Source organism: Triturus cristatus, chromosome 5_1, assembly GCF_964204655.1.
Source record: "Triturus cristatus chromosome 5_1, aTriCri1.1, whole genome shotgun sequence".
Classification (NCBI taxonomy): Eukaryota; Metazoa; Chordata; class Amphibia; order Caudata; family Salamandridae; genus Triturus; species Triturus cristatus.
The window spans coordinates 174,023,502-174,990,099 of record NC_140587.1 but is presented as its reverse complement, the minus strand read 5'-3'; the positions used below and the strand labels follow the sequence as shown (position 1 = coordinate 174,990,099).

The window sequence follows — 966,598 nt, the reverse complement described above, 5'->3', positions numbered from 1 at the left end:
ATAAACATGCTATATATAATCTCAACAGTTTTGGGCTTGGATGTGTGCAAGTTGCTTTTCTTCAAAGAAAGTCTTTCGAGTCAAGAGGTGTTGTGACCCCTCTTGCTGGTAATGCGCATGGTCATCAACTCCATTGTTTGATTGTGTTCTTCCAACATCTGGTTCGAACATGTCCTCCCGTGCTCCAATTCGACACAGTCATGGTACACTCTTCTCTGTTTTCACGGTTCCTACCTACGTCTGTATTGTTATCGATCATGTTAATTTTTCCCTTCCGTTCAATTCAACGACTCCTGAATCGACCGGGTGGTTTTCCATCACCCACATGGGCCTTCTCCCTTCAGGACCTTCTTCAGTCCTAAGGCATATCCCCCCACCATGTTTCCCAGCTGATGGAATTGACGCTTTTCCGCTATTGTCCTTGCTGTCATGCAAAATACCCTCCGACCGATCTGCATCGGGTCTGCAATCTGTGTCACTCCCTCGAACACACCGAGGCTGGTTGTGACGCATGCCGCTCCTTCCATTCAAAGAAAACTATTTGCGACCGTCGAGCTTGATAACTCGAAATGTCACAGTGGAGAAGAGACGACACACCGGATCTTTTCGGCACCGAGGACATCGATGGGGAGCATCATGCACAAGCGTTGGCTGTGGACAAAGGGACCTTCTTCCCAACGACCGCTCCGGCTCTGACCTGGAAATTTAGAATCTTACACCAGCACGGCCAGCTGTGAGTACTCTACGCCCCCACCTCACCACCGATACCCATGCAGAGCAACCCTTCTCAAAGTGTTGAATAGTTACTCTGGAGCACCAAAGACAAACTGCCGGACCATAACTGCCTTCGGGCCATGGTCAGTACCGACTGACCACTTCAGACGTAATGCCCAACTCTGCACTGAAGTAAACATCGAAGCTGAGTACTTCGCACACGGGCCGCTCCCGCCTAGGAGTTGAGCCGAACTGCGCAGCCAACAACGCCGGCATCTTAACAGAAACAGCCGTTGGAGCCAAAACCATCAGTGTCAGAGCTGAGACCATCGTGTCCCAGCAGCAAGATCGGCTAAGGATCGGGAACTGTCAAACCAATAATTCACGAACTACAAGAAGAGCTAGACACCTGCCAGAAACACCTGATGATCCATCCACGTACAGGCCGGATAATCGCCAGCCCTCCCGGATCTGCTCTCAACAATCTAAACTGCAACTGTTCTTTGAAGAAGCCTTGGATATGCCACCTCCACCAAAGCAGCGGATGAGAATGGACAAGGCTCTTAGCCCTTTACATTTCACTATTCCACCACCCTACCTGCTCCACAACACTCGCCCTCACCTCCTGCTTCGCCAGCTGACCCTATATCATACACACCTTAAGGGTCGCCTTATTCAGATATAGGGGACAGGGTCATTGGGATGCCTCTAACATTCCACTGCAGGATGATCCCCGTGATACCTAAAGTATTGATCCACCAGCAGAGCAGCAGAGATCGTGAACCTCCGCCCTGCCAAACCTTTCCTTCTGTAGTAGGGGATCTCTGTGTATAGTCATAATCTATGAATAGTCCCACCCATGTGCGGGGACCCCGGAGCAATCAAAATATCTCTTAAGCTGTCCTGCATTTGCAAACCTGCAAAGACACTTAAGAGACAGACAAAATAATACAGCCTAATAACAACATGGCTGCACTGGCCAGCACTTTATCTGAAGTGAACACAAAAGCCAAAATAAAGTTTAAATGTCATTTTTATTCACATCTGACATGTTCCTTTATTGTATCACACTCCCTTCACCAAAATCCCTTTAAACAATATAGAGGAAGGGGTGGACAGACAAGCCCTATAGGCTGTCATTATGTGTCTGCTAAAAGGATACCGTGCCTTTAAGGAACTCTCCAGAGACCCCCGGTATCCCAGGATGCACAGCCAAAGCAAGTTACTTTCAGTTCTTTTTTCCGGCTCCTGCTAGCAGGACCCTGGAGCATTGAGCTCTACCCTTTTGGGTGGATATTTTGGATAAAAATTGGTTTTTTTGATGAAAAAGTTTGTTCATTCGACGTCTAGAGCCTTTCTCTGCTGCATCCTGCAATTTGGTGCAGTTTGATCCACTCTTAGCATGGCTTTATTTGATAAATGCCCTGAGTGTGGGAGGAAAATGGCCAAGACGGACCCACATGATGTCTGTATTCTCTGCATATCACCTTCACATGTCCCTGCTACATGTGACATCTGCAAGACCTTCTCCAAGAGGACCCTGAGGGACAGAGAGAAGATTCGCCTTCAGGGACAGGAGCAGCAGAGAACAGGTGGGACTTCTGGGCATGGAGGATCTCCTTCCCCATCCTCTGCCCATGCTTCAGCCACTGGAGGGACCTCCGGGCAGAAAAAGGAGCAGAAACGACGCCTACCGGCCGGAAGATCCCATTCGACGTCGAGGACTACGGTGTCGACGGCGAAAGGTACAGCACCGGTGTGTTCGCCGTCGATCCAGGGCTCTGGATCTCGGCGTCCTCGACGTTCGCCGTCGAAAGAGGGGCCGGCGAGACCTTGGACTAGGTCGCCGTCGAAGGCTTCACGGTCGACGTCGACACGACATCGACGTCGTACTGAGCCCCGCAGCCAGCGCCGCTTGCCGTCGAGGCGAGCCCGCTCGCCTCCTTCGCCGTTGACTCATGGATCGACATCGACGACATCGACGCGAAGCCACCGGCGACGGACGTCGAGTCGAGGGAGATCGCCGAGATCGCCTGGTAACACTTCTTCAGTGATTACGATCTCCAGTCGTGGATCTAGTAGAGCGGGACGCTCCCCCTCGTTCACTTCGGCCTCTTCACGGAGTAGACCCGCAAAGAAGAGAAGGGTGGACGGAAGTCCGGACAGGGCTAGTCCGGGTTCTCCCGCAAGGAGTGATGGGAGAGAGTCTCCAATGGACCCCCTGCCGCTGCCTCCACCGCGGCCTCAGCCGCGGCCTCGGACGCCTCCCGCACCTCCTCCTCCTCCTCCTCCTCCTCCTCCTCCACCTGACCCCGGGCTCCCAGTGGCACCTCCTAAGCGGCCTACGCCACCTCCGCCACCAGTGCCACAGCTCCCGCCTTCTCCTCGGCGGCCAGTGGCTCCTAAGAGACTGAGATCACGATCTAGATCGCGCCGGAGGTCACGGAGCAGACACAGATAGTCCACTCACACAAGGCATGGACGACGGAGGTATAGATCTCGATCCAGAGGCACGAGGTATTCGGACTCTTCTGGCACTGGACGGCTTTCCCCCACGTTATCGGAAACGCCGCCTACTAGAATCTCGCCAGTGGATGATATTGCCACTTTCCAAGATGTTCTGATGAGAGGGGCGGCAAAATTGGGAATCTCAGTGACAGTACCAGTTCCCCCTACCTCTGTGATATTCGAGACTTTACACAAGGCGCATCTATCACGCCCCCTCCTCCCTTTGGTTCCAGGTCTGGAGGAACCAGCCATGGAGGTCTTCTTGACACCGGCCGTGGTGAAGTCTGCCCCCTCAAGGTTGCAAAAGAAATACAGGGCCCCTGATTCGGACCCGGCGTTCCTCAGGGTGGACCCTCCCCCGGACTCTGTCATTGTGGTCGCGGCTAGGAAGCAACATGCCACGTCGCCCTCTTCCACAGCTCCTCCGGATAAGGAGAGTCGCAAGATGGACTCCTTGGGGAGGAGGATGTGCTCTACGTCGGCCTCGACTATGAAGGCTGCTAGCGCCTCCGCTCTGCTGGGTCGCTATGACCGATCGTTATGGGACTCCCTGCAAGTTTGCTGACTCCCTGCCTAGGGATAAACGGGAGGTGTTGAATGAGGGCATGATGGTCTCCAACCAGATCATCAGTGCAGCGGGGGATGTGTCATTGCTGGCGGCCCATGGGTACTGTCATGGAGCACACATGAGGAGACATTCCTGGCTGAGACTTACCTCTCTAAAGCCTGAAGCGCAGCAAAAGATTGCTAACTTGCCTTTCTCTGGCACAACGTTGTTCGGGTCTCATGCGGATGACGAAATGGCCCGCATGAAGGCCAAGCAGAAACCCTGAAGGCCGTGGGGTTGGAAAAACCCAAGGAACAGAAGAGATCATTCCGTTCCTATGGCAGGCGTTATTCTAAACAACACGGCCAAGGGCGTCAGTCTGGTCAACAACAACACCAGCAACAACAACAGTTCCCGAGGCAGTCCTTTCAAAAGCGCCAGAGGGGCAGAGGCCAGCATCAATCCTCGTCGGGGAACAAAGGCCCGGCCGGGTCGAAGCCCTGAAGGGTCACTTCCCCCTCATCCGTTACCCGCTCCGGTGGGGGGGAAGTATTCAATACTACCTGGCAGAGTGGAGAACAATAACTCAGGACAAGTGGGTGCTGAATATTGTTTGCAATGGGTACAGTCTTCGTTTCACCAGCCCGCCTCCACAGATTCCACCAGTGCGCTCTCCCTTCATGGTGCGGGAGCTCCAGTGGGAGGCGGACGTTCTGTTAAAGAAGAAGGAGATAGAAACTGTTCCTTTGAGGCAAAAAGGAAAAGGTCTTTACTCAAGGTTCTTTCTCGTCAGGAAAAAGGACAAGAACGAGTTCAGGCCTATTCTAGATCTGCGTCAAGCAAACAAGTGGATCCGCAGAGAAAAGTTCCGTATGTTGTTCCTGCATCAGATTTATCCTCAGTTGCATCGAGGAGACTGGCTGTGCGCCATAGATCTGCAGGACGCTTACTTTCATGTGCCGATCGCACAAAAGCATCGCAAGTTCCTGAGGTTTCTGGTAGGCAACAACCATTACCAGTATACGGTACTCCCGTTTGGTCTGAAGTCTGCACCAAGGACGTTCTCCAAGTGCATGGCAGGGGTGGCAGCACACTTGCGGCAGAACAAAGTGTTTGTGATCCATACCTGGACGATTGGATGATCAAAGCTTCCAAGTACCAGGAAGCCCAGTGTCATTTCAACAGGACAGCTGCCTTGCTTCATCGCCTGGGACTGCACATCAACATGTCGAAGTCAGTGCCGATCCCTGTGCAGTGTCTCCAGTACTTGGGGGCCTCAGTCAATACTTTGAACGCAAGCGTGTGTCCTTCGGAGGAGAGACGCTTATCTATCCGTTGGAAGGCCCTGCACCTCCTCTCAGCCCACTCTCCTACAGTGAGGACGGTGTCCTCTTTACTGGGGTCGATGGCTTCCTGCATCTTTCTCACCCCCAATGAACGTCTGCATATGAGGCCCCTGCAGGAATGTCTGGAGGATCAATGGGACCAGAGGCGGGGGCGTTGGGAGGACACGATTCATCTGTCCCAACACGCTATACAGTCTCTGAAATGGTGGTGCTCCTCAGAGAATGTCTGCAAGGGGACTTCCTTTCTCAAGGATATTCCGGTCCAGAACATAGTGACCGATGCGTCTCTCCAGGGCTGGGTAGCGCATTCGGGCCCTCTTCAGATTCAGGGGATATGGTCACAGACGGAGATGACTTACCACATCAACTTTTTGGAACTCAGAGCAGTACACTTGGCCCTGAAGGCGTTCCATCCCTCCTTCAAGACGAACTCCCTGCTAGTTCAGACGGACCATACTACTACCATGTATTACCTCAACAAGCAGGGGGGCTCCCGTTCACGCACGCTGTCTCGGGAGGCACAGGCGATCTGGAATTGGCTGGTGGCCAGGAACCTAACGATCACGGCAACCCATCTGCCGGGAGTGCAGAATGCCCAAGCCGATGCGCTCAGCAGGCTCGTTCAAGAAAATCACGAGTGGGTGCTAAACGACGACGTGCTAAGAGACTTCTTCGCAGAGTGGGGCACTCCGGATATCGATCTGTTCGCTACGGCAGAAAACAGCAAATGCCGCGACTTCGCGTCCAGGAACTACCAACCAGGGACACTGGGGAATGCCCTATGGATCAGCTGGTCCAACAGCTTTCTCTACGCCTTTCCCCCCATTCCCCTGATTCCGGCGGTGCTGATCAAGCTGTCGCAATCCAGAGCCAGGATGATCCTGATTGCTCCGGAGTGGCCGAGGCAATGGTGGTTCACCGACCTTCTTCACCGGTCTGTTCTGCCTCACCGGCGCCTGCCGTGTCGGCCGGACCTTCTCACGAAATTCGGAGGACAGATGGTTCACCCCAATCTCTCGTCCTTGAGTTTGGCAGCATGGCTCCTGAGCTAGTACAGTATGGACACTTGAACCTACCTCAGGACTGTATGGAGATCTTGAAAGAAGCGAAGAGACAGTCTACGAGGACTTCTTACGCCTATAAGTGGAAGAGATTCTGCTTATGGTGCACGGCAAAGGACATTGACCCTACCTCCTGTGAAGATGATGTTATTTTGCCTTATCTGCTGCAGTTAGCTCAATCTGGGCTTAATTTTCAGTCTATTAAAGTTCATCGCGCAGCTTTGACTGCGTATAGAAAGGGCCCTTCCCAAACCTCATTTTTTCAAATCCCTGTGATTAAAGCTTTTTGGAGGGTTTGTGTAAGGTGTCCCCCTGTTAGACGACCTTCTCCACCATGGGAATTGAACGTGGTGTTGTCCAGATTAATGAGGGAGCCTTTTGAGCCTATTCATAAGGCTTCTCTGCAGCATTTGTCCTGGAAGGCTGCCTTCCTTGTGGCCATTACATCGGCCAGGAGAGTAAGTGAGATTCAGGCTCTGTGTTGTCAAGAGCCGTATACTGTATTCCATGCTTCTAAAGTGGTAATGCGTACTCATAAAGTGATATCTGATTTCCATGTAAATCAAATGATAACTTTGCCTACATTTTTTCAGCATCCCTCCTCTCCGGCGGAGAAGTCTCTGCATTCGCTAGATGTGTGTAGAGTGTTGAAGTTCTATCTAGATAAGACAAAAGACATCCGCAGGTCGGATCAACTGTTTGTAAATTATGGTTCAGTAAGAACTGGTCTAGCTACCTCGAAACAGTCCATCTCCAGATGGATTGTCTCCTGTATTCAGCTCTGTTATCAGAAAGCTAATAAGACGTTAGGGGGTAAGCCTACAGCACATTCGACTAGGGGCAAAGCAGCGACTACAGCTTTGCTTAGGAATGTTCCAATTGCTGACATTTGTAAGGCTGCCACCTGGAAGTCGGTCCATACGTTTACAAAGCATTACTGCCTGGACTCTGATGCTAGGGCAGATGCGCAGGATGGACAGGCTTCGCTGAGGAATTTGTTTGCACAGTGATTTGTTGGTGTTCGGTTTTTTACTCCACCGCTGTTTGTTGGTTGGGATGGGCTTGCCATTCTATTCATAGATTATGACTATACACAGAGATCCCCTACTACAGAAGGAGTAGTTTCTTACCTGTAACTCCAGTTCTGTAGTAGGGGTATCTCTGTTATAGTCATAAGCGACCCTCCCTCCTCCCCGGTGGAGTAACCTGACAGTATCAGGCCTGTTGTTATACACCTTCAAAAAGAACTGAAAGTAACTTGCTTTGGCTGTGCATCCTGGGATACCGGGGGTCTCTGGAGAGTTCCTTAAAGGCACGGTATCCTTTTAGCAGACACATAATGACAGCCTAAAGGGCTTGTCTGTCCACCCCTTCCTCTCTATTGTTTAAAGGGATTTTGGTGAAGGGAGTGTGATACAATAAAGGAACATGTCAGATGTGAATAAAAATGATATTTAAACTTTATTTTGGCTTTTGTGTTCACTTCAGATGAAGTGCTGGCCAGTGCAGCCATGTTGTTATTAGGCTGTATTATTTTGTCTGTCTCTTAAGTGTCTTTGCAGGTTTGCAAATGCAGGACAGCTTAAGAGATATTTTGATTGCTCCGGGGTCCCCGCACATGGGCGGGACTATTCATAGATTATGACTATAACAGAGATACCCCTACTACAGAACTGGAGTTACAGGTAAGAAACTACTCCTTCCTGATGATACCACTTCCTGCCACAACCTCATTGATAGGGCTACCACATTCCATAAGTAGATCTGCATACACAGCCGTTAAAGGATGATTCCCTTTTACAGACCCTTTCCTCCACACAACGCTCTCCTCTGTACCACCCCATGCTTAGTCATGCTGAGTCACACCCCAGACATCTCCGATGACCAAGTTCGAGCTATGGTCATTATACCAAGGGTGGACAAGATATACAAGTCTTCCCCAGCTGACCAACTCTACAATGAAAGGGACAATAAAACCGATGTGTGCCCTTTAAACCCCTCCATATAACGGTTCCTTTTGCAGCTGCTCCTAAAGTGAAGTTTCCAAAACCACTTCCCCTAAAACCTCCATATTATACCAACAGCCACAAGCCCAAAACACTTCTCCCAGGTGATATTTGTGAGGCTCCTACAGAGGGAACAATTCAAAAGGCAGAGATAAAGGTGGTTTTGCCAAAGGATTTGCCACCACCAATAAGCCCTGACTTACCTCTCATTCTCCCCAATCACATGACACCAGTCGGAGGTCGTCTCCAAGGGTTCCTTCCCGGTTGGCAGAACGTCACCTCTAGCCAGTGGGTGTTTGATATTATTCAACATGGTTATTATCTGGAACTCACTGCCACACCTCCCAACATTCTACCTCGCAAACAAACCCTCCACACAATACCAGAGGTTACTCAGGAATGAGGTTCAAGTGCTCCTCCAAAAAGGAGCCATCGAACCTGTCCCTCACCATCAACAGTGTACGGGAGTTTGCTTGCTATACTTCCTTCTCCCCAGAAAAGACCGGTCCCTCAGATCAATTTTGGATCTCCGGCCCCTAAACGAATATATTCTCTAAGAGCACTTTCATATGATCACTCTTGTCATCCCGCTATTATAACAGGGCAACTCCATGGCCGCATTCACATTCCTGTTCAACCGGCACATCAAAGGTACATCAGATTTTTAATAAGTAGACGTCACCAATTCACGGTGCTCCCTTTTAGGATCACTACAATACCCAGGAACTTTATCAAGTGCCTCACAATGGTGGCTGCTCACCTACGCAGACAGGGCATTCACGTCATTCTCTATTTCAACAATTGACTCATCAAGAGTGGCAGTCATCTACAATGTCACCAACACACTAGTCACAATCATCCTGCTTCACAAATAGGCTTTACCATCAACGCTTTAAAATTCCTTCAGATCGAACCTTACCAAGTGACAATCCTCAAATCAGAGATGGGCATAGCCTACCCAAATGCTGTAAGGATACAGTGCTTTAAGGCAATCATTCCTCAATTTAAACCAAATCAACCGGTTACAGTCAGGACAGTTATGAGCCTCCTAGGCATGATGGCTTCATGATCGCTATAGTACCACTTGCTAGGTTACACATGCGTCCATTACAGAAGTTCTTAGCGCACCAATGCTCTCAAGCGGAGGGTCACTGGATCTAGTGTTGGTTTGCCGTCAAACTTGCCACTCTGCAATGGAGGAACGCCAACAACTTGTTGATAGGACAGCCATTTCTAGACGCAGATCCGCAGAAGACATAACCGATTCCTCCATTACGAAATGGGGAGAGCATTCACAGAATAACTGTCCATGGTCAGTGGAATCCCAGTCAACGGCTTCTTCAAATAAATCACCTATTGTAACTAGGTGTTCACCTTTTGCTGAAAGCTTTTCGTCCACACAGAACTGGCAAGGTAGTTCTCATCAAGATGGACAACATGACTGTCATCTATTACTTTAGAAACAAGAGAGCACCAGATCCCTCCCAGCTCTCGCGCCTAGCCCAAAACATTTGAAAATAGTCTGTCCATCACAAGATCCCAATCTTAGCAGAATATTCACTAGGAGTGAACAACTACTTTGCCGACCTCAGCGTGATGTGACAACAAGTCCACGAGTGAGAACTCCACCTACAAGTTCTCCGCCGCTTCTTTCAGTGTTGGGACTACCAGAGATAGACCTCTTGGCCACAATCGAAAATGCCAAATGCCCAAACTTCGTTTCCCGGTTTCCACAGACCAAGGGCATTGCAGAGCTTCTTCAACTGGCGGACCTCTCTGAGCCCTGTTTTTTTAACCAAGAGTCAACGGGTAGCGACATTTGAAGCTAGGGATAGCGAATCAATTATTGATTACATTTTTCTATCACCAGCTCTTTTAAGGTGGGTCCACAGGTATTATGTTTTTCGGTCTCCATTCAGCGACCATAATCCTGTAATCTTAGTTTTAGATAAGGGTTTTTGTCCCAAGGAGGTAACATCGGCCCCAGTTCCCCCTGTTACCCTAGTCTCTTGTGACCATGGTAGGAAATTAAAGTGGGCCAAAGTAGTTCCGGAGGACTTTTTGGAGAATTTAATTGTAAATAACAGTGTCGCGTTTAGGAAGTGTTTGGACCCCTCTGCCACGGGTGGTGAGATGATCTCTGCCTATGATTCCACCTGCTCCCAGGTCGCTTCAGACCTCACTATCACTAGCAAATTGCGTCCTCCTCAAGGGAAAAAGTGGTTTGACCCCAGCTGTTCCAGGGCTCACCAAAATTTACTAACTGCTCTAAAAAAGCAACCCCGGGACAAGGCCCAAATATCTATCTTTAGGAAAAACTATAAACTAACTACCCAGAGGCGTAAAAATGAACTCAAGAAAGAGGCCTGGGATGCCTTAACCTCGGTAGAGGTCCTTAAGGATAGCGCTAAGTTCTGGAACATAGTTAAAAGTCCACTCTTAACGGGGGAGGAAAATGCTCCACTTGATATTAACATCCCAGAGGGGGAGTGGCTGGCCCATTTTGAACAAATTTACGTTAGCAATTCGACCCTGGACAGTTTTAAGGTCCCTGAAACATCTTCCCCCTCAAACCTTCTGATATTTGATAAACATGATGTTTGTAAGGCTATAAAAGATTCTGCCTCAAATAAGGCCCCAGGACCAGATGGTGTCCCGTTGGAGCTCTACAAAGGCGACATTGAGCTCTGGCGTAATATCTTAACCAACGTTTTTAACGCTAGTGTCGTGAATGGGTTCCCGGAGTCCTGGTCTAAATCAATTATTATACCGTTTTTTAAAAAGGGAGAGAGGGGCGATCCGAGATGTTACCGGCCCATCTCATTAATTGACTCAGCGGTCAAAATCTTGGGCAAAGTGATTATGCATAAAATTTCAGACTGGGTAACCGAGAGGGGGATTTTATCAGAGGCCCAATACGGCTTTAGATCTGGTAGGGGTACCATGGAACAGTGCCTTAACTTGTACTTGTTAATTAACAAGTACACTAAATCAACTAAAGGCCCCATACATCTGGCATTTATGGATCTATCCACAGCTTTTGATCTGGTGAACAGATCAAAGCTGTGAACGATCCTGCTGGATTTGGGGATTGACCCTTGCCTCGTCCACTTTCTTGCGGATTTGCACCAGGATTTACATGCCGCAGTAAGGGTGTCCCACGAGGGGAAATGCACACGACACTTTAATTCGTCCAGAGGGGTTCACCAGGGCTGTATCCTGGCCCCCCTACTTTTTACCTGTATCCTGGCCCCCCTACTTTTTACCTTATACATTAATAGGTTAGATATCTCCTTAGGCAAGGCCAGCCTGGATATTCCGCGTATAGGGAGCGGTAGCTTACCTGTTCTTCTGTACGCGGACGATGCCGTCTTATTGGCCCGTACCCCTCTGGGATTACAGCGACTACTGAACTCCTTTGGGGAGTTCATGAGTTCTCTGGATTTAGTGGTGAACAGCACTAAATCGCATGTTATGTCCCTGGGCTCACATAAAAACAGAGTCAAGCATTTTTATTGTAACGGAGTAGAGGTCACAAAAGTAAAGGTTTTTACCTACCTGGGGGTCCTGTTTGATGACAGATGTTCGTGGACCCCACAGCTTATAGCCAAGAAGAACAGTGTAGGCAGAGCTACCTCCGCCATATTAAGTTTTGCTCGACGTTTGGGCGGTAAACCATGTGAGGCAGTTCTTGCCATCTATAGGGCGAAATGTTTAGCTTTAGCGGTTTACGGTGCTGCTATCTGGGGGTATAAAAAAGCGGAGGGTGTTCAAATGGTAGAAAATAAATTTCTCCGCTCACTTCTCTCCGTCCCCCAGTCATCCCCTACCTTCTCAATACACCAAGAATTAGGAATGGATTATGTTTCCGACCGTATAAGTCTGGCCCCTTTAATATTTTGGTTGAAAATATGGCTGAACCCTGAACTCTCTCTAAACCGACTAATCTTAAAAGACTGTATGGGTTTAGATAGAGCGTCTGATATCCCCTGGCTCTTGTACATCAAGAAAACGTTTTATAATTTAGGGCGTCTTGAGATCTATGACAACCCAGAACTGATCATCAAGGGGGATGTTGACCGGGTAAAAGTCCAGTTTCTGAATTTAAGGCCTCTAGAGCAGGAGGGAGAGGAACTTAACAAAGTGTCTGTAAGGGCCCATTTCTTACTAATAACCTCCCCCCAGATCGAGCCTTATCTTAAGTTAGTTACGAATCATTTTCACCGCTGGCTGTTAACCAGATTCCGTTTTAACCTGATACATTTTAATTTAGGGAGCTTTCAAGGTTGGAGCAAACCTGATGATGCTGCTCTTTGTAAATGTGATGATAGCTCAATCCAAGACACTGCGCACTTTACCCTATATTGTAATTATTATACCGCTAGCAGAGTGAAGTACATTTTACCATTGTTTCAAGGGAGAGGTTTTTATCAAGTTAAATCAGCTCTGATGTATCTCCAATTACTTGACTGCCCATGGATTATTTTTAATATTGCTAACTTTCTGGTTTCTGCGGTGCGGACAAGGAAAAAACTTGATGCCCAGCCTGGATTTTGACACCAGAGGCACATTTATTGGCTTGGTTGATCTTTTTACGAAGTGTTTTACATTGTATTTTGTAATGTATTTTATTTGTATGAATTCTGGTGATGTACTTTTATGATTTTAATTAATCGATTAAAGTGGTTTTGACTGACTGACACTGTGTATTTTACATTTTTCCTTCTGTCTCTCGGTTTGTGGTTTGGAAACTTCGACAGACATCTCTCATCCTCCTACTAGTGGCTTCCCACATGGGCACCCTCCTCAATCTCTGTGGTCCTGTAAGAGACATTGCCCAACAGGCAGGACCTTCTCACGTAGAACCATTGAGGCACCTGGATTCCAGATCGCTCAACCTTGCGATCTGGTTCCTGAGGTCCTAGAATTTCGATGCCTTAATCACCCCCTAGAATGCATGGACATTCTAAATGAGGCACTTAGGCCTACTACTCAGGCCTGTTACATTGCTAATGGAAGAGATATTTTCATTGTTGTTACTCCAAAAATACTGATCCCTTAGTCAAAGTACAAGACCTTCTTTGCAACCTCTTTCACTTACAAAATTCAGGTTAGCTTTCACATCCATAAGACTACACCTGGTGTCTGAAGCCGCTTACCTTCAGAACGGGCAACACATTTCCCTAATCCGCATTCCTGTTGAAGCCTTCATGGAAGGTGTTAGGAGTCATTCCTCCTCAAGTCCCACCACCCCTGAAATGAAATATTAACGTTGTATTGATCTGATTAATGGGCCCGCCATTCGAATCCACCAGCCTGGCCCCTCCAGTGTCTATCTTGGAAGGTAACATTTCTGGTCACCATCACTTCCTGTAAACGTGCCAGTGAGATTCAGGCACTAACCTTGGGAAAACCCTTCTTCCAAATACATAGAGATTGGTTTGTACTCTGCACCAGCCCTGAGTTTCTCCAAATGTGGTTTCAGTTTCACCTGAATCAGTCTATTGAACTTTCTGTATTTTTCACTCAACCGTACTCTGTTGCAGAACGGGCTTGCAATACATTAAATGTTAAACGAGCCCCCATATATTCTATTGCAGAACTAAATCTTTTAGAAAAACAAAACACTCTCAACAACAGAAATACATAGACAGAGGTTACCCTAAAGAAATTTTGGAGAACGCAAAAGAGCGTCTTACTAAGTAGGATCGAAAAACTTTATTGACACAAAAACCAAAGAAATCTACTGAGAGACAAGTATTTGCCTCCAAGTTCTCAACGAGCTCCCAGAAGATTAAAAGTATCATAAACCATTGTTGGGAATTATTACAAAATGAGACCGATTTCAAAGCTATTTTTAGACAAAGACCTCTGTTTGCACATCACCGGTCGAGGAACTTAAAAGATATACTGATGGCTCCTCCAAAAAATCAACGGAAAGACTACAGGGGAATGAATATCTGTTTGAATTGTGTTCATTGCAATAACGTTATATGTGAAACTAAGTTACATCATCCGTAAACAGGAGAGATGATTAGACTACTACATAATTCAGATTGTAATTCACAAATGTAACCTACTGTATTAAATGCCCTTGCAGAATGCTACACGTTGGAAAGACTGAACGCGAGGTAAAGACTTGCATATCAGAACACAAAAGTAGGATCAGGACTAAGAACAAAAGTAGTGTGTGTATATATTATCTACTGGCGGTCGCCAGTAGATAGTTATAGTTAGGATTGTGTTTCCATAGGAAATCTGAAAATTCTATTTTGAATAACTTTGGCGCCGGTTGACGAATCTTCGCGAAATTTTCAAAACTAATGGGGTGCTCTGCTCAGCTCCTACCCTGAAAGTCTCGGGGTGATTCGTCAAGCGGGGGCCGAGAAAAAAGGGGGTCCCAAAACGCGTTTTCCCCATGCATTTTCCCATAGGACCTTTAGTCGAAGGTACAGCCCGAACGGCTGAACAGAATTACGTGAAATTCGGCAAAGAGGTAGTCCTCAGGTCAAGGAAGTGCCTTTTGCATGTCTGGAGTCAATCTGTTCAGTATTTCCTATGAAAACTGCAGTTAAAAGCATATAAATATCTATAACGTGCGCAAGCGTAATTCTGATTGGTGGATAGATGTCAGTAAACATTCGAATCGGTCGAAATCAGGAAGTGTCGGCCGCCATTTTGTCTCTCGCAGTCTGAGGCAGTGAAAAACAAAGGTGGAGAACGTGAAAAGGGGGCAGGGTGGACAGTTCCTGAGCCCCTAGCCTTTGTCAGGGGGTCCCTGAGGGACCCCGAAGGGTGAAAAACCCTTAAAAAAAAAAAAATGTTTATAATTTTAAAGAAGATATTAACTATGCTGTTCAAATTTATCCAAATTAAAAAAAAAAATAATACATACATAAATTAGCATTTAAAAAGCCTTTGAAATTCACTAAAAGAACCATAGGTTTCACACACGTTATAGTTAGGAATTAGCATTTAAAAAACCTTGCAAATTCACTTAAAAAACCATAGGTTTCACACACGTTATAGTTAGGAATTAGCACTTAAAAAACCATAGGTTTCACACATGTTATAGTTAGCTGGACATTTCACTCGTAAAAAACCAATGAAATTCCCCCGTTATAGTTAGTTCAGGTAACTATAACTCACGCGACCGCAATCCACTGCTGATGACGTCAGATATTACATCACTGATGACGTGTGTCTTTCTGTAAAATAAATATTTGTAATATATGTATAGCTAAAGGATAATGGAAGAATAAATGGGTAAATAAGTGTCTAAATACAGTGATGTAATATCTGACGTCATCAGCAGTGGATTGCGGTCACGTGAGTTATAGTTACCTGAACTAACTATAACGGGGGAATTTCATTGGTTTTTTACGAGTGAAATGTCCAGCTAACCTGTGTGAAACCTATGGTTTTTTCAGTGAATATATATATATAATTTTTTTTTTTTTTGATGCAGCATCTAATCCCGCGTCTGCATCTGAAAGGTGGCTATTGGTAACAGCCGAGACGGTGGGATCGTGGGGACAGCCAGAAAAAGGCCCATAAGACTTTCAACATCTCCCCCATCCTCTGCTCCCACGACTCACAAGATATGATTGGAATGAACTACCGACCTTCTATCTGAAGAACACTCCATTTAACGGCTGGCTCCTCACAGTAGAATACCTCCTTGGTGCCAGACTGGATTCTGCGTTACTCCCATGCACCACTGGCTGCTATGTCCTGTAGATCAGCAGAGCGCACTCACACCCAGGAAGGTTGCCCAGTCCTGAACAGTTGTGAACCTAGTCGCTCATAGGGCCTCGAGGGACCACTCGACACAGCCAAATCTTCTGCTGCTCGTGGAATTCAAGAAGTAAGGAGAAGACTACTACTCGCAATGTCACTCTGCGCTGGCTCTGTGCTGCCCCGTAAGTGATGTAGTAGAGCTGCATAGACGAGCCACCACTGCATGCTGACATCAAGTCCTGGCTCAACCCCTCCAGAACCCTCAGTCGAGGAGCGTTGACAACTGTTGGCAAACTACGACCTGCCCTTAATGCAGCATGACCATTCCTCGCCGCAACCTACGACCACCCTCGCCTCTCCCGAGGGGTAGAGCTCTACGGTGCCACTCTCTCACAATGCTCTCCGTCACAGCAACACACACCGTCCCACCCTCTGCGAACCATATAACTCCGCACGGCCTGAACTCCCTCACGATAAGTTTCCCGCCTGACCTCTCACCTAAAGCGAAGAAGAACTTTAAGCATCATCCCGAATCACCTTTTGCGGACATCTACCACTGCTCCTCCAAAGGAAAGGTAAAAATGGACCTTATCTTTCACACTGAGAGACAAGAAGCTTGGAAATCGATCCTCATATCGCAGTTCAACGTTTCAAAAACCATCAACACTTCACATAGCTGCAAATTGTCAATCGCACTCCCGTACCGCTCAAGGCACACTGGAAACACCACGGTGACCATCTACACCAACGGCACAGTCCTGATACAAGCCAACAATGACAATCTAGAGTCCTTTGATGCCTTTTTCCCCTCTCTCGGAATACACCCTCCCACGAACCTGACCCCCAACCTCCCCTACTCCCCCTTCAGAAGAACGGAATGTGCCAACGGAACCCACCCTCCGCTCCGGTAATCCCTAGCAAACACACACGCCCTTCTCTATGCGGCATCCCCCCAACCACCCCCAGGGAGATCAGGACCCCTCCTCCTCCCTCTGATGGCTCCCACTGCCACCCACCCACCCGACCCTCCCTAACACCCTCACTCCCCCCACCACGTGACATCCCCCTCAACACCCCCAGAGGAAACCGGACCCCTCTTCCCGCCTTAAACTCCCTCTCTCATTCTCCACCTACTGGCACGCACCCTCACCCGCCACCTGCCTCCCACCCACCCCAAACCACTATGAGCAACATGAACTCCAACCTCACCAAACCTACAGGCAATAAAGTACCTGCCTCCCACCCTTCCCAATCCTACACAAACAGTCTGAACACTAACCTCCCCAAACACACAGGCAATACAGCACCTACACCCCAGCAAGTCCCCTCATCACATGACACCCCCGTCACCCCCATTGAGAACAAGACCCACCCACCCCAACCCACTACGAGCAACCTGAACAACATCCTCTCCAAACCCACAGACAACAAAGCACCTACTCCCCAGCAAGATCCCTCGCCACATGACATCCCCCTCACCCCCATCGAGAACAAGACCCAACCACCCCCCACCTACAGCTCCCATCCCTACTCTCCACCTGTCGGCTCCCGCCGACCCTCCACTTAACCCAACACACTCCGAACTATCTGAATGCCCACCTCCCCAAAACCACAAGCAACATTGAACCCACGCCCCAACAAGACCCCTGCCATCCTACCCCCACGGCCCCACCCAGACCCCACACGGACAACACACCCAAAACAAGGTGGTCCAATTCCCTGAGACTCCTTCCTCCCAGACCCAAAACAAACAACTCAGCCACCACCAAGCTACTCAATACCCCGGGACTTCTCCCCCCCCCCCCTCTAGACCCAATACTCTCGCTCAGGACCAGCCCCGATATCTCAATAACCAAGACTGAGCAGCATCTCTCCAAGCTAGAAACCCAGATAGCTACTATTATCCGGGGCTTTAGCGATATCCTAGCCAACCTCGCGGCACCCCAGCAGCCACAGCATGCCCACTCCTCCACCACCCACACACAACAAAGACCGTCTGCAGTCCCTCCGCGGAGATGGGTAGCCAACCCCATCCCCTCTCTGGCACAGAGCCCAAAAGAACTAGAGACGCCATGTCTGAGAGTGACGCGGCGGACCTCGCTTCCTCATACGACAATCCTTTAGCTGTCACCCTCCAATCCAAAATCCAGGTGATCACCGGACTGGGAAGAGTCCAAGCCCCTCCGAACTCACCCAGACCGCCGTCCACCCGCACTAGCATCCCCACAGCCCCCTAACGAAAAAACCCAATGCAGAGACGACCCCCACCAACTGCATGCTCATAAACTGCAGATCAGCCATCAAACATGCTACTGAAATAGCAGAATCCATCCTCACTCACGACATAGACATAGCATTCATCACTGAAACCTGGCTCAACGACTCCTCCGCACCTCTCCTGGACACACTCGTTCCCCCAGGCTTCACTATCACCAACAAAGGCAGAAAAGACCAAAGAGGAGGAGGAGGAATAGCAATCATCCACAGAGACAATATTTCTGTGTCGGAAACTGACTCCCTCAATTACAACAACTTTGAGTGCCTAACAGTCAACATCAACACGAGCAACACGAAAACTCTAACCTGCCACCTTATATACCACCCCCCAGGCAACCCCACCACTTTCGCTGAACACCTGTCTGACCTGATTGCCCAATGCTCACTACGAGAGGCGAATAACCTAATTCTGGGAGACCTCAACCTACACTGGAATGAAGAGAGCAACCCGCTAATTAAAAACCTTACGCAACACTGCACAGAAGACACTCACAACAAAGGAGCAATCCTTGATGCCATTATCGCCAAATGTGACACAGTGAAGATAATCCACACCCTGCCCGTAGACTGGTTGACCACCAATTAATCCTCTTCCATTTCACTCACCCAGCCACTCTACAACCCCCCACACAAGAAGAGCCCAAATCGACCAGAAACTTCACCCAGATCAACATGACCGACCTGGAAGAAAAAGTCAATTCCCTCCTCACCACCTCTACGCGGGATCTATCCACGACAGAACTCACCAACCATTACAACACATCCCTGACATCCATTCTTGACCAGAGAGCTCCTCTGAAACTAAAAAAAGCCATGAACATCCCATCCAGATCCTTGTTCAATACTGACATCAATAACGAAAGGAGACAACTCAGAGCCACAGAAAGACTGTGGAGAAACAACCCCTCCGCTAGCCTACTCGAGCAACTCAAAGTAGCTCGAAGAAACTACAAAAAACACATCTGTAACAAAAAATCTAACTTCTTCTGCTCCGCCTTGGACAATGCAAAAAACAGGCCCAACGAACTGTTCAAAATCATCAAGCAACAAACCACCAAGCCCCCCGTGTCCACTACCCAGGCCTCCAAGGAACTGTGCGAAAACTTTGCCATCTTCTTCGAAGAAAAAATCTCCACTAGATATCACCACCAGCCACGCCTGCGAAAGCCTGCCCCCACTCCCAACTGAAAGCACACACAGGCACCACACAAATACTTGGAAATCCTTCAATCCAATCTCGGAAGCCGAGATCATCAAGCTAATCTCCACCTCCAAACCCGCTTCTCACGTCCTTGATCCCATACCCTCCCAAATGAATAAAAATCTCAAACTCACAATAGCCCCTTTCTGGTGCAGAATCATCAACAGCTCCCAGAGAACCGGCATCATACCTGGATTGCCTTAAAGTAGGCCAAATAACGCCACTACTTAAAAAAAACAGGCCTACACTGCACAGATCTGAACAACTTCAGACCCATCTCCAATCTCCCCCTCCTGTTCAAAATTCTCGAAAAATGTGTCCTATCACAATTAACTCAGCATATGGACAACATCAATCTTCTTGATCCCCACCAATCAGGTTTCAGAAAAGGCTACAGCACAGAGATGGCGATCCTAAAAATCACAGATGATATCCACAAGTCACTCGATAACGATCACAGCTGCCTACTCATTCTCCTTGACCTATCGGCAGCATTTGAAACGGTTGACCACCATCTTCTCATCAAGGCCCTACAAGAAAGGGTGGGTGCCGATGAGACGGTCCTCTGCTGGTTCACCTCCTTCCTCCACAAAGGATAAAAATCAAAATCTTTACCTCCGACCTTCACCCCGTCAGCAGGGGTGTACCCCAAGGCTCAGTGCTCTCACAGCAACTGTTGAACATATACATGGAATCCCTCACCTCCATACTAAAAAATGCTAATATCCCCTCCCACCTATATGCTGGTGACACCCAGATCTATCTGGAAACCTCCTCCCCAGACGACATCCGCAGACTAAACAATACCTTAAAAGAAATTCAACACTGGCTGTCCCTAAATCACCTTAAACCTAACCAGGACAAAATGGAGTCCTCCTCATCTCCAACAAAGAAGAGAACCCACAAATTGTAGAATGGCTTAAAGCTTTGGATACTCTAAACGGTAATCTCACCCTGGCTAACTGTAAAATCATTAGGAATCACCCTGGACCCCAAACTGGACATGACCAAACACATCAAAAATTCTGCAAAGACCGCCTTTCTCAACCTGAAGCTTCTCTACAAGATTAAACTATTCATTCCTAACAAAGACCTTAACCGGCACCGCTAAAACCCACCTAGCTCCCCTCAAAACAAACCTCAACGCTGCAGCCAGAATGGTCACTGGAATCAGAAAATATGATCACATTTCTCCTGCACTAAGAGAACTAAAATGGCTCCCAATTGATCAGCGGGCGTACTTCAGAATGGCCTGCCTCACACACAAAGACTTACACACAGGAAATAGGACTACCTGGCCGCCAAGCTCAAGAAGGCAGGTCAGACAAGGATCCTCAGGAGCACCAACTCCCTCCTTCTCATCCCCATGAGAACACGCAAACAAACAACCACGGCTAGATCTTTCGCGGAAAACGCGCCTAAAATCTGGAACTCCATTCCAGCAGAGATCAGAACGATCCCGTCCTTCACAAAATTCAAAATGCACCTTTAAGCCCTCCTCCTCAACTGCTCCATTGCGAAGGGATAACTCCCGCCATCACGCCAAACCCTATCCCCGTTACTCTTTGGCACCGCACCAACTGATTCACCTCAGCCAAAACCGAGGTTCCCTCAGGTCCCTTGAACTACCTCAACTATGCATACAACAAGGACACCTCAAGACTCTTCTACTACCTCAAGAATATGCAGCACCAGTGGACTTCTGAACGTTTGTTTAATATTGCTTTATTAAATATCTCTTATGAAACACTGTTGTAAAGCGCTCTGATACACCCGGGTCAGGGCAGCGCTATATAAAGCTCCTAAAATAAATAAATATAGTAGTCTGGCTGCCCATTGGATCGAGGCTCGATACAGTATAGCCCAATTACAATTTCTAGTTATAGAGAGAGTCCTACAGTTTCCAGGTAAAGATCTAACCAGATCCTTACTCCAAAGGGAAACTTATTGGATCAGAAGGTTAGCTACTCAGGATCCAAAAGGGATGAATGAAAAAATTGATTACAGTTGTTTTTTATAATGACATCTATTTTGCGCAAAAATGTGCTTTTGTACTGCATCTAATGTTTGAACATGGAATAACAATCTCTGATGTAATTTTTGGTTCTAATCATTTTTTTGTTTTGAGCACCTCTATCTTTTACGTTATTTTCATTCTGATCTTTAGGAGTGACGTATATCAGCACTTATTTAGTGTATTCCCCCGTAAACATCCAGGTTATAAAGAGTGTAATCTGGTGGTAACCTTAATGATGAACGGTTGTTTAGATATGCTTTAACGCATGGATAGTCTGCAGTCTAGTTTGTTTTGTAAAGCACCAGTAACTTTTTGAATCTTTCCAAGATGGCGCTCGTTGAGGTTATGTGGTATTCCATCTTTCAATGATACGGCTACAGTTTTGGTTTACTTCCAGTGGAGTATGGGTATAACACGCGTAGGAGCGCCGTGTATTCTGTGCTAATTGGCACAAGGCATCTGCCCCAAAGGATCTAGCCGTGATTTTGAGCAAATCAGAGAGGTGAGATTGAATTGCGCTCTAGCTAACTTGGAGGAATTTGTTTAACGTCTGTTGTGCAGCAGTTGAGTCTTTTTCACCATTATTTTGCAGTGCGCTGACAAACTCAGCCTGTTTTTACAGTTAACGTTTGCAAGAGTTTAAGCACGTTAGGTAGTATCATGTGCATACGGAGGCGGTGTATAAGTGGGGTAAGATGGTGTATGATGTACGCATCATCGTGACCTTTGTTTCTGTTCATATAGTTGTTACATGCAGTGGGAGAGGTTTCCAATTGTGAGTATAGATTGTCAGGTGTTTTTGAGTAGGACGTTCACTTGACTTTTAAACACTGGTGGTGGTAAATGTTACAGCTCGTTCGGTCATTTTGTCGTGATGGCACTGAACTTTCACATTGTCTTTACACTTTTTATGACTTCTGTTTCATCACTTTTACTTTTATTTTTGGTTTCAGAGAAATGACCAAAGAAAGCATTGCGAAGCAATGAATATTATATTGTTTGCTGACTTATAAATTATGACTCTCTTGCACATAAGGATTGTTTTACGCATTGGTATGAATATGTTACAAATGTATTTCATTATGTATTTTGTAGATTCAAAGGGCCCCGAAATGCATTGGGCAACAATGAAAGATTGGAATCACTGAAGTTTCTGTTTGCAAATGATTTGAAATGGAATTATACAAGAATTGAATTAAATTAAAAGTTTGTTAAGATATTAAATTTGTGCTGATGGACTTTTTAATCAGTCAGTTCAAGAATTGATTGTGTGCATAAAAAATTAGGAACAAATTGTTGTATAAATATTTTGTAGGTAGAAAAAATGGTTGTAATTACACTGAGCAAATGTGCATAGTGGTCAAGTCAATGTGACTTGAAGTAGGTAGGTTACAAAATGAGACAAGACAGTACTAAGGAGGGACTACTAAGCCTATTGCCCAATGAAATGCCACAGTTTACAATGACACAAGCCAATGAAAAATATGGCGGAGCTTCAAGTCCATACCCGAATGCAGGATGCCTTGCAGAGCAGCGCATGCGCTGTCCAGGCTCGACCTAAAAAGGAGCCTGTTAGGCCTTTCTTGGGAATATGTCTATTGCTGATATTTGTAAAGTAACTACATGGTCCACACTACATACTTTTACAAAACTTTATTGTGTGGATGTACGGGCTCACCAACAAGTCAATGTTGGTCAGACAGTTTTACATATACTTTTCCAAACCACTGCAACTACCACAGGCTAGCCACCGCTATTTTGGGAGGACTGCTTTACAGTCTATGCATAGCATGTTTATCTACAGCTACACAGTCGTCGAACTGAAAATGTTACCCAGTAAGCATTTGTTCGTGGTATGTAGTACTGTAGATTCACATGCACCCACCCTCCTACCTGGACGCCTGTGTTAGTTGCAGTCAATTTAATATATTTATATTTTTTACTTTCCTCTTTGAATGAACATCTCTATATTATGTTATGCTATTTGAAACTTAAGACCTATTTAACGGAATCACTGGCCATCTTGGGTCTAACAGAACTGTGGGAATCTCCAACCGATGCCGGTACCTTCAAAAGAGTGGTAACTAAAGTTACCAAGGCGATCTCACTGAAAGAGGACAAGGCAACTTTAGCCAAGAGAGAGCATGGATGGGGAGTTTTGAAAGATTACACAACTCTAAAACCACAACAGTACCTAATAACGGGTCTCACACACAAAACAAAAAACAAGTTCCTTAACCTCCGCCTAGGAAACATACCCATCATGCCACACTTAGCACCCTGGAAGAGGGATAAAACAAAAATTCTTTGCAGACTATGCCTCTCTGGCAAGGAGGACCTAATACACATTATCTGTATTTGTAAAAACCTTTTGGACATAAGGCGTTCCCTGCTCCGGACCCTTTGGAACCAGAGGAGGATAACCAGCTGCAGACAGGCCGTGTTGCTCTGTTTTAACCCCACGGAAACTCAATTAAATTGCAGAACAAAAGTTTTTGAAATAGTTGCGGACAGACTCAAAGAAAAAACCGGACACCAATAGACTCAAACTAAGACTTTTAAAAAATCTTTTAAAGACCTCAAATACGCTGATATTCTCCTTTTAATCGGTTGTTTTAAATCTAAACTTTTTAACAATGAAACTATGCTATTAAATGTTGTGAGTTTTTATTAACTGTGCAATAAACAAATCTAAATCTAAATCTATTTGAAACTTAATATAGCGCACAACTCTTCCCCTTAGGGACATCTCGGCGCATAGTTGGCAGGTAGCTGCAGCAGAGGCAGTGTTAGAACAATCAGGTCTTAAGATGTTTTTGGAATTCAGCTAAACTTGGGCACATGCAAATGGTCAGATGAAGTTTGTTCCAGTAGAGCGGGCCCAGATAGGATAAAGCACGGCCTCCATATTTAGCAAAACAAACCTGTCAGAGGCATGGAAAATTGATTGCATGAGCGCAGGTTCCTGTTTGGGACATAGGGGATGAGCCTGTTTTGTAGTTATTTTGAGCCTGACAAAGATTTGTGTGTTATGCAGAGCTGTTTAAACCGGGTTCTGTTGTGAATCTGGAGCCAGTGTAAGGCTCTGAGTGTGGGCGCAGATGGAGTTCTTGGAGGCAGATTGTTTACCATAAATGCAGCAGTGTTTTGAATGACTTGTAGTTGGGACAGGAGGGATTTGTTGGAGGCAAGGAACAAGGCATTGCCAATGTCTAGACGGCCTATGACTAGCGCATGGGTAAGTGTTTTGCGTGAGTTCAATGGGAGCCATCTAAAAAATTTATTGAGCAGGTGCATGTGCCAAAACAGTAGCCACATGTGGAAGGTATTTGGCCCTGTATTGAAAGTTGATCATCTAGGAGTATGCCTAGGTCCCTTGCTCTTCGGCTGGGCAGAGGGGTGGGGCCCAGTTCTGCAGATCACCAGTCTTCTGTCCAGAGGTTCTGGGCTTTGCCAAACAATAGCATTTCTGTTTTGCTGCCATTGAGTTGAAGGCAGTTGTGGGACATCCAGGTGGCAATCTCCCCCACGCAGGTAGAGAACCTGTTTGACATTCTCCATGTGCTGCCCGAACAAGACGACCAACTGGGTGTCATCCACGTATGAGAATGTATGAAACCGAAAGGATTTAATCAGTCATGCCAAGAGGGCTACGTAAATATTAAAAAGCGTTGGGCTCTGGGATGAGCCCTGGGGAACTCCTTTGTTCAGGGATAAAGTCCTGGAATGAAAGGGGCACATGGAATCTGTTTGGGCCCTGTCACTTCACATTTCATCCTCACCCGCCATCCAGGAAAACAATCTAACAATGGATTTGAAGACCATACGCGTTACCCGCTAGAGGAGAAGTCACTATACCTTGTGACTTGAAAGACTTTCTTCAAAGAAAAGTAATTTGCACACATCTAAGCCCAACACTAGATGGCAGGATTATGCATAGCATGTGATTCTACAGCACTACATGCCACGAACAGATGCCCCATATTCCTTATGGAAAGGACTCCATCTTAACAATGTATATGGACGAAAGAAAATAACATTCTAAAGCAGCATTGCATTCAGAATGGATGTTTGAAGGGTTAGGTAAATGATAGTCAGTTGTTGCATCGGCAACTCTGTTTAACATATATGTTGGCCAGTCCTTTTAGATTGTATGAGTTGGACCTTATGCCCTACATGCATGACTCCCAAATAATCATAATAATGAAAAGCAATTCTTCCCCGGTGCAGACTGAATTCACTGATTGTATGAAAGATGTAGCAACATGAATTGTATGAAATAATACAGACTATACTGATGCTGATTCAAGGAAGGTCTTGTACTATCTAGACACTTGAGTATTGGCTTTTAATGTGGAAATGTCCCACTTCAGATTGTAATCTCAATTTATTTCTGACAGTAATTTAGATTATTCAGCACAGATAGCAATTTGTATTGCTTTGCTTCGTACACTTGCGCGTATAGAAGGACATTCTCCCATTACTGCCAGCATATCTGAAATTCATAATTCATTCATAGGATTTCACCTTAAATATTGCAGTTCATTACATGCAGCACTCCACCAAACACTGTGAACGAAACTTCAGATCATTCAAAATGTGGCAGTCAGAGTAATGCTGAGTTTCAGTCGCTCATCTTTCACAAGTACATTGCTTGCCAATTTAGAGATTAATTCAATTTAGTGCTCTTTTATATCTACCATAAAGCCTTTTATGGAATACGTCCAGCTTTTATCAAAGATGTGATCTCTGTTTATTTACCTACATGGAATATGTGTCCTGCTGCAGCCTGCTTGCAAACTCCCCCAAGGATCTGTAAATTAAAACTATAACAACAATTATTTTCCTATGTGACCTCCTTAATGTGGAATTCTCTCCCTCTTCACTTACAGCTCATCAGTAGTATTTTGGCTTCCAGGACGCTCTACAAACTCATCTGTTTACCATTTAATTTAATCTTAGTTACTGCAGTTGTAGTGTCAGGGTGCAACGTTTGGGAATTTGCTCACTTTACAAAATATTTTAATGAGATAAAAGCAGTACAGTGGTTTATGGATGTCGTCCTGAGGACCAAAGGACATTTGATCGCAGAAATTATTTTATTGCACCTTATAAAATATGTTTGTGGAACACAGTCAACGAATAAGGCTTAGATTGTTTAGAATGCTTGAAAGGAATTACTAAAATAACAAAATGTGAAGCAATTCTCAAACGAATTCCGCAGAGGAAAAGTAATGCCAGTGTAATTGATGAAACCATAAAGGACATGCACCCTACGTTTAGACTATGCATGAACTGAGGAAAGAAAAAGATAACCAAGATGGAGGCTACTTGCAATTGAATATATAGTCCCCCAAATTGTGCATTGATCAGGACGTCTGAAAAGGCCTAGATAATAAATGGTAAAAATAATCAGTTATTCACATGCCCAGAAGATTGTGTTTAAACATGCTTCAGATTCTACTGGATACTTGATTTAAGACATTGTTGTAGGTTTGTCATTTGTTCCGAAATTGTGTCATCTACATTGGATACTGTGACACTAAAAGACAAAAGTAAGTAATGTTTCTGTAAATACAAAATTCTATAAGGTGCAACAGATGACAGAAAAACAGATGGGGCAAATGATAGTGATGAAAAATGGCTCATCCACAATAGGTCTTTATCAGTAATTATAAAGGAGGAGAAGAGAGGCTCATGTGCTCCATTTCTTTAAAATACAGTTCAAGTTAAGTCTATCACCAGGAACAGGCCCGTTTAGCTCTGTGTTAAACATTAAAACGGAATGTGAAAAAAAATTCTTGTAAGCAAGAATATTTTAAATTGAATTCAGAATTTTATTTGCAGGTATCGAGACAACGTATATATCCTTATTTTGTGTTGCGAGCCACTCCCCTGAATCCCAGGAGGTTTGGATAAGGCGATGCTAGATCCCTGAGTTCCTCCTAGGGTCTACCTCCGGTGACAGGAAATTACACTGTACCAGTGGCAGGCCCTAAGGCGAAAGGGGGTTGGAATTGAGAACGACAAGATACTGTGGTGCTCCTCCGTGGCAGCTACAGTGTTGTCTCAAAAGGCCTGTCACCCATCATGCATAAACGCCTGGTCAGAGGAGTATCTACAAATTAGAAGAAACAGTCATTTGACTCACAATGTAGTTGTTCAACAAAATAATCAAAACTTATTTGTATACCATTAGTTCATACCCCGAACGGAAATCTAGTAGTGCTCTGTCTTTCTGGTCGTGCCTGTGTCACGTTGGAGTATGGATTCTCAATGAATCGCGCGATGAATGTCAGCGCAGTTATCCTGTAGTGTCCCAAATGCAGCACCCACTTGTCATGAGCTGCGCCAAGGTGTCCCAGTTGTAGCCTGTGTGTCAAGTCAGCATTTATCCAACTTGTTCTCCTAGGGTGGACAGGAGGTTTTTGGGCAATAAGGGTTTATTCTTGGCAGACCCCTGCCAGTTGTGATAGTCTATTGTGCGCTTCAAAAAATTAAAGGATTATTTGGTTTCTTAGAATCAACAGCTACTGAGCTCAGAGCACAAGAAACGATATATTTTTGCTAAATACCTTCTATCTGCTTGTTTCTTTGTTGTCTTTTCTTTCTCTAGGGAATCGCATGCTGGAACGGTGGCTGAGTCTGGGCAGGGCTGAGGAGCTGTTGCAGCCTGAAACAGAGAGAAGGTGATGACTGGAACGGTGACGGGAGGCTGGCAATGGGAGATAGGTGAGTGGTGGACAAAGAGGCCAAGCAGGAAACTGAGGTGGGAGCAGCCTTTAAATCGAAGCCAGCCACCTGTTTCTAGAATACACCAGTTGGTTTTTGACAGTTACTCTGTGTGAGTTTTATAGGCAAGTGCACCTGCTACTGCCCCCAAAGTCATGGAAAGTTCAAAATGAGCAAAGTAATTTAGTCTTTGAGTGCACTTGCTGCTGGCCCCAGGGTCATGGAATATTCAGATTGGGAAGAGCAATTAGTCTTGACAGTTTCTCCTCATAAATTTGATTAATAGGCGCACCTGGAACTGTTACTAAGATTCTGGGTGTTCTTATGGCTTTTTAAGGAGCATACTATCGAGTTTAGTCAACTGTTAAGACCATTAGTTCTCACCATGCCACCAGGGAAAGAACCCGCACCACAGAGTGAACATTCAATTTGGGGAAGGAAGCGGAAACAAGGAAAAATGTGAAATGTCCACCTAAAGCATAGAGGGTCGTGCAGTGAGACCCTGACATTTTGGGGTGAAATCAAAGGTCAGGCAACAGTAGTAAATGCACTGCCACACATCTTATTTATTAAAAAAGGCCCTCAAATTACTGCATATGTTCTAGTATCTCTTCTAGAGCCACAAGGGACTTTTTGTGTATGTCCATAAAGTACTTTCTTATAATTCTTAGAAGAAATTTGGTTTGAAATAAGATAATGAGGCAGAGCTTGTTAATCAGTGGAACATGCAATGCTTTTTAAAACAGGTAAGTGACCAAATCCTATTAAAGGTACAAAAATGGACAGGTGCACTCTTTATGATTGCTGCTAATTAATGGTACACCTAAGATATAGATTCCTCATTCCAATATGAAGCTTAAGATTGTTGCAAGAATTAGATAAAATATATATACATATTGAAATATCAAAGCCATATATCACTTTTCTCAAGCTGCAATTGATATACATGTGCTGTCATTTCAGTCCTTATTGTTAAAATGTTTTGAATCATAAGTGAAAAGGTAAACAGAGGGTTGCCACTTTTATAGTAGCTTAGTATGTTTGTGAAACCGTTAGGCTGTGTGAAGGTATTTGGTGTCGCCTTTTCTTATCTGTGTGTCTTAAGCAAATTATAGCATAAGTTTCTCGTTTTATAAGCAGGTAATGCTGTCACTATATATATTGTTTGTTTTGAAGTTTGTGGTAGTTACTTTGGACTTCTTTTTCAGAGTTTGCTACTTGCGCATATAAATAAAATGCTGGCCCTTTGTTTGATAATTCTTTGGTTCAGAAGTCCCCATTCTACTGACCAAGGCGTTTTGAATGCATTTATCTTTTGGAATATCCTCAATAGGCAGTTGTCACACAACAAAATGGTTACTTTGCGAGTAGGTCAAGCTATCCCTGAGTGCAAGATTATGTGCACTGGAGTTTACTTGCAGAGTTATGTCTCTCACCTTAAAATGTGGTGAACAGTTTGTCTAACTCGTGATGTCAAAACCCCTTTTCTGACTCTGAGTGTATTCTATAGTGAACTGTCAACGTTATCTTTTTTTGGGCACTTCAGCCAAGTATGGAAGAACAGGAGTTAATTTAAAGAAGCATACCTAATTATGAAAACCTTCAATGTAATGTTTTCTTAGGAAGTTCTTATCCGTATAGGGATTAGTTAATGTGCAAAAAATGCCGACCTCAATCTTGCACCCATCACAATAACTTTGTAGCCATCGCAGTTCTCATTTTTTTTTTTTGTAAAACAATTTATTAAAGATAGGACTTGCGGCAGGACACATCCATAAGATAGTAGTTTCCCTCATATAACATTGAAACATATGTATATAGCACATCAGACACACAAAATAAGGTTTATCAATGAACAAACCAGTTTCATTATTGATCATCATCTTCCAACACTGGATTTACAATCGGTGGGGAACAAAGGCCTCCTCTAAATGTATTCCATTGACCCCACATTCTTTCCCATTTTTTGGAGCATCCTCTGTGAACATACGTGGCTTTTTCCGCCGCCATGGGCATGTGCTTGTCTTTACACCACTCTCCAAGGATTGGCGCATTATTCGCCCCCTAATGTCTGGCAATATACCGTTTGGCCATTGCCATGGGCAGTGTGGTTCATGTCTGTTGGTTCCCAGATGTTTAGGAGACATAGTTTCGGTTCAGGCGGTACAGGACAGGCACTGACTTGTGTGATGGTGCTCATTACTGTCGTCCAGTCCGGCTGAATTGTCGGGCATTCCCAAAGTGTGTGGTAAAAGGTGCATATGTCACCACAGTGTCGCAGGCAGAGGTGGTCAATGGTCTTCCCTGTCTTGCATAAGGTTGTATATTCTGTGGAGCACTCTGAATTGTATAAGCCGCAGCTTAGAGGACACAGCCACTACCCTTGGGGACTCTAGCACTTCCTGCCAGTCCGTGTCGTCCAATTCGCCCACGTTAGTCTGCCATTTTTCCCGTAGCAATTGCATAGGATCTAACTGATTATTGATGATTTTCCGGTATGTGATTCAGATCGCCTTCTTGTCCATGTGTTCCGTGAGGAGTCTGTCTTCTAATGGGGAGGCCTCTGGAAGGGTTGCATCTGGTGGGATAGCTGCTTCTCGAGCCTGTTTAACTTGTAAGTATTGAAACAGCTTAGTGGGCGCCTGTATATATTGGTCTTGTAAGTGGGCGAAGTGGTCTTGTAAGTGGGGAAGGGTGCCTTCCAGAGGTCACCCACTTGCAAGATCCCTGTTGCGTCCCACTGTCTGAACCCCCTACTTTTGCCCAGTTTTCCCAGCTTGCCTGTGTCTCTTAGCAGGGTATACTGTGTTAATTTGTTTTTCCAGCCTAAGTGTTGTGTTACTGCATGCCATATGTGGACGGTATGTGAGTATTCGATTGATCCCTCCCACTCCCAGGACATGTCTGTCTAATCGGTACTCTGGGTCAGTTTGGGGCGAGGGGAGTCATTGATTAATAACGGCTAGCTGAGAGGCCCAGTAGTATGTCCGGACATTTGGAAGTGCAATACCGCAGTCATGCCAGGTCTTAACCAGCTTCGCCACAGCTATCCTAGCTGGTTTCCCGTCCCATAGAAGGTTATTCACCTCTGAGTCTATTGCTTTAAAATATGACGTGAGGACACAGAAAGGAGTGTTGTGAAGGGCAAAAAGAAATCTGGGGAGTGCCATCAGTTTAGAAAGTGCTGCTCTACCCAATAGTGTGAGGGGCAGTGATTGCCCGTGTTTGGCGTCCCGTTGTAGTCTTAGCAATGGCTCCTGGAGGTTTCTCGCCATGAAGTCGTTGGGGTCGGACGTGACATGAATCCCCAGATATTTGAAACTGTCTGTGACTATTCTTACCGCTCAGCCCCTTGGCAGTGCTGGAGGAGGCCCATGTAAAATATATAATACCGATTTTCCCCAGTTGATGGTGTAGCCTGAGACCGTCCCGTACACTTTGCATATGTTTAAGAGTCTATGTAGGGAGCGTTTTGGGGATACCATGTATATGAGGATCTCGTCCGCATAAAGGGATATCCGGTCTTCCCATCCCTCTGTCCATCGGAGCCCGCGGATAACTGGGTCTTTCCTTATCCAGGCTGCCAATGGCATCGTAGTTCTCATTAGCTATATAGAACAACCTTTTTTTAAACTAAAAAAATTGTAGCTCTAAATAATTTTGCCCAACAAATTGTATAGGGAATTACAGTGGTCTTGCGCGCAGTAACGGCTGATGTCAGAGTAGTGGGGAAGCAGCACAAGGGGGACGGGGCGATGAAAATAACAACATAAAAAACAAAGAACTTACCTGCCGCCCACCTCATTGCCGCTCTTCTGGCTCCCCTGCAGCACAGGCTGAAGCTCCCAGACTCCCCTACAGCCTATACAGACGTTGCTCTCATGGTGCTGGCAGCTTGAAAGAAGTGCTGGGATTTGCCTGAGTGGCCTGGATTTGCACTCCCAGATAGACTGTGAGTCTCTGCATGCTATCTCAAACCTGGCCACACAGATCAGATTGGAGACATCTCAGTGCACATGTTGGTTTGGCCGTCCTAGGACTGCCGGCCAAACCCACATGCGCCCACCATGCCTTCTCCCTGGCTGTCATCACATGGTCCCACCCCCAAGAGTCTGCACTGTGAAGAAAAATAAAATGATGACCTGTTTTAGTATCATTTAATTTTTCAAGTTTTGCATCTGCGGGTGGGGGCGTGTCTCCTCTGCCGTAATATAATTCCTATTGTAAAGCGCAAACATATTACCCCCTTAAGGGTTTCAAGGCAGATTAAGTGAGCTATTGTTCAGTCACATGATGCTGAGCTGCCGCCGGGGATCGAACCGTGTACCTTGTGCTCCGGAGTCAGCCGCTCTGGCCACTGCGCCACACATCAGACAAACCACCCCTGCAAACATGTGTAAATCTCTAATTCAGATCATTCAATGATTAATATTCCTACAGCAATATAATGCACAACAGCTTCCTTGGTATGTACATAAAAGGATTCATTTCAGAAAAATGTATGCGGTGGGCTGATGACTCCCACACGGCTCAGGTGTTAAGTCAAATTCCTGTGTATTATAGGAAGGCTATACATAGCTAGTACCCTAATGTCTTTGCAAATTCCTTTTTGTTTCCTCAGCCTTCCTGAAGGTTCTGCTAAGTGAAGGTATAGATCTTTGCTTGGAGGACATTGATAGAATTATTTGGTAACATCATCTAATGGTTATGATTGCTTTGTTGCCTTAGCATTTCGTTTCTGATGAATCTTCATATTGTGGCCACTGGTCCGATGGTAAGAGAGGCTTTAGCTCTCGCATCAAAGAACTTTAAACTCCACTTTGGATAGATTTGTTCTTTGATATGAATCATGAATTTACTCCTTTTTATAAAGAGACAAGTATGTGACATTTTCAGTTCAAAGCCTTGTTAGTGATCAAGAAAACAGACAGACAAAGTGGAAGGAGAAGGTAAGCCTGTTCATAATCTGACTCTTCAAGGTAGTACTTTATTTTGATTTTGTAGTAAAAAAGCAATATGAATTCAATTACAAATTCCAGTGCAGATTTCACACCTGCTAATTGTGGATTGCACAGCGTGTGGTAATTAACTAGTGTCCTTGAAACATTCAAGGGCTGAGTTCACTTTGTTTGGAAGGAGACGGGTCCCATTGAAGACATGTCCTTTAGGGACTGCCGGACATCACTCAAGAATCCAGTCGATCAGATCCAATCGTGGCTTTTAAGTGCAGCACTAGACCCTACTGCTTTACCCAGGCAGTGGATAATGTCCAGGCCCGAACTGAACGAGGAATCCTTGAATCCTATGGGCCCCAAGTCTCACCACAGGGATTCGGGATGGTACTAAAGATGCGGTCCAATGCCTGTTTGAGTTGGAGGATCTGTTGCAGGTTGGCCCAGAAAGTTGGGTTGGATATGCTGAAGGATTGGTATCGGTTCTGGAGTTGGAGACTGAGTTCGAGGCCAGTCTGGCTCCTGGGTAAACTCAACAAAGTGATGTGGACAGAAGTCTCTATCTGAATGATAAAAATTTACAAAGGAGAGGTCTTCGGCTAGCCAGCATAAAGTATCATGACATCGTGCACAGTACCAGTTCTTCCCCAGTATTGAGGTATCTTTCATAGATTCACATGCCTGAATCATTCCCCGTCGTCGGAGTGGGAGTCCCACGGTACATAAAAATAGCAATATATATGCATATAGAAACCATTTCATGGGTAACCTAGAACCAGGAAGTAAAGTAGCCAGAAATCAAAAGGAAAAAATTCCTCCACTTTCATGACTCGTCCAAGTAATTATATATGGTCCAAACTACAGCCAATCAGGCGACAGCACCACCCAGAATGTTCTCCTCAGAGGCTCAGGCTCTCAGATTTTCTACCGCACGTCGTGTGAAGGGAGTCTCCCTGAGCTCTGCTCAGTTCTCAGTTTTTCTTTGGAAATTTTTCCTGTTAGGATGTCTTCTTCAAAGAAATCTCTCTTTCGACCTTGTGAATCTTGTGGGAAGCTCCGGCTGTTTTCAGAAGATCCCCGTAAGAAGTGCATTTACTGCTTGTATCCTGACCACCAGTTGAGAGACTGCAAGATCTGCAGAACTTTCCCACAAAAGACTCTGAGGGACAGAGAGGGGCGTCTACTTCTGAGGCTACAGAAGATTAAAGATCAGGACAATCCCTTATATGAAGTTGGGAGTGTTGCCTCTGTACAGACTACGTCCTCTAGAAAGAGGAGTGCTGACACAGATTTATCTTTTCCTGGGGCTAAGGTGTCGAAGAAACAGCATACCTCCAAGAGTGCTGAGTTGCCTTCTACTTCAAAAAAGGCTCTTCCACCTTCTAAGAGTAAAACTATGCCTTCTACGCCCCCGAGAAAGATTGCGAAGTCTCAATCTTCAAAGCAGGTTTCTGACAAGGATTTACCTCAGAAACGGGGTCCCTCGACGAGCTCGACGACGACGCCTTCGTCGCCGAAGCCTTCCATCACCACTACAACGACGTTGACTGCAACCTTCTTGTCGCCGAAGCCACAGATGATAATGTCGTCGGCATCTTCACCGTCTACGTTAGTATCTGTTGCCGTCATACCAGTTCCATTGGCGAAAGAGATTAAATTTACCATCGACGCTCCTTTGACGACGAAGATTAAAAGAGTGTTGTCGACGATTGCCTCGTCGACGACTGTCTCGTCGACGAAGTCCGTCTCGTCGACGATGACTCCATCGACGCCCGCCTCGTCGACGACTACTTCGTCGACGGTTGCCTCGTCGACGTTACCACTAACTTCATGTACGACTCTTCAGGTTTGGTCTTCGTCTACGCCTGCAGTACCTTCTACATCGTCTACGACACCATTTATACAATTGCCTCCGTCGACAGCGACGTCTTCTTTACTACAAAGACGTGGATCTTCATTGGAGGTGCTTTCTCCAATTACAATCTCTCCTGCTAAGGTTCCTCTTAGGTTACCTGAACAACTACTGGATTCTGAAGAGAATGATGAAGAGTCTGATGAGGGAGATAGGTTTCGTACCACCAGGAGCCCTTCTGAACTCCTCATTATGTACCAAGATGTGGATCAAGATGACGAATTTTGTCCGGAGACGTTTCCTTCAGCTCCAGATCCAGTTCCTACGGCCCAAATGGCTTTGGCATTTTAAACAATCTGCAGTACATGTTGGACGATTACTATTGCCGTTTCCCTCCATCTGAATCGGCTTCTTCTATACCGCCTACACCTGTGCCTCAATCTTCATCAGCTTTGAAGTCGCCCAGGCCACATTCTCCTATACCTCTGCATCCCTCTCAGGATGCTCACACCTCTGATGACGATAGAGAGGAAGTTGAATTGGATGACAGATCACTCCTCACGGAATGGGATGATTACCAAATTCAAACTCCGTCGCCTTCAGCTCCTGCTCCTGTCGACTCTCCTCCTGTTGACATTGGAGGTTTTCACCTTCTTATGGAGAGGGCTACACAGCGTTTTCTACTTCTTATGGAAACAAACAAGGATGATTGTTTCCTTTATGATTTTAAAGACCAACCAAGAAAACAAGCACGGTCTATTCCGATTATTGATTTCATTTGGCAAGAAGGATTAAAAGTTATGAAAGCTCCGACTTCTGTTCCTGCGGTCCTGCCCCGCCTTGATAAAAAATACAAGTCACCAGACAATTCGCCTGCATACTTGATAGGCCAACCAAAGGCAGATTCAGTTATCACCCAAGCAGCTCAACGACGAGCGCGGAATCCCTCCTCTCCGCTGTCCGCTCCTCCAGATCGGGATGGTAGACGTCTGGACGCTATTGGAAAGAAGGTGTCCACTATGGCAGCGACGACAGTTCGTGCAGCTAACTCACTGGCTATCTTAGGACGTTATGATAGACAAATGTGGTCGGACATTTCTCCCTAGATCGACATGTTGCCTGAGCCCTCTAAGTCAGAGGCGCTTAAGATCCTCCAGGAAGGGGAACGAATCTCGACAGAGATTATGGATTGATCGGTGGATGTTGCATCTACAGGTTTTCGACAACTGGCAGGTGCCCGAGTCCTGCGGAGGCAGGGCTGGTTAAAATCAACATTTCGCCAGGAGATTCAGGCTAAAATAATTGATATGCCTTTTGATGGTGAGTCTCTTTTTGGGCAGCATGTTGACGAGGCCCTACAGGCCATTAAAAAGAATACAGAGACAGGAAGATCTCTTGGAACGCTTCAGTTGTGTAATCCGCCCTTTCGGGGGTGCGAGAGGCAGCGGATCCTTTTCTAATCGAGGAGGATATAATCAGCAAAGACAATATCAGTCCTATCAAAGTAATTAACGTTACTCTTCCCAGCACCGACAATCATTCAGACAGCAACCATCTACCTCCTACTCGCAAAATAGAAGGAAGTCTACCTACCGCGGACGTGATACGTCCAAGAAGCAGTGACAACTGCCAACTGCCACCTGCTCTACCGCTTGCCCCGGTAAAAGTTGGAGGAAGAATCTCCCGTTACTACTCAAACTGGTCAAAGATAACAACAGACAAATGAGTCTTGGACATTGTAGCCAGAGGCCACGTTCTAGAATTTGTAAAACTTCCTCCGAATTCTCCTCCCAAAGGACCACCTCCAGCTCACCTCCCGGAGCTTTTTGCCCAAATAAATTTGATGCTGCGAAAAGGAGCAATTGAAGTAGTCCCTTGATTCCAAAGAGGAACCGGCTTTTATTCCAGATTTTTCCTGATAAAGAAGAAATCGGGAGAATGGCGTCCCATTCTAGATCTTCACTCCCTCAACAAATATCTAAAAAAATTATCCTTTCAGATGCTGACTCTGCAAGAAATCCTTCAACTTCTCACTGCGGGGGATCATATGACCACCCTCGACTTCCAAGACGCCTATTTTCATGTACCAATTCTACCCAGACACAGAAAGTTCTTGAGGTTCAGAGTGGCTGGCAGGGACTTTCAGTTCAAAGTCCTCCCTTTCGGACTACGTTCCGCACCCGGGTCTTTAGCAAGGTCTTAGCACCGGTGGCTGCACACCTTCGGCTGGAAGGAATTCAATTTTTTCCTTTTTTGGATGACTGCCTTATCAAGGCGAATTCTTTCAACATCGCAAACGTCCATACTCAGAGATGTCTATCTCTTTTCCAATCTCTGGGCCTCTCCATCAATTTCGACAAGTCTCACCTCGTCCCATCGCAAAACAGAACTTTCTTGGGAGCCACCATAGACACTTTGCGAACACAAGCTTTTGTCTCAAACGAAAGGCAACTGAAACTTTGCAAACTTGCCCAGCTACCACGATCAAAAGAGTGCGTTTCAGTCCGGCAGTTCAAGTCACTTCTGGAGATGCTTTCATCCTGCATTCCTCTAGTCCCCAACTGCTGACTCAGAATGAGACCTCTGCAAGAGGAACTCAACAAACAGTGGCTGCAAGTTTCGGGATCCTTCGACGATCTCATCAACATCACTGCTCAAATAAGGGATGCTCTACGATGGTGGAGTTATAAGAAAAATGTAGCAGCAGGCTGCTCATTCCTAATAGAAGCTCCAAGCTTAGTCATCACCACGGACGCCTCCCTAGAAGGATGGGGAGCTCACCTGCAAGGACTGACGGTAAGCAGAAGATGGGATGCTGAGCAACGAACTTGGCATATCAACCTCTTGGAATTGCTGGCAATCTTCCTAGCCCTAAAATCTTTTTGCACCATCATTCTCGGAGCATCAGTGTTGATCCGGACAGACAAAACAACAAGTATGCACTACTTGAACAAACAAGGAGGGACAAGATCTGCACTATTGTCTCAGCAAGCCCAGGAGATTTGGGATTGGGCAATCAAACATCGGATAAGTCTGACAGCTATCCATGTCCCGGGAGTTTCCAACGTTCTCGTGGATTCCCTCAGCCGATTGACAACTTCCAATCACGAGTGGGATCTCCATCAACCAACCTTGAATCGTATTTTTCAGGAGTGGGGTCAGCCCGATCTGGATTTGTTTGCGACCAGTCTGAACCGCAAATGCCCATTCTTCGCAGGTTGGCTTCCCCACAAGGGATCATGCGGGAATGCTTTTTTGATGAACTGGTCGCGGATTTATGCCTATGCTTTTCCACTGATACTGTTGGTTCCCAGGGTTCTCCGGAAAATGAAGGAGCCTTGTCGCCTAATACTCATAGATCCCAGGTGGCCTCGCCAGTTCTGGTTCACCAAACTCCTCCTTCTCTCCGAATGCGATCCCATTCAGTTGCGACCAATACCGAACCTTCTATCCATTCAGAACAGTCAGATCTGCCACCCGGATCCTGCACCCCTGCACTTAGCGGCCTGGCGCCTGAGCACTTTGAATTCGCTCACTTAGATATTCCTTTGGACTGTAGTGAAGTCTTGGCCAATGCTAGAGCGCCCTCCACAATCAAGACATACAGGCTTAAATGGAAACGATTTTGCATTTGGTGCCATGAGGCCAACGTTCATCTAATTCATGCAAAATCGGAACAAATTTTGCCTTTCTTTTTGCATTTGGCAAGATCAGGCCTTTCGCATTCTACCCTTAAAGTATTTTTAGCGGCTATCTCCAGATTCCGACAGGATGGTTCCAACTCTCTTTACTCTTCTCGGATCATTCAGCAGTTCTTCAAGGGATTGTTTCGCATGTTTCCTCCCATTCGCCGTCCACCTCCATCCTGGCATCTGAACGTTGTGCTCTCACAACTCATGCGCCATCCTTTTGAACCTACCTTCAGTTCACCAGAGATTCTGTAGTGCTACGCACTAACCCACTTTTATGCCTAAAGTACCTTCGGACTTCCATCTCAACGAACCGATCATTTTGAAAACTTTCTTTCCTAATCCTCAATCACTTGCGGAAAGGGCTTTACATACTCTTGATGTCAGGAGGTGTCTCAAATTCTATTTACAGAGGACATCTTCAATACGGAAATCTGAAGAGCTATTTATAGCTTATGGAAAGATGCGTACAGGACACCCAATATCCAAATAGTCCATTGCTCGTTGGATTTCTGCTGCAATTTGTTTCTGTCTTCAGCATGCAGGCAGACCTTTACAGACAACTCCGAGAGCACATTCTACTAGAGCAATCTCTTCCTCTACCGGTCTCTTTGCTGGTGTGCCTATTCATCAAATCTGCAGAGCTGCTACGTGGTCCAGCAGGCACACCTTTACCAAGCACTACTGTTTGGAAGCTGCCAGCGATGCCGACACGTCTGTGGGACAGGCGGTTCTCCGTAATCTTTTTAAATAAGGTGAGCCTCTGTTCTTCCCTCCTCCTCTTGCTATTTTCTGACATACAGATATTCTATGATTGTTGGTGTGTATATATATGCGTAGATATATATATATATATAACAATACTCCGTCTCATAAACTGAAGATCTCTCCTCAAGAAACCGAAGCAAACCCAAGGTGCGGTGAAAATTATTTATTAAAATATAGTAGACATCACCGCCGCCATTACGCGTTTCAGCCCGTTACAGGCCTTGGTCACATGATGTGCAACACAACGGATCCACCTTTTAAATATGCTTAGAGTGAGTCACATGTGCAAATGGGGATAGATCATGGACATAGAAGTTTCCGTAACGTATACATTGTCAGTTTGTCTTCACTAAACAATGCCCATCACATCTAGCAATAGCTTGTATATGTATATATTTATAGAAATATCTATATTTGTGACTACATATTGCCTCTGATATGCATATGCTTATGTTTGTGATGTTAATATCACTAGTATTGTTATGGAGTTACTGCTCTCTACTCTGATTCAGGCATGTGAATCTATGAAAGATACCCCAATACTGGAGAAGAACAAAAGTTACTTACCTGGAATCTGTGGTTCTCCAGTATTTGTATCTTTAATAAATTCACATGCAACCCATCCACCTCCCCTCAGAGGCTCTTCTCTGCTTTATTCACTCTGGATCACACTTGTGCTAGAAAATCTGAGAGCCTGAGCCTCTGAGGAGAACATTCTGGGTGGTGCTGTTGCCTGATTGGCTGTAGTTTGGACCATATATAATGACTTGGACGAGTCATGAAAGTGGAGGAATTTTTTCCTTTTGATTTCCGGCTACTTTACTTCCGGGTTCTAGGTTACCCATGATATGGTTTCTATATGCATATATATTGCTATTTTTATGTACCATGGGACTCCTACTCCGAAGGGAATGATTCAGGCATGTGAACCTATGAAAGATACCAATACTGGAGAACCACAGATTACAGGTAAGTAACTTTTGTTCTTCAGAATATTTCCTTCAGACACCTTCCATTACTGTTATACATTTACTGCTGGAAAGCAGAGGAGTCTTCACCCTCACATCACAGAAATAGTCTGCCATGCTTTGCAGGTGAAATTTCTTACAATTCATTAATCTGTCGCAGTTACCATCTCAAGCAAGTGCCCCCATCATGGAGAAAGCACCAGTCTTTCTTTTCTGGCACATAGTCTCTGTAAAGGCCCCATATATCTTTCAGCCCCATTCTTGAGGTCATGAGTATTTGTGGTCAGATATGCCATCTTGTGGACTACTTTTTCTGCATTGCTATAAAACACTGTGCTTTATGCAAATATATAATGATGCTGATGTTCTAGTTCTTACCATAAAGTAACATCAAATTCAAATTAGAATTCCTTAACTATTATGTAGGCATCCTTTCCCCAAGTCCCTTCAGTTTACTGAATTTGAATATGTCTACTCAGAATAAGATGTATCCTGTAACTGTAGAGAAGATATCCTTTATTCTGCTCACAGATATCCACAGATTACTGAATTCTTGTTTCTTTTTGAGTTTATGCATATCTGTTTTTATTCTAGTTTTAAGTGGAATTGTGTTATAATGCTTTATTGTCACACGTACATATCACTAGGTGTTACTAGCGCGTGGCAGCCGATGCTCACGAGCTCTCCTGCGCGAGAGCATCCTTGTTCTCCTCCCCACCCATTGGCTGCCCCAACATTCCACCTGCCCTGGGGTTCCCTGTCCCGAACGGTTAACTGTCTTTCTGTGACAAGACGATTACTCCGCACCTGGTGTGGGGCTGTTATGAATAAAGCTTTTTCCTGCAATTGTTACAAATTGTAATGACTAAATCAAAATTGTTCCAATGTCCGGGTTGAGAGGGTTACAGAATATTTCAATTAAAGGTGGCAGAGATAGAGTTATGTGGGCCTGAAGCTATTTCAATCCAGCTCCCTCATTGCATCTTCGATTGCAGTTCAGTTGTGAGTCTGTTTGAAAACTTTAATTTTCACAATTTTCCTGAACAGCAAATTGTTTTATTGCTCAAAAAAATGGCTTGTGGTGGTCCAAAAAACAGAGAGCCTGCACTCATATGGATTTAGCCATCTCTTTGCTTCCCGCTTGTAGGAGGTTCAAGGGTTAGCGGACTGTAAAGTTCTTTCATATACGTTGCTTGAAGGGGGGTCTCATCTTCAAGTAACACAATCAATTTTTCCAAAACTCCAAGAGGATAGTTCACAATATTTCAAAATTGATCTAGCCTTCCAATGACAGGTGATAGAGCACTATTAAGGCTGGTTAGCTGCAATTGTGTCCTTCCCATTGATTCCTAGGTTTGCCACCGAGGCATCAGTTCAGTCACTTTCTTTGAAGCCCTTGACTTGATCCTTCATTTAGTTGCACTTCCTGTGACCATTATGGTAAGAGGTAATTTCAACCAAAATATGAATAAACTACAGATTTGCCTGTTTAACCAGTGCCTATTTATGCATGTACTTTCTAACACACGTGCTGCCTACTCAAGTAAGCACCTAAAATTCCTGTACAAGTCAGATGTAAATTTCGGTTCGGTGAGGTTATCCTATGGGGAAAAACATGTACCGTATTCGGGCACTTCACAGTGATTTGCGTGACTTTTCTCTGTGACTTAAGGTGAGTATGGGGCAAGGTCCAAGGTCACACCAACAGGTCACCTCGGGAGGCTCTGGGGCATCCAGGTGCAAAGGTGTGTTAAGGAGTTGGGTGTCCCCTTCACTTCAATGGGGTACGGTCTGGTCTGAAAGAGGCTGCAAGATGGGCATGGGGGACCAGTCCAGAGGAACCCAGAGGGAGGCTCGACCTTTGAGATCCTCGGATATGAAGGGACACAGTTGGTCCACTTCTCAGGCTGTGGGGCTCGGGTGAAGTGGTATCTTTTGGCATTGGATTCAGTGCTGGAGTCACTCGCGGTTGGAGGGTGCCTGCAGAAAGAGGCTGCAGGCAGCGGCTGGAAGTCCAGTCTGGGCAAACCCAAGGGTGGGTTTAGCTCCTTTGGGTCTAGAGACCCTCTTGGCACCATCACCTCCCTTGGACTCGGGCTGTGGAGCATGGGTGCATTGGTACTTTGAGACGTTGGGTGGCGGTGGTTGAAGACTCACTTTAAGTCTTGTTTCTGCTGACCAGGAGCAAACAGGACAACTGACCCTTTCTTGTTGTGGGTCTCACTGTCCCTGAAGTCTGTCGACGTGCAGGTCTGTTTTCCTCGACGTTGGTGTCCGGTCTGGTCACAAAAAGCCTAGGTTGATGCAAGGAGTCCAGTACCCCTGATTTTGGTGTTACGTGGGTCTGCTCAGGCCTGGCATCCCCACACTTGGAGGGAGGGTGGATATGACTTTTAGGAGCACAGCTACCTTTTCCTTGATGGCTGCTGTGTTGCAGTCCCCAAAGGCGGCAGGGCGGTGTACCGGGTGTTGATTTTTCGGTGCCTGCAGGAGAGTAGCTCCTCTACTCCAAGGGAGTTTCTTTGGCAATTGGCGAAGCACTGGCAGCCCTCCAAGTTTCTTGGAGTTTGCACAGTGGCAGGAGGAGTCGGTTGCTACACCAGGGTTGAGTGCAGCAGACATGCTGGTAGGGTTGATGCCAAGTCAGTCGTACTCCTTTGGTTCTCAGGTCAGCAGTCTTCTTTGTCCACTCCTTCTTTTGTGTTTGTTAAAATCTGATGTCCTGATACCAGAGCATCCCCTAAATACTCATTTAGGGGCATTAAGGCAGGTGAGGGGTAGTAGCCAATGGGCTACTTATAGCTTGGGCCGTTACACCCCCTAGGTGACCACTTCCTTTGGGGAGTGGGCATCACCCTGTTTCAGAATTCCTAATCCCACCACAGACAAGATGGTGGAATTTCTAACTTTATGTGCACTTCTGACTGTTCACCCTAGAGGCCTGCATCTCTCACAGGGCCCTATACACATTCACTCCCTCTGATTTGGAAGGATAAATTGAAAATTCCTGGCACACAGTAGGTGTTGAGGGATACAGTATCCATATTCCATGATCCATAATCCATGAGCTCCTAAAATATAAACGTGAACATAGTATGAAGCAATCCTTCTCTGGAGGTGAAATAAGAATCTGGGCTTCACTTCCATCAGCTTTTCGCAGTACTCCTAGTTTAGCAACTTTTAAAAAGAATCTTAAACCCAAGTCAAGCAAAGTATAATGTATTGAATACTTAGTAAAAACCATCTCAATGCATACCTAAAGGTAAACATTAGAATTTAACAATGAAAATGAATTAAAAAAAGAAAATGCGAAGGACCGAAATTTCCTGGAACCACGAGCAACAAAAACTGTTGTCAAATCTGGTGGCAATGTACTCCAAGTAATCTTTCTCCTGCTAGGCGTCTCTCAGCCTGAAAACTAAATATGTGAAACAAGTTAGTAACAGGAGCTCTCCAGCACTGCTGAGCTACCCTTAACACACATTAGAATAACTCATTTCTTCCACAGCCACTCCTGCTTGAAAGCTCAAGGTGTACATGGAGTGACTCACTGTAAGCCACAGGCAGCCTTGATGGTCCGCGTAGACAAGCCATTGGTGTGTTTTTAACAACTGCCTCGAACTTGACGAATCTACTATGGTTGCATGTCAATTACAACAACCTAGTTCAGTGAGAAGGGAAGGTTTTAAATGTTTTCTGCGCTCTTATAAAGGCTGGGAAACAACAGAGAGCATGCGAGAGTCCCCTAACTACAGAACCTGCATGCATGGGTTGGAACCAAGCCTTTGCTAGAAGACTGCTGCAATCGCCCTATTAAGAGCATCCTCAGGATTAACCTGAGGTAATTTATGTGGCAAGACAGAGACAAGGTTCAGCAACATCGCTTTGGAGCTAGTTTTTCGAGGCAGTTCTTCTGCATGTCTTCGAGGGAAGAACCCAAGTAAACCAGCTTCACTGTATAGAGGGAGTCATTGCATACGCAGCGATTGTAAAGGTAGTGCGATTTCCCCCACTGAACTCAACAGTATGTGAGCCCACTGAAGGTGCTCCATAATCTGCTTGAGGTTCACCAGCAGAGCTCAGTGCTTTACTGGAGAGTGACCAGGCTTTAAATGAAAACAAAACTGTGAAGACCTGAGGCTTCGTAGTATAGAGCAGGCCAATATCCACGTTAGCGAAGAATGAGCCTTTCCTCTCCCCAGAGACAACTCACCCCTTGCCTATTAAACTAGCAAGAACAGGGAGATATATCTGAGGAGCGAAGAGACAGGAATGGGCCACCTGGAGGTTTCTAGATCGTCTTGTGGGGTAACAGGAGGAGACAAGACATGAACCTGCAGCAAAGGAAGACAAATAACAAGGTACAGATTAGGACAAGTGTCTTCTATCTCAAGTGTGCTTAAACTCTTAAGTGAACAGATAACCTTGTGTACTTTCTCACACTTACACAGGAAATGTATGCCAGTAGTTCTAAATGAGCTCTGTAATCGTCTTGAACGGAATCCAGAAGTGTTAGCATACGTGGTTCATCAGGATAATAGGTGTCCAGTTCATTAAGTGAAAGAAAAAATGTTTAACCGATACACGGCGTACTCTCACTGAGAGAAACAGGTTTGTGTCTCTGACTCTACTGGTAAGACGCCTTATACAGTATAAAGTCCAGCATACACTTACTTGGGTTCAGTTAGGCAAAAAGGCATTGAATACCAGGGCGTCTCTTCTCTATGTATAGAGCGTCACAGTTCGTTCCCCACAGTGCAGCGTCCAACACCAAGGATACGTTTAGCGCATCTTAGCGCTTTTTATCAACTTGTTGCTATTTTCGTCATAGCGTGTTCCAGAGCTGCGGCGATGAAATCAATAAAAATAAATGGCATTAAATTACCTCACTGCCCCGGTTTCCGTTGGGAGCTGTAGCACTGCGAACGCTTCCTTGCGTTCGTGAAGTAAAGTAAAAAAACGATTTCTTTTGAGTGACGCGTGCTCACTCTATTGTAGTGAATTCCATACAGCTGATTACCTTAAAGCTACGGCGCTTTTCAACAGCCAGGGGAGAGTTTACCAATCCAGAATGCCCAGCGCTTCCTCGCGCTATAAACAGGAGTTCAAACAAACAGCAGTCCCAGTGCTACCTCGCGGTACAGTAAAACAAGGATAGGGTTATCAGGAAACAACAATCAGCGTGTCCTCGCGCTCAAAGAGGAAAGTTCAAAGCAGACTCTGCAGTCATTAATCTGCACCAACAGCAGGGATTCCACACGGCGTCCTCTTGTCAGGAGAAAGCAAGGGAACGTTCACAGGGTAAGGTGTGGCCCAATTACCAGGAAGCAAGGCCATGCACCTGGGAGCAGCTCCTGCTTGCTTATATGCTGTTCAAGTCAGCTGATAGAGTCCCAGTGCAATGTGGGAAGGTACACAAGTCAACTACCCTCATGGTGCATTATGGGTCATGTAGTTCACTAGTACAAGCGTAACCATACATGTAACAAGTCCACATCCTAACAGTTCTCCCCCCTAACGGCCCTTCCTAGGTCTGGGTTTGGAGGGATGTCTAGCATGGAAACGTCTTATCAAGTGAGGGGCATGTATGTTCTCGGCAGGTTCCCATGTTCTATCTTCGGGGGTGTACCCAACCCAATCAATGAGATATTGTAACTTGTTACCCCTTCTACGATAATCTAGGATGTCTTTCACTTCGTATTCCAGTTCTCCTTCTACAGAAATAGGAGGGGGGAGGCTCAGGAAAGGATGGAGGGATATAGGGCTTAAGCAGAGATGTATGAAAGACGGGATGGATTTGTAAATCAGTTGAGAGGTCTAATTTACAAGTAACAGGGTTGATCACACGTAAAATGGGGAAAGGTCCAATGTATCTAGGGTGCAATTTACGAGGACCAGGCAATCTAAGATTCCGTGTGGATAGCCAAACCTTTTCTCCTTCAATGTACTCAGGTGCAGGGCGTCTATGTTTGTCAGTTTGTGTTTTCATGGACTGTTTAGCTTCTAGCAAATGTTTTTTGGCCTGTTCCCAGATAGATTTGATGTGCGTATAATGCTCTGTTACAGCGGGCGTGTCTGTGAGAGGTAGGGAAAGAGGCAAGAACTTAGGATGAAACCCGGTGGAAAAAAAGAAGGGAGAAACCTTAGACGCAGAGTGCGTGGCATTATTGTACGCAAATTCCGCCAGAGGGAGCGCTCTGAGCCAGTCTTTGGAGGTAGTGCTTATTAGACACCGAAGATACTGTTCCAGTGTCTGATTGGTTCTCTCTGTTTGCCCATCTGTTTGTGGGTGGTATGCTGAAGAGAGGCGATGATCTATCTGAAGAACCTCACATAATCCCTGCCAAAATTTAGACACGAACTGAGGGCCTCTGTCCGAAAAGATGACAGATGGTAAACCGTGTAGTCTGACAACATTGGTGATGAATACATCAGTGAGACCTAAGGCTGTGGGTACTTTCTTAAGCGGAATGAAATGGGCCATTTTGGATAGCATATCCACTATTACTAATATAGTAGTGAACCCTTGAATGGGTGGAAGATCGGTGATGAAGTCCATGCTGATGGAGGACCATGGTGTATCGGGGATGGGCAAAGGTTGTAACAAGCCAGCTGGAGCACAATGGGATGATTTTTGTCTTGCACAGGTAGGACAGGCCTTAACAAACTCCTCAATATCATGAGCCATGTCTTTCCACCAGAACCATCTCTTACATGTTAATAGAGTTTTTTCTCCTCCAGGATGACCTGCCATAGGCAATGCATGACACCACCTCATAATCTGATCAAGAGTGTCTCTTGTAGGAATGAATAGACGGTTCTGATGATAAAACATACCTTCTACAATTGAGTTGTCTGGATCGGTTAACCAGTTTTCTTTATCAATGGTAGCGAAGGCGCCAGTTATCTGTGAAGCAAAAGAACCGGCCTTGTCGGAAACTGCCATAATTTTGCTTGCCGGGATGATGCGCATGGGGGTGTCTTCCGTGTGTTTATGTTCTATCCCTAAGCGGGACAGAGCGTCTGATTTGCCTTGTTGTGAACCTGGGCGAAAGGTAATTAAGAAATCGTATTCAGAAAAAAAGGAGACCCATCTCATCTGGCGTGGTGTAAGTGCTCGAGCCGACCTAAAGAATTGAAGGTTCCGATGGTCGGTGTATATGGTGATGGTATGAGGTGACCCTAAAAGATAATGACGCCATTCTTGGAAGGCCATTTTAATGGCCAGGAGTTCACGTTCCCCAACAGCATAATTTTGTTCTGCCTGTGAAAGAGTCTTTGAAAAATAGGCTACTGGATGAAGAACTCCCGATTAAGGGTCACGTTGAGAAAGAACCCCCCCAACTGCGAATTGAGAGGCGTCCGCCTCTACATAATAGGGTTGGTTTTCATCTGCATGCTGTATGATGGGAGCTGAAGTGAAGCTGGTCTTCAGTAATCGAAATGCTTTCTCAGCGGCCTCAGTCCACTCAAACACTACTCCCTTTTTCAGCAACCGAGTTATCGGGGTGACAATTTCAGAGAAATGATTAATAAATCTCCGATAGAAATTAGCAAAGCCCAAAAAGGACTGTACTTCCTTTACTGTTTTTGGGCTGTTCCAATTTGTTATAGCGGTGACTTTCTTTGGGTCCATATGTATGCCTTCGGGGGAGATCACAAACCCTAGGAATTCTACTCTGTCAACATGAAAAAAGCATTTATCCAATTTTGCAAACAGATTGTTGTCCTGTAGGCTTTGCAAGATTAACTTCACATGCTTTACATGTTCTTGAGTATTCTGAGAATAAATCAAAATATCATCAATGTAGACGATAACAAAAACATCTAAATACTCTCTTAAAATATCGTTAACAAAAAATTGGAATGCCGCAGGGGCATTGCATAGACCGAAGGGCATCACGCAATATTCAAACAGCCCGAATTTGGTACGAAAGGCCGTCTTCCACTCATCTCCTTCTCTGACTCGGATCAAATGATAAGCCCCTCTTAAGTCTAATTTGGTGAAGATCTTAGCTTTTCTCACCTGATCCAAGAGAGAGGAGATGAGAGGGAGAGGGTATTTATTTTTGATGGTCACCTTGTTCAGTGCTCGATAGTCTAGGCAAGCTCTGAGACCCCCTTCTCGTTTGGGAATAAAAAAAATAGGAGAGGAGACAGGGGAAGTAGAATGACGGATGAACCCTTTTTGTAACATGTCCTGTAAGTATTCTGAAAGATATTTCGTTTCTGGTTCTGTAAGGGCATACACCCGACTGACAGGGAGTTGTGCCCCTGGTATCAAATCAATTCTACAATCATATGATCGATGAGGCGGTAAGGCTATAGCTTGTTCCTCCTCAAATACTCCTGCAAACTCCATATAGTCAGAGGGTAGAATTGAGACTTCAGGCTGAGACAAGGCACAACACAACGGGGCATTCCAATGAGCAACGTCTTTGTAACAATGTTGTAGACAATACGAGGAACGGAGCGTGACCTTCCTCGCAGTCCAGTCAATGAGCGGATTGTGTACTTGTAGCCAAGGGACTCCCAATATTGCGCCAAAATTAGGGGCATCAATTAAATCAAAGGAGAGGTCTTCTGTATGACCGTTATCGCAAGTCAACATGAGCCTAGGAGTCTGATAAGTGATCAACCCAGAGGATAGTTCTGTTCCATCCACGGCTCTTACCATTTCAGGTTGATCCATAGGAACGAAGTCTATGCCCAAAGATTTGGCCAAAGAGATGTCAAGGAAGTTACCGGTGGCTCCGGAATCAATCAAAATGGGCAAGGTTTTTCCCAGCTGCGAAGGTAATAATATTACCACTGACAGACCTGGCAGTGGCCACAAAGTGGGACGCCCTGAAGGCAGTTGTGAGGGGCGCATGTATGGGGCTCACCTACGGGGTCCGGAAACAGCTTCTCCGAGATCTACAAAAAGAGCTCCTCCAACAGCTCCAGAGGGTGGGGGACCCTGATGCGGCGCAACAACAGGAGGAAGGGAAGGCTCGGGCACGGGTGCAGGACACCTTGGATAGGTTGGACAAATTCACTCTGGGCAATATAGGCAGCGCCTCCATAGAGAGGGGGATAAATCAGGATGGCTGCTGGCGTGGATCCTGCGGAGAGAGCAGGCTCCCGAGCGTATTGTGGCCCTGCGGGATTCCGCCGGACGCATGGTATACTCGGAGCAGGAGATACTGGGGGTACTCCAAACTCATTTGCGGCGGGTGTACGAGGCGGACCCAGATATCTCGGAGGCCCACTACGTGCCATATTTACAGGGGCTGAGTGTGCCGACTCTGGCGGACTCGGACTGGGACGGATTGGAGGAGGGCTTGTCATTGGCGGAGGTCCGCGGCGCACTGGCCAGCTTGCCGCGTGCTAAATCGCCAGGCAGTGATGGTTTTCCATCGGAGTTCTACCAAGAGTTTACGGAAGAGCTGGCCCCGCTTCTGTTGCAAGTATTCCATGCGACGTTGGAGAGGGGTGCCCTCCCACGGACCATGGCCCAAGGAGAAATCTGTATGATCCTCAAACCAGGGGGGGACAAGTATGACCCGTCCTCCTACCGCCCGATCACTATGTTGAATACGGACGTCAAAATCCTAATGAAATTGTTGGCCACCAGGCTGGCTCCCCATATGGAGCATTTGGTGCACCAGGACCAATGTGGGTTTATCCCGGGGAGGAATACGGCGATGAATCTCAGACGCCTGAACCACATTCAGCATGAAGTGAGAGGTCGGGGTGACCGGACTGTATTGGTCTCTGTTGACCTGGCTAAGGCGTTTGACAAAGTGGATTGGGCGTACTTACAGGAGGTCCTTCGAAGGGTGGGCCTAGGGCCCAACTTTCGCCGGTGGATACAGATTTTATATAGCGCTCCGAGGGCACGGGTGCGTCTGGGTGCTGCGAGATCGGAGGAGTGGCGGCTGGGACGGGGCACGAGACAGGGATGCCCCCTCTCGCCGCTACTTTTTGCGCTGGCGATAGAGCCGTTCGCTGTCACGATACGGGCAGAAATGGAGCAATGGGTAATCCAGGTGGGGGATACGCGTAATGTAATATCCCTCTATGCCGATGATGCCTTGTTTTATTTGAGGGCACCGACAGAGGCGCTCCCAGTCTTGCTGCACCACCTGGACCGTTTTGGGGAGGCGTCGGGTCTGCGAATTAACCGAAGTAAATCTCTTATATTCCCGCTTTCGGGCTTTGATGCAACGCCCTATGAGGACCTACCGGTACTTGGGTTGCGCTGGGAACAAACAAGTTTCCGGTATTTAGGTATTCAAGTGAACACCACGGAGGGATTGGCGCTCGAGCGGAATATCGATAGGATAATTGTCTCACTTCGGCAGTCTGTGACGTTTTGGAACGCCCTGCCGCTTTCCCTAATGGGACGCTTGGCTGTAGCCAAGATGGTAATGTTGCCACGGACTTTGTACTTCCTTCAGAATACGCTGTGCCCTCTCCCATCTAGGGTTTTCTGGACCCTCAATTCGCTGCTGACCTCCCTGCTTTGGGCGGGGGGTCGCAGTAGGGTGGCCCTCAGGACGGTAGTGCGCGCCTTTGAGGAGGGGGGATTGGAAGCCCCACGTTTCGACCTATATTATTATGCAGCGCAGCTTCTCCCGGCAGCCAGATGGTTTGCAGACACGGATGTGTGGGAGACGCGATTACTGGCGGGAAGGGCTACGGCGCAGGACCTTCAATTGGCTTTGATGCGGGGGTCGGGGGCGGACACTGCGTTGCCCTACGTGGTGACACATACGGCACAGGTATGGCAGCGGTTCATCGAACGGGTCTTGGGTGCGGCACCCTTTCATAGAGATTTACCAATTTGGATACTGGCCCCCATGGTGGACCTAGAACGCCAGGTGTCCTACCGGGACTGGAAAGAAGGGGGATGTGAAGTGCTGGCAGACCTGTATCCCTCGGAGACCTTCCTGTCCTTCGAACAGGCGGAAGAATTTTATGGCCTCAGTGGGGGACAATACCTGCATTTTCAAGGACTGCGTGCGGTGGTGCGCTCGGTCTGGCCGCAGTGCCCGGAGATACCCCCGATGACTCAGACCCTTCATGTAATATTGACGTGCGTCCGAGGCTGCAGATTGATTGCATTATTATATGCGGCAATGAAACGCGACTCCGCTCCCCCGGAGCCTCCGGCGTGGGCGGCCTGGGAGGCGGACTTGGGAGAGCCGTTGGATCAAGGGCAACGAAAGCGCATCGGAGCCTTGACGAGGCGAGTGTCCTGTAACGCGCGGTTCAAGCTCACCCATTTTAACTTTATGCATCGCACCTACCTTACTCCGAAGGCGCTGAGCCGCTTTGGTACGGGCAGGGGAGACGACTGCCCTCGGTGCGGCGCAACAGGGGTGGGATTTTTACACTTGGCCTGGGACTGCCCGCTGGTAGCAAGGTTCTGGGTGGGAGTGGTAGGCCGCATTGCGGCCGCCACTGGCCTCCGAATCCAACGGACACCCCTCCATTGCCTGTTAGCCCTGGTGCCCAAGCTGCGGAAACGGAAACTATCCTATAAATTGCTGCAGTTAATGCTGGTTCTGGCGTAGGGTAGCGATTACTTGGATGGGACGGAAGGCCCCGGAGCTGGATGCGTGGCTTAGGGATGTGAGGGAATGGACGCTGGCGGAAGAAACGCATATGCAGTGTTCTAGGAGGGACAAAAAATTGCAGGAGGACCTGCTAGCGTGGCGAGTTCTGTGTATGGAAGGACTGGCGGTGGAGGGGCGCTTATCGCAGAGTGAGTCGGAGGGCACAAGTGGAGAATTGTATTCGCCCCTACTCTCTGAGGGGGAGGGGGGAGGAGATGAGGGTGAGGCTGCTCCTGTACGGCACTGAGCGTGGCTGGCCGGGTAATCACCCGCTACAGCCGGTGACCTGTCTCACTCTGAGGTATTATACAAGTATATGTGCTTGGATTGGCCCTGTCTGTACTGCTTTTCTCTGATATCGGGGGGAGGGGGGAGTGTTCCGATTGTTTGTTTTAAAATGAAAAATAAAGCTTTAAAAAAAAAAAATAATATTACCACTGAAATAGTGAAATGTTTGGGAACGAGAGCCACCGTATTGGCTAGAAAGTGAGAGATCTGAACGTGTGCAGGACTTGAACAGGCGATCTCTAGACCGTTCAAGTCTAGTAGTTTTCCGCCTGTGCCACAGCTCCGGATCGAGAGGCCATTGTTTTAATCGAAGTCTTTGGTTTAACCACACAGTCTCGTGCAAAATGACCTCCTTTGCCACAATACAAGCAAAGATTTAATTTTCTCCGCCTTTCTCGTTCTTCTGTAGAAAGTGGTCCCCTAATGCCCCCTATCTGCATGGGTTCCACTATATCTTTGGTTTCCTTCTTCTCGCTTTTAGAGAGAAACAGACGGGTATAATCGCCCTTAGTCTTTTCTCCCTTTCTCTCTGTTAATCTATGGTCAAGCTTCACCACCAGATCTATGAAAGAAGAACAGTCCTCAGGGGGATCTACTATTTGTGATAAGATATCCTTTAATTCATCCTTGAGACCCCTGTGGAACAAGGAGGTTATTTTTTCCTCAGGCCATTGTATTTTAGTCACTAGCCTGTTGAAGGTGGTGATATAGGTCAAAAGATCTTTAGACCCTTGTTTGAGATTTAACAACTCATTATCACTAGCTTGCATGTAAGAATGGCGATCAAAAAGACTTCTCATGCGTTCTTTAAATCTAGAGAGGTCGTATAATACGGGGTCATCGTTCTCTACAAGATGTACTGCCCATAACGCAGCGTTGCCACTAAGGTAGGAAATAATAAAGGCAATCTTTGCTGCATCGTCTGGAAAAGAGGCAGTTCTACACAAAAATTGTAGATGGCACTGGTTCATGAATACCCCGTATTTGCTACTATCCCCACTGAATCTTTCTGGCATCGCTAATGGAGTTTGGGGAGGGGCTACTACTATTACATTGACTGGTGCAGAAGAGGAAGCCCCACTTGCTGATACAGAGGCTGCAGTAGGAACCTGGAAATGAGCGGGCTGGATGTAACGCCTCTTTTGTTTTGGTATAGTGTCTAACTGTCTGTGAGTTTTCAACACCCTTAGCTCTGTCACTAGGCGCTGATTTTCTCCTCTTATTATATTGAGCTCTGCTTGTAGATTAGCGACTAGGTCCACTAACTCGCTCATCGATGTTTGAGGGTTGGCATGAGACATAGCCTCATCCATCTTCGCTCAGGGGATAATATAAACGTGGGCTTGGCTTTTCTGTGAAGACCTGAGGCTTCGTAGTATAGAGCAGGCCAATATCCACGTTAGCGAAGAATGAGCCTTTCCTCTCCCCAGAGACAACTCACCCCTTGCCTATTAAACTAGCAAGAACAGGGAGATATATCTGAGGAGCGAAGAGACAGGAATGGGCCACCTGGAGGTTTCTAGATCGTCTTGTGGGGTAACAGGAGGAGACAAGACATGAACCTGCAGCAAAGGAAGACAAATAACAAGGTACAGATGAGGACAAGTGTCTTCTATCTCAAGTGTGCTTAAACTCTTAAGTGAACAGATAACCTTGTGTACTTTCTCACACTTACACAGGATATGTATGCCAGTAGTTCTAAATGAGCTCTGTAATCGTCTTGAACGGAATCCAGAAGTGTTAGCATACGTGGTTCATCAGGATAATAGGTGCCCAGTTCATTAAGTGAAAGAAAAAATGTTTAACCGATACACGGCGTACTCTCACTGAGAGAAACAGGTTTGTGTCTCTGATTCTACTGGTAAGACGCCTTATACAGTATAAAGTCCAGCATATACTTACTTGGGTTCAGTTAGGCAAAAAGGCATTGAATACCAGGGCGTCTCTTCTCTATGTATAGAGCGTCACAGTTCGTTCCCCACAGTGCAGCGTCCAACACCAAGGATACATTTAGCGCGTCTTAGCGCTTTTTATCAACTTGTTGCTATTTTCGTCATAGCGTGTTTCAGAGCTGCGGCGATGAAATCAATAAAAATAAATGGCATCCAATTACCTCACTGTCCCGGTTTCCGTTGGGAGCCGTAGCACTGCGAACGCTTCCTTGCGTTCGTGAAGTAAAGTAAAAAAACGATTTCTTTCGAGTGACGCGTGCTCACTCTATTGTAGTGAATTCCATACAGCTGATTTCCTTAAAGCTACGGCGCTTTTCAACAGCCAGGGGAGAGTTTACCAATCCAGAATGCCCAGCGCTTCCTCGCGCTATAAACAGGAGTTCAAACAAACAGCAGTCCCAGCGCTACCTCGCGCTACAGTAAAACAAGTATAGGGTTATCAGGAAACAACAATCAGCGCGTCCTCGCACTCGAAGAGGAAAGTTCAAAGCAGACTCTGCAGTCATTAATCTGCACCCACAGCAGGGATTCCACACGGCGTCCTCTTGTCAGGAGAAAGCAAGGGAACGTTCACAGGGTAAGGCGTGGCCCAATTACCAGGAAGCAAAGCCATGCACCTGGGAGCAGCTCCTGCTTGATTATATGCTGTTCAAGTCAGCTGATAGAGTCCCAGTGCAATGTGGGAAGGTACACAAGTCAACTACCCTCATGGTGCATTATGGGTCATGTAGTTCACTAGTACAAGCGTAACCATACATGTAACAAGTCCACATCCTAACAAAAACCATCGGCAAAGGTCGCTACTCCTGCATCAAAACCAGGCAAGCAGATGCCTGGTTGCTTGTGATGCATGGCTACAGTTGCAGGGGCATCTGCCTTTTTGCTTGTGCCTGTGGAGTAGGAAGGGCCTTTAGCCTTGTGCCCTGTAGCTTCGCTGAAATTCCTAATTACTAGGATTCTTACTTTCACCATCTTGTGTGGTGTAATTGTGTCGTGTGTAGGATATTTCACAGGTACGTTTGACCTGGGAACCATGTACAGAGTTAATGTTGTCCAAGGTTGAAACTCCAGAGGAACCAGGCGCGGTAGTTATCTATGCGTGTTCCCTGTCAAACCAGTGACGGCCTACTTCTGCGTATGAGCCTACTTCACCCATCCTACGTTGAGCTGGGTCTTGCCTAGCAAAGTTATAGACGACCTAAGCTGAACATGTCTTTTGGGGGGGGTTCATAGCAAATCCAATTGCAGCCCTGCCAAATCCCAGGAAGATGCCTCGCTGTAAGTGTCTGGAATTTAAAAAAAGTTCATGTTTTAGTTGGTCCTGACAATTTTCTCATATCTATCTGTAGGTCAAATGTTAGAAACAAAGTGTGCTCTGTGAATGTATAAACAATCTAATCCAAACTTATTAGTGCTCTTGTCATTCCAGGGTAGGAATGGTTGGCAATGTACTCTGAACATCTACACCACTTAGTCAAAGGCTTCACTTCTTTGGAGGACGCATTATGTATAAGCATCTAAATGCAAAACTACATTTCCCATGATTCCACACAATTCTGATATTTGGAAATGGCAGTGGCCGTTTTAAAGTTAGCAACTATAAGCTTCCTCAGTGTTCTCAGGGTTCAGCACACCCTTGTTAGGCAATTGAGATACTTTGTTGCTGTAGATAGGTCCTACTCGCCAGACATTATGAAAACTTTGAAGCCTGTTTTCTTTATGAAGCATGTTTTTGACATCATAGTTGAATACAGGGAAGTATGCTAAATAATTTAATTGTACTTTGGAAAAAACATTTGGATAGTTTAGAGTACCATTTTAGAGATAAACTTTGAAGGAGTATAAACTATATTTTTGTTTTGGATATTAAATTGCATGGGAAACGGAAGGTTCCTCACCATCTTTCAATACTGTTGGTATTTTAACAATGTATATTTTGGGCTCTACTCGCAAACGTAAATATGCATGTGTAGATCTCGTCACGTGTACATCTACAACTAGGTGTAAACCTCCTCATGCACAGAATTCATAATTGCCACAGTAGATTTACACCTCGGTGTAGACTTACAAGTCTTCACTACCTCAAATGAAGGGTTGTAAACTTTTAAACTAAATCTGTGAGTGTTAAGTTAGTATTAGCAACTAAAATTGTATGTGTGTGGACATTTCTTCAACTAGAGTAGAGATCTCCCTATAGAAGGTAATAGGGAATTTTAAGAAAATTAATTTTAAATGAATTAAACAAAATTTGCGCTTTCAACGCTGGGATTCTGCATTTTAAACCTACCGTGATCGTGGTGAGGAGCAAGCATCCGCCAGTGGGGGAATCCTGGTTACTCCCTCTATTGCACCGACGCCGTGAGGGGAACGGCCCAGTCAGAACCACACCATCCAGCATTCTTCGCTCCCGGCGCTGCGGGTGACGTCACCTCGGCTGGCCGGAACACCTCATAAGCCGCCGGGTGCCACCGCAGCGCGGGACGCGCTTTCAACGCTGGGATTCTGCATTTTAAACCTACCGTGATCGTGGTGAGGAGCAAGCATCCGCCAGTGGGGGAATCCTGGTTACTCCCTCTATCGCACCGACGCCGTGAGGGGAACGGCCCAGTCAGAACCACACCATCCAGCATTCTTCGCTCCCGGCGCTGCGGGTGAGGTCACCTCGGCTGGCCGGAACACCTCATAAGCCGCCGGGTGCCACCGCAGCGCGGGACGCGCTTTCAACGCTGGGATTCTGCATTTTAAACCTACCGTGATCGTGGTGAGGAGCAAGCATCCGCCAGTGGGGGAATCCTGGTTACTCCCTCTATCGCACCGACGCCGTGAGGGGAACGGCCCAGTCAGAACCACACCATCCAGCATTCTTCGCTCCCGGCGCTGCGGGTGACGTCACCTCGGCTGGCCGGAACACCTCATAAGCCGCCGGGTGCCACCGCAGCGCGGGACGCGCTTTCAACGCTGGGATTCTGCATTTTAAACCTACCGTGATCGTGGTGAGGAGCAAGCATCCGCCAGTGGGGGAATCCTGGTTACTCCCTCTATCGCACCGACGCCGTGAGGGGAACGGCCCAGTCAGAACCACACCATCCAGCATTCTTCGCTCCCGGCGCTGCGGGTGACGTCACCTCGGCTGGCCGGAACACCTCATAAGCCGCCGGGTGCCACCGCAGCGCGGGACGCGCTTTCAACGCTGGGATTCTGCATTTTAAACCTACCGTGATCGTGGTGAGGAGCAAGCATCTGCCAGTGGGGGAAACCTGGTTACTCCCTCTATCGCACCGACGCCGTGAGGGGAACGGCCCAGTCAGAACCACACCATCCAGCATTCTTCGCTCCCGGCGCTGCGGGTGACGTCACCTCGGCTGACCGGAACACCTCATAAGCCGCCGGGTGCCACCGCAGCGCGGGACGCGCGCGGGCCAAGGGCGGGCCCCTCCTTGCCCGTCATAGCCCGGAGTAGACTGGGCTGGGCCACGTTATTTGGTTGGAGTGTCGCAGAAGAATGCCATTGGAGAGACCCAGCAATAATTAAAGGTACTGTTTACACCTGTGCTGGATTGTCAGCCCACATATTGCTTACTTCTGTACCCTAAAAGCCCCGTGTCTGAAATATTTGCCTCCTGTAACCAAAATGATCAAAGCCAAGGGTACCTTGGGCAATAGGGTGGTGGGTACCCTGGATGCATTTTTATCAAGGGCTAACTCAGTACTGACCCAAGAGATCTTGGACACAGAACGCAGACTTTCTTTAGAACCCCTGAACTCTACGAACAGGCTATCAGCTACACCAGAACTCCTCTTATTATCAGATCTAGGTGCCACTGAGGGGTCCTTGTTAAATACATCGCTGTCTCAGACTATTGAGGAGACGGATATACCTGAGGCTGAGGAAGCAGCAATCGTGGATAAAGGGATGATTACCAGGGGAAAACAGGGCAAAAATAAAACAATTAAGGCACCAAACCCGAGAAAGAAGGGAAAAAGGGAATACAAGCCAGTGGGTGCACATGGAAATGAGGGCGGGGTAACAGTTAATGCCCATACCCCTGAAGTTACTGTCCTTGCCAATAACATCGGGGCGGGACAGGTAACTAAGGAAGTTATTGAGGGTATTCAGATACACGAGGGCTACGTGGCAACTTTAGAAAGGTTACTGCAAAAGCTTTTGGATCCTATCTTAAAAAAGCTTACAAGTATAGAGGACAGATTAGCAACCATAGAAAGGAACAATGGGGGGAATCCTGATAGCAGAGTAGACATTGCACAAAATACCAGAGCAGAGGTATCTTCAAGCGGGAATCCTAAGGCTCACAAGGTTGATTCAGTAGTGAGAAGTGAGGTCCCAACCACCATAGCCGTTCAGCCTCCTTCATTGCCTGAATCTAGACCTATTCAGGGACCACAGGAATCTAACAAACACTATAGTACCACTGATAATTCTATGATCAACCAGGAACGGACATTTCCCGATTATCATCTGCAGGGATCCCATTCGATTGACCTACCATGGGAGTCCGCACCCTATACTGTGATCCTAGGTAACGTCCCCCAGTTGAAGGAAGGGGTCACAGAAGATTTTGATCAACTTAAAAATAAACTGAATCAATGGTTTACTAACAACTTATATAGGGGGCAGGATGTTAACAGATTCATAATAATGGCCCGCAGAATTAAATGGATTGGCAAAAGGACTAAATCCTATAATGGTGATTGTATTGTTGTGAACTTTGATAACCCACACACTGCTAAAAAAATTCTACAGGAATATCAAATGGGCTATCCGGGTTCCGGCTCTAATATAGTGATCTTGTCCCTTAGATACTTTTATCCGCAGGATCCCTGGACACACAGAGTTGATAATAATAGTAAAGATTTTACACCATTAAGGGATATCTCAAGACAGAATTTTCCTTGCCAACCAAATACTCGACCCCCATATTTGAGGAACAGGGTTAATCCCCCTTTTCCTCAAGGATTAGAGGTAAGGAATAGATTTCAGCCTCTGTCAGATATCGAGAAGTGTGACTGACTAATTCCTCAGGCGCCAGGTAAAATAGATTCCCAAATCCTTATACAGGCTCAAAGTATAGACAAAGTAACTGATAATGTCTTGACCCATAGAAAGAATATTTTATCCTGGAACATTGCTGGGCTGGCCAGGAAGAGTAATGATCCTCGCTGGATTGCGTTTGTTACCCAGTACAGGATCATAAACTTGCAGGAAACATGGGATACGGGTAAAAATTATTACTTAGATGGTTATCAGGCCTTTTTTGTACCGGCCTCTCCGTCGGCCAGTGGCAGGCCCAAGGGTGGTCTCGCTACATATGTCTCATTAGACATTAAATGTGAGGTGCGCCTGATTACCCATCCCCATCCCGAAATTTTAGCAATCACTCTAAGGAAGGGACATGTAGAATGGGGGATAATAAATTTTTATAATTCCCCTTCTACAGTAGAAGAAGGAGGAAATATCAAGTCCCTGGCCACATTTATAAGAAAATACATGGCCAATATCCTACATAGTCTGATTGTTACAGGGGATTTTAATATCCACCCATGTGGGAACCCCTCTATCACTTGTCTAGCAAATTTAGGCTGCCCACTAATATCTGGCTTACACTATGAGCATACAACACATGGTGATGAATTAAATGCTTTGCTGTGTGAATTTGATATGGGGTCAGTTATGTCTCACATGAGCCCGTCCACACTGTACACCATCCCTACCTTTATAGGTAAAGGGATTGGTACTTTTATTGACTACATTTTAATTTCATCTGCCTTAACTCCCCATTTAGGGGACTTTACTATTTTAACTAACGAATTTAGCGACCATAATCCGCTGTCGGTTTACCTGGGTGGTATACTGTCTGATTCTACAGGTTCTAAATCAACCACAGGAGTATTAAAACCCACTGATGGGAAAAGGAGGTTAAAGTGGACCCAAATCTTGCCCAGCACTTTCAACGAAAACATAAAGATCCACTGCCTGGAAGAAATTGACACTTGTAAAACCATAGGAACAACGGCAAGATTCATCCTTGACGCTTTTGCCAATCTATCCACAAAAATATCGGATCTGTTGTTAACAAGCTCTGGACAAAATGGTAATCATGGCCCCAAATGGTTTGATAAAAACTGCTCAAAAGCTGCTAAATTACTAAAAGAAGCCCTTACAAAAAAAACCAGAGACCCTGCAGCGGTACGTTTTTTGAGAAGGTCGTACAGGGATACCTTAGCTTCACGTAAATCTGCATTAAAAGAAGAGGCCTGGGAAGAACTAATAGATAGCAGCAATCTAAAAGACAGTACAAGATTTTGGAAGATTGTAAATAGTCCCTTATTTCAACAAGTGGGAGGTGATGGACTGGTGGCTCATATTAGAGAAAGTGACTGGATCAATCATTTTAAAATAATGTTTGACTGCCCGATTGATCACAATGATAGTAGAGTGAGCAGTAGAGCCACGTCCTCCATAACATTTACTGAATTGGAGATTTTGGATGGAATAATGAGCCTGACCAGTAACAAAGCTCCGGGGCCTGATGGAATTCCCCCAGATCTATATAAATCAGATCCCCATTTTTGGGCAGCTATTCTTTGCCCGGTATTTAATGCAGCAGCCTTAGAAGGCTGTTTAACTAGCTGGGCTTTATCTACCATAGTGCCTGTATTTAAAAAAGGGGACAGAAACGACACGAGTTGCTATAGACCAATATCTCTTATAGACTCGGTCGTGAAGGTAATGGGGCGTGCCATTTTAACCAGGCTGAAGGATTGGGCGGTTGAAAACAAGATTTTAACAGATTGTCAATATGGTTTCCACTCAGGACGCTCGACCATCACACAGTGTCTTAACCTGTACTTATTACTCAACAAATATACTGTGGTGAAAACTGGTTCGCTCCATCTCGCCTTCATGGACCTCTCATCAGCTTTTGATTGTGTCAATAGATCAAAGCTCTGGGCGGCCATGGAGGCGAGAGGGGTCGAAGTGGGGCTGATCAACTTTTTACGGGATCTGCATTCTCCAACACGAGCAAATGTCAGGTACGGGAAGGACTTAAAGGTTACAACTGACTTTCCCATCAGGAAAGGCGTTAGGCAGGGATGTATTATGTCTCCGTTTCTATTTAATTTTTATATCAATGACCTTGAGAGGACCCTGGTAGAAACTGGTGCAGATTTTCCGAGCGCAGCGGGAAGGGGTATCCCTGTCCTGCTGTACGCGGATGATGCTGTACTTTTGTCTAGAACTGAAATCGGGCTCCAGACCCTATTAAATTCCTTCCATGGGTTTATGACCAAGCTAGACTTGAAAATAAACAGTACAAAGTCTTATATTATGAGCTTGGGCAAACGACCAGGGAGGAGCTTTATTTTTAAAACAGGGGGAGATCTAATACCCAATACTAAGGTGTTCTCTTATTTGGGAGTATTATTTGATGACAAATTAAAGTGGGATGCCGTCATACAAAAAAAAAGGGGGGAGATGGCGCGGGCAAATGCAGCAATCTTTAACTTTGCCTCCAAAATAGGGAAGAAACCAACAGGGGCTATGCTCAATGTATATAGAGCAAAAAGCGTTGCCATAGCCACCTATGGTAGCGAGTTATGGGGACGTGCTGAGATAAATTCCATACAGGTCGAGGAAAATAGTTCTTAAAAAGACTCTTATGTGTCCCATCGGGTACTTCTAACTTGGTGGTCCACGAAGAACTTGGAGTACCTTATATAGCCGACCAGATAGCAACGAGCCCCATGACTTTCTGGCTACAATGCTGGCTCAATCAAGACATACCCCTGACCCATGAAATACTTAGGGATTGTCTGGGTTTGGAGAACAAGGCACGGATCCCGTGGTTTTCTTACATCAAACAGGGACTTGAATCAATAGGAAGGGGTTCTTTGTTCTCCAAGCCTGAAGAGATCCACAAACAGGATATTCAATTGGTTAAATCCCTCTTTTTGAATTACAGGATACAGGGAAGGGAAGAGATCGAGCTTATTAAACCCAGTGTCCGATCACATATCGCCTTAATAACCACCCACACTGCTGAACCCTACCTAATGTCTACTCTCACAACCCATGAAAAAATGTTATTAACCAGATTTAGATGTAACATATTTCATCTCCTACTGGTTAGACCTAAAATGAGTCACCGGGGACAGATGTTACCGGTATGTGGGTGTGATGGGCAGTCTCCACAAAATCTAACACACTTTATGTTTTTTTGCAACTTTTATTCCGTCCCAAGGAAAACCTACCTGACACCAATGTTGAAGAAAATGAAGTTTACCCAGGTTAAACCTGCTCTAATGTTTTTACAATTATTGCATATGGACTGTATATATTTTATTGTCAGTTTTTTAAAATCTACTATGAAATCAAGAGCGGATATGGATTGCTAAACTGTCAATGGAACTTTACTTCTTTTTAATTGGTCTGTGATTTCTAATCCTGTATGTATGTGACTTTTTATGAATTTATATACTAAATTCGAAATAAAGTATCTTTTGACTTTTGTGTTTTTAATTTAATATAATTTAAATATGTTTTCCTAACTCCTATTCACCTAGGACTCCCACCGTAACAAGGGACAACAGACCTGCACTAAAATGTAACATAGTGATAAATTATTTTGTTTTTAATTTGCATTTTAAAAAGTTTTGTTTAACTAAAATACTTAACTATGTGATTTTTTTTCTCCTACCCCCTTACAGTATCATTTGTGTTTAATGTTTTTTTTTCTTGGTTTTTTTGTGGAGTTTTACATAGCGCGAACTAGACCCGAAGGTATCAGAACGCTTTACATGAGCACCAGTTACGTTACAGGCGGACACATTCATTTTTGTTAGGCACAGAGAGATTAAGTGATTTGCCCAGAATCACTGGATGTTGAGAGTCCCTGTCGAGACTTGAACCCTGTTCCCTCGCTCTGAGGTTGACCGTCCTAGCCGTTTGGCCACATTCACCCACAATCTTGAAAACAATTTATGTATATAAATTGTTCTCCGTAGTTTCCAATGTCTCTTTCTATTACCCATGTGAGAATTCATTCTCTGTGTTTCCAGATGCTGTATTGTGTGGAATGGTGCAAGTGTTTGTGAGGTGGCAAACACCTAGACTGGGTTATGGACTTTGAGGAGAAATTGTGCACCAGCCTGGAAAGTCATCTAACCAGGACACGTCTGTAGATGATACTATGCTTAGGATCTAGAGAGACCTTCTACTGAGACCTGGAGAATATTGGGCTGTGCTCTGTAGTATGAGGAAAGGAGTTGACCCCTTAACAATTTTCATTGTTGGCATCGGCACTAGTCCCAGTGCACTGATAACAATGGGACTAGTGCCGATGCCAACAAAGAGAATAGAACTGATGATAATAATGGGACTATTGCTCATGACTGCAATGAGAATGGCACTGATAACCATGGGACTAGTGCCCATGACAACAATGAGAATAGCCCCGATGATAACAACGTGACTAGTGGTGATGATAACAATGAAAATAGCTCTGGTGATATCAATGGGGCTAGTGCCGATGCCAACAATGAGAATGGCACTGATGATAACAATGGGACTAGTGCTCGTGACAACAATGAGAATAGCACTGATGATAACAATGGGACTAGTGACGATGCCAACAATGAGAATAGCACTAATGATAACAATGGGACTAGTGCCCATGACAACAATGAGAATAGCACTGATGATAACAATGGGACTAGTGCCCATGACAACAATGAGAATAGCCCTGATGATAACAACGGGACTAGTGGTGATGATAACAATGAAAATAGCTCTGATAATAACAATGGGACTAGTGGCGATGCCAACAATGAGAATAGCACTAATGATAACAATGGGACTAGTGCCCATGACAACAATTAGAATAGCACTGATGATAACAATGACTATAGCTCTGATGATAACAGTGGGACTAGTGCTAACAAGAACAGTGAGAATAGCGCTGAGGATAACAATAAGACTAGTGCCGATGACAACGCGACTAGTGCCGATGACAACAATAAGAATAGCACTGATGATAATAGGACTAGTGCAGACGGCAAAACTGCATGATTCAGAGTCTGTTACTCAGGGTCCGCACTGCTCATTCATAGGAGACACTGTCCTAGACTCACATGCCTCTCATCAGTGTGCACACTGGTCTTTAACCATATTCCTCCAACAGATTCTAGCACATTATTACAGGTTAAAATGTTCCTTGTGAGGCCTCCTAACTCCTGCCATTGGGATTTAAGTTCTGCCACTATGTTGATTATAATTCCAGTGCTGGAGCATTGTGATTTTGGTAACACGAAGCCATCTCGTGCTTTACCTGTACTTGTTTGTTTTTGTGAGTAACGTTAAAAGAGCCAGTATGCACTGTAGAAAGGGCTTTTCGGTAACAACAAGCATTTGCAATGCAATAGGTCTCGCATTTACGCGAGTTTGACCTATTGGCATTGTAAATGACAATGGCTTTTATTTATGTTTCAAAAACATAAATAAAAGGCAATGTCATTTACAATAAAAATAGCTCAAACTCTCGCAAATGCGAGACCTATTGCATTGCAAATGCTTGTTCTGACTCCTGCTGGGCCCAAAACAAAGGCCGAGTCTGATGGGTCATCAGGCCTTCTTTTGTTGGAGTCTCCTGGCTGGCAGCAGTCAGGAGCCTCACACCTAAAAGCAAATGCAGCAGAGGGGAAACAAAGGCTCACACCTTGTTAGCACTTCACACATACTTAAGAGAGGCAGCTTTTCACTTTGTTCATTTTCTGTTAAGGAGATATGCATGCACTGTAAGAAGTCAGATGGGTTGATCGTTCCCAGCATTTGCACAAAATAAATATCATTTATATAGTGCATACCACCCCTGAGGAGGCGTTGTAATAATTTAAATATCACAATTTTTTCTTTTAAAGCACTGTGGGTAGAGGAAGCTTTACGCTGACAAAAGGCAACATTGGTTTATATGAAGCTTACAAAAGTGTGAATCTTCTGCCTAAATCAGGAGGGTTTCCAAGTATACTCGAAATGTGCTCACATGTGGTCCTGATAGACATGCTGAAATATATGTAAGGGCTTAAGATCTGATGTCGCTTCTTGTGATGCCACTTCCTGTAATGTCACGCGCTGTGATGTCACGCGCCGCAATGCCTCTTGCATACTGATTAATAGGTTAGTACCCCCACTTCTTTTTTTAGGACTTGCGCCCTGAATAAATATCACCTACTCCTCTGACCGACTGTTAATCAGGGCAGTGGTCCGCCTCCTCGAGGGCTTCAATCGCTTGACATTGTTTGCGAACCTCTTTGGCCCTTCAATCCCTTCTTTAAAAGCTTAATATGGGAGGGCTGCTTTTTCTTCCAGATGGCTTAAATTCAGTCAGTAGTCACATCTTGGTGTCATGTGATATTTCTTGGAGTCTAATTTGTTTTTGGGTACTCTCTAGTCCCTCAACAGTTTGGCTTCTCAGAGGATCTTTCTGTCCCCTCGTGTGGCTTTCCATATGTAATTCAGGAATGCAGTGTCATTTTAACATTTCTACAACTTCACATCTCCCGTACCTTTCAACACTTTATTTATTGTTAGCCTGGTGTAGGTTTTTAGTAGTAGAACATCTTTATTTGGGTTATGAAACCATAAAAGACCACATTTCATGTCAACGATTAAAAAGATTTTGGCAGGAATATCTAAAAGAGTAAAATACATTAATAAAAGAGAAAAGATCTTTCACAATTTGTCAATGACCACAGATAAAAAAATACATTTCATTAAGGTTTTAAAAATTGCAGACAAGCCCACCACATTGCAGCAAGAAATCGTGAGGTAGCAAATACTATATGCATGCTGGTGTCATGTTTTAAAAGCCTAAACACGTCTATGCAATGGATAGCATCTAGATTCTTACATAATTGCTGTAATTCTCTTCTTCTGATCTTAGAGTAGCCTTGGCAAACAAAAAAAACATGCAGTTCTGTTTCCTCAGCTAGGCCACAGGCAGGGCAGGCCATGGGAACATCCTTCGACCATTTATTAACAAATGAATGCAGGGGGAGACAACCATGACGAAACTGCAAATAGAGTTTCCTGGCAATGGTTGGACGTATAAAGTCCAAGCACGGCTTTAGTTGGTAAATGGCTTTTATATCCAGGAACTGGCGAGTTACAGAGCCAATCTTGGGGTCCTCTGAGATCTTATCTATTTTCGCCTTCGAGTACATGGTGGATAAATGTGTTTTCCTTGACCCTGGTGTGGGCAATTAGAGGACTTGCCCATAGCTCGGGACAGCCTATCTCATTTAAGCTTTTCTTGATATGCATAAGCCAAGGAAGCTTCCCTGCCCCAGATAGGCTGAGTACCTCTTGCAATTCGGCTCTGTACTCTGCCAGCTCGTTTGTTGCCCACAGACGTCGCCAATACAGTAGCGGACGCCTTGCAATTTCTTGTGCGATAGGTCTCCCCCCCAGATCCATATACAAGGGCAGCAGGGGGGAGGTTCCCGGAAGCCCTATCAATTGCCTCAGAAAATTATTTTCGGTATGTGTAATTGGGCTAAGGTTCAAGTGCCCCCATAGTTCAGCCCCGTAGAGAGCTGAGCTTCTGGCCTGCATCGTATAAATCTCTATAGCCGGGGACATGGGGTTTGTGGAAGGACTTTCTATGATGTTTTGCCAAACCCCCAGCTGTCTGTTTTAATTTCAGATTAGATCTGGCCACTTGGGGTTTCCATGTCATATTTTCATTTATGGTAAGACCCAGGTAATCAAATTCTGATACCCCTTCTAACGGTACACCATTCATGCAGAGATTAGAGCGGACATTCTTACTGGGGTTAAAAACCATAAATTTTGTTTTTAGTATATTGATTTCTAAACCCATACCCCTACAAAATTCACAGAACGCATCCAGGATTTTTTGCAGGCCCATGGGGGATTTTGAGAGGAGAAAGGTATTGTCTGCAAGCATCATTGCTGGTATACTCTTGTTTGTTAGCTTAGGGGCATCGATGTTCTGGCATTTATTTATAACATCCACTAAGCCATTAATAAAGATGCAAAATAGTGTTGGGGCTAACACGCATCCTTGCCTCACTCCCCTATGAACCGGAATGCGATTAGTGTGTTCCCCGTTCTTACCAAATCTAATTTGGGCGAAGGTGCCAGTGTGTAATTTCCTAAGTAGGAGTATGAGATAAGACGGAAGTCCCAACTCTTTGAGCACCTTCCATAGTGCCTCTCTGGGAACCAAGTCGAAGGTGCTTTTAAGGTCAACGAAGACCAGATACAGATTGCCGCCCCCCATTGTTACTGTCTTCCAAAAGAGGAGCTGCAGCCTGAAAATCTGTTCTACCGTTGACATTTTAGCCCTGAACCCCGCCTGGAGGGGGGAGAGGATATTATTGTCCTCCATCCATAATTGTAGGTGATCCAAAATGATCCTGGCAAACACCTTCTGAGAGAAGTCGATCAAGCTGATCGGTCTGTAATTGATTGGGAGAAGAGGCAAACCCTTTTTGAATATTGTTATCACCTCTGCACCCAGCCAAGTCTCAGGGGGATCCATCCCTTCCAGAATGGCATTAAAAACTACCCATAAATAAGGGCCCCAGATCTTAGGATCAGCCCGATACAAGTCGCCTTATCAAGGCCAGCTGCTTTCCCTGGGACTATTCTGTCTAAGGAATTATACACTTCCTTCAAGGTGATCTTTGTGCTATCTAAATCTGTTTCTGGGAGGACTATAGTTTCCTGCCCCTGACCAGTGCATTCATCGGGGCTTTGTGCATATAGGAGTTTGTAATGGGCTTCCCACTTTTCTGCCGCTATATTAGGTTCAACAGCACCCTGTCCTCTTGCAGTCCCTGAGCTCACTATATTCCAGAAAGATTTTGAGTCTTTATTTTCCAGTGCCTGTTTGAGATTTGCCCACTGTTCTTCTCCCCACGAGATTTAGCAGCATGAATGGCGTTTTTATAGACAAGCCTTGCCATTTTTATGGTAGGACTACACTTTGATTTTATGGTCTCTATCAAGGCACTGTTCATTTTCCAGCAATTGGAATCGAACCAAGGTTGCCGTGGTTTGTGGGCACCAGTCCTACGACATTCCTTCCAGAAGACATCTTTCAGTCTCAGGAAAGCTTGCCGATTGATTTCAGCAACCTTACTCACATGGGGTACTAAGATATCACAGTGCACGTATTCTAAAATAGCCTCATGGTCTGGGATAAACTCCCTGTATAGTGTTGCCATTTTTTCCTGGGAATTCTCTAACCATGACCACTTCACTCTCTTCCTATTGTTACTAAGGAGATGCCCATCGTCTTGGTCGATATGATCCTGGCTGTGTTCAGCCCCGGGGGAAATTGCAAGATTTACCATCAGCGCGTTATGGTCACTGTCCTCACGTGGTATAACACTAAAATCAGAGGCTAACGACCATACTCTGGTCTCCAGAAGTATATAGTCTAGGATTGAGGAGTGGGCCAGCCTATTCTAGGCAAAACTACCTGGGGAATCTAAGGGAAACCGCCCATTGCATGCTCTCAGTGAATATCTGAGAGTTAGCGCTTTAATTTGAAGAGCTAAGGGGGACCATGCTCTGATCTGAGGGATGTTGGGCTCCGGAATAGCCCATATAGCATCCTCTTCTGCGCTGGTAGGTTTTTGATTTGTTCATTCTATTTCCATTAAGTCTCAGATTACTACTTTTTAATGAAAACTCGTTAACTTCTTCTGAAATCATTAGGGGCATATTATCAAGAAACGACGTTACAATTATTGCCCTTGAGAATTCCCATAGAAGCCCATGTTATGGAGTCAACATGGGCTTCTATTGGAATTCTCTGTGGCATATTATCAAGCCCATTATCGCCGCTTTAGCGGCAGTTTTCTGCCGCTAAAGCGGCGATAATTTTAACTCCGTGCTTGATAATATGCCCCTTACTTAGTAGCTCCAGGCCCCATGTAGAGTCCATCCTAGGTTTCCTAACAGTTTCCACAGCAACTGGTGGGAGTTTACTTCAAAGGTACCATTTCTTTTTGAAAGCATATAAGAATATTGGTGCCTGTTAATTCTCTAGTTTTCCGTAGCATATAGGACCTCTAGCAGCAGGTCTCTGTAGGACGGCCTGGACTAATCCTCGACTAAGCTGCACCTCACTGCTAAGTGAGTGAGTCTTTCTGAATCATTGGGGAGTGTGGGGGTTATAAGAGACTGTTTGCAGCCTCTTCCTCACAGACTCTATAGGGTAGTATGGGACCCTGTGACCTGACAACGAGCAGCCATCCAACACACATTCTTCCCATCAGTGTGCTTTACCTGCTTCTAGTCAGTAGTCCTATGGGTTTATTGCAACTAGGGCAGCTATTAGGATCCTGGCTATTCACCCATAAGTCTAAACCTCTCACCATTGGGGATTATAAGTCTCCACGAATGGCTGCACCTCCTTGGAATTGACCCAAAAGTAATGATGATCATAATAAGGGCCCCAGACAGGATCCTAAAGCGTTAACGGCCCTGGGCTATAATCATAAAAGGATTTACTCTTGCAGAACGATCTTAAGACTGAACCTCCTGATCTGCCGTGTTCCTCCTCTATTCTCCTTCCTCGTCTCCTTCTTCTCGAGGTCATTCTCCATCCCTGAAAGAAATCTTTTTCCAGCGTGAGCTTTCTATTACGATGTCTTAAGTGTTATCCTGGCTGGGTCAGTACTCTAAACACCCACCCCCAAAGGCTCACGTCCAACTAAACCAAACTATAAGAAAGGGGATGGGAGAAAGGATCTAGCTTCCTCTGAGGATTTGGACTTGAGTTTGTCAGGAGTACTGATCTGATCCCCAGGAGGACCTACAGATGGTCAATCTGCCTAAACAACAGAATGGACTTGGCCTGCCTAGGAACCACAGGTTGCCAGAACTCAGCTGTCCTGGAGGAAGCAAGAAAAGTATACAAGTGCCAGACTGTTTTTTGGGCTCAGCAGTTTGGTAGTGTTGGAAAGTGCCCCTTTTTCTGCATGGTTATCCCCAACCTTTTTGTCAGATACATGATAGCAACTTGAGTGTGCCTTGAGTCCCTGCCAACCATGCTCACCGGGACTGTGGTCTTTCCCAAAACTGAACTTTTGTCTCCACAACTGGCACACGATTGGGCCACATGTAAGTCCCTTGTAGGAGGTACCCATGGTACCAAGGGCCTTGTGACCAGAGAGGGCCTCTAGGGGTTGCAGCATGTATTATTAGACCCCTCTCCTGAACACCCACACACTGTCATTGCAGGCTGCGTGTTTTGGTGCTGACTAAGCTGAAGAGTCGACATGGCACCCAACCCTGGGTGCCATGCCCACCAACACTGCTTCTGGCATGGGTAAGTCACCCCTCTAGCAGGCCTTTCATACTTAAAAGCAGGGTGCACCTTAACACAGTTGAGGGCATAGCTGCATGAGTAATATGCCCCTACAGTGTCTGTGTCATTCACAGACATTGTAATTGCAGTGAAGCCATTTTGAGTACATGGGCTGGGAGTTTGCTAGCATGAACTGCTCCGCTCTGTAGTGGCTTTACTGAAGGCTGAGAAGTTTGGTATCAAACGTCTCAGCACATTAAACCCACACTGATGCCAGTGTTGGATCTAATGTAAAATGCACTCAGAGGGCATTTTAGAGATGCCCCCTGAAAAACAACCAGCCCTGGTGTGGTTCCTGATTGGCTACCAGCCATCTGCCACCACCAGACAGGTTTCAGGACCCCTGGGTAGAGCGCCCTCCGTTCTCTGGGCCCTGAAACAAAGCGCATCCTGGGCTGATGTGTCATGCCTCCTCCACAGGATGGGCAGGGTTCACAAAGGGGAAGCTTCAAAGGTTTGCCACCTTTCTTAGCAAACCCGGCCTCTGCTGCTATCAGCATCTGGCTGCCACTGGTTCTTAAACCCACTTTGGGAAGGAGAATCAGCAGGAAAACCTAGAGTGAAAGGGAGGAGTGCCCACCTTTGCCAACCCACCCCACAGATGGGGGAGGCAAAGTGAAGCACACATCGGTCCCCTCCATCTTGAAATTGAGAGAACTCCCTTCCTCCCCCACCAATCAGGACGAGGCATATCCCCTGGCATAAGGAGGGATATAGACACCCCAGGAAAGAGACACATTGGTCCAAACCTGCACATCACTGTAACGTCCCTAAATCCAGTACTTAGGGGCACCCCTGAACCTTGCTCCAAAGATTCGATGACTTAAGAAGAAGGACTGTTGCAGGGATTCTGCTCATGCACAGAACTACGCGCAGGAAACCAGGACCTCAGTGAATTGTGGTGTACCAAAAACTCACCTCAGAACCCAGAACCCCTATCCGACCAGCATCAGTGTCCCATTCGTTATCCGTATTATCTCGGAGGCCCCAATGTATAGACAACCCAGAACAAGCGACTTAGAGTACTCTCAGGAATGGTGGGAATTAGAAATACCTGTTCGTAATTATTCTCATTTCAGTCCACAACAAGAGTAATCAGAGACACGGTAAAGTTTAAAAGGTTTATTTTATAAACTACGTGTCCTAAGATGCAGTACTTTGGCTAACATAAGCAGACAAATTATTAAAATCAAAACCATCAGCATTGTTAAAATACCATAGAAAATGAAAGGAGAAATCATAGTATAAATGACAGTGGAATACAGCCACCTTCCTTTCGCTAGTAAACTAATATTATTAGACTAGTAGAAGGTCTCTAGGCTTGAATGGGGAACCCCATACCGTAAAGATCAGCTTAGTGGAATCACATCGCAGGATCAGGTGTGCTCTGCTCCTGGGAAAGCTCTTCTTCCGAATGTGTGTGTAAAGCATGCAGACTGCAATATTAAAGGCACTCGACCTTCAGGTATTTGCAGCTGCGTGCGTGTTATGGCTAAATAGTGGGCCGATCAACCTGAACTCAAAAACATGCATTGTCTGGCGACCCAGACTGTTTCTTTACACAATGTTCAGACCAAGGTCGCAGCGCACGTCTAGGGATGTGAACAACAGACAGTTCTCATGTGAAGAAAAAGGCGAGCAAGCAGTTTTCAAATAATAACATGTATCTGCAGTGTCGTGTGCAAAAGCAGCAAAAGTGGCAAGATGGCTTTCTAGCATCTAACGAGCTTATGCTAACATAGCAATGTATGTATCTAAATCACAGCCCTCACTACAGGACCGAAGAGCTGTGATGCAGAGAAGAGGACGACGACATCTGGCCCCAGCCCTACCAGCCTGTCTCCTACGTCAGAGACCCTGCGAGCTGAAACCGGCGAGTCCTGCAGCCAGCAGCCTTCAAGAAGCCCGGAGACCTGCCCTGCCTTCCAGAAAGACTTGTCTCCCAAGGACCCAGATTGTCCAACAAAGAAACTCCAACTTCAAAGACCTGGATCCAGGCAGATCTGTGTCCCCAGCACACTCTGCACCCGACACCCACGGAGCGAGTTAGTGACTCGCCTATCCTGTAAACTCTCCCCGGCGATCCTGACCTCGTCTGCATCGGTGGCTGACCACTCCAGGACCCCCAGTCGACGCCTGCAGCCTCCGTTTGAATGGTCACCCCTTCCACCGACAAAAAACAGATCCAGCTGAGGAATCCTGACCTCAAAAGGCACCCCTGCATCCTCTGCCCCGACTTTGGGAAGCCCAGCCAACTTTTCCCAGGTGTCCACCAGCTGCCCAGTCGTTGGTCTGCTTCGTTTGGCCTCTTGGTCCAAGCTTGCAGCATCTTTTCCAAAACAGACAACCTCCATTGGAAAGCATTGGGTGCCCGATGCTGATTTGCACCCTGCAACCGTCCGCCCCTGTGCCGCTGTAGCATTGGTGCTGCTTTGAGCCCGCCCTCCCCCATGCTCACTTCAGCCCTGGGGAATTTGGCCTAAAACTGTGGGTATCTACCTGCAACCAGTGCCTCTTCGAGGTGCTCTCCGGCTTAATTGGATAACACTGGGCCCAGTGACATCTGCACCCGGCATCCCCAGTGCCGCTGGTGGTGCAGTACCTGGTCTTGAACCTTGCCCTCTGTTATCCTAAACCCCCAAAGCCTGGGGAAGTAAGTAGAGTACATACCTGCAAACTGTTTAACATTGTTTTCCTCCATAGGATTGCACAGTACGTTCTATCTATTGCATTGAACTGTATAACGCAGCACTTCAAAAGCATACAACTGTATTTGTTTGACATCTACAGAAAGCATTCCTAATACTGTAAAGTACACAACTGCTTTCACAAACTGTAAAACTTACCTGCACTAACTGATTCTTGGTTCTAGTGATAAAATAACAAAGTAACAACCTTTTGTACAACCAATTGGTCTGGATTCAGTCTTTGAGCGTTTGACATCATTTCTTGCCTGTGTGTACAATACATTCTTAACACTACCCTCTGATAAGCCGAACTGCTCAGCCCAGGTACCACTAAATTGAGAGTAAGGTATTATCTACTTTAACCTCTGCCATACCTTTGAGGGTCCACTGGACTGTGTGCACACTATATCTCTTTTTGGTAGGAAATATACAGAGCCAGCTTCCTACAAGGAGTAATTGTTAAATAATGTTTAATCTGTGTTACACAGATTGAAACCCAAGAGCCAGAAAATGATCCAGAGTACCAATACATGTGTTCCTCTGAGAGTTCAGCTCTTCAAAGTACTAGAGAGTGAGTGCTTTTAAATTAGCCAAGTAAACCCAAAACAAGCCCCTCTGGATTACATTAACCCTAGGGTGAGTGGTAGTAGCAGTCTAACACCCAGCGCTATTGAGCTAAAATAAGGTTTGGTGTGGGAACTAGGCCCCAGAAGGCAGGAACACATTCTGGCTTACCTGTTCTACTTCACACACCTGTTAATAAATCCCTTTTGCTGTCCTAATGTACAGCACTGACTGGACAGTAAGTGTCTTTTACTTTCATATTATATGTAAGTTATTAGTAACACCCTAATAAGCCTGTAATAAGCTTTGACTGCTCACCTTCCCTATCATAGGGAAGTGAAATGTTTATTGGAGTGTCTTGGGACCCCACTGTTAAACAATATTACGCACAAAGAATACTAACCAATAATCAATAACTGCCCCTGGACCTCAAGAAAGTGGCTGGCAGAGCCAGTGGGCTCTTTTACACTCCAAAGATCTTTGTTTAAGGTGGGGCCTTTGCACTGAACCTGCCCAGTCCTTCAGAGGTTTTCTTAGTTGCAGGCTCCCCATCTCGATCAGTGTGATATGTTTCCAGAGGGATATTTTTCTTGTACCTGTATTGTTGCCTGAGTGAAGGGCTGATCTTTGGTCTCTTCTGAAGCAATTCTGACCATTATGAAGGTTATTGCTAGTAGGGTGGGCGAGTGGTCGCTCACCCCTTCATAGGCCATGCTATTGGGACCAAAGGCTCTCAGTGGCTTACTGAAGCGAGTAGGTGCAAATAAGGGCGTTATTTCAAAGTGCATTACCACAGTTTGGTCATCCGAGGCCAGGAAGGTATCAACTACTTGAACATGGAATTCCACACTCAATGAGGAAACATTTAATCAAGAACTCTGTCATTATTACTATGGTTTAAAGGTATTATTGGTTGACTCCTTGTTGCCTGTTAACGTTTTTGCCTAATCTGGCGGTGGTGTGAGGAGGCGGGATGAATGGGGGAGGGTGCAGGCCATTGCTGTCTTTTTTTTAATACCTTGGGTGTTCCAGATGTGGTGGCGAAGACTTTTTTTTTTGGCAGCTTTGCACCTCACACATGAAGTGTTTGTACATATACTCAAGTGTCTTAAAACTCTCCATTCCCAATGGATAAACATCATATATTGGGACGAGCTTTCACTAAAATTTGCCAAATTATTATTGACTCACAATGAATGAAAAATATTGTATTTGCAGGACACAGGTTTGACCAACACAGAGTTTCATATGCTAAGTGCTCTCAGATATCACTTGATTTGTGCTTCTGGGCATGATAGCCTGACCGGAGGTGTAGCTGTTATGACCTGTAGTAACTGATGGACTTATGTTCAACTACAATGGTGTACGAGCAGGTGCTGGCACTTGTCAGGATATGTAGAAACGGGGTTTCCTTTACACTATAAACACTCTACGGGGCAAAAAGCATTGACATGTCCATGTTTCAAGAGCTCCTCTTTGAACTATTTAGTTGGGACAATCCAGTGTTCGTGGGGACTTCAATTTAACTCTTAATTCATAAACCAATTCCACCAATATAGATCGCAATAAACTTAAGCATCATACCCCAGCAGCTGTCAAACATTTGATGCACACGTATGGACTAATTGATAGCTGGCGGTATACTAGACCTAGTACTTGTAGTTTTACATTGTACTCTGCTCCCCATAACCAGTGTTCTAGGATAGCATTGTGTGTCTCACAAGCTTTAGCACCATATTTGTCTGCCGCCCTGTTTTGGCGTATCTTTTTGAAACATAATCCAGTGGCTCGAACCGTTTCTAGCGCACCATCTAACCGGCGCAGATCCCATTCCTTGTGCTTTTTTTTTTGTGTTTGCTGAAAATCATGGTTCTGCTCCCCTTGCCCTTATATGGGGTTCTATGAAAGCTGCGATACAGGGGCTTCTCTTAGTTACACTTTACATTAAGATCGGGAAGCTTGCAAGGAAATTGATCTATTTCACCAAGCACATTTGGCTCTTGAAGTCAGTTATGCTGACCTCCATCAAAAGGTGTCTGAGCCGGGAATGTTTTCTAAGCTTGACAAAAGTGGAACTCCAGAGGGTAGTTTGGGATAAAGCTGTTAAATGTTCTTGCAACACACTGCTTAAGCACTTTAACAATGGGAACGATATGGGTTGGGCTTTATCCCTACAAATTAGGGAAAAAGAAAATAAGGGTTGTATCGCATCTTTTTTTGAGGCCAGTGTCAAAATCCAGACAGCTGCCATAAAAATTATGCAGGTTTTTAAGAAATACTATGGGTATTTATATGCAGCAGAGACTGTACCCTTCTTTATGGAGATTGATCAACATATGTAATCAAGTATCTCTAATATGGTTCCTGAGTCTGAAAGATTTATACTTGAGTCTCCATTTAATTTACAACAAATTGTCAAAGTGATTCAGACTTTGGCAGCGGGAAAAGCAGCCAGACAATCTCTTCAGATTTTTATAAAACCTTTTTGGATATTATATCCCCAATTTGTAATATTCCTTCAGTCTATAGAAGAAGGTGAAAAAGCAGTTGTTCCATGACGAGCAATTTTCATTACAATTTTTCCCAAAAAGGGCAAGGATCCTCACCTCTGCTCATTGTATTGACACATATATCATTAGTCAACGGTGATAGTAATATTTACTCTAAAATTCTGTCTAATCGGCTGGCCCTAAGAATTGGCAACTGGTTGATAACATGCAGCATTGGATGTTCCTTCACCAGTATGTACGAACATGGCCATCTCCGTTTTTGACTTAGCTGGGGTTCTTGGAATTCTTTACTAATGAAAAAGACATTACTCATAAAAACACAATCGCAGTGTGCTTTGGCCGTTATTCCCTCAGGGATATACTCCCCCGAAGAAGGGCTAGTCCTGAAATGCATTGGGATGTTTGATCAGACCCTCCAGCTTTTTGCGATTCACGACAAAATCGCAAAATCAGCTGACTAGCGCAATGGCTGCAATATTTGCAATTACTGCCGCGATATTTACAAAAAAAGCGTCAGCAAAACAAACAATGTGCTTTCATTGGATGTGGGTGCACATGTCACTACATGCCGCCGTCCAATACCTGCTTCCTCCTGGAATGGGGGAATATAAAATTTTCCAGCTATCGCAACAAGAATTTTAGATGCTACTAAGGACACGGAGGCGAGGATTATGCTTACTCAATTTCTTTACTGACTCAACAGCAGCCAATAAAAAATAAACTACATTTAGTAAAAACATCATTTCCCATGAGGCTTTGAACCATGCCTCCTCAAACAGCCAATGGCAACACATCATAGTGAACAAAATAGAGAGGCACCATCCTGGCTTACTCTTTCTTTGCAAAACCAGTCTATAATGTCTGAACGAAGAAACAGTTCCAACTCTCAACAGAGAGCCAAACAGCAGAGTCCAGTTCTCAACAGAGAATATATTCCATGAATCCTGGGAGCCACATCCATCCTCCAACAACGAGGTGGTCCATCTCCAACCGGATCCGCGACTTAGTTCTGTTTAGAATCGTTCCCTGAAACAGAAACAGGTTTGAAAATAGGGAACCCACAAGGTTTGACTTCTCAGGGTGGTTATTAACAAATTATGAATATAGAAAATATACAACTTAACAGTTGATATTAACTGTCCCAATGGGTGGGATAATCCTCGCCTCCGTGTCCTTAATAGAATCAAAAATTCTTGTCGCTATAGCTGGAAAATTCTGTATTCTATGGCAGGACCGGAGGCTTCTGCTTACGCTGGTTCAAAACTCATCAAAAACAACAGATGAAACATGCGAAACAGGCTTTTAATAAAACACCTTAAACATTGAATCGGAAGACCAGTCAGCAGCTTTCAGGATATCTTCTAAACAAGATCCTAACATGTGTGCTTTGGAGGCCATGGCGCCTCTAGCGGAATGAGCAACATACACAGAAATATCAATGCCTGCTTCTGACATTACCCATCTGACCCACCAAGCCAAGGTGGCAGCTGAAACCGGTCTAAAAGGCTTTTGAATCGCTAACAATAATTGACCCAAGGGGTCAGACCTATGCGCAAGAGTGCGTTCCTCATAAACCTTTAAACACTGCAAAACACATAATTTAACATTGTGTGGAAAAGCAGGATACTCAACTGAACGTGACAGTTTTTTTCCATCTCTTAATGATGAAAGAGAGATCCTGTGGGGAGAACATTCTTCCCGCCAGATCTAGAGCACGCACATCAGACACTCTGCGACATGAGATTAAACACAACAACATGGTGAGCTTGGCTGATAACTGCTTCAAAGACAAATCTTTATTATCCGGCCAAGATTCGAGTAAGGAGAGAACCTTAGAGACGTCCCATAACGTTGAATACCTGGGACGAGGTGGATTAGCCACCCTAATACCTTTGAGTAATTTACACACTAGGGGATGCATACCCACAGGTTTACCATCAATGGACTCATGGCCTGCCGAGAGTGCCGATCTGAAGTTAACTGACCTGTATGAAAGACCAGATTCAGCACACTCTGACAGAAAATTCAAAACTTCTTTGCCTGTAATCTTCAGATTCACAGGAAGTGATACCTGTTGGTAGAATGGCATGAACATAGCATTTTTATTGCTTCACTCTTAATTTCTCCCCTGCCTCACTGTTCCTCCTGTCACTCCTCCCACACTCTTGTGGCAGTGTAGACCTGTGTCACTAATAGAAGCTGCACTAGTGGCTCTGGGCTTGTCCGGGTTGCGTCTTGTGGTCTCTCTTGTTCTTCTATGCATGTATACGAAGGTTTCACTTACTCTGGGTTTGTCACTTGCCTCCTCCAGGGACACGCATCTAAGCACCGGTGGAGAAATTGTGCTAGAAGGATCTAACCCCAACTACTACACTGGAAGCTTCCAGTACATGGACCTCATCAGGAGTGACTATTGGCAAAACGGCATGAAAGTGTGAGTGAGGATGAGCGTGAGTGCTCACTGGTTCACACACCTAGTCTGTGCATTCATTTCTCTCTCCCTCTTTCCATGTGAGCCTTCCCTTCCCTCACTTTGATTGCATCTAGGAACTGGGTCCTCCCTGCATCTCCCTTCCTCGATGAAGCTGGGGATTTCCTTCCTTCCCAACTCAGGGACATATTTATCAAGGATTTGCATCACCCTTGTTCTACGCAAGGGTACGCAAGAGCGACGTAAAACCTACATGATATTTATCGAGGCACGCAAGGCCACTAGCGAATTGTGCTGCCTTGCGGTACTCTGTGTTACAACAAACAATTGATGGACGGAATGCTGACATTGCAGACATTCTCCCCCAGTCAACAGATCTGGGTTAAATCCATCGTTCTTTTGCCCACTACGCCACCCCAGTTTAGACATGGCCATATGCAAATCAGTCTTGACCCTGTGCCTCATGGGAACAGTCCAGCCCGAACTGCCAAGCCATGTCTTCCCTGGACCGGAATCAAGCATCCTAGGACCGGTTTCTGGCTATCAGCCGTCATCAGCCAGGATAGCTTGACTCCAGTGGCGTAGTGAGCACGGGTCCCACGTATGGGAATACCCATCCCACTTAGGGCGAAAAGCGTTACAACAAACAATTGATGGACGGAATGCTGACATTGCAGACATTCTCCCCCAGTCAACAGATCTGGGTTAAATTCATCGTTCTTTTGCCCGCTACGCCACCCCAGTTTAGACATGGCCATATGCAAATCAGTCTTGACCCTGTGCCTCATGGGAACAGTCCAGCCCGAACTGCCAAGCCATGTCTTCCCTGGACCGGAATCAAGCATCCTAGGACCGGTTTCTGGCTATCAGCCGTCATCAGCCAGGATAGCTTGACTCCAGTGGCGTAGTGAGCACGGGTCCCACGTATGGGAATACCCATCCCACTTAGGGCGAAAAGCGTTACAACAAACAATTGATGGACGGAATGCTGACATTGCAGACATTCTCCCCCAGTCAACAGATCTGGGTTAAATTCATCGTTCTTTTGCCCGCTACGCCACCCCAGTTTAGACATGGCCATATGCAAATCAGTCTTGACCCTGTGCCTCATGGGAACAGTCCAGCCCGAACTGCCAAGCCATGTCTTCCCTGGACCGGAATCAAGCATCCTAGGACCGGTTTCTGGCTATCAGCCGTCATCAGCCAGGATAGCTTGACTCCAGTGGCGTAGTGAGCACGGGTCCCACGTCTGGGAATACCCATCCCACTTAGGGCGAAAAGCGTTACAACAAACAATTGATGGACGGAATGCTGACATTGCAGACATTCTCCCCCAGTCAACAGATCTGGGTTAAATCCATCGTTCTTTTGCCCACTACGCCACCCCAGTTTAGACATGGCCATATGCAAATCAGTCTTGACCCTGTGCCTCATGGGAACAGTCCAGCCCGAACTGCCAAGCCATGTCTTCCCTGGACCGGAATCAAGCATCCTAGGACCGGTTTCTGGCTATCTAATTCAGAGGCAGGGAGCTTTTGGCGCCATGGCCCTCGCTTTCCGGGCCCTATGTTCACTGATTGAGGCGTCAGTTGGTGCTACGTCCGCGCTTCAGGGCCCTGCATGCTATGTTCTCGACCTGGGTTCCTTATTTGCTGAGAGGGGGAGCCTGTGGTGTTGCGCCACCGCTAGGCCTGCGTCGCTATTTAATCAACACTGACACTTCATATTATATTGGTGGCTAGCGCGGAACTAAAACCACGCCCAGAGCCCTGGGCTTTTTTATTATCTCCACACACGTGGTCTCGGCATCCGCCGAGCCCACCTTACATTTTAACTTTTAGAGGAGTGATTGTTTATGGCACAACCCCTTACGTTGCGAGAGCCATGGACTCTCCCATGGTCTCTCGCGACATTACATTCCTCCTTTACCAAGAGATGCAATTAAAACAAGACACAGTCCCGAAAACTTATACATAAACTCTCAGTCCAGACCGCTCAAAATCGGTCGCAACATAAAAATGGAACAGTCTTACTTGGATGCTCTGGTCAGTTGCTCACCAGGGCTGCGACCCGACCCACGGTCGCCGACTAGCCGTTGGTCTCATAGTCCTTGTACTTCTGGGATGGCTGAGGACATGGTCGAAGATGGTATCTGTTATGAATGCCTCGTGGCTGCGACCTCGGATGCTGATCAACTGGATCGCTGATGGAGTTCGGGCTTTGGTCTCCCGATTCTTGGTCCTGGATTGACGGGGGTGGTTGGTCGGTGATAAGGTCCACCAGGTCTGGTCGCCTGGGCCTCGCCATTCCACGGCTAGGGGTTTCGGGTTCGCTTGGGGGTCTTCCGTTCCAGCCTAACAGTTACGAGGCTTCGCCCTCCTCCGGGGGCGGGACTTTCTTGAAGAAAGATACATTGCGGGTAACTGTCTCTAGCCCTCGCTGGGCCGTCATCATGGTGCCTTTTACGGCGGTGACCGTCCACGGGTGGAGCTCGAAAGGTGTGCGGAATTTCCCGCCTGGGTGACGGTCTTGTACTAGCACCTGATCGCCCACGGCAATGGGGCTCTCTCTGGCATGTCTTGTTTGGGATGCCGCTGCGTTGGTCTTCCCTCGCCTGTGGTTTGACAGCGGGACTCGCTGTTTCTGCCCATGCAAGATGGTGGGGGATGTTGTCTGTAACCACCCGGCCGAAGCACAGCCTACTTGGGGAGATGCCGGTAGTGCAGTGGGGGGTGAGCCGGTACTCTCGGAGAAATTGGTATACTGCCCGCTCCAGGTTGAGACCTTCCGCTAGCGCAATCTGGATCGTTTTGTTCAATGTTCGCATTATCTGTTCAACTTCCCCATTGGCTTGCGGCCACCTCGGTGTTACTTTCCGGTGCTTTATATTGTGGGAAGCTAGATACTCGTCTATCTCAGCACTGGTGAACGGTGGCCCATTGTCAGTGCGGAGTTCACCGAAGAGTCCATGGGTGGCTATCACTTTTTCCAATTTGGGGATGACTTCTGCGGCGGACGTTGAGGCCACAATTTCGACTTCCGGATACCTGGAAAAATCATCCACAAGCACAAGCATGTGTTTTCCTCCTGGCAGACTGCCGAAGTCTGCACTCACTCTTTCCCATGGACAGCTCGGGTCTGCCTCCGTGATGATTGGTGCCGGTCTGCTCGGTAGGCTCGTGGCAAGGCACACGGGACAGCGCTGTATCAGCGATTCAATTTGGTGGTCCAGGCCTGGGAACCAGACTTTGATGCGAAGACGGTTCTTTGATTTGACGATCCCTTGGTTTGCACCATGAGCGAGGAGGGTGGCCTGTCTGGTGAGGCTTGCCGGTAGGACAAGGCGTGGGCCCCGCAGGAGGCAGCCATCGGCTGACACTGACAGTTCGTGGCGGACTTGGTGTAAGAATTTCAATGTTGCTTGGGCTGCCGCCGTCCGCATGGGTGAAGGACTTTGCAGCAGCTGCCTGTCCCCTGAGGAGGCCGCTTGTAAGGCTATTTGGAGGCAGTCGTCGTCACGGGTGGCAGCTACGACTTCTTGCAGCGATATTGGGAGCGGCCGCGACCGCTCGACGGCCATTCGCACATAGTCTTCAGTGGCGGGCGCTTCTGCGGCTTCCGGAGGGGTGACTGGCCGTGCGTGCCGTGACAGGAAGTCTGCTGGGTTTCTGGTGCCCGGCCTGTACTCTACCGTTAGCTGGAACTCCTGTAGCTGCAAGATCCACTTCTCAATTCGCAGGGGGAGGTCGAGATGAGGAGCCTTGGAAGAGAGAAATCAGGGGCTTGTGGTCGGTAATGACCGTGAACGGATGGCCGTATAGATAGATGTGAAAATGGTGACATCCCCAGAGGATCGCTATGGCTTCACGTTCAATCTGCGAATAGCGCTGCTCCGTAGGCGTGAGGGTCCGGCTCGCATAAGCAACCGGCGCCCATTCTCCACAGGCTTAACGCTGTGCCAGGACGGCGCCTAGGCCAGTGGGGCTGGCGTCGACCACTAGCTGGAAGTCGTGGCGCGGGTCGAAGTAGGCGAGCGTGGTGTCTGCGGACAGGGCAGCTTTCGTTTGCTGGAACGCTTGCTCTTGTTCCGGGCCCCAGGTCCAATGGGTGTTGGTTTGTGTGACCTCACGTAGTGGGCCTGTCAGGTCCGATAGGTTCTTGATGAGCCTGCCACAATCCGTGACCATGCCTAGGAAGCTGCGGACACCCGTTACTGACGTGGGGGCTGGCGCCTCCTGGATATCTTTCACTTTGGTTGGATCGGGCCCGATGCCTTTATGTGAGAAGCGATACCCGAAAAAGCTGATATCAAGGCGTAGGAATTCGCACTTTTCCCTGTGTAAGGTCAATCCGCAGTCCCTGAGGCGTGTGAATACTGCGTTGAGGCGAAGAAGGTGATCTCCCAGAGAGGAGGCGTGTACCAGGATATAATCACTCACGTTGAGCATTCCCTCCAGCCCTTGCAGGACGGTCTTGATGATGTTTTGGAAGACTTCGGCCGCGCTGGAGATTCCGAAGTTGAGGCGTTTGTATCGCCAGAGCCAGGCATGGGTGGAGAAAGTCGTGATTGGGCGAGAGTCCGGGTATAGAGGGACTTGATGGTATCCGGACCGGAGGTCCATTTTAGAGAACCACTTTGACCCTGCGAGTTCGCCTATGATGTCATCAATAGTGGGCGTTAGGTGCCGCTCCCACTTGATAGCGAGGTTCGGGATCTGCATGTCGAAGCAGATGCGAACTGCCTCAGGTTGCTTCGGTTTCTTCGCGACCATGATGGGGGACACCCACGGGGTGGGGCCTCGCACCCGTTCAATAATTCCAGCTGCCTCTAAAAGGCGGAGTTCTGTTTCGACTTTTGGGCGGAGGTGGAAGGCAATTCTCCTCTGCCGGAGGACGACTGGAGCTACCGACTTGTCGATGTGCAGGCGGACCGCTGGGCCTTTGAGACATCCGATCCCTTTGAATAAAGGTGCGAACTCCGCTATCAGGCGATCCAGATCGTGTGCTCGCACCGTGAAGGCAAAGTGGATGAGGCGCAGTTCTTGAGCAGTGCGGCAGCCAAGCAGAAAGCCTGATCCTTCTCGGGAGACATAGATTTTGGATGACTGATGAATGCCGTTGTGAGAGAGGTCAGCTTGGAACACTCCGCACAACCAGAGTGGGGGTCCCAAAAGCGTACACTTGGACGTTGGTGCTACAGAGGACTGGTGGAGTGGGTAATAGTCTGTAGGCGCTGACGGCCATGAGGTTAATCGTTGCTCCTGTGTCGATGAGTGTCGCCACTAGGTGACCTTGCACTTTGACGGTGCACATGGGCGCTGCTGTCGGGGAGGCGGATAAAGCGTGTAGCATGTGCACTAGGTGCACGGTTGCGGCATCATCTTCGTCCATGTCACCGCTTGAGGAGTCATCCGGGAGCGGCTCGAGCGGCCGTACTTGTCGTGGCAGCCTGGGAGGGCGGTGGGCCAGTGGTGGTGAAGGGTTCCAGCGGTGGGACAGTGGTCATGGTGTTGCAGCGAAGGGCGTGCGCGCCATGCTCTTCGTGGACTGCTCCCTTGCAGGTGTAGCGCAGCCGTGGCCTATGCCTGTCTTGGGGTCCGTGCGCTGAGAAGCGGTGAGCAGGAGAGACAGCAGTCTGCTGAGGGAAGCAGAGTGGTGTGTAGGGAGGTGCTCCTCACAAGGTAAGGCCTTTCACTTTCAACTTTGGTTTTTTTTTTCAATTGTGGACTGGCCTGGCAGCTCCTCTTGGGTGAGGACGAAGCAAACTGCTGGCTTGGGGAGATGGCAGCGAGGCACCTGTGCTGGGCAGCAGCTTGTGGAGCATAGGGCAAAGCCACAGGACGCTGCACACGACGTCCGTTCTCTTTTTAATTGTCAGTGTAGGCGGTGCGATACCGCTTAGGGCCAGAGGGGGCAGCAGAGAGGCGTCAGAGGCTTACCGCTACAGCGCGCGGTCAGCCGCTGCAGGCACTCCACGGGCAGGCGGGTGTGTGCGCCCGCGCACTTTTCCTGCATGCTCCCAGCGAGCACCGACAGACTGGCGGGGAGCTCTTGACGCTGCCACTGCAGGCACGGATGCGAGGCCGACACCAGCGCTTCCGCGGGGCACATGGAAGGACACTTCCGGCGGGAGCCGCATGGCAGGTACCGGCTTGTAGGGGCAGCCAGGGGCAGCATGGTGGATGCAGGGTAGGTCAGACACCACCTCGTCGCCAATGTGGTGTTGCGCCACCGCTAGGCCTGCGTAGCTATTTAATCAACACTGACTCTTCATATTATATTGGTGGCTAGCGCGGAACTAAAATCACGCCCAGAGCCCTGGGCTTTTTTATTATCTCCACACACATGGTCTCGGCATGCGCCGAGCCCACCTTACAACTTAACTTTTGGAGGGGTGATTATTTATGGCACAACCCCTTACGTTGAGACAGCCATGGACTCTCCCATGGTCTCTCGCGACATTACAGGGCCCTTCCCTCTCCCCCTTCACCATGGATGCCTCTGCAAAGAGGGAGGTCCCCACCCCCGCCCCAGTCCCAGCCCACGTTCTGATCCCTGTCCCCGGAGCAGCAGGGGTGGGGGGACTCACCGGTTTCTGGAAGCCTTTGTGGCAGCTGTTGGATCGTCCCCGGCCCCACCGCTCTGCGGACCTTCTGGTCGTGGCCTCTTGGCGTGTGCCCCCGGCAGTCTCTTCTCCCCTCAAGGCCATCGACCGCGGTGAGCGGAGGAGCTGATTTCAGTGGGGTTGTTCCCCCGCTTCTATGCCCCTCATGTCGCCTGTCCTCCTCTCGCGGGTCGGGCCTCCACTTGTCTGTCCCGATGCCAAGACACTGTCCCTGCCGGTGTTGTGTACTCTTCCCTACTTATCATTGCCTCTTGTGTCTCGGTTATTTCCTCTACCACCTCCACCTGGACTGCCTCCTCCAAGTCATGTGTTGGCTGCCTCCTGGGCCTCCGTCACCCCGCAAGTCTCAGGCCTCGTCTTCTCGGCCGTCGCCTCCGCACTCACTGCTCTCGCCGTTGGTGATGCCGGTGTCTATTGTGGTAGGCACTCGTTGTCGCGTCCCCCTCGGTGTGGCCGTTCGCCTCTTCCTCAGGGTTGGGCCTCCTTCCTTCCTTCACGGCGCTAGGGCGTCGCCGTTTGTGGTAGCATTGCCTCTCTTCGCTCTAGTGTCTCCTCCGTGTGGGTGCCTTTTGTTGCTTCTCCCGCCTCAGCTGGCGATGCTCCAGCACTGTGTGGGGACGTCCATCAGCCGGCGGTGATAAGATATGCACCGCTTGCCTGTTTGCAGCACGTCTCAGGGGGTCGCACTATTGGGATCAGGCGTCCCCCTTGTCTAAGATTCTTTATTTTGGGGGACTAACCGCATTCTGTTCACTCCTGTGCAGTCCAAGACGGCACTGGACCAGGTTGAGTGTCCCGTATGTGTCTTTTGGCTGTTTTCCGAGCCCTTCCGCTGTGGATGTATGATGATTGTTGGGCCCGTGTCTGGAGCCTCGGGAAAACGCATCCGCCATTGCGACTGGTTTAGCCCACGCCCCCGAAGCAAGTTGTATAAACGTTTTTATGGTTGCAAAAAGTCCAAATAGCTGTGTACACCTGCAGAAATGTTTTTTGCTATTTACTAAACCTATTTTAGGAATCAGTAATGTTTTAGGCTTCTAAAATGGGTCTGGATTCCATATCGATTCAGTACTTGGAAGGGCATATTGAGAGTGTCCCTTTCAAAAGTCCAATTGATATGAGTTCAGCCCCGTTTACTTTAAGGAAAATGGGCTGATTTAAAAAATAATAATAATGATCTTCATTTGAAAAACTATCAGAGACATGGTGGTCTGCTGACCCTCGCAGATCATTATCCCTCTCTTTGTGTCCAATCGAATCGAGTAGCTAGTTGCGACCTACCTCACGAATATTAATTGTAACTCATTCAGATTTGGAATGTGTACATAGTTTGGTCCACACAGGTAGGAAAAATACTGGTCGCAATCTGAGACGTGATGTAATGCGATGTAATAGCACACCTGACCCTTAGTTAATTCAATGACTTTGTTCCTTTATCTTTTGATGAGAAGTTTGAGACAGGCTCACTACAAAATTTGAGTAGCAAGGGCAAGCACAGTTTTAAAATGAGGCATGTTTAGAATGTTATTTTTTATGGCTAAAAGGGAACTAATGGCAGGTAATGACTATCTGGTACACCATAGACCCTGGATAATGAATCACCATGGGTATGAAAGTTCCCTTTCTGCATGGTTGCCCCCTAACTTTTTGCCAGCTACCTGATGCAATTTTACTGAGTGTGCCCTGGGTTCCTGCCAGTCAGGTTCCCAGGGCCTGTTTTATTTCCCTAACCTGTATCATTGTTTCCTCAATTGGCACAACTCTGGCCTTCCGGCAAATCCCTTGTAAGAGGTACCTGTGGTACCAAGGCTATGGTAGCCAAGGAAAGGCCACTAATGGCTGCAACATGTATTATGCCACCCTCGGAGACCTCTCACCACAAACAGGCACCAGTGCCATTGTAGCATGCAAGATGTGGTGCAGCTAAAAGTGAAGAGTCAACATGGCACACAACCTTGTGTGCCATGTCTGCCCAGCACTGCATGAGGCCTACATTAGTCACTCTTAACGCAGGGTACCCGATACCTCATGTGAGAACATATCTGCATGAGCAGACAGGTCCCTATAATATCTAGGGCCATTCTTAGATATTATAAGTGCCCAGTAAAGCCATCTTGAGTATATGTTCTAGAAACTGGTCATTATGAGTCCTGTTCCTAGCACCATAATGGCTTTCGTGAATCCTGGGATGTTAGGTATCAAACATCTCAGAATAATAAACCAGCACTGATTCCAGTATCAGATTTATTATTCCACGCTCTCAGAAGTCCCTTTGAGAGGGGACCCCTGAACCAAACCTATCGCTGGTGGGTTCCCGACTGGTGAACAACAGCCTGCCACCATAAGAAAGTTTCTAGACCCCTGGGGTGGGAGCCTTCACTCCCTGAGCCCAGAAACAAAGTCTTTCCTGGGCAGAGGTGTTCACACCTCCCTCAGTCAGGTAGAGCCATCTGTGGCAGGGGATCTTCAAAGACCATGCCACCTTTGCAAGTTGACCCCCAGCCTCTTCGCTATCAGGAGCAGGCCCCCTTTCTGTCTCACCCTCTTTTCAGTAGGAAGACAGGCGGGAAAAATCAGAACAGCCCAGAAGGTATGCCCACTTTTGTCAGCCCCACCCCAAAGGTGGGGGGGTGAGGTGAAACCCACTCTTCAGAGCCCGCCATCTTGCAGGTGGCAGTCACCCTCCAATCAGGGTCAGGGATTGTGCCCATTCCCCCACGTGGGGTGGGCACACTAAGGGTGTAGTCACCCTAAGGCTAGTAGCCCATTGGCTATTACCTTGAGACCCCTATAAATGATAGAAATGTGTCAAGCAATTGCTCTTAAACAGGCAGAAAAATGTCAACAGCAGTATAAAAGAAGTGAATATGTTTACATCAGGGGCGTAACACAGGCCCCGCATCCCCTGCAGTGCGTGGGGCCCCCAAGCTCCAGGGGGCCCCCTCAGCACTGCACTTCGGCCGGGGAGCTCCTGATAGGGTCCGGAGGGGGCCCCTCCACATACCTTGCAGGGGTGCCCCCTCAATTATCGTTACGCCACTGGAAAATAGTTGAGTTCCTTATCCCAACTGGCCCCCACCTTGAGTATTGATGACACTCATAGTCAGTGTGAGTGAAATCTAATCAGGAGCCAGGTACACCCATCAGCCAGTCCAGTAGGTAAAAGAGCAAAAATACGAAATATTGACCACCACTTGGAAAAGAGCAAATCCAATGGTGAAAACAGCACCTATTTCTGTCAGCTGGAAAGAGGGTGATTTTAGCTATAAAACATTTTGCTAGTGGCCTTTTTTAAATAAAATACACACTCGTTCTTGCACAGCACTTTTCCCTCCATTTTCCGTTTTAAAAAATTGCAACGTTTTGTGTCTCTGGGGCATACCACAAACACTGGGTTTCCTTAGATTTATTATTATTGTACCAAATTTAGAAATCACTGCTTAATGTCACACAGATGTCATGTTAAAATCACTTTACAGTTTTTAAAAAAAACTGCTTGGTTAATACCCCAAGCCCTATTTCGGCCCTAGTCGTATGGCCGTGGTAATGCTGATTCGGTGATACCGCACCCGCAATTACCACAGCCACAAGCTCTGTTCTGCAGAGGGCAGTATTTGGTGTCATTCTCTTTTCTGGAATTCAGCGTGCGGAAGAATCCAGCACAATGCATCTTTTTGTCCTTTATGAGGTGTAGAACTAAGAAAAGTTGTTGCTTTTCCCCAAAATTTCCGCCACAAGTTACCTGATAAAAGCAAAAGGAACAAATGATAAACGGAATGTTGAACATTGCAAACATTCACACCCAGTCACAAAGATCTGGGTTTAATCCATCATTCTTTTGCTCACCATGCCAACCCACTTTGGACCCAGCCATATTCAAATCAGTCTTGACCCTGCTCTTCAGCCCGAACTGCCAAGCCTGGTCCTCCCTGAACCGGGACAAAGCATCCTGGGACCGGTTTCGGTACATCACCCCTCATCAGCCAGGCTAGCTTGAATCCAGTGGTGTAGTGAGCAGGGGACCCACGTCTGGGCATACCATTCCCACTAAGGGTAACAAAAGCAACAGGAACAAATGATGAACGGTATGCTGAACAATGCAAAGATTCACCCTCAGTAACAAAGATCTGGGTTTAATCCATCATTCTTTTGCTCACCATGCCAACCCACTTTGGACCCAGCCATACCCTGCTCTTCAGCCCGAAATGCCAAGCCTGGTCCTCCCTGAACCGGGACAAAGCATCCTGGGACCGGTTTCGGTACATCACCCCTCATCAGCCAGGCTAGCTTGAATCCAGTGGTGTAGTTAGCAGGGGACCCACGTCTGGGCATACCATTCCCACTAAGGGTAACAAGAGCAACAGGAACAAATGATGAACGGTATGCACAATGCAGAGATTCACCCTCAGTAACAAAGATCTGGGTTTAATCCATCCTTCTTTTGCTCACCATGACACACACCCCAGTTTACCAGATGAAATTTATTTTGGGAAAAAATACCAGGTGTAATAATTTTCACACAGTTTGTGATGTGCTGAAAGGCTGAATTGTACGTGTCTAATTCACGTACCCGCATTCACCACATGGCCAGTAACTGCATCTCTATGCACGAAAGCTGCACCTCGGTGGTCATCCTGCAGGGCCTGAAAATACCTTCTACATAGGGTCAACACAAAAACAACCTGCTTCCAACCACACCGTACACGTGTAGCCGACTATCATGATGGGTATGCGCTTCAGAAGCAATCTTGAAAGGTACGCGCTCAGCATCCACGCGGCGTAGTAAACCCTACACACGAACTCTGCAAAACACATGCAGGCTACCCAATGATCTTTGCAAGCAAGTGCATTAACCCACTGAGCTATCACATCGCCTCAAGTACTCTTAAAGCAAAAGTGACGTGCATATTTGTATTTTCAACCCGTCACGAGATAACACAGATAAGGCGGCTGTAAAACGAGTTCACTGGCTGCCAAGCTGAAGAGGGCAGCGGCGCTTTCTCTCTCAGTACTTTGATTTCACATAACTTTGCCAACTGTGCAAAACTGTGAATTCACCGAAGAAATCTGCAAACTTCTTTATTGGTGAAAAGTTTAAGATAACAGTTGTCATTATTTAAAGATAACCTACGCTAAATACCTATACGTAGACTAGAGGTAGCAATAAATCAATATTCACCTGCTCTGTTGCCCGGTCCATTCCAGTGCAGATATTCATTCATAGGTTCAGTGCCCCCACACCTCCCCTTCCCTCTCTGGCAGCCAGATACAGTGCGAATGACGCGCTTCCATGGCTGGGACAGGTGTACTTCTCCGCTGGGGGCTGGGTGAGTGATAGTGCATGATGTTGCGTTGGTGAGCAGCGCGGGCCCAGCTGTCGCAGCGCGCAATAATGGAGGCCACACACTCAGTGTCTCAGTCGGTGCGCAAGTGCCCGGTCTGGGCACGCCCCTTTTATTTATACCTTGCGCGTACGCCACCGTCGTGGCGTACGCACGTCACAGGCAACAAGGGCGCTCTAGCGAGAACTGCTAGAGCGCTGACTGCAACATCCCTATCCAACTTTAGCTGAAAAACTCAGACCACAAGTCCCTTCTCTCAGTCACTTACTTGACAGGCAAAGTCTTTGAGGCGGCTGCTTGGCGGGGGGTTCCGCCGCAGTTCATACCTGGCCGTCGCTCGGGTGTTGGTGACCCCTGGGTCTTCACAGGCGACTTCCTCAGTCCCGGAGCTGGGCCTCTCCTGGGCTGCCGTCTCTTCAGGCTGACCGGGTGGCAGCGACTGTGACCTCACGGGGCCTTGTGTGTCCCTGTCCTCTTCTTCCTCCGGCTCGGGCCGGTGTCTTGTGGCTGTGGGGATGCGTTTGAACCACGAGATGTTTCGGGTGGCTGACTCATTCCCTCGACGAACTGTGACCATTGTCCCTTGACATCGTTCCACTGTCCAACTGCCCGACTCGTACCGTGGCTTGAATTTACTCCCCGGCCGCCGATCCTTGATGAGGACACTGTCCCCCGGCTCGAGGGCACGCTCCCGGCACCCTCTCGTCCGGCTCACCTGCTGGTTTCGGTGCGCTCGTCGTCGTAGAGCGTGCTCAGCATCAAACGGTGGGGGAGCCCACCCCGGGACTGTGGGCAGGCCATCCCGGCGGGCCCCCTTCAGCATGAGGGCCCAGGGAGCTTGCTGGGTCGAGCAGTGGGGTGTACTCCGATATTCTCCAAGGAAACGCTGGACCTCTCGCTCGGGGTCCAACTGTTCCGTGACGGCAATGCGGATGGTTTTGTTCAGTGTTCTCATGAACCGTTCGACCTCGCCATTGGCCTGAGGCCACTGTGGAGTGATCCGCCGGTGTCGTATTCCTTGGCGGGCGAGGAACTCTTTGAACTCGTGTCCTTGGAACGGTGGCCCGTTGTCGCTCTTTAGTTCCGACGGGCGTCCGAACATATGAAACATTTTCTCCAGTGCTGGTCCTACAAAGGTGAACGCCGTGGACGGCAGCGCTTCTACCAATGGATACTTGGAAAAATTGTCCACCACTACCAGTGTGACTCTGCCATCGGGGAGGGTCCCAAAATCAACGCTGACTTTGTCCCACGGGTGTTTTCCGGGTTCCTCAGTTGCAATGGGGGCTGGACGCTCCGGTCCGCTGGTCATCTGGCACGCTGGACAGTTCCTTACGACCTCACCCACCAAGGCTTCCATCCCTGGGAACCACACCTTCTCCCTCATCCTGGCTTTCATTTTCTCCGTCCCCTGATGTCCGTTGTGGGCCAGGCGGGTGGCTTGGCGTCGCAGAGTTGCTGGCACGACGATCTTGGCCCCCCGCAGGACTATTCCGTCTCTGGTGATGCTGAGCTCGTTGCGCACTCTCCAGATCTGCTGCAGGTCAGCTCTTTCTTCCGGCGTCCACGCGTTAGCGGACCGGAGGAAGTTAGCCCATGACCCGTGCAAGAGGGCTTCTTTGGTTCTGGTTATCACGGGATCTTGGTCCGCTGCTTGTTTTATCTCCTGTATGGTTAGCACTTGTGGACACGTTAAGGCTGCGATGAAGTCGAGATGTGCTTCGGCGTCATCCTCCTCGGGTGTCCCCTCTGGGATGTGCTCGCGAGGGCCTGGGTGTCTCGACAGGAAGTCGGCAGGGTTCTTGGCTCCCGGCCGGTACACTACGTCCATGTGGTACTGCTGCAGTCCAATGGCCCACCGTTCTATCCGTGGCGGGGGGTGCGGAGCAGTTCCCTTGAACAGGGGTACCAGCGGTTGATGGTCCGTCACGACCGTGAAGGGATGCCCGCAGACGTACAGGTGGAAGTGCCGACAACCCCACCGTATAGCTAACGCTTCCCGCTCAATCTGGGAGTATCTCCGTTCGGTCGCCGTGAGGGCCTTGCTTGCATAGGCCAACGTGGCCCACCGGCCCGGTTCTTGCTCCTGGGTGAGGACTGCCCCAAGTCCTACGGGGCTGGCGTCGACTATCAGCTCTGTCCTCTTTTCCGGGTCAAAATAGACCAGCGTGGCTTGGTCAAGGAGCGCCGTCTTAACGGACTGAAACGCCGAGTCTTCTTGTGGTCCCCAGTGCCACGGGGCGTCCTTTTTCGTGAGCTGTCGGAGTGGCTCTGCAATTGTTGCTAGGTTCGGAATGAACCTTCCACAGTATGTGGCCATCCCTAAGAAACTGCGCACCTCTGCGGCTGACATGGGTGCAGGCGCGTCTTTGATGGCTTGTGATTTGCGGGGGTCTACTTGGATGCCGTCGTTTGTGAAGGTGTATCCGAAAAACTCTATTTGCTGTTGGAACAGCAGGCATTTGTCTTTGTGGAGAGTGACCCCGTACTCTCTGAGGCGTGTCAGTGTGGCTCTGACCCGCCGATAGTGTTCGTCTACGGTCGTCGAGTGAATCAGGATGTCGTCGCTTACGTTCAAGACCCCAGGAAGGCCTTGCAGGATGTCTCTGATCGTGTTCTGGAATATTTCCGCAGCCGAAGATATTCCGAAGTTGAGCCGCCGGTATCGCCGTAACCCCAGGTGCGTGCTGAAAGTGGTGATGTACCTACTCTCCTTGGCTAGTGTCAGTTGGTGATAGCCGGCGTTGAGGTCTAGTTTGGAAAACCACCTCGCGCCGTTCAGGTCTGCGATGATGTCATCCATGGTGGGCGTGATGTGCCTCTCCCTCTTTATGGCCTTGTTGGGGAGCCTCATGTCGATGCACACCCGGATTTTGCCTGGTTGGCGGGGCTTCTCGGCGATCACCATCGGGGACACCCACGGGGTGGGTCCGGTGACTGGCTCTATGACTCCTTGTTCTTCGAGTTTTCGGAGCTCTTCCTCTACCAGCGGCCGTAGGCAGAACGGGATTCGCCTGTGCTTCAAGGCTGTGGGCGCAACCGCACGGTCGATGTGGAGCTTGACTGGTGGGCGTTTGATCTTCCCTAGGCCCTTGAACAGTTCGGGGAATTGATCCAACAGGTCGGCTGTTTGCGCGTCCTGCACCCTTCGGAGGAACACCAGGAGCCCCAGGTCTTCAGCGGCGTGCCCACTCAGGAGGGTGTCTACCTCCTGGTTGATGATGTGCACTTCAATGGTGATCTCCACATCTTCCGTCCCCACCGGCACCGTCATTTTTCCTAGGAGGGGCAGAGGGACGTCGCTGCCGTATGCGTAGATCCGGGCCTTCGAGGGTCTGAGCTCTGGTTTGGGCCGGAGGCGGTTGTATTGTTGCACTCCCATGACGGTGACAGATGCCCCTGTGTCGATCACGGCATTCACCTTTGATCCGGCTACCATGATGTCGCACCGAGGCTGGGGACGTCTCGTGCTTTTTAGTGCTCTGGTAAACGAGACCACGTAAGTCTCTTCGTCGTCATCAGACTCCAGTTCGTCTTCTTGTAGGGCTTGCGCGTGTCGCTGCCCCGTGTCGGCTTTGGATGAGAGGGACAAATGCGACAGTTGCCTCACCATGCCTCTTGTGGGTCTCTTCCCCCGAGCCTCCTTCCTTGTGACTCGCTTTCTGCAGACGGAGGCGAAATGGTTCATCGTGCCACAGTTCGTGCATGTCTTCCCTTTTGCTGGGCAGGTTTTTCCTTGGTGTTCTTCATACCCGCAGTAGTCGCACTGTGTCGAGGTGGACTGTCTGGCTGCCGGCCTGCGTTTCTTTTCGTGCGTCCGCACTGCGTCAGCGCGTTCTGTTTTGATTGTCGCGCTCGGCCCTGGGCCTCGTGCCAGTGCTAGTTCCATCTCTTCTGCCCGAGCGTCGGACAGGTCGTGGGAGCGGGCTAACACGAGGATGTCGGCCATGGGAATATCCGGCTGGCGGAGGATGAGGGTCCGCAACTTCTTGCTGCGGATGCCGCAGATGAGCTGGGCTCTGATTTCCTCCTTTGCGCGGTCGCCGGCCAGGTGGGTGTCCGCCAGCACCCTCAGTCGCGCATGAAATGCGTCCACCGACTCCCCCTCCTTTTGCTTGGCCTGGCGCATCTTGAACATTTCGAAGTCTGGGTTCGTCTGGGGGTCAAAATGTGCATTGAGGGCCGTCACGGCGGCATCGTAGTCATCTGCGTTGCCGGTGTTCGGGAGGTGCTTGAACAACAGGTAGACCTCCTCCCCCGCATAGTGTAGAAGAAGGGACCTCTTCACCGCGCCATCCGTCTCTCGGGAGCCGACGAAATAGTTGTTCAACCTCCCAATCCATGTGTGCCAGCGTGGTGCGGCGGTCGCCGGGTCAGCCATCTCGCTGAACGGAGGCAGGACACCTGTGGGCGGGTGGAACGGGAAGGCAGGAGGTGGAGTCTCATCATCCGCCATGGCGCAGCAGCTGGGGTGTGACCCCGGGCAGGGAGGGGCACCAAAACAGGCCTACGGCGGCACCACCAGGGCAGAAGCAGGCTCGTGGCAGGGCCAGGGGGCGGGAATCTTCGTCCGCTCAGCCGCGTGGTCCGTGTCTGTTGTGCACGTGCTCACCTCACGGGTCAGGCCTGTAGCGTGAGAGGCAAGAGCAGCTCGAGGGCCTCAAACGCGCGATCGCGGGTCTGCCGCGACGCATCCAGCGGGGCGCTGTTGAAGGTGTACACGGCGGGTCCGACCGCCTCCTCGCCAGTGTTGCGTTGGTGAGCAGCGCGGGCCTAGCTGTCGCAGCGCGCAATAATGGAGGCCACACACTCAGTGTCTCAGTCGGTGCGCAAAGCCTGGTCTGGGCACGCCCCTTTTATTTATACCTTGCGCGTACGCCACCATCGTGGCGTACGCACGTCACAGGCAACAAGGGCTTTTCCCTCCATTTTCCGTTTTAAAAAATTGCAACGTTTTGTGTCTCTGGGGCATACCACAAACACTGGGTTTCCTTAGATTTATTATTATTGTACCAAATTTAGAAATCACTGCTTAATGTCACACAGATGTCATGTTAAAATCACTTTACAGTTTTTAAAAAAAACTGCTTGGTTAATACCCCAAGCCCTATTTCGGCCCTAGTCGTATGGCCGTGGTAATGCTGATTCGGTGATACCGCACCCGCAATTACCACAGCCACAAGCTCTGTTCTGCAGAGGGCAGTATTTGGTGTCATTCTCTTTTCTGGAATTCAGCGTGCGGAAGAATCCAGCACAATGCATCTTTTTGTCCTTTATGAGGTGTAGAACTAAGAAAAGTTGTTGCTTTTCCCCAAAATTTCCGCCACAAGTTACCTGATAAAAGCAAAAGGAACAAATGATAAACGGAATGTTGAACATTGCAAACATTCACACCCAGTCACAAAGATCTGGGTTTAATCCATCATTCTTTTGCTCACCATGCCAACCCACTTTGGACCCAGCCATATTCAAATCAGTCTTGACCCTGCTCTTCAGCCCGAACTGCCAAGCCTGGTCCTCCCTGATCCGGGACAAAGCATCCTGGGACCGGTTTCGGTACATCACCCCTCATCAGCCAGGCTAGCTTGAATCCAGTGGTGTAGTGAGCAGGGGACCCACGTCTGGGCATACCATTCCCACTAAGGGTAACAAAAGCAACAGGAACAAATGATGAACGGTATGCTGAACAATGCAAAGATTCACCCTCAGTAACAAAGATCTGGGTTTAATCCATCATTCTTTTGCTCACCATGCCAACCCACTTTGGACCTAGCCATACCCTGCTCTTCAGCCCGAAATGCCAAGCCTGGTCCTCCCTGAACCGGGACAAAGCATCCTGGGACCGGTTTCGGTACATCACCCCTCATCAGCCAGGCTAGCTTGAATCCAGTGGTGTAGTTAGCAGGGGACCCACGTCTGGGCATACCATTCCCACTAAGGGTAACAAAAGCAACAGGAACAAATGATGAACGGTATGCTGAACAATGCAGAGATTCACCCTCAGTAACAAAGGTCTGGGTTTAATCCATCATTCTTTTGCTCACCATGCCAACCCACTTTGGACCTAGCCATACCCTGCTCTTCAGCCCGAACTGCCAAGCCTGGTCCTCCCTGAACCGGGACAAAGCATCCTGGGACCGGTTTCGGTGCATCACCCCTCATCAGCCAGGCTAGCTTGAATCCAGTGGTGTAGTTAGCAGGGGACCCACGTCTGGGCATACCATTCCCACTAAGGGTAACAAGAGCAACAGGAACAAATGATGAACGGTATGCACAATGCAGAGATTCACCCTCAGTAACAAAGATCTGGGTTTAATCCATCCTTCTTTTGCTCACCATGACACACACCCCAGTTTACCAGATGAAATTTATTTTGGGAAAAAATACCAGGTGTAATAATTTTCACACAGTTTGTGATGTGCTGAAAGGCTGAATTGTACGTGTCTAATTCACGTACCCGCATTCACCACATGGCCAGTAACTGCATCTCTATGCACGAAAGCTGCACCTCGGTGGTCATCCTGCAGGGCCTGAAAATACCTTCTACATAGGGTCAACACAAAAACAACCTGCTTCCAACCACACCGTACACGTGTAGCCGACTATCATGATGGGTATGCGCTTCAGAAGCAATCTTGAAAGGTACGCGCTCAGCATCCACGCGGCGTAGTAAACCCTACACACGAATTCTGCAAAACACATGCAGGCTACCCAATGATCTTTGCAAGCAAGTGCATTAACCCACTGAGCTATCACATCGCCTCAAGTACTCTTAAAGCAAAAGTGACGTGCATATTTGTATTTTCAACCCGTCACGAGATAACACAGATAAGGCGGCTGTAAAACGAGTTCACTGGCTGCCAAGCTGAAGAGGGCAGCGGCGCTTTCTCTCTCAGTACTTTGATTTCACATAACTTTGCCAACTGTGCAAAACTGTGAATTCACCGAAGAAATCTGCAAACTTCTTTATTGGTGAAAAGTTTAAGATAACAGTTGTCATTATTTAAAGATAACCTACGCTAAATACCTATACGTAGACTAGAGGTAGCAATAAATCAATATTCACCTGCTCTGTTGCCCGGTCCATTCCAGTGCAGATATTCATTCATAGGTTCAGTGCCCCCACACCTCCCCTTCCCTCTCTGGCAGCCAGATACAGTGCGAATGACGCGCTTCCATGGCTGGGACAGGTGTACTTCTCCCCTGGGGGCTGGGTGAGTGATAGTGCATGAGTTTGCTTGCAGCGTCTTCTCTCCTCACTCCGCCTGCCACACGCCACGCTCACACGCCCCCCACCTCCCACCCAATCTCCCCGGCTGGAGAACGGGTGGCCTCGGTCTGAAGGCACCAGTCCGAGACCCAAGCAGGCACTGACTACAGAGGAGGTATTGGACCGTGGGAGAAAGTGCCAGACTGCAGGCGTGGGCTGCTTCGCGAGGAGTCGGACATGTCGGGCACCGAGCTCCCCTTACCCGAAGGCTGCGTCGCCCCCCAGTGCTACAGCATCTCCGTGGACGAAGAGAACGTGCTCCCGGGGGCTCTGCAGCTTATCCGCGAGCTGAGGCCGGAGTGGGACCTGCAGCGGGTACAGACCAAGGTATGGGAACCACCTGCATACATCAACCTCCCCCCCGACCCCTATACACATTCCCCATTCGTCCTTCACCGTGTGGGCTCTACAACCCCTACCTCTAACTCCCCTCTATACACATATACGGAAAGGTTACTGCTTGCTGGTGACAATGGCGTCAGTGCCAGCCTAGGGTGACCAACCGTCCGTAAATTTCACGGACAGTCCGTAAATTGGACCTCACGTCCGTTGTCCGTGAGGATCCTTTTTACGGAGGCCTTTTGTCCGTAATTTTAGTTAATCGAAGGAAGGCAGTGAAAGAAGTTCAAAGGAAAGGATTGCAGTTATAGTATAGCAGTCATGGTTGCTGCTTTTTATTTTATGCAACTAACAACCATTGACAAAGCCAATAGTTCTGGCTTGTTGTAGGTGTAAAGTTACTTGTTCCAAGTGTAACGTTACTTGTTGTATTATATATCTGGATGCAATGACACAAGCAACAAAAATACCATTCGGGTGGCACATTATATTAAGCACGGATTTTTAGCTTATGTGTTTAAAGCCACACATTTTATTACATTAAACACCCTTTTGGAGAGACCCCCCTAGTTTTTACATCCCACTTAAAGCTCTGGAAACACCATGTCACAGTCGCCCCACGTCCAGGCACTGTGCATGACTTATGCCTTCCACTTTTTCAGATTGCCTAAGTGCAGGGGCATAGTGAACCCTGCCCCACCCCACCCCTTGCTTTAGGAACTACAGCAAGGGTGGAGTTATTGATGGGTCTCATAATTAATGTGAAAAGGTGAGTGAGTAAGTAAGTGAAGGGATGGGTGGATGGATGGCTGGATAGATGAGTGAAATGATGGATGAGTGAAAGGGTGGATGACGGACGAGAGAATGGGTGGATGGATGAGTGAAATGATGTATGGATTGATGAATTGATAAGTGAAAGGGTGGATTGCTGAATTGATGAGTGAAAGGGTGAATGGATGTACGGATGAGTGAGGGTGGATGTAAGGCTGGATGAGTGAGTGAAAGGACGGGTAGATGGACAAAAGGATGGATAGATGAGTGAAGGAGTGAAAGGGTGGATGGATGAGTGAAAGGATGAATGGATGAGTGAAAGGATGGATGAATGATAGGTTCAATGGATGGATTCATGAGTGGATGAGTAGATGGATGGGTGGGTGGATGGATGGAAGGAAGGATGGATGGCTAAGTGAAAGGGGAATTGAAAGTGAAAGGGGGATGGGTAAATGGATGGCTGAACGGGTGAATGGGTAGAAGGATGAGTGACTGGATGGATGAATGAGTAAGTGAAAGGATGGCTGGACAGGTAAATGGCTGGATGGATGAGTGAATGGATGGATGGGTGGAAGACTGGATGGATGAGTGTACGGATGGATAGGGTGAAAGGGTGGATAGATGGATGAGTAAAAGGGTGGATTGAGGGATGGATGAGTGAAATGATGGATGGAAGGATACATGATGGATAGGTTTGTAAATGGTTGAACATGGACGGGCACAGATGGAAGGACAGAATGAATGGTGAAAGAGTGAATGACGGATGAAAGTATGATTACACATTGTAAGCCCCGTTACCTTAAGCAACATTTCCTATACATTGACTTTCACATTTATATGAGTGATTGTCTCTTTATAATATGTGTGTGTTGTAACGCACTCCAACACTCTGCCCCACATACTTGGGATGAGTAGGACTATAGAAGAAATTAAATACACATGAGAGAGGGTCTATGTGAAGATGAGGGGCGCCATTGGAGGGTGGTAGCAAGGCCGGACTGGCAGGACCGGGCACCAGGCATTTCCCTGGGAGCTGGAAAGGTGGGGGCGGTTTTGTTACCACAAAAAGACCTGCACATTTGCTTAAAGCTGCGCGCACACTGACAAACCATGAAGTGCACAATTGTCTCAACCTAATATAAACGTATTTTCACTTGTACTTTAGTAGTTGTCTATTTACTTACTTGTATACTATTGCGCAACCTTCTCTGATATGTCTGTAAAACGTACCTTTTGTCCTGCATTTTGACCTCCTGTCCTGAATTTTTGTCCTGAATTTTGACCCCTTGTCCTGAATTTTTACACTCACTGTCCTGAATTTGCACCCATGTCAGTTGGTCACCCTAAATGGCGTATGCCCCGCAGGTCATACATTCTAATACAGACGGGTCGACTCCACCCTTCCTCTTTCCCCGGTCGATACAATCAATACTAGTACAGGTGCAAACGCCATACAAAACCACACTCACTGTTTACATTTGGTGGCATTTACATTGCAGTCTGTGGTTATCTTTAATTTCAAATAGTTTTTATTGACATTTTGGAAAACTGACACAAAAAGCGAAAACAATGTACATAAGTAACGCAAAGTACATAAGTAACACAACAGCCAAACAAAAAAGTGATTTAAGTAGTTTGTAAGAGAGGCAGACGGGTATTGGCGAAGTCCTTGGTCGTTCTGTAGTAATAGGACATCGAAATGTGTGTTAAGCATTCCTGATACAATAAAGACAATGATAAAGACAGTGATGTATTGAATAGCATGAATTTCAACACAATGGTTTGCCCTTCGGGTGGGAGTGTCTCAGACCCCTCTGAGGTTATCTTTGATTTACAAATTACACTGGGTGATGAGCAGACAGTGGAGAAGCGTCTCCCTTCCAATACCACAAAAGGAGGCGCTGTCATGGTGTCCAACGTCGAAAGTAGTCACTTCGTGAGACTGTCAGGGACTGAAAACCATTGCTCGGTGACTACTCACCTCACAACTGGCCAGCAAGGCCCTACTGGCTATTCAGCCACTTTGCACTTTCCCTATGAAAGTAGGGTAAGGACTGCTTTCACGGCAGGGGTAGGGGGGCTAGGGGTGGGCGCCAGTAACCTGCTTTGGTATTCTTAAAATGTTGCGAGCATTCTTGGACCTACTCCCACTTGACGCCAAAAGAACCATTGTACAGACCCTTGTCACATCCCGCCTAGACTACTGTAACACTCTTTACCTAAGGGCGCCTAAAGGAAATCTGAACATCTTGCAGAAGGTTCAGAATGCTGCAGCGCGGCTAATGCTCAATATCCCTGGACAGGCCTCGGTGGGGGCAGCCTTGACGGAACTACACTTGCTCCCTATGCAGGCCAGAGTCACCTTGAAGGCCTTGTGTTTTGGCCATAGGATCCTTAACAAGAAAGGGCCAAGATTTTGCGCCCCCCCTCTCACCGTTTATAGACCTGCTCGAAACCTGAGGTAACTGGGCACGGCGAAAATGATTGTGCCGAAGGTGCAGAAGATACGGGCAGGAGGCGGCTCCTTTGGCTTCCTTGTGGCTAAGGCCTGGCATGACCTACCTGCGGACTTAAGGACTTGTCCATCAGAGACTTTGTTGTGGAAAAAACATAAAACCTGGCTTTTCCAGCACCCCCTGGGGTGCCGAAAGAAGGCCTCTTACTGCTTAGGGCCTAAGGCTGGGGGACGCGGGGGTGTATCTGGGCCAGTTGGCTGTGGTCTTAATTGTGCGCTAGCGTGGGGCACTCCGTTGGAGTAACCAGGCACTTTACAAGCTTAATAATAATAATATGACATATTTACACGTTACAGAAACAAACGCGAAACAAGGTAAAATCAAACAATAGACGGCAGTCACACAAAAAACACAATAGGATGAGCAGGCGAAGATGACTCATTTACAATAATGAAAGAACATCCTTGAAGGACATGAAGTTCTGGAAGTGTGTTTGGATGAGAAGAGGTTTGAGAAGAGATTTGAGGTCACTTTTGAAGGTCTGGGTAGAGGTGGTGGTCCGGAGTAGTGGAGGAAGCGAGTTCCAGATTCTCACCGCTTTGCCTGAGAAGGATTGAGCCATCGATCTTTCCCTTTTGAAGGTAAAGGGCACAAGCAGTACATTTTCTGCATTACCAGACGACGGTCTGGAGCCTCCAGAAATGTTCAGTTTATTCGCCAGGTATCGAGGGTAGCAATTGTGCAAGGCTTTGTGGGTGATACAGGTAGTCTTGCAGATTGATCTTGCCTCGATGGGAAGCCATCGAAGAGAAGACAAAAGGGGTGTGATGTGGTCACTTCTTTTGGCCCCAAATTTAAAATGAGTCACTGAATGGAGAACGGATTTAAGAGGGGCGAGGTGGGATTTGTTGTGGGGGCGTTGCGGTGTGCCGACAGGAGGGCAGGGGGTTGATAAAGTGCTAACACTTTTGCTGAGGTACATTAAGGGCTGATTGCAAAGTCTTTAACGGGACACCATTGAGTCCAAGTGGGATCGACGAGCTGCTGTTTGCGTCACATTAAGTCGGGCAGCTCTCTTCCGCAATCCTCGGTATATTACGGGTGCAAACTAGGAGACGGGCGTGTGTGCCGTGGCTGCGTGTCCGATGCAGTGACCCACCCTGGGCGCAGTGGAGACCTGTTCACCGGTGCTGGTGGCGGGGAGCTTTGTTTGTGACATATGTTTAGACCTTTAGACTCTAGAACGGTCTCCAGCTGGGATCCATTGAGACAGGCCCCTCCCAAAGCCCAAGTTCACAGTTATTGCTGCGCCTACAGACCTGTAAGCTGTCAGAGCAGGGCTGTAAACGGAGGCTGCCCCGTGAAGGTCTCAGGCCTCCAGGGGTACCTCCCTTTCTGATACCCCTGGCATCTTAATGCTTGCGGAGAGCTGCTGCCAGAGAAAGCGAACAAGGCTGGTTACCTGCGTTTACTTTCTGTTGTTCCCGTTGCTTGACCTTTCTTTAGCCCATCAGAAGAGACTGCAGTCAGGTCGAAGGGTGGCACAAGGGTCAACCCACTGATGTCAGTGTGCGCGTGAGGGCAGTTCCGCTGCTCTGACAGTTTGGTTAATCAATGTTCATCCAGGCTTCAAACTTGGACACAGCCCAATCCATGCACGACAGAGATGCAGAGGCTCTAAGAAGGGGGGGAGGGGGGGCGACAACAAAGCGTCCTTATCATGTAAATGGTCTTTTAAAGACCTGTGAAATACTCGGGTGCAGCTATCGATAAGACGGACGGCGGACCAGCCAGCCCACAGCTGCTCAAAAACTGTCTGTGTGAGCCTGGGAAGCTGCTTCAGCCCGGGCTGACACACACAACAGGAGGTTAGGGGGGGGTGGGGTGAAGGTGCTGAAGCCCTTTGAGCCCTATGGGCGTTGCATGCCTGGCTGCTGCGACACAGCTCGGCTTTTGATCAAAGACAGAGTGCGGCGATGGCACGTGGCTGGCACCGGCGCTCATTTTTTGGGACCGACATGTCATCAGAGTTTGGCACAGGGTAAGAGAGAGAAAAGCGGTAACCGGAGAAAGGAAGGGAAGATAGGAAAACAGTGACAATAGGAGAAAACAAGGGAGAACAAAGTACCTGCAAGAGTGAGATAAAGAGGAATGGAGAGTAGACTGGTGAAGGCGCCCCCAGGAATAGGCAGCCTGAGTGATCATCACCCTCTACGGCTTTCATTGGGCTGAGACAGAGACCAAATACAGCTGGACAGACTGCTCATCAGTGAGTGAGCTCTAACCCATTCACTTCCAGGCCTGTGTCTCATTTGAGAGAGCACCTGCAGTGAGGAAGACGTCTCCAAAAATGCACAATTGTTAACTATATGCCAAGGATTTTCCGTGCTAACATTTTATGCTGTTTATTGAGTGAAATATAAAGCTTGGTGCAAAACATCACATTTCCAAATAGATGCTCGAGTTATTATTGGGCATCTTGAGGTTGTATGTCTCTCACAAGAGACCATCATTTGGATGGTTTAAGCAGCACACATCTAGGAGCCCACTGTGAATAAGATGGCGATGGGGGGGAATTGTTTGAATTGTCTCATCTATGAAAGTGCTTTCTAGCCTGGTGAGGCCAAGAAGCTCTCTGATTGCATCGGTCCTGGGCACCTTTCTTTTCAGAGTGCATGGATGGAAGTTGGGTGAAGAAGGGTCTATGTGGGAGATGTTAGTTGAGGTGTGTGAGGTTCAGAGGCAAACTCCAAACATGGCTGATAGTTTCTTCATCAGTAGGGTTTAAGAGAAACCAGGGCCACCGAAGAGTGGAGCACGGTTTTGGTTGCTGGCAGGTTTTCTAGTGAGTGAGCTGGAATTCCTGACACCATCGTCACCGAGGGTAACTCGCCCAGCGAGGCCGGGATTGGACAGGTACAGGAGTGACAATATGTGCAGTGGGGAGTAGTGGTTGTCCAGGATCACCCACCCTGGTGTTGGATGTCTCACATTAGTAATCAGAGCTGCACAGGATGCCTGTACGGCTGGGCAGCACCGGCAGGAAAGAGCTGGAAGCAAAACTCGCAATACACTATGCCATAAACAGGGCTTATCACACTATACACTCTGCACCTCCGAAACTCTATGAACTCTGGTGCAGATGATGAAATCTTGGGAGGATGAACAAAGGTTGTGGTGCAAGAGGCACCTGCATTGACAAGCAGAAAAGAAAGGTGGTGATGACAAGCAGGATATAATCAAGCCCGGGCACCTGGAGAGCAGAGGATCCATAGGTGGAATGGATGGGCAGGCTGGAAATCACAAGTTGAATAAGTAAGGCTGGAGAGAGGATTCTTTCTGCAAGCAGGTATCTAACGTCCTGGAGTGACATGGATAAGCATTCTCTGTGCTCGCCCTGGTGAAGTAGAAGTCAATCAGAAAGTTCTTCCAGTCTTTGTATGATCCGCTCTCGCTGCCGGCCGCATTTGCAGGTAGGCATGTACAGCAGTACACACTAAGAGCCAGAAAGGCCGGATTCTCAGTTTCCCAGCAGAAGAGGGTGGAGTGAATGTTGGGCCGTACCCTTACATAGGAAAAACACTAGTTAAACAAATGAGGTATGAATCATACCAAATCAGTGGAGCCCTCTATATGCCAGCACCTAGGCTGCTATCCCTTCTATATGTCGATCCCTATATTCTTGCTAGGGTTAAGTGTGCACACTGAATCGCACCCACTGAAACAATGCCAGTCCAAACGGACCTAACAAACTTAATTCAAAAGCACAGGTGCACCACACTTTAAGAAAAGAGGGGAAGATAATAATATAATTCATTCCCAGCGTGAATATAATTTTGAAAAGGTCATTTTTTATTTACAACACTTATAATTAATCTCTTTCTTTTTTTAAAAAACACTGGAGTATAAATACAATCTGTTCTTGAAAATACAGCCGACGCGTTTCGTCCTTGAAGCGGACTTCTTCAGGGAAATGGGAAAGGAATTCTTATACAGTCACTATGAGGTGTAAATGAGGGATGATCGTGTTGATCTTTCCAGAATTATTCAAGTGTATTCTTGATATTCGCAAGAAGGTGCAGTCTTTACAGTCCAAATCCGGCTGTAGTAGGCTCCCGACGGACTCGATAATAACGGCTGGCGCAGAGTAGGCTGTGTCGACACAGCCTACTCTGCGCCAGCCGTTATTATCGAGTCCGTCGGGAGCCTACTACAGCCGGATTTGGACTGTAAAGACTGCACCTTCTTGCGAATATCAAGAATACACTTGAATAATTCTGGAAAGATCAACACGATCATCCCTCATTTACACCTCATAGTGACTGTATAAGAATTCCTTTCCCATTTCCCTGAAGAAGTCCGCTTCAAGGACGAAACGCGTCGGCTGTATTTTCAAGAACAGATTGTATTTATACTCCAGTGTTTTTAAAAAAAAGAAAGAGATTAATTATAAGTGTTGTAAATAAAAAATGACCTTTTCAAAATTATATTCACGCTGGGAATGAATTATATTATTATCTTCCCCTCTTTTCTTAAAGTGTGGTGCACCTGTGCTTTTGAATTAAATAGGAAAAACACTCTTTACTTTTTTGGGGAAATCTAGATTATGATGGGGCTACTTGTTGTGAGGATCAAACTAGAGGGTGAATAGATACAGTGGCATCATTTCTATTCTTCCTCATTAAACTATTCCCACTTGCACCAAGACTTGGGCCTGATTTAGATCTCCGCCTAATGGGTCCACTGCCGCTTTTTTGTCAGTCTCCTGCCTGCCGTCGTGGCAGTCTGCCCGCCCAAATTAGATGTTGTCGATTCCATACACGAGAGACGGCTGCAGTCCCCCTGACTCTGTCAGGATATCTGGACTATGCCAACAGCGGCAGAGGCTGGAACAGCTGGCGGCGGGACTCCAGGCAAGATTTCAGCCGAGCTGATTACGATGCGCCTTCCCGCTGCCCCAACGGTGGCAGAAAGACCTCCTGCTCTCAGGTGGTGGAATGGTAGGAAAGGAGGCAATAACTTATCTAGTTCCTGCTTCTCGCGTCTGTTTCCTGCTACTATGCAATCGTCCAGGCCCCCCCTTTGCTGCACAGACACCACCATGACACCAAATGACTCCGGTGTCGCTGGGATCGAAGGTAAACCACTCATATATTACTGCTATGTATCGTAGGGGGGGGGGTCATTCAGTGGTGTGTAAATGTTGTGCAAGCAGCATTATAAATGTGACACAAAGGGACATACCACTTTGCCTACATATTCAATGCATGCTAACATAACATATATGTATTTACACCCATAAATAAGTTGTACTTACCAGTCTTCACTGCACCAGGACCTCACTCCACTGAGAAACCGCCACCCGCAGACTGCAAGCCCAGCAGGAACATATAAATAAGGTTGGCACAATTCCACTGGCCTGACGACGACAGAGTACTGTGAGTCAGCAGGGAAGACCACCGCCGCAGCGCTATTCTGTCTCTCGCCACAACATCGAAATACGGCAGGTGGACCACTGTTAGCTCGACAGGTTACTTGGGACTGCTGCAGGACAGCGGTAAGACTTAATAAGAAATAGTTCAACACCATCCTGCAAAATCATTTGTGGGGGAGATCTTGATACCACTTCTTATACATATTTAAAAAATAGGTTTATTTTGATGGCTTTGGAGTGCTTATCTTGATTTTCTTGTAGTATCATAGCCCGGTGTCAAGGACTACCCTGGCTGTTAAAGTCCCACTATCTAAGTTACAGGCTCAGCTGGCAGACGGGGACTATGAAAAGGGACAGGGCCTTTTTTGGGCTACTAAAGTCTGAGGCTTAAGGGCTATAAGGCTATTGGGACATTCCACCTACTGACAGTAGACTATTGTAAATGAAGCAGAGGAATACATAATGATAAGCATTAGAACAAAGGAGCAGATTGGGCCTCTGGCCATCCATTGACTTTACCAGAGCTCACAACATTCCAATGTTCAAAAAATTCACATTGGTTATGCAAAATTTGTCTTTTTCCAGATAGCTAAAATATACTGGTCACAGATCACATCTTTTCAAATGACAGACGATTTGTTTTCTCTTATGATTGATTTCTGCACAGATGAGGAAGATCCTGATTCCATATCGTCCCGAGTAGTCTAACATTGAACATAAAATACTAGCATAATGAGCATACACCCCAGAGGTTGAGAAATGATAAATGTAATGATATGCTGTTCACTAAATAGGTTCAATGGTCACCTAGGTCAACAGAAATGAGAACCTATGTTAGTGTTGTTCTTTTAGAAGAGTAATCAGTACAATGTCATTAAACTTGGCGAAAGCTTTCACCTTACACCTTACACCCCTCAGCAGACTCATTAAAAGATTGCAGTGAGTTGAGTGGTGACTCACGCCTCATCATTCTATATCACACCCTACAAAAGCGCACAATCCAGAACCACATAAGTTCGTACCACTGCACCACACCACACTTACCAGCATTATACAACACTTCTACTCACTACATTATAATACATTGCAATACACCATACAATATTCTCCATTAACCACACCACATAACATAAAATCTCATCATGTCATGTTGTAGAACACCACATACCACATTACACATTTGAAAACAACTGCTCACCACTTCACATTATACCATGCCGTACATCATATCATCAAACACCATAAATATGATACACATATCCCCACGTCACACCACATTGCCTATAAAGGAGCTCATCCCATTACTCAAGATTTCACAAACAAACTGACAAATCATTACACAACCAATGCAGACATTTCCAAACAACCCTCTAAAAGTAGGCTAACCCAGCCATTGCATTCCTTCCAACAAATATCACACAGCAAATGTATGGACCTGGTCAAAGCAAGCAGGCCTGACAGCAGCACTTCTGACCCAAGTCCACCACAAACCTTCTAGAAATTTTTCCAACTACTGCCACACCAGTAAGAAGAATCATCAACAATTCCTTAACTACAGGAATATTTCTAGAAGACCTAAAAAATCATACATACGCCCATTACTAAAGAAAACAAACATAGACCCATTTAACTCTGACAACTACAGACCAATTACAAACGCACCTTTCTGGGGAAAACAATAGAAAGAGCAGCATTCACTCAGATGTCACAATTCATTGAAAATAATTCTATACTTTCAGACTTCCAAACAGGATTCCGTCCAGGAAGAGGCACAGAATAATCCCTCATTGCCATCTGGGATGACCTTAAGAACATAGTTTACTAGAACACACTTCTCTTGGACCTCTCAGCCACCATTGACACGGTTGACCATGACACTCTAATACAAAGACCAGCTGCGGCCCGTCCAGGTAAGAGCGGTGAGGCCGGGTTGGGGAGAGGGGGGATTCGAAAGACGACCATGACGGAAAATTAAATAAATAATTAATGTTACCTCGTCGTCGTCTGTCAAAAGCCCCCCTTGCCCGGTCCTACTGCCCCACCGCTCTGACCTGCACGGGCTGCGGCTGACAAGGACTCTACGAAGCCAGCATAGAGAGGCCTGCTCTCGACTGGATCACACCCTACCTTCAAAACAGAACTAATGTCATCCAAACCTCCTTTCTCATCCAACCTGTACTTTACAAAAGCAGGGATCTCTCAAGGCTCTCACCCATGCTTTTGAACAGCTATATGAAGTCATTACCAGCACTGATCAATCAATTTCACTTCATGTGCTATAACTATGCAGATGACACACAAATACTCCTTAAACTGGATAGCCACAAAGACATTGGAAGCTCATACATTTTCAGTTGCCTCGGAGCCTTTGATCAGTGGATGGCATCCAGCCATCTCAAACTGAATGCTTTCCAAAATGGAAATACTCACATGTGGAGATTGGAATAATTATGACCCACTCACCGCCTGGCCTGACAATCTGGGAGCACCGCCTAAAGTATCTAAGGAAGTAAGAAACGTCAGAATTACCCTGGACTCCAAGCTGTCAATTAATGCCCAAGTGGACAAACTGGAAAGATCGAATTTCATTACTAGAAAAACTCTGCAATGCATTTTGCCCCACATGGGATTTCCACACTTGGTCCAGGTTACTATCTCTCTTATTCTGTATAAACTCAATTACGCCAATAGCCTCGACCACAGATCAGATGTAACTATGAAAAGACTACAACAGATTCAGAACTCTGCTGCCAGACTACTTTTACAAATAAAGAAAAAAGCCCACAATTCCCCTGCATTGCAGGCCCTACATTGTTTACCGGCCGCCAGTAGATCCACAGTCAAGTCACCTTTCATCACCCACAAAGCGATGCATTGAACAGGACCGCTCTTCATTAGGAATAAAATCACTAAATACATTCAACAAAGGAACCGCTGCTCTAGATTGACACCTCGCCTCAAAATCCCACCCTACAAGAAATAAACCCTAGGTGGCACATCCTTCTCTGTTCAAGGAGCCAAACGAAGGAACTCTTTACCCCCAAACATAAGATCTAAAGATAACTCCCTTATCTTCAGAAGACTACTCAAGAGTTGTCTCTTCCCCACATAACAAACATACTCAAACATAAATATGCAGCATATTCCTGTGTATTTAAGCAGTTATTTGGATTATATATGTGTACCTAGATATGTGTATTCCTCTGTATAAATGTGTATACTAATCTTGTTTATATACATATAGATTTTCCTTTAGTTCTGCTCAACAAATGTATATATTACTTATGGTTATATCTTTCTATGTTTAACATGTATATAGGTCACTGCATACATAAATATATTTTTATAATAACTATTCATCAACAATTGCTTCACTATTGGGGAAAAAAATATACACATATATATATATATATATTATCTACTGGCGGTCGCCAGTAGATAGTTATAGTTAGGACCGTGTTTCCATAGGAAATCTCAAAATTCTATTTTGAATAACTTTGGCGCCGGTTGACGAATCTTTGCGAAATTTTCAAAACTAATGGGGCGCTCCGCTCAACTCCTACCCTGAAAGTCTCGGGGTGATTCGTCAAGCGGGGGCCGAGAAAAAACGGGGGTCCCAAAACGCGTTTTCCCCATGCATTTTTCCATAGGACCTTTAGTCGAAGGTACAGCCCGAACGACTGAACAGAATTACTTGAAATTTGGCAGAGAGGTAGTCCTCAGGTCAGGGAAGTGCCCTTTGCAGGTCTGGTGTCAATCTGTTCAGTATTTCCTGAGAAAATACGGTGCCGTGCGCGAGTGAAATTCTGATTGGTTGTTAGATGTCACTCAACATTCGAATCGGTCGAAATCAGGAAGTGTCGGCCGCCATTTTGTCTCTCGCACTGAAAAGGAAAGGGGGGAAAAAGGTGGAAAACGTGAAAAGGGGGCAGGGAAGAGAGTTCCTGACCCCCTAGCCTTTGTCAGGGGGTCATAGAAGGACCCCCATGGGTGAAATAAACATTACAAAAATCGCGGGGTGCGCGCACGGTGCGCCCAACGCGCGCGCACGGTGCGCCCAGAGCGCGCGCATCGCGCGCGCACGGTGAAAAACCTTAAAAAAATATATATATTAATAAATACATAACTTAGCATTTAAAAAACCGTACAAATTCACTTAAAAACCATAGGTTTCACACACGTTATAGTTAGGAATTAGCATTTAAAAAACCTTGCAAATTCACTTAAAAAACCATAGGTTTCACACAGGTTATAGTTAGGTGGACATTTCACTCGTAAAAAACCAATGAAATTCCCTTGTTATAGTTAGTTCAGATAACTATAACTCGCGCGACTGCCACTCTATCACAAGGATGATGTCATCAGTGATGTCATGAGTGATGCCACTGACCATGTCATGAGTGATGTAATATGTGACGTCATGAGCAGTGGATTGCGGGCGCGCGAGTTATAGTTATCTGAACTAACTATAACGGGGAAATTCATTGGTTTTTTACGAGTGAAATGTCCACCTAACTATAACCTGTGTGAAACCTATGGTTTTTTAAGTGAAAATATATATATATATATATATATATATATATATTCACTGAAAAAACCATAGGTTTCACACATGTTATAGTTAGCGGAAATTTTACTGATAAAAAACCAGTGAAATTGCCCCGTTATAGTTAGTGCTGGCAACTATAACTCACGCGACCGCAATCCTCTGCTGATGCTAATACTGTATTTAGACACTTATTTGCCCATGTCTTCTTCCATACATTTTTAGCTATACATATATTACAAATATTTTTTTTTCATAAAGACACATATGTCATCAGCAGAAGATTGCGGTCGCGTGAGTTATAGTTGCCAGCACTAACTATAACGGGGCCATTTCACTGGTTTTTTATCAGTAAAATTTCTGCTAACTATAACATGTGTGAAACCTATGGTTTTTTCAGTGAATTTGCAAGGTTTTTTAAATGCTAATTCCTAACTATAACGTGTGTGAAACCTATGGTTTTTTCAGTGAATTTGTACGGTTTTTTAAATGCTAAGTTACGTTACGCCATTCGAGGCGTGCGCGCCCACTTAACGCAGTTCGTTCCGTGTATCAACTTTCATAAGCCCTGTACATTTGGTGGCCTTCGGCCACCAAAAGCACAGGGGGTGGGGTCAGTGTGGATAGTGTTTTTTTTATTTCGAAATTTATAATTCCATGTTGACAATATTTAGTTTTTTATCACCTCAACTATGCCCTGTACATTTGGTGGACTTCGGCAACCAAAAGCACAGGGGGTGGGGTGAGTGTGGATAGTGTTTTTTTTTATTTCAATTTTTTTACCGTACGCGTACGGTACGCGTAATCGGCGAAATTGCCGAAAAAATAAAAATTCAGTTTTTGCTCTTGGGGGATCTTTGGGGACTCCCTCAACATGGCTATGTGGGTGGGAGTTGTCAAAACAGCCCCTTTACATGTTTTTGGGCTTCATATTTTAAAAATCACACTCAGTGCGAGAGACAAAATGGCGGACGCCGCTTCCTGGTTTCGGCCGATTCGAATGTTTACTAAGATCTAAGAGCCAATCAGAATCGCGCTCGCGCACGCCACCGTACGCGTACGGTAAGCTTACCGTAAGCGCACCGTAAGCTGGCTCAGATATATATATTGATTTAAAGGCTATTTTCTCAGATTCTACCAAACAGATTTACACCAAACCTACAAAAGGCACTTCCTTGACCTGAGGACTACCTCTCTGCCAAATTTCAAGTAAATCTGTTCAGCCGTTCGGGCTGTAGCCCTGTCTAAAGGTCCTATGGAAAAATGCATGGGAAAAACGCGTTTTGGGACCCCCCTTTTATCTCAGCCCCCGCTTGACGAATCCCCCCGAGACTTTCAGGGTAGGAGCGGAGCATAGCGCCCCACCTATTTTGAAAAATTCGCGAGGATTCGTCGACCGGCGCCAAAGTTATTCAAAATAGAATGTTGCGGATTTCCTATGGAAAAGGGGTCCTAACTATAACTACCTACTGGCGACCGCCAGTAGGTAATATATATATATATATACCAATAAGTTAGCTTAAAGTACAGCAACACTTAAAAGTCTGAGTTTATTTAATACAACTTACATCTAGATATATTGCCTTACTTACACATACATACATACCTTCCATGTACTTATGTATCTTTATATTTATTACTTTACTCCTAAGTCAGCATCTCCAATGCACTACCCTATATCTCACTCCAAACCTCTCTCCACATATCCTCTACCTCAACTCTCAGACCCATCCCAAACCTCAATCTACTACTCTCTCCAATGCACTACCCTATTTCTCACCCTATACCTCTCTCAATATAACCTATACCACCATTCTCTGACTACTATGACCCCCAAAATAACCCTTTCTAGATTCTTCCATACTCCACCCTTACTATAACCCCCAAAATAACCCTTTCTAGACTCTTTCCTCCTCTACCCTCCTTGCATCATCTCAAACCTCTTTTACTATTCAGATCTCCCAAACAAGCCTTTCTATACCCTTTCCTTTGACTCTTCCCCCTCCCCTCTACTCATTCCAAACATCCTCCTGCTGATATGATCTCCAAATAAGAACTTTCTAGACCCTTCCCTCTTCTATTCCTACATGATCCTTTTCAACCCAACTAACAGACTCACATATCCACTGCTCAAATTTATTTCATATTTCCTTATACTAATTCACCACTAATTCTTTTTGGGTTCTGGAGTAGCGTGCTGCTCGCCGAAAAGTGTCGTGACGCCTCGCCAGGAGTAATAAGCGCTATATCAATGCAATTAAAATTACATCATACCATAGTTTACAACATTATATTACAACACATCATACTAGAGCATCAATGACCACAACCCACCATACCACACATAAACACTCAAGATCGAGGAGGGCCAACTGAAAATGTCTGCTTCTCTATCAGGTAATTATGGATATACCTCACTCGCCATATATCTCACCCTCTGTTGAATGATTTGCAGATTCCAACAAAAACAATTATGCTTCAAGCTCAAACAGATAAAAGTTAGAAAAAAAGATTGTGCGCACATTATACAGCACAGTAGAAGATACTGTGAAAACATTAACCGGATATTTGTCAGTTTAATGCTGGGTCCAGGTTTTTACACGGTCCTGAGATGGTGAGAGGTTGACCCAGATAGCATTAACACGCCCAAATGAATGCATGTATTTTTTCTTTCTTAGGAAATCTTTGTATTTTTCAAAGCATTGGGGTCCGTGTTGTATAAATGTATGTTAAAGTGACGAAATAGCAAGATTATATAGCCACAGAATGTGCTGCTTAATTCAGCATAATTTGCCTTTCCTTATCCTTTAATTTAGTCCAACCCTGAGACATAATGTGGTCCCCCACTTCCATTTAATTTCAGTGACTTGGCTACACTGCATTGTACAACACCACACAACAGAACTGCACATTCCTTCAGTCCCACTTTAACATACATATATACAAAGCAGATCCCAATGCTTTGAAAGTAACAAATATTTTCTAACAAAGAAAAATATATACATTCATTAGATGCTCCGACACCCAGATGATAGCAGATTTGTGTGGGGGCAGGGATATTGCTTGCTTGTCCTGATTCGTTAAGGAGAGACCCTCCACTGAGGGGTAAGAATGAGATGGGGGTGGAAAGAAGGGTAGTTTGGGGGATGGGTTGTCTGGGCTGTGTAATAGCTTGACCCCTACTACTAGTCATAATGTTGTACATAATTTTGTACACTTATACAAATTCACTGAAGATAATTTAATCTAAAAGACAGCCTTGTTGCTAGGAGAAAGGACTACCTAGAAGACATAAAAGGAGTCTGAAAAAGAAACAGATGGAACAATCAAAATATTAGCCAGAAGCAAGTTGATTGAAGTAGCATTTAGGGTAATACTGGTTAAGGCTTCTATGGTTAGAAACCTCCACAAGAATTTTTTGACAAATTTCAACAGAATGTCATGTCTGACCTCTATAAAATGGAAGATAAGTTTCACTCAAAACGCCACTATGGCACACAAAATATCACCATAGAAGAGAGAAAAGCCCTAGACAATTTGAGGAAGGAAGACTCCCTTGTCATCCGTGAGGCGGACCAGGGAGGCAATATAGTGATAATGAATCAAACAGACTAAATAGCAGAAACAGACAGGCAACTAGGACACACAACAACATATATAAATCTCACTACTACGTATGTGCATTGTATACCAGTGTACCAGGGAAACTGGGACTGGATGCATGTAGGAGAGTGGCATCGACTGCATAGTGGCCCCCAACTTTTTGCTGATGTTTTGACTGTTTTATGACTCTAGCCAGGCTGTGGCCCTGCTATCCAGGACCCCAGCCTATCTGCTTCCTCTCTAAACTGATGTGAGTACCCTAGGTAAAAACCAATTGGATACTGAGGATACCCTATCAGCCCCTTGTAGACGGTACCCTAGGTACCCAGGGCATGGGTCCCTCAGAGGCCTACCAGGGCTGCAGCACTTATTGTGCCGCCCTGGGACAGCCATACCAACTGACACCACCAGACCACTCCTGTAGTCTGGGTAAGGTGGTGCATGCACCCCTTACAGGGATACAGGTACCCTGTATCCCACCTATTTACAACACATATATTCTCATAGGTCACCCCTCAAGCAGGCCTTGCTAATCCTACAAGGCAGGGTGCTGAGATATGTGTGAGGGGGGACCCCTACCTGAGTAGGGCCCCTCTGCAACCTTCATTAAAACTAGTGCAAGGTTGTTTGTAGTGCAGCCATACCATATACTCTTAACCGCATTATAAGTAATCGCGATAGCGTGATAACTTAAGAGTGGCTGCACAGAACCATATCGTGTTTGGTGTCAAACATGTAGTAATCATACCCCCAGTCCAGCCATGGGCATGAGGGCATGATTCCCCCCTGCTAGAGGGGCGATATGGGAAAAGCGGCAGCACTTGGACACCAATTTAAAAGTGCACACGTAGTACAAAATGGATGCTACCCGCCACCAACACGACTCTGGCTGCCTGTTGCTGGGCAGAACTCCAGCCACGGCAGCTGGACAATAGGGATCTTGTTGCAGGGAGGTGCTCCCACCTCCCCAGACAGACTATGTGGATTGGAACTGGGTGGGTGCACCAAGGGATGCCTTTGGATGCCTTTCAAAGTTGCACGTAGGCTGCTACAGTGCCTACATTCTGCATACACCGCCTGGAACCGGTTCAGGGGCATCCTGCCCCTCACCCAGGCGGGAAACACACAAAGGGGAGAGGGTGTAGCCACCCTTTTCTGCCTGAACTCTCATTGGTGGGCTCTGATTTAGCCACCCCCCTATACCTCTGGATAAAGGTGGCGCAGGGTCCCCAGAGCCTCAGATTATTCTTGGACTTCACAGACTTGAACTTCGACTTGCTGCCGCACAGCTAAAGGAAGAAATCTCCCTTGGGGTAAAGGAGTTACCCCCTTGCTTGGCAGGCACCTGAAACACTGCAAGTGACCCGGGTGGAACTTCGCTGCTCCTACGGACATCGACAACTCCTACCCACACTGAGATGAGTTTCCAAGCATCCCAGAGGCCAGTGAGTGTGCACAGCAAAGCTCAGCACCGTGGACCCCGTGGGTCCCGAGATCCCCAATACCCCAGGACACTGGCCACCTCTTGTACAGCACACGAACCCGACGTCTGGGGAAGTTGTGCTTTGGCCCATTTATGAGCCAACCTCTCAGCATCATCTGTGCCAAAGATCGATGCCCTAGCCCGCTCCCGCGACCCGTGGGCGCATCTTTACGCACGCCAAATTGCTGCCTCCCACAGTCCCTTGTCTCTCAACTGGTGGGCCCTAGCAGAGGTCAATCTTTACTTCCAAGAGTTGCCCTGATTGCTCCAGGACTGCTCTTCAGTCCCCTTGCTGGAGATCTCTCTCAGACCTCGTGGGTCTGCACCAGCAGCTGATTTGAGAATCTTGCGTGGGTTGCGGTTGCCAAGGCTTAGTGGATCCAATCCGGACACTAACACTGCAGCGACTCTCATCCTTCATGGAACAGTCAGCCTCCTGAAGCTGGCCTTCCTTGAAGCCTCCTGGAGCCCGTGGCTGCTGATCCAAGCTGCACCTTTTCCACTTGAAGCACCCGACATTGAAGGGCTCTTTCTCTTGAGCTCCCTGGTCACTGTGCTGTGACCCAGACTCTGTCCCCTCTGCTTTCAGGTCCTCCTCTTCAAGATCTATATCTTCAATCTTCAAAACATCATCGACGCTTTTGGCTAGCAGCAGTTTTGCACATTTTCCCATTGAAAATCAGCCCGCGACCGACATCGAAAACGACCTATGCACCCGGCTTCCCTGGGGCAGGTAACAGTGGTACCTCGGTACTCTCGTGGGTGTGGGCTCTTCAAAAGCTTAACTCTAAGCTCCTGAACTTAAACTCCTGCTAGAAGTGTTTTTAACCTTGTAAAGTTAAACCGCGACATTCTCCATAGGCTTTAATAGAGATCCCGATAGCAGCTCATACCACTGCACGCGTCTCCCGTGGGCCCCCCTCCTCACTACCTTGGGTGGTTTCTTAAGGGGCCAGCGATCTTAAATGCCCTAGGCATTGTCTGTAGAATTGTCGTGGTTCTTATACCACTTTTTTAATATATGGTTTGGTCCCCACCTGGGGCCCTATGATTCCAGTGCTATTTATTGTAACTATCAATGCTTGTTTGAATTGTAACTTTGCCTCTAGCCTCATAAAGAGACTTGTGGGACTATTAGAATAAATACATATATTTTATTTATATACCTGTGTGGACTACTCTTTCATTTGGTCATTCCAGAGGTTATCTATGGTAAAACAATAAGCTTAACACTCCTTCAAGACTTAGCCTGAAGGCTGCTCTCCACAGCTACCACTAGGATAGCTTTCTTTAAAGGTTGTCTTTTAACCTATCACCTTAAGAGTCGAATTGGACTGGTGCAAGGTGGCCACTATATCTAGTGACCAGCATATGCCAGGCCAACTTCTCACGTTGGTGTGCAGCGGTTGGATTCAAGCTTGCCATTGTTTTACCAGATAACAAATTGAATTTCTAAAAGTGAAAGCCACTTGGTACCAAAGGTACATATAAATTCAAGCTTAGAATACAATAAGTTCTACTGAACTTAGGAGTTGTGTGTAGAGGGTTTAGCACACCTTGACTACAGCTCAAGAAATGGTTCAGTAGGCCACACCTAGTGTAGGTAGATACACCAGTACCACTACACTAGACATGTCTTTAAGTTCAGGAGCCCATAAGGCCCTGGAAGGACCCTCAAGGGTCTGAGTCAACAAGTATGACCACCTCTCTTTTGCTGAGCTTAGGGAGATGTGCACTACTAGACAACTTAAGACAAACAAAGGTGCCAAACACTCAACGTCTCAGGGAAATCCTGCTCATTGCAGACCTCAAGCAGAGTCTAGTGTCTGAGGGGGTAGACAGGTTGGGTGGGCATCCCACAGAAGAGGACACCCAGGTGGTGGAATCTGATGGGGACCAGGAAGAGGAAGTTGAACTTGACCTGGATGAATCAGACCACTCACAACATGGAGGTGATGGCCCAAGAGGCACACCCTCCATCCCTAATGGGAGAGTGGTGGATCCAAACAGAAGGAGCAGATCCTCCTCAGTGGGATCTAACCATTCTGAGAGATCCCAAAGGACCTCTGCCTCTTCTCAGAGAAGAGAATCCTCCCAGGAGAGGAACATCAGACTAATCCAGTTTGAGCAAGCCAAGCTTCAGCTCAGGAGAGAACAGTTAGCATTAGACAGGGAGTCCCTGGAGCTTCAGAAAGCTTCAAGAAAGTGGGGTCTAGAGACCCCTGGTGGCAGTAATAATACCCCTAGCGTTAGAGAGAAATCTCCTGACAATAGGAACCTGCATAAGATTGTAACCCCTATCAGACAGGGGATGATATCCATAAATGGATCACTGCACTTGAAAGGGCTTGTAAAGTTCAGAGGGTCCCAGTAGAGCAGTGGGCAGCAATCTTATGGCTCTCCTTTGCAGACAAAGGAAGAGACAAGCTCCTCACTGTCAGAGAAGAGGATGCAGATGATTATTATGTCTTGAGAGATGCTTTAATAGATGGGTTTGGTCTAACCACTGATCAATACAGGTTAAAGTTCAGAGATACCCAGAAAGCACAGAATCAAGATTGGGTAGACTTTGTAGATTGTGCTACCAAGGCACTGGAAGGTTGGTTAACTGGCAGCAAAGTAAATGATTACCAAGGATTATACAATCTCATCATGAGGGAGCAGATCCTTAACAATTGTCAGAATCAGCTATTGCATCAGCACCTGGTGGACTCAGATCTGACCTCTCCCCAAGAATTGGGAAAGAAGGCAGACAAGTGGGTCAGAACCAGGATCAAGCAAAAGGTCCAGCCCTTGGGGGGTGCAACTAAAAAGGAAGATGTCAAAAACTCTGAGAAGGGTGGGGAAAAGGGAAAAGACCAGCAGTCTTCAACAGGCCCTCAAAAATCCGCATCTGATAATTCCCAAACCAATAAAGCCGCCAAGGAAGCCATGGTGTAAAATCTGTAAACAGAAAACCCATTGGACTTCAGACTGTAACAAGGCCAAAGACTCCACAAGTACCACTACACCTGCCCTTAAAGCACCTGTTCCCCCTAGTCCAGCTATAGGTGGTGGTACACATAACAAGGGTATAGTAGGGTTGACCCTGGGATCGGGAGAGGACTCTGGCCTAGTCAGAATGCCTACTCAGGCTGTATTAGTTTGTGATGGGGACCTGTCCCTATTTGTGAGTCCCAGTGGTCTGGGCAAATACAAACAACAGCCTAGAATAAATGGAAGGGAGTCTCTAGCTTACAGGGACACAGGGGCTAGTGTCACCATGGTGACTAAAGAACTTGTGGACCCTGGCCAGATCATACTTGGGGAAACTTACCAAGTGACCAATGAAAGCAATGTCAATACTAAGCATGCTCTGGCAGTTGTTAACTTCTCTTGGGGAGGGGTAACTGGCCTAAAGAAGGTTGTGGTGAGTGCAGACCTACCAGTAGAATGTTTGCTAGGGAATGATTTGGAGACCTCAGCATGGGCTGAGGTGGAGCTAAGTACCCATGCAGCAATGCTGGGTATACCAGCAGAAGTGTTTGCCCTGCCAAGGTCAAAAGCAAAGCTGACAGGAACTGAACAGGCCTTGGATCCTGGAAAAATGGACCAAGGACCTTCCAAGAGGAGGAGTAGCAGGGGTAAGGCAGTGCCTTTCCCCCAGGAAGTCTCAGAAGAGACTCTTTTAGCAGAAGAGGATCTGACTCCTGAAGAAGGAACTGTCCCAGATGAACTTGAGCCTGATCAGGTTGAGTTCTTGGGGACAGGGGGACCTTCTAGGGCAGACTTGAGCCTGGAGCAGCAGAGCTGCCCCACTCTTGAACCCCTCAGGCAGCAGGCTGCTGCTGAGGCTGCAGGGAATGCTAGTGGAACCCATAAGATATATTGGGATGATGGACTCCTGTACTCTGAGGGTCGAGACCCCAAGCCTGGTGCAGCCAGGAGGTTGGTCATACCTCAAAAGTTCAGGGGCTTCCTACTCACACTGGCCCATGATAAGACTTGGGACAGGATTGTCCCTCACTTTCATTGGCCTCAAATGAGTGAGGACTGTAAGAGCTTCTGTAGCTCTTGCATTACCTGCCAGGCCAGTGGCACGGCAGGTAAATCCACAAAGGCCCCCCTGATACCACTACCTGTGGTGGGGGTTCCCTTTGAACAGGTAGGGATTGACATAGTTGGTCCCTTGACCCATGAACAGCCTCTGGGCACAGGTTCATTCTGGTGGTAGTGGATCATGCCACCAGATACCCAGAAGCCATTCCCCTTAGGACCATCACAGCACATATGGTGGCAAGAGCCCTCCTGGGAATCTTTTCCAGGGTGGGTTTTCCTAAGGAGGTATTGTCAGACAGAGGTACAAACGTTATGAGTGGCTCCCTCAAGGCAATGTGGAAGGAGTGGGGTGTCAACTATAGGTTCACCACCCCTTATCATCCTCAATGCAATGGGCTTGTTGAGAGATTTAACAAGACCCTAAAGGGTATGATCAAAGGGCTCCCAGAAAAGCTTAGGCGAAAATGGGATGTTCTTCTGCCCTGCCTTCTCTTTGCATACAGGGAGGTGCCACAGAAGGGGGTTGGTTACAGCCCTTTTGAACTTTTGTTTGGCCACCCTGTTAGAGGGCCACTCTGTTTAGTGAAGGAGGGATGGGAGTTACCCCTCAAACCCCCTAAACAGGATATTGTGGACTATGTACTTGGTCTCCACTCCCGGATGGCTGAGTACATGAAGAAGGCGACTAAAAACCTTGAGGCAAGCCAGGAATTACAGAAAGCCTGGCATGACCAAAAGGCTGTACTGGTGGTGTACCAGCCAGGACAGAAGGTATGGGTGTTGGAGCCAGTGGCCCCAGCAGCTCTCCAAGATAGATGGAGTGGACACCATACCATTTTGGAAAAGAAGGGAGAGGTCACCTATTTGGTGGACCTTGGCACTCCCAGAAGTCCCCACAGGGTACTTCATGTAAACAGACTGAAAGCATATGTGTACAGGGCTGACATGGGCTTGCTCATGGCAACGGATGAAGGACAGGAGGAAGAGAGTGACCCTCTCCCAGACCTGCTCTCTCACAACCCTGATGATGGGTCAGTAGATGGTGTAGCCTTGGCAGGCAGCCTCACTGCTCAGCTCAGTCTGACTGTAGACAAGTTCTACAGTCATTCAGGCATATGTTTTCACTGACTCCAAGTCAGACCCCCTGGTGCACTCATGAAGTGGACACTGGGGACAGTCTGCCTGTGAAGAATAAGATCCACAGGCAACCTGACCATGTCAGCGACTGCATAAGGACAGAAGTCCAAAAGATGTTGGAATTGGGGGTAATTGAGCCCTCAGATAGCCCTTGGGCTAGCCCAGTAGTCCTGGTACCAAAACCTTACACCCAAGATGGCAAGAGAGAGATGAGGTTCTGTGTAGACTACAGGGGACTCAACGCAGTCACTAAGACTGATGCACATCCCATTCCCAGAGCAGATGAGCTCATAGATAAATTGGCCTCAGCCAAATATCTGAGCACATTTGATCTAACAGCTGGCTACTGGCAGATAAGGTTAGCTGAATCTGCAAATGCCAAAACAGCATTCTCGACCGCTGGTGGGCATTATCAATTTATTGTAATGCCCTTTGGTTTGAAGAATGCACCGGCCACTTTTCAAAGGTTGGTGAACCAAGTCCTCTCAGGCCTGGATGACTTTAGTGCAGCATATCTAGATGATATTGCTGTCTTTAGCTCCACCTGGGAGGATCACCTGATCCACCTGAGGAAAGTTTTGGAAGCCCACTCACTATCAAGGCTACTAAGTGCCAGATAGGGCAGAGTCAGGTTGTGTACCTGGGCCACCTTGTAGGTGGAGGACAGGTTCAACCACTACATAGCAAAATCCAGACCATCATGGAATGGGTTGCTCCAACCACCCAGACTCAGGTCCGAGCTTTCTTAGGTCTGACTGGTTATTACAGAAGATTTGTAAAGGGATATGGATCCATTGTGACCCCCTTAAATGACTTAACCTCTAAGAGGATGCCCAAGAAAGTTCAGTGGACTGTCAGCTGTCAGAAAGCTTTTGATGACCTAAAACAGGTCATGTGCTCTGCTCCAGTGCTCCAAAGCCCCAACTACTCCAAAGAATTCATAGTTCAAACTGATGCTTCTGAGGTGGGGGTAGGTGCTGTATTATCACAACTGAATGAAGAGGGCCAGGATCAACCAGTAGCTTTTATTAGCAGAAGGTTGACCCCCAGAGAGAAACATTGGTCAGCTATCGAGAGGGAGGCCTTTGCTGTGGTCAGGGCCTTGAAGAAGCTGAGGCCATACTTGTTTGGCACTCACTTCCTTGTTCAAACAGACCATAAGCCCCTCCTATGGCTAAAACAGATGAAGGGTGAAAACCCCAAACTACTCAGGTGGTCCATTTACCTACAGGGGATGGACTATACAGTGGAACATAGACCTGGGAGCAACCATGCCAATGCAGATGGCCTCTCCAGATATTTCCACTTAGAACATGAAGACTCAACTGGTCAAGGTTAGTTTAATGTCCCTGCGTTTGGGGGGGTTATGTAGGAGAGTGGCTGTAGGCCTGGGTACGGCCCGTACCCCTACGGCACCCCAACTTTGGGGGTGCGGGCCGTATCCATGCCTTTGGGACGTGGGTACGGGCCGTACCGCCATTGTTGGTGTGACGTAGGGGTAGGCGTGGTACGGCCCGTACCCACACTCTGAGGGGCGTGGGGACGTCCCGTACCACCATTGTGGTGGTGACGGGTACGCGTCCACGTCCACTTCCGTTGTGGCGGGACGTGGGATTGGTGGACACGCCCCCCGAAGTGACCAGACCATGGAGGTGATTGTTGTGCAGGATATCTTTGTTTTTTGTGGGGTGTGGGTTGTGTTTCCTGCCCCTTGCACCCCCCCCTTTGCCCCTGGGTGTTGGTCTGACCTTCTACGGCGTCTGCGTCGGTTTTGGAAAAAGAGGTGGTAGGCTATGAGGGCCGGGATGACGCGTAGGTTGGGATCCATTGCTGTCTGTCCCGTACCGGTGCTCCTTGTTCGCGTCGTCCTCAATTTCCCGGCAGTTTTTGGCTCCTGTAAAAAATGCTACGTGCGGAGTGACGTCGGCATGAATCGTACTTGCTGGTCCGTGAAACGCTGCCTGACTCCGTCCGGACGTCGCGTATACGCCGTCCAGAATCAGATTTGTATGTATTTTTTTGCCGGTCGGTGTTTTTTACGACTCGTGCGGAAATGGTATTTCTGTGCGAATCGTACTTGCGAGTTTGTAAGGTGTTTTTCCCGGGTACGAGTCGGACGGAAAAAACGCTCCGTACGACCATTCGTACCCGGGTTTTACAGGATCGGAATCGGCACCTTAATGTAGTGTAAAATATATATATTTTTTAAATATTTATTTTAATGTTTTAATTTATATATAATTTATTTTTATGTATATATTATATTTTTAGTTAATTATATATGTAATTATTTTTTAAATTATGTTTTTTAACATTTTATATTTACAAATATGAATTGTTTTTTAATATTATTAAGTTAATATATATAATAAAAAAATTAAATGCATGTTTATTTTTTTACATTACATTTATTAATTTTAAAGTTTTTTAATTATTTTTAAGTATGCTATACTTAATTATATTTATTTAATTAATTTTATATTACTTTTAAGACATTTAAAAAAAATCGACATTTTAGTAAACTAAATTATTGACAACAATATTTAGGATTCAATATTTTTGTACTTACCTGTTTGTAGATAGGAAGTCGATATTTGGTCACTCGATATTTTTACCTCGATATTCTGGCAGCTAGATATTCTTCTCCTCGATATTCTGTCAGTGATCCCTATATATTGTATCCAAAACCAAGAACACTGTAGCACACCACAAGAAGTTACTGATTTGGTATCATCAAGTTCATTTGATTCACGTTGAGTTGTTAATAATTGGCTTTTATTCCAAGTTCATATAAAAACAACCATTTCCAATTCACAGCCAGCCGACGCGCGTTTCGCCCAACGGGCTTCCTCAAGGCTCTAAAGATCATATAGAACAATCAACACTTTATTCTTAACTAATAATACATATTAGCAGATGAACATTGATTTATTCACAAATGTTTCTATACAAATATATATGGACCTTATTGTTAAAGAGAAGTGGAGGGGACACAACTGTGTCCATAATCCCTACGACAGAACACCACATCAATGTGAAGTATACAAAGGACAAAAAGAAGAGATCTCATTATCTCATTGGAAAGAGATTAAACCTTCACGAGAAAGAGTGAAATATACCAATCACATAATCCCAAACTAAACAAGCTATATAAATATTTACAAATCACCAGTGAATTGTGCATGAAAATATATCTGAATTGTCAACTGTGAATGCCACCCATTTTATTAGTCCTGCCACACAAGTATGCCTTAAATTTAGATTGTGATTGTGAGACAAAGTAAATCTCACCTTCAAAATGGGATAATTTTACATCCATTGTCTCTCATCAAGTATCCACTTCCTGCTTGATTTTATCGTAATAATTCTGCAAGAAGATCCAAATATTTTTTGGATGAGAATTACCAATATAACCCTCCATATGGGAAAATTGAATAACAGGCGCAAATCTAGAAAAGCCAAAAACAGTCAGTACCTTGTCAGTTCTGGATACCTAATCCCATCTGATGTCCAACTTTAAATGTACATGTGAAATCGAATCAGTTCTCGTCATAATTGGTATAAATGCGTCATTCTTGCGACAATATTACGTCCAAACTGTTGAAATAAACAAATAAACCACTATTCTCAAAACCATTATGTGACCACCTCAAGTTTAATGACTAAATGTCATTGAATATTTAAAAGCAACACTGCCCCTAAGGGCTAATATCACCAATCTTCCAACGTGAAAGAAGAACTATCATGACCGTTTTATCCATCAAGTTATTTCCCAAATGTATGGCATCGAATCATAGCGCAAGTCATACTCTTGAGTTGTTATATAAACGAGTGCAACTTATTGCATATCAAAATTCCACTTGTTTTCCATAAAATACACACATCTTGTGCTTCAGCCGTAAGCACCCGACCTCGTTCTGGTCCCCATACGCAACATTCAAATCTAATTCGATCGGATAGCTGGGCAGTATTTCTCTTACCCGTTATCAAGAGTTACGACCGCATCTCATCAGAACTTACAAAAGTTGGCGTTCTCACGTCACGTCATTGCAAGCTTTAAACACGCTCCCAAGGTACATGAATATCGAAATAGGACTTCGTTAAATGGCTTAATCGAAATGTTCATGTTTAGCGGCCATATTGTCAGGCGCAGTAGTTTGGGTCCTGTTTGCATGCACAACGTATATATTGGAAATGCGATCTTATACGAACGTTAGTTATAATAAAAAACGGACATGATTAAAAAGGCTCAGGCTTAATTAATTTTGGAACGTAAAGAGTTCGTGGACATTAATCGATGGAACTAAATTGAATTGCTTTGAAATAAAAATCCGTTGTATTATTGAATCATGCTGTTCATATTACGCGGACATATTGTAGTGTATAATAGTTAAAGCCCTATTACCACTACAGACATATGTACTAGCAACACGGACTAAGAAGATCATTAATTGCAATGACAACAGAACATGATTAAGTGACTCTTGCTCTATTTGTTGTCGAGCGGAAGAAAATCATGGAAATACGAAATGAGATTGTGTTCTATCAAGATGCTCAAGTCCCGTGACCATGTTCTGATACACACAGATACGTGCTCAAATTCCCTCACACTGAGGGAAAACATTAAGGTGCCGATTCCAATCCTGTAAAACCCGGGTACGAATCGTCGTACGGAGCCTATTCTCCATACGACTTGTACCCGGGAAATCCACCTTACAAAGGCGCAAGTACGATTCGTACAGAAATACCATTTCCGTACGATTCGTACAAAAGTACGTGCGGCGAAAAAATACCCACAATTCCGATCCGGGACATCGCGCACATGACGGCCGGACGGAGTCAGGCAGCGTTCTACGGACCAGCAAGTACGATTCGTGCCTACGTCACTCCGCACGGATATGTTTTTTACGGCAGCCAAAAACTCCCGGGTAATTGAGTACGACGTGAACAAGGAGCAGCGGTACACGACGGACAGCCATGGACCCCATCCTACGTGTCATCCCGGCCCTCCTAGCCTATGACCTGGTGCACCGAAACCGCCGCGCACGCCGCAGAAGGTCAGAACAACACCCAGGGTCAAAGGGGGGGCGAGGGGCAGGAAACATAACCTCTACCTAATTTAAAATATACCATATACTGTACATACATTACCTCCAGGGTCTGGTCACTTCGGGGGGCGTGTCCACCAATACCCGCGCATGCATACCCGTCATGACTACAATGTTGGTACGGCCCGTACCCACGCCCTCAGAGCGTGGGTACGGCCCGTAACACCATTGTAGTGGTGATGTAGGGGTACGTGCTGTACCCACGCCCTCAGAGCGTGGGTACGGCTTGTACCACCATTGTAGTGGTGATGTAGGGGTACGCGCCGTACCCACGCCCTCAGAGCGTGGGTACGGCCCGTACCACGCGTACCCCTACGTCACCACTACAATGGTGGGACGAACCGTACCCACGCTCTGGGGGCGTGGGTAGGGTCCGTACCACGCGTACCCCAATGTCAACACTACAATGGTGGGACGAACCGTACCCACGCTCTGGGGGCGTGGGTAGGGTCCGTACCACGCGTACCCCAACGTCAACACTACAATGGTGGTACGGGACGCACCCACGCTCTGAGGGCGTGGGTACGGCGCGTACCCCTACATCACCACTACAATGGTGGTACGGGCCGTACCCACGCTCTGGGGGCGTGGGTAGAGTCCGTACCATGCGTACCCCAACGTCACCACTACAATGGTGATACGGACCGTACACACGCCTCCCAGAGCGTGGTTATGGTCCCTCCCACCATTGTAGTGGTGACGTAGGGGTACGCATGGTACGGACCCTACCCACGCCCCCAGAGCGTGGGTACGGCCCGTACCACGCGTCCTCCCACGTCACCACTACAATGGTGGGACGGGACGGACCGTACCCACGCTATGAATGCGGGGGTATGGCCCGTACCACGCGTACCCATCACCACTACAATGTTGGTACGGCCCGTACCCATGCCCCAGAGCGTGGGTACGGCCCGTACCACCATTGTAGTGGTGCCGATTCCGATCAGCAGTGGACAGAGACATGGGGGTGGGTGCAGAGGACTCCCAGCAGTGTCCAGACCTATGAGGGGTGGGTGCAGAGGACTCCCAGCAGTGTCCAGACATATGAGGGGTGGGTGCATATGACTACCAGCAGTGGACAGAGACATGGGGGTGGGTGCAGAGGACTCCCAGCAGTGGACAGAGACATGTGAGGGGTGGGTGCCCAGGACTCCAAGCAGTGGACAGAGACATGGGGGTGGGTGCAGAGGAATACCAGCAGTGGACAGAGACACGTGAGGGGTGTGTGCCCAGGACTCCCAGCAATGGACAGAGACATGGGGGTGGGTGCAGAGGAATAACAGCAGTGGACAGAGACATGTGAGGGGTGTGTGCCCAGTACTCCCAGCAGTGGACAGAGACATGGGGGTGGGTGCATAGGACTCCCAGCAGTGGACAGAGACATATGAGGGGTGTGTGCCCAGGACTCCCAGCAGTGGACAGAGACATGGGGGTGGGTGCAGAGGAATACCAGCAGTGGACAGAGACACGTGAGGGGTGTGTGCCCAGGACTCCCAGCAGTGGACAGAGACATGGGGGTGGGTACAGAGGACTCCCAGCAGTGGACAGAGACATGGGGGTGGGTGCAGAGGACTCCCAGCAGTGGACAGAGACATGTGAGGGGTGTGTGCCCAGGACTCCCAGCAGTGGACAGAGACATGGGGGTGGGTGCAGAGGAATACCAGCAGAGGACAGAGACATGGGGGTGGGTGCAGAGGACTCCCAGCAGTGGTTACAGACATGTGAGGGGTTTGTGCCCAAGACTCCCAGCAGTGGACAGAGACATTGGGGTGGGTGCAGAGGAATACCAGCAGTGGACAGAGACATGTGAGGGGTGTGTGCCCAGTACTCCCAGCAGTGGACAGAGACATGGGGGTGGGTGCATAGGACTCCCAGCAGTGGACAGAGACATGTGAGGGGTGTGTGCCCAAGACTCCCAGCAGTGGACAGAGACATGGGGGTGGGTGCAGAGGAATACCAGCAGTGGACAGAGACACGTGAGGGGTGTGTGCCCAGGACTCCCAGCAGTGGACAGAGACATGGGGGTGGGTGCAGAGGAATACCAGCAGAGGACAGAGACATGGGGGTGGGTGCAGAGGACTCCCAGCAGTGGTCATAGACATGTGAGGGTTGTGTGCTCAGGACTCCCAGCAGTGGACAGAGACATGGGGGTGGGTGCAGAGGAATACCAGCAGTGGACAGAGACATGTGAGGGGTGTGTGCCCAGTACTCCCAGCAGTGGACAGAGACATGGGGGTGGGTGCATAGGACTCCCAGCAGTGGACAGAGACATGTGAGGGGTGTGTGCCCAGGACTCCCAGCAGTGGACAGAGACATGGGGGTGGGTGCAGAGGAATACCAGCAGTGGACAGAGACACGTGAGGGGTGTGTGCCCAGGACTCCCAGCAGTGGACAGAGACATGGGGGTGGGTGCATAGGACTCCCAGCAGTGGACAGAGACATGGGGGTGGTTGCAGAGGACTCCCAGCAGTGGACATAGACATGTGAGGGGTGTGTGCCCAGGACTCCCAGCAGTGGACAGAGACATGGGGGTGGGTGCATAGGACTCCCAGCAGTGGACAGAGACATGGGAGTGGGTGCAGAGGACTCCCAGCAGTGGACATAGACATGTGAGGGGTGTGTGCCCAGGACTCCCAGCAGTGGACAGAGACATGGGGGTGGGTGCAGAGGAATACCAGCAGTGGACAGAGACATGCGAGGGGTGTGTGCCCAGGACTCCCAGCAGTGGACAGAGACATGGGGGTGGGTGCAGAGGACTCCCAGCAGTGGACAGAGACATGTGAGGGGTGTGTGCCCAGGACTCCCAGCAGTGGACAGACACATGGGGGTGGGTGCAGAGGACTCCCAGCAGTGGACAGAGACATGCGGGTGGGTGCAGAGGACTCCCAGCAGTGGACAGAGACATGTGAGGGGTGTGTGTCCAGGACTCCCAGCTGTGGACAGAGACATGGGGGTGGGTGCAGAGGACTCCCAGCAGTGGGCAGAGACATGTGAGGGGTGTGTGCCCAGGACTCCCAGCTGTGGACAGAGACATGGGGGTGGGTGCAGAGGAATACCAACAGTGGACAGAGACACGTGAGGGGTGTGTGCCCAGGACTCCCAGCAGTGGACAGAGACATGTGAGGGGTGGGTGCATCATAATCAGATGGCCACAACTCCATGGGTGTATGTACACATCCCTCAAAATGGACTATGTTGATAGTGCCATAACAACACATCACAGACAGCAGTGTCCCACTCCCATGAGGATGGATGTTTTTCCCCCACTGCATGACACATCACATGTGGGTGTGCGGACAAATGACACCTGCATACCCACCCCTGGCTGATGCAGCACAATACACACACAGAGACCATGCCATAAGACTGTATAGTAATGTCTATGCCCAATAAACAAAGAAAGCCTAAGGGAACACACACTGTCACGCACATCCCCGGACTGATAGGGATGTACAGGTGCTGGGACAGCCACCAAGATGTTGTCTCTCATGGCTGGAATAGGGTGGAGTTCCCACAGATACAATGACCATAAATGTGAGTCAGGTGCCCAAATACCCTGCAGAACAAGTGCCATATGTGTGCTAGGCTGGGATTACACACATGCAGTGTGCGGAAAAGGGTCAATTTCTCAATCAAGGCATAGCAACATACTCAATACACAAGTACAGTGACTAGCAAGGATGGCACAGACGATGCAGCCGGAGACATTGATGAGCAGGCATGGCCATAGTGGAAGGGATCCGTCACCAACAGAGGAAATGTAGACACAGGTCAGCACAACAATTGGGCAACTCCGTGCATGGAAGATGTCAGGTGGCACAGAGGAAGGAACTCTCCTTGGGACAATGTCTCAAAACCAAAATAGCACATACGACCATAGATTCTTAGAAGAGACCTTGTGATGGCACGCAGATACCATGGTCCACCCCATGAGCAGCAGAACACAACATTACCCTGAAACATAACACATTAACACAACCCCAACTCCTGGAGCATCAGCACCCACATCAATACCTCAAATACAATCGTGTTGAAAGTGAAAATTAAATGCTTTATTCAGCATGAAGAAAAAAAATCATAAAAGGGCACTATTTACAAAGGCACATGGCCAGTCCATACCAGAAGTCCTTTGGGGGGACACTGGGGTACATGTCTCCCCTAGCTTGCCTGCACATCCGAACCATCAGGTTTCTCCACTGGTGGGGGGGCATCATGTGGGGAAGGACCAGGCACCGCAGGGACAGGAGGGGGAAGGGTAGGTGTGGTGGGTGCAGGGACGGACGACTCCACCACAGGGGGTGGGGCAGCGCCAAAGGTGGGTTTGAGCATGGCGCTGCACACTACTGCCAGGTCGCCCAGTGTCTCCCCTGCACCCGAAGAAACCACAGGCACCAAGGAGGGGGGGGGGGTCGGAGGGATGGGGTGCAGCACTACTGGGGGAGGGGGTGGACGGGGGGGGAATCAACTCCCCTACCTGTGGAGTGCCTTGCCCGTTTGCGGGCTGGTGAGCCAGTGTGGCTGAGGCCCAGCACAGCCAAGCAGCTCTCCTTCTCAGATTGTGGTGCAGGGGAGCCGAGGGGAGTGCGATGGGAGGGACTGGGTGGTGACGCATGCCGACTCGGACTGTGGCTGCATGCATGCCTGTGTGCCCCAGACCCAGTGGGTGTGCCTTTCTCCCCCTGAGTGTGCGTGCGAGGGGGTGTGCGCTTGCCCTTCTGTGTTGGTGTGCTGCCTGTGTCTGGTGGGGTGCCTGCTTTGGAATGTCTGGGTGTGCTTGGGACAGGCGTGGGAGTGGGAAGTGTGGATGGTGCAGGGGTAGGGGGGGACGAAGCGCTGCAGGAGACTCACTGCTGCCGTCAGTGAAGAGTCCATGAACCTCAGCAACATCAGTTGGTCAGACATCGCTGATGACATGCCCTCCATGTACGACACCATCTGTGTCAGCAGACTGGTGTGGCCATGGAGGACATTCAGCATCGATGTCTGGCCAACCTGCAACTGGCGCTGAATGTTCACAGACTCTGCAGTGAGGGCAGCAGGGGGGACAGGGGCAGGGGGAGCGGTACCTGGCACGAAGGAGACACGGTGTCGCCCTGCACGGACAGAAGGGACCCGAGCAACTGGGAGGGCGGTAATGGGAATGTAGGGGGCGGTGACAGATGTAGTGCTGCTGCCAGCTGTTGTAGCAGCCTCCGCCCCCTCAGGGAGTTCAGCCTCAGACCCGTCAGCGTCGTATTCGGTGTTGGTAGTAGACAGGTCCTCCGCCTGACTCCCCTCGCCCTCCGTGCCACTTGCTTCCGCAGAGTCGCCAGAAGTGGTGGCACCGGTGCTGGATCCCTCCTCCGGCTCCGTGCAGGTGTCTCCCTCGTTGTCCTCCGATGATGCTGTGGGCAAGGTGAAGAAACAGAACATAATCAGTCACCTGTATACATCTGACACATGAGTCCAAACTAAATAGGTCACAGTGCACATCAGGAAATGCATCATGAGTACCATCGAAAATACTCCGCACATATGTAAGCCCTGCACTCCCCAGTTGGTTGACCCACCATGCCACTCGGTAACAATTACAATTAGGACACAACAGCAAATAACTTGATATTGAATTATACTGAGATGCCAGTGTCTGTGAACTGTTGAGCACAGCAAGACTATGAAGGCATTCCACCTCTTGTTCACTGTGAACTAAACAGTATTGGTGCACACAAGGGAAAATAACAGACGCCAATGCTGAAGGTGTCCCCACCCTCAGAGACCTGTGAGTACATTACAAACCCCCAAAAAATACATTGTGATCCATTGGGAATCACAACAATTGACACAATCTACATGTTTAGAATGTGTGAATGTGACACTTTCTGACCAGAACACACATGTGCCTGTATAACAGAAGTCACACAAGGAGGTGCACACTAAACTACATTTCCACAGTCATTGTATGAGCTGCCAGCCTAAATCACATAAGTCACTGTCAAGAAGAGATGGGGTATCAGTAAGTACATATACATGGCACAACGGTGGTCTCGATGACTTGACACTCGTAAGTTGTAATCAGCAACAACCAAGGAATTACCCAAATGCAACCACACTGTGGGAACATGTCTATGCATAATCTCAAAACAAGTGTCATTCGAACTGTGCCTTTCTGTTAAATGTGCCAGCGTGTCCCCGGCAAGTGTCGTGGTGGTTTCTTGTGCACTTCCTTGGGAGACATCTGTCATGCAGGCACATTATTGTCCTGCACAACAAAACAGGAAAGTAAAGCCTTGCTACAATTGGGACATGTTGACAGGTGTAGTGAGTGCCAAGCTACCACATTTCTTGAGTAACAACTTGAATCATGCCACCTGTTACATGGCCATCCGTACCATGATGACACAGTTGGAAACACATCTGACCCACTGCCTGTCATGTGGAGTGCCACTAGGGGTGGGCGGAATTTGCGAAATCCACTTTCGCAAATTATCGCGAAAATGTGAAAAATTATCGCAAACACGCGGAGATATCGCGAAGATGCGGAAGTTTTTTTCCCGCATGTTCGCGAGATTTTCTGCATGGTTGCGGCTCGCCAACTTACCCATGTGGTTGCTCGCGGGCGCGGCCATCTTGTTTTCAGTTGTCTCGCGGTGCATGATCGTGAGAAGAAAGACGTGATCGCGCGACGCATGACGTCACTGCGGGCGCGAACTGTCGCGAGACAGCGCAACTGGCTAAAAACAATACAACATCTCATGGAGAACGCGACCGGATCAAGAAAACTTGTCGGCGAACGCAGGGATTCAGGTAAGGCGATCGCGCGCGTGCGAGAATGTATTATTTTACAGCGCGAGCAAGAAACAAATTATCGCCAAGCCGCGGAATGCGGAAATTTTGACATTTTCGCGCTTTCCGCGGAACACGAAAATTTCAAATTATCGCAATTTCTGCGAACGGAACGAAATTTTAGCCCAGGCCTAAGTGCCACACATGTCCAAATACAGGATAATGTGCCTGCAATTGTGTCGGAATAAGGAGAACCTGCACTGAGGAGACACCCTCATGTGAACAAAGAATGTCCACACAGATGTCAGCACACACAGACAAAACTACGTAGCATCTCAATCACACACTGGTGCCAATTATGGATGAGCAGGAACCATGTATTTAAACTCTTGAAACATGCTGCAAGGCACAACCATTGAACCCTGCACAACATGACTGTGTCCCTGCACGTTGAGTGTCTGTCCTGGAAATTATCACACACAGGTCAGAGCTTGCAAGGAGACATAAGGTTTGGGCATGTAGTCCTTGGCTGCACAACCAGCCCCCCCCCCCCCCCCCCCCCCCCAACCTGAGACAATGTGATTGAGACAGATCAAGAAGTGACAACTCTTAATCAGGGTTTACAAAAATGTGCTGCAAGAATTCCCAAAAGTGCTCCACCTCACCTCGTGAGGCTGGCAACACATATTTGTGAAAAACAACCATGAACAGATATTTGTGAATAGACGCACTGGCCAGTGTGAGGATGCACAAGCAAAATAGGCTCAGCCTGTACAGTGGACACATAAAGCACATTTTACATGAATACTAATGATGCCAGTGAACAATGCCACAGAGGCCAAACTATGCTGAACACACAGAAAATGGGCACAGTGTTGGATGACACACATGATTAATAGGCAAGGGTGTCTCAGGGGACTGTAGTGGGCACACTGCTCCATGGCCCTGGAATGATCTGACTGTAACATGAGCAACCGTCCCGGCACTATGCATATCTCCCACTCATGCACATCATGTCTGAGGCCACAACATCGTTCTTGCATGCTGCAAGTCTGTTCATTTGAAACCTCACACTCCTAGGTTGAGACTCAGCATCAGTGCAAAGATACATGGACCCCCAACTGACTGAACAGGACAGGGCACAGGCAAGGTCCCAACACATGTCACAGACCACCCCCACACATGATGCAGAAAGCAGTGTGCACTTGGATTACCTGGCAGACTAGATGACCATGTGCAATAGTGATTGCACACAGACCAGGGAACACATGTCAAGGAGGGGAAGGGAGGAAGACAGCACCGGTTGACTTTGTGCAACAGGATATGCACTGCACATATGAACCCTGGCAGTGTATCTATGCGACTGAGCACTTCCAAGATCTGGGGACACACAACAAACACACATGTACCTACCCCCTCCTTGCTGCTGTTTCTCCTGTAACCGCCTATCCATTTCAGGGAAGACCACCGCCAGGACACGCTTCATCTGGTGGGTCAGGCGTCGGCCCCCGCCGTGCTTGCGTGGAGGTGAGTCCTCCAGCAGGACCCAGGCGATCCTCCTGGGCCAGCACCGGATATCCTGCCAGCGTTTCCGCACTTGTGGCAGGCACCGACTGCGACCCTCCACCGATCTCACGGCCCGCTTCCATATCTCCCCCTTCTGGTAGGCAGTTACCTGTGAGGATGACAAAGTGAGACAACATCACTACAACTGCTCCATGACACACATTTGAACATCTTTGATATGTTGAACAGGGCATAGGATTGTGCCAACCATTAGCACTTTTGTAATAGGGAGATTTACCTCTGTGGAAGCCCCAATGCACTACATGGCATTGAAAGTACACAGGTGGCATGAGGGGTGTGACACACTCCCTGATCATGGCACACACTGTGCATCCAAAGCAACACCAGGCTGATGGACAGCACCTCAAAGTAGTCACATGCCCCTGGCCACTGACGCAACATCAGCAGAGTACACAGACACACACAGGCACAGAACAATCACCTGCCATAGGCAACAGCGACTACAGACCTCACTCTGCACATGTGCCACTTGCCTGTGGGGTGTCACAGGTGTGGGGCTAGCTCAGCAAGTCAGACGCACAGCACGGCTTACTTCTCACATCAGATGGGTAGAGCTGTTGCCTCCTCCATGCAGCTGTGGTGCAACACTCCACATAGACACTCACACACATGACAAGGAACATTCACAGACATCAATGTCCAGGGGGCGTACACATCATTTGGACTGTCTCAACACAGCTCCACTCAACTCACACACATCTGTGGGTACAGTCACCTAACACACCGGGGGGACCACTCAATCAACTCAGGACTATAGAAATGAAATTGCCAAAAGGATGAACGTTGCTGAATGTGCAATGCACTATGCAGTGAATGTCAGAGTATGCACAATGCAAGTGATGAGTGCACACATGAACTACATCATGCTCTGCATGAGAGACATAAGCCAATCACACCCCGGGGACCCACTCTAAACAACATTGCATATCTGTCACACCTGGACACAATGCAGGAGTGACAGTCACAAACAAGGGCCACAGTCAAAGGTAGTGGAGTCAGCACTCACCTGCTCCCCTGGTCTCCCATACAGGCTGGGGTACTGTGGGAGGATGACGTCCAGCAGCGCCTCATTCTCATCATGGGTGAAGGGCTGGGCCCTCTCCACAGACCTTGACATGGTTCCAGGGGAAGCACAAACAGCAGCAGTGTTGTGGAATGAAAGGTTGTGCAGGCAAGTGCCCTCTCATGGGTCCTGCCTGACTTATATCTGCCTTGCAGGGCAGTTTCATTTACAGGAGTAACAAGTGATTGGTCAGGCACATTTGCATCCTACGTTTCCTCAAATCCCTTTAAACATACACGCGTGTGTGTACGGACCGTACACACACGTGTACAACACACGCGCACACACTGATCGTACACGCACGCGTACACACTGATCGTACATGTACGTGTACTACCGCAGTACAGGTACGTGTACGATCAGTGTGTACGCGTGATCAGTGTGTACGCGTGTGTGTATGATCAGTGTGTACACGTGTGTGTACGGACCGTACACACGTACGTGTACACACTGCTCGTACACGTACGTGTTCTACCGTAGTACAGGTACGACCAGTGTGTACACGTACGTGTACGATCAGTGTGTATGCGTGTGTGTGCGATCAGTGTGTACGTGTGTGTGTACGCGTGTGTGTATGGACCGTACACACGTACGTGTACACACTGCTCGTACACGTACGTGTACTACCGTAGTACAGGTACGTGTACGACCAGTGTGTACACGTACGTGTACGATCAGTGTGTACGCGTGTGTGTACGATCAGTGTGTACGCATGTGTGTACGATCAGTGTGTACGCGTGTGTGTACGATCAATGTGTACGCGTGTGTGTACGGACCGTACACACGTACGTGTACACACTGCTTGTACACGTACATGTACTACCATAGTACAGGTACGTGTATGACCAGTGTGTACACGTACGTGTACGATCAGTGTGTACGCGTGTGTGTACGGTACGTACACACACGCGTATTCCTACGACAATAACCAATATAGTGACACGACCGTACACACGCCCTCAGAGCGTGTGTACGGTGCGTTTCACAGCTTACAATGGGGATAGGAGGCGCTCAGGAAAGCAATGGAGGTCTCAGACTCGCACAAGGCTGTACATCAAGTCATTGTCAGTGCAGTCCTTCATGTGCAGGGCCTATGCGTGTCAGGCAGTGATATGGCACATGTCTCATCATGTGTTATCACAATAGATGTGTGAGGACCTGTGTCCCCATGTCATGTCTGATGGGGCACTATGTGGCACACTTCCCCTTCCCACTTTGCACATGTGTGCAGGTAGTACAAACATGTCAAGCACTGCATCACTGGTAAGGCACAGTCAACAACACCCGCAACTGTCCCATGATGCCAGGGACAGTGACACTAACACCTGACATCTAACTACCAGCGTGGCCCGATGTGACTATGTCATGTGTGTGTCATGTGTTCCCATGAGCTTGCTGTTGGTGTTCCGTCAACTGCATCTGCTGCTGCTGCATCCAACATGCGTCTGTGTGTATATGGGGCACACATATACGCACACCATGCCACATGTGGGTTCACACGTTACGTGTGTCTGGATGCTCCGAACATGATAGTTGTTTTACATGAGGACATATCTGCGTTGTCTCCATGTCTGTGTTTTCATTACTCACGTGTACCCCTTCATTGCAATGTGTGTGATCTGTAAATTTATGATGACATGTGACCTGTGCGTCTAGCTGGCCGCCAGCTGTCTGTATGAGATGTCATCCTTGGAATGCAGATATGTGGATGTATTTCACTCCTGTGATGTGTCTGGTTGTTCACTTACACTGGCCCACAGCTAGTTCCAGGGCATGTAATGTAGAACTTGACAATCAACGGGTGTAGCTGTGTCTTTGTAGGAGTATCACCTGGATAGCATATGTGTCCTGGATGTATTACACAGACCATACTCTGAATTTAGCTGATGTGTAGTAGCAGCGTAGCATGTGCTCAGTTCATTGACATAGATGTTGTCATGTACTCACCCTTCGTTATTCCTTCTGAACTTCTGCAGGGCACCGCCTCTACCCAGACCAATGCCAGACTTGGGTGCCATGAGGGAACGTGACTGCATCAGACGCTACCGCTTCTCGCAACAGTTGATTGAGAACTTAACCGCGAAGCTGGAACCGCACCTCCAACCGCGACACAGGTATCCTACTGCGCTGACCCCCAAGATGAAGGTGATGGCAGCCCTACATTTGTTTGCCACGGGTACGTTTCAATTCACCATAGCTGATGTTGGTGGCATGCCACAGACCATGTTCAGCCGTGTCCTGCATGATGTTTTAGAAGCCATGTTGGAGCACATGGATGAGTTCATCCATTTCCCGACTCGTGAGCAGTTGACAGGTGTCAAGGGTGAGTTCTATGCCCTGGGAGGGACGCCCCATGTCATTGGGGCCATTGATGGGACACATGTGGCTTTGGTACCACCACAGGCACAGGAGGTGGCCTTTCGCAACCGTAAACATTATCACTCTATAAATGCCCTTGTGGTGTGTCTTGCTAACATGCTGATTTCCCATGTATGTGCACGTTTTCCAGGGTCAGCACACGATGCCTACATCATGAGGCGTAGCAGGATGCCAGAAATGATGCTGCGGCTGCACAACGAACGAGCATGTCTTGTTGGTGTGTATACTCTGTTTGTCCTGTGTTTAGTTCTATCTTTGTATCTTACGTCATCTCCTGACCCACTTCTTCACATGATGTTTCCATGTAGGGGACTCTGGCTATCCCAACATGCCATGGCTGATGACGCCTCTCCGCAACCCCAGAACAGCTGCAGATCACCGTTACAACAACGCGCATGGGCAGACCAGGCGAGTGATTGAGAGAACGTTTGGACTCCTGAAGAGCCGATTCCGGTGCCTTCACAAGACAGGCGGGTCTCTCCCATATGCACCGGTGAAGGTCTGCAAAATCTTCCTCGTGTGCTGCATGCTGCACAACATGGCAGTGGAGAAAGCTGTGCCACTCATCCTGGAACCGGATGAGCAGGAACATCCACCCGTGGAGGATGAAGGGCTTGGTCACGAGGCAAGTGAGGAGGAGGAGGACATCCGGAGTCAGCTCATCCGCAACTTCTTCTCATAATGGTGAGTCCCTGTGTCTGAGTGTGCACGCTTGGAGCCTTGTGTGGCATGTGTTGCAATGCGTGTGTCCAGCTGACTGTATGCTAAGTGCCTTAGAGGTGTGTTCAGATGTGTCCCTCGAGTGATGATGTCATTCAACGCATTGTAGCTGAGACACTTAATTTTAAAGTAGCATGGTGACACACTTATTCCTGTAGGGTAAATGACCATGCATACGGATGAGAATGTTTTGGCTGACTTCTTGTGTGTCTGTCATCCCCAGGTATTTGCGCATGCTGTCTGCTCGTGTCATGGTTGGCCTCCTGCTATTGCTCATGAGTATTGCAACGTGGGCTGAATCAGCGTTCCATGCACGGGCATGGTGAGTAGTCATTTTGTGTAAGGATTGCTGCAAGGCCTTTTGGGTGTGGTAGGTGTTTGTAATGTGTGTGCCCTGCTCCTGTGCATGTAGTGTCACTATGCATACATGTCGACTCACCATGGGGCACATGACATGTAGCATGACTCCCATGACTTGATAGTCACACTTCGTGACAGTCTTCTGTAATGGGACTGTGGATTCTGATGAAGGCATCAATGTGTGTAAAACTTCCCTTGGAACATACGGGATGCTACGGGTGGACATAGTGTGGGACATCCCCATAACAGGCTCAATGGGGAATTGCAGCCTCTCCGTGTGCAGCAGGGGGTGTTTGGCTCACCCACTTCACTTGTGTGCCAGTTCAATGGATTTACAGCCTCTGTGTTGTGAAGGGGGTGCCCAGTGTAGGTCCCACATGTTCAGGCAAAAGATCTGTGAGTCTGATCAGATTGATGCATGTCCCGAGGTGTGAGCCTGAGTAATAAAGGTGTTCCTCACCCTCCAAGGTGCCTCATCTCAGTCAATGCAGGTCTCTTGCCACTTTGCATGTGGCATCTCTGGCATAGTTGTCAAAGATTGGGAATATGTGTATATATGTAGTTTAGCAACATGCATGCAGTTAATCATGGATTCAATTCTATATTGTGCATGAAGTCCATGTTTGTGTATGTATTTGGGCATGTTGGTCCCCACAACGGGCACTCAACGCCTGCTGAGGGTGTGTCTCCTGTGCACATCTCGGCCTTTGGTTTCATGGTCCTGTGTCAGTCATCTTTTGTGATTGTGCATCCATTGTCTCTGGGTGTGCCATGTAAAAGCGGACACTCCTTCATGTACATACGCCTGTTGCAGTTGTCCTTTCTGACATCTTTCTGTTTGTGTGCAACTTGTGGCAGAGTTTCCAGGAAATGCCGCCTGCTAATGCAGCCCCAGCAGAAAGGGCAGATTCGGCAACACACACGCCTCCAAGATGCTCCTCCATTCCTCCCTCCACCCATTCATTTGGCTGTCGTCATCTTGTCTGTCCCACTGTTGCGGCCACACGGTGCCAATGGATGGACCGTCAGCGCATGCAACGTGCACTTTGCAACACCCTCATGTCCTTGCATGACCCACATCACACTACAGTCTGATGTTGCAGCCACCCGCAAAGCAATGTCCATCCGCAAATCTGCCGCCTGCTCTCAGGCATACCCTAGGCACACACACAACACCTTTGCATGATGAGTGTGCCACTCCAACTGCCTACACAGCACTGCCACGCCTTCCAGGCCCTGTCACACCAACCAGGTCATGTCCCTCCTAATCCCCACCAGCACTGTACCACAGCAAGTACATGGGAGTGGGAGTCAAGCCTTCAGCATGTAGTATGGTGTCGTCATCTGGCACATGGCCCAGGTATCATCTCTGAGCGTGTCAATCGTCTATGTGTCCAGGACCACCCTATCCACCATGACATGCGCACAGCAACTCCTCATCAGCTCGTATGCCATTGACAGCCAGGTGCTACTCACCCTCACCAAAGATGCCGACATTGCCAGTTACAATATTCAAGAATGCATGAGATCCATTGATGAATGGCTGTACAGCAGCCACCTGAGGCTGGACTTGTACAGGACTGAGGTAATAATCTGAGGATTGTCCCCTTACAGCAGGGTCAACTGGTTGTGTCCCACCCGCAAGACACCTGCACAAGCACACAGTGGCCACGCACACAAGATGGTGTGCATCATGTATTGCTGGCTCACATTTGCCATGCTAATCTCCAGCATCTGTACCTCAGGCTGAAACTCCCTCAGCATTATGCACATGATCCACAGATGTATCCACTCCACGGACAGACAGGCTATCCCCCAGATCCACGACAACATCCGTGTCAAATACAGCCCTGCCCTATACGGAGCAAGTACATCCAAACTCACGGGAAACTTGTCCACATCCAGGGGGCATCTGCACACCTCTGCTTCAACATCCTGCGCCCCAGCCACATAACCGTCCACCAGAGATAGCTGCAATGGATCACTGTGTGCTGCTGGATGACCTTCACACTCCCCGCCAACACTCATGAGGCAGGCCCCATCCCTAGACCCCAAACCAACCTTGTACGTCTGTCATCCGAGACCCCATTGGGCCCTCTCCGTGCATCCAACCTTGCCCTGGCCACCATTCTTCACATCCACCATACTACAGCATGCAGGACATGTTTTGCACACCTGGCAAGACATACCTGCTACTCCCGCCCCGGCAACATCCACATGAGCCATGACCTCTACGCATTAATTGTTCCTCTTCCCAATTGGTCTGTCCGCACAGCATTGGAATCCCCCCCTCAGCAGCATGGGGCCATCACGGGTGAGTATTGTGCTCCATGTCTGTATTGGATGATACATTGTGACCCATGTGTGTCCTGTACCAGACTCAGCTCCCAGGGTATGGATGGCTGGAATTAGTTCAACACTCAGGCATAGTTTGACATTTCCCCACACATAGGTTGAGTACACATGCTAAATGACTGCAACATATAGGTAGAGACATTAAGATTTATTCTCGTTGTGGGGCGTGTTTAGTGGTGACAAATAGGTGCTATACAGTGTCCATAGAATCCAAAGTTCACAGGGGGAGATGGGATCCTTGGCATTGGAAGTCATCAGAGTCCAGACCACAGTGTTGGTCATCATTGGTCAGACTATGACCAGCAAGTCCATGTGGCAGAGATTGGATGAGGTGCTGCTGTTGCGCCAAAGGGCCAGGTGCCAGGCCAGGTGACCTGAGAGATGTGGATGGTCCGCTGCCTCTCACGGTCTTTTCCGTGGACGACCCACCTTCCTCGGGGGACCCTCAGATGCAGGCCTTGACGATGCTTCTGATGCTCCGTCGGAGAATTCCTCCTCCTCCTCCCTCCCTGTGGCTGGTGTTGTTCTTCGCCTGGGGGCACAGGGAGGGATGTCCATGTTGTCGGCGATCCGACGGAGTGAACAGCTCATGTCCGTTTGCACCGCCAGGAGCTCAGCCAGTCTTGCCTCCATCCGTCCTTGGTGTTGTTGTTGACTGGCATGTTGCTCGGCCTTCATGTTCTTCATCTCATGGAGGGTCCCCTTGATGTCTGTGAGGCTCGCCACTACCTGGCTGATGCCCCTGGTGTCACACCGGTATGTGTCCAGAATGTGGCGTATGTGTGACATACCGGTTCCCTCAGCTGGCTGCTCAGGTTCTCGCCTCCGCCTGCCTCCACTCCCACCAACCCTGCCCACACGAGCCGGGCCTACCGTTGTGGGCACATCGGGTCTACGGGACCCCTGAGGGATGGCATTTGCAGGGTTGTCTGCCTCCTCCTGGGTGCCCGGAGAACCTTGTCCCTCCTGGTCAGACTGGCTGTGTTGTTCAGTGCGAGCAGGGCTCCTGGGTGTTTCCAGGGATGTGGCAGGAATGGGGGTGGTGGTTGGCCCAGATGTACCTGAAGCAGGTGCTGCAGGGGCTTGGGCACCAGAGGGGCCAGGTTGGTTGGGGTCATCCACGGAGTGGTGAGAGTCGTCGCTGCCGGTGGGATCATCTTCACGCCGAGCCTGGGACTGTGATTCTTCCCCCCCAGTGTTGGGGAGAGATCCATGACGTTCCCTTGTGTGTGAGAGAGAGAGACAATGTTAATGCTGTTTCATGCGACATCCATGTTTCATACATATTCAAGTTGCCACAGTTCCTCAAAGTAGTTGGATGTGCCTGGCATTCCTCTCAATGTACACTTGTGGATGGGTATGTTGCGGGGGACAGATTGATATTTTCTCATAAGTGTTTGACCTGTCGAATTTTGCCTAGGATGCTTATTTGGCTATGGATTGTTCTTGTTGTGTCACATGTCCATTGTGAGAGTGGGTAAATCCGTTGCCTGCACCGGGGGTGTGTGTGCTTGTGTAAGGATGGGGGTGTGACCGTGCCTGCTGTTGGGTGTAGTGTGAGTTTGCATTGGGTCTCCCAGGTGATGTGTCTGTCCCCTCATGGTGCATGCTGGCATGACAGTGAGTGTGAGTTCCTGTGCTAGGTATCTGAGCTTGTGGAGTTGGTGTTTGAGTGTACAGTGGTCACAGGAGGGCCTTGTGCTGGCTACAGCAGGGCCAAGTGTCAGCTCCCTTTTCAGTGCTTGGCCAGTCCCTGTGCATTGAGCATGGTGCATGGGTATGTACCTAGGCCATATGGGCTGAGGGCATTGGTGTCTGCTTCTGAGTTGCACAATGTGTTTTGTGAGCCCCACCCGCCCAGCATCGCGGACAGCCAGTCTTGGGTTTGTGTTTCGTGTAGCCTGGGACATGGCATGGCCTTGCTTTGTGAATGGGGCATGGACACGTTAGTGGCATGTGCGTGGTTTTTGAGTGTGGTTGTGTCCGTTGAGGGCTTGGGGTAGTTGCGTGCGTTTGTTGTAGTTGGGGTGTGGATGCCGTTCCCCCCATGCTACGTCAGTTGTTTGTGTACTCACCAGGCTCTGCGACTCCTTCGACTCCGTGTACTCCCACCGGCGGAAGCGTGGCCATCACCTTCTCCTCCCAGGGATGGTAATGTACCGGTCTGTGGGGCAGCCCACCTCCAGTGATGTTACTCTGGGCGTATTCCTCATTCATTTTGCGCTTGACTGCCCTCCGCAGATCGTACCACCTGGCTTGGCATTCATGCCTGGTCCTTCTGATGGGCGCAACAGCATTCACCCGATCGACGATCCTCTGCCACATGTCTGATTTTTCAGCTATGCTGGTCTGTCTGACCAATGTTCCAAAGAGCTGTGGCTCGACTCTGATGACTTCGTTGACAAGGATGTCCAGCTCCTCCCTTGTGAACTTTGGATTCTTGTCTGTGGGCATGGTGTGTGGTGTGGGTGTGGATGGTTGTGGGTGTGTGGGTGTGAATGTGACGGTGTGTGTGTGAATGTGGAGAAGGGGTGTTTGTGAAGGAGGTTGTGTGAAGGTGTGTAAGTTGAGGTGTAGTTCAGGTGTAAGTAAGGTGCAGTTGTTTGTCTGTGGGGTCTGGAAGCAGTGGGTCTGTTGCAAAGGCTCATGGTTTGTGTGTGTGGGCCCTTTTTATTGGTCCATTTTTGGGTGTGGCTGAGTTTGAAATTTTGGTGGGTGTGTTATAAGAGGTGGTTGTGGGGTTGGGCCTCTGTTTGCCTGTTTGGATGTGCAAGGTCAGTCATTGAGCTGTATTTTCTCATGTAGACATGTTTTGTGGTGTTGTGCGAGTCGAATTGAGCCTCCTTGTGCTGTTTTACAGTGTCCTGGTTCAGTACGAGTCTTTTTCGAGTAGGTAAGGCGTGTACATACGCGATGCTGGTTGAGGGTGCTGTGGTACGGTGTTGGGGTACGGTGCGTACAGGTACGGGGCTGGTGTACGGGCCTGGGGTACGGTGCGTACAGGCACGGGGCTGGGGTATGGTGTTGGAGTACGGTGCGTACAGGCATGGGGCTGGTGTACGGGCCTGGGGTACGGTGCGTACAGGCACGGGGATGGGGTACAGTGTTGGGGTACGGTGCGTACAGGCACGGGGCTGGTGTACGGGCATGGGGTACGGTGCGTACAGGCACGGGGCTGGTGTACGGGCCTGAGGTACGGTGCGTACAGGCACGGGCTGGTGTACGGGCCTGGGGTACGGTGCGTACATGCACGGGGCTTGTGTACGGGCATGGGGTATGGTGCGTACAGGCACGGGGCTGGTGTACGGGCCTGGGGTACGGTGCTACAGGCACGGGGCTGGTGCACGGGCCTGGGGTACGGTGCGTACAGGCACGGGGATGGGGTACGGTGCGCACGGAGATGGGGTACGGTGTTGGGGTACGGTGCGGACAGGCACGGGGCTGGTGAACGGGCATGGGGTACGGTGCGTGCAGCCACAGGGATGGGGTATGGTGTTGGGGTACGGTGCGTACAGGCACGGGGCTGGTGTACGGGCATGGGGTACAGTGCGTACAGGCACGGGGCTGGGGGACGGGCCTGGGGTACGGTGCGTACAGGCACGGGGCTGGGATACGGGGCTGGGGTACGGCGCGTACACGTAGGGGGCTGGGGTACAGTGCAGACATGGGGGTACGGTGCTGACATATGGGGGTACGGTGCTGACATATGCGGGGGGTGAGGGGGGGCTTTGCGACTCGTATGCGGGCACAAGTTTAACCGTGTACATGAGTGGTACAGCGTTCGCTCCATACGGGGCATTTTCCATGCGGTTGTATATTCGGACGGACGGGACGGATCATACTTGTGCGCTCGGACTTCTGTTTTACGAATTGCACGTAAAACTGTCCGGATCTGTCTCGTAACATTTTCCAGACGCAAATCGTAATAATTTTTAACATACGAATCGTACTTCGCCGGTTGTAGGGCACTAGTACGACTCGTACGTAAAAAGATACGGATACGAGTCGTACGGGAAAAAAAAATACCGGATCGGAATCGGCACCAAAATGAAAGATAACCTATATAGAAAGAACCTGACCAAATGTTTTGCAAAGGAAATATTATCGATGATTCAGAAAATATTTCCACTATAAATGTTGAGAAACTACAACTGAGACGAATGTTGATCTGAGTAAGGGGAGAACCCTCTTGATGACTGACTCTTATTTATTGTGGAAACGGTATATAATGGGAGAATTGACAAGTCATGTGGAAATTATGGCTATATCTATATATACATTTTGAGTTGCCTTATGTTATTTGTATATATCGGCTCCAAAAGCTGGTGACATTGGCCATATTATCACTAAATGTCCATGTTCTGGATTGTGTTGAAAAGATAACTCTTCATATGACTAAATATACCTCATGTGCATATATTGTAAGTAATGCTACAGCATGCAAAAAACAATGTTAGTATTTGTGAGTTACCCCGACAGTAAATACATACGTTTAGATCACATGAAAATATATTGAATCTCACAAAACAGTTAAGCATTTGCATCACAAAAATTCAAACATTTCCTTATCGATATTGATTCCCTGTTCTACCGCCCTCAGATTGATAATCCATTTACTTTCCATTTGACGTAATCTGTTGGTTCTGTTTCCCCCTCTTTTATTGGCAAGTACTGATTCCAATCCATGAAAGCCTAAGTTCATCATTTCTGTCTGATTGTGCATCGTATTAAAATGTGATGCCAGGGGATATTGAGTATTGTTATTGCGTATCACCCTGATGTGTTCTTGTACTCTTTCTTTTAATGTTCTTATAGTACTTCCTATATAGATCTTGCCACAGATGCATTTAATACAGTAAATCACAGCACCTTCCTGGGAACATAGGTCACCAGCAGTAATTTTTGGGGGCAGCTCTTATTTTTCCTCCTGACATTTTCTCGAGAGCGAGAGAGGAAAAAACACGCAAATGTGAAGAAGAGAAAGACAGAAAACCCGCCACAAAGGGAGCAAGCAGGGACCTGTAAGAGTGAATTAAAAGGGCAGGGAGAGTCTGCCAGTGGATTAACAAACCCTGAGGTGGGATTCAGAGCTACACAGCCTTGGTATTCGGCCCGCTGACATTTAGTAGCAGTGCTTTGGGCACCGGCACTCATTATTTTATAAATTAAGCACTGGCTCAGGAAACAAGAAATCTAATGTCACAAGCAAAAGTACACAGGACTGAAAGTGCAGAAAAAAAGTGTGCACTTGTCTTCATTCAAGTGACAATGTATGTCTGTGGAACACACTTTGAAACATTGCTTTTAACTCTCACTCTCGCTTCATACTCAATGTATTTAGGAGGAGAAGCTTTTGGTTTCTTGGTCCCGGTCCAAAAAGTTTGAACAGAGCAGATTGTGGTTCAGAATTTTCAGTGGACTTTAATAGTGCATTATGGAAAATTATGTTTCAGGCTTCATAGCACACACCGCAAGAACATAAGATGCATACTATGGTTTCAGCACTTCTAATGAACAGTGAATTACAGGATAAGTAAAGCTTATATGGTTCGACATACAATAGGGTTATGCAGTCACAAAGCCTCTCATTTGCAAAATTGCATACTTGGGAACTGCAAATCCGAGGTCGCATGTACAAAAAGTGCAACACAAGTTGCAAATCTCTTTGCTGCTCACAACTAATTTTGAGTTGCAAAGAAATGGAGGCCTGAAAAGGACGTTCAACTTCCATTTGATTTGTGGTAGAATATATCCAGGGCCGGACTGGTCGTAGCCGGCACCGGGCGTATCCCCGGCGGGCTGCCCACCTGGGGGCCAGTTTTGGAGGGTTCTTTTTGTTACCGGGGGCTGGCAATATCAGCCCGGTAACAAAATCGGCCAAAACCGGCCCTTGCAAACAGCTCGGGCGCACCCACTCAGCCCCCCCATGGGGGCAGCCCAAGCAGTTTGCCAGGTCCGGTTTCGGTTCTCAGTCCGGCCCTGAATATATCAGTGGCTTGCTGCCTGAGTTGGAGGTGCAAGCCATTGATTCATTGATTAGATATTGATTCCCTCGAAGGGTGGTATCCATTTCCATACTGGAATCTGGCCCTGAAGGACACAGCAGTACAGAGGACCACTGCATATTTCCCACAATAGGTGTTCCACCAAAATATCAAGGAAAACATTTTGTGGGGGGCAAATGTTGTGGACCGAAATATTGTCAAAGGAAGTATATATAGGCAAGTATAGGTTTACTATACCTAACACCACATCTACGTACCATGAGGATATAAATATATCCATACATATATATAGATATAGTCAAGGTACGTAGATGTGGAGCTAAGAATAGTTAAAATGTTTTTAGTCCTCCATATTTGAACTCGGAATATTGTTTCATCAATATATTTACTCAAAAACGTATTAAGTGAACACCATCAGTGTCACACACTGATTGGCTGAGTCTTTCATTGCTATAGCTTTGTTGCCTTTCACATTTGACATTTCGAGTTAAGGATAAAGTACCAATGGCGCTTTGGCATGGGGTTATAATTTCTGTTCGACAGACCTTTGTGGTTGGTGGAAGAAAAGGAGAGTTAGTATTTAACAAAACAATTCAAATTCCTGTAACTCATTTGGCCACACAAGAATGACCGGGAATCAGTAACTAAAGTCAAAGGGGTCTATTACAACCAGTAATACATCAACGCAAAATAACCATTGCTCAGATACAGAATTCAAAAGAAGGAGTTAGTCAACAAAGTTCACAGTTCAAAAGCATAAAAATGTGACAAGCGCAGCCACATGAGTACAGATGGCAAAAGGGTTAAAGTCATTTAATCATGGCACTAAGTTTAGATTGAAGATGGTTTAGAATGGAAAATCTCAAGGAATTTAAGAGATAGGACGGTGTAATAGGAAGGTGTCGGCATAGTGTTCAGCATATAGCTTTACACTCTCAAGAATAGGGCAAGCAAATATAGGTGGTATAGCAGTCTTGAGGGGGTGAGTGGAGGGATCCTGCATGCAAGTGTTTGGGCTAAGACCCGCCCAACAAATTTGAGTATAGTTACGGGGTGACAGGCGCTCTGTAAATTGGGGGGGGGGGTGGGTTGTTGTTAGCCCATTGTGCAGGGTAGCAGGGAGGGGGGCGTTTTACAGTTGGGGGTTGCACGTTTCCATGTTAATTGTTCAATGTATCAAATGCGTAGACATTACACACACTGGGAGCGAGAGTAGGGCAATTATGGAGGGAAACATAGAGTCCCTAGACATAAATGTGACAGCAACATACGCTCAGACTAAGATTACACAAAAAGGACATGAATGGCCTTGAAGACCACTGAATGCCAGCGTCGACTTCCACCTGAGACACACACATCCCCCCCAGGCGTGGCCTGACGATTATGACATGGAATGTAAACGGTCCAGGTAACAAGGTCAAGCAAACAATGGTGATGCAATATATCCGAAGATGTGCACCAGATGTTGCCCTGATGCAAGAATAGATTTGGTTACAAACTACTGGCTCATGCGGGATTTACCTCTGGGTCGAGGGGAGTAGGAATATTAGTTGGAACAACACTGCCCTTAGTGCCCCAAAAGACATGGTATGACCCGCTGGGTAGATATGTAGCACTCATGCAGTTCCCCGCCATTACATTGGAGAAATCCCTTGAGTTAATGAAGGCTCTTATGCCCGGCTCACCCTCTGATCCCTGTCCAGCTAAAGTACTGGCATCGATTGCAGAGGTGATCAACCCAGCCGTCAATTTGGTTTTGAATACCTCCCTGTATAAGGGGCAAATGCCTCAAAGCTGGAAACATGCTAAAATTCTCCCGCTTTTAAAGAAACCCACGGCAGACCCACTGGTCGCCAGTAACTATAGGCCAATATCACTGTTGCCCTTCATTTCCAATGGTTTTGGAGAAATATGTTAACTTAGTCACCACGGAGTACGTGGAGGCCAACCATCTTCTGCACCAGTCAGTCGGTTTTTAGAGCAAATTTCAGTACTGAAACTGCTCTATTAGAAGTCTCTGAAACCATAAAAGCTGCACTTGACAAAGGGGGCAACGCAGCACTGGTGTTGCTGCACCTTTTCGTGGCCTTCGATACCGTGCCCCACGACAGACTCCTGCGAAGACTCCAGGAGGGTGGTATGGGAGGCACGGCACTCAGATGGTTCAACTCCTTTTTAAATGACCGCCAGCAAACTATTTGGTCCCCTCCTTTCTCGGCTCCTATCCCTGCTATGAATGTTGGGGTCCCACAGAGCTCAATCTTGAGCCCAGCATTGTTTAATTTGTATATGGCCCCTCTTGCACTCCTCGCAGAGAATTATGGTGCACAAATAGTGTCGTACACTGACGACACGCAACTGTTGTTCACCTGTGAGAAGGGTGTCTATTTCAAAGGCAGTGTGATCAACACCTGCCTATCAGAGGTGTTTTCCTGGCTCAGGCAAAACCAACTGAAGTGTAATCCAGAAAAGTCGGAGATTATTTTCTTTGGCTCCCTTCCCTGTGCAGCATGGCGTCAATGGTGGCCGCAGGACATGTCCCACCCAGCAACCTCAGTTGGCATTGTGAAAAATCTTGGGGTCAAGTTGGACGCAGCCCTGTCCATGAAGGCTCAAATTCAAACGGTGGCCGGGACTTGCTTTGGATTATTGAAAATGCTAAGGAATTTTCTTCCCCTGCTCCCGGTCTCACACAGGAAGACGGTAGTCCAGGCCCTGTGTTGCGGGGATTCTGCTCATGCACATAACTATGCGCAGGAAACCAGGACCTCAGTGAATTGTGGTGTACCAAAAAACTCACCTCAGTACCTAGAACCTCTATCAGACTAGCATCAGTGTTTCATTCGTTCTCCGTACTATATCGAAGCTACCAATGATTAGACAACCCATAACAAGCGACTTAGAATACTCTCAGGAATGGTGGGAATCAAGAACACCTTTTCGTCGTTATTCTCATATCAGTCCACAACCTGAGTAATCAGACACACGGACAAGTTTAAAAACGTTTATTTTTAACTACATGCTCTAAGATGCAGTATTTTGGCTAACATAAGCAAACAAATGATTAGAAATAATACCATCAGCATTGTTACAATTCCATACAAAACAAAGGGAGAAATCATATTATAATGATGGTGGAAACAGGTCCTATAATACCTTGTGTACCACCCTCCCCTGGCTAAGAAGCTAGTTTTATATTAATAATAATAAAAGGTCTCTAGGTTTGAATGGGAAACCCGATACCTCCAAGATCAGCTTAGGTGAATCACATCACAGGATCAGCACTGCTCTCTGTGTCTGGAAAGGTTTTCTCCAAGAGTGACAGCATCATTTTTTATTTTTTTTAAGAGTTTTATATAGCATGAACTTGACCCAAGTCCAATCGGGTATCAGAGCGCTTTACATAGCACCAGTTACGTAACATGAGGACACACATTCATTTTTTGTTAGGCACGGAAGATTAAGTGTTTTTGCACAGAATCACAGGATATTCAGCGTCATTACCGAGACTCGAACCCAGTTCCCCAGGTCCGAGGTCAAGCGCCCTAGCCGTTAGGCCAACTCCTCTCCCCGAGAGGAGTTGCATGCAATGCAATATTAAAGGCACCCGAGTTTCAGAAATTTGTTCTGTCTAGAGCGTGGGCCTATCAACCTGAATTCAACAGCATACATTGTTATTTGACCTTGACGGTTTCTGCACACAGTGTTCAGACTAAGGTCGCGGTGCACGTCTAGGGATGTGAAAAACAGACCGTTTTCATGTGAAGAAAACGCAAGCAAGCAGTTTTACTTATAATAACAGCTACCTGTAGTGTCGTGTGCAAAAGCAGCAAAGTGGCAAGATGGCGTTAACATCTAAAACGCTTATGTTAACATAGCAATGTGTGTAGGCAAAACCCTGTCTCCACTACACCCTCTCTTGATCGGACCACAAACAAAATAGGGAAGTAATGTAGGAACAATGGGCCCGATTCACAGAACAAACTTAAGACAAAATCCTAAACTTAGTACCATTTTGGTATTCACAGAATGCACTTACTACTTCTGGTATTCACAGAATGAACTTACTACTTTTGCGATTCACAGAATAAACTTACTACTTTTGCTATTCACAGAATGGATTTACGACTACTAACTTTACGTCCGCACTCGGGCCGGAAATTCCGGCCCGGAGGCGGAGCTTCCGGCCCGGAGGCGGAGCTTCCGGCCCGGAGGCGGGGCTTCCGGGCCGGAGGCAGAGCTTCCGGGCCGGAGGCGGAGCTTCCGGCCCGAAGGTGGGGATTCCGGCCAGTGGCGGAGATTTAAAATCTCCACCTCTGGCCCGGAAGCCCCGCCTCCGACCCGGAAGCCCCGACTCTGGCCCGGAAGCCCCGCCTCCGGGCCGGAATTTCCGGCCCGAGTGCGGACGTAAAGTTAGTAGTCGTAAATCCATTCTGTGAATAGCAAAAGTAGTAAGTTTATTCTGTGAATCGCGAAAGTAGTAAGTTCATTCTGTGAATACCAGAAGTAGTAAGTGCATTCTGTGAATACCAAAATGGAGTAAAAAAATAAAAAGTAAAAAAAATTCAAGTCAATACGTGCGGAAGATGGACAACTGCCAATTTAATCCATCAACGTATAGGCACAGTATGTTGCAACAGCCTCCAAAAGGAAGTCATTGTAATCTTCAGTAAATGATTCAGCCATCCAATCTAATAATGTAAACGAACATACATGTTCTTTGATTACCGGAGCCTCTAGCACCATCAGAGGACAACTTGCGTGTTCTTCGAGATAACTTCGCGCCAGGAAGTCATGTCATGGGCTGCTGCATATATATCCCAATTTCCTAGGATTCCGTGAGCAGCTGCACAGGCCATAATCCCGATACCAGAACAGTCCAACTCATGAGCCACTAAGGGACTCTTTGTCAGAATAAGAGGGAGAAGGAGGTTCAGACTAGGTTCGTCCTCCTATATCATTAAAGTACGAGTCAGGACCACAGAAACTTGAGAAAATCCTTCCATTCTCTGGTCCACAGGAGTATTACCTGTGCCGCCCATTCCAGTAGGAACTGCCAAATTATGTGCTGTGCTCCCTGTCGATCCAGGCTTATACAGATGAACTATGGGGCCAATAGTGACTAGGACAGTAAAATCAAAACATAAGGGTTAATAGAAGTATTAATCCCTGTGCTCTCGCCAATCTGATTTGGATTTCTTTTCACTGGTGCAATAGCTACTCCTGGGTTTCCACTGGTACCTGCACCACTCATTCCCTCTGATTGGGGCAAACTGGATGGAGGGAGATACTCTAACAACAACGCATTCAAAAGGTCATCACTAGAATCGCTATTACATGCTTCATCCTCACTCTCTCCATTTTCTGTTCTGCCCTCATTCATCTTCTCTTCCGTTCCTTTCTCTGGTCCTTATCTTGTCAATAAGAGGTACAGTCTAGCTCCCTCTATCATGTCAGTTCTCCACTTCTTCAGTCCTGCATCCCACCTAGCATCAGCGTAAACACACACAGCTTTTTGTTCCCTTCCCTGATATCTTTCCTTCTGCCTATCATGAGCTGCTTGTTCCAAAGCATTAAGTGCTAAGTACTGTGCAGGTCTCAGAGGCAGCTTCCTTTCATATATTGTCCTTCTCAAAATCTTTATGATTCTCAAATTAAATGTGCCATATCGTAGAAACGTCTATGCACCTTCTTTCTCAGTGATATTTTTCCATTGGTTAAACCAAATACATGTATGAAGACCTACGTTTATAGTTATATAATGACCAGGCATAATTTCAGGTGGTTGGGGTTTGTGAGTACCTCCTCCTCCATTTCTCAGTGCTCTTCCATTAACAGATATGGTACACAATTCCAGGTGGTGATTTTGAATATATTTGTTTATTTAAATGTCCGGTATTCATTGCAAAGTAAGGTGCAATAGAAGATCCTTAACAACCAACATGTGTTTTGCCTTACAGGGTCAATCAGACCAGGCCTTCCTCAAGGCTTTCATAGTATTAACATCAAGTTTTTCAATGTCAATTTGGGGTAAATGAATATTGTGGCGGAAGGGTCATTAAGCATATATAATTTATCTGCAGTCTGTACGGCAGCGTCCCTCTTGGTGTGATCCGCAAGTGACGGTGCCTCTTCTCCATCTCAAATAGGTATTCTTACATCTCCCCTGAAGGATCTTGTACAGCCTTAAAGAATTTCTTTTTTCAATAATAATCAACAATTACCCCCAGTTCCCTAAGTCTTCGTCCCATTCATTGACAATGTGGAGATAAACATCTCCCCGACAGAAAAAAAGACCAGAGGAATGCTGGGACCCTAATACTGCCCTCCCACCGGGAGTACATAAGCAGTACTTACCCAGCATCCCCCCTGTTCTTTTTTTGGCGGTTCTTCTCTTCTCCCCCCGCCTGGCTGCCTGGCTGTGCGGATGAGGGGTATATCCTGGTCTGCCTCCTGGCCTGCCAGGCTTGCTGGGAGGCAGGTCTGTTCATGGCCGGCTCTGCCCCTTGTCGCCCGGCCATTTGCGGCTGGTGCACGGCCTCCCGGTTGCTTCCGGGTCTCATGCGCGTCTTCCTTTGGCCTGGCCAGGCGGGAGACGCACCGCGCTTGCTGGTTGCCTCGCGTTCCTGGCTCTGATGGGACCCCCGGCTTGGATCCTTGGGCGGGCTGTTGGAAGGGGGGCCGTGTTCTTGGTGGTGTCTCGGCCCCTGCTCCGGGTAAGTACCGCATAGCGGTCTTTTCCTCCCTTTCCTATGCTCCCTGTTGTGTTACAATCGTGCCCGCCTTCCTGGGGGGCGCTGGGAGGCGGAGGTGGACTTGTACTGTGCCCACGTTGCTCGTGCTGTTGACATTGGGGCGTCTGTCTCGAGCTGGTGCATTTCGTGTGGTGCTCGTGTATGGTTTTGCTGTGGTGTCCATCCCCATGCCCTGATTACGTGCTTGGCATTTTTCACTTTGCCCGTGTGGTGCACGCTAGTGGCAGCCCGGGTGGTGTTCGCCTCGCATCTCATTACCATGTTGAGTTTGTGTGGCTCCAACGGGCTGTTTACACCGCAGTGTGTGCTCCGCGCTGAGTTGCTCCCTTGGAGCTCGGTGGCCTCGATTCTGGACTCTGTGTTCCCGCTTGGCTTCCTGCGTCCTTCTGCCCTTCCTGCCTTGCTGTGCCTGCTCTAGTATGGTCTCTTGCACAGTGCTGTGTTCGTCTATGTTGCGACTGGTGCTCCTGTGTGAGTTGTACACCTGTTTGTATTGTGCCAGTCCTTGTGCTGCAGTCCCTCACGTGGTTCCTGTGCAGCGTGCTCTGCTTTAGCGGTTGTGGAACGTCGGGCCTGGTTCATGCCTGGATGGGTGGTTGCCTGGCATTGCTGGGTGCTGTGGGCTTTCATTGCCCTGGATTTGGTTCCTGGACTGGTGTCTTTGCCCGGCTGGTTCTCTGCGCCTCTGGTCGTGCCCTTCGAGGTTGCTTGGCTCTGGCCCGATCGTCTTCTGGGGCTGTTCCTCCTTTTGCTGTGGCCTGGGTGCTGGGGGTGTTGTGCACTGCACCTTGGGGCTGGCTTCTGCGGGTCTTTTTGTTTCCTTGGACCCTGCAGTCAGTGGTTGCTGGTTGACTGACCTCTGATGCTGCCCTCTTGGCTGTCCTGGTTCCTGCTGCTGGGGGGGTTGTGCTTCTGCTGCGTGTTCCTTCTCTGCCGCCCTCCGTGCCACCCTGACTGCTCCTGCTCTCTTCTGGTCTCGGAAGTTTGGCGTAGGTTGCTTCCTGGTTGTATTGCTGCTTGGGGCTGCCAGGTGCTGTTGGCCTTTGAGCTGTGTGTGGGTTGCCTGCGGCTGGCGTAGGGCCTGTCGCCCTTCCACCCCCTCGTCGGGTGCCATCCGTTTTTTGTGTGATGGTCTTCTCGGCTGTTGTTCTGCGGTGCTCCCCCGTTGGCCCTGTGGCCTTGCCGCCCTGTGGGTTCCTGCTCTCTGAGTTTGCTGGGGCTCCTTTCTTCTAGAGCGGTTTTCTCATGCTTGCTGTGGTTTGCATGTTTCTGGTCTGGTGCCCTGCTTCTGGGTCCCTCAGCTTCAGCCCTCCTGTTCGTGCTCTGGTGGTCCCGGGCCCGATCTTCGGGTGCGGCGGCCCGGTTGTCTTGGTCCAGGGTTCGTCCCACTGTCAGTCCCGGTCGGTCTGTGGCTCTGTGCCCACTGGGCTTGCCTTGGCGTGGTCGGTCTCTTTGGGGGGGGGGCTGGCTTTCCTTTCTTGTCCCCTCCTGCTGCGCTGGCTTCTGTGTGCTCCTTTTCTTGGGAGCCCTGTGTGGCCTGGGGTGCCGGGGTTTGTGCCCAGGCCCCCCTGCGTGTGCGGTGCTCTTTTCTTCCACCCTGGCTTTGGATGGGGTGGCCTGGGGTGTTTGTCCTCTGCCTTTGGGCTGTTTCTTGCAGTATGGCTGGCTGCCGCCGTGTCCGGATGCTTGTCTCTTCCGGGCTGAGGGCTGCTGTCTCTTGCGGTTGCTCGGTTCCTGGCTTCCGGGGGTTCCTTGGCTTGGCCCTTGTGTTCCCCTTCTGTTGCGCTCTGCTTGCTTCTCGGGGGTTGCTCTGGTTCGTCTTCCTTGCGTTCTGCGCTCTCCTCTGTTCGCATGCTTGCGTTTGCTGGCTGGGGCTTGCTTCGGTGGCCTCTGCCTTCGCTTTGGGTTGGGCTTCGCCTGCCTCCTGGTTCTGCCGGTGGTGCCGCTCGGTCTGTGGGCGCTCCTGCTGGGGCCCCTTTCTGCTGGGTGCTTCTGCCTGGTGCTTGTGCCCTCCTGTTTCGCGGCTAGTGCTGGTGTTCGGTCCCTGTTGTTTTCAGGGCCTGTTTCCTCTGTGTGCTCTTCCTTTCGGTGGTTGGGCGATGCGCCTGGGGTCTGCTTCTGGCTTTCTGTTGGGGGTCTTGGTACCCCGGGTCCCCTTGCAGCCTGGCTGTTTGCTCTGGTTTAGCTTTTCTTTGCCTAGGGTGCCTGCGCCCTGGGTGTGTGCCCCTCCTACCCTGGTGTTTTGGCTGTTGGGCGCCTTTGGCTGGTGGGGGGCATTGTTCTTGCTCCGTTTCCCCTCCCCCATGGTGGTGTATTCCGTGTGGTGGTTCGCCTGTGTTTTCTTCCTTTTCCGTGGGTCCCTAGGGGTCCTGGTTCCCTGTCCCTGCTGTTTGGGCTAGACTGTTTTCGCAGGTGCTTTGTCCTGGTCCTTGGCACCTCGTTTTCCTGTTCCTCTGTTGTTCTTCCTGTTGGGGGTCCCCCTGGGGTTCTGGTGTGGTTGCTTGGCCTTGTGCCCGTTTCCCCCTCAGTCCTTTCCTTGCCTGCTTTTGGACCTGCCTCCTTGCCCTGGGCGTTCTCGTGGTGTCCTGGCCTGACACGTCGGTGTTTCGGCTGTGCCCTTGTGTGCCCTCCTGGGCCTCGTCCTGCCCGTTGTTCTTCACAGGTTTGGTTCGTTGGGCTGGTGTTGGGCTCCGGTTTCTTCCGTTGCCCCGGCTCTCCTCCTTGGTTTGGCCCTTCTGGTGGGTGGTGGTGTTTCCGCTCTGTTTGCCCCTGGGTTGTGTCTGGTCTCGTTCAGGCTTGTGGGGGGCCCTGGTGTTCTGTGGTCCCTTCTGGCTCCCGCTGGCTCTGCTGGGTGCGTTGCCTTCGCCTCGTCCTCCGGTTCGCATTGATTGTGCTGGGTTTGTGTCCTTCGCTTTCCTTCAGGGTTGTCATGTCTGGGGTTGCCTCCTGTTCCTCCTGGTCTGCCGGCTAGGGGCTGGTTTGGCTTGGTCTCCGGCTGTGCCTCCTGGGTTTTAGCTGGCTGTGCTGTGGCTTCCGTGCTGCCTCTGGGGTGTGTTTCCTGGGTTCCCCGGTCCCTTCCTGGTGGTTGGTGTCCTGGCTCGCTCCTGTCTTCTCTGCTGGCTCCCCCCAGTTCTGCTTCCGGTGTGGGGTGCCTTTCGGCGTGCCCCCCCCCTCCCCTGTTGGGGTGCCTGTTGGGGTGGAGGGTGTTGTCTTGCCCGCTCTGGGGATGTGTTCTACCTGGCGGCTGGTTGTCCGGAGTCTGGTGCTGCTTGTGCCTCTTTCTTCTCTGCCTTCTCCGGATTCCGCTTTGGCTGTGGTCTCGCCGGCCTCCCTGCCCTTTGCTTCAGCTTGTGCGTGGTTGTTGGCCCTGTCTCCGTCCTGGCTGTGCCTGTTCAGTCCCCTTTGTTGGGTCTGCGGTTTTTTGATGGCCTCTTTGTTGTTTGGTCCGCTGTCTGCTGTTGTTTTGGGGGTTGGCATCCTCTGCCCCTGCTGCTCTGGGGTTTTGTGTCCGGTCCTGTTGTGGTTTCTGCCTTCTTCCCTGTGAGGCGTTGGCCTCCTGGGGTTTCTGCTGCTCCTGGGCTCTCGCTGTGTCTCCTTCCTTGTTGGCTGGGTGCTTGTGCCTGCACCGGGTTGCCTGGCCTTGGCTTCTTTCTTTGGCCTTCTCCGGGGCGGTTGGGGTTTGCTCTGAATCTGTGCGGCTGCCGGGGCCTGTATTCCTTCCTGGGGGTTCCGGGGTGGTCGGCCTTGTCCGGTGGCTTCCCTTGGCTCTGTTCTTTTGGGGTTTTGGGCCTGGTTGCTCTGTCTCCGGTTTCTCTGGCTGGCTGCCTCCTTGTGGCTCTGGCCTTCTGTTTTTTTCTTGGTTGTTTCGGGTCCTTGTTTGTGTCCCTGCTGTCCTGTTCTGGGTTGCTGGCCGGTTGCTTCCTGTGGGTCCCTCTTTCTGTGCTCCCTTGGGTCGCTGCGTTTGGTGTGGTTTCCTGGGTGCGCTTGGGGGTTCGGAAGGCCGGGTTTTCTGCTTTGGTATTCTCCACATTGTCAATGAATGGGACGAGGACTTAGGGACCTGGGGGCAATGCTCTATTACTTACCGGTAATCTTCATTACTCCGGGTCCCTTTGTGCTCGTCCCATTCATACGCCCCTCCCTCCCTCCTGGGCGGCCGGCCTTCCTGTGTAGGCTTCGTTGTACTGGCGGGATGCGGGGTAAGTACAGCTTATGTACTCCCAGTGGGAGGGGCAGTATTAGGGTCCCAGCATTCCTCTGGTCTTTTTTTCTGTCAGGGAGATGGTTATCTCCACATTGTCAATGAATGGGACGAGGACAATGGGACCCGGAGTAATGAAGATTACCGGTAAGTAATAGAGCATTACAGTAAATCATTTTGTGTCAAACCAGGAAATAATTTATTTACACACAGCTCTTGTTCCGCGTCAACAACCAATACCAGTGCAGCACTCTCTGATGTAAACAACCAATCTCAGTGCGGCTCAACACCAACTATACAATCCCAGCATGACACACTGTGACGTCAACCTCACTCCTCGCAGCAGTTCACCCTCCTTTACAATTTTTACTAACGCAGTCTTCTCAGCATTAAGCACACAAAACAAAGCAACTATAGCATACAACTTTGTCTGCTTCGCTAAAGAATTCAATAGTATTCAATCATACAAGAAATGGTTCAGATCAACACTTGCCGACCTCCTCAGATACACACTAGAGTGAAACCTCGATCAGCTGAAATCACCCGGATTTGTACAGTGTCCCCCTAGGATCCACTATTTCAACCACACCCTACTCTCACACAAAGGTGAATGTCCCTATCTCAATTGTGCCATCGACAACGTTTCACAAAAAGCACCACAAACCTTAGCAGACAATTACAATATAGTGTCATCAACACTTTTTAGTATCATACCAGGATCTTAGGCTATGTCAAGCCTGATGACAACTTCAACTTCTTTACACCAAGCACTATACTCACACAACTCAAAACATTACCGCATCATGCTGCACAACAACGCAAGCTAGACATAAGCAATAGCAACACGTACACTATTAATACTCACTCTTCCACGGCCACAAGTGTCTCTCAAACATTTTGTGGGCCCAAATATTGTGGTACAAACCAGGATGGGAGGGTCTGAGGGAAGTTTACTAGGAGTTACAAGGAGTTACAGCCGGGAGGAGATCCCAGATGATGAAGCATGTCACTTCGGTTAGTGATGGGATTCCGTCCTTAAGTTAGGAATTCCTATGTAGATTAAGTTTCTGGTGCACTGTAGGCACACATGCTACCATAGTTTTTAGGTGGCATTTTTAGACCTACGGACTTTATGGTTTTGTATATGCCGAAATATTGTGGACTAAAATATTGACAAGGGAAGTATAGATAGGCAAGCATAGGTTTATGTAATAAAGTGCAGCCGTAATACACAGGTTGAAGTGGTTGAAGAGTAGTCTTTATTCAAGAATAGTAAGTAACAGCTTGTAAGACGTCCCATCCATGAAGCACCAGGAGCAACTGAACTCTCAGAGTTCCAGAGCAACTAAAACTAGATAAAGGCTCCAGAATGAGGAACTCTGGAACAGGATGAAATGACATGCAGGTCATAAAATAGATAAACATGGAAAGAGAATGACTCGCAGCTCATTACACACCTTCCCTCTTTGCACGAGAAAAGAAGAAAGAGGATACCCAGCAGAGTGAAGGGTAAAGGGAGTGAAAATGCAAGAACAAAGCAAAGCAAAGAAAATATTAATGTAAATCAAAATCCAGCAATTTAGTTGGAACTTTCCCAGTGCGAGAACTCCTTCGCAAAGCAGGCAACCCATCAGTATTCTTTCTTTGAACAAACAACTCAATTTGAACGTTAGTATGCATGGGAGCAATCCTGTTTAAGTTCCACATGCGACCATCATTCAATTTCACTGCATTTTGAAAGAGCTTCTTAACAACAAAAGGCGAGGAGAACTTTGAGACCCCACATGATCTCTGAGGAAGACGTACCCTCACTCGGGTGTGAGTGAAAGCATGTCTGGCATTGAAATATTCTTTCCTTTTTGCAATTTTCAAATTCTGACTTTCTTGCCAACACACCACACCAGGATCCGCACAGGGGGGTACAACACTAGAGTCTGCACTGGGGGTCACCACACCAGAACTAGCATCCATCCCCACACTCATACCTTTGTTCCTCATCCACGCCTCGAACATGTGAGTATTGGGAGTCAGTCCACAAAACAGTTCAAAGGGAACTTTACCCGTAGTTGAGTGAGGTGTGAGACGGTAAGTCGTTACTCGTTCCACTACCTCCAACTTCCAATCTTTGTTCTGGGACTTGGCCAGTTGGATTGATTTCTTTAAGACACGGTTAAACCTCTACACCATTCCGTTTGTTTCGGGATGGTAGAGGGTGCAACATTTGTGTCTGACCAAGACCCTTGGAGCTAGCATCGGAGATGAGGATGGAATTGGCAGTGGTGTCAAAGCTGTGAAGAGAGGGTGCACCACTTAAAGCCCCTTTTATATTGTCAAGTTCTGCTTGACACAGCTGCGACCAGGTAAATCTCGCCCCTTTTTTGAGAAGAGTCCTTAGGGTAACGGTGCGAGAAGCAAACTGTGGGACAAACTTGTTATAATACTCAGCCATGCCAAGAAAGGTAACTAACTCGTCTCTGGATTGAGGCATGGGAAGGTTCTTTATGGTCTTCACTAAATGGTCTCTCGGTTTTACACCCACCTTGGATAACTTATGTCTCAAATAGTCAATTTCAGGGAGGTTAAATCTACATTTGTTCTCGCGCAAAGTTAGACCACGTGACTTGAAACGTTCCAGAACGGCCCTGAGTCTCTCATCATGCATTTTCTGAGAAGGGCCGTGTACCAGAACGTCGTCTTGATAAATTTTGATGCCAGGCAGTCCACGTAGAACATCTTCCATTGCTCTCTGGAAGACAGAGGCTGCAGAGTTGAGGCCGAAGGGAAGCCTTGTGAACTTATAAGTGCCAAACGGTATTATAAACGCTGTGAGGTTCATGGAATCAGGGTCAATCTTGATTTGGTGGTACGTGGTCCTGAGGTCAAATGTGGAGAAAACCTCAGCCCCGCCTAGCTGTGGCAGCATGTCTCCAATATTAAGGAGAGGGTACTTGTCAGCTACGACAGCTCGGTTGAGGGAACGCAAGTCCACACATAACCTCACCTCACCGGAGGCTTTGCAGGCAAGTACCACGAGGGGCCAGCCAATCACTCGACTCAGTTTCAACAATGATCCCTTCATTCAGTAACTTTTGAAGTTCTTTTTGCATGGACTCTATCAGGGATAATGGTACACTACGTACCTTGCACGTGACAGGAGTGACACCAGGTCTCAAGGTCATTCTATGTGTATATTCAGACAAGCAACCTAACTTTTCAGTGAATACCTGGTCAAACTCACTGCGCAAATCGTTTACTTGGACAACATTGGCAGACTTGGGTGGACCAGCAATGTCGGAGTGTGGTGATAGTAGATCCTCCTTCAGAACAATACATGGATCACCACCCGGGACCAACATCACACCGAGATCGGACTGGTGAAACCAACTTACAATGCTGTCACCTCTTGAGGAGATGTAGATTTTACCAGCAGTGAGTTAGCCTTTGTATTCAATGTCACCCTCAAAGTAGCCTAATAACTTTATGGGTTGGCCACCGTAGGCAAGTGACCTGTTATCAGGTTTAAAGACTTTCACCTTACCCAAAAGTGACGTTTCGTAGAAGATCTTTGGAATCAACGTGATCTTTGTGCCGAAGTCGAAATGCATTTTAACAGGGTGACCACTTACTCGAACACTGTTGATGAGGCTTTTGCGCTTACACTGACCGACCTGAGCCAAGACCTCACCACAATGTAACTCATCAGAGTCAGACTCGTTTGGAACCCAAACCTACTTCACACGCTTTTTTTTTTTTAAATTTGGAACTTTCGAAACTCTGCAAGCTTTTGCCACATGGCCCACCTTCCCGCAATTTAAGCATTTAGAGTTCAAGGCTGGGCAAGACTTGTCATTGGCCAGGTGACCAAGCATGTCACAACAGTAATACCTACCAGAAATGACTGTTTTAGGCTTTGAAAGCTGAGGTTCAATCTGCTTAAATGTTTTTGTCATGGTAACAGTTTGTACTTTATCATTAGTAGAGCTAGCAGTCACATTATCCTTCTTTATCACATCAGCACAAGCAAGGGAGTGTTCAATGCGCTTAGCAATAGAGATGACATCATCTAGCTTGGGATCGTCTTTTTGCCAAATTCATCCTTGACTTTCTCTATGGAACATCCCAACATAAACGGGTCTCGTATATGTTCTTTAAGTGCGCCATCAAATTTGCAAGTGGAAGCCAGTTTGCGCAAATGAGTGACGTACACTTCAACAGACTCTTTGGGTTGTTGTAAGCGCTTCCCAAAGTGGTAACGTTCCAAGACGGTGCTGACTTTGGGGAGGTAATGCTGGTCTAGTTTTTTGTAACATATTTCAAATTCATTGAGGCTATCAGATTCAGTATCATTGAGATCTGGTAAATGTTCGAACACCTCCTACCCCTCGGATCCTAGACAGTGTCGTAGTAAAGAACACTTCCTCTCAGCACTTAGTGACACACCACACACCCTCGCATAATTGAGAAAAACCTTCTTCCACTTTGACCAGCGAATGGAAGGTTCACCTGGACTGGAGAGGAAGAAGGGAGGTGGTGTGACAGTTTGCATTTTGGGAATAAAGGTGTGCCCGTCACCGTAGATAGAATGGTGGTGAAAGCACGTTGAGTGAGATTGTATCTCTTCCTGTGGTGACGTAAAGACAGAGTAGAGGGGTGTCCTTATCAGTGAAATGAAGTAGGAGGATCACGGCCACTTAGATGATGTGAACTCCCTTTTTTAGGTCTTGGCTAGCGAAGGCTGCGCTTCAAGCCCCGTCCTTTTCGGATTCTGGGGCGTGTTTTTTCGTTACTTTTCGCTGGGCGTGTTTTTCTCTCCTCCAGCCAATGGCAAGAGGAGAGAAAAAGAAAAACATGCCCCCGAATCCGAAAACGCCGCTGCGTTTCTCCGAGGCATTTCTGCTTCACCTCGGAGAAAGGCAGTGGTGTGCTTGTCCTCTCGTTGTGGAACTTCTGCATGAGCGAAATGTACACATTCAATTCCATTTTGTTTACACGTGCATTTACTTTGGGAATCTCCAAGTGACATTTTCTCACAACTACTCCTGGAATTCTTTGGGAATTCAGTGTAAATCAGAGGTTCACAAATTGTAGGTGCAAGCCTACTTGCATAAATTTCTGCCTTCCAAGCCGAGAGTTTTAAACATTGAATTCACAGTTATTCACTGCTGGAACGTTGGCACGTATGCATGAGAGTTTTCTTTAGAATCTTTTTCAAGCATTGGTTGGAAGGGTCTCTCTGTCATGGTCGCGGCAGTTGCCGGCACTCCCGCATCCACACACATAGACACGAACCAAGAGACTCACTTCCGGTCCAAAGCAAGTTCCCGGTCTAGTCCTCACCACGGACGTAAGGTCATGAGAAGCACTTCCGGGAAGAACGCATATCATCGCGTCTTCCCGCCAACTCACCGCTTCGAATTCCTTCTTGATTTCCGAGGAGCGGAGATCGTATCCGGAGCCCAGCATCGATCAAGAGCCGACCCTTCATCCGAAGAACCGTTGGGGAAGCCTTCTGACTGATCAACTTCGAACATCGAGGCGAGGTAATTCCTCTCCTCCACCACAGGAGCCTAGCGAACACTGGAGTGTTGTGTGGCTTGTTTTTTGTTTGTTACCGCGCAGGAGCGCCTTTTTTAGTTATTTTGTTAGAATCGCGCAGGAGCGCCTCGTAGTTATTTTGTTAGCATCGCGCAGGAGCGCTTTTTGGGTTTTACTTGTTTTGCTTCACCACGACCCAAGGGGAAGAGCCCGTACACACTTGTCCAAGCGCGTCGTGTGCCTTCAGAAGCGAGGTACAGTTGAAGGGCATTGGATCAGTGTTACAGTCCCTCACCTTCCTTGCCCGGAGCGGCATAAGGCCCGTATCCTGTCCAACACTGGTGAGTCCTCGCTGAGGAAACATCGAGGTTCTTCTTGTGTGTGGATTACGGGGGTGGGAAGAGAGAGAGTGGGGGTTACCTACTAACTAGGTCTGTTTCCCTGTCTTCCAGCCACCGTCCAACGACCCAACCCGCCACCTCCTGCCTTCCCACTGGCTCCCTTCCCTGCTTCCATCTCATCCCCGCTGGGTTCTGCTGTCCTTAAGGGGGTAGGTGGGTGCAGGGGCGGGCGCTCTTGTCATCCCTGCGGAATCTCTCCACAAGCCGAGGTAAGCATTGTGGGGTACACGACAGAATTCGAAGCCCACGTTTACCATTCCGCCTGGATGACATGGGCGACCCGGAGGTTACGTTAAACGACATAGCCGTTATGCTGGCTGCTATGCAGGCAGAAAACCAGACATTGCGTCAAGATATGACCGCCCTACAGAGCCAGGTGGCTGCTGGGACCACCAACCCGTGGGGACCTAACCCTAGTCCTAGAGTCGGGCAAGAAGGCGTGTTAAGACAGCCCACATTCATCTTTGGGGGGTCCACCACGGCCACCAACCCGAACAATGCCATTCAAGTCATCGCCCCTCATCCCGTACAACTGGCACCACCCGAACGTTTCTACGGTGACAGTACCAAGTATGGTATCTTCATCCATCAATGCCACCTGCATTTCATGGTCAGAAACGCAGCCTTTCCTGATGACACGTCCAAGGTAGCCTACATCCTGTCATACATGGGTGGAGACGCTGCTCAATGGTCCATAGCGCTAGTGGAACATGACGATCCCATGCTACACCATCTGCCAACGTTCACGGAAGCCATGCGACGCATGTTCGCTCGTCACACCTTCGTGCAAGCAGCGGACAATGAGTTGCTGAACCTAAAGCAAGGCAACCAGGAATTGCTTCACTACATCACCATGTTCAGTAGACTAGTGATTGAGTCCCACTGGCCTGAAGACAAAAAGGTGTCGGTGTTCTATCGGGGACTACGCGATGACCTGAAGGATCTCATCGCGCAACTACCCGACCCACCGGACGAAATTGGCCCCTTCATCGATCTCGTAGTAAAAATGAACTTTCGACTTCAAGAACGAAGATCCGAGAAAGGAAAGGGCGGTGATGACCGGTTTTTGGCCCTTGGAGACAGAGGAACGGACAAACCCAAAGAGGAGCCCATTCCACAGGGAGAGGTGGCGGAACCCATGCAAATTGGGGGCGTAAGAGGGCCCTTGTCCAGTCAGGAACGAGAACGAAGGAGGAAGCAGGACCAATGCCTATACTGTGGCAAGAGTGGACATTTCGTCAGGGAATGTCCCGTAAAGCCATCAAAGCCTCGGGGTCGAAGGCCCTTTGCCCTGCCTATCACCAAAATCGACCAGAAGGGAAACGAGGTAACCCAGTAGACAAAGGGATCCGTCCTCTGGGTTCTCGGTATTGCTCCATAGCGATCCCTGCCGTTTTCGACGGTAATCACCACATGGGGGTGGAAGTTTCATTACAGAATCAGGCGGGCAGAACCTGGCAGGTAAGTGCTATGGTGGATTCCGGTGCGACGGGCTGCTTCATTGATGCCGTTTACTCGAAGGCGTTGGGCATGAACAAGGTGTCGAAGGCCCAACCCGAAAATGTCAAGGCTGTCGATGGAACGGACCTGACCTCCGGCCCTATCAGACATCAAACCGAGCTCATGACTATGTCCTTTGCAAATCACCACGCTGAGTCCATCAGCTTTGACGTCATTGATGCTCCTCAATTCAAGGTGATATTGGGTTTACCATGGTTGGTGAAACACAACCCCCGTATTGATTGGGTGACCAGAGTGATACATTTGGATTCCGAACATTGTTGTGAAACCTGTTACGCTACGGACAACATCCTGGGAGATCGCTCCATACAAGCACGCTCACTGCCGTTTCAGGGTATGGGGGTGGTGTCCCAAGCAGCGGTACCAGAAGAATATCAGGACCTAGCCGATGTGTTCGACAAGAAAGGGGCCAACACTCTGCCACCGCATCGGTCCTTTGATTGCCGGATAGACCTGATTCCCGGCTCTACGCTGCCATGCAGCAGAATATATTCCCTTACTGAGAAAGAGAATCTCCACCTAAGGTCGTACTTGGACGAGTTTCTGGACAACGGGTTCATTCGCCATTCCAGGTCCCCGGTTTCCTCTCCTCTTTTTTTTGTATCGAAGAAGGAGGGAGATTTAAGAACCTGCATAGACTTCCGGGCAATGAACACCATCACTGTGAAAAACCGCTACCCGCTGCCATTGATTACCAACCTACTGGAACAGGTGAAAAACGCCACCATTTACACAAAGCTGGACCTGCGGGGCGCTTACCATCTTGTCAGAGTCCGAAAGGGTGACGAATGGAAAACCGCCTTCCGGACGAAGTTTGGCCTGTTCGAATACCAGGTCATGCCTTTCGGACTCTGTAACGCCCCCGCAGCGTTCCAGTACTTCATAGACGAGGTGTTGAGGGAATTCATAGACATCTTCTGTGTTGTCTACATAGATGACATCCTGATTTTCTCCCAGTCCTCCGCAGAACACGTCCAGCATGTCCGTTCCGTCCTTCAACAACTAAGGAAACACCGTTTGTACGTCAAATTGGAAAAAAGCGCCTTTCATGTCACCTCTGTCGAGTTCCTAGGGCACATTATTACTCCTGCGGGTATCCAGATGGACGATAAGAAGGTAGACGCCATCCTCTCGTGGCCTCCTCCTGAATCCGTAAAGGGGGTTCAACGGTTCCTCGGTTTCTCCAACTACTACCGGAGGTTTATCACAGGGTTCTCGGAGATGGTAGCCCCGATTACACGCTTGTTGCGCAAGGGTGTGCCATTTGGTTGGAATCAGGAAGCGGACCACGCGTTCCGGGAACTGAAGAGACAGTTTACCCTAGCCCCTGTTCTGATACACCCCGACACCGAACAGCCCTTCGTGGTGGAAGCTGATGCTTCAAAGGACGCCTTAGGAGGGGTCCTCTCCCAACGGAACACCAGCACAGGACTATTACATCCGGTGGCTTTTTATTCCAAGAAACTCCTACCGGCGGAACGCAACTACACGGTGTCTGACCGAGAACTTCTGGCTATCAAGACCGCGTTCGAGGAATGGCGTCATTTCCTGAAGGACGCGAAGCACACGGTTACCATCTACACGGACCACAGGAACCTTCAATTCCTACGATCGGCCCGTGCCCTCACTGCCCGACAGCTGCGGTGGACCTTATTCTTTAACGAATACGACTTCGTCATCACGTTTCGCCCCGGGAAGGAGAACGCCAAGGCCGATGCCCTATCACGCCTAGGGGAATCTGACGTGGAAACCGACCCCATCGCACCGGGTCCCATACTCCCGGAGGATCGCTTCCAGGGTGTTGTGTCCTCCTCGGAGTTTCTGGCTCAAGTGGAAAAGGACACGGAGCATGCGAACAGGGGATCTCTGGGGGCGGAGAATGCTGGGGTAACATGCGTGGACGGATTGCTGTACCACGGTGCCAGGTTATACCTTCCTGGGTGTTCCAGCCAGCGGATGGCAGTCAGCCTGTGCCACGATCATGTCTTAGCAGGCCACCCTGGCTTCCACAAAACGCTCGACCTCGTGCGACGGCAGTACTGGTGGCCGTCTATGGTGTCGGACACGAAGAACCATGTGAAGAACTGCACCGTTTGTCTCTTGAGTAAAAACAGGTCGGAACCCCCGGTTGGTCTTCTGCGTTCCATCCCTGTGCCACCATACCCGTGGCACACGATCTCTATGGACTTCGTGGTGGACCTACCCCGTACCAAAACAGGGCATACCACGGTTCTCACCATTGTCGATCACCTATCGAAGATGGCGCATTTCGTGCCCTTGACGAAGTTACCCACGGCGGCGGAGCTGGCGCTGATCTTCGTACAGGAGGTGGTGCGCCTCCATGGCATCCCTTCATCCGTCATAACGGACCGGGGTTCGCAATTTGTGTCCCGCTTTTGGAAGGAGGTGTGCAAGATCCTCGACATGGAGGTGCGCTTGTCCTCTGCATATCACCCCCAGACCGACGGTCAGGCCGAAAGAACAAATCACACCATGGAACAGTACCTCCGTTGTTTACTGCTAACCGTCGAGAAGGAATGGTCCGAAGTTCTCTGGATGGCAGAATACGCCTACAACAACGGAACACATACAGCCATCGGGATGTCTCCATTCTTTTGTCTCCACGGCCATCACCCCCGCACGTCCTCTTGGGAGGTTCCGCGGGCCAGTCCGTTGCCAACTGTGCGTGCCTACCACAACGCCCTGCGCAGCCTTTGGCAGCAAGCTCGGTTTGAGTTGGCCAAAGCGAAAGACACTTACAAGGCTCACGCTGACGCTCATCGTCAAAAAGAACCCATGTACAGCGTGGGTGATCAGGTGTGGCTCTCTGTTCGGCACCTCAACGTGCATGGCCCCAAGAAACTGCTACCCCGTTTCGTGGGTCCCTATGTCATTGAAAGAGTGGTGAACCCCGTGGCTATGCGGCTCTCGCTGCCCCCGCACATGAAGATCCACCCTGTTTTCCATGTGTCCCTTCTGCAGCCGGTCCGCCCGGGTGGTACTGTTCTGTCTCCCCCTCCTCCGGTGGTTGTGGACGATCATGTTGAGTACGAGGTCAGGGCCATCCTGGGTTCCCGTCGTACGAAGGGTAAACTATACTACCTGGTGGACTGGAAGGGTTATGGCCCGGACGAGCGGTCCTGGGAGCCTTTGTCTCATGTTCGCCATGCTCCCGACCTGGTCCGTGCATTCCATCTGGGTCATCCCGTTAGCCCCCGTCCTACTCCCTCTTACTGGGTCTCCGGAGGTGCGGGTGGGGGATCTGTTTCGGGGGGGGTACTGTCATGGTCGCGGCAGTTGCCGGCACTCCCGCATCCACACACATAGACACGAACCAAGAGACTCACTTCCGGTCCAAAGCAAGTTCCCGGTCTAGTCCTCACCACGGACGTAAGGTCATGAGAAGCACTTCCGGGAAGAACGCATATCATCGCGTCTTCCCGCCAACTCACCGCTTCGAATTCCTTCTTGATTTCCGAGGAGCGGAGATCGTATCCGGAGCCCAGCATCGATCAAGAGCCGACCCTTCATCCGAAGAACCGTTGGGGAAGCCTTCTGACTGATCAACTTCGAACATCGAGGCGAGGTAATTCCTCTCCTCCACCACAGGAGCCTAGCGAACACTGGAGTGTTGTGTGGCTTGTTTTTTGTTTGTTACCGCGCAGGAGCGCCTTTTTTAGTTATTTTGTTAGAATCGCGCAGGAGCGCCTCGTAGTTATTTTGTTAGCATCGCGCAGGAGCGCTTTTTGGGTTTTACTTGTTTTGCTTCACCACGACCCAAGGGGAAGAGCCCGTACACACTTGTCCAAGCGCGTCGTGTGCCTTCAGAAGCGAGGTACAGTTGAAGGGCATTGGATCAGTGTTACAGTCCCTCACCTTCCTTGCCCGGAGCGGCATAAGGCCCGTATCCTGTCCAACACTGGTGAGTCCTCGCTGAGGAAACATCGAGGTTCTTCTTGTGTGTGGATTACGGGGGTGGGAAGAGAGAGAGTGGGGGTTACCTACTAACTAGGTCTGTTTCCCTGTCTTCCAGCCACCGTCCAACGACCCAACCCGCCACCTCCTGCCTTCCCACTGGCTCCCTTCCCTGCTTCAATCTCATCCCCGCTGGGTTCTGCTGTCCTTAAGGGGGTAGGTGGGTGCAGGGGCGGGCGCTCTTGTCATCCCTGCGGAATCTCTCCACAAGCCGAGGTAAGCATTGTGGGGTACACGACACTCTCTTGCTGTTGTTTTCGCGGCTCGCTAGCGCCTGGACGCACTTGCAGTTTCGCTTCCCGCCGCGGGTTCAGATCTGACTGTGCTTCGGCGGCTGTAAATCTGCAGGTTCCTTTGTGGTCGGCGTCAGAGGCCGCCTCGTGACGAGAAAAGAGGCGGCCGCGGAGCAAGATCGGGGTTCGGGAGGATCCGGACCCCATGGCCCATTCACCGGTAAGGAGCGCCGCGCCAGCGCCAGGCTCACGCACTCACCACTGACATGCTGCGGGCGGGCAACGCTCCTCCTTTCATCATTTACAATTTCCTAATTTCAAACGAGCCCAGCCCCATCGTTGCAGTTACAATAGACGACTCTTTAAACGCAAATTGTAAGTCCTGTTAAATGTCCCCATTAAAACAACGGTTTATTTCTTGCCTGGTTACACGATATTTTAAATTATCCAATTATGTAAGTGAATGAATATGTATTTAATGGGGGAAAATCTTTTGTTGAGAAATCTTTGGTTAATAGATTATTATTGAGGAATCGACATCAAAAGGACTTAAAACTCTGTAGATCAAAAGCCACATACGCTAATGTTGTAATTGGTTAAACGCAGAGGTCTAAAACCAGCCTTTGGCATGAAAGAAAGCTTCCAGATTGTTACTCTCCTTTCATGCATGCTGCAGTTGTTAGTGTGACCACCGGACCAGGCCAATGTTTGCCTCTCAGTTACGAAACATTTTGAAGGTTTCTCGCGCTTCCTGCCCGAGGTCACACGTGGTCGACGCAGTGGAGAGAATACTGTGCCGGGACACGGCCCTTCACAATGCCACAGATGACCTCCTAGATAGACTGACTCACTATATCCGATGCACGTGTCCGGAGTCCCCAGGTCTTCCCACCCGCCAAAAAGTGCCCAAGATCACGCCATTTGTCACAGCAGCCATCTTGGAAGGGTCTCCATCCAAAAGAGGCAGCCATACTGTAACTTATGGCACACCTCGGTTCGACCGCCTTCAACAGTGCTAACAGTAACAGATTTAAGCGAGATTATTAAATCTGAAGGCGCCAGTTATTACAGTAACGACCATCCCAGAACTGAGCCGTTCATGTGTGCCTAACTGCTGGTCTCTAGTCTTAAAGTTTCAAGCTTTGTTAATTATTTAGTTCAACGTTGCAGTTCCCGGAGTGACAAGTTGTATGGCATAAAATAAGATTGTTCGCTTTGAACTACGCTGGTTTACCAGGTGCTTGTTACATTGCCTTCAAAGCACGCTGCACTATGTATACATTCGGATGAAGGTTGTAATAATTTGAGATACTCTGGGAAGTGGAGACTATTGGCTTTTTTCATTGGTTTTCTAAAACTCCCTAATTGCACCAGAGTTCATTTGTTACAGTAGCTTCCCCTGGATCCATTCATGTATCAAGCCTTGATTTGTCTGCATTCGCTTTGGTCACGTGGGGGCACACCTACAACCCTTTTGTAAAATGCAATTGAAAGTCTACGCAAGAACGATTAGCTCGGATTTGATTGGCTAGCCTCGAATCCTGTCCCTCATTAAACATTTAGGTTTTGATTGCCAAGTTTAGCATTGCAACCGTAGCTTTATGGCTTTCGTTTTAATTTTTCACATGCATCTATCTGTCAGGTCTGACATGAGTTGACAAAAACATAAACAAAAATAATGTCATGAGCAATGCCAATAGCTCTAACTTTAACAATACCGAGACCGTTGCATTGTAAATGCTTGTTTTTTTAAGTAGCAAGCTGTGCCTGTCAGCGAAGTAGGCAGGGAATGAGATTACAAGCACAGTATACAGCTGTGCCTGTCAGCGAAATACTAATGTCAGCAGCAACAGAAGAGGTGAACTTATTTCCAGTGGAACAGGCATAAAATATGATGATTGTAAGAACTGTAAACTGCTGCTCCTACCAGCGAAATACTGAAGTAGGCAACAAAAGTGGATGAAGAAAGCAGGCAAAATAAATAGCTGTGCCTGCCAGCGAAGAAACTATGAAACGGCGTATGGTAAGTAGGAAAAGAAAAAAGGAAAAAGGAAAAAGAAAAATGCTGTGCCTGCCAGCGAAGAGGAGGACAGGCTTGAGGTAAATTGTGTTTAAAGAGCAGGAGCAGTCCTTACTTGTTAACGATATGCGCAGAAGAGTAGTCCGTGTGACCCAAGGCTAGACAAGAGTCAATGGTAGAAGGGCAACGTTGTGTTAAAACTGTTGTGCGAAAGTTGAAGAGCGTGCTCTGTAGCCGAGCAAAGCTTGGAGCGAGCTCTGTTGCTCAGCAACGCCGTGCAAGAAGGAATCTGATTTGTAGAGTTGAGAGTTTATGGTTTGTTGAACTGTATTTTAAAATGACCCACATGACTCCATTTTGTGTTGCCATGCTCTCGGCAACCTGATGAAGAATTGCTTTCCACGTCCCTGTTGAAACTTGCCCAACCCTCCCTGCTCCTTGTGGTCGAGCCGATTCCGAGAAGCTGCCTGGGTGCCTCACCTCCCAGTTGTGCCAGAGACTCAGCCACATCCTGTCCATTGTTGGTAACTCAACCTGTCACAACCAGCTGCCCTGTGACCACACCAACTGATAGAGGAAGCTCGAGGCTGTGCCCTGTAACCACACCAACTGATAGAGGAAGCACGAGGCTGTGCACTGTGACCACACCAACTAATAGAGGAAGCACGAGGCTGTGCCCCATGACCACACCAGTTGGGCAAGGAAGCACGGGGCTGTGGACATTGTGCAATCAGAGAACAGATGTCCCTTGACCACGATTGCACCACAAGACTGACGAAGAACTTGTCAGAATGAGGAACTTATCAAAATGTGGAACTGTGTATTGTACAAATGGGCGTGGCTAGCATTATAAATATGTGTAAGCTGTGGAGTTAAACCGCAGTCTCCGTAGAATTGTCTTTGTACCATTCTGGGACCTCTGTCCTTAGCTCGAGCTAATAAATAACTTACTTCCCTCCACGGCTGGTTGTCCTGTTCTCTTTGGTAATGTATGATTTGAGCAAGAAGAACCCGTAGCTTTTAAGGTGTCCCCTGCACCACTGGCTTTGACTCTCCTAGTGGGGGGGGTCTCCAAAAAGCCGGTTCTACAGGTTGCCAGGCAGCGGGTTGCTTGAGCTGCGTGGCTCCGTAGAAAGTATGACGCGGCAGGAAGACGTCAAAGAGAGTTGCTAGGCAGAGGAAGTGCATGCGCGAGGACGTCATCAGCAGTGCATTGCGGGGGTGCAGTTATAGTTAGCTGAACTAACTATAACAGGGGAATTTCTAGGGTTTTGTACGAGGGAAATGTCCAGCTAACTATAACACCCCTGGAACCTATGGTTTTTTCAGTGAATTTCTAAGGTTTTTTAAATGCCAATTCCTAACTATTACGCCCCTGAAACCTTTGGTTTTTTCAGTGAATTTCAAAGTTTTTTTAAATGCCAATTCCTAACTATAACGTGCATGAAACCTATGGTTTTTTCAGTGAATTTCAAAGTTTTTTTAATTGCTAATTCCTATCTATAACTTATCTCTGAAGCTATCATGTTTAATGATTTTGATTGCATTTCTATATTTTTCAAATTCAGTGTGTCAATTTCATTAATTCCATTTTTTTAAAATACTTTTTTATCACCATTTTTTAAACTTATTTTTTCAATTAATTCTTTTAAAAATTTAAAAATATTATTTGAACTTAATGAGTTTTTCAAACATATTTTTTTATATTTTTCAAATTTTTTTTTAACTATATGTGCAAAACTTTATTTTATATATATTTTTTAAAAAGGTTTTTGGATCCGCGCACCCTAAGCGCACCGTTCACGATCCCTACGCGATAGCATCCGCGCATGGTATGAGTTGGCTACGTGTTTAGTGCGCGATCGCAATGCGACTGGTACGCAACTCCTAGCCTATACGCGATACGTTCGATGTACGTAACGCGACGTTTACGCGCTTCCGCGATGCGTCATCTGCGTCTATGACGCGCCAGGTGCGCAGATCCCGCAAAGTATTTAACATTTAAAAAAACATATATATGTATTTCATGTTAATATTAATTCAAGACAAACTCTTAACTAGTCTTAAAACTAATATATTTTTACATCTAATTCTATAATTTTTTTTAATTCAATTTCGCGGATGCGCGCTGGATGCGTGCTGCGTAAGCGCACGGTGCGCGGATCCCATGTGACCTGCAAAAAAAGAGATTTGATTGGTACATTACACTTCCTGTTCTAACTACTGAAAGACCCCACCCATTTCAATCATTCTTCTTTGAGCTTCTTTGGAGAACCATCTCTTTGGAGAGAAGATTTTTTAGACTAAGTTTACACTTAGCTCTAACTTTTTTCAACCAAAAATGGCTTCAGGGCAGCAGGCATCACCTGCATCACCTCAAACTTCTGAGGATGAATTTTTGCCGGAGGCACCACCCCAAAAACGTTTTTCTTCAGTGGTGTGGACATTTTTTACTTTTCCCGAGGGGCAGAATAAGACCAATGCCACCTTGGTCACGTGCAAGATTTGCAAAAGAGTCCTATCGACAGGGGATCCTAACAAGAAATACTCTTGCGGCACAGCAAGTATGATGAAGCACATGAGGGCCCTTCATCCGAACAATCTTGCACAAGAAGAGTGCTGACGGATGAGAAACACTCCTGCGCCATCCACCTTATCGCAGCCGAGCACATCAAGAGTGCATCCATCAGCCCAAACCTTGGACATCCGTTCTCAATTTCAATTTTTAAAAGTGCTCTGCACTAAGTGCAATAAGACTTTGTGCTGTAGTGAGCAGTCGATCGATCTGATCTGCCGCCGGCAAGAAAGTCACATTTGCTAGTTTTTTAAATTTATTTTTTATTGTTCCCTGAAGTTCATTGTTTGGTTTCTCCTGTTTTGTTTGTTTTTTTTTTTTTTGTGCAGAAAAACCAAAAAAAATTAAAAATTGTTCAGAAAACCCCAAAAAATTATAAAAGAAGAAAGAAAAAAAAAAAAAGTTCTTCTAAGAACTAACTTTCCTGGTTTAAAAAATAGCTAAATTTCATTGTTAGTGTTAGTTTAGATGAATGTATGTGTAGTATGTAATTGACTGAATGAATGCATTAGTAGCGTATGGTGAATGTATAAGTGCAGAACTATGAGGAAGTGCTGCAGCATCACACAGTAACCTCTTTAACTGCAGTGTGCTGTAGTACTTCCGAAGCACAGGGATGCAACATATGTACATAAATATGTTGCAAATCTATGCTTCTCTCTGCACGGCTGCTTAAACTGCAGCCATGTAGTGACAAGGATATCTGTGTCATGTGCTGTTTGTTTTTCTGCAGGAAGACACACCTTCCTGCACAAAAACAATGAGAAAATGCATTTTTCTCCTTCAATGTATGCTGAACATTTTAGCATGCATTGAAGATGTAAAAATGTGGAGAAATGAAAATAATTCTTCTTCTTGTGCTTTCGTACACCAATTTTAGAATGGTGCACCATTCACACACATATCGAGATTTATGATTTCTAATAAATCTAGACATGTGACTTGGGGTAGGTCTGGAAATGCTTATGAAGGACACCTTTGCAGAACTGATTTCACTTTTCCATAAAACTGCCTTTGTGTACTCTAACATATGCCAAAGGCAGAAATGGAACTGGTCCGATCATTTTTGTCCACAGATTGAGAAAGCTAGGAAACATGTGAATAAATCTGTTTCTGCTTTTCTCCGAGACTACAGAATGGGGTCCATTTACAATAACAATCTGCGCTTTCATATGCAAGAGATGTATAGGAGAGATGGAGTACACTTTACTGATGAAGGAAACAGAGTCTTCCTCAACAACTTTAGACTCTGTATAGGTACTTACTTATAAGTACCAAAAACTCTCAATGAACACAATGGCTCTTTTTAGAGCCACTCAAGAACAAAACATTAAGCTTAATCTTTATCTCCCAACAATTTCATTTTTTTTCCCCTTGGATCCGCGAACCCACCGCGAGAGTATCCGTGCATCCAACGTGATAGGATGCGCGCACCGTGCGTGCATTTCGCCGTTTTATTTTTTAAAAAAAATAGGGGGGCCCCAGGGGGTCCTTCTGGGACCCCCTAAGCACCTCTAGAGGGTCATAGTATTTCCACTCTGCCCCCTTTATATGTTTTACACACTTATTCCCCTTGCTTCTTCAGCCTCGCTTCTACCGAGGCAGAAAATGGCCGCCAACAGTTCCTGGTTTTGAATGTAGACAGACACTCGACAGCCAATTAGCATTCAGCGCGCGATCGGGAGGGTGCACGCTCGGTTCGGGGAGGGTGCGCTTACGGTGCGGGTAGGGTCCGCGGATCCTCCCTGGCCATAGATATCACTAAAATTTTTACCCTAATTTTCTCAGGAACTACTGAACAGATTCACACCAAATATGCAAAAGGCACGAGTCCAAACTGAGGACTACCTCTTTGCCAAATTTGGTGTCATTACGTTCAGCGGTTCGGGCTGTAGCTGCGACAACAGATCCTATGGGAAATTGCATATGGAAAATGCGTTTTGGGACCCCCCTTTTTTCTCGGCCCCCGCTTGACGAATCACCGCAAAACTTTCAGGGTAAGAGCGGAGCGGAGCTGGCCAAAAGTTTGGAAAATTTCGCGAAGATTCGTCAATCGGCGCCAAAGATATTCCCAATAGAATGTTGCGGATTTCCTATGGAAAATAGATCCTAACTATAACTATCTACTGGCGACCGCCAGTAGATAATATGTACATGGCCTAAGGATAGAGAACATTAGCATAACATAAACCGTTATTTAAGTGTTTACTATCGCGGCTATACAAAGGCGTGATGCTCACGTTTATTCTAATTTGTTACTAAGGTATATCCAGTATCCGGCTCCTGTTCCTGTCACGGTCCTACAGTTATGAGAGTTGGTTCAGTTTAGGAATGTATATTATTATGTGTGTAATGATCTATAACCACACCCTAATTTCTTCCCAACGTCTAACAGTGACTCACCATGTGCTGTGGAAAAATACTGAAGCCTAGGAACCTTGCCTGGAGAGGCAATTGCGAGCAATGATTAATATCGCTATTTTTTTAATTAATATGTGTGGGAGCCGGCCTCGTGGCGTGGTCCTGTTTCCCCGCGCTCAGCCGCACGAGGTCCCATGCACATCGGAACTCCGCCATCTTGGATTGCACGTCACTCCACGTGACCACCTGTATGACCCTGCTCTACCCGGCCTCGGTCCCAGTATCGATGGGACCCCCTACCGTCTCTCCACACCTAGGTGTGATCACCCCACAGCTCTCTGGGGCCTGGCGCCTCTCCTGCTGGGCGTCTGGCCGCTCCCTACCCGGCCTCTCCGCCCCCTCCGGGCGCACGGGTCCGGACATCAAAGGGCTCCCGTCCTATATCTGGGGCGACCCGACAACCGGACAACAGTTGTATCCTGGAGTCAAGAGCCCTGCTGATCGGATCGCGGCTGACCCTACGGAAGAGAACTCACCCTGAACCACCACTTGAGCCCTGCTGACGGCGTCGCGGCTCCACCGTGCTTAAAGACCTTCACGAACCTTTGGGGCCCTGCTGACGCTGTCGCGGCCCGACCTTGTTGAACTTTACCACCAGAGCCCAGCTGACCTCGTCGCGGCTCGACCGAAGCGGAACTACCATCCGAGCCCTGCAGACGACGTCGCGGCTCTCCACATCCGAGCCGCTCTGGGACCTGCATCCAAGGTCTGGCACAGAGCCCTCCGTGCCGGCTGGCACTAAGACTGTCCCGCTACCCTTCCCTCTTGAACGAACATTGAGACTCTGAACGGATCCCTCGATCCCTCTGTAAATATTGCACGTATTGCTCACGATAAAGAATCTAATCTTGCAACTACTACTGAGTCCTGTGTGGTGGTGTTACTGGGCCTAGTACGAATATAGGAGAACGACCTCCCCAAGGGGGCTTCTCAGCGGCGCTCGGCTATAACCTTTGCGGTAGGAGGGTGTCCGGAATAGTCTCCCCGACTACCCGGTGGGCCTCCCTCCAACATTTGGTGGCCAGCGACGGGATCCGAGGAAACGCAATCGTACAAGCAAGTAACGCAACCACTGCCTGACCAGACGAAGAGAGAAAAAGGGAACCATGGATGGCCAAGAAGCAACCGTGGCCGCAACCTTCCAGTTGGAGAAACTGGAGGAATACACCCACAAGGAACTTAAACAATTCTGCAAAGACAAAGGGATCCCAACCACAGGATTGGGCACCAAGGAGGAAATGCAGAAAGCCCTGAAAGCCTGGGCAGAACCCGAAACCCCTCCACCCAGAGCCGAAGGGACCGCGGCCCGGGACGGAAACCTGCCGACAACGACCCCGACAAACGGGGAGCGAACCACCCCAGACACCAGCCTTTCCCCCGAAGAGATCCGAGAATGGGAAAGGGCCCAGACCCACGAAATGGACCTTGCCCGACTCCGGCTGGACGGGGAGCTCCTGCTAGCGGAGAAAAAGATAGCCCTGGAGCAACTACGACTACAGGAAGAAATCGAGGAGAAGAAAAGGCATCGGGAGCTAGAGGACAGACGGCTAACCCTCGAGCACGAGAGGAGCCTTAAAGAACTTGAACTAAAAGCTAAAACTGGGGAGAACAGCAACCCCGGAGCCCGGGACGCTCTGCCCCCGACCGAGCCAAAGGTTCACATCCCTAAGGATGTCGTCAAAGAATACTATAAAAATGACGACATCCAGCAATGGTTCCGAGCGTACGAAGTCGCCATGACCTCCCATCGGGTACCCCGGAAGGATTGGGGCGCCGGCCTATGGGGGAGGTTCCTCAGCGAGGGGCGAGATACCCTGCTGCAACTCCCCGACGCCGTGATGACCTCGTACGATCACATGAAGGAAGCCCTACTCACACGCTACGGGCTGTCGGTCGAGATGTACCGGCAGCGCTTCCGGGACTGCAAGAAGATCCCCGGCACCACATGGGTCGAATATGTGGACTTCTTCAGCCAAGCGTTGGAGGGATGGGTCAAAGGGAGCAAGGTCACCTCATATAACGAACTGTTCGACCTCATTGTCTGGGAGCACCTCGCCAACAACTGCTTTGTGGAACTAAGGCAGCACCTCCTGGACAGTAAACTGACCGAGCCCCGGAAGCTCGCCGCCGAAGCAGACCGATGGGTCAACACCCGGGTCCCCTGGAACCCCGTGGGGGACTACCAACGGAGCACCACGGGCCTTCCCCGCCAGCGCGGCGGAGGAGGGGGGTCCCACCGCAGTCGAGAATTCCCAGCCGGGCCGCCCAGAAGCCCGCCACGAGGTCAAGCAACCAACCACCCTTCCCCGACCCAGGGCCGAAGAGGGACCCCTATCGCCCGGTCGGGACCGCGACCGACGGTAACCTGCTTCGGATGTCAACAGGCCGGCCACTATGCCAGCGACCCGGCTTGCCCCGTGAACCGGCGGAACGGGACCACGGGGCCACCTCCCCGACAAATTGCCGCCGCAGCCTTGGGGGAGGGAGAGGACGAGTAGGAGAACCACGACGACGGGTCCCCCGAGTGGGAACCAGCTGCCATGTCGCTTGTGTGCCTAGGCTCCCGAGAGATGGTGCCCTGCGCCACCATCTCCAGCAACACCCAGAAGTACCAACAGTGGGTCACCATCAATGGGCGACGGGCCGAGGCCCTCCGGGACACTGGGGCCAGCGTGACCGCTGTCCGCTGCCATCTGGTGACTCCCGAACAGATCCTACCACATGTCTTCTGCCCTGTCCGGACCGCCGACAACACCGAGAGCATGTGCCGGATGGCCCGAATCCCCTTCGAGTGGGGAGGAGTGTCCGGCACCCTGAAAGTGACTGTCCGCGACGACGACCCGGTGGACTGCCTCCTGGGGAACGACCTAGAGAGCTCCCCCTGGGCCCAGGTGGAGCGCCGAGAGCATCTGGGGATGCTAGGACAACCCGAGTGGGCCTGCGCCACCGCTCGATCCATGACCGTCCAGCCAGTGGCGGCCCCGGCCCCCGACCAACCAGTGGGCCCCGAACAATCCACCTCCGCCGGCCCGGAGGAACCTCACGAAGAGGTCGGGCCACCCGAACCTTCTTCCAACGAGGCCGCTCTCCTCAGCGAGATCCCCGAGCTATCCCAGTGGCGCCACGATGGGGGCCCCACCCGTGAACAATTCCAGCAAGAACAGAAGGGCTGCCCGTCCCTCGAGGGGGTCCGACAGCAAGCGGCCGCCCAGGCTGCGGGGGACCCCTCGGGGACCCACTGGGTCTATTGGGACAATGACTTATTGTATAGCGAGCAGAAAATCGCCGAACTAGGGGCCAGCCGGGTGCTGGTCGTCCCCATACGATTTCGAGAATTCCTCTTGAACCTGGAACATGACGTGCCCCTCGCCGGACATCTCGGGCGAGACAAGACTTACAGCCGCCTCGTGACACATTTCTATTGGCCCCGAATGAGACGAGACGTGGACCAGCACTGCCGGTCCTGCCCGACCTGCCAAGCCAGCGGGAAAACGGGGGGACGAGTGAAAGCCCCCCTGCAGCCATTCCCAGCCGTCCACACCCCGTTCGAGCGAGTGGGGATAGACATCGTGGGGCCCCTCGATCCCCGAACTGCCCTGGGCCACCGCTTCATCCTGGTACTGGTCGACCACGCCACCCGGTACCCAGAAGCTGTCCCCCTCCGAACTGTGTCCGCTCCAGTGGTGGGCCGGGCCCTAATGGGCATCTTCTCCCGAGTGGGGCTCCCCCGAGAAGTGGTGAGCGACCGGGGGACGAACTTTATCTCGAAGTACATGAGATCCCTCTGGCAACAATGTGGGGTCACCTATAAATTCACCACCCCTTACCACCCCCAGGGGAACGGACTGGTCGAGCGGTTCAACCGAACCCTGAAGGGGATGATCAAGGGCCTGGAAGAGCCCCTCAGGAGGAGATGGGATGTCCTGTTGCCCTGCCTCCTGTTCGCCTACCGGGAGGTACCACAGAAATCCCTGGGCTTCAGCCCCTTCGAACTGTTGTATGGACACCCCGTCCGAGGGCCCCTCAGCCTGGTCAAGGAAGGTTGGGAGGCGAACGTCCAAAGTGCCCCGCCCGACGTCTACCGGTACCTCCTGACCCTGCGGAACCAGACTCGGAAGTTCCGTGCCCTGGCAGAAGCCAACCTGGAAGCCAGCCAGGAAGATATGAAACGCTGGTATGACGAGAATGCCTCAGCTGTCGAATTTGAGCCGGGCCAGCAAGTCTGGGTCATGTCCCCCGTGGACCCCTGCGCCCTGCAGGACAAGTGGACCGGGCCCTTCAAGGTAGTTGAAAAGAAGAGCCCCGTCACGTACCTGGTCGACATGGAGTCCCCGCGGAACCCCCTCAGGGTCCTGCACGCCAACCGGCTCATGCCCCATTTTGCCCGAACTGAACTAAGCTTACTACTGGCTACCGACGATGGGGGTGAAAGTGACTCCGAGCCCCTACCAGACCTCCTGGGGACCTCGAGCCAAGACGGCTCCTTGGAGGGCGTCCACCTCTCCGCCACCCTGACACCAGAACAGGGCCATGACTGCCAGAAGCTACTGCAGCCCTTCGCTGCCCTCTTCTCCCTCACGCCTGGGGTGACCCCCTGGTGCGTCCACAACGTGGACACGGGGGATAGCCCCCCTGTACGACACCGCGCTTATAGAGTGCCTGACCGAGTCCCAGCCTGCATAAAGACCGAGGTCGCCAAGATGCTCGCCCTCGGAGTCATCGAGCCTTCCGACAGCCCGTGGGCCAGCCCGGTAGTCTTGGTACCGAAGGCCGCCGCCCCCGGCACAGCCCCCGAACTCAGATTCTGTGTCGACTACCGGGGCCTGAACGCAGTGACCAAGACCGACGCCCACCCCTTGCCACGAGCCGACGAGCTGATTGATCGCTTAGGGGCCGCCCGCTACCTAAGCACCTTTGATCTCACCGCTGGGTGCTGGCAGATCAAGCTCACTCCCGGCGCACAAGAACGATCAGCTTTCTCTACCCCCGACGGCCACTACCACTTCCGGGTGATGCCCTTCGGCATGAAGAACGCCTCGGCGACCTTTCAGAGACTAGTAAACAAGGTCCTGGCCGGTCTCGAAGCCTTCAGCGCGGCCTACCTCGATGACATTGCTGTCTTCAGCGACCACTGGGCCGCGCACCTAGGACACCTTGGGGAAGTCCTGGCCGCTCTCCAAAGGGCCGGGCTCACAATTAAGGCCAGAAAGTGCCAGATCGGCCAAGGATCTGTGACCTATTTGGGCCACCAGGTGGGGAGTGGCCAGGTGGCCCCCCTCCGGCTAAAAGTTGACGCTATCCAGGCGTGGGAGCCCCCCGCCACCCAAACCGCTGTCCGGGCATTCCTAGGCCTCACAGGCTACTACCGACGCTTCATAAAGGATTACGGCAGCATTGTGGGCCCCCTTACGGAACTCACCTCAAAAAAACTACCCAAGGTGGTGCACTGGACGCCCCGCTGCCAGACCGCGTTTGATGCACTCAAAGCGGCCATGTGCGCTGCCCCGGTGCTACAGGCCCCCGACTACAGCAAGGAATTTGTGGTCTAGACCGATGCCTCGGAGTACGGGGTCGGGGCAGTCCTCTCCCAGCTGGACGCCAAGGGCCTCGACCGACCGGTGGCCTTTATCAGCCGCCGACTGCTGCCGCGAGAACAGAGGTGGAGCACCATCGAGAGAGAGGCCTTCGCTGTGGTATGGGCTCTCAAGAAGCTCCGGCCCTACCTTTTCGGTACCCACTTCAGGGTCCAGACTGACCACCGGCCCTTGCGGTGGCTCATGCAAATGCGGGGCGAGAACCCCAAGTTGTTACGCTGGTCCATCTCACTGCAAGGGATGGACTTCACTGTTGAACACCGGCCCGGCAACGACCACGCCAATGCTGACGGTCTGTCCCGGTTCTTCCGCCTCGGCGAGGAGAACCCCCAAGAAGATGGGTGACTCTCCCTGCCTTCAGCTGGGGGGGACGCGTGTGGGAGCCGGCCTCGTGGCGTGGTCCTGTTTCCCCGCGCTCAGCCGCACGAGGTCCCATGCACATCGGAACTCCGCCATCTTGGATTGCACGTCACTCCACGTGACCACCTGTATGACCCTGCTCTACCCGGCCTCGGTCCCAGCGAGGCCCGACATCGAGACGCCAACCCCTGGCCCGGGGGAGACCACGTGAGCCCTTCCCACTCCCGGCGGAGGGCAGTATCGATGGGACCCCCTACCGTCTCTCCACACCTAGGTGTGATCACCCCACAGCTCTCTGGGGCCTGGCGCCTCTCCTGCTGGGCGTCTGGCCGCTCCCTACCCGGCCTCTCCGCCCCCTGCGGGCGCACGGGTCCGGACATCAAAGGGCTCCCGTCCTATATCTGGGGCGACCCGACAACCGGACAACAGTTGTATCCTGGAGTCAAGAGCCCTGCTGATCGGATCGCGGCTGACCCTACGGAAGAGAACTCACCCTGAACCACCACTTGAGCCCTGCTGACGGCGTCGCGGCTCCACCGTGCTTAAAGACCTTCACGAACCTTTGGGGCCCTGCTGACGCTGTCGCGGCCCGACCTTGTTGAACTTTACCACCAGAGCCCAGCTGACCTCGTCGCGGCTCGACCGAAGCGGAACTACCATCCGAGCCCTGCAGACGACGTCGCGGCTCTCCACATCCGAGCCGCTATGGGACCTGCATCCAAGGTCTGGCGCAGAGCCCTCCGTGCCGGCTGGCACTAAGACTGTCCCGCTACCCTTCCCTCTTGAACGAACATTGAGACTCTGAACGGATCCCTCGATCCCTCTGTAAATATTGCACGTATTGCTCACGATAAAGAATCTAATCTTGCAACTACTACTGAGTCCTGTGTGGTGGTGTTACTGGGCCTAGTACGAATATAGGAGAACGACCTCCCCAAGGGGGCTTCTCAGCGGCGCTCGGCTATAACCTTTGCGGTAGGAGGGTGTCCGGAATAGTCTCCCCGACTACCCGGTGGGCCTCCCTCCAACAATATGGCAAAAGCTTATATGTTTTAAACTATGGACAAGGCCCCTGTCAACGAGGCTAGTGTTTCCGCTGCTGCATTTGAGAAATTGGAGCACTCAGAAGAGCAGGTGGGGCCTAAGCCAGCTTTTCTTTTTTTTAAGAAATGCAAAATGTGGATTTTGGCCTTGAATGGAAACTGAACTGCCTGTGCAGGAATGTAGGAATGCATGCCTATATTCATGGCAACTTGGAAAGTTCTACACTTTAAAACAGATGTGCACTTGTTTAGTAATCTCTGTACCTCAGTAAATTAAGGTACATTAGGCGAATACCTGTTCTGTTCAGTAGGCCGCAGGTTAGAATCTTGGTAGGGCCGCCTCATCTCTTGATTGCACTAAAAATGAGCCGTCTTATTTAAGAACCGGGAAACGTGTGCTTTATATTTATATTATTATATTCGCTGCAGCATTGCCAGCTGACAGGGGTTTCCATACTCATTTACAGTGGAAACAAGCATTTGCAATGCAATAGGTCTCGCATTTGCGAGTTTAAGCTTTTGGCATTGTAAATGACAATGCCTTTTAATTATCTGTTTTGATAATTAACATGTAAATAAAATACATTGTCATTTACAATGCCAATAGCTCAAACTCTTGGAAATGTGATACCTATTTCACTTCAAAGAAGCGGCCGCCATTGTCTCTGGCTGCTTGGTAAGTGAAAGTGCGCATGGTGCGCTGAATGTTGCAGGAAAGCATGTCGTGCCTGCAGTAGGAAAAACTCAGTGAATAAAATAGTGCTTTCAGACTAAATAAGACATACTGTGCAATAACAGAAGTAAAAGGGCCAGACCTCATGGGAGGTTACAAATGAAGACAAGGTACTAACAGGACTATTAACAAATCAGAAGCCAGCATTTACAAAGAACAATAACACAAGCCAATGAAAAATATATGAGGAGAGTGGGTGGAGCTTCAAGTCCATACTTAAATACACTATGCCTGGCAGAGCAGGGCATGCGTTGCCCAGGCACGACCTAAAAGGGAAACTATTGGAAAAGATATGGCGTGGCTCGAGTGCCTATCGCGAACAAGGAGGCCCCTAGGAGCAGGTGGGTTGGAACTTTCACGATTAGGATGTGCACTTGTTTCCCCAGTTCCCTATGGGCCAATAAGCTACATCAATGTATGCTCTCTCTGTGTGGCTCTGTTTTATTGCTTTGCTTTGTTCTAAAAAAGAATAAATGGATGTTTAAAAAAGGGGGAAAATAGATCAAATACAATGTTCAACAACGACATCCCTTGACTTAAGATGCCGACAGTTATGGTACCATTTGAAAGGTGTAGTGGTCTGTAAGGGGCAGTACGCACCAATAGCGTTTTAAACGTTTTGCATTATTATATTATGATCACTCTCCCTTAGATGTTCACCGAGGGCATCAGCAACAAGCTCCTGGCCTGCTACGTGGACCCGGGAATGGAGGACGCGGTCCTGGTGCGCGTGTACGGCAACATGACGGAGCTGTTCGTGGACCGGCACAACGAGGTGAAGAGTTTCCAGCTCCTTCGACAGCACGGCTGCGCCCCGGACCTGTACTGCACCTTCCAGAATGGTCTATGCTACGAGTTCATGCAAGGCCGGGCCTTGGGCCCCGAGGAGGTCCGAGAGCCCCGTATTTTCAGGTACGCAGGGGTCAGAGCTCACAGAATCACCAAGGTCAAGGCGCCAGCAGTGTGGGCGGGGTGCCTTGCAGTTTGGGGGACTCCGACTCAGTTAAGGGGGTTATCACGGGCTCAAATAGACTGGGTTAGACAGGGAGAGAGGGTAAGTAGTAGGTGCCCCTTCACTACAGACCGCAGGAGCGATGGGGCAGGGAGTTTCAAGAGCCAAGACTGGAGGTAATCTCCAGATCAAGAGGCCCAACGTTTCTGCCGTCAGAAACTCCCCACATTCAGAGGTCTGAAATCCCTAGGTCCAGAGTCATCGTCAGGTCAGGGGGTCGACTGATCTATGCGGAGTGGACTGGTATAGCAAGACAACTGTGAGAAAGCCCATGTCTAAAGAACTGGGACGTGAGAGATAGGGGGTGGGAAATCAGTCCTTCATTGGGTTTCTTCTTCTCAATGTCTGGGCATCATCTCCATCTCGCTCTCTCAATTTCGACAGGCTCATAGCAGAAGAAATGGCAAAGTACCACAGCATCCCCATCCCCAGTGGCAGTCACCTCATATCCAACCTCTGCCACAAACTGCGTCTACTCTATGCCATCGTGAAAATGGATATACTGGGAGATGACAACGCAGCGAACTCAAGGTATGGACAAGCACAGACGGTCACTGGGAAGCCTGGTGCACACGTAAGCATGCATAAAACTCAGTCTGATACATAACCCCCTCCAGGCGGCGAGTCGTCCCGCCCCGCTCCCCTCCATTGTTACCAACCAACACTGCACGCTTTTACCTTAAATCACCACTGACAACATTCTCTGGTCCCTGAAAAGGTCGCAGTTTATTCACGGCCACCTAAGCATTGTTGACCGGATGTCTAAATTGACTACTGACTCTCTCTACAAATAATTTGTCCTTGTTTTTAATGTTTGTTTGTACAGGTATGCATGAGAAGGGAATCCCCCTCTGACACATAGAAAAACGCCTTAGTGAGTGTATCACATAGTCTGTACCACAACACTAAGTCTGTTTTATTTTCACCACACCCTTTTAAAAACGGTCCTGAGGAAAGCCAGAATACTCTAAGGCACTGGCTGAAACATGTCGACCATCTGAAGGATGCAGGGGGCAGTAACTCTCCACCCTTACACGTCCTGTAGCCTTACTTTTAACCGCTGGTGTCGGCCCAGTTATTAAAATTTAATTTACCCTTGGGTACTGGGACCACCACCAAGCCGTTTTAAATCACAATTCACCCAACCTCACTGCACTCTCAGCAATATACCAGCTCCGCTGTAATCAGGCGTCGTAGCACACCCGGGACATACTAGGTGTCACTGGGTGGGCCCGATGATGAAGCATGCCACCAACAGCTGATTGCTATACGTGATTTATGATTTATGATTTGTGTTTCCTAGGCTGAATGCTGTAGCTGTATGCTGTATGCTGTAGCTGCCTGTGGAATAACTTTTAACGATTCTCTGGCTCCCTTCCCTCTCCTAATACGAGGGAAGGTGCTTGCCGGTTTACTTGCTCGTGCCTGAGCACTTTTTAGGAAGTCTATTCATGTTTTAAATCGTTCTCACTCCTCTTCTATCCCTTCACTTACCCGCACATTAAAAACAATCTTCATTTCTCGCTATTTTGCGAGCTTCCGGGGTCTTTAGAGGGACTGTGCCATCTTAGGGCGCCATTTTGGTCAGCGCTCTAGTGTTTGGACTGTGAGGGCTTTAAGAAGAGATTCATGCTAGCGCGCAGCGCAACAGCTGATTGCTATACGTGATTTATGATTTGGGTTTCCTAGGCTGAATGCTGTAGCTGTATGCTGTAGCTGCCTGTGGAATAACTTTTAACGATTTTCTGGCTCCCTTCCCTCTCCTAATACGAGGGAAGGTGCTTGCCGGTTTACTTGCTCGTGCCTGAGCACTTTTTAGGAAGTCTATTCATGTTTTAAATCGTTCTCAATCCTCTTCTATCCCTTCACTTACCCGCACATTAAAAACGATCTTCATTTCTCGCTATTTTGCGAGCTTCCGGGGTCTTTAGAGGGACTGTGCCATCTTAGGGCGCCATTTTGGTCAGCGCTCTAGTGTTTGGACTGTGAGGGCTTTAAGAAGAGATTCATGCTAGCGCGCAGCGCAACAGCTGATTGCTATACGTGATTTATGATTTGGGTTTCCTAGGCTGAATGCTGTAGCTGTATGCTGTAGCTGCCTGTGGAATAACTTTTAACGATTCTCTGGCTCCCTTCCCTCTCCTAATACGAGGGAAGGTGCTTGCCGGTTTACTTGCTCGTGCCTGAGCACTTTTTAGGAAGTCTATTCATGTTTTAAATCGTTCTCACTCCTCTTCTATCCCTTCACTTACCCGCACATTAAAAACAATCTTCATTTCTCGCTATTTTGCGAGCTTCCGGGGTCTTTAGAGGGACTGTGCCATCTTAGGGCGCCATTTTGGTCAGCGCTCTAGTGTTTGGACTGTGAGGGCTTTAAGAAGAGATTCATGCTAGCGCGCAGCGCAACAGCTGATTGCTATACGTGATTTATGATTTGGGTTTCCTAGGCTGAATGCTGTAGCTGTATGCTGTAGCTGCCTGTGGAATAACTTTTAACGATTTTCTGGCTCCCTTCCCTCTCCTAATACGAGGGAAGGTGCTTGCCGGTTTACTTGCTCGTGCCTGAGCACTTTTTAGGAAGTCTATTCATGTTTTAAATCGTTCTCAATCCTCTTCTATCCCTTCACTTACCCGCACATTAAAAACGATCTTCATTTCTCGCTATTTTGCGAGCTTCCGGGGTCTTTAGAGGGACTGTGCCATCTTAGGGCGCCATTTTGGTCAGCGCTCTAGTGTTTGGACTGTGAGGGCTTTAAGAAGAGTTTCATGCTAGCGCGCAGCGCAACAGCTGATTGCTATACGTGATTTATGATTTGTGTTTCCTAGGCTGAATGCTGTAGCTGTATGCTGTATGCTGTAGCTGCCTGTGGAATAACTTTTAACGATTTTCTGGCTCCCTTCCCTCTCCTAATACGAGGGAGGGTGCTTGCCGGTTTACTTGCTCGTGCCTGAGCACTTTTTAGGAAGTCTATTCATGTTTTAAATCGTTCTCAATCCTCTTCTATCCCTTCACTTACCCGCACATTAAAAACGATCTTCATTTCTCGCTATTTTGCGAGCTTCCAGGGTCTTTAGAGGGACTGTGCCATCTTAGGGCGCCATTTTGGTCAGCGCTCTAGTGTTTGGACTGTGAGGGCTTTAAGAAGAGATTCATGCTAGCGCGCAGCGCAACAGCTGATTGCTATACGTGATTTATGATTTGTGTTTCCTAGGCTGAATGCTGTAGCTGTATGCTGTATGCTGTAGCTGCCTGTGGAATAACTTTTAACGATTTTATGGCTCCCTTCCCTCTCCTAATACGAGGGAGGGTGCTTGCCGGTTTACTTGCTCGTGCCTGAGCACTTTTTAGGAAGTCTATTCATGTTTTAAATCGTTCTCAATCCTCTTCTATCCCTTCACTTACCCGCACATTAAAAACGATCTTCATTTCTCGCTATTTTGCGAGCTTCCGGGGTCTTTAGAGGGACTGTGCCATCTTAGGGCGCCATTTTGGTCAGCGCTCTAGTGTTTGGACTGTGAGTGCTTTAAGAAGAGATTCATGCTAGCGCGCAGCGCGCGCGCCGGAGGCGCGCCAGAGGCAAGCCCGTCTGCGCCCTTCCGCGCCAGGACGCCGCCAGCCGCCAGGCTCCCTGACAGTCCGCAGCCAGCAATAAGAGCTCTGAATAACTCGGTGCGAACTTATTCACGTGAGCATTTGATGTCTCTTAATATGGGGCGTTGTACAGTTCTGCGCCATTTCAACAGAATCCTCGAGGGTCCCTATTCATGCCTGACTTGTAACTTTCAAAGCATGAATTGCTACTGTTCTGCTTTACCCACTGCATCGCCATCTGTTTGCACATGATTGCCACATTCTCTTCGGTCAAAGACCCCTACTGTGCAGCACCAAGTATGGAATTGCATCTTAGCTAATGTTAGATCATTGGTTAAGCATGCTACTGATATTTGGGATGTTCTAACCGACCAGAAGCCGGACATTGGCTTCATAACTGAGACCTGGCTCAAACCTAGCTCCACTCCGGCTATCACCCTAGCGATACCGGAGGGCTATCGGATTCTTAGGCGGGATAGAATAGGTAAAATGGGTGGGGGAATAGCCTTCATTTATAAAGAGGAATTGACTGCTACCATTCTTGACCAGATAGGGACTGAAGCATTTGAATGTATTGTTTTTAGATTGGACCTCTCCGCTTGTTGCAGTTGGAAAGGCGCATTATTTTATAGACCGCCTGGGGTAACATCTAATTTTACAAGTCAATTGCTCGAGTTCATCTCTTCCTATCTAATCGCTTCGCGCAAATTTCTCCTGCTTGGAGACTTTAACATTCATAGCGAAGATGCTTCCAATCAAGATGCAAGGCTATGCTTGCAAGATCTAGCAGCAGGAGGCTTAGTTATTATTAACACTGCCCCCACTCATATTGCAGGTCATACTTTGGACCTTATTCTCGCTAATTTCCCAGATATTAAATGTGGTGAGACTTATCCGCTTACTTGGTCTGACCACTTTATCATAAACTTTCAATTGTTGGGCCCTACTGACCATGCCCTGGCGGCAAATAATACCTTTACTACCCGACAGTACAGACCCTGGCACAAATTAACATCTCAGCATCTCTCCCCGCTTTTTGCCGGGTGGGATTGGGATAGTATGCTAGGGGATGTAAATCAGCAACTTGATTTTTTTGATTTGAGAGTTAATAATTTACTTAACAAAGTAGTTCCGTTCAAACCTCTTAGATTTTCACCCAAAAGCTCTGCCACTGGCTGGTACACGTCTGCTTTACGAGAGGAGAAGAGTGCTTGTAAAAAATTGGAGCGTGTTTGGCGACGCTCACATAGTGAGTAAGCCAAAACTACTTATAAAGCAGCTATGATAATTTATCATAATAATGTGAAATTGGCCCGCAAAACGCATATTGCAGAGACTTTGGAACATGCAGGTAACAATTCTAGATTGCTGTTCCAAATTGTGCGCGATTTCACGAACCCCAAATCTTGTCAAACTAGTGACAGTTCTTCTCAGACATTATGCGATAATATCTCTTCTTTCTTTGTACAAAAAGTTGAAAAGATTTATAAAAATATCACCCTCCTCAATACCTCTGTTCCTGTCTCTGCTGTTACTATACTCCACCCCACTAGTGTAGGACCTCATTTGACTACATTCCCTGTTATTACCATCACTGAAGTACAAACACTTCTGGAATGTACCAGATCTGGGTCCCCCCTGGATATCATTCCAGCTAAAATTTCTTCTAAATTTGCGGCTCAGTTGGCGCCACCATTATGTTCCATTATTAATAATTCTTTACAATCTGCCAGACTTCCGCAAAGATGGAAACACGCCCAAATTATCCCCATTCGTAAAAACCCTAACATCTCTCCTGAGGAACTGTCGAATTACCGTCCTATATCGTTGCTCCCATTACAGAGTAAGATCGCTGAGAAACATATTAATAAGCACTTATCTGCCTATCTTGAGTCTTCTAGTGCTCTTTATGTTTCTCAGTCAGGCTTTCGTGCCAAACATAGTACGGAGACTGCCTTGGTGGAGGTAACAGACAATATTAGAATGGCTGTGGATCAAGGTCAGGCGGCACTCTTGGTGCTGCTTGACCTTTCAGCAGCATTCGATACCATCTCCCACCAAGTTCTTCTGTACAGATTGCAAGAGCTGGGCATTAATGGATCTGCATTAAGCTGGCTGTCAGACTTCTTGTCTAATCGTACTCAGGCAGTATCATTGGGCTCTTTTACTTCTGATCCCTCACAGGTTACAAGTGGTGTCCCTCAGGGCTCATGTCTGAGCCCTACTCTGTTTAACATCTATGTGACACCTCTGGCTAAACTGATGAGGGACTTGGGGTTTAATCCCATTTCTTACGCAGATGACACCCAACTCCTCCTCACCTTCGACAAAGCTAGATCAGACATTCAAACCATCTTTTCTCAGGGCATGATGGCTATTGCCTCCTGGATGAAAACTAACTATCTAAATCTGAGATCTTGTTGTTCGGGGGTGCTGACATCTGTTGGTCGCCTAGCTGGTGGCCGGAGGAGTTGGGTAAAGCTCCTGCTCCTAAAGAGGTAGTTAAAAACTTGGGCATCAAGCTCGATAAGAAACTCACTCTTCAGACCCATGTTAACACCATTGTTGGTTCCTGTTACCACATTTTAAGTCTACTCAGAAGAGTGTTTCCGTTGCTCCCTCTTTTCACCAGAAAGACTTTAATTCAGGCGCTGCTCATGAGCAAGATTGACTACTGCAATGCTCTTCTCCTTTCTGCTCATGTAGCTTCATTGGATAAATTGCAGGTTATTCAAAATGCAGCTGCCCGTTTGGTAACTGACTCACCTGCCAGGACCCCCTCTCTGCCTTTGCTGCATGAACTGCATTGGCTGCCTATCAAAAAAAGAGTGCAGTTTAAAACAGGCTGCATGATTTTTAAGGCTCTAAATGAGCTTAGCCCTCTCTATCTTGCCAAGAAATTGAAAGCATATATTCCCTCTTGCTCACTTAGATCAGGATCAAAAAAGTTTCTTCTTGTTCCTAGAATAAATAAAGCCCGTGCTGGTGGCAGGGCCTTTTCCTATCTGGCTCCTATGTTCTGGAACAGTCTTCCCCAACATCTTCGTATGGAAATGTCCCTCCTCCAATTTAGGAAGCTGTTGAAGACACATCTCTTCTAATGTCTAGCTAGACTTCTGTTGCAAGCGCAGAGATACCCCTCGGGGTGATTCAGCGCTATATAAAATCATAAAATAAATAAAATAAATAAATAAACTAGGTTGGTGGGTGAGGGCTTCATGAATACACCTACAAGGTGTCTGTGACAGAACTACTTTGAGTACTGCATCACTTTGGTCAACTTAAGCTAGTCTTCTTTGTTTAATCACATATAAATCCCTCGGGGACATGGACTAGCTTTCTAGTCCTCTCTCTCCCTCTTGTTACACGCAGTTTATTCATCACATAAAAGCTTTACAATTTTTTTATACATTTCCAATGCTCATGGTCATACCGTATTCAATGTCCATGTTCTACCTTTACATCTATTGCTCATTGCAATTCTTTTTCTTGCATTATGGACCCAGCCTCCTCAATTTCCTGGGAGGGGAGGGGCTCCCTTTTCGGGCCTCCGTATCACGGGTCTAGGCTTCAGCTTGCTACCGAATGTGGAGGGTGTCCATCTAGACCTTCCCGAACTGCCAGTGCCGTCCTGCTCGCCCTGTACCCTCTCGTGGGCTCTCCCTTCTCCCAGGGGTCTCTGTTGTACGGCATCCCAAGGACCTTACGTGAGCATCTACTCTACCTTTCCTGAGGCTGAGTCCTTCCCATCTTCTCCCTCGGTACCCCTGCCATGAGGCATCCCAAGGGTCCTGCGGGAACATCACATCTATTTTCTTATGGCGGCACGCCGCCCCTTGGCTCCCTCAGTACCCCTGCCGTGAGGCATCCCAAGGACACTGTGAGAGCCTCTTTCTACTAGCTTCCTTGTGTTTGTTCCACCACACTTCGTACGGTTTCTCGATCGTCGGGAGCTCCACCCTACTCCGGCCTCTCCCTTTTCTCCTAGTTGAACCCCCTTTGCTCCAGAATCCCCACAATGTTCAGCAAGAACATGTCCATTCCCACCCCGGTGAGCTGTACCCAGTCTTCCAGGTGGTACCATGGGGACCTAAAGTTTATAAAGCCGTGCCTCACGAAACCCCATCCATTGGCCTTACACACTTTGGCCATGGTGATAATCAGTTTCCTTCTGGATTTCTCCACTGACCCAGGTCAACCGCCCCCCCGCCAGGCCCTCCGCACGATGATCTCAGAGAAGATTACCTCTGCGGGACGGATCAGGCGTGCCAAAGCTGTTTGGCTTTTCTGCATGTCCTCTAGTAGCGCTCGCCTTCCTAATTTTGCTAAGTCATTCCCCCCCAGGTGGGCCACTACCGCGTCTGGCCTGCCACCTTGTCTCAATGCTTCCCGCTTCTGTGCCCGCGTCACGTAGGAGTGTCCCATGATCCACCCCCTCTTTTGCGGACCTCCGGGACCTAGATGGGGCTGGAGAAATTGGACTCAGTACGCTGTTGGGCGTATGTAGCGCTTGAATGTGCTGGATGTCCAGCACCCTATTCCCTTCATCAGGCCATCCTCCAACCCTAGCCCCGCTGCCGTCGTGGCCGCCCCTATTCTGAAAGTGGGAGCCATAAGCGCGCGCGGGGAGACCCATTGTCTCCAGGGTTTTTCCCATTACTGCTATGAATTGGAAACGGCTGAGGAATGCCCCTTCCCTATGCCTGAACAGTGGCCCCTGGCACGGTGCCCTGTGCCCTAGGTGCTCCTTTAGTAGGAACACCGAGCAGCAAGTCGCATCCTTGATGCAGTGTATCCTGGTCAACTTCCCCTTGCCTGCCTGGTCTGTCTTGGACCGCCAGAGCCGCACGGCCATGTGGCCTTCTCCTATTTCAACATCTTTTCTGTGGATGCAAGCTGCCCCAGGGTCCTTAACTGATGGGGCTACGAGCTCGCTGACCCTGTAAGCCCCAAAAAATGCCATCGCGAAAGCTGTGCGAAAAAGCGTTATCTCCTGCTTAAAGGAGGACACTTCTGCCAGTGCCCCAAGCATACCTTGCAGCATGTTAAAGTGTATGGGTCACCTTGCGTCTTTCTTCGGCTGTTGCAACCTGCCCCATCCCTTCATTGCCATTCTGCATTTGAACGCCCTGGTTGGGTCTGCCTGATCCCCCAATTTTGAGTAGTATGCTACTGCATTTAAGTGTGCCTGGGCCCCGGTTTTTGTCTTCCCTCATACAAATGCCCACTCAATGAAATCCATGATCTCCTCCTGAGAGGCCCACTGGTCCCCTACTAGTCCTGTCCTGTCCCTGAACGTATCCCAACACCTACTGTATTGGGTGCTTGTTTTTGGGGCCAGTGCATTGTACAGCTGTGTCTTCAAACCCGGTCCACCCATGCCCGCGCTTCCTCCGGCATGGGGGGCATCTTTTTGTCTGCTGTTGGGGAGAGTGTTCTGAATTCCTCCCACTGAAAACGAGAAATGGCATCCGCGACTGAGTTGTCTATTCCTGGGATGTGTTTCGCCCTAAGCGCGATGTTGCCTTTCAATTGATAGCCGACTAGTTTGCGCAACAGGGTTGCCACTGCTGGGCATTTTGCCACCCCTGTGTTGATAGCTTGTACCACTGCGTGGTTGTCTGACTACGGCGTAATCTGCCTATTTGCCAACCGCTGGGCCCAGATGTGGAAAGCCACCACTATGGGGAATTCTTCTCTACTCTTTGCAATGGGGGGGAGGAATGTGCCTGTTCCTGGCTGTTGGCCCCTCATATCCCCCCACTCGCTATCCTGGTCGTCCCCCTGATTGGGTGGGGGTCCCTTTGTTCCAGGGGCCAATCCTGAACCCCACCGGTCTAGCCGGAATGTTAATAGGGGCGGGGGAGGAACCCCGCCTCCGGAGGGCGTTCTACCTGGGCCCCCATTTGATCCGGCTTTGCCTCCCCGGCCCGGGCCTCAAAAGGGCGGTTGCACATGCTGCAGAGCGGAATACAAAATCCCTCCCTCCGTCACAGACCAAATGATTTCACAAACACACTCAAACAATACATTCGCTGGTGGGGCCCATAACACCAACATTCACTCACCATCAGTCTGTATATCTCGGGAGGAGATCGGTTCCAAGCGCTGTTATGAAAGAAATACCTTTTCCTCCCTAATGAGCAATAAACCTACTTAATTCTCCATTCTCATTAGTCCCTAAGATCCACCTTTGGTACTTCTCTCATCAATGGCCAATCGGATCAGCTAATTGCTGGTTAAGTGATTTTCTAATCCTTCATTTACTTCGAATCAATACATTTTCAATGAATAAACAACCCGACACATTTAATAAATTGATCAATAAATCTTTATCTAATTAATGCAAGTTAAATTCTTTGTTATTCAAGCTGCAGATCATCATATTTACCTATTCTGGCTAATTGTCGTTCTCTAAGTCAATATTTGGTCATCAGTTCAGTCTGTCAAAGATTCAGGGAAACAGCTGTCCTGCAGTGTCACCGTCCTCTCCGTCAGCGTAACGTCAGGAACCAAGGATGAGCTCTGAAGAGTCGTCGATGAAGCAGCCTATGGAACTGTCACCTCACTATTCTAACATAATTTATAGTAAAATCACATTCCAAAAGTATCGAATATTGTTTTTGAATGTCTCTGATTGGTCAGTCAAAATTGTTCAACGGGGTTCTCACACGGTAAATGTCTCTTCTTCTTAGTTCTTTGTATTTCCGGTTTATTGTATCATTTTAATGTTCTTTCAGGGGAGCTGGCTTGCTTCCCAGAACGACCTTGGTGGGTACAGTCTAGTTAGGGTCAGGAAGAGGCAACCGTTGCTTGGCATTCGCGCAGGCGCACATCTCTATGAACCATACGTGGTGTCGTCCGATAAGGCAGATACAGGAGGCAGCCATTTTGTGGCAGGCCCAATGGTCAACTTAAGCAAAAGAAACACAAAACATAATTAATACATAGAAATGATTAATAAAATGTTATTCCCTTGCTAATACCCATATGTGCGTGTATTTATCTAACAAAAAGCAACACTCGAGCAATTTTATACTCACTTAATAAAGCACAAATCACAAATACGTCACAAAAGCAACATATATCATGCCATTTTCTATTCTTCTAATATTAGTATGCGTACATACTTAGTTCACATATTAATTTAGCCATGCAAATGCGTTCCCACGTGTTTTCAATCTATTAATATGGTTGGTTAGTTCACCACATCAAACTTTTAATAATATTACAATTAATTAATTAGTCATTTTCATATAAACATGCAGAATGAAGAGGGTATACAAAAATTTTACTACACGCTCCAGCAATCCCCCCTTTGGTGATTTTATCACCAAAAAACCCCCCAAAATTTTCTTTCTTTCGTTTACGTAATTTTAAATGTTTTCTTGCTCAAATCATAATTCAGTTTCCCCTTCGTCTTCTCTTTTTACTGATTCATATATGTTCTCCTTCCACTCTTCGAATTCTATCTCCTCAAATTCTCTTTCTTGTTTCTTGTCTTTTCTTTTTAACTTTTCTCTTTTTAACTTCTTCTTGTTTTTATTATGTCTACAGCACATGCATCCTAATCTTATTACTAATATTACAAAAATCACACATGTTAATGGAAATAAAATCTTACCTATAAATGTACTACCTATTTTAACTAAGAAATTCTTAATAGCAGCAATCTTGTTTCCAATCTTTTCCCAAACACTTTCAACCTCCAGTGGTACGATTTCGTCATGCAATTCTGCAATATGTTTAATATAAATTTTCAGATCTTTACTTTCATCAGGAATATAAGTGCAACAATGTTGAACTTTCAGCATTCCACAGACTCCACCTTCTTTTGCCAATAATATATCAAGGGCAAGTCGATTTTGCATTACCATAGCACGCATGGCAACCATTTCAGTATTTACTAATAAAAATCCTCCAGCGGTGCTTGTTGACAAGCGATCCACTACTTTTGATAGTTTTCGAATGTTATTTGCATTCAAAGATATTCCCACTGCTGGTATCAATGCTCCAAAAATGTCACCTATAATTTCTGCCCAAGATTCTCTTTTACTACGTACTAAATGATTACTATGTACACTATCTTCTACCTTATCCATATGAAAGATTTTCGGAAAGACCAGGCCAACATAACATGTGCCATACCAATGGTCTGGTAAACGATAATATGCCCTGTTCCCACAAATAAAATTTAATCCGGGAAAGACTGGATCTTTTCCACCTTTGAATCCCCATCCACCCATGATTCGATAAGTATCATGGCACTCACTGTTACCTACAAAGTAATTATCATACACAGTTTGATTCCTTCTAATGCATATTTTCCTTTCTGAGGCCTATCTAAAGCCATAGTTGGACTAGCTTTACCTTTCAAGTGCTTTTCCTTTTCTACATCCCAGACTGTTTAATCCACCTTTCCTTCTGATGCCTTTCTTTGCATTTTCAGTCTCCTTTCTTCAACCATTTCTAAGAATGTCTTTTCTTCTTTCTTCAAACTGCAAGTCAAATTGTTTCTAAAAATGTTTTCTAATGTAAGTTCGTTAGTTTCTAAGAAAAATTTACCTAATACGCTAGCAGGTTTCACTTTGTTTAGTTTGTTATAAGAAGGCACCTGTCCAAAAATGTTATCTACATCTGAAAAATAATACTCTAATTTACCTGTCTGATAAAATAAACTAGCTATTACACTACATGATATCCCATATGTTGCTGGAAGGTGATGATAAGTCACTCCTTCTGAAACAGAGGTAGGTAACTGCATGCATACATAGCAGTCCCTTACATCCATTGTCTTTACATATTCATACAATAACTTTGAAAACATATTATTTGAAAAATCAGTTATAGACCTGTCTTTATGTAAATGATCGTTGCTTATTTTAGTTGGAACTACCTTTTGAGTTTTCCCTATATTAGTTGTATTTACAGTATGTCCTTCTAGTGTATCTATAGTTACTTTGAAAGAGATCAGAAGAGCAAGGATGCTCCATAGAAGCATTAATAATCCTGTACAACAACAACACATTTTACACCATCTTTTCATGAAAACACATCTACTTTTACTACCATCGATGTTAGCCATCTTCGTTAAAATGGACCGTGTCTTTTGACTTAGCCTCCTCTACTTCACAACTAGTTTCTACCTCAAGGCTCTAAACACCTACTTGGTTCTACCAGTCTCTATCTTTTGTCTTATTTTATTATTTCTTCATCAACAGCTTTTTTGATCTATTCAGTTTGGCATCTCATCATTCTTCACTTTCTTCTTGTCATCCAAATACAGAATTTCCTGAAATTCCGTTTCTTCTTCTCCGATGTCAGACAAGATAACTCTCAGGATTTCTGATTCTTCTTTTTCTTCAACCACTTTCAGTACAGTCTCCTCTGGATTTCCTTGACTATCTGCCTCTTCTCCCTTTTCAGGCAGATCCACGTACGTCCATACCGCCAACTTATACTTCTGGTTAAGTTTCCTTGTTCTTTTGTTTTCTTCAGACACACTTATCTCTTCCTCTTTTGATTTTTACTGACTTGACACTTCATTCACTTGTTCAGCCCTTGGTGAATTTACTCGTGTCAGTCGGTATCTTAATTTCTTTATCTTATTTGGCCAAATGTCGTCTTTAGCAATTCTTTTTAATTTACCTCCTTTGTTGTTTTTCTCATTTATCCAAGTTCTCTTTCTCAGAACTCGACCTTCAGGTATCTCATTTTCACTTTCTTCAGAATCTGTCTCAACTTGCCTTTTCTTTTGTACAGTTTCTTTTTCCACCTCTTGTTGTGTTTTCCCTACTTCTGTCCCTCCTCGGGTCTCCGGCACGCAATCTTCCTGCTGACTACTTGTCCCTTCACCTAACTGGATGTTGGTGTTCCCTACACCTCCTCGGGGGTCTTCCGCAGAAATCTGTCCCTCTCTCTCTGTACCTGTCCCTTGTTCACTTAGATTGGTTATTTCAGGTGGAATTTCTCTCAATCTTTCATCTGGTACTTCCTCTTCATGAGTCTCTTCTGTTTGTTTGTCTTTATCTTTTCCTTTCTTCTTTTTGTGCTCTTTGCAAGAACCTTGCGTTTCTTGTTCGTTTCCAGAATCTGAACTTGTATCAGAAATCTGTAGTCTTCTTCTCAGGGAGATGCTTCGAGGGACTAAAGTTAGTCTCGGCTCTGTCTCCCCCCTTTCAGGGTTTTCTTTTGTTTTTGACTCTTCTTCATCTGACTCAGTACTTGATTCTGATTCATCAAAGTATTCTTTATCAGTGCTGTCCACTGGATTTGGAATTCTCAATGTATGACTTGCATGGACCCACTTTTTCAGTCCAGCACACTTCACAGCTGTTGTTGTGGTCAGAATGACTTGCCTTGGTTTTCCCCACCTTGGAACCAAACAATTTCTTCTTCTGTGGACCTTTATCCTCACCCAATCCCCTGGGCTCAGATCATGGGCTGGCTTCCTTTCAAGAGTGGTGGCATCCGCTCCAACCTGATGAAACACAGAATGAACTGCGTCAGCCAGGCCTTTACAGTATGCCAACACCATGTCATCAGTTATAGTCATCAACTTGTTGGCTGGCATAAATACGTGTCTCATGGCGCGTCCCATGATTATTTCGTGTGGACTTAACCCTGTAGTTCTGTCAGGAATTGATCTAATAGTCATGAGTAGCAGAGGCAAGACATCGGGTCATTTCATACCTGTGGCCAAACACATTTTCCCTATTCTGTTTTTGATAGTACCATTCATTTGTTCAACCACACCAGAAGCCTCTGGTCGGTAGGCACAATGTAGTTTCTGTTGTACATTCAATGCTTCACTGATCAGTTTTATGATTTCATTATGGAAATGCCCTCCTCGGTCTGATTCAATTGTCACTGGGAACCCAAACCTAGGGATGAATTCTCTCAACAGTAGCTTGGCTACAGTCATCCCATCATTTCTTCTTGTTGGAAATGCTTCCACCCACCTTGAAAATAGGCAGACCATAACCAAAACATACCTCAATCTGTTATAGGGAGGCATCTCAATGAAATCCACTTGCATTCTGGTAAAAGGCCCTCCTTCCCGGCCTATTGTTCCTAGTCTCACTACTGTTTTCCTCCCAGGATTGTATTGCTGGCATATTAGGCATCTTTGGCAGAGACTTTCTGTTACAAGTCTGAACTTTGCATTGTACCAGGTCTGCTTAAATGACCTGATCAGGGCATCTCTCCCTATGTGTCCCTGGCCATGATACATCCGTGCCATGGTAGACATCATGCTATCAGGCATCACTGGTCTTCCATCTCGATAGACCCACACATGATCCTTCTCCCTTGGTGCACATCCTGCTTTTTCCCACTGTTTCATTTCCTCATCACCTGCTTCATCTTGCAATTGTCTTACTTCTTCCCAAGTTCCCACAATCTTAGTAAACATTAAGGAGCAAGAAGATATTTCTCTTTCCTTTGCCCGATTGACTGAACTCTGATTCCGTGCACAATATTGTGCCATGTCATTCGCATACCTGTTTCCAGTAGTGATATAATCACTACCTTGACCATGAGCAGCACATTTCACATCAGCCAATTGTCTAGGCAGCTGTATCGCCTCAAGCAATTTTCCAACCACTTCAGCATTCTTAATAGGAGTTCCAATCGAGGTTAGGAAACCTCTTTGTAGCCATAGATGGCCAAAGTCATGGACAACTCCAAAGCCATACTGGCTGTCAGTTATCACAGTCACTCTCACGTTTTTCCCAATTTTGCACGCTCTGGTCAAAGCCACAAGTTCTGCTACTTGGGCAGATCTTACTCCTTTCAGATAGGATGCTTCCATTATTGTTGCGACTGTGCACACTGCATATGCTGCACTCAGCACTCCTTCATCTGTTCTCAAACAAGACCCATCAACAAACATCACATAATCACTTTCTGACAAAGGCAGGTCTTTTATATCTGGTCGGGGTTTTGTACAAAAGTCAAGTACATCCACACAATCATGATCAGCTTCATCTCTTACTTCCACATTCTCAGCGTCAGGCAACAAGGTTGCAGGATTCACATTCACACATCTCGCAAGACTAACATTGGTTGCACCTAATATGACCTTTTCATACTTAGTCAGCCGACTGTGTGTCATATACTGAGTACGACTCCTTGTTAAAAGAATCGCCACATCATGAGGTACAAACACTTTCAATGGATAGCCCATCACAATTCCTTAACTCTGCTCCAAACTTCGGCATGTAGCAGCTACTGCTTTCAAACACCCAGGCAGGCCTACAGCCACTGGGTCAAGCATTAATGAAAAATATGGAATTGGTCTTCTCAATTTTCCATTTTTCTGTATCAACACTGAAAGTGCACATCCATTTCTTTCGCTGCAATACAACTCAAACTCTTTCTCATAATCTGGCATACCTAATGCAGGTGCCTCACACAAACCATCTCTCAATTGTTTAAATGCTGCCAACTCTTCTTTGTTCATTTCAATGGAATCTTTCACATCACTTCTCGTCAGTCGTACTAAAGGTTTTGCAATCAGGGAAAAGTTACTTATCCACTGACGACAATAGCCAACCATTCCCAAAAACATTTTCACCTCTCTTTGAGTCATGGGAGCTTTCATTCCTTTTATGATTCTGATTCTGTCCATTGTTATTTTTCTCAGTCCTTTCTCAATGTTGTGACCTAAATACTGTACTTCCTTTTTACAAAACTGTAATTTCGCTAGTGACACTTTTAGTCCTCCATCTGCCAAATGATTCAGTAAGGCTATTGTGTCTACCTCACAAGCTTCACGTGTTTTTGATGCCACAAGTAGGTCATCGATATACTGAACTAACACTGAATTTTCAGGCATTGCTAGACTCTCCAAAGACTTCTTCAATAGCTGATTAAATATTGAAGGGCTTTCTGTATACCCCTGTGGGATTTGGCACCATGCCAGAATACGCTCGCCAAAACGAAACGCAAAAATTAGCTGACTATCGTGGTGCAATGGGATGGAAAAGAAAGCATGGCACAGATCAATCACTGTATACCATTCTGCATCATGGGGAATCTGATACAAGATCACTGATGGATATGGTACAATGGGACAACATGATACAACAATTTTATTTACCTTTCTCAAATCTTGCACTATTCTGAATTTCCCATTAGGCTTTTTTAGTCCCATTATTGGTGAATTTCATGGACTACTCGTTATTTCTCTCAAGATCCCTTGCCTGATCATTTTCTCTATTACTGGGGTTACTCCTTCAATTATTTCAGGTGTCAATTTGTATTGTGGGACGTTTGGATATGTTACTCCTTCTTTTACAGTTATTTTTACTGGATCTACATTTCTCATCAGTCCTACATCTTCTCCAGTGAAATCCCAAACTTCTGCTTTTACTGATTGTTTCAATTCCTTTGGTAATTCATCAGGGTTGAATACAGAATATGTTTCAGTAACCTCTTTTTCTCTGTTAGCTATGGTCATTTTATACAGTACATCATCATCTGGTGTTTCAAATGCTATTCCATCCGGAGTACAGAATATGGTGCAATTCCTCTTCCACAACAGGTCCCTACCTAATAAATTCACAGGACTGGTGTCACACACCACAAAGCGGTGCATTTCAGAAAATTTCCCTATTCTAACCTTCACTGGTTATGTAAGGTAAATTCTAATCTGTCTGTTGGATATACCAACTACTTGGATCGTTTCATCCGAGAGAGGAAGATTCTTAACATCAGCTGACCTAACAGTTGATCGAGTAGCTCCAGTATCGACTAGGAAAGTAATATTTTCATCATTAACCTTCCCATCCACAAATGGTCCTGTCTGGTCTACTTCTAGAGTTGCGCCAAGTATGCACTCTTCTTCCTCTCTTCGGCACCGTCAATAGCTTTCTTCTGAGTCACTCTCATCGCGTTGCAGCCAATACTGCGAAACAGCGCTAGCGCGTGGCAGCTTATTTACCTGTTCTTCATTATAGAATCCCGATTCATTACTATACTTCTGTGTGTTTCTGCTCTGTGGAAAAGGTGGTTTTGGCACCTGATTCTGTGGGTTAACAACCTGCTGCTGTTGCTGCAGTTGACCACTCACCTCATGCTGCACCTGTGGGTTCAATGATGGATTTTAATGTTAGTGCTTGGGGGAAATTTACACTCGGATTTCCAATGCCCTATCCTACCGCAATTATGGCATGGGAACTTCTGTTTAACTTCTTCTATATTACCCTTTCCTTTCCCAGGTCCAAATCTTTGTCTCGTTCCTGTGTCTTTTGCTTGTTCCACTAATTGAGCTTCCTGTCTTTCTGCTACTTTCACTTGTGCCCACATAGCCTTTTCTTTCAATTTTCATTGTTTTGCCTCAATCTCATCACAAAAATATTTTGCATGTCTCAATATCTCATCGATTTTCTTGCTTTGCCAATCAACAGTATGTTGTTTAATCATGTCACCAATTTCAGGGCGTAAACGATATACAAATCTGTATACAAAGTGACTCAAATCCTTCTCACTCAGATTCTCATCTCCACTAAATTGCTTAAAAGCTAGTATTAGCCTCTCATAATATGCATGCACTGACTCCTTACCTTCCTGATGTGTTCGATAAATTTTTTCCCAGTCTGTCTCTTTGTGGGTACCTTATTTTTCAAAAATACCATAACTTGGTCATATTTCTTCATTACTTCAGGGTCTGGTGCTCCTGTTTTAGGATCCCTAGGGTATTCCTTTGTTGGCCAATTAATCATAATCTTACACTCTGTCCATAAATCTGCTGGTACTATTATGTCAAACAAGCTATTTAAATCAATCCATAATACTTTGGATAGTTTAACAAATCTGTCTTGCCTTTACCACTCTACGGGCTTCTCCCGTAGTCGAGGGAAATCATTTGTGAAAGACAAAATATCCTGTCTTGTACATGGGACATGTACATAACCTTCTCCAGGAATCTCTCTCATGGGGCATTCTGTCACTACCTTTTCTTTTTCTCTTACATGGAATGCTGAAAATGTCTTATCTGGTGCATCATCACGTTTTCTATACCACTTACTTCTCCATTTGTCCACATCTCCCCATTTTCTCAATAAAGTGATTATGTCCTTAATCTGACCTATCCGTCCCGTGGTATTCATGTTTTCAATATCTTTTTCGATGAAATCTACTCGATAGGGTTTCTGTAAAGCTTTTACCTTCTCCATATCAATTCCCATCTCATTTGCTATTTCTTCTAACCTCTCATGTAGGTTCTTCGCTCTCCACGTCACACTTTTACACAGAAATAGTAATTCCTCGTCCTGGTAGTTTTTCAACTTTTCTGTGGGGATAGTCCCTACTATTAATTCTTCTAGTACCATTCGTAATTTAGCCACATTGATTGATTGGGATTCTTTGTCTTTTCTTTGCAAGCTTCTCAACCACTCACTTAGTTCATCTGTAGATGGTCCTACTGGTTTCTCTACACTACCTTGCTCAAAAACTCCTTGCGGTTCTAATATTGATTCTACTGTCATTCTGCTTCTTTCAGAGGAATCTTGACTTATAAATGGATTGTTTGAAACATTCGGTTCAATCACACTCATCGTCTGTCTCCATGGATTCTCATTTGGTCTCAGTTGCGGCTGTTATGCCTGCTTATTGCTCGTATAGGGTACTGTTAAGAAATGTTCACTATCTTTTTGTTTCTCAAAAATGGGCATTACTGGACCCATCGTTACTGGAACAGTCACTGCTTCTAGGTTCTTAGTCAATTCTCTTATTTTCTCGGTTAATTCTAGTGTCGTTTTCACTAATTCCATAGAATTTTCACTATTTGTTTTATTTTCTGATCTTTTCTCTCCTTCTCTAATGGAGTTACTTCCCTCTAAATCTTGTGACATGGGTTCTGTCTTAATAATCCGCAATGTTTCTCTCATTGGGGCACTTGGTGTTAATATTTCTGGTTCTGGTCGATACGGTGGTGGATTTTTATAAAACATATCATCAAGAACATCATCTTATGACTCATTCGCTCCATACCTTCTCGATTCTACATTATGTCTTTTTTCTACACACTTTCTTCCTTCATTCTCTCCTGTGTTTCTTACGGGGAACAGTCCTTCAGTCATACTCGCGTCTCGCCATCTTCTCATTCGATCATTATGATTTTCACGATCATACTGTCGCCCAAACAGATACCTATATCTTCCGCCACTTCTCTGTTTTTCTCGTTCATGCATTTCATCTTCCCATTCTGTCAATGCCTCAAACTGCGTCGGTCTATGTCTTGGTTCTAAACTCATCATTTTCTCTCTCAAGTTTCTCAAAATTGCCAAATTAAACAAACCATGTTCTGTGTGAGACCGGCCTCACCGCGTATGCCCTCCCGATCATCCAGCCAACCTGCAACCACCCCCAAGACACGGCATCTCCGACTCCGGCCGCCCCAGCCACACAGACCCGAGGGCCGGCCAGAGCCCCCGACAGACTCGACACCCTACCACGCATGTCCGACCGAGGGAGCGGGAACCCCCGAGCCAGACCAAGAGGCGCCAGCCCAGTCACACCTCGGGTCGCCTTCCCCCGGGAGGACTCGATCGGCCACCAGGCCCCTGGGGAGCAGGCGCCTCACCTGCCGAGCGTCTGGGGTCCCTCCCAGACCCACCTGAAAAGACCAAAGAAACGAGCGGCAGGAAATCCCGCCGAACCCCCTCAGTCACCCAAGGCCCCTCTCTGCGAGGACTCCGGACTTCAAAGGGCAGGGGGAGTATAATAAGGGGTGCCGGGGGAACGAATGCCAGAGAAGACCTGGAACCATCGAAGCCTGCTGACGCTGTCGCGGCTCCCGAATACCGAACCACCTGGGCCTGCTGAGTGACTCGCGGCCCCCAGCCATTGAACCATCGGAGCCCTGCTGACGAGATCGCGGCTCCCGAACTCCGAACCACCTGGGCCTGCTGAGTGACTCGCGGCCCCCGACTCTAGCACCACCTGAGCCCTGCTGACGAGATCGCGGCTCCCGAACTCCGACTACCTGGGCCTGCTGAGTGACTCGCGGCTCTCCCCTCGAAGACGAATTGGCCAGAGATCGCCCAGAGAAACAACACCCTCCAGCTCGAGGATTGTGAGCTATCCGCAGGGTACTTTGCAGAGACACTACCTTCCAAGACTGTCCCGCTACCCCCTGTTGGAAAGGCGTTCGCCGGAGGGGGGTTCGATGCCCGTCTTGCCCACCCCGGTGACCCACCTCTCCTACGTAGGCCGAACCAGGCGCGCACACCCTGAGATACACTACGAACAGAGTGACACCACACGTATTCTTCGTAGGACGGTAGGTTCTTTTATCGATGATTTCAAGGGATCTTTATGATCCAATATGCAAGCAGTACAGCAGTGGCACAAAGTACCATAAATCGGTCGTGGGGAATGGGGGTAGCGGGACAGTCTTTCAAGATAGTGTCTCTGCGAAATACCCTGCGGATAGCTCACAATCCTCGAGCTGGAGGGTGTCGTGTCTCTGGGCGATCTCTTACCGAGTCGTCCTCAAGGGGAGCGCCGCGAGTCTCTCAGCAGGCACAGGTGGTCGGAGTTCGGGAGCCGCGATTCCGTCAGCAGGGCTCAGATGGTTCACTAGCTGGGGGCCGCGAGTCACTCAGCAGGCCTAGGTGGTTCAGTGTTCGGGAGCCGCGACCTCGTCAGCAGGGCTCAGTTGGTTCAATAGTGAGAGGCCACGAGTCACTCAGCAGGCCCAGGTGACTTCAGCGTTCAGGAGCCGCGACAGCGTCAGCAGGCTCGGAGGGTTCCAGGTCTTCTCTGCATTCGTTTCTCCGGCACCCCTTGTTATACTCCGCTGGCTCTTTGATGTGCGGAGTCCTCGCAGAGGGGGGACTGGGGTGACGGAGGGGGTTCGGCGGGATTTCCTGCCGCTCACTTCTTTGGTCTTTTCAGGTGGGTCTGGGAGGGACCCCAGACGCTCGGCAGGGGAGGCGCCTGCTCCCCAGGGGCCTGGTGGCCGATCGAGTCCTCCCGGGGAAGGCGACCCGAGGTGTGACTGGGCTGGCGCCTCTGGGTCTGGCTCGAGGGTTCCCGCTCCCTCGGTCGGACATGCGTGGTAGGGTGTCGCGTCTGTCAGGGCTCTGGCCGGCCCTCGGATCTGGGTGGCTGGGGCGGCCGGAGTCGGAGATGTCGTGTCTTGAGGGTGGTTGCAGGTTGGCTGGATGATGGAGAGGGCAATGCCGTGAGGCCGGTCTCACACGCGTCCCCCCCAGCTGAAAGGCGTGGAGAACTACCCATCCACTGGGGGGTTCTCCTCGCCGAAGCGGAAGAACCGGGACAGGCCGTCGGCGTTGGCATGATCCGTCCCGGGGCGATGTTCGACAGTGAAATCCATCCCTTGGAGAGAGATGGACCATCGTAGTAGCTTGGGGTTCTCCCCCCTCATCTGCATTAGCCACCGCAAGGGCCGGTGGTCCGTCTGTACTCGGAAATGGGTTCCAAACAAGTAGGGCTGTAGTTTCTTGAGGGCCCAGACTACGGCAAAGGTCTCTCGTTCTATAGTACTCCAACGCTGCTCTCGCGGCAGCAGCCTTCGGCTGATGAAGGCTATGGGCTGATCAATGCCCTTATCGTCGAACTGCGAGAGGACGGCCCGATGCCGTGTTCGGAGGCGTCGGTCTGGACCACAAACTCTTGGGAGTAGTCGGGGGCCTTGAGTACGGGGGCGGTGCACATGGCGGTTTTCAAGGCGTCGAACGCCTGCTGGCACGGGGTGGTCCACTGCACCTTCTTCGGGAGCTTTTTGGAGGTCAACTCCGTGAGGGCGCCCCGCGATACTACCATAGCTTTTAATGAACCTCCGGTAGTACCCTGTAAGGCCCGGACCTCCGTCTGCGTGGTGGGGGGCTCCCAGGACTTGATGGCGTCGATCTTCGGTTGGAGGGGGGCGACCTGGCCGCTGCCCACCTGATGCCCCAGGTAGACCACGGAGCCTTGCCCGAGCTGGCATTTGCTGGCTTTCACTGTTAGGCCGGCTTGGCGCAGGGCCATTAGTACTTGTCGGAGGTGCTGGAGATGCTCGTGCCATTGAGGGCTGAATACGGCGATGTCGTCAAGGTACGCTACGCTGAACTCCTCGAGTCCGGCCAGGACCTTGTTCACCAACCGCTGGAACGTGGCTGGGGCGTTCTTCATCCCGAACGGCATGACCCTGAAGCGGTAGTGGCCATCTGGCGTGGAGAAGGCAGAGCGTTCTTTCGCTCCCTCCGTGAGAGCAATCTGCCAGTATCCGCAGGTCAGGTCGAAAGTGCTGAGGAACCGGGCGGCCCCCAGGCGGTCGATGAGCTCGTCGGCGCGGGGAATAGGGTGAGCGTCTGCTCGGGTGACCGCATTGAGCCCCCGGTAGTCCACACAGAATCTTAGTTCGGGAGCGACCCCTGGGGAAGCCGCCTTCGGGACCAGGACCACCGGGCTGGCCCAGGGGCTGTCGGAGGGTTCGATTACTCCCAGGGTGAGCATCTTCTGTACTTCGGTCTTGATGCAGGTGCGGCCCCGGTCAGGCACCCGGTAGGCTCGGTGTCTCACAGGCGGGCTGTCGCCGGTGTCCACGTCGTGGACACACCAGTCGGTGACCCTGGGAATGAGGGAGAAGAGGTCTGTGAATTGTCTGAGCAGCTGGCGGCAGTCGTCGGACTGTTGGGGAGTGAGGGTGGTTGAAAGTCTCACTCCCTCCACGGAACCATCCAGGTCTTTAGCGCACAGGGGGTCGGGCAGGGGTTCGGTGTCTTCTTCCGCCCCATCATCGGTGGCCAGTAGCAAACTTAATTCCGTTCTCACAAAGTGGGGCTTGACACGGTTCACGTGGAGGACCCGGAGGGGGTTCCGTGGGGACTGTAAATCGACCAGGTACGTGACCTGGCTCTTCCGCTCGATCACCTTGAAGGGACCAGTCCATTTGTCTTGTAGGGCGCAGGGCTTCACCGGGGCCATGACCCAAACCTGCTGGCCCGGCTGGAACTCGACCAGGGTTGCGTTCTGGTCATACTAGCGCTTCATTTCTTCTTGGCTGGCCTCGAGGTTAGCCTCTGCGAGTTCTCTGAACTTCTTCGTCTGGTTGTGGAGCGCCAGGATGTAGCGGAACACATCAGGGGGTGTCCCCCGGGGGCTTGTCTCCCAGCCTTCTTTGACCAGGCTCAGGGGCCCTCGGACGGGATGTCCGTATAGCAGTTCGAAGGGGCTGAACCCCAGAGACTTTTGGGGAACTTCTCGGTATGCGAACAGGAGGCAAGGGAGGAGGACGTCTCATTTCCGGCGCAGGGGCTCTTCGAAGCCCAGGATCATTCCCTTCAGGGTTCGGTTGAAGCGTTCCACTAGGCCGTTGCCCTGGGGGTGGTAGGGGGTCGTGAACTTATACGTGACTCCACACTGCTGCCACAGGGACTTCATGTAGCGGGATATAAAGTTAGTGCCGCGATCACTCACAACCTCGCGGGGAAATCCGACACGGGAGAAGATCCCCATGAGAGCCCGGCCCACCACGGGGGCCGTCACGGTGCGGAGGGGGATGGCCTCGGGGTAGCGGGTGGCATGGTCCACCAGGACAAGGATGAATCTGTGGCCCTGGGCGGTCTTCGGATCCAGGGGTCTCACGATGTCGATGCCGACCCTCTCGAACGGGGTACTCACAACGGGGAACGGTTGTAAGGGAGCTTTGCGTTTTCCGCCACTCTTCCCACTGCCCTGGCACGTGAGGCAGGATTTGCAGTGTACTTCTACATTCGCCCGCATCTTGGGCCAATAGAAGTGGGTAACCAATCGCTGATATGTCTTGTCTTGGCCTAAGTGTCCTGCCAAGGGTACATCGTGGGCCAGGCCCAGGAGGAGGCTCCGGAAACGCAGGGGTACCACCAGTACCCGGGCTGCGCCTAGCTCGGCGGACTTTTGCTCGCTGTATAGGAGGCCATTGTCCCAATAGATCCAATGGGTTCCGGTTCGGTCACCGGCGGCCTGGGCTTCGGCTTGTTGTCTGAGTCCCACGAGGGAGGGGCAGGTGGCCTGTTCCTGGCAGAACTCTTCACGGGAGGGCCCCCCCTCACAGCGCCACTGGGCCATCTCGGGCAGTTCTCCGAGCTCAGTCAGGGCCTCCGGGGCGGAAGGTTCTGGCCCTTCTCCCGGGTTAGTGTCTTCTTCTCCCTCTGAAGGAGGGTTGTCCGCTTCTGGTAGGGTGTCCCGGCTCTCGGGGATAGTGTTCGGTAGGAGGGCTTCACCGCCCTCGGAGAGAGGCAATCGCGCGGTCATGGAGCGCGTGGTGGCGCAGACCCATTCTGGTAGGCCCATCATCTCCAGATGTTTTCAAAAAAGGGGGAGAACCCAATAACCCTCTGGCATCTGGGTATGTTAACAATATGTAAAAAAAGGATAATGCCTAGGGACTAATATCCACGTATAGATTCAGATGAAAAGATAGATGGATTATCTCCTCTCTAGAGTAATATTTTTTCTCCAACCAACACTGTGTTGCTTTATTTTATGGCTAAGTCAACGGCGATTCCAATAAGAGCAAATGGTATATAGAAAACTTAACTTTTTTTGTATGTGAAAGTATATTTATTTATACCCCACTTTTTCTGAAATTCTTTCGTTTTTAAACATATATATACAGTAAACAAGTACAATATTTACAATACTTACATATAACTACACAACTCAACATATACATATCAACAAACGCCCTTTGTTTATACCAGGATGCTTCTGGGCTTATTTAGACACAGCATTCCTATATATCAAAGATCACTGATCCAGAGTCACTGCGAGATTTTGTCGTTTATAATCTCCTAATTATTTTGAGTGCTCTTTCAATAATCATTTCAATCCATAAAGCAAAAAATCAAACGAGTGTCTTCAAAACCAAAATGTCGACGCGTTTCAGCCTTATAACTTTTTCGGCCTCCTCAGGACTAGGGCATCCGAACACATAGATTTCAACCTACAAATCAATGGTCATTATTACTATATACATTATATACACAGGAACAAACACACTATTTTACAATTATTTTACAAGGCACTAAAAACTGAAGTGGCGGCCCCGACAAAGCAAGAAAAATTTAAAATTAAACACCCAAAGTGTGAATCAGACCTTATTACCCAATCTATCATATCACCGATAGTGGATTTAAAGGAATTAAGTGAAAGAGATACATAATTATCTTAAATAAACCTAAAAGTAAGTCTAGCTTCTTATGCCAGGAGAAGCCTATTACCTCTTGTCCCAACAGAATCTAATGGAACAACTGGTCGTCTTTTCTTTAAGTGATTCTTGTATTTCTTGATGGGCTAAAAGTAACAAGAGTACATTTTTCTTGCTTTGTCTGGGCCGCCACTTCAGTTTTTAGTGCCTTGTAAAATAATTGTAAAATAGTGTGTTTGTTCCTGTGTATATAATGTATATAGTAATAATGACCATTGATTTGTAGGTTGAAATCTATGTGTTCGGATGCCCTAGTCCTGAGGAGGCCGAAAAAGTTATAAGGCTGAAACGCGTCGACATTTTGGTTTTGAAGACACTCGTTTGATTTTTTGCTTTATGGATTGAAATGATTATTGAAAGAGCACTCAAAATAATTAGGAGATTATAAACGACAAAATCTCGCAGTGACTCTGGATCAGTGATCTTTGATATATAGGAATGCTGTGTCTAAATAAGCCCAGAAGCATCCTGGTATAAACAAAGGGCGTTTGTTGATATGTATATGTTGAGTTGTGTAGTTATATGTAAGTATTGTAAATATTGTACTTGTTTACTGTATATATATGTTTAAAAACGAAAGAATTTCAGAAAAAGTGGGGTATAAATAAATATACTTTCACATACAAAAAAAGTTAAGTTTTCTATATACCATTTGCTCTTATTGGAATCGCCGTTGACTTAGCCATAAAATAAAGCAACACAGTGTTGGTTGGAGAAAAAATATTACTCTAGAGAGGAGATAATCCATCTATCTTTTCATCTGAATCTATACGTGGATATTAGTCCCTAGGCATTATCCTTTTTTTACACATCATCTCCAGATGAGCTCTTCGTTCTACTTGCCCCCACGGGGAACTCTCCAGGTCGTTGCCCAGGAGGCAGTCTACAGGCTGTGATGTCCGGACCGCTACCTTCAGTTCTCCGGAGACCCCTCCCCACTCGAAGGGCACCAGCGCCATCTGGCAGAGGCTCTCAGAATTGTCGGAGGATACGACCGGACAGAGGGCACCGGTTAGGATCTGGTCTTCTGAAATTAGGCTGCGGTGGACCGCGGTGACACTCGCCCCGGTGTCGCGGAGGCCCTCGACTCGGTGGCCATTGATGGTCACCTGCTGTCGGTATTTCTTTGTGTTGGCGGGCAAGGGTGTCCCGGGGACCATTTCTCGATCACCAAGGGAGACCAGGGCCATGGCCGCCGGTTCCCATTCTTCGGAGTCCTCCATCTCTTCCCCCAGAGCCACGGAGGCCATCTGCCGGGCCGTGGGGTTGGTCGTTGTGGGTCGCTGATACTGGGGACACTGGGGGTCATTGGCGTAGTGTCCGGGCTGTTGGCAGCGGAAGCAGGTGATCCTAGCTCGTGGACCTAGCCGTCCTGGGGCTCCGGTGCTTGCTGGGGACGGGGCTGAACCCGCCGCTGGTGGGCTGCTGGGGGGCTGGTTGAGGACCCCCCGGGGAAGTCTCTTGGTCGTCCGTGGTTCCCTCCGTCCCTCTGGCGGGGGGGGGGCCTTGACTGTGGCGGCCGTAGTCCCCCACGGGGCCCCGGGTGGCTCGGGTATTCACCCAACGATCAGCCTCAGCGGCCAGCTTCCGAGGGTCGGTGAGTTTACTGTCCAGGAGATGCTGGCGCAGTTCCACAAAGCAATTGGCCGCTAAATGTTCCCAGGCAATCAGATCAAACAGTTCTTCGAAGGTGGAGACCTTGCTGCCCTTGATCCACCCGTCCAAGGCTCGGCTATAAAAGTTCACGTATTCTACCCACGTGGTGCCCGGTATCTTCTTGCAATCTCGGAACCGTTGTCGGTACATTTCGGGGGTGAGTCCATACCGGCCCACGAGGGCTTCCTTCATGTGGCTGTAGGAGTTCATGACCGTGGAGGGCAGATCTAGCAGGGTGTCTCTTCCTTCGCTTAAGAACCGGCCCCATAGGCCAGCCCCCCAATCCTTCTGCGGGATTCGGTGAGAGGTCATGGCGACTTCGTAGGCCTTAAACCACTGCTGGATATCGTCGTTCTTGTAATACTCCTTTACCACATCCTTGGGGATGTGGACTTTGGTTTCCCCGGTGGGAGCGGACGGTGGATTCCCGGGTGGCTGTGACTTTTCGTTTTTAGCCCGCCACTCGATCTCCTTCAGGCTGCGTTCATGTTCTAGCTGGAGCTTCTTTTCGTCGTGCTCTCTTTGGCGTCTCTTCTCTTCGAGTTCCCCTTGTAGCCGTAACTGCTCGACGGCCAACTTTTTCTCTGCCAGTTTTATTTCTCCCTCGATTTTTAGTTTTGCCAGTTCAAGTTCGTGGTTGCGGCTTCTCTCTCGGTCCGCTAGCTCCTCGGGGGACAGGTTCCCCTCTGGCCCGTTGTTTCTCGCCGGGATGCTTGGTGGTTCATGGGCAGAGTCTCCTTCCGTTTGGGTCGGGGACGCCCCCGTCTCGACCCAGGTTTTCAGTACTTTCTGGAAGTCTTCTTTTGTGCTTAATCCGGTGGTAGCGATGCCAAGGTCTTTGCAAAACTGTTTTAATTCTCTATGTGTGTAATAGTCCAATTGATCCTCTCGGAACGGTGAGCTTATTTCGGTACCTGCGGCACCCAGGGAGGTTCCTCCTTCCATCTCTGTTTGGTAGTGCGTCAGTCGTTCACTGCACGCTCTCTTTCGGTGTCGGCTCGGATCCCACCGCTGCCACCAAATGTTGGAAAGGCGTTCGCCGGAGGGGGGTTCGATGCCCGTCTTGCCCACCCCGGTGACCCACCTCTCCTACGTAGGCCGAACCAGGCGTGCACACCCTGAGATACACTACGAACAGAGTGACACCACACGTATTCTTCGTAGGACGGTAGGTTCTTTTATCGATGATTTCAAGGGATCTTTATCATCCAAGATGCAAGCAGTACAGCAGTGGCACAAAGTACCATAAATCGGTCGTGGGGAATGGGGGTAGCGGGACAGTCTTTCAAGATAGTGTCTCTGCGAAATACCCTGCGGATAGCTCACAATCCTCGAGCTGGAGGGTGTCGTGTCTCTGGGCGATCTCTTACCGAGTCGTCCTCAAGGGGAGCGCCGCGAGTCTCTCAGCAGGCACAGGTGGTCGGAGTTCGGGAGCCGCGATTCCGTCAACAGGGCTCAGATGGTTCACTAGCTGGGGGCCGCGAGTCACTCAGCAGGCCTAGGTGGTTCAGTGTTCGGGAGCCGCGACCTCGTCAGCAGGGCTCAGTTGGTTCAATAGTGAGAGGCCGCGAGTCACTCAGCAGGCCCAGGTGACTTCAGCGTTCACGAGCCGCGACAGCGTCAGCAGGCTCGGAGGGTTCCAGGTCTTCTCTGCATTCGTTTCTCCGGCACCCCTTGTTATACTCCGCTGGCTCTTTGATGTGCGGAGTCCTCGCAGAGGGGGGACTGGGGTGACGGAGGGGGTTCGGCGGGTTTTCCTGCCGCTCACTTCTTTTCAGGTGGGTCTGGGAGGGACCCCAGACGCTCGGCAGGGGAGGCGCCTGCTCCCCAGGGGCCTGGTGGCCGATCGAGTCCTCCCGGGGAAGGCGACCCGAGGTGTCACTGGGCTGGCGCCTCTGGGTCTGGCTCGAGGGTTCCCGCTCCCTCGGTCGGACATGCGTGGTAGGGTGTCGAGTCTGTCAGGGCTCTGGCCGGCCCTCGGATCTGGGTGGCTGGGGCGGCCGGAGTCGGAGATGTCGTGTCTTGAGGGTGGTTGCAGGTTGGCTGGATGATGGAGAGGGCAACGCCGTGAGGCCGGTCTCACACCCCCATTCACCTACCACCGATTTATAGTCTCTTGTGCCGCTGATGTACTCCGTACACCTTGGATCATAAAGATCCCTTGAAACCTTCGATAAAAGAACCTATCGTCCTACGAAAAATACGTGTGGTGTCACTCTGTTCGTAGTGTAAGCTCAGGGTGTGCGCGCCTGGTTCGGCCTACTTGGGAGAGGTGGGTCAAAGGGGTGGGCAAGACGTGTATCGAACCCCCCTCCGGCGAACGCCTTTCCAACATTCTGGGAAAGCTAGGACTCCATCGTCCCTCGTATACTTCACCCAATTGTCTAACCAAATATAAGTTTGATATCCGTATTTCGCAACCATGAAGGATGCAGGTGTTTTCGATGGAGGAAGTAACTGTCCTTCCCTTGTCACAATCGGTTTGTCTTTCTTAAACCACCCTTTAATTCTACCAAATAACGATTTCTTTTCTGTTGAATTGTAATACATTTTCCTGTCTTCCGTGTATGCCTAGTCTCTTCTCACAGCTGCACTGTTTTCCGTCCAATCGCAGCGCGACTCATACCAACGCACCAATCCGGAGCGTCTACGTCACTGTCACAATTCTCATATCCCAGCGCGACTCACACCAACGCACCAATCCGGAGCGTTTACGTCACCCTGTATTTTCTCCAATCCTAGCGCGGCATACACTAATGCACTAATCAGAGCGTTTTACTGTTCTGACCGACTGTCCAATCCCAGCGCCGCTGCGGCAGCTCCTGCTCCTGTCTACCCCTCCTTTACAAAACCACTCAGTAGGTTTTTGTTTCAATTTCTACAGTACTGTTAGTAACAACATAGAAACATCTCCATTGTCCGCTTCGCTAACCAAAGAATAGCAATAGACCTTTCTCACGAGAATTCCGTCTTTCCCGAGAGCAGCGCTTACCTCTGCCCTACTACGGAGTCGTTACTTCCGTTGATAAAGTAGCACATCCCTCTACTTCACCCTTCTAGCAAGCATCAACTAACTGTTTCTCCAGAATTAAGACACATAGTTGAAGACCCAATGCTCCTGAGAAATAAAACCAGAGTTTCGCAATTAATCGGAATGCCTTTTCATACACACGCTTTCATACAGAAAATGTAGTACATTCACACAGAATTCTGCCTTTTCCGAGAACAGCGAACAGTCTGTCCTACTACAGAATTATAACACTTGTTAACAAAGCAGCGCTTACCTCTCCTTTGTCCTTCAAACAAGCTCAGAGAAAACCTATTACCTTTCCAGTGATAAGCATTATCGGAATGCCAGTTGGATCCCTGGTACCTAAGACCAGAATTTTCACAGGTAACCTTCGCTATCATACACTCCTTTTGTCATACAGAAATTGTCTCTAATGGCAACACACGGCGATGTCACCGAATCGAACCCAGACAATGCGTCGTGCAACTTCAATCGTTACACGTTTCCCTTGTGTACCTACAGGGCAACACCAATTCCGTCTTTCCCAAGAACAGCGCTTACCTCTGCTCTACTACGGAACCGTTACAAACTTCCGACTTCCTACATCCCAGAAGCCGTGCAAACAACATAGAACTCAACGCAACTCAACATAGAATGTTAGTGCATATACCAATACAAATCAATAATCAATAATCAATAAGCTATGTACAAGCAATAATCACCAAAACAAAACAATAACAACCATCATCTTGCTACCAGAAAAACTGCTCCAGCGCGGAATACAAAATCCCTCCCTCCGTCACAGACCAAATGATTTCACAAACACACTCAAACAATACATTCGCTGGTGGTGCACATAACACCAACATTCACTCACCATCAGTCTGTATTTCTCGGGAGGAGATCGGTTCCAAGCGCTGTTATGAAAGAAATACCTTTTCCTCCCTAATGAGCAATAAACCTACTTAATTCTCCATTCTCATTAGTCCCTAAGATCCACCCTTGGTACTTCACTCATCAATGGCCAACCGGATCAGCTAGTTGCTGGTTAAGTGATTTTCTAATCCTTCATTTACTTCGAATCAATACATTTTCAATGAATAAACAACCCAACACATTTAATAAATTGATCAATAAATCTTTATCTAATTAATGCAAGTTAAATTCTTTGTTATTCAAGCTGCAGATCATCATATTTACCTATTCTGGCTAATTGTCGTTCTCTTAGTCAATATTTGGTCATCAGTTCAGTCTGTCAAAGATTCAGGGAAACAGCTGTCCTGCAGTGTCACCGTCCTCTCCATCAGCGTAACGTCAGGAACCAAGGATGAGCTCTGAAGGGTCGTCGATGAAGCAGCCTATGGAACTGTCACCTCACTATTTTAACATAATTTATAGTAAAATCACATTCCAAAAGTATCGAATATTGTTTTTGAAAGTCAAAATTGTTCAACGGGGTTCTCACATGGTAAATGTCTCTTCTTCTTAGTTCTTTGTATATCCGGTTTATTGTATCATTTTAATGTTCTTTCAGGGGAGCTGGCTTGCTTCCCAGAACGACCTTGGTGGGTACAATCTAGTTAGGGTCAGGAAGAGGCCACCGTTGCTTGGCATTCGCACAGGCGCACATTTCCATGAACCATACGTGGTGTCGTCCGATAAGGCAGATACAGGAGGCAGCCATTTTGTGGCAGGCCCAATGGTCAACTTAAGCAAAAGAAACACAAAACATAATTAATACATAGAAATGATTAATAATACCCATATATGCGTGTATTTATCTAGCAAAAAAAAACACTCGAGCAATTTTTTACTCATTTAATAAAGCACAAATCACAAATACGTCACAAAAGCAACATATATCATGCCTTTTTCTATTCTTCTAATATTAGTATGCGTACATACTTAGTTCACATATTAATTTAGCCATGCAAATGCGTTCCCACGTGTTTTCAATCTATTAATATGGTTGGTTAGTTCACCACATCAAACTATTAATAATATTACAAGTAATTAATTAGTCATTTTAATATAAACATGCAGAATGAAGAGGGTATACAAAATGTACTACCCGCTCCAGCACACACACAGGGACAAACCAACTCAGCCTGACACTGAAAGGACTGCTGCACACACAGGGACAAACCAACTCAGCCTGACACTGAAAGGACTGCTGCACAAACAGGGACAAACCAACTCAGCGGGACACTGAAAGGACTGTTGCACACACAGGGACAAACCAACTCAGCCTAACACTGAAGGGGCTGCTGCACACATAGGTACAAACCAACTCAGCCTGACAATGAGAGAGAGGGCTGCTGCACACACAGGTGCAAACCAACTATGTTGACACAGAGAGAGGGCTGCTGTACACGTAGGTACAAACCAACTGAGCCTGACACTGAGAGGGCTGCTGCACACACAGGGACAAACCAACTCAGCCGGACAATGAAAGGACTGCTGCACACACAGATACAAACCAACTCAGCCTGACATTGAGATAGAGGGCTGCTGCACACATAGGTAAAAACCAACTCAGCCTGACACTGAGAGGGAGGGCTGCTGCACACATAGGTACAAACCAACTCAGCCTGACACTGAGAGGGCTGCTGCACACATAGGTACAAACCAACTCAGCCTGACACTGAGAGGGCTGCTGCACACATAGGTACAAACCAACTCAGCCTGCCACTGAGAGGGAGGCTGCTGCACACGTAGGTACAAACCAACTCGGCCTCACACTGAGAGAGATGCTCCACACACAGGGACAAACCGACTCAGTCTGACACTGAGATGGAGGGCTGCTGCACACTTAGGTACAAACCAACTCAGCCTGACACTGAGAGGGCTGTTGCACACATAGGTACAAACCAACTCAGCCTGACACTGAAAGGACTGCTGCACACACAGGGACAAACCAACTCAGCCTGACAGAGAGAGAGAGGGCTGCTGCACACACTGGGACAAACCAACTACCAACTCAGCCTGACACTGAGAGGGCTGCTGCACACATAGCGACAAACCAACTAAGCCTGGGCACTGAAAGGACTGCTCCACATACAGGGACAAACCAACTCAGTCTGACACTGAAAGGACTGCTGCACACACAGGGACAAACCAACTCAGCCTGACATTGAAAGGGCTGCTGTACACACAGGTACAAACTAACTTGCCTGACAGAGAGAGAGGGCTGCTTCACACACAGGTACAGACCAACTCAGCCTGACACTGAAGAGGGCTGCTGCACTCACAGGGACAAACCGACTCAGCCTGACACTGAGAGGGCTGCTGCACACACAGGGACAAACCAACTCAGCGTGAGACTGAAAGGACTGCTGCACAAACAGGGACAAACCAACTCAGCATGACACTGAGAGGGCTGCTGCACACACAGGTACAAACCAACTAGCCTGAAACCGAAAGGACCGTGGCACACACAGGGACAAACCAACTCAGCCTGACAATGAGAGAGAGGGCTGCTGCACACACAGGTACAAACCAACTCAGCCTGACATTGAGAGAGAGGGCTGTTGCACACAGTGGAGAGGTGTGGCTCACTGGTTAGAGGCGGCAGACCCGTAAGCAGAGAATCGGCCAGGGACCAGGGTTCAATTCCCGACGCGGCAGGGTTGTGGACCAGGGTCAAAATGGACTCGATAATTCTCGCCTCGGTACCTACTCTAACCAGGAACACACTCGGCAACTCTGGGCATTAAGCTTGCCTCATCTCTACAACGGCCCCCCACAGACGCCGGGGATGCCTGGTTTCACCTTGGAGATACCCAGTAAGGGACCATCTCACAGGGAAAACCAGGACGGGTTCCCCAGCGGTCTTCAGCGCCAGGATACTCTGACAGGAGTGATAGTGCGCTTTACAAGTACACACACATTTACATTTACATTGGTAGAAACCAACTCAGCCTGACACCGAGAGGACTGCCGCACACATAGGTACACACCAACTCAGGCTGACACTGAGAGGGAGAGCTGCACACACAGGGACAAACCAACTCTGCCTAACACCGGTAGTCCACACAGAATCTTAGTTCGGGAGCGACCCCTGGGGAAGCCGCCTTCGGGACCAGGACCACCGGGCTGGCCCAGGGGCTGTCGGAGGGTTCGATTACTCCCAGGGTGAGCATCTTCTGTACTTCGGTCTTGATGCAGGTGCGGACCCGGTCAGGCACCCGGTAGGCTCGGTGTCTCACAGGCGGGCTGTCGCCGGTGTCCACGTCGTGGACACACCAGTCGGTGACCCTGGGAATGAGGGAGAAGAGGTCTGTGAATTGTCTGAGCAGCTGGCGGCAGTCGTCGGACTGTTGGGGAGTGAGGGTGGTTGAAAGTCTCACTCCCTCCACGGAACCATCCAGGTCTTTAGCGCACAGGGGGTCGGGCAGGGGTTCGGTGTCTTCTTCCGCCCCATCATCGGTGGCCAGTAGCAAACTTAATTCCGTTCTCACAAAGTGGGGCTTGAGACGGTTCACGTGGAGGACCCGGAGGGGGTTCCGTGGGGACTGTAAATCGACCAGGTACGTGACCTGGCTCTTCCGCTCGATCACCTTGAAGGGACCAGTCCATTTGTCTTGTAGGGCGCAGGGCTTCACCGGGGCCATGACCCAAACCTGCTGGCCCGGCTGGAACTCGACCAGGGTTGCGTTCTGGTCATACTAGCGCTTCATTTCTTCTTGGCTGGCCTCGAGGTTAGCCTCTGCGAGTTCTCTGAACTTCTTCGTCTGGTTGTGGAGCGCCAGGATGTAGCGGAACACATCAGGGGGTGTCCCCCGGGGGCTTGTCTCCCAGCCTTCTTTGACCAGGCTCAGGGGCCCTCGGACGGGATGTCCGTATAGCAGTTCGAAGGGGCTGAACCCCAGAGACTTTTGGGGAACTTCTCGGTATGCGAACAGGAGGCAAGGGAGGAGGACGTCTCATTTCCGGCGCAGGGGCTCTTCGAAGCCCAGGATCATTCCCTTCAGGGTTCGGTTGAAGCGTTCCACTAGGCCGTTGCCCTGGGGGTGGTAGGGGGTCGTGAACTTATACGTGACTCCACACTGCTGCCACAGGGACTTCATGTAGCGGGATATAAAGTTAGTGCCGCGATCACTCACAACCTCGCGGGGAAATCCGACACGGGAGAAGATCCCCATGAGAGCCCGGCCCACCACGGGGGCCGTCACGGTGCGGAGGGGGATGGCCTCGGGGTAGCGGGTGGCATGGTCCACCAGGACAAGGATGAATCTGTGGCCCTGGGCGGTCTTCGGATCCAGGGGTCTCACGATGTCGATGCCGACCCTCTCGAACGGGGTACTCACAACGGGGAACGGTTGTAAGGGAGCTTTGCGTTTTCCGCCACTCTTCCCACTGCCCTGGCACGTGAGGCAGGATTTGCAGTGTACTTCTACATTCGCCCGCATCTTGGGCCAATAGAAGTGGGTAACCAATCGCTGATATGTCTTGTCTTGGCCTAAGTGTCCTGCCAAGGGTACATCGTGGGCCAGGCCCAGGAGGAGGCTCCGGAAACGCAGGGGTACCACCAGTACCCGGGCTGCGCCTAGCTCGGCGGACTTTTGCTCGCTGTATAGGAGGCCATTGTCCCAATAGATCCAATGGGTTCCGGTTCGGTCACCGGCGGCCTGGGCTTTGGCTTGTTGTCTGAGTCCCACGAGGGAGGGGCAGGTGGCCTGTTCCTGGCAGAACTCTTCACGGGAGGGCCCCCCCTCACAGCGCCACTGGGCCATCTCGGGCAGTTCTCCGAGCTCAGTCAGGGCCTCCGGGGCGGAAGGTTCCGGCCCTTCTCCCGGGTTAGTGTCTTCTTCTCCCTCTGAAGGAGGGTTGTCCGCTTCTGGTAGGGTGTCCCGGCTCTCGGGGATAGTGTTCGGTAGGAGGGCTTCACCGCCCTCGGAGAGAGGCAATCGCGCGGTCATGGAGCGCGTGGTGGCGCAGACCCATTCTGGTAGGCCCATCATCTCCAGATGGGCTCTTCGTTCTACTTGCCCCCACGGGGAACTCTCCAGGTCGTTGCCCAGGAGGCAGTCTACGGGCTGTGATGTCCGGACCGCTACCTTCAGTTCTACGGAGACCCCTCCCCACTCGAAGGGCACCAGCGCCATCTGGCAGAGGCTCTCAGAATTGTCGGAGGATACGACCGGACAGAGGGCACCGGTTAGGATCTGGTCTTCTGAAATAAGGCTGCGGTGGACCGCGGTGACACTCGCCCCGGTGTCGCGGAGGCCCTCGACTCGGTGGCCATTGATGGTCACCTGCTGTCGGTATTTCTTTGTGTTGGCGGGCAAGGGTGTCCCGGGGACCATTTCTCGATCACCAAGGGAGACCAGGGCCATGGCCGCCGGTTCCCATTCTTCGGAGTCCTCCATCTCTTCCCCCAGAGCCACGGAGGCCATCTGCCGGGCCGTGGGGTTGGTCGTTGTGGGTCGCTGATACTGGGGACACTGGGGGTCATTGGCGTAGTGTCCGGGCTGTTGGCAGCGGAAGCAGGTGATCCTAGCTCGTGGACCTAGCCGTCCTGGGGCTCCGGTGCTTGCTGGGGACGGGGCTGAACCCGCCGCTGGTGGGCTGGTTGAGGACCCCCCGGGGAAGTCTCTTGGTCGTCCGTGGTTCCCTCCGCCCCTCTGGCGGGGGGGGCCTTGACTGTGGCGGCCGTAGTCCCCCACGGGGCCCCGGGTGGCTCGGGTATTCACCCAACGATCAGCCTCAGCGGCCAGCTTCCGAGGGTCGGTGAGTTTACTGTCCAGGAGATGCTGGCGCAGTTCCACAAAGCAATTGGCCGCTAAATGTTCCCAGGCAATCAGATCAAACAGTTCTTCGAAGGTGGAGACCTTGCTGCCCTTGATCCACCCGTCCAAGGCTCGGCTGTAAAAGTTCACGTATTCTACCCACGTGGTGCCCGGTATCTTCTTGCAATCTCGGAACCGTTGTCGGTACATTTCGGGGGTGAGTCCATACCGGCCCACGAGGGCTTCCTTCATGTGGCTGTAGGAGTTCATGACCGTGGAGGGCAGATCTAGCAGGGTGTCTCTTCCTTCGCTTAAGAACCGGCCCCATAGGCCAGCCCCCCAATCCTTCTGCGGGATTCGGTGAGAGGTCATGGCGACTTCGTAGGCCTTAAACCACTGCTGGAAATCGTCGTTCTTGTAATACTCCTTTACCACATCCTTGGGGATGTGGACTTTGGTTTCCCCGGTGGGAGCGGACGGTGGATTCTCGGGTGGCTGTGACTTTTCGTTTTTAGCCCGCCACTCGATCTCCTTCAGGCTGCGTTCATGTTCTAGCTGGAGCTTCTTTTCGTCGTGCTCTCTTTGGCGTCTCTTCTCTTCGAGTTCCCCTTGTAGCCGTAACTGCTCGACGGCCAACTTTTTCTCTGCCAGTTTTATTTCTCCCTCGATTTTTAGTTTTGCCAGTTCAAGTTCGTGGTTGCGGCTTCTCTCTCGGTCCGCTAGCTCCTCGGGGGACAGGTTCCCCTCTGGCCCGTTGTTTCTCGCCGGGATGCTTGGTGGTTCATGGGCAGAGTCTCCTTCCGTTTGGGTCGGGGACGCCCCCGTCTCGACCCAGGTTTTCAGTACTTTCTGGAAGTCTTCCTTTGTGCTTAATCCGGTGGTAGCGATGCCAAGGTCTTTGCAAAACTGTTTTAATTCTCTATGTGTGTAATAGTCCAATTGATCCTCTCGGAACGGTGAGCTTATTTCGGTACCTGCGGCACCCAGGGAGGTTTCTCCTTCCATCTCTGTTTGGTAGTGCGTCAGTCGTTCACTGCACGCTCTCTTTCGGTGTCGGCTCGGATCCCACCGCTGCCACCAAATGTTGGAAAGGCGTTCGCCGGAGGGGGGTTCGATGCCCGTCTTGCCCACCCCGGTGACCCACCTCTCCTACGTAGGCCGAACCAGTCGCGCACACCCTGAGATACACTACGAACAGAGTGACACCACACGTATTCTTCGTAGGACGGTAGGTTCTTTTATCGATGATTTCAAGGGATCTTTATGATATAAGATGCAAGCAGTACAGCAGTGGCACAAAGTACCATAAATCGGTCGTGGGGAATGGGGGTAGCGGGACAGTCTTTCAAGATAGTGTCTCTGCGAAATACCCTGCGGATAGCTCACAATCCTCGAGCTGGAGGGTGTCATGTCTCTGGGCGATCTCTTACCGAGTCGTCCTCAAGGGGAGCGCCGCGAGTCTCTCAGCAGGCACAGGTGGTCGGAGTTAGGGAGCCGCGATTCCGTCAGCAGGGCTCAGATGGTTCACTAGCTGGGGGCCGCGAGTCACTCAGCAGGCCTAGGTGGTTCAGTGTTCGGGAGCCGCGACCTCGTCAGCAGGGCTCAGTTGGTTCAATAGTGAGAGGCCGCGAGTCACTCAGCAGGCCCAGGTGACTTCAGCGTTCAGGAGCCGCGACAGCGTCAGCAGGCTCGGAGGGTTCCAGGTCTTCTCTGCATTCGTGTCTCCGGCACCCCTTGTTATACTCCGCTGGCTCTTTGATGTGCGGAGTCCTCGCAGAGGGGGGACTGGGGTGACGGAGGGGGTTCGGCGGGATTTCTTGCCGCTCACTTCTTTGGTCTTTTCAGGTGGGTCTGGGAGGGACCCCAGACGCTCGGCAAGGGAGGCGCCTGCTCCCCAGGGGCCTGGTGGCCGATCGAGTCCTCCCGGGGAAGGCGACCCGAGGTGTCACTGGGCTGGCGCCTCTGGGTCTGGCTCGAGGGTTCCCGCTCCCTCGGTCGGACATGCGTGGTAGGGTGTCGAGTCTGTCAGGGCTCTGGCCGGCCCTCGGATCTGGGTGGCTGGGGCGGCCGGAGTCGGAGATGTTGTGTCTTGAGGGTGGTTGCAGGTTGGCTGGATGATGGAGAGGGCAACGCCGTGAGGCCGGTCTCACACCCCCATTCCCCTACCACCGATTTATAGTCTCTTGTGCCGCTGATGTACTCCGTACACCTTGGATCATAAAGATCCCTTGAAACCTTCGATAAAAGAACCTATCGTCCTACGAAAAATACGTGTGGTGTCACTCTGTTCGTAGTGTAAGCTCAGGGTGTGCGCGCCTGGTTCGGCCTACTTGGGAGAGGTGGGTCAAAGGGGTGGGCAAGACGTGTATCGAACCCCCCTCCGGCGAACGCCTTTCCAACATTCTGGGAAAGCTAGGACTCCATCGTCCCTCGTATACTTCACCCAATTGTCTAACCAAATATAAGTATGATATCCGTATTTCGCAACCATGAAGGATGCAGGTGTTTTCGATGGAGGAAGTAACTGTCCTTCCCTTGTCACAATCGGTTTGTCTTTCTTAAACCACCCTTTAATTCTACCAAATAACGATTTCTTTTCTGTTGAATTGTAATACATTTTCCTGTCTTCCGTGTATGCATAGTCTCTTCTCACAGCTGCACTGTTTTCCGTCCAATCGCAGCGCGACTCATACCAACGCACCAATCCGGAGCGTCTACGTCACTGTCACAATTCTCATATCCCAGCGCGACTCACACCAACGCACCAATCCGGAGCGTTTACGTCACCCTGTATTTTCTCCAATCCTAGCGCGGCATACACTAATGCACTAATCAGAGCGTTTTACTGTTCTGACCGACTGTCCAATCCCAGCGCCGCTGCGGCAGCTCCTGTTCCTGTCTACCCCTCCTTTACAAAACCACTCAGTAGGTTTTTGTTTCAATTTCTACAGTTCTGTTAGTAACAACATAGAAACATCTCCATTGTCCGCTTCGCTAACCAAAGAATAGCAATAGACCTTTCTCACGAGAATTCCGTCTTTCCCGAGAGCAGCGCTTACCTCTGCCCTACTACGGAGTCGTTACTTCCGTTGATAAAGTAACACATCCCTCTACTTCACCCTTCTAGCAAGCATCAACTAACTGTTTCTCCAGAATTAAGAACCATAGTTGAAGACCCAATGCTCCTGAGAAATAAAACCAGAGTTTCGCAATTAATCGGAATGCCTTTTCATACACACGCTTTCATACGGAAAATGTAGTACATTCACACAGAATTCTGCCTTTCCCGAGAACAGCGAACAGTCTGTCCTACTACAGAATTATAACACTTGTTAACAAAGCAGCGCTTACCTCTCCTTTGTCCTTCAAACAAGCTCAGCGAAAACCTATTACCTTTCCAGTGATAAGCATTATCGGAATGCCAGTTGGATCCCTGGTACCTAAGACCAGAATTTTCACAGGTAACCTTCGCTATCATACACTCCTTTTCTCATACAGAAATTGTCTCTAATGGCAACACACGGCGATGTCACCGAATCGAACCCAGACAATGCGTCGTGCAACTTCAATCGTTACACGTTTCCCCTGTGTACCTACAGGGCAACACCAATTCCGTCTTTCCCAAGAACAGCGCTTACCTCTGCTCTACTACGAAACCGTTACAAACTTCCGACTTCCTACATCCCAGAAGCCGTGCAAACAACATAGAACTCAACGCAACTCAACATAGAATGTTAGTGCATATACCAATACAAATCAATAATCAATAATCAATAAGCTATGTACAAGCAATAATCACCAAAACAAAACAATAACAACCATCATCTTGCTACCAGAAAAACTGCTCCAGCGCGGAATACAAAATCCCTCCCTCCGTCACAGACCAAATGATTTCACAAACACACTCAAACAATACATTCGCTGGTGGTGCACATAACACCAACATTCACTCACCATCAGTCTGTATTTCTCGGGAGGAGATCGGTTCCAAGCGCTGTTATGAAAGAAATACCTTTTCCTCCCTAATGAGCAATAAACCTACTTAATTCTCCATTCTCATTAGTCCCTAAGATCCACCCTTGGTACTTCACTCATCAATGGCCAACCGGATCAGCTAGTTGCTGGTTAAGTGATTTTCTAATCCTTCATTTACTTCGAATCAATACATTTTCAATGAATAAACAACCCAACACATTTAATAAATTGATCAATAAATCTTTATCTAATTAATGCAAGTTAAATTCTTTGTTATTCAAGCTGCAGATCATCATATTTACCTATTCTGGCTAATTGTCGTTCTCTAAGTCAATATTTGGTCATCAGTTCAGTCTGTCAAAGATTCAGGGAAACAGCTGTCCTGCAGTGTCACCGTCCTCTCCATCAGCGTAACGTCAGGAACCAAGGATGAGCTCTGAAGGGTCGTCGATGAAGCAGCCTATGGAACTGTCACCTCACTATTTTAACATAATTTATAGTAAAATCACATTCCAAAAGTATCGAATATTGTTTTTGAAAGTCAAAATTGTTCAACGGGGTTCTCACATGGTAAATGTCTCTTCTTCTTAGTTCTTTGTATATCCGGTTTATTGTATCATTTTAATGTTCTTTCAGGGGAGCTGGCTTGCTTCCCAGAACGACCTTGGTGGGTACAATCTAGTTAGGGTCAGGAAGAGGCCACCGTTGCTTGGCATTCGCACAGGCGCACATTTCCATGAACCATACGTGGTGTCGTCCGATAAGGCAGATACAGGAGGCAGCCATTTTGTGGCAGGCCCAATGGTCAACTTAAGCAAAAGAAACACAAAACATAATTAATACATAGAAATGATTAATAATACCCATATATGCGTGTATTTATCTAGCAAAAAAAAACACTCGAGCAATTTTTTACTCATTTAATAAAGCACAAATCACAAATACGTCACAAAAGCAACATATATCATGCCTTTTTCTATTCTTCTAATATTAGTATGCGTACATACTTAGTTCACATATTAATTTAGCCATGCAAATGCGTTCCCACGTGTTTTCAATCTATTAATATGGTTGGTTAGTTCACCACATCAAACTATTAATAATATTACAAGTAATTAATTAGTCATTTTAATATAAACATGCAGAATGAAGAGGGTATACAAAATGTACTACCCGCTCCAGCACACACACAGGGACAAACCAACTCAGCCTGACACTGAAAGGACTGCTGCACACACAGGGACAAACCAACTCAGCCTGACACTGAAAGGACTGCTGCACAAACAGGGACAAACCAACTCAGCGGGACACTGAAAGGACTGTTGCACACACAGGGACAAACCAACTCAGCCTAACACTGAAGGGGCTGCTGCACACATAGGTACAAACCAACTCAGCCTGACAATGAGAGAGAGGGCTGCTGCACACACAGGTGCAAACCAACTATGTTGACACAGAGAGAGGGCTGCTGTACACGTAGGTACAAACCAACTGAGCCTGACACTGAGAGGGCTGCTGCACACACAGGGACAAACCAACTCAGCCGGACAATGAAAGGACTGCTGCACACACAGATACAAACCAACTCAGCCTGACATTGAGATAGAGGGCTGCTGCACACATAGGTAAAAACCAACTCAGCCTGACACTGAGAGGGAGGGCTGCTGCACACATAGGTACAAACCAACTCAGCCTGACACTGAGAGGGCTGCTGCACACATAGGTACAAACCAACTCAGCCTGACACTGAGAGGGCTGCTGCACACATAGGTACAAACCAACTCAGCCTGCCACTGAGAGGGAGGCTGCTGCACACGTAGGTACAAACCAACTCGGCCTCACACTGAGAGAGATGCTCCACACACAGGGACAAACCGACTCAGTCTGACACTGAGATGGAGGGCTGCTGCACACTTAGGTACAAACCAACTCAGCCTGACACTGAGAGGGCTGTTGCACACATAGGTACAAACCAACTCAGCCTGACACTGAAAGGACTGCTGCACACACAGGGACAAACCAACTCAGCCTGACAGAGAGAGAGAGGGCTGCTGCACACACTGGGACAAACCAACTACCAACTCAGCCTGACACTGAGAGGGCTGCTGCACACATAGCGACAAACCAACTAAGCCTGGGCACTGAAAGGACTGCTCCACATACAGGGACAAACCAACTCAGTCTGACACTGAAAGGACTGCTGCACACACAGGGACAAACCAACTCAGCCTGACATTGAAAGGGCTGCTGTACACACAGGTACAAACTAACTTGCCTGACAGAGAGAGAGGGCTGCTTCACACACAGGTACAGACCAACTCAGCCTGACACTGAAGAGGGCTGCTGCACTCACAGGGACAAACCGACTCAGCCTGACACTGAGAGGGCTGCTGCACACACAGGGACAAACCAACTCAGCGTGAGACTGAAAGGACTGCTGCACAAACAGGGACAAACCAACTCAGCATGACACTGAGAGGGCTGCTGCACACACAGGTACAAACCAACTAGCCTGAAACCGAAAGGACCGTGGCACACACAGGGACAAACCAACTCAGCCTGACAATGAGAGAGAGGGCTGCTGCACACACAGGTACAAACCAACTCAGCCTGACATTGAGAGAGAGGGCTGTTGCACACAGTGGAGAGGTGTGGCTCACTGGTTAGAGGCGGCAGACCCGTAAGCAGAGAATCGGCCAGGGACCAGGGTTCAATTCCCGACGCGGCAGGGTTGTGGACCAGGGTCAAAATGGACTCGATAATTCTCGCCTCGGTACCTACTCTAACCAGGAACACACTCGGCAACTCTGGGCATTAAGCTTGCCTCATCTCTACAACGGCCCCCCACAGACGCCGGGGATGCCTGGTTTCACCTTGGAGATACCCAGTAAGGGACCATCTCACAGGGAAAACCAGGACGGGTTCCCCAGCGGTCTTCAGCGCCAGGATACTCTGACAGGAGTGATAGTGCGCTTTACAAGTACACACACATTTACATTTACATTGGTAGAAACCAACTCAGCCTGACACCGAGAGGACTGCCGCACACATAGGTACACACCAACTCAGGCTGACACTGAGAGGGAGAGCTGCACACACAGGGACAAACCAACTCTGCCTAACACCGGTAGTCCACACAGAATCTTAGTTCGGGAGCGACCCCTGGGGAAGCCGCCTTCGGGACCAGGACCACCGGGCTGGCCCAGGGGCTGTCGGAGGGTTCGATTACTCCCAGGGTGAGCATCTTCTGTACTTCGGTCTTGATGCAGGTGCGGACCCGGTCAGGCACCCGGTAGGCTCGGTGTCTCACAGGCGGGCTGTCGCCGGTGTCCACGTCGTGGACACACCAGTCGGTGACCCTGGGAATGAGGGAGAAGAGGTCTGTGAATTGTCTGAGCAGCTGGCGGCAGTCGTCGGACTGTTGGGGAGTGAGGGTGGTTGAAAGTCTCACTCCCTCCACGGAACCATCCAGGTCTTTAGCGCACAGGGGGTCGGGCAGGGGTTCGGTGTCTTCTTCCGCCCCATCATCGGTGGCCAGTAGCAAACTTAATTCCGTTCTCACAAAGTGGGGCTTTAGACGGTTCACGTGGAGGACCCGGAGGGGGTTCCGTGGGGACTGTAAATCGACCAGGTACGTGACCTGGCTCTTCCGCTCGATCACCTTGAAGGGACCAGTCCATTTGTCTTGTAGGGCGCAGGGCTTCACCGGGGCCATGACCCAAACCTGCTGGCCCGGCTGGAACTCGACCAGGGTTGCGTTCTGGTCATACTAGCGCTTCATTTCTTCTTGGCTGGCCTCGAGGTTAGCCTCTGCGAGTTCTCTGAACTTCTTCGTCTGGTTGTGGAGCGCCAGGATGTAGCGGAACACATCAGGGGGTGTCCCCCGGGGGCTTGTCTCCCAGCCTTCTTTGACCAGGCTCAGGGGCCCTCGGACGGGATGTCCGTATAGCAGTTCGAAGGGGCTGAACCCCAGAGACTTTTGGGGAACTTCTCGGTATGCGAACAGGAGGCAAGGGAGGAGGACGTCTCATTTCCGGCGCAGGGGCTCTTCGAAGCCCAGGATCATTCCCTTCAGGGTTCGGTTGAAGCGTTCCACTAGGCCGTTGCCCTGGGGGTGGTAGGGGGTCGTGAACTTATACGTGACTCCACACTGCTGCCACAGGGACTTCATGTAGCGGGATATAAAGTTAGTGCCGCGATCACTCACAACCTCGCGGGGAAATCCGACACGGGAGAAGATCCCCATGAGAGCCCGGCCCACCACGGGGGCCGTCACGGTGCGGAGGGGGATGGCCTCGGGGTAGCGGGTGGCATGGTCCACCAGGACAAGGATGAATCTGTGGCCCTGGGCGGTCTTCGGATCCAGGGGTCTCACGATGTCGATGCCGACCCTCTCGAACGGGGTACTCACAACGGGGAACGGTTGTAAGGGAGCTTTGCGTTTTCCGCCACTCTTCCCACTGCCCTGGCACGTGAGGCAGGATTTGCAGTGTACTTCTACATTCGCCCGCATCTTGGGCCAATAGAAGTGGGTAACCAATCGCTGATATGTCTTGTCTTGGCCTAAGTGTCCTGCCAAGGGTACATCGTGGGCCAGGCCCAGGAGGAGGCTCCGGAAACGCAGGGGTACCACCAGTACCCGGGCTGCGCCTAGCTCGGCGGACTTTTGCTCGCTGTATAGGAGGCCATTGTCCCAATAGATCCAATGGGTTCCGGTTCGGTCACCGGCGGCCTGGGCTTTGGCTTGTTGTCTGAGTCCCACGAGGGAGGGGCAGGTGGCCTGTTCCTGGCAGAACTCTTCACGGGAGGGCCCCCCCTCACAGCGCCACTGGGCCATCTCGGGCAGTTCTCCGAGCTCAGTCAGGGCCTCCGGGGCGGAAGGTTCCGGCCCTTCTCCCGGGTTAGTGTCTTCTTCTCCCTCTGAAGGAGGGTTGTCCGCTTCTGGTAGGGTGTCCCGGCTCTCGGGGATAGTGTTCGGTAGGAGGGCTTCACCGCCCTCGGAGAGAGGCAATCGCGCGGTCATGGAGCGCGTGGTGGCGCAGACCCATTCTGGTAGGCCCATCATCTCCAGATGGGCTCTTCGTTCTACTTGCCCCCACGAGGAACTCTCCAGGTCGTTGCCCAGGAGGCAGTCTACGGGCTGTGATGTCCGGACCGCTACCTTCAGTTCTACGGAGACCCCTCCCCACTCGAAGGGCACCAGCGCCATCTGGCAGAGGCTCTCAGAATTGTCGGAGGATACGACCGGACAGAGGGCACCGGTTAGGATCTGGTCTTCTGAAATAAGGCTGCGGTGGACCGCGGTGACACTCGCCCCGGTGTCGCGGAGGCCCTCGACTCGGTGGCCATTGATGGTCACCTGCTGTCGGTATTTCTTTGTGTTGGCGGGCAAGGGTGTCCCGGGGACCATTTCTCGATCACCAAGGGAGACCAGGGCCATGGCCGCCGGTTCCCATTCTTCGGAGTCCTCCATCTCTTCCCCCAGAGCCACGGAGGCCATCTGCCGGGCCGTGGGGTTGGTCGTTGTGGGTCGCTGATACTGGGGACACTGGGGGTCATTGGCGTAGTGTCCGGGCTGTTGGCAGCGGAAGCAGGTGATCCTAGCTCGTGGACCTAGCCGTCCTGGGGCTCCGGTGCTTGCTGGGGACGGGGCTGAACCCGCCGCTGGTGGGCTGGTTGAGGACCCCCCGGGGAAGTCTCTTGGTCGTCCGTGGTTCCCTCCGCCCCTCTGGCGGGGGGGGCCTTGACTGTGGCGGCCGTAGTCCCCCACGGGGCCCCGGGTGGCTCGGGTATTCACCCAACGATCAGCCTCAGCGGCCAGCTTCCGAGGGTCGGTGAGTTTACTGTCCAGGAGATGCTGGCGCAGTTCCACAAAGCAATTGGCCGCTAAATGTTCCCAGGCAATCAGATCAAACAGTTCTTCGAAGGTGGAGACCTTGCTGCCCTTGATCCACCCGTCCAAGGCTCGGCTGTAAAAGTTCACGTATTCTACCCACGTGGTGCCCGGTATCTTCTTGCAATCTCGGAACCGTTGTCGGTACATTTCGGGGGTGAGTCCATACCGGCCCACGAGGGCTTCCTTCATGTGGCTGTAGGAGTTCATGACCGTGGAGGGCAGATCTAGCAGGGTGTCTCTTCCTTCGCTTAAGAACCGGCCCCATAGGCCAGCCCCCCAATCCTTCTGCGGGATTCGGTGAGAGGTCATGGCGACTTCGTAGGCCTTAAACCACTGCTGGAAATCGTCGTTCTTGTAATACTCCTTTACCACATCCTTGGGGATGTGGACTTTGGTTTCCCCGGTGGGAGCGGACGGTGGATTCTCGGGTGGCTGTGACTTTTCGTTTTTAGCCCGCCACTCGATCTCCTTCAGGCTGCGTTCATGTTCTAGCTGGAGCTTCTTTTCGTCGTGCTCTCTTTGGCGTCTCTTCTCTTCGAGTTCCCCTTGTAGCCGTAACTGCTCGACGGCCAACTTTTTCTCTGCCAGTTTTATTTCTCCCTCGATTTTTAGTTTTGCCAGTTCAAGTTCGTGGTTGCGGCTTCTCTCTCGGTCCGCTAGCTCCTCGGGGGACAGGTTCCCCTCTGGCCCGTTGTTTCTCGCCGGGATGCTTGGTGGTTCATGGGCAGAGTCTCCTTCCGTTTGGGTCGGGGACGCCCCCGTCTCGACCCAGGTTTTCAGTACTTTCTGGAAGTCTTCCTTTGTGCTTAATCCGGTGGTAGCGATGCCAAGGTCTTTGCAAAACTGTTTTAATTCTCTATGTGTGTAATAGTCCAATTGATCCTCTCGGAACGGTGAGCTTATTTCGGTACCTGCGGCACCCAGGGAGGTTTCTCCTTCCATCTCTGTTTGGTAGTGCGTCAGTCGTTCACTGCACGCTCTCTTTCGGTGTCGGCTCGGATCCCACCGCTGCCACCAAATGTTGGAAAGGCGTTCGCCGGAGGGGGGTTCGATGCCCGTCTTGCCCACCCCGGTGACCCACCTCTCCTACGTAGGCCGAACCAGTCGCGCACACCCTGAGATACACTACGAACAGAGTGACACCACACGTATTCTTCGTAGGACGGTAGGTTCTTTTATCGATGATTTCAAGGGATCTTTATGATATAAGATGCAAGCAGTACAGCAGTGGCACAAAGTACCATAAATCGGTCGTGGGGAATGGGGGTAGCGGGACAGTCTTTCAAGATAGTGTCTCTGCGAAATACCCTGCGGATAGCTCACAATCCTCGAGCTGGAGGGTGTCATGTCTCTGGGCGATCTCTTACCGAGTCGTCCTCAAGGGGAGCGCCGCGAGTCTCTCAGCAGGCACAGGTGGTCGGAGTTAGGGAGCCGCGATTCCGTCAGCAGGGCTCAGATGGTTCACTAGCTGGGGGCCGCGAGTCACTCAGCAGGCCTAGGTGGTTCAGTGTTCGGGAGCCGCGACCTCGTCAGCAGGGCTCAGTTGGTTCAATAGTGAGAGGCCGCGAGTCACTCAGCAGGCCCAGGTGACTTCAGCGTTCAGGAGCCGCGACAGCGTCAGCAGGCTCGGAGGGTTCCAGGTCTTCTCTGCATTCGTGTCTCCGGCACCCCTTGTTATACTCCGCTGGCTCTTTGATGTGCGGAGTCCTCGCAGAGGGGGGACTGGGGTGACGGAGGGGGTTCGGCGGGATTTCTTGCCGCTCACTTCTTTGGTCTTTTCAGGTGGGTCTGGGAGGGACCCCAGACGCTCGGCAAGGGAGGCGCCTGCTCCCCAGGGGCCTGGTGGCCGATCGAGTCCTCCCGGGGAAGGCGACCCGAGGTGTCACTGGGCTGGCGCCTCTGGGTCTGGCTCGAGGGTTCCCGCTCCCTCGGTCGGACATGCGTGGTAGGGTGTCGAGTCTGTCAGGGCTCTGGCCGGCCCTCGGATCTGGGTGGCTGGGGCGGCCGGAGTCGGAGATGTCGTGTCTTGAGGGTGGTTGCAGGTTGGCTGGATGATGGAGAGGGCAACGCCGTGAGGCCGGTCTCACACCCCCATTCCCCTACCACCGATTTATAGTCTCTTGTGCCGCTGATGTACTCCGTACACCTTGGATCATAAAGATCCCTTGAAACCTTCGATAAAAGAACCTATCGTCCTACGAAAAATACGTGTGGTGTCACTCTGTTCGTAGTGTAAGCTCAGGGTGTGCGCGCCTGGTTCGGCCTACTTGGGAGAGGTGGGTCAAAGGGGTGGGCAAGACGTGTATCGAACCCCCCTCCGGCGAACGCCTTTCCAACATTCTGGGAAAGCTAGGACTCCATCGTCCCTCGTATACTTCACCCAATTGTCTAACCAAATATAAGTATGATATCCGTATTTCGCAACCATGAAGGATGCAGGTGTTTTCGATGGAGGAAGTAACTGTCCTTCCCTTGTCACAATCGGTTTGTCTTTCTTAAACCACCCTTTAATTCTACCAAATAACGATTTCTTTTCTGTTGAATTGTAATACATTTTCCTGTCTTCCGTGTATGCATAGTCTCTTCTCACAGCTGCACTGTTTTCCGTCCAATCGCAGCGCGACTCATACCAACGCACCAATCCGGAGCGTCTACGTCACTGTCACAATTCTCATATCCCAGCGCGACTCACACCAACGCACCAATCCGGAGCGTTTACGTCACCCTGTATTTTCTCCAATCCTAGCGCGGCATACACTAATGCACTAATCAGAGCGTTTTACTGTTCTGACCGACTGTCCAATCCCAGCGCCGCTGCGGCAGCTCCTGTTCCTGTCTACCCCTCCTTTACAAAACCACTCAGTAGGTTTTTGTTTCAATTTCTACAGTTCTGTTAGTAACAACATAGAAACATCTCCATTGTCCGCTTCGCTAACCAAAGAATAGCAATAGACCTTTCTCACGAGAATTCCGTCTTTCCCGAGAGCAGCGCTTACCTCTGCCCTACTACGGAGTCGTTACTTCCGTTGATAAAGTAACACATCCCTCTACTTCACCCTTCTAGCAAGCATCAACTAACTGTTTCTCCAGAATTAAGACACATAGTTGAAGACCCAATGCTCCTGAGAAATAAAACCAGAGTTTCGCAATTAATCGGAATGCCTTTTCATACACACGCTTTCATACGGAAAATGTAGTACATTCACACAGAATTCTGCCTTTCCCGAGAACAGCGAACAGTCTGTCCTACTACAGAATTATAACACTTGTTAACAAAGCAGCGCTTACCTCTCCTTTGTCCTTCAAACAAGCTCAGCGAAAACCTATTACCTTTCCAGTGATAAGCATTATCGGAATGCCAGTTGGATCCCTGGTACCTAAGACCAGAATTTTCACAGGTAACCTTCGCTATCATACACTCCTTTTCTCATACAGAAATTGTCTCTAATGGCAACACACGGCGATGTCACCGAATCGAACCCAGACAATGCGTCGTGCAACTTCAATCGTTACACGTTTCCCCTGTGTACCTACAGGGCAACACCAATTCCGTCTTTCCCAAGAACAGCGCTTACCTCTGCTCTACTACGAAACCGTTACAAACTTCCGACTTCCTACATCCCAGAAGCCGTGCAAACAACATAGAACTCAACGCAACTCAACATAGAATGTTAGTGCATATACCAATACAAATCAATAATCAATAATCAATAAGCTATGTACAAGCAATAATCACCAAAACAAAACAATAACAACCATCATCTTGCTACCAGAAAAACTGCTCCAGCGCGGAATACAAAATCCCTCCCTCCGTCACAGACCAAATGATTTCACAAACACACTCAAACAATACATTCGCTGGTGGTGCACATAACACCAACATTCGCTCACCATCAGTCTGTATTTCTCGGGAGGAGATCGGTTCCAAGCGCTGTTATGAAAGAAATACCTTTTCCTCCCTAATGAGCAATAAACCTACTTAATTCTCCATTCTCATTAGTCCCTAAGATCCACCCTTGGTACTTCACTCATCAATGGCCAACCGGATCAGCTAGTTGCTGGTTAAGTGATTTTCTAATCCTTCATTTACTTCGAATCAATACATTTTCAATGAATAAACAACCCAACACATTTAATAAATTGATCAATAAATCTTTATCTAATTAATGCAAGTTAAATTCTTTGTTATTCAAGCTGCAGATCATCATATTTACCTATTCTGGCTAATTGTCGTTCTCTAAGTCAATATTTGGTCATCAGTTCAGTCTGTCAAAGATTCAGGGAAACAGCTGTCCTGCAGTGTCACCGTCCTCTCCATCAGCGTAACGTCAGGAACCAAGGATGAGCTCTGAAGGGTCGTCGATGAAGCAGCCTATGGAACTGTCACCTCACTATTTTAACATAATTTATAGTAAAATCACATTCCAAAAGTATCGAATATTGTTTTTGAAAGTCAAAATTGTTCAACGGGGTTCTCACACGGTAAATGTCTCTTCTTCTTAGTTCTTTGTATATCCGGTTTATTGTATCATTTTAATGTTCTTTCAGGGGAGCTGGCTTGCTTCCCAGAACGACCTTGGTGGGTACAATCTAGTTAGGGTCAGGAAGAGGCCACCGTTGCTTGGCATTCGCGCAGGCGCACATTTCCATGAACCATACGTGGTGTCGTCCGATAAGGCAGATACAGGAGGCAGCCATTTTGTGGCAGGCCCAATGGTCAACTTAAGCAAAAGAAACACAAAACATAATTAATACATAGAAATGATTAATAATACCCATATGTGCGTGTATTTATCTAGCAAAAAGCAACACTCGAGCAATTTTTTACTCATTTAATAAAGCACAAATCACAAATACGTCACAAAAGCAACATATATCATGCCTTTTTCTATTCTTCTAATATTAGTATGCGTACATACTTAGTTCACATATTAATTTAGCCATGCAAATGCGTTCCCACGTGTTTTCAATCTATTAATATGGTTGGTTAGTTCACCACATCAAACTATTAATAATATTACAATTAATTAATTAGTCATTTTAATATAAACATGCAGAATGAAGAGGGTATACAAAATGTACTACCCGCTCCAGCACACACACAGGGACAAACCAACTCAGCCTGACACTGAAAGGACTGCTGCACACACAGGGACAAACCAACTCAGCCTGACACTGAAAGGACTGCTGCACAAACAGGGACAAACCAACTCAGCGGGACACTGAAAGGACTGTTGCACACACAGGGACAAACCAACTCAGCCTAACACTGAAGGGGCTGCTGCACACATAGGTACAAACCAACTCAGCCTGACAATGAGAGAGAGGGCTGCTGCACACACAGGTGCAAACCAACTATGTTGACACAGAGAGAGGGCTGCTGTACACGTAGGTACAAACCAACTGAGCCTGACACTGAGAGGGCTGCTGCACACACAGGGACAAACCAACTCAGCCGGACAATGAAAGGACTGCTGCACACACAGATACAAACCAACTCAGCCTGACATTGAGATAGAGGGCTGCTGCACACATAGGTAAAAACCAACTCAGCCTGACACTGAGAGGGAGGGCTGCTGCACACATAGGTACAAACCAACTCAGCCTGACACTGAGAGGGCTGTTGCACACATAGGTACAAACCAACTCAGCCTGACACTGAAAGGACTGCTGCACACACAGGGACGAACCAACTCAGCCTGACACTGAGAGGGCTGTTGCACACATAGGTACAAACCAACTCAGCCTGACATTGAGATAGAGGGCTCCTGCTCACAGAGGGACAAACCAACTCAGCCTGACATTGAGATAGAGGGCTGCTGCACACACAGGGACAAACCAACTCAGCCTGACATTGAGAGAGGGGGCTGTTGCACACATAGGTACAAACCAACTCAGCCTGACACTGAAAGGACTGTGGCACACACAGGGACAAACCAACTCAGCCTGACACTGAGAGGTAGGGCTGTTGCACACATAGGTACAAACCAACTCAGCCTGACACTGAAAGGACTGCTGCACACACAGGGACAAACCAACGCAGCCTGACACAGAGAGAGAGGGCTGCTTCATACACAGGGATAAACCAACTCAGCCTGACACTGAAAGGACTGCTGCACACACAGGGACAAACCAACGCAGCCTGACACTGAGAGGGCTGCTGCACAAACAGGGACAACCCAACTCAGCCTGACACTGAGAGGGCTGCTGCACACACAGGTACAGACCAACTCAACCTGACACTGAAGAGGGCTGCTGCACAAACAGGGACAAACCAACTCAGCCTGACACTGAGAGGGCTGCTGCACACACAGGTACAAACCAACTAGCCTGTAACTGAAAGGACCGTGGCACACACAGGGACAAACCAACTCAGCCTGACATTGAGATAGAGGGCTGCTGCACACATAGGTACAAACCAACTCAGCCTGACACTGAGAGGGAGGGCTGCTGCACACATAGGTACAAACCAACTCAGCCTGACACTGAAAGGACTGTGGCACACATAGGGATAAACCAACTCAGCCTGACACAGAGAGAGAGGGCTGCTGCACACACTGGAACAAACCAACTACCAACTCCGCCAGAGACTCTGAGGAAATATGAATTTTATGATCAGTTATGTCCCCTATCTTAGACCCCAACGGCTCCATGTATATGCTACAAGTACATGTATGTTCCCTCCAGTTCCAGTTATGAAGACGCAAATACATGTGCGTCCACCGTTAACATGTCCTCTTTCAGATCCGCCATGAATGGGTCGGATATTCCGTTCCTAAGTATCAAAGGCCACCGACTTTATGTGGTTCACTTTCCCCATTTTACAGTTCAGGCGAGTAGGCCCTGAATTCTGCCATCAAGCCTATTCCTGCCTTCTACCTCTGACAGCTCCAGTCTGAGCTCGCATCTGTATCCATGAACTTTGTCCTACTCCCTGTGCGGCTAACGGTGCCTGACTCGGCCTGTTGCCTGCCAAAAACTGTATTTCACCTTCAAGATTATCTGCTCCGCTCCTCATCCAATGCATTCCTGTCTAGTAGTTTAGCTAAACATTCTTCCAGCTACCGAGCAAAGGGCCCGGCTTCACTGTCCTCATGCAAGTAATTCATAGCCCCTGTTACCATGGAAGATTCCTGCCCCCTCGCATCTCATGTAGACACTTAGACGCTTGTACACGCACTAACAGTCAGTATAGAATAGATTTCGTCCGAGAGACCTTTCCTTTTGGATAACACAGTTCTTTAAACATAAGATATTAGATATGATTTGGGATTTAGGTTGACTTGACCCCCCCAGACTTCTGTCTCCACATGTAGAGCTAAATGTCAAGTCCCCTTCACCCTCTAGTTGCACGTCAATCACACGTCATGCGGCTGCGCGCGCATCTCTGCCAAGTATTTCTGCTGACATTGCAGGATTCTCTTATGGATCCACCCACTTGTGACATCATGTATAATGACGTTTCTAGTTTACGCCTATATGTACGCCCTTTTTCATTACGTATGTGTATTCTTATCTGTCCTATCAGCTGTTACGCCTCCTGCATCTGTCTTACTGCAATTTATTTCATATATATATGATTACCTGTCAATAATGTATTGCCTTCCCTTCCTGAACCCTCGTGGTGATGGAATATGATGCCTATGGTTCGAACCATAATTCCTTTATAGAGGAATAAAGCCTTTCAGAAACCTCTAATACCACGGATTCTGCCTCTTATTTTACTGAGTTATTCTTACTAGATTTTACCGCATCAAAAATAGTACAGGTAATTAAATATTTACCACATAAATTGGCGCCCGAACAGGGACACTTTCTCATCTCACGCGCAGGAGGTGCGTTGCAGGCCCGGTCTCCTGCCACAGCTGGACGGACGCAAAAACAACAATTGATGGACAGAATGCAGAACAATGTCATACATTCACCCCAGTACAGAGATCTGGGCCTAAATCCATCGTTTTTTTGCTCACCATGCCATTCCAGTTTGAACCCAGCCATATGCAAATCAGTCTTGACCCTGTGCCCCATGGGAACAGTCCAGCCCGAACTGCCAAGCCAGGTCCTCCCTGGACTGGAAACAAGCATCCTAGGACCGGTTTCGGGCTTTCAGCCCTCGTCAGCCAGGATAGCTTGATTCCAGTGGCATGGAGAGCAAGGGACTCACGTCTGAGCATACCCTTCCCACTCGGGGTGACAAATGCAAAAACAACAATTGATGGACAGAATGCAGAACAATGTCATACATTCACCCCAGTACAGAGATCTGGGCCTAAATCCATCGTTTTTTTGCTCACCATGCCATTCCAGTTTGAACCCAGCCATATGCAAATCAGTCTTGACCCTGTGCCCCATGGGAACAGTCCAGCCCGAACTGCCAAGCCAGGTCCTCCCTGGACTGGAAACAAGCATCCTAGGACCGGTTTCGGGCTTTCAGCCCTCGTCAGCCAGGATAGCTTGATTCCAGTGGCATGGAGAGCAAGGGACTCACGTCTGAGCATACCCTTCCCACTCGGGGTGACAAATGCAAAAACAACAATTGATGGACAGAATGCAGAACAATGTCATACATTCACCCCAGTACAGAGATCTGGGCCTAAATCCATCGTTTTTTTGCTCACCATGCCATTCCAGTTTGAACCCAGCCATATGCAAATCAGTCTTGACCCTGTGCCCCATGGGAACAGTCCAGCCCGAACTGCCAAGCCAGGTCCTCCCTGGACTGGAAACAAGCATCCTAGGACCGGTTTCGGGCTTTCAGCCCTCGTCAGCCAGGATAGCTTGATTCCAGTGGCATGGAGAGCAAGGGACTCACGTCTGAGCATACCCTTCCCACTCGAGGTGACAAATGCAAAAACAACAATTGATGGACAGAATGCAGAACAATGTCATACATTCACCCCAGTACAGAGATCTGGGCCTAAATCCATCGTTTTTTTGCTCACCATGCCATTCCAGTTTGAACCCAGCCATATGCAAATCAGTCTTGACCCTGTGCCCCATGGGAACAGTCCAGCCCGAACTGCCAAGCCAGGTCCTCCCTGGACTGGAAACAAGCATACTAGGACCGGTTTCGGGCTTTCAGCCCTCGTCAGCCAGGATAGCTTGATTCCAGTGGCATGGAGAGCAAGGGACTCACGTCTGAGCATACCCTTCCCACTCGGGGTGACAAATGCAAAAACAACAATTGATGGACAGAATGCACGGACAACAACGCGTACCCGCAGGATTTCCTGTATCTCCCTCCGGCCAAGCGGGGGTGACTGAGGCTGCCATCAACAGCCAGACGAGGCGGTGAGAAGTGCGAAGTATCCCGACCAGAGCCTAGCTGAGAGAGCAAGATCCGAGGTATACAGAGGCCCACCAGGTTCCGAAGTTCCGAGTCGAGTCGAGTCCAGTCCGGTCCAGTCCAGTTCAGTTCCGAGGCCTTCCGTTCCGTGCTACCCGGTGAGTACCGTTGCCGGGGAGGCATTTAGACGTGCACATAGTTTGTGCCGGTCAAGACGGGTTTGGGTACACAAATCCGGTCTGCACTGTTTCAGCAGTGTATCTGTACTGTTTATCAGTATATCTAGTATGTCTTGTATATAATTCAGTATCATCTAGTGTTAGTATTATGCCAGCAACTAGTTTTCTATTAGTTATCATTGTTCGTTAAATGTTAAATGTTAAATGTTTTAATACGTTCTACATATTGTGGTGTGAATGACTGTTCATTATTGTGTTTATTGTATTAAGTGTGTTCAAGATTAAGTAACCAGATCTCAAAATGCCGCTCTTTTCGAAATTAAGACAGATCAAAACTAGAAAAGGGGTACTCGAAGAAGCTGTTCCCATTCCACCTAGGGACACTCCAGGGTATTTTATGTATCATAAGCATGGCCTAGACGCCGTATTATTTCTTGATTTATGGGTGGACTACACCAAGGATTTACCAGAAAGTCAGAGGTGGCCCGCAGCTGGGACCTGGGATGCAGATTGCATCATGAGAGTAGAAGAAGAATTATGGAAAAAGAAAGCCAGACAGTCACAGAAAGATGCCATTGAATTATGGCGTAAAGAATCATATAGACGTACAGAAAAAGCGCTCAGACAAGAAGAGAAAAGTAAGGAGAATTCAAATAAAGCCCGAGAAAATATATTAATTGAGGAAGGTACCCGAGTAAAAGCAGAACAAGTAGACAGACAAAGAAACACCCTTATGAATGGTATGTATCCTCTTCTGGCCGAAGGTCTACCTAAGGCTACCCCGGAAATACCGAAAGACTTGCCACCCCCATTGCTCCCGATAAAAGCACATCCCAAAACAGCAAAAGATGTTTTCCTTTCCTCCTATTTAGACGACGTAGCTCCCGAATATGTTAATACCACACCACACACACCGCTTGCTGATGGTGTCCAACGCCAAGATCATCCGTCTGTATCCCCGCGACAACAAACTCCTACGCACATTCCCACAGGTCCGTCTGTTTCTACCGCTTTTCCCGCATCTACCATTTCTATCTTACATCCAACAAATCCTTTCTTGCCCAGCACCTCAGACGGTGCTACAGGAGGTACGACAGACATTTTTGCCACGCCAACGCGAGGAAATAAATTGACCCTTAGAGAATTAGCATGCCAACGTACACCCCAACTAGCAACCTCCGACATGTTTAAAGACCATCTTGTGGATTGTAGATATGATCCAGTGCCAGGTAAACAGGACAGACTGCTACTGTCATCACTACGTATACGACGAGCTACAATGTATTTAACGACGATACCAGGAATGGTTGAGCATCTAGACAATATATATCACTTTGTCCAATCAGGGCGAGGCCCTGAAAGTATTAACGAAGCCATGGAATACCAGAAAGTGGATGTACAGAGACAACTGCTACGCTTTTTCATAAACTGCGTGATCAGGAACCAAGACAGGCCTGAGGTAGATCATGATACCATGCAGAAACTTGCCAAATGGGGTCAGAATATATCAGACGGGAAACATGATAGACAAGCGTGTATAGTCGCCATGTACCGAAAGATCCGCAAAGAAGTAGAACGAATACATAAAGACAGATTAGAGGCAGACAGAACTGAATCAGAGGGAGAGGAGGAGCAAGAATCAGAAATGGCCGCAGGACAGTTAGAAACGATGGCCTATGTAGGTAGAGGAAGATCTCTTAATAAAACTAGAGGCTTTAATTATCCAATACGTCCGATACGCCCAGAATGTAACAGAAATTTCCAATCCCCTATGTTAAATATAAGGTCTCCTGAACACTTATTTCAAGCTGCTGATAAATTGCTCCGAGACCGAAGGGGGTATCATATGCTCGATTCTATGGATGAACAAGAATTAGCCAGGTCAGCAGTACTATGGGCTGACAGTCCCGGAAAATACAGTGATGATGCACTAGCACACACGTTTTTGAACCTTACCCCAGACGAACAGCGTTTAGCTAGTATATACATGATTCAACAACTCCTCATATTATATAAAAGCCAACACTCCGATCCTGGTCCCCTACCTGACATATTGACAGAATTACTCACGAATAGATGGAGAGGTTCAGGTACTGATTTAATTAAAGAGATTCTAGAATTTCGAAACCAGTATATTGTTTTCGTATGCCCAGAACATGTCTCAGTTCCCATCAGGGAAAGAACAACGTATTACATGGACAGACAGAATCCCTTACGCGAAGTACACCCTATCAGAATTGATGACGATAATTTCAAACGAGTGTTTGTGTACACACCTATAACTAAAATTGAATTATTAGAAATGAAGAAAGTAGTACCTAGCCATGACAAAGACCCAGCGGGTTTCCACCGTGAGATAAAAGACATGTTACTCATGGGAGAGTATACCTATCCTGACATTATGAAAATATTAAAAGTATTAATGCCTGCTGGTGTCTACGAAAAACTCAAAGAAAAGGATTGGGAGGTGGGAGACCAAAAGATAGATTGGACAGCATTAGAAACCGAAGAAAAGGCCCGAGCTCCAGGTTCAGGGCTTGGGGAAAAGACTACAGCATTACCAGGATTATTAGTGCAGGTACTGCCACGTTTATTAAGTACGAAAAAGGAAGACTGGGGTGCAATCTCAGCCTGTAAACAAAAGCAAGATGAAGACACTAGTGATTTCTATTCTCGATTTGAAAAATGTTTTGGTATAAATAGTGGCATAAAAGCAAGTAGCGAGTCATATCCACATCTGTTTGTGACAAAATTAGTTGAAAATTCCCTGCCCCAAGTTAAGAATAGAGTATTGAAATTCGAAAGTACCTGGCAAGGTAACACCCCGTCACAGATGTTACAAATGTTACAATATCACCACAATAGAATTAGAGAAGAACAAGAACATGAACAAAGACGTATGAAAGACACGAAAATGAAAATGCTTGTGGCCCAGTCAGTTCCAGCTGACGGTCATAAAAAGGGTGATTCCGCAGGTCCTGTAAAAGGGACATGCAACTATTGTAAACAGTCAGGTCATTATATACACGATTGTGCAGTTCTGAAACATAATATCGCCACTGGTAAAACCCAGGAGAGACCACGTCCACCTAGACAGGATCAGAACCAACAACAAATCCCTCAGCATGCACAATCTAGGCCAGCTCCGCAACAGGCAGCTCCACAACAGATCGTAGTTACATCACAGCAGCAGCCTATTGCTGCCACACAAGCAACGACCCAACAGATGTATCAGTATGCACAAGCAGATTATCCCGATTATCAGCGATACACATGAAATAGCCTAGAGAGGGAAGTTGGCTTACCCCTTATTGAGGTTCCTGTAGATCAAGAGGGACCTTATGTACATAGTGAACTATTAGGGAAAGACAGAAAGTTTTTACTTGATACAGGGGCAAGCAGAACAACTATACGACGCAGTGAAGTTCCAGGGGCACCCCTCTCAGGCTCACAGAATATTTCCCTTGGATTCTCCGGAAAGCCTATCATTAATGAAGTATCGCAACCGCTTCCACTTACGGTTGGTCCATTGACACGAACTACAGATCTATTGCTTACTAAATCATGTCCAGAAAACCTGTTAGGTATAAAAACTTTGAAAGCTCTAGGAGCTATAATATGTTGTTCCCCGGAAGGAGTACGATTATTTTTACGTGACTTCAAAGGTCACTACGTGTCCAGAGACATGGATCACCGGCTGCAGAATTTACCTACACATTTATGGGCACAAGGCCCCACTGATGTTGGTTGCATGAACATTACACCATATCGAGTCACACTAAAAACAGGAGTGGTACTACCACGAATGCGACAATACAAGTTACCACCAGATGCTGTAGTGGCTTTACTGCAAATCATTGACGAGCTCATTGGACAAGGAGTGGTTGTGGAAACCGACTCAAATGTATGTAATTCCCCGATAATTCCGATTCTTAAAAGAACGGATCCAAAAGCTCCGCCAGTATATCGATTAGTTATTGATCTGCGCGAATTAAATAAATGCATTGTACCACAATACCCCGTGGTCCCAGATATCTCTTCATTACTAACAGCTATTGATTCAGGAGCGACGTTCTTTACTGTAATTGACCTCAAGAATGCCTTCTTTAGCGTCCCAATCGATCCGGAAAGTCAATACTTGTTCGGATTCAGTTTAAATGGACGAAGTTTTAAATTCACACGCGCACCTCAAGGATTCACAGAAAGCCCCAGCATCTATAGCCAAGCACTAAAACGAGAACTTGACAGTATCCACATGCCAGTTAATACTGCCCTGCTTCAATATGTCGATGATCTGCTGATCACCGCTCGAAGCGAACCTGAATGTGAAAAAGCATCACTGACGGTTTTACAGTTTCTAGCCGAAAAGGGGCACAAGGTGTCCCCTTCTAAGCTGCAATTCTGTGTCCAGCAAGTTGTTTACCTTGGGCACTTGCTGTCCAAGGAGGGAAGACAGCTTACACCCGACCGCATCCAGTTAATAGCTAACATGCCACCACCCAAGACACAAAAGGAGGTGCGGGCTTTTATAGGCCTCACTTCATACTGTAGGCAGTGGATCCCTCAATATGCATTTCTAGCAAAACCACTCATTCAGTTGACAACACAGGAGGCAGCCACATCGACTGTCCTCCCTTGGACTCAAGAACATACACATGCCTTTGAAAGCTTAAAGAAAGCTTTATGTCAAGCACCTGTTTTAGCAACACCATGTTACAATAAACATTTTACACTCTTTGTTACAGAACGCGAAGGTACTGCCTTGTCAGTACTCACTCAGGAACAAGCAGGATCACACAAACCATGTGCTTATTTTTCTAGTACATTAGATCCCGTAGCTCAGGCTCTTCCTGCGTGCCTGAAATCAGTGGCAGCAACAGCTTTAGCAATCAGACAAAGCGATGCCATAGTATTAGGACATCAATTGACAGTACAAGTACCACATGCAGTAGAGGTTCTTCTGAACCGAACGCAAACACCACACTTGACTATAGCAAGACTTACTGGTTACGAATTGACATTGTTTCAGCCACACATAGAAATCAGACGTTGTAGTACATTAAATCCTGCTACACTTTTGCCAGTAAACGGAACAGACCCATTAGCACATGATTGTATTGAAGTTATTACTATCACAACGAAACCCAGACAAGACTTGACAGATATCCCATTGTCAGATCCAGACCTGACGTTGTATGTAGATGGTTCATGCATGAGAACAAGTACAGGAGAGTTAGTGGCCGCGTATGCAGTCACAACAGACACTGAAGTCATCGAAACAAATTGTATTAACACTTTGTCAGCTCAAGCAGCAGAGCTCATCGCTCTGACACAAGCCTGTATTCAAGCTACAAATAAGAAAGTCAACATATACACAGATTCACGTTATGCATTCGGAGTCGTCCATGACTTCGGCGTGCTGTGGCGAGAGAGAGGTTATTTAACTTCTCACGGTGCCCACATCCAACACGGACCCCTCATTCAAGCTTTATTAGATGCAATACATCTACCTACTGCAATATCTATTATGAAATGCAAAGCCCATACGAAAGTTACCGATATCATTTCTCAGGGTAACGATCTAGCTGACAAAACAGCTAAACAGACTGCTCAAACTCACACAACTGACACGACAAAGACAATAGTTCCGACACCAACACATTGCATGACAGTTAAGGATCCCGCCCTTGATGTAATTGACATACAGACACATGCTACACCAGAAGAAATAAAGAAATGGACTGAATTAGGAGGGATCCAAACGGATCAAGGATGGATGACGAAGGAAAAATCTATATGGTTTCTTCCCGACTCCATGGTTCAAGTAATCATTAACACAATACATAGTCCAGCGCACCTAGGAGAGAAAGCTATGCTAGACAGCATTCAACACATTTGGTTCAACAAACATTTACGAGCAGCAGCAAAACAAAAAGTTCGTACCTGTATGATATGTTGTCAGTTCAACCCAGGAAAAAGCATTCCCGTAGAGCAGGGTGGATTTCAACCTCCTGATCACCCTTTTGAAGTCCTCCAGATGGATTATATCCAGATGGAACGATGTCGAGGATTCAAATATGTTCTCGTAGTTGTCTGTGCTCTTTCCCGTTGGACAGAAGCCTATCCGGTTTCAGATTACACTGCCCCGACTACTGCCAAACAGTTAGTTCGAGAATTCTTCCCACGGTACGGTTTACCACGTGTTGTATACTCAGATAACGGCCAGCCATTCTCATCCGAACTAATGAAACACGTTTCACTTTTGTTAGGTTACCAATGGAAATTCCACTGTGTCCGACATCCCGAGGCAGCAGGTCTCGTGGAACGTCATAATCAAACTCTGAAAATTAGATTGTCCAAAGTATGTAGAGAAAAAGGTGTCGATTGGATAGTAGCCTTACCAGTTGCACTCTTTTACATGAGAATGGTAGCACATTCTCGAACAGGGCTATCCCCGTATGAGGTGATCTTCGGTAGACCACCAAATATGTGGGGGAACGCCTATACCTCGCAAAATAACTGATGTTGACTGTAATATGCTGACAGATTACCTGGCTTCCTTGATGTCTGCACTACAATCTTGTCGTTCACAGGTAGCTGCAGCTTTTCCCGATAACACTGAGGTGAAGCCCCATGACGTGGTTCCAGGTGATCTGGTTCTTGTGAGGAATTTTGACCGGAAGACCCAGCTGGAGCCTAGGTGGCAGTCGCCCAAGCTCGTCTTGCTAACTACAAGGACAGCCGTGAAGATTGAGGGCCGTAAAGGGTGGTTGCACTCGAGCCATATCAAGAAATTTTATGGACTACCGTCCGATGTGAACATTCAGCCCTGCATTCCCTCACAGACAGACTCAAAGCTCCCCTTGGTTGAACAAACGGAAAACGAACTCTATAAACTGAAACTAAGGTCTAGCAAGTCAGACAATTTGATTGTTTAAGTCCTCTCCAAGGTGAATCGGTTGAATTTGTCTCTGACATGTATCCTCTAGACCGAAATAGAGAGAGAAATCGACAGATACAGCTTAAAAAGCATGCGTATTGTAAATCACTTCGTAGTCACTGCATAGTGACATTATTAATTTTGTTTTTTCTAAGCCTTCTGATCATCATCACCAGTGTATTGCTACATATGTATTACCCTATTTCTAAGCGTGTTTACAATGCTACTGCTGAACATTCTTTTAGCGAATTACCTCCGCATGAGTTGTCTTATAGATTTGCGCTGCGCAATAACACTTTCATTAGTATGTTACATCATTCCCATCAGACCAGCAATGCTACCAATTGTTGGATATGTGGCCGACTCCCTCCCTATCAGAACTATAAGGGAGTTCTGCCTCTCTTTCCGTATCCGTTCACACACAATGGCTCCTGTGGAGCATGGTTTAGTTTGATTAATTCCCTAGATTCAAATTCAGTAGTTTATCAAGACAACTGGGTATGGGGAAACCTGAACCTAGTTTTACTTAAAGTCTGCTACCCTAACAAGGAGGGACTTCCCAAAAGAACAGGAACTGATCTAGAAAATGAAGTATATGGATTAGGTAACTTTACACTTAACCTCATGATTCTGAATGTTGAATCCGAAGCTACACCAATCTTGCCCGCTATGTCAGTATTTCCAGTTAAAGGTGAATTATGTGTAAGAAAGAATGGTTCAATACACATGGGCCATAGTAAATGCACCACTGTAATAGAATTCAGTGATCAAGGCAAGTCTACATTTAGAGCTTCTCGTCATTCCTATTTCATATGTGGCCAGACTGCATATATACGTTTACCTCTAGATTGGGATGGTACCTGTTACATCGCATTCCTTCTACCACCTGTTTTCCTAGCCCCTCCTGATTATCACAGAAATACCCATTTAGTACACAATAGACAACAGAGAGATCTCCCGATTGTCGATTACACTGAAACGGCATGGGAACAATACACAGATTTCAATAAAGGTTTCTTTCCCTATATAGGTACAGTCACTAATAGTAAGCTGATACGTAGATTAACTAGAACCCTTGAAGCAGTAGTAAATGAAACTACTTCCGCCTTAGGCAACTTAACAGAGGAGCAGTCTGCGATGCGGATTGTTGTTCTTCAAAATCGTCTTGTCCTTGACGTCATCCTGGCCGATAGGGGCGGAGCTTGTAGGGTCATCGGATCAAGTTGCTGTGTTTTCATACCAGAAAACTCGCCGTCCGTATATAAAGCCATAACTCGCCTTCATAAGATTGTAAGCCAAATACACCAGAGTCCAGGCACCTGGACTTGGTCCGGTTGGTTCTGGAGCGTGTTGTCAGCCTGGGGATGGAGGATCCTATCCTTCCTAGGTATTGGCTTTCTCATACTATTCAGTTGCTGCTTATGTCTACAATGTGGGCCAGCGATTTGTGGTCTGTGTGCCACATCGTGTATTCCACATCCAAGTTTTCGCTCAAGATCCCGGAAGAAGAAAGAAGAACAAATGATGCTATATGAACAGATTGATGGATTGATGAAGATCGATATCTCCTGAGGGTCCGTAGGGGACAAGGAGGGAATGAGGAAATATGAATTTTATGATCAGTTATGTCCCCTATCTTTGACCCCAACGGCTCCATGTATATGCTACAAGTACATGTATGTTCCCTCCAGTTCCAGTTATGAAGACGCAAATACATGTGCGTCCACCGTTAACATGTCCTCTTTCAGATCCGCCATGAATGGGTCGGATATTCCGCTCCTAAGTATCAAAGGCCACCGACTTTATGTGGTTCACTTTCCCCATTTTACAGTTCAGGCGAGTAGGCCCTGAATTCTGCCATCAAGCCTTTTCCTGCCTTCTACCTCTGACAGCTCCAGTCTGAGCTCGCATCTGTATCCATGAACTTTGTCCTACTCCCTGTGCGGCTAACGGTGCCTGACTCGGCCTGTTGCCTGCCAAAAACTGTATTTCACCTTCAAGATTATCTGCTCCGCTCCTCATCCAATGCATTCCTGTCTAGTAGTTTAGGTAAACATTCTTCCAGCTACCGAGCAAAGGGCCCGGCTTCACTGTCCTCATGCAAGTAATTCATAGCCCCTGTTACCATGGAAGATTCCTGCCCCCTCGCATCTCATGTAGACACTTAGACGCTTGTACACGCACTAACAGTCAGTATAGAATAGATTTCGTCCGAGAGACCTTTCCTTTTGGATAACACAGTTCTTTAAACATAAGATATTAGATATGATTTGGGATTTAGGTTGACTTGACCCCCCCAGACTTCTGTCTCCACATGTAGAGCTAAATGTCAAGTCCCCTTCACCCTCTAGTTGCACGTCAATCACACGTCATGCGGCTGCGCGCGCATCTCTGCCAAGTATTTCTGCTGACATTGCAGGATTCTCTTATGGATCCACCCACTTGTGACATCATGTATAATGACGTTTCTAGTTTACGCCTATATGTACGCCCTTTTTCATTACGTATGTGTATTCTTATCTGTCCTATCAGCTGTTACGCCTCCTGCATCTGTCTTACTGCAATTTATTTCATATATATATGATTACCTGTCAATAATGTATTGCCTTCCCTTCCTGAACCCTCGTGGTGATGGAATATGATGCCTATGGTTCGAACCATAATTCCTTTATAGAGGAATAAAGCCTTTCAGAAACCTCTAATACCACGGATTCTGCCTCTTATTTTACTGAGTTATTCTTACTAGATTTTACCGCATCAAAAATAGTACAGGTAATTAAATATTTACCACATAAATTGGCGCCCGAACAGGGACACTTTCTCATCTCACGCGCAGGAGGTGCGTTGCAGGCCCGGTCTCCTGCCACAGCTGGACGGACGCAAAAACAACAATTGATGGACAGAATGCAGAACAATGTCATACATTCACCCCAGTACAGAGATCTGGGCCTAAATCCATCGTTTTTTTGCTCACCATGCCATTCCAGTTTGAACCCAGCCATATGCAAATCAGTCTTGACCCTGTGCCCCATGGGAACAGTCCAGCCCGAACTGCCAAGCCAGGTCCTCCCTGGACTGGAAACAAGCATCCTAGGACCGGTTTCGGGCTTTCAGCCCTCGTCAGCCAGGATAGCTTGATTCCAGTGGCATGGAGAGCAAGGGACTCACGTCTGAGCATACCCTTCCCACTCGGGGTGACAAATGCAAAAACAACAATTGATGGACAGAATGCAGAACAATGTCATACATTCACCCCAGTACAGAGATCTGGGCCTAAATCCATCGTTTTTTTGCTCACCATGCCATTCCAGTTTGAACCCAGCCATATGCAAATCAGTCTTGACCCTGTGCCCCATGGGAACAGTCCAGCCCGAACTGCCAAGCCAGGTCCTCCCTGGACTGGAAACAAGCATCCTAGGACCGGTTTCGGGCTTTCAGCCCTCGTCAGCCAGGATAGCTTGATTCCAGTGGCATGGAGAGCAAGGGACTCACGTCTGAGCATACCCTTCCCACTCGGGGTGACAAATGCAAAAACAACAATTGATGGACAGAATGCAGAACAATGTCATACATTCACCCCAGTACAGAGATCTGGGCCTAAATCCATCGTTTTTTTGCTCACCATGCCATTCCAGTTTGAACCCAGCCATATGCAAATCAGTCTTGACCCTGTGCCCCATGGGAACAGTCCAGCCCGAACTGCCAAGCCAGGTCCTCCCTGGACTGGAAACAAGCATCCTAGGACCGGTTTCGGGCTTTCAGCCCTCGTCAGCCAGGATAGCTTGATTCCAGTGGCATGGAGAGCAAGGGACTCACGTCTGAGCATACCCTTCCCACTCGAGGTGACAAATGCAAAAACAACAATTGATGGACAGAATGCAGAACAATGTCATACATTCACCCCAGTACAGAGATCTGGGCCTAAATCCATCGTTTTTTTGCTCACCATGCCATTCCAGTTTGAACCCAGCCATATGCAAATCAGTCTTGACCCTGTGCCCCATGGGAACAGTCCAGCCCGAACTGCCAAGCCAGGTCCTCCCTGGACTGGAAACAAGCATACTAGGACCGGTTTCGGGCTTTCAGCCCTCGTCAGCCAGGATAGCTTGATTCCAGTGGCATGGAGAGCAAGGGACTCACGTCTGAGCATACCCTTCCCACTCGGGGTGACAAATGCAAAAACAACAATTGATGGACAGAATGCACGGACAACAACGCGTACCCGCAGGATTTCCTGTATCTCCCTCCGGCCAAGCGGGGGTGACTGAGGCTGCCATCAACAGCCAGACGAGGCGGTGAGAAGTGCGAAGTATCCCGACCAGAGCCTAGCTGAGAGAGCAAGATCCGAGGTATACAGAGGCCCACCAGGTTCCGAAGTTCCGAGTCGAGTCGAGTCCAGTCCGGTCCAGTCCAGTTCAGTTCCGAGGCCTTCCGTTCCGTGCTACCCGGTGAGTACCGTTGCCGGGGAGGCATTTAGACGTGCACATAGTTTGTGCCGGTCAAGACGGGTTTGGGTACACAAATCCGGTCTGCACTGTTTCAGCAGTGTATCTGTACTGTTTATCAGTATATCTAGTATGTCTTGTATATAATTCAGTATCATCTAGTGTTAGTATTATGCCAGCAACTAGTTTTCTATTAGTTATCATTGTTCGTTAAATGTTAAATGTTAAATGTTTTAATACGTTCTACATATTGTGGTGTGAATGACTGTTCATTATTGTGTTTATTGTATTAAGTGTGTTCAAGATTAAGTAACCAGATCTCAAAATGCCGCTCTTTTCGAAATTAAGACAGATCAAAACTAGAAAAGGGGTACTCGAAGAAGCTGTTCCCATTCCACCTAGGGACACTCCAGGGTATTTTATGTATCATAAGCATGGCCTAGACGCCGTATTATTTCTTGATTTATGGGTGGACTACACCAAGGATTTACCAGAAAGTCAGAGGTGGCCCGCAGCTGGGACCTGGGATGCAGATTGCATCATGAGAGTAGAAGAAGAATTATGGAAAAAGAAAGCCAGACAGTCACAGAAAGATGCCATTGAATTATGGCGTAAAGAATCATATAGACGTACAGAAAAAGCGCTCAGACAAGAAGAGAAAAGTAAGGAGAATTCAAATAAAGCCCGAGAAAATATATTAATTGAGGAAGGTACCCGAGTAAAAGCAGAACAAGTAGACAGACAAAGAAACACCCTTATGAATGGTATGTATCCTCTTCTGGCCGAAGGTCTACCTAAGGCTACCCCGGAAATACCGAAAGACTTGCCACCCCCATTGCTCCCGATAAAAGCACATCCCAAAACAGCAAAAGATGTTTTCCTTTCCTCCTATTTAGACGACGTAGCTCCCGAATATGTTAATACCACACCACACACACCGCTTGCTGATGGTGTCCAACGCCAAGATCATCCGTCTGTATCCCCGCGACAACAAACTCCTACGCACATTCCCACAGGTCCGTCTGTTTCTACCGCTTTTCCCGCATCTACCATTTCTATCTTACATCCAACAAATCCTTTCTTGCCCAGCACCTCAGACGGTGCTACAGGAGGTACGACAGACATTTTTGCCACGCCAACGCGAGGAAATAAATTGACCCTTAGAGAATTAGCATGCCAACGTACACCCCAACTAGCAACCTCCGACATGTTTAAAGACCATCTTGTGGATTGTAGATATGATCCAGTGCCAGGTAAACAGGACAGACTGCTACTGTCATCACTACGTATACGACGAGCTACAATGTATTTAACGACGATACCAGGAATGGTTGAGCATCTAGACAATATATATCACTTTGTCCAATCAGGGCGAGGCCCTGAAAGTATTAACGAAGCCATGGAATACCAGAAAGTGGATGTACAGAGACAACTGCTACGCTTTTTCATAAACTGCGTGATCAGGAACCAAGACAGGCCTGAGGTAGATCATGATACCATGCAGAAACTTGCCAAATGGGGTCAGAATATATCAGACGGGAAACATGATAGACAAGCGTGTATAGTCGCCATGTACCGAAAGATCCGCAAAGAAGTAGAACGAATACATAAAGACAGATTAGAGGCAGACAGAACTGAATCAGAGGGAGAGGAGGAGCAAGAATCAGAAATGGCCGCAGGACAGTTAGAAACGATGGCCTATGTAGGTAGAGGAAGATCTCTTAATAAAACTAGAGGCTTTAATTATCCAATACGTCCGATACGCCCAGAATGTAACAGAAATTTCCAATCCCCTATGTTAAATATAAGGTCTCCTGAACACTTATTTCAAGCTGCTGATAAATTGCTCCGAGACCGAAGGGGGTATCATATGCTCGATTCTATGGATGAACAAGAATTAGCCAGGTCAGCAGTACTATGGGCTGACAGTCCCGGAAAATACAGTGATGATGCACTAGCACACACGTTTTTGAACCTTACCCCAGACGAACAGCGTTTAGCTAGTATATACATGATTCAACAACTCCTCATATTATATAAAAGCCAACACTCCGATCCTGGTCCCCTACCTGACATATTGACAGAATTACTCACGAATAGATGGAGAGGTTCAGGTACTGATTTAATTAAAGAGATTCTAGAATTTCGAAACCAGTATATTGTTTTCGTATGCCCAGAACATGTCTCAGTTCCCATCAGGGAAAGAACAACGTATTACATGGACAGACAGAATCCCTTACGCGAAGTACACCCTATCAGAATTGATGACGATAATTTCAAACGAGTGTTTGTGTACACACCTATAACTAAAATTGAATTATTAGAAATGAAGAAAGTAGTACCTAGCCATGACAAAGACCCAGCGGGTTTCCACCGTGAGATAAAAGACATGTTACTCATGGGAGAGTATACCTATCCTGACATTATGAAAATATTAAAAGTATTAATGCCTGCTGGTGTCTACGAAAAACTCAAAGAAAAGGATTGGGAGGTGGGAGACCAAAAGATAGATTGGACAGCATTAGAAACCGAAGAAAAGGCCCGAGCTCCAGGTTCAGGGCTTGGGGAAAAGACTACAGCATTACCAGGATTATTAGTGCAGGTACTGCCACGTTTATTAAGTACGAAAAAGGAAGACTGGGGTGCAATCTCAGCCTGTAAACAAAAGCAAGATGAAGACACTAGTGATTTCTATTCTCGATTTGAAAAATGTTTTGGTATAAATAGTGGCATAAAAGCAAGTAGCGAGTCATATCCACATCTGTTTGTGACAAAATTAGTTGAAAATTCCCTGCCCCAAGTTAAGAATAGAGTATTGAAATTCGAAAGTACCTGGCAAGGTAACACCCCGTCACAGATGTTACAAATGTTACAATATCACCACAATAGAATTAGAGAAGAACAAGAACATGAACAAAGACGTATGAAAGACACGAAAATGAAAATGCTTGTGGCCCAGTCAGTTCCAGCTGACGGTCATAAAAAGGGTGATTCCGCAGGTCCTGTAAAAGGGACATGCAACTATTGTAAACAGTCAGGTCATTATATACACGATTGTGCAGTTCTGAAACATAATATCGCCACTGGTAAAACCCAGGAGAGACCACGTCCACCTAGACAGGATCAGAACCAACAACAAATCCCTCAGCATGCACAATCTAGGCCAGCTCCGCAACAGGCAGCTCCACAACAGATCGTAGTTACATCACAGCAGCAGCCTATTGCTGCCACACAAGCAACGACCCAACAGATGTATCAGTATGCACAAGCAGATTATCCCGATTATCAGCGATACACATGAAATAGCCTAGAGAGGGAAGTTGGCTTACCCCTTATTGAGGTTCCTGTAGATCAAGAGGGACCTTATGTACATAGTGAACTATTAGGGAAAGACAGAAAGTTTTTACTTGATACAGGGGCAAGCAGAACAACTATACGACGCAGTGAAGTTCCAGGGGCACCCCTCTCAGGCTCACAGAATATTTCCCTTGGATTCTCCGGAAAGCCTATCATTAATGAAGTATCGCAACCGCTTCCACTTACGGTTGGTCCATTGACACGAACTACAGATCTATTGCTTACTAAATCATGTCCAGAAAACCTGTTAGGTATAAAAACTTTGAAAGCTCTAGGAGCTATAATATGTTGTTCCCCGGAAGGAGTACGATTATTTTTACGTGACTTCAAAGGTCACTACGTGTCCAGAGACATGGATCACCGGCTGCAGAATTTACCTACACATTTATGGGCACAAGGCCCCACTGATGTTGGTTGCATGAACATTACACCATATCGAGTCACACTAAAAACAGGAGTGGTACTACCACGAATGCGACAATACAAGTTACCACCAGATGCTGTAGTGGCTTTACTGCAAATCATTGACGAGCTCATTGGACAAGGAGTGGTTGTGGAAACCGACTCAAATGTATGTAATTCCCCGATAATTCCGATTCTTAAAAGAACGGATCCAAAAGCTCCGCCAGTATATCGATTAGTTATTGATCTGCGCGAATTAAATAAATGCATTGTACCACAATACCCCGTGGTCCCAGATATCTCTTCATTACTAACAGCTATTGATTCAGGAGCGACGTTCTTTACTGTAATTGACCTCAAGAATGCCTTCTTTAGCGTCCCAATCGATCCGGAAAGTCAATACTTGTTCGGATTCAGTTTAAATGGACGAAGTTTTAAATTCACACGCGCACCTCAAGGATTCACAGAAAGCCCCAGCATCTATAGCCAAGCACTAAAACGAGAACTTGACAGTATCCACATGCCAGTTAATACTGCCCTGCTTCAATATGTCGATGATCTGCTGATCACCGCTCGAAGCGAACCTGAATGTGAAAAAGCATCACTGACGGTTTTACAGTTTCTAGCCGAAAAGGGGCACAAGGTGTCCCCTTCTAAGCTGCAATTCTGTGTCCAGCAAGTTGTTTACCTTGGGCACTTGCTGTCCAAGGAGGGAAGACAGCTTACACCCGACCGCATCCAGTTAATAGCTAACATGCCACCACCCAAGACACAAAAGGAGGTGCGGGCTTTTATAGGCCTCACTTCATACTGTAGGCAGTGGATCCCTCAATATGCATTTCTAGCAAAACCACTCATTCAGTTGACAACACAGGAGGCAGCCACATCGACTGTCCTCCCTTGGACTCAAGAACATACACATGCCTTTGAAAGCTTAAAGAAAGCTTTATGTCAAGCACCTGTTTTAGCAACACCATGTTACAATAAACATTTTACACTCTTTGTTACAGAACGCGAAGGTACTGCCTTGTCAGTACTCACTCAGGAACAAGCAGGATCACACAAACCATGTGCTTATTTTTCTAGTACATTAGATCCCGTAGCTCAGGCTCTTCCTGCGTGCCTGAAATCAGTGGCAGCAACAGCTTTAGCAATCAGACAAAGCGATGCCATAGTATTAGGACATCAATTGACAGTACAAGTACCACATGCAGTAGAGGTTCTTCTGAACCGAACGCAAACACCACACTTGACTATAGCAAGACTTACTGGTTACGAATTGACATTGTTTCAGCCACACATAGAAATCAGACGTTGTAGTACATTAAATCCTGCTACACTTTTGCCAGTAAACGGAACAGACCCATTAGCACATGATTGTATTGAAGTTATTACTATCACAACGAAACCCAGACAAGACTTGACAGATATCCCATTGTCAGATCCAGACCTGACGTTGTATGTAGATGGTTCATGCATGAGAACAAGTACAGGAGAGTTAGTGGCCGCGTATGCAGTCACAACAGACACTGAAGTCATCGAAACAAATTGTATTAACACTTTGTCAGCTCAAGCAGCAGAGCTCATCGCTCTGACACAAGCCTGTATTCAAGCTACAAATAAGAAAGTCAACATATACACAGATTCACGTTATGCATTCGGAGTCGTCCATGACTTCGGCGTGCTGTGGCGAGAGAGAGGTTATTTAACTTCTCACGGTGCCCACATCCAACACGGACCCCTCATTCAAGCTTTATTAGATGCAATACATCTACCTACTGCAATATCTATTATGAAATGCAAAGCCCATACGAAAGTTACCGATATCATTTCTCAGGGTAACGATCTAGCTGACAAAACAGCTAAACAGACTGCTCAAACTCACACAACTGACACGACAAAGACAATAGTTCCGACACCAACACATTGCATGACAGTTAAGGATCCCGCCCTTGATGTAATTGACATACAGACACATGCTACACCAGAAGAAATAAAGAAATGGACTGAATTAGGAGGGATCCAAACGGATCAAGGATGGATGACGAAGGAAAAATCTATATGGTTTCTTCCCGACTCCATGGTTCAAGTAATCATTAACACAATACATAGTCCAGCGCACCTAGGAGAGAAAGCTATGCTAGACAGCATTCAACACATTTGGTTCAACAAACATTTACGAGCAGCAGCAAAACAAAAAGTTCGTACCTGTATGATATGTTGTCAGTTCAACCCAGGAAAAAGCATTCCCGTAGAGCAGGGTGGATTTCAACCTCCTGATCACCCTTTTGAAGTCCTCCAGATGGATTATATCCAGATGGAACGATGTCGAGGATTCAAATATGTTCTCGTAGTTGTCTGTGCTCTTTCCCGTTGGACAGAAGCCTATCCGGTTTCAGATTACACTGCCCCGACTACTGCCAAACAGTTAGTTCGAGAATTCTTCCCACGGTACGGTTTACCACGTGTTGTATACTCAGATAACGGCCAGCCATTCTCATCCGAACTAATGAAACACGTTTCACTTTTGTTAGGTTACCAATGGAAATTCCACTGTGTCCGACATCCCGAGGCAGCAGGTCTCGTGGAACGTCATAATCAAACTCTGAAAATTAGATTGTCCAAAGTATGTAGAGAAAAAGGTGTCGATTGGATAGTAGCCTTACCAGTTGCACTCTTTTACATGAGAATGGTAGCACATTCTCGAACAGGGCTATCCCCGTATGAGGTGATCTTCGGTAGACCACCAAATATGTGGGGGAACGCCTATACCTCGCAAAATAACTGATGTTGACTGTAATATGCTGACAGATTACCTGGCTTCCTTGATGTCTGCACTACAATCTTGTCGTTCACAGGTAGCTGCAGCTTTTCCCGATAACACTGAGGTGAAGCCCCATGACGTGGTTCCAGGTGATCTGGTTCTTGTGAGGAATTTTGACCGGAAGACCCAGCTGGAGCCTAGGTGGCAGTCGCCCAAGCTCGTCTTGCTAACTACAAGGACAGCCGTGAAGATTGAGGGCCGTAAAGGGTGGTTGCACTCGAGCCATATCAAGAAATTTTATGGACTACCGTCCGATGTGAACATTCAGCCCTGCATTCCCTCACAGACAGACTCAAAGCTCCCCTTGGTTGAACAAACGGAAAACGAACTCTATAAACTGAAACTAAGGTCTAGCAAGTCAGACAATTTGATTGTTTAAGTCCTCTCCAAGGTGAATCGGTTGAATTTGTCTCTGACATGTATCCTCTAGACCGAAATAGAGAGAGAAATCGACAGATACAGCTTAAAAAGCATGCGTATTGTAAATCACTTCGTAGTCACTGCATAGTGACATTATTAATTTTGTTTTTTCTAAGCCTTCTGATCATCATCACCAGTGTATTGCTACATATGTATTACCCTATTTCTAAGCGTGTTTACAATGCTACTGCTGAACATTCTTTTAGCGAATTACCTCCGCATGAGTTGTCTTATAGATTTGCGCTGCGCAATAACACTTTCATTAGTATGTTACATCATTCCCATCAGACCAGCAATGCTACCAATTGTTGGATATGTGGCCGACTCCCTCCCTATCAGAACTATAAGGGAGTTCTGCCTCTCTTTCCGTATCCGTTCACACACAATGGCTCCTGTGGAGCATGGTTTAGTTTGATTAATTCCCTAGATTCAAATTCAGTAGTTTATCAAGACAACTGGGTATGGGGAAACCTGAACCTAGTTTTACTTAAAGTCTGCTACCCTAACAAGGAGGGACTTCCCAAAAGAACAGGAACTGATCTAGAAAATGAAGTATATGGATTAGGTAACTTTACACTTAACCTCATGATTCTGAATGTTGAATCCGAAGCTACACCAATCTTGCCCGCTATGTCAGTATTTCCAGTTAAAGGTGAATTATGTGTAAGAAAGAATGGTTCAATACACATGGGCCATAGTAAATGCACCACTGTAATAGAATTCAGTGATCAAGGCAAGTCTACATTTAGAGCTTCTCGTCATTCCTATTTCATATGTGGCCAGACTGCATATATACGTTTACCTCTAGATTGGGATGGTACCTGTTACATCGCATTCCTTCTACCACCTGTTTTCCTAGCCCCTCCTGATTATCACAGAAATACCCATTTAGTACACAATAGACAACAGAGAGATCTCCCGATTGTCGATTACACTGAAACGGCATGGGAACAATACACAGATTTCAATAAAGGTTTCTTTCCCTATATAGGTACAGTCACTAATAGTAAGCTGATACGTAGATTAACTAGAACCCTTGAAGCAGTAGTAAATGAAACTACTTCCGCCTTAGGCAACTTAACAGAGGAGCAGTCTGCGATGCGGATTGTTGTTCTTCAAAATCGTCTTGTCCTTGACGTCATCCTGGCCGATAGGGGCGGAGCTTGTAGGGTCATCGGATCAAGTTGCTGTGTTTTCATACCAGAAAACTCGCCGTCCGTATATAAAGCCATAACTCGCCTTCATAAGATTGTAAGCCAAATACACCAGAGTCCAGGCACCTGGACTTGGTCCGGTTGGTTCTGGAGCGTGTTGTCAGCCTGGGGATGGAGGATCCTATCCTTCCTAGGTATTGGCTTTCTCATACTATTCAGTTGCTGCTTATGTCTACAATGTGGGCCAGCGATTTGTGGTCTGTGTGCCACATCGTGTATTCCACATCCAAGTTTTCGCTCAAGATCCCGGAAGAAGAAAGAAGAACAAATGATGCTATATGAACAGATTGATGGATTGATGAAGATCGATATCTCCTGAGGGTCCGTAGGGGACAAGGAGGGAATGAGGAAATATGAATTTTATGATCAGTTATGTCCCCTATCTTTGACCCCAACGGCTCCATGTATATGCTACAAGTACATGTATGTTCCCTCCAGTTCCAGTTATGAAGACGCAAATACATGTGCGTCCACCGTTAACATGTCCTCTTTCAGATCCGCCATGAATGGGTCGGATATTCCGCTCCTAAGTATCAAAGGCCACCGACTTTATGTGGTTCACTTTCCCCATTTTACAGTTCAGGCGAGTAGGCCCTGAATTCTGCCATCAAGCCTTTTCCTGCCTTCTACCTCTGACAGCTCCAGTCTGAGCTCGCATCTGTATCCATGAACTTTGTCCTACTCCCTGTGCGGCTAACGGTGCCTGACTCGGCCTGTTGCCTGCCAAAAACTGTATTTCACCTTCAAGATTATCTGCTCCGCTCCTCATCCAATGCATTCCTGTCTAGTAGTTTAGGTAAACATTCTTCCAGCTACCGAGCAAAGGGCCCGGCTTCACTGTCCTCATGCAAGTAATTCATAGCCCCTGTTACCATGGAAGATTCCTGCCCCCTCGCATCTCATGTAGACACTTAGACGCTTGTACACGCACTAACAGTCAGTATAGAATAGATTTCGTCCGAGAGACCTTTCCTTTTGGATAACACAGTTCTTTAAACATAAGATATTAGATATGATTTGGGATTTAGGTTGACTTGACCCCCCAGACTTCTGTCTCCACATGTAGAGCTAAATGTCAAGTCCCCTTCACCCTCTAGTTGCACGTCAATCACACGTCATGCGGCTGCGCGCGCATCTCTGCCAAGTATTTCTGCTGACATTGCAGGATTCTCTTATGGATCCACCCACTTGTGACATCATGTATAATGACGTTTCTAGTTTACGCCTATATGTACGCCCTTTTTCATTATGTATGTGTATTCTTATCTGTCCTATCAGCTGTTACGCCTCCTGCATCTGTCTTACTGCAATTTATTTCATATATATATGATTACCTGTCAATAATGTATTGCCTTCCCTTCCTGAGCCCTCGTGGTGATGGAATATGATGCCTATGGTTCGAACCATAATTCCTTTATAGAGGAATAAAGCCTTTCAGAAACCTCTAATACCACGGATTCTGCCTCTTATTTTACTGAGTTATTCTTACTAGATTTTACCGCATCAAAAATAGTACAGGTAATTAAATATTTACCACAACTCAGAGGGCTGCTGCACACACAGGGACAAACAAACTCAGCCTGACATTGAAAGGGCTGCTGCACACACAGGTACAAACTAACTAGCCAGACACAGAGACGGCTGCTTCACACACAGGTACAAACCAACTCAGCCTGACACTGAAGAGGACTGCTGCACACACAGGGACAAACCGACTCAGTCTGACACTGAGAGGGCTGCTGCACACACAGGTACAAACTGACTCGGCCTGACACTGAAATGGCTGCTGCACTCACAGGGACAAACTAACTCAGCCTGACACTGAAAGGACTGCTGTACTCACAGTGACAAACCAACTAGGCTGACACTGAGAGAGAGGGCTGCTTCACACACAGGTACAAACCGACTCAGTCTGACACTGAAAGGGCTGCTGCACTCACAGGGACAAACCAACTCAGCCTGACACTGAAAGGACTGCTGCACACACAGGGACAAACCAACTCAGCCTGACACTGAGAGGGCTGCTGCACACACAGGTGCAAACCAACTACGTTGACACAGAGAGAGGGCTGCTGCACATGTAGGTAAAAACCAACTCAGCCTGACACTGAGAGGGCTGCTGCACACACAGGGATAAACCAACTCAGCCTGACACTGAGAGGGCTGCTGCACACATAGGTACAAACCAACTCAGCCTGACACTGAGAGGGAGGGCTGCTGCACACATAGGTACAAACCAGCTCAGCCTGACACTGAAAGGACTGTGGCACACACAGGGACACACCAACTCAGCGAGGGAGGGCTGTTGCACACATAGGTACAAACCAACTCAGCCTGACACTGAAAGGACTGCTGCACAAACAGGGACAAACCAACTCAGCCTGACAGAGAGAGAGAGAGAGGGCTGCTGCACACACTGGGACAAACCAACTCAGCCTGACAGAGAGAGAGAGAGGGCTGCTGCACACACTGGGACAAACCAACTGCCAACTCAGCCTGACACTGAGAGGGCTGCTGCACAGGTAGGTACAAACCAACTACGCCTGACACTGAAAGGACTGTTCCACATACAGGGACAAACCAACTCAGTCTGACACTGAGAGGGCTGCTGCACACACAGGGACAAACCAACTAAGCCTGACATTGAAAGGGCTGCTGAACACACAGGTACAAACTAGCCTGACACAGAGAGAGGGCTGCTTTACACACAGGTACAAACCAACTCAGCCTGACACTGAAGAGGGATGCTGCACACACAGGGACAACCAGACTCAGCCTGACACTGAAAGGGCTGCTGCACTGACAGGGACAAACCAACTCAGCCTGACACTGAAAGGACTTCTGTACAAACAGGGACACACCAACTAGCCTGAAACTGAAAGGACTGTGGCACACACAGGGACAAACCAACTCAGTCTGACATTGAGCTAGAGGGCTGCTGCACACATAGGTACAAACCAACTCAGCCTGACACTGAGAGGGAGGGCTGCTGCATTCATAGGTACAAACCAACTCAGCCTGACACTGAAAGGACTGTAGCACACACAGGGACAAACCAACTCAGCCTGACATTGAGAGGGCTGCTGCACACATAGGTACAAACCAACTCAGCCTGCCACTGAGAGGGAGGGCTGCTGCACACGTAGGTACAAACCAACTCAGCCTCACACTGAGAGAGATGCTCCAAACACAGGGACAAACCGACTCAGTCTGACACTGAGATGGAGGGCTGCTGCACACTTAGGTACAAACCAACTCAGCCTGACACTGAAAGGGCTGCTGCACACTTAGGTACAAACCAACTCAGCCTGACACTGAGAGGGCTGTTGCACACATAGGTACAAACCAACTCAGCCTGACACAGAGAGAGAGGGCTGCTGCACACACTGGGACAAACCAACTACCAACTCAGCCTGAGACTGAGAGGGCTGCTGCACACGTAGGTACAAACCAACTCAGCCTGACATTGAAAGAGAGGGCTTCTGCACACATAGGTACAAACCAACTCAGCCTGACACTGAAGAGGGCTGCTGCACACACAGGGACAACCCGGCTCAGCCTGACACTGAGAGGGCTGCTGCACACACAGGTACAAACTAACTCAGCCTGTCACTGAGAGGGCTGCTGCACACACAGGTACAAACCAACTCAGCCTGACACTGAAAGAACTGCTGCACAAACAGGGACAAACCAACTGCCAACTCAGCCTGACACTGAGAGGGCTGCTGCACAAACAGGGACAAACCAACTCAGTCTGACATTGAAAGGGCTGCTGCACATAACATAACACGTGTATTTGTAAAGCGCACGTTCACCACTACGGGTATCTTGGCGCTGAATAACAGATGTTTATTGTTACCCAACTCAATGGTACTCATTTTATCGACCTCAGATGGATGAAAGGCTGAGTGGACCCGCCGGGATTTGAACCTGAGACCATGAGGTCGAACACAGTCCTCTGCAGCAGACGCATTAGTCCACTGAGCCACCAGACCCCACAGGGACAAACCAACTCAGCCTGACATTGAAAGGGTTGCTGAACACACAGGTACAAACTAGCCTGCCACAGAGAGAGGGCTGCTTTACACACAGGTACAAACCAACTCAGCCTGACACTGAAGAGGGATGCTGCAAACACAGGGACAAACAGACTCAGCCTGACACTGAAAGGGCTGCTGCACTGACAGGGACAAACCAACTCAGCCTGACACTGAAAGGACTGCTGCACACACAGGGACAAACCAACTAGCCTGAAACTGAAAGGACTGTGGCACACACAGGGACAAACCAACTCAGTCTGACATTGAGCTAGAGGGCTGCTGCACACATAGGTACAAACCAACTCAGCCTGACACTGAGAGGGAGGGCTGCTGCATTCATAGGTACAAACTAACTCAGCCTGACACTGAAAGGACTGTAGCACACACAGGGACAAACCAACTCAGCCTGACATTGAGAGGGAGGGCTGTTGCGCACATAGGTACAAACCAACTCAGCCTGACACAGAGAGAGAGGGCTGCTGCACACACTGGGACAAACCAACTACCAACTCAGCCTGAGACTGAGAGGGCTGCTGCACACGTAGGTACAAACCAACTCAGCCTGACACTGAAGAGGGCTGCTGCACACACAGGGACAAACCGACTCAGCCTGACACTGAGAGGGCTGCTGCACACACAGGTACAAACCGACTCAGCCTGACACTGAAAGGGCTGCTGCACTCACAGGGACAAACCGACTCGGCCTGACACTGAAAGGGCTGCTGCACTCACAGAGACAAACCAACTCAACCTGACACTGAAAGGACTGCTGCACACACAGGGACAAACCAACTCAGCCGGACACTGAGAGGGCTGCTGCACACACAGGTACAAACCAACTAGGCTGACACTGAAAGAGAGGGCTGCTGCACATGTAGGTACAAACCAATTCAGTCTGACACTGAGAGGGCTGCTGCACACATAGGGACAAACCAACTCAGTCCGACACTGAAAGGACTGTTGCATACACAGGGATAAACCAACTCAGCTTGACACTGAAAGGGCTGCTGCACACACAGGTACAAACTAACTAGCCTGACACTGAGAAAGAGGGCTGCTTCACACACAGGTACAAACCAACTCAGCCTGACACTGAAGAGGTCTGCTGCACACACAGGTACAAACCGACTCAGCCCGACATTGAAAGGACTGCTACACACACAGGTACAAACTAACTAGCTTGACACAGAGAGAGGGCTGCTGCACACATAGGTACTGTGAGAAGTTGGCCTGATATGTAGTGCTCACTATTCTAGTGATCACTGTGTATCATTCCAAACGACCCTTATTGATGATTGGTTGTAAGTCAACCTTTTAGACCAGCTATCCTAGTAGCGTGGATACGAGCAGTCTTAGGCTAAACTCTAGAGGGCGTGTTAAGCCAGCTGTTTACCATCACATATACCCCTTGAACACCAAGTGAAAGGACACCACACAAGTTGTTATGAAAATAAAAGGATATTTATTTATAACAAGACTACCCTGGCTCTTTATGAGTCAGGGAGCTAAGCACACTACAAAACTCTTAGGAAAATACTTCAGTTGCACAATTTACACAAATGCCCGAGGGGCACGCGAAACCATCTACACTAACAGTGAAATGCGAATGGTTAGAGTCTGGAGGTACTGATTCCGGAGTGTTCCGATCAGTGGGACTAAACGAAAAAGGAACTGGACACTTGTAGAGCGAACCTGCGATGGAGCACCGAGATGCTCGATTTACCTAGCCCGGAGGCTGCGGCTGCGTGAAGTTCGTCAAGATGTCGGGAGTCCTCGTGTAGTCTCAGGAGCCTGAAAGAAGAAGTTGCTGGCAGGCGACCAGTGACGATGTCAGAGCGATCCAAGCCTGGATCGGTGGTGAAGGAGAACCTGAAAGCAGAGGGGACTCAGTTCTCAACCGCTAGCCAGCGATCGTGTGGGTACCAGGAGGGTACCGGCTGAAGTCACCTCGACCAGGTGAGTGGGTGACGTCGGACTCGGCCGTTCCTCGGACCAGGAGGCGCGGCGGCGACCAGGATGGAGGGCGAGCTGTCCCACGAAGGTGTCTGCTGTCGATGATGCTGGGCCCAGGAAGGGGCAGCGGATCTTGGCAGTGGCCACCCAAGCGGGGGAGTCAAGATGGCGTCGGGAGTGGACCAGGAGGGTCCGGGGTACTCCTCTGTTGAAGGGGAGCAAGAGCCAGTCTGGAGCAACCAGACCGGGGATGCAAAATAATCTTGGAGCGTCGTGAAGAGGGCCACAAGCCGGTCGGCAAGTGGTCGGACAACGCGGTGAACAGCAAGGAGCGGAAGGGCCCCCCACGCAGAGCTCGGGGATGCTGGGGAGACAGACTTCGATGCTGGAGCTGCTCAGGGTTTAGGGCTTCTCAAACCCTAGGTGCACTCACTCGAGGGTCCCTCGGTGGGCGTGCTAGATAAGCGTCGTGCAGGTCCTGAAGATAGCCGGTCCCGCAGGTCTCGTCACACCTACGACTCTCAGCTGAGCTGATGAGGGAGGTAAAAGGTCAGAGATGGCAGGGAACTCGGGTCTCGTCGAGCTGGGCAGTCTTGATCCGTAGGAGAGACTTACAGCAAACCGCAAGCGCTTAGTTGGTGCCTGCTGGTGCAGGGTGGCTACTCCTTAGCCACAAGGGAGAGTCTTCAGAAATAGTCAAGAGTTCCTTTCGTGGAAAGTGGTTCGTGATTCGGAGGTATCCGATTATCTGATTATCCAATTTGGGAAGGGGACTCGCTCCTACCTTTATTCTAAGAAAAAGGGGTTGGCCCGTGACTAGGTTCTACCTATGGGTGGAGCCAGGAGGGGGGTGGTTACACCCCTATCCTTTGTCCGGCTTCGCGCCAGCTCAGGGGCTGGTGTGCCCCCGAAACTGGTTTGAGCCGGGCTATGCACAGTGAGCACCGGGGTGCCACTGGCAATCACCTTCCTTTCAGCCCTGCCCACCTGGGATACACAAACCCTGTCTGGGACGGGGCTAACACCGCCCTCGACAGGAAACCCTTTGTCCAAGCTCCCTTCGCTGGAAGGTCCCCCAGCAGCAGGAGGTCAGACTTGTGTCTGGTGGCAGCATCCATTTTGTGATGCTGAGGCTTGAGTCAACTTTAACCGGGGTTCAGGGTTACTTCCATGTCGTGCCCCTCTAGAAGGGGGGAATGCTAACCCCGTCGCCAGAACTAGCGAGGGGTTCGTATTCCAATTCGTATGACACCTTACTCGACATGTGTAGGTGATGCGATGCCAAAGTTAGCAAATAGTTGGCCCGCGTCACCATGGAACGGCTATTAGGACTTGGTTCCGCAAGCCGTCGACGGGCTCGGCTCGCGCCAGAGCACCATCCCACATGACTCCCCGCACTCTGCCTTCAGGATTGATAAGGCCTGCCATAGGAGTGACTGATAGGAATCCATGTGTCCATTTTAGGGTTAGGTGTAGGAATACTACACCTACAGCAACGGGTGATTACACCACGTGGCCCCAGCTGTCGTGCAGCCAGTTGTGTCAGATTTGGGCGGCCATTCCAGGGGTGGCATAATACATGCTGCAGCCCCTGGTAGGCCCTGGGTACACCGATGCCCTGGATACCTGTGGTATGCTGAGACAGGGACTGACAAGGCGGCCCAGTTCCAATTAGTGGATGCACCTAACGTACATGTGTGTTAATTTCGAGAGAGAACAGCTAGGCTGTGGGTCTGATTGGCAGGCCCACAGCCGGAGAAAGTCGTAAACCAATGAAGCAAAAGCAAAAAAATCTGGGTGATCATAGGATTGCAGACCCTACTCTCCTACATGACCCCCCCCCAAACTTTGGGACAATAAGCTAACCTTGACCAGGTGAGTCTTCTTGCTCTAAGTGGAAATACCTGGAGAGCCCATCTGCATTGCCATGATCAGTGCCAGGTCTATGCTCCACTGTGAAGTCCATCCCCTGTAGGGAAATGGACCACCTAAGTAGTTTGGGGTTTTCACCCTTCATTTGATTTAGCCACAAGAGGGGCTTATGGTCGGTCTGAATCTTGAAGTGAGTGCCAAACAAGTATGGCCTCAACTTCTTCAGGGCCCAAACCACAGCAAAGGCCTCCCTCTCAATAGCTGACCAATTCTTCTCTCTGGGGGTCAGCCTCCTGCTAATAAAAGCTATGGGCTGGTCATGACCATCAAAATTCAGTTGCGATAGAACAGCTCCCACACCCAGCTCCGAAGCGTCTGTTTGGACAATGAATGGTTTGGAGTAGTCTGGACTCTTTAGGATAGGTGCTGTGCACATGGCCTGCTTTAGGTCATCGAATGCCTTCTGACAGCTTGCTGTCCACTGAACTTTTTTTTGCATCTTTTTACTTGTCAGGTCGTTTAGCGGGGTCACAATGGATCCATAATTTCTGACAAATTTCCGGTAATAACCAGTCAGGCCCAAGAAAGCTCGAACCTGAGTCTGGGTGGTTGGAGGAGCCCAGTCCTGTATGGCCTGGATTTTGCTCTCCAACGGTTGAACCTGGCCTCCACCTACAAGGTGGCCCAGGTATACAACCTGTGTCTGCCCTATCTGGCACTTGGTGGCCTTGATAGTGAGGCCTGCCTTCTGCAGGGCCTCTAACACTTTCCTCAGGTGGACCAGGTGATCCTCCCAGGTGGAGCTAAAGACAGCGATATCGTCCAGATACGCCGCACAGAAGTCGTCCAACCCAGTGAGAACTCGATTCACCAGCCTTTGGAAGGTGGCAGGTGCATTTTTCAAACCAAAGGGCATTACCACGAACTGATAATGCCCACCCGGGGTAGAAAATGCTGTTTTGGGCTTGGCCTCCTCAGCTAACCTGATTTGCCAATACCCAGCTGTCAGGTCAAACGTACTTAAGTAGTTGGCCGAGGCCAACCGGTCGATAAGTTCGTCTGCTCTTGTTATCGGGTGGGCGTCAGTCTTAGTGACTGCATTGAGACCTCTGTAGTCCACGCAGAACCTCATCTCTTTCTTACCGCCCTGGGTGTGAGGTTTCGGCACGAGCACTACGGGACTAGCCCAGGGGCTGTCCGAGGGTTCAATGACTCCCAGCTCCAACATTTTCTGCACCTCTATCTTGATGCAGTCTCTGACGTGATCAGGTTGCCGATAGATTTTACTCTTTACGGGTAGACTGTCCCCAGTGTCGACCTCATGGGTACACCAATTGGTCTGACTGGGTGTCAGAGAGAACATATGTCGAAAGGATTGAAGAACCTGTTTACAATCCTTTTGTTGATGTCCAGAGAGGCTGCCACAAAAGACAACACCATCTACTGATCCATCGTCAGGGTTCTGAGAGAGCAGATCCGGGAGAGGGTCACTCTCCTCCTCCTGTCCCTCATCTGTGGCCATGAGCAAGCCCATGCCCTCCCTGTCGACATATGCCTTGAGCCTGTTTACATGGAGCACCCTGTGGGGGCTCCGGGGAGTTCCCAGGTCTACCAGGTAGGTGACCTCTCCCTTTTGCTCAATGATCGTGTGGGGCCCAGACCATTTGTCTTTGAGTGCTGCTGGGGCCACTGGCTCCAGCACCCACACCTTCTGTCCAGGCTGGTACACAGTCAGGACAGCCTTTTGGTCGTGCCAAGCTTTCTGTAATTCTTGGCTCGCCTCAAGGTTTTTAGACGCCTTTTCCATGTACTCCGCCATCCGCGAGCGGAGACCGAGCACATAGTCCACAATGTTTGATGCCGGCTTTCTGAGAGGTCTCTCCCATCCTTCCTTTACTAAACAAAGGGGTCCCCTTACAGGATGTCCGAACAGAAGCTCGAAAGGGCTGTAGCCAACCCCCTTCTGCGGGACCTCTCTGTAGGCGAACAAGAGGCAGGGTATCAGGACATCCCATCTCCGCCGAAGCTTTTCAGGTAGTCCGTGAATCATCCCTTTTAGGGTCCTGTTGAATCTCTCAACAAGCCCATTGCATTGTGGGTGATAGGGTGTGGTGAATTTGTAATTGACACCACATTCCTTCCACATAGCAGTCAGATATCCCGACATGAAGTTTGCACCTCTGTCTGAGACGACCTCCTTAGGGAAGCCCACTCTGGAGAACACTCCAAGTAGGGCCCGTGCCACCACAGGGGCTGTAGTGGTCCTAAGGGGAATAGCTTCAGGATACCTGGTGGCGTGGTCCACCACCACCAGTATAAACTTGTGCCCTGATGCTGTCTGGGGTTCCATTGGTCCGACAATGTCGATCCCCACTCGCTCAAAGGGTACCCCCACCACTGGTAGTGGTATGAGGGGGGCCTTTGTCGTGCCACCTGACTTACCACTGGCTTGGCAAGTGACACAGGAGCGGCAAAACTCCTTCGTATCTTCGGACATGTGGGGCCAGTGAAAGTGTGGAACAATTCGGTCCCAAGTCTTATTCTGGCCTAAGTGACCTGCAAGGGGAATCTCGTGGGCCAAGGTGAGAAGGAAACCTCTCAGAGACAAGGGGATGACCAGCCTCCTGGTCGCACCAGGTTTGGGGTCTCTTGCCTCAGAGTACAGGAGTCCATCGTCCCAGTACACTTCGTGGGTACCTGTGGCGTTCCCTGCAGCCTCAGCAGCAGCCTGCTGTCTGAGGGGTTCAAGTGAGGGGCAGTCTAACTGTGCCTTCCCCAGGTCTTCCCTGGAGGGTCCCCCTGAGCCCAGAAACTCAACCTGACCAGGTTCAATCTCTTGCGGCTCAGTTTCCCTCAGTTCCTTAAGGTCAGCCTCCTCGGAGACTTGATCCACGACCTGGGGCAAGGGGGAAGGCGAAGCCTTACCCTTACTGCTCCTTTTCTTGGAAGGTGTCTGGTCCGTTCTTCCAGGATCCAGCACCTGTTCAGTGGGGCATCTTTTGGCCTGTGACCTGGTCACAGCAAGGACATGTGCTGGCAAGCCTAACATCTCCATGTGAGTCCTCTGCTCCACTTCTGACCATTGTGACGTTTCCAAATCATTGCCCAACAGACATTCTACGGGGAGGTCTGAACTAACCACAACCTTTTTCGGGCCACTTACCCCTCCCCAGGAGAAATCAACAACTGCCATACTGTGATTGGTAGTGACGTTGCTGGCATTGGTCACTAGGTAACTGGTACCTAGCATGATCTGTCCAGGGTCCACGAAGTTAGGCGTCACCATGGTGACACTGGCACACGTGTCCCTGTAGGCCTGAGCCACTTTTCCATTGATCAAAGGTGTCTGTCTGTATTTGCCCAAAGTATTGGGACTGGCATCAGGGGACATATCCATATCCCCTGTACAGACAAGGACGGCCTGAGTGAGCGTGCCGACTAAGTCGTCACTCCCCTCGGTTCCCAAGGTTAACCCAACTAATGCCTTGGGAGGCGCACTACCACTGCTGACTGTACTAGGGGGCGCAGGTGCCTTAGGGGCTGCAGTGGTAGGAGTTTGCCCTCCTTTCTTGGTGCACTCACTCAACCAGTGAGTCTTACTTTTACAGTATTGGCACCACCTTTTTGACTGGCCTTCTTGAGTCTTCTTCTTCTGTGAAGCCTGACCCCCACCCTCTTTGGTTTGTTGGGGACCTGTCGAAGACTTCTGGTCATTTTGTTAGTTTTTGTTACCCTTTTGGTCTGATTTCTTCTGACCACCCTGGTTCTGGTTCTGGTTCTGCTTGACCCTTGTTCTGACCCATCTGTCTGCCTTCTTTCCCAATTCTTGGGGAGAGGTCAGATCCGAGTCGACAAGGTGCTGATGCAACAATTGGTTCTGACAGTTGTTTAAAATCTGTTCTCGCATGATAAGATTGTACAATCCTGTGTAATCAGTAACCTTGCTACCCAGCAACCAGCCTTCCAAAGCCTTAGTGGCACAATCAACAAAGTCAGTCCAATCCTGAGACTGAATTTTCTGGGTGTCCCGGAACAGCACCCGGTACTGTTCCGTGGTTAAGCCGAACCCATCAATCAGTGTGTTCTTCAGGACTTGGTAGTTGTTAGCATCCTCAGCTCTAGTAGTGAGGAGCTTGTCCCTTCCTTTACCTTCAAAGGAAAGCCACAGTATAGCTGCCCACTGACTTGGGGGGACGCACTGGACAGTGCAGGCCCTCTCCAAGGCAGTTATCCATTTGTGGATGTCGTCCCCTTGTTTAAAGGGGGGCACTATTTTACTCCGGTGTCTAGTGTCTATACCCCTGTCTTTCTCTCTATTGAGACTGCTGCCACCAGTGGGATCTAACCCACTCAATTTCTGTTCTCGGGCCAAGGCAAGTCTTTCTTTGGCGAGGGCAAGTTCTTCCCGCTCGATCCTCAGATTGACTTCCCTCATCTTCGCTTCATGCTCCCTTCTCTGAGGGGACGTCATTCCTCTCTGAGAGGATGCCTGAGAGACATGTGTATGAACCGATCTGCCGGAGCCTCTGGAGAGAGACCTAGCTCGTCCGTTCCCAAGGTTAAGCCTGCTTGAGCGTGGGCCCGGGGCTCCCCCAGTTCCATTCTCATGCCTGCTTAAGTTGGTCCTAGTAAGCCTGCTGACTACCACTGGACCTTTGTCTGCCTCGTCTCCCGATAACTCGTTCTCGTCCTCCTCCTCTGTGTGGAGGTCGAGGTCCGGGTCACCGAGGGTTCCCTCTAAGGGAGGCATGTTCCCATCTGCACTGGGGGGACCTGTGTTAGAGGACCTCCTAGCATCGTACGCCTCTAAGAGACCTATCAGAATTGCGATGGTAGGGTTAGAACCCTGGTTTAGCTTCCTGGAGACACATAGTTGTCGCATCTCCTTGAAGCTAAGGGTTGCATATCGTGACACGACCTGTGGAGGGTCACTGACCACTAAGGGAGTCTGCGAGGACTCTCCGTGGGCCGACATGCTTGTCTAGTGAGGTGTAAGTGTTGCACCTACCTACACTATGGGTTTACCTACTGATCCCTTGCTAGGAGTTGTAGTCAGGGTGTGCTAAGCCCTGTTACACTACAACAGCCGGTTCAGTAGAACTCGGAGTATTCTAAGTTAAGTTATATGTACCTGGGTACTTATGTGATCTTTCACGGCGATATTCTTAGGATACGTGTGTGGTAAAACAACAGCAAGCTCAAATCCCAACCGCTGCTCACCAATGTGAGAAGTTGGCCTGATATGTAGTGCTCACTATTCTAGTGATCACTGTGTATCATTCCAAACGACCCTTATTGATGATTGGTTGTAAGTCAACCTTTTAGACCAGCTATCCTAGTAGCGTGGATACGAGCAGTCTTAGGCTAAACTCTAGAGGGCGTGTTAAGCCAGCTGTTTACCATCACATATACCCCTTGAACACCAAGTGAAAGGACACCACACAAGTTGTTATGAAAATAAAAGGATATTTATTTATAACAAGACTACCCTGGCTCTTTATGAGTCAGGGAGCTAAGCACACTACAAAACTCTTAGGAAAATACTTCAGTTGCACAATTTACACAAATGCCCGAGGGGCACGCGAAACCATCTACACTAACAGTGAAATGCGAATGGTTAGAGTCTGGAGGTACTGATTCCGGAGTGTTCCGATCAGTGGGACTAAACGAAAAAGGAACTGGACACTTGTAGAGCGAACCTGCGATGGAGCACCGAGATGCTCGATTTACCTAGCCCGGAGGCTGCGGCTGCGTGAAGTTCGTCAAGATGTCGGGAGTCCTCGTGTAGTCTCAGGAGCCTGAAAGAAGAAGTTGCTGGCAGGCGACCAGTGACGATGTCAGAGCGATCCAAGCCTGGATCGGTGGTGAAGGAGAACCTGAAAGCAGAGGGGACTCAGTTCTCAACCGCTAGCCAGCGATCGTGTGGGTACCAGGAGGGTACCGGCTGAAGTCACCTCGACCAGGTGAGTGGGTGACGTCGGACTCGGCCGTTCCTCGGACCAGGAGGCGCGGCGGCGACCAGGATGGAGGGCGAGCTGTCCCACGAAGGTGTCTGCTGTCGATGATGCTGGGCCCAGGAAGGGGCAGCGGATCTTGGCAGTGGCCACCCAAGCGGGGGAGTCAAGATGGCGTCGGGAGTGGACCAGGAGGGTCCGGGGTACTCCTCTGTTGAAGGGGAGCAAGAGCCAGTCTGGAGCAACCAGACCGGGGATGCAAAATAATCTTGGAGCGTCGTGAAGAGGGCCACAAGCCGGTCGGCAAGTGGTCGGACAACGCGGTGAACAGCAAGGAGCGGAAGGGCCCCCCACGCAGAGCTCGGGGATGCTGGGGAGACAGACTTCGATGCTGGAGCTGCTCAGGGTTTAGGGCTTCTCAAACCCTAGGTGCACTCACTCGAGGGTCCCTCGGTGGGCGTGCTAGATAAGCGTCGTGCAGGTCCTGAAGATAGCCGGTCCCGCAGGTCTCGTCACACCTACGACTCTCAGCTGAGCTGATGAGGGAGGTAAAAGGTCAGAGATGGCAGGGAACTCGGGTCTCGTCGAGCTGGGCAGTCTTGATCCGTAGGAGAGACTTACAGCAAACCGCAAGCGCTTAGTTGGTGCCTGCTGGTGCAGGGTGGCTACTCCTTAGCCACAAGGGAGAGTCTTCAGAAATAGTCAAGAGTTCCTTTCGTGGAAAGTGGTTCGTGATTCGGAGGTATCCGATTATCTGATTATCCAATTTGGGAAGGGGACTCGCTCCTACCTTTATTCTAAGAAAAAGGGGTTGGCCCGTGACTAGGTTCTACCTATGGGTGGAGCCAGGAGGGGGGTGGTTACACCCCTATCCTTTGTCCGGCTTCGCGCCAGCTCAGGGGCTGGTGTGCCCCCGAAACTGGTTTGAGCCGGGCTATGCACAGTGAGCACCGGGGTGCCACTGGCAATCACCTTCCTTTCAGCCCTGCCCACCTGGGATACACAAACCCTGTCTGGGACGGGGCTAACACCGCCCTCGACAGGAAACCCTTTGTCCAAGCTCCCTTCGCTGGAAGGTCCCCCAGCAGCAGGAGGTCAGACTTGTGTCTGGTGGCAGCATCCATTTTGTGATGCTGAGGCTTGAGTCAACTTTAACCGGGGTTCAGGGTTACTTCCATGTCGTGCCCCTCTAGAAGGGGGGAATGCTAACCCCGTCGCCAGAACTAGCGAGGGGTTCGTATTCCAATTCGTATGACACCTTACTCGACATGTGTAGGTGATGCGATGCCAAAGTTAGCAAATAGTTGGCCCGCGTCACCATGGAACGGCTATTAGGACTTGGTTCCGCAAGCCGTCGACGGGCTCGGCTCGCGCCAGAGCACCATCCCACATGACTCCCCGCACTCTGCCTTCAGGATTGATAAGGCCTGCCATAGGAGTGACTGATAGGAATCCATGTGTCCATTTTAGGGTTAGGTGTAGGAATACTACACCTACAGCAACGGGTGATTACACCACGTGGCCCCAGCTGTCGTGCAGCCAGTTGTGTCAGATTTGGGCGGCCATTCCAGGGGTGGCATAATACATGCTGCAGCCCCTGGTAGGCCCTGGGTACACCGATGCCCTGGATACCTGTGGTATGCTGAGACAGGGACTGACAAGGCGGCCCAGTTCCAATTAGTGGATGCACCTAACGTACATGTGTGTTAATTTCGAGAGAGAACAGCTAGGCTGTGGGTCTGATTGGCAGGCCCACAGCCGGAGAAAGTCGTAAACCAATGAAGCAAAAGCAAAAAAATCTGGGTGATCATAGGATTGCAGACCCTACTCTCCTACAGGTACAAACCAACTCAGTGTGACACTGAGAGGGCTGCCGCACACGTAGGTACAAACCAACTCAGCCTGACATTGAAAGGGCTGCTGAACACACAGGTACAAACTATCTAGCCTGACACAGAGAGAGGGCTGCTTTACACACAGGTACAAACCAACTCAGCCTGACACTGAAGAGGGATGCTGCACACACAGGGACAAACAGACTCAGCCTGACACTGAAAGGGCTGCTGCACTCACAGTGACAAACCAACTAGCCTGAATCTGAAAGGACTGTGGCACACACAGGGACAAACCAACTCAGTGTGACATTGAGCTAGAGGGCTGCTGCACACATAGGTACAAACCAACTCAGCCTGACACTGAGAGAGAGGGCTGCTGCACACACAGGGACAAACCGACTCAGCCTGACACTAAGAGGGCTGCTGCACACACAGGTACAAACCAACTAACCTGACACTGAGAGAGAGGGCTGCTGCACACACAGGTACAAACCAACTCAGCCTGACATTGTGAGAGAGGGCTGCTGGACACATAGGTACAAACCAACTCAGCCTCACACTGAGAGTGCTGCTGCACATACAGGTACAGACCAACTCAGCCTGACATTGAGAGAGAGGGCTGCTGCACACACAGGGACAACCCAACTCAGCCTGACACTGAGAGGGCTGCTGCACACATAGGTATTTGTATTTGTAAAGCGCGACATTCCTCCTGACGGAGATCACGGCGCTATTTAGGGGAACATGCGATAGGTTGTGGTGGGGGTCATCAACTACTAGTACTTATGATATCAGGAAGAGGTGCGTTATTAACTGTTTCCTGAATGAAACATAGTTTTCGGAGAGGCGCAAGTGCAGAGGGAGTTCATTCCAGTATTTGGCTGCTAGGTGTGAGAATGACCGACCGCCAGCTCTGACTTTCTTTATGCGCTTGGGTCTAGCTAATGCTTGGTGTCTTGATCTCAAGCATCTTGTAGGAATGTAGAATTCAATTTTGTTCTGAAGGATTTTAGGTCCGACGTTGTGCAGAGCTTTGTGCGCATGACTCAACAGTTTGAACTCAGCCTGACACTGAAAGGGCTGCTGCACTGACCGGTACAAACCAACGCAGCCTGAAACTGAAAGGACTGCTGCACAAACAGGGACAAACCAACTCAGCCTGACATTGAGAGAGAGGGCTGCTGCACACACAGGGACATACCAACTCAGCCTGACACTGAGAGGGCTGCTGCACACATAGGTACAAACCAACTACGCCTGACACTGAAAGGACTGTTCCACATACAGGGACAAACCAACTCAGTCTGACACTGAGAGGGCTGCTGCACACACAGGGACAAACCAACTTAGCCTGACATTGAAAGGACTGCTGCACACACAGTGACAAACCAACTAGCCTGAAGCTGAAAGGACTGTGGCACACACAGGGACAAACCAACTCATTCTGACATTGAGCTAGAGGGCTGCTGCACACATAGGTACAAACCAACTCAGCCTGACACTGAGAGGGCTGCTGCACACACAGGTACAAACCAACTAGCCTGCAACTGAAAGGACCGTGGCACACACAGGGACAAACCAACTCAGCCTGACATTGAGAGGGAAGGCTGCTGCACACATAGGTACAAACCAACTCAGCCTGACACTGAAAGGGCTGTGGCACACACAGGGATAAACAAACTCAGCCTGACACAGAGATAGAGGGCTGCTACACACACAGGAACAAACCAACTACCAACTCAGCCTGAGACTCAGAGGGCTGCTGCACACACAGGGACAAACAAACTCAGCCTGACATTGAAAGGGCTGCTGCACACACAGGTACAAACTAACTAGCCAGACACAGAGACGGCTGCTTCACACACAGATACAAACCAACTCAGCCTGACACTGAAGAGGGCTGCTGCACACACAGGGACAAACCGACTCAGCCCGACATTGAAAGGACTGCTACACACACAGGTACAAACTAACTAGCTTGACACAGAGAGAGGGCTGCTGCACACATAGGTACAAACCAACTCAGCCTGACATTGAAAGGGCTGCTGAACACACAGGTACAAACTATCTAGCCTGACACAGAGAGAGGGCTGCTTTACACACAGGTAGAAACCAACTCAGCCTGACACTGAAGAGGGATGCTGCACACACAGGGACAAACAGACTCAACCTGACACTGAAAGGGCTGCTGCACTCACAGTGACAAACCAACTAGCCTGAATCTGAAAGGACTGTGGCACACACAGTGTGAGAAGTTGGCCTGGTATATGCTGTTCACTAGTTCTAGTGACCACCTTGTACCATGCCAAGCAACCCTTATGGTGTGGTTGTAAGTCAACCTTTTTGGACTAGCTGCCCTAGTGGTAGCGTAGGCTAAGCAGTCTTTGAGGCTAAACTCGTGATGCGTGTTAAGCAAGCTGTTTTACCAATAGTAACCCCCTTTTATACCAATGAAAGGACACCACACAGATATATATTCAAAATATATATGTATTTATTTCTCAAAGTAACCCCTAGTCTCTTTATGAGCACAGGAGCACAAATCGTCAAACAAGATTATCACAGAATACACAGAAGTTGCACTTTATATGGATAGGCCCTGGTGGCCACTCGAACCATATACTAAAATAGTGGTATAAGTACCACGAACAGAAAAGGGAAAAGGCCTAGGGCCTCTAGAATCGCTGGGCCTACAAGGAGCTAACTTCAGTTAGTGACCAGGAGGTCCACGGGTGGCGTGTGCAGAGCAAATAGTCACACGCGTGCTCCCATAGGTTTCAATGGGTGCGTAAAAAGTACAAAGTTACTGCAAAAGGAATCTTCCGGATGACCTAGGAACTTAAGATTTGGAACACAGGCACTAGAGATGTAATACTACACTTGGGCACAGGAGTGCCAGCTTTACCTCACCCACAGGAAGCGGGTGCATAGGCCTCGAAGTGCGTCGGGTTTCTTCTATCTGTTCCGTGGGGCCTGTAGACAAAAGTGCTGCAGGCGGTCGGTCGGGAAGAGATGCAGTGGATCCAAGAGTGGATCGGAGATGTTGAAGACCTGTAAGCAGAGGGGACAGTGTTCACAGTCACTAGCCACTGACCAGCGTGGCACCAGGTGGGTACAAGGCGATGTCGGGTGCAAACAGGTGAAAGGTGTAGCTTGACTCTGCAGCCACGTGGTCCCTGAAGGTCGACGACGTCCAGGAGTCGAGTCACGAGCTGTCCCACGCAGGCTCTCGCTGTCGGCGGTGTCGGCGACTTGATTGAAGCAAACAAGCCTTGGCAAAAGCAATTGTTGTAGGCAAGGAGTTTAAGCTGATGGTTCTGACCAGCAAGGTCAGAGGAACTGCTCCTTTGGAGGGGAGCAAGGGCCAGTCTGGAGCAACCAGACCAGCGGTGGTTTTTGTAGATTTCGTCGCCAAGATGGCCACTAGCCAGCGGGCCAGCAACCGGTTAGGCGCGTCGAGTGGCAAAATGCAGAAGGGCCCCACGCAGATCGTGGAGATGCTGGAGGGCTCACCTTTGGTGCAGATGCTGCTCGAGGGTTGGGCTTCTCAGGACCCAAAGCACAACTTGGAGGAAGCCTCGGTTGTTGCACTGGTCAGCTTGTCGTAGTCGTTTCAAGATGGCTGGCTCCACGTGTCTCGGTGCCTCCACGGGTCTCCTCTTTGCAGGGACTGTGGATCGGGCGGTGAGAGGTCTGGAGGTCTAGGTCTTGTCAGTCTCTGGGCTCGGGCTCCGGCGGGAGGCGGCGGCAAAGCAGACGTTGATTCGCTGGATGGTGCTTGCGTTAGCAAGGTGGTCACTCCCTGACCACAGGGGAGATTGGCTTCAGTCCTCTGTGCAGCAGAGCGTCGAAGTTCCCGTCTTCTTCTTAGTTTTAAGTTGATTCCAGGATGTCTGAAGTCTTAGGACACAGCTCCTACCTTTAAGCGGATTCTAGGGGCCGGACTACCTGCTAGGTCCCTCCCTAAGGGTGGGACCAGGAAGGGGGGTGGTTACACCCCCAATCCTTTGTCCAGCTCGCCCCAGGCCCGGGACTGGTGTGCCCCAGGACCGGTTTGAACTGGCATATGCCCAGAGGCTCCTTGTGAGCCACAGGCATGTCTGGTTTCTTTCAAGCCCTACCTGACCAATACACAAAATCCTGTCTGGGGTGGTGCACGCACCTCCCCTGGCAGGAAACCCTTTGTCCACACCTCCCAAGCTGGAAGGACTCCCAGCAGCAGGAGGGCAGACTTGTGTCTGTGGTGGCAGCATCCATTTTGTGGAGCTGAGGCTATGTCTGATTTTACCCGGGTTTCAGGTACTGTACATGTCGTGTCCCTCTAGAAGGGTGGAATGCTAACGCCGTCGCCAGAATTGGTGAGGGGTTAGTATTCCAATTCGTATGACACCTTACTCGACATGTTTTGATAAAGCCAAACCAAAGATAGCATTTAACCGCGAGGTTCATAATGCACTTAAGAGTATATGGTATGACGATATCTGGAAACAGTAGAAGGAAGTTGTTCCGACCACTGCAGACAGGCCCAGCTCATGCCAGAGCACCATCTCACATGGAACCAAGCACTCTGCCTTCAGGATTGTTAAGGCCTGCCATAGGAGTGACTTATAGGTTACCAGGTGTCCCATTTAAGGTTAGGTATAGGTATACTACACCTAAGTAAGAGGTGGTTACACCAACTTACCCCAGCTGAGTGATCAGCCAGTTGTGTCAGTTTTGTTAGGCCAAGCCTGGGGTGGCATAATACATGCTTCAGCCCCGGGCAGGCCTTGGGTACACCAATGCCCTGGGTACCTAGTGTACACTGGTACAGGGGCTGACAGGGTGATCCACTTCCAATTGGTTATGCACCTAGGGTGCATAGTTTTAATTTAGTAGAGAGAACAGCAGGCTGGGGGTCTGATTGGCAGGCCCACAGCCTCAATATGTCAAAAACCAGTGAAGCAAAAAGCAAAAATTTGGGGTGACCATAGGATAGCAGACCCTACTCTCCTACACAACCCCCCCCCCAAACGCTGGGACATTAAACTAGCCTTGACCAGTCTCGTCTTCATGTCCTAAGTGGAAGTACCTGGAGAGACCATCTGCATTCCCATGGTCAGTACCTGGCCGGTGCTCCACTGTAAAGTCCATCCCCTGTAGGGAAATGGACCACCTAAGCAGTTTGGGATTTTCACCCTTCATCTGATTTAGCCACAAGAGGGGCTTATGGTCGGTCTGAATCTTGAAGTGAGTGCCAAACAAGTATGGCCTCAGCTTCTTCAGGGCCCACACCACAGCAAAGGCCTCCCTCTCAATAGCTGACCAATTCTTCTCTCTGGGGGTCAACCTTCTGCTAATAAAAGCAATGGGTTGGTCTTGACCATCTACATTAAGTTGTGACAGCACAGCTTCCACACCCAACTCAGAAGCATCTGTTTGGACAATAAACTCTTTGGAGTAGTCAGGACTTTTCAGGATAGGTGCAGAGCACATGGCCTCCTTCAGGTCATCAAATGCCTTTTGACAGCTTACTGTCCACTGAACCTTTTTGGGCATCTTCTTGGATGTCAGATCATTAAGAGGAGTCACAATGGACCCATAGTTCTTAACAAACTTCCTGTAGTACCCAGTCAAGCCCAAGAAAGCTCGAACTTGAGTCTGGGTGGTTGGAGGGGACCAATCCTTGATGGACTGTATCTTACTCTCCAGTGGTTGAACTTGGCCTCCACCCACAAGGTGGCCCAAATATACAACCTTACTCTGCCCTATCTGGCACTTAGTAGCCTTGATAGTGAGGCCTGCCCTCTGCAGGGCCTCAAGAGCCTTCTTCAGGTGGATCAGGTGATCCTCCCAGGTGGAGCTAAAGACAGCAATGTCATCAAGATATGCTGCACAAAAGTCATCCAACCCAGTGAGGACTTGGTTCACCAACCGTTGGAAGGTGGCAGGTGCATTCTTCAGACCAAAGGGCATCACCACAAACTGATAATGCCCACCTGGGGTTGAGAATGCTGTTTTGGCCTTAGACTCCTCAGCTAATCTGATTTGCCAATAGCCAGCTGTTAAGTCAAATGTGCTCAAAAACTTTGCAGAAGCTAGTTTGTCTATGAGCTCATCTGCCCTTGGAATAGGGTGTGCATCTGTCCTGGTGACAGCATTGAGTCCTCTGTAATCCACACAGAACCTCATCTCTCTCTTGCCATCTTTGGTGTGAGGTTTGGGGACCAGAACCACTGGGCTAGCCCAGGGGCTCTCTGAGGGTTCAATGACACCTAATTCCAGCATTTTATGTACCTCAGCCTTTATACAGTCCCTGACGTGGTCAGGTTGTCTGTAAAGCTTGTTCTTTACAGGCAGACTGTCACCAGTGTCCACAACATGGGTACACCAGTCAGTTTGACTAGGTATCAAGGAAAACATATGTGAAAATGATTGTAGAACCTGTCTACATTCAGTCTGCTGATGGGCAGTGAGGTTGCCTCCAAGGGTCACTCCTTCAACTGAGCCATCTTCAGGGTTCTGAGACAACAGGTCTGGGAGAGGGTCACTCTCTTCCTCCTGTCCCTCATCTGTAGCCATGAGCAAGCCCATGTCTGCCCTGTCAACATATGCTTTGAGCCTGTTAACATGGAGTACCCTGTGGGGACTCCTGGGAGTTCCTAGGTCCACCAAGTAGGTGACCTCTCCCTTTTTCTCCAGGATTGTATGGGGTCCAGACCATTTGTCTTGGAGTGCTGCTGGGGCCACTGGCTCCAACACCCATACCTTCTGTCCTGGCTGATACTCAACCAAGACAGCCTTTTGGTCATGCCAAGCTTTCTGTAAGGCCTGGCTTGCCTCAAGGTTTTTGGATGCCTTCTCCATATACTCAGCCATCCGGGAGCGGAGACCAAGTACATAGTCCACTATGTCGAACTTAGGCTTTTTGAGAGGTAACTCCCATCCTTCCTTCACCAAACACAGTGGGCCTCTCACAGGGTGCCCAAACAACAATTCAAAGGGGCTATAGCCAACCCCCTTTTGTGGGACCTCTCTGTAAGCAAACAGAAGGCAGGGTAGAAGGATGTCCCATCTTCGCCTGAGCTTTTCAGGTAATCCTTTGATCATACCCTTTAGGGTCTTGTTGAATCTCTCAACAAGCCCATTGCATTGTGGGTGATAAGGGGTGGTGAACTTGTAGTTGACACCACATTCCTTCCACATAGCTGTCAAGTATCCTGACATAAAGTTGGTACCTCTGTCAGATACTACCTCCTTAGGAAACCCCACTCTGGAGAATACTCCCAGCAGGGCCCTGGCCACAACAGGTGCTGTAGTGGTCCTAAGGGGAATTGCCTCTGGATACCTGGTGGCATGATCCACTACCACCAGTATAAATCTGTGCCCAGATGCAGTGGGAGGATCCATGGGACCCACTATATCTATTCCCACTCTTTCAAAGGGAACCCCCACCACAGGTAGTGGTATCAGGGGGGCCTTTGTTGTGCCACCTGATTTGCCACTGGCTTGGCAGGTAACACAGGAGCGACAAAACTCCTTTGTATCTTCATTCATATGAGGCCAGTGAAAGTGAGGGACAAGTCTGTCCCAGGTCTTGTTCTGGCCTAGGTGTCCTGCTAAAGGAATATCATGGGCCAAGGTAAGAAGGAAGCCCCTAAATTGCAGAGGTATAACCAACCTCCTGGTTGCACCAGGCTTGGGGTCTCTAGCCTCTGAATAAAGGAGCCCTTCATCCCAATACACTTTATGGGTACCTTGAGCATTCCCAGCAGCCTCAGCAGCAGCCAGCTGTCTGAGGGGTTCAAGAGAGGGACAGGATAACTGAGCCTGCCTCAAGTCAGCCCTTGAAGGTCCCCCTGTCCCCAGAAACTCAACCTGGTCAGGTTCAAGCTCTTCAGGGACAGTTCCTTCAGGGTCCTCTAGATCAGCTTCCTGGGAAGGCTGATCATCACTCTGAGGCAGGGGGGAAGGCACAGCCTTGACCCTCCTGTTCTTCTTCTTGGTAGGTGCTTGGTCCATTGTTCCAGGATCCAAGACCTGTGGTTCAGTGAGGCACTTTTTGGCCTGTGACCTGGTCACAGCAAGGACATGTGATGATATACCTAACATCTCTGCATGAGTCCTGTACTCCACTTCTGACCATAGAGAACTCTCTAGGTCATTGCCCAACAAACATTCTACTGGGAGGTCTGCACTAACCACAACCCTTTTGAGGCCAGTTACCCCTCCCCATGAGAAGTTAACAACTGCCACACTATGTGAAGTAGTGGCATTGCTGGCATTGGTCACCAGGTAATTCTCACCTGGTATGTACTGTCCAGGATCCACAAAGCCTGGTGTCACCATAGTGACACTGGCACATGTGTCCCTGTAGGCTTGAGCCACTTTGTTATTAATTAAAGGAGTCTGCCTGTACTTGCCCAGGTTACTGGGGCTCACAGTCAGGGACAAATCAATGTCCCCATCACAGATCAGGACTGCCTGTGTCAGGGTTCTGTCTAAGTCAGAATCTCCTTCAGTTCCCATAGTGATTCCCACTACACCCTTTGTCTGGGGACCAACACTGCTAACAGTAGTACTGGGAGCAGGTGCCTTAGGGGCAACAGTGTTGGGGGCTCCACCCTTTTTGCAATCACTAGTCCAGTGAGTTGTATTTTTACAATGATTGCACCAGGGTTTCTTTTGACCTTTCTTCTTTTTGGACTGTTGGGACCCACCCTCCTTAGCAGTAGTTTGGGGCCCTGTTGAAGACTTCTGGTCTTTAGGTTTCTGATCTCCACCCTTTTGGTCTGTTTTCTTCTGATCACCCCCTTGGCCCTGGTTCTGGTTCTTTTGCTTAACCCTGGTTCTGACCCATTTGTCTGCCTTCTTTCCCAATTCTTGGGGAGAGGTCAGATCAGAGTCAACCAAGTGTTGATGCAGTTGCTGGTTTTGACAGTTATTTAAAATCTGTTCTCTCATCATCAAATTATACAATCCTGTAAAATCAGATACCTTACTTCCCAGCAACCAACCCTCCAAAGCCTTAGTGGCACATTCAACATATTCAGACCAGTCCTGAGTCTGTGTCTTTTGGGTGTCTCTGAACATTAACCTGTACTGTTCAGTGGTTAAGCCTAACCCATCAACTAGAACACTCTTCAGGACTCTGTAGTTTCTGACATCCTCTTCTCTAACAGTGAGGAGTCTGTCTCTGCCTCTTCCCTCAAAGGAGAGCCAGAGGATTGCTGCCCACTGGTCTTCAGGAACCTGCTGTACTTTGCAGGCTCTCTCAAGAGCAGTTATCCACTTGTGGATGTCATCCCCACTTTTGTAGGGGGGCACAACCTTAGACAGGTTTCTATTATCGAAAACCCTATCTTTGTCCTTAGGGACAATGCTGCCACCAGTGGGTATAGACCCACTCTCTTTATGCTGTCTAGCCTTGCTAAGTTTCTCTTCCATCAGGGCTACTTCTAGCTCCTGCTTCCTGATCCTCAGCTGGGCTTCTTGCATCTTGGCCTCATGTTCCCTCCTCTGAGGGGTGGTCATCCTTCTCCTGGAGTGACCTTGAGAGCCTCTAGAGCCATGGGAAGCATTGGAGTCACCTGAGCGATTCCTTTGCCTTCCAAGCCCTGTGTTAAGTCCACTGGGGAGATCCAGTGGGGTGAACCCACTGTCAGTCCCCAATAGCCTTAGTTTAGCTGGGCCAAGTATAACACTTGGCACTGGGCTAGTTCTCCCTTCATCCTCACCACTGTCTGTATCCCCATCACTTTCCTCCTCTGTAGTATGGTTTTCATCTAAGGGATGGCTATTGGAAAGGGGTACCTCAGTGGCATCTTCAGAAGGGGGGCCTCCTGTTCCTGTCCCTAAGGGGGCTAACTGGGAAGCTCTCTTGAGCTCTCTCTGATTCTCATCATCTTGCAAGAGTGCTCTGAGCACAGCAGAGGTAGGGTTCTTGGGCTGTTTAAGGCCTCTAAGAGTTGCCAAATGCCTGAGCTCATTCTGATTAAGGGTAGCAAAGATGGATGGTGCCCTCGGGGGGTCACTCTCAACAGAGATGGGTACAGTGGACCCCTCTGCCCCAGCCATTGCTCTTAAGTGTGGGTGGATGTGTTGCAATCTACCTACACTTGGGTTTACCTACTAAACCTATCTAGTAGTTGTAGTCAGGGTGTGCTACTCCCTTTGCTCTGCAACAACTAAGTTCAGTAGAACTTAAGTATATCTAATCTTGTTTTATATGTACCTACAGGTACCTATGTGATCTTTCAATTGGTAACCAAGAGATTACAATGGTAAAACACAGCAAGCTCAAATCCAACCGCTGCTCACCAATGTGAGAAGTTGGCCTGGTATATGCTGTTCACTAGTTCTAGTGACCACCTTGTACCATGCCAAGCAACCCTTATGGTGTGGTTGTAAGTCAACCTTTTTGGACTAGCTGCCCTAGTGGTAGCGTAGGCTAAGCAGTCTTTGAGGCTAAACTCGTGATGCGTGTTAAGCAAGCTGTTTTACCAATAGTAACCCCCTTTTATACCAATGAAAGGACACCACACAGATATATATTCAAAATATATATGTATTTATTTCTCAAAGTAACCCCTAGTCTCTTTATGAGCACAGGAGCACAAATCGTCAAACAAGATTATCACAGAATACACAGAAGTTGCACTTTATATGGATAGGCCCTGGTGGCCACTCGAACCATATACTAAAATAGTGGTATAAGTACCACGAACAGAAAAGGGAAAAGGCCTAGGGCCTCTAGAATCGCTGGGCCTACAAGGAGCTAACTTCAGTTAGTGACCAGGAGGTCCACGGGTGGCGTGTGCAGAGCAAATAGTCACACGCGTGCTCCCATAGGTTTCAATGGGTGCGTAAAAAGTACAAAGTTACTGCAAAAGGAATCTTCCGGATGACCTAGGAACTTAAGATTTGGAACACAGGCACTAGAGATGTAATACTACACTTGGGCACAGGAGTGCCAGCTTTACCTCACCCACAGGAAGCGGGTGCATAGGCCTCGAAGTGCGTCGGGTTTCTTCTATCTGTTCCGTGGGGCCTGTAGACAAAAGTGCTGCAGGCGGTCGGTCGGGAAGAGATGCAGTGGATCCAAGAGTGGATCGGAGATGTTGAAGACCTGTAAGCAGAGGGGACAGTGTTCACAGTCACTAGCCAGTGACCAGCGTGGCACCAGGTGGGTACCAGGCGATGTCGGGTGCAAACAGGTGAAAGGTGTAGCTTGACTCTGCAGCCACGTGGTCCCTGAAGGTCGACGACGTCCAGGAGTCGAGTCACGAGCTGTCCCACGCAGGCTCTCGCTGTCGGCGGTGTCGGCGACTTGATTGAAGCAAACAAGCCTTGGCAAAAGCAATTGTTGTAGGCAAGGAGTTTAAGCTGATGGTTCTGACCAGCAAGGTCAGAGGAACTGCTCCTTTGGAGGGGAGCAAGGGCCAGTCTGGAGCAACCAGACCAGCGGTGGTTTTTGTAGATTTCGTCGCCAAGATGGCCACTAGCCAGCGGGCCAGCAACCGGTTAGGCGCGTCGAGTGGCAAAATGCAGAAGGGCCCCACGCAGATCGTGGAGATGCTGGAGGGCTCACCTTTGGTGCAGATGCTGCTCGAGGGTTGGGCTTCTCAGGACCCAAAGCACAACTTGGAGGGAGCCTCGGTTGTTGCACTGGTCAGCTTGTCGTAGTCGTTTCAAGATGGCTGGCTCCACGTGTCTCGGTGCCTCCACGGGTCTCCTCTTTGCAGGGACTGTGGATCGGGCGGTGAGAGGTCTGGAGGTCCAGGTCTTGTCAGTCTCTGGGCTCGGGCTCCGGCGGGAGGCGGCGGCAAAGCAGACGTTGATTCGCTGGATGGTGCTTGCGTTAGCAAGGTGGTCACTCCCTGACCACAGGGGAGATTGGCTTCAGTCCTCTGTGCAGCAGAGCGTCGAAGTTCCCGTCTTCTTCTTAGTTTTAAGTTGATTCCAGGATGTCTGAAGTCTTAGGACACAGCTCCTACCTTTAAGCGGATTCTAGGGGCCGGACTACCTGCTAGGTCCCTCCCTAAGGGTGGGACCAGGAAGGGGGGTGGTTACACCCCCAATCCTTTGTCCAGCTCGCCCCAGGCCCGGGACTGGTGTGCCCCAGGACCGGTTTGAACTGGCATATGCCCAGAGGCTCCTTGTGAGCCACAGGCATGTCTGGTTTCTTTCAAGCCCTACCTGACCAATACACAAAATCCTGTCTGGGGTGGTGCACGCACCTCCCCTGGCAGGAAACCCTTTGTCCACACCTCCCAAGCTGGAAGGACTCCCAGCAGCAGGAGGGCAGACTTGTGTCTGTGGTGGCAGCATCCATTTTGTGGAGCTGAGGCTATGTCTGATTTTACCCGGGTTTCAGGTACTGTACATGTCGTGTCCCTCTAGAAGGGTGGAATGCTAACGCCGTCGCCAGAATTGGTGAGGGGTTAGTATTCCAATTCGTATGACACCTTACTCGACATGTTTTGATAAAGCCAAACCAAAGATAGCATTTAACCGCGAGGTTCATAATGCACTTAAGAGTATATGGTATGACGATATCTGGAAACAGTAGAAGGAAGTTGTTCCGACCACTGCAGACAGGCCCAGCTCATGCCAGAGCACCATCTCACATGGAACCAAGCACTCTGCCTTCAGGATTGTTAAGGCCTGCCATAGGAGTGACTTATAGGTTACCAGGTGTCCCATTTAAGGTTAGGTATAGGTATACTACACCTAAGTAAGAGGTGGTTACACCAACTTACCCCAGCTGAGTGATCAGCCAGTTGTGTCAGTTTTGTTAGGCCAAGCCTGGGGTGGCATAATACATGCTTCAGCCCCGGGCAGGCCTTGGGTACACCAATGCCCTGGGTACCTAGTGTACACTGGTACAGGGGCTGACAGGGTGATCCACTTCCAATTGGTTATGCACCTAGGGTGCATAGTTTTAATTTAGTAGAGAGAACAGCAGGCTGGGGGTCTGATTGGCAGGCCCACAGCCTCAATATGTCAAAAACCAGTGAAGCAAAAAGCAAAAATTTGGGGTGACCATAGGATAGCAGACCCTACTCTCCTACACACAGGGACAAACCAACTCAGTCTGACATTGAGCTAGAGGGCTGCTGCACACATAGGTACAAACCAACTCAGCCTGACACTGAGAGGGAGGGCTGCTGCACACACAGGTACAGACCAACTCAACCTGACACTGAAGAGGGCTGCTGCACAAACAGGGACAAACCAACTCAGCCTGACACTGAGAGGGCTGCTTCACACACAGGTACAAACCAACTAGCCTGCAACTGAAAGGACCGTGGCACACACAGGGACAAACCAACTCAGCCTGACATTGAGAGGGAGGGCTGCTGCACACATAGGTACAAACCAACTCAGCCTGACACTGAAAGGACTGTGGCATACACAGGGATAAACCAACTCAGCCTGACACAGAGATAGAGGGCTGCTACACACACAGGAACAAACCAACTACCAACTCAGCCTGAGACCCAGAGGGCTGCTGCACACACAGGGACAAACCGACTCAGCCTGACACTAAGAGGGCTGCTGCACACACAGGTACAAACCAACTAACCTGACACTGAGAGAGAGGGCTGCTGCACACACAGGTACAAACCAACTCAGCCTGACATTGAGAGAGAGGGCTGCTGCACACACAGCGACAAACCGACTCAGCCTGACATTAAGAGGGCTGCTGCACACACAGGTACAAACCAACTAACCTGACACTGAGAGAGAGGGCTGCTGGACACATAGGTACAAACCAACTCAGCCTCACACTGAGAGTGCTGCTGCACATACAGGTACAAACCAACTCAGCCTGACATTGAGAGAGAGGGCTGCTGCACACACAGGGACAACCCAACTCAGCCTGACACTGAGAGGGCTGCTGCACACATAGGTATTTGTATTTATAAAGCGCGACATTCCTCCTGACGGAGATCACGGCGCTATTTAGGGGAACATGCGATAGGTTGTGGTGGGGGTCATCAACTACTAGTACTTATGATATCAGGAAGAGGTGCGTTATTAACTGTTTCCTGAATGAAACATAGTTTTCGGAGAGGCGCAAGTGCAGAGGGAGTTCATTCCAGTATTTGGCTGCTAGGTGTGAGAATGACCGACCGCCAGCTCTGACTTTCTTTATGCGCTTGGGTCTAGCTAATGCTTGGTGTCTTGATCTCAAGCATCTTGTAGGAATGTAGAATTCAATTTTGTTCTGAAGGATTTTAGGTCTGACGTTGTGCAGAGCTTTGTGCGCATGACTCAACAGTTTGAACTCAGCCTGACACTGAAAGGGCTGCTGCACTGACCGGTACAAACCAACGCAGCCTGAAACTGAAAGGACTGCTGCACAAACAGGGACAAACCAACTCAGCCTGACATTGAGAGAGAGGGCTGCTGCACACACAGGGACATACCAACTCAGCCTGACACTGAGAGGGCTGCTGCACCCATAGGTACAAACCAACTACGCCTGACACTGAAAGGACTGTTCCACATACAGGGACAAACCAACTCAGTCTGATACTGAGAGGGCTGCTGCACACACAGGGACAAACCAACTTAGCCTGACATTGAAAGGACTGCTGCACACACAGTGACAAACCAACTAGCCTGAAGCTGAAAGGACTGTGGCACACACAGGGACAAACCAACTCATTCTGACATTGAGCTAGAGGGCTGCTGCACACATAGGTACAAACCAACTCAGCCTGACACTGAGAGGGCTGCTGCACACACAGGTACAAACCAACTAGCCTGCAACTGAAAGGACCGTGGCAGACACAGGGACAAACCAACTCAGCCTGACATTGAGAGGGAAGGCTGCTGCACACATAGGTACAAACCAACTCAGCCTGACACTGAAAGGGCTGTGGCACACACAGGGATAAACAAACTCAGCCTGACACAGAGATAGAGGGCTGCTACACACACAGGAACAAACCAACTACCAACTCAGCCTGAGACTCAGAGGGCTGCTGCACACACAGGGACAAACAAACTCAGCCTGACATTGAAAGGGCTGCTGCACACACAGGTACAAACTAACTAGCCAGACACAGAGACGGCTGCTTCACACACAGATACAAACCAACTCAGCCTGACACTGAAGAGGGCTGCTGCACACACAGGGACAAACCGACTCAGCCCGACATTGAAAGGACTGCTACACACACAGGTACAAACTAACTAGCTTGACACAGAGAGAGGGCTGCTGCACACATAGGTACAAACCAACTCAGCCTGACATTGAAAGGGCTGCTGAACACACAGGTACAAACTATGTAGCCTGACACAGAGAGAGGGCTGCTTTACACACAGGTAGAAACCAACTCAGCCTGACACTGAAGAGGGATGCTGCACACACAGGGACAAACAGACTCAACCTGACACTGAAAGGGCTGCTGCACTCACAGTGACAAACCAACTAGCCTGAATCTGAAAGGACTGTGGCACACAAAGGGACAAACCAACTCAGTCTGACATTGAGCTAGAGGGCTGCTGCACACATAGGTACAAACCAACTCAGCCTGACACTGAGAGGGAGGGCTGCTGCACACACAGGTACAGACCAACTCAACCTGACACTGAAGAGGGCTGCTGCACAAACAGGGACAAACCAACTCAGCCTGACACTGAGAGGGCTGCTTCACACACAGGTACAAACCAACTAGCCTGCAACTGAAAGGACCGTGGCACACACAGGGACAAACCAACTCAGCCTGACATTGAGAGGGAGGGCTGCTGCACACATAGGTACAAACCAACTCAGCCTGACACTGAAAGGACTGTGGCATACACAGGGATAAACCAACTCAGCCTGACACAGAGATAGAGGGCTGCTGCACACACAGGAACAAACCAACTACCAACTCAGCCTGAGACCCAGAGGGCTGCTGCACACACAGGGACAAACCGACTCAGCCTGACATTGAGAGGGAGGGCTGCTGCACACATAGGTACAAACCAACTAACCTGACACTGAGAGAGAGGGCTGCTGCACACACAGGTACAAACCAACTCAGCCTGACATTGTGAGAGAGGGCTGCTGGACACATAGGTACAAACCAACTCAGCCTCACACTGAGAGTGCTGCTGCACATACAGGTACAAACCAACTCAGCCTGACATTGAGAGAGAGGGCTGCTGCACACACAGCGACAAACCGACTCAGCCTGACATTAAGAGGGCTGCTGCACACACAGGTACAAACCAACTAACCTGACACTGAGAGAGAGGGCTGCTGCACACACAGGTACAAACCAACTCAGCCTGACATTGTGAGAGAGGGCTGCTGGACACATAGGTACAAACCAACTCAGCCTCACACTGAGAGTGCTGCTGCACATACAGGTACAAACCAACTCAGCCTGACATTGAGAGAGAGGGCTGCTGCACACACAGGGACAACCCAACTCAGCCTGACACTGAGAGGGCTGCTGCACACATAGGTATTTGTATTTATAAAGCGCGACATTCCTCCTGACGGAGATCACGGCGCTATTTAGGGGAACATGCAATAGGTTGTGGTGGGGGTCATCAACTACTAGTACTTATGATATCAGGAAGAGGTGCGTTATTAACTGTTTCCTGAATGAAACATAGTTTTTGGAGAGGCGCAAGTGCAGAGGGAGTTCATTCCAGTATTTGGCTGCTAGGTGTGAGAATGACCGACCGCCAGCTCTGACTTTCTTTATGCGCTTGGGTCTAGCTAATGCTTGGTGTCTTGATCTCAAGCATCTTGTAGGAATGTAGAATTCAATTTTGTTCTGAAGGATTTTAGGTCCGACGTTGTGCAGAGCTTTGTGCGCATGACTCAACAATTTGAACTCAGCCTGACACTGAAAGGGCTGCTGCACTGACCGGTACAAACCAACGCAGCCTGAAACTGAAAGGACTGCTGCACAAACAGGGACAAACCAACTCAGCCTGACATTGAGAGAGAGGGCTGCTGCACACACAGGGACATACCAACTCAGCCTGACACTGAGAGGGCTGCTGCACACATAGGTACAAACCAACTACGCCTGACACTGAAAGGACTGTTCCACATACAGGGACAAACCAACTCAGTCTGACACTGAGAGGGCTGCTGCACACACAGGGACAAACCAACTTAGCCTGACATTGAAAGGACTGTTCCACATACAGGGACAAACCAACTCAGTATGACACTGAGAGGACTGCTGCACACACAGTGACAAACCAACTAGCCTGAAGCTGAAAGGACTGTGGCACACACAGGGACAAACCAACTCATTCTGACATTGAGCTAGAGGGCTGCTGCACACATAGGTACAAACCAACTCAGTCTGACACTGAGAGGGAGGGCTGCTGCACAAACAGGGACAAACCAACTCAGCCTGACACTGAGAGGGCTGCTGCACACACAGGTACAAACCAACTAGCCTGCAACTGAAAGGACCGTGGCACACACAGGGACAAACCAACTCAGCCTGACATTGAGAGGGAGGGCTGCTGCACACATAGGTACAAACCAACTCAGCCTGACACTGAAAGGACTGTGGCACACACAGGGATAAACCAACTCAGCCTGACACAGAGATAGAGGGCTGCTACACACACAGGAACAAACCAACTACCAACTCAGCCTGAGACTCAGAGGGCTGCTGCACACACAGGGACAAACAAACTCAGCCTGATATTGAAAGGGCTGCTGCACACACAGGTACAAACTAACTAGCCAGACACAGAGACGGCTGCTTCACACACAGATACAAACCAACTCAGCCTGACACTGAAGAGGGCTGCTGCACACACAGGGACAAACCGACTCAGTCTGACACTGAGAGGGCTGCTGCACACACAGGTACAAACTGACTCGGCCTGACACTGAAATGGCTGCTGCACTCACAGGGACAAACTAACTCAGCCTGACACTGAAAGGACTGCTGCACTCACAGTGACAAACCAACCCAGCCTGACATTGAAGGGGCTGCTGCACACATAGGTACAAACTAACTAGCCTGACACTAAGAAAGAGGGCTGCTTCACTCACAGGTACAAACCGACTCAGTCTGACACTGAAAGGACTGCTGCACACACTGGGACAAACCAACTCAGCCCGACATTGAAAGGACTGCTGCACACACAGGAACAAACCAACTCTGCCTGACACTGAGAGAGAGGGTTTCTGCACACATAGGTACAAACCAACTCAGCCTGACACTGATAGGACTGCTGCACACACAGGTACAAACCAACTCAGTCTGACACTGAGAGGGCTGTTGCATACACAGAGATAAACCAACTCAGCCTGACACTGAAAGGGCTGCTGCACGCACAGGGACAAACCAACCCAGCCTGACATTGAAGGGGCTGCTGCACACATAGGGACAAACTAACTAGCCTGACACTAAGAAAGAGGGCTGCTTCACACACAGGTACAAACCGACTCAGTCTGACACTGAAAGGGCTGCTGCACTCACAGGGACAAACCAACTCAGCCTGACACTGAAAGGACTGCTGCACACACAGGGACAAACCAACTCAGCCTGACACTGAGAGGGCTGCTGCACACACAGGGATAAACCAACTCAGCGTGACACTGAGAGGGCTGCTGCACACATAGGTACAAACCAACTCAGACTGACACTGAGAGGGAGAGTTGCTGTACACTTAGTGTTGGAGGGAGGCCCACCGGGTAGTCGGGGAGACTATTCCGGGCACCTTCCTACCGCAAAGTTATAGCCGAGCGCCGCTCTACGCTGGGACCGAGCCCGGGTAGAGCAGGGTCATACAGGTGGTCACGTGGAGTGACGTGCAATCCAAAATGGAGGAGTCCCGATGTGCATGGGACCTCGTGCGGCTTAGCGCGGGGAAACAGGACCACGCCACGAGGCCGGCTCCCACACGCGTCCCCCCCAGCTGAAGGCAGGGAGAGTCACCCATCTTCTTGGGGGTTCTCCTCGCCGAGGCGGAAGAATCGGGACAGGCCGTCAGCATTGGCGTGGTCGTTGCCGGGCCGGTGTTCTACAGTGAAGTCCATCCCTTGCAGCGAGATGGACCAGCGTAACAGCTTGGGGTTCTCGCCCCGCATTTGCATGAGCCACCGCAAGGGCCGGTGGTCAGTCTGGACCCTGAAGTGGGTACCGAAAAGGTAGGGCCGGAGCTTCTTGAGAGCCCATACCACAGCGAAGGCCTCCCGCTCGATGGTGCTCCACCTCTGTTCTCGCGGCAGCAGTCGGCAGCTGATAAAGGCCACCGGTCGGTCGAGGCCCTTGGCGTCCAGCTGTGAGAGGACTGCCCCGACCCCGTACTCCGATGCATCGGTCTGGACTACAAATTCCTTGCTGTAGTCGGGGGCCTGTAGCACAGGGGCAGTGCACATGGCCGCCTTGAGAGCATCAAACGCAGTCTGACAGCGGGGCGTCCAGTGCACCGTCTTGGGCTGTTTCTTTGAAGTGAGTTCCGTAAGGGGGCCCACAATGCTGCCATAATCCTTTATGAAGCGTCGGTAGTAACCTGTGAGGCCTAAGAAGGCCCGGACAGCGGTTTGGGTGGCGGGAGGCTCCCACGCCTGGATGGCGTTGACTTTTAACTGGAGGGGTGCCACCTGGCCACTCCCCACCTGGTGGCCCAGATAGGTCACAGATCCTTGACCGATCTGGCATTTACTGGCTTTAATGGGGAGCCCGGCTCTTTGGAGAGCGGCCAGGACTTCCCCAAGGTGTCCTAGGTGCGCGGCCCCGTGGTCGCTGAAGATAGCAATGTCATCGAGGTAGGCTGCGCTGAAGGCTTCTAGACCGGCCAGGACCTTGTTTACTAGCCTCTGAAAGGTCGCTGGGGCGTTCTTCATGCCGAAGGGCATCACCCGGAAGTGGTAGTGGCCGTCGGGGGTAGAGAAAGCTGATCTCTTCTTGGGCACCGGGAGTGAGCTGGATCTGCCAGTACCCAGCGGTGAGATCAAAGGTGCTTAGGTAGCGGGCGGCCCCTAAGCGATCAATCAGCTCATCGGCTCGTGGCAAGGGGTGGGCATCGGTCTTGGTGACTGCGTTCAGGCCCCGGTAGTCGACACAAAATCTGAGTTCGGGGGCCGTGCCGGGGGCGGCGGCCTTCGGCACCAAGACTACCGGGCTGGCCCACGGGCTGTCGAAAGGCTCGATGACTCCGAGGGCGAGCATCTTGGCGACCTCGGTCTTTATGCAGGCTCGGACTCGGTCAGGCACTTTATAAGCGCGGTGTCGTACAGGGGGGCTATCCCCCGTGTCCACGTCGTGGACGCACCAGGGGGTCACCCCGGGCGTGAGAGAGAAGAGGGCAGCGAAGGGTTGCAGTAGCTTCTGGCAATCATGGCGCTGTTCTGGTGTCAGGGTAGCGGAGAGGCGGACGCCCTCCAAGGAGCCGTCTTGGCTCGAGGACCCCAGGAGGTCTGGTAGGGGCTCGGAGTCACTTTCACCCCCATCGTCGGTAGCCAGCAGTAAGCTTAGTTCAGTTCGGGCAAAGTGGGGCTTGAGCCGGTTGGCGTGCAGGACCCGGAGGGGGTTCCTCGGAGACTCCATGTCGACCAGGTACGTGACGGGGCTCTTCCTTTCAACTATCTTGAAGGGCCCGGTCCACTTGTCCTGCAGGGCGCAGGGGTCCACGGGTGACATGACCCAGACTTGCTGGCCCGGCTCAAACTCGACGGCTGAGGCATTTTCGTCATACCAGCGTTTCATGTCTTCTTGGCTGGCTTCAAGGTTGGCTTCTGCCAGGGCCCGGAACTTCCGAGTCTGGTTCCGCAGGGTCAGGAGGTACCGGTAGACATCGGGAGGGGCATTTTGGACGTTCGACTCCCCCCCCCTCCTTGACCAGGCTGAGGGGCCCTCGGATGGGGTGCCCATACAACAGTTCGAAGGGGCTGAAGCCCAGGGACTTCTGGGGTACCTCCCGGTAGGCGAACAGGAGGCGGGGCAACAGGACATCCCATCTCCTCCTGAGGGGCTCTTCCAGGCCCTTGATCATCCCCTTCAGGGTTCGGTTGAACCGCTCTCGACCAGTCCGTTCCCCTGGGGGTGGTAAGGGGTGGTGAATTTATAGGTGACCCCACATTGTTGCCAGAGGGATCTCATGTACTTCGAGATAAAGTTCGTCCCCCTGTCGCTCACCACTTCTCGGGGGAACCCCACCCTGGAGAAGATGCCCATCAGGGCCCGGCCCACCACTGGAGCTGTCACAGTTCGGAGGGGGACAGCTTCCGGGTACCGGGTGGCGTGGTCGACCAGTACCAGGATGAAGCGGTGGCCCAGGGCAGTTCGGGGGTCGAGGGGCCCCTCGATGTCGATCCCCACTCGTTCGAACGGGGTGTGGACGGCTGGAAATGGTTGTAGGGGGGCTTTCACTCATCCCCCAGTCTTCCCGCTAGCTTGGCAGGTCAGGCAGGACCGGCAGTGCTGGTCCACATCTCGTCTCATTCGGGGCCAATAGAAATGGGTCACGAGGCGGCTGTAAGTCTTGTCCCGCCCGAGATGTCCGGCGAGGGGCACGTCATGTGCCAGGTTCAGGAGGAACTCTCGAAATCGGAGGGGGACCACCAGCACCCGGCTGGCCCCTAGTTCGGCGACTTTCTGCTCGCTATACAATAAGTCATTGTCCCAATAGACCCAGTGGGTTCCCGTGGGGTCCCCCGCAGCCTGGGCGGCCGCCTGCTGTCGGGCCCCCTCGAGGGACGGGCAGCCCTTCTGTTCTTGCTGGAATTGTTCGCGGGTGGGGCCCCCGTCGTGGCGCCACTGGGCCAGCTCGGGGATCTCGCTGAGGGGAGCGGCCTCGTTGGAAGAAAGTTCGGATGGCCCGGCCTCCTCGTCAGGTTCCTCCGGGCCGGAGGAGGTGGATGGTTCGGGACCCGCCGGCTTGTCGGGGGCCGGGGCCGCGGCTGGCTGGGTGGTCATGGGCCGAGTGGTGGCGCAGGCCCACTCGGGTAGTCCTAGCATCCCCAGATGCTCTCTGCGCTCCACCTGGGCCCAGGGGGAGCTCTCTAGGTCGTTCCCCAGGAGGCAGTCCACCGGGGCGTCGTCGCGGACAGTTACTTTTAGGGTGCCGGACACTCCTCCCCACTCGAAGGGGATTCTGGCCATCCGGCACATGCTCTCAGTGTTGTCTGTGGTCCGGACAGGGCAAAGGACATGCGGCAGGATCTGTTCGGGGGTCACCAGATGGCAGCGGACAGCGGTCACACTGGCCCCAGTGTCCCGGAGGGCCTCGGCCCGTCACCCATTGATGGTGACCCACTGTTGGTACTTCTGGGTGTTGCTTGGGATGGTGGCTCGGGGCACCATTTCTCGGGAGCCTAGGCATACAAGCGACATGGCGGCTGGTTCCCACTCGGGGGACCCGTCGTCGTGGTTTTCCTCCTCGTCCTCTCCCTCCCCCAGGGCTGCGGCGGCTATTTGTCGGGGAGGTGGCCCCGTGGTCCCGTTACGTCGGTTCACGGGGCAAGCCGGGTCACTTGCATAATGGCCGGTCTGCTGACATCCGAAGCAGGTCACTGTCGGTCGTGGTCCAGACCGGGCGATAGGGGTCCCCCTTCGGCCCTGGGTCGGGGAAGCGGGGTTGGTTGCTTGCCCTCGTGGCGGACTTCTGGGCGGCCCGGCTGGGAATTCTCGACTGCGGTGGGACCCCCCTCCTCCGCCTCGCTGGCGGGGAGGTCCCGTGGTACTCCGTGTGTAGTCCCCCACGGGGTTCCGGGGGACCCGGGTGTTGACCCATCGGTCCGCTTCGGCGGCGAGCTTCCGGGGCTCGGTCAGTTTACTGTCCAGGAGGTGTTGCCTTAGTTCCACAAAGCAGTTGTTGGCGAGGTGCTCCCAGACAATGAGGTCGAACAGTTCATTATATGAGGTGACCTTGCTCCCTTTTATCCATCCTTCCAACACTCGGCTGAAGAAGTCCACGTATTCGACCCATGTGGTACCGGGGATCTTCTTGCAGTCCCGGAAGCGTTGCCGGTACATCTCGGCCGATAGTCCGTAGCGTGTGAGTAGGGCTTCTTTCATGTGGTCGTACGAGGTCATCACTGCGTCGGGGAGTTGCAGCAGGGTATCCCGCCCCTCGCTGAGGAACCTCCCCCATAGGCCGGCACCCCAATCCTTCCGGGGTACCCGATGGGAGGTCATGGCTACTTCGTACGCTCGGAACCATTGCTGGATGTCGTCATTTTTATAGTACTCCTTGACGACATCCTTGGGGATGTGGACTTTTGGCTCGGTCAGGGGCAGAGCGTCCCGGGCTCCGGGGTTGCTGGTCTCCCCAGTTTTAGCTTTCAGTTCAAGTTCTTTAAGGCTCCTCTCGTGCTCAAGGGTTAGCCGTCTCTCCTCTAGCTCCCGATGCCTTTTCTTCTCCTCGATTTCCTCTTGCAGCCGTAGTTGCTCCAGGGCTATCTTCTTCTCCGCCAGTAGGAGCTCCCCGTCCAGCCGGAGTCGGGCAAGGTCCATTTCGTGTGTCCGGGCCCTTTCCCGTTCTCGTATCTCTTCGTGGGAAAGGCTGGTGTCTGGGACGGTTCGCTCCCCGTTTGTCGTGGTCGTGGTCGGCAGGTTTCCGTCCCGGGCCGAGGTCCCTTCGGCTCGGGGTGGAGGGGTCTCGGGTTCTGCCCAGGCTTTCAGGGCTTTCTGCATTTCTTCCTTGGTGCCCAATCCTGTGGTTGGGATCCTTTTGTCCTTGCAGAATTGTTTGAGTTCTTTGTGGGTGTATTCCTCCAGTTTCTCCAACTGGAAGGTTGCGGCCACGGTTGCTTCTTGGCCATCCATGGTTCCCTTTTTCTTTTCCCGTCTGGTCAGGTAGTGGTTGCGTTACTTGCTTGTAAGATTGCGTCTGGCTCGGATCCCGTCGCTGGCCACCAAATGTTGGAGGGAGGCCCACCGGGTAGTCGGGGAGACTATTCCGGGCACCTTCCTACCGCAAAGTTATAGCCGAGCGCCGCTGAGAAGCCCCCTCGGGGAGGTCTTTCTCCTATGATCGTACTAGGCCCAGTAACACCACCACACAGGACTCAATAGCAGTTGCGAGATTGGATTCTTTATCAGCAGTAATACGTTCAATATTTACAGGGGGATCGAGGGATCCTTCAGAGTCTCAATGTCCGTTAGAAGGGTAGGGTAGCGGGACAGTCTTAGTACCAACCAGGTACGGGAGGGCTCTGCGCCGGACCTTGGATGCTGGTCTCGGAGCGGCTCGGATGTGGAGAGCCGCGACGGTGTCTGCAGGGCTCGGGTGGTAGTTCCGCTTAGGTCGAGCCGCGACACAGTCAGCAGGGCTCTGGTGGTAGGTCCGCTTCGGTCGAGCCGCGACGAGGTCAGCTGGGCTCCGGTGGTAAGGTTCAACAAGGTCGGGCCGCGACAGCGTCAGCAGGGCCCCAAAGTTCGTGAAGGTCTCTTAAGCACGTGGGAGCCGCGACGTCGTCAGCAGGGCTCAAGGGTTGGGTTCAGGGTGAGTCTTCTTCCGTAGGGTCAGCCGCGATCCGATCAGCAGGGCTCTTGACTCCAGGATACAACTACTGCCCTGTTGTCGGGTCGCCCCAGATATAGGACGGGAACCCTTTGATGTCCGGACCCTGGCGCCCAGAGGGGGCGGAGAGGCCGGGTAGGGAGCGGCCAGACGCCCAGCAGGAGAGGCGCCAGGCCCCAGAGAGCTGTGGGGCGATCACACCTAGGTGTGGGGAGACGGTTGGGGGTCCCATCGATACTGCCCTCCGCCGGGAGTGGGAAGGGCTCACGTGGTATCCCCCGGGCCAGGGGTTGGCGTCTCGATGTCGGGCCTCGCTGGGACCGAGGCCGGGTAGAGCAGGGTCATACAGGTGGTCACGTGGAGTGACGTGCAATCCAAAATGGAGGAGTCCCGATGTGCATGGGACCTCGTGCGGCTTAGCGCGGGGAAACAGGACCACGCCACGAGGCCGGCTCCCACACTTAGGTACAAACCAACTCAGCCTGACACTGAGAGGGAGAGTTGTTGTACACTTAGGTACAAACCAACTCAGCCTGACACTGAAATGACTGTGGCACACACAGGGACACACCAACTCAGCCTGACACTGAGAGGGAGGGCTGTTGCACACACAGGTGCAAACCAACTACGTTGACACAGAGAGAGGGCTCCTGCACATGTAGGTAAAAACCAACTCAGCCTGACACTGAGAGGGCTGCTGCACACACAGGGATAAACCAACTCAGCCTGACACTGAGAGGGCTTCTGCACACATAGGTACAAACCAACTCAGCCTGACACTGAAATGACTGTGGCACACACAGGTACAAACCAACTCAGCCTGACACTGAAAGGACTGCTGCACAAACAGGGACAAACCAACTCAGCCTGACAGAGAGAGAGAGGGCTGCTGCACACACTGGGACAAACCAACTGCCAACTCAGCCTGATACTGAGAGGGCTGCTGCACACACAGGTACAAACCATCTCAACCTGACACTGAAAGGACTGCTGCACACACAGGGACAAACCATCTCAGCCTGACACTGAGAGGGCTGCTGCACACAGAGGCACAAACCAACTCAGCCTGACACTGAGAGGTAGGGCTGCTGCACACTTAGGTACAAACCAACTCAGCCTGACACTGAAAGGACTGTGGCACACACAGGTACAAACCAACTCAGCCTGACACTGAGAGGGCTGTTGCACACATAGGTACAAACCAACTCAGCCTGACACTGAAAGGACTGCTGCACACACAGGGACACACCAACTCAGCCTGACAGAGAGAGAGAGGGCTGCTGCACACACTGGGACAAACCAACTACCAACTCAGCCTGAGACAGAGAGGGCTGCTGCACACATAGCGACAAACCAACTAAGCCTGGGCACTGAAAGGACTGCCCCACATACAGGGACAAACCAACTCAGTCTGACATTGAGAGAGGGGGCGGTTGCACACATAGGTACAAACCAACTCAGCCTGACACTGAAAGGACTGCTGCACACACAGGGACAAACCAACGCAGCCTGACACAGAGAGAGAGGGCTGCTGCATACACAGGGATAAACCAACTCAGCCTGACACTGAAAGGACTGCTGCACACACAGGGACAAACCAACGCAGCCTGACACAGAGAGAGAGGGCTGCTTCACACACGGGGATAAACCAACTCAGCCTGACACTGAAAGGACTGTGGCATACACAGGGACAAACCAACTCAGCCTGACACTGAGAGGGCTGCTGCACACACAGGTACAGACCAACTCAACCTGACACTGAAGAGGGCTGCTGCACAAACAGGGACAAACCAACTCAGCCTGACACGGAGAGGGCTGCTGCACACACAGGTACACACCAACTAGCCTGACACTGAAAGGACTGTGGCACACACAGGGATAAACCAACTCAGCCTGACACAGAGAGAGAGGGCTGCTACACACACTGGAACAAACCAACTACCAACTCAGCCAGAGACTCAGAGGGCTGCTGCACACACAGGGACAAACAAACGCAGCCTGACATTGAAAGGGCTGCTGCACACACAGGTACAAACTAACTAGCCAGACACAGAGACGGCTGCTTCACACACAGGTACAAACCAACTCAGCCTGACACTGAAGAGGACTGCTGCACACACAGGGACAAACCGACTCAGTCTGACACTGAGAGGGCTGCTGCACACACAGGTACAAACTGACTCGGCCTGACACTGAAATGGCTGCTGCACTCACAGGGACAAACTAACTCAGCCTGACACTGAAAGGACTGCTGCACTCACAGTGACAAACCAACTAGGCTGACACTGAGAGAGAGGGCTGCTTCACACACAGGTACAAACCGACTCAGTCTGACACTGAAAGGGCTGCTGCACTCACAGGGACAAACCAACTCAGCCTGACACTGAAAGGACTGCTGCACACACAGGGACAAACCAACTCAGCCTGACACTGAGAGGGCTGCTGCACACACAGGTGCAAACCAACTACGTTGACACAGAGAGAGGGCTGCTGCACATGTAGGTAAAAACCAACTCAGCCTGACACTGAGAGGGCTGCTGCACACACAGGGATAAACCAACTCAGCCTGACACTGAGAGGGCTGCTGCACACATAGGTACAAACCAGCTCAGCCTGACACTGAAAGGACTGTGGCACACACAGGGACACACCAACTCAGCGAGGGAGGGCTGTTGCACACATAGGTACAAACCAACTCAGCCTGACACTGAAAGGACTGCTGCACAAACAGGGACAAACCAACTCAGCCTGACAGAGAGAGAGAGAGGGCTGCTGCACACACTGGGACAAACCAACTGCCAACTCAGCCTGACACTGAGAGGGCTGCTGCACAGGTAGGTACAAACCAACTACGCCTGACACTGAAAGGACTGTTCCACATACAGGGACAAACCAACTCAGTCTGACACTGAGAGGGCTGCTGCACACACAGGGACAAACCAATTAAGCCTGACATTGAAAGGGCTGCTGAACACACAGGTACAAACTAGCCTGACACAGAGAGAGGGCTGCTTTACACACAGGTACAAACCAACTCAGCCTGACACTGAAGAGGGCTGCTGCACACACAGGGACAACCAGACTCAGCCTGACACTGAAAGGGCTGCTGCACTGACAGGGACAAACCAACTCAGCCTGACACTGAAAGGACTGCTGCAAACACAGGGACAAACCAACTAGCCTGAAACTGAAAGGACTGTGGCACACACAGGGACAAACCAACTCAGTCTGACATTGAGCTAGAGGGCTGCTGCACACATAGGTACAAACCAACTCAGCCTGACACTGAGAGGGAGGGCTGCTGCACACACTGGGACAAACCAACTACCAACTCAGCCTGAGACTGAGAGGGCTGCTGCACACGTAGGTACACACCAACTCAGCCTGACATTGAAAGAGAGGGCTTCTGCACACATAGGTACAAACCAACTCAGCCTGACACTGAAGAGGGCTGCTGCACACACAGGGACAAACCGACTCGGCCTGGCACTGAAAGGGCTGCTGCACTCACAGAGACAAACCAACTCAACCTGACACTGAGAGGGAGGGCTGCTGCACACATAGGTACAAACCAACTCAGCCTGACACTGAAGAGGGCTGCTGCACACACAGGGACAACCCGACTCAGCCTGACACTGAGAGGGCTGCTGCACACACAGGTACAAACCGACTCAGCCTGACACTGAAAGGGCTGCTGCACTCACAGGGACAAACCGACTCGGCCTGACACTGAAAGGGCTGCTGCACTCACAGAGACAAACCAACTCAACCTGACACTGAAAGGACTGCTGCACACACAGGGACAAACCAACTCAGCCTGTCACTGAGAGGGCTGCTGCACACACAGGTACAAACCAACTAGGCTGACACTGAAAGAGAGGGCTGCTGCACATGTAGGTACAAACCAATTCAGTCTGACACTGAGAGGGCTACTGCACACACAGGTACAAACCAACTCAGCCTGACACTGAAGAGGTCTGCTGCACACACAGGTACAAACCGACTCAGCCCGACATTAAAAGGACTGCTACAGACACAGGTACAAACTAACTAGCTTGACACGGAGAGAGGGCTGCTGCACACATAGGTACAAACCAACTCAGTCTGAGACTGAGAGGGCTGCTGCACACGTAGGTACAAACTAACTAGCCTGACACAGAGAGAGGGCTGCTTTACACACAGGTACAAACCAACTCAGCCTGACACTGAAGAGGGATGCTGCACACACAGGGACAAACAGACTCAGCCTGACACTGAAAGGGCTGCTGCACTCACAGGGACAAACCAACTTAGCCTGACACTGAAAGGACTGCTGCACAAACAGGGACAAACCAACTAGCCTGAAGCTGAAAGGACTGTGGCACACACAGCGACAAACCAACTCAGTCTGACATTGAGCTAGAGGGCTGCTGCACACACAGGTACAAACCAACTCAGCCTGACACTGAGAGGGAGGGCTGCTGCACACATAGGTACAAACCAACTCAGCCTGACACTGAAAGGACTGTGGCACACACAGGGACAAACCAACTCAGCCTGACACTGAGAGGGCTGCTGCACACGTAGGTACGAACCAACTCAGCCTGACACTGAGAGAGATTCTTCACACACAGGGACAAACCAACTCAGCCTGACATTGAGAGAGAGGGCTGCTGCACACATAGGTACAAACCAACTCAGCCTGACACTGAAGAGGGCTGCTGCACACACAGGTACAAACCCACTCAGCCTGACATTGAGAGAGAGGGCTGCTGTACTCACAGGTACAAACCAACTCAGCCTGACACTGAAAGGACTGCTGCACACACTGGGACAAACCAACTCAGCCTGACACTGAGAGGGCTGCTGCACACATAGGTACAAACCAACTCAGCCTGACACTGAGAGGGAGGGCTGCATCACACGCAGGTACAAACCAACTCAGCCTGACACTGAGAGGGAGGGCTGCATCACACGCAGGTACAAACCAACTCAGCCTGACACTGAAAGGACTGCTGCACACACAGGTACAAACCAACTCAGCCTGACATTGAGAGAGAGGGCTGCTGCACACACAGGGACAAACCAACTCAGCCTGACACTGAGAGGGCTGCTGCACACACAGCGACAAACCGACTCAGCCTGACACTAAGAGGGCTGCTGCACACACAGGTACAAACCAACTCAGCCTGACATTGAGAGAGAGGGCTGCTGCACACACAGGGACAACCCAACTCAGCCTGACACTGAGAGGGCTGCTGCACACATAGGTATTTGTATTTGTATTTATAAAGCGCGACATTCCTCCTGGCGGAGATCACGGCGCTATTTAGGGGAACATGCGATAGGTTGTGTTGGGGGTCATCAACTACTAGTACTTATGATATCAGGAAGAGGTGCGTTTTTAACTGTTTCCTGAATGAAACATAGTTTTTGGAGAGGCGCAAGTGCAGAGGGAGTTCATTCCAGTATTTGGCTGCTAGGTGTGAGAATGACCGACCGCCAGCTCTGACTTTCTTTATGCGCTTGGGTCTAGCTAATGCTTGGTGTCTTGATCTCAAGCATCTTGTAGGAATGTAGAATTCAATTTTGTTCTGAAGGATTTTAGGTCCGACGTTGTGCAGAGCTTTGTGCGCATGACTCAACAGTTTGAACTCAGCCTGACACTGAAAGGGCTGCTGCACTGACAGGTACAAACCAACTCAGCCTGACACTGAAAGGACTGCTGTACAAACAGGGACAAACCAACTCAGCCTGACAGAGAGAGAGAGGGCTGCTGCACACACTGGGACAAACCAACTGCCAACTCAGCCTGACACTGAGAGGGCTGCTGCACACGTAGGTACAAACCAACTACGCCTGACACTGAAAGGACTGTTCCACATACAGGGACAAACCAACTCAGTCTGACACTGAAAGGACTGCTGCACACACAGGTACAAACCGACTCAGCCCGACATTGAAAGGACTGCTACACACACAGGTACAAACTAACTAGCTTGACACAGAGAGAGGGCTGCTGCACACATAGGTACAAACCAACTCAGTCTGACACTGAGAGGGCTGCTGCACACGTAGGTACAAACTAACTAGCCTGACACAGAGAGAGGGCTGCTTTACACACAGGTACAAACCAACTCAGCCTGACACTGAAGAGGGATGCTGCACACACAGGGACAAACAGACTCAGCCTGACACTGAAAGGGCTGCTGCACTCACAGGGACAAACCAACTTAGCCTGACACTGAAAGGACTGCTGCACACACAGGGACAAACCAACTAGCCTGAAGCTGAAAGGATTGTGGCACACACAGGGACAAACCAACTCAGTCTGACATTGAGCTAGAGGGCTGCTGCACACATAGGTACAAACCAACTCAGCCTGACACTGAAGAGGGCTGCTGCACACACAGGTACAAACCCACTCAGCCTGACACTGAAAGGACTGCTGCACACACTGGGACAAACCAACTCAGCCTGACACTGAGAGGGCTGCTGCACACATAGGTACAAACCAACTCAGCCTGACACTGAGAGGGAGGCTGCATCACACGCAGGTACAAACCAACTCAGCCTGACACTGAAAGGACTGCTGCACACACAGGTACAAACCAACTCAGCCTGACATTGAGAGAGAGGCCTGCTGCACACACAGGGGCAAACCAACTCAGCCTGACACTGAGAGGGCTGCTGCACATACAGGTACAAACCAACTCAGCCTGACATTGAGAGAGAGGGCTGCTGCACACACAGGGACAACCCAACTCAGCCTGACATTGTGAGAGAGGGCTGCTGGACACATAGGTACAAACCAACTCAGCCTCACACTGAGAGTGCTGCTGCACATACAGGTACAAACCAACTCAGCCTGACATTGAGAGAGAGGGCTGCTGCACACACAGGGACAACCCAACTCAGCCTGACACTGAGAGGGCTGCTGCACACGTATTTGTATTTATAAAGCGCGACATTCCTCCTGACGGAGATCACGGCGCTATTTAGGGGAACATGCGATAGGTTGTGGTGGGGGTCATCAACTACTAGTACTTATGATATCAGGAAGAGGTGCGTTTTTAACTGTTTCCTGAATGAAACATAGTTTTCGGAGAGGCGCAAGTGCAGAGGGAGTTCATTCCAGTATTTGGCTGCTAGGTGTGAGAATGACCGACCGCCAGCTCTGACTTTCTTTATGCGCTTGGGTCTAGCTAATGCTTGGTGTCTTGATCTCAAGCATCTTGTAGGAATGTAGAATTCAATTTTGTTCTGAAGGATTTTAGGTCCGACGTTGTGCAGAGCTTTGTGCGCATGACTCAACAGTTTGAACTCAGCCTGACACTGAAAGGGCTGCTGCACTGACCGGTACAAACCAACGCAGCCTGAAACTGAAAGGACTGCTGCACAAACAGGGACAAACCAACTCAGCCTGACATTGAGAAAGAGGGCTGCTGCACACACAGGGACATACCAACTCAGCCTGACACTGAGAGGGCTACTGCACACATAGGTACAAACCAACTACGCCTGACACTGAAAGGACTGTTCCACATACAGGGACAAACCAACTCAGTCTGACACTGAAAGGACTGCTGCACACACAGTGACAAACCAACTAGCCTGAAGCTGAAAGGACTGTGGCACACACAGGGACAAACCAACTCATTCTGACATTGAGCTAGAGGGCTGCTGCACACATAGGTACAAACCAACTCAGCCTGACACTGAGAGGGAGGGCTGCTGCACAAACAGGGACAAACCAACTCAGCCTGACACTGAGAGGGCTGCTGCACACACAGGTACAAACCAACTAGCCTGCAACTGAAAGGACCGTGGCACACACAGGGACAAACCAACTCAGCCTGACATTGAGAGGGAGGGCTGCTGCACACACAGGGGCAAACCAACTCAGCCTGACACTGAAAGGACTGTGGCATACACAGGGATAAACCAACTCGGCCTGAAACAGAGATAGAGGGCTGCTGCACACACAGGAACAAACCAACTACCAACTCAGCCTGAGACTCAGAGGGCTGCTGCACACACAGGGACAAACCGACTCAGCCTGACACTAAGAGGGCTGCTGCACACACAGGTACAAACCAACTAACCTGACACTGAGAGAGAGGGCTGCTGCACACACAGGTACAAACCAACTCAGCCTGACATTGTGAGAGAGGGCTGCTGGACACATAGGTACAAACCAACTCAGCCTCACACTGAGAGTGCTGCTGCACATACAGGTACAAGCCATCTCAGCCTGACATTGAGAGAGAGGGCTGCTGCACACACAGGGACAACCCAACTCAGCCTGACACTGAGAGGGCTGCTGCACACATAGGTATTTGTATTTATAAAGCGCGACATTCCTCCTGACGGAGATCACGGCGCAATTTAGGGGAACATGCGATAGGTTGTGGTGGGGGTCATCAACTACTAGTACTTATGATATCAGGAAGAGGTGCGTTTTTAACTGTTTCCTGAATGAAACATAGTTTTCGGAGAGGCGCAAGTGCAGAGGGAGTTCATTCCAGTATTTGGCTGCTAGGTGTGAGAATGACCGACCGCCAGCTCTGACTTTCTTTATGCGCTTGGGTCTAGCTAATGCTTGGTGTCTTGATCTCAAGCATCTTGTAGGAATGTAGAATTAAATTTTGTTCTGAAGGATTTTAGGTCCGACGTTGTGCAGAGCTTTGTGCGCATGACTCAACAGTTTGAACTCAGCCTGACACTGAAAGGGCTGCTGCACTGACAGGTACAAACCAACGCAGCCTGAAACTGAAAGGACTTCTGTACAAACAGGGACAAACCAACTCAGCCTGACAGAGAGAGAGAGGGCTGCTGCACACACTGGGACAAACCAACTGCCAACTCAGCCTGACACTGAGAGGACTGTTCCACATACAGGGACAAACCAACTCAGTCTGACACTGAGAGGGCTGCTGCACACACAGGGACAAACCAACTCAGCCTGACATTGAAAGGGCTGCTGAACACACAGGTACAAACTAGCCAGCCACAGAGAGAGGGCTGCTTTACACACAGGTACAAACCAACTCAGCCTGACATTGAAGAGGGATGCTGCACACACAGGGACAAACCCACTCAGCCTGACACTGAGAGGGCTGCTGTACTCACAGGTACAAACCAACTCAGCCTGACACTGAGAGGGAGGGCTGCTGCACACACAGGGACAAACCAACTCAGCCTGACACTGAAAGGACTGCTGCACACACAGGGACAAACCAACTAGCCTGAAACTGAAAGGACTGTGGCACACACAGAGACAAACCAACTCAGTCTGACATTGTGCTAGAGGGCTGCTGCACACATAGGTACAAACCAACTCAGCCTGACACTGAGAGGGAGGGCTGCTGCATTCATAGGTACAAACTAACTCAGCCTGACACTGAAAGGACTGTAGCACACACAGGGACAAACCAACTCAGCCTGACATTGAGAGGGAGGGCTGTTGCACACATAGGTACAAACCAACTCAGCCTGACACAGAGAGAGAGGGCTGCTGCACACACTGGGACAAACCAACTACCAACTCAGCCTGAGACTGAGAGAGCTGCTGCACACGTAGGTACAAACCAACTCAGCCTGACATTGAAAGAGAGGGCTTCTGCACACATAGGTACAAACCAACTCAGCCTGACACTGAAGAGGGCTGCTGCACACACAGGTACAAACCGACTCAGCCTGACACTGAGAGGGCTGCTGCACTCACAGGGACAAACCGACTCAGCCTGACACTGAAAGGGCTGCTGCACTCACAGGGACAAACCAACTCAGCCTGACACTGAGAGGGCTGCTGCACACACAGGTACAAACCAACTAGGCTGACACTGAAAGAGAGGGCTGCTGCACATGTAGGTACAAACCAACTCAGTCTGACACTGAGAGGGCTGCTGCACACACAGGTACAAACTAACTAGCCTGACACTAAGAAAGAGGGCTGCTTCACACACAGGAACAAACCGACTCAGTCTGACACTGAAAGGGCTGCTGCACACACAGGGACAAACCAACTCAGCCTGACACTGAAAGGATTGTGGCACACACAGGGACAAACCAACTCAGCCTGACACTGAGAGGGCTGCTGCACACACAGGGATAAACCAACTCAGCGTGACACTGAGAGGGCTGCTGCACACACAGGTACAAACCAACTCAGCGTGACACTGAGAGGGCTGCTGCACACATAGGTACAAACCAACTCAGCCTGACACTGAAAGGACTGTGGCACACACAGGGATAAACCAACTCAGCCTGCCACAGACATAGAGGGCTGCTGCACACACAGGGACAAACAAACTCAGCCTGACATTGAAATGGCTGCTGCACACACAGGTACAAACTAACTAGCCAGACACAGAGACGGCTGCTTCACACACAGGTACAAACCAACTCAGCCTGACACTGAAGAGGGCTGCTGCACACACAGGGACAAACCGACTCAGTCTGACACTGAGAGGGCTGCTGCACACACAGGTACAAACTGACTCGGCCTGACACTGAAATGGCTGCTGCACTCACAGGGACAAACCAACTAGGCTGACACTGAGAGAGAGGGCTGCTGCACACGTAGGAACAAACCAATTCAGTCTGACACTGAGAGGGCTGCTGCACACACAGGGACAAACCAACTCTGCCTGACACTGAGAGAGAGGGTTTCTGCACACATAGGTACAAACCAACTCAGCCTGACACTGATATGACTGCTGCACACACAGGTACAAACCAACTCAGTCTGACACTGAGAGGGCTGTTGCATACACAGGGATAAACCAACTCAGCCTGACACTGAAAGGGCTGCTGCACGCACAGGGACAACCCAACTCAGCCTGACATTGAAGGGGCTGCTGCACACATAGGTACAAACTAACTAGCCTGACACTAAGAAAGAGGGCTGCTTCACACACAGGTACAAACCGACTCAGTCTGACACTGAAAGGGCTGCTGCACTCACAGGGACAAACCAACTCAACCTGACACTGAAAGGACTGCTGCACACACAGGTACAAACCAACTCAGCCTGACACTGAAAGGGCTGCTGCACTCACAGAGACAAACCAACTCAACCTGACACTGAAAGGACTGCTGCACACACAAGGACAAACCAACTCAGCCTGTCACTGAGAGGGCTGCTGCACACACAGGTACAAACCAACTAGGCTGACACTGAGAGGGCTGCTGCACACATAGGGACACACCAACTCAGTCCGACACTGAAAGGACTGCTGCACACACAGGTATAAACCAACTCAGTCTGACACTGAGAGGGCTGTTGCATACACAGGGATAAAGCAACTCAGCCTGACACTGAAAGGGCTGCTGCACACACAGGGACAAACCAACTCAGCCTGACACTGACAGGGCTGCTGCACACACAGGTACAAACTAACTAGCCTGACACTGAGAAAGAGGGCTGCTTCACACACAGGTACAAACCAACTCAGCCTGACACTGAAGAGGTCTGCTGCACACACAGGTACAAACCGACTCAGCCCGACATTGAAAGGACCGCTACACACACAGGTACAAACTAACTAGCTTGACACAGAGAGAGGGCTGCTGCACACATAGGTACAAACCAACTCAGTCTGACACTGAGAGGGCTGCTGCACATGTAGGTACAAACTAACTAGCCTGACACAGAGAGAGGGCTGCTTTACACACAGGTACAAACCAACTCAGCCTGACACTGAAGAGGGATGCTGCACACACAGGGACAAACAGACTCAGCCTGACACTGAAAGGGCTGCTGCACTCACAGGGACAAACCAACTTAGCCTGACACTGAAAGGACTGCTGCACACACAGGGACAAACCAACTAGCCTGAAGCTGAAAGGACTGTGGCACACACAGCGACAAACCAACTCAGTCTGACATTGAGCTAGAGGGCTGCTGCACACACAGGTACAAACCAACTCAGCCTGACACTGAGAGGGAGGGCTGCTGCACACATAGGTACAAACCAACTCAGCCTGACACTGAAAGGACTGTGGCACACACAGGGACAAACCAACTCAGCCTGACACTGAGAGGGCTGCTGCACACGTAGGTACAAACCAACTCAGCCTGACACTGAGAGAGAGAGCTGCTGCACATACATGGACAAACCAACTCAGCCTGACACTGAGAGGGAGGGCTGCTGCACATATAGGTACAAACCCACTCAGCCTGACATTGAGAGGGCTGCTGCACACGTAGGTACAAACCAACTCAGCCTGACACTGAGAGGGAGGGCTGCTGCACATATAGGTACAAACCCACTCAGCCTGACATTGAGAGAGAGGGATGCTGCACACACAGGTACAAACCCACTCAGCCTGACATTGAGAGAGATGGCTGCTGTACTCACAGGTACAACCCAACTCCGCCTGACACTGAAAGGACTGCTGCACACACTGGGACAAACCAACTACCAACTCAGCCTGACACTGAAAGGACTGCTGCACACACAGGGACAAACCAACTACCAACTCAGCCTGACACTGAAAGGACTGCTGCACACACAGGGACAAACCAACTCAGCCTGACACTGAGAGGGAGGGCTGCTGCACATACATGGACAAACCAACTCAGCCTGACACTGAGAGGGCTGCTGCACACATAGGTACAAACCAACTCAGCCTGACACTGAGAGGGAGGGCTGCATCACACGCAGGTACAACCAACTCAGCATGACACTGTAAGGACTGCGGCACACACAGGGACAAACCAACTCAGCCTGACATTGAGAGAGAGGGCTGCTGCACACACAGCGACAAACCGACTCAGCCTGACACTGAGAGGGCTGCTGCACACACAGGTACAAACCAACTAACCTGACACTGAGAGAGAGGGCTGCTGCACACACAGGTACAAACCATCTCAGCCTGACATTGTGAGAGAGGGCTGCTGGACACATAGGTACAAACCAACTCAGCCTCACACTGAGAGTGCTGCTGCACATACAGGTACAAACCAACTCAGCCTGACATTGAGAGAGAGGGCTGCTGCACACACAGGGACAACCCAACTCAGCCTGACACTGAGAGGGCTGCTGCACACATAGGTATTTGTATTTGTATTTATAAAGCGCAACATTCCTCCTGACGGAGGTCACGGCGCTATTTAGGGGAACATGCGATAGGTTGTGTTGGGGGTCATCAACTACTAGTACTTATGATATCAGGAAGAGGTGCGTTTTTTTTTTTTTTTTTTTTTGAAACCGTTTATTACAAGACTCAAAAAAGTTACAAAGATGGGCCTACAACCTTCCGGCCGGCCGCTAGTAGGCAAAAGGAGCATATAATACACATTATAAAGCGCATGTTGCGGCAAGGAAAGTGCACAGGAGTTAGCAGCGTTGATAGCCACACCATCCGGACCCCACTGTACGGTTTCATTTTAAGCTTAAAGAACAACCAAAAAAAAACAAACCCACAAGGCAATCCACAATCCGAAATGGCAGCCTGTGCTCCCCTGGAAGGGGGACCCTACCAGTCCATAGGAGTATCAAGAAGGGGAAGAGATCAGAACTAAGGCCGGGTAAACTCAATGCCCGGGACCGGGGAGCCGAGTCGGCTAAGGGGACGGGGCAGGTGACGGATCAGGCGATAACGGAGGAGCACAGATTCCCCCGCGGTAGGCGTTCCAGGGGCCCCATACTTTCACCCACATCCCAGGCTTACCTCTCGCCACGTACACCACCTTTTCCCGAAACATGCACCAGTCCATATGTTCCTTCCAAGCCGAAACAGTCGGGGACCTCTGGGATCCCCACAGTTGAGCAATATCACGCTTCGCCACCATATATCCCAGAGTCACCCACCACGTCTGTGGCGCCGAGTAGTCGGTAGGTTCCCACACATTCAACAGGCATCTCCTCGCTTCAGTCAACAGCGCCACATGCGTAACCACTCGCAGGACCTCATGCACACCACGCCATAATCGCTCCACATCCGGGCATTCCCACAAGATATGCAGAAAGGTCCCCAAAGCACCACACCCACGCTTACACAACCCGTCCACAGCATAGCCCATACGCAGGAGCCTTGGCCCCGTCATGTAGACCCTGTGGAGTATCTTGAGCTGGACGAAGCGAAGGCGGGCCGGTATGGCCACCTCTTTCGGGGAGGCCACCGCAGAGATCCAGTCCTCGTCATCCAGCTCCAGTCCATCGGCCACCCAAGCCTCCCGGAGGGCAGTCAGCAATCCCACGCGATCATTGATCAGCTTTTTATAGCTCAATGAAATCGTGCTGTCCGGAACGTGTCCATCCAGCACTCTATCTTCCAGGGGGGAATACTCCGGGATGGAGGCAACGTCCGGGAAGACGGAGCATAGTGCATGACGGATCTGCAAGTACCGAAAGTACTCCCTGTCCTGCAACTGGAATTCCGTCTGCAGCATCTCGAACGTTTTAAATCCTCCCCTCGTCCAGAGATCCCCCACTTTGCTGATGCCTATCATGTCCCACTTCTCGAAGCCCTTCGAGGTCCACAGGGAGCCCAACTGCTCGGACGCATATAGTGGTGACGCCCGGGTCAAACGATCCTTCCACCCCATCGCCACATTAGCCGCGTGCCACACTCGAACCATAACACGCGTGGGGCCCGTTAGCCTAGCGTCGGGCGCGCTGGAGTAGAGCGCTCGATTATAGTCCCCACCCGGGAGTAGCATCTTATCCATTTCGAATGCTGGGTTCAAGGCGGGCCCGTATAGGCCGTGATTAATCGCAGCCAGCTGGGAGGCCCAATAGTACCATTTAATATCCGGGAGGGCAATCCCCCCGTCATACCATGGGAGCGTCAGCTTCGCCAGGGCGATACGTGGCCTCCCGTCCCAGAACAGGCGGCGCTGCAAACTCTCCACCTCACTGAAGTAGCGCGCTGGGACGAGGTCCATAGTGTTCTGCAACGCGTACAGGAAACGCGGCAGCGACATCATTTTAAACAATGCCGCCCGGCCGAGCGGCGAAAGCGGCAAGCGCCGCCAGCGCGCGACATCCTCTTTCAGGCGCTGGAGGGGGGGAAGCTAGTTCCGATCATACCTGGCCTCCGGGTCCAGAGTAATGAAGACACCCAGGTACCTAAATCCCTCCGGGGCGATCTGGATCGGACAGCCCCGCGGGAGGATAGGAGCCTCCCCGGAGAGAACATACACACACGATTTAGCCCAGTTGATGACAAGACCGGAGTTACGACCGAATGAATGCAAAACATCAACCAGTACTATGAGTGATTTACGTGGGGAAGCTAGGTACAAGAGGATGTCATCAGCGTATAGGGATACGCGGTCCTCATACTCGGGGGTCCAACGGAGACCACGAATTGAAGGATGCCACCGCAGCCACTCCGCCAGGGGCTCCAAAGCCAGCGCAAAAAGGAGCGGCGATAAGGGGCAGCCCTGCCGCGTGCCCCGGCCCAACTCGAACGGAGCCGATACTCTACCGTTCACCACCACCTGTGCCAATGGGCCCGAATACAGCAATTTGACCCAACTGATGAATCCTGCGCCAAAGCCAAACTTCGCAAGCATCGCCCAGATGTATGGCCATTCAAGCGTGTCAAACGCCATGGTGGCGTCCAAGGACGCCAAAATGGCCGGTTCCCGTATGAACGGGACACGTGCAAGCACCCCATGCAAACGCCGCAAGTTAAGAGCTGTGTTGCGATGGGGAATAAAGCCGGACTGGTCCTGGTGAACCAAGTCGCCCACTACGCCGACCAGCTGATTGGCCAGTACCTTGGCGAGAATTTTGGGCTCCGCGTTCAGTAGCGAAATGGGCCGATAGGATGTAACCCGGTCCCGAGGTCTCCCCTCCTTGTGGATAACCACGATTGTAGCCAGACGCTGGTCCAGCGGGAGGGAGCCCACCGAGTGGGCCGCCAGGAACATAGCTCGGAGATGTGGTGCCAGCGTTTCCGGTCGCAACTTGTATAACTCGATGGGGAGACCATTAGGACCCATGGCTTTGCCGGAAGCGACCGAGCGTATGGCGAGGGCGATTTCGTCGGAGGTTGGAGCGGCGTCCAACGACACTCTGTCCTCCTCCGAAAGGGAAGGCAGCGCGATATCCCTGAGCAGGGCACGGGAATCTTCTTCAGAGCGGGATGACACCGGGGAATATATCCCACGGAAATAATCCGCGAAGCAGGAGACAATTTCTTCCGGCTCAGTAACACACACACCGTCCGTTTTCTCAATCAGCGGAACTACACGACTCGCTCTCTCTTTTTTGTCCAGCCACGCAATCAATTTACCAGCCTTATCACCCACATCATACAGTCTCCCCTGTTGCTCTCTACTGAGGCCCCTGGCTGCCTCCGTGACGAGGGCCCTATAGACCGCTTGCTTGAGTTGGAGAACATGTAATGCGGCCTCCGTCACCCCATCTTCCAAGTTACCCTCCAACTCGGCTATCTCAGCTTCCACCCGGGTCACCTCCTCCCTCTCGCGCCTCCGGGTGTGGGAAATCAGGGACAGGGCCTCACCTCGGAGTACTGTCTTGAATGCCTCCCACAGTGAGATAGCCGAAGGCACGGACCCCACATTCTCGTCAAAATAGCGCTGGAGGGATTTAATCAATTCAGCGCGAATGGTGGGGTCGCGCAGGTACCAGGAATTGATCGGGACCACCCTACCCTCACCCCTCGGAAAAACATCAAAGTGTAACAAGAGCGGGGAGTGGTCCGAGATACCCCGCGCCAAATGGCGCACCTCTCTCACCCTCCCAACATAAGCCGCCGGGACCAGGACATAATCTAGTCGTGAAAGACTACCATGGGCCCCCGAATGGAAGGTGTACTGTAGCTGCGTGGGATGTTTTAAACGCCAGCAATCCACCAATCCCAAAGTATCCAAGAAGCCAGATAGCCACGCTTGAGCCCGGGGGAGGTCCCTAGGGGGGTGACGATCCACAGTCCCGGAAACCACTGCATTGAAATCCCCCCCCACCACTAGAATCCCCCCCGGGAGGCCAAGGAGGAGGCGCCCCAGGTCCGCAAAGGTGGTCGACTGCAGCCCAGGCGGGACGTATACTGACACAAAAACGACCACTTTGCCCTCCAGTCTTCCCACCAAGACCGTGTAACGTCCCCTGTCGTCGTGGAGCACCTCATCAATCTCCAACGGGAGCGAGTTCTTAACCATGATGCCCACACCCCTTGAGCCAGACGTGAAGCCCGAATGGGCCACTAGGCGATAGCCCCGCCGATTCATGGCGTGGAAGGAGTTGCCAATAAGGTGGGTCTCCTGCAGAAAAACTATATCAGGCGAGATTCGCTTCAAGAACTGCAGGACCACACCACGTTTAATCCTGTCCCCCAGTCCATTCACGTTCCAGGACAACAAAGTCAGGTCCCTACCCCCCATCATAGACAGAAGCCATCCATTGTCCCCCCGAGAGCACTATAGAGCTAACACAATGATACTGTTGCCTTGTGGTGAAAACAAAACACACCCCATCCCTACCCACCCGCCCCAACAAAACTCCCCCCTCCCTGCACCCCTGCATGAGCCCGGACAGCCCCCCCAACGTGCAGTGTGCCTGTCGCCCCATATACAGTGAAACTAGCTAAACCCCCTGGAGGAGGAAGGAGAACCCCCAGTAGACTCCACACAACCTCCATAGGAGGGGAAATTATACAGACAGACGCTTAAGCGAAAGTGGCATCATTTTTGTCCAGAGTGAGGCCCAATATTAACCCCTCAGTCTCGACCCAGCGTGCCGTCTCCCCCCGCCGCCCCCCCCCGCCCTCCCGATCACGATCCCCAGACAGAGTGTCCAGCCAGTCCCCGGCTGCTTCGGGACGATCAAAAAAGTGCGTGCGAGCCTCTACCTCCACTCGCAGCTTGGCTGGGAAGAGCATAGCGTATTTAAGGTTGAGGTCCCGAAGACGGCGTTTGACGCCTAGAAAGCTCAGTCTCTGCTTCTGGACCGCTGGGGTGAAATCAGGGTAAAAGTTCACCTCCTTATTGTCAAGTTTAACCGGCCCATGCAGTCTGGAGGCTTGCAGGATAGCATCTCTGTCCCGAAAATTGAAGATCCGGGCGATGAGAGGTCGCGGGGGGGCTCCGACCTTCGCCCTTCCCCCGGGAACCCTGTGGGCCCTCTCCACGGTGAAGAATTTACTCAGCCCCCGTGGCTGGAGATGGGTGGCGATCAGGTCCTCCACAAATAGGTCCGCTGCCGCTTCCTCCCGTCCCTCGGGCACCCCGATGATGCGGATGTTATTCCTCCGGGCCCGACTCTCGGATTCCTCCAGGCGCCGATCCATAAGCGCGCTCACCTGACTAAGCCGGCGCACCTCAGTTTGCAGTGCCGCCACCTCAGTCGTGAGGCCCGATGCGGTGTGGGCCAAAGAATGCACTCGGTCGTTGGTCTTAGAAAGATCGGCCCTCACCAGGCCAACATCCACGAGGACCGAGTCGATCTTCTGTGCCAGTGTGTCGAACCGCTGGCCCACCGAGGCCTTCATCTCGGCAATGGCGCCCATGACATCCCGTAGAGTCAGATCCGTGGCCAGGTCCGGGGCATCAGGAGGGCCCTCAGGGGACTTGTGCGGTCCGCCGGGAGATCCCTTCTGGAGGGTATAGCGGTCCATACTGTTGGCCTGATGGACGGTGCCACGCCGGGTCGACTTGGTCTTTGCCCGGTCGCCATCTTGTTTCGTGGCCATGGCCACCAGTCTCCCAGGCGCACCAGCCACGTCGTAAAGGGCTAACAATCAGGGCCACGAGCTCCGGGGGGGCCACCTCAGGCCGGCGGGGCGGGTCACAGCCGGCGGGCAGGCCGGGTCTCCCAGCAAGGCCACACTAACACCAAGAGCCCCGCGACCCAGCCCTGCAGAGACGGCAAGGGGGGCGCGAAAGCGAAAGTGCAGGGTACGCGACTCTCCAGGCCCGGCCCGCCGCTGTTGTTCACTTTGTCACTGGGTCACCCCTCAGCGCAAATCCGGGGGCTGACGAGGAGAAGGCCGCAAACTTCAAACGGTGCTCACTCCGGTGTCCGAGGTCCGATTTGAAAACGGGAAACGGGTGCCACCTCAGCTCAGGCTCATCAACACAGTCCCCTCATCCGAGACAGGATAAATTCAGGATAGTCGTAGGAGGCTGCGGAGGTCCCCGGGAGCCTCGCACCTACGCGGCCATCTTGGTTGCGCGCTAGGCTCCTCCAAGAGGTGCGTTTTTAACTGTTTCCTGAATGAAACTTAGTTTTCGGAGAGGCGCAAGTGCAGAGGGAGTTCATTCCAGTATTTGGCTGCTAGGTGTGAGAATGACCGACCGCCAGCTCTGACTTTCTTTATGCGCTTGGGTCTAGCTAATGTTTGGTGTCTTGATCTCAAGCATCTTGTAGGAATGTAGAATTCAATTTTGTTCTGAAGGATTTTAGGTCCGACGTTGTGCAGAGCTTTGTGCGCATGATTCAACAGTTTGAACCTTGCTCTTTGGCGCATGGGGAGCCAGTGGAGTTCTTTCATGCATGCGGACGCAGAGCTAAATCTACCTTTATTGCAGACAAGCCTAGCAGCCGCGTTTTGCAGCACCTGTAAGCGTGAGAAGAGGTAGTCTGCCATGCCTACGTACAGGGCGTTGCCATAGTCCAATCTGGTAGTGAGTAATGCTTGTGTGACCGTCCTTCTACATTCAAGGGGGATCCATTGGAAAAGCCTTCTTAGGAGTTTTAAGATAGCAAAACCTCTTCCACACAGAGCCCGCACATGGTCCTGCATGGACAGAGTGTTATCAATGGTTATGCCTAGGTTTTTCGCGCACTGTTTAGGTGCTGGGGCATCACCCAGGGATTGTGGCCACCAGGTTGGATCCCAGATTAGATGTGCTCCACCAAAGAGCAGTATCTCTGATTTCTCTGCGTTTAGCTTAAGGCAGTGTTTAGTCATCCATATTGCCATCTCTGAGAGGCAATTATTTAGCTTGACCTTGGTATCCTCATGTCTGTCTTCTATGGTAATCATCAGCTGTGTATCATCTGCATAGGAGCAGATACTAGGTCCCCATTTCCTGCTTATCGATGCCAAGGATGAAACATAGGCATTGAAAAGTGTCGGACTCAGAGAGGCTCCCTGGGGGACACCACAGCTGATGTTTTTTTTTTTTCGAGAAGAACTGACCCATTTGTACCATCTGGGTTCTGTTCTTCAGGAAAGAGTTAAGCAACTGGAGAGCTTTGCATGGATACCCTTTTCGTGGAGAATTTTCAGCAGGAGGTCGTGTGATACCATGTCGAACGCTGCCGAAAGGTCCAGTAGGATCAAGGCAACAGCTTTACCTTGATCCGTCGATGATCTTATATCGTCGAGGACCGCCAAAAGGGTGGCCTCTGTGCTTTTGGTGGCTCTGAAGCCTGTTTGGGAACAGTCCAGCAGTTTGTTGGTCTCCAAGTAATTGGCCAGCTGTCTGTTTACCAATTTCTCCAAAACCTTAGAAAGGTATGGGAGCTGGGCCGATAGTTTTCAGGGTTATGAACGTTTGTTCCAGCTTTCTTCAGCAGGGGGGTCACTACAGCCTGTTTCCATATTTCTGGAAATTCAGTTGTGTCCAGTGATCTATTAAGGAGATGAGTGACATAGGGGCATATTGTCTGTGATCTAAGAAAATATGTAGTGGGGGCATGGATCTAAGGGGGATCCTGATTTTATTTCCGACATAGCTTTTTTAACCTCTAGTTCAGTAAGCGGGGCAAATTTGCCCATATGTGTCGCGCTAGCTGGATAGGAGGTAGATGTTCCCAGTGGGTTTGGGATAAAGAAGAGTCATTGGAAAATGATGAATAGATTGTGCTGATCTTATTGGAGAAAAATTCACTAATCTTTTCACAATTTTCCTCAGAGGGAGACAGGGTTTGAGATAGGCTGGCTGGTTTGCAAAGCTCCCTCACAACTCTGAAAAGTTCCTTGGCTGAGTTGCAGTTTTCTTTTATCCGGGTGGAGAAGTAGGTCTTTTTTGCTGTTTTAATGGAGTTATTGTAAATCCTTAACTCAGACCTATAACTTATTCTGTCTGTTTCCAATGTTGACATTCTCCAGGAGTGTTCTAATGATTTACACTTCCTTTTCAGTGTCTTAAGATCCTGTGAATACCATTTTTCGGATGGAGACTTGTTTCTGGGCTTGGATATAAGTTTGGGTGCAAAAGTATCTAGAGTCTTGGTAATTTCGGCTTCGAGTTGAGTAGCTTCTGCATTTGCTAGGAGATAGTCTTGGGTAGCTAGGTTGTCTGGGGAGAAGAGGGCTTGGAACCGGTCCTGGGTGACCAGTTTCCAAGCTCTATTTGCCACTCGTGCGGTTTTAGGGGATTTGGTGGCAGTCACCGGTAGGTTAAAGGTGAAGGATACAAGCAAGTGATCTGTCCAGGATACAGGGATAATCTCCTGGATCCTTGTTGACTCTATGTTAGAAAATAGCAGATCTAAAGTGTACCCAGCGCTATGTGTGGGGCCTGAAATCCATTGCTTAAGCTTGAGAATCTGCATATCTTTTTCCAGATGCCTAGCTGTGGTGCTATGTACTTCCTCGAAATGCACGTTAAAGTCTCCTATGATTAAGTAGTGTTTATATTTCAGGCATAGGGAAAAAAGTTGAGTAAGAATTTTGGCGCTCATATCAGAACCCCTGGAGGGTTGTAGATTACTGCTCCCCCAAGCAGTATGTGGTTATTACTGGATACATGAAACGGTAATACTTCATGCTCTCCCGTAAGCACCATTTCGGAGTGGAGACAGGTGAGGTGGTCTTTAAATATAATGGCCAGCCCACCTCCCTTCCGTCCCTGCATATCTTGCTTGAGAATTGTGTATTTAGGGGGCAGGGCATTGGCAATATCCGGGAGATTGTTATCCCCAGCCATGTCTCGGTTACAAAAACCAGATCGGGGTTTCTCTCATTTAGGGTATCCCAAATGTCGATGGTATGTTTAGGTATTGACCTGGCATTGAAGTATAGGCATCTAATGGTGTACCGGTCATCTGTCTCTGTATGGGGATGGCGTGGGGACGTTAGGCTCTGCCATTTGCAGCCATAACAGGAAAATGGTCCTTCGGTGTTTCCTGGACAGGTCTTTAAACATAGCATTTTGTTACAGTTTGTCAGGGTGGGTGAGAGTGCTAGCAGGGATTCCCTTGAGTACTGTTTTATTGGTCTTGTGGTTGTCTCCGTGGGGTTGGTGAGGGCAGGGGTCATGGCCCCTGGTCCCGGTCGGGCGCAGACGAGCTTGCCTTAGGCGCGCCTCCGGCGCACCAGTGGCGTGCCCGCTGCGCGCATCCGCTGCGCGAGCGCTGACACATCGGCCCTAAGTAGGCGCAGGCGCGGGAGCTTGCCTCCACCCCCTCCGGACTGGAAGTGTCTCCCTACGATCACTGGTGCTGCCTGCCCCGCCCTCCACACAATCGGCGCTCAGCCGTGATGGACCGGGGCGGGGGGACCAGGTGCAGCTTTACAAGTGCAGGGTAAGTCTGATTTCGCAATGTAGTATTAAAAGTGATTTTAAAAGATAGTACGACTTAAAACAAGTTTAAAACACATTAAATACGTTGAACACACAGTTCTGTGCAGGTTTAGGAAATCACTGTTACCACCAATTAGATGCCGCCCGGCAGCCTTTCCGTATTCCGCCAAACCAACTCAGCCTGACACTGAAATGACTGCTGCACACACAGGGACAAACCAACTCAGCCTGAGACAGAGAGAGGGCTGCTGCACTCACAGGTACAAACCAACTCAGCCTGACATTGAAAGGTTTGCTGCACACACAGGTACAAACCAAGTAAGCCTGACACTGGAAAGGCTGCTGCACACACAGGTACAAGCCAACTCAGCCTGACATTGAGAAAGAGAGCTGCTGCACGCACAAGGACAAACCAACTCAGCCTGACATTGAGAAAGAGGGCTGCTGCACACGCAGGTACAACCCAGCTCAGCCTGACACTGAGAGGGCTGCTGCACACAGAGGTAGAAACCAACTCAGCCTGACACTGAGAGTGCTGCTGCACACAGAGGTAAAAACCAATTCAGGGGGGCGTGGTTTCGCGGCAAACCAACATGGCCGCTTGCTAGGGCTGCTCCGAAGCCCTCCCTTCCTATCTCATTAATCCGCCGCATAAATCTGTACTAAAGGTGTGAATTCCGAAACCGGAGTGAGAGCGGTGCCTGACAACGCGGCCCTGGGCAAAATCGGAGGTGGTGGGCCAAAGTTATCCTTGTCGGTGTCTCGGGACCTGTGACGGGGAAAGCCGGGGCCTCAGGTGATAGTGGCAGCCGTGAGAGACGTCGGGGGGCCAAAGATTGAAAACACGAGGCTCAGGAGACGTCTTTAAACACTCCCGGGGGCCGTAACGCTGCAGCCCCACGCTCTGGACTGAGGACTGCAGCCCCTGAGCGAGGTCTATCGCAACAGAGCCGGGCCTCAGGCATTTGCGAAGCGAGTCCTGGGCGGGCGCCAGCGACGCGGGGACGGACCCTTCAGCGCCGCTGGTGCGGACTTACCGGTGACTGGAGCCATGATCTACACCACTTGAGGTCCTTTATCAGCACCGATTACCTCCCAGCAAATGTGACGGACTGAGCGGTGCCCATACGAACATGTCCCCATCTTCTCCTTGACTTTGAGCCACTGTTCATTTGGGGCAGTGCCTGGAGTCTTCTGGTGCAGTGCGCAGTGGCCTGACGCGGCTGCACCTACTGCAGTAAAGATCCCACAGGGCCGGCGGGACTCCACTGTGCAGACTTCCAGGTGAGCCGCAAGAGTACAGCATCCAAGCGGGCCTGCCGAGGGCGCTGCCGGGAGCTTCTTTGACCTTTGCCAGATCGGGCCTTGTTATCTGTGAAGACCACCGAGACTGGCGGCGCCTAGAAGAGCTTTTCCTGGGTGGCGTCGGGGTGACTCAGGAGGGCCTGGAGGGGTGAGCGTGGAGCGGGCGCTTTTTTCGCGTCACGGATGCCAGCTGCCTGAGGACCCGGTGTGAAACCCCCTGCTCCCCCCCCTTCCCTGGCACATCCTTAGCCCTTGCATCTGAACCGCCGCGGCTGGTCCTCGCTGCCTAGAGAGATACCAATCATTGCTACCAGGGTCCTGGGACAAAAGAAACAGGTAGACCTTGTGGAGGCTTGGTCTTCTGAGGATGGGACAACCCCAGCAGCTTCCATAGTGCACGGGTGTCGCCGCAGGGACTGGCGGCGGTGCTTCCACAGCCGGCGGCGGCCTGGGCGCCCCCCATATGCTCGAATCTGGTTCACGGTTCTTATCTAGCACCTGGATAAGACGGATTGGACCCGGCAAAAATTCACATTGGCACGCAGTTGGCCCGGTACTTAGAAGAAGACCTCAGGGGTATTGGACCTGTGGCACTCCCGATTGGCGTGCAGTCTGCGTATCCTTCCGGGGAAACATCGGCCCTAAGTAGGCGCAGGCGCGGGAGCTTGCCTCCACACCCTCCGGACTGGAAGTGTCTCCCTACGATCACTGGTGCTGCCTGCCCCACCCTCCACACAATCGGCACTCAGCCATGATGGACCGGGGCGGGGGGACCAGGTGCAGCTTTACAAGTGCTGGGTAAGTCTGATTTCGCAATGTAGTATTAAAAGTGATTTTAAAAGATAGTGCGAGTTAAAACAAGTTGAAAACACATTAAATACGTTGAACACACAGTTCTGTGCAGGTTTAGGAAATCACTGTTACCACCAATTAGATGCCGCCCGGCAGCCTTTCCGTATTCCGCCAAACCAACTCAGCCTGACACTGAAATGACTGCTGCACACACAGGGACAAACCAACTCAGCCTGAGACAGAGAGAGGGCTGCTGCACTCACAGGTACAAACCAACTCAGCCTGACATTGAAAGGTTTGCTGCACACACAGGTACAAACCAAGTAAGCCTGACACTGGAAAGGCTGCTGCACAGACAGGTACAAGCCAACTCAGCCTGACATTGAGAGAGAGAGCTGCTGCACGCACAAGGACAAACCAACTCAGCCTGACATTGAGAAAGAGGGCTGCTGCACACGCAGGGACAACCCAGCTCAGCCTGACTCTGAGAGGGCTGCTGCACACAGAGGTAGAAACCAACTCAGCCTGACACTGAGAGTGCTCCTGCACACAGAGGTAAAAACCAATTCAGGGGGGCGTGGTTTTGCGGCAAACCAACATGGCCGCTTGCTAGGGCTGCTCCGAAGCCCTCCCTTCCTACCTCATTAATCCGCCGCATAAATCTGTACTAAAGGTGTGAATTCCGAAACCGGAGTGAGAGCGGTGCCTGACAACGCGGCCCTGGGCAAAATCGGAGGTGGTGGGCCAAAGTTATCCTTGTCGGTGTCTCGGGACCTGTGACGGGGAAAGCCGGGGCCTCAGGTGATAGTGCCAGCCGTGAGAGACGTCGGGGGGCCAAAGATTGAAAACACAAGGCTCAGGAGACGTCTTTAAACACTCCCGGGGGCCGTAATGCTGCAGCCCCACGCTCTGGACTGAGGACTGCAGCCCCTGAGCGAGGTCTATCGCAACAGGCCGGGCCTCAGGCATTTGCGAGGCGAACCCTGGGCGGGCGCCAGCGACACGGGGACGGACCCTTCAGCCCCGCTGGTGCGGACTCACCGGTGACTGGAGCCATGATTTACACCACTTGAGGTCCTTTATCAGCACCGATTACCTCCCAGCAAATGTGACGGACTGAGCGGTGCCCATGCGAACATGTCCCCATCTTCTCCTTGACTTTGAGCCACTGTTCATTTGAGGCAGTGCCTGGAGCCTTCTGGTGCAGTGCGCAGTGGCATGACGCGGCTGCACCTACTGTAGTAAAGATCTCACAGGGCCAGCGGGACTCCACTGTGCAGACTTCCAGGTGAGCCGCAAGAGTACAGCATCCAAGCGGGTCTGCCGAGGGCGCTGCCGGGAGCTTCTTTGACCTTTGCCAGATCGGGCCTTGTTATCTGTGAAGACCACCGAGACTGGCGGCGCCTAGAAGAGCTTTTCCTGGGTGGCGTCGGGGTTGTCTCAGGAGGGCCTGGAGGGGTGAGCGTGGAGCGGGCGCTTTTTTCGCGTCACGGATGCCAGCTGCCTGAGGACCCGGTGTGAAACCCCCTGCTCCCCCCCCTTCCCTGGCACATCCTTAGCCCTTGCATCTGAACCGCCGCGGCTGGTCCTCGCTGCCTAGAGAGATACCAATCATTGCTACCAGGGTCCTGGGACAAAAGAAACAGGTAGACCTTGTGGAGGCTTGGTCTTCTGAGGATGGGACAACCCCAGCAGCTTCCATAGTGCACGGGTGTCGCCGCAGGGACTGGCGGTGCTTCCACGGCCGGTGGCACCCTGGGCGCCCCCCATATGCTCGAATCTGGTTCACGGTTCTTATCTAGCACCTGGATAAGACGGATTGGACCCGGCAAAAATTCACATTGGCACGCAGTTGGCCCGGTACTTAGAAGAAGACCTCAGGGGTATTGGACCTGTGGCACTCCCGATTGGGGTGCAGTCTGCGTATCCTTCCGGGGAAACAACAAAAGCCTCGACATGTCCAACGCTAAGGGCCCCTGGGCGTCCCAGCAAAGCAGGCTTGACCTGTATACCTGCCCGAAGGCGGACCTGACTGAGCGAAAGGTGGTCAGTGACAAGCCACAGAGCGGAGCTGAGCAGGATCCTACTGAACCCACAATGAAGGACTTAATGGCAGCTATCATAGGGGTCCGCACATCTATTGACACCCTCTCCTCGGAAGTGACACTGATCAGGGCTGATCTTACAAAGTATAGAGAGAAGGTCAAACAGTTGGAGATAACCACTGCCAGCCTTGTGGAGGACACTTCGCAACTACAAATGGACATTGGGGAACTACAAACATTCCGTAAGATTACGGAGAACAAGCTGGATGACTATGAAGGGTGCCTAAGACGCAATAACATCCGCATTCTTGACATGCCAGAGAAATCGGAGGGTCCCGCTGTTGACCTGTTCATTGAAGATCTGATCTCGACAAAGCTGCAGCCAAAGGGCCTTTCCAAATTGTTCATAATCGAGAGAGCCCATAGAGTGCCCGGGGGTCGCCCAAAGCCGGGGCCCCCCGTCCAATACTAGCCCGGCTGCTCAACTATAGAGATAGGGACACAATCCTACAAGCAGCGAGGGTCGCTCCTCCGATCCACCTAGAGAACGTGGTAATTACTTTCTTCCCCGACTTCACCCGGGCAGTGCAAATGCGGCGATGCTCCTTCCTTGATGTTAAGCGCAGGTTGAGGGAAAAAGGTCTCAAATACGCCATGCTCTTCCCTGCACGTTTGAGAGTTGAAATTGAAGGGAAAACCCGCTTCTTTGACCTACCAGATGTGGCATCTGACTGGCTGGACAGCCTTAGAACCTCGCCGGAAAAGAACTCTACCGACCATTGAATAGTACGATGAACTCTCGTGGAAAGGCCTTTGATGACTTTGAACAATTTGCTTTATCCGTCTCTCCGTCAATAGAACACAGGCCACCAATATTTTGCCCATGCTGGAATCGAACTTTATGTCGACGTATTGGAAACTTTCATAGTTGGTGGCCTGGATATCCAACATGTACTACACCGGTAACCTGTAATGGTAGGAAGGGGGGCCAACAGGGCTCTAAGGCCTCCCCGTGTTCTTCTTTCAGTAGAATAGTTGGGCGACAGGCACTCTGCATTTAAGAATCATGGGCAGTTCTGAGCCCGGAGTTCAGGGAAGCAGGGTGGGGGATGTTGGGAGGGATTGTTGTTTATTTAGTTTCTTGTTTTTTTTGCACTATCTCGACGGTACAATGCATAAACGTAACCCCACTAGTGGGGACCTGTCTAGCTACCAATGGGAGTACAGTGTAACAAGGAAGTCAAAATCTTAAGTTGGAATGTTAACGGATTGGGGGACAAGATCAAGAGAAGTGTTGTATTGCAGTATATTAAGAGACTATCACCGGACATTGTACTACTCCAGGAAACCCACCTCATTGGCAACACGTGCAAAGCGATGCACAGATGGGGTTACTCGATGGTGGCACACGCGGGCTTTACTTCCAGCTCCAGGGGTGTAGGCATTATGCAGAAAAAGACATTTCCTCTTTCAATCACCTCCACATATGTAGATGACTGGGGCAGATATGTCGGGATCACGTGCTCTTGGGAGGGCCGAATTATTACTTTCATATCAATATACGCACCTCCGGGGATGCAGGGCATAACATTCACTGACCTAAGTGCTGTACTGTTAACGTTGCCTGACAGACACCTGGTGCTCGGAGGCGACTTTAATTCAATAGTATCGGGCTCACTAGACAGGAACCCCCTCGCACAACCCCTCAAGCCGCACATACTTTTTCTAGTTTTTTGGAAGCGATGGGGCTGATAGATAGCTGGAGAGCATACAATCCGGACAAGATACAGCACACTTTCCATTCAGGGGCACGCAACAGCCTGTCCCGCCTTGACTACATAATTGTCCCAGCTCCACAAATCACAGATATTCACGAAATCCGTCACTTGGCCAGAGGTATTTCCGATCCTTCCCCACTTTGGGTCCACATAGTTCTAGACCACACACAAGTGGGACGAGTTGCCCCAATAAATCATTGGTACCTCAAGAACCCAAAAATACGGAAAGACCTAAACAAAACTATTAACGATTACTTCCTGGAGCACGAACACACAGTTGAGTCCCCCCAAATATTTTGTAAAGCTTTCAAAACGGTGGTCCGAGGGCATGCCCTCTCTCTAGTTGCGGGCTCCAAAAAGGTTAGGGTGAAAGACATCTCCAACATAGAACAGGAGCTTTATCGTCTAGAACAGGATGTTAACTCAGACGCCACACCTGAAGCCCTTCACTCCCTCCGTCTGCGCCAGGATGAATACCGGGCACTGGTCACTGACCGTGCCAAACTAATGGGACAGGATAGACTGGGCCGGATATATGACTGGGGTGACAAGGCTGGCAAATTGCTCGCCTGGTTGGATAAGAAGGAGCTCGTGCCAGAACTTAGAGGTACCGACGGGTCCCCTGTGACAGATCCCCAAGACATAGCTAACCACTTTGCAGCCCACTTCCAAACAGTATATAGTTCCGTGGCACCATACCCTGAGGCAGATTTTACTGACCTTATTAAAGATATCTCTCTTCCGAAACTGTCAGACTCAGACCAAACATTTATGGACAGTGCCCTAACTGCTGATGAAATAGCAACAGCTATAAGAACTTTACACTCGGGAAAAGCCCTAGGCACAAACGGCATTCCAATCGAGCTTTACAAACTTCGACCAGATAAATTGGCCCCCTTTCTGAAATCCATGTTCGAAGACAGCCTTAAGCAGGGCTCACTGCCATATGACCAGAGGATTGCCACTATTGTTACAATCCACAAGGAAGGGAAACCCAAAACGGACTGCACCTCCTATCGACCCATATTGCTGCTAAACGCGGAAACCAAGATTCTAGCTAAAGTACTTGCCACAAGGCTGATCAAGGTGATAGGTGATCTAGTCCACCCAGATGAGTCAGGATTCATGCCTAAAAGAAACACTGCTCTCAACCTGTGCAGACTGCACGGGGTCCCGGGCAGAGTATGACGATACGTGAGGATGCTATTATAGTCTCCCTTGATGCCACTATGGCCTTTGATACACTGGAGTGGCCTTATCTGTTTGCAATACTTGCCAAACTAGGATTTGGGCCGAATTTCTGCCGCTGGGTACGACTGTTATACAGCGTGCCGATGGCTCAGATAGTTGTGAACAACAGGAAGTCAGAGCCCTTCATACTCAGCAGAGGGACCTGTCAGGGGTGCCCCCTTTCTCCCTTACTGTTCGCTATGGCCCTTGAACCACTCTCGGTATGGACCCGTAAGGATGTAATGATCCGCGGCATGCGTTGGTCGGCGGACTGGGAGGACCGGATATCCTTATACGCGGATGATATTCTTCTTTATCTCACGTCCCCGAAGAGATCCCTGATAGCAGTCTTTGACATATTGTATATTTTTGGCAGGTATTCTGGGTTTCGCGTCAATTGGCAAAAATCGCTTCTATATTTCCTCTGGGGGAATTCCCCCCCTTTACCCCGAAATTGCCCGATTCCAGTTGTCTCAGAAGGCTTCAAATACTTATATCATATATATATATATATATTAGGCACATTTATTTCTCTTGACTCCTCAGTCCGATACACCCGTAATTTGATCCCCCACTGCAGAGGCTCAGATGCGACATAACAAACTGGAAGTCACTCCCGTTCTCACTATTGGGCAAGGCAGCATTATTTAAAATGATGTCTCTGCCCCGTTTCCTGTACGCCCTGCAGAACTCAGCCGATCCTGACCCAAACTCGTATTTTAAAGATCTCGAAGGGCTCCTGCGAGACCTCCTATGGGGAGGGAGACCACGTATTGCTCTGAAAAAGCTGACACTTAGCTGGTATGATGGAGGAATCGGCTTACCTGACATTAAAAAATATTATTGGGCTGCGCATCTAACAGCTATCAATCATTGCACATATGGTCGCCCTGACAACCCGGGGTTCCTTATGGATCGTTGGCTTCTACCCAATGGGTCCTTCTCCCGGGCGCTATCCTCAACACCACACAGTTAAAATCTGGCATTCTGCAACTAAGTCACTCGGCTGGCAAAACAAGCTGACTCTCGCCACGCCTCTGTGGGACTCACAAAAACTTGGATACATGGGAAACTCAAAGGGGTTTGCTAAATTGGACCTAATAGGCATCTCCCATGTCAAGGACCTTTGGCACGCAAAGGGTGGGAAGCCCTTTAACGCTCTCCAAACTCAGTATGCCCTGGCGGATTCTGAGTACTATCGGTACCTACAAATAAGACCCTCGCTACAAACAGCATTTCCCGGTGACTCTACTCCGCCAGATACCTCCCCACTAAAAGATAGACTACTGGATGGCCACCTGCCTGACAAGGCCATTTCCCTGACATATCGAAAACTCATTAATAATATTGAAAACCCCCTTTTGAAACTACGAGACAAATGGACTGAGGATGGAAAAGAATTAGATGATGAAACTTGGCAGGAAGCAGTCTCCTCTCCCAAAACAGTCGCTATCCCGGCGCCAAAGACAGGTGCAACTAAAGATCTTCCACAGAATTTACATAACTGGTCCCCAGCTGGTGCACATGGGTGGACAGACGGATGGCTCTTGTAGGAGGAGATGCACACAATTGGGTACATTCATACATATACTGTGGCACTGAGAGCAGATCCAGGAATATTGGCGCAACATACACACAATCATGAGTGGAGTGTTGGGGGTAGAAATCAAACTGGAAGCGCCCAGGTGCCTCCTTAATATCTGGGAACCTACCGACCTCAACACTTATACTATGAAATGGGTCACGCTTGGATGCATGATCGCCAAGAGAAATATTGCACAGCTCTGGGGAGCCCCACACCCGCCCACGGTCACAGATTGGGAGCGAGATCTTGACTGGTGTATGCTAAGAGAAAAAACAGTTTATGTGGCCCGTGGATGCCCCCGCAAATAGTCCAGGGTTTGGGCCCCCTGGAATACATACCGTGGAGATATATGTACCCCTCCCCGCGATGCCGATGGTGATGATCCCCAATCCCCCTGATTTTCAATGAACTATGCTGCTGTATTTGTAAGTAACTTGATTTCACTGTAACCCTTTATTGATTTTGTGAATCTGTACCTTCAGTCGAGAATGTTTAATAAACAAGATTTATAAAAAAACAAAAAAACAATTCAGCCTGGCACTGAAAGGACTGCTGCACACACAGGTACAAACCAACTCAGCCTGACATTGAGAGAGAGGGCTGCTGCACACACAGGGAGAAACCAACTGAGCCTCACACTGAGAGGGCTGCTGCACACACAGGGAAAAACCAACTCAGCCTGGCACTGAAAGGACTGCTGCACACACAGGTACAAACCAACTCAGCCTGACATTGAGAGAGAGGGTTGCTGCACACACAGGGAGAAACCAACTCAGCCTCACACTGAGAGGGCTCCTGCACACACAGGTACAAACCAACTAGCCTGACACAGAGAGAGGGCTGCTGCACACACAGGGACAAACCAACTCAGCCTAACACTGAAAGGGCTGCTGCACACACTGGTACAAACCAACTCTACCTGACATTGAGACAGAGGGCTGCTGCACACACAGGGATAAACCAACTCAGCCAGACACTGAGAGGTCTGCTGCACACACAGGTACAAACTAGCCTGACACAAAGAGAGGGCTGCTTTACACACAGGTACAAACCAACTCAGCCTGACATTGAGAGAGAGGGCTGCTGCACACACATGGTTAAACCAACTCAGCCTGACACTGAGAGAGAGAGGACTGCTGCACACACAGGTACAAACCAACTCAGCCTGACACTGAAAGGACTGCTGCACACACAGGTACAAACCAACTCAGCCTGATATTGAGAGAGAGGGCTGCTGCACACACAGGGATAAACCAACTCAGCCTGACACTGAGAGGGCTGCTGCACACGCAGGTACAAAACAACTAGCCTGACACAGAGAGAGGGCTGCTGCACACACAGGGACAAACCAACTCAGCCTAACACTGAAAGGGCTGCTGCACACACGGGTACAAACCAACTCAGCCTGACACTGGAAGGGCTGCTGCACTCACAGGGACAAACCAACTCTACCTGATTCTGAGAGAGAGGGCTGCTGCACACACAGGAACAAACCAACTCAGCCTGACACGGAGAGGGCTGCTGCACACACACGGACAAAGCAACTTAGCCTTACACTGAGAGGGCTGCTGCACACACAGGGATAAACCAACTCAGCCTGACACTGGAAGGGCTGCTGCACACACAGGTACAAAACAACTCAGATTGACACTGGAAGGGCTGCTGCACACACAGGTACAAACCAACTCAGTCTCACACTGAAAGGACTGGTGCACACACAGGTACAAAGCAACTCAGCCTGACATTGAGAGAGAGGATTGATGCACACAGAGGGACAAACCAACTCAGCCTGACACTGAGAGAGAGGGCTGCTGCACACACAGGTACAAACCATCTCAGCCTGACACTGAGAGAGAGGGCTGCTGCACACATAGGTACAAACCAACTCAGCCTGAAACTGAAAGGACTGATGCACACATAGGTACAAACCAACTCTGTCTGACATTAAGAGGGCTGCTGCACACACAGGTACAAACCAACTCAGCCTGGCATTGTGAGAGAGGGCTGCTGCACACATAGGTACAAACTAACTCAGCCTGACACTGAAAGGACTGTGGCACACAGAGGGACAAACCGACTCAGCCTGACACTGAAAGGGCTGCTGCACATACAGGTACAAACCAACTGGCCTGACACTGAGAGGGAGGGCTGCTGCACACACAGGGACACACCAACTCAGTCTGACACTGAAAGGACGGAGGCATACACAGGCATTTTCAAGAAATACATAAATAGAGAATAAAGTAAAACATGCATGTGACTTAGAGAAGGTTGTGATTAGAGAAAGAAGGCATGCAAAGGATGGAATGGAAGGGCTATTTGGAAGAAGAAAGTAGTCAAAATATGGACCTGCTGGACATGCCAGGTGCAGAACCACTACTATGGAGTTATAAAGTGGCTCTGATATACAACCCATGTACATACAGACCCCCATGGGGACTGTATTTACATGGGATTGCTCTGCTGCTGGAGTGGAGCCCCAAATTCTTCTGTAGATTCCAGATGCAGACTTTTTGGCTGTTTTGGGACGGTCCTTTGGCACACCACATGTGCTGATGACAAGAGTAGGGTGGCATTCTCAAGTGTGAGGGGTTTTCTAAACGTTCCTACAGACCAATGCTTTTGAAAGGCTGGTAGGGCAGCAGATAACTAAGTTAGATGTATGTCAAGCATGCCTTGCATGTGACTGGCTATAACACAGTTACACCCAGAACACCTACCTGAAAGACATGGGTATAAAGTTTTATTGAGAGCTCACTTGCCAAAGGCTGCCTGGTAAAGTGGTGTATCTCTCTTCGACATCGGTCTCTTTTTTATCTCATCTTCTCTCTTCCTACTTCTACCTCTCAGTCTGTCTCGCTAGCGATACCTCATATGCTCTACCTTTCAATTTGTTTGCTTTGCTCTATCTTACTTTTCACCTCATGTTCCTCTGCCTACTTTGCCTTTTTGGCTTATTCCTCTTTTTCTATTAATCTTTCTCAACATCGCCTCTCTTACTCTCGACCTTTCTATCATGTTGTACCTCATCTTCATCTACTTCACCAGAGTCTAAATCTCAACCGCTCTCTCTACATCATTTCTCTATCTACCCCCTCTTACTAACTTAATGTCACCTCTCTGCAGCACCCTCTACCTCTCTTTTTCTGACTCACCATCTTTATGTCTCATGTCTCTCTTTACTTCAACTCAAATCTACCTTGCCTCTATTTTCTCCTTTCTCTCTCTACATCTCACTCTCACCTATCACTTTCTGTGCCAACTCATCATTCTCCCTACATTACCCCTCTTTTGGGACTTCACTGCTCTGTTTTCATCTCACCGCACTTACCATCCCCCTATCGACCTCACATTACTTTCAACTGCATCTCTTATTTACCTTACCTCTCTATTTCTCTTTCCACCTCTCCATACATAACCTTCAACTATGTTTTCCTCCCTCAATAATTACCTCATATGTCTCTACACTATCACTCTCACTACCTAACTGCTCACGTTACCTCACCTACCATTCACTACCTCACCTCTACACCTCTTCTCACTTTCCTACTTCTGATACCCCTAGACCACACCTCCACTTTATTTCTTTACCTCACGTTTGTCTCTACTTCCGGTAGTGTTGGTTACCAATTGTATGTTGTGTTTGGGTAGTTCCTTCAGGTTGACAACAAGTTTAACTGCGTCTTGAGCATGTCCATGTGCATCTGGGATAATGCTGGACCAAGAGCTAGTGCAGGACCTTCAGGTCAACCGCACGTTTGAGACCTGCTCCTGGACCATCAGCATACTTCAGAAGGTCTTTCCTTTCCTCCCTCTATTAGCATCAAAGGAGTAGCCCTAGGACTGACTTTGTCGAGACTAGACTACTGTAATGCGCTCTATCTTGACATTAACAAAACAGCAGAGACAAAGCTTCAACTGGTACAGAATGCAGCAGTGAGATTGAACTTAGACATCCCAAACATCAGTCAGACAAAAAAGGACTAATCCAACTCCACTGGCTTCTTGTTCAGCTTGGCCCTGATTCGAGTGCCCGGATCCAAGAACCCAGGAGGCAGCGGATGGCTGCGAAGACCCCTGTGAGTGGGGGAATAGCGCTTTGCTTGCAAGGGCCCTGTGGGGAGGAGGAGAGACCTCACACTGCGCCAGGGCCCGACGCGCTGTCTCCCCTTTAAAGTGCAGCTGCATGCTGCCGGCCGGGGGTGCCTACGGTGTGCTGAACGCTACCTCTACCCACAGGAGGGTAGGTAGAATCTCTGTGAAACTTTTTGTCCTGCATCAAAACTGCCACAGGCTCTGACAGCTACCGGGGACGCTGCTGACATACTGCCACATACGGACCACATTTCCCAGCACTCTGTGCAGCGCGCAGGCTGCTGACAGGGGTAACAAGCGCCAGGAGGCGCATAAGAAGCGGCGGAAGTTACCGCGTTACTGCGACAGACCGAGGCAGGGCTGGGCCACCCCCTTCACATCTAGGGAACGGAAGAATCCAGCGGATAGTAGAGTGGACTCCAGGGTGGCTACAAAAGTACTGTGTGTTTGTTTCCTCCACGAAAGTGAATCCAGTTTGCAGAATGAGCAGGCGTAAGGCAACGGGCTCTATGGTGGGGGTGGGGTCAAGGGGACTCTTGACGCCTTTCTAACTAGAGCGGAATCATTATTAGTCCACGAAATTCAGCTAACAGAGAAGAGACTTTCCCCGGACTCCATAGTGGCACAAAAACGATCTTCGATGGGCAGTATAGCCATGACTAAATCCCCCAACGTTGGAGCCCTTCCGCGTCAAGCAAAATTGGGAGGTGGTAACGATTCAGAAGGCCCAATTTCCGCTGTTATGCCCACACAGGTTACTTGCTTATCACCCCGATCTATTGAGTCGCAGTCTGTGAGCGGCCCTTCAGAGAATGCTGCAAAAGATATTGGGGAGGGCACTGACTCAGGCTTATTGTCAGGGAAGGGGGTTGGGGCGATTGCATTGGCTGTACCAACTATAAGTGTGGAAACTACCCCTAGTGTAGGCGGGGAGGTCATCACCTGTTCAAAAATGTCCTTTAAACCAAATAGCGCAACTAAGATATCAGATAGCGACACGGCCTAAGTAAGGCGAACTAGGGGTGGGGGGTCGTCTAACTCCAAACAAAAAACCAAACAAAAGCCTAGATCAGAGTCTAAAGCCAATAGGCCCACGGATATAGAAGGCACTGAAGATAACCTCCTGTGCTCCAAATGTGGAGAGGTTAATGTGGGACAGGGAGTGGATGTTGACTTATGGGCAAGGATGGAAATGATGTTAACCACTATCCTAGGGCCTGTACTGGAGAAAATTAGATCAGTGGAAGAAACATTTTCGCTGTTTTTGGTACAGAGTGGCCAATGGGTGCACAATTAATAGCCCGGATGCATTGGAGGGCCCCAACCTGCCAGATGTACCAACCATAAAGAAGGGGAAGAAGGGGAGGAATAACATCAATGAACGACAACGGGGCACAAATGATGTGGCGAGTAGAGGACCAAGTCCTGGGCTCATAGAAGGAAAGGCACCTAGCATACATATTAGCCCTGGATGTAAAGGCAGGAGAGGGAAGGAATTTTAGGTCATAACACCAACCAAAAATTAATCCCCACTAACATAGGCGGAAGACCAACTAGAACAAAAGACCCTGAGCAAGTGTCAGCACATGGGTTCGAGATACCCCAGACTTGCCATCTTTAGACTTACCACCTGCATCATGCCCATGTACAGTGGTCTTGACAGGGGTTCCGGCCTGTATTAGAGATGGAGAAGAAACCCCATTTATGCTGATAAATAACGCAGCTCATTGGATGAGTAGAAATGCAGGATTTAAAATCGCTAACTACAAGCATATCTTGATGGCTAGAAGGGTGTCCTGGATTGGCAACACCAGGAAATGCTTTCCTGGTGATAGTGTGATCGTGAATCTAAGGCACCCTGAGCTTGTACGCAATTTACTCATGCAGAGCAAGGGGATTCACTTTGATGAGGGTAACTCCAGCATAAGAATGCTCCTCTTGGGCTTTTTTTATAGGCATATGATGACCCCACACAACTGTAATGAATATAGGGGACATCTGGTGGAAACAAATGGGGAGGGTCCCTTAGTCCCAGTAACAAATCAGTACTCCCCCCTTAATAATGTAAGGGATCTTAATGATATTGATTGACTTGACCCGTTGTTAGCAACCAGGGGCGTTGAAGGGTTGGAGACTTACCCCCTTAACACAGACACAGGTGGGACAGCCATGGCAAATCTGAATGAGGATACCATAAACCTATCGCACTCAGAGCTTTTGGGTCCCGGAATGCAGGAACATAGTCACTTACTTACAGTACCCCATGGCCCACAACCTGGCCTCACACAAGACAGTCTCGACAGACATAGCCAGAGAGATTTCAAGGTAATCTCTTGGAATATAGCAGGCTTATCTGCTAAATTTAAAAAACGATGACTGGCTAGTCTATATTAAGAAATGTCAAGTCATCTGTCTACAGGAAAGTGGGAGGTGGAAAGTAGCACACTTCATCTGGAAGGCTACAAAACTTATTTTGTGCCTGCACATAAGGCTGCATCGGGGAGAGCAAAGGGAGGACTGATTATATATGTTGACCTTAATTTATAGGGCAGATGGACTGATCTGGGCTGGAACTCAGATTTTATGCAGGGGATTAAATTTTATAACAAGGGCCACAAGCTAAATTTTATAAATTTTTATAATGTGATCCTACCGGGTCAAAGTACTATAAGAGTGGATGAGCTGGAGAGCAGGCTGGCGTGTATCCAGGAGTTAGGGGCGTTGATGCCCCAGCTGGTTTTAGCTGGCGATTTAAATTGTCACCTGTGTCCAGATTTGAAAGTTAATGGGGGGGATTGGTCATCGTGCACCATGGAAGAGGGCCCGCATATGGAGCACACCAAGAAGGGGAGGGTGTTAGGTAAGCTATTAAATACACACGCCCTCACGCACACTATGGATTTGGCTGAAGATGGGAAGGACAAAATGGTACATCCCACATTCAAAGGTAGAGGAAGCGATACTTTTATCTACTTTATCTTTGTTTCCAATACACTTAAAAAATGGATCACAGGCTTTAAAATATGTCTAAGCATTTTTAGTGACCATAATCCTTTAGTCATGTCCCTTGCGGAGCTAAATCTCTGCAAGAACCCTCCTAGAGTGGGGGCAGGTGGTGTGGTATGTGCTACGGATCAAGGGAGGAGGCTTAGATGGTCACAGATTGATGGTGAAGCCTTCAATATAGCACTGATGAAAGATGGAGAACAGCTTATTGTGGACTGCCTAAACTTAAATGTGGAGGGGGTTGAATTGGTCACGGCTTTTGAGGGTGTGGCTCATCGAATCGATGGTCTGCTCAGGACTAAAATTTATAAAGCAAGTATGAATGACCCAAGGTGGTTTGATCAACAGTGCTCCCATGCCCTGAGAGCGCTGAAATTAGCTTTAAAATCCTCCCCAAGAGACAAGAGCATGGTGACCTCATGCAGGGCAAACTATAAATCGGCAGTAAAACGACGTAAAAATAGTCTGCAATGGCAGGCGTGGGAGGACCTGAGGGAAGCAATTGAGCTAAAGAATACAACTGCCTTTTGGAAAGTTATAAATGACCCCTGTTTCCAAGAGGCAAACAAACCAAGCGTAGCCAATCATATTCTGCCGGAATCATGGTATGAGCATTTCCGTGGTTTCTATAATCATTGCCCAACTGATGAACAGCCAGAAGCGGCGGGGGGGGGGGTGCCCTGCAACCAGATAATATTTATCTTGGCCGAGATTAAGGAAGGAATCGAGGGCCTGACTTGTAACAAGGCCCCGGGTCCTGATGGGGTCCCACCCGACCTTCTCTTGAGCCAGGTAGATCTTTGGGCTCCAATCCTGACTGGAGTCATCAAAGCAGCAGTAGACACAGGTATGCCACCATCGTGGTCTACAGCCATAATCGTTATGTAATAAAGCGTAGATCCATTTCATACAACAGCGGTGAAGGTTTATTCACAAGTACAGCAGGATCAATATAACAGCACCAACTGTTCAGCCATCGTCTCTCCTCTGGAATGAATGATACATCACCTGATGCATCACTCCATTCCATGACATGGGGAGAATTCCAAACAGCACTGATACCCAGCTTACAGATCACAACACATCCCCTTCCCAATAAAATAAAAACAAAACAAAACATGTTAACAATAAAAGCTTATACCCAACAAAGTAGTAAGAAGAGTAACCATACAATAGGGCAACCTGTGAAAGAAAACACAGCATTGATTAACATAGCCAGGTAAGTACAAGCACTAGTACAACACATAATCCTTCAATTTAACAGGCACCTTCCTACACCTCGGAGAATGATTGGAATGTTCTCTGTCAATAACATCCCCTCCATCAGAGCTTACATCAGGTAAAGAAGACCCCGGAACCCCAGAATCCTGGAATCCACCAGTGTATCTGACTAGTCTAGACATACTCCACCTGCAGTCTGTGTTAACCTTCACCACATTCTTCCTGATGGCAACAATGGTAAAAGGACCCAGAAAACCAGACCTGCCTTTATAGGTATGTCTAGGGTTTTTCACTAGCACTTGGTCACCAACGCACCATTTTTTGTATCTCACACTCATCCTAGAGTCATAACTTGACTTATATCTGTCCTGATAATCAGAAATTCTGGTACGTCTCGTGGCTGCAGACATACCACTCTCACTACATGGAGGCAGCCAACTAGGATTCAACTTGGAAGAGGCTTTTCTCCCTCTCAAAACTTCAAAAGGGGTTCTCAGAGTAACGGCATTCGGTGTAGTACGATGAGCCCACCAAGTATCTCTCAAAACAGTACTGAAGGATAATTTCGATTCAAGGGCTCATTGTGCACATCCTTTAACCACTCTATTCATCCTTTCGGCTAACCCATTAGCCTGAGGTGAATATAAAGCTGTCTTTTGATGAATAATATTAAAATCTTTAAGAAAATTGCACATCTCATGAGACACGAACTGGACCCCATTATCAGTAACCAAAAACATTGGAACCCCTTCAGAAACAAATATATCCTTAAGAAAGTCTATCACCGTTTTTGTGTTAGCCACTGACACACACTTAGTGATCACCCACTTAGAGGTATAGTCCACAAGTAAAAGAACAAACCTCTCAAAAGAAGGCAAAAGTTCAAATGGACCAACTATGTCCAAACCCAACTTTGACCACACTCTATCCGGAACTTCAACAGGAGACAGGGGAGCATTGGTGGGAGTGTGAGATTTGTCATTGGAAGCACAAGACAAACAGTCCTTAACAACACACTCAATCATGCGATCCATACCAGGCCACCAGTACTTTTCCCTCACCCGGGCTTTCGTTAGACTCCTGCCCAAATGACCCTCATGAGCAAGGTTGACTATTCGGTCCCTGAAAACGCTGAGAGGAATTACTCTGTCACCTCTCATGAGATTATCACAGCAAAATGATAACTCCTCTCTCACAGCCCAATAGGGTCTCATCTCTTGATCCAAAACCTTATAATCAGGCCAGCCATGACTTACCCATCCCCTGAGAAGAGAAAAATCCTTGTCATTACCCACACCCTCCAACCACTCTTCAGACGAAAAGGCAGACTCAGCAACCCAAAGTACACACTCAACTTCATCACACTCTGAGGTTTGACCAACAGGCAAGCGAGAAAGACAATCTGCAGATTTATTGCTCAGACCGGGTATATACCGAACAATAAAATTAAACTCTTGGAGACCCTCACCCCAACGCTTGAGCCTGGGTGTGGTGTGCTCATTATGGCAGCACGAGAAAACTTGGACCAAAGGGCGATGATCCGTTCGGACCAAAAATGGAATCCCCCAGAGATAGAATTTAAAATGTTGCACCGCCCAGAACACACTCAAGGCTTCTCTTTCAATACATGAGTAATTAACTTCCGCATCCTTAAGAGCTCTGGAGGCAAAGGCAATTGCTCTGTCCTCACCATCCACAACTTGAGAGAGCACAGCCCCTAAGCCTTTAAGACTAGCATCCGTTGTCAAAATGGTTTTGCGATTAACATCAAAATGTCCTAAAGTGGGCATTTTACCAATTTCACACTTAATGCAATCAAAAGCTTTTTGACAATCATCAGACCAAACAAACTGTGTCCCCTTCTTAAGCAGAGCCCTGATAGGCTCAGCTACACTTGCAAAACCTTGTATAAATTTAGAATAGAACTCAGCGAGTCCCAAAAACGACCTCGCTTGATCCTTGTCTTGAGTAGTGGGAGCTTTCACAACACTTTCAGCAAGTTCTAACTTGGGTTGAATGCCCTCTCCGGAGATCACATGACCTAAATATGTTACAGAGCTCAGTCCCACACGGCACTTTTGTCTCTTTACTGTGAGTCCTGCATCCCTCAACTTCTCTAACACAGTATAGAGGGTGGCACTATGTTCTCTCTCATCCTTCCCATATATCAGGATATCGTCCTGAAAAAACATGACATTAGGTATTTTCCCGAGCACCATTTTCATGACTCTCTGGATACATGCCGCCGCAGACGCCAACCAAAAGGACATCCGCAAAAAGCAATAAGCCCCCAAAGGTGTCACAAAAGATGTAAGGTGTCTCGAATCCTTGTGTAACACAACCTGGTGGTAGGCCGAAGATAAATCTAACACACTGAAGATTCTAGCTCCCTTGAGAATGCTGAGGGACTCAGATATGTTGGGTAGGGGCTGACGATCCACCCAAATCCACTCATTCAGTCCCCTCAAGTCCACACACATCCTGACGCTTGCCTCCCCATCCTTAGCGGCAAGAACAATGGGGGCAAGCCACTCCGAAGCTTCAATTTCTTCAATGATTCCCAAGTCAAGCAATCTACGCAATTCAGCTTTGAGTGGTTCAACCATCATATTGGGTACTCTCCTCACCTTGTGTACACATGGAATAGCCCTTTCCTTAAGAATAATGCGATGCTCAAACCCCTTAAGGCACCCCAATGCATCCGAAAAGACCTCAGGAAACTTATCGAAATATTCACAACTAGAATCATTAGGGTCTACTAACATGACTTGATCTTTGGGATCCTTAGCACAGGGGTTAAGCATGATGCCTAAGTCACACTGATGCCTCCACCCAAGTAGATTGTCTCCTCTTTCAGCCACATAAACTTTACCCACAGTATGTCTGTCCTTAAATTTGATATTGGCTTGAACATAACCAAGAACATTAATCTTAAACCACCATAACTAACAGGATTGATATCAGGTGTCGATAAAGTCATGTTGTCGAGACCCACACACTCATCCCACTGTCTATGACCAATCATGGTAAAAGGCGAACCTGAGTCAGCTAGAACAGTGAAATTATAACCATCAACTGTAATTTTACATTCAGGCATTGTTATATTATCTGCATCTATTTTTCCATCATCAGCCCTAACATTCAAAAGAACAGTACGTACTACCTCAATATTTTTTTGTGGGTTACGGGCTTTGTCAGAAGCTTTGCAGACTCGAGCATAAAGCCCTTTGACACCACACTTGTTACACACTGCCTCCCTAGCAAAACAGTGCGGGTAATTAGAGAAATGCGAGAAACTTCCACACCTCATACATTTAGGTTTAGAACCTGTTGTTGCAGCTTTGTCACCAGAATTACCACCCATATCAGTGGAACGGTTGTCACACTCCACTTTGCTTTGAACAATTTTAGAAGGAACACGCATGCGTGTGTCTTTCTCAATAGTCTTGTTATTGTTAGAGGTGGAAATTTTTGCTAGACTATTGCAAGTCTCAGGATTTTCACCCTCTTCTACGACATGCACCTCACTGAGTTTCTGATTCTTATCTTCTTTGTTCTTCCTGAATTCCTTTACCCACGTGGAAGTGTTCTCCATACCCTCAACAATGGCTACTGCCTCAACCAAAGAAGGATTTTTCGACAATAGTTTTTCTTGAACACGAACACTGTTAGTGCACCTCACTAGCTGGTCTCTCACTAACGAATCCGAGAGATCACCAAAGTCTTCAAAGCCGCAACGTAGCTGCCAACACGTTCCAAAGGACCTTGGATTCTGGTGAAAAACGTATGTCTTTCTAGAACCACGTTGATGCGGGGACCAAAATACCTTTCAAGCAGGGTCATAGACATTTCGTACACATCAGCTGGAGAACCATCACCATCACCAATTGGGATCAGGTCCATGCTGTCATACGTATTCCTTCCTTCTACACCCAAGTTATGAAGGAGAATGGCTTGTTTCCTAACTGCCGAAAACTTTTCCCCACCAATGGCAACAATGTACGAGTCAAAAAGATTTTCCCATCTTTTCCAAGGAAGAATTGGCTCACCTTCCTCTGACAAAAAGGCCGGTGGTTGTGACATGCTAGAGGATGAAGCCATTGTGACACAAATATCTCTTCTGTTGCACCCAATACTTGTACTAGTAGAGATAAGAATGACACTTAAAAGTCCTAATAGACCAAGGATCTCATATTAAAGACCAATTCCTGGGCATAGACCACTGTTGAACATGTGCATAAATTATTGTCCCAGCAATTAATGCACACAAAGCAGGTTGTGAGTATTCTCCTACTTCCTCTTTGTCCGTTTTACTTTAATTCCTCATAAGTTTATGGAATTCATGCAAACATATAGTATATTGGTACATTGGCACCGTAAACATGTTTGCATAAAGTGTTGTTCGAAAAAAAAGAAAGAAATTCTTCGTTTCTTCAGCGTTGCATCATTGCCGGGGTAACCGATGACAAAATGGCCGCTTGGATAACGAGGCCCGTAAGAACGTGCGCTTCAACACTTGCGTTTCAGCTTGCTTAGAACGCGCACAAAGAACTCCATTAATGCAGTACAGCGGCTCGCGGATCAGCTCGTGGGCCCAACGGTAAGACTTGCGCACTGTTGAATGTTAAGTAGGTTAAACTCGTTTATGCCCAAAAAAACATGTGCTCCAACTCACATTTGTGTCGTCCGATAATCCGTTCTCCCTTAATTCATCAGAGAAGTCCAGGTTTTGAGAGAACCAACAACGAAGTTTAAGTAGGGGAATTGGTGCTTTAGCCGTGTTGCCTGTCCCCAATCAGGTAAAGTCTACTCGTCGCCAGTGTAATAAAGCGTAGATCCATTTCATACAACAGCGGTGAAGGTTTATTCACAAGTACAGCAGGATCAATATAACAGCACCAACTGTTCAGCCATCGTCTCTCCTCTGGAATGAATGATACATCACCTGATGCATTACTCCATTCCATGACATGGAGAGAATTCCAAACAGCACTGATCCCCAGCTTACAGATCACAACCTGTTACCATATTTAAAAAGGGTAATAAGGATATCCCACTTTGCTATCGGCCTATTTCCCTAATCGATGTGTCAGCGAAGGTGTTGGGAAGGGCTATCCTCAGCCGGCTAATGGATTGGGCTGAGGATCAACACATTATCACTGACACTCAATACGGATTTAGGCCAGGAAAGTCAACAACTGATCAATATCTTGATCTATACTTATTGGTAGCCACGTACACTATTGCCAGCCACGAAACTGTGTACTTGGCATTCATGGACTTGACGGCGGCTTTCGATCGAGTTAATCGTAGGAAATTATGGGCGATCATGGGCGGTCTTGGCGTGGACCCTGGACTCATTAATATTCTAAGTGTCCTACATCAGAATACTACTGCCTCAGTTAGATATAATCAGGAGGGAAGCACTACTGACTCGTTCCCTTGTCTAAGTGGGGTGAGACAAGGTTGTATCCTGGCCCCATTTTGTTTTACTCTTTATATAAATAGTCTGGACCAGGCACTTGTGGCCCTGAAGGTTGACACACCGCGGATTGGCTCAAGAGGGATCCCCGTCCTGCTTTATGCGGACGACGCGGTTCTTCTTGCACGCACACCCAAAGGGCTACAGGGCTTGATAGACGGCTTTGTATCCTTTATGGAGAATTTAGACCTGTCCCCCAAATCTATCCAAATCGTATATCATGGAAGTGGGGAAAAAAACCAAACTAAAAATATGATTATTTGATTGGTTCTCATCATCTGGAAAAGGTGCACTCGTTCTCATATTTGGGGATTTTATTTGACACACGCCTTAACTTTAAAGCTCTATTAGAACAGAAATGTCGCAAACTAGCGAGCTGCTCCGGGTCAATTATGAATTTTGCACGAAGTCTGGGGCGTTGGTCCCCGGAGCAAATATTGAGACTATACAGCTCTATGTGTTGTGCCAAAATTCTCTATGGAAGTGAGGTATGGGGTTTCATTGATACGCAGCACTTACAAACCGAAGAAAACAAGTATCTTCGGCGTCTACTCAAAGTGCCCCAGAGTACACCATCACATCTCATTCATGAAGGATTGGGTGTTAGTTATCTTGGAGACAAGTTGCAAGTCAAACCCCTAACCTGCTGGGCCAAGATTTGGACAAACCCAGAGGCCTCATTTAGCAAGCAGATCATAATAGACTGTCTTGCCCGTGACCGGGGACTGCACATCCCCTGGCTTAAGTACGTAAAGGAGTCTCTGGTAGGAATAGGATGTGCAGACCTTTTTAATAACCCCACAAAAATGCTAGTCCAGTATAAGGCCTTGGTGAAAGATTGGTACCAGAAATATGTTACATCACTTAGGGAAGATAGGGAGCTGGTCAAGACAACAGTCAAAGCACACCTCCTGACTAAATCATGTCTGGGTATTGAGCCTTATCTATCTCATTTATATAATGCCCATGACATATTTTTAATGACATGCTTCAGGTTTAATCTTCTACATCACTTATTAGCTGATCCGGCAGGATATACCTTATCTACAGAGTTGAAGGGTCCATGCGGCTGCGACCACCGGTCTCCGCAGGACACCCTTCACTTTGTTTTATTATGTCCTTTTTATTCATATCCCAGGAGCTTGTTTTTAAAAAGTATTTTAAAAAATGCTAGATTTAAACACGCTAAGGTGGCCTTGTTGTTTTTAAAATTGTCCTCAGATGCATTAACTCTGTTCTGCACTGTAAACTTTTTAAGGGCAGCTGTCAGACTTAGAAACACAAGAGGTACTAGGTGAATAAACGTGGTACCTAGCGCGACTCTGTTAAAGGCCTTAAAATAAATTTGACGAGGGGAATGGTTCGCTTAATCCAGGAGGGATTGAACATGCACTTATTTTAGGCTGTTGAATTGTTTTGCATTTCTCCTATTATGTGATGTACCCCTTCTGAATTTTTGTGATTGGTGAGGCTAGTCCCGTATTGGCCCTAAATATGAATTTTATATGTTAAGGGGTTTTTATTTATGGATGGACTGAGCATGTATTATTCTCACTTGCTATGTGGCCTGATTTTATTATGATCTATTTTATTTGCACTTATATAGTATTTTTATATACCAAATAAAGTATTTTGAATTGAATTGAATTGAGTAGCTGGAGAGAGCTTAGGCCTCCTGACTTACAACCTGAGAGCAACAGAACATAATTTTATCCCATGTTAGGATACTGTTCCTTTAGTTTGGAATTTAAAGGTAGGGGAACCATAGGCAAATTGTATATGGCCGAAAGAGGTCCACCTGTTCTTGGTTCGATCGACCAAAGAATCCTGGCAGTGGTTCTAAACCCGAATAGTCTGCAACAGGTTTTATTGTTCGATGAATGTGATGGCCTTTGTATAACTGTACACTCATAATCAATGTTCCCTCTAATTTTGTGTCTCTGTGTGCAGCAGTGTGAGGTCTCTGTGCGCTGCAGCCATGGCTCTGTGCGCCAAGAACCCGACCGCGCGTGTGGGTGCCGCGAGACGGGTTCCTGCTTGTTGTGCAGATAACTGACCTAGGTTTTGGAATGCAGGTGGCCTGCTTGATGGGGCAGGAGGGGCCGGACTGGTAACCCAAAGCAGCCCTGGCATATATTACGGAACGGGGGGGAGGGGGTGGGGGGGGGGGAATGGGAGGAGGGGAGTGTCAAGCACTACTGCTGAACAAATCCGGTCCCCTGCTGCTTTTGTTACTGGGGCCGATATTGGAGCATCGCTACAAAACTGCCCCCAGTAACAAAACCTGCCCCCACTGCTCCTAAACTGGCCCCCACCCTTCCAGTCTCCCGGGCCCGATGCTTGCTACAGCCAGTCCGGCCCTGGGGAAGGCCTTCGTGTTGGTGACTGGCATACACTGGTTGTGTCATGTTGGAATTGAACAGGTGCAGTGTAGAGCATCTGCAACCATGACAAAATTACACTAATGTATATTAGGAAACCGGGGCAACCTGCTTCATTCCATAGCACCAGTGAACCTCTGCTTTCCTACCTACACAGGCGCGGCTGGGGGACATCTTAAGGATTTTAAGGGCCCTAGGCCAAACGTATTTAGGGGGCCCCTGTGCAGATCACCTTTGAATTTATGATTCAGTTTCAGCTCTCTCGTGTCCTCTTTGGCCAGATCACAAACAGTGCACAGACACACAGGTTCACATTCTAAATGTGTTTATAGTTAATATTCAGGGATAGTGATGTATTTTCCAATATTGTAATATAGTAGAAGCTCACTAATACTACTGCAAATAATCACTGTGACATCCTCTCATTTCTCATATCTGAGATCCTGTTTGGATCTAAAAGAAACATTTTTCATGGATGTTGCATGAAACAAAACCACATTTGTCATAAAATGTCTAACTAAGCGCGCGAAAGCAAAAGACACACAATTGATGGACGGAATGCAGAACAAATCAAAACATTCACCCCCAGTCAAGATCTGGGTTAAATCCATCATTCTTTTGCTCACTCTGGAATCTGGGGATCACAGTTCGATCCCTGGCACCGGCAGCAGATTAGCCCAGCACCATGTGACTCTGGGCAATAGCTTGCTTAAACTTCCCGACGGCCCCCAGCGCCTAGAGACCCTTACGGGTGATTGTTCGCGCTTTACAAATGTGGATTAATATTATTATTATTATCACAACACAAAAAAGCGAAGTTTGTTTGCAGCTCTTTAATGGCAGTTCATAGGTCACTGTCCTATGTTAGGAGAGTAACTTCTGAACTGCAAGTAATACAAGGATATCTGTGACAAAGGCAGTAATCCACTGAGCTATACCCATAAAATTCAGTTTATCAGCATCTAAAAACTACCAACAGACAAATGGTTGCTCTGCAGCAGGATCATAAATCACCAGTTATCTGAGGTTTTTTTTTATTGTTGTTGTACATCGGTGGCAGATTCACTGCGAGGGCCAAGGCTCATGTTTGGGTGGGCCAGGCACATGTTTGGGTTTTGATGCGTCACAACAGGTGCTGGTGACTATTGATATTGAATCATTGTACACCAGCATTCCCCAAAACGCTACGTTGGTGGCAGCAGCACGCGCTCTTGGGGGACAGGATTGGTTTTATGACCCACCCCAATCCTTTGTGATGCAGTGTATTGAGATTGCATTAACTCGCAATTATTTTTCCTACAAGAATTACCTCTTTTTACAAGTGTCCGGCACTTCAATGGGTGCTACTTTTGCACCGAGCCTGGCCTGCATTTATGTAGGTCAGTTTGAAGAACATCATTTATACCATCCATCTAATCCCTTCCAGAGGCATATTAGCATCTGGAAGCGGTATATTGATGATATTTTATGCATATGGACAGGAACACGGAGTGATCTCTGTGAATTCTTGAAATGGCTAAATGATTGTGATGACTGTTTAAAATTCACGTGGACTATGAGTACTGAAATGGTGACTTATTTGGATTTGGACATCAGGGTAACTAATAACAAGTTAAGTTCTAGTGTTCATCAGAAACCCACTAATAAGAATTCACTATTACATTATCAATCATTTCACCCTAGAGCACTGAGGGATAATCTCCCTGTAGGTCAGTTCCTGCGTTACCGCAGGAACTGCTCTTCCACTGCTGACTTTTTACAACAGTCTGAGAGTCTCACTGAGAAATTGGTCCAGCGGGCCTATCCGAGAAGAATTGTTAATAGAGCCCGAAAGAGAGCTTTACTGGAAAGGAATGGAGATGACTGCTTACCTATAGTGCTGACTTTTGATCCCTTGGCGACTAAAATACGTCAGGTTTTTAGGAAGCACTGGTCCTTGCTCTCCACTAATGAGTATCAAATGCCCGCACCCAGGTTTGCGTTTAAAAGAGCACAGAATCTCAAGAACAGGCTTGTCCATACGAGGCCCTCATTACAAGTAAAGAATACCTCTATCCCGGCTGGGCACTACCCATGTGGTGGGTGCTCAGTATGTGAACTTACTGAGAAGACAACAAGTGTCCAGTTGCATAATGGACGAATTTGGTATTTGAACAAATTCAGTAACTGCAACTCGACTAACATCATTTACAGATTAACATGTCCATGTGGGCTTCATTATATTGGCCTCACAACAAGAAAAATTAAGGTGAGGATACAAGAGCATCTCAGTACCATTAAGAATGGGAAATTAACCACGAGGCTGGTTCAACATTATAAAGATAGTCAACACAATCATAAGGCAGTGAGATGGGTGGTTTTGGAAAAGGTGATGGGCGACATGAATCAGATTGAAAGAACACTTGCACTGAAAGAGGCACGTTGGATTTATTCAGAAAAGGCGGATCAAATTGGTCTGAATGATCAAATTGAATGGAATAAGATCTCCAAATAAAGGATGAGAGTCTGTTATAATGCTTTTTTATACATTAAGACAGTTAAATTGATCTGGGCTGTCAGTTTCCTTTTCTGGATGCAATTTCTAAGCATTAAATTTTTGAGAAATTATTTTAATCTTTCTATATTTAAAAATGTAATGTTTGTAACAAAATATACTTTTTTTTAATACAAAACTTAATTCCTCAGTCCGTTTCTGTTATGGGTTTATAACTCTCCTTTCATAAATACATACATTGTGATTCTGAAATCGAACAGACTTGTTTAAAATGACCAGTGATGGTTACTAAATAAACGTTTTTTTCATGATTATTATATGGGTGGTCTTAGGAATGCCTTCAGGATTGAATGCGCTAAATAATTCCACCAAAAATCTGTAGAAGATGTGCCATTCTAAGATGGTCCATTGACAACGTTGTCTTGTTGTTCCGGGTAAACAGCCTCGCTTTCAACTGAAGCCCGGAAGACTGTGTTACGCGCTGCTGGTTTAAATTGCAGTTGCGTACCAGTGTGCTCCGATCCCGTAACGAGTAACAGTGCCGACGAGGAATCCTTACGGTGAGAGTAAACTATGATGAACCTGTTGGCATTGAGGCAAAGGGGTTCGCGTCATTAGTAATGGATTCTTTATGAGTGATATGCATTGAAACTCGGACCGGGGGGCCGATTCACAGAACAAACTTAAGACAAAATCCTAAACTTAGTACCATTTTGGTATTCACAGAATGTACTTACTACTTCTGGTATTCACAGAATGAACTTACTACTTTTGCGATTCACAGAATAAACTTACTACTTTTGCTATTCACAGAATGGATTTACGACTACTAAACTTACGTCCGCACTCGGGCCGGATATTCCGGCCCGGAGGCGGAGCTTCCGGCCCGGAGGCGGGGTTTCCGGGCCGGAGGCGGAGCTTCCGGCCCGGAGGCAGAGATTTTGGCCATGGCTAAATCTCCGCCACTGGCCGGAATCCTCACCTTCGGGCCGGAAGCTCCACCTCCGCCCCGGAAGCCCCGCCTCCGGGCCGGAAGCTCCGCCTCCGGGCCGGAATTTCCGGCCCGAGTGCGGACGTAAGTTTAGTAGTCGTAAATCCATTCTGTGAATAGCAAAAGTAGTAAGTTTATTCTGTGAATCGCAAAAGTAGTAAGTTCATTCTGTGAATACCAGAAGTAGTAAGTGCATTCTGTGAATACCAAAATGGTACTAAGTTTAGGATTTTGTCTTAAGTTTGTTCTGTGAATCAGGCCCAGAGTGCGAGATGTTAAGACGGTGAAAAGGTTGGATTTCAAAGGGGCAGGCAATATAATGAATAGTGCTAACATTGTATGTGTCATTCGTGAGAACTAGTACCACATAGTGCACTCGAGTCGTGGTAGATACGTGTAGTTGATCTTAGTACAGTATATGAATTCACTAACTTAATCTATCTGTCTCTTCATATAAAGGTGTAAGTAACGGATGTTCTTACATTGGGAAAAGAAGTGCAGCCAGCATTGACTCCTTGAACTTATTGAGAGCTGGTATGCGGGCCCGTGGCTCTCATTAGGTAATTGACATTGTTGGCCTTGGGCCGTCGTTATGTGTTTTTTAAGCCAGAGTTTCTGTTTTTAAGTCTTGAAGTGGGATGCAGGTGTTGTCTCTCATGAATTCACCAGCCATGTTTCTTCTTTTATTTTCGTTTGCATATTTGCAGTCACTCCTTTGTTTTAAAAAAGGCAAAGTCCGGGGAAAGTGAACGCAGACCCTTGATGCCCTGATGAATTTGCCGCAAGTTTGATAAGGCAATGAAACATGTTGGCCATTCCTGAATGTGGTTACATGACATGACCGTGTTTTTAACCTTGGGATGACTCACACAACGGAATAAAGAAATTGAAACTATATATGTGAGCCAGACCTAATTTTATTTAATGACTACACGGGTCTTTTTTTGTTCCTTTTTGGTTTTGGGGTTTGCTAAAATTCTTTTTACACTTTTTACACTTTCCTAAATGGGACACATATTTTCCTTTATTAGAAAGATATCGATGATGATAAAATCGTGAGCAAACTGGTGAGAACCTGCCAGCAGCTCCTTTGGTGTTGCACACGTGAGATACTTTCTCATTTTTCACTTTATTTTTATATTTTTTTATTTGATATTTTTTGCCCACAATCACTTATGGAGATTGGTTGAGTGATTCTATACATGGTTGGTTACCTTCACCGTTTGGGAATTAGTAAAGTTTAAGTTGTATGGCACCAGGGATTTAATGATAGTTCATGAGATGAACTACGTATGAAGGAGCAAGATATCTTTACATTACCCTCTTAGGAATCCCATGTAATTATTTGATTTAAAAGGAGTGCCTTGATGTTACCAGGTCTATTTTGTTGTATTACAGTTTGAGTGGAGGGTGGCCTGGCATACATTTTCCCTCTTTTGCTCCTAATTTGAATATAAACATGTTTGGGTGGGCCTGACCCACCCGGCCCACCCTCTAGAAACGGGCCTGCCTGGGATGGTGAGCCACGCTCTATTAAGAAATGGCACTCAGCAAGTCCAGAAGCACGATGTGCGCTTTCACTATCACTAACATATATTAGTGATTGTGAAGGCACACGTCGTGTTTAAGGCTTGCTGCATACCTTCTGTTAATAGAGCGCGGCAGGTTGTGGGTCTTTTTAAAAAAGTTTTCATGTTAATTGCAGCGCCCGACATACTAATATACGGGCTGCATTTAAGATGAAAACTTTCAAATAGGCACACAATCTGCCTGCAGCCGCGCTCTATAAACAAAAGGCATGCAGCATGCCTAAAAGCATGACGTGTGGCTTTCACAATCACTAATATATGTTAGTAATTGGGAAAGCACATGGTACGTCGTGCCTATAGTATTACTGCGAGCCCTTTCTTCATAGAGATCGGCTGGGGCAGATTGTCTGCTTTGTTTTTTAAGTATTCATGTTGATCGCAGCGCCCGTCGTGCTTCTACAGGGCGCTGCGATTAACATGAACACCTGCCTCAGGGGATGTGCAGTGTGTGTGCGCGCTCCAAAGAAGACACTGCGCGCTCGGAGTGTCATAGGTGCGTGGGCACCCAAGCGCGCACCTTCCGGGGAACAGTGCTCAGAATTATTTTTGCCTGCCCCCCTTTTTGAAAGTGTAACATATAATTCATTTTTTTGTGATCACTAGGATTTGATTGAGCTAAAATTGGGAAATAAATTAATTCAAAGTTGTTCTGAACAGGCATCCTCAAAATATGTCTTGCCCAGCACTGCAAAAATCCATAAGATCACAGTGGCTCCACCAACGCTTTAGAAGCAGTGGTATGTTAGAAATTTCCTCTTTCTTTTGGTAATCTGGTCTTCTGCAGCCTTTAAAACATGGAAGTGTACATAAGTCACAGGCTAAGTTTCAGGATTAAAAGGAACGAGCTTTGTCTTCGACTATCTTTTAAGGCTTCATTTATTAGGCCTGGGCGTAGTTCGCGGAGTTTTGCTAAGCGGAACTCCGCGAAGTTACAAAAAACTCTGCGAAGTTCCGCAAGTGGCGGAGTGCAGTGCAAACTGCAGTTTGTGCTGGTATTCCTGCCGCTCGGGTAGAAATCCTACCCGAGTGGCAGCTCGCGCTCACGAACTTACTGATCGCAAACTTACTGTTCGCGATCGCGAGCGGGGAAAACACTCCACTGCACATCGCGAATCGGAGTTTCTGCACTCCATGAGCTCCGTGGAGTGTGGAGTGCAGAAAACTCTGCAAACTCCGCGAAAGGAGTGAAGTTCACCGCCCAGGCCTACATTTATTCATATCAGGTTTCTATGTCGGTTTGCGTATGTGTGAAATTCCTTCTGCACTCAATGTTGACTTCCACTACTAAGTCAGACTGCTTTGCCACCGGATGGATTTAATTTTTCTGTTCCGCCCTCAGGGTCCAAGCCAACGTGCCAGCGATGGAGGTCCTGGAGCAAGAGCTGACCTGGATGGAGTCGTACCTGCCCACACTTGGTTCCCCCATCGTTCTCTGCCACAACGACCTCTTATGCAAGAATGTAATTTACAACGAGACCAAAGGTATGGCTTGTAACCATCTATAATTGAGTGCTCACTGAGGAGGTAGGCCTATTTTAAAAGTCTCAAGTACATGGGGATAACTCTGTGATTAGGAGTTTTTCATCCCAGGGTGACTGACAAGTTCTCTGAAGTTAAAGGCAACCCTCTCTACATCAAGTGATTGACTGTGGGCTTCAAGGTTATTTAAAACCTTCTTTTCATACACAAGAGCAACTGGATTAATTGAAGAGAGAAAGGTACGATCCTGTTCTAGAAAGAATTTACTCCCTAATACCTCTAGGGTATCCAAAGATATTGGAGTAGATGCCTCACTTACTATATCGTGACATGCTGTATCATTGGTGCCTATCCCCTGGTAAGGTGGTACCCGCAGGGTGGAATCAACCACAGAAATTGGAGCTCCTAGATAAAATCTGGCAGGATAAGCAGGGATCCATAAGAAAAGTTGAAAGTTAAAAATACCTACAGGTATACCCAAAGTGTTTCTATATTTGTAGTGTACCTGGGGTATGGATAAACATGTTTTTGAGGGTTGTATTGAATCTGTTGTTGTTGTAGTACTTTATTCGACATATAAAAAATATCATAAAAGTGCAGTGCAATGTGTGATAAAAACAGTTTAAAAACATACTACAACAAGTGGCTTCAATCCATGCATGGTTAAAAAGAATAAAAAAAAAAAACAGCATATATATACACGTATCAATTTCACATATCCCCTATAGTTGATAATATGAACAATAATGGCCAACAGGGTCAGGGGAGTGGGTGGTTTGCTTGTAGATGGTGCGCCTTAAGTAACCTGCGTCTTAATCTCCAGGCCCAGCCCAGGTATTTGGCGGTCCCACAGATTACACTAGGGACAGATGTGTCGTAGGTCAAGATACGCAATGCCACCCTAGCGGACCTTACACCCAGATTTTTGCAAACAGGTTTAAGCCACCTTAGTCTTGGTTGCCTGTACGCCTGGCAGGCAAACATGAAGTGGCCAATAGACTCTGTGGGCGAGGCACACCCTGGGCAGCCTTTTGAGTGCATGATGACCTTGCTCCAGCGGGTTTGAAAATCATAGAGTGGGAGCGTGCCATATCTAAATTTGAGATATAGAGATCTGTCTTCAGGTGATTCAATGAGGTCCATAAAGGACTCCAGGCTGGGAGCTGGTTTTGTATCCAAGAAGTTTACAGTAAGCACACCCTCCTGATTTCTTAGGGTATCGGTCGTAACCCAATCCCAATAGATTTTTTTTATCGTAAGTTTGGGAGGGGGAACCTGGCTCGCCCAAGCTTCTTCCAGACCAATCTTCTGCAGATGTTTTTTCAAGTTTGATACCCATGGAATCTTGTGATCTGCTCCCAGATTTAATAACTCGTCCAGGGCAGAGGCAAAGTGGTGGAGTTCAGGGGATCTTCTAATCCTTGCCCAGTATAGTATAGGGCGCAACCTTGCCACGTTACTGATGTTTTGTCTGCCAAGGTCACTACGGAGTGGAACTAGCGGGGTGGACAGGGGAAGCGAGACTAAGCCCCTAAAGAACTTGTTCTCGGATCTAAGTAACTCTGACAGATTTTCAAAACCCCACAATTCCGCCCCATAGAGAGCTGCTGACAGTGCCTTCCCCTCATAGACTTTAATTTAACAGCCGCCGCTATCGGCCTGCTATATGAGAGCCTCTGATGTCTCGATATTGCCCCTGCAGCTCTTTTGTGGGCAAGGAGCATTTTTGAGAGATGGGGAGCCCATTTAAGCTTGTTATTTACCCTCACTCCGAGATAATCAAAAGCGTCCACTAGCTCAAGTGTTGTACCATTGAGCTTAATTTAATTTAATTTAATTGTGGGTTTATATAGCGCTAGAATCGACTCCCGGAGGAGTATCTCTGCGCTTCGACTGCTGGGGAACCCGTCCTGGCTCACCCTGAGAGATGGTCCCTAATGGGTATCTCTAAGGTGCGACCAAGCATCCCCGGCGGTCTGGGGGGGCCGTTGTGAAGATGAGGCAAGCTAATGCCCAGAGTTGCCGAGTGTGGTCCCTGACTGGAGTAGGCACCGAGGCGAGAATTATCAAGCCCGCTGACCCTGGTCCACAACCCTGCCGCGTCGGGAATCGAACCCTGGTCCCGGGCCGTCCTCTGCTTACGGGTCTGCCGCCTCTAACCAGTGAGCCACACCTCTCCATGGAGAGTTATTCTTAAAGTTTTTAGAGGGAGATAGCGCCATCAGCTTAGTTTTCAGCGTGTTTATTTGCAGCCCCCTGGTGTCACAAAACTCTGAGAAGCGGGACAACAGTCTTTGTAAGCCCATAGGGCTTTTCGAGATCAAGAGAGTGTCGTCAGCAAAGAGTAGGGTAGATATTTTTTCCCCGCACAGGGTTGGGGCATCGACCCTGTCGTCTCTCAAATAGTCTGCCACACCATTTATATAGAGAGAAAACAGGGTCGGGGCCATGACACAGCCCTGGCGCACTCCTTTCTCGACGGAAATCCTCTCTGTGCGCTGTCCCTGTTGTCCCCACCTAACTTTAGCAAAATTGCCTACGTGGAGACGTTTCAGGAGGTCCAGAGTTAGGGGAGGGATGCCCAGGTCGTGCAGTACCTGCCACAGCTGTGAACGTGGCACCAGGTCAAAGGCTGTTTTTAAATCAATAAATGCCAAATAAAGGCTGCCTTTTTCGATGACCACGGATTTCCAGTATATAATACAAAATCTGAAGACCTGGTCGATGGTACCTATTCCCTCCCTAAAACCTGCTTGTAGATGACTCAGGATGCCCTCCTCATCTATCCACTCCTTAATCCTGGTCAAGAGCACTCTGCCAACCACTTTTTGAATTACATCGATTAAACTAATCGGTCTGTAGCTGGCAGGGTCCCCTCTATCCCCTCTCTTATAAATAGCCACCACCTCCACCCCCTTCCAGGAGTCCGGAATTGGGAAGCCTAGAGCTAGATTTTTTAGGATCCGAAGGATGAATTCTGCCCAGAGATCTTTTTCATGGAGCGGTAGATCACCTGGGAGACCATCGGGGCCAGCTGCCTTTCCCGGGGCAATTGTATTAATTGCAGAAAGGACCTCATTTAGGCCAAAGTCGGGCTCTAGCTCCAGATGTTCCGGATACTCCAATGCCGGCAACTGCTCCTCATGGCCCACTCTTTCCCTGGATGAATAAAGGTTTGAGAAATGTGAATGCCATTGGAACCCCGTTATATGATTCGGGATTGGATCTGCCCCGCCCCTGGTACTGATGTTTATAAGATTCCAGAAGGAGGATGAGTCTTTTAGTAGGGCTGCGACCTTTAAATCCTGCCAGTGGGATTCGTCCCACAGACGCTTTGCCTTTCTTATGGTGGTATAATACATTTTCCGGGCATTGGTGATAGCTAACTGATCCTTGGATTTAATGGCTCTAGATAGAGTCTGTCTCATAGCCCTACAATCTTGTGAGAACCAGGGGTTTTCTGTTTTTGGGGGGTGCCACTTTTGATCCCCCTTTTCCTGTGTCACAAAGAAATTCCCAACCCGTGCTACCGTCCGATGATAGACTTCTAAGAAGTCATTATGGGGGAGAGTCTTCGAGAGACAGCCTGTGGGCAAGTCCAAAGCTACAATGCCTTCTTCGACTAAGCTTCTGATTTTACACAGGTCCCTCTCTTGCTTTACCACCCTTGGCCACTTCAGGCGTCTGTTACAATTGGTGGGGGCAACCTCTCTAGCCCCGGGCCTCTGATTAGTTGAGGGCTCAATAGAAGTAGTAACCAGCCCTCGCCTAAATTGCATAAATAAGGGATTGCGATCGCTCTCGGACCTATCAACCACTTCCATATCTCTGAGGTCTGGCCAAAGCTCTGTGCCCAACAAGATATAATCAATGCGTGAGGGGGCACCAGTTCTTGTGAATGTGGGGGCACCCGAGCCATCTGAATGGGTAGTCCATTTGTGGCCCTCAAGTTGAACTCCAGAGTAAGAGCATTAATTTGTACAGCTCTCTTGGACCATTTTTTTTATAGCAATCATTTTTATTGATTTTCATAACAACAGTATCATTGCACATGTGTAATCATACAATAACAAGTAACTGCCGGGTGTCCCCTGGCCCTAGGTATCTGCAGAATGCCCCATAGGTGGTTCAGATGCTCCATGTGCGGCCCATGGGAACCCCTCCTCAGACTCCTCCGGTACCCCGTCCCACCCCCCCCCACTACCCTCCTCCCGCCACCCCCCCCCAGAGGCTGCTGCAAAGCGTCCGAAAAAAGGGGAAACAGTTTCAGTCTGTGGAGTGCCAGGTCCGGAAGATACGCAACGTCCTCCACGCGGGCGGGAAGACAGCTGCCGGGAGGCCCCTAGATAAGTAGGCCAGCAACGTGCCCCAAGACTCCTCAAAGGCTGTGGGATCATCCCTAAAGCACATCGCCAGACGCTCCATCGAGAGCAGGCGCCACAGGCGGGCGTGCCACAGTGACATAGCGGGAGCAGCCTGTTTCTTCCATGCCGCAGCCACCGTGAGCTTAGCTGCCCCCATGCAGAGCCACTATATAGCATTGTCTCCTCTGGACACCCCCTCCCAGTCCTCTCCCCGAAGACCCAGGATGACATGAGCGAGGTCCCCGGGGGGTTCAAAGCCCAAAATCTCTTTAATCTGCGCTAAAATTTCTGCCCAGAAAGGTTGAATACTGGGGCAGTCCCACCAGATATGTTTGAAATCCCCGAGGAGACCACATCCCCGCCAGCAGAGTGCAGAAGTCCACGGGAAGATCCTAGCCAATTTTGTGGGGTATAGGTACCAATCAAAGATGGTCTTGTAGTGAGCCTCCCGTAAGCCTACCGACAAGTTATGCCTGGGAATATCCCGCCACAAGCCCCTCCACTCAGCTTCAGTTATCCCTCTCCCCAGGAGTTGCTCCCAGAATTCCATATGTCTGGCCCTGGGTGTGTGTAGTGTAGTCAGCAGCATCCCATAGAGAGACGAGATTGCCCCCTTCATAGAGCCCGCCCGCGACAAAACCAGTTTCTCCATATCCGTGAGGCTCCGGCAGCCCGCCTCCCTTAACGGTGACGCCGTGGCCCAGTGTTTGAGCTGCAAATAATGGAACTGCTCACTGTTGGGGACCCCAAACTCACTCTTACAGTTCTGAAACGAGCGGAACACCCCCTTGTCGAATAGGTCCGCCAGCTTTAGACACCCTCCCTCTCGCCACCCATCAAAGGGACCCTCCTCTCTGGCTGGGGCGAAGGCCGGATTAAAGTGTATCGGGGTATATGGTGAAGGGAATGTCGTCCACCCCTCTCTCCGCGTGACCCAAACCTCCAACGTAGTGTGCGTTGGCGTGCTAAGATATGCATTCGACGGTCTATCTCTCCTCGGTTTCCACAGCAGATCCCAGATGGATCTGCCGGCGATCGCGCGGTCCATATGAAGCCAATGCTTCTCCGATTCCCGTGCCGTCCATTCCAACACGACCCGCAATTGGGCCGCTTGATAGTAAAGCTCAAAGTCCGGCAGCCCCATCCCTCCGTCCGCCCTCTGTTTCCGAAGCACCGTGAAAGGGATCCGGGCCCTCCCTCCTTGCCACACAAACTGAGTGATCAACGTCAGCTGCGGAAGAAATGCTTTCTCCAGCGGGATCGGCAAGGCCTGAAACAAGTAAAGGACCCGGGGCAGCACCATCATCTTCACCGCATTGATTCGCCCCAACCAAGATATGTACAAGGGCGTCCACCGCCTCAACTCCTGCCGCAAGTGCGGCAAAACTGTGGTGTAGTTGGCCCCATACAGTCCCGAAACCGTCGGCGTAAGCTGCACCCCTAGATATTGTAGCGAGTGTTGGGCCCATGAGAGCGTCGTCTGGGCTTTGAGCGAGGCCACCTCCGCTCTCGAGAGTGTGAGATTGAGTATGTAGGATTTGGTCATGTTGACCTTGAACCCTGCCACTCTCTCAAAGTCCCTCAATTCCCCCTGCACCGCGGGCAGAGAGACATGTGGCTCCCCCAGAGTCAGCAGAATATCATCCGCGAAGAGGGAGATTTTGTGGTCCTCCCCGCCAAACCGAATCCCTTTAATGGAAGCATTCTCCCTCACCCGAATGGCCAGTGGCTCAATGCTGAGGGCGAAAAGCAGAGGGGACAGCGGGCACCCCTGTCTAGTACCTCTAGTCAGTTGGAAGGGCTCGGAAGGTGTCCCGTTGACCACCACTCTCGCAGAGGGATGGCTGTAGTTAGCTCGCACCATCTCCATGAAAGCGTCCCCGAACCCAAATTTTCGCAAGGTCAAGAAGAGGAAGGGCCAGTCCACATGGTCGAACGCTTTTTCAGCGTCCAACCCGACCAGCACAGCTGGAATCTTAAATCTGGATGATTTCTCGATAAGGTGGATGGTACGCCGTATATTATCGTGCGTCTGGCGCCCTTTAATGAAGCCCGATTGGTCCGGGTGGATCAATCGAGGCAGCAGGTCATCCAGGCGGCTAGCTAAGATCATGGAGTAGAGCTTGGCATCTAGGTTCAGAAGTGCTATGGGGCGGTACGATGCACACACCAGCGGGTCCTTGCCCGGTTTAGGCAGGACCGTAATCACCGCCTCTGCCATTGACTTGGACACTCTCGCCTCCTTCGCCACCGCCCGAAACAGAGCCGTCAGATGCGGGGCAAGCTCGTCTACAAAGTGCTTATAAAAGTGGGCGGTATAGCCGTCGGGCCCAGGCGCCTTGTGGAGCTTGAGACGCTTTATGGCATTCCGCACTTCCTCCTCGGAAATAGGTTCGTCCAGCCGCTCCCGGTCCAGCGCTGATAGCTGGGGGCACTCCACCCCATCGAGATATGCCGTTTGTACGTCGTGCGCCAGCGGGCCCCCCCATACAGCTCACCATAGAAATCCCTAAAGGCTCTAGTCTTCGCTGCCTCCTCGTGTGTGACTCGGTCTGGTCCTACCCGAATGCCTCCCACATAGGATTTCGCCCGCTGAATGCGAAGCTTTCGAGCCAACTGAGAACCCACCTTGTCCCCCTGTTCATACCCCGCGCGGCGCAGCCTCAGCAAGGTATATTCCGCCCTGGCGCTGTAAATCGCCCACAATTTACCCCTCACCGCCGTGAGTCGTCGTTGAAGGTCGCGAGTGGGTTTATCTTTATGTCTGCCCTCCAACCCCCTAAGTTCCTCCTCCAGTGCCTCCCGTTCCAATGCCTGTTGTCGCCGCAGCGACGCCTGTAGTTGGATGCATTTGCCCCTCATCACCGCCTTGAACGTGTCCCACGTATTCTGATATGAGGTGTCTTCAGGCGGGTTGTCCTGGAAGTACTCCCCTATGGCCTCGGTCAGCTCTACCCTCCGCACTTGGTCTCGCAGGAGGGCCCCTGGAAAGTACCATCTGCCACGACCCCGCACCCCCCACTGGAGCTCCAATAGAACCATCCCATGGTCTGAGACCGAGATGGGGAGAATCTGCGCCCCCGTCACCTTCCCCACTAATGCCTGGCTAATGAAGATGTAGTCTATTCGAGTGTAAGTCCGGTGAACATTGGAATAGAAAGTATAGTCTTTTGCCGTCTCGTGGAGAGCCCGCCACCCATCCTGCAGACCTAGGGAATCGAAGCGGTCCTTGACTCGCTTGGAAAACACCGATGACCTGGCCCCCGTAACGTGGGAGCCGTCCAGGACGCCATCCCACAGGCAGTTAAAGTCCCCCATCAGAATGATGGGGCCCTCCGCGAACCTGCCCAGGGACCCCAACATGCGCGCTGTGAACACCGCCTGACCCGTGTTCGGAGCATACACGACTGCAATTGTGCAAAGTTGGCCCTGAAGCTGCCCCTTGAGCATGAGCCACCTCCCCTCCTTGTCTCTCTGTGAATCCACGACTTGAAAGGGTGTTGAGCTATGGAACAGTATCGCCACCCCATTATGTTTGGTGTTGGCCACTGAGTGAAAAATCTGCGGGAATGCCCTATGCTTGAGCCTACCCACATCCTCCCTTGTAAGGTGCGTTTCCTGCAGAGCAACTACCTTAACCTGCCGATCCACAATGTACTTCAAGACCTGCTGTCTCTTATGGGGCGAGTTCAGGCCCTTCACGTTCCATGTAGCCCACGTCACCATCTTAAGTGAGTGTAAACCCCCCTCTCCACCCCGTGTTGTGGGATCCGCCGATACCAGACCTCAGCGCCTGTCCGCCTCCGCCCCCCAGGCCCCCCTTCTGATGTCTCGCCGTCCCTCCCTGGACCCTCTCCACGTCTTCGTTGCAGCCTACCCCTGTCACCCCCCCCCCGCCCCTTCCCCCCCCACATCCCCCCCCCCACTGCCCGCACCCCCCCACCACAAGAACCCAGCCATGGAACCCCTCGTGCCTGGGGTAGTTCCAGGGAAAGTAACCAAGACCCCGCCCCATCGAACTCCTAACCTCATCAACTTGCTCCGCAACCGGCAGAGCATCAACAACATGTGTGCCAGACAAAGGGCTCATAGAGAAAAACAAAAACCTCAGTGTCCATGTAACCTCAGTGTCCCTGTGGAGACTGCCGCATCTCTCTGCTGAGCCGTCACAGACTCGTCACCAGCCACCTGGCTTCGCTGCTCGGGCTCTCGGGTCCCTCCCGGCCGGAGGACCCCCAGCGGTCGTTCCTGAACTGCATCCCGGTGAATCCCGTACCTCCAGCTCGCGACCTCTACTCACGGTGGGGCCCTCCTCGCTGGCGTTGCGCCCTGCGCCACTGCTCCCCCTGAGAGCCGACTGCCACTGCCGCGGACGGCCCCGGGCCGCCTCCTTCCTCCGGTTCCGTAGGGAGGCCCAGGATACGCAGCCCATCTCCCAAGTCTGTGATGTGGTGTCGTTTATTTTGCCATTCGAAGCTGAGCCCGAAGGGATAGGTCCAACGATAGCGCACATTGTCCTCTCTGAGTTTGCTGGTCACCGGGAGAAGCTGCTGCCTCCGTACAAGGGTGGCCTGCGACAAGTCCTGATATAGAGAGCAACTGTAGCCCTGGAACGAGACCTCCTTCTTCTTCCTAGCTGCTTCCAGGATGGCCTCCTTGACTGGGAAGGCGTGCAGCTTTGCCAGGACATCCCTAGGTCTCCGGCGTTCACCGTGAACCGGTGGTCCGACCCTGTGCACCCGGTCCACTTTTATTTTCAGGTCTGGCCTGTTCACCACCTCTCCAAAGAGGCCTATAATAAACGCCTCCAGGTCCGGACCCTCCGCGCCTTCTTCCAAGTCTCTCACCCGTATATTCTCCCTCCGAGAACGATCCTCCAATGTCCTCCAGCTTCAGGGCAGATTGCGCCAGCTGAGCGCGAAGCTCCGAGCACTCCGACCGGGAAGCCTGTGTGGCACTATCCAGGGATTGCACCTTCTCCTCCACCTCCAGGATTCGCGACCCCACGGCGTCCACATCGCGGCGCAGATCACGGAGCTTCTCCGTCAGGTCCCCACGCAGTTGGTTCAGGCTGGCGTGGAGGTCCCGTTTAAGTTCACCACATAGATCCCTCTTGAAGTCCCGGAGCGTAGCCACCAGGTCATCCTTCATCAAGGCCATGCTGTCCCCTCCGCCTGGACCTCCCTCGTCTGCAGTGCTGGAGAGCGCCTGGAAGTACTTCGCCACGCGGTTTTCCTGAGGCTTCGGCACCTTTTTTGTCGGGGGCGCACGGGACGACCTCCCCATCAGACCGTCCCCTCCGCGCCTCACGCCGTCGCCTCCACCAGTTCTATGGCCCCGTTGCGTCTGACCACCACCGCTCAGCCACCGAGACCCCGGAAGCCAGAGCAGGGACCGACTTGTCTCCGCTCTCTGCCTCCAGGCACTCAGCTGGTCCCACGTGCCGTGCCTCAGAAAGTCCTCACCAGCGCCGACCCGCACCTACATCTCAGAGCGCCCTTCACATCTAGCGCGCCAGAGAACCAGTGCTGCGGAGCTCCCCCGATGCCGGCAGGTGTCTTACTTGGCCGCCATCTTGGAGTCAGGCATCGTCTCGCGCCCGGGCGCACGGTGATTGCCCCCGGCGCCCCCGCTCCCTCCAGCCTGCCTCGGTCACCGTCAGGGCGGACCACTCATCTCCCGTCGGCCCGCCGTCCCTCCTCATGGGCTCCGTGATGGCCGCAATCTCCGCCTCCTCATGCGAGTCCCACGGTAAGGTGGCCCCGTGTGTTGTCCCACTCTCCGACGCCGGCAGGTTCAGGTTCAGCCTCACTCCAGCCGCGGCGGTCACTCCCGCTGCGCGGTCACCATGACAAGCCTCCAGTCACTCTCCTGAGTCCGGGTGGACCGCCGCTCGGCGAGCGATCGCGGCCCTCCGCCGCCATTTTGCTCGGTCGTCGCTCCCGGGTCAGTGCTCGCTTTCTAGCCGCACCGGGGCCGCCACATCCTCACCGCCGGTCCATTCGCCTCCACAGGTGTCCCGCGAGTGTTTTCCTCGCAGTGCGCCAGTCCAGAGCCCCCGTCTAGCCGCTTACAGGAGTCCGTGGGGCCGGAGCTGACTCGGTGCACTACCAGTCAGCCATCTTACTTGGCCACGCCCCTTGGACCATTTTTTCAGTGGTGGAAGAGTTAGTTGGGGTATACCCTGCTTGGAGTCTATATCGCCAATACCCAAAATGTCATCGCTGCTCAGGGGCTCAAAAGTGCAATTTAGATCCCCGGCAACTATGACACCCGCCTTAGGGGAAATTGCTGAGAGTTCAGACTCAAGAACTGAAACAGTCGGGCTTGCTTGACCGCCGGGGTTGCCCCTAGCATAGATGTTGAATATATCAAGGGGTGTTTGGTGGACTAGCCCCTTGATAGAAATATGCAGAAGGTCATCAGATGAAGTTACATGGCTCTTGACTGCCCAGTTCAAGCTAATATTAACCCAAATTAAGAGACCCCCAGAGGGACGACCTCGTATGGACCTAATAGCTGGAACAGAAAAAGTAGTAAACCCTGATCTATGCAGGGGGACCAGACTCCAGGTTTCCTGGAAGAGGATAACGTCGAACTTGTCGATGAAATCACTCCAAACAGGATCTGAGAGGTTCCTCCTTAGCCCTGCGATGTTCCATGATAACAACTTAATAATACCCGAGGGGGGTGGCATTAGGGGGGTCCCTATATCTGCTGCCATACTAGCTTGGCAGCCCTCATCAGCTTTCAGACTATCAGTAGCTTCACCTGAATCATTTGAAAACGGGTTGAGAGCTGAGGTGGTATTCGAGGGTGGGCCCACTACAGAATGCAGTGTAAGTGGATATAATGGAGATCCTGTATATGCGTTGGGTAGTCAGTCTACTTGTCTTAAGCCGGAGTCCTCGCCCTCCCTCTGATGGATCCAGACAGGAGACTTGCGAATCTGGATTGAGGAGTGAGCGGGGGGTGAAGTCCTATACTCAAGCAGAAGTAGGTTTTCAGCTAAGACGGGGTCCCCAAAAACAATCTCTATACAATCAGTACCAGCATCTGCCCGAGAAAGCCTCCTTACCCTTATGATGTCCTCTCTAATGATTGATCTACAGCCTCTTACATGTCTCAACCAGTGTATAACTTTATTATGTAAGGATTCACTGTTTTCAGCGACGCAGCGTAATGTCAATTTTGGAGCATGGGTCATGAAAACAGGAAAACTATTATACACAGGGTAGGGAGTAACCGGGGGAGCTGGAATGTAAGGTGTAGGGTTGTTACTACAAGGCAAAGGAGAACTAAGAGTGCGTCTAGAGGGAGGAGCTACAATGGGTAAGCTTGGCAGCTCAAAGCGTCTCAACATGTCTTGGCAAGGCTTGTTATAGGCATTTCCTCTGGTATAACTCCCCTCGTCATGAACACCCACATTGATATGACCAAAATTCGTTTTAGGGAGAATAGGCTTGGGTGATTCAGCCTTCTTTATAGAAGGAGCTGCCCCAAGATCAGATGGGAGAACAGGGGAGGTCAAAGAGGGAACCCTACTCAGGATAAGACTCTCCACTTTCTTACCAAGATCAGCCACCAACTCCTCTAATCTCTCATTTCTACCATAGAGCGCTGCCAGATTATCAGCATCACACCTGGTAGCAATCAATGGATCCACTATGGACTCAGCAGCCTGGCTAGATGGATGAGGCAAGTCAGGGTCGAGGGAGGCAAACCTGTTGGTACATAGTAAGGCTTGAAGGGCAGGGTCCGGAGTTACTGGGACTACTTCAGAGGCATTCGAGGTAGCCATGGCCTGTGATGAAGTAAGTTGCAGGTCAGGAGTAGGAATGACGGGAGCGGGGTCAGACTTTTGTTGTTTTGTCAAGCGCTGGGTATGAAACATGGATGGTATAGTGCTATTGATCTTTGGGACAACTTTAACTGACTGACTCCCCGCTTGCTCATCATGTAGTGTGTCCTCACAATCATGTACGATCTCCTCTATTCTAGTCAGGACACAGTTCATAGCGGCATGGATATTCTTCTTTGACTTTTTGCCCTTTTTACCAGTGCTCATCAGCCCTCCCTCTACGGCTTTTCTTTTGCCCATGATTATAGCCCGGCAGCAACGGCAGAGCACAAGCTGTTAGTCCGTAAACAAACAATTGGCGGGAAACAAGGTCAGAGTTCCACCACAAACAAACCGGGTACTGCACACACTACCTAAAAGTCATTTTGCCGTAGCACAGTACCTTGTCTGCAGCGGGGGAACGTGACGTCCAGCACTCCTCAATAAGGGGGGTGGCCCTGGCCCGACCTCCTCTGACCTCGGACGGCCTCAGACGGCCCGCCCTTTGCCCGGGCTTAGCCCGGCGCCACCCGCGCGCATCCCGCGACGCGGAGGGAGCCTGACGCTTAAGAGCGCCTCCGGGCGCGGAAGCGTGCGTGTTGGGGTGGGGCCAGAGCAGGGGCTTCTGGGGGCTGTAGTCTTCCGTCTCCGCAATCACGGAAGATTGCAGCTGCCGCCCTTACACGAAGCACAACGAAGATGCACCAAAGCCCAACGCCCAGCAACTAGGTGTCCTCCAGGGTCCAGGTAGGCTTGTCAGGGCGCTGTGACAACAAGAAATTAGGGCTATTGAATCTAGCTGTTCAATTAACCCTGCTACATACACACTAACATGTTTTGGCCCACAATAGGAGCCCGTCTGGGACCTTGGTCAGGGCTATTTAAAGTATTCCTGCCTTGCTACGCATGCATACCATGCACCTTCGTGAGGCCTAAGTGTTGGGAAAGTAGTATCTGCTTCTTATGGTTACCCCCACTTTTTGCTGATGCCTCACTGTTTTAGGACTAGTCTGACTGGGATCCTGCTATCCAGGACCCCAGTCTATCTGCTTTCTCCCTTAAAATGCTATGTATGTACTTCAGGTACACTTCAGATTGGACACTGAGGCACCCTTATCAGTCCCTAGTATATGGTACCCCAGAGGCCTCCCATGAGCTGAAGCATGTATTATGCCACCAACGAGTGGCCATTCAAAATGACACCACAGGTCTGCTACAGCAGCCTGTGTAAGCAGGGGCTAGCACCACTTACTTAGATATAGGTTCAATATATATCTAAATCACTACACTTAAAAACCTATCAGTCACCCCTATGGCAGGCCTTATCAATCCTGAAGGCAGGGGGCCGGGTTTTACCTGAGAGGGTGCCCCTGCATGAGCAGAGCCCCTCTGCAGCCTTCGGAGACCATTCCTAGGGGTTGTCTGTGATGCAGCCAGACATAAAGGTTAAGTTGCATTATAACCTCGCAGTAAATGCTAACTTTAAAACGGCTGCTTAGAAACATGTCGTGTTTGGTGTCAAACACCTTGGAATCATACCTCCACACCAGTAACTGGTGAGGGAGGTATGATTCCACCCTTCCAAAGGGGACATATGTGGGTCACCGGTCTACCCGGTACCAGTCTTCTCAACCCGGGCACAACAAAATGGATGCTGCCAGCCACAGACACGATTCTGCTCTCCCGCTGCTGAGCCAAGCTCGAGCAGAGGAAGGCATGACAATATATCCTGTCACAGGCAGGTGTGACCATCTCCCAGACAGGATTTAGTGTATTGGGGCTGGGTGGGTGCACTCTGAGAGTGCCAGAAAGCCTGCACTGGGGGGGGCCTGCACTGGGGGGGGTCATTTGGTGTCCCTCTGCATAGTCCAGCTCAAACCAGTTCTGGGAGCCATTGGCTCCTGCTCTGGTGCGAAACTGGACAGAGAACACGGGTGTAGCCACCCCTCTGTCCTGCCCCTCCCCTAGGAGGGTCCCCTGAATCTGTCCAACCCTTTCCCGTGGGTATAAAGTGGGATACCTGGCTACAGGACTTTAGATTTTACCTGGACAAGATTCTGCTAAGAAGAAACCAAGTACTTCGACTGTCTGCATGACGCTGGACGACTGAAGAATGTCCCTTGGAGTAAATGAGTTACTCGCCTGCAGAAGCAGGCACCTAAGCACATCTGACCGGTTTGCTTCTCCCGAGCTCCTGAGAACTCCATAGATTTTAGCAACACAGGGGGTGGGTTTCCGAAGGTCCCGGAGGTTGATCTGATCTCTCAGCAATTCTGAGATCAGTATCCCTCGTGGGGGCCGTGTAACCCGAACCCCTGTGCACTGCGTACATTTGCAAATGCATATGCTTGTTGGCGATTCCTGAGCTTGTGCATTGGACTCCGAGTAGTCCTGACCCCGAGTAGTAATTGCACCAAAGATATCCAGCCTCCTCGCACTGAGTGCTCCGTGGGCTGGTGCTTTGCAGACTTGCTTGAGGTCTCCTCACGATCCCTGGTCCGTTGGCCTGTGGGTCCTGGTGAGAGTCACCTTGTTTGTTCTTGGGCTTCCCTGGTTGCTCTAGACATGCCCTGACTCCCCCTTGCTTGGAGAGTCTCCTGGACCTTGCTGGTCCACACCGTAACCTGTTTGTCCTTCCTGCATGGGTTGCATTTGCCAAGACTTGTTGGTGCTCCAGCCAGACATTGACCCCTCAGCACTCGACACCGTTCGTGGGACAGCTCAACTTCGGATCCTGGTCATCCTCGACATCTCCTGGTCCCCGTGGCTGCAGAGTCAAGCATCCCTTCGCACCTGAAGCACCCGTCATCGGTGGGCATTCGACTACCGACCCCTGGTCACCTGAAGTGACCCAGACTCTGTCCCCTCTGCTTTCAGGTTCCTCTCACCTAGAATCCAGGCTTGGATTCCACTGGACACTCTTTGCCTTCTCGGCAGCAGTATTTCTTAGCAGCTCTCCACTGAAATCGACAAAGGTTTCCGACACCACTTGACCCCTATGCACCCGGCTCCTCTGGGATAGGTAACACGGGTACCTCGGTACTCACTGGTTTTGGCTCTAGAACCTCCTATGTTCCAAAGGGTTTGCTTGAAGTCCTCGTAGAAGTGTCCTTAAACTGTAATTTTACAACCACGACTTTCCCATAGGGTTGTACGGAGCACGCGGTCGTGTTTCCTCACTGCACCCGTACTCCGTGGGCTCCCTGTGTCACTACCTTGGGTGGTTCCTTGGGGTCCCGGCGATTCTACGTGCTCTAGGCACTGTGTCTGGTCAAGTCGTGATTGTTATAAAGCATTTTTAGTATATGGTTCTGTCTCTCCCTGAAGCCCGCTGTGTATTGTGCTACTTACGAGTGTTCTATTGATTCAGTATTGTGTGCTTTATGTTCTAATCTCGTGTAGAGGTTAGTAGACAGTGTTACAGTAATAAATACATATTTTAATATAACTATTGTGTGGTTATCCTTTCATTTGGTCATTCAGGAGGTGATATTCTGGTAAAATAAGTTGCTTCACATTCCTTCAAGATTAAGCCTGAAGGCTGCTCTCCATAGCTACCACTAGGATAGCTTTCTAAAGGTTATCTTTGACCTCATACAGCATAACGGTCGTGTGGACTGGTACAGGGTGCCCACTTTAATTAGTGGACAGCATATACCAGCCCACCTTCTCACACTAAGATTCTCACTTGTCTTGGTCTTCTGTCTTGGGGAATACCTAAGAGACAAAAAGGGTGCGTCAGTGAGGTTGAAGATGGATCCAGAAGTATACTATATCTACTTTAGCCCAATCTGATGTCCAAATCTGAATTCTGTCGGGACGTCTAGTGCTTCCAATGTCCATATCCGTATCAGGATTGTACTGCTCCTAATTCAGGATGACTTCCCTAGGTTAAAAACTCTGAAAATACTATTATGAGGTGCTACATAAAGTTGTTGTCCCATAACAGTATAATTGGCCTCTATTCCTTGTTCTATTTGCGGTTGGTCAGATAGGATTTAAAAAACTTTACAGATGCAATTTCTCATGAGGAATACATGCTTAGTGGTTAAATGTGGTGTAAACTGATCACGCACACACTCTGCTTACCCTTATTTGGTGTCTTTCAAGGGTCATGCGTGTCTGGTGCGTGATGATGTCCTAGTGTCACACTCCTTTGGGGGAGGAAAAATAATTAGATATACATTTCAAAAGGACTTTTTCCTATTCTAATAAACATATAGGTGATGGTTCCCAATTGTGGTTGCCTATAGTGAATGAGATTCCCATATGTAGATATTTTCCAATCTGGACTCGGAAAATAATTTCATAGTATGGCTGTACAATACTACTGTCATTCACTTCATGCAGGTCATAAAACCTTTATTGGCCACATGTTCTTAGTGAATATTCAATCTCAATGTGTGTTGGTTCTTATCTTCTAGGTGGTATGCCCCTGGTGGTTCTTCCAGGGTTCGGTGGCGATACCCCCAATGTCCTATATTAGATGCAGTATAGTCTTAAGAGTATTGCTCATTTGTGTCTATCACAGTGGGTTGGCAGACACTCATTAACCCCTTCAAAAGAGGAGGGTTTGGAGAACCCGACTTTTACTTGTACTATCTGGTGGCACAGACACATTACACTTATTTTTGGTATCACCTGGACGCGCGCCCGCAATTCCTGAAGCCTGAGCACACACAGGCCTGCCCCTATCCTCTCTCTACTATCCTCCCGCTCGGGCTTAGGAGAACACCGGCTGAGATCCATACACTACCAACCACAAGTTGGGCTTGGGTGCGTTTGCGTAGATACCTGGGCGCTGACCGTCTGCACTCTCCGCATTTGCTGGTTCTGAATAATCACTGGATACCTCCCACGACTGAAATACTGACACAGCATGCACTCACCCGTTGTCAGATACAAAATATATGGGGCATGTTCAGAGACAGTCACTTGTGCACAGTAGCGGACATGACAGGTGATCGGTACGTAACCACACTAGACCGTTTTCTAGTGCACAGAACTCGAATGGCACAGGTCACTGCACTACGCCCTGAGACAGAGGAACCTCCACTTACAACAATTATTACTACACCTGATGGTGCACAGTTCTCCAGAATATGTCGTCAAGCGCAGGCAGTCCGACCAATAATGGGAGGTGGCACGCACGGCCTGGGAGGGAGACCTAGCGCAGCCTATGACATACAAGAAGTGGGCCTATTAGTAATGCGCAGACATGCTTAGTGTCAAATAATTATAAACATAAGCTTATGCACTTTAAGTAGCTGCATAGAATCTATGTCACCCCCATGTTGCCAGAGATGTGCGATGGCGCATGCTGACTTTATTCACATGGCATGGAACTGCCCTGCATCTAGAACAAATGGTCGAGACGGAGCTCCCCCACACACCCCTGCTGGCCTTACTGAGGTGTGTACTTCCTTTGAATCCGGGGGTTAGGCGCTTCACCGCAATTGCATTGTTGCTAGCTCAGTGACCGGTTTCCCTAAATTGTGGAGGAGCCAACCGCCGCTGGTGAGACCCTGGCTGAGGGATGTGATGTACTGCAACACTACTAGTGATGTATATGCGTCTTTGCTGCCACTCGCTTCCCGCCCCAAAAACATCTGGCAACCGCTCCGTTCCTATTTGCTACTACACCCTGAACTCACTGACTGGAATGTATTTCATGATGGCATGATTGTTGGATTAGCCGACTGGTCCTGTGGATCAGTATTGCCAAAATATCTTGGTTGCATGAGCCTATATTGTTGTTTCATTGTTGATGATTATGGAGTTATTGCTGCTATGCATGACTTTTCTTTCTATCCGTCAACAATTGGTTCATATGCTCCGCATTGTCTGTGCAGTGAATTGTTTTGTATGATCTTTTGAAAAATTGCAATAAAAACAAGTGAAAAAAAAATCAATGTCTATTACATTTGTGTCCATGGAATTTCTTCATTCAATCCCTGCGATGTTCTCGATAATCTGTAAATCTATCTCTGTTCATTTCGCAGTAGCTGTTGTTCTGTCACGGAAGGAGACCGTTTTGTGGTTGATTTTTTGCACTGGGAAGTGCTCCTGTGCTCGTCGATGCGTGTTCTAACCTTTCTTGTGGTCATGCCTATGTATTTTAAACCCCACTTGCATATTAGTGTCTATACCTCATTGGTACTGTTATAGTCCGTGCGTTTCTTGAGAATCCAGGGCATCCGTAAGTCTAGATCTATATCTTTAGCTGCTTTTGTGAGTGGGCAGATATTACACTGTCCAAAGGGGTAGTGCCAGTTACTTCGGGTAAGTTCCACATGAGATGGAGTGTATGGCTGGTGGTCTCCTGTTTAGGCCTTGTGTGAATCAATAAGTGCTTTAACGAGCTCCCTCGTCTAAAGGCAAGCATGGGTCTTTCAAAATCCAGGGACGCTGAAGTCAAGATTTTCCACTGTAGTAAAATCTATTTTTTCAATTGATTTGAATGTGTTCCAAAAGTGGTGACACACACTAGTCAATCGTTGTCTGGTCTCTCGTAGGTTTGTAGCAAGGAATCCCTCTGATTGTTTCTTGCTCTCTTCTTTGCTTTTTTTCATAAAGTAACGTGGATATATTTTGTCCTCCAGTTTCTTTGTTAGTAGAGCTCCATGGCCGTCGTAGGTGGATCTTTCTGTACAGTTTCTACGTAGGTTGAAGAAACTGGCCGACTGGCAAATTGTCTCTTAAGGCCTTGGGGTGGAAGCTGTCATACTGGAGCAGGTTGTTGGTATCCATCGGTTTATAGGAAACTTCAGTTTTCAGGTGGTTGTGATCTGCCCAGAGCCTGAGTTACAGGAAAGTGATTGGTTTCGTGCTCGTGGTCATAGTGAATCTCAGGAAAATGTCTCTTGAGTCGAACCACTCCAAGAAGTCATGAGCATCCATCTCCCTCTCTCTGCAGATGGCCAGATCATCATTGATGAATCTCTTCCATAGTTTTATCTTATTGATAAAGGGGTTTGTGTTGTTGTATATGTTCTTCTGTTCAAAATCATGGACATACAGACAGGCTATACTTGGGGCTAATGTACTGCTCATTGATATTCCGTGTGTCTGTAGACTGAAGCTGTCTTCCAATTGGAAGTAGTTTCTTGTCAGTGCCATGTGTGTGCAGCCCAAGACGGAGCTCTTTGATGTTATAGAATTCCATTCTGTCTCTCCTATTAGGGCCTCTAGCACCTCAAGTGAAGCTTCTTGAGGAATGCTTGCGCAGAGGGCCTCCATGTCCAGAGTGACAAATAAGTCTGTGTCTGAGTTGAACATGAGATCCTGCAGCATAACCAGAATGTCCTTGGTGTATTTTATGTAAGAAGGCATCTTGCCTGCTAGGGCTCTCCAAAAACAGACTGTGAATTTTGAAAGGGGCTCCAATATGGAGCCGATGCCTGAGACTATCGGTCGAGGTTAATCCCTTTATGAATTTGTGGGAATATGTAAAAGTGTGGAACTCTAGGTCTACCTTCAATCAGCAACTCCGCTTCCTTTGTAGTAATTCAGTCATTTTCTTTTGCTTCATTCACCATATATCGTATGTCCTCTGCAATCTCTTTCGTGGGTCCCTCGTCAACGTTTTGTAGTTCCTTGGGTCTCCGAGGGGCCTGACGCATTCAGTGCGATACATCTCTTTTGGGAGGACTACAATCACTCTACCTTTGTCGGATTGTTTTATAACTATGGTGTGCATGCTGTCAAGTTCCCTGACTGCCTCATGTTCTGTTTTACTCAGGTTGTTCAACATACATGTGTTCTGGTCTTTGAGTTTGTTGATGTTGAGGGTACTGCTTTTTCAGATGCCAGTACCACTAGGGGGATGGTGCTGCTTGTTGGGTTGAACTACGATTTCCTTCTTAGGCCTGTGTTTGTATTTTCATCTGCAGATAGTGAGGCTTGGTCTTTGAAATGGACAGATAGATGTATTCAGCAAAATAACTCAGCCAGTTCCACTCTCAAAGTGAAGAGGTTCAGTTGTGGTGTAGGGACGAAACACAGTCATTTGCTGAGTACTCTTCATTCGACATCCGAGAAAGTCACTGTGCTCTGGTTCACTATTCCCGTATGGTTCTCCTGGTCCCGGGTTGGGGCTCGTGTTCCGAATCCCCTAGCGGTTGTACCTGCCACTGCACTTTCTGGCTTCGTCTTCTTCTCCGATTTTGGCCTCACCCTAAAAAAGGAGCAGAGAAAGGTCGTCATGGGTATCCACATTTTGTTGGTTGGAAAGGAGCTTGGAAATATGGGTTCCACCCATATGATTGTGGTTGGAACTGTACTGGTTGAGGGTAAAAGCCTTCTATTTCCGTGTGAGTGACCACCTCGTCTTCCACCTTGGTTGCGGTGGGTACTCTCACTCGATGAGTCCCTGGAACGTTTCTTTGATCCTGTGCGTTCGGTATCTGAGAAGTCAGATGCATCAGAATCCTTTGGTCTATAATCAGGTTTAGAGTATGGAAAGGTGCCGTCAAAGGTTATTCATTTGAGGTCTTTCTAGAACACATTTATTTTTGCTTGTGTTAAGTACTCTTTATGTTCATTAATCATTTTGTTATTCTCTTAAAGTTTCTTTTTGAACTTTGCCAGTGTCAGTCAATGACATACCCTGGGGGGTTTCTTCAGATGTACGTAGACATAATACAGAGTACATATTGGTTATGGCTGGAGCATTAAAAGGTACTGTGGTTCCGGATTGGGCCAGATGAGCATTATGGCTTCTACAAACATAACCAAGCATCGTGATACGAGACATGTGGTTCAATATAAGTGCATAAGTGAGCGATGTTAATGTCTGAAATATACCGCTAGCCCCAAGGAAATTCAAACTAAACATTAAATCATGGCGGCATACGAAATAATTACCAGTTGTGACCTCTTGCGGGACCTTCGAACTATCAATCAGCTAAAGAAATTGAGCTCAGCTAGATGGGTGCATCACCTAAGCAAATTCAAAATAAACATCAAAGCATGGTGGTAAACAAAATAATTATCAGGTGTGACCACTGGTAAGAGATTTGAACTATACATTGAGCTAAAGAAATTGAGCTCAGTCCGATAGGTGCATCACCCAAGCAAATTCAAGCTAAACATTAATGCACGGCAGCTTAGGAAATAATTACCAGTTGTGACTGCTGGCGGGAGCTTTGAACTATACACTCAGCTGAAGAAATTGAGCTCAGCCAAATGGGTGCATCACCTATCACAAAACAGGATTCTGTCCCCAAGAACATGTTGCCAATAAAGATTTTATGACCTGCATGAAGTGAGTGAGACACACAGTGAAGGGACAGTAATATTGTACAGCCATACTATGAAATTATTTTCCAAGTCCAGATTGGACAATATCTACATATGGGAATCTCATTCCCTATAGGCAACCACAATTGGGAACCATCACCTATATGTTTGCTAGAAAAAGAAAAAGGACTTTTGAAATGTATATCAAATGATTTTTACTCCCCCTGAAAGAGTGTGACAATAGGACGACATCATGCGCCAGACACGCATGACTCTTGAAAGACTCAAAATAAAGGTAAGCAGAGTGTGTGCATGATCAGTCTACAATACACTTAACCACTAAGCATGTATTTTACATTTCATCTGTATGAAAAATCTTATAAATCCTTTCTGTCCTCCCACAAATAGAACAGGGAATAGAGGCCTAGGATGCTGCTATGGTACAACACCTTCACATAGCACCTTATTATAGTCTTTTCAGAGTTTTTAACCTAAGGAAATCATCCTAAATTAGGAGCAGTACAGTCCTGATCCTGAGAAGGATATGGACATGGGAAGCACTACACATCCCTACAGAATTCAGTTTGGGACAACAGATTATGCAAAAGTATGATACGGTTTACTTCTGGATACATCTTCAACCTCGCTGACCCACCCCTTTTGTCTCGTAGTTATTCCCCAAGACAGAAGTCCAAGACAGGTGAGAGCCTCATGCCTCACGGGTGTGCATGGTATACATGGGTAGCAAGGCAGGGACACTTTAAATAGTCCTGACAAAGGCCCCAGACGGGCTGCTAGTATGGGCCGAAACATGTTGGTGTTTATGTAGTAGGGTAAACTGAACTCAATAAAAAACCTACAAAATTCCTTTTTATCCATACCCCAGGTACCCTACAAATAAAGGAACACTTGGGTATACCTGTAGGTATTTTTAACTCTCCGCTTTTTTTCTGGAGTTCTGTCGATCCAGCCAGATTTTATCTAGGAACTTCCATTTTTTGGGTTGAGTCTGCCCTGGTGGTACCACCCTACCAGGGTGTGGATAGGCGCTGATGATGAAGCATGTCACAATAAAGTGAGTGAGGAGTCTATTCCAATATCTTTGGATACCCTAGAGGTATTAGGGAGTAAATTCTTCCTAGAACAGCACCTTTCTCTCTTCAATTAGTCCAGTTGCTCTTGTGTATGTAAAATGACTTTTGGAGAATGCAACTGGTCTTGCTCTCCATTCTAGTGAAGAATATTTAAAACCTTCAACACAAGGAATCACAGTATTCATTATAGAGTTTGATAGTGATTAAGAGACTCTCTCTCGTTTGCATGTTCTTCATGGAAAATTGAAACAATGCCCCAGTTTACAGACCATGCTTGAGGTGATGCTACACTCACTGAAACAGCACAGAATGATTGGTAGTACTCATTCCGGTGACTGGTAGCACTTGAGGTTGAATGGCATTTTTATGAGATTGCAGGTGCCTTGGTGGGTTGACAGCACCATTCAGGTGATTATTAGAACTGTTATGTAATTGGTATCACTGCAGCAATTAATTGGTAATTTCCTGGTTACGTAGTTATCATTTCTCTTTCAGGCAATTGTCAGTGCCACTCAGGTGCTTTGTATAGTCATGAAGAAGTGATTGAAATGTATCCTGGAACCTGACTGATGAGTTTTTTGTGAGGCGTCTCCTGGTATCCCAGTGAGTTGTGGCCCTGGCACGATGGTCACTGAGGACAAAATGACCTCCTGCTGTTTTTAGTTGATCAGCACCGTAAGACTTGCCTGCTCCTGCCTTTGTCCGTCTATTACCAATACTGAAATTTGTTAGGGCATCAGAAAGCAAAGCAATTTGGGCCTGTGCAGAGCCTATTTAGGTTCTAGTTCTGGTTTTAGCGCAGCTTGTGAAATAAAGGTTTGTAAAGCACGTGTATGCCGAGGCTTCTTAGCGCTGGAGCTGTCATTACCTGAGCGGAGGAGATGAACTGGGGATAAAAATTAGGCACGAACAGCCATGTTTTCAGTGCTTTTCTGAACAACTGTCTGTTGGTTTGGCATCTTAAGGTAAAAGGCAGAGTATTTCAAAGTTTAGGGGCCAGATAGAAGAAGCTTATTCCACCCCATTTTACGGTCTTTACCCTGGGGATGACCAACAAGGAGGCAGTCGATGATCTGGGGTTACGTTGGGGGATGTCCCATTTAATTTGATTATTGAAATACGCAGGTCCTGTCCCATGAAGGGCCTTGTGGACAATGCAGAAGGCCTTTAATTGTACCCTCGCCTGGACCAGATTCCCCTGCAGGTCTCGGAGCCCTTTGGACACCGAGTTAAATTTGGGTATTTTAAGTAGCAATCGTGCTGCCATGTTTTGAAGAGATTGAAGCTTATGTATGGTCCTTTTATTTGCACCTAAATATAGGGCATTACATTAGTTAATCTTTAATAAGACTAGGGTCACAATTACTGTTTTCCTTATATCCATCAGGATAAAAGGTAGGATTTTTTTTATAATCTTCAGGGTGTAAAAACAGGAAGATGTAATAGAATTAACCTGATCAGATATGGATAATTGATCGTTAAGAAAGACACCTAGACTGTTTACTTTACTTACAGGGGATGCCTGCCCCTTCAGGCCACCAAGCTGTGTTCTAGGGTGCAGTGTTTTACCCTAAAAGTAGCACCTCGGTTTTATCAGTGTTCAACTTTAAACAGTTGTCACGCATCCAACTAATTATGTGGACCATACAGTTCTTAAATCTTATTGCTGCGTCATCCGGGTTTGATGATAGAGATGCCACTATTTGAGTGTCGTCCGCATAACAAATAGCAGTGAAGCCGTGGGAGGGGATGAGTTTGGCCAATGGGTCAACATAGACATCGGGCAGGGTTGGGGGTAATGAAGATCCCTGGGGCACTCCACATGGCAGGGCATACAGATGTGATGTATGCCCTCCCATCGCGACAGTTTGTTCTCTGTTTGTTAGAAATTATCTTAGTATCTTGGAGGCTGCACCTGTGATCCCCATTTTAAATATGCGCCAAATGACACTTGATGGTCGAAATCTATGTTGTTCAGGGTCCATTTTGTCATTGGACTCCAGGAAGTACAGCAGATCTTCATTAAACGCATTTTCCAGGATTTTAGAAGGAAACGGCAAACAGGAAATTGGCCGGTAATTTTCGATCTCAGGAGGGTCTTGGGAGGGTTTTTTCAGAATGGGCCGTACTAGAGATTTTTTCCAGATGTTTGGAAAAGATCCGGCGTTCAGAATGTTATTTAGAAGAGGTGCTAAATGGCTTGCTATGGTACTGGGTACTATGTGGAGAGCCATAGCCAGTCAGGGGTCCAATGGAGAACCAGACTTGGTAGACAACATAAGTTTTTCCACTCGCTCAGGCGTGAGGTGATTGAAAAGATCAAGATGAGCCTGGGTAGTTACTTCACAATTCTCTAGGCAACCAGTTACGTCTGAGCTGTCTGCAGCAGGATGGCTAGAAAACTCGCAAATACACTTTTTACTTTGCTGAAAAAGAAGTATGCTAATTTACAGCAAAAGTCTGTATTGGGAGTGTGCTGTTTGCTTTCGTCTAGTTTGGATAAGATTGTGACTGTTTTGAAAAGCTCACTGGCTGAGTTTTTTGTCGAATTAATTTTCTCAGTGACAAAGTGTGATTTTGCTTAGATAATAGCCTCTTTGTAGTTTTCAGTAGCGTTTCTATAGTGATCTTTTTCCACTGCGGATTAATCCTTCCTCCATGTTCATTCTTGGGCCCAACACTTTTTTAAAAATTCCTTCAGTTCCGGCGTATACCAAGGTACTGAAGGTTGCTTCCTATGGTTACGCTTCTGTTTTTCAGGCGCAAGCTTGGTAACTGCTGACTCAATGCAGCCATCAAAGTTGCAAGCTGCAGAGTTAGGGTCAGTATTTACACAGGGTGTTAATGAACATAGGGCCTGGTCTAATTCCAGAGTGTTTATCGTGTGCCATGGGTGACTTGTAGTTGGGTGTTTGGTATTGTGTATTCTAGAAATCTCTCCTGGGATAGTTAGCTCAAAGAATACAGCTCTGTGGTCTGTCCAGGCCATGGATAGGGCTTTACGGGAAGATATCAAAGCATGGTTGGTATAGACACCATCAAGAGTATGGTTGCCTGTGTGTGTTGGCTCGGTAACGACTTGGTTTAAATCAAAGCTCTTTAGACAATCAATTAAGTTAATGGTATCTCTACATTCCATGGATTCTAAATGGAAATTAAAGTCCCCCAACAAAGTGAAATTGGAGAACTCCATGCAGGATTCCAGAAGGGTCTGCATGGAGGAGACAAACCTATTCCTGGGGTCAGGTGGCCGATAAATCAGAGTTCCGTTAAACGCTGTCAAGTTATTGATTTTAAAGGAAAACATAATGGCGTCCTCCTCCAGTTGGGGGATGCCTAGCTTAATATTATTGTGGTGGGCAACAGCAACTCCCCCCCCCGTTGCCCTTCTCTATCTATTCTAAAAAGCTCATAGCCTTTTGGTATTGCCACCTTGAGATCTGGATCGGAAGAGCTGTTGGTCCAGGTCTCTGTTAGAAAAAGTATATCAGTTCATACTTGTGTTTGGGAAGTGACCTGACATTTAGTAATATGCAAGTAAGGAGAGAGAAGTGGGCAAATTATGTGATATGTGAAGACGTCATCATTCTTAATACAAGTTGCAAAATTACAGGTAGGACAAGACCAAGTAAAGGTGTCACTCTAAGCATTCATAGGTGTACATTTTGTTTGCTTACCTCCAAGTCCTATGTCCAATAGGGCTTCTTGTGAATAAGACCTGTTAAAAGTTTGGTCAGGGGTCCTGGCCCATGGCGCATTCCGGCTGCGGACAGGTGCAGACTGGCTTGCCTTTGGCACGCCAGCTGCGAGACCGCTGCACGCGTCTGCCGTCACGTCAGCGCACTCATTTATCGTATCGGGCAAAACACAACTAGCCCACTAACAAAGATAGCGGCCCCGCTCTGACCTGCAGGGACCGACTGCCGTGCTAATCACTTCTCGTGGCCTACATTCGGAGCAGCAGAAGCAACAGGTGAGGCTAAAACAGCAGTAAAAACACATACAATGACAGTTTCTAAAAATTTATGCTTCCCCCGAGAGCCATAACCCAGCTCTGACTCAGGAGATGCCATGTGCTCCAGTCATAAGGCTGCACATTACTTATTTTCAGGAGAAAAAGTGGGTTTAAAGTCACAGCAAGCCTTCAATAACAACATGCAGCTTCCCTATTATCATCCTGCTCAAAACAATGTTTGAAATCTGTGGTAGAAATAGTTCAAGGCATCTTGGTGGGCTCAAGAGACTGCCCCTGAACACTAGGAAAAACTCAAGGCAGTGGTGACCCACAACATTTTGAACAGGTGCACTACAGCACCGAGGCTGGGATTGCACAGTCCCTGCCTCATGCACACATTCAAAACGTTTTCCAAGAGGTTGGCACCTGTGTGCCTGTCTAAAGAATAGTTATTATGGTGTGGCTGGGCTGCTCTAAAAAACACACACAATGATCTACTAGATAATGGCTACTGCTCAATACATGGAAAACCAAAGAATCAATGCAAATAACAGGTCTCTGAGTTATTGCAGCAGGACTTTCAGGATGTTGATGTGAATATCACCTAAGTGAGAATGGTGTCAGTGCGTGCATATCCACTCACTCATCCACCTCTTCATTTCTCTCAGGGAGTTCAACACCCGCTACATTGATCTGTCTGTAACAGATTGTCTCCCACTTTGAAGTCAGAGAAAGAAAAGTAAACACCAAGTTTCCTCGGAAGACAGAGCCTAATATTTGACTTCTGTCTTTGAAATGCACTGCAAATGTGAAAAGATAAGGACTCCCTAAAACAAATAAAGCCAGTAGAAAAAGCAGAAAAATGTGAGTTACAAAACACAAAGCCAATGGTAAGCAATGGGCGGAATGGATTCTTACATCTTTGTTGAAAGTATGAGAATTACTTTGAATATATGATGAAATACTTATGCATAGCAGTACAGCAAATCCATCCTCCCGGAATACAGCGAGAATACAGAACACGTTAAACTGGCCTGCGCACTGCATTCCATGGCTAATACATTCCAAAGAGTGCAGAATGCAAACCAAACCGTTGACACTGGCATGTGCATGTTAATAGAATCACAATGCAACACACCTTCCTGTTTTTAAAGGGTAAGAAAATATACAAGAAAATATGAAACTACAAATAAACAAAAGATAAAACACATATGCAAAGTTGCTTAAAATACATAACTAGTGAACATTTGAATTCTAATTAAAACCACATGGGCACAGCTATTTCATAAATTCAGCATATCTGACCAGAGGCTTTCTGATCCTGCTTGCCCCCTTGACTCTTGAAACTACTGAATCCTTCATACACTCACTCTCCAAGTTGGAACCAGTTGATCTTTCCCTATCCATTTGCCCCCCCAGGTTGTCTAACAACTCATTGCTCTGCGGAACACTATTGTTGAATCTCACCAAAACTCCTTTGTCTTCATCATCTGCCTCATCAGCCACCTCTTTTTAAAAAAATGTTTTAATCTCTTATTACTTTTTGCACTTTTATCTGTTGTTACATGTTTACATGATGTCACATTAATTACAAATGCAGAAAAGAACATGTTGTCAGTTCACCTGAACATTCATGGAGTACTGGCATATAGTTAACGACCCAGTCTCTGTGGCTGGAGTTTCAATAGCCATAATATCAACTATAGAGTTGATAACATTTGCTCGCATAGCTATTAGTTGCTGTTCATTTCTTATTGCATTTAAAGATCAGCGCTTGCAGGTATGTGTACAGCCAACGTCAAATTATGGCAGAATTCTTACGATGTGAGCGAATAGCAGAAAAGAGTAAAACAAACCTTAATGAAAAGAAACATTAACTCTCCCGTAACCCCCCTCCACCTCTCTATGTACATACTCGTGTCTAGCTGCTCTGTTAGCACTTGAACCCCCTGTGCCCGGTGGTGACACATTGTTTAGTGCGGAATAAAACCGGCATTTATTGACTAGTGTGAGAAGAGGGAACATGTGCACATACTACACCTGCGCTCGTCTGCGACCTGCGCGAGTCTCGGTCCGTGGGGTCCCCCGACTCCTCATCCGAGTGTTGTTGTAGTTCAGCTAATCATGCGTTCCAGTATGCGGCTATGGGGACTTGTCTAAGACCCAATGTTTCCTCTCGCCTGATAGCAATACTTTCTGCTTTAGCCAACGCAAGCATGGAATGCCGCCATGCCTGCGCCTGCGGTGGTTCTGCTGCTTTCCATCTTTTCGTTAGTAGTCTCTTAGCCACTACTATTCCTAAGACTACAAACCTGGAAGTCACTTTAGTGGCCACTGTTCTCCGGAACTTGAGTAGCAGCATGTGTATCATGCTGGCTCCCACCTCATTACATCTGGGGCACACCGCATCTGCTCTATTAAAATATCTGTTGATGTTGGCGGGTGTGAGGTAGGCCCTGTGTATTATGTATAGTTGTATTTGTCTGAATCGCATGTTTCTGGGTATGCGTGTTGGGCTTTTTAACATCTGTGCCCACTCTTTGTCGGTAAGTGAGCATCCCAGGTCTGTCTCCCATTTTTGGCGGAGGGGGTTCATGCTAATCGCAGCATGAACACTGAATGACGCGGCGAACCAACGTGTAAGGTGTCTACAACGTCCCATGATGTGTAGGTATTGCATCACAAGGTGTGTCGGCAATTCTCTAGCCATGTCACCCCACTTGATTGTTAGTGTGGCTATTAGTGAGCGATGTGTAAGTAACGGTCTTGGTGGAATCCCCTCTTCCTCTACCAGGGTCATGTATGATATAAGCTCTCCTTCTCGATATAGGTCCCCTAGAGTTTGGACACCTTTCTCCTGCCATATCTCTGTGGCTTGCACTGTCAGTACTACTTGGCCACTAGGGGATCCCACCAGTGGTATGGCTGGTGCATAGGGGGTCACGGCGCGTGTGATATATAAACTTCTGCAGAAACATTTGTACGCCACGGCTAGCAACAATGGCTTAGGTGTTTTCTCCTTGGCATTGGGATGAAAGAGTCCTATGATTTGATGCAAATGTATATGGAGGCTGTGTAGTTGCTGTATCTGTGAGGTGTCTATCAGCCAGTCACCGGGCTATCCACTGCAGTTGAGCAGCTAAATAGCAGTGCTCAAAGCAGGGTGCCGCTAAGCCCCCCTGATCCGTTGGTAAGTAAAGATTTTGCAGCTGCATTCTGTGTTGTGCCTTGCCCCATATGAAGTCTCGGATTTGTCTCTCCAGTGTTGCAAAGAAGAAGGCAGGGATATGCAGAGGCAAGTTCGCGAAATAATATAGAAGCTGTGGGAGGACAACCATTTTGGCTTGTGCTACTCTTCCAGTTACGGTGAGTGGAAGTGTGCCCCAGAACTGCATTTGCGATCGGATGGCCCTCATCGCCCTCCCCAGGTTCCCATCAAGTAGATCCTGTGGCTGCCGGTAGATCCGGATGCCTAAGTATCGAAAGGCGTCCTCTTTCCACTGCACTTCTCTGCCATTAATGGTGAGGCCTGGGTCGCGACATCCTTCATTAAATGCATATAAGCAGGACTTTCCGACATTGACCTGGAGTCCAGAGATGGCGGCAAAATTCTGTAGCAGGGGTGCTAACTGGTTAGGAACCTTTTCTATATCCCTGATATATACCAAGAGATCGTCAGCGTAAAGAGACACCTAGTGTATTGCATCTCCTAGAGGTATACCGTCTCCCATCGTGGTGCGCAGTGCCTCTGCTAGTGGCTCTATTGAAAGCGCGAAAAGGAGTGGGGACAAGGGACACCCCTACCTGGTACCTCTTCGCACTGGGATGTCTTCTGATAGGTAAGGTCCTAGCCTTACCCTGACGGTGGGGCCGATGTACAACAGATTGACGAGCTGCTAGAACCCCGGGCCAAGATCATACTTCTGCAACACCGCTGCCAGGTAGTCCCATTCTAGGGAATCAAAGGCCTTTTCCAGGTCTAGAATGAGGCAACCTGCTCTTGGCCAGTGTTGCTCGGCGTCTGTCGCTACCCTGAAAAAGTGTCTTAGGTTGAGGGAAGTGCTCATGGATGGTACGAAACCATTTCGGTCAGTATGGACCAACGAGGGTACTATTGGCGCCAATCGCTCTGCTAATACCTTTACTAGTATTTTATAGTCTGTGTTTAGTAGGGTGAGGGGCCTATAGGAGCAAATTTCCACAGAATCCCTGTCTGGTTTTAGTAGGGATACCAGGTATGCCTCTCGCATTGAGGGAGGTAATCTTCGCTCTTCCAAAGCTGCGGTGTACAGGGCCAGTAGGCGCGGCGCAAGCAGATCTCTGTATGCCTTATACAATTCCGACGGCAGGCCGTCTGGACCGGGTGCTTTCCCGGAGGCTGGTGCTTTAATGGCCTCACCCATCTCTTCCAGCGAGAGCTGTTCATTCAGTGCCTCCCAAAGCTTGTCTGTGGGTGTGGGTAGTTGTATGGAATGAAGAAATTCCTCTAACCTCTGTCTATCTCCCCGCTCACGAGCTCGTGTAGAGCTGCGTCAGTGCTTGGTGTATTTCATGTTGGGTGTAGAACATCTGCCCTGTGTCTGCGCATATGGCGCCGATGGGAGCACGGGTGTGTTCTTGTTTGATCAGCCAGGCGAGGAGCCGGCCAGCTCGATCCGCCGAGGCATGCGTGCGGGCTGTATGCGCTGCATAATTGTGACATTTCAGGCGCTCTAGTAGTTCAGCATATTCAGCTCGCAACTGTTCTAAGTGTCGCGGGACCTTACCGCATCCTACGCTCTCTTGTTCCTGACGCAGCAGCTGGGATTCTATTTTCGTAAGGGAGGTGGATAGATGTTTGCGAATATTCCATGTGGCTCCCAAGCAGTGCCCCTAATCGTCGTCTTAAAGGCTTCCCATTCTATTGCTATGCTGCTCGCTGTGCCCTCATTCAGCTCAAAATATGTGTGCGTTGCCGTTTCTAGTGATGAGCGAAACTCTGGGTCTTCCAGCGCGCCAGTCTGTAGGCGCCATGTCGGTATTGGGGGTCGGCTTGCCTCCCATCCAAGTTGCATCCCTAGCGGGTTATGATTGGAGTGGGTCCGACCTAAGTAGTCTGCCCTCTTGATTAGCGGGAGCAATGAGGATGAGCCTACGATCCTGTCGAGGCGTACATGTAACCCTTGGACCGCCGAGTAGTACGAGTAGGTTCTCGCAACCGGGTTGATGATGCTCTAGAGGTCTACTAGTGCCCAGTGCTTGAGCCAGTTCGTGAGTGTCTGGGCATTGGATGTGGCTTGTGTTTTTTGTAGAGGCGGAAATGACCTATCGATATCCACATTGAGCACCGAATTAAAGTCTCCCCCTATCAACCAGGGGAGTCCAGCCCATGGAGCTAGCTTCTCTTAGAGGCTCACCAGGAAAGATGCTTGGTCTACGTTGGGTGCGTATATGGAACCCAATACCAGTGACGGACCATTGAGGGGTCCTCTGACAAATGTGTATCGGCCTTCGGCATCTGTGAAGTGTTCCTCTTGCACAAACGGGACCCCTGCCCTTACTCATATCAGTGTGCGCCGAGTGTGTCGTACCAAAAACCTGGCTTCTCCATCTTCTGCGCAGTTTGTCCAGCTCTGTGCGCGTCATGTGTGTCTCTTGTAGCAGAGCTACCCGACCAAATGGCGCTGTAGGTAAGCAAAAATCGAGTATCGACACGCAGGAATGTGCATGCCTCGTATATTCCATGTGAGTATATTAGTGTGCATCATGTCTGGCGGTTATGTCCGTTGGAGGGAATCGAGCGAAACAGGCAGCATGCCTTGGGGTGTGCGGTGCGGGTGGAGACTTACATACTTACAACTTCGATTGAAACATTAACTTGTGTAACTATATGGGGCAAACTCTTCAGAGAGACCGTCCAAACTTTGTCCAACAGTGACAGAAATGAATCCATTGTAACGTCTGGTAGGGGTATGTGTGCCTTGTGCTGGACTATTTTACAGTTGTTCCCTTTATGTTCTCATTTTGCCACCCGCCATCCAAGTTGATGTGCGTGTCGTGTGGTGTCTCTTCCTGTGTGCCATAAGGCCCGAATATGTCCCTGGAGAGGGTGTATTGCCGACCCTTGCACTGTCCTATGTAAATGGGGCCACCCATGAACTGCCCCCTGACTGGATGTTTGGCACGGGTTCGGCGTGAACGCGTCAGTGCATGTCAGGTGTCTGTCGAGCGTGGGACTTATTAGAAGCTGTCAGCCCACCTAGGTGTGTGAGGACAGCCACCCAGTATTCGGGATCGGCGGATTTGTATCCCACTTAAGTGGCTTCCCATCTCTGTCATGTTGGCAAGCGCTGTTATGTCTGCATCTAGTGTTACCACCCGTCTACCAGGCTATTGCTCCAGGAATCGTGCGTTCACGGCTGCGTGATACGCCTGCGCGTGGGTGTTACATCGTTAATGTGCTCATCTACATCTAAAATAGCTATAGCGTGCTCAGCAACAACTGACGGACATCGTCTCTGATAACAATTTAAGTGAGTCTCTACTTGCGTGGAAATCTTCGATTCTGTGCCTGGCATCTGTGACCTCTCAAATGATGTCATCAGTAGTCTGTGGACTGACTGCCGGCATACGTGCGTCATCTAGGTCATCTGGCCTGGGGGTCGAAGAGCCATTCAGTGTCGCTGTTTCGGAGGATGGCGCCTCTTGGCTCTCCCGGTACATCGTGGTGGCGAGCACCGCGACAACCTCAAGGACCCCTTGTCTCTCCCTTTTGCTCTGTCCTGGACTCGGTGCCGTTGTTGTTGATTTCGTGCGTTTGATCCTCCCAAGGCTCCCTCGTCGTCTTATCCGCCGGCCTGCAGCTCTGGTGGATTCCGCGTTCAAGGGCCGAGGTCCAGCCCATCGCCCGACTCCTCCAGCCAGTCCCATACCTATTCGGTCGACGCAAAGAAGCGGACCACGCCATTTGCCACTATTCTCAGTTTTGCAGGGAACAGGAGGGAATAGGTGATTACCAACTCGCTGAGCTTTTGTTTCGCAGCTGTATAGGTACTCCTGCGTCTCTGTACTTGTGCCGTGTAATCTGGAAACACCATGACTAAACTGCCGCCTACTTTAAGATCTTTAATTTTCCGAGTTTCGCGTAGGACGGCATCTCTGTCTCGGTAGTTTAGTAACTTGAATAGGAACGGGTGTGGCCTGGCCCTGGCGGTGGTCTGTGAGCCGGCACCAGATGGGCTCGTTCAACTACAAAGTGCGCTGACAGTGTTCCCAGGGGAGGTATGTCTTGGAGCCAACGTTCAGTAAATTGCTCAGGATTGCGGCCTTCTTCTCCCTTCAGGAGCCCCACGACGCAAACATTATTGCGGCAGGAGTGTCCTTGCGCGTCTTCGACCTTGTCCTCTAGCGCATGCATGCAGTCTAGGATGTCCTGTAGCGCCGCCGTGTGGCTTTGAGTGATGGGCTTCAGCTCCATCTGTGACTGGTCTTGTTGGTGAACCTGTTCGGATAGTTTATGGTGGTCAGCACGTAGCAGGGTGAAGTCCGATGTGACCTTATCAATCTTGGATTCGAGGGACTTTGTCTATTCTAGTGTGGTCCCTATTTTTTCGACTGCTCCCAACACTGAGTCAACCTTAACTGCAAGCGACGCATTCAGAGGATCTCCGACCACTTCCCCTCCTGCGCGCGGTGTCTCTGAGTTACTGGCGCGCGTGATGCCTTGTTGCGTGGTTGTGCGCAGCCGGCTCATTACTAGTTGCTGCGCAGTAGGCATTCACCTGTTCTGGGCGATTGCGGTGTGGTGTCTCTCTTGATGTTGCTGCCCGGCACTTGGGCCGATATCGCTTGCTGCACGTGTGGGAGGTTTACTTAGGAGCGTTTGTCACTGGCATCGCCGTGGGCGTCCGGATCCACCCCACTGTGTGGTCTCGGTTTCTTCCAAATGACGTATTTCCTCGTCAAAGGGGCGAGTAGTCCACGGCTCGTCTCCGTGCCTGCGCGTTGTGTCTGGCCATCTCTAGTTAGCATCCACAGGTCTCAGGACAGTTCCACTCGTATCTGTTGGGTGTCCACATGGGAGACTCCGCGTGGCAGGTCACCAGGGGCCAGTTTGCTCCTTGGATTGTCTCAGGTATAGCCACAGCCCTAGGGTGGGCAGTCAGTTCCGCTGTCTGCAGCGTCGGTTGCAGTGCGCCTGTCTCAGTGTTCTCATCTCTGTCGCAGACCATGCCAGCCGCTAGGGCTTCCTCTATTCCCAGATGTCTCTCAGGGGGATGCCTCCCTTCTGTTCGATATAGTACTTGGATCACAGTTAGTGTCTCATGCGTGTTGTCCACAGCGATCACTTTGTCTGATTGCCACCTCTGTGTCCCTCGTGAAACCAGAGGTGTCCGTCCTGAGTTTTCAGGGGCTCGGCAGATCTATTGCGCTAGTTTGCCGCAGCGGCTGTCCGCTAGATAGGCCCCTCAGGTGTATCACCCTCCGCGGAGATTACTCCACGTTGCCAGTCACTGGAATTTCCCCAGTTCCCGCCGTGGCCCCAGTCACTACGGGCACGTGCCTCCACAGGCCTAGTGTCGACTTCTGCATGTTCCACTCCCGTTTCAAGGTTGGGCCATGGGCTCCCCACCCGCTGCTTCTCCGGTGCTGTGTGGCCCCAGTAGTCATGGTCCTTCAGAGGTGGTAGGCAGAGAGATCATGCAGGGTGTGGAAGGGGTAGTCTTGGGCTGCCAGTTGGGTGGCACCGCTAGGCGGGACACGAGGTGCGTGATTGCTGGAGTGTCCGTCAGATTTCCCGGCTTGTCCGGCTGTCGCCCATACGCTCCGTGCTGGGTTCAAGGGGGCACTGCTTCAATAGGCTTTCCCAGGGACTCTCAGCGCAGAGGGTGGCGGGGTGGATCGAAGGACCAGGAAGAGCGCACGCACAGCAGGGGCGAGGAGGGCGCCAAGCGGTGTACCTGCTGTGAAAGTGCGGTCGTCGGCTATATCGGCAACAGGTTGCTCTAGGCAGTCCGTGGCAGAAGGCTGCCGTTAGTGTTGTCCAGGACAGGTTCGCGCCTCGTCACGAGTCTCCGTGGCCCGCTCGGGCATCACAGCAGGCAGTCCTGTGCGCGAGATGCGGCGCCTTTCCGCCCGCTGGCGCCACCGCTGCATTGGCCCAGGGCAGGTGATTTACTGTCCGCAGGCTCTGAGAGGAGGAGGCGGGCCACACGTCTCCCCGCACGGACTTGAATATCGTTTCCAGAGTCGGATCCGAAATGCAGCGTCGCCTTGCCCCTTGCCCCAGCAGTCCCGTGCACTGCAGCAGCGTCTGTGGCAGTTGACTGCAGGGCGGGTTTTGGGCCTTCTCTGGCGAGGACCGACCGGAGCTGAGTCGTGGGCGTTGGGACAGGTCACAGGGCTCAGTAGGTGAGTGACGGGATGGAGACTCACCGAGGTGGTGTCGAGTATTTGTAAGAGCCTGCCAGCAGGGCAGGGGGGCCCCCCCGCAGGCGCCGTCCGGAAGCCCGCGGCACCACCACAGAGGTCGCGGCAGTCTCAACGGTCAGCCCGTAGCAACTAGGCCTCGGTTTCACTTCAGGGTCCTTCGGCGACTAGGCCGCAGGTCACCACCCAGGGATTCCGCGGTTTCACTCTTTTGCGGCGGGAGCGAGAGGCATTAGCGGGGGCAGCAGGTTAATGCCGTGCCGCTCCGTAATTTCATTGGCGTGGATGGCTTGGATGTCGGATCTCAGACAGGAGAATAGAGGGATGCACTGCAGAGAACTAGCCAGTTGCGTCCGCCATGTTGGCTTACTAGCCACGCCCCCCCCCTCCCCCCCCCTCATCAGCCACCTCATTACAAGCATGCGGTTTTTCCTGTATACTTTGCCACTTCCTTCACATTCCATACCCTTCCGTCTTGAGTGACAGCACTATTAGTAAAAACCTTCACTACTTTCATGGCTTTACCATCCAGATAAGCCCTTTTTTAATAAAATTCCCTCCATCAGAATTCTAACCCAATCTCCAGGCTTGATCTCATGAGGTTTCTAATTCCATTCCTCATTATAGCATTCTTGAGTCTTATTTAGTTTTCTTTTCATCCTCACCGCTACCTCCTTCACATCGCACTTCTCTTCAACTTCCCCACACTTTATTTTGGACCACCATGGACACAAACTGGAAACCAGATTCCTGCCCTTGAGCAGCTTGAAAGGACTGAGTTCTGTGACAGTATGCAGAGTTATGCGATACAATTAAAGTCTTTCTCTCAATGCATTTTTCTAATCTCCACCTTTATGTGCCTCTACAACATAAGCCTTCAATACTCGATTGAATCTCTCAACTTGAACATTCTCATGAGGTTCATATGATACCGTAGTCACATGCTTGATGTTACAATGCTTAAGAAAAGACTCCATCTCTCTAGATCTCAACTGAACCCTGTTGTCAGTAACCAGTACAGAAGGGCTAATTTCACCTCTGGCCACTTAAAATGATAGTTAATCAATACCAAGCCAAAACGTGTATATCAAAAGCAACCCTTTCCCACAGAAACTCGGGCCATTGAACTGGCTTAAGCAGTGCTGTACTAACTTTCAACATTTTCTCACTACTGGCAAACATTTCACATTCTCTGACTGTTCTATCTTCCATTCTATCCATTCCACGCTACCAAAAATCTGTGTTCACTTTTCATTGCAGTCTTTGCAGGATGTTCTTTGTGAGCCAGTTTAAACATATCTTGCACATCTTTCAGAGGGATGCTTTTCCTTTCCTTGAACAGCAGCCCACCTTCAAATTCCAACTCATCTGCCACCTTGAGCAAAGAAAACAATTCTGGTTTGACCTCCCTTTGTTTAGGCCAACTCTTCAACACATGCTTCTTGGCGGTCTGCCATAATTCAAACTTCAATTTACTCTCCTTCCAGTATTCTTCTGAAATTCCCTCAAACTCCTGTGACACTATGTCATGGCTCGTGGTAATCATCTCACATTCTCCCACCATTCTCCATCAGTCTGCAGACACATTAACCACAATAGGAAATCAGCTGTGACAATTCTCTAACCTGGAGCATACTCTGTTTTGAAAGCATGCCCCTGCAATCTTGAGGTAAATCTCGTAATGTGTGCGGTCAAGTTTCATCCTCCCCCAGGTGACAATATGTTAAACAATGGCTTGTGATCTGTCCTCAGGATGAACTTGTTTCCTCACACATAATTCCTGAAATATTCTATCGCCCAGACACAGGCTATCAGCTCTCTCTCACTCACAGCATACCTTCTTTCAGTTTCATTTATAGTGCCAGATGCAAACGCAATGTTTCATTCCTCCTTCCCACTCCTCTGGGACAACACTCCATCTATGCCATACATACTGGTGTCTGCTGTGATTATGCATTCTTTCCCCATGCAAAAAGGTTTTAACAGGGGGCTCCCACAATGTCTTGTTTTATACTCTCGAAAGCCAAGTGCTGTCTCACGGACCACACAAATTCAACATTCTGCTTCAATAGTTCTCTCAACTGCTCCATCTTTATGGCAAAATCCTTGATGAATTTGCTGTAATATTCACACATACCAGCAAAAGACAACAGTTGTTCCTTGTTTGTGGGAGCTGGTGCTGCTACAATTGCATCAACATTGGATTTCTTGGGCACCACCCCATCGCCAGACAAGGTATGACCAAGGTACTCTATAGATTTTCTAAACATTTTGCATTTAGATTTAGAACCTTTCAGTGTCAAACCATGTTCTTCCAATCTACTGCATACCTCATAAATGTGTTGCAAGTGTTCCTTCTCTTCTTCAAAAATATCAAAATGTCACCTTGGAAGCATTTTACATAACTATCAATGTCTCTAAACAAATAAAACATTGCTGTCTGAAATACAGAGGTCACAGAGGCCAAACCAAAAGACATTCAGTTAAATTGGTTTAACTCTTGCGGTGTGCTGAATGGCATCGATTGCTTAGAGTCCTCTGCAAGCTGGATCTGATGGTGTGCAAACCTCAAATCTAAAGTAGAGAAAATATTGGCACCCTCTATCATCGATGCCACCTCATTGATGATGGGCAACGAGTGACAATCAACTAAGATATTTGCATCCTATTCACTATTCTATTCACTCCTTTTACTGACAAATACAGCTTAACTTGGGCGTACCTACTCTTGAAATTAAACTCTGCACTCACATAAACATCCATGTTAATGGTAGAACTGTCAAAGCTTTCAGCGGTTATGTCAGAAGGCTGTAAATGCATAGGTGCCGATTCGGATCCTGGAAAAACCGGGTACGAACCGTCGGTCGGAGGGTTTTCTCCGTCCGACTCGTACCCGGTTGTAAAACTTTACAAACATGCAAGTACGATTCGCACGGAAACACTATTTCCGTACGATTCATACAAAACACCAACCGAGGAAAATAAACAGACAAATGACATCCGGAAAAGCGCGAGGTGACGTCGGGACGCATGCAGCCTGCGTTCCACGAACCAGGAAGTACGATTCGCACCGACGTCATCCCGCACGGAGAATATTTTCCGGCAGCCAAAAACTGCCGGGAAATCAGGACGACGTGCACAAGGAGCACCTGTACACGATGGACAGACATGGACCCGAACCTACGTGTCATCCCGGCCCTCATAGCAGTCGACCTCCTCTACAGGTACCGACGCAGACGCCGCAGAAGGTCAGAACAACACCCAGGGGCAAAGGGGGGGGGGCAGGGGCAGGACACAAAACCCCCACACAAGTCACACAGCACACATGCCCTGGACATATCTGACCTCCAGGCCCTGGTCACTTCGAGGGGGTGGGGGTGTGTCCAGCAACGCCAGCGTCCGCCACAACGGAAGTGGGCGACGACGCGAACCGGCAACACAACAATACAGGTACGTACCGTACCCACGCCTTAAGAGCGTGGGTACGAGTCGTACCACGCCCACACCCACGTCACCCCAACAATGGCGGTACGGCCCGTACCCATGTGCCAAAGGCCTGGTACGGGCCGCACAAGCATTCCACAGCGTGGGCACGGGTACGTACAGACCGTACCCCCACCCGTGTATGTACACCAGCGTATGTACGGACCGTACCCTCACCCGCGAATGTATGGAGCGTACCCCCACCCCAACAGTGTATGTACGGACCTTACCCACACCCGCGTATGTATGGAGCATACCCCCACCCCAACAGTGTATGTACGGACCGTACCCACACCCGCGTATGTATGGAGCGTACCCCCACCCCCACAGTGTATGTACGGACCGTACCCTCACCCACGTATGTATGGAGCGTACCCCCACCCCAACAGTGTATGTACGGACCGTACCCCCACCCGTGTATGTATGGAGCATACCCCCACCCCAACAGTGTATGTACGGACCATACCCCCACCCGTGTATGTATGGAGCGTACCCCCACCCCAACATGTACGGACCGTATCCTCACCCGCGTATGTATGGAGCTTACCCCCACCCCAACAGTGTATGTACGGACCGTACCCACACCCGCGTATGTATGGAGCGTACCCCCACCCCAACAGTGTATGTACGGACCGTACCCCCACCCGCATATGCATGGAGCGTACCCCCACCCCAACAGTGGATGTACGGACCGTACCCTCATCCGCGTATGTATGGAGCGTACCCCCACCCCAACAGTGGATGTACGGACCGTACCCTCACCCGCGTATGTATGGAGCGTACCCCCACCCCAACAGTGGATGTACGGACCGTACCCTCACCCGCGTATGTATGGAGCGTACCCCCACCCCAACAGTGTATGTACGGACCGTACCCACACCCGTGTATGTATGGAGCGCACATGGCCAGACGCAGGTGGGGTGTGTGCAGAGTCCTCCCAGCAGTGCCCAGACGCAGGAGGGGTGGGTGCCTATCACTCCCAGCAGTGCCCAGACACAGGAGGGGAGGGTGTAGAGTCCTCCCAGCAGTGCCCAGACGCAGGAGGGGTGGGTGCAGAGTCCTCCCAGCAGTGCCCAGACACAGGAGAGGTGGGTGTAGAGTACTCCCAGCAGTGCCCAGACGCAGGAGGGGAGGGTGTAGAGTCCTCCCAGCAGTGCCCAGACGCAGGAGGGGTGGGTGCCTATCACTCCCAGCAGTGCCCAGACACAGGAGGGGTGGGTGCAGAGTCCTGCCAGCAGTGCCCAGACGCAGGAGGGGTGGGTGCCTATCACTCCCAGCAGTGCCCAGACACAGGAGGGGTGGGTGCAGAGTCCTCCCAGCAGTGCCCAGACGCAGGAGGGGTGGGTGCCTATCACTCCCAGCAGTGCCCAGACACAGGAGGGGTGTGTGCAGAGTCCTCCCAGCAGTGCCCAGATGCAGGAGGGGTGGGTGTAGAGTCCTCCCAGCAGTGCCCAGACGCAGGAGGGGAGGGTGTAGAGTCCTCCCAGCAGTGCCCAGACGCAGGAGGGGTGGGTGCAGAGTCCTCCCAGCAGTGCCCAGACACAGGAGGGGTGGGTGCAGAGTCCTCCCAGCAGTGCCCAGACGCAGGAGGGGAGGGTGTAGAGTCCTCCCAGCAGTGCCCAGACACAGGAGGGGTGGGTGTAGCGTCCTCCCAGCAGTGCCCAGACGCAGGAGGAGAGGGTGTAGAGTCCTCCCAGCAGTGCCCAGACGCAGGAGGGGTGGGTGCAGAGTCCTCCCAGCAGTGCCCAGACACAGGAGGGGTGGGTGTAGAGTCCTCCCAGCAGTGCCCAGACACAGGAGAGGAGGGTGTAGAGTCCTCCCAGCAGTGCCCAGACGCAGGAGGGATGGGTGCCTAACACTCCCAGCAGTGCTCAGACACAGGAGGGGTGGGTGCAGAGTCCTCCCAGCAGTGCCCAGACGCAGGAGGGGTGGGTGCCTATCACTCCCAGCAGTGCCCAGACACAGGAGGGGTGTGTGCAGAGTCCTCCCAGCAGTGGCCAGACACAGGAGGGGTGGGTGTAGAGTCCTCCCAGCAGTGCCCAGACGCAGGCGGGGAGGGTGTAGAGTCCTCCCAGCAGTGCCCAGACGCAGGAGGGGTGGGTGCCTATCACTCCCAGCAGTGCCCAGACACAGGAGGGGTGGGTGCAGAGTCCTCCCAGCAGTGCCCAGACGCAGGAGGGGTGGGTGCCCATCACTCCCAGCAGTGCCCAGACACAGGAGGGGAGGGTGTAGAGTCCTCCCAGCAGTGTCCATGGAACGCAAAGGGTGGAGTACCCACAGATACAATGCCCACAAATGTCAGTCAGGTGCACAAAGACCCATGTACCACATGTGTGCGAGGCTGGGAGTACACACATGCATAGCGCCTAAAAGAGAACATGTCCACATGAAGTCATGTCAACAGTCTACATACACAAGTACAGTGACCACCAAGGATGCCACGAATGATGCAGGTGGAGACATCGCTCAGCATGCATGTGCAAAGTTGAAGGAGTCCGTCACACACCCAGCTGATGTAGACACAGCTCAGCACCACATATTGGAAACACCCTGCAGGGAAGATGTCAGGTTACACAGAGGAAGGTACACACCTTGGGACGATGTCACCATGCAGTAACTGCTTACATGAACAAAGTAAATTAGCCAACAGCTTGTGATGGCACACAGATACCAGGGTCCACCCTATGACCAGCACAAGACTACATTTCCCACACACCCAACACATTATCACCACCCAAAATCATGGAGCAGGTCCACCAACAGCAATACCAGATAAACAGTAGTGTTCCATGGAAAAAACAAATTGCTTTATTCAGCAGGATGTAAGTAATGATCATCATAAATGTCAATATTTACAAGGCCCATAGGGCAGTCCATGACTCAAATCCGGATGGGGGACACAGTGGTACGTGTGTCCCCTAGCTTGCCTGCACAGTCAGACTCCTTTGTCTTCCACAGGGGGGGGGCATCATGTTGGGGGGAAGGACCAGGAACCGCAGGGACAGGAGGGGCAAGGGTAGGTGTTGTGGGTGCAGGGACGGACGACTCCAACACAGGGGGTGGGGCAGTGCCAAAGGTGGATTGGAGCACGGCGCTGCACACTACTGCCAGGTCGCCCAGCGTCTCCCCTGCACCCGAAGGAACCACAGGCCCCAAGGAGGGGGGGGGGGGGGTCACAGGGATGGGTCGCAGCGCTACCCGGGGTGGGTGTGGACGGGGGGGGACTCAACCACCCTGACCGGGGACTCCTTTGACCGCTTGCGGGGTGGTGTCACTGTGGGGCTCAGGGACAGAGCGGCCATGAAGGAGTCCTTGCTGGATTTGTGGCCAGGAGAGCTGAGGGGAGTGGATTTGAAGGGAGTGGATTTTGCAGAATGCGGACTCCCACTCTGGCTGCGTGTCTTACGTTTGCCCCCCGACCCAGTGGGTGAGCCTACTTCACCCTGTGTGTGCGTGCCAGGAGGTGTGCGCTTGTCCTTCCCTGCTGGTGTGGTGCCTGTGTCTGGTGGGGTGTGTGCATGCTGACGTCTGGGTGTACGTGGGACAGGCATGGGAGTGGGAAGTGTGGATGGGGCATGGGTAGGGGGTGGGACGAAGTGCTGCAGGCGATCCACTGCTGCAGTCAGTGTCGAGTCAATAGACCGCAGCAAGTTGCGTTGGTCAGCCTGCGATGCTGAAATGCCCTCCAAGTATGCCTCCATGTTGTTGAGCACTTGGCTGTGGCCATGGAGGACATTAAGCATCGCAGCCTGACCAACCTGCAACTGCCGCAGGATGTCCACAGACTCTGCATTGGCGGCAGCAGTGGAGACAGGGGCAGGGGGTGCGGTGCCTGGCAGGAAGGAGACACGTGGTGACCTAGCACGCCGGGAAGTGACACGAGCAAGTGGGAGGCCGGTGATGGCAATGGAGGGGGCGGGGAGAGATGTTGTACTGCTGTTAGCTGTTGGAGCAGCCTCCGCCCCCTCGGAGAGCTCAGCCTCGGACCCGTCAGCTTTATATTCTGTGGTGGCAGTGGACAGGTCCTCCGGCTCACTCCCCTTGGCCTCAGTTCCACTCGATGTGCCAGCTAAGATGTCACTGCTGGCACGGGTGCTCGGTCCCTCCGCACGGTCCGTGCCGGTGTCTCCATCCGTGTCCCCCAACGATGCTGTGGGCAAGGTGAATAAACAGGAATTAATCAGACACCTGTATACATATGTCACATGAATCAAATCTACATAGGTTACAGTGCATAGCCTGCAAAGAAAGATGAGTAACATCTACAATACAAGGTACATATATAGGCCCTGCAACACACAGTTGGTTCACCCACCATGCCACTGAGAAACTATGGAGAGCATGACACATTTGCAAATGACATGATATGGATTTGGACAGAGGACCCAGGCTCTGGGGACAATCCAGCACTGCATCTGCACCACACAGCGTTGCCGTAACTAGGGATGAGCAGGGACCATCTTCATGAACTTGAGGCACATGCTGCAAAGGTAATACTTAAAGACATGCCCAACATGAATGGGTCACTGCACCTTGAGTGTATGTCCAGACAAACATCACACACTGGCCAGACCGAGCAATGAGATTTCAGGTGTCGACATGTAGGCTTTGCCCGCACTAACCACCCCCTACATTAGACAATTTGATGAGACACAAGAAGCACTTGCATCTCTTAGTCTGGGAGAAATACACATGGGCTGCCAGAAATCCATATTGGACCCAAAATACCCCATGTGCGCCTGTACAACGATCTCATGTACAAATGGCCATCATCAGATAATTGTAACAAGACACACAGGCACTGGCCACTGTGAGTATGAACGAGGAAAATTAGGTCAGGCTGTACAGTGGACACTTGTAGAACACGTTGCGTAAATATACATGGTGCCAGGGGACAATGGCACAGAGCACATCCTATGCTGTAGACACTGAGAGTGTCCACAGATTGTGATGACACACATGATACCTCGCACAATATGCCCCAGGGGACAGTAGTGGCCACAATATTCCATGGTCCTGAATGGTAATGACTGCAACACAGGCCACCATCCCTGCACTCTGCGTATCGCACACTCATGCACATCATGTCACAGGCCACAACATAGGACATGCTTGCTGTAAGGCATTACACTTCAGAGACATACTCCTATGTCTGGACTCAGCACCAGTGCCAATTGACATGGACCCCACAAGTACTGAACTGGACAGGGCACAGGCAAGGTCCTAAAACCTGTTACACACCACCCCCACACATGATGCTGCAAACATTGGTCACGTGGATAAACTGCCAGCCCAGATGACCTTGTGAAAGAGTGACTACACACAGACCAGGGAACACATGGCAAGGAGGGGAAGGGAGGAAGGACAGCACCGCTATACTGTGGGTGACAGGACCTGCACCGCACATTTAAACACTGGCAGTGTATCCATGCAACTGCGCACTTACAAATGCTGGTGACACACAACAAACACACATGTACCTACCCCCTTCCTGCTGCTGCTTCTCCCGTAAGCGCCTGTCCATGTCAGGAAAGACCACCGCCAGCACACGCTTGTGGATGTGGGTCAGACGGCGACGCCCATGGTTCTTAGGGCCCACAGGTGAGTCCCCCAGCAGGACCCGTGCGATCCTCCGCGTCCAGCACCGGATATCCTGCCAGCGTTTTCTCACCTGGGCCAGGCGCCGCTTGCGACCATCCGTCCTCCTCACGGCACTGACGGCGTCCCTCCAGATCTGCTCCTTGACAGAGGCGCCTACCTGTGGGGTTGAAAAAGTGAGACTACATCAATACACCTGCCACATGTCACAGAGACACACATTAGAACAATTTTGCTGGTTTCAACAAGGCATAGTATGCAGCCAAAGCATTGCACCTTTGTCATAGGGACATTTTCCTCTGTGTAAGGGCAAATGCACCACGTGCCATTGAAAGTACACAGGTGGTATGAGGGGTACGACACAATAAATGATCCAGACTCACACTGTGCATCAGAAGGTACACCAGGATTATGTGCAGCACCTCAAAGCAGTCACATGCCACAGGCCACTGACGCTACCTCAGCAGAGTACACAGACACACACAGGCACAGGACATTCACCTGCCATTGCCAACTGCAGCTACAAACCTCACTCTGCACATGTACCACTAGACTGGGGGGGCTCACAAGTGTGGGGCTGGCTCTGCACGTCAGACACACAGCACTGCTCCCTGCTCACATCAGATGGGCAGGGTATATCCATCCCTCATGCAGCTGGGGTGCTACACTCCACATATGCACCCACCCACATGACAGGGGACTTACACACACACCGATGTCCAGGGTACGAAGACATCATGTGGACACTCTCAGCACAGGTACACTGAACAAACACACATCTGTGGGTACAGTCACCTGTCACACACAGAATCACATGAGGACTGTAGAAGCAACATTCCCAGGAGGATTAGACAGGCAGAATGTGGCATGCACCATGCAGTGATTGTCACAGTAAACACAATGCAAGTGAGGATGGCAGACATGCACCACAGCATGCTCTGGCTGGGAGACATTAGGCATTCCCCCCCTGGGACCCACCCTACAGTACAATGCATGTGTGTCACACCTGGACACAATGCCAGAAGTCACAGTCACAAAAAAGGGCCACACTCTGTGGACTCAGCACTCACCTGAAACCCTGGTCGGCCATACAGCATGGGGTACTGTGGGAGGATGACATCCAGCAATGCCACATTCTCCTCCAGGGTGAAAGGCTGGGCCCTCTCCACAGACCTTGACATGGTGCCAGGGAATCACGAGCAGCAGCAGTGTTGTGGAATCAAAAGATGTGCAGGCAAGTGCTCTCTCATGGGACCTGCCTGCCTTATATCTGCCTTGCTGGCCTGTTTCATGAACAGGAGTACAGAGTGATTGGTCACTCACATTTGCATCCTATGTTTCCTCCAATCCATTTAAAGCTACCCCTGTGAGGGGGTTAGATTTTTTTAGAATTCAGCATGATGTCATTTCAACAACAACTTTGCAACAAAGTAGATTATTTCAAACCGACTTTTGCAGGCCACCTCATTCAACAAATTCAAAGTTTAAACTCGGTCTCCATGGCAACCAGCATGCATCTCTGGCTTCATACTTGTCCCTCATGTGTCCCCTATGTAATTTGGAGATTCACACACAGGTACGGTGCGTTCCGGGGCCCTAGGGCACCCCAAATGCATAGCAACGGGCCGTACAGGCGTGTGTACGGTCCGTATCACTATGGGTACGCATACGCGAGCAAACCCATAGTGATACGGGCCGTACACACGCGTGTACGCTCACTATCACTATGGGTGTGCTCGCGTATGTGTACCCATAGTGATACGGACCGTACACACGCCTGCAAAATCTTCATGGTCTGCTGCATGCTGCACAACATGGCAGTTGAGACAGCTGTGCCACTCATCCTGGATCAAGATGATCAGGACCATCCACCCGTGGAGGACGAAGGGCTTGGCAATGGGGCTAGTGATGTGGAGGATGTGGAGCCGCAAGAGAACATCCGGAGTCGGCTCATACGCGACTTCTTTGCTTAGTGGTGAGTACCAGTGTCTGAGTGTGCACGCATTGGTTCTTGTGTGGCATGTGTTACAATGTGTGTGTCCATCTGCATGTATGCCACGTGAGTCAGAGGTGTGTGTGGATGTGTCACTCGAGTGATGGTGCCAGTGATGAGTGTATTTCTGCAGTCATAATTGTGACCTAGCATGTTGTCATCCTTATATGTGTCGAGTACATGCACATGCAAGTGGATGAGCTTTTTGTGGCTGGCTTCTTGTGTGTCTCTCATCCCCAGGTACTTGCGCATGCCGTCTGCTGGTTGCATTGTTGTGGCACTGCTATTCCTTATGGACACGTCATCGTGTGCTGACTCAGCGTTAAATGCACGGACAAGTTTGGAAGTCTCCTTAGGGTAAGGGATGCATCAGGGGTGTATTGGGTGTGGCAGTTGTTTACGATGTGTGCACACTGCCCCTGTCGATGTTTGGTTCCTCTGCAGACATGTCGCATCACCATGGGACACATGACATGTAGCTGGATTCACCTGAATAGATGGTCAGACTTGTTGACAGTCATCTGTAATGGGATAGTGGATTGTGATGAAGGCATCAATGTGTGTAACACTGCCCTCGGACACATACGGTTTGCATACGGCGGACAAGGGGCACTCTGCAACTTTGATATTGCTTGACTTGTCCGCCGCTTTCGATACGGTTAGCCATAGTATTCTACTACTTCGGCTTGAGGAGATAGGGGTTACAGGTTTGGCCCTTAAATGGCTATGCTCCTATCTATCGGATAGACGGCAAGCAGTCTTTTTGCCTCCATTCCAATCAGATTTTTTGCTGAACAAACAGGGGGTTCCACAGGGTTCCTCTATTAGCCCTATTTTGTTCAATGTTTATATGCGCCCTTTGGTGCAGATCATCAAATCCTGTAATATCTCTGCAGTTAATTATGCAGATGATACACAACTGATTATCTCCTTGGATGGTGATGATCAGGTGGACTCTTTATCCTCTTTCCACAATTGCATGATAGAGATGACGAATTGGTTGAGGAATAATGATCTGCAGTTCAATGGTGCCAAAACTGAGATTCTACACTGCTCAGTGGGAAGGGTGCCTTTTACCCTTCCTTCCAATTTTTGGCCTCTCCCTCTAGATACCCCTTTGGTTCCAGTAAAGACTGCTCGCAATTTGGGTGTCTGCCTTAATGAGAATCTAAGTCCGGAGTCACATGTCAATAAGGTAGCTTCAAACTGTTATCTGATCATGAGAGGTTTACGTAGGATTTTGCCCCTTCTCTCTCATGTACGAGGTACAGTAGTCCGATGCACAATCCTTAGTCGCCTGGACTACTGTAATGCCTTTTTGCTCGCCTCCCCTACATATCTGATTCAGAGACTTCAACGGATCCAGGCTGCTGCCGCAAAGCTTGCTCTTCTTAGACCGCGCTTCTCCTCCAGCACTAGGGCCCTGTCCGAATTACACTGGCTGCCCGTGCATCAAAGAATTTTGTTTAAATCTCTGTGTGTAGTTTTTAAGGCTCTTCATGGCTTTGGCCCTATACCACTGCAGAATCTCTTCAGTTGGTATACACCTACGCGCATGCTGCACTCCTCTTCAGCTAGGCTGGCCTTGACTCCCAAAATAACGAGAGTCACCTTGGGAGGCCGTGCCTTTAGCTCTGCGGCTGCACGCTTATGGAATGGCCTCCCTGTGGAGCTACGACTGGTCCGGGATCGGACCCTTTTCCGCAGACAGCTGAAAACTTGGCTATTCGCCAGAACTTAATCCTTAGCTCCCCACTGTCTCCTTTCTCACTCTGTCTTTCAGCGCCAGGATGCCCGTTGGGTTGCAGCGCGCTCTATAAATATAAATACATACATACATACATACATACATTGGCTTGACATGGTGTGGGACTTCCACATCAGAGGATCAATGGTGTATGGCAGCCTCTCCGTGAGCAGCAGGGGGTGTTTAGCTGTTACCCGACACTTGTGTGCCAGTTCCATGGATATCAAGCATTTGTGGTGCAGAAGGGGGGTGCCAGTGTTGGACCCACATGTTACTCCACATGACCTGTGTATGTGTACTCCGAGTTGCCTCTGCATTCCGGAATACATGACTAATAAAGGTGTCCCTATGCCTCCAAGGTGCCTCTTCTCAGTCAATGCTGGTGTGTTGCCATGGTGCATACGGCATGTCTGGCATGGTTCTCAGTGATAGTGGCTATGTGTCTATGTGTAGAGTAGCAAGATGGAAGCTGTTTGTGTGGGATTAGACTCTGTATTGTGCATGATGTCCATGACTGTGTGGGTATTGTGACATGTGCCATCCCCATGCATCCAACGTTGGCCAGGCCACCATTCTCTGCATCCACCTGACTCAAGCTTGCAGGACATGGTTCTGCCACCTGTATACACGTACCTGGGTGCCCCCCAGGACACTCCACATGATCCCTGACCTCTGCGCATGACTGTTGCTGTACTCAATATGTCTGTCGGCACGGTTGTGCGGCCACCCCCTCAGCTGGTTGGGCCCATCACGGGTGTGTATGGTGCTCCATGTCTGTCTTGCCTAATACATTGTGACCCATGTGTGTCCTGTGCCAGACTCAGGCCCCAGGGTATGGATGGTTGAAGTCATATGAAAACTCAGGCATGGTTAGACTTTACAAGACACATGTAATGTAATAATGCAAAATGTAGGCATCATCTCTTGATCGTGTAAGTTTTTATTTGTGTTGGGGTACGTGTTGGGGGGGGGGGTATGACAAGAGGGGCTTTCCGGGTGTGTGGAATCCAAAGTTCACTGGGGGAGTTGGTATCCTTGCCATTGGAAATCATCAGAGTCCATGCCACAGTCTTTGTCAACATTGGTCAGACAGTGACCAGCAAGTCCATGTGGCAGAGAATTTCATTTGCTGATGTGCTGCTGTTGGGCCAGTGGGCCAGGTGCCAGGCCAGGTGTCCTGGGAGATGGTGCTGTTGCGCCGACCCTCACGGTCTTTTCCGTGGACGACCCGCCCTCCTGCGGGAACCCTCAGAAGCAGGCCGTGACGATGCTTGGGATGCTCCGTCGGATGTATCCTCCTCCTCCTCCTGATCCCTCCCTGTGGGTGGTGATGTTCTTCGCCTGGTGGCACAGGGAGGGTTGCCCATGTTGTCGGCTATCCGACGGAGTGAACGGTTAATTCCCGTGAGCACCGTCACGAGCTCAGCCTGTCTGTCCTTCATCCGTCCTTGGTGTCGCTGTTGACAGGCATGTTGCTCCGCATGTCACTGGGCCTGCTGGGTCTTGATCTCCTCGAGGGTCCCCTTCATCTCGTTGAGGGTGGACACAACCTGGCTCACGCCCGTGGTGTCCTGCCGGTACGTGTCCAGGATGTTTCTTACATGGGAATATACCGGTTCCGCAGCCAACTGGTCAGGCTCGCGCCTCCGCCGTCCTCCACTCCCACCACCCCTGCCCACTTGCGCCTGGCCTGCCCTTGTGGGCACATCGGGTCTCCGGGACCCGTGAGGGGTGGCATTTGCGTTGTCGCCTGCCTCCTCCTGGGTGCCCGGTACACCGTGTCCCTCCTGGTCAGCCTGGCTGCGTTGTGGTGGTGGGGCAGGGATCCTGGGTGTCTCCTGGGATGTGGCAGGAGTGGGGGTGGTGGTTGGCCCAGTTGTACCTGACACATGATCCCTGACCTCTGCGCATGACTGTTGCTGTACTCAATATGTCTGTCGGCACGGTTGTGCGGCCACCCCCTCAGCTGGTTGGGCCCATCACGGGTGTGTATGGTGCTCCATGTCTGTCTTGCCTAATACATTGTGACCCATGTGTGTCCTGTGCCAGACTCAGGCCCCAGGGTATGGATGGTTGAAGTCATATGAAAACTCAGGCATGGTTAGACTTTACAAGACACATGTAATGTAATAATGCAAAATGTAGGCATCATCTCTTGATCGTGTAAGTTTTTATTTGTGTTGGGGTACGTGTTGGGGGGGGGGGGTATGACAAGAGGGGCTTTCCGGGTGTGTGGAATCCAAAGTTCACTGGGGGAGTTGGTATCCTTGCCATTGGAAATCATCAGAGTCCATGCCACAGTCTTTGTCAACATTGGTCAGACAGTGACCAGCAAGTCCATGTGGCAGAGAATTTCATTTGCTGATGTGCTGCTGTTGGGCCAGTGGGCCAGGTGCCAGGCCAGGTGTCCTGGGAGATGGTGCTGTTGCGCCGACCCTCACGGTCTTTTCCGTGGACGACCCGCCCTCCTGCGGGAACCCTCAGAAGCAGGCCGTGACGATGCTTGGGATGCTCCGTCGGATGTATCATCCTCCTCCTCCTGATCCCTCCCTGTGGGTGGTGATGTTCTTCGCCTGGTGGCACAGGGAGGGTTGCCCATGTTGTCGGCTATCCGACGGAGTGAACGGTTAATTCCCGTGAGCACCGTCACGAGCTCAGCCTGTCTGTCCTTCATCCGTCCTTGGTGTCGCTGTTGACAGGCATGTTGCTCCGCATGTCACTGGGCCTGCTGGGTCTTGATCTCCTCGAGGGTCCCCTTCATCTCGTTGAGGGTGGACACAACCTGGCTCACGCCCGTGGTGTCCTACCGGTATGTGTCCAGGATGTTTCTTACATGGGAATATACCGGTTCCGCAGCCAACTGGTCAGGCTCGCGCCTCCGCCGTCCTCCACTCCCACCACCCCTGCCCACTTGCGCCTGGCCTGCCCTTGTGGGCACATCGGGTCTCCGGGACCCGTGAGGGGTGGCATTTGCGTTGTCGCCTGCCTCCTCCTGGGTGCCCGGTACACCGTGTCCCTCCTGGTCAGCCTGGCTGCGTTGTGGTGGTGGGGCAGGGATCCTGGGTGTCTCCTGGGATGTGGCAGGAGTGGGGGTGGTGGTTGGCCCAGTTGTACCTGACGCAGGTGCTGCAGGTGGTTGGAAACCAGAGGGGCCAGGTTGGTCGGGGTCGTCCACAGAGTGGTGAGAGTCGTCGCTGCCGGTGGGATCGTCATCCCGCAGAGACAGGTCCTGTGAGTCTCCCCCCCCCCAGTGTTGGGGGGTGATCCACGACGTTGACCTGTGTGTGAGAGAGACAATGTTATTTTTGTTCCATACAACATCCATGTTTCATTTGTTTCAAAGTTGGCACATTTCCTCTGGGTATTTGGATATGTCTTGCATTCCACTCACAGTGCACTTGTGCATGGGTATGTCCCTTGGCCACAGCTTTTGAGACTTTACCTATGTGTGACACAGTCTTACTTGCTGCGTCAATTGTGACTGCAGTCAGCAGTGGAGTGAGCAGGTGTGGCGAGCCATGCATTGGCGCCTTCCGTGTTGCATTGTACGTGGGCAAATGGAGTTGTTCCACACACTTATATAATGCAGGTAGCTGGCGTTGTGCTCGTGCACAGGTTGACACATGGCCCAGTGTTTTGCCATGGAGAAGAGAGGGGGATTCAGGCACTGGCCACCCTTGTCTACATGCACGCAATCCACCTGCTGACGAGCAGACATTCCCACACCACCCAAGGCTGAATTGGTCTCCCTGTGTATCCCTTTCTCACTCCCTCTCTGTCCCCCTCTCCCTCCCTCCCTGTGTCAGCCTCCTCCCTCTGTCCGTCTCCCTGTGTCTCCCTCCCTCTCTCTCCCCCTCTCCCTCCCTCTGTGTGTCACCCTCTGTCACCTCAGCCCAGCTTCCTAGGCACACACTGTTTGCAGATCTTTGAATGGCCCTTGGCTTGTTCATGTGAGTTTGTTTCTGATCTCCAGGCACCCATTGGGTGTAGTGTCTGTGTCTGCGCTGCTGCTGTGGTGGTGTGGGCTGCCACTCTTTCACAGTGTTGGCTGTTCATTAGCTGCTGTCATGTGCAAAAAGTGCCTTCACCCCCATGTCTTCATGCAAGGCGTCCGCCATTTGCAGGCAAGTCTTTCCTGTGTGGGGACACACTGTTTGTCTGGCTGTGACCTAGGCCATATGGGCTGAGGGCATTGTTGTCTGCTTCTGAGTTGCACTATGTGATTTTTGAGGCCCACACTGCCGCCATCCGGGTTACCGTGTCTTGTGTTGGTGTTTTCTGTGGCCTGTGACTTGGCATTGTCTAGCTGGGTGCATGGGGCATGGTGGCGCTTGTGGCATGTGCATGTTTATGGAGTGTGGTTGAGTCATGCGATAGCTTTGGGGTGGTTGCGTGCATGATTGTGAGTTTGGTTGTGGATGACGTTCCCCCCATGTGAGGTGAGTTGTTTGTGTACTCACCAGGCTCTCGGAGTCCTTCTACTCCCTCCACTCCCACCAGCGGCAGCATGGCCATCACCTTCTCCTCCCAGGGATGGTAGTGTACCGGTCTGCGGGGCGGCCCTCCTCCAGTGATGTTGGCCTGGTTGTGGTCGTCGGTCATTTTGCGGCGGACCGTCCTCCGCAGATCGTACCACCTGGCTTGGCATTCATGCCTGGTCCTTCTGGTGGACGCAACAGCATTCACAGCATCGACAATCGTCTGCCACATGGCTGTTTTTCGGAAATGCTGGTCTGTCTGACCAATGTTCCAAAGAGGTGTGGCTCGACTCTGATGATTTCGTCGACAAGGACCTCCAACTCTCGGCTAGTGAACTTTGGATTCTTGTTAGTGGGCATGGTGAGGGGTGTGGGTGTGGATGGTTGTGGGTGTGTGGGTGTGGTTGTGCAGGTGTGTGTGTGAATGTGATGAGGGGGTGTTTGTGAAGGTGGTTGTGTGAAGGTGTGCAGGTGTAAGGTGTAGTGGAGGTTGTAGTATGGTGCAGTTGTTTCTCTGTGTGGTCTGGCAGCAGTGGGTCTGTTGCAAAGGATCATGGTTTGTGTGTGTTGGGCCTTTTTATTGGTCCATTGGTGGGTGTGGCTGTGTTTGAACTTTGGGTGGGTGTGTTATAAGGAGTGGTTGTGTTTTGGGCCTCTGTTTGGGAGTTTGGCAGTTGCAGGTCAGTGAATAGGTTGTATTTGTGCTTGTTGGACATGTTTTGTGGCTTTGTGCGATTCGAATGGAGTCTTCTTGTGTTGTTTTGCTTTGTCCTGGTTGTGTACGTGTGTTTTTAGCGTCTGTACGGTGCGTACATCGGCCATTTTGTTGTACAGTGCTGTCCTCGTCTCTGGCTTGGTACGACTCGTACATGCGCGATGTTGGGTGAGGGTGCTGGTGTTGGGGCCTGGGGTGTGCTCCGTACTTAGACTAGTGGGGTGTGTGTTCGCTCCATACATACGCGGGTGAGGGTACGGTCCGTACATACACTGGTGTACATACGCGGGTGAGGGTACGGTCCGTACATACACTGTTGGGGTGGGGGTACGCTCCATACATACGCGGGTGGGGGTATGGTTCGTACATACACTGGTGTACATACGCGGGTGAGGGTACGGTCCGTACATACACTGTTGGGGTGGGGGTACGCTCCATACATACGCGGGTGGGGGTATGGTTCGTACATACACTGGTGTACATACGCGGGTGAGGGTACGGTCTGTACATACACTGTTGGGGTGGGGGTACGCTCCATACATACGCGGGTGGGGGTATGGTCCGTACATACACTGTTGGGGTGGGGGTACGCTCCATACATACGTGGGTGAGGGTACGGTCTGTACATCCACTGTTGGGGTGGGGGTACGCTCCATACATACACGGGTGAGGGTACGGTCCGTACATCCACTGTTGGGGTGGGGGTATGCTCCATACATACACGGGTGGGGGTATGGGCCGTACATCCACTGTTGGGGTGGGGGTACGCTCCATACATACACGGGTGGGGGTACGGGCCGTACGTACACGGGTGTATATACACGGGTGGGTGTACGGTCCATACGTACGGGGGTGTACATGCACGGGTGGGGGTTCGGCGCGTACATACGAGGGCTGGGGGGTGGTTGGGCGCGTACATACGGGGGCTGGGGGGTGTTCGGCGCGTATGCGGGCACATGTCTCCATGGTTGCTATGGAAGTTCGGTGCGGACGGTGTTTTTTCCATACGGTTGTAACATCGGACGCACGGGATGGATCGTACTTACGCGGTCGGATTTCACTTTTCACATTTGTATGGTAAATCGTCCGGGGACGTGTCGGACACATTTTCTGACCCGAGGACGTGTGGGGAATTATTCCCAATGCGATTCGTATGGACTTTTTCCCATGCGAATCGTACTTGGCAGTTTGTACGGCACTTGTACGATTCGTACGGTAAAAAGACCGGATACGAGTCGTACGGGGAAATTTTTTCCAGGATCCGAATCGGCACCTTGATATCCAGTTTACCACCAAACTTTGTTTAAATATATTGTCTGGTAATTATGGTCCAGGGGCAACCAGAATCCGCCATGAGTTCTAACTCAACCACCAAAATGCACACTACACACTTGTGAGGATTCTTCACCACTTGGTCAGGTTAACCATTTTCACTCTCTTGAAAGAGCAACACGATCCCCTTCCACCCTCTGCAATTTTACCACATTCACACAGTCTTAGGGGCATAATTACTAGAAAATGATGCAGCGTGGCAATGCAAGCCATCTTGCTGCGTCGAGCTGCGTCATTAGAAAAGTGCAGGGATGCGTCATATTTACAGCAATACGATGCATCCCTGTGCTTACCCATGCACTGGGGCACAATTGACTGCCTGGCTCCAAGGCAGGCACCCTTCACCATGGTGCAAGGGCACCTGCGATGCAGGGAGGATTGTTATTGTGCAGGAAGGAATACCTTCCTGCACAAAAACAAGAAAGAGCAAAAAAAATGGAGAAATAAAGGTATTTCTCTGCATTGCGTCACTTCAACTCCTCCCCTGGGGTGGTGATAGAATCTGACGCATTCCCAGGTTCACAAAACCTTGTAAATCTGGGAATGTGTCAAATTCCATGGGAGTTGCGTGGGAACAGTAAACAGTCTAAATATCGAGTTTTTAATTTAGACCTACAATAATATTGAGTTTGAAATATCGTAGGGACACAATATCGAAGTCAATAATATCGACGACCAGAATATCGACCTGAAGGTAAGAAATATTGTTTTTGTTAATATCGAAGTTAGTAATATCGATAGCAAAATTATCGATGTTACTAATATCGATATTTATATTAGTGTTATGTATTTTATTATGCATTTTATATGTTTGTGTTTATATTTTTTGTTAATTATTGTACTAGTTTTAGAATATATCTATCAAATGTTTAGAAGTAAATTATGCATTTTAGTAGGGTGGGAAGTAATTTAATTATATTAAATTAATTTAAAAAATGTAGGAATTAGTAATTATTTTCAAGGAAATTTGCGTTTTAGTTTTGTAGCGGGTTGTGGGTTTATAGGGGAATAGGGTGGGAAGTAATTTAATTGTAATTAATTAATTATTTATTTTTATTTATTGGTATTGATATTTAATTTATGTTAAGTAATTATTAATTGGTAATTAATTTTTATTATTTGGTAATTAACCTTTATTAATTGATTAATTGGTAATTATATTAAGTGTATTAATTTATTATTGAAGTGTGTTGTGAGTTTATAGAGCAATAGGCTGGGAAGTAATTTAATTGTAATTAAGTCATTATTTATTTGTATTTATTGGTATTGATATTTAATTTATGTTAAGTAATTATTAATTGGTAATTAATTTTTATTATTTGGTAATTAACTTTTATTAATTGATTAATTGGTAATTATATTAAGTGTATTAATGTATTATTGAAGTGTGTTGTGAGTGTATAGGGCAATAGGGTGGGAAGTAATTTAATTGTAATTAAGTAATTATTTTATTGTTGAGTATTGATAATTAATTTATTCTTAATTATTAATTGGTAATACAATTTTAATTGATATTTTTTTGTTTGGAAATTAATTTGTTCATTAATTAATACTTGGTAATTAATTGTCATTAATTAATATGTATTGATATTTATCAATAATGTATTGTTAATTAATTATTAGTTGCTAAATATTTTTTAATAATTATTGTTTTTTGGTATTGCAACTTAATTATTTTTTATTTTATTATTATTTGGTAAATAAATGTTAATAATTATTATTCAATTGTAGTTATCATCAATTTAATTGTTAATTAATTATTAATTGGTAATTATTTTAAGTACTTATTTATTTTTATTGTTAATTAATTTATTGTTATTTAATAATTACATTATTATTTAATTGTAAAAAAAAATTGTAATTATTAGTAAGTTATTTTTACCCCTACGCTATCCAACACTTTCCCTACTGTTGCACTCTCTGGAGTTGGAATAGTAATTTTTACCCCTACGCTAGCCAACACTTTCCCTACTGTTGCACTCTCTGGAGTTGGAATAGTAATTTTTACCCCTACGCTAGCCAACACTTTCCCTACTGTTGCACTCTCTGGAGTTGGAATAGTAATTTGAACCCCTACGCTATCCAACACTTTCCCTACTGTTGCACTCTCTGGAGTTGGAATAGTAATTTTAACCTCTACGCTATCCAACACTTTTCCTACTGTTGCACTCTCTGGAGTTGGAATAGTAATTTTTACCCCCACGCTATCCAACACTTTCCCTACTGTTGCATTCTCTGGAGTTGGAATAGTAATTTGAACCTCTACGCTATCCAACACTTTCCCTACTGTTGCACTCTCTGGAGTTGGAATAGTAATTTTTACCCCTACGCTATCCAACACTTTCCCTACTGTTGCACTCTCTGGAGTTGGAATAGTTATATTAACCTCTACGCTATCCAACACTTTTCCTACTGTTGCACTCTCTGGAGTTAGAATAGTAAATTTTACCCCTACGCTATCCAACACTTTCCCTACTGTTGCACTCTCCTGAGTTGGAATAGTAATTTTTACACCTACGCTATCCAACACTTTCCCTAATCTTGCACTCTCTGGAGTTGGAATAGTAATTTTAACCCCTACCCTATCCAACACTTTCCCTACTGTTGCACTCTCTGGAGTTGGAATAGTAATTTTAACCTCTACGCTATCCAACACTTTCCCTAATGTTGCACTCTCTGGAGTTGGAATAGTATTTTACCCCTACGCTATCCAACACTTTTCCTATTTTTACACTCTCTGGAGTGGGAATAGTAATTTTTACCCCTACGCTATCCAATATTTACTGTTTTAGTTAATGTAGTGTATAATTTATTTAACAATTTTTATTTTTAATTTGTTATATATATTTTTTATATTTTTATTTATATTATTGTTGTAAGCAATGTTCCCTCTAATTATTTTCCTATGTGTGCGGCATGGTAAGTTCTCTGTGCACTGCAGCCCAGACCGCGTGTGTGGGTTCAGCTCCAAATATCACTCCAAGGTGCCGATTACGATCCTGTAAAATATTTCCCTGTACGACTCGTATCCGTATTTTTTTATGTACGAATCGTACAAGGACTGTCCATCCGGTGAAGTACGATTCGTACGTGAAAAATTCATACGAATCGTATCGGGAAACGTCCCCGGCACGTCCCCGGAGATTTTTACATACAATTCGTAAAAATGAAGTCAGAGCGCACAAGTACGATCCGTACCGCCATTCCCAATACACAAACGTATGTAAAAAGTCCCGTCCGTAGCGAACTCCGTACCACCCGTATCCCGGGTTAACCTGTGCCCGGGATACGAGTTGTACAGCCCCCACCCCTCCGCCCCGCGTATGTCCACCCTTATGTTAGCACCTTACCCCCCTATGTCAGCACCGTACCCCCCATGTCCGCACCGTACCCCAGGCCCGTACTTATAGGCACGGTACCCCAGCACGGTACCCCAGGCCCGTACTTGTACGCACCGTACCCCAGCATCGTACCCCAGCACCCTACTTATACGCACCGTCCCACAGCCCCTTACTTGTACGCACCGTACCCCAGCCCCGTACTTGGACGCACTGTACCCCAGCCCCTTACTTGTACGCACCGTACCCCAGCACCGTACCACATCCCCGTACTTGTACGCACCGTACCCCAGCACCGTACCCCACCCCCGTACTTGGACGCACCATCCCCCAGCCCCTTACTTGTACGCACCGTACTCCAGCCCCGTACTTGTACGCACCGTACCCCAGCCCCGTACTTGTACGCACCGTACCCCAGCACCGTCCCCCAGCCCCGTACATGTACGCATCGTCCCCCAGCCCCGTACATGTACGCATCGTCCCCCAGCCCCTTACTTGTACGCACCGTACCCCAGCCCCGTACTTGTACGCACTGTCCCCCAGCCCCGTACTTGTACGCACCGTACTCCAACCTCATACCCCCGCCCCGTAATTGGACGCACCGTACCCCAGCCCCCTACTTGTACGCAACGTACCCCAGCCCCGTCCCCCAGCATCGCGTATGTACGGACCTTACAAAAACATCGCGTATGCGAGCACGGTACAACAACATCGCATATGTACGCACCTTACATACGCGAAAACGACTCGTACTGAACCAGGACACTGTAAAATAGCACATCAGAAGGACCAGGCACGAATGCCAAGCCAGGTGGTACGATCTGCGGAGGGCAGTCGGGTCGGTTCAAAATCTTTATTCGATTCATACAATGAATCATAAAAGCACAAAGTTAAGAAACCATAAAACACACAATTAAGATAATCCATCTATAAAACAATTATTGTAATTTAAAAATCCATCATACAGCATAAATACAAATCCCATGGCAAAATACAGTCCTACAGCTAAATTATCCATAGCGTTTCCTAATCTGGAGTGAGACTCGTATGAAATTTAACATGGCACAACAAGTTTCAACAGAAGATAATGACAACAAGTAGTCGTAGCCTTCTTTTTAAGTACATGGTTGCCGCCCCTTCAGGATAGGCTTAATAAATCTAATCCTTGGTTCCTGATATAAAGAACAAAAGAGGACAACATGTATGGTACTTTGGCTAACTCTGTCATTGCAAGGACAAGGGGGTAGCCTCGCACACCAGCCCCCTTGTTTAGGAAAGGCGAAGAGAAAATGAAGGATATTTAGCCTAAATCTCGTAAAGTAAAACCGCCATTGGACATTAGTTGTGAAAGTTAAATAAAACTGATGCTGTAACTTAGGCACATAACTAGTTGGGCCTCCCAAACAAGGTGTCTCTAAAAATTTCCAATAACTTGCTTTAATTTGGGTTTTTATGTTTCCCTGAATAATTTCAGGATTTTTGTAAACATAACCCAAACCTATCTTGTTCAGCATGTCACTGACATATGACAACCAAGGGATCTGCTTTGCATTATCCAGGCTCATACAGTCCAAAAGGATTTCTCTGGAAAGCTGCAGATCATCAGATAGCCATATTTTACCCCATAATAATAGGGGCGACAGACGGATAATGTCAGTCACTTTGGTCATTCCCATTTCATTATGACAAAAACTGTTTGATGAGCCCGATGGGAGCAATAATACCCGTTTTAGGAATTTATTTTCCATCACCTGTATTACTGAGGGATTTTCGATCCCCCATACCCCTGCCCCATAGGTGGCCACAGATAAGCATTTGGATATATATAAGGTTCTAAGATGCGCAACAGGTTTTTGACCCAGCTTACCACAAAAACGGAAAAGACCTTCTACAGAGCGGGTGGCACTCTGGACTCGAGCCTTCATTAATGGGGCCCAACTTAATTTGTTGTTGAAATGGTTTCCAAGGTAATTAAAGTTATCCACCTTTTCAATGGTAAAGTGATTCACCACAAATTTCCTTGATTTTAACCCTTTTGGACCACAGACCATTGCAAAAGATTTTGCAAAGTTTACCTTCAGGTCAAGGTCCAACATGAAGGTGTTAAAAGCATCTAGGCACACCTGCAAACTATTTCCAGTGAGGGTCATTAAAACAGTGTTGTCTGCGTATGAAAGTATGGGAATACTCCTACCATTTATCTTTGGAAAGTCACAACAGTGGTCCAACAAATACTTCTCCAATCCGTTTGTGTATACTAGAAACAAAAAAGGCGCCAAAATGCAGCCTTGACACACCCCCTCAGTTGAGGGAATGGATTTTGTTGTTTCACCCCCAGGTCCAAACCTTATGACCACGGACGTTGCTGCATGCAATCTGCGGAGAAGTGTAACCAGGGGTTACTCAAAACCCATGTCGTCCATCATCTGCCACAACTTACTTCTACAAACAGTGTCAAAGGCGCTTGACAAGTCCATGAAGGCAAGGTAAATTGCAGAACTCCTTGCCTTCGTGTACTTGCCAATAATTAGCGCCAAATTCAGACACTGTTCAACTGTCCCCTTCCCACTTCTGAATCCATACTGGGAATTCACAATTAGACCAACAGAGTCTGCCCATGTTTCCAATCTGGCCAAAATGACCCTTCCCAATAATTTACATGATGCGTCAATCAAGGATATAGGGCGGTAGCATCGGGGATCACACCTATCGCCCTTCTTAAAAATCGGCACCACCACTGCCTCCTTCCACGATACAGGGATACGACCAAGAACAACAGCCCTAAAAACGTTCAACAGTAATGGGGCCCATACTTCAGTATTGTGTTTAAAAAAGTCCAAAGGGACAGCATCAGGGCCTGGGGCTTTTAATGATATGAAATACAACAAGACCTACCCCGAACAGAAATTTATTTAAAAATTCTTATATAGTGTCCAGGTACTCAGTATCTGTAGTGCCTGCCTCACTCTCACTCACTGGTGTTTCTACCACATATATATAAAAGAGTTGTTGTTAACCACTGTCACCGGGTGCAGTCACACGGCAGTGGTAACAACGACGTGATGCTCAGTGTCAAAGTGTTTCCCTATCCTGTGGTGCTGTAAAAACCTGCTAGTGATCAGGCCAAGACCAAGGGAGGTAAAAAAGGTGTGATAGGACGACAGCGCCTCACGGAAGCAGCCCCAACGAGGTGTATGTAGACAGGTACTCGCCTACTACCTCCTGTTGTCATCATCGGTCGCTGCCGCCCAAACAGAAACAGTAAAGGTGGAAAGGAAATTCATAATGTATATCTCTGGACCCCTCGTGATAGTCCTAATGACTAGTGTCTACAGGGCAAACTATATGTTGAATAGTGTCTACTAATCTACAGAAAAAAGGAAGTGTCGACCCAACATTTGGTGAGTTGAGACTGATCAGGACTCAAGTCACTCCAAATTAAAACAGAGCAGCACTACACTGGCTATACGGTGCTTTATTCTCAGCTGTGTCGCTGCTCATTAAAAACCGACATGTTTCGTTGCCTTATTTAATTTACCGGCAACTTCATCAGGGCTTGGGTCGACTGGTCTCTCTGCAACGCTAGTGTAAACCAGCGATTACTTTAAGTCAGCACCCTCAAAGTTGCTGTTTTGCAGCATACCTGCACCTTCATTGTGTAAGTGTCTGGGGTATTTTGCACCAACCCTTTGGCTGTTTCATCCAAGGCTGCGGAACTGCGTTTCTCATTAGCCTGTGCGCCGGTGCTGGCGCCAGCACCGGCGCACAGGCTAATGAGAAACGCAGTTCCGCAGCCTTGGATGAAACAGCCAAAGGGTTGGTGCAAAATACCCCAGACACTTACACAATGAAGGTGCAGGTATGCTGCAAAACAGCAACTTTGAGGGTGCTGACTTAAAGTAATCGCTGGTTTACACTAGCGTTGCAGAGAGACAGTCGACCCAAGCCCTGATGAAGTTGCCGGTAAATTAAATAAGGCAACGAAACATGTCGGTTTTTAATGAGCAGCGACACAGCTGAGAATAAAGCACCGTATAGCCAGTGTAGTGCTGCTCTGTTTTAATTTGGAGTGACTTGAGTCCTGATCAGTCTCAACTCACCAAATGTTGGGTCGACACTTCCTTTTTTCTGTAGATTAGTAGACACTATTCAACATATAGTTTGCCCTGTAGACACTAGTCATTAGGACTATCACGAGGGGTCCAGAGATGTACATTATGAATTTCCTTTCCACCTTTACTGTTTCTGTTTGGGCGGCAGCGACCGATGATGACAACAGGAGGTAGTAGGCGAGTACCTGTCTACATACACCTCGTTGGGGCTGCTTCCGTGAGGCGCTGTCGTCCTATCACACCTTTTTTACCTCCCTTGGTCTTGGCCTGATCACTAGCAGGTTTTTACAGCACCACAGGATAGGGAAACACTTTGACACTGAGCATCACGTCGTTGTTGCCACTGCCGTGTGACTGCACCCGGTGACAGTGGTTAACAACAACTCTTTTATATATATGTGGTAGAAACACCAGTGAGTGAGAGTGAGGCAGGCACTACAGATACTGAGTACCTGGACACTATATAAGAATTTTTAAATACATTTCTGTTCGGGGTAGGTCTTGTTGTATTTCATGATTCTGAGAGGGGGGCTTCCTACCCTTTAACCCCCTAGGCTCCCTTTTTTTGAGAGAGCTTTTAATGATATACCTTTCCTCAAGGCTTCTTCAACCTCTTCCAATGTGAGCGAAGTGCTAAGGAGCGAAGCTGTGGATGGTACCACCAAAACCCCTGCATCATCCAACAGATCCAGGGGTAATAATGCTTTGGGATTAAAAATTGTACCAAAGTGAGCTTCCCAAGATTCACCAGTAACCTGCGTCACTATGCTTTCCTTGTCGTCACTTTTAAACAGGGGACGATTTACTACTTCCCAGAAGAGCCTACTATCTTTTAACTCAGAGGCCTTCTCTAGATCTTCCCAGGCACGGTTCTTTAACTCCTGCTTCCTCTTTGTGATGGCCTCTTTATAGGCCCTTCTAGTCGATCTTATCAATTCTTTATTTCTTGGTTTTTGTATGAGGGCCGCTTTTAGGAATTTATGTGAGGCGGAGCATGCGGAATCAAACCATCTAAAACACCTTAAATACTTTTTCCCCACTGTTTTTTTAAGGTGCTCAGCCACGTGCCCGCATAATTTTTCGAAACTCCCAATGACCTTTTCTGAATCAGATGTTGGCAATAGGCATGAATCGATCTCAGTTTTACAAACATTCAAAATCTCCGCCTCTAAACATACAGCATCTATTTTTCCCCACTTCATGGTAACACCCTGATTTTTATTATATTTTATGGGTTGCTCCCAAACCGGATGTTTTCCACTAGCAGGAGCACACAAAGATAGCATTAAAGGGTTATGATCACTTACAGCATTTGGTATTACCTCAAGCCTATTAACATAATGGAGAAAATTACTGGACACAAATACAAAATCAATAGTGCTCATTGCACCTCTTATTCCCTGAAAAGTTGGTATTGGCGATATATTTGGGGCGACCCAGGGCTCTACCATACATAAATCATTTAAGACAATGATATTATTTAAAGCGTCCCCCTGGGGCGTGTGTTTAAAATGCATCAAGGGCTGTTCGTTTAGGTCCTCGAAACCACACACATTTGAACCACCATATTTGTACAATGAACAATTAAAATCGCCAACCCAAATAACAAATAATAGAGGTCGTTCAGTACGAGCCTTACATATTACTTCCTCCAAACTCTGAATTGTGGATACATCATTCCTATCAAAAACATTGTGGTACCAATTAATTAATAACAAGGGCTCTGTGAACAAATTTTCCAACAGGAGCAACTGGTACCAGGGAGTGTCCACTATTTTTGAAGTTATCAAATTCTTCAATTTGATGGAGAGTGCTGTCATTATCCCACCCCTAGCCCTCCCAGCTGGTGATGGCATCGCCAAGACATTAAAGGATTGAAAACCATCAATTTCCCCACCCGTTCTGCTCCATGTCTCCTGGAAGCACAGGATATCCCGGCCACCCACATAATCCAGCCAAGCTTCATCCTCCAATCTACCCGCAAGACCTGCAATATTCCATGAGATTAGGCACAGCGTAGGTTCCCCTAGGTTATCATCCACAAGCTCTTTTGGAGTTACCAGGTCGTGCCCAATAATAGGTGGGTTTGGCTCACAGCCTAAATTACTGACAACCTGAGTATCCAAAGGTATATTAGGCTGTGCATTGTGGTTGAAAACATCCACCACCGAGTTATCCCTCTGCCTTTCCCCCTCATTCTCCCCCATGGCCAGATCTGGAGTAAATGAAACATTTTCCTTTTTCTTGTCTAATGGTCAATCTAAACCCTCCATTCCCGCCAGTGGGTCAAAACGGTTTCTTAGAGGAATATTGTTACTTGGCATCCACCCTAGGTATTCTTCCCCCTGAAATCTCATTCTTGATTGATCATAGGACAGTTGCATGAAATTATTAAAACTTGTCGGCCCCATGCGACATCCATCACCCTGGTGCCACAAACCAAGATGATTTTGGGGAGTTCGAGATGCAGTATTACTCTGTGTCCACCCAGAGTGACTGTTGCCCTGCAATCTTGACCCAGGGTAGAGAGGATTAAAGGGAGCATGATGCAGGTTGGGGTAAAAATATTCAAGGCCTATACATTGAATATCCCCCATTCTGGCAAACCTTGCTTTGTTACAAATTAAGTCCTTGACCCACCTGTCCCTAAAGTTAATAAGAATACAGTCCCCCTCTAAATCCTTCTTGCTTGGACCAACCCAAGGGACCCTTCGTATGCTTAATATTTTTGTAGCAGAAACTGGGGGAAGTGGTCTATTATTGTTGAGCTAAAATGTAACTTTATTTGTTAAATCCTGACTTGATTCATGTTTATTCGGTGCGACCACCGGGACACCTGTCAGGATGGCCAAAAAAGGGGCAGAATGTTCACGCAGATTGATTTACTCGGAGGTACCATTTTGCCCGGAACTAATGAACCGCTCAATGGAGTTAATTTAACTTCAGGTGCGGCCACTAGCTTAGACGTAGTTGAGCTCAATGTTGATGCTTTAGCTGTAATAGACATTGACTGAGAGCCCACATCAGCCGCCAATGTAGATTTAGTTGAAACTAACTGTACGGGGATTTGCTGGGAATCAGCAGATACAATATGCTGGGATGGAGTACTTTGGTTTTGGATAGAATTTTTCTGAGCCCCCTTCTTTGTTATAATACGATTCCCCAAGAACTCAGGGGGTTTACTAATGTTGTGTGCAGATATTTATATAGCGCAAATCACCAACCGGTCTCTAAGCGCTTGCTTAGGGAACCCGTCCTGGTATTCCCCTGTGAGATAACCCAGCAGGGCATCCACAAGGTGAAAGCCAGGCATCCCGCCGCAAGGGGCCATTGTGGAGATTAAGCAAGCTATTGCCCAGAGTCGCAGAGTGTGAACCCATGAATCGAGTATGCACTGGAGCGAGAATTATAGAGTCCATGGACAATTTATGGACTCAAGACCCAGCCGAGCCGGGAATTGAACCCTGGTCCCGGGCTGACCTCTGCTTCCAGGTCTGCCTACTCTAACCAGTGAGCCACACTTCTCCAGAGTTGGCCAGAGTTTCCAGCGAATGTGTGTTAACTGATATTAAATGCTCTAATTGGTCCAATTTTAAGTTAACAATTTGTGTTCTCTCTATAAGGGGTATCAAAAGACTTTTTACCAACATCTCAATATGTATTAACAAATCTTCGATGTTATTATTTTGGCAACAGTGAGTCAAAGAAGAACCTCGATCTCCCAATCGTATTCCCCTTCCCTTCATGTGACCTCCCCCTCTTTTACGTTTGCTAATTTTTGTAACTGCTTGAACAGGATCCGGAACTTGGGGTTGAAAGGGAATAGGCCCCAACAAGTTCAAATTAGAGTGTTGGTTCCCATCCCCAATGGTACTCAATACAGTACGATCTTCTATTGGGCCGTTCGCTACATCATCCATAAGTATTTCTTGAAAATCTGGGGTTACAACTAAATTTGGGCTAGCCTCCAAGTCATTAACTATACTCTTTTCAGGAGTGACCACAGAGGCAAACCGTCCCAGGGATGAACGTTTCCCCGTAACTAGGTCCAGAGACAAACGCTTTTCTGTGAGGGCAATTTCTTTATCTAGTATCCCCGTGGCCCGGATAATAAAATCATCTAGGGTTCCAGTGGCTTTACCGCTACTTGACTTTACTGTGACCCGCCTACCCTTCCCTGATAATGAGGACATCATTAAAAAGTGTATACAATTTAAAATGCAAATGAGACAAAAAGATAAAACTAAACTTACACACAGTGACTACAATAAATATCTCATTACATTCATATCTAAAACATACTTTGAGTCCTCAAGTCTGCAATTGAAAGAGAATGGGCCTGGCCCGTCCCTGTACGCCCTTGGACGGCCTTAGGCGGCCCGCCCTTTGCCCGGGCTTAGCCCCGGGCGCTTCCCGCGCGCTCCCGCGCAGCGGGGGCAGAGGCCAATAATAAGGATAGTAGTGAGGCGGGGGCGGGGCAGGCAGGGAGAGCGACCCAGGTGTTACGGGTCTCGACCTCACGCAGGGACTCCTGGTACATTGAGTCCCTGCGGGTCAGCTCGCAGCCCTGTGGTCCCGCACACACACACGCACTCGCAGCGACAGTTTGACAGAGTCAGCTCAGGAAAAGAAGGCAGGCTCACCGCCAGTCAGGTAGACAGGAACAACGAAGCGGGACCCGCGCAGCGGGTCCGGCGAGGAGCTATGGCAAAAAGTATGGGCAAATGAAGACCCCACTCTGAGGGTCCTAAAAGACGGCAGGCTCGATTCAGCTCGATTCAGCTCTTGAGTCCCAGGTAGGGCAGTCAAGGAAGATGAATGAAGCCTACGCCCAGAGTGACATCACGGGAGGTGGGCTGCCCCACAGACCGGTACATTACCATCCCTGGGAGGAGAAGGTGATGGCCCTGCTCCTGCCGGTGGGAGTACACAGACTACAAGGACTTCCAGAGCCTGGTGAGTACACAAACAACTTAGGGAACATGGGGGGAATGCCAGCCACACCCCAACTACACAAACTGCACGCAAATACCCCCAAGCCCTCACCGGACACAACCACACTCAAAAACAACGCTCATGCCACTAACATGTGTATGCCACATTCACAAAGCAAGGCCATGCCATGTCCCATGCTACATGAACCACCAACACAACAATGGATGTCTGCTATGCTGTGAGGGTGGGCCTCTGAAAACGCATTCTTCAACTCACAATCACACACCATTGGCCTCATCCCATATGGCACAGGTACATACCCATGCACCATGCTCAATGTACAGGGCCTGGCAAAGTACTGACAAGATAGATGAAACTTGGCCCTGCTGTAGGCAGCACAAGGCCCTCCTCTGACCACTACAAACTCAAACACCAACACAACACGCTCAGATAGCTAGGACAGGAACTCACACTCACTGTCATTGCAGCATGTCCCATGTGGGGACAGCTACATCACCTGTGAGCCCACTGCCAAATCACACTACACCCACCAGCAGGCCCTGTCACACACACCCCTCACACAACCACACCCCCCCGGGACAGGTAAAGTATTGACACAGTTTCACAATGGACATGTCTCACAACAAGACCAATACATAGCCCCAGAAGCACCCAAGACTAAAACCAACAGGTCAAAGAGTCAGGAGCACATATCAATCTTGCCCCCGCAACATACCCATCCACAAGTGAACATGCTGGAGAATGCTAGGAACATACAACTACCTGGAGGAACTGTGATAACTTGAATATGTATGAAATAAGGATGTCGCATAATACAGCATTAACATTGTCTTTCTCTCACACACAGGGCACCCTGATGGATCTCCCCCCAACAATGGGGGGGAAGAATCCCAGTCCCAGGCTCGGGAGGACCCGGATCCCACCGGCAGTGAAGCCTCTCAAGACTCCGCGGATGACCCCGATCAACCTGGCCCCTCTGGTGTCCGACCCCCTGCAGCACCTGCATCAGGACCATCTGTGCCAACCACCACCCCCATTCCTGCCACATCCCAGGAGACACCCAGGAGCCCTGCCCACACTGAACAACTGAGCCAGTCTGACCTGGAGGGACCAGGTTCGCCGGGCACCCAGGAGGAGGCAGACAACACCGCAACTGCCATCGCTCAGGGGTCCCGGAGACCCGATGTGCCCACAACGGCAGGCCAGGCTTGTGTGGGCAGGGGTGGTGAGAGTGGAGGCAGGCGGAGGCGAGAACCTGACCAGCCAGCTGAAGGGACCGGTATGTCACACGTACGCAACATCATCGACGCATACCGGCGTGACACCAGGGTCCTCAGCCAGGTAGTGAAGACCCTCACAGATATAAAAAAACCAGCAGGCCGAGCAACACGCCACTCAACAAGAACACCAAGGACGGATGGAGGCCAGACTAGCTGAGCTCCTGGCGGTGCACACAGACATGCGCCGTTCACTCCGTCAGATCGCCGACAACATGGGCAACCCTCCCTGTGCCACCAGGCGAAGAACAACACCAGCCACAGGGAGGGAGGAGGAGGAGGATTCGTCCGATGGAGCGTCCCGAGCATCGCCAAGGCCTGCATCTGAGGGTCCCGCTAGGAAGGTGGGTCATCCACGGAAAAGACACTGAGAGGCAGCGGGCCATCCACATCTCCCAGGTCACCTGGCATGGCACCTGGCCTTCATGTGCAACAGCATCACCTCATTCACTGACATTCTCTGCCACATGGACTTGCTGGTCACAGTCTGACCAATGATGCCAAAGACTGTGGTCTGGACTATGATGACTTCAAATGGCAAGGATACCATCTCCCCCTGTGAACTTTGGATTCTATCATCCCTGTACAGCACCTATTTCTTTCAACAAATCACACCCCAGAACTACAATAAAACACATTAATTTGAATTTGATGTTGCTGTCATTTTGCATGAGTCCACAACATACGTGTGGGGAAATGTAAAACTATGCCTGAGTGTTGAACTAACGCCAGGTATACATACTCTTGGATCGTAGGCTGGTACAGGACACACATGGGTCTCAATGTATCATCCAATACAGACATGGAGCTCAACACTCAAACGTGATGTCCTCAAGCTAATGAGGGTGGGGTTGCAATCCTGTGCAGACAGAACAATGTGGAAGAGTATCATGAAGGCGTAGAGGTCATGGGTCATGTGGAGGGGCCCGGGGAGGGAGTCCCTGGTCGTTTTGGCCAGGTGGGAGAACTATGGGCTGCATGCTGTAGTCCTGTGGATGTGAAGAATGGGGGACACTGCAAGTTTGGATGCACGGAGTTGGACAATGGGGTTTTTGATTATAGACGTCAAATGTTGGATTTGTGTCATGGGTTGGGGCCTGCCTCCTGAGTGTGGTGAGGATTCTGAAGGTCATCCTGCAGCAGACATTGAGCCATTGCAGCTATCTCAGGTGGACGGTGATGTGTTTGGGGCGTGTGATGTTGAAGATGAGCTGTCCAGATGCACCCTCGATGTGGACAAGTCAGCCAGGATTTTTGCTCTTCTTGCTCTGTAGAGGGTGGTGCTGTAGTTGAGTTGGCTGGTGTCGGGGACCTTGTGGACGGGCGCTCTTGCCTTGGAGTGGATCTATCTGTGGATCATGTGCATCATGCGGATCAAGTTGCAGCATGAGGTACAGATGCTGTTCAATTGCATGTCAATTGTGAGCAACCAGTCCATGATGAACACAAACTTGTGTGTGTTGCCAATGGGTGCTGGTGCAGTGCCCCTGTCATTGGGACACAAGGAGTTGACACAGCTGTAAGTGGACAATCCGCAGATCAATACCCAAGTCATGGCCAAGTCCATCCTCAGTTGGCTGATGTTTAGCCATTTTGTAACACAACTCATGGCCCCTTTAAGTTAGGAACTGGAAACGGCATGGGCTTTTGTGAGTGTGATGAGCAGCTCGCTGTCAATGGCATACGAGATGATGATGAGGTTGTGTGCACATGTGATGGAGGAGAGGGGGTCATGGACACATTGAAGATTGACACGCTGAGAGATGACCCCTGGGGCATGGTCCAGATGACCACAGTGTACTACATGCATAAGGCTCCAGGCAGACTCCCCGGGACTTGCTGGTGAGCTGGTACTTGATTTCATTATGGTCCAGACTCTGGATACCAGTGTTGGAGATGTGTGAGCTGACAGTGTGGTAGCACATTGTGTAGAATGCTGTTCAGAGTTCAAGTGGGTTGGCCTCACCATTGTAGAGTGGTGCAAACTTGGTGGTGATGGTGGCCATGCTGACGGTTGCAGTGGTGTAATCACTGTGGAAGATGTTCTTGTGCAGGTTGCCTGGAGATCTTAGCGTTTGACTCACTTTGTCAGTTGCTTGTTGACTGTCTTCATGACGACATTTCTGGGGTAGGCAAGCACGGTGATGTTCCTTGCGAGCCTGGGGGTCTGCCGTACGTTGTCTAAGAAGGGCCTGGGTCACTGCATGCCTCCATCTACCATGGAATGTGCCTAACTCAAAGGATACATACATGACGTGCTGGACGGAGGCTCCAAGGATGGGGAATGATGTGTAACAGATGTTGTGTTGGAAGGGGCCTGATGCAGATCCCTAGTGGATGTTGCACATGATCCGGGTGTTGTATTTCCTGCAGATGGAAGTCCAGAACCTGAGGGGGTTTGTTCACGCGGATAATATTGCTGTCTGCCTCTGCGTGCCAAGCCTTGCATGTATGTACATGAGCCTGCAGTGCTAGAAAGTTGCAAGGGATTGCCTCTGCCTTGCAAGGGGGGGCAGTCTTGTGGATTGGGAGCTAATGGCAGTGCACTCACAATGCTGATGAGCTTCTTGATCTCCTGTATTTTTGTGCCTCGGCCCTATCAGAAGGATCTCTATTTGTCCTTGATGCTGATATGGTGATGTCTGTGTGTGCCGTTTTACAGGCTTTGAATGCAAACGATGGTTCATTGTGTCACAAACTTGGCACAAGAGTCCGGCCACACCTGTATGAGTCCAGTAGGTCGGTCTTGTCACAGTTGGATTAACTGATGTTGTGCTTCACAGGAAAGTCCGTCAATGTGGCAACTTTGGTGGATCATTTGCTGATCCAGTGTGTGAGGTTGCAGGGTGTGGCGGTGGTGTTGGTTCCACTGTCCCACACAGCTTGTCTGGGGTGACTTCCATCAAGCATCTTTGGGGGATTGGTAGTGGGGTGTGTGTTAGTGTGTTGCCTGTCCGAGACGTGGATGTAAATGTTGATGGACCAATGATGGATGGTGGTGTTGCTCTCCACCAGCCAGAAATCACTGTCACACATCCACATGTAGCCTGTGGAGGTGAGGGCGTGCGTGAAGATGGACATGTTGATTGCTTTGCAAAATTGGGGATGTTGGCCTGGAGATCTGTCTAGGAGTGTTACCCTCAGGGTTTCCAGGGGGTTGGTGCCAAGCTGGATCTCTAACTTTGCGGGTGGACTTGTGAATAAATAGAAATTCATCCTATGGGATTCTTGTGGACATCCCTGCGGGTGTTCTTGTATCCGTCTGAGATGGCAATGAAGAAGATGTGTGCTTTGGGTGCATTTATCAAGCTCACTGCAATGAGGGTGATGTGTCGCCCAGTTGTGTTGAGGAGCTAACAGACTCCAATGGCGTTCTGTTAGACGTAGACGCTGTGGAGTAGGAGGGACATGACCTGGTTGGTGTGACCGGGCCTGGAAGGCGGGGCATCGTTGTGTAGGCAGTTGGAGTTGCACACCCTGCATGCAAAGTGTTTGTGTGTGCGCTTAGGGGATGCCTGAGAGCATGCACCAGAAATTGGTGTGTACATTGCTTGGAGGATGGCTGCAACATGAGCCTGTTGTGTGATGTGGGTCATGCACGTTGCATGTGCTGATGGTCATGCATTTGGCACGGCGTTGGCGCAACAGTGGCACAGACAAGCTGATGACAGCATGATGAATGGGTGGAGGGAGGAAGTGAGCAGCATCTTGGAGGTGTGTGGCTTTTAGAAACATGGAATTGGGTATGCCCCTACGGCAGGGGCCGCAGCAGCAGGTGGCAGGGTCTTGAAAAAATGAAAAAAATATCACACAAAGCCAAGGATGCCATAAAGGACAACTGCAACAGGCGTACGTAAATGAAGGAGTGTCAGGTAACTCATGTCTCACTCAGAGAAAATGGAGGAACAACCATCAAAGATGACTGACACAGGATCTGTGAACAGAAGGACGAGCAGCGCACAGGAGACACATCCTCAGCATGCGGTGACAGCCCGTTGGGGGGAGCAACCTGCACAAATACATACACAACCATGGACTTCATGCACAATAGAGATTATTAGCCATTAAGAACTGCATGCACGTTGCCAAATTACACATACAATCATATGCACAATCTGTGACAACTATGCCATAGATGACGCCTGCAAAGTGGCAAGAGACGTGCAGTGACAGAGATGAGGCACTTTGGAGGCTGAGGAACATCTTTATTACACAAACTCAGCACCAGGGGGAATGCATCCATATGAACAGACTCACATGTCACTTGACTTAACATGTGGGACATACGCTGGACACCCCCTTCACAACACAGATGTTAGAAATCCAAATGAACTGGCACACAAGCCAAGGGGATGAGACAAACACCTCCTGCTGCACACAGAGCAGCTGCAATTCACCATTGAGCCTGTAATGGGGATGTACAACACTATGTCCACCCATAGGATCACGTATGTTTCTGAGTGAAGTGTCACCCACACTGATGCCTTAATCAGAATCCGAAAACGTATACACGTGACTGTCACGAAGGGTGACTATCAATTCATGGGAGTGATGAAACATGTAAAGTGCCCCATGGTGAGTACAAATGTATGCATGGTAACACAACATGCACAGAAGCAGTCCCCACACATTCCCAAACCGTACCACCACCAAACAGCCTTGCTGCAAACCTTACCCAAAGTGACATTTCCACATGTCCGTGCATGGAACGCTGATTCAGCACACGTTGCAATACTCATGAGGGATAATAGGAGGCCAACGATGACACGAGCAGACAACAGATGCAACAACCTGGGAATGACAGACAGACAAGAAGTCAGCACTAAGATTCTCCTCTGCACACATGGTCAGTCACTGAACATGAACAATGTTGTACCCTTGCAAATTGGTAAGAAAGTCTCTCAGGAAAACGGTGTGTCTTTACATCATCACTCGAGTGACACATCAAAACACACATCTAAGTCACTTTGCCATAACTCAGCTGGACACAAACATTGCAACACATGCCACCCAAGGCTACAAGCGTGCACCCTCAGACCCAGCGACTCACCATTATGAGAAGAAGTTGCGTATGAGCTGACTCCGGATATCCTCCTCCTCCTCCTCCTCTTCACTTGCCTCGTGCCCAAGCTCTTCATCCTCCACGGGTGGATGTTCCTGCTCATCTGGATCCAGGATGAGTGGCACTGCCTCCTCCACTGCCATGTGGTGCAGCATGCAGCACACAATGAAGATTTTGCAGACCTTCTCCGGTGCATATGGGAGGGAGCCACCGGTTTTGTGAAGGCACCGGAATCGGCTCTTCAGGAGGCCAAACGTCCTCTCAATCACTCGCCTGGTCTGCCCGTGTGCATTGTTGAAGCGGTGATCTGCAGCTGATCTTGGGTTGCGGAGAGGTGTCATCAGCCATGGCATGTTGGGATATCCAGAGTCCCCTACATGGAAACATCATGGAAATAAGTGGGTCAGGAGATGCCGTAAGAGCCAAAGATACCACGACACACAAGACAAACAGAGTATACCCACCAACAAGACATGCTCATACGTTGTGCAGCCGCAGCATCATTTGTGGCACCCTGCTACGCCTCATTATGTAGGCATCGTGTGCTGACTCTGGAAAACGTGCACAGACATGGGAAATCAGCATGCTAGCAAGACACACCACAAGGGCATTTATGGAGTGGTAATGTTTACGGTTGCAATATGCAACTGTGCCTGTGGTGGTACCAAAGACACATGTGTGCCATCAATGGACCCAATGACATGTGGCATCCCTCCCAGGGCATAGAATTCAGCTTTGACATCTCTCAACTCCCCAGGAGTAGGACATTTTATGAATTCATTAAGGTGCGCCAACATGGCTGCCAAAACATCACGCAGGACACGGCTGAACATTGTCTGGGACTTCCCCCCAACATCAGCTATGGTAAATTGAAACGTACCTGTGGCAAAAAAATGTAAGGATGCCATCACCTTCATCTTGGGGGTCAGCACAGTAGGATACCTGTGTTGCAGTTGGAGGTGTGGTGCCAGTTTGGCCGTCAAATCCTCAATCAACTGTTGAGTGAATCTGTACCGCCTGATGCAGTCACGTTCCCTCATGGTAGCCAAGTCTGGCATCGGTCGGGGGACAGGCGGTGCCCTGCAGAAAATTGGATAGAATAACGAAGATTGAGAGCCTACAAACATCAATGTCAATGAACAGAGCACATGCTAAATAAACTGCTCCTAAACATCATGTAACTATGGAGTCTGGTGTGTGCTATACATCCAGGACACATATACCAGCTTGCTGGCACTCCTACGAAAAGCCAGATACACATGTTGCTCGTCATGTGTACCTGACAAGCTATGAAACAAGCTGGGGGCCAGTCGGAGTGAACAGCCAGAAACATCACAGGAGTGACATACATCCGACGAGCTGCAGTTACAGCAGGGCATCTCATACAGACACCTGACGGCAAGCAATACGCACAGGACACATGGAATGTCAAATGTACAGCGAACACACATTGCGATGAAGGGGTACACGTGTAAACAGAATACACAGACATTGCGACGACGGCGATATGTCTTCCGGTGAAAATTTGATGGCTGATGCACACAGAGCCTGCCTCCGTGGAAGTGCACATGGGGCATGGTGTGTGTAGATATGTGCCAGGACCATCTCCACACAGACACATGTCAGATGCAGTAAATGCTGATGTAGTTGACGGAACACTAACAGCAAGCTAATGTGAACACAGGACAAACACAGGACATAGTTACATAGGGGCACGCTGGTCGTGACATGTCAGTTGATAGAGTGTCCATGTCCCTGGTATCAGGGGACAGCTGAGGGTGGTGGTGACTGTGCCATACCAGTGAGGCTGGGCTTCACACATTTGTACTACAGGCAGACCTGTGCAAAGTGATAAGGGGAAGTGTGCCACATAGTGCACCATCACACATGACATGTGAACACACCTCATCACACATCAATAGTGAACATAAATGAGGAGACATGTGCATCATCTCCGCCTGACACACCTAGGACCTGCACAGGTAATTCTGCAATGAGAATGAGTTGATGTTCAGCCTTGTGCGAATCTGCGACATCCATTCCTGGCGTGTGCGCCTCTATCAACAGTGTAAACGTATGAAACGCACCGTACACGCGCTCTCCGAGCATGTGTACGGTCCGTAGCACTATAGTGGTGTTGGCATAGGAGTACGCCTGGTACGGACCGTACTCACGCTCGGAGAGCGTGTGTACGGTCCGTAGCACTATAGTGGTGTTGGCGTAGGAGTACGCCTGGTACGGACCGTACACCCGCTCACGAGTGTGTGTACGGTCCGTAGCACTATTGTAGAGGTGCCGTACGTGTACGCGTGAAACGCACAGTACATGTGTGTGTATTTTCAAATTTCATATTGTACAAGTATTAGGGCCAAAATACATGCTGGTTGTCATGGATACAGAGCTTTTAGTTGCAATGTGTCCATCAGGTGGCCAGGAAGAGTCAGTTGGGCAAAAATTACAATGTTGCAAAGTGGTGGTTGCCTTGCAATGAGGCTCAAAATTTGAATCATGCAGATTCGTGTCATCGGTGTAGGTTTAAAGGGATTGGTGTAAACATAGGATGCTAAGGAGTCTGACCAATCACCATGTATTCCTGTAAGTGAAAGCCCCTGAGCAAGACAGATATAAGGCAGCCAGCACCCCTGAGAGGGCACTTGCCTGCACAACTTTCCTGTCGACCACATTGCTGCAGCCTCAGAATCCTCTGGCACCATGTCAAGGACTGTGGAGAGGGCACAGCCATTAACCCAGGAGGAGAACGAGGCCCTACTGGATGTGCTCCTCCCACAGTACTCCAGCCTGTATGGGAGACCAGGGGAACAGGTGAGTGCTGACTCCCACTACCTTTGACTGTGCACCTTTTTTGTGACTGACACTTCTGGGATTGTGTCCAAGAGGGACAGCCATGCAATGTTGTTTAGTGTGGGTCCCGGGGGGGGAAGGCTTATGTCTCTCATGCAGAGCATGATGTAGTTCCTGTGTGCACTCCTCACTTGCATTGTGCTTACTGTGACATTCACTGCATAGTGCATGACACATTCAGCATGGCAACTCCTTTGTAGATTTTAAAAATACAGTCCTGAGGTGATTGGGTGGTCCCCCCGGTGTGACAGGTGACTGTACCTACGGATGTCTCTGAGTTGAGTGGACCTGTGGGGAGAGTGTCTAAGTGATGTGTTCGGCCTCCGGGACATTGATGTGTGTGAATGTTCCTTGTCATGTGGGTGAGTGTGTATGTGAAGTGTTGCACCACAGCTGCATGGATGAGGCAACAGCTCTACCCATGTGATGTGATAAGTAAGCTGTGCTGTGTGTCTGACTTGCTGAGCTAGCACGACACCTGTAACACCCCACAGGCAAATGGCACATGTGCAGAGTGAGGGTTGTATCCGCTGTTGTGAAGGGCATGTGATTGCTCAGTGCCTGTGTGTGTCTGTGTACTCTGCTGGTGTTGCATCAGTGGACTGTGGCATGTGTCTGCTTGGAGGTGCTGTCCATCAGCCTGCTGTTGCATGTGAAGCACAGTGTGTGCCATGATCATGGAGTGTGTCGCACCCCTTCTGCCACCTGTGTACTTTCAATGCCATGTAGTGCATTGGGGCTTCCACAGAGGACAATGTGTATTTGAGATTACAGCAATTCCTTGGCAGCATCCTCTGCCCTGTTCAACATAGCAAAGATGTTAAAATGTGTGTCTATGGGACATGGAGCTGGTGTAGTGATGTTGTTTCACTTTGTCATCCTCACAGGTAACTGCCTACGAGAAGTGACAGATCTGGAAGCGGATCGTCAGGGCCGTGAGATCGGCGGGGGATCGCAGTCGGCGCCTTTCCCAAGTGAGGAAAAGATGGCAGGACATCCGGTGCTGGACCCGGCGGATCGCCCGGGTCCAGCTGCAACTATCACCTCCACGCCCACACGAAGGGCGCCAACGCCTGACCCCCCACATGACGCGTGTCCTGGCGGTGGTCTTCCCAGACCTGGATAGGCAGTTACAGGAGAGACTGCAGCAAGGAGGGGGTAGGTACATGGCTGTTTGTTGTGTTGTGTGTCACCAGCTTTTGGAAGTGCTCTGTAGCCTGGATACACTGCCGTAGTTAATATGTGCATTGCATTTACAGTTCCCCAATGTCAACCGGTGCTCTGATTCATCCCTTCCCCTCCTTGACAAATGTCCCCTGTCTGTGTGTAATCAGATTTGCACATGGTCATCTAGGCTGGCAGTTAATCCATTGCACATTGCTTTCTGCATCATGTGGGAGGGTGGTGTGTGACATGTGTTGGTACCTTGCCTGTGCCCTGTCCTGTTCACTCTGTTGGGTGTCCATATTCGTTTGCACTCATGACGAGTCTCAACATAGGAGTGTGAGGTTTCAACCAAACACCCTTGCCGCATGCATGACCAATGTTGTGGGCTCAGACATGATGTGCATGAGTGGGAGGTATGCATAGTGCCATGGCGGTTGCTCAGGTTACAGTCAGCTAATACCATGCCCATGGATCAGTGTGCCCACCACAGTCCCCTGAGACACCCTGGCCTCACAATCATGTGTGTCACCCAAAAATTAGACCATTCTCTGTGTGTTCTGCATATTTCTTCCTCTGTGGCATTGTTCCCTGGCCTCATTTGTACTTATCCAATGTGTGCTACATGTGTCCCCTGTACAGGGAGACACCATTTGTCTTGTGCATACTCACACTGGGCAGTGCCTGTGTGGCTATTCACAACAATCTGTTGCTGGTTGTATGTCACGAAAATGTAATGCAAGCCTCAGGAGGTGATGTTGTGTACATTTGGGAATTGTTGCAGCACATTTTTGTTATCCCTGGTTAAGAGGTGTAACTTCTTGATCTGTCTCAATCACATTGTCTCAGGTATGGTGGGTTTGTGCGGTAGAGGCCTACATGGACTACCCTGATTTCTCCGTGCCAGGTCTGACCTGTGTGTGCAAATTGGCTTGACACTGAATCACCGTGCAGTGACCCGGTGATGTTGGTGCAGGGGTTATTGTTTGTGTTTTGCAGCCTGTGTCATTTGTTTAAGAACATGATTAATGATCATGCATTTTTGGCACATGTGTGTGTTTCAGCTGCAAGGGAGTTTGTTCTTTGTGTGCTGACATCTGTGTGGACATTCTTGCTTGCCATGAGTGTGTCTCCACAGTACAGCTATGCTTTTTTACAACACAATTGCAGGCCCATTATCTTATGCATTGTCCGTGGTTTGGACATGTGTGCCACTCCACATGACAGGCATTGTGTCTTATGTGTAGACAACTGTGACATCAGGTAACGGATGTCCATGTGCCAACAGACATAATTGAAGTAGTTAGTCAGAAAGGATTGTCCCTTGCCAATCCCAACACTCGTCAACAGCTCTTCATGTTTAAAATGCTTGACTTTGATGTTTTGTGGTTGTGCACAATAATGTGCCTGCATGACAGATGTCTCCAAAGGAGGTGCACACCAATCCACTTTGACACTTTCATGTAACACGCGGGCACATTTTTAGAGAAGCCACTTTCCTAAATAAACGGTTTAGCTGATTATACATATTCATGTTCCTACAGTGATTTTGTGTACGTCCTTTTATGGTGGTGATACCAAAGTAACAGTGTCAAGTCATCCTGAGCTCAGTGGGCCCATGTATATGTACCTTCAGCAACACCATTTATTTGGAACAGTGGTTTCTTTACATAAGCTGCCAGATCCTTCAATGACTGTGTAAATCTGTTTTTGTGTGCACCTCCTTGGGAGGCATCTTTCATGCAGGCACATGTGTGTTCTGTGTACAAAGTGGCACATTCTAACATGCTAAACATGTCGATTGTGAAAAGTCTTGTGAGTCCCAAGGGATCAAAGTGTTTTTGAATTTGTGTTGCACAGTACTTACAAGTCGCAAGGTGTGGGGACACATGGAGTATTGAGGTGTGTCATTTGTGCTTGGGTGCACCACTACTGTTTGTTTCAGGGTAACCAAGAGGTGGCATGACTTTATTGTATTGCTGTGCTCACCTGTTCACAGACACTAGCTTCTCAGTGCATTTGTCATGAAAGAATTGGCCTGGTATGTCCTTTTTTCCTTGTGTCCAAGTGGCATAGTGGGTCTACCAACTGGGGAGTACAGGGCTTAGATATGTGCGGAGTAATGTAGCTGTTACTCATGATGCATTGCCTGATATGCAGTGTGGCCTATTGTTTTTGGAATCATGTGTCAGATGTATACAGGTGACTGATGGTTTGTGTTCCTTCTCCTTGCCCACAGCATCATCCACGGAAACCGAGGGAGACACCTGCACGGACCTGGAGGAGGGACCCAGCACCAGTGCCACCAGTGCTGAGGAGTCTGCTGGAGCCAGTGGCACGGAGGGCGCGGAGAGTCAGTCAGAGGACCTGTCTGGTGGCGACGACAACTACAACGCAGACGGGTCCGAGGCTGACCTCATCGAGGAGGCGGAGGCTGCTCCAACAGCTAGCAGCAGCCCACCATCTGTCCCCGCCTCCTCCATTCCAATCAGCGCCCTCCCAGTAGCTCCGGTCCCTTCTGTCCGTGCAGAGCCACTGCATGTCTCCTTCGGGCCAGGCCAGGCACCGCACCCCCTGCCCCTGTCACCCCTGCTGCCCTCAGTGATGAGTCTGTGGACATCCAGCGGCAGTTGCAGGTTGGGCAGGCATCGGTGCTGCAGGCCCTCCATGGCCACACCAGACTGCTGACCCAGATGGTGTCGTTCTTGGAGGGCATGTCAGCAACGATGTCTGGCCAACAAAGGCTTCTGCGTTCCATGGACTCTTCCCTGAAGGCAGCAGTGAGTCTCCTGCAGCGCTCCGTCCCCCCCCCTACTGCGGCCCCATCCACAATTCCCTCTCCCATACCTGTCCCAAGCACACTCAGACATTCCCACACACGCACCACACCAGACACAGGCAGCACACCAACAATGAAGGGCAAGCGCACACCTCCTGGCACGCACACTCAGGGGGAGTTAGGCACACCCACAGGGTCGGGCACTAAAAGGCAGACACGCACCCACAGTCTGAGTCCGCAGGCCTCACAACCCTGTCCCTCCACAACAACTCCCCTTGGCTCCCCTGCAAAACAGTCCCCCCAGCAGCTGTTTCTGAGCTGGACCTCACCCCTGCTGAGCCACCACCACACAAGCGGGCGAGGGAGTCCCCAGGCAGGGGACTTGAGTCCACCACCACCTCAACCACCTCCCCCATGAGCGCTGCGCCCCATCCCGCGCCCACCACACCCTCCCTTGACCCTGGACAATCCTGTGGTGCAGGGGCTCCCCTGGACGCACTGGCTGCGGTGTGCAGCGCAGAGCTGACCACCACCTTTGGCGCTGCCACCCCCCCTGTGTTGGATAAGTCCACCCCTGCACCCACCACACCTACCTTTCCCCCTCCTGCCCCTGCGGTGATTGTGCATTCCCCACGTGATGCCCCCCCCCACGGTCGAAGAACCCGAGGGTTCCAGTGTGCAGGCAAGCTAGGGGGAAAGTCTCCCATGTTTTCCCCCCCATGGACTACAGTGATGGACTTGCCATATGGCATTTGTATATAGTTTTATTTTAATCCACTTTCTTTTTCTGCTGAATAAAGCTTTTTATTTTTGACACTATTGCATTGCAGGTAATTAATGTGGGTGCTGAGGCTCCATGAATTGGGTTTGTGGTGATGTGTTATGGTTCTGAGACATGTTTTAGTCTGATGGTCATGAGGTGGACCATGGTATCTGCGTGCCATTACAATGTCTCTGCTAAGAATCATTGTTAGTGTGTGTTACTTTGGATTGGAGACATTGTCCCAAAGAGTGTTCCTTCCTCTGTGGCACCTGACATCTTCCCTGCAAAGAGTTGCCCAATTGTTGTGCTGACCTTTGTCTACATTTCCTTTGTTGGATGATGGATCCCTTCAACTATGGCCAAGCCTGCTCACCGATGTCTCCGGCTGCATCGTCTGTGCCATCCTTGGTAGTCACTGTACTTGTGTATTGAGTATGTGTAAATGCATTCATTGTGAAATTCTCCATTTTCAGCACTATGCATGTGTGTAATCTCAGCCTAGCACACGTTACTTGTTCTGCAGGGTATTTGGGCACCTGACTGACAATTGTGGGCATTGTATCTGTGGGAATTGCACCCTATTCTTTCCATGAGAGACAAGATCTTGGTGGCTGGCCCAGCACCTGTACATTCCTATCAGTCCTGGGATGTGCCTGACAGTGTGTGTTCCCTTTGGCACTCTTATTTTTGTGTGCAGTTACATGACTATTCAGTCTTGTGTTCTGATCTCAGGGTGTGTATTGTGCTGCATCTCCCATGGGTGGGTATGCATGTGGTATTTGTCCTCACACCCACATGTGGTGTGTCATGCATTGGGGGAAAGACATCCATCTTCCTGGGAGTGGGACCCTGCTGTCAGTGATGTGTTGTTACGGCACTATCATCATAGTCCAAACTTAGGGATGCGTACATACACTCATGTAGTTGTGTGCATCTGATAATGATGTACACCCACCCATGTCTCTGCCCACTGCTGGTATTCCTCTGCACCCACCCCCATGTCTCTGCCCACTGCTGGTATTCCTCTGCACCCACCCCCATACCTCTGCCCACTGCTGGGAGTGATATGCACCCACCCCCATGTCTCTGCCCACTGCTGGGAGTAATATGCACCCACCCCCATGTCTCTGCCCACTGCTGGTATTCCTCTGCACCCACCCCCATGTCTCTGCCCACTGCTGGTATTCCTCTGCACCCACCCCCATGTCTCTGTCTACTGCTGGTATTCCTCTGCAGCCACCCCCATGTCTCTGCCCACTGCTGGTATTCCTCTGCACCCACCCCCATGCCTCTGCCCACTGCTGGGAGTGATATGCACCCACCCCCATGTCTCTGCCCACTGCTGGTATTCCTCTGCACCCACCCCCATGTCTCTGCCCACTGCTGGTATTCCTCTGCAGCCATCCCCATGTCTCTGCCCACTGCTGGTATTCCTCTGCACCCACCCCCATGTCTCTGCCCACTGCTGGTATTTCTCTGCAGCCACCCCCATGTCTCTGCCCACTGCTGGTATTCCTCTGCACCCACCCCCATGTCTCTGGCCACTGCTGGTATTGCTCTGTAGCCACCCCCATGTCTCTGCCCACTGCTGGTATTCCTCTGCACCCACCCCATGCCTCTGCTCACTGCTGGTATTCCTCTGCAGCCACCCCCATGTCTCTGCCCACTGCTGGTATTCCTCTGCACCCACCCCCATGTCTCTGCCCACTGCTGGTATTCCTCTGCACCCACCCCCATGCCTCTGCCTACTGCTGGTATTCCTCTGCAGCCACCCCCATGTCTCTGCGCACTGCTGGTATTCCTCTGCACCCACCCCCATGCCTCTGCCCACTGCTGGGAGTGATATGCACCCACCCCCATGTCTCTGCCCACTGCTGGGAGTGATATGCACCCACCCCCATGTCTCTGCCCACTGCTGGTATTCCTCTGCAGCCACCCCATGACTCTGCCCACTGCTGGTATTCCTCTGCACCCACCCCTATGTCTCTGCCCACTGCTGGTATTCCTCTGCACCCACCCCATGCCTCTGCCCACTGCTGGGAGTGATATGCACCCACCCCCATGTCTCTGCCCACTGCTGGGAGTGATATGCACCCACCCCCATGTCTCTGCCCACTGCTGGTATTCCTCTGCAGCCACCCCCATGTCTCTGCCCACTGCTGGTATTCCTCTGCACCCACCCCGATGCCTCTGCCCACTGCTGGTATTCATCTGCACCCACCCCCATGTCTATGCCCACTGCTGGTATTCCTCTGCAGCCACACACCCAACCAGCCACCCACCCCCTTGGTGCAGTACACTGCTGTCCTGGACATAAACACACCCCAATATGTGGGTAACATGCTGCACCAGGCCGTAAGCTAACATTTGTGGCGTGTGTACGCATTGTACCCCAAATGTAGTGATGGCGTAGGGGTACGCGTGTTACGGCACGTACCCACGCCCTCAGAGCATGGGTACGGTCCGTACAGGGGCCGTAGGGGGACGCCTGGTATGGACCGTACCCCCGCTCTGAGAGCGTGTGTTCGGCCCGTACCAGGCGTACTCCAGAGCGGGGGTACGGTCTGTACCACGTGTCCCCCTATGGCCCCTGTACGGACCATACCCACGCACACAGAGCGTGTGTACGGTCCATACCAGGCGTCCCCTTACGGCCCCTGTACGGACCGTACCTACGCCCTCAGAGCGTGGGTACGGGCCATTCCACGCGTTGCCCTACGGCCCCTGTACGGACCGCACCCACGCTCTGTGGGCGTGGGTACGGGCCATACCACGCGTCCACCTACGGCCCCTGTGCGGCCCGTACACACGCTCTGAGGGCGTGGGTACGTGCCGTACCACGCTTACCCCTACGCCCCCACTACTTAAGTGATACGGACCGTACCCACGCCATGTATGTGTGGGTACGGGCCGTATGACAATTGTATTGGGGCCGTAGGGGTACGCGTACACGTCCACTTCCGTTGTTGCCGGACGCTGAGATTGGTGGCCACGAAGTGACCAGACACTGGAGGTAATGTATGTCTACATTATTGTGGGTTTTGATGAGGGTATGGGGTATGTTTCCAGCCCCTCACCCCCCCTTGGTCCCTGGGTGTTGTTCTCACCTTATGCGGCGTCTGCGTTGGGCTCGTTGCACAAGGTCGTAGGCTATGAGGGCAGGGATGACACGTAGGATGGGGTCCATGGCTGTCCGTCGCGTACCGGGGCTCCCTTTTCACGTCGGACTCAGATTTCCGGGAGTTTTTGGATGCCGTAAAAATATAGCTGTACGGAGTGACGTAGGAACGGACCGTACTTGCTGGTCCATAGAACGCTGCCTGACTCCGTCCGGACGTCGCGTACGCGCTGTCCAGGATCAGACTTGTAGGTATTTTTTCACCGTACGGTCTTTTGTACGATTCGTACGGAAATGGTATTTCTGTACGAATCGTACTTGCTGGTTTGTACGGGTAATTTCCCGGGTACAAGTCGTACGGAGAATACGCTCCGTACGACGATTCGTACCCGGGTTTGACAGGATCGGAATCGGCACCCAAATGTTTGCTTAAAAAAGTGAAAGGACGGTGCATTTCCACACCTGTAGCACTACATGAAGGGTCTAAAGACAGGTGTTCAATTTAGATACACACGCCATGACATGAATTGGTTACACAGGGAAGTACACTTCGGGTTTAGAAAAGCCTGGGACTCCAACGATGGTACCTTAAGATTTTACTAAAGATCCTCAACTCGAGCACTGTTCATAGGGTGGGAAAATGTTGGGAGCCTATACAAGATCACATTTATACAATACACATGGATGTGGCACTAGATGAATCTGCCCGTGGGCGGCTTGGAGAAGCCTTTAAATACACAAAGTGCAAGCACTGGGTCTAGCCCCACAATGACCCCGGCGCCTTATCTTCTTTTCCGGCTCCTGAAACTACTGAGCTTAAACAGATTCCGGCCGCAAAACGAACCGACCGACACGGACCCAGAACGGAGACCGACCGACATGGACCGGCGCCGTACGACCCGTGCAGTACGATGGACATGATTCACACCGACCGTCACGTACCAGGAATGAACCCGACCGACACGTACCCGCGATGTCTGAACCGTGCAGTACGATGCAATGCGTGTAAAGCCAGACCGACTCGCTCGGAGCCCAAGCCGCATGACCGACACGCACAGAAAACAGGGACCTCAAGCAATAGAGATCTCCGCGACCGACGCTTATGAAACACAGAATAAAATCAGCGTGAACAAGCCGGAGAAGCCCGCACGAGCCAACATCAGCATCCGTCTCGGTCAGAAGAACGTCTCCTTCATGCCTAGAAAACCCAAAGGAAAAAAGACAAAAACAGGACCAAACAAGCAATGATAAATTCAATAAATCTCAGGAAAAAAAAAACTGGAACAAAGACACACCACAACTCCACCTATATAAAGGACATCAATCACTACCATGATCCTTTGCAAATAGGAGACAACAGCCAGCAGAACACAGCCTTCACACAGCAACCACAGACACACTCACAACTCACCCATCACACAACTTTCACACCATTAGCACCTCACCAAAAGCACCCACACATACAGCTAGCACAATCAACACAAACCCACCCTCACTTGCACCCTCACACACACATCACTCACCACCACCACCCATCACCATGCCTCCAAAGAAGAATCCAAAGTTCACAGATGATGAGTTAGAAGTGCTGGTAGACAAGATTATCAGAGTAGAGCCACATTTGTTTGGTACATTGGTCCAAAGGACCCACATGTCGACAGAAAGCCAAGATGTGGGTGAGGATTGTGGACAAGGTGAACGCACAAAGGACGATATCCAGAACAGGTGGTATGACGTGCACAGGAGGGTCAAGAAACTCATCGAGAAAGATCACGCCTTGAGTCCTCCTGCCAAACCCGTATACTTCAGGACCTGGGAGGAAAAGGTGCGGGACATCCTACCACCAGAGAGCGTCCATGGTCTAGCAGACATACCAGAGCCTGGTGAGTACACAAACAACATACTCAATATTGTGTGGCAAGGGGACAGTGAAACCATGCACCGTTAGCAAAGCCGCAGTAACCAATAGATAATCATCCCCATTTGTGTATGCTAGTCAGACAAACACAATACCTGCCATCTCATAGTGACTTGGAACTGTGTCATGACATGTACCAACCTACAAACAAATAGAGCAAGGCAGTGGCACAAAGCCAAATAAACACTGCCAGACAGTTTGCCACCACAAACACACTACCTCACAGTGCAGCTGGCTGACAGGAAGGAATATTGGGTATGCAGGTGAAGTGAGTGTATCCAAAAGCATGATGGTGTTTGTAGTCACAGATAATGCTCCCCCTCCAAATTGGCCCATCAAGACCTCTCTGAACCATGCCCACATCACAGGGAGTGGAAAATGACTGACAAGATGGCTGACACTGGGTCCTGCTATGGGGAGCACAAGGCCCTGGTAGGGCTTGTGCACCAATCAGAAGCAGGACCCCACTGCCTGACATGCTGAAAGACAACTTGCACGCCCTCCAATGGAAGCACGTTTCATGGTGGGATGTCTGGCCGGGTGGGAAGGATTACTGACAGCTCTGACCATACTTACCAGCATGTGGAGACACTCACACCCCTCAACACAAACTCCACACAACTCACCGTGTAGAATGCATTGACTCACACCTTAGTGAAATATCAGCCGAAGATACACCGTACTGGGTGCTGCTGTGTGAAGCACAGGGGCTCTCTTTGGACTTGTAGCCAAACAAACACAAGGACTTCACAGTCAGCCATCTTGCCATTGCTGTCACACCCCCTCACAGGGAAGCAGAGTCAAAAGGAAGGAAGTATGGGCATGCTGGGAGGAGGGTGTAGCCAAGAGCATGATGGGAGTTGCAGTCACAGACATTTCTCACCCACCCACATGGCCCAGCAAGCTCACACTGAACCATACTCGCCTCACAGGGAGTGGGAATGGACTGACAAGATGTCTGACACTGGGCTCTGTTGTGGGGAGCACAAGGCCATGCTGGGAACTGGGCAACAACAAACACCAGGACTGCACAGTCAGCCATCTTGCCATTGCTGTCACACCCCCTCTCAGGGAAGCAGAATCAAAAGGAAGGAAGTATGGGCATGCTAGGAAGGAGGGTGTAGCCAAGAGCATGATGGGAGTTGCAGTCACAGACATTCCCCAGCCACCCACATGGCTCAGCAAGCTCACACTGAACCATACTCGCCTCACAGGGAGTGGGAATGGACTGACAAGATGTCTGACGCTGGGCTCTGTTGTGGGGAGCACAAGGCCATGCTGGGAACTGGGCAACAACAAACACCAGGACTGCACTGACTGACATCCTGAAAGTTAACTTGCACCCACTGCAATGTTGGCACGGTTCATGATCGGTTAACTGACCTGGGAGAGAAGGAGGTCCTGACTTGTAAACAAATAACACCGATGCTGGCCACACACACACCTTCTATACTAAAACACATTGCACACGTGGTACCAGTCACTCACAAAGATGATGCCCGGGCAAGATGTCTGACACGTGGGCCTGAGAAATGATGTGGCTGACAATCACACATATGCACTGGCCAAACAAAACACTGTCGCACACACAGCCATTGCAACCAAAGGTTCAAACTCATTGTCTGGGGATGCAGTGTCCAGGTGTGCACCCTGGCCGGGCTGGGGATGTGTGTCTGGCAGATGTCAAGTGTGGAGAGCCATATATGGTACATTGCAAAAAACTCACAGGAACTCACATATACATCATTGACAGGGGACATCTGACAGTGAATGGAATGGACACACCAATATAGCCAACACCATAGCATGGTCTCATTCACACTCTGTGCTGTTGTGAGCTGCATTCCACTCCTACATCGTGCTGAGACATATGCATCCTTCACACAACACACCACTCACTGACATAGACACTGTAGACACAAGGTCCCACCTGGACTGCATTGGAGGAGACATGCTAATCACAGCAGCAAAAATGCAACACACACACCACCGGCCCTCACTGTCATGAGCATTGAAAAGCCAGAGTGCTACCTTGCCCAATCCATGTCACCATGGAGAACATTGACAAGTCAAATCACATATGCAGGTACAAAACTCAGCACCAGACTCATTAACGATGGGGACATCATCACTTGTATGAAATGAGATGGGAACTAGGAACACTGTAAAAAAACACTTCCTCCAAAGAGATCACAGGCATACCGGACTTTGACCATGTCGTACCAATACACCAATGTGGCACACAAAGACTAGCAAAATCTGCTACCACACATGCCCCAATCTTACAACATATCCTCAGTGGAATAGCACGTATGTCCTTGTTAAAGCTCATATGTGTACAGGGATGACACACCTGTGTTAGCAACGTGATGGCCCTTGAGTAGTAATGGTCATGTACAGACAAATCTATACATGAGCTGGGTATGCACACACTTCGACATGCACATTGACATCTTTCATTTTGGCTGGGCAATGTGCAACAACAATATCAATATCTGTCTGCGACAACCCTGGACAAAGCTGTGTACAGGCAGGCATCAGGACGTATAGTAGAAAATGTCATGTATGTGAACCATTGATGCCTGTAGAAACCTAACTTTCATTGTGTGTCTCTTCCAAACACAGGTGGTGCTGGGGACACAGCGCCAAATGAAGAGGAGCCCCGGTCCCAGACCCTGGTGGACCCTCAGCTCTCTGGTTTGAATCTGTCTCTGTCCTCTTCGGATGACAACGACCTAGCACCTCCGGTGTGAGTCATCATGCAGCACCAGCAGCACCAACATCTGCACCCCCCGTACCCACGCCTCCAGTATCTGGAAACAGACAGGGCACCCCCGCCAACACGGACAGACCAAGGCCACAGAACACCGACAGCACAGGGACACAGGACCCCCAGGAAGCTATAGACAACACCAGCAGCAACACCACCCAAGGGGTCCCAGTCTCACCTGTGCGTGCCGCCGCTGGTCCTGCCCGTGTGCTGGAAGGGGTGGGAGGCAGAGGGTGTGCCTTGCAGAGGGGTCTGGACTGCATGATGACCCCCAATTGGCACGCATCATAGATGCGTACCAGGATAGCACCGGAGGATTTGGCCAGGTAGTGGGGATCCTCAAGGACATGCAACAGAAGCAGGCTGCCCACCATGCCCGCATGGAGGCAAAGTGGGATGCACTTACTGCGGTGCATCGGGACATACTCCTATGCCTCCGTCAGATCAGCACAAACATGTCCACACCTCCCTGTGTGGCCACAACATCTGTTGTCACAACATCTGCCAGTGCCACAGGGAGGGAGGATGACCCTGGCGGAGAGTCCCCTGCACCGCAGACACCTGCACCGGAGGATCCCCCCCCCCCCCCCAAGAAGAAGAGGGGTCGACCGAAGAAGGACATGTGAGACGCAGATGTCCCTGCACATCCCCCAGGGCCTCTAAACCTGTTCTGGACAATGTTCTTTGTGCGCAACCTGTTCACCTTGTTGTATCTGACACAACTCGCCTACATGACATGGAGGGTTCATGTTGGTCCAATGTAGCAGATGACTATGGACTTTACACTGAACATTTCGGCTACCAACACTTCCAACTCAACTGCGAACTTTGGATTCAAAACCCTATGTACAGCACCCACCATCCTGTGCACTATCCTCACACATGTTTGTAAATAAACTCACCAGTACACCATACTTGCCTCTGTTGTGATTCCAACTTGTCATGTGTCATGGAGATGTTGATCTGCTAAACAACACAGTGCATGCCAAAAACTACAACAATGTGACCACCGTTATGTGAGTCATGGTGATGTGACACATGTGAGGGAGACACACCACAACACATACTCACCATGTCGATGTAACTCATCCCACACAATGATGTTGACCTGAAATACATTGGTATGCACAGACACAACACCTATCCACAGTCAGTGGTAACAAGACCACAGGTGAGGTAAGCAAATGTCACTCCGATGTGGGAAGACAGACAACGCACCTAACAAAGCATAGCACAGGTTCATTACACGTCAGCAACATGTTTATTACACAACAGTTGCAAGGTAATTGTACGTTACAGTGGACACACGGTCACAAAGTGTCGGAGAATTGAAGTCCAGGGGTGTGTGGCACATCACTTGATGGAAATTGACAACTCCCACACTGGTGTTGGATTCTGGGTGTTGGGGGTCAGTGTTGACCAAACAACAGGCAAAGTACCCTGGGAAGGACAGACACAAGACACAGCCAAAAGCACAGCAGAACAGGAGAGAAATGCAATACCCATGTCACAAGAAACCTACACAGAAACAAGTTAGCAGTTCTACACTATTGTGGAGTACAGACCACCTGAATGGACACATCACTGCACGCATCCAGTCAAGTGGCACACAGACACACACAAACAGCAACAGAGCAGCCACAACACATTGCAGGCTAACTCCATACATTGATATAACAACCCTGTAAACTCACATTCAGGTGAAGAAGTTGTTGATGAGCTGTGTACGGACGTCACTCTCATCATCATCATCACTGGCATGGTGGCCCAGGCCTGGATCCTCCACAGGTGGCGGAGGTCGGTCATCGTCATCCTAGATGAAAGGCAACTTCTTCCGCACTGCCATGTTGTGTAGCATGCAGCATACAAGGATAATTTTGCACACCTTTGCAGGCTCATATGGGAGGGCCCCTTCCGGTCTTGTCCAGGCAGCGGAAGCGGCTTTTCAGGAGACCAAATGTTCGCTCAATCACCCTCCTGCTCCGACCATGTGCCTCATTGTAGCACATCTCGGCTGGTGTCACAGGGTTCCTGAGGGGTGTCAGCAACCACGGCATGTTGGGGTATTCGGAGTCACCTACACACAAACAATTGAACAATTAGCAGAGTTTTGAAGGAGGGCGGAATACAACATTGCCAAACACACACAATGGTAAACTGTCAGTACACACCGACAAGCCAGGCACGCTGTTCTGGCATCTGTGACATCAGCGTTGCAATGCGACTACTCCTCATGATGTAGGCATCGTGCGCAGAACCGGGGAAACGTGCACACACATGTGTGATACACATATCTGCAAGGCATACCACCAGAGCATTGATGGAGTGGAAATGTTTCCTGTTCCGGTATGCCTGCTCATGTGCCTGTGGTGGTATCAGGGCCACATGTGTACCATCAATTGATCCAATGACGTTCGGCATCCTCCCCAGTGTATAAAAGGCATTCTTTATTTCAGTGAGTTGACCTGGGCTAGGAAACTTGATGTACAGGTCAAGGAAATGCAACATCCCCTCCAAGACATCGCGTAGCACACGACTAAACATCGTTTGCGACATCACACCAGCAGTAGCCATAGTGTACTGGAAGGTACCAGTAGCAAAGAAGTGCAGGACTGCCACCACCTTCACCTCTGGGGTCAGTGCTGTAGGGTATGTCCTGCCAGGTAGCAGATGTGGCGCCAACTGCTCCGCCAACTCCTCAATCAGTGGCCTGGTGAAGCGGTACCCTCGGATGCAGTCGCGTTCCTGCATGGTTTCAAGGTCTGGGAACGGTCTATGGACAGCTGGTGCCCTGCATAACAGAGATGCACAAAGGAAGAGTGTCGGTTCATTCACCCATGTGGCTAGGACCAAGCAAAATATCACATGATACATCATGACAATACACAATGTACTGAGGTGTGTGCTGTTGGGCATGGACACTTATGTCACCTACATGGCCATCACCTCACATCTCAAGTGCACATGTCCACTTAAGTCCCATGTAGTGCAATGGCCAATCATTGGGCTGTGTCACCCTACCTATGTACTGCTTTGACGTTACAAACACACACCACAGTGACAAGTGAGGCCTGATGTCTCCCAGGCATCACAGATCTTTGCCATGCATATACCCAGGCTCCCTGTATTGCCACATGGACACTGGCATGACATGGCGTATCATGTACACCCCACAAGGCAACCATGAGTCCCACAGGTAGTGGCCACTGTTGTCTCTGCTGGCCCGACATGTACGTCTCGTAGACACACACACAACATCAATGTTGATGCACAAACCACATTGATGTGGAGACTGTCTCCCATTGGGCACATTTGATCAGCCAAATCTGAGACACAACATGTACACAGACTGTGGGTGTACATCAGGATTGTGGCTACAGGTCTCACTGTGATGTACATGCCATCACCCCCAGGACTCAGGGTGTATGTGACATGTCCTAAACATATCCAACATGAAACTGTGTCCATGACTCACGCCCATAACTGTAGGGTTGCATATCACAGTGGTAATGTGCACAACACACAAAGGATTCTGTCCCCATGAACACGTACAAAGCCTGGGAGTGGCTGCACAAAAGTGCCACACAACAAACCAAATGTTGCCCCCCCCAAACACACAGGGAATGCAGCCTTACATGCCATGGGACACTGTGTGGCACATGCTGTAGTGTGGTAGGTGTGTACCTGAGTCCCTGGCAAGTAATTGTGTGTTGAAGCCGTCAAATAGTCACACCAATGAGGCCCGACGCGGGTGACAATGCGTACGCATTGCACAGTTCAGGACCGAGCCGTGCGTACGCTTAGCCATTGACTGCAATGAGGTCCGACGCGTGTGATAATGCGTACGCATTGCACAGTTCAGGACCGAGCCATGCGTACGCTTAGCCATTGACTGCAATGAGGTCCGACGCAGGTGACTATACGTACGCATTGCACAATTCAGGACCGAGCCATGCGTACGCTTAGCCATTGACTGCAATGAGGTCCGACACGGGTGACTATGCATACGCATAGCACAGTTCAGGACCGAGCCGTGCGTACACTTAGCCATTGACTGCAATGAGGTCCTACACGGGTGACTATCATGCATACGCGTCGGGCAGGCATGGTCTGAGACAGGCGTACGCCTTGGCCATTGAATCGTATGGAGACGGGTTCAGGTGTATTTTCAAACTACGCGTTGTACAATCAGATGACCGAGCCGGGCGCACCCATTGGCTCTGGACTGTCATGGAGACGGATGCAGATTCAAAACTTGTACGAGTCGTGCGCTGGAAATTCAGTTGGATGCCTACAACAATGTTGCAATTACTAGGGTTTCATGAAGGTGAAGATTTGAACGATGCGGAAGACGTGTACGAGTCGTACATTTCCATGGATTGGCCAGATTCATAGAATGCAACCGTGTTGGACCTATCACTTGGGACACATGGCACAGAGTCTGCCTCTGCAGCACATATATAAGACTGGCTGGCCCCCAGGGAGCTCACTTGCCTGCACTACATGCTACTGGACCACATCCCTGCTACCACTGCTGCTGTCTCTGCATCCTCTGGCTACTGCTATGGCACGTACTCTGGAGAGGGCCCCAGCCTTCACGGAGGAGGAGAACCAGGCCCTGCTGGACGGGCTCCTTCCACAGTACAGCAAGCTGTATGGGAAACCAGGGGAGCAGGTGAGTGTGCAGTCCACTGCCTTCCTAATTGTGCATGTTGTCTGACTAGCAGTACTAGCAGTGTGTACACCAGTGTCAATCATACTCACTGAGTACTTTCATCCCCCAAAGTGTGTAGGTACATGTAATGAACAGGTGTTTTGCAGCTAACGTGTATTTGTGCAAGTTTCAACGTCCCAGGCATTGTTAACATGTCAGACATGCAGTGCATTTGTCCTTTTCCATGGGTGCACTACCTGTGTAACACATTTTCCTTTGTGATGACTACATGTATATCCAACTGCGTGCAGCACAAATATGGGGCATGTGTGTTAATGGACTTTTAACTTTGTCATCCTCACAGGTTGATGCACACCAGAAGCAGGAGATATGGCTGACCATCGCCCGGGCAGTTCGATCGGTGGGAGTCTACAAGCGCAGGATCCGCAACTGCCAGAAGAGGTGGCAGGACCTTCGGGCTGGACCCGGAGGATCGCAAGGGTCCAGCTGAAGCTGTCGCCTCCTCGCAGGAGGGGCAGACACCGGACCCTGACCCCCCACATGCACAGGATCCTGCAGGGGTCTTCCCGGACCTGGATGGGCAGCTGAAGGCCAGACAGCAGCAAGGAGGGGGTAAGTCCATGCCTAATCTGTGTACTATGTCTGACATGCTAATTGCAGCCCTTTGGCCTGGTCACAGGCCAAAGGGCCGCAATACATTACGTAGGTCTTGTAGTCCAATACTCATGTCCCTCAATTGTGTGATGCACCCTCCTCATCTGATCCACAGGTGTGGACCCTACAGTCTGTTGCTTGTGTCACTAGGGCACTGTGTCCCTGCAGTCAGCTATGCTTCAGCCCCCGGACAGCATCTGTTACCGTGACTCAGTTGTGTGTTTCATGGGTGGGTCAATTGTTTACACAATGCCTCAGATCTGACATGTGAACTGTGTGTGCCCTTGGTATGTGTTACAATTGCTGGTCTGACTCGCCACATGTGGCTGGGGTATTTCAAACAAACACATGCAGCAGGGGATTCCAATTGGTGTGCTTCAGGAGTATGTATATCAAGTGTGTCACACTTGCTTAGCCACCTGACTACGGTCCAGGGCTAAATACTGTTTCACGTAGACCTGGGCAGTCATGCCTACTCAAGGGCATTTACAAACACTCTGTAATCCCAATCCTGTGCATCAATTTACAGGTTGTGCTTAGTGACATGTGCCTTCAGGTGTCTGCCTCTGTGTCATTGTGGTGTGGCTTCCTTTTCCGTACAACTGGGGTGTTCATGAGTTTGAGGGTCAGCAGGACATCTGAGATGTGACTATGAGAGACAAGACCTGTGTGACATATAGGTGTGTGATCACTTGACAGTGCACAATGGTGTATGCAACTGTGCACTTCAGGCAGCTGTGTTACATGCACAGCAGACTGTGATGTGCTAATGTACAGGGAGTTGTGTTCGCAGAGACTCATATGTCTGTTTTGTATGATGTGGGGTCTTCTGGGTCCGGGATATGTTGTTTGCAGGGAATGGGCAAGTGCACTTGTCAGCTGCATAGTTTGCTTTACCCATGAGCTATGATTGTGACACAGTGCATACTGTTGTTGTCTGGATGCCCTGCCCCTGTGACAGGAGACAGTGTTGACTGACTTTCCAGGCATGCCTGTGCCATGGCATTTAACTTTCTATGAGTGATCCTGCATTGTGTTCAAATGTGCTCCATGCACCCCATTGTGGCATTGACTATCAGGACATAAGAACATCATAGTGTGTGTTGCTGGCATGCATCACAAGCATGTGAAATGAGACTCTGCCCATCCCTTCATCCTGACACCTGTACTGAGTCAGTGGCAAGAGATGTGATGTGTGTATAGTGACATACTCCTACATGTTCACTTGCATGTCCAACAAATGTGTAGGTGGTGCATGTCGGCACATTGGGGTATTAGCATCCAACATGCAACAGGCATATGGGTGCAAGTCCAGGAGGGATATGCGTGCCATGGTTGATGGTGAGACTGACAATTGGCGTATTCTAAACAGTGTGAGCACTTTGAGCAGTGTTCAGCTGATTATGCCAGGGCTTGCCCTGTGATGTGATGTACTCACTGTGGTGTGTGCAGTCAGTGCAGGTGACTGATGTTGTTCTCTTTTTTCCTAATTCTATCCAGATACATCCACGGCCACAGGAGGGGACAGCTCCACAGACCAGGAGGAGCCACAGAGCCTGACTGGGACAGAAGGTGAGGAGTCGGAGGGACTCAGTGGCACGGAGGGCGAGTGGAGCCACACCGAGGAGTCCTCAGCACCATCCACCCCAGCTGAGGGCCACAGCAGCTCGGAGAATAACTCCCTTGTGGAGGCGGGTGTCAGGGGATGGTTTGCACACACACACACAGTCATCCACAACCACTCCGCAGTCCTCCGATACCTCTCCCTCCCAGCCCCCTGCCCTTGCCTCACCTGCAACCCCATCTCCACAGAAGCTCTTCCTCTGTGACCTTGGCCTCTTCCCCACCGACCCAGCAGATCTATCTTACAAGGGGAAGAGGAAGTCCCCACACACAGAGGGGAGTGCCCCTCACACCCGGACACCCTCCCCCAGGCGCAGTCAGACTGAGGCACCCACCCGCAAGTCCCCCCCGGAGCCGGAAGAGCAAGACCCCACCCCCGCCCCGCAGCTCCACGTCGAAGTCTCCGTCCTCCATCACCCAGGCCACCACTCCAGAGGTTCCCCCACCACACCCTGCCCCAGGTTCCCCCACCCACAGATACACCATCCCCAAAATGCTGAGGCCCTCCCCCCCTACCACTTTCTCTTCCACCCCTGGTCAGAGAGTTTGTGCCACTGATGTGGGGACCAGGGCCGGACTGGCCGTAGCTGGCACCGGGTAATCCCCCGGTGCGCGGCACAGGTGGGGGCCGGTTTTGTTACAGGGCCGTTTTTGCAGCATAGCTGCAAAATCGGCCCTGAAACAAAATCGGCCGAAAACCGGCCCTGGCAAAGAGATCGGTGGCACCCCCAACCCCCCTTGGGGGGAGGGGGGGCGGCCGAGCACTTTGCCAGGGCCGGTTTTGGTTCCCAGTCCGGCCCTGGTGGGGACCGTGTCTCCCCCTCTGTCCTGCCGACCTCACCAGTACCCCATTCCGCTCCCATTGAGTTAGGCCCTGCCGTGGAGTCCACGACCACCCCGTCTGACTTAGGCACTGCAGTGGGGACACAGTCCACTCCATTTGACCTGCCCACTGCAGTTGTGCCGGCACACACCCCCATCTGACTTGTGCCCCACAGTTGTGACTTCACCCACTACTTCAGTCAGCTCCACTTCAGTTGCCAGTGACTCTCCTGCATCCACCACCGCTTCACTGCCTCCTTCTGCTGCGCCCTGATCCTGTCCCTGCGGTGTCTGGCATGCCCCCATGTATGCCCCTCCGAGGGAATGTCCCCTGTCCTTACCAGTGCAGGCAAGCAACGTGTGACAGTTGTCACTCAAGTTAACTTTTTGTCATTTGGATATGGACTGGCCATTGGCCTATGTTTTGGAAGGACTTTGCCTTTTCAAATTTCTGAATAAAGCTTTTTTCTTTCTCCTTGTGAATTTGATTTAGCTGTACACTATGTTGATGATGTTTAGCATGACCTTGCAGTTGTAATGCTGGATTTCAAATGTTGAATACTGAGGTGTTGATGTGAGGTACTCCATGTGGTCCATGAGATATGTATACTATTCTGGTCATTATCCATATCATCCTTTGCAGCTAAATGGGTGTGTCATGATTCACAAATTGTGGGCGTCTCTGTAAACATTTCATTTGCACGGTCCCATCTGTGGCTTGCACACATGCACATATGAGGTGCTTCCCATTGTCCAATTTGTCTATTTCCCTGACTGTGGGCGCATCTCCGCTGGACATGTCAGTGTGGCCATCATTGGGGTAGGAGCAACTGGGTCCTCTATGCAACTTGCTGGACATATGTATTGAGTATGTGCAGATGACTTAAGGGAGTCTCCCGTACCCAGGCTGTTGTGACCAGAGCCTTCATTGTGTGGTAACTGATGGCTGACTGACCAAGTGTTCTGCTGACATGACTGAGACCTGCTGTGACTGTTTGGCCCAGCTGAGCTTCCACAGGAGTTGAGTCCCCTCAAGTAAGTGTGTTGTTCCGTGACATGGGCCCATGTTGTGTGTTGTGTGGGCATGTGTGTGTGTGTCCACATCCCTTTTCATACACAGGCAGTGTTGCATTGATATGTTCCTTTTGTTGATGCTTGCTGATTGGAACTGTGTTCATCCCACAAAATCTAATAATAAAAGGATGTGATAAAGGAGGAGGAATAGTGGTCATCAATACTGACGACTACGAACATAAAATGACCACCATGCTCAATGATACCACGTTTTATTCTAAAATACAATCTAACCCCGCCATTAAAATATCCAAAATAACCCAGACTTTGTCCTACCAGGCATTAGTTGCAGGTGACATTACTACCAAAGAATATGACTCTTTAAACCACAATTCAGGCAAAACAGCCTGCATTTATGGCATGCCCAAAATTCACAAGAATATTCATGATCCACCTTATAGACCTATAGTGTCCACAATTGGTACTATCACTGAACCAGTATCCAAATTTATTGATAACTGCTTACGTCCCCATATTCCCAAAATCACCTCCTACATTAAAGATACTATGGAGATGATAAAAAAGTAGAGAATATGAATTTTAACCCTGATCAGAGCATTTTGGTGACCTTAGACATAGAGTCCTTATATAGTAACATACCCTTGGAGGGTGCTATGTCAGCTACTGATGTGTTCATGGACACATATAATATATCTTGTTCCAAACCATTTATTTTGGCATGCCTCAATATAGTATTAACCGAAAACATCTTTGAATTCAATGAGACCCTGTATCGCCAAACCAAAGGCGTAAGCATGGGTGCATCTGTGGCGCCCTCCATTGCGAATATTTATATGGCTGCCTTTGAAATCAAATTCATATACAACGAGATTGCCCCTTTTTTCGAATCTATCTTCCACTGGTCCAGATACATAGATGATATCTTTTTTGTCTGGACTGGTGGGAGAGATTCGCTCACAGAATTTTTGGAATGGCTCAATGTTACTCGAATCTGAAATTTACTGCACACATAGATACTGAGAAAGTAGAGTTTCTTGATATCATAATTAGACATTCTTTGGGCCACTTGGAAGTAGATCTTTTTTGAAGCCCACTGCAAGGAATACGCTGTTGCATTTCAATAGTTATCACCCCCGCAAACAAAAACAAAGTATTCAGTTTTGCCAATTTCTAAGAGTGCGTAGAAACTGCATGAACTTGAGAGATTTTGATAAACAAGCCATTACAATGAGAAAGAAGTTTTTAGATAGAGGATACCCTCACCGGTTGGTGAGGGATTCCTATCAACGTGCTAGGTTTAACGACCGGGACCATTTACTGATCTCTAAAGTTAACAACAGTAATATTCCGCTGGTATGTATCACCAGACACTCCACGATGGATACTAAAGTTAAACAAATTATCAATAGTAATTGGCACATTCTTAACAGCAATCCAGATAGTTGTAAATTGACCAAACCTTTATTCGCACATCGGCGAAACAGAAATATCAAAGATTTCATTGTTCGCTCACGGTTCACCAATAAGACCAATAGACCTATGTACATTCAAAAATCCATTAATGGTAATTTACCCATTAAAGGTACTATGAAATGTTCCTCTTGTAAATCTTGTGAGTCCATTATTGAAGGTGAAATTCTGGTCCACAATGGGGTTTCTATTGATGCCACCGAGATGTGGAACTGTAAAACAAACAATACTGTATATTTCATTCGCTGTCCCGGTAACCTGGGCTATGTAGTTGAGACTTCTAAAGCATTTCAAACTCGCATTACTGAACACCGCTCTGCAGTCAGAACAGCCACAATTACAGCGCCCTTAGTTAAACATTTCATTGACATGAACCATAAACCAGAAGACATCCATTGGAGAATCTTGGAAAGAATCGGGACTCCCGAAAATAAAGGGGGTCTCAAAATACGTAAAAAATTAGAAGTTTTTTGGATTTTTACTCTTAACACTTTTAGGAATGGCCTGAATAGTGAAATACCCTGGGAGAATGCCATAACCTGACTGGGGATCGCATCTTATAATAGGATGTTGGATATGCTGAATCTAATTCAAGTTGTTTAGGCCACTGCGTTTTTAATCACATAAACATTTATGGAAATACCAGTCAAATCTGATACCTTCAAAACATCGTCCAACATTTGATAGTATTTTTTAATCTAACTTTCGTTTAGTTGTGTTGATTTTACAACTCAGACACATTTTTGGTTACAATCTTCATAATTCTCAAATTATAATATATCACTCGTTGTTACATAATATATATCAGGCCAGTAGGTTTTTGAAATAATACAAGGTTATTATAGTAATTGATATCTATAATACCAAACAGTTTGATATATCTTTGAAATTTTGTCAGACAGAACAATAAAGTTTCCATGGTTTTCAATATAGTCTGTTTTCTCTGACCATCTTCACTCCAGTCTGTCTTCTCTGACCACCACCAACTCGGTCACATGACACTTTTTAGAATCACATGATTATCATGTGACTAGCCATAGAGTATATAATGTGTAGAATGGCACCAACACATTTGATACTCTTTTCCGAAGGCGTCACCGGCAGCCATCCTTAGCCTGGTCCTACCTGAAGCCTCCTTTTATCAGGTACTTACTAGTTTGTAGCTATAGGGACTTTGATTTACTCTGAAGCTGTAGTTTTACACGCTCATAGATATATATATATTGTTACATTCCTTCTTAGATAAGTCCTTTACTGTGTATGCTTATTGAGCTACATATTTGGAACACTATCACATATCCAGCGCTTGTTCCAGCTTCTTCGTTGAATTTCTTCTATTGCACAGTAATTACGGGGTTCATTGTTACTCCGATTTACAATGTATCCTTTTTTCTTTTATAAGGTCTCGTCATTGACAATAGACTGTGTATTGTTTTTTCAGAGGCTTTCCAGAATATCATTTTACTGATTTTAACACTTAGTAGGACCAGGCCGCTTTTCCAATATACCTATATGAAGCTTGTTTGACAACCAGGTATTGACCATTAAAATTCTTTTTAGATCAAAAGATAATAGACAACTACAGTTATTTAATGTTAAGGATATCTCTAGCTATTTGTACTCTAATTACTAATAAAAATAGTAGTTTTTTATTCTTCTCTTTCGTAGACATCAGACCTTTTCGTGAAACCGTTGATTTTAAAATTAATAAGACATCGTTGCACATCCGGTGCATTATATTTTAATCAGGTTATCCCTTTCGTCATTGTGGTTTATCTGTTCTTAATGAACATGCATAATATCAGTGAATTAATACCAATTGTGATAGATTAATGCTAGATACTTTGATTTTCATAACCAATCTCAGGTTTCCGGTCCGCTAATATCAGTCCGAATTTTGGAGCATGATGATTGCTCACACTGTTACCGAATAGAGTACAGTTCTTATTTCTTTGTGATCTTATTGAATTATTAACATTGACTTATTAGTTTCAATTGCATATCTTACGAGCATAAATCTCGTCAAATTTATTTCCCAAAATGAAATCATTTAGATAGCTTATACAAACAGCAGCTACATGTACATTAATGATGATTAGACCCCATCATACAGGTCTATATTAATGGTGATACATACATTTTTTTCAGCCATTTATTAGAATTAGACATCCACCAACTATGGAGTTGCAGGTTTTAATCACTAGGAACTCATCACATTGAAACAGGATCTGTGAGTGATTGGCTACTTATTTTCTATCTTATTTCTGGATTATAAAATGTTACAGGCCTTTACTATTTAATAGACTTCTTTCATTAAACTTCATTTTGGAGCACTCAGATATAGCACCATAAATAAATACAAAATTGTAATGTGTGATACATAGGAAGACCGTCAGATTATGTATATAGATTGTTGCTATTGATACATATTGTGCTTTATATGATATATTTTTAAAAAAAAGATATGTATTGTTTAAATAGATGTTTTTCATGAGAATACATAACAAGATATGGACAACCACTGATGAAATCTGAGTATGTTTTTTCTTTTTTAGATAATTGTGTGACTTTCCTGAAGAAGGCGTTGTTTACGCCGAAACGCGCGTCGAGTTAATAAAGATATTGCCACTTTTTAACCTTTTATTTATAAATATTGATTAAATGTAATGTGTTAAATATTGTGTTTCATTTTTTAAATGTTTTGTATAAATATGATTTGTTTAAATAGTATGAGAAGAAATTATTAAAATAGTAACAACTTTGAACATATTTTTTCCGTCTTCCTTGGTCTTTTTATTGTCATAGATATTGTGTAATTTGTTTACTTTATTGACAATGCCTAGGAGTTTTTGTCATTACTAACATCCCACAACTTTGCCATGGGCTACTAGATGTGTGGGTGCATGACACACTACTGTTAATTGGTGTTTCATCATTGGGATTTGTCTGTTCTGAGTGGTGATGATGTGGTCGGATGCAGATGGGACACAGTCAGGGGTTCCCAAGGCACTTGTTTGTTCGCAATATCATGTAGTTGTCCCTAGGTGGCACCTTTCAGTGATTGAGACATGTGTATGTGTATGTGTATGTGAGTGATCCCACTTGTCCAGTTCAGGGCTGCAATGTTTGCAGGTGTCAGCATGTGTGCCTTGTGGTTCTCCTTGGCTTCTGCATTGTCCATCATTTGTTTGTTGTAACGCTTTTCGCCCTAAGTGGGATGGGTATTCCCAGACGTGGGACCCGTGCTCACTACGCCACTGGAATCAAGCTATCCTGGCTGATGACGGCTGATAGCCAGAAACCGGTCCTAGGATGCTTGATTCCGGTCCAGGGAAGACATGGCTTGGCAGTTCGGGCTGGACTGTTCCCTTGAGGCACAGGGTCAAGACTGATTTGCATATGGCCATGTCTAAACTGGGGTGGTGTAGTGGGCAAAAGAACGATGGATTTAACCCAGATCTCTTGACTGGGGGAGAATGTATGCATTGTCAGCATTCCGTCCATCATTTGTTTGTTGTAACGCTTTTCGCCCTAAGTGGGATGGGTATTCCCAGACGTGGGACCCGTGCTCACTACGCCACTGGAATCAAGCTATCCTGTCTGATGACGGCTGATAGCCAGAAACCGGTCCTAGGATGCTTGATTCCGGTCCAGGGAAGACATGGCTTGGCAGTTCGGGCTGGACTGTTCCCTTAAGGCACAGGGTCAAGACTGATTTGCATATGGCCATGTCTAAACTGGGGTGGTGTAGTGGGCAAAAGAACGATGGATTTAACCCAGATCTCTTGACTGGGGGAGAATGTATGCATTGTCAGCATTCCGTCCATCATTTGTTTGTTGTAACGCTTTTTGCCCTAAGTGGGATGGGTATTCCCAGACGTGGGACCCGTGCTCACTACGCCACTGGAATCAAGCTATCCTGGCTGATGACGGCTGATAGCCAGAAACCGGTCCTAGGATGCTTGATTCCGGTCCAGGGAAGACATGGCTTGGCAGTTCGGGCTGGACTGTTCCCTTATGGCACAGGGTCAAGACTGATTTGCATATGGCCATGTCTAAACTGGGGTGGTGTAGTGGGCAAAAGAACGATGGATTTAACCCAGATCTCTTGACTGGGGGAGAATGTATGCATTGTCAGCATTCCGTCCATCATTTGTTTGTTGTAACGCTTTTCGCCCTAAGTGGGATGGGTATTCTCAGACGTGGGACCCGTGCTCACTACGCCACTGGAATCAAGCTATCCTGGCTGATGACGGCTGATAGCCAGAAACCGGTCCTAGGATGCTTGATTCCGGTCCAGGGAAGACATGGCTTGGCAGTTCGGGCTGGACTGTTCCCTTGAGGCACAGGGTCAAGACTGATTTGCATATGGCCATGTCTAAACTGGGGTGGTGTAGTGGGCAAAAGAACAATGGATTTAACCCAGATCTCTTGACTGGGGGAGAATGTATGCATTGTCAGCATTCCGTCCATCATTTGTTTGTTGTAACGCTTTTCGCCCTAAGTGGGATGGGTATTCCCAGACGTGCTCACTACGCCACTGGAATCAAGCTATCCTGGCTGATGACGGCTGATAGCCAGAAACCGGTCCTAGGATGCTTGATTCCGGTCCAGGGAAGACATGGCTTGGCAGTTCGGGCTGGACTGTTCCCTTGAGGCACAGGGTCAAGACTGATTTGCATATGGCCATGTCTAAACTGGGGTGGTGTAGTGGGCAAAAGAACGATGGATTTAACCCAGATCTCTTGACTGGGGGAGAATGTATGCATTGTCAGCATTCCGTCCATCATTTGTTTGTTGTAACGCTTTTCGCCCTAAGTGGGATGGGTATGCCCAGACGTGGGACCCGTGCTCACTACGCCACTGGAATCAAGCTATCCTGGCTGATGACGGCTGATAGCCAGAAACCGGTCCTAGGATGCTTAACTCCGGTCCAGGGAAGACATGGCTTGGCAGTTCGGGCTGGACTGTTCCCTTGAGGCACAGGGTCAAGACTGATTTGCATATGGCCATGTCTAAACTGGGGTGGTGTAGTGGGCAAAAGAACGATGGATTTAACCCGGATGTCTTGACTGGGGGAGAATGTATGCATTGTCAGCATTTCGTCCATCATTTGTTTGTTGTAACGCTTTTCGCCCTAAGTGGGATGGGTATTCCCAGACGTGGGACCCGTGCTCACTACGCCACTGGAATCAAGCTATCCTGGCTGATGACGGCTGATAGCCAGAAACCGGTCCTAGGATGCTTGATACCGGTCCAGGGAAGACATGGCTTGGCAGTTCGGGCTGGACTGTTCCCTTGAGGCACAGGGTCAAGACTGATTTGCATATGGCCATGTCTAAACTGGGGTGGTGTAGTGGGCAAAAGAACGATGGATTTAACCCAGATCTCTTGACTGGGGGAGAATGTATGCATTGTCAGCATTCCGTCCATCATTTGTTTGTTGTAACGCTTTTCGCCCTAAGTGGGATGGGTATTCCCTGACGTGGTACCCGTGCTCACTCTGCACTGGAATCAAGCTATACTGGCTGATGACGGCTGATAGCCAGAAACCGGTCCTAGGATGCTTGATTCCGGTCCAGGGAAGACATGGCTTGGCAGTTTGGGCTGGACTGTTCCCTTGAGGCGCAGGGTCAAGACTGATTTGCATATGGCCATGTCTAAACTGGGGTGGTGTAGTGGGCAAAAGAACGATGGATTTAACCCAGATCTCTTGACTGGGGGAGAATGTATGCATTGTCAGCATTCCGTCCATCATTTGTTTGTTGTAACGCTTTTCGCCCTAAGTGGGATGGGTATTCCCAGACGTGGGACCCGTGCTCACTACGCCACTGGAATCAAGCTATCCTGGCTGATGACGGCTGATAGCCAGAAACCGGTCCTAGGATGCTTGATTCCGGTCCAGGGAAGACATGGCTTGGCAGTTCGGGCTGGACTGTTCCCTTGAGGCACAGGGTCAAGACTGATTTGCATATGGCCATGTCTAAACTGGGGTGGTGTAGTGGGCAAAAGAACGATGGATTTAACCCAGATCTCTTGACTGGGGGAGAATGTATGCATTGTTAGCATTCCGTCCATCATTTGTTTGTTGTAACGCTTTTCGCCCTAAGTGGGATGGGTATTCCCAGACGTGGGACCCGTGCTCACTACGCCACTGGAATCAAGCTATCCTGGCTGATGACGGCTGATGGCCAGAAACCGGTCCTAGGATGCTTGATTCCGGTCCAGGGAAGACATGGCTTGGCAGTTCGGGCTGGACTGTTCCCTTGAGGCACAGGGTCAAGACTGATTTGCATATGGCCATGTCTAAACTGGGGTGGTGTAGTGGGCAAAAGAACGATGGATTTAACCCAGATCTCTTGACAGGGGGAGAATGTATGCATTGTCAGCATTCCGTCCATCATTTGTTTGTTGTAACGCTTTTCGCCCTAAGTGGGATGGGTATCCCCAGACGTGGGACCTGTGCTCACTACGCCACTGGAATCAAGCTATCCTGGCTGATGACGGCTGATAGCCAGAAACCGGTCCTAGGATGCTTGATTCCGGTCCAGGGAAGACATGGCTTGGCAGTTCGGGCTGGACTGTTCCCTTTAGGCACAGGGTCAAGACTGATTTGCATATGGCCATGTCTAAACTGGGGTGGTGTAGTGGGCAAAAGAACTATGGATTTAACCCAGATCTCTTGACTGGGGGAGAATGTATGCATTGTCAGCATTCCGTCCATCATTTGTTTGTTGTAACGGTTTTTGCCCTAAGTGGGATGGGTATTCCCAGACGTGGGACCCGTGCTCACTACGCCACTGGAATCAAGCTATCCTGGCTGATGACGGCTGATAGCCAGAAACCGGTCCTAGGATGCTTGATTCCGGTCCAGGGAAGACATGGCTTGGCAGTTCGGGCTGGACTGTTCCTTTGAGGCACAGGGTCAAGACTGATTTGCATATGGCCATGTCTAAACTGGGGTGGTGTAGTGGGCAAAAGAACGATGGATTTAACCCAGATCTCTTGACTGGGGGAGAATGTATGCATTTTCAGCATTCCGTCCATCATTTGTTTGTTGTAACGCTTTTCGCCCTAAGTGGGATGGGTATTCCCAGACGTGGGACCCGTGCTCACTACGCCACTGGAATCAAGCTATCCTGGCTGATAACGGCTGATAGCCAGAAACCGGTCCTAGGATGCTTGATTCCGGTCCAGGGAAGACATGGCTTGGCAGTTCGGGCTGGACTGTTCCCTTGAGGCACAGGGTCAAGACTGATTTGCATATGGCCATGTCTAAACTGGGGTGGTGTAGTGGGCAAAAGAACGATGGATTTAACCCAGATCTCTTGACTGGGGGAGAATGTATGCATTGTCAGCATTCCGTCCATCATTTGTTTGTTGTAATGCTTTTCGCCCTAAGTGGGATGGGTATTCCCAGGCGTGGGACCCGTGCTCACTACGCCACTGGAATCAAGCTATCCTGTCTGACGACGGCTGATAGCCAGAAACCGGTCCTAGGATGCTTGATTCCGGTCCAGGGAAGACATGGCTTGGCAGTTCGGGCTGGACTGTTCCCTTGAGGCACAGGGTCAAGACTGATTTGCATATGGCCATGTCTAAACGGGGGTGGTGTAGTGGGCAAAAGAACGATGGATTTAACCCAGATCTCTTGACTGGGGGAGAATGTATGCATTGTCAGCATTCCGTCCATCATTTGTTTGTTGTAACGCTTTTCGCCCTAAGTGGGATGGGTATTCCCAGACGTGGGACCCGTGCTCACTACGCCACTGGAATCAAGCTATCCTGGCTGATGACGGCTGATAGCCAGAAACCGGTCCTAGGATGCTTGATTCCGGTCCAGGGAAGACATGGCTTGGCAGTTCGGGCTGGACTGTTCCCTTATGGCACAGGGTCAAGACTGATTTGCATATGGCCATGTCTAAACTGGGGTGGTGTAGTGGGCAAAAGAACGATGGATTTAACCCAGATCTCTTGACTGGGGGAGAATGTATGCATTGTCAGCATTCCGTCCATCATTTGTTTGTTGTAACGCTTTTCGCCCTAAGTGGGATGGGTATTCCCAGACGTGGGACCCGTGCTCACTACACCACTGGAATCAAGCTATCCTGGCTGATGACGGCTGATAGCCAGAAACCGGTCCTAGGATGCTTAATTCCGGTCCAGGGAAGACATGGCTTGGCAGTTCGGGCTGGACTGTTCCCTTGAGGCACAGGGTCAAGACTGACTTGCATATGGCCATGTCTAAACTGGGGTGGTGTAGTGGGCAAAAGAACGATGGATTTAACCCAGATCTCTTGACTGGGGGAGAATGTATGCATTGTCAGCATTCCGTCCATCATTTATTTGTTGTAACGCTTTTCGCCCTAAGTGGGATGGGTATTCCCAGACGTGGGACCCGTGCTCACTACGCCACTGGAATCAAGCTATCCTGGCTGATGACGGCTGATAGCCAGAAACCGGTCCTAGGATGCTTAATTCCGGTCCAGGGAAGACATGGCTTGGCAGTTCGGGCTGGACTGTTCCCTTGAGGCACAGGGTCAAGACTGACTTGCATATGGCCATGTCTAAACTGGGGTGGTGTAGTGGGCAAAAGAACGATGGATTTAACCCAGATCTCTTGACTGGGGGAGAATGTATGCATTGTCAGCATTCCGTCCATCATTTGTTTGTTGTAACGCTTTTCGCCCTAAGTGGGATGGGTATTCCCAGACGTGGGACCCGTGCTCACTACGCCACTGGAATCAAGCTATCCTGGCTGATGACGGCTGATAGCCAGAAACCGGACCTAGGATGCTTGATACCGGTCCAGGGAAGACATGGCTTGGCAGTTCGGGCTGGACTGTTCCCTTGAGGCACAGGGTCAAGACTGATTTGCATAAGGCCATGTATAAACTGGGGTGGTGTAGTGGGCAAAAGAACAATGGATTTAACCCAGATCTCTTGACTGGGGGAGAATGTATGCATTGTCAGCATTCCGTCCATCATTTGTTTGTTGTAACGCTTTTCGCCCTAAGTGGGATGGGTATTCCCAGACGTGGGACCCGTGCTCACTACGCCACTGGAATCAAGCTATCCTGGCTGATGACAGCTGATAGCCAGAAACCGGTCCTAGGATGCTTGATTCCGGTCCAGGGAAGACATGGCTTGGCAGCTCGGGCTGGACTGTTCCCTTGAGGCACAGGGTCAAGACTGATTTGCATATGGCCATGTCTAAACTGGGGTGGTGTAGTGGGCAAAAGAACGATGGATTTAACCCAGATCTCTTGACTGGGGGAGAATGTATGCATTGTCAGCATTCCGTCCATCATTTGTTTGTTGTAACGCTTTTCGCCCTAAGTGGGATGGGTATTCCCAGACGTGGGACCCGTGCTCACTACGCCACTGGAATCAAGCTATCCTGGCTGATGACGGCTGATAGCCAGAAACCGGTCCTAGGATGCTTGATTCCGGTCCAGGGAAGACATGGCTTGGCAGTTCGGGCTGGACTGTTCCCTTGAGGCACAGGGTCAAGACTGATTTGCATATGGCCATGTCTAAACTGGGGTGGTGTAGTGGGCAAAAGAACGATGGATTTAACCCATATCTCTTGACTGGGGGAGAATGTATGCATTGTCAGCATTCCGTCCATCATTTGTTTGTTGTAACGCTTTTCGCCCTAAGTGGGATGGGTATTCCCAGACGTGGGACCCGTGCTCACTACGCCACTGGAATCAAGCTATCCTGTCTGATGACGGCTGATAGCCAGAAACCGGTCCTAGGATGCTTGATTCCGGTCCAGGGAAGACATGGCTTGGCAGTTCGGGCTGGACTGTTCCCTTGAGGCACAGGGTCAAGACTGATTTGCATATGGCCATGTCTAAACTGGGGTGGTGTAGTGGGCAAAAGAACGATGGATTTAACCCAGATCTCTTGACTGGGGGAGAATGTATGCATTGTCAGCATTCCGTCCATCATTTGTTTGTTGTAACGCTTTTCGCCCTAAGTGGGATGGGTATTCCCAGACGTGGGACCCGTGCTCACTACGCCACTGGAATCAAGCTATCCTGGCTGATGACGGCTGATAGCCAGAAACCAGTCCTAGGATGCTTGATTCCGGTCCAGGGAAGACATGGCTTGGCAGTTCGGGCTGGACTGTTCCCTTGAGGCACAGGGTCAAGACTGATTTGCATATGGCCATGTCTAAACTGGGGTGGTGTAGTGGGCAAAAGAACGATGGATTTAACCCAGATCTCTTGACTGGGGGAGAATGTATGCATTGTCAGCATTCCGTCCATCATTTGTTTGTTGTAACGCTTTTCGCCCTAAGTGGGATGGGTATTCCCAGACGTGGGACCCGTGCTCACTACGCCACTGGAATCAAGCTATCCTGTCTGATGACGGCTGATAGCCAGAAACCGGTCCTAGGATGCTTGATTCCGGTCCAGGGAAGACATGGCTTGGCAGTTCGGGCTGGACTGTTCCCTTGAGGCACAGGGTCAAGACTGATTTGCATATGGCCATGTCTAAACTGGGGTGGTGTAGTGGGCAAAAGAACGATGGATTTAACCCAGATCTCTTGACTGGGGGAGAATGTATGCATTGTCAGCATTCCGTCCATCATTTGTTTGTTGTAACGCTTTTCGCCCTAAGTGCGATGGGTATTCTCAGACGTGGGACCCGTGCTCACTACGCCACTGGAATCAAGCTATCCTGGCTGATGACGGCTGATAGCCAGAAACCGGTCCTAGGATGCTTGATTCCGGTCCAGGGAAGACATGGCTTGGCAGTTCGGGCTGGACTGTTCCCTTGAGGCACAGGGTCAAGACTGATTTGCATATGGCCATGTCTAAACTGGGGTGGTGTAGTGGGCAAAAGAACAATGGATTTAACCCAGATCTCTTGACTGGGGGAGAATGTATGCATTGTCAGCATTCCGTCCATCATTTGTTTGTTGTAACGCTTTTCGCCCTAAGTGGGATGGGTATTCCCAGACGTGCTCACTACGCCACTGGAATCAAGCTATCCTGGCTGATGACGGCTGATAGCCAGAAACCGGTCCTAGGATGCTTGATTCCGGTCCAGGGAAGACATGGCTTGGCAGTTCGGGCTGGACTGTTCCCTTGAGGCACAGGGTCAAGACTGATTTGCATATGGCCATGTCTAAACTGGGGTGGTGTAGTGGGCAAAAGAACGATGGATTTAACCCAGATCTCTTGACTGGGGGAGAATGTATGCATTGTCAGCATTCCGTCCATCATTTGTTTGTTGTAACGCTTTTCGCCCTAAGTGGGATGGGTATGCCCAGACGTGGGACCCGTGCTCACTACGCCACTGGAATCAAGCTATCCTGGCTGATGACGGCTGATAGCCAGAAACCGGTCCTAGGATGCTTAATTCCGGTCCAGGGAAGACATGGCTTGGCAGTTCGGGCTGGACTGTTCCCTTGAGGCACAGGGTCAAGACTGATTTGCATATGGCCATGTCTAAACTGGGGTGGTGTAGTGGGCAAAAGAACGATGGATTTAACCCGGATGTCTTGACTGGGGGAGAATGTATGCATTGTCAGCATTTCGTCCATCATTTGTTTGTTGTAACGCTTTTCGCCCTAAGTGGGATGGGTATTCCCAGACGTGGGACCCGTGCTCACTACGCCACTGGAATCAAGCTATCCTGGCTGATGACGGCTGATAGCCAGAAACCGGTCCTAGGATGCTTGATACCGGTCCAGGGAAGACATGGCTTGGCAGTTCGGGCTGGACTGTTCCCTTGAGGCACAGGGTCAAGACTGATTTGCATATGGCCATGTCTAAACTGGGGTGGTGTAGTGGGCAAAAGAACGATGGATTTAACCCAGATCTCTTGACTGAGGGAGAATGTATGCATTGTCAGCATTCCGTCCATCATTTGTTTGTTGTAACGCTTTTCGCCCTAAGTGGGATGGGTATTCCCTGACGTGGGACCCGTGCTCACTACGCCACTGGAATCAAGCTATCCTGGCTGATGACGGCTGATAGCCAGAAACCGGTCTTAGGATGCTTGATTCCGGTCCAGGGAAGACATGGCTTGGCAGTTTGGGCTGGACTGTTCCCTTGAGGCGCAGGGTCAAGACTGATTTGCATATGGCCATGTCTAAACTGGGGTGGTGTAGTGGGCAAAAGAACGATGGATTTAACCCAGATCTCTTGACTGGGGGAGAATGTATGCATTGTCAGCATTCCGTCCATCATTTGTTTGTTGTAACGCTTTTCGCCCTAAGTGGGATGGGTATTCCCAGACGTGGGACCCGTGCTCACTACGCCACTGGAATCAAGCTATCCTGGCTGATGACGGCTGATAGCCAGAAACCGGTCCTAGGATGCTTGATTCCGGTCCAGGGAAGACAGGGCTTGGCAGTTCGGGCTGGACTGTTCCCTTGAGGCACAGGGTCAAGACTGATTTGCATATGGCCATGTCTAAACTGGGGTGGTGTAGTGGGCAAAAGAACGATGGATTTAACCCAGATCTCTTGACTGGGGGAGAATGTATGCATTGTTAGCATTCCGTCCATCATTTGTTTGTTGTAACGCTTTTCGCCCTAAGTGGGATGGGTATTCCCAGACGTGGGACCCGTGCTCACTACGCCACTGGAATCAAGCTATCCTGGCTGATGACGGCTGATAGCCAGAAACCGGTCCTAGGATGCTTGATTCCGGTCAAGGGAAGACATGGCTTGGCAGTTCGGGCTGGACTGTTCCCTTGAGGCACAGGGTCAAGACTGATTTGCATATGGCCATGTCTAAACTGGGGTGGTGTAGTGGGCAAAAGAACGATGGATTTAACCCAGATCTCTTGACTGGGGGAGAATGTATGCATTGTCAGCATTCCGTCCATCATTTGTTTGTTGTAACGCTTTTCGCCCTAAGTGGGATGGGTATCCCCAGACGTGGGACCTGTGCTCACTACGCCACTGGAATCAAGCTATCCTGGCTGATGACGGCTGATAGCCAGAAACCGGTCCTAGGATGCTTGATTCCGGTCCAGGGAAGACATGGCTTGGCAGTTCGGGCTGGACTGTTCCCTTGAGGCACAGGGTCAAGACTGATTTGCATATGGCCATGTCTAAACTGGGGTGGTGTAGTGGGCAAAAGAACTATGGATTTAACCCAGATCTCTTGACTGGGGGAGAATGTATGCATTGTCAGCATTCCGTCCATCATTTGTTTGTTGTAACGCTTTTTGCCCTAAGTGGGATGGGTATTCCCAGACGTGGGACCCGTGCTCACTACGCCACTGGAATCAAGCTATCCTGGCTGATGACGGCTGATAGCCAGAAACCGGTCCTAGGATGCTTGATTCCGGTCCAGGAAAGACATGGCTTGGCAGTTCGGGCTGGACTGTTCCTTTGAGGCACAGGGTCAAGACTGATTTGCATATGGCCATGTCTAAACTGGGGTGGTGTAGTGGGCAAAAGAACGATGGATTTAACCCAGATCTCTTGACTGGGGGAGAATGTATGCATTTTCAGCATTCCGTCCATCATTTGTTTGTTGTAACGCTTTTTGCCCTAAGTGGGATGGGTATTCCCAGACGTGGGACCCGTGCTCACTACGCCACTGGAATCAAGCTATCCTGGCTGATGACGGCTGATAGCCAGAAACCGGTCCTAGGATGCTTGATTCCGGTCCAGGGAAGACATGGCTTGGCAGTTCGGGCTGGACTGTTCCCTTGAGGCACAGGGTCAAGACTGATTTGCATATGGCCATGTCTAAACTGGGGTGGTGTAGTGGGCAAAAGAACGATGGATTTAACCCAGATCTCTTGACTGGGGGAGAATGTATGCATTGTCAGCATTCCGTCCATCATTTGTTTGTTGTAACGCTTTTCGCCCTAAGTGGGATGGGTATTCCCAGACGTGGGACCCGTGCTCACTACGCCACTGGAATCAAGCTATCCTGGCTGATGACGGCTGATAGCCAGAAACCGGTCCTAGGATGCTTGATTCCGGTCCAGGGAAGACATGGCTTGGCAGTTCGGGCTGGACTGTTCCCTTGAGGCACAGGGTCAAGACTGATTTGCATATGGCCATGTCTAAACTGGGGTGGTGTAGTGGGCAAAAGAACGATGGATTTAACCCAGATCTCTTGACTGGGGGAGAATGTATGCATTGTCAGCATTCCGTCCATCATTTGTTTGTTGTAACGCTTTTCGCCCTAAGTGGGATGGGTATTCCCAGAAGTGGGACCCGTGCTCACTACGCCACTGGAATCAAGCTATCCTGGCTGATGACGGCTGATAGCCAGAAACCGGACCTAGGATGCTTGATACCGGTCCAGGGAAGACATGGCTTGGCAGTTCGGGCTGGACTGTTCCCTTGAGGCACAGGGTCAAGACTGATTTGCATATGGCCATGTATAAACTGGGGTGGTGTAGTGGGCAAAAGAACGATGGATTTAACCCAGATCTCTTGACTGGGGGAGAATGTATGCATTGTCAGCATTCCGTCCATCATTTGTTTGTTGTAACGCTTTTCGCCCTAAGTGGGATGGGTATTCCCAGACGTGGGACCCGTGCTCACTACGCCACTGGAATCAAGCTATCCTGGCTGATGACAGCTGATAGCCAGAAACCGGTCCTAGGATGCTTGATTCCGGTCCAGGGAAGACATGGCTTGGCAGTTCGGGCTGGACTGTTCCCTTGAGGCACAGGGTCAAGACTGATTTGCAGATGGCCATGTCTAAACTGGGGTGGTGTAGTGGGCAAAAGAACAATGGATTTAACCCAGATCTCTTGACTGGGGGAGAATGTATGCATTGTCAGCATTCCGTCCATCATTTGTTTGTTGTAACGCTTTTCGCCCTAAGTGGGATGGGTATTCCCAGACGTGGGACCCGTGCTCACAACGCCACTGGAATCAAGCTATCCTGTCTGATGACGGCTGATAGCCAGAAACCGGTCCTAGGATGCTTGATTCCGGTCCAGGGAAGACATGGCTTGGCAGTTCGGGCTGGACTGTTCCCTTGAGGCACAGGGTCAAGACTGATTTGCATATGGCCATGTCTAAACTGGGGTGGTGTAGTGGGCAAAAGAACTATGGATTTAACCCAGATCTCTTGACTGGGGGAGAATGTATGCATTTTCAGCATTCCGTCCATCATTTGTTTGTTGTAACGCTTTTCGCCCTAAGTGGGATGGGTATTCCCAGACGTGGGACCCGTGCTCACTACGCCACTGGAATCAAGCTATCCTGGCTGATGACGGCTGATAGCCAGAAACCGGTCCTAGGATGCTTGATTCCGGTCCAGGGAAGACATGGCTTGGCAGTTCGGGCTGGACTGTTTCTTTGAGGCACAGGGTCAAGACTGATTTGCATATGGCCATGTCTAAACTGGGGTGGTGTAGTTGGCAAAAGAACGATGGATTTAACCCAGATCTCTTGACTGGGGGAGAATGTATGCATTGTCAGCATTCCGTCCATCATTTGTTTGTTGTAACGCTTTTCGCCCTAAGTGGGATGGGTATTCCCAGACGTGGGACCCGTGCTCACTACGCCACTGGAATCAAGCTATCCTGGCTGATGACGGCTGATAGCCAGAAACCGGTCCTAGGAAGCTTGATTCCGGTCCAGGGAAGACATGGCTTGGCAGTTTGGGCTGGACTGTTCCCTTGAGGCGCAGGGTAAAGACTGATTTGCATATGGCCATGTCTAAACTGGGGTGGTGTAGTGGGCAAAAGAACGATGGATTTAACCCAGATCTCTTGACTGGGGGAGAATGTATTCATTGTCAGCATTCCCTCCATCATTTGTTTGTTGTAACGCTTTTCGCCCTAAGTGGGATGGGTATTCCCAGACGTGGGACCCGTGCTCACTACGCCACTGGAATCAAGCTATCCTGGCTGATGACGGCTGATAGCCAGAAACCGGTCCTAGGATGCTTGATTCCGGTCCAGGGAAGACATGGCTTGGCGGTTCGGGCTGGACTGTTTCTTTGAGGCACAGGGTCAAGACTGATTTGCATATGGCCATGTCTAAACTGGGGTGGTGTAGTGGGCAAAAGAACGATGGATTTAACCCAGATCTCTTGACTGGGGGAGAATGTATGCATTGTCAGCATTCCGTCCATCATTTGTTTGTTGTAACGCTTTTCGCCCTAAGTGGGATGGGTATTCCCAGACGTGGGACCCGTGCTCACTACGCCACTGGAATCAAGCTATCCTGGCTGATGACGGCTGATAGCCAGAAACCGGTCCTAGGATGCTTGATTCCGGTCCAGGGAAGACATGGCTTGGCAGTTTGGGCTGGACTGTTCCCTTGAGGCGCAGGGTCAAGACTGATTTGCATATGGCCATGTCTAAACTGGGGTGGTGTAGTGGGCAAAAGAACAATGGATTTAACCCAGATCTCTTGACTGGGGGAGAATGTATGCATTGTCAGCATTCCGTCCATCATTTGTTTGTTGTAACGCTTTTCGCCCTAAGTGGGATGGGTATTCCCAGACGTGGGACCCGTGCTCACTACGCCACTGGAATCAAGCTATCCTGGCTGATGACGGCTGATAGCCAGAAACCGGTCCTAGGATGCTTGATTCCGGTCCAGGGAAGACATGGCTTGGCAGTTCGTGCTGGAATGTTCCCTTGAGGCACAGGGTCAAGACTGATTTGCATATGGCCATGTCTAAACTGGGGTGGTGTAGTGGGCAAAAGAACGATGGATTTAACCCAGATCTCTTGACTGGGGGAGAATGTATGCATTGTCAGCATTCCGTCCATCATTTGTTTGTTGTAACGCTTTTCGCCCTAAGTGGGATGGGTATTCCCAGACGTGGAACTCGTGCTCACTACGCCACTGGAATCAAGCTATCCTGGCTGATGACGGCTGATAGCCAGAAACCGGTCCTAGGATGCTTAATTCCGGTCCAGGGAAGACATGGCTTGGCAGTTCGGGCTGGACTGTTCCCTTGAGGCACAGGGTCAAGACTGATTTGCATATGGCCATGTCTAAACTGGGGTGGTGTAGTGGGCAAAAGAACGATGGATTTAACCCAGATCTCTTGACTGGGGGAGAATGTATGCATTGTCAGCATTCCGTCCATCATTTGTTTGTTGTAACGCTTTTTGCCCTAAGTGGGATGGGTATTCCCAGACGTGGGACCCGTGCTCACTACGCCACTGGAATCAAGCTATCCTGGCTGATGACGGCTGATAGCCAGCAACCGGTCCTAGGATGCTTGATACCGGTCCAGGGAAGACATGGCTTGGCAGTTCGGGCTGGACTGTTCCCTTGAGGCACAGGGTCAAGACTGATTTGCATATGGCCATGTCTAAACTGGGGTGGTGTAGTGGGCAAAAGAACGATGGATTTAACCCAGATCTCTTGACTGGGGGAGAATGTATGCATTGTCAGCATTCCGTCCATCATTTGTTTGTTGTAACGCTTTTCGCCCTAAGTGGGATGGGTATTCCCAGACGTGGGACCCGTGCTCACTACGCCACTGGAATCAAGCTATCCTGGCTGATGACGGCTGATAGCCAGAAACCGGTCCTAGGATGCTTGATTCCGGTCCAGGGAAGACATGGCTTGGCAGTTTGGGCTGGACTGTTCCCTTGAGGCGCAGGGTCAAGACTGATTTGCATATGGCATGTCTAAACTGGGGTGGTGTAGTGGGCAAAAGAACGATGGATTTAACCCAGATCTCTTGACTGGGGGAGAATGTATGCATTGTCAGCATTCCGTCCATCATTTGTTTGTTGTAACGCTTTTCGCCCTAAGTGGGATGGGTATTCCCAGACGTGGGACCCGTGCTCACTACGCCACTGGAATCAAGCTATCCTGGCTGATGACGGCTGATAGCCAGAAACCGGTCCTAGGATGCTTGATTCCGGTCCAGGGAAGACATGGCTTGGCAGTTTGGGCTGGACTGTTCCCTTGAGGCACAGGGTCAAGACTGATTTGCATATGGCCATGTCTAAACTGGGGTGGTGTAGTGGGCAAAAGAACGATGGATTTAACCCAGATCTCTTGACTGGGGGAGAATGTATGCATTGTTAGCATTCCGTCCATCATTTGTTTGTTGTAACGCTTTTCGCCCTAAGTGGGATGGGTATTCCCAGACGTGGGACCGGTGCTCACTACGCCACTGGAATCAAGCTATCCTGGCTGATGACGGCTGATAGCCAGAAACCGGTCCTAGGATGCTTGATTCCGGTCCAGGGAAGACATGGCTTGGCAGTTTGGGCTGGACTGTTCCCTTGAGGCGCAGGGTCAAGACTGATTTGCATATGGCCATGTCTAAACTGGGGTGGTGTAGTGGGCAAAAGAACGATGGATTTAACCCAGATCTCTTGACTGGGGGAGAATGTATGCATTGTCAGCATTCCGTCCATCATTTGTTTGTTGTAACGCTTTTCGCCCTAAGTGGGATGGGTATTCCCAGACGTGGGACCCGTGCTCACTACGCCACTGGAATCAAGCTATCCTGGCTGATGACGGCTGATAGCCAGAAACCGGTCCTAGGATGCTTGATTCCGGTCCAGGGAAGACATGGCTTGGCAGTTCGGGCTGGACTGTTCCCTTGAGGCACAGGGTCAAGACTGATTTGCATATGGCCATGTCTAAACTGGGGTGGTGTAGTGGGCAAAAGAACGATGGATTTAACCCAGATCTCTTGACTGGGGGAGAATGTATGCATTGTCAGCATTCCGTCCATCATTTGTTTGTTGTAACGCTTTTCGCCCTAAATGGGATGGGTATTCCCAGACGTGGGACCCGTGCTCACTACGCCACTGGAATCAAGCTATCCTGGCTGATGACGGCTGATAGCCAGAAACCGGTCCTAGGATGCTTGATACCGGTCCAGGGAAGACATGGCTTGGCAGTTCGGGCTGGACTGTTCCCTTGAGGCACAGGGTCAAGACTGATTTGCATATGGCCATGTCTAAACTGGGGTGGTGTAGTGGGCAAAAGACCGATGGATTTAACCCAGATCTCTTGACTGGGGGAGAATGTATGCATTGTCAGCATTCCGTCCATCATTTGTTTGTTGTAACGCTTTTCGCCCTAAGTGGGATGGGTATTCCCAGACGTGGGACCCGTGCTCACTACGCCACTGGAATCAAGCTATCCTGGCTGATGACGGCTGATAGCCAGAAACCGGTCCTAGGATGCTTGATTCCGGTCCAGGGAAGACATGGCTTGGCAGTTCGGGCTGGACTGTTCCCTTGAGGCACAGGGTCAAGACTGATTTGCATATGGCCATGTCTAAACTGGGGTGGTGTAGTGGGCAAAAGAACGATGGATTTAACCCAGATCTCTTGACTGGGGGAGAATGTATGCATTGTCAGCATTCCGTCCATCATTTGTTTGTTGTAACGCTTTTCGCCCTAAGTGGGATGGGTATTCCCAGACGTGGAACTCGTGCTCACTACGCCACTGGAATCAAGCTATCCTGGCTGATGACGGCTGATAGCCAGAAACCGGTCCTAGGATGCTTAATTCCGGTCCAGGGAAGACATGGCTTGGCAGTTCGGGCTGGACTGTTCCCTTGAGGCACAGGGTCAAGACTGATTTGCATATGGCCATGTCTAAACTGGGGTGGTGTAGTGGGCAAAAGAACGATGGATTTAACCCAGATCTCTTGACTGGGGGAGAATGTATGCATTGTCAGCATTCCGTCCATCATTTGTTTGTTGTAACGCTTTTTGCCCTAAGTGGGATGGGTATTCCCAGACGTGGGACCCGTGCTCACTACGCCACTGGAGTCAAGCTATCCTGGCTGATGACGGCTGATAGCCAGCAACCGGTCCTAGGATGCTTGATACCGGTCCAGGGAAGACATGGCTTGGCAGTTCGGGCTGGACTGTTCCCTTGAGGCACAGGGTCAAGACTGATTTGCATATGGCCATGTCTAAACTGGGGTGGTGTAGTGGGCAAAAGAACGATGGATTTAACCCAGATCTCTTGACTGGGGGAGAATGTATGCATTGTCAGCATTCCGTCCATCATTTGTTTGTTGTAACGCTTTTCGCCCTAAGTGGGATGGGTATTCCCAGACGTGGGACCCGTGCTCACTACGCCACTGGAATCAAGCTATCCTGGCTGATGACGGCTGATAGCCAGAAACCGGTCCTAGGATGCTTGATTCCGGTCCAGGGAAGACATGGCTTGGCAGTTTGGGCTGGACTGTTCCCTTGAGGCGCAGGGTCAAGACTGATTTGCATATGGCATGTCTAAACTGGGGTGGTGTAGTGGGCAAAAGAACGATGGATTTAACCCAGATCTCTTGACTGGGGGAGAATGTATGCATTGTCAGCATTCCGTCCATCATTTGTTTGTTGTAACGCTTTTCGCCCTAAGTGGGATGGGTATTCCCAGACGTGGGACCCGTGCTCACTACGCCACTGGAATCAAGCTGTCCTGGCTGATGACGGCTGATAGCCAGAAACCGGTCCTAGGATGCTTGATTCCGGTCCAGGGAAGACATGGCTTGGCAGTTTGGGCTGGACTGTTCCCTTGAGGCACAGGGTCAAGACTGATTTGCATATGGCCATGTCTAAACTGGGGTGGTGTAGTGGGCAAAAGAACGATGGATTTAACCCAGATCTCTTGACTGGGGGAGAATGTATGCATTGTTAGCATTCCGTCCATCATTTGTTTGTTGTAACGCTTTTTGCCCTAAGTGGGATGGGTATTCCCAGACGTGGGACCCGTGCTCACTACGCCACTGGAATCAAGCTATCCTGGCTGATGACGGCTGATAGCCAGAAACCGGTCCTAGGATGCTTGATTCCGGTCCAGGGAAGACATGGCTTGGCAGTTTGGGCTGGACTGTTCCCTTGAGGCGCAGGGTCAAGACTGATTTGCATATGGCCATGTCTAAACTGGGGTGGTGTAGTGGGCAAAAGAACGATGGATTTAACCCAGATCTCTTGACTGGGGGAGAATGTATGCATTGTCAGCATTCCGTCCATCATTTGTTTGTTGTAACGCTTTTCGCCCTAAGTGGGATGGGTATTCCCAGACGTGGGACCCGTGCTCACTACGCCACTGGAATCAAGCTATCCTGGCTGATGACGGCTGATAGCCAGAAACCGGTCCTAGGATGCTTGATTCCGGTCCAGGGAAGACATGGCTTGGCAGTTCGGGCTGGACTGTTCCCTTGAGGCACAGGGTCAAGACTGATTTGCATATGGCCATGTCTAAACTGGGGTGGTGTAGTGGGCAAAAGAACGATGGATTTAACCCAGATCTCTTGACTGGGGGAGAATGTATGCATTGTCAGCATTCCGTCCATCATTTGTTTGTTGTAACGCTTTTCGCCCTAAGTGGGATGGGTATTCCCAGATGTGGGACCCGTGCTCACTACGCCACTGGAATCAAGCTATCCTGGCTGATGACGGCTGATAGCCAGAAACCGGTCCTAGGATGCTTGATACCGGTCCAGGGAAGACATGGCTTGGCAGTTCGGGCTGGACTGTTCCCTTGAGGCACAGGGTCAAGACTGATTTGCATATGGCCATGTCTAAACTGGGGTGGTGTAGTGGGCAAAAGACCGATGGATTTAACCCAGATCTCTTGACTGGGGGAGAATGTATGCATTGTCAGCATTCCGTCCATCATTTGTTTGTTGTAACGCTTTTCGCCCTAAGTGGGATGGGTATTCCCAGACGTGGGACCCGTGCTCACTACGCCACTGGAATCAAGCTATCCTGGCTGATGACGGCTGATAGCCAGAAACCGGTCCTAGGATGCTTGATTCCGGTCCAGGGAAGACATGGCTTGGCAGTTTGGGCTGGACTGTTCCCTTGAGGCGCAGGGTCAAGACTGATTTGCATATGGCATGTCTAAACTGGGGTGGTGTAGTGGGCAAAAGAACGATGGATTTAACCCTGATCTCTTGACTGGGGGAGAATGTATGCATTGTCAGCATTCCGTCCATCATTTGTTTGTTGTAACGCTTTTCGCCCTAAGTGGGATGGGTATTCCCAGACGTGGGACCCGTGCTCACTACGCCACTGGAATCAAGCTATCCTGGCTGATGACGGCTGATAGCCAGAAACCGGTCCTAGGATGCTTGATTCCGGTTCAGGGAAGACATGGCTTGGCAGTTCGGGCTGGACTGTTCCCTTGAGGCACAGGGTCAAGACTGATTTGCATATGGCCATGTCTAAACTGGGGTGGTGTAGTGGGCAAAAGAACTATGGATTTAACCCAGATCTCTTGACTGGGGGAGAATGTATGCATTTTCAGCATTCCGTCCATCATTTGTTTGTTGTAACGCTTTTCGCCCTAAGTGGGATGGGTATTCCCAGACGTGGGACCCGTGCTCACTACGCCACTGGAATCAAGCTATCCTGGCTGATGACGGCTGATAGCCAGAAACCGGTCCTAGGATGCTTGATTCCGGTCCAGGGAAGACATGGCTTGGCAGTTCGGGCTGGACTGTTCCTTTGAGGCACAGGGTCAAGACTGATTTGCATATGGCCATGTCTAAACTGGGGTGGTGTAGTGGGCAAAAGAACGATGGATTTAACCCAGATCTCTTGACTGGGGGAGAATGTATGCATTGTCAGCATTCCGTCCATCATTTGTTTGTTGTAACGCTTTTCGCCCTAAGTGGGATGGGTATTCCCAGACGTGAGACCCGTGCTCACTACGCCACTGGAATCAAGCTATCCTGGCTGATGACGGCTGATAGCCAGAAACCGGTCCTAGGATGCTTGATTCCGGTCCAGGGAAGACATGGCTTGGCAGTTCGGGCTGGCCTGTTCCCTTGAGGCACAGGGTCAAGACTGATTTGCATATGGCCATGTCTAAACTGGGGTGGTGTAGTGGGCAAAAGAACGATGGATTTAACCCAGATCTCTTGACTGGGGGAGAATGTATGCATTGTCAGCATTCCGTCCATCATTTGTTTGTTGTAACGCTTTTCGCCCTAAGTGGGATGGGTATTCCCAGACGTGGGACCCGTGCTCACTACGCCACTGGAATCAAGCTATCCTGGCTGATGACGGCTGATAGCCAGAAACCGGTCCTAGGATGCTTGATTCCGGTCCAGGGAAGACATGGCTTGGCAGTTCGGGCTGGACTGTTCCCTTGAGGCACAGGGTCAAGACTGATTTGCATATGGCCATGTCTAAACTGGGGTGGTGTAGTGGGCAAAAGAACGATGGATTTAACCCAGATCTCTTGACTGGGGGAGAATGTATGCATTGTCAGCATTCCGTCCATCATTTGTTTGTTGTAACGCTTTTCGCCCTAAGTGGGATGGGTATTCGCAGACGTGGGACCCGTGCTCACTACTCCACTGGAATCAAGCTATCCTGGCTGATGACGGCTGATAGCCAGAAACCGGTCCTAGGATGCTTGATGCCGGTCCAGGGAAGACATGGCTTGGCAGTTCGGGCTGGACTGTTCCCTTGAGGCACAGGGTCAAGACTGATTTGCATATGGCCATGTCTAAACTGGGGTGGTGTAGTGGGCAAAAGAACGATGGATTTAACCCAGATCTCTTGACTGGGGGAGAATGTATGCATTGTCAGCATTCCGTCCATCATTTGTTTGTTGTAACGCTTTTCGCCCTAAGTGGGATGGGTATTCCCAGACGTGGGACCCGTGCTCACTACGCCACTGGAATCAAGCTATCCTGGCTGATGACGGCTGATAGCCAGAAACCGGTCCTAGGATGCTTGATTCCGGTTCAGGGAAGACATGGCTTGGCAGTTCGGGCTGGACTGTTCCCTTGAGGCACAGGGTCAAGACTGATTTGCATATGGCCATGTCTAAACTGGGGTGGTGTAGTGGGCAAAAGAACGATGGATTTAACCCAGATCTCTTGACTGGGGGAGAATGTATGTATTGTCAGCATTCCGTCCATCATTTGTTTGTTGTAACGCTTTTCGCCCTAAGTGGGATGGGTATTCCCAGACGTGGGACCCGTGCTCACTACGCCACTGGAATCAAGCTATCCTGGCTGATGACGGCTGATAGCCAGAAACCGGTCCTAGGATGCTTGATTCCGGTCCAGGGAAGACATGGCTTGGCAGTTCGGGCTGGACTGTTCCCTTGAGGCACAGGGTCAAGACTGATTTGCATATGGCCATGTCTAAACTGAGGTGGTGTAGTGGGCAAAAGAACGATGGATTTAACCCAGATCTCTTGACTGGGGGAGAATGTATGCATTGTCAGCATTCCGTCCATCATTTGTTTGTTGTAACGCTTGTCCTGGGACTGTGGCAGGTATTCGGAAGGTTACGTGAGCTTTGACGTCATGGCCATGTACCGCATACTGTGCAGTATGTCTGTCATTCACCAGGCTTGTAAACTGTCCTTGTGGGATGAGTTTGTGCACCTTAGTTCCTCCCAACATTACTGTGTTTGTCATGAGTGCATGTGCAATGTCACCTGTCCATGTGGGCTTCACAGATGCACATTGGTGCAGTTCAGGGTGTGTGGTGTTGAGGGTGGACTGATATAAATGTTTGCATGGATGGGCCCCTAGCTCCCATTTGTCCATGGATGAGGAGCCATGCTGAGTGATTTGTGTTTGTGTAGGTGTGATGTACGTTTGTGGCACAGGACACATGTCTGGCTTTCACAGGTTGTACGACATCTACCTTTGTCAGCACAGTGTACGTGTCATGCATGCTTGTGTCACCCCAATGTCTGGTCCCTGGGGGTAGTGCTGTTGTGTGTCAGTCTCTTGCTGTGTTAGTTGCTGTTCATTCCAGCTAGTGTCACATGTGTCTGTTGTGCTCCCTCGCATCTCACAATGCCTGATTGCCCACTAAGGGGGGCCCATTGATGGTTTACTTTTTAATGGCACTGTGTCCACATCTGTCTCACTGTGGTTCATCCCCCCCTCATGTGTTGTGTAGTTGCCTGGGGATACTGAGACACACACACACACACATGTTGTGTCAGATGTGCAGTGTGAGGTTGCCTGTTTGTGTTTGTGCATCTGCACCAGTGCATTGGTATTGCTGTTGTGGGCCATTGTCTAGATGTTGTTTTTGTGATTTACCCTGCTGTCCCTGTGAGTCATATCACATCATTCTGCTCATTCATCCTGGTTGTTAGGTCCCATTGCTGGCATGGAATGGGAGTTTGTGACCTGACACCTACAGTCTACACAGGTTGTTTTGATTTGTGTGTCTATTTTCGAGATGTGTGTATGCTTTGTGATGGTCACTTCTGCTTTTGTGTCATTGTACACTGTATGTATTGTCAGCCCCCATGGGTGGTGCTTGTCTGCACATGACCGAGAGTATGTTATGTTTTCACAGCACTGTTAGCCTCACCACATCTCTGTGGGTATTGGACACAACCACTACTTTGCCCCAAAAGTGTTTCATGTGTTGGGACCAGAAATCATACATGCTGTTTGGCATTTTCAGCTTTGACCATGATGACACTTTTGGTCACTGTGATGAGGGGGGTTTTGGACCCCATTACCACAATGCTCAACATTTGCTGCAGTTTGGAACCACACACTTAACTTTTGTTCTACACAGTGAGGGGGTGTTATTTGTACATTATCACAGTGCTAGTGATGCTTGCCTTGTGTAGGCCACACTCCATTTTTGGTCACACATGTGATGGTAGTTACATTGTATGTTCAAAGTCATAATCACTGTTGTGGACATTGGTTACAGACTACGCACTGTTGTCATGATGTTAGGGGGGATGTATTTTGCGGACATACCTAATGTTGGTGTATGATGGATGTGTGGCACATCACCTATCCTATGAGTGGGGGTGGCAGTAGTGATGGGAAAGAGGTCCCCTATGGGTGGGGGTGGTAGTAGTGATGGGCAACATAAGCCCTATGGGTGGGGGTGGCAGTAGTGATGGGCAACATAAGCCCTATGGGTGGGGGTGGCAGGAGTGCTGGGCAACTGGTCCCCTATGGGTGGGGTGGTAGTAGTGATGGGCAACAGGTCCCCTATGGGTGGGGGTGGCAGTAGTGATGGGCAACATTAGCCCTATGAGTGGGGGTGGCAGTAGTGATGGGCAACATAAGCCCTATGGGTGGGGGTGGCAGGAGTGCTGGGCAACTGGTCCCCTATGGGTGGGGTGGCAGTAGTGATGGGCAACAGGTCCCCTATGGGTGGGGGTGGCAGTAGTGATGGGCAACATTGGCCTATGAGTGGGGGTGGCAGTAGTGATGGGCAACATAAGCCCTATGGGTGGGGGTGGCAGGAGTGATGGGCTAGATAAGCCCAATGAGTGGGGGTGGTAGTGGTGCTGGCCATGCAACCCCTATGGTGGCCTGTTGCTAGTGGCCAGGATATGAATCCCCTGTGTTTGTGTGCCATTTTGCGGGTACTTGTCGTTTGTTTGTGTGGTGGGTGTCTAACTTACCGTCTGCGCCGTCTGTTCCTGATCCGGTCATAGATGTGCAGTACTGGTATGACCTGCGCGATGGGATTCATGATGTGTTCGTCTCGTTCACGCTGCTTGTTGCTCCGTCTCGTACCCGTTGCAAGCTGGTCCGTCTCGTAGCCGTGGATTGAGTTCTGGCACGAATCGTACCTGATATGCTTCTTTTCTGGATGCTGTGACGTGCCGTACGTGGCGACCCGTCCGGCGCGTATGATGTGCGCATTGTAATTGTCCGGCCGGAAACTGCTATGGATACTGCTTCTGGGCGACTCGGTTCGGCGTTCGGAGTTACGGCTCGGACGGAGAATGAAGCTTGAATCACAGCCTACGTGTCGGTCGGATTTTTGTCAGTTATACGGATGGTACTTCATCGCCAGGACGGACCAGCTCAGGGTACGAGTCGGTCGCATGGTAAGGCTGCGAACAGCTCTCGGAGAGCTGTCCGACCCGGATCGGAATCGACCCCAGTGTTGCATAAAACCATGTTCCAAAACTGCCCCGCGCATTGGCTTGCAATGCCAAAAGTGTGTGGTAATTACAAGGAGACTGACCCAGCATCACCCAGCTTGTCATTGAGGTGCCTTACTCAGTGTTTGGTTAAAGTTAGAACACCCTTTCAAGCAATAATACAGTAAATTAACTTTGACACAATTCTGTCCAGAGTCACTATCAGGAAAGTGTATTTGTTTTGCTTGATCCCATTAAAATGGAAAAGGTTGAAAGAGTGGCGGATTTCAGAAAGGAAAGAGTCTATTGTGATTTAATGTAGTTCTTTGCTCATATTAGTTTGTTTTGCTTAATTTTGATTCTTCTTGACTCTGTACATTTGTGAGCTATAAAAGGTTCACACCTTTTAACTGCTGCCTAGTACCAGTGATCACTCATGTTCAAGTGTTAGTAGTTGAACAGTGGTTATTGAAGGTAGATGTGAAGACGTCTTTTTCAAAGAAAATCCTGCAACACCTTGTATTGCAAAGGAATTGGTCTCTATTCGATATGCTTGAAGTGTTATGTAGATGCCTTTTTTATTTCAGAACAATTTTATATGTAAAAAGGAAACATCATGAAATGCAATACAAGCTTTGTAAAGTATGCAAAGGCAACACACACTAAAATCAGATGTGAAATCACAAGTTCTACAGTTTAAGGTGCAGTGCTAATAGGGATTAAAGACTATGTTAATTAATTCACTGTTATATTGGTTATGGATCAAAATGTTGTTGGGAAGCAAAATATTGAGACGCATCAGACATAAGAATAGAAATGTTACACAAACACAAGAAAAATATGAAAATGTCACATAAGGAAAATGAAACTTGCCAGCTATCTTTTGCTGGAACGAAAGCTTCACTCATAGTTGTTGAAATGTCACTAATAATTACACTGAAATCATGAAAAGGTCACACAGAGCAATTTGAAACCTTGACAGCTATGCATGTAATTTCTACATACGTTTCCCTCCTCTTTATGGCTTGATTTTGCTAGCGAGAAAGAGTTACTCACAGCCCTGCCAAGGACCACGTATCAGGTGTTAGACTAACGCATTTCAGTGTGGTGGTCTGCACTGAAATGAGAATTCACGCCCAATAGGCATAGCACCCGCCTTGGCTGTCAAGTCATAATGCCTCTGCGCAGGCCTGTGCGAGAGCGCTGCACCTGGTAGGCTTTGCGAGCTGCTGGCTACAATGTATTAGTTAAAATAGGAAGTAATCCTCATGGCTGCGTGCAGCAGTACGCAGGACCTGGCAATGCCAGGGCAGTGCTTACGCCGCAGCATGGTAATTAAAGCATAATCATGAATGATCCCTGCAACCGCCGAGACCCAATCCCACGGACCCGTGGCAGCCGCTGGAGTCCAGAGCACGCACTGTGCAGCTGCTGAGTCTGAATGCAGCCCGGTGGCATGTTTGCCGAGGGAGTCATTCGTTGTGGCGAGGAGGACTCTGGTTTATATGATTCGAGAGAGGGCAAAGCTCTGGTAAAATAGGCGCGTCGGTGCTAGCTGGTAAGTGTGCTTGCTTTTAAAATGTATGCTTTTACTGAATATGCATACTTAAGCTCATGGTATTTAGAGAAAAAACGTGTCTTGGAGTTGAAAACATTCCCGACTTCAGTCTAATCTATATCTAATCACGAGTGTATGATTTTTATTGATCCAGCTAGCTCTTTAGTGGAGCGATAAGTGCCCCAGTTGTACGCCGGCGGGGCCAGAGGAAAGGGCCGCCAGTCACAGTGCCACGCAAGGAGAGGGTAATTTTCCACCCTTGCACCAGGACTCTTGGCTTAATTGCTACAGTAGTCTCAGCATGGCTGTATATGTGCGCGGTGTGAGGGGGGTTGAGTTTGCGGGAGGAGGGGAATCTCAGTGTGGACTGAAGGTGGATGGTCCCAACTTCTCAATTCATCAGAAGGCGATCTTGAATTGAAGTCAGCTGTTTATGCCTAGCTCATCTATTTGTTGTAATGTATCATCGTTGAGAAAGATTGATAGGATTAAAGCTGTTTGGGAGCGGTTAGAAAATGGAGTGAAATGTAGATAATTTGGTGAGGTGGAGACTAAGCCTTTGAGGAACACCATGGACCAGATTTATTGGACTCCCATCAAAAGATAGCCTAATTTTTCCACAGACAATAAACCAGGCTGCCAGCTGACAACCGACTTTCACAAGACTGTCCATGCCTACACACACAAGAAGTGTTAGAGATGTTTTACGTTTATTTCCCCATCATTTTTCCCTTTACAAAGATTTGTGAAACATTTTGTATTGCATGAATGGAACTGTTTTTTTTCTACTTGTTCTACTGGTGTTTTTTACACTATCATACATAAGCATTCAAACGTTACACATAAGAACACAAAACATTGAAATGTCACACGTAAGCACACTGAAAACTTGGCAGCTATGTTCAGACTGGAACAAGATCATTTGATTCCAGGACAACCGTTGCAACAAAAGAAAATGTTAAGTCATTTCTTTATCGGGCCAGATCGTTTTGCCTGGCTTACACTGCCCTCTTTCATTATTTAAATCCAAAAAGAACTCTTGTTGCTGCTTTTATTTTAGACTTAATAAAACTCTGTATTTGCTTCGTATAACTGCTAGAAATCATTCATCTAGGCGCTTACTGTATCACGTCAGGACTATGGTAGCAACCTTTATTTGAGTGATGCTCACCTAACGTACCCCCTCTGACAATTTCCATCCCCCTTCGCCAGGCCCAGCCTCACCACTCTAAAAACTTCACCCGGCGCCACTGTTTGCTACATTCCTTTTGGTAATAGTGGGCAGCTGCGGGGCTGAATGTGGGTCTTTGAGATAATAATCATGTTAATTGCAGCGCTGGTGTGCACTGCAATTAACAAGAATACTATCTCAAAGGCCCACATTCAGACACGCACTTTTAACAAAAGAAATGCAGGGTCAAACGCGACGTGATTCTGAAAGCACATGTTGTGTATGACTCTGCATTCCTTTTGCTCATAGTGCGGGGCTGAATGTGGGCCTTTGAGATAGTATTCTTGTTAATTGCAGCGCCCGTGTGCACCGCAATTAGAATGAAAACTATTTCAAAGGCCCACATTCAACCCCGCAGATGCCCACTACTAGCAAAGGAATGCAAAGTCAAACACGACGCGTTCTTTCAGAATCATCTGAAAGAACACGTCGCGCTTTACATTATCACATTCCTTTTCCTAATAGTGCATGCCAGCGGGGCAGTTTGTGGGCCTTTGTAAAAGTTAATAGGGAAAGAGAGTGTAGCTGACCATGGTTAAGCACATCACTTTTCAGAGTCACTTAGTAAAGTCTTGATTTGTGCACGCGACGTCCGGAGCATGCCACACTTATGCTCCACTGCAAATACAGATAAGAAGCCGTTGAGGAATAAGGACGGTGCACAATGTAGCACGATTCACGAACAATTATTCCGTCCTACCCAATTACAAGTTTCTTTTCTGGTAAGTCTCCCTGGTGGCCATAATATCGGTCCAACCGCAAACAGTTCAAGCAAATTCGAGCAACCCGCCATGTTCTATCGTGGGGATTACGCTTACCCTACTATATTTGGAGATCGACGCATTACTTTGTTTGGAATATTAGGATTTTTAAAAAGGAAATGGACTCACAGGATATTTTATAAAGATTTCACTAAAAGCCCTGACGAAGTTCCGTAGGAACGAAACGCGTTGGCTGTGCCTTACTGTTAAAAAGAAAATAAAGATTTTGTCACAAGACTGAAACTTCGTGAATTGTGCTACATTGTGCACCGTCCTTATTCCTCAACGGCCTTTGTAAAAGTATTCATGTTAATTGCAGCGCATGACGGCGCTGCAATTAACATGAATACTTTCACAAAGGCCCCAAACTGCCCCGCTGGCGTGCACAATTAAGAAAATAATGCAGCAAGTGCAGACGCCACTTGTTAGTAGACCCGAGCCCTCCCTAACCATATAGGGCACAAGGGAGAAGACACTTTCCTGACGCTCAGCTGTGTCCTCTCCACCGTCGTCTCCAGCTCTGCCTCCGGCAACCAGGAAATTACCGTTTTTCGCGACGCTTCCGTTTTAAAAGCGGCAGCGCGAACGGACTTACAGGCTGTGTTGTGTGTGTGCGTGCTACAATTGGGACACTGCGTGCTCGGGGAGACTGCAGTGCGCGTGCACACACCCGCGCACGTTCTAGGGAACTGTGGTTGTAAGTGTATGTATGTATTTATAATTTATAAAATCTTTTTTAACAATTTATAAGTTATTACAATAATTAATTGTAAATATTATTTATTATATATATTATATTTTATATGTATATGTTTAATTTGTTTTTACATTATATGTATTACTTATAATTTTAAACATATTTTTAACTATGTTTATTTTAAATATATGTATCATTTACTTTATTTTACGTTAATTTTTAACATTAAAAAAAACCAATATTTTTAACAACGATATTTTTGTACTTACCATAATGTAGATAGGAGTTCGATATTATTGACATTGATATTTCTGCTCCGATATTTTTGACGTCGATATTCTGTCAGTAATTTGTGGAAACACCCACAGCAACACTCATGGAACGCCCCTTCCACGCAGAGTAATGCGTGAAAGGGGACCATATTTAGAAGGCCATGAAAAGCCATTCAGGGTGGCTTTACATGGCCTAGTAAATATGGGCTGGCACACTGTACCTCCGGAGCATCACAAAAACAACGCTACATCGACATAAAAGTGCTGCAGGGGCATTGTAAAGAAGCCCCCTGGTCTCATCCACTTCTGCAGTAAATGACATTTTACCATGTATCTGACTGGAATCTTTCTTAAGATTCCTACAAACACATGCAATATGTCACACACAACCACATTTCTTACATTCATTGTTGATGACGGTACAAAAAGCACAAGAAGCAATGTGTGTACTGTTACCGCATCTGTAGCGTGCACCAGATTTTACCATTTTTTCTGGTTTCTTAAAACCACTGGCGTCGTTTGAGTGCAAACCATTTACATTGCACACATCCATGCGACCCTCATTTGACCGATTTACAACACATACATCTTCAACAACCCACTTGTATACTCGTGTTCTTAACAGAAGACATCAATTTTTCAGACAGTCCTAATTGTTTTTGCTGTAGATATGACATCCTGCAATGTAGATCTCCCATGACCCACAGCTGCTCTTGAGGTTTATTGTTTTCTACATGAACTATCATCTGGACTCTCATCATTTAGTCAGTCATTGGATCGAAATTACATGTCATGGGTAATGCCCTCAAAGCGGTCAGAAGCTCAGCAAATGATTATCCATCCTTTCCCCCCCTTGTGTAAAATTGAACCTGTTCAACGCAATGCTGGTCATTGGCTTAAACCTAAGTTCCATTCTTGTAATGATGAGGCTGCACACAATGGAGCCGGTTAAAGTGGATTTATTTCTCAGACACCCGCGTTCAGGAGCGTCCGTCACCCGCGAGCCTCTCCTGCAACCGATTAACACTGCCCAGAGCCTCACTGATGGCATACCACTCCACAAGCATGGAGCACCATTGAAAACATAACAGAGGCATGTACAGCCTTGAGAGACCACACTACTAATATGTCTTGTGGGTGGCTACACAAGACTAATACCTACAACATTTCCTCCCTCAATAGGAGACAAGACAGGAATGATGAGGAATCACCAAGAATAATCACTTAAAATGTTTAAGATAGACTATAAAGCAACAAAGCTAAAAACCACAGAACAAGTTATACAATGCATAACTAATATGACCAAATATGAAATAAAAACAGGTTGAGCATTACATTAAGAGGGACAGAATGTATTGCCCATGCTGGGAAACAGGAAGAATCCTGAAAAGCAAAGTCTTGGTTAGTTCAATGCATAATCTTTAAGCTTGCAAGGCAACCTTCTTTGGCGGCCTCCACACCTGACCTCTGATTCACTGCTGTCACTGTTATGGGAGGCCAAAGGGTGTTCCTCCATAGCCGAGTCAGCCCTTGCAGTGACAGTACTTGTGGCTGAGGGTAACCCTCCTTCTTTTAGCCAATTAAACCACGGACAATGGTCCATATCAAAGTTTGGATGCTTATTTTTGATGTCTGCTTGTGAGGCAGTAAGGCGCACCAAACTTTTCTTGTTCCACCACCCTCTGCTCACTTGTTTGACTAACACTGGTGACGAAAACCTCAAAGACCCCTTCTGTACCTTTCTTGGGTTGTTTATAAGTACCCAACCACCCACTTCCAGACCAGTACCATCAAAGCACTTTCTAGGTCTTTGTGGCATCTTGTTTCTGAAGTACATATGACCTGAAACTATTAAAATGCAGGAAACTGGATATTGTTGAATTTCATTTATTTGTAGGTGAACCACCAACAGGTCAGCTTGCCAGCTCGTCCATGGAATGAATGACTCATGACAATCCCATGAGGTCACACCATTTCAGAGCTCGAGCTAGACAATCCCACCTCACATAGGGGTCTATTAGGATGGCAGGCGGACACCCTAGCGGTGCAGGGATTGGCTGCCAGCGGTGCGGCGGACCCGCACAGGCAATTAGGATGCCACCGCCACCGTGGCGGTGGCATCCTCTATTCCCAGCATTGTGGCTCACAGCACCGCCTGCCACAATGCTGGGAATGCACGTTGTGCATTGTCATGCACAAGGTGACTGGGACCGCGTGGTGCCTGCCACCTTGTCTGTGACAATGTAGAGGGGTACCATAGGTACCCCCCATGTGCACCACCCACCCCCCAATACCCTGGGGGCCCGCAACGGGGCCCCGAAAGCAAAATCCGCATGCCTTTCCGTGGCAGCGTTGCCACCACGGAACGGCTGCTACCCGCTCCCATGCTAATATAGATGGCGGTGTCTAGCAGGCACCGCCACCATATCCAGCCCCTCTTCCACCCGGTTGACTGGTCGACCGGCGGAAAACCGTCAGGCGGTCTTTCCGTCCGCCGGGGTATGATGTACGGCAGATCGCCACAGCCCGCTTGGCGGTGGCGATCCGACCTACATCATAATAGACCCCTAAGTTAATTACAACACATCCCCCTTACAACACACAAAAAAAAACTCAAAATGCACTATGCACATGACAAGCAAGGCAAAAACTGCGATGATGACAAAAGAAAAACGTGAGCGTGAAGCAAATGCAAATGAAAACTACATAGTTGTACTAGTAAAGTACATAATCACTGAACTTTGCAGGTAACTTCTTGCACCTGCAAGAATTACTTACGTCACCTTCCAGAGAAAAAACGTTATTAGGTGAATCAGTAACAACTGCACAGTGAGATTTCTCAGAAAACTTAACAAGTCTGGGCATGCTCCAGGTACAACCAGTGTCAACAGTCACAACATTCTTCCTGATAGCAGTGATGGTGTAATGGGCCATTGAAAACAAGAAGAAGCCTTGTAACTATGCCTTGCTTTTTTCACAAGCACTAGGTCACCCAGACACCACTTCTTTCTTTTGACAGACACCTTGGTATCATATCTTAACTTATACTTTTGCTGATAATTCAAAAGTCTTGATCCTCTTAATTCATTAGACATGCCAACACTATCACATTCAGGAAGCCATACAGGGTTCAATTTAGAATTGGCTAACCTTCCCCTTATGGCCTCAAAGGGAGATTTTTGTGAAATCGCATTGGGAACGGTAAGGTGCGCCCACCAAGTTTCTCTTAACACACTACTAAAAGACACCCTCGAATCCAAAGCTTGTTGAGCACAGCTTTTGACAACTCTATTCATCCTTTCTGTTAGGCCATTGGCCTGCGGTGCATACAAGGCTGTCTTCTGATGGACAATTCCAAAATCCTTGAGAAAGGCATGCATTTCATGTGAAATAAATTGTACTCCGTTATCCATGACTAAGTACTTCGAAATTCCCTCAGACACAAAAACATCCTTCAAAAATTAAATCACTGTCCTGGTGTTGACAACACTCACACACTTGGACACTACCCACTTGGAAGTGTAAACCACCAGAAGAAGGACAAATCTTTCGTAAGAGGGCATAAGTTGGAATGGACCAATTATGCCCTGCCCCAATTTAGATCACACTGCATCTGGAACTTCAACAGGAGACAAGAGGCTATGATTTGTGACATGGGATTTATAATTAGTGGTGCACAAATGACAATCCTTGATTACATCCTCAATCATGTGATCCATGCCAGGCCACCAATACCTCTCACTGGCACGTGCTTTAGTGAGACTCCTCCCAAGATGTCCTTCTTGAGCTAAGTTGATAATTTTATCCCTAAGCTCAGAAGGTGGAACAACATTATCTCCTCATGAGATTACCTCGGCAGAAGGTCCGTTCATCCCTAACCGTCCAGAAAGGTCCTAGATCATAGTCAAGATTTTTCTAATCTGGCCAACCCTTAGAGATGACAAGTTTGAGAGAAGAAAACACTTTGTCATTGTTAACACTGCATGAACATTCTTCTTTTGACAAGGTGGGTTCAGTTACCCAGTTTACACATTCAACATCCTCCACACTTTGCTCACAAACCAAGGGTAGACGTGACAAACAGTCAGCTGACCTGTTGTTCTCCCCAGGAATGTACTGGACTCGGAAATTGCACTCTTGAAGACCTTCACTCCACCACTTAAGCCTGGGGGTCATGTGATCACTATGGTGACAAGAGAAAACTTGTACTAGGGGGCGATGATCAGACCCGACAAGGAATGGAATACCCCAGAGATCAAATTTAAAATGACGCACCACCCAGAACACAATCAAAGCTTCTCTCTCTATGCAAGAGTAATTTACTTCAGCATCTCTAAGTGCCCTAGAAGCAAAGGTGACAACCCTTTCTTCTCCACCACCAATTTGAGAAAGTGCAGCTCCAAGTCCTCTTAAGCTGTCATCCGTAGTTAAAATTGTCTTTAAGTTCACATCAAAATGTCCTAGTGTCAGCATCTTACCAATCTCAGTTTTGATCGCTATAGAAGCTTTCTCACACTCAGGAGGCCACTCAAAATGCATACCCTTCTTCAATAATGCCCTGATAGGTTCAACAACACTGGCAAATCCCATAACAAATTTGGAGTAAAACTCCGCCAGTCCAAGAAAAGACCTAACCTGTTATTTGTCCCCAGGTGCAGGGGCCCTCACAACACTTTCAGCAAGTTCCAACTTGGGCTGCATTCCTTCTCCTGATATAACATGGCCAAGGTAAGTAACAGATCTCAAACCAATGCGACACTTTTCTTTCTTAACTGTAAGACCCTTCTCCTTCAATCTTTCTAACACGACCCTCAAAATCGCTCCATGACCCACCTAATGTTTCCCATAATCTAAGATATCGTCTTGAAAAAACATGACGTTCGACAAATCATCATCCAAGACCATCTTCATAATTCTCTGAAAACAGGCTGCCGCTGAGGCCAACCCAAAAGGCATACTCAGAAATTGGTAAGCTCCCAGGGGAGTCACAAATGAGGTTAAATGCTTGGAATCACCATGGAGCACAATCTGGTGGTATGCAGACGAAAGATCTAAAACACTAAAGATCTTGGCCCCGTTCAACAAGCTGATAGACTCAGAAATATTTGGAAGAGGTTGTCGTTCCACCCAAATCCATTCATTCAATCCACATAAGTCCACACACATCCTAATGCTGGCACCACCATCCTTAGGAGCCAAAACAATTGGAGTCAACCACTCTGAGACTTCTATTTCCTCAATCACTCCTACGTCCAACAACCTCTTAAGTTCCAATCTTAAAGGCTCAATCATCATGTTAGGCACTGTGCGCACTTTATGCACACAAGGCTTGGCACCTTCCTTTAAGACAATCCGATGCTCAAAGCCCTTGAGACAAAATCACTGAAATACCCTTCTCCACCACTCACATCATTAACCAACATAACTTGGTCTTGGGGATTACTAGCACTAGGATTTAAAATGATGCCTAAATCATGCTGATGTCTGCATCCTAATACATTGTCCCTCTTTCAGCCACATACACCTTTCCAACAGTCTCTCTTCCCTTAAATTCAATCTTCGCTACCACATAACCAATAACATTAATGCGTGAACCTCCATAACTAAGTGGAGTAATATCAGGAGGAAGCAGTGTCACATTATCCAAACCAACTTTCTCGTCCCACTGTTTATTACCAATCAAGGTAAAGGGCGAACCCGAGTCAGCAATGACATCAAACTCTCGTCCATCCACTCCAATGTTACATATTAGCATAGTAACCTTCCCAGAGTCATCTTCACCATCACTACCACTGACATTTGAAACAACAATGGTACGAATTGACTCAGGAGTGCTCTCAGTCACACGACCCCTCCCCTGGCATTGCAGTTAGGATAATTCGATAGGTGAGAAAAACTTCCGCATCTATAACATCTCCCTCTTTGATTGTCACTAGTGTTTTTCTCACGAAAGTCACGATCTGAATAGCGTTGTTGAACATCACGTTCAGGACGCAACTGGGTATCTCTGTCAGAGCTGCGCCCAACACGTGTGTCTTTCTCACACCCTCTTCCTTTAGTGTTTGACAAAACTTTGGACACGTTATCAGAGAGTCCTTCACAACTGTCAGTGTTTGACAAAGCATGAACATCACTCTGGGCTTGCTTCTTGTCTTCAAGATTTTTCCTCATCTCTTTCACCCAAGTTGACGTATTCTCAACCCCTTCCACAATGGCTATGGCTTCGGCCACGATGGATTTTTAGATAAACGTTTCTCTTGTATTCTAGTGCTATTGGTGCATCTCACCAACTGATCTCTCACCAAAGAATCTGAAAGTTCACCAAACTCACCTGTAGGTGCAAGAGTTTTCAGAGAGGCAACATAACTGCCTACACATTCCGTTGACCCTTGACCCCTCGTGAAAAACCAGTGACGCTCCAAAACTACATTGATGCGAGGTCCAAGATATTGTTCTAACATCGTCATTGACATTTCAAAAATGTCAGCAGGTTCTCCATCTCCGTTGCCAACAGGTATAAGGTCCATGCTGTCATATATATTTCTGCCTTTGACACCTAGATTATGTAAAAGAATAGCCTGTTTCCTAAAGGCAGAGAAATATTCACCCGCAATTGCCACAATATAAGAATCAAAGAGATTCTTCTACCTTTTCCATGGAAGAATTTGTTCCCCCTTCTCTGACAAAAATGCAGGGGGTTGAGACATACTTGTAGTTGTGGCCATTGTTACTTATTAATATTTGTATAATATGACGAAGGTAATGGCGGAGAATTGCCAGAAAATTTCACCGTATTTGCTTAAAACTTAAATAAATCTCACCGTTTCTTGTTGTGTGTTTGAAATGCCATGGTATAAATGCGTTGCTGTTGGAGAAGTGCCAGAAAATATCACCGTATTTTCTTCAGACTGAAATAAATCTCCGTTTTAGTTGTTGTTTGTTTGAAACGTGCTGAGTGAAAGCGTTGCCATTTGTGTGCCTTCAAGAATATTCCTTTGCCTTTTTCAAGGTGGCCTCGCGTTGTGTAACACGACGTTTACGTCAAGCGTCAGTGTCAGCGCAGGAGTAATTAGATAGTCAGCAAGGCACGAGAAGAAGGCACGTGAGATAGGCACGCGTGGAACTTTAAAGAGGACGAGCGTGAGCAAATATAAGTCACTTACAGTAATAACGATGATGCTGTAGAAAGTAGAAATTACACACTCCAGTGTGTTAGAGGTGTGACAAGTTGAGTTGTGATGAAGATTCAAGCATAACAGTGAATGCCAGCTGCCCGAGGTCCACGCAGGAGACCCGTGTAGTATGCTCTCTTCACCTTCAGAGCATAAAATGAAGTCACAGGAACTGTTTATTCAATAAATGTAGAATTTATTTTCAGAGCAAAGAACCCACGACATATCCCAACAAGATCCAGTCTTCATCTGCCTTTCCACAGAGATTCTAGATCCCCAGTAACATTCTACCTACTGCTCACCTAGATACATTCCATAAAGAAACACAACACATTTACTAATACAATATAATCTACAAAACGTGATGATGCAATCGCGCATAGACGTCACTTCTTTGTTGCCGCTTCCGATTGAGCGAGCTGTCAGCAGTTGAAATGCGAGCGCGAACCTCACAGAGAATCAACGCGCTGTTTGAATGATGCTGAGGCGTAACGGGTAAGACATCCAGCAAAACAAATCAAAACTGATATTGTCGATGTACTCACAGCCTCACATGCGAATTTTAAGCAGGATATCAGCGTCGGTGGGTTTTTCCTTTCCAGCTGTGACAAACTGCCACTTTTCCAAAGTTCAAAACAGCTCAAAATCTTACAAAGTTTCACAGATCCCATCCTCGTCGCCAAAATATGTAGTATGCTCTCTTCACCTTCAGAGCATAAAATGAAGTCACAGGAACTGTTTATTCAATAAATGTAGAATTTATTTTCAGAGCAAAGAACCCACGACATATCCCAACAAGATCCAGTCTTCATCTGCCTTTCCACAGAGATTCTAGATCCCCAGTAACATTCTACCTACTGCTCACCTAGATACATTCCATAAAGAAACACAACACATTTACTAATACAATATAATCTACTTACTACAACCCGCTAAGAGGGCGGCCGCCCTTAGTGCCACAAGAGGGCACAAGAGGCAGCCTCCTAGTGTTTGGGACCCTCAGAAGTCCAGTATGAAGCATCACGTCCGGGTAGAGGGGGCGGGTGGTGAGGTATATATATATATATATATATATATGTAGGTGCACCCCCGCCTCAGTTCACCCGTTCAGGGTGGTGGCATTAGATGCGCTCCCCCCCCCTCGCTTGGGGGAGTGGGGGGAGGTAGGGCAGCTGGTTCGGCTGCGGGGGGGCCTTGGCCCGCGTGGGTATTCGGGGCATAGGCCTGAGTGGGCTGTGCCTGTGTGTTGGGGACTGGGAGGGGCAGCAAGTCCTGTCCCCCCCCCCTCCAGTGTGTTCTGACCCACCTTGTGACCTGCCCTCCGCCCAGTGGTGCAGTCGGTATTGGGCCCATGCAGGCTCGATGCTGCGGGGGGAGATGGGGGGGGGGGGACAGCGAGGGCAGCAACGCTCCGCCTCCTCCTGGGTCCGTTTGGAGAAGCCTGCAGACCGGGCCCTGGTGTTTGAGTGTGGGGGCAGTAGGTGTCGCGAGGTGCCCCCCTCCCCCCCCCCTCTGCCTTCTCCTCGGCGGGGCAGTTTCCAGCCCCCGAACGGGGGGAGCAACGAACTCCAGGAGGGTCCAACTAACGCTGGCCTAAGGGAGTAGATATCCGGGGGGGCAGTAGCGTACGCCGGGTTGCCCGCTCCCTGCGGCTCTTGGGGCCCCATGTAAACGACGACTGTGGAGTAATTGATAACACAATTACCTCCCAGAGGAAGGGCGCTCGAAGAGGAAGAGCACGCGGGGGACCAGGCAATTAAAAGTAATCAATTACAGACTACAGTAGGGATGTCGGGCGCCGAGAGGTCAGCATCGCTGTGGCCTGCGGGGCGGCACTTACCTCGGCTTTGCATGGTCGCCAGGTCTCCCGGTGTGGAGGTTCAAGGCGCGGCAGTGGGGGGTGTGGAGCGCCTGGGGTGCGCAATGCGCCGAGGGCCTGCTCCATTAGGAAGCATAGGGTCTAGTCCATTTTTGAGCCAACGCACAGTGTTGTCCTCAGCGCGCCCACTCAGCCGACAGGCAGGGCTCCACGTCCGTGTGCGATAAACAATCCCTTCGTGGCCTCGCTGGCATCTGGGGGATAATTAACGCACATTAAGAGGCCAATTACCACGCACACGCCGTGTCCTCCTGTATCGTGACAGACGCGTCCGGGCTCTCTGTCACATTTTCCGACTCCGGAATGGCACAATTAGGTATTATCTACAGATTCTAGATTTCTGGTATTTCACGAGGCGCGGTCATTGATGCCCCACGACCGTGAGCTGGCAGATGGGAGGAGGTCTAAGGAGTCTCAGGCATTTGCCCGGTTTAAAGTTCAAACAGCACTTCACAATAACGGACACATGAAAGCTTTACTGCACTCACGTGAGATTAATTAAGGTCAGTTTTATATCAAAGTGATATCGCACCTTGTTGCTGATAACATCTGTCGCTGAAGCGCGTGTGGTCTGAAATACAGGTTTGTATGCTAGTAAAATAACAGTGGAAAAATAAGTCTTCCGAGGGGGGAGGGGGGTCCATTCACTGGGGAAATTGCTCACATGTCGAGTCTCTATTTGTACGGAATTTCGCAGTTTTGAGACTCCGTGTGGTATCTCTGTGTGTTAAGGCACCAACGGTTGAGGTTTGAGTGCACTTGAAAATGCCGGAGTGATTGGTAGTGATGTAGCGTTTAAAAGTTTGAGAATTGTAGGGGTGCGTTATATTCACTGTTAGTCGGCACCCGTATATAACCAAATGTGTACTCAGGGATTTCGTGTGCAATGTATTACAACTGTATAACCTATATCGATTTTAAGTAGAAGTGCTAGCTATGTACAAGCACATGGTAAACGTATTAGAGAAATGTATAGTGTTTAGCTACGGGAAATGCAATGTGGTGTTAGAAATGTGTACCCCAGACTTCGTGTCTGTAGGTTGTTTAGGTTGACCACACATGAAAGAAAGACGTAAATGTCAATACTGTGATTGAAACCTGCTTGTGTAACCGAAGTAGTGGCCAGAATTCGCATATATCGTTGAGGCGAAAGGCCTGGTATTTTCTTATGTTAGCCAAGGGCAATAGGCCAAAAAGGATTTATTCCAGTAGAGGTTTTAGGCTGTAGTAAATTGCAACTTAAAAGATGTGAAGAATGTCTGCTTTGCATGATCTCACCCCAGGTGCAAGGACAGTTGCTCGTTAGTAGAGAAGCTCTTTGTTCGTAATTTGAATTATGTAGAGAAAGCCAGACATGGGAGTGTATTGGAATGTGCCAATCGTAACTCCTAGTGCGGATGGCGTCTGGGACTCAAGGCCAAGCGATGGACGATGGAACTGGACAGCGATCTGTGGAAAAGTACTGAAAGACGACCCCGGAAGGAGAGGAGGCGCAAAGGGCGTGTTCGGAGACTTGGGGTACTGTATTAGGGACAGCGCCCCGAGGGTGGAGGCAGAGCAGAGCGGGGCAGCCCAAAGCAGAGGACGGCTAGGCGAAGGATAGAGGGGGCAACTTAGACCAAGCTCTCTAAGTGAGGACTTCTTAGGAAGTTTCGCTCTGACACCTTTTATTCTGATGAGGGTCTCAAGGGATTGCTATGTAGGGATGTCACCTAGTACAGAGTAGGGACAGAGATGGTATGGTTCAGTGTCCCTAGTATCGACATTTGCTTGGTAGTGTTCTACCTCATGCTTTTAGAGATTGTACTTTTAGTTATTTTTAGCCGTATGCGGATTCTTCGTAGAGTAGCATTTGTTTTAGTGCCTATGTACTTGTTGTGCCTCGTGTTGAGGACTTTGTATCTCCAAATTTTTTATGTTGATAATAAAAACCAGAGAGCCAAGAGATTAAGTTTCGAGTCCTTGATTATGGCAAATTGCAGACTGTAATTGTGATAACGGTAATTTTCCCTCCATGCTATCAGGCAAGTAAAAAGTTCCATCTGACCAGAGTGGGTTCCAGTAGATAATTGCGAGATACTAAAATAGGCCGGAGCAGTTGGTAGCAGAGGATGGTTTCTTACTGATAGCGAGGGAAGATTAGATAAGGATAAGTGACCCTTGAGGCCCAAGAGACGATAAGTGATGCTGAATCATCAGATGGCGAGCAGCAGACGGCGGCAGATGAGCATCGACGGCGAGTAGCAGCGCGGCAGAAAGCAGCAGTTCCAGGAGTGAGTATGAACATAATGAGTGGTTGTAGATTGCGGTGTTGATTTGTTGTGTGATGTCTTGCGGAGTTGTTGTGTATGTCGTGTGATTGTGAGATCAGGCTGTGAGCGCGCGCAGCCCGGGAATTGTGGTGTAGAAGACACCTGAGATAGATTTTGTTGACCACCCAAAGGAGATCGTGAGGTACCATCGATCACCTGGACCGAGATAGGGGGAGCGAATGCGTGTGTGTATGGCAACTTAACGCTGGTCGTGGGTTGTGGGGAGCAGATCGGAGTGTTAGTAACCTATCAGAGGCGTTTTTGTCTGGCCGGACGGGGGCAGACGGGCGCCAATCGAGGTCAACAAGGTCGAGAGACTGTGGACGGACAGTCAGAGGCTGTGGACGGACAGCCAGAGAAATAACTTAATTGGTTATTTCAGTGTATGAATGGGACGTGAGTAAGCGTGAAACGAGTTTGGAGAAGGGAACTGCTGCGAACGAAGGAAGGTGACGTCAGAGGGTGTCGCGCTGTGATAGGCCGGTTGGTGTGAGTCGCGCTGTTATTTGAGGATTTGAGAATAAGAAGTAAATAGAGCGCGAGATCGAATTTGCTCATTATGAAGTGTCTTAGGGCTTTGCGAGAGTTGTGTAGAGGTGATAGGCATGTGGTTGTCCGCGGGGGAGAAGAAGCTCCTCCCGAGGATACACCGGCACATTACATGGCACAGAATGTGGGGTTACATACTATCGTTTGGATCGAGAATTGGCACAAGGTTACACAAGGTGAAGGGGAATTAGCTTTCCCGAGGTACGGCTCATTTAGATTAGCGGTGCTGTACCAACTGAAGACGGTGATGGGGTCCTTAAAACCCTTGCCAAGACCAGCACAGTTTGAAGCATTACATGCGTGGATCCGAGCAGCGCATGATAAGGAAAAGGGAAGAAGTCAGGAGAGGATGAGGAAGTCGATTAGGGCGTTTCAGGATGCCAAATGGGACGCAGCGGAGAAAAGATGGAGAGTGCAGACAATTGAGGAAGCGAAACTGTATCCCGCGATAATGGAGGAGACGGGGATAAGGAATGGGAAAGCACAGAAAGAGGATAGTGATTCTGATGATGATGTATTGCAAAGATTGCTAGACGAGAGACCACCCCCTTATAACCCGGATGAGGCAGATGATAGGTGGAGCGAGAGAGAGGAAACTAGAAGGGTAACGATCCAGCCCGAGACCCGAGTGGAAGGGTTGGTCTCGTTTGAAACAGCGAGTTCACAGGGTCAGTCGGGGACCAGCCGAAGGATTGAAGGAGAGATGAGGTTACCGGATGCATTGAGGGTACCGGTCACCATTGGACCGATTGTGTCTATATACAGCCCGGAATCAGAGGCGAGAGAGAGGTCCGAACGAGAGGCAGAGAGAACTAGGCGAGAAAGTGGGGAAAGTGAGTTGGAAGGGGCAACGGCCCGACCTCCAAGCCCTGTACAATGGAGTACACCATTAGCAGCGGTGTCGGACACATCTAGGGGCGAAGAGGACGAGAGACCGGTGAGGCCGAGGACTCTGATGGAGTCGAGACCAGATTTAGGGTCATGGGTACCGCCAAAGAAGCAAATGAGCTGGAATATGGGCCGAGCGGGGACAACCCCAGTTGCCTTTACGAGCCATTCCGCTCCCATAGAACCACCAGAGGAAAGGAGAGAGCAGGAATCGGAATGCGAGTATGATGAGGGACGTGGAGCAAGTTGTCAGGTGTTGAAAGGGGCCTTGAAGGCAGGAATGATAGATGTAGTGAGACTTAAAGCAGAAGCGGATGAAATAATATATGGGAATCTACCTCTTGAGAGAGTATTGACCTATACTCCCGATGAATTGCTTTTTGTGGCAAAGGATGTGACTCGTAAAGCACGAGTGGCACATGAGAAACTGGCGGGTTTGGCTAGAGAATATGGGGTGGATCTATCCAAGACTAGAGCATTGCAAGGTAGCCATAGGATGCATTGTACCGAGCGGGAATTGGAAGAGAAAAGGGTTGTTGGTCTAAGGTCACATACCAAGGAATTGATTGTAGCTATGAGAATATGGCTGATGCTCGACAAATGGCAAGAGAAATGGGCTAGGAAAAGGAATTCTAGGGGAGCGAAAGGAGGGAGCTCTGAAGGAGATTTGCAGGAGGTAAAGATCCTTCCTTTGAGAGAGGTGGCGAATGGAGGATACGTGCATGTACCATGGAGCAGGGGGGATTTGGCATCATTTACGAATGATTTTCCCAGGCTCAGGGAGAAGCCTGCAGAGTGGTACAAGCAAGTTGAGCGTTTCGTTAAGATTTCGAAGGTGTTGTGGATAGATCTGAACACCTTATTCGATATCGTAGTTCCGGGAGATCTGTGGAACGCATGTAAAATTGCTGTTGATTGGCCGGACTATGAGCCTGATAGGAACATAGTTACTAATGGTCCGTCGCCCGTGGTAATGAGGCTGTACGATAAGGTAATTACCTGGTTGAAATCGAAGGTTTCACCCCAAGATATCGATTGGGTGAAGATAGACAGGACAGTGCAGGAGCCCAAGGAGACAGTACATGAATTCTATGAGAGACTTTTGAAGGCTTTTAAGCAGTACAGTGGGTTAGATGAGCTGGAAACGAAGGACATGGGACAGTTTGTGTCTAAGTTCGTGCTGGGTTTGAAGCCCGAGGTCAGTCTTATGATACAGCAGCATTTGATCTGTTGGCAGAATAAGCCCGTAGACGAGATCTTGCGGTACGCCAGGTACTGCACGGATGAGATTGAGTCAAAGCACAAGAAGATGAAGGATAACTTATTGCTCATTCAGATGCAAGCGGCTCAGGGACCGCCGAATGGGGGTCCAGTGGGGCGAAGACAGGGAAATTATCAGACAGGGAATCAGAATATGCAGGGTCAGGGAAGGCCGAGACCCGTAGACCCTAGGACAGGAATAGATGTAGCGATCTTGAAGAAGACGACTGCTTGTCACCAGTGTCACCAGGTGGGACACTGGAGGCGCGAGTGTCCCTTGAACCCCTATAATCAGCCGCAGATGGAGGGAGGAATGGGTCAGGTCCCTGGGGCGGAACAGGTACAGACGGTGACTGTACCGAGAACGATGCAAGGGGGGACAGGCGTCTCGCAGGTGCAGGTTCCCCAGCCACCCAGGATGCAGAACATACAGCAGGGAGCTCGGACTTATTTGCAGATGCCCATGTTCGAAGTGGAAGAGGAGAGGGATGCAGATTTGCTGGCACAGTTAAGTTTGGGTCAGGACGATGATTGCCTGCTCAGGGCCATACTAGAGGTAGATCAGAAGGGACCCTTTGTGGAAGCCGAACTCGATGGACGCCCTACTACCTTTTTGGTAGATACGGGGGCTACCAGGTCAACCATAAGATCAGCAGTAGTTCCGGGGGTAGCCCTCTCGGGAGAAAGTATACAAGTGGTTGGAGTGGCGAACAAGAGACTAGTTAGCCCCTTGACGGAACCAATTCCCGTCAGGATAGGAAACTTTAGGGATCGACATCAGTTCGTGGTGTGCGATTCTAGTCCTGTTTGTCTGTTGGGAAGAGATTTATTGTGTAAGCTCAATTGCACAATTTACTGTACCCCGAGGGGAGTAGAGGTACAGACCAGAGATGACGACGCGACCTTTAAGGTTGCAAATCAGCAGGGGTGCGTGGAAGTGTACCCGGCTCTGACAGTGGAGGAGCTTCCACAGGACTTGAGGGAGTCAGTTGCGACCGATGTGTGGGATCTAAGCGGAGAGGAGATCGGCTTAGTCAGGGGAGTGGAACCAGTGAAGATACAGGTTAAGCCAAACGCGGAATTCCCGAGAACCCCTCAGTATAAACTGTCGCCTGAGACGATTGCTGGGATCAAACCTGTGATTGAGTCTATGATTAGGCAGGGAATACTGGTGGAGATCATGGGTAGTCCATGTAATTCACCCATTATGGGACTGCAGAAACCGAGTGGGAAGTTCAGGATAGTGCAAGACCTGCGGAAAATAAACGACATAGTTGTTCCATGTTGTCCAGTGGTACCGAATCCATCTGTGATACTGTTCCAGATCCCATGCGAAGCTGGATGGTTCACAGTGATTGACTTGTGTCAGGCATTCTTTTCGATTCCCCTACATGAAGAGAGTAGATTTCTTTTTGCCTTTAGGCTAGAAAATCGTATATTAACGTGGTGCCGTATCCCACAGGGGTATACGGAGAGCCCGTCGATTTTCAATCAGCTGTTAAAGAAGAATCTGGAAGGTCTTGTGTTGCCGAAAAACTCTGTTTTGGTGCAATACATTGACGACCTGCTTGTCGCGTCAGAGACAGAAGACGCTTGCAGGATCGATACCATTGCGTTGTTGAATTTTCTGGGTGAGAACGGTCACAAGGTGTCTCCAAACAAGCTGCAATACTGTTTACCTGAGGTACAGTATTTGGGGCACAGAATTGAAAAGGGTAAAAGGAAGGTGTCTCCAGATCGCATTGATGCGATTTTGAGAATGCCAGTTCCCTCGACGCAGAGGGAAGTTAGAATGTTTTTGGGAATGGTGGGCTATTGCCGCCAGTGGATCCCAAACTTTTCCTTTGAAGCGAAGCCTTTGCAGCGGCTGACGCGAAAGGATGTAAGTGATCCGGTACCATGGGACGACGACTGTTTGAAATCATTTCTGAGGCTGAGAGAAGCCTTATGTAGCGCTCCTGCGTTGGGAATGCCGGATTATAACAAGGCATTTGCATTGTTCTGCTGCGAAAGAGAAGGTTGCGCATTAGCAGTGTTAACCCAGAATCATGGAGGTGTCCGTAGACCAGTTGCTTATTTCTCAGCTACTCTAGATCCAGTAGCTTCTGCGTTGCCCGGATGTCTCAGATCCGTTGCGGCAACAGGTGTCAGCATCGAGAGATGTGAGAGCATTGTGATGGGTCATCCACTTACTGTACATGTGCCACATTCTGTTGAATTGTTGATGACTAGGACTAAAACACAGCACCTCACGAATAATAGGCTGACTCGTTATGAGCAAGTTATTCTTGCAGCCGATAATGTGACATTGAAGAGGTGTGCTGTTTTAAATCCTGCTACACTGTTACCTGTTCTAAAAATAGATGATAATGAAGATTGTGAGGACCATGATTGTCTCGATGTGACTGAACTATGCACCAAACCGAGACCCGACATTGTCGACGAACCGCTCCCAGTGTCAGATGAGATTTTCTTCGTGGACGGTTCATGTTTAAGAGACAGTGTCGGTCGATTGAGAGCAGCGTTTGCTGTATGCACCATTACGGGTGTGGTTGAAGCCGCTTGTTTAGAAGGAGTACACTCCGCGCAGGTGGCTGAGCTCATTGCTCTGACTCGTGCCTGTTTGGCAGCCGACAAGATCCGTGTAACTATTTACACGGACAGCCAGTACGGGTTTGGTGTGGTTCATGACTTCGGACAGCTATGGTCCCAGAGAGGGTTTATGACGTCTTCAGGTTCTCCTATAAGAAATGGTGATCATGTGCGGAAATTGTTAAAAGCATTGCAAGGTCCTGATGAAATTGCTGTTGTTAAATGTGCAGCCCACACGAAGGGAAGCGACTTTGTCTCGTTGGGAAATAACTATGCAGACGAAGTAGCTCGATTTTGTGCAGAGCAGGGATGCAACTTTACTGAGATCCACATTGAGGAAACTGGGGAAGAGGTGGTGTATGGTCAGATGTTAGCAGTGGCTGACACATGGGAGGAACTGAAGCAGCTTCAGGAAGGGGTCTCAGATCAGGAACGGGACAGCTGGATACGAGCTGGATGTGAGAAGGGAGATGTGGATATATGGGTATCGAATGATGGACGAGCAGTGTTGCCGGAAAGTTTGTTGAATCCCATGGCGAGGTTGATACATGGTGCTGTACATCTGGGTAGGGATGCCATGATGAGAGTGTTTCGTCAGACTTGGTACAATCCGAAGTTTCGTGCCGTGGCTGAAACTGTGTGCCAGAGATGTGTCACTTGCCAACAGATGAATGTAGGGAAAAGAACTGCTGTGACATTGAGCCACATAGGGAGGTCAGGGGGACCTTTCAATAGGATGCAGTTGGATTTTGTCGAAATGCCGAAGTGTAATGGGTTGAGGTACATATTAGTGATAGTATGTGTCTTTTCCAGGTGGGTGGAGGCATATCCTACACGCAGATGCGACACACTCACAGTAGCGAAACTATTATTGAGAGAACTCATTCCTAGGTACGGGTTCCCGACGTCCTTTGAATCGGACAGAGGAACTCATTTTCACAGCGAAGTTATGAAATTGCTTTGTGCTGCTTTGAATATAGATCAGAAGTTACACTGTAGCTATAGACCAGAGGCTTCAGGGATAGTGGAGCAGGTGAATGGAACTCTGAAGGCTCGGATGGCGAAAGTGTGTTCGTCTACGTCTCTGAAATGGCCTGACGCATTACCTTTGGTCCTTATGAGCCTTCGAAGTGTGCCTGATAGAAGAACTGGGTTGTCACCCCATGAAATCCTCATGGGAAGAGCGATGCGTTTGCCTGCAATACCTGCCACTGCTCTGATAAATATCACTGATGATATGATCCTGGACTATTGTAAAGGCCTTGCTGACGTGGTCCGTTCTGTGTCTCAGCAGGTGCAGACAGCAACGGTTCCAGCTGCGAGTGACAGGTGCCACGACTTGGACCCAGGCGATTGGGTCCTGGTCCGAAAGCACGTGAGGAAGAGTTGTTTGGATGCTAGGTGGCGTGGCCCTTTCCAAGTAATCCTTGTTACGAACACTGCTGTCAAGTGCGGAGGGTTACCGAACTGGGTGCATGCTTCTCATACCCGCAGAGTTCCAGCACCCTTGGAAGATACAGCCCCTCTCGAGAACCAAGATCCCAGTGAGCCGACAGAATCGCCAGAGAGGGCCAGTCAAGCTGTAAGGGTTGCTGAAGCGGCTGATGGTGCACTGAATCGAGTTGGGGGAGGACGTGAAGAAAGTACTGACCCAGAAACCGGCGAAGGAGCGAGAGGTGCAGTGGGTAGTACAGAATCGAGTTCTGCCGAAGAAGAGGAAGTCAGTGCACAGGGTATCGGAGAGAAGACTGGGGGAGCCACCGAAGCGGAAAGGGTTTGGCCCGCAAAGCAGAACCGGGTGAACCTGAGGTTGGCCCCAGACACCGACCTTGCACCAGTTTCGGAAGAACCAGAAGAAGAATCGGGAGACGAGGAAAATCCTCAAGGTGGTGTGAGAAGGTCCAAGAGAACTCGAGTGCCAAGTCGGAAGTACGCTTCCCCGGAGTGGGCATACCAAGTGACTGATGCCAGGGTTACCGAGCACGGGAAGATTGAGGTCGATGACATTGGTCAACAGTGTCCCGCTCCAGAGGGTGGAAGTGTTGCTGAAAGTTCCGGGATTGGAGATCGAAGGGATTCTGACGATTCATATCCCAAGTCCGCCATTCCTGAGTACCATTCGAGGTATGATCTTGGACAATTTAGAGTTCCCGACGTTCACAGCATTGCCAGATCCACAAGAACTGATTATTCTTAAGCTCGAAATATTGCAGGGAGTCCTGGAGCTGTTGGGACCGGCGCTTATGTTAGATTGATTTGAGAAAGGTTGTAAGCTAAGAAGAAGATTACCTAGAGCCGAGCGGAAGAAGAACAAAATTAGGGATTTTTCCGTTGTAGAACGAAGAAAGTTAGGGAGGGTTGCCTAAGTTCACGAAAGAGACATTAATGAGAAAGAGACTTATTCTTTCAGAGACTGCATTGGACATTGAGCATATTCCGAAGATGACAGATCCTGTAAACCCACATCGTAGGGCTAATCTGATAATAGGCACATTGATAGGAGTTGTAGTAGTCACCATATTTGCGGTAGTGATCAGTTCCTACATGGTGGCTCACAGGCAAGAGGGGAAGGTTCAGGGAGCACCCACACCTATTACCCCAGGGCAGAGTGGTGTTAGTATTAGCGAACAGGAATCATTGGAGTTGAGAGATGTTCGCAGACTTCACATGGATTTGTCAAAGGGTGATTTTAAGCTTAACGCGTGTGCAAGGTTGCTGTATGAGTATGTTGATGCGATGGATGTGAAGGATTGTTATGTGTGCATGCAGTTGCCTGCTTCAGTGGATGAGGGTATCAAGTATCATCATCTCCCATTGACTTATGGGATTTCTTGTAGCATATGGCTCAGTTTATTTTATGACAGGAGACAGTTCGAGTATTTCTTCTCAAATTTTGACACGGTACTTCCCGAGGTGCCAGCAATCAAGCATTTGAATAGATATGATCTGGATAAGAAAGAGGACAGACTCCTGAAATATTTTAGACCGACTGTGAAACTGGATACGGCGCATGCTCACAGGAATAACCTGACATGTGCGTTATCAGAGATAGAGAAGAAATTTATAGACCAAGTAGAGGACAGGTATAGAAAGTTGACCGAGACACGACACACCGGAGATAGCCCAGTAGATTGGACGGACGAGGAGAGAGCTCACAGATCTAAGGGAAGTTATGGACCAATAGCATTGGATGAGGCACAGAGAGGGAATTTGTGTATTGCACGGCCTCAATCCAAGACGGAGAAGGTCGCAGTAGGACATAGCATTTGTTCTCAGACTTTTACAATGGAAGCTTATGCTAAGAATTTTATGCAAGGTCCAGTAGAAGTAATCCCGACAGTGTATTATGTTTGTGGGACGAATGCTTATGTCAGACTACCCGACAATTGGTATGGAGTATGCTATTTGGCTATCATATTCCCGAAGATTTATCACACAAGGGACTTGGAGTTGTTAGAGACGAAGCGACCGCCCAGGAAACGTAGGGCTACAAATGCCGGTGCAGTGATTGGGGACATATACGGAGCAATGATACCTAGTATGGGTGTGGTGTTGAATGATGTGAAGATCCGAAGGTTGGCGACTGTAGTTGATGAGTTGTCTATGAACACGGCGAGATCTTTGATATTGGTGGCTGGAGAGATGTTGTCGATCCGGAATATGGTTTTGCAGAATCGCCTTGCTTTAGATGTGTTGTTAGCAAAAGAAGGCGGAGTCTGCAAATTATTGAAAGTTCAGGAATGCTGCACGTATATTCCAGACAACTCGAAGGAGATAGGGAAGTACATAGACAACATAACGACTATTCACAAGGAGATTACGGATCTGACGGAGGTGAATGTGTGGGAGAAGATTGGATTAGGATTTGGAAGAGTGGGAACTTGGTTTGCGAATCTGGGAAGGGGATTTCTAGGTTCAGTGTTGAAACCAATTATTATTGCCGTGGTTTGTGTGATCTGTTTGTGGGGATGTGTGAAGGCATGGAAGTGGTATCAAGGAGGCAAGGTTGAAAGAGCTCTAAAGGCAAACGAGAGGAGGTTGGCAAAGCTCCGGGAGCAGCAATATGAGAGTCTTAAGAAACTGGAGGGAGTCCGACATGGAAATGTTATGACTAGCACGGTTTAAATCAGTTCTGAAGAAGGAAATGTAATGGTGTGATGACGGATGTCATCAAAGGGGGGAACTGATGTAGCGTTTAAAAGTTTGAGAATTGTAGGGGTGCGTTATATTCACTGTTAGTCGGCACCCGTATATAACCAAATGTGTACTCAGGGATTTCGTGTGCAATGTATTACAACTGTATAACCTATATCGATTTTAAGTAGAAGTGCTAGCTATGTACAAGCACATGGTAAACGTATTAGAGAAATGTATAGTGTTTAGCTACGGGAAATGCAATGTGGTGTTAGAAATGTGTACCCCAGACTTCGTGTCTGTAGGTTGTTTAGGTTGACCACACATGAAAGAAAGACGTAAATGTCAATACTGTGATTGAAACCTGCTTGTGTAACCGAAGTAGTGGCCAGAATTCGCATATATCGTTGAGGCGAAAGGCCTGGTATTTTCTTATGTTAGCCAAGGGCAATAGGCCAAAAAGGATTTATTCCAGTAGAGGTTTTAGGCTGTAGTAAATTGCAACTTAAAAGATGTGAAGAATGTCTGCTTTGCATGATCTCACCCCAGGTGCAAGGACAGTTCCTCGTTAGTAGAGAAGCTCTTTGTTCGTAATTTGAATTATGTAGAGAAAGCCAGACATGGGAGTGTATTGGAATGTGCCAATCGTAACTCCTAGTGCGGATGGCGTCTGGGACTCAAGGCCAAGCGATGGACGATGGAACTGGACAGCGATCTGTGGAAAAGTACTGAAAGACGACCCCGGAAGGAGAGGAGGCGCAAAGGGCGTGTTCGGAGACTTGGGGTACTGTATTAGGGACAGCGCCCCGAGGGTGGAGGCAGAGCAGAGCGGGGCAGCCCAAAGCAGAGGACGGCTAGGCGAAGGATAGAGGGGGCAACTTAGACCAAGCTCTCTAAGTGAGGACTTCTTAGGAAGTTTCGCTCTGACACCTTTTATTCTGATGAGGGTCTCAAGGGATTGCTATGTAGGGATGTCACCTAGTACAGAGTAGGGACAGAGATGGTATGGTTCAGTGTCCCTAGTATCGACATTTGCTTGGTAGTGTTCTACCTCATGCTTTTAGAGATTGTACTTTTAGTTATTTTTAGCCGTATGCGGATTCTTCGTAGAGTAGCATTTGTTTTAGTGCCTATGTACTTGTTGTGCCTCGTGTTGAGGACTTTGTATCTCCAAATTTTTTATGTTGATAATAAAAACCAGAGAGCCAAGAGATTAAGTTTCGAGTCCTTGATTATGGCAAATTGCAGACTGTAATTGTGATAACGGTAATTTTCCCTCCATGCTATCAGGCAAGTAAAAAGTTCCATCTGACCAGAGTGGGTTCCAGTAGATAATTGCGAGATACTAAAATAGGCCGGAGCAGTAGCATGAAAAGCCTCGCGGTATTATGCGCGTCTGGTAACGATGGTTATGTACCCTCTAGGGCACAGGGATGAATCCCAATACAATACTTACGCATTTTAAGACGCGAAATAGAGAGAGAGAGAGGGAAGTGTTTACCTGCGGAACTTCGGTATTAATCCCAGCAGAATAATGCGGCTGCAGTATAGATTTGTAAATATCATCCGGGTCATAAAGTCAAATCAGAACTGTTGACTGGTACTGGGAAACCTGCCTTGGGTCCCAGCGTCGGCTTGACACACTTTTGATTCTAGGCAATGTGCTTAATCTCCCTGTGTCTAAAGAATGAATCAATCTGACCTTGTCTAATGTAATTTATGCACATGTAAAGCGCGCCAAGGCACTTGGGCCGATATCAAGCAACATGAAACTACATAAAACATAAGCTAACATAAACAAGCACTTCAGGTATTAGCATAGCACGGAAGTTATGGGCCCTGGTGCAAACAAGGAATATGGCCCCTGTGACTGCTGTTAGGGTAGTAAACTACAGCATTCTCTAGGGCGCAATGGACACTGCAGGGCTCTGGGCTCCGGTGCCACTGCACCTGCTGCACAAAAGGTAATGGGTAATGAAGCGGACTACTATAGAGATGTATGTATTGTAATTGCATTTATATAGCGTTTACTACCTCGGGTGAGGCGTCAATGTGCTTTTTCAGTGAGTAGCACGCTACTCCGGAACCCGAAAAGGATTATCGGTAGGAAAATCTCACTTCAAGTATAGAACACAGATTGAGTAAAGCTCTGTGACGATTCCCATCTAAAGTTCTCCAATATGATGGTGACTGCACATACATTCAGGAAAGCAGATGGTTCTATTGTTTTGCAGGACAAAATACAGTCTGATTTTGTCAGAAAAACAGAGGGATCAGTTTGGAGACTCATTCAGCAAGACAAGAAGATAATCGGGGTAATAATTGGCGATGGCCTGGTGGGCAAAACAGTAAATCACCTAGCAGCCAAGATGTTGATAGTCACTGGCAACTAACATAAGTTAAGAAATGTAGACCCCTCTTATAAAATATGACTGTATTGAAGACAACAAGGACAATAATATGCAAGTCTCTTTTAAAGCTACTGACACCTAGGCAGCTCAGAGGCGCTTAAATACTGAGTCATGAAGAAGCCCGCAGAGCTCTGAATGTTCTACAAACTCCTTTCCAACTGGAAGGCAAGGCCCCACAGACAGAAAGAGCACTAAACGACAGCTAGCATTCCCTGTTTGATACATAGCCATGTAAATCTCTGAGCAAGGATGAGAGAAGATTTGGCCCTATAGTATAATGAAGGAAATTTGTAATGAATTCCTGAGGCCTGACGTTTTGATCTAGTTAGTACATTTTAACCCATGCTACCTCAAACGTGTTCACATTGTGTGTAAAAATATGAAAGTTGATAAAATATTGGCCCATATCCACAGAAAGAGGCATTGTTCTTCCAGAGTCAAGCGTCCATGAGCTGTTGCTTGAGACCAACCAAAGCAGCAGCGGCAGCGTAAACAAAAGTCTTTTTAGTTTCATATCCTCATATGCAGGTCTCTGACACGAGAGGCTGAAGGACTTGCTCATGGCCCGTGGAGGCGCGTATAACAGCAGGGGGGCTCATTCGATGCTCTTACTGAGGCTGCGGGTCTAGGCTTTGATGATTCACTCCAGTAGGGAGTGCTGGGCAGCAATCTGCAACCTGTGGAGATAAGTGGACCCATACTGTATCTCTGACTCAAAGAAAGTGATCAGAAGATTCAACACCTGGACAGCAAGGGTAGAACCAGGTCCCAGATTTCATCTTACGCAAAACCTCCGACCATCTCTCCCTTCAATGGAGTAGCCCTTGGCTGTGAGTGCATGAAAGATGAGTGTCCTGCCTGATCGTAAAAGACATGGAGCAATCCATGACTGTCTGAAATCAATCATACCACAGCATCGGAGAATCCTTTGCTACTGGTATTGGGCGCTTCCCATTGGAGTCTACATTCAGGGATGGAAAACAAGAAACTGAAATTGTCGAGTCTGCAGCTCATACCATTAAGAACTGGTACATGATCTTGGACTTCCAAAGGGAAACTTAATGCGTCTCAGCTTCCTTGGAAGTTCTAATCTATGCCAAGAGGCATGCAATCAAGAAGAATTCATGAAAAACATAGAGGTGCATAACTGAGTGGCCGTGTAGAAAAGTGGAGCTCAGGATCGGCAGGTATGGGTAACATTGGTAGCAGCCAGCTTTGCGCAGCCTTTCCTTCTAGTGTAGGCATTTCTTTAAGGATGTAGCAGGCCCCATACCGGACTTCAAGGGAACAATCACCTAGGCTAACGTCGACAGTGCAAAACAAAAAAAACAAAAAATTGTTAAAATTAGGAACCGTGTAGAGCGAGCTACATCTATGCTGACAATAGATTCATGCCCATGGCGAGGTGCACGGGTAACATTTTGTTCCCTTAGACGGTATTTATTTAGTGGTTAAACAGGACTAAGGTGGGGATACCTTTGGCAGTATTTCCATACTTGAACGTACGTAGGGATGAAGTAAGTGTCCCAAGTTGCGCAACTTGATATACTTTGGTATAGGAAGTTTGTTAAAAGGTTCATTTGGTCTAACAGTGCCAGGTTAACGGGGACGACTTGTACAAGAAACAAACATGGGTGGTTCTCAACACCTTGGATAGAAGGGTTGTTGTCAAGAGCAGAACTCAAACAAATTAGCATTAAACACTTGATGGATACTATTTAAGCGACTTGCATAATAGCTGTAAATGTGGTGCTAAAGAGAGGGCATGCCAAGGGAGATATCTTCCATCTTCCCTTTTATTAAAACACCAGATACTATGAATCAGTGACATTTGTATTCAAATCATAGGTACTTCCTGGACACATGTTGTTCAATACACACACCTCTGGACAGGACTGCCCCTCCCCCCCTTGAGCAAAGGGAAGTAAAACACTATGGGCCATATGTAGGTAGATTACATTTACCGATTCTTAAATACCTAATTTTACCGATTCGGTATTTATGAATCGGTAAATGTAATGTAGGTAGAAAAATACCGAATCGGTAAGTGTCGGTATTTTAGAATCGGTATTTACCGATTCGGTAATGGCAACTGGCTTCCCATTCATTCCTATGGGCCTGGAGGCCCATAGGAATGAATGGGAAGCCAGTTGCCATTACCGAATCGGTAAATACCGATTCGGTAATGGGGGAGGCAGTATCATGGGTGGCAGGGTGTCACATTGACACCCTGTTGCACCCCTGATTCGTCCATGTGTGCACATGTGGCGCACATACATGCCCTAAGGGCATGTATGTCTGCCACATTGCACACTGCAAAGTGCACAAAAATGCTTTTTTTACACCTATTCGTCATTTACCACCAACTTTTAGTTGGTGGTAAATAACGAATCCCCACACCTACGACACACTCCCCCTACATCTCATTTCATGATTCGGTAAATTACCGAATCATGAAATGATCCCCCTACATAGCAAAAGCCTAAATACCGGCCGGTAACGGTATATTTACCGAAAATCGTCCGTTACCGACCGGTATTAGGCTTCCTACATATGGCCCCATATGGGTTGGCATGGTTTTGCAGATGTTGGTGGTTAGCTCGCACACATTGGTGTTCTGCTGAGTTTGGGGGCAGGTTGCATGCTTCATCTTGTCACTTCTCTGTCAGAGCCAGCAGACCCCTAGGGTGACAGCACGCTCAAATACACGTCATGTGGGAGGTAGGTCCAGGATGAAAGGTTGTGCTGGGTGAGACTCAAATCCTAAGCGGTTGTGGTATCTTTCCAAGGGGCACATCTGGTCGGGCAGTACGAAATTTTAAAGTACAACCGGGGATCCCCTCATTTATGTCAGATCCTGCTTATTTGTTGTTTCCGCAGAGTTTGGGGCAGGTTAACTGGCCGCATCTTGTCTCGGTGGTTTTGATGTGTAGTCGGGTCCATTGACCGAGTACAGCCATTTTCGCTTGGTATATCTGGGCACGACGGAATGCCAGGCAAGATTCTAGCAAAGGCAGGTAGCGGTACTTATGGGGTATGTGATGTATTAGCTCACTGGCAGGCTGCCATGCTGGGGGACCATGAACCTAGGTCACATCAGGCAGAGGTGCCCAGTGGAAGCATGGGGGGGACTGCACAGAACAGGACACTGCACGGACTTTAATAAGTGTTGCAATGGCCCTCTAATGCGATAGTACAGCATCTAGTTTACCGGTGCTATAAGTACCATCATTAGCACCAGCAGCGGCTCACAGAGGTAGCAGTAAACTATTGGGGGGGGATTCCTCCTCCTAATGTGCTGGTCATACACCTGGGAGGGAATAATCTGGCATCTCTGGGAAGAAGGGCACTGCTTCAAGCATTGACGGTCACCATGTGTAAGTTGAGCAACCAGCAGGGTACCTGTGAGATATGGTGGTCTACGAGATAACGACCCGGCAGGTGTGGCAGGGTGCACAATCAAGGGAAGCCATGTAGGTCTCTCGCAGGAAGGTTAACAGCGCCATGAGTATATTCACTGAGCAAAGGGGGTTTGGCTTCATCCGTCATGGGTTACTGCACACTAAGGCCACAGGGTGTTTTGATGAAGATGGGGTTACACCTGCTAAAAGTGTTTGCTGGACCGGGGAGAGGCCCGGGTATCAGGTGGATGTAGGTAAAGATGCCTACCCTTGTCCAGAGGGGGCATGGACATGTTTGCTGGACCTGGAGAGGGGCTCGAGCAAGCAGAATGTAGGTAAATAGGCTTAGGTGCAAGCTGGAGTGTACATAAAGGTGTGCATTGCTCAATTAAGGGTGTTAAGCATCCCAGCATTTCTTTATTTTGCCAGGATCAATGGTTGGGTATATGGCCTTTTGTGCGTCTTCATGGGTGGCACGAGGGACATGTTAGTTATAGGGGTCAAGGATAACCCCTTGCTTAGTGAAGCAAGGAACCCGGTCAAGGGAGGCTAGGAAGCCTCACGCAAAAGAGTTTCCCGCCATGCGTAAATTCACTGTACAAAATAGACATTATTTGACTAGGATACCCAGGCATGCGCTGGACCAGCTTGCTGAAGAAGCTACAGCAGAGTCTTAATGTGCTGGCCATACACCTGGGAGCGAATAATCTGGCATCTCTGGGGAGAAGGGCTCTGTTTCAAGCATTACGGTCACCATGTGTAAGTTGAGCAACCAGCTGGGGACCTGTGAGATATGGTGGTCTGAGATAACGCCCCGAGGTGTGGCAGGGCACACAATCCAGGGAAGCCATGGAGGTCTCTTGCAGGAAGGTAACAGCACCATGAGGAAATTTACTGAGAAAGGGGTTTACCTTCATCTGTCATTGGTTACTGCACACTAAGGCCACAGGGTGTTTTGATGAAGATGGGGTACACCTGTCCAGAGTGGGTATGGCCCTGTTCTTACTTAATCTGGGGGAGGCCTTAGAGACAGCAGGGTGTAAGTAATAAAGCCTATCTTGGTGGGGGCTCTGGGGTGACGGTGGCCACACCCAGAGCTGTGGCAGAGTTACAGGGCGATCCAGAGGCTGTAAGGTACAGAAGGGTACCCTCTGCACGAACACAGTAAGGGTGCTAAAGCCAAATATCCACAGGGAGGTTCTCGCGTTGGACCCTGGAGGAGCGACGGCGCCCCGTTAGTCCTACGGGCGGTTGTGGACCTGAGCAACCGGGGGTTACCTGGAAGGCTCTGCCCCCCTCTGGGGCGTGAGCAAGGGAGTGGACTGGCGGTCCACCGGTGGGAGGGGTCGCCCCTCCCCCAAATCTGACTAACACCGATTGGATTGGCCACGGTGTAATTTGGCTCATCAGGTGGCAGGCGGTGAGGGGCTGCCTGCCTTGGGATCGCCCGTAAGCTAACCCACCAATCTTGGCATTGTTGTAATGCTAATAAACCTTCAGCAATTTTCTCCACAAAGAAGGTGTCTTGTCTGGTTATTTCGCTAAGAGATTGCTGTATGGTGGGATGGCGAGTGTTGCCGATATTGGCACTAAGCGCAGACGCAGTAATATTGTGGTCACTATGTCCAAAATTGCCACATTCAGCATGGGCTGCATGCAGATGCTCAAATCAGCTCCAAATAGCAGGGAAGTCGGTGGTCGGTTGCCTGTCCCCAATCAGGCGTGTCCTTTGTCGCAAGTTTTAAAATGCAGGAAACTGGATATTCTTGAATTTCTTTATTTGCAGAAGAACCACCAACAGGGCAGCTTGCCAGCTCGTCCATGGAATGAATGACTCATGACAATCCCATGAGGTCACACTGATAGAGATCAGGGTGTATATAATATCCTTACTTCCACGGATAGAGTAATTTCACAGTTACACGCACATACACTCATCACACACTAGGGCCCATTTCACTAACATACGCTCAAATACTCTACCAGCACTGAACCTGCGGAAAGAAAACTCCTAAACACCCTGCATCTATATCGAGGTCGATAAGACCTAGTTATTGTAACTGCCCTGAAACATAATCTAAACAATCTATACCATAATAATCAAAACATAGTACTCAATAATTGACAAGAAATAATAACCAACACCGTATTCAAAAATATGGTACTTTATCTAAAATTAGTCAAAGAAAGTAAATCAGAATAAACCATTTTTCTCATAATTACCTATTCTAGCTAAATGTCAGAACGGGTCAGGACAAGTCTCTCGGTAAAGTCTCTCAAGACGTAGTCCTCTCAGCAACGATCCTCACCAACGCAGAAAATGGCAAGCGGCAAAATGGCAAGTGACAAGAACCCTCTCTAGGCTAACAATTTTTATAGCATTTTAAACAAAGGAAAGAAACAAAAGTGTTCTTTACGTCCGCTGAATCTCCGAGCAAAGCGAGAAGGAAAGGATGTAGCATCGTTACATTTGGAAAAATCTCCGCTCAGAAAAATCACAAAAATAAAAAGACAGAACAGGAACTAAATATTTTGAATGTATCTTCTTAACTTCCACACATTTCCTCCGATGAGCTCAGAGCTCAGAGTCTTTCTTTAAAGCTCCTTTGTTTTCCAAGGCTGCCAAAGCTGTCGTCCCAATGCATTTGGAGACATGCCCAGAACTGCTGCTGTCCTCACGGAAAGTTTTAACCAGGCAAGGACTGTGGACAGATGACTCGCATCCATATTCAGCAAGGCCTTTTCCATTACAAACTCTCACTCGAAACCAGGCTCTAAATGTTGGCCATCTTTATTTAGGCCACAATAGACCATCTTAATTGAAAGAGACAAAAACAACGTTACCACAGCATAGTGATTAAACAGTGTTAACCCCACTAATACCCTTATGTGTATGTAATTATCTAGCCTCTGCAACATAGAAAAGCATTAATTCGAAAGCGTTTCGTGCTTTAAAAATAAACAGCACTCAGCAACATTTTAAACACGTAAACATGCACGTTATTATTAATCAGCACACATATGCATTCCCACGTGTAATTCTCTCTTGTTAAAAACACACAGGTTGATCAGTATAAAACACTTACACAAAACAAATGATTAATAATTAATAATTAGTAAATTAATATGACAAATAGACAAGCCAGAGCTTCAAAAACCCAATGAATTTTCAAACAGAAAACTCTGCTCTAGCAATCCCCCCTTTGGTAATTTTATCACCAAATAACCCCAAAAAAAAAATTTGTGAAAATTTTGTCCCATTTTAGGAGAAATCGGAAATGTCTTTTTCCCCTTAGATAACACTACACACCAGTCACTCTTTCATCATCCCTCTTTGTTTCTAAGTAGACACTCTCCCTCAATTCTTCTAATTCAATTTCTTGTGGTTCTCTTTTCAACCTTTTATTTCTCTTTTCATTATTTCTTTTAATTAATTTCTTTTTCCCTCCCCTGTTTTTACAACACAAACACACCAATCTCAGTATCAATAGAGCAACAATTATACAAGTTAAAGGAAACAATATTTTACCTATAATAGTACTACCTATTTTTGCAATAAAACTCTTAACAGCTATCACCTTATTAGCTAATTTAGTCCAGATACTTTCAGCTTCAAGTGGTACTAATTCTTCATGCAAATCAGCAATATTTTTGATATAGACCTTCAGGTCTTTACTTTCGTCTGGAATGTAAGTGCAACAATGTTGAACTTTCAGCATTCCACAGACTCCACCCTCCTTGGCCAATAGAATATCAAGGGCAAGTCGATTTTGCATAGACATGGCACGTACGGCAATCAATTCCGTATTCACCAAAAGAAACCCTCCAGCGGTATTTGTCGATAAGCGATCCACCACTGTTGACAGTTTCCGAATTCCATAAGCATTCAAAGAAATTCCCACTGCTGGAATTAAAACTCCAAATATATCACCTATAATTTCAGACCAAGTTTCTCTCTTGAAACGCATTAGTAAATTAATATGTTCTACATCTTCTAATCTATCTATATGAAAGATCTTTGGAAAGACCAGGCCCACATAACACATGCCATACCAATGGTCAGGCAACTTGTAATAAGCCTTGTTCCCACAAACATAGTACACTCCTGGGAAAATTGTATCTTCTCCACCTCTGAAACCCCATCCTGTTGCAATGAAGTATGTATCATGACATTCGCTTGTCCCAACAAAATATGTATCATATTGGGATTTCCTTCTTGTAATGCACAGCTTACCCTTCTGTGGTGCATCTAGAGCTAAAGTTGGACCAGCCCCATTTCTCAATTCTTTTCCCATCTCAATGTCCCAAATTGTCTCACTCACTTTATATTTCCCTGCTTTCTCATGCATGCTCAATCTCCTTTCCTCCACCATATTTAGGAAAGCTTTCTCCTCTTCTTTCAGACTGCAAGTTAAATTATTCTTAAAAATGTAATCTAATGTTAATCCTTCTTTCTCAATAAAAATCTCACCAAACAGGTTAGCTTCTTTAGCTGGATTCAGCTCTTTGTTCATTGGCAAGTGCCCAAAAATACTATCTCTGTTAGACATCTTATAATCTATTTTCCCTAACAAATAAAAAACACTACTTAAAACACTACAAGAAATTCCATACGTAGCTGGTAAATGATGATAAGTAACACCTTCTGAAACGGATGCAGGTAATTGCATACAAACGTAGCAATCCCTAACTTCCATTGTTTTCACATATTCGTATAACAACTTTGAAAAAACATTACTAGAAAAATCATTAATTGACCTATCTTTATGTACGTAAGTATTACTAATTCTAGTTGGAATTACTTTTTGTGAATTCTTCTCTGCATTTGTCACATTCTCTGTATGCATCTCAAATGTACCTATTGTAACTCTAAAAGTAACTAATAAAGCTAAAACACCCCATAGTAGCATTAATAATCCAGTACAGCAGCAGCACATCTTACACCATCTTTTTAAGAAGGCACATCTACTTTGGTTATTATGTTAGCCATTTTACTACTTTGACCGTGTCTTTTGACTTAGCCTCTACTACTCCACTACTTGAAACTTCTAAATTCTGGATTACTTCAGACAATCAATTTCAATCTTTTTTCTTCTTCTTTTCACTTTCTCCAAGTGATTTCTTCTGTTCACTCAATTCGGATATTCATCACTCTTTACTTCATTCTCTTCAACATCAAACTGTATTAGATCTCCAACGATATCCTCAGTATCCGACTTTTCATCAATGTCAGTCAAGATTACTTTCAGGATTTCACCAGTATCTTCCTCAACCACTTCTCGTACGGTCTCCTCTGGATTTCCTTGACTTTCTGCCTCTTCACCTTCAGACAGTGCCACGTACGTCCATTCCGGCGACCTATACTTCTGGTTAGGTTTTCTTATTCTCTTGATCTCTTCTGGTTCTTTCGACACTTTTCTCTTTTCACCTCTTGCTGGATTTTGACTCGACACCTCATTCACTTGTTCAGCTTTCGAGTCATTTGCTCTTATCAGTCTGTATCTCAGCCTCTTTATTCTGTTGTTAGGCCAAAGATCTCCTCTTACAACCTTTTTCGGTCTTGTTCCTGTATTATTTCTCTCTCCAATCCAAGTTCTCTTTCTCAGAACTCGACCCTCTGATTTCTCATTTTCACCTTCATCTGATTCTGTTTCAAATGCCTCTGATTCTTCAGCAGTTTTCTTTCGCTCCACAGTCTTTTTCACCACTGTTTGAGACTTCCCTACTTCTGTCCCTCCTCGGGTCTCCGACACGCAATCTTCTTGCTGTCTACTTGTCCCTTCACCTAGCTTATCAAGAATATTCCCTACACCTCCTCGGGGGTCTTCCGCAATCTGTCCCTCTCTATCTTCTTCTGACCCTGCTTCTTCAGGTGTAATCTCAAGTGGTTCTTCAATCTCCTCCTCTTCTGATTCAGGAGTAGTCTCTGTGGAACTACTCTTTTCTTTTCTTTTTCCTTCACTGCTTTTCAGAACTTCAGGCTCTTTCACAGAATCTGATCTCTTCTCTGAGACTCTCAATGGTTCTTTTGAAGCTTTTTCTGCTTCTTTTCTCACTGGTTCTGTATCTTCATCATCACTGGAATCTGACTCTTCAAAATACTCCTTACCAGTCCCATCCTTTGGGTTTGGAACTCTCAGAGTATGACTCGCATGTACCCAGTTTTTCACTCCAGCACACTTTACTGCAGTTGTCGTAGTTAGAATGACTTGTCTCGGCCTTCCCCACCTTGGAACCAAGAAATTTCTTCTTCTGTGCACCTTAATCCTCACTCAGTCCCCTGGACTCAGATCATGAGCTTGCTTCTTCTCAAGTGTGGTAGCTTCTTCTCCAACCTGGTGAAACACAGAATGAACTGCGTCAGCCAGGCCTTTACAGTAATCCAAAATCATGTCATCAGTTATTGTCATCAACTTATTGACAGGTACATATGCATGTCGCATTGCACGTCCCATGATTATTTCGTGCGGACTTAAACCAGTAGTTCTATCTGGAGTAGATCTGATAGTCATCAGCACTAGAGGCAAAACATCGGGCCATTTCATGCCAGTGGCTAAACACATTTTACCAATCCTGTTCTTGATTGTGCCATTAATCTGCTCAACCACACCAGAAGCCTCTGGTCAGTATGCACAATGTAGCTTCTGCTGTATGCTTAATGCTTCACAAATCAAACTCATGAGTTCATTATAGAAGTGTCCACCTCTATCAGACTCAATTGTTACTGGAAACCCGTACCTAGGAATCAACTCTCTTAACAGTAATTTTGCCACTGTTATTCCATCATTTCTCCTAGTCGGATAGGCCTCCACCCATCTTGAAAACAAACAAACTACCACTAGAACATACCTCAGTCTGTTCACTTGGGGCATTTCAATGAAATCAATCTGCATTCTTGTAAAAGGACCTCCTTCTCTGCCTATTGTTCCCAGACTCACCACTGTCTTTTTCCCAGTGTTAAACTGCTGGCAAATCAAACATCTTTGACAGATGCTCTCTGCAATTGTCCTGAACTTTGCATTGTACCAGGTCTGCTTAAACGACCTGATCATCGCATCCCTCCCCAAATGTCCCTGGCCATGATACATTCTTGCCATTGACGACAAAATGGAGTTCGGCATTACTGGTCTGCCATCTCTATAGACCCAAACATGGTCTGTTTCTCTTGGGGCACAACCTGCCTTAATCCAGTCTTTCTTCTCTTCCTTTCCTGCCTCATCCTGCAACTGTTTCACTTCATCCCACGTCTCTAAGACATTAGTAAACATCACAGAACAAAAAGACATTTCACTTTCTCGTTCCCGATTAATAGACTGATTATTCTTTGCACAGTATTGTGCAATGTCATTGGCATATCTGTTGCCAACTGTCACAAAATCATCTCCTTGTCCATGAGCAGCACACTTTACAACTGCTAACTCTTTAGGCAACTGTATCGCCTCAAGTAATTTCCCAATCACCTCAGCATTCTTTATTGGAGTCCCACTCGACGTCAAGAAACCTCTCTGTAGCCAAAGTTGGCCAAAATCATGCACAACTCCAAATCCGTACTGACTATCAGTCATCACAGTCGTTCTCAAGTCTTTCCCAATTTCACAAGCTTTTGTTAACGCCACCAATTCAGCAACTTGCACAGATTTCACTCCTTTTAATGGTGATGCTTCCATAACCTCTGAAACTTTGCACACCGCATATGCTGCACATAGCACACCCTCATCATTCCTCAGGCATGATCCATCCACAAACAGCACATGATCACTCTCATGCAAGGGAAGATCCCTTATGTCTGGTCTTGGTTTTGTACAGTAATCAAGCACATCCAAACAATTATGATCATCTTCTGTTTTCACACCCACATTTTCAATATCCGGCAACAATGTCACTGGATTCACATTCACACATCTCTCAAGAGTCACATTTGATGCTCCCAGAATCACTTTCTCATATTTAGTCAGCCGACTATGTGACATGTACTGGGTTATGCTTCTTGTCAAAAGAATTGCCACATTGTGAGGTACGAATACCCTTACAGGATATCCCATTATGATTCCCTCACTCTGTTCCAGGCTTCTGCATGTTGCAGCCACAGATTTCAAACAACCTGGTAAGCCTACAGCTACAGGGTCAAGTGTCGATGAGAAGTACGCAATAGGCCTCCTCAGCTGTCCGTGTTTCTGAATCAACACTGAAAGTGCACATCCATTTCTCTCACTGCAGTACAATTCAAACTCCTTTTCATAGTCTGGCATACCCAAAGCAGGGGCTTCACACATTCTGCTCTTCAGCTCCTCAAATGCTGCCATTTGTTCTCCATCTAGTTCCAATGGGTCTGTCATCTCACTTTTTGTCAGTTTAATCAGTGGCTTTGCTATCAGCGAGAAATTAATTATCCACTGACGACAATAACCCACCATACCCAGGAACATTCTCACTTCCCTCTGGGTTTTCGGGGCTTTCATTCCCCTGATGATTTTGATCCTGTCATCAGTCACTTTTCTCAGACCTTTTTCAATATTGTGTCCAAGATAATGCACCTCTTTCTTACAGAATTGCAATTTGGCTGGAGATACTTTTAACCCTCCATCTGCCAGATGATTCAGTAAAGCTATAGTATCTACTTCACAAGCTTCACGTGTCTTTGATGCCACAAGTAGGTCATCAATATACTGCACTAGTACTGAGTTTTCAGGCATGATCAAGCTCTCCAATGATCTTTTCAATAACTGATTGAATATCGAAGGACTCTCTGTATACCCCTGTGGGATTCTACACCATGCTAAAATACGCTGGCCAAACCTAAATGCAAAAATCGGCTGGCTGTCATGATGCAATGGAATTGAAAAGAACGCATGACACAAATCAATCACTGTGTACCACTCAGCATCATGTGGAATCTGATACAAAATCACTGATGGATTTGGCACAATAGGACAACATGCCACCACAATTTGATTAACTTTTCTCAAATCCTGTACGATCCTAAATTTCCCATTTGGCTTTTTCAACCCCATTATTGGTGAATTACACGGACTACTCAGTAGTTCTGTCAGAACTCCCTGCTGAATCATTTTCTCAATTATAGGAGTTATTCCTTCAATCATTTCTGGTGTCATTTTGTACTGAGGAATGTTAGGATACGTAATTCCCTCTTTCACTGAAATTTTCACAGGATCTACATTATTCATCAATCCCACATCCTCTCCAGTAAAATCCCAAACTGTTCTTTTCACTGTGTCTCTCAGCTCTTGAGGCAAATCCTCCGGATCAAACACAGCAAATGCACCAACCATTTCACTCTCTCTATTTCCTAGAGTCATTCGGTACAAAACATCCTCATCTGGTGTCTCAAAGGCTATTCCATCCGGTGTACAGAAAATTGTGCAGTTCATCTTGCACAACAGGTCCCTACCTAACAAGTTCACTGGACTAGTGTCACAGACGATAAATCTGTGCATGTCTGAAAATTTCCCTATCTGTACTCTTACTGGTTCAGTAAGACGTGTCCTGATTTGTGTATTGGCTACACCAACTACTTGGATTGCTTCATCCGAGAGAGGAAGATTTCTAATATCTGTTGACCTGACAGTTGATCTTGTCGCACCTGTGTCTACTAAAAAAGTAACACTTTCCTCATTTATTTTCCCATCCACAAATGGTCCTGCCTGGTCTATTTCTAGAGTTGCACCAAGTATGCACTCTTCCTCCTCTCTTCGGCACCGTCAATAATCACCCTCAGACTCACTCCCTTCATTCTTTAACAAGTACTGTTGTACCTGGTTAGAACGCCTTGGTTTGTTTACCTGTTCATCATTGTAGAATCCTGAATCCTGATTATACTTTTGTGACCCTCTATTCTGCGGCAAGGGCGGTTTTGGCTCTTGACTCTGCTGTCTCACAACTTTCTGTTGTTGCTGCTGTTGATTATTTCCTTCGTTCTGCACCTGTTGATTTAAGGATTTTCCCTCATTATTCACTAATGGTGGATTGGTACATTCGGATCTCCAATGTCCCTTTTGGCCACAGTTGTGACATGGGAACTTCTTTTTCGCTTCCTCAAGATTCCCTTTTCCTTTTCCTGCATATCTAGGTCTATTCCCTGTATTATTTCCTGCATTATTCGCCTGTTCCACTAACTGTGCTTCCTGTCTTTCCGCAACTTTCACTTGTGCCCACATTGCTTTCTCTTTCAGCTTTCTTTGTTTTGCTTCAATTTCATCACTGAAGTATTTTGCATGTCTCAGAATCTCATCTATTTTCTTGCTCTGCCAATCCACTGTGTGCTCACGAATTCTCTCACTAATCTCAGGTCTCAGGCCATATACAAATCTATATACAAAATGACTCAAATCTTTGTCACCCAGGTGTTCATCTCCACTGAATTGTTTTAATGCCAGTATCAGCCTCTCGTAAAAAGCATGAATGATTCTTTTGCTTCCTGTTATGTTCGGTCTATTTTAACCCAGTCTGTCTCTTTTGCAGGTACTTTACTCTTCAGGTACACCATCACCTGATCATACTTTCTCATTACCTCTGGATCTGGTGCTCCTGTTCTCGGATCTCTTGGATATTCCTCAGTAGGCCAACTCACAACTATTTTACACTCAGTCCACAAGTCTGCCGGAACAATTATATCAAACAGACTATTCAGGTCAATCCACAGCACTTTTGACAATTTCACAAACCTATCTACCTGCCTATACCACTCGACTGGCTTTTCTCTCAATCGAGGGAAATTATTCGTAAATGATAAAATATCCTGTCTGGTCCATGGAACATGTACATATCCTCCTCCAGGTATTTCTCTCATAGGATAATTATCCACTGGTTTCTCCTTTTCTCTCACAGGAAATGCTGAATAAGTCTTATCTCCGGATTCTTCCCTTTTCTTGTACCACCTATCCTTCCACTTTTCTACGTCTCCCCATCTTCGCAATAATGCGACCATTTCCTTAATCTGTCCTGTTCTACCAGTACTATTCAGATTTTCAATATCTTTGTCTGTAAAATCCACCCTGTAAGTTTTTTGCAAAGCCTTCACCTTATCAATGTCAACTCCCTGCTTATTCGCTATTGCTCTTAATCTGTCGTGTGTATTTCTAGCTCTCCAGGTAATATTCTTACACATGAACAACAACTCACCTTCAGGACGATTTTTAAGAATCTCTGTTGGAACTGTCCCTGCAACAAGCTCTTCTAATTCTACACGTAACCTAGCCACATCAACTACTTGTGAATCTTTATCCCTCTTCTGCAGAACTTTCATCCAATCATTCAAATCTTCAGCTGTTATTTCAGTAGTTTTTCTCACTGGAACCACTTTCTTTTGCGGTTCTAAAATCGGCATCCTTGAACAACTAGCTTCACTAGCATCCAGTTCTTCATTACATGTGTCATGTCTGGATTGTCTCAGATCACTACTTTCTGTCCTTCTTCCTGAATCTCCTGAGGGACCAGCTGAACTTATCATCTTATTCCCAACATATGGAATCACCAAACCATTTTCACCTGTCCTCTGCTTATCAAACACAGGCATAATCGGACCTATGGTTACAGGCACCGTAACAGCTTCCAGATTCTTTGTTAACTCCTTAATCTTTTCAGTCAGCTCTGTTGTAGTTCTGGCTAGTTCTCTTGTATTTCCGTCACCACCTTGATTCCCTCTCTCTCTGAAAGGATTACCACTTCTTAACTCAGGTGTCACATTTTCTGTCTCAATGGTATTCACTGTATCTCTTATCGGAGAAACAATCGGTGTACTCTCGTCTGGTTCTGGTCTATATGGAGGTGGTCTCTTGTAAATCATGTCATTCAAGACCTCATCCTCATATTCATTAACTCCATATCTTCTCACTTCTGACTCAGGAACCCTCTCTGCTCCCCCTTCAACTGTTCTCATAGGATATAATCCCTCTGACATACTAGCATCTCGCCATCTTTTCATTCGATCATGATGAGTTTCACGATCATGTCTCCTCCCAAACATATACCTGTAATGTCCTCCAGACCTCTGCTTTTCTCGTTCATGAACTTCCTCTTCCCATTCCACTAAAGCCTCAAACTGTGTCGGCCTTGGTTTTGGGTCAAGACATAACATCTTTTCCCGTAAATTTCTCAACACGGCCAGATTAAATGAACCATGTTCTGGAAATGCTAGAACACCATCCTCTTTGGTATACCTAACCCAGTTCTCCAACCATATACAGGTATGATACCCATATCTCGCAGCCATGAAGGATGCTGGTGTTTTCGCTGGAGGTAACAATTCACCCTCTCTTGTCTTAACATCTTTATCCTTATCAAACCACCTTTTAATTTTTCCAAAGAATGTCTTCTTCTTTTTCTCTTCTTGGTAATACATTTTAGCGTTTACCAAAACTTTCTAATCCCTTCCGTATTATAAATATACAATACGTATTTTCAACCAATAACAGCGCGACTCACACTAACGCACCAATACTGGAGCGTCTACATCACTAGAATAGCTCTTCCAATCCTTGCGCGGCTCACACCAACGCACCAATCCCAGCGCGAACACTATTCTGATCCACTATCCAATCAGAGCGCGGTCTGTTTGACGTCAGCAGTCGCTGCAGTCGCCTGTCTCCTGTCTCCTGTCACTCGTCTACCCCTCCTTTACAAAACCTCTCAGTAGACTTCGTGTCAAAATTTCTACAAAATCTATTAGTTACAACATATAAACATCTCCATTGTCTGCTTCGCTAACCGCAGAATAGTAAAGAAATCTATTTCACAAGAGTCAACAACTTTCATACATCCCTTAACTGTTTCCTCTAGGACTTGTCCAAAGAGTCTTACAATCAATTAAATATATAAGCATTCACGCACATTCATACAAGCAAAATATAGTACATACACACAGAATCCTGTTTCCCGTGAACAGCGAACAATCTGTCCCACTACAGAATTATAACACACGTTAACCAAGCAGCTTATCTCTGCCCAGTTCCTCAAACAAGCTCAGAGAATACCTATTACTTCTCCCGCGATAAGCTTTAACGGTGAACCTTACGGATCCCTGGGACTTAAAACCAGAGTTTCACAGATAACCTTCGCTACCATACGCACTCCTTATATACCAGAAATATATCTAATAGTAACATACAACAATGTCACTAATTCCGAACCCAGACAATGTGACGCGCAACTTCAATTGTCACACGTTTTTTTTCCCTACAATCCCGTCTTTCCCGAGAGCAGCATATACTTCCCTCTGCCCTACTACGGAACTGCTACTAGCTCCCAAGTTCCAGAAGCACTACATATAACTCAACATGACGACTCCAACATATAGTATTAGTACATATACCAACATCAATCAATAATCAATAATCAATAAGCTAATGTACAAGCAATCTAATCAGATCAAGACAATCATTAATAACCATCCTCTGCTACCAGGAAATTGATAGAGATCAGGGTGTATATAATATCCTTACTTCCACGGATAGAGTAATTTCACAGTTACACGCACATACACTCATCACACACTAGGGCCCATTTCACTAACATACGCTCAAATACTCTACCAGCACTGAACCTGTGGAAAGAAAACTCCTAAACACCCTGCATCTATATCGAGGTCGATAAGACCTAGTTATTGTAACTGCCCTGAAACATAATCTAAACAATCTATACCATAATAATCAAAACATAGTACTCAATAATTGACAAGAAATAATAACCAACACTGTATTCAAAAGTATGGTACTTTATCTAAAATTAGTCAAAGAAAGTAAATCAGAATAAATCATTTTTCTCATAATTACCTATTCTAGCTAAATGTCAGAACGGGTCAGGACAAGTCTCTCGGTAAAGTCTCTCAAGACGTAGTCCTCTCAGCAACGATCCTCACCAACGCAGAAAATGGCAAGCGGCAAAATGGCAAGTGACAAGAACCTTCTCCAAGCTAACAATTTTTATAGCATTTTAAACAAAGGAAAGAAACAAAAGTGTTCTTTACGTCCGCTGAATCTCCGAGCAAAGCGAGAAGGAAAGGATGTAGCATCGTTACATTTGGAAAAATCTCCGCTCAGAAAAATCACAAAAATAAAAAGACAGAACAGGAACTAAATATTTTGAATGTATCTTCTTAACTTCCACACATTTCCTCCGATGAGCTCAGAGCTCAGAGTCTTTCTTTAAAGCTCCTTTGTTTTCCAAGGCTGCCAAAGCTGTCGTCCCAATGCATTTGGAGACATGCCCAGAACTGCTGCTGTCCTCACGGAAAGTTTTAACCAGGCAAGGACTGTGGACAGATGACTCGCATCCATATTCAGCAAGGCCTTTTCCATTACAAACTCTCACTCGAAACCAGGCTCTAAATGTCGGCCATCTTTATTTAGGCCTCAATAGGCCACAATAGACCATCTTAATTGAAAGAGACAAAAACAACGTTACCACAGCATAGTGATTAAACAGTGTTAACCCCACTAATACCCTTATGTGTATGTAATTATCTAGCCTCTGCAACATAGAAAAGCATTAATTCGAAAGCGTTTCGTGCTTTAAAAATAAACAGCACTCAGCAACATTTTAAACACGTAAACATGCACGTTATTATTAATCAGCACACATATGCATTCCCACGTGTAATTCTCTTTTGTTAAAAACACACAGGTTGATCAGTATAAAACACTTACACAAAACAAATGATTAATAATTAATAATTAGTAAATTAATATGACAAATAGACAAGCCAGAGCTTCAAAAACCCAATGAATTTTCAAACAGAAAACTCTGCTCTAGCAACACCATTCCACAACTCGAACTAGACACTCCAACCTCACTAACTTAATTACAACAAACACCTTCTGCAGTCATGGAGTCCTGATCACTCTTACACCCCAAGCAACTAGGTAATCGATTGGTGTGCAACTTTCTGACATTGAGCAACGTGAACGGCGCCACCACACTAGTGGTAAGTGGTATGGTGTTATAGGACCAATTCTTATTGCGTACAAAATCTTGAACAATCTGGCCAGAGGAAATTGCTGGTTGCACACCCCTCCTTCACTATTCTAATACCTCTCCCAACAACCCAATTAGAAGAAGGAGAGTAAAGGGCTATCCTAAGATGTTGTATATCATGCTGATTGAGAAACATGCACATCCAATGCGACAGAAAATGGGTACCATTGTCTGTAACAATGGTTTTGGGTGACCCTTCCAACATAAAAATGTACTCAAGAAATTGAATGGCATTGTCAGTTGTGGGTCCATCACAAAACAAGTAATACATTCACTTTGTGTCGTAATCCACTAACAAAATTAAGTACCTGTTCCACTGAGTAGTAGCTCTGAAGGACGAAACAAATTCTGACACACTCGAGCTTCTGTGGCTTGACAGGGCACACTGTGATTATCTGGATGAGCCATTCACTGCTGAGCACGTACTACACGTAATACAAAGCTTACCAGGTGATAAAGCACCGCGGCTGGATGGGTTCACATCAGCCTTTTATAAAGAATATGCTACACTGCTGGCCTCCCGCCTATTAGCTGTGTTTCAAGAAGCGCTCCAAAAAGGGGTACTTCCAGCATCCATGGGGGAGGCCGCCATTATCACATTGTTAAAGCCAGGCAAGGCCACAACATCATGTGACCCGCTATCATTAATCAATCTAGATGATAAAATGTTTGCTAAATTGGTTGCAACCACTGCTTCCACTAATCATCCGCCTGACCAGTCAGGTTTCGTACCGGCTCGATGCTACAAAAGCATTTGATTCGCTAGAATGGAAATTCCTATTCACGCTCCTAGGCAGATAAGTCGTACATTCATACAGCAAATCCAACTACTCTACACATTGCCAACTGACAGAGTGAAGGTCAATAGACTATTTCAATTTCAATTCAAGCTTTATTTCGACATATTTGTCATAAAAGCAACATACATAGATATTAAAACATATACAATACACAATCCAGATTCCAGACAATAAATGTGGGGATCAATCACAATGAATTCTATCACAGCTATGCTAAAAACAATATAAGTTAATTAAAAGCCAGATAATATTTAAAAGGTTATTATAATATATTTAAGAAAGGGGAAGAGAGATAAAATTCATGGTGTCAAACCAAGCCAGGAGGTGGTACAACCAGCCTTTGAATATTACAGTTTACAGCCTTTCTGGTTCCTTATAAGATATACATTGAATAGGAATCTACTTATGCTGAACACTATTGGTTGTGAAGTATTTGACTTAAGTGTACGTTCTGCCTCTTTAAAAAGTCTAAACCCCATGTTTTTACATAAGGGTTTGATCCATCGATCCCTTGGCTTTTTATAAACTGGGCAGAAAAACAGTAGGTGAGCATCATTTTCTTTTGCTTCTTGCGAGCAAAGGGTACACAATCCTCTATCATCTTCATTGCCCCTCCAGCTACTAGTATTTGCGGAAATCTGCAGGACCCCATATCTGAATTGTAAATACAGCGTTTTTGCTAAAGGGGGTCTTATCTCGTCCATAAATTGTTCGAATACAGGAGTATCCTTAATGGACAAGAATCTCTGCGTCAATGTACCTAGTAGGGAGCTAGAGGATACTTTGTTCTTAACATATACCCAATAGGCAGATTTCAAGAGTTTTTTTGAGGGTGGTGACATGTTCTGAGGGTTTTCCCAAAAATGGGAGAACCCAAGCCTTCTAAACCACTGGGAAATGTGTTTTAACCAAGGAATATTTTTATATTCATCAATCCTAATTATTTCTATCAGTCCATTCTTATAGTCACTCAGCTCAGGGGTTGGCCATAGTCTAATCCAATAGAGTAGTGGCCTTAATGTGGCTTGATGGTCAGTCCTTTTAAGGTTGATATCCATAAACACTGGAGTTATCGGTGTTCTTAATGGTATTTTAAGTAGCCTGCGTATGAAGATATTTTCTTCCTTCCTAAAAGTGTTGTTGCAGGAATAACCCCAGACCTCGGCGCCGTATAGTGCTGCCGATTGAGCCTTTGCTTTGAATAATTCTAGTGCCGGCGTAATTGCTTTAGATTGACTACTGCCGTGCACCTTTAGGATAGGCAATAGATTTTGTTTCAAAGTTAATTTACTTTTTTCCAATTGCCCCTTCCAATAAGGCATACTATCCAGCATGATGCCCAGGTAATTAAAACTCTCCACATATTCCAATTTCTGGTTATTTAAGGCCAAGTTCTTTCTAAAGGATTTCTGAGGATTTATGGACATATATTTTGTTTTAGATGAGTTTATTTCTAACCCCTTCTCCACACAGTAGTTATTAAAAGTGTTTACTAGGTTTTGTAGACCTTGCGGGGTTTGCGAGATGAGGATTGTGTCATCAGCAAAAAGCAATGCGGTGATCACCTCATCTCCTAATTTCGGGGAGTCATGTTTACAATCTCTTAGATAGGTGGGTATATTGTTAACATATAGAGAAAAGAGTGTGGGCGCCAGCACACACCCTTGGCGGACGCCCCGACCCACAGGGATATCCTTTGAAATTTCTCCTCCCTTGCCCCATCTAACTCTAGCATAATTTCCTGTATGGAGTCTGATTATTTCCTTAAGTAACTCACTAGGAACTGCCATATCTTTAAGGGTAGACCATAATAGTTTACGGGGTACAAGGTCAAACGCAGCCCTTAGATCAATGAATGCTACATACAAACTTCCCTTTCTTATATTAATATATTTCCAACAAATACACATGAATCTAAATACTTGATCCACCGTACTGGTTTTTAACCTAAATCCTGCTTGGTATTTGGATAAAATCTGTGCCCCTTTTATCCATATTAAAAGTCTGTTTAAAATGTGTCTGGCAAAGGTTTTTTGTAAAAGATCTATTAAACTTATAGAGCGGTAGTTGGCTGGGTCATAACGATCCCCTTTCTTAAAAATTGTAACGATTTCAGCCTCTTTCCAAGATTCAGGAATTGGTGTCCCAGCCGCTATAGAATTACATAAAAAATTAATGTAGGGTCCCCAAATTCCTACATCGTGCTTTAGCAAATCACCAGGGATTTTATCGGGGCCAGGTGCTTTACCCATTTTAATAGCCTGTAATGCCTCAACAGTTTCTTCTAAGCTAAAATGTAAAAGGGTATTATTATCAGTTAATATATTGATCTCTTGGTCCTCCATAACCAACTCCTCGTTGGTGTTACAATATAATTTAGAAAAATGATCACACCAGGTTTTTTCATCGAGGTATATATCCCTGGATGATCTGCCTTTTTTATTGCCCTTGGAGATAAGATTCCAGAATGTACCCTGATCTTTCTGGTTGGCAGCATTTATAAGGTCATCCCAGAGAGCATCGTCCCATGCTTTTTTTGCTTGGGCCAATATCTTATTATATGCTAATCTACTATCTTGGATTCCCTGGAAGTCCTTTGATTTTACAGCCTGGATCAGGTCAGTCTTAGCTTTACGACAATCTTTGTTATACCATTGGTTTGTTGTCACTAAATGGTTGTCTTTCTGGCTCGAATCCTTTTTATAGATTTTACTTAAATGGGGAGTCAGTGCATCTACTAATTTGTAATGTAAATCTAAAACATCCTGAGTACCTGGAGCAGGCATTTGGCGTTCCTCCAATATATCAGCAAAGGAGTTGTATATGTTTGTCATCGTTTCATCCTTGGCCAAAATATAGGGCCACTTAATAACGCGCCTATTTATTGAAACCTTGAGTTCTCCTGCGGAGCTATTTAGCATGGCTACCATGCTTATATTAGGTGTAAAAGGTTCTGGATGTAACCACAATTGGAGGGGGAAATGGTCACTCTCTGTTCTGTGGTCTATTTTAAAATCTATTATTAAAAACCATAGGCTCATGGAAACCAATAAAAAATCTATGTGTGACCTATAGTTTCCCCTGCCAAAAGTTGGAGCCGCTGGTCTATCAGACTGAAAACGGCCATTACACGCCCTTAAATCATGATTTACTGAGGTTTGTAAAATCTGCATAGCTGCTCTAGAATTTTTAACCATATTATTGGACTCTAAGGGCAGGACATTATTAGCTATGTCCTGTTCTTCGAATAGAATATCCTAGCCCAATACTGGCTCATATTGACAATTAAAATCTCCTCCAACAATTATCTGCTTGCTTGGACTTAAAGTATTTAAAAAAGAATCAAGGAGTTCTATCACCTGTGATTCTTTACTAAGAGGATGCGGTCTATTATATACATTTAGTAAATATATAATTTATTTTCCCCTTGTTACTATTTTTAATCCCATTAGATCGGGGGAATCAATCGGCAGTAGTGTGATGTCAACCTCCATGGTAACCCTTATCCATATCACCAAGCCCCCAGATGCTCTTCCTCTTGCTGACGGCACTGCGCCACGACTGAATGTTCTATATCCTAGTCTATGCGGTGTTTCTATAGCCCAGGTCTCCTGCAGGAGGATAATATCATAATTCTCGATATAGGAGCACCAAACTTCATCCTGCAGGTTCCTAGTTAGCCCTGCTATATTCCATGATGTTAATCTAACGGATGGAAGTTCAGCTGCACCATCCGCAGTGATGTGTGAAACATTATTTTCATATAATGGCGGCTTTGCAGTAGTTATCCCCCCATTCACAATATGCTTGATACCACATTGTCCATCCTCGCCCAGGATAGCATTAGTTGACCTTGGATTTATATAGGGCTCCGTGCTTGTCATAGGATAAGGTATCGGGGTATCATATAGTATTATAGGGGTCTCCATCCTTATTTGATCAATTTCATCGTTAGGTTCCACTATGGTCAAAATCCTGTCCCCACCTTGTATTGCTATCTTAGTCTCCACATCTGGCGCATTGGCTGACATTAGTCAGTCATTCAGATCCAGGGTACTTAATGCCAAATACCTATTGTTTGTGTTGATCTGAAATGGTAAGCATTGATTATTGTTTTGGGACATACTTGGAGTATTGATCTGTGTAGTCCTAGCTAGATGGTGGTAGAAATAACCTAAAGGATGTACACCCACACTATTCTCTCCCAGTACCAATGATGCTGCTCTAAGTAGTACAGTCGCCACGTGTTGGGGGTGTTTAAAATTAACGATTATGCAATCACCTTTACAAGTTTTCCTGGCACTCCCAATCCAAGGGACCCGTCTAGTTGATAATATCTGATCCGAGTAATTGACGGGGAACCCACAATTGTGGTTTAGCCAGGAAACTGTTTTTCGTTTAAGGGAATCATGTGATTCATTTTGTACATTAGACTGCATAATATCTAAGGGCGGAACATTTGTAAGTACTATAACATATGGTTCGCATTGTGGGGGTAAGTTAGTAGAACGAGTTTTCTTAACTTGAACCGTTGTCCAACCTGTAGTAGATGGTGCTACATTTGATGTAGTAATTTTATCCACCATCTGATTGTTTGGTATGGGATTAGGTGGAAGGGTATTCTCCTTAATCGGGACTTGTGCATTTCTTCCCTGTTGCTCCATTATCCCACCTTGTGGTTTATTCTGAGTGTCAATTATTGTAGAAAGAGAGCCACCTAGTCTAAGCACTTCTGCTAGTGATTTAACAACAGCCTCTAATTTATCCTCAAAAGCCTTAATAATGCAGGACATACTATTTGTGCTCATGTATGTATCAGTGCCGCAATTTTTAGTCATAGTTCCCTTTTGGCAGTAGGAATTTTTGGGAGTAGCTTCACAATTTAATTTGTGCTGAGCACCACCCCGCTTGGGTATCGTTTTTCTACATTCCCTTACTGCCCTTTTTTTAGGGGAGCATGCTAAGTGATCAATTCTAGATTCGTCCAACAGGTTCAAAGGTGTGGCGTCAGGGTCTGCAGACATAAGTAGAGGACATTCTGAAACTACAGGGGACTCTGGTAGCGCCAAAAACTCTGTTAGCAAACATTCAGTAGCTAGGGCATTAGATGCCGCAACATTTGTAGTAGTGTTAACAGCGTTACTCAGAGAGCCTAAGTCAGTAGTATTTTCACGGCCCAGTGATTTCCTTCTATCTTTATTGATTTTGCTTATTACTTTCACGAGGTAGTTGTCCATAGTGGAATTATTTTTTACCATAGGTTGGCAGTGTGGGGCACAGTTTTAATTCAATAACCCAATTACAAGCTGTCTGTAATAGACCTAGTTGCCCTAATCTTAAAGATACACTACTAAAAGATTTTACAATCAGCGCATATGCAACACAATGGATTATAAATTGTAAATTTGATTGCAAAAAAAAGGGGAACAACGACTACCCTCTTATTTTACTTGATAAAAGATATGTATCTTAAATCAGGGTGGTCACTGGAAGCTCTAGCTAGATCGGTTTGCTAAAGGTAGTTCAAAGCAGATCAGGAGCGCCAGACAGCAGTGGGCGATGAAAGCACGAAGCAGACCAGCGACCGATCAGTCACAGTTTGATATTTTTCCAATAATGGGGGACAGAGCCTCTAACGTACTCGTGAGCCGGCCTCCGAATTGGTGCGAGTCACAGAATCACAAGAGTAGCTGGGGTACATCAATAGATATGCAAAAAGGGTATGTCCGAGCATGAAGTATACACTTGCCTTAGAGAGGTGGCCCAGCCCGGCCTCGTCTGGCCCCGGACGGCCACAGACGGCCCGCCCTCTGCCCGGGCTCAGCCCGGCGTCGCCCGCGCGCGTCCCGCGATGCGGAGGGAGCCTCTGATTTTATAGCGCCTCAGGGCGCGGAACTAACCGGAAGGAGGTCCTGGGCGGTGCAAAGGCTGGCGGGAGCTGTAGTTCCCCCCCACTGCGGCCAGCGTTGGTGAGTGGCGGCGAGGGGAACAAACAGCGTCAGCGTCCCGTCCCGTAGATAGCCTGGTGGTCTAGCGGTGTCCAAAAAAGGTATGTCCCCCGCTCCACCGAGGGAGCCTCTGATTTTGTAGCGCCTCCAGGCGCGGAACTAACCGGAAGGAGGTCCTGGGCGGTGCAAAGGCTGGCGGGAGCTGTAGTTCCCCCCCACTGCAGCCAGCGTTGGTGAGTGGCGGCGAGGGGAACAAACAGCGTCAGCGTCCCGTCCCGTAGATAGCCTGGTGGTCTAGCGGTGTCCAAAAAAGGTATGTCCCCCGCTCCACCGAGGGAGCCTCTGATTTTGTAGCGCCTCCGGGCGCGGAACTAACCGGAAGGAGGTCCTGGGCGGTGCAAAGGCTGGCGGGAGCTGTAGTTCCCCCCCACTGCGGCCAGCGTTGGTGAGTGGCGGCGAGGGGAACAAACAGCGTCAGCGTCCCGTCCCGTAGATAGCCTGGTGGTCTAGCGGTGTCCAAAAAAGGTATGTCCCCCGCTCCACCGAGGGAGCCTCTGATTTTGTAGCGCCTCCGGGCGCGGAACTAACCGGAAGGAGGTCCTGGGCGGTGCAAAGGCTGGCGGGAGCTGTAGTTCCCCCCCACTGCGGCCAGCGTTGGTGAGTGGCGGCGAGGGGAACAAACAGCGTCAGCGTCCCGTCCCGTAGATAGCCTGGTGGTCTAGCGGTGTCCAAAAAAGGTATGTCCCCCGCTCCACCGAGGGAGCCTCTGAATTTGTAGCGCCTCCGGGCGCGGAACTAACCGGAAGGAGGTCCTGGGCGGTGCAAAGGCTGGCGGGAGCTGTAGTTCCCCCCCACTACGGCCAGCGTTGGTGAGTGGCGGCGAGGGGAACAAACAGCGTCAGCGTCCCGTAGATAGCCTGGTGGTCTAGCGGTGTCCAAAAAAGGTATGTCCCCCGCTCCACCGAGGGAGCCTCTGATTTTGTAGCGCCTCCGGGAGCGGAACTAACCAGAAGGAGGTCCTGGGCGGTGCAAAGGCTGGCGGGAACTGTAGTTCCCCCCCACTGCGGCCAGCGTTGGTGAGTGGCAGCGAGGGGAACAAACAGCGTCAGCGTCCTGTCCCGTAGATAGCCTGGTGGTCTAGCGGTGTCCAAAAAAGGTAATAGACTAATATCTGACCCGATAGTTATTACACGAGGCACCCGCCAGGGATGTCCATTATCCCCCATGCTCTTCGCTATCGTAATGGAGCCCCTGGCGGAACGCCTGCGGCAACACCATGCTAACAAGGGCATAGGATTCACCAGCAGAGGACTGATAGTGTTTATGTACGCTGACGATATCACACTGTATATATAAACAACCCTGAGGCGAACTTAGCACCTGAAACGAGCTTATGCGATATGGGGGCCTCTCAGGAGTTAAAATAAATTGGGCCAAATCTACACTACTTCCATTCACCGAGGGCACAACAAAGTTTGACTTTGAATTTCCGATACCATGGGCGGATGGCCCAACAAGATATTTAGGCATTTGGATAAGTAGAGATGTGCAGGAAATCTGGAATGTACATTACGGAAGAGTAATGACATGGATAGAGGAAAGGATCCAAATATGGAGGAGGATGCCCCTATTCCTAGTAGGGCGCATTATTATCATAAAGATTATAATTCTTCCCAAGCTGCTGTACCTCTTCGTAAATATCCTCATGCCACTCACTGTACACTTTCTGAGGCACATTAGATCAGCAATGATAGAGCTAGTGTGGGCAAACAAGCAACCCAGAGTATCATGGGAGCTCCTCACACTACCACTAGCGCAGGGCGGCCTGGGTGCCCCAGACTTCACATTATACGCATAATGCGCACAAGCCCAGTTCCTACACTTTTGGCAGCACCCAATGCCATTTCGGCCTCATGTGGCCATTGAGATTTACAGGACTGCTCCCCTGCCTTTATCCACGGGCTTTATTATAAAGAATATAAACACCGTAGAGAAGAAATAGACACAACAGAGACGTTGCGATGGGCATGGGAGGGCCTGCAGAAGCGGGCGAAACGGAGCAGATTATATACGCCATCCATCCCATTAGCCCACAATCCACAAATTCCTCCGATGATGGAGCGTGGTATGATAGCAGGCGCACATCAGATGCATGTCAATACACTCTCAGATCTATACTCAGAAGGCAAGTTTCCTACCCTACAACAACTAACCAGAACTCCCCAGGCGACACCGTTGGACATACTCTTATACCTCCAACTGCCAGCCGCCTTCCGTGCGTTACACAACACATTCCCTGATGCTCCCCAGCCACTACCGGCACTAGAGAACACGATTACAGAATCATCTGCACGGAAACTAATAAGACGCATGTACACTATTACACAACAATCATCACCAATGATTGCTCCCAAATCACGTAGCTCCTGGGACGCAGACCTGGATTCCTCCATGCAAGATTCACAGTGGGCTTTCTGCGGCAGTCAACGTGAGCAGCCCTCCCCAAACTACCGCCTACGATTAATACACTTCAAATTCCTGCATTGTACCTACCCCACAGTACAACTACATCAAATGGGTGTGCGTGCAGACTACAGATGCTGGCGCTGTGGGGCACCCAAGGCGGCCTTTTTACGTATGGCCTGGGACTGCCCGCATATCACCAGCTATTGGAGAAAAGTGTTTGACAACATAGTAAACATACCTAGTCAGGAGATAACGAGGTCCACCCGGCGGCAATTTTGGGCTATGTGCATGACATTCCCAAGACTAGCCGACGACTCACGGCGATGTTGCTTCTGTTGGCCAAGCACCGAGTGGCCGTTCACTGGGGTGGGGGGTCACACCAGATATACAAACTTAGCTGAAAGGTGTCACATATTGTAAAGAACAGTTAACAGGCTACTGGGAGCTTATGCCAATCAGATCCAGACCTAAAGATATATGGGCCCCATTCACCTATTCACCTGCTGGCTTCGTTCACTGAACACCAATACATCTGTGTAATTGAAGATTTACATGAGATTGGACATGCAAACCCTTCCTATACTCACGCAACGGCCAAACTTGCAACAGCAGAGAGACAAAATCGCCAGAAATACAGGCACTCCGACCAGGCAAACACACACTAACATACAGAGCCCAGAAGGAGGTATCAGAGGCCGGTTGTGTTGCCGGACGACAAGGCATGTCTATTGTCAAGTAATAATGATGTATGAGGAGGGAGGGTTATGGCGGACCGAAAGGGCTAAGGGTGTATGCATATTGTAACACAGAAGCACATGTTGTGATGTGCTGGCTGCTGTAACTATATACCATACTGAATCTGACAATGCTAGACCAAATGCGGTTGTATTACGTTTGAAAGTGTAATAAAAGCAAAATTAACAAGCATTGGCATAGCCAATAGGTCTCGCCTTTGGGACCTTATGTGTTTAACCATGCAACAGTTCATGGTGTTGCACCAAGGATATTGTGCTGCATAACTAAATACTTATAAGGTCCCAAAAGACAGGCAGGAACAAAGATAGAGTTGCCTTGAGTTTGATGACGGGGGTTGTTGCAGGTAGAGGAGGGGAGGAGAAACAGCCAGCAGAGAATGGAGGTACGTGAGAGGTAGGTACATGTAGAGGAAGGTATGAGGTAGGAGACATTTATAGTGAGGGAGAGACAGTGGGGACCAAGATTGGTTGTTTCCCATGAGACAAAGGCAAATAAGAAGTAAGACAGAAGAGATTAATGCATTCAGAAAAGAAATATGGGCAGTAAAGGTTACGTGCGGGGGTGACTAACTAACTACACAGAAAGGGGTGGCATGAAGGAAGAGGCGCAGGCAGACAGGCAGGGAGAGAGCCATAGCAACATAGTGTGAGAGAAAGCCTGGCAAGTAGGGGAGGGAGGGACAGATGTGGAGATGGGCTATGGCAGTCACAGAAATGGCAGGGACAGATTGGAGGAGAAGCGTGAGGGATGCCCTCAAGTTGGGGTGGGGTTGGAGTCAGATAGAGTGAGGGAGTGAGCCAGCAGAGACAAGGAGAAAGTGAAGGGCATGCTCATGGGAGGCAGACAGTGAACACTGACAGGCACAGATGCGATAGGCAGGAATGGAGAAACGTGCACAAATAGAGTGAGAGGGAGGGAGGGCTTGAAGAGAGGCATGTAGTTTTACAAGGTCAAAGAGAGACAGGCTAAAGTTAAAGAGAGGCACCGGCGCATGCTGATAGCAATGGGTTTGCAGACTGAGTGCGAACTGGCAAAAACAGACATGAACAGAGGGAAAGAGATACAGGCAGATTGAATGGAAGTGAATGGGGAGAGTTTTGACAGGGAGATTGCACAGAAGAGGGACACTGGTGAACAGGACATGGCAGAGAGGAGCATTAGACATGCAGGGAGAAAGGCAAAACAAGCAGAAAGAAAAAAATATATATATATGTAGAGAGGCAGTTGCTGACTGGAGGGAGACTTAGAAAAAGACGGACATAGAAGAGAGAAAGGGATAATTGGGAAGAGAGCGGGACAATGGAGGAGATATAGGTTTTCCACTGATGGGCAGAAGACGTCGAGATGTGAGTGTGAGAGAAAGAGAGGAGAGAAAATGTGTAGAGAGGATACATACAAGTAAGGAAAGATGGTAGAGAGAGCAGGGTTAAAAGAGAAAGAGCAGATGGCAGAGACAAGGAGCGTTGAAAGAGATGGGGAGGACCGGCATGTGGGGAGTGAGAAAGAGAGGTGGATACTGAGCAAGATAGAGAGTGGATAGGTAGCTGGAGAGGAGTGGAGGAACAGAGCCAGGAACTGGAGAGGTGATCTGGAGGCGGAGAGCGCAAGAGGCTGGAAGGAAAGGGAGAGATGCAGTCAGAGGCCCTGTGTCCACAGTGAGCAGTCTGCTGGGGGTTGTGTCCAGAAAGTGTCGCGTGGAGGGGGCGGGGCTTGATTAGGTCGCAAGTGATGCGCGACGAGGACACGGAGCAAGTGCAGTACAGCGAGTGCCAGTTTGCCAGAGAAAATAAAAAATACAAATACTGAGTTAATAATTTTTAGATAGGTATTGCAGTGCACATCCTTGTAATAGTCTCTTTGACTGCCTTTAAATTATGCTTAAAAGCAGTGTGCATCCGCGTAATATTACTTGTCTGTAAGCTGTTGTGTCAAACGAACAGGGCTCAGATGAGCAGCTCACACGGGACAGCTCGGGTGAGACTGGATACAGAGCACAGACTTCAGAAGGACAACATTCAAAGTTGCATCAAAGGCTACTTAAATAACAAGCAGCAGCTGTTTTCAAGCACACTCATGCTTTGTGGCACCATCCACCTTGTGGGAGCGAACAACAGCCAATTAGCATGCGCGCCGCTCCTTGCTCCCGCAAGGTGGATGCCGCCACAAGCACGAGTGTATGCTTGAAAATGAGCAGAGCGGCGGCTAAAGGCCCTCCTATGCGTAGGCGAGACCTAAAAACACCAGTAATTCTGCACTATTGCAACTTTTTCTCTGAGGGAAAGGAATTACCAATGAAATTTGTGTTTTTGCTTTATGTTGCTTTGCTATCTACTGATATATTCCATCATGTTTTACTTGGCGAAATGTATCCATTGAAATCTCACCACGTGCATTCATAGCATTTGAGGTAATGCAAATTCACACTAACTCCAGTTTTCAGGCTAATAGTTACCACAACCAAGACAGCAATGAATGCCACAAGCTTCATCTCAACAAAGCCCATATCACTCTAGTATTGCACGAGACAACTTGAAGGAGCATCAAAGCCTGAGGCTCTCAAACACTTAAGCTTTACAGCCCACTTTAATAACAAAACGAGGGCTCATCTGTCCAAGGCAGTGGGCCCATGGTTTGTGTTCCTGTATGCACAACTAAAAAAAATTTACATTGAGGCTTCTCTCTTTTGAAGAGACGCACAGCCAGGCTATTAATGGGAAGATTGGTGCACAAACGAGTGCAGCTTCCTCATGGTAGCCAGGAGCATCAAACAAAAATTCAAATTTTCATATGGGAACACCACCAGTGATGTTTACTGCCAAGCTCGCCAATCATGAGAACCCCACCCGAGCCGCTGTTGAACGAAAACCCTGCATTTGAAAGTAGAGTTCATAGGACAATCTCAGAACACAGACATGTGTTCTTGGCTCCCAGTGCCAAAAACTCTTTTGGAACTCCTAGAAACCAGTAAACAAGGCCCAACCCTTGTCCACGATTATCCATCACCTACAGAACTTCCACAAAAGACAAATATGAAAGCACTTGTCAAACAACCTTCCTTGCCTTAGGTTGGTAATGCTCTGTGATTAGACAAGTCAGCACTGTCTTTAGACAGAGTCTAATGGTCACAAGAAAACGCTGGAGTCTACAGTGCAGGTGTGAGATTCGAGAGCCATGGGGCACATCTACATTTGGGTATGGTAAAATTCTTCTCCCCTAAAATCTCCACAAAGAAAACGGAGAAACGATTTTTATTCATGCAAAATGCATAAGGCCACTAGATTGCCTGAAAACTGAAAGCAAGGTTATAGCAATAATATTAAATAAAGAGATAATCGCACGACTTGGAGGAGAAAATGTCTCAAAGTTGTGGCTCACTTTGTTTTCGCTGTTCCACAAGATATTTTCTACTCAACCCAGTATCCAGAGAGAAAAATTATGGAAAGAGCATAACTGTAAATTCTGCTATTCCCGTATTCCAGAGAAGAGTTCATATTTAAGCCACAAAAGGCAAGTAACTCTTTATTTTCCCCATATTTCAGATCAACAATGCACTACCTATGGAGAGTTTCAAGGCACAGTTTTACTGTATTACGTGGGTGGATTTTGGCTTAAGGGAAACACTGCAACTCGTTAACATGCCTAGATATTGTCCACAATTTAGCATATGCAAAAAGCATAACTACTTCATGCGTATGACGCTGTAATTTAACTTCACCAAAGGCCACGAGCAGTGTGTGCAATGGATGAAAACGCCCACAAAATGCTGGCGAGACCCCATCTTACAGTTTGTGAAAGGCAGCTCAAGCCTGCATTGCTACGACGGCCAAGGCTAGCTTGAAGCATTTACAACATGTTGGTACACTGTCCGTGCTCGAGTATGTGTGAGGGCGACGTCAGATCTAGTGGGAACATGTTGTATGAGTAATGGTTGGTGTTAATAAAGCGATCCCTTCCACAACAGCAGGAATAAAACAAACGTAAAGCAGTCAGTTCACACACCCACAGGTGGGCACCCATGAACGCAAATGAACAGTAGCCTGGAAATCACGGGCACATAAATCGCCTATAAACCCACTTTGAATGATTAGGAAAAAAAGACTAATGAAACAAGAGCTAACGCTGAAGCCGGACGAAAGTGAAAGTGATCGCGATGCACTTAATGAGGCTGAAAGTGATCGCGATGCACTTAATGAGGCCAGCAGAGTGACGAGATCTGTGGTGGGGGAGGGGGAGGGAATTGAAGCGTGGAGAGAGGCACGCAAAGCGCGCGCCCGCGCACATGCACTCAGCCTCTAGGCCGGCCATGGCAGCATCTGGTAGCACTTTTTTTTACCCCTTTACAATAAGTCGAGCAAGCAGCTTGCGCTGCTCTAGGCTCGACCTAAAAACAAAAAAGGACCAGAAAAATCCAGCCTAACTTTGCCCCAGGGTTCCCGTGGAAATGGTACGGTACAGGATGAAGTGGTGTGTTCAAAGTCCTCCAACGTTTATCAGATAAAAGATATTCTGTGCAATCATCAATCATTACCCTTACTTGAGGTCCAAGTGGCAGCTACCAATAGTATTGCTTAAGATGTCTGCAGGTCTGAGTAACACCTATATATCCTTGATGCGCAGTCTGAATGATGACTTACGCAACCCTCTGGGGGAATGAACAGACCACGGCACATTACCATATCATCCAACTGACAGTTCAGTAACCACCTGAGCAAGACTCCTCAGTTCACCAGACAGTGTCCTGCTTGCTGGCCACCATCAATAATGAACTCTTAGACCTCACCAAGAATGCGATCCTTGGAGTATGCTTCCCACCAACAGTTCTCAGTAATGGGTACACACTCCAACACCGCATCCAAGGCTGCCACCACTCACTCAATCTCTTCAACCTCATCTTCTTCATCTTCCAGAGCTATCCTGGACAGGCAGTCTGTTCTGAAGTTCTTTTCTCCCAGGTAGATGCTTGATGACAAAGTGGTATTCTTGTGAATTGAACAATAAACGGACCAACCTGGCCCAACCTTTATTCGTCCCACCACCATTCAGGATGTGTATAAGTGGTTTGTGATGTATACACGTCAAATTCTCGCCCCCAAATATAAGATCTGAATTTTTGTATAGCCCATACACATGCGAGAGCTTCATGCTTAATGGTTCTGTAACCTGTTTCAGCAGCTTGCAATGTCCTCTAGGTAAAGGCAACTGTATGTTCTTTGCTTGCAATCCACTGACCAAGAACTGCACCAAGCCCCAACAAACTAACGTCAACATTTACAAACCACTTTTTAGGTCTCGCTAGCGTAAGACTGCGCGCATGATTTAATGTTAATACATATTTAAGCCCTGCCCCTCTTTTCCATTGGCTGGCGTCACCGTTTATGCTAAACGGTGGCCAGCCATTGGAAAAGAGGTGTCGGTGACGTATTTGCTTGGCTTTCCGAGCCGTCCCATTTGGACGGACTCGCTTGCTTTGCGTTGGTCGCAAAAGGTTTCTTATCTATATGGGGCCAAACACATGGCCCCATAAAGACAAGAAACCTTTTGGCAGGCGAGAGCCGTCCAAGTGGGACGGCTCAGAAAGCCGAGCAAATACGTCATGGGAGCGCTTGTTTTATTTTAAAGTAAAAGTCTGCTGCTGAACTACCCCGAGCAGTAGGTGCAGCGAGTGCACTTTAAAATTTGGCTTTGCAGCGCTTCAGTGAAGTCTAATTCATATAGAAAAAGCAGTGATGCCTTTATTGGGGAAGCAGGAAGGAAGTAGTCAGAAGTCGTGATAGTTTCTCGAGCCCCTTCCCAAGTGTTACGTCGTTATAAGCCTCATAATTAGCCAGACGCATTCTAGGGCGAGGCAGGTGCTTACTGTGCAGCCTGCACACACTGCGCGTGTTTCACTTTTCTCTAACAAAGGGCTCTTCATAAGCGAGAGAAGGCGAGATTCAAAAAGCCCAGACTGGGTGCGGGGTGCGGGCGGAAGGGCAGGCCGCGCTCGGGATCAGGCAGATGGGAGCAGGCTGCGCACTCAGCCTTCGCCGCCCATCCTGGTCGGGACAGGCCTTTGCAGTCACACACAGCTGCCGTCCCTGGATGTAGGGGCCTGAGGCTTTACCCAGAAGGACTGAGGGTAAACACAGAGTATTTACTTACACTAAGCCTTGCATAACATGAGCAGGAAGAGAAATGTTGACAGGTCTTGGAAAGGAGGAGTGTCGAAGGGGGGGGGGGCGGGTCGCTACACGGGTCTAGCATAGAAACACTGGTTGCATCATTAGGTCTCGCCTACGCAGCACGCATGCGCTACTTAGGTGGAGACCTAATGCCATCGGCACAGCTTTGGGGGCAAAAACGTGCACGCGTTGCATTGCTTGCAATGGCAACGCGTGCACGTCTGGCGATTTTGTTGCGAGAGCGCGCTGCGTCATATGGTGGTGCCATATGGTCGCACGCTCCTGCAAGAGATTTGCGCAGGCCCCCTCCCCTGCTGCCGCGCGAGTTCTCTTTCATTTCCGAATGAGCGTTAGGATGGACGTGGGTCTGCGTGGCCTGTCCGAAATTGGTATGTGGCAGCATGCAGTACCATCCTTCTGGTCCGTGTTCAGCCTCACACACGAGTATGAAACCCTCAGCGGTCTGCCAGCTGTGCGTGTGGAACCGTTGGACGCGCTCAGTTCCCCCATGGGTCTGCGAGTGTAGCATCATATTCTTTTATCATTGGGCACAACGTTTAAGTGAGAATTTGGGAAAAGTTGGGTGACTTTATTTATACTGTTGGCTTGAACTGAATTAAGCGGAAGGAAGTACAGTGTTTGCAGATCACTGTACTTTTTAAAATTTATTTACAGTGTTTTATATAGCTTGACACGAATCGGGTATCAGAGCGCTTTACATATCACCAGTTGCATTATATGAGAACACATTCATTTTTGTGAGGCACGGGGAGATTAAGCAATTTGCCCAGAATCACAGGATGTTCAGCGTCATTGCTGACTTGAACCCAGTTCCCCACATTCGAGGTCGAGGGCCCTAGCCGTTAAACCAACTCCTCTCCTAGACTGTTTCCTAGTTCTGTCGGAAGTGTTGAGGAGGACGTGTAACATCGTAGAAAGGATAATTCTGTTTTATTTTATGTGACGTCCCTGGTTGAGCGCCCATGCTCACCATCGGGATATGCCTCCACGTTGCCCTGTAAGAACTGTAGTGGTTAAAGTTGTGATGTATGTGGCCCAACAATAGTAACCGGGAAAAGAATGAATGCAGAACATGTTTGAAGCTTGTTTATATTAATGCTTTAAATGTTGGTATGACGGACTCACTTGCCTGCAAAGCATTCAGAGTATGGTTGGTCGCTTGATTTATAATTTACCCAAAAGCCTATTCTGTACACCAGCCACTGGCTACGTGTTTGCAAGCAAGCTTTCCTTCAACTGCTCCGCCACGGGCATCTGGGTGTTTATGATGCAACCTCTCACTATCTGCATTCACAAGGTAAGAATATGTAACCACCTCTTAACTACATCGCGACCATCCGCTAAACATGAGACTCATGTCAAAGCTCCTTTTAAACGGGTTAGCTATTTTTCTCTCTTCTACAATCTGTGCATGTTTTTCTATTGCTGCAAAGGTTTTGTATTCCCTGACTTGAGTTCAGCAACAGGGTATCCATTTGGGGATTATTGGGCGCTTTATACAATAGAAATACAATAATGCCGGTTTTACCTGCTCTAAGGCACTCTTTGCTGCCTCTGACCCATGCAAGGGCCCTGGGTTGTCTTAATTTTGTTTTGCTATGGGCACACTAGACCTGCAAATCAGTGAATCCACTGCGACCTTATCTCGCCATTTCAAAGTAAGCATATACGAGAGCAGGCCACTGGGTGAGGTAACTTGTAAATTACTTTTGTCTGATCGGATGGTGCTCATCAGCAGAAATGTCATAACCTAGGTATCACACACGAGGCAATATTGTAGTTTCTTTTAGAAGCCTTTGGCCAATTCAGCTAACAAAATGAGTAGTCTCCTCAGCGTTGTTCAGAATGGCAGATGCATTTAAAAAACAAGCATTTGCAATGCAATAGGTCTCGCATTTATGCGAGTTTGAGCTATTGACATTGCAAATTACAATGCCTTTTATTTATGTTTTAAAAACGAAAACAAAAATAAAAGGCACTGTCATTTGCAATGTCAATAGCTCAAACTCTCGTAAATGCGAGACCTATTGCATTGCAAATGCTTGTTGACCATCTTGGAAAGAATGTAGTACAGGGGTCTCCTCAATAAGGTTGTGTACTTTGCCAAAAGTACTATGCAGTTCGTCTGTCCATATGAATTTGGCCCCCTACCTCAACAAAGCCCCCAACGGTTCCACAGTTTGAGCATAGCTAGGCACAAAACCAGCATAATACTCTGCTAAACCAAAGAATGAGCGCAAGGTATCTCTATTCTAGGACGGAGCAGCACCACGAATGACTTTGATCAAAGAAACTTTCAGTTTGCTCCCTTCAGGTGCTAAGGTGTGTCCCAAATAATCAAGCTCCTGTTCCCACATTTACACTTCTCACGTCTAACAGTCATGCCAACAATGTTGAGTTTGACAGGACCTTTTCCAAAGTTTCGTTGTGGTCCTTCCAAGTGCTAGCGAATACCAATATATCATCCTGGTAGGCTTGAACCATAGGTATGTCTTCCAAGAGACTGTCCATTAACTTCTGAAAAACGCTAGCATTGGAGGCCAACCTAAAAGGTCAATTTAGGTACTTCATCGATCCACATGGAGTCACAAAAGTGGTTAGTTCCTGCGAATCAGCATGAGGGGATTTTGATGGTACGATAAACGCAGGTCAATAATGGGAAAAAAAATCGGAACCCCCTAAGTGATCTAGCAATTCATGTATTTTAGGGAGAGGATGACAGTAACTAAGTATATTCCGATTCAGTGAGCATAAGTCAGCACAGAGCCTGACCTCCCCAGATCTCTTTCTGGCTACAACAATGGCAGAAACCCATTGCGAGGAATCACACTGCACGATGATCCCCTCAGAACACAGGCTCTTAAGAATACCTTTCAATTTGTCTCTGGCACACAAGGGATGGACTTTGTGCACTACTGGTTGAGCCCCTGGTTTGAGACGGATGTGATGCTCAAAGCCTATGTCAGTCCCTTCCTTATCAGAAAACAAGGTGGGAAACTGGCTTAGGATGTTATCAACGTTTGTGAAAGGGGAAACATTTTCAACACTAACCACATATTGGTTTCCATGAATAGCTTCTCTGGTTCATTGTTTCCAATTAAGTAGGGTTCCTACAACTAAGCAATCTTTCTTGTATTTTCTTTAAGAAGCATAAAAACACAAATTGGTTGCAAATGCAAATGTCAGTGGTCGTGCCAAACTCGCAAGTCGCAGTTAAAATACTCAGTGCTGCAACATACTTCTCAACACCTTCATCCACGCTTTGCTTCCTCTTAAAAAAATTATGGAGTTCAAGCATAATACTGGGTTCCTGAGTGCAATTCTTGCCCATGCCCGCTAGTGTTTCCTTACATTGATCCCAATTATCTCCTGATGCCCCTTCTGGTGCAAACATTGGTAATTTATCAAATACCTATTGTGCTGCCAAACCTATGAAACTTTGCCAAATTTCTGCTTTGCTTGCTGGTGGACACTTCAATGCATCAATAGCCACAAGGTAATTAAAAACAATTCTTAGCCACTGCTGCCATTTGATATTAAGTTTGCCAAGTAATTGCAGAAAAGTTAGTGGCTGGGATATATGTTGCGCAATAGCCATAACTCCAAAAAGCTTTCAGTAACCAAGCCTTGTGCAGCACTGAAAATGGAAGAATGAAAACTAAGGGAGCATGTGAATCCGCCCCTCCCCCCCCAAAAAAAGAAAATGGAACAGATTGGAGAATCACTAAAAGTCTTTATGAAGCACTTACTTGAATGGAAGAAAAACTGCTAGCAATACCCAAGCAGTTGGCAGTACTGGAAGTCATTTGCCAGTATAGTAGGAGTTACTTTAATACCTGTAAACCTCCAATTTCAAAAATTGTGTGCAGTGTTTCACTATGCCAAACAAAAACCAAGAGGCAAAATGCTTCAATGCTTGCACACACAAAGTCATGCTTCAATAGAAACAGAATGCTAATAAGGACGAAGATTGGCGGAGGTTTCTGTGGTAACAATGGTCAAGGCGGGAGCATGCGCGTACATGCTTCGCGAAAGGCAAAGAGCCTAAAACCACAGTGGGGAACCACTAATACGTGTGGTTTGCCCAGAAAGCTCCAAATCAAAACAGGATTCTCCAGGAACAGCAATGAACCACACAGGTACGCAGCAATATCGTTGCTCCTGTAAAGTGCTGCCTTCATGCGCGATATCCATGCAAAGAGCCAAGGGTAAAATCAGCAAACTTGTCGGTGGGTGTGTTTGAAATCCGATCGTCACCAAATATGTAACAATGAGGCTGCACACAACTGAGTTGGTTAAAGTGAATTTACTCCTCAGAAACGTACACGCACAACTAGGAGCGTCTGTCACTTGCGAGCCTCTAATGCAACTGATATATGTTGCCGAGAGCCTCGCAGACGACGTACCTCTCCACGAGAATGGAACACCATTTAAAACATAACAAAGCATAACAAAGGCATGCGCAGCCTCGAGAGGCAATGCTACTAACTAATACGTCTCGTGGCTACGCAAGACTAATCACTAGAATTCTCAGTAACCCTTCACATAGTGCCAATATCGGCAACACTCCCCATCCCTCCCACACCAATATCCTGGAGAAATAATCAGACAAGACACATTCTTAGTGGAGAAAATTGCTGCAGGTTTATTTGCATAACAAATATGCCAACATGGTAGGTTATCTTACGGGCGATCTCAGGGCAGGTAGCCCCTCGCCGCCTGCCCTCCTGATGAGCCAAATTACACGGTGGCCCTAGCCAACCGCTGTTTGTTAGATTTGGGGGAGGGGATAGCCCCTCCCACCGGTGGACCGTCAGTCCACCCCCTTACTCACGCTCCCCAGCGAAGGGGGTGGGGCGTTGCAGGCAACCCCCGGTTGCTCAGGTCCACAACCGCCCGTAGGACTTAAGGGGCGCCGTCGCTCCTGCAGGGTCCAACGCGATGACCTCCCTGGGAATAATTGGCTTTAGCACCCTTAATGTGCTCCTGCAGAAAGTACTCTTCTGTACCTTACAGCCTCTGGATCGCCCTGTAACTCCGCCACAGCACTGGGTGTGGCCACCGTCACCCCAGGGCCCCCCACCACGATAGGCCTAGTTACCTACACCCTGCTGATTCCAAGGCCTCCTCCAGATCAAGCAAGAACAGGTCCATTCCCACTCTGGACAGGTGAACCCCCTCTTAAACAAAACCCTGTGGACTTGGCATGCTAAAAACCATGCCTGATAAAGCTAAACTCCCTCTGTTCAGTTAATTTATGCATGGCACTGTAAACTCTCCTGCACAAGGATTCCCGGCCTCCCCTGACCGGGCTCCTCGCCACACTATACGAGGGGTTATCCCTGACCCCTATAACTCACATGCCCCCCAATAAGTTGCTTATCTTATGCATGGAGGACTTCATTTCTTACAGCAGTGCCTTCCTACCCAGGAAAGTCAACTCATTGCCTCCCAAGTGTATGTCGCACTGTTAGGAGGGGAGACACCCCCCCCCGATCTGTGCCGCAGCTATCTTCAGCAAGCTGTTCCAGCGCAAGCCTAGCCCCCCAACCGAATTAACTTAGTGGTGGAAACAACCCATGCCTCCGTTTCCTGCATTCCGCCCCTCGTGCCACCCTCAAGACGCACAAAAGGCCATATACCCAGACCAATGATCCTGGCAATCCTGGGTTGCTTAACAACCTTTATTTGAGCACTGCACACGTTTCTATACACCACTCTAGTTTGCACCGAAGCATCTTTACCTACAGCTTGCTGATTCCAGGGCCTCTCCTAGGTCCAGCAAAACACATCCATGCCCACACTGGACAAAGGTAGGCATCTTTTACCTACATCCAACTGATACCAGGGCCTCTCCCCGGTCCAGCAAACAAGTCCATGCCCACTTTAAAAAAAGGTGAAACCTCATCTTCTTCAAAAGGAACAAGGAGACATAAATTGACCCGGGGCTTGACCTATTCTTCACCCCCTGTGCAGTGCACTGGACTGCTATGCTAAGTGTCAGTAAGGTCTTACACTCGCATGTATCAGATCCTCTTGAGATACACATCCGCTGAGTAGCTGGTATGCTCCCTATCTGTAGTACCTTGTAGTTATTCAAGGATGCCAACAGCGAGGCCATTGTAATCCCCTCCATCCCCCTGTGCATTGATCATTTGGCTAAGCCAAGGGACCCTGGACAGCTCTTTGAACCTCCTGTCCTCTGCCCAAATAGAAAGCACCACCCACTGTTTCCTCCAACATGCTCCAGTTAGAGAAGAGTGTGAAAATGTCTTGCTAGCTTCGCCGCCCCAGGCTGATATACCTTTGTGACCATCCTCCCCAAAGTTCGGGTCTGCCCAGCTACTGGAGCGTCTAAACAAGAGGCCTTAGAGAAATGCCTGTTCCAGTACACAGTATCAGGTGCAACAACATTACGTCTGAATCTAACCTGTGTAGCTTTATGTCCTGGTGCGGTCCCCCAATATGTAATTCCACTTGACACCTTAGCCTAATGCGCGTGACCTAGGTACTTGGTCCAGCTTGCTTGGCGGCCTGCCTGTAAGTCAATATCAGAGCCCCCAAATGGACATACTGCTGCTGGCCAAGTCTAACGCTAAGCGCCACATTGTCCTTACGGCGCCTGCCACCCTGGATAGCCTTGACTTTACGTCCTGTAAGTTTATAGGGGACCGTTTATCCGACCGGACAATAACTTTGTTGCAGTCTGAATGTGAACTGCGGTCTTTCGCTAGGGGTGAATACGCAGGGGATCTACCCACCCAGGAGTCAGCGGATGGCTTCGGGTGATGAATTCAAATAGCGCCTGACAAAACACTCAATGCGATGTAGCTGCCCCAAACTAATTAATCTAGATGACCTTCTGTAGTTTATGGCCCATCATGGGAAATTACAAAAGGAGCCCGGAAAGGATGGCCAACAGACAACAAATGGGGAACTGTATGCCCCTCTGCCATTTGGAGGGGGAGGGGAGGCTAGCCGAGGTACCTAAAATTAGGTTCTGTGTCGCTATGTGGGCTATGTCACCCCGCGTTGCTTCCGGCTCCTGACTGGGGGAGAACCCATTCCCCAGAGAAAGCCCCATGTCTGTGCAGCCCCCCCCCCCCCCACACGGCCTGCGTGTTCTAAGATGCCAGATACAGATTCTACAGGGTAGCATGCAAAGTTGAGACCACCCCGTGAAGTGGGTGCTGCTCAGTTCACCCTCTTCTGTCATCGCCTCCATGAATCTCATCCACCCCTACCCTTTCCCCTACAGCAAGGCTAGAGGTTGGGCTGTATATTGCAGGTCCAGGTAGTGTTTTGTTTTCACTAAACCTGCCTTTAATTCACATGCTGATTACAGCACTGGGCCCTGCCAATGAAGCTTTACCTATTTAGAAGGCAAAAGGAATGTGCAACGTCCCATTGAATCTGTGGCCTTCAAACTTGCTAGAAGCTGACATTAAATCGCCAACCAAATCATTCCCCAGGTGAGCTCACATTATTGTGAAATTGGGTATCCCTAACAATTCAACAGCAGCCCCCAAAAGTCAGTCATGTTCCCTAGTGGTATCAGTGGCTAGCCAGTAGGGAGCTCTGCCCAGAAACTGCCCACCCATAGCAAACGATAAGTGAATAGCTTGTGGTGAACTGGATGCCAGGCGGCCTCTCCAGTTTGCACCACACCCTGCTCCTGCCGGTCATAGTAACATCCCAACATGACCCCCCCAAGACCGTTGTTTCTAGGTGTCTGACCCCACTAATGTACATGTCTGCACCATACCGATGGGAAGGCCTTAAGTATGGATGCCCCTATACCATCTTGTATAATTACCAGAGCTATCAGATGCATCTGCCCAGTGTTTGCACCCCTTTGGTTGACTGCCAATAGGCTTACTATTGAAAGACTTAGTGCTACTGGCTGTGATGGGCTTCAAAATGTCTGAGATGGGAGTATGGCTATGACTGCATGAGTGTCGCAAAGATATAATGCCCTTATTGAGTAGGAAGTAGATAGTGTGTACGGAATACTATTTGCATTGTTTTAGGGGAAGTTGACCCCTTCTACTGCGTAAGAGCCACATCATTGCTTTGTAAAACTGCTGTTTTTATATACTTCAAACACACTACTCCTATCCTTCCAATTCATACCCCACCATGCCCAACAACCCTGAATTCTAAGGTAAATGTTGGCTCTCTGTAATGGAAATAAAAGATACATTTCCTTTGCCATGTGGTCTTATGGGAGGTGTGGGGACGTTTGCCCCTTGCCCCAGCCTATAAACACGTCCATGCTGTCACTGTGTCTTATTACCAAACTTGGTGTGGCAATGATAGATGTTCTTTCTGTATGTAAAGGAGATGAGGTGAGCGATGTATGGGAAACTAACCCCTTGTACCATTAGCCACATTTTTCTATATTGCTCATAAGTGAAAATAGCGTAATGTCCCTGGTCGAAGGGGAACTCTTGCAGCATCCCAAGTTGCTGGATTCCTTTACTGGTTTCGCTTGATAAGCTCTGCGCCAGCTTTGCTGTGGCCCTATATCTAATGTTATGTTATGTTAAGTGGAATTTATAGAGTGCACTGACACCGTGGGTTTCCTGGCGCTGTAAGACAGAGGTGAGTCTGGGGTCAGAGGAGGCGGAATTTAGCAGAGTGGGGGAAAAAGCAAGGTTTTGAGCAGTTTTCTGAAATGAAGGAGGGAGCTTCTGGATTTGATGGTCAGGGGAAGAGGATTCCAAAATATGGGGGCAAGGTGGGCAAACCGACGGCCAAATTTGTTGGTTTTGGGGACAGCAAGCAGGTTGAGGAGAGCTGAACGAAGATTGCGCGTTGGACGGTGTGGATTGATGAGTGTTGTCAGGAAGGCGGGGCTGGAACAGTGGAGGGATTTGAACGTGAGGCAGCCCAGCTTGAAGGCCGCCCTTTGTTCTATAGGTAGCCAGTGCAGTTTGTGTAGCAGAGGTTTGGCCGACTGCCATTTGGGAGTTTTGTAGATGAGACGGGCTGCTTGGTTCTGCACGACCTGAAGGTGATGCAGCAATGATTTTGGGAGTCCGTAGTACAGGGAAATCTAACACTATGCATGCCTAGGCCAACGAGCTGCCTAGTGTTATGACTGAATGCCAAATCTGGAAAGTGTGTATGCTTTATATTGGCTTGGGTGAAAATGATTGAGTCCCTCCCCCTGCAGTATACAAAACCAATTGTATATTACTTATACTGATCTGCAGATAAATGAATGAAATAGTCATCCTTGTACCTTCCCATGTAAATCCAAATCAGGTGCAGGAAACCAAGGTTGCATTTACACCTTTACCTACCTACGGATTGTTGGGGCTTTCTTTCCTGTTTTTCTTCGCTACATACATTTGTATGGACACCCCCTGAGTGAGAAGCTCTGGATTTTTGACAGCCCCACAAGTTAACCAACAATCTATCACTAAATGAGCTATGTGGTGTAGACATTCTCAAGAATTCTTATTGTTGTCTGCACACTAGAGCATTCTAAGTTGGGGTTACGCAGGGACCGCATGAGTTATTTTCCAGGATATTGGTATTGTTCCAAGTATCCATATTTGTGCCCCAACAGTGAAAATAAATGTGGTCCACTAGCCTGTATTCGAGAAATAGAATATACACGACGTACACCCACTATGCCCCGGGCGGTTGCCAGAGTGGAGACCTCCCAGAGCCAACACTTCAACCTGTCTGTGAACCTTTAATGGCAGTCATTATAAGGGTTGTGAGGTTCCAAGCCCAGAAAAGGCTGCCTGCCAGCCACTGTGCAAGTTCGATGAGACCATATTAAGGCTTCTGTGACTTACTTACAGCAGGGTTGCTGGGCATACATGCCGTCCCCCTGGTTCTGCTAAAGCGATATGTAAGCACTTTTGACAAAACTGCCAATTGTTTTGCGGAGAGTCCCTGGCTACTATACTTTCAGTTGTGCAGGCGTGGCCCTTCTCAACAGTGCTGCTATATTTCCCATCGGCTGGTGTAGAGCTTTGAGCATGACACCATATATAGGTCAACTAGTGAAGGCTCTTACAGTAGAGCAGCAGCATTTACTACAAGGGTGCAAAAGTGATGGATGAAATGCTTGACATATTATCGGCCACTGGAGGTCCGACCCCAGTCCGTCCTGGTTTACGGACCGTGTCGACCCATGTGTGTTTGCACACGGTGTCCCCTCCTGTATACTTGCAAACCGTGACCCCCCGCGGGTATACTTGCCACCGGTGTCACCTCCTGAGTACTTGCACCCAGTGTCCCTTCTGTGTATATGAGGAAGCCCTGCCTTATAAGACGCCGGGAGATGGATGCGGATGCGCCCAAGTTCCCCTGCCATAGTGCACCTTCTACAGTCTTGGTAAAACGTGCAGCATTCACAATCATGTATATTGACACCTCTGAGATGCAAAGGGACTCACCTAACTACACCTATGTTGGTGGGCACCAATTCCCACCCTCCTGGTCCTATGTGCAGCTCCTGAGGTACAGCGCAAGGCACAGCCCCGGTCCTCTGGTGCTGAGCGCTACGTTTGGATCAGTCGGATGGACTTAAACAGGGCTCGTGGTGGCTGTGCTGATGTCCCCGCACTGATAATAAAATATATGTACAGGGCACAACGTAACGTAACTGCTGGGCACCACTTATCACTGGCGGCCGAGACAGGCTGGTTCCACCCCGCACCTGTCGTGGGATTTCAGAGAACACGATAGAACTTAAATTGCGACGTCTCACGTAGGGTCCCAAGGGCACCCAGGACACAGAAACCATCAAATAAATAATCATCTGATAATATTGTGTCCAGAAAACCTGGCTGTTCATAGGCTGAGAGAGGCGCGCTACCCGTAGCATCAGGTGAACAGGCAGCCCGACCTCTGTTACAGTCAGGGCGAGACCCGACCCCCAAGAGCTCCGGCGCTGTGCTCGGAAGCCACCCCCCCCCCCCCCACTATAAGCCCTAGAGATGCCCCTATCTCCTTAGCCCTCCTCCCATCTGTCAGCTCACGGTCGTGGGGCAGCACTGGCCGCGCCTCAGGAATTACCTGAAGTCTAAACCCCGTGAATACCCTGCAAGTGCGCAATTCCACAGTCAGAGGTTGTGACCATGATCCCTCTTCGTTTCAGTCATAGCCAGGGGAACATGTTGTGCGCGCAGGAATTGGCTCAATAGTAATAGACTCTCACATCAATCACATTAAAAAGAAATGAAAAAAAACTGGAGTTACAAGAATCTGTTTAGGAATTATTCCATGCCATCAGGGCAAAAACAGAGCTGTCTCTATCAAGGGGCCCCCCGGAAAGGCTGGGTTGCAGTGCATGGAAATGCGTACTTTTGAAATTTAGTACAGGGGTGCAACTAAACCCAACCTTAAGGGGGGGCGAGCACTCCCAGCCAGGACTGGCGCTAGCACTGATGGCACACAGTGCAACAGTCTTTTTTGGCGCCCCTTTCCATTTCCTCTTTCTCCATGAAATCCCTCATACCACTCATCAACAATGCACCTCATCTCTCTACAGCACCTTTCTGACAAACATTTCATTTTTTATAGCGCTACTCATTGTTTACTCATACCCAGGGGGATATGTACAAGGAAGTGGAGGAGGCTTAACGCCTCTCTTCTCCACTTCTGAAACGCAAGGCTGCACCATATTTACAAGAATGGGGTGCAGGCTTGCTTTTTCCTCTGCAATGGTGCCAAGTTAAGCAACTTAGCGCCAACGCAGGCACCCTTGCGCCAGAGTGCAAGGGTGTGTGCGTGTAGGGGAGGATTGTTTATGTGTAGGAAAGTGTCCCTTCCTGCACATAAACAATCCTAGAAATGCCATTCTGTCACTTTCATGTTTGCTGCTTCATGCAGCACACATGGAAGTTACAAAATGGCATTTAAAAAAAAAAGTTTGTTTATGTACAGAAAGGGACACCTTCAAGTACATAAACAAACAATGGCATTTTGCTTTTTCCATGTGTGTCACATGAGGGCAGGTTGAGTAGTGTGCTTGTGTGACTGCAGGGTGAGGTTCAGGGTGAACAGCGCAAGTGCATTGTGAGTGCAGAGTGATCACTATGAGTACAGGGTGAATGGTGTGAGGGCATGGGGATCAGTGTGAGGGCATTGTGATTGCCGTGAATGCAGGGTGAGCGTGAAAGTGAAGGGTGAGAATGAGGAGCGAGTTGTCTGAATGCAGGGTGCATTCCCAGATGCTTGAAGTAACTCAACATGTTATTGACAGCAGCGTAGGGTTTCAGATACGAGTTAAGCTATTGCTATTATGGCATTAATCAGGGATCGTGGGTGGAGGAAATAAATAATGTTCTGATCTTGCAACAAACTTCCAGTTTTATGATTTGGGTTGCCAGCTCATTATTTTGATGTCCCAGGTGGTACAAAAATAACCAGTCACTAAAGCTGTATTTTCAGCGCTTACCTGTGCATACTTGCAACAGCACAAATAAATAGAAAGCTCTTCAATTGTGTTCTAGGGCTGCCTGAATGATCAATGACTGATAATTAAAGGGAAAAAAGACAGAAAAGTCACATTACAAATAAATACATACTTCTTTATTTATAACCCGCATTTAGTGTCAAGACCAGGTCATTGCAGGCTGTTTAAACAAAACATGGCTGGCATTTGTTTGTCAACGTGAAGCCCTTTTAGGCCTGTTGCGCGCCTGTGTAATTTTATAAGAAGCTGTCTCCTTTCTGGGAAGAGCAAACCCTCCCAGGACTAGGTTAAATTCCTAGAGCTGAAATGCTTCAGCTGAGGTGGGAGGCAGGGAGTCTCCTCTGCTATGAAACCGAACGCGAAGGAACAGACAGTCCACAGTGTGTTAAAGATTAGTCCAGCTTGAAGCCAAGGTGAAGGGAACCAGCACAGGCGTTGCTGGCAACTAGGACCTCAGTGAAGGCAGAAGCACTGGGATGTGAAGTGTGTACCCCTGCCACTGTCTTGGACGAAAGACTGGGTCACAAATCAGAAAGGAGAAAGGAGAAGTCGTGGATCCAGTTTTTGATGCCCAGCTGAGAGTCACAGACCGACCAGAACGGCAAGGAGGCTTTTGCTTGAGGTGACCCCCTTTGAAATAAGGGTGGCTTCAGGTACTTCAGCATTACACCCCTAAATTCTGGCTGTAAAGTTTGCACCTTTGTTTGTTGATCAAGAGATACCTGGGCACACTGGATACAATCTGTGGCCCCAACGAAAGAGCAGTGTGCCAGAGGAGCAATACAGGAGTTAGGAAAGGACTTGAGTTCAGGGTACAGGTGCTGTGTCTTTGGTGCCTGTTAGATTAAAGTGAAGAAAACTGGTGCACTGCCTGAGACACTGGACAGGATCGTTGAAAGACGTTTTCTTCTCAAACTGAGCCGTGAGTGTTTTCCTGAGTTGCGCGTTGTGCAGCTCCACCGTGGCTTCAGCCACTGCAAGGTTGGACGATCGGAGGTTTCTTTTGGGTGCGTGGAAGTTGATTCTGTCGTTGAGGTATTTGAGTCTGTTGTTGTGTAGGCATTTGTAGGTGTGAGTGAGAATTTTGAAGGTGACTCTTTTCACCACGGGGAGCCAATGGAGTCTTCGCAGGTGTTGGCTGATGTGTTCGTGCCGGGGGATGCAGAGGACGAGTCCGGCTGCCGTGTTCTGTATTGTCTGGAGTTTGCGGAGTAGGGACTTGTTGATGCCAGCATAGAGAGCGTTTCCATAGTCCAGTCTGCTGGTGATGAGTGCGTGGGCGACTATCTTCCTTGACTCATGGAGGATCCATTTGAAGGTCTTGCGGAGGATGCGGAGGATGTTGAAGCAGCTGGATGTGACGGCGTTGACCTGTTGGTTCATGGCGAGTGATGCGTCGAGTATGATGCTGAGGTTTTGGGCGTGGTCTGTGGGTGTAGGTGGAATTCCGAGGGCGCCGGCCACCAGGTGTTGTCCCATGCTGAGGGGGTGGTTCCAAGGACGAGGACTTCTGTCTTCTCAGCGTTGAGTTTCAGGCAGCTGCTGGTCATCCAGGTTGCGACGTCTTGGATTCCTTTCTGGAAGTTGAGTTTGGCGGTGGTGGGATCTTTGGTGAGAGAGAGTATGAGCTGGTTGTCGTCAGTGTAGGATACGATGTTGAGTCCTTGTTGTCATACGATGGTTGCGAGGGGGGCCATGAAGATGTTGAAGAGGGTCGGGCTCAGCGATGATCCCTGTGGGACTCCGCAGGTTAGTTTCGTATGATCGGAGAGGAAGGGCGTTAGACTGATCCTTTGGCTTCTTCCGGTGAGGAATGATCGGATCCAGTCCAGTGCTGTTCCCTGTATGCTGGCGTCATGTAGCCTGGTGATTAGCGTGCGGTGGGAGACGGTGTTGAAGGCTGCTGATAGGTCAAGTAGGATGAGGGCTGCGGAGTGGCCTTGGCCCAGGAGGGTGCGGATGTCGTCTGTGGCAGCGAGCAGGGCGGTCTCGGTGCTGAGGTTGCTTCAGAATCCGGATTGGGTTGGGTTGAGGATGGCGTTCTCTTTGATGAATCGAGTCAGTTCCCTGTTAACTGTTTTTTCTGCGACTTTGGCTGTGAAGGGGAGGAGAGAGATGGGTCGGAAGTTCTTGAGGTCGGTGGGGTAGGCTGTAGGCTTCTTGAGCAGGGGACTCACTTCTGCGCGTTTCCAGTCGTCTGGCAGGGGTTAGTAGGGGTAACCGAGTGTATGTCTTTCATGGTCGAGACGGTGTCTTCCGTCGTGATCGGCGTCCAGTTGGAGATAGTGGGCTGGCTGGTGTGTCTGGAGGGCGGGGGGTGGGTCGGCTGTGGCGTTTGGAGGGTGGCTGATGAAGATGTCGTAGAGGTTTTTGATTCTGAGGTGGAAGTAGGTTCCGAGTTTGTCACAGAGGTCTGTGTGAGTGTTTTTTAAGGTACACTTCAAACGTGCAGTCCTTCTCACAACCATCCGCCGAAAAACAATGAAGGAACTTCACGTGCCAAGTTATCGCGTATTGCGGCTCCATATGTTGACTCTCACGCTTCTTCACGTGCTGTGGCAGCTCTCCTGGCAACAAAGACAGCTCAGAGAACAGTGTGGTGAGACACGGCCTGCTTAGGACAAGGCTGCCCAGCACAAGATGAGGCTAATCTGCGCTCGGTAGGCCGAAATGAGAGCCATTTACAATACAATCACTTGGTCCAGGCAGCCTGAAATACATTCTCTCGGTCCCAAACTTCCATAAATCTTACAGATGCAGCAGTCACTCAGAGATTGAAAAAGGTTCAGCGGATCCAATAAACAAACATAGTTAAGTGCTTGAGAACATTGTAGTATAATCCACCAAGATAAGATGGATTCTCAGAGCTAAATCCGTTCCTGTGATGTTTCCTTATGACAGGATACCTCTGTAACTCATCGCCATTTGTTGAAAGTATGATCGATACTCTGGATGTGTGTTGAAAGATTTATTCATAGCAGCATAGCAAATCCAAACTCACAGGAAGACAAAGTTCAATTGGCCTGCACTCAACATTTCATGGATAATTATTCCAAAGAATGCAGAATGCAAACCAAATCATAACACTGTTATGTGCATGTTACTAAATAGCAGCAATCAGCTTTCAGAATGTTCTAAAGAGGTATTTAGCCTTTAGTAGATTTTGACTTAAACATGAAATTTTTCTTTTTTTTTTCTTTTTTGTATTCCTCATATGCCAATAGATGAAAAAGGGCATTCTAGATGGGGAGCCCCTTCCCCTCTCCCCCCAATATGTATGTATGTTCCGGTTTCGATGTTTAAAGCCCCAGGGGAGAAAGAGAAGGGTCTAACCCCACTAGCATTTTACTGTTTGCTCCGTCCACTCCAACCCAGTCTCACTGAGAGGCCCCTTAGCGATATTGGAGATTGAGCCCCAACAGTGCCCAAGTGAAATCATCGGAATACCTTCATCTGTTCCGCCAAGCCACCAGAGCTGCCCAGGTCTTTACGCCATTTGAGGGATCACAAGCAATATCGGACTCACTTACAAAGATAATATGTTTCAAGCATTCTGGGAAAGTAGGTGCTTTCTCGTTTTTCCAAGCTCTGCATATTTCTCGCCTGGCCAATATCATTACATAAAAAATAAATTTAGACGCCATGTCACCAAGCCGATATTCCTTAACTAGCCCAAACAAGATTATCCTTGGAATGATTGTAAATTGTATATTCAATACTGCCGCGATAAATTCACCTATTCTAGCCCAATAATTCACAAGCAGTGGACAATCTACAAACATGTGTAGATCGTCAGCGGCGAGGAACCTACAACGGGGGCATCGATGTTCTAAATTCGTGATTCTTGCTAATTTCTTAGGTGAAATGTATACTCTATACAGGGTAAACAAATGATTCCTTTTAAGTGGAGCTGATTTAACCACAGTGTGCAACATTGAAAAGGAATCCACCCATAATTCCTGAAGATTATTATGATCTAAATCAACCTCCTCACCCCATATTTTTGTACGTTCGGCCTCTGCCACTCCTTCTACCTCCATCATGGCCCAATACCAAAAGGCTAACTCTCTTTTCCATGTCCCCTTCCTAGTGACTAAATCAAACTTTGAATTAGGTGAACAGGGCGTCCATACCACAGATGCCCACCAACCCGGTAATTGATAATACTTAAACCTGGTAAGTGTTCCCCCTGTCAATCTAAAAAGAGAATCCCAATCTATAAGCTGTGTATCCTTTAGTAGGTCTCTCCAGTGTGTTATGAAATTTTTCTTGTGAAATTAACTTCATGTATGGACTTGAAGGAATAGGCTGGCTATTCACTATCTCCTCTAGTCTTATTGCTTATGGAATGAATACATTACTGATGTGTATGCACTGTAATAGTTCCCACATGTAATGAAAAATGTTAATATTGAAGCTTGTCCTGGAATTATCCATACAACTGCAACATACAACATCAATCTGTGTTACTTTCTAAAAGTCTGCGTCGCAGGCCTGCACTCTTTTTTGTGGAGCCAGTGCTCACTAATGTAGCAGTCTAGTCCCAAAGGCTCTAATGCATCCCTGAAGCTAAAAGAGCTTGGCACTGATGCAAAGGAAGGAGAGGGGCTCAGCATGAAAACATTGGGTGCATTTCCTTTGTGTTATTAGAAGGTGGAACTCTACTCTTGTAAATTTAAAAAAACATGAATTTGGTTCCTGTTTCTAATCTCTCTTCCACTTTGCTCCTTCCCACAGGACATGTACGGTTTATCGACTATGAATACGCTGGATACAATTATCAGGCATTTGACATCTCCAACCATTTCAATGAATTTGCAGGTGAATTTACATTGGCCATGTTCTTCCACTTGCTTTGCTTTACTCATAGATAAACTACAGCTTGAAAAGAACCAGTCTGATTTACTTAAGACTGATTGCCCAAATGCAAACTGCAGATCCCCCTCTTCCTTCCCCAGGCAGCTAGATACGAACTTAGATTGACATTCTGTGCATGGTTGTGCATCTTCATCCATTTTGGCCTTGCCTTGTGACTTTCATAACTTACTCTATTCCTAGGCGTGAATGAAATGGATTATAGGCTGTTGCCCAGCAGAGAGACCCAGCTCCAGTGGCTCAAACACTACCTGAAGGCCTACAAGAAACTACGAAAGGACACCAGTGGGGTGACTGAAAAAGAAGTGGAAGATCTCTACATGCAAGTCAATAACTTTAGTTTGGTAAGCTCTATTACTCTAGCACAGTTCATTTGGTATATAGGCCTTGAATGTGGCCATGAGGAGAACTCAGGGTTCTCCATATCTGGTGCTCTAGAATTCATTATTGCACCATCTGGCCTGTAAGTAATATGATTTTCTATTTCTGTGCGGCTATTGGTCTGATGCTGGTGTTGGCAGGAGTTGAAATGAGGCATTTGGGGCCCAACTGGCAAAGGTGTAGTGAAGTTACGACGGCGTAGTCTTCGTATTCGTGGTGGAATCTCTGTACTTGTGGCGAAATCTCTGCGTTTGGGGCAATTCTCAGCACAGCACGCACTCTTCAGTGCGCCATGCAGAGATTCCGCCCAGAGTGCAGAGATTCTGCCACAGATGTGGAGGCCCTTGTTATGTCATGTTATGTTATGGAGATTTTTATAGCTCAACTAATCACTTGAGGGGTATTCAGGCGCTGGAGCAGGTGTGAAGGTAGTCTGCAGGGTATTAGTTAAAGAGCAAGGTCTTCAGCTTCTTATGCAATTCTGGAAGCGTGGAGGAGGCCCATAGGCACGCAGGGAGGTCATTCCATGTTTTGACTGCGAAGTATGAGAAGGCTAGCCCTCCTGTTCTGCCTCTGCAGATGCGGGGTGTGTGTGTGAGAGAGAGAGAGACACAGAGTGAAGGTGTCTGGTGAAAGTGAAGGGAGAAGTTGAGATGTGCTAGTCTAATGTTATGCAGTGCCATGTATGCATGTATGAAGAGTTTGAATTTGCAGCGTTTGTGTATCAGCAGCCAGTGAAGATCTCTGTAATGAGGCATGATGTGGGTGTGGCCAGGGAAGGTCCAGGACGAGTCTTGCAGAGGCATTCAGGATAGTCTGAAGACGGCGGAGAAGGTGGTTGGGGGTCCTGGCATAGAGTGCATTAGCGTAGTCAAGTCTGTTGATGATTAGGGCTTGAGTGAACGGTACATCTGGTGTTTTTGGGAATTCATCTGAAGATTTTCTTGAGAATGCGTAGCATGTGGAGAGGAGAGGAGTTGGCCTAATGGCTAGGGCGTTTGACTTCGAATCTGGGAAACTGGGTTCGAGTCCCGGCAATAACGCTGAACATCCTGTGATTCTGGGCAAATCACTTAATCTCCCCGTGCCTAACAAAAATGAATGTGTCCTAATGTAACGCAACTGGTGCTATGTAAAGCGCCTATGTAAAGCGTTCTGATACCCGATTCGGGTCAAGTTCGCGCTATATAAAACTCTATTAAAAAAAAAAAAAGTGGTATCAGGAGAAGCTAAATGTGTTCGCCTGAGAGGCTATGTTGAGTTTATCATCTAATATAGTCCCCAGTTTGCATGTATGGGTGGTGGGTGATGGAGTGGGGCCGAGCTCAGATGGTCACCAGTTGGAGTCTCAGCGAGAGATTTTGTTCCCGAAGATCAGCACTTCTGTCTGATCCTTGTTGAGTTTCAAGCAGTTGGTCCTCATCCATTCTGCTACGTGGATCATGCATTCGGTGAAGTTGGATCTGGTCGTGGGGAATTTGTCTGACATAGAGACTAAGGGTTGTGTGCCATCGGCATAGGAGATGTTGGAGAAGCCATGCGATCTGATGATGTCTGCGAGTGGTGTCATGTAAATGTTCATTAGGGTGTGGCTGAAGGATGATCCCTGCGGGACTCTGCAGATCAGGTCCTTGGGCTCCAATGTATAGGTGGGGAGTCTGACTCACTAATTTCTCTTTGTGGAGAAGGGGCATATCCATTCAAGGTCTGGGCCTTGGATGCCTGTGTCATGTAATCTTTTGAAGAGTTTGGAGTGTGACACAGTGTTGAAAGCTGCCAAGAGGTACAACTGTCCAATATAACATGAAAGGTAGTGATGGTTTTATAGTATTGCACATCAGTCATAAACAGTAGATTGGTCCAATTTGTCAGTACAATCCCATAGTATTGGTGCCACTCAAGGTAACCGAATAGAGACACCCCACTACCACAGATGTCACAACACAAGAGTTCCTAAAAGCTCCCGTGTGACGCCTAAAAAAACCACTGTACCTCGGCACTCTCCAAATAACTTATAGTTGTCATATAGTGTTACACAATTACAATGAAATATCTGCGATGACTGCTCACAGGAAACCAATCCATACAATTAGATTGCTGTACAATGTCATTTAATGTCAAGTTTGACGTTTCATACAAGAATGTGTAACAAATAGCCAGGGTGTAGTCCAAAACACAAGCAAATATTTCTTGATAGGAGTTCTGTTGTCATTAGTAAGTACACGGAGGTCAAGATCATGCGGCCTCACTGTTGGCAATGATGAAAAAACAGCCAACATGTGTTTCGTTACAAGGTAACTTCTTCAAGGCTTTGCGTATGGAAGATGAAACATCCAAGGAGAATTGGAAGCTAGTGTCCGATTTTTATGGAAACGGAAGATAAAGACGACCCTTTAAAAGGTCAATTTGAATCTCAGGCCATTCGTCTAGAGTGACTCCCAAAGCAGAGTAATAGTCTGGAGGGAATCGTTTAGTAATGTGTATCTCCATTAGTAACGTGAAGCACCTGTAGAAAGTCCCCACGATTAGGAGAATTCCCCAAGGGCAAAAATCGTTAGTGGCCAGTGTGTCTCCTAGCGTAGATGCGTACTCTATCTTATAATATATAAATCTCCCGCTTCGATTATGCTGAAAAAAAGGTTGCAGTAGTATACATCTAGTGGACTTGCATGTGAAGAAATCAAAGGCTATAGTAGGCCTCCCTGGAAACAGCATAAGCGCTGTATTTCGGCGTTGTGTCCTCAGTGATGTAGAAAGAGGTACAACTGTATGAGGGTGGCAGTTTCTCCAAGGTCTAGGAGGGTGCGAATCTTATACCTGTGATGGCAATAAGTGCTGTCTCAGTGCTTTTCTTGCTGCGGAATCCAGATTGGGAGTGGTTGAGAAGATTGAGGACTGCCAGGTGGTTGGTGAGTTGCTGGTTCATTGCTTTCTCTGTCACCTTTGCTGGATACGGTATTAGGGAGATGGGTCTGATGTTTGGCTCGTTGGGGTCAGATGATGTTTTTTTTTAGGAGGGCTGTGACTGCAGCATGCTTCCACTCCTCTGGGAAAGTTGCAGACGCGATGGAGGAGTTGATGATGTAGGTGAGGCATTTGCTGATCATGGGTGCTCCTAGATGTTAGATATGGTATGGGTCTGTGAGAGTCCCAGAGTGGACAGGCTTCATGATCGAGGTGGTGTCTCTCTCAGAGAGTGTTCTCCAGTTGGTTAGGTGTCTGTCCGAGTGGTGGGTGTGCAGTATTCTGATGATGTCCTCTGGGTTTGGCTGCTTTTCAAAGTTATTGTAAATCGTCTCAATTTTGTTGTTGAGGTAATTTGAAAGGTCGTCACAGCGTTCCTGTGAGTGGGTGATGAATTCCTTGGCAAATATCTCTTTGCGCTGTTGGATTTGGCCTCAATCCTATCCATGAGGGTGTTTCTTTTGGTAGCTCTCAGGAGGTTGTGGGAGTGCCTGACAGCAGCCTTGTAGGTTGATCTAGCACTGGTGTAATGGTTGGTTCTTCGCTTCCAGCTGTTTTCAGAATCTTTTGGAGTCCGGTGTTCTTCCATCTATCAAGAGACCCGGTTGTTGGTGCTGCGATGTTTGGGAGTTTTGATGGGTGCAGGAGCTTTGGGGCAGTTGTAGATCCATTGTTTGAAGTTGGAGATGTCCTTGTGTTGAACTTGGCCCTTTTTTCGAGTTTTTCCCTCCTATTTTTTCCTGACCTGTGTTTGTTGGTTTTAGGACTCTGGGCACTTTACCACTGATAATCAGTGCTAAAGTGCATATGCTCGCTGTGTAAATTGTGAACATGATTGGTTATCCGGGATTGGCATATTTTGATTTACTGGTCAGTCCCTAGTAAAGTGCACTGGGTGTGCCGGGGCTGGTAAATCGAATACTACTAGTGGGCCTGCAGCACTGATTGTGCCACCCACTTGAGTAGCCCTGAAAAGATGTCTCAGGCCTGCCACTGCAATATCTGTGTGCAGTTTGCTAACTGCCATGTCGACTTGACAAGTGCACCCACTTGCCAAGCCCTAACCTTCCCTTTTCTTACATATAGGACATCCCTATGGTAGGCCCAAGGTACCCCCCCTGGGCAGGGTACACTGTATGTGAAAGGTAGGACATGTACTGATGTGTGTATCATGTCCTGATAGTGAAATACTGGCAATTTCGTTTTTCACTATTGAAAGGCTATCTTGCCCCATAGGACAGAATAGAGAATGCTTTGTAACATTTTACAACCATATCTTCCCATAGGGATAAGATCGAAAAATAAAGTTTAAGCTTACTGAACTCAGAATTTAATAACACATCTTTTACTAAAGATTGTTTTTAAATTGTGTGTTTGCAAATGCCACTTTTAGAACGTAGGCATTTTCTTGTTTAACCATTCTGTGTGCCTCTGACTTTTTGTGTATTGACTGTCTGGTTTTTTAGTGACAGGGGATGGGGAGGTGCATTCTCTCAGACAGCCACTGGGGGTGGGGGGGTTGATGTGTGTCCTGCCTTTCCTGAATGAGTCAGGGCTGGGAAGAATAGACCCGGGCTGCATTCAGAATAGAGGGAGGAGTTCTCACTAGCACCTGAATAGGCCCGGTCAGCATGTAAAGTGGTGGGAGTAGATTTCCGTTGTAACTGAATAGGGCCTGTCCTATTTTGACAAAGGTACCTACCTCTGACAAAGGTACCTACCTCTGCCAACTATAGACCCCAATTTCTAACACCTTGGCTAGGTTGGGTTGTTGGCGGTGTTGGATTGACTACCTTCGAGAGTGTACAGCAAGTCTAATTCCATTTTTCTGCCCCAGTTCTGGCTGGGTCGGCTGGTGTTGATGAGAGCTTTGGCTTGAGTTGTGAAAATATTGGAAAGGATAATGTAGTAGTCGGTCCAAGTGATGGGCGAGATAGAGAGGTAGCTAATGTAGTTGCCAGAGCCGAAGATCATCTCTAAAGTGTGTCCTGCATTGTAGGATGGGTCTGTGTCGAGCTGGAAAAATCCTATGTTGTGTACACAAGGAGATTAGTGGAGCTGTGGTCAGAGGGGACTTCCAGGTGGAAGATGAAGTCATAGAGAAGAAGGAAATCCTTGAAATTGAAGGCAAGGTGGGCGCGATGAAGTCTTAGGTGAGGTTGCTGAAGTTACCTCGTGGACCAGGTGATCTGTAGGTTACGGTGCCCTTTACGGTGGTGTTATTGATTGCTTGCAGGTTGAAGTGCAGGTGTTCCATGAAAGGGGTGTCGGGTCAGTGGTGGTTGTGCATGTATGGGTTTATGATGACAATCCTAACGTGCAGTTTTTTTATCATGCTGGAATGGCCACAGCAATGTCGGGAGCTCAGGTGGGGCTCATCCAGTCCTCTGTTAGGAACAGGAGGTCTGGTGTGCACTTGGTGAGGAGGTGCCAAATTTCAATGCCATGTTTTTTGATAGAGATGGTGTTTGGGAGAATGCATTTGGGGGTGTGCTGAAGGTCAGGTGTGGTGATGGGTGAGACTGTTAGCTGGTGACATGGAAGTCTGAGTGAGGGAGGTGAGTGGTACCAAGTTGCTGCAGCTGTATTAACAGTGCAAGCAAGAGAAAGGTCCTACCATGCTGTGAAGTGTGGGATGGCAACAGTGGGTAGAGGGGCATCCGGGGTTGCCGCAGAGTAGTAACGCTGGATAATCCAACCAGGGGTTATGGCCCCCAGCACGGTCCAGACACTGATAGGTGCAGTTGGGCTTGCCTTTGGTGCGCCTTCGGTGCCCTAGTACTGCACCACTTGCAACAGTCATGCAACCACTTCCATTAAGTAGGTTCTTGGAAAGGTGAGGAGTGCAGGGGCAGTGGGTGGTGTTAAGGGGAGGAAGACACAGGAAGAAGACACGAAAGGAAGATAAGTTAGAGCATGTAAGTAGCCGGGGAGGCGGGAGAAGGAAAAGCAGGGGATGGGTTGTGGGGCAGGGTGAGCCGTAATTGGCCCAGAAAGGGGGGCTGTGTTTCTATATTATCCGATGTGCAAAGGGTTAACTGCTGTTGGGCAAAGCTTCAAGCAAACATCTGTGTAAAAGAGAACAATGGACACCTTACTCACATGAAACCAGGGTAAGTATTATATAAACAGAAACAATGGTTCCTGTGAACAATGTAATTAATAGCAATGGAAATATGCACAATGGCAATAGGAAAGGGTTACGTAGATGTCCAAAAGAGATGAAAAGACCATATACCACACGATATTTGTAAATTAAACAGTTATTTACTGTTGAATTTACAAATATCGTGTGGTACCACCTATCTTTAACTGAGTTCTACTTCTGTGATTACAGTGTGTTTGTAAAGCATTTCGATACTTGAAACACAAACACGTTTTTATATTACACAAATATAAAGATTACGAGAATGAATACCATGGATTCATCTGGGTTCTAAAGGCAAAGCAAACTTACAAATAATGGTACATTTGGCACAGCTATCTAAATAGTCAAAATTAGCCAGAGATGTGGAACATGGAGTGGGCCACTTGATAACTATGCGTCCCGTAAATGTAAAAGTACCAGGGTCACACCTGGAATGAAGTGACATCTTTATTATTTGTAACCAATTAGACATTAGGGTCATAATATTTAGGCAGTCTGTAAAGTTGTTGGAATCATGAATCGGTGTTAGTAAACTTTTTCAAACCGTGTACCTCTTTATGCTGTTTTTATCTTTGTTGCTAAATAAATACACTTTTTTTAAATTTTGAAGCGACTTTATCATATATTCATTAAATAGTGCGGAAGTTCATCCTTGGGTGTGTGTAACTGTTCACCAATGGCAAGTGAAGTAACAGTAGATGTTTTCAACACAAAATGAGAAAAGTTGCGCTAAGAATCAAAATTTAATTGTGTCATTTGAGTAATGAATGTTCATTGGGAAGGTTTTTCATCCAAAAGTCTCATATATCAATCATCCCATCAAATTCTGTCCATCATCAAGCAAGGAGTCCAAGGAGCGACCCTTGACCCTTTTTAGGCAGGTCGCTCCCCACGCCGCACAGCACCACCTGTGTGCCCGTGCCCTTAGCCCAGCTGTCGCTGACGGAGTTCGAGGCCCTCCTCCACCCGCAGGCTACCACCTGCGCCTCAACCCTGGTGGCCAGTGGTAGGCCAAAGGTTTGCTCTTGCTCGTGTTCTCTGTAATTTGCTTTATTTGTTTTATTTTCTTATTTTGTTATTCCTCCTTCCCTCTTGTGCCATTATTGTGCCCTTCTGCCTTTTTTGTCCTTTTTGCCTTCGTGTTTTCTGTAATTTCCTTTATTTGTTTTATTGTCTTATTTTGTTATTTCTCCTTCCCTCTTGTGCCATTACTGTGCCCTTATGCCTTTTTTTGCCCTTTTTGCCTTCTGTACCCCTCTCTGTTCCTCACTCCAGATTTCCCGCCGTCCCGTTTTCCCGCCGCTGCGTCCCGTGCGGCCCCGCTCTCCCATTCGTCCACTCCCACCTCCCAGCTGCTCCTCACTCCCACCTCCCCTTCTTATGGCGCCCGCTGCATGGTGAGGAGAGCGACCCTTGACCCTTTTTAGGCAGGTCGCTCCCCGCTCCGCACAGCACCACCTGTGTGCCCGTGCCCTTAGCCCAGCTGCTGCTGACGGAGTTCTAGGTCCTCCTCTACCCGCAGGCTACCACCTGCGCCTCAACCCTGGTGGCCAGTGGTAGGCCAAAGGTTTGCTCTTGCTCGTGTTCTCTGATATTTGCTTTATTTGTTTTATTGTCTTATTTTGTTATTTCTCCTTCCCTCTTCTGCCATTACTGTGCCCTTTCTGCCTTTTTTGCCTTCGTGTTCTCTGTAATTTGCTTTATTTGTTTTATTGTCTTATTTTGTTATTTCTCTTTCCCTCTTATGCCATTACTGTGCCTTCTGCCTTTTTTTGCCCTTTTTGCCTTCTGTACCCCTCGCCGTTCCTCACTCCTATTTTCCCGCCGTCCCGTTTTCCCACCGCTGCGTCCCCTGCGGCCCCGCCCCCCGCTCTCCCATTCGCCTGCACCCACCTCCCAGCTGCTCCTCCCTCCCACCTCCCCTTCTTATGGCAGCCGCTGTGCGGCCGCGCCTAAGGCAAGCCCGTCTGCGCCCGTAAGGGGCCGGGACTGCGCCCAGCGCCAGAACCCCTGGCCCCACAAATACCAGGACACCCTACGCTGCTACGACGCCAACAACCCTCCACGCACTCAACACCAGACAACCGCACACCTGCTTCCTGGCTGCCCCAAAGCGCACCAAAGGACCCTTCTCGTGTCGGAACTGCAGCTTCAGCAGCCTCTGAGCCGCCAACCTACCCACCAGGACAGGACGCAACCACCTCAGATGCATACTACTGAACACCCGCTCTGCATGAAAACACGCCGTCGAACTCTGGGACCTGCTCGACACATCCTCCCCGGACTTAGACTTCCTGACAGAGACCTGGATGAACGACTTCTCGGCACCCGACATCGCCACAGCCATACCGGACGGCTACAAGATCACCCGCAGAGACCGCACAAACGGAGTAAGAGGTGGACTCGCCATCATCGACAAGACCACCCTCAAGGTCTCGACCAACTCCGACGACACCCTCAGCACCGCCGAACACCTGCACTTCCAGATCCACACTGATTCCAACACCACCCTCAGAGGAACGCTGATTGACAGACCCCCCGGAACCTGGCCTCAGTTCAGTGACTCCATCGCCGACTTCGTCAGCACGCACGCCCTCGCCTCCATGAACTACATCCTCCTCTGAGACATGAACTTCCACCTCAAGAACAACAACGACACCAACTCCACCACCCTGACCGACAACCTCTCCAACCTCGGACTCAGACAGCTCGTCACTGTGCCCACCCACTCCGCCGGCCACACGCTTGACCCCATCTTCTCCGCAAGCCCCCACGTCTCCTTCAGCCACACCACCAAACACACCACGCACCACCGCACCCAACAGGTCTCCCGCCGCAGCTGGAGCAAAATCACCGAAGACCAGCTAAACACCGCCCTCGCCCGACGCCCACTCACCGACCCCACCTACCCCGACGCCAGCAACCTCAGGCGTTGGATCGATGACTGTGCCAAAACTCTCGCCCCGTTCAAGAAACCCTCCAACAGACACACCACCAAGAATGCCAGCTGGTTCTCTGCAGAACTCCAGACCTCCAAACAAACCTGCCGAAAACTAGAGAAGAAATGGCATCGCGAACAGACACCGGAGAACCAAGAAGCCCACAAGAACGCCATGCGGCAACACCATCACCTCATCAGAGCCGCCAAGAGGACCTCCTTCAAGGACCGCCTCGACAACAACGCACACAACAGCAAAGAGCTCTTCAACATTGTGAAGGAACTCTCCAACCCCAGCTCCAACACCAACGACATCCCACCATCGCAAGACCTGTGCAACTCCCTTGCCACATTCTTCCACCACAAGATCGCCGACATCCACGACAACCTGACCTTCCCAACAACCAACGACACCTTAGACCCCATGGCCACCACCCACAGTGACCCCCCTACTCACCTGGACCCACATCAACGACGACGACACCATCAAGATCACGAACACCATCCACTCCAGCTCCCTGTCAGACCCATGCCCACTCCACATCTTCAACAAAGCCAGCGCCACCATCGCACCCCTTCTCCGCAAGGCCATCAACATATCCTTCGAGACCACAACCTTCCCTGAGAGCTGGAAGCACGCCGAGATCAACGCCCTGCTCAAGAAACCCAAAGCGGACCCAAGAGACCTCAAGAACTTCCAGCCCATCTCTCTGCTCCTGTTACCGGCAAAGGTCATCAAGAAAGTCGTCAACAAACAGCTGACCCACTACCTCGAGGAGAACAACATCCTGGACCCATCCCAGTCCAGATTCCGCAGCAACCACAGCACCGAAACCGCCCTCATCGCCGCCACCGACGACATCAGGGCCCTGCTGGACAAAGGCGAAACCACGGCCCTCATCCTCCTGGACCTATCAACCGCCTTCGACACTGTCTGCCACCGCACCCTACGCAAACGCCTCCACAACGCAGGGATCCGAGACAAAGCTCTGAAATGGACCACCTCCTTCCTCTCCGGCAACACCCAGAGCGTCCGCCTCCCCCTTTCCAGTCCGAGGCCTCCAAGATCATCTGCGGCGTACCCCAAGGATCATCCCGACATTGTTCAACATCTACATGGCCCCGCTCGCCCACGTCGTCAGACTGCACGACCTCAACATCGTCTCCTACGCCGATGACACACAGCTGATCCTCTTCCTCACCAAGGACTCACTCACCGCCAAAACCAACCTCCATGAAGGAATGAAAGCCGTCGCCGAATGGATGAAAAACAGCCGTCTGAAGCTGAACTCGGACAAGACGGAGGTCCTCATCCTCGGCTCCACCCCCTCAGCCTGGGACGACTCCTGGTGGCCAACCACCCTGGGAGCAGCACCAACACTCACCGACCACGCACGCAACCTGGGGTTCAACCTCGACTCAACGCTCTCCATAACCAAGCAAGTCGATGCCGTCTCATCCTCCTGCTTCAACACCCTCCGCAGGCTCCGGAAGATCTACAGGTGGATCCCAACCGACACAAGAAGAACGGTCACCCAGGCCCTCGTCAGCAGCAGGCTGGACTACGGAAACGCCCTCTACGCGGGAGCCCCGGCCAAACTGCTGAAACGACTGCAACGCATACAGAACGCCTCTGCCCGCCCGATCCTCGTCATCCCTCGACGCGGCCACATCACAACCCACCTGAGAGACCTGCACTGGCTGCCCGTCAACAAGAGAATCACCTTCAAACTCCTCACGCACGCACACAAGGCACTCCACAACACCGGGCCAGCTTACCTCAACAGACGACTCACCTTCTACACCCCGAACCGCCAGCTCCGCTCCGCCGACAGCGCCCTCGCTACCGTCCCCCGCATCCGAAGAACGACCGCTGGCGGCAGACCGTTCTCCTACCTCACCGCCAAGACCTGGAACACACTTCCCATTATCCTAAGGCAGACCCAAGACCTACTTACCTTCAGGAGACTAGTCAAGACCTGGCTCTTCGAGCAGTAGCAGCACCCACCCCCTAGCACCTTGAGACCCTCACGGGTATGTAGTGCGCTTTACAAATGTCATGATTGATTGATTGATTTCCAAATCAAATTTTATTCATTTTTTTATCAAATGTCATTCTGACCAGCCAATGCGTTTCGTCCCTAAGGACTTCATCAGGGCTGTAGATTTAGAACATATACAAACATATAATATGTCTATATATACACTTTTACAGTAAACTCATGTTTAATAATAACACACAGTACATTTAAAAACCAATTGACATGGACAACACGACTCCCTACAACAGTACTACCTTATGCCCAGAGTGAAAATAATGTTGTTTAAAATCTCTACATTACAGAATTATATAGTCACGATAGCAAACCAAGTTTAACCCTGTTAGACAATGAGTTCAGGTCCCATATTCATTTAAATACATTATTCTTTACATTGATTAATTTAACTATTATCTTATTACAATTCCTTACATATTGATGCTAGAAAAACATGTCTTACTAGGTAATTATCATAAAATGTAAACTCAATTGGTATGTCCATGTGTCTAGTATCACAGTATAATGTGCAATTCGTCTCATGGACAGACGTGTGAGGAAAATATCCTAATTCCAAGCAGTTCTATTTACCTTAAATGGGATCTAAAATTAAACAGGATAAGTTCACATACCCCCAGTTTATTAAGCAACCAACTTTTCATGAGAGATAAAGTTCCCTTCATAATCTTGAAATACCACTTCCATTCAAACCAAACTTTAACTAAACATATCCCCAGATGTACCGTAACAGCTGTAGCGGATGTATGATACAATTTATAATACGTCCTGTTCCCTGCTATTAATGTATCATAAGTCCGCGGCTGGTTTCATTCAGATGCAAGATCACTTATATTTCAAAAATAAGCTTGGGGTTTGCATTTTAGTTTGGAACTATGACATTAGGGATTGTTAGGGCACATAATGAGATACGTGATTAAGGCGGACCAGAAAGTGAACTCCGACACGAAGTGAATGTGGCAATGCACTGTGCTCTGTGATTGGTGTATAGAAATTTTAGAACTTAAAAATAAACACATCTCTAGCAGAGACACCCTAGTCTTAAACAAAAAATATGAGTATGATAGAATCATTAGCACTAGAGCTGGTATCTGAGTGAATAAAAGGAAAAGTATCAGACTGCGTGACTCCAAAAAAGCAGGCAAGTCCCTAGACTCCTATCTAAAATTCAAACTCCTGAGATATACTATCAACCCAGTCAAAGTTAAAGACGATACCATTAATAGAAACCTGAGTAATATAGCCGACATTTTCAATGAGTTCTATCAAGAACTATATGAAAATAACACCACTCTCGACCACACAGATTGCAAACGTTATCTAGACAAAGCCAATCTTCCCACCCTAACAGAACAAGAAAAATAATCAATTAATGGCCCATCAACACTGAGGAAATTGAAGAAACTATTAGAAAGCTTAAAACGGCAAAGCACCGGGCCCTAACAGCTATAATGCCAGATTTTGTAAGACATTCTCCACATCCCTAGTTCCACCTCTCTTAAAACTTTACACTCACTTCTCTACAACAGGCCAGGTTACGGGAACCACAGCAGAAGCTATCATAACGGTAATACCAAAAGACAGTAAAGACCCCCTACTGCTGAAGAACTATTGGCATATTTCACTAATCAATCTGGACTATAAAACGTATGCCATGATCTTTTCCACCCGCCTACAAAAATATATTTCGAAACTCATTCACCCATCCCAGGTGGGTTTTCTAACACACAATAACACTAGGATATTATGCCATGCCATAAAGAAAACTAAATAATATTACTATCATCCACATTTGCTATTGCATTGGACACTGAAAAATTGCTCAACAAGGTCAACTGGACGTATCTTAATTTAGTCTTAGAGAAATTTAACATCAGCAAAATCTGACCCGTATGATTATTGTCCTTAATCACAAACTCAGTGCTAAGGTCAGAGGAGGAGGCACAAACTCCTCTTTGCTTGAATTGAAGCAAGGCACTAGACAAGCCTGCCCCATTACACCACCTCTATTTCTGTTAGCGATAAAACCTTTTCTACACCATCTGAGAAAAGACCAAGACATATCAGGTATCATATTTGATAACACTACAATCAAAGTTGCTGCATATGCGAATGATATCCTGATTGTCTCTGTAAAAGCACATTCGGCCATACCGGCACTAACGACATCTATCCAACACTTTTCTGAGATGTCCGGTTATACACTTAATAAAGATAAATCTGAAGTCATGCTTCTCAATAACCAGGGCAACAAAGATATATTAGGGAATTCTGGATTAGCTTGGCAGCTTGGCTGCATTAAATATTTAGGATTAGAATTCACCAATGATCTCATCACCACCTTACAGGCTGATAAAAAATCCTTACTTAAGAAAATTAACTCCCTGCTAAAAAGGATTGCCACCCAAATTCATTACTTGGTGGGGAAGATCAGAAACCTTAAAAATGAATGATTCTTATCCTCTGCACACGCTCAATTTGCAAGTTAAGTAACATCAAGTAGAAAAGAATTGTATCAATAAAGAGTAAAAGTTCTTGTGTTTGTCTTGTGTTTTCTTTAATCCAAAGCCCGCCCAGCCAACACGTGTTTTGTTGAACGGGGAAGACCCCACGACTACTTAAGGGCTGTATGGCTGTAAATTCTAGTTTCAGAATCTCTGCCGGTTCTAATTCCGACACAGCTGGTCAATGTATTTCACCACAATAGCCACCAAAATATTCTTAACGCCTGGTGATAGATCCCACCTTCAATACGGCTCGGTGAATCCTCCCAAGTGCGGGGGCTGTCTCAGAGTACAAGTCCCAAGTCCACACTCGCCTATCAGGAGGCAGGAGCAGCATATGTAGGCGGGGCATGGCCGCAGGATATAGGTGAACGGCCATTGAAAAAGAGATTGAACTCGAAACGCGTCTGGCCGCATTTTCCTCTGCTGGGGTGTTGAGAGGCATGGCTGGTTCTGGAGTGCTTTCTTGCCACGTGGGCACCTTGGGAGCAGTAATTTACAAGCGGCAGGTCCAGCCGCGAAGAGAGCACCACCGCACAAATACAAGCGGGTCGTCAGCTGGGGATCTCCCCAGTTTCTCGAGAGAACCAGCGCCGAGAAGATGCTTACAGAGGGGTCAGCCCATCCAGGGCATGCATTAGGGATCCTAATCTTTTGGCACCCATACAGGGTTTGATTTTTGTGCCGCACTACATTAAGCACAATTCTGTGGGGACTGCCAGTTACGCACTCGCCTATCAGGAGGCAGGAGCAGCATATGTAGGCGGGGCATGGCCACAGGATATAGGTGAACGGCCATTGAAAAAGAGATTGAACTCGAAACGCGTCTGGCCGCATTTTCCTCTGCTGGGGTGTTGAGAGGCATGGCTGGTTCTGGAGTGCTTTCTTGCCACGTGGGCACCTTGGGAGCAGTAATTTACAAGCGGCAGGTCCAGCCGCGAAGAGAGCACCACCGCACAAATACAAGCGGGTCGTCAGCTGGGGATCTCCCCAGTTTCTCGAGAGAACCAGCGCCGAGAAGATGCTTACAGAGGGGTCAGCCCATCCAGGGCATGCATTAGGGATCCTAATCTTTTGGCACCCATACAGGGTTTGATTTTTGTGCCGCACTACATTAAGCACAATTCTGTGGGGACTGCCAGTTACACACTCGCCTATCAGGAGGCAGGAGCAGCATATGTAGGCGGGGCATGGCCACAGGATATAGGTGAACGGCCATTGAAAAAGAGATTGAACTCGAAACGCGTCTGGCCGCATTTTCCTCTGCTGGGGTGTTGAGAGGCATGGCTGGTTCTGGAGTGCTTTCTTGCCACGTGGGCACCTTGGGAGCAGTAATTTACAAGCGGCAGGTCCAGCCGCGAAGAGAGCACGACTGCACAAATACAAGCGGGTCGTCAGCTGGGGATCTCCCCAGTTTCTCGAGAGAACCAGCGCCGAGAAGATGCTTACAGAGGGGTCAGCCCATCCAGGGCATGCATTAGGGATCCTAATCTTTTGGCACCCATACAGGGTTTTATTTTTGTGCCGCACTACATTAAGCACAATTCTGTGGGGACTGCCAGTTACACACTCGCCTATCAGGAGGCAGGAGCAGCATATGTAGGCGGGGCATGGCCGCAGGATATAGGTGAACGGCCATTGAAAAAGAGATTGAACTCGAAACGCGTCTGGCCGCATTTTCCTCTGCTGGGGTGTTGAGAGGCATGGCTGGTTCTGGAGTGCTTTCTTGCCACGTGGGCACCTCGGGAGCAGTAATATATATATATATATATATATATATATATATATATATATATTACCTACTGGCGGTCGCCAGTAGGTAGTTATAGTTAGGACCCCTTTTCCATAGGAAATCCGCAACATTCTATTTTGAATAACTTTGGCGCCGGTCGATGAATCCTCGCGAATTTCTCAAAATAGGTGGGGCGCTACGCTCCGCTCCTACCCTGAAAGTCTCGGGGGGATTCGTCAAGCAGGGGCTGAGGTAAAAGGGGGGTCCCAAAACGCGTTTTCCCCATGCATTTTTCCATAGGACCTTTAGAACGAGCTACAGCCCGAACGGCTGAACAGAATTACTTGAAATTTGGCAGAGAGGTAGCCATAAGGTCAAGGAAGTGCCTTTTGCAGGTCTGGTGTAAATCTGTTCAGTATTCCTGGAGAAAATAGCATTTAGAAGCATATATATATATATATGCGCGCAGGGTGCGCGCACCGTGCGAGCACCGTGCGAGCACCCTAACGTGCGCGAGCGTAATTCTGATTGGTGGTTACATGTTAGTCAACGTTCGAATCGGTCGAAATCAGGAAGTGTCGGCCGCCATTTTGTTTGTTTTCAGTGCGAGAGTGAAAAAGGAAGGTGGCGAACGTGAAAAGGGGGCAGGGTAGAGAGTTCCTGACCCCCTAGCCTTTGTCAGGGGGTCCCTGAAGGACCCCGAAGGCAAAAAAAAAAATTTTTTTTTTTTAAAATCACGGGGGTGCGCGCACAGTGCGCGCACCCTGAAAAACACAAAAAAAAAAAATATTTCGCAGGGTGAAAACCAAAAAAATAAATAAATAATAATTTTTAATACGTAGTTTATTGTAAAATAAATATATAAAAAATAATACATAAATAAATTAGCATTTAAAAAACCGTACAAATTCACTGAAAAAACCATAGGTTTCACACACGTCATAGTTAGGAATTAGCATTTAAAAAACCTTGCTAATTCACTGAAAAAACCATAGGTTTCACCCATGTTATAGTTAGCTGGACATTTTACTGATAAAAAACCAATGAAATTCCCCCGTTATAGTTACTGTAGGCAACTATAACTCACGCGACCGTAATCCTCTGCTGATGACATATGTGTCTTTATGAAAAAAAAATATTTGTAATATATGTATAGCTAAAATTTAATGGAAGAAGACATGGGCAAATAAGTGTCTAAATACAGTATTAGCATCAGCAGAGGATTGCGGTCGCGTGAGTTATAGTTGCCTACAGTAACTATAACGGGGGAATTTCATTGGTTTTTTATCAGTAAAATGTCCAGCTAACTATAACATGTGTGAAACCTATGGTTTTTTCAGTGAATTAGCAAGGTTTTTTAAATGCTAATTCCTAACTATAACGTGTGTGAAACCTATGGTTTTTTCAGTGAATATATATATATATATATATATATTCACTTAAAAAACCATAGGTTTAGTTATAGTTAGTGCAGGCAACTATAACTCACGCGACCGCAATCCTCTGCTGATGACGTCAGATATTACATCACTGTATTTAGACACCTATTTACCCATGTCTTCTTCCATTAATCTTTAGCTATACATATATTACAAATATTTATTTTTCAGAAAGACACATATGTAATCAGTGATGTAATATCTGACGTCATCAGCAGAGGATTGCGGTCGCGTGAGTTATAGTTGCCTGCACTAACTATAACGGGGGAATTTCATTGGTTTTTTACGAGGGAAATGTCCAGCTAACTATAACATGTGTGAAACCTATGGTTTTTTAAGTGAATTTGCAAGGTTTTTTAAATGCTAATTCCTAACTATAACGTGTGTGAAACCTATGGTTTTTTAAGTGAATTTGTATGTTTTTTTAAATGCTAATTTATGTATTTATTAATTATTATTTTTTTTCAGGTTTTTCACCGTGCGCGCACCGTGCGCGCATGGGGCGCTTCGCGCACCGTGCTCGAGCTGTGGGCGTTCGGTGCGCAATTCGTTGTGCGTGCCGTGCGCGTACGGTGCGGGCACATCGCACATTTTCGAATAAAAAACAAAAATGTTTTTACACCCTGGGGGGTCCTTCAGTGACCCCCTGACAAAGGCTAGGGGGTCAGGAATTGTCCACCCTGCCCCCTTTTCACGTTCTCCACCTTTGTTTTTCACTGGCTCAGACTGCGAGAGACAAAATGGCGGCCGACACTTCCTGATTTCGACCGATTCGAATGTTTACTGACATCTAACAACCAATCAGAATTGCGCTCGCGCACGGCTGCCTGCGCGTACGGTATGCTTACCGTACGCGCACAGTGCGCGCCTATAGATATTTATGTACTTTTAACTGCAATTTTCTCAGGAACTAATGAACAGATTGACTCCAGATATGCAAAAGGCACATCCCTGACCTGAGGACTACCTCTTTGCCAAATTTAAAGTAATTCTGTTCAGCCGTTTGGGCTGTACCTTGGACTAAAGGTCCCTATGGAAAATTGCATGGGAAAAACGCGTTTTGGGACCCCCCTTTTTTCTCAGCCCCCGCTTGACGAATCCCCCCCGAGACTTTCAGGGTAGAAGCGGAGAGGAGGGCCCCACCTATTTTGAAAATTTCGCGAGGATTCATCAATCGGCGTCAAAGTTATTCCAAATAGAATGTTGCAGATTTCCTATGGAAACACGGTCCTAACTATAACTATCTACTGGCGACCGCCAGTAGATAATATATATATATATATATATATATATATATATATAGGTTGTCACAGCAAATGTAAACCCTGCTCTACAGCAGGTAAACCGCAAGCCATCTCGACATGGAGCACATCGAAGATGCCATATCCGGGAGCATATGCCACCCAAGCCATGCATCTGGCTCCCACCCCCAAGTACAGGTAAAGCAGGGGTAGACGCTGATGCGGCTCAGTGCGATGCAATTTCCCTAGCAGAGCCTGTCTCTCCTCCCAAGTTAGCGCCTACCTTCCCTATGTATATCCAAGCGCAGCTGCCACGTGACACATGGTCGTCCTAACTTGCACAGAATCCGCGTGCTTCATATGGATGCACAATAAACATGGGCGTCCGTTGAATTTTTTTCGGGGAGGGGCATCATTCTAACGTCATTCCCTTGACATCCTCTCGCAAAATATTTGTTGCATTAGCCGCTTTGATATAAGTGGAAGGGGATCAGAAATTGACTAACTGAGCGCTTTTTCAGACGTGGCTCAATATGTTTCCACGAATCCAGAATTACAATCCTTTCCTTGCTTCTGTGGTTCGAGGCAGGGTTTCAAAAGTCGAAATGTGTCGCTTTTTTCCTGTCCAGGCTTCTTCCCAGTATTAAAAAAAAAACATAAAGCAGGTCCAGTAGTTTATGTTATCCACTTGCTAATTATGCAAGGGAGTTAGTCAAATATTGACTTATTTTTGCAAGCAATTATTAAAGAAAGTCAATATTTGATTTCTCTGTGGCTCTCATGCCGAAGGAGTTCTTTGATACGCCGAAATGAATAGGATAGCTCGAGGGCTCCCAAGAACAGCCCCACACTCTCTTATGTGTATGGGCTTCTCTCTTTCTCTCTCTTTGTAAACAAATATTAATGTGCACAGCTTGAAATGTTATTAAAGGGCAAATGAAAAATAGAGGTGGGGGGTGTAACCGCCCCTTTGCCTCTCCTGCAGACGCCCATGATTGTAAAGGTAGTGTCACAAGTACAAGGTTTACCTGAATCGTGTGAGTAAGCTCTGCACTGACTAAAACCAATCCTTGTTATACCGCCCCCTGCAGGATGTGGGAGACACCGCAGATGCCATTGTGGTGTTTCGATGGGTAGGTGGAATATCTGGCAACCCCAAACAGAACATGCTGGCTTAGCCTAGGCCAGGGAAGGTCTTGGAGATGGGGATTGCACCTCGGACGCCTGTTGCCAGGGTGGGATTGCAGTTAGGCCCGGGAAGTCCCAAAAAAGTGGCCCACATTCACGGATTGTGCGCTTTCATGAAACATCATTTGGTTAGTCTCATTGGACTCATTTTTCGAGAAATGCTTGGTAACCTAAGCGTTTTAAAGCTTATAGAATCAGTAAGAGTGGTGAAAACGAGAAGCACAGCCTTTTGGCCAGGTGGGTGAGGTGAAATAAAATGACCCAAGGCACACAACCGCCCGAAGGACTAGCGGGGCGCCGACACGGCTTCCAGGACCCTCTAATGAGGCTCCGCGGATTTGGTACCCTTTGTACCGGCCTGCTTCCAGATCGCCCTGTAACTCCGCCACAGCTCTGGAGATGGTCCCCGTCACCGCCAGGGCCCCACACCACAGTTGTAGTCTACCTGCAACCTCTCATCTCTAGCACCTCACTCGGGTCTAAAAGAAAAAGGTCCATGCCTACTGGCGATAAGTGAACTCCCATCATTGTCGAAGTAACCCTTCACATTCTCTTTGATCATCTCGTGTCTGATGAAACCTAGGCCCCTGTGGTCGGTGAGCTTGCGCATTGCCCCATTGAGACGCTTGCGGGAATGCACCACCGCCTCAACTGATTTGGCCCCTCGCCACGTTCTGCGTGGAATCATCTCAGACCAGAGGACATCGCACTGCCCTATGCGCTTGCCAATCTCGCCTAGGACCCTTTTTGAAGCCTTCTACCCAGAGCAATGAGGTCATTCCCACCCAGGTGAATCGCTAAGATTTTAGGGGGGGGCCCTGCGCAACCGGTCTCTCCTCGTTTGTTCCGGAGCCAGCTCCATCTCATGCCAGGGAAACCCATCCACTCAAACTGTGTCTGTGGGAGGTGCCGCATCCAGTTCCGGTGCGATGCCCATTGAGCCATCCTGGAGATAAACGAATGCCCGATCACCCAAACCAGTAGCCCTAGTAAAACAGGAGCCGCCAGGGCCCCCTGCCAAAACATTTATAGTCTTACCCGCAACCTCTCCTGTCTAGAACCTCCTGCAAGTCTAGATGAAAGGGAAAAATCCCTACTGGTCATAGATGTCCCCATCTATATCCCTATAGCCCTTGACGTTAGCCTGGGTCAGCTAGTGTCTGATGAAACAAAAGGCCCTTTTGGCCTGTGAAGTATTCACCCCACACGGGAAAGTTCCACTGCGTCACATGACTCAGCCCCGGCCCAACTCGGGCGGGACAGTTTCAGACACCCTAGCTCACAATACCCCACCAATTTGCTGATCACACCAGCTGCCGCCCTTCTAGCACCGCGTGTGTCTGGACACCTGTGTCTCCCATCTCTGGGACAGCAGCTCACTTGTCAGGAGACCGCTCATACCCCCGCTTGCTCACTTATGCTATTATGGCGAGAAGGATTATACTTAACCTTGGCCCAGTCCCTTTATTTGCTACATCAAGGCGCACAGGAATGTCCATGACTAGGCGTATGAGACAATGTGCAAGGCTGCCCTCCAGCACTTGCTCTGCATCCCTTATTCCTTCTGGGAATTTCGCCCGCTCAGCTCCCTCTGGTGAAGCCCCCTAGGCATACCCACTTCGAGAATCTGTCTGATCAGATACAGGGCGCACTGTCTGTAATACGGTGCCTAACATTTGATGTGGGAGATGTCACACACTGCTTAGGTCATGGGAACCTTAAGGCATACACCATTTTCCCCCGGGCGTACCTCTAAATGGGACTGAGCGATACCAAAGGGGGTTGTTGGACGGAGCATTTGAGCAATTCAAGCCCTCGCCCCGTCAACTGATCTGGGTTTAAACCATCATCATTCTTTAGCTCACTCCGCCACCCCAGTTCGGACATAGCCATATGCAAATCAGTCTGACCATGTGCCTCTTTTTACATCTAAATGGGACTGGCTCCACCCAGCTGTAACGCCAGAGACACCTATCTTAAACCTCTTAACTGGTGTTCCCACTTGGCACCCTTCTGGTTGCAGCTGTGTGTTTGTGAAGCGCGCGTGCCCCCAGGGCACGATGTCGCTGAATAGCCAGGGTATGTTACCCACTCGCTGATACTTATCTATCGCTAACTGCCCTTACTTGGATTGAAGGGTTGCTGGGTGTTACCAAAGTACTGAAGACTCAATGCTCCAACCCAGTTTGACCCCAGAACTTGGGGACAACCCAAGTAGTGACCATGCCTTTCATGGTACATCTACCCCAGCGCTTGACTACCAATGTGTTAGGGACCCCAGTCCGAAAAGATGCCCCTTCTATTGTCTGGATCTAGCCCGCAGGAGGATAACCCAGGGGGGCAGACAAGTCCGTGGAACCAGAGGGGAAAGTTGTGTTCAAATACCTGCCCTTTCCTGAATATTGGGAATGCCCACTGGTCTATAATCCTTGTCGCCATTTGGCTCTAACACAGGGTTTTACCCAATTTTTATGGACTGCAGCACACTTGTTAAATGACAACTACCACAACCCGCCTGCTGCCCTGGCCAAAGCGCGGGTAAATATCTCTTTATCTGAAGCGACCTGTAACCTGCCCCTGTTTGCAGAGAGCACATTTAGCTGCCTAGACCAAACCTAGCCAGACGCGACTAGCTTACGAGCCCCACTCCCCCACAACTTAAAATTAAACCTAGGCCCATCAAAGGCCCATCAAAGGTCGCGCCCCTCAGTGGCGTGACCTGGACTGCTACGACAGGGCGTCATGAGCTCACACTTTCACATGTAACTGTTTCCCTCGTGCTCCACCCGCTGGGGGATTAGTGTGCTCCACGCCTACTTGCTCGGAGTTGGTGATGGTCCCTCGAGGGGTGAAAGGTCAGACCCTTATCCCTGCAGCTCGTCCATCCAGAAATCTACCGAAAATCTACAGCCTTGCTTTCTAACGCTGTTCTTGGTTCCCTATTAATCATGGTCGAAATGGACACATCGCCAATGCCTTATCCATATTTGTTAGCTGCATGATTTGACTAGGCATGAACTCTGGCTTCCCAGAAGAATGTTAGAATCCTCCTGTTCTGCCCTGATGGAACTGCAAGATCTATGAGGAGTTTCCGTTCAGGTACAACCTAGTTCAACACTCCACCATAAAATTATAACTTTATCCCCGTGTTGCATGAGTAAGGGCAATCTGTCAAAGTATCCAAACGCAACTAAGGATTCGCTTTACCCTGAAAAGTAACTATCCCTGGCCCCGAAACGAGCGAACAATGCTGGGCTACTCTGCAGCCTCCCTCAAACTTTCATGCTGGTTATTTGCTCAAAAGACTGGCAGCTAATAGCTTGTTACCCCATGTGACCCCTGCTTGCCATCCTTGCAAGGGGTGGGCCTTAGGGACCACTTCTCATGCACTATTTTTACCTGTGCTCCTAAAAGACCTTTGTCGTGCTGCAGTCGCCTAATGATTCTGGCCCTGCACTAGAAGCTCTCACTTCAGCGTTGGACCAAAACAATTCACCCCGAACCTCCTGAGTCATCGCATCCAGTTATGTCATTAACACGCATTATACCACCTACCGCAAGCAGGACTATGGACTCCAAACTTCAAATCAGGAGTCACAGCCACTACGCCGGAAAAAGGACGGGCTCATACCAAACCTATTGATGCTCAAACTGCTTGCTTAACGTTCGGTTTTTAATCAAATACAACGTTCTGAAAACTTTGGCTGCAATCCCATAGGTCGCTACTCTTGAAAGTTGAAGGTGATGCCAGACTTGCTCACCCACACATGCTTCAGCCAATTCGTGCATTCCCAAGGTGTGAAATGCGGCAGAGGATAGCGTTCCTCCAACTGTCGCTCACCCTCCTACAATGCTAAAACTGCCCGCGACCTCCGCTCCACGCTGGAATCTGCGAGTTTAGGGCAGAAGGCACTGCGGCCTGCGCAACCCTCTGTGCAGCGATAAACTGGACGCGGCAGGCCTGCTGCACCATACTTGGAGCCCTTGGGAGAGCTGGGGCAGCCCAGCTAGGTGAGAGGACCTGTCACCGAGTGCCCTAATCAGCACGCTGTGGCCTCACCACATGCGAACCCCAGACCAGCGTCCTTGCCTCTCAATGTACAAGCCAAGAAGCAGGGATAGTGAAGCGCCACCCCTAAGCATTAGCGCATGAGACAATTAGAATTTTTTTCTTTTAAATCCCTTTAAACATGGCATGCATCATCCTCTTGCGGAACACCCACCCCGAAGTTTTCAATGATGCCGCTGCAGGCAGAGTGTCCCCCTGTGGCGCTGGTGCTCTTGTCTGGAGGAACAACTTCCCTGCGCCCCCTGCATGTGGTGATAAATGCATGCGGTCTCAGCTGACTGCGCCACCCTTTGGCACTGTCCAGCATGAGCAGCATTCCCCTTCCAGGGGATACCCATTAGACAGTGCTCGCATCTGCCTCAAGAAAAGTAGCATATGAAATGACAAGAACCCACAGGCTGCAGTAACTCGAAGTCACCCGTGCCCGTTATCCGCTCGGACAGGCGGACATGCCACCAATACGCCCAGTGCCACCACCCCACAGGCACAGTGGCAGGCCCACGGCCCCTTCTGACGGCGCCGAAATGACACGAGCGCGAAAGGAGAAATACCACAAACCGCGGGACACCTCATTGGCACTGAGATATACATGTATACATGGACTACAATAGATTCCGTACGTAAGCCTCCCATGTTGTCGTGATCGTTCACAGGCTCCGGCACTGTTAGCAGAGGCAGACCCTAGTCACATCTTCCTGCCCCTCATATGCACAGCCGCCAGCCACGCCATCCATACAAAACACAATTCAAAATCCACCGAGCACACACGCCTATGTTACCCAGTGATGGCCGTCACTGACAATGCACAACATAGGTGCAGGACCCCGAAACAGCATTACTGCCCACTTATCTAACACAATGATTGCCATGGTGAACCTGCACACTTATCCTGCATTACATAGCACCTAGGCACGGGAGATAAGTTATTTGCCCAGAAGCACCGACGGTATTGGCGCGCTAACGTGCGTGACCACATTACAATGCACAATCGGGCACGGGAGTCAGTATGCCCAACAGCACAGTACGGTACAAAAGGTGGTGGTGATGGACGGAGCATCAGAACCAATCAAACACTCACACCCAGTCAACAGATCTGGGTTTGATCCATCTCCGTTCTTTAGCCCACTCTGCCACCCCAGTTCAGACATGGCCATATGCAAATCAGTCTGACCCAGTGCCTCATGGGAACAGTCCAGCCCGAACTGCCAAGCCATGCCTTCCCTGGACCGGAAACAAGCTTCCTAGGACCGGTTTCTGGCATTTCAGCTGTCTTCAGCCAGGCTTGTCTGAATCCAGTGGCAAAGTGAGCAAGGGACTCACGTCTGAGCATACCCTGCCAACTTGTGGCGAACAAAGCGGTACAAAAGGGGGTGGTGATGGACAGAGCATCAGAACCAATCAAACACTCACACCCAGTCAACAGATCTGGTGTTATATGTGCTTACTTACCTTTCCATTGTTGTCTCGTGCTTGCATGCACAAGATCATCTACATGTTGTTTTACAAACCCTTGGTTCATGGCACGATCACAGTGTTCTAGAATAGAACATGTGATCGGTCCCATGAACCAAGAGGAGACAGTTGTTGGGGGGTCTGCTGGAGCTCGAAGTCGTGTAACCAGCGGTGCTTCCTTTTTATTATTATTGGAATAAATCTTGTCTTGAACCATACTTCGACTCGTGGATTAATTTAACAAAACTGGCGACGATCCAAGGGAGCACCTTCCATCGAACCTACGATTTGGATTGATTTTGCGCATTTCAAGATTTTCATTCTTCGCGCATTTGACTTCACATCCAAATTCTCTAATTGCAATGAACCTCCACCTTAATCTGTAGCTACGGTACTCAACTTCATTGGAGTTTATTTTGGATTTTATGTTCGTTTCATGAGAACATTTTTTTTGGGGAGTGCTGTGCTTAGAGAAGACGGAGCCTGAGACGGAGCGGGGAAATAAATAAGCGGAAGCGGATGAACTTTTGAAATTATACTGAGGTGCGGAACCAACAAGGGTGTAAGCATTTGTCCATCGAGACGTGCGGAGCACTCGTGGCTAGCATCTGTGTTACTGTTATGTTTTGAACTTAACCAACGTTTCACTCACCGAACGCGCCCCAGAATCTCCATCGTCGTTCCGTGTGGACTTCTTCCTTCTTCCTGCGCTGGCTACGTAACGAGGGTTATGACGTGTGCTTCTCATCATCACGTTCTACGTTACACGTAGATCGGCAGGATTTCAACTTTCTACGGAGTTCATTGCATCAAAAGACTTACTCGTTATTATTCTTTTCGAAAGTTTAATATTCTACCTTCAGTTTCAAAGGGACGGACTTATTCTATCTTATCATCCACGTGAAATAGTTTACACCGCCGAAAGGAAAAAAGAGTGGATACTTTAAATACATTCCGTTCTGGCTTGGTTTGTATTAGCGAAGCAATTTCACTAATGTTCTTTTCTGTTTCAGGTTATTCTTGAGCTGCTTCCGCCATCTAGTGGTTCAATCTTGTATTTTTTTTAGTTTTTGTGGCATACTTTTCAATATTACATTATGGGGCATGTATTTACTATTTCTCCAGTTTTCTTTTAAACGCTTCTTTTGGCGGTTTAAAGTGTATTGTGGAAATAATCATATTATCAGCATTGTTTCTGCGTACTTGTGTTTACCATATTTGATTCATCTTTCTTCCATATAGATTTTTTTTTTCCTTTCAGTTATTTCTTCTGTAAAGCATTAACATGTGTGCACAAGGCTATACTCTTTCTCCTCCGCAACCTTATTGGTCAGCTGGTAGTTCTCCTTGTATGCCCTGGGTTGAATGGAAAGCGTATTTCTTAAATTATATTGAGACATTGGACGCTAATGGTAAAATGAAACCACCTGAGAAGAAAGGCATTTTCTTACATTCCTTAGGCCCTGAAGGTTTAAAGGCATTTAACCAATTACCCAGATTGGACAGCGGTGGGGATGGAAATATTTTGAAAAAGCTATTTCGGACTTTGATCGCTACTGTTCTCCTAAAGTTTGTATTGGCATTTCAAGGTACAAGTTCTTTCAAAGGAAGCAGCTTACTGATGAACCGGTAGATAGTTATGTTTCTATATTGAAAACTTTGTCTTTGGATTGCAAGTTTGGTACTTTACAAGAGGAGTTCATTAGAGATCAAGTTGTAATGCACACAAACCATTCTACTATCCAAGAGAGGTTATGGGTCAATGGGGATTCTGATCTGGAGAGTATTCTAGCCATTGTGAGAAAATCTGAAATGTCATGTAGAAGCGCAAAGCAGGTCAAGGGGGAATCTAACAGTACTAATAAAGATACAATTGCTAAAGTTAATACGAAAACTCGCTTCAAAGAACAGGATGTTAAAACAAAAAAAACCTCCAGTTCTTTCAAGGGTAAGAATGATGAACAAAAAGATAATTTGAAGTGTTATAGATGTTGCAGTAAAACTCATTTAGCTAATTTCAAATTCTGTCCAGCCATCAAGCAGAAGTGTTCTAATTGTGGTTTAGTTGGTCATTTCTCAAAAGCGTGTAACAAAAAGAAGGCTAACAACAAAGTCAAGTGTATTGATCAAACTGACGATAGTGAGAGTGAAGAACCTAACACTGATTATAGCGATGTATGTTCTTACGTTCTCAACATTAAGGATTCGCATCAGCCCATTCTGAATATTGATAATTCAGTCATTAGGAAAAAACCTGTGTGTGATATGGTTATCGGGGGTGTTAACACCAAGATGTATGCAGATTCAGGTTCTCCTTTCTCTATCGTGAATGAGACTGTATGGAATACACAATTTGTGGCAAAATTAGGTAGCACGTTGGAGTTGACGGACATCAGTCCAGAGGGTTATTCCGGCGAAAGAATTGACATTTTGGGTTATAGAACTCTCATCTTTAGATTCAAAAATCGGGAGTGCACTACCAAATTATATGTATCAAAAAAAGGACCATCTGTCTTAAGCCTGTTCGATCAGGGCAAATTGGACATTGTTCTTAACCCCAATAGCCCTGACCCTGTTATGGTAATTGACGAGTCTAATGGCCTCAGTGCACTTTTATTACAAAAATTTCCCAGTGCGTTTAGAAATGGTATTGGTAAATTAAACAATTTTAAACATGAAATCCGTTTAAAAAAAGATTCTTGTCCAAAGATTCACAAGGCACGCAACATTCCTCTAGCTGTCCGTGAAGAAGTTAAAATAGAGTTGGACTCACTAGTGAGAGACGGCATTATTGAGAGAATTGAGTCTTCTGAGTGGGTTTCACCCATTGGCGTTGCTAAACGCGCCAATGGAAAAATTAGATTATGCATTGATTTACGCCACTTGAATAACAACATTATCATTGATCAGTTTCCTTTACCACGCATCTCTGAAATGCTGAGCAGCGTTGGGGGGGCAAAATTCTTTTCTACGATTGACCTATCGGCAGCGTATCACCAGATTGAATTGAGTGAGAATAGCAAAGATTACACTGCATTCATTACTCCTTTCGGATGTTTCAGGTATAATATAATGGCTTTTGGCTTGGCGTCTGCTGCAGCCATTTTCCAACGTGTAATGCAGGAGATCCTTAAGAATTGCAACAATGCAATTTGTTTTCAAGATGACATTCTTGTTTTTGGAAGTAATCCTCAGTCACATTGGTCGGCATTAGAGAATGTACTTAAGGTTCTCTCTGACCATGGTCTGACTATTAAACATTCCAAATGTAAATTTGGTGTGAAGTCAGTGACTTATTTGGGTCATGAGTTGTGTGAGGAGGGAGTCAAACCCCAAAATGACTTAGTTGAAGCTATTAGATCTGCTCCTCAACCCAAGTCCAAGGATGATGTTAGGTCTTTTTTAGGTCTTACTGAATTTCATTCCAAATATGTACCAAATGTTTCTTGTCGTACATTCAACATAAGACAATTGATCAAAAACAAAAGCAAATTTTTGTGGTCTAAGGATTGTGAGACTGAATTTACTGATGTTAAGAAAGCCATTTGTGCTGCAACTGCACTTTCAGGTTTTGATCCTTCACTCCTGTGTATTATCACTACTGACGCAAGTTCAAAGGGTTTAGGAGCCGTGCTGTCTCAGAAATCCAATAATAGTAAAGAACATATCATTGCGCATGCGTCCAGAGCACTCACACCTGCAGAAGAGAAATATTCTACCATAGAAAGGGAAACTTTAGCTTGCGTATGGGCACTTGAACATTTCAGGGTGTTTGTGTGGGGCAAGGAGTGTTTCATCAGAACTGACCATAAACCTTTAGTACGCCTTTTAACCACAGAAGGCATGTTGAAAGCTTCAGCACGCATAGCCCGAATGTCTATGCGCCTTCAGGATTTTATTTACTCCATTGTTTATGTGCCTGGGAAAGATAATGTAACGGCTGATTTTCTATCAAGAATGCCTTTACCTCTGAGAGAAAGTACATACAATGAGTGGGATGATTATCATATAGCTTTGGTACATGATAAAGACCTTTTGCCAATTGACCGAAAGGTTTGGTTTAAGGAATTTGAAAATGATCCTATTTTAAAAAAAGTTGAAGAGTATATTTTATCGGGTTGGCCCAATAAAAAGAACATCAATTCTGACCTTAGGAGTTTTTGGGTGATAAGGGATGAACTTCCCGTGGTAGATAGTGTGCTTAAAAGGGGTGATCTTGCCATTCCTCCATGCAAATTAAGACATAATATTGTTTCTCACGGTCACGAGGGTCATTGTGGTATTGTTAGAACCAAGCAGAAAGTGAAAAATAGTTTTTGGTGGCCAGGCATGGATGTCTTCATTGAACGTATTATTAGGAATTGCATCACTTGTGCGAATGCTGATAAGACTTTGGTTACTCTCAAACCTAATATAGGTGAACATACCATTCCGGATTTTCCGTGGCATACCATTGCCATGGATATTATGGGTCCAGTTGGTCCTAACTCTAAATATGTTCTTGCAACCATTGATGTTTTTTCAAAATGGCCTGTGGTCAAAATTGTAGATAAAGTGGACACTGATACTGTTTTATCATTTCTGGATGAAATCTTCACTGAGGAGGGGTTACCAGTACGGCTAATCACAGACAATGGTGTTCAATTTCTGTCTAACAAAGCAAAAGCGTATTTCAGTAGAGTAGGCATTATTCATTGTACCACTTCTCTGTACAACCCCAGCGGTAATGGTGTCATTGAAAGGTTTAATAGAGTTCTCAAAAGTGCTATCCAAGTTACGGGAATTGAAAATGATAAATGGGAACTACAAATCTTTAAAACTGTATGGATGTACAGGACCTCCATTAATGCTATGACGGGTTACTCCCCGTTTGAAATAATGAGGGATAGACTCCCTAGAACCAAATGCAATCCGGCATGGTTAGCACCGTCTACCATGTCGAGTTTGGATTTTAAGACTGTAAAAGAAAATCTCATAAAAAATCATGCTGTCATTAAAGAACGTTATGATAAGAAAAGAGGGTCGGTACATGATCCGATTGTCAATGTAGGAATGCTTGTTAAAGTAAAAAAACCTTGGAAAGTCAAAAAAGGAGAAAGTCAATTTATGGGGCCTTTTGAAATAAAAGAGGTATTTAAGAACTCAGCTAAACTTACCAATAATAAAGTTTGGAATTTAAGTAGCATTGCTGTTCTCAAAGGGGACAAAAGTATTTATCTCAATTCTGAGGATGAAACAAAGTCTAGTGACAATTTTGAGGATGGAGATTGTGTTAATAGTCCAATCTGTAATGCTGAATTTGTCAATATTCCCAATGATAATGAATGTAATGTAGATTCTGGAAAACGACAGCGAAAAAAACCAGGGTGGATGGCTGATTTTGTTTCATTTATCAGAAACAGATTTGTGTATTAAATGTTTTTATTTTTTTTATTATTTATTTAAAGGGGGAAGATGTGTTATATGTGCTTACTTACCTTTCCATTGTTGTCTCATGCTTGCATGCACGAGATCATCTACATGTTGTTTTACAAACCCTTGGTTCATGGCACGATCACAGTGTTCTAGAATAGAACATGTGATCGGTCCCATGAACCAAGAGGAGACAGTTGTTGGGGGTCTGCTGGAGCTGGAAGTCGTGTAACCAGCGGAGCTTCCTTTTTATTATTATTGGAATAAATCTTGTCTTGAACCATACTTCGACTCGTGGATTAACTTAACATCTGGGTTTGATCCATCACCGTTCTTTAGCCCACTCTGCCACCCCAGTTCAGACATGGCCATATGCAAATCAGCCTGACCCTGCGCCTCATGGGAACAGTCCAGCCCGAACTGCCAAGCCATGCCTTCCCTGGACCGGAAACAAGCTTCCTAGAACCGGTTTCTGGCATTTCAGCCGTCTTCAGCCAGGCTTGCTTGAATCCAGTGGCAAAGTGAGCAAGGGACTCACGTCTGAGCATACCCTGCCAACTTATGGCGAACAAAGCGGTACAAAAGGGGGTGGTGATGGACGGAGCATCAGAACCAATCAAACACTCCAACCCAGTCCACAGATCTGGGTTTGATCCATCACCGTTCTTTAGCCCACTCTGCCACCCCAGTTCAGACATGGCCATATGCAAATCAGTCTGACCCTGTGCCTCATGGGAACAGTCCAGCCCGAACTGCCAAGCCATGCCTTCCCTGGACCGGAAACAAGCTTCCTAGGACCGGTTTCTGGCATTTCAGCCGTCTTCAGCCAGGCTTGCTTGAATCCAGTGGCAAAGTGAGCAAGGGACTCACGTCTGAGCATACCCTGCCAACTTATGGCGAACAAAGCGGTACAAAAGGGGGTGGTGATGGACGGAGCATCAGAACCAATGAAACACTCCAACCCAGTCAACAGATCTGGGTTTAATCCATCACCGTTCTTTAGCCCACTCTGCCACCCCAGTTCAGACATGGCCATATGCAAATCAGTCTGACCCTGTGCCTCATGGGAACAGTCCAGCCCGAACTGCCAAGCCATGCCTTCCCTGGACCGGAAACAAGCTTCCTAGGACCGGTTTCTGGCATTTCAGCTGTCTTCAGCCAGGCTTGTCTGAATCCAGTGGCAAAGTGAGCAAGGGACTCACGTCTGAGCATACCCTGCCAACTTGTGGCGAACAAAGCGGTACAAAAGGGGGTGGTGATGGACAGAGCATCAGAACCAATCAAACACTCACACCCAGTCAACAGATCTGGTGTTATATGTGCTTACTTACCTTTCCATTGTTGTCTCGTGCTTGCATGCACAAGATCATCTACATGTTGTTTTACAAACCCTTGGTTCATGGCACGATCACAGTGTTCTAGAATAGAACATGTGATCGGTCCCATGAACCAAGAGGAGACAGTTGTTGGGGGGTCTGCTGGAGCTCGAAGTCGTGTAACCAGCGGTGCTTCCTTTTTATTATTATTATTGGAATAAATCTTGTCTTGAACCATACTTCGACTCGTGGATTAACTTAACAAAACTGGCGACGATCCAAGGGAGCACCTTCCATCGAACCTACGATTTGGATTGATTTTGCGCATTTCAAGATTTTCATTCTTCGCGCATTTGACTTCACATCCAAATTCTCTAATTGCAATGAACCTCCACCTTAATCTGTAGCTACGGTACTCAACTTCATTGGAGTTTATTTTGGATTTTATGTTCGTTTCATGAGAACATTTTTTTGGGGGAGTGCTGTGCTTAGAGAAGACGGAGCCTGAGACGGAGCGGGGAAATAAATAAGCGGAAGCGGATGAACTTTTGAAATTATACTGAGGTGCGGAACCAACAAGGGTGTAAGCATTTGTCCTTCGAGACGTGCGGAGCACTCGTGGCTAGCATCTGTGTTACTGTTATGTTTTGAACTTAACCAACGTTTCACTCACCGAACGCGCCCCAGAATCTCCATCGTCGTTCCGTGTGGACTTCTTCCTTCTTCCTGCGCTGGCTACGTAACGAGGGTTATGACGTGTGCTTCTCATCATCACGTTCTACGTTACACGTAGATCGGCAGGATTTCAACTTTCTACGGAGTTCATTGCATCAAAAGACTTACTCGTTATTATTCTTTTCGAAAGTTTAATATTCTACCTTCAGTTTCAAAGGGACGGACTTATTCTATCTTATCATCCACGTGAAATAGTTTACACCGTCGAAAGGAAAAAAGAGAGGATACTTTAAATACATTCCGTTCTGGCTTGGTTTGTATTAGCGAAGCAATTTCACTAATGTTCTTTTCTGTTTCAGGTTATTCTTGAGCTGCTTCCGCCATCTAGTGGTTCAATCTTGTATTTTTTTTAGTTTTTGTGGCATACTTTTCAATATTACATTATGGGGCATGTATTTACTATTTCTCCAGTTTTCTTTTAAACGCTTCTTTTGGCGGTTTAAAGTGTATTGTGGAAATAATCATATTATCAGCATTGTTTCTGCGTACTTGTGTTTACCATATTTGATTCATCTTTCTTCCATATAGATTTTTTTTTTCCTTTCAGTTATTTCTTCTGTAAAGCATTAACATGTGTGCACAAGGCTATACTCTTTCTCCTCCGCAACCTTATTGGTCAGCTGGTAGTTCTCCTTGTATGCCCTGGGTTGAATGGAAAGCGTATTTCTTAAATTATATTGAGACATTGGACGCTAATGGTAAAATGAAACCACCTGAGAAGAAAGGCATTTTCTTACATTCCTTAGGCCCTGAAGGTTTAAAGGCATTTAACCAATTACCCAGATTGGACAGCGGTGGGGATGGAAATATTTTGAAAAAGCTATTTCGGACTTTGATCGCTACTGTTCTCCTAAAGTTTGTATTGGCATTTCAAGGTACAAGTTCTTTCAAAGGAAGCAGCTTACTGATGAACCGGTAGATAGTTATGTTTCTATATTGAAAACTTTGTCTTTGGATTGCAAGTTTGGTACTTTACAAGAGGAGTTCATTAGAGATCAAGTTGTAATGCACACAAACCATTCTACTATCCAAGAGAGGTTATGGGTCAATGGGGATTCTGATCTGGAGAGTATTCTAGCCATTGTGAGAAAATCTGAAATGTCATGTAGAAGCGCAAAGCAGGTCAAGGGGGAATCTAACAGTACTAATAAAGATACAATTGCTAAAGTTAATACGAAAACTCGCTTCAAAGAACAGGATGTTAAAACAAAAAAAACCTCCAGTTCTTTCAAGGGTAAGAATGATGAACAAAAAGATAATTTGAAGTGTTATAGATGTTGCAGTAAAACTCATTTAGCTAATTTCAAATTCTGTCCAGCCATCAAGCAGAAGTGTTCTAATTGTGGTTTAGTTGGTCATTTCTCAAAAGCGTGTAACAAAAAGAAGGCTAACAACAAAGTCAAGTGTATTGATCAAACTGACGATAGTGAGAGTGAAGAACCTAACACTGATTATAGCGATGTATGTTCTTACGTTCTCAACATTAAGGATTCGCATCAGCCCATTCTGAATATTGATAATTCAGTCATTAGGAAAAAACCTGTGTGTGATATGGTTATCGGGGGTGTTAACACCAAGATGTATGCAGATTCAGGTTCTTCTTTCTCTATCGTGAATGAGACTGTATGGAATACACAATTTGTGCCAAAATTAGGTAGCACGTTGGAGTTGACGGACATCAGTCCAGAGGGTTATTCCGGCGAAAGAATTGACATTTTGGGTTATAGAACTCTCATCTTTAGATTCAAAAATCGGGAGTGCACTACCAAATTATATGTATCAAAAAAAGGACCATCTGTCTTAAGCCTGTTCGATCAGGGCAAATTGGACATTGTTCTTAACCCCAATAGCCCTGACCCTGTTATGGTAATTGACGAGTCTAATGGCCTCAGTGCACTTTTATTACAAAAATTTCCCAGTGCGTTTAGAAATGGTATTGGTAAATTAAACAATTTTAAACATGAAATCCGTTTAAAAAAAGATTCTTGTCCAAAGATTCACAAGGCACGCAACATTCCTCTAGCTGTCCGTGAAGAAGTTAAAATAGAGTTGGACTCACTAGTGAGAGACGGCATTATTGAGAGAATTGAGTCTTCTGAGTGGGTTTCACCCATTGGCGTTGCTAAACGCGCCAATGGAAAAATTAGATTATGCATTGATTTACGCCACTTGAATAACAACATTATCATTGATCAGTTTCCTTTACCACGCATCTCTGAAATGCTGAGCAGCGTTGGGGGGGCAAAATTCTTTTCTACGATTGACCTATCGGCAGCGTATCACCAGATTGAATTGAGTGAGAATAGCAAAGATTACACTGCATTCATTACTCCTTTCGGATGTTTCAGGTATAATATAATGGCTTTTGGCTTGGCGTCTGCTGCAGCCATTTTCCAACGTGTAATGCAGGAGATCCTTAAGAATTGCAACAATGCAATTTGTTTTCAAGATGACATTCTTGTTTTTGGAAGTAATCCTCAGTCACATTGGTCGGCATTAGAGAATGTACTTAAGGTTCTCTCTGACCATGGTCTGACTATTAAACATTCCAAATGTAAATTTGGTGTGAAGTCAGTGACTTATTTGGGTCATGAGTTGTGTGAGGAGGGAGTCAAACCCAAAAATGACTTAGTTGAAGCTATTAGATCTGCTCCTCAACCCAAGTCCAAGGATGATGTTAGGTCTTTTTTAGGTCTTACTGAATTTTATTCCAAATATGTACCAAATTTTTCTTGTCATACATCCAACATAAGACAATTGATCAAAAACAAAAGCAAATTTTTGTGGTCTAAGGATTGTGAGACTGAATTTACTGATGTTAAGAAAGCCATTTGTGCTGCAACTGCACTTTCAGGTTTTGATCCTTCACTCCTGTGTATTATCACTACTGACGCAAGTTCAAAGGGTTTAGGAGCCGTGCTGTCTCAGAAATCCAATAATAGTAAAGAAAATATCATTGCGCATGCGTCCAGAGCACTCACACCTGCAGAAGAGAAATATTCTACCATAGAAAGGGAAACTTTAGCTTGCGTATGGGCACTTGAACATTTCAGGGTGTTTGTGTGGGGCAAGGAGTGTTTAATCAGAACTGACCATAAACCTTTAGTACGCCTTTTAACCACAGAAGGCATGTTGAAAGCTTCAGCACGCATAGCCCGAATGTCTATGCGCCTTCAGGATTTTATTTACTCCATTGTTTATGTGCCTGGGAAAGATAATGTAACGGCTGATTTTCTATCAAGAATGCCTTTACCTCTGAGAGAAAGTACATACAATGAGTGGGATGATTATCATATAGCTTTGGTACATGATAAAGACCTTTTGCCAATTGACCGAAAGGTTTGGTTTAAGGAATTTGAAAATGATCCTATTTTAAAAAAAGTTGAAGAGTATATTTTATCGGGTTGGCCCAATAAAAAGAACATCAATTCTGACCTTAGGAGTTTTTGGGAGATAAGGGATGAACTTCCCGTGGTAGATAGTGTGCTTAAAAGGGGTGATCGTGCCATTCCTCCATGCAAATTAAGACATAATATTGTTTCTCACGGTCACGAGGGTCATTGTGGTATTGTTAGAACCAAGCATAAAGTGAAAAATAGTTTTTGGTGGCCAGGCATGGATGTCTTCATTGAACGTATTAGTAGGAATTGCATCACTTGTGCGAATGCTGATAAGACTTTGGTTACTCTAAAACCTAATATAGGTGAACATACCATTCCGGATTTTCCGTGGCATACCATTGCCATGGATATTATGGGTCCAGTTGGTCCTAACTCTAAATATGTTCTTGCAACCATTGATGTTTTTTCAAAATGGCCTGTGGTCAAAATTGTAGATAAAGTGGACACTGATACTGTTTTATCATTTCTGGATGAAATCTTCACTGAGGAGGGGTTACCAGTGCGGCTAATCACAGACAATGGTGTTCAATTTCTGTCTAACAAAGCAAAAGCGTATTTCAGTAGAGTAGGCATTATTCATTGTACCACTTCTCTGTACAACCCCAGCGGTAATGGTGTCATTGGAAGGTTTAATAGAGTTCTCAAAAGTGCTATCCAAGTTACGGGAATTGAAAATGATAAATGGGAACTACAAATCTTTAAAACTGTATGGATGTACAGGACCTCCACTAATGCTATGACGGGTTACTCCCCGTTTGAAATAATGAGGGGTAGACTCCCTAGAACCAAATGCAATCCGGCATGGTTAGCACCGTCTACCATGTCTAGTTTGGATTTTAAGACTGTAAAAGAAAATCTCATAAAAAATCATGCTGTCATTAAAGAACGTTATGATAAGAAAAGAGGTTCGGTACATGATCCGATTGTCAATGTAGGAATGCTTGTTAAAGTAAAAAAACCTTGGAAAGTCAAAAAAAGAGAAAGTCAATTTATGGGGCCTTTTGAAATAAAAGAGGTACTTAAGAACTCAGTTAAACTTACCAATAATAAAGTTTGGAATTTAAGTAGAATTGCTGTTCTCAAAGGGGACAAAAGTATTTATCTCAATTCTGAGGATGAAAAAAAGTCTAGTGACAATTTTGAGGATGAAGATTGTGTCAATAGTCCAATCTGTAATGCTGAATTTGTCAATATTCCCAATGATAATGAATGTAATGTAGATTCTGGAAAACGACAGCGAAAAAAACCAGGGTGGATGGCTGATTTTGTTTCATTTATCAGAAACAGATTTGTGTATTAAATGTTTTTATTTTTTTTATTATTTATTTAAAGGGGGAAGATGTGTTATATGTGCTTACTTACCTTTCCATTGTTGTCTCGTGCTTGCATGCACGAGATCTACATGTTGTTTTACAAACCCTTGGTTCATGGCACGATCACAGTGTTCTAGAATAGAACATGTGATCGGTCCCATGAACCAAGAGGAGACAGTTGTTGGGGGTCTGCTGGAGCTGGAAGTCGTGTAACCAGCGGTGCTTCCTTTTTATTATTATTGGAATAAATCTTGTCTTGAACCATACTTCGACTCGTGGATTAACTTAACATCTGGGTTTGATCCATCACCGTTCTTTAGCCCACTCTGCCACCCCAGTTCAGACATGGCCATATGCAAATCAGCCTGACCCTGCGCCTCATGGGAACAGTCCAGCCCGAACTGCCAAGCCATGCCTTCCTTGGACCGGAAACAAGCTTCCTAGGACCGGTTTCTGGCATTTCAGCCGTCTTCAGCCAGGCTTGCTTGAATCCAGTGGCAAAGTGAGCAAGGTACTCACGTCTGAGCATACCCTGCCAACTTGTGGCGAACAAAGCGGTACAAAAGGGGGTGGTGATGGACGGAGCATCAGAACCAATCAAACACTCACACCCAGTCAACAGATCTGGGTTTGATCCATCACCGTTCTTTAGCCCACTTTACCATCACCACCCCCTTTTGTACCGCAACAGCACAGTACATGTTACATTAAATACTGCCCTATATTCCTTATTAAATCCTGGTAGGTTTGATGTGCCCAAATTTAATAAAAGGTGAGATTATGAACACTTAGTAATTAACAAGATGTGATAAATACTGCATAACTCTGAATGTCAACCCCTGCGCAAAACAAACAGTTTGCACAGGAGTCGAAAACTACCAACCCACTCATAATGTCCCGGTTTTCCACCCTTCTCAGATACACTGGCAGGTTGTACATCACGGTTGATAGCAGGTGCGCAGTGTCAGCAGACATAATATTAAACGGGAACAAATGCTAAATCAAAAGGTCACGTGTGCCGTGAAAAGTTGCGTTTGAGGGCTTCCTGTAATGTGAACGTACCATCCCCTTTAATTATTTTACCGTTATCATGGCTGAGGGAGTAAAGTTGCCAATTATTTCATCCTGTTTACCTACAGCCTACAGCGAGGAGACTCTTTTGTTCACTCTAGAGGTCAGGCCGTGCCGTACTGCACTTCTGCCTTTAATCTCAGCACGAAAATTATTTAATACATTTTTAAATGCCTATTTCAAGCTGCATGAAAACACTCAGAGAGACTCAATGGGTGTTTACTCAAAGGAAGGGAACGGTCCTAACAGGGCTAAAATAGAGTTGTTGGCTTTCCTGCCTTTCAGAAAGGAGCTAAGGAAATTTGGTCCGGAGCTGCAAAACACAGAAATGGGGATTGTAATATCTGCTGTGTCAGCTGGGCCCACCAGGGAGCGCTTCAGACCATTTGTTATTCTTGCCAGAAATACCTGGGCTTCTCTTGAGAATTGGGCACATCATCTTCTTCCACAGGATGTTCAGCGTAATCACCGAGGCTCGAACCCAGTTGCCCAGGTCCGAGGTCGAGCAGCAGCTGCTCCAAACGTCATCCCGAAGATCCCTCAACCCTCACCCAGAACCCTAGCAATCTGTGCCAGCCTGCACCACCAACCCGCTTTGCGGCGCAATTGGTGGCGCCAAACCACCAGCGAGACCCCCCGCAATGGCCCGCCGTGGCACTCGCAGCGGCATCTGGTGGACTCTGGGGCGCCAATGAACTGCCCAACGGCACTGCATCACTCCCAGAATAGGCTGCTACCCAGAGCCGAAAACCGCCCACATGCGCCCCCCCCACCCTGGGAGGCGGTGAACACTACAAATTTACCCCTGCCGTCGTGGCCGACGCGGCGATGAGCCCTTCCTCGACAGCGGCAACAAAGGCGCAAAACCAGCCCCGCACGGGGACCGCAGGCAATAGCGAGCACCGCAAGGCCCCCGTGCGGACAAATGCCACCCCCGACCCACAAGCAAAACACAGCCCCCTCGGCCTCCGGAATCTCCGCAGAGGGGAGGGTTGGCATGTCAGGAGAAGCGCCTACTGATTGCAAAATAAACACATTTGCTGAAATCAACAAAAGTGCTTCACAGTATGCCATATGTACATCTACCTTTCCCTTCAAAGCAACAGTGCCTGCCAGTACAAAGCACCGTGAGAAGCGTTATGCCAAAACAATCCCTCCAGCGCATTGATAGAGAAACCAACCCGTTCTAGCTTGTGGCGCAGAAACCAGGGCCTGGCCTAGCTGAGGGTGACAATGGGGCATCAGTCAGAGAGTGTCCCTAGAGGCTTCAGGCCCGCTGTAGCCTCGTCGCAGTCGCAGAGCACACTGGAGTTGGTTAGCCCCCATACTCCGATCGCGATACATATACTGCCTTGCTGCTGCCTCAGAACCCTTGCTACTGGCCACTAGCAATGCTCGCATAACACAACTCCCCAAAATTCAGTGCCCCAAAATTGTCAGCACTTGACTCATACGCCCGTTTTGATTCTCACCCCTTTCTCAAAGCGGTGGGAATCGCTGAAGCAAAATATTAAGGGGCAGGAAATGATCAGGGAATCCGCCTGGCTGACTACGACTAGGGCCGTGCGGAGCTACACGTCTCCATTCCAGCTGGGCATGTCGCATTGACCAATCTGGCCGAAATCTTTCAAGGCCCATGTGACCACGGCACCCGCCGCTGCTCCCTGTCAGCCTCTAAGCCCCCGTCATGCCTACTACCGCTGGGGTATCAAAACACTGCTCATAAACAGACCCCCCCCTACAGCATGGGGCAAGGGCTGGGGGAGGGGAGAACCCCGATGGCCGCCTACATCGCCACAAAACTGAAAGCTCAAAGAACTTACTCAATGCGCCCTGACTCACAGCTCAAGACACCGACTTCACCTGTGACCCGACGCTAGACCAGAGACAAGACGGGAACCGCGTGTCCAGACGGGAACAAAACGGCTGCATCTCGGTGCGACCAGAATGCGGCGAGGGTGGCACAAAGAGGACGCCCTCATGGTGGGGGAGGGCTATATAGCCTCCCCTCCTGGCCACAATGCCCCCGGAAATGACACCCATTGCGTCACGCCCGGGAAGGAAGAGGGGGAACTCTACTGTTGTACTCCTTACCTTCCACCAATGTTTCATGCTCTCTCCCTACTTTCTCTTCTTTCCATTTCAACCAATCATATTCATTTGCTTCTATGACCTTAGTATTCAATATAAATGTGACGTTTTAGAATGTTCATCATTTCTACCCTGACGGATATTTTAACTTGTTCCACCTGCGTGTGGGTATTATAAGTTACCTTTTACATAATAAATCTTTTATTAACCAACCTTCGTTGGCTCCTGACTCAACAATTTTGGCGACGAGGATGATTTGGAGGCCCACGACGCAATTTTATGAGGAACATCGTGAATATTATTTTATTTAATATTCAATCATAAATGGACTTGAAAGGAAGATTAAGGTATTTCATCGTGCGCGTTTAGTTGCTAGCGCGTAGAAAATAAATACCTTATTTATGCGGATTTAATTCTGAGGCGGTTTCGTTTTGGCAGTTGGGAATGCCGTTGGTGTAACAGCGCGAGCGTGCACAACCTTGCCTTGAGCCGTTCTACTGACGTAACGCTCCGCATAAACAGCTGATCTTTGTTTAAGCCTTTCAAGCCTCCGTATTTACGCAGCACGCACACGTTAAGCGAGCGGCCATTTTATTCCTGTGAAACTGACTAGTATGCAGTAAATCTTCACGAAGGAAACTGATTCTGCCTAAAACCTTGAAAAAAAAGGAGAGTTTAACAAAACATTGGTAAGAGAAGCTAAATTGAAATAACTCTTTTAAAATAAAACTACATTTGGCTAAACATTTATAAATGAGTGACACAGAAATAAAAGAAGAAACTGAGAATAAAAGTGTAGCAAAAACAGTCATGGCTCAAAGTAATGCAATCTGCACATCAGCATTTTTTTTAAATGAAGCAGGAAAACCACCAATGAGATGGAAAAATTGGCATAGAGCATTTGAAAACTATTTGGTGGCAATTGATGGGAAAGAATATAGTGCAGAAAGAAAGAAAGCCATAATGTTTGGTTTACTTGGTAATGCTGGACAGGAAATTTTCGACAGTTTACCCGAGTTTGAGCAACCAGCAAGTCAGATTGATGATATGGATGAATATGATGAAGCTGTAAGGCGCATGGAAAAGCAATTTTCTGAAGAGCCGAACATTATGGTAGGCAGACATAAATTTGCAATGCGCAAGCAAATGGAAAATGAAACGGCTGAAGAATATATTGCTGCACTAAGAGTACTTGCAACTAAATGTGAATTCAAGGACATGGTAGATGTTTATATAAGGGACCAGTTCGTTTTTCATTGCTATACCAAGAAAATACAGGAACGTTTATTGGCATGTAGAAATCCTTCTCTACAAGAAGTAATTTACATTGCTAAAGGGATTGAACGCTCTTTACTATCTACAATTGAATTGTCTAGAGATAATTAAAAAAATAGTAATGTTTTTTCAATACAGGAAAAAAAGAAGAATGAACATAAATATGAAAATTTAAACAGAAGTTTCAATACTAGAGAAGGTAAAAATTACAGTTGTTACAGATGTGGATCAAAAGAACACTTAGCTAACTTTCAAAAATGTCCCGGACTTGGTAAGAGATGTGGAAAGCATAAAAAAGTAGGTCATTTAACTTTTTCTTGTAAAAATATTAAAAGTAGTTTTAATAGTAAAGTGAAAGTAAATATATTAGAAGAATTTGACGAGGAAATGTGTTCCAATATTGTGCTGTTTATTGATGCACAAGAAAATAGAATTAGAGCTCCTTTGGGTAGCGTACACATTGGTACTGTTGAGCTACAAATAATGGCTGATTCTGGGTCACCCATTACCATAATCTCTGACAAGACTTTTGATGAGCTCTGGGAAGATTGTAATTTAAAAGAAACTGATGTAAACCCTAAGGCTTTTGGGGAGTTTGAAATTGAAATGGTTGGTTATTTCGAAGATTACTTAAATTTTAAAGGTAGAGTAATCTTTACTAAAATGTATGTAGCCAAGAAAGGACGCAACATAGTGGGTTGGAAAGACCTAGCTAAACTTGGTGTAATTTTAAAACCAGGATCAGATGAACCAATAGTTTTGGATGAACACTTTTGTAACTGTGTTAGTGTAAAACAGAAATTCCAAACACTTGAAACTGTCCTAGAAGATAACAAGGAAGTCTTTGAGGACCACTTTGGTTGTGTTAGAGGGTTTGAGCATAAAATTAAATTAAAAAAAGACTCTATACCTGTTTCACACAAAGTTAGGCAAGTACCTTTATTGGTAAGGAAAGAGCTAAAGTTATTATTAAAAAAACTTTGTGAAGAGGGTGTAATAGAGGAAACTGATTCCTCCGAATGGGTTTCTGCCATTGTCGTCACAAAAAAAAAAAATGTCGAGTTGAGATTGTGTGCTGACTTGAGATCCCTAAATAAAAATATTGTTGTGGACTGCCACCCGTTACCAAAAATAAATGAGATTTTAGCATCTACGAGTGGGTCTAAAAAATTTTCTTTGATCGATCTTAGGTCAACATACCATCAAGTTAAATTGGCAGAGGAATCTAGGGGTCTAACTACCTTTGTGACTCCATTTGGAGCATACCGATATGTGAGACTACCTTTTGGACTTGCATCAGCTGCAAGTGTATTTCAAAAAATGATGGATATTATTTTTAAGGATGTTAAAGGAGTCAAAAAATTTCAGGACGACATTTTAGTACATGCTCCTACGATGAATGAACACAATAAAATCTTAAGTGAGGTACTGAATAGATTAAGAGAGAAAGGTATCACAGTTACTAAAAAAAAATGTATATTTGCACAAGATAAAATTGATTTATCTTGGACATCAGCTAACTTCTGAGGGAATAAAACCAAAAGATGACTTGGTGCAAGCAATTAAAGAAGCACTGTGCCCAAGTGATAAAGACTCTTTAAAATCCTTTATGGGTCTTTGTGAATACTATTCAAGGTTTATTGAAGGGTATGCTGGAAAAGTTGAACCTTTAAGGAAACTTTTAAGGAAAGGAGAAAAATGTATTTGGGAGGAAGAACAAATTCAAGCATTCAATGACATTAAAAAATCTATACTATGTGCACCAACATTATTACCTTATGATCCTGAGTGTAAAAATGTATTAACAGTTGATGCTAGTGCTATAGGCATTGGTGCAGTATTCAGTCAGAAAAACCATAAAAAAGATTCAACTGTTGGTTTCATTTCAAGACGTTTAAAAGAGGCAGAATTGGCATATAGTACCATTGAGAGAGAAACCCTTGCATGTGTTTGGGCAGTGGAAAAACTCAAAACATATTTATGGGGCAAATAGTTTGAAATTGTTCCTGACCATAAGCCATTAATATATATGTTGGAAGGATCAGGAAGAGGTAATAATAAGGCTTCATCTAGACTTGTGAGGTTGATTGCAAAGCTGCAAGAATATAATTATAAATAAGGCTCCCGGTTTTCCGTTTTTACGGATTTTTACAGATAAATACAGACAGAAAACAATGTGTTTTCTGTCTGCATTTATTTTTAAAAGTGGATAAATACAGATAATTGGGCTTCTTTTAAGTCACTCTGTTCTGCCTTTCATGAACTATTTGCCAACACCTGAGCAGATAGACAGCACAGGAAATTGAAAAAAAGATGCAATTTAATTAAATAATGCCAGGTGTTAACATACATTTGTGGTATAATGCGAATATTTACCAGTGGATGTTTTGTTATATAATATGCGGCAGCTAAAATAGCTAAAAAAGACAAACATCAAAGTATGTGTGCGCATCTATCAGTTAAATAAATATGAAAGTGTACAGTTTTACCACTTCATTTATCCGCAAAACACAAAATAAATATGGATAAATACAGATAAAGTGGGCAGAAAATAAATATGGATAAATACAGACGGAAATGCTAAAAAAATAAATACCATAAAACCGGGAGCCCTAATTATAAAGTAAGTTATATTCCAGGGAAAGATAATTCTAGGGCAGACTTCCTTTCAAGATTACCTATTAACGACTTTGGTGAAAATGGAAAGGAGGAAGTGGAATGTGTTGTTGCTCCAATTGATGCTACTATACTAAGTATAGGTGATATTTCAGAAGCTGAATGGATTGAAAATATAAAAAAAGACATAACATTGCAAAAAGTTATTGAATTCATTAAAACCAAGTGGCCTCCCTTGCGAAATTTGAATAATGACTTGAAATGTTATCACCACTTATCTGATGAATTGACTGTGGTAAATGGTTTACTCACGAGGCATGATTTATTTATTCCACCAAACAACATTAGGAAAAAACGTATTTGCATCGCACATAAGGGACATCCAGGATCAACAGCTACGAAAAACATTCTCAAAGAATACTCTTGGTGGCCTGGTATTAACTCAGATGTCAACAACCACATAGATTTTTCTGAAGAATGCCTTAGGGCTGATAAACATTGGAAAGTAAGTAAAAATGATTTGCAATTAGTTGACATACCAAAAGGCCCTTGGACAAAAATTGCTATTGACTTTTCTGGACCTTTTATATCTATGGAAGAAAATTGTAAATATCTTGTTGTATTATCTGATTATTACACAAAGTGGATTCACTACAAATTTTTGCCTAAAATTACCACTGACATTGTGATAGAATTTTTGAAAGATAGTTTTGTAATTGAAGGTCAACCTAAAATTTTGGTTTCTGATAATGGTACCCAAATAGTGTCCTCAAAAATGTGCAGTTTTTTAAAAAAAGTAGGTATTAAACAAGAAAAAACACCTTTGTACAGCCCTTCTTCTAATGGTCAGGTTAAAAGGGTTAATAGATTTCTTAAAGAGGGTATTCAACTAGCCATTGCATCTAAATTACCAGTAGAAAAATTAAAAAAAGAAAAAGTTTGTTGTTACAACAACACAATAAACAAAATTACTGGTCAAACTCCATTCTTTCTCATGAGAGGGAGAAAAAGTAATACCATGTTAACACCAAAACTTATGCATTGGTATCAAGACAGAACTAAATGTACTAAATTGATGATTCAAAATTAAATATACATCAAAAAATTGTTGAAAAACTAATTTTGACTAAAGCATACCATGATGTAGCAAACAAAACTAAAATTAAGACATTTAATACTGGTGATTTTGTCATCATAAAAAAACCTATTAAAGTACAAAAAGGTGAATCGACTTTTACAAGGCCATTCAAAGTTATAAAAGTAACAGATGGTTCAGTCTTTCTTGGAGAAAAAGGTTGGTGGAGTAAAAGTGATATTGTAGGTCTTAAACCAGGTCAAGAAAAAATTCTACTTAAAAATATGGATAAATATGATTCTGATTCGAATTTTGAATTCTTTGACAATTTCAATAGAAATGTAAATTTAAGCCAATCTCATTTTAACAAATTTACAGAAAGATCTGAAAATGATGTTCATGATATTGTAGGGAAAGATGATTTTGGATTAAAAGATTCATCACCATTAGTAAATCCGTTAGATGAACAAGAATCAGACAACATTAGCGATGGTAACTTACCTGGTTCTTCACATGATAGTGAAATCTTAAATAGAAGAATGTTAAGACAACCTAAACACTTTAATGACTTTGTTTTGTACTAAATTTGTGATTTCTTTTATAAAGCGGTGAGATGTTATACTCCTTATCTGCCACCAATGTTTCGTGCTCTCTCCCTACCTTCTTTCTCTTCTTTCCATTTCAACCAATCATATTCATTCGCTTCTATGGCGTTAGTATTCAATATAAATGTGACGGTTTAGAATGTTCGTCATTTCTACCCTGACGGACATTTGAACTTGTTCCACCTGCGTGTGGGTCTTATAAGTTACCTTTTACTTAATAAATCTTTTATTAACCAACCTTCGTTGGCTCCTGACTCAACATCTACCTGAGTCCCTGCCCCCAAGGGGGGCGGGGAGGGGTCTATAGTGCCCAGACGACACTAGAGCACTGACCGCTCTAGTGGCCCCCTGCGGGTGCCGCGGTCAGTGGCAGAGATGAGAGCTAGGTGTAGGTGTTGTTCACGAGACGGAGGTGGTGCACATCTAAGTCAAACGGACGTCTTGCTACTCACATATTGTGGGCGCTCGTCAGTTTACTGGGTCGGAACAGTACTGGCTCGGAATAACTTGCAGGGATGGAAAAGTGTTTAGGAACAACCATGACTTACCTTCTAAATTCGAGGTATACGTAAGCAGACTCTATGTGAGTGTGGCCTCTTACCTACTTTGAAGCAGGCATAGCTGCTGAATGAGCCAGTGCTACCTGTGTGACACGTTTAGCAAGTCCTGGCTATTCAGGAAACAGCACTTTATTGTACTTCGGGGCTCGCAGTTTCGCTGCTAACAAAAACCCCAGCATGCAGAGTGTTGGGCTAAAAAGCCAGGACTGCCTAAAGGAGTCACATATGAATTGGAGCCACCCGACGGCTATGGGTAGTGAGGGGAAAGGGATTGGGTTTATCTCTTGGGTGAAAAGCAGGGTGAGATGTACTGGAGTTTGCACCAGACTTGAACTTCACTCAGCTGATGTTGTGAGGCTCCTGCTGATGCTGTATATTCCAGGAAGCCCACTTTTCACTCCACCCCCACGTGCCCCTGTGTTACTGAGTGCAGTATCCCGGAAGTGTGGGTCAGTGATCTGTAGGTGATTCCGCGAGTGCTTTCCAAGTCTGGAGGGACTTTGAATTATTCGGTAGAAAAGTGTTAATGAACAACTCCAGTGTGCACCCTTGGAGCAAAGGGCTCGGTGATACGACCATACCGTGTTCTTGTGAATAATGAATGGCACGGACCTGTAGGTACCCAGGGCAGGCTCAGGCGGCCCTTTAGTGGCCTAATAGAGTGTGGGCATCTTTAAGTGTCTTACTGTCCCATATGGTCCCTGGCAGCTGTGGTGACCGCTCTACTCTGTCATCAATAGCGCTGTTCCAGTGCTGAGCCTTCATGTGAAAACCAAATGCATTCTGGGAAACAAAGGTTGTAGAAAAACAAATAAAGGAACTGGGGGTCTAACAAAATCCTGCAAATTGAGCAGAAGTATGAAATAGAGGGCTAGTTAGTCCCACATAGCAAAAGAGGGAGTAGAAGAAAAAGAAAGAGACATCAAAATGCAATCTATGAGGACCTCAGAGCGAAGTTTGGATACCCATCAATTGTCTATGTGATCAATCTTATCATCTGGTCATCCAATCCAGGGTAAGATGCTTCTCTTGATCATAGAGAGCATCTAATTGGGAGTGATTTCACTCAGGGGTGGTCCAAGATTGTCAAAGGATTGGAGCGAGAAGACCAACCATAGTAAGATGATAGAGCAATCGAAAGGAGTGCAGTGCTGACAAAAGAAAATTAGAGTGGTGTGTTAAAATAGAATTGTGAGAAAACACTACTAGTTTAATATGTGTCTCACATTCTAAATAAAACAACAGTGCAAAAAGCAGTGTTAAACAAATAACTGCTATATAAAGAGGTCGACATGTTTCAGCCTAATGAGATCCATTTATCCCTACGGCTTTCTTCAGGACCCTTGTTGTTAGATTTTCGCTACTGCAAACGTGTGAAGAATAAAATGTATAGTGGAGAAAAGGAAAAAAGAAAATTTAAATTTATCTCACTATCATTTAAAGGTGGCACAATGTACAACCTTAAGTAGATCCTCCGTCTCAAAAGGATGCAGCGTGCATCTGTCAAGAGAACAAATGGAGAGTGTCTCAGTCTATAAAAATAGTACTCCCAAAATTGTATTCATACCCAGCCTTGTGTTAGGGGGCTTACCCGTAATGATCGAGGAACGGACCTCACCTCGCCTGGATCCTGGCTCAGGACTAGGAGGCCCCGCTCTGTATGGAAGAAAAATTAAACTCCCAACATCCAGAAAATAGTCATAAAAAACTTAATACATCTTCATAGGTGTGCTAGTGTAAATGACTACTAGCGACTGTGTACCAAGTGTATGTAAGTAAAACCACACGTATGTCAGCCTAAGAGAAGAATCCCTTGCCCATATACTGTGATAAAGTGCCGTAAAAACTTGGGAAGAGGCAGTGTGAAAAAGCCGTATTTTCTTTGCTTCCCCATGATGCTAAACGTCAAGGGCCCGATTCACAGAACTAACTTAAGACGAAATCCTAAACTTACTACCATTTTGGTATTCACAGAAGGCACTTACTCATTTTGGTATTCACAGAAGGCACTTACTCATTTCGGTATTCACAGAAGTTAGGAGTCCTAACTTTAGGACTCCTAAATGCCTTCTGTGAATACCGAAAGTCTTAAAATTAGGATTTTTCTCAGTTTAGTAGTAGTATAGTTAGGACTCCTAACTTTAGGACTCCTAAATGCCTTCTGTGAATACCGAAAGTCTTAAAATTAGGATTTTTCTCAATTTAGTAGTCCTAAATTTAGGACTCCTAACTTTAGGACTCCTAAATGCCTTCTGTGAATACCGAAAGCCTTAAAATTAGGATTTTTCTCAGTTTAGTAGTAGTATAGTTAGGACTCCTAACTTTCGGACTCCTAAATGCCTTCTGTGAATACCGAAAATCTTAAAATTAGGATTTTTCTCAATTTAGTAGTCCTAAATTTAGATTTAGGACTACTAAATTGAGAAAAATCCTAATTTTAAGACTTTTGGTATTCACAGAAGGCATTTAGGAGTCCTAAAGTTAGGAGTCCTAACTATACCACTACTAAACTGAGAAAAATCCTAATTTTAAGACTTTCGGTATTCACAGAAGGCATTTAGGAGTCCTAAAGTTAGGACTCCTAACTTCTGTGAATACCGAAATGAGTAAGTGCCTTCTGTGAATACCAAAATGAGTAAGTGCCTTCTGTGAATACCAAAATGGTAGTAAGTTTAGGATTTTGTCTTAAGTTAGTTCTGTGAATCGGGCCCCAAGTTTACACTGTGAAAGCTCCTACAGAGTGTAAAAGTTATCAGATAATAATACATATTGTAAATTAATGTTGTCAAAAAAAGAGAGGGTGTTCTCTATAATGTTAAAGGCGTAGTAGGAATAACAATCTGTATGTGCCAAACATGCTATGGTTTTAAATAAGCTCCTGTCTAAAGTACACACCAGAGAGAACCTAGATCACGAGAGATTTCATATAAAACTACAGGCACATTGATAATGTTGCCTATGAAAAACCTGGTAAGGATAGGGAGAGTGCTCACCTATCCGTCGTTGCCTCGTTGTGGCTGCAGAGTCAGGAGAGAGGTAACCCGAGCATTCAGCCAGGGGTGTTTATGAAGCCGAGAAAACCTCGTCAATTACAAACGCAGGGGCCTGTAATGTGCGTCATCCCCTGATGCCGGAAAAACAACAAGGACTACAAAGTGATGTCACAATGGAGGCGTCTGTAGTCCGTATATGATGTTTGCGCGCTAACTGATTTAACTCGCGCGTTGCAGTGTAAAAGGGAATCACTTTGCATTTACATCATAGCATTAACTGTGTATTGTGTGATTTTTATTTTAAAGCCACTTCTAAAACCACCAGATCAATGCACTAGAAACCTCAGTGTGGAAAAATTGAGGAAAAAACCATGGGAACGTAAACAGGTGACCGCTAGTGTGTAGTAACTGACTACAAAAAGATGGCGTCTGTAGTTCCTAAAAAAATGTGTAGGTACTGGTTACACCTCTTGAATACTTATATACAACTCACTCGTTACTGTGTGAGAGAGCCATGTCAATGCACAAACACCCCAGTGTTGGAAATTAGAGGAAAAAACGTGAAAACGTGAGCACGTGACCACTCGAAGATTGTAACTGACTCAAAGGACTACAAAGTGACGTTGAAAAGATGGCGTTTGTGGTCCATAGGAGAATGTAGGTGCTATGCCTAACTGTGTGTATCTGAATACAGTGTAGTCCATGATCCCAATGCAATGTGGTGTACCTAGTAAGGTTGCCACAATACCAGGGCATTTTAAAGACAGAGTGACACAGCATAAGTGCATAATCCCTGATAGGTAGTCACTACTAAAGAGGACTACAGGATGATGTCAACAAAATGATGTCAAAAATATGTTGGCATCTGTAGTTCATGTAGATACTCTGCCTAGCCTTATGTGCGGTATTTAGATGCAATGTGACACGTAGCTATAATGCAGCATTCTAAACCTCATGCGAATACCATAGTATCATGGTGTCGGAACGTACCCAAAGCCAAATGCCATACCTTGGAACTATAATGCAGCATCATAGACCTCATAAGGGTACCAAAGTGTCAGGGCATCCTAAATGTAAGAAGCCATAACCGCATAACGGAGGGTATAGAAACCATGAATTTCACAAAACATTTAAAGGGTGGTCCAAGGGAAATCATCGTTAAGACCCCTGACATCACTATGTAATCTAAACACCCATTTTTGTTCCTTTATAAAAAGGTATTTAGTGATGTCACAGATATGGGACGGTATCATAGGCTTTTCAAGCACTGTCCAAAGGTTGTAGTCATGATCAGCTGCATTTGGATTAATTAGACGAGCACACGCATGATTAGTAGGTTCAAAGCCCAGAGCTATAAACAGTGCTGCTGATGGCATGGAGTGAGATGGCCACGCTGCTGATAACCGAAGGAACACTCACCACGTCACCCGTGCCATGCTTGATGCTGCAGGCACTTCTGGCTTTTCGTCCGTGGTATCTTACATTATAGAACTTGTAGTTTAACTCTGCAACTCATATGTATGGGCCATGAAGTTAAGGAGGGCAGCTGGCGCACAAGATGACTCTTATCACCTGGGGCCAGTTGTCATCTGCCACCAGGGATTGGGAGTTCCTTTGTGATCTCTGAGCGGGATGGTACAGGGTGACTCCATGGGGCACGTGACACCTTCAGCTAGTCCTGGCTTGTTTCACAATGGCATTAATTCAACAGCATGCTGTACTTTGGACCTTAACATTGCAAGCTTGCACTCTTCTATCCCAACACGAAAAGTACTAATGAATAACCAGCATTGGCAAAGCCAGTTGGTCTCAGCTATGCGAGAGCTATTTGCTTTGACAATGTGTTTTAGCCATTATATACACCAGTGTGGTGGCTGTTTAGCATGGCTAAAAGCTAGTGGCGTGGGTTCGGTAGCTTGGAGTGGGGTCGATTGGGGTAGGGTGGAATGGGGTAGACTGACGCAGAGTGGGGTGAATCGGGGTAGATTGGAGTGCAGGAGTTAGGTAGATTAGCGTGTAAGATTGGAGTGGGGTAGAGTGGAGTAAGTTGGGGTGTATTAGGGTGGGGTATACTGAGTGGGGTAGATGGGAGTAGGGTAGATTGGGGTAGAGTGTAGTGGGGTAAATTGGGGTACATTAGAGTGAGGTAGTTTGGGGGAAAGTGGGTGGATTGGGGTAGACTTGAGTGGAGTGGGGTAGAGTGGAGTCTGGTATTTTGGGTGTATTCTAGTAGGGTAGGATGGAATAGAGTGGGGTAGAAGGGGGTTGATTGGGGAGGTGGAGTAGAATGAAGTGGTGTGGGGTAGATTGGGATGGGGTGGGGAAGATTGGAGCAGGGTAGATTGAAGTAGATTGGATTGGAGTAGACTGGGGTAGATTGGAGTGGGAGCTGGGGTAGATTAAATTGTGGTTGATTGTGGTGAATTTGGGTAGTTCAGGCTGGAGAGGGGTTGATTGTAGTGGGGTAGATATCAGGGTAGAGAGGAGTAGGATATATTGGGGTAGATTGAAATGAGTGGGGTAGTTCAGGGAAGCATGGAGTGCTGTGGATATGGGTAAATTGGAGTGGAATGGAGAGGGGTAGATAGGAGTGGTGCGGGTTAGATTAGGGTGGAGTGGAGTAGAGTGTAGTGGGATAGATTGGGTGGATTATGGTAGGGTAGGTTGGAGTGGGTTAGATTGGAGTGGGGTGGGGTAGATTGGAGTGGAGTAGTTTGGAGTACGATTGAATACAGTGGTGTGTGGTAGATTGAGATGGTGGGGTAGATTGGGCTCAGTGGTGTAGATTAGAGTGGAGTAGATTGGGGTATATTGAAGTGAAGTAGATTGAAGTGCGGCAGATTTGATGGGGTAAATTGGACTAGGCTAGTTTCAATCAGTCAATCAATCAAGGGTTTTTCAGTGCAGCTACTCACACGAAAGAGTCTCAAGGCTCTGGGGGATGGGGGTGCGCAGCCCCTAGGCACTCGCAGAGTATCGTCAAAGGCAGAGTAGGTTCAGAGGTCTCCCATGGGCCATCAGGGTACGTGCGGTGCTGGACGCTTATGGTGATTCATTTAAGAGCCAGGTGTTGAGGTCCTTCAGGAACTTGGAGAGAGTTGGTGTCTGGCGGAAGTGGAGAGGGAGGGTGTTCCATGCCTTGGCTGCGAGGAAGGAGAAGGAACGACTTCCTGTTCTCGTCTTCTTGATGCGCGGTACCATGGCAAGGGAAAGCTGGGCTGAGGGGAGGGATCTTTGGGGTGCGTGGAATGCGAGGTGGTGGTTCATGTAGGTGGGGCCGGTGTTGTGGAGGGCTTTGTGTGCGTGGGTGAGAAGCTTGAAGGTGATTCAGGAAGAGGTGACGGCGTTGCTCTGTCGGTCCATTTTGAGTTCGGAGTCCAGGATGATTCCGAGGTTGCGTGTGTGGTCCGTTGGTGGGGGTGGGTCTCCGAGGGCGGGGGGGCCACCAGGTGTCATTCCAGGCATCAGGATGTGGGTCTATGCTGAGTATTTCGGTTCTGTCTGTGTTCAGTTGTAGGCAGCTGTTCTTCATCCACTTTGCAACTGCTTCTATTCCTTCTTGCAAGTTGTGTTTCGAGATGTTGGGTTTGTTGGATAGTGAGAGGACCAGTTGTGTGTTGTCTGCGTATGATACAATGTTGAGTCCGAGTGCTCTGATGATGGAAACAAGAGGGACCATGTGGACGTTGATCAGGGTGGGGCTGATGGAGCATCCTTGGGGACTCCACAGGTGGTTGGCGTGGGCTCCGAGATGAAGGGAGGGAGTCTGACCCTCAGCGTTCTGCCAGAGAGGAATGAGCGGATCCAGTCAAAGGCTTTGTTCCGGATTCCTGCATTGTGGAGTCTGCGGGCTAGGGTGCAGTGTGAGACTGTGTCGAAGGCCACGGAGAGGTCCAGGAGGATGAGGGCCACAGTCTCTCCTCTGTCAAGGAAGGAGTGGATGTCGTCTGTCACGGCAATGAGGGCGGTCTCTATGCTGTGGTTTGTCCTGAAGCCTGATTGGGAGGAGTCAAGGATGTTGTTCTTGTCAAAGGAGGCGAGTTGGCTGTTGACAGCTTTTTTAATGACTTTTGACAGCTTTTTTAATGACTTTCGCCAGATGGGGAAGTAGGGAGATCGGTCTGAAGTTCTAAAGGTTGCTGGGGTCTGCTGAGGGTTTCTTTAGGAGAAGGTTGATCTCGGAGTGTTTCCAGTCATCAGGGAAGGAGGCGGTCTCGAAGGATCGGTTGATGATTCTTTGTAGCTTGGGGCGATGATGTCTGCGGCTCTGTGGTAGATGTGGTGGGGCAGGGGTCCGTGGGGGCCCCAGAGTGGGGGGTCCTCATGGTCTTTAGGGTGTCTTCTATGCGGAGGGCGGTCCAGCTGTCCAGAGTCGGCTGTGTGATGCAGGAAGCAGCAGGTCTAGGTTCCTCGTGGATGTTGTTGTTGTCATAGATGGTCTTGATTTTGTGATAGAAGAAGGCGCTGAGTTTGTCGCAAATTTCCTGGGAGGGTGGGATGTCGGTGGACTCGCTGTTGGGTTGGGTGAATTCTTTGATGATCCCGAAGAGTTCCTTGCTGTTGTGTGCGTGGGCGGAGATTCTGTCCTGGATTGCTTTCTTCCTTCAGTGTCTGATGAGTTTGTGGTGGGCAGTGGTGGCTGTTTTGTAGTTGTCGAGGTTCGCTGGGGTTTTGGCGTTACTCCATAGTTTTTTGAGACGTCTTCAGGTTTGTTTGGATTCCCGTAGTTCGGTGGAGAACCATCTGGCTTTCTTGGCGTGAGGGTTGGAGGGTTGGAGGATTTCTAGAAGGGGGTGACGGTGTTGGCGTAGTCGGTGATCCTTTGTGTAGGGTAAGGGCGGCGGTGGTGGGTCGTTGTCTGCGGTGGTGAGAGCAGAGCCGCTGAGGGTGGCGGTGAGCTGTTCGTCGGAGATCTTGTTTCAGGTACTGCGTTGGAGCTGAGGTGGGCGTCTGCGGGGAATGTTCGCTCTGTAGGTGAAGTGGACACGCCGGTGGTCCATCCATAGGAGTTCGGAGTGGAGTGGGGTAGATTTGGGTGGCATGTGGTAGTTTGGAGTGAAGTCAAGTAGGGTAGATTGGGTGGAATGGAATGGAGTGTAGTAGATTGGGGTACAGGGAGTGGGGAAGCATGAAGTGCATTGGATTTGGGTAGATTGGAGTGTGGTGGGGAACATAGACTCTATCCTATGGAGGTGATCAGATAGGAGTGGAGCAGGATAGAGGTGAAGCGAGGTAAAGTTGAATGGGGTAGAGTGGAGTGGGTCATATTGGGTGGGTTATGGTAGAGTAGATTGGTTTGGATGTGGTAGATTGGAGTGGAGTAGGGTAGATTGGAGTAGGGTAGAGTGGAGGGGGGTTCGAGTAGAGTGGAGAGGAGTTGGATAGATTGCAGTGGTGTTTAAAGTGGAGTGGGGTAAATTGGACTGGTGTAGATTGGAGTGTAGTGGGCTTGGGTAGATTGGAATGGAGTTGGTTGGATGTGGGTACATTGCAGTGGGGTGGATTGGGGTAGATTGGAGTTGGGTAGACTGGGGCAGATTGGAGTGAGTGGGGTAGATTTGAGTGGAGCATGTTAAATTGGGGTGGAGTGGGCTAGACTGGAGTAGGGTTGGGGGGTGGTGTTTGGGTTAGTTGAGTGGAGTGGGGTGGATTGGAGTTGATTGGGGTAGGTATGGGTAGAGTGGAGTGGGATAGATTGGGATACATTGGAGAGGAGTGGAATAGACCGGAGTGGCGTAGAGCAGAGTGGGGTGGAGCAGATTGGAGTAAGTGGCGTGGAGGGACGTGGAGTGGCATGTTGTGCCATGGAGTGAGTGGCATAGATTGGAGTGTCGTGTAGTAGAGTGTCTTAGAGTGGAAGGGGATAGAGTGGAGTGCTATGTCATAGAGTGGAGGGGACTCTCAAATAATAGAGTGCATGGCATAGAGTGGAAGTGTCAGGACCTTGTCCGGGACACTGTCATGTGGCAGCGACTGGTGCCAGGGAAGAAAAGGTAGGCAGAATACTGAGAACAGAGCTGCCCAAGATCACACAGCGAGTCAAAGGAGAAAGGGAATCCTAAGAGGAAGCTCTGTACAAGAGAATAAGAGAGTTAAGGCTCAGAAAGGACAGGCCCTCAGAGGTGATTAGCATTCAGAAAAACTACACACAGGACAGGTATGCAAGATATATATACAAAACAACATTAACAATAAAGGGAATGTTGGGGTAAAGCACTCGGGAGCTCCACACGGTAAGACTGAAACTGATGTAAGTACCTCACCCACAATTGCTGGCTGCAAATACCCACATATAGGATATGCATGCAAAGGCAGGGTCTGTGGAGCTGATACCTATGGTGATGTTATAAATGTAACTCAAAGACAATACTCGCAGTGAACAAGAAACACCACCTAGGTTGTCAGCTGTGGCCACGGATCCTGGCGATCAAACAGGAACACACAAGGCAGTAACAGCAAGGGGGTAGAACTAAACACAAGCACGATAGACAAGGAGCTAGCAGGGAGGAGTGCTTATGAGGAAAGGTAGGAAATATCACAGGACACACTTGGCAGAAAGCAAGTAGCAAACATACATGGTAATTAGAAGCAAGACAGCAGGAATAGAAAGACAGCAAACTAGAACTGGAACTGGAACCATGGAAATAGGAAGAAAGGCAGTGACTGGAAAAGGATATACAGAAGGGGAGGCTACAAGGGTATACTAGAATACTGCAGGTTCAGGAATCAAGTAGCATTGAAGGCAGCGCTGGAGCAGGAACAAGAATTGAACTAAAGCTCAGTAGTCAAGGTAGCACTGCAGGCAGTGCTAGTTTAGGAACAGGGAAATTACTAAAGCTCAGCAAACACTGGAAACAAGGATATCAAAAGCTCAAGAAACACTGGAAACACGGGTCGGTCTCACCGGTACACAGCTACAATGACCAATCTTGGGCTGAAGAGAGTTGGGGCTTAAAAGAGCTCACAGTAATGACATGCATCAGGTGTGAGCAGGCTAGCAGCAGCCAGCCACAGGTGAGCTGAATTCCTCCACCCATCCTTGGCCTGCAGGGGTGGAGAGGAAGCAGTGAGCAGGGAATTCTAAGTAATGGCGTTTCAGGCATGAGTAGGCTGGCTTCCACAAAACCCGGCATGGATTGGGAAGGATGGGAATTTGCAAGTTGCATCCAAATGACTGGAAGTCAGTATATGCATGAAGGGGAGGGTCTAGAAGCTTATTAGCACACTGGAGAGCCCCACAATTCATCCCCCTGGTGGTGGACACAAGAATGCAGGGAACAAGTCGTGACAGGATGGGCATGGAGTGGTGTAGTGTGGCGTATGCATGGTGTGGTTGCGCACTGCCATTACAGACAACTCATTTTCAATTGAAATGGCCATTACACTTACACCAAAATATGGTTTTACTGCACAGAAATGATGTGTGTAAATGTCATCACCTACTGTATTGATCTGTTTGGACCGTATTCAAATATTTGTTTCTACCACAGTACAGAATTACAAAAACATGTGCTTCATTCGTACTAATTCTGACATATTCTGAAACATCAGCACAGTTCATTTTTATTTGTTGAGTGCTAGAAAAAAAACATCTCTCTTGTCTTACATGGACACTCAGCAGGATTATCACATACATGCTCTCACTTTAAAGTCAGAAAAAGAAAAGTAAACCCCAAACTCTCTCAGAATAGGGAGCATGATATTTGATGTCTGTCTTTGAATGCTCAACACAAGTGATAAGATAAGAACAAGATTGAAAGACCTGTTTACAGAAAGCAAGTTTGTGGAAGAAATCAGTAAACAAGGTTTGGGCAACGGGAGGGACGAACTCAAGCTGGCAAGCCTAAAGTGAATAAAGCCAGTAAATAGAAAGCTAGAAATTGTGAGTTGCAACTAAGGGTGGGCGGTTAACTCCGCTCCGCCAGTTGAGCTTGCAGAGTTTTAGAACTCCGCATTATGTTTGGAGTGCGAAGTTTTCAAAAACTCCGCACTCGCAGTGGAGCGGAGTTTACCTGTGCCGAGGAGGACAGGAGTTTAGGACTTACCTACTCCTCCTACTGGCTGCACCCCTCTTCCGCTGCTCCGGGTGGCTCGTAGACTTCAATTAACAGGAAGAACTGCAGTGCGCATGTGTGAAGGCAGGCCTGACCCTATCATGGGATTTTATCGGGTCAGGAATGCCTTCACGCATGCACACTTCAGTTTTGCCTGTTAATTGAATTCTACAAACCAGCTGGAGCAGCGGAAGCCGAATGCAGCCAGCAGCAGGAGAAGGAAGGAAGGAACCAGGAAGGAAGCCGGCGCCGCCATACCCAACCAACAAACACAGGAGGAGGCCCAGGACGGTCAGGCCTTACTACGTGGTGGAGAATGTGGGGTGTGCAGGGGAGGAAGGGGGCAGGGGGTGCAGATGTAACTCTGCCAAGCCACGGAACTGCAGAATTTCATGGAGTTTTCCACTAACTCCGTGAAATTCCGCAGAGTACAACTCAGCACGCTCTGCCCAGGGTTAGTTACAACCCAGATAGCCAAAGGAAAGCAACTGGCAGAATATATTCCTAGGTCAGCTTTCTGAATGTCCCCAAGATGTATTTAACAAACCAGACAGCTGCGCTGTCTGGTGAGCTTCAACCTAAAAGGGAGCCGGGGTTTTAAGGTGTAAGACATGACATTGGGCCCCTTGGCAGCTCTGACTTATTTTTCCTGAGCTGTCAAGCTTCCTGATTCAATGCAATTCTCAGCCAGCTCATGTTTTTTCTTTGCAGTCTAGTTGTTGTGTTAATGTTAAATTTATTTTAAATAGAAGTGATCAGGGACTAGAATGCAAAGAGAAAAACTCAGTCTGAATGAGGTGCTCCCGCATGGAACTGAGACCATTGAAAGCTCTGTGGCTATTACTGTTTTTTGGTAACATGGGTTGCCATTGTCCCACTTTTCTGGTACATTAGTTGCAAATGTTAACCACAACAAGAGCTGCTCCTAGTGTAGTGACCACTATGAATTTATGATTGAAATGTGAGTTTAGGCATCTCACAAAATGTGACGGACTGGTCTCACACACCACCAGGTGTCATGCTTCATCATTGACCAGTCCTCGCCCTCTAAAACCTCGGTTTGATAGAGGGCGGGCATGCACCTGACGACAGGGATGCACTTCTAAACTAAGTGGGGGCCCGTGAAAAAGTCCATTTTGGGACTGGAACTCACGCACCAGGCAGCAGTTTTTAAGCTTTCGACTCCCTTTCCACCTATTAACCAATTAGTGGGCACTATATATACCACAGTCCTAGATCCTTCAGGACTGTGGTATATATACCACATTCACATTTTGTGAGATGCCTACACTCACATTTCAATCAAAAATTCATAGTGGTCACTACACTAGGAGCAGCTCTTGTTGTGGTTAACATTTGTTGTTGGAGGCTGGTAGCTCCTAGAACTCCGTGCCTCTAGTTCCCCTCCCCACGCATCAATGTGGGGTTTTCTTGTGTTTAACATTAGTTGCAAATACATCACTTTAAGAGATATTGTTTTTCAGAGTGTGAAACAGGATGAGCTTGATACTTGTGCATACCTGAGTAACACTGGTGTATCTCTTCCCCTGCAGGCAACTCATTTCTTCTGGGGATTCTGGGCACTAATCCAAGCACGGTATTCCACAATTGCTTTCAACTTCTCCCGGTAAGTGTAATGGGTAGGGCAGACACCAATGTCTAGGGGCATCGAGTGAGTGAGCCCATCAGAGTGGGGTCGAGGGAAGCAAGAACCCATAAACTTTCTGATTCTATGCTCAAGGAGCTCACTCAGTCAACTTCATTTCTTTGCATTCTGGTACCTGTTTATCTCATTATAACTCCATAGCTAAAATCCCCTGAACCCAATGTGAGTGTAGGTTGTACTGCACACCACCACAACCTGTAGCGCGTCATGGAGCAGCATTGAGTCAAACACAGTATATTGCTTTTTAGTAGAACAGGAAAATGAAAGTACAGAAAACAATTATTTGTGATGAAATAGCACTGCTGGCAGTATTACTTTGCTTTTCCTTCAAACTAGTGCTTGTGTATTCAGATGCTTCAACTGGAAGAATCAATGAATCTATCTTTAGTTATACATTGACATCTTATTGTATTGCATCTTTTGGAGTCGGTGATAAGGACACATTGAGGAGCACACCGTATCAGGATTTTACAGTGTTATTGGTTCTGTCAGCTTTCACACGTTTCACTCGCAGTAGACGTAGTAGTATTGCACGAGGGCTTTATCAAGGCTACAAATAAAAGATAGACCAATTATGCTGTATAGTTTTTGAGCAAGTATATCCCTAGAATCAGTAGGGGGGTCAGGCTCCTACACTTGTGCCCTCCTGTGAAACCATGTGTGAAAGGTTAAAAGTGTCCGAAAGAGTCAGAATGAAATATTGCCTGTCCTCAACACCTTCCATATTGTTTACACAAGAATACCAAACATTCTTGGGTTATTTATAACCCTATTAAAATCTGGAACAGAATTCCAACCTATGGCTTGTAACTATGGTGTCTGAAATATTATGCCTCCCCCATTTTTCTCGGCTCGCGTTTGACCCATCACCCCAAATATTTTCCAGAAGGAAAACCCATCACCTAACATTCTTGGGTTATTTATAACACTCTTAAAATCTGGAACAGAATTTCAACGTATGGCTTGTAACTCCGGTGTCTGAAATATTAGGGCACACACTGGGGGTGTAAAGGGACATAGCCCAATATTCATTGGTTGGTTACGTAAATGTATTCTATTAGACAATATAAATAATGGAGCATTTCAAAGAACAAGTATTATTGTACACATAAAGCTACACACAATTCATTACAAATAATTGGATATTTTGAACCGAAAGTTAAATCATACACATGATACATTTAAGAGTCAAATGTCAAATTTGTGGGTCGATTACTGAATATGATGGGCGTATATGTCACTCTATTGAATAAACGTTGTTTGAAACAAGAAATAAAAACGGTTGTCTATCTTCATAAAACACCAATAAGGAGGCAAGAAAGCAAAATTAACTTATTTGAAGTAGTTCTTTCCGTGAGACCGGCACATCCCTCTTGCTCATCACCAACACGGCTTCCTTACTACTATCAGTTTGGTACTGTCCAGTCAATGTTTGATGTCGTGACACTAAAAGTAGCTTCAAAAATAGTGCCTGAACATCAGTGTTGTCAGAGCAGGTCTGGGATGCTGGATCTAAGTATCTCTGCCATACTGGGGGAGAGGAGGCCTCATTAGATAGTATTGAGTCCTGGGCATTGGTCTGCTTGCATGTAAAATATCAGTCCACAGGATGATTAGAACATAGCTTTATAAAATCAGTCTGTAGGCTATATCAGAGGGAGGGATATTAAGTAACACAGGGAATATGCAAGCATGTGGGTATTGCACTCTGTATGCTGGACCATGCAGAGTACTTTGAGCATCTAGTGATTCTACGCCGAAAAAAGAATTAAACATTTTACCAACAATAAAGCATTGGGGGAATAAATGGAACATAGAAACAGGCAAATTGACAGAAAATGGCACCTGGAGCTGTAACATAAGTACTGATTAGTAATCAGCAATGATTTTCAGTCATAATACGCATGGATTAGTAACTAAGTCTGGGCGGTGAACTCCGCTTCGCTTGCGGAGTTTGCGGAGATTTCTGTACTCTGCATCACATGGAGCTCGCGGAGGTCCAAAAAACTATGTTTTTTTTCCTGGCTCGCGTTCATCAACATCAAGTTGGCATGCGAGGAAAATCCACCTTCTGGCGAGAATTTTCCTCATTCGTGCTCGTCAACATCAAGTTGGCGAGCACGAGCGTGGAAAATCAACCTCCTGGTGAGATTTCTCAATGCGGGCAGTCAGATTTCTCAATGCGAGTGGTTGCGTATGCCCGCGACCGCTCGCATTGAGGAACCATCCGTTTGCCTTGAGAATGCTGCCGCTCTCGTAAAAATCTACTCGAACAGCAGAAAGGAAGCAGCACCCTCTTGCGCTATGCGCTGGTGTCGTTCGCGATGATTGCACAGTACGGACAAGCACCTGGCACTGAAAATCACTGTGAACGGCATTTAACTAATGCACTCCTCTACTCGCAGAGCTCCACGTAGCGCGGCAGAGTTCTTTTGCACATCGATAAGTTCCGCGAGCTACGACCAGGCTTATTAGTAACCACTAAGGCAGAAAGTCGCATTTAAGTTAACAACCTCATTCAGCTTCAGTGGTTCCTGAGTATTGAGACTGGAAATAGATTTTGTTGGTGATCTCCAAGGATGAGTGGGTGTGCTGGGCGTGCAAGTCACTGGGTATGAGGGAGTGGAACTCAATAGTCGATGTGAATATCTCTTAGTGTTTCTGATCAAGACTCTTGAGGCATGGATAATGCTCTTGGTCGATATTTTTTCTTTACATTGTTGTTTGTGAAATAAAAAGCATTCCAAAAAAAAAGATAATATTTTTTTAATCTTAGTTTAAGTGCTTTGATAGTATTTCTGATGTGGATCTGACCGCAAAACGAATGCTAATCAATAGGTAAAGCACAGGAGAATTCTTGCAATTAAGCCAGCGAGCAATTTCTTGATGGAAAGTGTAGGTGAATCCCTCCACTTAAACAATTTCTTTATGTTGTTTCACAGTTTGCATCTAGAGAAATCATGACACGTCAAAGCCTTTCTGTTTAGCAAAGGCGTTGATTATGGTGCTAACTTGCTTGTGCTCTGGACCCAACTTCTTCTTAAGATACTGTTGTTTTCTGAGTTATCGCTAGTCAATCTTGTAAACTACTGAAATACCCATGTTCATTTCCTAACATGTGACTGTACTTTGGAGAGACTTGCAGATATGATGTCCCTCACTGTCAATCAATCAATCAAACTTTAGTCTATAAGTTATACTAGCACGTTAGGGTACACACACAGAGTACACATATACATGTTTCTTTTGCCTGGCGACACAAACAGCATAATGCATCTTCCGGTTGGGCCTCCTTCTTCCACTTAGGAACGCAGTCAAGTGTGGGAAGGCGTCCAAATCGCATCTTTACCAGTTCCCTCTTGATAGTCAATGAGAGAGGTGCCTCGAAGTAGGGCTTTTCCTTGCTTGAGCGATATGAGTTTATTACTAACTACCCATGTGATTGTTTTGTCAGTGTAGCTTTATCTTCCAACCTACGTTTCTGCTTTATGCATTTTGTTCACAAGTTTCTTAAAAGTACAGCAACTCATGTTCAGTTGCCATAAGTCTTCCTGCAGGTATTTGGCAAATTGACCTTTCCCCCTTGTTGGATGTATCCCTGCGCAGATGAGTTTAGCCTGCGATCCCTCTGGGGCACTCTGCAGTCGATGGCAGCACTTCATGAAGGCCCCTTGCCTGGCTAGTGATTGGTTTACCAGGGCAAATTCTAACCTTGATTGGGCGGGAGAGGCTGACCTTGGCATCTGGAATGCTCGTTTTTATGTTCATATTGTGCAAGTTTCTCCAGCAGGTCCGGATCTTCACCCAGCTTTATCTCGCCTCTATATGATAGGTTGGAATCAGTATTGATTTGATCATTGTTATCAACGCATTTAGATGATGGCCCCACAGACTTTTCCTCTTGGTTTGAGAAGGCCAAGTTTAAGGCCTCCGTTTTTGCAATGATAGCCTTTTTAGATCCATCTATGTTGTAACTTCATCATGTTGGACCCATTGAAGCGCCATTTCTCATCTTTTGCTATGCATCGTTTCAGTGTTTGTTGTAACGCTTTTCGCCCTAAGTGGGATGGGTATTCCCAGACGTGGGACCCGTGCTCACTACGCCACTGGAGTCAAGCTATTCTGGCTGATGACGGCTGATAGCCAGAAACCGGTCCTAGGATGCTTGATTCCGGTCCAGGGAAGACATGGCTTGGCAGTTCGGGCTGGACTGTTCCCATGAGGCACAGGGTCAAGACTGATTTGCATATGGCCATGTCTAAACTGGGGTGGTGTAGTGGGCAAAAGAACGATGGATTTAACCCAGATCTCTTGACTGGGGGAGAATGTATGCATTGTCAGCATTCTGTCCATCATTTGTTTGTTGTAACGCTTTTCGCCCTAAGTGGGATGGGTATTCCCAGACGTGGGACCCGTGCTCACTACGCCACTGGAGTCAAGCTATCCTGGCTGATGACGGCTGATAGCCAGAAACCGGTCCTAGGATGCTTGATTCCGGTCCAGGGAAGACATGGCTTGGCAGTTCGGGCTGGACTGTTCCCATGAGGCACAGGGTCAAGACTGATTTGCATATGGCCATGTCTAAACTGGGGTGGTGTAGTGGGCAAAAGAATGATGGATTTAACCCAGATCTCTTGACTGGGGGAGAATGTATGCATTGTCAGCATTCCGTCCATCATTTGTTTGTTGTAACGCTTTTCGCCCTAAGTGGGATGGGTATTCCCAGACGTGGGACCCGTGCTCACTACGCCACTGGAGTCAAGCTATCCTGGCTGATGACGGCTGATAGCCAGAAACCGGTCCTAGGATGCTTGATTCCGGTCCAGGGAAGACATGGCTTGGCAGTTCGGGCTGGACTGTTCCCATGAGGCACAGGGTCAAGACTGATTTGCATATGGCCATGTCTAAACTGGGGTGGTGTAGTGGGCAAAAGAACGATGGATTTAACCCAGATCTCTTGACTGGGGGAGAATGTATGCATTGTCAGCATTCCGTCCATCATTTGTTTGTTGTAACGCTTTTCGCCCTAAGTGGGATGGGTATTCCCAGACGTGGGACCCGTGCTCACTACGCCACTGGAGTCAAGCTATCCTGGCTGATGACGGCTGATAGCCAGAAACCGGTCCTAGGATGCTTGATTCCGGTCCAGGGAAGACATGGCTTGGCAGTTCGGGCTGGACTGTTCCCATGAGGCACAGGGTCAAGACTGATTTGCATATGGCCATGTCTAAACTGGGGTGGTGTAGTGGGCAAAAGAACGATGGATTTAACCCAGATCTCTTGACTGGGGGAGAATGTATGCATTGTCAGCATTCCGTCCATCATTTGTTTGTTGTAACGCTTTTCGCCCTAAGTGGGATGGGTATTCCCAGACGTGGGACCCGTGCTCACTACGCCACTGGAGTCAAGCTATCCTGGCTGATGACGGCTGATAGCCAGAAACCGGTCCTAGGATGCTTGATTCCGGTCCAGGGAAGACATGGCTTGGCAGTTCGGGCTGGACTGTTCCCATGAGGCACAGGGTCAAGACTGATTTGCATATGGCCATGTCTAAACTGGGGTGGTGTAGTGGGCAAAAGAACGATGGATTTAACCCAGATCTCTTGACTGGGGGAGAATGTATGCATTGTCAGCATTCCGTCCATCATTTGTTTGTTGTAACGCTTTTCGCCCTAAGTGGGATGGGTATTCCCAGACGTGGGACCCGTGCTCACTACGCCACTGGAGTCAAGCTATCCTGGCTGATGACGGCTGATAGCCAGAAACCGGTCCTAGGATGCTTGATTCCGGTCCAGGGAAGACATGGCTTGGCAGTTCGGGCTGGACTGTTCCCATGAGGCACAGGGTCAAGACTGATTTGCATATGGCCATGTCTAAACTGAGGTGGTGTAGTGGGCAAAAGAACGATGGATTTAACCCAGATCTCTTGACTGGGGGAGAATGTATGCATTGTCAGCATTCCGTCCATCATTTGTTTGTTGTAACGCTTTTCGCCCTAAGTGGGATGGGTATTCCCAGACGTGGGACCCGTGCTCACTACGCCACTGGAGTCAAGCTATCCTGGCTGATGACGGCTGATAGCCAGAAACCGGTCCTAGGATGCTTGATTCCGGTCCAGGGAAGACATGGCTTGGCAGTTCGGGCTGGACTGTTCCCATGAGGCACAGGGTCAAGACTGATTTGCATATGGCCATGTCTAAACTGGGGTGGTGTAGTGGGCAAAAGAACGATGGATTTAACCCAGATCTCTTGACTGGGGGAGAATGTATGCATTGTCAGCATTCCGTCCATCATTTGTTTGTTGTAACGCTTTTCGCCCTAAGTGGGATGGGTATTCCCAGACGTGGGACCCGTGCTCACTACGCCACTGGAGTCAAGCTATCCTGGCTGATGACGGCTGATAGCCATAAACCGGTCCTAGGATGCTTGATTCCGGTCCAGGGAAGACATGGCTTGGCAGTTCGGGCTGGACTGTTCCCATGAGGCACAGGGTCAAGACTGATTTGCATATGGCCATGTCTAAACTGGGGTGGTGTAGTGGGCAAAAGAACGATGGATTTAACCCAGATCTCTTGACTGGGGGAGAATGTATGCATTGTCAGCATTCCGTCCATCATTTGTTTGTTGTAACGCTTTTCGCCCTAAGTGGGATGGGTATTCCCAGACGTGGGACCCGTGCTCACTACGCCACTGGAGTCAAGCTATCCTGGCTGATGACGGCTGATAGCCAGAAACCGGTCCTAGGATGCTTGATTCCGGTCCAGGGAAGACATGGCTTGGCAGTTCGGGCTGGACTGTTCCCATGAGGCACAGGGTCAAGACTGATTTGCATATGGCCATGTCTAAACTGGGGTGGTGTAGTGGGCAAAAGAACGATGGATTTAACCCAGATCTCTTGACTGGGGGAGAATGTATGCATTGTCAGCATTCCGTCCATCATTTGTTTGTTGTAACGCTTTTCGCCCTAAGTGGGATGGGTATTCCCAGACGTGGGACCCGTGCTCACTACGCCACTGGAGTCAAGCTATCCTGGCTGATGACGGCTGATAGCCAGAAACCGGTCCTAGGATGCTTGATTCCGGCCCAGGGAAGACATGGCTTGGCAGTTCGGGCTGGACTGTTCCCATGAGGCACAGGGTCAAGACTGATTTGCATATGGCCATGTCTAAACTGGGGTGGTGTAGTGGGCAAAAGAACGATGGATTTAACCCAGATCTCTTGACTGGGGGAGAATGTATGCATTGTCAGCATTCCGTCCATCATTTGTTTGTTGTAACGCTTTTCGCCCTAAGTGGGATGGGTATTCCCAGACGTGGGACCCGTGCTCACTACGCCACTGGAGTCAAGCTATCCTGGCTGATGACGGCTGATAGCCAGAAACCGGTCCTAGGATGCTTGATTCCGGTCCAGGGAAGACATGGCTTGGCAGTTCGGGCTGGACTGTTCCCATGAGGCACAGGGTCAAGACTGATTTGCATATGGCCATGTCTAAACTGGGGTGGTGTAGTGGGCAAAAGAACGATGGATTTAACCCAGATCTCTTGACTGGGGGAGAATGTATGCATTGTCAGCATTCCGTCCATCATTTGTTTGTTGTAACGCTTTTCGCCCTAAGTGGGATGGGTATTCCCAGACGTGGGACCCGTGCTCACTACGCCACTGGAGTCAAGCTATCCTGGCTGATGACGGCTGATAGCCAGAAACCGGTCCTAGGATGCTTGATTCCGGTCCAGGGAAGACATGGCTTGGCAGTTCGGGCTGGACTGTTCCCATGAGGCACAGGGTCAAGACTGATTTGCATATGGCCATGTCTAAACTGGGGTGGTGTAGTGGGCAAAAGAACGATGGATTTAACCCAGATCTCTTGACTGGGGGAGAATGTATGCATTGTCAGCATTCCGTCCATCATTTGTTTGTTGTAACGCTTTTCGCCCTAAGTGGGATGGGTATTCCCAGACGTGGGACCCGTGCTCACTACGCCACTGGAATCAAGCTATCCTGGCTGATGACGGCTGATAGCCAGAAACCGGTCCTAGGATGCTTGATTCCGGTCCAGGGAAGACATGGCTTGGCAGTTCGGGCTGGACTGTTCCCATGAGGCACAGGGTCAAGACTGATTTGCATATGGCCATGTCTAAACTGGGGTGGTGTAGTGGGCAAAAGAACGATGGATTTAACCCAGATCTCTTGACTGGGGGAGAATGTATGCATTGTCAGCATTCCGTCCATCATTTGTTTGTTGTAACGCTTTTCGCCCTAAGTGGGATGGGTATTCCCAGACGTGGGACCCGTGCTCACTACGCCACTGGAGTCAAGCTATCCTGGCTGATGACGGCTGATAGCCAGAAACCGGTCCTAGGATGCTTGATTCCGGTCCAGGGAAGACATGGCTTGGCAGTTCGGGCTGGACTGTTCCCATGAGGCACAGGGTCAAGACTGATTTGCATATGGCCATGTCTAAACTGGGGTGGTGTAGTGGGCAAAAGAACGATGGATTTAACCCAGATCTCTTGACTGGGGGAGAATGTATGCATTGTCAGCATTCCGTCCATCATTTGTTTGTTGTAACGCTTTTCGCCCTAAGTGGGATGGGTATTCCCAGACGTGGGACCCGTGCTCACTACGCCACTGGAGTCAAGCTATCCTGGCTGATGACGGCTGATAGCCAGAAACCGGTCCTAGGATGCTTGATTCCGGTCCAGGGAAGACATGGCTTGGCAGTTCGGGCTGGACTGCTCCCATGAGGCACAGGGTCAAGACTGATTTGCATATGGCCATGTCTAAACTGGGGTGGTGTAGTGGGCAAAAGAACGATGGATTTAACCCAGATCTCTTGACTGGGGGAGAATGTATGCATTGTCAGCATTCCGTCCATCATTTGTTTGTTGAAATGCATCGTTTCAGCGGCATAACTTTAAGTTTCTTGAGGTTGATTTTCAACTGGTTATTTACTGCGTACTCAGCAAGCCTGTTGGTCTGTCTCTGTAGGTTCACATGATTATTGCTCAACAATAGTAGATTGTCTCTGTACAGGATGTTGCAAAACTGTTGAGACCCGAGGCTTGGTGCGTGAGACACCACTTCTGCCAGGGAAGCTGACAGATCCCCGATGAACCAATTAAACAACAGCGGCGCCAATACACATCCCTGTTCCAATTCAATGGAGGTATTAACCTCTCTTGATAAATGGCACCTGTCCCCCACCTTGATCTTTACACAGGTTTTTGTGTATATTCGCTGGATGATCCTTAAATTGTTTTGTGGAATTCCCCAACGGAATAGTTTTTCCCAGAGCAGGCCTCGAGGGACGTAGTCAAAGGCCATTTTGAAGTCCACAAAACACATGAAAAGTGACGTCCCACTGTCGCACGCTTTTTTCATTAAGTTGGTGGTGGCTCCTTGCTTTTTGGAGGACCCTGTTTGCTTCATTGTCAACCTTTTTGCCTCCGTCGCTCACTCCTGTAGATTTTCAGTAGTATTGTTGAAAAACATTTGAGGTCCTGTAATTGCTAGGGGAAATAGCTACCCCAACCCTTGAAGATGGGGTCTATCACTGGGCCTCTCCAGCTTTATGGAATGCTGCCCATCAGCAGTATTTGCTTGAACATCGAGTTCAGGAAACCAGCTCAGGTTGTGGGGTTGTGCTTTTGAAGTGAAGTCAGCATGCCATTAGGGGCAGATGCGCAGTTGGAGTGCAAGTTCTCAATTATTTGTTACCAAGGCCTCCATTGAAAAGTTCCATTTAGTGGTCTAGGGTGTCAGTAGCACCACTGCTATTGGTTTTCAGGGTCACCCACTCGTGTGGACTTTAGCTGTGATCTTTTACATGGGAGGTCAGACCTGGGCCCGGGACAGAATGGTACTCTGTGCTTCCCTTATAATGTGTGGTTAGGTATTTAACCCATTCTACCTTGCTATTATTAGCATTGTTTGCCACCCTGGGGCCCTTATCAAGCTCAGTAATTAGTTTCCAGAAACTTCTGTGGTCGTTTTGTTTGGAGGAGTAAAGTAGCTTTGCCCACAATGCTTCAGATCTCTCTTTCTTTAGCAGCCATACCACCTTTTTTAGGCTCTTATGCTCCATTCATAGGCATTTTAGCAATTCTAAATCCTATGGTGAGCTCCACAGTTTACGGAGCACTTTGTGGATCCTTGACCTGAAAAGGCGAACCGGTTTTGGCTGGATGATTAAAAGTTTGAGGAAATATTTGTACCTTTCTCCAAATTGTTGGCTGGGTCGCTTGCTGCTTCTATGCCTTTATCAAGTTCTCCTTGCTGGATGATATTTCCTTCAGGATTCCCTTGGCCTCGCTTGCCATGCCTCCAATGTTGTCTAGGCTCCATTTAAAGTGTTTTACATTGTCAATGTGAACTTAAATCTGCACTATCCGCACCTGATCTAATACGGTCATATCGGTGCTTAGACTGAAGTTTTGCAGGTGATGCTCACTCTCTGATCAGTGCTTCATTTTAAAGTAGACTACTCCACTATGCATTCTAATGCTCCCCATTGTGTAGTCAAGGTAGTAGATGGTATCTTGTCCAGGCTGGTGTTCCCCAGGAGGCGACCATTGAGTATTACCAGATCAGCTGCTTCGTAGGACTTCAGGAGCCTGTTCCCAAGATTGTCATGGGGTCGATGCAGAGAGTGACTTTGTGCTGGCAGCATCTGTAACACCTCATCGCCTGCCTTATGTGTGTCTTGGAAAAGATTCAGATTAAAATCTCCAGTAATTCCCTGGTTTGCCAACTGTTTATCTCCCTTCCACTCCAGGAACAGCTTGATCAGCTTTGCCACTATTTTTTATTTTTCTCTCGGGTTAATGTAAATATTAACCAGAACCAGTGGAGTTGTCTACTGCTTGTCCCATCGCTCCAGACATAGAGCTAGTAACCAGGGTTCTTCTGTATCCTGTGGTGTTACCTTGCCGGATAGTTTTGAGTTCACATAAGTCGTTAACCCACCTTTTGCCCTTCTGTGGGGGGTGGTGGTTTTGCGAACCCATCTGTTGAATTCAATGAACCTATTTTTTTGCCCCCAAGAGTCATGCACTGTAATTTTCTCAAACTTCTCAAAGTATTCCTTCATTGTAGAATCTTCCGTTCTTGTAGCAGGAACTCCTAGATTCCTGGCACAGATGTTTAGCTTGTCTTGTTTTTTTGCATGATGCCTCAGAAGATGGTCATTCAAGGCTTCACGTTTCAGGATAAATCGCTGATATTTCTAGAGGGTGATTCTTAAACTTCACAGCGATGGTTCACAGGACATCCCTTTTCCACTTGTAGGCTTTCAATTGACAATTCAACATCCTCTATGAGATGCAATGTTGATTTGCTTCAATTAAAGAAATCATTTATTAAAGTAAAGATGATTGGCAAAGCAGTGCCCTGTTAAGCAGTCTGACAGCCATATACCCCCAGCAGAAGTATACTGCCTATCTGTGTCACAGAAAGGATATCTGCATCTGGTTTGGAATGGACTATCATTTCACAAGAGGGAGGCCTGGGCCCAAAGTCCACTCCACCCTCTCACATGTAGGGACTAGGATTAGATGGTGAGGCGGGCCTGCATGTCCTTAAGGGCTGTGACTTAAGGTTTACATTTAAATCGCGAATTTAAATCACTGTGTCTGCAACTCCACTCTAACCTCAATTCCAGTAGCTGTGACTATTTGTGGCCAGAAGCCTGTGCCGCATTTTAAAGAAGAAAGGCAGGGCATGGTTATTCTCACTCTCTTTCGTCTTTTGTCCCAAAAAAACATTTCTGCGTGTGTGCAAATAAAAATAAAAGGGATAAGGTGTCTTGTACATATACAAGTTACTGTCTTGTCCTGTACGCTATCACAGCCTTTACCCACATGCCTACACTTTAACAAAACCAGTGGTCCCTTCTGTAGGAACTAATCACACAATTTGAGCACTCAGCTGAATAGGACACAAGAGATACTAATATGGATAGTAGAGCAAATAGACCATCACTCCTCCCGTTTTTACATAGGTTTCAGGTCCTCCTGAGGGTTTGCCCCAAATGTTTATTAACAAAAAATATATAAACCATTAAAACAACATGCACCATCAAGCTGTGGTACAACCTGGGACATAAAACTGTAATGAAGCTAGGACACTATAGTGGTCCTCTAGTTTGTGAATGGTCTTCTTGGAGTCAGGCCTGACATCTCGAATTATGTGACTAACCTTTTGTTCTCTTCTTGCAGGTATGCAGAATTAAGATTCAAGCAGTATTTTAAGGTGAAGCCCGAGGTGACTTCTTTGAAGATCTCAGAGTGACTGTTCATAGCACCACTAGGCACCAGTGGCAGCCTGAGGCCCTTCAACAACCATCTGGACCATGGTGCACTGATAACAGTTTGACGAATGCAGCCTACTGCAGGAGAAGAACGGCAGCTCACATCTACTGCAAGGATGCCATGTGGGAGGCAGATGCCCCAGATTGAAAGGGGGGGTCCTCTGCACCTGTCAGCACAGCGCTCCTTCTATACCACAGTGTAGGGCAGGGCTTGTCTCATTGCTGCCCACCCTTGAGGCTGTTGTCTCCATGCTCTCACCCAGAATTAGCCACAGAGTTCCTCCAGTGCCACAGTGAAGAAGGCTGCCTTCACTCCTCTCCCACCCTCGGAGTGACTGTCACCACCCCTCACTCTTCTAACCCATTCTAAAAGGCATGTCACTACCTCCTGATCCAGAGCTTCCATCTCCAGCACTTGAGAAGACTGTCTTTGGGCCGAAACCCTGAACATCCGCTGTCCCACCAAGGGGGGGGGGAGCCGTCTTGCCCCTCTCACTAGAGTTCCCAACCCACTGCCCTATCCAAAGATAACTTATACCTAAGACCTTGATTATCCTCTGTAGGAGGAAGCAGAGGCAGCCCCTATACTGTGGGCTAGAGCTTCTTCAATCCCACACAAGAGAGGACTGTCGGGCCCTCACCTCTTACGCCCGACTCCGAGAACCCAGAGATCCCGTAGTCACAAAGGAGATTATGTCTTACCAAACAAATCACCCACAGCAAACCCTAACCCACATTAAAGGTCTGGCCAACCCGGCACCCAGAACTTCTCCTATCTCACACTGGAAGGCCCAATCTTAACCCATTCCGCAACAGCACTCCTGGCTTGTCTCATACTGTAGGGTGGCATTTTACACCCCTCAGGGATACGTCCCTGGACCCAGTCCCAAAGTGCAGGTGGCCATCTTACTCCCCACAAACCCCCACACAGAGCTGCCTTTAAAACACATTGGAGGCCTGGCTTACCAGCATGGGCGTCTGCAGAAATTTTTCCAGGGGGGGGGGGCAAAATTTTAACTTCATCACCTTCCTCCGACATGATGTGTGCCAGGTGGGGCACAAGAAACAATGGGGTGCAGGAGGAACCATTGGGGGCAGAAAATTCAGAAATGAAACAATACCGGGCAGGCAGCAAACCAAAATATATAGGTTGTCAAAAAGCCATAAATCTTCATGTTTTAATCTATTCTGAATTCTGAACACGAATAAAAAAGTAAATAATTGATCTCATTCTCTTCTCAAACTAAGCGCAGGACAGAGAGAGGCTGCTTCTCTCTCTGAACTCTCTCTCCGTCTGGCTGGAGAGGAGCCTGCCAGTGTTGCCAGTTTTTCAGCCCAAAGACGCTCAAATATAAGCCCAAATTCAGCCCAGCGCAGACCAGTGTAAGCCCAAAAACCAGCCCAAAGTCGAAAGTCTGCTTTCTTTAGAAGCTAATGCTATGAGTTACAATTTTGGATGTGATGCATCAATGTACCTTTCAAATGTACACTTCCTAATATATTGCAAAGCATGCATCCCGTAGGAGACAGACTGATCCACCAAACAGACAATAGCATCAGGTGAGAAAGCTCTACTCATCAAGGCACAGCTGACGCATACTTTAAATAATTGTTAATAGGTAAGCAAATAGCTGCACTGTACAGCCAGAGCTAAAAATGATAACCACTTCATTGGGTAGGGGCTTAAGGAGCACACAGCCATGCAAAGAAACTATTCATACACTACCTATGACTGCCAAAAATCGCCCTGGGTAGGTAAAATAAAGCTTGATGCCTAGCACATTCTGATAAAGACAACTTGAATTCATGGTCATCACGCACATTTCCAGAGCAATCTTTCATTTTAACGTAGAGAATTTGGCCACATATGTAAATGTTTACCAAATCCACAACATGTCAAGCCAAAGCAGCAACATGCAGCATCTGCTAACCTTTGGAGCATTACTACAGGGTGACCGTTATCTGATTTTCAGAGGTATGATATAAAGAGGGAGGCCAGCTTTAGGTACAAGTGAAGATGGTGAAACATTAAAGGAAAACGGGGTTCTCCATCCAAATAAAGCATTACAAACTGAGAATGTTGTGGTCCTTTCTTTTTTAGGTCTCGCTCCCGAGACCTATTGTCGCCGAGATGCCTCTCAAGGAAGACAGACCGTGGCACGCGCAGGAATTGGGGTCGGGGTCTGTGGACGCGCTTGCGCAGACGCACACGCACACACACACACACAGACACACGCGCGCGCACACACCCCGCCGCTGCTGACCCCCCACACCGCATCCACGGCTGCCTAACCCGCGCGCACGCACACACACACACACCTCGCCACCGCCCCCCCTGTACAAGCAGCATTGGCAAAGCCAATAGGTCTCGTTTTAACAGCAGCGATGGTAGCACACAGACAGATGCCATGCCGAACTACAGAATAATAATTAAGATATTCTCGTCATAAAAACAGCTGTGATGTTAACGTGCCCAATCAATTCAGCTCTTCTTTAATGTACACACTATGTAGCACTCTGACACCCTCATAATACGGCTGGCTACATACTCGCAAAGGACGGAGTAACTAACGCAGCCCACTTCTGTCTGCCCCCTCAAGCAGGCAGCGGCACCCTCACTTACCCTCACTCCCGTACTGCTTGCCATTGTTCGCTCCCATCCTGAAGATTTCATACCCTCACCGATATCCCAAAGCGGAGCAATCCCTCAAGAGACGCAAAAACAGCTCCCCACAACTTTCCACCGGCACTCCATGCTTCTTTCCTTGGGTTTGTTTATGTCATACCTGGCGGGTTCCCGGAAAGCGCGTGACTCCCCCTGGTCACGTGTGACTTTACAGTCCAATTGCAAGACCCCGGCAGCAGGCGTGGGCCAATCACTAGCCGCCTGCTACATGGGCAGCCAATCATAGACAGACTGGGTGAGTGTTGTGCGCACGCCGTGGCGAGTCTTTCGCTCATGGCATCTCTTGCACGCGCTGTTTTCTACAGGGCCGCGGAGTAGGGGTCCGGCTGCATGTCCTGTAACTGGCGCTTCAGCTTCATCCGGAGAACGAGAGGACCATCCCCGCACGACCAGCTAGATTCCTCACCGAGGCGGGTTATTTGTGTCTTTCTGCCCTCTGTTCCACTCGTTTTTCCCTCTTTTTGTGTGCCTTTCTGTCCTCTGTTCCACTTGTTTCCCTCTTGTTTTGTGCCTTTCTGCCCTCTTGTCCTCTCGTTTTTTCTGCCCTCTGTTCCACTCGTTTTTTTGTGCCCTTCTGCCCTCTGTGCCACTTGTTTTTCCCTCGTGTTTTGTGCCTTTCTGCCTACTGTTCCTCTCGTTTTTTTTGTGCCCCTCGTTTTTTTCCCTTTTGTGCCCCTTTTGCCCTCTGTCCCACTGGTTTCCCCGCCGCTGTGGACCCCTTCCAACACTACATATTCACCAAAGGATTGTGTATGTGTGTGGGTCGGTGTGTGGCTCTTTTGTTCCCTTCTGCCCTCTGTGCCACTCGTTTTTATGCCTTTCTGCCCTCTGTGCCACTCGTTTTTCTCTTTTTTTTTGTTCCTTTCTGCCCTCTGCTCCTCTCGTTTTTGTGCCCTTCTGCCCTCTGTGCCACTCGTTTTTGTGCCTTTCTGTCCTCTGTTCCACTCGTTCTCCCTCTTTTTTTGTTCCTTTCTGCCCTTCTCGTTTGTGTGCCCTTCTGCCCTGTGTTCCACTCATTTTTTTGTGCCTTTCTGCCCTCTGCTCCTCTCGTCTTTTGTGCCCTTCTGCCCTCTGTGCCACTCGTTTTTGTGCCTTTCTGCCCTCTGTGCCACTGGTTTTCCATTCTTTTTTTGTGCCTTTCTGTCCTCTGTTCCACTCGTTTCCCTCTTTTTTTTGTGCCTTTTTGCCCTTTGCTCCTCTCGTTGTTTGTGCCCTCTGTTCCACTCGTTTTTTTGTGCCCTTCTGCCCTATGTGCCACTCGTTTTTCGTGCCTTTCTGCCCTCTGTTCCTCTCGTTTTTCTGTGCCCTTCTGCGCCACTCGTTGTTTTCCCTTTTGTGCCCCTTTTGCCCTCTGTCCCACTCGTTTCCCCACCGCTGTGCCCCCTGTGGACCCCTTCCAACACTACATATTCACCAAAGGATTGTGTGTGTGGGGCTCGGGGTGTGTGTGTGTGGGGCTCGGGGGGGTGTGTGTGGGTGGGGGTGTGTGTGTGTGTGTGTGTGTGGGGCTGGGTGTGTGTGTATATATATATATATAAATGCAATAGGTCTCGCCTTTGCGAGAGCTAAAGCTATTGGCATTGTCAATGACTATGCCATTTATGTATCTGTTTTCAAAACCAACCCATAAATAAAAGTTTGTCATTTACAATACCAATAGCTCCAACTTATGCAAAAGGCGAGACCATTGCATTGTAAATGCTTGTTAAACACAGTAAGCATAAGTTTTTGCAAAATACAAACCTAGCTACAGACCAGCTGTTGGTTATATAAAATAGGGGTGATAAAAAGTTCTTTTGGGGGGGAAGGGTTGATGTAGGAGAGTAGGATCTGCTTCACATGGGTATCCCCACTTTTTGCTGGTGTTTCAATGTTTTTCGACCTTAGTCTGGCTGTGGCCCTGCTAATCTAGACCCCAGCTTAGCTGCTTCCTCTATAAAATGGTTTCCATGTACATTAGGTACATTTCTAATTGGATTCTGGAGTGCCTTATAAGCTCCTAGTATATGGTATACTATGTACCTTGGGCATAGGTACCTCAGAGGCCTACCAGGGTCTGAAGCCTGTATTATGCTACCCCTGGGAAGCACTCCAAAATGACACCACAGGTCTGCTACTGCAGCATGGGTAAAGTGGTGCTTGCACCCCTTACAGTGGTATAGGCTACCTATATCACTACCATTGCACACACATATAAAACCTATAAGTCACTCCTATGGCAGGCCTCAACAATCCTGAAGGCAGAGTTCTTGGTTTTTATGTGAGAGGGTGCCCCTGCATGAGCAGGGCCCCTCTGCAGCGTTCGGAGTACCTCCTCTGATGCTGTTTGTGGTGCAGCCTGACCATATACTCTTAAGTGCATTATAACCTCACGGTAAATGCTAACTTTGGACTGGCTGCACGGAAACATGTCGTGTTTGGTGTCAAACACTATGAAATACTACACCCCCCCCCCCGCCAGTTCTGGCTCGGGTAGCATTCCACCCTTCTAGAGGGAGAGACATGTTCACACTGGTCTAACCCGGTAAATACTATCTACAGCCCTGGCTTCACAAAATGGATGCCACTGCCACAGACACGGGTCTGGCCTCCTGCTGCTGGCCAGAACTCTGGCAGGGGAAGCCTGGACAATAGCTTTCCTGTCCCAGGGAGGTGTAACCACCTCCCCAGACAGGCAGATGTGTATTGGGGCTGGGCGGGAGCACTATCTGGTGCTTTGAAGTCCTGCACTGGGGGCACACTTGGTGTCCCTGTGCATAGTCCAGTTCAAACCGGTTGCAGGGGCTACCTGCCCCTGCTCTGGTACGAAACTGGACAAAGGAAATGGGTGTATCCACCCCTCTTTCGAAACCCTCCCATAAGGTGGGTCCCTAGAGTATGTCCAACCCCCAAACTTTGTATAAGTATGGGAGCCCAGTCCTTGCGACTTTAGATTACCCTGGACGAAACTCTGCAACATATATCCTGGACCTTCGATGTTCTACTTTAACTAGAAGACTGAAGAAATCTCCCTTGGGGTCAAGGAGTGACTCCCCTGCTTGGCAGGCACCAAAGAAGCAACTGTCTGGTCTGCAATTCTGAAGCCCCCGCCGGACGCCGAAGTCTCTGCATCCCCAGAGGTGGATTTCTAGACTTCCCCGAGGCTACCCTGAGTCCACAGCAAAGCTGAGGCCCGTGGCTATCGTGGGTGACGTGGAACTGTGACCCCTGGACACCGTGATCTTTAGCTGATCCATCATCTTCCTGGTCTTCCTTGAAGTTGTGCTTTGAGCTCCGAGTAGCCCCAGCCTTGAGCACCTCCTGCACCGAAGATATCTGGCCTCCACTCCACGAGTGACCCTGGGCCAGTTTCCAGTGCGACCGCTCGAGGCTCCTTCGCAATCGCTAGCCCGTTGGCTAGTGGGTCCCCACAAAGGCAACTCCTCTTCTGATTGGGCTTTTCTGGTTGCTCTAGGCGTGTACCGACTTACCCTCGCTGGGTGAGTCCCCCAGACCTTGCTGGTCTGCACCAACGTCCTTCCTCTGTTTCCAAGTGACTTGCCGTTGCCAAGGCTTGTTGGGTCCAATCTGGTCGTCGACACCGCAGCACTCGACAGACTTCGTAGGACAGCTCGAATCCAGCTCCTGGTCATCGTCGACACCCGTCAACTCACCTGAAGCACCCGACATCTGTGGGCATTGGACTATCATGCCCTTGGTCACTGGTAAGTGACCCAGACTCTGTCCCCTCTGCTTTCAGGTTCCTTCCATACTAGATCCAGGCTTGGATCTCTCCGGACACTTCTCCTCTTCACGGCAGCAGTACTTCCTGAGCAGCTTCCATTGAAAACAGCGACGCGACCCAACACCATTTGAAACCTATGCACCCGGCTTCCCTGGGTGAGGTAACTCGAGTACTCCGATGCTCCCATGGGTGTTGGCCCTAGACATCTCTAAGTCCAAAAGGGTTCACTCGTAGTCATCCCCTAAGTGTCATTAAACTCTTAATTTCCAACCGCGACTTTCCCCATAGAAGTTAACGGCGATTTGCGGCTGTGTTCTCACACTGCACGAGTCCCCCGTGGGTCACCTGTGTCACTACCTTGGGTGGTTCCTTGTGGTCTAAGCACTTCTACAGGCTCTAGGCCTTGTGTCTAGCTCAGTCATGGTTCTTATACCACTTTATTGGTATATGGTTTGGTACGCCCCTAGGGCCCAAACATGTATTTGTGCTTTTACTGTTGAATACTGACTTGTAACTTAAGTACTTTAAACTCCAGTCTCATAAAGAGACTAGAGGGGTGTGTTTTATCTTAAATACATATATTTTAAATATATACCTGGTGTGGTTGTCCTTTCATTTGATCATTCAAGAGATTATAGACTGGTAAAACAAGCTGCTTTACATTCCTTCAAGACTTAGCCTGAAATCTGCTCTCCATAGCTACCACTAGGATAGCTTTCAATAAAGGTTGTCTTTAACCTATCACCATAAGGGGTTGTTTGGACTGATACAAGTTGCCCACTATAACTAGTGGACAGCATATATCAGGCCAACTTCTCACATTGGTGGCAGCGGTGGGATTCCAGCTTGCTATTGTTTTACCAGATAATCTCAATTGAATTGATCAACTGAAAACCACTAAAGGTACCTTAGGTACATATAATATCAAGTTTAGTATACAGTAAGTTCTACTGAACTTAGAGTTGTGTGTTAAGGGATAGCACACCCTTTCTACAACACAAGAGTGTTTAGTAGGCCACACTAGTGTAGGTAGTGTAATACACCACACCACACTAGTAATGTCTAATCAGCCGGGAACCAGTGGGTCTCTGCCAGAAGCCAGTGGGCTTCTCCCCTATAAATATGAGGATCTCTCCTTTGCACAGCTTAGGGCCTTATGTTCCATTAGGAAGCTGAAGACAGACAAAAGCCCATCCACCCAGCATCTCTTAAAGATACTCAGGCTGGATGATCTCTCAGGGCCTAGTGGGCCTGAAGGGGTAGGCAGAGTGGGTGGGGCAGCAGTTTAGGGTGGGCCTAGGGGTGGAAACTCCCCTGACCCCACCTCTACTGCTGACCAGACTGATGACAATGATCAGGATCTGATGAACGCAGCTCCCCTGGATGAGAATGAGGAGGATAACAACAATGCTCCCCTCTTTGTCCCTCTAGGAAGAGTTGAAAACAGGGTTAGAAGGGATAGATCTCTCTCAAGGGAGTCTGTCCACTCTATCTCATCTGTAGGGACCTCTGTTTCTTCTCACAGATGGAGGGAAACCTCCCAGGAGAGGAGAGAGAAACTGCTGAAGTATGAGCAAGGTAAGTTCAACCTCAGAAAGCAGCAGATGGCCCTAGATAGGGAAGCCCTAGAGCTCTACAGAGCTAGCAAAAAGGAGGGACTAGAGTCCCTTGGTGGCAGCAATTTCCCTGGAGATAGGGAGAGGTCTTATGACCATGGAAACCTAAGTAAGATTTCCCCTCCCTACCAGAGTGGGGATGACATCCACAAATGGATAACTGCCTTGGAGAGGGCCTGTAAAGTACAGACGGTCCCCCAAGGGCAGTGGTCAGCAATCCTATGGCTCTCCTTTGCAGACAAAGGTAGAGATAAGCTCCTCACTTTAAGAGAAGAGGATGCTGATGGTTACCAGGTCTTGAAAAGTGCACTAATAGATGGGTTTGGCCTAACCACTGAACAATACAGGTTAAAGTTCAGGGATACCCAAAAGGCACAAAGTCAAGACTGGGTGGACTTTGTTGACTGTGCTGCTAAGGCTCTGGAGGGTTGGTTATTGGGCAGTAAAGGGTGTGACTTCATAGGATTGTACAATCTGATAATGAGGGAGCAGATTCTTAATAACTGTCAACATTAGCTGTTGCACCAGTACCTGGTAGACTCTGATCTGACCTCTCCCGAAGAATTGGGAAAAAGGCAGACAAATGGGTCAGAACCAGGGTGAGGCAAGAGGGACAGAGCCAAGGTGGTGACCCAAAGAAGCAAGATTCTAAGAACTCTGACAAGGGTGGGGACAAGGGTAAACACCAGAAGTCTTCTCAAGGGCCCCAAAAATCTTCTTCAGGTGGAGATTCACAGTCTAACAAAGGGAAAGGCCAAAAGAAACCATGGTGCAAAGTCTGTAAGCAAAAGACACACTGGACCAGTGATTGCACCAAATCCAAAGAGAATACTCCAGCCCCCACCAATGCCCCTAAGGCACCTGCTCCCCCAAGTGTAGTTACAATTGGTGGTGGGAATACAAAGTCAAAGGGTTTGGTAGGGTTGACCCTGGGTACTGAGTTGGGCTCTGGCCTAGTCCGAGAAACCACTCAGGCTGTTCTTGTCTGTGATGGGGGCATGGATATGACCCCTTCTGTGAGTCTCAGTAACTTGGGCAAGTACAGGCAATAGCCTTTAATCAATGGAGTACAGGCTTTGGCATTGAGGGACACAGGAGCAAGTGTCACTATGGTGACAAAAGATCTTGTGGATCCTGGGAAGATTATACTTGGTGAAATGTACCAAGTTACCAATGCTAGCAATGCCAGAACAGATCATTCTCTGGCAGTTGTTACCTTCTCCTGGGGAGGTGTAACTGGCCTTAAGAAGGTTGTGGTGAGTGCAGGCCTACCAGTCGAATGCTTGCTTGGCAATGATCTAGAGATTTCAGCTTGGGCAGAAGTAGAGCTCAGGACTCATGCAGAAATGCTGGGCATCCCTGCAGATGTGTTTGCTGTGACCAGGTCACAGGCCAAAATGTCTGAAACTGAACAGGCCTTGGATTCTGGAATAATGGACCAAGTGCCATCCAAGAGGAGGAGCAGAAGGGTTAAGGCAGAGCCTTCACCCCTGACTCAGAAGGAGGATCAGTCTCTTGAGGGAGATGATCACAGTCCTAAAGAAGGAACTGTCCCAGAGGAGCTTGAGCCTGATCAGGTTGAGTTCTTGGGAACCGGGGGGCCTTCCAGGGCAGATCTGAGCCAGGGACAGCCGAGCTGCCCCTCTCTTGAACCCCTCAGACAGCTAGCTGCTGCTGAGGCTGCTGGGAGTGCTAGTGGTACCTATAAGGTGTATTGAGATGATGGACTCCTGTACTCAGAGTGTAGAGACCCCAAGCCTGGTGCCACCAGGAGGTTGGTTATACCTCTGAAGTTCAGGGGCTTCCTATTGACCCTAGCCCATGATATCCCTTTAGCAGGTCACCTGGGCCAGAACAAGACTTGGAACAGACTGGTCCCTCACTTTCACTGGCCTCACATGTCTGAAGAGACAAAGGAGTTTTGTCGCTCCTGTGTAACCTGCCAAGCCAGTGGCAAAGCAGGTGGCACTACAAAGGCCCCCCCGATACCACTACCTGTGGTGGGGGTGCCCTTTGAAAGGGTAAGGATTTACATTGTTGGTCCCATAGATCCCCAAACAGCATCTGGGCACAGATTTATCCTGGTGGTAGTGGATCATGCTACCAGGTACCCAGAAGCTATTCCACTTAGGACCACTACAGCACCTGTGGTGGCAAGGGCCCTTCTCAAGAGTGGGTTTCCCTAAGGAGGTGGTATCAGACAGAGGTACCAACTTCATGTCTGGATACGTAAGGGCAATGTGGAAGGAGTGTGGAGTGACTTACAAATTCACCACACCCTATCACCCACAATGCAATGGTTTGGTTGAAAGGTTCAACAAAACCTTAAAGGGCATGATTAAAGGGCTCCCAGAAAAGCTTAGGTGAAAATGGGACCTTCTCTTGCCCTGCCTTTTGTTTGCATACAGGGAGGTGCCGCAAAAGGGGGTTGGCTACAGCCCCTTTGAACGTTTGTTTGGTCACCCTGTCAGGGGACCATTGTGTTTAGTGAAGGAAGGATGGGAGTTACCTCTCAAGCCCCCAAAGCAAGATATAGTGGACTATGTACTTGGTCTCTGCTCCAGGATGGCTGAGTACATGAAAAAGGCAACTAAAAACCTTGAGGCTAGCCAAGAACTGCAAAACGCCTGGCATGACCAAAAGGCTGTACTGACCGTTTACCAGCCAGGACAGAAAGTGTGGGTGTTGGAGCCTGTGGCCCCAGCAGCTCTCCAAGACAAATGGAGTGGACCCCACACTATTGTTGAACAGAAGAGAGAGGTTACTTATTTAGTAGACCTAGGAACTCCCAGGAGTTACCACAGGGTTATCCATGTCAACAGGCCAAAGCCATATGTAGACAGGGCTGACATGGGCTTGCTCATGGCTATTGATGAGGGACAGGAGGAAGAGAGTGACCCACTCCCTGACCTCCTCCCACAGAACCCTGATGATGGGTCAGTTGATGGTGTGGCCTTGGAGACAGCCTCACTGCCCAGCAGCAAACTGATTGAAGGCAGGTCCTCAATCAGTTCAGGAACATGTTTTCTCTGACTCCAAGTCAGACTACCTGGTGCACTCATGAGGTGGACACTGGGGACAGTCTTCCTATTAAAAATAAGATTTATAGTCAGACTGACCATGTCAGGGACTGTATCAGGACAGAAGTCCAGAAAATGTTGGATTTGGGAGTTATTGAACCCTCAGATAGCCCTTGGGCTAGTCCAGTGGTCCTTATGCCAACACCTCACACCAGTGGTGGGAAAAGAGAGATGAGGTTTTGTGTGGACTACAGGGGTCTCAATGCAGTCACTAGGACTGATGCCCATCCAATTCCAAGGGCAGATGAGCTTATAGATACTTTGGCCTCAGCCAAGTACCTTAGCACATTTGACTTGACAGCTGGCTGCTGGCAGATCAGACTAGCTGATGATGCAAAGCCAAAAACTGCATTTTCGACCCTCAGTGGGCATTACCAATTTGTGGTGATGCCCTTTGGTTTGAAGAATGCACCTGCCACTTTCCAAAGGTTATTGAATACAGTTCTCACAGGTCTGGAAGCCTACAGTGCAGCTTATCTAGATGATATTGCTGTCTTTAGCTCCACTTGGGAGGATCACCTGGTCCACCTAAGGAATGTTTTGGATTCCCTTCAAAAGGCAGGCCTCACTATCAAGGCCACCAAGTGCCAGATAGGGCAGAGTCAGGTTGTGTACCTGGGCCACCTTGTAGGTGGAGGCCAGGTTCAACCACTGCAGAGCAAAATCCAGACCATCATGGACTGGGTTGCTCCAACTACCCAGACTCAGGTGAGAGCCTTCTTAGGCCTGACTGGGCACTATAGGAGATTTGTCAAGGGGTATGGATCAATAGTGACACCCCTGAATGACTTAACTTCTAAGAAAATTCCCAAAAAGGTTCAGTGGACAGCTAGCTGTCAAAAGGCATTTGATGACCTGAAGCAGGCCATGTGCACTGCTTCCATTCTACAGAGTCCTGATTACTCCAAGAAGTTCATTGTCCAAACAGATGCATCTGAATTGGGGGTAGGGGCTGTACTGTCACAATTGAATGATGAAGGTCAGGATCAGCCCGTAGCTTTCATAAGCCGATGGCTGACCCCTAGAGAGAAATTTTGGTCAGCCATTGAGAGGGAGGCCTTTGCTGTGGTTTGGGCTCTGAAGAAGTTGAGGCCATACTTGTTTGGTACTCACTTTCTAGTTCAGACAGACCTTAAACCCCTCTTATGGCTAAAACAAATGAAGGATGAAAACCCCAAACAGCTTAGGTGGTCCATTTCCCTACAGGGGATGGACTTTACAGTGGAACATAGACCTGGGAGTAACCATGCCAATGCAGATGGACTCTCTAGGTATTTCCACTTAGAACGTGAAGACTCAACTGGTCAAGGTTAGTTTAATGTCCCTGTGTTGGGGGGGGGGGGTTGTCTAGAAGAGTAGGATCTGCCTCACATGGGTACCCCCCACTTTTTGCTGGTGTTTCACTGTTTTTCGACCTTAGTCTGGCTGTTGCTCTGCTAATCAGGACCCCAGTCTAGCTGCTTCCTCTCTAAAATGGTTTCCATGTACATTAGATACATTTCTAATTGGATTCTGGAGTGCCTTATAAGCCCCTAGTATATAGTATACTATGTATCTAGGGCATAGGTACCTCTGAGGCCTACTAGGGGCTGAAGCATGTATTATGCCACCCCTGGGAAGCACTCCAAAATGACACCACAGGTCTGCTACTGCAGCCTCGGTAAGGTGGTGCTTGCACCCCTTACAGTGGTATAGGCTACCTATATCACTACCATTGCACACACATAAACCTATAAGTCACTCCTATGGCAGAGTGCTTGGTTTTTATGTGAGAGGGTGGCCCTGCATGAGCAGGGCCCCTCTGCATCGTTCAGAGTAGATCCTCTGATGCTGTTTGTGGTGCAGCCTGACCATATACTCTTAAGTGCATTATAACTTATAACTTTGGGATGGCTGCACGGAAACATGTCGTGTTTGGTTTTTATACGCTTTGGAATACTACCCCCGCCAGTTCTGGCGGAGGGGGTAGCATTCCACCCTTCTAGAGGGAGAGACATGTTCACACTGGTCTAACCCGGTAAAGACTTTCTACAGCCCCGGCATCACAAAATGGATGCCACTGACACGGGTCTGGCCTCCTGCTGCTAACCGAAACTCCAGCAGGGGAGGCCTGGCCCAGGGAGGTGTAACCACCTCCCCAGACAGGCAGATGTGTATTGGGGCTGGGCGGGAGCACTCTCTGGTGCTTTGAAGTCCTGCACTGGGGACACACTTGGTGTCCCTGTGCATAGTCCAGTTCAAACCGGTTGCAGGGGCTACCTGCCCCTGCTCTGGCTTGAAACTGGACAAAGGATATGGGTGTAACCACCCCTCTTTCCAAACCCTCACATAAGGTGGGTCCCTAGAGTATGTCCAACCCCCAAACTTTGTATAAGTATGGGAGCCCAGTCCTTGAAACCTTAGATTACCCTGGACGAAACTCTGCAACATATATCCTGGACCTTCGACGTTCTACTTTAACTAGAAGACTGAAGTGGTCAAAGTGGTCAAAGAGTGACTCTCCTGCTTGGCAGGCACTAAAGAAGCAACTGTCCGGTATGCAATTCTGAAGCTCCCGCTGGACGCCGAAGTCTCTGCATCCCCAGAGGTGGGTTTCCAGACTTCCCCAAGGCTACCCTGAGTCCACAGCAAAGCTGAGGCCCATGGCTATCGTGGGAGACGTGGAACCGTGACCCCTGGACACCGTGATTTTTTGCTGATCCATTATCTTCCTGGTCTTCCGCGAAGTTGTGCTTTGGGCTCTGAGTAGCCCCAGCCTTGAGCACCTCCTGCACCGAAGATTTCTGGCCTCCACTCCACAAGTGACCCGTGGGCCAGTTTTCAGTGCGATCTCTCGAGGCTCCTTCACGATCGCTAGCCCGTTGACTAGTAGGTCCCCACGAAAGCAACTCCTCTTCTGATTGGGCTTTCCTCGTTGCTCCAGACGTGCCCCGACTTACCCTCGCTGGATGAATCCCCCAGACCTTGCTAGTCTGCACCGACGTCCTTCCTCTGTTTCCAAGTGACTTGCCTTTGCCAAGGCTTGTTGGATCCAATGTGGTCGCCGACACCGCAGCACTCGACAGACTTCGTGGGACAGCTCGAATCCAGCTCCTGGTCATTGTCGATGGCTCCTGGACCTCGTGGCTGAAGAGTCAAGACACCCATCAACTCACCTGAAGCACCCGACATCTGTGGGCATTGGACTATCGTGCCCTTGGTCACTGGTAAGTGACCCAGACTCTGTCCCCTCTGCTTTCAGGTTCCTTCCATACTAGATCCAGGCTTGGATCTCTCCGGACACTTCTCCTCTTCACGGCAGCAGTACTTCCTGAGCAGCTTCCATTGAAAACAGCGACGTGACCCAACACCATTTGAAACCTATGCACCCGGCTTCCCTGGGTGAGGTAACTCGAGTACTCCGGTTCGCTCGTAGTCATCCCCTAAGTGTCCTTAAACTCTAAATTTCCAACCGCGACTTTCCCCATAGAAGTAAACGGCAATTCGCGGCTGTGTTCTCACACTGCACGCGTCCCCGTGGGTCCCCTGTGTCACTACCTTGGGTGGTTCCTTGTGGTCCAAGCAGTTCTACAGGCTCTAGGTCTTGTGTCTAGCTCAGTCATGGTTCTTATACCACTTTATTCGTATATGGTTTGGTACGCCCCAAACATGTATTTGTGCTTTTACTTTTGAATACTGACTTGTAACTTAAGTACTTTAAACTCCAGTCTCATAAAGAGACTAGAGGGGTGTGTTTTATCTTAAATACATATATTTTAAATATATACCTGGTGTGGTTGTCCTTTCATTTGATCATTCAAGAGATTATAGACTGGTAAAACAAGCTGCTTTACATTCCTTCAAGACTTAGCCTGAAGGCTGCTCTCCATAGCTACCACTAGGACAGCTTTCAATAAAGGTTGTCTTTAACCTATCACCATAAGGGGTTGTTTGGACTGATGCCAGGTGCCCACTAGAACTAGTGGACAGCATATATCAGGCCACCTTCTCACAGTTGACACAGGTGGTTACTTAAAATTTTGAGGGAGGGGCTTTCAGGGCAGGGCAAAATGGTCTCCCTGTGTTAGCAACAGCGGAGGATGGGACAAGAGGTAGGTCAGGGGGGGGAGGAAGCAGAAATCAGGGAGCACTATTAACCCCTTCGATGCTCATGACGGAGCGGTTCCGTCATGAGCATCGGTTGGGCTGTGCTTATGACGGAACCGCTCCGTCATGAGCACAGCCCCTGGGGGTAGCGCTGGCGCTTCCCCCCTGGGGCATCGATCCTGCCCCCACAGAGGGGAATGGCAGCGGAAGAGTTTCCGCTGCCACCCCCGAGCCCCCCCACGCTTCCCCATGACGTCAGCGTGCACAGCGCGCGCCGACATCATCAGGAAGCGTTGGACGCGCTGGAATTCATTTCTTCCAGCGCGTCCAACGGAGCAGGTAGGTTTTTCGCTCCGGTGTGGTGGGGGGGGGGGAGGGGAATTGGGATGCCTTGAGGCATCGGGGGAGAGGAAAGAGTATTTCCTCTCCCCTGATGTCTCAATGCTGGCATTTCTGCTCCACGATCGCGCACAGCGTCGCGATCGTGGAGCAGGGATGCCCCACTAGACACCAGGGAGGTGTTGTGGTGTGTTAGGAAGCGACCCCTTGGGCAAGGGTCGCTTCCTGGGGGCGATTATTGTTGTTAAGACTTTTCTGCCCATCGGTCTTATAATTAGCCGTTTCTGCTCCCAGGGGGGGCAGAAAAGCCCACTAGACACCAGAAATGTATTTGTTAGTATTAGGAAGCGACCCCTTGGGCAAGGGTTGCTTCCTGGGGGCAAAACAAATTAATAAGACTTTTCTGCCCCCCCTGGGGGCAGATCGTTTTTTTATTTAGCCGTTTCTGCTCCCAGGGGGGGGGGCAGAAAAGCCCACTAGACACGAGGGATGTATTTTTTAGTGTTAGGAAGCGACCCCTTGGGCAAGGGTCGCTTCCTGGGGGCGAAACATTTAATTCAGACTTTTCTGCCCCCCCTGGGGGCAGATCGGTCGCATAAGTCGCCATTTCTGCTCCCAGGGGGGGGGGGGCAGAAAAGCCCACTAGACACCAGGGATGTCTTTTCTAGTTTTAGGAAGCGACCCCTTGGGCAAGGGTCGCTTCCTGGGGGCCAAACATTTTATTAAGACTTTTCTGCCCCCCCTGGGGGCAGATCGATTGATTATGTAGCCGTTTCTGCTCCCGGGGGGGGGGCAGAAAAGCCCACTAGACAACAGGGATGTTATTTTTTGAGTAAAGGAAGCGATCCCTTGGGCAGGGGTCGCTTCCTGGGGGCCCAATTATTTATCAAGACTTTTCTGCCCCCCCGTGGGGGCAGATAGGTCTTGTGTGTAGCCGTTTCTGGTCCCAGGGGGGGGCAGAAAAGCCCACTAGACACCAGGGAATTAGTTTAAATAAAAATGGAAGTGACCCCTTGGGCAAGGGTTGCTTCCAGCGGGCAATTTTTTATATGATGTATTTGGACCCCCCGCCCACGACAGATTAGCCTTTTTTTTTTACAATGTAAATGTGTTTGATTTCTCTGCATGAATTTTTTTTTGCAAATGATGTAATAATAGCAGTATGTTTGGTTTTGGAGTGTCAAAAACTTTTTGCATTGGTGCTCGATGTGTATTTTGTTGTCTTGTGAGTACATTTTTTTTTTTCTTCTTTCTAGTTGGATATCGTTGGTTTTTGCTGTGTCACTGCAGAGTAGGTTCTGGTGAGTGCAGCTGTCTCTTGTAATTGAATTGTATAGTTTTTGAGTACATTGATCTTTGTGATAAAGGTACACATTTCTTTACTTACTTGGTTTGCACATTGTTGGTTGTTGTTGACTTGTTTGTGCAGTCTTCTATCTTAGTAAGTATAATGGCTAGCCGCACGATTACTGCTCAGCAGGTTGTTGGTTTGCTGTTTGAGTCTTCCTCTGACCATGGTTCAGAGACTGACTCTGCATCTGAGGGAGAGGAGGCAGGGGACGATTCTGGCAGTGAGTTTTCTCTCCATATGGAGTCATCGGATGATGAAGATACTCTTAGTGCGGATGAAGTGCCTGTGTTAGAGGAGGAGACTGATGCGCAGCGGACGAGCGCAGCGGGCGCGACGATGGCGCGCCGAAGGCGTGCCTAAGGCAAGCCCGTCTGCGCCCGTCCGCGCCAGAACGAGCCAGGAGCCAGGCACAGGAGAGCAAGTGAGGATTTCTTATTCCAGGGATTCCTTATGCCACCTCAATCTGCCTGTTCAACAGACATGTTCCCACTCACTGAGGGGAGATTCATGCTTCACCCACTGCCCCCACTGTCCTTTTAAACTTACTTCCTCTACTAACAAGCACCACCCTCAAACGATCATCAACATGGCCCTGATCAACTGCAGGTCTCTGCCCAAACACGCCCTTGAGATACGCCTACTCATCGAGGAACACCACCTAGAGATTCTGTTTCTTACAGAAACATGGCTTGCGCCTGATTCAGACGCAGATATAGTACAGGCCCTACCCCACGGATTCCAGATTCAACACCTGAACCGCCCTAAGGGCAGGGGAGGAGGGATTGCCATCATATTTAAAGAGTCTCTCGCTTGTAGATTTCTAGACAGCCCCCTGGCGGACTGTGAAAATACTCATTTCTCTATTCAAATGTCCCCCTGTATCTCCCTCGCAGGAATTCTCATCTACCGCCCTCCAGGAGCTATGGGGCAATTCCATAACTCACTTCTAGAATGCTCCTTGGCCATGGTCAGTACACGGCCCAACCTCCTAATTTTAGGGGACCTTAATGTCCATTTCGATAATAGCAAAGACGAAACAGCCACTGAACTGATCTCAGACCTGGCAGACAACCAAATCCACTTGCAAAACAATCTTCCCACACATAATCGTGGACACCTGCTTGATCCCATCTTCTGCAATTTTCCCGACCTTGTGGTGGGAACACCGATCCCTGTACCATGGTCCGACCATCTGCTCATCCCTTTTATTTGGCGAATCCAGTACACACCTCCTTCTACCCAAGCACCTAGCAGACCTTCCCGCCCTTGGGCGAATCTGGACATCGACAAATGGAAACAAGCACTAGAGGACACCAGGCCACATCCCGAATTTAACCCTCATCTGGCAGATGCGAAGTTCACGTCCTGGATTGTTAAATCGCTAGACACAGTCCTTCCCAAAAAACTGCATCGGAAACCTAGAAAAAAAGCCACCTCTCCGTGGTTCACCCAAGAGATACGCCTCCTTAAGAAAATTTGCAAGCGAGCGGAAAGAGTTTGGAGGAAAAATGTTGATTCTAATAGTAAAAATGACTACAAACGTACTATTCTCAATTACAAAAAGGCTCTAAAAAATGCTCAAATATCCTTTTTTAATAAAAAAATTAGAGAGGCATCCTGTTCGTCCAGAGAAACGTTTCTAATTGTGAAAGAACTTTTAAAGACACCTACGCCATCTGTCACGCATAATCTCTCGGACAACCATTGTAATGAGCTAGCCACGTTCTTCGACCTTAAAATTCAAAAAATCCTCCAACACCTTCCCCCTCTTCTCTCTGAAGACCCCATTCCTCCTCACCTGCCGCAGTGCCAGAATGGGGATTCAGAACTCATCAGCTTCCTTTCCATCAGTGAGGCAACCTTAGGGCCCATACTTCATTCCCTTAAAAGCGGTTCCCCGCATGACCCAGTGCCAGTGAGACATCTAAAACAGGTCGCCCCCACCATCCTAACACCTATGGTGAACCTGATAAATTCTTCTATAGAAAGTGGAACGGTTCCCTTAAATTGGAAGAAGGCTGTGGTAAAAGCTTTAATCAAAAAGCCCAATCTCGACCCTGGTAATTTGGCCAACTTCAGGCCGATCTCCCTTCTCCCAGGTATTAGCAAGATGGCTGAAAAGTTTATCAATGGTCAGCTAACAAATTATCTGGAATCCAACAACCTGCTTAAAACATCTCAAACCGGTTTCCGCCCGGGCCAAGGCACTGAGACAGCGATGGTGGCGGTTGTCGAAGAGGCTAGGAAGATCATTGATGCAGGAGGATCAGTGGCAGTGATCCTTCTGGACCTCAGTGCGGCATTCGACACCGTCAACCACACTATCCTGGTACAACGGCTGGAAAACCTTGGGATCTCGGGTCTGGCCCTCTCTTGGCTTAAATCCTATCTCCACAATCGCTCCTTCCAGGTAGCGGATGGCGATTTTATCTCCAGGGAGACCCCGGTACGTTGCGGAGTGCCCCAGGGCTCGTCCCTGAGCCCGACGCTCTTCAACGTGTATATGTCGCCCCTGGAGAAAATTGTCGTCCCGTATGGCATTAAACTTCTGACCTACGCCGACGACACACAGCTGGTTGTCTCCCTCAGTCGGCCAGAGAATTTTACCAAAGACCTGCACTCCTGTCTGGGGGACGTAGTCAGCTGGATGAACGCCTCACAACTAAAACTCAATGGGGATAAAACTGAGCTAATGGTAATTGGCAATCAGTCCCACTTCCGACCGGAGTCTCTATGGCCCCCGTGCATGGGTCCCCCCCCAACCCCTAAAACTGACATCAAAAGCTTGGGGATTTGGTTGGACCATAACCTGTCCCTAAGCACCCAGGCAAGGAACACGGCTGGAACCTGCTTTGGCCTACTCCGTACCTCCCGCAAGATCCTCCACCTACTTCCCTTCCAGTCAAGAAAGCTACTCTTACAGGGCCTCATCCTTTCTAGACTGGACTACGGAAATGCCCTATATCTCGGCGCACCTAAAAAAGTCATAGCCAGGCTGCAGGTGGTGCAAAATGCTGCTGCCCGGATTCTCACAGGCACAAAAAATCGCTGCTCTGCCAAACCGGCGATTAGAGCACTCCACTGGCTGCCCGTGGAGCAAAGGATCCAGTTCAAAGCCCTGTGCCTAACCCATAAAATTCTCCATGGGAAAGCCCCGCCCATCCTTAAAGACCTCGTGGTCCCTCACACCACGAGTAGAACTCTTCGTTCCTCTAATGCCCACCTCACCCAAATACCCAGGATCAAGAAAGCTCGCTCCGGAGGCCGGCGGTTTTCCTATCAGGCGTCTAAAATTTGGAATGCCCTTCCTCCGGACCTCCGCGCCCAACCCAACCTTCTATCTTTTCGTAAATCTCTAAAGACGTGGCTGTTCCCTTAACCACCCTTCGCTTCCGCCTGACTTATTTGATTTTCCTCAGCGCTGGGACGCTCTCGGGCAGCCATGCGCTTTATAAATCCCATTCAATTCAATTCAATTCAATGTGCCGATAGTGCGGCAAGAGGCATCTGGGCTAACCTGGGGCTGCAAGGCTTCCCGTTGGTGTAGTGCGGCAAGAGGCTTCTGGGCTGCAGCCTGCGGCTGCAAGGCTTCCCGTTGGTGTAGTGCGGCAAGAGGCATCTGGGCTGCAGGCTGGGGCTGCAAGGCTTCCCTTTGAAAGTGATGACCTCTGGGTTGCCCCTGGCATGGTGCAGCCGGCATTGCCAGAGTTTACTGGTGTTCCAGGGTGTAGAGTGAATACTGAAAACTTTTTGCCGATACATTTTTTCCAGTTGTTTATGGACGATGTGTTTTTGGCAGAGATTGTTGAGCAGACTAATTTGTATGCCGAACAGTTTTTGAGGGACAACAGTGCCAGTCTTAAGCCACACTCTAGAGCTACCCGGTGAACTCCCACAAATCTTGAAGAGATGAAGAAGTTCTTGGGTTTAACTTTTTTGATGGGCTTGCTAAGGAAGCCATCAATGTCTTCATATTGGTCTAGCAGTCCCTTGATGGCAACGTCTATTTTTCCGGCAGTCATGAGTCGTGACAGGTATTTGCTTCTGCTTCGGATGATGCATTTTGTTGATAATGGTTTAGCGTTGCCACGAGATCACCCTGAGTGTGACCGTCTTTTTAAGATTAGGCCTGTCCTTGATCACTTTGTTGATCGATTTTCTGAGATTTATGCTCCTGGGAAAGAAATTGCAGTGGATGAGTCTTTGGTGTTGTTCAAGGGCCGCTTGGTTTTTAGGCAATACATTCCTAGTAAGAGGGCACGCTATGGAATAAAGCTGTATATGCTGTGTGACAGTAGGACTGGATATGTCTCTAATTTCAGGGTGTACACCGGTAAGGAATCCAGGATTAACCTCCCTGGTTGTCCGTCCAATTTTGGAGTGACTGAGAAAATTGTTTGGGAACTTGGTAGAGGATTTTTTAACAAAGGCCACCATTTATATGTAGATAACTTCTACACTGGTGTGCGGTTGTTCAGGGCATTGGCCAAAGTGGACACTCTTGCTTGTGGCACAATCCGCTCTAACCGTAAAGGTTTCCCGAAAGAACTTGTTTGTCAAAAGCTTGTGCGGGGACAGTGCAGTGCGTTGCGTTGCGAGGAGCTTCTTGCTGTGAAGTTTTCAGACAGGAGAGATGTCTACATGCTGACTGCCATCCATGATGAAAGCACTGCACCTGTGACTGTTTGGGGTCAGGTCGCTGAAGCGCGCAAACCTGTGTGCATTTTAGACTATAATAGGCACATGGGTGGTGTTGACAGAGTAGATCAGAGGTTGGAACCTTACACTGCTCTTCGTAAGGCTTACATTTGGTACAAGAAGTTGGCTATCCATCTTTTCCACTTGGCATTGTTTAATGCTTTTGTTGTGTTCCATGATTCTTGCCCTGAGTCAAAGATGACTTTTGCTAAGTTTCAGGAGTCTGTAATAGGCAGCCTTGTTGTAGTGGAACAGGCAAGTGTTCCTAGAGTTGGAGTGGTGGAGGATGTTGCTAGATTGAGAGATCGCCACTTTCCTGATCACATTCCTCCCACACCCTCCAAAGATTTTCCCAGTAGGAGATGTAGATTCTGTTGGCGAAGAGGTATGCGGAAGGAGATTCGTATGTACTGCCCCGACTGTCCTTCTCAGCCTGGACTGTGTGTCCCTGCTTGTTTTAGAGCGTACCACACGCAAAATAATTTTTGGGAGCATTCATAAGTGGTAAAGTGAACTGCCTGGTCTGTATTCTTTGGAACATTTTATTCTGTTTCAAGGTTGGTGTTAGTGCAATGTATTTAGTTGCTGATTTTGTGTTTGAAGATTTGTATCTATTTGCGATTTGTTTGTGTTTTTATTTTTTTCTAAAAAAATCCTAAATGTGATGGCGGTGTGTGTAGGCTGGCGCTTGGCTGTTGGTGTGTGTGGACTGGCACTTGGTTGGTGGTGTGCGTGGAATGGTGCTTGGCTGGCGGTGTGCGTGGACTGGCGGTGTGCATGGACTGGCGGTGTGCATGGACTGGTGCTCGGCTGGTGGTGTGCGTGGACTGGAGCTTGGCTGGCGGTGTGCGTGGAATGGTGCTTGGCTGGCGGTGTGCGTGGACTGGTACTTGGCTGGCGGTGTGCGTGGACTGGTGGTGTGTGCGGACTGGTGCTTGGCTGGTGGTGTCCGTGGACTGGAGCTTGGCTGGCGGTGTGCGTGGATTGGCAATTGGCTGCCGGTGTGCCTGGACTGGCGATTGGCTGGCGGTGTGCCTGGACTGGCGCTTGGCTAGCAGTGTGCGTGGACTGGTGTTTGGCTAGCGGTGTGCATGGACTGGCGCTCTGCTAGCGGTGTGTGTGGACTGGCACTCGGCTGGCTGTGTGTGAGTAGTGACTTTCTGCTGGTCACTACACACACTGCTAGCTGAGTGCCACTCCACGCAATCCATCAGCCTGTGTAGTTGCTGTGTCAGGATTGTGGGTGTGTGAAAGTGATGGGCCCTTGAATGGCGCTGTGTGCTGGTGTGAGTTTTGTTATGTGATGGGCCCGCGGCTGGCGGTGTGAATGGTTTTGTATGGCTCACACGTATGAAAGGTGTATGAATGGCCTGTAAAGAGGTTGGTGCCTTGTCGTGGCTTTACAGCTCACAAGCTGTGAGTCAATGGTTCAGTTTCGCCCTTTCAATTATTAACAGTGCATTTCATTTTTGTGAAATCACTTGCTAATACAATTGTATCTACTGAACCATCACTCACCGTCGTGCCAAATCCAACCAGTATGTGTGTGTGCTTGCGGATTAGATGGCAGTGCAGTAATATTTGTCTTTCTGAAGCAGGGTGTACCTTGTCCCTTTTTGTGAATTTTGTAATGTGTTGCTTTTGTGCCTGGTGGTGCGAATGGTCTTGTTTGTATCACGTATGAAAGGTGTGTGAATGGCCTGTAAAGTGGTTGGTGCCTTGACGTGGCTTTACAGCTCACGAGCTGCGAGTCATTGGTTTGGTTTTTTGTGAATTTAATTATTGACAGTGCATTTCATTTTCGTGAAATCTCTTGTTAATAAAATTTAATACACTGAACCATGACTCGCCCTCGTGCCAAATCCAACCAGTATGTGTGTGTGTTTGAGGAATAGATGGTTGTGCAGGAATCTTTGTCTTTAGTTTCTCTGCCAAGGTGTACTTTCCATGTAAGAATAACCCACCAACTGTAGATTTTGTCCAAAACCCATGGGAGTTCATGGTGATGTCTTTCTTTTGAATTCAAAAAGTTTTTTTATCCCCAATGTCCTGCAAACCTCAAAATGTCTGCCACATTTTCATTGCAATATTGTTCCAAAATTCTCACGCTGTAGGAACAAAGCAATAGTTATGTTTAAACAATCTGGTTTTACAAGGGGGGTCACTTTTGTTTTTGGCCCGGTGCTCGGTGGCCATCTAGGGAAACCTACCAAACCCACACATTTCTGAAAACTAGATACCCGGCGGCTTCCAGGGAGGTATGGCTTGTGTGGATCCCCCAACGTTTCCTTACCCAGATTCCCCTGCAAACCTCAATTTTAGCTGAAAAAAATCACTTTTTTCACACATTTTGGTGTGGGAAAGTTGTGGCATCACCGGGCTCACACAAATTTACCACCACCCAGCGTTCCCCCAGGTCTCCCGGTAACAATGGTGCCTCACTTGTGTGGGAGGCCCAAGTACCCGCGGCAGGCAAGGGCCCAAAACGTAGTGAGGCGACATCAAAATGGCCTATCGCGAAACCACCTGGTTTTGCAAGGGGGGTCACTTGGGTTTTTGGCCCGGTGCTCGGCGGCCATCTAGGGAAATGTTAGAGTCGGGGATCTCCGGTTTGCGCAAGGTTGCCCTTGTGTCAAGCGGGAACCCTCTCCTCCACGTCAGGGCGCAGGATAACCCCTTGCGAATGACCCTTGCTCACCCTCTAGGTGCGTGGCGTGAGCAGCCAAGGCGATTCCTCAGGCGTTGTTGGTTAAGCACTTATAATCACACACACAGTAAATACATCAATCCCCCCAGAAACGGACACCAGACTTGGATATATATAAAAATACGATTCTTTATGTAAAAATAGGTATATATATCTCGGCAGACTTATCACAAGACCAATAACGTTTTCGCTAGGCCACCAGGTTGTAAAGCAGGCAAATGTTCTTTGTTTGTAGCTTCAAATAGATATCTTGCAGTCTCTTGCAAATGTCACTTGGAATTCCAGTACTCACAGAGATCGGTTCCTGCAAACGGGGAAATAAGGCGTTGCGGGCCCCGAGCCCGATACTGGAACGTCTTCCGTGATGTGGAGAGTCGGCACAGGTCGGTGCGACTCTCAGCTTGAGAAGTGTTCTTGGGTCCTCAATCAGCAGGTGTGGGCAGGCAGGCAGGCGCGGCCAGCGACCCTCAGCACGGCGGTGCAGGGGGGTCTCCACAGCGGGGGCGGCGCGGCCTGAGATGTCCGGGGATAGCGAAGCGGGGTCACAGGGCACAGTCAGTGCAGCTGGATGACCCGGCGTAGATCACAGTCGTCGGACGGCTTCCGGCGGGAGGGGTGATAGCGCGTTCAGCGCGCTCCAGTGGCAGGTGGTGACAGGGGTGCAGGCGGCCTAGCCCGGGGACAGAGAGCGGCTCCGGACGGAGCGGGACTCTCACGGGATTGCGGCAGGCGAGCTCCTGAGTGTCACGACCCTAGGAGGGGCGTTGAGGGGCGCAGTCTCTTTTCCAGCGGGATGCACACACGGCTCGAATCGGAGGACGAGCAAAAGCACAGAGAACCCACTGGTCCTGGGGTTCAGTTCAGGGGGCAAGCTCAGATCAAGCCCTTGGAGAATGTTTCAAGCACAAAGCAGCAAAGTCTTTTCAGTAGTCTCTTCCTCTCCTTTCTCAGCAAGGCAAGCAGCAGGCCAGCTCCTCCGGCGTCTCCTTCTCCTTCTAGTCGGGCAGAGGTTATTTGTGGTAAAACAGGATTCTGATTTCTTAGGAGCCAGGCTCCTACTTTTATACCATGATTCTTTTGTTCTTTAGCGCCAGGGGGCCTAGGCCTGGCTCAGTCCAGTTCTGGAGCACTTTGTTATGGTGACTCTGCTCTTTCCTTTCAGCAGCAGGGCAGAGACATCAGCCGCCCCACAGGGGGCGGCGCCGGCTTTGTGGTGGCAGAGCACAGGTCTATTCAAGAGTCAAGGTGTACTCCTCCCACCCATCCTGGTGTAATCTCTCTACCCACCACCTGGCAGCCAACCTGTCTCTGGGGATCCCCCCACCCCGCTCCTTACTGTTACTAGGCAGAACACACACACATACCAGAGGCGGACTGAGATGGTCAGGTCAGTAAATACTAACTTTCTAAAAGCAGTATTTACAAACCCAGGATATTAAAATAAACTTGACTACAAGAAGTATTTTATTATTCTGAGTTCAGGCATACTAAACTCGACACTCTACCATGCTCTCTGAGTCCACTGGGGTCACAGCGGTGGCGTGATCCCAGCAGCCCATTCTGGCCTATGGAGAGCAGGTAGCCTTCAATAGTGAAGAACGAAAAGGGCTGTAATTCACTACTAAGACATGCCACACACATCAGGGCATGTCCTACCTTATGCCTACAATGCACCCTGCCCTCGGGCCTACCAGAGGGGTGGCTAATATGTAGGTAAGGGAAGGTTTGGGGACTGGCAAGTGGGGGCACTTGCGCAGTCAGCGCGACGGTCCGGGACCGCGCACAGGGTCTGCGGTGGCAGACCCTAGACACATTTTACACGGCCGCTTTCCGTGGGTGGCGCAACCAGCGCTGCAAGCCCACCAGCAGCATTGGCATTCACAAGCCCTGGCACCCCTGGTGCCCTTTACTGGGGACTGACAGTGAATCCAATAAACCAATCGTGAACATCAATTACAGGTACACTTTACTTAGGGAGCACTTGCACTGCGGCACGGATTAGCCGTGGCGCAGTGCCCTGAGCGGACAACACCAGCAAAACAATCGAGGCACACCATCAAAAAGTGGAAGGGAAACTCACGCCAAGGTGCCAGGTCTAACAGGAAACCTACCAAACCCACGCATTTCTGAAAACTAGACACCCGGCGGCTTCCAGGGAGGTATGGCTTACGTGGATCCCCCAACGTTTCCTTACCCAGAATCCCCTGCAAACCTCAATTTTAGCTGAAAAAATCACTTTTTTCACACATTTTGGAGTGGGAAAGTTGTGGCATCACCGGGCTCACACAAATTTACCACCACCCAGCGTTCCCCCAGGTCTCCCGGTAAAAATGGTGCCTCACTTGTGTGGGAGGCCCAAGTACCCGCGGCAGGCAAGGGCCCAAAACGTAGTGAGGCGACATCAAAATGGCCTATCGCAAAACCACCTGGTTTTGCAAGGGGGGTCACTTGGGTTAACTAGACACCCGGCGGCTTCCAGGGAGGTATGCCTTGCGTGGATCCCCCAACGTTTCCTTACCCAGAATCCCCTGCAAACCTCAATTTTGGCTGAAAAAATCACTTTTTCACACATTTTGGAGTGGGAAAGTTGTGGCATCACCGGGCTCACACAAATTTACCACCACCCAGCGTTCCCCCAGGTCTCCCGGTAAAAATGGTGCCTCACTTGTGTGGGGAGCCCAAGTACCCGCGGCAGGCAAGGGCCCAAAACGTAGTGAGGCGACATCAAAATGGCCTATCGCAAAACTGCCTGGTTTTGCAAGGGGGGTCACTTGGGTTTTTGGCCCGGTGCTCGGCGGCCATCTAGGGAAACCTACCAAACCCATGCATTTCTGAAAACTAGACACCCGTCGGCTTCCAGGGAGGTATGCCTTGCGTGGATCCCCCAACGTTTCCTTACCCAGAATCCACTGCAAACCTCAATTTTAGCTGAAAAAATCACTTTTTTCACACATTTTGGAGTGGGAAAGTTGTGGCATCACCGGGCTCACACAAATTTACCACCACCCAGCGTTCCCCCAGGTCTCCCGGTAAAAATGGTGCCTCACTTGTGTGGGAGGCCCAAGTACCCGCGGCAGGCAAGGGCCTAAAACGTAGTGAGGCGACATCAAAATGGCCTATCGCAAAACCACCTGGTTTGGCAAGGGGGGTCACTTGGGTTTTTGGGCCGGTGCTCGGCGGCCATCTAGGGAAACCTACCAAACCCACTATACACAAAAGTACATGAATAAGTATACATCAAACAAATATCCAAATGATTAAATATTTTAGTTAATGTGCGGAATAAAATATTCAAAACATTGAAACTTTAATTTTAAGGGGACAACTGGAGCTTTTCAAAATGTAGTTTAATTTCTAAAAGACTCTAGCATAGCACTTTGTCTTTTTTTTGTCTGCATATACAAGTGCCACAATTATGGCCACCGATTATTCATACTAGTTTCTGTTTGCTGTACTTGCACTGCTCCCACCAATTAAGATGAGGATCCCAACTTAATTTATAGCCTCACACTCCAAATTTCTAGACCTTTACTGAGTTTTGTAAACTTTTAAATTTTGCTTTTTATGTACATATACTGAATTAACCTGTTAATATTTAATTCTCCAAACAGTCGCAGACCCCTGAGTAGGCACTAGGGATCTCCAGGGGTCCGCGGGCGCTAGGTTAAGAACCGCTGCTCTACAAGTCACTAGTAAACAATGAGTGTCAGTGTTTCTGTTAATACTTGTACAGGACATTGGTTGCACCCTATTATTCGACAGGAATAATGGTTGCTTCTAGGAAAACAGAAGATAATTCATTTAGCCAAATAAAATTGTTAATTGAAAAATGCTACATTGGGCCAGAGTTCCCTTTGGCAGTCAAGCATGGGGTGATTGAAGCCATCTTTTACAATGGCCTGTGTTTGAAATCATTTCTCGGCTGCTAATGTGATGGCTCGCTAGATTTGTCTCCATAAAAAAGCAATCCGTTGGATAATGTTTACAGGAGGCATCCCTGAGGAATTCTTCAACAACCACTCAACCTTCTTTAACCCCTTCCATGCTGCGCGAATTCCGCCGCTGTGCTGACGGTTTCTTGCGCGGGCGTGGTCATGACGGAACGGTTCCGTCATGAGCACAGCTCAACCGTGGCTCATGACGGAACCGTTCCGTCATGAGCACCGAAGGGGTTAACAACCACCCAAGCCCTATTCCTAGCACTAAGGCAGTCAGCAATCTTAGGCTGTCATGCATGCACCTAGGAGACGTTTTATGCTGTGCTTTGTAGGTGAATGCATGCAAAGGAATAGCGCAACTCACGTAGGTAGGACGGCCACTTCTTTGCTATTTAGCAAAGTACATTTGCCCATGGTGCCCAGTTTCTGCTGCTGCCAGATGGTTGGGCATCGGTTTCCCTGATTGACCTAGCCCTCTCCGAGTCACTGGGAATCACTTACAGCTCAGTAAGCTTTAAAGAGCTGCCTCTCCCTTCACCGTAGCCAGATGTAGTAAAAAATGTAGTGGATGTGGTTAGAGTGGGAAACAGCCTTTACAACGCAACTGTAACAACGCATGCCTTTACATCGCATGTCGTTGCAACGCAAAAGGGGTGTGGCAGTGGGTAGAAGGTGTTGGATTTAACTCCAACACCTCCCCTACTGTTGCACACACTGGAGTTGGAATAGTAAATGTATCTATTCCAACTTCCAGCATCCCCCGACAGAAAGTCGGAGTAAATATTTGTGTCACAGCGGCATGCAATGTAATAGCATGCGTTGTAACGTCGCCTATTCAGGTAGAGCGGATAGACTACTCGCTGGGAAGAGTTTACACTTCTAAAGCAACTACCCATCAACAAGAGGTTTTACCAGCTGCCAACAAAACATATACATCTCCTAGGGTAGTGGGCAAGCATTCCAGCGGAATACTGCTTCCACAGGAGCGGCAGGCAATTATTATGTTTAAGCAGTTTGGCACAGCTCTCTCACCTCAGCTAATGAACTCTCAACTCATAAAGCGGACATATTCCCTGAATAGTAATTCTCATCTGCTCCACCGAAAGCACATCTGCGCAAGTCAAATCACACTGCACTCTCTGATGAATCCTCAGAGCTGCTCGGAAGTGTTGTACTTCAGGATATCATGGTCAATAATATCGACGGTGACATAAATGGACTACCCCCATATTGTCAAGGTGGGCACCTAGGGAAAAGTGGACATTAAGGCCCAGATTTTCAAAACAGTCACACAACGCAGAGCAGAAGCCAAACATGCTGTGCTGCGCTGCGCTGCGTTGCGTGATAGGGAGGCAGTAGGAGAGCGCCATATCTAGAGATATGGCTCTTTCCTCCCCTCTCTCTAGCGCAGATTTAGCTGCCGTGCACCAGGCACACACCTTTGCGCCATAGTGTAAGGGTGTGTGCCTGAGTCCACCATAAGGTTTGTACTGGAAGAGCATCCTTCCAGTACACAATACTATGCTTAGACACACTTTAAAACTTTTCCTTCTTTGTATGTGTACAGGACTCGTGCAAAGTCGGAAAAGAAAGGAGAAATATGAACATTTATCCTTTTAACAACTCCTATCAAATGGCGTTTAACTTTTAGACCTAAACCCGGTCTACAATTGTTTGTAGATAGGGTTTTGCACCAAAAGGCATGGGTGGTTGCATCGGAACGCCCATGTACCACCCGTGTAATGCACCCTTGGCACTAAGTAATGCAAAGCAGTGCTTTGTGTTGCTTTGCGTTACTTTCACAGCACTTTCCAGTGAAAAACAAGTTTTGCGCTGGAAAGTAAATCAGGAAAAAAACATGTTGTGATGATTAGCGTCACTTTTGTGATGCTAGCCCAGCACCAAATGTATGTAAATCTACTCCTTGCTATTCTAATTTACATCTACTTACCTTACACATATGGTGCAAGTTGATATGTGAGCAGGTCGATATTAAAAACTCGATCGCCTGGGGAAGGCATTCCCAAGGAAACAAAGCGCCGCAACACCACCCAGCGCAGATCGCAAATATATTTTCAAACCTTTTATAAAGCACAGATATTCACCACAAAGGTATCATTACCCTATCTCAGATCTAGTGCTATAATCAACCGAAGGATATTCATATAACTCAATCACACAAAGTAGATGAAAATAACTAGGGCTTTAAGGCGTTCCTAATCTTACAGGACCTGTGGTAAATCGGAGAAGGATCCTGCACAAAGGTAACAAGGCGGGGAGTTAAGAGGCGTGAGACCCTATGAGATATAGAACAGCCAATTATTTAATAGCAACAAGGTAACAGATACATAAGGCCGGGCCAGAAGCTGTCTTAGGCTACCGCTGGCAATGGTATGGGGGGTGGGGAGGGCAAACAGACATTTTCAAAGTTGTGAAATTGAGCAGTTTCAAGCTTGCGTAGTGGGCTTGTCAGCCAGGTATAGCTTGATTCCAGGGTCACCATGAGCACGAAACCCACGTCTGGGCATACTCGTCCCACTTAGGGTGGCAACTGCAACAGCAGTTCAGGCTAAACTGTTCCAGTGAGGAGCAGGGTCAAGACTGATTAGCATATGGCTGGGTCCAAACTGGGGTGGCACAGTGGGAGAAAAATGATGGATTGGTATGTGGCCCCGAGCCATTGTCAGTGGCTGAGATTATTTCTAGCTGTCTATCCATGGCCTTATTGTTTTTGTATTGTCACCCTATGAGCACCGGGTATGCCCAAACGTGAGTCCCGGGCTCACTGTGACACTGGAACAAAGCTATACCTGGCTGGAGATCCATAATAAGAACAAAACTGGGTCTGGGTTGCTTGTGTTCCAGTTCAGGAAAAACCTGGCCTGGCAGCTAAGGTTTTGCTGTTCTCATGAGGAGCAAGGTCAAGGCTGATTTGCATATGGCAGGGTCCTACTGTAGGTGGCATGGTGGGCAAAATAATGATGGATTGGGGTGTGGCCGGAGAGATTGACAGTGTCTGAGATTAATTCAAGCATTCCATCCATCACCTGATTGATTTTATTTTACATAACTAAGCTGTGGGGAGACCCAGGGGGAACTTACGTGAGAGTACCGGGAACATTGAGCAGACGAACATTGATGGTGGTGAATGTCTATGCACCACCAAAGCTCTGGAAAAGTTAGGAACAATCCTACTTGAATCGAACTCCACTCTTCACATCGTGGGTGACGACATTAACAATGTAAAGACGGTAGGTTTCCCCAATCTGTCCAAATCTACAATGTCCCCCCAAATAAGCACAAAACTGGCTCACTTTACCAGAGCAGGTGCTTGCCTGATGTTTGGCAAATGAAATTCCAGACAAAAAAGCAATATTCCTTCCTATCAGGGGCACATGGGACACTCTGAAGGCTTGATTACATATTTATCCAGACTGAAGAACTCCCCACCATAGTGGAGGGTGAATGCTTGGTAAAAGGGATATCAGATCACTTTGCCGCGTGGGTGATCCTAGGCGGTCGCAGAGGTATCAGTCCTGTTAGCTGGAGATTTAATGTCTGAGAGCTCAAAGACCCTGAAATAGCAAAGGGGGTAACAGCTGACTCGGCTGTTTATTTGAAAGAAAACAAGGAGTCGGTAGAGTCCAAAGTGGTGCTCTGGGAAGCAGACACAAATATTAAGGGATAGACTGCAAGTCTAAACAGCACACAAACAAGAAAAGACGAGGAAAGCAACCTCCCTTAAAAAAGAAATATTAACATTGGAAACCACCTTTCAGATAGCCCTACAAAGCATGAAGATCTGTGACAGTTAAAAGAACTTAGACAATATCAGGCAGAAGTAAAGAGCTGAACTTGCAGACACAACGCACGGAATACGAAGTTGGAGACAAAGCAGCGTGTCTTAGCTGTAGGGGAAAAGAAAGAAGGTGGATAGGAGAAGTGGTGGCCAAAGAGGGACAAAAGGCCACAATAGACTTGGGGATAGCACAAGCATTAGCAACATACTATGAAAATTGTACAAAGCAGAGCACAGGGCAACAGAGAGTGGCATCATTTGTTTTGGGCAGAGCAGAAGTCCCGACGCTGGGAGCAGATGCAAGAGATATGCTTGAAGCTGAACCGACGCTGTACAAATAATAGAAGCCATCAGGTGAATGCAAAGCGGGAAAACACCAGAACCCCATGGGTTCCTTAATTCTAGCTTTAAATACATCTTGCTTCTCTAGTACGGCCCCATCTATAAGATAGGTTTCAAGAGACTTGAGGGGCGGGGCTAATGCCTCCATATATGCTGCATGCATTTATTATGGCGAGACATAAACAACATAGTCGTAGGGAAAACAGGCCTCATATTGCCCAATTTCTCATCTAAATGTTGCGACCAAGGTGCTAGCCATGGTTTTGGCAACAAGACTCTCAACGGTAATATCTGAATTGCATAGACGCCTATTTGGATTTATGCCCGGGCATCCACCATATTCAGTCTGCGGAGGCTGAACAATCGGCATGCCCAGACAAAACTGACCAGGGACCGCCGGGCCATAATCTTGCTAAAAGGTGAAAATTGGCCATAACTATTAAAGATCTTGCAGAGGTTTGGCCTAAACGTCTGCAGATGGGCGACATGATGGTATCTGCGTAAACAGTATGACTTCCCCCTTATTTGTACTGGAAAGAGGCACGAGGCAGGGGGTCTGCATTCCCCTGAATGATAGAACCACTTGTTTGCTGCAAGGTATCAAGGGAGGGCACCGAAGGATTCGCCATTAGTGGATGCAGCACTGAATAGGTATCAAATGGAGTAGGCCTCACATGACCTTCTCTATGGGGGGCAAAGGGTGACAAAATGCATGACACCAACACAGATGACCCTCTTAATTTGGGGAAGAGTATAGAAATACCTGGGCCTCCAAGACACCGACATATGAGAGACTCCGATGTGAACCAGAATAGATTGAAAGTGGCACAGAAGTTGAAGGCTTCCAGAGTTGGGATTGAATAGGATCTCTAAATGTGAAGAAATAATAGAAGAGGAAAGAAAAACATGGGCGTCACTTCACCAAAATGCCTGGGGAAGTGGAAGTGACATCGCATACCATTTGACATTTACTTTGACTCACACACACATGCTTACACATATTACACGTTCAATCACTCTTGAGCACATAAACACACTCTCACCTGCAAGCATTCATTTTTTGCGCAACCACACATAAAGCCTTTCACAATTTGTTTCACCATACTTCCTGAAAATAAAGCACAAGCCCCCCGCCCAATCATACAATACCTAACGCAGGGTCATAGAAATCCCTCCCAGTCTATACAACGCATAAACCAATAAGCTACATAACAAAACCTCTACCCCTAAACACTATGAAACTTCTAAATTCCCTCCCCCTCCCTCAGTCCTCATCAGCAACGCATGCGGCCGTCTCTGCCCTCTGATATCGTACAGAACCTGCAAGCATTCATACAAGATACATTTAGCAACAGTTTCTAATTACATTAGCTTCCAGATGGGGTCATAATCAAGCTAATGTACTCCATTTTTTATTCCATTAATAGTGTATAATAGAAAAGATTGACAGAAGCCAGGCAAGTGGAGCTCCAACCAGCGTCCATTAGGAAGAACTGCGCCTGTGTTCCAGGCACTGATGTTGCCACCTCTGAGGCCAGTGGTCGCAAAAGCAGTGCCAGGGATAGCAAGGGGCAAGCAAGGGGTCGCAGCTGCGACCCTTGGGAACTCCTAAATGACATCCATGAAGAAGGCTACAAACTGGCACACACACAGATATTTAAATACACACATCTTAAACATTCCATACATGTCGAGCTGATTAACTGGATACGTGTGACGGACTCTAAACTGCTGTAGGACCGAATACTAAAATAGAGCTCAAGAAAAAAGGCTCATTTTTGTCAGTACATATATCCCTCATAAGTAATAAACCAGAATGCCTCCAAAAGGTAAAATCAACATGGGACAAGATGTGGGATCTTTGGTAGGTATAGATTAAGAGGCGGCATTAATGCACCCAAGAGAAACTAATCTGCGGCTGATACAAGTTAAAATCTTTCATAGGCAATGGTCGAAGTGGGCGGGGTCGGCAGAGCAGCGCGTACCCGTACTTTTTAATTTAATAGAATCCGTTCCCCTACTTTTTTATTTAAAAAATGCATCCCAGGACGGCAGAAATAGCTAAGGCCTATAGATAAGGTTCAGCGTCCTTGGCCGTTTGGGGACTGGCGGTGTTGGCAGAGAAGGAAAAGGGCTTTGTCCCTTCCTTCTTGCCCAGAGAAGACAAGGAGAGTCCATGTTACCTGCTCTGCCGCTGTCAGCTGTCCCTTCCCCTCTTTCTTCCTCTTATTCCCTTTCTTTCTGTTTCGCTCCTTCCCACTAGTTGAAAACCACGACTTCAAGAAACTTTTCTTACCCTCTCTTTTCTCTCCTTTTGTTTATTTGTTCACCTGTGAACAAATAAAACAGAAACAGAAAAACACTTACTTTTGCTGAAAATGTATTTTTCTGACATTTTTCTATTCTAATGTGCAGCCTCGGGGCAGAGAGAAATAAAAGGTTCAAAATATGAAAATAAATAACAAGATAAAGCAAGACAGAGTGGTCCTAAAGTGGCCAGATTGATTTTATGCACACCAAAACACATTAGTGCCACATTATATTATAAACTTCAGAACTACAGCAGCAAACAAACAAGGTGTGCGTGGTATATTATTCAGAGGTTAAATTAAGGCAATCCCGTTTCCAATGACCTAATTGCCCAGAAGTGAAACATAAAGGCCCACCAGGTGGGGCTGAATCTCCAAAGCCCCGGCCCTGTCTTCATACTGCTCTTCCTTCCCGTTACCCATTCATCTCACTTGATCGGTCCTTTCCACTCATCCCCTCCCTTTCATGGTCTGTTGAAATGATTGCATTTGTAAAAACATAAATCTAGATTAGTTTGATTCCTTTTTCCTATTTTGTAGCCAGAGTTAGCGACTGACACAAGCTCAGCTAAACCCTCGGTCTACCACCCAATACTGTTGGTGTAGGGTTGTTCCTGTACCACAGGCAGTGGCATAGCTAGACCACCAGATTTCCGTGACAACAGCAGGTAAGAGCAGGGGAGTCTAACGATTCCCACAATGGCCGCAGGTAAAGGGTGGGAGGCAGCAGCCCCCAAAACACATGCCACCCGGGGCGGACTGCACCTCCAACCCCCTTGCTATGCCACTTTACCACAGGCAGCACACCTTGAGCAAAAGCCAGTTGCATCATTTACGCCATCTGTAGTTCAGCACGTCTCGTCAGCTCTCGATTCCACCAGACATCATCCTTTTACCTCAAAAATCTTCAAGGCCTCCTCCTGATTCACCAGGACTACAACTTTGACTGAGAAAACCTTCTTGCCCGCAGATATTAACCAAAATCTGCGCTTGGGCTGTATACCCATCTGCACTGTCCTGAGGAAGACCCGCCGTGACGCTTATTATATTTTGCTCAGTACACGGGGTTGAAACGACGACGCACCCTTATATGTCTACACAATGCTTCTGATCACAGATTAATTCACATAGGATCTTGTACCATATGTGAAAAACCATAAAGACATATCAAGAAATAATGTACCTTTCTATTCTACTTATTCACTTTTACCGCATTTGAAATATATTGTATATACTATTTATCATCACATGTCACTTTATCACCACAAGTCACTAATATTTTGCTCTTTTGAACTTATGTATTATGACAGCCCATAATACTTTATTCCCTTATATTACCAAATTGCAACCTTTTTATTGGTGTGTGCTTTTTTCCTCATTTATCTGATATCTGTTACATGTAATGAATATTTTTTGAACTTTCTAAAAGAAATTAGAAATTCCCGACAGAACCATTGTATTTATATAATAACTCATACACAAAACTGCACCCAGAAGTCTAAAGTTAATGATGGAAGGGAAGGGTCCTACGACTGCAGTACATTACTCATGAATGCCCTATTACCATCTGTCCTGCTACCAGAGGAAAACAAACACTGTAAATTATTTAGTTATCTAAGACACTTTAACAGTGTTATAATGTCAGGTGTGTGCTCCTGAAAGTTCATGCTCTGGCAGCCATATTGCGGCTGGCTCAGGCAGCTGGATAAATAAAATAATCTCAGTTGCGTGGAGAGGAAGCCCTTTCTTCTGTGGACGCACACAACTTTTGCCCAATCATAACAAGTACTCCTGGCTAACATGTGGCCAGAGCCAAAGCCATCCTCTCTGTAGTGCCGCTAAAAGGTCTTTTTAATATTTTTCACATTACATCTGGCGACAGATGTGCTGTCAATCCTGATCTAAAAAGTAGGTACCTAAAAGTAAGCGGTTAAAGAACGCAAGTCAGCCAACCAAAAGGATGGTGAAGAGGCTATGCTCCATGGGAGTGACAAAGACCAGATGGACCAAGACTGACAAGAAAAACCACTAATTAAAAAGCAGGAAAATGTCAACCAATGGTAATCAATGGGGGGATTTAAGCCTACTGTACGTTCTTGGTAAGCCCACAATAGGTATTTTGCAACCAGACGGCTTCTGCTGTCTGATAGGGTAGACCCAAAAATTAAAACCTCTGCTTCCCCAATAGAGTGCCCCTCTCTTTTATTGGTGTGGCTATGTTCAACATTTAGGCGCGGCCAGACCCAGATCAGACACCAGAAATGTGTCCTTTTCCATTCAATTCCTTTTCTACAGATGAACATTGCAGTGGCACATTGGGAACACTGCATTGACAGAGCAAGGACAGAGCAATTACAGAACATGAACGCTGCAATGAAAAGCACTAATACTGCAAAAACAAACCAAAAGCACTACCCTGGCAGATCACTAACACTGCAAAGGACTATCATGAACACTGGAAAGCCTGATCATTAACATTGCAATGATAGAGAACAATGACAAAATATGAACAGTGAAATAACTCGGCCAAGACCACTGCAGTGATAAACCAAAAACATTCTAAAATCACAACACAATGCTTGATCATTAACATTCCAAAGACAAATCACAAATACTGCAGTGTCAAGTGAAAAAAACACCTGCAAAGCCAGATAAAGAAATCTGCAAAGTCACATCACGACTGCTGCAATCACCGAACACAGATACTGCAGGGACAGTACAACACCACTGCAAAAGCAGACAAAAAAAACAAGACAGCAGATCATGAATACAGAAATTTTAGATCACAAACTTTGCAATGCAGCATCAAGAACTGCACAATACCAGATAATGACCACAGTATCAGAAACACTGGAAGTGCAGATCACAGGCACTGTAATAACATATTGCAAACATTGCCATGGCAGAACCTAAAACCGGATCAGACACATCACCGACACTTCAAACATTGAACGTAAAAACTGCAATGGCAGAATCCAAGCAATGCATAAAACAAAGCAAATACACCGCAATGACAAAATCCAAGCAATGCATAAAACCAAACAAATACACTGCAATGGCAGAAACCAAGCAATGCATAAAACCAAACAAATACACTGCAATGGCAGAAACCAAGCAATGCATAAAACCAAACAAATACACTGGTCTGATCATTCTTTTATCCCCCTTAGAATTACTATGCCTCCAATGACACAGATTGTAAAAACCTTTAATAAACCTCAGCAGGGACCCTCATGGACGCAGATTGTTAAAAATCCTAATTTAACGACAGTGGCCAAAAGTCTGGTCCCGTCTTTAACAGGCAATACAGATACTGACTCTCACCTTTTTTAGTCCTGGCTCACTAACACCAGCAAGGCCATTACGCCCTTAGACATAAGGAGCAAGCTGCTAAAACCAAAAAATGCAAATACCCCCTGGTTCACGCCCACACTGGCTCTTGCTCGATTGCATTGTAGGCAATTGGAGCGGCAGTGGAGAAAGGGATATACGGAGAAACAAAAAAAAAATTTCAGGGAAGGTAGGAAAGCATATTTCTCCCACGTTCAGCTGGCAAAAAAGGAATTCTTCACAAACAAAACCAACTTAGCTCAAGACAATCAGAAGACGATTTTTCAAATTGTAAAATCTTTCACAACACCGATGGCGGAGCAAAGAGAGTTGCCCGCCTCTCAGTTACTATGCGATCAGATCTCCTTGTTTTTCGAGGAAAAAATCCTCACAATTCAGAAAAATTTTCTAGCTGGCAATTGCTCCCTTGACTCCTCTCCGACGAGTAGCTCTGCCTCTCTTGTGGCATTCACACCTGTATCGTTAGATATGACCCTTATGGCCACGAAAAAATGTAAATCGGGGTCGCCCCTGGATGCCTGTCCTCCATCGGTTCTTCACAAACTGTCAGAGGTAGCAAACCCCTTGATTAATCAGATTGTTAATTCGTTCCTTAACTCGGGCATTGTCCCAGCAGACGGGAAGTTGGCACTGGTTAAACCACTAAAAAAAAACCACACTTGTGGGACACCCCCGCGCCGCACGGCCACCAGCTGCTGCGTGTGCCCCTGCCTGCCCTCTGCCTCGCTACTGCCTCGTTGCCGGCTGCCGCCGTTGCGAGTGTTTTCCCTGTTTTGACTGTCATTTGTGCTTGCTTTTAAAACTGTGTGTATCTCCCTTTTTACCCCGCTTTTGACGTTATTTTGTGCCTGTTTTCATTTCTCGCCGTGCTTGCTCTCCTTCCTTGTTGTCCGCCTACCGCGTCGCCCCCCGCCCTCCCTTCCCGCCACCGCCGCTTGTCCCCGCCCCTTTTGTCTTCTGTATCCCTGCCCGCTCCCGCCTCCCAGCTGACCCGCCCACCCGCGCACTTGGCCTTAAATGGCGACCGTGCGACGCAGGTGAGTGTGACCCACTTGTGGGACACCCCCGCGCCGCACGGCCACCAGCTGCTGCGTGTGCCCCTGCCTGCCCTCTGCCTCGCTACTGCCTCGTTGCCGGCTGCCGCCGTTGCGAGTGTTTTCCCTGTTTTGACTGTCATTTGTGCTTGCTTTTAAAACTGTGTGTATCTCCCTTTTTACCCCGCTTTTGACGTTATTTTGTGCCTGTTTTCATTTCTCGCCGTGCTTGCTCTCCTTCCTTGTTGTCCGCCTACCGCGTCGCCCCCCGCCCTCCCTTCCCGCCACCGCCGCTTGTCCCCGCCCCTTTTGTCTTCTGTATCCCTCCCCGCTCCCGCCTCCCAGCTGACCCGCCCACCCGCGCACTTGGCCTTAAATGGCGACCGTGCGACGCAGGTGAGTGTGACCCACTTGTGGGACACCCCCGCGCCGCACGGCCACCAGCTGCTGCGTGTGCCCCTGCCTGCCCTCTGCCTCGCTACTGCCTCGTTGCCGGCTGCCGCCGTTGCGAGTGTTTTCCCTGTTTTGACTGTCATTTGTGCTTGCTTTTAAAACTGTGTGTATCTCCCTTTTTACCCCGCTTTTGACGTTATTTTGTGCCTGTTTTCATTTCTCGCCGTGCTTGCTCTCCTTCCTTGTTGTCCGCCTACCGCGTCGCCCCCCGCCCTCCCTTCCCGCCACCGCCGCTTGTCCCCGCCCCTTTTGTCTTCTGTATCCCTCCCCGCTCCCGCCTCCCAGCTGACCCGCCCACCCGCGCACTTCGCCTTAAATGGCGACCGTGCGAACGCGCAGCGGTCACGCGCAGCGGGCGCGCCGATTGTGCGCCGAAGGCGCGCCAAAGGTAAGCCCGTCTGCGCCCGTCCGCGACCGGATCGCGACCAGCGCCAGGACCCCTGGCCCACGAAGACCCCGACCGACCCGCCTGACGTACTCCGCCGCCACCCTCACCGCACTCAACACCGGCCGACTCCCAGAATGCCATCAAGCCACTCCAAGACGCACCCAAGGCCCGTTCAGCTGCCACGCCTGCAAGTTCTCCTGCATCCGGACCAGCCCCGCACCAGCACCCGCCAAGGCGAACTCCAGCAGCACCCACCTCAAGTGCATCCTGCTCAACACCCGCTCCGTCCACAGACACGCCATCGAACTCTGGAACCTTCTAGACGCCACAGCCCCTGACGTTGCCTTCCTCACGGAGACCTGGATGAACGCCTCTTCAGCTCCCGACATCGCCATCGCCATCCCAGAGGGCTACAAGATCGTCCGGAGGGACCGCAACGCCAACCAGATGGGAGGAGGCATCGCCATCATCCACAGGAACACCATCCGTCTCACGACCAGCACCGACAACACCCTGACCAGCGCCGAACACCTGCATTTCCAGATCCACACCAACCCGAACACCACCCTCAGAGGCACCCTGATCTACCGACCCCCTGGACCACGCACGCAATTCAGCGAGGACATCGCCGACTTCATCAGCCCGCATGCCCTCCCCTCCGCTGACTACATCCTCCTGGGAGACCTCAACTTCCATCTGGAAAACAACAACGACCACAGCACCAGCACCCTGCTCGACAACCTCGCCAACCTGGGACTCAAGCAACTGGTGTCCACCCCCACCCACCTCGCCGGACACACACTCGACGCCGTCTTCTCATCCAGCACAGACATCGACTTCAGCCACGCCACAGAGCTTCAATGGACGGACCACAGCTGCGTCCACTTCACCTTCAAGAGAACGACGACCCACCAACACCAGCAACACACCGCCCGCAGAAGCTGGAACAAGATCACAGCAGACCAGCTCGCCACCTCCCTGAGCCAACACCCTCCTGCCAGCTCAGCGAACCCCAGCGAGGCCGCCGAGAACATCACGAAGTGGATCAGCGACTGCGCGGACAAACTCGCCCCGCTGAGGACCCCGCCTAGCAGACCCGGCAGCAAGAAGGCCCCATGGTTCACCGACGAACTCAAGAGCTCCAAGAAGAACTGCCGAGCCCTCGAGAAAGTCTGGAAAAGGGAACCGACACCGGACAACAGGACCTCCTACAAACTTGCCACCCGGAAACACCACCAGCTGATCCGCGCCGCCAAGAGAACAGCATACAAGGACCGGTTGGACAACAACGCACACAACAGCAAGGAACTCTTCAACATCGTGAAAGAGCTCTCCAACCCCAGCGCAGGAAACAACGACATCACCCCATCGCAAGACCTCTGCAACTCCCTCGCCTCATACTTCCACAACAAGATCACGGACATACACAGCAGTTTCAACAACCAACCAACGCACACCACGACCGACCAGCCACCCCCCCCCACCACCACCCTCCACGCCTGGACCCAGATCAGCACCGAAGACACCATCCGCACGATGAACTCCATCCACTCCGGATCACCGACCGACCCCTGCCCTCACCACGTCTTCAACAAGGCCGACACTGTCATCGCACCCCACCTGCGAGAAATCATCAACACATCCTTCGACACCGCCATCTTCCCCGAAAGCTGGAAACACGCCGAACTCAGCGCTCTACTCAAGAAACCAACAGCGGACCCCACCGACCTCAAGAATTACCGCCCCATCTCGCTTCTCCCGTTTCCAGCCAAAGTCATCGAGAAGACCGTCAACAAGCAGATGGCCGCCTTCCTCGAGACGAACGGATCCCTCGACCCCTCACAGTCCGGCTTCCGAGCCAAACACAGCACCGAGACCGCCCTCATCGCCGCCACCGATGACATCCGAGCCCTGATGGACAAGGGAGAAACAGCGGCCCTCATCCTCCTAGACCTCTCCGCGGCATTCGACACGGTCTGCCACCGCACCCTAATACAGCGCCTCAGCAACATCGGAATCCAGGACAAGGCGCTGGAATGGATCATCTCCTTCCTCGACGGAAGAACACAGCGAGTCCGCCTACCACCGTACAAGTCAGAGGCCTCCGAAGTCATCTGCGGCGTCCCCCAAGGATCATCCCTGAGCCCAACCCTCTTCAACGTCTACATGAGCCCCCTCGCGGCCATCGTACGCAAACACCACCTCAGCATCATCTCCTACGCCGACGACACCCAGCTGATCCTCTCTCTGACCAACGACCCCGCCGCCGCCAGAGCCAACCTGCACGAAGGGATGAGAGAGGTAGCCGAGTGGATGACGACCAGCCGCCTGAAACTGAACTCGGACAAGACGGAGGTCCTCATCCTGGGCTCCTCACCCTCCGCCTGGGACGACTCCTGGTGGCCTCCCGCCCTGGGCACCGCACCCAAACCGACAGACCATGCACGCAACCTGGGCTTCATCCTGGACTCCTCCCTCTCCATGACCAGGCAAGTCAACAGTGTCTCCTCGGCGTGCTTCAACATCCTACGCATGCTACGAAAGATCTTCTGGTGGATCCCCACAGAGACCAGGAAGACCGTCACCCAGGCCCTCGTCACCAGCCGACTGGACTACGGCAACGCCCTCTACGCTGGGACCACCGCCAAGCTCCAGAAGAGACTCCAGCGGATCCAAAACACCTCAGCCAGACTCATCCTCGACATCCCACGATCCAGCCACATCTCCGGACATCTGAGAGACCTTCACTGGCTCCCCATCAACAAGAGAATCACCTTCCGCCTCCTCACCCACGCACACAAAGCCCTACACGACCAAGGCCCGAGCTACCTCAACAGCCGAGTCAACTTCTACGCTCCCAAACGCCACCTCCGATCAGCCAACCACGCCCTCGCCGCCGTCCCCCGCATCCGAAGAGCGACTACAGGAGGAAGGTCCTTTTCCTACCTGGCCGCCAAGACCTGGAACTCCCTCCCGTCCGTCCTGCGCCTGACCCAAGACCACCTCTCCTTCAGGAAGAAGCTGAATACCTGGCTGTTCGAGCAGTAGCGGCACCCCCCCCCCCAAGCGCCTTGAGACCCTACGGGTATGTAGCGCGCTTTACAAGTGTCACTGATTGATTGATTGATTCAGCTGTGCTCTCCAATCTCCGCCCTATCTCACTTCTTCCAACCTTGGGTAAAATCACGGAAACCTTTGTCTTAAAGGAGCTTACAAACGTTCCTGGAAGACCAACAGATTCTTCACCCTTGCCAAGCAGGATTCCGACCCAAACATTCCACGGAATCAGCCCTTATTGAAGTTTCTGATGCCCTGAAGATGATTGCAGATAGAGGTAGGAAGGGGGTACTGATTCTGCTGGATTTGTCAGCTGCATTCGATACGATCTCTCATGACATCCTTTTGAGACGTCTCGAATGCAGCGGCATCTCAGGCACGGTGCTGAAATGGATCAGATCCTTCCTGACCTCACGGAGACAGGCTATCACCCTTGGTCCTTTCCTCTCTTCTGAACGACCCATTTCAGCAGGAGTCCCCCAGGGATCTTCCCTAAGCCCATTACTTTTTAATGTCTACATGGCCCCTCTTATCACTCTGATTAGTTCCTTCGGGATTGAGGTTCTGTCATACGCAGATGACACTCAAATGATTATCTCTTTGGAGAACGACTCCACGCAAGCTGAAATGAATTTTAAAGCCTGTCTAACTGCTGTCCTCCAATGGATGTCGATTAATCATTTGAAGTGTAACACCGATAAAAACAGAGATTCTCCCCATAGGGACTGGCACCTCCTTCCACCCGTCAATGTGGTGGCCTGATGGGGCTACCCCACCCCCTGAGGTGGTCAAGGTCGCCAAGAACTTAGGAGTCCAATTTGATAACTCCCTTTCCTTTCTTCCTCATACTAAAGCAGTCGCAGGAACGTGTTTCGGCTTAATTAAAACTCTAAAAAAATTCTTCCGGTTCCTTCCTTTGTCAGCTAGAAAGTCCGTAGCAGTGGCTCTGATACTTTCTCGTATGGACTACTGCAACGGGCTACTGGCTGGAGCCAATAGATCAGTTCTAAAGAAGTTTCAGGTAGTACAACATGCTGCAGCCCGCCTGGTACTTAAACTTCCCAGAAGATCCTCAGCGTCTGCCGCCTTAAATAAACTTCATTGGCTCCCGGTCCACAAAAGAATTCTCTTTAAAATCCTTCTTATCACGTTTAGGGCAAAGATGAAGATTGGTCCTACATTTTTGTCGTCACGTGTCACTCCTTATACTACCACCAGACATCTCAGATCCTCTTCGGCAAACCTCCTAAAACTACCCAACTACAGATATAAACTAAAAGGCGCAAGAACCCTAGCCTTTTTGGGTGCCAAAGCATGGAATAAGTTGCCAGCCCAGATTAAACTCTGTAATACTGAACTTTCATTTAGGAAAGATCTCAAAACTTGGATTTATGGTATCTCGGACGACTGTTGTTTTGCTCTGATTTAATTACTCTCAGCAAGTCAATAATCTGTGCCCTCACTACTGTATGACGCCAGCGCCAAGATACTCCTCGCGGAGTGATAGTGCGCTATACAGATACAATCTCAAATCAAATCAAAGGCAGAAACTAAGCAGTGCATAAACCCAAACAAATACACTGCAATGGCAGAAACCAAGCAATGCATAAAACAAAACAAATACACTGCAATGGCAGAACCCAAGCAATGCATAAAACAAAGCAAATACATAGCAATAGCAGAAACCAAGCAATGCATAAACCCAAGCAAATACACTGCAATGGAAGAAACCAAGCAATGCATAAAACAAAGCAAATACACTGCAATGGCAGAAACCAAGCAATGCATAAACCCAAACAAATACACTGCAATGGCAGAAACCAAGCAATGCATAAAACAAAGCAAATACACTGCAATGGCAGAACCCAGGCAATGCATAAAACAAAGCAAATACATAGCAATAGCAGAAACCAAGCAATGCATAAACCCAAGCAAATACACTGCAATGGCAGAAACCAAGCAATGCATAAAACAAAGCAAATACACTGCAATGGCAGAAACCAAGCAATGCATAAACCCAAACAAATACACTGCAATGGCAGAAACCAAGCAATGCATAAAACAAAGCAAATACACTGCAATGGCAGAAACCAAGCAATGCATAAAACCAAACAAATACACTGCAAAGGCAGAAACCAAGCAATGCATAAAACAAAGCAAATAAATACGCTGCAATGGCAGAACCCAAGGAATGCATAAAACAAACCAAATACATAGCAATAGCAGAAACTAAGCAATGCATAAACCCAAGCAAATACACTGCAATGGCAGAAAGCAAGCACTGCATAAAACAAAGCAAATAAATACACTGAAATTGCAGAACCCAAGCTATGCATAAAATAAAGCAAATACACTGCAATGGCAGAACCTAAGCTATGCATAAAACAAAGCAAATAAACTGGAATGGCAGAAAACAAATAGTTTGGTGGTGGATGACCAGTGCAGCAAAGACAGCTAAACAACTCTGAAAATATAACCCAAAAGCCTTCAATGACAGACTGATTACTACAACAGCCTTCACATGCAGTGTGCTTGCAATTCCAACAGCAGACGTTGAAGGCTGCTCCGACCGATCACTGACACTGAAACAACATACAACACACGCAGCAAGTGAAATAACAGATCACAGCACAGCAAGGAGAGAACGCTGCATTGTGCTGGCACTTATGCGCGACCGGTGCATTTAAGCCAGCCATTTGCACGCGCAGCGGTGACGCACAGTGGTGGGCGCCCTCCCTGCGCCGGAGTCGCGCCAGAGCCCTGCCCGTCTGCGCTCGTCCGCGCCTCGGCAGGGCTAGGGCAGGCCACTCTGGAGGGAGATCATGCTTTCAGCGACCTATCTACGTAGCTGCAGGAATAGGGTGAGTGACTGCGCGCATGGGGATTTCGATCCTCTCTCAGGTCCTGTGCAGTGCGCCGGGTGCAAATTTGCACTCCCATTGTCACTGCCTATTAGGGCTCTACAGCCCCTACCCTGCGTTACTACTGTAGTGGACCGCTCAGTGGGCCCCCATCGGCAAACCTTCTTTAAAATATTTCACCTAAATGTAAGATCGTTGGTCTGCCACTATTTAGATGTTTTTACATTACTCACAGATGAAAGCCCTGATGTATTTTTCATTACCGAAACTTGGCTGCATGACAACGCTACAGCGGCGATAAATCTTGCCTTGCCTGCGGATTATACCATGTATACTCTACACCGTAATTCGAGAGGTGGCGGGATTGCGGCCGTGGTTAAGACATGCTATCCCTGTTCATGGAATCCCATGAGTATAGCGGGTTGTGAAAGTGCTCACTTTGCTATCTCGATGACCCCTCAATTTACTTTTTCTGGTCTGTTAATCTACAGACCCCCTGGCCCTGATGAGGCCTTTCGAACAGCCCTTCCAGAGGTGATCTCTTCTTTAGCCCTTAGATCAGCAAATTTTAGCATCATAGGTGACCTGAACCTCCATATGGATGCTCCTCAATCCTCTGTGGTATGCAGTTTTGTTGCAGATCTGGAGGCACTACGATTACATCAGCATATTAGCGATCAGACTCACATTGGGGGCCATCTTTTGGACCCCTTCTTCACGAATTTGGATAATGCAAAGGCATTGCCGCCTAAGCCGATAATTTGGACAGATCACTTTTTGATTGAAATCCAGATCTCTTCGGCCGTCTCTCCTTTTAAAAGTACCACACCTATTGTCTTTAAACGTCCTTGGAGGAATTTGAATCTGGAACATTTTCATCAGTTGTTGTTACAACATCTACCAGATTATCCTATTGATGTTACTTCTGGATATGATCACTTTTGTAAATGGCTGACCCAGGCTTTAGATACCTTAATACCAGCGGGTTGGAGTAAGACCAGGCCGGGCCATTCCAGCCCATGGTATGATGAATCTCTTAGGCTTCTTAAGGTCGCCTGTAAAAGCGCAGAAAGAGCCTGGCGCAAGGCATATGACCCTATTCTGAAACAGAGATATCAGGCCACCATCAAATTATATCATCGGGCTATTTGCAAAGCACGGGCCGCTTTCTACTCCTCAGAGTTTAAGAATTGTGCAAATCCAACCAAATTAATTTTTAAGGTTCTCAATGACTTAACTAATGTGAAAACCAGAGGGATGGGGAATGGCTCTCTGGCTTATTGTGAAGAGCTGGCGTCCTTTTTCGTGGAAAAAGTGGATGCGATCTATAGGTCATTTCCCTCTTTCATAACATCCGTCAACAATATGGAGCCTATGTATCCTATCCCTAGTCCTTTGCCATTGCTTCCCGTGCCATCTCAGGAAGAGTTTGATTCCCTGGCCGTGAGGGTCAAATCAGGTTCCCCAATGGACCCTTTCAGACCTGCACAATTTAGGGAATCGGCTGAGATCTCTCTTCCGGTTCTCTACGATCTTATCAGGCTATCTTTGACTTCTGGGACGGTACCTATAAAATGGAAACAAGCCATGGTCATGCCGATTCTGAAAAAGGCTACGTTAGACCCTACTAAACCAGAACATTATCGGCCTATTTCTTTGCTTCCATGGATTTCCAAGATTGCTGAGGCCCACGTTAACAACATTCTATCTGCTCATCTTTTAAACTCTGGCTTTCTGCATCCTTCCCAGAATGGTTTTAGAGCAGGCCACAGTACCGAGACAGCTCTGTTGGCTATGGTTGAGCACTTACGGAGGTTGCTAGACTCTGGGCAGACGGCGGCACTGATCCTTCTGGATCTTAGTGCCGCCTTTGACACTGTTTCCCATCCGATTCTGCTCCAGAGATTAAGAGAAGCCGGAGTGGAGGGTACTGCTCTGGACTGGTTTCACTCATTCTTGGCTGAGCGTACTTTTAAGGTGTGTATACCTCCTTATGAGTCTACTCCTCGCCTCATCTCCCAAGGAGTTCCACAGGGCTCGGCACTTAGTCCGACCCTGTTTAACTTGTATGTACGACCACTAATGGGGGTTGCCAATAAATGGGGCCTAACCATGGTGTCATACGCCGATGACACACAATTAGCGGTCGTACTGAATGGAAATGTTGCGCTGAATGCATCTAATTTTCAGGGAGCCCTTAAGGAGGTGGCAAGCTGGATGACGGATAACCGTCTCCAACTCAATGCCTCTAAAACTGAGGTTTTAGTACTGGGCAAAGAAACTCACCTTTGGGGAGACGAGTGGTGGCCGTCAGAGCTTGGTCCAACCCCCATTCCAGTGACTTAGGTGAAGAATCTTGGGGTTCTGTTGGATGCTAACCTATCATTTACCCCTCACACAAAAAAAGTTGCGGGTACCTGTTTTGGTGTCCTTCGGAGTCTTAGGCCCATTTTTAAATTTTTTGATGCCTCTACTAGGCAATTAATAGTTCAGGCTCTGATTCTTTCTAGATTAGACTATGCTAGTGCACTTTTACTGGGCTCTAATCAAGCAGAACTGACACGTCTTCAGCGGGTGCAAAATGCGGCTGCCAGAATGCTGATTGGTCTGCCTAAGTTTTGTTCAGTTAGGCGTTCCATCTCTGATCTTCATTGGCTGCCTGTTAGGCAGAGGATACAATTCAAAGTACTGTGCCTCGCTTTTAAAATCTTGAAGCTGGCCTCCCCTCCTATTTTGGCTCAGACCATTTCTTACTATATCCCTGCTAGAGCACTTCGCTCAACGGGCCAATTTTTGGTGAAGGTTCCCCGTTTAAAAAAAGCAAGAGTGGGCGGCCGCTCATTTGGTGTTCTGGCGGCCAGCCTTTGGAACACACTGCCTTTTTGTATCCGTTCTATTCCCGACTTGCTGCCCTTTAGAAAGGCTGTGAAAACATTTCTGTTTCCTTTGGCGTAATGATCACTGCTGTAACCTTGTGTCTGGTGTTGTGTTGCTTGTTCTTGTATAGCGCCGGGACGCCGCTTGGCTGTGGCATCTGTGCGCTTTCTAAATATTAAATAACATAACATAACATAACTTAGCACTTTTCAACCTCTTGTGAGGGTTCAGATGTAGAATTCGATGCTATACTTGCTATACTTTCTCAAATGTTGTGTAATTGTGTTAAGATGTGATGACGTCCAGTGATGCGATGCACAGTCTCTTCCAGGACTAGTTTGATGATGTTCCACCCTATTTATTAAAATTATCACTGCAATTTTACATAGTGTGAACTCTCCCTAAGCATCGTAGCGCTTTACATGAGCACCAGTGACATTACACAAGGTCACATTCATTTTATAGTCACTGAGAGATTAAAGTGATTTGCCCAGAATCACAGGATGTTGAGCTAGCGCCGAGACAAGAACTTAGCTCCCCAGTTGCAAAGTTGACTGCTCCCCAAAAATAGAAAGAGAGGGGGGGTAACTTTCTCTCTCTCGAAGGTGTACGGATCACCCACTTTCTATTGCAATCAAGTTATTTGTACTGCACCCAACAGCCTTTCTGCTGTGGGCAGACTGGTAAAAGCATGGATTAGAGGCAGGCGGCGTGACTGATCCATGTGTAGAGAGTGTCCAGATGGGAGGAGGCTGTTCCTGGACTGCTTTAGTCTCTCCAACACTTCACCATGATTCTGAACTCTCTCCCATGCCCCGATTCCTCATTGTCAGCCTCCCACCCAGTTTCTACCCCTTACCTCTTGGTTCCCAATACCTCTCTTTTCTCTTCCCATTTCCTTCCTGCCACAAGCCTAGGCCCAGATGCTCGTAATGCCCTTGGGTGAGATATCAGGGTTTTGGGGTCGGCCACGCCACCCACAACACTTTCCCTCTATTTCCACTAGTCACAGATTTTGGAATTTCCTGTGGATTGGGGACATCTTGTAAATTTCCTGCAGATTTTTCGAAATGGTCTAATTTGTTTGTATTTGAAGAAGGCGACAGTCAGCGAAAGTATCATAACAAAGGAGTAATGAACAATGTTAAGGATCCAGGGCCATGGATACAGCTGACAACATCTGACAGTACTTCATATAAACAGAATTAGGTCTGGTTCTAGCCAAGACCTTTTGATCTTACAGAATCTTGAAATAATGTGTGTGATATGATTACTTATAGGCCCTTCAGCAGGCCGTCTTTATCCATTGGTCTGTTGTTGCAGTGGTCGAAGTGGGGGAAAAAAAGTAGGGGAACTGTGGGCGGAGAATCAGAGGGCGGGAATAACCCAAGGATTGGATCAGTGGGCAGAGCCAGAGGTGTGGCCAGAATGCGCAAACATCCCAATTTTAGTATTTGTTTGGCATTTCACTGCCCAGTTTAATCAACCAATGGATACACATGATTATTTAAGGTTATAATGAGTGATTGACACATTAAAACACATTCACAAACTGGGATATGCTTCTAATCACAGAATGTCCCAGATACGATAAAATGTGGAAGCACAACCAATTTGTTGCCGAGCCATGGAGTTTGTCATCAGCACTTCTCCCTTTTTCCACAACAGCAGTTCAAACATGAATGGCAAAATATCCTAGTTTGCAAATGTTTTCTATATATCAAATGTATCAAAAGTTAATAACAAATGTGACTTCTTTTGCTGCGGAGCGGATGGCTTATTGCAAAGGTTGACTGATCACCTTTCTCACTGTTGCATTGAAAATGCTTGTGTAGGATACTGTACCCCTCTAGGTCTCAACTGGGGTTACGGGTTTCTCCTGTGACTTTTAATACCATGGGGAATACATGACATGACATGAAAGATGTAATGCCGCGGAGTGTGTGCGCTATGAAAGCTTGCCCTGGTTGCATGTGTGCTTGAGTGAAGTACAATACGTGAAGTGATGTGCAGCGCGCAGATGGTGAGTGGGTGTGTGTTTGGGAGAGTGATCCCCCAGACAGATTGTGTATTGCTGCATTCCTGTGAGATGGGTGGGACACACACCGAAAGGAAAAGGAAGCGACTCCCTTTACACTTCAAAGGATGCTCTTTGATTCTGTGAAAGATCAGAAGGAAGGGGCCTGGACACATCTCAGGAAGAGAGTTAGGGCTGAAAAGGGAGTCATAAAGAGGAGGGCTGGGGTCTAGGATTAACCTTTAGATGCACATATCACTGTGGGTGACATCCAGGTGTGAAGTCTGGTCACTTCCATGAGTGGTTTTATGGGACAATCCGCTTCAAAGTCTTGCCTGCTGTGACAGACATGTGTCATGAGGAAAGAAAAAGAGAGGTGCCCACTTTAAAAGAAGCAGAGCCCCAACATAAACCTTCAAAGACTCTGACTCTAAATCACATTTGGTGTCTGGAAAAGGACTATAAGAAGGGGAGGTTTGAGTCCTCAAATACTGGTCTTCTGCCAAGCAGCCAGACAGGCTCTGTGAGGAGGGGAAGCTCTACAAGACTTCTGCCTCGGTGCAAAGGCCTGCTGGGTCCATGCTAGGTGAGTGGTCATCACCCAGGACACCGAGATTACCTCCCCTGGAGCACCATCATCTGACTGCTTGCCAAGACTAGTGTGCCGTGTGAGGGTGAGGAGAGCGTTGGAGGGAGCGAGGTCCAGTGGTGAGCCCTGCACGTGCATTCCCTGGGTGAGGTGTGAGGGTGTGCACCGATCAGGCAGTGGCCCGTGTGCAATATTGCCTGTGCAACGCCAGAATGCCAAGAAAGGGGTGCCTTGTTCGGAGCCGTATCGGAAGCACGGTGCACCAGGTCCCTCCGCTGCGGACACATCGTATTCCAGTAGTTGTCACAGGTGAACTGATTTTGGGCCAGGAGTGCCGGACTTGTGACTGCCGAAATCAGCGACTCCTTATGCCAGGAGGGGCCAACGTAGTGAGGGCGATTGCATAAGGAAAGTCTGCGCCTGGATCATGATCAACATGGGGCTGCCGGTATCACTTTGGCCAAGGGTTCAGGCCTAAGCAATACTGCTGTGATCAGTGGGTCTAGTCCACACGATTAGATCTAACCTGACGGATTCCTCGAGGATCATCAAGACACTGCCGAGGACATAATACCCTCATTGGAGCTATGGTTGGGAGCCAGAGGACCACACCAGCCCCCCTCCGCTAGGGAGAAGAGCAGCTTAGCTTTGTGTCTGCAGAGCCGGAGAAGCTCTGATCACTGGAAAGAAGTGGCAGTGCTGCTTGACAGGGAGAGACTGGGCCGCTGGGTGCTGCTGCGTACATCGGGAGCGGCACATTCTTACCCTACACCATCCGGACTCATGAGAGCCAGAGGAGAGGGCACTCGCCTCACCAATGAACATTGCCACACCGCCAGAGCGGGTAAGACTGGAACTGGGCCTTATTGGCCCCGGAGGACTTGCTGCTAATGGTGCTACGACACCATGGACGCTTTTGAATAATTCCTCAAGTGTCAAAGGGAAAACTGTTGAGTGCGGCCTAATAGTTTGCATTACCTGGATGCAGCCACCACTAAATGTGGAATAACGCCAAACACATTACAAGAAGGCGGGTGGGAACAGAGATCTGCCTGACAACTACTAGAGCCCAGGCTTGAAGGGAGATTGCGTTATTGCTTCCGAATGTCATTTACCTTTGTATTTGTAGTGTTAGAAATAAAATGCTTCTTTTTTCTATAAAAGCGAGTATTGGACTGGAGATTGATTTATTGCGCGTACTGTTTGCACTTTGAGTTACGAGTTGTGTTCATTGAACTGTATCTAAATGCCCCCAAGGGAGCCATGAGTGCTCAACCACAGCTACCCCTGGGAGTCAAGTGCAGAAAGGATACCTGTCCCAGTTGATCCGGACCCATAGTAGGTAGAGCCCTGGGACATCAGATGTAGAAGGCCTCAACCACCACGGTTGAGCCCAGTAGCCCCTACATGCCCCTTGGCCCTCTGAAAGGGTTCTGACAAAAGGCAAGAAAAAAAGGAAAGACAGAATGAGAGAAGAAAAGAAACAGAGAAGGAAAGAAAGAAAGGAAGAAAGAAAGAGAAGGAAAGAAAGAAAGAAGGACATAAAGATGGAAAGAAAGAGATTGAAAGAAAGGAAGATAGAGAGAATGAAAAAAGAGAAGGAAAGAAAGAAAGAAGGACATAAAGATGGAAAGAAAGAGATTGAAAGAAAGGAAGATAGAGAGAATGAAAAAGAGAAGGAAAGATAAAGAAAGACAGTAGGAAGCATTTAAAGAAGAGATGAAAGAAAGCAAGGGTTATAAGGCAAGAGAAAGAAAGAAACATGGAAAGTGAAAGAAAGAAGGAAAGAGAAAGAAAGCGAAAAATAAAGAAAGAACGAGAGAAAAATGAAGGAAGGACAGAAAAGGAAAAAAGGTGAAAGAAAGTAAAAAGTAATAGAAAGAGCAAAAGTAATAGAAAGAAAGAAACAGGGAGAAGGAAAGAAGATGAAAGAAAGGAGAAAGAAATGAAGAAAGAAAGAAAGAAAGAAAAAAGAGAAAAATAAATAAAGTAAAAATAAAACAAATTAATACAGAACAATTTCAAACTAACTCAATCATGTGAAATAGCAGCTGCCAGAAAAGCTAAACATTCCAAAAGGAATTTACAACAGCAATGGCAAGAGCTGGGATCTGCTAAAGATGTTATGTGCCCTGTGTTCACATCAGAACCCTCTAAACACAAAGGCAAGACTAAAGTAATTATAAAGTAAAAACAAAAAATACTGCCACTGAAGGGAACTGGCTTATGTGTGGATGTGCTCCTTGTGAGTGAGCGAAATGCAGTCACTCAAAGCGACGTTAACCAGTGGCTTTAGTAGGCTGACCCTCTGCCCCATGCTACATGGTGTAGTGGGTGGAGGCAAAATGTGAATGACACAACAACAGACCAATGGATGAAAAGGGGTGGCTGAAAGCCGCTATATGTTAGTATATTATATATATTTTAGTACAATCAAAAGGTCTTGGTTAACGCCAGACCTAAAAATAGAATACAATAGAAACCTCACATCAGGATATTTTTAATGAATGACTGAGATGTATGGATAAAAACCTGCATGCATATTTTTACATAATTAAATCATTCATATATGTGTCAGTAAATGTCCACACAGGGATTGGCCCATCTTGGTGCAGCCTGTTTGGACAAAGTTTAGACTGGCATAAGAACAGCGGAATATGTATGTGCTCTCTGGGGTATAACGTACACATCTGTGGTTAGCTGCATAGTATATTACATAATTACAGATTCTCAGGGGAGCCCTGGTACATGGTAGACAGTGAATTGTTCTGATGACACACAGGAGTATTGCAAGCTGCAGACATGTTGTGGAGATATTTCACTCTCATGTCTTACACTGACCCTGAAGGACTTTCCATCCTTACACTATTCAAAGAATCCAGGTGAAGGCCCTCTCTCTTCTTTCAGCATCAGCCTGAAACGTCTTAAACTGTAATAAACCACAAACAGAGGAGAGAGCACGAAGAAGGAAATTAGTAATCAATACACTTTACAGCACCAGGACGTCTGCTAAAGAAACACATACAAACAATTAAAGGTGCACACCTAGAATTCGCAGAAGTGTATATATCTCATATGCTTACATTGGATTTGGAAATAGTTAATAGTGACTACTAACTATGCAAGACGAGGAGAGTAAAAGGGTCTTTTATGTTTTATTCACTTTTTCAGTGTCTACCACGAGAAAGCAAACTCAGCTTTTTATTATTGTAATCACTGGTAGGTTCTGACCTCTGACCTTTAATGAACAGCTCCTGTTTGAGTATAGAAGTAACTGATATGAGCAGTGTAAATACTGAATACACGTGAAATTCCAAGGTGTTAAATTAAAATAATGTGTAGTTATAACCAGTAAAATATTTACAAATATTTTCCGAACAAAATAGAAAGCTTGTTTTTGCACAAATGTTTTGTGATCAGAGTCAATGGAAATAATGGATTTTGCACAAGTTGAATTGGGCATGTAATTACGGCTATGCCACATGTACCGCATAAAACGGTGTCTGCCTCAAACATATGACCAATGACTAAAAAGCGCCACATGTGGCAGCCCCTTTCCAAGGCTCCACTGGTCACCATTTATCTGATGAAAGTTGTAGTGAGGAGTTTAACTGCATTAATGAGGTGAAACCTCTGCTCAGACAATGATTGTGTTGGCTAAAATTGCAGGATATTGAAATCATGCGGTCAAAGGTTGCTATTAAGCCGCATATTTTGCCTCATCTCGCTGTATAATTTAGTCCACCCTGCGGTATAAATTGCTCCTCCAATTACGGGTAATGCCAGTGATCCCGATAATGAATTATTATTACATGTAAAGAAGTGAGAAAAGCAGTTATTTTTCAGCCTTTCAAACAGAAAATGCATGAAGAAATTGTTTCATAATTATTTTCCAGATGTCATTCCAGTTCTAAAACAAGTATTATAACAAGCAGACGCAGAATTGTCAGGTTAAAACTAACTCGGAGGATTTTTTCGAAATCCATCTTTAGGTGACCGCTCCTGGCACTTGCAGAATCGGAGAAGAAAACTAAAATCACTGGTATTTAGCTCTGCTCTGTGACTGTAACATGAACCCGGAAGTCCCAGCGCAGCCAGAGAGGGGCAGACGCACTTCCTGCGTTTCTGAATCATGGCGGCAGCAGCTCAGCTCGGGAACCTCAAGGAAGAGGCCACTTGTTCCATCTGTTTGGAATATTTTAATGATCCGGTGATGATCGATTGTGGACACAACTTCTGCCGCTCCTGCATCACTCAGAGCTGGGAGGGAAGAGATGGAAACTTCCCCTGTCCACAGTGCAGGGAAATATCTCGGAGGAAAAAACTCCGACCCAACAGGCAACTGGGGAACGTGGTGCAAATTGCAAAGCAGCTTCATCTGCCCCCCGTGAGGGCCCCGGAGGAGAATCTGTGTGAGAAACATGAAGAGAAACTGAGGCTTTTCTGTGCAGAGGATCAGAGGATGATATGTTTGGTGTGCCGGGAGTCCAAGGAACATAAAACTCACTCAGCAAGTCCTGTAGAAGAGGCTGCAGAAGAGTACAAGGCATGTCTGTGGGCGTTCAGGGATCACAAAATGACTTGGTGAGCCACACCAAGGGGCAGTCAAAGACCACAAGCGAAGTACGCGGTGTTAACAAATCACGAGTCACCATTTTTATAGGGTGGCCGGATTGCTCCATGTCACTGGGACACCACTTTTCCTTTCCTGGATTTAGCTTTTACATATCATTTTTATCTGGTGTGTTGAAGCAACAGGGTCAAGTAAAATGAACCAAGACTACAAGTCCCAGAATGACCTGATCTGTTAAATCAAAAGCCCAGAAATGGAAATGTGTCCCGGTGGCTTGGAGTCATCTGGTCACCCTACTTAAGGAAGCTGCATAAGAGAACAGGGTGTGTCTGGGGATGTTCAGGGAGTTAAAAGGCACCCGAGAGTCCATAGAGGAGGCTGCTAAAGAGCTCTAGACCTACGTGTGAATGTTTATGGATCATAGTGCACCCGTAGGCCCTTAAGGGAAGTCTGTGCAAGGAGTGTATCTGGGTGTTCAGGATTCATAAATGAAGACACTGTAAGTTCTACAGAGGAAAAAGCTGCAAGGTGCAGAGGAGCACAAGGTATGTGTGTTGATGTTCAGGATTCACAAGTGAAGACATTCTGTAGGATCATCATAAGGTGTGTGTAGGTGTTCAAGATTCACAAGTGAAGACACTGTACGTTCTGCAGAGGAAGAAGCTGCAGAGGAGCACAACGCATGTCTGTGGATGTTCACGATTCACAAGTGAATGCACATATTACGTCTTTAAGAGGATTCGATGTATATTTTGGGGGTGTTATGTGTCCCTAGAGAAGGCTGATGAAAATTACAAGGTATGTTCGTTGGTCTTTAGGGATCGCAAGTGAATACACTCTGTGAGGCTTTATAAGGACCTGCAAAAGAGCACAAAGTGTGTCTGTCAGAGCGCCGAGATCATAGGCCGCATACTGTGACGCACAGAGGCGGCTGCAGAAGAGCAGAAGGGATGTGTGTGGGTGTTCTGGGACCTTGCACTATACTCAACGGATTCAGTGTGGCAGTGCAGTGTAAGTTCTCAGTGTCTGAAGACTTGATGCGACAATGCAGGGTGTAGCATACAGGCTCACAGGGTCATCGGACATACCACAAGAGGTGCACAAATGCATGGTGTGGTATATGCGGTTACATGGTCATTGTACACAACAGAAGAAGTGCAGCAATGCAGGGTGTAGCACACATACTCACATGCTGCTTGGCACAGCAGAAGAGGTGCAGCAATGCAGGGTGTGGCACACAGGCTCACATGGGCTCAGACACAGCAGAAGAGGTGCAGTAATGCAGGGTGTCACACATGGGCTCACATGGGCACAGACACAGCACAAGAGGTGCAGTAATGCAGGGTGTCACACATGGGCTCACATGGGCACAGACACAGCAGAAGAGGTGCAGTAATGCAGGATGTGGCACACGGGCTCACATGGGCACAGACACAGCAGAAGAGGTGCAGCAATGCAGGATGTGGCACATGGGCTCACATGGGCTCAGACACAGCAGAAGAGGTGCAGTAATGCAGGGTGTAGCACACATACTCACATGCTGCTTGGCACAGCAAAAGTGGTGCACCAATGCAGGGTTTGGCACACAGGCTCACATGGGCTCAGACACAGCAGAAGAGGTGCAGCAATGCGGGATGTGGCACACAGGCTCACATGGGCACAGACACAGCAGAAGAGGTGCAGTAATGCAGGGTGTCACACATGGGCTCACATGGTCATCACACACAGCAGAAGAGGTGCAGCAATGCAGGGTGTGGCACACGGGCTCACATGGGCACAGACCCAGCAGAAGAGGTGCAGCAATGCAGGGTCTGGCACACAGGCTCACATGGTAATCAAACACAGCAGAAGAGGTGCAGTAATGCAGGGTGTGGCACACAGGCTCACATGGGCACAGACACAGCAGAAGAGGTGCAGCAATGCAGGGTGTGGCACATGGGCTCACATGGACACAGCAGAAGAGGTGCAGCAATGCAGAGTGTGGCACACGGGCTCACAGGGGCACAAACACAGCAGAAGAGGTGCAGTAATGCAGGCTGTCATACATGGGCTCACATGGGCACAGACACAGCAGAAGAGGTGCAGTAATGCAGGGTGTCACACATGGGCTCACATGGGCACAGACACAGCACAAGAGGTGCAGTAATGCAGGGTGTCACACATGGGCACACATGGGCACAGACACAGCAGAAGAGGTGCAGCAATGCAGGGTGTGGCACACAGGCTCACATGGTTACAGACCCAGCAGAAGAGGTGCACCAATGCACGGTGTAGCACACATACTCACATGCTGCTTGGCACAGCAGAAGTGGTGCACCAATGCAGTGTGTGGCACACGGGCTCACATGGGCACAGACACAGCAGAAGAGGTGCAGCAATGCAGGGTGTGGCACATGGGCTCACATGGACACAGCAGAAGAGGTGCAGCAATGCAGAGTGTGGCACATGGGCTCACATGGACACAGCAGAAGAGGTGCAGCAATGCAGAGTGTGGCACACGGGCTCACAGGGGCACAAACACAGCAGAAGAGGTGCAGTAATGCAGGGTGTGGCACACAGGCTAACAGGGGCATCAAACACAGCACAAGAGGTGCAGTAATGCAGGGTGTCACATATGGGCTCACATGGGCACAGACACAGTAGAAGAGGTGCAGTAATGCAGGGTGTGGCACACGGGCACAGACACAGTAGAAGAGGTGCAGCAAAGCAGGGTTTGACACACAGGCTCACATGGGCTCAGACACAGCAGAAGAGGTGCAGTAATGCAGGGTGTGACACATGGGCTCACATGGGCACAGACACAGCAGAAGAGGTGCAGTAATGCGGGATGTGGCACACAGGCTCACATGGGCACAGACCCAGCAGAAGAGGTGCAGCAAAGCAGGGTCTGGCACACAGGCTCACATGGTAATCAAACACAGCAGAAGAGGTGCAGTAATGCAGGGTGTGGCACACAGGCTCACATGGGCACAGACACAGCAGAAGAGGTGCAGCAATGCAGGGTGTGGCACATGGGCTCACATGGACACAGCAGAAGAGGTGCAGCAATGCAGAGTGTGGCACATGGGCTCACATGGACACAGCAGAAGAGGTGCAGCAATGCAGAGTGTGGCACACAGGCTCACAGGGGCACAAACACAGCAGAAGAGGTGCAGTAATGCAGGGTGTGGCACACAGGCTCACAGGGGCATCAAACACAGCCGAAGAGGTGCAGTAATTCAGGGTGTCACATATGGGCTCACATGGGCACAGACACAGTAGAAGAGGTGCAGTAATGCAGCGTGTGGCACACAGGCTCACAGGGGCATCAAACACAGCAAAAGAGGTGCAGTAATGCAGGGTGTCATATATGGGCTCACATGGGCACAGACACAGTACAAGAAGTGCAGTAATGCAGGGTGGGGCACACGGGCACAGGCACAGCAGAAGAGGTGCAGCAATGCAGGGTGTGGCACACAGGCTCACATGGGCACAGACACAGCAGAAGAGGTGCAGTAATGCAGGGTGTGACACATGGGCTCACATGGGCTCAGACACAGCAGAAGAGGTGCAGTAATGCAGGGTGTGGCATGTGAGAAGTTGGCCTGGTATATGCTGTTCACTAGTTATACTGGACACCTTGCACCAGTCCAAACAACCCTTATTGATGATTAGCTTAAAGACAACCTTTATTGAAAGCTATCCTAGTGTTAGCTGTGGAGAGCAGCCTTCAGGCTAAGTCTCGAAGGAATGTAAAGCAGCTTGTTTTTCCAGATTATATCCTCTTGAATATCCACGCTCCTGGTCTGATGTTGTTCCTTGAACGTGTATAGTTGGTTTGCCAGATGAGCATAGTCTTGTTGTTGAGCGCTTTATAAGTGATGGAAATGATCTTGGCCTGGAAGGGGGAGTCAGTGTAGGTCTTTTAATGTCGAGGTGATTTCTTCAAGCCCTTGATGAGCTGCGCTGCTTTATGTGTGCTGCCTTTCAGGGGTGCTAGGGTGGTGTTGGAGAGACTGTTGACCAGGGCCTTGTCTCTAGCCCCATGGGCAAGGCCTTGTACGTTTGTTCTGAAGTCATCTTCCAGGATAAACAACCTCCTAAAGAGAGGACATTGGAATCGAGCTTTCTTGGCATTCATTGTCATTCATTCAGTGTGTTGCTTGAATGAGAGGTCTGTGTCGAGGGTGGGAGTAAAGACTGATACGTGTTCGTTGGAGAGCCAGGCTAAAATCTGGGTCTGTTCTGAGCTAGCGGCTTACAGGAAGAGTTTAGTCTTTGTGTCGTTTAAGTTTAATACATTAGGGGACATCCAAGACTGGATGAGATCAGGGCAGAATTTAAGGATATGGTTGGGTGAGGATATTTAAGGTAGAGATGCCGCATCATCTGCATTCTGATGGACCTTGATGCTACTGTCTGTTAGAATGGATCCGATAAATTCTGTGTAGAGGTTAAAGATGATGGGAGAAAGAATAGAACCCTGAGGTACTCCGCTGGAGACAGGGAATTTCTGTGATCTTGTGGAACCTATTTGCATGAACGGATTCCAGTTGGTGATGTAGGATGTGAACTATTTAAAGACAGTGCCTGAAAATCTCACTCATTTTTTCAAGGTGTTGATCAGAGGTGGATGATCGTCTGTGTCGAAGGCTACAGAGAGGTCCAGGAACAGGACCATAAGGTTGAGAGTTTTTCTTGTTGTTGACGAGGAGGGTGTTGTCGACTACTTGGAGTGTGGCTGTGTCAGGGCTGCAGCGTGGCATGAAGACAGATTGGTCCTCCTGTAGAAGATCACTCTTGCTGATGTGCTCCTGTAGAGTGTGGCAGCTGCTTTCTTGTTGATCTTCCCTACAAATGAAAGGTAGGTAATAGGTTAGACTTCTGTGAGGTCGGCCAGGCCCAGGGATGGCATTTTTAGCAGTGGAAAGATCTTAAGAGTGTCTGAGAGTGTTCCTTGGCTGAAGGAGATGCTGACAATGTGGTACATTTTGATGACAGATGAAGGAAGGGTCTTCTTATGATCAGAGGTTCTCTAGACTAAAGTTTAGGATATTGGGGAGACCCATGTACGAGACTGGATTGAAGAAGATCCATTGACGGGTGTGGCAATGGGGGATGGTTTAAAGTGGAGGGATTGTGGAAGTGGCAACAATGTTAGATATGATATGTTGATCTTGGTGAAGAAGAGTTTGATGGCATTGTATTTCTCGACTGATGCAGAGACTGTGGGTTCTGAGAGAGGTTTGGTTCAATGTTTGACAGCTTGAAGAGAGTTCTTCTTATGTTGATTGCCTCACTGATGGTGGTTTTGTAGAAAAAGGATTTAGCTGCTATGGTGAAGGATCTGCAGTTTGTGTTTTTAGTAGGGTGTTTGACTTCTCCTGTTTTCACACTCCGCCATCTCTGTTTCAGAAGACTGTTGGATGGAGTGGAGGGATATTTTTCTTCTAATTGGGTGCAGCTATTAGGAGACGCTGATAGAAAGTGATCTGACGTGTTGCCTTTGTGTTGGGTTGTTGATGAGTTCTGTTATGTCCAGTGTGTTGAGTAGTGTGTAGAAGGATTCCTTCATGCATTTTGTATTGGAGTTGCAAGGGAGGTGGAAGTCTCTGAGGAATGTGGGTGACTGCATTGGATGGAGGCAGAGGTGATGTCTGAAGTTTCTTCTATTAAGTGCTTGCTTGGTCCGGGTCATCTGTAGATCAGTTAAAAGGATGCTATTTTGGAGATTGATAGAGGGAAGTGGCAGGAGTGGAGCTTGAAAGAGTTTGGTATGGCAGAGTTACTAAGAGTGAGGGTCAGAATGTCCTGTATGTAGCATTCTCCCCAGGCTGGGCACTCGCAAATGCCTACGCCACACACGGAGGGTAGATTTACACGCCTTTATTCATCAATGTGTAAACGCGAACTCAACGTTCCAAACCTGTCTCCCTTTCCCTGCATTTGAACATTCATGTCTAAGTGTAGAGTCCAACTGAAGCCAAAAGGGTCCCACCATTTCTAACTCACAAGATACCTCCCCCTTTGTTAAAAAACAATCTCTCTGCTCCCCATCTCCCACTTTGTTAAAAAACAAATTGCCAAGTCTAAATGTTTCCATGCAGTTAGGCTTAAAGTATGCACAGTGGGCCCCGATACACGAAGGTAAACTTAGATGTTTGGTCTAAACTTAGGCCAAACGTCTGCGTTTACAACTCTGGGAATTCACAAACAATCCAAGTGCGAACTAAAAGATGGTACCTGTAAATGCCCTTTGTGAATTCCTAAAGTCATAAACTTAGACGTTTGGTCTAAGTTTAGACCATAAGTCTAAGTTTACCTTTGTGACTCGAGCCCAGTGTCTTTATCAAGTACAAGTAAGTGCCAGTGATGACGCTAGTTTGCATGGAACAGGATTTCAGGTCCTTTTAGGCAAGAACAGGTCCAAAGAAGTGACACCGTGGTCTGTGTCCTTGGCTGTGATACTTGGGGCTGGTGCTTACAATCCTGATATGTGCGACTGGTACTTACAATCTGGATATGTTTGGGTGGTACTCACAATATTAATGTATGACTGGCACGTACAGTCTGCGCACATGGGGCAGAAACTCTAGTGACTCTTTTCTGTAAGTAAGACCGTACTCTACAGATCTACACTTATTTTTGCGCTCTCATCCCTGCAGGTAAAACTTCAAGAGTGGCGGCGTCTTCTGAAGAAAGAGGAGGAATATATTCTGGAGTCTAAAATCAAGGAAGAGGAACAATATAAAACCATGAGGGTGAGAAGCTGCAGTGAGTGTTGTGTCTCTGTGTGTCTGTATATGTCTATGCCCATGTCTTTGTAAGGACACACAGAGGCTGATGAGTGACCCTACAGACTGCGACAAGGTTTCCACCTGATAAATCTGACCAGAGTCACTGTGCTTGGATATTGGGGCTGAAATCGGCAAGGGTCCATCCTAAAATAAATAAAACCAAGAATTACTTTCTGACCTTAAGATAGCACCTACATACTTACATGGTGCGTGTTAGTGTATATGTGCACAGGTGTGGCGTTATTTGGCAGTAAATATGTACCAGTGTGTGTGTGCATGTGTGCGTGTGCATGCATGCATGTTTATGCTTAGGTGTTCATGTATGAATGGTCCTGGAGTTATTCATGGGAGTACATGCATGTCTGCACATCTCTATATTTGTGTGTTTTTGTGGGCATGGATGAGTTTTCTGTGTATGCATGTATATATTGCGATTCATAGATGCATGTGCTCATATGGGTACATGTGTGTTTGAAGGTTGGGTACACTTCAGTTGGGATTTATTGGTTCTGGGTTTGTACTTGCATATTTGAATGCCTGTCTAGGGGTTTTCATATCGCAAAGTCTGCTGGTATTTGTGAGTTTGCAAATGCATGTGCATCTGTATGTGTGTGTGCGTCTGTGAGCTTGTGTATTCATAGGTGTGGAGTTATACATCATTGAGATTATGTAAGCATCTCTGTGTCAGTATGTATATGTATGGGTGTGCCAATGTGAGAGTGTGATTTCCAGGGTTTGTGTATGCACGGTCTGGAGATGTTCATCTGTGTTGTACAACTGTCTATGGATATTTGTATGTGTGCACACATTTATGTGTGCATCTGTATGAGTTTGTGTCTCTGTGAGTTTGTGTATGTGTGGGTCTGGAGTTATACATCTGTGAGATTTTAAATGCATCTGCGTGTAAGTATGTGCACGCATGGGTATATCTGTGAGCCTGTGTATGAATGGAGTGAAGATTTCCCTCTGTGAGTTTGTACAAGCATTTGTATGTGAGTGTGCACCTTAATGTGTGCATCTCTATGAATGTGTACCTCTGATCATATGTGTATGCATGGATCTGGAGTTATCTATCCACCCATCGAGCAAGCACGGTGTAAGACTCTTCCTAAACCAAGGATTTAGTAATGTAATCGTGCTCCGGTGTTGTTTATACATCATCAGCCACTGACCTTGGACATTCCCTGTTCTGCTCAATCCTCATTGCAAGGTTTTCCTGCAACAGTCTATTTAATCGGTCATATTTTATGCCTTTATTAGAACTCTCTTACAGGGATAGGACATAGCTGATTGGAATGTCCCAGGATAACTAGTGCACTTAACCCTGTCTCAGGCTGGAAGAAAGGGCAGGCCTGTAACGTGGACGCACAACTAGCATAGACGCACATTTATCACCGCTCTGACACGGCCACTGGTCGCGATATTTAAGTGTTGCATAGGGGTGTCTGTAGCTATAGAGTTAACAAGGGTGTCATTGCCATAAACATTTCATGATAAGTGTTTAACTCACAGTTTTTGTAAAGAGATTTTCCTAAAATACACTCTTTATTCTGCAATGATTGTTACCTCACATGTCACTATGCCACCTGATAGTACTGACAACTGAGTGATGCGTTCATTGCTGCAAAGTGCTTGTCACCAGATCATAGCCCTGCACAGGCACTGCCAGACCACGATCAAGGGTAATGATCATGTTGGTTGAGGTCGTTTGCCTCTAGTGTCCTGGGGTTTGTCCTACTATAGCTCAAAATGGAGCCAAGGACATCCCTTTCTGCACTTGATTCTCACGATAGTGAGATCGAGCAGTCAAAGTCTTTTCACTGAAGTAGAGGGTGAGGCAAGCATTCAGAACTAAACAGTCAACCAACAGACACAATAATGTAATGTCCAGCCCTGCTCTTATTTTTAGTAAGAAATAAAGTCCTTTCAGCTCCCCACAAAAAAATACTAAACAGTTCAATAAAGGTACAATTGCAGGATTGCAATGTACAATCCCAAACAAAGTTTAGCACCATCTCTGGTGCCCTTTACCCTCTATAGGAGTTCTAATGTCTATACTATGTCAAGAAGTCAAGCCCCTTTTCAAGAAATCTTACAATGACACCAGCAAACTCAAGAACTACCATCCCATCTCTCTGTTCCCCATTTCCGCAAAAGTCCTCAAAAAGGCCATCAACCATCAACTCGTAGAACACCTGGAGATCAACAATCTTCTGGACCTTTCCCAATCTGGATTCCACACGACCACAGCACTGAAACCTCCCAGATCGATGCCACTAACGACATTAGATCTAGATCCCTCCTCGAATGGGGAGAAACAACAGCCCTGATCTTTCTCAACCTCTCAGCAGCATTCAACACCGTATGCTACCACAACCTTATCAACAGGCTTCATCACATCGAAACCGAAAAGGAGATTATCGAGCCTGCTGCGATCCGTATATCGGATGTGGCAGGAGCGGAGTTGCCTCACCCGGCAGGAAGCTGCTTGGCATCCTAGTGTTTGTGCCTACAGCCTTCCTGCCGTCGGTTCACTTACCTTCTACTTCCAGGTCACTACACGCCATGTTCAGCCTCCTCAGCTGTGTTTTCATCGGCTTTCTCTCTTGCTTTACGGTATCGTGCATGGCCGCTCCCGATCAGCTCCTGAACGTCCCTGCAGAGACAAGAAAGGAAAACCAGGACATTCAAAGGATCACATTTTCCAGTCTCCTTGGTGGTAACACACTCTGAGTTTAATTGATGATAATTTCTGCATGAAACTACACTTATCAGATCACAGTACTCAGCCTCAGGAGTCCGCCATTCTGGCACATGGTGGTGATAATCCTAAGGACAAAATGTAAGAGCCATAATAATTCTTGTCTCTAAAACACTAAAGAATTAAGTACACGGAAACTTACTAAGGCTCTAATATTTTTAGGTCTCGCTGAGCCAGCACATGCGCTGCAAGAAATTTAGTGAGTGGCTTTTGAAAGTGCTACCACAGGCTTTTCCTGGCCTCAAGCTTGCGTGCGCGTGCACGCGCGCAGCCGCCATGTGGGTTTCTGTCAAGGCACATTAAACCTTGCGTGCCTCTCGTGGGGGGTGGAGGGGGTGGGTGTGTGTGTGTGTGTGTGTGTGTCTGTCTGTCTGTCTGTCTGTCTGTCTTTGTGTCTTTGTTTTCCCCCTGACTAGAAATGCCAATGGTGAGGTTTGCTTGGCTCGTACATTTTTACACAAAGATCTGCCGCGACCCTACACTTTAATGAATTTGCATAGGCAGCAGAGAACACTAGACATTAACACTAATAGGGTGTTTTTTACTTTAAATTCCTACCCATCCGGAATCCACTCGGCGCCCGTGTCCGGAGTTCAATGGTGAAGATGCGCATTCACTTATAGTGTGTTGCATGGCACGTGAGTTTTCTGAACACTAGCATAACTTTGTAGGCTACGCTTTGGTTGTTGAGTTTGGACGCTATTCATACTATAGATGCCTCTGGATTTTTCCTTGCCTGTTCAACATTTTGCATGTGATTACAATGAGGCATTATGGGACTTGCAGTCCCGCTTGTTTCAACATGCTATTCATGGATTGGCACTTGAGATCATAAACACACATTATGTGTCACATTTCGAAAGTCTGGCATATGTTCTATTGACCTTAAGCTTCAATCGCGCCTACTTGTTTATATTTAACTCAGCACTGAGCAGCCATGCATTTTATTTCAATTACAAGTGTCTTTTACGGGTTTTGCCTTGAGCGGTTTCTATGCTAATTAAGGGATCATCTGTACTTAATCCTATCTTCCTGACGCCTCATGTTTACGCAGCATGCTTCATTTTTAAATGTTATACGAAAGGGGTTTGCACAATTTTTTAAGGTATATGACAACGACAGCAGATGTTCTTATATAATGAAATCAATACATTTCCACTACAATTGTCAATTCTATACATTGCATGTATATGTCAGTGGTCCGATGATGCACTTTGCAGTTAATGGATTTATGTTAAATGCACTATGCGTTTTTATAATTGTTTAGTTCTTATTATGACCACTTATTTTACCGAATGTATTTCAGATGTATGTATTTTGCGTGCTCTTTCTCTCAGTTTTAATCCGTGTGTATCTGTTTTCAAAAAGTTGGAACCAAGATCTGTTTTCTATTTCTATCATAGTGACCTAGTATAAATGTTCAAAGTAAATGGCGCTCACCAGATTGAACAAGCATTGGCATAGCCAATAGGTCTCGCTTTTGGGACCTTATAAGTGTTTAACCATGCAACAGTTAATGTTGTTGCACCAAGGATATTGTGCCGCATAACTAAATACTTATAAGGTCCCAAAGGCGAGACCTATTGGCTATGCTAATGCTTGTTGTATTATGTTTTGACCTTTTTTTGACTAGAAGAGATACACAGTTGGAAATTGTATATGGAAGTTCGTTTTACCTTTTGATTCCATTTTTTCTACTTTTCTGGTCTGTAGTTTGAGCCTTCTATTGTCCCACAGACAGAAAGCTACAAGGTAAACTTAACTCTCACACATGTATATAGAATATATGGTGTTCTTGATTCCTGTTGCCACATAAACCTTTACTCTCTATTCTTTTTTCCTTAGATTGTATGATACTTCATTATATGCAGTCATTTGCCTACTTAACGGAAGAGGGGATTTACTCAGGTTGTCTTACACTAGTAATAAGCAATATAGACACGTGCTGTCTAGAACCTATCGTATTAGCAGATTCACTGATTCCAACTTTTCCTTTCCTTTTTACTCAGAAGGCATATAGAATATATCTGGATAACATAAACATCTCTGCACTGACTCCATAGGACCAGTGACCTTTCTCTTCCCATCCCCTCTTCCCCCATTTAACCTAGATTGCCTTTTACTAGTGTTGGGCTGTCTCGGTGGTGGATGAAGTTGGAAACTTACCTCGGGAAATCCCTATAGCTCATGCAAAAAGTAAGGTGAGATCTGACAGAGATGCTGTCAAATGGATCTCATCCTCCCTCACCGGAAGACCTCAGAGAATCCACCTACCACCTTTCACCTCAGAACCAAGAACATCATCTGCGGCGTCCCTCTGCCCTTCTCTGTTCAACATCTACATGACTCCCTAGGCCAACATCAGCATAACTCACCGAATAAACATAATTTTATACGCTGACAACACCTAGCTCATCCTCTGACTATAAGAAGACCTCTCCACCATGAAGGCCAACTTCAAAAGATGCAGGATTGGCATCGCCTACTGGATTAAAAAAAATTACCTAAACCAACACAGACAAGACTGAAGTTATGATCTTTGGGAACAGCACCTCTCCGTGGAACGGCTCCTAGTGGCTTAACAAACTAAGACCAGCACCCACTCCAACAGTTCAGGCTTGCAACCTTGGCATCTTCCTGGATGGCAAGCTCACCATGAAAAACCAGATCAATGCAGTCTCTTCTGCCTGCTTCCTCGTCCTTCGCATGCTCTGTAAAATCTTCAAATAGTTCCCCGTTGTTGGAATTGGGGACCTCTGGTTGACACAGGTAGGTACTTGTGTCAAGCAGGGATCCTCTCTTCCAGTCAGGGTAAGGGGTTACGCTCCCAACACAACCCCTGCTCACCCTCTAGGTAGCTTGGCGCGAGCAGAGAAGGCTTATCTCAGGGCGCAATGGTTAAGCATTTGTGGCCACATACAGTAATTCAATGATACCCCCACAAATGGACTCCACACTGGGTTTATCAAAAAATAGTTGTTTTATATATAAGACTTAGCACAAGACCCAATAACGATAACAGGGCCCACAATACTTGTTGGCATTAAGCAGTTCTTGTTTCAAGCGTATTTAACAGTTCTGTGCGGTTCGTGTTACTTCGTACGGTTCGTAAAGGGAGGAAAGACGCTTACGAGCGGGTCTCCCAAGCGCTGCAGACGCTCCGGTGTGAAGCGTACCCCTGCGGTGCTTACGAGCGGGGCTCACAGACGCTGCAGACGCTCTGGTGCGGAGCGTACCCCTGCGGTGCTTACGAACGGGGCTCACAGACGCTGCAGACGCTCCGGGGTGAAGCGTACACCTTACAGTGCGAAGCGGACACAGTACCTTATCTTTGAAAGTTCGTCACGGACGATGCGATGATACCAAGCGCGTTGTACGTTGCGATGTCCTCCTGTCACGGTGCGAGCTACGGCTCGTAGGGGGCCTTAGTCACGATGTTCGAGGGGACAGTGCATAGATACGGTGCTCTTGATGTTCGTTGCGGCGTACGAGCCGTACCTTGAGAGCGGCGCCTTTTCTTGAAATGCGGTGCCAAGCAGATAGTACGCTCCGATTGTGAGCGACATACCAACCACTCTACGCGCCACAGCCTGCCTCAGAGGGATGGCTTCCGGGTACCGGGTGGCATGGTCCACCAGGACCAGGATATACCTGTTGCCCATGGCTGTCCTGGGGTCCAGTGGCCCCACAATGTCAATCCCCACTCGCTGGAATGGGGTACTGACCACAGGGAATGGCTGGTGAGGAGCCTTCTGCTTCCTCCCACTCTTTCTACTTGCCTGGCAAGTCTGACAGGTCCTGCAGTGAGTGTCTGAACTCCTGCGCATTTGAGGCCAATAAAAGTGGGTGACAAGCTTTTCAAAGGTCTTGTCCTGCCCCAAATGTCCTGGCAATGGCACATCGAGAGCCAGCCCCAGTAGGAAGGCTCTGAAGTCCTGGGGTACCACCAGCACACGGGCTGACCCAGGCTCAGCAACCTTAGGCTCTGTGTACAGGAGGTCGTTCTCCCAGTAAATGAAATGTGACCCAGACTGATCACCTGCGGCCTGGTCTGCAGCCTGCTGCCGCATACCCACGAGAGAAGGGCATTCTTTCTGCGCCTTACAAAAGTCCTCCCTGGAGGGGCCTCCTTCCTACGGCCAATGGGTCAGCTCAGGCAGGTCCCCCAGTTCAGCTATCTGCTCCTCCGTAGGCTCCAGGGCATCTCCCTCAAGGTCTGCTTCCTCCTGGGCCATGGGAACTTCAGGGGCCGGTTTCCCGCGCCCCCTTCCTCTTCTCTCTAAGGCCGGTCCCTGGGCCTCCCTCTTAGGCTCCAGGACCTCTTGAGCACCTCTACTTGCTGCCATGGACCGCGTGGTGACACACGCTCAATCCGGCATACCCAACATCTCCAGATGAGCACTCCGCTCCACCTTAGCCCAAGGTGAGCTCTCCAAATCGTTCCCTAACAGACAGTCTACAGGCATGGCGGGCCTCACAGCTACCTGAAGAGTACCAGAGACCCCCCCCCCACTCAAAGGGAACCTGAGCCACCTTGCAGTGACTCTGTGTTGTCAGCGGCAACAACCGGATAGAATGCTCCTGGGACCACCTGCTCTTGAGACACCAGGTGACACTTGACAGCTGTCACACTGGCTCCTGTATCTCTCAGAGCCTCCACTCTACGGCCATTGATGGTCATCCACTGCCTGTATTTCTTAGTGTTATCAGGCAGCTGGATTTGGGGGACCATCTCACAGTCTCCTAATGAGACAAGGGACATCTCTGCGGGACCCCATCCACCTTGGACTGCCCTCTCCTCCCCCAAGGCTACACTAGCCATCTGCCGGGGTGGAGCACCAGTGGGTGCTGGTTTACCAAACAAGGGACACTTTAGATCAGAGGCAAAATGACCCAGGCTACTACACTTGTAACACCTGGGGGCCCCTTCTGAACAGGAGGACCTGTCGGGGCCCCGGTCGGCTTCTGGGGTGGGGGAGGCTGAGAACCTTTCCCTTGGTTCCCTTGGGGATTACTTTGGGGCCTTCTTGGGAACTCCCTCTGGTTACCCCTGTCCCCCCCCACTCTTCTGCTGGGGACCCTGCCCACCTCTGGCAGAGTCTCCCACTGGACCTTTGTGGACCCTGGTACTGACCCAGCGGTCCGCCTCCTCAGCAAGCTTTCTAGGGTTAGTCAGCCTACTATCAATCAGGTGCTGGCGTAGCTCAGGAAAACAATTACTAGACAAGTGCTCCCATGCCATTAAATCAAGAAGCCCTTGAAAATCATCAACTTTGCTACCCTTCACCCAACCATCCAGTGCTCTGCAAAAAAAGTTACATACTCCACATAGGTACTGTTGGGAATCTTTGTGCAACCCCTGAACCTTTGCCTGTACAACTCAGGGGTCAACCCATACCTAGTCATCAACGCTGCCTTCATATGGGGATAAGAATTATAAACATCTGAAGACAAGTCTAGCAGTGTGTCCCGCCCCTCACTAAGGAACCGTCCCCACAACCCCGCTCCCCAATCCCTCTCAGGGACCCGGTGGGAAGACATGGCTACCTCATAGGCCTTGAACCACTGCCCTATGTCATCATTTAAAAAAAAATATTTTACCACATTCTTGGGTATGTACACCCTTGATTCTGCCTGCACTGGCGGTGTGCTGCCACTAGAGGGATAGACTCTAAACTTTTAGCCTTTAGATCTAATTCCCTCAACTCCATGTCATGCTCCATTTGTATTCTTCTTTCTTCCAGAGCCAGCTTTTTGCTTTCTAGCTCCAGTTGCCCATTCAATTTAAGTTTTGCCATCTCTATTTCGTGCATCCTGGTTTCTTTCCTGTCTGCCAACTCTTCTGGCGACAGGCCTCTGCCAAAGCTATGGACGCTTTCTGCTGGTTCAATTATCACTGCATCCTCAGGCGCCCTTAACTCAATCCAGGCCCTCAGCACCTTGAGTCGATCTGCCTTGACCTTGCATCCAGAATGGGGAACTTTGAACTTTTTGCAGAACCCCTTTAGCTGGGCCTTGGTGTAGCTCTCCAGTCTCTCTTCTTCCCATTCTACTTCTTCCCTTTCAAAGACTAGAGATGCCGCTTTCTCAATAATGACTGAACCAGGCATGATTCTTCAAAAATGGATCTTTCTTGGCAACCAAAAATCAAAAAGTATGTGGCTACGTTATGGGTCTGAACTCACTAAGTGGCGTTCACAAAATCACTGTACATGAATCAAAAATGCAAATTCAGAATCCTCTCCGCTGACCACCAATGTTGGAATTGGGGACCTCTGGTTGGCACAGGTAGGTACTTGTGTCAAGCAGGGATCCTCTCTTCCAGTCAGGGTAAGGGGTTACGCTCCCAACACAACCCCTTCTCACCCTCTAGGTAGCTTGGCGCGAGCAGACAAGGCTTATCTCAGGGCACAATGGTTAAGCATTTGTGGCCACATACTGTAATTCAATGATACCCCCACAAATGGACTCCACACTGGGTTTATCAAAAAATAGTTGTTTTATATATAAGACTTAGCACAAGACCCAATAACGATAACGGGGCCCACAATACTTGTTGGCATTAAGCAGTTCTTGTTTCAAGCGTATTCAACAGTTCTGTGCAGTTTGTGTTACTTCGTACGGTTCGTAAGGGAAGGGAAGACGCTTACGAGCGGGTCTCCCAAGCGCTGCAGACGCTCCGGTGCGAAGCGTACCTCTGCGGTGCTTACGAGCGGGGCTCACAGACGCTGCAGACGCTCCGGGGCGAAGCGTACACCTTACGGTGCGAAGCGGACTCAGTCCCTTATCTTTGAAAGTTCGTCACGGACGATGCGATGATACCAAGCGCGTTGTACATTGCGATGTCCTCCTGTCACGGTGCGAGCTACGGCTCGTAGGGGGCCTCAGTCATGATGTTCGAGGGGACGGTGCGTAGATACGGTGCTCATGATGTTCGTTGCGGCGTACGAGCCATACCTTGAGAGCGGCGCCTTTTCTTGAAGCGCGGTGCGAAGCAGGTAGTACGCTCCGATTGTGAGCGACGTACCAACCACTCGCCACAGCCTGCCCACAACAGGGGTAGGGGGGCACGCTTGAGTAGTACGATGCGAAGAGGGGGGGCAATAAAAAGTGCGGCACGAAGTCCTTCCTTCACGTTGCGAGCTACGGCTCGTAGGGGGGCCTTAGTCGCGTTGTTTGGGCCGGACAGCTGGGCACAGGTTCTCCAGTGTATGCGCCGATCTAGGAGGCGCACACTTCTCTCGGCTTCGGTTTTGCGGTGAGCATGGCGGCTCTCAAGGGGGGGTGAAGTCCACTGGTCCTGGGACTTCGTTCAGGGGCAAGCTCAGTCACAAGCCCTTGGAGATCTTAAATAGCACAAGTTGAAATAAAGTTCATCAGCAATCTTTCTCCTCTCCTTCGGCAGCAAGGCCACCACTGCAGGCCAATCCCCCAGGCCAGGGACAGTACTCCTCCTACAGCTTTCCCGGTTCCTTCTCCTCAGGCAGAGGTTCGTCTTGTTAGCAGGATCTAGTTTCTTGGGAGCAGGGTCCCAATACTTATAGTGCGATTCTTTTGTTCTTGCAGGCCAGGGGGGCCCTTGCCTAGTTCGGTCCGGTTTCTGAGCACTTTGTTTACATGATGCAGGTCTCTGCTTTCAGTGTGCAGGGCAGAGACATCAGACGCTCCACAGGGGGTGGAGCCAGCATTGTGGTGGCAGAGCACAGCCCTATTCAGAGTCCAGGTGTACTCCTCCCACCCATCCTGGTGTAATCTTCCTATTCACCAACGGCTGCCTAGACCTGCCCCTCTGGGATTCCCCAGCCCTGTCACTCACACAAACCAGACAACAGATACACATCAGCGCAGAGGCGGGCTGAAACAGCCCATTCTGGCCTATGAGAACAGGTAGCCTTACAATAGTGAAAAACGAAAATGGCTGTAATTCACTATTAGGACATGCCACACACATCAGGGCTTGTCCTACCTTATGCTTACAATGTACCCTGCCCTTGAGCCTACCATAGGGGTGACTCACATGAAGTAAAGGGAAGGTTCAGGGACTGGCAAGTGTGTGCACCTGCCAGTCAGCATGACAGTACCAGACTGCACGCAGGTTCTGCAATGGCAGACCTTAGACACATTTTACCAGGCCGCTTCTGTGGGTGGCACAACTAGTGCTGCAAGCCCACCAGCGGCATTTACATTTACAAGCCCGGGGCACTCCTGGTGCACTTTACTGGGGTCTGCTAGTAAACCAAATAAGCGAATCATGGAATCCAACCAACATATACATTTTATATAGGGAGCACTTGCACTGTGGCACTGGTTGGCAGTGGCACAGTGCTCTGAGCAGCTAACACCAGCAAAACACATGAGGCACAGCGACAAAAAGAGGAAGGGAGACTCACGCCAATGTGCCAGGTCTAACACCCATCAACAACAAACAAACAGTCACTCAAGCCCTAGACACCAGCCGGTTTACATAGAGTAAACGTACTCTATGTAGGAATCACAACGCACCCCCTGAGGAGACTATAAACCATACCGAATTCAGCAACCAGACTCATGCTTGACCTCCCCAAACAGACCCACACCACCCCCACCTCAAGATGTTCCACTGGATCCCCATTCAAAAAAGATGTCAATTTAAGATGCTCATCCAATCTACAAGGCGCTTCACAATCAAGGACCAGCAGACATCCAGCACCGCCTGAACTTCCACCAACCCTCCAGACACCTGCTCTCTGCTTCACTCTCCCTTGCACACACTTCACGCACCCGCAGAAGCAACAGTGGAGGACACTCCTTCTCCTACCTTGCGGCAAAATCCTGGTATTACCTCCTCCCACCCACGGACCACAGCCTCTCTTCTGGAATTTGCGTTCTTTAAATTCTGTTTAATTGATTGATGTCATACGGGCATAGACATTATTCAAGCACAGACTCAGTTTGCAATATGTCACCCCACTGGCTACTGCATAGATCAGTTCAATGGCTTTTGCCTCAAAGAGCTCATACAGGCAACATCTATATTGCTCAGACCGAAGATTTCTCTATCCTGGTGTACCTACTCGATGGTGGCGTAGCCGGTGTACCCGTTCCAGTAGCAGTGGATTCAGTTGTGTGCGTCTGTAGGACAGCCTCATCAGGACCAGGACTGCTTAAATAATTCCTATCCTAACAACAGAAACTGCTGTCCCACCCATCACTAGTACCATCCACTAAATGGCAGTGGGCCTGAAAAACTAATCCGGAGCGCTTTTTTAACATGGACTTAAACTTCAGTACCAAGGGGAGTCCTGTCCCATCCTCACTCACTTTAGTGTCTGTATCTCCAACCTCAAGACACAGGAATGCAGTCAATGCACTTCCATTGTCTTTGGAAGCTGTATCCACCCTCCATCTACACCAGAGGGATACAAAATGGATGCCACTGGCCCCAATACTTGGACTCTCACCATTCACTGATTTCTATTACCACACGTGCTGCACATCCACCGTACGTACATGCACTGGAAATGCACACGAAAGGTTAGTGCAAGTGTCTTGAACTCTTCTAAAGCAGTACAGGAGACTGAACTCTCTTTGGACACGGAAAGAGGTCTGAACATCACTAATGATCCACAAAACTTGGGATGCTACGACCACCACATTAGGTGGCTAACTCAGGACATGAGAAGTAGTGTTATCTTGGTTATGAGTGCACGCCTGACGTGCTTCTCCAGGTCACCAAACAGGTTCTGAAACTCACATTACCAAAGATAGGCCTAGGATTCTGTGCACGTGTTATATTAGCATGATTACTCAGCCGCACAAAAGGCACATAGCCCTCTACCTTCAAACCAGTGACTCTGCACGAGAGCACAACCCTCTACAGGTATACTAGTAGCACATCACAGAAGAACAATCCTTCACAGATATACTAGTGGCACAGCACAGGGACGCAGCCCTCTACCTGTATAGTAGTGACAGCGCAGGAGATCAACCCTCCACCTCTATACTAGTGACTGATGTACCATAAAAATAAACTAAAGGACTATACCTACCAATAGTCCCAATACCATTACCAAATAATCACTCAGTTGGCAGTGAAGAAAGTTCAATAGTTTATTACACAAAATACTCTATAGAGGAGCCTCTCCGAACCTCACCCATCAGGTGCGCCGAGAAGACTGTTGGCTCGTATTCAAACATGACGTTATATACTTTACGTTTCAACACATACAATCGCTGTAAAAGGAAAAACTCCAGTTGGCCCTCGAGCTCCAGGAAAGGACCATATATGGCACACATCAGACCAGTACAAAGGCTTAACTATCTATTACTGATGAGGTCAGGAGGGGTGACTCCCTTTCGTCTTGGTGCCTGGGAGTGTAGACACGGGGCTTCCAGGAATGTACTTATCACCCCCAAAGCCAGATGCGACCTTGAGTCTTAGAACAGTCGAGTAAACAGCCTACCTTCAGCTGCTACCAGTAACTCAGACAACTGCGCGTGATCAACGCGTGATCACGGCCCGTGCTCGAGCATATGTTCAGAAGATGGCGTCTGTATGGTTCTCGGCCTACTCTTTTAGCAATAGATATACAGGGAGGAAATAAACGAGTTTCCTCCAAGCAAAAGCATATATATCAAACAGGAAGTTTACGTATAGATGCGTCATGCTAACATAATATAGGTCCGATACTCCTTATATACGGGAAATCTACCTTTTTTATCCCTCAGAACGGCCCTTTTAGCATGATGTAGCTAATTAAAACAGTTCAATCTTCAAATATTCCCTCATCAATCTGCATTAGGTCTTTGAGCTCCTGTTGAACTAGCTGAGCTTTTACCGCTGTTGGGGATGGACCAGACACAGAGGAAGTGAGTTTTGTCGCGCAATAAGAGCAACACGCAGGTCCACATTGTACGCAAACACAACGCGTAAATATGATACCGGCTATACATGCCAGCACCATCAAAATTTTCCATCTCCAAGTAGACAGCAAACCCCAGAACCAACCAGAGAGATACCACGTACCTGTTTCTACATGAATCTCGGAAGCTAAACGATGTAGCTTCTGTACAGCCAAATGAACGGAGGGGGCGGAGTCAGGAATATAAACACAGCAAGAGCTGCCGATCACACGGCATGCTCCTCCTCGATCTGCCAAGATAACGTCCAAAACCATACTGTTTTGGTCGCCTGTAGCTCTACTGTTATATTGGCAAGTATTCCTGCGGTAGTTTTAATTACCCCTTCAACTACTCTAGACAAACGTCGTACTTCTTGGCTAGCAATGATAGGCCCCCAAAAGGGTAACACTCCCTTCATAATGTCGGTGAAATGTTGCAGTGGAGTATCGGTCTGATCTATATCAGTGGTATCTATCACTCCTAATAAGCACGCTACGTTTATCTAGTCGGTGATCCTTGTGATAATCAGAAGGGGCAATATAGACTGGAGGGTACAGGAAGGACAGGTAGCAAAGCCCAGTCCAACCTCGTGGAAGCCAAGTGTAGGCACTTCCTCCACAGACAAAATATACATTAGGAGGGGTTAACAATGGAGGGCTGCTAAAGGTACGCAACTGATAAGTGTAATTACATCGGCTTTCTCCTACTGATATGTACCCTGCTCCTTGAACACAAAACGTAGAGGTACTGTTTAATACAGGCACTGGAATAGCTCTATCTTCAGTAACATTACGGTCCTGAAAGTGTCGATAATATTGAGTGAAATTGAATTCAACAAAGTCCAAAATTTCATTTTTCAACCAAGTGGCATTTTCGTGCGTTATATTAATATTGATATAGGCATTCGGATCTAAGGTTCCCTCTCCATTATTCCCATCGGGGTTGAATCCTAGATGAACCTCAATATATGCTAAAATCATTTCATAATCTCTCTCTGAAAACCTTCGAGCGTCCACAGTGTAATGCATATACATCTTAGAAAGCCATTTAAACCAAGCCTCGCAACTTCCCAGATGAGACAAAGGTAGGGATATAAATAAGTCGTGCTTGTGCATAACAGATGGTAAAAGACCACAAACCCAACACTTTGTAATATTGGTGGCACTGTGTGCTTGATGAAGCATTTCAATGAATGCATTTTTCACATAGGTCTGACGATAACTTTCCTTATGAGGGGCTAAAGTATTAAACACATGTTCCAAAGGTGGGGTAGTTGTTCCTAAAACAGTATGCATAGGGTGGCGAAATTCTAAATATATGAATACTCCCAGTAATATAATTAGCAATATTGCTATAGTAGCTATAAATGCAATTTTAACACGATTGGTCCAACTAGAAAAAACAAGCTAATATGTAGGAAAATAGCGTGGTACAAAAGAACGTTCCTCTTCAGGAACAAAACGAGCACTGGGATACATGCTAACTAAAAGTCCGACAATAAACTAGGGCAATGCAGTCTAACCTGCCAGAGGGTACTTTTTTCCTGTGTCCGTTTAGAGCCTCACAGGCAGGCTCCTATCGTTCATCACAGATAATACCAAAACAAGCTTCTCACGTTGGAGTTATGTTCTCACACAACCCTTGATGAAAACACAACCTGGGCCCCTTTGACCATGAAATTAAGTCTTTCTTTCTGAACAGAGCAAACAAATGTTCAAGGCTCTCAGCGCGTTCAGTCCAGTGTCTCGCTCAGTACACCAGAAGCGTATCTAACAGACATTCATAGCACAGGTCTGTACCCTATCACTCAAGTCTCTCCCTATCTCCTACCACGTTCACCTGGTGTACCGTGCTGTTTTCTGGGCCGCAGGTTGTATTGAGTATGGCCAGACACTTCTTGATCAGAGAACAAAACAGAGGATGACTAATCCGATGAAACAGGGGTACTGCAAGCCTCTGGGTTAGCTGTAGGAACAACAGAATCTTGGGCGATCAATTGTGCTGATGACAAAGCCCCTTCATAGCCCGGTGCACCTTCTCCTTGCACTTCTCCAATTACCTGGGCGTCAGAAGAAGGGATGAATCGGGGAAACTCGCTCACTTTCCTGAGTCAGAACCCCGTCCTGGATTCGCTGATCATATGGAAGCGGGAGGGGTAGTTTTTTCAGATGTGACACATGAATCCAGTGTCGCTCTCTACTCACTTTTACCGTCGTCCGCTTGGCCAACAAGACTTGAAATGGTTCAGACCAACAAGGATCCAGACTGGATTTTCGCTGATAGTTACGGACCAGAACCCACTGTCCTGGTTCAAAGCGATGTCCAGGACCCTCCGGCAGGGGCTGCAAAACTGCTGAGACCTGTTGATGAATTGAACGAAGGTCTTTAGTCAAAGCATACAAATAGTCTATCAACATAGGATACTCTATATCACGAAACGTTCTGGGTCTCGGGACGCCCTAAACATTAGCAGGGCGCCCAAAAATGACCTCATACGGAGACAAACCAGAACGAGAATGTGGGGTAACTCTTATTGACATTAATGCCAGCGGCAGAGCATCTGGCCACCTCAATCCAGTACTTTCTTGAATTTTAGTTAATTTGAGCTTTAATATCCCATTATACTTCTCGACCAACCCAGCGGACTGGGGGTGTCGAGCCGCATGGAATTTCTGTTTAATCTGTAGTCCATTACATATATGTGTGATGAGTTCTGCATTAAAATGTCTTCCGTTGTCACTCCAGATCACACGACGCAATCCATAGCGAGGGAAATACTCCTTTACCAACGCCTTTGCTGTTGCCAAAGCAGTGTTTTCTTTTGTCGGGTAGGCTTCCACCCATTTACTGAAAGCGCATACCACGACCAGGACATACTTCAAATTGTTAACGCGCCCCAGCTGGATATAATCCATTTGAAGCACCTCAAAAGGCAAAGATGGTGGTGCAAAGTTTCCACTCAGAACAGGCTCCCTGCCCTCTGGATTATGTTGTAAACAAACCATGCAATATTGTACCAAATGAGCAGCGGTCCTAGAAATATTGGGATTGTGCCATACAGGATCTAATAATGCACAAATACCTTTCACCCCAGTATGAGCTGAACCATGTGCCATTGTCACCACCGCATTCACTAATGCATTAGGCAACATCCACCGCTGCTTTTCTGTCAGATCAATCCAACAACCATCTGTATCTAATCTCCCAATTCGCTCTTTCCAGTGAGCCAGTTCAATAGGGGTAGCTTCTTTCTGTATTTCTCGGACACTCTCCATGGTATTATCAAACATCTCTGTTTCAGCCACCCACCTAGCAGAGCTAGTCACAAACATTGAGGTAAATTTGGATTTCGCAGTTTCCTTAGCTACTTGATCGGCAAAGGCATTAACCTCCCCCACAGCATCAACCACTGCCTTGTGTGCACTACATTTGACTACAGCCACTATTTCTGGTAACGTCAATGCTGTCAGTAATCGCAAAATCAAGGGGCCATGCTGTATTCGCTGACCATGAGAAGTAAGAACACCTCTTTCTGCCCAAAGTCGACCAAAACTATGAGCCACGCCATGTCGGTGTAAGTATTTACTCTCAGTCCTTCACTTAACTCACAGGCCCGAAACAATGCCACTAATTCAGCCGCCTGTGCTGACTGATAGGGTACTCGAGAAGCCTCAACTATAGTGTGAAGAGTAGTTATCGCATATGCAGCAGTTGTCGTGTCATCTGGTAACTTGAAACAAGAGCCATCGATGTACAACTCCCCTTGAGGGTCAGATGGAGTGTCAGTCGGGTCTACCCGTCCCTTCGTTTCTTCCTCAGTCCAAAATATACAATCATGAACATGATTGTTCTTTTCATTCGAAGGGAGGGGTAGTAACGTAGCAGGGTTCAGAGTGGCACATCGTTTAATCGTAATGTGTGGAGCAAACAAAGTCAATTCGTATCTGGTAAGACACACACTCGTAAGGTGCTGGGTCTTTGTTTTGTTCAATAATGTATCCACAGCGTGTGGTACCATCAATGAGGTCAGTGTTCAGAACGAGCCCTTCTGACTGTCGAATACCCACAGCAACCGCAGCAGTAGCTCTTAAACAACTAGGGAGTGCTCTGGCGACGTTAGCCAACACCGCCGAGAAATAGGCACAATGTCTCTGCTTACCACCAAATCCTTGTGTTAACACAGAAAGCGAGAAACCATCCACCTCGTGTACGTAAAGCACAAAAGGTTTTCGGTAGTCAGGAGTACCAAGAACAGGTGCAGAACAAAGCGCAGATTTCAAAGAGTCAAAAGCATCTTGACAAGCGTCAGTCCAGGGTAAAGGTTCATGCACATCTTTAGTTGTTAAGTACAGAAGAGATTTAGTAAGAAGGGAAAAATTAGGGATCCATTGGCGACAGTAAGAAGTTATGCCGAGAAATGCACTAACATCACGCTGAGTACGAGGTACAGACATATTAAAAATGGTAGTCACAAGCTCAGGAGTTAGTCTCCTCCTCTCCTTCGACAGTAGATGACCGAGATAGGTCACCTCCTGTCGACAATATTGAAATTTAGAAAGGGATACTTTATTGCCATTAGCAGCCAAATGAGACAATAATTGTACAGTGGCCTTCTTACAACATTCCTCGGTATCAGAGGCCACTAACAAATCATCTACATATTGAAAAAGCACATTACCATGGGGCAAGACCAAATCATCCAACAATGTTTTCAAAGCTTGACTATAAATACTAAGACTCTCTGTGTACCCCTTGGGAGCGCGACAGAACCGGAAGCTGCGACCAGACAATGAGAAGCCAAAAATATGGCAGCTATCAGGATAAATCAGAATGCTAAAGAAAGCATTTTTTAAATCAATCAACGAGTAATATTTAGCAGTAGGAGGAATCATAGTGAGAATAGTAGTGATGTCTGAAACCACAGGGTATTGGGGCACCACTTTTTTATTAATCTCTCGCAAATCAATCACAAAACGATAGGTATCAGCATAGTCAGGATCGCTTCCAACAGGGGCTCTCTTTAAGATAGGCAAAATGGGGCTGTTGCACACATTAGCAGCTGTCTCTTCCACCACACCCCTTCTTACCAAATCTTGTATGATGGAGAGCAAAGCCTTCTCGCCAGCCGGAGAAATTTTGTACTGAGGTATACGAGGAAGCCGAGCATTTTGCTTCAAAGTAATAGAAACGGGCGGAATGTTTAGTAATCCCACATCTGTGTCACCAGTGGCCCACAATGTTGCTGGAATAGCAGCAAACTCAGGAGGGAGGGGTTAATTTTTAGTGAAACACTGCAAAGTATGTATCCCAAGAGAATTAATAGTCAAGTAAACACCATCAGGCGAACAATGAATCTTAGCATGTAATTTTTTTCAACAAATCTAAGCCCAACAAATTTTCGCCACAATGGGAAGTCAAAAGAAACGGGGAGTCTATCGTAACAGGACCAATTGTAAAAGGAATAGGTTTGGAGATGGGGCTCACCACCGGAATTCCTGAGAATCCTACCGAAACATTACTGTGCCCGGACAGAGCAGCCCCTGGTACCAGGGAACGAGAAATAGAACTATTCATTGCACCCGTAACAACTAAAAACTTTTCAGATGTCCCCATCAAATGCGCCTCTACATAAGGTCCTTGCTGATCAACGGGTACTGACACCTGGCCCTCACTCTGTCCATGGCTATCCTATGTATAAGCAAACCCTTCGGTCGCGTCCATTGCGCACTCCTCATTATAATACTGCCTACCTCTTGGATTATCAAAATAATTATTTTCTTGCGTCGCCTCTTCTCGTCGCATATCACTGCGATCCACACTTCCCCGACCTCTTCCTCTGCTTCTCATAGCCCCATTCTGGGCCGGCAACAACGGACACTGAAATCGCCAATGCCCTTCCTCCTTACAATAAGCAGACTGATTTATTCCCAAAACGACAGCCGGCCCTCTGCCTCGTCCAGTTCCCGCCCCCCTCGGGACGAACCCTCTACCGCCTCCCTCTCTGCCTCGTCCTTGAACAACTTGTTGCAACAACACCCGTGTTTTAAGATCCTTCGTTCTCTTTTCCATCTTATCCTTACTCTCATTTTCTCTATGTTCATAATATTGGGCCATACTCAATATTACCGAGGGCGTGGAAGTGGTCCAGGTACTTTCAGCGGCTTGTAGCCGTGCAGAGACTTCTGGTAACAAATTTGTCACAAAATGATTAACAAATAATCGTATACCGCCGTCCAACGATAAATCCTGTCCACTAAAATCAATGAATACGCCGTCAAATCCAGTGAAAAAATCAGAAACACTTTCATCTTTCTTCTGTTTACATGCGGTCAATTTGTCCCAATCCACCTTATGAGGCGGAATTAAGAAATGCATGTAAGTAATAATACGGCCAGGTAATGCCAATAATTCAAGTTTCGGCTTATCTCCAGGCTTACGATCCTTGTCCCAATCTCTTATCTGCTCCCATGTTCTGCCTAATTCTTGAGCATGGTCCTGATCATGCACCTGACGCCATACGTCAACGGGAACTAACAAAGAAAAAAATAGCTCTATGTCAGCTAAGGTCATGGCGGCCGAAGTGGCCGCTTCTGTGAGTTCTTTATAATAAGGCGTGGGATTCTTACGGGGGTCGGGTAATTGTGATTTTAGCGAGAGAACTTCACTCCTCTTCCAGGGGGTGTAAACCCATTGCTCCTGCACTCGGGCCTCTACACGAGGTCTAGTCACCACGCCGTGGTCATCCTTTAGTTCCAGTATTTCAGGATGAAAGATAGGGTGAACTTCTCGTATAGGATGCTGAGTGTCCCACGAGGGACACTTTTGATGCATCCGTACGCGATCATTTAATAAAACCTCCACATTTCAATACACTTCATCTGGGCTAAGTTCAGACTTATGAGCCCTGTCCCGGATGTCATACATCACTTGGGGGGCCATCCCTCCTGGAAAACACTGTTCCCAGAGAGTAATAATACGTGCAGCCATGTGTTTCAAGGCATGTTGCTGCATAACAGGCTCATAGTCTCGAAGCGTGTTCCATATATCAGTTATAGTGTAAATAGGCTATCGCATCCACTGGGATGACTGATTCTCAATCATCTGTTTCTCATTCTGTCCTACAGCCGAACGGGTAAACAACTTCCTTGCGTCAAAATCCCCCAGAGCACGAAATGGAGTCGAAACAGCTGGAGATGGGGTCGCGCTCGCAGAAAGGGAAGTCCACACAGGGGTGGAGGAAGACAAAACAGCTGTGGACATAACGGAAGACGGCAGTGTAACAGGCCATAAAGTAGCCGTCTCAGACACTGAGGGAGACAAAACAGAGGACGTCCCCGGAGAGGCAAGAGAAGAGGAAACAACAGGGGCAGAAGCTGAAGGGACCTGTACTAGAGTCGGGGAAACAACGGGATATATACGCTGCGGAGCATAAGGTGGCGGTGGACGAGTATCCAATAAATCCTCTATCTCATCTTCCGCTTCAGTCCTAGCCACATAGGTCTTATCCACTTGCAATCTAAATTGTCTGTCTGCACAATCAATCCTTTGTTCAGTTTATGCTCTATCATAAGCTATAGCCTTCTGCGTAATCGTCTGATTTCCTTTCATCCTACATACTTTCTCCTCCCGCATACGTCTACGCTTTGCTTCCTTCTGCCACATGTTTAGGGAGTCAAACATTGACTGTCGACTATGTTTAGAAAATAATCGATCCTGCAGAAAATGTATCTTTGTCTCATCAAAAGACCCGGTTAAGGGCCATTGTAATTCCACATTATCTTTAGTATATTTATGCCATAGTGTATTAAACAAGAGAGGTGTAATACCATGCTTTACATACATATCATAGCTTGGGCTGCCCTCAGGCGGGGCAGGTTGACTTTCAGCCAAACGCGTATCATTAGGGTGGAAACAACATCCAAAACAACTCAATTTGCTAAAACACGGCATAGTTATTGTCGTCACGCGTTCCTCATTCGATCATAAAAAATAAACTTCCAAACATGGCCATGTTCAAACATTCACACAACATACAACCTCACACTCATTCAAACATACACAAGACAATAATATCTATATACATACAAAGATATTAAAAAATGACGTCTTTTCAAAAAAAGAACAGAGCCCGTCGACTCCTGTTCGTGGAGAATCAATCAAATTTAGATTCCAAGACCGACAGATACTAAAACCAAGCAGTCCAAAGACTACCAAGAGACTGTCAGACAGGTATAACCACAGACTGACCTACAGACCATCCCGCAGCCTTCCTGGTTCACTCTTGGGACTATTTTGACAAATCCCGCTGCATTAGCACCGCTTCAGATGTGTTCCCAAGGCTACCCAGGTACAGCCACAGGCTTTTCCGAGAGCAGTCCGGCCGGGCGCGCACCACACGTGCCACACCAGGCGTCCAATCGGCGTCTCTATTATTCACAAAAGGTCAGTGGAGCATCTATACGTGCAGCCACCACAATGCTGCCCCGTCAGACCCCCAAGATTTTCTGTGGTACACTGACCACCAAATACTTACACAGTTAACTGCTTCAAAAGCACTGCTCAACACTGCATGCCAAGAACATCAAAACAATTCCACTTACCTGGTGCACACAGGTACAATAGCGTGTTCTCCACTGCCAACTCCTGAAGACCAACACGGTCAGCTCCTGGGTTACGCCCGTAGGACTCCGGTGAAGGGTCACTAGCAGCTGGGGATACTCTGATCGTGAGAGTGGAGTAAGTTCATACCAAAGATGGCTAAATTTCAAAGGATCCTTTTTCCGTCCACCCGCTCGACCAGAATTATCCCTTGTCCTTACCACCCGTTTACGGGGAGGACGACCCAGTCACGGAGTCCCGGCGGAGTTGCCACCTGATGTACCATAAAAATAAACTAAAGGACTATACCTACCAATAGTCCCAATACCATTACCAAATAATCAGTCAGTTGGCAGTGAAGAAAGTTCAATTGTTTATTACACAAAATACTCTATAGAGGAGCCTCTCCGAACCTCACCCATCAGGTGCGCCGAGAAGACTGTTGGCTCGTATTCAAACATGAGGTTATATACTTTTCGGTTCAAGACATACAATCACTGTAATAGGAAAAACACCAGTTGGCCCTCGAGCTCCAGGAAAGGACCATATATGGCACACATCAGACCAGTTCAAAGGCTTGACTATCTATTACTGATGAGGTCAGGAGGGGTGACTCCCTTTCGTCTTGGTGCCTGGGAGTGTAGACACGGCGCTTCCAGGAATGTACTTATCACCCCCAAAGCCAGATGCGACCTTGAGTCTTAGAACAGTCGAGTAAACAGCCTACCTTCAGCTGCTACCAGTAACTCAGATAAACTGGGGCCTGACAACTGCGCGTGATCAACGCGTGATCACGGCCAGTGCTCGAGCATATGTTCAGAAGATGGCGTCTGTATGGTTCTCGGCCTACTCTTTTAGCAATAGATATACAGGGAGGTAATAAACGAGTTTCCTCCAAGCAAAAGCATATATATCAAACAGGGAGTGTACATATAGATGCATCATGCTAACATAATATAGTTCCGATGCTCCTTATATACGGGAAATCTACCTTTTTTATCCCTCATGACGCAGAACAGGAGCACAACCCCCTAACTTAGTACTAGTGACACATGCAGGACAGAGCCCTGTATCAATATACTAGCGACAGCACAGAAGCACAACACTCTAGCTGTTTACTTGTGGCGCACCACAGGAGTGCACCCCTTTAACGGTATACTAGTGACACTGCTCAGGAGCACAACCGTCTACCTTTCTACTGGTGAAACAGCACAGGTGGCCAATCCTCTACCTTTATACCAGTGGCATAGCACAGGGGCACAACCCTCAACCTGTATACTAGTGGCACAGCACAGGAGCAGCACAAGAGCAAAACCCTCTACCTGTATACTAGTGACAAATGCAAAAACAACAGTTGATGGATAGAATGCAGAGCAATGTCATACATTCACCCCAGTACAGAGATCTGGGCCTAAATCCATCATTTGTTTGCTCACCATGCCTTTCCAGTTTGAATCCAGCCATATACAACTCAGTCTTGACCCTGTGCCTCATGGGACAGTCCAGCCTGAGCTGCCAAGCCAGGTCCTCCCTGGACTGGAAACAAGCATCCTAGGACCGGTTTCAGGGTTTCACCCCACTTCAGCCAGGATAGCTTGATTTCAGTGGCATGGAGAGCACGGGACCCTCGTCTGAGCACACCCGTCCCACTCGGAGTGACAAATGCAAAAACAACAGTTGACGGACAGAATACAGAACAATGTCATACATTCACCCCAGTACAGAGATCTGGGCCTAAACCCAGCCATATGCAAATCAGTCTTGACCCTGTGCCTCATGGGAACAGTCCAGCCCGAACCGCCATGCCAGGTCCTCCCTGGACTGGAAACAAGCATCCTAGGACCGGTTTCAGGGTTTCACCCCTCTTCAGCCAGGATAGCTTGATTCCAGTGACATGGAGAGCACGGGACCCACGCCTGGGCATACCCATTCCACTCGGGGTGACAAATGCAAAAACAACAGTTGATGGACAGAATGCAGAACAATGTCATACATTCACCCCAGTACAGAGATCTGGGCCTAAATCCATCATTTTATTGCTCACCATGGCTTTCCAGTTTGAACCCAGCCAAATCAGTCTTGACCCTGTGCCTCATGGGAACAGTCCAGCCTGAACTGCCAAGCCAGGTCCTCCCTGGACTGGAAACAAGTATCCTAGGACCAGTTTCAGGGTCTCACCCCTCTTCAGCCAGGATAGATCTTTTGACTGGGGGAGAATGTTTGCATTGTCAGCATTCCGTCCATCATTTGTTTGCTGTAACACTTTTCGCCCTAAGTGGGATGGGTATACCCAGACGTGGGTCCCTTGCTCAATGTGCCATTGGATTCAAACTAGCCTGGCTGAAAAAGGGTGACATATGAAACCAGTCCCAGGATGTTTGTTTCCGGTCCAGGGAGGACCTGGCCTGGCAGTTCAGTCTGGACTGTTCCCATGGGGCACAGGGTCAAGACTGATTTGCATATGGCTGGGTCCAAACTGGGGTGGCGTAGTGGGCAAAAGAACAATGGATTTAACCCAGATCTTTTGACTGGGAGAGAATGTTTGCATTGTCAGCATTCCGTCCATCATTTGTTTGCTGTATACTGGTGACAGCACAGAAGCACAAACCTCTACCTATATACAAGTAACACATACAGGAGCACAGCCGTACACCTGTATACTAGTGACATACACAGGAGCATAACCCTCTACCTGTATATTAGTGACACAGCACAAGAGTACATCCCTCTACTCTGTATACGAGTGACACAGCACAGGAGCATAAATGTCTACCTGTATACTAGTGACACATACCCGAGCACAACAATCTACCTGTATATCAGTGACACAGCACAAGAGCACAATATTATACCTGTATACTAGTGACATAGCACAGAACCTCAAACCTCTACCTGTATAGTAGTGAAACATGCAGGAGGACAACTCGCTACCTGTATACGAGTTGCACAGCAGATGAGCGCAACCCTCAACCTGTTTATTAGTGACACAGCACAGGAGCGCAATCCTCTACCCTTATACTAATGACACATCACAGGAGTACAACCCTATACTAGTGACAGCAAGGGAGAACAACCTTCTACCTCTATAATAGTGACACAATACAGAAGCAAAAACATCTACCTGTAAACTGGTGACTTATACAGGAGCACAACCATCCACCTGTGTACTAGTGACATACACAGGAGCACAACCGTCAACCTGTATGCTAGTCACACAGCACAACCCTCTACCTGTTTACTAGTGACAGAGAACAGGAGCACAACCCTCTACTTGTATACCAATGACACATACAGGACACAACCCTCTATCAATATACTAGTGATATGACACAGAAGCACATCCCTCAACCTGTTTACTAGTGAGACAACACAGGAGCACAAACTTCCACCTGTATACTAGGGACTTACAAGAGAACAACCCTCTTTCTGTATACTAGTGACAGCACAGAAGCACAACACTCTACCTGTATACTAGTGGCACACCACAGGAGCACACCCCTTTAACTGTATACTTGTGGCACTGCTCAGGAGCACAGCCACCTACCTTTATACTAGTGAGACAGTGATGCAGTGTAGAATACAAAATCTCTCTCTTCGTCACAGACCAAAGATTTCACAAACACACTCAATCACTACATTCGCTGGTGGGGCCCATAACACCAACATTCATTCTTTATCAGTCTGTTTTCTAGAGAGGTGATTGTTCCATCCGCTGAAATGAAAGGAAATACCCTTTTTGACCCTAATGAGTAATACATCCTCCTAACCTTCTTTAACTCATTTGGCCCTAAATTCCACCTTTGGTATTCCTCTCACAGGTTGGTCGTGGATCAGCTAGTTGCTGATTTAGTGATTTTCTAATTCTCTATTCTCTTTACATTAATACATTTTCATAAATAAACAATCCAACTCTTTTCTATAATGAATCAAATCAATCTTTATCTAATAAATGCAAGTAAACTCATTAGTTAATCAAGCAGCTGGCCATCATATTTACCTATTCTGGCTAATTGTCGTCCTCTAAGTCAAATTCAGTCGTTCTGTCACTCTATGCCCATTAAATGCAATAGTTCAGTTCATCAGGAAATTGGGCATCCGATCAGTCCGTTAAAGATTCGGGAAACAGCTGTCCTGCAGTCTCACCGTCCTCTCCGTCAGCATAACGTCAGGAAAATGGAAAGAGCGACCTCAATCTCTCTATTCTACGATATTTTATAGTAAAATCAATGATGAAAAGTAACAAATATTGGTTTCCACGTCTCCTGATTGGACAGTCTAGGATGGCATGACAAGGTTCCCACCAAATAATGTCTTTTAGGTTATGACTCCCGCTTATTCCGGTTTCAAGAGTCAATACATTGTTCTTTGGAGAATTGGCTGGTGTCCCAGGATGTCCTTGTTGGGTACAGTCTGGCTAGGGTCACGCCGAGGCCTCTGTTGCTGGTGTTAGCGCAGGCGCACTTCACCCAGAACCCCATAGAGCAGCTCATGTCTCGTCGAGTACAGAAGGAAGCCAACTTTTGGCCGGCCCAGATGGTCAACTTAAGCAAAAGAAACACAAAACGTAATTAATATATAGAAATGATTAATAAAATGTTATTCCCTCGCTAATACCCATATGTGTGTGTATTTATCTAGCAAAAGCAACACTCAATGCGGGTTATACTCACTCTATATAGCACAAATCACAAATACATCACAAAAGCAACATATATCATGCAATACTCTAATTATCTGTCATCAGAATGCGTACACAATTTAGTTTACATATTAATTAAGCCATGCAAATGCAAATCCCACGTGTATTTCATATATTAGTAAGGTTGGTAAATATCCACAGCAAATCAATTAGTACAATTACTATTAGTCAATTATTCTGATTAATGTAAACCTGCAAAATGGAGAGGGTATATATTTTTTATCTGAATTACCCGCTCCAGCAATCCCCCTTTGGTGATTTTATCACCACAACAACGCAAAACTTTTATTCTCTTTTACGGAAAAAATTGAAATGCGTTCTTGCTCTTATTCACAATTCAGTTTCTCCAAATTCTTCTCTTTTTGCCTTTTTATACATACTCTCTTTCCACTCTTCTAATGTTATATCTTCCAAATCTCTATCTTGATCCTTGCCTTTTCTTTTTAATTTTTCTCTTTTTATTTTATTCTTATTTTTCTTGTTTTTACAACACATACAACCTAATCTTATCACTAATATCATTAAAATTACACAAGTTAAAGGAAACAATATTTTACCTATAACTGTACTACCTAGCTTAACTAAGAAATCTTTAATAGCTTAAATCTTTTTCCCAATTCTTTCCCAAACACTTTCAAACTCCAGTGGTACAATTTCATCATGCAATTCTGTAATATTTTTAATGTAAACCTTTAGATCTTTACTTTCATCTGGAATGTAAGTGCAACAATGTTGAACTTTCAGCATTCCACAGACTCCACCCTCTTTTGCTAAAAGTATATCAAGGGCAAGTCGATTTTGCATCACCATAGCACGCATGGCAACCATTTCAGTATTTACCAGTAAGAATCCTCCAGCGGTGCTTGTTGACAAGCGATCCACTACTGTTGATAATTTCCTAATTTTGTTTGCATTCAGAGATATTCCCACTGCTGGTATCAATGCTCCAAAAATGTGTCCTACAATTTCAGTCCAAGATTTTACTACGTACTATATGATTACTTAAACTATGTACACCATCTTCTCCTCTATCCATGTGAAAGATTTTTGGAAAAACCAGGCCTACGTAACATGTGCCATACCAATGGTCTGGCAAACGATAATATGCCCAGTTCACACAGATAAAATATAGTCCCGGGAAAACTGGATCTCTTCCACCTTTAAATACCCATCCACCCATGATTCGGTATGTATCATGGCACTCACTATTACCTAGAAAATAATTATCATATGCAGTTTGATTCCTTCTTATACACAATTTCCCTTTTTGAGGCTAGTCTAAAGCTATTGTTGGAGTAGATTCTCCCTTCATCAAATGTTTTTCCATTTCTATATCCCAAGCTGTTTTCTCCACCCTTCCTTCTGATGCCTTTCTATGCATTTTATGTCTTCTTTCTTCAACCATATTTAAAAATGTATTTTCCTCTTTCTGTAAACTGCAAGTCAAATTATTTTTGAATATAGCTTCTAATGTTAGTTCATTAGTCTCTAAGAAAAATTCACCCAATACTTTAGCAGGTTTTACCTTATTTAGTTTATTATTAGCAGGTACTTGTGCAAAAATGTTATCTATATCTGAAAAGTAATACTCTAGTCTCCCTGTCTGATAAAACAAACTAGCTATTTGTTGTAATCCATAAATAGTCACAGCGATCAAGATGAAGTCCTTTAGATCAAGTACTTTATTCAGAGCACAAGAGTAGCGTTGGTGTTCCCAATACAGCCAGCATACAACTGCCAGTCAAGGAACACTTCTGTAAAACATGCCATAGCAACCATAGAACATGACAGTAGAACGTAACATTTAAAGCACCATAACCCATACAACATTTCACTAAGTACCAAACATAACATATCCTCTTCCCTTTATCTCTTTCCCAATAACTATATACAAACATCATATGAGTTGTAACATAAAGAATCAATTACTTACTATATACAAACATCATATGAGTTGTAACATAAAGAATCAATTACTTATCTATCCCCACATACATAATCTTGAAGGTACCTTGGTGGGCACCTAGGTCTCTGCAGCACCATCCTATTATTGACACTCTCACCCCGATCCTCACGGAGAACCGAAGGCTGATTATTACACATTTCTTCATCACTAATGAATAGGTAAGGATTTAAATCACTACCATGCTCAACCACTTTATCTTTTCCCTGGATGGCATCCTTCTTGTAAAGCACCACTCTTCTCAAGTTCCAATTTTCTCCATTATATAATGTAACATGCCTACTGTGCACATTTTTCACTTTATATGGACCTCTAAATTTGGTGAATCCAGCCCCAATCCGTCCAGGCTTAAACTTCACCCAATCATTAGGTTTTATGGAAATACTATGTGGAGATGTTTTACCCTCCTCCACCTTTTCATAATCCAAATTGGCTAAGCCAATACACTCTTTCATCCATGCTGGAATTAATTTGGTACTGGCAGGACGCCCTCTCATGACAGCAAACGGTACCTTCCCAGACACCGTGTTCACCGTTGTACGATATGCCCACACCAGATCATTTACCATGGATTTCACATCCTTCCTATTCACTATCGCCATCTGGATAACCCCTTTCACCATTTGGTTTGCCCTTTCCACCACTCCATTTCCCTGTGGGTTATAAAAAGATGTTCTAGTGTGTACTATTCCACATGACTTTAAATAATGAGACATTTCCTCAGATGTCAATTGCGTGCCATTATCTGTAATCAGCCTAACAGGGTATCCTTCTTCCTTGAAAATATTAGACAAAACTCTAATGGTATTCTTCGTAGTGATTTCCCTTACAAATTCCACAATTAACCATTTGGACATCACGTCAACAATAACTATCCCAAATCTTAATTCTGTACTCAAACCCACAAATGGGCCAATAAAATCCAAACAAATCGTATGCCACGGTAGCTCTGGAACATCTATTTTACCTACATCATGTTGACTGCCTACTTTCAATCTTTTATCACTCTCTACACACTCCGCACACCTTTCAACCCAATCAGACACCTGTTGATCCATTGCAGGCCACCAAAAATGTTCCCTTAACCTTTTCTTTGTAAGGGTTTGCCCCATATGGCCCTCATGAGCTAATCTAAACAAAGAAAATCTTAGACCTTGTGGAGGAATAAATGTGTCCTCCTTCATTATGATATTACCTTCTTTATCAAACATGGAAAGCTCTTCCAAAACCTTCACAAAAGGCCTCACACCAATTGGAAGTGTGCTTTCCCTTCTGTTCCCCTTAATAATTAGATCTTTAACTCCTTGAAGAACTTCATCCTTCACCATACTGTCATTCCATTGATTCCTATCTATAGCCCCATTACACAATTCCACTAACTCATCAACTGCTGCAACCGCTCCTTCATATTGGAATGCCTCAACCTTCATTTTATCAACCTAATTCCAAGGCAGCGGTAATCTAGACAACCCATCTGCTTGACAATTTCTCCATCCAGGAATATACTCAACCCTATATAAATATTCCTGCAAACGAGCTGCAAGTCTAGCTTGTCTTGCCGATCCCTTGCCTGCCCCACCAGGAGATAGGATCTTAATAAGAGGTTTGTGATCCGTCTGCAGAGTAAATTGGAATCCCCACAGATACATACGAAAGTACTCAGCACCCCAAGCAGCCGCCAAAGCCTCTTTTTCAATCACCGAGTAATTTCTTTCAGAATTAGTCAAGGATCTTGAAGCAAATGCCACTGTTTTAATACCCGATGTGTGTCTTTGTGCCAATACAGCTCCTATGCCCACAGCACTGGCATCTACTGTAAGAACCGATTTTAATTTTGTATCAAATGGAGTTAAAATCTTTGCTTCACAAATCTCTTTTTTAATCATATCAAAAGTTTTCTGTTGTTCAACATCCCAGACAAATTTGTAACCCTTCCTTAAAAGAACTTTAATATTCTCAGTCTTCTCTGCGAAATTCTGTACAAATTTTGCATAGTATTCAATGAGTCCTAGGAAGGATCTAAGTTGATCCTTGTCTGATGGTGCTGGAGCCTTTCTTATGGCCTCCACAAGATCACGTTTTGGTTTAATACAATCACACGACAAGGTATACCCTAGGTACTCAACTTCCTCTACACCAAATTTGCACTTCTCTTTTTTAAGTGTTAGACCCGCATTACCCATTTTGTGCAATACTTCTTTTAAAACAAAATCATGTTGTTCTTTAGTCTCCCCAAATACCAAGACATCATCCTGAAAATAAACAACATTCTTTGTATCTTTCAAAACTGAACCCATCATCCGTTGGAACACCCCAGCAGCAGATGCCAACCCGAACGGCATTCTAGTAAACTGAAAAATCCCTTCAGTCGTGATGAATGCCGTCAATGGTTTGGATTCTGTATTTAACTTTATCTGGTTATTTGCACTGCGCAGATCTAACTTTGAAAAATACCTCCCTCCTTTCAGAGATAGAATAAGTTCGTTTATATTTGGTAACGGGTAATTATCAACAACAATATTTTGATTTAGTGTGCGCAAGTCCACACAGAACCTGTAACTACCATCAGGTTTGCCTGTGATAACAACGGGTGAAATCCACCTTGATGTTTCAATCTGCTCTATAATACCCTGTTCTACCATTTCACCTAGCATTCGTTTGACCTCTTGTCTAGCAATAATAGGCACTTTCCTAACCTTATGTTGCATTGGCATAGCATCAGGTTTTAAAATAATTTTATGAACATACCCTTTAAGTTCACCAATCTTATCCTCAAAGATGTTGCTCATTCCTTCAATGATCGTATTGGTTGTAATCTCATCTACGATCATCACCTGGTGTTCCGCCCTTGGATTTAAGATTATGTGAAGGTCATATTGATGTGCCCATCCCAAAATAGGTGGTCCACTATGAGCTACATAAACTTTCCCTTTCACACATCTTTCTTGAAAATGGATATCCACTGTCATAAATCCTATAATATCTATTCTTTCCCCTTGATACCCCACAGGGTCGATATCTTTTGGGAGTAATTCTTCATCGGGCCAATTTTGTTCAAACACAACACGGGGAATAATTGTCCAAAAGGACCCTGAATCCACCATCAATTCCACCTCTTTACCGTGAATTGTGAATAATGCTTTGGGTCTTGATCTCCTTCCTGCTGGATCTACTAAATTCTCCTCATCAACACACAGGATTTTATTTTTTCCTTCCACTTCACATAAGGATGTAATGTTCCCTACCTCACTTTGTACAATCGATACCTTAGGTTTATATATCTTGCACATTTTATAAAAATGGCCTTTACGACCACATTTCTTACACTCTTTGTCGATGGCATAACACCTTTTATAATCTGCTGTATGATATGTGCTTCCACACCTGGAACACATTTTTTCATGCGGCTTGCTGGTGTCTGAATTCGAACTAGAGTTACTGGTGTATTTTTTCCCATATATACTTTTTTTAACATTCACATCAGTGTTTTTATTAGCACCTACTGCCCCCACATCATCCTTATCTATGCACGTTACTGCTGCTGGGTTCTCCTTTTTTTCCATCTCCTTCATGCATGTCTCAGATTGTTCTACAACCTTAGCTATATCAATTGCATTTGATAATGTGGGATTCTTTGCCGCCCATAGCCTTTCTTGCATTTTTTTGTTCCGACATTGTACAATAAATTGATCACGGATCATCTCTTCCCTCATGCCACCAAATTGACAATTTAAAGACAACTCTCGTAAACGTGTTACAAACTGATCAATCGTTTCATCACTTTTTTGTGGTTGTGTATAAAATTTGTGCCTACACATTACTATGTTTATTTCTTTAGCATATTGTTTCCTCAGTCTTTCCTTCGCTTCCAAATATACATTAGCTATTGCCCTTCCTTCTGCATCCACCCCAACCGGCAAAAATTTAAAGGCATGTTGCCCCTCCTTTCCTAATGTACTCAATAACAACGCCTTTTTCCTTGAAGCACTGAAATCTTTGCCATCAAGAGCTTCTATATAATTTTCAAATATCTCAATCCACTCATCCCACTCAATAGGAGGATCCCCAGGTTGTTGCAGGAATAACGGTGGCGCAATTACATTAGCGTTATCCATTGTACCGTATGACTGAATCTAGCAATATCACGTATATGTATTAAAACAAAACAAACAAAACCAAAAAAAATAGATAAATATATAAATACATAAATCTTGTTTTGCTCCTCTCTTTTTTTTTTTTATAGCACAATAGTTAGGATTTATCCCAGTCACCACAGAACACCTATCCTTATTAAACCAGTTCTTTAAAGTTACTGTTATCCCATGAAGGTTAGTTCCACTTTTCTTACTTCACATTTGAATGCGAGAGTTCCAATATCCATTTAAATGCAAAACAAACACTGCGTGCGTGGTACTTCCTTATTTTCCGATGAAGAGATAGTCTCCCTGGTAACAACACTACTAGTACAACGCTATCAGGCGTGTGAATGCGTTCGAAGGTTTGGTTTCCTTGGAGATTGTAACCAAAATGGCCGCACCCCTTGCGTGAGCACGTCACTCCGTTTTCAGCGCATGCGTTCCAAAGACCTTTCTGCAAATGCTTTAGTGATTCCCTACGCGTCACTATTGCGTGAGAGCGCCGGCACGAAGACACTCGTCGGGCTCCTCTCGTGGAACTCTCACACCACGCGCAAGTGTTATTTTACAAGATCCAGGTAACGGCTGCACTAGAAGGTTACCAAAGATAAAATCAGGTTTTTTTTTTTTTCCGTAAAATAAAATTGATCGTGAAACGCCGAAATCACCACACAGCTCCGAAACATCAACTGATTCTCTGATATCGGGGTCAAATTACGTCCTCATTCACGACGTATAACACCTGGGTGCACACACACCGAACAAGTACTTTAAGCCGAGGTATACACTAAACAGCAGTAAACTCCTTACTGTCAGCGTCTTCAACATAAGTCAATCTGCTTAGTTCCCTTGCCGAGTATTCTTCGTGTTAGGTCGATTCCTTAACACAGCGTGGATTCATCCACCAACGCCGTCTTCACTCTGTGCTCAATTCCTGGCTTGCTGGCAAATCGTCGCCAATGTTGTAATCCATAAATAGTCACAGCGATCAAGATGAAGTCCTTTAGATCAAGTACTTTATTCAGAGCACAAGAGTAGCGTTGGTGTTCCCAATACAGCCAGCATACAACTGCCAGTCAAGGAACACTTCTGTAAAACATGCCATAGCAACCATAGAACATGACAGTAGAACGTAACATTTAAAGCACCATAACCAAAACAACATTTCACTAAGTACCAAACATAACACTATTACACTACATGTTATTCCATATGTGGCTGGAAGGTGATGATAAGTCACTCCCTCTGCAACAGAGGTAGGTAACTTCATGCAGACATAGCAGTCCCTTACATCCATTGTCTTTACATATTCATACAATAACTTTGAAAACACATTGTTAGAAAAATCTGTTATAGACCTATCTTTATGTAAATAATTTTTATCTATCACAGTCGGTACTACCTTTGGAATTTTCCCTATATTAGTTTTATTTTTGCTATGTCCTTCTAATCTATCTACAGTAACCTTAAAAGAGATCACAACAGCAAGTATGCTCCATAGAAGCATTAATAATCCTGTTCAACAGCAACACGTTTTACACCATCTTCTCATGAAGGTACATCTACCTTTACTACTTTCTATGTTAGCCATTTTTACTAAAAATGGACCGTGTCTTTTGACTTAGCCTCTTCTACTTCACAACTAGTTTTCTAGTCCAAAGCTCTGAGCCTCTACTTGATTCTACTAGATTTTATCTTTTGCAACCAAAAAAATTATTATTATGTCTTCATCAGCAGCTTTCTGAATCTATTCAGTTTGGCATCTCATCATCTTTTGCCTCCTTGTCGTATTCCGGATACAGAATCTCCTAAACTTCCGCTTCTTCTTCTCCAATGTCAGACAAGAGAACTCTCAGGATTTCTGATTCTTCTTCTTCTTTAACCACTTCCAGTACAGCCTCCTCTGGATTTCCTTGACTGTCTGCCTCTTGTTTTTCTTCAGGCAGGGCCACGTACGTCCATTCCGGCGACTTATACTTCTGGTTAGTCAAGTCAAGTCAAAGTATGCTTTATTCGAATATCATTCATAAAAGCAAAAAAAAAAATACATTCGCATAGACAATTACATACATAGTTAAAAAAGTATTAAACTGTGATCAAGGGATCAGATACAAAGCATACACATGAAAATTTTATCATAATCATAACCCCGCGGCATGTTGAACTTTGGCGATGAATAAAAAGTTTTTAAAACACAACTAGATGATAAAATTGTTTAAAAACCAGTTAAATATAGCTAAAAAGATGACATAAAACATAGGAGAGAATAATCAAAAAAGACTAGCAGTCTCTCCCGAATCGTGAGAATAGTCAAACGACTAGCAGTCTCTGTCTGATTGACCACGCCCAGCCTAGATATTTTGCAGTGGCTACAGATATCCATGGCAAAGTATTTGTTCGTATAATACGCAGGGCCACGGTACCACTGGTTGTGCCTAAATTTTTACACATCGGGGTCAACCAGTTACGCCTAGGAACTGCGTAAAGCTTGCAAACAAATAGAAAATGACCAATGGTTTCTTTACCTGAGCCACATACAGGACATCCATCGCCAGAACCCCCTTCCCACTTAGATGTCAAAAATTTAAGGGGAAGTGCACCTACTCTAAGTTGAAAAAGAAGCTTTCTTTCTAAGGGCCTTGTTATAATATCCCAGTATGGTTCCAGACAAGGATACATCTTTGCCTCTATAAAATCTGAAGTCATAGAACCAACACTCAGACTATTCCAATTCCGTCGAGCAACCAGCTCCCAATAGATGTTCTTTAGAATGCTTTTGGATGGAAAGCTGGCTCTCGCAGGATCATCCCAGAGGGAGCGCAAGCCAAGCTCATACAGGGATGTCCTAAGTGCCTTTAACCATTCTATTTTATGATGAACATCAGACCTTATGATGTCTAAGAAACCATCTGCATAATGGGAAAGAGCAGGAGTCGTCCATAACCTGCGCCAATACAAAATCGGGCGCAGTTGTACCATGTCTGAAATTGCTTTTCTGCCCAAATCATATCTGAGGGGCACCAATGGAGTACTTTTAGGGAGTCCTGTTATTGCCCTAAGAAATTTGTTTTCTGAAGATTGGAGTGCAGCAACCTTCTCAAAGCCCCAGAGCTCAGCACCATATAAAGCGGAGCCTAGAGCTTTTGCTTCATAAACCTGTAGAGCAGGTTTTACAGGTTTGGTCAATGATTTTCTGTGCTCTGAGGAAATGGCACCTGCCAGTTGCCTATGTCTGAGTGTAGCAATGTCAACGTGCTGTCGCCAGTTCTTCTCGCTAGAAATGTGCATACCCAGATATGTAAAAGTATTCACTACTTCTAGCGGGCGAGTATTTAAAATAATTTTTGATTTAAAGCTACGATGAGGATTAAATATCATAAGCTTTGTTTTGGCAGTGTTAACTTCTAATCCATACTCCCCACAGAATTGGTCAAAAATAGATAAGGCGCGCTGCAGACCACTCGGTGTTTTAGATAGGATGAGCGTGTCATCAGCAAACATTAAAATAGGAGTTTTTATCCCAGCTAAAAAGGGAGCATCCACTTGTGCAGAGGTCATACGGGCTACCACATCATTGATGTATAGGGTGAAAAGAACGGGAGCCATCGAACATCCCTGCCGGACTCCCCTTTCGACAGGGAAGTCCATGGTTACCGAACCGAGTCCTCCCCACTGGATTCTGGCATAATTAGATTCATGTAGCCTCATTATTAGGGACAGTAAATCGCTGGGGAGACCCTGCTTATTTAGAACCGTCCAAAGATTAGAGCGAGGGACAAGGTCGAAAGCGGCCCGTAGATCTACAAATGCTGCATACAAGCTGCCTTTACCCAGGACCACCGTCTTCCATTGTAACAGGGTAAAACGGAATACCTGATCAACCGTGCTTGTGGACCGTCGAAAGCCAGCCTGGAATGGTGAGAGAGCATTTGTCTCATCCGCCCATTCCAGGAGCCTATTGACGATCACACGTCCCACAACCTTTTGGATGGTATCAATAAGGCTTATTGGCCTGTAATTGCCTGGCAGGGATCGGTCACCCTTCTTGAAAATAGGAATGATAACTGCACCCTGCCAGGATTTTGGTACCGCAGCACCCAAGGCTATGGCATTAATAAGAAGGTGAATATACTGGCACCAGCGATCCTTATCATTTACAAATAAGTCAGCTGGCACACCATCAAGACCAGGAGCACGACCACAGGCAACCGTGTTCAGGGCCAGCATGATTTCAGCAGTGCCAAAAAGATTCACTTTCGGGAGGTCAACCCTAGGCTCCTGAGCCATGCTGTCATTTCTTGGAGCAGCATACTGGTTTTTGAAAATTTTTATCCATGCTTCTTCAGGCACATTGTTGTTTGGGGACCCCGGGGAACCAGCTTTACCCCATCTGACAATGTGCCAAAATAACCGGGAGTCCCTACTGTCACTGGCTGCCTTTAACTCGATCCAGTGATGTTCGTCTCAAGCTTTTTTGGCCTTGGATATGCTAGTTTTATAGTTCTTTCTAGCAGCTTGAATTAGAGTGGATTGACCCCCTTTAATGGCTTCACCTAGGGCTAATCTTGATTTCCTGCATTGTTCATTATACCATTTGGCAGGTTTAAGAACTCTATTGCCTTTATTTTTAACAGGTTTCAGAAAATACTCCTTGATCTTATAAAAAAGAGCATTGTGTAATCCTTCAACTTCACCTAAGCCACTACCAAGTGAGTTTAGGTTCTTGATATCCGATATTACAGTGTCCACCCGTGAATTAATCGCGGCAATGACCTGGTGGTTAGTTGCTACCTTTTCCCATCTTAGCCTCCGCATGTCGTTTGTAGGAACGACCCGTGGGGGAGCAGTCGCGAAGGGACAAGATGGAAAAATGGTATAAAGCCACCATTTATGAGTGGTACACAAAGGATTATGATCGCTCTCTATCCTCTTAACAACCTCCATATCACAGATCAAGGGCCATAGTTTTAGGCTACATATCACATAATCAATTCTAGTGGTATGTCGGCCATTGTCGAATGTGTTTGACCCATTCCTGTCGCCGTTAGTCCTACCATTTAGGGCTCTTAGGCCCTTTTCGTAACATAAGGAATTTAGGGCTATAACATCTGGAGTCCACCGCAAAACCGGTGGAAGCTCTAATTTGGGAACACCCCATTGTTGGTCCTCCTCATCACCAAATAAGTCATCATTATTAAGTAGGGGTTCAAAAGTTCTGTTAAAATCACCCGCAATGACAATGTTATTGTTTAAAGAATGGGTGTCGAGTAGACTACTTAGAGCGACTAAAGTATCGGACCTTCTACCCTTGTTACTCCGGGCATATACATTATAGATGTCCAATCTTCCCAATTTATCTGATTCCAGTCTAATTAGTTGGATGTCTTGGTTGTTAATATCAATAACTTTAATAACCAGCTTTAAGCACTGGCGAACCCATATTGTTAATCCTCCCATAGGTCTGCCCCTAAGGCCCTTAGAAGCCGGCACAGAGTAATTAAGATATCCCTGAACAAAACAAGGTTCACATGACCAAGTCTCCTGGAATATGCAAAGGTCATAATTGTTGACAAAAGTAAGCCAGTCTGGTGAATCTAGTTTGGAAATCAACCCAGCAATATTCCAGGACAATAAGCTCCCCTTAGAACGCTGGGCATTACTGGGGCAAATAGTGGTCAATGGAAGATCATAAACTTGTTTTGGACAGGTGTCTATAATTGCTTTCTTTTGGGGGTTTCTTGTCTTATTTCTAGAGAGAAATGGATCAAGCATTGGTTGAACAGGGCTCGCTGTCATGACCAGATTGTTATTGAGTCAATCTACATCTTCGAGGTTGGCTAACACCTCAAAGCGATTACTCGTCAAAATTGGGGCATTTATTTGGTTACATAATGAGGTCCCAAGATTAAAACTAGCAACTGGCCTAGGTCTAGGAAAGAAGTAAGTCAGTTCCCAGGTGGTAATAACGGACCTCCCATGATCTGTATGCCAGTTTAAGATGTAATTAACAGCCCTGGGGTCCCTGAAGTTAACCAGGATAATCTCGCCTTTTATGTTTTTTGGTGTAGTACCCAACCATGATATGGGCCTAACATGTAGATTTTCCCCATTAATGTACGAGGGGAGGGGACGATTTTGTCCCAACCAGTGAATCACCTTGTTTTTTAATTGGGAATATCCCTCTTTAACCTCGCTCTTCAAAATGGGAACACCCGCAAGCACCACTACAAGCGGTACAGCCTCTGGTGGGAGATTAACAGTAGGAGAATCGTGCATCTTTGCCATAGGGGCTAAACGACGAGTCTCACTAACAGAATTTACTACCCCAGGTAATAGAATATTTCCTCCTTGACATGGCATGACCTTTTTTGGCTGGATTGACTTGGCAATACTGGTTCTTTCTGCGTGGATGTTTGTAGCGTTATTTATACTACTCTCACCCTGGCTAACTATCTGATGTGAAAGCAGAATGGGAGGTGATACCGCAGAAACGGACACAGTAGAGGACGGCATTGTTAGTTTTGCAGTACTCTTACATGAGTCTCCTTTATTAATAACTATAGATTCTACTTTCATAAGCCGTTTTTCAATATTTTTTAGACCATCCAAAATGGGTATCAAATGGGTTTTGAACAATTTGTCTATGTTGCCCATTAGTTCTGCTATTGTGATATCATTTACAGAACACGATACCGAGGTACCAGGAAGGGGTGTATCAATGGCAACGTGGGTGGGACTATTGGCAGTATGAGCCCGATTCGATTTGTGGCTGGGTTTGTGTTTGCCTTTATTTTTATAGGTTACTGGATCTAGCTTCCTCCTTTTCTTTGGCAAAGGACCTATTCTTTTAGATGCCCCTGAGAAAATAGTGTTTTGAGATGATGATGCCACTATTTGTAAGTCGTTAGATATGACTGGCGGAGAAGTTACCTCTGTAGGACATGGTGAGGTGGTAAAGGACAAATCTTCCAATAAATCATACATGGAAGGATTACCAGGAGGTATTGACTTGTCGGTGTTATCCGAACAAGATAAAGTCTCATGATCGGGGAGGGGGCTTTTATGAGATGAATTAACATTATCGAGCAAATGTGAAGTTGTGGACATATTTTTTATATGCTCTACAGAGCTGCGACGTTTCGCCCTTAGTTCGGCAAGGGTCGTTTCTCTGTCTGCCCCGGAATTAACTTTCCAGACATAGCCATCTAATGTGCCCTTGTTGCTGGCCATGATCATGTAGCTAATAGACCGCAACCCTAGTAAAGCACATCTAACAATACCTAGACGCGAAATATAAATTACAATACAATACACAAGATGAACATTTAAAAACTACAATCACTATTATGATATTCCGCAGAGTCACAACAATACCGCAAAGAATCAAGGGGGTAAGCCCGTCCCGGCCTCCTTCGGGCTACAGAGGGCCCGCCCTTTGCCCGGGCTTAGCCCGGCGCCGCCCGCGCGCGGTCCCGCGATGCGGTGTCAGCGTTCGTTTTTAAAGCGCCTCCAGGTGCGAAACCGCGATCGGCGGCTTCCGGGTCCGCCGCTAGGGCCGCTGGGTAATGTAGTCGGTCTCCGCGCTGGGCTCCACACAGGCCAGGACGGCAACAGCAGGACAGGGAGCACAGTGCACCAGCACACCCAGGGAACTGGAAAAGACACAAGCAGCGGTAAGCACAGCAGTGCAGGCTCGAGGGAAAGAGCCCCCGCTCTGTCAGTGTCAGCGTTCGTTTTTAAAGCGCCTCCAGGCGCGAAACCGCGATCGGCGGCTTCCGGGTCCGCCGCTAGGGCCGCTGGGTAATGTAGTCGGTCTCCGCGCTGGGCTCCACACAGGCCAGGACGGCAACAGCAGGACAGGGAGCACAGTGCACCAGCACACCCAGGGAACTGGAAAAGACACAAGCAGCGGTAAGCACAGCAGTGCAGGCTCGAGGGAAAGAGCACCCGCTTCTTCTTCTCCAATGTCAGACAAGAGAACTCTCAGGATTTCTGATTCTTCTTCTTCTTTAACCACTTCCAGTACAGCCTCCTCTGGATTTCCTTGACTGTCTGCCTCTTGTTTTTCTTCAGGCAGGGCCACGTACGTCCATTCCGGCGACTTATACTTCTGGTTAGGTTTTCTTGTTCTTCTGGTTTCTTTAGTTACACTCGTCTCTTCTCCCTTTGATTTCTCCTGACTTGTTACTTCATTCACCTGTTCAGCTCTTGGTGAATTTACTCGAGTTAGCCGATATCTCAGCTTCTTCATTTTATTTGGCCAAACTTCGTCTTTTGCAGCTCTTTTCAACTTACTTCCTTTGTCATTCTTTTCATTTCTCCAAGCTCTTTTCCTTAGAACTCTATCTTCAGGTATTTCGTTCTCGCTTTCTTCAGACTCTGTCTCAACTTGCTTTTTCTTTCCAACAATCTCTTTTTCCACCACTTGTTTTGATTTCCCTACTTCTGTCCCTCCTCGGGTCTCCGACACGCAATCTTCCTGCTGGCTACTCGTCCCTTCACTTAACTGGATGTTGCAGTTCCCTACACCTCCTCGGGGGTCTTCCGCAGAAATCTGTCCCGCTCTCTCTGTACCTGTCCCTTTTTCACTTAGATCTGTTATTTCAGGTGGAATTTCTCTCAATCTTTCATCTGGAACTTCCTTTTCCCGAATTTCTTTCACTGCTTCTTCATTATCTTTTCCTTTCTTCTTTCTATGTTCTTTTCTGGGGCCTTGTGTCCCTTGTTCGTTTTCAGAATCTGAACTGGTATCAGAAATCTGCAATCTTCTTCTCAGAGAGCTACTTCTGGGGACCAATTTTAGATTTGGTTCTGTTTCCCCCCTTTCAGAGTTTTCTTGTGTTTTTGCCTCTTCGTTATCTGATTCAGTACTTGACTCTGATTCATCATAATATTCTTTTTCTGTGCTATCCACTGGATTCGGAATTCTCAACGTATGACTCGCATGGATCCAGTTTTTCAATCCAGCACACTTTACAGCTGTAGTCGTTGTCAAAATGACTTGTCTTGCTTTTCCCCACCTCGGGACCAAAACGTTTTTTCTTCTGTGGACCTTTATCCTTACCCAGTCCCCTGGGCTCAGATCATGGGCTGGCTTCTTTTCAAGAGTGGTGGCATCCGCTACAACCTGATGAAACACAGAATGAACTGCGTCAGCCAGCCATGGCCAACACCATGTCATCAGTTATAGTCATCAGCTTGTTGACTGGAATGAATACGTGTCTCATAGCACGTCCCATGATTATTTCATGAGGACTTAACCCTGTAGTTCTGTCTGGTATCGATCTGATAGTCATGAGTACTAGAGGCAAGACATCAGGCCATTTCATACCTATGGCTAAACACATTTTCCCAATTCTATTTTTGGTAGTACCATTCATCTGTTCAACCACACCAGAAGCCTCTGGTCGGTAGGCACAATGTAGTTTCTGTTGTATATTCAATGCTTCACTAATCAATTTTATGATCTCATTATGGAAATGTCCTCCTCTGTCTGAGTCAAGAGTCACTGGGAACCCGAACCTGGGGATGAATTCTCTCAAAAGAAGCTTTGCCACTGTCATCCCATCATTTCTTCTAGTTGGAAACGCTTCCACCCACCTAGAGAACAGGCAGACTATAACCAAAACATACCTCAATCTGTTACAGGGAGGCATCTCAATGAAATCTACTTGCATTCTGGTAAAAGGCCCTCCTTCTCGGCCTATGGTTCCTAGACTCACTACTGTCTTTCGCCCAGGATTGTATTGCTGACATATTAGACATCTCTGACATAGACTTTCTGCTACAAGTCTAAACTTGGGGTTGTAAAACAACCAACAAAAAGAATACCTGCCACAATTATTTAAGAAAGGCCCTGGTAAGGGTCCTAATCAAAATGACCACCCACCAACCCTGGCAGACAATCACAAGAATTGAGAAAAACAATAATCCAACAAAGGTGTGATTTAATCAAAATAATTGATTGAGTTTATTTTTCTGTATTTCTAACACCATTCTAATATAGATACATATATATATTGGAAAACATCATTTCAAATTTCAAATAAATGTAATATTTCTGTCCCACACGACTCATTAAAAAAAAAAACAATCATACTATCATACATTCCATAACAACATCATCCTAAATATCACAACACACAAATAATATTCATGAGGTAAAAGTAACATCAACATGATAAATATGCCATATATTTATTGAATAGCACAATGGCAAATGGCATCCAAAATGTATGGGTAGAGAGGTTTCAGCTACCCAGTAGCCTTAAAAAACACCAACGCGCGTTTCGGTGTCAAGCCCCCGCCGGGGCTACACCTTCATCAGGGCGAGGATGGGCCAATGGTGTTTGACAGACACACCTACAATCATAGAAAAAGTTTATGAACAATTTCAAAAGTATATATAATATTGATACATATATAGTAAGTAATTCAATATTTAACAGATTAATTTCTCAACTCAAAATCTGCCATGGAAGGGCAAGGCTCATAAGTATGATGGGAATGACAATTTAAATACAAGCTGGAATAGAGTGCGAGTGAATATGAAGAAGAGAAAATAAACATATATAAGAATAATATGACATTAGGAAATATGGTGAGGAAATGATAAACCGTGTATAGTACTCAAAACCATATAATTCAAAGGGATATACAAGACACCAGAAAAAGAAAGAATACTATGGGATAACCAAGGAAATTCAAGGAAATGAAGGAGAGAACAACCGATCTGCGTGATAAAGATATAAAGGAAATACGTGAGATACATAGTCACTCATCACCTACTAAAGGCATTTTCATATGTAGTGCCATGTAGTGCCATAGTATACCTGGCAGTTGGATTCTTTAGTGTGATCAAGGGATAATAGTTATCCCCCGGAGCTGTCGGAAAAAGCTTCAGGGAAGGAAGATGGCCTTAGATCGAGATCTAAGGAGTAGGTCAAGGAATCTAGATGTAATAAGAGAGAAAAATTAATAATAGCACTTGAGAGCTCAATTATATATAGGGCGCATGCGTAAGTGCTAAAAAGCGCAAAAAAACACCTACCTATCGGTGTCCACTAAGATTCAAAACCCAGGGAAAAATTAAAAGGGTCCAGGGAAGCAGGACCCTTATGAGATCATTATAGCCTCTGCTTCCCTGGACCCTTTTAATTTTTCCCTGGGGTTTGAATCTTAGTGGACACCGATAGGTAGGTGTTTTTTTGTGCTTTTTAGCACTTACGCATGCGCCCTATAGCTCTCAAGTGCTATTATTATTATTTTTTCTTTGTTATTACATCTAGATTCCTTGACCTACTTCTTAGATCTCGATCTAAGGCCATCTTCCTTCCCTGAAGCTTTTTCCGACTGCTCCGGGGGATAACTATTATCCCTTGATCACACTAAAGAATCCAACTGCCAGGTATACTATGGCACTACATATGAAAATACCTTTAGTAGGTGATGAGTGACTATGTATCTCACGTATTTCCTTTATATCTTTATCACGCAGATCGGTTGTTCTCTCCTTCATTTCCTTGAATTTCCTTGGTTATCCCATAGTATTCTTTCTTTTTCTGGTGTCTTGTATCATCCCTTTGAATTATATGGTTTTGAGTACTATACACGGTTTATCATTTCCTCACCATATTTCCTAATGTCATATTATTCTTATATATGTTTATTTTCTCTTCTTCATATTCACTCACACTCTATTCCAGCTTGTATTTAAATTGTCATTCCCATCATACTTATGAGCCTTGCCCTTCCATGGCAGATTTTGAGTTGAGAAATTAATCTGTTAAATATTGAATTACTGACTATATATATATCAATATTTTATATACTTTTGAAATTGTTCATAAACTTTTTCTATGATTGTAGGTGTGTCTGTCCAACACCATTGGCCCATCCTCGCCCTGATGAAGGTGTAGCCCCGGCGGGGGCTTGACACCGAAACGCGCGTTGGCGTTTTTTAAGGCTACTGGGTAGCTGAAACCTCTCTACCCATACATTTTGGATGTCATTTGCCATTGTGCTATTCAATAAATATATGGCATATTTATCATGTTGATGTTACTTTTACCTCATGAATATTATTTGTGTGTTGTGATATTTAGGATGATGTTGTTATGGAATGTATGATAGTATGATTGTTGTTTTTGAATGAGTCGTGTGGGACAGAAATATTACCTTTATTCGAAATTTGAAATGATGTTTTCCAATATTTATATGTATCTATATTAGAATGGTGTTAGAAATACAGAAAAATAAACTCAATCAATTATTTTGATTAAATCACACCTTTGTTGGATTATTGTTTTTCTCAATTCTTGTGATTGTCTGCCAGGGTTAGTGGGTGGTCATTTTGATTAGGACCCTTACCAGGGCCTTTCTTAAATAATTGTGGCAGGTATTCTTTTTGTTGGTTGTTGTTCATTTCCCCTGACTTACCTGCCTATATCATTAACTAGGGGTCCCCCTTCTTAGTAGTTGTTAAACTTGGGGTTGTACCAGGTCTGCTTAAAGGTCATGGCGTCTCTCCCTATGTGTCCCTGGCCATGATGCATCCGTGCCATGGTAGACATCATGCTATCAGGCATAACTGGTCTTCCATCTCGATAGACCCACACATGGTCCTTTCCTCTTGGTGCACATCCTGCTTTTACCCACTGGTTTCATCTCCTCATCTCCTGCCTCTTCCTGCAATTGTCTCACTTCTTCCCAAGTTCCCACAATGTTAGTAAACATCAAGGAGCAAGAAAACATTTCTCTTTCTTTAGCCCAATTGGCAGAATTCTGATTGCGTGCGCAATATTGTGCCATATCATTGGCGTACCTATTTCCGGTGGTGATATAATCTCCACCTTGACTATGGGTAGCACATTTTACCACAGCCAATTGTCTAGGCAGCTGTATCGCCTCAAGCAACTTTCCAACCACTTCAGCATTCTTAATAGGAGTTCCACTTGAGGTCAGGAAACCTCTTTGTAGCCATAGTTGGCCAAAATCATGGACAACTCCGAAGCCATACTGGCTGTCCGTTATCACAGTCACTCTTACGCTTTTCCCAATCTTACATGCTCTGGTTAGGGTCACCAATTCTGCCACTTGAGCTGATTTTACTCCTTTCAAACATGATGCTTCCATTACTGCTGCAACTGTGCATACTGCATATGCTGCACTTAGAACTCCTTCATCTGTTCTCAAACATGACCCATCAACAAACATCACAAAATCACTTTCTGGCAAAGGTACATCTTTTATATCTGGTCATGGTTTCGTGCAAAAATCAAGTACATCCAAACAATCATGATCTGCTTCATCTCTCACTTCCACATTCTCAGCATCAGGTAACAATGTTGCAGGATTCACATTTAAACACCTCGCAAGGCTTACATTAGTTGCACCTAATATGACCTTTTCATACTTAGTCAGCCGACTATGTGTCATATACTAAGTACGACTTCTTGTTAAGAGGATCGCAACATCATGAGGTACAAACACTTTCAATGGATATCCCATCACGATTCCTTCACTCTGCTCCAAGCTTCAACATGTTGCAGCCACTGCCTTCAAACACCCAGGTAAAGCTATAGCCACTGGGTCAAGCATTGATGAAAAATACGCAATTGGTCTCCTCAATTTTCCATGTTTCTGTATCAACACAGAGAGTGCACATCCATTCCTCTCACTGCAATACAATTCAAATTCTTTCTCGTAGTCTGGCATACCTAATGCAGGTGCTTCATACAGACCATCTCTCAATCGTTTAAATGCTGCAAATTCTTCCTTGTTCAATTCAATGGGATCTTTCACATCACTTCTCGTTAATCGCACCAAAGGTTTTGCAATCAAAGAGAAGTTGCTGATCCACTGACGACAGTACCCTACCATTCCCAGAAACATTCTCACCTCTCTTTGGGTCATGGGGGCTCTCATTCCTTTTATGATTCTAATTCTGTCTATTGTTATTTTCTTCAGTCCTCTCTCAATGTTATGTCCTAAATACTGTACTTCCTTCTTACAGAATTGCAACTTTGATGGTGACACCTTCAGTCCTCCATCAGCCAAATGGTTCAACAATGCTATAGTGTCTACCTCACAGGCTTCACGTGTATTCGACGCCACAAGGAGGTCGTCGATGTACTGGACTAGTACAGAATTTTCGGGCATTTCTAAACTCTCCAAAGACTTCTTCAACAACTGATTAAATATTGAGGGGCTTTCTGTATACCCCTGTGGAATTCGGCACCATGCCAAAATACGTTCTCCAAAACCAAATGCAAAAATTTGCTGACTGTCATGATGTAATGGGATAGAAAAGAAAGCATGGCATAGATCAATCACTGTATACCAATCTGCATCATGGGGAATCTGGTATAAAATCACTGATGGATTTGTCACAATGGGACAACATGACACAACAATTTTATTTCACTTTTCTCAGGTCTTGCACTATTCTGAATTTCCCATTAGGCTTTTTCAGTCCCATTATTGGTGAATTACATGGACTACTCATTATTTCTCTCAGAATTCCTTGCTTGATCATTTTCTCAATTATTGGAGTTACTCCTTCCATTATTTCAGGTGTCAATTTATATTGAGGGACATTTGGATAGCTTACTCTTTCCTTTACAGTTATTTTTATTGGGTCTACATTTCTCATTAGCCCTACATCCTCTCCAGTGAAATCCCAAACTTCGGCTTTCACAGACTGCTTCAATTCTTTAGGTAATTCATCAGGGTTGAATACAGCATAAGTTCCGGTAACCTCGCTTTCTCTGTTTGCTAGGGTCATTTTATACAATACATCATCATCTGGTGTTTCAAATGCTATTCCATCCGGGGTACAAAGTATAGTGCAATTCATTTTGCACAACAGGTCCCTACCTAACAAATTTACAGGACTTGTGTCGCACACGACAAAGCGGTGCATTTCAAAACATTTCCCTATACTAACCTTTACTGGTTCTGTAAGGTATGTTTTTATCGGTCTGTTGGACACACCAACTACTTGGATTGTTTCATCCGAGAGAGGAAGATTCTTAACATCAGCTGATCTAACAGTTGATCGAGTAGCGCCAGTGTCCACTAGGAAAGTAATATTTTCATCATTAACCTTCGCATCTACAAATGGTCCTGTCTGGTCTACTTCTAGAGTTGCGCCAAGTACGCACTCTTCTTCCTCCCTTCGGCACCGTCAATAGCTTTCTTCTGAGTCACTCTCATCGCGTTGCAGCCAATACTGCGAAACAGCACAGAGTTTCTGTTCTGCGGGAAAGGCGGTTTTGGCACCTGATTCTGTGGGGTAACAACCTGCTGCTGTTGCTGCAGTTGCCCACTCACCTCATTCTGCACCTGTGGATTCAATGATGGATTTTCATTGTTAGTTCTCGGAGGGAATTTACAGTCGGATTTCCAATGCCCTAACCTACCGCAATTATGGCATGGGAACTTCTTTTTAGCCTCTTCTATATTGCCTTTCCCTTTTCCTGGGCCGAATCTCGGTTTAGTTCCTGTGTTATTTGCTTGTTCTACTAATTGAGCTTCTTGTCTTTCCGCTACCTTTACCTGTGCCCACATAGCCTTTTCTTTCAATTTTCGCTGTTTTGCCTCAATCTCATCGCTGAAATATTTAGCATGTCTCAATACTTCATCTATTTTCTTATTTTGCCAATCAACAGTATGTTGTTTTATCATTTCCCCAATTTCTGGACGTAAACCATATACAAATCTGTATACAAAATGACTCAAATCCTTCTCACTCAGGTTCTCGTCTCCACTGAACTGTTTAAAAGCTAGAATCAGTCTCTCATAGTATGCATGTACTGACTCCTTACTTTCTTGATGTGTTCTGTCAATTTTTACCCAGTCTGTCTCTTTAGGGGGTACCTTATTTTTCAAAAATGCCATAACCTGTTCGTATTTCTTCATTACTTCTGGGTCGGGAGCTCCTGTCTTAGGATCCCTAGGATATTCCTGAGTTGGCCAGTTGATCATCTACTTGCACTCTGTCCATAAATCTGCTGGCACTATTATGTCAAATAGGCTATTCAGATCTATCCATTGTACTTTAGACAATTTTACAAATCTGTCTACTTGCCGGTACCACTCGACAGGCTTTTCGCGTAGTCGAGTGATATCATTCGTAAAAGACAAAATGTCCTGTCTTGTCCATGGGACGTGTACATATCCTCCTCCTGGAATCTCCCTCATGGGGTATTCTGTCACTACTTTTTCTTTTTCTCTAACAGGAAATGCTGAAACTATCTTTTTTGAGGCATCGTCACACTTTCTATACCACCTGCTTCTCCATTTATCCACATCTCCCCATTTTCTTAATAAAATTATTATATCCTTAATCTGACCTATCCGTCCTGTAGTGTTCAAATTTTCAATATCCTTTTCAGTAAAATCAATTCGATAGGGCTTTTGCAAAGCCATTACCTTTTCAATGTCTATTCCCATTTCATTTGCTACTTCTCCTAGTCTTTCATGTAGGTTTTTCGCTCTCCATGTCACACTTTTGCACAAAAACAATAATTCTTCATCCTGATATGTTTTCAATTTTTCAGTAGGGATAGTTCCCACTATTAATTCTTCTAATACCATTTGCGATTTGGCCACATCTATTGACTGGGATTCTTTGTCTTTTTTCTGCCACCCTCTTAGCCATTCACTTAATTCTTCTACAGATGGTCCTACTGGGTTTTCTATGCTACCTTGTTCTGGATTCCTTTGTGGTTCTAATAATGTTTCTACTGTCATTCTACTCTTTTCAGTATGGGCCCGATTCACAGAACAAACTTAAGACAAAATCCTAAACTTAGTACCATTTTAGTATTCACAGAATGCACTTACTACTTCTGGTATTCACAGAATGAACTTACTACTTTTGCGATTCACAGAATAAACTTACTACTTTTGCTATTCACAGAATGGATTTACGACTACTAACTTTACGTCCGCACTCGGGCCGGAAATTCCGGCCCGGAGGCGGGGCTTCCGGGCCGGAGGCGGAGCTTCCGGCCCAGATGTGGAGATTTTAAATCTCTGCCACTGGCCGGAATCCCCACCTCCGGGCCGGAAGCTCCGCCTCTGGCCCGGAAGCCCCGCCTCCGGGCCGGAAGCCCCGCCTCTGGGCCGGAAGCTCCACCTCCGGGCCGGAATTTCCGGCCCGAGTGCGGACGTAAAGTTAGTAGTCTTAAATCCATTCTGTGAATAGCAAAAGTAGTAAGTTTATTCTGTTAATCGCAAAAGTAGTAAGTTCATTCTGTGAATACCAGAAGTAGTAAGTGCATTCTGTGAATACCAAAATGGTACTAAGTTTAGGATTTTGTCTTAAGTTTGTTCTGTGAATCGGGCCCTATAATTCTGACTTATAAATGGATTATTTGAAACACTCGGCGCAAACATACTTATTGTCGGTCCCCATGGATTCTCATTTTGACTCCGTTCTGGACTCTCAACCAAATTATGGCTTCTATAAGGCACTGTTAAGCAATGTTCGCTATCCTTTTGTTTTTCAAATATGGGCATCACTGGACCTATGGTTACTGGAACTGTTACAACTTCCAGATTTTTGGTCAATTCTCTTATTTTCTCTGTTAACTCTAGAGTAGTTTTGGCCAATTCTGCTGAATTTTCACCATTTACCCTATTTTCTGTCTGTTTTTCTACCTCTCTAATGGAGTTACTTTTCCTTAACTCTGGTGACATAGTCTCAGTCTTGATAATTCTTAATGTTTCTTTCATTGGGGCACTTGGTGTCAACATTTCTGGTTCTGGCCGATACGGTGGTGGATTTTTATAAAACACGTCATCAAGAATGTCATCTTCCGATTCATTCACTTCATACCCACTTGATTCCACGTTATGCCTCTTCTCTACACACTTTCTTCCTTCATTCTCTCCTATCGTTCTTACGGGAAACACACCCTCAGTCATACTTGCATTCCGCTACCTTCTCATTCGATCATCATGCGTCTCATGTCCATATGATCTGCCAAACAGGTACCTATATCCACTACCATTTCTTTGCCTTTCTCGTTCATGCATTTCATCTTCCCACTCCGTCAATGCCTCAAATTGTGTCGGTCTAGGTCTTGGCTCTAGATACATCATTTTCTCTCTCAAATTTCTCAAAACAGCCAAATTAAATGAACCGTTTTCGGGAAATGCCAGGACTCCATCGTCCTTGGTGTATTTTACCCAATTGTCTAACCAAATACAAGTATGATATCCATATTTTGCAATCATAAAAGATGCGGGAGTTTTCGGTGGAGTAGCAACTGTCCTTCCCTAGTCTTGACCGGTTTGTCCTTCTTAAACCACTTCTTAATCCTACCAAACCATGTTTTTTTCTCTTTTTCTGGTGGATTGTAATACATTTTCCTGTTTTCCGATTATCACCAGTCTTTTCTTACAACTGTACCGCTATTCTGTCCAATTGCAGCGCGGTTTACACTAACGCACCAATCAGGGGCGTCTACGTCACTGTCACAATCCTCAAATCCCAGTGCGACTTACACCACCGCACCAATAGGGAGCGTTTACGTCACCCTGTATTTCTCCACACCTAGCGCGGCTTCACACTAACGCACCAATCCAGAGCGTTTTACGTTTCTGACCGACTGTCCAATCCCAGCGCGGTCGTTCTGACGTCAGCAGCCGCTGCGGCAGCTCCTGCTCCTGCGGACCCCTCCTTTACAAAATCCGCTCAGTAAGATTTGTTTCTATTTCTACAATTCTATTAGTAACAACATAAAAACATCTCCATTGTCCGCTTCGCTAACCAAAGAACAGCAATAGACCTTTCTCATGAGAATTCCGTCTTTCTCGAGAGCAGCGCTTACCTCTGCCCTACTACGGAATCATTACTTCCGTTGATAAAGTAGCACATCCCTCTATCTTACCCTTCTACCAAACATCAACTAACTGCTTCTCTAGAATTAAGACACCTAGTTGCAGACCCAATGCTCCTGAGAAATAACACTAGAGTTTTGCCATTAATCGGAATGCTTTTTCATACACACACTGTCATGCATAAAAATATAGAACATTCACACAGACTTCTGTCTTTCTCGAGAGCAGCGCTTACCTCTGCCCTACTACAGAATTATAACACTCATTAACAAAGCAGCGCTTCCCTCTACTTTGTCCTTCTAGCGAGCTTAGATAACACCTGCTACCTTTTCAGTGATAAGCGTTATCCGAATACCATTTGGATTCCTGGTACCTAAGACCAAAATTTCACAAGTAACCTTTGCTATCATACACACTTTTCTCATACAAGAAATGTCACTAATGGCAACACACGACGATGCTACCGAACCGAACCCAGACAATGCGCCGTGCAACTTCCCTTGTCACACGTTTCTCCCGTGTACCTACGGGCAACCACAATTCCATCTTTCCCAAGAGCAGCACTTACTTCTGCTCTACTACGGAACTGTTACAAACTTCCGAATTCCTACTTCCCAGAAGCCGTGCACACAACATGAAACTCGACGAAACTCAACATAGAGTGTTAGTACATGAACCAATACCAATCAATAAGCAATAAGCAATGTACAAGCAATAATCACCAATCCCAAAACAATAGCTAACCATTACTCTGCTACCAGAAAAACTGATGCAGTGTAGAATACAAAATACCTCTCTTCGTCACAGACCAAAGATTTCACAAACACACTCAATCACTACATTCGCTGGTGGGGCCCATAACACCAACATTCATTCTTTATCAGTCTGTTTTCTAGAGAGGTGATTGTTCCATCCGCTGAAATGAAAGGAAATACCCTTTTTGACCCTAATGAGTAATAAATCCTCCTAACCTTCTTTAACTCATTTGGCCCTAAATTCCACCTTTGGTATTCCTATCACAGGTTGGTCGTGGATCAGCTAGTTGCTGATTTAGTGATTTTCTAATTCTCTATTCTCTTTAAATTAATAAATGTTCATAAATAAACAATCCAACTCTTTTCTATAATGAATCAAATCAATCTTTATCTAATAAATGCAAGTAAACTCATTAGTTAATCAAGCAGCTGGCCATCATATTTACCTATTCTGGCTAATTGTCGTCCTCTAAGTCAAATTCAGTCGTTCTGTCACTCTATGCCCATTAAATGCAATAGTTCAGTTCATCAGGAAATTGGGCATCCGATCAGTCCGTTAAAGATTCGGGAAACAGCTGTCCTGCAGTCTCACCGTCCTCTCCGTCAGCATAACGTCAGGAAAATGGAAAGAGCGACCTCAATCTCTCTATTCTACGATATTTTATAGTAAAATCAATGACGAAAAGTAACAAATATTGGTTTCTAGGTCTCCTGATTGGACAGTCTAGGATGGCATGACAAGGTTCCCACCAAATAATGTCTTTTAGGTTATGACTCCCGCTTATTCCGGTTTCAAGAGTCAATACATTGTTCTTTGGAGAATTGGCTGGTGTCCCAGGATGTCCTTGTTGGGTACAGTCTGGCTAGGGTCACGCCGAGGCCTCTGTTGCTGGTGTTAGCGCAGGCGCACTTCACCCAGAACCCCATAGAGCAGCTCATGTCTCGTCGAGTACAGAAGGCAGCCATCTTGTGGCAGGCCCAGATGGTCAACTTAAGCAAAAGAAACACAAAACGTAATTAATACATAGAAATGACTAATAAAATGTTATTCCCTCGCTAATACCCATATGTGTGTGTATTTATCTAGCAAAAGCAACACTCAATGCGGGTTATACTCACTCTGTATAGCACAAATCACAAATACATCACAAAAGCAACATATATCATGCAATAATCTAATTATCTGTCATCAGTATGCGTACACAATTTAGTTTACGTATTAATTAAGCCATGCAAATGCAAATCCCACGTGTATTCCATATATTAGTAAGGTTGGTAAATATCCACAGCAAATCAATTAGTACAATTACTATTAGTCAATTATTCTGATTAATGTAAACATGCAATATGGAGAGGGTATATATTTTTTATCTGAATTACCCGCTCCAGCAACAGTACCTGTATACTAGTGACATAGCACAGAAGCTCAAACCTCTACCTGTATAGTAGTGAAACATGCAGGAGGACAACTCGCTACCTGTATACGAGTTGCACAGCAGATGAGCGCAACCCTCAACCTGTTTATTAGTGACACAGCACAGGAGCGCAATCCTCTACCCTTATACTAATGACACATCACAGGAGTACAACCCTATACTAGTGACAGCAAGGGAGAACAATCTTCTACCTCTATCATAGTGACACAATACAGAAGCAAAAACGTCTACCTGTAAACTGGTGACTTATACAGGAGCACAACCATCCACCTGTGTACTAGTGACATACACAGGAGCAAAACCGTCAACCTGTATGCTAGTCACACAGCACAACCCTCTACCTGTTTACTAGTGACAGAGAACAGGAGCACAACCCTCTACTTGTATACCAATGACACATACAGGACACAACCCTCTATCAATATACTAGTGATATGGCACAGAAGCACATCCCTCAACCTGTTTACTAGTGAGACAGCACAGGAGCACAACCTTCCACCTGTATACTAGGGACTTACAAGAGCACAACCCTCTTTCTGTATACTAGTGACAGCACAGAAGCACAACACTATACCTGTATACTAGTGGCACACCACAGGAGCACACCCCTTTAACTGTATACTTGTGGCACTGCTCAGGAGCACAGCCACCTACCTTTATACTAGTGAGACAGCACAGGAGCACAACCCTCTGCATTTATACTAGTGACATAGCACTGGAGCACAACACTCTACTTGTATACAAGTGACTCAGCACAGGAGCAACAAAAAAACAGCACAGAAGCACAAAGCTCTACCTGCATACTAGTGACACATACAGGAGCTCAACCCTCTACCTGTATATTTGTGACACATCACATGAGCACCAGCAGAACCCTCCACCTGTATATTTCTACTACAGAAACAGGGTCAAAACAGTCTACTTGTATATTAGTGACACAGCAGAATAGCACAATATTCTTCCTGTATACTAGTGACACAGCACAGGAGCACACACCTATACCTGTATACTGGTGACAGAGCGCAACTCTCTACCTGTATATTAATGACAAAGCACAGGAGCACACTCCTCTACCCATCTAGTAGTGACACAGCAGAGAAGCACAACCCTCTACCTGTATACTAGTGACACATCACAGGAGCACAACCCTCTAACTGTATACTAGTGACATATACAGGAGCACGACCGTCCACCTGTATACTAGTGACATAACAAGAGTACAACCCTCTACCTGTATGCTAGTGACACTAAGGAGGAGCACAGCCCTCTAATTGTGTACTAGTGCTTCAGCACAGGAGCACAACTGTCTACCTGTGTAGTGGCACAGCAGTCCAATCCCCCACCTGAATACTAATGACACCACAGGATCGCAACCCTCCACCTGCATATTAGTGAAACGTTACAGTAACACTAACCTCCACCTGAATACTAGTGAAACATCGCATAAGTGTAAGCCTTCACCTGTGTCCTGGTGAAACACAGCAGTGTAACCCTCCACCTATGTACTAGTGACACATACAGGAGAAAAAAGCATCCACTTGTATACTAGCGACATAGCATAGGAGCACAAACCTACACCTGTATATTAATGACACAGCACATGAGCGCAACCCTCCATCTGTACACTGGTGGCACATCACAGGAGCTCCACCCTCTACTTGTACACTAGTTGCACAGCACAGGACCAAACACCTCTACCTCTATTCTAATTGCACATCTCAGGAACACAGCCCTTTACCTGTCCTCTAGTGAAACATCACAGGAGCACAACCTTCTACCTGTATACTGAAGTACTGGGAATTTTAAGCCCAGCGGTGCAGGGGAACACACCCTATGACTTCGGGTTCTTCCTGTTTCAGACCTACAGAAACACAGAGTCTTCTGGGTGAAGTCAAAGATCAGTTTATTGGCTGCAGACCAATTACAGGTATCCTAGAAGTACAACAGCGTGTATGTTCTCAGGAGACTGCTAAAAATTACAGAAACAGGCTTCTCCTTAAATACAAAATATCCTGCTTCAGGCATACATTCCTTGTTTTATGATATGGCCATATACATGTATACATTACAAACGAAAAGGCAGAGTCATGATGACCATCCCACATTCCAGTTAAGCCAGCCCACAATTATTTACCCAGCAAGGCTCAGATCCCACATCAGATATCAACAGGCCCCAATAAACACGAGCATCTCCTGTTTAGAAAACAAGTCATAAAGCAGGAACAGTCAGGTATGAAAGAGATTAGCTGGAGGCTCGTGTGGGATGAAAAGGCTTTATGGTGTGTCAAGCCCTGATGCTAATCACAGGTGGCCGTAGGACGGGGAGCTCGTGGGACCGGACTGACCTGGGGCAGCGGAGCCAAGCTGCCCAGGTCACAGAGAAGTCAAAGGAAGGCACATGTGCTCTAAAAGGCCCGTATTTGCTTCATGATATGTAGCCTATGTGAGGGCAACCATAAGATGGCCACCGCTCTAAGATGGAACCCACGGAGTCAATGTATAATAACGTATACACAGTGCATTCATAGCTAAAACGTTACACAAAGCACTTGTACATACCGCATTGACCATTCGCGGTTCGCTAATACCGGAATAGACAGGGGTAGGGCCCTGCCTCCTACGCGGTCCCAAATTTTAAAGTACGACAGACCCTCCTTTTGCCCTTACATAGTGCAACAACTATACTCATTTCAATCCGAGTCTAGGTCAATATTCACAAAGTCATGGAGATGTTGCTGTAGCATCATCCTATTACTTAGCTCGTCCCTCGATACAGGTTTCCTTACACATAATGTAGCACAAAGGCCACATATCGCAGGAGCACACTGTATGCACAGACAGAACAGGAAAAGGATGGCTAAGATCATTCCAATTACCATCAGAATCTTCCAACCCCGGGCAGATATCAGTTCCCAGAACCACCCCACTAGTGACCGATCTCCTTTATCCACGTGTATGGATTCAGATATTCTATGCAGTTTGGAGATGGCTTGATAAACTGTTGGAGCGTTATCTGGTATGAAAATGCAACAACTAGATTGGATAACCTTACATACCCCACCGCGGTCTGCAAGTATAACGTCTAGAACCATGCGGTTCTGCAAAGTCATGAGGCGATCCGCTTGGAGCTCAGCTGTCAAATTACCAAGGGCACCAGCCGTAACATTAACAGTGGATTCAACCACGCAAGTCAGTTGTCTCAGGTTCCTACTATTAACCATAGGTCCCCAAAACGGCAGGAAACCCAAAAAGAAGTCTCCCGCTTCCTGACCGGCAGTATCCTCCTTACTAATCACGCCTCTCACAACTCTGGTCTTGTGATAGTCGGAGGCGGCAGTAAATGTTGGCGGTAGGAGGTTTGCAATATAACATGTGCCCGAGAAGTCAGGGGGCAACCATGTATATGCTCGGTCATTGCAGACAAAATATGTACCCTTGGCAGCCAAAAACGCAGGGGAAAACTGTGACGGAAAAGTGTACGTTTCAGTACAGTCACTTCTTCCCAGTTGAGCTCTTGGATTCTGACCATTACCTTGTAAACAGAACCGACCTATGTGGGGTACGACCCAGATTGGGGATGAGATTTTTCGCTGTCTTTCACCCAGACTAATACTATACCCCGTCGCGTTCCACCCTACATAAGCTCTCAATTCCTCCTTGGGTATAGATGAGTATGCGTCGATATCTCTGCTCATATCGGCAACTCCTTTCATTAAAGCTTTATTATTTGTGCTAGGTCTGATGGAACGCGGTTGTCGCGGGGAGTACGCATCTAGAGCAAAGAGAAACATGGTCTGGAATGCCCATGACGATCTATTGTAACTAAACGGCAGCACTAGATAAGGAATACCCTTATTAATGGTATGTGTCATTAAACCACACACCCAGCAATTGGTTGTATTCATGACTAGTTGGTGCTGGTGCAGGAGCTGAATAAACGAGTTGTTTACAAACTCAGACCGTCTAGCTTGTTCATGTTCAGGCAGAGGGTGAAAAGAGTGTGAGGAGACAGTAGGAGGAGGTATAGGCTGTTCAGTGGTTGCAATGGGCTCTTGAGAGGAGAAGAATACAAATCCTACAGTAAATACTACCATACTACATAATACAAACAGACATAAAAATACAAAACGTTTGCTCTTCATTATTTTACACATTCTTGCTTTAAAGTTCATTTCCTCAGCGAGTCTCTCCATCTTGAAAAACTCCATCCTCTAATCGTGCCGCTCGCGGCGAGTGAGTATCTTCTGCTAAGGAGTACGCCTGTCAGTCCAGGGAACGCCCTAGACCAACCAGAACCGTTGACCTAACGTCTTCGGCCTGTACCCCAAAGTCTTGGCACCGCGACCCTGCGGCTGAACCCGGATGGTGGTTCGAAAAACAAAAATCAAGAAAGTCCTTCAGATGGGAGAGCTATGGTTATCAAAAACCTAAAAGGTAAGGAAAAGAATATTTATTTGTCCATAGGCCTTGGTCTTGAGTTATAGTGGAGACGGCCAGGTACTGTCTGATCTTGAAACAAGAGTTCAGGCTCTGTGGTGTCCAATCGAATTGACGGTGGCACAGCTTCTTGTAAAATATCGTCACTTTCCTGTGCTGAAGCTGTGCCTCTTACGCGTGCATCACTGAACGGCACAAAACGAGGTACAGTGTCTGTTTCAGAGTCAGCGATACCCTCCTGGACCCACTGGTCATACGGCAGAGGCAAAGGGATCCTTTTGATGTGGGCGCCGTGGATCCAGTTCTTTTTCCCCTTTACTCGAACTGCTGATCTTGTAGACAGAAGTACGAGATGAGGGCCAATCCAACGGGGCTCAACGTTGCTTTTGCACTGGAAATTCTTCACCAGAACCTACGTGCCAGGGTCGATAGGGTGTCCTGGAGCTTCAGAGGCCTGGGGAAGAGTATCATGCACCTGTTGGTGTAAAACACGCAATTTAGCCGTCAATTCGTACAAGTAATCAAGCAGTACTGGATGTTCGATTTCGCTGAATTTCGTCGGTCTTGGCACACCCCATACATTGGCCAGGCGGCCAAAAATAACCTCGTATGGGCTAAGTCCCACTCGTGAGTGTACGTCATTCTGGTGGACAGGAGTGCTAGAGGCAGAGCGTCAGGCCATTTAAGACCGGAGCTCGCCTGGATTTTGGCCAGCTTGAGTTTTAGAGCGCCATTGTAGCGCTCTACTAATCCAGCTGATTGGGGGTGATTTGCAGCGTGGAACTTCTGCTTAACCCCTAATCCCTCACACACATTCTTCATTACTTGGCCCACAAACTCACTCCCATTATCACTCCACACCATTCTTGGCATTCCAAACCTAGGGAAAAATTCCTTCACAAGGGCTTTGGCTGTGGATAGAGCAGTGTTGTCTTTTAGGGGATAGGCCTCTATCCATTTTGAAAAAGCGCAGACAACCACCAATACATATTTCAGGTTGTTGCACCTTTCCATGTGGATACAATCTAGCTGCAAAACTTCAAATGGATATGATGGAGGCGCAAAATGACCAGCTGGAGTTGGGGTTCCCCTACCAGGGTTGTACTTCAAGCATACCATACAATTCTTGACCACATTCCCTGCACACTTGGGAATTCCAGCATTCTGCCATACTGGAGCCAACAACTTACAGATTCCTTTCATACTGATATGTGCCATTCCATGTGCCATAGTAACCACTGGAAGCACATATGCATCAGGTAACAACCATCGCCTATGTTCTGACAAATCAATCCAACAACCATTCTCATCCAACTTACCCGTACTTTCTCTCCACTTGCTCAACTCTTTCTCTGTGGCTTCAGCTTGAAGGGACTTCACACTCTCTATTGTGTTTTCACACATTCCAACATCACCAATCCATCTGGCAGGGCCTGCAACATACATTCGAGTCTTCACATCTTTTGCTGTTTCTTTCGCGGTTTCATCAGCAAACGCATTACCACGACCAACATCATCAGTGACTTTCTTGTGCGCACTGCATTTCATAATCGCAACTTGTAACGGTAGGGTCAGCGACTCAAGGAGATCATTCACCAACTTGTCATTCTGAATCTTAGCTCCATGTGAAGTCAGGAACCCACGTTCTTTCCACAATCGCCCAAAACTGTGCGCCACGCCAAAGGCGTACTGGCTATCCGTATATATGTTCACTTTCATTCCTTCAGACAACACGCATGCTCTTGTAAGGGCAATCAGTTCTGCTGCTTGAGCCGAATTTTGTGGCACACGTGTAGTTTCAACAATCGTGTGCAAAGTCGTGATAGCATATGCAGCAGTCGTATCACCATTCGGAAGCTTGAAACACGAACCATCCACCCATAAAGTACCATCACACTCAGTCAGGGGAGTATCTTTAAGATCTACTCTCCCTTTCGTCTCTTCTTCTGTTCTGAACAGACAATCATGTTGCTCAATCTCATCCAGGTCTGCTGGAATTGGTAATAGTGTAGCTGGATTCAACGTGTTGCATCTCTTTATGTGTATATGATTTGCTAACAGTGTCAACTCATATCCGGATAATCGCGCACTAGTTAAGTGTTGTGTCTTGGTCCTGTTTAACAATGTGTCCACAGCATGTGGAACCATAACGATCAATGTATTATCCATTACTAGGCCAGCAGACTGTCGAATAGACATAGCTGCGGCGGCTGTAGCTCTCAAACAACTTGGCAATGCCCTCGCTACCGGGTCCAAGGTTGACGAAAAATATGCGCATGGACGCGGTCTGTCGCCAAAAGGCTGTGTTAACACTGATAATGCGCAACCATCTTTCTCATGAACATACAATGTAAAAGGCTTGCTGTAGTCAGGGATACCCAACACAGGAGCTGAACATAATGCATTACGCAATTCCCAAAAACTTTTCTGACACTCTTCAGACCATGGGATAGGATTCGGTGTGTCTTTACATGTTAATGCTAACAAAGGTTTTGCCAGCAAGGAAAAATTTGGTATCCAGTGCCTACAGTATGAAGTAATGCCCAAGAAAGCATGTACTTCTCTTTGTGTTCTAGGCACACTCAACTGTGCAATGGCTTGAATTCTTTCTGGGGTCAGTTTCCTTCCCTCCTTCGATAAGAGATGACCTAAGTAGGTCACCTCTTGTCGACAATATTGCAGCTTTGAGAGAGACACTTTGTGATGGAAGGCAGACAAATGACGCAACAATGACAATGTAGCTTCTTTGCAAATCTTTTCAGTATCCGCGGCGATTAGTAAATCATCAACGTACTGAATAAGGATAGCGCCACTAGGTAAAACAAGTGCATCAAGCTGCGCTTTTAAAGCTTGACTATATATTGATGGACTTTCACAGTAGCCCTGGGGAGCGCGTTTAAAGCGGAAGCTGCGACCTCCTAAACTGAAGCCAAAAATGTCTCTGCTCTCCTCTGCAATTGGGATGCTAAAGAAAGCATTCTTCAGATCGATCACTGAGAACCATGCAGCGGAGGCTGGAATCATAGTTAACAAGGCAGTTATATCAGGGACAACTGGAAACTGTGGCACAACAATCTTATTAACCTCTCTAAGATCAATCACAAATCTGTAAACAGGTGGCTGTGAAGGGTCCGTTCGTTTTAAGACAGGTAAAACAGGACTATTGCAAACGTTGCCTCTTGTCTCTTCAATTACACCCTTTTTAACCAAATCACTGACAATTGCTAACAATGCTTTCTGACCTTCATTGGAGATCTTGTACCGGGGAATACGTGGCAATCTGACATTGGCTTTTAAAGTGACCACGTATGGCGGTATTTCCAGGAGACCCACATCATTGGGACCAGTGGCCCAAAGGGCATCCGGAAGGGATGACAATTCAGGTGGCATTGCATTTTTAGACAAATACATTGGGGAAATCACTTTCTTACCTAATGTAAGTTGTACTCCTGAGGGAGAACAATATAGTGTTGCATGCAATCTTTTTAGCAAATCTAAGCCTAGCAAATTTTCACCACAACCTGTCGTTAGGATGAGGGGTGCTTTTAGCTCACAAGGTCCAACAGAAAGTGACATAGGACTAGAAATCGGGTTCCTAACTGGGGCGCCAGAAAAACCTACTGAAACATTCATTTCGCCAGACAAAGGCGCGCCAGGGAGTTTTGAATGCATGATTGAACTCTTTGCAGCACCAGTATCCAGCAGAAAGGGCTCCGTTACATTTGCTGTAGTTACTTTAACATAAGGTCCGCTCTGATCCACTGGCACTGATACAACTCCCTCTCTCTGTCTACGGCTGTCCTAGTAATCATTACCTTCCACATTGTCGTCTTCTGCATAATAATCATTATTGTAGTACTGAGCTGTATTACCAGTCGCGTTGGCTTGCTGATCAAAGCTATTTATGGTATTTTGAGGCGGAAGAGTACGCACGTTCTGGGGAGCATTTCCACGCCCTCTGCCTCTAGGAGCTTGCTGACCACCTCTACCTCTTGCGCCATACGCATTACTGTTACGCTGCATTAATTTAGGGCAACTATATTTGAAATGACCTTCCTCTTTGCAATATGAACATTGGTTGGGACCTACAGGGATTCGTGGTTGATAATACCCATTCATTTGCTGATTATTCTGAAATTGTTGGGGTTGCTGATAGATACCTTGTGTTTGCCTATAATTATTCTGTCCTCCACGTGGTGGATAAGCCTGCTGCAAGAGGACCTTTGTTTTCAGTTCTTTCGTTTTCTTATCTGTTCTATCTTTCTCATCTTTATCTCTATTTTCATAATACTGTGCAGTAGCCAGTATTTGTGCTGAAGAGGAAACAGCCCAGGAACTTTCTGAGTCTTTAAATTTTTTACACAACTCGGGAAGTAGATTCTGCACAAATTTATCAACAAATAACCGTTGGCCACCTTCAGTGCTCATGTCTTGACCACTGTGGTCGATAAACGTTTCTTCAAACCTGGTAAAGAAATCGGACACTGTCTCATCTTTCTTCTGCTTACATGCGGATAGTTTATCCCAATTTACGCGCATCGCGGGCATTATAGTTTTCATGTATGTGATAATTCTACCATGGAGTTCTGCTACCAAAGGGTCAGGCTTTGCGCCACCAACTTGTCTAGCGTCTGCAGCAACGATATTAGCCCATGTACCCCCTAGCTCTGCAGCATGATCCGTATTACGGATGGATCCCCATAAAGGCTGTGGAACAACATTCCCGAATAACATATCTATGTCAGCCAGATTCATGACACACGATTCTGCAGTTTGGGATAACTCCTTATAATATCCTGTAGGGTTTTTGCGGGGGTCAGGCAATGTCTGCTTTAGTGCTAACACCTCAGATCGCTTCCATGGGACATGCACCCAAACACGCTGAAAATGTGCTAGGACAGGTGGATTAGCATTTGGATCAGCAGGTCTCCAAACTGGGAGAACCTCACGCATCGGATATTGGCGTGCTTTTACCTTTTTCCCCACAGGGAGTTCCTGTTCGAACAATGATTGCTGACAATCCCCATTTCTGAGGGACAGTAAAGTCGCAACTGCTTTATCTACATTGGGGCCCACAATTATACCTGTTTCAAAATCAAATCGCACTCGACACAATTCCTGTGGGTTTGGGTTTGCACCATTATCCTCCAATTCCTCACAGAGGAATTCACACATCTTGTCAAAGACATACCTCTGTTTTGGGGCATCCCATTGGTGAAAAACGTTAACAACTGATTCCACATCATAGAGTGAAGGGAAACCAATCCACCTACGCGCCAGATGATCTAACACCTCTTTCTCATCGGGACCAGGCAGCTGACTGCGCAATTGCTTACGCTGTAAGCCAGGAGTCGCACTAGATGATCCAAAGAGAGGCGACATTAAACTAGTAACTACATTAGCTAGTTGTTGTCGTGCTGAAGGAGAAGTTGAGGCGAAAACAGGGGGATAAACAGAGGGAAGAAAAGCGGAGTCAGATACAGGTACCTGGGTAGTGTAAGAAGGAGCGCCAGGGGAAGCCGCTGGCGTGCTAGGCAAAGTCGCAGGAAGCGCGGGGGTAACAGGTAACAAAACTGGCGGCCCTTGAGAGGGCTGCACTGCAGAGATAGGAGCCAGCTGAAGAGGAGCTGGCGGCTGCGGGAAGGCTTGCGGCATATTTACTGGAGGCTGCACATTTACAAGCTGTGGAGGTGCTGTGGCGTTTTGCGCATATGGGGGTGGCGAACTTAGCAAATGGGACATTAGGGAATCTTTCTCTTTCTCTTTTGTCTCATCTTGCACAAGGGGTGACAAAACAGGGTAACATTTATCAATCCCTAGTTTGCGCTGTCTGTGCAATTGCTCATTCATTTGTTCCTCCTCATTATCTTTAAATTGCACAGCTGCTTGCATCACTGACATACCTCTTTCTCTCTTATTTCTTTTCGCTAGCTTAATTTCCTTCTGTTTGGCTTCCTTTCGCCATAGGCGGAAAGAATCAAACATCGCCGGCCGGGCTTTCTTTTTAAACAATTTCACTTCCAAATTATCTAAGATATCTGTATCGAAACTACCATTTTGGGGCCATTTTAAAACACCGTCCTTTCTGGTATATCGGATCCATACTTCATTATATGCAATGGGGCCCACGCCATGTTTTACATAAAGCTCATAAGTTGGAGTTCCAATTGGAGGAACCGGACATGAATCCTCTAACTGGAAATCCCTTCCACAACCCAAACAAAATAATCTTCCAAATACACTAGCACCAGGCATCTTCGCTCACTAGTCTAGTTCCAAACTTCAAAGGATTATCGATTACGATAGTCTCGTGAGTGCACGAGTCCTCTGGCTTTGGCGTTTGCAAACTCCAAATCAAAATAATCCCGAAGGATACCAAAAATCCCAAAGGATACCAAACAAACTGGGAGACGCTCCACTTATACTTAACTGAATATTGATGATCAATGGCGTCACCAGAAGACTCTCTCGATTGTTTCGCTCTACCAAAATCGTCAAGGGTCCAAAACAGGGCGATTAATCAGGGCAGCAGTCCTTTGTAGCCGTCGGGACGCGGAGAACCTCGCCGAAAAGACTTTCGGACCACGTCGACATGCAGGGGTCGATGAAGTGGCGGCCTTCCTCCAGAATTTCCACACGAAGCTCCTCACGAACCTCTGGCTTGGACCGGTACCGCTGAAATCGCCCAACGTTGGGCGCCAAATGAAGTACTGGGAATTTTAAGCCCAGCGGTGCAGGGTAACACACCCTATGACTTCGGGTTCTTCCTGTTTCAGACCTACAGAAACACAGAGTCTTCTAGGTAAAGTCAAAGATCAGTTTATTGGCTGTAGACCAATTACAGGTATCCTAGAAGTACAACAGCGTGTATGTTCTCAGGAGACTGCTAAAAATTACAGAAACGGGCTTCTCCTTAAATACAAAATATCCTGCTTCAGGCATACAGTCCTTGTTTTATGATATGGCCATATACATGTATACATTACAAACGAAAAGGCAGAGTCATGATGACCATCCCACATTCCAGCTAAGCCAGCCCACAATTATTTACCCAGCAAGGCTCAGATCCCACATCAGATATCAACAGGCCCCAATAAACACGAGCATCTCTTGTTTAGAAAACAAGCCATAAAGCAGGAACAGTCAGGTGTGAAAGAGATTAGCTGGAGGCTCGTGTGGGATGAAAAGGCTTTATGGTGTGTCAAGCCCTGATGCTAATCACAGGTGGCCGTAGGACGGGGAGCTCGTGGGACCGGACTGACCTGGGGCAGCGGAGCCAAGCTGCCCAGGTCACAGAGAAGTCAAAGGAAGGCACATGTGCTCTAAAAGGCCCGTATTTGCTTCATGATATGTAGCCTATGTGAGGGCAACCATAAGATGGCCACCGCTCTAAGATGGAACCCACGGAGTCAATGTATAATAACGTATACGCAGTGCATTCATAGCTAAAACGTTACACAAAGCACTTGTACATACCGCATTGACCATTCGCGGTTCGCTAATACCGGAATAGACAGGGGTAGGGCCCTGCCTCCTACGCGGTCCCAAATTTTAAAGTACGACAATACTAGTAACACACCACAGGAGTGCAACCCTCCACCTGTAAACTAGTGGCACAACACAGAAGCATGATCCCCCACCTGTATACTACTGACATCTATAGGAGCTCAAACTTCCACCTATATACTAGTGACATATACAGGAGCACAACCCTCTGCCTGTATTCTAGATGCACACTATAGGAGCACAACCTGTATAGTATTGACACATCACAGGAGCATGACTAAGCACATGAGCATACCTTTCTTATCTGTACACTAGTGGCACACCACAGGAGCAAAACCCGCTGCCTGTATACTAGTGGCACAGCACAGCAGTGCAACCCTCCACCTGTGTACTAGTGACACACCACAAAAGCACAGCCCTCTACCTGCATACTAGTAACACATAGGGGAGCACAACCTTCCACCTGTATACTAGTGACACATTACAGACGTGCAGTCCTCTACCTGTATACTAGTGACACAGCACAAGAGTACATCCGTCAACCTTTATAGTAGTGACATATTACAGGAGCACAACCATCTGCCTGTATACTAGTGGCACAGCACAGCAGTGCAACCCTCCACCTGTATACTAGTGACACAGCATAGGAGATCTTTCACTAGTATACAGGTGGAGGGTTGTTCTCTTGTACAATGCCACTAGTATGGAGGTGGAGGGTTGTGCTCCTGTGATCTATCACTAGTATGCAGCTAGAGGGTTGTGATCCTGTGCTGTGTCAATAGTACACTGGTAGTGTTTTGTGTTGCTCTGATATGTCACGAGTATTCAAGTAGAGGGCTGTGCTGCTGTGTCGTGTTACTAGTATACAGGTTTAGGGATGTGCTGCTGTGCTGCGTCAATACTGTACAGATAGGGGGTTGTGCTCCTGTAATAAGCTACAGTGTGACAAACCTCACCTGATAGCACACAGGCTCCTGCTCTAAGCCACAGTGTGACACACCTCACCTGATAACACACAGGCTCCTAGCTACAGTGTGACATACCTCACCTGATAACACACAGGCTCCTAGCTACAGTGTGACAATCCTCACCTGATAACACACAGGCTCCTAGCTACAGTGTGACAAACCTCACCTGATAACACACAGGCTCCTGCTCTAAGCCACAGTGTGACATACCTCACCTGACAACACACAGGCTCCTGCTCTAGGTCACATTGTGACGTACCTCACCTGATAACACACAGGCCCCTAGCTACAGTGTGACACACCTCACCTGATAACACACAGGCTCCTGCTCTAAGCCACAGTGTGACATACCTCACCTGACAACACATAGGCTCCTGCTCTAAGCCACAGTGTGACATACCTCACCTGATAACACACAGGCTCCTGCTCTAGGTCACAGTGTGACGCACCTCACCTGATAACACAAAGGCTCCTAGCTACCGTGTGACAAACCTCACCTGTTAACACACAGGCTCCTAGCTACAGTGTGACAAACCTCACCTGATAACACACATGCTCCTTCTCTAAGCCACAGAGTGACGTACCTCACCTGACAACAAACAGGCTCCTGCTCTAGGTCACAGTGTGACGTACCTCACCTGATAACACACAGGCTCCTAGCTACAGTGTGACAAACCTCACCTGATAACACACAGGCTCCAGCTCTAAGCTCCAGTGTGACATACCTCACCTGACAACACACAGGCTCCTGTTCTAGGTCACAGTGTGACGTACCTCACCTGATACCACACAGGCTCCTAGCTACAGTGTGACAAACCTCACCTGATAACACACAGGCTCCTGCTCTAAGCTACAGTGTGACATACCTCACCTGACAACACACAGACTCCTGCTCTAGGTCACAGTGTGACGTACCTCACCTGACAACACACAGGCTCCTGCTCTAGGTCACAGTGTGACGTACCTCACTTGATAACACACAGGCTCCTAGCTACAGTGTGACATGCCTCACCTGATAACACACAGGCTCCTGCTCTAGGTCACAGTGTTACAACAAACAATTGATGGACGGAATGCTGACAATGCAGACATTCTCCCCCAGTCAAGAGATCTGGGTTAAATCCATCGTTCTTTTGCCCACTACACCACCCCAGTTTAGACATGGCCATATGCAAATCAGTCTTGACCCTGTGCCTCATGGGAACAGTCCAGCCCGAACTGCCAAGCCATGTCTTCACTGGACCGGAATCAAGCATCCTAGGACCGGTTTCTGGCTATCAGCCGTCATCAGCCAGAATAGCTTGACTCCAGTGGCGTAGGGAGCACGGGTCCCACGTCTGGGAATACCCATCCCACTTAGGGCGAAAAGCGTTACAACAAACAAATGATGGACGGAATGCTGACAATGCAGACATTCTCCCCCAGTCAAGAGATCTGGGTTAAATCCATCGTTCTTTTGCCCACTACACCACCCCAGTTTAGACATGGCCATATGCAAATCAGTCTGCATTGTCAGCATTCCGTCCATCATTTGTTTGTTGTAACGCTAGGTCACAGTGTGACATACCTCACCTGATAACACACCGGCTCCTGCTCTAAGCCACAGAAAGACATACCTCACCTGATAACACACAGGCTCCTATCTTGGGATAGGACAAGATTTCTAATCATCCTCCTCACCCATCTTCTATAGGAATTGCTGAATTTCCGAAGTGCAGTAACATTGATTTTATCTGGTAGTTCTCCATTCAATAACAGAATACGCATCGTTTTTTTATGATTCTGAACGGGAAATAACCACACCAGTGATTCCTCCTCACTCTATATGAGAGTCATAGTAGGACACACCCTGTGCGTCTCCTTCAGCGAACATTTCCAGTGTCCTGGCAGGACTGGGGCAGCCTGCACACCACCTACATCCTCTCTTTCATCCCAAGGGCTCAAACTTCCTGCCCCCCCTCATTTAAATTCTATTGTGCTAGTCACATCCACTCACACTTGACTTCAGCCAGTCTCCACTCAGCCTGTCTCTGGGTCTTTGACTGTCTCTGCCTGTGGTGGGTTCGCTTCCTTGCACTTTCTTTATGGATCTAACTTCTCTGCAGCCTCACAAATTCTGACCTCCCCACAGTTTGTGAGGTGTCTGAGGACAGGGGGAGGGCAGGAGTGGGAGAAGGATGTAAGACAGTAAAAGTGAAGGTAGTAAGAGGCTGCAGTTCAGAAATTGGGAGAAGCATGCTAGTGTTCTGATATTTTAAAGTAGCTATTAACCCCTCTATCCTCCCCCTGAACTTTTTAATATCTAACCAGCTTTTGTGTCTTTGCTTATGACAGGACAAGTTAAGAACTGAGAAGAATAAAATTGAATCTGGGTTTGAAAAACTGCGGCAACTCCTGAAAGAACATGAGCAAACACTTTGTGAAAAACTGGAGGAGATGGAGAAGAAAATCACCATAGTAGAAAATGCAAATATCACCAAACTGTCCAATCAAATCACCTCTCTCAACACCCTGATAACAGCAATGGAAAAGAAGTGTGAGGCACCAGCGTGGGAACTCCTGAAGGTGAGATATCAATCAATCAATCAATCAACTTGGATTTGTAGAGTACGGCTAATCACCCGTGAGGGTATCCAGGCACTGGGCTCTTGCTGGGATCAGTTGAAAAGCCAGGTCTCGATTCCTTTTCTGAAATCAGGGAGAGAGGATGATGTTCGGAGGTGCAGGGGGCGGTCGTTCCAGGACTTTGCAGTGAGGTAGGAGAGGGAACATCCTCCACTGTTGCTTCGGCAGATGTGGAGAGTGTGAGCGAGGGCGAGGCAGGTGAAGGGCAGGTGTCTGGAGGGTTGGTGGAGGTTCAGGCGTTCGTTGATGTATGCTGGCCTTTGGTTGTGGATGTCCTTATAGGCGTATGTCAACGTCTTGAATTGGCATATTTTACGGATGGGGAGCCAGTGGAGGTTCCTGGGGTGGGGGGGATGTGGTTCCTCCCAGGGAGGTCCAGGATGAGTCTGGCAGTTGAGTTCTGTATCGTCTGGAATCCATTCAGGAGTTGGATGATGTCCTAAGTAGAACGCGCTGCTGTAGCCCAGCCAGCTGGTGACTTGAACTTGAGTGACAGCTTACCTGGTGTTGATGGGGAGCCAGCTCAAGATCTTTTGGAGCATGTGGAAGGTGAGGAATCCGACGTAGGAGACTGCATTGATCTGGTCTTTCATGGTGTGTTTGCTGTCCAGGGTGATGCAGAGGTTGCGTGTGTGGTCTGTCGGTGTGGGTGTGCGTCTGAGTTAGGAGGGCCATCGGGCGTCGTTCCACAGAGAGGTGTTATTCCCAGAATATCAGCCCTTCCGTCTTATCCGTGTTGAGCTTCAGGCAGTTGGTCGTCATCCAGTCGGTGATGCTCGTCATGCACCTGTGGGATTGGCCCTGGTGGTGGAAGAGTTTTCTGTGAGCGAGAGGATGGGCATCGTCTGTGTAGGGTATGAAGTTGAGGCCGTGGGTTCTGATGATGTCGGCCATAGGCGTCATGTATGTGTTGAACAGGGTGGGGCTGCTTCAGCAGCCTTGAAGGATGCTGCAGATTATGCTCTTGGGTTCCAAAGCGGAGGGTGGTTGGCAGATCTTTTGGGTTCGTCCTGTGTGGAAGGATGTGATCCATTTGAGGGCATCTCCCTGGATCCGGATGTGGCAGATTCGTTTGCTGAGGGTGTGGTGAAATACGTGTTGAACGCTGCTGAGAGGTCGAAAGGGATCACGGCCGCTGTCTCCCCACGGTTGAGGAGGGACCTACTGTCATCGTTGGCGGTGGTCAGGGCAGTCTCTGTGCCGTGGTGGGCGTGGGAGCCAGTTTGGGAGGTGTCCAGCAGATTGTTGCTCTCCAGGTGCTCGTGAGTTGGTGATTGATCCCCTTCTCAGGGACTTTGGCTGGGAAGGGGAGCAGTTAGATGGGGTGGTAGTTCTTGAGTTTGCTGGGGTTGGCGGAGAGTATCTTGAGGAGTGGTCTGACCTCTGCATGTTTCCATTGATCAGTAAAGGTGGCTTTGGTGATGAATGCGTTGAGAATAGAGGTGGTGGGGGCAGGGGTCCGTGGGTGCTCCAGAGTGGATGGAGTTCATGATGGCTGTGGTGCTCTGTGTGGTGAGCAGTTTCCATGTGGTGAGCGGATTGTTGGGTTTGTCATTATTTGACATGAGGAGGCTGTAGAGGTCGTTGTTAATGCAACACACCAGGCAATTCCAGTGACCGTAATTAACATGGAAATGAAGGAGCAAATTGTGAAAAAAGCTGAGCCAGCATCTTTGAGAACTTTAAAAAAAAACGAATTCCTCCTTTTCTAAGAAATTTGAAAATATTTCTGTTCTAAAGCAGTTACTTTTTCCCTGAGACAAATGACCACTTACGTTTGCGTTCACTGATCTTTTGTTAGGGTGAACAGCTATATAACTAGGCATTTGGAATAAGTAGTGAAAAGTTCACTGTTTTTTTTCCGCCCCAGATAAAGATTGCCACAGAAAACGCTTTAGTTTGAAGAAGAGTGACAATTTTATATCGCAGGTAACCCGTGGTCATATTTCAGTGTGTGACATGAATGTCTGCAAATTGCTGCCCGGCAGCAAAAGAAATTTGATTTATAACTGGATTCTCATTAAACCGTGAAAGGCAATCAAATTCCTCACCAATTTGGCTTAGGGTGGGATTAGAGGTATAAACCTCCTTATTCTGGTCATAAGCTGTCACTTTTAAAAGTGCTGCTCTGCTCAAATAGGTTGATTAGTTTACAACCCAGAAGCTTCATGAGAAATCGCTCCATGTAAAGGGCATTAGATGAGGGTGACAGAGAGCATCCAGGACATCCCACTGATGGAGACTGAGAACATCGCCCCCGAGGGCGACAGGGAGCATCCCTCCGAGGGCGACAGGGAGCATCCCTCCGAAGGCAACAGGGAGCATCCCTCCGAGGCCTACAGAGCATCCCTCCGAGGGTGACGGACAGCATCCCTCCAAGGGTGGCAGTGAGCATCCCTCCGAGGGCGACAGGGAGCATCCCTCCGAGGGCGACAGGGAGCCTCCCTCTGAGGGCAACAGGGATCATCCCTCCGACGGCAACAGGGAACATCGCTCCGAGGGTGGCAGAGATCATCCCTCTCTGGTTCCACAGCCAGTTCTGAAACAGTCTAAGTTGAAGTAGTTTATAATGGCCATGACCTGTCAATGTTGCTATAAACATGTAATTTACCAGTTAATCCAAACACATGTTCAAATGCCATTTCTGCTTTTAGGAAAATAATTGATAGTAGAGCTATGTTTCCCTGTGTGGCCAATTTGGGAATCAAGCCCACCACCAATGTGGATAATGTTTGGCCCATAGTTCTGAGTCAGTGATGAGAAATGAAATGGGACCAGTAAGACCCACAGTCCAAGGGAGGGTCATCCTTCTCACAAGAGAGGGCCACTCTTTCCTCCTGCTAGAATGATGGACCTGGACCCGTTGATATGACCTTGCGACTCAGTCTAGGATGCTCTCCCGTGACCTTTTGTGGTAGCCTCTCTTACAGTTACAGGAAGATGACTCCTGACCTGGTGATGAACCTCTTGTGTCAGTTGAGGACGATGGCACATGACCTGCTGATGAACTCAAACGGTCCTATATGTTTGGGTTATCTGATGATAGTGGTCCTGCGCTTGCCACTTCCCACTATGTCAGTAATTCTACTATCTTAGATTTTCAATAGACCATACACAGATGTGGGTAGAAGTGCCCTACAACAGAAGGCTCCTCTATTCTATACGCAGCTGACAGCTCCTCTATTCTATACGCAGCTGACAGCGCCTCTATTCTATAGGCAGCCTACCTGACAGCTCCTCTATTCTATAGGCAGCCTACAGCTCCTCTATTCTATAGGCAGCCTACAGCTCCTCTATTCTATAAGCAGCCGACAGCTCCTCTATTCTATAGGCAGCCGACCGCTCCTCTATTCTATAGGCAGCCTACAGCTCCTCTATTCTTTAGGCAGCCTACAGCTCCTCTATTCTATAGGCAGCCTACAGCTCCTCTATTCTATAGGCAGCCGACAGCTCCTCTATTCTGTAGGCAGTCGACAGCTCCTCTGTTCTGTAGGCAGCCGACAGCTCCTCTATTCTATAGGCAGCCGACAGCTCCTCTATTCTGTAGGCAGCCGACAGCTCCTCTATTCTATAGGCAGCCGACAGCTCCTCTGTTCTATAGGCAGCCGACAGCTCCTCTATTCTGTAGGCAGCCGACAGCTCCTCTGTTCTATAGGCAGCCAACAGCTCCTCTATTCTATAGGCAGCCGACAGCTCCTCTATTCTGTAGGCAGCCGACAGCTCCTCTATTCTATAGGCAGCCGACAGCTCCTCTGTTCTATAGGCAGCCGACAGCTCCTCTGTTCTATAGGCAGCCGACAGCTCCTCTATTCTATAGGCAGCCGACAGCTCCTCTATTCTATAGGCAGCCGACAGCTCCTCTATTCTATAGGCAGCATACAGCTCCTCTATTCTATAGGCAGCCTACAGCTCTGCTTGCAGGGGTTCTTTCCAGGTTGCCCTCACCTGTAAGGAAGCAGCAGTCAGGCATCGTAGCTCTGGCCCTGGTTCAGTGTTTACAACTGTGAACCCCGTGTGTGCTGTAGTTGCTATATTGATTCACAACAAATGACTACACCTCGATGACCAGCATTTGTGATATAATACTCTGTGACATCACAGCTTTTAGGAAGAGCTGAACATAAGACTATCATAGTAATTCATGACCATCAAAGATGTAAATGGTGTTTTAGGTTCGATATGATTCAGAATGTTTCAAAGAAAAATATCTTTCTAGTAAAGATTGACTTTTTTATACCTAAAAAACATATTGTTTCTTATTTACATGTTTCTCTAAAATTCTACGCTATTTATCTCCATCAGTGCTTTGTGGGTCTTGATACTGGTCAAAGAGACTCCTGGCACAGTGACGTGGGTTTCTTACTAGTATTTGTCCTAGTTTCTTTAAGATGTAGATGAAAATTCGAGAGCTCTAAATCTGGAGCTGGCTTCAGGCAGTTCTGACATTTTATTCATTGGCACGGACTGGTCAATTTACACTCTTTGTCGCTCTTGGCAGGAAGAGAGAGTGGAGCTGGGTGTGCCGTGACAGAGGAATCTGAGGCAAAGGCTCAGAAGAGAGGCCTACCCATGCAGCTGCATTAACTCTTCTGGGGATGGGCTGCGAATGTCCTTCAGAGCATCATTTGTCTCCCTCATTCTTTCCTTTCACAGAAGTCTGGTCCACTTCAAAGACCTCAGGAAGGTTTCCACAATCTACAACCCTATCTGGCGGGCTCCCTCCATCCTCCATCATATGTACTTTTCACACACAGGGGATTCAAAATGGACTCCTGTCCCATACATTAAATCACAATAGACACACTCTGTGCTCACCCTAACCCCCACACGCAGCATGCATGTAACATCCACTCTCTCTGTTGGTGTCTAGGCGCTATAGATTACAGCATGTAGCTAAATTGTAACAAAGATTTTAGTGTTTGAGGCTCCATTAGGACGACTCGCATCACGGCAGAGGTCCAAATACCTATATTCAAAGCGTGACAAACAGAGTGTTCATGGGTAGAAACCAACTCTCGCTGTGCTCTGTGTGTGTGATTTCATTTGTAGGTCTTGTAAAATGTCTGCTCTACAGGTGGAAATCATTCATGATGTATAATATTATTTGAAGTTATCCATGTGCTGGGTCATGTGACAGATTAGAATATAACAGACAATGCAGTGTCATGTGACCCCATTCAAAATATCACAGACTATGTCATGTGGCCTCATTCAGTAAATCCTACACTGCACTGCTTCATGTGATAATGTTCAGAATATCACAGATTGTGTCATGTTACTTGTTTTAGGCTAGCAGACTGTGGCATGTAAATTAATTCATATCACCCACTGCTTTGTCATGTGATCAGGGACGTTGATTCTAGGAGTGGACGGCAAACTCCGCTTCTTTGGCACAGTTTTGCCACATTCTGTGCTCTGCTTGGAGCATGGAGTTTGGCAAAACTGCCTGCTGCCGGCAGAGCAGAGTTTGGTGCCCACCCAACCAACACCCCTCAGAAATCAATTTGCTCCCAAGAATTCGAGTGGGAAAACTAGCTGCTTACATGGGCATTGTGGGCTTTGTGCATCTCTGAAACGCCTGAAAGCTGTAAGATGCCTCCGCACATCCATTAGAGTCTGATTACTATGCCTTTCAACACCCTTTAATATCCTTCAACGTCCCCTTTCATTCTGGTGACAAAGCTGAATTCAGAATATGAAACTTCTGCTTCCACCAGTAACACTGAAGGCGGTGCAGAAGTACGGCAGGATTTGCTGTTGCTGTTGTTACAGAGTGCCATAGCTGTTGGCCCGAGACTGGTTCACCTTCTCCTAATAAATAGATAAGTGGTCCCCGCGTCCTCTTGATGCAATGCCCCTATAGGCCGCTACTTGCTCACATTGGATTCTTCGTATTTGTTGTTATTATCTGCTGGTAAATAATATGTGCAGTTCACACAGCATGTCGCAACTTGGACAATAACATTAGAACATTGGAATTCTCTATAACAGGGTGACACAGGCAGCGGGCGTGTGCGGAATAGGTGCATAGCTTTCCTCATGCAAATCCTGCTCGTTCTACAGTGGTAACTTTTTACTGCATGAATCTGTTGGTGCTACCTGTAATCAATGTATACCAGGGGTCTCCAACCTTTTCTTTAGAGAGACCTACTTCTGATCAGTAAAATCATTGTGAGCTACTAAAGGTCGAGCAACTGGTGCATTGCTCCCAGAGTCCCCCCAAGTACTCTCCAAAAAGGTACAGCTCGCAAGTGGTCCTTAGGCACAAACCGGAGCCAGCAACCTATTTAAAATTTTTCTCATTATTTTATTACAATTTATAATGCTTCCAGTGAGGGTCATTAGGCGCTGTCCATTGGCCGTAGTCGATAGTAGCTTAAGTCATTTGCCCAGAATCACAGGATGTCGAGCCTACGCTGAGACTCGAATCTAGATAAAGCTTCACATCCACAGACGCTGCACTAGCAATGCAGCTAATGCACTTCTGTTTCTAGAGAAAGCTTCACACCCACAGGCGCCGCACTAGGAAAGTAGCTGATGCACTTCTGTTTCTAGAGAAAGCTTCACATCCACAGGCTCCGCACTAGCAAAGCAGCTGATGCACTTATGTTTCTAGAGAAAGCTTCACATCCACAGGCGCCGCACTAGCAAAGCAGCTGATGCCCTTCTGTTTCTAGAGAAAGCTTCAAATCCACAGGCGCCGCACTAGCAAAGCAGTTGGTGCACTTCTGTTTCTAGAGAAAGCTTCAGATCCACATGCGCCGCACTAGCAAAGCAGCTGATGCACTTCTGTTTCTAGAGAAAGCTTGACATTCACAGGCACCGCACTAGCAAAGCAGCTGATGCACTTCTGTTTCTAGAGAAAGCATCACACCCACAGGCGCTGCACTAGCAAAGCAGCTGATGCACTTCTGTTTCTAGAGAAAGCTTCACATTCACAGCCGCCTCACTAGCAAAGCAGCTGATGCACTTCTGTTTCTAGAGAAAGCTTCACATCCACAGACGCTGCACTAGCAATGCAGCTAATGCACTTCTGTTTCTAGAGAAAGCTTCACATCCACAGGCGCCGCCCTAGCAAAGCAGCTGTTGCACTTCTGTTTCTAGAGAAAGCTTCACATCCACAGGCGCCGCCCTAGCAAAGCAGCTAATGCCCTTCTGTTTCTAGAGAAAGCTTCACATCCACAGCCGCCGCACTAGCAAAGCAGCTGATGCACTTCTGTTTCCAGAGAAAGCTTCACATCCACAGGCGTCGCACTAGCAAAGCAGCTGGTGCACTTCTGTTTCTAGAGAAAGCTTCACATCCACAGGCGCCGCACTAGCAAAGCAGCTGATGCACTTCTGTTTCTAGAGAAAGCTTCTCATCCACAGGTGGCGCACAAGTAATGCAGCTGATGCACTTCTGTTTCTAGAGAAAGTTTCACATCCACAGGCCCGCACTAGCAAAGCAGCTGATGCACTTCTGTTTCTAGAGAAAGCTTCACATCCACAGGCGCCGCACTAGCACAGCAGCTGATGCACTTCTGTTTCTACAGAAAGTTTCAAATCCACAAACCCCGCACTAGCAATGCAGCTGATGCACTTCTGTTTCAAGAGAAAGCTTCACATCAATAGGCGCCGCACTAGCAAAGCAGCTGATGCACTTCTGTTTCTAGAGAAAGCTTCACATCCACAGGTGCCGCACTAGCAAAGCAGCTGATGCACTTCTGTTTCTAGAGAAAGCTTCTCATCCACAGGCGCCGCACTAGCAAAGCAGCTGATGCACTTCTGTTTCTAGAGAAAGCTTCACATCCACAGGCACCGTACTAGCAAAGCAGCTGATGCACTTCTGTTTCTAGAGAAAGCTTCACATCCACAGGCTCCGCACTAGGAAAGCAGCTGATGCACTTCTGTTTCTAGAGAAAGCTTCACATCCACAGGCTCCGCACTAGCAAAGCAGCTGATGCACTTATGTTTCTAGAGAAAGCTTCACATCCACAGGCGCCGCACTAGCAAAGCAGCTGATGCACTTCTGTTTCTAGAGAAAGCTTCACATCCACAGGCGCCGCACTAGGAAAGCAGCTGATGCACTTCTGTTTCTAGAGAAAGCTTCACATCCACAGGCTCCGCACTAGCAAAGCAGCTGATGCACTTATGTTTCTAGAGAAAGCTTCACATCCACAGGCGCCGCACTAGCAAAGCAGCTGATGCACTTCTGTTTCTAGAGAAAGCTTCACATTCACAGCCGCCGCACTAGCAAAGCAGCTGATGCACTTCTGTTTCTAGAGAAAACTTCACATCCACAGGCATCGCACTAGCAAAGCAGCTGATGCCCTTCTGTTTCTAGGGAAAGCTTCAAATCCACAGGCGCCGCACTAGCAAAGCAGTTGGTGCACTTCTGTTTCTAGAGAAAGCTTCAGATCCACATGCGCCGCACTAGCAAAGCAGCTGATGCACTTCTGTTTCTAGAGAAAGCTTGACATTCACAGGCACCGCACTAGCAAAGCAGCTGATGCACTTCTGTTTCTAGAGAAAGCATCACACCCACAGGCGCTGCACTAGCAAAGCAGCTGATGCACTTCTGTTTCTAGAGAAAGCTTCACATTCACAGCCGCCTCACTAGCAAAGCAGCTGATGCACTTCTGTTTCTAGAGAAAGCTTCACATCCACAGACGCTGCACTAGCAATGCAGCTAATGCACTTCTGTTTCTAGAGAAAGCTTCACATCCACAGGCGCCGCCCTAGCAAAGCAGCTGATGCACTTCTGTTTCTAGAGAAAGCTTCACATCCACAGGCGCCGCCCTAGCAAAGCAGCTAATGCCCTTCTGTTTCTAGAGAAAGCTTCACATCCACAGCCGCCGCACTAGCAAAGTAGCTGATGCACTTCTGTTTCCAGAGAAAGCTTCACATCCACAGGCGTCGCACTAGCAAAGCAGCTGGTGCACTTCTGTTTCTAGAGAAAGCTTCACATCCACAGGCGCCGCACTAGCAAAGCAGCTGATGCACTTCTGTTTCTAGAGAAAGCTTCTCATCCACAGGTGGCGCACAAGTAATGCAGCTGATGCACTTCTGTTTCTAGAGAAAGTTTCACATCCACAGGCCCGCACTAGCAAAGCAGCTGATGCACTTCTGTTTCTAGAGAAAGCTTCACATCCACAGGCGCCGCACTAGCACAGCAGCTGATGCACTTCTGTTTCTACAGAAAGCTTCAAATCCACAAACCCCGCACTAGCAATGCAGCTGATGCACTTCTGTTTCAAGAGAAAGCTTCACATCAATAGGCGCCGCACTAGCAAAGCAGCTGATGCACTTCTGTTTCTAGAGAAAGCTTCACATCCACAGGTGCCGCACTAGCAAAGCAGCTGATGCACTTCTGTTTCTAGAGAAAGCTTCTCATCCACAGGCGCCGCACTAGCAAAGCAGCTGATGCACTTCTGTTTCTAGAGAAAGCTTCACATCCACAGGCACCGTACTAGCAAAGCAGCTGATGCACTTCTGTTTCTAGAGAAAGCTTCACATCCACAGGCTCCGCACTAGGAAAGCAGCTGATGCACTTCTGTTTCTAGAGAAAGCTTCACATCCACAGGCTCCGCACTAGCAAAGCAGCTGATGCACTTATGTTTCTAGAGAAAGCTTCACATCCACAGGCGCCGCACTAGCAAAGCAGCTGATGCACTTCTGTTTCTAGAGAAAGCTTCACATTCACAGCCGCCGCACTAGCAAAGCAGCTGATGCACTTCTGTTTCTAGAGAAAACTTCACATCCACAGGCATCGCACTAGCAAAGCAGTTGATGCCCTTCTGTTTCTAGAGAAAGCTTCAAATCCACAGGCGCCGCACTAGCAAAGCAGTTGGTGCACTTCTGTTTCTAGAGAAAGCTTCAGATCCACATGCGCCGCACTAGCAAAGCAGCTGATGCACTTCTGTTTCTAGAGAAAGCTTGACATTCACAGGCACCGCACTAGCAAAGCAGCTGATGCACTTCTGTTTCTAGAGAAAGCATCACACCTACAGGCGCTGCACTAGCAAAGCAGCTGATGCACTTCTGTTTCTAGAGAAAGCTTCACATTCACAGCCGCCGCACTAAATGTAAATGTAAATGTCAAGGTACTTATAGAGCGCACTGTCACCAGACAGACACCTTGCGGTGTCGGCTTTGCGGTTTCCTGGCGCTGATACTCATACCGCTGTGGAACCCCTCCTGGCTTTCCCTGTGAAGTGTCCACTCCTGGGCACCCCCAGGGTGAAGCCAGGCATCCTTAGCGCTGTTGGGGCCGGTGTGGAGGCTAAGCAAGCTATTGCCCAGAGTTGCAGCGTGGGGCCCGTGATTAGAATAGGCACCGAGGCGAGAATAGACAAGTCCGAGGAAATTGAGCCCGAGCCCCGCCGAGGCGGGAATCGAACCCTGGTCCCTGGCCAGAACTCTGCTTCAGGGTCTGCCGCTCTAGCCATTGAGCCACACTCCTCCACAGCAGCTGATGCACTTCTGTTTCTAGAGAAAGCTTCACATCCACAGACGCTGCACTAGCAATGCAGCTAATGCACTTCTGTTTCCAGAGAAAGCTTTACATCCACAGGCGTCGCACTAGCAAAGCAGCTGGTGCCCTTCTGTTTCTAGAGAAAGCTTCACATCCACAGGCGCCACACTAGCAAAGCAGCTGATGCACTTCTGTTTCTAGAGAAAGCTTCTCATCCACAGGTGGCGCACAAGTAATGCAGCTGATGCACTTCTGTTTCTAGAGAAAGTTTCACATCCACAGGCCCACACTAGCAAAGCAGCTGATGCACTTCTGTTTCTAGAGAAAGCTTCACATCCACAGGCGCCGCCCTAGCAAAGCAGCTGATGCACTTCTGTTTCTAGAGAAAGCTTCACATCCACAGGCACCGTACTAGCAAAGCAGCTGATGCACTTCTGTTTCTAGAGAAAGCTTCACATCCACAGGCTCCGCACTAGGAAAGCAGCTGATGCACTTCTGTTTCTAGAGAAAGCTTCACATCCACAGGCTCCGCACTAGCAAAGCAGCTGATGCACTTATGTTTCTAGAGAAAGCTTCACATCCACAGGCGCCGCACTAGCAAAGCAGCTGATGCACTTCTGTTTCTAGAGAAAGCTTCACATTCACAGCCGCCGCACTAGCAAAGCAGCTGATGCACTTCTGTTTCTAGAGAAAACTTCACATCCACAGGCATCGCACTAGCAAAGCAGTTGATGCCCTTCTGTTTCTAGAGAAAGCTTCAAATCCACAGGCGCCGCACTAGCAAAGCAGTTGGTGCACTTCTGTTTCTAGAGAAAGCTTCAGATCCACATGCGCCGCACTAGCAAAGCAGCTGATGCACTTCTGTTTCTAGAGAAAGCTTGACATTCACAGGCACCGCACTAGCAAAGCAGCTGATGCACTTCTGTTTCTAGAGAAAGCATCACACCCACAGGCGCTGCACTAGCAAAGCAGCTGATGCACTTCTGTTTCTAGAGAAAGCTTCACATTCACAGCCGCCGCACTAGCAAAGCAGCTGATACACTTCTGTTTCTAGAGAAAGCTTCACATCCACAGACGCTGCACTAGCAATGCAGCTAATGCACTTCTGTTTCCAGAGAAAGCTTTACATCCACAGGCGTCGCACTAGCAAAGCAGCTGGTGCACTTCTGTTTCTAGAGAAAGCTTCACATCCACAGGCACCACACTAGCAAAGCAGCTGATGCACTTCTGTTTCTAGAGAAAGCTTCTCATCCACGGGTGGCGCACAAGTAATGCAGCTGATGCACTTCTGTTTCTAGAGAAAGTTTCACATCCACAGGCCCACACTAGCAAAGCAGCTGATGCACTTCTGTTTCTAGAGAAAGCTTCACATCCACAGGCGCCGCCCTAGCAAAGCAGCTGATGCACTTCTGTTTCTAGAGAAAGCTTCACATCCACAGGCGCCGCCCTAGCAAAGCAGCTAATGCACTTCTGTTTCTAGAGAAAGCTTCACATCCACAGCCGCCGCACTAGCAAAGCAGCTGATGCACTTCTGTTTCCAGAGAAAGCTTTACATCCACAGGCGTCGCACTAGCAAAGCAGCTGGTGCACTTCTGTTTCTAGAGAAAGCTTCACATCCACAGGCGCCACACTACTAAAGCAGCTGATGCACTTCTGTTTCTAGAGAAAGCTTCTCATCCACAGGTGGCGCACAAGTAATGCAGCTGATGCACTTCTGTTTCTAGAGAAAGTTTCACATCCACAGGCCCACACTAGCAAAGCAGCTGATGCACTTCTGTTTCTAGAGAAAGCTTCACATCCACAGGCGCCGCACTAGCACAGCAGCTGATGCACTTCTGTTTCTACAGAAAGCTTCAAATCCACAAACCCCGCACTAGCAATGCAGCTGATGCACTTCTGTTTCAAGAGAAAGCTTCACATCAATAGGCGCCGCACTAGCAAAGCAGCTGATGCACTTCTGTTTCTAGAGAAAGCTTCACATCCACAGGTGCCGCACTAGCAAAGCAGCTGATGCACTTCTGTTTCTAGAGAAAGCTTCTCATCCACAGGCGCCGCACTAGCAAAGCAGCTGATGCACTTCTGTTTCTAGAGAAAGCTTCACATCCACAGGCACCGTACTAGCAAAGCAGCTGATGCACTTCTGTTTCTAGAGAAAGCTTCACATCCACTGGCGCCGCACTAGCAAAGCAGCTGATTCACTTCTGTTTCTAGAGAAAACTTCAAATCCACAGGCGCCACACTAGCAAAGCAGCTGATGCACTTCTGTTTCTAGAGAAAGCTTCACATCCACAACCGCCGCACTAGCAAAGCAGCTGATGCACTTCTGTTTCTAGAGAAAGCTTCACATCCACTGGTGCCGCACTAGCAAAGCAGCTGATGCACTTCTGTTTCCAGAGAAAGTTTCAAATCCACAAGTGCCGCACTAGAAAAGCAGCTGATGCACTTCTGTTTCTAGAGAAAGCTTCACATCCACAGGCTCCGCACTAGCAAAGCAGCTGATGCACTTTTGTTTCTAGAGAAAGCTTCACATCCACAGGCGCCGCACTAGCAAAGCAGCTGATTCAATTCTGTTTCTAGAGAAAGCTTCACATCCACAGGCGCCGCACTGGCAAAGCAGCTGATGCACTTCTGTTTCTAGAGAAAGCTTCACATCCACAGGCGCCGCACTAGCAAAGCAGCTGATGCACTTCTGTTTCCTGAGAAAGCTTCTCATCCACAGGTGTCGCACTAGCAAAGCAGCTGTTGCACTTCTATTTCTAGAGAAAGCTTCACATCCACAACCGCCGCACTAGCAAAGCAGCTGATGCACTTCTGTTTCCAGAGAAAGCTTCAAATCCACAGACGCCGCACTAGCAAAGCAGCTGATGCACTCCTGTTTCTAGAGAACGCTTCACATCCACAGGCTCCGCACTAGCAAAGCAGATGATGCACTTCTATTTCTAGAGAAAGCTTCACATCCACAGGCGCCGCACTAGCAATGCAGCTGATGCACTTCTGTTTCAAGAGAAAGCTTCTCATCCACAGGCGCCGCACTAGCAAAGCAGCTGATACACTTCTGTTTCTAGAGAAAGCTTCACATCCACAGGCGCCTCACTAGCAAAGCAGCTGATGCACTTCTGTTTCTAGAGAAAGCTTTACATCCACAGGCGTCGCACTAGCAAAGCAGCTGATGCACTTCTGTTTCTAGAGAAAGCTTCACATCCACAGGCGCAGCACTAGCAAAGCAGCTGATGTACTTCTGTTTCTAGAGAAAGCTTCACATCCACAGGCGCCGCACTAGCAAAGCAGCTGATGCACTTCTGTTTGTAGAGAAAGCTTCACATCCACAGGCGCCAAACTAGCAAAGCAGCTGATGCACTTCTGTTTCTAGAGAAAGCTTCACATCCACAGCCGCCGCACTAGCAAAGCAGCTGATGCACTTCTGTTTCCTGAGAAAGCTTCTCATCCACAGCCGCCGCACTAGCAAACCTACATTATTCAAGTGCTGCAGATATAGTCGCAGCACGCGGGATGCTGGCAGAGGCAGTGTACGCACATCCAAGAATGCATATCCCACCTTGTATGTCTACCAATGAGAAGAGGCCAACATGGACTAGAAGCGTACCAGTCACTGACGGTGGGCAGTCTAACACTGCTCATGCAGGACTGATGTTACTCGCTTTGCCCCACCACTCCCCAGCGAAGCTTACTAGCCAATGGAAGCAGTTGGTGTGTGCGACAGCGAACAAGAATGGATAAGAAGCCAAAAAGGCCTAAAAATAAACAATACTGCAATGACAAAATACAAAAGTGGGGTCAGGCTGCGAGCTACTGACAGGTTGTCGGCGAGCTACCAATACCCCGCTATCGATCGGTTGCAGACCCCTGCTTTATATGTTTGTTGATTTTCTCCCTCATCATTCTAGATAGTAATTTCATTAAACATTAGCCAACATACCACCACGGGACGCTTGCTTATTATTGAATATTTATCATCCTGAAGTCCTACTTTATTACTGTTTTAGTGCTGCGTGGCCTTGTTAGATCATCTCCGAGGTTTCATGGTTCACTTAAATGATGAAGTCTACATTTGACCAATCAGAAAATGTATTTTTTTGTGCCTCACTCATCTGGCTTCCCGTTCTGATTTTATTTTTCACTCCTCTTTTGTTTAGCTCTCTACACCCTTTAATTTCATGGCCCGTTTTCATGATGTTTTTATACCATATTCTGAACATCTTTTCAGGAATCTCTTATGTCTGTTTATCAGGTTAATTTTCTGTCTTGTAAAACATCTTGAGAAAACATTAATCCTGTAAAATAGTTTATTACCATATCTGTTACTTACTCGCATCGCTTCTCGCCCTCGTCTTTGCTACTCCCTGGGCTGGGCATGATGATGAGGCGGTAACAGTAGAGCGACTGAAGGAAAGGCAGCAGGGATAGAAAATGACCCTTCACTACATGGCTTCATAGTAAAGTCAGACTCTGATTGGCCATGTCCTTCTGTAAAGCCAAACCTGCTGCCTCCGAGACTAGGGCTACTCTTCGCCTCTTGAGCCAATCAAGAAGCTGTTTCACAGCATAAGAGCAGCATCGGGATTGGCTGGAGCCGGCAAAGTCAGCGCTCCTTAGGAGACCGGGGAGGCTGCAGATGTGATCCCTGGCTCCCTAAAGTTGTGCGGGTAGGAGAGGCCTTATGTGCACATGTCAGGTTGGTTATAGGAAGACACCCATCCATCCTGACATGCGCACTTACACATCTTTAGACTCAGACACTCTTCTGGTGACGTCTATAATGATGCCCTGCCCCCCGCCCACTCATAAATTGAAAGTCTGCTGCTTGCAATGAGCAGCCGGCCCGCGGCTGTAAAATAAGCACCGTGGCCAGTAATATAAACTTTATAAATGCATATTAGGGTCCAGGGGGGCAGCAAATACAGGGGGGCAATGACCCCATAGATAAACCGCCGCTGGGTGGAATTACATCTAGTACATCAGGACTAGAATTTTGTGATTGTTGCCCCGGTATGTCATGGTTTTCCTCCCTTATGCCAAGAAGCATCTCCAATGAGCTAGTGCCAGTATTTTATCACAGTTACCCCCTATGTCAACAATTGCCTACTGTGTGCCAGTAGCAGTGGTTTTCACAGGTGCCTGTCCATTCCTACAATTGCCTCCAGTGTGCCAGTATCAGTGATTCACACAGGTGGCTGTCCATGCTAACAATTGTCTCAAGTGTGCCAGTAGCAGTGGTTTTCACAGGTGCCTGTCCATGCCTACAATTGCCTGCGTTGTGCCAATAGCAGTGGTTTTCACTGGTGCCTGTCCATGCCAACAATTGCCTCCAGTGTGCCAGTAGCAGTGGTTTTCACAGATGCCTGCCCATGCCAAACATTGCCTGCCGTGTGCCAATAGCAGTGGTTTTCACAGGTGCCTGTCCATGCCAACAATTGCCTCCAGTGTGCCAGTAGCAGTGGTTTTCACAGGTGCCTGTCCATGCCAAGTGCCTCCAGTGTGCCAGTGGCAGTGGTTTTCACAGGTGCCTGTCCATGCCAACAATTACCTCCAGTGTGCCAGTGGCAGTGGTTTTCACAGGTGCCTGTCCATGCCAAACATTGCCTGCCATGTGCCAGTAGCAGTGGTTTTCACAGGTGCTGCTCATGCCAACAATTGCCTCCAGTGTGCCAGTAGCAGTGGTTTTCACAGGTGCCTGTCCATGCCAACATTTGCCTCCAGTGTGCCAGTAGCAGTGGTTTTCACAGGTGCCTGTCCATGCCTACAATTGCCTCCAGTGTGCCAGTAGCAGTGGTTTTCACCGGTGCCTGTCCATGCCTACAATTGCCTCCAGTGTGCCAGTAGCAGTGGTTTTCGCAGGTGCTTGTCCATGCCTACAATTGCCTCCAGTATTCCAGCAGTAGAAGTCTTCTATGGGTCCCTCTATAAGCCACAACGTACCTTCAGTATGTAAGGTCCAATGGCAGACCAGCAAACATTACATCATATTCTCACTCACATTTACTCAACCACACTCAATCATTCATTCTCACTTAGTCTACCTCACTCTCACTCATTTTTACTCTGACTCCAACATACTTACTCATACTCACTTGCTCCAACTGTCATTCTCACTCACTCTGTATCACTCATTCTCTCTCCTTCATTCACACTCAATCCAACTCCTACTCACTCATACTTTTTCACTTGTGCACTCACTCTTATTGTCACTCATTCTGACTCTCATGCTCACTGCCACTCATTCTGACTTATTCTCACTCACTACCTTTTAGTGGCTCTCACACACTACCTGTCACTGACACTCACTTTTACTTACAAACGCTCATGCTCACACGTACAAACACTCACAAACACACAACCACACTCTGATCCCCAAGCACATACCCTACATACATTGAAAAGCATTTTTTTATTTATGACATCTGCTATTCACAATTAGTTTAATATAAAATTGGCTGAAAACAAAGGGGGAGAACGACTCCCATAAGGGCGAGCGTCCGCGGTGTTCTCGGTACTCATTTTCCTACCTGTGAAGCCAGAGGTCGCACAAGCAGTGCCAGGGGTCACAAGGGGCAATCCCTAAATGATGTCCATGCATGTGACCCTGTTGCGAACATCATAAAATGTGTGAGGTGACTCCATTCAGAATATCAGAATGTGCTGTGTTTTTGTGACTCCATTCAGAATTGCACTGTGCTGTGTCATTACCATTCCGAAGATCAGTTTCTGTTATATCATGTGACCTCATTCAGAATCCCTCATTCTGTGCTTAGTCATGCAATACCCAGAATGTGCTGTGTCACGTGACCCCAGTCACTGTTTTTTAACCATAGATAGAAGTGTGTCACTCCTAAAAATACTGCCATAACTTTAACATCTCCTGTGGAAACTGATTTCACTGTGTTTGTTTCTCTGTTTTGCAGGATGTCAGAAGCACCCTAAGCAGGTAAGGCTGGTTTATTATGCTCCTGTCAGTGTGTAAGGAGCAGGTCTCACTGCTGCAGTGTGAATGTTACTGCTGAGCTCACATAAAGTGTTAGGCAACTTTCAGATCCTCATAAAATCACTTCACATTCTGAAAAATACCTTTAAGTCCTCAGACTCCCCTGAAAACTTAATTTCTCAATAAACTCCCCAGCGTCACCAGGAAACTCCTGAAATAATTGCAACAAAAATTAGTTGCTGTCCTCACAAAACCTATTTGCATCTTTAAAGCTCAACTGAAGTCCTAAGAAAAGTAACCTGAACACACAGAAAACGCAAGCACATTCTGGAAAGATCTCTTTACGTTTTACTCAAGTCATAATTTCCTAACTACACAAACACAAATGGTGGCTCTGCTCACAACAATTGCAGATCCAATTTTCAGCACTATTGTTATGGATGTTAGATCATACACATATATCTTCATGTGGGGTAGAGGTGCTACCATGGTACGGCAGACACCCTGCCACCTAGGGTGTGCACCTGCTTAGGACAATGTCCTTGGCAAAAATTACAAAAAATAATAAGTCTAGAACACACATAGAAAGTCCATTTAATAAAGAAAGTAGTCCTAATGTGAAGTCCATCAAATTATTTGCCCTTTTTTGTGAAGTTATCTTATTCCATTTGTAGTTTCCACAATGTTCGGTTTATATACAAGCAGGAACAGCCAATATCTGGTCTATACGAGCAAAAGCAGCCGACACGTGTTTCGTCCATTGGACCCTTTCAAGGCTGCAGAAAATATACATACATTGGTTTAGAACATCATCTCTCATGAAATCTTAGACGTAAAATTAATGTGTGTCAACCTCATATAGCAGTGATGAGGCGAAGGAAAATAGTGACATGAAATTATATATGCCGGTCACAACGCACTGAGGATATTGTGTAAAAATGCATTGTAGCATCAGCTCACCCAAAGCCATAAAAAGTGGTACCCATGATAGGTGATGTTGACCGAAAGAAGAGAACCCATGGGGGCCACAGGGAATGCCAGTATATATTATAATACAAGTGAAAAACTAGATTTTGCATGCATTGTGCTCTCTAAGATACAAAGAAATATGTGTATCTGGTGTTCCTTTTTGCATGCAAGGAAAGAATATATATTAGTTGTGAGATTTAATAAGAATATAGAATAGCTGAGCGCCCTGTAGTAAGGACAATGTCCAAAAGTAGTCCGATAGATACAGAGAAGATCTTGTTGGAATCTATTTAAAATATATATAAAACTGCATGTATATGCAACCATGCAGAGGAAAATATAGGATTGTGCAGAAAAGTAAAAATCAGTACACCGTAAGGAGAGCAAAGTCTCCTGAGGGAAGTGCAAATAACAACATATAAAAGTAGACCAGTTTAGAATGAAAACTGGTCACCCAGGTGAAGCGAGGGAAGTGATTCCATGTGTAGCGGAATACAATGAAAAGGGCCAATGTACGAATCGTTGTCCGGTGAATTTCCGGATGGAGTATATAATTCCATTTCTAGGGCCTTGAAAAAGTCACTCTTGTCACTGCTTTAAGCAAGCAGATATTCCGGCCATTCAATAGGTTGTGTATGAGTATGTAGCATCCTGTCACGTCCGCAACCCGGCCACTCAGCTGAAACAAGAGCCCCGAGCCACCCATATTGATACCTCTCTGGCATAGGATGAATAAGTGGATGAGTAAAACGTCCCCTCCATTTTTTGTGGAGTTTCTGGGCTTCTGTCTCCAACATATGTGTCTCTCGGAGGAGAGCTAAATGAACTCTAATCCTTTTAAGATAGATGTGTGTTCTATACTGTTTCACGGAGGAGTTTGGACCCCTCACATTCCATATGGCAAATTTAAAATTTCACCCATCTCGTAACATCCCACCCCCCCCTCGCTCTCCTCCTCAGCAGATACACCTCCCCACACCATACCCAAACCCCCGCCACCCTCAGACACACAAGTGATGCTTCAACAACGATAATAACCCCAAACCATATGCGACTCCCATTATACCACCCGGGTAAACACCTTTCAACTTAGCTAGTGTCCTCCCACACATAATGCTACTCCCACCCACCCAAAAACAGTCTCAATTGAACTACAGTGTGTGTACAATCCCTCTATTGGGTATAAACTGGTATTATATCTTAGGGGCAGAAAACAGTCAGATCTCACCCCAGGGGGCGGCTCAATCAGCAGTTCAGCTCCCTAATACCCTGAGGTTTCTCACACGGGTAGTCAGGTAATCAGTCACACCACTGAAAAGTAGAAATGGGAGAAGGTATGGAAGAAAAACAAGAAGTAAAGTATAATAGAGCAAGGGAAAAAGGGAGGGTTGGCAGCTTGGTGGGTGAATGACCCGGGGCCTCTATCAGTGCCACCACCTCATCTTATCACACCTCACTTAAAGTCCGTACAACAATGACTGAGTGTCCCAGGGGTAGCCTCAACAAATAGACTAATCAGTCCCTTCGTACTACTGGGTGGCATTAACCCTCCAGCCCTCCTCATACCTGTTACGCCAGGGGCAAGTGCAACATCATTCTACAGCACCTTCAGTGTGGTCCATAAATATGTGTCCATATTCAACCACCTGCTCGCTCGGGTGTTCGTGAGTTCCCAACAGATCCGATTCTGTGCTCGAAGAAGGAGCAGAAGTAACTGCCTCAACTAAGGCCCTGGCTGCTTCTCACTCCCCTCATTGTTTTGCTAGGTCCAGAGTACCATCAGATTGCACCACCATTCTCGCAGCAGATCTGGAACGGCGTCTACATTGGCTTTGTCTCCTTGAAGTAGCCGAGGTGCCTTCTCCCTGCCACGGTGAATCCCGAGCCCGTCCCGTAGATATTGAAGGCTGACATTCAGCAATATGGACCTCCAGCCAGTCCCAAGTGTTCTCTGGCATTATGATAAAATGAGAACATCCATCCCGCAGCACCTTCAGTGTGGCAGGATAAGGCGACATATACTTCAAGACAATCATTCTTAGCTTTTGTTTGACACTACTAAAGGACTGCCATTGCAATTGGACAGCTCTTTTATAGTCTGGGAATATTCGTATACTGCTATTTACAAATATCGGGTCTCCATGGCTCCGAACCCCTCATAGTAGTTTATCCCGTTCTCTGTAGTTGAGAAATTTCCCTATTATGCTTCGGGGTCGAGCTCCTGGTTGCGGCGGTGGGACCAATGACTTGTGGGTCCTTTCCACCACAAGAAATAGTGTCACGTTTGTGAGTGCCGTCTTGATCCAGTCTTCCATGAAGGTCTCTGGAACGTTACCCTCGGGGAATCCCATAAATCATAGGTTACATCTGCAGGACCAGCCCTCCACATATTCCATCCGTGCCTCCAATCGACTCAAGCAGACCACCTGGGCTGACACCGTCACCTTCAATGTGGAGATTTCCCCCCGCACTTCCGTGACCTGTGTCTCCGTTTCCACTGATCGCTCCGCTACCGTGCGAAGGTCGGTGCGGAGGAGGTTCATGTCTATGGCCATGGCTTCGGTTTTGGCCTGAGGCTTCAATTGCTGCCAGAATCTGGGCCCCGAGGGCTCCATTGCAGGTTGTGTCGCCTCTTCAAGAGACTGTGATGTGGTGGTACCCACTCCCTGTACCGTGAACTGGTCAATCTTTGTCTGCTTGCTGCCCCTGCGCAGTTTGTCCTTACCCATGCCACCTTGAGAACCTGCAACTTTCTCTCCCTCAATATCTCCAGGATTTCAGGCGGAAGCACTGCAGTTGTGGTCGCTCCCCACACCTTGTGTGTCTAGAATGAATACCACCAGTGTTGCCAGTCTAATTCTTCACAGGTAAGCTGTGTGAGGGACTCCAGGAGTAGCAGCGGGGTGCAGCAGCACAGAGGATACAGAGTTCCCACCTCCTGGTGTCACCTACAGTTCTGATTCAAATCTAGGGTCCGGTGTTCAGATGCCTGCGCTGGGATCGCACCAGGCAGTCATGTGACTGTGGAGACCATGCTCCTAGTTCAGAGCTAGTTACCAGCGAAAATCCTACAGAAGGAGAATGTCAGGATTAATGGCAGGTTGCAAGTCACACAGCCCACTCACCAGTCAGTGGGACCGGCCACCAAGAGTGTGGGTTCACGTCCAGCCCAGTTCACCTCCACGCTGCCAAGGCTGACTGCTAGTCTCCTCTCGCTCCTCTGCACGACCCTCAATCCCGGGGTGGGGCGAATAAACAATTGATGGCAGCCTCTCGCTTGTGTGTGGAGCTGCATTTATTATACCCTCCAGGCATACCCCTGCACAGCACCTGGAGGGGGGGGGGGGAGTCCACAGAAAAGCTCCTTCTCAAGCACCATGAGTCCACCAGGGCCACCACTGGATCCGTCCCCAGCATCCTACCGAGGGCCCCTTGCATCCACCAGTGTGCACCGTTGTCGCGGCTCATCTCCGCCACGGCGTGTAGGAGTGCCTGCAGTGTCCCGGGGATCAGCGGTCACAGTCTCTCTCGCACGCGGCCTCAGGAGGGGGGTAAATCAATGCAGCCACCATGTTGGGGGGTCTCTCCGTGGCGAGGCAGTCACCAAGAGCGGAGGGGTGCCGGGGCTCCGTTACAGGCTGCAGGTTCTCTCAGCATGCTGTTCCCACTGCTATCGGTGTATCAGCCATCCCACTTTACCACCCACACTCCGTTCACCTCCTTGCGGCAGCTCCCCAGGTCCGCCCCACAGCTTCGGCAGGCCACCTGGTCTCCAGCAGAGATAGTGACTTGTAGGCCTCTCCTCGGTTTGTGAATCAGCGCATTGCAGACAGGTCCGGGGTGGCACTATTTCCATGCCCCCTGGTGCCGCCCTATCCGGAGATCAGTTTCAGGATTTTCAGAGTCGAGGGGGCAGCAGGAGGATGGAGTATGCCTGTGTCTGGGCTGGAACTCTCTTTTAGTGCTGCCGCCCGGCCATCTTATCTGTCATTAATAAAATGAATGGCCATGCAGATCCTATGAATCCACCATAGGCTAAATGAACTGCTAGATCCTATGGATGCCGGAGCCAAAGATGAAAAGAAGAATCCTAAGAAGTAACAGTGCCTAGAGGTTACAGCGTATAGTGACATGACGTCTCCTCTCTGCAGAGGTAGTATGGGGCACTAATCATCTACAGAGGCCGAATTGCACTCCAAGTCCAGTCTACTGACATCTCTTACAGATCTGAGCCATTCTGATACCTTTGGTGAGTCGGGAGTAATCAATTTCTTACAGATTTCTGTTCTTGCTAGCGATATCAGAAAAAATAACAGTGAGGCCTGATCCAAGTTTAACTCGTCCCAGTACGGGCACAACTCCATCCCAAATCGGTTCAGGCAGGGGCTTACCTTAACTTCGCAGCCATTAATTTCTTAAAACACCTGACTTACATACCACCAGAAGAAGGCAAATAATGGGCAGTCCACGAACATGCGTACATCATCCGCCTCTGTGTCACCGCACTTCTAATATTTTAATGGTTCCTATGTGATCTTAGCCAACTTCGTTGGTGACCAATAAGGTCTATGGAGAGTAAACAAATGATTCTTTTTAAGTGGTACTGGTTTGATCAGAGTGTGTAACAGATTTAAAGATACTCGCTATAATTGCTCTTTAGCTAGCGCCAGAAGATCCTTTTCCCAGCGCAGGTATGGGACTCCCATTTTCTCATCTGTTGCGGAAATGAATTCCCAATACCACTGGGAAACCCCTTGTTCGAGGCATATGAGCTGCAGATTATACACTTAGCATATATCGCCATCTGGTGTTGGGTCCGGATGTTTGCAGTTTGTTTTTCCTCTTGGAAAGTCTTTGGAAGTCACGAGGTCGGTGACTCCTCCTTCGGTTGGTATTGCGCATGGGCTTCGGCTCCATCCTCAGATTGTTTTTTTCCGCCATCGGGCTCGGATGTAATACTGCGCGCTCCGTTCCGAACTTCCAGTTCGCCGATCCAAGCTCAATCCTCGATCATCGAGATTCTTCACAACAATAATCACTTTTGCTTCGGCACTTCTTCGATTCCAGTCGTCGGAGGCGGCCTTCGGGCCGATCCCGGCTCCGGTTTCGGCTGATGGAAAGAACTCCCTTCAAGAAGTGCCCTCGATGAGGGTCTAAATTTCCCCACACCGATCTTCACGAGGTGTGCAACCTCTGCCTCTCCCCTGAACACGAGGCTCGAGACTGTCCCGCCTGCAAGTCTTTTCGATCGAAAAAGACTATCCGAGATCGAAGGGCAAGACGCAACATGGCGCACTCCTTGACCTCCGCTCCAGTCGACATCTTCGGGGACGACGTTGAAGCTCCGGGACCGCAGCACATCCAAGAAGACGACGACAACCTCGTCAGTGCTTCCGAGGCCGACGACTCCGATCTGGAGGACATCACCCCGGCGCAGAGGGCCGTGAGTACTGCACCCCCTCCCACACCCACGCCCATACCCAAAAAGGCTTCGGTCACGCCTTCGCCTTCGAGCCTAGGCAAAACCAAGGACATTGCTTCTAACACCCCACCTTCGGGCCCGGTGAAGAAGCCTAGTAAGCCTTCCGGTAGCTCGGGCTCGAGCCAGCCGTCCACTGGTGCAGAAAAACACCCTTCGGCACCGAAGAAATCATCGGCCTCCACTTCTACGCCCGGTTCGGCACCAAAGCCATCGGTGTCGAAACCCGTCCCCTCGGTGCCGACCAAACAGCATAAGGCCATCGGCACCGACCCTCCCGCACCGAAGCCTCACTCGGCGCCGAGCAGAAAATCAGAGGTCCCGAAATAGCACGGCACACACGAGTCTAAAAAACCGTCGGCCCCGAAATCCTCGGCGCCGACCGAACAGCCGGTGCCGCAAGAGCCTTTCACACTGGATCCTCTGCAAAAGACACTAACTAAGGATCCAAAAACTGGACATCTAATGCTGTCTGTAAAAAAGAGACACTTGGACAAACCAGCTCCACCTCCACCTCCAAAGAGGAAAGACACTGCTACCTCCCCTTTTAGGGTGCCTTCCCCACCTCCTCCTCCACCACCTTATCCACCCTCCCCGCCTCCGGCTTCTCCACCCTTGCCTCATCGCTCTCCGACTTTGTCTCCAGACCACGATGATCAGGGGGACCCCTACTATGATCCAGCAGATGTGCCACAAGACCCCACCCCTACTGGATCCCCAGACCCCTGGGATGACTATCACAATCCTGACATCCAGATGTCCCACAGGATGACCCTTATCCATCCAGGCCATCCCCACCAGAGGACTCGTTAGGTTTTCACCACCTACTACAGAGGGCGGCACATTATCACGGGGTACAACTTCACACTGACCCAGTAGAGGAGGATTTTCTCCTAGACACCTTCGATACAGCACATAGGTCTACTGCTATACTACCTATGCTGAAAGGGGTCATCAAACATGCACCAGACGTCTTTAAAGACCCAGTTAGAGCTATGGTCCTAAACCCACGTATAGAAAAGAAATATAAAGCTGCCCCCACAGACCCTACATACATTAAAGGTCCTGCACCACTAGATTCCTTAGTGGTATCTACAGCAAGGAAGAGAGCAAATTCTCAGGCATCAGGCGAAGCTCCACCACCTGACAAAGAGTCCAAGCTCCTAGACGCATCAGGGAAGCGCACGGCGTCACAAGCTGCCAACATATGGCGTATCGCCAACACGCAAGCGCTGTTGGCCAGATACGACAGGGCGCATTATGATGAGCTAGAAACCATCATGCACCATCTCCCTGACAAATACAAAAATAGGGCTAGTGAATTGATTCAGGAGGGAAAAATCTTCACCAATACCTCTATTCGCTGTGCCCTAGACGCAGCTGACATGGCCTCCAGGGCCATAAACACCGGTGTCCTCCTCCGTCGCCACGCATGGATACGGGTTTCAGGGTTTAAACCTGAGGTGCAAGCCTCCATTCTAAACCACCCATTTGATGAACAACATTTATTTGGGCCAAAAGTTGACGAAGACCTCGAAAAGATGAAAAAAGACACTGATACGGCGAAATCTATGGGAGCCCTACAGTCAAAAACTCCTAGACGCTCCTTTCGCCGATCGTCCTTTCGGGGCACAGGTAGAGGCTACTCCTCAGATAACGCCTCCACCTCCTATAAATCCCCTTCTCAGTCCACAAAGGGTTATCAAAGAGGCAGCTATAGAGGAAATAATAATAAAGGCAGAGGCAAAACAAATACCACCCGTTCTGCCACCCCGCCTGCCCAATGACTTCCCCCCGCGCCCCCCAGACCATACCACTCCGGTCGGGGGCAGACTACAAAATTTCCTTCACGTCTGGGAGACCATCACCTCAGACAAATGGGTGACCCAAATTATTCATTCAGGGTACTGCCTAATATCTACCCCCCCAAACATTCCACTCAGGCAACGCCCAATGTCACAAGAACATGCCGTATTACTAAAACAGGAGGTAATCTCCCTCCTGCAAAAACAAGCCATAGAGCAAGTCCCCGTCAATCAGCAAAATTTAGGGGTCTACTCCCTCTACTTTCTGATTCCAAAAACAGACGAGACCCTACGACCCATTCTAGATCTCAGGCCCCTAAACGCTTACATACATTCAGACCATTTTCACATGGTAACCCTTCAACAGGTTCTTCCGCTCCTCTCCCAGAACGATTTTCTCACCACACTGGACTTAAAAGACGCATACTTTCATATTCCAGTACACCATGCTCACAGAAAGTACCTCAGATTTGTGGTAGACGGACAGCACTATCAGTTCAAGGTGCTCCCGTTCGGGGTCACCACGGCACCAAGAGTATTCCCCAAGTGCCTAGCAGTAGTGGCGGCACACCTCAGAAGACAACACATTCACGTCTTCCCATATTTGGACGACTGGCTAATAAAAGCCACATCCTACGACCAATGTGTGCACCACACCACAGCTACACTCCACCTGCTTCACCAACTAGGTTTAACAGTGATCCACCAAAAGTCTCACTTGATACCCTCACACAGGAAGCAATACCTTGGTGCCACCATAGACACCTCAAAAGCCATAGCCTATCCCAATCCTGCCAGGATTGCAAAAATACAAGTTCTAAAGCAAACATTTCAACCTCAACACTCTCTACCAGCGAGAGTGTTTATGAAACTCATAGGAATGATGGCCTCCTGCATTTTCATAGTGCCTTATGCAAGACTCCAGATGCGTCCACTCCAAGAGTGCTTAGCACGCCAGTGGAACCAGGCCCAGGGGCAACTGACCGATCTGGTGTTGGTGGACGGTCGCACCCATCGCTCTCTGCAGTGGTGGAACACCACAAACCTTTCCAAAGGTCGACCGTTCCTGGACCCAGTTCCACAAGTAATCCTAACCACAGACGCATCGCTCTCCGGCTGGGGAGCCCATCTGTTCCATCTCACAGTGCAGGGCACATGGACGCTGTGAGAAGTTGGCCTGATGTATGATGTCACTAGTTCTAGTGTACACCTTATATCAGTCCAAATACCCTTATGATGATTGGTTGTAAAGTCAACCTTATAGACCAGCTATCCTAGTGGTAGCATGGACAAGAGCAGTCTTAGGCTAAACTCTGAATGGCATGTGAAGCCAGCTGTGATACCATATATAATCCCTTGAATACCAAATGAAAGGACACCACAACAGATATATATATAAAATAAAGTGTATTTATTCTAGTCAAAACCCTCAGCACTCTTTATGAGATTAGAGGTAAGTACAACACAGTCTTATTTAAGCATACATTAAGTCACACAGGTAAGTAATACAGTTAGGCCCTAGGGGCCACGCAAACCATATACTAAGTAAGTGGTATAAGAACCACTGTCACGGAAATAGAATAGGCCTAGGCCTAGGGAATCGCTGGGGCTACACTACACTAGCGTTAGTTAGGAAGTGGGAGGCCCACGGGATTCGTGTGCAGAGTGGAAACACTCACGCGTAATGCGTAAAAGTCAATAGCAATAGTACAGTTTAGAAAACGGTAGATTTAGGACACTTCCGGAGTAGCTAGGAAGTTGAGACTTGAAAACTAGACACTAGGATAGTCACTATCCTGATGAGCACCGGAGTACCCAAGTTACCTAGCCCACAGGCTGCGGGTGCATAGGGGTGAAGATGCGTCGTTTTCGTCGTCGACTCCTATGGATGCCTGAAGAAAGATGCTGACAGGCAGTCAGTGAAGAGTGTCCGGTGGATCCCAAGGCTGGGATCAAGAAGAAAGGAAACCTGCAAGCAGAAGGGACAGAGTCAAGGTCACTAGCCAGTGACCACGTGGAACCAGGAAGGAACCAGGCGATGTCGTGAAGATTGCAGGTGAAGGTGAAGCTTGTCGCTGCAGCCAGGAGGACCAGGAAGCGTCGAGGATGACCAGGACCAGGAGGCGAGCTGTCCCACGAAGGCTCTTGCTGTCGGCGGCGTCGAAGTTGGACTAGGACTCACCAAGCCTTGGCAAGCGGAACCCACGAAGAACGAAGGACTTGCTTCTGGTGCAGACCAGGAAGGTCTGGGGTGCTTCTTCTTTGCAGAGAAGCGGGAGCCAGTCTGGAGGAGCCAAACCAGCGCAGAAGATTTCAGGGTGCGTCGTCACAAAGGCCACTAGCCAGCGGGCAAGCAACCGGACAGACGCGGCAAGCAGGAAAATGCTGAAGGGCCCCACGCAGGACTCGTGGAGTGTGGGGGGCTGATCTTCGGTGCAGATGGTGCTTGGGGTTGGGGCTTCTCAATCCCCGGTGCACAACTTCGAGGGTACCTCAGAAGCTGCGCTTTAAGTTACTAGCCACTTTTTCCAGGTAGCCGGTCCCACGTCGCTCGTCGCCTCCACGGATCTCAGCTCTGCTGTAGATGTGGATCAGGGTCGGAGAAGTCTGGAAGTCAAGGCTCTGGTCAGGTTCTGCAGTCGGTTCCTCGTAGAACGTGGGCAAAGCAAAGGGTAGTCTCTTGATGGTGCCTGTTTGCACAGGGTAGCCACTCCTTGGCTACAAGGGAGATTCTTCAGTCTTCTTCTTTCGTCGAATGTCGAAGGTCCAGAGTTTCTGTTCAGTTTTGCAGGTTCAGGATAATCTAAAGTCTTGAGGCCCAACTCCCACTCTTATACTAATCTGGGGGGCTGGGATACCTGCTAGGTCACGCCTTATGGGTGGGACCTGGGAGGGGGTGGTTACACCCACTTCCCTTTGTCCAGTTTCGCGCCAGAGCTGGGGCTGGTGTGCCCCAGCACCGGTTTGAACTGGACTATGCATGGGACACCTTGTGTGCCCCAGGCATGTCTCATTCCTTTCAGCCCACCCTGCCCCAATACACTAAAGGCTGTCTGGGGAGGTGCTAGCACCTCCCCAAGCAGGAAACCTATTGTCCAGGCCTCCCTGGCTGGGATCACTCCCAGCAGCAGGAGGTCAGACTTGTGTCTGTGGCAGCAGAATCCATTTTGTGATGCTGAGGCTTTGGTTAGAGTTAAACAGCAAAGTAGGATTTTAACATGTCTCTCCCTCTAGAAGGGAGGGATAATATCCTCATCACCAGAAATGGTATGGGGGTATTATTCCAAAGTGTTAGACACCTTACACGACATGTTTTGATAAAGCCAAACCATAGTTACCATAACCGTTTAAGATTATAAGGCACTTTAAGAGTATATGGTAGGCTATATCATAGAACAGCTATAAGGACATGGTTCCGAAAGCTGCAGACAGGCTCAGCTCATGCTAGAGCACCATCTCACATGTTACCAAGCACTCTGCCTCCAGGATTGTTAAGGCCTGCCATAGGAGTGACTGATAGGTACACATGTGTCTATATATAAGGGTAGATATAGGCATACTATATCTAAGCAAGGGGTGATTACACGAGCTTGCCCCAGCTGAGTGATCAGCCAGTTGTGTCTGATTGGAAGGCCAGACCAGGGGTGGCATAATACATGCTGCAGCCCCTGGGAGGCCTAGGGTACACCTATGCCCTGGGTACCTAGGGTACACTGTACAGGGTCCAATAAGGTGATCCTTACCAATTGGGAATGTACCTAGGGTACATGGAGTCCATTTTAAAGAGAGAGCAGACAGCCTGAGACCCTGAATGGCAGGATCTCAGGCCAACTAAGTCGAAAAACCAGCTAGACACTAGGCAAAAAGTTGGGGGTAACCATAGTCAGATATCCACCTTCCTACACAACCCCCCCCCCCAAACGAAAGGAGATAAGGCTGGCCTTGACAAGGTAAGCCTCTATTGCCTAAGTGGCCATATAAGGAAGAACCAGCACTGGCATGGTTACCCCCTGTCTCATGGTCCACTAAGCAATCCCTCACCCTAAAGGTATCATAGGGTCTCCACCATAGGGAATCACTACCTTTGGTGTGTCTTTGCAAAGTAAAAGGCTGGTGTTGAGATGGAGTACTGAAGTGAGTGTCCTCAAAGTGAGGCCTCAGCTTCCTCCAATCATCCTCCACCATGGATGCCTTTCTTTCTTTCACTGAGTTGCACTGTGCTCTCAGGGTCAGCCTCTGGCTACCTAAAGCTGGAGGCTGGGTCCCTTTTGTGGGCTCACTGGAGGGACAGGTCAGGTTTGGGGCCCTAAGGTCCCAGGTTTGCCTGTGCCCAACAGAATCCCTCTGGGGGAGGTCCCTAACTACCTGTAAAGGGGATCCCTCAGGAATGTTTTTACCCATCACCTGGCTAGGGCTACTAGCCAGGCAATCCTCATTCTTTTGATGGGGGGGTTCTTGTGGACAGGGGCCCTCTTGGGGTCCACTGGCCTCCCTGACCTCTGCAGCCCTTGGCTGACTGAGGCAGGGTAGAGAGAGGCAGGCTACCTGCACCAGACTGGGTCCCACCTTGGAAGGGGCCACTGACATCAGAGGCTCTGCCAGGCCAGGCCTGGCTACCTCTGGGGCAGTTCCTTCACAAGGGGTGAGGTCAGATCCCTGAGGAGGCTGACCTTTTCCTAATGTCTGGGGAGAGGGAGACTTTTCTTCCTCCCCACTACTCTCTGTTTGTGTGGAGTGATCCATAGTTTCAGGCTTCACTACACCTATGTCAGTCTGAGTATGGGCTGAGACCATTACAGCCTTGCCAACCTTTTCAGGGAGGCACTCAGTTTGGGTTTGAGCTGTGACTGTCACAGCTCTGCCAATCTCTACAGGGAAGTCTGTCTTTGCCTGGGCTGTGGCTACCACTGCCCTTCCAACCTTTTCAGGGAGGAAATCTACTTGGACAGGGGTTGTGACTGGCACAACCCCACTACCCTTTTTTGAAAGGCCTACCATTTTGGAATGGGTGTCTTGTTCAACTCCAGCCCAAGCTGAGAGTTCTAAGTCATTCCCCAGTAAGCAGTCCACAGGCAAGGTTGGAGACACTGCCACCCTTTTAGGGCCAGTGACACCTCCCCAGCTGAGACATACCTCTGCCATGGGATGACTGTTCTGTTTGCCATCAATGTTAGTCACCTGGTATGAGAAACCAGGCAAAAGCTGCTCAGAGGGAACTAGCCTATGGGCCACCATAGTGATGCTAGCTCCAGTGTCTCTGTAGGCCTCAGCTTTTCTACCATTGATGTAGGGCTCCTGTCTGTACCTCCCCAAAGTGTTGGGACAGGCAGTGAAGTTGGCAAACCCCATGCCACCATCACAGACAAGAGTAGCTGCTGTAGGGGAATTGGCTAAGCCAGGATCCCCCTGTGTTCCCCAAGAAAACCCAACCAAATTTTGGGGGGCACTCCCACCACCTGGGGGATTACTGCTGACAGTAATAGGTGGTGTGACAGGAGTAGTTGGAGGAACAGTTTTGTTTTTAGCCCTTGGGCAACTGCTGTCAGTTTTCCAATGCCCAGGAGTTTTACACTCATGGCAGTAAGGCTTTTTAACTGTGGTAGAGGAGGGAGCTTGGGACCCACCACCCTGTGTGGAGTTTTGGGGCCCTGAGGAAGATTTCTCTTTTGCTTTATCCCCACCCTTCTCTTGAGGCTTGGTGGTATCTTTCTTTTGGTCACCACCCTGATTTTTAGGCCTAATCCTAGTCCTGACCGATTTATCTGCCCTCTTTCCCAATTCTTGGGGAGAGGTCACATCTGAGTCTACCAGGTGTTGATGGAGAAGCTGGTTCTGACAATTACTAAGGATCTGCTCCCTCATAATCAAGTTGTACAATCCTGTATAGTCCTGCACCTTGCTGCCAGTTAACCAACCTTCCAAAGCCTTAGTGGCATAATCCACAAAATCAGACCAGTCCTGTGTCTGTGTCTTCTGGGTGTCTCTGAACAACAACCTATATTGCTCAGTGGTTAAGCCAAACCCATCTATCAGAACACTCTTCAGGACTTTGTAATTGTTAGCATCCTCATCACTGACTGTGAGGAGCTTGTCTCTACCTTTGTCAGAAAAGGAGAGCCACAAGATAGCTGCCCACTGACTCTGGGGTACCTGCTGTACTTTGCAGGCCCTCTCCAAAGCAGTCATCCACTTGTGGATGTCATCCCCATTCTGATATGGGGGCACTATCTTGCTTAGGTTTCTATGGTCATAAGACCTATCCCTATCTCTAGGAATTTTGCTGCCACCAGTGGGTTCTGACCCACACAATTTTTGCTCTCTAGCCAGAGCAAGCTTCTCCTTGGCAAGGGCAAGTTCTTCCCTCTGAATCCTCAGATTAGCTTCCCTCATTCTGGCTTCATGCTCCTTTCTCTCAGGGGAAGTCATTCCCCTGTGAGAGGAAGCATTAGAGATGCTAGAGACATGGGAGTGGATGGATTCCCTTGAAGGGGATCTGTCCCTCCTGCTTCTCTGTGTAAGCCTACTTGGGGGTCTGTATGGGGGGACCCCATGCAAACTCCCATGTAAGCTTAGGTTAGCCTGGCTAAGTCTTCCTACTTGGCCCTGGCTGTCTACCTCTTCATCTGAAGTCCCATCTGACTTCTCTGTGGTGGGTAGACCCTCCTCTGTACCTAGGGTACCTGCCTGAGAGGCCCTAAGAGCATCATACTCCTCTAGGAGTTGTCTTAACTGAAGGAGGGTAGGGTTTGCACCCTGTTTTATTCCTCTGGAGGTACACAATTGTCTCATCTCCTGGAATGTTAGGGTATCATATCTAGAGGGGGTCTTCTGCAGACCTGACCCTCCTGAGAGAGCATCTACTTGATCTCCTCTCAGAGACATGATCTAGTGAGGGTGTGGTGTGTGCACCTACCTACACTAGTTGTTTCTACTAAACCTCTCTAGTAGTTGTAGTCAGGGTGTGTTACTCCCTTCAACCTACAACTACTAAGTCCAGTAGGACTTAAGTATTATAATCTATGTTATATGTACCTAGACAATATCTGTGTGATCTTTCAATTTAGTATCTCAAGATTACAATGGTATTACAACAGCAAGCTCAGATCCCAACCGCTGCTCACCAATGTGAGAAGTTGGCCTGATGTATGATGTCACTAGTTCTAGTGTACACCTTATATCAGTCCAAATACCCTTATGGTGATTGGTTGTAAAGTCAACCTTATAGACCAGCTATCCTAGTGGTAGCATGGACAAGAGCAGTCTTAGGCTAAACTCTGAATGGCATGTGAAGCCAGCTGTGATACCATATATAATCCCTTGAATACCAAATGAAAGGACACCACAACAGATATATATATAAAATAAAGTGTATTTATTCTAGTCAAAACCCTCAGCACTCTTTATGAGATTAGAGGTAAGTACAACACAGTCTTATTTAAGCATACATTAAGTCACACAGGTAAGTAATACAGTTAGGCCCTAGGGGCCACGCAAACCATAGACTAAGTAAGTGGTATAAGAACCACTGTCACGGAAATAGAATAGGCCTAGGCCTAGGGAATCGCTGGGGCTACACTACACTAGCGTTAGTTAGGAAGTGGGAGGCCCACGGGATTCGTGTGCAGAGTGGAAACACTCACGCGTAATGCGTAAAAGTCAATAGCAATAGTACAGTTTAGAAAACGGTAGATTTAGGACACTTCCGGAGTAGCTAGGAAGTTGAGACTTGAAAACTAGACACTAGGATAGTCACTATCCTGATGAGCACCGGAGTACCCAAGTTACCTAGCCCACAGGCTGCGGGTGCATAGGGGTGAAGATGCGTCGTTTTCGTCGTCGACTCCTATGGTGTCGTACTTTAATATTCGGGACCGCGTAGGGGACAGGGCCCTACCCCTGTCTATCTTGGTATTAGCGAACCGCAAATGGTAAATGCGGCATGTACGAGTGCTTTATATATCGTTCTAGCTATGAATGCACTGTGTACACGTTATTCAGCTTCAATACGCGGGTTCCATTTTGGAAGCAGTGGCCATCTTGTCATTGCCCTCACATAGGCTATAATGGAGTGAATACGGGCCTCACAGTACATGGGCTTTCCCTCTGACTCCTCTGTGACCTGGGCAGCTGGCTCTGCTGCCCCAGGTCAAACCGGTCTCACGAGCTCCCCTTCCTCCGTCCACCTGTGATTAGCATCAAGGGCTTGACCCGTCATAAAACCCTTTCATTCTATACAATCCCCCGGCTAATCTCTTCCACACCTGCTTGTTCCCGCTTTATGACTTGTTTCCCAAAACAGGAGATGCTCATGTTTATTGGGGGGTCTATTGACATACGATGTGGGATCTGAACCTTACTGTGTAAATCATTGTGGGCTGGCCGAACTGGAATGTGGGATGGTCATCATGACTCTGCTTTTTCGTTTGTAATGTATACCTTTATATGGCCATATCGTAAACCAAGGAATGTGTGCCTGGAGCATGATATTTTGTACTTAAGGAGAAGTCCGTTCCTATAATTTTCAGCAGTCTCCTGAGAACATACACGCTGTTGTACTTCTAGGATACCTGTAATTGGTCTGCAGCCAATAAACAAATCTTTGACTTCACCCAGAAGACTCTGTGTTTCTGTAGGTCCGGAACAGGGTGAACCCAAAAGTCATAGGGTGTGTGCCCCTGCACCGCTGGGTCTAAAATACCCAGTACTTCAGTTTGGCGCCCAACGTCGGGCTCGATTTCAGCGGTACCAGTCCAAGCCAGAGGTTCGTGAGGAGCTTCGTGTGGAAATTCCGGAGGAAGGCCGCCACTTCATCGACCCCTGCATGTCGACGTGGTCCGAAAGTCTTTTCTGCGAGGTTCTCCGCGTCCCGACGGCTACGAAGGACTGCTGCCCTGATTAATCGACCTGTTTTGGACCCTTGACGAGTTTTGAGAGAGCGAAACAATCGAGAGAGTCTTCTGGTGACGCCATCGATCAACAATATTCAGTTAAGTATAAGTGGAGCGTCTCCCATTTGTTTTTGGTATCCTTCGGGATCGTTTGATTTGGTAATTTGGTACTTTGGAGTTTGCAAACGCCAAAGCCAGAGGACTCGTGTATTCACGAGACTATCGTAATCGATAATCCTTTGACGGTTGGATCTAGACTAGTGAGCAAAGATGCCTGGTTCTGGACTATTTGGTAGATTATTCTGTTTGGGTTGTGGAAAAGATTTCCAGCTAGAGGAATCATGTCCGGTTCCTCCGGTTGGAACTCCAACTTATGAGCTCTATGTAAAACATGGCGTAGGCCCCATTGCATATAACGAAGTATGGATCCACTACACTAGGAAAGATGGTGTTTTAAAATGGCCCCAAAATGGTAGTTTCGATACCGATATTTTAGATAATTTGGAAATTAAATTGTTTAAGAAGAAAGCCCGGCCGGCGATGTTTGACTCTCCGCTTATGGCGAAAGGAAGCCAAACAAAAGGAAATTAAGTTAGCGAAAAAGAATAAGAGGGAGAAAGGTATGACAGTAATGCAAGCAGCTGTACAATTTAAAGACAATGAGGAGGAACAGATGAATGAGCAATTGCACAGGCAGCATAAGTTAGGGATTGACAAATGTTACCCAGCTTTGCCACATTCTAAGCAGAATGAGTCCGAAGAAAAGGAGAAAGATCCCCTGATGTCACATTTGTTGAGTTCGCCACCCCCGTATGCTCAAACTGCCACGGCGCCTCCCCAGCTTGTAAATATGCCACCTCCAGTGCATATACTGCAAGCCTTGCCGCAACCGCCAGTTGCTTTGCAGCCGGTTCCTATCCCTGTAGCGCAGCCCTCTCAAGGACCGCCAGTTGTGCTTCCAACTGCCCCCGCACTTCCTGCGACTTTGCCTAATTCAGCAACTGCCTCCCCTCACACTCTTCCTTCCACCACTCCAGTACCTGTCTCTACATCCTCTTTTCTTCCCTCTGTTTTTCCCCCTGTTCTCGCCTCAGCTTCTCCTTCAGCGCGACAGCGCTTAGCTAATGTGGTTACTACATTAATGTCTCCTCTCTTTGAGTCATCTGGTGCGACTCCTGGTTTACAGCGTAAGCAGTTGCGCAGCCAATTACCTAACCCCGATGAGAAAAAGGTAATAGATAACATGGCGCGTAGATGGATCGTTTTTCCTTCACTGTATAATGTGGAATCAGTTGTTAACGTTTTCCATCAATGGGATGCCCCGAAACAGAGATATGTGTTTGAGAAAATGTGTGAAATTCTCTGTGAAGAATTGGAGGATAGTGGTAAAAATCCGAACCCGCAGGAGTTGTGTAGAGTGAGGTTCGATTTTGGAACTGGTATAATTGTGGACCGCGAAGTAGATAAAGCAGTTGCGGTTGTATTGTCCTTCAGGAATGATGATTGTCAACAATCATTGTTTGAACAAGATGTCCTTGTGGGGAAAAAGGCAAAAGCGCGACAATACCCTATGAGAGAAGTTCCCCCGGTATGGAAGGAAGCGGTTGCAGCTGCCGGTGGTAACCCCGCTGTGGCAGCGCATTTCCAGCGTGTTTGGGTGCATGTTCCATGGAAGCGCTCTGAGGTGTTAGCGCTTAAGCAGTCCTTGCCTGATCCCCGTAAAAACCCAGCAGGTTATTATAAAGAGTTGTCACAGACGGCAGGGTCATGCATTATGAATCTGGCCGACATAGACATGTTGTTTGGTAATGTTGTTCCACAGCCTCTATGGGGGTCAATTCGTAATGTAGATCACAATGCAGAACTAGGGGATACATGGGCTAACATTGTTGCTGCTGATGCTAGACAAACTGGTGGTGCGAAACCAGAACCTTTGGTAGCTGAATTGCCTGGTAGAATCATCACGTATATGAAGACAATAATGCCTGCGATGCGCGTAAATTGGGACAAGTTATCTGCATGCAAGCAGAAGAAAGATGAGACAGTGTCAGACTTCTTTACTAGGTTTGAAGAAACATTTATTGACCACAGTGGGCAAGATATGAGTACTGAGGGTGGCCAACGGTTATTTGTGGATAAGTTTGTGCAGAATTTACTTCCTGACCTGTGTAAAAAGTTAAAAGATTCAGAAAGTTCTTGGGCTGTTTCTTCTTCAGCGCAAATACTGGCTACTGCACAGTATTATGAAAACAGAGATAAAGACGAGAAAGATAGAACAGAAAAGAAAACGAAGGAACTGAAGACAAAGGTCCTTTTACAGCAGGCCTATCCGCCACGTGGAGGTCAGAATAATTATAGGAAACCCCAAGGTGTCTATCACCAACCCCAACAATTTCAGAACAATCAGCAAATGAACGGGTATTACCAACCACGTGTCCCTATAGGTCCCAACCAATGTTCATACTGCAAAGAGGAAGGTCATTTTAAATATAGTTGCCCTAAATTGATGCAGCGTAACGGCAATATGTATGGCGCCAGAGGAAGGGGTGGTCAGCAAGCTCCTAGAGGCAGAGGGCGTGGAAGTGTTCCCCAGAACGTGCGTCCTCTGCCGCCTCAAAATACCATCAATAGCTTTGATCAGCAAGGTAACGCGATTAGTAATACGGCCCAGTATTATAATAATGATTATTATGCAGAGGACGGTGATGCAGAAAGTAATGATTACTAGGACAGCCATAGACAGAGAGAGGGAGTTGTTTCAGTGCCAGTGGATCAGAGTGGACCGTATGTTGAGGTGACTACAGCAAATGTAACGGAGCCTTTTCTGCTAGACACTGGTGCTGCAAAGAGTTCAATCATGCATTCAAAACTCCCTGGCGCACCTTTGTCTGGCGATATAAATGTTTCAGTAGGTTTTTCTGGCGCCCCAGTTAGGAACCCGATTTCCAGTCCCATGTCACTTTCTGTTGGACCTTGCGAGCTGAAAGCACCCCTGATCCTAACAACAGGTTGTGGTGAGAATTTGCTGGGATTAGATTTGTTGAAAAGATTGCACGCTACACTGTATTGTTCTCCTTCAGGAGTACAACTTACATTAGGCAAGAAAGTGATTTCCCCAATGTATTTGTCTAAAAATACAATGCCACCTGAATTGTCATCCCTTCCGGATGCCCTTTGGGCTACTGGTCCCAATGATGTGGGCCTCTTGGAGATACCGCCATATGTGGTGACTTTAAAGGCTAATGTCAGACTGCCACGTATTCCCCAGTACAAGATCTCTAATGAAGGGCAGAAAGCATTGTTAGACATTGTCAGCGACTTGATTAATAAGGGTGTGATAGAAGAGACAAGAGGCAACGTTTGCAATAGTCCGATTTTACCTGTCTTAAAACGAACGGATCCTTCACAGCCACCTGTTTACAGGTTTGTGATTGATCTTAGAGAGGTTAATAAGATTGTTGTGCCACAGTTTCCGGTTGTCCCCGATATAACTGCCTTGTTAACAATGATTCCAGCCTCTGCGGCATGGTTTTCAGTGATCGATTTAAAGAATGCTTTCTTTAGTATCCCAATTGCAGAAGAGAGCAGAGATATTTTTGGTTTTAGTCTGGGAGGCCGAAGCTTCCGCTTCAAACGCGCTCCCCAGGGCTACTGTGAGAGTCCATCCATATACAGTCAAGCTTTGAAAGCACAGCTTGATGCACTTGTTTTACCTAGTGGCGCTATCCTGATTCAGTACGTGGACGATTTACTGATCGCCGCGGATACTGAGAAGATCTGTAAAGAAGCCACATTGTCACTGTTGCGCCATTTATCCGCTTTCCATCACAAAGTGTCTCTCTCTAAGCTGCAATATTGTCGACAAGAGGTGACCTACTTAGGTCATCTCTTATCGAAGGAGGGAAGGAAACTGACCCCAGAAAGAATTCAAGCCATTGCACAGTTGAGTGTGCCAAAAACACAGAGAGAAGTACGTGCTTTCTTGGGCATCACTTCATACTGTAGGCATTGGATCCCTAGTTTTTCTTTATTGGCAAAACCTTTGTTAGCCTTAACATGCAAAGACACACCGAATCCTATCCCATGGTCTGAAGAGTGCCAGAAAAGTTTTGTGGAATTGCGTAATGCATTATGTTCAGCACCTGTGTTGGGTACTCCTGACTACAGCAAACCTTTTACATTGTATGTTCACGAGAAAGATGGATGTGCGTTGTCAGTGTTAACACAGCCTTTTGGCGACAGACCGCGCCCATGCGCGTATTTTTCATCAACCTTGGACCCTGTAGCAAGGGCATTGCCAAGCTGTCTGAGAGCGACAGCTGCTGCAGCGATGTCTATCCGACAATCTGCTGGTCTAGTAATGGACAATACATTGATTGTTATGGTTCCACACGCTGTAGACACATTATTAAATAGGACCAAGACACAACACTTGACTAGTGCGCGGTTATCAGGTTATGAACTTACACTGTTAGCAAATCACATACACATAAAAAGATGCAATACGCTGAATCCAGCCACATTGTTGCCAATTCCAGCAGACTCAGATGAGATTGAGCAACATGACTGTCTGTTCAGAACAGAAGAAGAGACGAAAGGGAGAGTAGATCTAAAAGATACTCCCCTGACTGAGTGTGATGGCACTTTATGGGTAGATGGGTCATGTTTTAAGCTCCCTAATGGTGACACGACTGCTGCATATGCTATCACGACTTTGCACACGGTCGTGGAAACTGCACGAGTGCCACATAATTCGGCCCAAGCAGCAGAATTAATCGCCCTCACGAGAGCATGTGTGTTGTCTGAAGGAATGAGAGTGAATATATACACAGATAGCCAGTACGCCTTTGGCGTGGCTCATAATTTTGGGCGTTTGTGGAAAGAGCGTGGGTTCCTGACGTCGCATGGAGCTAAAATTCAGAATGGCAAGTTGGTGAATGATCTCCTTGAGTCACTGACCCTACCGTTGCAAGTTGCGATCATGAAATGCAGTGCGCACAGGAAAGTCACAGATGATGTTGGACGTGGGAATGCGTTTGCTGATGAGACCGCGAAAGAAACAGCACAGAATGTGAAGACTAGAATGTATGTTGCAGGCCCCGCAAGATGGGTTAATGATGTGGGAATGTGTGAGAACACAATAGAGAGTGTGAAGTCGCTTCAAGCTGAAGCCACAGAGGAAGAGTTAAGCAAGTGGAGAGAAAGTATGGGTAAGTTGGATGAGAATGGTTGTTGGATTGATCTGACAGAACATAGGCGATGGTTGTTGCCTGATGCATATGTGCTTCCAGTGGTTACTATGGCACATGGAATGGCACATATCAGTACGAAAGGTATATGCAAGTTGTTGGCTCCAGTATGGCAGAATGCTGGGATTCCCAAGTGTGCAGAGAACGTGGTCAAGAATTGTATAGTATGCTTGAAGTACAACCCTGGTAGGGGAACCCCAACTCCAGCTGGTCACTTTGCACCCCCATCATGTCCATTTGAAGTTTTGCAGCTAGACTTTATTCACATGGAAAGATGCAACAACCTGAAATATGTACTGGTGGTTGTTTGTGCTTTCTCAAAATGGATAGAGGCTTATCCTCTGAAAGATAACACTGCCCTATCCACAGCCAAAGCCCTCGTGAAGGAGTTTTTCCCTGGGTTTGGGATGCCAAGAATGGTGTGGTGTGATAACGGAAGTGAGTTTGTGGGTAAAGTGATGAAGAATGTATGTGAAGGGCTAGGGATAAAGCAGAAGTTCCATGCTGCAAATCACCCCCAATCAGCTGGATTAGTAGAACGCTACAGTGGAGCCTTAAAGCTCAAGCTGGCCAAAATCCAGGCGAGCACCGGTCTTAAATGGCCTGACGCTCTGCCTTTAGCACTCCTGTCCACCAGAATGACCATACACTCACGAGTGGGGCTTAGCCCTTACGAGGTTGTCTTTGGCCGTCCGGCCAATGTATGGGGTGTACCGAGGCCCATGAAGTTCAGTGAGGTAGAACATCCAGTACTGCTCGATTACCTGTATGATTTGACTGTTAAACTGCGTGTTTTGCACCAACAGGTACATGATACTCTTCCCCAAGCCTCTGAACCTCCTGGACACCCTATCAACCCTGGTACGTGGGTGCTAGTCCGAAATTTCCAGCGCAAGAGCAACGACGAGCCTCGCTGGATCGGCCCTCATCTTGTTCTCCTTTCGACAAGATCAGCAGTGCGAGTGAAAGGGAAGAAACACTGGATTCATGGTACCCACTGTAAAGTAGTCCCCTTGCCTCTGCCATATGACCAGTGGGTCAAGGAGGGTATCGCCGACTCAGAGACAGACATTGTACCTCGTTTTGTACCATTCAGCGACGCACGCATAAAAGGCACAGTTTCAGACCAAGAGAGTGACAATATTCTGCAGGATGCTGTGCCACCATCAAGTCGACTGGACACCACTGAGCCTGAACTTTTGTTTCAAGACCAAACAGCACCTGGCCGTCTCCGTTATAATTTGAGACCAAGGCCCATGGACAAATAAAGATTTTCTTACAATTTCCCTTTTGACATTTTTTGCTCTCCCATCTGAAGGACTTTCTTGATTTTTTGTTTTTCGAACCACCATCCGGGTTCTGCCGCAGGGTCGCGGTGCCAAGACTTTGGGGTACAGGCCGAAGACGCTAGGTCAACGGTTCTGGTTGGTCTAGGGCGTTTCCCTGGACTGACAGGCGTACCCCTCAGCAGAAGAAACTCATCCACCGCGAGCGGCCCGAGTAGAGGATGGAGTTTTTTAAGATGGAGAGACCGATTGAGGAAATGAACTCTAACGCAAGGATATGTAAAATTATGAAAAGTAAATGTTTTGTCTTTTTGTGCCTTTTTACACTGTGTAGTATAATAATGTTTATTGTAGGATTTGTGTTTTTCTCCGCTCAAAAGCCCATTGAACCCACTGAACAGCCTATATCTCCTTCTACTGCCTCCTCTCACTCTTTTCACCCTTTGCCTGAGCACGAACAGACCAGACGATCAGAGTTCGTAAATAACTCGTTTATCCAGCTCTTGCACCAGCACCAACTGGTAATGAATACGACCAATTGCTGGGTGTGTGGGTTAATGCCCCATACCATTAACAAAGGTATTCCCTACCTGGTGCTGCCGTATAGTTACAATGGATCGTCATGGGCATTCCAAACCATGTTTCTCTATGCTCTAGATACATATTCCCCTCGCCAACCGCGTTCCATCAGACCTATCACCAATAATAAGGCTTTGATGAAAGGAGTTGCCGATATGAGTAGGGATATCGATGCATACTCATCCATTCCCAAAGAAGAGTTGAGACCTTATGTAGGATGGAACGCGACGGGGTATAGTATTAGTCTGGGTGAAAGACAGCGAAAAATCTCATCTCCAATCTGGGCCGTACCCCACATGGGTCGGTTCTGCTTACAGGGTAATGGTCAGAATCCTAGAGCTCAACTGGAAAGAAGTGACTGTACTGAAACGTACACCTTCCCGTCACAGTTTTCCCCTGCGTTTTTGGCTGCCAAGGGCACATATTTCATCTGTCATGACCGAGCATATACATGGCTGCCCCCTGATTTCTCGGGCACATGTTATATTGCGAACTTGCTACCGCCTACATTTACTGCTGCCTCTGACTATCACAAGACCAGAGTTGTGAGAGGTGTGATTAGTAAGGAGGATACTGCCGGTCAGGAAGCAGGAGACTTCTTCTTGGGTTTCCTGCCGTTTTGGGGACCTATGGTCAATAGTAGGAACCTGAGACAACTGACTCGTGTGGTTGAATCCACTGTCAATGTAACGGCTGGTGCCCTTAGTAATCTGACAGCTGAGCTCCAAGCGGATCGCCTTATGACTCTGCAGAACCGCATGGTTCTAGACGTTATTCTTGCAGACCGCGGTGGGGTATGCAAGGTCATCCAATCCAGTTGCTGCATTTTCATACCAGATAATGCTCCAACAGTGTATCAAGCCATCTCCAAACTCCATAAAATATCTGAAGCCATACACGTGGATAAGGGAGATTGGTCACTGATGGGGTGGTTCTGGGAACTGATATCTGCCTGGGGTTGGAAAGTTCTGATGGTCATTGGAATGATCTTAGCCATTCTTTTCCTGTTCTGTCTGTGCATACAGTGTGCTCCTGCGATATGTGGCCTCTGTGCTACCTTATGTGTAAGGAAACCTGTATCGAGGGACGAGCTAAGTAATAGGATGATGCTACAGCAACATCTCCATGACTTTGCGGACATTGACCTAGACTCGGATTAAGATGAGTATAGTGATTGCCTATGTAAGGGCAAAAGGAGGGTCTGTCGTACTTTAATATTCGGGACCGCGTAGGGGACAGGGCCCTACCCCTGTCTATCTTAGCGAACCGCAAATGGTAAATGCGGCATGTACGAGTGCTTTATATATCGTTCTAGCTATGAATGCACTGTGTACACGTTATTCAGCTTCAATACGCGGGTTCCATTTTGGAAGCAGTGGCCATCTTGTCATTGCCCTCACATAGGCTATAATGGAGTGAATACGGGCCTCACAGTACATGGGCTTTCCCTCTGACTCCTCTGTGACCTGGGCAGCTGGCTCTGCTGCCCCAGGTCAAACCGGTCTCACGAGCTCCCCTTCCTCCGTCCACCTGTGATTAGCATCAAGGGCTTGACCCGTCATAAAACCCTTTCATTCTATACAATCCCCCGGCTAATCTCTTCCACACCTGCTTGTTCCCGCTTTATGACTTGTTTCCCAAAACAGGAGATGCTCATGTTTATTGGGGGGTCTATTGACATACGATGTGGGATCTGAACCTTACTGTGTAAATCATTGTGGGCTGGCCGAACTGGAATGTGGGATGGTCATCATGACTCTGCTTTTTCGTTTGTAATGTATACCTTTATATGGCCATATCGTAAACCAAGGAATGTGTGCCTGGAGCATGATATTTTGTACTTAAGGAGAAGTCCGTTCCTATGATTTTCAGCAGTCTTCTGAGAACATACACGCTGTTGTACTTCTAGGATACCTGTAATTGGTCTGCAGCCAATAAACGAATCTTTGACTTCACCCAGAAGACTCTGTGTTTCTGTAGGTCCGGAACAGGGTGAACCCAGAAGTCATAGGGTGTGTGCCCCTGCACCGCTGGGTCTAAAATACCCAGTACTTCAATGGATGCCTGAAGAAAGATGCTGACAGGCAGTCAGTGAAGAGTGTCCGGTGGATCCCAAGGCTGGGATCAAGAAGAAAGGAAACCTGCAAGCAGAAGGGACAGAGTCAAGGTCACTAGCCAGTGACCACGTGGAACCAGGAAGGAACCAGGCGATGTCGTGAAGATTGCAGGTGAAGGTGAAGCTTGTCGCTGCAGCCAGGAGGACCAGGAAGCGTCGAGGACGACCAGGACCAGGAGGCGAGCTGTCCCACGAAGGCTCTTGCTGTCGGCGGCATCGAAGTTGGACTAGGACTCACCAAGCCTTGGCAAGCGGAACCCACGAAAGAACGAAGGACTTGCTTCTGGTGCAGACCAGGAAGGTCTGGGGTGCTTCTTCTTTGCAGAGAAGCGGGAGCCAGTCTGGAGGAGCCAAACCAGCGCAGAAGATTTCAGGGTGCGTCGTCACAAAGGCCACTAGCCAGCGGGCAAGCAACAGGAGTAGTTGGAGGAACAGTTTTGTTTTTAGCCCTTGGGCAACTGCTGTCAGTTTTCCAATGCCCAGGAGTTTTACACTCATGGCAGTAAGGCTTTTTAACTGTGGTAGAGGAGGGAGCTTGGGACCCACCACCCTGTGTGGAGTTTTGGGGCCCTGAGGAAGATTTCTCTTTTGCTTTATCCCCACCCTTCTCTTGAGGCTTGGTGGTATCTTTCTTTTGGTCACCACCCTGATTTTTAGGCCTAATCCTGGTCCTGACCCATTTATCTGCCCTCTTTCCCAATTCTTGGGGAGAGGTCAAATCTGAGTCTACCAGGTGTTGATGGAGAAGCTGGTTCTGACAATTACTAAGGATCTGCTCCCTCATAATCAAGTTGTACAATCCTGTATAGTCCTGCACCTTGCTGCCAGTTAACCAACCTTCCAAAGCCTTAGTGGCACAATCCACAAAATCAGACCAGTCCTGTGTCTGTGTCTTCTGGGTGTCTCTGAACAACAACCTATATTGCTCAGTGGTTAAGCCAAACCCATCTATCAGAACACTCTTCAGGACTTTGTAATTGTTAGCATCCTCATCACTGACTGTGAGGAGCTTGTCTCTACCTTTGTCAGAAAAGGAGAGCCACAAGATAGCTGCCCACTGACTCTGGGGTACCTGCTGTACTTTGCAGGCCCTCTCCAAAGCAGTCATCCACTTGTGGATGTCACCCCCATTCTGATATGGGGGCACTATCTTGCTTAGGTTTCTATGGTCATAAGACCTATCCCTATCTCTAGGAATTTTGCTGCCACCAGTGGGTTCTGACCCACACAATTTTTGCTCTCTAGCCAGAGCAAGCTTCTCCTTGGCAAGGGCAAGTTCTTCCCTCTGAATCCTCAGATTAGCTTCCCTCATTCTGGCTTCATGCTCCTTTCTCTCAGGGGAAGTCATTCCCCTGTGAGAGGAAGCATTAGAGATGCTAGAGACATGGGAGTGGATGGATTCCCTTGAAGGGGATCTGTCCCTCCTGCTTCTCTGTGTAAGCCTACTTGGGGGTCTGTATGGGGGGACCCCATGCAAACTCCCATGTAAGCTTAGGTTAGCCTGGCTAAGTCTTCCTACTTGGCCCTGGCTGTCTACCTCTTCATCTGAAGTCCCATCTGACTCCTCTGTGGTGGGTAGACCCTCCTCTGTACCTAGGGTACCTGCCTGAGAGGCCCTAAGAGCATCATACTCCTCTAGGAGTTGTCTTAACTGAAGGAGGGTAGGGTTTGCACCCTGTTTTATTCCTCTGGAGGTACACAATTGTCTCATCTCCTGGAATGTTAGGGTATCATATCTAGAGGGGGTCTTCTGCAGACCTGACCCTCCTGAGAGAGCATCTACTTGATCTCCTCTCAGAGACATGATCTAGTGAGGGTGTGGTGTGTGCACCTACCTACACTAGTTGTTTCTACTAAACCTCTCTAGTAGTTGTAGTCAGGGTGTGTTACTCCCTTCAACCTACAACTACTAAGTCCAGTAGGACTTAAGTATTATAATCTATGTTATATGTACCTAGACAATATCTGTGTGATCTTTCAATTTAGTATCTCAAGATTACAATGGTATTACAACAGCAAGCTCAGATCCCAACCGCTGCTCACCAATGTGAGAAGTTGGCCTGATGTATGATGTCACTAGTTCTAGTGTACACCTTATATCAGTCCAAATACCCTTATGGTGATTGGTTGTAAAGTCAACCTTATAGACCAACTATCCTAGTGGTAGCATGGACAAGAGCAGTCTTAGGCTAAACTCTGAATGGCATGTGAAGCCAGCTGTGATACCATATATAATCCCTTGAATACCAAATGAAAGGACACCACAACAGATATATATATAAAATAAAGTGTATTTATTCTAGTCAAACCCTCAGCACTCTTTATGAGATTAGAGGTAAGTACAACACAGTCTTATTTAAGCATACATTAAGTCACACAGGTAAGTAATACAGTTAGGCCCTAGGGGCCACGCAAACCATATACTAAGTAAGTGGTATAAGAACCACTGTCACGGAAATAGAATAGGCCTAGGCCTAGGGAATCGCTGGGGCTACACTACACTAGCGTTAGTTAGGAAGTGGGAGGCCCACGGGATTCGTGTGCAGAGTGGAAACACTCACGCGTAATGCGTAAAAGTCAATAGCAATAGTACAGTTTAGAAAACGGTAGATTTAGGACACTTCCGGAGTAGCTAGGAAGTTGAGACTTGAAAACTAGACACTAGGATAGTCACTATCCTGATGAGCACCGGAGTACCCAAGTTACCTAGCCCACAGGCTGTGGGTGCATAGGGGTGAAGATGCGTCGTTTTCGTCGTCGACTCCTATGGATGCCTGAAGAAAGATGCTGACAGGCAGTCAGTGAAGAGTGTCCGGTGGATCCCAAGGCTGGGATCAAGAAGAAAGGAAACCTGCAAGCAGAAGGGACAGAGTCAAGGTCACTAGCCAGTGACCACATGGAACCAGGAAGGAACCAGGCGATGTCGTGAAGATTGCAGGTGAAGGTGAAGCTTGTCGCTGCAGCCAGGAGGACCAGGAAGCGTCGAGGACGACCAGGACCAGGAGGCGAGCTGTCCCACGAAGGCTCTTGCTGTCGGCGGCGTCGAAGTTGGACTAGGACTCACCAAGCCTTGGCAAGCGGAACCCACGAAGAACGAAGGACTTGCTTCTGGTGCAGACCAGGAAGGTCTGGGGTGCTTCTTCTTTGCAGAGAAGCGGGAGCCAGTCTGGAGGAGCCAAACCAGCGCAGAAGATTTCAGGGTGCGTCGTCACAAAGGCCACTAGCCAGCGGGCAAGCAACCGGACAGACGCGGCAAGCAGGAAAATGCTGAAGGGCCCCACGCAGGACTCGTGGAGTGTGGGGGGCTGATCTTCGGTGCAGATGGTGCTTGGGGTTGGGGCTTCTCAATCCCCGGTGCACAACTTCGAGGGTACCTCAGAAGCTGCGCTTTAAGTTACTAGCCACTTTTTCCAGGTAGCCGGTCCCACGTCGCTCGTCGCCTCCACGGATCTCAGCTCTGCTGTAGATGTGGGTCAGGGTCGGAGAAGTATGGAAGTCAAGGCTCTGGTCAGGCTCTGCAGTCGGTTCCTCGTAGAACGTGGGCAAAGCAAAGGGTAGTCTCTTGATGGTGCCTGTTTGCACAGGGTAGCCACTCCTTGGCTACAAGGGAGATTCTTCAGTCTTCTTCTTTCGTCGAATGTCGAAGGTCCAGAGTTTCTGTTCAGTTTTGCAGGTTCAGGATAATCTAAAGTCTTGAGGCCCAACTCCCACTCTTATACTAATCTGGGGGGCTGGGATACCTGCTAGGTCACGCCTTATGGGTGGGACCTGGGAGGGGGTGGTTACACCCACTTCCCTTTGTCCAGTTTCGCGCCAGAGCTGGGGCTGGTGTGCCCCAGCACCGGTTTGAACTGGACTATGCATGGGACACCTTGTGTGCCCCAGGCATGTCTCATTCCTTTCAGCCCACCCTGCCCCAATACACTAAAGGCTGTCTGGGGAGGTGCTAGCACCTCCCCAAGCAGGAAACCTGTTGTCCAGGCCTCCCTGGCTGGGATCACTCCCAGCAGCAGGAGGTCAGACTTGTGTCTGTGGCAGCAGCATCCATTTTGTGATGCTGAGGCTTTGGTTAGAGTTAAACAGCAAAGTAGGATTTAAACATGTCTCTCCCTCTAGAAGGGAGGGATAATATCCTCATCACCAGAAATGGTATGGGGGTATTATTCCAAAGTGTTAGACACCTTACACGACATGTTTTGATAAAGCCAAACCATAGTTACCATAACCGTTTAAGATTATAAGGCACTTTAAGAGTATATGGTAGGCTATATCATAGAACAGCTATAAGGACATGGTTCCGAAAGCTGCAGACAGGCTCAGCTCATGCTAGAGCACCATCTCACATGTTACCAAGCACTCTGCCTCCAGGATTGTTAAGGCCTGCCATAGGAGTGACTGATAGGTACACATGTGTCTATATATAAGGGTAGATATAGGCATACTATATCTAAGCAAGGGGTGATTACACGACCTTGCCCCAGCTGAGTGATCAGCCAGTTGTGTCTGATTGGAAGGCCAGACCAGGGGTGGCATAATACATGCTGCAGCCCCTGGGAGGCCTAGGGTACACCTATGCCCTGGGTACCTAGGGTACACTGTACAGGGTCCAATAAGGTGATCCTTACCAATTGGGAATGTACCTAGGGTACATGGAGTCCATTTTAAAGAGAGAGCAGACAGCCTGAGACCCTGAATGGCAGGATCTCAGGCCAACTAAGTCGAAAAACCAGCTAGACACTAGGCAAAAAGTTGGGGGTAACCATAGTCAGATATCCACCTTCCTACAGACGCCACAACAGAAGTTACTCCACATCAACTATTTGGAGTTACTGGCGATCTTTCTAGCCCTCAAATCCTTCCAAACGCAGATTTCAGGCAAGGCAGTCCTCATTCGCACAGACAACATGACTGCCATGTACTACATTCAAAAACATGGGGGCACACACTCTCCACAGCTCTCTCAACTAGCACAGAGCATGTGGAGATGGGCAATTCCACAGAAAAATTTTCTCCTAGCCCAACACGTCCCAGGAGTACAAAACAGCATGGCAGATCTGCTCAGCAGACAAACGCAGCACATCCACGAATGGGAACTTCACCCGCAAGTGCTTCAACCATTCTTTCGGACATGGGGGCATCCTCACATAGATCTGTTCGCCACCCACGAGAACAAAAAATGCCAAAGCTTCGCCGCCAGATATCCACACCCATTGTCCAAAGGCAATGCGATATGGATGAACTGGTCAGGCAAATTTGCGTACGCTTTTCCACCTCTCCCGCTAATTCCGTTAGTGGTGCGAAAGCTACAACAGCATTCCCTCACACTCATCCTGATAGCTCCAACATGGGCCAGACAACCGTGGTACACCACACTACTGGAACTCTCGGTAGTACCACACCAAAAGCTACACCTGTCACCATGCCTCCTAACCCAGAACCATGGAGAAATCAGGCACCCGGACCCAGCTCAGCTCAACCTTGCGATCTGGCTCCTGAAGTCCTAGAATTCGGATACCTTAACCTTCCCCCTGATTGCATGAATATTATCAGGGAAGCTAGACGCCCTACTACTAGGGCCTGCTATGCTGTCAAATGGAAAAGATTTGTTGTTTACTGCCATAACAACACAATTGATCCTCTAAATGTGTCCATACAGCACATCATATGCTACCTACTTCATCTACAAAGGTGTAACCTAGCATATACATCCATACGCTTACACCTCGCAGCAATTGCTGCTTACTTACAAAATAGGCAGCACCTATCACTTTTCAAGATACCTGCTATCAAGGCCTTTATGGCCAGGGTACCACCCTCACCTGTCTGGAACCTAAATATAGTTCTCACAAGACTAATGGGACCGCCTTTTGAACCACTACACAAATGTGAGCTGCAATTTCTCACATGGAAAACAGCTTTTCTAGTGGCCATCACTTCCCTTAGAAGGGTCAGTGAGATATAAGCACTCACTATACAGGAACCTTTTCTCCAAATGCATCACAACAAGGTGGTACTCCGCACCAACCCCAAATTCCTACCCAAAGTCATTTCTCCATTCGATCTAAACCAATCGGTAGAATTACCAGTCTTTTTCTCACAACCTCAAACCGTTGCGGAAAGAGCTTTACACACATTGGATGTTAAAAGGGCCTTACTTTACTACATCCAAAGAACACAACCTTTCAGAAAAACCAAACAGCTATTTGTCTCTTTCTCTCCACCACATAAAGGCAACCCTATCTCTAAATCAGGGATAGCGCAGTGGATTGTCAAATGCATACAGATTTGCTACCAAAAAGCAAAACGAACGCTATCCGTTCCTCCTAAAGCCCACTCTACAAGAAAGATAGGGCTTCTATGGCCTTTTTAGGTAACATACCATTAGATGACATCTGCAAAGCAGCCACATGGTCAACACCGCACACTTTCACAAAACATTACTGTGTAGATTTGCAAACCAAGCAACAAGCTAATGTGGGCCAGGCTGTCCTGAAAACACTGTTCCAAACAACTGCAACGGATGCCGGTGGTCGCCGCTAGGGTTGGGTACTTGTTGGACCTGTCAGCCCTAGGGTGGTCTCCCCTTCTATTTTTGTATCGGGCCTCATTTTTTCCACCCTCATTTTTATGTTGGACTAGGTCTCCGGGCGCCTTTTCATTGCCAATCAGTGTTAAGGTGCAGGTGCTCCTTCTCCCAAGATGGCTGCCACAGGCCCCTGCTACTGCAGAGTGGTCTTTCATAGTAGCACCCTAGCTGCCAGGAGCTGGCTGGAACCCCACAACAATGTTGCGACTCCAGCCCGCCTTTTTGTCCCATAGGTAGAGTGGGGAAGCTCCTGGAATGTGCTGGAACCTTCTAGAAGGGAGGTGTGGTTTTTCTTTTGCCGCCTTGGCTAGAGGTCACCTGACCTAGGGCTAATTAAGAGAGGGAGGGAAACTTTTGTGGTGAGTTGGCCATTGGGGTGAAGCAGAGCTGGAAGAATCCACCAGGAGTGTAGGCGGTAGGGCCTAGCCAGGGACTTATGCCTCTGAGAGTGACAGGATTTAGGTGCTGCCTCTTAAGTGAGTGAGGGACCCTGTGAAACCCACTGATCTTTCCCAGCAGTAGGAGGACCCAGAGACTCTCTGCCAGCCTGACTAGGAAGGATCTAGTCGCCCTCTCCATTCCTAACCCCCTGTAACAGAACCCCTTAAGGGCGCCAGATACATCTGCGCCAACAAGACTTTATCTAACATCTGAGAACAGAGACTTACATGCCAAGCACTGAGACTGCGTGTCCAGAGTGAACTTTAAACCTTATACGCCAAGCACTGGGACTGCGTGTCCAGATTGAACTCTCAAACTTATATGCCAAGCACTGAGACTGCGTGTCCAGACTGACCCCTGAAGCCGTATGCAAAGCAGATTGAAGAGCCACCGGGGATCGACCAGGTATTAGTGCTCTGATATTCCTGTGCCGGATTGATGTGCTCAATGTCAGTCATTACGAGTAGCGCTCTGTTATTCCAGTGCCGGATTGAAGTGCTACATGCTAGTGATTATGAGTAGCGCTCTGTTATTCATGTGCCATATTGAAGTGCTACGTGTTGGTGATTACGAGTAGCGCTCTGTTATTCATGTGCCGTATTGAAGTGCTACATGCTAGTGATTAGGAGTAGCGCTCTGTTATTCATGTGCCATATTGAAGTGCTACGTGTTAGTGATTATGAGTAGCGCTCTGTTATTCATGTGCCATATTGAAGTGCTCTGTGTTGGTGATTACGAGTAGCGCTCTGTTATTCATGTGCCATATTGCAGTGCTACGTGTTAGTGATTACGAGTAGCGCTTTGTCATTCATGTTCCATATTGAAGTACTACGTGCTATTGATTACGAGCAGCACGCTGTTATTCATGATCATAATGAAATACTAAATGACATCTATTCCGAGTAGCTCTCTGTGCTAGATGCCCCGTTCTGAGGTCGTCACCAGTTAGCGCGCCTAGCGCCATCCTCACCCCCCTAGGGTGCTACAGGAACGTGAAGCGCGCGTGTACCTCTAGGGGAAGGGTAGTTGTACCTCAGGCAGTACTGGTTTGTTATGAATGTCATTTGTGGTATCACCAGCTTATGAAATGTACTGCTACCTCATGAACTGCATCTAACGTAATCTGCATGGATAAACTTGAGTATTTACTTAACTCCTACCGTGTGGCGTCACTTATTGTGTGTGTTCCTTATCCCATGAGAGGTGCGTGTTGTATGGTTGCTTTACACACAGACCTTTGGTGGCCCGACCGCTCGTGTCACGTTACCGCCCCATAGGACCTGGAGACCCCAGGTCTTACATTGGTGGCAGCGGTGGGATCCTTAGGACCTGTGACCATACAGCACCCTTCTGTGAGGCGAAGGGCGCCACAATTAAACGCCTAATTGTTCCAGAGCTCTGAAAACATTGATTGCTGCATTTTTATTCCACTGTCCAGGTGGAGAGTACAGGAAGCCTGGTTAGCTGAGAACTGTTGCCTATCCCCTAGGAATTTTTCTCCTAAGTGTCTAGGTCCCCACCTGCCAGAATGGAATTCCGGTTAGCTGACCTCGAGGGGTACAGTGTGAAGCAACTAAGGGAGTTCGGGCAGGGGATGGGGGTGCCTGGGGTACGGAGGGCCAAAGGACCGGAACTCCGCACCGCCATTAGGGCATGGGTAGAGGCCCACCCAGAAGGGAGAGAGGATGAGGGACAGGAGGCGCCAGATGCACCTCGGGAGTAGAGCGCCCAGGAAGTACTAGACATCTTAAATGAAGATATGTCGGAAAATGTGTCCCCAGGGAGACGTTCTGGGGCCAGTAGTAGGACAGAGTCTAGAAGGAGCGCGTCCCCAGAGGAGTACGAGGACAGGAGGGAAGAGAGGCAACTAAAATGGGAGCTAGCGAAATTAGAATATGAAAGAGAAAGGGAAAGAGAGAACAAGAAATGGGCAATGGAGGAGAAGAAGCTTGCGCACGAGCTTCAGCTAAAAGAGCTGGAGTTACACGCCCTCCAATTGAACGCGTCCAATAAGGACAATGGTGGCAGCATACCTAAGGAACCTCAAGAGTCAAAGTTCTACCTACCTAAAGAGGTAATTGCCATTACACAGTGGGGGACGACATCATGAAATAGTTGGAGGCATACGAGGTAGCCTTGACGGCCCATGGGGTACCCGAGAGTAATTGGGGAGGTGGTTTATACCGGTATATACCTCCCAATGTTAGGGACACCCTGCTATATTTGGCCAAGGCGGATCAGGTAAGGTATGCCCCCATGAAAGAGGCCTTGTTAAAAAAGTTTGGTCTCAACCCCGAGAGGTACAGGCAAAAGTTTCGTGGCAGCCATAAGCTGTCCACCCAGACATGGGTAGATTTTTTTGATTATGCGAGGACGGCACTAGATGGTTGGGTGCGTGGCAGCGAGGTGCAGGACTACCAAGGGTTGTACGATCTTTTTTTAAGGGAGCACCTCTTGGATAAGAGCTTTCCGGAGCTGCGCCAACATCTGGTGGACCGCAAGTTGATGGATCCCCGTGAGCTTGCGGAGGAGGCAGATATTTGGGTGAGCACCCGGGTGTCTCACAAGGGCCCCGGGGGAGATGGCTCGAAAGGCGGACAGGGTTTCCCCCAGAAGAAAGAGGGGGGAGATAAAAAGGTGGAGTTCTCAAAAGGTCCCCAAAATAAGTTTGGGAAGGGAGTAGGAACCCCACCCCCGTCCAATTCCACAAGACCCACTTACCCTGACAGGAGTCAGCAGCCTAGGATTGTGCGGTGCTACGAGTGTGGGGAGATTGGACACTACAGGGGAGATCCCAAGTGTCGCAAGCGACCACCAGCCCCAACGGGCGGGAAAAGTCCCGGGGTGAGTAGTATAGCGCTTGGGGTGGAGCTGCCCTTAGATAGGGAAGGGAAGTGGACAGGCCTGACGCTGGTTTCACTCGGGGATAGAGAGGTGGTCCCCGTAGTGTCCCTGCCCCCGAACACTGCTAAATATCAGCAGAGGGTGAGAATTAATGGGGAGGAGGTGGAAGCTCTGAGGGACACAGGGGCCAGCATGACCACTGTCGTGCGGCGGCTGGTGTCCCCAGACCAAGTAATCCCGAGGAGTTCCATCCGGCCGTATTGGCTGACGGCAGTATGAGTCACTATCCAGTGGCTCGTGTTCCATTTGAGTGGGGAGGAGTCAGAGGCCTGCTGAGAGTTGCTGTGAGCCCTGCCTTGCCTGTGGGGTGTTTGCTAGGAAACGACCTGGAGCACACCAAGTGGAAAGACGTCGAATTTCACGCTCACACCGAGATGCTGGGATTACCAGGGTGGTCTTGCGTCAGCACGCGGTCCTTGGCTGCCCGGCATGGAACTCACCCTGGGTTGGAGCCTGGAATCATGGCCCAACCCAAAGCCCAACGTGGAAAGAAGAAGGTGGTAGAGGACATGCCTCGTGAGATGGATGGGGAGGCCGGAGAGGTGCCCCCGGAGTCCGCGGAGGTAGATGTCGTTCCTGTGGAGGACTTGCCGACCCTTGCTGACTGGCATGTGGAAGGAGGGCCTACCCGGGAGGAATTTTGTCAGGCACAAAGGGCGTGCCCCACGCTTGAAGGCATGCGGCGGCAGTCCGAAGCCCAAGTGGCCAGTCAGGAACTGGGAGGTTATCACGTGTATTGGGAGGATGGTCTCCTATACAGTGAGCCCAGGGTGCCGGTACATGGATCTTCGAGGGCCATAGTGGCCCCCAATGTTACCGGGCCTTTCTGCTTGAGTTAGCGCACGAGATACCCTTAGCCAGACACCTGGGTCAGGACAAAACCTTTGCACGGTTGGTCCCCCATTTTTATTGGCCCAGGATGAGGATTGCATCAGACACCTTTTGCAAGACCTGCAAGTCTTGTCAGGCTAGTGGCAAGACTGGGACTAAGTTGAAGGTCCCGTTGGAACCGCTCCCCGTGGTCGGGACCCCTTTTGAGAGGGTCGGTATCGATATTGTTGGGCCATTGGACCCTCCGACCGCAGCGGGACATCGGTTCATCTTGGTTTTGGTGGACCACGCCACAAGGTACCCAGAGGCTATTCCTCTGAGGACCATCACTGCACCGGTGGTGGCGCGGGCACTGTTGGGGATTTTTACCTGAGTGGGATTCCCCAAGGTCGTGGTGTTGGACAGGGGCACCAATTTCATGTCGGCCTACATGCAGGCCATGTGGAAGGAGTGTGGGGTGACCTACCGGTTCTCCACTCCTTACCATCCCCAGACGAACGAACTTGTAGAGCGCTTCAATAAGACATTGAAGGGGATGATCCGAAGCCTACCAGAGGGCTTGAGGCGTAAATGGGACGTCCTCCTCCCCTGCTTGTTATTCTCCTACCGAGAGGTACCGCAGAAGGGAGTCGGGTTCAGCCCGTTTGAATTGCTCTATGGCCATCCCGTTCGGGGGCCCCTCAGTTTAGTGAAGGAGGGGTGGGAGAAGACTTCACAGAAGCTTCCCCGTGACATTGTCAGCTACATGCTGGCGTTCCGCAGCCAGATGGCCAAGCTGTGGAAGGCAGCCACAGAGAACCTGGAGGCTAGCCAGACCGTGATGAAGGAGTGGTATGACCGCAACGCTCGGACGGTCGAGTTAGACGTTGGACAGAAGGTGTGGGTTATGGAACCTGGGGAGCTTTGTGCCCTCCAGGACCGGTGGACTGGCCCGTTCGACATTGTGGAGCGGCGAGGCCAGACCACGTACGTAGTCGATATGAAAACCCCCCGTCAGCCCCTCAGGGTGCTCCACGTCAACCGCCTGAAGCCGCACCATGAGCGATCAGATCTTGCTCTCCTTATGGTGACGGATGGGAGCGAAGAGGAAGAGAGTGAAGCTCTTCCTGACCTTCTAGCGGTGCAAGAGAAGGATGGTTCGGTGGAAGGTGTAGTCCTCTCCCCATCCTTGACCCCAGAGCAACAGAGGGACTGTCGCCATGTCCTGGGACAGTTCGCCTCGTTGTTCTCCCTCACGCCTGGAATGACTCATCGGTGTACCCATGATGTGGACACAGGGGACAGCCCCCCGGTGAAGAACAAGTCTTACCGGCTCTCTGACCGAGTGAAGGATAGCATCCAGCGTGAGGTGGCAAAGATGCTGGAGCTGGGGGTGATAGAACCTTCCAGCAGCCCGTGGGCTAGTCCAGTGTGGTTGGTGCCGAAAGCGGCCCCACCGGGTACGACACCAAAGCTTCGGTTCTGTGTGGACTACCAGGGGTTGAACTCTGTCACGAAGACAGATGCTCACCCCATCCCCCGTGCAGATGAGCTGGTGGGCCGGCTGGGAGCAGCCCGGTACCTCAGCACCATTGACCTGACATCCGGATATTGGCAGATTGCCATGGCCGATGGAGCAAGGGAGAAGACAGCGTTCTCCACCCCCGAGGGCCACTACCAGTTCCGAGTTATGCCCTTTGGGCTCAAAAATGCTCCGGCCACATTCCAGCGGTTAGTGAATCAGGTACTATCTGGCCTGGAGTCCTTCTCAGCGGCCTACCTGGATGACATAGCTGTCTTCAGTGGCACCTGGGAGGACCATCTGCAACACCTCCAGGAGGTATTGCAGGCGCTGCAACGCGCTGGCTTAACAATTAAAGCCAGCAAGTGCCAGATTGGACAGGGATCTGTCGTGTACCTGGGACACCTGGTGGGCGGAGGTAAGGTGCAACCCCTCCAGGCCAAAATCGAAACCATCTTGGCTTGAGAGCCCCCCAAGACCCAAACAGAGGTCCGAGCTTTCCTCGGCCTCACTGGGTATTACCGCCGGTTCGTCAAGGGATATGGCACCATCGTAGCCCCCTTGACGGAATTGAACTCAAAGAAGCAACCTCGCAAGGTCATATGGACAGCTGCATGCCAAGAGGCCTTTGACACGCTGAAACATGCGATGTGTACCGCTCCAGTACTAGCAACACCAGATTTCAGCAAGGAATTTATTGTACAGACAGATGCCTCAGAGCACGGCTTAGGTGCGGTGCTCTCACAACTCAATGCCGAGGGCCAAGATCAACCTGTGGCCTTCATATCCAGAAGACTCCTCCCTCGGGTACGGCGATGGAGCACCATTGAGAGAGAAGCCTTCGCGGTGGTCTGGGCTCTGAAGAAGTTGAGGCCATACCTCTTTGGCACTCACTTCCTTATCCAGACCGACCACCGCCCCCTTCGCTGGCTCATGCAGATGAGAAGCGAAAACCCCAAGTTGTTGAGGTGGTCCATTTCCCTACAGGGGATGGACTTTCGGGTGGAACATCGGCCCGGAGTTGACCACGCCAATGCTGACGGTCTCTCCAGGTTTTTCCGCCTTAGTGATGAGAACTCCCTAGAGGTTGGGTAGCTCTCCCCTCTTTCGGCTGGGGGGGACGCATGTTGGACCTGTCAGCCCTAGGGTGGTCTCCCCTTCTATTTTTGTATCGTGCCTCATTTTTTCCACCCTCATTTTTATGTTGGACTAGGTCTCCGGGCGCCTTTTCATTGCCAATCAGTGTTAAGGTGCAGGTGCTCCCTTCTCCCAAGATGGCTGCCACAGGCCCCTGCTACTGCAGAGTGGTCTTTCATAGTAGCACCCTAGCTGCCAGGAGCTGGCTGGAACCCCACAACAATGTTGCGACTCCAGCCCGCCTTTTTGTCCCATAGGTAGAGTGGGGAAGCTCCTGGAATGTGCTGGAACCTTCTAGAAGGGAGGTGTGGTTTTTCTTTTGCCGCCTTGGCTAGAGGTCACCTGACCTAGGGCTGCTTAAGAGAGGGAGGGAAACTTTTGTGGTGAGTTGGCCATTGGGGTGAAGCAGAGCTGGAAGAATCCACCAGGAGTGTAGGCGGTAGGGCCTAGCCAGGGACTTATGCCTCTGAGAGTGACAGGATTTAGGTGCTGCCTCTTAAGTGAGTGAGGGACCCTGTGAAACCCACTGATCTTGCCCAGCAGTAGGAGGACCCAGAGACTCTCTGCCAGCCTGACTAGGAAGGATCTAGTCGCCCTCTCCATTCCTAACCCCCTGTAACAGAACCCCTTAAGGGCGCCAGATACATCTGCGCCAACAAGACTTTATCTAACATCTGAGAACAGAGACTTACATGCCAAGCACTGAGACTGCGTGTCCAGAGTGAACTTTAAACCTTATACGCCAAGCACTGAGACTGCGTGTCCCGATTGAACTCTCAAACTTATATGCCAAGCACTGAGACTGCGTGTCCAGACTGACCCCAGAAGCCGTATGCAAAGCAGATTGAAGAGCCACCGGGGATCGACCGGGTATTAGCGCTGTGACCCATGCGCTCCCTGACCTGGCCTGGGACCCCCGGCAGCGCGCTCCGCTGAGCGCGGAACCCCTATCCTTAACTTGAGCCCCCCCTGTGACGTGGAAGCCAGCGCGCTCACCGCCGTGGCCCGGAGGCCGGAAGAAGTGCCCTGCAGAGTCGCAAGGCCTGTGAGAAGCCTGGGGCCCCGCCTCTGCCGTCGCAGCTGTGTGAGAAGGTGCGCGAGGCCTGGGGCCGAGTTTCCCCCATCGTCGCTGGAGCGGACGCCGTCTGACGCCGAGAACGAGGTAAGCCCGGAGGCTGGGATTGCCCCTGGTGCGCCCCCTACTGGTCGGGAACCGCACCACACCCTCAGCCCGGGTCCCCTCTCCGTGGGAGTTCCCCCCTACCAGCGCGACGGAGAGACCCCGCCGAGGGATCCTCTCCTTGTGCCCCCGTGACTGCTCTGAAGCGAGGTGCCCTACGAACTGCACCGGAGGCGAGAGACTCGCTCCTCCCGTCCCGGGCGCTTCCCGCTAACAGCTTCGTGAGGCACATTGACTGTCCTACCCCGCATTGAAGTACCCAGCGCCAATAATTACAAGTAGTGCTCTGATATTCCTGTGCCGGATTGAAGTGCTCAATGTCAGTCATTACGAGTAGCGCTCTGTTATTCCAGTGCCGGATTGAAGTGCTACATGCTAGTGATTATGAGTAGCGCTCTGTTATTCATGTGCCATATTGAAGTGCTACGTGTTGGTGATTACGAGTAGCGCTCTGTTATTCATGTGCCATATTGAAGTGCTACGTGTTGGTGATTACGAGTAGCGCTCTGTTATTCATGTGCCATATTGCAGTGCTACGTGTTAGTGATTACGAGTAGCGCTTTGTCATTCATGTTCCATATTGAAGTACTACGTGCTATTGATTACGAGCAGCACGCTGTTATTCATGATCATAATGAAATACTAAATGACATCTATTCCAAGTAGCTCTTTGTGCTAGATGCCCCGTTCTGAGGTCGTCACCAGTTAGCGCGCCTAGCGCCATCCTCACCCCCATAGGGCGCTACAGGAACGTGAAGCGCGCGTGTACCTCTAGGGGAAGGGTAGTTGTACCTCAGGCAGTACTGGTTTGTTATGAATGTCATTTGTGGTATCACTAGCTTATGAAATGTACTGCTACCTCATGAACTGCATCTAACGTAATCTGCTTGGATAAACTTGAGTATTTACTTAACTCCTACCGTGTGGCGTCACTTATTGTGTGTGTTCCTTATCCCATGAGAGGTGCGTGTTGTATGGTTGCTTTACACACAGACCTTTGGTGGCCCGACCCCTCGTGTCACGTTACCACCCCATAGGGCCTGGAGACCCCAGGTCTTACAGTACTGCTATATAATCTATGCTAAGTGTATAATCTGCAGCTCATATGCCTCGAACGGAATATGCTACTTACCAGTATGCATCTGTTCTTGGCATGTAGAGCTGCAGAGCTATACACGCCCACCCGCCTCCCCGGCTACCGATGTCCGTTCCAGTTTATCTTATTTAGATACAACACACATGGGTTTCTTCACTGTTATTACTACGCTCCATCTTTCCCTGCTGGCGAAAAACAATCTGAGGATGGAGCCAAAGCCCATGCGCAATACCAACCGAAGGAGAAGTCACCGACCTCGTGACTTCCAAAGACTTTCCAAGAGGAAGAACAAACTGCAAACATCCGGGCCCAACACCAGATGGCGATATATGCTAAGTGTATAGCTCTGCAGCTCTACATGCCAAGAACAGGTGCATACTGGTAAGTAGCATATTCCTTTTAGGTTGTTACTTAGCCCTCACCCGCTTGAGAAAATCCTCCTGCACCGAACCGCTCACCTCTGACTACGTTTGGGATGACCACTAACAACAAAGCTGAAGGCATTTGTATCTTGAAAGCCCCGCTTCAAAAGTTTAGAGAGCGCTTGTCATGTCACTCCAGGTGGAAAGGTTGCCATGCTGGAGAGGGTAACTAAGTTTATCTTTAAGTCACTTGGGGGTTCCAGGAGAGCCCCAAATTTGTGCCAGGTCCGCATTGTAATCTATCCCGAGAATTCTCCTAAAGGATTCCCACACCCTCAGGATTGTTAAGAGTACAATTAACCTACCTTGTTTAAAAACTTTGGGTCCCCAAACTTAAACAAAAAACGTTTTCAGGCTTAAATGCTTCAACATAGCTCTATACAATTGACCCATGTGAGAATTATCTTGCTCTCCAGCCAAGAGCCGGGAATTCTTGAACTGGAAAGAATAACAATAGGCTTGAAAACCCGGAAGAGCGAGCCCCCCTTGATCTTATCCAGACCTTTTTTCATGAGATCCTGGCTCCCCTGGATGCCCATATAAAGCTGCTGACCCTCCCTTGCTTCAGTCTCCTCCTTCTTTCATGAGATCCTGGCTCCCCTGGATGCCAGTATAAAGCTGCTGACCCTTCTTTGCTTCGGTCTCCTCCGGAGCTTCTTTCATGAGATCCTGGCTCCCCTGGATTCCCATATAAAGCTGCCGACCCTCCCTTGCTTCAGTCTCCTCCTTCTTTCGTGCGATCCTGGCTCCCCTGGATTCCCATATAAAGCTGATGACCCTCCCTTGCTTCAGTCTCCTCCTTCTTTCATGAGATCCTGGCTCTCCTTGATGCCCATATAAAGCTGCTGACCCTCCTTGCTTCAGTCTCCTCCGGAGCTTCTTTCATTAGATCCTGGCTCCCCTGGATGCTCATATAAAGCTGATGACCCTCCCTTGCAATTTCTGCAAAAGCTTTTTGGGGAAAGGAAGTGGTTTAGTGTTAAACAAGACAATTACCTTCGGAAGAACCAGCATCTTAATGGTGTTCACCCTTCCATAGATACCGAGGGGCAGATTTTCCCTCCATCTTGTAAGGCGAGCATCTATATCACGGTGTTTCTTGAACATGAAATACCTTTGAAAACCCTTTGGCAAAACAGGAACAGTTTGTTTAATTAAACATAGCGGCCGGGAGATAAGTTACAGGCACAGGGTCTGAGGAATGTCTCAAATTACAATCAATCTGTAGCGTTCTTATATACAATTAATTATAGGCAATAAAATGTTTCTGGAGATCCTTGTAGGGAGAGGAATGTAAGGTTCGAGGCATATGAACTGCTGGAGTCACATTATTGCATTAGATCGCCGCCTAGTGTTGGGTCCGGATGTTGCACGTTGTTGTCTTGGAAGAGTCTTCGAGATCTCACGAGATAGGTGACTCCTCCCCTGGACTACAGTGCGCATGGACAGCTCCTCCATCGTCAGATTGTTTTTTTCCGCCATCGGGTTCGGATGTACTTCTGCGACGCCAACTTCGACTCCGAAGTTTTTCAACTTTATTCACAGCAAATCAAAGTATCTCGACGGGATTGCTCTCCGGTAGATGCCCTACAACTTTACAGGACTTTATTTCTCCTATTTTCATCGACGCAGGCCTCCGGGCCTATCGACGCCACGCGGGCCTCGGGCCCATGGAAAGGACCCCCTTCAAAAAATGCCCCCAGTGTGGTTTTAAATACCCACACACGGATCATCACCCGGTGTGCAACAGATGTCTATCTCCAGAGCATAAAGAAGAAGACTGTTCAGCCTGCGCACTCTTCCGTTCCAAAAAGACAATAAGGAACCAAAGGGCCCATCGACAAGCGATGCATCGACAAGCAGCAGCACCGGCACCGGACGATATCTTTGACGACCCCTCGGATGCCGAGGACTCGGACGACCTACAGCTCGTCACAGTCGAAGAATAGGACTCAGATGACCCAATCCCAGCGGGGCAGCTTGTGAGTACCGATGCCCCTTTCCCAATCACCCCACATAAGGCTCCGGTCAAGACATCGCCACAAGGCCTTCGTCACCATCGAAACATCCCTTTGGAAGCCCCACCCTCCGGCCCGGCTCCGAAGATCTTAGAAAAGCCTTCCGGTAGCTCGGGACCGAGCAAACCGTATGTCCCTACACCAAAAATGCCTTCGGCGCCGAGAAAACCACATACGGCACCAATTCCGGCTCCGGCGCCGAGAGACTCGACCGTTCCCAAAAACGTCGAGCCAAAGCATCTCAAGCCGAAAACGGTCGATCCCAAAAAAATATCGACCCGAAAAAGTTAATCGACCCGAAAAAGACTAACGACTCCAAAAAGGTCACCGAGCCTAAAAAACAGATCGAACCCAAGAAAACGGTCGATCCGAAAAAGGACGTCGAAGTCAAGAAAGCTCCCGAACCGAACAAAAACAAGGTTCCCGAGCCACACAAGTCGAAGCCGAAGCCTACAAATCCTTCGACTCCCAGTAAAAAACACCACAAATCTTCGGTGCCGAAACCACCAAATACAGAGGAGCTGTTTTTTCCGGATCCAGTCGATCCAAAACAGAAAAGAATCATCATAGACCCTAACACAGGTCATGTGGTGCTCCACAATAGGAAAATTCATCCTGCCTTACCCTCTCCTATTCCTCTAAAAAGGAAGGACATTGCTACTTCTCCTATTAGGCCTCTTACCCCTCCTCCTCTCTCTCCTATTCTGCCTTACGTGCCATACACACCCCCCATGCCTCCACAGCCTGAGGGGGACCCAGATGAGGACATAGATAATGATCCACAAGACCCTTATGACGATCCTGATGACACAAATCCTAACCTGGACACATGGGGAGACCCATATTCACCAGACAATAACACACCTCTTCTAGACCCCACACCATATCCTTCAAAACCATCCCCTCCTGACGACACCATTGCGTTCCATCAGTTAGTAGACAGGGCTGCTAATTTCCACGGGGTAGATATGCATGCTGACCCTCTGGAAGAGGATTTCTTACTGGACACCTTCCCGACCACAGAAAGAAGTGTACGCACTTTACCCATGCTCAAAGGGGTTTTAAAACATGCACCAGAAATATTCAAAGACCCCATTAGGGCTAGAATACTCAACCCTAGACTGGAAAAGAAATATCAAGGGTCAACTACAGCTGGACTCTTTAGTAGTAGCCAATGCACGAAAAAGGGCTAACTCCCAAACCACTGGCGATGCTGCACCACCAGAAAAAGAGTCCAATCTACTGGAGGCATCTGGGAAAAGGGTTTTCTTCACAAGCAGCCAACACCTGGAGAATAGCTATGACAAATTAGAGGAGCTGCTACAACATCTCCCTGACCCATATAAACAACAGGCAAATGATCTTATCCAAGAAGGAAAGTTCATCACTAATGCCTCAATAAAGTTTGCCCTAGCTGCAGCTGACACAGCCTCTAGAACAGTCAATACAAGCGTGATGTTAAGGAGACACGCATGGCTTCGCATATCAGGTTTCAAACCTGAGGTGCAGACCACTATTCTCAATCAACCCCTTAACCAAGATTTCCTGTTCGGGCCTGAAACAGATGTCCTACTAGACAAAATGAAAAAGGATACGAACACCGCTAAATCTATGGGTGCACTGCAGTCTTATCAATCCTAACGTTCCTTTCGTAGATCCTCCTATAGAGGTACAGGGAGAGGGAATAATACACAAACCTCTCAACCTTTCCAAACTACCTCTCAAAACACATTTCACAAAGGCAGAGGAGGATATAGAGGAAACAATACTAAAGGCAGAGGTAGAGGTAACAACAACAACCGTACCTCCACCACTCCCAAACAGTGACCTCTTACAACTGCCTCCAGACCACTTAACACCAGTCGGAGGCAGATTATCACAGTTCCTACCTGTCTGGGAATCCATCACGACAGACAGGTGGGTGAAGCAAATTATCCGTTCTGGTTACTGTCTAGAACTTACATCTACCCCACCCAACATACCACCCAAACACAGACCAATGTCAGAGGAACATACCATACTATTACAACAGGAGGTCTTAGCAATGCTACAAAAGCACGCTATAGAACCAGTTCCCCTGCAGCAACAAGGGAAGGGAGTTTACTCTCTCTATTTCCTAATCCCCCAAAAAGACGGCTCCCTCAGGCCCATTCTCGACCTTCGTCCCCTCAATCAATATATACACTCCGATCATTTTCACATGATCACACTCCAACAAGTACTACCACTACTACAGCAAGGCGATTTCCTCGCCACGCTCAATCAATCAATCATAGCATTTGTATAGCGCGCTACTCACCCGGAGGGTCTCAAGGCGCTGGGGGGGAGGGGTCTGCTAATGCTCGAAGAGCCAGGTCTTGAGTTGCTTCCTGAAGGAAAGATGGTCCTGGGTCAGCCGAAGGTGGATGGGGAGGGAGTTTCACGTCTTGGCTGCTAGGTAGGAGAAGGATCTTCCTCCGGCGGTGGCTCTGCGGATGCGTGGTACGGCGGCGAGGGCGAGGCTGGTTGATCGTAGTTGGCGGGTGGGCGTGTAGAAGGTCAGGCGGTTGTTGAGGTATATGGGACCCAGGTCGTGGAGAGCTTTGTGTGCGTGGGTGAGGAGCCTGAAAGTGATCCTCTTGCTGACGGGGAGCCAGTGCAGGTCTCTGAGGTGGCTGGAGATGTGGCTGTGTCGGGGGATGTCTAGGATGAGTCGTGCGGAGGCGTTCTGGATGCGTTGGAGTCGCTTCTGAAGTTTGGCTGTGGTTCCGGCGTAGAGGGTGTTCCCGTAGTCCAGTCGGCTGGTGACGAGTGCCTGGGTGACCGTCCTCCTGGTTTCGGTGGGGATCCATCGGAAGATCCTGCGGAGCATGCGCAGGGTGTTGAAGCACGATGATGAGACTGCGTTGACTTGTCTGGTCATCGAGAGGGAGGAGTCCAGGATGAAGCCTAGGTTGCGTGCGTGGTCCGTTGGTTCGGGAGTGGTGCCCAGGGCGGGGGGCCACCAGGAGTCATCCCAGGCGGAGGGTGATGATCCCAGGATGAGGACTTCCGTCTTGTCTGAGTTCAGTTTCAGGCGGCTGTTCTTCATCCATTCGGCGACGTCTTTCATTCCCTCATGGAGGCTGGTTCTGGCGGTGGCGGGGTCGTTGGTGAGGGAGAGGATCAGTTGGGTGTCGTCAGCGTAGGAGATGATGTTGAGGTTGTGTTGGCGTGCGATGGCTGTGAGGGGGCTCATGTAGATGTTGAAGAGGGTGGGGCTGAGCGATGATCCTTGTGGTACGCCGCAGATGACTTCGGTGGCGTCGGATCTGAACGGGGGGAGGCGGACTCTCTGAGTTCTTCCGGCGAGGAACGAGATGATCCACTTCAGTGCCTTCTCTTGGATCCCGATGTTGCTGAGGCGCTGAACTGGGTGCGGTGGCAGACAGTGTCGAACGCCGCTGAGAGGTCCAGGAGGATGAGGGCTACTGTTTCGCCGTTGTCAGTCAGGGATCTGATGTCATCGGTGGCTGTGATCAGTGCGGTCTCGGTGCTGTGGTTTGCTCGGAAGCCGGACTGCGAGGGGTCGAGGGAACCGTTCTTCTCGAGGAAGGCGGCGAGCTGCCTGTTGACGGTCTTCTCGATGACTTTGGCAGGAAAGGGGAGGAGCGAGATGGGGCGGAAGTTCTTGAGGTCGGTGGGGTCGGCTGTTGGTTTCTTCAGGAGGGCGCTCAGCTCGGTGTGCTTCCAGCTCTCCGGGAAGGTGGCGGTGTTGAAGGAGGCGTTGATGATGTCCCGGAGTTGGGGTGCGATGATGGAGTCGGCCTTGTTGAAGACGTGGTGGGGGCAGAGGTCGGTTGGAGAACCGGAGTGGATGGTGTTCATCGTGCGGGTGGTGTCTTCGGTGCTGACCGGGGTCCAGGCGCAGAGGGTGGTGGTGGGGGGCGTTGGTTCGGTGGTTGGGTGCGTGGTTGGGGCGCCAAAGCTGTTGTGTATGTTGGCGATCTTGCGGTGGAAGAATGATGCGAGAGAGTCGCAGAGGTCTTGTGACGGCGTGATGTCGTTGTTTCCGGCGCCGGGGTTGGAGAGCTCTTTGACGATGCTGATCTAAAAGATGCATATTTTCACATACCTATTCATCCCGCACACAGGAAATACCTCAGATTTGTAGTGCAGGGACAGCACTACCAATTCAAAGTCCTACATTTCGGGGTAACAACAGCACCAAGGGTGTTCACAAAATGCTTAGCAGTAGTGGCAGCACATCTAAGGACAACATATTCATATATGTTGTCATCTAAAGACAACATATTCATGTGTTTCCATACCTAGACGATTGGCTGATAAAAGCCACATCACATCACCAATGCCTGCAGCACACTGTGACCACAATCCATCTATTACACAATCTGGGATTTTCCCTCAACTACCCTAAATCCCACCTACAACCTGGGAGCAACTATAGACTCCACAGTAGCAAAGGCTTACCCAGCTCCAGCCAGAATACAGAACATTCAAGCAATGATCCTAAACTTCCAACCTCAAACTCTTTTGACAGCAAGAGTGTTTATGCAACTCATAGGCATGATGGCATCTTGCATATTCATAGTCCCACATGCTCGGCTACAAATGCGTCCCATACAAGAATGCCTAGCAACACAATGGAACCAGGCTCAAGGGAAACTAAAGGACCTAGTGTTGGTAGACAGTCGTACCCATCGCTCTCTGCAGTGGTGGAACACACAAAACCTTTCAAAAGGACCACTGTTCCAAGAGCCAGTTCCACAGGTAGTGTTGACAACGGACGCATCACTCACAGGGTGGGGAGCCCATCTACTTCAACATACAGTGCAAGGTCTATGGACGCCGCACCAGAAAATACACCACACAAACTACCTAGAATTACTGGCAATCTTCCAAGCAATGAAGGCTCTTCAAAAACACATAGCCAACAAGACTGTCCTAGTCCGGTCGGACAATATGACAGCAATGTTCTATATACAGAAACAGGGGGGACACACTCTCTGCAGCTATCACAACTAGCGCAAAGGATATGGAGATGGGCCATTCCACAAAACATCCATCTTCTAGCAGAACATCTCCCAGGAGTAAACAACCAGATTGCAGACCTATTGAGCAGACACAGTCAACAGATCCACGAATGGGAAATTCACCCAGAAGTCCTACTCCCATTCTTTCAAGCATGGGGACACCCAGACATAGATCTGTTCGCCACAAAGGAAAACGCAAAATGCCCGTCCTTCGCCGCCAGGTTCCCACACCCGCAGTCGAAGGGCAATGCGATATGGATGAACTGGTCAGGCAGATTTGCATACGCTTTTCCGCCAACCCCACTCATTCCATTAGTGGTACGCAAACTAAAGCAACAAACACTTACAATGATCCTAGTTGCTCCCACATGGGCACGACAACCATGGTACACAACACTCCTAGAACTCTCGGTAGTCCCTCATCAAAGACTACATCTCTCTCCAAAACAACTCACACAGAACCATAGAGAGATACAACACCCAGACCCCAATCAAATGAACCTAGCAATCTGGCTCCTGAAGTCTTAGAGTTCGGATACCTTAACCTGCCTCCTGATTGTATGAATATCATCAAAGAGGCAAGACGTCCCACTACCAGAGCCTGCTACGCAAACAAATGGAAAAGATTTGTTATTTACTGCCAAAATAATCAAATCAATCCATTAGACGCTTCTGTCCAAAACATAATTTGTTATCTGCTACACTTACAAAGATGTAATCTAGCATATTCATCTATAAGGTTACACCTAGCTGCTATTGCAGCATATCTCCAAAACAGACAACACGTGTCTCTTTTCCGAATACCACCCATTAAGGCATTTATGGAAGGGCTCAAAAGAGTAATCCCTCCAAGAGCTCCACCTTCCCCAGTCTGGAATCTTAACATTGTACTTACTAGACTTATGGGTCCACCCTTTGAGCCTCTACATTCTTGCGAATTACAGTTCCTAACATGGAAGGTGGCATTCCTAATAGCGATCACTTCACTGAGAAGAGTAAGTGAATTGCAGGCACTCACATCAAAATAAGGTAGTTCTCAGAACCAACCCTAAATTCCTACCAAAGGTCATAACTAGTTTTCACATTAACCAATCAATTGAGTTGCCTGTCTTTTTTCAAAAACCACAGTCAGTAGCTGAAAGAGCACTCCACACACTGGATGTCAGAAGGGCTCTACTCTACTACATAGACAGGACTAAACCATTTAGGAAGACAAAACAATTATTTGTGTCTTTCTGTCAACCTCATAAGGGTAACCCTATTTCAAAGGCAGGGATAGCCAGATATATAGTTAAGTGCATCCAAATATGTTATCAAAAAGCTAAACGCACATTAACTATTCCCCCAAGAGCACATTCCATGCGCAAAATGGGGGCATCCATGGCTTTTCTAGGGAATATCCCCTTAGAACACATTTGTAAGGCAGCTACATGGTCTACCATACATACCTTCACTAAACACTATTGTGTTGACGTGCAAGCCAAACAACAAGCTTCTTTCTGTAGGTCAGGCTGTCCTTAAAACACTTTTCCAAACTACTGCAACTGCCACCGGTAACCACCACTAGAGGAGGAACTGCTATACAGTCTATGCAATAATGTGACTGCAGCAGCTCATATGCCTCGAACGGTAAATGCTACTTACCAGTATGCATCTGTTCTTGGCATGTAGAGCTGCTGCAGTCACATGCCCACCCTCCTCCCTGGTGCCGAGCACAGTTGCAGTACTAACTTAGATACATTTACATGGACACCTTTTCTTTCTATTACTATCCTCCATCTTTGCCACAATGGCGAAAAAACAATCTGACGATGGAGGTGCTGTCCATGCGCACTGTAGTCCAGGGGAGGAGTCACCTATCTCGTGAGATCTCGAAGACTCTTCCAAGACAACAACGTGCAACATCCGGACCCAACACTAGGCGCGATCTAATGCAATAATGTGACTGCAGCAGCTCTACATGCCAAGAACAGATGCATACTGGTAAGTAGCATTTACCTTGCTCCCTCTAGATTCATAAATTAATTTTAATTGATAATCCAGGTGGGCCTCGACCTTGCAAGGACAAAATGCGGCCAGTTGTTAAAGTGTCCAGATGTCTGGCACGGGGAGCACGTGATCACTGCGTGTTCTGTGATGTGATTTTCTCTATGTTCCTAACTCATGTAGCATCTGACTTTATGCTGTTTTTGGAGCGCACGTACCCTCTCCAGCCATGTTTGCTTTATTGGGGCCAATCTCCCTTAACAATTGTAGTGTCTCTTCACTAATCTGTGGGATTGATCTCGGATTTCCCGTCCATGCATTTGTCTGCCGGCTAAGTGCCACCCCACCTGTGGCCTGTCAATCAGTAACCTTGGGCCTAGGTCTTAGTGCTTGCCGGACTACGTATTTGCGAGTCGAGGTTGATGCGGCGTTCACATCGGGTGAATTTGTTAATAAGGACGCGATTTTTTTTTCACATAAATAAATGTATAATTTGTCATATCAGCATCGATTTTTTTCCAAATTAACAATGGGATACCTTAGTTACGTCTACATCTGATATTTCCTCCAAACTCTGAGTTACGATGATCCTAGGATTCCTAATCTGGTTTCTGGTTTGAAGCCCTACCTCCTCTTTAGCCCAAGTCATAATCTCGGTCTTCCCCTTATTGATTTGATATCCTGACAGATTCCCAAAATCTCTGGCATGCATCTCAAGCTGTGGAACAGAGAGCTCTGGCTTCGATGCATACAGAACTATGTCATCAGCATGCAGTGCTAGTCTGGTTGGTAACCCTGCAGCTTCAAAGGGAAGAATGGTCTAATCCTGCCGAATCATCTGGGAAAAGGGCTCAATATATACACAGAACAGAATTGGCGACAAAGGACACTGCTGTCTAGTTCCCCTGGATATCTGAAATGAAGCTGTAAGTTCCCCATCCAAAATCTTAGCTGCCGGCACCTTATATATAGCATTTGCACAACTTCAGTAACATTGCTGCTGAAACCATAATCCTGCAATACCTCCCAAAGATAGACCCAATTAACCCTATCAAATGCTTTAGCAGCATCAATTCTTGCGATTGTCAACAGGAGATTAGAGGTCTCGGCCGTATCATTCGCACCGATAAGTCATTGGATTAATTCATGTAGCTTCCTTCCAGGCACAAACCCCTTATGATCGAAATGGATCAACTTTTGAAGGACATCTGACAACCTCTTAGCCAAGATTCCAGTAATCATTTTGTAATCACAGTTCAACTAAGATATAGGTCTGTAGGAATCCACTAACCTAGCGTCTTTCCCGGCTTAAGGATCATAACTACAGTTGCCTCATATTAGAAAGGTGGAATTTAACAGCCTTCCAGAGACATCTCATTAAAATAAAATACCCAGAAACAGAAAGAGAATTCAAATGGGATCCCGTCTGGGCCTGCTGCTTTCCCTTTACTGAGCCTCCTAACCTGTTCCCTTATCTCTCCCTCTGTGATCCTGTCTGGGCCTGCTTCTTTCCTTTTACTGAGTCTCCGCACCTGTTCCTTATCTCTCCCTCTGTGATCCCGTCTTGCCTGCTGCTTTCCCTTTACTGAGCCTCCTAACCTGTTCCCTTGTCTCTCCCTCTGTGATCCCGTCTGGGTCTGCTGCTGTCCCTTTACTGAACCGCCTCACCTGTTCCCTTATCTTTCCTTCTGTGATCCCGCCTGGGCCTGCTGCTTTCCCTTTACTGAGCCTCTGAACCTGTTCCCTTATCTCTCCCTCTGTGATCCCGCCTGGGCCTGCTGCTTTCCCTTTACTGAGCCTCTGAACACGTTCCCATATCTCTCTCGCTGTGGTCCCATCTGGCTCTGCTGCTTTCCCTTTGCTGAGCCTCCTAACCTGTCCCCCTTATCTCCCCTCTATGATCCCGTCTGGGCCTGCTGCTTTCCCTTTACTGACCACCTAACCTGTTCCCTTATCTCTCCCTTCGTGAAGCCTCCTGGACCTGCTGCTTTCCCTTTACTGAGCCTCCTAACCTGTTTCTTTATCTCTCCCTCTGTGATCCCGTCTGGTCCCGCTGCTTTCCCTTTACTGAGCCTCCTTACCTGTTCCCTTATCTCTCCCTCTGTGATCACGTCTGCGCCTGCTGCTTTCCCTTTACTGAGCCTCCTAACCTGTTCCCTTATCTCTCCCTCTGTGATCCCGTCTGGTCCCGCTGCTTTCCCTTCGCTGAGCCTCCTAACCTGTCCCCTTATCACTCCCTCTGTGATCCCGCCTGGACCTGCTGCTTTCCCTTTACGGTGCCTTCTAACCTGTTCCCTTATCTCTTCCTCTGTGATCCCGTCTGGGCTTGCTGCTTTCCCTTTACTATCCCTCCTAACCTGTTCCCTTATCTCTCCCTCTGTGATCCTGTCTGGGCCTTCTGCTTTCCCTTTATGGTGCCTCCTAACCTGTTCCCTTATCTCTCCCTCTGTGATCCCGCCTGGACCTGCTGCTTTCCCTTTATGGTGCCTCCTAACCTGTTCCCTTATCTCTCCATCTGTGATCCCATCTGGGCCCGCTGCTGTCCCTTTACTGAGCCTCCTAACCTGTTCCCTTATCTCTCCCTCAGTGATTCTGCCTGGGCCTGCTGCTGTCCCTTTACTGAGCCTCTGAACCTGTTCCCTTATCTCTCCCTCTGTGATCCAGCCTGGGCCTGCTGCTTTCCCTTTACTGAGCCTCCGAACCTGTTCCCTTATCTCTGACTCTGTGATCCCTCTGGGCCCGCTGCTTTCCCTTTACTGAGCCCCCTAACCTGTTCCCTTATCTCTCACTCTGTGATCCCTCTGGGCCCGCTGCTTTCCCTTTACTGAGCCCCCTAACCTGTTCCCTTATCTCTCCCTCTGTGATCCCGTCTGGGCCTGCTGCTTTCCCTTTACTGAGCCTCCGAACCTGTTCCCTTATCTCTCCCTCTGTGATCCCGTCTGGGCCTGCTGCTTTCCCTTTACTGAGCCTCCGAACCTGTTCCCTTATCTCTCACTCTGTGATCCCTCTGGGCCCGCTGCTTTCCCTTTACTGAGCCCCCTAACCTGTTCCTTTATCTCTCCCTCTGTGATCCCGTCTGGGCCTGCTGCTTTCCCTTTACTGAGCCTCCGAACCTGTTCCCTTATCTCTCCCTCTGTGATCCCGTCTGGGCCTGCTGTTTTCCCTTTACTGAGCCTCCGAACCTGTTCCCTTATCTCTCCCTCTGGGATCCCGTCTGGGCCTGTTGCTTTCCCTTTACTGAGCCTCCTAACCTGCTCCCTTATCTCTCCTTCTGAATCCCGTCTGGGCCTGCTGCTTTCCCTTTACTGAGCCTCCTTACCTGTTCCCTTATCTCGCCCTCTGTGATCCCGTCTGGCCTGCTGCTTTCCCTTTACTGAGCCTCCTAACCGGTTCCCTTATCTCTCCCTCTGTGATCCCGTCTGGCCTGCTGCTTTCCCTTTACTGACCCTCCTAACCTGTTCCCTTATCTCTCCCTCTGTGATCCCGTCTGGGCCTGCTGCTTTCCCTTTACTGAGCCCCCTAACCTGTTCCCTTATCTCTCCCTCTGTGATCCCGTCTGGCTCTGCTGCTTTCCCTTTACTGAGCCTCCTAACCTGTTCCCTTATCTCTCCCTCTGTGATCCCGTCTGGGCCTGCTGCTTTCCCTTTACTGACCACCTAACCTGTTCCCTTATCTCTCCCTCTGTGATCCCGCCTAGGCCTGCGCTTTCCCTTTACTGAGCCTCCGAACCTGTTCCCTTATCTCTCCCTCTGTGATCCCCTCTGGGCTTGCTGCTTTCCCTTTACTATCCCTCCTAACCTGTTCGCTTATGTCTCCCTCTGTGATCCCGTCTGCACCTGCTGCTTTCCCTTTACTTTCCATCCTAACCTGTTCCCTTATCTCTCCATCTATGATCCCGTCTGGGCCTGCTGTTTTCCCTTTAATGAGCCTCCTAACCTGTTCCCTTATCTCTCCCTCTGTGATCCTGCCTGGACCTGCTGCTGTCCCTTTACTGAACCTCCGAACCTGTTCCCTCATCTCTCCCTCTGTGATCCCGTCTGGGCCTTCTGCTTTCCGTTTACTGAGCCTCCTAACCTGTTCTCTTATCCCCCCTTCTCTGATCCCGTCTGCGCCTGCTGCTTTCCCTTTACTGAGCCTCCTAACCTGTTCCTTATCTCTCCCTCTGTGATCCTGTTTGGGCCAGCTGCTTTCCTTTTACTGAGCCTACTAACCTGTTGCTTATCTCTCCCTCTGTGATCCCTTCTATCCTGCTGCTTTCCCTTTACTGAGCCTCCTAACCTGTTCCCTTATCTCTCCCTCTGTGATCCCGCCTGGGCCTGCTGCTTTCCCTTTACTGAGCCTCCTAACCTGTCCCCTTATCTCTCCCTCTGTGATCCCGTCTGGCTCTGCTGCTTTGCCCTTTACTGAGCCTCCTAACCTGTCCCCTTATCTCTCCCTCTGTGATCCTTCCCCTACGGCCTAAAATCTGCTGTTCCGTAAGTCGTGGGAGTTTTTGTTTTGCAACCAGTTTTTCATTACTAAGCGGTCTGGGTTCAAATCTTCCTTATATATCCCACTAAGGCTCTTCAATATCTTAGTTGTAGAGAATGGTGACACGGTTTACACCGGCAGGGAGTGGATGTGACAATGTTGTGTTGTGGGTGCTGTCAGGAATTCACGTAGACCTCAGGTAAGAAGGTATTTATTAAGTATATACACAAGACTCCACCAGGAGCAGATGTAACCTGTTACTCAGCCGCCCCCCCTCACTCAGCCAACGGCCGCTCCTAGGAGACCCATGCTGAGGCACTCCATAGCATCACATGAAGCGCACTTGTCTCACTGAGCTATCTGCCTTAGAACACCCACATCCTGTCATAAGATGTTAAAGGTACTTTTGGATATCGTTAGAGCTTTGACTGTAGTTTATGAACAGTAACTCACACTGAGCTCTAGCAGGCGCTGCTCTTAATACTGAATCTTATTTCAACTACAGGTCCTATGTGATGTTCATGCTTTGTTCCTGTAGCTGTCATTGTTCTTTAATACAAAGATGATGTGTGTGTTATTACAGGTGTAATAATGTGAAGATTCAGAGCCCAGAGGTGATGAAGAGTTATAAAGGTAAATACCATTGTGATGATTAGCTCTGAATATTACTGTTCATGAAAATGATATGGTATGATATGGTGTGGTGTGCTATGGTGTGGTGTGCTATGGTATGGTGTGGAAGGTGTGCTATGGTATGGTGTGGTATGGTATGGTGCGGTGTGCTATGGTATGATATGGTGTGCTATGGTATGGTGTGCTATGGTATGGTGTGCTATGGTATGGTGTGGTATGGTATGGTATGGCGTGGTGTGCTATGGTATGGTGTGGTGTGGTGTGCTATGGTATGAATGAATGAATGAATGAAAGGGCATTTGTAAAGCGCATGGCTACCCGGGAGTGTCCCAGCGCTAGGTGTGGTATGGTATGGTATGGTGTGGTATGGTATGGTGTGGTGTGCTATGGTATGGTGTGGTGGGCTATGGTATTGTGTGGTATGGTGTGGTGTGCTATGGCATGGTGTGGTGTGCTATGGTATGGTGTGGTATGGTGTGGTGTGGTATGGTGTGGTGTGCTATGGAATGGTGTGGTATGGTATGGTGTGGTGTGGTATGGTGTGGTGTGCTATGGTGTGGTGTGCTATGGTATGGTGTTGCGTGCTATGGTATGGTGTGGTGTTCTATGGATGGTGTGGTGTGCTATGGTATGGTGTGGTGTGCTATGGTATGGTGTCGTATGGTAGGGTGTGGTGTGCTATGATATGGTGTGGTGTGGTATGCTATGATGTGGTGTGTTATGGTGTGGTGTGGTATGCTATGGTTTGTTGTGGTGTAGTGTGGTGTGCAATGGTGTGGTGTTGTGTGGTGTGCTACGGAATGGTAGGGTGTGTATGGTATGTTATGGGATATTATGGGGAAATGGGATCAGATTGGATGGTGTGGACTGGTATGTTATGGAATGTTATGATGGTATGGTGTGGTGTACTAAAGGGTGAGATCATGGTATAATATGGTATAGTGGTATGGGATAGTTTGGTATGGTGGTAATGGATGGAATGGGATGGCGATATGGTATGGTGTGGTATGGTGTGGTCTGGTATGGTATTGTATGGCATTTAATGGTAACGTGCACTCATGTCAGGGTACAGTTACTTGATTTGTGTCTCTAAACTTTGTCTTTTCCAGATTTTTCTAGATTTCTACTTATCTCCATTCTGTTTACGTGCTGCCGCATTTCCTTTGTTCAAATCATTTTTCCCCTTGGACATTCATGCTAAGTTTATTGAAAATTCAGATGCGGTAATTTCACACCTCACATTAATGATACTGCTAGGCTTGACAACTGCGAGCAACTCAGTTACTGCAGTATTCTGGGACTATTGAATGGGAAATTACCTCAGAATATGGTATTTACCACATAACATTCTATTTCCCAGAGTTTTAGCACCAACAGGGACCTAGTGCATGCATCTACACGGACCCAACGCATGCATCTACCCGGACCCAACGCATGCATCTAAACTGACCTGGCACATGCACCCACACTAACCTAGTGCATGCATCTACATGGACCGAACGCATGCATCTACTCTGACCTAACGCATGCACCTACACGGACCCAACGCATGCATCTAAACTGACCTGGCACATGCATCTACACAGACCCAACGCACGCATCTAAACTGACCCAACGCATGCATCTACACAGACCCAACGCATGCATCTAAAGTGACCTAACGCATACATCTACACAGACCCAATGCATGCATCTAAACTGACCTAACGCATACATCTACACGGACCCAATGCATGCATCTAAACTGACATAACGCATACATCTACATGGACCCAACTCATGCATCTACACTGACCTAACGCATGCATCTACACAGACCCATTGCATGCATCTAAACTGACCTAGCACATGCACTTACACTAACCTAGCGCAAGCATCTACACGGACCCAACGCATGCAACTACACTGACCTAACGCATGCATCTAAACTGACCTGGCACATGCACCCACACTAACCTAGCGCATGCATCTACACGGACCGAACGCATGCATCAAAACTGACCTGGCACCTGCATCTACACAGACCCAACGCATGCATCTAAACTGACCTAACACATACATCTACACAGACCCAACGCATGCATCTAAACTGACCTAACGCATACCTCTACACGGACCCAACGCATGCATCTAAACTGACCTAACACATGCATCTACACGGACCCAACGCATGCATCTAAACTGACCTAGCACATGCACTTACACTAACCTAGCGCAAGCATCTACACGGACCCAACGCATGCAACTACACTGACCTAACGCATGCATCTACACGGACCCAACGCATGCATCTAAACTGACCTAGAACATGCACTTACACTAATCTAGCGCAAGCATCTACATGGACCCAGCTCATGCAACTACACTGACCTAACACATCCATCTACACTGAGCTAGTGCTGGCACCTGCACCTACTTAATGCATGCATTCATACTATCCTAGCGCAAGCATCTACTCTGACCTAGTGCACGCACCTACAGTAACCTAGCGCAAGCATCTACTCTGACCTAGTGCATGCACCTACACTGACCTAGCGCATGCACCTACACTGACCTAGTGCATGCACCTACACTGACCTAGTGCATGCACATACACTGACCCAGCGCATGTGCCTACACTGACCTAGAGCATGCATCTACACTGACCTAGAGCATGCACCTACACTGACCAAGCTCATAAACCAACACTGACCTAGCTCATGAACCTACTCTGACCTTGCATGTGACCCTACACTGGCCTAGGTCATGCACCTACACTGACCTATTGCACGCACACAATTCATGAGATCTTCCCTCACAGTCCACACTCACACCCTGCACTTGCAGTTAGGCCCGTCACATCACGCACATATGCACTCATGCCATGCATGCACTCACACAACACAAGGCAACAGTAGAGTACTGCTGCACTGATTTCTGCAGATAATTCCTGAATACTATTTGTCGTTTTCCTGCTACAATTTCTGTAATTTCAGCCAAAGTCGAATCAATCAATCAATCAAGACATTTGTAAAGCGCGCTACTCACCCGGAGGGTCTCAAGGCGCTAGGGGGTGGGGGGTCCGCTACTGCTCGAACAGCCAGGTTTTGAGTTGCTTCCTGAAGGAGAGGTGGTCTTGGGTCAGGCGGAGGTGGATGGGGAGGGAGTTCCAAGTCTTGGCTGCCAGGTAGGAGAAGGATCTTCCTCCCATGGTGGCTCTTCGGATGCGTGGAACGGTGGCGAGGGCGTGGCTGGTCGATCGTAGCTGGCGTGTGGGAGTGTAGACGGTCAGGCGGTTGTTGAGGTATCTGGGGCCCAGGTCGTGGAGGGCCTTGTGTGCGTGGGTGAGGAGTCGGAACGTGATTCTCTTGCTGACGGGGAGCCAGTGCAGGTATCTCAGGTGACCGGAGATGTGGCTGTGTCAGGGGATGTCAAGGATGAGTCGTGCGAAGGCGTTCTGGATGCGTTGGAGTCTTTTCTGTAGTTTGGCTGTGGTTCCGGCATAGAGGGTGTTTCCGTAGTCCAGTTGGCTGGTGACGAGAGCCTGGGTGACCGTCTTTCTGGTTTCGGTGGGGATCCATCGGAAGATCTTTCGGAGCATGCGCAGGATGTTGAAAAATGATGATGAGACGGCGTTGACTTGTCTGGTCATCGAGAGGGAGGAGTCCAGGATGAAGCCCAGGTTGCGAGCGTGGTCCGTAGGTTTGGGTGCGCTGCCTAGGGCGGGGGGGCCACCAGGAGTCGTCCCAGGCGGAGGGTGATGATCCCAGGATGAGGACTTCCGTCTTGTCTGAGTTCAGTTTCAGGCGGCTGTTCATCATCCACTCGGCTACGTCTTTCATCCCTTCGTGTAGGTTGGTTCTGGCGGTGGCTGGGTCGTTGGTGAGGGAGAGGATCAGCTGAGTGTCGTCGGCGTAGGAGATGATGTTGAGGTTGTGTTGGCGTGCGATGGTTGCGAGGGGGCTCATGTAGACGTTGAAGAGGGTGGGGCTGAGTGATGATCTTTGCGGGACGCCGCAGATGACTTCGGTGGCCTCGGATCTGAACGGGCGGAGGCGGACTCTCTGGGTTCTTCTGGCGAGGAACGAGATGATCCAATCTAGAGCCCTCTCTTGGATTCCGATGTTGCTGAGGCGCTGTACTAGGGTGCGGTGGCAGACAGTGTCGGAACGCTGCGGAGAGGTCCAGGAGGATGAGGGCCGCTGTTTCCCCGTTGTCGAGCAGGGCTCGGATGTCGTCAGTGGCTGCGATGAGGGCGGTCTCGGTGCTGTGGTTGGCTCGGAAGCCGGACTGCGAGTGGTCGAGGGCTCCGTTTGTCTCGAGGAAGGCGGCAAGCTGTCTGTTGACGGTCTTCTCGATGACTTTGGCAGGAAAAGGCAGGAGCAAGATGGGGCGGTAGTTCTTGAGGTCGGAGGGGTCTGCTGATGGCTTCTTCAGGAGGGCGCTGAGTTCGGCGTGCTTCCAGCTCTCCGGGAAGGTGGCGGTGTTGAAGAAGCAGTTGATGATGTCTCGGGGTTGGGGTGCGATGACGGAGTCGGCCTTGTTGAAGACTTGTTGGGGGCATGGGTCGGTTGGTGATCCGGAGTGGATGGTGTTCATCGTGTGGATGGTGTCTTCGGTGCTGACCGGGGTCCAGGCGCGGAGGGTGGTGGTGGGGGTTGTCGGTTCGGTGGTTGGGTGCGTGGTCTGTGCGCCGAAGCTGTTGTGTATATCGGCGATCTTGCGGTGAAAGAACGAGGCGAGGGAGTCGCAGAGGTCTTGTGAGGGAGTGATGTCGTTGTTTCCGGCGCTGGGGTTGGAGAGCTCTTTGACGATGCTGAAGAGTTCCTTGCTGTTGTGTGCGTTGTTGTCTAGTCGTTCCTTGAATGCTGTCCTCTTGGTGGTGTGGATCAGCTGGTGGTGTTTGTGGGAGGCGTGCTTGAGGGCGGTCATGTTGTCTGTAGTCGGGTTTTTTCACCAGGCTTTCTCGAGGGTACGGCAGTTCTTTTTGGAGTATTTGAGGTCGTCGTTGAACCAGGAGGCTTTCTTGCTGCCGGGCCTGCTGGGGTGGTTTTTCAGAGGTGCGAGGTCGTCAGCGCAGTTGGTGATCCACTGTGTGAGGTTGTTGGCTGCTTGGTTGGGGTCCGTTGAGCTAGCGGGAGGGTTCTGGCTCAGTGATGTGGTGAGCTGGTCGGTGGTGATCTTGTTCCAGTTCCTGCGGGGAGCCTGTTGCGGGTGGTGGTGAGTCGTGGTTCTTCTGAAGCTGAAGTGGACGCAGCTGTGGTCTGTCCAGTGGAGTCCGGTGGCGTGGCTGAAGGAGATGTATTTGCTGGAGGAGAAGACTGGATCAAGCATGTGTCCGGAGTAGTGGGTGGGGGAGTTCACCAGTTGCTTGAGTCCGAGGTTGGCGAGGTTGTCCAGCAGGGTGGTGGTGTTGTTGTCGTTGTTGTTCTCCAGGTGGAAGTTGAGGTCCCCTAGGAGGAAGTAGTCAGCGGAGGGGAGGGCGTGTGGGCTGATGAAGCCTGCGATGTCTTCGCTGAATTGAGTGCGGGGTCCTGGGGGTCTGTAGATGAGGGTGCCTCTGAGTGTGGTCTTGGGGTCGGTGTGTATCTGGAAGTGAAGGTGTTCGGCAGCTGTGAGGGTGTCGTCGGAGTTGGTCGTGATGCGGATGATGTTCTTGTGGACGATGGCGAGGCCTCCTCTGTCTGGTTGACGCGGTCCCTCCGGGTGATCTTGTATCCGTCCGGGATGGCGATGGCGATGTCAGGTGCTGAGGAGGAGTTCATCCATGTTTCCGTGAGGAAGGCGACGTCTGGAGATGTGGTGTCGAGCAGGTTCCACAGTTCCACGGCCTGTCTGTGGACGGAGCGGGTGTTGAGCAGGATGCACTTCAGGTGGTTGCTGCTGGTGCTCGGCTTGGCGGGTGCGGTACAGGGCCGGATGCAGGAGAACTTGCAGGAATGGCAGCTGAATGGTCCGTGGGTGCGTCTTGGGGTGGCGCTGCAGCAGCCGGGGTTCCGGCCGGGGTTGAGTGCGATGAGAGTGGTGGCGTTGTAGGACTTGCGGGTGGGCTGGCATCTGCGGGGGTCTGGCGCTAGGCGCGGACGGGCGCAGACGGGCTTGCCTTAGGCGCGCCTTCGGCACGCCAGCGGCGCGGCCTCCATATGAGTGGGAGAGGGAGGGAGGAGCAGCTGGGAGGTGGGAGCGGGGCCGCCAATGGGGTGCGAGGGGGGCGGAGCTACGGGACGCGAGGGGGAGACGCGGTGTGCAGGGGAACAGAAGGCAAAAAGGATCACAATCTGGGCAAAAACGGGAGAGGGGAGCAATACAAGGCAGCAAGGACACGGGTACAATGGGGGCAATTACAGGCACTCACTCGTGGGAACAGAAGAGAAGGGGGAACAAATCCAGGCAGCAACAAGGCACAGGTGCAATGGGGGCGATGCAGGCACTCACTCGAGGGAACAGAAGAGAAGGAGGACACTGGCACTCAAATGCAGGCAGAAACAAAGCAGCAGCGGATGGCGGTCACACAGGGGGCTGCGTGGCGGTGAGGGGAGCGACCTGCCTGGTAAACAGGGTCAGAGGTCTCTCTCTCTACCGCTGCGCGGCCTCCATATGAGTGGGAGAGGGAGGGAGGAGCAGCTGGGAATGTGTCCCCAGTAATATCTGGTTGAGTGGAACCGCATGTGGTAATACTGCATGTGGTTATACTGCACATGGCAATCATGCACGTGGGAATACTGCATGTGCTAATCCTGTATGTGGTAATACTGCATGTGGTTATGCTGCACATGGCTATACTGTATGTGGTTATACTGCATGTGGTAATCCTGCATGTGGTAATCATGCATGTGGCTATGCTGCATGTGGTTATGTTGGATGTGGCTATACTGCATGTGGCTATGCTGCATGTGGTAATACTGCATGTGGCTATGCTGCATGTGGTTATGTTGGATGTGGCTATGCATGTGGTAATACTGCATGTGGTAGTACTGCATGTGGTTATGCTGCACATGGCTATACTGCATGTGGTAATACTGCATGTGGTAATACTGACACCTGGAATACCAGTTGGGCAGAAGCTTCATTTTTTTGTCAAATTAGTATTGTTGACACAAAATGGAAATAGGAATCTTTGGACTGTGGCTTCTGACAGGGTGTTGGAGTTCAGTAAGATATTCTGGCTCAGCCCCTGTAGTGTTTCTACAAGATACCTTAGTCTCAAATATGTCTGTAAATAATCAGACACCCAAATTGTAATCTTGCTTTGTTCTCACTGTAACTTTCTAACCCACAAATGATGTGTGGTGGTTTATTTCCCTAAATACTTGGAGTTTTAAATACATTTATTGGGAAAACGTAAAAACCCTCAGGCCTGGGACCGGCCCCTGCTGGAAGTGAATCAGATTAAAATGATCCTCTCTCTGGCTGCACTGACCTGAGGTAGAAATGTTTATTCCCTCCCAGACATTCCTAAGGCTAGACAGGGGCCCTGGGAACATGGACCTGAGATTGGACATCCCAAGAGATGGACCTCGGCTTTCCGGCCTTTACGTCACAACCAAATGTCTTTCATCCACAGCACTTCTGATCAGAACCTTAACTGTGACCCCCAAATCCTGGCTGAGGTCTAGTAGGTATAGGGAGGCGGCGTCTGTGGACAGCTAAAGCCAAAGGCAGTGTCTCCAAAGTCTGTGGGAATCTAAAAGACACGGGGACCACCAGCAAGATGTGCAGAGTGGTATCTGTGCATGAGTTTACCTGCTGTGGCCTTACACCTGGAATAACAACTGTATCTACACTCACTAATTCTACTAATGTCAACCAATCGAAGCATCCCTAAAGGGTGGTGTCTACCTGGGTCACTAAACTAGTACAGTATACCTTCTAGTAGCTATGTCATTCTGTACCATCTGATACTGTGTGCTCACTAGTACAGTATACATTGTAGTAGCTAATTTACTCTGTACCATCTAATGCAGTGTACTGACTAGTACAGTATACCTTGGGGTAGCTCTACCACTCTGTACCATCTAATATAGTGTACTTACTAGTACAGTAGACCTTCGAGTAGCTCTGACACTCCGTACCATCTAATGTCGTGTTCTGACTTGTACAGTATACCTTGGACTCACTCTGCCACTCCGTACCATCTAATACAGTGTATTGACTAGAACAGTATACCTTCTAGAAGCTCTGTTACCCTGTGCCATCTAATACAGTGTACTGACAAGTACAGAATACCTTCTAGTACCTCTGTAATTCTGTGCCATCTAATTCAGTCTACTGACTACTACAGTATGCCTTTCAGTAGCTCTGTCACTCTGTACCATCTAATACAGTGTTCTGACTAGTACAGTATATGTTCTAGTAGCTCTGTTGCTCGATTACATCTAATACAGTGTACTGACTAGTACCTTCTAGTAGCTCTGGAACTATATTCCATCTAAAATAGTGTACTGACTACTACAGTATACCTTAGAGTAGCTCTGTTACTCTGTACCATCTAATACAGCGTACTGACTAGTATAATATACTTTTTACTAGTTTGGTCACTATATTCCAACTAATGCACTGTACTGACTAGTACAGTATACCTTCAAGTAGCTCAGTCACCCTGTACCTTGTAATACAGTGTACTTACTTAAACAGTATACCAACTCGTAGCTCTGTCGCACTGTACCATTAAATGCGGTGTACCGACTAGTACTGTATACCTTGGAGTAGATCTGCCACTCTCTGTCATCTAATACAATGTACTGACTTGTACAGTATATTTTCAAGTAACTCTGTACCATCTATGTTGGAGGGAGGCCCACCGGGTAGTCGGGGAGACTATTCCGGGGCACCTTCCTACCGCAAAGTTATAGCCGAGCGCCGCTGAGAAGCCCCCTCGGGGAGGTCTTTCTCCTATGATCGTACTAGGCCCAGTAACACCACCACACAGGACTCAATATCAGTTGCGTGACTTGGTTCTTTATCAGTAGTAATACGTGCAATATTTACAGTGGGATCGAGGGATCCTATAAGAGTCTCAATGTCCGTTAGGGGGATAGGGTAGCGGGACAGTCTTAGTACCAACCAGGTACGGGAGGGCTCTGCGCCAGACCTTGAGTGCTGGTCTCAGAGCGGCTCGGACGTGGGGAGCCGCGACGGCGTCTGCAGGGCTCGGGTGGCAGTTCCACTTAGGTCGAGCCGCGACGTAGTCAGCAGGGCTCCAGTGGTAGGTCCGCTTCGGTCGAGCCGCGACGAGGTCAGCTGGGCTCTGATGGTAATGTTCAACAAGGTCGGGCCGCGACAGCGTCAGCAGGGCCCCAAAGGTTCGTGAAGGTCTTTAAGCACGGTGGAGCCGCGACGTCGTCAGCAGGGCTCAGAGGGTGGGTTCAAGGTGAGACTTCTTCCGTAGGGTCAGCCGCGATCCGATCAGCAGGGCTCTTGACTCCAGGATACAACTACTGTCCTGTTGTCGGGTTGCCCCAGATATAGGAAGGGAGCCCTTTGATGTCCGGACCCTTGCGCCCGGAGGGGGCGGAGAGGCCGAGTAGGGCGCGGCCAGACGCCCAGCAGGAGAGGCGCCAGGCCCCAGAGAGCTGTGGGGCGATCGCACCTAGGTGTGGAAGGACAGTTGGGGGTCCCATCGATACTGCCCTCTGCCGGGAGTGGGAAGGGCTCACGTGGTATCCCCCGGGCCAGGGGTTGGCGTCTCGATGTCGGGCCTCGCTGGGACCGAGGCCGGGTAGAGCAGGGTCACGCAGGTGGTCACGTGAAGTGACGTGTAATCCAAAATGGAGGAGCCCCGATGTGCATGGGACCTCGTGCGGCTGAGCGCGGGGAAACAGGACCACGCCACGAGGCCGACTCCCACAATCTAATGCAGTGTACTAACTAGTTCAGTACACCTTCTAGTAGTGCTGTCACTCTGTACCATCAAATGCAGTGTACTGAGTAGTACTGTATGCCTTGGATTAGCGTTGTCACTCTGTGACATCTAATACAGTGCACTGCCTAGTACTGCATACCTTTTAGTAGCTCTGTTACTCTGTGCCATCTAACATAGCATACTGACAAGTACAGTATGCCATGGAGCGGCTCTGTCACACTGTAACATCCAATACAGTGTACTAACTGGTACAGTGCACCTCCGAGTAGCTTTGTCACTCTGTACCATCTAATGCAGTGTACCGGCTAGCACAGTATGCTTTCTAGTAGCCCGATTGCTCTGTTCAATCTAATACAGTGTACTGACTACTACTGTATACCTTGGAGTAGCTCTGTTACTCTGTGCCAACTAATGCACTGTACTGAGTAGTACTGTACACCTTCTAGTATCTCTCCTACTCTGTACTATCAAATTTAGAGTACTGACTAGTACAGAATACCTTGGGGTAGCCATCTTACTATGTACCATTGAATGCAGTCCATTGACTAGTACAGTATTCCTTTTAGTAGCTGTGGTACTCTGTTCTATCCTATACAGTGTACTGACTAGTACAGTATACCTTGGTGTAGCTCTGTCACTCTGTGCCATCGAATGCAGTGTACTGACTAGTATTTTATACCTTCTTGTACCTCTCTTGCTCTGTATCATCTAATACAGTGTACTGACTAGTACAGAATACCTAGGAACTATCTAATGCATTGTACTGACTAGTACTGTATACCTTCTAGTACCTCTCTTACTATGCACCATCTAATACAATGTACTGAGTAGCACAGTATACCTTGGAATAGCTCTGTCACTTTGTATCACCTAATGCAGTATACCCCCTCTCGTGACCCCCAACCCCCACCTCAGACAGTTAAAACATCATTGCATCAAACATAATTAATCAAGTCTAGTGCAATACATGACATCATTTCATATTTAAAATACATATAAACTCCCAAGGATCTGTCAATCCGATACAATCCTGTTAAAGAGCAATTTGTGTGACACCCATAAAAGATTCCTAAAATGACATGTGCAGATTTCCTCTTACAATATAAACGCCATTATTCAGCCAGAAAAAAAACACAGGGGAAAATAAATACATAGGGCCCGATTCACAGAACTAACTTAAGACAAAATCCTAAACTTACTACCATTTTGGTATTCACAGAAGGCACTTACTCATTTTGGTATTCACAGAAGGCACTTACTCATTTCGGTATTCACAGAAGTTAGGAGTCCTAACTTTAGGACTCCTAAATGCCTTCTGTGAATACCGAAAGTCTTAAAATTAGGATTTTTCTCAGTTTAGTAGTAGTATAGTTAGGACTCCTAACTTTAGGACTCCTAAATGCCTTCTGTGAATACCGAAAGTCTTAAAATTAGGATTTTTCTCAATTTAGTAGTAGTAAAGTTAGGACTCCTAACTTTAGGACTCCTAAATGCCTTCTGTGAATACCGAAAGCCTTAAAATTAGGATTTTTCTCAGTTTAGTAGTAGTAAAGTTAGGAGTCCTAACTTTAGGACTCCTAAACTGAGAAAAATCCTAATTTTAAGACTTTCGGTATTCACAGAAGGCATTTAGGAGTCCTAAAGTTAGGACTCCTAACTTCTGTGAATACCGAAGTGAGTAAGTGTCTTCTGTGAATACCAAAATGAGTAAGTGCCTTCTGTGAATACGAAAATGGTAGTAAGTTTAGGATTTTGTCTTAAGTTAGTTCTGTGAATCGGGCCCAATTACTCTATCATGACACGCTTTGAGCTTGAATCCAAGTAATCCGGAGGTCCCAGATTTTCATGCCTTTTCAGCGTAAGCGGCTCCCTTTCCGTCTGTATATAGCTATTTCCAAACTATACGTTGCTAATAATCTGGCTAGCCATTGTTTAAAAACAGGTGACCTAGAGTCCAGCCAGGCGGACGCAATACACATCCTTAAGACCGCCATAGATATAAAAATGAATTCATGACCCTTCCCCATTCGATTCGCTTCAGAAATCCCGAACAATATTACATCCTTTGACAATATTATTTCAGTTTTTAATACCTCCGATAAAAAATCTTCTATATCCTTGATTAATTTTTGCGATACGTTACAAGACGCAAAGATGTGATTGATATCAGCATTATAAAGTGCACAACGTGGACAGAATGTTTCCTTTCCAGCCCCCCATTTTGCTATCTTGTCGGGCGCATAGTATAAAGAAAAACGGGTCTTATAAAATTGTGCTTGTAGCCTAGTGGACATTAAAATATAATGTGACATCTCATACGCATACAGAAATGTTGCAGCTGAAACCCCCAATTTCAGCTGCCATCTTTGAGAACACGTGTCCAAATCTTCGGGCATAGCAGCATTTATAAGGCCATAGATCTCCCTGATAGAACTTACTTTATCTTTAACTATACTTTTAAATGTTTCCACTCTCTCAAACTTGGCCCGTCCACTTCCTTTTCGTAAGAAAAAATCCCAAATCTGGAGAAACTAAAATCCCACCAATAAAGAGTATTTTCTTCTTTCATCTCATCAAAGGACCGGAGCTCTGAGGGGGAGAAAAACAGCCAAACTGATCTATTCCAGCCCTAATCCATTTATCCATAAACAAATCTCCAAAGAGTTCGGGAAGATTACAATTAGTAGATATAGGTGTATAAAAAGATAATCTACCAATTCCCAGGGCTCTACGTACAGCACTCCATACTTTAAAGGCACTAAAAAGAGTTTTAAAGCAAACTTTTTTATGATAACTGTTGTATTGTTGTCGCCAAAAACATCCTCCAGTCTCCCCCTCCCCCCCCCATAATAAGTTCAAACGGAGAAGGAACCTGCATTCGTCCTGAGCAGCTCGTGACTATATATCAGTGTGGAGGCCCAATGGTATAGTTTCAGGTTCGGGGGAGCCAAACTCCCCCCCCCCCACCCCCCCCCGTCCCTCGGTAGGATGAGAAACCTAAGGGCTCGGCGAGGTCGCGAATATGCCCATATAAACTGGGAGAATATATTTTCTATTGCTATAAACCATTGAGGAGTGAATTCTAAACAGATGGCCCTAAAAAGACATAAACATTTTGGGAAAAAGAGCATTTTTAACACACTACACTACCCCCTACGGATAAATGTAGGTTCTGTAGTAGGGGATCTCTGTGTATAGTCATAATCTAGAGAATAGTCCCGCCCATGTGCGTGGACCCCGGAGCAATAAAAATAATCTCTTAAATTGTCAAGCCATGCAGACCTGCATCTACACTTAAGAGAGAATTTCAAAGACAGATAATGCAGCCTATATCCACAGGCTACACTGTCCAGTACTTCAACTAGAAAAATTCCACCAACAACCACCAACAGCACTGCCTGCCCAGCTTTTTCCACAGAGAAAAACCTGCCTCTTCCAGCAAAATCCTCTGGAATGATAGAGAGGAAGGAATGGACAGACAAGCCCCATAGGCTGCCATTATGTGGCTCAGAACAGGATACTGTGCCTTTGAGAAAACTTTCCAGAACTTTTCCAGTATCCCAGAATGCACAGCAGGTCCCTTTTACTTTCAGTTCTTTTTTCCGGCTCCTGCTAGCAGGACCCTGGAGCATTGAGCTCTCCCTTTTCAAGGGTTTATTGTGATTTTTGTCAAATCTTTCAAGTGTTTTAGTGTTGGGACTTCCTTCTGGTGTTGTCAACATGCCTGGCTTGTTTGACAAGTGCCCGGAGTGCGATAGGAAGAAGGCTAAGTCAGACCCACACAAGGTGTGTATAGGCTGCCTTCCCCAGTCCCATGTGCCTGAAGAGTGTGAGATCTGCCACTCGTTCTCAGCCAGGACCCTGCGAGAAAGAATGAAGATTAGGCTCCAAGTCCTGGAGGACAGAAGGCTGAAGGCACAAGGTGGGTCAGGAGGGGGTGATTCTGCCCATGCTGAGGCCTCTGGGGGGCTCCCCAGGGGCAGGAAGACCGGCAAACGCCCCCATTCTCCACCGGCGTCGATGATGTCGACTAAGGCGTTGAGAGGGATGACTATGGTCTGTTCGCCGTCTCCCCAGGGCTCTGGGGAGAAGCGACATCGACCTTCAACGTCGAGGGAGCTGATCAGACCGCCGTCGACGACTTCGGCATCGTCAGCGTCGACACCGTCAACGTCGCCGTCGAGGCATCGACGTCGAGATCAGGCCCGGCGTCGGCGCTCACCGTCGAGGGGAGATTGCCGGTCGCCATCGGCGAAGAGGAGACGTTCGCCGTCGAGGCGTTCGCCGTCGAGGCGTTCGCCTTCGAGGCGTTCGCCGTCGAGGCACTCGCTGTCGACGTCGAGGAGGCGATCGACGTCAAGGAGGCGATCGACGTCAAGGAGGCGATCGACGTCACGGAGGCGATCGACGTCACGGAGGCGATCGACGTCACGGAGGCGATTGACATCACGGAGGCGTTCGACGTCACGGAGACGATCGGCGTTGAAGAGGGATTCATCGACGTCGAGGAGGCGCAGGGGGCGTCCGGACACCAGGAGTCCATCGACGGAGTCCCCGGGCTCGGGGTACTCAGTGGTATATACGCCGCCTCCTCCTCCTCCGCCACCGCCACTGACGCCACCTCCACCACCTACTCCTCCTCCTCCTCCTCCTCCTCCACCTCCTCCTCCTCCTGCGATTCCGCCTCGCAGGCCTTCGGGCCCACCACCAGTTCCGGCACGATCGTTCTCGTTGCCCAGGTATCCGATGCCGCCGCAGGGAACTCCTAGGCCGCGGCGCCAGGGTAAGCCACCGTCGCCGGGCCCGGCGAGGCCGGCGGACAGACCGAAGCCGAGGAGATCGCGCTCCCGCTCCGGACGGAGAGGGAGATCGCAGAGCCGTGGGCGTTCGTCGTCAACATCAAGGCGACGCCACAGGAGGCGCAGATCCAGATCGCGCACTCGATCATCTGCCAGGGACTTCTCACCGACGCTGTCGGACTCACCCGGGACGAGGGTGTCACCGGTTGACGATCTGGTCTCCTTCCAGGAGGTACTACTGAGGGGTGCAGCCAAGTTGGGAATCACGGTGACGGTACCGACACCTACGACATCCGTGATATTCGAGACGCTGCACAAGAAGCACCTGTCTCGCCCCCTGCTGCCTCTCGTGCCAGGACTGGTGGAGCCCGCTATGGAGTTGTTCCTCACTCCAGCAGTGACGAAATCCGCCCCCTCCCGGCTTATGAAGAAGTATCGGGCCCCGGACTCGGACCCGACCTTTTTGAGGACGGACCCTAAGCCGGATTCAGTGATTGTGACGGCGGCGAGGAAGCAACATGCTACCACCCCTTCATCAACAGTTCCGCCCGACAAGGAGAGCCGATGGCTGGATTCGGCGGGCAGGAAGGTCTGTGGGACGGCGGCTACCACCATGAAGGCGGCAAGTGCCGGGGCTCTATTGGGACGTTACGACCGTGCCCTGTGGGAGTCTCTCCAGCAGTACGCGGAGCTGCTGCCTCGCGACAAGAGGGACGACTTCTTGGAGACCTTGCGCGAGGGGATGCTGGTCTCAAACCAGGTGATCAGTGCAGCGGCGGATGTGTCCCTGCTGGCGGCGCATGGGTACTGTCATGGCGTCCACCAACAGCGTCACGCGTGGCTTCGCCTTACCTCGCTCAAGCCGGAGGCTCAGCATAGAGTGGCCAATCTGCCTTTCTCGGGGGAGACCCTGTTTGGCCAGCATGCGGACGACGAGATGGCCCGCATGAAGACGGAGGCAGAGACCCTGACGGCTGTCGGGTTGGAGAAGCCAGAAAAGAAGAAACGCCCGTTCCAGAGACGGTTCAGGTCTGCGGGCAGAGGGCGTGGCCAGGCCTCGGGACAGCAGCAAAACCAGCAGCAGCAGTTCCGTAAACCCTTCCAGAAATGCCAGAAGGGTAGAGGGGGCCAGCAGTCAGCTACCACTACCAAGGGCCCGGCCGGGTCGCGGCCCTGAGCATTTACTTCCCCTGCAACCGTTACCCACCCCAGTGGGGGGAAGCATTCAATTTTTTCCGGCAGAGTGGATAAAAATTACTCAGGACACGTGGGTGCTGAATATTGTTTGCAATGGATACAGTCTTCGGTTCATCAGGCCGCCTCCAGCGATTCCGCCGGTAAGCTCGCGGTATCAACTGCGAGAGCTCCAGGCGAAGGCAGACATCCTGTTATGGAAAAAAGGCGGTGGAAGACGTACCTCTGTCTCAAAGGGGAAGAGGTCTGTACTCTCGTTTCTTCCTGGTTCGCAAGAAGGACAAGAACGAGTTCAGGCCCATTCTGGATTTGCGGCAAGCAAACAAATGGATTCGCAGAGAGAAGTTTTGCATGCTGTCGTTGCATCAGATTTATCCTCAGCTACAACATGGAGACTGGCTCTGTGCCATAGACCTGCAGGATGCGTACTTCCATGTGCCCATTGCACGGAAACACAGGAAGTTCCTGCGATTCCAAGTCGGCGCCAATCATTATCAATACACAGTACTGCCATTCGGGCTAAAGTCTGCTCCCAGGACCTTCTCGAAGTGCATGGCAGTGGTAGCGGCGCACCTGCGGAGGAACAAGGTGTTTGTCTACCCGTACCTGGACGACTGGTTGATCAAGGCCTCATCTTTTTCGGAAGCGCAGGCGCACTTCCGGTGGACGTGCGCTCTCTTGAACAAGCTGGGGTTACACGTCAACATGTCCAAATCTGTCCCGACTCCGGTCCAGTGCATACAGTACTTGGGGGCCTGCATCGATACGCGGTCGGCAAGCGTGTCTCCTTCGGAGGAGAGACGGTTATCGCTCCTTCGGAAGGCTCAGGACCTCATGGCCACTCCATCGGCGACAGTGAGGAAGGTGTCTTCGCTGCTGGGGTCGATGGCCTCCTGTATCTTCCTCACTCCGCACGCACGGCTGCACATGAGACCGCTGCAGGAGTGCTTGGAGGATCAATGGGATCAGAGAACAGGTTCTTGGGACGACAAGATCCGGCTGTCTCTTCATGCTCTGCAGTCTCTGAGATGGTGGTGTTCGGCGGAGAATCTCCTCAGGGGGGTTCCCTTCCACAAGGACATTCCCGAGACGAGTATCGTGATGGATGCGTCTCTCCAAGGTTGGGGGGCGCACTCCGGAGACTTACAAATACAAGGAAAGTGGTCCCCGGTGGAGTCGACGTACCACATCAATTTCCTGGAACTCAGAGCCGTGTACTTGGCATTGAAGGCCTTCCATCCGTCCTTCCAGACCAACTCGTTGCTGATACAGACGGACAATACAACCACGATGTATTACCTCAACAAGCAAGGGGGGTCGAGATCGCGCACACTGTCGCAGGAGGCGCAGGCGATCTGGCGCTGGCTTCTGGCCCGGGGATTGACGATCACGGCCACGCATCTGCCGGGGGTGCAGAATGTTCAGGCGGACGCGCTGAGCAGGCTGCTTCAGGAGAACCACGAATGGGTCATAAACGACGAGGTACTAGGAGAAGTCTTCGCAAGGTGGGGGACTCCAGACGTAGATCTGTTCGCCACCGCCGAAAACAGCAAATGCCGAGACTTCGCATCCAGGTACTACCAGAAGGGGACGCTGGGGAATGCGCTATGGATCGACTGGTCGAACAGCTTTCTGTACGCTTTTCCACCCATTCCCCTGATTCCGGCAGTGCTCATCAAACTGTCCAAGTCCGGGGCGTGGATGATCCTGATTGCCCCGGAATGGCCCAGGCAGTGGTGGTTCACAGACCTGCTTCACCGGTCTCTCCTTCCTCACATGCGGCTGCCGTGCAGGCCGGACCTTCTCACGAAGTTCGGGGGGCGGATGGTGCATCCCAACCTCTCGTCTTTGAGTTTGGCGGCATGGCTCTTGAGATAGTGCAATATGGCCATTTGAATCTACCAGAAGATTGTATGGGCATACTGAAGGAGGCTAAACGTCCTTCCACTAGGACTTCCTATGCTTCCAAGTGGAAGAGATTCTGCATCTGGTGCAAATCCAAGAACTTTGACCCGACGACCTGTAAGGAAGATGTCATCCTTCCATATCTTTTACATTTGGCGCAGTCTGGCCTTAATTTCCATTCCATTAAGGTTCATCTCGCTGCTTTGACTGCTTACAGGAAATGCCCTTCACAGACTTCCTTCTTTCAGATCCCTGTGGTCAAGGATTTTTTGGAAGGCTTGAAGAAGGTGTTCCCTCCGGTCAGACTTCCCTCGCCTTCCTGGGAATTGAATGTGGTGCTGTCCAGATTGATGAAGGAGCCTTTTGAACCTATTCACAAGGCTTTGTTGCAGCACCTGTCCTGGAAGGCGGCGTTCCTAGTGGCCATTACATCGGCCCGCAGGGTGAGTGAGCTTCAGGCGTTGTGTTGCCGAGAACCTTATACGGTATTTCATGCTGCTAAGGTTGTTATGCGTACTCACCCTAAATTTCTTCCTAAGGTTATATCTGATTTTCATGTCAACCAGACCATAACTTTACCTACGTTTTTTCAGAATCCTTCGTCTCCAGCGGAAAGGTCTCTACATTCCCTGGACGTTAGGAGGGTGTTGAAGTTTTATCTTGATAAGACCAAAGATATTCGTAGGTCAGACCAATTGTTTATCAATTATGGATCAGTCAGGACCGGTCTTGCTACCTCCAAACAGTCCATCTCTCGGTGGATTGTGTCCTGTATACAGTTGTGTTACCAAAAGGCTAATAAGACCTTAGGGGGTAAACCTAAGGCTCATTCCACCAGGGGCAAAGCTGCCTCGACTGCTTTGCTGCGTAATGTTCCGATTGCAGAAATCTGCAAGGCGGCCACTTGGAAGTCGGTCCATACCTTTGCTGCGCATTACTGTCTGGAGGCGGATGCCAGGGCAGATGCTCAGGTTGGGCAGGCTTCGCTGCGAAATCTGTTCGCACAGTAGTGGTATTATTTTGTAATCTTCTCCACCGCCGTTTTGGTGTGGGGATGGGCTTGCCATTCTATTCACTAGATTATGACTATACACAGAGATCCCCTACTACAGAAGGAGTAGTTTCTTTTCTGTAACTCCAGTTCTGTAGTAGGGGTATCTCTGTTATAGTCATAAGCGCCCTCCCGCCTCCCCGGTGGAGAGATGAATGTTAATATAAGGAATGCTACAGGTCTGGCGTGCTATGCCTTCAAAAAGAACTGAAAGTAAAAGGGACCTGCTGTGCATTCTGGGATACTGGAAAAGTTCTGGAAAGTTTTCTTAAAGGCAAAGTATCCTGTTCTGAGCCACATAATGGCAGCCTATGGGGCTTGTCTGTCCATTCCTTCCTCTCTATCATTCCAGAGGAGTTTGCTGGAAGAGGCAGGTTTTTCTCTGTGGAAAAAGCTGGGCAGGCAGTGCTGTTGGTGGTTGTTGGTGGAATTTTTCTAGATGAAGTACTTGTAGGAGAGTAGGGTCTGCTTTCTATGTTCACCCCCACTTTTTGCTTTTGCTTTACTGGTTTTCGACTTAGATGTGGCTGTGGGCCTGCTAATCAGACCCACAGCCCTGCTGTTCTCTCTCTAAATTGATACTATGTACTTTAGGTGCATAACCCATTTGGATAGGATCACCTTATTGGCCCCTGTACAGTGTACCCTAGGTACCCAGGGCATAGGTGTACCCTAGGCCTACCAGGGGCTGCAGCATGTATTATGCCACCCCTGGCCTGGCCTTCCATTTTGACACAACTGGCTGATCACTCAGCTGGGGCAAGGTTGTGTAATCACCCCTTGCTTAGGTGTAGTATTCCTATACCTAAACTTACATATAGACACATGTGTACCTATCAGCCACTCCTATGGCAGGCCTTAACAATCCTGGAGGCAGAGTGCTTGGTAACATGTGAGATGGTGCTCTAGCATGAGCTGAGCCTGTCTGCAGCTTTCGGAACCATGTCCTTATAGCTGTTCTATGATATAGCCTACCATATACTCTTAAAGTGCCTTATAATCTTAAACGGTTATGGTAACTATGGTTTGGCTTTATCGAAACATGTCGTGTAAGGTGTCTAACACTGTGGAATAATACCCCCATACCATTTCTGGACATGAGGATATTATTCCCCCCTTCTAGAGGGAAAGACATGTTAAAATCATACTTCACTGTTAGCCTCTGACCAAAGCCTCAGCATTACAAAATGGATGCTGCTGCCACGACACAAGTCTGACCTCCTGCTGCTGGGAGTGATCCCAGCCAGGGAGGCCTGGACAATAGGTTTCCTGCTTGGGGAGGTGCTAGCACCTCCCCAGACAGCCTTTAGTGTATTGGGGCAGGGTGGGCTGAAAGGAATGAGACATGCCTGGGGCACACAAGGTGTTCCTTGCATAGTCCAGTTCAAACCGGCGCTGGGGCACTCCAGCCCCAGCTCTGGCGCGAAACTGGACAAAGGGAAGTGGGTGTAACCACCCCCTCCCAGGTCCCACCCATAAGGCGTGACCTAGCAGGTATCCCAGCCCCCCAGATTAGTATAAGAGTGGGAGTTGGGCCTCAAGACTTTAGATTATCCTGAACCTGCAAACTTGAACAGAAACTCTGGACCTTCGACATTCGACGAAAGAAGAAGACTGAAGAATCTCCCTTGTGGCCAAGGAGTGGCTACCCTGTGCAAACAGGCACCATCAAGAGACTACCCTTTGCTTTGCCCGAGTTCTACGAGGAACCGACTGCAGAGCCCGACCAGAGCCTTGACTTCCAGACTTCTCCGACCCTGATCCACATCCACAGCGGAGCTGAGATCCGTGGAGGCGACGAGAGACGTGGGACCGGCTACCTGGGAAAAGTGGCTAGTATCTTCAAGCGCAGCTTCTGAGGCACCCTCGAAGTTGTGCACCGGGGATTGAGAAGCCCCAACCCCAAGCACCATCTGCACCGAAAACCAGCCCCCCACACTCCACGAGTCCTGCGTGGGGCCCTTCTGCATTTTCCTGCTTGCCGCGTCTGTCCGGTTGCTTGCCCGCTGGCTAGTGGCCTTTGTGACGACGCACCCCGTAATCTTCAGTGCTGGTTTGGCTCCTCCAGACTGGCTCCTGCTCCTTTGAAAAAGAGAAGCATCCCAGACCTTCCTGGTCTGCACCAGAAGCAAGTCCTCCGTTCTGCGTGGGTTCCGCTTGCCAAGGCTTGGTGAGTCCTAGTCCAACTTCGACGCCGCCGACAGCAAGAGCCTTCGTGGGACAGCTCGCCTCCTGGTCCTGGTCGTCCTCGACGCTTCCTGGTCCTCGTGGCTGCAGCGACAAGCTTCACCTTCACCTGCAATCTTCACGACATCGCCTGGTTCCTTCCTGGTTCCACGTGGTCACTGGCTAGTGACCTTGACTCTGTCCCTTCTGCTTGCAGGTCTCCTCTCTTCTTGATCCCAGCCTTGGGATCCACCGGACACTCTTCACTGACTGCCTGTCAGCATCTTTCTTCAGGCATCCATAGGAGTCGACGACGAAACCCGACGCAACTTCACCCCTATGCACCCGCAGCCTGTGGGCTAGGTAACTTGGGTACTCCGGTGCTCATCGGGATAGTGACTATCCTAGTGTCTAGTTTTCCAGTCTCGACTTCCTAGCTACTCCGGAAGTGTCCTAAATCTATCTATTTCTAAACTGTACTATTGCTAGTGACTTTTACGCATTACGTGTGAGTGTTTCCACTCTGCACCTGAATCCCGTGGGCCTCCCACTTCCTAGCCTTGGGTAGTATAGTGTAGCCCCAGCGATTCCCTAGGCCTAGGCCTATCCTATTTCCGTGACAGTGGTCCTTATACCACTTACTTAGTATATGGTTTGCGTGGCCCCTAGGGCCTAACTGTATTACTTACCTGTGTGACTTAATGTATGCATAAATAAGACTGTGTTGTACTTACCTCTAATCTCATAAAGAGTGCTGAGGGTTTGACTAGAATAAATACACTTTATTTTATATATATATCTGTTGTGGTGTCCTCTCATTTGGTATTCAAGGGATTATATATGGTATCACAGCTGGCTTCACATGCCATTCAGAGTTTAGCATAAGACTGCTCTTGTCCATGCTACCACTAGGATAGCTGGTCTATAAGGTTGACTTTACAACCAATTACCATAAGGGTATTTGGACTGATATAAGGTGTACACTAGAACTAGTGACATCATACATCAGGCCAACTTCTCACATTGGTGAGCAGCGGTTGGGATCTGAGCTTGCTGTTGTAATACCATTGTAATCTTGAGATACTAAATTGAAAGATCACACAGATATTGTCTAGGTACATATAACATAGATCATAATACTTAAGTCCTACTGGACTTAGTAGTTGTAGGTTGAAGGGAGTAACACACCCTGACTACAACTACCAGAGAGGTTTAGTAGAAACAACTAGTGTAGGTAGGTGCACACACCACACCCTCACTAGATCATGTCTCTGGGAGGAGATCAAGTAGATGCTCTCTCAGGAGGGTCAGGTCTGCAGAAGACCCCCTCTAGATATGATACCCTAACATTCCAGGAGATGAGACAATTGTGTACCTCCAGAGGAATAAAACAGGGTGCAAACCCTACCCTCCTTCAGTTAAGACAACTCCTAGAGGAGTATGATGCTCTTAAAGCCTCACAGGCAGGTACCCTAGGTACAAAGGAGGGTCTACCCACCACAGATGAGTCAGATGGGACTTCAGATGAAGAGGTAGACAGCCAGGGCCAAGTAGGAAGACTTAGCCAGGCTAACCTAAGCTTACATGGGAGTTTGCATGGGGTCCCCCCATACAGACCCCCAAGTGGGCTTACACAGAGAAGCAGGAGGGACAGATCCCCTTCAAGGGAATCCATCCACTCCCATGTCTCTAGCATCTCTAGTGTTTCCTCTCACAGGGGAATGACTTCCCCTGAGAGAAAGGAACATGAAGCCAGAATGAGGGAAGCTAATCTGAGGATTCAGAGGGAAGAACTTGCCCTTGCCAAGGAGAAGCTTGCTCTGGCTAGAGAGCAAAAGTTAAGTGGGTCAGAACCCACTGGTGACAGCAATATCCCTAAGGATAGAGACAGGCACTATGATAATAGAAACCTGAGCAAGATTGTCCCTCCCTACAAGTGTGGGGATGACATCCACAAATGGATAACTGCTTTGGAGAGAGCTTGCAAAGTACAGCAGGTACCCCAAAGTCAGTGGGCAGCTATCTTGTGGCTCTCCTTCTCTGAGAAAGGTAGAGACAAGCTCCTCACAGTTAGTGATGAGGATGCAGATAATTACACTGTCCTGAAGAGTGCTCTGATTGATGGGTTTGGCCTAACCACTGAACAATACAGGTTGTTGTTCAGGGATACCCAGAAGACACAGACTCAGGACTGGACTGACTTTGTAGATTGTGCCACTAAGGCTCTGGAAGGCTGGCTAATGGGAAGTAAGGTTAAGGACTATACAGGATTGTATAATTTGATCATGAGAGAACAAATACTTAACAACTGTCAAAACCAGGTATTGCATCAACACCTGATTGATTCTGATCTGACTTCTCCCCAAGAATTGGGAAAGAAGGCAGATAGATGGGTCAGGACTAGAGTTAAGCAGAAAAACCAGAACCAGGGCGGTGATCAGAAAAAGGCAGACCAGAAGGGTAATGATCAGAAACAAAAAGACCAGAAGTCTTCACCAGGCCCCCAAAAGGCTCAGGGGGAGGGTGGTCCCAAAAAGGATAAAAAGAAAGAAGGCCAAAAGAAACCATGGTGCAACTATTGTAAGTCCAACTCACATTGGTTTAGTGAGTGCAACAAAAAGGATACGCCCCCAGCCACCATTGCCCCTAAGGCAACTGTACCCCCTAGTTCAGCTGTAAGTGGTGGTTCCCAGCAAAAGGGTGTAGTAGGGTTAACCCTGGGAACTGAGGAGGATTCTGGCCTAGTCAGAATACCTACTCAGGCTGTTCTGATCTGTGATGGGGACTTGGCTTTGTCCTCTACTGTAGGCCCCAGTAACCTGGGCAAGTACAGACAGACTCCTTTTATCAACCAAAGAATGGCTCAGGCCTACAGGGACACTGGGGCTAGTGTCACAATGGTGACACCTGCTTTTGTGGACCCTGGACAGATCATGCTAGGTGAGAATTACCTAGTGACCAATGCTAGCAATGCCACTACCTCCCATAGTGTGGCTATTGTTAAGTTCTCCTGGGGAGGGGTAACTGGCCTCAAGAAAGTTGTTGTTAGTTCAGACCTTCCTGTAGAGTGTTTACTGGGCAATGATCTTGAAACTTCAGTTTGGTCTGAAGTGGAGTATAGGACCCATGCAGAAATGCTGGGGATAGATGCACATGTCCTTGCTGTGACCAGGTCACAGGCCAAAAAGTGCACCACTGAACAAGTGCTGGATCCTGGAACTATGGACCAGTCACAACCCAAGAGAAAGAGCAGTAGGGTTAAGGCTGTGCCTTCCCCCCTGCCTCAGGTGGTGGATCAGCCCTCCCAGGAGGATGATTCTGAGAGCCCTGAAGGAACTGTCCTAGAAGAACTTGAACCTGATCAGGTTGAGTTTCTTGGAACAGGGGGACCTTCAAGGGCAGATCTGAGGCAGGCTCAATTAGACTGCCCCTCTCTTGAACCCCTCAGACAGCTGGCTGCTGCTGAGGCTGCAGAGAATGCTCAAGGTACCCATAGAGTGTATTGGGATGAAGGGCTACTGTATTCAGAGGCTAGAGACCCCAAGCCTGGTGCATCCAGGAGGTTGGTCATACCACTGAAGTTCAGAAGCTTCCTTCTTACCTTGGCCCATGATATTCCCCTTGCAGGACATTTAGGCCAGAACAAGACTTGGGACAGGCTTGTCCCTCACTTTCACTGGCCCCATATGTCAGAAGATACTAAGGAGTTTTGTCGCTCCTGTGTCACCTGCCAAGCCAGTGGCAAATCAGGTGGCACCACAAAGGCCCCCCTCATACCACTACCTGTGGTGGGGGTCCCCTTTGAAAGAGTGGGCATAGATATTGTAGGACCAATGGACCCACAAACAGCATCTGGGCACAGATTCATACTGGTGATAGTGGACCATGCCACCAGGTACCCAGAAGCAATTCCCCTGAGGACCACAACAGCTCCTGTTGTGGCAAGGGCCCTGCTTGGAGTATTCTCCAGAGTGGGCTTTCCAAAGGAGGTCATTTCTGACAGAGGTGCCAACTTCATGTCAGGATACTTGACTGCAATGTGGAAGGAGTGTGGTGTGAACTACAAGTTCACCACACCCTATCACCCACAGTGCAATGGGCTTGTTGAGAGATTCAACAAGACCCTAAAGGGAATGATAAAAGGGTTACCAGACAAGCTTAGGCGAAGATGGGACATCCTTTTACCCTGCCTTCTGTTTGCTTACAGAGAGGTCCCACAAAAGGGGGTTGGCTACAGCCCTTTTGAGCTTTTGTTTGGGCATCCTGTAAGAGGACCCCTGTGTTTGGTAAGGGAAGGATGGGAGAGACCTCTCAGACAACCCAAACTGGACATAGTGGATTATGTACTTGGTCTCCGCTCCAGGATGGCAGAGTATATGAAGAAGGCTTCTAAAAACCTTGAGGCAAGCCAAGAACTCCAAAAAGCTTGGCATGACCAAAAGGCTGTACTGACTGTTTACCAGCCAGGACAGAAAGTGTGGGTGTTGGAGCCAGTGGCCCCAGCAGCACTCCAAGACAAATGGTCTGGACCACACACTATTGTTGAGAAAAAGGGAGAAGTCACCTACTTGGTGGACCTTGGGACTCCCAGAAGCCCCCACAGGGTGCTTCATGTCAACAGATTGAAGGCATATGTTGACAGGGCAGACATGGGGCTACTCATGGCTACAGATGAGGGGCAGGAGGAAGAGAGTGACCCTCTCCCAGACCTGTTGACTCAGAACCCTGATGATGGCTCAGTTGATGGTGTGGTCTTTTCTGACAGCCTCACTGCCCATCAGCAACAGGACTGCAGGCAAGTTCTGCAGTCCTACAGACATATGTTCTCTCTGACCCCAAGTCAGACAAACTGGTGCACCCATGAGGTGGACACTGGTGACAGTCTGCCTGTGAAGAGTAAAATCTACAGGCAACCTGACCATGTCAGGGACTGCATAAAAGTTGAGGTACAAAAGATGTTGGTGCTGGGAGTCATTGAACCTTCAGAGAGCCCTTGGGCTAGTCCTGTAGTCCTTGTGCCAAAACCTCACACCCAAGATGGTAAGAGAGAGATGAGGTTTTGCGTGGATTACAGAGGTCTCAATGCTGTCGCTAGGACAGATGCCCACCCAATACCTAGGGCAGATGAGCTTAGTGACAGACTGGCAGCTGCTAAGTTTTTGAGCACATTTGACCTGACAGCAGGCTACTGGCAAATCAGACTAGCTGAGAGTGCAAAGGCCAAAACTGCTTTCTCGACCCCAGGAGGACATTATCAATTTGTGGTAATGCCCTTTGGTTTGAAGAATGCACCTGCCACTTTCCAAAGGTTGGTGAATCAATTCCTTACTGGGTTGGAATGATTATTGTGCAGCTTATCTTGATGATATTGCTGTCTTTAGCTCCACCTGGGAGGATCACCTGGTCCACCTGAGGAATGTTTTAGAGGCCCTGCAAAAGGCAGGCCTCACTATCAAGGCCACTAAGTGCCAGATAGGGCAGAGCAAGGTTGTATACCTGGGCCACCTAGTTGGTGGGGGCCAGGTTCAACCACTGGAGAGCAAGATCCAGACCATAAAGGACTGGACTCCTCCAACTACCCAGACTCAGGTCAGAGCTTTCTTGGGCCTGACTGGGTACTACAGAAAGTTTGTTAAGAACTATGGGTCCATTGTGACACCACTTAATGACTTGACCTCCAAGAAGATGCCAAAGAAAGTTCAGTGGACAGTAAGCTGTCAAAAAGCATTTGATGACCTGAAGCAGGCCATGTGCAGTGCACCTATTCTGAAAAGTCCAGACTACTCCAAAGAGTTCATTGTCCAGACAGATTCTTCTGAGTTAGGTGTTGGAGCTGTTCTTTCACAACTGAATGTAGATGGTCAAGACCAGCCCATTGCTTTTATAAGTAGAAGGCTGACCCCTAGAGAGAAACGTTGGTCAGCTATTGAGAGGGAGGCCTTTGCTGTGGTTTGGGCCCTGAAGAAGCTGAGGCCATACTTGTTTGGCACTCACTTCAAGATTCAGACAGACCATAAGCCCCTCTTGTGGCTAAATCAGATGAAGGGTGAAAATCCCAAACTTCTTAGGTGGTCCATTTCCCTACAGGGGATGGACTTCACAGTGGAACATAGACCTGGGACTGACCATGCCAATGCAGATGGACTCTCCAGATATTTCACTTAGAACATGAAGACTCAACTGGTCAAGGTTAGTTTAATGTCCCTAAGTTGGGGGGGGGGGTTGTGTAGGAGAGTAGGGTCTGCTTTCTATGTTCACCCCCACTTTTTGCTTTTGCTTTACTGGTTTTCGACTTAGATGTGGCTGTGGGCCTGCTAATCAGACCCACAGCCCTGCTGTTCTCTCTCTAAATTGATACTATGTACTTTAGGTGCATAACCCATTTAGATAGGATCACCTTATTGGCCCCTGTACAGTGTACCCTAGGTACCCAGGGCATAGGTGTACCCTAGGCCTACCAGGGGCTGCAGCATGTATTATGCCACCCCTGGCCTGGCCTTCCATTTTGACACAACTGGCTGATCACTCAGCTGGGGCAAGGTCGTGTAATCACCCCTTGCTTAGGTGTAGTATTCCTATACCTAAACTTACATATAGACACATGTGTACCTATCAGCCACTCCTATGGCAGGCCTTAACAATCCTGGAGGCAGAGTGCTTGGTAACATGTGAGATGGTGCTCTAGCATGAGCTGAGCCTGTCTGCAGCTTTCGGAACCATGCCCTTATAGCTGTTCTATGATATAGCCTACCATATACTCTTAAAGTGCCTTATAATCTTAAACGGTTATGGTAACTATGGTTTGGCTTTATCGAAACATGTCGTGTAAGGTGTCTAACACTGTGGAATAATATCCCCATACCATTTCTGGACATGAGGATATTATTCCCCCCTTCTAGAGGGAAAGACATGTTAAAATCATACTTCACTGTTAGCCTCTGACCAAAGCCTCAGCATCACAAAATGGATGCTGCTGCCACGACACAAGTCTGACCTCCTGCTGCTGGGAGTGATCCCAGCCAGGGAGGCCTGGACAATAGGTTTCCTGCTTGGGGAGGTGCTAGCACCTCCCCAGACAGCCTTTAGTGTATTGGGGCAGGTTGGGCTGAAAGGAATGAGACATGCCTGGGGCACACAAGGTGTTCCTTGCATAGTCCAGTTCAAACCGGCGCTGGGGCACTCCAGCCCCAGCTCTGGCGCGAAACTGGACAAAGGGAAGTGGGTGTAACCACCCCCTCCCAGGTCCCACCCATAATGCGTGACCTAGCAGGTATCCCAGCCCCCCAGATTAGTATAAGAGTGGGAGTTGGGCCTCAAGACTTTAGATTATCCTTAACCTGCAAACTTGAACAGAAACTCTGGACCTTCGACGAAAGAAGAAGACTGAAGAATCTCCCTTGTGGCCAAGGAGTGGCTACCCTGTGCAAACAGGCACCATCAAGAGACTACCCTTTGCTTTGCCCGAGTTCTACGAGGAACCGACTGCAGAGCCCGACCAGAGCCTTGACTTCCAGACTTCTCCGACCCTGATCCACATCCACAGCGGAGCTGAGATCCGTGGAGGCGACGAGAGACGTGGGACCGGCTACCTGGGAAAAGTGGCTAGTATCTTCAAGCGCAGCTTCTGAGGCACCCTCGAAGTTGTGCACCGGGGATTGAGAAGCCCCAACCCCAAGCACCATCTGCACCGAAGACCAGCCCCCCACACTCCACGAGTCCTGCGTGGGGCCCTTCTGCATTTTCCTGCTTGCCGCGTCTGTCCGGTTGCTTGCCCGCTGGCTAGTGGCCTTTGTGACGACGCACCCCGTAATCTTCAGCGCTGGTTTGGCTCCTCCAGACTGGCTCCTGCTCCTTTGAAAAAGAGAAGCACCCCAGACCTTCCTGGTCTGCACCCGAAGCAAGTCCTCCGTTCTGCGTGGGTTCCGCTTGCCAAGGCTTGGTGAGTCCTAGTCCAACTTCGACGCCGCCGACAGCAAGAGCCTTCGTGGGACAGCTCGCCTCCTGTTCCTGGTCGTCCTCGACGCTTCCTGGTCCTCGTGGCTGCAGCGACAAGCTTCACCTTCACCTGCAATCTTCACGACATCGCCTGGTTCCTTCCTGGTTCCACGTGGTCACTGGCTAGTGACCTTGACTCTGTCCCTTCTGCTTGCAGGTCTCCTCTCTTCTTGATCCCAGCCTTGGGATCCACCGGACACTCTTCACTGACTGCCTGTCAGCATCTTTCTTCAGGCATCCATAGGAGTTGACGACGAAACCCGACGCAACTTCACCCCTATGCACCCGCAGCCTGTGGGCTAGGTAACTTGGGTACTCCGGTGCTCATCGGGATAGTGACTATCCTAGTGTCTAGTTTTCCAGTCTCGACTTCCTAGCTACTCCGGAAGTGTCCTAAATCTATCTATTTCTAAACTGTACTATTGCTAGTGACTTTTACGCATTACGCGTGAGTGTTTCCACTCTGCACCTGAATCCCGTGGGCCTCCCACTTCCTAGCCTTGGGTAGTATAGTGTAGCCCCAGCGATTCCCTAGGCCTATCCTATTTCCGTGACAGTGGTCCTTATACCACTTACTTAGTATATGGTTTATGTGGCCCCTAGGGCCCAACTGTATTACTTACCTGTGTGACTTAATGTATGCATAAATAAGACTGTGTTGTACTTACCTCTAATCTCATAAAGAGTGCTGAGGGTTTGACTAGAATAAATACACTTTATTTTATATATATATCTGTTGTGGTGTCCTCTCATTTGGTATTCAAGGGATTATATATGGTATCACAGCTGGCTTCACATGCCATTCAGAGTTTAGCCTAAGACTGCTCTTGTCCATGCTACCACTAGGATAGCTGGTCTATAAGGTTGACTTTACAACCAATCACCATAAGGGTATTTGGACTGATATAAGGTGTACACTAGAACTAGTGACATCATACATCAGGCCAACTTCTCACAGTACTGGACAGTGTAGCCTGTGGATATAGGCTGCATTATCTGTCTTTGAAATTCTCTCTTATGTGTAGATGCAGGTCTGCATGGCTTGACAACTTAAGAGATCATTTTTATTGATCCGGGGTCCACGCACATGGGCGGGACTATTCTCTAGATTATGACTATAACAGAGATACCCCTACTACAGAACTGGAGTTACAGAAAAGAAACTACTTTTAACCTTGCGAGATCTTTTTTAGTATTCTCCGTTAGAGGCTCCATATTGTCCTTGACCACATTATCCAACCTGGAGGTTATACTAATACGTGGCCTTTTCGACTACCCGGTTGTCTATCATCTTGACTTTATCATTAAGCACCAGCTGCGTCTTATCTTGATTCAGATCATATCCAGGGATATGCCCGAAGCATTACCTTTATGGCAGAAATATGGATCTGATGTAACAAGGGCAATATCGTCTGCGTAGGACAAGGTCTTAGTTGCCCAGTTCTCTGACCATATTGCCGGTATTAGCACATTATTTTCTAACCTGCGGATAAAAGGATCAATACACATTGCAAAGAAAAGAGGGGAGCACGGGCAGCCCTGCCTGGTCCCCCGGGAAATTAAAAAAAATTCAGAGAGTGTACCGTTCACTATTTCTACCGCTGATGGTCAACTTATAATGTTTTGACTGCTTGAATAAAACCATCCCTAATACCAATTCTAGACATGGCCGTCCATAGACATTGGGAGGAGACCCTATCAAAAGCTTTTTCTGCATCCAATTGGATAAGAGTCATAGGGTCTCCTGCAACATTGGTGATATCAAATAGTGTGATAACTCTCTGGACATGGTCAATTGTAGATCTCCCAGGAAGTCGGATGGCCAATAACTTTGAATAGATTTTAGAGTCGTCGTTAATCAAGGTAATAGGATGGTAGGAGCCCAATTGTAAGGGAGTTTTATTTTAGATTTATTTTAGCTAAATACCATGATCCCGGAGGCCTTCAACCATTGAAAATATGTACAAATAATTTATTTATAATTTCTTTTAGGTGACGGGAAGTAGTATAGAATTAAATCTGGGTTGGTAATCCACCCTAGCACAGGGTCATTAATTGATCGGATTCTGTTAGATGTTATTTGCTGCCTGGTACGAACTGCCAAATGGTGACCAATCTGCACGCTAAACTCATACACCGTTTCTTTTTCGGTTGTTGCTTTACTCATTACTTTATCCGCCAGAATATCAGTGATGGCGGCTTTAGTGGTCGCCACCTGCCATTCTACCTCCAGATCCCGCCCCTCATCCCTTACCAAACCTTCCTCTGCCGCCCCTAAATTATCCTGAAGAGCCTTCATTGTTTGCTTGGCACATTTGTTAGGATTTAAGGAATACCTCAATGTTTCTCCCCTAATACCTGCTTTCAAAGCATCCCAAGCCACCTCAATGGATGTACTCTCCATATTATCCTCCACGAACATTGGGATCCATTGTCTCATTTGTATACAATATTCCTCATTTAGTAGCATTGATCTCTCAAATGTCCATGATCTTAAGTTTGGACTGGATAATTCCAATTCTAAATCGAGGACCAACGGGTTATGGTCTGATAGTACCATATACATTTTGAGCATTCTTGTACCCAAGTTAGAATGTCGGGGCGCACCGTTGGCCACCAGAACTGTCGTAGTATTTTCTCCAGGGTTTTCATACCTCCTAGATGTCCTGCCCAGGGAAGATCGTGACACCATGAGAATGCGATCCGGCGTAATCTCTGTGTAGGAAGCAGCACTTGGCGGTTTTTTACCGGGAGCCCTTGCCTCATTCGCCATTCTGGATGGCTCTTGATCCAGGTTTTCCACTTGAAGGAACTTATGCCTCGACATATGTCTTGCAAGAACTCATCAGTGTGTACAGCACACAACACCCTACTGTGTTCAATTTTGGAGTCTTCATTGGGACATGTATCCGAAAGCGAGATGTCTTGTCTCGTCAGGGCATCAGCTTTCTTGTTTTGGATCCCTGGTCGAAAGGTTACCACGAAATGATACTCGGCAAAGAAAAGCATCCACCTGAGTTGCCGAGGTATTTGATGCCGAGCTGCCCTCATAAATTGCAAATTTCGGTGATCGGTGTACACCGTTACTTGATAACTCGCCCCCATCAGCCAATGTCTCCATTCAAGAAACGCATCTTTAATCGCCAATAGTTCTTTCTCTGCGATGGTGTAATTCCGCTCTGCGGAATTGAACTTTCGTGACATGAACGCGATAGGATGCAGAATCCGGTTTCTTCGTGTCTTTGTGACAGGACCGCGCCCAATGCCATGTCCGAAGCGTCAGCCTCCACTTCAAACGGCAAAGACGGGTTGGCATGTCGAAGGACTGGAGCCGTGGTGAATGCGGTTCTGAGACCGTCAAATGCCTCCTGGGTGTCTGCATTCCACACGAACGGTACTTGTTTTCTGGTTAACCGGGTCAAGGGGGTTACCAGATCCGAAAACCGACGAATACATCGACGGTAGAAATTGGCGAACCCTAAGAGGCTCTGGATTTCTTTCACTGAGCGAGGACGGGGCCAGTCCAAGATAGTCTTCACCTTTCTTTCAGCCATGATTTGTCCCGAGGGGGTGAGCATGACCCCTAGGAACTCTACCGTGGTGACATAGAACTCACATTTCGTGATCTTGCAGTACAGAGAATGCTCTCGAAGGGACTGTAATACCAAGCGAACATGATCAGCGTGTTCTTCTTTGGTGTCAGAATAAATCAAGATGTCGTCAATATAAACGACGACAAAACGATCCAGATACTCCCGCAAGAATTTGTATAGAAAGAACTGGAATGCAGCGGGGGCGTTACATAACCCGAAGGGCATTACCAGATATTCATAAAGCCCATATCGCGTTTTAAATGCTGTCTTCCATTCATCCCCTTTCTTTATTCGAACCAAGTGGTACGCTCCACGGAGATCCAATTTGGTGTATATACCTGCTGTTCGTACTTGTTCCAGAAGCACCGGTATCAGGGGAAGTGGATACTGGTTTTTTACCGTGATGTCATTCAGCGCCCTGTAATCGATGCAACAGCGCAAATCTCCGTTAGCCTTCGGAATGAAAAACAGCGGGGATGCTGCAGGCGAACGCGAAGGTCGGATGAAGCCCAGTGCTAGGTATTTGTCTAGGTAGGTTCGAAGATATGTCGTTTCGGGCACCGTTAGAGCATAAACTCTCCCGCAGGGGACGACCGTGCCAGGTATCAGGTCTATTCGACAATCGTACTCCCTGTGGGGTGGTAACTCTTCAGCCTTGGTGTCGCTGAATACATCAACAAAATCAGCGTAGCAGGATGGCAGCTCCACCTCCTTTTCCGCCGCTGTTGCGACATGCTGAATTGTAGAGAGAATTTGAGCAGGCTGAGGACCGTTGGTAATACAATGGGTTTGACAGTATTCTGAGTCAAATGTCAGCGTCTTGGTGGCCCATCGGATATACGGATCATGTTGCTGCAGCCATGGGAGTCCTAATATGATCCCATAGTGGGGTGCTTGTATTATCCCAAACAAAACGGTTTCTCTGTGGTGACCTTCGAATACTAAGTCGCATTCGGGAGTGTTATGGGTGATGGGGCCCGAGTCTAGTTCTTTTCCATCCACTGCGTACACCCTTTCTGGTCTTGGCTTGGGTACCAAGTGGATTCCTAATCTATGAGCCTCTCCTTTATCCATAAAACAGCCCGTGGCTCCTGAGTCAATCATGACCATTACCGGAGTGTTGCTTTGATTTATTTCCAGAGTCATTGAGATAAAGAAGTGGTCTGTCTTGGTAAAAACAAAGGTATCCATAGAAGGGATGGATTGACCACTTGAGACCCTCCCTTCTTGTGAGCTCAAGCTTTGAAGTTTCTCTCCTCCTTTTCAGTGGATAGGGCTACCACCTGTCCTTGTCGGGTTCTACTGAGCTTGGGTTTAACTGGACATTCCCTCAGAAAATGGCCCTTCTTCCCACAATACAGACATAGGCCTTGTTTCCTGCGATAGTCTCTCTCACTGACCGTTAGTGAAGCCCTTACGGTCCCTATTTCCATTGGTTCCGACGATGTGGTTGGTTTCTCCATAGGGTGGACTCGGTCACCGTTGGGTGGATGGCGTTCTTTTTTCTTATGGTCTCCCCGACGTTCTCGCAACCTATGATCCAACCTGAGGGTGAGGTCTATGAGTGCAGAACATGTTCTGGGTTGAGGATCTATTTGCGCCAACACATGTTTTAGTTCGTCAGAGAGGCCTTGATAAAATATCGCCGACTGTTTTGCTTCCGGCCAGTCTGTTTCGGCGACTAAACGTCGAAAGCTATTTAAATAACTGATCAGTTCGGAAGACCCCTGTCGTAGTCCCAACAAATCTCTATCCGCCGAGAATGTCTCGGCTCTTCTATCGAATGTTTTCTCAAAACACTCGCGGAACTCGTTCCAATCATACAATTTCGGGTCATCTCTACGTACTATGGGGACTGCCCACTGGGCTGCTTCTCCACCGAGATACAAAATTAGAAATGCTACCGAGCTTGATTCGTAATAAAAATTTGCGGTTTGCATAAGAAATGTAGAAGCACCTGAGTGAGAAATACTTGAACCTTCTTTATATCCCCGTAGAATCTCTCAGGGGGTGCTAAGGGGATTTGTGCCGGCATTTCTACTACCGCCGACTGTGGGTGCGAAGTACCCCCTACATCAAAGGGGTTCTTTTGCATTCTGTCTAGTCTGGCGTGGAGTGCTGCAGTTTCCTGCCGTGAGGTAACTAATTCTGTTTGGACTTGCGCTAAGGCGGCCACTACATCTTCTAACGTGGCCATCTCTACAGTCAACACAACCGGGAGGAGACTAATTCGTGGGCCGATTATTCTGTCGCGCCTTCCAAATCCGATTCCTCAGGGCTGTGTCGATGCTCTATGAGGGCCCACCTCTGAATCGACCCAAGTCTGGCACATGTAGAATACACAGACTCTTGGGGCAATTGAGCGGGGGAAGGAAAGGATGGGGACTGCAGGGAGGGAGACCTGTGTAGGGAAAGAAAGAAACAATATAATTACCAAACAGCTATGTTGTTCTTCCTACTTCCAATCCCCCTATCTACTACACTCAACCCTTCTACATCTCCTTTCCTACCTGTAAAGAAAAGAAAGGTGGCTTGGAACACCGGCTCAGAGATATCCAAAGTGGCACTGTAGGAGACTAGTCAGAAGTAATCCGGCCCAGGAAACCAGGGTTCCCTACCATGCTTCTTTGTTTGTTCCTGGAGAAGTAAAGAACAAGAGGAAAACAAAACTACTGCACAATAAAGCGTTCCACCTTGGAATAAATATCGGAGCACGCTTGTTGTGAATATATTGCCCCACCTGGTACTTTGAACAAATAATGGAACTCTGAGTTCGCCGCCACCGAACCCAACAATGTGTGTAAACCAACCACACACTTTTCTCTACTTGCTAAACTCAAAGATGATGATGCTGGAACTGTTGTATTCCCTAAAATAAAGTCTCATTAATGGAGGTGTGTTTTTACCTCCCTTCGTCAATACACACATCCACACTCACTGATATGAGAGGTCACTCTGGTATGTAATGCACTTCTCAAAGTACGAAAGGCACAGCACACTGCAACGCTCACCACCATCTGCGTGTAGGAGAGTAGGGTCTGCTTTCTATGTTCACCCCCACTTTTTGCTTTTGCTTTACTGGTTTTCGACTTAGATGTGGCTGTGGGCCTGCTAATCAGACCCACAGCCCTGCTGTTCTCTCTCTAAATTAATACTATGTACTTTAGGTGCATAACCCATTTGGATAGGATCACCTTATTGGCCCCTGTACAGTGTACCCTAGGTACCCAGGGCATAGGTGTACCCTAGGTCTACCAGGGGCTGCAGCATGTATTATGCCACCCCTGGCCTGGCCTTCCATTTTGACACAACTGGCTGATCACTCAGCTGGGGCAAGGTCGTGTAATCACCCCTTGCTTAGGTGTAGTATTCCTATACCTAACTTACATATAGACGCATGTGTACCTATCAGTCACTCCTATGGCAGGCCTTAACAATCCTGGAGGCAGAGTGCTTGGTAACATGTGAGATGGTGCTCTAGCATGAGCTGAGCCTGTCTGCAGCTTTCGGAACCATGTCCTTATAGCTGTTCTATGATATAGCCTACCATATACTCTTAAAGTGCCTTATAATCTTAAACGGTTATGGTAACTATGGTTTGGCTTTATCGAAACATGTCGTGTAAGGTGTCTAACACTGTGGAATAATACCCCCATACCATTTCTGGACATGAGGATATTATTCCCCCCTTCTAGAGGGAAAGACATGTTAAAATCATACTTCACTGTTAGCCTCTGACCAAAGCCTCAGCATCACAAAATGGATGCTGCTGCCACGACACAAGTCTGACCTCCTGCTGCTGGGAGTGATCCCAGCCAGGGAGGCCTGGACAATAGGTTTCCTGCTTGGGGAGGTGCTAGCACCTCCCCAGACAGCCTTTAGTGTATTGGGGCAGGGTGGGCTGAAAGGAATGAGACATGCCTGGGGCACAGAAGGTGTTCCTTGCATAGTCCAGTTCAAACCGGCGCTGGGGCACTCCAGCCCCAGCTCTGGCGCGAAACTGGACAAAGGGAAGTGGGTGTAACCACCCCCTCCCAGGTCCCACCCATAAGGCGTGACCTAGCAGGTATCCCAGCCCCCCAGATTAGTATAAGTGTGGGAGTTGGGCCTCAAGACTTTAGATTATCCTGAACCTGCAAACTTGAACAGAAACTCTGGACCTTCGACATTCGACGAAAGAAGAAGACTGAAGAATCTCCCTTGTGGCCAAGGAGTGGCTACCCTGTGCAAACAGGCACCATCAAGAGACTACCCTTTGCTTTGCCCAAGTTCTACGAGGAACCGACTGCAGAGCCCGACCAGAGCCTTGACTTCCAGACTTCTCCGACCCTGATCCCCATCCACAGCAGAGCTGAGATCCGTGGAGGCGACGAGAGACGTGGGACCGGCTACCTGGGAAAAGTGGCTAGTATCTTCAAGCGCAGCTTCTGAGGCACCCTCGAAGTTGTGCACCGGGGATTGAGAAGCCCCAACCCCAAGCACCATCTGCACCGAAGACCAGCTCCCCACACTCCACAAGTCCTGCGTGGGGCCCTTCTGCATTTTCCTGCTTGCCGCGTCTGTCCGGTTGCTTGCCCGTTGGCTAGTGGCCTTTGTGACGATGCACCCCGTAATCTTCAGCGCTGGTTTGGCTCCTCCAGACTGGCTCCTGCTCCTTTGAAAAAGAGAAGCATCCCAGACCTTCCTGGTCTGCACCAGAAGCAAGTCCTCCGTTCTTCGTGGGTTCCGCTTGCCAAGGCTTGGTGAGTCCTAGTCCAACTTCGACGCCGCCGACAGCAAGAGCCTTCGTGGGACAGCTCGCCTCCTGGTCCTGGTCGTCCTCGACGCTTCCTGGTCCTCGTGGCTGCCGCGACAAGCTTCACCTTCACCTGCAATCTTCACGACATCGCCTGGTTCCTTCCTGGTTCCACGTGGTCACTGGCTAGTGACCTTGACTCTGTCCCTTCTGCTTGCAGGTCTCCTCTCTTCTCGATCCCAGCCTTGGGATCCACCGGACACTCTTCACTGACTGCCTGTCAGCATCTTTCTTCAGGCATCCATAGGAGTCGACGACGAAACCCGATGCAACTTCACCCCTATGCACCCGCAGCCTGTGGGCTAGGTAACTTGGGTACTCCGGTGCTCATCAGGATAGTGACTATCCTAGTGTCTAGTTTTCCAGTCTCAACTTCCTAGCTACTCTGGAAGTGTCCTAAATCTATCTATTTCTAAACTGTACTATTGTTAGTGACTTTTACGCATTACGCGTGAGTGTTTCCACTCTGCACCTGAATCCCGTGGGCCTCCCACTTCCTAACCTTTGGTAGTATAGTGTAGCCCCAGCGATTCCCTAGGCCTAGGCCTATCCTATTTCCGTGACAGTGGTCCTTATACCACTTACTTAGTATATGGTTTGCGTGGCCCCTAGGGCCTAACTGTATTACTTACCTGTGTGACTTAATGTATGCATAAATAAGACTGTGTTGTACTTACCTCTAATCTCATAAAGAGTGCTGAGGGTTTGACTAGAATAAATACACTTTATTTTATATATATATCTGTTGTGGTGTCCTTTCATTTGGTATTCAAGGGATTATATATGGTATCACAGCTGGCTTCACATGCCATTCAGAGTTTAGCCTAAGACTGCTCTTGTCCATGCTACCACTAGGATAGCTGGTCTATAAGGTTGACTTTACAACCAATCACCATAAGGGTATTTGGACTGATATAAGGTGTACACTAGAACTAGTGACATCATACATCAGGCCAACTTCTCACATTGGTGAGCAGCGGTTGGGATCTGAGCTTGCTGTTGTAATACCATTGTAATCTTGAGATACTAAATTGAAAGATCACACAGATATTGTCTAGGTACATATAACATAGATTATAATACTTAAGTCCTACTGGACTTAGTGGTTGTAGGTTGAAGGGAGTAACACACCCTGACTACAACTACCAGAGAGGTTTAGTAGAAACAACTAGTGTGGGTAGGTGCACACACCACACCCTCACTAGATCAGGTCTCTGGGAGGAGATCAAGTAGATGCTCTCTCAGGAGGGGCAGGTCTGCAGAAGACCCCCTCTAGATATAATACCCTAACATTCCAGGAGATGAGACAATTGTGTACCTCCATAGGAATAAAACAGGGTGCAAACCCTACCCTCCTTCAGTTAAGACAACTCCTAGAGGAGTATGATGCTCTTAAAGCCTCACAGGCAGGTACCCTAGGTACAAAGGAGGGTCTACCCACCACAGATGAGTCAGATGGGACTTCAGATGAAGAGGTAGACAGCCAGGGCCAAGTAGGAAGACTTAGCCAGGCTAACCTAAGCTTACATGGGAGTTTGCATGGGGTCCCCCCATACAGACCCCCAAGTGGGCTTACACATAGAAGCAGGAGGGACAGATCCCCTTCAAGGGAATCCATCCACTCCCATGTCTCTAGCATCTCTAGTGTTTCCTCTCACAGGGGAATGACTTCCCCTGAGAGAAAGGAACATGAAGCCAGAATGAGGGAAGCTAATCTGAGGATTCAGAGGGAAGAACTTGCCCTTGCCAAGGAGAAGCTTGCTCTGGCTAGAGAGCAATAGTTAAGTGGGTCAGAACCCACTGGTGGCAGCAATATCCCTAAGGATAGAGACAGGCACTATGATAATAGAAACCTGAGCAAGATTGTCCCTCCCTACAAGTGTGGGGATGACATCCACAAATGGATAACTGCTTTGGAGAGAGCTTGCAAAGTACAGCAGGTACCCCAAAGTCAGTGGGCAGCTATCTTGTGGCTCTCCTTCTCTGAGAAAGGTAGAGACAAGCTCCTCACAGTTAGTGATGAGGATGCAGATAATTACACTGTCCTGAAGAGTGCTCTGATTGATGGGTTTGGCCTAACCACTGAACAATACAGGTTGTTGTTCAGGGATACCCAGAAGACACAGACTCAGGACTGGACTGACTTTGTAGATTGTGCCACTAAGGCTCTGGAAGGCTAGCTAATGGGAAGTAAGGTTAAGGACTATACAGGATTGTATAATTTGATCATGAGAGAACAAATACTTAACAACTGTCAAAACCAGCTATTGCATCAACACCTGATTGATTCTGATCTGACTTCTCCCCAAGAATTGGGAAAGAAGGCAGATAGATGGGTCAGGACTAGAGTTAAGCAGAAAAACCAGAACCAGGGCGGTGATCAGAAAAAGGCAGACCAGAAGGGTAATGATCAGAAACAAAAAGACCAGAAGTCTTCACCAGGCCCCCAAAAGGCTCAGGGGGAGGGTGGTCCCAAAAAGGATAAAAAGAAAGAAGGCCAAAAGAAACCATGGTGCAACTATTGTAAGTCCAACTCACATTGGTTTAGTGAGTGCACCAAAAAGGATAAGCCCCCAGCCACCATTGCCCCTAAGGCAACTGTACCCCCAGTTCAGCTGTAAGTGGTGGTTCCCAGCAAAAGGGTGTAGTAGGGTTAACCCTGGGAACTGAGGAGGATTCTGGCCTAGTCAGAATACCTACTCAGGCTGTTCTGATCTGTGATGGGGACTTAGCTTTGTCCTCTACTGTAGGCCCCAGTAACCTGGGCAAGTACAGACAGACTCCTTTTATCAACCAAAGAATGGCTCAGGCCTACAGGGACACTGGGGCTAGTGTCACAATGGTGACACCTGCCTTTGTGGACCCTGGACAGATCATACTAGGTGAGAATTACCTAGTGACCAACGCTAGCAATGCCACTACCTCTCATAGTGTGGCTATTGTTAACTTCTCCTGGGGAGGGGTAACTGGCCTCAAGAAAGTTGTTGTTAGTTCAGACCTTCCTGTAGAGTGTTTACTGGGCAATGATCTTGAAACTTCAGTTTGGTCTGAAGTGGAGTATAGGACCCATGCAGAAATGCTGGGGATAGATGCACATGTCCTTGCTGTGACCAGGTCACAGGCCAAAAAGTGCACCACTGAACAAGTGCTGGATCCTGAAACTATGGACCAGTCACAACCCAAGAGAAAGAGCAGTAGGGTTAAGGCTGTGCCTTCCCCCCTGCCTCAGGTGGTGGATCAGCCCTCCCAGGAGGATGATTCTGAGAGCCCTGAAGGAACTGTCCTAGAAGAACTTGAACCTGATCAGGTTGAGTTTCTTGGGACAGGGGGACCTTCAAGGGCAGATCTGAGGCAGGCTCAATTAGACTGCCCCTCTCTTGAACCCCTCAGACAGCTGGCTGCTGCTGAGGCTGCAGGGAACGCTCAAGGTACCCATAGAGTGTATTGGGATGAAGGGCTACTGTCTTCAGAGGCTAGAGACCCCAAGCCTGGTGCATCCAGGAGGTTGGTCATACCACTGAAGTTCAGAGGCTTCCTTCTTACCTTGGCCCATGATATTCCCCTTGCAGGACATTTAGGCCAGAACAAGACTTGGGACAGGCTTGTCCCTCACTTTCACTGGCCCCATATGTCAGAAGATACTAAGGAGTTTTGTCACTCCTGTGTCACCTGCCAAGCCAGTGGCAAATCAGGTGGCACCACAAAGGCCCCCCTCATACCACTACCTGTGGTGGGGGTCCCCTTTGAAAGAGTGGGCATAGATATTGTAGGACCAATGGACCCACAAACAGCATCTGGGCACAGATTCATACTGGTGATAGTGGACCATGCCACCAGGTACCCAGAAGCAATTCCCCTGAGGACCACAACAGCTCCTGTTGTGGCAAGGGCCCTGCTTGGAGTATTCTCCAGAGTGGGCTTTCCAAAGGAGGTCATTTCTGACAGAGGTGCCAACTTCATGTCAGGATACTTGACTGCAATGTGGAAGGAGTGTGGTGTGAACTACAAGTTCACCACACCCTATCACCCACAGTGCAATGGGCTTGTTGAGAGATTCAACAAGACCCTAAAGGGAATGATAAAAGGTTTACCAGACAAGCTTAGGCGAAGATGGGACATCCTTTTACCCTGCCTTCTGTTTGATTACAGAGAGGTCCCACAAAAGGGGGTTGGCTACAGCCCTTTTGAGCTTTTGTTTGGGCATCCTGTAAGAGGACCCCTGTGTTTGGTGAGGGAAGGATGGGAGAGACCTCTCAGACAACCCAAACTAGACATAGTGGATTATGTACTTGGTCTCCGCTCCAGGATGACAGAGTATATGAAGAAGGCTTCTAAAAACCTTGAGGCAAGCCAAGAACTCCAAAAAGCTTGGCATGACCAAAAGGCTGTACTGACTGTTTACCAGCCAGGACAGAAAGTGTGGGTGTTGGAGCCAGTGGCCCCAGCAGCACTCCAAGACAAATGGTCTGGACCCCACACTATTGTTGAGAAAAAGGGAGAAGTCACCTACTTGGTGGACCTTGGGACTCCCAAAAGCCCCCACAGGGTGCTTCATGTCAACAGATTGAAGGCATATGTTGACAGGGCAGACATGGGGCTACTCATGGCTACAGATGAGGGGCAGGAGCAAGAGAGTGACCCTCTCCCAGACCTGTTGACTCAGAACCCAGATGATGGCTCAGTTGATGGTGTGGTCTTTTCTGACAGCCTCACTGCCCATCAGCAACAGGACTGCAGGCAAGTTCTGCAGTCCTACAGACATATGTTCTCTCTGACCCCAAGTCAGACAAACTGGTGCACCCATGAGGTGGACACTGGTGACAGTCTGCCTGTGAAGAGTAAAATCTACAGGCAACCTGACCATGTCAGGGACTGCATAAAAGTTGAGGTACAAAAGATGTTGGAGCTGGGAGTCATTGAACCTTCAGAGAGCCCTTGGGCTAGTCCTGTAGTCCTTGTGCCAAAGCCTCACACCCAAGATGGTAAGAGAGAGATGAGGTTTTGCGTGGATTACAGGGGTCTCAATGCTGTCACTAGGACAGATGCCCACCCAATACCTAGGGCAGATGAGCTCATTGACAGACTGGCAGCTGCTACGTTTTTGAGCACATTTGACCTGACAGCAGGCTACTGGCAAATCAGACTAGCTGAAAGTGCAAAGGCCAAAACTGCTTTCTCGACCCCAGGAGGACATTATCAATTTGTGGTAATGCCCTTTGGTTTGAAGAATGCACCTGCCACTTTCCAAAGGTTGGTGAATCAAGTCCTTACTGGGTTGGATGATTATTGTGCAGCTTATCTCGATGATATTGCTGTCTTTAGCTCCACCTGGGAGGATCACCTGGTCCACCTGAGGAATGTTTTAGAGGCCCTGCAAAAGGCAGGCCTCACTATCAAGGCCACTAAGTGCCAGATAGGGCAGAGCAAGGTTGTATACCTGGGCCACCTAGTTGGTGGGGGCCAGGTTCAACCACTGGAGAGCAAGATCCAGACCATAAAGGACTGGACTCCTCCAACTACCCAGACTCAGGTCAGAGCTTTCTTGGGCCTGACTGGGTACTACAGAAAGTTTGTTAAGAACTATGGGTCCATCGTGACACCCCTTAATGACTTGACCTCCAAGAAGATGCCAAAGAAAGTTCAGTGGACAGTAAGCTGTCAAAAAGCATTTGATGACCTGAAGCAGGCCATGTGCAGTGCACCTATTCTGAAAAGTCCAGACTACTCCAAAGAGTTCATTGTCCAGACAGATACTTCTGAGTTAGGTGTGGGAGCTGTTCTTTCACAACTGAATGTAGATGGTCAAGACCAGCCCATTGCTTTTATAAGTAGAAGGCTGACCCCTAGAGAGAAACGTTGGTCAGCTATTGAGAGGGAGGCCTTTGCTGTGGTTTGGGCCCTGAAGAAGCTGAGGCCATACTTGATTGGCACTCACTTCAAGATTCAGACAGACCATAAGCCCCTCTTGTGGCTAAATCAGATGAAGGGTGAAAATCCCAAACTTCTTAGGTGGTCCATTTCCCTACAGGGGATGGACTTCACAGTGGAACATAGACCTGGGACTGACCATGCCAATGCAGATGGACTCTCCAGATATTTCCACTTAGAACATGAAGACTCAACTGGTCAAGGTTAGTTTAATGTCCCTAAGTTTGGGGGGGGGGGGGGTTGTGTAGGAGAGTAGGGTCTGCTTTCTATGTTCACCCCCACTTTTTGCTTTTGCTTTACTGGTTTTCGACTTAGATGTGGCTGTGGGCCTGCTAATCAGACCCACAGCCCTGCTGTTGTCTCTCTAAATTAATACTATGTACGTTAGGTGCATAACCCATTTGGATAGGATCACCTTATTGGCCCCTGTACAGTGTACCCTAGGTACCCAGGGCATAGGTGTACCCTAGGCCTACCAGGGGCTGCAGCATGTATTATGCCACCCCTGGCCTGGCCTTCCATTTTGACACAACTGGCTGATCACTCAGCTGGGGCAAGGTCGTGTAATCACCCCTTGCTTAGGTGTAGTACTCCTATACCTATCTTACATATAGACGCATGTGTACCTATCAGTCACTCCTATGGCAGGCCTTAACAATCCTGGAGGCAGAGTGCTTGGTAACATGTGAGATGGTGCTCTAGCATGAGCTGAGCCTGTCTGCAGCTTTCGGAACCATGTCCTTATAGCTGTTCTATGATATAGCCTACCATATACTCTTAAAGTGCCTTATAATCTTAAACGGTTATGGTAACTATGGTTTGGCTTTATCGAAACATGTCGTGTAAGGTGTCTAACACTGTGGAATAATACCCCCATACCATTTCTGGACATGAGGATATTATTCCCCCCTTCTAGAGGGAAAGACATGTTAAAATCATACTTCACTGTTAGCCTCTGACCAAAGCCTCAGCATTACAAAATGGATGCTGCTGCCACGACACAAGTCTGACCTCCTGCTGCTGGGAGTGATCCCAGCCAGGGAGGCCTGGACAATAGGTTTCCTGCTTGGGGAGGTGCTAGCACCTCCCCAGACAGCCTTTAGTGTATTGGGGCAGGGTGGGCTGAAAGGAATGAGACATGCCTGGGGCACACAAGGTGTTCCTTGCATAGTCCAGTTCAAACCGGCGCTGGGGCACTCCAGCCCCAGCTCTGGCGCGAAACTGGACAAAGGGAAGTGGGTGTAACCACCCCCTCCCAGGTCCCACCCATAAGGCGTGACCTAGCAGGTATCCCAGCCCCCCAGATTAGTATAAGTGTGGGAGTTGGGCCTCAAGACTTTAGATTATCCTGAACCTGCAAACTTGAACAGAAACTCTGGACCTTCGACATTTGACGAAAGAAGAAGACTGAAGAATCTCCCTTGTGGCCAAGGAGTGGCTACCCTGTGCAAACAGGCACCATCAAGAGACTACCCTTTGCTTTGCCCAAGTTCTACGAGGAACCGACTGCAGAGCCCGACCAGAGCCTTGACTTCCAGACTTCCCCGACCCTGATCCCCATCCACAGCAGAGCTGAGATCCGTGGAGGCGACGAGAGACGTGGGACCGGCTACCTGGGAAAAGTGGCTAGTATCTTCAAGCGCAGCTTCTGAGGCACCCTCGAAGTTGTGCACCGGGGATTGAGAAGCCCCAACCCCAAGCACCATCTGCACCGAAGACCAGCCCCCCACACTCCACGAGTCCTGCGTGGGGCCCTTCTGCATTTTCCTGCTTGCCGCGTCTGTCCGTTTGCTTGCCCGTTGGCTAGTGGCCTTTGTGACGCACCCCGTAATCTTCAGCGCTGGTTTGGCTCCTCCAGACTGGCTCCTGCTCCTTTGAAAAAGAGAAGCATCCCAGACCTTCCTGGTCTGCACCAGAAGCAAGTCCTCCGTTCTTCGTGGGTTCCGCTTGCCAAGGCTTGGTGAGTCCTAGTCCAACTTCGACGCCGCCGACAGCAAGAGCCTTCGTGGGACAGCTCGCCTCCTGGTCCTGGTCGTCCTCGACGCTTCCTGGTCCTCGTGGCTGCCGCGACAAGCTTCACCTTCACCTGCAATCTTCACGACATCGCCTGGTTCCTTCCTGGTTCCACGTGGTCACTGGCTAGTGACCTTGACTCTGTCCCTTCTGCTTGCAGGTCTCCTCTCTTCTCGATCCCAGCCTTGGGATCCACCGGACACTCTTCACTGACTGCCTGTCAGCATCTTTCTTCAGGCATCCATAGGAGTCGACGACGAAACCCGACGCAACTTCACCCCTATGCACCCGCAGCCTGTGGGCTAGGTAACTTGGGTACTCCGGTGCTCATCAGGATAGTGACTATCCTAGTGTCTAGTTTTCCAGTCTCGACTTCCTAGCTACTCCGGAAGTGTCCTAAATCTATCTATTTCTAAACTGTACTATTGTTAGTGACTTTTACGCATTACGCGTGAGTGTTTCCACTCTGCACCTGAATCCCGTGGGCCTCCCACTTCCTAACCTTTGATAGTATAGTGTAGCCCCAGCGATTCCCTAGGCCTAGGCCTATCCTATTTCCGTGACAGTGGTCCTTATACCACTTACTTAGTATATGGTTTGCGTGGCCCCTAGGGCCCAACTGTATTACTTACCTGTGTGACTTAATGTATGCATAAATAAGACTGTGTTGTACTTACCTCTAATCTCATAAAGAGTGCTGAGGGTTTGACTAGAATAAATACACTTTATTTTATATATATATCTGTTGTGGTGTCCTTTCATTTGGTATTCAAGGGATTATATATGGTATCACAGCTGGCTTCACATGCCATTCAGAGTTTAGCCTAAGACTGCTCTTGTCCATGCTACCACTAGGATAGCTGGTCTATAAGGTTGACTTTACAACCAATCACCATAAGGGTATTTGGACTGATATAAGGTGTACACTAGAACTAGTGACATCATACATCAGGCCAACTTCTCACATTGCGTATATGTGAAAGCGTCTCTTTTCAAAGTACGAAAGGCACTGCACACTGCACGCTCACCAACAAAGGCGTATGTGTGAAAGCGTCTCTTTTCAAAGTACGAAAGGCACTGCACACTGCACGCTCACCAACAAAGGCGTATAAGTGACTGCGTGTCTCTTTCCAAAGTACGAAAGGCACTGCACACTGTACGCTCACAAATCAAGGCGTTTGTACAGAAGTAAGATAACTCGCGGGCACTATACCCTCCCTGCAATAAAGGACCAAGAGTTGGCCTTTTTCCAACAGGGAGCAGGTAACCCACGCGCCTCTACGGGCGACCAACCTCCTCTGCATATAACGGCTGGATAGCACGTTGCGGCCAACAGAGGAGACCCTGGGATATGAGTTATCCGATGTCGGACCGAAGCTATGAACTGGCGGTTCCGAGAGTTAGAACTCTAGAACCCTCTTACCGCAACCAAGGAGACGAAGACTTTCCTATCTGCCACTGGAACAGACCACGGAGAGGAATAATCGGCAACGCCGTCCGGGGCTCAGCCGCTTTGTATCAGGTTTCCTGTTTCCGGCTCCGCCCCTGCGTGCGCACGTCGCGTCCCTCTGGGCATTCTGGGGAATGTAGTTCCTGGCTGGTAATACGCGATTACAGCTAGCGTAACACCCGGCCAGGGAATCGTGACACCTCGCACTTTTCGGGGATTCCTAGTATCCTTAGATTATTGTGGCGCTGGCGATTCGCATTACCCTCAAGTTTCCACATAACATCTTTCAGGGTGCTCTCCTGCGATGTAGCCTGAACCTTCAGCGTGTCAACTGTATTTTCTAATGCCTCAGTACGTGTCTCTACCATATTTAATCTCTCCGAGATATCAGTACAGATTTTCCCAGTCTTGCGTACGGATCCTTGGAGTTTTTTAGAGGCCAGCCGTGCTTGACGATTATCAAACTTGACATCATCCTGGAATAGTCGCAGGGATGGTAAGATTAAAGCTACGGAGGGTTCATCCACCTTTCCATCGTTTGATTGTTCCATTTCACCCCCTGGATTCCCAATTGATAGATTCTCTTTTCCATTTACATCTTCAGGGGGTAACAGTTGTGCATCTGAATAATCCCAACCCAATTCCTCCTTAACCTCATTATCACCTGGGGTTTTCTTGAACTTTCTTCCCAGATTTCCGTTTGGGTTTCTTAGAGATGACGTCTTTCTCTTGTCGGCTACTATTACTTGAGGAAGAGCCTCCGCCATCGCTAATAGCAAATAGGCTGGTGTCAGATCCCTCTGATTCCTCAGTAGAGAAAAACCTTTTCCAAAGAATCCGGGGATAAACAACCAGTCCACATAGTTTTTCTTTGAGATTCACTCTCTCTAGATGCGCCTTGCTTACATTTGCTTGTCGTATCTGGTATACTAACACTCTTCTCATCATTTGGTTTAATGGTAGGTATATCAGGGGCAGTTATCATTACTTCCAGTCTCATCCGCAGGGCAGGTATGTGAAGATGCTTCCAGAATTGTATTATCACAGTTTGCCAGCCAAGGGGTCGCCCTTTTAGCTAGGGGATTCTCATTTTCTGCCTCTTGTATACCGGGTGTTGCAGTATGTGTAGGGCAGTTCACAAAGTTACACACTTCCCCATTTCCATCACCATTTCCTTGATTTTGCTGTCTTTCCTGCCCAACCTTTTCCTTTTCGCTCATATCTAGGGGTAGAAACATGCTCGGGATGGAAGGTTGCAACCTCTCCGGATGCCTGTAAGCACCGGGGAATTGTCTTTATGTGAGGCTCTATTTTTTCTTTTTCCTGCTTTTCCTGTTTGTCCCCTTTACCAGCACAAGGGTCTCCCTTCCTGCCCCCCAATTTGGCATCTGTCCCTTTACGGGGTGATTGTATGGAGGTGGTAGCAGGGGCCGCCGTCCGTTGTTTTCCTTTTCCTCGAGCAGCCATCACCACTGACTCTGCGTTCCAGCCAGTGGAGCGTTGCTGTATCCAGCCTGTCAGCAGCATCCGCGTTAGAGTCTCCCAGCGGCCGAAGCAGGAGCCCGGTCTTACCCAGCATGAGCGTGTCCAGCACCCGCCTCGTTGTTCTGCCGGAGTTGGCCCTTAGAGATCTCCCGTCAGACTATCGCCCCAGCACATACTTTGGTTTCACGGCACAGAGAAATATCCAGCGAGAGAGGTGAGAGGTGAGTGGTGGCCTCTCTCAGACTTCATCTTGCCTCCTTCGTTCCAAAACACTTCGGTGGTCCGATCCCGCGTTGCTACGTCTTCACAGGAAGCAGCCCTTCCTTTATACCTTCTAGCATAAACTGAGAAGACCGTCAATGCACAACTAATGAGATTCATCGGCGAATACTCCATCTTTGACCCCTCCCAATCCGGATTCCGCAGCAACCACAGACCCGAGACCGCTCTACTCACCGCCACAGACGACATCCACACCCTCCTCTGTGGTATCTAATATAGAGTACTGACCAGCAACGCCAGCCAGCCCACCATCTCCTCCTGGACCCCAGTCACCACTAAAGACACCACTTTGACCATGAAAGGCATCCACTCAGGGGCCCCCCCGGACCCTTGCCCGCCACACATCTACCACAGAGCCACCATCGCTCCAGAACTACGACGCACCGTCAACGCTACCTTCAAAACCGGCATCTTCCCCCGATGACTGGAAATGAGCAGAAATCAGACCCCAGCTCAAGAAGCCCTCAGCAGACCCCACGGACCTCAAGAACTACCAACCCATCTCCATCTTCCCCTTCCCGGCCAAAGTCACTAGAAGACCTTCAATGCACAACTAACGAGATTCATCGGAGAAAACTCCATCCTTGACCCCTCCCAATCCGGATTCCACAGCACCGAGACCGCTTGACTTGCCACCACAGACGACATCCGCACCCTCCTCGACTAAGGACACACCCCAGCCCTGATCCTACTCGACCTCTCGGCAGCATTCTACACCGTCTCCCACTGCACACTCACCGCCAGACTCCACGATGCCGGTATACAAGGAACCGCACTCGACTGGATCCGCTTGTTCCTCATCAGCAGAACCCAAAGAATCAGACTACCACCCTTCCTCTCCAAACCTACGGAAATCAACTGCAGAGTACCCCAAGGATCATCGCTCAGCCCCACGCTCTTCAACATCTACATGGCCCCCTCGCCGCCATCGGCACAGACTCAGCATAGTATCCTACCCCAACGACACCCAGCTCATCCTCTCCCTCACCAAGGACCCCTTCACCACCAGACTCAACTTCCAGGAACGAATGAAGGACGTCGCATCCTGGATGAGCAGCAGCTGCCTAAAGCTCAACTTGGAGAAGGCAGAGGTCCTCGTCCTCGGACCCTCTCCCTCTGCATGGGACAACACCTGGAGGAAAACCACCCTTGGCAGCCCTCCCACCCTCACGGACCACGCCCAAAACTTCGGCATCGTACTTGACTCCTCCCTCTCCATGAACCGTCAGGTCAACGCCGTCGCCTCCAGCTGCTTCAACACCCTCCGTAAAAACCTTCAATTGGATCCCCCCCCCCCCCCCCCCCCCCGAATCAAGGAAGGCTGTCACCCACACACTCATAACCAGCAGACTGGACTACGGAAACACACTCTACGCCGAGATCAACAAGTCTCTGCTCAGCAAGCTCCAGACCATACAGAACCCCGCAGCCAGACTCGTCCTCTGCATCCCTCAACATGAACACATCACCTAACACCTGTGGAACCTTCACTGGCTCCCCGTTGAGAAGAGTCACTTTCAAGATACTCACCCACGCCTTCAAATGCCTCCACAACATCAGACTCCAATACCTCAACGAGAGAATCTCCTTCCACGTACTCAAGAGAAACCTCCAATCTGCCGACCTCGCCGAAACCCTGCACATCCGCAGAGCCAGAACAAGTGGAAGAGCATTCTCCTTCATCGCGGCCAAGACCTGGAACGAGCTCCCGATCGACATCAGATGTGACCACAACCTGAACAGCTTCAAAGAAGACACTTAAGACCTGGCTCTTCGACTGAACGGAGCTGCTCTCCTCCCCCCGCGCCTTGAGACCCTCAGCACGCTTATAGTTCCCCTGATTGATTGATTGATTGATTGACAAGTGCAGTATGCCTTGAAGTGACTCTGTTACTTTGTAGTATCTAATTCTGTGTACTGACAAGTACAGTATGAATTGGAGTGGCCCTGTTACTCTGTAACATCCAATACAGTGTACTGCCTAGTACTTTTTACCTTGTAGTAGCTCTGTGCCTCTGTACCATCTAATGCAGTGTTCTGAGTAGTACTATATACCTTGGAGTAGCACTGTCACTCTGTGCAATCTAATGCTGTGTACTGACTAGTATAGTATACCTTCTAGTAGCTCTCTTACTCTGTACCATCCGATGAAGTGTACTGACTAGTACTGGCTACCGTGGAGTAGCTCTGTTACTCTGTGCCATCTAATACAGTGTACTGACTAGTACAGCATACCTTCCAGTAGCTCTGTCACTCTGTACAAACTAATGTAGTGTATTGACTAGTACTTTATACCTTCTAGTAGCTCTCCTACTCTGCACCAGCCAATGCAGTGTACTGACAAGTGCAATATACCTTGGAGTAGTTCTGTCATTCTGTGTCATCTAATGCAGTGTACTAACTAGTACTGTATAACTTAAAGTAGCTCTGGTACTGTGTACCATCTATTGTAGGGTGCTGACCTGTACAGTATGTCTTAGACTGACTTTGTTACTGTGTACTATTTATTGCAGTGTACTGAGTAGTACAGTTTACCTTGGAGTCGTTCTGTTACTTTGTTCCATCTACTGCAGTGTACTAACTAGTGTAGTATGCCTTGGAGTTGCTCTGTTTCTTTGTAACATACAATTCAGTGTACTGACCAGTACAGTACACCTTCTGGTAGCTCTGTCGCACTGTACCATCTAATACAGTGTGGGGACTACTACAGTGTACCTCCTAGTAGCTCCTCCACTCTGCAACATCCAATGCAGTGTACTGACTAGTAATGTATACCTTACAGTAGCTTCTCCACTCTGTACCATCTAATGTAGTGTACTGACTAGTAATGTATACCTTACAGTAGCTCCTCCACTCTGTACCATCTAATACAGTGTACTGACTAGTAATGTGTACCTTGGAGTAGCTGTCACTCTGTGCCATCTAATGCAGTATACTGACTAGTAATGTGTACCTTCTAGTAGCTTCTCCACTCTGTACCATCTAATGCAGTGTACTGACTAGTAATGTATACCTTCTAGTAACTCTCCTACTCTACACCGTCCAATGCAGTGTACTGACTGGTACTGGATACCTTGGAGTAGCTCTGTCACTCTGTGCCATCTAATGCAGTATACTGACTACTACATTATACCTTCTAGTAGCTCTCTTACTCTGTACTATCTAATATAGAGTACTTACCGGTAATCTTCATTGCTCCGAGTATAGTCTTCCTCGCCACATGATTAACGAAGTGAGCTTCAGCTCCACATCAGAACCCTCCAAAGCAAAAGTTAGCCTCCCATGCCTCCCATGCCTCCCATCCCTTCCCAACATGGCCAACCACTATCAACCCTGACCTCTATAAGAGGAGGGTCGGCCCAACCCTCAGCCTGAGAACTACCAAGCAGAAACATGAAGCCGATAGCAACACATGGAGGGAGGGATGGGAACTCATGTGGCTAGGAAGACTATACTTGGAGTAATGAAGATTACTGGTAAGTAACCAGGGCATTATCTCTTGGTAAGTCTTCCTCACCACATGATTAACGAAGTGAGCACATAGTAAAGCCAAGCGGCTTCATGGAAACTCACAAGAAACCAATGGACCAGAAGGGGATGCCAAAGAAGCAGGGCAAACCCCAAAACACAGACGAGTGGAAGAAACCACCCAAGAGACAGGCAACCATGACCAGGGAGAACCAGCCCGGGACAGAGAGACACCGGGAGGGGAGGGCCAAAAGCCCAGAACCCCTGAGACCCGAAGGGCTGCCAGAAAATCCGCCCGAACCAATGACTGAAGGAGGACAGAGAAGGAACGGAACCAGACCGTACGGAGCCAAAAGCAACAAACAAACCAGCACCACAACAGCAAGAGGCCAGCTGGTCCAAACCGCCAAGACTGCCCGACGGACAGTCAAAAGAGAGAGAGAAGCAAAAGCCCCAGGCTCTGGAATTGAAGGAAAGAGGGCAACACCACCACAGAGACAACAAGATGCCACAGCAGCCAAAAGACACAGTCTGACGCAAACACAGCAAAACAGCACGTTGGACCACCACATCCAGAGAACAGAAACCACCCCAAGTCCAGTGACCGGAGGGAAAGAAGGAAACAAAACCCACCAGGCCCGGAGGTCAACTGAGGAAACAGAAGGCAGAAGCCGAGGAAGCAGACGCAGCCAAGCAGACCGGCAGGAGCCGCAAGAACGGAGGAGAGCGCAGAAAGGAACCCAGCACCCCCTCCGACCCGCAAAACAGAATGCCAACAAAACCCCATCAACACGGTGAAAAACAGGCAGGCCATGGACCCCATTGGCTCAAAGGAGCCCCCGGAAGGGAGCGCAACACCAGCAAAGGCACAGGGCAAAACAGCCCCCGGTAGTCACAGGAAACAACCCCGTCGCAACCCGGCCACCAAAGCAGCCAACAGCGGAAAGCCCGCAAGGCCGCCCAAGGAGCCCGAAAATCAGAAGGGACCAGGTCCATGGCTAAGCCACTAGAAAGTAAAGCGAAGGCCCATCACAGGGCCACTATGCACAAGGAACCATACAGCACCAGCAGCATAGGGAACGCTGGGTGAACGAGCGTGACATCCCAGCGCAGGGACCAAGCAACCTGTCCCTGTAATGGTTCACGTGTAGTGAACGAGCCGCCGAAGCGAGGACCCAGGAGGCCACCAAGCCAGCCACTGACCAGGCCCGACCCAGCTGAACAACTGAAAATAACCAAGAAAAGGAGCGTACAGGGAGGTAAGGCCATAGGCAGAAACTCACCAATGGCTAGAAAGAAAGAAGAGCTGGGAGAAACGACCCTGAAGCAATGCCAACACCTCCAGGGAGCAACCCCAAGCCAGCATGTACCAGTACCTACCCCAGAGCCAGGGATAAAGAAGAAGAGGTCACAAAATCCGGACAGGAAGCGGAGGGCCCCGCAAAGGGGAAGGAAGAACCGGGAAAGCCCAGCCACCACGGACAATCAACACCCAAAGTGGCAGAAACCAAGGGAGAAGAACCCAGGCGAGCACCACCAACAGGTCAAATGCCCCGTCCAGGTCAAACAAGCCCAGAACCCGCGTAAGCAAATGGAGTGGAAGAAATCGCCATGCCTGAAGCCCGAATGAGGAAGCCAAAGAGAGCCACCACCGAGGACCCAAACCGAGCCCGGACCAAAGGAAGCCAGCTGTCCATAGGAAGACGGAAGTCATGGGAGGAAAAAACCTGCACCAGAGAAACAACATGCAGAATACCCCTGGGAGAGAAACAGTCCCGATTGACCACCCCCGGACCCCAGCCAAGGCCAGAACAAATTGTCAAAGGAACGGCCAACAGAAGGTAGACGAGAAACCCGCCAGCAGGGGGACCAACCGACCCCGCACAGACCGGGAACCCAAGCACGCCGCACAGGCCGGAAAAGACCACAACCACCTGGGAAGGGGACACCAGAAAAGGAAGACCTCAGGCCGCAACTGCAGACAGGGCAGAAAGGGAGCTGCATGACCGACCCGCGACCAAGAAAAGGAGAAAAACATGGACACCGCCAACCGAGACCGAACCCGTGGAGCACAACCACCGACATAACGGAACCGTGGGCGGGACTAGAGAAAGTAAACCCACAGGAACATGTGAAGACGAGAATGCACCAGAACCCAGGATGGCCCAGCAGCACTGAGACATACCGGATGGGGCGAGCCCCCAAGAGAAGGACAATGCAAAGCACTGCCCACCAACAAGGCACAAGAACACCCAACACACATCCCGTGGAGGTCCCCGACCAAGGAAGACCACCCCAACGTGAAAACCAGGGGTGCAGAGGAAAAACCAAGGGGGACTGGCAGGAATCGGAAGAGCACCAAGACCCCACCGGGAAACAGGAAACGGACAAACAGGCCCCGCCGGAGAAGAACCTGGGAGACTGCCAAGATCGACAATGGTGCGGCGCGGCAGAAGGCAAGACCCACGGAGCCGCATCAGAGGCCACCCAGGACTTAAGGAGAGGCAACAGATGGCCCCCAACAGAGCCCCAATGGCCAGGACCCGAGGAGAAGCATGACACAGACAGGAGGCATAGCAGCTGCCTGCTGAGCCAGGAAGCAGGATGAGAAAGGGGCACCATGGACGCGGCCCCGGACAGGAAAGAGCAAGCCCCCCAGGAGCAGAAGCAGAAGCAAAAGCCCGCATGATGACCACAGTAGCAGCCCAGAGAAGGACGGACAGGCACCAACAGCAGCCCGCCCCCATCAGACACGCAGCAGCCAACATCCCCCGGAATCCCCAGGAGGACGCCCAACCAGGGACCAACCAGGCCAGACCCCGCACAACAATGGCGAGGAGGCGGGAACAGGAACATACAGGACGGAAGGACTGCAGACCCAAAGCCCGGAAGGGGAAAAAAGAGCCAGCGACAAACACAGCAAACAAAATGAAGCTATGGCTCTGCGTCATACCACAAACGCCAGTAAAACACCAGGACATGAACTCACAAACCATAGGACAAATGGCCAAAATCTTTGGTCCCACCAGTAAGTACATTGATGGCAAAATATACAGCGCTGTCATTCAGTGCGTAACACTACCCTATGGAATTCTTCTTGGCAACCCTAGAATAAAGAAAACATGAGAAAACACCCAGAAGGGTCCAATGCTGTGTCATGCAGAGCACTTGACAGTGTACACACGGCTCCTGTATGTCGCTACAAAAATCACTAATCCGCACTATACAATAGTCAGAAATGACCAGCAGGTAATAAATACAAAGATTTATGCAACAAATGTAGTACGTAGCAGACCACCTCACATACGGCACAGATTAGTAATTTAGCAGTAATTTCATTGCCGAGACTCGAACTGATTTCCCCAGCCTTAAGGGCAACCGCTCTAAGGCCACATTATCTCTACTCCCCATTTACACACTGCGCTTAGAAGCAGGTCCGTTAACACTAGTTATGATAGGGAAAACCAATGCACCCAGATTGGTAAAAGTTACCACAATCAACCAATGAAAGCTGTTAGGCAAACACAGACTTACCGTGCAACTGGTGTCTGAAACCCCTCTCGAAATATTAAAAGATATATATATATATACATAAATATCACACTCACTCAGAGTACCATGATCCCGTATAAGGCACTGGGTCACCACGATCCCAAAAAACAACGATATGCCAGAGTCTGAACCGTGACAGCAGCAGAAGAGCCAAGCAGAATCGAGAGCTCCTACCATTAATTGCTCACTTTTCCTGCAATCTGAAACCCAGGATTTCAGTTTCACTGCGTGAGAATAACGTAGCGCACAAACAACATATACACAATGGAAGCTACGTGTAGTAAGGTGAGAGAAACACAACTCACTACGTATGTAAAAGAATCAGAAAGAATCCCACTAAGGACTGGTGCCACGCCAAGGACACCAGTAAAGTACAAGCCGCACGCCCTCGGCCTGAGGAACGGATGAGTAATGCGGCATCATACAGGGCAGGGATCGGCTGAGGCAACGGCCGCAGCGCGCGGCTCCAGGCTGAATGAAGCTGCGCGCAGCTCCTGGCAACTTGCGTGCCCACTCCAGAGGAAGCTGCAGGGATCCAACCTGTCCAAAGAGACTACGCCCAGCAAGTGGACTATCGCGGCAAGGCCCATGAGTCCGCCTCCATATCAAGGAGCCGTAAATGCGATACGGGGCAAACCGCCAACAGAGGCCGCTAGAGGTAGCGAAGCACTGCAGCAGCCTGTGCCCCGCCAGTCCCTCAGGACAGAAACAGTATAGTTTTGCCCCGAAAAACCAAACAACCACGAGGCGCGCCCGGTGACCGTAGAGCGGACCGCCGGGCGCCCCCACCTCACACACAAGCCCCAAGCCGCCCCAGCAGTGGGAGACCTGGGGACGTCAAGAGCCTCACCAACAAAAGGAGCATCACCGGGGGTGGAGGGGAGTGGGTCCCGGGCACAAGTATAACCACCAAAACACTGCCCACACGGACGAGGGGAGCGGAAAAAAGACCACCAGGAAGAGCCCCAGCCCCCTCATCCGTCCCCCTGTAAACCCTTGACTCGCTAAAGCAGAGCCTAACTGGCCAAGACCTGACACCGGGGGAAGGATGGAGGATGGTCCCAGAGTCCTAGGGCCCACTAGAGCAGGGCCACCAACCAGGGACCCCCGTTCCAGATACAGCAGGAACCACTTACCTGAAACACGCTCTGGAGAATCTGCAGCGCAGAACCAAAAAAACAGCCTTAGGGTTGGCCCGGCCCTCCTCTTATAGAGGTCAGGGGTGATAGGGGTCGGCCATGTTGGGAAGGGGTGGGAGGCGTGAGAGGCTAACTTTTGCTTTGGAGGGTTCTGGTGTGGAGCTGAAGCTCAATTTGTTAATCATGTGGCGAGGAAGACTTACGAGGAGGTAATGACTAATACAGTATACCTTGGAGTACTATCTAATGCAGTCTACTGACTAGTACAGTATTCCTTCTAGTAGCTCTGTTACTCTGTCCTATCTAATGAAGTGTACTGACTAGTACATATACCTTGGGGTAGTTCTGTCACTCTGTGCAATATAATGCCGTGTACTGACTAGTACAGTTTATCTTTTAGTAGCTCTGGTACTCTGTACTATCTAATGCAGTGTACTGACTAGTACAGTATACCTTCTCGGAGTTCTATCGCTCTCTACCATCTAATGCAGTGCACTGACTAGTACAGTACACCTTCTCGGAGTTCTATCGCTCTCTACCATCTAATGCACTGTACTGACTTGTACAGAATACCTTCTACTCTGTCATTCTGTACCATCTAATGCAGTGTACTGTCTAGTACTGTTTACCTTCTAGTAGCTCTCTTGCTCTGTTATTCTGTACTATTCAATGCTGTGTACTGACTAGTGCAGTATGCCTTGAAGTTGCTCTGTCACTCAGAGCCATATATTGCAGTGCACTGACTAGTACAATACACATTGCAGTATCTGTGTCACTCTGTACCATCTAATGCAGTGTATTAACTAGTACAGTACACTTCAGTCCCTCTGTTACTCTCTGCCATCCAATGCAGTGTACTAACTAGTATAGAATACCTTCGAGTAGCTCTGTCACTCTGTACCATCTAATCCAGTGTGCTGACTAGGACTGTATACCTTCTAGTAGCTCTGTTACTGTTTACCATCGAATGGAGTGTACTGACTAGTACTGAACAATGCTAGTACCTCTGTCACTCTGTGACAGGTAATGCAGTGTACTGACTAGTGCTGTATACCTTCTAGTAGCTCTTTAACTCTGTACCATCTAATGCAGTCTACTGACTAGTACTGTTTTCCTTATTGCAGCTCTGTTACTCTGTCCTATCTATTATAGAGCGTTGACTAGTACAGGATGACTTAGAGTAGCTCTCTCACTCTGTTCCATCTAATGCAGTGTACTGACTAGTACAGTACACCTTCGAGTAGCTCTTTCACACAGTACCAAATTGTGCAGGGTACTGACTAGTAATGTATACCTTCTAGTAACTCTCCTACTCTACACCATCCATTGCAGTGTGCTGACTGGCACTGTATACCTTGCAGTATCTGTGTCACTCTGTGCCATCTAATTCAGTGTACAGTACTATATACCATGCAGTGTACTAGTGTGACTAGTACTGCATGACTTCTAGGAGCTCTCTCACTCTGTACAATATTATCCAGGGTACTGACTAGTACTGTTTCCTTGTAGTGGTTCTGTCACTCTGTACTATCTAATGCACTGTACTGAGTAGTACTGTATACCTTCTAGTAGCTCTGTTACTCTGTACTATTAGTGAGTACTGATTAGTACAGTAAACCTTGGAGTAGCTCTGTCACTCAGTACCATCTAATCAAGTTACTATTACTCTCTGCTAATGTAGTGTGCGTCATGTGTAGTAGTGCAATGTAGTATGGTGCGTGGTGCAGTGTAGTGTGTAGTAGAATGTCCTATGTAGTGCAGTGTGCTGTTTGGTGTAGTGTGTGCTCTGAATGAATACACGCTTTAGTGTAGTGAGCAGTCTAGTACAGCGCGCTTTAGTGTAGTGAGCACTCTAGTGCCGCACGCTTTAGTGTAGTGAGCAGTCTAGTGCTGTGTGCTTTAGTGTATTGAGCAGGCTAGTGCTGTGTGCTTTAGTGTAGTGAGCAGTCTAGTGCCGTGCGCTTTAGTGTAGTGAGCAGTCTAGTGCCGTACGCTTTAGTGTAGTGAGCAGTCTAGTGCAGCGTGCTTTAGTGTAGTGAGCAGTCTAGTGCAGCACGCTTTAGTGTAGTCAGCAGCCTAGTGCCGCGCTGTATAGCGCCGCGTGCTCCTTCCAGGTGTGGTGTACATTAATCATATGTATAACAGAAGCAGTAATTACAGCCTTTCTTTTGTCGTTAAATCTCTAATTGTGAATCTCTTCTCTGCAGTGATGGTGACTCTGGATCCTGACACGGCTCATCCTGGGCTCCTCCTGTCTGAGGGGGGGCGACGTGTGAGAGACACGGGCACAGCACAGACCCTGCCGGACACCCCCAAGAGATTCACCTACTACACCTGTGTGCTGGGGAGCGAGGGGTTCACCTCCGGCAGACATTACTGGGAGGTGCAGCCGCTGCAGGAGGGGGGAGGGTGGCATGTGGGGGTCGCAGCAGAGTCTGTGAACAGGAAGGGAGAGATCACATGGTCACCGGAGGGGGGAGTCTGGGCTGTGAGGGGGTGTAAGGGTCAGTACAAGGCTCTCACCTCCCCTCTGACCCCTCTGTCCCCTCGTGAGACGCCCCTGAAGCTGGGGGTGTATCTGGACTACGAGGGGGGGCGGCTGTCCCTGTACAATGCTGACTCCATGGAGCTTCTCTACTCCTTCCCGCGGGCGCCCTTCACACAGAGGCTCTTCCCGTACTTCGGTCTCTGGGGAGGAGCGGAGCTGAGGCTGGTGTGAGCCCCCCCACCCCCCTCGACTGTCATCCACGGTTTAAGCTCCAACATTCCAAAGAATCTTCAAACTCCAACATTCCAAAGAATCTTCAAACACCAACATTCCAAAGAATCTTCAAACACCAACATTCCAAAGGACCTTCTTCACACTGACCCTCGGACCTGTTTCCATGACAACCAGAAGCCTCACCTGAAACTATGTATCTCTTTTCCTTGTACATTTTTAAAACAAGGGCAGACAATGTTTGCCGTGTGAATCATGCACCAAACCGCATGTAACATATGATAAAGTCTCTGCAGAATTAAACAAGCATTGGCATAGCCAACAGGTCTCGCCTTTAGGAGCTTATACGTGTTTAGGTATGTTGTAGAGCAGTGTGGCTGCTGTGCTCCGTCCTGCAAACTTGGTGTCTAGTGCACTGACGTGGGGCAGTGGCATGGTGTGGTGCGTTGTTATAAGGTGTGTGTTGGTGGGATGCATGTGGGTAGTGTGCTGGGGTGCATGTGGGTGGCATATGCATCTTTACAACAAAAATCCCCATTTGTAATTAGATTAATAATGCTGGTCTGCAAACTATTGAAAGGGCAATAAGGGTAAATGTAATATGCATGGTCCCATGGACCAATCTAACATGTTTATAATAGTAAAATATCGATTGAAAACAACAAAACTACCAGCCTGTCGTTAACTCTTACTTTACTGTTTGTGTTTCCAAATTGTTAAATCCCTAACCACATCGATTGGCGGCAATTTCCCAGAACACACAGTCACTCATTGCAATGATCTAGCAACTTTCTTTTTTTTCAATCTCCGAAATTTACTATTCCCCATAAAGTACAATAAATACACCAAATTCTACCCCAAAAAAAGACTCTGGACTCACCCACCATTTGCCTCACAAACGCCCCCTCCCCATTACCAGATAAACTCTTCCAACACTTTTTAGTAAAGTAAAATCTAGTTCCGCTGTAGACCCCACTCCTCCCCACATACTCCTTCAAGGATACAGCCACTAGCTGCAACTTCCTTCTCACTCCCGCAGGAACCTTAATCGCCAAAGTTACATTAACATTTTTATTGTCGCCTGAAAACCTCTGAACTCACAAGGAAATGTTCTTTTCAGCAGGCATCTTAATCCTCTACGAAACTTTAGCATAAGTGGAAACAGCCATTGGATAAAACTCCGATCTGTCTCCTGCAGGAACATTAATTTCCAAAGATAACTTTACATTTTTATTGTTGCCTGAAAACCTCAGACCACACAAGGACATGTTCTTTGGCGAAGGCATCTTAATCCACTGTGATCCTTTAGCATCAGTGGAAACAGCCACGAGATAAAACTTCCATTTCCGTCCTGTAGGAACCTTAATCGCCAAAGTTACCTTTACATTTTTACTGTTGCCTGAAAACCTCTGAACACACAAGAAAAATAATAATAATAATAAAACCACTTATAAAGCGCCTGGTTACACTCAAAACGGTGTGTCCCCGCGCTAAGAAATGCTAATGCCTCCCTGGAAGGCTGAGGACCGGAACCAAAATAGAACCTAGGCTAGAAAGAGAAAATTATTAACATGGGAAAAGGTACGTTTTTAGCTTAAGTCTAAATCTAGTTTCGGAGGGTTCCATGTGCAAGTCAAGAGGGAGGTTGTTCCAGTGCTTACTCACTAGAAGGCGAAAGGAGCTACCTCCCATCCTAGTCCTGCGTACGCGAGGAAGCTGGAACAGCATCGCTCCAGCAGATCTCAGGTTACGAATAGGGCGATGGATAATAAGAAGATTTCGCAGGTAACCTGGACCTTTTCCCTGGGCAATGCGATGGGCAAAGCAAAGTGCTTTAAACTTGATGCGCTCTTCAATAGGGAGCCAGTGAAGTTTACGTAATGCCGCTTTACCAGAAGCCCTGCGAGGAAGATTGAGTACCAGGCGGGAGGCAGCATTTTGGACGCACTGCAATTGGTGTATGCCTTTTCTGCTTAGGCCTAGGAAAAGAGCATTGCCGTAGTCCAAGTGTGGAGTGACTAAGGCATGAATCAATGTTTTCCTGGCACTAATAGGGAGCAGAGTGAGAACTTTCCGAAGTGTTTTTAATATTCCAAAACATTTTCCCGTAGTTTTACTGATCTGTTGTTTGAAAGAAAGCTCCACATCCAGCCAAATTCCTAGATTTCTAACGGAGTCTGCTGGGACGGGGATCGCACCTAATTCTGATGGCCACCAAGCCTGGGACCAGGCAGAGGGGGATTTTCCAACCACCAACAATTCTGTTTTATCGCCATTAAGGCGTAGGCAGTTGTTATTCATCCACTCTGCCACGGACCGCATGCAGTTGGAGAAGTTTATGGCATCCTCTGCCTGATTGTTGGTAAGTTTAATTATTAGTTGGGTATCGTCAGCATATGTGACGATATCCACACCAAAAGCATCCACAATGTGTGCTAGGGGCTCCATGTAAAGGTTAAACAGCATGGGGCTCAGACTTGAGCCCTGTGGCACCCCATGTCTCAACTTGCGAAGAGTCGATTTGTACGGAGGGCAGTGTACCTGAAAACTCCTGTTTTCTAAAAAAGATTCTACCCATTTTAGGGCTGGTCCTTCAACTCCCAAGTCTGAGAGGCGAGACAGCAGCGTCGAGTGCAGCACGGTGTCAAAAGCTGCACTAAGATCTAATAGAACCAACGCTGCCGTCTGCCCCTCATCAGCCAGTTGTCTCAAACATTCAGTGGAGAAGAGAACCGCCGACTCCGTAGAGTGACCTGTTCTAAACCCTGACTGTGTGGAGTGGAGAAGAGAGTTCTCCTCAATGAACTTCATGAGTTGACTGTTTACTACCTTCTCCACAACTTTCCCACAAAAGGGGAGGAGAGAAATAGGACGAAGATTTTGTAACTGGGAAATGTGAATATTGGATTTCTTTTTCAGGGGTATAACCTGTGCCGTTTTCCATGCGTTAGGCACATGGCATTCCTGAAAAGATAAGGAAAGGAATTCAAGTGTTCAATCTGCTCAATCATGCAGTCAAATATTCCCTTACAGCGATTAGGAGAGATCACATCAAGGGGAGAACCGGTCTGAATGCCATTAACGATGGTAAGCAAATCTAGCCTCTCAGGAACTCTAAAGCATGTCAGATGAGGCATGGTAGCAGCATCATTTCTCACTACCGAATGTTTAGTCGGCATGCTACCTGTAAAGGTGGCGTGTATTAAATCCACTTTATTTACAAAAAAATCTGCGATATCATCACATAATTCATTAGAGTAGATATCTTGGGCCTCTAGTCTAGTAGGAACCGTAAGCTCTTTATAAATTGAGAAAAGTTCCTTAGTAGGATTTTTCGCCTATTCAATACGTTCTTTGAAATGAGCGCCTTTGGCTGCTCTTACGAGTTTGTAATATGATTTTAGTTCTCTTTTGTAATTCAGCTTATCCTCAGAATTATAGTTTTTCCTCCAATTACGAGAAGAGCATGTTCTTTGCAGCAGGCATCTTAATCCTCTGCGCTACTTCAGCATGAGGGGAAACAGCCACTAGATAAAACTTCCATCTCTCTCCAACAGGAACTTTAATCGCCAAAGTTACCTTTACATTTTTATTGTTGCCTGACAACCTCTTGATACACAAGGACATGTTCTTTGCAGCAGGCATCTTAATCCTCTGTGATCCTTTAGCATCAGTGGAAACAGCCACGAGATAAAACTTCCATTTCCGTCCTTCAGGAACCTTAATCGCCAAAGTTACCTTTACATTTTTACTGTTGCCTGAAATCCTCTGAACACACAAGAGCATGTTCTTTGCAGCAGGCATCTTAATCCTCTGCGCTACTTCAGCATGAGTGAAAACAGCCACTAAATTAAACTCCCATCTCTCTCCAGCAGGAACATTAATCGTCAAAGTCCCCTTACATTTGTATTGTCGCCTGAAAACGTATGAACACACAAGAGTATGTTATTTGCAGCAGGCAACTTAATCCTCTGCACTACTTTAGCATGAGTGTAAACAGCAACTAGATAAAACTTCCGATCTCTCTCCCACAGAAACATTAATTACCGAGGTTACCTTTACATTTTTATTGTCGCCTGAAAACCTCTTGATACACAAGGACATGTTATTTGCAGAAGGCATCTTAATCCTCTGTGATCCTTTAGCATCAGTGGAAACAGCCACGAGATAAAACTTCCATTTCCGTCCTGTAGGAACCTTAATCGCCAAAGTTACCTTTACATTTTTACTGTTGCCTGAAAACCTCTGAACACACAAGAAAAATAATAATAATAATAAAACCACTTATAAAGCGCCTGGTTACACTCAAAACGGTGTGTCCCCGCGCTAAGAAATGCTAATGCCTCCCTGGAAGGCTGAGGACCGGAACCAAAATAGAACCTAGGCTAGAAAGAGAAAATTATTAACATGGGAAAAGCTACGTTTTTAGCTTAAGTCTAAATCTAGTTTCGGAGGGTTCCATGCGCAAGTCAAGAGGGAGGTTGTTCCAGTGCTTACTCACTAGAAGGCGAAAGGAGCTACCTCCCATCCTAGTCCTGCGTACGCGAGGAAGCTGGAACAGCATCGCTCCAGCAGATCTCAGGTTACGAATAGGGCGATGGATAATAAGAAGATTTCGCAGGTAACCTGGACCTTTTCCCTGGGCAATGCGATGGGCAAGCAAAGTGCTTTAAACTTGATGCGCTCTTCAATAGGGAAAAGTTTACGTAATGCCGCTTTACCAGAAGCCCTGCGAGGAAGATTGAGTACCAGGCGGGAGGCAGCATTTTGGACGCACTGCAATTGGTGTATGCCTTTTCTGCTTAGGCCTAGGAAAAGAGCATTGCCGTAGTCCAAGTGTGGAGTGACTAAGGCATGAATCAATGTTTTCCTGGCACTAATAGGGAGCAGAGTGAGAACTTTCCGAAGTGTTTTTAATATTCCAAAACATTTTCCCGTAGTTTTACTTCCATTTCCGTTCTGCAGGAACCTTAATCGCTAAAGTTAGCTTTTATTGTTGCCTGAAAACCTCTGAACACACAAGGACATATTCTGTGCAGCAGGTATCTTAATCCTCTGCACTACTTTAGCATGAGTAGAAACAGCCACTAGATAAAACTCCGGTCTCTCTCCCGCAGACACACTGTTTGCCAAGGTTAACTTTACATTTTTATTGTCGCCTGAAAACTCTCAACACACAAGGAAATGTTCTTTGCAGCAGGAATCTTAATCCTCTGCGAAACTTTAGCTTGAGTGGAAACAGCCACTGGAGAAAACTCCGATCTGTCTCCTGCAGGAACATTAATTTACAAAGTTACCTTTACATTTTTATCATTGCCTGAGAACCTACAGCCACACAAGGACATGTTCTTTGCAGCAGGCATCTTAATCCTCTGCGCTACTTTAGCATGAGTGGAAACAGCCATTAGTCAAACTTCCGATCTCTCTCCCACAGAAACATGAATTGCAGAGGTTAACTTTACATGTTTATTGTCGCCTGAAAACCTCTTGATACACAAGGACATGTTCTTTGCAGCAGGCATCTTAATCCTCTGTGATCCTTTAGCATCAGTGGAAACAGCCACGAGATAAAACTTCCATTTCCGTCCTGCAGGAACCTTAATCGCCAAAGTTACCTTCACATTTTTATTGTCACCTGAAAACGTATGAACACACAAGGACATGTTCTTTGCAGGAGGCATCTTAATCCTCTGCACTACTTTAGCATGAGTGTAAACAGCCACTAGATAAAACTTTCATCTCTCTCCACCAGGAACATTAATCGCCAAAGTTACCTTTACATTTTTATTGTTGCCTAAAAACTTACAGACACACAAGGTTCTTTGCAGTAGGCACCTTAATCCTCTGCGCTACTTTAACGTGAGTGGAAACAGCCACTAGATAAAACTCCCATCTCTCTCCAGCAGAAACATTAATCGCAAAAATTACCTTTACATTTTTATTGTTGCCTGAAAACCTCTGAACACACAAGGACATGTTCTTTGCAGCAGGCATCTTAATCCTCTGCGCTACTTTAGCATGAGTGGACCAGCCGCTACATAAAACTTCCAATCTCTCTCCCACAGAAACATTAATTGCCGAGGTTATCTTTACATTTTTATTGTCGCCTGAAAACCTCTTGATACACAAGGACATGTTCTTTGCAGCAGGCATCTTAATCCTCTGTTATCCTTTAGCATCAGTGGAAACAGCCACGAGATAAAACTTCCATTTCCGTCCTGCAGGAACCTTAATCGCCAAAGTTACCTTCACATTTTTATTGTCACCTGAAAACGTATGAACACACAAGGACATGTTCTTTGCAGGAGGCATCTTAATCCTCTGCACTACTTTAGCATGAGTGTAAACAGCCACTAGATAAAAGTTCCATCTCTCTCCACCAGGAACATTAATCGCCAAAGTTACCTTTACATTTTTATTGTTGCCTAAAAACTTACAGACACACAAGGTTCTTTGCAGTAGGCACCTTAATCCTCTGCGCTACTTTAACGTGAGTGGAAACAGCCACTAGATAAAACTCCCATCTCTCTCCAGCAGGAACATTAATCGCAAAAATTACCTTTACATTTTTATTGTTGCCTGAAAACCTCTGAACACACAAGGACATGTTCTTTGCAGCAGGCATCTTAATCCTCTGCGAAACTTCAGCTTGAGTGGAAACAGCCACTGGATAAAACTCTGATCTGTCTCCTGCAGGAACATTAATCGCCAAAGTTACCTTTACATTTTTATTGTTGCCTTAAAACCTCTGAACACACAAGGACATGTTCTTTGCAGCAGGCATATTAATCCTCTGTGCTACTTTAGCATGACTGGAAACAGCCAATACATAAAACTTCCGATCTCTCTCCCACAGAAACATTAATTACCGAGGTTATTTTTACATGTTTATTGTGGCCTGGAAACCTCTCGATACACAAGGACATGCCATTTGCAGTAGACAACTGAATCCTCTGTGGTCCTTTAGCATGAGTGAAAACGGCCACTAGATAAAAATTCCATCTCTTTCCCGCAGGAACTTTAATCGCCAAAGTTCCCTTTACATTTTTATTGTCACATGAAAAAGTATGAACACACAAGGACATGTTCTTTGAAGCTGGCTTCTTAATCCTCTGTACTACTTTAGCATGAGTGGAAACAGCCACTAGATAAAACTCCGATCTCTCTCTCGCAGACACATTATTTGCCAAGGTTAACTTTACATTTTTATTGTCGCCTGACAACCTCTGAACACACAAGGACATGTTCTTTGCAGCAGGCATCTTAATCCTCTGCGCTACTTTAGCATGAGTGGAAACAGCCACTAGATACAACTTACATCTCTTCCCCGTAGGAACTTTAATCGACCAAAGTTACGTTTACATTTTTATTGTTGTCTGAAAACCCCTGAACACACAAGGACACGTTCTTTGCAGCAGGCATCTTAATCCTCTGCGCTACTTCAGCATGAGTGGGACCAGTCTCTAGATAAAACTCCCATCTCTCTCCAACAGTAACATTAATCGCCAAAGTTACCTTTACATTTTTACTGTCGCCTGAAAACGTATGAGCACACAAGAGCATGTTCTTTGCAGCAGGTATCTTAATCCTCTGTGCTACTTCAGCATGAGTGGAAACAGCCACTAGATAAAACTTCCATCTCTCTCCCGCAGGAATTTTATTCGCCAAAGTTACCTTTTACATTTTTATTGTTTCCTGAAAACCTCTGAACACACAAGGACATGTTCTTTGCAGCAGGCATCTTAATCCGCTGCGCTACTTCAACATGAGTGTAAACAGGCTCTAGATAAAACTCCCATCTCTCTCCAACAGGAACTTTAATCGCCAAAGTTACCTTTACATTTTTATTGTTGCCTGAAAATGTATGAACACACAAGAGCACGTTCTTTGCAGCAGGCATCTTGATCCTCTGCTCTACTTTAACATGAGTGGTGTTAGACCTGGCAGCATTGGCGTAGGTCTCCCTTCCATTTTTGTCATTTTTGTCTCCTTCATGGTTGCGGGTGTTAGATGTTCTGGGCGCTGCTCCACTGCCATTCAGTGACACAGCGTGAATGCTCCTTATTATAAAATAACTGATGAACCGGTGTAGTCCTAGTAGTACCAAGGAACATGCTAGGGAGGTAAAATTTGGTCTGCTTCCGCTCCAAATATTAACGTGCATCTGGTAGTAGTGATTGTCTTTATGTTCCATGTGTGCAACTGCCGCTTTTGGAAAGTAGGTTTCTTTTTGTCTAAGTCTTTCTGTGTGTTTCTCTGGTATGTGTATTGGTTGTCTGGTTTAGAGGGCAGGGCAGGCCAGGGCCGACCTGGGTCGAATGGAGCAATCTGCCGTTGAAGTATGGGGAGGGGTGACCCCTTTGATCTGAGCAGGGCTGTGCCTGGCAAGGTAAATGATGGCTCCACCTCCCGCTGGGTGTCTGATGGCGGGCCCCTCTCCCTGGAAGGGAGGATGCAGCCTCGTAAATAAAGTGACCCAAGTCGACACCAAACTGGTTCTGGCTGGGCTGAGTGATTTGTGACTTTCTCAAGAACAATGACTTTTGGGGTATAAAGATCGGAGCTGAAACCCCTTCATGGTGTGTAACTTCGGGATGCCAAGACGAACCTCTGGCCGTGTAAACGAGAGGGAAAGACTTTGAAACTTTCATCCATCCACTGAATCAACTACCCAAGGGCCTGAATAGAGCTTGCCCCCTGCCGAAGTCTCAGGGACATTAGACTTCATCCTTCAGCAGCCCGGATTCCTATTGAGAGAAATCCTACTCACAGGTGAGGCCTCTGTCGAGAAATCCAAGGCCTCTGGATCTTCTGTGGGGAACGCCGCATTTGCCTGTCTACAGAAACTATTGCTATCGCCATTGTGGGCCGCTACAGCCGAAGAGCTGTGCTGCTGTGTACGCGCATTTGCCTTGCCTACGGAAATTATTGCTACCACCATTGTGGGCCGCTGAGTGCCCGCATTTGCCTTGTCTGCGGAAACTATTGCTATCGCCATTGTCGGCCACTGCACTTGAAAAGCTGTGCCGCTGAGTGCCCGCATTTGCCTTGCCTACGGAAACTATTGATATCGCCATTGTGGGCCACCAGTTGAGAAGCTGTGCCGCTGAGTGCCTGCATCTGCCTCGTCTACGGAAACTATTGCTATCGCCATTGTGGGCCGCTGCAGCTGAAGAGCTGTGCCGCTGAGTGCCCGCATAGACCTTGCTACGAGATCCATTGTTGACGCCATTGTGGGCCGCTGCAGCCGAAGGGCTGTGCCGCTGGGCGCCTATCTTGGTCTTACTAAGAAAAACCTTGTTGTCGCTATTGTGGACAGCTGCCGCTGAGAAGCTGTGCCGCTGGGTGCCTGTATTTGCCCTATTACGAGAATCAGAACCACCGCCACTGTGGGCCACTGCAGCCGAGGAGCTGTGTCGCTGCAGGCCCACATTGGCTTTGCTACAAGGGTCCTTACTATCACTGTTTTGGGCCGCCACCATCGAGAAGCTGTGCCGCTGAGTGTCCATCCGTACTTTGCCACAAGAATCATCAGTATCGCTATCGTGGGCCGCTGCAGCTGAAGAGCTGTGCCGCTGAGTGCCCACGCCAGTCCCACATCTGGAACCTTGTCAACTTCCGCATGCACCGCTGGGTGCCGCTTCCACGCCCATCCCAGGATTACCGTGAGTGCCCACTGCGGATCGCCACCGCCCAAGAACTGTGGCCGCTGTGATTCCACCTGCCATTCCGCACCTTCCCTGAGGAGCTGTGCACCGTGTCCCTTTATATCCTAAGTACCTAGTACATTGTGCTTCACCAGGTCGCATAGACCCTGGGCCCGAACTAAGTTCATTCCACCCGCACGCACAAGTGCTTTCCCGCTCTTGAGACGAATCTGTAATTACGTGTATTGTGGTTCTTCGAGCATTCCTCAGTTTTGTGTTTAATCTATATAAAGATAACTATTTTTTATAACTGCTTGTGGTGTCTATTTTGTAGCATCTATCCTGCGTTATTGTGTATGGTCCTAAATGCTTCACACACTGCCTCTGAGATAGGCCTGTCTGCTTGTGCTACGTTACCACAGGGTTGAGCAGGGATTATCAAAGGGTGTAGCCCCCCCTACTCGGACTAAGGAAGAAGGGTCATTATTCTATCGGCGCCAGCCACTGTCGACTAGAGACCCCCATTTCTAACATTGGTGGCAGCGGTGGGATGAGGACTTGCATTTATGATCCACATACAATAACCAGTGTACGCTACTAGTGAGGGTAAACTACGTACGGTTTGATTTTGGTTCTGTTGCTGACTATGGTTGCCAGCCAAGTATTTTTTGTTGTTCTGCGCTGACTGTGATTGCCAGCCAGGTGATTTTGGTTCTATTGCTAACTGTGATTGCCAGCCAAGTATTTTCGTTGTTCTGCGCTGACTGCGATTGTCAGCCAGGTGATTTTGGTTCTATTGCTGACTGTGATTGCCAGCCAAGTATTTTTGTTGTTCTGCGCTGACTGTGATTGCCAGTCAGGCATTTTTTGTTGTTCTTGCTGACTGTGATTGCCAGCCAGGTAATTTTGGTTCTGTCCTATTGTTGACTGTAGTTACCAGTCATGTCTACACGGGGTAGGCCAACCTCCAATGCTTCGGAGGATCTCCTCTTTGAGGAAGATAGGTTAGAAACATACACTGCCAAACAGCTAAAGTCTTTTTGCAAGCGATTCACCGTCCCTGTTGCGGGCCTCTCTAGGAAGGAGGAATATCAGAAGGCCCTTAAGGCCTGGATGGAGGCGAGAGAGTCCACCAGGAATGAGGAAGAAAACGCTGGAGGGCAGCAGGATGAGTAAGTGGGTTTAGAGGGAGGTAAGGCACTTTCCAACCCAGGTACTAGTGTGTCCTCAAAGAGTCTGTCTCCAGAAGAGATGGAGGACAGAGAGAGAGATAGGAGGCATAGTTTGGAGAGGGCCAATTTGGAAGGCCAGAAAGACCTAGAGAGCAAAAAAATGGATATTGAGAATAATAGGTTGGCATTTGAACTGGAGAAAATGAAACTTGAGCATCAGAGAGTATTGAGGGAGTTGGAGATCAATGCTAAGAGTTTGGAGATCTCCCCCTCTGGTGGCAGCATACCTTTAGTACCTACCGAGAATAGAGTATACATACCCAAGGATGTCATCAAGGATTTCCATAAGAGTGAGGATATTGGACAATGGTTTGCCGCATACGAGATAGCCATGTTGTCCCACCGGGTCCCTGAGAAGGATTGGGGAGCGGGGTTGTGGGGACGCTTTGTGAGTGATGGTAGGGATACCCTGTTGACCTGCCTGAGCAGAGCAGGATGGTGTATGCCCATATGAAAGAGGCCTTGATGACGCGTTATGCTTTGACCCCAGAAATGTACAGGCAGAGATTTAGGACCTGCAAGAAGCTGGAGGGTACCACTTGGGTTGAATATGTGTCTTTCTTTTGCAGAGCAATGGAGCGCTGGGTAAAAGGTAGCAAAGTGGAAACCTTTGAGCAATTGTATGACTTGTTCGCATGGGAGCATTTATCTAGTAATTGTTTTCCAGGCCTTCGCCAGCACCTTGTTGATAGCAAGCTAACTAACCCTAGGAAGCTTGCTGAGGAGACGGACCGCTGGGTGAATTCGGGTTGATTGCGGAACTCTGGTTTTATTTCTCAGGAGCATTGCTTTTCCAACTATGTGTCTTAATTCTGGAGAGAACAGTTAATTGATGCTTGATAGAAGGGTGAAGTAGAGGGATGTGCTATTTTGCCAACGGACGTAATAATTCTGTAGTAGGGCAGAGGTAAGCGCTGCTCTCGGAAAAACAGGATTCTCGTGGGAAAGATATTTTGCTATTCTGTGGTTAGCGGAGCAGACAATGGAGATGTTTGTACGTTGTAACTAACAAGTACTGTAAATTTGAAACAAAGTCTATCGCGTAGTTTTGTAAAGGAGGGGTAGACTGAGGACAGGAGTCAGGAGCAGAAGCTGCTGCAGCGACTGTTGACGTCAGGAGGACCGCGCTGTGATTGGACAGCTAGTCAGTGACGTAGACGCTCCAGGATTGGTGCGTTAGTGTGAGTCGCGCAGGGATTGGAAGTTGTGACAGCGACATAGACGTTCCAGGATTGGTGCGTTAGTGTGAGTCGCGTAAGGATTGGAGATTGTGACAGTGACGTAGAGGTGCCAGGATTGGTGCGTGAGTAAGAGTCACGCTACTATTGGATTAGAGATCGTACAGTGGTAGAAAAGACTGAAGAGTTCACAAAAGACAGGAAAATTTATTATCATTCACCCGAGAAAAAGAAAAAGTCTGTGTTTAGTAAAATGAGAAACTGGTTTGTAAAGGACAAGGAGATTGTGACTAGGGAAGGACAGTTACTCCCTCCAGCAAAGACCCCCCCATCCTTTATGGTTGCGAAATATGGGTATCATACCTGTATCTGGTTAGACAATTGGGCAAAGTATACAAAGGAAGACGGAGTTCTAGCATTTCCAGAGGATGGGTCCTTTAATTTGGCAATATTAAGGAACTTACGGGAAAGGATGATGAGTTTAGATCCGCGACCTAGGCCTACACAGTTCGAGGCATTGACAGAGTGGGAAGATGAAATGCATGAGCGAGAAAAGCAGAGAAATGGCAGTAGGTATCGGTATATGTTCGGACGGCCAAACGACCGTGAAACTCATAGTGATCGAATGAGAAGATGGCGAGACGCTAGTATGACTGAAGGATTATTTCCCGTTAGAATAGAAGGAGAAAGTGGAGGAAGGAAATGCCTAGAAAAGAGAAATCATGTAGAAACCCGGAGGTATGGGGCTAATGAAACTGATGATGATGTCCTAGATGATATGTTTTACAAGAGCCCGCCTCCGTACAGACAGGAACCAGAAACGCCAACCTCAGGCACGCCAGTAAGGGAGACTCTGAGAATCATTAAAACAGAAGTTGTGACCCCAGAAGTGAAAAGAAGAAATTCACTTAAAGAGAAGGGAAATAGGGTCGAGAACGAAAATTCTAGAGAACTAGCAGAAACCACATTAGAACTGACAGAGAAAATAAGAGAATTGACGAAAAATCTAGAAGCAGTTACAGTCCCTGTGACCATAGGTCCTGTTATGCCTATTTTTGAGAAGCAGAAACACAGTGAGCATGGACTAACAGTCCCATATGTGAACAAAGGACAGGAAGAACAGCCCATGATGGGAACAAACGAGAGTTCCTGGGGACATATTATGGGTAGAAGTGAATTACATATGTCTAAGAACCCATTTTATTGTTCTGATACTGCAGAGAGAAGCAGAAGGGTAGAAGGATCGATATTAGAACCACAGAGACTGACAGAACCAGGGAATGCAGAGAAGTCAGTGAGCATAACTACTGAAGAATTGAATGACTGGCTAAAAAGTTTGCAGGATAAAGAAAAAGAATCTCATACCATTGATGTGGCCAAATTGAGGATGGTGTTGGAAGAATTGATTGTAGGGACAATCCCCACAGAAAAGCTGAAAAATTACCAAAATGAGGAGTTGTTATTCCTGCGTAAGAGTGTCACTTGGAGAGCAGAGAATTTACATGACAAATTAGCAGAGATAGCCAGTGAAATGGGAATTGACATGGACAAGGTAAAAGCTTTACAGAAGCCATACCGAGTGGATTTTACAGAAAAAGACATTGAGAATCTGAATGCTGCAGGAAGAATAGGGCAGATTAGGGACATAATCACAGTATTAAGGAAATGGGGAGATGTGGACAAATGGAGGAGCAGGTGGGATAGGAAGCGGGATGACACCTCAGACAGAACATTTCCAGCATTTCCTGTGAGAGAGAAGGAGAAGGTGGTGATGGAGTTCCCTATGAGAGAGATTCCAGGAGGGGGATATGTGCATGTTGCATGGACCAGACAGGACATTTTGTCATTTACCAATGATTTCCCTCGATTACGGGAAAAGCCAGTCGAGTGGTACAGACAGGTAGACAGATTTGTGAAATTGTCAAAAGTGCTGTGGATTGATTTGAATAGTCTGTTTGATATAATAGTGCCAGCAGACTTGTGGGCCGAATGTAAGATAGTCATAGATTGGCCCACCAAAGAGTACCCGAGAGATCCCAAAACAGGAGCCCCAGATCCAGAGGTAATGAAGAAATATGAACAGGTCATGGCATTCTTGAAAAACAAAGTGCCCCCCAAAGAAACAGACTGGGTTAAAATAGATAGAACACATCAGGAAGCAAAGGAGTCAGTCCACGCCTATTATGAGAGGCTAATATTAGCCTTCCAACAGTTCAGTGGGGATGACAGTCTGGGAGAGAATGATCTGAGTCATTTTGTGTACAGATTTGTGTATGGTCTGCGTCCCGAAATCGGGGACATGATCAAGCAGCACACTGTGGACTGGCAAAGCAAGAAAATAGATGAGATCCTGAGGCATGCTAAATACTTTAGTGATGAGATCGAAGCCAAGCAGCGAAAGCTAAAAGAAAAGGCAATGTGGGCTCAAGTGAAAGTAGCAGAGAGACAGGAAGCTCAGCTGGTTGAACAGGCTAATAATCCAGGCATGAAACCAAGATTTGGCCCAGGAAAAGGGAAAGGTAATATAGAAGAAGCAAAGAAGAAGTTCCCCTGTCACAATTGCGGAAGATTTGGGCACTGGAAATCCGAGTGTAAATATCCACCAGGTACTAATGATGAAAATTCGTCATTAAATCCACAGGTGCAGTGTGAGGGGAGTGGCCCATCGCCGCAACAGCAGAAGGCTGTTAATCTACAGAATCAGGTGCCAAAACCGCCCTTACCACAGAGCCGGAGCACACAGAAGTATAGCAAAGAGACGGGATTCTACAATGAAGAACTGGTAAACAAACCGCAACGCGCAAGCGCTGTATCACAGTATTGGCTGCAAAATGACGAAAGTGAGCCAGAAGAGTTTTATTGACGGTGCCGAAAAGAGGAAGCAGAGAGCGTACTTGGCGCATCTCTAGAAATAGATCAGACAGGACCATTTGTGGATGGGAAAGTTAATGATGAAAACATTACTTTTCTAGTAGACACTGGAGCTACAAGATCCACTGTCAGATCAGCAGATGTTAGAAATCTTCCTCTTTCGGATGAAACAATCCAAGTAGTTGGTGTGTCCAACACCCAGATTAAAACGTACCTTACTGATCCTGTAAAGGTCAGAATAGGGAAATTTTCAGACATGCATCGATTTGTGGTGTGTGACACCAGTCCTTTGAATTTACTAGGAAGGGATTTATTGTGCAAGATGAATTGCACCATATTCTGTACACCAGACGGAATAGCCTTTGAAACACCAGATGAGGATGTTCTGTATAAAATGACCATAGCTAACCGAGAGTGTGAGGTTGCTGGAACCTATGCAGTATTCAATCCAGATGAATTGCCCTCGGAATTGAAACAGACAGTGAAAGCAGCAGTTTGGGATTTCACTGGGGAAGATGTAGGTCTGATGAGAAATGTAGACCCAGTGAGAATTGCGGTAAAAGAAGGAGCTGTTTACCCAAATATTCCACAATACAGACTGACCCCTGAAATAATAGCAGGAGTAACCCCATTGATTGAGAAAATGATCCAGCAAGGAGTGCTGAGGGAGATAATGAGCAGTCCATGTAATTCGCCTATCATGGGACTGAAAAAGCCAAGTGGGAAATTCAGGATTGTGCAAGATTTGAGAAAGATTAACAAGATTGTCGTCTCATGTTGTCCAATTGTTCCAAATCCCTCAGTTATTTTGTATCAGATTCCACAGGATGCAGAATGGTACACAGTAATTGATTTGTGCCATGCCTTCTTTTCCATTCCATTGCATCATGACAGCCAGCCACTTTTTGCCTTTAGGTTTGGAAACCGTATTTTGGCATGGTGCCGAATCCCACAGGGGTACACAGAGAGCCCCTCCATTTTTAATCAGTTGTTAAAGAACTCCCTGGAGAGTCTTACTATGCCTGAGAGTTCAGTTTTAGTGCAGTACATTGACGACCTATTGGTAGCGTCAAAAACACGTGAGGCCTGTAAAACAGACACCCTAGCCTTGTTAAATCATTTGGCAGATAGAGGACTGAAGGTATCTCCAAACAAATTGCAGTACTGTAAAAAGGAAGTGACATACTTGGGTCATAATATCGAAAAAGGCCTGAGAAAAGTAACCATAGACAGGATCAGAATCATTAGAGGAATGAGAGCTCCAATGACCCAAAGAGAGGTGAGAATGTTCCTAGGAATGGTTGGTTATTGTCGTCAGTGGATAAGTAATTTCTCCCTGATCGCCAAACCATTAGTGAAATTGACAAAAAGTGAGGTTAAAGACCCCCTTGAACTGAACAAAGAAGAACTGTCAGCATTCAAACAGCTGAAGAACAGTCTATGTGAAGCCCCTGCTCTGGGTATGCCCGATTATGAGAAAGAGTTTGAATTATACTGTAGTGAGAGAAACGGATGTGCACTCTCAGTGTTAATACAGAAACATGGAAGACAAAGGAGACCAGTGGCATATTTCTCGTCAATGTTAGACCCAGTGGAAATAGGGTTGCCAGGATGCCTGAAAGCAGTAGCGGCTACATGCCGAAGCCTAGAACAGAGTGAGGGAATCGTGATGGGGTATCCAGTAAGAGTGTTTGTACCCCAAAGTGTGGCGATCCTTTTAACAAGGAGTCGAACACAGTTCATGTCACATAGTCGGCTGACTAAGTATGAAAAGGTCATTCTAGGTGCAAATAATGTGAGTCTGGAAAGATGTGTGAATGTGAATCCAGCTACACTTTTGCTTGATGCAGAGAGAGTGGAGATAAGGGAAGAGGCTGATCATGATTGTATAGATGTGCTTGACTATTGCACAAAACCTCGTCCTGACATAAGAGATCTACCACTGCCAGAGAGTGATCATGTGTTTTTTGTGGATGGATCCTGTTTAAGAACAGATGAAGGAGTGTTGAGCGCAGCCTATGCAGTATGCACAGTTTCAGCAGTTATAGAGGCATCGCCCTTGAAAGGAGTTAGATCCGCTCAAGTAGCAGAAATAGTGGCATTTACCAAGGCATGCAAGATTGGGAGGAATGCGAGAGTGACTGTGATGACTGATAGCCAGTATGGCTTCGGAGTTGTCCACGACTTCGGCCAACTATGGCTGCAAAGAGGTTTCCTGACCTCAAGTGGAACTCCCATAAGGAATGCAGAAGTGGTTGGGAAATTGCTTGAGGCAATACAAATGCCCAAAGAACTGGCTGTGGTAAAATGTGCTGCTCATGGACAAGGGAGTGATTACATCACTACCGGGAACCGTTTTGCGAACGACATGGCTCAGTATTGTGCCCGAAACGAATATTCAATAAATCGGTCAAAAGAAAAGGAAATGTCTTCTTGCTCCATAATGTTTACTAACGTTGTGGGAACATGGGATGAAGTGAGGCAGTTGCAGGATGAAGCAGTGGATGAGGAAATGAGACAGTGGGTGAAAGCAGGATGTGCACCCAGGGAAAAGGATCATGTGTGGGTCTATCGGGATGGAAGACCAGTAATGCCTGATAGCATGATGTCAACCATGGCACGGATGTATCATGGCCAAGGACATCTGGGAAGGGATGCCATGATAAGGGCCTTTAAACAGACCTGGTATAATCCAAAATTCAGGCTGATAGCAGAAAGTCTCTGTCAGAGATGCCTGACATGTCAGCAGTACAATCCTGGAAGAAAAACGGTGGTGAGTCTGGGTACCATAGGCCGGGAGGGACGACCTTTCACCAGAATGCAAGTAGATTTCATTGAAATGCCCCCTTATAACAAACTGAGGTATGTTTTGGTGGTAGTTTGTCTGTTTTCTAGGTGGGTGGAGGCATATCCAACCAGAAGAAATGATGGAATCACAGTGGCCAAGCTATTGTTGAGGGAATTCATCCCAAGGTACGGGTTTCCAATAACCATAGAATCAGACAGAGGAGGACATTTCTACAATGAGATCATGAAATTGATTTGTGAAGCATTGGGTGTACAACAGAAACTGCATTGTGCCTACCGACCAGAGGCTTTTGGTGTGGTTGAGCAAATGAATGGTACCATCAAAAATAGAATAGGAAAAATGTGTTTAGCCGCAGGGTTGAAATGGCCTGATGTCTTGCCTCTGGTTTTGATGACCATTAGGTCTACTCCAGACAGAACCACAGGTTTGAGTCCACACGAGATCATCATGGGACGCGCCATGAGACATGTGTTTGTACTAGTCAACAAGCTGATGACTATAACTGATGACATGATTTTGGATTACTGTAAAGGCCTGGCTGACGCAGTTCATTCTGTGTTTCACCAGGTTGGAGCGGATGCCACCACACTTGAAGAGAAACCAGCCCATGATTTGAGCCCAGGGGACTGGGTGAGGATACAAGTCCACAGAAGAAGAAATTGCCTGGTTCCAAGGTGGGGAAGGCCAAGACAGGTCATTTTGATCACAACGACTGCTGTAAAGTGTGCAGGACTGAAAAACTGGATACATGCAAGTCACACTTTGAGAGTTCCAAATCCAGCAGACGGCATTGGAAAAGAATAATTTGACGAATCAGAATCAAGTGATGAGTCAAGCAATGAGAGTATAAAATCAAAAGAAAATCCTGAAAGGGGGGAGACGGAGCCAAGACTGGTTCAGACCCCCAGAGAAGAAATACTGAGGAAAAGATTGCAGATTTCAGAGGATTCAGATTCTGGAGGCGAACTGAATACCAATGGTGAGCACGGAAAGAAGAAAAGAAAAGAAAAAGAATGTTCAGTCAGAAGTAACGCTCACCCCAAATGAGAGAGTAGGAGAAATTCCACCTGAAACAATATTGGAAGAAGAGGAAGGGACAGTCACAGAAAGAGAGGGACAGATTGCGGAAAAACCCAGAGGAGGTGTAGGGAACTGCAACAAGGGACAAGTAATCAGCAGGAAGATTGCGTGCAGGAGACCCGAGGAGGGACAGAAGTAGGGCCAACACCAGAGGTGGAAAAAGGGATTACTGAGACAGAAAAATCAAACGAGACAGAATCTGAAGACAGTGAAACTGAAATACCAGAAGGTCGAGTTCTGAGAAAGAGAACTTGGATCAAAGAAAGAAACGGCAAAGACGGCAAAGCAAGAAGAAATGCCTAAGGAGACATTTGGCCAAACAAGATCAAGAAACTAAGATACAGATTGACACGAGCTAAACCCTCAGAGGCTGAACAAGTGAATGAAGTAACCAGCCCACATCCAGAGAAAGAGGCAGAAACAGAAGTGTCAGAGGCAAGCAAACGTGCAAGAAAACCAAATCAGAAATATAAGTCACCTGAATGGACGTACGTGGCACTGCCTGAACAAGGAGAAGAGGCAGATAGTCAAGGAAATCCAGAGGAGACTTGGCTGAAATTAATGAAAGAAGAAGAAACAGGGGAAATCCTGAGAGTTATCTTATCCGACATTGGAGAAGAAGCGGAAGATCAGGAAATCCTGCATGTGGATGATGAGAAGGAAGTGAAAAACGACGAAAAGCCAAGCTGAGTAATTTGTATTGATCCTTGTAGGAATACATAGGATTGAATAAGAAAATCGAAATATTTTTTAGCTCTTGTAGGAAAGCTATAAGAGGCGGAGTAGAAGAGGCTAAGTCAAAAGACACGGTTAGATCTAACAAGATGGCTAACATAGATGATAACAAGAGTAGATGTACCTTCATGAGAAGATGGTGCAAGGTATGTTGTTGTTGTACAGGACTATTAATGCTTCTTTGGAGCGTACTCGCTCTCTTGATCTCATTCAAAGTAACCTTAGATACACTAGCAGGACATACTGAGAACATGACTAACATAGTGAAAGGTTCGCAAAAAGTAATACCAGTTAGAACAAGCACTGAGCATGTGCATCAAGATAGGTCTATAACTGATTTTTCTAGCAATGGGTTTTCAAAATTATTGCATGAATATGTAAAAACAATGGACGTAAGGGATTGCTATGTTTGCATGCAATTACCTGCCTCTGTTTCAGAAGGAGTGACTTATCATCACCTCCCAGCAACTTATGGAATAACATGTAGTGTCCTAACTAGTATATTTTATCAAGTAGGAAAATTAGAGTATAATCTGTCTAATATAGATAATATTCTTGGACGATTGCCCATGAATAAAGAATTAAATCCAGCTAAAGATGCTAATGTATTAGGAGAAATTTTTATAGAAACTATAGGACTAACTCTAGAATACATTTTTAAGAACAATTTAACTTGCAGTTTGAAACCAGAAGAGAAAACATTCTTGGATATGGTTGAGGAGAGGAGGTTGAAAATACATAAGAATGCAGAAGGACATAAAGAAGGGGAAAACATTTCGGCAATAGATGGGAACAAAGAAACGAAAGGTGATGTTAGACCAACAATAGCTATAGATTCACCACAGAAAGGCAAATTATGCATCATGAGAGAAAGATCCGAATATGATTATATATATATAGGGACGAGTGAGTGTCATGATACATATTTCATTGCATCCGGATGGGGATTTAGAGGTGGAGAAGACCCAGTTTTTCCTGGATTGTATTATATTTGTGGGAACAAGGCTTATTACAGGTTGCCTGACCATTTGTATGGCACATGTTATGTAGGCCTGGTCTTTCCAAAGATCTTTCACATGGATAGAGTAGAAAATAGTGGACCAAATAACCTATAAGAGAAACTTGGTTAGAAATTGTAGGTGATATTTTTGGAGCCTTGATACCAGCAGTGGGAATATCTTTGAATGCAAATAATATTCGGAAGCCGTCCACCATAGTGGATCGTTTGTCAACAAGCACAGCTGGAGGATTTCTTTTGATAAACACTGAATTGGTTGCCATGCGTGCTATGATTATGCAAAATTGACTTGCCCTTGATATCTTATTGGCAAAAGAGGGTGGAGTCTGTGGAATGCTGAAAGTTCAACATTGTTGCACTTACATTCCTGATGAAAGCAGAGATCTAAAAGTCTATATTAAGAATATTACAGAATTGCATGATGAAATAAAACCACTGGAGGTTGAAAGTATCTGGACTAGAATTAGTAATAAGATGGCTGCTATAAAAGCTTTCTTGGGTAAATTAGGTAGTACTATAATAGGGAAAATATTATTTCCATTAACCTGTGTGATTTTCGTATTATTACTACTTAGATTAGGATGTATGTGTTGTAGATATAGAAGAAATAAAAAGAAAGTCAAACGAGAAATTTACAAAAAGAGTGAAAAGAAAACAGAAAAAGATCTCAATGAAATAGAATAGAGTGGAAGGAGAGCATGTATGACAAAACAAAAAGAGAAGACGAAAGGGAAACAGAATTTTAAGCAAGAAGACATTTCAAATTTCTGTAAAAGGAAAAAAAATTGAAATTTTTTGTGGGTTTTTGTGGTGATAAAATCACCAAAGGGGGGATTGATGGAGCGGGTAAAATGTTTTGTTTTTATATACCCAATCCATTTATATAAGTTTATATTAAAAGGACTAAACGACTAATCTTAATGATTAACAGAGTGCTGTGATGAATTAAACAACCCTATTAACCGAAAGAATACACGGGGAAAGCATCTACATAGCTAAAATAATAAGTGAACTAAGTTTGTATTCATATTAAAAATAATGAGTGTTGTTTGGTGATGTTAAGGTGATTTGCGCTTAAATTAACCAGCATTAACGGCTTTAAATGTTGCACATGGCTAGATAGATGCATACACATAGGGGTATTAGTAAGGGAATAACACTGTTTAAATCATTTAAATGTATTAATTACGATTTTGTGTTTCTTTTACTTAAGTTGACCATTTCGGCCTACTAAAAGATGGCTGCCGACTGAATCCTTACTAAAGTACATGACTTCATAATTTGAGCAATGAAGAAAGGGCCTGGACTGGTTTCATCGTGTCCTTTCCATGAACTATTGAACCAGGTCCATGAAGAATATTCTGGGCGAGAAGCCAATGTCCCTGAACATGGAAGAAATGTTGCCATCTGTGAATCAAAAGCCACCAATTCACAATAGACTGATACTTTCCTGACTTGGGAACAGCCTTTCCCATGCGCCTAGTTTATTCATCATCCGTATGTGAAATTTGGAGAATGTTTCTTAATGTATTGGGACGAGGCTGAATTCAGCCAATCAGCGACCTGGAAATAAAGAAAATGATACTGTGATATGTAAATTTGAGTATAAATATTAGTAGTCTAGAGAGCGAAATTAGATTACCACCCAAAGAGCTTGAGACGCACCCTGATCGATGCTACTCTATGCGGCACTCCATGCTGACAGCAGAGGACGGGACGGTAGAATACTGATGATCTTTCCGAGGACTGGTTCTGACTTAGGAAACGACAAATAGCCAGAATAGGTAAATATGACTAAAATGATATGACAAATGTTAGGATTTATCCTGCAATTTAATTAGATAATGAAAAATCTTTGTTTGAAGAACTATGTCGGGTGGTTATCTCTTGTAATGTTTATTGATTAATATGAGAATTGAAGTGTCTCCCATCAAATTCCGAATCAACTAAATGATCTAGTCGACCTCCAGATGGAGGAACTGTTAGGGTAATTTAATAGATGTGATTTTCCTCTATCCAAGTAATAGAACTGTAGTTCGGGATATTTGAAGATCCCTCTGTAGGCACGGATAGTTTGATGAGAATGAATGTTGGTGTTATGGGCCCCACCAGCGTGTGATGTGTGTATGTGTGTGTGACTGTGGAATCATTCAGTCCGTGGAAGCAGGGGGAGATTTTGGTTTCTGAACTGCACCATGTCCACTGTCAGACAGGTCACCACCGCCCTTGTCTACAGGTGATGGGGTCAGCAGTGGGTGATGCTCGGAGCCTCCACTGGGAGAAACCCAAAATATAGGCACAAACGGATAGGAGACCCTGGGACCTCAGTGGCACATCCTGTCAGTAAGAAAAGACAGGGATAGGACGTTATCTATTTTAACATCAAGTACATGTTTTAAAAGAGTGATTTTACTACATAAGAAAAAAATACTAATTCCCGGCCCAGGGCCTTGGCCTTTACCTTTTTATTTAATCCCCGGCCCGGTTCTGCACAGGCAGCACAGCGCACTTCTAGCACCCTGGCCCCCTGAGTGTGGATCAGGGCTGGACTGGCAATGGCACTGGCAGCCCTTTGGTTCCTCCTGCCACGGCCCACGGGCCAGCGCCCCAGCAGTGCAGCACTGACCTCAAACATGATCTCAGGTCAGATTCTGTATAAATGGGTTTCCTTTTCGTCAGGTGTTGTTCGTGTGTGTGCCCGACTCCGCGCAGGGCCAGGCCAGCTGAAATGTTCCGAGCCAGCAGGCAGGATGCGCGTGCTGCTCCCTTTGGTGGCGCTGTGCTGCTTGACTCTTGGGGGCTGTAACTGGGGCAAAGGTTGGGGTCAGCAAGTCTGCTTAAATTAGATTTTTCAGCACAAGTCCCAACAGGGCTTTCTAGTGTTTTTTCTTTCTTTTCTTTTTTTTACACGAGTGAGTCCTTTTGTTTTGTTTTCCACTGGTGTTGTTGCCACTGGCACTGGCCACTTAGGCTAAGGTGAACATTTCTAGGAGCCCTCGGTGCGTTCCCTTGACGCTGGCTCAGTTGGTTCGTGACCTCTCTATTTTTTTTTAATTGTCCGTATTTCACAAGAAAGGAGTTTGCGCTGTTAAAATGCACACACTTGTGCGTTCAGCGGATGTTCACTTCTAAAAGATGCAATCGGGCCACAGTGATGGTACGGTAGCTGCAGTTCCCAGTGTACAATCCGACAGACGTTTTCGAAAGAGACTTGCTGTTTCATAATACCCAATTCTTGTGTGTTCTATCATGTTTCGTTTTCAATGTCTAAGGAACAGATTATCCAGCTGAACAGTATTCGTGTTTTCTGGCCTCAGAAAGCTGAAAAGGCTGGTTGCATCGATTCCAATCTGTAACAAATTAGCTGCACAGAGTTCTCTACAGAAGGGGCAGTGTTAGGCAAATGACATCACCAATCCTCTGATGACATCACAGAGTTGATCTCTGATCCCAGCCCAAGCCCTTCAACAGCCTCCTAGTCCTACTTGCTCCTAAGGGCCCAGGGGCAGCAAGGGCATGATGTGGAAGCTAGAACTGCCACCTCACACGGTGTGAGCGTGTGTCACACTATTGGCTCCCGTCACATGGTCACCCGGGGAAGAGCTGTCATCATAGTGCTCGACAAGGTGAGCTGGAATCCCTTGCACATAGCAGCCTTCCAGCTTGTGTGTGGAGGCTCTGCATTGCTGACGTCCATAAAGGGGGTTGCAACCTCCCTAGGAAAGTAGTGGTAGCCTCTGAAGCTGTTGCTAGAGTTTTAGGGGAGAGAGAGAGGTGTGTGGCTCTCAGGCTACTCGCTAGCCATACCTCTCCTTGTTTATGCCCCCTCCTCCCCCTACTCTCTCTTATAGTGAAAGGTTTTTAAAGTCGTCAGGTATGGGGCACTTCTCACACTAATAGGCCCTTTAAAACCCTTCTTTAGTTTCTATCTCTGCTCCTGCCTTCTTCATTACACCTGGTGCAGGGGTAGAAAACAACAAGGGCAGTGCCAGACCACGAGTACCCAAGGGCAAGCCAGGGGTGAAAGCTACTCCTGGCCACCCCTAACTGAGTTTCATTCTTACCAGCCAGAATCTCTGAGATAAGGTACTTATATTAATTTACCTAAGAACGTATGGTGAAGATCAGCATTTGCTATATAACAAGCAACAACACCTTTCAAATCACTGTGTTTTGTGCTAAAATACCAAGCTCATAACAGCAGATCTCCCAGTGGCTGCCATGCAGCAAATGGACTCGAGTTCTGAATAGTGTTTAATTACCAGCACTAAATTTAAGATTTAATAATACTGTGCTTTTAAAGTTAATTTTCATAAATCTTAATTAAGTGACTTGACCCGTAAGCATATATTCTGCATGCGAATTTCATAAAGTTACTTGGTTGGCTCATCTGACAAAAAATGCAATTGAAGATGTAAAAGGAGATGTATTATAAACAACAGTCACGGCTCTCTGTTGAAATAAAGGCAGGAAGGCGTGGAATTGAAGTGAACATTGTCAGGGCCTTTCTCGCACAGCCTTTGGGTGCTAAGGCATTGTAGCACCCAGAGCATAGAAGGAAAACAATTGGGTGCCAGACGAGGAACACATTGTGCTGCAGTGACAAGGCACCGTGACTTAAGAATGATGGGCGGTTCTGGAGTACAAAGGCACATGGATATGATTTTTAAAACATTGCATAAGGTTTAATAGACTTAATATTCAAACTGAGAATGTTGCCAATTTTGTACATATTCTTTCCAGCTGCCAATTTAAAGTTGTATGGAGAAGGAAGCTTTACATTAACCATCAAAAACACTACATCTATTATTACAAAGGGGAGTAGGTCAGGTTTCAGTATGGTTCAAGTAAGAGGGTGAACTGATTATATGCTCAAGGTCTGTTGGGTGCTTTGTTCCTACCCTGACTACCGTATTAACGGTGTATAATGACCTAACAAGGATGGCATGAGTAACGTGCATTAGATTTAACACATAGATCCAGAAATATCTGCTTTAGAAGGGCGTCTGAGTAGTTCTTCTGTGCACCAAAATATATGTTGGACTCGGGCTGCCACTTTCTGGGAAAAAAACCCATAAATTAAGACACACTGTCATATTTTCTTCGTGGACTGAAAAACAATGTAAGTAATTAATCCCATGATCGAACTTGGGAAAAGGACACTAACTGATGATAAATGCCTGCATCCTTTTCTTCATGTACCCAAGGAGATTTAGTGGGAAGCTAATTCAGAAAAAGTCCCAGCGCCATTAGCACATGTCAAATGTTTTTTAGATACATATTGTTTACTGACTGCTGAGACATAATTAGATAAACCTTTGTCGGCCTCAGATTCCTCCAAATTAAAATCCGGTTTGATCTGCTTTATTACATCAAAAAAGGCCATTTTTGTTGGCTCTTAAGGCTCAGTGCACTTTACCACCACTAACCAGTGAAAAATGTGTTGAAAAATGCTCTGTTTTGGCCTGTCTCCCAAATATTCTTGGGGGGGACAAGTTCAACCCCCCAAACTCCCCCTAGTAGTGGTTGATCACTGCGCTTGCTCGCTACACACCATGTGGGGGTTGGTCTCACTTTTACTTTGTTCTTTCTGATTCACTACGTGTGTCTATTTCTTGTGGTCTCTGAAAGAATGTCTATGGGTACATATGACTGGGTGGGTAACCTGGTGCTCTTTAATGTCTATGGGTACATATGACTGGGTGGGTAACCTGGTGCTCTTTAATGTCTATGGGTACATATGACTGGGTGGGTAACCTGGTGCTCTTTAAGGTCATCATCTATTATTTACTGTGCTTAGAAAGTTGATACAATTGAATATGTAATGAAAAATGTGCTGTAAAATTCACCATTTTGGTCTGTCGTTTTCCAAAATGTTCGTGGGGGAGAACCCCCCCAAATCCCCCTAGTAGCAGCCGGGCTCACTCGCTGTGCTTGCTCGCTACGCGCCGGACGTTGGCTGGTCTGGCAAAATTTGCCAGGGCTGCGTTCAGTTCCCAGTCCGGCCCTGGACCTCACACCAATCAACTATCCTTGAGCAACAACTCCAGGGGTGGAAATGGAAGGATTGTCAAAAGTCAAACATTATAATTCTAAGGAGCCAGGGGCGTCCAGTCTCCCACACCTGCCACCAATCTAATGGGGGGAGCACTGGAAAGGGAAAAAGGGCAGGGCACGGCACATGGCTGCCTCCGCGTACCTAAAGAGACTGATGTCTCCATCACTCACACTATGGAAACTGACTCTACACAAAGGCTGCAGGAATGCGAGCAACGCACAATGCTAGTCAGACAGGCTGTGTTTTCTGTGGCATGCTGCCAGCAGAAATTGAAGATGGACTCCACTGAGCTCATGGGCAATTATAACCCACCCACTCCTGGTTCATCCTTCCATGCACACCTGTTCTACATGCATGCACCCAACCATGTATATGGAATGTAGCATATGAGCCAGATGCATGAGTCGGGGCAGAACGTTTGCACTTCCAGGCAGGAGGCCGCTTGCCTTTTGGTCTGCCACAGGTAATAAAAGACCTGTCCTGACATTATCGTTGAACATGCGCCTCCCACTGCCAGGCTTGCGTCATCCGGAGACCTGGTGGGAGTCAGGCATGCTTTGGAGGACATACAGAGTGTTTCATTCCAGATGTCAGAGCCCCACTCTGGGTCTCAAGTCATGACTAAAGTGGTCCTCAGCTCACATGCATGATGGCATGGGACTCTCCTCACATAGCGCACAATGAAAAAATGTATTTGCATCCTTGTGTGGCACAGTACACAAGGACACAGATATTGTTTTTGTCCACTGTGGTACATTTTTAACAGGGCTGTGTCTTTTAGGAAATATTAATAGGCTACCTACCTTCATACACAAACATTGAGGTCACCACTCTACCCTCTTGGCACCTCCTTCACTGTAGGAAACATGGAGACGTGCTCCCCCGCACAGCAGGGCTGTACCCACGCTGAGGGTAGTTGTCATGAGCGCAAGGAGGCACCCCTTGATGAAGCATGCTACCGTCGGGTGGGCGAGGGATTCATCCTTCAAGAGCGGAACTTCTTCACATATACCTTATTACACCACAACCATTATTGTCTAGTTACTTAGGACAGCCATTGGGTACTTTGGGAGTGATACAATTCATGTAGGGGTGACACAACTTTTAGTATCACATTCCTCTTTTGTGAGAATAGTATTTTAATCGTTAGGCTATCGATTGTGTTACAGGTGACGGTAAGTTTCAGGATAATGCTGGATAGGAGTAATTGTCAAACCATGTTATTTATTGCAGAATTCTGTAAAGTGAACAAACTTTCCCTAGGAATCCAGGGTCCCCTAAAGACTTCCCACTGTCTCTTGTCATCTTCCCTCCCGTGATGGATTCTATCTGTAGCTTGTCAGTTGCTCACCATTCACTTTTAACAAATTCCAAATATGACAGCAGCTGTTGGATGGGGCTTACCGCAGATAGCATCATTCAGGAGTCTGGAGAGGGTGGCATTGGACTAGATACCTAGATGCACCCGCTTGCAGGCTGATGTTTCCATAACACAGACATCAATGTGATCGACTCCCCATCTGGCATGCCATGTTCTTCAGATCCCTTGTTTAGCATCTGAACAACATGAAAAGCACTGGAAACAGCCCCCCCCCCCTTATCAACATACCTTTTGATAGCTACCTAGCCAGGTATATGTTATGTTATGACTCAGACTTGAACCAGAGCTCCTTAGTTTTAGACGCCAACTTAAGACCTGGCTGTTCCATCAGTAATGTATGCTGTGTAGGACTGGACGTTTCCAGGGTCTCTCTTCTCAAGGGGTACCTTCTTAGCGCCGGGACACTCTCCTTAATAGCTGTGCGCTTTACCAATCCCCCATAACATAACATAACATGTTGTGTTATTTAAAATTTGTAGCACGCATGGATACTCCAAGGAGTGTCCCGGCGCAAGGCTTGAGGAATGCGGGGGTCAAATTAAACAAAGAGAAATGTTTTCAGGTGTTTTTTTTAACAGAATGGGGTCCTGAATGCTCCGGAGAGTGAGCGACAATGAGTTCCAGGCAAAAGCAGCTTTCAAGGCAAGGGAACTGCACCCCATCCTTTGCAGCTGGAAACGCGGAACATGAGGCATGAGTTGTGTGGTGGAGCGCAGATGTCTCGCAGGTGTATAGAAAGAGAAGAGCTTTTGTAGGTAGATAGGGCCTGAGGCATGAAGAGTGCGGTGGCCTATAACTAAGGACTTGAATTTAACCCGTTCGGCTACGGGCAGCCAGTGAAGGGCGCGTTGTCTCACACTACTTCTGGTGGGGATGTTGAAGCCTGGCTGCCGCATTCTGCACAACCTGCAGTTTGTTAAGCAGATATCCTGGGATGCCAACATCCAGGGCATTGGTGTAATCCAACCGAGATAAAATCAGGGCTCGGATGACTGTTTCTTTAGCGGCCCTCGGAAGAAGTGGAAGGAATTTCCGAAGGCTTCTAAGTAGCCTGAAACACTTCCCAGCTCACTTCTTGATCTGGGTCGCGAACGTGAGATTCTCCTCAAACCGCACCCCAAGATTCTTGGCGGGTTGCCCCGTTGAGGCTGGCATAGCGAAGTCGGATGGCCAGAGTGTATCTCTAAACTGAGATGGGAACTTTCCATACAGGAGGATTCTGGATTTCTCCTCGTCACACTTTAGTCATGCAGCGGCCAGCCACTGAAAGACCTTGGTCAAACAGATTTTAACGGAGGAGGTGGAGCACTCGTTCTTTCCCCATGTGAACAGACGCTGGGTGTCGTCAGCATAGGCAATGATATTTGGCCCCCAAATCGTCCTCCAATTGGACCAAGGGAGTGAAATAAATGTTATCTTGCAGGGTCCTCGGCGACTATGAGCACTTTCATTCTATCTGTCCGTCCAGCGCCTGGAAGCCACTTGTGGTGATTCAGCGCTTTAAAAAATGTAGAAGAAACTGTAACATAACATATATTACAAATGAGGATCTGAATTATAGCTCATGTTTTACGAATTAGATTAGAAGATATGCCATGGATGTCACTCTTACGTATTATTTCTGATCAATAATACTTAAAATATTAATTGGAAGAGGGAGTCTCATGTAGCGTTGAAATTTGGAAAGCTGCAGTGGCAGGTGTTGGTGTCGGTTAAGCTGCATGATAAGAGTAACACACTGCATTCCACGGGTGAGTCTCACTTTGTCAATGGGGATCAGGACAACTTATTAAAATTGTGCACATTGGAGTATGTATGATAAGGGTCCGGCATGATAAGGGAAACAAACCACATTTCACTGGTGAGTTGATGTCAGTGTTATGTTAAAGTAATTTTATTTATAGAGCGCAACGATTACCCAGAGGTGTCTTGGCGCTAAGCGTGCGCAGAACCAACCTCAACAGGGTCAAAGCTTAGAAGATATGACTCATAAAGGCTTAAAAAGGCAGGTTTTTAAAGCTCTCCTGAAAGCCAAGAGATTGTTCATATTTTTTAAATGGATTGTAAGGGTATTCTCGCCGGGAGGAGAGTCGGAATTTTGGACCCGCTCTCTTTAAGGTTCTCGATGTCCCAGTAAAGATCTTCTTCAGGTGGTCGGGTCCCATACCATGCAGGGCCTTGAAGACAAGGCAGGGGCTTTGAAGTCCACTCTCTGTCTCATGGGCAGCCAGTCTAAGTGCTGTAATGCTCGTAATGCTCCTGGGGCCGAGTTACGTTTGGGAATGCCCAGGAGGAGCCGCGCGGCCGTATTCTGTATAGTCACGCTTTGTCAACGGGGATCTTATTGAAATTGTATGTGATCTTGTTAGAGCCTGAAGGGGAGGAACGGAGGGGTTACACTTCAATCTCTTGCTTGAGGAACATTGTATTCTCTTAGTGGGTAAGTATCAAACTGATGATTCTGTAAATGCTAATAAAAACTGATACATGGAAACAAGTATTCAAATTGTTGACTGCGTTTGTCGAGGGCCCGTAAGGATAAGAATAACAAACCGCATCTCACAAGTGAGTCACGCTAGGTCAACAGGGATTGGGATGATTTATTAAAATCGTGCACTACGGGGGCACGTTTGTTAAGTTTGAGAGCCTAGTAGACCATTCGGATGCAGTTACGGACAGAAATAGGAAAGCATGATACATATATTCACATCACCACTGGGGGTTTATGGCAAACTGTTGACCATAATTGCTTAAAACAGAGCATTCGCTCGGTGCATGATGGGCAGTGGCGGCTGCTGCAAAACTCAAGTGGGAGTGCGGGGGTGGAGGTGGGAGCGGGGGATTAAGGAAATAATTTTAAAAAACGTACCTGTCTTGCCGCTGCTGGCATCCACGATGCTCCTCTGCTTTCCTGCTCCTGATGGTGTTCAATTCTAAAAGAACAACTGATGGACAGAATGCAGAACAATGTCATACATTCACCCCAGTACAGAGATCTGGGCCTAAATCCATCGTTGTTTTGCTCACCATGCCATTCCAGTTTGAACCCAGCTATATGCAAATCAGTCTTGACCCTGTGCCCCATGGGAACAATCCAGCCCTGTCACTGTCATTTGTACTGTATGTTGTTCTGTGATCGTTTCTGTGCCTCTTGCCTTCTGTTCCCTCCTGTTTTTCCCGCCGCTGTGTCCCCGCCCCCCCCTGCTCGCCCATTGGCCCGCTCCCCCCTCCCAGCTGCTCCTCCCTCCCACCTCCCATTCTTATGGTGGCCGCTGTGCGGCCGCGCTGCTGGCGCGCCCTAGGGCAAGCCCGTCTGTGCCTGGACGGCGCCGAGCGCCAGATCCCCTGTTCCCCGCGACCGCCACAACACCAGGCACAGCTACGATGCCAGCACCCTCCTCACACTCAACACCGGACGATCATGCACCTGCTGCCTGGCCGCCCCGAAGCGCACCCAAGGACCCTTCTCCTGCCGTAACTGCAGCTTCACCAGCATCTGGCCCCCCAACCCACCGTCCAGGAAAGAACCCAACCACCTCAGTTGCATTCTTCTCAACACCCGCTCCGCCCGCAATCACGCCGTTGAACTCTAGGACCTACTCGACTCAACCTCCCCAGACGTCGCCTTCCTGACGGAGACCTGGCTGAACCCCTCCTCGGCACCCGACATCGCCATAGCCATCCCGGAAGGCGACAAGATCACCCGCAGGGACCGCACCAACAGAGTAGGAGGAGGAATTGCCATCGTCCACAGGAACACTCTCAGTCTCGGCCAACACCGATGACACCCTCAGCACTGCTGAACACCTGCACTTCCAGATCCACACCAACCCAAACACCACCCTCAGAGGAACCCTCATCTACAGACCCCCAGACCCTGACCACAGTTCAGCGACTCCATCGCCGACTTCGTCAGCACACACGCCCTTGCCTCCACAGACTACATCCTCCTCGGGGACCTGAATTTCCACCTTGAGAACAACAACAACACCAACTCCACCACCCTGATCGACAACCTCGCCAACCTGGGATTCAGACAACTCATCACTACACCCACCCACTCCGCCAGCCACACGCTTGACCCCATCTTCTCCGCAAGCTCCCACGTCACCTTCAGCTACACCACGGAACTCCACTGGACCGACCATCGCTGCATCCACTTCACCTTCCGGAAAACTATCACGCACCACCGCACCCAACAGATGCCTCGCCACTGCTGGAGCAAAGTCACCGAAGACCAGCTAACCACCACCCTCGCCCGAAGCCCACCCGCCGACCCCACCGACTCCGACACCGCTGCCCGCAACCTCAAACATTGGATTGACGACTGTGCCAACATGATCTCCCCGCTCAAGAAACCCTTCAACAACCACACCGGCAAGAAACCCAGCTGGTTCACTAAAGACCTCCAGGCCTCCAAGCAAACTTGCCGAAAGCTAGAGAGGAACTGGCACCGTGAACAAACACCGGACAGCTACGCAGCCCATAAGAACGCCACTCGCTGATACCATCGCGTCATCAGATCCGCCGAAAGGGCCTCCTTCAAAGACCGCCTAGACAACAATGCACACAACAGCAAAGAGCTCTTCAACATCGTGAAGGAACTCTCCCACCCCAGCTCCAACTCCAACGACATCCCACCTTCGCAAGACCTGTTCGACTCACTGGCCACCTTCTTCCACCTCAAGGTCGCAGACATCCACGACAGCTTCAACGCCATGATCGCCCCGACAACCACTGAGACCTCCGCCCCCACGACCACCATTTGCACCAACCGCATTGCTCTCCTGGACCAACATAAATGACGACGACACCTTCATGATTCTTCCGGTTCTCCGTCAGATCCACGCCCACACCACATCTTCAACAAAGCCAGCACTGCCATTGCACCCCATCTCCGGAAAGCCATCAACATTTCCTTCAAGACAGCAACCTTTCCGGAGACCTGGAAGCACGCCGAGATCAACGCCTTACTCAAAAAAGCCAAGGGGGACCCCAAGGACCTCATGAACTTCCGCCTCATCTCCCTGCTCCCGTTCCCGGCGAAGGTCATCGAGAAGACCGTCAACAAACACCTGACCCGCTACCTCGAGGAGAACAGCATCCTGGACCCGTCCAGTCCGGGTTCTGCAGCAACCACAGCACCGAAACTGCCCTCATCGCCGCCACCGATGACATCAGGACCCTACTAGACAACGGAGAGACCGCGGCCCTCATCCTCCTGGACCTGTCAGCCGCCTTCGACACGGTCTGCCACCGCACACTATGCACACGCCTCCATGACACCGGGATCCAAGAGAAGGCCCTGGACTGGACCACCTCTTTCCTCTCCGGCAGAACACAGAGCGTCCGCCTCCCCCCTTCCACTACGAAACCACCGAGATCATCTGCGGCGTACCCCAGGGCTCATCCCTCAGCCCAACGCTGTTTAACATCTACATGGCACCACTCGCCCACGTTGCCCAACTGCACAACCTCAACATCATCTCCTACGCCGATGACACCCAGCTGATCCTCTCCCTCACCAAGGAGCCCCACACCACCAAAGCCAACCTCCACAAAGGAATGAAGGTCGTCCTCGAATGGATGAGGAACAGCCGATTGAAGTTGAACTCGGACAAGACAGAGGTCCTCATCCTCGGGTCTACCCCCTCGGCTTGGGACGCATCCTGGTGGCCGACCCCACTGGGAACTGCTAAAACACCCACCGACCACGCACGCAAACTAGGGGTCATCCTCGACTCCACCCTCTCCATGACTAAGCAGGTCAATGCCGTCTCTTTCGCCTGCTTCAACACCCTCCACATGCTCCGCAAGATCTAGAAGTGGATCCCCACCGAAACGAGAAGAACGGTCACCCAGGCCCTCGTCAGCAGCAGGTTACGGAAACGCCCTCTACGCTGGAGCCACGCCAAACTCCTGAAATGGCTTCAATGCATCCAGAACGCCTCTGCACGCCTGATCCTCGACATCCCTCGCTGCAGCCACATCACACCCCACCTGAGAGACCAGCACTGGCTCCCCGTCAACAAGAGGATAACTTTCAAGCTCCTCACCCACGCACACAAGGCTCTCCACAACACCAGACCAGCGTACCTCAACAGACGACTCAGCTTCTACACCCCCACCCGCCAGCTCCGCTCCGCCAACCTTGCCCTCGCCACAGTCCCCCGCATCTGAAGAGTGACCTCCGGCGGCAGATCGTTCTCCCACCTCGCCACCAAGACCTGGAACACCCTCCCCATCCACCTACGGCAGACCCAAGACCTGCTGACCTTCAAAAGACTCCTTCAGACCTGGCTCTTCGAGCAGTAGCAGCACTCCCCCCCCCCCTTCCACCCCCTCAGCACCTTGAAACCCGCACGGGTATGTTGTGCGCTATACAACTGCTATGATGGATTGATTGATTGATTGGGTCTAAACTGTGGTGGCATGGTGAGCAAAAGAACGATGGATTTTACCCAAATCTTTTGACTGGGGGTGAATGTTTGATTTGCTCTGCATTCCGTCCATCATCTGTGTGTCTTTTGCTTTCTCGCCCTAAGTGCACCAGGTATGTTCAGACGTGGGACCTGGGCTCACTGTGCCACTGGATTCAAGCTAGCCTGGCTGATGAGGGTCGATGCCCTGAAACAGTTTTCAGAATGCTTGTTTCTGGTCCAGGGAGGACCTGGCTTGGCAGTTCGGGCTGGACTGTTTCCATGAGGCACAGGGTCAAGAATGATTTGCATATGGCTGGGTCTAAACTGGGGTGGCATGGTGAGCAAAAGAATGATGGATTTAACCCAGATCTGTTGACTGGGGGTGAATGTTTCATTTGCTTTGCATTCCGTCCATCATCTGTGTGTCTTTTGCTTTCTTGCCCTGATGGTCTCCCAGCAGTCTCTGGGACACCACCACAAGCTCCCCACCCAACCCCAGTGCTGCTCTCTATAGCATGAGAGCAGTCCCAGACTTGGTCTGTGTGGCCTGGTTTGTCGAACAGTCAGTGCCTGGGAGTCTGTGCTGTTTCTCCAACCCGGCCGAGCATTACAGCTGGCTTGGAGAACCCTAAGTGCGCATGACAGTTTGGCCGGCCTAAGACAGCTGGAGAAACCTACATGCGCACTTTACAGTGCACCTACCACTCCTCCTCCCTGCCATGGCCGACCCAGCCCCACCCAAGACTCCCTAGCTCAGTCAGTAACAGGAGGAAAAAAATATATATATTTTATTATCATTTTATTTTTCGCTGACTGACTCAGTCGGGCAACGCTCCTCTGCCATTACGGAGGTGCCATTCCTGATGATGGGGGATAATGTGCTGTGTTAAATAGCTCACACTGTTGGGGCAGTGTTTTATTTTATAATGTGATAAAAAAGATTATTTTATACACTGCACTTTATGATTATGAAAAACCAAATAAAGGACTTTTTGACTGACTGACCCTGTTGGAGTACTGTGCACCTTAGCACGAGCCATCCTTGGTTTCTTACATATCAGTGGAATTTATTTGCTTTAAGAGTTCCCCCGGAGAACGCTCAGTTAGTTAGGCTAGTGTGTGTTAAAACTAAGCTGCTGGGTATGTCTTGCTGTATTTAACGATATGTTTAAAGGCCGTCTGATGCTGCTGTATGTGAAGGATGTTATGCTATGTTATGTTACTTGGTATAGCGCAAATGACTCACTCGCGAAGGGGTATCGGTGCTCCAACGAATCAAGGCAAGATGGATCATCAGAGTACTTGTTAAAAAGTACTTCATTCAAAAATGTCAAGATATTCAGTTCCAGGGCCTGTCCATATCTCTAGTTTAGACCCTGATGAGTTACAAATGGATGCTGGGATCTCTTTGCAGCAGTTCCAGTACTGTGTGCCCTTTCGACCCTCTGCACTCTCCAGACGCACACAAGATAATTCACAAGTTCAAGCAAGAGAACTATTAAGTTGTGACTTGTTCTCTGGGTTTCTGCTTGGCAGCCACAGCTTCCTTAGTTTTTCAGGGTCTTCATCACTCTCCACCTTTAGGCCTAGCAGGACAAGGGTCTTTACCTTCTTCGGCGTCACCAAATTATTTGCACACCCATCTTTGGAGAATATTTCCAGTTTCAGGGGGTTCAAATCAGAGTTGGGGACAAACTCACCCAAGCTTTCACCTTGCAGATGGGAGATTATCAAACAGCAAGCCGACACGGATTCCTTTCTTCTTGATGTCCAGCTAGCCCTCTGCTGACAGTGGGTCCAGTAGGACAATTTAAAGGGTGAGAGCAGTCTGTGATTGGCGAGGATCCCTAAGAAAACCAGACTGAAGTTCATCCTTGGTCTCCACCCAAGGTTTATGGCAAAACGATCCAGTTCCTGTTTTAGGGCTATGTTTTTGGGAAAAAGCTATCTTAGAGATCAATGAATTACTTTAATGAAACAAGGCATCAGCCAGGTTCCCTTGTTGTTCCCTCTCACTAAATCATTGCTAAGGCCAACACATTCAGTGCCACCATGGATTAAAGATTACTTCCTCCTCCCAAGAACTATGTGTCCTCCTCTTCACTAGTCTAAGTGAAGGCTTTAATCAAGTGTACCGCTTACCGCTTGCATGAACGAAGTCACTAACTAGTTGAAAGACAACTGTCTGAAGCTCAACACAGAAAGACAGAAGTAGTGACTTTTCGCAAGAACTCCTCACCATGGCACTCCAACTGGCGGGCAATCCCACTTGACCCAAAGTCAGATCCCACCAGATGGAATACATACACCCACACCCAAATCTCACGCCAGGAACCTCTGAATAATCATTGACAGCAAACTAGACATGAGCGCTCAAGTTAACGCTGCCACTGCATCCTGTGTCCACACACAAAAAATGCTGAGGCAGATCTTCAAATGGCTCCCAAGAACCCTAGAAAAACAGTCCGCCCTTGTCACCGGCATGCTCGACTATGGGAACACGCTGCAATCACCAAGCAACTCACTAGAAGACTACAAACCATTCTGATCTCAGCAGCCAGACTCATCCAAATACAGATAATATAAAATAGCAAACAATGAAACTTGGTGTTATTGGCTTCCTCTCACAGGTAGATGTTACCTGTGTGTGTAGGAGCACGCTTAGCTCTCTTCTGTGTCTTTTATGAGAGTTTGCATCTGAAGCTAGGCAGTCAGCCTTATCAACCTCTAGAGATTGGTAAAACCTGAAAAACATGACAATGGGATGTGGCCAGGAGGAGACTACCCAAGGAATGAGAGCAGTATTTTTGCAATACACAGTGACTGAGGTGGCACAGGTCATAATAAAGAATTTATAATGTTTATTCATTATAGGTAATAAAATCTGATGCACCTGTTGAATATGTCATATTAGAACATTAGAATGTTGGGCGCTCCCTTGAAAACAATGGAGTACTCCGGGCTTATATTGGCTGGTAGATGCCCGGAGCTCCAGCATTCCAATGTTTCTTTGTTCACAGCTCTGGCTGTGAACAAAGGCTTCAGGGAGCCTGAGGGGATTTTAATCCCCTCGCGCTCCCTGAAGGCTTTGTTTTATTTGTTAAAACATTCTGCCCCCTAGTGGCAGAATGTTCTAATAGCCTTATAGCCCTTTGTAGCTGGGCTATACCGGCTATTAAAGTCCCGCTGCTTTGTTAAAGACCCTCGCCTTCGGCTCGGGCCTTTAACGATGCAGCGGGCCTTTACTAGCCGGTATAGCCCACTACAGCGGGCTATAAGGCTATATTAGAACATTGGAATGTTGGAAGCTCCATTGAAAACAATGGAGTGCTCCGGGCTTATAATGGCTGGTATAAGCCCGGAGCTCCAGCATTCCAATGTTTCTTTGTTCACAGCTCTGGCTGTGAACAAATGCTTCAGGGAGGCTGAGGGGATTTGAATCCCCTCGCGCTCCGAAGGCTTCGTTTTATTTGTTAGAACATTCTGCCCTCGAGTGGCAGAATGTTCTAATAGCCTTATAGCCCTTCGTAGCAGGGCTATACCGGCTTTTAAAGTCCCTCTGCTTTGTTAAAGTCCCTCGCCTTCGGTTTGGGCCTTTAACGCTGCAGCGGGCCTTTAATAGCCGATATAGCCCGCTACGGCGGGCTATAAGGCTATATTAGCACATCCATTCACTGCAACTTTGAAGTTTCTAGTGTTATCCTAACAGAAGTTAGAAATTAAAGTTTTTTTCTTCATGTTCTACGTTTAAAAGCAGGTCCTTTCAGCTTGTGTAGCTAACATGGACTTTGAAGCGTGGGATCCTTTCTAAAGGAAAGTGGGAGAACATTAGTTTCATTCTTGCAACGCATATCTGCACCTCATGGCAGTGCGCAAACCCTTTGTTCATGAATACAGTTGATTTATTGATGTGCAGATTAAGGAGAATTTCAAAACAAGAATGTGTTTCTTTTACCTAGTAGACCACATTTATAAGTGGGGCTGGTCAGTAGGCCTCTGCTGCTCCAGGGATCAGATTCCAGATGTCCAGTACAAACTTGGAAAACAAAGAAAAAAGATGGATTTCCACATAGTTATACATTATATTATATAGTATTTTTATTTTTCATTTTGTAGCTTAGTTTGTTTTGAAAATTATGTATTTGTCTTGGTAGAGTTTACTTACGTGTTGTGATTTATTATTGCACATTATGTAAAGTGCTGCATTTGGATTTTTTCTAAAATCAATTTATGAAGCGCATGGTTACACCGCCGGTTTGTCCCCGCGCTAACACAGACGTCTAAGAGGAGCCGGCATACTATGAGTCCCCAGAACATATAGAGGCTCTCAGTGATCTAGTTTCGAGTTTGAAGGCGGGACCATCCAGCTCTTTAATCCCATTGGTAAGTGCTTTTGCAGGGTTCAGTTCTCAGCGACCCTGGCAGAGTATTCCAGCTCTTGGCTGCGAGGTACCCAAAAGATCAAGCTTCCATCCTGACTTTTTGAATTCTTGGCATTGTGGCCAAGGAAATGCCTTTAGATCTTAAATTCCATGCCAGTATATAGGCAGTTATCATAGAGCGGAGATATCGCGACCCTTTTTTCACACAATGCTGTGACAGTAAGAAATGGACTTAAATGTAATCCTCTTCTCCAAAGGCAACCAATGGAGGGTTGCCAAAGCCTTCGAGGCCGCTGCTCTTTTTGGAAGGCCGCATTTTGAATAGATTGAAGTCTGGTTAGGACATTTTTTGATGCTCCCAGATAGAGGATGTAGCCATAATCTATCTGGGAGGTGACCAAGGCATGCAAAATAGTTTTTCTGGCAGCAATCAGTAATAGATCAAGGAGTTTCCTTAGGACTTTGAGAGTCCCGAAACATTTCCCCACCACCTGCCAGATTTGGCTCTCAAACGTTAGTTTGGAATCCAGCCAAACCCCTGGATTTTTTACTTCTGCTTTTTGGGCAGGAATTTGCCCTAGTGCCTCGGGCCACCATCCAGATGTCCATATAGAGGGGGTCTTACCCACTATCAGAACCTCAGTTTTGTTGCCATTAAGTTTTAGGCAGTGGTCGGACAGCCATAAGGCTGGCTCCTCTAAGCATACTGATCAGCAGCCAACGCCGAGTCCTGAGACAAGGTGACAATAAGTTGTGTATCATCGGCGTATGATATGACAGTTACATTATGTTTTTCTACTAATTCTGCAAGGGGGCCCATGTAAAGATGAAATAGAGCAGGACTTAAAATCGAGCCCTGTGGGACTCCCTGCAACCAAGGGATGCTCCTTGATGTGTGTGGGTGCTGAGCAACTTGACAGCTCCGCGATGTGAGGAAGGAGGTCAATCAGCTTAATGCTGAGCCCCTGACCCCACAATTGCATAATCTCTTGAGGAGTAGATAATGAGATTTGGTGTCAAATGTCACGCTCATGTCCAGCGGGATCTCTGCAACAGTCTGTCCTGCGTCGGCACATTTCCTTAGGGTTTCCATTGCAAGGAGTAGCGCCGACTCTGTGGAGTGGGCGGCTCTGAAGCCAAATTGTGAGGAGTGAAACAAGTCATTCAAATTAATATGATTTACAAGTTGCTTTTTCGCCACTTTCTGTGCAATTTTTGTGAAGAATGATAGCAGCGAGATCGGGTGCAAATATTCTAACAATGCTGGACCCGCTGATGGTTTTTTCTGTAAAGGAAGCACTGTCGCTTGATTCGATTCCATTTCTGAGGAATTTCACCCAGGTAAAAGGAACAAGCAATTAGCTGTGAAACATAGTGCAAAATGGTGTTTCCTCCTTGCATTAAGAGCTTAGGTTGGGCTGGGACCAAAGGAGATCCGGATTTAATAGTCATAGCCATACCCATCAGATCTTCCAGGGCCGGCACCCTAAATTAATTAAGGGTATTCCCTCAAATGTTGTTTCAGAAAAAGTATCCAGATTTATGCCACCACGTGCTTCAGCTGGAAAGGAGTCATACATTTTTGCTACTTTGGATACAAAAAAGTCAGCAATTTTATTGCATTTCTCAGGGGAAGTAGACACAGGGGCCGTTATGCGGTCAAGCGATTTCAGAGATTTCAGAATGGAGAACAATTCTTTTGAGGAGTTGTTCGCACTTTCAATTTTTTCAGTGTAAAAATCACAGCGGGTTTTCCTAATTAGCGTGTGATAATGTTTGAGCTCGTTTTTTAAAACTATCCCTACTCATGGAAAAGTAGTCCACCTACGCTCTAATTGTTTGCATTTTTTTTGCCATAATTAAGGTGTTGTTAAACCAGGGTGCCGATTTCCTCTTCCTTTTAGTGTTCAGAGTGGTCCGGGGTGCTGTTTCATCCAATGCCTCTGATATCCAGTTTTCAACATCCCTGTTAGCTATGTTGATATCCTCCTCAAGTTTCGGGCTGGTGTTCGAGAGCCTCTAAGAGAAGATTTCCAGATCAAACTTAGTCCACTTGGCTTGGCTTAGTAGGAACAAGCCTACAAAAAGGCACAGCAAAGGCCACCAAATGGTGGTCTGACCAGGGATCCGACAATGGCACCCCAACCTCAATCTCTACGGAATTGGAAAATATCGGGTCTAAAATGTGTCCCAATTGATGAGTAGAAGAACCCACTTTTTGTGCCAGATTCAGGGACATGAGATCCTTACATAAAGATTGCACTTCAGGGTTGGCATTATTATCAAGATGCAAGTTAAGATCACTTAAATTGTCAGGACAGGGCACTGTGCTGAGGGGGCCCCTTGCACCGTGGGGGATGCGGAGACCTTTGTTATGCCACTACAGCAAACACATATGGCTTCATGGCCAATACATTTAGGGGCATATTTATTAAAAATCATGCAGAATGCCGCACACATAGAAAGAGTAAGTAACTAGGAGAAATAAATGTATTTCTCCACGATATGCCTCACCTGGGGAGATGAAGCATTTTGATGCATTCCCAGGTCTATCCGTAATGATAAATCTGGGAATGCGTCCAAATCCATGGGTGGATGTGTGGGAACATCCCACCCATGGCAGAGTAACGACGCTGCGATTTGTGCTGCGTTGCGTTACTCTAGCTTTAACAAGACACGCAAGACCATGCAAAGTGGGCTTGCGTGCTTGATAAATCCAACTTATGAGTTGCCTCGCTTCTGTGCCCCAATGTGTGGCTCAAGTGTGACATAACTCTTTAATAAATCTGTGCCATAGTAATGGTTTCATAAATGGTAGTATGGCTCCATTAAATAATATTTTGGAGCAGAAAGTTCATATGATCTAGTCACCACTGTGCGAAATAGTCACACAAAATATTTAGGGTGACTGATGCTGGAGAAGTCTTAAGAAGCGCTAATGTAGACATGTCAATCCTCCATTCTACTGAGGGGGGACCAAGACCCACTGAACGGGTTTATTTTCAGGCTGTAGGAAGTGGTCTCTGGCATGCCTGCGTCCCTCTGGTTCTCTGGGGCAAATAGGGATCAAGGGCATCTAGGAAATTCATGACAGATCTTGGGTTTGTCCCTGGAATCACTGGACCAGATACTACTGCAAGCACACTGAATTGCCGAATACCTTCATTTGTATATTGCATATTAATTTAATGTTCTGGCAGGTATACCGTTCGAAAACAATCTAAGACTTTATTTATGTTGGGTGAAAAATTTGAGTGGCACATTTTACAACTCTGTGTGGTGGCCTGCGGACCCACAGCAACACACAGGAGGTTTCTATGCCTACCTGAGCGGATCTTGCAAGCGAGAAGCCTCCAATGCCCACCATCAGGTTTATAGACTGTGTGCAGACTTTCATGGCAATAGTCTTACACTGCTCTGCCACACATTTCTAGAGAGGAGCTCAAAGCTCCAGGTGGCGCTAGCACCATGGCCGGGGTGGGAACACAATCCAGCCTTGGCAATACACTTGGACCGGCCCTGGGGAAGTTGAGGCGAGGGGGGTGGGGGTGCTAGGGAGAAGCATTGCTGCAGCCGCCTGTTTTATCACTGCTGCCGCCTTTGTTACAGGGGGTCGATATAGCAGTGCTGCAAAACCAGTCCCCAGCAACAAAACAGGCCCCCACCGCAAGGAAACCAGCCCCCACCCTTCCAGCCCACCGGTGCCCGCTACAGCAAGTCCGGCCCTGGCTAGCACACTGGACTGGGTGGTGAGCAGAGAACTCTTGCTTGGGACTTTAGTGGTGGGTGGTGGCCAGGGCTGGACTGGCCTTTAGGGCAATCAGGCAGTGCCCGATGGGCTGGTGTGTCAGATAACTGTGTGGGCCTTTTTAACAGATTGTGGGCCAGTTTGTACTTCTAATTTCCCTGAAATTACTACAAACATTGCGTGCAGCAACCACAAATCTTTCTCCTGGGAATTCCCAGGTTTCAATCCATCTCCCTGGCCATTAAACATCTTCACTGGTTGACGGTCCAAAGCCGTGTAAGTTTTAAAACACTTTGCCTGGTTTTCAGAGCACGTCATGATTCTGGTCCTCTTTTTTGAGGCAATCCTTTAAGTGGTATCAGCCCAACAGAAGTTTGCGATCTCAGCGAGCCAAAAATGATGCAGGACCTAGATTTAAGAAAACAAAGTGGAGAGGGTGCACTTTCATCCTTCGAACCACTAGTTGCTGGACTAACTGCGACTTCATATCAAATCTGCTCCCACACTGCTGGCCTTCAGAAAGCAATTTAAACATACATTTTTAACAATTAAATTAAGCAGGGTTCCTTTAGTTGTGTTTCATCCGCTAGCGCCAAGACACCTCAGGGTAATCGAGTGCTATAAAAAAAAAAACGATAACATAACAAATGCCTGCATTCTTCCATCCCTTGCAAAATACCCAAACAGCATGTCTTCACAAGTTCAAAGCTGCTCTGATTTGCACACGTGGGCCACTTTTTTAGGTTGCTGGTTCGCTAATAGGGGCCACTCTTATTTTGGTGCCCGGACCTATTTTTTGTCTGAGTCCAACCCTGGTGGTGGCTACTGTGCAAAGGTACATTTGGCCAAGATGTCAGTGGGCACAGTCCAAAGTAAGCTCTGTTGGCCAAAACATAGAGCTGTTAAAAACTGGATGCCTGGAGAACCATCGGGTGCTTCGGGAGGGGTTCACTGTGGTTGGCAGCCCGCGAGGACCAATCAAGGTTGCAGAACTGCACTCTGGGAGCAGCACAAGGGGCTGTGGGCCTATACCAATGGTGATGGAACAGTTTACATAGTGGGGTGCCACCATCAGTGTTACATCACTGAAGTCATAAAGATTGTGAAAAATCCAAGTGTCACACAAAGAAGAAGTGTAGTAAATGGGCCACGTCCATTCAGCAGGCAAGTGGTAAGGGTCTGGTATGTAGCCAGTGTTGCATTTTGGAGCACACTGTCGCAAACATATAACTAAATCCTGATCTGGTAGTATACGTCACTTACAGGCCGCACATTTTCTATTGCAGTGACCACCAAATTTGCATGGGCATACATACAGTTTTACTGATATAACTATGTAGCGCACAAATGACACTGTGTGAAAATCTGGTTCTAGCAAATATTTGTGATAAATTGAGCAAAGTGTCATTATTTATTTTGATCCTATTAAATTCTTTATTTCCATCATAGTTAAGAACTACCAAAAATGTGCTTTCCTAACCACTGACATACTTTGGAATATTTGTACAGTTCATTTGCAGGTATTTCGATGTTGTTTTTTGTTAGGAAACACATGGACTTTCCTTTGACACTCCCATTGCCCTAGAGACATTTTCACATTGTTCACTTTAAAAAATCCTCTGAATTTGCAGTCAGAGAAAGAAAAGAGGACACCAGTATCTATGTTAAAAGAATAAGCAGCAGCTTCTCAGTAGGCATAGCCTGACGTGTGACCTCTGTCTTTGAAGGCACTAGAAATGAGACAAAATGAAAAGGTTTAAAGCATCTTTATTGATCATTCACCTTCTGAACTCCAGCATGGCTATGTTGGGGGTGCTGCAGCACCCCCGACACACCTACTTCCAGTTCCTACGACTGATCCGCGGAGGGGAGGAAAGTATCCGGCACTCCAATCCATGACATGGGTGTTACTGGACACTTCCCACCCTCACCAGATGTTACACAAGTGCAGTCTTTTCTACGGAACACAGGAGAAGTTTGCTGTCTTTTCTCTGGTCTTAGGTAGGGCTTGATAGTAGCAACAGGTCTCTGACCTCGGCAGCAGGTTACAAGTTGCAGAGCCTCAAGGCGCTACATGAAGCAACTTTGCCTGATGCTTTGGGCTGAAGCAAGGCTCCTCTTCATTTCGAGTCACAGCAGCAGCAGTGGGGCCTTGCCATGTTGTGTTATGTTATCCAGAATGTATTAAGTGCACATACACCAAAGGTTTCATGGCGCTAAAGGTACTAGAGCAACAGAAGATGTGTCTGAGGGTGAACTCTTCATCGGCCTGCTTGAAGAGCCAGGTTTTCAAGGCTTCCCTGAATCTGATCAAATTGGCCTCTTGACTGAGCTGCAGTGGGAGGGAGTTCCAAAGAAAGCTCTGACCACCCATACACTCGCTCCTATATTTGGGAACAACAAGCAGATTCTGACCTAAAAGCCCCACCTGGCTCATATTTCCAAATTCTCTTTTTGATAAAGAAAGGGGAAAGGCTGTGTAGTGATTGAAAGGTCAGGCAGCAGGGTGGGAAGTAGATCCTCTGCCTACACGGCAACCAATACATCTGTGTAAAGGCCAGTGTAGCCTGGGCTTTTCTGGGCCAATCAAGAGTAAGACGGGCAGCCTCATTTTGGATGACCTGTAGCCTTCTAATGGACCTCTCAGGGAGCCCCAGATAGAGAGAATTGGCATAGTCCAACCTGGACGGAACCGTGGATGCTAGGACCGACTTCCAGGCTTCTGGTGGTAGCAGGCGAGTCAATTTCCTCATGGTCTTTAACAAAAATGCACATTTAGCCATCACAGAGCCGATCCTGGACTCTAAGGTCAGATGACTGCCCACCACTATCCCGAAGGCTTTCAGCTGATATGCTGGGCACAGGGAGATCATTTAGCTCATGTAGCCAGGAGGCGCTGGACAAGAGGTCAGTAAGGTTGTTAAGAATCCCGATCTCTGTTTAATCAGCGATGGGCGTGAGTTGATTTAGGTTTATCCACTCAAAAACATATCTGATAGTATTTTGAAACTCCTCCCGTCTAAAACTGTGAGTCCCTCACTGAAACAAAAACTGGAAGTCATCTGCATAGTTGTCCAGGTGACAACCCATGGTAGACCCCTTGCAAAGAAGAGGTTTAATATAAATGTTAAAGAGCAGGGGAGAGAGTGATGGTCCCTGCGAAACTCCGCACATAAGCTCAGATGTCCTAGAGACAAAGAGGCCAAGATGAGCCTCCTGGGAGTGGTTCTGAAGGAATGAGATGGACCTACTCAAGACTTTGTCCCACAAGCCTGCCACTTTCAGATGGTCCATGAGAATAATGTGGTCTACTGTATCAAAAGCGGCTAACAGATCTAATAGTACCAGGGCTATTCCCTTGCCAGCGTCCCCATCTCATCTTAAATCATCATCCCTGATTTGGTACCAAGCACCGGGTGGAACCCAGCCTGCAAGGGTTCCAGACACTCAGATGACTGTAGATGACAGGCCATGCACTGTGCCACATAGGATTGCATACATTTAGCCGCAAAAGGCATCCGAGAGATTGGCCAGCAGTTTTTGTGAATTGCCGGGCCATCTCTGGGTTCTTCAGGAGTGGGACCACCACAGCATGCTTAAAGGATTGCCTTAAGGACGCTTTAGGCAAATCTAAGAGAGGGCCTTGCACGGCCACTGACGTGGCTCTCACAGCTAGCGGTGGGCAAGGGTCTGCAGTAGATACCGACTTTATCTTCAACATTATGGTCTGAAGGGTCTCTCTGTCCAGTGGGGGGACATCAGATAAGAGGGTGGAAGATAAATGCCTTTGAAGTTGGTGAAGGTGGCTGAAGCATTCATGCTATGCCCTCTGTAAGTAATGTCCTCAGTGAAGCGGGGAGTCATGGAGTTGCAGCGGCTCCAGACGCTAATTATCCTTTTTTGTGATGGGAAGTTCATCCAGGAGCTTAAAAGTTTCTTTTTGTAGGTTAGAGGCCTCCATTAACCCTGGTGTAGAAATTAGATTTTACTCTCAACAATAATATATTATATTTCCACCTCTCATAGTGTAATCTGCTTAGGAGCTGTAGTATCTACGCCAAGGCCACTCAGGCCTGGAGTCCATTCCTTACCTCTTCAGGGAGGCCGTCTAGGTAGCCTGCCTCTGGCCCGGGTCTTCCCCTGAACATCTGCCAGGGCTTCTTCAAGTCCAGATGTTACCTGTGGGCTGCCACACACTTCCAGCTCCTATACACAACCAGTGACAGCAGAAACGGATCATTGAAGAGGGGGAGGGTTGTACAGCTCCGTTGAACCCGGGTAACAAAAGTGAACTGTCAGTCTGGTTTCACCAGGGATAGCACAATTCCCAAGATGGCCGCTGCTTGTGTGTGCTCAAGCCAGACCTCCGCCAGCAGCCATTCAGAAGAGGCAGCGTTTCTCAGATGAGGTCATAGGATGCGGAAGATGGCCCGGCTGCCAACCTCCTTTGTGCAGGTGTGTTGCAGTACTTGTTCAGTTACTTGTTCAGGTGTTTTCTTTCTACGCCCACAAAAGGTCCTGCTATCACAGGCTTCCTCCAAAGAGAGGGGACACAAAAAGGCCCTGCTGGTCCACCGAGAGGTGTGTGAACCCCGAAGTAGACACATACAGACAGCCGTGCATTAAGTGCAGCAAAGAAGGGGAAGGGAAGCACATTTTTACTTTGGTGTTTGCGATGACCAAATAGTGAACAGGAGCGGTCACTGGGGAAATGTAGTGGTGGGGCAGAGGGTGTTATATTCCCGAGTTAGGTCCATGTTTCAAAGCAGCTCATTTTCTTACATTGTCATTACATATAACATTTCCATCTGTGACCTTTGGCACACATTTGCATGCACGACAATTTTGAATTAGTTTCTCAGAAACTAAACTTGTTTTTACAAATAGCTTTGCGGAACATTATCACAACGCCCTCAACATCATGTACAAGGTCTCGTTTCACACTACGTACAAATGTCATCACTACCTTCATCTAGGGGGCAACAGGGCTATCTACATATTCATAACATCACTAATCTATGCGTACATCGCACGGCTGCTTTCTATTATAAAAGATAAGCATCCTGATAGATTAGTATAAGCGGTACTTCCGCTGACACCGAGGGTCCGTGCATGCTGAGAAATCACCACGCAGCAACCTGACATCTCGTGAGGGGTGTCCAGTTTGTGACCAAGACGGGGCCCTTCACTCTATCCCATCAGATAACGGGGTTGGATCATCCCTTGGGGGGATTCTTGGCTCTATATCTACACCCACTCTAGGTACACTTACAGTAGGATTTGCACAGAAGGATTACGCTAGATTACTGTCTTGTTAATATGCCTACATGTATACAATTGTTTCGGACCATGGTGGAACTATATCTACTATTTACGCTTCTGGTACCTGTAATCATGTTTATCTGCTTCTGTCTACTAATCATTGCGGGTCTCGTATTTTATACAAGAATAACTTTGGTTCAATAAATATTATTGAAAACGTCCCACTGTGTATTCTCTGTATATTACTCTGAAAATAAGTGAGCACGCGTGACTGAGCGAAAGGTTCTGTACTGTTTCCACGATTCCTGAGGGGACAGGGTTGTCATGTTCAGTGGTTGCCAGAATCTATTCGCTCCCTGGTAGGTTTGGGGGGGGGGGGCTTACGGTGACACTGTGAGCTAGCTGGTCTATAGACCAGCATGTCCTGCGGGGGTGTCCGGAATCAGTCTTGACACCAAGCCCTTAGTTTATATTGTCCAAACAATGCGTACGTCCTACGGATTGGTAGGAGTTACACGACAGGAGGAATTACAAAAAAATAAAGAAAAGAAAAGAAAAGCTCACTTACCTGCCGGCCGCCACCTCTCCTCCGTCCTCTTCTGTAGTCTCCAGGAAGCACACAGGCTTCCCTAGCCAATCATGACGCTGCTGTCACCAGCATGACAGCGGCGTTGTGATTGGTCTGAGTTCCCTGGTTAGGCACTCAGACAGGGAGTGGAAGGCTGTGCATGTTCTCCACCCAGCTTTGCAATACAGCTGGGTGGAGAACATGCTAAGTGCGCATGGCAGTCACTTCTCCTCCCTCTGATGTCAAGCGAGCCCAGCCACGCCCTGCCCTATCCTGGCTCTGGACAAAAACCACAATGATAATAACGTAACGTTAGTAACAGGCGTTTTCATTTTATTTTTTCTTTGAACTCAGTGGGGCGCCGCTCCTCTGCCGCCGCTGAAAGCGAATCACAAATATTCACTGTTTGGTAATCGCAAACGATTACCTCTGTAACATCTGGCCCCTGATGAGCCGGTGGAATTCTATAGGCCATGAGTCTCTGTATGTTCACAGCGTTACTCAGTGGGCCATGCACCTGCTGCAGAGATCTGTGAGCAGTCTGCGGTCACGTGGCTGAAGGACTTATGGGCAACTGAGGATGCGATCCCTCCACACACAGCTGTGCTCAGTGAAAGTAACATGTAGGGTCACTCAATGGTTTCATAACACCTGGAATATAATTGTTTTCTGTCCTGGATATGGCTTTTACTCGCATTAACGATTATACTAAGGCATGTTTTATGCAGGCCTTGCTACAGATTTGTGTTTTTAGCAGCACTGCACATATCAAATACTGCTCACTTCAGTAATTCCTCATTTGTCATCCTTGGACGACTGTCTATCTGTGTTGGATTCACCAGGATGCATACCTGTGACTGCAGGACACAGATTTGAGCAGGGCATCCTTTACCCGCTGAGCTGGCTAGAGTCTAGTGGTATAATTAGTGGCACACTTTCTTCTTCTTCCTTTCACCACAAAGGCTGTGCGAAAAAGGCGGGGGAGAGCTGCATCCCACGGGGGTCTTTTCCTGACTCACACCTCTGTGGGGCGTAGAGTAGGGCAGGAACAGGATGTGGTCATGAAGCGGAAGGGGACAGCGGTGGAGGGGCTGTTTTGTTTATTTCGACTTGCACGACACTTGCATATTTCCTGCTCCTCACCATCATCACACTTTCTGTTCGCTATTCTGTACAAAAGAATGAGTGGGTGCCAGTGCAGCCCTCCAAGCGGAGGGATCCATTTGAAACTCGCCCCCAAATATGCCTTCTTGTATTCTTCTTTCAGGCTGAGCACATTACACAGAGATATGTATGTTGCAGCTGCCCATGTCTCATAGCTGCCAATAGTGTGGAAAGTAGGACTGGCCTTGGCGGTGTTCGTTGAGTTAAGTGACCCAAAAACTCCACCGCACTACGCAGAGTTCTGCGAGCAGTAGAGTGCGTTGAGTCGTGCAGTTTGCTCCGATTTTTAGTGATGGGAGTTTGTTCCATGCTGGAAAATCAGCGCGAACAGCACCTGCAGTGCAAGAGGGCGCTGCTTCTTCTGACCCTACAGTAGATATTCTACTCAGCGGCAGCTTCCTCAACGTGAACTGAAGGTTGCTCAACGTGAGTGGTAGCATTAAGAAATCTTACTGGGAGGTGGACAGGAGTAAGATTTTCCTCACTCGCACTCGCCAACTTATTGTCCGCGAGCGTGAGCTAAGAAAAACTCTGCTCTGCTACGCAGATTTGTTTCGCAACTCGGCATGCTACGCAGATCACAGAGTGGGAAAAACTCAGCGAACAAAAGCGAAATTTCACGCCCATTCCTAGTGGAAGGACCACCCACAGTGACTGTAAGAAATACTAAACCTACATACTAAGCAGTTGTTTTGGCACTTAAAAAGCACATCTAAAGACTTTCCTTGGCTGCAAATCCAACCAGCATTGGCAAAGTTAATACATCTGGCAGTTATGGCCTAGTAACAAGTCATTGCTAGAAGTGAGCAGCACACGTGGTAAGGAGGCAGACTAGTGCTGTCTCTTTCCTAAAAAAGTTAAAAAACGATTTTCCCTATCTGTGATTACTGTCTGTGCCTGTGTTGTTACAGTCTAAAATTGTAGTTTTAACCTGCCCGTGATTGCATATTTAATTACTTGTTTTGTGTTCAAACTTGTGGTTTTTCCTGCCCATGATTGCTTCCATTTAACGTGTTGAATTATGGGACTTGCAGTCCTAAATCTCTGTCATTTTTCCCTCTCATTCCTGGTGACTACCAGGTTTCCCTCCAAATTTCCCCTTGTCTCTGTGCTAAGACCTGTATGTTAAGCAGTGCACCCCCAGCCACCATTTTGTGTTAACAAGTCAGTGAAACCAGCCCCTCCGATCCCACCCTGCAACAGGGATATTCTACATCAGAGGGTGCTCTAAGGCAGCAGTGACCTTCTGTGTTCTGTTTAAACTGTGTTTAATTGGAACTGTGCACTTCGTTTTTTGGCCAGGAGAGGGAGTAAAGTTTTATACAAACACTATTTTCAGAGGACAAGTTGGGGCCTGACCTGCAGAAGTCCAACGTGTGGATTGAGCCTGTCTGTCTCCTAGGAGATTCTGAACAAAGAAGCAGCTCCCAACTCCCTGGCCAGCAAACCTTGTCTGAGGTCGCTGGGACCTTATATAGTCTGCCAGTGGTTGGTACATGTATACACTGATTGGTGTTTGTATCTGATGTTTCTATTGGATTAGAGTGAGTGTCCTCATTTGTTGGGTATTTGAGGGCTCTGAATGGTTTCTGCGTCTGTGACTCAATCAATGTAGGGTTGGGACTAGGGCTAGGGTTAGGAACTCTATACGGACTAATGCTTCCTGTGTTATTGGTTGTTGGGACTAGGGTGGGACTAGGGCTAGGGTTAGGCCTTTGTTTGGAAGTAGCGATTAGGGCTTCTGATATGATTGTTTGCTGGACTAGGTGAGGTACTATGAGTAGGGTTAGGCTTTCTATTGGAAGCAAGGACTAGGGCTTCCTGTGCATTGGTTGCTTGGACTTGGGTTGGGACTACTGGTAGGGCTAGGGCCTCTATTGGGCGTAGAGATCAGGATTTTTGAAAGTTATTGGGTGATTGGACTAGGGCTGAGATTGGCTGTAAGGTTCTCATCTACTATTGGTTCTAGATTTTAGGGCTAGTGTTGTGATTGGATAGTGTTAGGGCTAGGGTTCCCATTGGCTGAAGGTGTCACCTGATTACTAGGGCTATAAAAGGCCTGTCTTAGGGCATCTCAGCCCAGGTGTCGAGGCTAAGGGCGGAGAGGACAGGGGCAATTACCCGTTTGAGCCTGTTCGAGACTGGTAGGGACTAGGGCCAGAAATGCTGCCCATGTTCACATTCAGTAATAGCTACCCCACACCATCCACAAACATACTAACGCATTCACACCAACTGTACACCACACACAACCCTATGCACGAACCAATGTACCAGCATGCACTACAAACCCAACCAAACCACATCTATACATCCTTCTATAGCAACTACCACACATATCAACCATCACCTACAAACAGTACACAAACTCTATCCTATACCACTGACTAATCCACGCATCACTAACACATTGCCATTCAACACCATACATAACTACATCACATCCAGACACACGCTCCCTGCTCTAATTACACCTAACAGACCACCTTTTATCACTAACAAACATATATTCATCCTTCCATCATTAGTCCAACCAACATCTTCCTCTCCCTTCTACCATAATAACACTAACGCACAACACACACACTGCACACCACCACACTTTTTAACTCATGCAACAAACCAGTGTAAGACAAACACTCTTACCTCTACTTCATTCCCTCCTACACACAACATACACTCTACTCATAAACACATCACCACCCCCTCTACCTTACAACCTCCTCTCACAAACAATGCTATACAACCAAATACATTGCATGAAACAAATACACCAGCACCCCTTTTCACTACTCCTCAAAAACAAAACATATTACACACACCAGCACGACAAGATCTTCTAAGTGCAACACGTCAAAATACTTACCTTCACAAAATACAAACATACACCCACCTTTCAAACCACACAAAGGAACAAACTCCAACGCCAAGCTTTCTCTCTTCCACCACACCTAACACAGATACAGCCACGCAGCAACTCTCTTCTAACCGCCTCTCATCTATTGGACAATTTAGAACCTTACTACATGACCCGCATGCTGCACCACCATCTGCCAAAAACTCATTCACCTTCCACCAAAAATACACGCAAACAAAATAAGCAACATGCCTCACCTCACACCTTTGCTTCCCCATGTCTACTGCACAACAATGTTACACCACGAAAACAACACAGTTCACCAACTCACTATCAAACACCATCTCCACCACATACACACGCAGACCCATCAAAATGCCTTCTTAACATGCTGGAGGAGGAACATGATACAGAACAGTTAAACGATTGCTATCCTAATACAGCTAATGCCAGCACTAAAAACACACCGGCTACAAACACACACAATACTGTTCACTCTACTACAGAACAAAGTCTCACAATCACCAAAGGCCATTCTTTAAACTGTCTACTAATAAATGCTAGATCCCTCTCTAAAAACAAACATCACATCTACGACCTTCTCACAGATGCAAAACCAGATACACTATTCATAGCTGAATCATGTTAGAAAGATGATATGGCTCCAGTCCTCAATGAAGCCATTCCTCTAGGCTATCAAACAATCACCCAAAATCGTATAGGCAAAAAAGGAGGTGGTCTAGCTGTTGTGTTCAGGCAAACATTACATATCACTAAAGTTGACAACATCACCATAAAGAATTGTGAGGCTCTACTCACCAGATGCAATCTTACACCGTCTTCCTACTTTAACTTCCTGCTCCTTTACAGACCTCCACCTAGCAAGGCGACATTCCCAGACGCATGTCTAGACACAGTTTCAAACCTGATAACAATACACTCCAACTTACGCATTCTGGGTGACCTCAACATTTGGTTTGACAAACCCAATATGACCCATCCAAAAGCAATAACCACTGGCCTAGAGGCACTGAACCTGCATTAGATTGTCCACAAACCCACACACATTGCTGGACATATCTTAGATGTCATTTTTGCTAATGCTGAACTAGTTACTTTTCAAACTATAACTCCAGTCACATGGTCAGACCACCACTTGCTTGCTTTCCAACATAAAACAACACTAAGGGACTCACCTAAAACTAGCTTACATCAATCCACCTATCGGCCGTGGAACAAATTCAATTTGGAATAATTAGAAACACAACTAACATCAAGTACAAATCTGGAAACAATAACTTCGGTTCAAAATCTATATGAGTGGCTACAGGAAGATTTTGACATCCTGATACCACTCAAAACCACACAACAGCACAAAAGAAAAAAAGTGCCTTGGAGAAACTTAGAAATAAAAGACATAAAACACCAAATTAGAAAGCTGCAATGTACCTGGCTCAAAACAAACGCCAAACAAGACAAACTTCGCCTACAAAAAATTAACAGATTATACAAGTCCGCTATCAAAAAAGCTAAGAAAAGGTACCATTCAGACAGAATTCAAAATGCTAAATGCTCAAATATAGAATTCTATAAAATACTCAATAAATTTCGCAAACCAAATTGCCTAGAAGGAACTCATCCTGTTACTCAAGATTTCACAGACAAACTGGCAAATCATTACACTGACAAAGCAGACACATTGGACTCGTACTTAAAACAGAAACAAAGCACCAGCACTAACCCCTTTACAAAACAACAATCCAAGAATACTCTAACCCAGCCTCTCTGTTCCTTCCAACACATCTCACACGATGAATTTATGGACCTGGTCAAAGCAAGCAGGCCTGCCGGCAGCCCTTATGACCCTCTGCCGCCACTCCAGTAAGAAGAATCAGCAACGATTCCTTAACTACCGGAATTTTTCCAGAAGAACTCAAAAAGTCACACATACGCCCTTTACTGACCAAAACAAACTTGGACCTGCTGAACCCTGACAACTACAGACCCATTACAAATGGACCATTCCTGGGTAAACTGATAGAAAGAGCAGCGTTCGCCCAAATGTCACAAATCATACTCTCAGACTTCCAAACAGGATTCCATCCGATAAGAGGCACTGAATCTGCCCTCCTTGCCATCTGGGATGACCTGAAGAATACAGTTGACCACAGCGGGGTTGCTGCGCTACTCCTCTTGGACCTCTCGGCTGCCTTTGACACAGTTGACAATGACACTCTGAAACAAAGACTCTATGAAGCCGGCATAGAGGGAACTGCTCTAGACTGGATCGCGTCCTACCTTCGAAACAGACCCCACCTTTGTCGTCCAAACCATACTTCACAAAAGCAGGGGTCCCTCAAGGTTCTATCATCTTGCCCATGCTTTTCAACATCTACATGATGTCATTACCGATACTGATCAATCAATTTCACCTCACGTGCTATAACTATGCAGATTACACGCAAATTCTCCTTCAACTGGAATGCAGTCGAAAACTCTCCCTGCCCCCACCCGGAGCTGACAGTGGTGATGGATAATTCCCTGGTGGGCTAGGAAGGTCATCTGGGAGAAATTAGCTCTCTGGTCTCCAGCAGAGACCTGCCTCCACATCCACCAATTGGAGTTGTGGGTTATTTGCCGGGTGTGGAAAGCCTTCATACCATCCATCATGTGGAGCCTGGTTCAGGTTCTCTTGGATAACACCACTGCCATGCAGTACTGCATCAAGCAGGGTGTGGTGAGGCCCTGGGTTCAGTGCCAAGAGGCTCTGCGCGTCTGGGCATTTCCCTCGTCATAAACCACCTGGCGGGATCTTTGAACTCCAGGGTGGATGAACTCAGCCCTTGGCATCTGTCAGACCATGAATGGTGACTACATCCTGAGGTGGCACTGGGAGCCTTCCAGAAATGGCGGGAACACTGGATAGATCTTTTCACCACTTCAAGAAGGCACAATGTCAAAACATTTACACTCTGGGGTTTCCAAGAAGGCATTTTAGGCATGAGCATCTGTCCTCTGTTCACACTACTACTTTGTGATTTGCTGCGCCTCACCCCTCCAAAAGGGGAGGAGTGACTCCATCAGCTGGACTCCAAGAGAGCCTTGAGTTTTTACAGTGATCTCACCAAAGACCATCGGGTGGACTATCACCTTTTTGTGGGTTCCTCAGGGGCAAAGAATGCAAGGCAGCACAAAAACAGGACTTTGCCTAGGCTGATAGTTGTTTGGCATCAGAAGGACTGAGAGCCCGATCCAGGCAACGACAGCTACCACCGCATTGGCATGTGGTGTGTCTGTCCTTGACATCTGTCTGGTAGCAATGTAGGCGTCAGTACACATGTTCAGGAAGCACTACTGCTTTGACAACCAGGTCTCACAAGAAGAGTAATTCACCCATTTGGTTCTGTAGAACTATTTGATAGGAGTCATTCCACAAACCCACTACTTTGGGAGGTGCTGCTTTGGTATATAGTCAAAAGATGAGGACTTTGCGGTTAGAAGTGTCCATCAGAAGAAAAAGTTACTGCAGTAATACTCTATAAAGGTCCCAATTTAGTAATTTACACACTGGTACCTCTGATTATTGTTGAACTCCACGTCTGAAAGCATGTATAGAATCAAGAAAGAAACTGACGTTAGCGGTAGAGGTGGCGCTTATAGGTTGCTCTGTTCGTCACTTCCGGGGAGGAGCGAAGTCAGCGCGAAACCATAGAACGCAACCTACCAGAATGCCAGAGCAATGCTGTTTTAAATCTTCTGGATTCAGTCTGGCACTTGGGGATATTTTAAAGGTGAAGAATCTGTGGTTAGATAGAGTGTCTACTAGAAAGAGTGTTACCGAAGTTAAGTGACTTGTTCTCCTTGCCTTCTAAATGTATTAGGCACTATCCCCTAAGTACTTGTCTCCTATGTTAACCGGCTATGTGCCTTCATGCAATCTTTGCTCAGATATTTTAAACTTCAATGTTACTCCTAAACAACCTTGTGACACATCATGATTCCTCTTTTCATATACTGGGTCTCTACTACAGCAACAAACACATGCCTGATCTTTGGTCCATCCTTGCTTTGTCCACTTTGAAAACTGTTCAAAGGGTGCACCTTCTAACTTTCAAAAGCAACCACAACTATCCCTTCTTCCACAATCAGTTTTTTAACATAAATATGTATAAAATAATCAAACATTTTCTTCAACCAAATTGGATCTTACGAACAGTGATGCTGCTACTATTATGCTACATTTATTATCAAAAGTGCTACTTGCCCGTCTTTCAAATGTCTAGTGGCTATGCATTCGCCCATCCCAAAACACCCTCTTCGTTAGAGCAAGACTCGAGCTGAGCTCACTGTTGTCTGGTTCCCCACTTCCCAGTAGTAACAGCATGTTTGTTGGGCAACATAAACGTTGGGATGGTGCCAGACTAATTCCGTGCACCCCTGCAGGATATGTCATCCTAGGGACCAGCTAGCCCGCAGTGCCACCATGTGCACCCCTAAACCTAAATGGCTAGCAAACGGTTTCGACAACCACAGAACATGACAATCCTGAGCTCTCCCAGGGATTGTGGTAACAGATCTAGAACCCTTTCGCTTAGTCACTCGTGTTGTCTTTCTCTCAGAGAAATATACAAGGAATACACAGTGGGGCATTTTCAATATTTATTGAACCAAAGTGATTCATGTATAAAATATATGTGTTGCAATGATCAATAGACAGTTGCAGATGAAAGTGATTAGCAATATCAAGATAGTGAACAGAATGAACATTTCCACCATCTTGCTAAGACAATGAATATATGCAGACATTGAAACAAATTATGTTCGTAGGTATATATATATATATATATATATATATATATATATATATATATATATATAACATAAAGAGTTCCCAAACTCCAGCAGATAACTGGAACAGGTACAGACCACCACACGCTGAGAAATATATTTTAGAGCAGGTTTATTTGTTCAAGTCAAACGGCATGACGCGTTTCGGCCGTGTTGCCACGGCCTTGATCACATGACACCTGAAGAACCATACAAAGCATATATAGTAAAGTGTTGACTCCTCCCTTATATAAATGCCAATGAAATAGCGGCATACAAAACAGCAAACTTCCAAATTACACAGAGGGTGATCATAAAAAGAGAAGAAGTACTCGAACTGTGCAAAATTTAGAAACATATTGGATGACAAAGTCAAGCTCAATTGTACCATAGTGGATACACAGTCAAAATTCACCCTGAAGTAAAATATTGTGCTCGCATATCATTAGCATTCGCCTTTATGGGTCAACCAGAGTGATTCTAAATATCAAAGTAGTGGATCCAATATAACAAAAAGATCTCTCCATGCGGAGCACCCTCTTCAACGTAAACCTATAGAGCCCTATATTTTACATAAAGCGAATTCGATATATAAACCGTCCTGCAATTTTCCCTGTCTAGATATGTAATTTAGTTCCTTCATAAAGATAAAACTGAAAACTACAAAATGGCATTAATATACACATGAGAATATCTACATACATATAAATACACATTTGCACGCATACTAATTAAACCAGTTCAGAAATATAAAGTGCAAATGCATTAATATGGACATTGCATAGTTTGAATACTATATCCAAAATAAAGTGCAAATGCATCAGTGCAAATATAGACATGTATGGCACAGGTCGTCTTTTGTGCAAATGCGCAGAATAAACAATATATGTATCTGACCGGTATAAAGGAATAATCCTTAAATAATCAAGTGGCCATACTACAAAACAATGTCTACTAGAAACAACAGTACTAGAGATAAAGTGCGAGTGCATTAGTGCAAAATAGGCAACACATGTGCAAATGGCAAAGTAGTATAGCAGCAAAAGCAATTAGGAAACAAAGAGGGAAACTTGACCAGACGGGATAAATTGCAAGTTAAGTAAACTCAACACTCAAACTGGGGCTGCAAGATTAAAAAACCTTAAAATAGCAGTTCATTAATTATACATACCAACACATTTTCAGGACCAAGGAGAAAAGTCTAAATATACCCCAAAGGTAGAGATGTTGAATGGAGTAATCTCAAAAAAACAGTTATAGATATAAGTTTAGTAAAATTTGATCATCTAGAAAGCTAATGTATTCAATGCAGTAAAGTACAATTTTTAACACACACAAGGAAGGATGTATCCTAGAATAATTTTCAAAGAAAAGTATGCATGTCTTCCCCTATGTTAAGGCCATTAGGCATCTTAGTGTATAATAAAAGGATATATTGGGTTTCCAATTGCCTAAGGCGCTTTTCTCTGTTGCCTCCTCTAATTAATTTAGGTACTGCATCGATCACAAAATACTTTAAATCGTTCAGGTTGTTTTTATGGACTAGTTTAAAATGACGGGCAACAGGGTAGCTTGAATCAGAATTGACAATAGCCCTTAAATGTTGTAAAATTCTGACTGATGCCTGTAATCTCGTGCTACCTACATACTTTAAGTTGCACGAACATAAACTGCATGGTCAGTTTTACACGTAAAAAAGCCTTTAAGAGCAGTGGGGGTTAGATCAAAAGCGCCCAAAAATTCGTAAGCATTAGTGCCAAACTTGCACGCTCGGCACGAACTACATTTGAAAAAACCTTTACGATTAGATAGCCATGTGCTCGTAATGGTAGTCTCAGGGCTAGTCCTAACTAGGGCATCCCTCATAGAGGGTGCTCTCCTGAACGTGATTTGAGGTAAATCAGGTACTAATTGGGACATAGTAAGGTCGGTTTTCACTATGGGCCAGTTTTTATAAATCAGCTTTCTCAATTCCTTGTCCTGATTACTGAAGGTAGTGATGAATCGAATGCAACCAGATTCGCTACACTCACTCTCGTTTTTAGGGGTGGATTTAATGGTGGTAGTCCTGATTACCGATTTAAGGTAATCATCGCGGTTAGTACTGTTAGCTTTCACTAGTGCTGTTTCCAAATCGTCTCTGGTATAACCGCGAGCTAAAAACCTCTGAAATGAGTCTTTCTGACAATTGTTACAATCAAAATCTGTACTACATATGCGCTTGATGCGTAAGAACTCACCATACGGTATACTTTTAAGTAAATGATATGGATGGGAGCTCTGCGCATGGAGTACTGAATTACCAGCTGTACTCTTGCGATGTATTTTAGTCTGAATATTGTTGTCATGGATATATAGTTCAACATCAAGAAATTCAACATGTTCAGCACTGATATGGGCAGTGAATTCAAGATTCAAGTTATTTATATTGATCAGCTTCACAAATTCATTAGCCGATTCAATTGACCCTTTCCAAATTATACAGATGTCGTCGATGAATCTCCACCATCGTACGACATGAGTCTGATACAATTCGTCATAAATGCATCTGAGGACATGTTCCTCCCACCAGCCCACGTGTAAACACGCGTAACTGGGGGAGAAACATACCCCCATAGCTACACCTTGCAGTTGCTGAAACAATTCTTGGTTGAACAAAAAATAGTTGTTACATAGGCATAATTCAATCATACGTAATAACATACTATTGTGTTGATGAAAAATAATATCTCTCTTCTCTAAATAAAATTTAACTGCTTGTAAACCGTCACAGTGACGTATGCTCGTATAGAGGGAGCAAATATCCATGACAATAAATCGGTAACCATCTTGCCACACTGTCTCAGATACATTAGAAAGAAAATGCCCCGTATCTTTGATGTAGGACGGAAGTTCCTCCACAAATCCACGTAATAAAAAGTCAACATATTTAGATATGTTCTCACATAGACTTCGTTGAGCTGAAATGATGGGTCTCCCTGGAATAGGCTTTTGTTGTTTATGCACTTTTGGGAGGAAATAGAGAACTGCAGTGGTTGGAAACTCAATTTTAAGAAACTGTGTTCATCTTTGTTCAATAATCCATCCCTCTTCCATTGTCCAAGTTCAGCATGGATGAAGTCTTTTAACTTTCTGATGTCATTAAAAGTGGCCTTTCTATAACATAATTCGTTATTCAAATGGCAATAGGCCTCCTGTAAATAGTCACTCTTAGACCAAAGGACAACATTGCCCCCCTTGTCTGCTTTTGTTACAATGATTTCATTATTAGTTTTCAATTTGTTGATTAGGGAGGAATATTGTCGCTCTTGATAATTCTGATGTTTAACTGTCTTTAGAATCTTTTTATTAAGAGTTTTAAGGTCTTGAGTGACACAGTCACTAAATATATCCAACGCATCCTTAGGCATGAGTGGGATGAATGTTGATTTAGGACGAAATGGGCTGACAGCTGGTGAATTGCCCGTGGTGCCTAAATTTAAGAGTTGTTGTTGAGTTGAACATACCGCATCCTCTGAATTACCAACAAGAGCATGTATAGTTTTTAAATGCGTTACATCACTGGCGGTTAGCCGAGATCCAGCATTGTCAGAAATCGCAATTTATATATATATATTCACTGAAAAAACCATAGGTTTTAGGGAAAGTTATAGTTAGTTGGACATTTCACTCGTACAAAACCAGAGAAATTCCCCCGTTATAGTTAGTTCAGCTAACTATAACTCGCGCCCCCGCAATGCACTGCTGATGACGTCACATATTGCATCACTCTTGACATGGTCAGTGACATCACTGATGACATCACTGATGACATCTCAAATGACATCACTGATGACATCATCCACATGATAATTTGATGCATCTTCTCACACCCTAATATAACCTTTGATATAATCCTGAGGGTCCCTGGGGGCCAACTAGCCCACCACTTACCTCCAGTAAGCGCCACAGAGCTGCGTTGCAGAGCGGTGTAAAAAGGGGCATGGCCTGGGCTGCCTCTCTGCAACGCAGTGCAGTGGCGCTTACTGGAGGTAAGTGGTGGGCTAGTTGGCCCCCAGGGACCCTCAGGATTCAAGAGGAATTAATTCCCCAACTTAAAATGCGCCACAGGGTGTGTCTGCACAAATGTCACCTCAGGCCCGCTTCTCCCTTCACCACTGTGCAAACGCACCCCATGGCGCGTTTTGAGTTGGGGGATAAAGTCCCCTTGTATCCTGAGGGTCCCTGGGGTCCAACTATCCCACAAGGTACCTCCAGTAAGCACCACGAAGCTGCGTTGCAGAGAGATGTAAAAAGGGGTGTGGCCTCTAAACACCTCTCTGCAACGCCGCTCCCTGGCACATACTGGAGGTACCTGGTAGGCTCGTTGGCCCCCAGGGACCCCCAGTATTCAATGGGAATTAGTTCCCCATCTTACAACGCGCCAGAGTGCTGCAGGGAGGGGGCGGGGCCTCAGGCGCGATGCCGGTCTTTTTTTAAAATTTTTATTTTTAGAAGGGGGTCTGTGTGGGCCCCCTTCCTTTCCTATTTTTGGGCCCTGGGGACCCCATCCCCCAGGGCCTGAGCACATTTTTGGCCCCGGGGACCCCATCCCCCGGGGCTTGGCCATTGTTTTTTCATTTTAAAAATAATTGGAGGGGGGCTGCGTGGCCCCCCTCCTCAGGCCATTTATGATCCCCATCCCCCGGGGCCGGCCTTTGCATTGTTTTTTTTTTTTATTATGGGGGAGGGTGGCACCCCTCCCGGGCCACTCATGGCCCGCGGACCCCATCCCCCGGGGCCTGGCCTCTCATTGGGATCCCCCCACGATCCCGCTGGCTCACCGCGTCCTGCGGTAGCCGGCATTGCTTTTCCACAAGGGGAGCTGCTGACATGCAGCTCCCCTTATGGAAAAGCAATTCTGCTTTGCTTCATTGAAACGAGAGCAGGTTTCCCTGCTCTCGCTTCAATGAAGTAAAGCAGAGTTTGCAATGAAAGGCGGCTCCCGCCCTGTCTTTGCAAACAGCAGTGTCCCGGGGTGGGCACCCCGGGACACTGCAGGAGCCGGCCCTGGGGGGTGGCGGTCCCCAGGGCCATCACTGGCTCCAGGAGGGGGGCCGTGCGGACCCCTCCCATCATTTAACATAGCCTGGGGAGGTGGTGGTTCCCGGGGCTCGGGGTCCATAACGGACCCCCAAATTCGCATGTTTAGTGCCCCGGGAAGGTGGCGGTCCCCAGGGCATGTGGGGGGTCCGTGACCCCCCCGCAAATATTTTAGAAAAGCCCCGGGGGGTGGCGGTCCCCAGGGCTTGGGGGGCCTTGAAGGCCCCCCACCCATTTAACATCTAAAAAACAAGCCCGGAGGTGACGGTCCCTAGGGCTGCTGGGAGGTCTGTGTGGCCCCCAACATATATTTTTAGAAAGCCCCGGGGCTGCGGGGGTCCCCCTGGTCCCCCGCAAATATTTTATCAACATGCCCCGGGGACTTGGCCCACCCAGGGGCTAATTAATAATGAAGCACAGGAGCCCGCACTTAATTTTTTTTATTTTCGCGGCTGGATCCTCCGCGCATCCCACGTTTAAAAAAAAAATGCATTTTTTGGCCCTGGGGGTCCTTGTGGGACCCCCTAAGCAGGCCTAGGGGTCAGGGTGTTTCTACTCTGCCCCCTTTTCTTTTTTTGCGCCTTAGTTTTACTGATTTCTTGTGCCTCGGTTCTAGCCAATTAGAATGCAGCTCATGATCGGGAGGGTGCGCGGATCCTCTGTGCCTCTAAATATCAAAACTTTTATTTGTGATTATCTCAGCAACTACTGAACGGATTTACACCACTTTCTGAGCCAAGCAGTACCTTTTTGCCAAATTTGGGGTATATCCGTTCAGTAGTTTCGGCTGTATCCTTGCATAAAGTTTCTTATGGGAAATGGATTTTTTCACTCTTATCTTTTGAATTTCTCAGCAACTACTGAACGGATTCACACCATTTAAAAAAAAAAGGTCTCTTTCTAAACCAAGGGCTACCTTTTTGCAAAATTTGGTGCAATTCCGTTCAGCAGTTCGGGCTGTAGTCGTGTCTAAAGTTTCCTATGGGAAATAACATGGAGAAAATGCGTTTTGAGACCCCCCTTTTTTCTCGGCCCCCGCTTGGCGAATCACCCCGAAACTTTAAGGATAGGAGCTGACCAGAGCGAGACCAACGTTTTGAAGATTTCGCTAAGAAACGCTTTTTTAATAGAAACAAGGTCCTAACTATAACTACCTATTGGCGACCGCCAGTAGGTAATATATATATATATAGCGTACTACTACTCTTCATCCCCTAACCTCAATGTCTAGGGTGTATGTATGTGTTCTGCCAGAAATCCCCTATAGGGTGATCCAACCCTATTACCGAAGGGAAAGAATGTAGGTCCCCGTCGTGGTAACAAATTGGACATCCCTCATCGAGGGTTCAGCTAACAGCTGGGCTGAGGTTTCAGTGTGTAGTGACCTCGCAAATCACAGCAGGTGCTCCTCTGCCTAAAGCTGGAAATGCTTGTTTATTTATAACAGAAAGCATCCATGTCTTGGGCCGAGGTTCTAGTCAGGCTGCCATTGTTTATGTACTATAGATAGCTGTGTCACCGCATGGATGGAAAACAGTCAATCACACTTGCACAATGCATATATAGACCTTGTATGCCATGTTCAAGGTATCATGATAGTGTTCTTGCGAAGTTGATTTTGTACGCAAGTATAATTCATGGAAACGAATCCTCACCATTCAAGGACTCAAATGTGTGTCACAAGTAATTTTGTGAGAGTGAAGGCAACTTAGAAAAAACACATGTGTATCAGGGGCGGTTCCTTCGTTAAGGTGGAGGAGCGTTGCCCCACTAATTAAAATGCCTCAAGATGAAAAATAACATGATAATAGACATTATTATTTTTGGGGGGAGTTTTATATAGCGCTAAGTAGACCCGAAAGTATCATAGCCCTTTACATGAGCACCAGTTGAGTTACAGACCAACACATTCATTTTTGTTAGGCACGGGAAGATTACGTGATTTGCCCAGAATCACGGGATGTGGAGTGTCGCTGCCGAAACTAGAACCCGGTTCCCAACTCCGAGGTCGACCGCTCTAGCTGTTAGGCCACATCCTCTCCCCATTATTACCATTTTATTTTTGCATTGAGTCTGCAATCGCCCTTCCTGAGTCTCAGGACAGGGCAGGGCCGCTACTGACTGGCAGCAGCAGAGAGGAGTGATGCGACAGCCAGCCAGACATGCACACTTTAAACCTCTCCAAGACAGCTGGGTTGAGACCGAGCAAAGGCCTTCAGTGCTCTTTGGAGCGCTGAGAGAGCTTGCTCTATCCATTCCTGGTGGTGCCCTCATACTAGTTAACAGCATGAGAGCAGCGCCGGGATTGGTTAGGGGATTTGGCTGGGCCCAAGGAGAGAAGAACACCGGGACAGAGTGAGGACGTGCAGCAAGGTAAATGAGTTTTATTTCATTTTTTAAAAACTTATTTTATGTGTTATTCCCTAAATTAGCGTTATGGATTATATTACCGCTTTAAAGTTAAACATTTTAACTTCAAGACAATAATGTAATGCATGTCAGCATATATAAAGAATATATATTTTTGCGCACATTCCCTCCCCCCTCCATACCTGGCAGCCGCCACTGGTGTGTATGTAAAATGGCAAGGTTTCCTTCTAGGTGTAACCGGGACATATGACACTGTCACACTGCAAATAATAAAGCTTCACGTCATTGTGAGTGTTTCGACTTCAGGTGGGACGTGGTGGTTCAAGACACAGTTGGTGTAGTTTGTTTCAAAGATCACCAGTCATTTGTTTTTGTGATGTGAAGACTACTTCTCTTACTACATTTTTCAGGGTACAGACTCTGGGGCCTTTCTTGCTTTCTTTCGCTGTGGGTTTAGAGTGGCTGCCACCCTGCTCTTGCAGGCCTCTCAACTTGTCTGCCCTTCCCTTCCTTGGTTGTGAAGCGGTGCACACAAAAGCAGAGCACCTCGTGAAACTGGCTCCAGTTCTTGCTGTGTTGTATGTACAGAGCACTTGAGGTGCCAGTGTCCGTCCGAACTTTAAGGCGATCAAAGATGCTGCTTATTCTCTTATCACCCTGTGACGTCAGTAGAATAGTCACCAAAAAGCCTATCTCTTCCATTTCATATGCCATGCCAAGAAATAGGATTTTATGGCTCTGTCAGTGTTGCCAGTAGAAGATCTGGACCGGGACTGGTCTGAGCCTCTCATCGCTGCCAGGGCCGGGAATTGGTGCAGGGTGGTCTTTGGGGACAAGAGAGTCATGAAAAGTGTTCCGAAGGAGGCTTGTCCTGCTTCATCATCATCTGGCAGGCAGATGTTCATTCTTTCACACTTGTCTCGCTTGTCTACTTTAGCCGACGTTCTGTGTTTCCCCGACTGCCATGACCAGTTGGTTAACCATTCCAGGATAATTATCAGCAGTGCAGGCTTCCCTTATTCACAGAAAAGGTACATCAGGGAATCAGTGTCTAAGCTTGTCTCTCACAGAACTGGTAAATCAGGGCATCAACAGTGCAGGTTTCCCTCATTCATGACCAGTGCAAGCTTCCCTCACCCACAGACCAGGTACATAATGGCATCATCAGTACAAGCTTCCCTCACTCAAAGAACAGGTGCACCAGGGCACCAACAGTGCAGGCTTCCCTCTCACAGAACAGGTAAAACAAGGAGGCAGCAGTACAAGCTTCTTTCGAACACAGAACAGGTACATCAGGGCATCAGCAGTGCAAGCTTCCCTCTCACAGATAGGTACATCATGGTAGCAGCAGTACATGTTTCCTTCTATGGGAACAGGTACAGCAGTGCAAGATTCCCTTACTCACAAAATTGGTACATCAGGGCGTCAGCAGTCTAAGCTTGCCTCTCATGGAACAGGTACGTCAGGGCATCAACAGTGCAGGCTTCCCTTCCTCATAGAATAGGTAGATAAGGGTATCAGCACTGCAAGCTTTCCTCATATGCAGAACAGGTACATCAGGGCATCAGCAGTGCAAGCTTCCCTCACTCACAGGACAGGTACATCAGGGCAACATCAGTGCAAGCGTCCCTCACTCACAGAACAGGTATATCAGGGCAACATCAGTCCAAGCTTCAGTCACTCACTGAAGCGGTACATCAGGTCATCAGCAGTGCAAGCTTTCCTCTCTCAGACCAGGTACATCAGAACATCAGCAGTGCAGGCTTCCCTCACTCACAGGACAGGTACATCAGGCCAACATCAGTGCAAGCGTCCCTCACTCACAGAACAGGTACATCAGAACATCATCAGTGCAAGCCTACCTCACAGGACAGGTTCATCAGGGCATCTGCAGTGCAAGCTTTCCTCACACACAGGACAGGTAAATCAAGACATCATCAATGCAAGCTTCCCTT

At 48.0% G+C, this 966,598-nt stretch overlaps 2 protein-coding genes across 5 annotated transcripts; both read left to right on the top strand.

The window, feature by feature from the left end:
* The first annotated feature begins 97,935 nt into the window (after positions 1 to 97,935).
* On the top strand, positions 97,936 to 636,401 carry LOC146830581 (ethanolamine kinase 2-like). 2 transcript variants are annotated; one of them, XM_085604781.1, is made up of 8 exons: positions 97,942 to 98,398; positions 186,237 to 186,496; positions 186,981 to 187,127; positions 356,585 to 356,727; positions 562,591 to 562,674; positions 562,912 to 563,072; positions 621,909 to 621,982; positions 634,237 to 636,401. In XM_085604781.1, the coding sequence occupies exons 1-8, from the start codon at positions 98,249 to 98,251 to the stop codon at positions 634,307 to 634,309; spliced, it is 1,092 nt and encodes a 363-aa protein (XP_085460907.1). In that variant the 5' UTR covers positions 97,942 to 98,248; the 3' UTR covers positions 634,310 to 636,401. The 2 variants fall into 2 exon arrangements, with proteins under 2 accessions (XP_085460908.1, XP_085460907.1); XM_085604782.1 differs by lacking the exon at positions 186,981 to 187,127 and having other exon boundaries at positions 97,936 to 98,398.
* Positions 636,402 to 689,742: 53,341 nt separating this feature from the next.
* LOC146830580 (E3 ubiquitin-protein ligase TRIM39-like) lies at positions 689,743 to 900,619 on the top strand. Of its 3 annotated transcripts, XM_085604779.1 has the most exons (7): positions 689,745 to 690,176; positions 696,848 to 696,943; positions 766,306 to 766,536; positions 783,970 to 783,992; positions 840,528 to 840,577; positions 899,441 to 899,983; positions 900,059 to 900,282. In XM_085604779.1, the coding sequence occupies exons 1-6, from the start codon at positions 689,763 to 689,765 to the stop codon at positions 899,950 to 899,952; spliced, it is 1,326 nt and encodes a 441-aa protein (XP_085460905.1). In that variant the 5' UTR covers positions 689,745 to 689,762; the 3' UTR covers positions 899,953 to 899,983; positions 900,059 to 900,282. The 3 variants fall into 3 exon arrangements, with proteins under 3 accessions (XP_085460904.1, XP_085460905.1, XP_085460906.1); XM_085604778.1 differs by having other exon boundaries at positions 689,743 to 690,176; positions 899,441 to 900,619; XM_085604780.1 differs by having other exon boundaries at positions 690,057 to 690,253; positions 899,441 to 900,282.
* Positions 900,620 to 966,598: the final 65,979 nt, after the last annotated feature.

What these genes read in the sequence shown, in the direction of transcription:
- LOC146830581 (XM_085604781.1), top strand. Translation starts at nt 98,249, where the DNA reads ATGTCGGGCACCGAGCTCCCCTTACCCGAAGGCTGCGTCGCCCCCCAG. An exon ending in TGCAGCGGGTACAGACCAAG is followed by an intron (nt 98,399 to 186,236) that starts GTATGGGAACCA and finishes ACTCTCCCTTAG; the next exon opens with ATGTTCACCGAGGGCATCAG. An exon ending in CGAGAGCCCCGTATTTTCAG is followed by an intron (nt 186,497 to 186,980) that starts GTACGCAGGGGT and finishes CAATTTCGACAG; the next exon opens with GCTCATAGCAGAAGAAATGG.
- LOC146830580 (XM_085604778.1), top strand. Translation starts at nt 689,763, where the DNA reads ATGGCGGCAGCAGCTCAGCTCGGGAACCTCAAGGAAGAGGCCACTTGT. An exon ending in GTCAGAAGCACCCTAAGCAG is followed by an intron (nt 783,993 to 840,527) that starts GTAAGGCTGGTT and finishes GTGTTATTACAG; the next exon opens with GTGTAATAATGTGAAGATTC. An exon ending in GGTGATGAAGAGTTATAAAG is followed by an intron (nt 840,578 to 899,440) that starts GTAAATACCATT and finishes TCTTCTCTGCAG; the next exon opens with TGATGGTGACTCTGGATCCT.